At 38.4% G+C, this 1153433-nt stretch overlaps 3 protein-coding genes and 4 pseudogenes across 9 annotated transcripts; 3 read left to right on the forward strand and 4 right to left on the reverse strand.

Annotated features, from left to right (window-relative positions):
• Window positions 1–867: 867 nt before the first annotated feature.
• On the reverse strand, window positions 868–85226 carry L3MBTL3 (L3MBTL histone methyl-lysine binding protein 3). Its single transcript, XM_081094952.1, has 22 exons — window positions 85153–85226; window positions 61406–61524; window positions 55136–55247; window positions 54697–54771; window positions 53114–53273; window positions 51638–51773; window positions 49489–49573; window positions 47822–47913; window positions 45831–45935; window positions 45118–45253; window positions 43041–43132; window positions 40301–40452; window positions 31111–31187; window positions 26534–26619; window positions 24449–24559; window positions 21539–21653; window positions 19756–19858; window positions 16291–16440; window positions 9773–9849; window positions 9118–9287; window positions 8831–8893; window positions 868–2733 (listed from the first exon to the last, which is right to left on the reverse strand). The coding sequence occupies exons 2-22, from the start codon at window positions 61505–61507 to the stop codon at window positions 2590–2592; spliced, it is 2343 nt and encodes a 780-aa protein (XP_080951078.1). The 5' UTR covers window positions 61508–61524; window positions 85153–85226; the 3' UTR covers window positions 868–2589.
• A 140783-nt stretch (window positions 85227–226009) lies between these two features.
• On the forward strand, window positions 226010–228530 carry LOC308521510 (protein-associating with the carboxyl-terminal domain of ezrin-like; annotated as a pseudogene). Its single transcript has 4 exons — window positions 226010–226109; window positions 226214–226285; window positions 226372–227601; window positions 227636–228530. The product of its transcript is annotated as a protein-associating with the carboxyl-terminal domain of ezrin-like (transcript).
• A 32922-nt stretch (window positions 228531–261452) lies between these two features.
• On the forward strand, window positions 261453–423575 carry ARHGAP18 (Rho GTPase activating protein 18). Of its 2 annotated transcripts, none has more exons than XM_081093880.1 (15): window positions 261453–261737; window positions 364902–365095; window positions 368490–368725; window positions 372573–372636; window positions 377004–377182; window positions 388472–388637; window positions 390748–390839; window positions 395262–395339; window positions 398159–398318; window positions 400619–400701; window positions 406226–406432; window positions 407106–407246; window positions 416301–416425; window positions 420826–420887; window positions 422047–423575. In XM_081093880.1, exons 1-15 carry the CDS (start codon window positions 261694–261696, stop codon window positions 422136–422138), a joined length of 1923 nt encoding a protein of 640 aa, XP_080950006.1. In that variant the 5' UTR covers window positions 261453–261693; the 3' UTR covers window positions 422139–423575. The 2 variants fall into 2 exon arrangements, with proteins under 2 accessions (XP_080950006.1, XP_080950007.1); XM_081093881.1 differs by lacking the exon at window positions 261453–261737 and adding an exon at window positions 301194–301341.
• Window positions 314062–315047, reverse strand: LOC308521293 (single-stranded DNA-binding protein 2-like; annotated as a pseudogene). Its single transcript has one exon. The product of its transcript is annotated as a single-stranded DNA-binding protein 2-like (transcript).
• LOC308521511 (large ribosomal subunit protein uL1-like) lies at window positions 356453–361872 on the reverse strand (annotated as a pseudogene). Its single transcript has 2 exons — window positions 361837–361872; window positions 356453–356996 (listed from the first exon to the last, which is right to left on the reverse strand). The product of its transcript is annotated as a large ribosomal subunit protein uL1-like (transcript).
• A 34871-nt stretch (window positions 423576–458446) lies between the features above and the next one.
• Window positions 458447–937251, reverse strand: LAMA2 (laminin subunit alpha 2). Of its 2 annotated transcripts, XM_081094171.1 has the most exons (64): window positions 936852–937251; window positions 817177–817347; window positions 808722–808834; window positions 786847–787089; window positions 752455–752634; window positions 749618–749707; window positions 747116–747233; window positions 740547–740725; window positions 739030–739129; window positions 735206–735366; window positions 725572–725712; window positions 723020–723190; window positions 680447–680554; window positions 678746–678957; window positions 667418–667529; window positions 661876–661989; window positions 657519–657646; window positions 649666–649752; window positions 640023–640234; window positions 636159–636265; window positions 635158–635421; window positions 630774–630954; window positions 627816–627952; window positions 622958–623194; window positions 621343–621486; window positions 620479–620658; window positions 620179–620367; window positions 619964–620097; window positions 616588–616705; window positions 609983–610117; window positions 602572–602696; window positions 597883–597969; window positions 593651–593844; window positions 582380–582522; window positions 578982–579080; window positions 567587–567698; window positions 563143–563305; window positions 561207–561417; window positions 553814–553930; window positions 552951–553114; window positions 551512–551650; window positions 541356–541458; window positions 530245–530361; window positions 528838–529020; window positions 524604–524758; window positions 518580–518723; window positions 517268–517401; window positions 514787–514946; window positions 512359–512483; window positions 506612–506774; window positions 505813–505957; window positions 497975–498113; window positions 493257–493377; window positions 491036–491203; window positions 486578–486726; window positions 480789–480965; window positions 480330–480498; window positions 472593–472705; window positions 472086–472275; window positions 469628–469783; window positions 468127–468280; window positions 464878–465008; window positions 461789–462011; window positions 458447–460119 (listed from the first exon to the last, which is right to left on the reverse strand). In XM_081094171.1, exons 1-64 carry the CDS (start codon window positions 936952–936954, stop codon window positions 459965–459967), a joined length of 9597 nt encoding a protein of 3198 aa, XP_080950297.1. In that variant the 5' UTR covers window positions 936955–937251; the 3' UTR covers window positions 458447–459964. The 2 variants fall into 2 exon arrangements, with proteins under 2 accessions (XP_080950297.1, XP_080950298.1); XM_081094172.1 differs by lacking the exon at window positions 635158–635421.
• On the forward strand, window positions 918238–918563 carry LOC308520813 (large ribosomal subunit protein P1-like; annotated as a pseudogene). Its single transcript has one exon. The product of its transcript is annotated as a large ribosomal subunit protein P1-like (transcript).
• Window positions 937252–1153433: the final 216182 nt, after the last annotated feature.

The following is a 1153433-nucleotide window of genomic DNA, read 5'->3' on the forward strand; positions in this document are numbered from 1 at the left end:
TTCACTTAAGCTTTATCATCTTTCAGTGGTGCTCCTATCTCCGTGCCTACCACGGCCCGGCCACTCGGCAAATTTCCAATGTTGCTGGACTAACCGAACCCTGCTTTGCTTGGAGGCTGACTCTCCAGAATCAAAAAGTTGCAAAATGGCAGCCAGGGGCTGTATTTCATTCTACAGGCAGGTCTCTCTGGGCTTGCACAATGTTCCCTGAAATGTGTGAAAATGCCTTTAGGTGGAAACGGTCCCATCCAGTTGCACATTCCCCGTCCCTCCCTTGTCTTAACCCTAGCCTGCTTCTCCCCTTCCAGGCTCTTCTCTGCCATCATGACCCGACTTCCTCGGTGAAGACTCAGACTGTATCTCCAGGAAGGAATGGGGGAAAGGTTTCCCCCTTCTTGAGGGACACTGCTCCACTCTAAGGATGCTCCATGCCTTGCCTCTATCTTAACATGCTGCTTAGAATCCAGTAAGATTTAAGTCTTTTTTTTTGTTATATAGACTTTAAGCCAGAAAAGAAAAATCCCCAATGGGTGTGAATCCTACTTGACATAACAATAGAATTTTTTTTATTATTGCATTACTACAGATGTCCCATATTTCCCTCTCCTTTGCCCCTTCCACTCAGCCCCTGCCCCACCCCAGGCTTTCCTCACAGTATTGTCTGTGTTCATGGGCTATGTATGTATTTCAGTTTTGAATTTTTTGTCGCTCTTCACATCGGCAGGGACATAGTTTGACAAACAATTCTCAATCCTGCAGTCCTTACACAGCTAGTGAGTACCCGTGTAATACCGTCCCAGTTGATGTTGTTCCTGTTCTCATGCTCTCCTCCTATTGACAAGTTTTCTTAAAAATCACACATATGTAAAGAGGTATCTGCAATTAAGATTTTATTTCATTCATGTCAGATATAACAAGTGCAATTTGAATGTACAAATTCTGAACAAAACATAAAAAAAGGAAATGAAAATTAACAGAGCAAAACTTGTTTAAGCAGATTCATGCAAAGAAAGGAAGGAACACTAGATATCATAACCCTGTTTTTACCTGGAATGATGACATAGGCAAAAGACTGCTAACAGACCTCCACGGGGAGGGGGGGAGGAGGGGAGGGGAAAGTGGGGGAGACAGGAAAGGAAATTCTACACCAGAAAAAAAAAAGAGCAACTAAAGAGGGGTGGAACTTGCCCAGAATTCAGACAGCATGCTGCAAACCTACTTCCTACTTTTAAGAGAGACCTTGAATTAATGTTCAATCCTGAAATTACATCCAAAGGCTGATAAAATAATTTACCTTTTTGTTGGAAATGCATTCTTGCAAAAGAAACACTACCAGCTATCATTGTATAGGTAATCAAGGGCTTTCATTTAAAGTGCATCTGTATGCTTACATAGTGAGGCGAACTGCTCCACAGAGAAAGGAATCTCTCCGAAATGGAGGTTCTCTAGTGATTGTTTTGGGAAGTCGCCTCCCTGTTCTGTGAGCATTTAGAATCTTTGCTGGTGTTTCTCCCTCACACCTTGCCTTCTCAGTCAAGTCAACACACCTCTCTCCACAGCCAGCCCTCAAGGAACACCTTCGGGTTTGGAGGACACGGCAAGATCTGGGACAGAGCTGCTTAGGGATTAGTGTTTCTATGGACAGAACAAGCCCTTCACCGATCTCTGAAAAGCACCTCAATAACAATTAGAGAGAAGCTCAAGATAATCTCATAAATAGTTTCAGATCCTTACAATCCCCCCTCCCCCCATGTAACTGCATATTCCATGACAGTGGACTCTACAAGAGCCCAGCACACAAGGCATCACGATGGTGAGACGGATGCCATTCAACTACATCACCTAAGTTATTTATGCTGATATATTTTATTTTTCAATTCCATTACTTATGTACATGATTTTTGGTAATTATAGTAAAGATGCTGGTGAACGTAATTTGTTTAACATTTCATAATACGTGCAAAAGCAAAAACACAGATTTAAGAAAAAGTGATTTTTACAACTATTCGGCCCCAACAAACGATGACAAGCAGTTAGGCAATATCATGACTTGCAAAGTTATACTTAGCATAATGTTGCAATTCAAAATATGGCACAGAATTAACAATACAGGTAACCAACCGTCCAACTGGCTAAACTTAGCCAGGTTTAGACACTATTTTGGTTTAGGTTGAAATTTGATTATATAAAAAGATTCCTGAAAGTATTGAAAAAGAAACAGTGTACATGAAAGAGAATTCATCAATGTTTATAAAATGCCAAAAAGTCATACTCTGCCCCCCATTGTCCATAAATAATTAATGAAGCCCTCCCTTTCCCCCCACCCCCCAGCCTCAAAAAGATTTACAAAGATAAATTTAGCTCAGTGAACAGAACCAAAGGATGACTGTTGTTAGACAGTACCTGGTTAAAAGCTCAAGCACTTTCATAGGAATTCATATATATTGTCTCTGGAGGAATATAAATAATCTGATCGCATTGCTCTTCTGAGTTTTGGAGACTTCTCACTGAGGAGTTAACTGTCCTTGTGCTTTGAATAAAACATGAGCTTTAAAGCTGAAAGCTGATGGTATTCAAAATTCACCATCTTCAAAGTTCATTGTGAGAGTTCTTCTCTGCAGCTTTGAACATCAGGATAGAATTGAAAATTTTGAGAGCAGGGCCCAGCTTAATGCTCATAATTTTGACAATGTCTGTTTGCGTCATAAGCAGAAATGCTTCTCCATCAATTTGCTGAAATGGGAGTAAAAGACAAAAGACCGTGAGTTCATCGGATATCGTGTTATGGGGAATAATCAAGTTTAAATTATCAGCTGTCTTAAACACAGCAACACTAAAACGGCACAGGCAAGGGGAGTTCAGGTGTACAAACATTTCCTGATAAACGTATCTTTCTTATCTACAACAACACAGCTAATGTGGACTGGGGGCAGAGTGAAAATTCATTCATCTGAAAAATTGGCTCCCAGGAAAAGGGAAGGTGCCCATACCTTCCAGTGATTACTCATAGACGCTGACTTAAGAAGAATGGGAAAGTGTGGGGTGCCTCAAATTCAGTTCCTATCATCACAGGTTTTAGTCTAAAATTAGAGATGAAAATAAGTACACAGATATTTGTGGCTACAATCACAGGCTTCAGACAAACATATCAGCTATATGCTAATAATTTTTTTAAAATTAGTCTTCCACCATGAAGAAAAAAACTGGTAACATTTCTGGAGTAGCCATAATTATTCTTCACATACAAAAGAAAAGCAGTTACTAACAAGGGCAATTGACAGTGTAATTGGAAGAACATGAGATTGGTGTTAAGAGTTGTAGACTCTATACTGGTTCTTTCTCTACTTGGGTAACCATGAGAAACCCCTTTCTCGCTCTGCAGAATAGTGTACTTTGAGGTTCAAAGATATAATTCTATGAAGACGATGTCTAGTTTAGTGGGCAGAGTAAAGGAGTGGCATCTTTTAATATGACTTTTAGCTCCTGTGGAGTTCCACCATCTTAAAAGAAAGCAATTCACTTCTTTTTCAGTTTTCCTATTTTGTACAAAAAGTAAATCACACATTTGTTCTATAAGATCACACTGAAAACATTGACAGCGATGTACTATTATGAGTTGAACTGTGTCCCTCCCAAATTCATATGCTGAAGTCCTAACTCCCAATAACCTCAGAATGTGCTCTTGAAAAAAAAGTTTTTATTGATTGTAGAGAGAGAGAGAGAGGGGAAGAGAGAAACATCAACATGAGAGAGAAATACTGATTGGTTCCTGAACCCGAAACCTGGATCTGTGTCCTGACTGGGAATCAAACCAGTGAACTTTTGGTGAACAGGATTAACACTCAACCAACTGAGCCACACGGGCCAGGGTCAGAATGTGATCTTATTTGGAAAAGGGGTCATTGTAGATGGAATTAGTTAAGATGAGGTCATACTAGATTAGACCGGGCCCCTAAACCAACATGACAGGTGTCCTTATAAAAATGGGAAATTTGGAGAAGAGACAGATGATTTGGACACAGAGAAGGAAGACGATTGAAAACAACACCATCTACAGTCAAGACACAGAGGCCTGGAGCAGGTCCTTTGCTCACAGCCCTGGGAAGAAGAAACCTATTTGTCAAAGACTCCTAGCCTCCAGAATTGGGCGGCAGTACATTTCTGCTGTGTAAGCTACAGGTTTATGGTATTTTGTTACAGCAGCCCTAGCAAACGGCTACTACTCTAAACTCTGCAAACAGTTCATTAAATAAAGGCTGATATAATTAAATAGCTATTTCTTAAGATTTTCCTCTATCCTCAAAAATAAAAAAAGCCTGTGAATCTAAACTGTCTGTATACTTAATCAGTACTAGTAAGAGCTACAATCATCGTGTACCACTTCAATGAACAATTATGTGGGAAAAGTTGCTACTTTCTGGCAAGGAAATAGCCTGCTGTCTTAAAGGAGAAGGAAAGACATTCTGATGTTAAATTCTGAGGGTAAGACCTGTTAAGTGGCAGGTCTGAGAAATGCCCTAGTGTGTTTTGAGTCATTTCCTCTGGTCATTAGCTTGTGTTATGACAGCCGTCGGATAAAGCAAGGCCAAGCAGAGAGGCAGGTCTAATAACAACACTTCACTCAACCACGGCAGACCTTAGCAGAGTGAACGACATGAGAGAAATCTTCCAAATCATGAATGAAAGTGTCAGCTAGCACACCTGTTCCCAAGGAGCTCCCTGCAAAGACTGAACTGTTTTACTATAACCTTGGGCTCTACGGAGTCTCCTTCTGAGACTATGTAAGAGTTAAAGATGACGGATGACTTATGAATAGGACCATTCAGAGAGCAGTGAGGCTGGGATCTGAAAGTTGGAGTGGAATAAAGTTTCGGTAGATTATTATTTTTAAGGTTACACTGAAAAGGGAAAAAATCACCTGAAGCGAATACCAGTCTATTACAGCTGCTCTGACGCGTGGCCGTAAGGACAGGCCTCGGCTGGGAGAAGGCAAACTTAATTGAGAAAGTACTTTCTAAGAACAGGGATCACTGCAATGTATTATGGAGTTTATTTTTCATTTGCTGCTTTATTTTTTTAAAATACATTTTATTGATTTTTTACAGAGAGGAAGGGAGATGGATAGAGAGTTACAAACATCGATGAGAGAGAAACATCGATCAGCTGCCTCCTGCACACCCCCTACTGGGGATGTGCCAGCAACCAAGGTACATGCCCTTGATCAGAATCGAACCTGGAACCCTTCAGTCCGCAGGCCAACGCTCTATCCACTGAGCCAAACCGGTTAGGGCTCATTTGTTGCTTTTATAATACACCCAGATTGGCCCAACTGCAGAGATTAAGTATCTTGCTAAAGGCCCAAAACTAAGGAGGATATGGAGTTCAGGGGGGGCTCCCACCTTCCATGCCATTGCTCTTCCCACCATACCCTCGGGTTCTTTTCTAGTGCTTTCCCTCTGCACACCACAGCAGCATGCTCTTTGAATGTCTTCCCAGAGTGTAAATAAATGAGTATATCCACTCATTTAAAACTTACTAACCATCTATTATGTTGCAAACACTCTTCTTGGGCTTGGACATACAGCAAAGAAAAAACAAACAAAAACAAACAAAACAAGCAAGTAAGCAAATAAAAACTCCCTGTGGAGGAGTTTACACTCTAGTAGTGGGAGACTGTAAGCAAAATTAATTAATTAGAAATGAATTAACAGTAATTAATTCTAAAAGGTGGTTAGTGCTCTGAAAAAAATCAGTTGGTTGAGGAGATGAGCGGGCAGTCGGGGCAGAGATGGATGTGTGGTGGCAGGCGGCCATGTGAAGCAGGATGGTCAGGAAAGGACTAATAGAGAAGCTCACACCTGAGCAGAGGGAGTGAGCCATGTGAACCTCTGGAGGAAAAGCACTGCAGGTACAGGAGAGCTGGGTGTGCCTGGACAACCTGAGGGACAGCCAGGGGCCCAGTGTATGGGACATGTAAGCAGGGGGCAGAGCAGAAAACGTGGTGGTCAGGAGTTGAGAAGGTACTGGGGTGTCAGACTGTAGGCCCTGGTGAGGATTTTGATTTTCCTCTGACTTACTGCTGAAAGGATAGGTATGGAGGAGTGACATGATCTGGCATGTTTATGCAGGATCACCATGGCTCTGCTGGGAAGAGATTGTAGAGGAGCAAAAATAGAAGCAGGGAAACTGATTAGAAGGTACTGTCTTAATCCATGTGGGAGATGATAGTGGCTCAGACCAGAGGGGAAGTGGTGGAGGTTGAGAGAGAGCCAGAATCCCTGTTTTTTTAAAAAAAAACACCCAATAGTGCCCTGGCCGGTTTGGCTCAGTGGACAGAGCATCAGCCAGGGACTGAAGGGTCCCGGGTTTGATTCCGGTGAAGAGCATGTACCTCGGTTGCAGTCTTGATCCCTGAGCCTGGTCAGGGCGAGTGCGGGAGGTAACCCATCAGTGTGTCTCTCTCACATTGATGTTTCTCTTTCTCTCCCCATCCCTTCCACTCTCTCTCAAAATCAACGGAAAAATATCCTCGGGTGAGGATTATTAACAACAACAACAAAATACACCCAATAGAATTGTCAAGACATTAAATATAGAGTGTGTAAAAGAAAGAGAAGTCAAGAATGGTTTCAAATAGTAGCCCATCCTAACACCTGCACTTTGCCATTTAGAAATGACTTACATCTTTGTTTTACAACTTACCTCTAGAACTTTTTAAAACCAACACCTGCTGACCTTGCTAGGCATATGGGAGCAAGAATTGTACCCTATTATCTCTCTGAATCAACTGTCTCACCGGAGCATTACATGGAGTGACATATACTGGAAAAAATTTACCAAGCTTTTTATAGGATGAATGAATAAAGGAATGAATACGTGAATGACACACATGACAGTGAACATTCACTGTCTTGCTTCGCTCCTCACAAGAAGGCTCTGGCTTTGAGGATAGTAGGTGCCTGAGGAGAGTCTCCAAAGATACTACACTATGAAGAAAAACCTCATTCAAAGAAATAACATATCATTGGAACCTGAATCATACTTAAACTAAATAACAGAGCAAATCCAGGTGCATTATTTAGATATTCACAAAACTGAAGACAAAATTTCTAAAACAAATATACTTTTATAAATTTACAAATATAAATTTATTTTTTAATGTTTCTTTTTTTAAAAAGCATTTTCAAAGTAACAACGATGTGACTCTTTCAAAGAAAGAACAAAGCTCCCTGCAGGGGGCCTCAGTCTGTTCAGGGGTGGAAATTAACTGACAGTGGTCTACAGACACTTAGGAAAAGAAACTCAAAATATGAATATTTGCCAATTAAAGATCAACTAGAATGAAGATAAGGCATTTCTGAAATAAGAACACAAATCAGTAAAGTGCCGTTGAGAATCAGATCCATGTGCATGTTAACAGGCACCCAGCTGAAGCATACAAGATATCTAAGGGTGTCATGACGTTGGCGCCAGGGGCTGGGTTCTGAGCTCTCCTGCGACTCTTGCAATGCTCTTCATTGAAAGTGTGCAGTTCTTAAAGAGCTGAGGCCAAACAAGGCATACGCATTTGTAACTGCAGATGGCAGACATTGGAGAAAGCCTTCTGAGGTTACCTATTCCTTCTACCTTCTGGCCGCCAAGATGAGAGTGATAATTTGTTCCACTTGGAGGAGCTGATAGGCAAGTGGCTTACTGCTAAGGGTCTCCAGTGAAGTGTCTCTTGCTGTACTCAAGCAGCATTACTTCTGGGGTAGTAGGACCCAAGTTCCTTTTTGTTCTAATGCTCCATACAGGTGGTCTCATTATTGACCATCCCTACACTGAAACCCTAGACCGGCAGATGAAAACAACTAAAAAAAGAAAACTGTGGTACATATACACAATGGAATACTATGCTGCGGTAAAAAAAAAGGAACTCTTGCCTTTTGCAACAGCATGGATGGAACTGGAGAGCATTATGCTAAGTGAAATAAGCCAGTCAGAGAAAGATAAATACCACATGATCTCACTCATTTGTGGATTACAGAGAACAACATAGACTGATGAAAAGGGACAGACCCAAAGACTGAGAAACAGCGATCAGGCTATCAATCCCCCGAAGGAAAGTAGGGGAGGGCGGGGGTAAGGGGAAGAGATCAACCGAAGGACTTGTATGCATGTATATAAGCCAAACCAATGGACATGGACAACGGGGGGATGGGAGCATGAGTGTGTGTGTGGGGGGGAGGTTGGGGGTTAATGGGGGGGATGAGGACACATTTGTAATACCTTAACTAATAATAATAAAAAAAAAAAGAATCTTCCAACAGCAGACTGTAATGAATATCAGTTATTATAAACATTACTGAGAAACATATAAGATCTAAAAGATTATTTTAGCAATAATGATAATAGTATTTATCATAAGTATCAAATGGAGTTAATCTTGGTGCTGTTAAAATTATGTTTGAAAATAAAATGGGAACTAACTTCCTGGTATTAAAAATAAAATGTTATGCCTTTTTTGTTCGTTTCTGTACTATAAACTATATAAATGCATGCTATTAAGTTTTGTGTTCATTGTTGTTGTTTTTTTTTTAAGTAATGAGTCTAGTGCTACGCTTTGGGGCATTATAAAGTGGTACAAATATTTCCTTTACACCTAATCTTATACAAAGACATTTTTATACACCTGATTAATGCGGCTTGTTAGACAACTCTCTATCGACTTGCCAATTTCAACATAATCCATCTCTTTCCTCCTCTGCTGATGCAAAACATTTCACCCTTCACTGCATGTCAGTGCTCTGATCCCGTTAAGTTACAGGCTGCCATTTAGTGGGACACTTACTTCATCTTTAAATACCTTCCCATGCTCTTCACACCCAGGTAAGCTCTGTATGAATTCTGATACCTGTCAAAAATAAGATCAAAATTCCAGTTTAAAAAGAGGTCAGAATTCAAATTGCTCAGGTTCAAATTGTTGTACCTATATGTCTTAGTTGTTTCTCTCAGAATAATTTATCTTTCAGAGAAAAAGGCAGCAACACCTCCCCCTCCCCCATTCACTGTGTTCACTCATTAAGTCAGTAGTACTCCCATATCTGGTCCTTGGAAGACAAAGGAAATAAAATATACCTCATCTGTGCTCCACTTGGAAACTTTACTGGCAGGGATTCCGGCTACAGTTGGCAGAAGTTTGCTTTGCTGCTCCCAGCGCAAGGGCAGACATGGAATTGGGGACTTAAAGGACAGAAAGACAGCCGACCGACGCTGTGCCTGCGGTACGCTAGGCTCTTCCCGGGCACCTGTCGATGGAAACAAATGGGAAATCACTCTTTGAAAAACTGCAAAAGAAAACCCCAAATACCATAACATAATGAGCTGGGGGTGAGGCTCTAGTGAATTCATTTGTTCCTTTCAACATATAGTCCCTGAATAATTTTGCTCTCCTTTGCCTTTACTGAAGGTCACCTGAAAGTGACCACAAGACACAACCTGTAAATTCAACTTACATGTTTGCTACATCACCCACTGAAGACGTGTCATTATAACATTCCATGTTTCAGGTAAGATATTTGCCTTAGAACTCATAATTCTGAACTTAGGAAATTGTATTTGTTTTTCTCGCAGCTATATTTATCCTTAGCAATAAACTTTACTGCCTATGCTAATGGAACAAACCAATCGAATAAAGTTTATCTTTAATATAAAAGTGACTGCCAAAGCCTAAATTTTGATTGTTGAGTCTGACTAGTAATATCCATCCATAATAGGAGACTATTACGGCTACCTCTGGCTTCGTGTGACGTCTTCACTTCACTTTCTGTTCTCTCTTCGAATTCTTCTCTGACATCAGCGTGCTGATCTCTGAAAAACAAAACAAAACGAAACACACACACACAGGCATTTCAATAGTTTGTTCAGCATTGCATCTCAACATCTATTTTTCTTAATTTAAAAACAAAAGGTGCCCTTTAAATGTTAGAAAGAATTTTTAGTTCTACTAAGAAGCAATTAATGCTAATAACATCTAAATGTTCATTTCCTCATGATCAATTTTCATTTACTGTTCAGAAAAGAGATTTCAAAGCTAAGAATGGTATTAAGATTAATTATTCTGGGAAATGTAACTATCGAATAATTCAACTTCAAATTGAGACATGTATTCATGAGGAATTTTACTTGTATTGTTTGGTAAGACAATTAAAAGACAGAAAATGCTTTCAATGTCCATATCATTTAATCAATTTACTATATATACTGAGCGCCAGGATCTGGGATTGAGGCTGAGATTGGCTCAGGAGAATCAAAATTCTAGGCAGCTTTGCCTGGCTTCATCAGTTCAAATGCATAGGCTGACCTGATCCCACTCTTTCTGACCAGGAATGATCTCATGCTAATCTAAACCTGACAAGGATGCTCTAAAATGGAATGGACTTATTACAATCTTACTTCATAGCTCTGCCCTTAAGTCAGAAACAAAAATGGCTTTAAAGAGAACCAGGCACACACTATTTATATTTTCTTTAAAGCTACATTTCAGATATTTAACATTTTTCCACTGAGTTCAACCATTCTGAGTTCAACCCAAATCCCACTTTGAAATTCCCTGGAACTACCCAGGTAATGGTGCTAGCCTACACACGTAGTGCTTTATAACATCCTATTCACGGTGTTCTATTGTTTCATAGGTGGTGTTACCTTACAAATAGGCCCTGAGTAAGTTTCAAGAAAAGGGCAAATACATTTGAAACCAAATATGCCAACAAAATATAAAGGAGTTTTATGGTCTTCATTATAAAGGCACTCATTTACTCTCCATTTGGAATAATAATTTAACATAATGCTGTGTAACCTGTAAACAAGAGAGGTTCTATGTTTAGAATAGGGATGTAATAACACCACCTACCTCAGGAAGGCATTATGAGGATTAAATGAGGTAAGGCAACTAAAAGTACCAAGAAAACTGCCTGAAATATAGGAATTTCTCTTGGGATTTTAGAATTTTCAAGAACCAACTTACTTCAACATTTTTTTTTTTTTGCTTGAAATATAATCATAGCTAAAATCTTACTCAAGAATACTCTTCAGGTTTTTAATTAAGACAGTGGAATCCACTGAAATGGAAAAATGTATTCTTTATGAGTCAGCATTCCCTTTCCCTCTGTAATTATGTGTCATGCTTTAGATGTCTTACTATCTTACTCTAATTATGCTTTGTGGTAAATATGAGCCAAACAAACATTAGAAAAGTAAATACATAATAACAGGATGGCATCTGAATGCAAACAACTGTATTTCCTCAAGTTTACTTATTTTCCATTTAAAAGCAATCCCCAGCTAATTATGTTTCAATCAGTTCCAATTAAAAAGAATAATGAAACAATATGAAACAATCAATGATTTTGCTTCACTGTAGAGATTTAAGCCAATATCTCTAAATCCAACATGAGTTTGGCTTGACTTATAGCTTAAAATAGCCCCACCTTTCTCTTTCCAGACAGTTTATTCTAATATCACGGGGCTTTATTAGAACTGAAAAGCACCTGTACTCCCCAGTAACGAATGGGAGACACAGTGAATGTAAAAAACACAGGATTTTCTGTTTTGAATGTTAAAAGAATGTCTCTTTGCATGTCCCTAGCATACCCTGCTCCCCCACTTAATTTCTGGGCTGAGATCACTCACAGGTAAAAATTCAGAGAATGAGAACCTCAGGGTCATATGTTAAAGGAACTATAAAAGAGTACTTGAATTGTTCCTAAAACACCTGATACAAATGAAGACGAGACCGTGCTTGAACAGCTTCAAGACAAGGAGGTTGCCATCTTCAAAACGATTCACAAAAAATGGCTAAACCGGTGGGAATTAAAACTTTTATGTCTATGGTCCTGTCCAGTTTGGCTCAGTGGATAGAGCATTGGCCTGTGGGCTGAAGGGTCCTGGGTTTGATTCCGATCAAGGGCATGTACCTCGTACCTCGGTTGCAGGCCTGGTAGGGATGAGTGCGGGAGGCAACCAATCGATGTGTCTCTCTCACATCAATGTTTCTTTCTTTGTGTCTCTCCCCCTCCCTTCCACTCTGTCTAAAAATTAGTTGGAAAAAATACTACAGTGGGGATTAACAACAATAACAGCAACAAAAAAAAACTTTTATGTCTATGGATAACAGCCAAATAGAGTTTTTAACATTAAATTCCTTTTGAGATGATACATTTGCAATAGTTTTAATAGTGTTTTAATAAAACATGGCCCGGGAGAGGTAAATATGATTTACTATTTACTTAATGACTAAAAATAAAACATTGTGATTAATAAGCCTATCAAATTATAATTTAGCATATCAAAGAAAAGGAATATAATGAGAAAATACATTGGATATTATCAAGTTGCAAGGAAATGCACTCCAGAAAACGTAGGCCAGCAATGAATCCAATCAATCCCCATAAAATGGGAAGTCCTAACCAATAAAGTGAGACTTGGGAAATAAAGAAAGACCAGGTATAAAAAAGAGGCTGCATTGCTTTCATGTTGTTGTAGAAAAGAACAGCCACTGCTTTTCGACTGTATATGAGTCTCCTGGGTCAGGAATTAGTGCTATTGGAGGAGACAAAGCAAGAACCTGTTACGTTGTTCGGCAACCTCACAGGCATGCAACAGTAGTGCGACGGTCTCTCCCACTGTCAATGGCTGCCTTGATGTCACAGCCGCTGGCATCGGAACTGAGTGTTTTAACTAAAACTGAGTTTCTCTCTGATGTACACAAATAACTGCATAAATATGACTGAGATTCCCGGGGGCCGAAATATTTTAAAACTTCCACAGCTCCTAACCCATATCTGCCAGCCAGTTGTCAAAAAAAGGGGAAGAGACTTTATAGCAGGCAGGGAATGACGACTCATTGAAATGACTTTCTCTAATCAGCAATGTCAAACTCTCAGGCCCAGAAAATCTTTGGAAGCAAATAAATAAATAAATAAATAAATAATAATGTTCCTGAAGATTCATAATCTTTTGAAATCCATTAAAACTGTTGGCTCTAAATTAATTGTATTCTACTTGATGTTACAGTTTTTGAAAAGTAAATAAATTTGTATATGCTTATAGTTTCATCTTTCATGTTAGCTTGTTTTCCTATCTGTTTAATAGAGCCCTCCTTGAGGGTACAGACTGGTTCTTGGTGTGAGTGACAAATTTGATTCATCCTAAAAATATAAATCAGAGCGATAGCTACAATTTCTACAACTGCTTTATGCAATTCTCAGAGTGGAAACCAGCTCCTACAACATGAAAACCCATTTAATGGCCTATCATGAAGTGAACAGGCTGAAATTTTTCATTGCAGCTTAGCAATGGGCACTTACTTGCTTTGCAAGGTAATACAAGCGTTTAGCAGGTATTTCTTAAGTGCTTTATTGCGTTTCTGTGGTTAAAACATTAATTCTGAGCTTAAAACATTAAGTAACTTTTACTAGAGTTAGCACCTAATATAGAAAACATAATTACGAACAGCTGCAGAGTAGATTTCATGAGAATAAGGCTATGTGGGATACATGACAATGTTCTTCAGCTGGTAATACACTGTGAAGTATTCCTCCAGAGAAGTCTTTATAGTCCATAACGGTTCTCAAAGCCTGGTTTATAGATCACTTGCATCCATCACCTGGGGGTGCTTGTTAAACATGAACTGGGGTGCACTGTATGTTTCCTGAATCAGTGATTAAATTATTACATCATTTAATAATTCCTCCTCAAATATCTAGCCTGGAGATCTTACAAAGCTGAAGAAGTACGCCGTTTTACTGGAACAAAAAGGTTATAGAGCAGTGGCCTTGACGTTATATAAGATGTGTCTCCTGGGAAGGCTGGTGGAAAACCGTCAATGGCATCACGTGTGAGACAGGAAAGCGAGGAATGAGGGGCCTGCGCTCCAGTCTAGAGGAGATGATGAAGCTTCCCTGAGGAAGTGCGTTAACCTGGAGCCGGCAAGATGAGAGACGAGCTAGTGGGAGATGGTTGTAGGCAGAGAGAAAAGATGTCATGTCTGCAGCATTACGTTTTTAAAAAAAAAAAGCCTGGTAGAGATGAAGCAGGGGAGTTTGGCAGGAGCCACACCCAGACTTAGGGTCTAAATTCTAAGAGTAATGCAGTCACTGGAAGGTTTACTCCCAGATCAGTTTTTAAAATGCAGACTCAGGCTCTACCTGAAAGATTCCAGTGGGCCAGGCTTCCAAATCTGAACCTTGTGAGACCCCAGGGAATCTGACGTGAAGCCGAGTTTGGGAACCGCTGCTGTGGACAGCAGCTGTCCACGAGTCTGTCTTGAGCAGGTGGCCTGTGAGCTGGCCCTTAAAATAATGCTGGCCCGTCTTTGCTGTTTTCAGGTTACACGTTGAATAGAGCCCTCGAACGAGATGATTCTCGTAGTATCAGGTTACCTGTCTTCCTTTCCCATAAGCATTGCTCACGTGGATGTAATTTCCCACTCAGGATGTAATACCTTTTCTTTGCATCATTCTAAATAATTTACTAAAATTGGGATTTTTTTTAATGCCCTTTGACTCAGCATGAGACAGTTTGCACCACCAGAAGCCGACCGTGAAGCGAAGATTTGATTGCCAAGTGGTTTCCTTGGGAGTGAGGAATAGTATCTGTGTAGGACTGGGGGTGGGAGGAGGGTGGGGGAGAGACAGGGAAGGGCAGCAGTGGAGGCTTCCTTGCTGTACTGGCTACCCCCTGGGCAGCAGCAGCACAGGCCTGCGGGGGCTCTGGGAGTCTGTGGAACACATCTGTGTTCCCACATGGGGGTGGGGGAGCTGGGCTATTTACACAGCAGTTCCCTTCATCAGAGAGGGAGGTGCTAGGGAAGGAGGGCACACTAATTCCCCTGCACATCTGCCCTGCTGCCTGGCGGGCAACGCAGCCAGACCAGGCTCATCCTGCAGGAGAGCGAACAGATGAGACAGGGGGAAGTCAGGAGCTGCGTGCCAAAGTGGGAGTGGAGTGGCCAGGGGAAACGGACTGGATGCTGACGGCGCTGACTGTGCCATCCCATTCACCAATCTCCGATGCTGGGCGGTCATCAGAATGAGAAATATGCTGGTGTTGCTTTATACCCAGGTGCTGCCATGGTAGATAAATTAACAGTGTCACTTACTTCTGCCCCGAGGAGGCTCTGGCCCCAGGAATCTGGCCCGGAGTCTAGACAGTTAGCAAAGTGCCTGCAAGTTGGTACTACTGGCCCTTCGGAGAATTTTGCTGATGTTTTAAACAATATCATGGCTTTTGAAAAATCTAAAACTCTAGGTATTCTTCCCACCTAGTGAGTCAATGAACTCTGTACCTCTAATTACTACTCTGTGAATTAGTACTTTTATTTGTCTTAGGGTAAATTTCTTTAAGTGATATATCCTCATTTTAGGGTGCTGGGTTGGGTAAATGAGGTCATGTCATATTAGTCATGGTCTGGAGGATTTAAAAAATCATCACTGTTGTTAATAATCAAAGAGGTTAACCCATGCATAGGGAAAAACTGCTTGTCTAAAAGGATATTGATGCTGGAAATGCCACTACTCCATAACACTGCTATGAATTCAGAACCAGATGCAGTAATCCAAATATCCATTTGTTCTTTCATGAGGACAGAAGTAGTACAATATGAAAATAAACAAAGAACTATGTGCCTTAGATTTTAAAATGCTCCATAAAAGACACCCCAAACTTAAGCATGATGGAGCATCTTTCTATTAATCTGCTGTTTCTTTCAGTAATGGCCTCAGGTAATATAAAGGCATAGACCACATACTTAAAGATATGTCACAAATAGCTTAGTTCTTTACCTAATATAATCCACTGAGGCGAAAACATCCCAACTCAACTCTAGAAGGGAAATCAAAACTAAACGACTGAGTTTATAGTACAATTAACATTTTAAGGTACTTGAAATAAGGTATATGTAAGCACTTGGTATATAATGACCATTAAAAAGAAATAATGTTCACAAGGAGTTTGCCATCTTTGTAACAATAGCTGGTTCTATATAAATATTGACCAATTCATTCAACACCAACCAAGTTCCACTAAAAGAAGAAATAAGAAACCCTGCCTGACTTAAATGTGCTTGTGTGAATACTTCCCTTAATTAAAAAAAAGTTCGAGTGCTGATCCCCACCATCCTTTCACACTTAATGGGGTGTATTTTCAATAACGCACATGAAAGTATTACCATAGAACATAAAACACGTAAGGCAGAAAACCTCTTTCTTCCAGAGGACTTCTAAACAACACTAATGCCATCACATAAATTACCTGATTTCAGGAGATGAGGAGATTTCATTTGTGTCTGTCCTTTTATTTCTTGGAAATGATGGACTAGCCGGAGGCATCTCCCCACTTAAGCGATCTGGGAAGATGCGGTCTTTGTTTAAATTGATTTCTGAATAAGGACAGCTGGCAGCACTAAATATTAAAAGAAAAAGAATAGAACATTCCCATTAGAAAACACTTCTTCCAACTGAAATGGCAGACTACAGAATATGAAATTCCAAAATTTAACTGAACAAGTTAAATGTACTTATATGTATGATTAAATAGTATGAAATAGTTATCTTTAAAACATAATTTGTTTTGTTTGCGGAGCTCGGGGGGAGGATGAAGAAGGTAAAGGGGGTCAAATATATGAGGATGAAAGGAGACTAGGCACGAGATATGCAGAATATGGACTTTTATATGACTTTAGTTCTCCTTTAAACTCCTCCCATTCTTTGACCTCTCAGAAGACCAAATGAATGAATCAGCAAAGGGAAAACACCAGGACACAGCCAATGCTAATTAGGCCATCTGGCTACTGAATCTGCCCAGAGAGAGAATACTGTATCCACATCCAACTCTTTTACTGATCATTTCGATTTCGGCAGTTAAAAACACTACGTTCTAAATTCCACTGTTGAGATACATGTTCTATTTCAAACACGTCTTAGATCAAACCCAACTATTACAATTTTCAGACAAGCCAACAACAAATGCTAGTCAAAACATAGGCCTTTGCTTGCATGTTCATACATTTGAGTATTCTTGCTAAGAGAGAAACTTTCTTTGTTATCTACGCAAAGAATGCATGTTTTGATTTATGCAGTTTCTCAGTAAATTAATCCAAAGAGAGTTTTCTCATTATCTTTCCTTAAACACAGCATTCTCAGCAAGGACAAAAATAAGTGCCAGTGAAATGAGCCTTTCAGAGCATATCCATGATGCAGCAGCCTTTCCACAAGTCTACTAATGAAATGGAAAATAGTCTGTGTCTGTTAAAAATTAATATCCTGCCAGATAAAGAGCTCCGAGTGTTGTAAATAGGAGATCAGAGTCGGGAGATTAAGAAAAGCCCATGGAAGGGTTTGAGGACAAGGAAGATCGGCCTTGGGGAGGAGCTAACGACCCACTAGTTCTCTGAATTGCATCCTCCTCCCTGAGGCTCTAGGCAGACTTATGCACAGACCTACCAGTTATGCCCTAAACACAGCTTCTTTACCAATGCATGTCTTTTAAGGCATAAGGTCTACTTCTCTTGTTCCAAAAAAATAAGTAATTATCTACTATGGTTCTAATTACACTGAAATATTGCCTTCTTACATGTCTCAATAAAGTCTTCCATGTAAATGGGGTGTAGCCAGTGGAAGGACAGCACAGCTGGGGAAAGGAGGTCCTGGGAGTGGCCAGGGCCATGGGGGCAGTAGTGGGGGAACAACTCTCCACCACAACCTGGCAGTGACAGGCAGAACTCTTGGCTCGGACCAAAAGCACTCCGAAAGAGACCACGGACATTGCCATAGGTGGGTTTTCTTCCCAGAAGGCCCAAAATGTATCTTTTTAAAAATTTTCTACTGCAGCCCAATAAAATGTCTTTTTCTTCATAGATACATGTGTCTAAGTTTCAATATTTAGTTACCATTCTGTGTCTCTATTTTAATAATGTACAGCTTACATATAGTTCCATTCGTCCATGAGATATTTGAGGGTTGGGTCTGGGACTCATTCATGGAGCAGGGCCTTCACAGGCAGGGAGAAGAAAGTGGCCAAGAGCACAGACCCGTGAGTTACACTGACTGCTGCTCCCAGCTCCCTCCTCAACTAGCTGTCAGTTAGGCAAGTCAGTACACCTCCAAGCGCCACAGTGGCCTCTTCAAAAATTCAGAGAAAGTAACAGTTCTGTATTTTAGGGTCATTTGAAGGTCATCTAATATAGGTAAAACAATCAGTGCAATATCTCACAGAGCAAATTAATGCTCAATAATGTTAGCTATTAGGGGAAAAAACTGCTGCTGCTCAAAAACATTTATTGAACAAAAGAGTTTATAAATATCTAATGGAAATTCAGCATGTTAATGAGTTATTTCTGGCATTTAGGCTTACATAATGTCTGAAAATAATCCAGTCTTCTTTACTTCGGAATAGTAAATAACTTCTAAGATGCAGTATTTTTAACTCAGCTTAAATTAATCATATAACTTTTGGATTGCAATCATGCAAACAACAAAAAGGGTTTCTAAATGGATATTTGCAAATGGAATCATCACCCTTTCTGTGCTCAGACTTTTTACTCTAGAACATCCTGAACCTCATAAAAATAACTCAGGAGGAGGTTTGCAAAAGGAAGATAAGCAGCATTGTAGGGAGGTGGTAGAAATGCAAGAGGAAACTATATAAAGAAGAAAATAATCACACCAATTTTACAACTCCTATTAACTCTCAGAGAAACAGCCAGAGCAATGTTTAGATGTTTTAAAGACCTGGATTCACAACCTGTACACTCTAGATAAACAAGGAATCGTTTTTCTTACTGGGCAATCCAATTAGCAAGCAGGTAGAACAGTTACTTTAACATATACCTACATAGATAATACTTCTGTTCTTTAAAAATAACCACACTTAAATAATAGCAATTTCTCAGTATTTCTTTTTTTTTTTTTTTTTAATATATTTTATTGATTTTTTACAGAGAGGAAGGGGGAGAGACAGAGTCAGAAACATCGATGAGAGAGAAACATCGATCAGCCGCCTTCTGCACATCTCCTACTGGGGACGTGCCCGCAACCCAGGTACATGCCCTTGACCAGAATCGAACCTGGAACCTTTCAGTCCTCAGGCCGACGCTCTATCCACTGAGCCAAACCGGCCTCGGCAATTTCTCAGTATTTCACTAAAAATTTTAAAAATCTAAAAAAGACCCCAAATTGCCTAAATAATACATCAAATTTCAAATGTATAAATTTTGTTTCTTTTTTAAGTTAATTAGGGGTAAGAGAAAAATATAGAAAAATGCTTTTTTGATCAACACATTCTCATGTTTGACTATATTTGTGCTTTTTGTGATCTTAACTAATCTACAACAATATTACCTCTTTGTATTCAAATTGTTGTCACCCAATCATATGATTTGTTCTACCAAACAAATATTTCCAACAGGACCTACCTTCTTCTCATTATTGTTCAACCCAAAATAACTGTTTCAGAAGCTAAGTGTCTACACTAGTCACAAAAGCCAAATAACTAGAGTAAATCTATTTTAAACTGTGAATACATTCTCTCCCAGGAAGATTTAACTACAGATATGCTCTGCGTTTTTACAGGATCACCATGGTAACCACAATTCCTATGGATCTGAATTTAAAATTAGTTCACATCTATTCAGTATACATGAAAACCATTATCTTGTACATATAACACCCCCTATCTGACCAGATAAGGAATCCCCATGTGAGCCACAGCACCCCATACCTCTGAGGGCCCAGATGTTTCGCTCTCTTAAAATGACCAATCCCTTTACATCCTGGGGTTGAGCATCCACCTTGTTCTGAAGCTTCCATTAGCTCTAAGGGGCCTATGACAAAGCAAAAGAGAAAAAGGAAAAAGAAAGAAGGAGCATAAAGTTAATCAGATTGTAAGAGTGGAAAAATCCAATTCGGAATCAATACATAAATCAGTACATATAAACAAAAAAAAGGAGATCCTATAGAAGTAAAAATGTCTTCAAAGTCTCTACTTCTAAAGGTGCTCCCCCCTATGACTTTGTCCACACTATTTTGTCTTTCTTCAATAGTAAACTTTCATCTAAATACCTTTCAAAATGTCACAAATTCCAGAGATACCTAATCTGAATTAATGAGAAGATTCTAAACATTTTTTTCAAGTAAATAACATATGAATCTTATACTGTGAAAACTTTAAACACACTGGAGACAAAAAAACCAGTTACAGATCCCAGTCAAGCTACTCCCTTTCCACATTTCAAACTCAGTTAATATGAACCCTCCTAGATGTGGGTCTGATACACCCAATACATGTATCAGGTTTTTTGTTTTGTTTTATTTTGTCACATGAAATGACAACACAGATGTGTACTATTCTGAAAGGTTCTTCTTTGGTCTTTAAGTTAAAGGCCATGTCTTATAAATTGTTCCATCTCAATAGTAATAGTCTTTATGACTGTTGTATAGTATCTGCTGTATGAGTGCACCACAGTTTATTTAACCCATATTTGTTCCCAAGTCTTGTTACATTAAATGTGCTGAAAACAATACCATGTCTTAAAAAAATAATTTTAAAAAAACCTGTAATGTTGCCCTAGCTGGTTTGGCTCAGTGGATAGAGCATCGGCCTGCGGACTGAAAAGTCCCAGGTTTGATTCCAGTCAAAGACACGTGCCCGGGTTGCGGGCTCATCCCCAGTGGGGGGCTTGCAGGAGGTAGCCGATCAATGATTCTCTCTCATTGTTGATGTTTCTATCTCTCTCCCCCTCTCCCTTCTTCTTTGAAATCAATATAAATATATTAAAAATAAATAAAAACTGTAATGTTCACTAAGATAATTGTAGATTCGCATGCAGTCATAAGTATGGGAGATCCCTTTAAAAAATATTTTTCTTGATTTTAGAGAGCGAGGAAGGGAGAGAGAGAGAGAGAGAGAGAGAGAGAGAGAGAGAGAAAGAGAGAAACATCAATCGGTTGCCTCCTGTATGCACTCTGGCCAGGGACTAAACCTGTAACCTGAGCATGTGCCCTGATAGGGAACTGTGCTGGCGACCTTTCGGTGCACAGGAAAATGCGCAACCAACTGAGCCACACAGCCCAGGGCCAGAGGGAGATCCCTTGTACACTTTGTCCAGTTTCTCCCAATGACAACATTTTGCAAAACTATATTATAACTCACTATTAGGATATTGACAATGATACATTAAATTTTGATAGTCTAACAAACTGCCTTCTAAAAATTCAGTACTAATTTTAAAAGGTGATGACCACTTCTAAATAAAAGTGAAAGAATGTCTATACTCACTTTACTTTTTCAGATATTAAATTTTTTCTTTTATTTTTGCTCCAATTAAAAATGTAGTAAGAGAGAAAAGAATTACATAGAGAAGAAATGTATAGTATAATTATTTATTAATTATCATATTGTTTCCCATATGAACAACTATAAAGAAAAGAGAATAAGGGAAAAGGAAATATTAAGCATTATACAAGAAAATGGAAACATTTTTCGTTATCCTTGGGTTTCTTACTCAAAGGAGGCTGAAGAGGATGCCCAGTTTTTGAACACCAGCCGACAGGGTGAATATCAGGAGAATCTGCATCTATCCAGTAATCATAGCAACTATTCCAGCCATCAAAGTGAACCTGGATAACAAAAAAGAAATTTAGCAATTCAGGTCTGCCCATCATAACCATATTCATTCTCTTCTAACTTATATAGTATGTTTAATACCAAATAAATTGTTTCAATTATTTAAATTACTTCATCCACACTATGAGAAAAGGAGCACTTATCTAACCATCAATAAATGTCTTGTCAAAGGCACTTTTTTGGCAATACTTCCACAGGTATGTTACATATACCTCCCAATAAGCAACTTGAGTAATTAACATGTTCATAGAAGCAACACCAAACGCCCATTAATATTGCTAAAGTAATGCAAAAATCAGGAAAGCGAGGGACAGTGGTAGGGGAGAGTGGGGAGGCAGGAGGACCTTTTGTATAAATGTCAACTCTCCTAAAATAATGTTAAAAACACTTTTAAAAAATGCAATGCCCTATTAAATATACCCATTTTACATAATACCCCTCCATCAAATGCATTTTAGCTATTTTTTCCCCTCATAAATAATTACAAGATCTCTCCAAGAGGTTTTACAGAGTGGTCAGTGCCACCATCTTTATTGGGCACCTAGGTAAAAGGGCTGGTGATCTTTCAGGCATGGTCACTAAGAAACGGCTGCATATCTTGTAGTATTACATATTTTTTATCTTGTAGGGTGGAAGATATACTGACAGGCTATATACATGATGGGACATAAAGTAGGTTTACAGTTGTGTGTACATGAAACAGAGTTGATTCCTGTATCATTATTTATTAATTAGAGGCCCGGTGCAAGAGATTCGTGCACTTGGGGGGGGGGGGAGGGTCCCCTCAACCCGGCCTGCGCCCTCTTGCAGTCCAGGAGCCCTCGGGGATGTCTGACTGAGGGCTTAGACCCACTCCCCACTGAAGCTTGAATGGGCCTAAGTCCTCAGTCGGACATCCTTAGTGCTGCGCTTGCCAGCCGTGAGCCCGGCTTCTGGCTGAACAGCGCTCCCCATGTGGGAGCGCACTGACCACCAGAGGGCAGCTCCTGTGTTGAGCGTCTGCCCCCCTGGTGGTCAGTGCACATCACAGTGACTGGTCGTTCAGCCGGATTTGTGCACCAGTGGGGTCCCTTGGCCTGGCCTATGGGAAATGGGCCGAAATCAGCTCTCCGACATCCCCTGAGGGGACCCAGATTGCGAGAGGGTGGTTGTGGGGTGATGCACCCTGGAATCAGGCTCCCTACTCTCTGGTTCCGGCTGCATCACCCAAGAACGGCAACTGCAAAGTCACCGAAACTTGGCAGCAACTGCGTTGAGCGTTTGCCCCCTGGTTGTCAGTGCGTGTCATAGATACCAGTCAGAGCGTCTGCCCCCTGGTGGTCATTGCACATCACAGCTACCGGTCAGATGGTGAAACGGTTGGACGGTCGCTTAGGCTTTTATATATATAGATTATTATATTGTTTTCCAAATAAACAACTATACATCTATTTTTGCCCCTTACTGTATGTTTTAGTTGTAAATCAAGTTTGCTATCTAGGTTTCCTTTTTAAAGTCTATGAATCTCTTACTCCTTACGAGACATTAAAAACTGAACAATAAATATTCTAGAAGAATGCATGAGTGAATGTATTGGTAATCATAGAGTGGAACAGCCCTTCTAAGCAAGACTCCAAACTCAAAAGTCATAAAATAAAAGACAATTAACAAGAAAATACATTTGAAAAAGGTTAAGATAGATCTTCCATTATTTATAAAATTTTAATATTATGTAATTATATAATGTTAAAAATACTGAATTAAATGTTAAAATTTCTATTTTATAGAAATACCACATTTGAAAAACCTCATACTCAGGTTTTTCATGTTATTTTACAATTTATTTTCTTACACATTATCTTACTAAAGTTATTTAAGGGTTTGATTTTTTTAGCAAAAAATTAGACTTCTACAGCTTAGGACTGTGACCTAGTTCTGCCATTGCCCTTAATTAATAAGGAATTCATTATAGTCTTTCTTAGCCCCAGCCTCATTGACAAAATAATGATAATAACATAAACCTCTCACATGATTATCACCACAAATGTTACCCTATACACCTTGTAAATCTAACATCTGGCTGTGGTTAAAACTATTGTCATACCTAACAGAGACTCTAAATGATCCTGTGAAGCAAGCAGAACACACATTGTTCTAGTTTGTGGCAAATTTAATGCTGAAACCAGAAACCAAGACAAGAAGTTCTGACTCCTCCCCTGAAGCGGCTGCCACCCTTCACTTCATCACACTCAGACGTGAGGAGCCAGACCCATCCTCCTGACATCTGCTTACTTTTAGGAGAGGGACTCGGCTTTTAGTACCCCAACTCTAACTAAAAACCGATTGTATTCATAAAATTATTTCTCTTTACTTGTCCTGTATTAAAAGACAAGATATCCTTCTGAAAAGTCTACATATAACATACCCCATCAAATAACATTAGCCTTCAACTTTTTTTAAAAAGAGCATACTACTGAATAGTAAGCTATTCTATTCAGAGGAAATGTCTCTATTATCTACGTAAGAAGTCTTCTCTTAATTATGACTGACTTTTACTATATTAAGTGTGTGTTTGGAGAAAGTAGACATGACATTAAAAGCTAGTCATAATTAAAGAAAAAACTTACATAGATTAAAGAAAAAAACTGGGTAAATACTGACTATGAAGATGCACAAACACTTAATTTGCCTAGCCCTGTGGTTTTACTAATTTAATTGTAGGACTTTACAAATTAAAGCTCTGCTGAAGTTTCCATCCAAGACGTCTTGCAACAAAAGGCAAAGCAGAACCACAACAGAAAGCACTCACTTTTATTCGGTGATCATCTGTGTCTGCAACTGTGGCCACTCTAATAAACATGGGATTTCTTTTGTCTATGACCTCCAGCTTCATTTTTTTCTGGAATCCATGTGGAGGTTTCTGCCACAAAAGGAAATTTTATACAGTGAAATTAAGGGGAAGAGAAGGTAGGCTCTATGTCACAAAAATAGAATAAAAAAAAATTAAATTAAAAAAGATGAGCCATTCAGAAAACCAGCCTTTCAAACCCTCAAGTGTCAAGAATGGCTTTGGACTTCACCCTCCCTTATCAAAAGCACAATCCCACATCACATGGCCAAACCTAGTCTATAGAAGCAAATAGAAAGCAAAAAAATCTTAAGATGAAATTAAAAATATTTTGATTATTCGCCGAAACTGGTTTGGCTCAGTGGATAGAGCGCCGACTTGAGGACTGAAAGGTCCCAGGTTCGATTCCGGTCAAGGGCATGTACCTTGGTTGCGGGCACATCCCCAGTAGGAGATGTGCAGGAGGTAGCTGATCGATGTTTCTCTCTCATCGATGTTTCTAACTCTCTATCTCTCTCCCTTCCTCTCTGTAAAAAATCAAAATGTATTAAAAAAAAAAAAAGAAAAATAATTAAAAAAATATTTTGGTTATTTGATTAGCCACAGGGAAGACAGAATTTTTTTTCTCATCAGAGGGAGCTACCTTGGCAAAAATCAACAAGCATGAAAACTATTTTTCAAGAGAACATTAAAATGTCAGAATTAAGACATGAAGATTAAAGGTGGCAATGAAAGCAAAAAGCCGAAGATATCTTTGAAAGAAGAAAATTAGCACTCAAAACATACCATAAAAAAAACACACACACAAAAACAAACAAACATGCCATATCAAATCACTCTAGTAGGAACAGGAATGAGATTAAGGACTCAAATGGTCAGCAGAAAGCCTTAAACCTCTGAAAACGCTAGGGCTACTAGGAGAAGGCAAGGTAATTATTTGCTATGTTAGAGAAATATCTTAAATTTTCTGAAATTCACACCTCTCTTCTGTAAAATGGGTGAAGTAAAAGTGTTTCTCTGAAAATTAAGTGCAAAAATTATGTACAGCATACAAAAGAATTAATAGGGCACCTAAAAGCCAACTAGAGAAACCTTAGAGAAATCATTAAAAATCCTAGCAACTTATACACAAAAGGACAATTTAAAGAAAAGTATTGTTTATAATACTTACACAACATAAAAATGTTTATATTTAACATATCTTTTTTTACCTTTAAATTCATGGAAAATATAAATTATGAAGCAAGTTTTCTGAGATGGGAAAAATTTTTAAATACATTTTATTTCTTATTCTTCCCTTACACAGAAATGAGGTTTACTTTGAATCTTAATACCAAGAAACAATGACCCAAGTACAGAAAGATAATATAAAAGCAGACGACCTTGTATTTTGGTAAGTAAACATGCTAATTTATAGCAACAAAATAAAAATAGCACCTCAGCTTGCCATAAACAAATTAAAAGGAATTATTGAATATAATTTGCATTAGAAAACAATGCCCTGTCCTGCTTGGTCTTTCAGAATACCTAGCTGACCCTGGCCAGCGCGGCTCAGTTGGTTGGAGCATCCTCCCACACACCCATTAAAAGGGGTGGCAGGTTCGATCACCGGTCAGGGAGCATACCCTGGTTGTAGGTTTGATCCCAGTCAGGGCATGTGCAAGAGGCAACCTATCAATGTTCTCTCTCACATCTATATTTCTCTCTCTTTCCCCTCCCTCCTTACTCTGTGTGAAATCAATTTAAAAAGAATAGCTAAGAGAAGTTTGTTGTACGAACAACTGACTCCACACCAGCTCAAACAGAATTATTTTCCAAGGAGCTTTAAAGTACAAAATGGAAGTAGTTTTTAGGTGCCAACAACAAAAACAACAGTAACAATTTGACTTTCAAAATTATAAAAATTCAGAAACATCATTCTGGCCTTCTGTTTCCCTCCCATTCCTATTCCAATTCATCAGTACTATCTCTTTCTGTTCTTAAATTTCAAGGAATGACCATTATCACCGACACAAATTAGTCAAACAGTATGAAATATACTCTCACCACTTTGAAAGCTCTTGCAGGAGCAGGCAAAGAATTGGTTTCTTCTAAATATTTATCCCAAGAAAAATGTTTCACATTTGGATAACCTAAGAGTGAAAAAAATTAAATCCTATTAGGTTTAACCAAAATGATAGTGAGAACCACAAATTGACCTATAATAGCATGAAATGCTATCATTGTAACATAGGAAGTTATGTTTTTATTACACATAATTACTTTAAACTAGTTCCACATTCAGAACTATTTATAATAATTGCTTTCATCGTGATCATGATTTCCCTATCAACTTTTAAATGAAAATTTTATATGTATATGTACAATTTACAGTCTCAGGTAAGAATAGTATTATAACACAAGACACATACAAAAACACATTAACACACAAGCATAAATACGTTTTAATCTTGCGATTTTACCTCTAATACTCTAGGAAATTCTCATATATGTATTACAAAGACAATTGTAGATGTTAAATGTAAATACCAGTTAAATGACCATCACCATAGAACTGTGCAAAAAGCTATGTAGTACATATACAAGAATTTATTAAAAAGAATGAGGTAGATTTATATATACTAATATGTGATATATTCCAGATACACTGTCATATTGTTAGAGAAAACAAACATGACAAAATATACCATGTCTAAAAGGAACCGCCCTTCTTCCCTCCTGCCCCCTTGTCCTTTCTCCAGGGTTCAAACTCCACTAGGCAGCCCCAGGCAGGAATGAATGGTAGCCCCGAGCAAGAATTAACAATAGTCCAGTAGAGTGCGAAACTGACTACATAAAGGGGACTGAAAACACCAGTAAACATATTATAAACAACAGAAGTCAGATCTCTCATGGACTAAAACGAGAGGTATAATTACGCAAAGTAGAAAACTAGAATAAACTCAGTATTGTGAAATATGAATTAGAGCTAATAATAAAAACTCATGGTTTTTAATATGTATAAATGACATAAAAATAACGATGAATAAATTGTTATATATTTACATATTTCCTATGTCTACTGAGAAGATGGAAGCAGCAACACCCCAACAGCAATGAGCCCACCTAGTGTCCAGATCTTATTTTCTAAATATCCTTCTCTAGTAAAAAGAACCATACAGACTGGGAGAAATGGTTGCCTTTAGGGTTGGGTCAGGGAAGGTACAAGATAAGCCTAACTGAGCCAGAAAGTAGGACTTTCTCAAAAGGATATGGAAACCAGGTTAAAGCGGCTCCTACTGGCCAAATCTGAGAGAATCTAGACATGAAAACAATGCTGGTAACAAATTATAACCCACTGATGACATCAGTAATCTATGGGTTCCACCGATACCAATAAATTAAATGAATAAATGGGAAGGCAAGAAAGCTATTCTTGGCATAGGAATATCAACTCATTATGTACAAGGAGTAATAAAATAAGAAAAATTACCAATTAGCAACTTTCAGAATAATAGTTCATACTAGAAATATCAACAGATGCTAAAATCAGTGAGTGACATAGGAGTGAGATATAGGATATTTATAGATGCTCAAAGCATCTCTCCATAAAGTACATTGGTGGAGAAACCTAGAAAATACCATCTTGATCAATTAATGGTAAAAATCAACCAGTAGTGAGACAAACTGACAACAACGTGCCACCTGAAAGGATGCAAGGAGAGCACAGCCTTGTTTCTATGATTTCCTGCCAAAAACGCATAACCTGGGTCTAACCATGAGAAAACACCAAGCAAACCCAGATGAAGTAACGCTCGACAGAACGAAGAGACTAATCTGCAATCTTCACACACACGGCAGTTATGAAAGTCAAGGAGAGCCTGAGGGAGACTAGAGGGATAGACAACTAAATGCAATGCTTGATCTTTCTGCTACAAATGCCATCACTGGTACAACTGATAAGCCTGAATGGGTCTACAGTACTATTCTGTACTATTCTTGCAGCTTTTCTGTACATTTAAAATCATTTTCAAATAAACATTTTAGAGAGTAAATACGCAAGGATTTCTGTGTACACAAACATTTTACAACATATTTTTAAGGACCCCATCTTCCACAATTGAAGTCACATTAAAACTGATTGCATGTATGTGCATATATAGAGGCAAAGAGGTTTTTCTGGAAAGACACAGTGATTATCTTTATTTTCACTCTAAACTTTGTTTTAAGTAGGTCTTAAATATATAATTTCAATAATTCAAAATAAACATTTTAAAAGGCATGAAGACTTTAATTCTAGGGGGAGAAAACAGTAGACTTATTATGTGATCAGACAGAACACAGACATGGCCAGCAAGTGCTCAGGGAACTGACCCACAAAGTGCAGGGGTTTCAGAGAGCAGCTGATATCAGAGGTCAAGCCAGGAATGTGCCCACAGCAAAGGGACCTAAGAGGGAACACCACTTATGTCATGGAGTGAAAGAGTAGAGCAACGTCAGTACAGGCCCTACATGCCAGTCGCATCACTTGGAAGGTTTTCTTTTAAAGCTAATAAAACTGTGTGTATTACAACATATATCACATAAAATTTACCATTTTAACCCTATTTAGGTTAAACCATATACTGTATAGTTAGTGGCACTGATTATATTCACAATGTTGTGTGTTTGGCACTTTTTAACACGCAATTCTGTATTTTCTTAATTTGTCAAAAAGCTATATATTTTCTTTTCTAATGAATGGTAAAAGTCCATGAAAGGTTTTTGCCTCACATCAGAAGTCAGCAATCATGCCTTACACCACACCTTCCCAGGTACCTAACCCAGTGCTGTGAAGATATAACCAAGAATCTGTTGTTCACTGGTTCTGTTTATTTACCAGATCCTTGATCACGACCAAAAAGGTGGTAAGGAAAAAAATAAGACTGATATCAAATTGGGAAATCTAAAGGAATCCTCAGCCCTAGCCGGTTTGGCTCAGTGAATAGAGCGTCAGCCTGCAGACCAAAGGGTCCCAGGTTTGATTCCAGTCAAGGGCACATACCTTGGTTGCAGGCTCCTTCCTGGCCTGGGCCCTGATCAGGGCACATGCAGGAGGTAACCAATCGGAGTGTTTTTCTCACATCAGTGTTTCTCTCTCTTTCACTCTCTCTAAAAATCAATGGAAAAATATCCTCGGGTACAGATTAAAATAAATAAAAATAAAGGAATCCTCATAGCAATTTGGATGGTGAGGGTGGTGATCATTATTCACCAGCTCCTAATATTACATGAGTCACAGGACACAGGAGAACTGATTAGAAGTCTTCCAGGCAGCACCACATTTGGGCCATAAAACTGCTAATACCTAGCTTTAACACTTCATGATTTATGGAAATATTCTTTCATCTTCAAAATGGCTCGGTAAATCAGTAAAGGACATAGGCTTCTGTTTCTTCACATGAGAAAACTCAGAAAGTGGAAGGGACTTGCCTCACCCATCACAGGAATAGATGGTCCCCTGAGAATAAATGTCCAGACACTCAGTGAGATACAGTAATGAGGAACTGGGGACAAGCCTAAAAATGGAGCCAGCTGTTAGGATGGAACGAGAGACGTATCTGAAGCTCCAAGCTGAGTCTCTGCTATTTTCATGCAGCGGGCAATATCCACCCAACAGCTCCCAGCAAACCAAGGAGCCATCCTTTCCCTGAGATAATGGTCATCTTCATTACTCGCATGAGTGTCCACAAGCAACCTCTACAGCCAAGTGGCTGCTGGGAGCTGATGACCCTGTCTTTTCATATAGACAGTGGTCATGGCACCTTAAACAGTGATGCTCAGAAACTCAATGTCTTAATTATTGTGAAGCCACTGAATCTGTTCTTTAGCACATGAAGATAAACACAAATTGACAAAGATGACTATTTATCAGCAGTTCCACTGTTCCCTGTTAAAGAGAGAGTGAATAAGCTGAGACGGCACTAGGCTGAGGGCAGACAACTGAAGTACCTGACAACTTCAGCGGGCAGAGAGGTATTAATCACTACCATAAAGCTGTGAAACCTATTTTCGGAACCAGGGATCACAACAGAAAAAGGAAAAGTGAATGCGTGAGTTCTGATCTAGGGAAAAAAAACCCGAATCCCACTTCGACATGCACATTGTGCTTTTTGACAGGACTGACCTTGACTCGGATGGTCCAGGCCCCACCCACAAAGGCTGCCCGTATGCCCATTTCTCCAGGCTCGTCAAAGCCTTAGACAATTCACTTCTATGGTTAGACAATATATTTAAATGAATTTCCACTTGAGAAATGAAAGGTCTTTTAAAAACAGAACTTGCTGTTTTTCCAAACAAGGCAAAGGTAGGGAATCTGGAGACTAAGGCAACGCTTATATACTTTCAGGTGTACTGAGTGTCAGCACTCTACTGCCTGCAGACAGGCAGCCTCTTTTTGCGAATCAAGTTTTACTGCAGCACAACCATGCTCATTCATTTACATACTGTCTGTCGCTGCCTCTGTGTTTCATCTCAACTGAATAGTTGTGAGAGAGGCTGTATGGCCTACAAAGTCACACACATTCACGGCCTGGCCCTTTACAGAAAACATTTCCCGACTTCCGATACATGAGAACAATATTAGACGTGCAGTAGACACAAACCTGGAGGAGTGATAAGTGCTCTTCTATGTTCTTTACACCAACCAACAGGATGAATGTGTGGACTGGATGCTTCACACCTGTAGATTATATAAATTTAAAAATTATAACTTTCTGGATAAACTGTCAAGTACTAGTAAAAGTAGAAAAACAGTAATTAGAGATTGTGAACACCTTATCACAATCTTATTTGGAAAAAAATTGCTAAACCAAAGGATCTTTCACTCACCTAATATATTAATACCAAGAACTGATCACTGCATGTAAAGGCCATTAGTAGGGTCCCTGATAAGAGCCGTTTTAGGGGAAATGGGGCTAGGAAAGGGCAAAAGCCTGACTAGAGTGGGTTTAAAAGGAGGAAGAAAAGATGGAGACAGCTAGTACAGAAAATATGCTTAAGGAGTTCTGTTCTTCAAGGAAGCAGAGCTATGAGACATTAGATAGCAAAAGGGAAGCTTGTTTGTTTCTTAAGTTGGGAAATATTTAGGGGAAGCTGGTAAGGCACATATGGAAATTCTCTGTACTATTTTACAAACTTGAAGTTTACGAGTAGAATGAATTTCAAAATAAAATGTTTTTTGAAAGGATGGGAAATATTACTCCATTTATTCAAGAAATATATGCTGAGCAACCACCATGATCAGGGCACCATCCAAGGTGCTAAGACTACAACAGCTAGGGAAATAAACAAAAATCCCTGCTCCACTTAGGTACTAGTAGGAATAATTCAATAGATAAGGGTGGCCTACTGATGCAGAACTGACTCAGGGAGGGAGGGGGATCCTGCAGTTACAGAGAAGGGCCTGTCTGTGGGCAGAGATCAGGAAGATACCCAGCAGACGAGATACTGGAAGCATGCGAACATCCCTTTGACTGTGTCTTTTTCCTCAATGCAATAGGAAGCAAGATTACTAGCTGAGAGAGAGAATAGGTAAGGGGGGGATTGTGAGAAATCTGAGGAGGAAAAATAGGAGTGAAACTTAGTGGTCTGGGAGACTGGGCAAGGATCTGTAGTAGAATTATAGGGCAGAACTAAGGGCTCACTTGAGGTTAGTGGTCATGAAGGTGAAGTCAAACCAATCAGCATGGTGTGTGTGTGTGTGTGTGTGTGTGTGTGTGTGTGTGTGTACACGCACATGCACCTCTTTCTCCAGCTATACTCAATTGCCTAGGCACAGGCATACAGCAGGCAGAAAGTTGGATGCTACCAGAGTTGGGATTTTGCCAGGCAAACACAATATTCACGCGAGTACTATAATCCTGCATAATAAAAGTCTAATATGCTAAGTATCCGGTTATCCATTCAACCAATCAAAGCATAAAATGCTAATGATATGCTAAGGCCGCTCAACCGTTCACTATGATGTGCACTGACTACCAGGGGGCAGACACTCCAACCGGTAGGTTAGCTTGCTGCTGGGGTCTGGCTGATCAGGACTGAGCGAGATGGGCCAGACACGCCCTGGAGCCCTTCCGCGGTCCCTCCCTGGCCCCGATCGTGCACCAGTGGGGTCCCTCAGCCTGCGTCCTCTTGCAATCCGGGACTCCTCGGGGGATGTGGGAAAGCCGGTTTTGGCCCAATCCCGCAGGCCAGGACTAGGGATCCCACTGGTGCACGAATTTGTACACTGGGTCTCTAGTAGTATTACAAAATAAATAGGTATATAGAGGCATATCACAATATCTTCTTTTAAAAGTTGGTAGAACATTTCCCATCTGTATTCTCAAAAATAATAGGCATAATGAAGTTAAAAAAACAAACAAAACACGAAGTCAAAATACTTTAGGAAAATACTATATCTCCCTCTTAGAGATTTATGTAACATATCATTAGCATATTAGACTGTTGTTATGCTATAAACAAACCAGTTTCAAATGGTTTAACCCAGCATTTCCTACAGATATTTCACTGTGAAGTGCTACTTTGGTGGGCAACCCGTTAGCATCATGTGGAACAGCAATGTTCTGCAGAACACACTTTAGGAAATGTTGATCTAAGGATGCCAAAGACTCCAATCTTGCTTCATAAACCAGATCTGTTGAGTCCATCCTAAAAGATCAGAAAATCTCAACACAGTCGTCTAGATGGGGAACTAGAAGATAGAAAGCCAAGAAGGTAATAATGGCTGGAGTTTCTGGTGAATAAACAAGCAATAAAAATAAAGAACTTTCTAAGAAAAAATTTAAGTGAATTACATTAACATATAGGCACCACTTTGCAAATCAACCTTCCTAAGGGAACTGTGAAGAGTAACCGAAGGTGAGTTTATGTAAACCCAACTTAATGCTGATTTTTCTCAAAATTATTTTAGTAGAAAATCCCTTTAAGTGTATAATTAAAGTTTCTTCTTTTCTTCCTTTATTCATTTATCTCCTACCCACCCTCCCTCACACTATTTATATTTTAATTCTTACACCCAAGGATATGTTTATTGATTACTTGGGGGGGGGGGGGACATCCAATGTGAGAGAGAAACACCAATCTGCTACTTCCCATACGTGCTCCCAACAGGGATCAAACCTGTAATCTCTTGGTGTACGGACCGCGCTCCTACCAATTGAAGCTACCCACCAGGGAACAGTATTATTTTTCTTAACCTATACACTAGGGTTAAAGATTTATGTGCATATCATTTTAAAATGTGAAAGGAAAACAAGCACTGTTAGGCCAACAAGTTCATACAGCAACTGGGACATTTCTTACAATATATATTTTCATAAAATATACTTTAATACACAATTCCTTTAGATGCATTGTTATAAACTGTATAGACAAAGCTATGGAGCTCTATTTCCAGCTACACTATTCTTTTTCTAGACAGTCATTTGGCTATTATTAGTAATGATGCATTACCTTTATTTTAGGGACATTTTTATTTTAGGGACAGCTGTTAATTCATAGAGGGCTCATTTAAAATGAGAAAAAAAAAAGAAGAACAAAAGAAACATGTAACATTTGTTTAATTTTTTTTTCTTCCCAGGTAATTATCAAGTACTTTTTATAATTATCTGCCAGGCTCATGGTGATTAAAGTAAGAGCATTAGACATTACTAATTCTTTTGATTTTTATTAGATTTCTCTGTAAGTTGCAAATAAGAAAAATACTGCGGTATTGACCACGCATTCCTGTATTACCTGAATCTTATATAATAAGGTTTTAATCTTATCTAAATATTTCTCAAAGTCACCATTTAAAATAAACAAGAAAGCCATATCAACTGAAAAAATGAAAACAGCCCTATCTGTATCTAGTTAACTTAAACCCTCTCAATAAGCAGACAGGACTTGATTCAGAAGTCGGAATGCTGAGGAATCCTTTCAGCTACTACTATAACACAAGTCATCTTAGTCCCATCTAGTGTTCAAAAGCAGAAATGTAACCAAGAAGAAATACAATGAAGAACAGCTAATGTAAAAAGTTTGCCAAATCTTTGATTGCTGTTTCTCTCTTTTCTTTTTTGGGGAGGTGGGGGTGGGGGTGGGGGCGGGGGTGGGTCTAAGTACATCATCAAAGAAATCCACTTCAAAAAAATTTTTGAAGTCCATTTCACAAGTGCAAATTAATCATGAATGAAGGCTGCTAAAATCCAGTCAAACCCAGACTGGTAGATAATAATGGAAATAATAATTTATGAAAAACCCATGTTTATACTGTAGGAAGAGTGAGTAGACATTAAGATCCTTATTTTATGGAAACAGAAAGAGGGTAAGTGATTTCACTAAGTCCTCGGGTTGAAAAGAAAAAGATCCTGGTTTTAGCGGGCATAGCCAAAAGCTAAATAAAACCAATGCACACGGGCACTGGGCTGCACAGACCTAGGCAGAGAGACAAAAACAGCTTCAAGACACTTACATAAGGAAAACATCAAAGTCTTCATTTCAAGCAATAATGGCTTAGCTTCTTGAAGAAACACAGGACAGTTGGCTCTCCCACTCCCTAAATCCAGAGCATGAGGGCTGTCAGTTTATTTTCCGGTGCCATTCTTTCCTGGCTCCCACATGTGCTGACACTTCACAGCCTCCATCACTCCACTACGTCTACCAACCCCTGGACCGCACTGGGCTGAGTCGGCGAGTTCTCCTCTGATCCCCAATTCATTTCCAATCCCATTCTCCACAGTAGCTGTTTTCAATACTATGCATTTCCTTCTTAAAACTCGATCGGACCCTAGCCTGTTTAGCTCAGTGGATAGAGTGTCGGCCTGTGGACTGAAGGGTCCCAGGTTTGATTCTGGTCAAGGGCATGTACCTTGGTTGCAGGCTCAATCCCTGGCCCTGGTCAGGGAGCATGCATCAGGCAACCAATTGATGTGCCTCTCTCACATTGATGTTTCTCTCTCTCTCTCTACCTTACACTCTCTCTAAAACAAACAAACAAACAAACAAACACCCCTAAAACCAACAAACCCAATTGGAAAATATAAAGATGCCATCTCATTACCCCAGTGCAGTGGTCGGCAAACTCATTAGTCAACAGAGCCAAATATCAACAGTATAATGATTGAAATTTCTTTTGAGAGCCAAATTTTTTAAACTTAAACTATATAGGTAGGTACATTGTTATTAACTTAATTAGGGTACTCCTAAGCTGGCCTTTGCTAAAAATGTCCTCAATCTGATTGAGGTACGTTCGCTGAGGTCGACCCCTTCCAACTCTCCCATCCACACTCGTCTTGTGTACTTGTTTCGTCTACCTCCTTTCCGAAAACCAACTTCTGCGCATGGGCCACGAATTTTCAATTGCACTGTACGTGTGCACCCGCATGCGGTATTTTGTGGAAGAACCACACTCAAGGGGCCAAAGAGCCACATGTGGCTTGCGAGCCGCGGTTTGCCGACCACTGCCCTAGTGTGTTTTCCTTTAATTTCTTCATTTTCTCTAGGCTGAGAGGGAAGAGAGTTTGTCCTATCCCAAGGTTAGCCTGGTGCCCCCAACTGTCCACAGTCTGGATAGCTCCCCTCTTTCCCTCCACAGCGTGGCTTGTAACCAGGCTCAGACTCTGCAGCAAACCCTCCTGAGGTCGACTTCCCCTCAGCAATATCCACTTTCACCTTCAGGGCCAAACTCCAGCTGCTTGATGCCCCTTAGAGTCATCTCCTTACTCTTGGCAAATTGGTTTCTGCTTCTAAAACCCTTACTTTAATCCTCACATGAGCTATGAGACCCTATGAGATAGGTATTGTTGTTAATCCTGTTTGTACAGGAGGCGACTAAAGCTTAGAAGAGTTAAGCCACTTACCTGACTAGATTGGCTGCCATTCCCCAAACATACCCTTGTTTTCTCCCCCACGCCCACCCACCGGGGGCTTAAACACAAGCTCTCCTGGGCCAGGAAAATTCCATGGCAACATCTAAGTACCGATTTCTATCCTCCTTCAAGGTCTAGCACAAATCCCACGTCCTCCAAGAAGCCTTCCTGAAGAACTCTCCCGGAGTCTGCCAGCCCCTCCTTCCCCGTGCCCACTGCCAGCAAGCAGCTGGTTCTAATAACCAAGCACTAACCACCACCTACCCTGCAGCCCAGACAGCGGAGTGTTCCTCTCCCTCCCCAGATCCTGAGCCCCTCGGGGCTGAAGTGCAGCCGCCCCGGTTTCTTTCATCTGGGGAACTCATTCCTGTCGCCAAGGGGGCTCCCCAAATTCAACAGAGGACAGCAAACCTGTTACCTTTGACATTTCTCTAAGATACTGACAACATGTTGCAAACATTACTTTGAGGACACACAAGAAATTACTGTTACTCTCAATTTGTGAATGTAAAAACTCCATCTCTAAAAAAACAACAAAAAGAAACAAAAATGTTCACTGTCCACTGAAATACACTCAGTAAAAGGCTGCAGCCGCCTGTTTGGTCCAATTCATTAACTCAGTGCTTCTCTTTTTCATGGGTCTGTTTGGTGAATTTCGCCCTGACCCACAGGAGCACCAGACTGAATTCAATGGCTGAAGCTGCAGCCTCATTCCTCTAGGTCTGTCAACTCAACAGTCAGCCAAGTCCTGCTTTTCATGCCTTCCTGGTTCCCAAAAGACGAGATTTCATGTAAAGAACATTTCTTAAAAATTACATTCCTTCCCAGTGCCTGGGGGAGCAGAGGGAGTGACACCTTCTCCCTGTGCTCCGAGAGGAGCCCAGCCCAGGCAGGAGGAAGATGAGGAGGGGAAGAGGCGGCCCCTGCCTGGAGGACGGGGCACCCGCACTGCGATAGCTCCCCCGCCCACATCTTCAAAGTCCTTGCTAGTTCAATGTCCTGTGATATTAAGGATGATTCTAAGTCCAATGACTGTCAGGGTATAGAATTAAACAGAAACCTGGAGGTAAGCCAGTTTTTATTCTAACATATACGATTTTCCTTTCAAAAAAAAGATTTCAATCTTACATAGATTTAAATTTTACATTGTGTTCCTCTCAGAAAGTAATGTTTTATTGCAACCAAACATGTAATATCACAAATGTGCGTGTGTGTTTAAATTTCTACTAAGGTAAAGAGATAAAATGATTATCCAATTCAAAGAAGAAAACAAAATCTCAGTTCCAAACTATTTTAGATTGAAAAAGGCAATCAATTTGTAACCTCAATTACGTACTTAAGTAATTTATGCAGAAAAAAATATTTCAAAATTCAAAGATCAAAGAACATAATATTTAAGTGGGCTGGAGAAATTCCAGGGCACTTAAGCTATTTTCAATGTGCCTCAATTGCATACTGATGAAGAGAACACTGTATTCTTTTTCTGACAATTAACAAAATATAATTTCATGTCAACAGTTAAAAGTATAAGTAAATCCTCAGAGTACATTCCATCCTAAAAATGATTATTTTGTGCTCATTAAAGTACAAAATCAGAGCTACAAGAGATCATTTTTTTCTCTCTGCTCTTTCTAAAAAAGAACTCAGGATCCTTCCTACTCTCTAGGCATCAAACAAATTCTTCTAGACTTCCTCATCACTATTACCCGGAAGTATGTCAAATAGATCTTATGTCAAATAAGCAACTTACACTTTAAGAGCCCTGTAAAATAACTAAACATTCACCCATTTTGTTTAAATCAAGCAAAACCTAAAAACAAAACCATTCTCCCTAAATGAATCAGAACTTCAAAAACAAAAAGCTCTCATTTCAACAAATCATTTTATTTTTTCCATCATCATTATCCTCTCTCTGTCCTCTTCCACCTCCACCCATCCCTTATCTTTGCAATCACCACACTGTTGTCCATGTCCATGAGTTCTCTCTTATTTTTTCTTTTTTTTATCAATCCCTCTAATAATTGCTTTAAAATTTCATCTATTAATCAAAGGACTAGACCCCTAGATCCCAGTCATCATGTTGGTACTGCCATCATCACGGCACATTAAACACAGGTGGGGAGACATGTATTTGACCCAGAAGGGACAGACTGACATCATTTCTAAATTTACAGTTTCTCATCCATTCACTCACTGAAGATCAATACAGATAATTTTAAATGACACAAAACCACCAATTTACAGGGAATACGAAGAACAGAAAAACATGGTAAGCAATATGACAATGATTCAATCAGCAAACCCAGACTATGGGAGACTCAATAGGATAAACAACCTGGTCTCTTCACTAACAGTTATAAGGAGAAGAAAAAGATACAGAGGAATTGGAATCTATACTTTAGAAAAGATCAAGAGGCCCTGCTGGTGTGGCTCAGTTGGTTGAGTGCCAAAACCTGTACTGAAAGGTTGCTGGTTCGATTCCTGGCCAGGGCACATGCCCGGGCTGCAGGCTCCATCGCCAGTAGAAGGTGTGAAGGAGGCAGCTGATTGATGTTTCTCTCTCACACTGATGTTTCTCTCTCCCCCCCCCTCCCTGCCTTGCCTTCTAAAATCAATAAAAAGGTCAAGAGGCACATCCAAGAAATCACAAAGTGTGCACCTCATTTGGACCTAGAACCATCAAACTAAAATAAAGCTCAAGACAACTGGGTGGAATGTTTACATATGTTAGTAACACGATAGCATTTACAACATTATATATTCAGAAAAAAAGAATCTCTATCTTTAGAAGTTATATAATGAAATATTCACAGATGACATGGTATGATATCTGGGATTTGCTTTAGAACAACCCTGGAATTGAGATTTTAGGAGTAAGAATGCAGAGAAGACAAGAGTGGATATAAATTGGTAAGTGCTGGTGCTGTGTAATGGTGGCAGGAGGATCACTCTATTACTCTACTTTGGTATATACTTGAAATGGTCTATATTTAAACAAAGGTTTTCACTGCAAACTGAATAAAAAGATATTCTTTGAGGAAAAATTATGCTTTGGAGAAAAAATCTGGGGAAAAACACACCAAGATGTTCAAAAGTAATTGACTCTGTGATGTAAACATAGAATTACTTATCTATATCTTAAAAATTCTATAAAAAGCATATGTAACATATAATATCAGTGATTTTTAAAATAGAATAGCAAATGACTTTCAATATCTCTTTTTTAAAATAATGCAAGTAAAACTGATGAGTGTCTAAGAATCCGAGATATCTATCACTGCTCTAAAATTTTATCATTTCAAGTTTTCTCTAGAAGGAACTAAACACTTCAGAAATGCCTTTCATCAGGAAACTGAATTATAAATAATCAATGAACATGAATTCTATATGTAAAATCATTACTTTAATTACTTAATCAAAATATAATGGCTTTATTATAATTATTTTATAATTATAATTTTATAATATGTTGCTCTTACTATATTATGTAGTATATCCAAACACAATAAGGATTACAAACAATATTTCTCAATTACTATATTTGTATTCAGTTATTGTAAATGGTTAAATTAGCTGCTAGGCATAAAAATATGAGAGATAGATGAAAATACTTATTTAAAAAATAGGGGATGACACTCAAGCTTGCAGGGGGAAGCTGTGAGTCTGTGTGTGTCACATGTGAGCACATGTTGGCATGGGGTGCACAGCCACAGCAGGAAGTCAACTAAAAGACAAATCACAAAGTAGAACTAAAGGGTGCCATTTAGAAATATACAACGTAGGGAACAGGAAAAAGTTAAAGATTTGAAGTAGAAAAGAGTGGGGCAGCTTTTTATTTTCTGTTCAAACTTTGCATTACGATTGTTTTTAAACCATGCACCTGGTTTACCTGGATAAACACTAAATTAGAAAAAGCACCCACTGCAATGGAAAAATGTCTCACCAATAGTCATAGCTCTCATCCCAGTTGTCAAAATGTACCAGGAAACGATTGTCCACCATATCTGTTACCGTAGCAACACAGATAAACGCAGGGTTCTTTTTGTCTACAGCTTCAAGCTTCATTCCAACTCGGAAGCCTGATGGGATCACTGTCTGTGAAACACACAGATTTAATTAGAGATGAGCACACAACAGTGAGACCCGCGCCCTCCTCTCTGCATCTCTGGGTGAAGGCCTGGCGTCCACCAGCTGGGTCCACATCGTTTAAGAATCAAGCATCAGCTTTACAGCAGGGTCACTTTCCAACAGAGCAATAAGAAAAATGCCCTGTTGCTACACCCAATTAACTGTCCCAATTAACCATGTGGAACTCAAAACTAAAACACCCTCAGCCTCACAGAGTTTAACTAATATTAACTCGTGTTTTGGTACCTTAGACAACTATAGTAGTTAGGCAAGTCTGATTCACCAAATAAATTCCCTTTCTGTTTTTCTCTTCCTTGATTATAGAGTTAACAATGAAAGTTATTTTACACAAAATAACTAATTTTGCACTTAGTAAGTTAAAAATGTGTGAGTCAGTACACATTCATTCCCATTTCTGAAAAGATTTCTCAAAAGAGTACTGAAAGTAGGTCATCTTCATAAATGAACTGGCTGTTAATATACACAGCTATTCAAATAGTTTGTAATATAAGAAAATCCACAAATTATTAGCCATCTGGGACATGGAGCTAAGATAATAAAAAATTCAATAAAATTTAAGTGCTTAAGGGGCAGTAAAATGTAAACTTTCCTTATAATCTTTTGTGAGGAAAAGTATCCTAATCTCAGAGAAGTGTACTTGGGCATCAATTATACCCATCACAATACTTCTGATCATCTAAAAATAAAATCCTTCTGCCCGGCCAGCATGGCTCAATGGTTCAGCGTTGACCTACAAACCAGGAGGTCACAATTCAATTCCAGGTCAGGGCACATGCCAGGGTTGCAGGCTCGATCCCCAGTGTGGGGCATGCAGGAGGCAGCCGATCAATGATTCTCTCATCATTGATGTTTCTATCTCTCTCTCTCCCTTCCTCTCTGAAATCAATAAAAATATAATTAAAAATAAATAAAAATAAAATCCTTCTGAAAAATACTGATACTATCCTAATTACTTTAAGCAAAACAGATGCTGTCTCTCTTTTTAGTATAAATATACCATTTTCATTACAAACTATAGATGGCCCGGTACCTGAAAATGTTAGAATTCAGTCCTGGCTAAATTAAAGAAGCAGTCACTGATGCTACAAAGATACTTTGTAGCATACTTTTAAGTCCTGAAATTATCTATCAGAGTTCTGACCATAAATATTTGAATATTCTAAGGTAGAGGAAACTACAAAAATTAATTGCGTCTTAGATACCAATCACATAACACAAGATTAAGTTGTGTGCTAGCAAAGCACGGAATTTAAGAAGACGGTTCAAGGCAGTTAATCAAATCCCTAACTGAAGTCTTCATCAGAGAACCAGGCAGGGAAGAGGAAACTCGGAGTAGTGAGAGCAGGCCACTGGGTTTTCCACCTAACTGGCCTTGTCTTAACAGAAAATACCTACTAATAATGCAGAATTTACATTCCAGCAATTAAACTATCCATTCAATTAAGATACTTTAAAATATTAACATGGCTCATTTGATTTCTATTACACACACACACACACACACACACACACACACATACCCTTCAGTTCTCTAATTAGACCAGGCTTATGTTCAGTTTGATCAGAGAATCTTTTAGCCATTCCACTGATGCTGAAAACAACAGGTTAAAATCATTTCCCAAATGGAGGGTATTTGGGCGGGGGTGGGGGTGGGGTTGGAGGAAGAACATCTTCCCTAGTCCTCATACATATTTTCATTTGGAGGGAATGTTATGGAAACGTTACTGCCTCTTTCCACATTCACACTCGCTGTTACCTGACTGGTGAATCTGCAAGAAGGAACAGGTCATACTCTATCAATGTGGGAGGGTGTGTATGCCCTGGTCCAATGCTCCTGGGTTTGGGAGGTGAGCCAGGAAGGGCCAGTAAATCTCTTTAATTCTAGGGCTCAGAAGCAAGAAGCTCATTTGATAGCAGATATAGGCCATGCAACTGAGCCCTTACCAGTTACAAAGACAATATTTTGGTTTTCTACCTGCTTGCTCTCTGTTCTTTCCAATTGGATCAGAACTTGGGCCAGGAAGAAGAATGTAAGGTATCAGGCTTCCTCAGAGATGTCAAATGTAATGGAAAGTCGTAATACAGGTCAAGAAGGAGAAAGTACACACACATCAGATTGTGCTGCTGTTATACTGAAAATAAAGCTAGAAGCTAGAGTGAAGGCAAGCATACAAATCCACACAGGGCTCCACTCGTCTCACTATGTGAATCCCACTGTAGCAGCACCCTGAACAGATGACAGTAACAATAAAGTATCCCACCAATTTAATTTTTTATGCACCTTAACTGTAAATTACACCTGCATTTTGTACTATGTTGCCTGCTACCATTCAATAAAAAAAGACAACCATGATATGGCTATAAAAAAGAAGTTTACTTATAAAGATTTTAAGCTAATTTTAAAATTTAATTACGGTAAGAGTACTCTATTTACCAAAGCAATAAAATTTTAGTTTCTTGCTATCACTTGGAATTTATCCTATATTCCACAGCCACTTTTTATTTTTAAGAGTAAGTATTTTGGATGTACTTACTATGTTCTGATTCTCAAATAATGACTTGGGAGCAGCCTGAGCTTTACATGTCTTCAGGTAAGTCTGCCAATTAAATTCTTCTTCTTTATAACCTAGGGCAAGAAGATATAAACAGGCTTAGTAACATAGCAAAATATTTCACACTTGGTTTTCCATTCCCACTTTTTTAAAAAAAATATATTTTTATTGATTTCAGGTACAAAGGGAGAGAGAGATAGAAACATCAATGATGAGAGAGAATCACTGATTGGCTGCCTCCTGCACGCCCCTTAATGGGAATCGAGCCCACAACCCGAGCATGTGCCCTTGACCGGAATCGAACCTGGGACCCTTCAGTCCACAGGCTGATACTCTATTCACTGAGCTAAACTATCTGGGGTCCATTCCCATTTTTATCTGTAATTCAAACATGCCAAAATCAGGAGATCAAGTGATTTTTTAAAAAAATATATTTTTATTGACTTCCAGAGGAAGGAAGAGGGAGAGAGAGACAGAAACATCGATGAGAGAGAATCATCCATCGGCTGCCCTGGGGATCAAACCCACAACCCAGGCAAGTGCCTGACCAGAAATTGAACTGTGACCTTCTGGTTCATAGGTTGACACTCTACCACTGAGCCACACTGGCAGGGCCAAGTGGTTTTTTTAAACAGACAAAATTTAAATCATATTTCATAACTATGCATTTTTATACATAGGTTGTGTTTATTTACAGCAAATTATACTATTTTTTTTCAATTCTGAATAAACAGTAACGGATATAAAGAAAAGGTTAAGGAAGTAAATACATATTATACTTAGGTATGCTTCTTTTATTACCCGGGCATTTCTATCAGTATTTAGGTAGAACTCCTCAGCAGTAGGCTAGTGATCTGGGATAGTCGAATTCTTTATTTTTCTTTTACCTACTCTATTTCAGGAGACTAACGTGTAAGAATTAATGGGAAGCTGGAAAAATAGTAATATAACAGTTTAAATCTTTTTGACCTATTACCACAGGATTGCTAATTCAAGATTTATGAAGTAAGCATGCTGGTAAATTAGAATAATGGAAATGTCCTTGCCTTAATTTTCACAATTTCATGTTTAATATTGATAAAGCCAACCTTTCCTTACAAAAAGGAAATTTAGCACTTTATTTTCTCTGCTCGTGTGCTCTCTGCTACTTCCATTAAAAGCATGAAAAGAACAGCTAGTAAGTCACCATATATAAGCAGTCAATTCACATAAAGGCTTACAGCTTTTCTTTTTTACCCTCATATTTTTCTATATGCTTTTGTTTAATCTCTCAGCTATTTGAAAATAGCATCCTGCCATTAATTTTTCACTTAAAACCAAAGGATGCCATTAAAAAACAGTAACCATGAGACAGGCCCAAAATATCAAACTAGTAACCGGGATCTTTTGTATCATGTTAACACTACTATTGCAATAGCTGAAGAAGGAAGGAAATATGCCATTATTAAACAAAGACATGGACTGAAATATGGTATCTGTTGTTCTCGGATCTTTATGTAAACATGAAACAGGCAAAATTATTGGCAGACTGTAAAGAACTCAATAGTAAAAAAAATAATTGCTATTAGTTCAACCACCATCTAAACCAATTTTTAGTGTTATATTGTCCTTTACAATCTGCTAAATATTGACATCTATATATTCAACGCGTGATTTCTTGAGATTTCATATACATTAAAATATGAGTAAATAAACTTAATTTTGTAAACAGGTTAGAAGTAATTTTTCAAATCAGCTTTTCCAAGTATATATATATATATATATATATATATATATATACATATATATATAAAATAGAAATCTGTAGCTAAAATTTATTTGTAGTCAAAATTAAGTATCATGCAAATGTTATTTTATATGCAAATAAGTACAAGGACATAGTTTATTCTATTGAATAGGACTCTACTTTTTTTTCCTTTCACTCTAATGAATGTATTTGCTCATCAAGCTTGAATTTGGGCCTATCTGAATTACAGAGACTGAATTCTTAAAAATTCTAAATCAACAGGTAAAAATGTTTTTATAGAATTTAAAATATGAAACCAAAAAGTGACAATACCTTTGGGAGGGTGGAGCTTATGGCCAGTTTTCTCACACCACCCAACTGGGTGAATATCCAGGGCGTCTGCATTAACCCAGAAGTCATAGTAATCAGGATACCCATCAAAGTGCAGCTTTATCCGGTATCCACAAACCTGAAATAGGTGATGGTTGATTAATTAAAAAACAAACACACGCAGAATGCTGTGTGCATGGACATCCAGTATGATACAGCTTATGTTCATCAAAGCCCCCTCATTAACAGCAGCAAACACAAGCAAACACATGACAAAACCCAAAGGCAAAGGCTATTATGTACATGGGAAAGGCTGGGCTGCCGTGTTCTGGCTTCATCCCTGGTTACATCAGGAGCATGGATACGGGGTGACAAATACTTTTTCCACATGCACACACCCCCTCTCATTCGCGCATCACCGTGGGGGGCTGGCATGGAAGCAGCCAGCCCAGCACAGGGCACACGGCTGCTCCGAGTCCCAGAGCGCCTGCCCTGTTGCACACTGTCTGTGTGCTGGCTTCTTGTCCTTCATAAAGTTCCACATGCAGTGATATCCAGCCAGACCAAGGCTAATACAGACACAGAGAAGTCAACAGGTCCTCTTTCTCAAATAATGACTTGGGAGCAGCCTGAGCTTTGCATGTCTTCAACAAGTGGCATCTTTTCCCATTATTAAAACTCCATAGTCACCATTTTACTTTAAAAATAAAGCTTACCTCAGCCACTGTGAGGACGCAGTACACGGACTGATGCTCAGGGTCCACGCCTTCTAATTTCATGCCAACTTTAAACCCATTTTTGTTATATGGAAAGGACTGATACTACAATGAAAAATGACAGCAGTTTTAGTATTTTATCCTGAATGTCTAATTAAAATTATGAATAATTACCATTCTTAAATAAAGTCTTTAACCAAATAAATAAATAGCTTTTAAAAATTCAAAAGACAAGGATCACTTCATGATCTAATGGAAAATGGATAAAGACTACAAAGAGGTCACATAAAAGAAAACTTAAATGTTTCACATATTTGAAAAGATGCTCATCTTCACTCATAAGAGTCTTACAAAAATTACACAAAAATATATTTCACCTATCAGGTTGGTAATGATAAAAAAGTTTGATAACACTGTTGGCAAGACTCTAGGGAAACATGCACACAGACATCACTAGTAGGGATATAAGTTGCAATCTCATGATATCCATTAAAAAAGAACTTTCTTCAGCTCAGCAATTCTAATTCTAGGAAATTATCCAACAGAGATAACCATATGTGCAAAATGGCAGGTGTACAAAATTATTCATTAAAACATTTACATGGCAAAAGATTCGTGTACCTATCTTCCATATGTACAATAGTGTTCCTTCTTATGTCTAATCTATAATAACTTAAGGTGCTTCCTAAAGGTTGACACATATATCATATATATATATGTATGTGTCATATTATGTCAATATTTGTCACATGTCAATCCATAGGGAGCAGCTTAAATTATTATGGAACAGCCGTAAGATTGAATTTTATGCATTAATATCAAAGAATGATAAAGGAAATAATGAACTGAGATGGAATAATTTCCAAATTAAGTTAACAAAAAAGCAAAGTCCAAAAAACAATATGAATGATATATGTTATCATTTGGTTTAAGAGGGGAAGAGGATTTGGATCTATATACATTGCTTATCTCAACCTCTGAGACATGCTGGCTGGGCCTATATATAAAATTTCTTTTTAAAAAATGTTAAAAGGCTATTCCTCAAAGGACTGACGTTACAGTAAATAATTACATAGAATAAGTTCAAAAGTGATTACTACTGTTTAAATTAAATATGTTACTGTAGAGAAATCATCCTAATATTTACTTGTCATACTTTTTAAAAAATCCCTAAATTCCTACATATATAACAAGATATTGATGGCAGACTTATTACATACTATGATTAAATATTAAATAATTTAAGCTAGGAGTCAACTTATAGTCTATGGGTCAAATCTAGGCCACCATCTGTAATTAAAGTTTTATTGGAATACAGCCATATTCATTCACCTACATATTGTTTATGGCTGCTTTCATTACAGCAACAGAGCTGAGCTGTAGCACCCGAGACCAGATGCCCACAAAGACTAAAATGCTTGCTCTCTGGCCCTTTATAGAAAGGCCCTTTGCTGACCCCTGTTTTAGCCCAGGGGCAGCAGCTCCTAGCTAAAATTACACTTGGCATCTATACCTTTAACTGATTTTAAATTACTTATGATACAATATTTTCACTATAGTTAATAAAATATAGTAATTCATTTTTAGATTTTTGTTGTGATATTATGTAAACCTCAGTAACGCATTTCTATTCTCCCAAAGCCTTCATGTTGACATGAAATTTCATGCCAGTTTTTCTTTATCTACTAGTTTTTTAGTAATAGCAAAAATATCTCTTAAAATTGAGTGAAAGCTGGTAAATGCTGAGAGAAAAGAGCATGTGTACAGCTATGTGCCTATGCACACAGCTTGGGGGAGAGGGAGGTGTCATGTATTGATGCTAGCTGGCCCTGCAGGTACCGCTCCACATAAATACACACATGCAAAACAATATGCTTGAGAAATCATCCCAAGTCACAGGTCCTAAACAGACAGCGGACATGGCAGTGCCGACTCCAGATAGTACGGCAGCTCCGTGCCGTCAGACACAGCGCTCTCCAGAGCGGCCGTACCTCCTTGAATAGCTTCGCTGGCACTGCCACAGCCTTTTCCTCTTCCAGGTAGGATGCCCAGCACCAGGCCTTCTTTCCTTTAGGAGGCAAACCTGAAAGGCAAGTGAGATTAAGATGGCAGAATCTCCAAGTCTAAAACATTCACAGATGTGCATTGTGAACTCTCCCTTCCCTAAATACCACTAGGCCTGGCTCTTGTCTTACTACCACAGCTGGTGCTCAGTCTCCTGTCTTGGCTCCTCTTCCAAGGAAATGAGAGCGAAGCAGTGAACTGCAGTGTGCATCTGCAGCTATGAGGGTAGAAGAAAGACTCAGAAGAACTCGCAGTAATGGAAGAAGACGCAGCAGAAAATCAAAACAGAAGAGTACCATGGAAATTACAGGAAGCAGGTGCTTCTAGAGGCAGGATGCTCAAAAACTAAGAGATCAAGAAGTTGAAAACTAGAAATGGCCAGTGCACTGAGTGGCTAGGGAATGGCTGCCAATTGGGGTAAAAGGGAAGAAAATCGATTCAGTGAGGGACAGATTTTGAGCAGCAAACGAATACATGTGATAAAGATACGGTGTCAGCTAACATCAATTTTATTTGGGATTAACTTGGTAAATAATGGAAATAAAAGGAAAATGCAAAAGCTTGATACGTAACAAAATTGGGGGAAAGGTATTTTAGGGATGAGATCTGAACCAGCTAGGGTGGAGCTCATGAAGAGAAAAAAGTCTGAATTGCTAAGGAATAAAAGTAAATGACTAAAGAAACAAGGTCCCACAGGGGACATGGCCCTGAGAATAGAAATGAAGGTGAAGGGAGAGAAAGATTAATGACATCTTTGAGGCAAAGTGCTGAGTAACTGAGAATTTATTCCCTTTAATCTCAGTGACATAAACTAGAAGCCATCTCCCCCAATGGTAAAAGTTAGGCTGTGTGCTTGAGGCAGGTTGAAATGTTTCAAACGCTTTTCTTTCAAGGCTTAAAAGATGAACAAGCAAGGAATGCATCCATCACAGAAGAGGAACACTGGGTTCATAGTCCTGATTTGTAGGGACAACATGACTGGGCGGGGCGGAACTGGAGCTGCGCAAGGGGAGTGACCTAACATGAAGGCCTGGCCAGGCCGATGTGGCAGGTCAAGGGGATAAAGCCCAGCAGCGGACACTGGGGCTCTAGGAGAATGACGTGAAGTCCATGCTGAATGAGGTGGGAGTTCATCCACTCAAGTGTTCAAGGGAAGGGCCTGAGGACTGGATTCCTCTGAGAATAAAGTGTTGCCAGAGGAACAATGAAAAAAAAAAAAAAAAAAAGGTACCATATTAGGAGGCTGTGGCTTGAGAGAAAACATTAAAAACTTAAAACTTACACTCTTAGGAAATGAACAAGAACGTAAGTGTTAATAAAAGTGCAGAAATAGATGAAACCTACTTGATGCTCAAATAAAGTAAGGTGTTCTCGTGTTTGCCCGGACACTATTCGAAAGTTACTAACTTCCATTTTTCCCTTACCTATTTCTTCAAAACTATAATCTTTACTGATAAAATTTAATTTAAAAAAATCCCAAAGTAATACTTTAGCTGCCCTAATGTGCATTACAACTAAAACTAAAACGTCTACCCACATGAAATATTTTAAGTTTCACAAAGTTGCAAGTAAAGCCTTTTCTTCACCGACTCACCCTGCTTTAATACAGCTGAGTCCCCGCGCCTTTTCCTTCGGGCCCTCTGTGAACCCCTCAGGATTCTCCCATCTTGTTTGTTCTCCTACAATAAGAGAGAAAACTATGATTTTCTGAAAGTTTGTGAAACTGGCACCAACAAAAAGTTAGAGCGCTATCAGAAAGCATTATTTGTTTTGTACTTTTCTTCAATTTCACTTCCTAAGTTTTAAGGAAAGTAAGGATATATGTAACTTGAGAGCTATGCTGCCTTTGGCCTAAGGCCATCACAAAATAAGAGCATTTTCAAGAACTCCTCTGTAGAAGAGCAGGGATCCTGCCCCTGCCTCCTTGAACCCCCTTCTCCTCCCAGCTCCTGGGGCCCTCTGCTCCGATATTCCTCACACCTCCCCGGCCCTTCTCAGTCCCTTTGCTAGTGTCTCTCCCAACCCAGCCCTCTTCTGGTCTCTATCTCATCTCTCTCCCTAAGTTTTAAAGGTCACCTGCCTACCAGATATCCCCAGTCCATACTCCACACTCATGCATACACCTGCCTACTGGATCTCCACTTGGATGTCTCATAAGCATCTCAAACTCATGATGCCCAAGTAGCTCCAGATTCCACACTCCAGCCTTGCCTTCCCGTCCTCAGTAAAGGGCATCATTATCCAGTCAATGGTTCAAGCCAAAGGCCTAAGAGTTAGCCCTGATTCTTCTCTTTCCCTCAAACACCAGCAAACCTATCTCGAACAGATCCCAAATCCCCTCTTCTATCTTACATAGCCCTCTTAGCTGGTCTACTACAATAAAATCCTAACTGGTTTCCCTCATTCCACTTTTGCTCTCACCTGGCAAAGCTAGAGTGATCATTTTAAAACATAAATTATATCACAGTGTTTCCTTGCCTTTAACTTTCCAATGGGTTCCCATCACACCCAAAATACAATGAAAACCCATTACTCTGGTATACCATAAAGCCCTCCATGGCCTGGACCTCTTCAGCTTCACCTGACTCCACTCTCGACTGTATTGTCTCCTTTTATTTCCTCAAACAAAGCATGCTGCACATTACTGTAGGAACTTTTCCTAAGCTGCTCCACTTCCCAGAGGGCTCCTCACTCCTAACTTTACCAAGCTGACTCCTTCTTAGTATTCAGATCACATTGTTCATGCCACCTTCTCTGGGAGGCCTCCTTGACAACCCAACTTAAAATAGCCAATCCTCAAGCCCTATTATAATTCTCAGCAAAGCACTTATCACAGGCTGACATTTCTCTTATTTATTTTATTTTATGTTCCCTTACTAAGAATGTAATGTCCCTGTGAGTAGAGACCTGTCCCGCCGCTGTCCTGTTCATCCTGTATTCTCAGCTCCTAGAATAGTGACTAGCAAATAAAAGTTGTTCAAAGTTGCCGAAACCGGTTTGGCTCAGTGGATAGAGCGTCGGCCTGCGGACTGAAGGGTCCCGGGTTCGATTCCGGTCAAGAGCATGTACCTGGGTTGCGTGCATATCCCCAGTGGGAGATGTGCAGGAGGCAGCTGATCGATGTTTCTCTCTCATCGATGTTTCTAACTCTCTATCTCTCTCCCTTCCTCTCTGTAAAAAATCAATAAAATATATTAAAAAAAAAAAAAAAGTTGTTCAAAGTTGATCTTAAGGAAAATGCCCCAAGACCTTAAAGTCCTCTTTTCCTAAGAACCATTAATATATACTTTAGGAATAAGACATTTATGTTTTAATTTGCATACTCTGAATTAGTTCTCCCTAAATATACCTGACACTGATGTGCCATTTTCTATCTATTCACATAGTTTTTATGAGATCTGTCTGCAGTTTACTAAAATGGGACTGGGATCTTGCTATTGAAAGAAACTAAAGGTTCATTATCAAAACTGAAGGTCTACTGTTGCCTCTTTTTCTCCAGCAATAAGCACAGAAATTCCTACTTCTTCACCCTAAGAAAGGGGTACTATTATTTACAATTCCCATTTTGAGATGAGGACAGCAACAGAGAGAGTAGGTAGGTAATGTGCTGATGGTAACACAGAGAGCCGCTGAAGCAGCACTTGAAGTCGGTAACTAGCTGTAGAGCTAGTGCCTTTGACCATGGTGCTACCCACTTAGGAAACACCCCCGTATTCCCAGGTAGTCCCGTAAGAGATATTAACCATTTCGTCGTCTCTCTCTTCTGCATCCTCCTTGGAGTCTGCTTTCAGGGACAGCTTTGGTTTTTTCTTCCGACTGCACTTAGGGTCTTCCTCCTCGTTGTCTTCTCCTAGGTCCCTTTCCTCCTTCTGATCTCTGCTGCTTGTAAACCCAAAATAATGACAGGAAACAATACCTATCAAACATCTACATGGTGAGCATCAATGCAAATTCTTTTAAAACATCACCCGCCAAAGGAGAAATATTTAACCACCAGGATAAATGTGTAGACATTAGAATATCATAGGTAGGGAACATATCAAACCATTATCATGTATTGTGACACTGTCAAGGTTAGAAAGTGGAAATTAGCTTCTACGTTAATTTCAAAAGGAGACCAGCACTAAATGTAAAACAGAGTCTCACAAGTTTAAAATAATTTGTCTTTCACATCTGCAACACATACCAATAAAAGAATCAATTATGGCCCTAGCTGGTTTGGCTCAGCGGATAGAGCGTTGGCCTGCAGACTGAAGGGTCCTGGGTTTGATTTCGGTCAAGGGCACATGCCTGGTTGTGGGCTAGATCCCCAGCAGGGGGCATGCAGGAGGCAGACAATCAATAATTCTCTCTCATCATTATTTCTCTCTCTCTCTCTCTCTCTCCCTTCCTATCTGAAATCAATTTTTTTTTTTAAAAAAAAAGAATCAATTATTCAAAGATATTTTAGTCTTCAGGGCAACTTTAAAACTAGGATTTATCAATTATTAAGAATAACAAGTCCAAATGAAAAAGGCCAAGTATAACTTTGTAAAATATCAGTTGGCCAACAAAAACAGACAATTCACAAGACTGTGCTAATTAAAATACATGGGAAACTCCAGTGAAATATAAATGTCAAGTCATTTATTTACAGCATACAATTATATGCAAGAAATACATCTTCTTGGTAATATGCTGAATTCTGTCAGATAACCCCCAAATGACAAAGTCACACCACTGTCAGTCACAGCTGATGTCCCTGTCTCGTATTTCTTAGTCTTCTCTGATATCAGCAGTAACATAATTCATTACATTACTCACTATGGTCTTCATTCAGTTGATTTCCAATCAGCTTTATCCCATTTGTAGAGTTTTAGCTGAGTTACCTAAGAACCCTCCAAATATAAACAAAACTGTGTTTCAATAAACATCAGTATCATCAAAATATGTATGTGACCCAGAGAACTTTAAATACTCTGAGCTGAGAAACAATCAAATTCGTGTAAACAAATGGCTAAAGAAAGAGGAAGAAGTTGTATTGCAGGTAAAACACAGGCAATAAAACTCAGGTCAGACATGACTGAGGTCACCAGGTTGAGTAATGAGATGGAGATCCATGTGTTTCTACAGGAAACGTCTTGGAAAAAAGAAAGGGCATGAAAGGGTGACAGAGGTCAGAGAGCCATGACCATGGACTCTAAAACCCATTCTGCAGATGGAATGGAACAAAAACCTACTTGTCTTTGATATGCCGAGTACAATTCTGGCTGCAATAGTTTCCTCCAGAAAGACATTCATCTACGTTGCCATACTGACAACAGTTCTCACAGAATGGAAGCCCTTCTACTTTTACTGACTCCTTCAACCTGAAGGGCATCCCAGTCTTCTCTGAAAAAACTAGAAGATGGAAAGAAGAGAAAAAAATTTAAAACCATGACAGAACACATTCCAAAATACACTTAAACTTTTTCTTCTAATAATTTTGTTAGCAACACAATAAAAGAATGTTTGTTGAATGAATGAATGATCAAATTCTAGGATTTGGGAAAGAGAAGAGGATGAGCTTGGCAGAAATCACTCAAATCATTTACATAACAAAACAATTCTGCAGAAAAAAAGCTTGTCTAAGGCTTTTTCTACAGCGTTTGAAGTAAAATGAAGAAAATTTCATTAGTCACTAAATTCAGAAAATTAAACCGTCAATCTTTACAATCCTATTTTATAGATGTGTCTTTGACAAAATTTAAAAAGGGTTATCTATGTTATTTCATGTTTATTACATTTTGATGAGTAATTTTGTTTTACTAAATTGGTTAAATCAATGTTTCTCTGTTTTACTTTTAATGCAGCAGATCTCCTGAATCACAATTATCCAAATCGTTTAGGAACGCACATTTCCTTTCGCCTGAATCATTAGGCTAATCATTCATTCAGCAAACATTTACCAGGCACCAATTTAAGCTAGGCACTGGAAATGACAGTACAGCCCTCACCCAAGAGAACTCACAGTCTAGAACAGTAGACAGGCAAGAGAACCAGTATTTGTAATAAGAAGGGACACATGCAGTAATTGAAGCACAAACAGGTTCCAGAAGTAGTACAAGGAAGACGTGAGTCAATCGGCCTGGGGTGAGGTCAGGGGAGGATTTTCTGATATAAAACCTCAACAGCGTTTTAAAAGCCAAAGAGGAATTTACCAACTGGACAAAGTGAGAAACAGTATCCCAGCCAGAAGAAACAGCATGAGCGAAAGCAAGGATGCATGAAGCCACAGGATGTGCTGGCAGAATTACAGGTAGCTCAGTGCCGCTGGCACTGCCAGAACACAAAGTACAAAGAACAGAACAGAAAGCAAAGAGATAAAGCGAGCAGGTGGGTGCAGGCCACCCAGATCTCTGTATGTTTTGCTAGAGATAAAAAAGAATTGGTGAAGCGTCAGAGAAGCAATCTACACAAGTTCCTCTAAGTTCAGTATACAGGATAAACTGGGCGAAATTAGAAGCAGAATGATTCTTCAGGAGATGTCTGCACTAGTTCAGGCGAGAGCTGGTAGGACCTAAATTAAGCCAGTGGCAGTGACAATAGATAGAAAAGGCCAGATCTGAGACATATTTAGGAAATAAAAAACCAAGAGGATTAAGTAACAGGCTATGGGGCTGGGGGGAAACACACTCAGGATGACTCCTAGATTTCTGGCTTGAACTGGGTAGTTGGTGCTACCACCAACTGAACTACGTGTTATAGAAGAAAGGCAGGTTTGGGGGAGGGGAGAAAGAAATAGAAAATGAATCGCATTTCAGACATGTGGCGTTTGAGGTACCTGTGGGACATCCGGGTGGAGATGTCCAGTAGGCAGGTGGAAATACGGGCCTGGAGCTCGGGGGAGAGGTCGGGGCTGGAGATATAGATTTAGGAGTCATCAGCATATAGGTGTTAGTTACAACCATCGGAGCAGATGAGAAAAAAGTGGCAGGCTTTTGGCTAAATCACCTGGGTAGGCTATTACATGGATTTACTGGATAATTTCCAATTAACCTGGTGCTATTACAGATCTGGCATTAGGAGAGAAGACAGTTAATGGTTATTTTAAAATATAAAAGCTAGTTCCACATCAGCTTCGTTACAGAAATTTACCTAAGCACATGTGACATGAAGATCACCCAGAATTTTCAAGGTTCCAGCCTACAATAAAACCTGAGATATTCTTACTTTAAAACTTTCAAAAGAAAGAAATGGCAATACAGAGCACCCATTCTTACCTTCTTGAGCAGTTGGCACCATCCATGTTGTGGTAGCCGTTGCCTTTTTAACATTTTCCATCTCACTCTCATCTGTTATAACTTCCAGGGCTCCAAATTCATTTACTCGAAACTAGTGACAACATGGTCGAGAAAGAGGCAAAATTTACAAAAGTGTTCAGAAAACAGTAACTTAAGGGCTGGCCTATATAGTCTTTAAGAAAAAAATTATGTGTTAAAAATTAATTAAAACAATTATATCTAGACTAGAAGCCTGATGCACAAAATCCGTGCAACAGTAGGCCTTCCTTCCCCCCCCCCCGCCCGGCTGCTGGTACTGGCTTCCCTCTGGCACCTGGGACCTGGGCTTCCCTCCCTGCCCTGGCTTTGTCTGGAAAGTCTGACGTCTGGTCTAATTAGCATATTATGCTTTTATTATATCTAAATAAGCTTTCTACTGATATTAAATCATTTGCATTTTACTAATTTTGGAATTTGGAGAAGGGGAATAGAAGAAAGCAGCAAGGTGCTTCTTAAGGATATAAACAACCAACCCTGCACCATCCTGTAAAATAGCCAGCTCACTTATATGGCCTGCAATTTCAAACACCATTTTTTTGCTAAGACTTATATTCTTATATTACAGCTTATTTGATAATAAAAATTACTGCTTTCCCAGGAATAAGTTGGTCTCACCTAGTTCAGAGAAAAGGAGTATCTCTGTTCCAGAAATTATCACTGGCATATCCATGTCATTATATCCCAAGATGTGAAGGAGGAAGGTGGAAGCAAGGGTCACTTCCTCTTTCTTTCACTACTCTCTGAATTCTCCATTACATTTCCCTCTAGTCTTCCAAAATAGCTGGCAGTATCTAAGAACGAGTCTCCTAGCTCCAGGCCAATTTTATCACTAAAAAGTAAGGGCATTTGCACCATGTAACATAGAAACTCACACATGAAACCTATTTGTTCATGTTGATCAGTGTCATCTTAATCAATTTGATAAATAAATGTTTTTTTAAAAAGTAAAGGCATTTGATTTCAGGGACGTTTTGAGTCCAAGTTTTGAAAACTTCCTCTCACTGCATGGCAAGCTTCAAATAGTATGTTTCTGTAATAGCCTGGCCGTAGTGTGTGTGTGTGTGTGTGTGTGTGTGTGTGTGTGTGTGTGAGAGAGAGAGAGAGAGAGAGAGAGAGAGAGAGAGAGAGAGAAAGGCTGAAGGGGCCCCGTCCTCTTTGAAACAGCTAGATTTACTCTCATTCATGAAGTTCAAAGTTTTCTGTATTCCTTCTGTTTTCCCATTAAACAGAGTGACATTAGGGATCTACTTATTTTAACAAGGGATGAAGAGCATGAAAGCTAAAATTCAAAGGGATAATAAAACCTTTTGCTTAAAATTTTTAGACTTTTTTCACAGAAATATACATGAGCATGCAAATACATAGTATTTTTAAAAGGCCTTCCATTTCCGAATCCAAACAATCAATTTGGTCAACATGCCCGTAGAGCAGGGGTGGGCAAACTTTTTGACTCGAGGGCCACAATGGGTTCTTAAACTGGACCGGAGGGCCGGAACAAAAGCATGGATGGAATCGTTTGTGTGAACTAATATAAATTCAAAGTAAACATCATTACATAATGATGGTCTTTTTTTTTTTTTTAGTTTTATTCATTTCAAACGGGCCGAATCCGGCCCGCGGGCCGTAGTTTGCCCACGGCTGCCGTAGAGTGTGTATTTTACCAAACTAGATTCAGACTCAAGTCAGAAAAATCTTATTCCTTCCACCAGGTGAAGATAGCACCTTAAATTACTTTCTGCATATAGTCCACAATCATTAAATGCTTCCCAGACTGAACAAGTTGAAATAGTTTAGGAAAGTGAAAGTAGTCTTCTCCCTACTACATATTTCAGACACGAATTTCTTGATAATGTGTATACTCTAGGTAGTGTGTTCATCTACAAATGCTAGTCTAAGAAATCCCAAAAAGTTAACTGGATGAAAAAGACCTAAAAATAACTTTACCTTTTTGGGGGAAATTAATTTTAAAATGATCAAGTCTAAAAACTGAATATTTCAAAAATAAAGCTGACAGTACCATCTACTGGGCAAGAGTAGAAAAAACAAGCCTTATAATGATTATTAATTAGTGATATTAAAGAATATGATAGAATATCAATTCTAATGAAAAAATTTAAAACACACACACACAAACACACACAAAACAGGCATAAACCTTATAATTCAATCCAGGAAAGCAATTTTCACTTCTATTATGTGTTGATGTTAATTTATATTTATCTGACAGTTACAAAATGGGAGAAATAGCACCAAACATTTACAACATTACAAAGAAAGTCTCCTGGGGCGTAAATGTCCAAATTGCTGCTAAACTACAAACCACCCTGCAGTTCACACACCTGGAACAAGATTACCACTAAGTGCAGTCTTCAAACAGAAATTCAGGCTTATGACCCCTGGAAGCTTTAGGCTCAAATACTTTCAAAGTTAAAAGGTAATAATCCCACAATACAACATTTAACCCCAATAATCTTTTCCTTCTCCTAACATTTAATGCCTATAACTGACCTATAGTTTAAGCACACAGAAAAGATGCAATGGCATTTAGGGAAACAGTTGACTCCTGTGAGCTAGGGATCCATGGATGGATGGACTTTAGGGGTCAATGAGTCCAATGAAATATATGCATAATTAGGAGATTGGCACATATATACTTTTCTGGGGATAGGGCTCATAAGATTCATCGTATTTTCAGAGGCATCCTATAACCCTGAAGAGTAAAGAACATCTACTGTAACCAGTTACTTTATCTCAAAAATTAACCTCAAAGTGTTCTTAATGTATTTTATCATATGCAAAGACACAGGAATCATTTTTTTTTCTGGCTTCTCAATTTGGATTTACCGTGTCTTCTACAATATTACTATTGCTGTAGAAAGTGCTGGACCACACAGCTTGTTAGGTGCTGTTAACTGGACTGGGCTCCACAGGCGGAATTCCAGAGAGACTGACATCTTCCCCAACAAAACACGTTTGGAAGTTGTTAATGAATAGTTTTAGAATCATGAAAACTTGAAATAACCAATTTTATTTCTTTTTTGTTTTTTGAAGTTATTATTTCTTTTAACCTATAAGTCTAAAAAGCAATGTGAAAATAGTCATCCCATTCTAACCAAGAATATCAAAATTATAAAACTTTACAAAGCACTTTATTAAAGCAAATCGAGCACATCAGCTGACGCTGAACATTTTCGGTAAGTGGGTATGATATATCCAGGTTAATCAGAAACAACTGCTTCTAAAATATATAAAGAGTAGCAAAGGTTCTGTTTATTTGTCTTGGCTTGAATTGCCTTTAATTGATTCAAGTCTCTATTTTACTTGTTAAGGCAAAGGGTCTTTGCCCACTTTTGCCTATCTTAAATGACAGATCATTAAAAGACACTCCTGAGATTCCTATTTTGTTTTATGATTTTAATGCTGAAATCTGAGTTCTACTTACCAATCTGCTTTAAGGGCAAGGATATTTGCTAACTAAACTGGTCTGAACACTAACCAAGGCAAGGCCAACTGTGCACCAGGAGTGCGGGGAGTTTTCCAGCTGGGCTTCTGCATTGCTGCTGCAAGGTCCTGCTCTCAGTTAAATGGCAACTTTTCTTCCTAGATAAGATGCTATTGCTCTCAGGAGTGTATCTGCATGTTACTCAGGGACTCTGAAAGACTAAATCCGTACGGCCCAGAGGAATATTCTCTGCGGATAAATTTCAGACAGCATGAGAAGCTCAGGTAGAGAAACTGCTTTAGGGAAAGGGAGCCCTACCATACATCTTCCCATACCACTCACTACCTGCCTGTTCTCAGGGCTGGCCCTGAGATATTAATCTACAAATACTAATTTACATTTTAAAAGAACACATTAAGCAATGCTAAGGTTTCAAACAGGCAAAGCATGATGTGAGAGAGTAAATTTCGTGATTTATTCAAAGTTCTTTCTAATATCTTACATTTGTGAAAAATCAATTTCTCAATCAGATCTCTTAAGCAACTCGAATTTTAATAGAAGGAGCAAGTGAATTACAAATCCTAAGCAACATAATCGATTGGCTAGCCTCTGAATCTCCTTAGATGAAAAGGGTAGAAAGGTAGAAAATCAGTTTCTAAATTATTTTTTTAATGGACATCAAACTATCCATACTGCATGAAGTGAACTGAATACACGACAACTGTCCAATTAGGTGAGCCTAAAAGTAAAATCAAATAACCCAGATTATAAAACCCACTAAATGGGGTAATTATCTGCTTGCTTTAATAAAAGTAATGGGTTATTTACTATTCCTACAATCCATTGCTTAGAAAACCTCGGGCAATCTAAATTTCTTAGGGATGGAAATTATACTCCATTGTTAAAACTAACCAAACAAAAGTTACAAATTTTGTCATCTATCTGATACCCAAAAAAGCTACTCAGAAGGGATTAAAATGTACAAGAGGATGCAGCAATGAAAAAGGGAGGGGAGCAGCTACACAACATATCACAAAGCCTGAATAGCTACAATTTAAGTCTTTTCCATATACACTAGAGGCCCGGTGCACGAAATTCGTGCACAGGAGGAGGGGGTCCCTCAGGAGGGGGGCCTGCACCCTCTCACAATCTGGGACCGCTGGCTCCTCACCACTCACCTGCCTGCCTGCCTCATCACCCCTAACTACTTGCCTGCCTGCCTCATCACCCCAACCACCTTTGCCTCGGCCCCCACTGCCACGGCTTCATCCGGAAGGACGTCCAGAATGACGTCCAGAAGGTCCTTCGGCTATCCGGTCTAATTAGCATATTACACTTTTATTATTATAGATATTTTTTTCAACCACCTCATAACCACCTTAAGTCATTGATTCCCTATTTCCATTTCACAGATAAAGATTCGGAAACAGGACTTTAAATAACTTGACAAGGTTCAGGTAGCTAATATGTGGCTGATGTTTTCAGAGTCTGAGACACCGTTCCTTCTTTCTCAAAAATCCCAGTATCTACTTCCAATGTATCTAATCCAGATGAACAGTTGAATAATGTTAAGAGCAGATAAAATTTTTAGTGTTTATTTAATTCCTTATTTTACCAAAAAGGAAACTGGCCCAAAAAGACCGACCGACTTGTTCAAGGTCACACAGCCTAAAACTAAAACCAAATCTCCTCTTCAGATGTCACTAAACCTCACTCGTATATTTCTGTTCAGTTAAACTCAGAAAGGTACATTGGCACACTGCACTTATTTCTTTAAATCTAACCCAGCTAAAATCTAAGTATGTTTCCTTAAATAACAGATCTAAATCTCACCACTGAGAATGAACTAGGGCAGGTTTGGCAGCGAAAAGGGATTGGATTATAAGAAGCCAATATTAGGGGGCAGGAAATTCTATTCAAGACAGTACAGAACTCCAAGCATTGGAGAGGTAAGCCAGCTAACAGCCTGTTAGGGAGACTGGAAGTTCAAACATCTGAGTGACCAAGTACAGACACAAAGTCCAAAAGGCCACAGACAGGTTCAAGGTCCCAGAGATAGGATCAGAGCAAAAGCAAATTTGAAATGAGAGGTGAGGGCGGCTGACTTCTCAGGTGGCTTGCGTAACCATGTTTCATGGGGCAGCAGATGTGGTCCCTGAGAGGGCTTTAGGGGTCTGGGGGAAAGGGGCATGGTGAGCACCTAGAAAAGGAGCCCATGAAGGAATCACTCTCTGAAGAGAGTTCTCATCCATACAAAAGCAGCCTGGTGTACAGGGAGAACCAGTAATTTTGAACAAGTGATTATATAAAATCCATATTTACAGTATAAATAATTTAAGGGAGGTAAATCATTCTGTTTATTCAATATTTTAACATTATCCAGTTTTTAAATGAGAACACCAGGGCCCAGGGAGTGTGGTTAAATTAATAAAGCCCATTACTACAAAATATAAGCCAGGTTTTCTAACCTACCACTGCCACATTTATTGGTCATAATGAGAGAGTCAAACCTGAGATGACCCTCCTCGAAGCTGTAACTCACTCTCTGCAAAGTGAGCACATGCTGCCGAAACATTCCTTAGTCTCTACCCCAAGTGACAAAGGCTTCTGCCAAACCACAAGCATGTCCAACTGTCTTGAGAGTTTACTGTAGAGGTCTAAGTATCATATAAAACACTGTGCTTAATGTTTTTAATTCTTAGTTTGCATATATATTCAGATTTAATTTTTATCATTACATAAAATTGTACGCAATAAAGACAGCTTACCTTTAAGTCACTTCCTGGCAATGTACCTACTCCATCTTTCCAGTCCATAACACTGAATACATCAAACTCTTGACCACTTGTGCTAGAGGCAGATTCAGTCATGATTTATTTTTTTTAACCTGAAGGCAAAAAAAAAAAAAAAAAAAAAAAGAATTCCACATATAAATCAGTTTTTATTTCAGTGGTCATCACTTTAATTTCCCTTATTTACATAATTTTCTTGATCATAATACCTCATAGCCACAGATCAAGAAATAACTGCTTCAGAAAATATCAACACTATTGTATAATGTAATCCATGGTAAGTTATAGCAAAAAAATAGTAATAAAATTTCTAAGTTATAAAGTGTCACAGTAAACATTTCTATTTTTTTTAAACATATTTTATTGATTTTTTACAGAGAGGAAGGGAGAGAGATAGAGAGCTAGAAACATCGATGAGAGAGAAACATCGATCAGCTGCCTCCTGCACATCTACTGGGATGTTCCCGCAACCCAGATACATGCCCCTGACTGGAACTGAACCCGGGACCCTTCAGTCCGCAGGCTGACGCTCCATCCACTGAGCCAAACCGGTTTCGGCTAAAAACATTTCTATTCTTAAAAAGAAATTCATTGTTTCATAGCAAACTCACTTAAAACAAAGAATCATGCCCTAGCCAGTTTGGCTGAGTGGACAGAGCATTGGCCTGGGGACTGAAGGGCCCCAGGTTCAATTCTGGTCAAGGGCACATAACCGGGTTGTGGGCTCCATCCCCAGGAGTGGGCGTGCAGGAGGAAGCCAATCAATAATTCTCTCTCATCATGGATGTTTCTATCTCTCTCTCTCCCTCTCCCTCCCTCTCTGAAATCAATAAAAATATATTTTGAGGGAAAAAAACAAACAAAACCCCAAAGAATCATGATGCCATATGAACGTAATTCCTTGACCTCTAAATAGATTTTTGTTTTGAAACATTGAAAAGAGAGTAGGTATGAATAAAGAATAGAAAATGTTAATAAATAAAACGGAACCATTTAGATAATAAAAAAGCAAGGAATGAAAATCAATACGACTGATTCTTTCAATAAATTGATTTATTTAATACAGGTGAAATATCTGCCAATTTGATGTTCCCAGAAATAGAAAAAAAAAAGTCTCAACATGTACAGTAAACACCAATAATACCACGCTGTGTCAAGGTAACCAATTCAGTTAGTTAAACTATGATAATACTTACTTTTCATTTTTTAAAAAGCTGCAAAACTAACTTTTTCATAATCAGAGTTATTGGCAGCATTATGTTGTTCTTTGAGACTGTTTTCTGTGTAGTATGGGATAAAACAAGTTATGTTGAGGTCATTGGCAAGCAATGGGAAAGATCAATGAGTCCTAAATTTGAATAATAGTGTCAGTATGAGTTTGTGATGCATTTTATCTTTTAAAAATATGCATTTTTCTAGCCTGTCCACTGAAAAAGTCTAGAATCAATCACTCATCAACAGTGACGAGCAGCTCAGAGCTCTGACTGTGGTCTCTAAACACCACTTCTGGGAGGTCTTCCTGGAGGAGGAGGTGATTTCTGGCAGAAAATGTGCAAGATGAGCCTGGAACATGTCAAACAAAAAGAACACAACGAAACTATCAAGGACAACAGAGATCAGATTGAAAGAACTCAGGAGCAACTGAAGAGGCTCCTGCAGGCCCAAGAAAGGATTCTAGCTGCGTTGAATTGTAACGCGAAGTTTAAATCCACGAGTTCATAATGATATTCAAAACCAAACAAAAAACAAACCTAGAACACTTTATTGGCCACCTTTGGGGAGGATATATGGTAACCAAGTCACTATGTATTTGGGAAAATAAACAAGGATTGACCCTGCCTGTATCATGAGACCTGTGCAAACTATATCTCAGGATAACAAATAGTTGGGTGGGGGAAATTTTCCTTTAGAAAGAATTCCTGCTAATAAACAAAGGTAATCCATGGTAAGCTATAGCAGAAATAAAGTTCTGACATTCCTTTGTTGATCAGCAGGAGAACTGAAACATAACCATTTGCAACACGTAATAAATTAATGGCTCTAAGAAACAACCATACATGAAGGAGTATTGCCAGGAAAATAACAAAATCGAACCTAATCTGATCAAGTTTATTTACAGAAAATACCAGGAACAAAGGAACACGTTAAATCACACCACAAAAATATCAGAAGCAAAATTTGGACTGTCAGAAACTCTTTAGTAACATTTCTCAAAGCACAGGCCACAGACCCTGGGGGGCCCTGAGACCCTTTCCAAAGGTCCAAGAAGTCAAAACTGTTTTCATAAAAATACTAAGCCGTTACTGCCCCCCTCACTCTGTTGACATTTGCACTCATGGAACAAAAGCATGAGTGGGCAGAGCTGCTGCCACTGATTTCTTCACCATCCTGCATTCACAGTAAACAAAGGTCAGTTTCACTAAAGACCATCCTTGATGAAATATTTGTCTTGACGCCTGAATATACATCTTTTAATGTTCTGTGTGGTGATAAAGTAAGTACCATAGAGTGGGTGGGCGTGCCAAAGTACTGTGGTTGCCTCAAGGAAAAGGAGCTGGTGAACTGTTGGAGATACAAGCTGAATAAGCTGTTTTGTTTTTCATGGAAAGGGAGCCATCTTTTTTTTATTTCCAAAACTATGTTTATTCAGGTTTGAGTATTTGGCAAATGTTTTGTCAAAAATAAATGAAGTGAGCCTGTCACATCAAGAAAAATGCTGACAGCGTTTGTAGCTAATGATACAATTTGAGCATTCAAGGGAAAATGAGAATTTTTGAAAAACTGGTATCCACCACCAAGAGCTTGAAACTTCCCAACAGCTAAAGACTTCTCTAAGGAGATGGGTGGTGACAGTCATGAATACGATTTTAAAATATTTCACAATAAAATGCTGTCAACAATTGGAAGTTCTGCACAACGTGGCAAAGCAGTTATTTTCCAAATGACCAGTGCTTAGTGGTACACAATTATGCATGGGTAAAGAATCCATTCAAAGTGCACGGTAGACCAATAGATTCTAAAGTTACAAAGTATTAAAAGCTGATCAACAGAGCTTCAAACTGCACATTACAGCAGACATTTAAGAAACTACCACTTGTTGCCCTGGCAGGGCGGCCTGAATGGTTGGAGCGCCATCCCGTGCACCAAAAGGCTGGAGGTTGTGGGTCTGAACCCCGGTCAGGGCACACATAGGAGGTAACTGATCAATGTTTCTCTCCTAATCTCTCTCTCTTTTTCTCCCGGCCCCCTCCCTTGCTCTCCCGAAACATATCCTAGAGTGAGGATTAAAAAAAGAAAAGGAGCTACCACTTGTCAAGTTTTGGTGTAGTGTCAAAGAAGAATATCCACCACTCAATGAAAATACTTCAAATACACCTCCCTTTTCCAACCCCATAAAGTTCAACCAAAACAACATACTGCAATAGATTGAATGCAGAAGCAAATATCAGAACCCACCTATCTTCTATCAAGCCAGACATTAAAGAGACTTACAGAAATGTAAAACAGCAGTACTTATTTAGTATGCTTTTAGTTTTGAAACTATGTTTGTTTCGTTAAAACTGTGCTTACATACACTAATGTAATGGGTTTACTATTGTTATTTTTAAATAAGTAAAATTTAAATTATGTATTTTAATTTGTAATACAGTAAATATTGGTAACTGTAACCTACACAAATAATGGCACTTTGAGATTTTCAATTATTCTATCATATAGGATAAAAACTTGTTTTATTCCACAAACAAACTGGCAAGAAATGAACAAAATATTTGAAAGAGGAAATCTGAAATTTAGATGAAAAGAAATTTAGGAGACATATTAGCAATAATATCATAAATCATAGATATTGTTTGAGCCCTGATGTCAACTATTTTTCAAAAAATAAGATTATAAGGAGAGGAGGAAACATGAATGTCAGATGGCTATTTGATGACATTAGACAAATGCTATTGCTTTTTCAGAGGAATAATGACAGTGTTTATTTTTTTTTAAGTATTGCACACTATTTTATTGATTTCAGGGAGGAAGGGAGAGGGAGGGAGAGACAGAAACATCAATGATGAGGTAGAATCATTGACTGGCCGCCGCCTGCACACAGCCCCCCACCACGGGGGATCAAGCCCACAACCCGGGCATGTGCCCGGATCGAACCGTGACCTCCTGGTTCATAGGTCAATGCTCAACCACTGAGGCACACTGGCCGGGTGACAGTGTATATTTTTTAAAGGGGAGCTCTTTGTTGTATTTCAGAGACACAAAGTGAAATTGACAGATAAAATTATGTAATTTGAGGAATTTGCTGTAAATTAATCAATGACATAATGAAACGAGATTGGCAACATATTGGTAATGGTCACTATGTGTGAAGGATCTATGATGGTTTATTATACATCTTAGTTTTATGTATGCTTGATTTTTTTTATAATAAAAATACTTCTATGTGCAGCCTACTTGAATATATAATATACATTCATTTTTAAATAGTCAATGGAAAAAAAACTTGTCTGTTTGAATTATAGCTATCTTCTGTTGGAATATACTAGTTTCAATAATTTTTTTCTTTTTTTCTGTTAAATTAGAATATGTCAAATATTATACATATATTATTAAGTCTATTTCTGATCATTTCAAAATCTATACAGTCTAAATTTGCAGAAGCATCAGATTTTACTATCATTACAACTTAATCCTCAAAACAGGAACTAGGATATAAAGGCCTAAGAAAGAATTGAATTGACCTAAGAAATAGCAAAAATATTGCCCTAACCGGTGTGGCTCTATGGTTAGAGTAACAACCTGCGCATAGAAGGATTGTGGGTTTGACTCTTATCAAGGGCCTATATCTGGGTTTCAGGTTCAGCCCCTGTTGGAGTGTGTGCAGAAGGAAACAAATCTATGTGTCTCTCTCACATCGATATTTCTCTCCCCCACCTCCCCCCACACACCTCCCTTCCACGCTCTCTCTAAAAAAATCAATGGGAAAAATATCCTCAGGTGAGGATTAACAAAAATAAAAATAAATAGCAAAAAAATTAAGTGAATTAACCTGCACTTAAATTCTCTATGACTCCTACCTCATTAAACAGATAAACATCAGGAACAAAACTGACTTCCCTGTTAAGCGAAGAAGAATGGCAACTTCCTGACAGACAGTAGAATGACAGAATAATTTCCCCCTGGTGGCTAAACTGGGTAAAACTTGAGTGATCCTTTAAAAAAAGTTTTACTGTTCTTTCTCTATAATTTTAACAGCATCAAATCACCAGATAGCCCATGCCAGACATAATACATATACTTTCTAATTTATTAATTAAACCTCTGACATTCTTTCAGAAAAAGATTCAAAGCAACAGGCAATTTACATCCATTAATTCATTTATTTCCCACAAAAAGTTAGGTTGTATTTATTATCCGTCTAGTCTACATTGAAGAAAGTGAGCCTCAGAAAGGTTCACTAACTCAGCCAAAACCATAGTTGGTGGTACAGCCAGGACTTGAACCCAGGTCAGCCTGATTCCACCCCAGCCTATTTTTCTCCAGCATTATCTGACCTTTGAAGAATCCTGTCCCCTCTGAGAATATGGTGAAACCTACTTTCCCCTATGTTACTTCTTAGAACACGGCAAATCCAGAGCCAGTCTGCTAGCACCCAAGTTCTTGAATTATGTGTATCAGTGCAACACATACCCTTTAAAAAAATATATGCTATTGACAAAATAGCATTAACACACATATAAAACACAAGTATATTTCTCATCTTTTCTAACTTTAAAACCTATGTATATAAAATTCACAACAGCAAAATCCTGTGTCTAGGAAGAGGAACAAAAAGTAGAAGATATCTAAAAGCTTATACTGTACAAAACCTGCATTACATGTTTTAGGAAATATTTAGAATAAGTTTTTGTTCTATAAACACTGGTAATGTTACACAGTGTGCTCTGCCCATAAGGCACATATCTAGAATTTATAAAAAACTGTTTCCATCCATTGTTTTTTTCTAAGGTTTGTGGACATTTTGTGCAAAGTACTGTAGCATGAAAATATTTAGTATGTTGTCTTTCCCATGGTCTGATTTTGAAGCCACTGGCTACTTTCACTATCACAATTAGTATGAATAGCTAGGATAGATGAGGTGTTTTTCCACAATCTCTTAGTCACGCAGAATAGCCAACAACCAATATTATTTTAACAGGAGCTACTTCTATGCCACCCTAAGTCTTTTTCCCTAGTTTTCATCCTCCACAAGTGTGTGTATACAAACATACAAAGTCCTTTCACTCCAACCAACCATGTTCCTAAGAGGTAAGCAGGTTTTTTTGTTTGTTTGTTTGTTTGTTTAGTATTTAGAAATGCTGCTTTATGTTTTAATTATCACCTGGCACTGTCCCATAAATAACCTGTATTCCACGGGCCAGAAAAAGCAGGTAGCAGTTACTCACAATACAAGTCACAATCAGTGTTTCTCAGTCTGCAGAAATCCCATCCCAAATCTCTTGCTAATGGTGCTGGGACTTCCTAAGAAAGTGCCTTAAAAGTGTACCATGACAGGTCCTCTGTGCTATCAGACAACACCTACCAGTTGCCTCCTAATCTCTTCTAAATTCAAATGGTCTCCAGCAAATGCACCAATGCAGCTTTTGATTCCCACCAACATACATGTGATGGCTGACAGGAGCTAAAATCAAGGGGACTGACATCCAGTGTGCTTCTACCGGCGTCCATTGTGGATGCCTCACTAAGGAGATGGCTTTATTGAAGGCGGAGGTCATTACTACTGGCACTTGCGCAAATGTATTACATGCCCAAAGCCCCCTTTCTGTGAAACAGTTCACTTTAGCTTTTACTAATTTTTATTACAATTTTCTTGCCTTGAGCCTGCAACAAGAAGGCCTGGAGGACAGACTAAATGACAATACAACACTATTCTCAGAATTACCTCCTGCATCTATCTCCTGTACCACCCACTGTCTCCAAACCAAAGCTGTGCAACTTGACTCCCTCTTGGAATACTGTATTTAACAGATGAACTAACTTCCTCAAATGCTCAAATAAATCTCTGGAAGTTCCAACCCACCATATACCACTAGTAATCAAGAAACATTAGATGGTGATGAAATTAGTTAATATCTTACATTCAAAAATCCTGTGTTATGAGAAGATGGGGAAGCAGGCCCTCTCATACATTGATGGCAGCATTATAACTTGAAACAACCCCTATGGAGACCAACTTTCAAGAACATATTCGACAGCGCAGCGATCCTAGTCCTAGAAATGTATTCTACAGATACTTGCACATATTTATAAAAGGAAAATGTAAACGGTTACTCACTGAATATAGCAAAAAAGAAAAAAAATGTTCATTAATAAAAGCCAACTGTGGTACATCCATACAATCTATAATAATAAAAGCATAATATGCTAATTAGACTGGACAGCCGAATGACCTTCCGGATAACCTTCCGGACGAAGCTGGGGCTGTGAGGGCTGAGGCAAGCTGCCGCTGGCTGTGAGGACTGAGCCCCTTGCATGAGTTTCGTGCATTGGGCCTCTGGTGGTATAGAATGCCATTGTAAAAAAAAAAAAAAAAAAAAAAATGAGGCAGCTCTTTTATTAAGATAATAGAAAGATCTCCAAGACAGAATAGAAACAGAGGCATGGATACGTGGAACAGACTGACAGCTGTCAGAGGGAGGGCTTTGGGGGACTGGATGAAAGGAAGTAAAGGGATTAAGGATATATATATCACATAGACACAGAGAAGAGAGAAAAGGGGGTGGGAGTAGGTGCAGGTGGGCAAAGGGAGGGGAAATGGGGATGGAAAGAGGCGTTGCTTGGGGTGTTGGGGTGATGGGTGCATGATGCTGTGTGCAGATGATGTTTTGCTGAGTTGTACACTTGAAACCTGTATGGTTTTGCAAACCAATGTCACCCCAATAAATTCAATAAAGAAAGAGCTCCCAGATGTCTTTAATACTAGTAATTTTGTGCAAGATACAGGAACGACATGCTACCATGTATATAAAACCAAGGGGTTATGTATAAATATATGTACTGGTTATATGTGCATAGACGATCTCTGCAAGGATTGTCGGAAACCAGTAACACTAGCTGCTTCCAGGAAGGAACAATGGTTTGCTGAAAGACAGTCATGGGGAGGAACCTTCTCCCTGTATATGCTTTTGTATCTGTTGAATGTTAAACAAAATTTTTTTTAATTAAAAAACAAGTTTTAAAATCTTGCTTCATATTTATGTAAAACAGTTTATGTTATAAAAGGCATGTCTTCCCACGTTTGTTATTGAAGCCAACAACTGAAGCCACAGCTTAGAAGTCAGGAAGAGAAATCAACTTCCCCAAAGCTCCTGGGTAATTTGCTAGTAAGTATTCAACTGTACATGCAAATGCATCAGCTCCACTGATGAGTAAGAAAAGGAAGGGCAGAGTTCAGTTCTCCACGGTTTAGGTATGGGAAAAATAAAATATATACAGCAGATCCTTGGCATTTGCCCACCATTTATAGTTTCTACCACTCCTGAGGGACATGTGAAGTTCCAGGGACATTGAGTCATTTGTCGTTTTGCAGAGACATGATTCTGCATCACACACAGCTCAGAGGCAAGAGCAAGTGGCCTGGGCCGGCCAAGGTCCAGGTTCGCCCTCAGTCAGAGTGCTTAGTCTCCGTGCTATGGCCACTGTCAATAAAGTGATAAAAACTTTTTTTCTTGTTAAGAAATGAAACAAAATTAACTGCTAGTTGATTCTAGCATTGATGACAGAATAAGGGGAATATGGAAATGTTTTTGAAAGTGATAGGTCCTGGCCACAAAATTGAAGTTTCAGATGAATTAAAGACTAAAATGTCAAATACAATGATGACTCAGACACATGTGTGTGAACAAAACTACCAAGTGCTCCAAAAGGAAATAAGTAGAAAGGATGTGTGAACTTGTTTCAATAAGTGCTCCAGACAGTACTAAAATTGCTCATCGAGTGAGATAAGTAGTCAAGGTCTAGAGAGATCATTTACATTTTCAGTTACTCTTCAGTCATCTGAAGGAAGGAATTTTGTGCTACAATGAGTGTTTTCAAGTTGAGAATTGGTGATGGTCTTGCGATATGTCCCTCACAACTGCCAAGAGCCTACTGTGTTATTCTGACCAGAGATAACCAGAGTTTGTGCGTCCTTCATAATCTTCCCCTCATACAATCCCTTCACTCACATCCGTCATGAGTGGATAAAACGGGGCTCAGTGAGGGCACGGACTCCCCCCGTGCTGAGCTCCAACGGCACATTCAAGACCAACAGCCTGCGTGGAGCTGAGCTGAAGAGGAGATGACAGTCGCCTGGAAGATAAGCAACCCCAACTAGGATGCTCGAACCTAATGTGAAAGATGGGCCTTGCCTACAAATCAAAAGCCTGGATCTGCAGAGAAGGTGAGAACTAAAGATTACTAAGAAAGGGTACTAACTGCTCAAACCATTGTTTTCAGATATTATATTTCATACAGCTAGTTAACATTCACTAAGACCAGTTAAATAGTTTTTATTTTACAACTGCTTTTTGAGAGTTGCATTTTATAGTATTATAGTTAACAGGTGCATCTGAAAAAAATAAGGTACAGAGATGTGGCCACAAGTGGTTGTAAAATGGGTACAGACATCACCTTAAAAGCAGCACCTGAGAATCAGATTAAAATTCTGTGATTCAGACAACAGGATGACATACCTGGGTCTGGTGTCAATGGACTAAACCTACCAGGTTTTGGTTAAGAGGGCAATGTACATTTTGTTAAGAGTGAGTCGGGAATGCCAACCCTAAGATCATAATCATGAAGCAGACAACAATGACAACGATGCAGAAGGGTATAATGCAGCAACAAGAAAAGTCACCTCCACTGTGGGGAGGCCGCCCTGTGGCTCTGACGCCCACTCTCATACCCTCAAATGGCTTTTGGTTTACCTTGTGGAATTCATCCATTGCTAATCTAATGCTGTATCTGGCACATTGTGATATACTCTAAAGTCCGAAAAGTCATTCATCAGCAATCTCACCTAAAAAGCCTGCACCCTTATATTTTTTAATATGGTTTTTATTGACTTTAGAGAGAGAGGAAGGGAGCGAGAGTTAGAAACATCAATGAGACTGAAACATCAATCAGCTGCCTCCTGCACGCCCCCCATTGGGGACCAAGCCCGCAACCCAGGCATGTGCCCTAATGGGGAATAACACAGTGACTTCCTGGTTCGTAAGTCGACACTCAACCTCTGAGCCACACAGGCTGGGCAAAAGCCTGCACCCTTATTAACGTGACATATAAAACTGCCTCCACTCCTTGTCATCCTTCACAGGAGCAAATCAAATACTTCATGGGTCATCCTCAAACCTGCCACACACTCACAAGTTCCTCCCTCCATCCCACACCCTTTCCCAAGATACGTCCTTCCTTTGCGCCTGCTCATTTTGCTTTGCAAAGTTTGACAGTGACCTACTCTGTGACTTCAGACCAATTAATCTCTTGAAGTTTCGATCTGTAAAGTGTGGAGAATAACAAAACTTTTCTTCATTGGGCAATGATGAGGATTCAATTCGATGAGATAAGCCGGTGCCGATTACATACTAAGCAGTCAATAAAATGTTAACTTTTTATTATAATTATCTGGTTTAACAATTATTCAAGTTCATGAGAACTGCTCCGTGACCTTAAAAGGTTAGACAGCAGCTTCTCTCCCCATTTCATTTCATTTTATTTCAATAGCATCTCTTGTAGTAGGCTCCCCGTGTTCAAATCTACATCACAATATCATCATCACTTCATAAAAGTGGGTATTCTGCTAATCACCCCTCATATTTATTTACATGGCTCCCGACAAGACTGCTAGCTTTCCTACCAGAATAAGACGTCTGAAGTAATGCAGCAGAATCTGCCTGTGGAGAGAGGGCTGGACCCCACGCCAGTCCGACCACACACTGTAGGCTAGGGCATTTAATGAAGGTGAGAGAAAAGGCTAGGGCAGCGTATCACAAAGTCTGCTCCTCAAAAGTTACCTTTTAGGGGACCTTTTATTCAATGCCATGATGAAAAGCTTTAAGGTAAAAGGGATCTGAAACTCCCTCGGGGTCTCTGGGAGATGCACAGCTCGCATCGGCAGCCATGCAGCCAGCTGTGCAGTGCTGCCGCCTAAGCCAGTTTCCCACAGTCGCTTAGCCTTGTGACTACCATCACAGGACATCGAGTTCCATGCAACCTCGCTTTTGGAAAGTGCTGAGCTATGGAGAAAACATTCAGAAAATAACATAAAAGTAGGCAGTGTTTTACAGGAGATAATTTATTCAACTTCAGGTCAGGTTCAACTCCAGGGATGCTCCCTTCTGGCCGAGCTCCCAGCCCGCATCCAAGTGTGGAGATCTGCAGTGTGTAATACTGGGGAATAACCTCAGGGCCTGTAGTTCTTTAAGTCCAAGGCAGAAAAATATATGATCCTGGGAAATACATGGCCCACGGTCTGTCTATGACTATTTAATTTAACTCTATTTCATTTACTCTCCGATGGCCTCCTTTGCATGACACCAGAGAGGTACCAGCCGGTAAAGAAAGAAGTCACATACCCAGAGGTAAGACCACGTAGGGATAGCCAGACAAAGGCCATAAGCCTAACACACATTAAAGGGGCACAGACATCCTGGAGCAGAAGGGTTTCTTCCATACTTTGTCATTAAAGGATCTCACCAATACCAGCTTATTTGACCCTCACAACTACCGCTTAAGACTGACAATTTACTAGGTGCATCACCCTAACCTCTCTTTGAGACTTAGCTCCTTCATCTGAAAAATGGAATAGGAATATTTACTTTATAGAGATTTAATTTTTTAAAAATTATCCAAGTTAGAATGCTTTGCACAAAGTGGACACTCGGTCCACAATAGCTACAGTTATTCTGAAGCAAAGAAATAAGCTGCTCTCCAGTGTCCACATTCCCTCCAAGCCCTGGTTTACCAGATATCGGAAGCAGCCAGAGCAGAGGAATGATGACTGTGCCAAGGCCAATACCTCTGCACCACAAGCCCATTTGATTTCTCAGGAGTCCAGAGACGAAGGCAGGGAAAAGCAAGGAGGTTAAGGGAAGGATGGTAAGACTCTGTGATTTCACAGGCATGTAAAATTTCAAAATGAGTTTGGAAAACTGATGTAAAGTCAATAACTACTCATTTCTGCCAAGCTCTTAGAAAGAACATTTTAACAACCAAACAAGCGAAGGAAGACATAATATCTGAATAACAACCCAACACTAGGCCACTGATAACCTTACTGTGACATTTTTGCTGAGCAGGCATAAAAGCTTCCTCACGTTATCAACTCTGGTTCCAGAACCTGCTTTTTAAAAAGCTGGTGCAGAGGCCTATAGAAAGCACAGTGGGAGATTACAGCAAGAGGTCAGCAGGAAAAGAGATGAAAGGTATGGATCCTCCCCAAAGGGGACTAGAATGACTCCAGTAAGAGTCTTTCTCTGTATGAGTACTCAAATGCATGTACATGAATTGCCAGAAAAGAAGAGCTGCAAAGAGAGATTCTATACCCCATTATAATATGTATTACACCGTATCATGATCATCTGAGAGGCTTTGGAGGAAAGAGACCTCATTTCTTTATCCTTCCTGAGTATCTAAAGCATCAAAAAAATGTTTCAAATGAATAAATAAAAGAGAAGGGGGGGAAATGCAAGCTAGTTCCCTACAAAGGGGGACTGCAGAGAGGGAGAATCACGAAAAAATCTTCATTTGTCCATCTATCACTTATTCTTCGGTGAAAATTCTATCCACCAACTAAGCTGCTAAGTATTTATTTACCTCTTTGGCAGAAGCATAGCATTACTGCTCCAAAAACACTCCTTATTTAAGTGTTCCAAAAACACTACTTACTTAAGTGTCAGCGGAGAACACATCAAAAGAAGTTAAATTCAAATCTCTTAAACAGGCTTATTCAATAGGATGAGAGAAAATTCTAAACTCACACTTGAAGCATCTCTCAACAAACACACATTGCTACAAAGAAAAATTTTCCTTTCAAATCAAGCATGACAGATACCAGCTTTGATATTCTACTCACCCTGACTGATAAGAACTCTGAATCGCAGACATACTGGAATTGAGATCTGTGTGGAGAGATGTGAAATTCTGCCCCGAGGGCCCAACTTCATAGATTTTAGGTAGGCAAATTCTAGATCATTTAGATATAAGGACTGAAATCTTAGTACCATCAAGAGCCAAGAACAAGCCCTTGAGAATCTGAGTTTTCTGTCTACCTCTATCCTTAAATAGTAGACACCCCCAAGTGGCAAATAATCTGTGCTTCCTTTAAATATGGAGTCAGTTATTATGATGGCTCCTTCTTATTGATATTTTCTCAAAAACCCTTCTTTGCCATATCTAGTGATTATACTTTAATGAGAACAACCCTATTTATAACTCTACGTATCTGATTTGTTACCTTTCCTGCCATGGAGATTATAGGCAAAGGGTTAGTCACTGAAGACAATCTTTACAAAATCTCAACTTCATGCCCTTCCGTTTGTTTACTGTACGAAGGATGAATTATTTGAGATTCTGTGGCCTAACCTACGTACTTCCTCTAAAGGAGGAACAGAAAATGAAAAATGCCTTTCAAGAAAAAAAAAAGTACAGTACATAGAAAATGAAATCACAAACTGACATTAAACAGGCCAATGGCATATTTAATACACTCTCATCCAATGCTTTTATTTGAAGTTCATTTTCAATGTACAACTATAAAGATTCCTCAATTTGAAACAGAAATAGTCTGAAATGTACTATCATATCATCAACATACTACTCTAGCACGATAATAATAGAAATTTTACACCATTAGAGGGATTTCCAAGGGCGTTAAAAGAACAAGAACCTGTCTGACACAGATATTTCAATGCTTATGCAAAATATGCCTGAACTGAAATTTAAAACACATACCTGAAAGTAGAATCTTATTCTTTTTTCCTATTTTACTTCATAAATTTTAAATGCTAAGAGTAGTAATATTTTTTCTTATTCAGCTTCATACTTTCATTGAACATAGAGCTAAAATTAAAAGATTTACACTTGATTTCTCTTTTGCAAGTAATGAAGTAGATGTGACCAGATTTTTATTTTTCTCATATAAGTCATGTCTTCAGGCTAATCTTGATAACCACTTGTAGCTAAACTCCTTAGCAACAGATTGAACAGCTAGGCCTCAAATCCACTAAATAAGACCACAAACCCATAGGGTGAATTATTCAGATCATTTAACAACCAGACCAGAGTGTCCACTTAGGAATTTCAATTCACAGTTCAGGGTTCAATCTGTTTAACAGATGGGGGGGAAAATTCAACTGATTTTGGTGCCTGAACAATCCTAGTCAAAATGATCTAGTAACTGACCTAGTTTAATTCCATAAAATTACACACAACATAAAGCTCTGGTCTAATCTTAAAAGGGCCTGGAACATAACAAATGCTCAAAAAAAAAAAAAACGCCTTATTAGATAAAAGAGCTTCAATTAAGAAGAAATAGTCTACTCTGTAATCAACGCATGCAATGGCATCCTAAGTCAGACTAAAGCTCTATGGTACAACAGATTTGTGTAACTCCCATTGCAACACAGAACCACCCAATGGATCAAGAGACTCTTCACTTCATTTGTAAACATGGACATACTCTTCTGGTTAATGAGTTTAACATCAGTAATGATAGCATTGCTGATGAATATATCCTTTTATATATATATGTGTGTATGTGTGTGTGTGTATATATATATACATGTATATATATATAGTTTTTAAGTATACACATTATGGGCTTTTTATTTTTTAAAATATATTTTTATTGATTTCAGAAAGGAAGGGAAAGGGAGAGATAGAAACATCAGTGATGAGACAGAATCATTGACTGGCTGACTCCTACACACCCCTTAATGGGGGGATTGTGCCCGCAACCCAGGCATGTGTCCTTGACCTGAATCAAACCCAGGACCTTTTAGTTCGCAGGCTGATGCTCTAACCACTGAGCCAAACTGGCTAGGGCCTGATGAATATATTCTTAGTCACAGTCCTGGCTTTCATTTCTAAATTTTGATTCTAGTACTGTACATTCCGCCTCCCCCACCTCCCACCCCCCTGCCTCCAGCTTCTCCCCCTTACCTCTATTCCTCATTTTCATTTTCTTCTTTCCTTTCATAATCCTGGCTTCTGAGTAAATGCTGTTATCTTTAGAATTCAGTTTGGTAAACTGAGGTCCATTCTTTTCATTTATTGATTGATTTACATTTTTTGATAACTAACCCTATTGCCTTATCAGGTTTCTTACAAAAAAACAAATGAAAGCTTTTTAAAAAACAAACCCAGGAATTCCCAGACCTAATCTGAATAATGTTCTGTTAATAGTTTGTGATCATTTCAAGGCCATGAGGTAGACCAAGGTGTTCTTTTCAGTATGACTCAATAATTGGTCTTTTCCCAATTGTTGGTTTACATTTTTTTTTTAAGAAAAAGGAAAGTGAAGAGAGCGATTTCTTCCCATCATATTTTTCTTATACCTGTTCTCTATTGTTCATCTTAGTAAATCAACATATAAGAGACATTCATTAATCTGATAATGAGTTTTCTTAGAAATACTCTAGGAATTACCATTTTGAAAATCAGAAACCTAAACACATAACAAAACAATCAGTTCTTTTGGGTCCCAGCAACAGCCAGATATTGAACTAAATACACTCTAAAGCAGTGGTTCTCAACCTTCCTAATGCCGCCACCCTTTAATACAGTTCCTCATGTTGTGGTGACCCCCAATTTCATTGTTACAAATTGAACATAAAGCATAGTGATTAATCACAAAAACAATATGTAATTATATACTCCCTCTGTCCCATAATAATAGTAGCAAGTGAATATTTAAACGGGAATTATTGGCGAATGCAGCTGTAAGTTATGTTGTAGCACAAAATCGCAAAGCCTTCAATCAAAATCAATGTTTCATGACATCTGTCATTTGTTTTGACACATCTTTCAATTTTTAGGTTAATCTAATTATTACGAATTATAACTATTTTTCTAATTTCATCCGCTGACTGAAATCAATTGTTTTATTTCAGTTGAATATCAACCCATTGTAAAAGTAAGATGGAAAAAAGAGAGTGTTCAAGCAAAGATCGAGTTGCGATTGTCCAGTTCTTGATGCATCAAAAGAAAAAGGAAAAGTTGCAGAAAGGTGCAATTACGTTAGCCACAAAACAAGTTAAGTGCAACAGAATGACCATATCAAGAATTTGGAAACGTGCTTCCGAAAATAACTATCAAGGAGAATCATATGCTAATGTTGATTCTTTGAAAAAACAAAACTGTGGACGTAAATGCAAAGATTATGGAGGAAAACTTGAAAAACTTAAGACATATTCCTCTCAGCAGAAGAGGCGCCATATTAGCCTTTGATAATATTTCTCCCGAAATACTGGATAATACGTTCCTGTCACTTCAACAAGTTATGCTGGAAGCAATGAAGAATGATGGCTCCAATAATTTTAAGCTCATGCATATAGGGAAAGCAAAGCTTCGCAGCCAAGGGATCCTACCTACAAGTTTAAAATGCAGTAACGAAATTATAGAAAAATCCAGAAACTATCTGAACACTCAAAATAAAAATTAGGAGCACTATTTTTAATTTATTGTTTAATTTAATCTAGTTTTTTGATAATAAATGTTGCGTTCTATATTTATTTTCTTTTGCTACAATTATTATGGGACAAATTACATTCATCAACTGCTACTATTATGGGAGAGGGAGTATGTGTTTTCCGATGGTCTTAGGCGACCCCTGTGAAAGGGTCGTTCGACCCCCAAAGGGGTCGCGACCCACAGGTTGAGAACCGCTGTCTAAAGAATGAATAGAGCGAAGCCCTTCTAAGGTGCGTTTGGAATGTGCTAGGAGATACTTTCTGAGCCATGCCATCTTTGGGTAGTCTCTTGCTGATCCAACTCTTTATTTTTTTGTACTGAATTTATTGGGGTAACATTGGTTAATAAAATTATATAGGTTTCAAGTGTACAGTTCTGTAATACATCATCGGTATATTGTATTGTCAAGTCTCCGTCCACCACCATTTAGCCCTCTTTTACCCTCCTCCACCTCTCCCCACCCCTTTTCCGTCTGATAATCACCACACTAATATCTGTGTCTAGGGGGTTTTTTGTTTTGTTCTGTTTGCTTAAACCTTTGGGAAGAAAGAAGATGCTCTTTAGAGTGGGTCAGGAACTTTGGACAAGAGGGTGCTGTGCAGTTGTGACATAGAAAAGAAGAGGCAGGAGAAGGAGAAGCAACTCCAAAGGAGGAGTAACAACAAAAACCAACCTTGTGTGCTTTACACATTAGCTCAGGTATCATCCAAGATGAAACCAACAGCCAAGTCAAAGTACCTGAAAGTCTGAGATATTATATCCAAGTCTCAAAAACCAGGGTATTTGGATGTTTACTGCTCCTTCAGCCAATGGACTGTTAAGAAAAATCAGTAAAGTGATGCGGTGTACAAAGTGGTGAGAGCGAATAGCTAGTCTGGCAATCATGTCACTCATCCATGCAAAACCACTGTGACCTGCCTGTATAATCCAATTATTTTCTTCCTTTAACCCCATTCAATGAATAAACTACCTTATGAGAGGATAGAAATCATAAGCCAGTATCATTTTCCTTGGTCCCACCCCTTTCAAACTGCATGATAAGAACTCAGACAAGTTACTAAGTATCTCTGAAGACCAGTTTGCTCAAAAAGGGAAAGAATAATGCCAAACGCTCAAGGTTAGTGGAGGTATTTGAGATAATACTCAGTGCCTGGAACAGTACCTGGGCATGCAGAAGGCACTCAGTATTTGTTAGGTAAATAAATATAAAGTACCTAGCTTTGTATGTGATAATCAGAAGGCATTCAATATACAATTACACCAAATATACCAGCATTTCAGTGTTTTGCAGAGGGCACCCCACCTCCCAAGTCCCCACTTTAGAAACATTTAACTTCACATCCAGCTACACTGCTATAGCACCTACTGCACTTATCTCCACCACTGGCCAGCACTGAGCCACGGCTTTGTTTTATTAATGAACACTCCATGTGCTTAGGTTATCTCCTGGACTAGGTTATGAATACATTGAAGCAAAGAACATTTATTCAACCCTGTCCTAAGTGTTGGTTACTTGAAGCACTCCCCAACAAAGACTTACACAAAATAGATGCTCAATAAATATTTTTGGCTAACACAAAACACTGACTTACAAAAAGAGTAATCACAGAGAAGGCATCGTACTATTACATATAATGCACATGTAATCCTTCCCTTCACTATCCAAGTCATTAATTCTAAGTCCTCTTCTGAGGAAGAAACTGAGGCTCATTAGGCCACCCAACTTGACTCAAGTTCCTCTCAAAAGCCCTTGTTCTCTCCGCCAAACCACTCTGTTTCCTCTTAAAGGGCTTTCCCAATCCAATTTCATAAATCAAACTCAGTTATATTTCAAGGGTACCCTTTCCTGGTGTTTTTCTTTCATCAACTTGCTGCATACCTGATGCTGCAGTGAATACAAACTAATTCATAATCTCACGTGAGTGAAATGATTTAACTTAGTAAAGAGTAAAGAGGTAACTTGAAATTATTCCCATTGGATAATGAAGCCTTTATAAAATACATCTTCAGGATGCTCTGAACTTCAAGATATCATATGTAAATAAATACACATATCTATCCTATCTAATAATAGACAAACATGGTAGTTAACCATATCTCCGCTACGCTTCCTATTGGTTAATCAGCAGGATATGCAAATTAACTGCCTACCAAGATGGCGGCCGGCAGCCATGCAGCTGAAGTGAACATGAGGCTTGGTTGCCCTGGCGATGGAGGAAGCCAAGGTTCCCTAACTGCTGGGGCCCAGCTCTGAGCTCCAGATGCAACAATGTTGCAATTATAGAAGCTAAACAAAACCCAGATACCTGCTTTCAGCCAGCCTGCCTCGGAGCTGAAGCTGCAACAAAGTTTCAATTACAGAAGGTAAATAAATCCCAGAATAAAAAGAAAAAGAAAAAAGGAGAGACTGGGAGCTTCAGCTGCAGGCTTGGCCTGCCTGAAAACAGCCCTCAGCCCCTCATCCAGGCTGGCCAGGCACCACAGTGGGGACCCCCACCCTGAAGGGGGTGCAGACAGCCTGAAAACAGCCATCAGCCCTTCATCCAGGCTGGCCAGGCACCCCACCCTAAAAGGGGTGCGGGCAGCCTGAAACAGCCCTCAGCTCCTCACCCAGGATGGCCAGGCACCCAAGCGGGACTCCCACCCTAATCCAGGACACCCTTCAGGGAAAACCAGCCGGCCCCAACCCATGCACCAGGCCTCTATCCTATATAGTAAAAGGGTAATATGCAAACTGACCCTAACAGCAGAAAGACTGGGAATGACTGGTCACTATGACACACACTGTCCACCAGGGGGCAGACACTCAATGCAGGAGCTGCCATCTGGTGGTCAGTGAGCTCCCACATGGAGGAGCTCTGCTCAGCCACAAGCCAGGCTGATGGCTGCCAGTACAGTGGTGGTGGTGAGAGCCTCTCCTGCCTTCTCAGCAGTGCTAAGGATGTCCGACTGCAGCTTAGGTCTGCTCCCCGCTGGCAAGTGGACATCCCCTGAGGGCTGCCGGGCTGCCAGAGGAGCGTCTGATTGCCAGCTTAGGCCCAATCCCAAGGGGAGCAGGCCTCAGCCAGCAGATGGTCATCCCCCGAGGGGTCCCAGACTGTGAGAGGGCACAGGCCAGGCTGAGGGAGACCCCCCCCCCCCCCGAGTGCACAAATTTTTGTGCAACGGGCCTCTAGTCTATATATAAAAGCCTAAGTGACTGAAAGACCGTTCAACCATTCAACCATTAGCTATGACGTGCACTAACCACCCGGGGTCAGATGCTCAACAAACCAGCACAGAAACATGGAACACACTGATGAATCTCAGAGAGAAGAGGGGAAGAGATTAACCAAAGATCTTATATGCATATAGAGGCCCTGTGCACAGATTCATGCACCAGTGGGGTCCCTCAGCCTGGCCTGAGGAGATCGGCTTAAACCGGCCTGGTACATGAATTTGTGCATCAGTGCACCAGTGGTGTCCTCAGCCTGGCTTGCAGTGATGAGGCCAAATCCATGCACCAGGCCTCTGACATCCCCCAAAGAGTGCTGGATTGCGAGAGGGCACGGGCCAGGCTGAGGGACTCTACCGGGGCACAAACCTACGCACTGTGCCTCTAGTGAATATATATATCTCTTTTACACAGTGTCTTCCAGACAAATAGTTTACTTTAAATACACTGTCCCCCCAAAACTGTTGATAGTAGCAAGCAGGGGAAATTGTAGAGCAGATCTTCACCAGGGTCACCTTTGGTGAACATACTGGGCAAAGGAGAAAACAATCAGTCCAAATCTATCACCCTCGCTAGATTTACAATTCAGGCAGTCCTTGACAGCCAGTAAAGAGATTCTTATTCATTTCTGAAGACTCGGCATGAAAGCAGAAATGTAACATATTGTGCTACGTGTACACAATTATATGTCAAGGTTCTGCATTAGTTAACTAGGGAAATCCATGTTTCCTAGCTCTCTGGCTCCCAGGAGTGTGATAGCCCTTATTCTTTTCTACTGGCACAAAGTGCAGCTGTTAGACTCACATTAGCAGAGCTCAGAGTTGTGTCTACTCCTCGGGTAAGGGTCTAGGGAATTCCTCAAGGGCAAACACCTCGTCTTTTAGTGTTTGGCACTGTAAGAACTCAGTAAAAACTGGTTAACTAGTGGAAACACTGCCAGAGCGTCACTCAGGTTTCCCATCCTTGGGACCCCAAGGGTAGTCCTGCCCCACACCACATAAAGTAACTTCTCTTGTAAATTTTCTATCCTAAGTATATTTACTATAATAGCCTTGGCTGAAATATATGTTTCTTAGAAATAACCTACCAAACAAACCAGTCGAGATTATTGAAGAAACAGCCATCTATTGCTCAAGGACTAATTAAATAGGACATGTCTTTCTTCTTTTCTGCACTATTGGTTTTTTTGGATTCCTGGAACATTGATTAGATAATCTGTAAGAAAAGAGGGATGAACTAAAACTTGTCAGGGTTTGTCCAGTTCAGTATCATCAAGTGGAAAATAATGATAGTACCTGTGACATTTTTTTCTGTCTAGAAGATAGTTGGTAATAACTAGAAAAAAGTAGCAACGGGGTTTAGAAAACATAGGGAATGGGGGAGCCTACATGGGCTCCCTAAATCCACATTTATAGGACCCATTTCCTGGCCCCTATAGTCTATATACCTACTATCCTGGTTACCTATTTTCTCATCCTCATTTCCCAACAGACTCAAGCAACTAAAAATATTAATTACAGGATACGAATTCCCCTCACACCAACCCTTCTACTTTCATCACCCTACCATTCCCACAATTAGGCATCATTTTCAATTTGAAGTATTCATTTCATGTACTCCTTCCTATTAAATGACTAGTTTGGGATAAATAAATTTCACTTGGTGTTCAGCACCATGTTAAAGCATGGTCCCTTCTCTCACAGCGCCAATACTGTAAAAGACAAACTACTCTTTTCCTGAAGAAAAGAAATATCCTCTGCAAGTACCGTGACAAGGCCATATAATATACACACCAGAAACCAATCTAATAATTTTAGCCAGGAATTAAATCACTCTGTTCTGCCCTAACCAACTACCTTCTGCCCTTCACAAAGCATGGCTAAGGTAAAATGACTGCCAAACATCTGAATCAATTCTTCACAGTTCTCCAAACTTTGTTTCATTTGATCCTTTCAACAGAGGAAGGCAAACTCTTTTGCTCCGAGTTTCCAGATGGGGGAAGGTAGGCTGAAAGAAGTAAAGGGACTTACACAGGTATTTAGTGATTACACTGTCTTCTGATTCCCGTTCTAACACTCTATCTGCAGCCCCAATGAGTTCCCAAATGGAGGGAAATAATCAGCCTTCCCCTCAGCACATCTAAACACAATACTCCCCGTCCAAGGAGACCCATTTACTCTGCCTCAACTCTACTTCTGTCTGCATGGTGTTCTTATAGTTGATCTTGACACATCGTCTCTGCTGTATGATGCAACATGGACCACATCTATTTGTTTTGCTATAACACTATTCAAGATGATTCGCAAGCAGAAAATGACAATAAAATCCTGTTAACAATAATTTTTATGATGGTAATTATTCAGTTTTGGCATATAGACCAGCGGTTGCCAACCAGTGGTCCATGGATCACTGGTGGATCACTGGTGGTCCGTAAGGTCCGAAAGGTTGGGGACCGCTGATATAGACCACATCCATCCCAGCTATAAGGTGGCCCATGAGGATTAGCAGTCCTGCTCATAAAAGGCGAAGCTAATTTTTTATTTTGTTTTTGTCAAACAACATCATAAACTCTTTTAATACTTAAGAGAAGGGCCCAGCCGGTGTGGCTCAGTAGTTGAGCGTGGACATATGAACCAGGTCACAGTTCAATTCCAGGTCAGGGCACATGCTGGGATTGTGGGGAGTGCAGGAGGCAGCTGGTCAATGTTTCTCTCCAATCAATGTTTTTCTCTCTCCCTCTCCCTCTCTGAAATCAATAAAAATATATTAAAAAAAAAAAAAAGAATCTGTTAAGAGCCCTGGCCAATTGGTTGGAGTATCATCCCATATACCAAAAGGTTGTGAGTTCAATTTCCAGTCAGGGCACATACCTAGGTTATGAGTTTGATCCCCGGTCAGGGTGTGTGCAGAAGGCAATCAATTGATGTTTCTCTCTCTCTCTTCCTCTCTCTAAAATCAATAACCATATCTACATATCCTTACATGAGTATTACAAAAAAAAAAAAAGGAATCTGGTAAGAACTCGTAGATAAAGAACAGAGTGACAGCTGTCAAGGAGAAGGGGGGTTGCTGGGCTGGGTGGAAAAGGTGAAAGGATTAAGCTGCAGAACACCCCACAAAAAACACGCACACACAAACACAAACTCATAAACACAGACAACAGTATAGTGATTACTGGAAAGAAAGGGGCATGGCGGAGGTAGAAGGGGACATAGGGGACATAAATGGTGATGGAAGGAGACTTGCCTTGGGATGATGAATATACACTATAATATACAGATGATGTATTATAGAATTGTACACCTGATATCTCTATAATTTTATTAACCAACTAGAGGCCCAGTGCATGAAATTCATGCACAGGTAGAGTCCCTAGCAGCTGCTGGCTGCCGGCTAAGGCCTTCCTTTGTTCCACGCCACTCCCTGGTGGTCAGCACATGTCATAGCGTGTGATCGAACTCCTGGTGGGTCGAACTCCCAAGGGGACACTTTGCATATTAGCCTTTTATATATATAGATGTCACCCCAATAAGTTCAATGAAAAAGAACCTGGTAAGAAAGCCAGTCCAAAGATTATTCAAGACAATCTCATAGCTTTTCTTAATGTTTTATTCCAGCTTCAATCACAGTGCCGAGACTTTCATGCATTCAAAGCAGCCCCCATAAAATGATGGTTTTTCTGCCAACCTTGTCCCCACATGCTCCTTCTTCCTGATTTCCAAATGCAGTCTTTAACATTTGTAAATATATTAAGCAATTAGTTTCAACAAGCAAATCTTACCTTGTGGCGGCGAAGAAATAATTATCTGGTGGTCTTTACGATTGCTGTCCACCCGCAAGACTTCTCTGGAGAGTCTAGCATTGGTTCAAAGAGAAGAAAAGTAAAAAAATCAAAGCACTGTCATAAAGAAGAAGCCTTGAAATCCACCATCCACAATTTAAAAGTTTAAAGTTTGAATCGCTAACTTACTGCATAATTTCACACAATACCACTCAGTATGCTAGCATAAACTAGTCCTGGATGAGGTGAGATGGATTTTATCATTCAGATCATTCCCTTATCCCAAATCCCCCCATTAAGGTCCCTCCCATTGTATGACAAAAGGGTGAAGGTTAAAGGGATTATTTGACTCAACTTTATTTCTCTCATTGCTTTTATCTTTAAAATTAAAGTTGCTTTACTGAACATACTACATTGGCAAAAGAATAGATATTGTGTAAGTAGATTTGTCCATATATTTAAGTGTTTAAATAACATTATGCAAAGCATCCAGAAATGTCTTATCCAGTGAAACAAAATTATACTCTTGGTACTACTTATTTTACGACTACATAAAATTGTATGGTTAGGATACTGAATACCAGCCTTCAATTATATTTATTAGAGACTAAAAATGATCAGCGCGTATAAAAGGCAAATTTAAACCAAGGGTCTTTATTCATTGTTTCAAACTTTTAAACACAGATTGGTATTTTTATTAACATTCAAGATGAAACTATCCGCTGTGCCTCCTGATTAAAAGTTGGTCAAATGTGTAGACAACGATAGATATGAGAACAAATTATTTCTAATCCAGGGAGTAATGAAGCTCAAACCCCAGAATAAAAGCAGTGTATTTCCCATACAAATAACGAGGGATGAAGTTACAGGGTGGAACTCATTTGCTCTCGGATTTACTGAACTCTCTATTTCTGATCAGCATCCTTTCACTCAACATCTGGCTGCTCGCTCAGGTCCTCTAATTACTTCCACGTCTGAAGGGACTACGTAGCTACAAGTAAAGGCCAAACTTTGCTCTCGGCCTTCGGAACTTAAAGATGCGCTTAACCACTAGAGGTCTCCCCTTGGCCAGTTTTGCTCGTTCGCTATTTTGCTGCACTTGAAACTTTCCGGAGAAATGCTCTCTATGCGAGTCAGTGTTTTTCTAAAAACTTGCGCAAAAATCCACGCGATCGAGCTAGCCAGTACGGAGACTCTCGGGCTCCCCAAACCAATAACGTATTACAAACAACGCTCTAAAAACCGAAATTCAAATTCGACGCACTCGCCCCGGCGCCCCCCCCCCCCCATTCTTATTTCTCATGTTTCCCTTAACTTAAACTCAGAACAATTAAAAAATCTATTTTTGTTTCTGTGCACTTTGATCTCTAATGCATTTTTCTGGCAGTAGGCGCGAGGTGGTTAAGGAGCCGGCCGAGGGATGCAGGGAGGGGGAAGGGCCGAGCTCACAGCGCCCGAGGAAGTTGCATAAGGAAAGAGACTCCGTTTTTTGGGTCCCCTCAAAAAATCGGCGGGGAGGGGGAGGAAAAGGAAGCGGTGGGGAGGGAGGGGAACCGAAGCGACGCTTACCTCCGTCCCCCCGTGGAAGGGTGGGGTGGGAGCCGGGGTCTGCGCGACCCCGGAGGGCGGCTCGTCACCCCCACCTTCCTCCGAGCGCAGACGCACGAACGGGTCCCCCCCACCCTGCGCGGGCGAGGCGGGGAGGAAACCGCCCGCTTTTAAACTTTCTCTCACGGTCGCGCAAAGGGCGTGCTGCGACCAGAAAGGGTGGAGGTGGGGGCAGATGATCAGGCCCCTTTTCCCTTAAGGTAATTAAAGTTTTTGCCACCAGCACCAAAGTTGCGCCCTGCCCCCGCCCGTGCCCCCGTCCCCTGCCACCCCGCCTCTCGGACTCGCAAGTTTGCCTCCCTCGCCCCCCTCGCCCGCTCGCCGGGCGCGCGGCGGATGCCCCGGCTCCTGCGCTTCCCGATCCCCACCCCCGCCGGCCTCTACTTCCCCCCGCCCGGCCGCCGCGGCGCGAGGACGGCCCGCCGGGCCCAGGACGCGAGTGTGCAAAACCCATTATTCCGGAAAGGCACACGCACGCGGCGCAGGGCGGTCGGCGGCCCCGCCTCGGACCCCGCTTTGCCTCCCCAGGATAAGGACGACGTAAACAAGTTGCAGGAAAAGCAGCCCAGCGCCGGCCCCCATACCGCCCGCTGCCGCCGCCGCCGCCGCTACCGCCGCCGCCGCCGCCGCCGCCGCCGCCCGACACACGCCCGCGCCCGCACCCGGCCCGGCGCTGCAGCGGCGCGGGGCGATCGCCGCGACGGCGCGGGCTCCCGGCCCGGCCCGCGGCCCGCACCCTCCCCCGCGCGGACGGCCGCGCCGGGCCCGCGCCGCCTCGCTTCCCGAAGCACTTTCCTGCCTCGGGCAGAAATAAACCGGAGGGTTTATTTTTGTGCAACTTTCCCAAAATGGCGGAAATTGGAGCTGATCTATATGAAATTCTCACACAGTCGGTCGGGAAGGGGGAGGCGGCGAGGAGAAAAGGCAAACTCTCGGCCGCCGAGCCCCGCCGCGGGTCCGCGAGTGTGTGCGTGCGTGTGAGTGTGCGTGTGCGCGGTGGGAGTCGGGGAGGCCTCCGCGCCGCGCACACACACGGCACCGCCGGGCGGGCGCGCCGGCACATTCAACCAGTCCGTTCCCCGCAGCCCGGGCGGCAGAAAGTGGCGCGGCCTCTTTTCCCACTGCCTCGGTCTCCCGTACTTGTACTTCTCGCGCTCGCTCGCTCGCTCGCCCGCCGGTGCGCGCCCGGCACAAAGGCCACACGGGCGGAGGGGGCCGCAGGGGCGGCGCGCGGGGATCGCGCCTCCCGCCGCACCGATCCGCGGCCCCGGCCGCCCCCGCGCCCCCCGCCGGCGCCCCCCGCCTCCCTCGGCGGCCGCGCTCGCTGCCCGGGCTGCGGCTCCGCGGCGCCCACTCGGGCACGCACCCCGGCGGAGCCCCGGCGCCGCCGCGCTCCCCCACCCCGCGCCGGGTGTCATGAAAGCGACCCAAGTGACAAGCTCGGGGGGCGCAGGGGAGGGGGCCCACACGCATCCCGCCGCCTGCGCGCCGGCGAGAGCCCGACGCGGCCGCCTCGCCCCGGCTCCCTTCCGCACGGCCCCACACACCCTTCCCCGTGTGCGCGCAAAGAAAAAAATACAAGTCTCTCCTCCCCCCATTTTTTCCTTTCTCTTTTCTCTCTCTTTTGTTCCTCTTTCACACTCGCACTCACTACTTCGGAGTGAGATGCCCAGAGACTCCCCTGCCAGCCGTTCCCGCGTCACTCGCCCACTTTTTCCCCCAGGATTAAGTTTTCGCCTCTTTCCCAGAGGCGCAGAGAAGTGGGGGAGAAACCCCTTCTGTCCTTTCCCCTCCCCTGGTCTGTTTCACAAGACGAGGGTGCGCTTCCTTCTCTCTGTAGGTCTCTGAACTTTCATCCTCACCCAGAAAAATAAATGCATGTCTTTCGCACAGGCAAATCTTCAGATTAATAAGAGATTAGATCCGATCCGCCGCTTCTTACCCCCAAAATTTCTCTTTTTTTTTCTCCGTCTCACGAGTAGTCCTGACAAATGGTCCAGGGCTGCGGGCGCAGTGCGCATGTGCGCGTGGAGTCAGGCTGGGGAGAGGGGAAACTGCGCTGGTGCCGGTGCCGCCGCCGCCGCGCTGCCGGGGAGGCTCGCGCTGGCTTCGCTGTGGCTGCTGCTGCGCCTTCGCCGCTGGAAAGCAGCAATCAAGCCGCTCGGCGAAGGCAGCCGCCCGCAGATACTGTTTCAGGTGCATCTTTTCCATAGCCCCGGCCCCGGCTCCGAGCTGGCTCCAGAGCAGTCAAAACAAATATGAAAGACGGCTAAGGTGATAGATTTCTTTGTCTATTTTGCACTTTACTTTTTGAAAAAGGCAATTCTCAGAGCAGCGAATCCACCACGTACTGTTAGATGTATGCACTCAGCCATTAAAGAGTGGGCCTTAGTCCTATCCAAACACTCCCCCAAAGGCTAAATGCATGCTACAGGTCACGAAAAATAGGAAATAAAGTTTTAAGCTTTTACGCAGTAGAACCTACCCCCCCCCCCCTTCGGGACTGGAAGAATGCATACTGAAGTGCGCGTGTAAAATGCGTGTTCTTTCCGTTTCTTAAGTGTTGATCTCTATTGACAGCTTGAGGCCTCTGCTGTAAAATATGTTGGGTTTCGTACATCAACTTAGAAATCGGTGTTGAAGTACCTTGGCAATAAGCAGGTCGAGGACTACCTCTTAATGTATTCAGTCAAGATGGCTGAGCGGTCCTAAAAAGCAAAACCTGTCTTTGTTAAGGCGTCAAAACTAGATCAAGCCAGAGTATTGTGTTTCGGTATTGACCGCTCTCCCCTTATTGACTGCAGGCTTCCTTTTGGGCAGCTCATCGTTCTCCTTTTTCACGAAGTATAAGTAGTTACAAAAATAATTCAAGTAATTGAAGTTGTGATAGCCACTTTAATGTCCGTAACCGAGACTGCTGAGCAAGAAACTAAGTAGCCCCTGTGATTTCAGCAATGGCGGGACCCACTCCTACATTTCGCAGGAGTAAAAGTAAGGCAAAGGCCCCACCCCCTTCCAAGTGGACTATTTATTTTGTATCTAATAAAGGGTAAAGGAGCCCTTTTCTGAAATTGCTGCCTGAGGCCTAGGACTTAAATGTATCACAGATGGAAATTCTGTATTAAAAATCCTTCTCCAAAATGCAAGTGATATTACTATTCTTGATTGAATTTTTTCACTTAAGGAGTGTTCCTTGAACCAGTTTCAGAAAATAAACTGTTAAATTCTTTCCTTAGGACCATGAAATTACCTAGAGAAGCGGACCACCCGACTCCTTCTTCTGTTGATGTAGTGACTGAATTCTCTAAATCAAAACTCAAGACATAGAGCTTGACATGTACCAAAGAACAAAGGAACAAATGCTGTGAAGCTGAAATAAGTTTATAAAATATGTTCCTATGTTGGGAAACCATTGGTTGAGGGGTGTCAAGTGGGGAAGGCTGGGTGAGGGACAGCCATAGATAATCTCATACCGCCAGGTAACTATTGATTTCACCCACCACATCCAACCTTCTTCAGAGCTGCTCTCAAACAGCATGATTAATCTAAATTTCAGCTTCTCTTCTTTTCTCCCTGGCCCTTGAATAATAATAAGCACTGAAATGGCCAAAGGCAGACTACAGGAGAAGGAAAGAAAGCCTGTGCAAGCTAAGGCCTTGCCCCAAAAGAAATTCCTCTTCCTAAAAATCCATTTCAGATCCATTCTCTGAAGATAATCTTTGGATACGTCTATTTCACGTATATTTTCAGAGATGTTGCTTCAACAGTCTGGAGACTTACATTAGCGGCACACCTTGTCCTAAGCACTCTGCAAGATGCTGGGGAACGACAGAAGATGAAAACTAGGCCAGAAGGAATTTCGTCTGGGAAGAGAGACTGTCTAGTAAGCTGGGCCTTGCCTCCAGTAGTGTAAATGTTGTCCCAGGGGTAATGCAGAGCAAGTACAATTGAGGGGCACCTATGGCAACAAGGCACACTTTCTAGAAAAAGTCATAGCTAAGCTGATTTGAAGGACAAATGTCCAGGGTATATGGATCCACCTCTCCTCTGGGAAGTTGATCCCATAACGAAAGTCTGAGGAAAAGTCCAAGGATTTGGAGAACAAGGCTTGCCTTGGGCCTGTGTACTTATTAAAGTTCCCTGACAAAAATGAGGACGAATTGAGGCTCTCTGTAATACATTGTCTTTCTCCTCCAGAGATCATCAGAAAAACCTCAAAGATTTCATCTCAGTTGTTCCCAAGATATGGTTCAGCATAGCAAATATTTTGAAGGTATTCATGTGTAAGAATAATGACTTTAAAGCTGCTAACAATTTTTTCTACAAAGAATTCTTTGGTGCCACCACCTGAGACAGAGGCAGAAGGCAGCATTAGAATTCAGACAACACTGGTATTCTTCATACGAGCTATCACTAGTCACAGGACCTTTCTCCATCGGTTCCCTAGATGGTAGCACACTAGCAGAAAACTTCTTTGCTGTTCCTTCACCCTCCTACCGTTCAGTCACTGGTCAATAAGTCATAATACAGCCCTTCTTTCTGGTATCAGTTAATCTCACCATTCTCCCCTCTTCTCATCCCACCCTGCTCCACCCTATCTTCCCTACATACCAAATCCACCCTTCAGGCCAGCTCTGTAACTTCCTGGATATCCCAGGGAAGGTTCTAACTCACTTTCTTTTGTGTGTTCTTATTTACACCCAAACTATTCCCCTCAAAATGACATCAGGTTACTCCATCCCTAAATATTCTGAAGCCAGAATCAATTTACATGGAGATGTTTGAAACAAATCGCTGCTCTCAGTCTTCAGAGACCTTTTGCGGTGTCTCATCACCTCCCAGGTAAAGATTATTCGAAACCTCTCTCACGGGGTGCTCCATCCTGAAACCTCCGCTCTGTGTGAACTTCCATTTAGAAACCCAAACTCCCTTTTCCTAACACTAAGCTGGTTCTGCATTAATTCAAGGATGACCTCTTCCAGGAGCCAGCCCCTCACAAACTGAAAGCGCCCAGGAGTGAAGTCCAAGAAATTTGCTTTCTAATCCAGTTCTGCCACCACCCACTGGGAACATTAAGAAGGTCACCTCACATTGCAGGGCTTCGATTCTCTCATGAATTAGGCTAAGAAAACAGGGTAATTGATGTCTGAGATCTCTTTGAAAGCCATGTCTCTTCCCACCCTTCCCACACAACGGACGGACGCTATCACAGTTTAGTACAAATAATATGGAATCAAGGAAGGAATTTTAAATAAGGAGTGAAAATCCATCCATCTGCTAGGTATCAAAATGTTACCCGTTTATAGCTCATTCAGTTGGCTTAAACCTGGTACTAATGAGATGTAGGTCATGGGCTCCATTCCCTAATGGCTAGTTAGCTCTGATCTGCTCCATAGCCGCAAGCTGCTTTCCTCACCCCAGTCCCCCGTGCCGTAATGTGTGCTAGTGGTCACATGTCTTCAGGTAAACTTGAATCTTTCCGTAGAATTTTCTAAATGAACAATACTTGAAATCGCCCTTTTAAAGTATACCTTACTTTTAAGTATGAGTCAATTCCTTGATTTTTTCAGCCTACGTAATTGTGCACTCCATGGTTTTCCAAGTATAAAAATGACACTGACACTGGTTTAGCTAAGATTCATATAATTACTATGATAAGAGCTGAGTTGGATTTTCTTTGTTAGTATTCTAGGTACCACAGAAATGTTCATATAGGTACCCGCATTTGAATCTTGGTTATATTTCGGTGACACATCTGCATAGAATCTTAGCACAGAGCTTGTGATAGTGAATGTAATTAAAATGCGGAGGGTGGAAGGAAAGGGGTGCATTATTCATCAGATAAGGAAAGGATTATGCTGTGTACCATGCTGTCAACATCTTCAGGAAATTCTATATATATAAAAGCCTAATATGCTCAGTGTCGGACCAATCAGTCAGCCAGTCGCTATGATGTGCACTGACCACCAGGGGGCAGATTCTCCACCAGGTAGGTTAACTTGCTGCTGGGGTCAGGCTGATTGGGACTAGGCAAGACGGGCTGGACATGCCCTGGAGCCAACCTCCCGCAGTCCCTCCCTGGCCTCTAAAATATTTCTTCTAATCAATTTCCTTTCAATGTGCACAAATTTGTGCACTGGGTAGATGTGAATATTTGTTATCATTTTGTTTAGGTGCAAAGGTAAAGTTAGAAATATGACAGACATATTCAAAAGAGTGGAATAATATGAGACCATAAACCAACTCCTAAATTAAATGAAAAAGACAATTTATAATTTTCCATAAGAGACTTATTTATTATTTAAAAAATATATTTTTATTGATTTCAGAGAGAAAGAGAGAGATAGATAGAAACATCAATAATGAGGGAAAAATCATTGATTGGCCGCCTCCTGCAAGCCCCACTCTGGGGATCAAGCCCACAACCTAGGCATGTGTCCTGACTGGGAATCAAACCAGCAACATCCTGGTTCATAGGTCAATGATCAACCACTGAACCATGCCAGCCAGGCAAGACTTATTCATTTAAAGTCCAAATCCAGAGGCGTTGTAACTAAATAAATGGCATCCTTAGAGCCTGGTTCTAGAATGTTCTTTCCATTTAACCTGGCCACAGGTGATTGGTCCAGGATTGGGCATTTAATACAAGGACTGAATCAAATAGCAAAGGGTGACCTATGAATCAGCAGGGAATGCTTCCCCATATAAATAAAAATGATGAAATGGACCAGTAATACTCTCATGCTTGGCCATATGAACGGGCAATAGTGGGGATAAAGTTAGTTGCTAGGCATTACAAAAACTAAATGACGCACAGAGAGGAAAAGGTAGCGTTCGTTAGAAACTGCATAAGCAGACATCACAAGGTAGAACAGAGAAGAAGTTAGCCAGCCAGATAAAGATAAAGGTAAAAGTGCCAGAGCTGCGCTGGGCTCTGCATGACTTCTTATTCTAGTCTTGGAAAGGCCTGGCCATTCGTGGTCACCATGAAGATTACCTGCACAACTAGAACTTCTGACTTCACCAGTATCCCCATAGTGACTCTCCATCCCTATGGAAATTAGTCTTTTTTTTTTTTTTAATTAAGTGGATAAAAGACACCAAGCAGCAGCACTGTGTATGACTTGTTCTTTGTAGCCTTACAAAATCAAAGGGAACTAAGTCAGAGCCAATTTAGTCATCCATTGCCCATTCTCTTTATTCTTATTAATGGAGCATGCAGACCAGACACTAAGAATCTAATCCCAACGCCACTAATTGCAAATGTGTGATCTTGGCCAAATTGCGGAATCTCTCTTACCTCAGTTTGTACATCTGTAAAGTGGGGATATTAACAGTACCTAGTTTATGGGGTTGTTATGAGGATTTAATGGATTAATGCAATACTAATCCTGGGCACATGGCTATTAACCAATAAATGTTACCATATGAGCTGGGATTTTTGCCTGTTTTGTTCCCTGCACGATTCCTAGCACCAAGAATTGTACCCGCATGTGGTTAAGTGTGCAATAAATATTTCTGAATGACTTAAGGGAATATTAGTATGTGAATTATTACATCTGCTCTTCTTCCCAGCTGGTTACTAGGTCACAGGTGTTGTGTCACAGGCATACTCATGGGCCACATCCTCCTAAAAACATGTAAACAGAGAGTGCTAATGGAATTCATAGACCCTATTTTAAAGAAGCCTGCTGTCCAGAATATATTATCTTTTTTTAAAGTATTTTTTTTATTGATTTTTTATAGAGAGGAAAGGAGAGGGATAGAGAGTTAGAAACATCGATGAGGGAGAAACATTGATCAGCTGTCTCCTGCACACTCCCCACTGGGGATGTGCCCGCAACCAAGGTACATGCCCTTGACCAGAATCGAACCCGGGACCCTTGAGTCTGCAGGCCGATGCTCTATCCACTGAGCCAAACGGGTTAGGGCTATATTATCCTTTTTAAAAATATATGTTTTTATTGATTTTTTCTTTTTAGAGAGAGAGAGAGAGAGAGAGAGAGAGAGAGGGAGAGAGAGAAACATTGATAATCTGCTGCCCCTGCACACCTCCTGCTGGGGATCAAGCCTGTAACCTGGGCATGTGCCCTGTCTGGGAATCAAATCGGCCACCTCTCAGTGCATGGTCTGATGCTCAACCACTGTGCCACACTGGCTGGGCCAGAATATATTATCTTTTTTTAGCATATATATTACACTTTTACATCTTCAAAGCCCTTCTCAGTTGTTAACTAAATGTTTGTTATAACATTCCTACATTAACTTTCATCAGGGAGGTAACTGAGGCATGGTTCCGATCATCAATAGCTATATCTGGAATAGATTTTGGCACATAAATACAGTAAGTGTAACTATACATAAAAGAAATCTGGAATGTTACTTTGTACATGTAGAATGTTGAAAGTAATGTCAGTGTTTGAGAAGATGATCTGTTACTTTTAAATTATACTAGCTATGCCTTTCACTTGGTTCTATTTCAGAAACTATAATCAATAGAAAGGTTTTCGAACTGAGGTTTCTCAATGGATTTGGTCTTTCGAGAGTAAAATTTTAACATTCAGTATTGAAACATTTCCTATATCTCAGCAGTTTCCCAATCTTTTCCTACGAAAGCTTTGAGAAAGTAGTTCTTCCTTTGTACTATATGTTGAGAGTTTCTGCATGTATCCCCTTAAAATTCATAGGTAGCAAAGAATGAAACAGGTTAAAATCAATATACCATTGATGAAATCAGTCAAGAGCAATCTAGCTATAAAAGGAAAAAAGAGATTTGGGAAATACCCAAATTCAATCAAGTATCTGGAATTTCAGGGAAGCCTGAAAATGTTTTAGACTCATCCAAATGATTGGCTTTACTACAGATTAAAACAACCCTAACTCAGAGGAGGCCACAGTAAACTGAATAACCTATTCATTTCCCTCTAGTTGACTCCTTCTCTTCCACAGCCCAACCAGCTTTACTAATCTCAAGGTCAGACCCACTTAGGTTTCCTCTCTCCCAATACAAGCTCCTTCAACCCTCTCCTTACTCTGCCAAATCTCTCTCTTTTCCTCTCCTATCTACAGGGGCAAATATCCCTACTTCTTTGACAAGCTGTCCCTTTAAATGTGCTCTCAATCACATACTTTCACTATTCTTCCGTGAATTTTCATTGTTCTCCCAAAACATGCTCATATCTTCCCAGTCCTAAAAAAAAGGGTCAATTCTACACCTTTTCAAATACTGTACCATAATTTCTCCTTTCTGTTGGTGCCCAACTTCCTGAACAAGTAGTTTACATTTACTTTTTTCATTTCCCTACATCCTATTCATTTTTCATTCTACGGACATTGCTATATATGCTTTCCTCTCTGTATAGTCTCCAGTGACTTTGTAAATGCCAAATCTGGTGACCACAGTCCACTTCCTATTTAAGATTCTAGAAGCATTTGAGTATTGACTAACTCCTTCCTTGAAACTGTCTTCTCATGCAACTTCTTTGTCCATCCACTGTTGTGGTTATCCTATTGTCTCTCAGACCTAGTCCCACTTTCTCCCCCCCCCCCCAATAAATTTAAGTGTTTCTGGAATTAAGTTCTGACCTTCTTTCTCTTCTGTCTTTAGATGACTTGAGTGAACTCATGGACTCCCTCACCATCATTTGAACTCATCTTTGTGTAAAGAACTGCTGGACTATTTTGTTCATGAGCATTCTACAGAGCTTCAGACTTACATTTCCAAGTTGTTGAGAGATGAATTCACATGGGTTATTCCATGTGTTTAAAGGTAATGAAATAGTGTGGTGATTTAAAAAAAAAAAAAGTTTGAACTTTGTTGTTGGACCTGGGTTGGAATTCCATTTCTACCACTTAAATAGATATTAGTAACTTAATCTAACTGAATTTCCTCCCATGTACAGTAACCCCTGCTTCTCCGGGCCATTATCAAGATTCAATAGGAAAATGCCTGGAAGGTACTTAACACATAAGAGCTTGATCAATAGTGACGACTGTTTCTGCCTGCTCCTTCCTCTGCACTCTTCATCTCAGTGTATAATGTCATCCGTGCCCTCAGTCACTGATTTAACTACAACTTCCTCTTCCCGCCACACACAGCCAGCTGGTCGACAGGGTCCTGCTGATTGTTCCTCTATAATATTTCTCCTCTCGTCCCACCTCCCCTTTTACTTCCCATTGCCATACACTGCCTCCTGCTGGGATTATTGCCTTCTATTTATAACTATCCTTGCCAGCATCGTTTTTCTCAGGTATAGAGTTGGTAATGTTACTGCCAAATCCCTGAATGGTTTCTCCTAACTTTAGGAAAAGTTTATCTCCTTGATATGTAACTTAGTGTCCATAGTGTCCTTGGTATATGACTAGAACAGATTGATCTTCCCATCCTCAGCCACTGTAATCCATACCAACTAAGCAAGCCCAGGGCATTGTTCTCCATCTTTGCTTTTGTTCATGCCATTGCCTAAGCTTGAGATGCCCTCTCTCCACCCCCTGGACCTATCGAAATTTCTAACTCACTACAACGGATATTTGTACACCCATGGTATAGCTGCGTATTCACAAAAGCCGAAAGGTGGAAACAGCTACTGATGAATGGATAAACAAAATGTGGGCTATTCATACAACAAAATATTGCTCAGCCTTATAAAAGGAAGAAGATTCTGGTACCTGCTATGACATGGACAGGCCTTGAAGACATTATGGGGATTGAAATAAGCCAATCACAAATACTGTAAGACTCCACTTATATGATGCATGTAACTGAATTCACGGAGACAGAAGTAGAATAGTGGTTGCCAGGAACTGGGGGGGAGAGAAAAATGGGGGAGTTATCGTTTAATTGGTGAAGAGTTTCAGTTTTGCAAGATGCAAAAAGTTCTGGAGATGATGGTGGTAATGGTTTTGCAACAATGTCAATTCACTAAATGTCACTGAGCTGTACACTTAAGAATGATTAAAATGGCCAATTTTATGTATATTTTAGCATAATTTAAATTTTTTTCTAACTCACTTTTTGTCACATATATTAAATACCAGGGACTATGCTAGGCACTGGGAATACACAACTTGATAAATAAAGTGCTGCCTGTCCCACTGAAAACAGAAGCTTCAGTTCTATCGCTACATGGAAAACTCAGGTGGTTACACTGGAAATTTAAAGCCTTCTTCTGCCTCTGTACCTCTGTTAGCACTTGTCATATCTTGCCCTATAGGGTGGTGGTCCTTGTAAACATTTGTCTCTGTATAGAGATAATAAAATACCCTAAGGTCAGGAGCCCTGTCTTATCTATTCATTTATTTCTATCTATCATAGCACTTAATACAGTTCATTGCACATAATGGGAGCTCAATAAATACTTGTGGAGTAGAACAGAATATAATGGAAGTTAAATTCAGCCATCAGTGATGTTCTGGGCCGGAAATGACCACCTCATCCACAGGCCTTCCTCCGAGCGAGTGTACTGACTGACCAACAGCATTCTCCACCACCACTGCCAACAAAACAAAACAAACAAACAAAAAAAAAATCAAAGGAAAGCCCCAGTTCAAAAATACAACTCCATCATTCAACACCTGGTACTCTAGCTGTTTGAGATTCTATTTGTGATTTTTAGTAAATGTGGCTACCATCTCATATCTGCATTAATTTTCTAAAATTTTACAGTTAAAGCTGTGGTTTAAACATGGATGGATGGCTAGGACACATCTGAATATTTACAACCAGAGCTGTGAGCCACCCATTAAGAGTTTTGGGAGAAGAGGTATAGCCACCAACAGCTGGCATCCTCCGTAACCTGACCTACTGGAGTCTGGAAGAGTCTGTCTCATAGCAGGTTTGGTTTTCAGTACATGGCAATAATCAGCACCAACAGCACTTAGGAATTTATAACTTTCTATCCTCTGATGAACCTTTAATTATAAATAATCTAGGTAGCAACAGGCACTTAAGCCGCCTTCCTGAGTGCAAGGAAAAATGTTTCCTCATCAGGATGGGATTTTTCTTTTCATTTTCAGGAGGAGTCTTTACTCTCTAGATGAGATCTAGGCCCCTTGGTGCTTAATAATTATAGTTAAAATTTACATTGTGATTACTGTGTGCTAGAAATTGTGCTAAACACTTCATTGGTATTATCTCAGGTCTTCTTAACAACCCTATGAGGTGGCAAGGTGGATCTCTTGCTTGTGACTTCCCCCAAATTCCTTTCTCTTCATTCATTAGCAGCGCCATGCTTTCCCTTTAAGGAGCTCCCAGCCTCATTCTATGTAGTCTTGGGAGCCTCTCAATTCTAAAGCTTCCTGACATCAAAAAATGGGTATGTGATGGAAGTGAGGCAATTAGACTCTGCCAGGAGTATCTGGTTCATGGGCCACGTGACAAGGGTATGGGGGCTGTAGGTAGATTATTTCAAAGTTCCCTGTCCCAAATCCCTGAAAGATTTCCTGGTGCCTGTTATCCCCAAGGCCTGGGCATTTATCTTTTCTTTCAATCTTTGATGTACCAAATTTTGTTCCAAAAAATGTTTCCTTCTTTAAAATAATCTAACATTAGCCAGAGTCAGTTTCGTATAGCCTAAAAGTCTTCCTAATAATCTAGTATATTTGTTTTCTATTGTTATATAACAAATGATCACAAACGTTGCCTTTGAAAACATCACACATTTATTTCCTCCCAATTTCTATGGCTCAGGACTCCACCAGACATAGCTAAACTGGGTCCTCAGCTCCGGGTCCCACAGGGCTGCAGTCCAGGAGCTGGCCAGGGCTAAGGTCTTAGCTGAGGTTCTGAGCCCTCTCCCAAGCTCACCTGATTGTTGGCAGAATTCTGCTCCTTGTGGTGATAGAACTGCAGTCTCTCTTTCTCGCTGGCTGTCAGGTGGGGTTGCCTATATTAGCCTTAAAGGCCCCTGCAGTTCTTGCCACATGACCCTAAGCACAGGCTTCTCACCACATGGCAGTTTGCTTCTGCAAGCCCAGCAGGAAAATCTCCCTCACTTTGAGTGTCTCTCTTCAGAGAAATACTGACCTCTTCTAAAGGACTTACCTGATTAGGGCAGGCTCACCCAGAAAAAAAACACACCTCCCTTATGATTAAATCAAAGAAGATGATTTAGAACCTTAATCAAATCTGAACATATCCCTCCACTTTTGTCATATAGCATAATCTAATCACCAAGGTAAAATCCCATCACAGGTCTCGCACAGTCAAAGAGAAGCAATTAGGGGGGAGGCTTTTGAGAGGAACTTACAATTTTGCCTAACACAACAATTTTGCCTAACACAAATAGCTGCTCTTATTACCCCCATCTTACAAATGAATAAACTGAGGTTTATAGAGGTTAAGTCATCTGCCCATTGACAAACTTCTAAATGGTAATGTCAAGATTTGAACAGGCCTATCGCCAGTGCTTACACTAAGTCACGATGTTCTTGAAATAATTTGTATCTTCTTCATCTAAATCAGTGGTTCTCAACCTTCTGGCCCTTTAAACACAGTTCCTCATGTTGTGGCCCAACCATAAAATTGTTTTTGTTGCTACTTCATAACTGTAATGTTGCTGCTGTTATGAATCATAATGTAAATATCTGATATGCAGGATGGTCTTAGGTGACCCCTGTGAAAGGGTCGTTCGACCGCCAAAGGGGTTGCGACCCACAGGTTGAGAACCGCTGATCTAAATCTTCTTGTACTTGCCAAAACTTTATGTTTTAAGAGTTTGTCTAGCTTCCTCTTTCCGCCTGTTCTGAATACCTTAGTTCTCTATATCACACACCTTATCAGCAATAGGGGCAAGTCACTGCAGGGATACTAACGCATTTGACAAACACGGAGCACTGGCTTACTTCAGTGACTGTGTGCGATGGCTTGGAAAACCCCATGGGACCCTAAGAAACCCATTTTCTAGCAGAAGACACAGGAATAAAGGGGTTCACAGAAGAAGGAATAATGAATTCTGACCGCAATGGGAGGAGAGAAGTCTTCTCAAAGGAATGAACAGGACCTGGCCTTACAGAAAAGCGAGGACGTGGAGGGAGCTCAGGGGACCTTTTCGGAGCTCCATCTTTTTGTGAGTTTCTCCTCACTGAATCCTTGCTCATTGTCAGTGGACACCCAGTAAGCTTTTTCAGAATCAACAGATGATCACTTACTCCACATCTTGAGATTCTGTTTTCTTTGGTTGAACTAAGGCAGTTTGGAAACCAAGGAAAATAAATTAATTTTGCTCAAAATGTAGAAAAATAGTTTTTCATGCTGAATAATGCCGTCGAAAGCATGTTTTCAGTTTATTGACTGCTACTTTTTTATGTGATTTATCATATTGCTCCTTGGAGATTCCATTTACTTCTTCCTTAGGCTGAAGATGCCATTGATGGCCAATAAGGTAACTAGCACTAATATCACTAAAGAAGTAGAGAAAATAGCATTCTATACGATATCAAGCCATAGAATATTTCCACATTGGAAATATAATGTGTATTTGTATCATTATGAAGCAGTAACTCAAATGATATTAAAAATAGTGCTGTTTAAAGTAGTTGCTGAGAGGTTTGGGACGTTTAAATTAAAATTTCCATATACCCAGAGCTCGTATTCCAGCTAAATTTGTCCTTCTATTTATTCATTATTTCAACACTTATTTATTGAGTACCTACTAAATATTCCAGGTACTGTATTAGATTCTGGGAATAAAGCATTGAATAAGACACATTACCATTCTCCTCAGGATGTAAAATGTAACAGATATTGTCAATAAATAGGCAATTATAAGACACTAGAGGCCCGGTGCACGAATTTGTGCATGGGTGGGGTTCCTCGGGGTGGCCTGCGGGAATTGGGCCCCAGCTCGTGCCCCCAGCCTTGCAGCCCCAGCTCGTGCCCCCAGCCTTGCAGCCCCAGCTCGTGCCCTCAGCCTAGCAGCCTTGCAGCCCCGAATGGCACCCTGTCCAGCTCCCTCAGCACCTGGGAGCTGAGCGGTGGCTGTGCCCCCTGCTGTTGCTGTTGGTCATCATCTGTGAGGCAATCAGCAGGGTGATTGGGCGCCCGCTCACACATGCGTTGGCCTGGTACCGCCCCCTCACCTGCTCCACCATCGGGCCCATGGTCCCACTTTCATTGGGGCCCATCACAGCCGGTAGAACCTCCACTGCCACCTGCTGCCAGCACCACATCGATGCCCGCCATGTTCCGCGCTGCCCCCTGGTGGTCATCGCATGTCATAGAGAACAGCATATTAGGCTTTTATTATATAGGATTATAATGTTTGCTATGGTGGAGAAAGTACAAAGTGCTGTTGGAATATGAAGGAAAATAATTTTGTTTGAGTTTAAGGCAGACTTGTGAGCTTTTTCTGAGGAGCTGACATTTTAGTTGACATATGAAGACAGAATGGAAGATATGGGACAGCCAGTAAGGAGCAAAGATCAATAGAGACCCCCGTCCTCCAAAAAATAGCGATTACGCCGTAACCGGTTTGGCTCAGTGGATAGAGCGTCAGCCTGCGGACTGAAAGGTCCCAGGTTCGATTCCAGTCAAGGGCATGTACCTGGGTTGCGGGCACTTACCCAGTAGGGGGTGTGCAGGAGGCAGCTGATCGATGTTTCTCTCTCATCGATGTTTCTAACTATCTCCCTTCCTCTCTGTAAAAAATTAATAAAATATTTAAAAAAAATAGCGATTGTTATCTGGGAACAGAGAGAAGGTAACTAAAGACTTTCGTTTCTTTTAATTACTTGAAAATGTTAATATTTTTAAAAAATCTATCCCCATACACACAGGCATTTCACTAAATCACCAGCTCCTATCTATGAAATACAAGCACTTACCTGCAGAGTCTACGCAAGAACTCCAAAACTGATCTTTCTTATCTGTGACAGTCTTTGCCTGGAATCCACCTCCACCGGGCTCTGAAGTCTTGTCTCTGTAATGACGTGCGCCATCTCCCCGACTGGCCACTGTGAAGTAAGAATTTACAAATGCCGGGACTTCGTGTTCACTGGTGCAGTCAGTGCCAGCTGCTCAGGGCCTCTGGCGGAAGTTGCCAAATCATTTCAACTACATACCAAACAAATGAGAAAAATGTATGGCTCTCCCAAATTACATTCATGATATAGGACATTTATGGACAATCCACAATATAGCTTGTATATTACAGTAAGTTTTATAGCTTAAATTTTTTCTTTAAAAATCAATTTTTGCCCCAAACATGTAGGGTGTGTGTTTATGTACATACCATTCAACTCTGCTATAGTCACTTGACCACAACTCACATACAACATTGACGTAGTTATTTGTGAAAAGTTGTAATAGATAACTTATTTTTTTCTAAAAAAACATGAGTTTAGGGGAAGGGAAGAAGAAAAAAAAGATAAAAAGCAGAGGCTTATACATTTTGCAACATATATCAAAATTACAAATGCAGTTCAATCTTTTTGTTTTAATGTTTTTATTGATTTTTTTAAATTGATTTCAGAGAGGAAGGGAGAGATGGAAACATCGATGATGAGAGTGAATCATTGATCAACTGCCTCCTGCATGCCCCCTACTGGGGATCAAGCCCACAACCCAGGCATGTGCCCTTAACTGGAATCAAACCCGGAACCTTTCAGTCTGTAGACTTACGCTCTATCCACTGAGCCAAACTGGATGGGGCACAGTTAAATCTTTGACAAGCATTTCTATTACTATCCTAAAGGCCTTCGCATACATGTGGGATATGACGTAGGTACAAAGTTATTAACCATGGCCTTGTCTGTAAGAATAAAACATTCATCAATATGGCCTAATTTTTAAAATTGTGGCAGATTCTTAGAAGAAGATAATATGTAGCCATAACAAGAATAAGGAAGGTCTATATATCCTGATATGGAATGATTCTGAAGACATATTGTTAAGAAAGCAAAGTGCAGGATCAGTGAGTACAGGGTATTTGTATAAGAAAAGGAGAAAACATAAATGTACTACCATAGACTGAATGTTTGTGTCCCCTAAATTTTATTTGTGGAGACCTAATCCCCAACATAATGGTATTAGGAGGTGGGGCCTTTGGGAAGTGATTGGATCTTGAGGGCAGAGGCCTTAGGAATGGGTTAGTGCCTTGACAGAGACTCCTGTGAGGACACAGCAAGGATAAACCCATTCCATGTTAACTTAAATAACACATTTTTATGAAAAAAAAAACAAAAAAAACAAAAACACACCTAGATTTTCCTAAGTAAAACATTAAGAGGTGTGTATTTATGCAAATATCCTGAATATCTGACTTAATAGAACATTTGAAATCTCATATCTGTGTCTGCATTCAATCTATTGTGATATGCTCTGGTAGAAGTATCAGAAGAAAATCTGGTTTCACAAATATAAAAGGTTGGAAAACAGAAATATTTTAAAAGCTTTTTCAGAAAATTATAGCTATTCTTCTTCAATATTATACCAAAACTTGACAACTAGTAGTTTCTATTTATTTGTTTGTTTGTTTTTGACAACTAGTAGTTTCTTAAAGTTTAATTGCAACATAGTTTTTAAAAGTATACCAAAGAACTATTTATATACCATGTTACATACATTGAAATCCATTGGTCTGCCTTCCACTTTGGATGCTTCTTTTACCCAGGCATGACTTTTTAAGGTCATGCATTGGTCATTTGTGAAATATTGGTCTACTGAGTTATACAAATCTTTTAAAATGTTAACATGTCATTTCACAATATTAAAAAATTTTGTTTACTGTATCACCACCAATTTCATTGGAGAGTTTCTAGATTGGGGGAAGCTAATGAGCTTGCAGTAATAGATACATGTTCTCCAAAATTCTAATTTTCACTTAAAACCTCAAATTTTATAGTTTGTGGCTCATATTGTCACTTGTGTTTCTTGAAGTAACAGGCACATTTTGTTCATTTTTAAGAAAATGTTTGCCAAACGTTCATATGAATAACCATACTTTGTCATTCTCTCAAGAAAAAACGGTGCTCTATGAAAAATGCAGCTAGTTGTGTTTCAACAACCACTCAAGTGTGTTTCCTTGAGACAACCTGGTTCTTCGGTGTGCAGCAAAGTGCTTAATATGTACTTCCCTGCGCGTCGGAGAGAATATTAAAAAGGTACTCAAGAGTAATTATTAGATTTTCCTGCTTCGTTGAGGACATTCTTAAGTGAAACTAATGCTTTTATCCATGAGTACGTGGCCGGAGAGAATACAATATGCCGTTGTCTTGATTCATGTCAAGATGCCAGTGGTTCACCCTGACCGGTTTGGCTCAGTGGATAGAGCGTCGGCCTGCGGACTGAAGGGTCTCGGGTTCGATTCTGGTCAAGGGCATGTACCTTGGTTGTGGGCACATCCCCAGTGGGGGGTGTGCAGGAGGCAGCTGATCGATGTTTCTCTCTCATCGAAGTTACTAACTCTCTATCCTTCTCCCTTCCTCTCTGTAAAAAGTCAATAAAATATATATTTTTTAAAAAAGATGCCAGTGGTTTTATCCACCATTACTTCTAAATGACCCGTGCAAATACCAACAATGAAAATGGCCATGTCTCACTAACATTGTGAACCCAGTTTTGATCTCATAGACCCTTTCAAAGCATCTTGGGGAACTCCCAGAGGTTCACAGATCACACTTTGATAAGCGTTGGCATGGGCAATTTCTAGAGGAATGTATTAGAAATTGGTAACATTATTTGCCTTCAATGAAGAGCACTTGATAATTAGGGGGCAGGTGTGGAAGGAAGATGTTTCACTATATATGTTTTTTACTTTTTGAATTTGAATGAAGGGAATATATTAACCATCCCAAGATAAATTTTAAAATGATCTTAAAGAGCATAAGAAATTTAAAAGCTGGACCAAGAAAAGTGAGGTGACAACTTATACTCATACAAGGATAGTATTCTGCATGGCTGTATAGTCGCAAAGGAGTGGCTGGTACAGAACTCAGATGATTTTGGAATCATGGCTCACAAGGAGGCTTAGCCTGGAGTCACTGGTTAGGCTTACACTCAGACTACTAATTGGGCCTGGCTGGCATGGCTCAGTGGTTGAGCAGTGATCTATGAACCAGGGAGTCACAGTCAGGGCATATGCCCGAGTTGTAGACTCAATCCCCGGTGTGGGGCTTGCAGGAGGCAGCTGATCAATGATTCTCTCCCATCATTGATGTTTCTATCTCTCTCTTCTTCTCCCTTCCTCTCTGAAATCAATAAAAATATATTAAAAACAAACAAAAAAGCACTACTAATTGGTACATTTCAGGTATGAAGAGTAAACCATAAATCGCAAACAATTAAGGACACGCAATAGTCCCTGATTACCACTGACTTTTCTTTCCCCAATAGTCCCATTCCTACTCCCAAGCAATAAATCTACAGGACAAAGTTAAGTACTGGTGACACAGCAGGAGATTCCCTTTTCCATATACTAAGCATCACGTTAACCTGCATCCTAACCTTAGCCTACCTGACCCAGCCTGCCCTTCCAACATCTAAACTAAAGCAACAGTCACAAACACAGATGCCCAGAGGCTCCAGCAGGTAATGTCAATGCACAAAGCAGGCTAAGAAAAGGAAAGCCATTGTTCTCTCAAATTATCTTGCATATTTCCACTTACGATAGAGGTAGAACATAGGAAATATGTCATGTTCCTCATGGTTCTACCATAAGGAAAACAAAAGTTCGGGTGTGACAATGAATGGGAACTGACAGCTGGCCTCTGTGAGAGAAGGATAGTGAGTAACTGGTGGGGACCCTGTGAGCTGGAGAGCACAGGCCTCTGTCAACAGGAAGCTTGCTCCTTGGCTCTCCTTAGCAGCTCTGGACCTGCTGTCGCGATTGGAAATGTGCATTTGGTATGATTCTCATATCGCTCATTTTATTATTTATTTATTTACTAGGGGCCCAGTGCACGAAATTCATACAAGAGTAGGTCTTCCTTCCCCCGGCTGCTGGCACTGGCTTCCCTCTGGAACCGGGGACCCGGGCTTCCCTCACAGCCCTGGCTTCATCTGGAAGGTTGTCTGGAAGGACGTCTGGTCTAATTAGCATATTACACTTTTATTATTATAGATTTATTTATTTATTTATTTATTTATTTATTTATTATCCTCACCCAGGGATATTTTTCCATTAATTTTTAGAGAGAGTGGAAGAGAGATGGAAAGACAGAGAGAAATATCGATGTGAGAGAAACACATCGATTGGTTGCCTCCTGCACCCGCCCTGACCAGCCGGGCCAGGGAGGAGGCTGCAACCGAGGTACATGTCCTTGACCAGAATCAAACCCAGGACCCTTCAATCTGCAGGCTATGCTTTATCCACTGAGCCAAACCAGCTAGGGCTCATATTGCTCATTTTATAAAAAGATGAAATCTGGGTTGTTATGGGATATTTCCTAATTTTTAAAAATAAGCAACTAATTGGAAAATAACTTCTTTTAATGATACCAGTATGCTGTTTTTGTATATAGACAAGCACTATGTTGGCCAAAGAAAATGTGCCTGTGGGCTGATTTCACACTACAGGCTTATAGCTTGACATCTCTGATCTAAATTAACTTTCTAATATCTCTGTGAATACCATTTGGGCCTGAAGAGGATTCCAGTGTAGCTGACCTGTTTCTCTTCATCAGGGCAGCTCATTCCAGCCAAGGCTAACTCCCCAACGAGGGGAAAAGAACCACTGGCAATTAAAGGTACTTTCCCAAATTAAAGGGGCTCAGCATCCTGACAGGTCCATGTCTCACCTGAAGGCTGTGAGTAGCACAGGAAAACTCGAGAACTACAGAGGAAGGGAGCTCTGTTTTGCTATCATATCATTAATGAGAGACAGGAGCTCAAACAACCATACAGACACACTGCTCTGCAAGACACCATACTGGTCCATCACAAGAAATATTCCAATATAAAAACTTTGTGGCTCAGCCAGTATGGCTCAGTGGTTGAGCATTGACCTATGAACCATGAGGTCATGGTTTGAAGCTCAGTTAGGGCACATGCCCAGGTTGTGGCTTGATCCCCAGTAGGGGATGTGCAGGAGGCTGCCAATAAATGATGCTTTGTCATCATTGATGTTTCTATCTCTCTCCCTCTCCCTCCCTCTCTGAAATCAATAAAAAATATATTAAAAAAAATAAAAACTTTGTGATCTTTCACCTCCATCAGACTTAAGGAAGGCAATCCAAGGGAAGTCAACCAATGGCTATATGCCCAGTACTTGGCCAGTATCCAGGGCCCCCAGTAGTGTGGTCCAGTCATAGGAGAAATACTTCTTCATCAAACCAACTGGATATGTGTCTCAGCCTAAGGTGCACACCCACAGATTCGGTGCTTCTGCATGCAGGGTCACTGCGTCCCATCAAAAACATTTAAAATGGCCCTCTGGAATTTCTGGTGACTCTACCGTTGGCCTAGTAACATCCAAAATACTTCTGCCTTTATTTGGGGAATTTTCAAGAGCAGCGACCTTGCTCCAGGTGTACATGGGTGCTGAGCAGTGCAGAGGGTGCTTTCCCAGGCTCCATCTCTCACACACCTAGGCCTGGACTCGGCCACTCATTTGAATCACTCGGCTTTGAATCTGGAGTGCATGAGGCAAAGAACCAGGGTCCGTGGAGAATTCATGCTAGTGGCAGCAGCTGCAGCAACAGGCGTGACAAACAGTCCCAACAGCACTCGGCGCCCTGTGCTGGTGGGGACAGGTGGGTGACCTGCAGCCTCCCTTGCTTAGCCATTCTAACTCCTTGACCCTCCTTTGTTTCTGTTTCCCAGACCTGACATGTTTAGTCTTACTGGAATTTCTGTAGCATTCCAGCAACTCTTCAATAAATTCCTTTTCTGTTTTGATCAGCCTACATTAGTGTCTGTCTTTAAAAGTTTTTCTATTTTTATTGAATTTATTGAGGTGACATTGGTTAATAAAATTATATAGGTTTCAGTTCCACAGTTCTACAATACATCATCTGTATGTGGTATTGTGTGTTCACCCCCCTATAGTGTCTACTTAACACTTTGACTGGAAAATAAAATAAAATAAAACTCTGACTGATACTGCACTTAAAGTATGATTCTCTCTGCGTATGTCTACTTGTATTTTAACTTATTGGTTTAGGACCTCTAGCTTTAAACTCAAATTCTGACAGTTGTCTGTATTGCTAACTCTGTCTAGGCTTTCGTCAACCCTATTTGCTTAACAGTGATTCCTCCATTTTAATTTTCTAATAATTCATTCAACAAACATTCATTATGTTAATCATTGTACTAGAATCTGGGGATAAAAAGCGGAAAAATAAGACATTGTATTCACTATCAAGGCATTCAAATTCTAGTGAGGAAGCGAGAGAAGAAAATGACAATGAGGAATGTGGTGGAATAGGGGTGGGCACAAGGTATAGAAATACAGGAGGCACAGAGTGGCACCTGAAGAGTTGGGGCCTTGGGGGATAGTAGAAGTGAGCAAGGTGGAAGGGCACAGCCAAACACACAGTAAACTCCAGTATATTCAAGGAGCGTCATGCAGGTCGGCTTTCTGAACTGACAAGTGAAATGGGCGTGTCTGAGGGCTCCGCTTCTCAATCTTGTGTGATCAGCAGAATCGCATGGTGCTTTTTAAATATTAGCTCTCTAGGGCTCTTCCTCCAGGGAATCTGATTCAATGGGTCTGGAGTGGGGCCTCAGGTGACTCACAGGAAAGGGAAACTTTGTCATGTGGAATGAGGCTGGAGGCAACAGTCAGGAAGGGCTTTGTATGCTAAAATGTTGGCATTTTATTCTAGTGGCAAGGTGGACCCATTAAAAGATTTTAAGCAGAGCAGTGATAAAATCAGATTTGCATTTTAGAAAGTTCTTTCAAGTAGCAGTAAAAAAAGAAGAAGAAAAAGGAGAAAACTGAGATTAGCAGTCAGGAAATTATCACTAGGGAGACCAAAGAATCAACAGATAGAACTGAGTGAAGCAGGCTTGGTGACTGTTAGCTGTGGGGTGAAGAGAAGAGCAGTCAGAGTTGGTGGCTAGATTTGAGGCTTGTATACCTGTGTAGATAAGGATGCTGTTCACCTGGGTGAGCCCGAAGAGAAACACAAAGCAAAACAAAACCTTAATACAGCGGTTCTCAACCTGTGGGTGCCGACCCCTTTGGGGTCGAATGACCCTTTCACAGGGGTCGCCTAAGACCATCGGAAAACACATATATAATTACATATTGTTTTTGTGATTAATCACTATGCTTTAATTATGTTCAATTTGTAACAATGAAAAATACATCCTGCATATCAGATATTTACATGACGATTCATAACAGTAGCAAAATTACAGTTATGAAGTAGCAATGAAAGTAGTTTTATGGTTGGGGGTCACCACAACATGAGGAACTGTATTAAAGGGTTGCGGCATTAGGAAGGTTGAGAACCACTGCCTTAGTAAGTACAATTTTGGACATGTTGCATTTGAAGTGCATGCAGGATGACAGCCTGGCTTCTGACATTCATGAGTCTGAGCACATGTCATGGATCGAGAGAGGAGCCATAGACTCCCTGTCCTCTGGATAGAAGGGAAAGGTAAGTCACTGTGCCATTCATAAAACAGGAATGAAGGCATTGGTAAGGCAGCCACAAAGGCCCATTCCAAGTTGAATATATGTTAGGGAGTCAGTCTCTCCTGAATAGAAACAGTGATCTGAACCTCTTTATTAAAAATATATATATTGATTTCAGAGAGGAAGAGAGAGATAGAAACATCAATGATGAGAGAGAATCATTGATTGGCTGCCTCTGGCACGCCCCCTACTGGGGATCAAGCCCAAAACCTGGTCATGTGCCCCAAAGGGGAACCAAATCATCACCTCCTGGTTCATAGGTAGATGCTCAACCATTGAGCAATGCCAGCCGTGCACGAACCTCCTATTTCTATGAACTCACCAATGCAAATTTCTAAGTAAATTTATTTGCGATTGTATCGGAAGTGAACAGAGGGAAAATTGAAGAATGCTGAGCAAAACTTGGGGTGCATGGTCCTTCAAGAGGCAGGACAAGGAACAGATACTACTCAAGAGTTATGGAAAAGCAAGTCAAAAGAGATGGGAGGAAAATCAGTAAGGGTAGTATTGCAGAAGTTAATGGCAGAGAGAACTTCAAGGAGGGAATAATCAGCAGACTCGAATGCTGCAGAAAGAAGTGCTAGGATATCTGGAAAAGGTCAGTTGGACATAGCTCCTCATTCATGTTAGAAACTATTGGAGGGTGGGTGCTATTGCTCCTGCAGCCTGCTTGATACGCACTCTCCTAACCTCATGATTTGTGTTTGATTGAGGGAGGGAGAAGTACTTTTGAACTGCAAAGCTCATTGGCATCATCCCTTCTCAAGGCCACGCTACACAAGAATGATCGCAACTCTTAACAGAAGCATCCAGACACAGGCCTCTAAAATAATCAAAAGGAAAAGAGTAAAAGGCTGTTTGTGGGTTCTGACTAAAAGGGGTAAAACTCTTTAGCTTAGAGATGTGAAGGCTGAGAGGGCTGTGTTGAGGCATCCAAATAGTTATCAAGTCTTCTCCATTCTACCTCTGCAACTATCTCATTCCCATTCCCTTATTTCATTCTCACTTCCACTGGCCTTGGCCAGTCCCCAGACAACTCCTTCCCTCAGTGTGCTTCAGCCAATCCACTCCCCACACTGACCTGCTCATGCAGCGCTCTCCTCTGACCCCTTAGCATCTCTTTCCCTCCCACAGAACCACTAAGGACTTGAGCTCTGAGATTGCCTTGGTTGCGTTCCTGCTCTGCCACTTATCTGTCATTGCGATTTGGGGCAAAAACTAACGTGTGTGTGTGTGTGTGTGTGTGTGTGTGTGTGTGCGTGCGCGCGCCTTATTTTTATCAACTGTAAAAAGGGTGATAATAGTGTTTACCTCATAGGAACGTTATGACAATTAAACGAGCTGTACATGGAAGGTGTACAGTAACAGCTATGTGAAGTTAAGCAATTAATTTCACCCATATTCCTGCTTTCCTATCTATAAAATGCCTATGAAAATCTTTGTCTACCTCACATTGTTATGGAGATGAAATTAGAAAATGCTCTTAAAATAAATCAGCATAGTGCCTGGTACATGCGAAATGTTAACAAATGATCGATGCTACGAGTTTTAAATCCCAAGTAAAGTGGCACCTGTATCATAAAGTCACGATCCCAAGTGAAAGTAAATCTTTTCTTGCTCCATGCTCTACTCTTCATTTTAGTTTTATATGGCAATTATTCTCCTCTCTTTTTCACTCTATCTTTTTGTTTTCTATTCTTTTTTTTTGTATTATTGTTACTTATTCACATTTTCCTCCTACCCTCCAGATTATTAGATTGAGGAGAGACTGAGAACCATATTTTACTAATCTTTCTAACTATGATTTTGAAATTCACATAGTAGGCTCTCATTAATTGGTTGCTAAATGACTTCATTTTAAATACACATTGTAAATTTTAATGATACGCAGTACAGAGGCAATGAAAATGCAGAAAAACTCCGTACACTTGAGTATAAAATGGAGCAATCTTTTGGAAGAAAAATATGGCAACTAGAGTTCCCCAAAATAGGGTATATTGATAGGATGTTGATATGATGGAAATAATGTAGAATATTGTCTATGCCATATTAAAAATATATACACACATACACATATATGCTGATATTGCAAGATCTCTAAAATGTATCATAAGAATAAAAAGGTATAAAGCAATGTAAATTTTATGCTCCCTTTGTGTAATATTTTAGCAAGATAGATGTGAATTTATGCAGATTTATGCTTTTTTAAATTAGGAAGTATAATAAGCAATTGTTCCCTTGGAGAGAGTGGTGGGGGAAAGGAAGAGGGAAGTGAGGCCTTTCACTTTCCATTTCATAACTTTCTGCATTGTTTAAGTTTTATAACCTTATACATACATTGCTCTTTATTAAAGTGTTGATGGGGAGGGAGATTAGGGGTTACCCATTCTTTGTTGTTTTTATTCTTCGTACCTCAGTGTATTTTTAAAAATGTATTGCCCAAATTTCCCCATAGCAAATGCTTTTAAAAACCATATTTTAATAGTTGTATAACGTTCTGTCATATGACTTACATCATGATGTGTTAGCCCGTTTGCCAAGTATTTAAATTATTTACAATGTTTTGGTGATTAAAGTGCTGAAATGAGTATCTGATTCTTCCTTTAGGCCTGGAAGTGGCCTTGCTGAGGCAGGGGGAAAATTTTGCCATTGGTAACCCTTCTAAGAACAGTAGGTCTTAGGATACTTTCCTGGACACCTTGAAGGTCTTGCTATGCAACCTTGGAATTAGAAATTTGGGAGAGCTGAAACGCTCTACACAATAGAGAAGAATTTTGAGCCTCCAGAGGCAATGGTGGTGGGGATGGGATGGAGAACAAAGAGAAATCAGAATACAACTGTGCTCCAGGATGTGACTTCAGCCCTTGGAGTGGATTTCTTTTGGAGACTTGTGAAAAGGCTGACTTGTCGGAAAGAGAAACAAAGACAGCATACAAACAGGAGCCTGAGGCCACTTACCACCTAGCATGAACCTGGGGAATTAACAGGAACCATGGGGAGGCTGTGGGAGTTTCACCAATCAGGATGCGGGGCATGGAATCAGATGTTAACTAGCTAGCTTTTTCAGGGGTCAGGACTTTCCACCACCTATTTGCAGCACACACCTCTCCTCTAGAGGACCTCTGTGTATAATAAAATCTGGGGATTTACCTGACCACACTGCCTCTTGGAGAGGATGCACACATTATGCTTTTGCCAGATGTGGAGGAACAGTCCAGAATCACCTCACCATCACCAATAGTGGACATTATAGTTTTATAATTTTTAGCAATTTAACAGAACAAAAGTTTTTTCATTGTGTATTTACATGACTTTGGGTTTAGAGAGGTTAACAATTTTTTCATATTCATTTCATGGAGAAAATAGAAGCCATCAAATAGGACTTTTGTTATCATCCCACAATGACATAACAATAGCTATAGCACTTGTATGTGTCAAATATTGGTAAATGTGTCAGATATTTGTAAAGTGGTCTTATAAATTTTAACTGATTTAAAAATTCATAAGACAAATTGATAACATAGGTAATATTTTTTCCTCATTTCACAGATGAAGAAATTAGAGTCCAGAAAGAGCAAGACTTGGGCAAGCCAGTGAATGGAAGAAGTTGTATTTGAGCCTATGCTATAGTCTGGCTCCTAATCTTTCAACCATGCTATTTTTTCCCTTTTTCCATCCTGTACAAACCTATCTCATTTTTATACTTCCACTGCTTTAGCCTCTTAAAGTGCCAAAGACCAATCCTTCCATTCTCCTTTGGATTGCATCACTCCTTACCATTTAAGAGCTCTTATCCGTCAATTTTCTTCTCTCTTGTTCATCTTCAACCTCCGTTAAGCCCTGATAGCACTCACCTTAAAAACAAATCACACTAAAAAGCAAATGAACATGCTCTGACCCATTTGGCTCAGTGGATAGAGCGTCGGCCTGCGGACTGAAGGGTCCCAGGTTCGATTCCAGTCAAGGGCATGTACCTTGGTTGCCGGCACATCCCCAGTGGGGGGTGTACAGGAGGCAGCTGATCGATGTGTCTCTCTCATCAATATTTCTAACTCTATATCCCTCTCCCTTCCTCTCTGTAAAATATCAATAAAATATATTTTTTTAAAAAGCAAATGAACACTAACAACAAAATCTGTCAAACCTATATTTCCTTCCAGCTACCACAGGTTTTCTCTATAATATTGTCCATTCACAGCCTCAACATTTTCATCTTCCATTACTTCTCAACACCTCCCAGTTTGCTTTAACCAGCCCATTAAAACAGTATTTGACAAATACATCAATGACTTTACTTTTTCCAAATTCAATGGATCCTTCTTTCACTTAATTTGTATTTGATACAGTTGGCCATTCCTTCTACCTGATAGGCTACATTCTGGTTTTCATCCCATCTTTCCCATCTCTTCTTAGACTTCTGTGTTAGCAATTCTTCCCATGCCAAATGGCTAAAATTTAACTTCCCTGAAAATTTCGACCTCTGTGATCTCTTTTCTTCTTACTGAACATATTCTTTCAAGTTTACCACCTCCAGATAATATTATTTATCTGATTATTTTTCTGTAATTATTTTATCTTACACGCCAGTTCCACTGGAATATGCTCAGATATCTCTAACTTAACCTATCAAAATTGAATTATTCATTTTCCTTCAAAATCAGAAAACTCTTTCCCTACCTTCTACACCCAGTAAATTCTATGAGGTCAGGGACCAAGATTATTTTGATCACCACTTTATACCTAGAACTTAGTACAGTCATTCATACATAGTGGGCCCTCAGTAAATATTTAATGAGCAAATGAATGCATAATATTTTGTTTGATATAATAATTCAGAATCCAAACTTATTTACCTATGAACCTATAATTGATTAATATCATGTACCCAGAATTAGTGGAAGAAATAATGTATGTAATGAATGAGTTTGAAAATCAGAAAAGGACTTGAGACATTTTTCTATACATAAGTCTTAGAGTTGAAAAGAAACATAACTTAAATCTCTTCTTTTGTAGGCGAGGAAACTAAGGATAGTGCATTTGCCCAATATGATACCAGTTTTGACAGAGCTGAGGTAGGACCCGAAGGTCTTAGTACCACATAAGACTATTGGCAAAAAAATCCTTTCAGCTTTCCTTTAAATAAAAATGTCTTCATCTTGCTAAATCCTGAGGGATATTTTGGCTAGATACAGAATTCTGGGTTAATAATTTTTTTTTCTTTTCAGTACTTTAAAGATAGTGTTCTATGTCATCTGGCCTAATCTGTAGTCATTCAGATCATTACTACTCTATAAATGTATGATTTTGAAAAAATGACTTCTCTTAAGCTAAAAAAAAATCTTTGTCTACCGTTTGATCATAATGTTTCTAGGCTACAATTTTCTTTGAATTTATCCTGTGTGAAGTTCTCTGACCTTCTTGAATCTGTTAATTTATGTCTTTCAGAAGATTTAGGAAATTTTTGAACATTATTGTTTTAAAAATGCTTCTTTCTGTTCTATTGTTTCTTAAACTTGGATTCCAATTACAAATACATTAGATCTTTTGATATTTTCTATAGGCCCCAAAGGCCTTTTATTTATTTATTTATTTATTCATTTATTACCATTTTTTTTCCTTTTTGTTCTCTAGATTGGAAACTTTTTATTGATCTAATTTAAAGTCACTAACTTTTTTTTTCTATCAATTGTATTCTGCTATTTAGACTAGGCAGTGAAATTTTATTACTTTTGTGTTTTAATTCTAAAACTTTCCATTTGGCTATTTTTTTGCAATATATTTCTCTGCACAGACTGCCTTTATTTCATTCATTGAAGGTATGTTCATCGCTACATCATTGAAAATTATAACTACTATATCGGTAAAGTCCTTGCCTGATAACTCTGATATCTTGATAATCTCAGAATTGGCATTTGATTATTGCTTTTTTTCTCCTGAGAATGGGTCATATATTTCGGGTTATTTATATGGCAAGTAATTTTGGGTTATACCTTGGACATTATGACTCACATGATGTAGACTTTGGGTTCTATTATAATCCTCCAGAGCAGTGGTTCTCAATCGTGGCTGCACATTAGAATCTCCTGGGAATCTTTTTAAAATCCTGATTTCTTGGCCTCATCCTCCGGAAATTCTGTTTCTTTGTTATGGGGTGGGGCCACAACATTAGTAACAAAGTAACAGTATTCCCGGAAGATGAAGCCCAGAAATCAGGATTTTAAAAAGATTCCCAGGTGATTCTAATGTGCAGCCAAGGTTGAGAACCACTGCTCTAGAGACTATTGATAGTTTTGTCTGAGCAGGCAATTAATTTAGTTGGGTTCATTTTGAGGGGTGATCCAAATCTCTATTTTTTTGAGCCTTTGCCATTACTGTTTAGGGTCTGTTCTGGACATATATAGTTCTAGGAAGCAAAATTAGGCGATTCCCTTCCCCAGCTCTCTCTTGTTCAAGATTCCTCTTCGCTTTCTGGCTTGCTTAGGCTACTTTCCATCTTTCCTTTACCAAGAAGTATGTCAGGACTTCTCTGGGATATTTGGCTGCTCACACTTTTCCATGATTGTGACTCTATCTTAGGAAATCTTCAAACAGCAACAGCAAAAATCACAGTAAACTCACCCCACCAGCCACAGTACACTCGCCCCTGTGCCCATCACTTTCTAAGTTTGATTGCTCTCCACAATCTGCATGTTGCTCTTTTACTCTTCAGAGCACTCAGGTAGTTGTTTTTAATATTTTGTTTATAGTTCATCACTGTGATCAATGGGAGGATGAGTTTTAGGAGGTTTACATTGACTTAGCAGGATTAGAACCAATTTAAATGATGTTTTGTGAAGATCAGTACGTTTAATTTTGATGAACTCTTCTAAATTATTTTTTTTAAGTTTTATGTTTAGTGAGTTTTTTGTCTTGTAAATGATATCTTTGTTTATTGAAAAGATCATGAAGTCTTTCATTTATGTTTTCCTTCCAAATTTTTATGCTTTTCAGTTTTCCTATGACCTGTTAATTTCTGTATGAGGTACAAGGTAAGGATCAAGGTTCATTTTTTAATGCAGATAAATATTCAATTTTTTTCTAAGCTATTTCTTGAAAATACTATTTTTTTTTATGAAACTACTTTTGGGAACTCATCAACTGATCATATATGTATAAATCTTCTAGATTCTCTATTCTGTTCCATTCATCTGTATGTCTATGTTCATAAAAATTTATTTGCATAAACATGTTTCCTTTGTGTGAAATATTTTTGTAGACTTCTAAGTGGTTAGCCATTCATCTATCTCTTTTTTTAGCTGTTTTTTCAATCCTTTTGTCCATTTTAAAATTGAGTTTATTATCGTTTTATTATTACTTGTAAGAGTTATTTATAGATGATAACTATCAAGCCTTTATATACTTTGGAAACACTTCCCCATTTGTGGTTTGCCTGTTTATTTTCTTAACAATGTATTTTGATAAATAGTAAATATTAATTGGGTCAATATTTAGTTTACGCTTATTGCCTCCTATGACCTAAGGAAATTGTGCCTACCATCAAATCACAAAGATATTGTCATATGTGTTTTTATAAAAGTATTATGGATTTAATTTTTTGTGCAGGTCTATAATCCTTCTTGAGTTAATTTTTGTATGTGGTGTGAGATAGGTCTCTATTTAGTGTTAATTTTGTTTATTTTTTATTTGTAGAAATTCTATTTAGTCCATTATTGAATCTGCAATATCACTTATTATAGCTTTCTCTTCCTTACGGATATCTTCAAGTTTCTTTATAATTATTTGTACATACCGAGCACTGTTGCTTTAGATTCTGTGTCTAATAATTTAACATATGAAGTATCTGTGTATCTCTTTCTGCTGTTTGTTGCTTCTGTTGGTTCTCAGTCATAGAGTTTCATTTCCTTATTTGCCTCCTTATTGTGTGTTGGAAATTATAGTTTTAAAATTTCTGTGGAAATAATCGGAGATCTACAATGAAGTTACCTTTGTCCAGAGAGGATTTATTCTTGCTTCTGTCAGACACTTGGGGGCACTGCCAGACTAAGGCTGCAGTAAACCACCACTCCACGTAATCTGAGCTTGGGTTTTAAATCTACCTCGAGTTTCATTTTGTTTTAACTTTTGGTTCACCCTAACCGTGATGTCCTAGCCCATAGGGGTGCCAGGTGATTGTAAGGAGGACTCCTATCTTGAATGAGTTATGGGTTTTGATCTCTTTCCCCTCACCCCATGAGTTGTTAAACCTAAACTACCTTTCAAAGATCAGAAAATGCCATAAAGGCAAAGGCATTTTTGAGTTGACAGAACTACCTTGGTGCTTATTTTCTTTCAGTTTGGGCCTTGAAATGTTTTTGCTTTCTTATTATATCTTCTATGCTTTTAGGAAGATATATTTTTTTTTTTTTTACATTTTATCCAGGCTCTGTGGTTATATCTGTATGTGGTTATGTCAGGAGTTGATCTGAGTTTATCTGAATAACACAATCTATAATTGTTATCTGACAATTCCCCCCCCCCCCCCTGAATGATTAACCACTTAGTCAACAACTAAGGAAGATGTACCTTTTCCACATAGGTTTCAAATGTCACGTTTATATTTTACTCAACAAATACATCGGTCTGTTTCTGACCCTTTTCTCTGCTCTCATTTTTCACTATTCCCAGCGAAGACCACCACAAGAAGCCTTCCTATCCTGACTCCATTTTTTTGGCCTTTTAAACTAATAGACTAAATCTTTCAGGTGATGGGAAAGTACTTGCCTCCTATGCTGTCCTAGGACACTCATATATTGCTCATGGGAATGCAAAATAATGCAAGCTTTATAGCAGAGAATTAAGCTATATCTGAAAAAAAAAATAAGTACTTAGGGAATATTGCATTGATGCAGAAATACCACTTCTAGGAATTTACCCCAAATTTACACCTAGAAAAAGAAATAAATGCATAAGTATAATGTTCTTTATTGCAGCATTATCTGTAATTGGAAAATACTGAAACGTCCTAAATGCCCATACACAGGGAAATGGTTGAGCAAACTATTATACAACCACACAGTGGAGAACTATGAAGCTACAAAGAAAAGCGAGGAAGATCCCTATGAACCTATACAGATCTCTATGAAATATAGCTAACTAAAAAATGCAAAGTGCAAAAGAGTTTGCATAGTATACTACTTATTTTATAAGAAGAGAAATAAGAACATAGATGTGTATTTGCTTATTTTTGCAAAGAGAAACATAGAAAGAATAAACCATAAACTTATAAAGTTTGTTTCCTTTAGAGGTTGATGGGAACAGGGAAAATGAACCAATTGATATTTTAATTATTCAAAATGTGAAATTAAACTTCAAAGGGTAAAAAAGTAAATCATTGCCCTAACTGGTTTGGCTCAGTGGATAGAGCATCGGCCTGGGTCCCAGGTTCGATTCCGTCAAGGGCATGTACCTTGGTTGCAGGCACATCCCCAGTGAGGGGTGTGCAGGAGGCGGCTGATCGATGTTTCTCTCTCATCAATGTTTCTAACTCTCTATCCTTCTCCTTCCTCTCTGTAAAAAAATCAATAAAATATATGGTTTTTTAAAAAAGTAAATCATTAACTAATATGTAAATAGAAACAAATAAACTTAAATAAATATCAAAATAATCACACAATAAAAACAATTCAAGTAACTGTAGCACTCTGTGCATCTTTGATAGGACATACTCTATCACAAAAAGCTCTGAAAAGGTTTTGAACTACATCTACCCATTTCACTCTCCGATACTCATAGTCTATCATCAGTTAAATACTCTATGTCTAAATACTCTCCTCTGAACCTTCTTTTTCTCCGAGAGCCTGACTCTCTCGTGAAAACTCAGCTTCCCCTGTAGCCCTGACAAGTGCTGACTGTTTATTCTCCTGTACTCCACAAACCACTTGGTCTTGGCAAAGGATGGAAATCCACATGCTTGCTTTTCATTGCCATTTCTAGAAAAACTCTCCTTATTACCTAAAGCAAGCAAATATGCAAAAATAACCCCCAAGCCTATTTTTTTAGAAAACACAAGCTATCTGATTAAGGTTATAATATAGTGTTGTGCAGACAGAACCTGTACAAGGCAGTGTGCATGATGGCTGTGGCTAATGGAAGGGTGCCATTTGCTAATCTGCACAGAGACATAAACCATTTGCCCAGTCTAGTTTAAAGCAAGACTGTATTCTTCTAGAGGGTGATTGTCTTGTTTCAGTGAAGGCACCCACTGTATGGACTAGCAGCCACCCTGATCAGATCACGACACCTCCTCATTGTAGTCACCTACTATACTCCCCACACGCATTGGGGGATTTATTCCTGACTTATTACCTTTCTCTCTACCACTACCTTGATAATCATTCTTGGTGACATCAATATTCACATAGGGATCAATTACCCATAACATTTCCACTTCTAAATTTTCAATTTCAAGCATTTTGTTGTTAAACCACTCCCTTACACCTTTCTAGAGCACAACGCCGGTATGCCTATTGCATCAATTCTTCAAGTCCATCAGAATCTCTCCTCTGCCTCCTTGCCTTGGTTATAACCTGATTGTCTATTCCTTCTCTTTTTGCACCCCAGTTGCTGAATGTGGCTAAGAAAAATGATTGACTATACAAAGGGTTGGTACTTTATGTTAAAAAGTACTCAACTATGCCCCCAATATGACTTGGCAATGTTATTACATATTTGTGATCCCTTCACTCTCCAAGATGTTTATATCATACCTTCTCTTTAGTCTTTTAACCTCCAAAAGAGGGGTGAGGGAGTGAAAAAGGGAGGGAAAGAGAAAGGGGAAGGGAAAAGGAAAGGCAAGGGCATGCTCCCTGGAGGCAGAGCTCCTCTTTCCCATTCTTAATCCTAGCCTATGACTTTGCTTTATATTGCATCCAGCAGGGAATGTTCTCATGATCCCATCACCAAATTTACCAGCCTGTATCAAGGACCGTGGAGGATCTGATATTTTACCCTACTTTCAAGCTAACAAGTTAGCCTACTACAGTGTCATGAATGCCAGCAGAAGACCCAAGACTCCTGGGTCAGAAAAAAAACTATTACTCATAGCACAGGAAGCAACACAAGCATTCGCATAGTCAGTTTCCCCTGTCTCATGTTCCTCCCAGATGAGCCCAGACAGATGCCTGTACATGCATCCATGTATTATAGGAGAGGAATCCCGAGACGAGGTACCCATGTCTTTTACAACAGGCAGTAAGCATGCCTACCCACTGTTTACCCATAGGGAGAAAATCTCTCTTTTTATCCAAGGCTGTTCATTTTACCAATATCCTTGAAAATATATATAGAAACAAAAGGGGTTAGTGCCCCTGTTTGCAAGATTTGCAAAACCATGAGAGACCTGTGCATTGTCTCCCAAAATTACTTGAGTCTGAGCTATCATTTGTTTTCTTTGTGGTTGAACTGTCTACGCTCCTATCTAAGACTGGTATGTAAGTTCTCTACTTATGCATGGAATCCCCTCACTGTTTCCTACTCCTCAATCTCTCTCTCTTTATATCTATATCTATATCTATATCTATATCTATATCTATATCTATATCTATATCTATATCTATATCTATACCTATATCTATATCATCTATATCTATATCATCAATATCTATATCATCTCTAGCTCTAGCTCTAGCTCATCTATACATTTATTAATTTCAGAGAGGAAGGGAGAGGGAGAGATAGAAACATCAATGATGAGAGAATCATCAATCGGCTGCCTCCTGTATGCCCCCCACTGGGGATCGAGGCCCCAACACAGGTATGTGCCCTGATCAGGAATCAAATTGTGACCTCCTGGCTCATAGGTTGATGCTCAACCACTGAATCATACCAGCCAGGCTCAATATCTCTCTTTTGATTTGATTTCTCTACTGGGTCATTCACATCATCAACTAAATGCTGTAATAATTCTCATAATTTTAAAAAAAGGATTAAAAAACTCTTGACCTCACATCTTCTCCAGCATCTAACCCATTTCTCTTTTCTCCTTCAAAACTTACATATACTCTTTTCTCAGTCTCATTTTATGCACCTTTCACCTTTCTTTTTTTTTTTTTATTGCTTAAAGTATTACAAAGGGTATTACATATGTGTCCATTTTATCCCCCCGCCCTAGACAGTCCCCCAGCCTCCCCTATCCCCCAGTGTCTTATGTCCATTGGTTATGCTTATACGCATGCATACAAGTCCTTTAGTTGATCTCTTACCCCCCTACCTCCTGCCACCCAACCCTCCCCGGCCTTCCCGCTGCAGTTTGACAATCTGTTTGAGGCAGCTCTGCCTCTGTATCTATGCACCTTTCACCTTTCATTTTCTCTTGATTCTACTCTAGTCAGATTGTGTTCCCATCTCTCCATTGAAACTATTCTTGTCAAATGCCACCTATAACCTTCACATTGCTTCACCCAATGGTCAGTTCTCAAGTCTCATTTAATTGACCTCTCAGCAATATTTGACACAGTTTCATCTCAAGAAACACTTTCTTCACTTGACTTCTAAATTCTCTTGATTTTCCCTGAAGTCATTGGCTGCCTGCCTCTCTTAGCCTCTTTTACTCACTCTTTTGGTGATCTCATCCTATCCAGCGGCTTTGAATACTGTCCATATTCTCATGGCTACTCAATATGTTTTGTTTATATAAAGTTCTTAAATTTTTTTAATTTTTATTGATGAGGAAAAGAGAGGAAAAGAGAGATAGAAACATCAATGGTGAGAGAGGATCATTGATTGGCTGCCTCCTGCATGCCTCCTACTGGGGACTGAGCCCACAACCTGGGCATGTGCCCTGATCTGGAATTGAACTGTGACCTCCTGGTTCATAGGTTGATGCTCAACCACTGAGCCACACTGATAGGCCTAAATATGTTTCCAAAGCCTTAGCCTCTCTGTGACCAAATATTTTTATATATAACTGTGTACTTACCTTTTCCTTAAATGCTTAAACTTAAACATGTCCAAAATCAAAGTCTTAATCTAGAAATTCCTTCCCCAACATTTTCCACAGATACTAATTTTCCTTCAGCCTTACCTATTTCTGATTTCTGTAAGATCCCATTTAATGAAGTGTTCAGGACAGAAAGCTTGGAGCCATCCTTAATACTTTTTTTTCCTGTCACATTTCCATATATAACCTATCAGCAAACCCTATGAATTTTACCTCCAGAATGTATTCAAACTCCAATTATTATGTCTACCACTAATATTATAGTACAAACTGCCATCATGTCTTTCACAGACTATTGCAATATTCTCCTAACTTGCTCCCTATGCTATTCTCCATGCAATATTCAGAGTGCTAAAAATCCTCAATGATTTTCCACCACATTTATTTTAGAATAAAATCCAAGGTCTTTGGCATGGTCTACAAGGTCTTCCATAATGTGCACCCCCTGCTACCTCTCCGACTTCACTCTCCCCCTTCCTCACTATGCTGCAGCCATAGAAAATGCTCTTAGATTCTTCAAACACTTCACACATGCTCTCTCCACAGAACCTTTCCTTTTGTAGTTCCTTCCACGTGGAAAAGCCCTCCCCCAGACAACTGCATGGCTCACTTTCTTGCTCCTTTCAGATTTCTGCTCAAATGTCTCTTTAGAAGAAAGGCCTTTCTTGAACACCACGTCCAAAAATAGCATAATCTGTCCATTGCTCTTTATCCCCTTATCTGCTTTATTTTTCTTTATGGCACTTAGCACCGACATTATATAGCTTTTGAATTTCAGCAACTCTGAGATGTTAACAGTTGAAACATATGCCATTATTTACACACCCATCAAAAAAAAAAAAAGAAAAGAAAGAAAAAAAACTCTGATAAACAAAATTCGCATCATCTTTCTTTATCACTTAGAATTTTTATTTTATACTATTGAAAGAGCTTTTACACTTATTTAGACATACTTAAAAAAAAAAAAAACCCTGCATGTCCTTCACTGAGAAAGGAAGCTATCAGCAAAATAAATCAATTAAATTGTACCTAAGACATCTTTACATTCAGAATTTAATACTCTGATATATCTTCAACTCATACTCAATGTCAGTGTTTTTCTACACAATAGCTCACTAATAAAATGTAACACAGCTTTATCTACTTGTGGGTGTCTTCCTTTCTTAGAATCCATAAAGCAAGAAATATGGAATTGTGGTCATTCTTCAAATGATATTACTTGCTTCTCTAATAGCAAATTTATGTCTCATTGCTCTATTTCTGAGCCTTGCTGTCTATGCAATTTTTCTTTTTCAGTCATATAAAAATACCATCTTTTGAAGGCAGTTTAAACAGTATTGAAACTCTAAATGTATAGTATCAACAAGGCACATAACTCAATTGTGTTTGTGGTTATAAACAGATATAACTAAGTTCGCAGAGGAAAACGACTCTGTGACTGCCATCTGGCTAAGATCGTAGTTGTAATATGCCAGGACTGTAAGATGTGTTCCATTTTCAGAAATCTAAAAATGTGAAAAAATGCACGTCTTCAAATCAATTAAATATAGTATGTGTTTGTCTCTCCCACCAGAATGTGAGTACTAGGAGGACAGGCTATATTCTCATTATCTAGAAGAGCATTTGGAAAATAGTAAAAGCTCACGAAGTATCTGTGGAATAAGTGAATGGATAAAAATCTGCCTTTATTACTCACAGCTGACTCTAGTAATTTATACTTAAAATCCCCAAGACAAAGAGTTCAATTGACTTAGTCACCATGTAGAACAAGGTGCCCCTGCTGGGGGTAAATCTTCTTCCATATACAGAACCTTACAGACTACTGACTAGCCATCTAGTAGATGCCCACTTTGACATCAGCACCCACCTCAGGACCTTGCACGTAGTGATCATGGCTTCAAGGGGAAACCTAGAAAAAGACAGACAAATTCAGTTCTCAGAAACTTGTGAGATTTTATTACAACTGTGAAGCCTTCATAGAGGGACAAAGCGAGCACTTCAAAGCTTCAAAGAGAAGCATGGAAGAACTGAAAGGAACCTCATCTGGTCTGCCTAGTGACTATTTATTTTTTTCATTTAATTCACACGACAATCTTCTGAAATTTCTTTTTAACATTTTAGAGATAAGATAATTGAATCAAACAATTCATAGGTCTTTTATTCAATGCCACACACAACAGATTTTTTGTGCAGATTTTGTGTATTTCTATTTTACCACTAGTGTCCCGGTGCACGAAATTCATGCATATGGGAGAGGGGATTGTCTCTCAGCCCAGGCTGCACCCTCTCTAATCTGGGACCGCTGGCTCCTAACCACTCACCTGCCTGCCTGCCTGATCGCCCCTAATCACTCTGCCTACCCACCTGCTTGCCCCCAACTCCCCGCTCCCTCCCGCCGCCAGCCTGATAGCCCCAACCTTCCCCCCACTGCCGGTTCACTTGCCCCCAACGTCCCTCCTCCCTGCCGACCTGCTCGCCCCCATCTGGTCCCCCCCGCTGGCTTGATCACCCCCAACTGCCCTCCCCTCCTGACCTGATCATCCCTAACCGCCTCTGCCTCAGCCCTGCCACCATGGCTTTGTCCGGAAGGACATCTGGAAGGTCTCCTGGTCTAATTAGCATATTACCCTTTTATTGTATAGATGCTTCTTCCAGGTGCCAAGCATTGGCCTAGAGAATTCAATGATGAATAAAAGCCACCATGGACCCTGAGCTCACTGAACTTAGAGACACTGATCAAAGGAATCTTAATCCATATACTCAAAGTGCAACAACTATCATAGTTCTCTAAGGCCACTTAATTATGACCGTGAGATCTATCCTGCTAGGCTTAGTCACTTCAGTATCTCTTTTCCTGTCTACACTCATAGGCCAAGTTGTGCAAAGGTTCTGGGGTCTCAGGTGACACCAAAGCATTTGGAAGCCCATCCAGTTGTCAGACTGTGTTGGTTTTTGTTCAAGATATTCATTGTCCCTGTTCATATAGTCCCATTCTGTCTAAAAGTTCAATTTTAATAGTGGAGAAAGTATGAGCATCTTTGCCTAAGTTAGAAACCCATGTCTGGAGTCCCTCTTCCCTAGGCACAATGCAAACACCTGCCTTCAGACGTTCACACCCCCACCCCACCCCCACCATGAGAAACTGCCAAGAGACCCACAGGCCCCTTTCTTTTTCACAATCTGTAGCACTTGTTGCCCTTCCTGTCAGCCAAGGAATCCCCCCATAGCCACACTGCACAATCTCTTCAATGGGCATTACCGAAATATCGCCTACCATAGGCATCTCTGGCCAAAATCTCTGATCAAAGAATTAAAAAGCCTGGCTAATTGTATGAATGAACTAGTGTAAGAGAAGCATACAGGAGAACAAACAAATTGGCAATACTTGGCAGTATATTGTTTTGCCATCCTCCCCACTCAGGTGCCCTCCGAGTGGGTGGGACTCAGGTTCCTGTTCCAAATTGGGTTCTTCACCTTTTCCTATGCAAGGCAAGACCTGGCCTTAGACTGCGTACTTGACTTTATTCCTAGCTGCTCAGGTATGATGCCTCTCTGTCCTGCTGTTTCACCTTCCTGTGTGGTGTGGGCGTTCCCAGGCCCAGAGGTATGTAATAAAGCTGAGGAGGAAGGCCAGAGACAGAAGGATTAGCTGATATTTCCTATCATTCTCAAATATTAAATTATGCTTCCTATAAACCTTATTAAGGTGGGAAAATGACATAGCTCTCATTTGATTTCATGTATATGCTGCCTGATTCCAAGAGGAATTTATGGCAGCTAAGGAACTTGAGGAAGATATTTAATCACAGACATTGTAACAGAAAGGGGTTGCTGCTTAACCTGAACATTCAATTTAGCAGCGTGGCTCATTCCAAATGCTAGTTAAGCACGACTTAATTGTGTTTTTATGTTTGTATTTACTAATACAACATTTGTCTGACTCATACAGTGGCGTTCTTGAGTGATTTGTCAAGCTAGAGAGAGAAAGAGGTTTTCGTTTCTGTTTTTTTTTTTTTTTTTGCAACAAGGTAATTAGCATCCTCCTATTTTTTCTAAATTTTCAGACATTTCCTCAGCCACAAAAATTATAGAGGGGGGTTGGGGGGCAGTAGCAATGATTTACGGATGCAACTAAAACATCCTACTTCATGTGGAGAGAGTTGTGCAAATAGGTTTTTGTTTGTCTCTTTTTTTTAAATAGCCTTAGTTTTAGCTGAGGTAACAAAGACCAACAATAAAACAGTGGCTTCCAAAACCTCTGATGTTCTAAGAGGAGCTGTCTGATCACCCCTATAAAAACTGATTATTGAAACCTTTATTCCATTAAAGATGGAGGGGGCGAGGGCAGGGGAGAGAGAGAGAGGATTTCTTTGGAGCCTGTTGCTGCCCACTTCGGGGTTTCCCAGCCACACCTTGTGAGAGGGGAGGATGCATGTTGGTGTTCCCACCTCACCTTCAACCAACTGGACCTTGACCGGTGCTTCCGGGGGCTCAGGAGCATGAGCCCTGGCCAAGAAGCTGTGCCGGAGCGGCTAACGGTGGTAGGGCAAGAGGCGAAAGGGCTGTACTGAGAACAACTGCTGTGTCAGGGATGGCGGACAATGATTCGTGAGTGGTTCCTGGTGGACTGGCTTTAGGCCACGTGGGGAGAAACTGGCTAGAGACCTGTTGAAGCAGGTTCAATGGCACTGGCTGGAAGGACGTTCTGGTGATGTGCTGGGACTAAGGTGTGGAGTGCATATAGCCTGTAAACTTAGAGGCATGGCCTATAACTGGGTGACTGCAGAGGGTGGCCTCCAGTGAGGAGTGTCTTCAAGGAATCCAGAAAATCACTCCCCTACAGGATATTATGGTGGAATGTTTGTGTCCCCACCGACCCCGCCACCACCCCCACCCCACCCCCCCGACCCCCTATTCATATGTTGAAATCCTAATGCCCAATATGATGGTATCAGGAGGTGGGACCTTTGGGAGGTACTCAGGTCATGAGGGTGGGGTGCTCATGAGTGGGATTAGCACCCTTATAAAAGTGACCCCAACAGAGTTGCTTAGCCCTTTCACGATGTGAGGATACAACGACAAGTCTGCAATGTGGAAATGGGCCCTCGTGTGACCATACTGGCACCTGATCTTGGGTTTTCAGCCTCCAGAACTCTGAGCAATACAATTCTGTTGTTCGTAAGTTACCCAGCCTGTGATATTTTGTTATGGGACTAAAAAAGAGAAAGTATCAACATTGGGAATGTGCCCCATCTGGGGGCACCATGCCTGATTACATGACGGTCAGTCTAGCAGGATCTTCCCTGTTCCTTTCTTTTTCTGTCTCTCCTTACTCCCAGCTTACGGCTTACTGGTGCAAAGGAAAGGAGAAAGGGAATGTGGAAGCCCTCTGTGATCAAGGGAGCCTAAGCTGGGTGGGGAAGCAGCTCTAATTTTAAATGAAGCTTAGAAACTGAACTGTACATTTTTTAACCTAAAATGCATTTGCTCTGTTGACTAAACGTAACTTGAGTTCATTATCTACAAATGATGCAAAAGCCAAGATCAGATTTGAAAGGAGACAGTGGTGGAGGGTTAAGCTTCCCCCTCCCTTATCCACATACTAGAATCAATGCCTAATGCTGGTGAGCCTTAATTCTGCAGAGGCTTAATAGTCAAGACATACTTAGTTCCCTTAACATATGCCCTCTACGTTCACCCTGCTTCTGATTTCAATTATTTTGGGTAGACAGCCAGGAATAGAATTGTTGCATCATATGGTAGTTCTACTTATGATATTTGAGGAATATCTGTACTGTTTCCATAGTTGTTGCACCATTTTACATCCTCACCAAATTCATCGAATTGTACACATTCAATATACGCAGGTCTCTGTATATCCGTTATATCTCAATAAAACTATTTCTTTTATTCCGGGGAGGGGATAATGATTTTATTTTATGATTTTTTTCATTTTTTAAATTTATTATTTGGCTTTTTTTAAATGTATTTTTTTATTGTTGAAATCTATTTCTTTTTAAAAGACACACTTAGAGTGAACTCTGCAGATTAATAGGAAAACATATTTTGATCCTGTTCTCCTTCCATATGGCAGAATTTGCATATGGCAGAATTTCTTTATTATTGTGGCTGAATAATATTCCATTGTATATCTACATATATATAGATAAAGATATCACATTTTCTTTTTTCATTCATCAGTCAATGAATGGTCAGTTGTATTTTTTCCATATCTTGCTTATTGAAAAATAGTGTTGCAATAAACATGGGCGTGCATATATCTCTTCGAGTTTCTGATTTCAATTATTTTGGGAAGATAGCCAGGAATAGAATTTTTGCATCATGGTAGTTCTATTTATGATTTTTGAGGAATATCTGTACTGTTTCCATAGTTGTTGCACCATTTTATATTCTCACCAATAGTGCACAAAAGTTGCAATTTTTCCACATCCTTGGTAACACTTATCATTTGCTCTTTTGATAATAGCCACCCTAACTTTATTCTAAGTGAAATAATCCAGTCATGGAAGGACAAATATTTCATGGTTGCAGTTATATATGAGGTACCTAAAGTAGTGAAACTCATAGAAACAGAGTAGAAAGGTGGTTGCCAGAGGGTAGGGTAGAGGTAAGGGGGGAGTTGATGTTTAATGGGGAAGTTTCAGTTATGCAGGATGAATAAGTTCGAGATCTGCTGTGCAATATAATGCTTATCTGTATTGTGCATTTAAAATTTTATTAAGTGGGTAGAACTCATTAAGTATTCTTACCAAACACACACAGAAAAAGGGTGTGTGTGGGGGGAGCATGAAGAAACTTTTGGAGGTAATGGGTATGTTTATTATATTGATTGTGCTGTATGCATATGCCCAAATTCATCAAGTTGTACACATTCAATATATGCAGGTCTCTGTATAACAGTTATATCTCAATAAAACTATTTCTTTTATTCCAGGGAAGGGATGATGATTTTATTTTATGATTTTTTTCATTTTTAAAAATTTATTATTTGGCTTTTTTTTAAATGTATTTTTTTATTGTTGAAATCTATTTCTTTTTAAAAGACACACCTAGAGTGAACTCTGCAGATTAATAGGAAAACATATTTTGATCCTGCTCTCCTTCCCATTCATACCAGGATCTGACACTATCTCCTTGAAACAATGTCAAATAGCCTTGAACGACTATGTATCTGCATAATTACGTCTCTTTGTTCTTTTTCCCAGTTAATTGCTTTATAACGGAGGCTTCTTCCAAAACATATCTCTGTAATTTGTGGTCATCATCTGCATATTCCTTGTCATTTAAAAAAATAGACTATTTTTTAGACAGTTTTAGGTTCACAGCAAAACTGAACAGAAGGAAGTTCCCAGATATTCCCTAAATATGTATATATGTAAAATAAACAAAGCAAAATTTCCTATTTAAATCATTTTTAGGTGGACAGTTCAGGGACATGAAGTACATTCACACTGCTGTGCAATCATCACCATCTTGCCAGAATTTTCTCATCATCCTAAACTGAAACTCTGTGCCCATTAAACACCAGCTCCTCATACTCCCTCCCCTAGTAACCACCATTCTACTTTCTGTTTCTATTAATTTGACTATACTAGATACTTTGTATAAATGGAATCATACCTTGTTTGTCCTTTTGTGTCTATTTTTTTCTCATTTAGCATAATGTTTTCAAGGTTCATCTGTGATGTAGCATGTGTCAGAATTCCTTCCTTTTTAAATCCTCATTCGAGGATAGGTTTTTCATTGATTCTAGAAAAAGAGAGAGAGAGAGAGAGAGAGAGAGAGAGAGAGAGAGAGAGAGAGAGAGAGAGACTGATGTGAGACAGAAACATGGATCAGTTGCCTTCCCAGCACGTGCTTCAACCTGGGACTGAACCCGAAACCCGAGTATGTGCCCAACGGGGAACTGAACCCATGACCCTCCCACCTGTGCTTCAACCACTGAGCCACACTGGCTAGGGCAGAATGCCTTCTTTTTAAAGTCTGAATATATACTGTAGTATGGATATGCCGCATTTCCTTTATCCGTTAATCTGACAGTGGACATTGGGTTGTTTCCACCTTTTGACTATTGTGAGTAAATTTCATCACTTTGAGAGTTTCCCACTCTACTTCCCCCAAGATAAAATCTCCCCTACCATGTTCACCCCTCACTGTCCCTATTATGGGCTAGCTCTGGGCTTACTTAGAAGACATATGTCCTACACAACACCTATTTGTTCCTTATGTAGAAACATTCAATATTTTCTTAGCTCAACCAGAGAACAAAATTGAAAGCTGTGCTTTTCCCACAAGACTCTACACCCTGGGATTTCAGAAAGAAGGTAATGCCTCCACAATGCCAGCCACCCCCAGTTTCCGTTTATTCGTCACTGCCTGCAAAGGAGTTGTTGGCTGTTTGCTATGACAGAAAGTTTCTGCTCTGTCTCCGGCCCTAGGAGGGTCTCTCGCTGCTCCTTAGACCTGCGGCCTGACCTGCATGGGCGCCGCGGAAACCCAACACCACAATCAGGCAAACAACTCTCACCTCACTGTGGGCTACCGTTACTGTTGAGAAGCAAATTGGTAGTGTGGAAAATTTGCTGGGGAAAATATATCAGAACCCAGAGCTAAGTGCTAAGAAGTGGAATTAATGAAGGAAAAGAAAATAGAGGGCAGGTCCAGGAAAGCCAACAAGGAATTAATTCAACATGTGGAGCTCCTTCTGGAACTCAGAAGGAGGCAAATTGGAAGTAAAAATTAAATTATGAGATAAAATTTCCCTGAGTAGCAAGTGTATGAATGAATAGGTTTTACCATATTTTAGGAAAGATTATTTTTTTAAAAAGACACACACTTTCCCTTCTAGCTGTGCTTGAATTACAGGGACTTAGATTTACTCTCCCATGTTAAATAACTCCCTAGAAAGCCAGACAAGACATGAGCAACAGTGGTGACCATTGGGAAAAAGGAAACAAATAAGGTGAGCTCTGTGCATGTCTCCACTGACTACCTAGAGATTATTACCATATTGAAATTCCTGAAGTTTAAGAATGAAAATTCACAAGACAGAAAACAGAACACGGGGGGAGTGAGGAGGTAAAAACATTCTCAGGTCTGGGGAAGAGAGAAGTTGAAAAATAAGGTATAAAGAATTAGATATAGTTGTTATATTTTGCTGTTGTAATAGGTAAATATAGATTTAACTCCAGGTTTAACAACCAGCAGAATTTAAAAGAGAGAAGAAATTCTAAATTACCAAATTTGGAAAGGCAATGAAGAGAAATTTGACATAGGAGGATGAGGCAATAAAAAGAGAAAACAATAACAAGATAGTAAAATGTAAAGAAAACATAACAATGGATAGAATCAAATAAAAGCATATCAACTCTCACTAAATTTTTTATCATTGCCATATTAAAAAACAATTTTAAAATGAAGTAATCTAAAACCAAGTTGCAAAGAAATGTTGAAAATGATATGGGCAAAGATACATGAGGCAAATACAGATGCAGAAGTGAAAATATCAATAAGCAACAAGGCCAACAACATTAAACAGAAATGAGCTATTATTTCATAGTGAGAGATACAATTCACCTAGACTCTGGAAAGTTTCTTCCCATAATTTGTGCATCAAATGTTATGCACAAAACAACATAGCCTTCAAATACATAAATAGATTCTATAAGTACACCTAGATCTTTAAAGAATTATAGTGAAAGAATTTAATATACCTCTTCCAGGTTTTCTAGCTCAAGTAGATAAGTAATAATGGCATAGATTATTTTAATACAATCAACAAGCTATAAAAACAATGCATACTTTCTGATTAGTTCCATGGAATACATATAAAAATTAATCATGTTCTTGGCCACAAAGAAGACAATAAATTCTAAAAAGTAAAGATTTTTACGGACTACGTTTTCCAATAATAATCCAATATAAAGGTAAAAATAACCATCAAAGAACTTAACTCCTTAGAAATAAAAATGAGCTATTTTAAAAAAATTCTAAATCAAAGAAGAGATCAAAACCAAAGGGGGAAAAAAAGATCTAAAAGGAAAAGAAAATGAGAACCCTTAATACCAAAACTGATGGAACACAGTTAAAAATAAAATTAATTTTATAACCTTAGAAGCTTTTATTAAAAGTAAAAAAAAAGATTAATGAAAAAAAGCACCAATTTTTTAATATTAAAAGTAGACTGAAAGCAAGCAAGTGTATTGCAAGGTGGATAGGAGCAAGGATTTCCTTTTCCTTATTGCCACAAACTGTTCTCTTAGAACAACACTCAGTAAGTGATATCAATAGAAAGAATAAGTAAAAATGAAAGCGTGCCTTTTTTTTTTGGTAAAGAACAATAAATGAATATCAGGTAAACCCAGATTAGCATAAAAGAGATAAAATATGACTGATGCCTGGCCAGTGTGGCTCAGTGGTTGAGCATAGACCCATGCACCAAGAGGTTGCAGGTTAGATTCCCACCTGGGTTTCCAGCTCAATTTCCAGTAGAGGGCGTGCAGGAGGCAGCCGTTCGATGTTTCTCTCTCATCAATGTTTCTATCTCTTTCTCCCTTTCCCTTCCTCTCTCTCTCAAATAAAAAAAACAAACATATCTTAAAAAATTAACATTGACAAGGAAGCAATCTATCTATCTAAATACTAGTACATACAACTGAAATTATAAAAGAACATTATGTACAATTCTATGGTAATAACTTTGAAAATCTATGGAAACTATACAATTTCCAAGCAAAATGTAACTACTATGGCAGAGAGAGGCTATTTTATTTCCTATTTTTTCTTCATGGACACAGAGAGTTCCTATTAGGTTGAGACCCTGAGACTGAGATCTGGCCAGAGGAGTGAGAATCCAAGTGATATAAGCCACTTCAAGGCCTGACACCTAAAAATATCTAATCATTTCTCTAGTGCTTTTATGTAATGATTTTAGAAGACTCATATTTTAGATGGCAAAGCTACAAGCTGAAGGATGACTGTCTGATCTATCTCAGACTATGATACGAGTCAAAAAAGAACTTTTATTGTATTAAGCTTCTGATATTTAGCGTTTTGTTACTGCAACCGAGCATAGCCTATCTGGACTGATACATCTATCACATTTGACCAAGAAAAAAACAGAAACTTGAACAGCAAAAAGTGCTTCTAAGCATTTAGAAGGATGATAAAAACAACCATTTAAAAAGCATCAGTTACTTTTCAAATGATAATGTTAATCTTATTTTAATAATCTTATTTTATAAAACTAATTTAAGTCTAATACCGACACCTAATACAGAGCAACAAGAACAAAAGTCATATAGATCAAATTCGCTATCAAATAGAGGTACACATTTTCTCAATAAATTATTACCAAGTGGAACAGCAGTACATCAAAAGAATGCTATACAACCAAGAAGTTTGTTCCAGGAATGTGTGAATGACTCAAAACCAGGAAATCTTTCACTATAAACACTACATCAATAAATTATAAGAGAAAAACCATGAATATATCATAGGCGCTAAAAGTGTTTTGTAAAAGAACCTCTTAAGGCTAAATGTACAACAGGAATGTAAAATTTTGCCAAAGTATGGTAAAGGCTACTTACCGAAGCAAACGTGCTTGTCACTTTAATCATGAAATACTGATACCAGTTGAAAACATTGAAAGGCCAGTTCCTCCACAATCAATGGATATTCTAAAAGTTGAAAATCTCAATGAGTAAAAAATTTAATGTGGTACTACCCTAGACTGTGAGTACTTTATATCAACTAAATGTATTACTTTGGTTGCTTTCAAATATATGTTATTAGTATCCCCTTTAAACTACCCTTTTCAAATGTCCGAACTGATGATAAGGTCCATCCCCTGCCCTTGGGATCATTATACATTTGTCATTTATTTTTATATGAAACTGCTTGTTGAGTTGGGCTTTGTCTCTGGACATATGCAAAAGCATTATTTTTATATTACAGCTTAACTGAGAAATACAAAACAGTTTAATATAATAATAGCTGAAATACAGAACCTCTATCACATATGTAACGAATTGAAAAGATTAGCTCAAATAAAAACGATTTCAATAGGTCCTCTTATTGTTTATTGTTGTTATAGAGAGTTTTAGCCATTGGCTCATGAATGTATTTAAGTCAATGGTCTCCACAACTATTTTTGCGAATTCGACTAGGAGAAAAATGAAATTTTGTGAGAAAGACATGACATGTACAACCTAAGGTACTTATTATACATTCCTATTCTGAGAGGAATCAAAGATATTTAAACATAGACCTGCAAATGTTTTCACAGAATTACAAAATCATTTAGGATATATGATCTAAAAGGCAGTGGGACTATCACATTCAATATTTACCTGTAAACAGAGGAAACTAAAATAAAATATGCTCTCTCTTTCTTTGGAGCACAATTGCTTAGAGGTGTCCTCAGGCCTTCAGTGAGCTGAAAACCTGGAAGTTTCGCCGTGTTCACCTCAGAACATTCGCCACAATGTCCTTCAGACATGATCAGTGCTGTCTGAATCTCAGTGGCAGACACACCTAACCTTACTCGGACACCGCCGCAGCCCACACACAAAAGAAGACGTCAGAAATCACTTTAATAATAAGCAGTAATAATTTGGCTTATTTCCTCTGGTTATATTTTTGGATATCTAGATACATATGTGTATAATCTGAGTTTCCTCAAGCCACCCTAGTGTGGAGTTAAATATAAGATCACGTTGCCCTGGCCCGTGTGGCTCAGTTGGCTGGAACATCATCCTGTACACCAAAAGGCAGAGGGTTTGATTCCCAGGGTCAGGGCACATGCAGGAGACAACCTATCAATGTTTCTCTTTCTCTATTCCTTCCTCTTTCTCTCTCCTTTCCTTACTTGTAAAGGTGCAGGACCTCAGCCCCCAGGACAATCTTGCCCTACTCCCAGTGTGTTTCTCTTGCTTCTAGGGGTGTCACACAGGTGCCCAGGCATTGTTCCAGGCAGCTCCCACATGGCAGGCCCCAGGGGCCGGGGCTGTGTCTGCAGGGCCTGCTGCCTTTTGCTATTAAGAACTACCCTTATGTTATAACAGCACAATTCACAATTGCTAAGATTTGGAAACAGCCTAAGTGCCTATCAGCAGATGAATGGATTAAAAACAGTGGTACATCTACACAATGGAATACTACACAGCTGTAAAAAAGAAAGGACTCTTACCATTTGCAACAGCATGGATGAACTAGGAAAGCATTATGCTAAGCGAAATAAGCCAGTCGAAGAAAGATAAATATCACATGATCTCACTCGTTTGTGGAATATAATGAACAACATAAACTGATGAACAAAAACAGATCCAGAGACATAGAAGCACCGAACAGACTGTCCAACCTCAGAGGGAAGGCAGGGGACAGTGAGGGGGGAGGTAAGAGATCAACCAAAGAACTTGTATGCATGCATATAAGCATAACCCATGGTCACAGACAGTAGGGGTGTGAGGGCATGTGCTGGGGGGTGGGAGCAGCCAGGGAGAGGTCAATGGGGGAAAAAGGAGACCTATGTAATACTTTATACAATAAAGAATTTAAATTAAAACAAACAAACAAACAAACAAACAAACAAAAACTGCCCTGACAACTGAAGCCTCCAAGCTCTGAGCTGGGAGCAGGCCAAACAGAAGAGCAGCAAAGAAACCCTCCCTTCAGATGCTCTGTTACATCCTCTTATGGGCAGACTAAGAACAGTGCCGCTGGTGGTCTGTGTTTTGCAAGGCTTTTATTTAAGCAGCTCTTCCTACCTTTGCACATAGTCCTCTGTCTCCCCAGACCAGCTCCAAGTCCATGGAGAGTGAGCCGGGGCAGATGCAAGGGCAGTAATTGGACTCAGAATCAGTGCAGCTTCTCATCCCAATGCTTCGTCTCATGGCCAAATGTGTTTCCCACACTCCCTTTTCGCTCAGAATGAGTTATTTTCTAGGAGGTTCCTTCATTCCCCTGAGCAAACTGAGAGAGGCCCAGAAGGCCACCCACCAGTTCCTTAGGCCTGTCCAGACCTGCTTACATCGCAGAAGGTGAGACACAGTCTCTAACGGATACAGCCCTCCCACCACATTCGCACTTGGACCCCGTTGTTTATGAAAGAGGGATCATGCTAGGATGCACACTCTTTACCTTGCTTTGTTTTCCATGTCTTTAAAAAAGAATTTTTGCCCTAGCTGGTTTGGCTCAGTGGATAGAGGTCTGCTTGTGGACTGAAGGGTCCTGGGTTCGATTGTGGTCAAGGGCACATGCCCAGGTTGCGGACTCAATCCCCAGTAGTGAGCGTGTAGGAGACAGCCAATCAATGATTCCCTCTCATCATTGATGTTTCTATCTCTCTCTCCCTCTCTTTTCCTCTCTGAAATCAATAAAAATATATTTTAAAAAATGAATTTTCATTACTACTTACAACTCTGTTTTATGAACATGCCGTCATATATTTAACTAGATTGCTATTATTAGAATGGAAGTTTCTAATTTTCCTGTAAAACATAATTGCAATTAATGTCCCTTAATTAAAAAAAGCGTTTGTGTTTCTCTCTGGTTATTTCTAGAAAACAAATACCTAGGAGCATTTTACTTTGTCTTGATTTGTGCATCAAGTTGCCTTCCAGAAAGTTTGAAATAATTGTTTCTAGCAGAGTGTAAGAGTGTGAATTCACTATGCCTTAGCCAGCCCTGGATATTATGCTTTAATTTTTTCCAAGTTTATAGAAAAAAATTGTATCTCCTAAGTTTATATTTGTTTTAGTAAAAACAAGTTTGAATATTTTTCACAATAGCTACCAGTCAGCTTTATTTTAACTGTAAAAACATGTTTTTGTACTGAAAACAAATTGGAGACAGAACAGTTAAAATTTTTAATACAAAGGAATAAAAAAAAGTGCACAAAATTAATAAAGAATAATATCTCAATCGCCACTTTATGCTCCACCCAGTTTAAGAAATAAAACATGAACAGTAGAGTTGGTGTCCCTATGGACCCCACCCTGGTCGCGTTCTTCTCCTTTGCCCCCAGAGGTGAGCTTTGCACACATACACAAAATTCATGCGTTCAGGCATCCATGTGAATATGTTTTCAATAGTATCATTTTCACAAACAGTGGCATACATTATATATATTTGTTTATGGAAAATTGATAGAATAAAGAGCCCCTCACTTGTCTTTAACAATTATCAACTCATGGCCAATTTTATTTAAGTTGGACCCCCAACCCACCCACCCCACTCCTGTATTATTTTGAAGCAAATCTCAGACATCATACCAATCCTATATAATAAAAGGCTAATATGCAAAGTGACTGAATGGCAGAATGACCAGTCGCTATGACGTGCACTGACCACCAGGGAGCAGATGCTCAACGCAGGAGCTGCCCCCTGGTGGTCAGTGCGCTCCCACAGGGGGAGCGCTGCTCAACCATAAGCCAAGCTCACAGCTGGTGAGCACAGCAGTGGTGGCGGGAGCCTCTCCTGCTTCCGCAGCAGTGCTAAGGATGTCCTACTGACGGCTTATGGTTGAGCCATCAGTCAGACATCCCCCCGAGGGCTCCCGCACTGCGAGAGGGCTCAGGCCAGGCTGAGGGATGCCCTCTGCCAAGTGCACAAATTTTGTGCACTGAGCCTTTAGTTTATCTATAAATGTCTCAGAATGGATCTTTAAAAAGTAAGAACTCTTTTTAAAAACCATACCCACAATACTATTAATCATACCTGAAAAATGAACAATATTTTTAAGCAAATATCATGTTCCAATTTCCAGTTGTCTTATTCTTCTACTTTCTTTGAAATTTGTTTATTGAAATAAAGATCCAAATAAAGGCCATGCATTGTGATTAGTGTCGTATTTATTTATTTATTTTTATATTGGTGTCTTCATCCTTTTTATTGATTTTAAGAATTGCTTGTACAGTATACATATTTCCCTGTGCACAGTTAAAATATTTTTGTGCCATTTGCTCTTACATTTCTTAAGTTTTTGATTTGTAGAAGTTATTTTTAAAATTTTGATAATCAACTCAACTTTTTCCTTTTTTAAAAAAAAAAATATTTTTATTGATTTCAGAGAGGAAAAGAGAGAGGGAGATAGAAACATCAATGATGAGAGAAAATCATTGATTGGCTGCTTCCTGCAAGCCCCACTGGGGATTGAGTCCATGACCCAAGCATGTGCCCTGACCGGGAATTGAACCATGACCTCCTGGTTCATAGTTCGATGCTCAATCATTGAGCCACACAGGCCAGAGTGGACATTCTTTTTTAAAACTCCCAAATTTGCCGAAACCGGTTTGGCTCAGTGGATAGAGCATCGGCCTGCGGACTGAAAGGTCCCAGGTTCGATTCCAGTCAAGGGTGTGTACCTGGGTTGTGGGCATATCCCCAGTGGGAGATGTGCAGGAGGCAGCTGATAGATGTTTCCCTCTCATTGATGTTTCTAACTCTCTATCTCTCTCTCTTCCTCTCTGTAAAAAATCAATAAAATATATTTTAAAAAAATATTAAAAAAAAATAAAACTCCCAAATTTACAGGTAAGGAAACTGAGACACAGAGGAAATGCATAACTTACACCATGTTTATAAACAGACTGTAGGCAGCAGAGTCGGATTTGAACTCAGGCGGCCTGTTTTCACAGTCTGCACAACTCCCTTCCCATAGTAACTGTACTGTGTGGCCCCAAGACAGTTGTCACAGGTGCCAATGTGGCAGAAATCTGTTTGGGAGCAATCTTGAGCTCTCCACGCCTGGCAGATGTATTTAGTTGTACCAGGCCAGGAAGACATATTCTGATTTCAAACAACTTGATGTCTTCCACCTGCCTACTTACACACACACACATGCTTCTCCCTTAGAATTAGATGTACATTAAAAAAATTTCAAGGACACAATATGCCAACCTCTATAGAAAGCAGATCTCTAAAGAAAACAATCAGAATATAGAACAATTAGGTACAAAAGTAGATAAATAATGAGAGCAATAGCAAGAAAAAGAGGGAGAGAGAGAGAGAGAGAGAGAGAGAGAGAGAGAGAGAGAGAGAGAGAGAGACATGAAGCTGACAGTTTTATTATGACCCTAAGGGACAAAGCTTATTATAGCCAATGAACTATATTGGTTTACAGTTTTAATTTTATTTTGATCCAAAGCAGATATTTTCTCAAGTAATTCCTAGCCACAGCCTTCTTGGCTGAAAGACCAAATGGCTGGCTACTCGCATACTGTTGAATGTCTGAGTGTGTTTGGACAACTGAGTGCAATACGGAAAAAGTCACAAGTCAGCCTTTTTTGCTCCTGTATCAGCAGAAGAAATAAGCTTACATAATGAGCCCATGAGATCGATAGCAAGAACCCAAGTCATAATGTTGCAGCAGGAAACCCCATTTTGCATTACCCTTCCACAGAGCTGGTAAACTTAAACAAACAAACAAACAAAATGGAAAGATTATTCATCAAGAGGAGAGAAAAAGCAGTTATACTTTGTAGAACTCTCTAACCACTGATACCAGGTGGTAACCACTAAATTTCAAACTTGGATCATGTTCCTCATTTCAGAAGAGACCCTTTTCCCTCCAAAGCCTCTGGCTGAATTGTCTGGAGGAAGCTGTGGCTGCCAGTAGCCAGGGAGACTGTGATCCATTTAAGCATCAAATTCCAACCTGCCGTTTCATATGGAAGTAGCAAAGCAGATTCAACACCGGGACCTCTATGAATCTGTGCATAAATATGCAGCAGCTTATAGCCAGATATAAGGGGAAAGGCGGGGAGGGAGGGTTCTGGCATCAGATAGCATCTCATTCTTTTTATGAGTGTGTTGGGAAACTTGAGGAAGCCACTTAACCTCTCTGGGTCTTGGCTCTTAACACACAAAGCAGGATAGTTTAATGAGACATTAGTTCATGTCTATTCTCACGGATGTAGAATAATCAAAGGAATAAAAGGGTACTCTTTTAGTACTTAATGCCAAGCTTTTGTGTTCTGAGTCTGTTGCCCAAGGAGAAATAAATAACTTCCCTATGTTTTAGAAACCTACTCAGATCTTTGATAAGAGGTTTTTGGTTTGGCCCAATGTGTGGGAGTTGAGGTGGGTGGGAAAGCCTGGGTTCTAATACTTGGACATGAAGGTGATGGTTGGGGAGTGTGTGACTCAATTCTGGAGCAGAGCTGGATTCTCAACAGCTGAGAAGTAGGAGAAAAGTGAGACCCTGATACGGCACAGACCAGCACTCTGCCACTGCCTGGCCCTCTGACTGGTCAGCATGTGGAGCCCTAGGACCAGACATTAAGGACTGGTGCCTTGAGCACCAAACCAGCGTCATGGTGACCAGGGGCAGCGGAGAGGGCGAGGATGCTGAGAGCAGCCGAATGGTCCAACTCTGTGTGTGTTTATAAAAAAAAATACATATTTTTTATTGATTTCAGAGAGGAAGGGAGAGGGAGAGAGAGAGAGGTAGAAACGTCAATGATGAGAGAGAATCATTGATTAGCTGCCTCCTGCACGCCCTACACTGGGATTGAGCCAGCAATCCCAGGCATGTGCCCTGACCAGGAATCCAACCGTGACCTCCTGGTTCATAGGTTGACACTCAACCACTGAGACACACTGGTCAGGCTAGTCCAACTTTGAATGCAACACATGGTGAGTGAACACCTCGAGGGGTTACTCAAGGGGATTTAAAATCAGGTATTAACTAGGGTTTTCCAGAGAAATAGAATGACTTTGAAGGGAATCAACATTCTGCTACCCGGTAGTTGCCCTTTTGCAGTATTGATTTTAAGCTGTTTATTAAGAAACAAGATTTAGAGGGAGCCTTTGACCCTCCTCCCTTTCCTGTCCAAGAGAGTCAGACAGAGAAACCTGTTTCTGGAAGGAGATCTTGGGATGTCACCTTAGCCTAATTTGAATTAATTCTGGTAAGCAAGAGGGCTTCAAGCAGATGTGTGTTAGCTTGGTGTCCCTGGGTCCCTTTGCTTATGAGCTTCCTAGCAAGAATTTTCCTGCCATGCTCTTCCTCAACTACCTATACACTGCCTCACTTCTAACATCTAGTGCTCCATCACCCCTTTATCCTCTGTCCAAAAATGTCTTGGAAGTCTCATGCCTATGTGAATTCCCCACGCATGTGTATTAAAAAACTTGATTTCCTCCTGTTAATCTGTCTCTGTTAATCCGGTGATTAGCCCAGCAAGAAGAATTTAGACGGTGGGAGGAAACGTATTAATATTGTTTTAGCCCCCACGAACACATGCCTAGTCACATGGTTGCAGGCTGGTAAGTTTGGAAGTTGTAGAGCAGCCTGGACATTCAGGGAAGGGTTGAGGCTGCCATCGTCAGAACCTGCAGGCTGGAAACCCAGCAGGGTTTCTATGCTTCTTCTTCAGGAAGCCTCCGTGTTTCCTCTTACAGCCTTCGACTATTTGGATGAGGCCTACCCACATTTTGGAGAATAATATGCTTTTCTCAAACTCGATTGATTTAAGTATTAACCACATCTAAAAAATACCTTCCCAACAGCATCTAGACTGGTACTTAACCAAACAACTGGGCACCATCGCTTAGCCACGTTGCCTAATTAACCACCATAGGGACTTTAATGGGAGGTCATCGGACCTCCCCCAGAGTTCCCGGGACTGTGTATGACCCTGCATCAAGGAAGGAGCCACCACTCCAAATAACAGTGAGTAGGTTTTCAACAATCCTAATAGGTTGTGGGCTTAGCAAGATTTTATTTGATTTGGGAAAATTAAGAGATATTTTTCTTGCCTTGCTGGCATGGCTCGGGGGTTGAGGTCACTGGTTTGATTCCCAGTCAGGGCACGTGCCTGGGTTGCAGGGCCGATTCCCAGTAGGCGGTGTGCAGGAGACAGCTGATTGATGATTCTCATCATTGATGTTTCTATGTCTCTATCCCTCTCCCTTCCTCTCTCTCGAAAATCAATAACAACATATTTTACAAAAAATATATTTTTTATGTTCAAAAGTCATGAATAAATCAGCATTAATTATACATCTTAAATGGGCCTAAAAGATCTTCAGGATAATATTCATCTGTAGACGGCCCATGATTTCATGATGTTACACTGCTTTGACAAGTCTGTCCTGAAACATTGTGGTAGGTTCTTCTGTTTTCTGCAGTAGTACTTTCTGGTTAAATTGGAATTACATACTTATTTTAAAAAAATGGTTTAAAATCTTTATTGGCAACTATTTACTTAATATGGGGTGAATATATTCAATTTTATGAAACCTGAAAACATTGCAGATTCCTTTTACTAGTAAGAGGAAATTAATATACATATCAATTAAAATTTCATGCATAAGATAAGTCTTTTATGAACAACCTCAGTAGGGCCTTATCTATATCATGTGATGTGATAATAATCCATTAATTACCGTTCTGTGGTAATAATCACCTCTATATTATTCTTTAAAAAAAGATTTAAACACAAACTACTAACTCACATTATAGTCCACATTACAAAAGAGTAAGAAAACACAAATTACAACAAAAGCCAACAAAAATATTTTTGCCAAGTTCAGCCTATCACCCACATTAGGCATGGAAACAGAATAATCACTGGTGGCTAAAATAACATCTATCTACCTAGGGTAAGATGTTGGTGAACAAATGGGTTAATAACAGTATATTTTGGAAAGTTCATTTGTGATCCCCACAATTCAGCTAGTAGGTTGAAAAACCCAGGGTTATTATGTTGCTTGAACAAAATAGAAAAGGATCATTTGGCCCTTCTCTGGAAAGAAACAATCATATTCTAGGAAACCAGTGGCTTGCCACGTACAGTTCTTCCTAACTCTGATGTTAAATTTTAAAACAACTAACAGATCCTACACGCCAACCTACTCACTCCACTGATCCGCATCGACCCCACCTCACACACCGTTTAACCAACATCTTTTCCTTTGTAAGGGCACTAAAGGCCAGAAATGCTAACAAAGTTTACAACATAATCAGAGAGGTGATATGAGCTTTAGTTTATGACTCTAATAAAGGACCCAATAACAAAGGAAAAAAACGGCAAAGCTATTTGAGGTAGGTCCTGAAGAGCTCATGTAGGACATGATGTTTATGTGAGTTGGTGGATGGGGAAGGCAATTTCTGCCATTGCCAACCATAACCAGACTTCTTTCCATTTGTCTTTGTTTAAGTGAGGAGTGGGAGAAAAGCACTGACAAGCAAACGTCCTGAGAAAGTTCTCGGAGAGAGCGCTCAAGGAGAAGTCAGCCTGGTCCCTGTCTTGTCTTATCACTGTCTGTGCAAATCTGCACCAAATCCTCCAGACGTCCTGTTACTGCATTTCTACATTTTTTTTTGGTTTGCGCATAAAATAATATTCTCGTATCCATTTAACTGATGTTTACGGAACGCCTACCGTGACTGAGACAATGGGGTGCACTAGGGATACAAATTGCACATAAGAGGACCCCCGCCTTGTTCTCACAAATAGTGATTTGAACAGCGGTTGCACAGGTTTGACTAAAAAATAATAGTGGAAATTCTGAGTGACATGAGCGTATGACAAGGGGGCCTAATTCAGTCCTTATTTTGTTCATCAAGTTATTTACTTATTTGGATTATCCTCTTTAGCTGAATATAAACAAATTTCAAGAAAAGTTGAGCTAATATGGTGGAAGAGTGCACGTGTACATATCCTTTCTCAATTCACTTTTTTTAAGGAAATGACAGGAAAGGTTTTTGTTTCCCCAATCTATATCAGTGATGGAAAATGAGAAAGGATGTTCAGAAGATTAAAGTTTCTAGGAAGACAAATAGAAACAAAATAGAATTTGGTTGATGAAGAAACAAGGTTAGAGAAAACCTCAGGCTAAAACACAAGGAAGAGACATTTTATAGTGTTGAAGGAATTTCAGTGATTTTTCTAAGCTTAGAGTCAACACATTCTTGAAATAGCTAGGCCAGTTGGGCACCTTCTTTCTCTCTCCCTTCTCACTTATGCTGAATGGCAGGGATTAGCAGTGTTTGCCCCTGGATACAATCAGAAAAACCCTCTCTGAAGAGTGAATAATCTACCACAGAAGGCTGAGGTTTATCAGAGAATTACCCTGCGTGGAGAAGCTGAGCAGAGCTGGGGATGACTCAGTATGAACTCCACCACAGATTCAGAGGCAAGGAAAAAGGAACATGTGTGTAAGGACACTTATGGGATCCACCCCAAATTTTGGCAACAGGGTGGAGGAGGTTGCCAGCCTCCCTGACTTCTTCCTGCCCGGAATAATGCCTGGCAGGCGGCACGCCCTGCCAGCTTCACATGGTTCATGAGTAGGTCTCCCTATCCCAGATGGGGTCGTTGGTGAAGTAAAGCAATACAGCTCACAGGAGACCTTAGCCAGTTTCCTAGATACTCGGCAACAAACCTTTGTCAAGTCTAAATAAGAAGAAAAATTTTAAAAAATTACCAAATAAAAAAACAAGTAAGGAAGAATCTCTTATACAAATCTAGATGAAAGGGAAGGTTTTCCAGAAAATACAAATGGTTGTTTGACTGAAGAGGAAATAGACAACCGGAATAGAACTACCAAGCAAAATAGAGACAGACTCATAGATAGAGAGCAGGCATGCAACTCTGTAGTGTGTGTGCGTGCGGGTGCGCGTGTGTGCGTGTGTGTGCATGTGTGTGCGCGCGCGTGTGTGTATGTGTGTGCATGTGTGTGTGTGTGTATGGGGAGGGAGGGGTGTGTTGGTGATTGTGGTAGTGAGGGGACTGGGTGAAGGTGGAAGAGGGTTTAGAGGAGATAAATGCTGATGGAAAAAATGTAATAAAATACATTTTTTAAAAAGAAGAAGAGATTAGGAGTGAAAGATCACTATTAGAAAGGCACTAGTTCCAAGTGATTTTATAAGAGTTTTTTCAACTCTTCTATAGAAATTTTTCCATATTTGTCTTTATATTCAATACAATTTCATTAAAAATTTCTACCGAAAATTGAAAGAAAATTGGAAAGAAATAAAAAAAGATGTCTTATGGAACTTGATTGGAAGGTATTTAAGTTCATCTGGAAGAGAAAATGTACAAGAATGACAGAAAAGTTGAAAAAGAAGAACAATTGCATATAAAAACATAACGTAAAGTTATGGTAACTGAAACAGTATAGCATTGCAAAAAGAACAGAAAAGGATAAGTAGGAAATAAGATCTGGAAAGAGAACATTAGAGATGAGAATTTAATTTATGGGAAAGGCAGATTTCCAAACCATAGGTGGATATTTGTCAATTTCATAATTAATAATATAATTGGCTATTTGTTTAGAAAAATATAGCATTAGCCTCCAACTTACCACCTAATACACAAATAATTATAAATTGTTTTATAAGTTAAACCTTTAAAAATATATCAATGTATTTATGAAAAATATTTGTAGTCTTGGTATAGTAAAGGACTTACACAAAGATACACAATATCTAGAAACCATAAAGGAAAAGAACAAAAGTATTGATTACTTAGAAACTTAAAACTTTATATGATAAAAGCATCATGAACAAAGTTAAGTCTAGGAAATATTTGAAAAATATATAATGACAGACAAATAAATTGTTCCTACAAAATGATTTTTAAAATATGGTAAAAATAATCCAAGGGGAATTAAAAGAGCACATATGAATAGACATTTTAAAGAAGAAATATAAATAAGTGAACATATAAAGAGATGCCAATTCTCACTATTAACCAGGGAAACCCAAGTCATAACAAGAGAATGAGATTCCTTTTTTTACCCTTCAGATTGGTAAAAATTATAAAGGATTGTTGATACCCAAGTTGGTAGGGTTGTGAGGAAATGGACATCCTCATATACTCTTGGTGGAAAAAAATTATTACAGCTTTTTCTGGATGACCCTTTTGTAATATTGATTTTTTAATATAGAAGAAATATACTCATATGAGCTTGAAGAAATATGTACATAAATATTCATCACAATATTTTTAATAATGAAAATTTAAAAACAATAAACATTCACAAAGAAATAGTTCAATTATAATACATCTATAATATGGAATATTATGCAGAACTTAATAAATCTATATGTACTGATGTGGAACTGTCTGTAACAAATATGTGTGAATTTAAAAGAGCAAAAATCTGTTTAATTTTTAGACTTTTTATCCCAATTACTTTAAAATAAAAAAATCCCAAACCTATATTTTTATATGTATGTGTATGTATAAATTCATAGAAAAAAATCCAGAATGATATGTAACACATTGTTAATGGTACTTTTGAAAAAGCAAGTTAGATTGTTATCAAAGAATTGTGTTGAAAGGGGATTCTGTATATTTTTTTTACTCTGCGTATGTATTTTTAAATTATGTTTGCTAAGTAATGTATTTTTTATTGTTTTATTGCTTAAAGTATTACAAAGAGTATTACATATGTCTCCTTTTTTCCCCCGCCCTTGACAATCCCCTGGCCTTCCCTACCCCCCAGTGTCTTATGTCCATTGGTTATGCTTCTATGCATGCGTACAAGTCCTTCAGTTGATCTCTTACCCCCCTCCCTCCTGCCCGCCAACCTATTTTTAAATAATGAGTATACATGCATTAATTCAAGCTGCAGAGCAATATGTTCAAACCGTGATCCTAGTAAGGTAAAGAAATAATTCAGGAGTTGTACAAAACAGAACTTCGACTTTTTCATCCACATAATCTGTATTACTAGGTCGTTTATAATAAAATGCACTTATGAATTACTTATGTAACTTTAACAATTAATCATTAAAAATATACAACTTTAATATAGAAACATATTTGTGCCCGGCCAATGTCGCTCAGCGGTTGAGCATTGACCCAGGAACCAAGAGGTCACTTGATCAATTCCCAATCAGGGGACATGACCGGGTTGTGGGCTCGATCTCCAGGAGGGGGTGTGCAGGAGGCAGCTGATCACTGATGTTTCTCATCGATGTCTTTCTCTCTCTATCCTCCTCCCTTCCTCTCTCTCTAAAAATCAATTAAAAAATCATTTTAAAGAACATATTAAAAATATTTTAAAAAGAAACATTTGTTAAGTGACAAAACAAAAACAAATTGCAGAATAATACCTACAGTAAGATCCCCCCTCCCAAGAAAAAGGCCTGGAAGTTTACAGACTAAGTAAAAGGAAAAGTGTTTTTGTGTATTACTAATATAATTCTCCAAAAAGGAAAAAAAAATGAGCAAACTTACTTTTTAGTTACCTGGTTGCAGAGGACACTACCACAAGCATCAGCTTGCCCCTGTCCCAGGAAGCAGGGGGATTCAGACACCCAGGTTTTGCCAACGTGACTCTGTGCCCCGGTCGCAGCTGAGGGGCATAGGATTGGGCACCTGAGTTGAGCTGAAACACTTATCTGGCGTGGTCTTGGCTCATCCTGCTGTGGCAGCATACCATAGGCTGGCCGGCTCAAGCAGCAAACGTATATTTCTCAGTTTGGAGACTGGGAAGTCTAAGATCAAGGTACCAGAAAAATCCAGTGTCAGTTGAGGTCCTGCTTGTTGGTTTGCAGAGGTCCTTCTTCTCATTGTATCCTCATATGCTGGAGAGCAGAGAGGGCAGGCAAGCTCTCTAGTGCCTGTCCTATAAGCCCTCCCATTTGAGGGCTCCACCCTCATGACCTAATCATCTCCCAAATACCACATCTCCACATACTATCATAATGGGGCTATGGTTTCAACATTTGAATTTGGGGAGGGGCACAAACATTCAGTCCATAGCATCTAATGAGTGATAGAGAATCCATTTCTCCATGCGCTGGACCTGTATGTATCTTCCTGTGAATCTTGGCACTGTGGGCCTCATCCATCTTCTCTCACCCTTTGGACTAAGGCACCGAGGAAACTGCTGGGCAGAGAAAGAAGCACGAATCAAGTAGCAGAGAGATGCTGAAATGAAACTTCTGGGAGAGAAAAGGACTCCCTAGACTTTCCAAAATCTTTGTAATTCTGGTTTCCAAAGTTCCTGGACCTCAATTGCATTTGTCCTCTTGGGTTAAGGCCTTCCCTAACCTGCAGTAAATTTCTCCTCCTCGCTGCCACTTGCACCTGAAAGGCAATGTCAGCATTTCCCTGTCTGACCACAAGATATATTCCAGCAAACTGGCTTTGTCAGATTTAATGGCCCCTGTGTCGTATCTATCCTATATAGATATAATCTGCTGTTTGATACTATTTCAAAGTTAAAGTAATGGAGTGATGGGTATATTTAAAATGAATAATGTCCATGTGCAGGGCATTATGTGCCAAAGTAGGAAACAATGTTTAAAATTTCACACTATACTCTTCCTGAGAAATTTGTTTAAGTGCCAAAATATAGGGTCAAACCTCCTCCCCCATAATTCTCTTTCAGAAGTTGGTTGTTTTAGGATTTAGTTCCCATAAGAGCTCTCAATTACTCTATTTTAGACACACACAAAATGTATTTGGTGAGGGCTAATTAGTCTGAAATATTCTGTCAATTATGGATGCTTACAGAAATCACCTGGTAAAATCAGGGAAAAGCTACATAAGGAAACTTAACATCATTTTAATCATTATTTTTTGAGGGGTGTAGTATGTCTTCACAATTGCAAGAATTAGATTAGTTATGGGAAAGACAAGAACAGTAGCTTAAACAGGAAGTATGTGGTAATATTTTGAGGACCACCACAAATCTATTACATGTAAAACTATTTTAAAGAAATAGTTGATGACATGGGAGAAGTAAAAAAATGTAGGATACAAAACTTATAATATTATCCAAATTTGATTTTTCAAAAGTATAAATAAGACAATATGCAAAAACATTATAAACAAATGTCAGTGGTTTTCATCTCAGTTTATTTAATTCTTCTTTTGATTTATTTTTCAATTATTTAAAAGAAAACATGTATTACTTTTGTAATCAGAAATTAGTTATGAAATATTGAGATGTATAAAAATTTTTAAAATGTGATTTCAAGGGAGATTTCTGCATCCTTGATACATGGGATTAATGTGTAACTTTCATATAACTATAAATATACTTTTAATTATGAATTAAATTAACTTTAAATTAGATATAAAGTTATTTGCTTTATATTCTGTCAGATGTCTCTGTTACCATGGGAACATTTGGGTTAATAATAATGTCATAAGAAAATAATCTGTGCTGAGTCCATATGTAAGATTTACTTTTAAAAAGATTGATATATATTGTTTAAAACGTCTGAGCATACTTTTCAATTCTAGAGAACACAAAGTATTATTAAAATTGAGTATTGGTATTTTCAGAAGTTATGGCATATCGAGTGAATGCTTAATAACTTAATTGGTTAGCAATTTTTTTGTATTTGTATTTCTAATGTAATTATATTTTTCACAATAAACCAAGTGGTTTATCTGTATTGAATTCAGATTAAGGTGTTTCAAAAATTAAGTAGAACAAATTTGAGGGGAAACCATATAGCGCTAACATCAAATTTGATTTCTGAAATTGGTTTAAGGATATGATGTATGCTGTTGTTTTTGAGAGGAAGGAAAAAAATAGAACCATGACTGCTGGATCAACTCTGTCCTCTGGGAAACGATGGGAACAAGGCGGCAAAGCCAGAGTAAGTGCTCAGTAAAGCCCCATGGGCTGCGGTGACCATCCTGCTCAGTTTCCGATCCCTGTGTCTGTGTTCACATTGTCCCTGCTGCCGCCCTCTTATTTCTCCTCCCATCCCTGACCATTTCTTTCCCTCCCAGGAAGCTTTCTCCTTCTGGAAGTTCCCTCTTCTAAAACGCCGTGCTTACCGTCCCCCTGATACTCAGGTTGTAGGGCACTTTTAATACAGAGATTTCAAAGCCTCCAGGGACTGTGGACACAGAGGGAAACCATTATGAGAACTTGGTCCCTTTATGCCTGGAGTGTCAAGAGAGGATCTCCCATGTGCTCTGGGTACATGACATTTTGATGGGGCTGTTTTGACAGTCGTTTTGATGCATCAATGTTGAGGCAGCCACAACGATGCTGCTGTTTTGACTGGGTATTTTGATAAGACCTTTGGGTGAAGCTGTATTTTTCTTTTTAACAATTTGTATCACTGGGTAATGGTAAAAATAAAGCCCTTCACCCGATCTTTGGAAAAACTCGTTTTCTTTTCCGCCTCTACTGATCGACAGTGGTTTAAGACAGAGGGGGCCAGAGACAAGGGAACTGGGCTGGAACCTCTGGCAGAAGCACCGTCATGAAATCTTCCGCTTTCTGTGCTCACTCATCTCAGAAAAGGCCATCAATCATGCCAAGCGAGGCAGCTGCTCATCTCGGAGAATTTACTTGCATCTGGAATGAGCTGCATAAAATCCCCTCAGCTCCCCCTTAAAGTTAGAGGAGACTATTTGACCCCTCGTTCTTAGGACTAGAAGGCACAATGATGCTCAGTTAAATTTCTGACCTCCCTCTCGCACCCTGGTAATATCAAGAAAGCATAAGACCTATTGTAAAACTTCATTATCAATGTTGCACTTGGGGGGCAGTGCCAATGATTTCCTTCGCAGGTAACCTAATTATAGCAAATTGGGGGGAAGTCATTTACCCCCCCATTTGTAAAAGTAATGCAAACCCAGAGCATTCAAACCCTACTCTATTAAGTGGCAAATGTAAATGTTTTATAATCTTGGGGTACCTTGGGGGCAGCAGAGCAAGGTGCAGAGATGTCATAGGCCCCTGGGAAAACACCACAGAAACACAAGAATGACTTCACAGTTTTCCCAGGGCCATCCAAACGTCCTCACATCGAAACAACCAACTGCCAGCCTGTGTCCACATGCCCAGCTTCCTAACCAGCCCCCAGGGAGTGTCCAGGTTCACGTCTTCCCTTGCTCCACTCCACCCGTCCCCACTCCTGAACCGCCTCTCGCCTTTGTCCGAGTCCCCGGCTTCTGAGGGTCCCAGAGGAGGTCTCAGGGTGGCCAGACCCCAGAGGAGAACAGCAGTGCCCACGCTGAGGTACCTCCCTGTCAGGGCTCCTGCCTCCGTCACTCTCAAGAGGCTGCGCCAAGTTCTAGGTCACCCTTTGTCGTGGAAAGGACCTCAGAAGCGCGGTGTGTGCTCCCCACTCCTTCCTGGTGTGGTGCAGCCCTTCGGAAAGAAAACCCCTGCAGCTCTGCCTGCAGTCCCCTCTCCGTAAGGCGCAAGGAGCAGGGCAGGCCACCGTTACAGTGGGAGGGGGCAAGGGAGCATCCGCGCAGGAGGGGCCCTGGCGGTGACAGGGGCCGTGTGATCTCGGTCACTCCAGCTCTCTGGGCTTGTTTCCTCCTCCACCGAATGCACATGGAGTAGCAGTGCCTGCTCTGGACCGCCACATGGAGGGCGTGCTAGTTGTCGGGCTGGGTTCTTGTGCAGAAACAAACCGAGCTAATTAAGGGCACGCAAAGTCCCTCGAACAGAGTCCAGACTCCAGCAAAGACATGCTAAAGGTTAATTGTTCTTTAAAAGGGAATAAAGAAAAAAGCTAGTGGCCAAGACAAGACTGCGGGTTGTCCCCGTGCTCACCCACCCCATTTGCTGTGCCTCTGTGCACAACGCGTTTGTTATCTTTGCAGGCTCCTTCTATCAACTCAGGTAACCAGACATCCGGGCCTAGCCAGGTCTGATGCTCTCCCCGGCTCAGCAGGCACTCCTGCGACATTGCGCAGTCTATTTTTACTCCGCCCCTGCTGATCATTGAAAGCGTGGATCTATCTTTCCCACCCATGTGTTCCTAGCCCTGGATGGCAATGGACATGTCAGTTTTGATAAGTGGATGAATGAATGAATGGTGGTGGTTAGATTGAAGCCGTGAGAACTCTCTCAAATACTTTCTTCTTTGTTGCTGTTAATCCTCATCATTGATTTTTGGAGAGTGTGGAAGGGAGAGGGAGAGAGAGAGAGAAAAAAACATTGATGTGAGAGAAACACACTGATTGGTTGCCTCCTGCATGCTACCCGACCAGGGCTGGGGATAGAGCCTACAACGGAGGCTCGTGCCCTTGACCGGAATTGAACCCAGGACCCTTCAGTCCATAGGTCGCCACTCTATCCACTGAGCCAAACCGGGTAGGGCAGTCTGTCTCAAATACTTTCATTCAAGCAGCTCAATTCTTAAATTATATTTAAATGGATTCATTTTATAAAAATTGTACTGAATCTAGAGTAGCAGTAAAATAAAATATACAAGAAAAGTACCTTCTTTTAAATGGGAAACTGGAAGTAAGACTCTAAGGAAGATAAAGAATAGAATGCACATGTTTTCCACAGACAGAATGAACGCCAAGTGAATACTTTTTCTTTTATAGAGTTTTGTTTCAGCATCATTATCCCACTACTTCTTAGAGGATATGATGACTTATGGTCTTAAAATGAAACAGTATATCGTTAAAGTCTTATTTTCATGAAGATATTTTCTTCTAATTGAATTCAATACCATCCAGTGAAAGAATAGCTTATTCAACACTGTACATAGAAATGCTTTTCCATGTAATGGAGAACTCAAATAAAGAGTTCATGTTTTACTGTAAATCAAGGAAAAACACACTCAGGTTTTATGGGTTTTCTTTGGGCAAGTATGTTCTCTTAAATGAGCAGTCTGGGGCTTATTTCCCCAGTGGAAAAGAAGCCCAAGACTGATTAATTTATCATGGCTCATGATGAAACATCATCAGAGGGAGGAAGGCAGTTTCTACTCCCATGATAGTGACCACTGTTCTTTTAACTAGTGGCACTGAAGCTCTCCCAAACAAAAGCAAGCAAACAAGTAACAAAACGCATAGAAGCAGAAGCAGAAAAAAAAGACACGGTTTAGATACATTTAAATTATGAATGGTAGACTTCACGTGTTCTAGGAGTTTCTGTAATTTATTCAGCAAATGTTAGGAAACCCCTGGATTATGTCAGGCATGAGCTGAGTCCTGGAAATGCAGAGATGATGGGGAAAACACACAGGTGCCACTTTCAGGCGAATCACAGTCCAGTAATTTTGGCACATTTCTCCTAGAAATGCGGTCCAATGAAAAGCCTAAAGGGAAACACCTGTATGCATACACACATAGATGCACATAGCTCTGTTTATGCACCACGGAAACATGTTTGTTAGCTGATGATTTAGGGAAAAGTAATGTAGCGAGAAAAAGCACATACATAATTTATCATTTTCCTCCAGAAAGCTTTTATCCTGAATTCATACCTGAGAGTGACAAAGTCTACAAATAGTGATGGAGTAGTGTTAACAGTAGCAATAATCAAAAACAATAGTGTGGCCTGGCCGACGTGGCTCAGTGATTGAGCATCCACCTATGAACCACGGTTCAATTCCACGTCAGGGCACATGCCCAGGCTGGGGGCTCGATCCCAGCGTGGGGCACGCAGGGGGCAACTGATTGATGATTCTCTCTCATCATTGATGTTTCTATTTCTCTCTCCCTTCCTTTATGAAATTAATAAAAATATGTAGTTTTTAAAAATCAATAATTAAAAAGAGTGAAGCAAGTGTTAACCAAACTATTCTTTAAATTTTCAAGGCTCTTTAAAAATGATCTCAATTTTAACGATGATTAAGACCTGGAGAGAAAAGTACATGTTTATGTAAAAAAAACAGCGAAAAGATCAAAGTAAACAAAAATCACACTGAGTACCCAGAACTTGGTTTCTAATATCATTCTCCAAAGAAAAAGGAACCAGTGCTTTTGGTGAAAGGGCTGGTTCTAAGGCTGGGGCAGGAAACACACACGACAAGCTTAGGGCTCATCCTGCCTGACAGGAAGTACAGATGTTTTTCAAAAATAAAATGATGGGCCTGCGAAAGGGATGCAGAGGCCAATCAGGGAACTCCCAAGGGCCACACCTAGAACAATTTCAGTATTAGAATAAATAACATAGTAATGGAGGATAAACTGAAGTACAAAATAAATATCTGGGTCCATCTACACTAATAAAAGAGAAAAATGGTAATTGGCATACGACGATACCCTTTTCATTGGCTAATCAGGGCTATATGCAAATTAACTGCCAACTAAGATTGGCAGTTAACTGCCAACAAGATGGCGGCTAATTTGCATATGTAGGCACAATGCAGGGAGGCGAAAGGGAAAGCAGGAAGAAGCCCCCTGCCACTGACAGTGATCTGAAACCCAGGGGGGAGCTAAGAGCTGGGGGGCAGGGCAAAGGCGGCCCTGGGGCCGCCTTTGCCCTGCCCCCCAGCCATGATCAGAGAATCAGGTGCCTTTGCCGCCCTGGCCAGTGATAGCAGGAAGTAGGGGTGGAGCCAGCGATGGGAGCTGGGCACGGTCGAAGCTGGCAGTCCCAGGAGCTAGGGGTCCCTTGCCTGGGCCTAAAGTGAAGCCCACGATCGCGGCGCCCCCCGCTGCCACTGCAGGTCCCCGCTGCCTGGGCCGGACGCCTAGGCCAGAGGTGTTAGGCCTGGGCAGGGGCGGAGCCTGCAACTGCAGGGATCTGGGGGTCCCCTGCCCAGGCCTGACACTGCTGCCGGAGGCCTCAGGCCTCGTCAAGGGGCCGATCCGGTGATTGGTGATCGGAGGGTGATGAGGGTCAACTCCTCTGGCTGAGGCATCAGGCCTGGGTGGGGGGCAGAGCCGGGGATTGGGGGGATATGATGGTCCCCTTGCCCAGGCCTGAAGCCTGGGTCAGAGGTGTCAGGCTTGGGCGGGGGGTGGAGCAAGCGATCAGAGGGAGATGGGGGTCCCCTGCCCAGGCATGATTCCTGGGCCAGAGGCCTCAGGCCTGGGCTGGGGGCAGAACCAGTGATGGGGGGAAATGAGGGTCCCCTGCCCAGGCCTGACGCCTCTGTCAGAGGCGTCAGGCCTGGGCAAGGGGACGATCCTGCGATTGGAGGGTGATGGGGGTCAATGCCTGAGGGCTCCCAGTATGTGAGAGGGGGCAGGCTGGGCTGAGGGACACCCTCCCCCCCCCCCCCACACACACACCCAGTGCATGAATTTCATGCACCGGGCCCCTAGTATTATATAAATAAATGACTGCTAAGTTAACCAATGGGAGAGAAGAGAAAAATTCCTCATACAAATGAATTCCAACTAATTTATTATATAATCCCCACTCAAGCAGGTAAAAATAATTCTTTACCCCGTAAGTGCGGGCTTTGTATAATCACTTGCTTCCAAAGAATACTGTGGAGAGAGAGGAGAAAAGGCCTAACGTTCAGAGGAGAACTCTGGCAAACACCACGTGGACCAGCTGATCAAGGTTAACATCAAAAGTGACACGTAGATGTGGATCCTACAAACCCTTGATGGGATGTGATGAGAATGCACTTTCCCCCTATGGTCTTCCTCTAAAAAAACCATAACCGCAGTCTAACCATGAGGAAAACATCAGACAAACCCAAACTGAGGGACAGTTAACTAATACCTGAACAGTACTCCTCAAAATTATCAAAGTCTTCAAAAACAAGAAAAATCTGAGAAATTGTCAGGGGAGCCTAAGAAGACATGACTAAGTGTGATATGGTATCTTGGAATGGAAAAAGGACATTCAGTAAAAACTAAGAAAATCTGAATAAAGTATGGACTTTAGTTAATAATAATGTATCCCCCCCCTTTTTTTTTAGTTCTGACAAATGTGTCACCGTAAAGTAATATCTTAACAAAGGAAGCTGAATACAGGGTACACAAGAGCTGTCTTTGTCTTATATTTGCAACTTTCTTATGAATCCAAAACTATTCTAAAATTTAAAATTTACTGGGGAAAAAAATCAAATACCTGAAGTGAGTAAAGAGTTGACAATTTTCAATAAATAATAATAGATCCATAAATGCTAGAATAAATAAAAATTGACATCATACTTTGATTCTAGTTACCATCTCATTACTCGATTGTGTAATGTGTTTTAGTTTAGTGTATGTCTCAAACATTTTGAAGACTGAACAATAATACAGCCTTGTACCAATTCTACTGCCAATTTCTCTTGTTCCTCCTATCTCCTGATTTCAGGGACTTTAGGCACTTTATAAAGTTTTAGAGCCATATAATCTGCTGTATATTTTTATTTAAGATTCACTTTAATAGTAAGAGTAATTTTCTCTGATTACTGTACTTTTCCCATTTTTATCATGTGACCAACTACTATAGTATAGGATAGAAACAATGTTTGAGGTCAAAACTACTTTGACTATAGAGTATGGTCACATTTTACGTAACTTGAAATAGCAAAAAATAAGCATGTTAAAATTCCAATTTATGTAAAAAGTTTGAAATAATGTTAATTCCTCAAATTAAAAATTGATGAAGAATCATGTAAGTTGAAACCTGATTGATCCATTTAAAACTGTGTTTACACTGCCACCACATGGTGGCGCCACATCAGCTGGTGAAGTGTAAAGCCTTGACAAACCTCGGATTAGTCTTCAATTGACTGGCTCTTGAATTATATGTGACTTCATCAGGAACACAGCCTACATTCTAATTCTACCCTGCATTTTTCAAATGAGGCAACTGGATTCTGTAAGGAAAATTATTCCCCCAAGTCCACACAGCTGGGAATGTACTAGAATGTACTTTCTGTCACTTGGTTTTGTGCCATATCTATCTATCTATCTACCCACCTACCTACCTACCTATCCACTTATGGATTAATTTCTACAACAAGAAAATTTTATGAGGGAAAATGGACCTCTGAATGTCAATTTAAATTTCATGCATATAAATAAATGTCCAAAATATATTATTAAAGTATTGACTAAGTATAATTTTCCTTTTTTAGGTCCTTGGAAATTTTTCAACATGGTTTTTGCTTTGCAAAATTTTTGCTGATGAAAGTATGAGCCATTAAAAGAATGAATTAGAACTATATAAGATGACTTGGAGGGATTTTCATTGTTGAATGAAAATATAACAAGTAAAAAAAGATTATTAGCACAATCCCATGCTTATAAAACGAATGACAAAAAATTTAAATACTCTGTATAGTATGTATACAAGTGTACATGTCTGTAAACATATCTATATAGAATTATTTAAATACAATGGAGAATATAAATTATAAAATCTTTAACACGAGTTTTTTTAATTGAAATATGGTAGTGGGCAAAAGTAGGTCTACAGTTATTAGTATGGAAAAAGACATGCAGGTTATGATTATTAGAATAGCTTTACTAACTCAAAAGAATGTCCCATTGTCACAACGTAAACCTACTTTTGCTCATCCCTGTATAATTGACACATAACATTGTAAGTTTAAGGTATACAACATGTTGATTTGATACATTTATATATTGCAATATGATTACCACCACAGTGTTAGGTAGTACCTCTATCACATTACATAATTATCTTTTTTAATTTAAATTTTATTTTTCAATTACAGTTTGCATTCAATATTTTTTCCTATTAGTTTTAGATGTACAGCAGAATGGTTAGACAATCATATACTTTACAAAGTGTCATCCCGAAGTACCCAACCGGCACCTTACATAGTTCTTGCTATTTCTTTTTTCAAATGAGTTACTTTTACTGAAAAAAGATGTGGATTCAGATGAGGGGGAAACTAGAAGAAAGTCAAACAAACAGAAAAAAATTGCACACACATGAAATTTTTATATATGGTAATTTTATACACATTGATATAAAATTATATCAATAATTCTGTAAATATATGTATAAATATATACATTTAAATACTTTGTTTTAAAATAAATAAAATTCACTATATATAAGGATAATTAAATACAATTTACTATAAATAAGGACAAAATAAAAATCAAGAAAAATAATTTGTGATAAAAAATTACAGCTAACTTACCTCTTAAAAAAATAAAAAACCTACAAGCAATGAAAAATAAAGCAAAAACAATAACCAAGTTGAAAAAAAAAATGAGCTAAGACCACAAAGAGGCAGTTTACATAAAAGATAAAAACAAATGCTTTTATATAAAAATACTTATTCCCATTTGTAGTCTGGGAAATGCAAATTAAACCACAATGAAATTCTGTTTCAAATTTGCCATCGTGGCAAAGAACTAATTTATCTTAATGCCAAGTTTTGGCAAGAATATGAAACAACAGCAACTCTTCTAGACTGGTGATGAGCATATACAATCACTTTCAAAAGCAAATTGGCAATATTTTGTAAAGTTGGAGGTGCCCAAATGTGTCAGATCCACTCCCTGCTCATGTGTTGATGGAGAGACATTTACAAGAGTGGTTATAGTAGCATTATCTCAAAGAGCCACAATTGGAAACAAACCAAATGGACATCAATAGTTGAACAGATAAATTGTGATATATTTATTTAATCGAGTACTGAGCATTAAGATAAATGAATGAATTTGAGCTACATAGATATGAATGAATTCTCATAAAATAATGTAGTGGGTAAAAAGTAGACTATAGAAGAATAGATGAAGATGACAATATTAACACAAAGTTTAAAAGCATGCAAAATAATATAAATATATGCATATAGTTTGGGAAATTATATGACATAAATATCTTTAAATTAAAAATATTAAATTCAGGGCAGCAAATACTTCTGAAAAAAGAAATAGGAAAATTCAATTAGAGAAAGGCATACTTCTCATTAAACTATGATGTGAGTAAGAAATACACTTTTATTGTGCCTCTGAGACTTGGAAGTTGTTTGTTTTACAACAGCTAGCCTATCCTGATGAAGGCAGGATGATAGGAGACTACCACAGAAATTTGGGCATGAGATGATCAAGTCTTAACTTGGAAAGGCCCTGGAAATAGACAAGAAAGATGTGAAAGAATAAAAAATCATTTTGAATAAAAAATCAGCAAGACTTATGTCCAGTTGGATGTGGGAGGGAGGGAAGTTTAATACACAGGGTTGTATAAGGATCAAATAGAGAAAAGTATATAAAAAGCGTTTAAAAAACACAAGATGATGGTCAACGGTCAGAGAGAGAGGAGGGAATAAGAGGAGGACCCCACTGCTACCAGAGGCCGCCTTGGGCTGTCATGGTTGGACACCCATTTGTCTGTCCCTTCTATGGCAACATCTTCAGATGAATAAAATGGCCTGATTGGCAGTATTTGTAGCTGGCTTTGGGCCTCTCCATAAAGCTGTGTGTTTGGTTTTGCTTTATTTACATTACTGAGAAAATCGCTTCTCGGCCTTTTGGCTAAGATCAAGTGTACATTACTGAGAAAAAAGAAGTACCATGACTTATGGTTGCATTATTTATGTAGCTGATTTAATTGTTTTTTATTTAAGCACTTTCCCAATAAATACTAACTTATTTTCCCCTCCTGGAACATCAAGCCACTATGTGATGATGTTAGAGGGGCATATTCTGATGTATGGGTGTGGGAGACACTGTCACATGAAAGAAATTCCCCCCGCCCCGCCCCCCCAACATTATGCTTATACTTGTCACCGCCCCCTTTCTGTAGGCCTCCAGTAATTACTTGACTAATAACTCTCCCTTCCCTTTTCCAAAACTCATCTTCAAAAAAAAATCTGGAAGTTACTTCTCCTAAGATATAAATGATCGTCAACAGTTTAAATATGACTTTTCCCAAGAATGTTTTTTGCATTAATAAGTCATAGCTTTAAAGTAAAAAGGATGAAGGTTTAGAAATAAATGCATTAGGAAACAGAAAAAAAAATACACATACTGAATAAACCTAAAAGTTAATTATTTGAAACAAGAAAAGAAAAAAATGAAGTAGAGAAGGCATTAGCTAATGTAATCAAGTTAAGAGGGAAGAAATATGCCAATAAGGAAGGAAAATGGGAAAATAAATGCGGAGTGAATTTAAATAATTGTAAGGGGTTATTTTGTTCAACAGCGCAAAAAATATTTGAAAACATCAGTGAAAGAGATAAATTTATAAGAAAAGTATAAATTATCAAAGCAGACCACAGAAGATGTATAAAATATTAATGAAAACAGGGAAATGGACAAAGATCTGTCTTGTTTTCTCTCTCCTCTCTAAACATGTACAAGGCCCAGGAATTCCACCAGGGTATTCTCTGAAACATTAAAAAACAGAGAACTCCAACCTAATTAACTGTACCAGAATTTAGACAAGTAGGAAAAACTTCAAAATTCTTTTTAAAGAACGAGAATTATATCGTGACCCAAACCTGACAGAGATAATATAAAACCAGAAAACAGATTTATTTTACTTATGAAATATTTTCAAAATTCTAAGAAATAAGTAAAATTGATCATTAAAAAAAGTAATAATAGATATTGACTAGATAAGGTACATATCAGAAATGCAAGGCTGTTTCAGCAATAGCAAGTCTAATGAGAAAAATAATATGCTCATCATGACAGATGCTGAAAATATATTTATTAAAATACTAACATCTATTTATACTAAAATTTCTTAATAAAAGAATACTAGATATATTTAACATTTTTTACTTGATAAGATAATTTAGTAAAGTCACTTGGATGTATTCTTTCTACAGTCATGTGCTGCATGACGCCTAACTGCATATAAGACAATGGTCTCATAAAATTATAGTGGAGCTAAAAGAATTCCCATCACTTAGTGACATCACAGCTGTCATACAGTCATAGCACAGTGAATTATGTGTTTGTGGTGACGCTGGTGTAAGCAAGCCTACTGCGCTGCCAGTTGTATGCACTTATGTACAGTGCATAATACTTGATAATGATAATAAACAACTATGTTACGGGTTTATTTATTTACTATACTTTTTACTGTTATTTTAGGGTATACTATTTCTACTTATAAAAATAAGTTCACTATAAAACAGCATGCCATGTTACCCTGGCAGCAGCCGCATACAACTCTTATTTACCTCCTTCATTGATTGCATCATTTTCTACTGTGCTTGATTTAACCTTGTGTTTTATTCATCATGGCCCCCAAGCCTATAAAATCCACTGCTTACATTGCCAATAAGAGGCCACATCGAGTGTACAGCTATGGCCTCGGTCTCCACATTCACTCACAACTCACTCACTGGCTCACCCAGAGCAACTCCCAGTCCTGCAAGCTCCATCATGGTAAGTGTTCTGTAAAGATGCACCATTTAAAAAATATTTTATACTGTATTTTCATTGTACCATCTCTGTGTTTAGATACACAAATACCATTGTGTTACAATTGCCCACAGTATTCAGTACAATTACATACTGCAAGGTGTGTCGTAGGCTATACCATCTAGGTTTGTGTAAGAGCATTCTATGATGCTTACATAATGACGAAATCACCTAATGATGCATTTCTTAGAACACAGCCCTGTTATTAAGCAGCACATGATTGTATATACGGAGAGTAAACATTTTGAAATGTAAAAGAGAAAATGTAATAGCAACAAAAGGATCAAATACTAGAAAATAAACTTAATAAGAAATGTGTAAAACTCTGTAAGGGCAAGTTTAAAAGGATACTGAAGGAAACATACATAAACATTCACAAGGTATATTGTAGTCTTAAAGAGAACAGGTACATTATAACTATATTGTGCCTACAGTAACCTTATCGTTTTGTCATGATCTCAATAATATTCCAATAGATCTTTTTTTTCACTAAACAAGTCTGTAAGCATCACATGTGAAAATAAACACATGAATAGTTAGAAAAATTCTGTGGAAAAAAAAAATCAGCCATGCGGGGAAATTAACCCTACCAATTACGGTAATTAAAATAGTGGTGTACTGGCACATGTACATATAAACAGACCGATGAAATAGAAGAGTGGGTTTATAAATAGAATCCCCAAATAGAGTTTAGTAAATGACAAAGGTGGGATTTCACATCATTGGGGAAAAACAGAATATTCAATGAATAATTGGGGGATAATTGAATATCCAAAAAACTAAAGTTAAATTTTCACCTCATCCCTTACATCAAAATAAATCCAGATGGATCAAAAATTCATAAATGAAAAAAACTGTAGCATTATTGTAAGAAAATGGGAGGCTTTCTGTAAAATCAGAGAGGAGAAAACTTTTGTAACTTTAAATATATTTTTTTACTTTGCATGTAAAAAATTCTTTAGCTGAAATTCAAAGATATCTACAAACTGAGTGGAAATATTTGTGTCATGTTATGAACTGAATGTTAATAGCTTCACATATAAGAGCTACAAATGAATCTTTTTAAAAGACCTTTAAATGCAATAGAGACCAGAAAAAAACAACCCAGTAATGAAAAAGAAAATGCTTACAACTATTAAACATTTGAAAAGATGTTCCACTTCACTGTAAGAAAATTGCCAGTTAAAATGAAAGCGAGATGCACTCCCCATATTTCACCTTTATGCTGTCCAAGATCAACAGATTTGATAATACACTGTTTTGGCAAGTATGTGGAGAAACCACACACTGTTGTACAGACTTTCTGGAGTCTCTAGCATCTTTTAAATTAAAAAGTGTGCAGGTAATTCAATAAAAATAATAAAATATAATAATAAACAATGCAGTGCCTACAAAAAAAGTGTGGATGCTGGTTGGCATGTCATCATCATTTCTTGTCATTAACCTTACAGGTTTACATGCACACATGAACCAAAATACAGCAAGTTCTCACTTAACGCTGTCAATAGGTTCTGACTTCAAGGGAAACAACGTATAATGAAAACAACTTTCTCATAAACTAATGACATAAACAAAAGTTAAGCCACTATGGCATCTCAGCAACATCACAACGAACGACGTTGACCGACACAACCTGTTATGTGTACAAAGATATTCACTGCAGCATTGTTTTTTCCAGCAAAAGACGGGAAACAACCAAAATGTCTAACAAGGTGGACTGTTAAATAGTGATACCAGAGCACAAGGGTTATTTTAACAGAATGAGGCAATTCCATGTTGTCACAGAATGACCTCCAAAATATATTGTTACAATTTATGTACAAAGAAGTTTAATGTATATTTGTGTATATGATCACATATTCATGGAATATCTCTGGAAGTCTACAAAAGAAACTGGTATCAGGCAAAGCTTTCAGGGCACTCCTGGGAGGCTGAGGGCTTGGTTCAGGGGAAACTTGTTGTCTGCTATATGTTATTTTGTACCTTTTTAATTTTGTAGTATGTGTGTGTATGTATTACATATTCAAAAATTAACTTCACCAGAAGATTTTTAAAGATATTCAAGAGCAGAGCAGATAAGTAGTGATAAATAGAATGTTTTCTTTTTTCTGTTCTTCTTATATCAAAGCACGTATGGTAATTGTTTACTTCTATTTGGGTCCTGAGGACTTACTCTCAGGAATATGACTAGTATTGCCAGTATAAATAGGGATTGGGGAGAAGTCCCAACTAGGAAAGAGCTTTGGAAATTCTGGAAATTTACATTTTAGGTGTCACTATCATCATTATTATTCTTTGATCAAATATCTGGTGGCTTTTTACACTTGTTAAAAGAAAATGTATCGTCAAGTTTTCTTAGCACTCAAGTTATCTAATACTAGGTAATTGTGTTAGTAAAAGCTGTTTGAATCCTATTCTTCAGACCACATTAAGAAATCGGCAAAACCAGTCGTCATCTGTCTATCCAGAAGAGTAAGAAGATGGTGGGGGGATTAAAAATAATGTCAAGTAAGAAATGGCTGAGGAAAATTACTTTTATTGTGTAGAGCTTCAGAGGAAAGAATGGGGATCAGCGAGTATAGTTACAGGAAGCAGAATTTGACTCACTGCAAGGAACACATTTCCATTTTGGGAACAATTTGAAAACATACTGGGCTCTTCTATTGTTATTTGAGTGTTCCCTCTCTAGAAATGCTCAATCAGACCACATTACAGCCACAAATGGCCATGCACATGACCAGTATTGTCAGTCCGAAATATGACTGTGTCTTTGAGCAAGGCTTTAAAAATAGTCTACTCCCTGCTCAGTTCCTTATTCTATTACCTCATCTTCTAGGTCAAGGCATCCAGAATTATGACAGTTCAGCAATGAAGCAAATGTTTATCTCTTGTAAATTTAATTCACTCCGTTGACCTAAAAAAATGCCGGGATAATGCTGCTATTGACACACTAGAAGTTCAAAGATGTGGTCAGCACTACTTGTCATTTTTGTGCTATGACTAAACTTTCCGAAGTTAATGGGCTTAGAAGACAGGACATCATTTACCTGAAGTTATTTAGCAATAAAGTAGATTTTATTTATTCACATTTGAAATTTATTTAACAGGTAACCTTTTCATCCACTGTTTAGCTATATTCACAAAGGAAGAATGCTGCAAAGATCCTCATTTATAATTTAGTCTTGCCTCAGGAATTCTCTCTATCCATTTACAAGAAAATGCAGGCAGATACTATGTTCAGATTATTCTCTAAAGATCAATAACTGAATTCATCATAGCTCACAAAATTGTCCCCACCCAAGCATTTTTCTTTTTAAAAAATATATTTTTATTGATCAGAGAGGAAGGAAGAGGGAGAGAGAGATAGAAACATCAATGATGAAAGAGAATTGGCTGCCTCCTGCATGCCCCACAATGGGAATCGAGCCCGGGCATGTGCCCTGACCAGGAATCGAACCACAGTCTCCTCATTCACAGGTCCACGCTCAACCACTGAGCAACACCAGCCAGGCCTTTCATGTTTCTGACTAATAAAACTATTTCTCTTCCAGATGTTTAGGCTTGAACCTGAGCTTCTATAGAGCCAGTTGTCACGTTGGCAATAAACCACAATTGATAAGGCATATTTTGAGGTACCTCTCCCTTTCTTCCCAATCCATCACAATCTCTGAAGAAAGGGGCAGGCCTAGATCACCACATTCCATATCATGTACCTGGTACTGATCCCTGACTCCAGCCTGGCACCGACTTCAGCTGTTTAAAGACATATTGTCCACCCAAATCAAGGTCAGCCCACCCACAGTGCGGCCAGTGATTTGGGGAGAAAAGGCCATCTGGACCAATCCGCTGTTGCAGGAATTTTAGAATTAGGAAGCTGAGACCAGCTAGAGAAGTTGTGGCTGAGGGCTTACATGGTAAAGGTGCAAGTGAAAGTTATGGGCTGGAAATCCCAAGCATGGGAAGATGGTGGAGAGGGCGTGGAAGGAGGAGCAAACCTGTGGAGAGAGGCAGAGGCGAGCAGAGACATCTCCTCATTCCTATGTGGAGCAGCCTTGGGGAATGACACAGTCTGGATTTCCAATTTAAATGTCGAAGGTCTGTCTGAATGATAGCTCTCTTCTTGAATTCTCATGAAAAGTCCCTCTGCCATAAATACTCCCACGCATTTTTGTTTTATGCAGCTTGAATGGCTATTGCCTCCTAGTACCTGAAGAGTCCTAGTTAGAACGGTGTATTTCACAGTGTCCCCATGTTCCCTTTCTGTGGACATTCCTCTAATTTAAGCCATCACGATCTTTCATCTCTTCACCAAGACTATTGCAATAAATTCAACACCATTATCCCAACAAACCTCCATACATCTAGTTTTCTGTATCCTCCCCACAAGGTTGATCTTCAAAAAGCCCAACTTTAATGAAATCACTCAGAAACCTCCATGAGTCCCTATTGCCTAGCACATGAAGCTCAAAATACTTTCATCCAAAGCCAACCTATCTTTGCTATTTTGCCTTTCGCTACTTGTAAACACACACTCATCCACACACATAGGTTTTTTTCTCTCATTTGATTGTTTTTGGTATCTGCACAATGTCAAAGTATACTATTATAGGGCTGGTCCACTTTGTATTATACACAAGCTCATTCATTTGCATTTTTGCATGTCAACAGATGCCCCCCTTTTTTTTGTGTGTGCTTACCAATCAAGATAGTGTCTTGTCTGGCCACAAAAATATCTATGCATTATTTAGAGAAATATGTATTACCTAGCAACTGTTTATAAAGCACTGGGTTGAATCCTGTGCAGAATACAAAGCATTTAAGATATCTACTCTTTGCTGAAAAAATGTAGAATCTAATTGAGCAAACACAATACAGATACCTGAAAAGACTGCTACATACCATGGCTGTATGATCGGTCTACTTACCACTGCATAATAAGCCACCTGCTACATAAAGAGCCAAGGATGCCCACTGTATGCTGGTCCCTCTGTTGTTTACTTCATTATAGTAGTCTGTTAGCTCCAAGCTTGCTAGCACTCACTCAGACTTTTCCACATCAGATTTTTAAAAATAAAGTCCCAATAGCATATTTTCAGCCATTTAGAGATTGCTTGCTTTGCATGCCTCATAAAGTGCACCCAGTATCTGCTAGCCAAGCCCGGGAGCTATAAAAGACCCCAGACTGCTACCACTCCACAGAGGGAGCTGCTGACAACATTATCCAAACACATCAGCTGACTCTCTGATTCCCCTGCGTCCTCTTCCCCTTCTGGGTGGTGGCCCCATATCCCTGTCTCTGGAAGACCATGTCAAAGCACCACCCAAACGAAGCTCATTTGCGCTATTGCCACTGCATGGTCTTGTTTTTTCCTTGATTAGTCCTAAATTCTCAAGTTCACTACACCACCCCAAAATGTGATGGCTTAAAACAACAAAAACATTTATTTGGGCCAATTTTCAATTTGAATATAGAGGGGGTGGCTTATCTCTGGTCAACTTGGCAATAGTTGGAGAGGTTCAGCAGTGGGCCATCCGCTTCCAATAGCTTCTTCAGTCATATGCTCTTGCCTCTCTCTCTCTCTCTCTCTCTCTCTCTCTCTCTCTCTCTCTCTCTCTCTCTCTCACACACACACACACACACACACACACACGGTGTTGCCTTATTTTCCAGGGCCTTGTGTGTCTTGGGCCCATTTGCCATATAGGTGTGTTAGAGTTGTCAGCCTCGTTACAGGTTAAAGCAAGCATTCCAAGAGGCCCAGGAATAAGTTACAAGGTGTCTTATGATGTTTCAGAAATACTAGAATGACACTCAAGCAGCATTCTGTTAGTCAAACTCGTCACTAAGGACAACTCCAATTTAAGGGGAGGGGAATTAGACCCCACCTGTCAATGGAAGTCATAGCAAAGAATTTGCTGCCATCTTAAATCTACCACAGTGATTAATTATTTATTAATGCACATTGAGTCATACCAACAAGCACTGTTTATACCCCCACCCCCAAGAGGGGTCAGCAAACTACAGCCTGTGGGCCAAATCTGGCCCACTCCTTGTTATTATAAATGAAGTTTTATTAGAACACAACCACACCAATTTATTTACATATTATCTATGGCTGTTTTGTGCTACAACCACAGAGTTGAGTAGTCACAATGGGGACCCAAATTGTGAGACTAAAATATTTATTATCTGGTCCTTTATAGAATAAGCTTGCTAACCTTTTCTCTAACATGTAGTTATATCCTGCTAATGTTCAATTTGAATTTTTTTCAAGTATAATTGTTAATGACAGAAATTTCTTGTGAAAATTCAACTTACAAACTTGCAACTTCCACACAGTAGTGAGTCTGTTCTCCTGTCATCAACAGATGGTGTCAGTAGTCGTCCTGCTTACTTAGTCTTGACTACTGTCCTTGTGAGTTTGCTACGTATTTGCTGAATGCATTTAGTTTTAAAATGTTCAATCGGTCGTCAACTTGTCACAACCAAGAAAAGCAAAAAACAATAAGTATGTTAAAAAGAGTAACAAAAAGTGACATATGATGATTACAAAAAGTAAAAATAATTTGAAAAAGTGAAACCCATCTGAAAATACACTTGTATTTGTGTATATGAGATGAATCATTAAAAGGATAGATTCTGAGGATGTAAGAGTGAATCATGCAACATGTGAAAAGTGCTTTGCCTGTGTGATGGACAATAATCAGCAAGCAAAGGGTAAAAATGACACAATGTAAAAACACAGCTGAGGCTGAAGGAGCAATCTTACAGCTTTCTATTAGCCTAATGTCTGTTGGAGAGACCATGACCAGATTTTGTAAATTTGAAGGCCAAGTAAGCACAAGGCCAAGAATGACCTTGGGACTTTTGAAGGAAGATATATTTCCATATGTCCAAGGCCCCACTGAAATCTGCATAACATCCAAGTGAGGAGAGTGTGAATACCCCAGACACAATTCCTTACAAGGAGGAATGTTCCCCTCCTCAGCAGACTTTCAGGGTAGACAAAACTGGTCTCTTTTTTTTTTTTTTTTAAAGATGTCTGACAACATACATAGGATCAAGAAGGAAAAAAGAATGTCTACTTTTAAGCTGCAGAGAACCAGCCAACTCTCACTGGGGGAAAATCCTTCCATGAACTAAGAAAAATTTTAGAACAAACCTGATCTTTAATACTTTAAAAACATATTTTCTGAATTTCGATTCCTGAAAGAAACAAGGAAACAGACAAGCAAACCAGCATCCACACTCAAATGTGTGATATATCACATCTTAACCCAGTGACTTCCACCAACGCATTCACTTTCATTGCAAATCTTTTGATGTAATTTGTGATTCGTTGTGATTGTAAACTCGGCTGTTAAGAAAACTTTTATTAACAGCATCTACTTATTTTTATAAACTGAGATTTTTTTTTCAGATCTGTGCTACCAGAATAAAGATACAGAAATATTTTGAAAGCTGAAGACTTTCAGTGTCAACTATAAGACTCAAAGCTCTTTTTGTGTGCATAAAAACAGCCTCCTGGTTTTTACTGATTGACATTATTGTAAGTTCTATAAAACTCTACCTTTACCTGCTTTTTTACATGGAATTCCACATAAGGCTTCCTGTGGGGAAAAAGTGTTCTACTGTTTAAAAAGCTTAAAAATTATGACCATAAATAACAGAAACTATGGAAGATTTCTGAGCAGGAAAGTTACCTAATGAAAGTGGTGTTTTAGGAATGTATTAATCTGGTTATATGTCAGATAGATTCCCCAGAGGCCAGTTAAAAAGACACTGTGAAAGGCGTCCTGTGAAAATAACCGTTATAATACAATAGAAAATGGAACTAAGCTCTGTTATATCTGTTGGAAATTATGAGAAGCATAAAACAAAGCGGTTGAAAAATTATGTTTACATAGCAAATCAGCATACCTCCAAGCTTTTTTATTTCTTCTATTTTGTGTTTAAAAAATGTAAAAAAGGAAAATATGATACTGCGAAAGTGTTCAGATGGATCCCAAATGAAGAAAAAAAAGGACCTAGCAATTGTTATTCTATTTTGTCTAAAATGCTTCTGGTTGGTTTAAGAGCATTGACTAGGTATAAGAGCTTCTTTGAATGAGCTTCTAACAATGAAACACCCTCTAGGCTCCATTTTAAACCCCAAAGTGTGTCTTCTTGAAGCTGTAAAATTATTCTTAAGTATAACAAATGATCATTGTAGAAAAATTATAGAAATACATACTAGTATAAGCAAGCAAAAAATAAAATTACTTGTAATTCTACGATCTAGATAGTATGGGTCTGGAAGACTATATGCTTTTTAGTGTGCGGTCTCTGAGATATTAGTCTATACAAATATCCTGTATAATAAAAGGCTAATATGCAAATAGACCAAATGGTGAAACAACCGAACAACCAGCCGCTATGATGTACACTGACCACCAGGGGGTGTGCGGGGAACATGGCGGGTGTCGGCAGCAGGTGGCAGAGTGTAGAACATGGTGGGCGCTGGCCACGGTGGGATGGTGGAGCAGGTGAGTGGGGGTGCCAGACCAAGGCAGGGCATCGGTTGCTGTCATTGGGGCAAGCCTCTGGTGGTTACTGAAAATTCTTTGCTCCAATGCACCGCGGTCCTGCCTGGTGCTCGGTCCTGCCTTGTGCTCGCACCTGCTGTCAGTGCCTGGCACCGGTCCCAATCGCTTGGCGTTGTCAGCGGCTGCGAGTGGCGGCTGCCAGCCCCAAACGCCCCTGAGGGCTACTCCACCTTCCCCTGCTCCTGAGGGGTGATCGGGGTAGCAGCTGCTGCTTGCACCTGCTGACAGCGCTGGCCCTGCTCACACCCGCTGCTGGTGCTGGCCCCAATTGCTCTGCACCATCAGCAGGTGCAGACGGGGCTGGTGCCGTCAGTGTGTGGAAGCAAGGGCCGCAGGAGCAGGGCTGCCGCAGACAGGGAACCTGGAGCCTCGGTGGGGGGGGCCGGGAGGTGGAGTGGAGAATGGGCCGAGACCTGCCCCTGTGCCCACTGCAGCCTCGCGGCCCACAGTTCCTTTCAAGGTGCACAAATTCATGCACTGGGCCCCCAATATACCAATAAGCAAATGAGGTTTCAAATAAAATAGGATTATACTCTACATTCAGCTAAATGTTTCAGAAATGTGTCACTTATAAATGTGTCCCAAATATATTGAATATTTGGCAGCCATCGAATAAATATCAATGGCCAGATATCTAACATATAATTTTAAGCAGACTAACTTAAAATTTAAATGTAACTCAAATTATGATCATAAGATGTGCATGATCTCCCAAAATAAAATAAATTTTATGTGTATCCAATCATAGGTTTTGAAGTTTGTGTTTATTAATACCAGTCTTTTTTTCATTTCAATATGGGTTGGCCCCCAATATATAAGAATTTGGTACCATGTGGGTCCATCTGAGTATCTCACCCTATTGGAATAAAATTGACTCTAGAGCATGCATATTTCATTCTCCAGATCATCACTAGTCCAGTATTTCCAATTGATGGTATCAGCCAGACCAGTCATATTTTGCTCCCTTAAATTGGTGTCTTCTCTCATAGCTCCCCACTCCCTCACCCACAGCAACAGTCATTAAAACTTTCTCTCCTTTCCTATTCTTCTGCTTACTGATACTCATACCACATGAGGATACTGACCCCTAGCAATTCAATGACTGGCTCAAAGCACATAATCTGGCACTAGCAGATCCAGGGCTTGACTTCTTGCTCCTGAATTTTTCTCCTGGGTGTGTACAAGGGCTCTTGCCACCACATCTAATACCTTGTACTAAAGCGTCAACAATACAGATCCTGGAAGCCCTCATTTACATGGTTTCACTTATAGCACTGGTTTTGTGACATGAGACCTGAGGGGTAGCAAGGGGCAAAGATACAGATTATATTACATCACACACACACACACACACACACACACACACACACACACACACCAGAAAAATCAAAATAGCATGTTATCTCTGAATTAAGACCATCCTATAGCCCTAGCCAGTTTGGCTCAGTGGATAGAGTGTTGGCCTGCAGACGGAAGGGTCGCAGCTTAGATTCTGGTCAAGGGCATGCACCCCGGTTGCAGGCTCCTCCCCGGCCCTGGCCTGGTCAGGGCACTTGCAGGAGGCAACCAATTGAAGTGTTTCTCTCACATTGATATGTCTCTCTGTCTTTTCTCTCTCTCTTCCACTCTCTCTAAAAATCAATGGAAAAATATCCTTGAGTGAGGATTAGAAGAAAAGACCATAAAAGACTATAGTCACCAACATCATTTTTTCAATTATCAGCTTGGCAACAATAAAAAAGTTGAGCACCATTTTGCTTCCAAGGCTCTGAGGTAATAGGTACTCTTACACATTGTTAGCTGAATGACACAATGCTACAATCCCCCTGAAGGGCATTTTAGCAATATTTTTAATAGTTATAAATGTATTTACCCTTTGGCCCAGCAGTCTTACTTCTGGGAATATATCTTACTGACACATCTGCACACATCAAAATGATTTATGCCCAAGGTTACTCACTATTGCTTTGCTTGTAAAAGTAAAAGATTGGAAACAATCCAGGTAACTATCAGCAGAGGAGTGGTCAATTAAACTATGGCATATGCACACATGGAATATTAGGTAGCTGAAAAAAGCAACGAGAAAGCATGAGATGCACTAACAGAGAAAGATCTCTAGGAAATATTGTCAAGGTCAAAGCTCAATGAGCAGAAGAGGGTAAGTGATATGTCACGTTTTATATAAGAAATCAAGGAAATAATACCAACAATTAGTACAAGTGGTTAACCCTGGGGGGATAGAGAGTGAGCTGAACAACAGCAAGGTGGTAACAAGTCTTCTCAATACTTTGTTAAGCTTTTCCTTTTCTTAGTTTTAAAAAAATCATTAGAATATATTACCTATTAAAAACAAAAAACTAAATAAATCATTGTTTTAGTTAAATGAAAAGAGTGTCTTAATCCTTTCTGGTTTACTCATTTTAAATAAAAACATTGAGGTATCTTCTTATATAGGCTTTTCTGTTATAAGAAAAGAGTAAAGAAAAACATTATATTAATGTACCAATAAATTCCCATAGCAATCATTTACTAATTTGCCACATAAGGACTTAAGAATCTAAGTATACCTAAGTGACACTGACTTTGCTGACTTTTCTCACTTTTCTGACTCTGTCTTTTCTGAAAAGAGTGATATGATAGGTCATCAAAACCTTCCTACTTCAAATATATCAATGTGGTGCCTTAAAGGGAGATGGTAAAACCACTTTTTGATATGGATAACAGTTACTTTAACAAGTACCACAAAATAGAGCAGGCAGGTGTGACGTGATTAAGCTGAGAGGAAGAGAATTGTCAACAATATAAGAATTTTTAAAAAGCTGGTTTATGCATCAAACTAAAGTAATAATTTTATTAGAATAGACGGTTCAATTAGATAAAACAGACATAATTCATTAACTCAACAGAATAATTTTCAAATCATCACTTTACATATTACCACACGGACACATTTTGCCTCTCACAGTCAGATTTCTATGAACCCTGCTTCAAAAGATTTCTATGATAAAGTGGAAGCAAAGAACACAATGATTTTAGAGTTACAGATAAACTTCACATTCATGCTATGCTATCAGAATTATGACTTGTTATTACACATATTATTATTATTATTAATAAAATGAACACTAACTGTTATTTTAGAAAGATCACTAACCCATCTCTGAGCCCCAGTTTCCTTACTTGTCATAGGATGATAATAATACCTTATTCATAGGGTTGTCACAAGGAATAAATGAAATAAGGTATTTAATAGTACGCTGAAATAATGCTTGGTGTACAGTAAGTATTCACTAAGTGGTGGCTATCATTTTGGTCTTATTTAAATGTCAACAATCCTTTAAGACAGAATGTATTGATTTTTACTATTTAGTTACATGTATATGGAAGTTATTATATAATTTTATTATTTTTGTAATAACAGAAGAATGCGTATGATATGCAAATTGTAAGATTGGGATATGAAATTCAATGAACACTACAATTTAAAAATTCTCTGGTAAAATAATAGCAAGAAATGCATAAGCATATTAGCATTGGCAGTATTGGAGTCGTAAAACTATTAGTAATTATCTTTCCTTTTCTCTATTTCCTAAATGTTTAAAAAATATTTTGTAGCTTTATAATGACAATAAAAATAAATATAATAAACTGGGCTGGGAGCAGAAAGAAGATAAGTGGTCAGAAATAACAAACAATCTTGATTCAGATTATGGATGAGTTTTTACCTCCACCCCACACCCAACACACAAATACCCTCCATATACCACTACGATTGAAAGTAAACTTTCTAGGTTTAGCTACATAAGTGTGGTTTTAGAAGGAGACAGTGACTAGGTAAGAAGATGAAGGAGAATATATGAGAGAGAAACTAAATATTAAAATATTACCATGTGTCAGATACTGCTAGTTGCCTTCCCAATCTCTTCTTCTTTAGTAACAGAATCTCAATTTTGTCTGACAGCAATATGTTCTGTTAAAAATACCTTCCTAGATTCCCTTGCAGCTAGGGCTGGCCATGACCCACTCTGGCTAATGAAGTAGCATCAGAAACTACCAGGAGAGACTAAACTGGCCTTCTGCTCCTTCCTCCTTCTTCCTATCAGGAATGCAGATATGCTGCCTGGTCACAGCAATCATTTTGCAATTGTGCTTATGAAAGTTACAAGCTAAGCCTGGCAGGACAGAAGTGTGTGAGCTTGGGGCTCTGCCAGGCTCATCAAGGAGCTGCATCTTCCTGGATCAGTCTTCTTGTTAAGTGAGAAAACCGAGTTCCTATATGTGAAAGCTACTGAAAGAATGTTCTGCTTTTTGCAGCCAAATAAATCCTCACCGATACACATGAACTTCCAGTTATGCCTAAGGCTCTTTGGAGGGAAAGACCCTTTTTGAATCTTGGCTAACAACAGGCAGAGTCAGAGTTCAAGAGACCTGGAACAGGCCACGCTAACGCCACTTAGTCACTGTGCACTCATTTAGCTGAGGGCTGTATTCAGCTGTGTGGACTCTGTTCCGGAATGCCATCCAGGACTCATTGTACTTCTGACACCGCCCCCCACCCCTTTTTTTTAACATGGAAAAGTCTACATTAAAAAGGCCCATAGGTGACATACGTTTTAAAACACTTGTCTTTGTCTAAATACACGCATTGTGTGCATGAATGTTAATCAGTTACCACAGGGCTGTTTCAGGCCAAGGATATTGTTCCACAGCATAACACAGGAAGTAACAGAATCGGTGATTTCTGCAAGCAGGAAGACACACTTTCAAGGAGTAGTCTATCTGGAAGCTGTCTTCTTCCTCACCCTCCCCATCCTTCAAATTCAGGACTATAAACCCCTCCCCGTCACTACAGCAGAACAAATACAGCACAAAGAAAAGCCCCAAAGAGAGAAGGCATATTCCCGAATATAAGGGAACTGTGATCTGCCTGTCGCAGCGTGGATACCTATTTCGGCAGAGTTCGTATTTGCCTTGGTGTGAGGCTGTAGTAAGCAGTGTGGTTGGAGAGTCAGGACGTACTCCCATGCTCCTACCACTACATAGTATGGTCTCATTTTATTTTTTTAAAAGTGTTTTTATTGATTTCAGAGAGGAAGGGAGAGGGAGAGAGAGAGAGAAACATCAATGATGAGAAAGAATCATTGATCTGCTGCCTCCTGCATGCCCCCTAAGGGGGATGGAGCCTGCAAACAGGCATGTATGTGCCCTTGGCCAGAATCAAACCCTGGACCCTTCAGTCCACAGGCCAGTGGTCTACCCACTGAGCCAAACCAGCTAGGTCTGACCTCATTTTCTAACTAAGGACTTTAAGCAGTTACAGATAAAACATGAGGAATTCTCAGCATGACAACAGAACATACTCCTCCCAGAGCAGCAGAGCGGACAGCGCCCCATGGTGCTGCACAGGGCGCTACCCAGAACCTGCCTTCGGAAAAATCTCACGTGAAACAGAGCGGCCGCATCTTCCCATTCTTTCCACAATGGGATCCAGTCCTCCAAGTTTGATCCAGTCACGACTACTTGGTGAGAGAGAAGAGAAATCAAGTAACAAGCACAATTCTTTTCACTGAAATAAATTAATACACACAGACAGCTCAACCCGAGAGGCATCATCAGATGTGGCAATGGGGTAGCCTCCCCTCCTTTGCCAGGCAGGGTCCTGGCAGGCCATGTACTAGTATAGCACAATCCAAGTGAGTGATTTGAAGAGAGTTTAATAAAAGGACTATGTACAAGGCCTTGGCAAGGTTTAGGAAATACCAGAAGGGATGGAACAGCCCCCTGCAACTTGTAGCAGCAGCGAGCTGTCCACACGTACAGGTCTAAAAGACCAAGGGGAGAGAGTTCCCCTGGGTACAACTGTGAACTTCTTGACAGGAGCTGAGTCCTTTGATGGAGGCGGGGCACTCATTTTGAAACAACCTGGTAGAGAGGGGGAATAAATACCCGGACTTCCCTTTTCTTCCACTTTTGATTTCCTGTTGGTATTTCCCTTTAGCTGAACTCAGTTGAAAGCCAATGGCCAACGAACTCCATTGGTAGATTTTATGTTTCAGCTTTTGGTGGCGCAAAGCATAGCGGGAGTGGTGGGAGGGTGGTGAGGAGTGGATTTTGAAGAGCAGGCAGAAGATATCCAGCATATTCTAAATAAAGAGACTTTTAATGAAAGACTACCTACAGAGGTTTGGTCAGGTTAAGATACCTAAGAGAGAAGTTAGAGCACCCAGGAATAGCAACATCAGGAATTACCACCCTTAGAATGGAAGGAACCATTAAGTAGAAATTGCATTATTGGAGCTCAGTGAGAATTGTAGCCTTTTGGGGTGGTGGTGGTGGGGGTGTGTGTGTGACTGTGATTTCAGGGAAATTCAATTCTTGTCGGAGCTGTGGCCCTGAAGCAACCAGGAAGAAAGAAGGGAATACTTTTGTCTCTCCTATTTGCCGATCTCTTGCCAGTAACCCCTACTGACTCAATCCAACCAGAAACCAACCAGGAAGGAACCAGAGTGTTGATATCCCACAGGGATTCACCTACCAGGACACAGAACAATGCCAGGGATGGTAGACAATGCCTCTAGGGAAGAGTAATTAGCACAGCACCTTAACAATATAGATTATTCCCTCTATCATATTATTTGTCTCTTCTTTACTTTGGGAATTGCTCACTCCTTTGGATCCAACAAACATTCACCAAGCACCTATTATGTGCCAGCCACTCTTCTTAGCTGGAGAGATAGAACATGAAAAAGACAACAAGGTTTTGGGCTTCACGAAGTTTATTATATAGTTGGAGAGAGAAAGGAAATAAACAAGTACTAAAATAATACAAAATAATTTTAGATGGTGGTAAGTGCTAAGAAGGCAATAAAATAAGAAAATACAATTGAGAATAAGATGATGCTTTAGGTGGGGGGGAAGCACAAATATCTGAGAAGGAGTCACTTGAGCTGAGACTAGGTGATAAGAGCCAGCCATTCTAGGAACTGGAGAGGGAAAAACATTCCAGGCAGAATGAAGAGCAAGTGCCAAGAGTGAGGGGGCAGAATGAGTTTGATATATTCAAGGATCAAAGTAAAGGACACTTTATTTTTTTGTTTTTTGTTTTGTTTTTAGGAACACTTTAGCTAGAGCATAAAGATAGAAGATAATATTGGTGAGGTAGACAGGGACCAGACCAAGGAATGCTTTGTAGGGTAGATAAATGCAAAGAAAAGCTACTAAGAGGCTTATTGTGGAGAATGGACTGTGGGAGAGGGAGGGAGGGAGGGAGAGAGGGAGGGAGGAGGGAGGGGGGGAAGGGCAGCAAGAATGGAAGCAAAGGGACAAGTTAGGAGGCTATTGTAGTAGTCCACGTGAAGAATGTTGAGTGCGAGCAGTAAGAGGTAATTGTCTGGTTATAGTTTGAAAGGACAATATCAGGATTCTCTGATAGATGGGACATGAGGGGTAAAAAAAAGGAAGTATACCCAAGTGTTTGGCTTGAGTAAGTGACTGCATGGTTCTGCTACTTACTAAGCTGAAAGAGGAATGAAGTGTTTCCACTTAGAAACTTCTATGTAGATACACAGATAAATACTCCAAATCAGCCTACTGTTGCCCTTTGGAAGAAGATATTGGGTTAAGTGGGGTCCCTCAAAAGTTCATGTCCATCCAGAACCTTAGAATATAACCTTATTTGGAAATGTGGTCTTTGCAGAGGTAGTAAGTTCAGGATCTTGAGACAAAGTCATCCTGGCGGGCCCCAAATATAATAAATGTTTGTCCTTAGAAGAAGAGAGGACACACAGAGACACAGGGAGGAGGTCATGTGAAGTAGGAGGGGAAGATGAGAGAGATATCACTGCAGGCCAAGGAATGTCAAGTATGGCCAGTAGCCACTAGAAGCCAGGAAAGAGGCATGAAACATTTTCCTTGGTACTTCCAGAAAGAATCAACCCTACTAACACCTTGACTTAAGATTTCTGGCCTCCAGAAATGTGAGAAAATAAATTTCTGTTGTTTTAAGCCACCCACTTTATGGTAATTTGTTACAGCAACTCAAGGAAGTTGATACAGATTTTGATACTGGGGAGTAAGGTGTTGCTCTAACAGACACTCAAACAGATACTCTAAAATACCGTACACAGATACCTTAAAATGGTATCTGTTTTTGGAGTGGTTTTTAAATTGGATAATGAATGGAGGCTGGAAGAATTTTACGATGCTTAATAGGCAAAGCTTAGATTGTCTTAAGGAGATAATTGGCAGAGATATGAATGTTAAAGATGCTTCTGTTGAGCCCTTGGAAGGAAATGCCAGTTATGTTATTAAAAACTAAAGGAAAGGCAGGGAGGAGGGGGGTAAGAGATCAACCAAAAGACTTGTATGCATGCATATTAGCATAACCAATGGACAGGAACACTGGGGCGGTGCTGGCTTGTCCTGGGGAGGTGTGTGGGGGGGGGAGTGGTGATAGGGGGGTCAATCGGGATAAAGGAGACATATATAATACTTTAAACAATCAATCAGTCAATCAAACAAACAAAAAACAAAACTAAAGGAAAGGCGATCCTTGTTATAAATTAGCAGTAAAGTTGGCTGGAAAGCAGAACTTATAAGTGGTGAACTTGGATATTTAGTTGAGGAGATTTCCAAGCAAAGTGTGAAAGGTGCAGCCCGGTCCTCATTTACAGTAAAATGTATCAGGAAAGAGATAAATTGAGCAAGAAACTGTTAAGCAAAAATGAATCAGGACGTGATGATTTGGAAAATCCTCAGTCTGTCCATATTGCAAAGGCCTACAGGATACACTGGATGGAATGCCAAGGGTGTGGCTGGCAACCTTTTGCTGGAGAGATTAGGTGTATGACTCATACAACCAGTTGACCAACTCAGCAGAATAGAGATAAGGCCACCCAGGCAGGATCTGTGCAGAACATTCACATCTAACGGCATGGACCTCCTTGAAGTATGCGAAACCCACAAGGTTTTTGATAATCAGCAGAAACACTGCCGACTTACACTGAGAGGGACAAAGACTGGACAAATGAAGAATGGCCATCAGACTTCTGGGATTCTACAGTCAGAAGGTAGGATAGTATAACTACTCAGCTATTCACATGCATTAACATTCAAGCAAAAGGAATAATCCGGAGAGCAGAGCTGTGAACACAGAAGCCAGAGAAGTGGGTCCCATGGCCTCTGTGGGCCCAGACAATGGATTGAGCCACAGATGATTACTCTCAAGTCTTGAAATCTAATGGAATTTGCCCTGATGGAAACTTTCTTGGGACCACTGACCCCTTTATTTCTTCTGTTTTCTCTTTTTTTGGAACAGAAATGTATAACCTATGTCTGGCTTATCACTGTATTTTAGAAAGAGGTCATTTGTTCTCTAGTTCGCACTTCCACAAATGGAGAAGAATTTTCCCCTGAAATAGATCGTACCCAGTATGTCACTCATACATGATGAGATTTGGGATGTTTGATGCTGAAATGAGTTTAAAACTTTTAAGGATACTTTGATAGTCTGAATGAATGTATTTTGTACATGAAAAGAAGGACATGAATTTGGGAGGCAGTGTCAAAGGGAGGATTGTAGTGGTTTGAATGAGTCCTCCCAAAATTCATGTCGACCTGGAACCTCAAAACATGTTATTCAGAAATAGGATTGCCCTAGCTGGTTTGGCTCAGTGGATAGAGCGTTCGCTTGTGGACTGAAGGATCCTAGGTTTGATTCTGGTCAAGGGGACATGCATGGGTTGCAGGCTCGACCTCCAGTAGGGGGCGTGCAGGAGATAGTCGATCAATGATTCTCTTTCATCATTGATGTTTCTATCTCTCTCTCCCTTTCCCTTCCTCTCTGAATCAATTTATATAGATAAAACCCTAATATGCAAATAGACCGAACAGTGGAACAACCGGTCGCTATGATGTGCACTGACCACCAGGGAGCACGCGTGGAACATGGCAGGCGTCGGCCATGGTGGGATGGTGGAGCAGGTGAGCGGGGGCGCCAGACCAAGGTGGGCGCCAGTCACTGTCATTGGGGCCAGCATCTGGCAGTTACTGAAAATTCTTTGCTACTGCATGTCGCGTTCCTGCCTGGCGCTTGCATCCACTGCTGACACCAGAGCTGCCACTCACACCCACTACTGGCACCTAGAGCCAGTCCTGATCGCTTGGCGCTATCAGTGGGTGCGAGCAGTGGCTGCTGGCCCCGATCGCCCCTGAGGGCTTCTCCACCTTCCCCTGAGGGGTGATCAGGCAGCAACTACAGCTCGCACTTGCTGACGGTGCTGGCCCCCCTTGCACCCACTGCTGGTGCCTGCCCCAATCACTCCACGCTGTCAGCAGGTGTGAGCAGGGCAGGAGCCATCAGCAGAGGATTGGCCAAGACCCGCCCCTGTGCCCACCGCAGCCTCATGGCCCACAGTTCCTTACAAGGTGCACGAAGTTGTGCACTGGGCCCCTAGTAAAAATACATTTATAAAAAAAGAAATAGGATCTTTGAAGATGTAATTAGTGAAAGATATTAATATGAATACATCCTGGATTTGTGGTGGGCTCTAAAACATAACTTGTGTCCCTATAAGAAAAGAAGAATTACCAGAGACACAGAGAGGAGGACATCATGTGATATCAGAGGCAGAGATTGGAAGGAAATGTCTACAAGCCAAGGAATGTAAGGATTGGATATACCACCAGCAGTTTGGAGACAGACATGGATAGGATTCTCCCCAAGAAGCCTCAAAAGAAACCAAGCCTGCTGACACCTTGATTTTGGACTTCTGACCTCCAGAACTATAAGAGAATAAATTTCTGTTGTTTTAGGCTTCTCAGTTTGTGGCCATTTGTTATGGCAGCCCTCGAAAACTAATAAGCTATCTTTGATTTTTCTGGTTGCTTTAAGAATAGTTTTTCTTTGTATTTGGTGTCCCACAGCTTCACTATGATATATCCAACTGGGTTTTTTATTTATTTATCCAGCGTGGAATTCATTGGGTTTCTTGGAACTCTCAGGGTTCCCATTTTTTTATTTGGTTTTGGCCTGGAAGCTCCTTATTCATTTGTTGGCTTTTCAGTGCTTTAGAAAGATTTTTAATAATAATTTTCTATAAATTTTTATTGTTTTAAGTGGAAGGGTTGGTGTAATCAGCCCGACCTGGCTTTATCAGGAAGAGGTGTCTCTGCCAGAATGATCTTTTAATAACCAAATCAGATCATGTCAATATTCTGCTTAATATTCTCTAATGGCTACTTAAGCTTATGATCAAATCCCATATCCTACACCCAACCCTGATGATCATGTCTGCGTCACATTCTTCATTCTTCTGGAACATTCTCTCCCTTTCAAGCCCTGCTCCCTGCCATGCTCCTAAGATGTCTGCAATGCTGTTGCAGAGATTGTTTCAGGGAACAATTTCTCTCTTCCCCCTTAATACTTTCCCAGCTATTTCATTTTTTAATATTAAGATTCTAGTAGATGAAAAAGGCTTTATCAAAGAAATGAAGAATATCTGGGAGAATTAATAATACAGGGCAGAAAAGTTTTCTCTGTATTTCCCACTTCATGCCATGCAAATAAAATTGTTTCTACCTCACCTAGTACAGTTCATTTCAATACATATTTATTGAGTGCCTCTACATAACAAGTATTATAGATAAATTGGAGGTTCAAAGAACAATATGACATAATCCCTTCACCTCAAGGATTTCAAAGTTTGGTGAGGAAGACAGATGATAAGAAAATAATTTTAATATGTTTTTGTTAGATAAAGTTTTGCAGAAGGAATTAGGGGTGCCCAGAAGAAGAACACTTAGTGAAGGCTGGAATTTCAGGGGAGGCTTTCTCTATACCTTTCTGCCTAGTCCTGTGCAGTTCAGTCTGTCTAGCGTCTAGAGAAGAGTTTGGTCCAATTAAACAGGGTAGCAGAAAAGGTAATTTTAGAACTAAAGATGGTGTTGTCATTTGACAAGAACATAATCATTTATATTACTTAATTTAGCCAAGAGCTCTCTTGTTACACACAGTAACTAATGAGTTGTCCAACCTGTCTCAAAAGAGCAACTTGAAAATAATGATATTGCTAAGTCTATTGACTGGGAAGTAGACTTTGATAAACTTGTAAAGCAAAGCCTTCTCTATCTGTCTCAGAAAAGAGCTGCTCTCTTCAGGGAAGAGCAGTGATCTTCAAATTGGCATTTGTGTATATCTCGGAGTACCTGGATGCTTTCCAAGGCCTACACAGGACTGCGATTTTAAGGAAATCAATTTCTAGATCTTTAGCTTCTGTGTGTATGCTCTCCTAAAACTCTGCTGAAATTGTCTTCTGTGCTTTCCCATTTTTGCATGTCTCCTTTATTAATCCCCCTTTTCACAATGAATTGAATTTTATTGTGTTATCTATTCCATGGTTGAAAAACTTCACCCAAAAAAAAAAAAAAAAAGACAATTCCAAATATTGGTGATGGTGCTGAGAGAATGAAAAACTCAAAAGACTGGTTAAAAGTTTTTTCTAAATTAGAGTATTCCCTTTTATTTTTAATCAAAACTCAATGAGAATCCAAGAGCATACTTAATAAATAGACCAATTACAAACTAATTTTTGATGATAGATCATAATGGATTTTTGTTATGTAATTCAGAAGGAGTTAAAATAATTGAATAACAGAGCCACAATGAAGTCCTTTCTAGTTCCATTTACTCATTTAGATTAACTGTGTTTCTCAGTGCTTATATCTATCAAAATGAAAAATGGAAATTCAATTTTTCATTTTACTAATAATTAATATTCAAAGCTATATTTCCAAGTTTTGTAATGTCTAATGCACTTTTATCACATTTATAATAAATGTTGTTTTCATCAATTGTACACTAATGTCCATAATGATGACTCAATCTAGATGAAATTTTTCACACTTAGAACCTCTGTTTACAAAATTCTAAAATTCAAGTTATATACATAAAGTATTATAGACTAATAAAATAGTTTTATGCATAAATATGCATCACTAATATATATGTTAAAATGCTCATGAAGGAACAAATTAGAAATATGTTTTGTGAGAGAAACGAAAAGGTGTGAAATCTTCATTAAAGGAAGAGCTTATTCATGTTTTTTACATTTATATGGGTAGATACAATTGCTTTGATGAAAGAAAATTCCACAGGGTACAATTAAAAGAGGAAAGTAACTGTTTCATTTTAAAATGCCAATGTTTTTGATATATGGATTTTATATCCTCTGCATTAAAAAGAACTTATGATGGCCAATAAAATAATTTAAAATATTTAGAAGCATAAAAATATTTCAAAATTGATTAAGGCAGTTCATGAGCAAAAGCTTTGGAGACACTGGGTAAAGATGCCTCTTGACATGGTCTCAGCTTCACCCGGAGAAAGTTAAGCTCTCCCCATAATGAAGCTCGATGCTCTACGGGGACCACAATTCTGCCACTGACAAGCTGCCCTTTTGAGATACTGATTTTAAGCTGTTTTTAAAGAAACAAACACTAGAAAAAAATTCGACCCTTCCCTCTTTCCTGCCTAAGAGGCTCAGACAGAGAAACCTGCTTCAGGAAGGAGAGCTTAGAATGTCACCTTAGCCTAATTTGAATTAAGTGTGGTAAATGAGTGTTTCAGGCAGGAGCCTGTTAGCTAGGTATCCCTGGTGTCTCATCATTTCTGAGTTGCCTAACAAAAAATTTCCTGCCGTGTAAGTTCTGCTCTTCCTCAGCTACCTATAAATTGCCCATTCTCACTTCTAAAATCTAATACCTGTTCTCCCTTGTCCAAATATGCCTTCTATACCTGATGTTGCCCCACTGTCTTTGAAATTTTCATACTTATGGGAATTCTCCATGCCCATGTGCTAAAACTTTGATTTTCTCCTCTTAATCTCTCTGTGTTAAATTTGATTATTAGCCCCACCAGAAGAACTTAGAAGGTGGGAGGAAAAGTATTAATATTTTTTAAGCTCCACACTTAAAGTGTTCTGCTTGTCTTCACACTAAGTGTTAGTTCCTTGGGGAAACAGACAAGAAGTAAAGAGAACCACATTTTTTAAGAAAGTGGAACTCAAATCTAGCTTGTAACACCTGTTTATTTCTATGACTGAGAAAAAAACAAACAAATCCCCAATCACTATGTTCTTTAAATTTATTCTATTATTATATCCTAAAAATACTTAATACTATAAATATTTGACACTTTAAATTACTCTTAGTGGAAATGCAGGTAAGTCCCTATACAGCTTAGTGTTTAAGGGAAACAAAAATAAAAAATGGAGTAAAACATTATTTGGTAATTTTAATTAAGCCAATAAGACAATTTCAAATATGTAATAATTATATTAACTACAATTATTATTAAACAAACAAGCAAAAGTCCTTAACTTATATAAGTACATGTTGAATGAAGAATAATAATTTATTTAAATCCAATGACTTTATATTTACAATGCAAAATGTTACATCTACACTAATAAAAGACAAACATGCCAATTGACCGTACTTTTGCTACACCTTAAGCTACGCCCACCAGCCAATCAGAGCAAATATATGCAAATTAACCCAACCAAGATGGCGGCCGGCAGCCACGGAGCTGGAGCAAGCAGGAGGCTTGGTTGCCCCAGTGATGGAGGAAGGCAAACTTCCCGCCTACCATGGCCGGCTCTGAGCTCCACTCAAGGCAACAAAGTTTCAATTATAGAAGATAAATAAACCCCAGATACTTGCTTTCAGCTGGCTGTGGCCATGGAGCTGGAGCGAGCAGGAGGCTTGGGGTGCCGCTGGCAATGGAGGAAGCCAAGCTTCCCACCCGCCCTGGCCGGCTCTGAGCTCCACTCAAGGCTACAAAGTTTCAATTATAGAAGGTAAATAAACCCCAGAATAAAAAAAAAAAAAGAAAAAAAGGAGAGGCTGGGAGCGTCCGTCACTGGGGGGCTTGGCCAGCCTGAAAATGGCCCTCAGCCCCTCACCCAGACTGGCCAGGCACCCCAGTGGGGACCCCCCACCCTAAAGGGGGTGTGGCCAGCCTGAAAACAGCCATTAGCCCCTCACCCAGGCTGGCCAAACCTCCATGGGGTGAGGGTCCACACTGGGGGAGCTTGACCAGCCTGCAAACACCCATCAGCCCCTCACCTGGGCTGGCCACGCACCCCAGCAGGACCCCCACCCTGATCTGGAACACCCTTCAGGGCAAACCAGCCAGCCCCCACCCATGCACCGGGCCTCTATCTTATATAATAAAAGGGTAATATGCAAATTGACCCTAACAGCAGAACGACTGGGAATGACTGGTCACTATGACACACACTGTCCACCAGGGGGCAGATACTCAATGCAGAAGCTCCCACAGAGGGAGATCTGCTCAGCCACAAGCCAGGCTGATGGCTGCCAGCACAGTGGTGGCGGCGGGAGCCTCTCCTGCCTCCTCAGCAGCACTAAGGATATCCGACTGCAGCTTAGGCCTGCTCCCTGCTGGCAAGTGGACATCCCCCAAGGGCTGCCAGGCTGCCAGAGGGATGTCTGACTGCCAGCTTGGGCCCAATCCCCCAAGGAGCGGGCCTAAGCCAGCAGGTGGACATCCTCCAAGGGGTCTCAGACTGCAAGAGGGCATAGGCCGAACTGAGGGACCCCCCGAGTGCACAAATTTTTGTGCACCAGGCCTCTAGTTTTAAAATAAGATTCACAGTAAACTGAACTGAGGCTTTGAAAAAATGCCCTGGGTAATGAAGTAAGTTTTAAATCTTTTGGTTCTATCTCTGCCTGTGCTTGCAGGTTGATTTCTAGAATGCCATACACGTCAAATTTTCCATTAAGAAATTTAATCTTTTAGTCTTGGCCGGGTAGCTTAGTGTTGTCTTAATATGCCAAGGTTATGAGTTCAAAACCTAGTCAGGGCACATACAAAAACCAACCAATGAATGCATAAATGAGTGGAACAACAAATTTCTCTCTCTCTCTCTCTCTCTCTCTCTCTCTCTCTCTCTCTCTCTCTCTCATAAATTAAAAGTAAATAAACTATTTTTTTTCAATGCTGGAAATTATTTTGAGCTTATTTAGGTTGCCAATACATTTTTGAATGCCATAACTAACTAAGGCAACCAATTAGCCAGCCAACTAACCAGCCAATCAATGACAGATACGCAGATTTCCAGAACCACTTAGATTTTTATTTCTGCCATCAGAGAGCTTACAATAAAATTTGGCAAGTAAACTAACAATTCAAAGAAATTAGGTCTAAAGTCACTTTTTTGGGGTTTGAAATGCAGACAGCAATATCTAATACAATACACACTTCAACCTATAGCTACACACAAGCATTGCACACATATGCATTAAACCAATCATTCTCTCTGTGCCTGGCTCTAAGCTATTGTGAGCCAGCTGCTCCTGCTAGGCAGTATAGGCAGGAGAACAGATATAATCCATAGGGCAGATGTTCTGTCTATAGATTAGCAACTTCCAACAGAGAAAGGGCCTTATACAATGAAAGAGATGAGTCAACCAAAATGGGGGTTGAAATCTGTTTGTGCCACCCATTGTTACCTAGGCCAGTGCTTTTCAAGATATGTTTCATAGAATAGTGCTGTCAGCATATTGTTTGTAGTTGGTCTGCAAAGACAGATTTGGACATAGAACATAGGTGTTTAGAAAATTGCTGAAACTTACAAGCACATGATAGTTTCACTCATTTCAATCAGGAGGGTACAGAACAGTTCAGTTCTTGAAATCACATGACAAGTCTTGCATGGACTCATACTACATTGACTCAAAGATGCCTACTAATGGTGCACAGTAAGACCTGATTACAACATGGTATTTTTAAGGTTATTTTACCAAGTGCAATTCAAAAGTGTTAAATCTATCATTTGTTTCTTTCATAAAAAATAACTTAAATTTATAACTCTACAGAATTGTTCAATTTGACTTCTGATGATATTTAAATTCTGAATACACAGTATCATTTGCTTCATTTTTGATAAAAGCTTAAAATGAGTATCCTGAAATTGCTTTAAAATCATTTCTTCTATTCCTGTCAACATAGATCTGTGAGACTCGTTTTTCTACTACGAGTGTTATTAAAATAAACATAGATTAGATAAATTAACAAATAAGCAGCAAGCTAATCTGTCTCATTAGAAAATGTGTGTAGCTTACAGTATGTGTTTAATATAGGTGTTTAATTTGGGAAATTGCTTTTCATTTATGATTTTTGTTTAGTTACAGTTATGAAATAATAAAAAGTCACAAGTAAAATTAGTGATTTTTCTATTTTAGCCACTTACATGCATGTTTTCACTGAATAATGTGGTTAGTTTTTATAATTTTAAATTTTTTTAGTGTTATGTTTGTTTCAATATAGTAATTAAAATGTAATTTATATGTTTTGAATCCAATAATAATAAAGAATGGAATCATATTTTGTGTTTCTTTTTCAATTCATTTCGGGGATGGATAGAGGTGGAGGAGAGTTTAGGGGGGATAAATGGTGATGGAAAATAAATAAAGAAAAAGAAACCTCCCCTCTAAAATAATAAATTTGTTCATTTTACTTCATTTTCTAGTAACTCATTTTTATTCTATTTTCCAAAAGCATTAGTCTATGACTAATTAGGGGGAAAACAAAAAATCCCCCAAGTCCTGTGAGACAACTCGCATTATCGGCTTCATTTTATAGGTCAAGAAACTAAAAGTCATTTTAATAGTCAGTTAATGCTTTGATAACAACCTTGAAATTCCAGTAGTTTATAACAACACATACTTATTTCTCACTCATAATATACTTTGGTAGCCATGAGTCATTTTACTTATGGGTCTTTGCAAAACAGGTCCAAGGCTGAAGAAGTAGCAGGCTCTTATTAGGTACACACCATTTTCTTGGTCGAGGTGGGAAAGCAAGAGAGATGGTAGAAACCTACAACAGCTCTCAAAACTGGTTGCTGGATATGGTACATGCCATGTTTCCTCACATGCCACTGGCCTGAGCCAATGCATAGTCAAGCCCAAGATAACAGGGTGAGAAAAGTCACTCTCTTACCAGAAGGGAAAATTATTATTTGAGAATAATAATAAAATCTACTACAATTATACAACTTGTAAGTAGTTGTGCTAATATTCCAACCTGACAATCCGGCCCCAGAATCTGCATACTTTTTAAAAAATTTATCTTTATTGTTGAAAGTATTATAGATGTCCCTCCCCCACCCCCCATTGACCCCTTCTAGTCCATACCTGCCTTCTGCCCCAGGCCTTCATCACTGCATTCTTCATAATAACATCTCATTTCCTACTTTCAAGAGAGTAGAATAAAATGGAGAAAGAAAAACCCCAACATTACATCTCTTCTTCTACAGCCAACATGGTGTAACCATGTAAAACACATGAAGCCAGACAAAAAGCCCTAGGACAAGTTCAAGGTCACGCAGGACTATTGTGTTCCATCATCAATGTGTCTTCAAGCAGAAAGATACTTTTATTGGTGAGCACAGTTGAGATAAATAATAAATGTACATGTAACAGTCCGCAATAATGACAAATATTAAATTTTAAGACCAAATATCTGCTATCTCAGTGGTCGGCAAACTGTGGCTCGCGAGACACATGCGGCTCTTTGGCCCCTTGAGTGTGGTTCTTCTACAAAATACCACATGCGGGCGCCCATGTGCAGTGCAATTGAAACTTCATGGCCCATGCGCAGAAGTCGGTATTTTGTGGAAGAGCCACACTCAAGGGGCCAAAAAGCTGCATGTGGCTCACGAGCCACAGTTTGCCAACCACTGTGCTATCTCATTCTCTTAAATTTATTTTATTTTTATTTTTGTTTTGCTTAAAAGAAAGCTTAATTTTTCACAACATGAATTTGTCACTTTGTACCATTCGCCACACTTTGTACTATTAGGCATATGTTTTCAGTGGTAATGTTATTGATAATATGTAGAATTATGTATTGACCAGATATTTTTGCACTATCTAGCATAATATATACAATATAGTATATTTATAATTTTCTTTTTTGTATAATTCTATGTGTAGATTGTTTGCCACCTAGTGGCAGTTCTTTTAAAATTAAATTTATTGGGGTGATATTGGTTAATATGTAGTGGCAGTTATTTTTAACTCAAACATTAATATTCACGATCAATTTTAATTAGTTTGATAATATGCTTGTATTTTTTAAAGGAAAAATCCCAAAGTCAAAAAAATGTTTAAAAGTGTTAACAATTGCATTATTCTGCTCTAGCAAACTTTAAAAAAAATACCTTGCAAATTTGGTTCATATTTAATCTTTGACAATGATAGATGAGGCAGAGTATTCAGAAGTCATTTTCAGTTGCAAGAAGAATATAGGAAATGATAAAATGAACATTTCAATTTTTAGCAAACAATACTAGAATGTTCTTTAGACATGGTGGTTTTCTGTTTTGAATTCAATATTGCTTAGCGAAGTATACACTCACAGTTGCAAAATGTATTGATTTATTATACGCACATTTTGATCTGTGTGACTCTAGGGATTTAATTGTTGCTCCTGGCAGTCACGTTTTAACTTTTAATATCTCATTAGAAATTATTATACAGTCACAATATCATAAAACCATGTGCAGCAGGGTTGAAATAATTTATATTTAAATTATTTCTTAATTTATATCACTTAGACTCTCAAAAATTAGAATCTGGCTAACAAAAAATTTGACAAGAACATGGTGTCCTATAAGACCTCATGCATTACTGGTAGGAATGCAGACTAGTGACATCATTCAGGCCAGCAATATGACAACACTAAGTTTATGTTTATTCCACCTTCTCCTGGGTTTATACTCCAAAGTCTATCTCACACAAGTCCATAAGGGACATACAAAAAGATGTTCATCAGTGTTTGTTGAAATAGGAAGCTGAAAAAAGTCTAGGTGTCCATCACTGGAGAAGTGAATAGGCAAAAATGAATGAAATTTCACCATGAACTACTATGCAGCAATTTAAAATAACAGTTACATATGTATACTTAGCACATAGTGGATCTTAAAAACGTAGTGCTGAGCAAAAATGTGAAGACAGGAATAAATTATGCCATATAAACCACTTTGTAAATTAAAATACATAATATAAAACAATAATCCACATTTTACACAAACATAAAATCGCCACATTCTATATTTAATGTATTTAAGGAAGTAAAATTGGGACTGGATATACTAGTAAGAGGGAGCAAGGGAAGGAGTATATGAATAACTAAGCTAACAGGAAAGGGTCTTGCAGGGATCAATGATGATAATATGCCTAGGGACAGTGGTTCTCAACCTTCTGGCCCTTTAAATACAGTTCCTCATGTTGTGACCCAACCATAAAATTATTTTCGTTGCTACTTCGTAACTGTAATGTTGCTACTGTTATGAATCATAATGTAAATATCTGATATGCAGGATGGTCTTAGGCGACCCCTGTGAAAGGGTCGTTCGACCGCCAAAGGGGTTGCGACCCACGGGTTGAGAACCGCTGCCTTAGAAGGAGAGCTCAATGATGATGAAGAGCTATGCCATCTCTGAACATGAGGTCCAAGTAATAATGATGATTGTGTCAAATTCAAGAATCATATTTAAAAGTATTCTTAAAAAAAAGACAAGAAATAAACACCCCAAAATTTCCCTCCTAAGCAACAGAGATATTTCTCCCAATGAGAGGAACTGTTTATCTTAGCCAGATGATTTTTGTGTTGGGCTAATTGTAAACAGTCTGAAGTTATTTATATTTCCAGTTCACTGGGCATTGAGATTTTGAATGAAAACTGATGCTGGGCATGCTCCATAGAAAAAGATGGTGACATGAGCACATTAAAGCCTCAGAGATATCCTATTGCCTTTGCCTAACTGTGTTTCTATCACTGTATTTTAATTCCCATTTTCCATTTTACCAGAGTTTTTATAATGCTTCCATGTATTTTTAATTTCCTTAAAAATACATACCCTCAATGATTAAAGTAGTACATGCTTATTGAAAAATTTTAAACAATAGAGAAGTATATTTGTTTAAATATGAGGCTCTACCATACATCTTGAGCTGTATCTCCCTTTGGCCCTTCAGTATTAAGTCTTGGATGTCCCTCCTTGTCAGTAGACTCACATTACTTATCTTGTACTTTTGATTTTACAGCCACAGAATATTCAGAGTAGGGATGTGTTTGAGCCTGAGGGCAGGTTTTAGCAGTGGGATGTGGGAACAGGGAAAACCCAGCCCACGCAGATGGCCCTGAAGGGTTGGGACTCAGGGGAAGGCTGCATCAGGCTGGGGGCCATGTGGCCCTGGGCAGTGTGAGGGAGTCAAGAGGCAGTTTTCAACAGAGATGGGGGAAGTAAGGCTACAAAAAAGAGAAATAAAATGAGAAGCAATGATATTAAGAACAGAGCAGAGAGAAAGGAGAATGACAAGTGCATGGCAGCAAAACAATATTAAATACAAGGTTTGAATACTTGCCATATGACAGGTGCTTGGCTAAGTGCTATATATATATATATATATATATATATATATATATATATATATATATATTTTAGAGGCCCAGTGCACAAAATTTGTGCACCGGTAGGGACCCTGGGCCTGTCCAGTGATCAGGGCCAATCTGCGGGTGACTGGTGGGGTGATTGAGGGGTTCCCTGCTGTCACCCGCCTTGGCTGGCCTGGGGCCTGTGGGCTGTAGGCAGCTCCTGTGTTGAGCATCTTCCCCCTGGTGGTCAGTGCACGTCATAGCACCCTGTCCTTCTGCCGTTCAGTTGATTTGCATATTAGGCTTTTATTATATAGGACTAGGGGCCCAGTGCATGAATCCGTGCACCTTGAAAGGAACTGTGGGCCATGAGGCTGTGGTAGGCACAAGGGAGGGTCTTGGCCCATCCTCTGCGCCCCCGCCCGGCCCCTCCTGCTGCAGCCCCAGGTCCCTTGTCTGCCAGGAGCCTTGATCCTGCCACCATTCCCATGCACTGATGGTGCTGGCCCCACTTACACCCTCTGATAACGCGGAGTGATTGGGGCTGGAACCAGCAGCGGGTGCAGGTGGGGCCAGCACCATCAGCAGGTGCGAGCTGCAGCTGCTGCCCCAATCACCCCTCAGGAGCAGGGGGAGGTGGAGAATTCCTCAGGGGCGATCAGGGCCAGCAGCCACTGCTCGCACCTGCTGATGGCGCCGAGTGATTGGGACTGGTGCTGGGCACCGGCAGTGGGTGCGAGTGGTGGCTCCAGTGCTGGCAGTGGGAGCGAGTGGGGCTGGCACTGGCAGCAGGTGCAAGCGCCGGGTGGGACCGCGGCGTACCGGAGCAAAGAATTTTCAGTAGCAACCAGAGGCTTGCCCCGATGACAGAAGCCAGTGCCCCACCTTGGTCTGGTGCCCTGCTCACCTGCTCCACCATCCTGCTGTGGCCAATGCCCACCATGTTCCACACACACACGCCCTGGTGGTCAGCGCACATCATAGTGACTGGTTGTTCTGGTTTTTCCACCGTTTGGTCTATTTGCATATTAGCCTTTTATTATATAGGATACTAGAGGCCCGGTGCATGGATTCATGCACCAGTGGGGTCCCTCGGCCTGGCCTGTGCCCTCTTGAAATCCGGGACCCTTAGGGGGGATGTTCGAAAGCTGATTTTGGCTTGATCCCCGCAGGCCAGGCTGAGGGACCCCACTGGTGCACGATCAGGGCCAGGGAGGGACCGCGGGAGTGCTCCAGGGTGTGTCTGGCCAGTCTTGCCCAGTCCTGATCAGCGGGACCCCAGTAGCAAGCTAACCTACCGGTCGGAGCATCTGCCCCCTGGTGGTCGGTGCGCAACATAGTGACTGGTGGAAAGGTTGAAGGAATGGTCAGACCCTTATCCTATATAATTAGGCCTTTATTATATAGGATATTCTTTCTCTAATCTTCACAAAAAATTCTGTGAGATAGATATTACTATCTCCCTCAGTATCCATAATGAAACCAAGGATTAGAACATTCAGGCGAACTGACAGAGGTCATAATGACTGCTGATGGCAGCAGAGGTGACTGTCCAGTCGTCTGACTTGAACAGGTATGCCCTCAGCTCAGGGCCAGTGCACACGCCAGGTGAAGGAGACTGTGATGATTCTTACCTGGGTGCCTGGCTACCTGGCTCAGGCAAGCCTCTTATGCTCATTGGCAGATATTTTCAGTCCCACAGGAGATGGGGGAATGTCAGTATCCAGGTGGGAAAGGTGCCTCAGAGCCCTGGCTCTTTTCCTGAACGTAGAGGTTGTTTTCTAAGCTCTTTCCTTTAAAGCCTGCTGGAGAGCATTACAAAAACACGTGGCCTGAGAACCTTTAAACTCACATTCTTCCGGCATCTTCTCAGCTTTCTCACACTTTCTCAAAATAATAATCCCTGGCCCTTCCCCCTGACAAGGTCTTCAGAAGAGGACTTTCCCTTCTTCAGCTTCCCAGTGTGTGGAGTTTTCTGAGCTGCACCCATCACCACCACCCACACGCATCTCACCTTATGGAACTGTGAGTCCATGGTTTCCCTGGAGAGCGAAAACCATGCCCTCCTGTCCACGTTTGGCTTTGCTCTGCCTGGCACAGTGACTGGCTGAGAATAGGAGCTCAGAAATGTGTTTTGAATGGACGGTAAGACATTTGGCCATATCCAAGGGGAAAGAGGAAACAGGAGTGTAAGATGCACTTCCTTGGTTTCCATGGGAATAACAGGAGTGGGAAAGGCAAAATAATGTGAATGGACATAAAGCTAAGATGATTCTCCATGACAATAGCAGGAAGCTGTGCCATTCACTTTACAAAGTGAAACAAAAAGAATTGAATTTTCCCATTTTTCAAATGTTTTACTCAGTCTTAGCTAACAGTAGGCCAGGTGTGTATAAAGTACATAAGTATACTTATAATGGTATATTTTATAAAAGATACTTATAAAAGTGCACTTTATAAAAATAAAAGTGTAAACAGTAAATAAGTATAAAAAGTAAAAGTATAAAAGTATACTTATGAATAATAGTTTTATAGGCTACAAAATATATAAAGTATGCAGAGTCCAACCATATACCCTTCATATATTATAACATATATAATCCTACATATGCAATATCTTTATAAAATATATTTTATACACCTATAATAAGCTTAATCACTTACGTCAAAAAAATCCACCTGTTGCTGGTATATATATTCACAGTCATTGACATATCATGGTTTTATTTTATGAAACACTTCACCATAAATTAGTCCCTTCCTTGTTAAAGGAAGATTTCCAGAACAAAAAGTTCCCACAATAGAGAGGTTAGTGAGTCACCCCATTTTGGTGACTCATGCTCCTTTGGTTCTATAACCTTTTTAGTAATATGATAATAGTAATGCTTAATTTGCATGTGCCTTTACAGACCTCTGAAGATCACATAGGCAGTGTAGAGCAGCAAATAGAAGCTCAGAATTTTAATTCCAGCTATCTTACTCCCGAAGTGGGTGCATTTGGGCAAGCTCTAAATTTTAATCTCTGCATGTATAAAGAATCTACCTTACACAGCTATTTTGAGAATTAAAGGAGGTAATTAACCAAAGAACCCAGCTCATATTATGTTCTCAAAAATGTTAGCTATATTTTTATTCTCCTGCTTCTCCTCCCGATGATGATAAAGTGTCAGGCAATAGACAAAATCAGCATTTATAGTCAATCAAGTTAAAACATGAATGTATATAGTTAGCTTATTTTTGATTAGTGAAGTTAGGCTTAGATTAGTTGTCCACTTAGGTGGTATGTGTTAAAGGCAAAATTTGTTTATCGCCCAGGGTTTTATGTGCTGTCTGCTCTCACACCCAACCTTCCCCGTGAGGAGAAGGAAGGCAGGGATGAAAGCAGGAAGCACAGGATTGCACCTGGCAGGCACTGACGTCTCACACTATCTTGGTACGGTGGATCGTACTGAGTAAACGATAAAAGTGAGGCACAGAAAAGTTAAGTGAACTTACCTAAGGCTATAACAAAGCGAGAAAGCGTGAGCGGACAAAATTGGAAGACCGGTATTTTATATCCCAGAAGTCTCTGTGGTTTCCTGTTATTGTTGTGAGCTGCTTGCCCTCCCATGGCCTATATGCTGTAGCGATTTGCACCAATAAAGGGAAGATATATTGAAGGCCTATTTGCCACCCTCCACATACCTCAATTCAACCAACATTTACAGCACCCAAACCACACATGTTAACTCTAAATGTTTCCTCCATCCTACTCAATGCTTCTCTCATTCTTCTCCCTGATTATTGAAATTAAACCTTTGTAGTAATGGTTTGTCCCTTGTTACATGTAGAATCATTTTTTTTCCATATCAGTATTTGGTGTGATGTTTTCCACCAAAAGTGAATTAGCTTGCCAGATCCTTGCCTGCGTTTTTATCATGATGAGGGAAGAGTGTCATAGGACAGTAAAAAATGAAAAGGAAGGCCATAGATAGATGCACTGAGCAGGTCTGCCTCCCAGGACACCCTGACTTCATTCTCTCTAGGACTAGTCCCCAGTCAGTCCAAGGAAACAGCTCAGGATGTGGTGCTGTGTGTACATGGTAGAACACTGGGTAGTTATTAAAATCATATTTTCAAAGAAAATGTAATAAAATGATACAACACTCCTAATGTGTCATTAACTAAAAAAGAACAGAAAATTGTATTTGCCACATGCTAAGTGTAAGTAAATCTTGATGTTTACATAGACATTATCCTTCTTAATAACAAAGTGAAATTTTATTGTCTGAATGACCACAATCTATACACCTAATGTCCTATTTGTAAGTGCTTAGGCTGTTTTCAGCTTTCTGTTATTACAGAAATTGTTATAAAAAAATCATTACATGTATCCTCTAGCTCTGTGTAAATGTGCAATACAGCCTCAGGATCCATGCTTAGCAGCGATGGTCCAAAATCAAAAGGCAAATCCTTTCAACACTTGATAAATAATGCCACATTATTTTACAAAAGCTTATACCAATTTTTCTCTTATTAAGAGTCTATTTTAGAGTAGTTATTTCCCACACATCCAAGTGCTTTTCCTTGCCAATTCATCAACAAGCACTTGCATTTTAAAAATTAAAAGTGAGGTTTGGCATATATTTATATGATTACAGAGTGATAATACTTTTTCTTCTATCAGCTACCTTTCATGCTTTTTATCCTTTGCCAGTTTTTCTTAGTGAGCTTTTTTTTTTTTATTGATTGCCAAATTTTTTTGTTTTAAAGCTGTACGCTTTTGTCTATCGTATGTAGTGCACGTATATTTCCCAGGTTGGAGGAAGTCAGTGTCAGCCAAGTGAACGTTGTGGAATCAGTGGCCTGGAAACTTTCAGCAACTACACAGCAACATGGACAGTGATACATAATGAAGAAGCCAGGGTGGCCCAGAATATAGAGGTGCAGAGCTGAAGGCAGGCCTCCGAACATGCACAGCCATGCATCGTGTCTCCCAGGATTTCTCAGAGGGGTTATGTCATGAAGTTCATCTCAGGAAAAGATGGAGCTTCCAACTAAGCGTTGAAGAAGGTTCAGTCCATTGAACTTAGAAGGATTATTTAATCAATGTGACAACTGTTCTCACTGGCAGCACAGAGCAGAGATGAGGCACACGCTCTCGAGTCCATCTTCCTAGACTCGAAGCAGAGCTTTAACAGGATTAGCTCTGGGCTGATTATATAGTCTCTCTGTGTCTCCGTTTCTTCACCCAATGTTGGTGGGAGCAGAGTGATGCCTGCCCCCTAGATGTGAGGATGAGGTGATGTGTCCTGGAAATGGCCTGGGTCAGGGCCTGCTTGTACTGAGTGCTCAGTGGGAGGGCTGCCCCAAGGGAGCGCAGGAGGTGAAACGGGGCATCCGATCCATATCCTTCATGGAGACAAGACACTGGGCAGAACCACCAAAAGGTTAACAACAGATGTCTCTGGTGGTGGGGAGTATGGGAATGTTATTTTCCTTTTTTAACTTGTCTGCATGTTCATTAATGAACATTGTACTTTTACCATCTGCATAAAATATTACTTTTAATAACCTGCTCCCTCCCAGTAGACTTTGTTTATTAACTTCAACTAACTGATTCCTACCAGGTTCTTCAGATCTATCAATCACATCTAGCTAGCTAACTAGCTATCCAGCCATGACCTTTGTCTACGAAGAATTTATTAAACACTAAAGTAAAAACAGATCCAGCAGAGGAAAAAAGGGAACATGCTGTAAAAATACACGTAAGCATGTCCTAAGATCCAACAGCGCTGTTATATTTTGAGAACAACTTTGGCTCTGAACTTCCAGGAAGACAAAGGGAAAAAAGGAAAAGAAATTATCTCATTTTCTTTAGAGGGAAAGAGAACGTTCTTTAGGGGAAGAGCTTTTCCCAAAGAGGCAGTGAGAGACAAAGCACGTGGTATTTCCAGAAATGGCATTTTACACGAGTATTTCTTAAAATGTTTCTCAGTGAAAAGTCAGGTAACAATAAAGTCCAGTTAACACAAGTTTGTGGGTCAATAAAATGACATGGCCAAGTCCATGGTTTTGGATAGTTGTCCATCATTAGAATTAGACTTTGTAGTACATGGAGACATAGCTTGCCCTTCAAAGAAACCCACTTAGTTAGCATTTGCAACCCCATTCGCTTTAATGCTTGCATCTTTATATTTTTAATTGAGATGTTGGCTTGAAACGTAAATTTCACATATGTATGGATTATCTTGAGAACAAAATCTTATTTTCTATTTTTGTTTTGTTATACCACACATAATATATTTGGCCATTTTATATCTCACTAACTGCTTTGATCCAGTATTACATTCATATTCCTTTTCATCTTTAGCTGTTAGTATATGACTTCCAAATGCAATTTATTTTAAAATTTAGTTTGGACAAAATTAATTTGATGATTTGAATCATATGAAGCTTTATGAGAAAACATTAAAGATAAGGTCCATTTATTTCCTGAATTTCAGAAACACTTTACTATCAAAAATTGGGATTGAAATACTCCTTTAACTTGCGTCTTCCAATCACTTTGCATATTTAGAAAACACTTCAAATTGATGAGGTGCGATCCTCATCAGAATGTTTGATGTTAAAATTTAGTTATTGCTCTGATTTCCCTACATTGTGTGTTTTAAATCTAAAATTTAAAATAATCCCCCGATTTACTTAGGTATGACAAATAGGGAGTTAAAAATACACAAAGTCATCCTTTTTTTTACATTCATATTAAAGGCAAAAATCATAAATTATAAGTACTTCAATTACTTATCTCAAAAATTAACATAACAATATTTTAGGGGGAAATCTATTTTTCCTTAACCAAGTGGGGGCAGGGAGAATCTTTTTTCCAAGAGTGGTTTTGTTCTTTTTTATCTTATTGATATAAGTCCTGGAAAAATTACAACTTTCTAAAATATCTCCAATTGGGATAGTGACAGTTTTTTCTTTTTATATCGGGTATAATTGGATAGATAGGTACGTAGAATGATAGACAGATCAATAGATAGATAAACAGATTTTTTTGCATGTGTTTTATTACTTGCCACCCTTTCATCAACTCAAATAAGAGAGCCTTTTAATGCCTTGTATTATTTTAACATATTTCTTCTTGACATGCAAGACTGTTCCACCATCAAAATATTAATATAATCTGTGCAGGGCCATCCCTGCATTTATGTTGATAGCATATTTAATTTTACTTTTACCGCATGAAAACAGAAGCAATTTAAGATGTGGAATTAAATTTTGGATGCTAATAAAAATTCTTTTTGCTTTAATAAAATCCCTTTTACACTAAAGCCTTGCTTGTTCATCAGCTGCCCCCTGGGAACAGCGGGAGGCGCTCTGCATCGTGACTCATGCTGAAAGGAGGCTGGCCTCAGAGGTGGGCCCAAAGGGAACCACGCAATGCTCATTTCAACAACGATTGTGTAATCTAAGTTTTTATTCCACAGAATGACTGATAGGATTCAAAATAATTTTTAAAAACTAAGGTACACATTTTAGGCTCTTGTGAATTTGAAGTTTTATTTTAAAAGTTAATTGAGTATAATTATATTATGAATACAAGCAGCTCTATCAGTATTTGTTGAAAGCAGGTCTGAAACAAGAAGATAAAGATGAAATGAGGCCTCTCTAAGTAGAAACAAAATTTTTTTAGAAAATGAGGCTGTTTAACTAGGAGAGATAAAAGCAAATCATTACTGATAGTAAAGATAGAGGGCTGACTAAATAGTGCTCAAATAGGTGCAATAACAACATTAACCCAAAGGATTCCTAAATTAGAATTGAGAGGCCTTATGTAATAAAGTTCTGCTATGTTACGATGAGTATACACTGCTGACAGCTAACAGTTAGCAGGGGCTTACTGTACGACAGGAGAGAACTATATCACTGGGTTCTCTCGTGGATTCACAGGTAGATGCTGTTATTATTCATGTTTCACAGATGAAGAGTCTGACATACAGAGAGGTTGAGCAGATTTCCCAAAGTCGTGTGGTTATTAACTTGTATAAAACCAGGATTTGAACCTGTAATTAGGCTTCAGAGGCAAATACCTTAATCACCACGTAGGCTACCCTGGCTCATTTCTATATTGATTAGTGGTATTTGCTTGTTATAAGTTACTGCATGACAAATTAAGTAACTGGGAACCAGAAAGGTTAAGGGAATTACCCCAAATCATTCAGTCACTTGGTAGCAAAGCCAAGAATCCTGGTTTCCCTGTCCAGTGCGCTCGTCAAAACTGCTGTCTTGTACTTACATGATATGTGAAGAGAGCCAGAAAGTAAACCGAGAAAGTTAATCTGGGGTAAAATGACCACAGAATAATTAAACATGGCTAAAGTGATTTAATCGCTTCGATTTACATTGCCTGTCTGGGTGTCTACCCCTCCCCTCCACTTTTCCATTCATCGGGGCCTTTAAAAAGGCTCGAGATATTGATTTGGCTGAATTTCTGAGACACATATAATTCTGCCATCATCCTGAGTTATGGCTATGGCGAGGACACAGTTTCAGCTCACTTGTGAATGATGCTATTAGAAGCATGCTATTGTTCGGATCATAGATTAGGAAGGCAGGAGCCTTCTAAGCTATTCATCTGACATCTTTTATTAATTTTAAATTAACCTAGAAATTAAACTGGGATAAGAAAAATTGGCTTGGTAATTATCTCAATAGTCACTAGCCTGCATTTTATTCGTAGGTCATGTCTTGAGTTGCTTATATTACCTTCAGGAAGCCAATATATCTCTCCCCGTCTTTAGATAAAAACCATGAAGCTTAATTTCATCCTGCTTTCTACCACCTGGCACTGACCAGCAATTCCATGTGTCACGTGTTCCCCTTATAAGAAAGCATGTAATAAGCAGAGAAAGCTGAAGCAGCACGATTACACACAAGGTTCGCCGGGCTTTCCCCTCTTGCTCCTGAATTCCAGCCTTGGGTACTGCTCATCTAAGACCCACTGAGGCACAATTGCAAGGACTGGGACCTTGCCCACACTGGTGGTTATCGGTCACATAACTTTTCTAGAGGAACGTATTCAGGACTCCACAGGCGCATGAAAAATTGTGCAAACCCACAGACCTAGTTATTCCATTTTTAGTAATTCATCTCATACAAAGATTCATTCACAATCGTAAAGTAGTTCACATCACAGCATCATTTAAAATAGTACAAGAGCAACCGTTCTAACCAAACCTGAGTATATGGTAAAGGCCCCGCGATAAGGGTTTTGTGAAGTAAAATAATACTTCCATACCATGCAGCCGATGTAAATACAGAATACTTACTAGCCCATGAAAACAGCAGTGTTTATAAAATATTCCCTCTATTTTTTTTTTTAAAAAAAGCAACAGTAATGTACGATTAATACTCTGAAATTTTATGAAGATTATATCACAGGGGTGACATTATGTGTAGATTTTATTTTCTTCTTTGTGAATTTTCATATTCCCCTAATTTACCTAACTGAATTTGACACCTTTTCTGGCCTTATCTCTAAGAATTATCTCTGGGTTACCGTTAAATTGGTTTCTTTCTTTTCTAGATTCCTTCCCTGATCTGGTGCTGCTGCCATTACATCTGTCCTAGGCAATGGAGACGCATATTTCTCTTTGCTGGTCTCAGTTTGGCCTGTTTTGTTTGGGTTTGGTTTTTGTTGCCATTATTTCTTTAAAAAAATTATCTTTACTGCTGAAGTATTACAGATGCCCCCTTTTCTACCCACCCCCCATTGACATCCTCCACCCTACTGCCTTCCCCCATCCCAGGCCTTCACCACACTACTGTTTGTGTCCACGGATGATGCATATAAATTCTTTGGTTGACCTCTTCCTACCTCCCCACCCTCTTCCCCCTGAGATTTGTCAGTCTGTTCCATGCTTCCATGCCTCTGGATCTATTTTATTCATTAGAGTCCACATTTAAGTGGGATCTTGCCATTAGAGTTTATTTTGTTCATTAGAGTCCACATTTAAGTGGGATCTTGCCATGGTTTCATCATGTTCTGTTGGTAAGGTCAGAGGGAAATCCTGATAGAATTTTTTTCCTTTCAGTAATCCTTGAACATCTAACTCATCACTGTGAGTTAAGTGATTAATCATTTATTCAAAGCAAAACTTTAGAGTAACTGAAAAGAAGAGAAATCTTCTCCAGTCAATTTTACAATGCCATGTATGTCAGAGTACATGATGTTCTGGGATAACCAGGCCTGTGAATGAATATTTACATGAGCATTGACAAAGAGAGTGGTGTGTATTAAAGAAAACACACAATTTTCTTCAAACTCTTGCTTTTCGTAAGTAGTGGACATGCTCTCAAAGGGAAGCCGGCATAAAGAACAGATTGTGACTTTGCACTTGAAAGGAGGAGGAACAAAGAACTTCTTTAAGACAAATATTCCTTTTTTAAGTTTTCTGATCGATCACTTCAAATGTCACAGCAAAATGAACATTTAATATCTTAGAGAAGGGCGTGGTAGAGCTTTCTGGGTGGAAACTTTGTCTGAATAGCTTCGGTTTTGCGTGGGTTCAGTTTCATGCAATCAGGTTTCACTTCCTGAAATAGATCACTGCTTTTTAACCCCTGATAAAGAAACTATGTCTGTTCATATCATAGCAATTTTCAAGCTAGCCTAATTTAATTGATATATCAAGTCTGACCTCACCTGGGGTTTAATGCAAAATATCAGACTGTCCAGGAATGTCACTGCTATATATAAGCATAAAGATCCTCTGTTGGCACAAAACTTTCTATGTAAATTTGTATATATTCACTGTGTTCAGCTGAGTTGCTAGACTCAGGAGCCATAATGATTGAATTTCACAAGAACACCAGACTCAAAATGCAAATGCAGAGTTTAGGGACTTATGTTGGAGCACCTGTCTGCAACATGCCAGTCCAAACAGCATTATTGAATGATTCTTTTCATAAATGTTAAATACCCTCAATTCTGTAACACAATATCTATTATAAATCCAGTGGTAGTTTGGGCTCATTTATTTCCATGTTTTTCAAGTGCTTCAGGTTTGGTAAAACTCGAAAGAACTTCACCAAATAGCCTCCTATTCCCACCTGTTTGGAACTACACATTCCTTAAAGGGTGACTGAATCCTTCTACAGATAGACGCTTTGTAACTATCATATTTATCAGGGTGCTGTTTTTTTTTTAATATATTTTATTGATTTTTTACAGAGAGGAAGGGAGGGAGATAGAGAGTTAGAAACATCGATGAGAGAGAAACATCGATCAGCTGCCTCCTGCACATCTCCTACTGGGGATGTGCCCGCAACCCAGGTACATGCCCCCGACCGGAATCGAACCCGGGACCCTTCAGTCCGTAAGCCGACGCTCCATCCACTGAGCCAAACCGGTTTCGGCAGGGTGCTGTTTTATCTGTTTAATTTAGAAGAAGTTATTTCACAAACTGCTGCTACTGTTTCTCCTCTTTGCTTTCTTTTAAATTACTGGAAAGCTGCACTCCCCAGTGCCAGGCAAAGCAAAATCTGGAGAGATTGGGAAAATTTGGTTTATTCTAAACTTAGATTTCATGAGGCTTTGAGTGGGTCTAAATTTGGTAAAAACTGTTCTCTCATTCTTACCGTCAGCTGGTTTTAGAGTCATCTGGACTTGATTTTCAGAGAGAAGAACCTGAAGATCAAAATTCAGCTGCACAGCTGCACAACTTACTGCCAAACCAATACTTTACAGGGATGTGCATAAGCACGTGTGTGTGTGCACGTACACGCATGAGCCTTTAAATAAAAAACCAACTATGCATTAAACCTTACGATTATTCAAATCATGTTTTAATGCTCTCACCCCACCTCCTGGTACTGACTGTGGGTTTGCACTGGAAGGAACAGTGGAAAATTGTCAGGAAATGGGTCTAAATGTTCCAAAACTTTTTTGGAATATTTTAAAGGCAGCAATCTATACAAAGAGTCATTTCTTTCTGTAATTTATTGACTTAGGTTACTTTTGAAAAACCAATGACAAAAATACTTTTTCACAGCTGCTTTCACAGGACTATGTCTATAATTGTTATTCAATAAACATTAGTAGAGTATATGCTTGGGTAAGTCAAAGAATGAATGAATAAATGGCCCATCTATAAAGATATTTGGAATTTTCTATTTTACTACAATTTTTGTATTCTTTTATACAATTAAGTGTTTTTACATGTTAAGAATAATTTTTATTTAAAAATTTATATTTTAAAAGTTTATAAGTATACAAAATGTTTTAAAAACTATATTACTGATTACTATAATTGATTCATTTTTCTTCATGCTAGTAATGGAAAAATCCTTTTATGGTCCTTGGGCATCCTCTAAGCATATTAACTACCCAAAATGTTAACATTTAATGATGTTGCCATTAGCAACCTCCAAAATGGCCCCAAAAGGGCCACCAGTGATCCACACTCCTTGGTGTTTACACCATTGAGTTTGTCCCTCTCACGGCGATTCCAGACTAGGCCTGGACCAGCAGCGTCAGAAGTGACAATGTATGACTCTCAAGATTGTAAAAGGCAGGTACCTTCCTGTCATCCAGCGGTTCTCAACCTGTAGGTCGTGACCCCTTTGGCGGTCAAACAACCCTTTCACAGGGGTCGCCTAAGACCATCCTGCATATCAGATATTTACCTTACGATTCATAACAGTAGCAACATTACAGTTATGAAGTAGCAACGAAAATAATTTTATAGTTGGGTCACAACATGAGGAACTGTATTTAAAGGGCCAGAAGGTTGAGAACCAGTGCCATCCATCAAAATCTGACTGCAACTACAAAAGAGCCCTCCGTGTGAACTAACCAACAGTGCTCTTCTTGAATTACTAACCTAGAATGTTTATGCATAATAAATCATGATTTCATTAAATTTGGGGTAATTTGTTACACCATAATAGTAAGTAGAATAATATTTAAACATATATTTAAATGTAAATAATATTTAGCCCATTTATAGATTTAGTCCTCACCTTTAAGAGTATAGAGAATCAATAGTGCTTCTAAGATCAAGCACACACTAGATCCTCCCACACTCTTGTATCGAATTTTTTGACTTACAAAAATTTTCATGTTGAGTGTATTCAATTCTGGGCCATTTAAGTTCCTTGCTGGCTTTTCTAGCCTTTAACTGTTTTGGTGGATTTACTTCTTATCCTTCTCTGAAGACAAGCTTCTTTTATAATCAGTGTCTACTGGTGCCCTGGGGTAGGTGAACTACATCTGGTGAGTGAATGAATACAGGGATTAGTGAATAATGGGTGATAAATACCTGGACCAGGGAAGAGATTTTGGCACCTAACATGTGGATAGTTGCTGTGTTAATGTTTTTGCATGTTATGTTCTGTGTTTCCCGCTCCCTTTACCCCTTTGTATGTGTACAGTCTTTTTTGTAATACTTCACATGCATTTGATCCTAAATCCTATGAAGTCCTGGAAAAAAGGAATCTCATAGACAAAGGGAGCTTGTCTGCATTTAGAATCCTCCTGACATGATTTTCTTTTTAAGGATGTAATCAGTTTTTCATTTGCAGAAAGAAGATCTGAGAACCACTCATTAACCAATAGCTTCCACTTCCCCAAAAGAGGTAGGCTTCTGTTCTCAAAGAGCTTCATTTTATGTGAGGAAACAGACAATCAACAACAACAAAAAAGAGAAAATAACTACACCTATGCAGAGATACAAAATAGGAAAATGTGCTAGAGTGGTGATTCTCAACCTTCCTAATGCTGTGAGCCTTTAATACAGTTCCTCATGTTGTGGTGACCCCCAACCATAAAATTATTTTCGTTGCTACTTCATAACTGTAATTTTGCTACTGTTATGAATCATAATGTAAATATCTGATATGCAGGATGTATTTTCATTGTTACAAATTGAATATAATTAAAGCATAGTGAATAATCACAAAAACAATATGTAATTATATATGTTTTCTGATGGTCTTAGGCGACCCCTGTGAAAGGGTCGCTGACCCCCAAAGGGATCGCGACCCACAGGTTGAGAACCGCTGGTCTAGAGTCATTAGACAGCTGCTCTGGAGGCAGATAGCCCAAGATCTGGAAAAAAGGACAAAGATGAAAGAAAAGCATCACAGGCAGGAGGAGCAGAGTGCAAAGGCCACAGGTGGAAAAGAGCTGGGCCTGTTGGGAACAAAATGAAGGTCGATGGGCAGGAGAAGAGTGGACCAGGGTGGCACGAGATGTGTTCAGAGAGACAGGTCCTGTCAGGGAGCCCTTTGTACAATAGAATCAGAAATCAGAATCTTTTTTTCTATGATCAGTGAGAAGCCAATGAGGATTTTAACTGATTTGACTGATATTTCTACAGTATTCTCTGTGGTACATGGGGTACTATGGGGCAAAAAGAAAAGCAGGGGTTGTTTGGAGACAAGCACAGTAGCATAGGAAGGGATGATGGTGGCTTGACTAGGGAGTAATAACAGGGTAAGAAAAGTTGACACATGCAAGGCACGCTCTGGAGGAAGAGTCAGAGAGCCTGGCTGAGGGGCTGCATGTGGGGGTCCATTGCCACCTGCCAGACCTCAGCTGTTTGGGCACTGTCACCTTTCTGGCCCGGAAAGCACTGTTTGTACATTGCTGAATCCATTTATTAAATCTAGTAGTTTTTTGGTGGAGTCTTTAGGGTTTTCTATGTACAACATCATGTCAGCTGCGAATGCTGACAGTTTTACTTCTTCTTTTACAATTTGGATGCCTTTTATTTCTTCTTCTTGTCTGATCACTATGGCTAGTGCCTCCAGTACCATGTCAAACAGGAGTGGTGAGAGTGGGCAAGCCTGTCTTGTTCCTGTTCTTAGGGGGAATGGTTTTAGTTTTTGCCCTTTGAGTAGGATGTAAAGCCATTCATTTCCTATACTAGTTCACTTCATCTTCACTTCCATTTCTTTTAGTAGCTCACTTTCATTAGCCTTCACAACTGACTTCCTTTCCAAGGCCAAGTTTTTAAAATGAATTCAGTTCTTGCTTCCTCCATGCACCATGTTAGAGAAAGAAAAGATGCTGCATTGAGGGGAGGCTACTGCATGAATGTCTGGGCTCACGCCTTAGTGAGGTGACCCGTTCTTATGGATGACCTTCGAGGCATATGCACCTCAAACTTGGGTCTGGACCTTGAGGTCACCTCCTCCAGGGGGATTTTCCAATATCCTCTCCCAACCCAAGTCACCTACCATCTTAGTGCTTCTACTTGCAAGTTTCTATGGCAACCTGAATATTGACTGCCAATCTTGTCACTTTCCATTGTGGTTGCCTGCTTACTTATTTTTATACCCACTGGATGGTAATCCCTATGAAGGCAACACTTTGTCTGATCTGGTTTGTTCATTTCTATAACCAAAGCACATAGGAAAGAGCCCAGAACATAACAGAAACTCACGGTTTTAGTACGTGCATAAATGTATCTCAGGTACATTCAAATACTTAAAGTCCTTTACTGGGATGCCATATTTACTAAAGAACTACATACAGTTGAAAGTATGAAAACATGAATAATAACAATAATGTGCAAAAGTTGAACAATAAGTTTAAACGTGACAGAGAGGTTTAAACATGTAACTTTTAGAAAGTTACATTCATTCATTTTACAAATTCTTCGTTTTCTTTTATTCCTCAATATTGAATATACTGTTGAATGCTTTAAATTTCATTGAGAAAGCAATTGAAGCTAAAACTTGCTGCTTTCAGCTTGTTAGTAATATCCATCTAGATCTCGAGATATTACATTTTATCTTTACCATGCTTTTCATCATTAACATTTCCATTTTTCCCAATTTCTGTCTTGTAAAAAAAAAATTACTGTACTAGGTAATAGAAAAAAATAAATTAATGGCTGTTAGCAAAAAACAAAAACAAAAACAAAACAAAGACCCAACAAAAACCAAACAGCAACAAAAAGAAAAAACACAGAAATCTCTGATAGATTAAAAAGTGGTTTATCGAGGTTCGCAGCGGCTCTGCTCTGTGAGGGAACTGAGTTCCCCTGTGGGTTCTATGAGGAAACAAGTCAAAGCAGATTGAAAAACAGAGTCAGAATGTACCAGAAACAGTAAAATTATGCTTACTAAGGGAGAGAGATAAATCACCACGTGTCTGAAGAGGTATGTAGACATTCACTGTGCTTCTGCTTCTGTTCTGTGGGAAAATCATGATGGAATTTGCAAATTTTAACATTCACAATGGCTCAGGTCTTCCTCCCTGGAGATACAGAAGCCCTTTGGATGGATATGGTATTTTTCTCTAAAGAACGACTATAGGAACCTCAACGTTTGGATGAGGGGTCTCTCTTCCCATCTCTTGAGTAAATCCCTTTCCAGGTCACCCTCCCTGCCTGTGGTATGATGTTGCTGAAGTTAGGAAGGCAAAGGGACTGACGTCCAAATATTTCAAATTTATGCAACTAATTTAGTTTGCCCGAGTAATACTGTACACACCCAGCAGGATCTGCTCCATAAATGACTCCCCAGTTCATCTTGGATCTCACTTAAAAATTGTCCTTATTGGAACTCATAAAACTTAACAAAAGGAACATAAACAACTCAATCAAAAAATGGGCAATGGACCTAACTAGATACTTTTCGAAAGAGGACACAGGAAGGCCAAGAGACATATGAAAACATGCTCAAAGTCACTAATCATCCGAGAGATGCAAATCAAAATGACAATGAGGTCCCATCTCACACCTGTCAGAATGGCTATCATCAACAAATCAACAAATGACAAGTGCTGGCGAGGATGCGGAGAAAAAGGAACACTTGTGCGCTGCTGGTGGGAATGCAGACTGGTGCAGCCACTATGGAGAACAATATGGAGTTTCCTCAAAAAACTAAATATGGAACTCCCATCTGACCCAGTGATCCCACTTCTAGGAATATATCCCAAGAAACTAGAAACACCAATCAGAAAGGATATATGCACCCCTATGTTCATAGCAGCACAATTTACAATAGCTAAGATTTGGAAACAGCCTAAGTGCCCATCAGCAGATGAGTGGATTAAAAAACTGTGGTACATCTACACAATGCAATACTATGCTGCTGTAAAAAAGAAGGAACTCTTACCATTTGCAATGGCATAGATGGAACTGGAGAGCATTATGCTAAGGGAGATGAGCCAGTCAGAGAAAGATAAATATCACATGATCTCACTCATTTGTGGAATATAATAAACAACATAAACGGATGGACAAAAACAGATCCAGAGACAGAGAAGCATTGATCAGACCATCAAACCTCAGAGGGAAGGTAGGGGAGGATGGAGGTAAGGGGGAGAGATCAACTAAAGGACTTGTATGCATGCATATAAGCCTAACCCATGGACACAGACACCAGGGGGGTGAGGGCATGAGCATGGGTGCGGGGGGCAAAGGAAGGATAAGGACACATATGTAATACCTTAATCAATAAAGAAAATAAAAAATTAAAACATTTGCCCTTATTACTAGCTTATTAGTCAGAAACTGAAGTGCTTCTGACAGATGTTAGTATGCTCACAGGAGCCTTCCTTCTGGGGAGCTAAAACCCACAGGCGAAGTAAGAAAAAGTGAATCCACATGCCCAGGGTCAAGACCAAATCTGGAGCCTGTCAAGGTTGCTGGTGTCACTGCCTATGCCCAGGATATAAACTTAATTTTAGGTCCGTGGGTAAAACACTACGAAGATGATCATACCTTCTGGTCTCCATCTCTATGAAAGCTCTCCCTGAGCATTCTATTCCTCTTTACCTCTCTTTTCAACTCAACAGGGAATATTTAGAAAATGTCTGTCCTTATATAGCTACTTTCTAAGCGATTACATAAGTGCAAGTCCTTGAGTAGGATCTTCTGTGACTCCTTCTGTGAATGAGATGTTGGTAATGGATCTACCAGAAAAAGGCATGGGAAAATGTTACACTAAGAACTTTTCTATGGCTGAAACACACTTAGCACATTGAAGGCAACAGAACTGGGTTTTTTTAAAAAGAGTATTTTCCTCCTAAATCATTTTGTTAATGACTTCGAACATGTGAATGAAGCAACTTGAAACTTGTTTTGACTTGAAAAAGTGCCAAAGTTTGTATGAATCTGGCTGTGCGTTACCTGGCAGACGTACCCGAGGCCCTCAGAGCACCGTCTCAGCCCCAGGGTGTGGGCTGATTGGCATGCGGTGCACTCAAAACAAACAGAAAGTCAGCAGTGCATGCAGGGAAGCATCGCTGTGTTGCTTTTCTTAAAATAAATGTTTGTGTTACTGTTGTGATTTTCATTTCATTGAGGCGAGGGGGGAAATGGCCATAAACTAAAACATTCTCTTGTCAGCATCAGGTTCTCCTGCCGTGTCGCTGAGCGTGTTAGTCCACGGCCCTACTGTTCCTGCTTCATTTCGATTTGCTCTCACACACCCTTAGCACATCCCTCCGAAAGCTGGCGCTTGCCTGCAGAGCTTCTAGCTGTTGTACACGCGGCATTCCGTGTCTTTATTAAATTACAATTAAGTCACTTTTATGCCTTGTTTTTCTTTTTCTTTTTTTTAATTGCAGTACAGTTCATAAAAATGAAAGAATTTGGCACAGATTTGTGTCCACCAAAGCACTGCAGACTATATTTCAAATGTTCTTGGTTGGGTAAAATCTCAAATGCGTCTTGCCAAGTGCCCTTTTTTCTCCATGACTTTCAAATCCATGCGAATCTCAGGGAAAATGTAATCCGTATGTTTCTGATTCATTCACTCTTAACTCATCATGCTGTTGTTGTGTGTGTGTCTGTTTTTTTTTTTTTTTTAAGAAAAAAAAAAGCCACAAATTTATGTCCAAGAAATCCTAGGGGTATTTTTAAAAATATAATCTGTTTTTAGTCGAAATGTTCCCCAATGGGAGCATGGAAGTTAATTGTCAAGGATTAAACATTGAACTTGAACTTCTTCCCATCCCCTTCCTAACTTCAAACGATCCTGTAAGAGGTAAGTTCCAGTCAGGGTAGAGAGAATGTGGAACGACTGCGCATTTCTGCCGGCAGCTGCCTTCCCAGAACTGAGGCTGACTCAGTCCACCCAAGCCGGCTGAACAAAGAAAGCCAAGTTCACCCTTTAGTCCTGAGCGCTGGGTCTCAAATGATGATCCCTCTGCTGAGTCACCCGTTAAAAAAGTTGTTCTCGTGGATCTGGACCTGTCATTTTGTGCAGTGTCTGAGCCCTTTGGGAACAATGGAGTATCACTCTTGGTAACCATTCTCTCTGAAAGGGACAGAAAAGTCTTTCTGTAGATGGTGTATTCCACATCTAACACTGTTTGTTTACTTTTTTTTACACATCATTTTAGGGTCATCAACTCACATTACAGAGGACTTTAGGTTTCACGCGAAAGCACCAACATACTTTAAGATGTGGAACACATTAACAAGTAAATAACAAATACATGTTTATGCATTGACTTCTCTTGAAGCAATCTGGTTGGCATTTTCTCAAGGGAGTTATTTAAATTTTAAATGGAACAACATCTCATTTAGATTTCTGCAAATGTGCTAGGGCACAGAAGTAATTTACATGTACATGAAACTCTTCAGTGGAGCACCTGGGTACTTGGCAATAATTAAAATACAAAGTAGCCTTATTAACTTTTCCTTTGAACATTCTACCTTTGTGCTTCTTCACAGAGAGTGAGAGGAAATTTCTAGAGTAGATTGTCAAGTACTTAAAGGTCCTTTTTCCCTCTTACCCACAATGCCTGATTGCAGTGTGCTCCTGTATCTCTCTCTCTCTGTTGCATCCTTCAAAAGCTATGCTCTCACTCCCATTGTACGTTCACTGTCTATTTTCAGAGTCTGTGTTTCTATTTATTAAGCTTTCAGTCCCTTGTATTCCCATTGCCAGGGACTGAACAGTTATTTCACTTTAATGCCAGCAATATAATTAAGGAAACAGATGATAGAGAATATAAAAATGATGGAAAATGCAGTAAATCAGAAATTTCCACAACAAAGTTTCAACAACGACCTGGGTATGGATAATTCCCATACTTGATGCAGCTGGCCCCAGACCTTCGTCTGCGGAAGACATAATTTACATCAGTGGTTCTGAAATTGTGGTATTCAGAAATGTAAACACTGGGTCCATCCCAGACCTATTAAATCAGAAACTCAGTGAGTGGGTCCCTGAAATCTGTTAACAACGCTTCAGGCGATTTTGATGCTCGCTGAAGTTTTAACTGGCCCTGAAAATGAATGTGTTGAATCCAACTGTTTGCTTCTCATTTCCCATTTTATTTTATTTTTTAATTAAATGTATTGGATGGGGTGACACTGTTAATAACATTAAATACCAGGTATGTTTCAAGTGTATAATTCTATAATACATCACCTGCATAATGCATTGTGTGCTCACCACCTATAGTCTAATTTCATTCCATCACCATATATTGGAGCCCTTTACCCTCTTCATTCTCTCCCCTAACCCCTTCCCCTCTGGTAACCACCATACTGTTATCTGTGTCAATGAGTTTGTTCTTTTTTGCTTTCTGTTTTATATCCCACATATGAGTGAAATCATATGACTCTTGTCATTTTCGGACTTATTTAGTTGAGCATAATACTCTCAAGATCTATCATGTTGTCCCAAATGGCAGGATTTCATCCATTCTTGTGTTTGAGTAGGATGCCACTTTATATATGTACTGCATTTTCTTTATTCAATCATCTGCTAAAGGACATTTAAGTTGTTTCCATGTCTTGGCTACCTTAAATAAAGCTGCAATGAACAAATATCTATATGAATTTTCACACTTTTTTCAGGTAGATACCCAGGCGAGGGATTGCTGGGTCATAAGGTAACTGTATTTTTAATTTTTTTGAGGAACTTCTACATTGTTTTTTCATCATGACTGCATCAGTTTACATTCCCACCAGTAGTGCATGAGGGTTCCTTTTTCTCCACAACCTCTCCAACATTTGTTATTTTTCATCATATACATAAGAGCCATTCTAAGAGTATCCCCTATTTTCTTAACCTCACCATTCTTATCAATGGCATCATAATTGCCTTACTTTATTGTTGTGAAAATCTTAAAGTTAGTTTTACTCTTCTTTCTTTTTTTTTCTTTTTCAGCCCCCATCATAAAGACTGCCCATTTTGTAATCGTGATGTTTTAATTTATTTTTTAAACTTATGCTGCTGACCTCAACTGGGACCTTTTTTTAAAAAAAAATTGATTTCAAAGAGAGAGAGAAAGAGAGAGAGAGAAAGGGAGAGCGAATGAGAGAGAGAAAGAAGAGAGAGAGAGAAAGAGAATGCATGCATAAATAAATGGGATAACATTTATTTATGCATCCATTGGTTGATTCTTATATGTGTCCTGTCCAGGAATCAACTGGTGTGTCTGGATGATGCTTCGATGATCTAACCAACTCTGCTACCCAGCTAGAGCTCAAATCGCAGTGTTTTAAAAAAATCTAATTCTTCTCACTTAGTCTAAGTCGCTAAACATCAAATCACAAGGCCTTTCCAATAGACCAAGCAATGTCCTCTCTGTAGTCTTTTATCTATACTGCTATTAGAATAATTTTTTATATGCTGACTTTAGCTGTCATGTCCTGCTCAAGACCAGTGCTGTTTTATTTTGAACCAAAATACAATTCTCTTGTTTGTCCTTTGAGGCCTCCACAAATCAATATTCCTTCACTGCCTTAGTTTCATGTTTCTAGCAACGCAGATCTCATTGGCTTGATCTCACTTCCTTTGTGCTTGATGTTTCTCTTATTTAGAATGCCCTCCCCTTCCCCTTCCCTCCACTCTATATTCTCTTCCTATTGAAAATCCAATTCCCATTCTTCAAATTAGGATTCTAAATTTGTCATTCACTCTTTGTTTTTACTCTGTGACCACAATACCGAATTTGCCCTCACTTGCCGGTTTCTTTCCCAGGCATTATTGTAAGTTGACAAAATGTACGTACTCTCCAGCTTTTTTTTTATAACCTCATAATGTTCTTCCACTCTGTATGGCCCATTTCAAGGCATAGAACTGTGGTCAACTGACTTCAAAGTACGTAAAGTGAGAGACTGAAATTTGTGCTCATATTTGCAGTTATTAGTAACCCTGGTTTAGGTTTATGAGAGAAAGTAATAAAATTGCTCTCTAATAAGAGTTTGGCTATTCATAAACACTAGCCCATACCAATTGTTCTTTTATTCTGTGCCATTACTATTTAGAGGTATTGTCCCTTATTGTGACTTTATCTTTCAAGACATAATTTATTACTCAATAAATCTGAAACCATGAAATAGGTATATAATTATACAAGTATACATATATCCTCTCTTTAACGTGGGCCCAAACCTACAGGAAATTCCATTAAGGGCATAAACAAACAAAAAATTACCTCAACTTTGATTGGTATTTCCATAGCTCCCTGAAATAAAATAAAGCCTGTTTGTTCTTAATATTTTTTAAAAATATATTGTATTGATTTTTTTTACAGAGAAGAAGGGAGAGGGATAGTTAGAAACATCGATGAGAGAGAAACATCGATCAGCTGCCTCCTGCACATCTCCTACTGGGGATGTGCCTGCAACCCAGGTACATGCATTTGACCGGAATCGAACCTGGGACCCTTCAGTCCACAGGCCGACACTCTATCCACTGAGCCAAACCGGTTTTGGCTGTTCTTAATATTTTTTATGATTTAGTGATATCCTATAGAGTACTATATTTTAATCTCAAAAAGGCAGAGAACAACAAATGTGGTAGAAGGCCATGAATGGGAGAAATGGGTTAAAGAGAATCAGCAAATCTAAAAATATACAGTGCCAGGCTTCCAAGGCAAAGCAGGCAATGATAGAAGGAGCAGAAAGCATTATGGGAACTGGTTTTATTTAACACTGACACTGGGGGGCAAAGGAATTTCACTCTATTACTTCTTATGAATAACTGATTTTGTTAAAACAGCATCATCACCATCATCATCATGATTGTATCATTTAAAATTGTATTTATAGAGGTCTTGGGGCTGAAACAATCTTGACCTATTCTCAAACTCTAAACGGGTAAGAAGCCCGGCTTGCTGGCATGGAGCCAGGCAGAGTGATTAGAAGTATTGGGGCTAAAATTGTATCTGCAGTTCTGTCATCAACACCAATCTTTGATTCTTATGATTAAAATTGTAGTTGGCCACAATTATCTATGAAGCCAAAACCTAAAAAGCTCTAAAACTATTTTTAATCACTCTTCTGATGGTAGAATATTACTTGATCTGACCTAGTTTGGTGGCAGAACCTTAACTGAATTGACATAAAATTATTTACAGTTTTTATTTGTGCCACTTAAAGTGAAAATTCATATATTTTCCCACTCAAACAATGTGTTTGAATACAGAATAAAGTTCCAGACCTTTTGGATATGTGATATATGAATCCTGTTACCAGTCTAAAATTTAAAATTTTCTGAATGTGGAAACCTATCCAGCCCCAAAGATTTAGGTTTCCTGATTGTGGACTTGAATTCATTTTGTCTTCTGATTTTATCAGGAAGAAGGTCTAACTTATGTACTATTGTCTTGAAAATAGCTCTTAAAAACCTTGAAGTTTCTGAGTGACTCTACCAAGTAGGTAAGTTAGGTTTTATCAAAAAGAACTCTGGATACAAATTATACAAAGGGCCTGAAAATACTGTAAAACATGATTAAATGTAAAGGGGCACAATTCAGAATCCAAGAATGGAAAGAATTTTCCATATTTTATTTATTCCTTAACTTCCATAAAAGTGTGCTGAATAAAAAGAATTAAATGTACTTACATATATGTATATATATGTGTGTGTGTATATATATATACATATATATATATGTACTCACACACACACACACATATATTATGTACACTTGTACATATTTTATCAATCTAATGGCAAACTTGGGAAACAGAAGTAGATCTATTGAATATGCATGGTTTGTCTCTATACCATGACTTATTTCCAAACTAGATCATAATACTCATTGAAATAAAAGATGGTTATTGTTGTAACCACACTCACATACATACAATCTCCACCTAATATACTTTACTGGCCATTTAGTTTTTCTAGTGTGCTTATATAAAACTAGATTTTTCTTACCATTTGCTACAGCATGGATGGACCTAGAGTGTAGTATGTTAAGTGGAATAAGTCAGCCAGAGAAAGACAAATACCATATGATCTCACTTATATGTGGAATCTAAAGAACAATATGAATGAACAAACAAAACAGAAAATTAGTTCTTTTCAATGTTTTATCCAGTGGAGTGGTGGCAGTGCAATTAGTGTTGTCTCTCCATGTATTGTGCCAACTTCCTGAGAGGATAAATCTTGGGTGGTTCCTGTTGAACCGGAGGATTCCCAAGGGATCTGAGTTGTACACAACACACTGAATATGCTGAGAGTAGAGCAAGTGAAGCACAGGATCTGTTATGAGCACTGGATTAGGCCTCACTCCCAGGGAGCTCTCCTTGACCTCTTTAGGGAAAAAGGCTGGCCCATGGCTGTTACCAACAGGGTGAGGCACAGGATTTGCACAGTCCATCCACATTTGCTGAGGGTGCACCGGGGCCAAAATCGGAAGCAGACACTGGGAGCTGTTACAAAGTTATTAGCAGGCAGAGGAAAGACCGCTTCTCTAAAGGAACTCACCATGTAGGCAGAGACTCAGGGCAGCCACAGATTAAAGGTCTTGTCTAAAGCGTATCAATAAAAGAGCACTGACAGTGTTATTAATATGCATTATGAAACTCAAAGGTAAAAACATTTTCAGAAGAAAAATATTAAGCCCTGGGCTTATGAAAACATTTTGTTTTTTTACTTTTACCAAAACCATGATTTTATGTATGGGATATGATTTGCAGAACGTGCTTTGTGTAGAAGTTAAGATGCTGTAGTGGGAAAAGGACCACAGAATACAGGTCAATTCCCACCTACAAGAGGTGCCAATAAAGATGAAGGGATGAAATGTGGTCAATGACAGATTGGATCTGGATTGAAGCCTTGGGCACAGACACTCAGAGCTCCGGGACTGCATGCTGGCAGTTCTTAGAAACATTGCACGGACTGTATAGAGGCTATCATTTCAGAGCATGGGAATCTTTCTGTTTTCCAACATAATGTCAGAATTTTCATATCCCTTTGCCATGATGTAAAAGGTTTTAATGATTTCTTTTTCCAGACGTCTGCAGTCCTTGGGAATGAAACACAGAAGACAGGCCATGCTACGCCATGAATGGCAGCACAGTCCTTTGAAGACAATCTCCAACCCTCCTAACTGAAAACCCGTGTTTCTGATTTAAGTATGACACAGTAATTACTCATGCAGCCCGGGAGAATTCCAAGTCCCTGCCTTTTTGCAGCACTGTCTAAAAACAATCAGCTCGTCTTTCAAATTTGACCAAACTACAAATGGCCTGAGAACTCAGTTGTCTAATAAGGATGTTCATTTTGGCACTCAGCAGCTCACTCGTGGCTCACAGATGGCTTCTGCCTCATTGTGTATAATCCCATCATCCTGCACTATTGACTCACACGCTTAGTCTTCAAGAGCCATGGAAAAGCTCGAGGTGACAATTGCCTCTTCTTCCAGATGTCGTCCACATAAGGAGCGTGGCTCTCACCACCTCGTTGACATAGGACGTGACATGGCTCTCCAGGTCAGAGTTGCTCCAAGAAAGAAAAGGTAAAGAAAGAGAACTTCTCTGCATTCTCTTTCTGTTATTGCCTGGCACTGGTATAAGCAAATTATGTTCTATAAATGGACTTTCTTTCCGTAGTAACTTGTTTCACTTTTGGCTGGGTACCCTGCAGAAAACATTTTGCAACACCCTTGCTCATATGGTAATGGTGGCAATGTAGAGGCACCCATGCCCAAGAAAGGATTCTAAATCATTTAAAGGAGAAAAGCCACAAGATGTTTTTATGAAATAGTGGCTGTTTTGAAGGTACCATGTTACTTACAGGCCGACTTTCTAGTATTAACACCTGCACTTCTGCTCTTCTTCTCTGAAATCATGACAGTTTGTCTTCAATCTTTTTTTTTGGCAGGATGTGGCTTTTATTTTCCCAACTTCTAAAGGATGCATAAGATTTTAGAGGCAAAGTATTGAAACATTTTAAGCTGTAGGTATGTTAGTTTCCTTTTTCCTTGAGGCTAGTGGTTAATAGTTGTGTTTTATTTCAGTATAAAAAATACTCTTTCTTAAAAAAAAAAATCAAAGCACCTAAAACGAGGAAAAACAAGGAAATATGCAAGGCCTGGAAGCAGCTGGATAAATTCACACAGGCTGTGGGCTTCCAAAGATCTGGCCTTCAGGGAATGACACTTGTCAGATTTTTACTTAAAAATTAAATTAGGACTTCAAATTAGTGCTGTATTAATTTTAGTAAAATATCAGCGCTATGTGTATTTCTTCGTTTTTTCTCTTCACTGTCATCATCACAAATGGTAAGAAATGTTAAGTACAGCAACAGCTTAGGAAAATTTTATAAATCAGTAAAAACATTTTAGGGAGAGTATTTTTTTAACTTATTTTAACAGGATTTTAAACTGTTCATAATTTATGTATAGTTCTGAGATTGACCTAGCAATGATAATAATTGCTGGAGAGATAATAATTAAAAGATAATATCCTTTCCCTTAAGTAGCTTACACAAAGAATGGGGACTGGGGACTCTATATTTAGTCTGGACTTAGACACACACACACACACACACACACGTGCGCTCCTTCTGGTGGAAATGTCCAGGTAATTGCTGCAGTTTTTCACATCTTTGGAATCCCAGAGTTTTATATGTGAAATCACAACCTTAGAACATTAGATCAATAGTGAGTATGTTCAAAATAGGTGAGTTGTTGAAAATCTGAATTCTCTTGCTACATCCCTGTAAGTTATGAGTTAACTTTTCTGAAGTCCTGTTCAGTGTCAATATGATCAGCACAGGAATCACTGATATGCTCATAAATTAATAGTAATAGCAAAAGTGACCTTTTTCTTGAGAGTTCCAAGGCCCAACAAATATTTATTGAGTGCATACAATGTGCCAGGCATTGGGCTAATTAAATCTCCCCTATCCCTACATTTTAAATGAGAGAAAAGCTGACTCAAGGGAAAGAGTCATGGCCAACGGCCATTTAATTAATTTGCTGTCTGGGGAAATTGCACAGGAACTGGGAAGAAAGCCCAGGTATGAGGACTGCTACGTTGTGCAGAATACAATGCGTTTGTTGTTCAGAACTCCAGTGGAATACACATTTTATAAATACAGTAAACTATTATAAGATTACAATTGTAAAACAAATGTTCATGTAAAAATATTAGAGCCACAACACGTTCCTGCATTTCCTAGTGATTGTTGACCTGAAGTGGAGATTTTCATCCATACAGACACTAACAGAGGAAACTACTATTAGGCTGGATCCTGTGCTGTGACACCACAGGTGAGAGAGTCCGATTCATGATGATATTAGGCATTGTTGAAAGAACCAGGCAGCGGGCTTTCACATGGGGGGAAGTAGAGGGCAAGTAGAGGGCTAGGCAGATATAGCACTTGTGCTGGGAATTTCACACAGGTGCTGAAAACAAAACTCCCATGAGATTTTACAGATGAGTCCAACAAAATGATGAGAGTAAGTGGCCAATGTCACACCTTGCCAATGAGGAACTGGAAAAGAAATCCTAGTGTAATCTGACCCAGGGGCCACATTTATAATGAATTGACCAGGGTGCTCGCTGAAGTGGGTTTTCATTAGTTTTCTTCTCTTCGGTCATTATTATTAAAAATATATTTATTGAATACTTAGCAAGAGCTAAGCATCATTTTTGTGGCTGAAGAATTAAATGCGATTAAGTCACTATCTCTGTCTGAGAGTCTAGAGAAGCGGGCACCTCCATAAATAATACACTACAACACAGGTGGTCAGTCTGGAAGATATATGCACAACGCAATGAATGCAAAGAAGTAGGGAGGGAGGGGTTCTGTCCTTGAGTAGGGGGTGGAGTGTGACCATGATACTGAGCTAGACTTTGAAGAAGAGGCAGTATTCCCTCTGTGGAAAAGAGTGAGGCTGCTCTAGTTAATGGGAGCACTGAGGGTTCCCAGGTTTCATAGACTTAATGGAGGAGGTTATTATAAAAGAACCAGGCCCAGGTTTCACAGGGGAATTCACCTACATCTGCAAAGGTCATCTATTCCCAAGACTACTCACATCATGTCTGAGTAGAGGAAAAGAAGAAAAGCCACAAGATGTTTTTATGAAACAAGAATTACGTTATCATCTAAACTTTGGTTACATCAATAGCAAAAAAGAAATTTTAAGAATAAAATTACCAGGAAGTATGTAAAGAAAAATTGAAATATTTTTGAAAGATACAAAAGTACATTTGAATACATTTGGAAATTATTTTGGGATGGCATGAGTAACCATTATAAAGCTATATTTATTTCTATTTTAATAATAAATTTAGCATGACCCCAATAAAAATAATAAATTTGCTTTAGGAAGCTATTTAAGTAGATTTTGAAGCTTATAAGGCAAAATGAACAAAAATAGCTAAGAGAAGACTAAAATAAGAACAATGAGAAGTGAGTATATTAAAACTTATTATAAAGCATCCATAATTAAAATAGTGTGATATTGATTCACAAATAGATAGAAAGACAGAGAGAACAATGGAAAAAAATAGAAAGTTCACAAATAGACAAAATGCAAATAGAAATATAGTGATGACATTTTTAGAATGTCAGGATGTGACAGAAAGCAAGGAAGTACAAAGAAAATGGTGGGAATATGTAAAATAAACACAGAAGGTATCTTGTAGTTGCTCAGACTAGTCAAATTTGGGACAATTTCAGCATCAACAATTATAATATTAATGCATTATATCATATAGAGAATATAAAAGTCCAAGGGTTACTGAAAATAGACAAATAAACAATAAATGCATACATTCAAGAGTAAGAAGGAAAATCTCTTTATGAAAAAATGTGTACTAATATATGGAAGAAAAATATAAAATAAAACAATTACCATTTTACACACCAACGTAATAATTGACTTAGACAAGGTACATATATCAATGGATACTAAAACCAAGGGGTAGAAAGTTTTGGGGAAACAAGATATGCACGTAGTCTCAAATGCTGCCTCACAGATTACTTATGATTTACAAAGGATAAGCAGTACACCTGAAATAGAGATCTAACGGGTGTCACCTTTACTAATTGATAATCAAACTGACCATCACCAACAATGAGACAAAATGATATTATGTGTCCCCTTATAAGATACAACGAGAAATACAAATATTACCTTTTTAGAATTCCTCCCTAAAGAATCTAATCAAGAGAACCATCAGACAAATTCAAAGTATGACACTAGCCTGGCCGGCATAGCTCAGTGGTTGAGCATTGGACCATGAACCAGGAGGTCACAGTTCGATTCCTGGTCAGGACATGTGCCTGGGTTGTGGCCTCGATCCCCAGTGTGGAGTGTCCAGGAGGCAGCCAAACAATGATTCTTTCTCATCATTGATGTTTCTATCTCTCTTTCCCTCTCCCTTTCTCTCTGAAATCAACAACAAAAAAATTATTTAGAACAAACACAAAGAATGACACTAAAGAGAGATGACAACCAAATGTAACGTGAAAAGTTAATTGATTCTTGTATTCTCAGATTTTGACTATATATATCCTAATACATATATTAGTATACAGACTACATATTATTTATCTCATACAAACTTGCAGCTAGTACTAAATAAGTTCTAGAGCTCTAGTGCACAGTTTAGTGAGCAACACAGACAACAATATTGTATTATAATCATCAAATTTGCTAAGAGACTACATCTTAACTATTCCAACCACAGAAAAAAATGATAATGATAGAGGTGCTAACCTCACTACCATGGCAATCATGTTACAATACATAAATGTATTAAATAAAAATGTATACCCTAAATTTGGACAATGTTATATGTAAAATATATTTCAATGAAAAGTGATAAAATGAATTTTAAAATAAAGAATGAGGACAGAAGGAAACTAAGGATCGTGAGGGAGGGGAGATTGTGGGACAAGGAGTGGAAGATACTTAAGGGCAAGACAGGGATGAGAAAGATGGGCAGAGAGAAGAGATTTTGTGGGCAAAGACAAGTCTACAGGCAAAGAGTAGGAGGGGCTAAGGATGTAGTAAGGAGGAGAAGGGACAGTGGGATGTGGGATTCTGAAGGTCTCAGAACCCTGTAGTCCTGGTTTCCTATGCCCTCTTAGGGCCAGGAGTCTATGCATTTTTAGTCAGTTGAAAGAAGTAAGTTCTTGGTAAATCTGTAAACTTGGTCCCTGTAGCCAAGGTTGTTGTGTGTTCTGTGCTACCTCTCTTCTTCTCTAGCCTTTAGTAGAGGGCTCCTTCTGTGCCCAGGCCAAGCAAAAGACTTGGTAAATTGGTCATTCAGAGAAAATGAATAACCATAAAATGGTGGCTAAACAAGATGACTTTTTAAAAGATTCATAAGGTAAAAGAATAAAATGAAAAATTCCCATGTGACATGCTAATGTTTTTGTTATATTCACAAGAATATATTTTAAAAGATTAATAGTAACTGACAGCTGTCAGAGGATAGGGCACAGTGGGTTCTGGATGAAAGAAGGTGAAGGAATTAGCCAAAGTACACATATGAGTAACCCATAGACACAGACAACAGGGGAGTAAGAGTGGGGTGGGGGGAGGTGGAAAAAGGAGGGAAGTGGGAAGACCTGTAATGGTGTAAACAATGAAAATAAAATAAAAACATTAATAGTAAAGTTCAGCACATTTTTAATTGTTTATTGGCTTTTTAAATGTTTAGTCATATAAATGGCCTATTTATATTCTTTGTCCATTTTTCTATTGATTTGTTTGTCTTTTTTTATTTGTATACATTTAGGTATTATGCATTATAAATATCAAATCTTTGCCTGTGATACGTGTTGCAAATATTTTATCCCATTTTATTTCTTGGCATTTAAGCCTTTAATGCATTTGAAGTTTATGTTGGTGTCTGGTACAAGACTGGAATCTAAAGGGATTTTTCTAATTAGAAGTTAAAATTTTTTCATAATGCTATTTGTTGAATAACTCACCTGGTTCCTATTTATCTGCAATGATTTTTTTCTTAAGTCTCATTATGTGGTAGGGTCCATTTTGGGATCATCTATTGTGTTTTAGCCAACTGTTCTGTGAATTCTTACACACAGGTTTAATTATTGTTGTGTTATTATGTAGTTTTTGGTTCATACTTTTGGAAATTTCTTAGCCATCTTCATATTTTTACTATTTTGATAGCTGAGATTTAGAAACATTTTATCAAGTGAATATATAAATATTGGCATTTAGGAAGCTTGTTGGGGGAGATGGAGGTATGTGGTATGAATTTATACACTGTATTAATTCTTGATGTGGATGTGCAATATGTCCGCCTCTCCAGTCAGCACACTTCCATTGTGCACTTTGAAGTCCATCCCACCTCATGGGTCTCCAGGAAAAGCAAGGCTGGCCAACCCAACTAGTAGTTATTCATCGTCTTTTGTTTGTCAGACTTGTTACCAACAACCATGTGAAGAAACCCAGGCTTTGGAGCTCACGCCTGTCTTCTCCGCAGGTTGTTTTGCAAAACCTTCTTAAATGTGCCATCCTCTTCTACACTGTGTACTACGTGGTTCTGAGCCTGGGCTGCAGGGCTCTCAGGTAAGCAGCACATTGTCTATGAAAGGAATTTGCATTTAATACTTGGCATGTCTTTATGAAATGGAGGATGCAGATTTTTCTAATGGTATCTTTTCTTACTTTTTTTAAAGTAAAAATGAGCAAATGTGCCATCTTTGAAAATGATGGCTGCACACAACTACAGACTTAGTTACAGCAGAAGATGTATACTTAATGGACTCAGATCTTAGGCCAGAAAGGGATCTCAGAGATTAATGGTTTCAATTTACAGATAAGAAACTAAAGCCAGAGGGTTCCGTGACTAGCCCGAGTGCACAGTTAACAACTCCATCAGGATCAGAACCCGGTTCTTACTGTTTCCAAGCCCTACACTCTCGCCACAGTATTGGGTCCTCCTCCCACATTTGCTGGAGGGGACTTCCAAGATTACAGCTGAGACCTCAAATACAATGAAATACACTCAATGGACAGTATGGACTTAATTGGACAAAGAAGAAAATGCAGATAAAGAGGTTGTTTGGCTGCCATTCAAGTCAGCTGGTTTTCAATGTGCCACAAAAGCAGGTAAAGCTAATGACTTCCTGTTATATGTGAAGAGTAATGTACAAAACCTTGGTGTGCAAAGTTATGGAGTGCCTTCTGCAACATAAACTATTTTCATTTGTAACATCTCCAGGGTGGATGAGTTGGATGTCCTGGCACCATTTGATTTCAAAACAAATCCCGCATGGGCCAACTGTAATGGTAATCAACTTTAATGTTCAGTCTTTGTCAATGAGCGAACTAATTGCCTCCAAAAACCAAAATAGTTTTTGTTTTATAAAATGTTTTGAAATATCAGGCCTTTCTCTCCGCCATCTGTATCTTATACCTGACTTCAAAAATGAATGTGGAAAAGCACTATAAAATTTTTAAGTGGCTATTTCTAAAAGACAGAATGGGATGGAGTAAGTGGAATAAGTGGATAGTGTTCTTATTTCAATTTTTATTTGTTGGCATTATGGGTAAACCTTTGTGTCTTAAGCGCTTTTCAAAAATAAAAGGAAGAATGGCTTAGTGTACTGATGTAGAAAAGTGTGCGATATGAAATGGGTCAGCCAGTGAGAGATAGGACAATGACACGGGCCTATTGGACAAGGCTGTGTTTTTACTCAGCAGAGATTAGTGAAGATCCCAGGATGCCGGCACAATTTACAAAGTCCTTTCCTCTCACAAAGCACTAACATTTATACAAAGATATCAATAACCCTCCAACCTATTAGAGCTTTAATTTGGGGCTCAGGGAGATAAGTGACATGACTCTTCAAAGTTGTTATTGTGAGAATCCAGACTTGTTTAACCTTGGAGATAAAAAATGTATGAGTAATCTCAGAACCTTGGGCATGTATTTGGGGTCAAGTTTCTTGTCTGTTTAAGCAATTTTGTCATCCAGAAGCTGATGTTTAGGAAGGACACGAAGAGTGTACTCAGAAAGTAGACTGCAAATTGCTTTCATTTTCAATTAAATTCCTCCCAACAACTTTTTGGGGTAGATAAATAGTACTCCATTTCCCAATTTATAGGAAAGGAAACCGACGGAGCCAGAGGTTAAAATCCTGCTCAAGGTCTTATAACTCTTAAGCTAGACGGCAAGACGAGAACACCGGCATCTTGACTTCCAAATTTGTACTGCGTCCTTTAAATCGTACTTTTTCTCATATCAGAAACAAAGATTTTTCTATCGATATATGCAAATAAAGTTTGTTCGAGACTAAATCACTATCTCTGAGCAGCTGCGAGTTAACCTCTAAAATCTGTACATGCTGATAAAAAGCCATCTCTAGTTCTCTCTTTTTAAAAAATCCCTCCCTCCTGGACTGTGGGTGTAGTGGTCGGAGCCTCATGGGCCAGGCGAGCACGGTTGGTGTCACCAGGAGGCGAAGAGGGGACGGGAGCCAAGACACTGGACCACCTCCCGCCACCCTCTGGCAGGTCCAGGTCGGTAGGTCGTGGCTTTTGGGAGGAGCTGCACGCCCTCCCCCCCCCCACGCCCCCCCATCACCCTGCCCTGGGGACCAGCCGGGTTCCCCGCCCCCCGAGCTGCAGGTGGCAGAGTCACATGGGTGCTTGTGTACAAGAGGGAAAACGAAGACAAGGCCAACAAGGCCGCCCGCCAAGGTGAACGTGTATCCACCGTGTTTCCAGGCCCGCACTGAACCAAGTAGCACCCCTGACTTAGCGCTCTGCCCGGCGCCCGAATACAGTAAGAGAAGGCGCACAAAACCAACGGAAAATCATTAGAGCCGAAGGCAGAAAAGCTGAAGGAAGCGCTTCGCTGGAGGCAGCAGCGAGGGAAACTCACCGCTCACCGGAGGACCTGGGCCCGCTGGCGCTGGCGGAGGCTCCCGTCCTGCACGGAGCAGGCAGGTGGCACCCTGGGGTCGCTGAGCGCGTGCAGCCTCTGCGAGGGGCCTGGCAAACGCTGTCCCCCGCCGCCGTCTGTGCCGGGATCGCCGACAGCCTGCTGCTCTGGTCTTCCTTCACGACAGAGGACACCTCCCGCATGGCCACCTCTGCTTGTCGTCCGTGCCCGTGGGTGAAGACGGGCACGGGAGCTGGGAGGGATGGAGACAGGCCGCGGGGTCCCGGGCAGCCCGGAGTTTGCGCGGAGCATCCAGTCCGTGGAGACCCGGCCTGTAACCCTCCTGAAAGGACAGCTCCAGAATTCACGACTCCGCCGGCGGGGCCTGCACTTGCACGTGCACGGGACGCCATGCCTTGGGGCGCGGGTGGGAAGGCGGCCGCACCCCGCAGCTCGCAGGCCTGGCGCCCAGCTCGGCCGAGTCCCACCCCGCAGTGTCGGCCGCGTCTGCCCCGCACTGTCCCATGGCTCCTTCAGGAATGACTTCCTAGGAGTTGTGGGTTTCTGGGAAAGTTGAACATGGAAGAGTGAAGAGGGGAAAACGGAATTCTTTAAGTTTCTGCGGGACAGAGTCAGCTGCTGCCAGCGGATCTGAGAGCTTCCGGGTTGGGGTTGGTGCCGCTGCGGCCGAATCAGCTAGTGTTTGCGGAGCCCCTGGCTGTGACGAGCGTCCTTCCTCAGCTGCTTGGCCCCCCAAAGACGGTGGGCCCCGAGAGACCCCTCGCCTGCTGGCACGGGCCCTGTTCCGCTCGGGGAGGCCCCGGACCGCTGGAGCTGCTAGAGGTGCAGGAGGAGCATGTGCGCACAGTAGGGCAGTCTCACCTGGAGGCCTACTGGGAGCACTGCTCTGCCCAGCAGCTGAGGATAGTCCTCCCGCCACAGGTGTTCCTGGGCCTGCGTGACTCCAGCAGCTCCATCATGGCAATCACTGCTTCCCAGCCTGGCCTGCTGGTCTCCCTCCCTACTTGGACCAGTGGTGGTCGTGGGAGGACAGAGAACCAAAGTCTTCAGACGCACTGCCCCAAGTTTTACAAAAACGATTGACCTTTCCCCAGAAGGTGAAACGCTGTTGGTGTGTAGGTTCTTCAAGAAACCTTTCTTGCGAGTCCCCCACGCACCTCATCTGCAGCCAGCACAGGCAGACCTCACCCGCCTTGGAGAACCCCTCTGGGGTGTTCCCTAAAGGTGATTTTTCTGGCGACAGGCCCATCAGCAGCAAGCAGCAGGAACAGCAAGATTCCTACACCACTCCAGCCCAGGCAGGTGGGAATAGTGATCGGTTTTCTCAGCCTCGGCCATTTCCCATGAATGGACTTTCAGATGTGAAAAATATCTCAGGAGACAGTGAAAACCTCCTGCCAAGTCCCCACGCATCTGAGGAGTAGCCCGACTAGAGCGATCCTGGGGAGCCTGAAAGTAGAACGGTCAGCACCCAGGTGAGGCCTCCAGAGCCCCGGGGACTGCCAGGTCCCCGCTCACGGACTTGAAGGTAGTGGAGACACGGGATGACCTTAAGCACAGCAGCCTCAGCGATGCAGGGAGCCCAGGAGGTGGAATCACTGTTACCTCAGGGGAGCACGAGGCCCTTCCCACTTCTCTTCTGCTCACAGAGGAGGTCAAGCCTTTGGCATCAAGCCAACCCCAAAAGACCAGTCCTATCCCAGCCCAGGCCCAGCCCCAGCCCCGAAAGTATCACCACGAGAAAGGCGCCCTAAGTGTCCATCAGAACTTGGTTTAGGAGAGGAGTTCACCATTCAAGTGAAAAAAGCTAGCGCAGGACCCTGAGTTGGCCTGGTTTGCTGACATGAACCTGAAATGAAGCCTTCAGGTGCTGCTCTTGTTCTACCTGAACGGAGGACAGAAATAGTGATCCCCAGCAAGGATAAGATCTCACCAGGGATGCAGTTTTCCTCAAAATCTGCTGCAGCAGAAATGACTGGGGCGGGGTCTGAAGGCTGGGGAGATGCTGGGGAGCTGAACTGGGGAGACAGCAGCTGGTGAAAATGCTGTGAGTTAAACTCTAGGAAAAAGGATCCTTTTTTAAAAAAAAAAATCAAACTAATACCTTAAAAGCAGGCTCTGCAGACAAGAAAACCCCAAAGCATCCTGTTTTTCTCATACCAGGCACTTTTCCAGTCTGTGCCAAGGAAGCAAGAGACCTTGGGTGTGGCCCTCAGCTGGGGGAAGAGCCTGTGCCTCTGACTAAGGCCAGGTACTTCTGGAAGTAAAGGAAATAAATACAAGAACTTCAAACTGAAAAAAACAAACAAAACTCTATTGTTGACAGTATTACAGATGTCCCGCTCTTTCTGCCACTAACCCCCTCCACCCTCCCCCCCACCCCAGGCCTTCACATGACTATTGTCTGTGTCCTTGGGTTATATATATATATATATATATATATATATATATATATATATATATAAATTCTTTGGTTAATCTCTTCCCTATGTCTCTATCGCAGCGGTTCTCAACCTGTGGGTCGCGACCCCTTTGGGGGTTGAACGACCCTTTCACAGGGGTCGCCTAAGACCATCGGAAAACACATAATTACATATTGTTTTTGTATTTAATCACTATGCTTTAATTATGTTCAATTTGTAACAATGAAAATACACCCTGCATATCAGATATTTACATTACGATTCATAACAGTAGCAAAATGACAGTTATGAAGTAGTAACGAAAATAATTTTATGGTTGGGGGTCACCACAACATGAGGAACTGCATTAATGGGTCGCGGCATTAGGAAGGTTGAGAACCACTGCTCTACAGTAATGTGGGAGCTCTGTGAGCCACTGGTGGAGGTAGGAGTGGAAATGTGATGGGAAGAGGTGATGTCAATGAGTACACTTGCTTCCCACAGGCTCAGTTTTAGGGAGGCAGAACATGCTGAAAAGAACTGCATTTCCATAGGATAGAAAAGGCACTAGTATGTCTTGTCCATTCAACTTTTGAAACCTGTTCAGTTAAATTAAATAGAATTAAAGAGGAGTATGTATGAGGCCTTGACAAACAAGGGCACCTGGGACTTGCACTTGGGGAGTGAGTGTCTTGCTCAACCAGTAGGCAATCACTGGCTTGCCTGTTAATAAATTACTTCTGCGTAACAGAGCATAATGTGGTGATTTTCCTTTTTGCTTTTAAAAACTATGGAGTTTACTCGTCCAGATTTATCAATTCCTGAATTATATCAATATGCCAATCATTTGCTGTTTTAAAAGGAAAGAGACGTAATACTTATGGAAAGTGATATCATTACTAAGGGACCTTGGTGGTATATCACATCTATTTGTCACTTTAAAGTTTGAAGGATCTCTTCTTTAAAATCACTATAGTCTTCAAGTTCCATATCAAAGACAAAGGCGAAAGCTTGACCTTTCACATTTCAAGACTCTTAGAGATTTGTGGTCCTGACCTGTATGTGGTCCTGGCTCTTTATACATGTTTGGGAAAACCACTCTGAGACAACTGGTGGATTTAGGAGAGCGCCTCTATCCATAGGAGCCATTTATGAGGCTTTCTTTCATCCATGGTTATCGGCTATGTTTCCCAGGTGACTATCTGAATGTACCATTTTATTACAAAGACTCAAAAGAACTTATTTTCAAGTTAGGTAATGACTGGTACCAAAGAAATGTTATAGTCCACTAAACTTTACCATTTTTTTTTTTTATTTCTGAAAACTCAGAATTGAATTTTTCATTAGTTTTTAATACATCTTAAAAATGAGACTTGCAATCCAATTACAGATCAGCATGCATTCGTTACATAGTAACTTTTCTTTATTGCATTTTACCTTCTGAAATGCTAAGTATGAAGAATGTGAAACAGAAATTATATATTGTTATTTTTCTATAAGTCTAAGGTTTATTAAGAGATGAAAAATATTAAAATTTTCCAAATTTGAGGATTGTTAAGAGAAGGAATATTAAGAAAATTTCTACCAAGACTGTTTTGCAGAATAACTTGTAATGGTCCTGTTACCAATTGCATTTCAGAATTATTATTAATTACTCTAATACCAAATAATTATATTCTTCCTTTTATTTGCAGTGCTGTTAGTCTCAATGGAGGTCACCTACTTCGTTTGTGGATTGCTTTTCATTCTGGTTGTGGAAGAATGGGTTTGGGATTATGCTATTTCAGTAACTGTTCTCCATGTTGCCATCACTTCACCTGGTAAGCAAAATAAAATAAAGGAAACAAAATGTATTAAATCTGATGTTGTACCTGAATCACTTCATAAGAGTAGGACTTTGTTGCATGCAGAGTGTACTCTGATGACTAAATAATAAAAACTGATGATGGAAGATCTTCACCCTCTCCCCTTACTCATCCTGCCTGCCAGGTTCTTCTACCACCTCCTCAGCAGGTATGGCCTAGTTACATCTTCCAATTCAGAACTGTACTGAAACGCAGGGCTTCCTATTCTCCTTTCACATTCAACTTGTCGTTGACTTGTACAGGGTTTGCCTCTGTTGGGAATACTTTCCTATAAAATCCTTCTTTAAGGCAGAAATTGACCAAAGACTGGGAACTGGAACCCAAGACCTGTACTTGGAGGCTGGCAAACTTCCCAACACCAGTTAGTTATTTTAACAAGATTACTGGGTTCTTAGACTAACGGGTTTTTATTTTCACCTGTGATCTATGGAGTTAGAAGAAAATGGATTCAAATTCAAGTCCCACTTTGTTTTTTTTTACCAGGTGTTTAGTCTTAGGCAAGTCATAATATCGCTTATATTAGTTGCCTCCTCTACAAAATGGGAGATACCTAGTAAAGTTCCAACTAAAATGAGAAATTGTCTGACACAGTGTCTAGCATATAATAATTTCTGAGTAAATGATAGTTTCATCCATCCCTTCAAATCTACATGTCCATTGTAAATTTTTCTCCCTTGTCTTCTATTATTTTTTTATTTTTCTTGATTTCAGAGAGGAAGGGAGAGGAAGAGAAACATCAATGATGAGAGAGAATCATTGATAGGTTGCCTCCTGCACGCCCCCTACTGGGGATCAATCCTGAAACCAGGGCATGTGCCCTTGACTGAAATCGAACCCTGGACCCTTGAGTCTGCAGACCCATGATCTATCCACTGAACCAGACCAGCTAGGGCTATTATTTTTTTTAAAAGCATACTAGTCTAAGTATGAATGGTAATCTACCACAGTTGTAATTCAAAGTTATTATTATTTGTTAACAACTTAAATCATTCATATTTTTAATGCTTTCATTTAGTAATGGTATAATCAGTCTTTAACTTAAGAACACACAATTTCCAAATGAATTGCTGCACTCCAGCATCACTGCTATTGGAAAATGCCAGAATATCAATACCCTAGCATCAATTTCCTGAGACATAAACTCTTTCAGTAACTTGGAGGACCACTGAACTCTCATCATCTTAAATCCCAGTTTTATTGTGGGTCTTAATATTTCCTGGAAGACAGCCATAGGATAGTCACAGCAGGACTTGGGGGCATAAGGTGGTTCAGTCTTAAAGACTGAGATAAGCAACTGGTTCTGGACCCAGTAAAGTTACAAGTTAATTGTCTAACACATGGCATATAGAAAATGCTTAACAAATACTGCTCAATCAAACTGAGTTCAGAGTGAAGTGGCTCAGAACTCCAGAGAGAGCCAGGCATTGAGGACATAGGATGGTCTTAGGACCGTCTCTGAGGCATATCACATCAAATCACCGTTGTGAGCTGACCTAAGACCTGGTCATTCATAACATCATTTCTAGGAGAGAAGTTTCAGATATCTAACTTGAGAAATGACCTTTACTTTAAGTACAAATTTGGGGGTAGCTGATTTCATGAATGTGAATAAAATGTCTCTGTTTTATGTGGATATGATTTGACCAAACAAAAGTATTGCTTTACGAGTAACAAAAAAAATGTGTTTTGAAAATTAACCTTTTTTCTACTGCAGTTATGTTGGAATTTCCTTTGACATTACATTGATGGGCTGCTATAGGTAATTATATACACATATATAATACCTATATAGATATTACATATATATGTATATATAACATTTGTGTAACATCCTATATAATAAAAACATAGTATGAAAATTGCCTTTGGACCGGGAGTTTATCTGGGAGTTTGAACAGGTGTAGGGCTGGCCAGGGAAAGGGAGAGAGGCCTGGCCAGCAGCAGCAGGTGACTGGGGGAAGGGTGGGAGGCCCCAACCAGTGGTGGCAGTGTATGTGGCAGGTGAGGGGGAGGGGGCGTGGAGGGAGGGAAGCCTTGGTGGCAGCAGGCAGCCAGGGAGGGGGGGTGGGGGAGAGAAGGAATACCTGGCTGGCAGCCAGCAGCCGCTAGGGACTCTCTAATAAATATACATTTATCTATAAATTAGGCCATGAAACATTGTTTAAGTGGGTTAGGTCACTGGACTAGAAGACTGGTCATGGGCTTTATCATTCTAAAATTACAGGGGACAAAACACTGGATACATATTGTGACATAAATTTTTAGTTCTCTTTCCATATGAATAGCAGTACTGTCTTTTTATTAGTACAAGAATAAGAGAAACTATATAATTTTATCTCTTTTTCTCTGCCCACAAATTGCGCATCTGAATTTGTCAATTATATATCTAGTAAGAACATTAACCAAATGAAAGTGGAATTTTCTAAAGCTTTTTCTTTGAGTTAAGACCACAAAATATTTTTAGATATCCTGTTTTCAGTAAATTTGGCAATAATTTTTATCTAACTAGTTTTATTCTTAGTGATGAAAAATGGAAATGCAGCACTTTACCATATGCATTTCCCTAAAGTTGAGTTTCTGTTTATGGTACCAGGATTACTAATATTACCTACTAATCTCTTCACAGGCATTTAATTCTCTACTTAACTTGCATATCCAAGTCTTAGATGTATACTTTTCTCCAATATTGTTAAGCACATACAGAAAACATGTGTACAAAGTACTCATATTTTATTTTGTATAAATCTTTCAAAGATATAAATTTTTGAATCTTTTTTTTTCTTTTTAATCCTCACCCAAGGATATTTTTCCATTGGTGTAAGAGAGAGGGAAAGACAGAGAGAAATATAGATGTGAGAGAAATACATCGATGGTTGACTCCTGCACGTGCCCTGACCAGGGCCCAGGCCGAGGAGGAGCCTGCAACTGAAGTACGTGCCCTTGACTGGAATTGAACCCTGGACCTTTTGGTCTGTGGGTCAATGCTCTATTCACTGAGCCAAACTGGCTAGGGCTCAAAGATATTAATTTTTAATAAGTTGTAAAAAAAAACCTCACACATGCTATAAGTGTAAGTGGAAATGATCTTTTCTTTATGAAAAACAAGAACTTATCTTTTTTTTTTAAATATATATTTTATTGATTTTTTTTTTTTTTTTTTTTTTTTTACAGAGAGGAAGGGAGAGGGATAGAGAGTTAGAAACATCGATAAGAGAGAAACATCAATCAGCTGCCTCCTGCACGCCCCCTACTGGGGATGTGCCCGCAGCCAAGGTACCTACCCTTGACCGGAATCGAACCTGGGACCCTTGAGTCCGCAGGCCGACGCTCTATCCACTGAGCCAAACCGGTTAGGGCAGAACTTATCTTTTTTGGATTTTATTAACACCACAAAATTTACTGAGCCCTAGCCAGCTAAGTCACATAACAAATGTCACCTTGATATGAAAAAGAGTCAATTTGTGCATAATGGAATGGCCAATAGAATTTGTTAAAATAGTTGGGTGACTATTTTAGTTTCAATAACCAGGGTTGGATTACTCAGAGGATAGTTGTCAAATGATGTCTGAGGTAATCTTTTTGTTTTTCCTTTAGTTGAAAATTTAGATATAAGAGAATAGTGACTAACCATCTTGAAAATTCTATCTCTTGGTCTCACACTTGAATGTGTGAGGAAGTTGTGTGGGTCGTTCAGGCTTCTGATTCACTAAGGGCTTTTACCTCAGGGCCCTTTACCTTCAATGATGTCTTACTCTTACTGCCATAAAAGGAACAATGGGTTTATGTAAGGCTGGATCAATCTTTTAAAACAAACTGGAATCATTGGGCCATGTTCACACAACTAAATAGCTCAGGTATGTGGAATTCTAGGTGTTCATTTTTCCTAAGAATTTGGCCCAAGTCAGAGATAATTGCCTATATTGAGAAATCATGCTGCAGAATATAGTGTATCAAAAAAACTTTTTCTTTTAAATTATTTACGTGTTTGTTATGCATCATTGGTAGCCCTCCAAGTGTTTAGTTGCCGGGGTCCAACCCCAGCAGGTCCAGGGGTCCCCAAAGGTGTGGACGGAGTTGGCGAAGAAGGAAGGACACTGAGACAGTGTTCAGTTGATCAGCAGCCTAGCCAGGATCTCCAGCCAGAATCTCCAGCCTAGTTCTGGTCTCGATCTCCAGAGAGGTTCTGCTTCGGATCTCCAGCCAGGTTCTGTGTCCATGGTCTCTTGCTAGGTTCTCCAGGTTCTCCAGCCAGGTTCTGTAGCCATGTTCCCTTGCTAGGTTCTCCAGCCAGGTTCTGTCCAGGTTCTCCAGCCAGGTTCAGTCACCAGGTTCTAGTCAGGTTCTCTTGCCAATTTCTGTAGTCAGGTTCAGTCCAGGATCTTTTGCCATGTTCTCTCGCTAGGTTCTGTCTCTAGGTTCTGAGGCCAGTTTCTGTCCAGGATCTTTTGCCATGTTCTCTCCAGCGAAGTTCTTCTGTCTCTAGAGAACGTTCTGTGTAGGTTCTGTGCCAATTTCTGTCTCTCTCTCTGTCTCTTGCTGTCTTGTTACATCTGTATTTATACCAGTTGATTCAATCCTATCAATCTCTATTACATAGGTTAGGGCGTTTCTTATCTCCATTCCAGGGAGTAAAGATTATGTAGCTTAAGCATGATTGTTCGTAGTTAAAGTGATTAATTACCCACCTGGCACTTAGTAAAGAGGTTTTATTCCCTCCCTAACTTCAGGGGAAAATCCCTACCTGGGGAAACATCCTTTCTCAGAGACCTTGGTTAAAACACATAGTGCCTAGAAGGTGAGCAAACATATTAAGAACAGTATGCCATATATGCCAGGTCCCTTGAAACAGCAAGCATGGACCAGCTCCCGGCATTTAGTAAAGTGGCATCAAGCTTAAAGGATAGAAAAAAGGCAGATAGTAACTTCTCATTGATGAGAAAACAGGTGTGTGGGTAAAACCAGGCCAGGGTTGTCAAAAGTCTTTGAATTATGGAGGGAAGGTGGGGGGTGGGGGAGGGGGGTTGAATGAATCAACTAAAGGACTTGTATCTGTACATATGAGCAGACCAATGGACACAGACAATAGAGGGGTGGAAGGCATGTGCTGTGGGGCAGGAGCAGGTAGGGAGAGGTCAATGGGGGAAAAGAAGACATATATAAAATTTTCAACAACAAAGAATTTTTTAAAAAGTCTTTGAATTGTGAATGTTTGCATTTTTCAATATAGGTATTTTAAAAACCCCAGTTATGAAGCACCTTGTTTATAGGACAAGAAATTCTAACCAATCTTATTGAAACAAATTTCATTGTGTAACGGTTGATTTGACTCAATGTGTAGAGAAATGAAAGACTTGTTCAAGAAGTACGATTTATCTAGTGAAATAGAAATATTTGTTAGTGAATTAGCTGAGTTTTGAAGCCTCTAACTTCTCAGGATGATTTTGTTTTTTTAGAATTCCATATTTAACAGTAATTTATGACAACTGAGATTACATATATTAGAAACATCTGCAAAGATTCTACATTACAGCCTTAGCTGGTTTGGTTCAGTGGATAGAGCATTGGCCTTCATAGACTGAAGGGTCCCAGGTTCACTTCTGGTCAAGGGCACATGCCCAGATTGCAACCTCAATCCCCAGAAGGGGGCGTACAGAAGGCAGCCGATCAATGATTCTCTTTCATCATCGATGTTTCTCTCTCTCTCTCTCTATCTCTCTCTCTCTCCCTTCCTCTCTGAAATCAATAAAAATATATTTTTAAAAAAGATTCTACATTACATAATGGATTGCTATGCAGACAAAAAAAGTAAGTTTAATAATGTGAAAGGCATGGCAAAATGTAAGGTGAAAAAAATTACCTAAAAATTGGGGTTTTCATTGTAAGTGTTTGTGTCAGACAATAAAGTGGGCTTTTACTGTAAAGATGTTAAGAATAACTGGCTTGGTGGCTTGATCCCAGTGTTTCCTACATATTTAGTGACAAAGCATCAATGGCAATATACAGAAACAGGAAGCCCTTGTGTGCTCTTACTATTGGTATTTCATCGGGTATGAATATAGCTCAGCTTGAGTGAATGTGCTTGTTGAGATGTTAATAAAAAGCTTAAGAACAGGAAGATTAAGGTTGTTGGCACATGAAATAATAGCGGCTACAGAGAAAAACTGGTGACCTTGTGTTGCTATTTATTTTATGCCCTCATCACACTAGCAACTAGATAAGGGGAAGTTTTTCTAACATGCCTTAAAAATATTATGGTTTGAATCAAAGACCCACTTTTTCCTCTGCTATCATGATAAGGTTTTTTTGGTTTTTATTTTGTCTTGTTCTACTTTTATACAAAGGCGGCATTTGTTAGTTTTCTTGCTTTTATGTTGCAACTTTTTTTGGTTCTTTTAAGCTGTGATAGCGATGGTAACTTATGCTTTTAATTTTGTTTGACATACACAAAACAAGCCAGCATCTGATCAAAAGCATTACATAAAATCTTTCTTAAGCTATTGAAAGGTGCTTTGATGATTTCTTTCCTCTGGTTTGTAGGATTAGGACTGAACTTGACTAAATTGCTACCGTTGCCATCACTCATCTGTGGTAAAACTACTGATATTTGCTTTTCTGTATAAGAAAAACTGTTGACTAAGGATGTCTGCTATTTGTTTTCAGGAGTTGTCCAGTGGGAATGTTGTCTATTTATGTGTGAATATGAAAGTGTTCATTTTGTTTGCTGCTGGGTTTTTTGTGTATGTGTATTTTTTTTTCTCAGTAGTCTTGTGTTAGCCCTAGGTGAGTTTTGTCTCCTTAGCCAATCAAAGTTTAATGACTTTCTTTTTTCTTTCTTTTTTTTTTTAAATTAACGTGTCATTGTGCATCTATTAAGCCTTGACCAGGGTTTCAAGAATGTCTGCAGTGGGTTTTGGAAACAGACTTATCATTATTGATTTGGGGCTTCCCAGAGAAAAATGCAGTTCACAGTTCATTGTTGAGCTCTGGTACAACTGACCATTTAAAATTGAACAATAGTTTACTGTTTGAAACAATGTCAATTGTTATACCTTGACATTCTAATTAAAACATGAATTGTAGTGATAACTCAGTGCAAATCCAACAGTTGTATTTGGAGTTAAGTTATTTCAACAAATACATTTATATAATGAAAAAAAATTGGAAAAAACACAAACATATTTTCCAAGTTAGTAGCATGTTTTCCTTTTATAATTAGAGAGAAAATACCTTATGAAATATTTTTAAATGTCAACAACACAAACAAAAGGCAGGTCTGAAGAGCTAAAAGAAGAATTCAGAATTGTAAATTCTCTGGCATGTGCTTTGACTTCATTGCCTTTGAATTTCTGAGTTTTAAGAGTTCCTTACTATGATTCTGACAGAACCACACACCTATTATTCCCTGAAGGTAGTTTTGAATTTCAACACTTTACTAGCCCAGAATATATACCTACTCTCTCTTAGCTGAATCTATAAACTATTCTATTTCAAATGCTATGTCAGTTTCAGGCACATTCTCTTAGTCATGACAATTGTTCTTATTCATAATCTCCCCAATGAATTATTCATTTTTGGTAGTTAACCAAAACTTCCCTTTCATTACTTGCAGGATCTGGCTTAATTTCAATGTTATATGGAGGCCAGATTTTAGCATAGTTTGTTCAAAGACAACTTTATCTATCCATACCTAGATGATTTTTAACAGAACAGCTGAATTAATTTACCTCAGACTTTCTATATTATTATATACATTGTGTTAGAGCTAAAATGTATTATTTGTTCATACCTATATTCAAAGTTGAATTTATTCAAGATACTTTATAACTATGAAAAGAAAAAAGAAAAGTTCATAGAGAGCAGAAGAATTCTAGTAAAGAATTTATGAGCAAAATGTTGCAAACTCATAAATGCAGTGTTTCTCAAAGTGTGTTCTGAAGAATATTAGTTCTGAAAGATGTTAATAGTGCCATGCAAAGAAAATAAAAGTTGCATTTGTTTTAAAAAAATTTTTAATTGATTTCAGAGAGGGAGACAGAGATAGAAACATCAATGATGAGAGAGAATCATTGACTGGCTGCAACCTGCACACCCACCTGACAGGGAATCAAACCATGACCTCCTACTTCATGGGTTGATGCTCAACCACTGAGCTACAAAAGTAGTCAAAAGTTGCATTTTTAAGTATATTTGTGGAATCCTGGGTTTACGTGAAACAGACTTATTATTTCAGGACTTCTCAAAATCTTTACTATGGTGGACGAGTCCTCTCTAAGCAGTAGCATACCTTATGCATGGTTTCTCAAACATATTTGACCACACTTTAGAAGATGCTAATGTATCATATGGAAAATATAACACAGGAGAAGGAAGATTCAAAACTATAGCGAATCCCTGTAGCCAAATTAGATTCTATTATTATCCCACAGTATTTGTTTCTATGTTAGAGCATTACTTATGAAATTATTGCCTTTAAAAAAAAAATGTCTATTTCTTTCCTTAGACGATGATCTTCTAACACAGTGCTCCTGAAAATTTAATATGCATTTGAATCACCTGGAGATCTTGGTACAATGCTGATTTTGGTTTAGAAGAGATGTGTGGAGCCTGTAAGTCTGTATTTCTAGCAATTCCTGCAAAATGCCTGTGTTGCTGGTTCATGTTGCTACTTTGAGTAGCAAGATCTAAGTGCTTGGGACCACAGGTGTTTTTAGGTTGTATAGCTCTGTACTGCCAATTCTATGTTTTTCATATCATTGTTTTCAATAAATGTTTGTTGGATTGGAATTACAACTGAGGTGAGTTAAATTTATATGTATCTTAAATATTTACCACTTTTTAATATAGTTTAAATATCTCCAGATACAACAGACGTGCATACCATGGTTACAACTAAAATATAAGCATGGCAAAAAGGACAGAAAAGTAACACGCATTCCCCCACATGCTCCCCCCACACACACACACACACAAATACACAGGCAGGCATATGCGCACACTCCCACACACAAACATTTTGGAAAACATTTAGAAATTAAACAAAAGCAGCTCTAGAATGTTTTTCCTAGATGACTCTTTTAACCCTAAAATCTATTTTTTTCCATAAAGATAACTACTAAGAAATGTCATGCTAATTATATATATTACAAGTGACATTCCAAAGATGACTTTGTGTTAATCAGTTACTGATGAGGTAATTTAAGCTTCTCATGTATATGTAAGTATGAAAATCATGACTGTCTCCCTTGCTTCTTTCTCACATTTACTTATTCACACAAATGTTTGTCTTCCATCATTATTCTCATTCTTTCTGTTAATTTCCTCCAAAATGTTTGGTCCTAGATGTATCAAAATATGTAACTCATCTATATCAGTCCAAGAACTACAAATTCCAATTACTAATAAAGATTATTTTCATCTTCCAAAAGAAGGCAACAGAAAGTCGCTCTAGAAGGGTCAGCATTATGATCTTTCATTCCCCAATTAACACCCATTGATAGCACTCAGAAAACACGTGTCTTATTAGAGATAAAACAAAACTCAATTCTACTCTATGAAAAATGCAAATATTGAACAGATCATGAATATACTGATGACAAAGTCTGTCCCTATGGAAGCTCACACATGGAAGAAATGTACAGAAACACTAAAACTGCCTAAGTAAATGATAAATAAAAAAGATTTGGTTGATTAAGTATATAATGAGAATTAAGTTGCACTGGCAAATTAGAATAACAATCTCTCCAGACTCAGAAGACCTTAATATCTCCTCACATTATATGTAGCTTAATTAGCATGTTTATTTTCAGGATTAGGAATCCATCTGCTCAGGTAATTATTACTGTGTTAATTCTTCTCTTTATTTTTGTGTCCTGATCACAAAAATAATCTGTGTTTTCTTTTTTACTAATTAAAGTGATGATCATTATCTATTTGATGACACCACTTAAAAATACAGTTAGGTTGCATATTTTAGCTTAAAAATAGTGTGTATCAGACATATCAAATAAATACTCACTTTAGTTTTTTACTGCCTGAAAATATATATAAACTTCTCAAAGGCCAAGCAATAAGGCCATTTAATTTTCTTTTCTAGTGTCTCACATAGAATCATAAGTTGGTAGAATCCTATCTATTTTGATGCATATTTTGCATATTTTTAAAAAGGTAATACTTTTATGTCCACATAACCTTTTCCTAAGTATGCTTTAAAGTTATTATACCTTGTTATATTGTAATGTAAATCAATTTACATTTCCCTTTAATGATTACTTTAAATATTTTCCAAATGAATGAACAGTATCTTTATTTTTGCTGATCGTGATCCCAATCTCTATATATAAAAGCCTAAGCAACCATCCAACCATCCGACCAGTAGCTATGTCACACACTGACCACCAGGAGGCAGATACTCAATGCAGGGGCTGCCGAGCTACAGTGACTTGGCAGCTGTGGTTTTCAAGTGATACACCTGGAACCAGAGAGGAGGGAGCCCAATTCTGGGGTGCATCACCCGAGAACCACCCTCTCGCAATCCAGGACCCCTCAGGGGATGTCAGAGAGCTGGTTTCAGCCCCATCCCCACAGGCCAAGCTGAGAGACCCCACCAGTGCATGAATCCATACACCGGGCATCTAGTCTATATATATATATATATTTGGACTATTGTTATATCTACAGTCTAAATATAGACTCCTATCTAAAATTTGATGGGTTTTGTTCAATTGATTTACCTTAGCAGTTGAATTGATAAGTTGAAAAGCTGTCTGGTACAACCCTAGAGGTATAGAGATTATCATATAGAAGTGACAACATATATACTGTGAGATAGAAAGTTTTATGACAAGCATCCTAAGGAAAAACAGTCACTTTCTAAGGTTGTTGTTCCACAGACTTTAAAAACTTGAATTGCTAGGTAAATAAATGTATAACAAAAGCATCCAGAGATACAGCTGTGGTAAAAAATATCAGAAAAGAGAGGAAATACATTTTGGCTCATATGGAGGAATGTAATTCATCAAAAGAAAATTTTTACTACAGAAAAAGGCTTAATAAAAAATGTAAAAGTTTGTGAATATTTCACATTTTAAAAATATATATTTGTATTGATTTCAGAGAGGAAAGGGAGAGGGAGAGAGAAATAGAAATATCAATGATGAGAGAGAATCACTGATTGGCTGCCTCCTGCATGCCCCACACAGGGGATCGATCCCACAACCCAGGCATGTGCCCTGACTGGGAATTGAACCATGACGCACTGGTTCATAGGTCAAAACTCAACCACTGTGCCATGCTGGCTGGGCATATTTCACATTTTTAATATAGGAAAACAAAGTTACACTTTTTCCAAGTGTTATGCATTATTTACCTTAGCTGTTTCTTTTAGAGTTTTCTTCATTCTAGACCCCACTCAGGAGAGATGGAGCAGCCAGGTCAGTTTAACTGCTTTGTGTATGAAATGATTTTTTTGGTTTGTTTGCTAAAGCTATGCTCTCATATAGTACAATACAGGGCATGTGTGCACATAATTGAACCCTATTTGGGGCTACATGAATGGCGTATTAGTTTCCTACTTCTGCTGTAACAAATTATCATAAATTTGGTGGCTTATAGCAACACAAATTCATTATGTTGGTTCTGGAGGTCTGAAGTCTGAGACAAATCTCACTGGGCTAAAATCAAGGATGAGGCCCTGACGGGGGGTAGTTTTGTTGGTTAAAGCATGATCTCACTATACCAACATTGTGAGTTCAATCCCCAGTCAGAACACATACAAGAATCAACCAATGAATGCATAAATAAGTGGAACAACAAACCAATTTTTTTTTCTCTCTCTCCCTCTCTAAAATCAATAAATAAAAACATAAAATCATGTGGGCATCTTTGGGGACCATTGTTCAGCCTCCCAAAGAGGGGCTTCCTCTAAAGCAGCAGTTCTCAACTTGTGGGTCATGACCCCTTTGGGGGTCAAACGACCCTTTCACAGGGGTCGCCTAAGACCATTGGAAAACACAGATATAATTACATATTGTTTTTGTGATTAATCACTATGCTTTAATTATGTTCAATTTGTAACAATGAAAATACATCCTGCATATCAGATATTTACATTACGATTCATAACAGTAGCAAAATTACAATTATGAAATAGCAACAAAAATAATTTTATGGTTGGGGGTCACCACAACATGAGGAACTATATTAAAGGGTCGCAGCATTAGGAAGGTTGAGAATCACTGCTCTACACATATGTGAACATGTGCATTTTCTTGACTGCACATTGTCAGAAAGATGAAAATCCACATTTTTCAAAAATTATCCAGAAGTGTCATGGACTGTACTAAAACATAAATCACAGACCTGGTTAATTTAATAAAAATATCTAATTTTATTTATTTATATACATGTTTTCAGGACCATATCCAAATGCACAAAATACCACTAAAGTAGATTAGTATAAACTTTCAGAAAGGGTAATTTGGCAAAATATATCAAAGTTGAAAACACATATACTTTAATTCAGAAATTCTACTGCTAGGACTTTTCCTTACAGATGTAATTGGAAAGACAAAAACTACAAAAGGTGATCAATTATATGACTTATAGCATTTATTCAAGAGAACATGACACAGTTATTAAAAAAATGAGGGTGATGTATAGGTGTGTATAGAGAAAATCATTCAAGACAAATTCTTTTGTGACACAAGTTCAAGACAGGCTACAAAGTCTAATATCTATTTGTAGTTTCAGAATATATATGTGCTGGTTCCCAAACTAATTTTTCAACAGGACACATGATAAACTATTAATAGAGAGGGATGGCAAAGGCTAGAAAAGAAGACTTTATTTTATGCTTTTCTACCATCTACATTTTCCATTGTGGGTATGTATAACTTTGTTGTATAAAAGAAGGTCAGAAGCAGTTAAGAGTAATAAATAATAATTATAGTCACAGTGGAATCAATAATAATGTCTATATGTCTAACACAATTCTAAGCACTTTACACAGATAATTTTGTTTAATTCTCACATCTCAATGAGATAGGAACATTATTATACCCTCTTGGCAGATGAGAAATTCAGGCTCATGAAGGTTAAGCCAGCTGTTCAATGTCACACAGCTGGTAAAGGAAGAGTTCAGATTAAATTCAGATCTATTTTACCTCAGTGCTCCCAACTACTATTTTCCTTTTCTTGCTTCTATTTTTCATGCTAAAGTAAAAAACCCTAATAAAGATGATCACATATGTTTTAATACCAGTAAAAGCTTTCTCAAATGTCAAAACTAAAAGTATTCTTTTTCTTAATATGTTGTAAATCCAAACAGAAATTCCTACATTAAAAAGGCCCCAAATTTTTGAAGCTTAATAGGTTCAAAATATGAAAAAAAAATTTAAAAAATTTAATGAGGAGAAGCATTACTCAAAATGACAGCGTGTATAAATACTTATAAGGAGGACAATAAAATGAAATACAGGAAGAACTACAGGAGGGGAAATGTAAACAGGGAGAATGGAGTAGGAACGAGGAGAAAATTTACGAGATTGTGCGAACACTGGTGATTTACAGCTTTAAGAAAATGCTTTATAAAAGTAGTCCAGGCTATCATTTCTGACAGCTGTAATTTTTTTCCATTGTATGCACTAAATAAATAATCTATTTCTATTACAGATAGGATGAAGTTGGGGTATTTTTCAATGAGAAGATGATACCACTAAGTCATATCTAAAATGCTTTATTGCAATTGCTTCCATGTACCAGCACTACTCATTTTTTTAGGGAAAATAATAACAAATATAAATAAGCAACTCATTGCCACTCCAGATTTGATTGAAACTAGAAATAATTTGCCCAAACCTTTTTTGGGTGAAAATTACTCATCCTATCCACTCTATTCAATGTTTCATGAAGGTTCTGACATGAAACAGTGATTTAGGGATCGTCTTACACACATCCTTTTTTTTCTGATTTATTTTACCCTGGCTGAATCTCTTAGGTTAAATGCCTTGCATTGTTGCTTTTCAAATGATCCCTCTGTGGTAGTAAGATTGGTTTTCAGGTAGTTCTCCAGGATCCTTTGGTTAAATTAATGAATCCACATGTGGTCAGGTTAATTGGTTGATTTAACAACTAGTCCATTGATAACTACTAAACATGGTTTTGATCAGTAAATGTAAACATTATAATCAAGCTATCAAACAGTTAAATAAAGTATGTTCATCCCCTACCTTGATAACAATAAATATTTTAAAAACAATAAATATTTTAAAAAATACGTTAAACATGATTATGTCAAATATAACAGAAAGAGAAGATTTTAAGAAAATATAATTTTATTATTATTTCACAAGTTTGAATGCTTTGGTGATTGCTAGTGATGTTTGAGTAAGTAATAAAGTAAAGAGTCCATAATTCATGAATTATTATATAATTATTCCATACAATTTATTTATTTTGTTTTCATTTCAGGAAAGAAAATACTAATCATGTTAAAAATAAAGATTTTTCTCATAATTTTTATTCCAATTACAGTAATGCCAAATCAAGTCACTGTAGTTTTTAGACTATTTTTAATAAATTTACATTTGGAGAACATGACCAGGTGAAGAATAGCAAATGAAATTGTTAATACAATTTGCAACATGTATATGTAAGAATTAAAAATTTTACAAAATTTAAACATTATTAAAGAGAAATTTATGAAATATTTCATTTTCATCTTATAAATTTCTATAACTTATAAAGTGATTTTCACCATCTCTTACAATAATTTCTTAAATATCCATTTATAAAAATTTCTTAGATTTTATTTGATTTGTTCAAGTTGTGGATCTAATAAAAATAACATTAGTTCATTTTCATTGTTTTGATCAGTAAATAAATCTGCATTTAATAAAGAATTTATACATCTCACACCTGTCAGAATGGCTATCATCAACAAATCAAAAAATGACAAGTGCTGGAGAGGATGTGGAGAAAAAGGAACACTCGTGCGCTGCTGGTGGGAATGCAGACTGGTGCAGCCACTGTGGAAAACAGTATGGCGTTTCCTCAAAAAGTTAAAAATGGAACTCCCATTTGACCCATTGATCCCACTGCTAGGAATATATCCCAAGAAACCAGAAACACCAATCAGAAAGGATATATGCATCCCTATGTTCATAGCAGCATAATTTACCATAGCTAAGATTTGGAAACAGCTTAAGTGCCCATCAGCAGATGAGTGGATTAGAAAACTGTGGTACATCTACACAATGGAATACTATGCGCTGTAAAAAAGAAGGAATTTCTACCATTTGCAACAGCATGGATGGAACTGGAGAGCATTATGCTAAGTAAATAAGCCAGTCAATGAAGGACACATACCACATGAGCTCACTCACTTAAGGATAATAAAGGCCATTATAAACTGATGAACAAAAATAGATACAGAGGCAGAGTAGCATCGAACAGACTGTCAAACTACAGCAGGAAGGCCAGGGAGGGTTGGGGGTGGGTGAGTAAGAGATCAACCGAAGAACTTGTATGCATGCATATAAGCATAACCAATGGACGCAAGACACTGGCGGGTGGGAGAGTCCGGGAGAAGGTCAAGGGGGGGAAAAAAAGGAGACATATGTGATACTCTTTGTAATACTTTAAGCAATAAAACAAAATTTTACAAAAAGAATTTATAATGTCCTGTTTGCAAATTTTATGTGGGTCACATTCAATATAAATCCCACTTTTATTGTTTCCAGTTCTTAAAATCTTAAGCAAGCTGCCTCTGAACATTTTCTATTTCTTTATGTTTCTCAGGTGTTCGCCTTGAACTCTACTTTTGTATTTTCTATTTCTAGTATGATCTCAACATGAACACATTCTCACTAACCTAAAAGATTAAGAAGTAAAATGCACCCAACCTGCGTGGCTCAGTGGTTGAGCATTGACCTATGAACCAGGAAATCATGGTTCAGTTTCTGGTTACAGCACTCAATCCCCAGTGTGGGGCGTGCAGGAGGCAGCCAATCAATGATTCTCTATCATCATTGGTGTTTCCCTCTCTCTCCCTTCTTCACTGAAATCAATAAAAAAATATTTTTTAAAAAAGAAACAAAATGTAATTATGTTCAAAGTGAATTCAGTTTGACCATATTTTCATTAAAAATCCAAATTAAAATTGTTTATATGTTTTCAAAAATGTTATGTTCTAAAATATTCAAAGATACATAAAAATACAAAACAAAATATAATGATTAATACCAATTTTAAAGTAAATTATATAAATGAATCTAAAATTATTTATTTGGGAAGAATTAATACAATTTTATTAAATACTTCCACAAAAACAAAATTTGCAATTTTAGCATTTAATATCCATCTAGTCATTTTTAAAAAAATTTAGATTAGGCGTTACTCATGTTATATCTATACTTAAATATATGTAGATATGTTTATTTACACAAACAAATGTAAGAGTAATATAAACTGTTTAATACTGCAAAATGTTCCCAAGGTACCATGCAACAATGAATGTAGACTAGGAAAGCAAGAGCATGGATGCTTAATACCACTTCATTACGTAAGAGGCAACTGCAATAACCTTATCTGAGAGGAAGGATTTAACGAATTAGTTAATTTGCCTTTTCTATTCCTAAGTGCTTACACATTCAGAATCCTTGCTGCACTCCGAAGCAGTGTCAGCGACAACCCACAAACCGTGATGACATTCAGTGGTGGTGAGCATGTGTCGAGAAGATATAGGAAAAGAGATGTAAAGTATTTCCCCGGGGTGAAAAGGTTACTCCCCTAAGCACATGCTTAGGATACGGGTTCTGACACCTCAGCACCGAGTGCTGCATGGATCGTAAGTGACTGAAGTGCCCATGAATTTTGTGATATTCCAGGCCTTGGGAAGGGCAAGCCCCAGGCAGAAGCCTTTCTTGCCCAAGTCCAAGAAGATGATGATTGGGAATCCTGTTCCTATGACATGACCCAGCCATGACTGTATCCCTGAGATGGTTGGAAATCCTGGCATGACCCAGAGGTACGCTAATCAGTCACACAGTGTTTGGGGCCAGACATGCTGACTAGTGTAGCTCTTCCATAGTGCTAAGAGCTTGATTACCTGGGTCTCTGATATACCAGAAACCATGCTTTTCTGTTATGATGCAGCAATCTGTCTGCCATTTCCTGCTGAGAGATTTGGGGCAAATTATTAGTTCTCTGAGTCTTGGTTTCTTCAGCTATAGAATGGGTTCAATAAAACTACTTCCTACAGTTGTTATGAAGATTAAATAAGTTGATGAATCATCAAATAAACTGCCATTGCCTGATGGATACCTATTTTCATTATTCCTGATGTAAAATTTATCTCTCCACTCTCTATCCCACTGTTTGAACAATAAGCTCCATCAATTCTCCCTGACATACCCTCAGATAAGAAAATAGATGTGTTTTTTTCTAAAGAAAGGAATTCTATGTCCAAGAAAGTTACTCTATTTCCCCCAAACTCTGAAGGAAACAGTGACTGCCATCCTGTTTCCCCTGCCTCTCAGCGGTGCCTGGGTGTCCCCCAGTCCAGGAATGTTCTCTCCAGAGAACAAGCCCCCAGACTTCCCAGCTGGGTGAGTCAGTTGTCCAAGGGCCTGGGATGGAGGAGTGGTTTGACTGCTTCTTATACAGTTGTTAGACGAGTCCTCCAGTTTATTGAATAAACATATGGCGCTTGTGGTTAGCAAAATGCAACAAAGGGCTAGCCTGAACCGTGGGTCGGGGGAGGGGCAGGTAACCATGAGGAGAGTCTGTGAGTAAGTCAAAACAAAATCATGACACCAAAATACAGCGGTGTGCCAAAGTTCTGAGTCAGGGGAGATGAAGCTGATTGAGAAACAAGGACAAAGTTGCAAAATGAAAAGCAAGTTTGTTAGATGGGGGAAGAGAATGTAAGAAGATTCAAGATGCAGAATGGATTAAGTATTTGTTTTCTGGGGCAAGGAGGGCCATAATATCAACTTTGTAGGGATGTTGTCATAGTTACAGACCGTGTATGTAGCCTGTTTTACATTTTAGGCTTTCAATAACTGGTGGTAGTATATCATTTTTAGTTAAGATGTTACCCCATGCACACTTTTTGGAAACGGGCATATTTTTAGATTACAACCAAGAGGAACACATCTGGAAAATATTTATGAAAGGAGATATATGCTTCTTGAAACAGATACCGGTAATATATTTTAGTAGGAACTCATGGATATCTGTGTCAGAAATGACTCATTATACTTCCTTTCCTACCTGTTGTAGCTCCACTGCAGATTCAAACAGCTGACAAGGGAGAATCTGGAAAGCATGGGTCTCAATGCTCACCTCACAAGGGTAGTTTCGGTGATGATAACAATAATAACAACAACAACAATAATAACTAGTATTACATACAACCCAATGCTCCATACATGGATTCACACCTAACAGGTAACACCAATAAAATGTGCAAAAAAAGTACTATAATGGTCTGTTATTTTTTAAATGGGACTTCTCTTAATTGCTGGAAACTTTGAGTCACCTCAAGTCAGTATTGTTATGCTTTGTTTGCAAGTTACATTCTAGGTCATAGTTTTCAAGGGCCTGAAGGGAATGTGCCTCCGGTGCCTTTGTGAAATTCACTCTCCTTCCCTGACATTACACACAACACTAGACAGAAAGGACGAAAGATACTTAAAACCTTCATCTCTAGAAGTCTCTGCTTCGACGCAGGCAAATTCTCGACATAGGACCGTAGTTCACTCCAGTTTTGGGGTCAATTTGTCTTTCAGAACAGGGCGAGAAAACAGGTTGTTATTTTCTTCTGCTATAGTATTCTATTTATCATGACTATCCAATGCTTTATTTACATTTCAGCCACACAATGCCTTTTTAAATAATTATCTCATTTCACTCACATTAGAGAAATTTTTAAAAACATTTTAAACCCTGAAATCTTGGCATATGGAGACAATGCACTAACCAAGTACCCTGCCAGGGCCAAATGCTGTGTTTTCTATATCTAGGAATTACATTCAGTTTTTCCTTACACTTTCAATTTCTCTCATCATGATCCTACTTTCTTTTAAATATTTGAACATATAGTATTTATAATAGATGTACAGTGGTGGGCAAAAGTAGGCTTACATTAGTTCATATGGAGGAAGTCATGCAGGTTATGATTATTACAATAGCTTTGTTAGCTATATTTCGCATAGTCACAACTGTAAACCTACTTTTGTCCACACTTGTGTAATCTAACATTGATTTTATCACTTAAGAATTTATTTCTGTGCTGGCAGCTCTCCAATATTTAAAAAAATTTTCCCCTATAGCTTTCAACTCTTTAGATGTTTATGGTTAAAAGTTCATTTTGACTGTATTACACCTTCATGTAAGAAATAGAATTCCACATATTCATTTTTCATGTCATATTATTGTATTCCTTTGTATTGATGTTAGAGGAGCTTATGTGGAAAAAGATTTTTTGCTTTTGTAAGTTATCAAGCCTTTAGTATCTTTGTAGATACTGCATCTTTTTGGGGGGCAAAGTAGGGGTGTCAATATAGGAAAGGAAACCTGTTAGATAACTAAGCCTATGATTTCTAAAGAGAAAGACTCCTGTCTAGATTATTTTTTTATTCACACATAATCATAATACTTGGCACATAATTGGCTCAAACACTCTTGGTCAATGAACAACAACAAAAAAGAAAGAGGTGAAAGAATGAACATAGACGAAAGCTATATAATTAGAAGTACCATTCTTTTGTCAAATGATATAAATATATTTTTAAGATCTTGTTACATATTGCCTTCTTACTCTTTAGAAAATGACACCCATTTATATTACCATCAACCACAAAAGCGTTTACTCAGTTCCTTGCAGCCCTGACAACATTGAGCTAAATCATTTTTATGTCTCTAAGAATTGAACAGCAAACATTCAGAACCATTAATTTGTACACTAGACCTTTACATTTCTTTGTCAATTTTCTGCTAGAATTAGGATCTCCTAATAAAAAATTTTACCTGAGAGGAATTCAATTTTTTCACACAATTATCCCATCCTAACCATTTGCTGTATACACTTTTTTAAAAAGGTAGTTGTTGTAAAAATTCTAGATCACTACATTGTTTATTAACCTAATATTGGCCTGTTAGTCTTTTCATATGAGTCATTTATTGGTTATGAAGCTATTAAAATACCTTCAAAATTAATATCAAAGCATCTTGAAGAGTTTGTAAAGATGTGGGCAAATTAATGTATTTTAAAATCATCTAAAATGTTTTTCTAAAATTAGGGCAGTGACAAATAAAATGTAGCAAACATCATTTTAGCATTTACAACTATACTCACAAGAAAGTGAGAGAAATCTCCAGAGAACAAAAATATGAATATGATGGAACACAAAATGAGTGGAGGTTGATACTTCAGCTCTCTTAGAGGGATATGCGACTCTCAATAAAATAGAGGCTTAGAGGCAAACGGAGCATAAATCCATGCTGAAATAGCATTTAGGGAACTAGGCCTTCAGAAAGATAAGGAGATAGAAATTATATACACATATGGGCAAGGGCAGACTAAACATTATCTGTCCTGAACACACGTAGGTGCCAAGGAAAGCTTTTGGCTTCAGCCAAGACTCTAGTTGAAAAAAATATTAATTTCTTGTAAATTTATAATCACAAACATGATGACACAAGTTTAAGGTTTGAAATACCATCTGTGGGAACTACATACCAATAAATTAACATAAATGTTGGTTCTAGACTAGTTATAATCCTGGCATACCTCAAATCAGATCACAGAGGATTACCATACACAAAGTCCTGGGAAGATAAACTCACGTAACAAATTCACTGTTCGCTGTACAGTTCTGAGTTTTGACAAATGCTTGGAATCATATAGTCAAGCCACTATCATGATACAGAATAGTTCCATTTCTCAAAAACTTTCATTGTGCTCCTCTTTTGTAGTCAGCGATTTTCCGTACTCCTAACGAATGGTGACCACTGGTCTGTTTAGCATCTCTGTAGTTTTGTCTCTTCTAGACTGCCCTATAAATAAAATCACACAGAATGTACCCATATGCAATTGAGAGTTATCCACATTGTTGCAGACTTCACTATTCCAGTCTTTCTTTATTCCTAGTTGGTAGTCTTTAATAATTCCAACATCTGATCAACTTGGGGTTGTATTGTTCAGATTTTCAGGTACTTTTTAAAATTTGAATTATATCATGGGCATTTTGAATATTATGTTATAAGGCACTGGGTCCTGTTAAAATCCTGTAGAGAATGTTGACTGATGTCAGCAATCAGTAAACATTCAGTCTAAAAGTTTTATCTTGTGCCTAACTGGTTTGTTTCAGTGGATAGAGTGTTGGCCTGCAGACCAAAGGGTCCTGGTTTGGATTCTGGTCAAGGGCACATCATTTCCTTCAAAGAGAATTACATATCCTCTATTTTCTCTGTTTCCTCTTTTATGTGGGCTGCAACCGAGAGGTGCTGCTCAAGGCAATGCTAGCATAGCGTGTCTTTGTTCAAACTTTAAAAGGTAACCACTCTGGGAAAATCAAGATGTGCGTGTTTCGTCATTGAGTTGGATAAAGACATTCACTTTGGACAGATGATTAACAAAAAGATGGTCCTTTGGACAGACTAACAAATAAAGCTGCTGTTTCTTCCCCTGATCCATAAGCCAATGTTAAAGCAGAGTGTGGAGTGAATTTTGCTAGTGAACTGTCTTCTATCATGGGGACAAGATGCCACCGTAAGGAATGGCCAAGCAACGAGAGAAAAGGGACAGAGTCCCTGGAAGACTCCATGGAGCAGAGGCTACCTTATGTCTGTAACATGAGAAGTAAATTGATTTTTATCTTTTATGAGCCACTGTATTTTTGGATCTCACTGTGGTAATTACTAAGGCTACACCTTATGTATACTTTGTTCCTATTCTACCTTAGGTATTGATCAAAACTTGACATTGACTAAGTAAATTCATCTCTCTATTAAACTCCCAGACTCATTCAGTACAGATAAAATCTCAACCTGAGATAAAATTCAGTCCTTTAATCAGAATGTCACAACAAATAGATCTTGCTGATGTGAACATAAGCACAATAACTTTGTTATATATTTGACTAGTTTTATATTTTTTTCATTTTACTAAAAGCCATGTGAAGTGGACATCATTTAGCTTACCAGTATATTGTGTTCCTCATTTTTCAATAAATTTCTGAATAGAATGATTTACCTCTAAAAGAAAGAGAGGATTACTCCCACAGTGATTCATCAAGTATTTGCAGTCAGTAAACCCAAGTCAAAATTCCAAGGAACTACAAAAATCCCATTTTTAGAACAGAGTGACTCTACAGATGTGCAGTGTGTCAATCATCACTATTGAAATGTTCCTTCTTTGTGCAAGTAATGAAAACATGGCTTTCCTTTATGCCCACTAAATTTGGGCACATCTAGAGTTTGTCAGACCAACGGAGTCTTTTAGCACAGGATGCCATGTTTGTATCTGCAGGACCATATTTTGATAGATGCTTGTTAAAACATAGTATGTGCCAGGCACTATGCTTCATATCAAATGCAAAGATTATGTTTACCTTTGAAACACATATCAGCTGCCAGTGGAAGAGACAAATGAGTGAAAATATAATTTCAATATAGGGTAATAATTTTTACAAAAGCACGGTAGCAGCCAGTCACCAATGTATTGCCTCTCGGCTCCAAATCCATCTTTCACTGCCTGCTTGGGAGAGTGAAACATTTCTCTTGCGAGCTGGCACCATGCTAAAGTACGCTTCGCCAGTAGAGGGCGCTGGAGGGACACTGCAGGTGGTAGGGATGGCTTTTCTGGTTCCGGTGTGCATTGCAGCCTTCTTGCCCCTGCAATGCTGGGCTAGCATGCAGGACCTCCAGTGGAACTCACTCACCTTCAGTGGTTTTCAGCAGCACCCACCCCTGTAGAAGTCTTTGCGATGAGATTCAAAAGTGCCCCAGTAGGCTTTCTAGTGGTAGGCTTTCACAGTAGGCTTTCTAGCTGTGCCTCCCCAGGCAGTTTGCAGGTCATCTTAGCTGGCTCTCTATGTGAGTTTAGTGGCATCTTCCCATTCCCGAGCAGCAGCTTCTCCATGTGTCCTGCTGTCACTCCGGCTAGCTTCGTGTCAGTAAATTCACTGGCTCGCCTTCAAGGGTGGGTTCATGACTGTGGGGGTTCTGTCTCCTTGCTGGACCCTGACTTATAAGCACTTTTTAAAAAAAATCTTAACCATAAATAAATTGATTGGCCCTAAATTAACAGTGATATATAGAACATGATATGTGTTTTCATTATATGCTAAAATATCTATATTTACAAGTGTTTCTTCTTTGCCCAATAATGCATAGTATACCTTAAATAATCACAGATTTTTGTAATTGTCTTGTCTCCCTTAGGGAATCACTATTAACTTCTTTTTATCTAAACAATATACCTGAAAGACCCATTCTCTTATGCCCTAAAAATAAATGTTGAAGAAATAGTGCAGAGTGTATCACGCCGGAGAAAATTATTTCCCTAGTTAATAAATGAGTGAATTACAAATTTAATACAAAACTTCAATAATCCATTGACCTTGGGGATTAAGTTTGTGAGAAATGGGTTTTTAATCAGTCAGTCAGTGCTCAACTTCACTGCCTCATGGACACTGAGGTTTCAGAATAGACCTTCTGAGTGCAGACACAGGAGTTTAATAGCCAGGTGAGTGAGGTTGAATTCATTCTTTTTTAAAAATATCAATCATGGAATGGTTATTTACATCTTCTGGAAGCAAGTACTCATGGATTTTAGAGGGGCATTATTTCTATTACTTTTGTAAAAAGTTACTAATACAGAAGGTGGAGGAAGTTCATTCCAGAATTCAGTTTAGTAACATGGCAGCCCTCCACTTGGATCCTACAGTGGGACACAGATATGAGCCCAATGCCTGCCCTTCAGGAGTTTATAATCCAGGAAGAAGAGACCATGTATATCACAAATAGAATTTAGGGCAAGGCAATGAGTACTTTATAAGGAACATGGCAGCCATGAGAAAGCCCTCCCAATTCTCCAGCAGTTTAACTGACCCAGGCCCCTGCTATTGGCTCTGACCCTTTTCATAACTTTTATGCTGAAGCCAAACTTCCTACAGGCTGCTCCCAGCCAACCACTGAGAGTGGCAGCACTACTAAGGCAGGCCATTTCTGGGGGAAGCTACACTCCTCGGATGGAAGACTTTGGCTTGAGATCCTGATGAACTTTTCTTAGAACTGTACTGCATTCACCCTAGCTGGGTTAGCTCAGTGGATAGAGCATTGGCCTACAGACTGAAGGATCCTGGGTTTGACTCTGATCAAGGGCACATACCTGGGTTGTAGGCTCCACCCTGGTTGGGGCACCCAATTGGTGTGTCTCTCTCACATGGATGTTTCTCTTTCTCTGTCTCTTCCCCTCTTTCCACTCTCTCTAAAAATCAATGGAAAAATATCCTTGAGTGAGGGTTAGGAAAAAACCCAAAACAACAACAACAAAAACACCAAAACAACTCCACTGCATCCAGTTTCCTTCCTTCCTTTTCTCTCCTTCACACATTTTAGCTGGCTCTCCAGGGGGGGAGTTTAGTGGCATAGCCTGATGGCTCATGCAGCCTTCTTTGGCTCTCTCCCCATTTTTTTTTTTTTAAAGATATTTCCTCTAATGAAGTTGTTGCACATTTAATCCCATCTTGGCTCTGTTTCTTGGAGGACTCAAACTTACACACTCAAGCAACATGTATAAAAAACATAGATAGAAACATTCATTCTGGAAACCTATTTTAGAGAAAGTATCTTTTAATCTGGACTTTGAAGGAAGAGTTGGCTCTTGGTAGAAGAAGTAAAGGACAAAGGCAGGCTGGACAGTGGGACAGCCAATGACATGGTTAGAGCAAGTGGCCCATCCTGGCCAGAATGTAAAGTGCATAACAGAATATAATGTAGACAAAGGTACAAAAACAAGGGGGGAATAGGGAAAGTTCTCAAAGGTTGTCCTACGAAATTTAGTTAAATCTTAATCATTTTAGACTTCCGAATAGGAAAGTGAAAAGAAAAAATTTATCTCAGACAGCAGGTTTTTGACTACAAGGAAAATCCAATTTAAACTGACTTTAAACAGATTCTATTGGCTCACATGCCAAGAGGTAGGCATTTGGGTAGGTAGATCAATTTAATGATATTTTATGAGGACCTAGGTTTCCCATCTCCGCTCTTCATAACACATCAATGGTATGTTCTTTCCCCACATCCCTGCAGTGTGAATGGCCCCAGCCAAAGAGCCAAACCGTGTCCTTCTCATTGTTTGTCAGTTTCATGTTGTGTTAACAAGTCTCTGACCTGAGACTAGTAACCAGAGCTTATAATTACTGACTACTTCCTATGTGTCAGGAACTGTTCTAAACTGTGGGTTTACTCACATACTGCTCTCCACAACTGAGACAGGTACTATTATTGTTCCGTTTTATCGTTAAGGAAACTGAGGCCCAGAGAATGAAGGTAATGTGTTTCAAGTCACTTAGTTATGAATAGTGGCCTAACTCAGGATTTAAATCCGGGCAGCTTGACTGCAGAGACTGGTTTTGAACCACTAGGCTAATCCCTTGGTATCATCTGGAATGCACTTGATCTTCAGGCACAAGCTCAAAAGCTGTTAAACACAAAACAATTCAACTGTTAAAATAGTTTCCTTTTTTTTTTTTTTTTTTTACCAACAGAGTTAAAATAGACTCTCTATAAGGTGTGAACACCCCAAAATTTAACTTGGTAATGAAACCCAACCAAACTAAGGTGTTGAATGGACAGTAGCAAATAACACTTACCAATCAGATGTGGGGCCAGCTTGTTTTGAGTTTTGAATGACAGCTTCCTGTGACAAACACAGTTTATAATGTTTAAATCTTTCATTTGAATTTCTACCCAAGGGGAGCTCACCAAGATTGCCAGTAGGTAAATAATGATCAATTTCTTTATTCCAAAATACTTTGAGGCATGTAGGTAGTTTCTTTTTCCTAACCCATTAATTTTTTTTCTTTATTCCAAAATACTTTGAGGCATGTAGGTAGTTTCTTTTTCCTAACCCATTAATTTTATTCTTTATTGTTTAAAGTATTATATGAGTCTCTTTTTCCCCCCATTGACCTCTCCTCCACCTCCCCCTTCTCCAAGCACAATCCCTCACCCCCCTACTGTCTGTGTCCATTGGTTTTGCTCATATACATGCATACAAGTCCTTTGATTGATCTCTTACCCCCTCACCCCCAGCCTTCCCTAACCCATTATTTTTTATAGTTTATTAAATCTATAGGATAAGATTCTGTGGAAGTGAATTCATAACTTGCTTTTGATAAAATTCCATTTTTTCCAATTCTTTGTCTCTAGATCAACAACAAAAAAAAAGCGGTAATAATATCTTTTCAGAGGCAAAATTGGTGTGGATGTTTCCGCTCTTTGTGGAACTTCAGACTCTGAAGAAGTATTTTGGTATGCTCATTGAACAACAGCTAGGTTTACTGCCAAACACCTCTTTATGAAAGACATGCAAATACAGCAGAGTAAACAAGATAATTCCATTTCATTTGAAAAACATCTTCCTAATTAGGTGAACTTGTTTGGAAGAAATGCTTTCTATTTGGTGCTGTAAGGAGTTTGGCTGATATTTATGATGTAGTCATAGCCAGGAGTTAAAAGTTATATTAATATTTAATGCAAAACTATTTTCTTTTCTCTCTTCTTATATTTTTAATAAAGGAAAATGCTAATTAAAAATTGATCACACACACAAAAAAGCTGGGTTCTTTGAAAGCTGATCTTTTCAAGCTGAAAAGATGTTTCCAGTAGCAGTAGGGGCTGCATGCTTACTTGTTTAAAAATGAGACATTAATAGATTTTCAATCTTTTCTTACAAGAAAAGAACCTTCCTGAAGCCTGTTGCCAACATGCCTGCCCTCTTTGTGAGTTAAATTGGGTCACATCCTCTTTCCTTAACCAATGAATGAAAGGGGTGTGACATTACCATTAAACTAATCAGACCAGACAACTTCTCCTCGGGCAGTTGGACTATTTGGGGGGTAAGTGGAGAAATAACCATAATGGGGGACTTGTTAGGAGAAAAAGAGAATTTGTTGAGAGAACTCTGCCAAGGCAACCAGTAATGTTTATTGTAATGGTAAAGGAAATTTATAAAGAGAATTTTAGGGACAGGATGAAGAAAGAATTGAAGAGTAAGAGATTAAAATAGGTGGCTAGTTGGACAGCTAATGCAACAACCACAAGAATTGGTAACCAAAGCAGTGACAACAGAACGAATACATGGAAGGCTATGAACGTTAACTAAAAAAACATGCACATAAGAAAGGAATCACGCCGAAACCGGTTTGGCTCGGTGGATAGAGCGTCGGCCTGCGGACTGAAAGGTCCCAGGTTCGATTCCGGTCAAGGGCATGTACCTTGGTTGCGGGCATATCCCCAGTAGGAGATGTGCAGGAGGCAGCTGATCGATGTTTCTCTCTCATCGATGTTTCTACCTCTCTATCTCTCTCCCTTCCTCTCTGTAAAAAAATCAATAAAATATATTTAAAAAAGAAAAGAAAAGAAAGGAATCAGAAAGGTGCAATGTCAGGGAATTCAAAAGAGGAAAGACTTCTATAGAGGAGGAGGGGACGGTGAAGCAGTGGAAGGCCAGGCTTTGGCATGAGGCTGACTTGTAATTGGCTGCCACCTCCAGCTTTCACCAGCCATATTTCCTTGGGGCAGGTACACCTGAGGAATGAGGTATAATCTAGATTGGTTAAGCACTGATTCATTTTGCAGCATGGACTTCACTGCTGACTCCACCTATTAGCTATATTATCTTGGGCTCGCAAAGCCTTGGTTTCATCATCAGAGATAATATTTTGTGTCCCTATTCATTACCTATTATTGTTTGTGAGCTGGTTTTCTTTTGACATCTGCAAACATGTTATCATATACTGTAAATTCAAAATGTAAAATTGTGATGAATGCTATAAAAGATACTTCTTGTGGTGATTACATGTGATTTTAAAAAAAAAAATATTTAGCTGTGCCCGACAGTGAATAAGGTGCCAAAGAAAAGATAGCTGTAATTTTGTCATCAAATTGAGAAAAATCTTGGCTTTGATGATGGGTAACCTTTGAGAACCAGATTCACTGCAATACTAAAATGAACAGAAAAAAAAAAAAGAAAAGTAGGAGCTGAATGAGGAAGATGGTGTAAGAAACCTCTGCTATAAAATAGAATGAGTGCCCATGACAAGGGCAGACAGGCCTCCACTTCTGCTTCTGTTTCTATTCAGGACAGAGAAGCAGGGATTCAAGAGCATCAACAGCTCCACCCTAGTCATCTGTATGCATCAAACCGGCACAAGCAGATCTGCATCTTCCTTTCAGGTTATGAAACCTTTGATTTGGTTACATTGAAAACATTAATTTTCCTTCTGGAATCACTTTCTTTTGGAAATGTCCCTAGATTAACTCTGCCTGTGTTCTTGCTGGCCATCACAATAGAAGGACTCCCTTTGGTGCCTCAATCTAATCTGAAAACACAGGAAAGCCAGTCATTGTGCAGAGGGATAAAATGATATAGATGCAAACAGCCAGCATTGTCTCTAACCTTAAGGAGCTCATGGCTGGCAGTAGGTGGGGCATGATTTAGCTCAAGACAATCTGAAAAATGTGATAAAACTGTGCACTGGAGACAGCATAGTGGAGAGAGCCAGGAAGGCGGCTGGACTCTGAAGGCACTCAGGCAGCACCTGAGTCTTAAAGGGAGAGTGCAAGGTAGTCAGAGGATGGAGGGAGGGGGAGAAGAGGGAGAGAAAGAGCTTTTCTGGCCTAACAGGTTGGATTAATGGGCCAGGTGGCACCTGGTAAGGATTCCAAAAACACCTGACTCCCAGCTCGCCCATGTTTTCTGTGTAGGGCCCTTCTTTCAGGCTGTAGGTTCATTTCAGCCATGTGGATTCACCTTGCACAGACTTGGCAGAAATGACTGGCTAGACATTTTCAAAATGAAATAATTTTGTCATCTGTGAACGATGAAGTCCATGTCCCCGGCTTCAATAGTAGCAGAGAGAACATGCTCTGGACTTGGCTCCACTTGGCAAAACACATCTTAGAGGGCTGGAAAGAAGAGAGAAGAGAAGGGGAGCCCAGCTGGCGTGGCTCAGGGATTGAGCGCTGATCTATGAACCAGGAGGTCACAGTTCCATTCCCGGTCAGGGCACATGCCCGGGTTGCAGGCTCCATCCCCAGTAGGGGGTGTGCAGGAGGCAGCCGATCAATGATTCTCTCTCATCACTGACGTTTCTATCTCTCTCTTCCTCTCCCTTCCTTAAAATATATATATATTAAAAGGAGACACATACACTGCAACAACACAAACATAAAAATCATATTTAAAAGCCAATTTTGCTTATGCATTGAACACTTACATGATGAAATTTTAGTGTATTTCTATTTCCAAATACTTGGCCAGTCCCAAGTGCAAAGCTGAGAAGCTCAAGGGTCAGGACTTAGGCCCATATCAAATTCAAGAGCTCCAGCCGCCCTGGGAGTGACTCACAGATGATCCGACAGACCCACACTTCACTCACACAAGCGTCTGTGGGGCACTTCACCAGGCCCAGAGAAAGGCTGTGGGTTCACAATTAGGAATAAGCAACATTCTCCGCTTCCACTGAAAGATTTACGTTTCAAAATGTATGTTATAATATAGATTGTTAACATTTAATTTTCAAAAATTGCACAATTACTTTATACAAGACTTAAGAAAGCCATTGTCTAGAGGCAGATTTCACGTGTGTAGAGATCAATTAATTCGTGACCCATCGCCTAGACTTTCAAATATAGGCAATTCCATACCAATTTCTTGAGCGACAGTGATTTGTTAGGATTAAAAGCCTTTCACTGTCTACACCACATACTTGACCCCAGAGGCAACTTAGGGGAGTTGTGCAGGGAGAGAGTTAAAGACTAAGCACGACTATTAGCTTCCAAACATCCCTATAAACCTATCCATCAAAATATTTGCCAAGTGCGGTGCCATGTGTCCTTTCCTTTCTATATATTTTACTTTCTTTTTCTTTATTTTTTCTTCTTCTTCTTCCTCTTTCCCCCTCGACCCCCGCCCCCCCCCCCCCGCCCGCCCCTTCCCCCCAGGGATAGACGGGGACGAGGTGATCTTGTTCAAGCAAGTACCTCCACTACAGCTCACACTCTGCGCACTTCTCATTCTCCCTTTCTCAGATCAGCTAGAGAGGTCACGTCCCGCTGAAAGGCCCTGGAGGAGCCGGGAACCGAGCATGCTCAGTAGCCGGCCGCTCTCTGAGCTCGCAGCAAGCATTGGCATCCGCTAGGCGTGGGGAAGCATCGCTCCAGCCGCAGCTGAAGACCCAGTTCCTGGAAAGCGGATCTCTGCCCAATCGGCTGCGGCTCCCGCATCCGTTCTCAGCTGCAGCCGCCGCAGCGGGCTTCCCGGGAGTCCGCCCCCACCCCCCCCCCACCCCCTCCCCCCGCCCCCTCCCCCCGCCCCCTCCCCCCGCCCCCTCCCCCCGCCCCCTCCCCCCGCCCCCTCCCCCCGCCCCCTCCCCCCGCCCCCTCCCCCCGCCAGCCACTTTGCCTGCTGAGCGCCGGACGCAGCCCACGGTGCCCAGCGCTTCCAGCAGCTGCTGGATGGTGGAGCAGAAATGACAGGCTTGTGGTTCACCGTGACGCGCGAGTGAATGCAACTTCTGAGCCAGAGAGCGGAGGTGTGACTCGGAAGAAAGTGCCCTGGGAAGATTGTTGCAGCGGCTCAGATCACCGTTTCTTCCTTCGCTTCTTGTCACCCTGGCGCTCCCGGCTCTTGCCCTGGGAAGGATGGTGACAGTGGTCACGAAGCTGGTGCACTGCTTCCACCTCAGGTAAGGAGGGCACCTTTGCACGCTCTCCTCTTTTCGGTGCATGTCTGAGCCCTGGAAGCCACAGATGAGAAAGGTCTGTTCGCTGTTAGCCTTGTTCTCACAAGTTTGTTTTTAACGAAGCCTGAGAAAAGGGACTTTTTGTATGATTTTAAAAATCCTTCCAGGTTGAGGTTGACAATAATCATTAGTGTTAACTTCTTACCCCTGTTATTCTTGACCCTGTTCTGGACTCGGCTTGGTAAAATGTAGGTCTCTATTTGCAAGATGAAGTTAAAAGTACTTAGCAAACAAACAAAAAGATTCTTGTCATAATCTGGGGAAAGGTACTCATGACATACAGGCAAATGGAAATCATAATTGGTAGCCTTTTCAAGATGAGTATGATTTTAATTACAGCCAACAGAGGAAAATTGAAAATATTAAAATTCTGCATCAACTTTGATCAGCATTGAACTTAAGCTGACTAGAAAGGAAATAATCATACTACAGTTATCCAGTTACTTATAAAAAAAACAAGTGTTCAGGGTTTCCTCTTGAAATAAATAGGAGCCCACAAATTTAAAGAAAAGTAAAAAATTAGCAACCCTTGTATTCTTCGGGTGTTGAGCAGGATGGCTTTTTTCCCCCAGAGTCATCAGTTCAAAAGTAAAGAAACATTCAAAATGTCACTTTGTGGTTGCAAATTAACATTTTTGTTGGCAACTGTGGAGTCAGCATCTTCAGAGGCTCTTCAGGTAAAAGAGAAAAGAGAGAGAGAGAGAGAGAGAGAGAGAGAGAGAGAGAGAGAGAGAGAGAGAGAGAGAGAGAGAGGAGGCTGTGGGAACATAAACCCAGAGCTTGGCAGTAAACGGATTTAACTCTGCACTACCAAGAAAAAACTATCCAGAATGTCATGAAATAAAAGCTACAGTTTTCATTACTATTAGTTTGGCTGGAAGTTTTGAAAGGATCACTTTTCCAAGTCAATCCTAAATTAATAAGCAATAGTAGGTCTACAAGCATTGCCTAACATTTAGCAATTGTAATCAAATGGGGCAGGAAAATGTTTTGTTTTTAATCTGATATTAGATTTATTTCCTGCTTAATCTAAACATAAACGTATTAGTAACAGTGCATTTAAAACTGTAGCCTTGTGTTATTTCTCTAAAACAGTAAAGAACTTTGGTTACCAAACGAAAACAACAGGATTATCAATCAGGCAGTGATAAGGGGGAGGGGGGGTTATGGGGGGGGGAGACAAGAAAATACTTGATGTTCAGTGGTAAATATTTGACAGGAGGGGAAAAGTTGGAATTTCTGGACAGATTATCATGTTTAAAGCTTTCTTTTAAACATAATTTAGTGTTTGTGATCCATTCTCTTGTGGGCCCATTTAGCTATGACCAAGTGAACAGCTTCTAGTAGGAAAGGGTAATGGATCTAGCTTATGTGGAGGTAAAACCTTCTATTTTTAGTTTATTCTGTAGGGATTCAGTCCAATCGGCTTTCTTCTATAGTAGGGACCAAGTTCTTTAAAGTCTCCTTACTAGCCTGGGGACTAGGAGAAATCCATTCCTTCCTCCCTTTTCTGATGTAAATACCTCAACTTTATGCTTTTGCAGCACCCCAAGTTCTGAACTCTCAGCTGTCCTGTGGCAAGACAAAAGCTGCCCAGGTCCTGGGATGTTAATAGTCTGGCTTCTGACCTTTACCTGTTCCTACTGGCTGGAGGTCAGCCAATTCCAACCCAGGTGTCCTTCAGTGCAATTAACATAAGAAGCATCCTTTTCAGAAGCTCCCAGTGACCCACAATTTTACTGAGAAAAACTGACTTCCAAAATCTCTCTCTACTTGTTCTTGGTGGTTTCACCCTATGGAATGGTTTCTGGGAGGTGCTTCCTGCCACCTCATCAATAGTGATCATTCCTGTTCTGTTAGACTTAAATTTTGTCCTACTGCTAGGAACTGCCATTAGCAATCACCTAGAACAGTGCCTTAGCAATCAGGTGGAAGAAGAAGACGGGAAAAAGTTATTCCTGCATCGGGATATTGAGGAGTGGGTGAACAGTTCTTCACCTCCACTCCCCTCGCATCCAGGTATGACATGCGATGAAAAGTAAAACTATTTCAGTGCAAGTCATTACGTTTCCCTTTTCAAGAGGTGAGAATGGTGGTGGGGCCGTGCCACCCTCTGTGTCTGTCCCTAACCGGCCCCAGTCTCACTGCCCACCAATCTCACTACCCACCATTGATGTCTCTTCCGTATCAGATAGGATACAAAGTAGAATTTCACTAATCCCTTTGACGTGGCTTTGTCTGTGAAGCAAATGCTTGAAATATAGTGGATTTTATTTTTCCTTTAACAGTCAAAGAGTACCAGAACTTAAGTCCTATTATGTATGTGTTTTTTTTTTTCCTGCCTTTTCCTTCATTAAGGAAGAATTTATGTCTGATTTTTTTATTTCCACCACTATCTTTGGGATAGACTTCACTAGTATTTAGGGTTCGGTCATGTTTGTTCATTCTCAAAACCTAGACCAAGATATAGCCTAAGTATTTCCAAGAGAGGAGCCACATGGTCAGAAATGTTTTAATATTAACAAAATACAGAACTTTCTCAGCTACCCTCACTTCAGATTTTTTTGTAGCAGTGTAAAAGAAACGAACCAACTATCTTTCTATAGCAAGGAAGTGTAAGTTCTTGACACTGATTGCTTTTGATTTAGTAAATGAATGCTCCATTACTTAGGGTGACTTCTAGCTTTGATTTTAGCAACCTGGGGAAAGGATAACTGTACCTCAACTAGAACTAGAAATACTCAAATTTTAACTGGAGTCTAGGCAAGAGGCCAGAAATATCAGACTAGTTCCAGGATTGATATATTCATCTACGAAATTCCAGGGATTCTGTGTCTTCTTCAAGGACATAGTTAGCTTTTAGCCCAGCCAGCCACATTCAAATGGCCAGTGCTAGGAAGTTATCTTGGGAACACAGATACATACAAAGATTTGAGGATAATGAAGATAAGGCTGGTATTGTTTCTCTGTGACACTGTTTTCTGTGGAATGGGAGGGATAAAGGTAGGTCATGATGACTTCTCTTCAAGGGGGCAAATCCAGTTGGAATCTGAATATCTGCATTTCTTGGAACAAATCATTGTCTATTTTCCACTTCTTCCTCCTGCATCTTTAAGTTTCTTGTGTTATTGTATTTGAATGTCTTGGTTACATCACTCTTAAGTAATTGCAGAGTTAACCTGATGAATCTCTTAGAGACCTTCAGTTCTAAGAAGTCCCCCATAGAAGCATGCAAAGGATACCCCTAACTAAATCCCCATTTCCTGTGTCTACTTCAGTATATCACACAAACTGGCAATGGTAATGTTGTGTCATGCTGACAAAGAAAGTGCACAATCTTAATAACTGCCTCAAGCACATCGAGACTAATAAAAGAGAAAGATGTAAATTGGTCATCATTCCGCTACACCCACCAGCCAATCAGGATGAGTTTGCAAATTAACCCAATAAAGATGGCAGGTTAATTTGCATATGCAGGTGTGGAGTGAAGACTGAAGATGACTGAAGACTGAAGAGGCTTGGCTTCTCTGCTGTGGCTGGACCAAAAGCCTGGGTCCTGGGTGCCGGAGGAAAACCGATGCCGTCAGCCAGGGGAAGGAAGGTCTATTGTGCGAATCTTTGCCGGAAACCGGTCTGCCCTTGCTGCTTGACACAGTCACTGCAGGGAAGAAACATTTGCACAGCTTATGTTTCAAGGGACCTGGCGTATATGACACATGTTTGCTCCCTCTCTTAACGCTATGTGTTTTAAACAGGACCACCTCCCCGTGAAAGGTTGTTTCCCCAGGTGAGGATTTTTCCCTGAAGTTAGGGAGGAAATAAAACCCCTTAACTAAGTGTCAGGTGGGTAGTTATTCACTTTATGAACAATCACACTTAAGCTACATAATCTTTACTCCCTGGAATGGAGATAAGAAACGCCCTAATCTTTGGAATAGAAATTGACAGGATTAAAATCAACTGGTATAAATACAGATGTAACAAGACAATAAAACACAGAACCTGGCTGGAGATTCTGGCTAGAGAACCTGGCTAGGCTGCTGATCAACTGAACGCTGTCTCCGTGTCATTCCTTCTTTGCCAACTCCGTCCACAACTTTGGGAACCGCTGGACCTGCTGGGGTTGGACCCCAACAAATCTTCATGCAATGGGCCTCTAGTTATAAAATAAACTTGAAAGCAATGTTCAGGTAAAATCTTTCCAGTTGATAGCTGCCCTGCCTTCCTTACCAAATGTTTATTGAGCATCTATATGATGAGCTCTGTTGTGATATTTAACTATAGCTGCTTGGCTCTGGCCTGTGTGGCTCATTTGGTTGGAGTGTCATCCCATACACCAGAAAGTGTCTAATTCAAGTCCCAGTCAGGGTGCATGCAGAGCCAGTCAATCGATGTTTTTCTCTCACATTGATGTCTGTCTCTCTCTCTCTCTCTCTCTCTCTCTCTCTCTCTCTCTCTCCCTCCCTCCCTCCCTCCCTCCCTCCCTCCCCCCTCCCCCTCTTTCTAAAATCAATGACAACACTAGCTAATAAAAGAGTGATATGTAAATTAACCGTCACTCTGTGACAAAGATGACAGCACCCATAGAGGCTGGAGTGGGATGCTGGTGGCATCGCCCGGGCAACACGAGCCCAGCGTCTGCACCCCGGCTGTACAGAAGGAGGGGAGGGGCCTTGGGCCGGAGGCTGGGCCAGGGACACTGGCATCATTGCAAGCCAGGCTGAGGGACCCCCCCCCCCCCCCGCACGAATTTTGTGCACTGGGCCTCTAGTAAATAAATAAAGATAGATTTTTGAACAAGATGGATAAAGTTCCTGGTCTGAAGGAGCTTATATTAATTACAGTGTGGTGGTGGTTCACATGGGGAAAGAGACAATAAGATAATATCAGGGTGGTTGTAAGTGCTGTGAATAATAGAGAGTGTGACTTTCTGTGAGGTATGCAGGGAAGCTCTCTGAAGATATGTTTGATCTGGGATGAGAATGGAATTGAAGTCTGTGTACATGTTCCTAGTTGCTTGGTTTATTGTAGAGACAGATGTAGTGTAGCAAAAACAGAGAAAGACATTGGGGGTTGGGGGAGGGTTAGGGAAAAGCGTGATGGTGGAGAGAGGAAGATTAGGGACCAGTGTGGGGAGAAGGAGAAGTTAAGAGTTAGATGGATAGGCCAGGGCCAGGTCAATGGGTCTCCCAGAGACTGAATTTTTTAAGTGCATTGAACCCACTGGAGGACTTTAAAGCTTCAAGCAGCATTCTGGTTGCTAAATGGAGAATTCACTGTAGGGCTAAGGGGGAAAACAGGGAGGCCAGGGAAGAAGCTATAGCAGTAGACAGAGAGAAGATATTGGTAACTTGAATTAAGGAGGTAGCACTAGAGGTGGAAATCAGCGCATGTAAACTTCCTTTGTTTGTTAAATTATATTTTATTTTCAATTGAGGAAGTAATGTATTTTTGTGGTAGAAAACCTGGAAAATACACATAATGTCCCCAAAGATACTAAATCGTAATCCTACCACCCAAATGTAATATTTTTGGTATCTGTCCTATAGAAAACTCAGAAAATACTGGGACTTGGCCCCAAATAAATGACATATTTTATAATCTTACCACTTAATTTTACATATGATATTTTTGGTATCCTGTGAACTCTTTTTGAAGCCAACATATTATTTTAGGAAAATGGTTTATTCTGGATATTCAGATAAAACATCTCTTTTGGCTTAAACTAGAAAACAGCTTGCTGTAAGTCTGGAGGAAAAAATAAGTTTATGTGCCGTAGAGTCATTTACTCATTAACTGTGTTACTGTCCACCGTACCCTTGGGGCCAGTGACCTATGGCTTACTCTGTTTTTAGTAACTATCACCTCCCATATCTCAAATTGCTACCATTACATTCCGTGGGATTAAGAAGGCTGAATTTGACCTTCTGACTATATATGTAAATTTTTATTTTTTGTTAATCCTCACTGGAGGGTACTTTTCCACTGATTTTATTTATTTATTTTTATTTTTAATTTTTTTAGAGAGAGTGGAAGAGAGAGAAATATTGATGTGAGAGAGACACATCGATTGGTTGCCTCCTGCATGTGTCCCAGCCAAGGCCAGAAATTGATGAGCCTGCAACCAAAATGGGTGCCCTTGACCGGAATCGAACCCAGGACCTGCAGGCTGATGCACTGAGCCAAACCAGCCAGGGCTGTATATGTAAATTGTATTATTCTCTACCCCTGCTTTTGCAAAGACTTGCTTACTAGAACTTCCACACCATTTTTGGAATCTTGTCACTAGAGTTAGCCTGGTAAGAGGCTGAACTTGGGAGGCCTGCCCTGGCCTATAGTGGACCGAGGAAATCTTTGGGGCTGGGAGGACCAAACATTGATTTTTTTTTTTTTTAGGATTTTGTCATGGTTCTTTTACCTTCCAGAAGTACTTACCAGTAAGAAAAGAACTGGACTTCCCTTTCCTGAAACATGAAAGGGAGTAATCTTGCAATAGTCTCCTCTGGCTTTCCAAGAATGTGCCCTCTTCACCTCTTATTCTGGTTTAAAAATGCAATGCATTTTACAAGTGTGTCATATCTTGTTTATTGTTTAAAAATATTAGTGGTTTGTTTGCTTTGTGTTTTCAAGCTTTCAGAATGGGTTCATATAGGTTCCTCTATTAAATACACATTTGAGACTACACGTGATCTTTTTCCAAACATCTGAAATTCAACATATCTACAACAGAGTAGGATTTATTTTTGCTTTGGTTGCTTCTCCTGTTGTATTTCTTGACTCAGGTAAGAATCTTACCTTTCTAAAGTCTCCTGACTGAGAAAGGGGAGAATCTTCTTAGGACCTTTCACCTAATAGGAAAGAATATCTATGCAGGTTCAGAAAAGTTTCCCTAATTTTTCCTCCCATTCTACTGAACACTATTTTGGTTCAATAAATTCCTTCCATCTTTAACTGGGTTGTTAAGCATTCTCCTTCAATGCCCTCCAGACAATCTCTGAACTTCTGAGACATTCAAGCTACAATTTGCCTTCGTTTTCTAAGTCTATCTCCTTCCTCTTTCACCAGTTTACTCCATGGTCTAGCCGTGTTGATCTTTTGTTTTTTTTTCTGTGTGTTAATTTTAAGCTTTCTACCTCTACACCTACTGTTTTCTTTACCCAGAATACCTTTCTTCTCCTTCCCCAAGTTACAGAATTTTATTCATTCCTGGAGAGCCAGACCTAACATTAGCTTTCTCAGAGCTCATCAATCTTCCCTTTTACATTCCTGGAGTAATTATATCATTATTAAAGCATCGTTTCTTTTCTTTCTTTCTTTTTTTTTAAGTAGCCACTCAGTGGTAATTTATTCATTCGTGTTATTACCCAATATTGATTGTATGCCTTCTATGTACCAGATATTCATCAGTTCGGGAAGATATAGGCATGAGTGGGCTCACTTAAGCAATTCTTTCACTTAATCCTGAAACCACGAGCTGAGATTCTTGAATTAATGGGCCAGAGAGTGTGACTTATTGGAACAGAACTGTCACAATTGGAACAACAATATGATATCAGATGTCTCACCGGCATTATTTTTATATTCTAAGCTCCCTCAACTAATAGTAATAATCCTATTAGAGCTCTTTTCTCATTCCCTGCATAGATAACATTGTTGTTGGGGTTTTTTTTTTAAATGGACTTTATTTTTTTAAGCACTTTTAGGTTTACAGCAAAGTTGAAAGGACATTTCTCATGTACCCCCTGCCCTCACACATGCCTCGCCTCCCTATTATCAACATCTCCCACCAGAGTGGTACATGTGTTGCAACTGATGAACCTGTATTGACACATCATAATCACCCAGAGCCCATAGTTTACATTAAGGTTCACCCTTGGTATTGTACATTCTATGGGTTTGGACAAATGTATTTATTATGCATGTATCCTCCATTATAGTCTCATACATAGCGTTTTCGCGCCTTTAAAAATGCTCTGTGCTTTTCTGATTCATCCTCCCCTCTCCCCTAACCACTAGCAACCACTTAGCTCTTATTTAGCACCGTTTTCCAGAATGTCAGATAGTTGGAATTGTATGGTGTTTTCAGTTCGGCTCCACTCATTTTGTAACATGTGTTTTGTTTTCCCATTTTCTTTTCATGACATGTTAGCGCATTCTATTTAACATTTACTATGTGAAAACACGATAAGTGAGTAAATGACACACAACACGGTCTCTTTTTCTCCTTTCCCTCGTAGTCTGTTGTTCTTCACCTGGAAGAAACTTCCATATTGAATAAATCTGTGCTCATGGGAGAGTGTTTATTTATGGCTGAGAGATGGTATGTTTCATCCCCCCCCCCCCCCCCAACTAGTCTGCCATCATTACTTAAACTCAGGGCTCAGCAAACTATAGTCCTTCTGCCAAATCTGGCCTGACACCTGTTTTTGTAAACGAAGTTTTATTGGAATACAGACACACCCGTTCATTTACATATTGTGAATGACAGGGTTGAGTGGTTGTGACAGAGACCATGTGAGATGCAGGGCTGGGCGAGACACTGACATCTGGGCCTTTACAGCAAACATTTGCCGACCTCTGCTCTAACCCAGGAAGGAGGTCAAAGTGGCAAAAGTGATCACTTGTGGGAACATTTCCACAGTAGCAGCCGTTAGGTCCTTTTATAAAGAAATACATTTCTTAGATTTATTTTGATCTGTGTGTTGACTATGGAAACTATAAATCAAATCTGGTGAAAGGTCTGGTTGCTTTATTTTAGTAGTTACATGATGATGATTTTGACCTAGCTCATTTTTTGATTAAATATCTGTTCTCAAACTAGCGTGAATCAGAATGACCTGGAGGGCTTGTTAAACCTCTCCCAGTGAGGTTCCAATGCAGCAGGTCTGGGTGCTGAGCTGGAAGTTGCATTTCCAAGCAAGTTCCCAGATGTTGCTGATGCTGCTGGTGCGGAGACCACATTTGAGAACCATTAATTGAGAACAATGTCCCAGCAACGCCTAAGGAATCTTTTGAACGATTTTTAAAGTTGATGAGAAGGAGAGAGAGAGAGAGACATCAATGTGAGAGCAAAATACTGATTGACTGTCTCCTGCATGTCCCCTACTGGGGATTAAGCTTGCAAGCCCAGCATGTGCCCTGACAGGGAATTGAACTGGCAACCTTTTGGTGAATGGGATAACCAACTGAGCCACACTGGTCATGGCATGGATTTTTTAAAAATTCTATTTAAAACATAAAACATGCTTGGGCCTCACTCCAGACTTACTAAGTCAGATTCTCCAGGTTTGGTCTATATTTTTAAAAGATTTTGATGAATACTGATTTCATCATCATGCTTTTCAGAACTATCATATGGGCTTTGCTAGTCAAGGTGTGTATAAGATGTTTTGACTACTAAGTTTGAAGTACCAATTACATATAGATTTTATTACATTCTCAGTTTGAAGAAAAACTAGAAACTAAAATGTTGTTTATTGCATGTCCATTACATTTAGTTTTTAGTGGACTTTAGTCCAAAAGGTACACTGTGTTCAATTCAGCAAAAATTCTTTTTATTTTCCTTAGTAAAACTCGTAAGTATTAGTTTGTAAGTTTTGTTTTTTACTATGAAAAATTAATTATAATTGTATACTTGATAATTTCCCTTTCCACTTTTCCTGAAAGTGAGTGAGGTTTTATTTTGAAGGGAGCGACGAATAGCTCACATCTCATCACCCATTCCTGGTTAAATGGGAGCAAGTTCAAATGTATAAGTACCTTCTGGAAATAGCTAGCAATGGCATGAATGAAGTTTTCTTTCCTGGCTCTTCCTCCTGTGTGTGCAGGGAGAAAACATCCCTTAACACCTGGGTCGATGTGTTGTTTTTTTAAAGCAGCATAAAGCCCTGTTGCTCTGGATGTACTTTTGTTTAGAGATCTACTTCCCCAACATCACCATTTCAGCACACTATATAGCTGTGTTCATTTTAATTTTGTTGATTGCTATTTGTAATGTTCTGAAGCTAGTATTCTGTCAGAATACAAATCAGGAAAAACAACCATGAATAGTAAATGTAGAACCACATCTTTGGTACTTTGGCAGCTAATGTAGTAGCCTCAACAATCATGGGCCACACAAAGAACTCTTAAGCGCTGGGTTATGAAGACCACGCATTTTGGTCACGCCTTTGGTCTATACTTTAAAAACACAACAATAACAACAACAAAAGAAAAAAACAGAAAGCAAATAAAAATACTCTGGCCTTAAATGGATAGGAATAAATACCAAGATTTGGGTTTATAGATCCCCAAATCCACACAACAATATAGCCACCAACTTCTTAAACTGCAGAATCCTGTATTATGGAATCATGATGATTACTAACATGTAGTGTCAGCAGGAGTTTGACAAATGCTTACCCAGAATAATGTTCTAAAGTATGAAAGGGCTCATTTTTAAGTGCTTTTGGATTAATTCAAATTTCAAGCTGGCTGTCTTATGTAAGAATTTTACACTTTTTTTTGGCATTTCATTAGGAGATTAGCAAGGATATTTAGAAGCTATTGTGAGTTAAGCAGAAATGAAGACTTGTTATTCTTTCCTTTTCATGGATATCACTTGCTATGCCTTAGTCAGCTCTACAAAGAGAAGCTTTTATTCCTAAGGATTTATTTTTATAGCTTCTAGAAGGCAGTAGCACCCAGGAAAACCCCAATGTAATGGAGAATAGTAATTTGTTATCTTGTGACTGTTATGATTTTAAGTACATTCATTGGAAGTGCAAGGACTAGTTATTCAACTGCATAGAAAAATTGATTATAATAGAGACTCCTAATGATAAAAATTTTTTTACTAACTCATCACTTTTGCCTGTTTGAACTTTATTTCTCAGTTGAGAATGCTCTAGGTTCCTCCTTTATATGCAGGCAGGGCCAGTGTCATGGGCATAGCTGAAGGCGCTCCTTGTTTTGAGAGCAAAAAGAGGTACTTCCTGCTTCTTTTTTCATTGCTCATAGGAATGTGGGTTTCGAAAATGACTAGGTTTTGCCCACGGTCAGATGGGCCCTGTGCTTGGCTTAATGCTCTGCTGCCACTGTCTTGAAATGCTTATTACTAGAACAAGAAACCCTGCATTTTTATTTTGCACTGGACCCCAGAGCACTGTAGTCTGTCCTACCTACAGGAACTGTTATTTTATTCATCTTTATTTTCCCTGCCAATTTTTAGCACGGCGCCTGATGCACAAATGAATGAATGAATGAATGTTCCCCTTGTGCTGAGAGCAAGATTAACTTAGTTATTGTTACTTTTTGCATTGCTCAGAGGAGCATAGTTTAAGTCAGTGGATTCCCAAAATGATACGTTTCAGGTATAGTGAGGTGGAGGGTTGAGGGGTTTGTGAATAACCTTGAAAGAATACAGATTCTCAGGCCCCACTTTAATCTTCCCGAATCAACATTTCTAGAGAATAAAGGCCAGGGATCTGTGCATTTAGAAACGCTCCTTAGGCCCTTGCGCCTGGGTATCACCTCCCACAGAGCTCTGCCAGGCCTGCGGGACGCTACCCAGCAGTGGATGTAGGTTTCTGGTTAATCTAAGCTGTCAAGAAAAAAAAAAAAAAGGCCTATTTCAGGTGATATCAAGGGAAATTTAGGAGACAGTGGAAATAGTGAGGCTAAGAATAAGTACAACACACCCAAGCCCAGGATAACATTGTGTGATAGCAACATGGCTACCACTTGTTCAATTACTCCTGCCCCCATTGGAAGGCATATGATGCTCTGTGCGACTTATGTTCACTATCTCCCTAAGTACGAGGGGAAGGTTGGCCTTATAAACCATGCTGCCGCATAAAGCACCGGACTGCTGTCACCTGCTGGCCTCTTCTCAGGTCTGGCAGCAAGCTGAGGTCTACTCCCCCGTGGAAGTAATCAAAGGGGCACAGATGGTTAGCTCATGTCTGGATGTGTAGTTTGCCAGAACTACTAATGATTTGAGGCACGGGGCGGGGGTGGGGAGGGGTGAGGTAGGGGTGGAACAGAGGGTGCCGAAAGGGAGCTGTGCACGTAGGCTTGTCCATCCTTCCCAGTACTAAACGATCCCCAGGTTTTATTTAGAAAGTGAGGTGTCAGTGCAGGAGTACATCTTATTACGTACATCACAGGGCAGATGTGATCCTCTTAATGAAAGAAGAGGATGCTTATAAGAGCCTCAGTACGTGAAGAGCCTTGAAACTCCAGACTTGACGGAGATGTACAAAGTCCATGCTGCTGAATGAGAGTGTCTATGAAAAACACCTAAGGAAAGAGTTTAAGAGGAGAGGTACAACCATCCTGAAATGTCTTCTGCCCAGGAAGAAAATTGTCTTCTCAGGGCAAACATCCTCAGCGCTCAGGAGACGGCCACTAACAGCTCAACACCAAACCATCGCTGTTTGTCTTTGTCAATGAAGAGTTTTCAGATTAAGACATACTTGAATTCCTGATGTCATGGAGCCTGAGTTTTGATGAGGAAAGAGAGACAGTTAATAAACATGCCAGAGTTAGGAGTGCTATGAAGAGAATGCCGACAGTGTTGTATGAAAGATTACGGACATTGCAATGGGTGGTCAAAGATGTGGGGGTGTCCTCTTCCTTCTTTCTACTCCAAATGTAATTACGACAAGAATAAGTTAATTTGTCAAGGACTCAGTTCCCTTATCAAAGGGACTACTACCGAAGAATTCACATTCTTGGCCAGGCCACTGAACAGGCTTGGCTGTGTAGGATGATTTATGGGGGCCGAGCCTGAGTTCAGTGCTACCTATTACGTCAGTACTGTAATAGCAAGTAGTTCCATTCCAGCTGTTGGATGTGTGTTAATTGAGTGCTAAAAAATATAAGGTTAAACTAATATTGCCATCTTCCTTTTTATTTTAATATGTTTGGCTGCTGCCTTGAGGGAAAGGAAAACAAAATGCAGCAGGTGATTTTTTCCCCTGCTGATATTCAGGTTGACTTGTGGCAGATTTCTCTCCCTTGTTCGATATTTACTAACATAAAGAATTTGGGACTGACTAATGAGTAAAGAGATTTTTAACATTAAGTATTATAGAGTAAGAGAAGAATATGTAGAACTAATAAACAAGCAAGTCTTATAATATTGCATAATTTTGTTATAGATTTAATACACTATATTTTAATCTGGGTATATAAATTGTGGGTACCAAAAACAGAGCTAATATGTTATATACATAAGAATAGATATCCTTGTACTTTTTGAATTCTGAATTAGATAATATCAAATCTAACTTTTAGTTATACTGATATAAATGAATTAGAATTTTTAGAATACCAATTAGAGAATCCAACCAAAAAATTGTGAGGAATTATATTTTAAAATTTTAAATAAATAAATTTCTAGACTCACGAACCAGATTCACGAAGTAAAAATAATTGTTTTAAATTCTAACATTTTCACATACAGATCTTGTAACACAGAAACCCATACCTGGAACCTATACGTTCATGTTGAACAATGTCACCCCAATACATTTAATAAATAAAAAAAATTCTAGCCGAAACCGGTTTGGCTCAGTGGATAGAGCGTCGGCCTGCGGACTGAAGGGTCCCAGGTTCGATTCCGGTCAAGGGCATGTACCTGGGTTGCGGGCATGTCCCCAGTAGGGGATGTGCAGGAGGCAGCTTATCGATGTTTCTCTCTCATCGATGTTTCTAACTCTCTATCTCTCTCCCTTCCTCTCTGTAAAAAATCAAAATATATTTAAAAAAAATTCTAAAGTTTTCAGTTTTCTTGGACCATCTATTTAAATCACTCTTCTTTTATATCTGAGGAAAACAGACTTAGAGAAGTTAAGCAATCTTCTTTAGGACCTGGGGATTATTTCACGTTGAAGTACTTCCAGGACCATTTTTATAAGTGGGGAGGCTATTTCGCACAGAGGTTAGAAGCATTCCTGGATGGGGATCCCGGTTATTTATTTATTCTCCGTATATACTAGCTCCGTGAACTCGGGTAAGTTAATGCCAAGGCTCCAGTTCTTCTCCGTACAGTCAGGGAATGGTCACGCCCTCCTCCTCCAAGGCGTTGTCCTGGGGACTAAATGACATCATAACTACAGCATGCAGCACAGTGCGGGCCAGAGAGCAAGAAATCTGCGGAAATTATTGTTTACACTAAAACAGAACTATTTCTACCAAAAAGGTTTTCCAAGAAGATGACATTTGAAAAAAAAAGATGACATTTGTAAAAAATACTTATCAGAAACACCTAAAATAAAGCAGTTTTGCTCGTTAAGGAAATCAATGTCTATATTGCAGCAATCCTTTTCTTGAAAAGTTAGGTTTAGTTAAAGATTAGTAGTTCTACAACAGTTTTATTGGTACTTGTGCCAAGTAAATGACTTTTGTCATTTAATATTCACACCCCCCCACACAAACACCCAGTGAGATAGGTATTATCATGTATCCCTTTATGGCAGATGTTGCAACTTTACCACAGAGAAGTCAAGTAGAAAGTCTGAGGTCCCGTGGCTGGTAAGTGGAGAAAGAACCTGGGGTTTGAGCCCCACCTGCCAGCGTGAGAGCCACAACTCTTACCTATTACACTGCATTGCATATGCCCCAGGAGAATTGTTAGTAGAAAAAAAGGATGCTCCCATTATTGTACAAATCCAATTTTGATTTGCCCAGATGGGTTCTGATCCAATCAATTATTGGCTACTGAGAACTCCATTTTATAGGGATACTCAGACAATATTAAAAATAGCTGCCATTAATCCGTGGCTTCCATGGATCATAAAGTCTCCTAGGGATTTCATGCATTCTTTGTTTTCTCTCTCTATAACAACCTTCTGAGATAGATACAATGATGATGTAGATATGGTGGTTCCCATTTTACAGATGATGGAACTGAGGCTGAGTAAAGTATATCACTTTATCCAAATCACAGTCATTGGTCTCACTCCAGAACCACTGTAATGTTTAAGTTTCTATAAGGAATAGTGAGTGTATGCATCTCACTTCTGTGCTACTGAAACTGTTAATAAATGAGGCTTAAGAACAGTAAACACAGTAAAGTCAACAGGATATTACAGAGGATGCCTTCCACTATCCCAAAATAAAATTGAATCCCATACCTATCAGAAATTATCTATGTTTTACTTCTAGAAATCAGTGAGTCGGGGTCATACAAAAATGAAGGTAGGGCTTTGACTAGATCTCTTCCAAGCTAAGGCATTCACTTCTCCAGGCAGGATGAGAATTTAGCTAAATATTCCCTTAAGGCAACACTAGATGGCGTGTGAGAACAAAAGAGATGGGAGACATTTATAGGCTGCAAGCAACCTCTTATTCCAATTTGCAGTAGAATTTATTTTCTGTAATGAATCATTAATGATTCAGGCCACCGATAACTAATGTGAGGAACACCTGACCTGATATTTTGCCAGTATAAATCTCTGCCTTATCTCCAATTTGGAGCACGACTTTGATAAATCGAAGTAGAAAGCCAGTTCTTTATTTTTGGCAGAAGATTAACCAAATGGATCTCCTGGCATTATTTCTATTCAGTAACTCTGGCATTACTGTAGCAAAATTAAAGTAAATTGAAAATCTGAGAACACGATAGAGTCAAGGAATACTCCTATGAGCTCTATAAAATTAATTTCTATGCTTTTTCAGACATAACAATATATGTTACCAGGAATGCAGGGCTTGTAACATTATGCAGGGCACAAACCAAAAAAGGGTACACACTAATTCTCTAGAGATCTTTATTTTTAGGTGGTCAGTGCACATCATCGCGAGCAGTTGAACTCCTGGTCAGTTGATCTCCCGAGGGGACAATTTGCACATTAGCCTTTTGTTATATAGGATGTTATTTTGGCACAAGCTCAAGTGAGACCTTGGCGAGCAGGATGTGGTTCATTCTGTGGCTAGGTCTGCTCCGTGACTGAAATCAAGCAAGTCTCTTAACCTCTTAGTCTCAACCTCATCTGAAAAAGGTGAGGGTGGGGCTTGATGAGCTTTAATGTCCATCCAAGCTCTAACCTTCTAGGATTATTTTAGGCTCCACACCTGAAGAGAGTATTCGAAAGTAGGGCATGTAATTTTAATCAAAGCCCAAAATTATTTCAGGACAGTATTATAATAATTAATATTCAAGAGTTCTTAGAGGTACTTAGATAAAAGCTCCAAAGGATAGATGATCATAGCTTAGAAAATTCATTGAGTAATTAATTGCAGTGACTAACACTCTTCCTCCTGCCCTCCTTCCCCTTTGGGAGCTCAAGGGTAGAACACACAATCCAAGTGACTCCTATTCTTCCTAGCATGCCTAAAAGAGCCAAAGGAAATCTCCGATGTGATCCAGCATGCTTAGATTTGTACTCTTGTTAATTGTTGCAAAATAGAACCTGTTTAATATCTAACCTCATTTGCAATTCTAAACAGTCTAATAACATCCTTTGTCAACAGCATCAAATACCCACAAATTTCATTTCACACAGAAGTTGGCAGGAATTCATCTCTCCTGCTTTCTTTCTTCTATATTTCTTTATTGCATCTGTATGATATCACTTATATGTGAAATCTAAAATAATAATAATAATAATAATAATAATAATAAAAACTCATAGAAACAGAAGAGGTTAGTGGTTGTTGGGAGATGGGTTGGAGAGGGCAGGGTGGAGGTGGTCAATGGCACAAACTTCTAGGTGTAAGATAAGTAAATTCTGGGGATATAATGTGTACAGAATGGTGACAGTGGAAGTCACCATACTTGGAAGTTGCTAACAGAGTAGATCTTAAAAGTTCTCATCACAAGAAAAAGAAAGTGACTACATGAGGTGATGGATGTTAATGAAGCTTATTGTGGTAATTATTTTGCAATATATACATTTATTGAATTATTATGTTTTATACTTTCAACTAACATGATGTTATATGTCAATTATATATGAATAAAACTAGAGGAAAATTAGAGAAGATGTTTGGTCAGTCTTGTAACAGAGTGACTTTTTTCTGAAAGGGGATGCTGGACAATAGTACAAAGCCTCACACTTGGTCCAAGTAAAAGTCTGAAGTAGGGAAGCAAGGTCATAGCTGTAACAGTGGGCTCCAAAGTGGAAGCTAGAACTAGAGGGATTAGACTTGGATGAGGTCTTACAATTATTTGTTCCTCTGTCTTCCCTTTTCACATATAAGGAAACTAAGGTCAGAGAAGTTGAGGTACTTGCCCATAGTCACACTTGGTCAGTGTGAGCCAACACTAGAATCCAGGATTCCTGATGCCCAAGTTCAGAATTCTTCCTCTACACCACATTGCCTGTCTTTTCAGTAATTGGATTTAGAAAAGGAAAATGGAAAGCAGGTAATTTGCAAACTATGTAATTCTGCTGACTTAGTTGATTTTTGTGTTTGACTTCTGTTTTTGACACCATGAGACTCAAAGTTTTGTTTTTGTGCATTACAGAGTATACAGTATCTGAATAATCTAATTATTTCAGGTGTGTGTAATTAACTATTTTCTTCCCTGGATAAATAATTGCATTTTTTGATAGGCTTAGAATACATGCTCTTGACATTAATGTTAGGCATAGTAATAACTATCTCTACTGATACATTTGTGTGGCTTGTATGTTTGTGTGTAAGTTAAAGTAAAACCAAATGAATTAGGATGAAACCAGCCATGAAGTGAGACAGGCTGAGTCAGTGTCTGCCAGGACTCTTGCAAAAGCCAAAGGCAACAGCAGCGCTAAGATGCACTCTGATTTCGATTGCCTGGAGCCTTTTTTATTGTTGTTAATCCTCACCTGAGGAAATTTTTTCCATTGATTTTTTAGAGAGAGTGGGAGGGAAGGGGGGAGGAGGAGAGAGGGAGAGACAGAGAGAGAGAAACATTGATCTGAGAGAGACACATCAATTGGTTGCCTCCTGCACATGCCCTGATTAAGGTTGGGGATTGAGCCTTCAACCGAGGTATGTGCCCTTGAACAGAATTGAACCCGGAACCCTTCAGTCGGTTGGCCGATGATCTATCCACTGAGCCAAACCAGCTAGGGCTCTTCACTAATGTTTTGATGATATACCTATCTGATGTTGAATCTCTTGCATGTTTCACATTCTTTGAGCAAGATGTAGTCTTTCCTTTGGCATATGTCACTTCCTGCATCAGAGTCCTGATTATCAAGTTGGAGTCTTGGGCTATGCAAATGTATCTCTTCTCCCACTTCTCAAAATAGCTTAGAGAATTACTGCAAAATAATGTCAGACTCATTATTTTGTGGATTATCTAGCCTGGAAATTAAAGTGAAATTCCAGGAATTGATCAGCTAGAATATGTGCTGGGTGGTATCATAAGTGTGGCATGTCAGAAGTTATGCTTGGGGGAAGTTAGCTAAGTGGTGAGGGATAGACAGGATTTAGACAACTAATAAACAGTCAACTCCAAGAAATCAAGAGGGCTGAGTTAGAAACTGAGTTTAGAATCCTGAAGAGAAAGGGTCATGGAACCAGGCAGAGCAATGCACGGTGAGGAGAATGGAAGATCTGCTTGAGTCTATGTGTCAGGATCCAAACACTAGGCCTTAATAGTAGATTAAATAGCAATATATTTGTATTTAATAATAGAGTCATTGGGGAAAGTTAAGCTCCCATGAATGAAAGGGCATGTCAGGTCATGCGGAAATGATAAATACATTTTCCTTTATACTCCTCGCATTCGTTATTTAGGTACCTGCAAAATGTCTGTTGTTCTAAATCTTTAAAGGGGACAGAAGCTAGAAACAGAAGTGAGAGGTGGTGATGATGTTCTATTTGTGTCTTTGGAGCTCAAATGTTCAGTAATTGCTCAATGGGACAAAGTAACAGCTGATGGCCTCTTGAATGTACTCACTCTTCCTAGATGCATTGGTTTCTTCTTATTTATCATCCTAGATTTTCTATCTACAAAAAGTAAGGAGAAAAATGGATTCATTAACTCAAATTCTACAGCAGATCACAAGTTAAAAGTACAGACATTTTTGGTCTTGATTTTAATAAAAGGTAGCAAAATACTAAATTTATTGCCTCCTGCCAAAATCATGAAAATAAATGGATAATACTTTTTAAAAACTTTTTTCACATTTGATTAAGAAAAACAACAGCTACAACATATAAACAGAAAAAATTCTAGAATTTTTTGTGTTGTTTTTTTTCCCCCCAAAAGTTATTATTGATGCTGTTTTTCTGATATGTTGTTAGTTTCTAGGAAAGTGTCTTTTCTGTTTTGGGGTAGGCACATTTTATGTGATTAAGTAAATTTATTTTTCATTGATTATTTTTCATTGCAGTTACATGTTACCTTACTTATAAGGGAAACCTGGAAAATCTTAAGTGCTTAATAGAGCACTTTAAAGAGTGCTCTATTTTTAAGAATGACAATAATAAAAGTAGCAGGACCTGTCTGATCTGTGTATTTGTAAATCATGTGAATGGATCGAGTTTAAATGTAGTTGATTTTTCTGCATATCTTATGAATACTAGAGTTTTTGATTAAGGTTCTAGAATAAAGAAGCAGTTTTGCCTGTAAACTGACTACCGATTATTCTAAAACAAACCCTTTGAAGAAAATTTATGAGGAGTGAACGCCTTGGGGATCATTATTACAAGTTTTTCTCATAGATCAAAGTGCACGGGAAACCCTTATACTGGAATATCTTTTGGAATAGACTCATGAGCCACATAAAAATCTCCCTCATAGACAATTCTTATGTGGTATTAGAATGTGTTTTATTGTAAAGCCAGTTAACTTACTTTATAGTCACATGTGAGCTGTAAGCTGTTCCTTGCCTTTTACGTGGTACTAATGGGGATGTCATTTGCAGTAATGCTTCTCTATTTTCTCAATTAAGGAGCTCTTTGTGTTTTAATTTCATAATAAACACATGTATCTTTGCTTTCATAACTTTTTTCACTTCTTTAGTTTTTCCTCTCAGTTTTGCTTTCAATTTTAGCTCAGCAAAGTTTTAAGTTGCTGGGTTATCCAAAGAAATTGGTGTTTTTAAAAAATATAGTTATTATATACCTAACTTTGTTATACTCCTGCCTCCCAACAATCTAAAACAAAACAAAACAAAACAAAACACACACACACAAAAAAAAAAAAAAACCAAAACCTTCTAAATACTTTGTGATTCCATTTGCTTTTTAAAAAAATTGTGGCAAAACATACATAAATAAAATTTATTGCTTTAACCATTTTAAGTATCCAATTCAGTGGCATTGAGTCCATTTGCTTTTCCATTGGATAAAAAGAAGGGGAGGAGGTCTGGAGTCATTCAGAAATATGCTTTTAGTAAGAAGTCTAACACCACAAATTAGTTGGTGAAATAAGAATATAGGTACCTTAATCTAACAGCTATTTCATTTTGATTTATATCATAACTTACTATTCATTTATTGTTCATTTAACCAATATTTGAACTTGAACAGAAAAACATTTTGAATTTTTAGTAATGTCTCGGTGAAATTGAATGTTTCTTTTAAGAATGTAGGCAGTAAACCACAATACTATTAGCAAAACACGGTTCTTTGTCACAGGTATTTTCATACCACATAACAGTTGTTGCAAATATCTTGAAAAGCTGTTTGTGCTTATCATTAGTTTGAAATTATGGAGGTTATAAGAACCACCATTAGATCTTATTATTGAATGTACTAGTTAAAAATAATTGCTACAATATTATTTATTACACTAGATGCAAAAATCCTTACTAAAATACTAGCACACCAAATCTGGCAGCATGTGACAAGGATAATATATAATGACCAAGTTGGGTTTACTTCAGAAATGTAACATGATTTCACCTTTAACAATTCAGTTATAGCTCTGGCCGGTGTGGCTCAGTAGATTGGAGCATTGTCCCTTATACTGAAAGGTCACTGGTTCAATTCTTGGTCAGAATATACCCAAGTTGTGGTTTGAACACTGGTCAGGGGCAACAGATCAATGTTTCTCTCTCACATTGATGTTTCTCTCCCTTTCCCTTCCTCTTTCTCTAAAATCAATAAAAAAACATATCCTCTTATACATATTTTTCTTAAAATGTTAAACAAGGGCCTAAAACAAATACAGTTTATCAGTTTAAAGACAGACCATGGTATTTCTGTCTTCAAGCTATTGACAATGATTGTAATGTATTTTAGAACAACAAAAATTGAAACTCACTTGTAAAATTCTTCATGGAATAATTTACATTTACCAATGTACTTTTTCCCTTTCTTCACTTGCATTCTTATTTTTTTCTTCTTTCCATAAGTCTCATAAAGGAAAACAAACATAGTCATTCTATGGTGCAAAAAGAAAGAAAACCATAGAGCCACTTGTCAAATTCCTTTAGGTCTCCTCACTGGTGACCATTGGCTATGACTTTATGTCTGTGTATCTCATCATACACATACCATCTTCAGTGTCAATATTTTATTTCATTGGTGGTAAATACTAGGTGTAAATACATCCTCCAATTATAGTAGTTTTAGATGACTATGAGAAGTGGTTATTAAATAATCATGGTTATTCCTCCTAAAACTTCCAAGTAGAATTTCATCTCAGGATAATGATTTTGTGTAGGTGTTACTTCCAGAGGGATGTTTGGAGTGGTTTCTAGTTCTCATCTTTCCAACTGATTCCATAAAGCAGGCCTTTGAATTTTCCCCAGAAGTTGATCATTCTAATTTGATAAACCATGTAAATGGAGTTCAGATGCTTCCTCCCAGTATAGGGCCTTTTATCGATGGGTCTCACAATATTTTTGTTCCATCTTACTTTGCTAATCATTGCTGCCTATCCCTGCAGTTTTATAAAGTGCTTATCTGGCTTGGTTCTTTTTAACCTGTGACATATCATGAAGGCTTTGTGACAATCATCCTTCTCTTAGGACTGCATAGTTCATGAACTATGGAGCAAAGTGCTGGGTTTGGACACCAGTCTATCCCTTAAGATATCTGTGTGATTTGGGGTTAATTGTTCACCCTGGCATTGATGAAAGAGATGGAAGATACCAGTTATCTCCTACCATTGCATGAAGATTAAGTTAGTGAGTATATGTAAAGTGCTTAGAATAGTATTTGGTACCCTCAAACAGAAGCCATTGTTATTTTCAGTGATAGTGCCTCTCAGAGACACATGAGATCATAGATGAGAAAGGGACTCTGAGTACTGCAGCTTTCCTGTCTTGTCTGCAACTAGATAGAGAGCTCCTTGAGGCCAGTTGACGTGTATAAGCCACATGGCTTTCAGCACGGACGGCCATGAGGAGATGGGTGCACAGCTATTACCTAAATGGATCAAAGAAAAATACCTAACCCGCTTTTTTTCTTTTGCTAAAAAATGGAATGTTTGAAATGATACTTTGAAATTCATTATTTTTTTCTGATCATCTGAAATTGTTTCATTTTCATTCAATTTTACACCAACTAGTCATTGATGGCTCTCCCTGCTAAATTTACAAAGTGATTATCTGACTTGTCAGTGCTAAAAGGGAATCTCATGAAGGCTTTGTGACTATTCAGTGAGTGGTGGCTCTGCCTCAAAGCTCCAACTCATTAGTATCTTCTGCACAGTGTAAGAGAACATGGACGGACCGTGGTAGGTGAGAATCATGGGATAATGGAAAGAGCCTGTGTTAACGATGAAGAAAAGCTGATGTCTGACAGTTATTTTTTGAATTGGTTGCCGCTTTTTAATTGTGGAATCGGAAGCCAGTTAAAATGGTGGTATTGATACTCAGGTCAGTCACAGAGTTGGGTGCTGGTTAAATGTAATAATATCTCTGAAGCACCTACTGTTACTGGACAGGGACCGGCCTGAGCGGGTCTGCCTCGGGGGCCTGTAGTGTGTGTGTTCTTGGCTTCAGGGAAGGAGAGATTTCACAACACGAGTCTAGGTGATTTTGAAAGTACGTTTATTAAAGCTGGGAACAGTGACACAAAGAAGGGCTTAGGACTGCAGAAGCGACAAAGAAGACAGGTTCAGGGGGTTAGCCCGGGATGAGCTGCCACTGCCCATTGCTCCCTAGGGTGCAAGTGTCTTGGGGACCCTCAAAGTTTAGGAGATGCATGGCGGCCTGTGGGGAAGAGGAGCGGGGAGGGAAAGGCCCGGGCCTGCTCCCTGGAGTGAGAGCCCTAGGGAGAGCATTAGTTGGGGCCTTTCCTGATGTGGGTTTTAAAGGCTGGGAGCCTAGGGGAGGTCTTGGAGGGGTGGGGGTGGGGGGTCTTAATAGAATATTCATCCGCTTTTCCAGTATGCTCTTCCAGGGTCCTGGTCTGCACTGATTGGTCAGCGCCAGGGCAGGGCACGTGAGTCATTGCAGCCGGCTCTGGTGTTGCTCTCCTGGTTTTGCTGCTTCTCTGGGCCTGGAGCTGAAATCCAACTGAAGCCTAGATGTTATCTCTGTGGAGGAAAGGTCAGGGGGTCCAAACCTCAGGACCCGGGCAGGAAAGGCCACCCTGGAGGCAGGCCCAGCACCAGTTTTGCCGTCGCTAGGTGCTCAGAGCTTCCTGCCCTGGTGACCGTTTACATCTGGCTGAACATTGTTGGGCCAGTTGGTTCCGCTCTCTGTCTGTTTCCCCATTCCACTTGCCAAGGAATTTTCCTAGCTCCTATCCTGCCCTACTATCACAGTGCCTGGCATACAGCACACACATTACATGTTAGTTTCCTTCCCCTTTGTGAGGTAACCTGAGGTGGCCCAAACTGGCTTTGCTAATGACAGAGCTTTCATTTGTTTACGTTTGTCCTTCTGAGTTACCAAGCAGTTTTTGTTGCAGAGGGAAGATTTTGTCTTTCAGCCAGCAGGTGGCAACCAAATTAAAGCTGAAGAGTTCTCATTAAGATCACTGGTAAAAATCTTGCCTTTTCATATTAATACTTGATGGAAATGACAGGTGGATAAAAAAACATGTGGGTCTGAAGTGGAGTATCCCCTAAAGTATTTCTAACATGAGCCCCCAGATAATATCTTCTTAAGGTTGCCTTACTTTTTTTTTTTTTAATCCTCACCTGAGGATATTTTTCTTTCACTTTTAGATTGAGTGGAAGGGAGTTGAGAGAGTGGGAGAGAGAGAGAAACATCAATGTGAGAAAGACACATTGATTGCCTCCTGCACTTGCCCCTACGGGGCTGGGGAACGAGCCTGCCACCAAGGTATGTGACCTTGACTGGGAATGGAACCTGCGACCCTTCAGTGCATGGGCCAGCACTCTAACCACTGAACCAACAACACTGGCCAGAGCAAGGCTGCCTGGCTTTTTATCAGAGCATCACACTCATGCATCATAGAGGCTTCTCAGAGGAATCGTGGAGCTGTGTTTGAAGTAATGGACCTGTTCACCTGATTTGGCAGTTTCAAAAGCAGAGTAAAAAGTTAAGTCATCAGTTAATAAACTAGAACGATCCTACATTTTTTAAAAAAATTTTAATCTGCTATTATGTGATTTTGGCAGGTGTCTATTGTGGATTTGTGTGTGTAATTTTTTAAAATCCTGACCAGGAATTGAACCCACAAGCTTTTGGTGTACACAGGATGATACTCCAGCCAACTGAGCCACCTGGCCAGGGCACCACTGTTCTTTTTAACTGTATCCCTGGATTAATCCTAAACTGGCTGGAGGCGATGACTGTTGAAGATTACCTATCCCTTATTTAGTGACCTTGGGCAGGGCAGTGGGAGTGGCAGGTGCTGTGATGACTGCATTTACAAAAGATGTCTAGATCAAAGCACAGTCACATGATGCATGCTGCTGACTTGCTCTGAGATAAAATCAACTCGAAACAGTGAATCCCTGGGATTAGCTTTATTTTTTCAAAGCAGATCCCTACTACGTCTTTTTCTCTCTACAGGAAGACCGTCCCTACTCATCAGCATCCTGACCTGCGTTTAGCATCCTGTGATGATCAGGAATGGCTAACCATTACCATAACCACCGTGTCCAGGAAAAAAGAGTTAGTGACACTCAATTATTGAAACTGCTATCCTTAGCTAAGTTCCCCTCAATGATTTGAAGTTTCCTATAAAAGGCCTTTCAAAGAATAGGAGGCTAGAACAGCAAACACTTCCCCTGTGGAACTTGCTGCCTGCCACTCCTGGCCATTTAGGATCTCTTGAGGGCAGGGATTTTTGGATGGCTGCCTCTGAGCCCTGTCAATCCGAGGGGAGGATCCTGATTACAGGACTGTTTCCGGGCCAGAACACTCGAAAGATGTTTCCGGCCGTGGAATAATTTCAAGTAGCTAAGTTAATAATGTCTCTAATGTCTAGGATTTATAAAGCAAAGGTCTTCTAAATTTAGATACTTGTAATTTATAATCAGGCTTAATTATAGTTGCTGATTAGCATTGGCAGCGGTAGTTTACTGCTGTGCTGTAGGGAATAATGGACTTTGTGTTCTTCTTTTGATGCCTGTTTATCATATCTTCTGGAGCTCAGTAAGATAAAGACAGGTTGAGACTATTGGCAGATGAGTCAGTTCCAGTGTGGTAGTGATTCTGGTTTCCTTAGGAAAGGGGAGGTAAAAGGATAGAGTGAAAATGATTATTTTTCCTTTCTGTTTCAGAATGCATGGTTGGCATTGCTTTCTCTCCACAGGTGCTATAGGGTTGTGTTAACAATGACTGATTCAGAAGAATAGCTTATTCTTACCACAGACTTCCAGCACTTAACAGCTACAAAACGAGTCTAGCAGAGACCCAAATCTACTGCATGTCTCTCTATTATGCTGTGCGTGGGGTTGCCCTGACCTGTCTACCCACCTCTGTGGGCTTTTACGTGGGTCCTTGTTCAGGTCACTGGCTTTTACTTGGGTGCTTTGACATATCTGGTCAACAAATACTAATAAGTGCTTTGCTCTATAGCTGATTCTGATCAAAGGGAATTTAGTTACTGGGACCACGTATCAGTGTAAGAGTGGGTCACCTTTGTAACGATGCTTTGTTATAAACCCATAATTCATTATAATAAAGTTTCAGTGACTATATTATAGCTTTAACACACACAAAGTCTGAGAAATAGTAATTGCTTAATTTTTCTCTCGAAAGGATAAGACTACCTTGCTACAGAGAAAATGTGTAGCGCACTTGTGTGATTGAAATATGGCTCCATGGTGTTTCTTTTGTCAAATAAATATGAGGGTCTCTTAGTTGTCTACTTATTCAATTGAAAGTCTTAACTGGTGTCCTGAGTACTATAGGTCTGGTACTGTGCAGAGTTGTTAGTAATTTGTGTTCCAGGCCTCCATTAATGACACAAAATGCTCAGAACAACTCAAAACAAATCTGCTTGGAACTTATAACTGAACCATCATATTTCTTTTGAAGAGATGTTATGAGCAGCCTGCCTTAGTCAAAAGGTTGGATGATTGATATCAAGTCAAGAGACCTGGGTTCAAATGTGAGTCCTGCTGGCTCTCTCTCTCATAAATTACTTAATCTTTATGACTAATCTTTCAGTTTCCTCATTTGTGAAATAGAGGCAAATAAGTGAGGGTTTATTGAGACAATGGAAATGAAATAGCAGAGTGGCATTTAATAAATACATACACTTTTTTTTCCAACTGGGAGATCTAAGGAATGGGGCCCACTAGCTTTTTGCAAGTTATTATTTCATTCTTATTCATTAATTCATTTCCATTAAATAATACAGCTCCTGGCACTAGTAGGTACATGGCACAAGTATTTGCTGAATGAATCAACTGATGAGCAGCCTAGGACACATCCTCATAGAACAATAGACAAACAAACTGACAACACTGATGTCATAAGTGATATCTTAGGGCCAGTTTAGTGACTCTCACATGAATTCAGGAAATGGAGAGTGAAGAGAAAATTCCAAAACTATCAAAAGTTAGTTAGGAATTGTCTTTTTATTAATTAATTTAGTTTGCTGTCTCAATTAACGGGACAGGTAAGTGGCTTTGGTGTTGTGAAATGAATGCTTTTATCTGAAATCTGTCAGGCTACAATATGTCCACGGCTTCATGTGGAACAGAAATCTGAAAGGAAATAGCTGTGTCCTTGCCAAATGATCCAGAGCACATCAGATGGTTTTTAGGACTTCCCTGGCGTTCCTGTGTACTCCTACGGCACACGGAATCTGGTCCTAACAGAATGGGCCCAGTGAAAATGTGAGATGTGGGTCACCCAGGGAACAATCCATGGCTTTCCAAGAGCCGCCAAACCAAGCCATGGCACAAAATGGGTACAAGGGTGACTTGCAAAGTCCAGGCCTCAGCAGATTCCAATTAAACCATGCCCCATTGCAAGGACTGCTGGGCCACTCTGGAAGGCCCATGAGCCTTCTTAAACTTGAACAAGGATAGAGTAGGGGCTTTCATATTAAAAATGAGAGCTTTGCATTTGAAATCAGTTGTTTGTAAGAGCAATGGGGAGGCAATAACTACTGCAAGGAACTCAACCTTTGTGTTTCCACAAGAGACTGACAACTGGTTCCATTCCTGGAGGAACTGCTCCTCTTGCCTCCTGTTCCCTCTTACCTTTGCAGTCTTCTCTCCCATACCCAGGGCACTTACACCATGGCCTGCTTTTGGTAACATAATCACTTTCAGGTAACATGTTTTTGGTCATATGTTTGGTAGCTTGATTGCTATTTTTGGTAATATATTCTTTGGGTTGAGACAGTGCTAAGCATATGGTAGTTAAATAAATGTATAAATTATTGACTGAATAAATGACTATATCAGGTATAATTCACATACCTGGCAAATCTTAAAAGAACCAAATTTGTGGCTTTTATGTGAGACTGAAAACAAAAATGGTCTCTTTCATTCTATTTCTATATTTCATTGATTCTAAGATGTATATTAGCTTCATTCTGAAATTAGGATGCAACTTATAATTGATGGTGTTCATAATTTTATTGACAGCATTTTCTCTTGACTAGTGATTTGCAAAATAATGAATGGTAAATCTTATTAATAAGAGACAAGTTTCTTAGATTTGGTAAACTATAATAAGACTAAACTCATCTTAATATGCATATGCTGCTTTATACTCTCAATAGAATAATGGGAAAAGCATGGATTTTGGATCGAAGGAATTTTATTGTGAATCCTGGGTCTGCCTTTTTATTTTCCTTTTTAACCTGAGCACAAAGCTTTCTCTGAATTAATTAATCTTTGGGGTGCAGCATTTCCATCTGTACAATGGGTATAAAGCATTTATATTAAAGTTCTGCTATCTAGACATTCAGTGAACAAATTTAGTGAATACATTTTCCTTTTTTCTCTCTACCTCCTCTACCAGCTTATTTATATCTTAGAATAGCCCTGTCTGGTAGAAACATGTAATTTTCATTTCCAGGTTCAGAAACAGAGGTTTAGCAGAATGAATGAGTTAAGAGAGAGCTTTCCGAAGCCTCTGATTTTCCATAATTCCCCATATTCCATTAGGCTTTCTCACAGGTAACTTCAACATAGGTGAGAGCTTAGCAATTTTTTGTTGTTGATTAGATTTCCTTAAGCGGCCTGTGTAACAATTTTACACAATACCTTCATAACAATATTGCACACCACATCCTTTTTGGAAAGGATTTTACCTCTTGCCCTCATCCTGTAAACAAGGAGGCGCCTCTATTTAAAGAAGAGGAAACGGAAGAGGGAAAAGGATATTATCTCACCTGGCCTAACATTTTGGGGAGCAGATGTTTTCCTCATTTCATTGTTCACAGAAAATTGGTTCAAGATAGTATAAACCAAATGTTCAAAATGACTATGATCCATAAATTAGTTCATACTATTCTTGTGTTTGGATAGAACAAAACAATGAGGATGGATTGAAGTTAAAGATTGGTACTGAAACCTCAGGGCTTGGTGCAAAACCAAAAGTAACCCATTAGTACTATAATATGCTAGACTGATAGATGGTAGGTATTAGACCTCCAGGCCTTAAACATCCAGAGTGAATCACTGGTAGGTGCAAAGGAAACCACTTTTATATTTTCTCATTTTAGCCTGAAATATTTCAATAACAAGATTTTTTTTTTTTTTTTAGCCTCAAAATTTCTTTTTTCTATTTGGTAATCACATTTTTAACTAGGTTGCAAATGGGTCAAATAACAAGGAACTAGATGGAATTCAGCAATAAAATGTCATCAGACTTAAATGAAGAGGATATGGGTGCTTGTTTGAATTGTAGTTAGGTTTCTAAGTGGGCCTCGCCTGCTTCCAGACTCTGCCAAGGGCTAGCTGTATGGTAGTGGGCAATATGCTGATTACTAATCACAGCTTTACAATCCCTGTAGATAAGATGAGAATTGAGAGAGAAAATATTTTAAAGGGCCTAGAACAGTGGTTCTCAACCTTCCTAATGCCGCGACCCTTTAATACAGTTCCTCATGTTGTGGTGACCCCCAACCATAAAATTATTTTCATTGCTACTTCATAACTGTAATTTTGCTACTGTTATGAATCGTTATGTAAATATCTGATACGCAGGATATATTTTCATTATTACAAATTGAACATAATTAAAGCATAGTGATTAATCACAAAAACAATATGTAATTATATATTCAATATGTGTTTTCCGATGGTCTTAGGCAACCCCTGTGAAAGGGTCGTTCGACCCCCAAAGGGGTCGCGACCCACAGATTGAGAACCGCTGGCCTAGAAGTATCTGAAACTTGATAGGTGCTCAATAAACTCACCTTTCCCATCTTTATTTTCCCCTTCCTTTTTAATCCTTTATCCTTGATTAAAAACTTTTGTCATGTGAAACAGTTTTTTAAGTTTGTTATTTATTGATTTTTAGACAGAGAGAGGGAAAGAGGGAGAAACATCGATTTGTTGTCTACTTATTTATGCATTTATTGGTTGAGTCTTTTAAAAAAAATAATAGATTTTTATTGATTTCAGAGAGGAAAGGAGAGGGAGAGATAGAAACATCAGTGATGAAGAGAGCATCATTGATTGGTTGCCTTCTGCATGACCCCTACTGGGGATTGAACTGTGACCTCCTGGCTCATAAATGGACGCTCAACCACTGAGCAACACCGGCTGGGCCATTGGTTGATTCTTGCTTGTGCCCTGACCAGGGATCAAATGCACAACCTTGGCCTATCCGAATGACAGTGTGCTAACCAATTTAGCTACTGAGACAATTTTGAAGTTTAATGGATCTAAGTAGACTCCCAGTGTGGAAATTAAGCATCCCTGAAGAATGGGTAAGTGCTCATTCATGAGGCAGGCACACGGAAAAACCCTCTGGGCAACTAGTTCTCTACAGGAGAGCGGGCTAGAGGTCCAAAAGATGTAAAGAAAGCTTTCAATACATTTTCTTTATCACTACTGTCCTACTCAGCCCTTTGTAGGTACTCATACAGCATGTTGTCTCATGCCTTCCTTATCAGAAGTTTGGGACCTTGTCAGAGTTTGTCCTCCAAGCATCTTTGCTTTTTTTTTTTTTTTTTTTTTATATATTTTATTGATTTTTTACAGAGAGGAAGGGAGAGAGATAGAGAGTTAGAAACATCGATGAGAGAGAAACATCGATCAGCTGCCTCCTGCACATCTCCAACTGGGGATATGCCCGCAACCCAGGTACATGCCCCTGACCGGAATCAAACCTGGGACCCTTCAGTCCGCAGGCCGACGCTCTATCCACTGAGCCAAACCGGTTTCGGCCCAAGCATCTTTGCTTTTAAGCATTAGTTAGGCATCTCCATTTATTTAAGTTAGAAGTCATGGGGTAATTATGAGCCCCTCCCTCTTCCATTCTCACTTCCACAAATCTACTAGGTCCCGACGATTCTATTGCTACACTGTCCCTGAGCATTGCCACTGGGCATGCTGCATGGGTTGGGAGAGAAGATGAAGAATGGGCAGGTCTGCCACTGCTGGTGTATTTCAGCACCCTCCTCCCTGACAAGCTCTCCTGTAACCACCTCCTAATGGATTGCTCTTCTCCGTCTTGTTCCTCCCATCTATGCTATTTATAGCCACCATGCTGATCTTCTTCTAGTAGAGCTGTGTTACTATCTTGCTCAGTAACCTTTCATTATTCCCCACTGCTTCTGAAATACAGAATCAATACTTGCAAGGCACCAGGAAGGCCCTAAACACCTGGTACGAATTTATGTATTTTTATGTTGGGTCTCCGGATCCTGGCTCCTGTTCCCCATCTTCTTCCTTCCCAGCATCTTGACTGTAAACACACCTGGACTGTGAGCCCGCCTGGACTCTGTGGAAGCAGTCAGCAGGAAGCTGCCTTAGCTTCCTTTGTTCTCTCTCCGGTGGAAAGCCCTGCTCTACCCACCCTAATTCAAGACCTAGTGGGGTATTATGACTTGGTATATGTTTACTAGAATTGTCTCTAATTGCAGAATAATACATGTTTAATACAGAAAGCTTAGGGGAAACCATCACACATGCACATTACTTTAGTTGTGGCCTCTTTTTCTTAAAACCTTAATAGATCTTGGAATTATTTGCCTCATTTTAGTTGTTTCCCTCAGAATTCAATCATTCAATTTTGCATTTATTATAGGATGCTTGATGTTACAAATACAGACGGCCCCTGACTTAGATAAACTCCTGGGGTTGTATCTCACTCATCTATACCTCCCTCAGGTTATCAGTTTGAAGTGAGCCACTGGCTGCAAGATGACACCACACGTGATGGCAGTGGTGAGATTGTGGGCTGTTGGAAAATTATGAAGATTTTTAGAGGCTAGTCCCACTAGTCTCCCTCAGACAGCAGGCCACTTCTGGTAACCTTTAGATAAGATGTTCTACTCTTAAGACATTTGAGGATTCTCCACCGGGCTCATTTTGTGCCTCTAGTTAATATTAGGTGGTAGAATGTTAGCTCTATACACACCTTTGAAAAAGTCTTTTTTTAAAAAGTGTTTGATGGTGGCTCTAAGTTTCTTTTATATTCCTCTAATATGTGAATGCTCACAATAGGTTGCATGGAATACTATAAAGGCAGTCTTTCTTGAAAGAAATGAAATCCTAGAGGTCTCTGTCTATTTCAATTTGTTTTCTCTAAGGGGTATATTAGTGATCTTTGCAAGGTAAGGCAAGTATTACCTTTGAGAGGGGCAGACTGGCTGCAAGGAGAATTCTGATATGTCTCATTTTTGTGACCAAAAATGTGGCTCTACTGCTTTGATTTGAATTATTTATAACTGATAGTGAATAAATTTCCCAGAACATCACAGAGTGTGATTTAAACTCAAAGACTGGGAAGGTTACAACTCACCTTCTGGAAAATGTTTAAAAAACTACTTCTGTTTAAGAGGAAGACACAATGTGATATAATGTGGATGTGGAAACTCTGACGGAAGAATCTACCTTTGTCCCACCGAGGTGCTTTTTCTTCCTGCTTTTCTTCTCTCTCATGCCAATTTGTAATGAAAGCTATTCTTTATGAATATATCTAGTCTACAGTGTTTGTGAGTATTGATGTGTATATAAAATGTATTGTGATATGCTTGAAGGATGATGCCTAGAAGGCATTTTATTATGTTTATTGCTACATATTAATCCTTACTTACAGAAATATGACATATCTGATAGCAAACATACAATTTCATTATTGGGAAAGGAGAAATATATATCTCACATATTTTTAAATAAGAATACAACAATGAAATAAAGTTAGTGGGAAGACAAGTTGATAGAAAATAACGTATTTTCTACCTTATGTAGTGGAATTCAAATTTTTTCACTATTTAAGTTGTAGAGACCCTTATGGATTTTTTGGTAGGGGTTAGATAGAAATTTTGAAGGGTGTTTAGGAGTGATTCATAAGAACTACCATAGACATTTTGATTGAGCCAGGGACTGTGTTGAGGCAGTCTCTGTGTTTGAGCAGTTTATACTGCAAGAAAATATTCTGGTGCCAGGATATGACATTTTCCTCAAATCTTAGAGTCCCGGCTCTGTAAACATCTGGCATAAACGTTTGTGATTTTTTTGCATTTGCTTCTGTAAAGAAAAAAAAAAAAAAAAAGCCCTTTGTACTAGCTATAAACTCTGGACAACTTCAACCCTATAACTTTGAGTCTGTTTTAAAATTTTAGAAGGCTAAGATACTCATGATTCTAGCCATGTTCTTTGAGCCTTTGTATCAAAACAGCTAGCCAAATTATTAAATAAGTATCCTGTAGATATTTTCAGAGTATATTTCTGGAGCACAGATAATTTGGGACTAGGATATTATGTAAGAAGGTTTTTCCCAATTAGAGTGAGGCATGGGGCATTTGGGTGACAAGCCTTCAGAGTAAAGTCTAGAGCATTGCATTGTGCATCTTTTCTGGAGGCATATTGAGAATTTGTTGAACCTTATGGACTCTGTCTGGCTCAAAAAAATTAGTATAAACAATTATATTTTAAATTTTGAATATAATTTACTTATTTTACTGGAAATACATTCTTTTACAGAGAAATACATTTTCAATGTAATAAGTAAATTATGAACAATGAAATAAATATGCTATACCCAAAGTAAGTTTTATCAAGTATTTTGGCTCATAGCAATAGTATCCCTGTTCCAGGAACCATTCTAAAATATTAGAAAAATAGCCTTTATTTTGGAACAAATAGCCACCTTTTTAAAAAAAAAAATATTTTTTTTATTGTTTTCAAAGAGGAAGAGAGAGGTCCAGAGAGATAGAAACATCAATGATGAGAGAGAGACTCATTGACCGGCTGCCTCCTGCACACTCCACACTGGGATTGAGCCCACAACCCCAGCATGTCCCTTGACCGGGAATTGAACCGTGACCTCCTGGTTCATAGGTCGACGCTCAACCATTGAGCCATGCTGGCTGGGCAATAACCACTTCTTTTACCTTTATTTTAAAAATAGAACTATAGCTTCCATTTCCTTGTTTTTCCCAAGTCACAGATCAACTCAGCCCTTCCTTTCAGCTTCACCAAGTCTTCTCCAGTTACCCATGGCTTCTCTCACTTGACAAGGAGATCAGCATCCTTTCATAATCTACTTCACTAGCAGGACAAGGCTTTTGTATTGGAGCAAATCTAAGTATTGATACAATTCTAGGTGTTTTAAATTGAATCTTTACTCATAAGCAACATACTACATTTTAGAACATGTCTCCCTCAGAATGCACTTCACTCTTCCTAACTTTGTGCTTTCAGCTGCAAGTGTTTGCAACATGGGTCCCCTTGTATTCAGCAATGAGTAAAAAGCCAATGAAAAGCATGGGTCATTGCACTTTTTTGCCTTGACTAATTGCCAATAGCGCAGCGGTTCTCAACCTGTGGGTCGCGACCCCTTTGGCAGTCAAACGACCCTCTCACAGGGGTCGCCTAAGACCATCCTGCATATCAGATATTTACATTACGATTCATAACAGTAGCAACATTACAGTTATGAAGTAGCAACGAAAATAACTTTATGGTTGGGTCACAACATATGGAACTGTATTTAAAGGGCCGTAAGGTTAAGAACCACTGCAATAGAGGCTAATTTTGATATAAGAGGTGGATTTACCGTGAAGCTAAATGAAGTTAAACCTTCAGAGTCTTGCTCATGCAAGGTCATTTCCAAAGTCCTGTACCTATGAAACTCTTTACGCTTCAGAGTCCTTAAATCTACATCTGTCTTTGCCTGATATATTTTTAAAGAGAATGTTTATAATCATAATGGTCAGAATACTTTTATTTCTATCAGCAGAAAGAGTTTTAGATGTGATGGCATAATGATAATGACCTAAATAGTTTATGTATACTATGCCACACACCCCTAATAATTTGACACACAAAAAAAGAAGTTTCAAAGTACCAGGAAAGAAACGAATGTGTTTGTGTCTGAATGTTAATCTCTGTAGCATTGCACTTACATCAATATTTCATTTGGTTAAACACTTTAGATTTGCTGTAGATGACTTTACCTCATTAAATATTCATGTGGATTTTTTTCATAGAGTCAGTTCGAGACAGCTGTAATCTGTAATATTTAAGAACTCAGGCTCAATGGTCATATTAATCCAGGTTTACATGAGCTGGTTCTGCCACCTACTAGCTGGGTGACCTCACATTTCTCATCTATAAAGTGAGCACAATTCTAGTATCTCTCAGGATTGTGTCACTTAAATGAAACATGTATCACGTCTAGCAAAGAGGAAACAGTTAAATGTTAGCTATTATTATTTACTGGTACTAAACTTTTTAACACTTTAACTGTAAAAAAATATCTTCACTAGATATTTGCTAAGTAGCCTAAATTAGCCTGTGGCAATAGCAGTTATAAATTATTCCAGCATGGCTAGCATTCTCTCCCTGGAGGAGTAGTTAAAAAAAAATAACTTTGAGAATAATGCAGAATTTTTTAGAGCTGCCGGGAGAGAGGGAAAAGGTTTTTTTCCTTGTTGCCCCAGAGGCAGAATTAGGAACAATGATGCAATTTCCAAGAAAGTAGGTTTAGATTCTGTATATGGAATACATTTCAGTCTACAGTTCCTCAGTACAGAATTGGCTTGCTTGCAAGTTTACCAGAATTATTCATAAAAAGCCTTGATAATACTTCAGGAAGGGGATACTAGCACACTCCCTCTTCATTGGTCAATGCTACTGTATAAAATCTAGGTTTTATCATCCATGTAAAACTTTAACTCCACAGTTGATGATTAATTTATTCAAGTTCTTGCTATAATATATTATTGTAAATTGAGTTTAACTTTGCCAGTTGAAAGGTCAGCTTTCACGTGGCCTCGTGTCCCTCCCTATACAGGCTTTTAGTCACCTTATAGAGTTTGTTTGAATACACATTCTCCTTAATCAATTCCAGTTAAAGTGACAGCAAGTGATTAAGCAAAATTTTGATAAATGTGTTGATTACATTGTAATTATGGTACCCTTTAAATATAATTCCATAATATTTAGGTTCCTAAATCAAAATACAAAAACCAGTAATAACCTTTGGATATTGCTAGAGTTTTTTCCAGTATATTTTAATATGACTGTGAGGTTGTCTGAGGCTGCAGTGCTATCTCCACCCTATTTTTAATAACCCATTTGGGCATGTAAATTATGGCTTCCGTCTTCCTGCTTATGTCATCTAGTACATCCCATTTAAAAGGAATGAATGAAATGAATGTGTAAGCTTCTTGCTGTTACTGAATTACTTTGTACGATGTTACATAACAGAAAAGTGTTTGGCATTAATGGCCTGGAATATTAATGTTTTCAAGGACATTAGGTTCCTGGTGTTTGTTTATAGTGGTTGTGGGAGGGAGTACTTTTTGAAAGAAATAAAATGTGTCTCTATGAGAAAGGGTAGTGTGGTATAAGGGATGAACTCTAGCTAAGTCTTGGTGGCATTTGAGATGTGAAAAGGAAGAGCTTTTCAAGAAAGCATATTGATAGTAAGGTCTGCTTCCATGATGGTCATAAGAAAATTTGGAAAACCATTTTTAATCTACTTGAGCCTATATGTGAGGCCACGTACACCAGGGCACAATCCTACTAACTATTTTTAGTAGATAATATCCTCAGATAATAACAACAGGGCTGGCTTAGTGGGAGGGAAGGACGAGTGCAGAGAATTTCCATGTACTTGTAAAGTAAATTAGCAGGATTCAAATTCTATGAACTAAGCTCTGTCAATCAATTATACCACATCTTATTTTTGGCCTCAAAAATCAAAAAGCATGGTTATTGTGAACCCCAAAATTACTTTGAACCTGTAAAAGAGTTCCATTTCAATCTGTATATTGTGATGTATTTGTTATTTAAAAAGTGGAGAGAGTATCAATAGGCAAAGATGTAACTTCATCATTTTAGTTAAAACTGGACAGAATCTCCTTTTATGAAGAATTGTCTCATTAGAGTTGGTAGTGCTCATGAGGCTATAGTAAAGGAAGAAGGAAAAATAGAAGAACAATAAAGGATGAAGACAAAAAGATCCAGGGAAGTAAGGGAAAAATAGGAGTGAGATGGAGGGACAAAGACAAGAAAAGAGTTTCCAAGTGGTAGAGTGTATGGCCTACCAACTGAAAATTATATAAGATAGAGAATTCCTGTAGTTTTGCATTTCAGATCGTTAATCATTTTCCACATAAGGACATTAAGAAGGCAGAACTCATAGACTCCAATTAGCTTACCTTTTGCCCCTCTTACTGTATTTTTCATTTTGCTTGAACTGGTGAACCTATCATCATCATAGGTTCACACACTGGTATATGCATGGAAACAACTTGTCTAACATTACCAATCTTCATTTTAAAGTTTAGTGTACTTTCTAAGGACACATTAAATCCATTTAATTCTTCATCCAGCCAGCACTCACTGAAGACCTGCTGTGTCAAAGGGTTAAGTTAGATGTGGAAAGGAAGAGAGAAGAATGACAGAGCCCCAGAGGGAATGGTGTTTGACAGATGTGATGGAAAGACTTGTGGGCTAATAGCGAGAACGTTCAGTGGTCTACTCAAGTTTGGACTGGTTCTGTCAGCGATGAGGAGCCAATAAACGTTGGCAAACGTTTTTTAAGCAAGGAGAGACATCACCAAGGCTGTGCTTGGGCGTGATAATGTACAAAATAATTTAGAGGAGAAGGCAAGGAAATGAGCTAAAAGAGCTGTTGTAAGATTATAGCTAAGACTTAATAGGGTGTGCAGGGGCTTGGGCAATTGGGATAGAAAGGAGATGGCGTGTAGAGCCTAAGGAGATGAAAATGCAAAGATTCAATTACTAATTGTGGAGGGGCAGGAAGGAAGCTATGATAAGCTTTTTTTTTAAAGGAAGACTTTTGCAAGTGATAGTTCCCTACAGATATGAAAGAAAGGATTAAAAAATAAATGTAAATACTTTAAGCGTGTATAAGTATCTATAAACTAATTATTTCTCACGATAATTTTAAAGTTTATTTATTTTTATTTTTATTTATTTATTTATTTTTAAATATATTTTATTGATTTTTTACAGAGAGGAAGGGAGAGAGATAGAGAGTTAGAAACATCGATGAGAGAGAAACATCGGTCAACTGCCTCCTGCACATCTCCTACTGGGGATATGCCCGCAAGCCAGGTACATGCCCTTGACCGGAATCGAACCTGGGACCTTTCAGTCCGCAGGCCGACGCTCTATCCACTGAGCCAAACCAGTTTCGGCTTAAAGTTTATTTTTTATTGTTGGCATTATTACAGATGTCCCCTATTTTCTCCCCACTTCCTCCTTCTACCCAGCCCCTGCCCCACCCCAGGCCTTCACCACACTGTCTCATGATAATTTTAAATAATGAAAAAAGTGTCAATAGTATGTTTATGGAATGATGACTTTGAAAAGTTGTTCATGAGGAATTTTCGATAGATCATAAAGGTCAATAATAACCCCCTTCAACTTAGACTTGTATGTATATAGAAGAGAGTAGTCTATTTTTAGGGGAGAAAGAACAGAAACATGTCTTGGAATTTCATGACTTTTGAACTTGTTTCCTCATCTATAAGACAAAGAACAGCGTGCTGGTTAAAAAAAAGTGGAATTCAGCCCAGAACTTTGTTCAAACCCAGCTCCTGACACAGAACAATTGTGTTATGGTAGACAAGTTACTTAACCTGTATTTAAGCTTCACTTTTGTCATACTTTGCAAAATACAGGTGATATCTGTGATGTAGGGTGTGTATTTGACAGAGAGATAAAAATAGAGAGATACAAAGTTACACTGAATACTGGCATAGGGAGCCTCATATGTAGGTGCTAGACAAATGCTAAGTTTTATTTTTATTCTCAGGAATAGCATTCACTTAAGGGTTGGTAGATAGGTCTCTCTCTCTCTCTCTCTCTCTCTCTCTCTCTCTCTCTCACTGAAAGGTGTTTTGAAACTTGGCATTGACCTTTATGTGAAAGAAGATAACATTGCAGGGCACACAATCATTTTTGTGACATGTTAACCTGACACAAGAGGTGAAGTCTTTCTTGGGACCTGTCATTGCCCAGTTTTGCAGCAGGCTCATTGGTTTCTGCTACGCTGACCGGGAAGGGGTTAAGAAATGCCCTTACTCATGTTACATGAAGTAGCAGAAATTATCAGATGGAAACAGGAATTGGGAAGGGGAAAAGTCTCTGCGGTAGCTCATTGTTTCCTAGCCAAGACGGCTTCTGCTTACAGTGATGAGAGGAGTCTACAGCCTGGCAGTTGAATCAGATTTGAATTTCTCCTGGGTGGTGGCAACAAGTAATCCTCCACCCCTATATCTCTTAACTAAAGCATTCACACTGGAATGGCCCCGGGCTGAAACAATACTGAGTCACAGCCCTTCCCATTGGACAGCCGGGCAGCCCTTCAGGGGAGAGGCCCCGCCCCTCCCGTGTGAATCGCTGGCTTCGGGAGGAGGAGCTGGCCGATGCTAATGAACGGAGTTGCCAGGCGAGCCAGGAACTTCACTCCCCTTCTCAGTGTCAGGATCGCAGAAATTATGCCCCTTCTCTCACCATGAGCTGGCTCTCCAGTTCCCAGGGAGTCGTGCTCACTGCCTACCACCACAGCAGCAAGGATCGGGCCGTGGGGGAGAGCCATGGCCAGGGTGGGGAGGAAGCCACCTCCAGGTAAGCCCTGGCATTTGAAAGCCAGAGAACAAAACAAAACACCGCTCACCTGCTCCAGGAAAGAAGTGACAGGGTAGTTGGCGCGGGACGGAGGAAGGACTCCGCATGCGGAACCTGGCCGCCTGCAGCTGCAGAAGTGTCTGGCGGGGGTTTCATGGACTCTGCCTCTGTCTCATCTAGTCCAAGTCGGAAACCCCTCACATAACTGCTGGGAAAGCCGGGGAGGGCGGGCGGAGGCTTCGGCTGTCAGACTTGTTGCTTAGCAGGTGCATTTGCAAATGCTGAAAGATCAAATGACTATATTTGAAACACTTCCTATGAGGTGGAATTCTTGAATGGGCTCAAGGCTCAGCGCTGGAACTGTTAGTTGGGAAAGTGTGCCAACAGCAGGGGGAGGGGGGGCGGGTGTCACTGGACAAGCTGTTGTTGTTGGAGTCTTTTTTTTTTTTTCTTCTTCTTCTTCTTCCCTCTCTCCTTTGCTGAAAGCAAACTTCTTAGGCAAAAAGCCCAAGACACTGCCTGGGGCGGTGTGTCTCATATTCTTTTGTGTATGTGGATTTGGGTGTGTGCGTGTGTGGGGGCGGGGGCTTTCAAAAAAGAGTTTTTGTGGGAAGGTAGTACAGTGAGGCCAGAGAAACGTGGTTAATGTTAAATCCCTTTATAGGCGGAAAGGGCAAATGTTCCACAGACCACTGAGGTGCGAAGTACCTTTCCCTCTATCTGTGTACTTTGTTCTGTTTTCAAGGACTTTTTTTTTTTTTTCCCTCCTTTCCCTTAATGACCTTCTCACTATCCGAATATTTTCACCTCAGCCTTAGATAGAAATTGTAAATATTAGCCTGGACGCTTGCAAAAAGCAAATGCTAACCTGATTGTGTAAAACACTAAAGTAGTTGTCAGTAAGCATGTTTCCTCCATGACGTTCAATGTGATAATAAAACCTCCTTTGTTCTTATGTGACTGACTTGTGCTTATGCCTTAAGCTGAAATAATGCCTTCTTTCATTTGTTTTAAAATCCCCAAATGGGGGTGGGGGGGGGTATAGGGGAGGGGAGGTCAAATCAATGAATGGCTGGCTGCTATGTTCTGCCTGAGGTACCCAGGCTGACCAGAACTTTTCTTCTGTAGCAACCACAGTATGTGTCCCATTGAGAATGAATTCATTTCCAAAGACATGAGGGACCTGCCTCCTGGGCCTTAGGCATATTTCCATTTTATTTTCTGTTGCTTTAAGTATTTTCTGTGAGATCATAAAGTGTCTTCATCTCTCTTTTGTGGAGCAGTGATGTGACCTCTCAGCAGTAAGCAGTCTGTGACACCAGCCCCATACCTTTCATAACTTGGAGTCCACATGACAGTCAAAATTGCCAGAATGTGCAAGCTTGGCATATTTTCCTGGGACATTCTCCTCTGGGTGGCCCGAGATGCTGAGCTGCCTCTTGGATCTTTACTGTGAGAGTGGAAGGAACCTTAGGGAAGTGAGGCCAGACTTCTTATTTTCACCTTGAGGACGCCAACCCCCAGGAATGGATTTGGTTGTCGCATGGTCTGTGGGTCTAGGCCTTTGCCTGGGGCTGCATATCCAGTTCTGGAGGCTTTATCCTGTGTTGGTAGTTCTGCAGCCTGTTGTGGGTTGAGAGAACATAAGAGAGGAACAGACCGTTCTCAGCCTATGCTAAAGCAGAATCTGGAGGCACTGAGGTGGCAGGCTGGGCACTGCTCACGCAGTGGGTGCTCCTGCTGGCTGCCATATTGCTTGTGCATACTGGACCCCAAATTCTCACCACCAAATTCGAGTCCTAGGGACAGTAATGTCGGCAGGAGAAGATGGGAGCTCTGATTTGACGGCTGGGAGGAAAGGCAGGGAGGAGAGAAGAGAGTCAGTCCCTAGTAGCTTTTCCCCTTAAGCACGGAATAGTTTATCAGATAAGCTTAGTGTTACTTTGGGAGGTACCCTGTTTAGCCTGCAAGGGTTGAGATAGTGCAAGCGGGTGGGAGGGGGTGGGTGGAGGGAGGAGTGATTTGAGGGTGGATGGGCTCAGAATTTGACTTGCTGAAGATGGTGGGGGAAGGAATGCGTGGGACTTTGGTTCTGGCTCGGTTGGTCAGCCAGTGGGAAGCGGCTCAGAGATACAGAGTTGATGGTTGATGCCTATTTTAAAAAGCTCTTCAAAAGGCCAAACCAAACCCAAACAATAAAACTCTTAAAAAGAGGAAAAAGTTAGATTCTGTCCTCCGACCCCCCCTCTCCCCACCCCTACCCTCACCCCCACTACCACCTATTGAAAAGTTGCTGGAGGGAGTGCAGAAATCTAACTTGGCTAATTGCAAGATTTTGTCTCCAAAATAATATGAGCTTTGATGAGTTACTTAATCAAACTTTTAGTTTAGTAAGATGAACTCATGTATATACCATTTGAAAGGTGTAAAGGACTATGTGTATGATTAAGGATATTTATAGAAAGTGATTGATTTTTAACCTTACCTTACCAAACCCTATTTTATTTGATCTTTGGAAAAGCTGCGATAGTAGGGAATTAATCTTTTTGTAAGTTACTTGTGCATCTAAAATTCCCTCTATTGCATTATCCCTCTCAATCGGGAAACATTCATTAGATGCCAGGAAAAGAATTTCTCCTACTCTTAGGGCCTCTCAAATATTTACTGAATCCTGTTTTCAATTTTTGGGTGTCATATTTTCTCCTTTAAACATTAGGATTTAAATAAATATGCTAATATTAGTTGTTCTGACTTGTACACAGTCAAATGTTTACAAAGGAAACCACTTTATGAGTAGCTATATTTATAAGACTTTATTTACCTGTTGATTTTTAAGCAAATTTCTTTTTATTTATTATTATTTTTAAAAATATTTGGGGATGGAGGTTGTAGAAACCACTTTATTTTTATTTATTTATTTGTTAATCATCACCTGAGGCTATTTTCTGCATTGATTTTTAGAGAGAGTGGAAGGGAGGGGGAGAGACAGAGAGAGGAGAGAGATCATCGATGTATCTCTCACATTGACTGTTCTCCTCTCTCACCCCCTGTCCTCCCACGAGGAAGACTGAGCTTGCAGTCGAGGCACTTGCCCTTGACCGGAATTGAACCTGAGACCCTTCAGTCCAAGGGCCCGATGTTCCAACCACTGAGCAAACCCGGCCAGGGCTCAAGCAGATTTCTTAATGTTTACCTTTGCAAAGCAGTTTTTCCAAGAATAGTGCGTTTTGTCTATTCTTACTGCTCTCCCTTGACTTTCCTGTCTTTTTAAGAAAAACTATTTTGTTTGCTTAGCATCCGTTTTAGCTAATATTTTTGATAAATATTGACCTCAAAGATATTTTCCTTCTTATTGGACTTAACTCTAGTTGATATCTGAGGTTTTTAAAGAATGTCTTTTATGAATAAATGTATAGCATTCGTGATGCAGGGTCTTGTTTTGTTGACCACAAGTGCCACTGGTGCTGAATAAGCAGAACCAAGAGGCACTATGTCATCGTGATGTACATCCTGAAACTCTGGGCTCTAGGGCCAACGTGCCTGGGTTCACATCTCTGCTCCGCCCCTTGTTAGCAGTGTGGTCTTGGAGAAGTGTTAACTCTATGCTTGTAAGTTGAACTTCATAACAGCTCTCCTTCATTGGGAGGATTAAGTGGGATGATCCATGCAAAGCCCACAAAACGTGCCTGGTTCATAGCTAGCTGCTTCTGTCCTTAACACCACGTAAAGGAAAGGAAGGAAATGATTGAGCCTTGCACCATATAACATAAATATTATGTTACATTTTCATAAATATTTTGTCATGTGTTAAGAAATATGGCTGTAATCCACGTGCTTAACTAAAAATGGCATAACTGAAAATTAACCATCATGTTAAAGTTCAGTCCTTGGAGTTCGAAAGACCTTGGAAGTGTCCTTTTGAACCGGAGCCACATTTACAAGTTGAACTAATGTTAGCAGGCCTGCCTTGGGGCATGGGTGGGCCACAATGAGGCCTGCAACCTTGACTTTTAGGGCAAGATGGAATGTGGGTAGGTCCTCTTTTGGCAGCCTCCATGGTTCCCTCCTTTAAGAACTACCATTGCCTACAGGCCAAATGGAAGTCGACTGCCATCTTCATATACTTAGCTTTAGTTCTTGACTTTGTAAGGCTTACCTATTTCTGGGTTCTAACAACTTACTGAGTAAGCATAACCATTTGGTCACTCAGTCATTCCACATGTAATTACTGAGCTCTTACTGTGTGTCAGTTGTCTAGGAGCTGGGGATGCAATGAAAACGAACACCTGGGTTGGGAGAGGAGGGTACGCAGTGGAAAATGAAGACCTGAGCAGGTGAGCCTTGCAGATATATGGGGGTAAGAGTTAGGGAAAGAGCTTTTAATGTTGCTTTAAGTGAGATGGGAAGCCAGTGAGTAGGGAGGGTTTTGAACATGGGGAAACAGAGCACATTTTGGCTTTAAAAGGTCCCTCTGGCTGTTTTGTTGAATGTAGTCTGCAGAAGAAGAGACACTACTCAGGAGGGTAAGGTGATGGCTTGTTGGGCCAAGGTTTTAGTTGTTTAAGTAGTGGAGGTGGTGAGCATGAAATATTTCGGAGGTAGAGCCTGTAGGATTTCCTGATGTTTGTGGTATATGAGCAAATGAGACTAAAGACTGTTGCAAGGTTTGGCCTATGCAACTCCATTGATTTAGATGGGGAAGATTCCCAGAGTGAAGGGAGGTAGACAGGGCAAGATCTGAAGCTTAGTTTTGGACATGTGACTCAGAAACATCTTGAGAGAAGCTTTAAGGAAAAGGTATTGTCGTTCTTGATGAGTCAGAGTTTTTACACAAATTCACAGCATTTAAAAAAAACAAAACAGCTATGTGCTAAAGTATGAGTAGAGTTTTTTCCTTCTGAATTTGTGTTTTATCTGAAATTATGAATACTTTTGGTGAAGGAAGGGATGGCTATAACTTTTTACAATGCAATATGGAAGTTACATGTCTTCTTATTTTTTTTAATCTTAGAATTTAGGGCATGTTTTCTCATTCTAATTTTGTAGGATTTGGTGACCAAAACATTTTTAACCTACCTATGGATTACTGTTTTCTGAATCAACCTACTCCTCTACTTCATGACATGGGAGTGCTTTTATAGAAACATACTTTCTCTATCATATAGTTTAGAAGCCTTATCTATACTTTTCTCTTGAATTGTGAAAAGACACACCCAGTATTCCAAATGGGCAGGTCTTACCTTTATTATTTATGTTATTTTAATTTTAACTGCCCTCATCTGTGAGGCTTGTGATTTTTGTGGGCCTGTTTAAAGCTATCTTAACGTAAAGAACTTATGTTATCTTTATGCCTCTCATATGTAAGGATTCATAAATCTCAAGAGACACCTCCCCCCAAAACACTGCTGCAAACTTTGCCTTGTACCCATGGCCACTTCTTTCTTTGTTCACCTGCACTGTATCTCTCTCTTTTCTATGTGGGGCTTGTGCTTATTTAAAGGTTTATGTTTGTTCTTTTTATGTTTTAAGTTCTTAGTATTTATCAGGCTTTTAAGAATATTGCAGTAAAATAAACTCATAAAAATGAATGCATTTAATGATGCACAATTGATTGCTATTGGATTGGATGGCATTTAGGCTTAAATAGTTTTTAATAATTGGACTAGCAAAATGATTTTTCCCCCCTCTTATTTTTAAACTAGAGGCCCAGTGCACGAAATTTGTGCATGGGTAGGGTCCCTAGGCCTGGCTGGCGATCAGGGCTGATTGGGGCCTTCTGGCTGCTGGCTGGGGCCTTCCTTCCCTGGCTGCTGGCTGGGACCTTCCTCATTCTGTGCCACCCCCTGGTGGTCAGTGCATGTCTTAGTGAGCGATCGAACTCTCGGTCTCCCAGTCCAACTCCTGAGGGGACACTTTGCATATTAGCCTTTTATATATATAGATTCCCTGTTAGCTATAAACATGGGCATCAGTCACACATTAGAAAAAGACCCCACTATTCTAGAGGCCAAGGCTGCACTTGTCTGCAGTGGAAGTTCCCTGTGCTCCATGGTCATAGATCAGTGAGGTCTCACTCCCTTGGCTGCCTTTGATTGGTATTGATATTTAATGACATTTTTATTTTGATAAGAAGAGATAGAGAATAAGAAGTCTCCTTATGGGAGGAGAGTGGGGGTGAATAAAGATCTTGGGAGTGAGTTAGGGCAGAGGGAGCAAAAGGGATGATGTCTGGGTAACTCTGAAGATAAATTCTTTTTATTTTATTTTTTTAAAAATCTTTATTGTTGCAAGTATTTGACTTCTATGATTGTTGCTATGAGCTGGCCAAGTTTATCCTCCACCCTCCCCTCCTCCCTTATTTTTTTTTTGCAAGAAATAAACAGGAACCATGGAGACGTGTGTGACCAGTGTTGCATCTGGAGCCTTTCTCATACTCAAGTCCCCTAAGTATCTAAATTTCTGCGTTAAAAGGAAGTGTGAAATGTTATTGCCTTTACACATGTGTTTTGGTAGTTGCTTTTTAGCTGCAAAGAACACTTAAGCGTCTTTAGGGAAAACAGGGTTTCTTGCAGGCATCTGGGTCATAGGGAAAGGAAACATCGCTGGTCTTCTACCCTCTGTGACTGGCCATGTGGCATCCGGCTTTCTCTTTGAGATTCTTCAGTCCACTGGCCTAATCATCTCATCATTCTGAGCTTGAGCATGTCTCCTCATGGCCGTCTCAGCCTTGTTGCCCTTATCGTCTTACATATCATAGCCAGCAGACCCATATTGCTGTTTTCTAACTTCAACGTTATGAAGGAGGATCATATTTGCCAATGAATCTTTCTGAGCTGCCTCAGACAGTCCATGATTTGACCATTTGGGGATTTTTGGGGTCTTTTTAAGTAGTTGGTGGGTAGGGCAGCCTGTAGAAGGGAGGTAGTATCGTGGCCAAGCCATTTAGGACAACGTACCTTTATCTGATTCCTCACCTATGAAATGAGCATAACAATGCTTTGTCTGCCTCACAAAGTTAATTATTATAAAGATAAAACATGTAGTTTTGGAGGCTTTTAAAAAATATACAGATGAGGAATATTTTTGTAAATCCTTTTCAATACAATATCTTCAATTTTCCCTAGACATTTCACCAAACCAGAATTGTCGTGCTAATAAAAGTTTAAATGAAGGACCGAGTGAATGAATGTGAGAGGGAGTGGAGTGGAGTGATTACACACACAGACTTTGGAGCTAGGCTTTCCAGGTCAGAGTCCTGGACAGCCTGTTTAATGTTGTAGGGCCTCAGTTTATTTCCCTTCTACAAGCTGGGGATAATAATACCTTACTCAAGAGTTTATGAGTCTTGAATGAGTTAATACATGTGATGCACTTAGAAGAGTGCTTGATATAAAGCACAACAATTATCTATGATGATTCAGGGCTGTCAGATTTTTGAGATTGATTTGTAAATGGTTTGAGAAGAGCATGTTTGCTTTAATACACATGGAGTGTAACGTCTAAATTTTAAAAATAACATTTGTGAAATGAGTTATAAAAATAACTCAGAATATGTTTATTTCAATAATGACCAAGAATACCAAGAAGGGCTTTAAAATATTGAATGTTAGGCTCAGGTGACTATTTTGAATTGCTTTTCGTAGTTTAGTTTGGGCAGATGTAAATTTCTAAATCATTTGTACTCTTAATAAGATGGAAAATCATGTCATGTAGAGCAAGAAAAAAATTATTTGCTCATGTTCTTCAGTGAGCAAATTGACTTTAGGTTATTTGAATTCTTACAGGTAAAAATAATCACTATAACTAAAGTATTTAAAGGAAGGATAGTTCATCTTTGTTGCCCTTACAACATATTTATGTGCTTTATGAACAACTCTTGATCTCATAAACAAGAAGTGCTGTTTCATGGAGCAGGGCTAAGCTGGGTGTGATATTCATGGCAGAGATCTGGGGGAAATGTGTTCCCCCACCCAGTTCCCCTGATCCCTGTGCTCCACCCCCTTTTCCATTTAGTGCACACATTTGAAAATGGAGCTGTTGATTTTTTTCTTCATCTATATCATACATGGTACATTTATTTTGAATGCCTACAGTGCACTGGGCCCTGAGCTAGGAAATTGTCTGCTAAGCCAGTTCTTCTCAAAGCCCTCCCTACATCTTGTACTTGAAGCTGCTATGAACTCAGCAACTTCTGCTTACAAATGGCTCACCAGGGCAGCCTGTTTGCTTCCCTCTCTGAGCGACTGGGGACTTTTTCCCTGAGAGTATCTAGAGGAAGTTGAACTTGGAGGCAGAAGAGAGACATATGCCAATTAGAAATGCATTCAATAAGGGGGGGGAGATAGCAGAAATTATATTTAAATTCCATGGAGCTGTAAATTCTTCAGTAGTGACATTTTATGGATTAATAGATTTATGTTCACCAGCCAGAGAAACCCCAAACACCATTTATTTGTGGCATTGCTGCTATATAACTACTATCTAATAACATTCTTAGAAATAAATGTTTCAAACCCAAATAAAATCTTCAACTAAGTTGAGGGTTATCTTTCAATATTTCTTTGTTGCCTCTCAGGACCATTGTGGACTGAGAAGTGAAGGTGCTGTGTCCTTTGCTGCCTTTAGTTTTATCTTTCTGAGTACAATGTGATACAAGGGAGCTCTGCACACCCCAATAAACACGTCTTCCACAGCTCCTAAATATGCCTGTCTCCCATTAGGGATTAGGCATGTCTAAATGCGTCATTTATTTTGGAAAATTTAAGGAGGTGGAAATTGATATATGGTTTTGCTATCCTAATTGAGTCATATTAAAACTATATGATGTAATTAATTTAATAAACTGGGAAATAAATGGCTTAACATCTTGCTGCTATGAAACTGGAAGTGTGTAGAAAAATATTGGGGTTCACATTAATAAGAATGTTGAAGTTTGGGTGGTTTGGCTGTAGGGATCTGGTGAATCTCTCCATGCTAAAGTCTGTCAGATACCATCCCTATTTTGAGGCAAATAGTAGGGATCATATATTGTTGATGAGCAGCATAAAATTAAAATCCTACCTAGAAAGAGATTTGGGTAAGTTAGACAGACATTTAGGATATGTAAATATGGAATTTATTAACTTTTAAATTATTTTTAAAAGTATCTACTTTGACTAAACAGCTGTGAAGGGCTTTGCTGGGTATAAATGATAAGCCTAGAATAGATCAATGTAAGAATTCCTGCTCTGAAGAGCTTCCCACATAATTCAAATGGATTCTAAAACAACTTTTTCAGTATCATATTTAGGAAGCTGTGGCATGGTTCTCTCTTTTGAGGTATAAAATGTTAAATAATTTGTGGTTGAGTAATTGAGATTTGGTTTGGGTAAGGAAAGATATTGGCAACTGAAAGTTGAAAGGAACTTTGGCTATTTATAGGTGGTCTAGAAACATGTAACTCGACCAACTTATTCTATAATTAATGTTTTTACTAGAGTTACTGAGTGTGTGTCTGTTTATTTCTCTCTGGTCCAAATAATACAGTCAAAGCTATGATCTATCACCTGATAGAAGTTATTTGAATCAAGGTAGAAGTAAATTTGTATGTATATTTTTAAACTAAATAATTAATTATTAATATTTTTACTTATTATTTAAAGCATGGATATATATGATTTACTATTTCCAGATGAAAATTCTTTTGAATTGTAGCATTTTCTCATCATTCTGTATTATAGCATAATCAAACAGTGTCATTACACTGGATATTTTATGTAATTGTATAGTTTATTAATCCTTTGCTCCAGTTTCTTTTTTTCTTTTTTTTAAAAATTTTTTTTTAAATAAATTTTATTGATTTCTTACAGAGAGGAAGGGAGAGGGATAGAGAGTTAGAAACATTGATGAGAGAGAAACATCGATCAGCTGCCTCCTGCACACCCCCTACTGGGTATGTGCCTGCAACCAAGGTCCATGCCCTTGACCGGAATTGAACCTGGGACCCTTGAGTCCACAGGCCGATGCTCTATCCATTGAGCCAAACTGGTTAGGGCTGCTCCAGTTTCTTATAGAAAAGTTCATGTATTTAAGAACAGAGGGCTGGTAGATTATGTATTAAATGAGTGAAGTTGATGACTGAAAAATACAGACCTCATAAAAGTTTGGGTTTTGGTAGAAAATGTTAGCTAGAATTTTTAGAATACTGAATAAGCCTCCTGCCCGCCCCCCACCGACAAATTCTGTCTGCAAGTGAGATCTGGCCCAGGCACCATGACCTTGTGACCCCTATCTTGAAAGTCAAGGTGGTTATTTGCTATCTGTTGTGTAACATACGACTACAAAACTTAGTGGTCTAAAATAATTTTCTTTCTTGCTTCTGAAGGATTATATAGTAATTAAGTTCTTTCTTGGGGTCCATCAAGCAAAGAGGCCTGAGGCGGGGTCACCAAAGCTTCTTTACGTCCGGGTTTGTTTTGGGTCATCTGTTTCTGCTTGCACAGCTTCTCCACATGATCAGCTTGGGCTTCCTCCTGGCATGGTGGCATCAGGGTAGTCAGACTTCCGGCACAGTGAGCATTCTGCAACGTCCGGGTGGAACCTGCCAGGCTTCTCAGGGCCTAGCTTCCCAAGTTACTCAGTGCCACCTGGCCATAAGGTATTGGCAAACTAATGATTGGCCAACTCAGATTCCAGATCGTGGAATAGACCTCACCTCTGAGTGAGGGAATGGCTTGCACTTAGGGAAGCCATCATCAGTAGGCAACAAGCATCTGCCCTTATCTGCCTTTCCTGGGCTTACTAGCTTCTACGCTAATATAGAAACTTCTGTCCCTTGGAGCTTGACTTCAGAATTCTCCACTAGAAGAGCATTTTTCTTTACCCTAATTTTTCTTTATCCTTAGCAGTAGATAGATTCCATATCCTATATTTGGGAGTTGATATTTGATATTTGTGGAAGGGTTGAGTTCTTGTTATTTGTAGTTTAATTTAGGTCTTTTTTATTTTCTTTCCACCAAAAGCTTATGCTTGATTCTTAAAAAATATTTTTCAAAAAAGGATGTAAATTTGAATTTGGGAAGAATAGAGTCCTGGGAAATGAGATACTCCTTGCAAAGAGCATGTTCCTTTTATTTGATAGCAGCAAAGTTGCCAAAGGCCCTTATTTATTTACATCTATCCAGTGATATTTGTGCTAAGGGACTATTGGTCACAAATGTAGTACTTTGGAGTACATGATATTTTTGAGATGATAGAGTACTTTTGGAAGACATCCCAGAGGCTATAGAAAAATTAATTATTAGTATTTGAATTACTTGGTTTTTCTCCTCCCAGTACACGGGTTACATTTAGCAGTTTTCTGGTAACAGGTATAATTGAGCCTTCATACCTCAGTGGCATCACTGCGGGATTTCCTCTCTTCCTTGTTTACAAGCCTGTGCTTTATTATGACTATTACTAAACTTTACTTGCTTCTTGCCACACTTCCTTCACAGCAAGGAGGGAGATAGATGGCTAGGATAACCTCTGAACTCCAGGGGACCGGGAGAGTGTGTTTCCCTTAAAAAAGGGAATTTTTTAAAAACTGTACCTTTAGATTAGAATATGTTTACATTTCTTTAAAAATACATTGTAGCCCTAACCAGTTTGGCTCAGCGGATAGAGCGTTGGCCTGCAGACTCAAGGGTCCCAGGTTCGATTCCGGTCAAGGGCATGTACCTTAGTTGCGGGCACATCCCCAGTGGGGGGTGTGCAAGAGGCAGCTGATCAATGTTTCTCTCTCATCGATGTTTCTGACTCTCTATCCCTCTCCCCTCCTCTCTGTAAAAAATCAATAAAATATAAAAAAAATAAAATAAAAATACATTGCATTTCAGTTTAAGACTGTCATTGTTTTTGTGAGAACCTACTACCTCAATTTAAATTATTGGAATGATGGTAATGTTTTGTCAGATGACTTAATTCCTCAGAATTTAGGTCATTTAGAGAACCACATTTTCACTAAATATTTTTCATTCCTATACTACAGATTGATAATCATATCATCTCCATTTTGCAAGCAAAGGAAAGAAACTATAGTTGACTCTTCCTACTCCTCCCCACCAGGATAACTTGCATCAGATGCAATTTAATGAAAGCTCTCAAATAAACTACTTTATTCCTATCTATGATTGTAGACATATACAAAACCATAGCATCTGAATTCACCTTAAAAAAAACATACATAAAGCAGTGATATACATAGCACAAAATAGTTCAGGGAGGTCCAGGAACAACTTTTAAAAATTAAAATGTAAGTGTGAAAAAGGGATAGGATGAAAGTCCCTACTTATTTCTATTTAAGATGTCATGTGATAATATTTTACAGTGTCCTGTGGGTCAATGTATGCATGTGTATATGACCATATAACACACACATATATAATACATTCTCTTTCCCACACATACTCATACACATACACATACACATACACATACACATACACATACACATACACATACACAGATGATTATTTGCAGTTAATTTTAGGGTAATTCTTACATGCTGCTCTGTGCAGTTGTTTGAATCACATTGGAATGCACTTTCTTCACAAAATGGGGAAGACCAGGAAATAAAAAGGTTGATTCGGTGTGACTAAGATTCCTTTGTTTAACTGTATAGTGTGATGAATAATTTTCTTCCCTAGTAGTTCTGTGAAGGGCTGACTCACTGTAGTTTTTATGAAGAGACTTCGTGATGGATTACACACTCACTGTCATGCTATTCCAAGTAGGAGAGAACTTGGAAATACTGTCCATACCTCCTGGGCCTAAAGAGCCATTCATGTGATGTGACTCCATTCCACCCATGGGTCCATCTGAACCAAGGCCCATTGGAAAATTAGGCTTGTTAGGTCTAGCAGGTTCTGCATTCATTAATGTATACATGTTGTCTGCAGAGTTGGTTGAATCTGCTGGACTAGGATGATGGGTGTTCCTGGTGGCCCTCCATGTCTCAGGGGACCTACATAGTTCCTAGGAGATGCTGAGGAGTATGGTACAGAATCGGCATTTGTTGGGTTTGGCCAAGGTCTGTCACCACCTGGACCCATGTTCATTCTAGACCTTCTAGGGCCACCTAAAACATTCAGTAGGTGTCTCATTGCACCTCCATAGTTTTGTGGTCTAAGGGCACCATTCCTCTTGGAGGTGCCATTCTGGGCATTGGCCCACCCGTATTTGGAGGTCCTTGTTGTCCATTTGGGCCCATTCTGTTGGGATGTGATGGCTGACTTCCTGGGACCCCTCCAAGTGCCTGGTTAGGTAGGTATCCTCACTGTGGGTCTTGGACCTCCAGGGTACTGAGGTGACATAAAAGGCTGAAAGGACCCTGGTGGTACAGGACCTACTGGCATGCCATCTCTGGGGGGAATGGTTCTTGGCACTGGAATGGGGAGCTGCTACAGCACTATCATCATGGAAGGCTTTTGCTTCCCTTGAATGTTCACATGTTTCCTGTCTTTCTGGAGCTGCACAGTAGAGATCCCACAATATACACCAAGAATGTAACAATATTGGTGGCTCCCCTAATGTGATGTTTTCCCCCCTCTTATCTCTGATGAAAACATTTGGGCCAATTTCTGAGCTCCCACATGGGCCAGATATTCATATACATAGAGTGCTAACTTCTCCCAGGCCTGGCTGCTGGACGGGACAGTGCTGCTGTTACTCTTGCCTTTGCCGTACATGCTTGTGCCAAGAGCAGCTCCCATGTGGACTCTTGAGCAACACGGGTTTGAACTATGCAGGCCCACTTATATGTGGATTTTCTTCAATAAATATATTGGAAAATTTGTTGGAGATTTGTGACAATTTGAAAAAAACCCCACAGGCGAACCTTATGATTTTCTTTTCTCTAGCTTACTTTATTGTAAGAATACAGTATATAATACATGAAACATACAAAATATATGTGAACCAACTGTTTATGTTATTTGTAAGGGTTCAGGTCAACAATAGGCTATTAGTAGTTAAGTTTTTGGGGAGTCAAAAGTTATAAGTCAATTTTCGACTGTGGGGGATGGGGTGGTGGTGTCCCTACTCCCCTTCCTCCACCCATTGTTCAAGAGTCAACTGTATTCCTTTTTGAGCTTAGTTTGAAGCCTGAAGCTTGAAATCACAGTCCAGGCTAGGTATCCATAAAATGAAAGGCCCATTCTAATAGCTTTCTATAGATTTCAGTCAAGCTTAAGAGTTTGTTAATCTGCTTAAAGCAAAATCTCTTCAAACAATAAGCCAAATTGTTAGATCTTTGTTTCCCAAACTGTGTGTGGAACACTGTTACTAAGTGTTCTATTGGAAAAGGGCTTTGTGGTCTAATGTTTTGGTGTAAACAAAGTTTCCTGCAGGACTTCTTGTAGCATGTAATATCTTAGCATGTATTATGAATTCCTAAAAAATTTTGTGGCAAGAAACATATTCCTAGGAGCCTTTTATTTATTTTTTCTTTAAAGAACACTTATTATTGATGTTCCAGGGAACACGATTTGTGAAATCTGAAAATATTGCTTTCTCTTTATATGCAGAAACATTGTATAATTTGGAGTCAGGAACATATTTTTAGTAGTTGTTAATGTTAAATTGCCCTTCTTCTGTTGGCCACCATCCATTTCACTCACACAGGCATTCCCTGCAGGGTCTCCCTTTAGTGAACATGTTTCCACAGTAAGAATGTTGTTTACTTTTTAATACCCAAGCCTCACAGCACATAAGTCTTTTAATATGACAATTTTCAGCTTATGTTTTTTTGGAGGGAACATCTATATGTATGCCTGCAAACCCAGTACGAATTTTTAAACACAAATGTGGGGGAAATATCTCGAGTTATTTTTTTTAGTATGTTGTGGACATTGTGAAAACATACACAGTGTTGGCCCAAAGGACATCTGCCATGTCACTGCCCAGAAACAACATGTAATGTCACTAGTTCTTGATCTTCAATAAGCAGCATTCTAAGCATTTTGCAGTCAACATGATCATTTGTTGATTATGTGTTGGAGGTTTGCTGTGTGTTATGTTTTCGGAAACTGGTTGAGGGTCTTGGGTAGTCATGTAGTATGCTACTTTTTCCATTTAAAAGAATAGGACAACCTCAGTGTTTTTAAATTTATTTTATTTTATTTTCAGAACATAGGTTTTCAGGCAAGTTAGAGGCTATGTTAACTCATTTAATCCTCATAACAACCCAGGCAGGTAGGTGATATCCCCAGTTTACACCTGAAGAAATGGAGGCACGGAGGGTAAAGTGACCTGCTTGAGGTCCTCCTACAGCTAGAAAGTGGCACAGCTGGGATTAGAACCTGGGCAGTCTGCTGTCTGTCTTCTCCACTCTGTCATTCACAAAATTATTTGTTTCCAACTTTTGTAAACTGAATGTAGATTCTAGAAGTAGATAGAGAGCAAGATAAACTACAACAGAGTGCTCGATTGTCTGGTCGTTTGTGTTCACTTTTATAGCAATAAAAACTCTGCTCTCTTTGGTATTGCGAGAAGGTTCTCTAACCTGGGTTCTGAGCAGGCTACTGCGGGTAAAGTCGGCACTTTGGGAGATCACCTTCACTACTTTCAGGCCCCAAGATACCATCCATTTACTGCCACAAAGTAATAAATAGTTTTACTAAATTCTGCCATTTAGTAAATAATTTGGTATGGCCCTGAGGAGTCTCCTGGCATTTTGTGGTCAGCTATTCATGTAACTGGGGCGAATTAGATCATAGAGGAAAAGAAAAACAAATATTTATTGAGTACTGTCTATGTTCCAATGTTTAAAATAGAATTTGTTTGATCCTCATAGGTAAGAATTATTATCCTTGTCTTAAAGAAGAGAAAGCTCACATACATGGAACAGACAGCCTCATCACACAGCTTGTGTGCGGATCAATTCTGGATTGAACGGGGGTCCTTTGCATTCTATTGAGAGGCCTAGATGCTGCTGTTATCTCTCTTCAATTTCTCTGCATTCAAAGCATGGGTGTGAATAGCAGTGGGGCCTTGGTCATGGGAAGGGTCTGCTGTGGAAGGCTGTGACCTGGTCCTTTTTTTTTTTTTTAATATATTTTTATTGATTTCAGAGAGGAAAGTGGGGGGGAGAGAGAGAGAGAGAGAAAGAGAGAGAGAGAGAGAGAGAGAGAGAGAGAGAGAGAGAGAGAGAGAGAAAAGAGAAACATCAATGATGAGAATCATTGATCAGCTGCCTCCTGCATGCCCCCTACTGGGGATCAAGCCTGTAACCGGGGCCTGTGCCTTTGGCCGGAATCAAACCCAGGACCCTTCTGTCCGTAGGCCGACTCTCTATCCACTGAGTCAAACCAGCTAGGGCTGTCACCTGGTTCTTTCAGAGCAGCAGTCTGGGCTGTGGTGGGTCCACAGGAGCTGATGGAGAAGTAAAGGTACCTGTATAATGGATGGAGGAGAGAGCCCTAGTCTGGGGCCCCTCTTCTCTCTCTACTCATTGGCATTTATAAACTGGAAACCCTTCAACTGCATTAAAAATCTCCCATGTGACACAGTGACAAGATATGCCTTTAAAATATACTGCTATCACCACTACCACCACCCTCATTGCCATTTGAAGGTTGTATTTTTCTACAAAAGCTGAATAGTCAGATTTAACCCTTGAAACAGTCCAGTGAAATAGCTGTGAAGCTACATTGCCTGCAGGTCTTCCCTAACTAGACGGTCCCAGTACCTTCCTTCTCTGTTGCATGAGAACTTCCCACTGGAATCTAAATAAGCAATTCTCTTCTGCTGTGCAAGTGTGGAGATGTCACACACTAGCTAACGAACAACTCTGTCCACTTAATAAAGTCATTCAAATACTTCAGGGGCCACAACAACATTGAAGTCTTAGCCTACCACACACCCAAAAGTATCAAAATAAAATGGCTTATTTGCTGGTTCAAAAGCGCTTTTCATTAAATTACAGAAAATCTTGAAGAAGGTGATTGAAGAAGGTGGTGAGTGAGGGCTGGCTGGGTGGCTGCAGAGCTTAGCCATGGATATTTTTTCAATGCAAATAGATTTCTCAGTTTATAACTGACAACCAAGTGATCAACTCACCACAGCTCTTTCTGGAGCTTGCCTACTTTTAGGCAAAGTAATTTGGAACTTGACAGGAGGCCAAAGGTTGGGGAATTGCCTTATTCTTGGTCCTAAACCTAGACCCGTTTTATAAATAGTTGATTCCCAGGCCAAGGTGTCCCTGCATGACACGTCCTGCTGCCACAAATGGCTAATCTTAGCAAGAATAGCACTCTGCCCACTCCTAGCGCCCCTGCTCTCCGAGGGATGCCACCCTGCACTGCTGTACCAGGTAGAGTTCTTTGGGTGAGGACTGCATGCTCTCCTAGTTGTCTCCCAAGATTCTGTGCCTTTTTAAGCCCCTTGACATGTCCTTATAGATTCTTGACATTATGTCCATTGTCCCTGTACCTGGAAAAATGGTTTGCATAGAGCGATCTTCCCGAAGTGCTACGTCTGCAGCTCCAGTGCAGGAAAGGGGAAGGATATATGAACCCCGTGCTGCCGGGGAACCCAGACACGATGGGATCGTCTTGAGAAAGGGGTCCTGTCAAGCTGCTTGACTCCCTGGACAACCTGCCTCTCTGGTGAGAAGGAAGCCATGTGTTTTGTCTCGGGCCCGTGGGCCTAGAGGTCTCAGTCTAGGGAAGGAGTGAAGGGGTGTCCCTGGGCTTCAGGGTGAAGAACAGAAACATGGGCAGAGACTAGAAAAGAAGAGCAGTTGAGAAGTAAGGGACAGTTGCTTCTGTCACCTTACAGAGGTGCTATCAGCGGCAGCACCAAGGCAGCCCCTGGTGGCTGCAAGAAGAGGCTGTACCTGAGACACAGGTGGCAATGGAGGGGGCCTGCAGGAGCCTCCAAGGAGCCTGGAGGCCCCTGAGGGCTGATCAAGAAGGAGTGAGACCCTGAAGCACAGCAGTTACCAGAGCTCTTGGCTGTAAGGAGGCATGTATGTAATCCCTCGATGGCCTTGGGGAGACCTGAAAACAGATGATGGGTGGGAGAAGATTCCTGTAGTTACATGGATGGGGTATCCATTAGAGACCTTTGGTTACTTCACATCTCCTCAAATAAGCTTCCTGGGTAGGTGGCCAGGGAGACACCTGTTCAGGTGTACTGTTATTTTTAATTGACAGGACTAAAATTAAAAATGTCTATTATAAAAATTTTTTTTGAGGAACCTCTGGCCAGTAAGTTTTAAAGCTTGGAGAGAGTTAGTCTTTAAATTCTCACCTGAAATTTTAATACTCCAAGCATCTTGAAGAAATGATTGAAAGAGTGAATTTCATCAGGAATTTGTTTGGTCCCTCATGAATCTCCTAAATTGTGACATAGTTGGTTAAGCTCATGAAATCACAGAACAAAATGTTTTCATTCTTTTTGAGAGCATTATTAAATGCTACAAATCTATATAATGCTTCATTATTGATATGCATGAATATTTTCCTCTTCTATGCATGAATATTTTCAAAATAAATATTTACACAATGTACTATTTTATTTGCATTACCTTACATGCCAAAGAAGGACAATATTAATTATTTGTTTGAAAATAAACATTATTTATAGTGTCTAAAATTGTACCTGTGAGTAATGTAAATAATCAGTTGTTTCTTTACTTTCTGAATTGTCATCATGTTTTATTATGTTTGGAACATGAATCATTTTACATTTGGAGAATATATATGTTATATGTAATGACAGATGACTTGAGACTAGAGTAAAAAATCTACACATCAGATATTTAAGAGTTTTGCTTAAGATACTTCTGATATTTAAGGCATTTTCATTTTAACTATAGCATTTGTAGGAGGAATCTATCTGATAAGCATATATTTAGTTCATCAGTGGTTTTATTTATTTTAATGGCATGTACCAGTTTAAGCACTATACTAATGTGAAGATAGTATTAGCAGTTTATAAATAACTTTATTTCTACTTATAATTTCCATACAAATCACTTATGAATTTACATGGGCAGGAAATTTGTGTTGATTTTGTGATGAACAAAATGTTATGAATGAACTCTTTAGTTAAAGCAATCCCAGGTTTTCTTGTTATTAGCATTAGATTCATAATTTGAATTTATGTAATTATTTTAAAAACAGACATTAAAATTATGCCCTAGGTGGTTTGGCTTAGTGGATAAGAGCATTGGCCTGTGGACTGAAAGGTCCCAGGTTCAATTCTGGCCAAGGGCACATGCCTAGGTTGTGGGTTCGATCCCCAGTGGGGGGTGTGCAGGAGGCAGCTGATCAATGATTCTCTCTTATCATTGATGTTTCTCTCTATCCCTCTCCCTTCCTCTCTAAAGTCAATAAAAATATATTTTAAAAAGTTAGATGACAAGTTGATTTAAATGGTTAAATCTCTTTGTAGTTTCAGAATTCAGAATGGAAATTTGAAGGCTGGGATGCCAGGAGTGGGGGAGGTATGGAAAGAATTGTTTATCCAGGGAGGCTGTTGTCTCAGATCCCCATGAAAAGTGAGTGGAAAAATGTATAATTTTTCTGAGCAATGAAAAAGAGGAATAGGAAGGTGTCTCTATGTGTGTATTTTGCCTTCACACTCGGAATGATTTCTGAAAAAAAAAAAAAAAAAATATATATATATATATATATATATATATATGTAAATGGATTATTGTCCCTGTATTTCTCATTGAAATCCTCTGAAGAAATTTTCAAATGTTAAGACATTATCTGTCCTTTTCTCCTTTCTGGGAGAAGCTCCCGCCTTCACCTGAGAGAGTCATTGCCTGGTAGCTGCTGGGTTTCTCCAGGCTGTTGTCTTTTATGATAGAGATTGATAAGTTTGCTCCCCACTGCTGACGAGGCCTCTGAGGCCTGTCTGGGGAACGGTCATTAGTGGTAACAACGACTTCTTCCCCTAGAAATGTCAGGTTAGCCCCCTTGGTTCAGCGTGTTCTTTAAATTCCAGACTAAGAAGAGTAACAGTGCGCACATGTTTGGATGGAAAGAATGACTTGGAATCTGCCTCTGGGCCTTGGGACATTGCGATTCTCAAGGAAGTAAATAGAGGGTTTTTAATTTTTATTTTATTTTTTTATTAGACAATTATTAGATGCTGTGCATTAGAATCAGTCCTGCTTAAGCTCCAAAAGATGGACTCATTGTCACTAGTAGGAGCTGTGTTTGTTTTCATTACCCAGTACAGCTGTCAATGATGAGACATCATTAAAAAAACAACAAACTGCTTGGTACCTCTGTGAAGTTTGTTGAACAGGTACTTGTGTTCTGCCCTGTGCTAGTCAGAGAGCGACTCCTATAAGGGTTTTCTAATTTCTGCTACGGCTGATGAGCTGTGTCGCATATCTGATGCAGAACAGGAAGTTACAACCACTATAATGGAGGTTGAAGAAATCAACAACCTGTTACTGGTATTTGCAGAGGAAGGACATCTTACACTTAATTAAGAGGATCAGAGAAAGTTTCATCTTGTTGGAGTGGTTTGGGCAGGATTTGGTTTTGGGGTAGGAAAGTACCTGCATTGAGGAGAGGGCTTTGAGCCTGAGCTGGGGTATCCGGATAGGTCTGGTGACGCAGAGAAGGAAGAAGTTATGGCTTGTCTGCCCCAGACAGGCAGAGAGCACTTTCTTAACTCTATGGGCCCAAGGTTTCAGCCACAAGCTCTGTCAGTAGACCCTCAGATCCTTTGCATTTTCATAGTTTACCATTTGCAGTTACTAGTAAGTTTGGAAACTGGTAGTTTATGATTTTTTCCCCCCCGAGACCCCTGGACTAGAGTTGCAAGTCTTGAAGGTGTGGTATGTAGAAGCTGGGCTGATCCTTAACAAGTAAGCATAGTGCTTGCTCAGCATTTGCAGCCATTTGACATCATGAAGTGATGAAACTTGTGCTTATAACGAATGGTTTTTAGGAGATAATTCAATGAAAGTTGACAAGGTGACTCCCCTGATTTCTGAAAGAAATGTGAATCTAGAGAAAGCCAGAGTATATAAATCGTGGTTGCAGTTATGAGGATTTGGAAGCTTTCAGCCTATGTTTCGCTAGAACATCCAAGTGGTTGGCTTTCCTAGTAGCCCAGGGAAGAGGATGGCCTTGGAAGAAGTCAACTACTTGTGAGGAGCCGAGGGAATTCTGGGTAAGCCTCTGGCATCTGTCAGCTTACCTACCAGGAAACCTTTCGTATCTTATTGGTGGCGTACTAAGCTAGAAGCTACTGTCATTGGTCAGATTTTGGGGTGGAGTGGGTTGCCTTTCTAGTGCTCCCTGATAATCGCGTGTGGCATGCTCAGGAAGCCTCTGGTGAATGGGGGCGGAGAGGATGGGAAGACAGGTTCACTAGGAGGAAATTCTCTGAATTGGGTTCTGAGAGGCTGTGTTGCCCAGGGAGATCTAGTTATTACAGCCTTTTGTAATAAACGTATTTATTTCATTTTACTTTAGGACAGAATTTTCTTTTACAGTAAGTCAACTTGCTTTTGATTTTGAAAGTTGTTGCCAACACACTGATTGTTGAGTAAAGGAGTTTCTTTGGTTTCCTAGGGGAGGGCTCAAGCAAGGAAGAGCATGATACGTTGGGGAAAAACCCGTCTGGGCTGCTCACTCTTGGGATGCCGTTATTTTTGAGGAACTCTAGTATCGATCAGATTAATCTTTGTATGTAGCTCAGAGATGGACTGACGAAGAGGAAGTGGGAAGGGAAGAAAGCAACTTGTATTTTTGAATATGGCAAAACTGTATCAAATGGTCACCAATTTGATTAACAGTTTACAATTGCTTTTAAGTATAATTTTGAGAAGGCAGGGCTTTTTTATGGTGAAAAATATATAACAATAGCTAATCTTTATTTGCCCTGTATTTGTCTAGTACTGCCCTGTGTGCTTTAGAGAATATCCAATATGTGAATACTGATTCCTCTATACTTCACAATACTATGAGGGTAGGGATAATTATTATCTCTGTTTTATAATTGAGGAAACTTAGGCACAGAGGTAAAAAACCTTGTTCAAGATGGAACCTTGTTCAAGATGCTAGGAAAGTGGTAGAACTGGGTTCAAAACCCCGCAGTCTGTTGTGGAGTCTGTTCTCTTAGTGACTTTACTATGTCTACTGTCCACAGCCTGAGCTTGCGGTAGGAAGAATGCCATTCTCTGTTTCATGAGCTTGCATACTGGCTTGGCCCTGTTTACTTCAAAAGTACCTATTCCACTTCCTTATGACCATGAAGCACCTTATTTAATACTAGAACATTTCAGGGCTGATAACCTATGTAATCCTAAAGTTGCTTTTTACGGGTCTTGGTGAAAAGTTCCTTATGATGTTGGCCCCTGACAGTGTCAGGCTTTAGGTGAAAGAACTTATTTAGTGGGCTGAAATTTCTCGGCTTTCATGATAAACTTTGCCCGACGTATGACCAATCTGTGTACTTCCGTTACATGTCTTATATATGAAAGTCACTAGATGGCCGGCCATGATGATCTACAGGATGTCTATGGATATAGTCGTGGTGTTTTGGGGTGCCCCCCTCACCCTCTGAGTGCTAAAAGTTCCAGAATATTAAAGTAGGTGGACATGTTTTGTGTGTGTATGTGTGTCTATGAAACTTATAAACACACAATGTTCTAACATAGGCAGTTAGGGAATTTCAAAAATTCTACCAATAAAATAGCATTCTTATTACAGAACATTTGAAAAAAAATAATTAACAATGCCAAGAAGAAAGTTAAAGGTCACATATGCTCCTGCAGAGCAAGCCACTGTTGACTTTTTTCCTCAGTATATTTTTTCCTTCACACACATTCCTAGACATGCTATCTCAAAGCGTGTGTCATTAATATGTAGTTATTCTCAGTTATATTTCAACCAAGGTGCAGAATGTTTGACACATGCATTTTTGCTGAAGAAACCACAGAAATGTAGCTTTACAGTGTTTCCTAGCTGCCTCATGCATCATTTCCTCTCTTACTTCCTCCCTGCACGGGCAGTCCTGCTGCTGGCCCGCCCGGTCGCACTCGTGACATCTGAGTCATCGCAGACATCCCTCTGCTCAGGGAGCCTGTCAGAGCGTTGCTACTTTATTCTCCCTCGAACGTCTCAGACCTGTACTTTATTTTTCAGCTGCTGCAACCCTGATCTGCACTTCAACTATCTCCTGTTTCTTGGCCTCTGGCTTCTTCTCTTTTTCTGCCTCTCTTAAAAAAGTAATTTTCTCACAAGTGTTTGTCTCAGCATTATGTTCTTAGCAAAACTCCCCCATGGTAACACTTCGGGGTGACTTTCCAGTTATCCCTCCATCATTGTAAGATTCTTGATGGTGTCCGCCTTCATCTCACCCACTCCACGCAAGACAGAGGCATGCCTTGGTTCTTTGTCATTGCATTGTTACAGGTAAATTGGTCTGGCTCCAGTAAAAAGTGTGAAATATGAAAAATCGTTGTCATCTCCAACCTCTATTCTCCATTACATTTTTGACCCATCAGGGCTTTTCTCTCCTCCTACTTGTTACTGAGAATTCTTCTTGTTCTATAATTCCACATTTTCAATCAAATGTGAAAGGACCTGGTGTTGGTGGTTTATACTTGAATGGATGTCATCGCATATTCTTTTAATTAAATGAAGCTAGTGTAATTAGACGTAGTTTTCCTTTTTAAAAAATGCCCTTCTTGGCCCTGGCTGAGTAGCTCAGTTGATTAGACCATCGTCCCAATACGCCAAGGTTGCAGGTTCAATCCCCAGTTGGGGCACTTACAAGAATCAAGCAATGAATGTATAAATAAGTGGAACAACAAACTGATGTTTCTCTCTCTCTCTCTCTCTCTCTCTCTCTCTCTCTCTCTCTCTCAAACAAACAAAAAAAATCAATCAATAAAACATTTATTGTATCTGCAATAAAACTTTGGTATCTGCAAAGTTTCCAGCTCTGTGTTTATGCCCTCCACCCCAAATTAACTTTTTTTTCTGGAGTATGTAAGTCTGAGAACAACTGATTTAAATCATAGCAGTAAAAAAGAAAAAGAGAAGCAAAAGGGGAAGAGAGAAGAAACAGAAGAAAGAACAGCTAATAGCAGGGAGTAATATTATTAAGCTGTGTCCTTTGATAAAAATGCATTATGTTTTCTTTGACAAAATTGCATTATTTGTGTGATTTAAAAAAATATTTTTGTATAGTTCCTTGTTTCTTCTCAGCTATATGTGTACATTTATTGCATCCATCTTAGAATATAAACCACAAAATCATTGAATATGTTTTCTTTATTTATCCCTGAATCCCACCATCTAGGTAATGCCAAGCATGCTGTGTATAGTCAATAAATGATTGCTGAGTATACGACAATGTTTTGGGACATAAAAATTTTTCTTTGTACCTCTATATTTTCTTTTTTCTGCCTTTTTTTTTAAAAAAACAACAGCAACAACAAAAACCCTAATAGAACAAAAGACCTTGATTCTCTAACACCGGTGTCAGAAATGTATGTTTTAATAACTATCCACAGATACTTGTATCTGGGTGTCCACGAGATTTCATTTGCAGCCTGTGTTGATGGCAGCTCTGGTTTCATTCCTCTTGTGCTGCTACTTGGCTCTAAAACCTCCTCTTTTGCTTTGGAAACTGGGCCAGAAAGGGAAGCTAGCCTGAGGCCACGTGGAAATGAGGCAAAGGACTTTCAGGGGTCATATCAGTATTCTGGCTGGGCAAAGAGAAATCGCATGGGTTGTTTGAAATTCCCAAACTGGAGTTATCTCTTCTGTGACTGCCATGCCTTCATAATTACAGATGCCAATTCTGTTCTTTCCTTGATTCAGCCAAAGCTGGGAAGGTGGTGGGCAGGGGGGTGGGGGTGGGGGATGGGGAATGACTTTGGTCCAGGTGAGATTGGGATTGAGGCAATGTCTGCTTTCATACACTGGCCCTCCTCTTCAGTGGCCCTCCCTTAAAAAGCCTATGATTCTGTAATGACAGTGTGTTCTGTTGACATAATTGTTGCATCATAAATCTAATAAGTTAAAATCAGTTCTATAAGAGAATATAATCTTATATATTCCACGGTAGCAGAAGGATAGTGCCTGGTGAGACAGTGGAGAGGGAACAATAGAGCTATTCTGTAGCTGCCTGGAACATCTGCTATGTGAAGGCAACCAATAAGTGAGGAAGAGGAGATGATAGGCTGCCTGACCTGTGAGCTTACTCACCATGTTCTTGGAAAACAGGCAGGTGAAATTCTTGGTTTTAGGTCTCCGCACTGTCCCAGAAGGGTTGTCCTACAGTGGACAACTCTTAACTAATATCCCGTGGGTTTTAGTTTGTTATTAATTTTTCATTTTATTTCACATTGTTTTATTTTTTTAATCCTCATCTGAGGATATGTTTTTATTGATTCTTAGAGAGAGGAAAGGAGAGAGAGAGAGAGAGAGAGAGAGAGAGAGAGAGAGAGAGTAATATCGATGTGAGAGAGAAATATCAATTGGTTGCCTCCCATAGGCAACATGCCCAGGAGTTGAATTCATAACCTAGGTATGTGCTCTGACCAGGAATTGAACCCTCAACCTTTTGGTGTATGGAATGATGCTCCAACCAGCTGAGCCACCCAGCCAGGGATGCTGTATTTTAAGGCAATGTAATAATGAAATGAATTGTTTTGTTTACTCTTTATAAAACCAAAAAAATGTTAGTAGCTCAAATGCAATGGAGGTATATTTGTAATGGCATCATCATTATATGATGTGGTATTTTTATTCTTGCTTGAGAGTCTAGGAATTGAATTTATATACTAGTGCACATCTGGAGTGGGAGAAAAGTAGATGGAATCTATATACAAGCAAATGCTGGTTCACGTTAAATTTTCTACATTGGGGTGTTTTCACTTACAGAGGACACCCTTATTATGTATAACAATATTAAGAAATACTCCTGAATAAGAATTTTAGCAAAGGATCACTGGTTTCGTGGATTCTAGAACAGTAGTAGTTCTCCACATCCAGGTGACTACTCAATAGTTCGGTCAGGAAAGCAAAGATTTGGCCTCGCCTCCACTCCACAGTTGCAAGGAGGTGCTGTGGCTGCTGAAGTACACAAGGCACAATAATGGCTCCTCAGCATGTTGATGGAAATCTTGAAGTTTCCCTGCCCCACTCTTCTTGTCCATATAATTTTGACTTTAGACTTCTTAGCATCTCTAGCCAGCTTGACTTTTGTAACTATGGAAAAGTGACTATAACTAGAATGTCCCCAGGGGGAAAGCCATGTCCCTGTCCCAGTCCTAGAGGTTGAAGAGGTCCTACCTGCAGAGTTCTACCAGACCAGGCTGTGGCCTTGCCCGGGTTCCCCTCCGCTCATTAAAACCCCTGAGAACTGGCCCCGTGTTGGGCTGTTTTGTGGTGCTCTTTCTCCCTGCCCTTACCAAAGTGCAAAATCAAGCCAGAAGTGGGTAAGTGAGAGTTAAAGGAGTTGTTGCAAGGAAATTTGAAGTTATGACTGAGGAGGCCGAGGAGAGAAAAACAAGTGATATTACTTTCCATTTGTATGGTGCTTTCCAGTCTCGTTTCATTAGATTCTCACCACAAACACAAGGTCTTAGAGGAGCAAGCCACCTTGCGTCTGGGACCTGCTCAGAAGCAGATGCGCTCGCGCCTCAGACGTGTTTGCAGCAGAACTGGAACTGCTCTGGTTTAGTCACCTTGGTCCCCCCCCCCCCCCCCCCCCCGTCCTTTTCCCTTCAAGGCTTTCTGTGTGGGTGTGGTGTTCTGACGATTCCCAAAGACTTCAGGTCCTAATCCTTGGAATCTCTGAATGTTATGAATGCTAAACCTTCTTTGGAATAAAGGTCTTTGGAGATGTAATTAAGTTAAGGATCTTGAAATGGGAGATTATCTTGGATTATTTAGTTGGCACCAAATGGGAGCGCAGCCATCCTTGTGAAAGACAGAGGGAGATTTCATACACATGCAGAAGGCATGCGAAAGAGGCAGAGATGGAGTCTCGCGGCCACCAGCAGGAGAAAGCTGGTGCCCACAGATGCTGGAAGAGGCAAGGAGCGAATCCCCTGAAGGCCCTGGAGGGACTACGGCTCCATTGACACCTGGGCTCCAGTGGTTCTGATTTTGAACCTCTAGCCTCCATAATTAGGAGAAAAAAAATTGTCTGTTATTTGGAACCACCAAGTTTGTAGTCATTTGCAGCCACAGGAAATAATACAAAAAAGGAAAGTAATACAAATGAAATGGAAAGCAACTCAGTCATGGGGACTATATTATCAATTTCATTTTTAGGAAGCATCCCCTTTTATTTATGTGAGCGTGATATACACTGTTAATGCTAGCCTGGTCTAGTGTATTTTAAAACGCAATGCTCTAATTGTGTCATGGGTGTTTGTCTATATTCCCAGCATAACTATAATTTGGGGATCCTGTTTGGCTTGTTTATAATTGTACCCACATTACTTGGCACATAGTAGGTTCTTAGTAAATATTTTCCAAATGAGGGCAGCCTTCAGTATGAATATCTTTCTAATCAGAGCTCCAATCTACTTTTATAGCTATATTTCTCACTATTCCTTTTTTATGTTCTTGCCAGGAAAAAAAAATCAAGTTGGTGAGTATAAATAATGAATAATAAGTATAGTTTCCCTTATGAATAATAACTGTCCAGATGACAGATGGAACTAGACTAGACTGATGGTATAATATTAAATGGAAGGTTTTGTTACATCTTCAGGAGAAAGAAGGAAATTAGGACAAGTAAAATATTTTTGGTTTTTATTTTAAAGTGTAGTTTAAAACACGTTTTTAGGGTCAGTATAGATAAAGCCCAAATGCATCATGGGCCTGCAGCATTCTACAGAGGCAGTCCATATTCAGAATCTTGTCGGCGAGCCGCTGTTCTCTTAAAGCTGGGATAATTTTGGACTAAACCCCTTACAAGTATTTTTAAATAAAAAGCATGGCAACAAAAAGTTTAGAGCGAAGCTATTTTAGTGACTTGAAATTAAGCTACTTGGTGAGTTCTGAAGCATGTCCCATCATCTGAAAGTAGTTTTCTGCTTGTGAATTGCAGAATTTCGTATTCATATCCTGTCGTAGACGATCAAGTGAACAAGATGATTGATTTTGTTTCCCCAACTTTAATCATGAAAAATTTTAGCGCTTAAGAAGTGCTTTAAAATGGATAATGAGTACACATAAATCTTACATCTGGACTCAAAGTTTTAATTTTAAAAGGCTTAAAATTTCAAAGCTCAGGCCACACTCCAGGCTAATTCAATCTAAATCCAAATCCCCGAGGGGGCGAGGCATCAGTATCGTTTTGAAGGCCCTCGGGTGATTCTAACGTACAGGCAAGTTTGAAAACCACTGCACTATATACTGTAAGCGCAACCAAGGTCATTATGCTCTAATACGCCATCTATATTCAAGTTTCCCCAGATGCCCTTTAGAGCTGTGTTTGTTTCTAAACTACAATGTATTTGGTTGCTATGTCTGCACAAGGGCAGGGATTTTTGCTCTGTTCACTGCTGTGTGGCCGGCGTGTAGGAGGAAGACTGGGCAGAGTAGATAATAGATACATATCTGTTGCTTGCTTGAACTTAATCAATGGCTCCTGCGTGTTTGCCGGGCACCTGTTGAGTGTTGTATGTGTCTGAGTGAAGTTTTGACATAGACAGTCTTTCTTGAGTATAAATGTGTCCCCCCCGGATTTAGAAAAAGATTAATGTAGAACTACAACGTCTTCATCCATGATTCACTTAGGCTCCAATATGTGTGCAGAGTTGTAAGGTGGAACTCCATTTTGTGTTTTGTGTAAACATTGCTCAGAGACCTCAAAGCGCTTACCCGTATGGATCCCTGTGGTTCAGGGAGGCACAGTTTGAAAAAACCTTGGCTTTGAAGGCTGCCCCTCCCCGAGGGTCAGCTAGTATTCTTGGACACGTGCAGAGACGCCTTTCCATTTTCTTGCAACAACACGTTTAATCCACACTGTGAAAATGTAAAGCATAATTGGTAAAGAAAGTGGGGATGGCACTCAATACACAAGTTTTATTTTTTTACTTTTCAGTTATTGCCATCTCCCACTCCCTTTCCCCTCACACGTTAACATTACTCATAGCTCTGACGGGGAGTGGTGTTTCTCTGTGGGAAGCTTCAGCTCTAGCTGTGGGTGGAAGTGGGGAGGATCGGCAGCAAAGGTTTTAGTGAGGACAAGGAAAACGTGATGGTAGGAAGAAGCGACTCGTGAATGTCATTGGTAAAAGACAAGACAGTTGGGGATGCAGATCCAAGGAAAGAGCCAGTGAGCCTTTCAATGCCTCTTAGTGGTGACGAGATTCTGAGAACTAGTTCAATCATTGTTTCTTTGTGTCTGTCATTGAATATTTTTCTCGAAGCATCACCATTCAATTTTAGGACAGCTCCAAAGTTTGACAAATAGCACACATAAATCCAATCTAACCATGAGGTGGAATCTAAATGCTTTGAAACCATGCCTTATTTCTTTTAGAGGCAGAATTGTAAGAATTACTGAACTAGTTAAAATTAGCTTCACATAGTCATAAATATATTTATGCACAACCAAAAATGGCAGTAAAGAGTATATCAGTCAACAAAAGTAACTTTTTATTTAAACTTGACCTTTGGCACTAGGACCCTGACGGTCTCTCTTAATTTGCAGTTTTAGATCTGGTCTTGTAATTTACTTATGTTGGTTTGGCGATATAGAAATTCAATGGTGTTGGTGTCCCTGAATATTCTATTTTCCTTTAAAATTTTTTTGAAATGTACAAGCAATTCTTTATCTGTTTTCAGATAAATGATTCTTCATCTGTTTTCAGATAAATCACTGATTCTTAGATAATTTCCAAGGATAATACTTTTACCTGGTTATCATAGATTTTTGTGTTTAAGGGACTTAGTGTCATTTGGTCTAACTCTTTCTTTTACATGTGAGGAGATGGTGGTTAGGAGACGTAAGGTCAGGAAACGTAAGGTCGCTGGCTGCTCAAGGTTACCCACAGCCAGCCGGTGCTGGAACCAAGAACAGAACCTAGAATCACTGGTGAATGTTTAATGGCTGTTCAAGGTCATTCACATCCAGCTGGTTTGGAAGAACAGACCCTGGAATCCCTAATGAATGTTAAGTGAAGTGCCTGCTGCATGCGTCTTATTTTCTAGGCATTTTAAAGAATATTGTTGCAACAATCTAATATTAAAGGTCTCTAAAGTTGTAGTATTTATATTGAGCTTCATGGATGGGTGGAGTGTTTTCATCCCATCTTCATAAAGGATGGAAAAAGAATGTGGTTTTTTTTGTTTTGTTTTTTTAGCATGATCTCTTAACGTTGGAGATGCTAAGGGTGTGGGTACATGGCATGTACACCCCTTTGTAGATAATCAGTGGTTGATTTTGGATGGTTTGGTGGTTGCATACACTTGTGAATATTCAACTAAATACCTTGAGCCATATTTAATGAATTACTCAGTGATGTAGGTTCTAGTGGTGGTTGACCTGTTGCCCCTCTGCAGCTCATGGCGGCCATTTAACCTTGATGGGTAGTCAGAAAGCAGAAGTAACCATCCTTACCACTTCCATTTGTAAGAAGACATTGACAGCTTTTGCCACCGATTCACTACTTTCCCACTTATGGCAAGAACACTGACCAACTGTGTCAGACGTGAGGAGGCTTGGCCTTCTGTGCTCTCCCAATTCTCACCCACTTTTCTCGCTGTTCAACAGCCTCTTCTGGGTACAGCCAGGAACGAATCAGAATCTGGCACTTGCTCTACTATATTGAGGGCCTGACCCCAATGACAATAACCAGGATTTTTTTTCTTTATTTGGTGGATCTGTTTTATATTTTCAGCAGGAAAAAAAAAAAAAAAAGCTCCCATTTAAAATGATCCTAGGCCACCTATTGGTCAGCCCTTACATGGTATAAAATCGCTTCCCTCAATTGTGAGCAAGCACTGAGTAGGGTGAGGTGGAGTAGGGTGGTGTGAAGGGCTATTGGTTGAGCTGGGAGTGTGTTGGTTGGAACTGAGAGCTAGCTGATTGGCAGGGCAGGCATCATAGGGACATAGGGAGGGGCACTGATTACTAAATATTGTCCAAAGAACAAGGGGTGGGAAAAATAGTTAAGCTTCTGTTTCTTATTCCTTCTGAAATAGTTTCTCATAATCTCTTAGGGCTGCAACCAAGGCTGCTTCCTTGGTTATACATCCATTTATACCAAGTAGGGCAAACAGCAGATGGCTGTGCTTCATAGAGAAATGCCAATCTTTTTCAATGGACTTTACAGAGTAAAGCACCGGGTAGTGGAATGCTAATGCTTCTGCAACATCCACTCTCATTGTAGATGTGGAAAACGCATTTAGGGTTCTGGAGCTGGTTAGTGTGAGGACTTCATATTGCCACTCAGCCTCTTACTTAGGTGTTGGAAGGTGGAGAAGTTGGCCACCTGAATAAGCCGAAGGTGCACCACCTGGTGCCCAGGGAGAGCTCTCCTACTTATTGGCAAGGTATTGGCCTGTGCAAATGTTTACAGAGCCCCTGGCTGCTGGTCAGAGCTCAGTGAGTGCAAGCTATTGGGATCATTGTTATCCTGTTCCCTCTTGACTATTTCGCTCTCTTACTAGCAATTTTGTCAAAATTTTTAAAATAAAAAGTAGAAGTGACACCTTATGGCAATAAAACTTGTGAATTATTTATAGATTCAATTGGCTGTACTTAATATGTGATGATGAGCTGGTGTTATAAGCAAAAGGGATTCATAGTTTAGCTCTTAGGCAATCCCTCTATTGAGGGGCCAAATATATATTCTTCATTTAGGTATGTTACAGAAATTCATTACTATTTTTTTTATAATTGCTGTAATTTTGGGTAAATACCTTAAACATCATGTTCACATTCTGTACTCCCTTGATTTATAGGGAAGGAAGTGAACCAGAGAGATAAGTGATATATTTAAGATTACACAGTTGCTGATAGAGCCAGGCAGCCAGCTCATGGCCTCGCTCCTGTAATAGACATGTATTACAGAGCTTCTTGCGGATCACCTGCCTAGCTAACATCTTACATTAATTTGCTTCAATATTGGATGGTTGTAATAATGAAAATTTCACTGACACTTTTCATGTAGATTTAAAAAAAAAAGCTAATTGAAATTTTTAGACAGTTTATAAAATACTTCAGTAAGATGAATTTCTTTAATGAGGAAGGAGAGATTAAAAGCTTAAGGCAGTTGGGGAGAAGCTAAAAACCAATCAGCGACTAACACCTTTTTTCAAAGAGGTGTGTGTGTGTGTGTGTTTGTGTGTGTGTGTGTGTGTGTGTGTGTGTGTGTGTGTGAATTGCTCTGTGGGTATAAGTAAGAGATTAAGAAAATGAAATTTGAGCCAGTATCTTTGAAACCGTTCCCTATTTTGTCATTCAGCTGAGTGGATTGGGGAGAGTACCCACTTTTCTTTTCCACATACAATGGAGTATAAAATAGCTTGAAAGGGTAGAAGTTCTTCAAAGGATAGAAATCTCAGATTTTTCAGGCTGGGGAAGTGCATTCTGTACCTGGAGGTCTGAATTGCGTCTGGATTTTGGGTGAGGTCTTCTCTTTCCATACCATCAAAAGAAGTCAACTGATGGTCCATTAATTGAAAAGAAGCAGGGAGTAAAAATAAGTTCATGAGCCCTAGCCGGTTTGGCTCAGTGGATAGAGCATCGGCCTACGAACTGAAAGGTCCCAGGTTCGATTCTGGTCAAGGGCACATGCCCAGGTATCGGGCTCCATCCCCAGTAGGGGGCTTGCAGGAGGCAGCCAATCCATGATTCTCTCTCATCATGGATGTTTCTATCTCTCTCTCCCTCTTCCTTCCTTTCTGAGATCAATAAAAATATATTAAAAAAAAAAAAGTTCATGAAAAGAATGACAATAGTCTAATGCGGCCATCCTAGATGTTTACTACATAAATGGTTGGAGGGCTGAAAAATTGCAAAGAGACAGAGATTGTGAGTTTTAAAAGTGTGCTAATCATTGCAGATTAATTAACAATAATTCAGGTGTGCAAGGCACACTTTTAGAAATTTAGAAAATGATTTAAGATTAAGTATTGTGATTTTCTTTACTCCATCCTTCCTAGTTAGTCATAAAATAAAGAGGAATGACACTTGTAAAATAAACCTGGTTTGAATCTGAAATGATGTAAAACTTCAAACACGTCACCTGGGATATTCTTTTGGCTACTCCATTGAAGATTTTTTTGGCATGGTTCTATTGTCCTGGAAAGCAAGCTGGAGATAGTTTTTGACTTGAAAATAATTGAAATGAACAAGGGAAATAGGAACTGGACTGAAGCTGTCCTACTTTGGACACATCATGAGAAGACAGGGTTTTTTTTGGAAAAGACAATAATGCTGGGAAACACAGAAGGCAGCAGGAAAGAGGAAGACCAAATATGAGATGGAGTGACTCCATAAAAGAAGCCATAGGCAGGAGTCTACAGGAACTGAGCAGGGCTGTTGAGAACAGATCTTTGTGGACATCACCCATGCACAGGGTCGCCAGGAGTTGGAGCTGATTAAATGGCATGGCACATACACACATTTGCATTAAATTTCCATGTAGTATGAAAATATGTAGCAAATAAAAATATTTCCATTTTCAAGTACTGAATAAATGACAATGTGAAGCATAGTATAATTATTTTTCTAAAATTTATCCAAAAGTATGTGTTTAAAGAAAAACATTTCAGCCCTGGCCAGTGTGTCTCAGTTGGTTGGAGCATCATCCTATATACATATGGTCAGGACATATACCCAGGTTGAGGGTTCAACCCCCAGTCAGGGTGCATACAGGAGACAGTCAGTCGATGTTTTTCTCACATCGATGTTTCTTTCTCTCTCTCCCTCCCTTCCTCTTTCTAAGATCCATGATTAAAAAAAAAAAAAAAAGTTGTTTAGTTGGTGTGGCTCGTTTGTTTGAACGTCATCCCATGCACCAAGAGGTCACCGGTTTGATTCCCGTTCAGGGCACATGGCCAGGTTTCGGGCTTGATCCCCAATGGGGGAGATTACCAGAGGCAGCTGACAGATGCTTCTCTCTCAACAATGTTTCTATCTCTCTCTCTAAAATAATAATAATAATAATAATAATAATAATAATAATTTTTATAAGTTGTTTAAAGGAAAAACATTTGATTTTCCAAAGGTACATAAATGTTATCAAGTTACTCAATGGTATATTTGTAAGAAACTGGCCAGGAAGGGAGAGACCCGAGTTGCAGCCTTGTCTGCAAATAGCCAGTTATATCACCAGAAACTGTTTCCTCACCTCGGAGTCCCAGTTCCTTCAACTGCAAAATAAAATTATTTGACTAGGTCATCTAAAAATTTCTTTCATCTCTGCAAACCTGTCATTAATAATTTGAGAATTAAAAGATCCATATGGCCTAGAGTTTGAAAGCTTTATTGAGGATATTAACAAGAACCAGATTTTAAAGGAAATATAAAACTTGGTTTTTCAAAAAGAGGGCATATAGCATGAACAGAGACATAATTGGCAGAGACATCCTCATAGCCTTTGCCGGATTATTGTAAAAGCAAAGTCCTTTATTCTATAGGTACATCGAATCAGGGATGGGCTCAGGAGATGTGGGACAGCCATTGAAGGACATTTTCCAGCAGCTGGACAGGACTACTTTGCATAGATTATATTGTAGCTAATGAACATGAAGTGTCGCGGGTCTGCTGAGATATGGACGTTCACATACTCTGCAGTTCTGTGCAGGGAGGACTAAGGAAAAGCATGAGAGCGAGAGTGAAGGTGTGTAGGATGGGCAAAGCTGAGCGAGCTGTGTTGAGAGAGTGAGATGTGGGAAGGAAGAGACTGTCAGAATGGGCTGGCTGGGAGCTGGGAAGTCCCCAAGAGAGTGAGGAGGTTGGTCATGCTTCAGGAAGGGGAACTGTGAATTAGAGATCTTTGTGATTTGAGTTAATTAGACTCAGGCTTTGACCGTTAATGAGACTTGATGTGCAATGGGGATGAGTGAGCATGCATAATTAAGGAAGAGGTGTGAAGTGTGGGGTCAGAGTGACACAGATGTTAAAATTCTAAGGGCGATGATTACAGAGGGCAGGGGTGAAAAACCTGAGCTGAGTAGGAAAGAGAGTAAGTAGAGAAGAGTGTGTGTGGGGGCACATGTGCATATGTGTGCCCGTGTGTGTGTGTAGGTGTGTGTGGTGATTATGAGACTTATTTCTGAAACCAGCTGTGTCATCGTCAGTAACCTGCTGTGTGTGTAATCACCGAACCTCTTAGGGCCTCTCTGTTCTCGAAAACAAAGTGAGGATGAAGAAAGTTGAATTGTATCTGCTTCTCAGCGGGGGCAATGTTGCTCTTTCAATGGCATTTTGGAAATTTGGGGGAGTGTTTTTTGTTGTCTCATTGTTTGTAGAGCAGGTTCCAGCTGTGTTAGACGTCCTAGTGTTTCAAGAGAGTTCTGCCAAACAGAATTGTCTGCTGTCCTTTATGGCTTTAGGATGACCCACTGGGCATTTCTGAAGGATGTCATACTAAAATGTCTCATCTCTTCTTATCTTTACTCAAGTTTTTAATTCCATGTGCCACTTGTCCCTTTGTCATTCTCTTATATTCTATATATTTTTTTTAAATGAGGAGTGTTCTCTGATCTTGTTTCCCTCCCCCCCGCCAAATCTAAACCCATTCATTACTAGTAGATATGAGCAGTTGACCTCCTCCTTATGTCTTTTAGTATCTAAGCACTAATTCACTTATTAAAATGCATAATCTTTGAATTATATTTCTTTATTTCTCCTAATATGCTGAAGGGCTTATGTACCTTCACACATATATCTTATTAAAGTTATGTAGAGATAAATTATCTGAATTTCACTTCAGTATGATAATGGTGAAGTTGATAAAATGTCTATTTTGTGAAGGGCAAGCCTGTTAAGGTTAAGGACCACTTAATTAGATGATCTCTGAGGTTTCTAACTTCTGACATTTCTAAAATACTATGGCTTCATGAATATTATGATTTGAAGAAGTATGTGTTTACTGGGAAGTGTTAAAAACAGACAGCATCAGGATGGGCAGTGGGTGGAAATCAGCAGTTTCTTGTGACTCTAGGAGGGCTGAAGAGGTTGAGACCTATCTGGAGAGGAGGGATCTAAGGGGCCTTTGGGGAGACCCAGGTTCCTGCTGACGGGGGAGGATGGGATGACAGGAAGAAGGGTCTGTTTGTTGGCTTGGCAATCCAGAGAGGAGGGGAGCCTTGAGTGGAGGGCTCGGTGGGGCAGGGCATTAAAAATATAGGAGTTATGACTTCACACTCATATTTTTATTTGCATCTGGATGATTCTCATTTTGATGTGAAGTAGGCCATGTAAGAGGTTTTTCAAATAATTTAGCTACGCACTACTGTATCCCTTTCCTCTGGAATTTTAATTTTATTTTTAAATTATAGCATTGTGCCGCCCGGCCAGTGTGGTTCAATTGGTTGAGTGTTGTCCCATGCACCAGGAGGTCTGCGGTTGGACACCCGGTCAGGGCACGTGCCAGGTTTCAGGCTCAATCTCCAGCAGGGGGCATGCAGGAGGCAGCTGATCAATGATTCTCTCTCATTATTGATGTTTCTTTCTCTCTCTCCCTCTCCCTTCCTCTCTGAAATAAAAAAAATATATATTTAAAAAAACACACACAAAACGAACAAACAAAAAACCAGTACCCGAAGATAGTTATGTTAACATTTTGGTCATGTTATTTTAGTCATTTTTTTTTTCCTGTTGCTCTTTAAAAAGTGCCCATTGAGTGTGCAGTGTGGTGGGTGGAGCACTGAATTCATGGAGAAGGATGGACCCTGCTCCCCAGGAGTCCACAGCTTGTTCATCAGCCAACCAATCATGTGATTGTTCATTTCTCTGGACTTGATGCACTCACAGTCTTGTTTCCTTTTAAAATCACAATCCTCATTTATTGAGTATTTACTTTGTAGCATTTGGCCATTTACATCAATTATTTCCAATCCTCATAGCAGCCATGAAGGTAGGTATTATTATTTTATTTTGACAGTAAGGAAAGGGAAGTTCAGAGAGGTTAGATGGTTTGCCCAAGTTTCTATGTGCAGTGAGTGGCAAGGTTGTTGGACTTAAGCCTGCATTTGTTCCAAAACACTAATTCAAAAATATATATGCATCCCTATATTCATTGCTATGTTATCTACAATAGCCAAGGTATGGAGGCAACCCAAGTGCCCTCTATAAACAGAGGGATAAAGAAGATGTGATATATACAGGGTGTCCCCCCAAAAATGTATACACATCTAACCGCCAATAGTTCAATTACATGTCATACTTGTCAGATTTAACCCGTTGGAATTAAGAATTATTCAAAGTGTGTATACATTTTGGGGGGACACCTTATATATACAATGAAATATTACTTGGCCATAAAAAGAATGAAATCTTACCATTTGCAACAGCATGGATGGGCCTAGAAGATATTATGCTAAGTGAAATAAGTTAGACAAGGAAAGACAAATAGCGTATGATTTCACTTGTATGTGGAATCTAAAGAACAAAATAAATGAACAAACCAACTCTTAAGTACAGAGAACAAACTGGTAGTTGCCAGGTGGGATGGGGGTTGGGGAACTCAGTGAAAAAGGTGAAGGGATTAAGAAGTACGGATTGGTGGTTACAGCATAGTCATGGGTATGTAAAGTACAGCATAGGGAACATAATGATATGGTAATAATTATGTATGGTGCTAGGTATGGTACTAGAATTATTGAGGGGATTACCTCATCCATAATAATAAAAGTGTAATATGCTAATTAGACCGGACATCCTTCCGGATGACCTTCCGGATGAAGCTGGGGCTGTGAGGGAAGCCCGGGTCCTGAGTGCCAGAGGGAAGCCGGTGCTGGCAGCCGGGGGAAGGAAGGCCTACTCTTGCATGAATTTTGTGTATCGGGCCTCTAGTGAGTTATATAATTATCTAACTATGCTGTACACCCAAAACTAATATAATATTGAATGTCAATTATAATTGAAAAGATTTTTTCAAAAGCTCGCATTTGTCCCCACGACACCAAGCTCTTTCAGGACAGGGATCTCATTAGATCCGGGGATTGCATCCGATGGCTGTGGTGGGCATTAGGAAAAGTAGGGAGGGCGTGAGAAGGTGTGGGAACTGTGCAGAGGAGGCTCTTGCAACAGGAGAGGCACCTGGGTGGGGTGGGCTCCGCAAGCGAGTGCTGTTGGACCAGTTGGATCCTTGAGGAGAGAAGTGGGAGATGGACCTCAGTCTGGATGGGCAAAAAGCTCGGGCAGCGGAGGGTCTGGAATGGAAGACTGAAGTGCCTAGGGACGGACTGGACCAGGCTGCTCTTGTGCTGACTCCTTGTATGGTTTACAAAGAGATTTAAGAGAGAAGTAGGAGATGATGAGACCTGTCGAATTTAGGATGTTTGCACATATTTTTGGTGAATATTTGGATAAACGGATGGTTTGGGGACTAATGGTTGAGGATGCTGCATTTATTCTGCACATGCACTCTGCATTGCAGTGATAACCTTCTTTAACAGAAAAGGTTGTTTTGAAGCAAATGATGGCTAGACACAGTGGGTTGACATCATGTCTGGCTTGGGAAGCACAATTCCCCTGTCTCCACTAAAAGACTATCTGAATGAAGGAAAGTGAATATAAGCAAGACCAAATAAGCTTGTTGCATGATAATTATCTCAAAAGGATGGGAGGTAGTGACAAGGGCACTTTAAATATCTGTGGAACCTGTGAGTTGCGGACTTGCTCAAATTCTCAAGGGGCATTTGAAGTGCGGAAAAGAGAGATGGAAACTGTTCTCAGACTCTTTTCTCACTCTTTGTTTTTACTTCTTTTTGATAGATGTACATGCTCTTTCGTCCCCTGGATGAAAAGGATACTACTGATGCTTCCTCCTCTTGCTTGTCCGTTGTTCCATTGTCTCACCACCTCCTCTCCCTTCTTGTTTTTCATCTTTGTTGCACACACATATTCTGAATGCCGGCTAACCTTGCTTCCCTTGGACCAGAGCCCAGGCTGAAGTTATCAGCCTCCTGCCCATGGTCAGGAGCCTGCTGGGAACCACTGGGGTTCTTGTCAGTTTCTCCTTGCCCTTCACTTATGTATTGCCTTTTGCTTGGCGGATCCTGGCCCGAGTATAATAGCCAACACTGTGCTAGACACCCTGAAACTCAATAAATGTTTCCTCAGTGAGTTTATTCCTCACTGGGAGAACAGAACCCTTTCATGGGAGGACCCTCTTTAGGTATCTCTGGATCCAAAAATATATATATCTTTTCTTTTTCTGAAGACTTGTTTGATGCCTCCCTTAATATTGTAGGCTTTTAATTGTTTAAATTAAATTGTTTTAATTTGTTTAAATTTCTGCTCTGTGCAGAAAGCATTTATTAAAGACATAGGGGATTTCTGGCTTCTGGGCCAAATAAGGGTTGTAGTTTAATTCTATCTAACACTGAACAGTATTAATAGATGTCACAGTTCTGACAATGTCACCAGGGTTTTTTAAAACATTGAGCAACAGTGCCCACAAGATGGAGATATGATTCCATGGGAAAAAAATCTACAAACCTGTTTTGGTTTTTTTTTTTCCCCTTAGTGAAATGGGGCAGTGTGGGATTCCCCCACTTTTCAGAGTGGGAAGATAGTGAGTTTTTTAAAATCTGAAAATAAAGAGTAAAAATGATTTTATAAAGTGATTATTATAAGTTACAGTGCTTTAATCTTTTGTGAAATTTGTTGACACCAATTGCTTTCCCCATTCTATATGGTAGCTTGAATCTATTTTCCTTAACAAAAGAATATGTGTAGATTAATTAGATACTTGACCCTCAATATAAAAACTGTGTTCTATCCCAGATTTAAAGGAGGAGGCATTAAGTATTGGCAAAGAACAGGAAATGAGCTTCTAACAGGTACAGGAGAAAAGGATGGTGTTGCCTGTCAACAAGGAGTTATGGCCTCTTTGGTGGGTTGAGATATACACACATGGAATGATTAGTGAACCAGGCAGTGTTATTTATAATCATATATGCATTTATTTTTAATCTCTACCCTGTGTATTCCCTAAAGGATTTGTGTCTGTTTGTGAATGTGTACGCATAGTCAGAGTGTAAATCAGTTTATAATGAGGTCCCTTGTAAGAGCATTAGCTGGGAAGGGCGGAAGCAGGCAGCGGAGTCAGGCTGGAAGGCTTCCCAGAGCAGGAGCCTCCAGGATGGGGCTGAGCTGTATGGCGAGGGGCCGGGGGCATTCTAGGTGAGGAAGGCACATGAGCAAACTAGCACATGCTCCAAAGGATGTGTATCTTGTAATAGTGGTGGGGTTGGGCACCTGCCAATGTTTTTGACTGTCCAGCATCTGAGTTCTCATTCTGGTTTGGGGAATTCCTTACTTCCCCAGCTTTGCTGTGAGGCAGAGCTCTCCTCTTACTGAGAACCAGGGCAGTATCTGGTGCTGCAGGCACGGTGCGCGCGCGCGCGTGCGTGCGTGCATGCGTGTGTGTGTGTGTGTGTGTGTGTGTGTGTGTGTGTATTGCATTGTCTGCTGTGCCAGTGTCCCCGGGGCATTATTCCTGGCTGCTGGACATTTGGGGAGCCAGCCAGTGAGCTTTTAAAACAACTTTCTTCTGTTTAATCAGAATGGATGTGTGTAACTTGCAAACCATGGCCCTGATAGAAATAGATACTCCTCACTGGGCAGTATCCTCTGTGCCAAAAAAGTTCCACGTGCTTTATGAACATAAGCTCATTCAAGTATCACCACAACTGTGAAAAGAGCTAACATTGCTATTCCTCAGTTCACAGGTGAAAAAAATGGAGCTTGAGATTCCGAGAAGTTTAGATTTTGCCCAAGGTCATACAGGCAACAAGCAGAGAGCTGGGACGTGATCCAGGTTTTTCTGACATGGAGACTGTGATGTTAACCTCTATGCTTGTCTCCCACTCTCCGAGGGGAGCAGATCATAAATTTTAACTACGTGTATGTATTTTGAAGTACTTTATTATGAAAGCGTTTTTCTCAGAACACAGCTGAAGAAGGATTTGGTGCTCTTTCTAAAATAGGGTTTGACAGTTGTAGATTGTCATTGGTTTGAACATGGAATTAGAGGTGAGGTCTTCTCACTCTTGGCCTGCTTTTCTTTGCTATCTTTGGTGTTGAGTAAAGGCAGACAGTACATCCTGAAGACTCTACCTGTTTAGAGGAGGGAGAGTGGTGAGGGTGGAAGTGGGGGAGAAAGCAGCTCATCACAGGACTCTGTCAGGAGTTCTGCTTGGCAGTCGCATCATTAAGTTTTTACAACCCCTAGAGCAATCTCTACCGATTTATTTTGCCCGGAGCAATTTATACACAAATAGCTGCATGGCTAAACCTTCCCTACTCCCCACTTCATCAGGTCTCTACTCAAGTGTCTTGTCAGAGAGGTCTTCTCTTCCCATCTCTAATAATCCAACCAACCTCTCCTCTCCCATTCTCTTAATCCACTTAATTTATTTTCATAGCATTTCTCACCATCTGACAGATTATAAATATTTGCTTACTTTCTGTCTCCTCGCCGCTAGAATGTAAGCTTCATGAGAGCAGGCACTTTGTTTTGTTCCCTGCAGAATCCCCAGGATTTAGAAGGTACCCATTACATATTAGGTGCTCAATAAATTCTTTTGAGTAAATGAATGAATGTGAGGAAACTGAGGTGCAAAGAGTTTTAGATAACTTGCCTAAGATTTCATAAAAAATACAGAAACCACATATCAAATTCTGGTTAATGTGACTAGAATCCCTCATGTGCCCCCTTCACTAAGACCCCTCTTTCTGGGGAAAATGCCTATATTTGCAAAGGATTGGAATAAGAGACATGTTACGGGATTTTAGTTGGAAAAATAAAAATCTTAAGTAGCCAGCCCAACTTGCCCTTTTTACAAATGAGGAAGTAACCATGATCCATTGAGGTTAGATGATTTGATCAAAGCAATATAACTATTTCCTGATGGAGGAAAAACCAGAATCAAGACACCCAATCTCCCAGTTCAGTCACATCCCTCGGCCACCCTCTTACCTTCGCTTCCTTCTAGATCAGTGGTTATCAACCTGTGGGTCGCGACCCCTTTGGGGGTTGAACGACCCTTTCACAGGGGTCTCCTAAGACCATCGGAAAACACATATATAATTACATATTGTTTTGTGATTAATCGCTATGCTTTAATTATGTTCAATTTGTAACAATGAAAATATACCCTGCATATCAGATATTTACATTACGATTCATAACAGTAGCAAAATTACAGTTATGAAGTAGCAACGAAAATAATTTTATGGTTGGGGGTCACCACAACATGAGGAACTGTATTAAAGGGTCGCGGCATTAGGAAGCTTGAGAACCACTGTTCTAGATAAAGTGAGCCCTATTTTGATGCAGAATTTAGATGTTAATCATTGGCGATGGGTTTGAAATCGTGGGTCCTTTTATTTTAATGCCATATTATTGGTGCAGGAAAGCAGAAACTGAAAACCAGGTGCCCACAAGGACCATCCGGTAGCATAACATCCAGATAGCACTGGTGGGAACTATGGCAAACCGGAGGTACGGCTGACCCTCGAACAATTTCAGGGAGTTGGGGCGTCGGCCACCGGCACAGTTGAAAATCCACTGATAACTTGTCAGCCCTCCTCATATGTGGATTCCCAACTGGGGTTGGAAAAGGATATCCCCTGTGCATGGGGCCCAGCCCCATGGCACCTGCTGAGGGCCCAGAAGGACATGTTGCAAGAGAAAAATGTGGGAAGCCAGTCTAAAAATGTTTGAAGCACCCTGTTGGACAAACATGCATTTCTGCCAGCCAGATCTAGCCTGAAGGTTCCTAGTTTGTGACGTCTCAAAGTCTGTATATGAACAGCCCCATTCTTTCCAAAGGAGTTATTTTCAAAAGGTGAGAATATGTTGGCAAATATATGAAGTTGTAACACTGGTTAATCGTTCCTTAGACTAGCCAAAGGATCAGTGTGTTAGGCTCTCAAAGTTCACAGAGGGAAAATAATGATCAATAAAAGAGTATTTATGGCCTGTCTTTATTGCCCTGGTGATAAAGTTGGAGAGTAATGTGTTTTCTCTGTCATAATACCATCTGTCCTAATGGAGGGTAGTTGGTGATGCTCTTTACCGGCTGGGACACAGAAACCTTTTTAGAGATTTGCTGCAGCAACTAACTACCTGTATGTCACTGGGCAAATCATGCAATTTTTCTACCTTGCCAGATTCACATTTGCATAATTAAGGGCTGGACTTTATGAGACCTAGGAAACTAAGGATGCAGAGGGTTTTGTGCTGAACTTGAACCCAGTTCTTTGGCTCTTAAAAAATAAAGCCTGTGTTAGAGGGAGACAGATTGGAGTGCCTGCATGTATCACTTATGTCTTCAGCACATTGGTAATTACAGTGGATTTACTGCTGTTTCTCTCCTGGGCCAGCTGTGAAGCTCAGACCTGTTACCAATGAATTGACTTAGCGATCCTTAGGTTCACTCCAGCTCTATCTCCCTCATAACTCGACTCTTTCTGAGGACAGGTTTTAAATGCTTTTCTCCTGTAGAGACTGAAGCATGGGGTCTGGGGCCACTTGGCCTGGGTTGTGTCCTGGCTTTCCTGGTCCTGTTGATTTCTTTCTCTGAGCCTCAGCCTCCTCATCCTTAAACTGGGGCTGATAGTGGTACTACCTCATCTTGTTGTGATCACTGTTCCTGGCAAATTATCAAGTGCTCCTTTTATTCTTATAATGCAGCCACTGTGTGGCGTAAATAATGAAAATTTAATTAGCAGTTACATTTGAAATACAGCATGAGAATTTCCCCCCTTTCCCAGCAGATTCGGGGCTTTTAAATTTCTCTGTAGGAACTGAAGATGTGTTGGGAATAAAAGTTGGCAGGGTTAGTGTGCCTCTGTGTTTGAATGGTACCACGTGATAAAGACGCAGAGGAAAAGACAAATGAGTCGTGTGTAAGATGGGTGTGAGCTGTGGGCTTCCTGATGTTAACTGAAGAGCTCCCTGGCTATGTGGCTGGTAGATGCCCCTGTGACCCCATGCACACTGGACCAGAAAGAAGGCTTGCACAGGTGGGTTTGCTATCACTCAGAGGGGACCATCGGATGCAGCTTCCTGTGGAGGGAAGCATTGATTGCAGGAGATGCTTTAGTAGCTTTCACATGCTAATGTGAAGGGCATCTGCTCTGGAAGAACAAACCACCTCTCCAGATCCATCTTGGAGCATCATTTAAGGCAAGAGGATGGCAATAGACAAATTGCACTCTTCAGAAGGAGAGGGTGGGTTTACACTGTGTTCCGAGAAGTAGGCATGGAGCCCTGATGGCCATTCAGCGGGCCTCCTGCTGCTGAAAGAGCAGCCTGTCCTTGTCTGTCTGCTGCGCTTTCATCTCCTGCCATATTTGTATTCCTGTGCATGCTCCCCACATGAAAGCACAGCGTGCTATTCCCAGCTCTGCTGCTGTGACCTGCGGTAAGACCAAATTCTAAAAAATACTTTAAGGCTTTTACATGGAATGCTAATGCTGCACAGTGGTATTTAATCATTTGGCATCTGGCCGGAAGCATTCAGAAGCAGGTCTCACCCCTCAGGGAGCAGCCACCTGCACAGGTCATGGGAGGGGCTCGTGGTTGCGAGGCCTCAGCCTCCTGGGTGTGTTCCCGGGTGTGTGCGTGGCAACCCAGGCAGGGCCGTCAGTGTCACCTGGGAGACAGGGCACAGAAGACGGCTCGGTAGGCTGGAAATCAGCTCTGCGTAGCTGTTGGATTCCGAACAAAACTTCAGGAAAGTTGTTCACTGGGTGAGCTGGTGGGATGAGGCAGTTGCAATGGGCTGAGGGTGGGAAATGGAACACTCTTCATGTTATTGTCAGGAAGTCTTTGGAGGCAAAAAGTGAATCTCACTTTTGCCAGTTTAATCATAGCCAGTCTCGGCTGGAGAATCTGAGAGAATGCCTTGTTCTCTAGCTCTCTTATCATGCAGCTGGGTAGACTGGTGCGCAGGTAAGGTGCCTGCCTGGGGAAGCCGGCCTAGAACCCAGGCCTTCTGATTCTCTGTTGGTTCTGCTGCCCTCTGCCCAGCAAGTAGTGGCCACCAAGTTTCCATTTAATTCTGACTCCGCTCCCATCAAATTTGCTTTTCAACAAATGAATTTGTTGTTCAGCATCCTTGAATATTCAGGAACATTAATTAATCTGAGTTTATTTTAAACATAGATAGAAGTTTTATTTTTATTAAAATAAAGTACTCTGATTTCTTTTTATTTTTTAATTGAATTTATTGGATTGACATTGGTTAATAAAATTATATAGGTTTCCGGTAGAGAGTTCTATAATAAATTATCTGTATATTGTATTGTGCATTCACCACCCCAAGTCAAGTCTCCTCCCGTCACCATTTATCCCCACTTTACCCTCTTCTACCTCCTCCCACCACCTTTCCCTTTGGTAATCACCATATTGTTGTCTGTGTCTGAAAAAAAAGTTCTTTTGTTGTTGTTTTTTCGCTTAATCCCTTCAGATTTTTTTTAAACAAGCTCCCAATCCCCCTTCCCTTCTGACAGCTGTCAATCTGTTCTCTATCTATGAGTCTGTTTCTATTTTGTTTGCAAGTTTAAGTTCACTAGATTTCACATATGAGTGAAATCATATGGTACTTGTCTTTCTCTGACTGGCTTGTTTCACTTAGCATAATGCTCTCCAGGTCCATCCATGCCGCCCCAAAAGGTAAGGTTTCCTCCTTTTTTATGGCTGAGCAGTATTCTGTTGTGTAAATGTACCATAATTTCTTTTTTATCCAGTCATCTACTCATGGGCACTTGGGTGATTCCAAATTTTGACTATTGTAAATAATGCTGCAATAAGCATAGGAGTACATATATTCTTTCAAATTAATGTTTAAATAAAAGTGTTTTGTTTTTTAATCCTCGCCCGAGGATATGTTTTTATTGATTTTAGAGATAGAGGAAGGGAGAGAGAGAGAGAAACATTGCTCTGTTTTTTCCACACACCCCCAACCAGGATCATACCTGAAATCTTTTGGTTTATGGAATGACGCTCCAACCAACTGAGCTACTGGCCAGGGCTAAATGGAAGTTCTTTAGAGCTTAAATATGGATTCACCATTGTGGTACTTTCATTATTTTTCAAGAGTTTGTTTCCTTTGTTTTTTCCTCCTTTTCTTCTTGGTTCAGTTTTTATTTAATGTCCTTTAAAAAAAGAGAGCCATTGTTTACCTTTATGATGATGCTTTTTTAAATTCCAAGCATGAAACCTCTTCCTCCTGCCCCACAGATTCTTTTATCCTGTTTAAGCTGCTTTCCTGTGAGCTCGTCGCCACTCCCTATATGGGTGGATGACTTATAAAATTATCCTCCCTCCGGGCGGTACCTGTGTCAAGAGCTGCTGATCTTGAGTGTATGTAGGAGACACCTGGGAATCGTGGGCTAATGCAGACTGGGATTCAGCAGATCTGGGAAGGGATCTGAGATTCTGCCTCTCGATGCCGGTGCTGCTGGTCCTGGGAACACATTGCACCCGAAGGACCATTGATTAAGGCACAGAGATAGACAAACGAATCTCACGGAAGATGGTGTGAGCTGTAGGTATCCTGATGTCACCCAGGGGTCTCCCACTTATTTTAAATTCAGCAGGTCCAAACTGAGCTCATCACTTTTGAGGCTTGCCTTTTATTTTATTTTATTTTATTTTATTTGGGTAGCACTAGTGTAAAACAATTTACTGTCACAGTCAAAACCACTCAGGAAGATTTCCTGCCATGGCCCAATTATGCTAAGAATCTGTCAATTATTTAATGAGTTGGGTGAAGTTGTCAATTGCTATGCGTTATTGATTGGAAAATAAAATCATTTATGTGAAGACACTACAATTGAATCCAGTTCAAGCTGTAGTGCCTTGTGAGACAATTCTTTCCATTCTTGGTGAACTAGCAAACTGAGTCTTAGGGACCTTACCATATGCCACCTATACATTTATGTCGCTTATAAATACATAATTCAAAATTATGTATTTTTTTCTATTTCTTTTTACCATGCCCTAGGGAGTAATAAGAAATGGAAAGTGAGAAATTGTAGTATAAAATTTGCTCCCTGGCCTCAAGCCTACTGCCCACATAATTTCTCACTACTGTTTCTGGTTTAAAAATCTTATACATTGCATACATATCATCATGAAAACCATCTGCTTAATTAATTTTTCAGTGTTTAAAGCGTATAACTTTAAAAGTTTTTAATGTAAACTTGAGATGCTGAAAGCAGTTGTTTTTCGAATTTTCTGTATTCATAGATTCCTTTTCCCGCTTAAATGGATTTCCAAATAACAAACAAATCCCTACCTCACCTTAATTTCTCCTTCTTTGAAAAATGCAGCACTAAGGTGAAGTGGCAAGTTAAATGAAGGCTTTATAGGTGAAAATCAGTGTGCATAGTCTTACATAATTTTTAGAACTGGAAGAGACGAGGTATTACCCTCCTTTTTCTGGGTGAATTATCTGTCACGTGCACACAACGAACAGTAGAGCTGGAGACGGCCCAAGTTCTCTTGTCTCCCAGTAGAATTTTCTTTTCTACACTATCGGGTGATAATCACCTAGGAAATATTCTTTCTTGGGACATTAATATGCAGTACAAATGACGACAGTACTTCAGGTGTGATTAAGAACCTATTGGAGATAAGGTGAGGGTACATGTACTATGATTCATGGAGAACAGCCAAAAGTGAGAGCTAGGTGAGCACCTAGAAGGTAGCCAGCCAGTAAGTGTTGGTCTTTCTTTCCTCCTCTGTACTCACTTCATAGCTTATTGCCATTCACTGATTAGAGTGTAAAATGGCACAATGAATTATGCAAAGCTAGTTTTGCAGGAGGGGCTGTCTTGTAGTCTAATGCAGTGCAGATGGAAAGATCTTCTTTTAATCATTGTTCTCACAATACTTGGAAGCTTTTTGAGGAATAAGCACTCAGAAGTGAAAGTGAATGGCCTTCAGCAGTAAATGAATTCCTTTTGCAGGGAGGAACTGAAATCTATTTATGATGCAGATGGCTGCCCTGTGTTTGAATGCTCATCCTTGTCATCTGAGATGCATACTTAGAAACAGAATGTCTCTTGAAATAGTAGGGCTTTAGATGGTTCCACTGGAGAAATTACTTCTGCCCAGGCTAGCCCAACATGTATTATTATTCTTCAGAAATGGTGACAAGTATTTAAATGCCAATTCACTCCAATCATGAAAATATGTAAATTGCCCCTCTCTCCCTCTCTCTCTCTGTCTCTGATCCTTAGTTGCTACTGAAGAGACTGAATTAGTTAGCATCCCCTTACTTTTATTAGCATAATATTAATGCAAATGATCCGCAAAGGCTTTTTTAAAAAGAAGGCAGAACCATAGGAAACAATAATAGTGCTCACTTCTTTAGTGAGGAAAAAAAAAGCATTTATGATTAGGTTTCTAACTTTGGTGTCTGTGCCAAGGACCACCCACGAGGGCCTAAACAGGTACTTGTTTTTAAAATGAACATCAGCCTGGATGGTTCACTTGCAGAGCCAATCCAAAAAAGACCCAAAGGGAAAATTTCAAACCAAGGATTATATGCTGTTACTTATAGGTAGTTCCTCATAATTCAGATGCTATTAAGAATGTGTACTCATAGGAGATATATATATATATATCTCCATATTAGTCTATATTTCCAAGACACCGCTTTGTAAAATATAGAAGGAAAAATAAAGGACTGATAGTCATTGGCCAATTCAAGGTATAGCAAAGAACTGACTTAAAGCTCTTCCCAGCAAAGGGGTTGACATAAATAGGACGCTGATTAATTCTTTATTTGCTCAGAGGAAATGGACTTAAATTAGAGGAAAGTAAAGCTGAATCAAATAACAGGAAGACATTGTTGGCTCTGGAGAGAGCTTTATAAAATTAGGATGAGGTATAGCAAGGGCCTGCAATCTCCCTTCTAAACCTCTCACGGGGCTGCAAACATTTGTTACACTTTCCGGCATCTGTGCCTGCCTCTGTTTCAGTGGAAGTGAGCACTGTAGCGCCTGCTGTCTGTACCACCCACATAGCATGAAGCCAGTGCTGCCGTGCATTGTCATTTTCCTACATGATTTATCTCCATTACAATATGGACTTTCGGGGATGAGAGGTGAAGACCTGTGCTTCTTTGGACCTTGGACATCAGCACGTTTAGTACCTCACAGTAAATGAGGAGTCAATATTTGTTGAATGAATGTATGAATCACAACTTAGTTATCCGTTTATTATTAACAAACAAGAACCCAAGCTCCATAGCATCACTCCACCAAAACATTGATGTATTGAGTGCACTCCAACTCCTGGGGTCTTTCCAGTGTCCGCTTCATTACCTGAAATGGAAAATATACTTCCTTATGTGGATTCATTTGATTGTGAAACCATAACCACAATGATTTTCAAAAACAAAACTGACAGCATTTTGACCAACATCCATAAAGGAGGAAGACAAACGAATAAATGTGGAGATTGTTGTTCAGTGAAACTTTTCTATTCACAAAGCTATTGGACTAAGAAATTAGCATTCCTGTTTTAGATTGGTTGGCATATACTTTCATATACTTTCACAAATATAAAAGTTATGTATTTTACTTTATAGAACCAGCTTCAGCAGATAACTAAAGTCCTTTATGAGATGGGGACCCTTAATAGTTAGCTCTCAAACATTGAAGTTAAAAAAACAAACAAGAAAACAAAGAAAAGAAAAAAGGTTTTAGTCTTGGGTCTTTACTGTAAATTATCTGACAACCTGGGTCTTTCTGAAGAGTTATCCTGGCAAAACTGTAAAGGAAGTTCATCTCTGATGCCATCACCCCCCTGGTTACCATGGCTTTGGTACCCACTGCAGAAATGTGGCCTTCTGCCCTGGGGTACCACATTCTCCTAATCCTTTCACCTTCTCCTTATAGAATTTAAATTTAGAATCTGTTCTTGTTTCTAGAGGCCCTCTTTTCCTTTCTACAGCCCATTGGCTGATATTTCCTGCAGTGTTAGCTTCCTGAGACAACAGTTCTTTCTTCCAGGTGTCTTTGCTGGTAAGGAGAAAGGTAGGGGGATCAGAACTACCTGGAATGTGAGGTCCCAGTAGTCTTGGCCAGTGCAGAATGTGGGGCTCAGAAAGGTGATCCAGCAGGTTTTGTTAAGGGGGAAAAAAAAAAAAAAGAAAGAAATCAAACAACCTGGATTGTTTCTTTGGTGGGTAATGGGCAGAAAGGAGAATCAAGGTATGGAGCAATGGAAAGGGAGGCGAGAACTAGAGGTGTGGCAGAGGATGACTGGAGGTGGAAATCTTTGAGTTGGCTATTGATTAAGCATTGGCTTTTTATAGAGTGCTGATAGCCTTGGCTGTGGATAGGGAGGAAACGCTTAAGGTCATTAACTGCATGTGGACTTCTTAGCCTGTTTCAATTCCCACATGGAATGGCATTTTGGGACCAAATGCCCTATTGCTTCTGGATACATGAGAATTTTGCTGTCCCATGTAAGCAGCAGGTGAACAATAGGCTAGCATAAGCTTGGTGGTGAGCCTGAGACTTAAGGGTTCCTAAGGTGACCCGGATAGGAATTAAACTGGGACAGTTACAGAACCTTCCGGTTTGGGAGATTGAATCCTTCTGGAACTTGATTGGCTGTGGGTGGCATTTGCCAGAGCTCCACGTGTCCATGACTGTGCTAGAGTATGTGGTAATGCTAAGGAATTGCCGTAGTTATCTTTACTTATTAAATTATTTTTCCTTTGCTGTCTGCATTTGCTTCCTCACCCACTTCAGGTTTTCACGATTTCTTTCCACATAACCCTTGCGCATGCCTCGTGGTCACTGCCTTGTGAGCCCTGGTCCTATCCTCTGAGCAGAGAGTCTGACTTTTGCCAAAAACACTTGTTTTTGTGGGATTTTTATTTTGTTTTGTTTTCCCCTTCAAATGTTAAGCTCGAAGTCCTCACCCACAAGCAGTATTTTTCATTTGGAAATTGCCTTTAGTTTCCCACATTCTTTTTTTCTATTTCATGTATCTTTTAGGCTACTTGTATTCCCATCTGTCTCGTGTTGGGTCAGCTCAGATTCTAAAACAAAGCAAAAGAGCAGCCTTAGATAATCTCATTTAAAAAGGAAAAAACTATCCTGTAATATCCACATATTGTACTTTGTTAGTGACTTGCTGAAGACATGTAGAGGAAAATATTATGGGTAAATTGTTTCTAAGCTTGACTAAATTATTTGATTAGCTGGAAATTATTTCTCCACCCTCTCCATCTTCTCCATAGAGCTGACTTTTAGCACCTGGCCTATAAAATGCTCCCTGGCCTTCAGTCCTTATCAGTGGAGCATTATAGTATTTGAAAGTCATGTGGAGCTCTCCATGGAATTACACTTTGCAGTCCACGTGAAACAGCTTTCTCTTTTTCTACCCAGGACTTGCCAGGCTGTCATTGCTGCTTCCAATTGTTTTACTGTTATATTCACTGGCATTACTTTGAAATAATCTATCTATATAAAAGTCTAAGCGACCATCACAACCGAACAGATGACTGAACAGGCTGTGTGGGGCCAACAGGCCAGCAGGGGGTTAGTGAGGAACGACCAAACGACTGAGCAGCAGGCTGCAAAGATGGTGGCGCCCAAAGCCAATAAGGAGGGAATATGCTAATTCACTGCCATGCCCTCAAAGATGGTGGTGCCCACAGTCACAAGATGGCTGGCAGGGGAGAGCAGTTAGGGGCAACCAAGCCAGTAGGGGAGGGCAGTTGGGGGCAACCAGGCCTGCAGGGGAGGGCAGTTAGGGGCAACCAGGCTGGCAGGGGAGGGTAGTTGGGGGTGACCAGGCCGGCAGGGGAACAGTTAGGCATTGATCAGGCTGGCAGGGGAGTGGTTAGGGGGTGATCAGGCTGGCAGGAAGGTAGGTGAGCAGTTAGGAGCCAGCAATCCTGGATTGTGAGAGGGATGTCTGACTGCCAGTTTAGGCCCGATCCTGTGGGGCCTAAACCGGCAGTTGGACATCCCCTAAGGGGTCCCAGATTGGAGAGGGTGCAGGCTGGGCTGAGGGACAACCCCCCCCCCCCAGTGCATGAATTTCATGCACTGGGCCTCTAGTGTTTAAACATCTTCTCTCTTTTCATTAATATCCTTGAAACACAGATATCCTTTCACTTTTAATGTTGTCTTCCACTGTTTATCTGGCTGGGGGAAGGTTGTTTTTATGCCTCTATAGCCTCACTGATATGGGGAATGATTTCTCTGCTTATTACAATAAATAGTCACAAAGAACTAAGAAGAGTCTGGTAATAATGCCCCCATCTCTTCCATAATATGTGCACTTACTTAGCTTTAGTTATTACCAAAAGGATTTTTTCACCTAATTTTGCCTGTTGTCCATGTTTTTATTAGCATAGAAAAGTTGGTGTTAATATGTATATAAAAGTCTTATGAAATGGCAAGAAATTTGCCCATAGGAAATAAGTAAAACCATTATTATATCCAGTACTATTCCAAAATTAAGTTAAAAGATGTGTTTATATTTTGTGTGTGATATCGACAAATATTCTGTTAGAACCCATGTGATAGCAGACACTATGAATCAATAGCAACTTCATGAACTGGGGGGGATGTCAGAAAATTGTAATTTGTCAACTTGTATTCAGTCAGCACCTCAAATGAAATTCCTGGCCAACAGTTAAACATCTATTCTGGGTTCCAGATCTTGAAGTATGTTACATTTAGTATGTGAGAGAGTTGCACACTGGTGAGCAAAAATTTATCTGTTTGTATTAATGTGGGTCTAAGGCATATTGGTAAATTGTAATAATGAGATTCCAAACTAATAGAAGGCATGACAGGGGACTTTGAACGATGGGTTCAAATATGGGTTCAGAGAAGATGGAAAGACTCTTGGTCTTCATTAGTGAATCCTTTTCTTCACTTGACCTCTGAAAACATGTTGAGAACTTTGATTCCTCAGGAAGAACAGAGGAGCACAGATTGCAATGGAAAAGGCAAAAAATGTGACTTGTCAGGAGCAATAAAAGTAAATGGATAAAAGCTTGGCAAAAATTTTGGATGCTGATAACTACTACCTTTGAAGCCTGATAACTTTGTGAAACAAGAACCAGGTATAGCCAGTTGTGATGAGGAAGCTGGACTCCAGCTCAGGAAAGAACAACCTTACTAATGGATCAGTGAGTGCAAACCCAGGAGGACTGTGGGAAACTGCAGGGAGAGTGGAGGATCTCAGGATGGGTTAGGGAGGCAACCTCCAATTACTGGTCTGAACCTATGGAAATGATTGAGCAGGGGACGAGGTGGAGGCGAAGGGGTAGTAGTGGCAGTGAAAGAGGAAGTGAAATTTTACTGAGGAAGGAATGGTATACCACAGCAGGGCCTGAAGCGTGTTAGAGGTGATCCTAAAGGAGAGGTCATGACCCAGAGGCCCATGCTGGACAGTTGTCTGGGCCACTAGTTCAGTGAGGAACTGGAAAATTCCACCTGGTGTTAGTGTCATGTATGGTCTATCTCCTGGTAAACATTTGAATAGCTTGGTTGAATAGACATCTCAGGTAAGGTGCTCAATATATAGTAGGCATCCAACAAAGAGTTTAAAATTTGTTTTAGAGATTGAGTTGACCCGATGGAACCAGGGAATTCATCTTAACAAACTGTTTGCCAGTGCTTGTTTGTGACTTAATATTAGATACAATCTGATATGAAATCAGCCCTTTCTATTGTATTTTTCTACTCCCTGATAAGGAAGTTTGCTTTCAAACTAAGCGCCCAGGAGTTACAGATGCATAGAACAATTACTTATCAATGACCTTTTAGGGCTTCCTGATGATTGATTTCTTTACTGTCTACTTTTCATGTTCCTGTATTATTCTTTTATAATGTTGTGCACGTAAATTAAAAACGAAACAACAACAACAAAAAATGTTAGAAATTAAGTGGAGGTTGTTGTTTTAAAGGCAGCAATGATTAATTGAGCAGTCCCCAAGCATCTGTTGTGGCAAGACCTTTGCTGAATCTGGGGATACCATATGAAAAACACCAGCCCCAAGGAACACATGATTTAGGGGTAGAGAGACAAGTGTGAATATGAGCACAGGATGTGGTGAGGGCTATGGAGAGACAGAAGAAGGGAGGAAATGTCTTTCTTTATTCCGGGCCCATGAAGAAAGGTACCAGGTTATGAAATTAAGTAATGACAACTGGGACACAGATCCACCTGGAGAGCCCAAGCTTGGAATGCAAAGTAGCTGCTGGTGTCTAGTCTCCAGGTAGCTCTCTAACTGACCAGAGCAAGAAATGGAAAGAGTTTGGAGATGAACTGGAAGGTACTGATACCAAAATTGTAGGGTGTTGAGTCCAAGTTCTTGTCTTGAATGAAGTTGTGGACAAAAACAGTTAATGGAACCAAAGTTTATTGGGAGAAGCTAGTCCTGGAAAAGGTGCAGCTGGGATTCTGGGAGCAGGTCAATGTCCAGAGCTTCCTTTCCATATTACAGTCAGGAGTAGTTTAGTGTCCAGGCTAATTAAAGTCCATGTGTGAGGCCCGCATGGCCATAAGCCACATGGGCACAGAGATGTGCTCCCCCATAACAGCAATGTCAGGTATCCACTGTGCTTTGGGGGCGGGGGGAATGGGGAGGGGGAAGAGGAAGCAAGTGTGCTTTTAATTTAGGGGGTGGAGACAGCCTTGCTAGCTCCTGATTGGTTATCTGCAAGCTGCCCATTTTAGCAATATCCATACATTTTAAAGCTTATGTCTCCTACACATGCCCAGTTAATAAGTTAGTAACTTCACCTACTTGGGTTCCCGGTTCTATTTCCCAGCCCGATGGTCCCAATTCCTGACTATGTAGCCTCCCTCCGTCTTCTCAGTACAGCATGGGGGGTGGATACAATTGCTGGTGATTGATAATTACTGCAGTGTGGTTCATTAAGCAGTGCCTCAGTGCAGTTGCTGGGCCTTGCCCATGGTGTTCTTGATGTATAAAGCCTGGAAATTCTGCTAGTTCTTTTTGAGCAATGACACCAGGAAATTGACCACTATGTGAATGTTGTACACAAGCTCATCATCTGTCATTTTCACGTGGCCAATGACCACTGCCTGATATAGCACCTTCTTCATCTGGAACGTGATCGTGGATTTTATTCCATTGAGTTGGCCACCATGTTCCCGTTGTGAGTCAGCAAGGATGAGAGCATACCAAGGTTATTCAGATCTGGGCCCAGGAATTCATGGGATCTGATTGATTAGAGACTCTGAAACCAAAAAGACATCATACTTCTTTGCTAGCTTCTTGACCAGTTTCTTATTCTTGTTGAGTTTCTTCAGCACCTCAATGTCCATGTGGGGATATCCATGGCCTGGCCCCTCACAGTGCTGCTGCTCCCCTGGAACATACAGAGCATTTGGGGTGGGGAATGGACCTAAGCCAGATAGTGCCCGAGAAGTGTTTGTCCTTCTGAGGTTCATAGTTCTTCAAGCTCATCTGTAGTCCTCAGTGTCCAAAAAACTTCCAGAGCTTGCACTGGTTCCCATGCAGGACCACCTCATAGAGCAGTGGTTCTCAACCTGTGGGTCGTGATCCCTTTGGGGGTCAAACGACCCTTTCACAGGGATCGCCTAAGACCATCGGAAAACACATATATAATTACATATTGTTTTGTGATTAATCACTATGCTTTAATTATGTTCAATTTGTAACAATGAAATTGGGGGTCACCATAACATGAGGAACTGTATTAAAGGGTCGCGGCATTAGGAAGGTTGAGAACCACTGTCATAGAGGGTGTCCCGGGAAACTTTGCTGCTCATGGTTCCTTATGCCGCCCCCCACCCCCCACCCCCCAACCGGAAAAGAGTGTGATAGATAATTGAAGTGCACATGCAAACACAATCGCATACGCTCTGAACCAGTGTTCCAAGATCTTGACCTTTTATTTAGTATGTCAAAGCCCCACTGCAGATACTTTCATCCTTTGTTTTGGAAGAAGACTTAACATTCAGATGCCTTGGTTCTCATTTGGCTACTGTTGTCTCCCCAACTGAAGAGGAAGAACGGCCTCATGAGAGAGTTTTGGGGAACAAAGGGGATCTCACTTCTACCCAGAGCTAGAGCTCTAAAGCAGGAAAGATGTCTGGTGGCCAGTGATAGCCCATAATTTCCCCTTTCTGTACCCTGTGTCTATTTCTAAATGGGAAGGGAGTGTTTCCTTGCCTTGACTCCAACTGACTCTCCCATATGCCTTTCCGTCCTGTACCTTGCCTTATTTCTTGCTAATAGACTTGGGTGGTACTCACTGCCTATATCCCTGTTTTGGTGATGTTCTCATATAAATTGGTTTTGCCATAGTTTTCTGTAAGAGGGAAAATGCCAAGTTATCAAAGCTATCTCTCAACAGGGTCACTAATGGGCTGCTTCTGTCAGTTTCGCTTAGGCAATGTTACGTTTTTAAGAGGATAATCAGTTCATTTACTCATTGTTTTGCTGTGTGTCAAAATTGGGTGGACACTTTGAACGACTATTAAGTGCTAGAGTGACTTTTATTTTTAAAGAAAAAGAAAGCTGAAAGCAATAATGAATAAGTTGTATTGTCCCCTCCAAATCAAAGGGGTAATGTATGCAAAAAGTAAAAGTAAGATTATATTTTTTTAAACTATAGCAATTGGGTGGGAGAGAAGAGATGTGGAATCCTTTCCCGGGTTTCTGAAGGCTGCCTGGGTGTAAGGAGAGGCCAGTGTGACACCGCTTTCTAATCAACTTCTTACTACCTCCAGGCTTTGTCAGCTCTTTCTTCCTGGTTGTCAGACCCACTTCTAATAATTACTGCTTTCAGCTAAACAATAGTAGGCATTCACTTCCAAGAGGGAAAAATGACTTGGGTCCTTCATAGGCTGCAGCTCCTCACAGTCATTCAAATTCAGTGTATTCTGATGGACAGGGCCATTACAGAGTATTAATAGCGGCACCATCCCTTCATGGCAGTGATTACTTCTTTAATATCCCTGCCAAAATGAAAAAGAAAAATCTACACATCAGTTTTTTTCCCCTCCAGCATAAAGATAATGTAGATGGAAAAGCAGAGTGAATTTTTAAGATATTTAAAAAATTTTAAACATCTTCAAAACAGTTTTAAAAAAACTGGTATATTGAAGTTATACTCCAGTGTGAACAAACCATGTCTTAGAAAATGCATTGGAAAAGGTTTCTATGCATTTTAAAGAGGTATGGTATGATGGTTAAATGTATTTTTCTCCAGATAAGTGCAGTGGTCCTTTAAAAGCATTAATTATGGCCTGTCAACAGGATCACTCTGGTTTTTGTTTTGTGAGATACAGACCAGAGAGATTGGAGCATCTAATGCAAAAAGAAAAAAATTAAATTCTCCCCTTTCTAGTCTGTTTGGTACGACCACTGAAGAAGAAATGCAGACTCTAATCTTGGAACTACCATCACTTTGGCGCTGACTTTGGGGAAAATTTAACCCTGGAGCCTCATTATCTCACTTAGAAAATGATGGGATCTGTTTAACTCTCTAGGGTCCAATATCATTCTAAAGTGTACATGTCAATAAATATGACTTTATTTAAAATATACTTGGTCCTTAAAGAATTTAAAGATAAAATAAAATAAAATAAAATATACTTGGTCCTTATGGTTGATGATAAGTCATGATCTGAATAAGAAAAAAAAAATTTTCACATTAAAACCAGGACAGAACAAAACAACATCTTTTTCAGTCTTCATCTCCCAACCCAATAACTTCTTTTCCTGCATTGGAAATAAATGTAGGATGAGGAGCATGAAAGAAAGTATCTCTTTAAGAAAGGATCTTGTAGGAAAACAAACAAAACCAAGTCTTAGCATCAAAGGACTTCAAGAAAGCAGACTGTGGGTCACAGAAATGCCTCTGGAAGAGGCAGAACCAGGAGACAGGCTGGCTATGAAGTATAGCAGCAGGCCTCTTGATAGAGTGGATACATACAAAAAGCAGGGGCTGGGCCAGATGGCTCAAAGAAATGTCATAACTCCAAATAAATTCCTTGAGATGGTTGTATGAAGAGGTATGGATGACAAAGGAGCATTAAGGAAAATACACATTTTCAGATGCACTGGCCAAAAGGAGAAGCTTAGAGAGAACTTCTTCCTCTTATACTGGATGGATAAAAGCAAATGATAAAAGACGTTGGCAAGGCAGGGGTTTTCAATGACGTTTTTATTATTTTTCATTGTAGTATAAGTTAAATATGGATATAGCATTGGAATAAGTCCCAGTTTTGATGAAAGGCTGTAAAACGAAGCTAAAATAAACAAAGAAGTAGGTCAAGAGTCATAGGAAAGCATGTCTGTTTCTTTCAGGAAGGCTTTCTGGAGTGCTGCCCACAGATTTAAAAAGTGCTTTTTAGAAGTGCATTAGGTGTTGTTTTTTGAGAACTCCTAGAGCAGCAGTTTTCAAAGTGTGGTCCAGGAACACCTTGGGGTCTCAAGACCCTTTCAGGGGTCTAGGAGATCAAAACGGTTTTCATAGCAACACCAAGGCATTATTGGCCCTTCTCACTCTCGTTCTCTCATAAGAGTACAGTGGAGTTTGGCAGAGGCTACATGACATGCAATATGGCAAAAGATTGAATGCAGAAGCAGATGTGAGAATCCAGATGTCTTCTATTAAACCAGACATTAAAGACAGTTTCAAAAATGTGAAACAATGCTACTCATCTCACTATATATATATTTTTGTATGGAATAATATAGATTTAAAAAAAAAGTTGAGATGTTTGTTATTAAATAAATTAGTATTTAATTTTTCCATTTTAATATCTAATAGTATACCTATCAATAGATGTAACTTATATAAGCCAAAGCTCTTTGGGGTTACTTTACATTTTTTTAGTGTGGAGTCCTTGTAAGGTTTAAGAATGGCTGTCCTGGAGGATAAAAGTAAATCTGAACCTTTGAAGAGGGCACAGGTGACCTTATTAAACAGTGGGAGGGCAGTTATATGGAGTTAGCAGTTTAAATCAGATGTTAGCACTGATCCTAACTTAAGTGCCCTCTTCATGGTTACTTACGAGACACTTCAGGAGGAATTCTCACTTGATAACTCAACAAGCAAAGCAGTCCAGATTATTGGTACTCTTCCCATTTTATCGATGGGGAAAGTTAGGATGAGAGAAGTTAAGTGATTTTCCCAAATCATATAGAGATGGGTAAGTAGAGCTGGAGCCATTCGGTACTTAGGACTCCCAGCCCCATGTTTCCATGTCCTTTTGCTGACTGTGTTGGTACTGGGATGACTTATCGACTGGCTTGTTTTCATCCACTAGAGCACAGTGTATTGCCTGGCAACCTCCGCCTCCTTGTGAAGAGCATTTTGTGTCAGACCAGTTTACTATTTATTCTCTGCGACAAAATAAATAACAGGCATTCCTAATACTTTGAATAATATCGGTTCATTCGAAATTCACTGATCGGGTGAAAAATATTACAGGAAAAATAGGAGAAAATATACCTGGGGAAAAATATAGGGGCAAAAAGCACCACAATGGATATTTTTTACCATTGAATTTTTAGAGAGAGTGGAAGGGGTGAGAGACACACATCGATTGGTAGACACACACCATCGATTGGTTGCCAGGAATGGAATCTACAACCCAGCTATGTGCCCTTGGCCGTTAATGGAACCCATGACCCTTCTGTCTGGGCTAATGTTCTAACCAGCAGGCAACATTGTGTAGGGCTAAAGCCTTATTTTTTAATAAACACAGAATGAGATCCTGCTATCAAGATGAAAAAGAAAGAGCATTTCCTGAATTAGGGTCTATAAAGTTAGCATTTGCTGGTGACAGTGCCCTTGGAGAAGGGACAAAGTGATAATACTGTGATGTGTTGGAATGCTAGTTGCACAAGATCATGACTCTTGCAGTTACCTAGGAATCAACTTTTTCTAAGGACTGTGTCTAGTTTTGTCGGTAGTTGTCAAAGATAAGAAATGAGAGTGTTTGAAGAGTGGCCATGGGATTAGCACATAGGATTCTGAGCGGGGGGGGGGGGGCGGGGAGTGAGGGAGATAGAATGTAGAACAATCTTTGGCCAGTAAGTCAGGTGGGGGTGATTGGTAGTTGCCTGAGGTACAGGCTGTGTTTCTTCGATTTCAGCACCATGTGTTGGCTTGGATCTTTTGGAAATATAAAGTATTTTTGCTCTGTACTTCATTATATGTAGCAGATTTTTTTTTATGTTCTTGAACCCAATTTGCAGAATGAACGTGGTATCATATTACACACTTCTAAACACAGAGGAGAGAAAACTAGTTAACTGGCCCTCTTACCAGGACAGTTTTAAGAAGGGCCAGACTTTTAGTCATTGCCCGCCGGGAGTTCAAAAGTAGAGTATATTCTGAAAAGAAAAGAAGTGACATGACATGTTTATTGATGAAAATAGTAATTAAAGAATGTTCAGTTACATTTTTAGAGAAAATATAAAATGCATGGCATGCTGACATGACTATGAAGGGTTGTCTTATCTCCTCCCTACTCTGCATCCTCTATTATTTAAAAAAAAAAAAAAAGGTTTTCTTGTAACATTTACCAATGTTTAAAAAAAAAATCAATCTTTCCATGACTCAGTATCTTCTTCAGGTCTTCATAGCAAACCTATTCAGCTTTTGAATCTTATTAAAGTCCAAATATTGAGTGGCTTCATCAGCACGAAGCGATTAGATTTTTGCGTTGTGTCTGTTGTGAGAGCAGGGCTTGATGTAGAAGGTGTATGTATGTAACAATGCTGTTGCTCAATGCTCTTGCATTTTTCTGCACATGCTATCTTAATGGAAATTTACTGGAAAGTTCCTGCCAGAATAAACACATTCTTTCAGGAATGAGACTTACTGTAGTTTAAGTTCAACTGCACCTCCTTCCTGTGAGCAGATAAACCAAATTATTTGGCATTAGTCATTATACTTCACACATTCCACAGTACTTGTAGTCTCCCATGTGTTAAGGGTTGTAGAAGATAGGAATAAGGTAGACAATCTTTTTTTTTTTTAATATATATATTTCTTTATTGGTTTCAGAGAGGAAGGGAGAAGGAGAAAGAGATAGAAACATCAATGATGTGAGAGAATGATTGATCGGCTGCCTCCTGCACACACCCCACTAGAGATTGAGCCTGCAACCCAGGCATGTTCCCTTGGCCAGAATCGAACCTGGGACCTTTCAGTCCGCAGGCTGACGCTCTATCCACTGAGCCAAGCCAGCTAAGGCAAGGTAGACAATCTTATGTTACAGTGAAAGATAAAACAAAAACAAGGATAAGGTCCCTATTGGGACATGAAATAAACCCAAAATGAATGTGGCAGACATTCTGTAAATTACCTTTAGCTACCTCGATGGAGCAGAATTAAGGAATATGAGTGACCCATAAAAGAGTTCAGCTGATGATCACAGAAATTATTTGTTTTAAAGAGAATGAGAGAGCTTTCTTATTCACATTTTCATTCAAGAAGCAGTGTGAACTCTCAAATGAAAACAGTGACTTTATCCAGGCCACTTGGGTGAGAGAAGGGGAAGAGGCTGGGATACAGGGATGTAAACAGGACGGTTGGGGCAGGGAGGGAGGAAGTGGTCCTTGAATTAAGGGATGGGGGAGGCAAACAATGGACAATAGAGACTGGAGGAAAGAGATTCACAGAAAACATGCCCAGACTTCCTCCTGTTGGCCCTCGTCCTAACACTCATCCATCACCACCCTCCATGGTTTCTGAGCTGAGATTATAGTGATTGTTCACTCATTAATGCAACCAGTGCATAATCACGGCAGAGAGAACCATCTCTCAAGGAATAAAACTAGACTATTAGCGTATTACATGTAAGTAGTCAGTTATAGTGCATTTATTTGCATCAATAGGCAATTAAATTCTTTGACTTTTTCTAAGAAACCGTTCAAATTTAATGGGTGTGTAGCTTTGATTAGAGTTTAGTGACCCCTCTCTCCCTTATGTAGTATTAAATCTGACTATTTAAAATAATTATAGGAAAGGCCAGTTTAAATGTAAAAATGTTCACACGCTATTAAAGAATTTCGTTTTATTGCATTTCTTTTTATTTTCTGTATGTGCAGTAAGTAAAACCAGTCTAGCAAAGTATTGCTTCCTAACATCTTCTTGGAAGATAAAAGAGCAATATGAAATTAGAATAACAAAACACCAGTTTACCAATTATTGTCCCCACTCAAATTGTACTTTTTAAAAATTATTGAATATAAAGGACAGGCACCATAAATGATAATTTTCCTCTTTTAAGTAATTAGGCTTTGTCCCTTTAGCTCAATATAAGTAGTATGAAACAAGAATTTAAAATTTCTGTTATATGTGGGTTTTTATTATAAGGTCCTTTAATTAAATTTTAGTAGAAGGTGACATGTGAATTATAAAGAAAAATATAGTTAACTTAAAGTCATAAAAATACCTTTACTTATTCAATTTATCCTTTTCTCCATAGGTGATATTTGAAATAAATGTTTAAGTGGTAATCCTAGATATTCATTCAGAATTGCCCATAAGTTAATTTTTCCAAAAAATGAAGTTTCACCACTTTAAAAAATACATATCAGTAATGGGTACAAAAAAGTTGCTTTCTAGCCTAGCCAATGTGGTTCAGTGATTGAGCATTGACCTAGGAACCAGGAGGTCATGGCTCAATTCCTGGTCAGGGCACATGCCCGGGTTTCTGGCTCAATCCCCAATAGGATTGAGTGTGCAGGAGGCAGGGAATCAATGATTCTCTCTCATAATTGATGTTTCTATCTCTCTGTCTCTGAAATCAATAAAACCATGGGTTTTTTTTAAAAAAGGTTGCTTTCTATAGAAAAATGAACTTAATATGTCATTCTTCTATTTATTTTGGTTCCAAAGTAAAATGTAAATTCAAATAGTACCTAATTAATTGATTTCAGATATTTGCTGCATAAAGGTGGGCCAAGTTTGGTTGACAGATATAAATGATAAACATGAAATACTGTGTACAAATTCAATTCCAATTTAATTAACTAATAGCCTCTAGTAAATATTTAACCTGTTGTTTTCTAAGAACAAAGTTTCAGGTATAAAGAAGTCAAAATAATTTAAGTGAAATGGAAATGAAAAAAAATGATTTCTCACATTGCTATATGTTCTTCACCATACTTTTTTGGGAGGTAAAGAATGAAACAGTTCCTTCTACAAGCATATTATAATTAGTAGCATCTCACGATAAATAGTTTCAAAATATATATCTCCGGTTTTATTAAGGAGAATTTAAGGAGTTTCCAAATTTTCAGCTCAGTGCTATGGTATTTTAGAAACTGTACTACTTCCTCATGCACTAACATGAACCATGTTTTCTTTTGAATTTATAGTCGCAGATATGGCCAGTACACCATGAACCAAGAAACCACAAAAACGAAGGAGAAGCCTCCATTTGATCGATCGAATTCCCAAGATTCTTTGGATGAACTATCTATGGAGGACTATTGGAATGAAATAGACAATATCAAGAAATCTAGTGAGAACAGACAAGATCAAGAGGTGGTGGTTGTCAAAGAGCCTGATGGTAATAACAAACTAAATAAAACTTTTTTGGTTTGTATATGCATTTATGGGAGAATACATGGGAAGGAAGGGGAGGACAACAATAAAAAATTAAAGAGAGGGCAACCCAAGAAACATAATGCAGGTTGCCTTTCCACTTGAGAATTACCATCTGTGACAGATTTGTGGATGCAGCTGCCAAATGCAAGTGGCATCAGTAAATTCCTTTCGGCTTATAAGGCCACAATCTTGTTGGCTGAGCTCACTGTGTCATAGAATTTTAACGTTAGACTTGATCTCTGGAATCATCTAACCTCCCTTTGAATTCCTTCTGTGGTATCCTAGCCAAATGGTCACATGGCTTGTAGTGAGGGTAGATGCTCACGGAAAGCTCACTGCTTTGCAGTGGTATTGCTTTCCTCCCGTCAGTCAGCTTGAGTTATTTTGATGTTCTCTATTTCATTGATTACAATCTGCTATACTCCCTTTGCCTCACATGCTGTAGTTTTGCTTTTCTGGGAGAGTAGAACAAGTCTATTCTATTTTTACATGATAGCCTTTCCAATGTTGGAAGATAGCTATTTTGTTGCTCACCACGTCCCTTCTAGAAGGAAAAGAGATTCACATGAATTATTCCTTGTGGGTCTATCTTAGTCCTGATCATCTTACCTTTCAAAGTATAGTGCCCCAGATTGGATGCAATGCCATAGGTTTAGCCAGCTAAACTAAGAGCATAGATTTGGACAGGGGAAGATGGAATTAGCGTTTGTTTGTTTGTTTGTTTTTTAGCCTCTGTATTTGTTTCTTTTTCATATTTGATCCATAATTTCTCTCAAGTCTCTTTCCAGCCATATTTCCCACAGTCTCCATTACTACACTTGATATTCTGAAAGAAATATGTAAAACTTTACTCCCCCTCCTTAAGTTTCTCACTATTTTTAGAAATAGGTTTTTATTCATTTTATAGTGAGAAGAAGAGAGAGGGAGAGAAAGAAAAATCCATGTGAGAAACATCAATTGGTTGCCTCTGTATGTACCCCCATAGGGAACTGAACTGGCAACCTGGGCATGTGCCCTAAATGGGAATCGAACCTGCAACCTTTTGGTGCAAGGGACACCGACACACCATACTACGTCTTTTAATCTTTTAAATTCAAGCAGTCATTAAGTTTCAATGTCCAATTTTGACATCTATTATAAAGAAGTTTTTTTTCTATGCCGTGGGCCATCCATAAGTTTGTAAGTACCTATGCCTTTGGTATATAAGTTGATATAAATGCCAAAAAAGTAAGAGCTACAGTCAGTGCCTCATGACCTACTAATAGTGGTCTTCTTTTCAATGGAAGACTTCTTAACTAAATGACTAAGTACTGATTTGTTTAAGCAGAGAAATCTACCTTAACAGGTCTTTCGCCTTTGTTATAATATTGCTTGAAAAATTTACCAATAATATTTTTAAAAGAAAAATTGGAGACTTTTCTTTACATTTCTTAGATTTGTAAAAGAAAATTATAATCCATTCATCCTTTTGTTTGGGTTTTCTTTCATTTTTTTTTTCTCACTTTACCAGCAAAGTCAGACTTATTTGTGATAACAGTATCTCAACCTTTCTGACCTGCTGAATAAGGAGAAAACATTCTACAGGAAACAGCATTCAGGCCTGATACATCCCCATGGGTCATTAGCTATTTAACAATCTTTTTTTTTTTTACAGTGAGAGAATTCTTTTTTAAACTTTATCTTTATTATTAAAAGTATTACAAATGTCCCCTTTCTTCCTCCCATTGACCTCCTCCACCGGGCCTCCAGCCCCCGCCCCCCATACCCCCGACAGGCCTTCACTGCAGTATTGTTTGTGTCTATGGGTTATGCATATATGCATATACATTTTTGATGAATCTCTTCCCGTTCACTCCCTCCCTGCCTCCCTCTGAAATTCATCAGTCTATTCCATACTTCCATGTCTCTGGATCTATTTTGTTCATCAGTTTATTTTGTTCCTTAGATTCCACATCTTTTTCCAAGATGAAAATGAATTCATAGATTGTTGTTCATTATGTGATTAACAAGAAAAACTAGGAATGCTTTTAATGCCTGTGCCTTTTTTTTGACTTTAAATTGAGTTTTACCTCTACTTTTTAGCGGAACAAATGATTCAGTATCGTAATATTGTTTATCATGGCAGTATCAGCTTTTCCCCTGGCAATTTGGTTTTATACACCTTCCTGAGTTCTACCTTAACAGCATTAATAGTAACGGCTGACTTTATGTCAGTAGTAAAGAGTTTTTGTTGCTGGGCATGCAAAATGTCTGGCATTACATTATGTTTCTTGAAGCCAAGGTTATTAATACTTGATTTCTACCCTCAAGGAGTTTACATAGCGTAGAAGGATAGACAGGCGAAACTAGTCAGTGCTACATCATGTGATACAAGCTATAATGGAGCCCTGCAAAGCTCGTCCCACATAACATTCTCACGTCTGCTTAGGAGGCAGCCAGGACAGCTGCGCTGTAGGTTACAGATGAGAAAACGAAGTCAGCGTGAGGCTAAGTGACTGGTCCAAAGTGATGTGGCTACTGAGGTGCAGACATAGGTATGGATGCAGGATTTTTGTGTCCCAAGTGGTCAGTCTTTCACTTTCCTCTATACACGTCTTGTTCGGTGTGAATCTATTCTGTTTTTCTGTCATTTTTATTAGCTCTCAGACAATATTTGCGTTACTGTTTACATCCTGCTTTTAGTGGTTTAAGTTGATCTAGTTATGTAATTTGTTGCCTATAAGGTATTTTTGTTTGTTTGTTTGTTTTCTTCTTAAAATAGTGTGCTTTTTTTTTTTTTTTAATTTGTAGAAAACACGAGTCCGATGTGCTGACTAGGGGAATTAAAAATTTAATTTGAAATGGATTGGTCCCTGATGTCCAGATGCTCTTTACTTCTTCGTCACACTCCCTGTCAGCAACAGTGAACAGAGAAAACAAACCTTCCCATCAATTAGCATTGACCTCGGGGGTGGTGCTGAATTTAAGCCAAGAAGCAGGGCTTTAATGGATATCCCCAGTATTGACTTCCTTCTATACCTTGATGGAAATGTTATATTTTCATTGCTTGCTCCTCTCTGGAAAAGGAACAGTATTATCTTCCCATAGTTAATCTGCAGAGAAGTTATGGAGGTTAATTACATGTGAAGCCATTTAAATTTTTTAATTGAGTATGTATGAAATGGATCTAAAACTTGATATCTTTGTAGCTGGAGTCTATGGCAGTTGTCCAAGTTTCAGATAATGATTGTTAGCACTGTGGTTCAGTTGCAATAGAATAGTTTCAGTAAGAGTTTTTGGTTTTTTTTAAAGCTTAAAAGAATATACAAGTTCTCATATTTTGGGATCATAAATATCATTTTTCTCTACTGTCTCAGAGGGCGAGCTGGAAGAAGAGTGGCTGAAGGAGGCTGGTTTGTCTAATCTTTTTGGAGAGTCTGCTGGAGATCCCCAAGAAAGCATGGTGTTTCTATCAACATTAACCCGGACCCAGGCAGCAGCTGTTCAGAAACGGGTAGAGACGGTCTCCCAGACCTTAAGGAAAAAGAACAAACAGTACCACATTCCTGACGTCAGAGACATATTTGCTCAACAGGCAGAGTCCAAGGAAAAAGTAGGTGGTGTTGGTTTTTTGTTGTTGTTTTGTTTTGATGTTAAAGCAAAGGAATAACTGCTTAGAATCAACTAGACCGATCCAGTTTAATTTAAATCATGGAAAACAGAATGAGCACATTACATGCCAGGCACGGGAGCTCTGTGTTGGCAGGGATCAAGGGGGACTTGATCCCTGTCCTTCTTCTAGGAGTGAATGCTGATGGGGCAGAAAATTAAACAAGTTACAATTCGGTCTGATCATCCTTGTGTGAGGTGTCCTTGGAGCATTAGGAGTGGCCCTACACCCCCGCCCACACCAGGCAACGTGACTACTAATTGTTACTGACAGAAAAATAGGACGTTGGCAGGGGATTCTCCCTCATCTGTTAACTCCTGTAGGAATGTTTGCTCTTTCCTAGACTCATTTGCTGATGATTGGAAGTGAGGCGTGAGGGAGCTAACTGCAGTGGAATTAGAAAGCGGGGACCCCGAAACATGAAATAACTTCCCTTTTGTAGCTAGCCCTTAGCACGGTGCCCAGCACATGGAAGATTTGATTAAAAATTTGCCAAGGTGATGAATTTATTGGTGGAAGCTGTTGGAGTCTGGTAGAAGCTGTGGGACTCGTGAATGAAACGATGTCAGGGAAGACATGGTAAAGTAGGAGACCTACATTGCTTAGAGCAGTGCTACGCAAAACAGCCAGTTGGTGGACTATGTAGAAAATAATATCTGTTCTTTCATCAGGAAAGTCTTAGTACCTGCTTCTCCCTCCTCCCCCCCCCCCCCCAAAAAAAGTCACTGAACTAAATGATGCCTGTTCTCAATGACACTGAATCGCTCCGGCCTAGAGAACCCAGTGGGGCCGTTGGAATGAGCGCAAACAAAAGGCATCGTGAACAATGATTGGATGATAATAATAGCAACAATAATGGCTGCCACTACCGAACACTCACTGTGCTGACTACTTTCCTTGCCTTAACTAATTTATCCTTACAGCTGTCTTTTGGATAAATTTACCGTTTTCCTTCTACGGCTGAGGCTCATAAACTTTAAGTAACTTGCTCAATGTCCCGTAGATAGTAAACCCAAATTTGTTTGACTCTAGTATGTGTTTTTAACCACTATGCCTCCTGCTATATTTGGATTTCCATACATGCTTCTGATAGTAAGTAATCAGAACCTGAGACTATTTACACTATAAATAAAAATTAACAAAAATTTCTGATTCTTGATAGACATGAGGGGATGAAAAGGCTTATATTTAAGGTAGTTTTCTGTCATGTAGAGGTTTTTTGCTTTGGGTAGACATTTCATTCTTCTAAGAAATCTTTGACAGCTGCAAATTTCTTCTCCATTTACATGGTCAATTGTGAATCAAATCCAGTCCTTTTTAAAAAAAATAAATAAATAAAATACTTTTATTGATATCAGAGAAGTAGGGAGAAGGAGAGATAGAAACATCAATGATGAGACGGAACCATTGACCAGCTGCCTCCTCCTGCACGCCCCACACTGGGGATGGAGCCCACAACCAGGCATGTGTCCTCTCTGGGAATCAAACCCTGATCTCCTGGCTCATAGGTCGACCCTCAGCCACTGAGCCACACCAGCCAGGCAAATCCAGTCCATTTTACAGTTTTGGGGTCACTGGATTGTTCCAGGTAGGCGTCTTGGGGCTGAGGCAGTCAAGTACTTGCTTATCCCCCACTGGTTATTTGGGGCATCCACTGGAATTGAACAACATAACTAGGTTTCCAGCTCTTAGAAAAATAAATGGTAAGGAACTATAGTATCACCAACAAAAGTAAGAGGAAGTCAAAGCGGGGAGGGGACAGAGAGCTGAGCCTGAGCAAAATACATACTGTGGGATTCATGCTAGTTTCCAAGAGGCTGTTGCTACTCGGTGTTAGAAGCAGGATTTTTTTTTTTAAATATATTTTTATTGTTTTCAGAGAGGAAGGAAGAGGGAGAGAGATAAAAACATCCTCAATGAGAGAGAATCATGGATCGGCTGCCTCCTGCAAGTCCCCCACTGGGGATCAAGCTCACAACCTGAGCATATGCCCTTGACCGGAATTGAACCTGGGACCTTTTAGTTTGCAGGCCGACGCTCTATCCACTGAGCCAAACTGGCTAGGGCAGAAGCAGGATTTTTCAGCAAATCCCTGGTAATGCCTAAATGACATGGTTTGAGTTCAAGGTAATTGGTAGATTGTATCATCTGAGGGAGTCATGTAATTTAAAATAACATTAACTTGCTTACATGGCATGTCTTTAATTGAAACTGCCGCCCATTAGAACCATATCCTCCTCCCCTCAAGCAAACGTGAGCCAGCCATCTTCACCTCGGTCCCTCTGTTCTCAAATAAGTCCATGTTCAGCTCTTCCATTTTAAATGCTTCCTCATGAAGCCCTTGCTGACACCAGGAAACATAATACAGAAATGAGTACCATCTGCACTGTCATCTTCAATTGCTGAGGAAAACAATTCCGACCACATGCTCTAAAATGTGTGTTCGTATGTACGATTAGGATCACTCACTGTGTTCACTGTGCTGTGGGAGGCTTGTGGGCTGAGGGAGGGGGTGGTATTGCCCAGTCCTGAGGGGAACTGGAGTGGGCCATGACCCCTTCCCACGTCTGGGATTTGGGAATCGCCATACACTCTCCCGGGTGCCCTCGCCTCTAAGTCCTGCAGGAACGGTTTCAATGCACCTGACCCAGTGCGTTTCTAGACTCTTCTTTAGCCTGTAGGGAGGGAGGCTCCTTGGCTCACAGCTTGAGGAGAAATGTATGGTGAGGGTGACCCCAAAGGCTACCTTCTTTTGTGTAGAGATGAAAATCCGATCGAATGATTATTTTTAGACATCTTTCCTAGAATCAGGACCCCTCTTCCTAATTCTGAGCTCCTTCTGGAGCCGCTGTGGCCACACTCACTGGTGAGGAGGGTCAGCAGGTTTGACTGTGTCTGTAAGCCCTTGGAGAGCTGCATTCCTCAGATATCACTGCCCCAACCTCTTAAAAAAAGGGGTTCCTGTGAATATCTGTTCTCTTAATACCTGTTTGGTAATTTAGTTTTAATTTATCTCACATTTACCGCTAGCTCTTTATAAATTAGAAGATTTCTATTTTATTACCCACCTGTCACCTTGTAATTTTGTTTCATAATAATAGCCTTATTGAGATATAGTGCACATGCCATCCCATCCATCCAATAACTAGTAAAGTCTACAATTCAGTGCTTTTTAGTATATTCACATATTTGCAGCCATCACACCATCAATTTTAGTACATTTCCATCATTCCCCAAAGAAAGCCTATAACCTTTAGCAGTCTTTCCTTATATTTCCCTCTTTGCCCCTAGGCAACCACTTATCTGTTTTCTGTCTCTCTGGTTTACTTTTTCTGGATATTTCATAGAAATGGAATCATATAATATATGGCCTTTATGGCTGGTAACTTTCACAATGTTTTCAAGGTTCATCTATGCTGTAGCGTGCATTGGTACTCCATCGAATAATATCCCACCGTGTGGATAGACCATTTTGTTTGTGTACTCATCAACTGATGGGTATCACTGGCTTTTTGATTTGTTTGTCTTTCCCCCTCAACTAAACAATGGCCTCCTTGATAGCAAGGACATTCTTGACATTCCTCATGTTCCCCATGGTGCTTAGTATTGTATCTTACAAGTTGTGGGTAATCGAATATTTATTGATTATAACCATAGTACATTTTCCCCTGTGATTGCTATAATTCTGAATACATTTCTTATTTCTAAAGGTTAGTAATGGAATTATTTACAATACCAGTTTTCTGGTTGTGAGTTGGAGATGACTAAATGGCCCATTTTCTATCTTTAGGCTCCAGATGGCACTGAATCACAGTCAGCCAGAACAAATGAAAACAAATACCAAGGAAAAGATGGTATGTTGGACCTGTTCGCTTGTATTTTCCCGTTTATTAGTATAACAAACAGAGACAGCCTTTTAAAACATTCACTTTCCGTTCTAGTAAGAAAATTTTAGTAAAGTAGTGTTATAAAGTACCCAAGTAGTTAATTACAGAAGGCTGAGCACCTAGTGAGCCTTTGATGATGATGGTAATGCTGATTGGTTAATGTTTGTGTGTTTATCTGTTCTAACATCTCCATACTTAGTCACTTTCCCTGAAAGCTTACCATGTGCCAGGTACTGTATGGAGATGTTTACCTAATTTAATACACTCAAGAACTCTATGCAGTAGGTATTGTTTTTAACCCATTTTACAGATGAGAGAACTGGTAAAGTCACTTTCCCAAAGCTATACAGCTAACAGGTGGAGCAGTGAATTTGAAGCCTTGTTTTCAAATCATAAGTTCTTAATTCATGAATGGATTACTTTTCAGAAAGTTTAGAGAATATTTAAAAAATGTTTAAGATATTTTGGATAATTGATTATAATTCTCCTTTATACTTTTCCTCTTTTATATCTGTTATTTGAAAAGTGGATTAGAAGAAATTCAAGGAATGGATGAAAATGAATATTAAGACTTTATTAGTACTTATCAAGAAAGAATTTATAACTATTTCATTTATTTGCAAAAAAGGAATAATGTTCTAAATTAAAGTAACGGACTTAAACTTAAAACTTTGATTTTTAATGTGTTGTTATTTAGAAACTTAACAAAGGTGGTCTGTGACTGCGGATTCTAACTCGGGGCTTGATCTTTTCTTTCGTTTATGTTCTTAAGACCTGGGGCCTGAAATGTTCATGCCATTAGTAGTGTTGTGTTTGGATTGGAAATTGTTGGGCAGGAGTATCAGGTAGACTGTGGAAGACTGGGAAAGGTTCCCAAATGTCCTGTAAAAATCAGGAGTTAGTCCAAGATTATATGAGGCATTTTGAAATCTTGGAGCATCCAGTGTCTGTATTTTTTCATTCTTCCATACTTTTCTGAGAACTCTTCTGCACCTCTGTCTCTGTCTCTCTGTCTCTCTCTCTCTCTCTCTCTCTCTGTCTCTCTCACACACACACACACATCTGTATATATGTAAATGTGTGTATGCACACAAACATGTCTATGTATTTATATCTATAAAAACACTTCTACTGTTGTGTGGAGGTTTCTTTAGTTGCATGTGTTTTGTTTGTTTTTTGTTGTTGTTATTGTTGTTGTTTATCAGATTGAATTACTGGATGTTTCCCCAAGTCTACATACCAGCAAACATTGAAATGGCAAACAAACTGGAATCCCCAGTGCTGGCTGGCTAGAGAGCTTGGTCATGAAGAGAGACAGATGAGCCTTTGTGCCAGTGTCAATATGCTTTAGGCTTTGGGCGACAGTGACTGGCGATCGCTAAATGAACACTGAGGGAAATATTGTCTTTTCTTGATGTTTTCCTCCCTTGCCGGAGATGGTGATGTAGGCTATGTACACAGAAGTCCTGGAGGCCAAGTTCGTTATAGGAGCACTTTCCAGCCTGGCTTGCAGCAGGCGGGTGAAGTGTGGCAAACTTGCTGCCTGATTTACATCTGCTTTTGCTGGAATGTGATGAAGTGGGCAGAGAGCCTCCCATCAGAATAATGAGAGACCGGGTGCAATGCCATCCAAGTCACTGAGTATTTACTGCTGCACCTGTTCTGGGCAGTGCCATGCTCTTTCGCTAGCCAGTGCATTAGCCAGTGTTATGCAAACATTGGGAGGTTCTAGATGAAATGCATGGAAAACATTGTCTAGAGTTCGAACGTGGAGCTCTATTCTGCTTGAAATCTGAAGGCGTGTATGACACAGTCTATTGTAAATGTTTTCGCTACACTTGGGCTTTTATAAAAACATGTTCAATCAAAGATACTTACTCTAAATGAGAAAGTTATAAAGTGGTAATGTTGCAAGGGTTGTCACATTTCAAATTAATCTACTTCTAAGTATCAATCTTAACATCACATCAAATTATACAACTCTATGTACATGAAAGACCCAGTGTTTAATACATGCATTTAGATAGATTCATAATGCCCTAATAATTTTTAAACTTTCATATTAATATGTAGATTTTCTTATTTTCATTTTTTTTATTTCCATAGAGGAAGGTAAATTCTTTTTAAAAATAAAGGCACTTGGGATATTTTGGACAATAAAAAACTTCAAGGAGTTTTGTAAAATGTTTGTAACCCAGTGCAATTGACCACTTCAAAGCCAAAGGAGAATAGGTTAAAGAAATTATAGTATTTACACTGAGGACTTGAAGAGCCAGAGGTTTATCTCAGCATTCTCTTAATTTAAAAAAAAAAATTTTTTATTGATTTCAGAGAGGAAGGTGGGGGGGGGGGGGAGAGAGAGAGAGAGAGAGAGAGAGAGAGAGAGAGAGAGAGAGGATGATGATGAGAGAGAATCACTGATCAGCTGCCTCCAGCATGCCCCACACTGGGGATCGAGCTCACAACCTCACCATGTGCCATGACTGTGATCTCCTAGTTCATAGATCAATGCTCAACCACTGAGCCATGCTGGCCAGGCTTAACTTTTCTTTTTGAGAATAGATAATTGATTCATAGATACTTTTGTCAACCAATTAATTATTCATTTCTTGTAGTGGCATCCTTACATTACTCCTGCAGCTGTTTTTCCTACTATCTTCCCTATATTGATTTACCATTTTAACCTTTATGCTTTTATGTATGGATTTTTTTTTGCCATGTTTTAGAGGAAATTTATGTTTTAACTGTATTATAACTTAATTATAAAATTTCTACTCAGTTTTGAATTCGGTACAGGCGATTTCATGGTTGGGAGGCGGTATTTATTGTAACTCTAACCTGGGGGTATTGAAGAGAAAAGGGAATAGTTTTAAAATTCTTGCCCATAAACGTCACATTCTGGAAAGGCAGCTTCTAATTTAAGAAAATGGCTAATCTTTTTCCTCTTAAAATGGTTTCCTAAGAAACCAACCTATATAGTCACAGCAAAACATAAAGCAGTCTAAACCAGTGGGGAAATAAAATTGGGCTTTGACATTTAACTCACTTTAGAAATTAATTGAATGAAGATCCGGTTATTCAAATTAAAAAGAAATTGTCACAGGCTATTGAAAAGCATAAAATGTGGCATAGATGACAGCAGATAAATACTATCATGGAGCTTCACGTTTATTCTTATTTTTGGAATTGATATAGGTAAATGCTTAGTTACTTTCTTAGCTGTGAGAGGCCACCTGGACCAGGTATATAATTTAAAGACTATAAATATATTTTTCTGAAGGTAGAATACTTTTAATAAAATGTACATATGACATATTTATTATGTTTTAACATTAACTTTAACTTTTATCACCTTGTTATATTAGTATGTAATATGTAAATGTACTGTGTAAGTTTGTTTTGTAATTCAGTTCTGCTCCCCATGAATTAAAGGTCTGCAAGGAGAAAATAAAAGCAATCCTGTCATTGGTTCTAGGGTTTTTAAAATGTGAGTTGCATTAAAACCAAAAACTTACAAAATAGTAAAATTTAGAAATGTTTTCTCCAAAGTTTAAAGCTGGTGTTTTCAGCAGAGGCTTTAAAATAGGTTTTTTTCCCTGTAGAATTAACATCAAACAAACAAAAATGTTAAGCTTATTATACTTTGCAATGTTGATGTAAATGTCTGAAAGTTATTTGACTAGGTTTATAGTTGTAGGACCTTTTAGTCTTTCATAGAGTCAGATGCAAAAACCTATTGATTCCTGTACCAGGAGCCTCTAGGCCTGACTCCCACAGTGATAAGCTTTTGGCAGTATTTATTGTTTTGAAATTTTTACTATGATAGATAGATAACATTCCAGAATGAAAAAATGCAGGGCGTGGAAGTGGTCTTATTCCAGGAATCTGTTCTACTGTGAGGAAATTAAATAGCATCTTGCTACTTCTAAGACAGATTACAACTAACCTAAATAAAACAATGATGAAGTCCATTCAATTTTTGTGAGGTTTTTTCATTCAGAATTTGAGATTGTCCAGCAATGTTTTGGAAGTGAACTCAGGCTACAAACTGGCCCTTCAAAGAAAGATTTCTCAACTGAACTGTGAATTTCTGGCCACCCCATTTCTCCTCCCCACCCCCCCCCCCACTCTGCCCTCAACCCCCCCCCTCCCCCAACACACATACCATTGGTAGGATTCTTGAGTATACTTTTTAGTATTAAAATAGCCATTAATTATTGCCTGTAGTAAATTGTACTTTTCCCAAAGGTTTTTATATAGTCAATGTATTAGAAGTAAAATCAATCAATACATACATAAAGCATATGATTTGGGTCTTTTGTTTTTACCCCCAGACCAGGCATCTAGCCTAGTTGTTGGTGAAAAGAAGCTGATGCCACTGGTGCCCGAGGAGGCACCTGCCTCTGAAACAGATATCAACCTGGAGGTGTCATTTGCAGAGCAAGCTGTCAATCAGAAAGAGAGCTCCAAGGATAGGACCCAGAAGGGCAAATGCAACGATGTGTCGTTACTTGTACGTATGCACTATTCAGATGTCACTAATCAGAGTTTGTTTTTAATTAGCCTTTTATTTTGAAAATTTCAAGCCTATAGAAAAGTTGCAAGAATGGTATAGCAAATACCCAAACAGCCTTCATGTAGATTCATTCAACAGTTAACATTTTATAACCTTGGCTTTCTCTCTTTCTGCATCTACCTAGGTATTGGTTGTGTTTATCTGATAAGATAAACACTAACTTTTTTAAAGCTTAACAAAACACAATTTCAAAATACTTAAGAAATTGAATGATAAAACAGAATTATATGTACTAGAATGTATGGTTATATTCAAATTTTCCTAATTGTCACATTTTCCTTTATAGTTTCTCCCTTCCTCACCCCATCTGGATTCAAACAAAGGTTATATGTTGCACTTGGTGCCATTGTGTGTGTGTGTGTGTGTGTGTGTGTGTGTGTGTGTGTATGTACACGCACGCACGTGTGCTTTAATCTAAATCAGGTGACATGTTTTTTGTTTTAATATTTTTGAAGAGTCCAAATCAGATTTCTGATTTTGTCTGTTTTTTTTTTTTAATGACTAAATTCTGTTTAAACATTTTTGACTACACTTCTGCTTCGATGATGTTTATGCCTCCTATTGCATCATCACAAGGGCATGATGTTAGATGGTTCCTTTATTGGGGATAGAATATAACTTTGCCTCTGTGCAGTCAATATTAATTTATGGTCCTTGAGATTGTGTGAGCATCCTATTTGTCAGTGATAAGCTATCCCCCAGAGGTCTCACCATACATTTGTCATCCTTGCCTGAGACAATAACAAAACTGGTGTTTGAGAAATACTCATTTTCTAATTCTGTGACAATTCTACATTGATTGGCTGGCAATCTACTATAATAATTGGTCTCCTGTTTTTTTTTTTTGTTTTGTTATTGAATATTACTATGGGCTGAAGGTTCCCGTTTTTATTCAGTGTTTTATAAATCACTACTAATCACTACTTTTCTTTGCTGTCCAAATTTACCCAACTTTGACCAATAGGAGCCCTTTGAGCTGGTTCCTATGTCATTTTAACCTGCCCTCATCATTCATTTATGACTTTCTTTCTCGTACAAGATGTCCCAGGCTCACCCTGTAGTCTTCTCCCCTCAGAGTTGACAGAATCCATTTCTTCAAGGAGGACTGGTTTCTTTTATTGATAGATTGTATTTCAAAACCAAGCTGCAGGTACTGAGTGTTCACAATGCTACTGAATGCCTTAGTTTTTTAAGTATTTATTTTGTAAAATTTCCCATATGCAAACATTAAAAAGAATAGTGTGATGAACCCCCGCATACTCATCACCTACCCTGACATTTATTAACACCTGGCTAGTCCTGCCCTATCCATACCCATAATCAGTTTCCTATTTTCTATTATTTTGAAACACATCTCTGAATTATATTTGTTTTCTATAAATATTTCAGTATTTGTTTCTAAATGCTAAAGAGGGGTTTTTAAAACATATCCATAATACCATTATTGTATCTAAAAATGCTAACAATTCTGGATTTCAAATACTCTGTTCAGATTTCAAATTGTATCACAAATTTCATAATGTTTTTACGGTTCGTTTGAATTAGGATTTAAATAAGGTTTATGCATTGCAGTTGGTTGATATGACATTTAAGACTTTTTAACTCTCTCCCTCCCTTTCCTTCTCTCTCCTTTGTCTCTCTGGCTCTCTATCCTTCACTTTCTTCCTCTCTCCCTTCTTTCATTACATTCCCTCTTCTCCCCTATTCTTTCTTTTCTCCTCCCTCTCTCTTCTTTGAAATTTCTTCCTTAAAGAAATGTAGTTATTAAGTCATAGAGAAGTGCCCCCTCTGACTAATTTTATTTCCATGTTTTTCTGTTTCTTGTTATTTGGTTGTCTCTAGATTTGTCATATTTAGGTTCATTTTTTTTTGTGTGGGAACTATTTCAAGTGTGACTATACCAAGAGACACACACTGTCTGGTTGTCTTCCCCTTTTTGTAAAATAGCAGCTCTTTCTGATCAATGCTTGGATCTATTAGCTTATTAACAGTTCCAGGATGATGTTCTAACTTCTTTTTAAAATTTATTAATTGGAATAAATCTTTTAAGGAAGACATTCTTAAAGTGGTTGCTTCCTTTTCTTTGCCAGTTTTTTGTTTCCTAGCATCTTTCACTAGTGACTAATCAGTGTTGTTTTCTTTTAATTTTCTTGTAAAAATAGTATCTTAACTCATGGATTTAGACATATGACATGATGTTAGAAAAAATTTCCCATCTTTTTCTGGCATATTTTATGCTGCAGACCTAAAATTATCTGTTTCAAAAGCATTTGTTTCGTTTAGCAGAAATAAACTTTTATGACTGATTGAGACACCAGGAGCACTCCTGACTCTGGGGTTGTTATTGCTTACAGCCTTTTCAGAGGGCAGAGTGTAGCTGTGGCTTCTCTTTTCCACACTGAGAATAGTGGTTCTTAGGATGCATCAGATAATCTGATTAGAGTATCACATAATTACTTGTTTATTTTATCCACCATTAATCACAGCATTCTCAGCTAATAATACCAACACCACCTACAATAATATGGTTACCAGAAAAGAGTGTACATTTGTGTTGTTTTTTTTTCTTTAGCTGTTTGTATCCTTGGGGGTATATCTTAAAAGGAATGCAACCATAAAATTACTGTTTTAGCTTGCTTAGGTTATTCTCCATGTAGTTACATCGCCAACTGCATACCTGGTTGGGTTGATTTGTTTCATTTTATTTTTAATTTTTAAGCATAGATTTTTTTTGAAATTGATTTTGTTTTATAAGCATGTAAAATATTTACATGGTCCAAAAGGCAAATGTAAAACCAAGGTGTATTAAAAGTCTGGCTTCTATCCTTGAGCCATCAAGGATATTTTAATTTTATGGTTTATCCTTCTGTTCTTAGATAAATGGTACCTCACTATACACACTTTTCTCCACCTTGAGGGCTTTTTGTTTGTTTGTTTGATTTAATTAGTGGTATATTTTGGAGATTACTCCACAGTAGTATAGAACAATATTTCTCATTCCTTTTTAAGATTTCCTGCATGGGTAGGGTTCCTAGACCTGGCCAGTGATCAAGGCTGATCTGTGAGGCATCCAGTGGGGTGATTGGGGCCCCTGCTTGCATCCACCTTGGCCTGGCGCCACTTGCTCACCTGCTCCACCATCCCACTGTGGTCCCTTTCTCCTCAGGGTCCATCAGGGCCAGCAGCGCCTCCACTGCCGCCTGCTGCCAGCGCCCCATCACCAACGCCCACTATGTTCCGCACCACCCCCTGGTGGTCAGCACACGTCTACCTCTCGGCCGGTTGAACTCCCACCCATGGGGACAATTTGCATATTAGCCTTTTATTATATAGGATTGTACTCATTGAGAGAATGTATTGCAGTTATAATTTATTCAACCAGTTTCCTAATGGTGGGCATCTGGGTTGTTTCCAGGCTTTATCATATATTTTTAAGAATTTATATGCCTAGGGGTGAAAGTAAAGGAGTATGCATCATTTGTCCTAAAGACACGATCCACACTCCCAGACTATTCTTAGCAGAAGCACCTTTTAAAAGTGACAGTCTTCATCTCAACAGATGGGAAGGGTTTAAAGTGACAGATAATAGAGTCTAATTAAACAAAATGAAGACATTGTTGATTTTTATGTTGTCAATTCAAATAATGGAATAAAATAAATTAATCTTTACTTGATAGATGTAAAAACAAAATGTCCTCTCTCATTTTAGTCTCCAATTTAATAAACTGATTTGTGCTCTCAGGCCTTCTTGATTTTATTCATGTGGAGCCCCAAGCTAAAACTTGACCTTCCCATTTTTACCACTCTGCTGTTCCCTGCTTACCAAGGACACCTTAGCCAGTCCTTTAGGGTCTAGCCCAGCATTTGACTTTACTGTTAAAAGTCTTTTCTGACTGAACTTAGATTAGATAAAATATATAAAATCATCATTGAAATTGTTAGATGCCATGTTTTTGATAATTATTTCCAATCGATCATGTGTGTATTTATGCATCTGTTCTTCTCTACCAGTCATTTATCCACGTGTCTGCTAGAAGGCATGGACATGTAAGCTTTCCACAAGTCCTCAGCATGGGTGATGAAGTGAATACTTATATCCACCACTCTGAGGCAGGTGTGTAAGCAGGGAAAACCTCACATTCCATTTCTACTCCATGCTCCTTTGCTTCTGTACTAGGTGTACTAGTTAATAATGCGGATTTTTTTCAATAGATGGAGTTACACATATGTTGATATATATACGATTTGATATGTATGCTATTTTGTTGTATTGACAGCAAGCTTCAAAACTTTGTATGTTAAATTTGCTGAAGGTGTTAACATCATAGATGTTAACATCATAGACTAACTACTAAAAATAGTCTGGGAGTGTGGATCATCTCTAGGCCAAATGACGCTTAAAAAATGTCAAATTTTATTCCAAAAAAAAAGTGCATTTGCTGGAAGTTTTAATTCATTACTTTATTTTGAAGAAAAAGTAATTATATACTTCGGGAAGCTTATGGTGAACATGCTCCACCTCAAGATACTCGTGAACGCTGGTTTAAACGCTTTAAAAGTGGTGATTTCGATGTGAAAGACAAAGAACGTCCAGGTCAAACGAAAAAGTTTGAAGACCAACAATGACAAGCATTATTGGATGAAGATGCATGTCAAACTCAAAAACAACGTGCAGAAAGATTAAATGTTGCTCAGCAAACAATTTCTAATCGTTTACAAGCAATGGGAAAGATTTTAAAGGAAGGAAAATGGGTGCCACATCAACTGAATGAAAGACAAATAGAAAACTGAAAAGTCATCAGTAAAATGTTGCTTCAATGGCACGAAAGAAAGTCTTTTTTGCGTTGAACTGTGACTGGCGATGAAAAGTGGATTTGTTTTGAGAGTCCCAAATGCACAACATCATGGGTTGATCCAGGTCAACCGTCAACATGGACTGCAAGGCCAAATCGCGTTGGAAAGAAGACAATGCTCTGCGTTTGGTGGGATCCGAAAGGTGTGGTGTATTATGAGCTTCTAAAACCAGGTGAGACCATTAATACTGATCGCTACCGACAACAAATAATCAATTTGAACCATGCTTTGATTGTGAAATGACCAGAATGTGCCAGAAGACACAGCAAAGTAATTTCGCTTCATGATAATGCATCATCACACACTTCAAAACCAGTTATAGACATGTTAGAAGATCTTGCCTGGCAAGTATTGACCCACCCACCGTATTCACCAGACCTTGCTCCTTCAGATTACCACTTGTTTCAATCGATGACACACACACTTTCTGAGCAGCACCTCAAAACGTACGAAGAAGTGGAAAATTGGGTCTCTGAATGGTTTGCTTCAAACCAAGAAAAGTTCTATTGGACCAGTATCCACAAATTACCTGAAAAATGGGGGAACTGTGTAGCTAGCGATGGATATTACTTTGAATTAAGCACTTTTGATGTTTCCCTTGAAATTATCGTGTTTTCTTTGATTACAAAAATCCACCATTATTAACTGGTAAATAAGCAGTAGGCTTAATGTAATACATTGTTCTCTGTTGACCTCATTTCATATTCACTTCCTTTTTCTTACTGCATCAAACAGTCTTTGTTAATTCTTTATGATGTCACAGTGGATTCCAATGTCTCCTTTCAAATTTGGAGATCAAGTTTTATAACCTTTAATGTGCTTTAGTTTGAAAATTTTAACTGCTAATTGTGTTATTGTGTACCCACCGTATCTCAGGAAGTATGCTCTGTAATTATTTCATTTATTTATCAGATGATCTCTATGAGGTTGCCATTCCAATTCCTATTTTTCATACAAGGAAATAGTTTAAGAGATTACATGGCGTGCCAAGGCTTGGCTTCAGTGACTAAGCTTTTGGAGCCAGTCTTTCCTGGAAGACCATGCTGATTCCATTTAATACATTGAATTTAAGTGAGTTTGTGTCCTTTTTAAAATATATATAATATTTCAATTATACTTGCCATTTGCAACAGTGTGTATAAACCTAGAGGGTATTATGCTAAGTAAAATAAGGCAATCAGAGAAAAACAAATACTGTATGATTTCACTTATATGTGGAATCTAAAAAACAAAATAAACAAACAAAATCAAAACAGACTCATAGATATAGAGAACAGACTGATATTTGCCAGAGAGGAGGGCGGTTTGGGTACTGGGAGAAAAAGGTGAAGGGATTAAGTACAAAGTGGTAGTTATAGAATAGTCATGGGATGTAAAGTGCAACATAGGGAATACTGGTATAGTTAATAATAATGGCCGAAACCGGTTTGGCTCGGTGGATGGGGTGTTGGCCTGCGGACTGCTCTCTTCCCGGGTTCGATTCCGGTAGGGGGCATGTACCTGGGTTGCGGGCACTTCCCCAGTGGGGGATGTGCAGGAGGCAGCTGATCGATGTTTCTCTCTCATCGATGTTTCTGGCTTTCTGTCTCTCTCCCTTCCTCCCTGTAAAAAATCAATAAAATATATTAAAATAATAATAATAATAATAATGATGCCAGTTGGGTATTGGAAATATCGGAGGATCACTTTGTGTTATTTTATTGGTGCTACAGACAACTTGTTTAGGATAGCTTGGGATGTGACATAAAATGATTCTGGTTTGCTGGGTCTGGCATATAAAATAGAAATTTAATATCACTCTTGAAGACTAAAAACAGAGGGAGGTGACTGGCGGTGGGGGGTGGGGCCAGCGAGCGGGTGGCGCCAGGCCAGCCAAGGCAGGTGCTAACGGTGGCCCCCTGATAGCCTCGCCAGTCACCCCACAGATCAGCCCTGATTGACGGCCAGACCTAGGAACCCTACCCATGCACTAATTTTGTGCACCAGGCCTCTAGTACTATAATGAAATCACATTTTACACATGAAAAAAAAAAATCTTAGGAAATGAATCTCCTAGTAGAGGATATAAAAAAATTATCTTGTGGAAATTGACCAGGAGAGAGTGAATTCCCTTGCTTTCCAAGTTTAAGTTCAAGTGACTTGATGAGTAAAAGAGTCTACTCCATCATAACTAATGAAGTGCCTACGGGACCTCTCGTATTGCAAGGCCTACAAAGGAGGGGTGCAGCACCAAAGAGCTATCTGATTAATTTATGGTAACACACGAGATCCAAACACCTTATATTTTTCAAAAACAAAATTGTATTTCACTCTTTTCTTTAAGCACATTTTTCAAAAAGTAAAGAGCTTTCCTTTGCTGACATTGCAGTGCCTTGTCTTAGCCAACGAACTGAGCCATCCAGTCTATTAACTAAACGGAACGACAGGAAACTTCATAAATATTTAAAGCAGCTGCCATGAATTAAACATTGGGATAAACAAACTAAGTCCTTTCATTAAGCACAATGTTAAACAAATAAGTAAATAAATAAAGCTCATGACTTGTATTGCTAGGGTAAATCAAATGTTTGAATTGATAATACTTCAGGTTTCTTTAAACATTTACCTCAGGTAATGCTTTGAATAAATTATATTACATGTGTTTGGCTTATTAGACCAAAAGCAACTGATTTTAATGAAACAGTTAGGACTTCCAAAAAAAATAAAGGGTTGTTAAGTAGGATGGGGTTCAGTCCTTCAGAAACAAAGCAATTAGCAGAACTCTGGGACCAAGCATGAGGAAACGGTGATGAGTCTTGTGTGATTTTAAAGGTGAAGCTCAGTACAAATCACAGGAAATGAGAGGGAGCATCAAACCAGTGGTCCTGCCCCTCATTGAGTTTGATTTCTGTGTGTTCTGCCTGTAGGATGTGTATCTTCATTTATTGAATAGACGGGCCGAGCACCTGCAGTGTGCCGGGCCTGTGGTGCATGGGGGTTACAGGCTGATTAAGACATGACTCCTCTCTGTGAGGGCCTCACAGTCCTAAATGAACACCGTCAACCTAGACCCCTTCCTGCATGCTGTGGTGGATGGAAAACTGGAGCAGAACAGAATGATTACTGAACTGAGGATTTAGGGCAGTGATGGCGAACCTATGCCACGCGTGTCAGAGGTGACACGCGAACTCATTTTTTTGGTTGATTTTTCTTTGTTAAATGGCATTTAAATATATAAAATAAATATCAAAAATATAAGTCTTTGTTTTACTACGGTTGCAAATGTCAAAAAATTTCTATATGTGACACGGCACCAGAGTTAAGTGAGGGTTTTTCAAAATGCTGACACGCCGAGCTCAAAAGGTTCGCCATCACTGATTTAGGAGATTTGAACCGACATCCTTATTACATCACTGGCTGCTATTTAAGCCCCTTTACTGAGCCTCAGATTCCCTCCTTAGAATATGCTGTGATAATTTGTATCATATGGGGACTTTTGCAGGATAGAATGAAAAGCCAATTATCAAATATTAGTAGTATCCTTATCGTTTTTTTCTTACCTTGCAGTAATATTTAGGGAAAAGGGAAAACCATGAAATCTTGAAATTATTGAAAAAGTTCTGTGAAAAAAATGGAGCCATAATACCTTTTGAGAACTTACTATTTGTCATTTGAGCCCCACCACAACCTTATAAGGTAGTTTCTGTTATTATTCCCATTTTAGAGATAACGTGGCTGAGACACAGAGATGATGGGATTTGCCAAAGGTCACATAGCTTGTAGGTGATGGGGACAAAGTTTGCTACCTGTAGCCTGGCCCCACTTTCTCAACCCGGTGCACTGCACCATGGAGGCCGTTAACCCTGACGCTGGAAGTTCACTTAGGATGCATATTCAATCATGTCTGTTACTGCTTTATTGAATGTTCTCATAGGAAAAACAACTGCACTACAAAAAGTTAAGAAATTGCTTCTTTCCCCTATGGTGAACTTGAAGGTTGTTTTTTTGGAGTTGAGTTTGGCTGAAAGGAATTAGCTCCTCCATCACCAAAAGTGGTGGGTTTTAGGAAGTGCTCTAGGGCAGTGATTCTCAATCATTTTGGTCCCATCACCCTTCAGGCTCTTAGAAATTATTGAGGTCCTCAAAAAGCTTTTGGTTTATAAGTCAGGAAGACGTTGGTGTTGAGAATGGATTTGATGAACCCTCAGATGTGTGGCCTTAGGCCAGGCATCTCCAAAATCCATGTTGTTAGAGGGTTGGCTGTCTCCCCAAGACTTGCTGCTCTCTGAGATTGCTGTGACTGAACCAAGAACAAAGGGTTATGAGGATTTCTACAGAAATGATGGTTCCACGAAAGGTTTGGAGATGAACAAGGCTGGTTCAAAGTGATTTTGGAATGTAAAGAATTTCTTTGGATTGAGTTCCATGGAAGTTTGTCACTAACCTGTGTTCCTGAACTATGAAACATGAATATGTAGACAAAGGAATAGTTCTTTTAATAAATAAGCAATTTGAAAAATGGGAGGGGAGCCCTGGCTAGTTTGGCTCAGTGGACTGCGAGGTTGTAGGTTAGATTCTGATCGGGGGCATATACCTCGGTTGCAGGTTCGATCCCTGGCCCTGGTCGGGGCATATGTGGGAGGCAACCAGTGGATGTGTCTCTCTCACATTGATGTTTCTCTCTCTCTGTTTCTCCCCCTCCCTACCATTCTCTCTAAAAATCAATGGAAAAAATATCCTCAGGTGAGGATTAAAAAAAAAAAAAAGGAGGAGGACTATCATTTATGGCAGTTATACCTATGGATATTTACCTTAGAAATTAAAATTGAGAAATTAAAAAAAACATTTATTATTCCATTTAAAGCACAATATTACAATTAACAACATTTTTATGAAAAATAGCCATATTTATAAAATAAAAATTATTAAGCACTATAGCATGGTTTCACATTTTAGACTTGATTCCCGTATCTACTTCTGTGCCATCTGTTGCATATGCATTGTATCTCTGGGAAACTGCACTGTACAATAAGGGGAGGATGAGTGAAAAAAGCAAATGTCTTAATATTTATTATTAAAATAGTTCAGACCTCTTGGACTCCTTGAAAGGGTATAGAGTTCTCCCAAAGATCCTTGGATTGCACTTTGAGAACTGCCACTTTAGAACATGCCTTTTGCAATGGTTTTTAGATCATGAAGTATTAATAATATGGTGCAAAAATGAGCAAAGCAAAGTGAATAAAAAGGAATCAGTTGAGCATCCTTAGCTATTAAATTAGAAAGTCAAGGATAAACCCGAAAGATACAACCTTGATAAGATTTTTAACAAACAGTTTAAAAATAGTTATTGTTTTAGTAATCAGTAAATACAGGGGACTGTGATTTGTATTAATATGTTAGAGAAATTCATGCTTCTATCTTGTGGTTTGCCTTCTTATATTTAAGGTATTTAATATTAAAAGAGGCAGAATAGTCAGTAGATAATATTTGAGAAGGACAAGATACGACAAAAACACCACTTACTTGCCAGTGATAGTAGTATCTCTAATCCTCGATTTAGTTATTCAGCAGTGAAGGTAATAATAATAATAGCAACAGCATAAAAGTGCTTGGGAAGTGCCAGGCCATTAAACCTCACATCAGCCCTTTGAATTGGGTGGTCTTCTCCCCTCCCTCTCATCCTCCTCCTTTCCCTCTTTCCTCCTCCCCTCCCCCTTCTCCATCCCCTTCTCCATCCCCTCCTCCATCCCCTCCTCCCATTTACAGAAAGAATGGTTAAGTGGTTGCCAGAAGTGACACACAGCTTCGCCAGTAGCCATAGGCCTTCTGGCTGTAAAGTCCATGCTCTGAAGTCTCCCCTCTGCTCTTCCCTCCCCCACCCTGTACAGCTCCTCTGTACCTACTTTATTTGGGTTTTAATGACAATTACATTATGTCATATCGTACATCATATCATGTCATATCATATATCATATCATATCAAAGGTAGGTAAAGGGTGCCTGACACATTGTAAGCACTCATTAGTGGTTACTATTCTTCTTTCTCCTTCTCTTTCACTCTCCCTCCTTTTTCCTTCTCCCGGTTTGTGCTGAACTCCTAATCTTCTCTGGTTCTTGAAGGTCAGTTAACTAGAGTTCTTTTTCTCCTTTGGGTTTACGGTCTTTTTCTTCTCTTAGCCATGGTCTGGTTCCATCCTTTGTCAGACTTCAGGTACTGACTCCTGAACTCCCCACAGACTTAGGGAGCATCATCGGGAGAGTTTCGCTCTCTATTCTGACTGGAGAAATTGTGCCATAGCTTTCATTGTCACTATTCTATACTTGCAGTTTTAACTTGTACAAAGAAAAGGTTAATGCTGCACACCTTGACTATATTAACTGTGTTTATTGTAGAGTTTCAGATTGCCAAAAGACAAAACCGGCACCACCAAGATTGGTGACCTTGCGCCCCAGGACATGAAGAAGGTTTGCTATTTAGCCCTGATTGAACTGACTGCCCTCTATGATGTACTGGGCGTTGAACTGAAACAACAAAAAGCTGTGAAGATCAAAACAAAAGGTAATTGGAAAAGAAAAACTGGTTGGATTTACCTCTAAAGTAGCAAGGATGAGCTTGGCTTTTTAAGCCATATTTTTAGGGGCAAAACAACTACAAAACAAACCACGTCCACAAGACATCCAAAATGTAGATTCTAAAACATCGCCTTCAAAAATTTGTATCTTGATAAAAATGCACTGTTTCCTAGAATGTAGAAAATAAAGGCATAATCAAAAATTTAATTTACCATAGAAGGAAATTATGAGTCAAGGAATCTTAATTCACATGCTCTCTCGTTTAAAACTAAATAATGCGTTTGTTACATATACTTATTTATTTCCAAAATAAGATCTTGAAAAATGACTTGAAGATGGTTGCTTCTGATCAATTATTTTTGCTTAATTACTTGATGAAAAATACATAGGCTAGTGAGTAGTCCTTTTGTTCATTAACATTCTACTTCTAAATATTTTGCAAACACATTCTTTACTCCCTTAAGAAAAATATGCCATGTGGTGCATAATACCGCTAAATTGTATTCATCAGGGATATGTGTAATTTTTCTTTTGTATGCAGCTTTACCCATTTCATAAACTTACAGTATTTTAAATAATATACTAGAGAATAACAGCTTCTCGATATTTGTTTTTCCAAGACTTTATTGGCTTGGAAATCCAGAAAATTCTCTGTTGACAAAGCTTTACTGTTTAGGAAATTCAGACCTCTTGTTTTACCTTAACGGCATCTCCTAAAGAGAAACCAAGAATAAGGATTATTGAGTTGCCATGGTAACATTAGCAAAGACAAGTATTCACCTGATTTAAGTTTTAGAGGCAATTTCTCTGTAGGACTGAAGTGTGCCTTCCCTTCAGGCCCTCTTCCATGCTGGGCCCCAGAAGACCTCATTCTGTGCTCAGTTCCTTTGAGTATTTTAGCTTAAAGCTTGGCACGGAGAATTTCTGAATTAAATGATGCTTCTGGTTTTCCACACGTCCTTTGTGGATAATGAAGACCTCACATGCTTTTTTAGAAGTTTATCACAAAGCCTTCTCCAAATATAAAATGAAAATCTAATTTAAATAGCTGTGCTCAAGACTTTAAAAGTGGCTTGAGGAGGTTTTTATGTTTTAGAATTGCATCCTAGCTCTATTAACTGGTATGAAGTCAGTGATAAGAGAAATACTGTCATTCTTATTAAGAGTATCACTATTAGCAGATTTTCTTTCCATCTTTTTAAGTGTTTTTATATCTAATCTAAGCTATTTATCTTATAAGCTACACGAACATTCTTGAAGATTACATCTTTTCTTAATTTTTAAACTGAAAGTTATTTAGTGGATAACTGGCATTCTTGTGAATGGCATCTCTATTGAGTGTCATAGTTTGCAATGTCTGTGCTCATATCTCAAAGATAATCCCCCTTTCCATGTTCACAAGTGATTTATACCTCCCCTGATGATGTGTGTTACACGCCTTTGCTAGCCATTCACTTGGTGATGGGGTGGGGTGGGATGGGAGGTACTGGGTACAAGCTATGCTCATACCAGACTTAAGGCATATGATTTTAATTTAGAAAAATTAGAAATCATTACTTGTCATTCTTTCTGGAATTATTTCCAGATATATAAACTACAAATTTAAATTCAAGAATACTAAGTATCTACTATATTTTCTAAAGAAAAATGTTTGTAGAACAAGATCATACTGTTCTCTGATCTCTCAAAGGTGAGTGTTTATAGTTTGCTGTATTGTAGAATGTTATATGTCAATTAAGTATGGAAGAGATGAGTGACATTTGCTTTAAGCCAAAATTCTCAATTTTATCACATTTAGTAAATTTTTGCATATTGATGTATTCCCACAGGACTCATTTCTCTTATGCAGCAGTTTATACTTTTGTCATTATTTCGGGAGATTATTTGCGTTCATTTGTCTAGTTGTCTTTCCTTGCTAGATTGCTCTATAAGGTGAGGCCAGGATTTCACTGTGGGGATATAGATGCTTAAAGACTTCGCTTAGTAGGTGCTCAATAAATAGTTGTCTGATTGAATGACAATATTAGAAGTCTTAATATCTTGCATCAACATTTTATGGATTGATGGAAGTGAAGAAATTTTATTTTTCATTGCAGATTCTGGCCTTTTTTGTGTTCCATTGACAGTATTGTTAGAACAAGATCAGAGGAAAGTACCAGGAACTCGAATACCCTTGATATTTCAAAAAGTAAGTAGGCCTGAATGAGTCAGCATGGAGAGAACATACTTGAATTAACAGTGTTTTCATTTTTATTTTTGCATTCATACTATTATAATATAGTTTTCCAATTGATATGCTCTTTTGTTTTGTACTTTGATTTTTCTATTCAGGAAGCAAATTTGCTTCAAGGGCTCATAATTTTTATTTCATGGTGATGCATTTTGTGTTACTATTGTAACTGTGATTACCTGGCATCATTTTCCTGTCTTATATTAGCTGGCTTTGTATAATTGAGATTTCAATTCTATAATACATAGAAATGGAAACTGCTTATAAATTTCTAGGGAACTGAATCTTCATGAATATTTCATCCCAAGCTTTCTTATTTACAGTGAGGACGTCCAATTTAATTTACCAGTTTCTACTTCCAAACTAAGCAAAGAAACCATAAAGTAGAATTAGAAAATGATTGTTAAACTGTCAAGTCACTTGTCTAAACACTCAGTTATTCACAAGGGGATTATCTATGGCAATACAAGAATTTCAGTCTAATCTCTGAGCCATCATTGTTCAGGAACACAGATTGCATATGATAAAAGCCGGGGAATGCACCATGGAGAAGGCAGGTCAAATCAGTTACGGACAACCCAAACTCTAGATTCTTAGCAACACACCAGGCATATCACAGCTTCTGGGAGTTCTGGCAAGAGTGGCCATGGAAACTTTCACAATTGATGGACTCCATAAAACCATCAATTCTAAAGCTCAATCTACTTGGCACTTATCCTTCTGCTATTCCAAGCCAGGCGTTTACGTTTACCCATCTTACCTACTAACCTCGGATTCCTTTATTCCTCATGTTCTCCATTACATCCAAACCTGTTTCTCAGTGTTTTTCCTGATGAATGTTGCTCTGTACAGTTAATCCTACTCAACAGCCTCTGTTAGCCACTGCCAACAGAACCTGTATCTGTTTAAATAGTTGTCAACACTGCCTGTGAATAACAGAGAGGTGCTAACAAATATAAGTCATCTATTCAAATTCTTTTAATGTCAATTAAAGGTGTCAGTTACCCTACACAGCAAGGATCTCGGCACCATCCTTTCTACCAAGTGTATTAGGATTCTCCAGAGAAAGAGACCTATTTTAAAGAATTGGCTTATGGGAGTGTGTGGGCTGGCAAGTCTGAAATATGTAGAACAGGCCAGCAGACTGGAAACTTGGGCAAGAGTTAATGTTGCAGTCTTGAGGCAGAAGTGCTTTTGCTTTGAGAACCTTAGTCTTTGCTCCCCTGGCCTTCAAGTGACTACCTGAGGTCCATCTACAGTATGGAGAGTAATTTGCTTTATTCAGAATCTACTGACTTACATGTTAATTATATGTCAAAAATGCCCCGTAGGAGCATGTCTCATACTTGACCAAACAACTGGGCATAGTAGCCGAGTTAACACACCAAGTTCACCCCATACCGATGAAGGGTAAGGCTAGGTCTCCACGAAAGTTTAGTGATACCTCCTGACTAGGGTCCGGATTGCATCCAATCCCTTGTCATTTTTTCTTGGAATTGTTTTCTCATGTATTTAGTTAGTTTACATTTGTGGTTTCTTCTGGAGACCCTGGGTGCCCCTCAGTTTGAAGTTATTGGATAATAGCCCTAAAGTATTTTGATTTGTTATAAAAAAAAAAAAATAGGACTGCCCTGACCACTTTGGCTCAGTGGATAGAGCGTCGGCCTGCAGACTCAAGTCCCAGGTTCGATTCCGATCCAGGGCATGTACCTTGGTTGCGGGCACATCCCCAGTAGGGGGTGTGCAAGAGGCAGCTGATCGATGTTTCTCTCTCATCAATGTTTCTAACTCTCTATCCCTCTCCCTTCCTCTCTGTAAAAAATCAATAAAATATATATATTTTTTAAAAAAAGGACATATAAAGAGCTTACTATTAGATAAACACTTATCTGTTTGCATCCTCTCTGAATTATAAACAAAAAATCACAGTGTTTTATCATGAAAAATATTTTTTTATTTATCAGCTAAAAACTGAATAATTAGGCATTACCTCAATTTTGTGGAAAGGAGAGAGTTAGAAACCACTGATTTGCAAAAAGATTTGTTAGTAGTCTTTAGAGGATTATATTTTCTCAGTTATTGAGAAATATACCCTAAAAGGGCTTTAATAAAACTTATCTGTGAGCTCTGTTTCTTGTTTTTCCTCAGAGGCACATTGTTTAAACCATATTTTCAGAAAGATTTGGGGAATATTCTTAATTTTTATCTGTGGAAAAATTCTACCTAATGAGCAAATTCTTTTCTCACTGTCAAACCAATCAGCCAAATCAAACATACTCTTTGTCAAAAAGTTTGACGTATGTTCAATTGATTTTTTAATTCATTTAACTATATAGAACGTATTTTGGGAAATGCCATGAAAATTGCTGGTAAATTACAGACTAAATCCTGAAAGATGAATTACTAAAAGCAGCATGATGAAAATATATAGATCAATATAGTTATTTTTCATGTCTGTATTAAGTCTTGAAAGTGAAAGGAAAGCTGTAAATTATTAGTATGTTTTAATAATGCAATATAATGTGGGAGCTAAAAATATGGTATTTTCTAAGTGGAAAATACAAGAAAACATGACATTCTTTTAGACAATGTATGCATACCTCAACTGCGTGCTCGTATTCAGCTTTAGAGAATAATAAAAAAAGACTAATATATAAAAATTCAGAGATTACTCTCATTCAGTTATTTAGAAATCATGGTCAATTTTTCCTTTGCATTTAATGAAAGCAAAAGGCTTATGTTGGTAAAAACTAATTTGCTATAGCTGTTAGCATATAATTTTATCTTTTGTTAATAGAACATTTTAAACATTGTATAAGAGTAAATAAAGCACATATTGCTTGTACATTGAATAACTATTACATGGTATTATTGGATACATTTGGTTTTAAACACTTTATTGACTAATGCCTGTCTAATGTAAAATAATTATGGAAATTATTTTGATGTGGGTTTTTTATCCAGTGTAATTGGAAAAATACAGCTTGGAAAATATTCCAGTTGAATTTCAAAAAATCATGTACCGCATTGACTGATTGCTTAAAGATGCTTCTCTCTTCAACTGTAATAAATCTTTGGGAGAATTTTGAGGCTACTCTTTGCTTTATTCTTACCTGACTCCCTCAAGATCAGTTCATTCTTTGGCCATAATCCAGGGATAAAAGAAATAAGGTCATTAAAGAAAAATGCCATCTTGTCCAGTGTCCACTGGACATCTAGAGGATATCTCATTTTAGAACATCTAGACAAAGGTCAAAAGACCTCACTTATGATCCCATGCTTTGCTCTTAAGACACTTTTACAGCCCAGAGGGAAACAGTAAGCTGCATGTAGTTTATAGAGCCTTGGTTAATCATTAAAGGAGGTTTCCATGAGAAGAAAAAATGACAATTTTACATTCTTTTGGCACTCTGGGAGATTTTTTGCTTTACAGTCTGCAGAGAGTACTATAGTAGGATTAGGGATGAGTGAGGAGTCTGCTTTTTATAAAGGAGGAGAAGCTATTGTGCAAGGAGGGTGAGTGGTAGGAAGGAAAACCTACTCGGGGCTAGTAAATGCCTTATATTGAAACTGAGGGACACGGAAATTGATTTCTTTAAAATAGCGCAGTGCCCCCTATAAAGCCTTCATGTACTGCCTAGGGAATGCATATTCCATTGGACGTTCCCTCTGCCTACCTTTTATACCTTCCAACGTATGTCACTGCAATGTCTCTGTTTGCCTTCTTGTAGTGGGTCTCTGCCTTGTTAAAAAAACACACAAAACTTTGTTATTTTAATGGGGTTCTGGAAGTAGAGAGATCTGCATGCATTAATAATAGAGTATGAGGTATGATTTAGAAGCCCTATTTTCTTTTTTTTTACTATTTTTTATTTACGTTTGCCACGAAAAGCTTAAAGGCTTAAAAATGAATATTTGCAAACAGTTTGTTTTTTGCCTTCATATGATAAATAATTCTTTCTTTGAACAAGCTGAAAACGAGATGTAAATGTGCAAGTACTAGAATTTCATAAGATTTATTTGATTGCGGAGTGTATGTTTCAGGAAAAGCAGACGAAATGGATGGTTTTAGTTGCTTGTAAACAATGAAAAATTTCAGTTTCTGTTTGTTTGCAGTCCTACAGCTGTTGTGTGACATTATATACTTCTGTTCCAAAGGAGTATGAGACCCAACTTTTTCTAAATTCTAAATTATAATTAAAGTTTTGGGACTCACCGGTTAAAGCCTAGTGCTAGTGCAGTTTCATTCAGATCTTCACAAAATCCTGTTTACACGTCCTTGTAATCAGTTTCATTTATTTGTATGTGAAACAGATGTTAAATCTGGAGTTGTACCTGTTCTGAATACCAAAATCAGAATGTTCTTCTATTTACACACAGCTGATTTCTCGAATTGAAGAGGGAGGTTTGGAAACCGAAGGCCTCTTAAGGATACCTGGAGCTGCCATTCGAATCAAGGTGCTCTCTCAGTTCTCTCAATGTCAAACTTCATTGTTTAATTACACTTTTACATTTTAAAAGTTAACTTGCCCTCTCACCCCTTCTCCCCCTTGTTAGCAAAGTAGATTAAATATAGCAATAAAACCTCTTGACATTCAGTTTATATTTAGTTCTTCTGTAGTCTCCTCTGACTTCTGTGTAAGTTCTGATTCTTTTTTCAAAAGCAACATGTTACATGTAATAATAATATCACGATCAACCAAGAGGCAAATAATCTCTCTACTGTGCAAACATAACGTAGGGACAAAAGTCAACAGGCAAAAGATGAGTAGTTCATCCTTCTGATGAGAAGAGAACACCATGAGTCAAAATATTAATAGGGGACTGGTGATAGATTTAGTCAGCATGAATAAGAGCAGTTGAGTTTTTGTTTGTTTGTTTGTTTGTTTTTTAAAGGCAGAATGATAAACTCCACCAGGTGAGCAGAGGAGGGGCTTGACATGATGAGTCTGAGTGAGCTGCCGAAATGAGCCTCTGTCTCATCACTTTCCTGACTTTCACAGTTCCCGGTCTCCCTGGACTCCGGGTAGCCAAAGTCTGGCTTGTGAGAGGGGTCATTCCAGAGGTCCCAGTTGGAGCCTCTCTTTATCCATCCCTTGCTTTCTTTTCTCTCAAGATGATATTTCCTTCACACTCTCCTAAGATGCCGTGTATCCTCCCCCTTTCTCTCTGTTACCCAATTCCTGATCTGAGGATTAAAACATCCAATGAGTGCATGGCCAAGGTGCAACTACCCCACGGACGATGCATGATTCATAGGCCTCTCAGGGGATTTGCACTGTATGGGGCCTCGTACTTGGAATTGTAGCTCTGTCTGGAAAATTCATCTAGGAAAGTTTTGGTTAGCAGTCATTAACCCCCCTTACCTTCTCCAAACTCAGCTGTAGCTCTAAACTGCTCGCATCCAATGTATTGTCTTCCTGACTTTGCAAATCCAAGAGAACGTGGGGTAGAGGAAGAGATTTTCTCTGCTCCTTTCCTTAAGACCCACCCATAGGGAACCTTTAGAGCTGGATCAGAAAGAAGGGACCCCCGTGCTGCCAGGAGTGGGATTGAGATTCACCTGTTTACTTTGATAAGCCGCCTCAAGTTAGGAGGCCAGTTTTGGCCTACTTGGCTCTTACTGCATTGGGATCTCAGTTTGATTGGATTCCAGTCACCTGATATTCCCTGCTCACAAATTTCATTCAGCCTGTGTCCCCGGGGTCTGGCATCTGGTGCACAGAGGTCCTGGGACTGTTCTGGTGCCCCTGTGAGTGTGATAAGTTGCCATTGTCTCAGTTCGTTTGCGAACACCTGTGGCAATTTCACCACCAATCAATCATGGCTGCGCTGTGAGAGTCTGAGATATGTTCTATGGAGAAGCACGTTCTCAGACAGAGAAAGACTCAGAAGCAGGTACTGGGACTTCCTGTGACCCATATCAGCAAGAGTACTGCTTCCCAGTTCACTGTCCACAGCATTCATGAGCAGCATGTGATGGCCAACTCACAGGAGGTCATGAACACGTTTACTTTAGCGCCCAATGGGATGTGTATTTGACGTTTGGACTGGATTGCTGGCAGAAGAATTCTTTCAAATAAATGTAGTTTCTAAGAAGGTCAATGAGGTGGACTCTGCTGGCTCTACTCTTCAACCCAGCCTGTTGTCACATACAAACTATGCAGCAGCTGGTCCATTATAAATAAAGATAATATGCAAAATTATTGCTTGTCTTTCTCCCCTGCCCCACAACATTTCTCCTATTCTTCTCCCTGTTTCGCTCTTCCCCTCCCTCCTCCATCATCCTCCCTTCTTTCATTCTCTCTCTTCCCTCACCCCTCTTTCCTCCAATGACTGCTAACCAAAACTTTACTTTTCTGGGTTTACCTTTATGTAATTTCACCAATTACAGAAATAATTAGGGTAGAGAAGGGAGTTGAATTAGGAAGAGCAAGTGTAATAAATTCACCTTCTACGAAGAACAAAGACCGTTAATTTGGGAGAACAGTTTCAAATAATAGAAGAAAGTGTCAGGGACGTGGAGGGATTTCTAGCGTAATAGGATGTACGCCACAGTGGAAAGGCATGTAGAAAATAGTAATTGTGGAACTAAGTTGATTTATTACTAATACTTCAGCAACATTTGTAGAGTCCTTGAGGCAAATGAACTAGGTATTGCTCATTCCACACAGATCAAACCATTTTCTGCAGCTGGCAGCAGGGTGGCTGTGTCACTTAAGGCCCCTGCATTGAGGACAGGTGTATTGATGTATTTTCATGCCTCATTAGCCACAGAACTTGGCTTTCCATTTCCCAGAGGTGACTAATCAGGGTAGCCTTCTGCTCTAGGCCCAGAGGTGGATTACCATTTTGTTATGGAATGTACTTCTAAATGATTTGAAACACACTGGTTTTTTTTTTTAAAATGATTTTTTGTTAATTTAATGAAAAATTACAGTATCTAAATAAAGCCCCCGAATGTAAAGACTATTTTAACTAATCTTTTCATTAAACCTTTACTGCTTGAGGTCTGAAGCGTGTCCAGGAAAACGTGTCAAGTTTCTGAATTTCTTGGCTTAGGTATAATTTTCCTTCGGGAAAGCTTCCTGCGGGTAGGGGCGGGGTGCTTCCTGATGACGGAGAAGCGTTGGACTTGGGGACTCTCACAAGTCTTTTCTAAGGAGTAGAATCACTTGTCAAGTGGGAAGTGCATCACACTCTCTGCAGGAAAAGAGGAAGGCACTTACTGGTAACCCATTTTTGTTTTTTTTTTTCTTTTTCCTTCTGCCTTTCAGAATCTTTGCCAAGAACTGGAAGCAAAGTTTTATGAAGGGACTTTTAACTGGGAAAGTGTCAAGCAGCACGATGCAGCCAGCCTGCTGAAGCTGTTCATCCGAGAGCTGCCCCAGCCGCTGCTCAGTGGCGAGTACCTCAAAGCCTTCCAGGCCATCCAGAGTGAGTGCTGGCCCCCTTGGGAGCAGTCTTGCTCGGCTGCCACCCGGGTTCGTTGCTTGAATGACAAACAGGACCAGAGATGTTTGGGTAGACGTGGTGACTCACTGGTGTCAACGGGCGCCCAAATGCCACACTGTCGTTTTCCTTTATAACTACACATCTCCCGGCAAATAGAAAACAGAATGTTCTCTTTGGGTACAGACGAATTGCATGCCCTTTAAGCAATACAATATATTTTCATGTTAAAACCTGGAAACGTCACATTTCCCTTAGAATAGAATGAGTCACGTAAGCTCTCTGATACATTTTTCTTGCCAAGTGTTAAAAACAACACTTATTGGAGAAGCTGTGGATTAACAGTTAGAGCATAAGAGCGGGAGGAGATCTGGCAGAGTCTGCGATTATTTTCTGAAAAACCAAGTTTTTGAAATTGTCATGCAGAACGTGGCACAAGTCGTGTGACGGCCGCATTGGTGGAGGGCAACGGGCTTCTTACGTCTTGCCATTTTGCAGTCTTGGGCAAGCTCCAAATGAATGTCTCACATGGTTCTCAGTTCCTTCCTAGTGAGCACAGAGATCTTACGAGATTTACACACTGGCATCATTAGCCCTTACTCTAGCAGTGGTTCTCAACCTTCCTGATGCCGCGGCCCTTTAGTACAGTTCCTCATGTTGTGGTGACCCCAATTTCATTGTCACAAATTGAACATAATTAAAGCATAGTGATTAGTCACAAAAACAATAGGTAATTATATACGTGTTTTCCGATGGTCTTAGGCGACCCCTGTGAAAGGGTCGCGACCCACAGGTTGAGAACCACTGCCTTATAGTGCCAAGAGGCCAACAAAAAAGGGACAATGCCACATCCTGGTGACCGCCTGTTTCACTTCCAAATGTGTCCACGTTTGAGAGTAGAAGGGGGACTGTTAACGACTATGGTGAGCTACAGTGTCAACCAGAACTATTCCAGGCTATTTTTTTTGAAATTATATTTGAGGTATAATTGACCTACAATATCATATCAGTTTCAGGTATACGGCGTAATGATTCAGTATCTGTCTATGTTGTGAAATGATCACCACAATAGGTTTAATTAATATATGTCACCATACATAGTTATGGATGCTTTTTTCTCGTGCTGAGAAATTTTAAGATCTACTCTCTTAAGTATCTTTCACACATGCAGCACAGTATTATTAAGTGGAGTCACTAGGACATATGCTGTATATTACATCCCCTGACTTATTTCTGTTATAACTGGAAGTTTGTACCTTTGGCCCCCCTTCACTCATTTGCTCCCACCCCAGCAAAACACCACCAATCTGTTTCCTGTACCTATGAGCTTGGCTTTTTTTTTTTTTTTTAATAGAGTCTACATATAAGCGAAATCATATGTTACTTGTTTTTCTGTCTACTTATTTCACTTAGCGTACTTCCCTCAAGGTCCCTCCATGTTGTCACAAATAGCAAGATCTCATTCTTTTTAACGACTGAATAATATTCTGTTGTAGTCCAAGCTATTCTTAAAGCATGTAATAATGTTTAGATGATTCCAGTGGGTCATAGCATAACATTTCTTAAGAATTTCTAGGGCAGACGTGACTGAAATCATCTTCTGCTTAAAATATTTTTTTCAGTGGTTCAGTTGCACTCTTTTACACACATTCCTTAGATGTGGATTTAAGGACCACATTTATTTCTGACAAACAAATGCCAGAATGACTCCAAATATCCGTGATTGTCACGTCAATGTACCAAATATGATAAATATCAATCATGATCATGTACTTGTTCGACTCTTCCTGCTGGTTGGTTTACAATTCATTCCACAAATGTTTATTGAACACCAATTGCGCTCAGGCTCCGTGTTACATATCCCTGTTGGAACTGATGGACTCTTACCACGTAATCTGTTCACTTTTCATCAGAAGAAACAAACTTGACTGTTGCAGATTCACCCTGACACCATACATGCAGGGTCCTGTCCTCCATGTCTTTTATGGGGACACAATTCCATGTAGACGTTGAAATTGTTTTCAAAGCACTAATGTGTGTCAGCAAATGGGGGCCGCTTGTCCAGTGATCGCAGTTGGAGTGAGCATCTGAGAGAGAAACTCTGGGGCGATGGTTCCCTGATCTCCCTCCCACAAACACTCCCCAAGGAGGCTGCTCGGTCGTGGTCTTACATTTCACAGCGATGTTTATGCTAAATAACCTTTTCCTTACAACATGAGAAAAGAAAGTGCAGACAACATTTAGCAAAGAAAAGAGTGCCCACTTATTTAATAATCTGTCTGCAGATCTTCCAACCAAGAGGCAGCAACTACAGGCTTTGAACCTGCTGGTCCTGCTCCTGCCGGATGTGAATCGCGACACACTGAAGGTCAGCTGTGCTCCTTTCCCTTAAATATCCCTCAGAGCCACTGCTTGTGGCAAAACAATATGATGTTGTCATGGAAATATCAGTAGTGACCCATAAAGAAAAGACCTGATTTTAAGGACACATGGGGAAGTCTAACTCTATTTATTTATTTACTAGGTTAGTCATGTTAATGCCATTATGAGGTGTTTTGTGTTTTAAATTTTGCTGTGACATTTCTTCTACCAAAACAGATGATTGAGATTTATTTGTGTGTTTTTTTAACCTATATTTTTTTATTGTAGCTATCTCCCATTCCCACTCTGCCCAGCCCCTTCCCCCTCCCCCCAGGTCTTCACCACCCTATTGTCTGTGTCCATGGGCTATGCATATAAGTATATAAGTTCGTGGTTTATCTCTCCTCATCCCCACGCCCCCACATCAAGGTATGACAGTCTGTTCTGTGCCTCCATGCTTTGGGAGGTTCATTTGTTAATGGAAACATGGGTGTTTTTTGTTTTTTTTCTTCTTTCTATTTTCCTACATTTTCAAATTTTATTTAAGGAGCATGTACTACTATTAGTAAGGTGCAAAATGAATGTTTAAAAAGAAAATCCTAAGAGTCATCACATATAACCCACTGTTGCCTAAAGTTATTACATGTGTTTGGAGTTTGGACTGAGTTATAATGATGATTTCCAGTGGTTCTCAACCTTCCTAATGCCGTGACCCTTTAATACAGTTCCTCATGTTGTGGTACCCTCCAACCATAAAATTATTTTCGTTGCTACTTCATAACTGTAATTTTGCTACTGTTATGAATCGTAATGTAAATATCTGATATGCAGGATGTATTTTCAGGCATTGCGACCCACAGGTTGAGAACCATTGGTAGCCAAAAGATAGATGAACTCAAAGAAATTCTAGTTATTTCCCTGAGGGCTTATCCTGAGTTGCTGATGTTTATCATGATTTCAAAATGTTTTGGTCTAATATTATATGATTTAATTCCATCTATTAGAAGTGTTGTCAGAGTCTTTTATAATAATTGGTAGATTGCTCTACATTAATTTATTTTCCTTAATGATGAGAGTTCATAGGGTAGTAAACTTTTATAAAAGAAACAGAGAAAACTTCAAAAGTATAATTTAGAGCCATGGACAGCGTGGCTCAGTTGGTCAGTTGGTTGAATGTTGTCTCATGCACTGAAAGGTTAACAATTTGATTCCCGCTCAGGGCACATACCCCGATTTTGGGTTCCATTCCGGGTTAAGTGTGTGTGAAGTGGGCAGAGGGTTGGCAGCCAATCGATGTTTCTCACACCAATGTTTCTCTCTCTCTCTCTCTCTCCCCCACCCCCGCTTCCTCTCTCTCTTAAAAAAATCAATAAAAAATAAAATAAAAGTATAATTTAAAAAGAATATTAATCTTAAGTTTTGCCATTGCCTTCAAAAGATTTTTTTTTTATACAGTTAAGGGTGGAACCCTTGCCCTTTTACCCCCTACATCCCTACTTTTCTTTCTATTTAAAATGAAATATCATGTTAAGAAATTTCATGTCAAGAAAATAAAACTACCAGTTGGTAAATCTTTGGAAATTTCCCCCTGAATCTCATTAAGGTTCCTTGAACTGACACTAGGTGAGGGGTAGTTCTTCCATGCCCATGAATGAATGTTAATCCTCAGCTTGTCTGGATTAAAGCAGTTTTTGAGGATTCTGGAGTGAAAACACTCCATGGCTACAGGAGAACTCCCAAAGAGTTAATCCCATGACGAAGTCAGAAAAAATTCTGTGCTTAAATGATTGTCAGATGAGTCATGAGAGCATCAGGTTTGGTTTTGTTTTGGAGGCAGAGGCCAACTCCAGTCAGGGTTACATTCAGGCGTTGTGTGACCCAGTGGCGTTGTAGGGGTGACCATGGCGGCGTTGTAGGGGTGACCATGGCGGCGTTGTAGGGGTGTGCAATGGTGGCTGAGGCAGGGGCAGAGGGCTCAGGACAAAGTGGGACTGGTTCCAGTCTGTTCTCTGCTTGCCGGCTGTGCCCATAACACAGGCTTTAACTCCCCAGAAATGGGGGCTTAATCATTCTTTTTCTTATTCACATGAAGGTGCCTGTCTGTTTGGGCCTTCGAATGACCAATAGGAGGCGGGAATCGAAAGACACACGATGGACTTAAAATATGCCTGCATTTGAATGAGTTCAAACAGTGGTGGGAGGAAGCACTGCTTCCAATATGGTCACTACTGGGCAAGGCTGGTGTACAGTTCATTTTTGTAGTTTGCCTGCAAAATCTGAGGCACATCATTTTTAAAATTCTGTTTAAGAATATATATATTTTTAAATGTGAGCGGTTTTAATTTTTATATGCAAAGTTACTGGGAGTACAATTTTATAAGTAAGGTTGGAAATACGTTTGGGGGTAAAAAAGTTGGAAAATGCAAACAAGTCATTTTACGATTTCACATAAGCTTTAGTAGTGTAACTAGCCAACTCTGATGAAGGTCTCAAACAAGATTTCTAATCACAGAAACAGTGGAACAGGTACCATTTGTACAAGAGAATAAGCCATTTAAATGTAGTCCCATAAAGGAACAGGGGAACTCCATCTGAAAGCAATTTCAGGAAGCTTAATGCAAACTTCTCCCGTCTTTCCAGCCCTCGGACCACGCCCTCAGTTGCCATTGAGGGAAGGGTATGATTGTGTAGACTATTTCTACAGCATATTTAAAGGAGAGAGGGCACTGGGTTAAACACCATGTTCTTGTTTAAGCATAGAGCTCTGGGCAAGTTGCTTGACTAGGATTTTTTTTTTTTTAAACTTGGATTATTGTGCATTTTGATCAATGATCATACCTTTCTTTGACTTGGAAGAATAACAAAGACTGATGTTAAGATATCAATACGGGACCCATCGGAATATATTTATTGGCATTTGTTTATCCTTTTTGTAGTTTCAAAAAAATATTAAGTGTATTAGGGTAGCATTAGCTAATAATATTATATCCATTGCAGGTGTCCAACTTTATCTTACAGTAACTGTGCTCCATGTGTCTGGTCTCCTCCATCACCATGTATTTGACTCCTTTACCCGCTTCCTCCTTCTCACCCCCACTTCTTCTCTGGTAACCACCATTCTGTTGTCTGTGTCTATGAGTTTGTTTTGTTTGTCCAGTTGTCGCTTTTTGTTTTATAGCCCACATTTGAGTGAAATCATATAGTTCTTTTCTTTCCATCTGATTCATAATACCCACTCTCAAGATCCATCCGTGTTTCCGCAAATGGCAATATTTCACCATTTTACAGCTGAGTAGTATTCCATTGTGGGTATGGCCGCATCTTTATCCATCCAGGACACTTAGCTCCTTCTATCTCTGGGCTTATTGTGGTGCAATGAGCGTAGGGGTGCATATATTTTTACAAATAAGTGTTTTAAAATTTGGGGGGTAGATACTTAGAAGAGGATTACTGGGTCATATGGTAGGTCTAGTCTTAATTTTTTTAGGCAGTTTGTTAACATATACTGCCTCACTTCATCCTGGCAGGCTAGAAGATTAGTATTCCCACTTTACCAATGAGAAGACCAAAGAGTAGAGATAGCAAAAGGCTTTGCTAGAATCACACATAGCTAGTAAGTGCTGGAATTTAAACTGGGTTTTACACTTGTTTTATAAGAGTCCAGTAATACTTATAAAATACCAGGCTGGCGATAGCTACCTTTTTTAAAGGGCAGTTCTTAGAGTTTAGATGAAGGGAAAGTACATCTGAAGATGAAGTTCTTTCAGCAAGGGCTAGGCTAATATTTTATTAATTTCAAATCTACACAGATACACAGTCTAATATTCTGACAGTAATATTTTGAATAACCTTATTGCATATGCACACCACAATTAAAATGGTTCATTACCTAATCTTTGTAATTTATGCTCCTAAAGAAAGAGATACACTGATCCCTGAGTAATTATTCTGCTCTATGGAACAGAATTAAATACTTTTTTCCAAACCTCACTGATTAATCTTTTGTCCTCATTTGAGAAGGTATTGTTTCTATAAAATCTTATGCTTGGATTACAATTTAACTTTCTGAGCACTCCACTGGGAATTAAATACATAAATCTCATTGTTAGATACTAAGGCTATGCCTTTAGTTTGTTTCAAATTTTTCAGATCTATATAGCAGCTAAATTTGATTCAAGATCAACCTGTTAGGAGTGTTTTCCTCCTGAATTTCTGTGGGAGATGAATACTTCCCCCCCACCCCACCCCCCCTTTCCCATTTTGGCATAGTTTATTTGACCTTTTTCAGGTAGGGATTTTAAGCTAAATAAGAAACTGATTTCTTTTAGTAGTTAAGGAATCAGAAACAAAAGCCAAATAGACCTGCCATGACATTGCTTCTCCACCATTTGCTAGCTCTATGACCCCTGGCAAGTTGCTTACATTCTCTTAGCCAATGTTTTTTCATCTGTAAAGTAGGGATAATTACAGCATCAATCTCCAGAAAGGATTAAGTGAGATGAGCTCTCTGGTGTACTTAAAGCAACCTCACCCATAGAGAACACTGAATACCTGTGCAGTGATTGTTATTGTTCTGGAGCAGCATTAATCAAGAAAGAAGGCAAAAGAAGAACTTAGAGCTCTAAGCCCTTTCAGGAGGAGGGTCGTCTTCCTGTGGCTTTGGGGCAGGATAGGCCCAGAGGACACCTAGGTATTGGCAATAGAGGTGGGAAGTGACTGGCATCAAATTGAGCATAAACTAGCCCGTTCTGGCGAAAAGTTCCTTTTCATTCATTCATTCGTGTGTGTTTTTTTAAGACCCTCTTTTCTTTGTCTCCCTTCCTCCCCTTGTTCTCCCCATCATAATCCCCATTTGTTTTAGATTTCATGGCAGCTATTGAGTACCTTAGAGCAAATGGAACTAAGATTAAATGAGCCTTTTTAAGGGGATCGTTTTTGGTTTTTAATCCCCGAAGTTAAAAGAACACACTTCCTGAAGAAAGTGAATATTTGTACGATGTTTCAAACTGCTCCCCAGTGCTCCATAGCTCTGGTAGGCTCTTGGTCTGATACGTCTCTGTTCCTGTCCCCGCCTCCTGGTTCAGACACGTGTCCTTTCTGCCCTATTCCCAGCGCCATCGTCTGAGCAGACACAAGGCCTCACCTCGGGGTGCGTTCACCAAATGGAGAAGCTTTCATGCCAGGCCTGCTGGGTGTGGCTAGTGGGCTGTGGTCATGCACAACTTTTCATTAAATTAAAAAAATGTATTTTATTGATTTCAGAGAAGAAGGGAGAGGGAGAGAGATAGAAATATCAATGATGAGAAAGAATCATTGATCAGCTGCCTCCTGAACACCGCACATTGGGGATTAAGCCCACAACCTGGGCATGTGCCCTGACCAGGAATTGAACTGTTGACTCTCAACCACTGAACCATATTGGCTGGGCACAACTTATTTTTTTAACTAAATAAAAATCCCAATATGCTACAGTGCTCTAATCTCTCATCTTCACATACAGCACAAATCTCAGAGAGTCATTTCTCTTTCAGGCCCTGCTTGAATTTCTCCAAAGAGTAATAGACAATAAAGAGGAAAATAAGATGAACGTCAAGAATGTGGCCATGGTCATGGCCCCCAACCTCTTCATGTGTCATGCATTGGGTTTGAAGTCCAGCGAACAGCAAGAATTTGCAATGGCAGCTGGGACAGCTAATACCATGCACTTAATGATTAAGTATCAAAAACTTCTGTGGACAGTAAGTGTATATTTTTAAGCTTTGTTAATAAGTGATGATATCTAGATTCTGAAGTCTTTTTATTAATTGTTATCTTCTCCATAAAAAGGTAACCAACCAATGTAGGTGATTTCAAATGTGATTAAAAAATTAATATCCATGTGTTAAATCTTTTTAATATTTTAAAATGCTAGCATTATTTTATTATTTCAATTTGGTCACTTCTAAAATATTTTGAGTACTGGTTGTTCTGGGATTATTGCTAGATACTCGTCAGCTCTCACGTATTTGTGAGTTTTTCTTTCTCTCTTGATGGGAGAGCTGGTTGGCCATTAGACAGCGACTGCAGGTTAGCTGGAGGCGAGGCTGTAGAGAGGTAGCCCCTAATGCCAGTCTCCTCAGGCTGTCTCGTCTTAGCATACCAGGCATTGATGACGGCCACTATGTCCTTGAGCCTCTCCAAGCCTCTCCTTGAACTTTGCACAGTAGATGGTGAGCTGCATCCTGCAGATACCCTGTGCACATAGTGAATGAATAGTATAGTGCATTACGTTTCACCGATTTAGTGCAGAGGGTATGCAAAATGGCATAGTCTCATCAAAGAGATGAAGCCCTTACTAAGTATAATTATTTCCATAGTTTAAAATGCTGCCACTTCTCTCCCCTCCCCAAACTTAATTTCATTTCTCCACAGATCCCCAAGTTTCTTGTCAACCAAGTGAGGAAGCAAAACACCGAAAATCTGAAGAAAGATAGGAAAACAATGAAGAAATTGCTGAAGAAAATGGCTTATGACCGAGACAAATATGACAAGCAAGACAGAAGTACAAATGATGTAAGAATATGTGTTTGCACAGATGTCAGTGTTGTTTTTAGTATCACACACAGCAAAGAGGTCTGCATGTGTTTGTTGTATGACTTTCTACACACTCCTAGGTCCTAGCACCACGTGTAAGTGAAAGGCATCTGTGGCGGTGAGTACTCCTGCAGCTGGTAATGCTTGTCTGGACAGTTGCTCAGGTGTTGGGGATTCAGAGAGTGAGCTGTTAATTGGTAACGAAGGAAGATAAGACCAGAACATCTCAGCACACACTCACCCACACATACACAACAAAGCACTTCCCGGAGACGCCAGCTGCCCAGGGAGTGTGGAATGTCTAGTGAGTCAAGAGTCCCTGTGTGGACTCGGGTCTTTTTCCTTCAGTGTTCTCATCTGTGAAATGGGGAAGAAGAACTAACCCACAAAGACAGAGAGGCCAGTTTGTGTTGTGCCTGGGATGCTCCTGGGCTTTAGTAAGTATTTAAAGGTTCTTCAGTGGATCATAAAAAGAATTTGGAGACAATGAAAATATTTCAAAAAAGAAATATTTACAGACTGCTGTAAGAATACATTAAAATCTGGGTTCAAAATCATGAAATATACATGAAAACACATTTGGGAAGAGAGTTAACAGAGCTCTAACTTGAAACCTTAACATGAAATGAAAGGGTTTCTATTGTTCTATTTAGAGTGATGACACCTCCCCCCCCCCCCCCCCCACATCACCATTGAGGTTAGTCAGTTACATGCTGCCATCTTGTGGCATAATGTGGAAATGCAGTTACCAGCCTTTGATATTTCTGCTTTGGCCTACTTAAGGATCCAGTAATTGAAACAAACAGAAACCTCTTTTATTGATAGCTCTTACTCTTACAAAGTAAAATTTCTTGTCTTTAAATAGTTTTAGTCAATTTTCATGTATCTTAAAAAACAGAATTTAATGAAGGGAAATTATAAATAGTATTCCTATCTTTTTGCAAAAGGGCTTGATATAGGTTAGCAAGGATTTTTGAGATATCATTTCTATTTAACTTAAGATGTTTACTTCTTCTAAAACCACTAAAAGTATTTGAATGTCTTTGTGTTTTGTACCCCCACTTTTCATATTAACTTAGGTGACACTATAGCCTTTTTTCTTTTGTACGGCAGATATAACGTGATATTCTGAGGCCCAGTATATAGCTAAGGAAACAGAATTTGTGCTTTACCTTTGTAATAATAACATTTTTAAATAAAAATTAAGAGTTACATTTTGGTAGTATGTAAATACTATTGTCACTTACAGAAAAACAGCATTTACTTGGATTTCTTTAGTTTTACAGCGTGAGCTGGTCTGAGAATTTTCTCTGTACTTGTTAGAAGCTATTTTGTCATTTTAAGACTTGGGATTTAAATCTCAGTTTTATCATATATTAGCTGTGACTCAGTTTCTCCACGTTTTGGGTTTCTCGCCTGTGAAATTCAGCAGATCTTTTAACAGAATGCTGCGAAGTGCCTCCTTGGTTCCAAGCCCACACTCCCTGCCAGGCATTCAAAGGTAGATGGGGCTGGCCTCGCCCACAGGGAGCAATGGAAGGATTGACCTCAGAGGGGCAAGGGAGTGTGATGGGAGCCTGAATCGGGAATATCGGGCTACAGAACAGGAAATGGGCATCCGAGAGACCTCACTGGGAGTAGAGCTGAGATGTGAAAAACTCTAACTTTACTCTGGCAGCAAACTGAAGGCACAGGTGTTGCCATCAGAGCAAGCTTCCTCGCGGAGTTGTAGCTGTATGTGGTCATGGCCAGGGAGGTTCGTTCAGCCTGTCACTTTGGTTGAAAAATTTTAATCAGTTGCCACAATTTTTTTTCAAGTGTCTATTATTTTATTAGGGGGGGGTAAATATACATAGGAAACAATTACAGAACAAGGAATAAAGTCCAAGATCATATCCAATACTATGGGTATGTGGTGAGTCACTAAATAATCAGAGTTTTCTGCATAAGTTTCCATCAGTTGCCAGAACTTTAAAGCTAAAAAGTTTAACATCGAAGTCTGGATTTCCATCTTAACTTGACAAATTGTATGTAGGAGCATCCCTGTGTCCCCTCTCGGTAGGGGGCCTTCCCTGCAGGGTAATAATCTTCTGGATCTGAGCAGCAACTGTTCCTTTTGGGTGGAACACAGGCCAACTACTCTGAATAAGCCACTTCCTCCTCCCGCCGCCCCGCACCCCTCCCCCCCCCAAACACACACTGTCTTGTTAGTTTGTGTTTCTTGACTATTTCCCCAAATCAACTGAATATGCAGCACAAAACTATAGGGCATGAAACTGCCCGGGATATTTTATTTGTTTGTTAAGCTACTATTTGATGTGTGCCGGTATCTAAGTGGTTGGCCATGGAAGAGGAGCTGGTAAAAGAGGCCACACCCACAGATGGTAGGATGCAAGAGCAAGTTGAAGATTGTAGTGTCTTAGAAGCTTGGAGGTGGAGGGAAGTCAGGGAAAGAGCTTGGTTAGTGGCCCTAATTCTGCAGGGAAGCCGAGTCCCGTGAGCATTGATTGGATAGAGGTCCACCAGAGCTTGCATTTGAAAGGCCAGTTGTGACTTTCTCCAAAGCATTGTCATTGTGCGTTGATGGGAGAAGCCAGATTGCCAGTGACTGAAGAATGTAAGACAGGAGGTTGTAGATCATGAAAATTCTTCAAGGTCATATTTTTAAAGCATTCTGTATGCTGTTAATGCTAACTATATATAGTCAGGCATTTATGTTACTAAGACATGCTTGACTAGGTAAATGAATAGTATAAACCAGGTTGTAAGAGACACCCTCAATCTACTTAATAAGACATACTTTTAATGACTACAGCATATTAATTGTTTGGTACAAATGCAAATTTTTTAATTTCTTAAATACTAATGAGACTCATCTCTTAATTACTTCAGGAAGAAACACTTTGTGAAAAATAACAAAAAGGCAGACCATTACAAATAACCATGTAATGATAGCCTTCAATTATATAGTTGGGATTGAGATCACACCCTCCCACACACAAACACACCATGCACACATGCATCTACGCACCATCACACATCTGAAGCGTGTGCTTGAAGACATAGCCCCAGCTCTGCTATTCGTGAGACAGTAGTGACAAGTCATTTAACATCTCTGGGCCTCAATTTCTTCTATACAATGAGAGGGTAAGGCCAGATTAACGGGGTTTAACCATAAGTATGGCTAGCAGCACCTTGTACTGGGACAGTTCTATATGTACTATTACGAGATTTTCCTAACATGCACAAAAATAGAATAGTCTACGAACCCCCATAAACCCATCACCAATAATCAGACTCATTTTTCTGATCTTATTCCATCTTGTCTCTCACACCTTTTTTCTCCTTTTAGTATTTTTAAGGAAAATAGAGATATCCCATCCTTTCCCCCATAATTGCCTTAGATTGCATCTTTGCCTGATAAGGACCCAGAGCAGCTTTGGTGAGCATCTAGTCATGAACTACTGGATCCTGCAAGCCTCCAGTCCATGGAGGCTTTTTTGTGTGTGTGTCAGTCAAGCTCACCTCTCAAAGGAAAGGGAAGCTATACGTGTAGGAGAGCGTGTGGGCACACAGTGGGGCTCTGTGAGAGTCTGTGAACTAAGCCAAATTGCTCAGCACATCTGTCCTCACTGGTAGAGGGAACAAAAGTCCTCTCCCCTATGGTTACCTCAGTGTTAACTCAGGGTGATCTAGTGTCATACTCTTCATTGATAGTTGAACTCAAGTTTCAGAGAGCTAGCCTGACGTGCCGATCGCTCCAGAACAATCTTTTAGCATTTGAAGGTCTAGGGCTTTGGACATGGGAAAGAAATCCAGAAGAACCCTGGAGTGGTCAGTGCAGAGTGGGCTCCGGTTCCTTTATGATGGGTTGTGTGTCTTCAGTCATATCTCCATTTAGAAGTCCATCTCTGGTTTCACTGGCAGCTCTTGCCCCAGGCATTGTGGCTGGCCTTGTTTCAAGCATCTGCTTTAGGTCTGGAAACAGTGTTTGGATCTACTTGGGACCCATGTGAAAAATCAAGCTCAAAATCATGTTTCTTTTAAAGATAGCCTTTGATTTTTTTTTTATAGTGCATAAAAATACCATATGAAAAGAGAAAACTATCAGAGCTTATTTTTGGTAAATTAAATGCTTATTAACTCTGAATGCTCTTTCAGACCCTTCTTTAAAATTCTCTGAATCTGTGAGTTGGGTAAAAGTTTCAGTATTTGGATAACCAAGGCCCAATTATAATCAGAACAGAGACAGTTCAAGGTAGTAGAGAATGCCTTCTATATTTTTACCTCCAATCAGACTAATATGATGAATATGCCATTTTAGTTTAAGATACCTTGCTAAAATGTCCTTGTTTAATTTTCTAAAATATGTGTTATGCTGTCTGGCTGTTTTTTGAGATAGCTGTATTCCCGATTTGCCCTTTGAAGATAAAAGGTTTCTCTGTAGCATGAAAAATGTCAGCTTTTCATTTAAATTAGCTGTTAATTAAAAAAAAAATGATTGAATGCCTTTTCTAAAGCTCTGACATTATATTTCTAATCTCTAGAGTGCAAAAATATGAGCAATGTAGTGTTTATCTACAACTTATGAAAAACACACACCAAAATCTTTGTTTATTTATCCAAAGAATAATAAATAAAATCACATTTTTAGAAATATGCTTGAGTTCAAAATCTAATACATGTAACAACCCTAGGAGATCATTTTCTCTATTATAATAGTCTTTGCATGCATAAGAAATTAACTAGCATTTTGTAAGTTGTAAAATCCTTTGTGACTCAATTTTAATGGGGTATTAGTCAAATATTGCTCTTTTCTAGTCTTGCTGTACATACATAACTTCAGTTCACAAGCATGCGCGCGCACACACACACACAAGGAAGGTTACAACGATAATATTATTCACAGATCCAGTTATTATTATGGCTCAAGTTAAGAACAGACTGTTTGGCTTAATGATCAGGCATGTGTGTATGTTCAAAGTTTGGCAGCTCAGTGTAATTAGTATACTAATAGCTTTAGTGTTTGGTACAGCATGATTCTGGAGCTTAATGGTAATTGTCATACACCATTTAAATGAGAGCTTTGGCATCGCGTATTGTTTATCATCTTTAGTAACTATCATTTGGCCACTCTTATCAAGATATCCAGGAAAAACTTTCCAGAAACAATTTTTAATCGCTTCTTCTTTAACCGTTACATCTATCAGTCAAACTCATTTCTTCTCCAACTGTAAAGGGCACGGTAGAGTCCAAACTGAGTCACTCTCAGTCTTTACATTGTTGTGAGAATTTGGGTGGGATATGTTACCCCAGAAATGAACACTCTCAGAGTTGTTCCTATGCCCACCCGGACACACACCTCCCTAGTAGAACACAGGTTCCTAGTTGTCAGGGAATGTGGCCAGTCAGCCTGGGAAGGTGCTATGTGCCATTGGCCTGGGAAAGAGATTTTCAAGGGCAATGATACTCCATTTCCATGTGAAGTGAATCCAAATTGTAGTTAGTCATTTGGGAAGGGTTAAACTCATCCAGAGCTGGCCAGGCAACACCTCCTGCTCACTGAGGGGAAGGGTGTGAGAAATGTTTAATTCCACAGCTACAGGGAACCTGTACCAATGCCACTTCCAAAGCCATAACACGGCAGGTACATATGCGTGAGAACTCTTGAGTGCTCCCAGGACCTGGTACCTGGGCCCCTTCCCTCCAAACTCTAATTATCAGAGAGGCTCTGGGTTCCCGTGTCAGCTATGGAACTGAGTCCACACGGACCCCTGGGCTGTGTTTTATAGGGAAGGATGGCCATACTCTCCAAAGGATGGTCCCTGAACTCACGGAGAACCTGTAGGCTGCGGTCATATTATGGGGCCTTCAGTTGTCCATGAGCTTCTTGGAGAAAAAGGAGCTGCATCCTTAAGCAGATGCAGGCGAATGCTGGCAACTCCCTGCAGGAGGAAATGACTGAATTATCCCTGCAGCGTCTTTAATTCTGGTTCCCACTCTTCTTCCCTTCCTGTGTGTTCTCAGGAGGGGAGGGAATACCATGTGGTCAATAGAGGCAACTGAACTGGTGTCTTTTAAACAATGTTCCTAAAACGACTTTTTTGCTAATAAGGAAGTACACATCGTTATACTGTATTTTATTGTAGAGACATTTTACTATTATTAGCATACCAATTTTAGTGAGAAATAGTTTTGAATGATTTGTTTAATCAATCAACATTGATAGATGGCTGCAGATGTGACTCAGACATGCGACATGTGACTGGGATACTGGTGTCATGTATGAGGGTTTCCATAATAAAGGAGATTCAGGGGAAGGAGGAGTTCCCTTTGACCCTGTGGACTCTGGAAAGTTCCATGGAGTTTGAGGTATTTGAGCTGGGTCTTAAAAATTGATAGTGGGATATTTCAGAGGTGAAAGAGAACATACATAAAAATTGGAAAGCGTGGTGTTTATAGCGAATTTTGACTGGCGTTTTGCATTCAAACCGTAGAATGTGCCACAAGGACTAATGGGGGGAAAGGCAAGAAGCAGAGTGAGGTTGCCGTATCCCTAAACCCTCTATGACAATATATTATTTTTCTGGGTTATTTTGCTTTTGTAACTCACTTACTGTGGACCTTCTAGATATGAAAGCTTAATCATCTCACCTTACTTCACTTTATTTTCTTTTTCTTTTTTCTGAGAGGAAGGAAAAGTGAGAGAGAGATAGAAACATCAATGATGAGAGAGAATCATTGATCGGCTGCCTCCTACATGCCCCCTACTGGGGATCGAGCCCGCAACCTGGGCATGTGTCCTGACCAGAAGTCGAACTGTAACCTCCTGGTTCATAGGTTGATACTCAACCAATGAGCCACACTGGCCGGGCACCTTACTTCACTTTAAATGTCAGCATATAAGATATAATTATCGGAACAATTTTTGCCACTATTACTTTCACCAAGAAAACCTATATCCAAGAATATTGGGCACTATGACTTAAGCAGAACTCCCTGGCTTTTAAATCAAGTATAGAGTAGATGACAGTCTGCAAACCCTAGCTCGCTATTCCAGGCCTTCTGTAATTCAATAATAATAAACTAACAGTTTCTAAAATACCAATATTCGTGTCCCTAACTGAGTAGACGAGGTGGATTGGGTTTTGGGAGCATGGATTCAGTGCTTCAGCTGTTGCTGTTAAAGTGTTCACTCCGGCATTCGAGTCCGGGGGCCAACTCATTGTTTCCCATGTCCTCTGAGGAAGCACGCGGTGGAGGCCAGGCTGGCAGGCAGCACGGCCTCAACAGGACAGAAGCAGAGATGAAACCCCAGGGAGAAGAACATGTCGTGTAATCCCTGAGTTCTAAGATATAGCGTTGATGTGATAACTGCTTTGAAAGGAGAAGGTGACCACACTCCCTTGTGGAATGCCCAGTTCATTGTGAGAAGTGGCTCACTTTCCAAAATGTTACAAATGGAAATAAAATCTGTCACAGACTTGAAGAAAAAGGGAAGTCAGACCTGTATCCTAGAAGCAAGGTGGAGGTCAGGCACTAGACCAGCTATCAGGCCATACTCCATGCCTCCGAAATTGGAAGGCAGCAAACCAAGGCAGGGGTCCCGGTGCAGAGGGGCAGAGGTCGCAGGAGGTGAGGGATCTGGGCACAGGTTAGGGTTGGGGTGTCTTTTAGGGATCAGGTTGAGCATAAAACCCCCAGGCAGAGAAGTTAGACAAGGACGCTAGGAAGGCAGTCCCTCACTTGGCAGGGGAGTGAGTGGGCGGCCCCTAACGCTTTGTCTCTGTCTGGGTTGGACCTGATACACCTGAGGCCCTTCACTGAGTGGTCAGGTGACCGTGACAGGGTTTCTGAGGTGGCACCAGGCCCTCGATGGTCTCTCTGCAGGTGTAACAGGTGTTTGCAGCCCTGCGAGGAGGTCTTACACAACCCGTGCTCCCTCGTGCAGTCTTTTGCAGTGTAGCTTCTTTCCTGACGCCCACACTACATCCCAGGTGTTACTGAGGAGCAGTTTTAAATCTCTTGGAGACGCCTACATTTTTACGCAGCCTAATTCCAAAGCCATATTATTTTTGATGAACTTAGAAATCGCATTGATTCCTCCTGTGTTGTATCCATGCTGTATGTTTGGGGAAAATAAAGCAATTCAAGCCCATGTACATTAAAAAAACTATTGTGAGCCCCAAAATAATACTGTGCAATAAAGGAGTTGTGTCTTATTTATCTGCTAGACAAGTAGACTTAGCACAATGCCTAGTACTTAGTAGATGCTTAATAAATGTGAGGGTATTTGTAATGTATAAAGCATTATTTTTAAACATTTGTGCAGGCTGTTTTTTCTAGGGTCTGTTAAGACATATGGTTATAAGTAATACATTATTTTAGCAGAATGATTAGGGATTAATTAAGCCTAATATTTCAAATGCCATAGCTGATATTTTGCTTTACAATCCTCAAAATATTTCCCTGCTATCCCTCCAAATACATATCATAAATTCAAAGTGTGTGGTCACCCTGTGAGCTCATTAGTTAAGTGAGGATCAAACACAATGCCAATGTGTTAGAAGAGTGTGTTTCTCTTTAATTTTACTTTAATATTCTCAGGGACAGGAATTTTTTTGTCAAATGTTGCGAATGTGCCGGAAGATTTAAAAAATGCACACATTGAAGCAGCGCACAAAATACCTGTTCTGATGCAATGTCATCAATTGCTGCATGAAGAAGCACCCTCCCCTAGATAACCCTCAGAAGTCGGCATTAATATGGCAGTAATGGTTATTGCTGTCATTCTTTACATCTTTAAAAATAATTAAGCATTACTGCACAGGCATTATAAAGTTCCCCTATCACCATTAAGAGGATATTTGAGGTTTGATGTAATTTAGCAAATTACATTATACAGTAGTTAAGGTTTTTATGTAGTGAAGTGAAATGCAGAGTAGTTAAGCACACTTACCATGTAATGCATCGCACAGAGTCCCAGGTTCCAGCTGCCGCCAGCTTTGTTCCAGTGTCATTATTGCCTTGCAGGCTGACGTTCCTCAGGGAGTGATTCGAGTGCAAGCTCCTCATCTTTCCAAAGTTTCCATGGCGATACAGCTAACGGAAGAACTGAAAGCCAGTGACGTGCTTGCCAGGTTTCTCAGCCAAGAAAGGTAGAGGCCTGTTTTGTTTTAATTATTTCGTGGTATAACTCACTTGCTTGCGTGTTCCCTCCCTCCCTTGCCCCTCCTTTTTTTTTAAAAAAAAAAACTATGGGTGGTGTAAAGTGCATAGAATTGTTTTTTCAGCAGAGAAGAGTAGCAGACTCAACAGTTCGACTGTCGGAATGAGTCAAGTTCACCTGATGTAGTTTGTGTTTGCGTTGAGCCTGTTTCAGGCGGGATGTCCGAGCATCCCTTCAACGGCCTGCCCGGGCTTGGCTCACGAGACCACGTGGTAGTCCTTCCAGGCTGTGGTGATTGGAGGTTAATTACTGTGTGTTAGGATGATCACTAATTGGGATACAGTAGGATCAAAACAAACAAAAGACACATCTTTTTCTATAAAATATGACGCGTAAAAATGCTTACATTTAAAAGCAGAAGGTGAAGAGTTCAGGGAGGACAACCAGCCCCTGGAGCTCCTGCCCTCACTGAGCTGCCCAGCCTTCCCCTCTGTTCTGGGGCGGGCGGGGCATCTCTCCGATGATATCAGAGCTTACACTTATCTTCTCTTGAAATTTCAACGTTCAAACAAGTGTATTGGGTTTTCGGTTTTTAGCCTTCGAATTCTTATTTTCAGCTAAGGTTATATTTGTAATGCCCTCCCCTCCCCGTGTCCACTCATTGAAAATGAACTGATCTACATTTTTAAGAAGCCAGGGAAGCCGGGGCCTTGCCTTCTCAGCCCAGGAAAGTTGTCTCAGCCTTCCACAGACTTCGATCTCCTCGCGTTAACATTCAGGGCCTCCATGCGGCTTTCTTCAAATGCTCTCCGATTGTCACCCAGTTACCACCGGCCCGTACCATGTCTCTGCTCCGTGGAAGGCCCTCTGCTCGATGTTGGAAGGGGCATAAAAATATATTTTAAAGTATCTCCCCTCGGGCTTCATAAAGTGGGAAAAGAGATGAGCCTGTGTAGTGAGCAGATGGTGATGAAATAAAAGAGAGGCTTATTGGTAATATCTGGGCTTTCAGGAAGCCAGCGTGAACTTCCCTCTCAGCAGCTCTCCAAAATAAGTTCTCACATTACTTCTGTTTTCCTGATGAGAGAGACTTTCCAAGGCCACGCATTTTGTAGGCGGTGGAGCTGAATTCTACATCTGTGGTTTCTGTCTCCAAAGACAGTCCTGAACCACTGTCCAGAGGGGCTAGGGCAGTGGTTCTCAACCTTCCTAATGCCGCGCCCCTTTAATACAGTTCCTCATGTTGTGGTGACCCCCAACCATAAAATTATTTTCGTTGCTACTTCATAACTGTAATTTTGCTACTGTTATGAATTGTCATGTAAATATCTGATATGCAGGATGTTTTTTCATTGTTACAAATTGAACATAATTAAAGCACAGTGATTAATCACAAAAACAATATGTAATTATACATGTGTTTTCCGATGGTCTTATGCGACCCCCGTGAAAGGGTCGTTCAACCCTCAAAGGGGTCGTGACCCACAGGTTGAGAACCGCTGGGCTAGGGTCTTAGAGACCATCTCTGAACTGGGGCTCATTGGTGCAGAGTCTGGGAGCAGATGGAATTTGGGGGGGATTAAGTTCAGGGGCAGTTAGAATTTCTCAGGATTAAGTCCTGGGAGCAGTTGGAATTTTTCAGATGTCTTTGCTCCCCAAAGGGTCTCTGACCTAAAATGCAGTCAATCTGCTTCCTCTCGACCCCCTGCCATGGCTTAGATGCCAACTGCTGCCAGTGTCCCCACCAGAGTGTGGGAAGAATTCTTCCCATCCCAGACGGTGTACCTGGAGGTGTGGCCAGACTCCAGATGGAGGCCGCCCTTCTAGGCGGGACCTGGCTAATTTACAGAGCGCTTGCTTTCAGGACACTAGTGCTCAATGTAGTCGGCACGTTTGTTCCTCTACATGCAGATAACACAAGATGTGGCGATGACGTTGTATATTACATTCAACTGTGCCTTTTAATATTTAGGGTATTACAGAAAGCACCAGCTTTTTAACAGTTGCCCTCTGTATATTTGGATTTTTAGTAAAAGCTGGCGGTGCTTTTACTAAATAAGCATTTGCTACCCACTGGGGCAGACTCCTTCTACTTCCTCCCTTTTCCCCATCCTGCTCCACCCAGAGGCAAGTCCAGTGAACTCTGCCCATTTGCCTCCTTTCCCTCCCCCCCAAGTCTTCAGCCCCTTTCCTTATGCTTGGGGGTGCTGGAGGCCGATGATTTAGATTAAAATGCCAGCTTTTCCTATTTCATCTTAGGCTAGTTTTTAGAATGTCTTTAAATTTCAGGTTCCTCATTTATAAAAGTGAACTATGATAGGACTTACATTATAGTCTTATGATGATTAGGAAAATGACCATGAAGCACACAGCACTGTCTGCCTGGGCCATCTAATAATTGAAATGCTCAATAAATGTATATATATATATATATATATATATATATATATATATATATATATCCCCTCACACACTATTTCCCCTCCTTCTCCCATTTGCATTCCACCTGTGTGGGGGCAGTTGGAAACCCTACTTTTTCTACCAAAGCCAAAAGCACATGAATGACATAAAATAGATGCACAATAAATCACATTCACTCACCAGTCATTGATAAAGGCTGTTTCCTTTTCTTTGTGTGTGGACTTGTTGATTAGTATCACGTTTATGTGTACCAGGAAATCTAGTTTATGTACTCTCAATTGGAACAAGAACACAGATAATGGGGAAGCAATCTGAGGGCAATATTGGATGAGATTTTTTAAAATCTAGTCTCCCAAAACATTCAATTTTGTTTTCGTAGGAATAATGACTCTTGGTATACTCATGGTTTACCAGGAAATGTACTATAGTATAAATAAAAATATAATTATTAAATTATTTAATTTTAAAAATAAGCATACACCCGTTCGACCAGTTCGGAAACAACATCTTCCAGTTAGGGTACAAGTCAGCGGGTGGGTCTTACGCGTGAGGACATTCTATGCCCCTGAGCGGAGTGGAGTAGACAGAGTTGGATAACCAGCTAAGTCATTACATGGTTGGTTAGGAAAGCTTCTGCCCGTGCCGTATTTTTCATAACAGTTTGGATAAAAGTCAGACTTGGTTTTCTCTTCTCAGTTCCAGGGAATGTGTCTTCAGGGCCTTATACGAGTGGTTCACAAACTTTTCTATGCATCAGCCCCCACTACAGAGCATTTACAAAGATTCTTGGGCTTCATCTAGACCAGTGATGGCGAACCTATTGAGCTCGGCGTGTCAGCACTTTGAAAAACCCTAACTTAACTCTGGTGCCGTGTCACATATAGAAATTTTTTGATATTTGCAACCATAGTAAAACAAAGACTTATATTTTTTATATTTATTTTATATATTTAAATGCCATTAAACAAAGAAAAATCAACCAAAAAAATGAGTTCGCGTGTCACCTCTGACACACGTGTCATAGGTTCGCCATCACTGATCTAGACATACTAAACCAGAGTTTTCAGAGCTCTGGGGCAGAATTTTTAGCAGGTTTTGCAGGTAAATAGTATACAGAGTTTTGAAAACCACCAAATTTTACCAGTTTTTATTGTTTGAACCTAATGTCTGGAATAGCTTATTCTTTGAAGAGTTTGACCCAGTAAATGCACCCTATGGTAAAGTATTCGCTTCTGCTTTGAGTGTATATACCTCCCATATTTTGATGGCCAAAATGGGGAGGATTATGAGCCATGTCCAGTTTCTTACATTTATCTTACATAGCATTAGACCTGTCAGCACAGCAAACCCCTGATAAATACTATGGAATAAATGTATTGGGAAAACTAAGATGCAAATATTTCTGTTCCTACTTTTAGGAGGACCTTTTTGGTCCCTATGCTAAGTAGATGATCGTATTGTTTTATTGGCAACTAAAATGTTGTGGTACCTTCTTTTTAATTTTACAAATTTAAATATTCACTTATTCGTGCTTTTAGATGTATGATTCCATTTGTTCATTTTTATTTATTTTTCATCTTTTATTGTTGAAAGCATTACATTTGTCCCCTTCTCCCCCCCCCCCCCCCATTGACTTCTTCTAGCCCACTCCCTGCCCCTCCCCAGGCCTTCACCACCCTATTGTCAGTAACCCTGTGTTATGCATATAAATTCTTTGATTGATCTCTTCCCATGCATCCACCCTCCCCTGCCTTTCCTCTGCCATTTGTTTATTTTAATTTGCAGGTGTGACATTTTTATTACATATTAGGCACATTTAACAGATGGGAAAATACAAATGTGGAGATAATTACAGTGTGTCTAAGTTATGAATTTTCCATACAAGCTAGAATTCCCCGAGCACATTAAAGTGATTTACTTGCAAGCTGTCTGATGATATAACTAATCCGTTTGTTTTGCCCCTTATAGTGGGATTGCCCAGACACTCAAGAAAGGGGAAGTTTTTTTGTATGAAGTTGGAGGGAATATTGGTAAGCACATTTTTTTGTTGTTTGTATTTCTTATGCTGACTTGACATTGCCAATGATTATTATTTATATCTTTGTGGGGAAGGGAAGGTAGTAGAAGTAAAATATAGCACGGTGTACATTGTTGATGAATATTATGGATTTGTTTAGTGGTCTGGCCTTTCTCTTCCGACTTTGAGCTCCTTCTGTACAAATTCCCATCCATGTTGAATCTTGGCAAAGGCAAATTTCCTAAAATAGATATAACTTCTAGAATGGTTAATAAAGTTTTTCAGAATTTTTTTCTTTTTTATATGCTTATGTCACATCTTAATAAAGGAAGTTGTTGAGCTTATTTAAGGCCAAGATAACACATTTATTATAGTACAGTACTAGATATTTTTAGTGAAAGCAGAAGTTATTTTTGCCATTGCTGATTGCCTACTAAACAGTACACACACATATGTTAGTAATTTAGGGAACAGAAATAGGATAAATGGATTAATTTTGACCATGTCCTATATTTTATTTGCCTACTTTTTGTACTAATGTCTTTATTAAAATTTAAAATAAATGTTTCCCCCGTTTTTTTGACCCTTATAATGGTAAGGGTGAAATTGTTAACAAATAAATGAAATGGTATTTATTTCAAAATAGTAATTGAAAATATCTTAAGGTAAGTTTTGTAGAATTCTTTTTTTAGGACTTAAAAATGTTAGTAAATGTTTAAAGTTGAATGCAGAGACATGAAGGCTCATTTTTAAAGTTTAAATAAGCCACAACTCCAGTAGAAACCTGGAATTGTTACCTGGATTTGTAAGGGATATTTAAATATTTTATTTTGTATTTTAGTCTTAGATTGTGGGGAATTAAGTGTGATTTCTTTCTTAGGTGGATTCAAAACTGTTGTCACCCTTAGTAAAGGTGAATACACTTTTAAGGAACCATTTAAAAGCCTGACATGCAAAGTATTTTCAACTTCCTAAATTAATTTGAAACGTGTGCATTTATAGAAAGACCACAAAATTGGCTTCTCCAATGTTTTTTGGCCAGTTTTACTAGTATAATTTTATGGGAGATATCAAACAATGAAAAATATTTAAAGTCTAAGACACAGGCTTAAGTTTAAAATTGCACCCCAGTCACCCCACTGTATTAAACAAATGCAACATGTCGTTAATAGGGGAACGCTGCCTCGATGATGACACTTACATGAAGGACTTATATCAGCTCAACCCGAATGCTGAATGGGTTATAAAGTCCAAGCCATCGTAGAAGACCTCCTGAGACAACCCCCGGACTTCCTCAGTGATACTTGCTGGGTCAAGAGTGTAAATAAAGAAACCGCAGGACTCTTGCTATTCACATGCACCCAACCATTGGATAGTGACACTCCCAAGCCTCAAGAAGTTATAGATTTGTGCTGCTGCCAGAATTATGTTAATTATTATGTTGACTATTACTAGAAAATAAATATCTCTGGAGTGAGAGGAGAGAGGCTTAATGAACTTGTAGGCTGTTTTCATAAACTCTGTGAAATGTGCCCAGATGTGACATAGTGGGGGTTTTTTTATATATGAAATAAACCCTCTTCCCGCTCACTATTTTTTTCTCCTAGAATCATGTATACAGTAATATATGCTTTCTTGCTTTTCTCTCCTCCTCACATCTGCCTGACCCTGATTAAGTTTGCTTTTTAATGGAAAGGATAACAAATGCCAGGTATGGCAAGTTGTGAAATTAGGACAGCTTAAAACGGCCCGAATTCAACAGAATTCCTGTGACTATCACATGTTGAATATTCATCTCTTTGAATCATTTGTTCAAAAGATAACATTCTCCTTCTCCCTGCTGTATCATATGAAGTGATTTGCATTTTTTTCAGTTCATCTGACATATGTGCACAGAGCTGTATCCACTACCAAGAAAATAGAACTGTCAGAAACTGCCAATTACCCCTGAACCATTAAAGACTTGCAAACTAAGAATAAATAAAATATGTCCATGTGGAATAACTGGATTATGGATAATAAGCAAGTGAAAGCCAAATCACTTCATGTATGCCACCCTCTTCTAAAAGAAATTTAAAAAGTCCTAGCCAGCTTTACCTATTCTCATACTAGGGATATAAATATGCATGAGAGTCTAATCCAGGAATGGCTGAGAGTGTATTCTACCCAAAGAGGGAATTTTTTTTTTTTTTTAACTCATAAGTAAGTCTGCGGGAAGAGTTATTCCTCTGGGTATGACACAGTCCTATGAACAAGCTTTTGTTTGTGTACTTATTTTAAACAGAGTAAATTTATTAAAATGCTGCGACAAGCACTATTCCCAGGGATTTTACTGCACAAACCATAGTGCGACAAGAGATGAGCCTCTCTGTACTGTAAATAAGAGGAATAAAGTGAGAGAAAAATGTTCAATATTTTATGAGTGTAGAGTGTAGTAAATAAAAGGTGATGTCTATGAGTGCTGCACAAACCGTGTTTATGATACTTTTAGTAGTATTTTAGGAAAAAATGACACATTCTCAGAAGCTCTCGATGTCACTCTAATTAGGAGGGAAAATGCTGTTAATGAGAACGGTCATAAATTTTTAGCATATAATTACAAGAACAACCTGTGGATATATGATCATTTAACTTTTTGGTGATTTGTGCCATTGCCTTTTTATTTAAAATTTTTTTATAATTAAATGCATTTTTCTAAATTATCTTCTCTTGGAATTATTACTTTTAGTCCTGCGTGTTCATGAGTGTACTAATGGGCTAATTTTGTTCTTGTTAAAAGCCATTTCTACCCTCTTATTGCCCCTATTGCTCCTGTGGAATTTTCCAAATGGGAAGACCTGAGGGAGATAGAAACTGTTTCCTTCTTTAGTTTTTTTTTTCTTAGCAAATTTCTGTTCTGTAAGATTTTTCAAAACACACTGTATTCTGGTTCTGATTTTGATGATCTATATTAATTTCCCAGTTGGCAAGCAGTATTAATGGTTTAATTTTATGAAAGCAGTTGACAACATAAAATCAAGGGCTTAAAACAGTTTAGGTATACAACTTCAAAAAAGGCAGTAGTGAATATCATGGTTTAGATAAATGGTGTCCTAAATTGTATGTCAACTAATTTTTACCATATTTACAACCCCCGGCAGATGAGGGTGGGCGGCAATAGGCTTTTGATAATGACCAAGTGCCAGATCGTGGTAAATAAATATGAAAATGTCATTTTATTTTGACTTTTTCTTAGAACTCATGACCCATGACCCACGTTCATTGACACTGAACAATACTGCATTTAAATGATTAATATAGATGTCTAGCTGCACTTCTAAAGAGGAGAAACTTGATAGTGTAGAGCCTCACAGGTTATTGCCTTAGAATTAACCCAAATGCTTTTTTTTTTTTTTTTTTTTTAGAGAGAGTGGAAGGGAAAGGGAGAGACAGAGATAGAGAAACTTTGATATAAGAGAGACACATCAATTGGTTGCCTCCTGCATGCACTCCAAACTGGGCTGGGAATCAAGCCTGCAACCTAGGTACCTGCCCTTGACCAGAATCGAACACAAGACCCTTCAGTCCTCAGGCCGATGCTCTGTCCACTGAGCTAAATTGGCCAGGGCCCAAATGCTTTTTTGTAATTATTTTTTTCTAGTAAATTTTACTGAGAGTAGATTAGTTTTTATTTGCTTGTCTGTGATGGAAATAACTATATTTGCTTTGAGCCTCAAACATCCTAACTTTTAAGGGAGTTTCTGGTGAAAGGTAGAGAGATAGTATTTATAGGAAACTGGTTGCCCTGCACTCTTTGGGAAAAGCAGTTTATTTTCTGACTTACTGGGATTTTTCATTATTGTCTTTTCCTACTTTTCCTTAAACTGGGTTGCAATTTCAACCTCATTGTCCTGATTTCTCACCTACTGATCAGTAGGTGGCAGTGTTGGTCAGGGTTTCCTTTGTGGCTAAACTGGGAAGCTTTGAAAGTGAACTTGAGTTCAAAGGTAAGCTGTTCAGATTCGGTGCTGGTTAGGTAAGAACACCATGGATCTCTCATTTTGATCTCTCATTTTAATTCTGAAAATTGTAAATTATAATTCATTTCAGAATTTCTATGTTTAGTCTATTAGTCTGCTTTTATCCTTAACCTGCTGAGTGGAGAAGAAGTTTTTCTGGGCAAGAATTAGACATCTTGGCAATGTCTATTTCAAGCAGAAGAATCATAACGAGGAAAGACAGTGCACCAGGAAGGGAAAAAGAGGGATGTCTAGGATAGAGGACATAACGGCCTCTGTCTTTATTTTAGTATAAACGTGTGTGTGTTTGTTTTTTATTCAGCAAATATTAACTGGCTACCAATATGTATGTGCCAGGCATGGCCTGCCCTTGAGGTACCTCAGTGAGCAAAATAACTCTGATAGAACTTAGAGTCTAGTGGAGGGAGACAAATAATAAGTAAAACAAAATGTATTAGTAAGTAGATAAAATTATGTGTATGTTGAAAGGGTGTAAGTGCAATGGAGACAGAAAAAAAGATGAGCAAGGCAATGGGACCAGAGAGGAGGACCGGCTTCTTGCAGTAGGAAACAGGGTCTTTAATGGACATCTAGTAAGTAGAGCAAAGACTTGCAGAAGGTGAGGAGCCTGCCACATGGATACCTAGGAGAAGAGCATTCCAGGCAGAGGGGCAAACGAGAACAAAGGCCCAAGGCAGGAGTGCAGCTGACTTACCAAAGATCAGCAAGGGCACAGCGTCGCTGGTGGAGTGAGGGCCAGTGAGAGCAATAGGTGAGGTCCAAGGTAACAGGTGGCGATAGGGTTGAGACCTTGGAGAGCCTTCTATTTATTAGTGGGGCTAGAATTTACTCAAATTAGGACATTTTTGAGAGGATAGAAAGATACTTGGTAAGGACAGTTATTAGGGAGTGATAAGAAGTAGCAGATTCTAGACATATTTTTTGACGGCAGAACCTGTGGCGAGCCGGCACGGCCATGGCATACTCAGTCCATGCCTTATGTGCCGCGCCAACTCAGCCAGGTTTGGTGATCCTGAGAGGGGGCGGTGAAGGATTGAGAAAAGACAGACAAGAGAAGAAAGCTGGGTCTGGGTGGGACGCTGTCCTCTCTGATGGAGAGCTAGCAACAGTGCCACGGACTACAAGTCGTGTCTTTATTTTATAGCCAGATTCCACGAGGCAAAGTAAGGATGTGGTCAAGACATTTAACATTCTTTTTTTTTTTTTAATTAAATCTTTATTGTTCAGATTATTACATTTGTTCCTCTTTTTTCCCCCAATAACTCCCCTCCTCCCAGTTCCCACCCCACCCTCCGCCCTCACTCCCCACCCACTGTCCTCATCTATAGGTGCACGATTTTTGTCCAGTCTCTTCCCGCATCTCCCACACCCCTTCCCCCCCCCCCCCAAGAATAGTCAGTCCATTCCCTTTCTATGCCCCTGATTCTATTATAATCACCAGTTCATTCTGTTCATCAGATTATTTATTCACTTGATTCTTGGGTTCACTTGTTGATAGATGTGTATTTGTTGTTCATAATTTGTATCTTTACCTTTTTCTTCTTCTTCCTCTTCTTAAAGGATACCTTTCAGCATTTCATATAATCCTGGTTTGGTGGTGATGAACTCCTTTAGCTTTTCCTTATCTGTGAAGCTCTTTATCTGACCTTCAATTCTGAATGATAGCTTTGCTGGATAAAGTAATCTTGGTTGTAGGTTCTTGGTATTCATCACTTTGAATATTTCTTGCCACTCCCTTCTGGCCTGCAAAGTTTCTGTTGAGAAATCAGCTGACAGTTGTATGGGTATTCCCTTGTAGGTAACTGAGTTTCTTTCTCTTGCTGCTTTTAAGATTCTCTCTTTGTCTTTTGCTCTTGGCATTTTAATTATGATGTGTCTTGGTGGGGTCCTCTTTGGAGTCCTTTTGTTTGGGGTTCTCTGCGCTTCCTGGACTTGTAAGTCTATTTCTTTCACCAGGTAGGGGAAGTTTTCTGTCATTATTTCTTCAAATAGGTTTTCAATATCTTGCTCTCTCTTATCTTCTGGCACCCCTATAATTCTGATGTTGGTACATTTGAAGCTGTCCCAGCGGCTCCTTACACAATCTTCGTATTTCCGGATTCTTTTTTCATTTTGCTTTTCCAGTTGGGTGTTTTTTGCTTCTTCGCATTTCAAATCTTTGACTTGATTCTTGCGCTCCTCTGGTCTGCTGTTGGGAGTCTGTATAATATTCTTTATTTCAGTCAGTGTATGCTTAATTTCTAGTTGGTTCTTTATCATAACATCGAGGGTCCCATTAGATTTCTTGAGGATCTCACTATATCTATCGGCGGTCTCGCCAGTATTTGCGAGGGCCTTACTAAATTTATCGGCAGCTTCCAGACAGTTCTTGAAAGACCTTAAAAGTGTGGTTTTGAACTCTATATACAGCATTCTGCTTTCCTCCATTTCCGTCACCTGTGTCCTGCTTCCCCGTCTCCACATTTTTTTATGCTTTCTTGGTGCACCCCATTGTGGTCTTTGTGCTCAGTCTTTTTGTAGTTAAGCCTTGATTGTTGTAGGTAATACTGGGGGGGATTTGACCTCCAGGCCAACTGGCCATGAGAATCAGCTGTGTCTGCAGTGGGAGAACTTCTGTCCTCTAGGGAAGTGCTAATCTAGCCTTTGCCTGAGGCTATCCTGCAAATGCCTCTGTGCAAGGCTTGGGCAGGGCAGGTCAAAGGGGATCAACAGGGTGGATGGAGCGAGCAGTTATGGCTGCTCTCAGTCCCGTCCCGAGAGGCTCTGCCTCTCAGTGTCCCAGCAACCGCTGCAAACCTCTGAGAGAAAGCTGCCCTCGAGTTCCGACCGATGCCAGACAGTCCCGCTTCTCCCGTTTGAGTCTGGGTCCCCAGAGACTCACCCGGAACTGGAGCCCAGAGCCTGAGACTCCCTCCCAATTGAAAATGACAACCACGCCCTCAGCCGCCAGCCTGCTCCGCACGCGCCTCCACACCTTTGTATTTTACTTCAGCACTGCGCTTCCTCTGAGTCTCGGTATGCTTTTCTCTTTCCTTCTAGTTGTAGAATTTCCCCTCAGCCAGCCTTCCTGTGGTGCTGGGTGATGTCCGTTCTGTCTTTTAGTTGTATTTTTGAAGTGGTTGTGCGAGGCAGCAATCTCCGGTGTTTACCTATGCCGCCATCTTGGTTTCCAATAAAATATATTTTTTCCATTTAACATTCTTGTGGGTTTTGATCCTACTCAACTACATGCATCTGAACCTATCAAGCCCACATCACTCAGGTGCGTGGGGCCAAGTGTTCGGACCACAGGTTCAAGCTTACAACTATAGCTGTTGGCTATAATTGTGCTGGGAGGGCTCTGCCCTCCAAGCTGGGACTTGCACATGGCCATGAGAGGGCTGTGCCCTCTCATTAGTCTGAGACTTGAACCTGTCCAAACACTGTAGCCGCTCTCCACATATCCCCATTTTTCTTGTTTTTAAGCACTTCTATTTACATCATCAAAAGCTCTAGGCAAATTATTCAGCATAACCAAAACATCGAGAACAAACTTCTCTGGCTATTAATAAAATAATAACAAAACAATGCCAATGCAACACAGCAATAAGAGGAAAACCAAACTACAGACATGTTAACATTTTCAGGACTATTTTTGCAAAATGAAAGTTTCTTTTGTTGCTGGTTTATATCTTACTCAGAATCCTCAGATTTGGCTGCAAAAGATTTTGGAGTAACTTCCACTCTGCTTTTTTACCATCTGCTGGGCCTCAGTTGCTAACTTCTTCAGCTGACTCTATGTTGATACCTTGGTCCGTTGCGTAGTAAGATGTCATCGATGCGAAGATGTCGTCAGTGCAAGGCTGGTCCCCTGGATCAGACTGCTTGGATGGTTGGGTTTGGGACTGAGCCGGCACTAGTCCCAGTCAAATCAGCCCCGTCCACGCCGGTGGAAGTCTGGTCCCTTCCTCATCTTCTTTCTTCAGCCGCTGCTGCATGGAAACCTAACCCTAACCCTAACCCTAGAGCAGCCCTTGGTCCTGCAGTAGCAAAAACTGGTAGCTCACCAGACCCGAAGTCCCAGAGAGCTATCAGGTCACACAAGCAAAACTAACCAAAGCCTAGAAACAATGCTACTGCCACAAGAGCTTACAATCTAGGTCGGAAATAAAAGTTACTTCCTCAAACAACATTAACCACAGCCATTTTTTGCTTTACCATAGCTTAACAAAACCTAAGATTTCTACCTTATTTTCTATCTCCTATTTTCTATCTCTTATTGTCTACTTATAAGCATTGTCCCATGTTTTACACCCAGTAATTACCGAACCTCGCTCCCTACCCTACTTTCACTTTCTGCACTTACTTTTGCTTTCTGACCTTACTTTTGCTTTCTGCGCAGGCCTCAAGGGAGCCTCCTTTCACCTGACCACTGCAGTTCCCCCGAACTCAGGGCCCTGTTCGGGCTCCATATGTGGGGCTGAGTATGCCATGTCCATGCCGCTTGCCACAAGAGCCTACCAGGTTTTCTGGTATGAGAGAAAGAGTATGCATTTTAAATGGAGAATAACCACAAGATTTTTTATTTGAGCAATTTGAAGGCTAGAGTTCCTAACAAGAGAAATGGGAAGGATGAAGGTTATTCAGGTATTCAGAGGAAGGAGGGATTCAGGATGTGTTGAGTTTGAGGTGCCTTATTGGACATCCAAGTGACAATGTCAAGTAGGCAGTTATCTGTGCAGAAGTCGGGGGAGAGGTCTGGGCTCGAGTCATTGGCATATAAACGGCCCTTCAACTTTAACCATGAGCTTGTGTGAGATCACAGAAAATCACCAAGAGCTGAGCCTTGGACCTACTCAGCAAAGAGGTTAAAAAGATGAGGAGGAACCAGCAAAGAGATTACAAGAACGGACCATTGAGGTAACCAAGAGGTTGTGATGTGCCAGAAGCCAAGAGCAGAGGCTTTCAAGGAGAAGGGAGTGATGTAATAGCATCTTCCAATTACAGCTCAAATGAGCTAAAGGCTAGGAATTGACCCTGGGTTTATCCATGTGCAGGCCACTGTTGACCTTACTGAGCAGTTTAGGTAAAGCAAGAAAGTCTGATTTTAACAGGGTTGAGAGAGTGGGAGAAAAAGAATAAAACACTGAGTTTAGACATCTCTTACCAGAAGTTCTGCTGCTACACAAAGGAGCAAATAAATGAGATACCAGTAAGCAGCAGAAGAAGTAGGAGGTGTATAGAGGACCTCGAACGCTGGGTTAAATAATTTTTTAAATTTATGCAGTTAAATAATATTTTAAGAAGGTAACATAGGTACTGGTGCCAGATTATTGTGTTAATTAATGTGACCTAAGACAAGTTGCTTACTTGTGCCTCATTTTCTACTTTGCATGAGAATTAAAGGAATATTTATTCCTTAGAAGCTTACTAGAATTAATGAATCCATATAAAGGGCCCAGTCCTATTATTTTCCTGATAGTAAGTGTTCAATAAACTTCATTATTAGTGGTATTGTAATCAATATTATCAGTTATCAATGTTATCTCTATCTCATTTGGGGTTGGCTCCAATGGCATATTATTTGTCCACCTGGAAACTGGTGGCAATACTTCCTCAAAGCATCTGTAGCACTGTACAGGGCACAGAAATAATTCCAGAACATTTTTCTTCTATTTCAAGTGAGGTCAACTCAACTTTAAATATACTTTGTATCATTTAAGGTAAGCAGACTGGCATAAGGGACAGAGATCTCTCCCTCCATCCCAGACCAAAAGGCTCAGGAAGAAAACAAACTCTTACCCAATGCATTTCCACTCTTGATATCTTTTCCACTCCCAGGCATATCCTGGGCATTTGGTGTTAGAGGCACCTGCCGACAGAGGTCCCACTTCTTGTCTTGTTTTTTTTTCCCGGTCAGTCATTTTTCAAATCTTATGTTTAATAAATATAGCAATAAAGCTTTTTCTTCCATTTCAATTGACTTCACATCTTTGAATCTGGACCTGGCATCCAGCTTTTTTTTTTTTTTCTTTAACTTCTGACCTAAACTACTGCACGGGTGCCCTGGCTGGTGTGACTAACTGTTAGGGCATCAGCCCACGCACTGAAGGGTTGTGGCTTCGATTTCCCATTAAGGGCAGGTACCTGGGGAAGCAACCAGTTGTTCTCTCTCTCCTTCTCCTCCTCCTCCTCCTCTTCCCCCTCCCTCCTTCCCCTCCACTCTCTCTAAAAATCATGAAAAAAATATCCGAGGGTGAAGATTAACAACAACAATAATTCAGTTTTGCACTGGCTCTGGTGGAAAGGGTTTTCCATGAAACAGAACTTCTTTGCAGGGTTTCACGAGTTACTTTCACAGGTAGCACATACTGTATGAGAGAAACACAGGTTGCAAGAGAAACGCTGCTTCTGTGATATTTCCAACCAAAGCCCATGCACACTGGCTTTGTCACAAGCAAGCTTTTTATCTGGAGACTTGAAGTCTTGATTTCTCAACCAGCGGCGCTCAGAGACGCTTCAGAGAAAGCAGCCCCCACTCTTCACTGTCTCCCTCTTTTGATGTTCACCCCTCGTTGCACCGAGGGAGCTCAGTTCTGTCTCTTGTTTCACTTCCTGTAACCTTCACAAAAAGGTGGCTTTCATGTAATCTCTGTCTTAAGTCACATTCCAGGGCCAAAGCGAACAGGCATTTCTCCCTGGAGAGGAGTTCAGAAGGTGAGCTACAGAGAGTGGCCCCGTTCTGAATAGTCAATCAGTTAAAATTTTCTGTCACCTGACAGTAGCCTTCTTACAAATACAAAAAAAAAGTGATTTAATTGTTACCTTTAAAACTCTCATTTCAATGGGAAGAATCTTGAAGCATCTCAGCTTTGGTTGCTTGTATCACCCAGTTTGTATTTGTCAAGAGAGAATTCTACTGAGAACACACAAAGAATGAACTATTGAGAGATTATGCATCACTTTTTTTTTGTCCAGGAATCTTGAAACATTCTAGGACATTCCTGGTTCATACTCATCCTTGTCGTTATGTTAAGGAGGAAAAAGGAATTAAAATTCTTGATTGCTAAGAAATTGGGCCTTACTTGAGACTACCTTAAGACAATGTTGCTATGATAGGCATCCATTAAAGATCAGAAAGACACAAGGCTATCCATTTATTCCACTTTCTTCTCCTTCTTTCTATGTCATTCTAACATTTTAGGGCATGCTATGTGCTACACCAGGGTTTATATTGTGGTGATGTAAAAACCAATAGTATTATGCATCCCCACAGGAGATTAGATTTAGATTTGTGGATAGCATTGATACAGGCTGGCGATAGGGAATGTATTCACAGCAAATGGATTCTGATTTGAGGGAGGCAGAAACAGGTGCAACTAACTGGAGCATAGAGAAAGGACACCTTAATTGGATAATTGTTAAAGGAGGCAGCGGTATTTGAACTGGAAGCCCAGGCAGCATACCACAGATTAGACCAGGCTGGAAGCAGGGAGACTCAGCACTAGGTTTGTGGCAATGAAAATGAGTGACTAGGGGTTCTGTTGATGTTGCAGAGCTGGGGTTAAGAAACAGAGTATTCCCTCAAGAAATAATAATGATGTTATTAGCTTTATTAGATTTTAATGATGCTACTAGATGTATTTGGTAGTTACTTTGGACCAGGCAACGTGCTATGTGTTTTATATACGTTGCCATGTAATTTTCACACCACATCTAAGAGGGTGATATTTTATCCCCTATTTTTACCAGTGAGACACCTTCTCCACCAGGTGAGTTAAGTGGCTGTGCCAGGATTCATACTGACAACAAAGCACATGCCACTCACCATGAGCCATAAAGTTCATGACCTAATCCAGAAGATAAAACCAAAAATGCTGAACATTTTGGGGATGAGAAAGAGGGAGATGTTGAAGCACTTGAATAAGAAAGAGGTGGCCCCATGAGATGGTGCTGAGGCGGGCCTGCGTGGCAGGTCAAGCCTGTCCTGCTCAGTACCTTGTAGGCCCTGTGGTTCTGCAGATGAGTGGCCACTCATGGCTGGTGGTCCTTTCTGTGACTGTGTGCCGGAGGCTTAGTCAATATGCCAATTGGGACTAAGTCAACAGGATAGCAATGGCGATCTTTTAAAGATGATCATGCTGTGATTTCAAAATGAGTGGCTGGGATTCAAAAATATTAAAATACCCCAGTAGCAGGCCTCCGTGACATGTACACCAGCATCCACACTTGTTCCCAGGTAAGGAACCAACACATCCCCAATGGATGTCATTTTGTAATCTTTACTAAGAGCCATGTCCTTTAAGCTTACCACTGTAAAATATGATTTAAGGCCCATGAATCTAAGCATGTATTCTGACCAATTCCCAACCTAGTCCCTGAAGGCTATGTCTGATTTTTTTTCCCAATAGGTAGACCTATAGAAAAAGGGCATTCCTGGCCAGTGTTGCTCGATGGTTGGGCATTGACCTATGAACCAGGAGGTCACGATTCAAGTCCCAGTCAGCGTATATGCCCGAGTTGCAGGCTCAATCCCCAGGGTGGGTGTGCAGGAGGCAGCCGATCCATGATTCTCTCTCATAGTTGATGTTTCTATCTCTCCTTCTCTCTTCCTCTCTGAAATCAATAAAAATATATTTGAAAAAAAAAGGAAAGGAAAAAGGGCATTGTACCAGGAGGAAAACCAGAGGAAGGAAGCGTAAGGAGTAGCAAACTGCCCAGTGTGCCTCAGCACAGGGAGTAGGTGAGAAAGAGAGGGCGATGGTAGGCTGGACACACTTTGGGATCCCTACCAAATTTACGGTTTCCCTTCCCCAAGGCATGTTTGTGGTGTGTGACTTGCCATGTCTACTTGGACCAAAAGTGGACACGTGAATTGCGATGGACCATCAGTTTTCCCTTGGAATTTAGAATTTAGACTGAGCATCCTCTTGTTAGTCTCTGCACCCAGTTGGATTATACTCAGAGTTTCCTTGTCCCCTCATGGCGATGTAGCAGAGAAAGGGGAAGTTTTCCAAAATTAGGGCAAAGCCCTTGTAATGGGTAGGCAATGAGGAGCCACTGAACTCTTTTCTGTACGGGAGTGACACATAATCAATCATATCTAGTCTGCCAAAGACATCTGATACTTCTTAGTTCTAAAAATTGTTAAATTCATCTGATGACAGCCATTCCAAGTACCTGCTCTAATGTATTTGCTGAGATGAAACCGAAGCACTTGTCTTTCCTAATGCACTCAGCTCAGCCCGAGTTCACAAGACATCAAAAGCAAAGATGTCAGCTGGAGGACTCCCCCATTCCCCTCCTTTCTGAGGAGGCTCAGTCATGTAGACATCCCTTCCTTTTCTTATTCTTGACTTACACCTATCCCCTTGGCTTTGGAAAATTAGATTATCTCCCTTTTTCCCCCCTGACCATATGCAACTTATAAAGCTCGGCTGTCCAAACCTGTTGGAAAGCTCAGAAACATGGGCTCTCTTAGTCTTGATAATATCCAATAAGATTGTCTTCCGAATTTTATTTGTTGATAAAGACATCTTGTTGTATGTACAGTATGCATGTATCTTTAAATATGCTTTATGAATTTCAGAGAGGAAGAGAGAGGGAGAGGGAGGTAGAAACATCAATGATGAGAGAGAACCATTGATTGTCTGCCTCCTGCATGCCCCCTACTGGGCATCAAGCCCGCAACCTGGACATGTGCCCTTACCTGGAATTGAACCTGGGACCCTTCAGCCCACAGGCCGACGCTCTATCCATTAAGCCAAACCGGCTAGGGCTCTCTTGTTCTTTTTAAGTGGTTCTTTTTCATACTCTGACAATGCCCTCTGGAGAAGCCTGCAAACAGCTTCTCACCACCTTTCATTCAAGGAGGGTTAATGTGGCTGTGTTTCCCCAGAGAGGGCAGCTGCAGCCCAGAGAGAGCGGCCAGTGTTCTCATTCATCCTCCCCTCCTTGTCCGCTGCCGAATTCCTGGTGACAGGGAGCCAGGCACTCTAGGAGTTGAGCTTCTCTTGGCACATCGATACTGTCATTCTCTCTGTTTGGCTCCTGCCTACATCTTCCCTTCCTGGCTCTTACTCTGCTATTTGCTAACACACTTTAATCCTTGCTAGAGTCATAGGTGGGCATGGTCTGTGTTTGGTAAAGATGACTGGGTATTATTGACCCTGACATTCCCTGCGATGCTTGCTTGCTGGCCTCTTTCCGGCCTCCCTTCCCTTTCAGGATGCTATTTATAATTCCCTGAAAGGTAATGGACTGATAAACCTAAGAAAAAAAGCTACAGTAATTAATACTATTCCTAACAACAATAACAACCATTTGCGTTCTATGCATGCACTGTTAGCACTGTGTAAGCAATTTCTCATTAAAGTCTGACTCATGTATGAGGTCTTTTCATATTTACCTCAACTTTCAGAAAGAGTAGCTGAGACTCAGATTTCACATGACTTTCCCAGTGACAAACCTAGTAAGTGACAGAACCAGGACTTGAACCCACTTGTCAAGCCCATGTCTCGGCGTCTGTATACAATACTATGATAACTCATTGCCTGGTGACACTAAGAAAAGCCCTTCTGAGATGCTTCTACATTCTTCATTTTCCTAATATTTAGTCTTTGGCAGCCAGAAGTCCCAGCGGTGATTTTGTTTCTCTTGTTTCACTGACTTGAAATCCAGACTGAAAATTCTCTCAGAGCTCCTGGTCATCTCTGACTTCCTTCAGCAGGAGGTGTTTACAGACATGGCTTCTTGACCTAATTAAGTGATGTAGAGGCCAGCTCTTTGTCCCATGGTGCTTCTATTAATGCTTTATTGGTTTTTAAATACCTTGTCTTAGATGTAATCAATACCTTATTTCCCTTTAAGCAGTATCTCTGTAATTTTCTGTTAGGAATGGGTAGCTAGGTCTGATTCAGAGTTATAATGTCAGTAGCAAGCACAGTTTAAATGCCCAACATGGCGCTTTATGTATAGTCTCATTGAATAATTGCAATCATCAGGTGGGGTTAATAATAATATGACCTTTGTTTTACAGAGAGGAAACCAAGACTCAATAGAATAGCAAGCCACTATCACCTAGATCCGTGGTCGGCAAACTGCGACTCGTGAGCCACATGCAGCTCTTTGGCCGCTTGAGTGTGGCTCTTCCTAAGCCTTAGGAGTACACTAATTAAGTTAATAACAATGTACCTACCTATATAGTTTAAGTTTAAAAAATTTGGCTCTCAAAAGAAATTTCAATCATTGTACTGTTGATATTTGGCTCTGTTGACTAATGAGTTTGCCGACCACTGACCTAGATTATGGCATCATTTTTCCAACTGGTCTTTTCACAGACCCTCTTGCTCTCTCACTATTTTTTCACCCTATTGCAATAGTGATGTGCTTTAAATGTAAATCTGACCAGGCCATTTCCCTATGTAAGTTCCCTCAGTGGTTTACAATTTCCTTTAGAACCAAGTCCAACATCTTTAATATGGTTTAGGAGAATTGCCATGTCTCACCCCTGACTAAGTTCTTGGCCTTATATCTTACCTCTTTGTTCAAAACATTTCTAACCCAATTCTACTAGTTTTCTTTCCATCTCCAGATATGCCTATTTAAAAAATATATTTTTATTGATTTTAGAGAGGAATGGAGAGGGAGAGAGACAGAGATAGAAACGTCAATGATGAGAGAGAGTCATCCATCAACTGCCTCCTGCATGCCCCCTATCAGGGATCAAACCCACAACCTGGGCCTGTGCCCTGACTGGGAATCGAACCATGACATCCTGGTTCATAGATCGATGCTCAACCACTAAGCAACACTGGCTGGGCTATGTGCCCATTTAAATATAAATTATATTATCTGTCTCCCAAGTTATCTTACTGAAGCTTGATCTCCTATTTGACTATTCCTTATTGTGCCTGGTATATTGGCAAATACAATAGTTTCATTCACATCTCTTCAGCTATTACCTAGTTAGGTCATGCCTCATATATTCAGCCCATGAAACTGTTTTCCACATGTTGTAGGCTGAGTTATGGGCTCCCGAAGATGTCCACATCCTAATCCCCAAGACCAGTGATTGTTACGTTATACAGCAAAAGGGACTTTGCAGATGTGTTTAAGTTAAGGATCTTGTTGGGGAGATAATTTAAATTATCAGAGTTGGCCTAATGGAATCACACAGGTCTTTATAAAAAGAGGCAGGAGATTTAAGTAAATATTAAAAGGTGTGGCCACAGAAGCAAGAGGTTAGAGGAAGGGGCTAGAGGCTGAAAATGGCACAGAAAAAGATTCTTCCCGAAGCCTCCAGCAGAAACAGAGCGCTGCTGACGTGTTGATTTTAGATATCTCACCTCCAAAACCGCAAGAGAATAAATTTGTGCCGTCTTGTGCCACTAAGTTTATGGTGATTTGTCAGAGCAGTAAAATACTGCTAATTAAGTTAATAACAATGTACCTACCTATATCGTTTAAGTTTAAAAAATTTGGCTCTCAAAAGAAATTTCAATCATTGTACTGTTGATATTTGGCTCTGTTGACTAATACCATACAACCCAACTTTCAAGATTTACATAACTGAGGGAAGGTAGGGGAGGGTGGGGGTAAGGGGGAGAGATCAACCAAAGGACTTGTATGTATGCAAATAAGCCTAACCAATGGACACAGACAACGGGGGGGGGGGGGGGGGCGCTGAGGGCATGAGTGGGGGGGGCAATGGGGGGATAAGGACACATATGTAATACCAATAAAAAAAAGAGATTTACATAACTGAGATACTGATGACGCTCATTCAACAAATGTCTATTGAATGCCAGGTCCTCTACTTAGGATATTGCCCTCATGATCTTTATATTCTAATAGAGGGTGACAGAAAATAAACACTATAATGTTGGTGTTATAAGTGCTATGTATTTAGAGAGAAAATAAAAAAACAAGAGGAGGATTACAATTTTAAATAAGGTGGCTAGTGTGGGCCTCCCTGAGAAAATGAGCAATGTGAAGGAGTTAAATATATGGATTTAGGGAAGGGCACTCACCAGTCAGACAGACAAACTGGTACAAAGGCCATAAGAAAGGAATGCACCTGGTATGCTCCCAGAATAGTAAAAAGGTCAGTGTGGCTATGGCAGAGTGAGCCAGACTTGAGTAATAACATAATGAGGTCAGAGTGGAGCCGGTCATGTAAGGCTTTTCTTTGAATAAAATGGGATGTATTGATGTAGGTTTTAATATGTATATTGAATTTTTAGTGAGGAAGGAAGATAAAGAGAGAGATGGAAACATCAATGAGAGACAATCATTGACCGGCTGCCTCCTGCATGCCCCCCACTGGGGATTGAGCCCACAACCTAGGCATGTGCTCTGACCGGGAATCAAGCCGGTGACCTCTTGAGTCAACCACTGAGCAACACCTGCCGGGCCTGATGCAGGTTTTAAAAGATTTACTCTGTTCTTGTTTTGAAAGTAAATTCAGAGTTTAAGGTGGAGGTGGGGGTAACAAGGATGAAGACAGAGACCAGTGAGAAGGTGATGCAATAACCTAGGTGAGAGATATTATGGGATTGGTGAGAAGTAGTCAGATTCTGGACTTACTTTGAAAGGTAGGGGAACAAGATTTCCCGACAGATTGGATGTGGAAATGCAACTCCAAGATTTTTGGTGTAATCAAAGGGAGAGTGGAGAACACTATGAGTAGGTGGACTTAGGGCAGAGATCAGGAGTTCAGTCTGGGGAAAGTTAAGTGTGAATCACATAGACATCCAACTGGAGGTGATGAGTGGCAGCTGGATATTAAAGTCTGTCTTTCAAGAGAAGTTCAGGCTGGAGATATTTATTTGGGATTGGACAGCATATATATATGACATTTTAAATGATGAAGCAAAAGAGAGGCATAGGAGATGGAAGCAGGGTGGGGGTATGCAGAGACTCCCCCCATGAGGAGTAGAGTAAAATAAATAAGGGGTGATTGGAAAGTCTGAATTACAAATGATTGCAACATGTATAGGAAGAAAATATTTTACCTTGGAAAATTCTTTGTCTATTTCTACATAGAGGGAGATATTCTTTCACGATGAGTAAAGATACAGTTTTGCATCAATTTTTTTTTTTTTTGGTTTCTTTACTAGTTAACTCTAACAAAATGCCATACAATGACTCCACTTAGTATCAGTATTTAGGTATTTTTCTTATACTTACAGCACAGTAAGGTCATTTTCCAGAGCCCCATATATCTCCACGCATCATCACTGAAGATATCTACTCCTTAAGAAGTGAAAAACGAGAATGCTGATGTGAAATAAGGACATTTTGTGGTTTGAGGAATGAAATTCCCAAGGGTACATTTTGTAACCTCCCACCTCATCTGACAGGTTATCCTTCCACTCGAATCTCTGGCTGGTGTTGGATGATAGCACTTACCATGTGTTTGGCATTCTATATTTTACGAAATCCTTTCATGTAAGCTTTCATGTATTCCTCATGATAGTTTTTAGGAAGCAGATGATATTCTCATTTATAGATGAGAACATTTAGGTTCAAAGCAGCAAAGCAATTTACCCAAGGTCATCAAGCAAATTGATGGACTCGACTCAAACTTAGAGCCCCCAGTTCTTCTACTTTTTAAAATTACATAGACATATTTAAATTTATTAGTTTTTTAAAAAATGTCAGTTCAAAGTAAGAAAGAGAGAGAGAGTGAAGGACATTTTCTGAGCTTGTTGGAAATGGTTTCTGGTAGCCATTAACAAGCTGTGAAAGGCTGTATAAAAAGCAATCTGAAGAAAACTAAGCTATTATAAATTTCTTGTAGGAACATCTCTCTTAGTTCTTGCATGCTTGCCTCTTGCCCAGATTAGTTAGCATATAGGAAATAACTATTCCTTGATTGTTCCAAAGCTGCCTTGACATTGGTTGAAATTGAAAAGCATGATGAAATGGCCATTGAAAAAGACTAATTGTGTGAACCGGCTCACTAAAATGGGGTTGGCTAATGGTCCCAATTACCCTCCCTTTTTTGTCCAAAAGTTCCCATTGTTCTTCTCTCTCATGTTTTCTAAAGTCTGTACCATGTCAATACCTCAGAGAGAATGAAAAAGCAACATCTGAGAATCCTTGGATACATTTCTGAGCATTGCTGAGAAGAAAAAGTAGTACTGGAAATGAGTGGCACCGTTATTGCTATAAACAAGTGGGCATGGGGGTAGATTTTGAACTTGATTACTTGCTGCCATGGATGAGAAGTTTGGCTTTATGATGGTGAAAAGAAAGGGGGAGGTTTTGTGGAGCAAAAGGGACAGGACAGATAAAGCTACTCTTGATGGTTGGGAACCCAATAGGTGGAAAGCATCAAAGGATGACTCCAGAAGGAAGTGGGAATATAGTAATATTTTTTTTAAATAAGGAACACATGCAAATGAAACAATATACTCCAAATGACAGCATCTAGGTATATTTAATTAGATGCTTTCATGCGAAAAGAAAAGAGATGTTAGAAAGCTTGATGATGATGATGTAACTCAGGAATAACCACTGAAGAGAACAAAGGGAGAAGTGAGCTGGTGGAGGGGGAACATTTAGAATCTCAGAGAACCTTACATTGAGTGGTACCTGCTTTCTATCCCAACACCCACCCCAGATGTGTAGAGTTATCTTCCAGGCATAAGTGTATATTTTTGGAGAGTACCATAGGTTTAGCATAATCAATATGCCCAACCTAAACAAAGTAGGATTTTCCTGAAAGCATTAAATGGGGCACTTCATGGCACTTACAGTCACCAAGGAGCCTACCACCACTTCACTGTTTTTCTATCTGTGGCTGAAAATAATGGAAAAGTGATATTTACTTTGGTGAAGTTAGAAGACAGTGGAACAAAATCTGGCCATGCATTTCTGCCATTGGGGAAAAAGTCCATGGTCTATTTCATATTTTATGTTCAGGCTTTAATTTTTCAGATGAATCTCTCTCTCTCTCTCTCTCTCTCTCTCTCTCTCTCTCTCTCTCTCTCTTTCTTACCTGAGATTAAAGTTACCTAAAAATTGGAGCATAATTCTAATTTGGACCAAGAGGGTAAAGGCCAGAAGAGGAAATAGATAAAAGAAATAACTGTAGTATTCATTTAGAATCTCTAACTTTCATGTCTAACTTACCTATAGGCTACTACACTAGAGTTTCACAGTGCATTTCTTTTATTTATGGTCATCCTGGGAAGTCAATTTGTCAGTACTTTGGTCATGCACTGAAAAATTATATAATGAGCGCTGATTTTTCTGTGTGCCTTGTGGAGATGGATTACAGTGTCAAAGTCAGGCCACCGTGGTTGTGATACTGTCCAGTGCAATTCAGAAATTCCTGACTGACCTTCACATTATGAACACATTCCTGCTGTGTCTCAGCATGATTTTCTGGGACTTCCACTACCTTGGCAATTTGCAATATCGATCAGGTGGAAGTTCTATTTAAGTCTCTGCTACAAAATATCAAGTTGTGAATTTTTTTAAAGGTCAAAGTACAGGTTTTACCGTGGTACATTTCACGTAGAAATTAAAGTGATTCTTCTTACTCTCTCCCCTGAGATGTGTCTGAGATGGGCAGAGATTTGGAGAAACGCTTGGGAGTGAGGGCCGTAGGAGCCTGTAAGGGGCCAGCATTCGATGGGTTTCAGCCCGGGGGCCCCACCGGCACAGAGCAGCCAAGGGGGCCACGGAGGTTGCAGGCAGCTAGTCACGTGAAGGAGAAATGTCAGGGATGAAGTAGCTCTTATTTCTTTTACCCACTGAGGACCTTCCTTTCTTCATTCCCATTGAGGGATGGTGCCGGGGTTCTTGTTCCAGCATCTAGAAGGGTTCAGCAATCTGGAGAAGGGGCCGTGTGTAACTTAAAGAGTCCAGAGACGAAATATAATTTTGAAAGGCATTTGGGGGTCAGGGGCTTAGCTAAAAGGAACTAAGATCTCCTCATCTCAGGACCCCATGCTTTTTATTAACACAAAATGTCCTGAGGCAAGGCAGAGATATACACATCAAAAGGTCAGGGTTTCCTATACAGAAACATTGACAGAATGGGGGAATTAGCCTATGGCTGTTCAGGTGTTTGGCCAGTAGGAGGCAGTGACATGTAGATTAAGATGCCCTGAGCTGTCTGGAAACAAACAATCATCCCTTTTCAGGTTTGGGGAAATGCCTTCAGCCATTCCCAACAGGTGACAACATATGTGACTCAGCCCTTGTTGAGTCCCCAAGTTCCATCAACCTTTTGATGAATCTTGCAATTATGACATGCTGGAATTGGCTTCTGCCAGATGGTCAGTCAGCGTCCAGCAGGAGACAGAAAACACACACAGAGTTGAACAAAGTTTGTATAAACAATTAACAGAAGCTTTCAATCATGAGGGATTGGTTCAGCCAAACCAAGAGAATGCTAACCAATAGAAGACTGGCAGATACAGAAATGGCACCAGCCTGGCACTGAGATGGAGGTCCTCAGAAGAAGGCCACATCTCCCCGGACGGAGACGCAGACCTTTAGGGAGGGGCGCCCGGACGCTGGCGGGGCATGTGAAGTTTGCTGGAAATCTCCCCCCTGGAGTGCTGGGCTTAGCCACCCCCACAGCGGTGCTGAGCCACAGAACTCTGCAGGCTGGGGAGGGCGGGCGGGCGGGGCAGATGTTAGAGTTGGGGCAGCCATGCCCACCAGTGCTCTGCTGTGAGGTCCCAGTGGTGTGAGCAGGGAAACTGTTTATGGGATGTGCTGGGCAGTGGTCCTCCTCTGGGGGAAGGAGGCTGCAGAGAAACTGACCCCAGTGGACACCCCGACATGGACACTGCTGTGATGGCTTCTGAAGGGACAGTGCTGGGGAAGCAGCCACAGACAGGGGTCACGTCCTGCTGGCCGCGAGGCATTGCTGAAAAAATCCCACACTGGGCAACAGCCCAACTAGCTGTCCCGTGTCCCTCCCTCACAGAGCCAAACGCTGGGCCAGCGGGCAGTGGAGAGAGAGGAGCAGAATTGAGCTCTGATGTTGCAGAGCAGGGAGGGAAAGGTGGGCTTGGAGATGTGAGGTAATAAATGGGGAACTCACACTGCGCTCTAGTCGCCTCCCAACCACCTCTCAGTCCCGGAATGAGGCTGACCCTGTGCTCCTTGCTTCCTGGAGAAATTCCATTTAAACTAAAGCAGTTGCTGCAAGGTGCCCTCCTTCGTGCTTAAAGCCTACTGTGAGATTCAAGGTCTCTTAATGAAGAAAAGGACTCATTGCTCAGTGCAACATGCCCCGCACATAAAACAATTACAGCTCTGTGCCAGGTGTCATTACCTCGAACAAGCCTTCCTGACGACACCTAGAGACTGATGGGAGGCTCTGGTAGAGAACAGCAAGAAAGCAATTTAGCAAAGCAGTAATAAAATGGATGGTGGTGGCCAGCGTCCATTCATAGGGAATTACCTTAAATATACTTGCCATTTTAGTTTTCTGGAAGTGTTTCCTTTGTAATTACATGGAGGCCTCTAAGGAACTCTAGTTTCTTTATCATCAGCTCCTTCAAATTACATCTGCAGAAGACCAGGCAAATAGTTCTTCGGGTCAGCATAGTTTTCGTATTTATTTTCCACGTCCGTTTCTTAACAAACAGCACAAAAGAAATGCCACTTAGTCTTAACACTGAAAAACCGAAATCCAGCCTTTTTATGTAGCATTCTAGTCAATGAAAATCAAAGCAGAATCTGTACTTCTTCATCTGCTTGGGTCAAAGACTGCTTGTCTGGTAGACTTGGTAGATTTGCTGGGGGCTTTTGGTTTTGTTTGTTGTCTTTGAGCTAAAGATCCCCCTCTTTGCACCCTGCTCTAACATATTCAAACACCCATGACACAGTGCAGCTACAGTAGCCACTACCGGGTGAGAAACCTGCTCATGCAGATGTTTGCGCAGAAGGGGACCCACAGCTCAGGTGTGCATAGCCCAGTGCCCTAGAATGGAGAGCAAGAGGCCGTCAGAACCTATGAATTGGGGTTCTCTGGTCTACACATAACGATGGATTTGCCCAGCCTTTTTGCCTTCATACTCTTGAAGGTGACGAAGAAGATAATCCAGAATAGCAGCAGAAGAAGCAATTGCCTCTTTGCTTAGAAGGGAGTTTGGCTCGAATCTTTCAAACCTAAACTGGGACCCACGAGGGAGCTGTTCGAAACAATCAGCATGTAGCACCGGACAGACGGTGGTCTTCAGCACCTAAACCATGGTTAATGTGATATTTTATTTTTTTTACCAGAAGAAAAAAGAGGCAATCAAAATGTCATTAGCTACAAATAACAAAACAAACAAAAAAAGAGCATCATTGTGGTTGCTAGGCAGTTAATAATAATGTTATTTTTCTGGGTTTTCTGATGTTTGGTGGCTTTGTCAACATTTTTGAATCTGTAATGATTTCTTTTCTCTTTCTAAATATTCACTTTATTAAAAGAAGGTATGGATTAAACACCACCAGGAAACCAAGTAACAGATTTTTATTATATGAATAAAAGAAATAAAATGAAAGGGAAGTTTGGAATGGGTAGGGTTTGGAGACATGGAAGGGACACCAATAAAGTAAAAACAACAAAAAGAGAGCTCTGGAAGTTTCACAGCCCTTTTTCTTTAGGACAATTATGCACAGGGAAATACAACTAATTCTAGAGTCTAAATATACACACAGGAATCCTTAAAGTTTTGAGGAAAAGTCACTGAAGAGAAGAATTGAGTTCTTAGCACCTGTTAAATTTATCTCTAGGGAGATAATTCATTTAATGGAAACCACAGTCTCAGGTATCCAATGGGATAATGCTAATCCCCCAAAAGTTTTGAGAGGTGAGTAATCTGATACTGTATCCCTTATCTCATCTTATTTTTCTAGAAATTAGAGTATGCTGATTTTTATAAAGCTCATTGTAAGACTTTCAAAAGTATTATCATAACTATTACTATTATTATGTATTACAGAAATGCAGGATGGTTTCAGGGACTAATAATCAGCTGAATTACTTTTAAGATTGCCTGGTACAGGCTGGTAGGGATCAAAGTCTATTGTTGGACAGTCGTACAATCATAGACCATTGTATTTGTGTTTCCCTAGTCACCAGCCTGAAACAGGAAGAATATTCTGACTCAGGAGCCACCTCTGTGTGATCCCTAACTTTTCCATAATTGTTTCCCATGTTTGTTGTTTGCCGAAGTCCCGCTGTGCTCTCATTACATGTGCCATGAAACCTGATCACTTCGCAGAGTTGCTTATTGCACACCCAGTGCCAGGAGTGGATGCAGAATCAGAAATGCATTGAATCAGCCCTCCCACTGTATAAGTTTCTCCCCCAAAGGGAGTTAGGCTCACTGGGAGCCTGTAATGTCCCGGGCCACTGGCTACCACTTCATAAATTATTATTTCTTCATGGTAAGCTTTCCTCTTCAGTTGCAATTTCCTTGGTTCCTAGTGATGACTGCCTGCAGATTCCAAAAAAGAAGGAAAGTAGGGCAATGATAAGCGAATAATAGAAGCAGGATCCAGAGCTTGAAATAGTGTTAGGACAGCATTGCTGACTGTAAAACATTGTCTACTCAGTGGAGGATTGTTAGATGTTTTCCCCATCCATCCATCTGTTCCCCCAGATGGCAGAACACATATTCTAAAAACAACGTGGACGTTGTGGAGGGAAAGTTGTAAGATTAAATGTGAAACCCCAAATGTAGGTGTAAAAAATTAATCACAATTACAGAATGGAGGAACCCCTACTGTGAGCACGTGTGTGCATGTGTGAGAAATAACAGGTGATTAAATATGAAAACCAAGCCAGAATTTATACATCTGCCAAATGGTTGCTAATACAAGCTCTGTGGTTTTGTAAATAGAATTAGAATGTCTGTCTCAGTGGTTGAGAGTCACATTTTCCTTGAGGATGTTTCACTTACATCAGCCTTTTATTCTGAGCACCATATTTGAGCGGAACATTGTACCCCAGAATTCTCAAATGGAAACTAGTCATGAAGCTGTTGGAGTGTGGCACTAGGAGCTGCTGGTGCCCATCTACCCAGTTATAGGAAGGTACTTCTCTACGGTAAGAAAGACGAACCCTGACACATAGAGAGACAGATGTGGCTAGTCAGGATTTAAAGTATCTTCATCAGGAATCCACACTTATTTCAAATAATATCAAAATATTCACCAGAGCAGTTGCTATTAGTTTAAGGAAGGGATGTTAAGAAACAAGTTTTTCATTGGTGACCTGAATCATTTTCAAAATAGATGTTTGGTCAGGGACATTGTACAGGTACAAAGTATAACAGTCCAGGGAGCGCAGAAGACTTCCGCCATTATTGTGGTGCTTGAAGTCTACAGCACCATTGGTCCTATGCTCCTCTGGTTCATGGGGGACTGAGCCACCTGACCCGACTATAAGTCTAGGTAGTTCCACCATGAGAATATTGTTTCTGCATCGGAGCAAGATTTTCATGCTGGTGCTATGAGACAAAGGCCACACGCATGTAATTATTTTTGTACTTGCTTGCTAATAAGTGTATGCCTTCTTTCGGGTGGGGGGTTGGTGAGTAGAATTTGTATCATGACTTGCTTTCTTTGTGAAATACCGTCTGTTATTGAGGTTATATGTGTAGTATATGTGTGTTTGTGTTTATGTGTGGTATCAGCTGCTACCTACCTCCATGCATAGGAAGGTAACAACATTTACCCCTCAAACTTACTGTTTATGAAATGATCAAATTATCCCACATCCATTTGCAAGAAGGGAATGGGATTTTAATACCTGTGTACAGATATGTGGCAGAGTGCTATATCTGGCTCTATTTATAAAGGTAACAGGAAACTGCCCCATGGGGATGCCTTCATAAACCAAGGCACTTAAGACCCTCATTACAATAAGCACCCAATCGAAGACTACAGAGCACACAAGGCACTCTACCCCTGAGGTTGTTAGCTGGCACCTGGAACACTTCTTCTCAACAATTATGGATGATAGAGCAATATCGAAGAAATTAAAATGTAAATATTTTTAAAGAAGAAGAAATTGAATACATACAACAAGCAGAGGATATTATTTCTTTAAAATTACAGGACAGTGTGAAAAACAACAAAATAGAGATTTCAGAAATAAAAAAAGATTTTTATTGAAATGAAAAACTCAATGAATGAGATAAATGGTAGGCCATCTTCACTGAAAAGAAAGCCCATGAAATGCAAAATAGAAGTGAAGAAATCAGAATACAGCGGAAAGAGATAAAGAAATGGGAAACATAGAGATAGGCTCACCAGATTTATAATAATAATAAAAAAAATGCTGTTTATGTTCTAGGTCCTTCACTGACGTAGGCCCCTTCCAGCAATGTGCCCTTCCTTAGCGCTGTGTTTATATTATTATATGTTTTGAGAAAATTTGCAAAAGTGAGATTTTAAGTTGCAATTTAAAATTTGCTGTATCTTTGCACTCCACTTAGCCTCTGTCACACTTTTGTACTCGAGTGGCTATGTACCTGTTTGGAAAAGTTGATGCGGGGATATTTTGGTTTGTGTTTGTTGGGAGTATTTGTGTAGTTTTCAGTAACTTCTCTGGGGTGCCGTTACTGTAGGCATCCCAGTACAGGACTGGCTCCCAGGAATGCCTGTCACCACTGTGGCAAAATACCTAGCAACACGTCACTGGGAGGCAGGGCCAGAGGTCGTTCCATGATAGGGAAATGTCCTATAGCCACTGACACTGGCACAGTAAGGATAATGAAGAAGAAACAGGGTTTCAAAAATATGGGGGGGAGGGAGGGGGCAGGTACTCTTTTAGGTTATATACAAAAGAAACTTGCTAGTGGTTTTCCCCATATTTGACAACTTTTTTAAAATCCTCGCCTGAGGATTGATTTTTTTTTTTTTTACTGTTTTTATTGATTTTTGGAGAGAGAGGAAGAGAGAGAGAGAGAGACATCAATCGGCTGCCTCTCATACATGCCTGACTGGGGTTGGGACCTGCATTCTTTGGTATATGGGAAGATGCTCCAACCAACCGAGTCACCTGGCCAGGTCTGACAACAATCTTAAACTCAGCTAATATCAATGGTGAATTGTGGCACTAAAATAAACTTTTTAAAAGACAAATTACCAATAATCAGAACCAAACTAGAGAGCAGACCAAAATATGTTTCTATTCCCTCAGCTGGGAAAGATATTATCTATACTAATAAAAGAGTAATATGCTAATTAGACCAGGAGACCTTCCAGAGACCTTCTGGACATCTTTCTGGACAAAGCCAGGGGCTTGGGCAGCCTTCAAACCACCCCCAAACAGCCCTCAGCACCTCGCCCAGGCTGTCCACGCCTCCCAGCAGGGACCCCCACCCCGATGGGGGCGTGGACAGCCTGCAAACTGCCCCAGGCCCCTCGCCCAGGCTAGCCCCACCCCTCAGGAGGACCCCACCATGATCCAGGACCCTCTTCAAGGCAGACCAGCCAATCCCCACCCATGTACCAGGCCTTTATCTATACTAAACTAATAAAAGGGTAATAGGCTAGTTAGATTGGGAGACCTTTCAGACGTCCTTCTGGACAAAGCCATGGTGGCTGGTGGGGCTGAGGCAGAGGCAGTTAGGTGCGATCAGGCCAGGAGGGGAGGGCTGTTGGGGGTGATCAGGCTGGTGGGAGGGGCAGTTGAGGGTGAAAAGGCCAGCGTGGGAAGAAGTTGGGAGTGAGCAGACTGGCAGGCAGAGTGGTTAGGGGCGATCAGGCAGTCAGGAAGGTGAGTGGTTAGGAGCCAGCAGTCCCTAACCACTCACCTTCCTGAAGGTTGTGAGAAGGATGTCTGACTGCCAGTTTAGGTCCTATCCCACAGGTATGGGGCCTAAACTGGCAGTCGGACATCCCTGAAGGGGTCCCAGATTGGAGAGGGTGCAGGCCGGGCTGAGGGACACCTCCCCGCCCGGTGTGCACAAATTTCGTGCACTGAGCCACTAATATAATTATAATCGTTGCACATTTTAGTTCTTCTGCTTGGACTGCCTTCCAACATGGAACCCTGTCTTTCCAACACACATGAATATGCTTTTTACATGCTTGGCTTCTTCTCATTTTTAGGTGTCAGTGTAAGGGTCACCTGCTAGAAGAGCTTTCCGTGAGCACTCATTCTAAAATTAGTTCCCACTGGCTTCTCACTGCTTTAGTCTGTTTCCTTATAGCACTTATTACAAGGTTTATATTATTTTATTTACTGCTCTGCTTACCTGTCTCTTTCACAATAATGGAAGTGATGAAGGATTCCATCTGACTTATTCAACATAAAGTCTCCAGCATCTTGCTAGATAAAAGAAGAGTGACAAACTTTTCTTTTTCTTATTTTAAATAGCCATATCTAGTTATCCGAGTCTGGAATTAATCAAGATTAAGTTATTTGAAAATGAGAGAGTGGCATAGTGGCAGAGAAAAGGGGAAAAGACAGAGTAAGAGAAAAGGATGGAAGAGGCTTTTATAATAAATATTAATATTAAAAAATCACTTATGAGAATCATAATGTTTGATCTAGAAAGCATCAAAATTAGTATATGAATTTAAAAATTTTTTTTATTGATTTCACAGAGGAAGGGAGAGGGAGAGAGATAGAAACATCAATGATAAGAGAGAATCATTGATTGGCTGCCTCCTGCAAGCCTCACACTGGGGATTGAGCCCACAACTCAGGCACGTGCCCTGATCAGGAATTGAACTATGACCTCCTCATTCATAGGTCGACACTCAGCCACTGAGCCATGCCGCCTGGGTAATATATGAGTTTTATATGGTTTATTCTATTTGCATGGGAACAAAATCTTGTCTAGTTCTATAGAGATGGCTGTGATACTAGTGACTATATTCCACTTGTATGTATTTATAAAGAGTTGGCAGACAATGAGAAAGAGGTTACTAGGTTATTATTCACTCTTGAGAGATATTTTTATTTAGTGTCTGTCTTATTGCCATGAGGAAAAGTAGTTTTATTAATCGTTCAGAAATACATTTGACTGTGTCAATTATAGCCCTTTCATTAAGAAAATTAGATTTTTTTTTTCATATTTGCACTATGTGGACTGCAATAAACACTACAAACCAAACATTTTGAGCAGACACTCAGCCTTTAAATTATGGAGCAATTTAGATTGATTTACCAGGTAGAGGAGGTTGTTTAGAAGCAGGAGAGAAAGAAGAATTTCAACAACTCATTATCATTTAATCAATGAGTAAATATATATTTTTTAGTTGTAGTGATAAAACTTTCATTTCAAAACCAGTACTCGGTTTTGAAGCTCATTTATCATCTGTCTCTTTGAAAGGATTCTAAGAGACGCCACATAATTCTTACAATCTCTTTGGGAATATCAAAAAGCTCTAGTTGCAACATGTCAGTTCTCTTTTTTTTTTCAGTGTCTGTTTCTGTTGTTACATATTTTATTAAGTATGATGCTTTCGTTCATCTAATCATTTCTGTAGGAGTCCAGGTTTTAGATTTCCCTATTTGGGTTTGGGTTACCGTTCTTTCTTCTTCCCAAATCCCTTACGGCCAAGTTCAAGTCTATGATACTGTAATCGATAAGAAATATATAGTTGGTCTTTCCTCTGATTTCTGGCACAGAGCTCTGAAACTACTGGGATTTCCTAAGTGATGAGAGTGATAAAGGTGTCTCTTGTCATGTTAATATAGCAACTTTTGGCAAGCTCTTAGGTAACCTCAGGATGGGGGCTCTTTGCCAGGAGACCCAACCAGGTGCTTAGAAGGTTGGTACCTTTAGTCTTCCCCCCATTCCTCCCACCTGCAACCACCCCTTGACCTCCAAGGAGGGTAGAGGCATTGGTGGTTGAACCAATCACCAATGGCTAATGATTTAATCAGTGATGTTTATATAATGAAGCCTCATGAAAGGATGGGTTTCAGAGAGCTTCCCGGTTGGTGAACATGTGGAGATTGGAGCAGAGTGGTCCCCTTGGAGAAGGCATGGAAGCTCTGTGCCCTTTTAGAATAAACCAGTAATCTAGGAAGTAAAATGTTTCTGTATGTTCTGCAAGTTGCTCTAGCAAATTAATCAAACCCAAGAGGGAGGTGATTGAAACCTCTGATCTATAGCCTGTCGGTCAGAAGCACAGGTGACAACGGGGACTTGGGACTTGGTGGTTGGTGTCTGAAGTGGGTAGGGGGCTGTCTTGTAGGACTGACCTTTTAACCTGGGGACTCTGACGCTTTCCCAGGGAGATAATATCAGAATTGCATTGACTTGTAGGACACCCAGCGGATTGCAGTAATTGCTTGGGGCGTGGGAGGAGAAAACCCACACATTGGAATTGGGTACAGAATCATTGTTGGCAATCAGCCCCCACCAGGGACTCAAAACTTCTCCCGACCCCACAGTACCCCTTATCCCCTGAGCGTCCATGCACCCTGGATTTAGCACGGGCATTGTCTTGTTTTGTCTTCCTGCCATGCTCCAGTACAATAGCTGTTTGGGTTTTTGTGTAGACAGTTTCCTTCTTCTCCAGGATTGCTCTCTCCTCTCAGGCCCTGGGGAGCATTGTGTGCAGGTACATCAGTACCACCTGGTCCTCCCCGCGGCCATCCTAATTTGATCACAAGAGGTCAACACCTGATTTATGCCCAGACAATCCTGCTTTCTTTCCAGGGAATTAAAAATGTGGATTGACAGCAGCAATCCTCCCCTTCTGTGGGTTTCTTGAAAATAACTTTTCTAATCAGAGGTTGTCTAGTTACATGCAGCCATAGCAGGGAATTCCATCTGGAGAGAGAGAAGACTGACGCAGCAACACAGTAGAAACAGAGATGCAGGCAGAATAGTTGCTGGGGAAACCTCCTAGCTTTCAGTCCTTGGTTACATGTCCTTATGAGGTCAGGCTTCTGTTCTTTCCATAGGTTCCACAAAACCCTACTATTCTGATAATATACACCTTTTTGCTGCTTGGGTGGTTTTACCTATATGTTAAAGAAACTGGGATAAGATATATGTTTCCCATTTCAGCAGTGCCTGTGCATTTTAGGATTTAGAAATATTTATGGAAAGAAAGGGCAAGAATGATAGCTTTCACCTCTCTTCTCAATGAGAACAGCCCTGGACTCACAATAACTACTTTTTAACCCAAACTTAATCCTGCAAGTTTCATTTTTTTAAAAGTAATATAAGTGTAAGGAAAATAATCATGTAAGACTTTACTTGCAGAAAGTATTGAGTCTAATTTGAATGTCTCCAGTTTAGAATTCATGATTCCAGGACTCCCTGGCTAGATGACTCTGGGCATATCAATTATTTTAAGCATTTGTTTTTTCACATATAAAATGGAGATGATAAGGGTGCTGCCCTAAGAGCTATTGAGAGGATTAGCATGGAGATTGTGCTTTTAGAGCCTATACTTGGAGCATCTATCACTGAGAACTGAGCGTTACAAGCTAGAGGAAGCCTTAATATTGTCTTTAACAACAAAAGAATGATCCTGGTGCGTGTAGTGGAATGAGCCGGAGTTATGACAGCCTTCAGATGAGGTTTCACTCATGGAAGCTATGGGTTCTCCACTCTGCTTTTTGCAATGTCAGCTTCATCCTCTGGTTCCATTTTGAGGTCCCTTGGCAGATCCGGGCTCTCCCCACGTAGTAGCAAATTGGATGCAATAGTCCCAGCTGTCACATCCTTATGTACACTGTGCCTAACGCCAGAGAGAAGCGTGTCTTTTCAGAGAGGCCTATCAGGAAACTAATTAGTTCTGATTGGGTTCCTTATCATCCCGGCCACTGTAGGCTGGAGGATGGGGTGTGATTTACTCATGAAATTGTCAGCACCCTTTTCCTCAGCAGGGATAGTGGGAACGGAAGGGTTAGTCCCAAAGAAAATGTAGGGGATTCTTCCCAGAACCAAGGGAAATAGATGTGGGCAGATGCTTTCTACAGCTTAATACACTTAATAAGTATACAGCTATTTTATTTTAGGATATATTTTAAAACCTACCCAAAATAGGGCATATTATCTTCCTCAATAGTTTATTATGCTTGAGCACATACGATTGTTACATAAACTTTCATTAATTCAAATTTTTAGAAATAAATCCTAAGAAATATTTTATTCTTAACTCTCGATCTTTTTCTGTCTTTCCCTCTCTTTTTTTTCCTCCCCTGCCTCCCTTTCTCTATTTCCATCTGCTTATGTAGAAAGAGATTAGCTGGCCTATCCTATACCTCTTGGAAGACTCATGAAGCATAATTTATATATTTAAATACAATCTTTGATGGTTCTAAGACTCGGAACATTCTCAATAGGTTTGCTAATGCAAAATATATCTCAATGACACATGGTGTCCTAACATTCGTAGCCTCTCTTTGGCGAGCTTTGCTATGGGGCTCATATTTGTTCATCATGTGTCAGTATGTCTGGCTTGTCTTTCTCCACCAGCAGTCAACTGTTTCTAATGCTGATATTTCAGTTTTAGGAGTGATCGGCCATCGCCCTGAAGTGCCCATTGGGACATCGCTGATGAGTTCTGTGAAGTCTGCACAGTTTGCATTTTAAGCCAGCCAACCCAAGACATAGCCACCCAATTTGGTGTAAGTCTCTTTAGATATTTCTTTTGTGATTTTTTAAGCAGTAAATAATTTTATTTCAATTATATGTAAGAGAATGAATTTTATTAGAAATATTATATAAACAAATTATATAAAATTTGACATTAAATAATAGGCTGACCTATTTTTTTTTTTACTTAAAATCATTGTTTTGTGTTATGTAATTCAAAAGTAAAGAAATGATTAAAAAATTCTCTCTATGTTCTTATGATTATGTATTACTATCTGAAAGTTTGAATGTCAAAAGTTCATTGTAAAGTAATATAAAAATCCGTCGTGTATTTGGCCACAAATAATCTGTTCCTACATTACCAAACAGGTAAGACAATTTATATATGTGCTTGTAAAAGCTGAGACTGAGTTATCAAGAGAGAGTAATTCTCAATAAAAAGTGAAGTAAAAAGCAATAATTCTTTTCTTAAGCTTTTAAACATTATTTAAACTACTTGAAGTAATATTTACTTTATAAGAAATGTAGCAATGGGAACATAGGATTAGGAAATGGAAAAAATTCAATCATAAGTGAACAAATTGTGTGACCTGGATTTTAGTTTTAAATTAAGCTGGGAAAATTCAACTGGCTCCTTGCTCCCCTTCTCCTCTGCTAAAGTTTAGTTAGTTTTCAAAAGGTTAAATACTGACTCTCAGGCAAATATAATCCGAGCACATTTCAAAGATTTTATTTAATTTATTGAGAGAACCAAGAAGATGTTAAACTGGTCTAAAGAGCATTTGAGAAGCTATACACTTGCATACACATGCACGGCTATTAGGATAATATTTCTGATGGATACAAGTTGTTACTTTTGGGGTTATCTCTTCCACTAGACAGAAATTATTTACATTTCTACTAGACAAAAGTCTGCAAGATACCTTTGACCCTGCAGAGTTGTAAAACAGCCCAGTCAATAGAAAGTCAGGCCAGTACTGCACCAAAAGAACATCCAACAATTTCTTTTGGCCATTTTCAAGTTCTGAATAATTTTTCTGACACCTGCATTCTTAATACTTTTAAAGTTACAGTGTCCACAGTCCTCTATGCTCACTTCCTTAGTGATCTCATTCAGCCTTGTAGCTATAAATAACAGCAACATTTTGATGACTCTCATACTAACATCTGTAGTTCAGACCTCTTTCCCTGAACTCTGAGAGTCCTATATCCAATGGCCAACACTACAGTGCACTTAGATATCTAATGGCAAATTTAAATTCAACATGTCTACAAGTACACTCCTGGTTTTCCCTTCTATACAAAGTCTCATCCACCTCCATCCTCTATCCCAGAATATTGGCTACTCTATTCTTTTAGATCATCAGAAGTTATCAGTACCTTATTTTTTCATACTCCACAGGCAATCCTTTAGGAAACATTAATCTACCTTCAAAACATATCAGAATCTAATTACTTGTCACTACCTCTACTGCTACCACCTCTTTTATCATTAAGCATGTCCCCCCAGGAGGACTGAGCTCCAGGTAGTCAACTTTCCTGAATAAAGCAGGCTTTGATCTATCCAAGGGTAAATGAGTAGTTCTCTAAGCCTTAATATACAAACAGCTCTCCAGAAAATCCATTCTTACTGAAGAGTTCAATAAGTAGTGTTATTAAGTGACACGTTATTTCTTTGATTTATAATTGCTGTGTAGCTATTCCTAATATCCCCAAGCACATATAAAACAACTTCCTCTGTTTAAATACATTGTGAATATTGTTTTACTTTTTCTATTCATTGACATAAGTGGTAATGGTCATTAGTTAAAATAAAAATAATATCTCTGATGTACATGTCACTCTTCAGAGAAATGTGCTGATAGTATATGTATAATTGATTGATCTATTTTTTTTTTTATGCAGAAAGGCTCTATGTTAACTTGGTAGAACTGCCATAGCAAAGTAACACAGACTGGGTGGCTTAAACAACATAAATTGATTTTTCACAATTCCTGGAGGCTAGAAGTCTGAGTTCAAGATGTCAGCAGGGTTGCTTTGTTCCAGAGGCCTCTCTCCTTGGCTTGTAGATGGGCACCTTCTCTCTGAGTTTTTACATTGTCTTTTCTCTATGCCTCTCTCTGTGTCATGATCTCTTTTTATTTTTATTTTGTTAATCCTCACCTGAGGATATTTTTTTCCATTTATTTTGAGAAAGGAAGAGAAGGACCAGGGTGGGGTGAGGGGTAGAAAGAGAGAGAGAGAGAGAGGTGAGAGAGACACATCGATTTATTGCCTCCCGCACGTGCCCAAACCGGGTCTAAACCTGCAAACCAGGTATGTACCTTTGACAAGAATCGAACCCAAGACCCTTGGTGTGCAGTCGACACCCTAACCACCGAGCAACACTGGCCAGGGCCTGATCTCTTTTTATAAGGACATCAGTGGTGTTGGATTATGACCAACCCATAGCACTTCATTTTACTCTAATTACCTCTTTAACGTCCCTATCTCCAAATACAGTCACATTCTGAGGTACTGGGAGGTGGGAACTTCAACGTATGAATTTTGAAGGAACATCATTCATGCTATGCCACCACCCTGCATATCAAGATTTTCAAAATAATGGAATTCAGGGCCCAGCCTGTGCATCCCTTCCCCTTGGGTGCCCTTTGGGTCTCAGGTATCTAATACCAGTCAAGCAAATGACTATAGGACATGTGTTTGTATCTCTCTCTTGATTCAACAGAGAAGAAAAGATATTGAAAAACAGATAAAAGCTACATCAGCAAGAAGTCATATCCTTAGCAAGTGGCTGTGAAAAAGACTACTTTGTGCTTGCAAAAATTCACTATTGTGTTTTGTTTTCATGTTAATTATAGAAATCGATTTTATATATAAAACTAGTAGCCCTGCGAATGAATCCCTGCGCCAGTAGCTCGCTGCCGGCTGCCCCGCCCCCCTGTAGCTCCCCCCCCACCCCCAACTTGCTGCCCTGCCCCCTCCTGTAGCTCTCCAATGCCACTTGTAGCTCACTGCCCCACCCTCCTGCTGATCCTCGATCCAGTTGTTATGTGGTCGGTCATTACGCTTCATGATGTAATGACCATTTGCATATTACATCTTTATTATATAGGATAATTCAGGAAATAACTCACTTAAAATAAAGAGATTTGAAACTTGTCAAACTCGTCTTTTCTTCTGTTATTAAGCAGGAAAGTTAGAAGGATTCTGTAGTTGGGGACAATAGGCTAAACTGAAGAAAGAGAAAGTAGTTATGATTTATAAAACCACTAATGGAAGTTTTAAGTGCCTGGCAGTATTCTGGTGATTTGGGGCTAAAATCTGTTCTGTTTCTTATTTTCCTTTATCAGTGGTGCTCACCATGGTAACTTCAACAAAACTCTCCTTGCAAATGTTTTTCTCCCAAAGTACAAAGCATCTTCTTAAAGAAGGCTGACAACCTGGGAGGAGTGGGTGTTTGGGAATTAAATGAAAAAAGTATTCTGCTTTCTTCATGATTGCTGTGGGTGGCAGGAGATGAAGAGATTATTGAGGAGATAAGATTGGGTGAAAGAAACAGTTAATGTTGTTTTGAGATAAAAATTAATCTAATTTTTGAGGTAGAAAATTAATTTAAAATATGCTAGAGAAACTTTTCTCTTTCATTAAATTTCCACTTTGGAGTATGGATTGGTATGGGACAAACTTAGCCAAAACTGGATTCAATTAATTCTGCTTGGGTTTAGATCGACCTTCCCAGGTCTACCTGGAAACATAACTAATTTGGGACTTTGAGCACACCATCAAATCTCCCTAGGCTCCTTGTAGCTTCTCCCCCTAAAGCAGTGGTTCTCAACCTTCTGGCCCTTTAAATACAGTTCGTCATGTTGTGACCCAACCATAATATTATTTTCATTGCTACTTCATAACTGTGATGTTGCTACTGTTATGCATCGTAATGTAAATATCTGATATGCAGGATAGTCTTAGGCGACCCCTGTGAAAGGGTCGTTCGACCGCCAAAGGGGTCGCGACCCACAGGTTGAGAACCGCTGCCCTAAAGCAAGGAGGCAGTAGAAGCCCAGGAGTTCTGAGCCTTCGTCACACATTAGAATCGACTGGAGTTGTTCAGAAAATGCCAAAGGCAGAACCCTACCCAGAGATTATACTTTAAGGTCTGGAGTAATATTCAGATATAATATTTTATTCTATTTTTTTTTCCTAAGCTCCCAAGGCAATTTTTAATGTCTAGCTAGGGTTGAGTCACTGAATTTATTGATCTAAAGGACCCTTCCGACTCTACCATTCCAAGGCACTTACCTACAAATTGACTTCAGCTGGGCTTAACTCTGATAGGCATGCCAATTAAGTACCCTGGCTTTCAATTTACCTTTCCGTTCAGGATTCAGGAAAGAAAGGCATTAGCTTTTAATTTAGGAACCTAGCCTCTTTATTCCTGTTTATCCACTCATTATCCAGAATAAGCCCAAGTCATGCCAATGTTCAGTGCAGAAGTAATGCCTTCCCTTTCAAAACACATTGGTTTTCAAAGAGTTTTATTAGTTAAAAGTTATCCAGAAAGCATTAACTAGAATATATATATATAGTGTGTGTGTGTGTGTGTGTGTGTGTGTGTGTAAATAGCCAAGACAAAGTCAAGACAAAGTTAACAGTAGGATGCTCTAATGACTACAACTCTTCATTGGCACAGTATATAATTTTTCTCATTAGAACAGTGGTTCTTGTCCCTTATGGAATCCTAGAATTACGTAGGAAGCCTTTTAAAAACTCTTCATGCCCTGGAAACATCCTGGCCTAGACCAAATCAGTCTCTGGACTGGGCACTAGTTTGTTTTGTTTTTTTAAGCTCCCCAGGTAATTCCAAAATGGAGCCTGGTTGAGAACTGCTTGGTATAGAATGCAGCTGTGTGGACAAATTACACCAAGCAGCCAGCCAGTGAGAAATGCTAACAGTGTGGTAGCCATTGCCTTGATTAGAAACAGCACCTTCCTTCCCACTGAAAATCATTCTTTTTTTTTTTTTTGCTAAAATTACCATTGTGAGGGAAGTTGTTCTTTTAACTATTCTGCATTACTAGACCACAACTATTTCTATGGAAGATGGAAAATGAAATGTTTCCTTCTTAAGATACCGAATAAGATGGAGGCCAGTCTTCTCACAGAACCCTTTGAAGATAATTGAAATATTGGGTAAAATAAACACCAACCACAGAAATTATATTAGGGAATAAAATTTTTAGGTTATATTTCAACAAAAATGTTTCAGTGATATGTGCCTTTTAAGTTACTGGTTTATTATTTACTGGTAAGTGAACAATTCATTTTAGTATTATATCTTTACACCTATTGTAGAGTATTATATTCACTGAAAACATAGAGCCCAAAGCTCTAAGTTAATACTGTTATGTAAGATGTGTGCTTAATTGTCATTCTGGAGCTTGGTTCTGGTATCTACCCAAAGCCTATAAATCATTCTCAAACAAGAAAATCAAGTAATTAAGCTCTCTGGCCTGAATCTGATCTATATTTTCTACCTTCAGACTAAAAAGGTATGCACTTATAGAGCTAGTTAAACTCTCTTTTAATGAACCTGGATCAGAGAAATGATTCGCTAATGCTTTCACAAACAGAGGGAGTATGGGAGCTGATTTCCTTCCAATCAAACATGCCAAATCCACTGTTGTTTCAGTGGTCTGGACAGAAAGCCAAAGCTGACATACATGGAAAAGGATGATAAAAATATTAATAGAAGTTAGTAAAAAAAAAAAAAAAAAGGCACCTTCACAAATTACATTTGAGCTCTTCTTGAGATGACTCTAGGGCAGTGGTTCTCAATCTGTGGGTCGCGACCCCTTTGGCGGTCAAACGACCCTTTCACAGGGGTCACCTAAGACCATCCTGCATATCAGATATTTACATTACGATTCATAACAGTAGAAACATTACAGTTATGAAGTAGCAACGAAAATAATTTTATGGTTGAGTTACAACATGAGGAACTGTATTTAAAGGGCCAGAAGGTTGAGAACCACTGCTCTAGGGCATGTTGCAAATTCAACAGTTTATGGTCAGTTGCCTTTTACCCTTAAAAATCACACAAAATGCCCAGCCGGTGTGGCTCAGTGGTTGAGCGTCAACCCATGAACCAAGAGGTCACCTGATCAATTCCCCATCAGGGCACATGCCTGGGCTGGATCCCCAATAATGGGAGTGTAGGAGGCAGCCAATCGATGTTTCTCTCATCTATGTTTCTCCCTCTCTTTCCCTTCCCCTTCCTCTCTCTCTAAAATCAATAAAAACATATTTAAAAAATCACACAAAACAAGCGATTATTTAGAATGAAATGGTTGGTTTAATATTCTTGAGAAAGAACTGGAATTAAAATTCAGTCTTGGATCTGAATTAGCACCATCTGAATACAGAAATAATTCAAAATACATGCACAGATTAGTTTTTGTAACATACACAGGTAAAATATATTTGTTTTACTTGATATACTTGTTTTGAAGAATCCTTCTGGGGGGTTAAACGTATTTTTGTTATTAAGCTGGGCATGACACGGGTTGAACGCCCCTGAGTTCCAGGGCCTTCACAAAATTAACTTCCAGCGGCTTGCCCGTGCCTTTGGTGAGCTTCAGGGATCGGATGCAACCTCTGAATGGAACGTTGATTGTGAGGCCAAACTGGTTAAGGCCATCTGAAAAGCAAAGCAAAGAGAGCGCAGTTTTGAAATGCAGCCACTATACGGAAGAGCATGTTTCAAAGTCAACTGCTGGTTTGAGATTAAATTGGAAGGTTTTTATGCAAACTTAGTGATTCTTAGCTTTACTAAGAGTTAAACTTGTAGAGAAATATTAGCTTTTTATGGTAATATACTAGAAACCCGGTGCATTGATTTGTGTACCAGTGGGGTCTCTCAGCCTGGCCTGCGCAGGCTGAAACCGGTTCTCCGACATCCCCCGAAGGGTCCCGGATTGCAAGAGGGTGGTTCTCGGGTGACGCACCCCAGAATCAGGCTCCCTTCTCTCTGGTTCCAGGTGCGTCACCTGAGAACCACATCTGCCAAGTCACTGCAGCTCAGCAGCTCCTGCGTTGAGCATCTGCCCCTTGGTGGTCAGTGCGTGTCATAGCTACTCAAATGGTCAGACAGTTGCTTAGGCTTATATTTATATAGAGATTCTAAAATTTGGAGGCACACACTTAAAGACATCAAACAAATCATTTGGTTTAGAATGAACACTTTTACAGTTATGGCATAATTATTAAATTTATTGAATAAAACAAAGCCATGGATCAAGTACTTTACTGAATTCAGACATGGGCTTTTAGTGGTGACTTATTCCATTCTTACATTGTAAAGATAAAATTCGAAAGGTAAAATTGGTTGAAAACTTATGCAAAATCTTCCTCTCATTAGGGAGAGACTCCTGTCTCTCAGCAGGCCTACTAGGTGCTAACCAGGATATCATTTCATAAGCTGTGAATGAAGAAAAATATTGTCTTCTTTATACTATCTCAGGGCTTATCCTGATTGAAGCAGAAGTAGGTCTTGTTAAAACCTACTTGTTAACACAGAAGCCACTTTGGAAAGAGGCGCTCTGAATTGGTACTCATTAGAATCCTGTAGCTTTTCCTCAGCCAACCACTGCTGAATATACATGTTGCTTGTTTTGCTAAGCAGAGGAGTTTAACGATAAATGGGGACAAAAGCTTACTGCCAGAATGCTGAAAGACCATTCCAGGAGTCTGTGTGAGTGCCGTACTTGTTAAGAGGCACTTGGCTTATTTCTCATCAAGTTGGGCTCTCCTGTTTATAGGCACTTCAGGTAACCCTCTGCAGTTCACAGGCTATTTTTAATGTGCTGGAGAGGGGTTTCGGTTGCAGTTATTACTTGGGTTTCCCTGTAATATAAGTATAAACTGTAAAATAACCTAAAGGGGAAATTAGCTACATTTAACCCAATGAATTCCAGAACTTGAGGAAATAAGTTCCATAACCTTTTATGATTCCTCGTGTATATTAATTTTTAAAAATTCAGAAAGAACACCAACTCTGGCCTTGGTTATTGTTAAATGCCTCTTATCTTTTATAAGCCAAATTCATTTCCATTATCCTCCATCACCCCACGGATGAAACTTGGGGGCTATCGTGAAAAGTTCAGTCTCATGTGGTTTATATAAGTAATATGCTCATTTTATACACTGGAAATGTGAGAGAAGGTGTTATTTATGGGAGCAGATTCTAAAGCGAGGAAGCAAGTCTACTTAAGCACACATTCTTGGACATATTTATAGAAATATAAATGTTTTAAAAATCATGAACACAATACAACAAAGGAATTTTTACTGGGGTAGACAATGCTCACCTGGGAAACCTCCAACAAACACAGGGTCATTGGTGTCAGCTGATGTAGAGGCTGGGTTTGGGCTCTGGGCTTCCACCTGGTTCCCATCTACTGTCAGCTCAATGCGATGCTTGATCTTGTTGGCCCTGACTGTATGCCATTGTCCGTCACACAGATGCCCTGGGACCCCGGCATCATAGACAGCAGTGAATCGGCCGGCGCCATTGTCTACGTGAAACATAATCTAGAAAGGAACAAAGTTAACGGTCATGGACGGTTTCGTGTGATGGTTCACATGATAAAAATTGTCAGGTCTCTAGGAAAGACATCAGCTGGAGTAGTTTGAAATGAACATAATGGGGTCATTAAAATTAAAAAAACAAAAATGACTAAAATTGCCCAGCGGGTGTGGCTTCGTGGATGAGGGTCCACTTATGCATTAAGAGGGCCCTCGTTCAATTCCCGGTCAGGGCACATGCCTGGGCTGTGGGCTCGATCCCCGGTGAGGGGCAAGCAGGAGGCGCCAATCGATGTTTCTCTCTCATCTATGTTTCTCTCTCTCTCCCTTTCTCTTCCTCTCTCTCTAAAAAAAAAAAAAAAAAAATCAAATGAAAATATGTTTATAAACGACTAAAACTGAAACACAAATTAAAGACCAGGAGTCGCAAATTATGTTCTTTGCTTTGGGCATTGTTGGGAGCAGTAGGCAAGATGTGTGAGGCTAGTGATAAATCTGCTTTTAGAAAATGTGAAATATAACTCGAGACTAGCTGACAAATAAACAGGGAAAATTCTACCATAGATCTTTTTAAAATGTGATCGTTCTTAGTGAACCTTATAACATTTTCTTAAAAGGTGTTTAGAGTGATTCATTAATTTGGCTTACAAATTCATTTTAAAAGGTTATTGGTTCTTTTTCAATGTAAGCTTTTGATGTTTTACTCATATGTGTTTTTTTTCCCTTTATGGATTCCATTTCATATATAGGATTGAGAGTTACATAAATTACTTTTTGGGGGCAGCCTTCATGTCACAGGTGCCAAAGACTTTGGACCAGAAGGCTAGTTAAATTCTTAACAATGAAGCGCTTAGATTGGTAGTTCTTGCCTAAATGAGAAAAAGCTGTTTTCAGTAACACAGAAAGGGGTCCCTGAAATTCGAGATGACAGAATTCTTTTGAAGCTGACGAAGAAAAGAAACATACTGAAACATTAAACACAGTCCATCTGGCAACACTTTTGACAAGGTAAAAGAAACAGGAGTTTTAAAAGGAAGTTAAACGTACAAGAAAATAGGTGAAAAGTTTGTAAACTATGCCGTGGTGTAAATATTAGTTAAGATTTTACTGTATTGGGCGGAGTTTGCAATAATGGTAGCGTGGAGAGGAATCCAGGGGCATGGTAGTGGAACTTGATACCCTGACAAGTTGATAGTAACTGTGATTATAAGCAGGTGATGAAATGAAGTTTATTCCAAGATGTAGGGAAAGCATGTTTTGAAAATCTGGCAAAACTATGAAGTGTTACTTATTTGTTCCCCCTTTAGCCTCTATGCTCCTGGATCTTTTTGCTTTATTTCCTTTGACGATGGTTTGAAGGCCCAGAGGAGGCAAGGAGAAGGCAAAGGATTGCATATTTTGGGTCATGATGCGTTGTTTCTTCTTGGGAGGCAACAGTTCCCTATGAGTGGAAAAACAGAGTTGAAGTATGATTCCTATTTAATAGCCAGAAAGAAAACTTGTGAAATTTCTTGCTTTGCCTTCCTCTTTTTACCTGCCCCTATCGTACAAAGTATATGCACACAGGTGGTCCTGTTATCGTTGTAATTTGCTATTAATATGAATAAAGGAAAGAAAGCAAAGTCACCTGGGAAGCTTCACCAGGCAACTACAGCTTCACACCACGCTCTTCCTCCAAGGGGGACAGCCCCATCAGAAGTGTGGAAATCTTAGAAAGTTAAAGTTTGAAGAAGCTCCTGATTAAAATCCCCCAAGAATTACCTGGCTGTCTTTTTTTGTTTGTTACTCCTCACCTGAAGATATGTTTCCATTGATTTTTAGTGGGAGTGGAGGAGGGAGAGAAAGACAGAGAGAAACATCGATGTGAGAGAAACACATGGATTGGTTGCCTTCTGCATGAGCCCCAACCAGAGCCCGTGCAAGGGAGGAGCCTGCAACCAAGGCATGTGCCCTTGACCAGAATCGAACCCGGGACCCTTTGGTCCGCAGGCCGACGCTCTATCCACTGAGCCAAACTGGCTAGGGTTCCCTCACTGTCTTGTTCTCTCTTGCTCCATGGCCCTCACTCATCCGTGTGTTTGTGTGTTCTCTCTCCACAACCACACGACCTGACACACAGATGCTGGATTGGACTGTATTTTAATGTGGAGCAGAAATTATGGTCAGTGGCCTTTATTCTGCCCCGGCTGAAGACATGCTTAGACTTTTTCCATGTTAGGATGGAGGGAAATGGGACAATTGGAAGCCCAGGGTTTTATTTTCCACCCAAATAAATATTACTCATCCTCCTGTTCGAGTCTCAAGAAATTCTTTTCCTCCTGACATTGCAAGAACTCCACTCCCACTGGTAACAGTCCCACTGCAGGGGGCTGTTGATAGGCAGCCAAGGAGTAAAGAGGTATTTATATTGGATCATCCATTGTAAGCAAATTAACAAAATATATTATATAATATAAATTTATTATAACTTTTTTCTTTTTTGAAATGGTATATGGATGCTTTTAAATAGAAATTGAGACACCAATATGTCAGCTAGCCACCTATTACTATAAGAGGCAAAGACTGATTTTAGACAATCCAAGACTCCTACTTTCTCCCCCACTAAAACCAAGAGTTTCATAAACTATATTTACAAAGAGGAGAACAGTAAGAGCTTGAGATCTAAAACTATTCCATCCATTATTAGTCAACACAATTGGCTGACTGTAGGATTAGCACATTTAAAGTTTACATTGATCTACAGAATAAGTGTGTTAAAAACACACATAATTGAGATAACCCCTGAAGAATGAAAAGATACAATCTAGCTTTCTTTCATTAAAGAACAAAGCTTCATGAAAAAATCAGAAATATGTAGACAGCTGCCGCTTACCTTTTCATCAATCATTTCAATACCCATTCCATCCATTTTCTGACTGCTGATTCCCAGAAGAACCCCGGTGGTTCTAGTTGTGCGGAATTCAAATTCCACAAGAAGGTCCAATCCCACTTTGAACCCACCAACTGTAAAATAAAGATTTAAAAAATTGTAGATTAGAGTTTAGGGATTATTAATTCAAATCTGTATAATGGAACTGTTTTACTAGATTTCAATTCAGATGTTAGCCAATTAAATAACTAAGTTCCAAACTTTCATATGGCCTGTACTTCCACTTATTATATTATACTAGAGGCCCAGTACACAGATTCATGCACATTGAAAGGAAATTAATTAGGTGGCCGGCAGGGTGGGACTGGGCCAGAAGGGCCAGGCACACTCTAGACACAACATCCTGCAGTCCTCCCTGGCCAGCCGCACCTGGGGTGGCATTGGGGCTCAAAGGCCATCTGCGGAGTGAGTGGGTTCCCTTCACCAGGTGGGCTCCCTCGGCCTAGCCTGTGGGGATCTGGCCAAAACCAGCAGTCCGACATCCCCCGAGGGGTCCTGGAGTACGAGAGGGCACTCTGCAAAGTTGCCATCACTGGGCAGCTCCTGTGTTGAGAATCTGCCCCCTGGTGGTCATTGCATGTCACAGCTACCATTTGGACGGTCGAATGGTCGGAGGGTAGCTTAGGCATATATGTAACACTTTATAGTTATTGCTTATTTTCTAGGCTGTCTTCCCTCCTAGAATGAAAGTTCTGTGAGAGCAATGACTTTGTATATATTAGTCACCATTTTATCCCTGTGCCTACCAAAGTATCTGGCACCTAGTGGAGGTTTAATGTATATTTGTTGGATGAATGAATGAAGAGCACACACTGAGACCGACTCAAAGAATCTCACATCCAGGTATGATTATGTAAGAAGTCTTGCTGTAGGGTTAAGTCAAGCATTTCAATGAGTATTCAGCAAAATTTTAACGGGCACTCCAAATGGTACCACAATGATCTGAAAGGGCTCTAAAGGTCCCAAACATTTTAGTAATAAGGAAAGGAATTGCAAGTACAATTTTGAAGGAGAATATCCTGGGACATAAATAGACCTTTATATTTCATCCAGGTAATTTCTCTATAATTTTCTCTATTTGATTCATTGGTTTATTTAATCTTTTAGCAAATATTTAAAATATGCCTCTTAGAAACAAAATAATTCATTAAGACCAGACTAGACCCTACCAACTGCATGGAGTATTAGGGAAGAACTCATGGAAGTTTATTCATGCCTGGTATTTTATTTGGCAAGAAAAAAAATGCTGTATGAAAACACAACTGTCTTCAATGAAGAGTGGCACCTATTATTATTACCTTTTTTTTTTTTAAAAATTGAAGGACTCTAGAGAGTCCCTGTATCATTTATTTTATTTTATAAAAATATTTTTTAATTGATTTCAGAGAGGAAGGGAGAGGGAGAGAGAGCTAGAACAAAGATGTCAAAGGTTTAAATTGAAGCTGTATGTTTTCTGGTGACATAACCTCCTCTGACCACTCAGGTCTTATATAGATTGTGTGTGGAGGGGATAGCAAGCCTTGTTGGAAACGGGGGGAGGGGCTAATTGTCTGGTCTAGTTTGATCCAGAACCAAAGTGCCCAGGCAGCATGGCAAGTCAGTCTAACTGCAGGAGCTGAAGCTGAAGCTGAAGTTTGCCATCAAATCTGATCAAGAGAATGCTGGCCATCTGTGAATTTGAAGAAATCTTGGGGAAGGCTTTGAGCTTTTTTTTTTTAAAATATATTTTATTGATTTTTTTTTTACAGAGAGGAAGGGGGAGGGATAGGGAGCTAGAAACATCGATGAGAGAGAAACACTGATCAGCTGCCTCCTGCACACCCTCCACTGGGGATGTGCCCACAACCAAGGTATATGCCCTTGACTGGAATCGAACCTGGGACCGTTCAGTCCGCAGGCCAATGCTCTATGCACCGAGCCAAACCAGTTAGGGCAAGGCTTTGGGCTTTTAAAGCACATGGAATTTGGGGTTCATCTTAACCCCCAATGTTTCAACATTTAACATTTTCTGTTTTCATTCCCAACATGCTCTTCGTTGGAAGGCCCTGCTCTTCTATCTCTGACAACTTAGGCATGTGAATGTTCAATTCACCTTTTTTTAAAAAAATTTTTGTTATTGATTTCAGAGAGGAAGGGGGAGGGAGAGATGGATAGAAACATCAATGATGAGGAAGAATCACTGATCGGCTATTTCCTGCATGCCCCACACTGGGGATTGAGCCCACAATGGGCCCTGACTGGGAATCGAACCATGACCTCCTGGTTCATGGGTTGAGGCTCAACCACTGAGACACACCAGCTTGGCTCAACTCGCCTTTTAAATTCTCACTCAAATATCAGTTTCTCTGTAAAACCTTTCCCAACAAAAATTAATCTTTCTTCTAAATATCCACAGAACCTGCATGCATGTCTTTTATAGTTTTTATTCATTTTTACTTGCTTTCTTGTAGTTTATAAACATATAGAATCTTATCTATGGATAGCAGTATATTCTTGCAGAAAGAAACAGCATCTTATTTACTTCTGTTGCCCATGATGACCTCTACATATTATGTGCTCAGTCATTTTATTTTTCCCTAATGACCAAATGCATGTGACTGTGGTAACCATGGTTCTGGATATGACATCTTAATATATATAATGCCATATCTTTTTGTTATTATACAGAATGTATTTCATATTATTCTTTCTAAATTGTACCTTCACCATCAGTGATTTAGACCTGCACTGGAAATGTTCATTGAAAAGGGGGAAATACTTAAGGAAAGATACTTAGGGAAAGATGTGAGTAATGGATCAAGTAATAGAGCCATGGAAGGAACTGAAAAAAGAACTCAAAATGTTATATCCGTGAAGGTAGACAGGGAACACTTAAAAGTAGATAAATTATATGGTATAACCAAATGAACCTTCTTGCAGAATTATATTTATTCTGCTATTATTGATCACTGGGGAAGGAGATGAAATAAAGTTTCCAAATAGCCTTTTACTTTACTTTTTCTATTAGTTCTTATCAGAATCAGATACATTAATCTTTAAGAGGCATTTTTATTGCTTCTGCAGGCTTTTATTCCTGGTTTAAAGAAAGGATACTAGCTTAGGATCCCAGGGATGTTCACGCTTCCACACAAGCAAGACATTAATATTTGTGCCTAATTAATATCCAACAGGAAGCAAATGAAAGCACCTCACCTGCTTTGGCAAAACCTGTTCCATCAAAATATGTGCCTTTCTGAGCATTTGCAAAACATGTCCCAACGTGGAAGCTGGAGGTTGGCTGCTCCAGGTCCACAGGAGCCTCTGCCATGTGCAGGTTCCTGATGCAGCCATCGATGCTGTACGTCACCTGTGAGTCAGGTCAGAAGACACAAAATCAGGTTTTGCCTCTACGTGGAATGCAATCATTCGTGGGGTGTTCTAAGCATGTCATCATCAGCCATTTGTCTTAAAGCACCCCAAATTGCCTGAATCTGCACTCTCACCCCAAGCTTCACAGCATGAGCCTGGAATATGATCATTCTGATATTCTAAATTACTGCATAGAGGGATGGGCTCATATGGGTATCATAACTTTTAATTAGCCTATATTTTTACTAATAATTTTTCAACCTTACTATATACACATTTTGCTATAACATATGTTCAAATTCTGTTTGAAAGATAATTAGGTTTGGTTCAGTGTTTCTTCCTTATGAAAACCTAATAAAAGCTGTGAACCCTTTCCTGAGAAAATGCACGTACACATAAAACTTGAAAGTCTGCATGAAACATCCAAAATTTAGGGAATTAGAGAAACCAATCAATCATTTTCGGCTCCGTTACATTTCATGTGGTTTCAGGGATGCAATTTAATCGCCCTGGCCATGCTCACTTCAGAGGCTCTCATCTGACAGGCTTGGGTGGCATATCCAACCTCTATGAGAGGAAGGCAATGCCGACCATCCAGAAGAGGAGCCAAATTCTGAGAATTACAACCATGAGGAACCATGGTCTTTGATGAAGGACAGCTCTACATTATCATGTGTTCTGACGTGAGCAGAGAATGTATCACATTTGTATGTAGTGTGTTCTCTAAAAACACGAATCTCCTGTGCTTCTTAAACGAATGCTTTCCGAAGCAAACAGGACACACATTCTAACAAAAACATTATGTTGTAAATATTGATTAACAAAATTGTTCAGGCTTTCAATTCTGAGTCCCGTATTGGATAACTGTAATATAAATACTGCATCTCTCAATGTTTTGAAACAATACTGTCAATACTATCTCTATCATCCTCTTTGTCCCATGCTTTCTATGTGCTCGGGACTCCTTCAAGCAGGTTAAGTATATTACCTCACTCAGCCTTTACAGCAACCTTGTTTGTTTGGTATTATTATTATTATTCAATTTTACAAAAGAGGAAACTGTGTCAGTGAGCGATTAGGTAAACTGCTTAAGATCACACAGCCAATCAGTAGTTAATTAGGCATTCGAACCGGAGGAGTCTGACCGCAGGATCCACACTCTGTCCTGTGGTATTGCCTCTCCCTAGCCCAATCTGTCTGGAAGACCTTCCGTCACTTCTCAGAAAAGATGATTTCCTGTCTAACTCTAGGTGGTCATTGGCCAATGGGACCTAATAATTAAAAACACATCCATGACTCAGCCAGATTACGTAGGCCACAAAGAAACAACTTGGTAGACACTTACGGGGCCGATTCTCCGGGTGGTGTAGTTGATGGGTAGCCCACCAACATACAACAGTCCCACCACATCCAGGATGTCAGCCTTCTTGGGACTGGTGGTTCTGTTGGAGGCATCGTCTACATAAAGAATTCCTTCTTGCTTAATTCGAGTAATCTTAATCTACAACAAGAAGAGGAGCCATCAATGCCAATCATGGATACATTTCAAATATGCCCAGGGTAGGACATGAGCGCTTGAAGGGCATTCCTCAGGAAAAGCAAAATAACTGAGTGCCTAGATGTGCTAAGCCCATCACTTAAGTGACATTAAACCTATTTTATAGAATATCTCAAATTCTGGTTTTCTTTCATTACTGCCTTCTGGGAAAGAGCACGAAATCTTCCTGGGTGAGCTTTGGATTGAAGACTCTTCCAGAGGCTGCCAAGTAAGCATGTTGTGTGGAGCCAGGCGGATTGAGAGCCCTGTCACGATTCCGTGAGCTGCAAAATCCATGTCTGTTTTTAAAAGTGCATTCGTTTGATTGAGCAAAGCCTGTCTCCCCAGCACAATTTCAGATACGCTGCATCCCTCTGCCTAACAGGCCCTCCTCCCGCGGAACTGATGGGAGGGCAGAGTGTCCAGGTTGCAACGCTGTTTCTGCAGCAGCTGATGAGCGCAGTCAGGAGGAAGACGGAAAGCCGGCTGATGCTAAAACTGCAGCAGTGGAGTGAATTATTTTCTGGGATAGAGTGAGAAAGGGGTGTGAAGACCGGCTCCAGCATAAAAACCTTGAGTCTGAATTAAGAAAAATGTGCATGGAATCCTGTGAAAAGCTGGGGGCAGGGCGGGCGCGGGGGTGGGGGTGGGGGGGTGGGGGGGTGGGTTGGGGGGGGAGGAGGAAGCAGGAGGGGCTAGAAGGGATCAATGGGGGAAAAGGGGGCATATGTAATACTTTCAACAATAAAGATTTTAAAAAAGTGAATCTACATCAGGATGAGAAGAATTTAGGACCTAATTTTACACTTATTCTGGTTTGGGAAGTAATAATAAAAAAAAAAACCCTTCAAAAATAAAATCCCTTCGTAATGTGGCTATTTATTGTATTTAAACTTTCTTTCTTAATCCCAGGCTAATTGTGGTCCAACAATGTCTTTTTTTCAAGTGTTATATTTTATTATTTTATTAGCCAAAGATGAGACTATACCTCAAGGAAACTGCCTTTATACACACCAATATTTTCAAGTCATAAGCTCCCAAGCAAATATGAAAATTCTACTTCTTTATTTCCAAGATAACAAATTAGTTGACATTGCACTTTTACTATATATCTTTAGGTTCTTTGGCTTTTTAAAAAATATTTTTATTGATTTCAGAGAGGAAGGAGAAAGAGAGGGTGATAGAAATATCAATGATGAGAGAATCATTGATTGACTATCTCCTGCACGCCCCACACTGGGAATTCAGCCTGCAACCTGGGCATGTGCGCTGACTGGGAATCGAACTGTGACCACCTGGTTCATAGGTTGATGCAAAACCACTGAGCCACATGGGCGGGAAGGTTTTCTGGCTTTTCATATGATATGCTAATCATACAAAATGTTAAATGAGCATTTAACAAGTCCAAGTATGTCAACATATAAAATACACCATCTAATAACATTATACCCTAAAAATTAAACATTTTATTGCTCTACCTAGGGAAGCTTTACTTAATAGGCTATCACAGGTGCAGAAACAAACTCAGAGTTTTCATTTTAATCAGGCAGTATATTATCTACTTGTAGTCATGCCAAAGAGGTAAGCTGGCAAATGGGCCTTCTGTGCCCATAATAGTACCAGTTTCTGGGTGTAAGGCCAATGTTTTAAAAGTTGTTCCAAATGACTGTTGGTGGAAATGATACCCTGGAGCCCTTTAAACATGATACAATGGATTCCCAGACTCTGGGTTTTTACAGACCAGAATGGGGTGGAATAGGAGGGTAAGTCTTAAGGCTCATTTTAGTATTGCCAGCTTTTAAGTTTGCCAAGTATAATTTCATAAAAGAGAGGCCATTTTGCTGCCTTAAGAATATAAAAATATAATCTCAAAATAAATATTATTCCTTTAATTGAATACGTAGTGCTTGATGATTAACATGCTTCATTACCCCAGGCTTCCCACTTCCAGCAGTGAGAATGTCTTCAACTTCCTGGCCCTTGTCTGTGGGCAGATGTTGGGGAGGCACAGCTGTATAGCAATGATGGGATCTCATAGCACCGTGAAGAGGCATGTAAGTGGTCAAATACAAACCTACCCAGGTGGGATCACATTTCCAAGCCGGCAGTCGACTACAGCACTTGCTTTATTTTTAGCTTTGGCCGCATTCCAGGAGCACCAAGTCAGTGTTTGCACTGGCAAAATAGTACTGGCACCAGGGGAATGCCAAAGGCTGCCTGCGAGTACCCACCTTGCAGGGCACTGCCAACATCCTGGGACTGTTACCTTATGCCACTGGCCATCGTTGATTTTGGTGGGGATCATGGTGTTGGTGTCGCCACTTCCTAAGTCATAACTGAAGTAGGGAAATCCGTTTCTCAGCTGGACTGTAGCAAAATCGGCATGATTGATCCGAGCCATGTAGAAAAGCAAGCCTGATTCAGCCTCGGTGCGTACTTCAAATTCAATGGTGAGTCTGTGAAATAGAGGCATGCAGTCAAACAGAAGAATGAGAGCCTTCGTATTCTAAGACAGAGTGGCATCTGAGCGTGAGTAAGTTTTCATACAGGACAGTTAAACCTTTCCTGAGCTGAGGACTTTCCAGGTCTGCTGATTTCCTAAACTGGCTCCTCAGGCACAGACAAATAGAATTCTATTCTCTACTGTAATCAGTGAATTTAAAACAAGATCACCTCATTTATTAATAAATGCAGTGGATTAAACCTGAGTAAATGCAAATACTCAGTGCTTCCATTTATTGCTTCTTGCCTCATATCTCAGAATAATACATACCGGTTTTTAACTTTGGTATCATCAAATGCAATTGCAATGTGACTGTTTTTCGAGAGCCCAAACTGCTTGCTCCCCATCAAAAGAGCTGGTTCTGATTCTACAACACAAGGACCCTGCAAAATACCAAGAGAGGAAGTGAGGAGATTATGGGCTCTGTTCTTCAAAAAAGTAATACTGCTAATCGTTTCTTATATTTTAGTTTAATGTTGTCACATAATCTTTTTAAGTTCCTTAAGAATAAAAACAGCCTCTCATTCCTCTCTGTATTCTGCCTCATAGCAGGTACTTATTATTAAATGTTCGGCGAATGGGAATCCATTTTCTTATATTGCACTCTTGAATTGCCAAATAAAAATTCAGCGATTAATTCATGTGTTCATTACCCTCTAAAGAAAAATATTGTTTATATTTCTGAGAAAACGGAAACTCCCCTTTCAATAATAAAGAGTTTTATTCTTAGAAGATCAAACAAGGAAAATGACAAGCTGGCCGTAAAAATGTGTCTGTTTGCCCTCCCCATACCTCTCTCTCACATTACGTTTTCTTGAAAATTACCGGTCTACTAGAAGGTTTCCATGAATTTAGACTTTCAAGATGGTGTCAGCCCTTAAGCAGTTGCTAGGCAACCCAGCAATTTTTTTAAAAAATGTAACCCACCAAACACCATTTCAACTGCCACTGTTCAAAGATCAACTTCCTGGGGTGCTGATGAGGGAGAGCTGGGTGCAGGGACAGCTTCAGAGGGCTGGCACCCACACGCCACTGGGTCCCATGCTCTGCCGTCACTAACTTGAAATTCTTAATAATTTTTGAACAAGGGGCCCTCATCTTCATTTTGCTCTGCTCCCTGCAAATGATAGAGCCAGTCTGGGCAGGGTGGGCCATATCTGGCGGTTGTAACCCTCAGCTCAATAGCTAATCAAGGCTCCTCAAATTACCCAGCCACCGTTCCTTTCTCTTCTGTGTTTTCACAAACGAGCTCGATGCACAGGCTGCTGAGGAAGTGTTTTAGGACATGCAGTCCCGGAGAAAATAAATAACCTGCACTCTCTCAACAACACATCTGTTCTTGAGATCTGCACGTAATAGCTCTGGAGGGGCCCCTGGCCCCGTGAGCGCTGACTCAGCGTGGGCTCTCCGGCGGCCCAGGCCGGCCCCGGAGGCAGCGCGTTCTCCCCAATAGTGCACCTCAGAGATGACGCATCCGCACACAGGAAATTGTTACTCGATGAGGAAAAGCCTGGCTCTCTGTGCTCTTGGGCTCGGTCAAACGGAGCACTCTGCCACAGCAGGGAAAAGGCGTTAAGTGTTCTGAAAGGCTATAAAACTGGTCCTCCTGGAAGCAGTACTTCCCTTCCTGCTTTCCAGGAGATGCTCAGTGACGAAGGGCAGACTGTGGCTGACATTTACACAGATACGCAAAACCCCAGTGGGAAGACCAGCCCAGCGCTGTTTATTCACGCAGCGGAATGGCCTCTCTCAGAATCAACGTGTGGCACCTTTCTGATTACCCAGACGGCAAAGCGAGCCCAAATGAACAGCACGGCTTTGGTAGCTTAATGTCTCAGGCTTCAATGACGCTATTAGTAGAACTGGAATCATTTTTCATCCGCTCATGGTATTTCCTGTACAGAGGACCATCGCTGCAAACACAAGCAGCCTGCAGTCCTCCTGAGAAATCTCGGAGCGTCCTATCTGCTGGGGGTCCATTAGGGGCAGAATGTGACTAAAACATCTCTAAACCCTCAGCTCTGAAAACTGAGGGATGAAAACGGTCAGTGGATTCTGAGGAATTAGGGACCAACACTGTGCAGCCTAAAAGAAAACCATCAACACGTTATTTCCATGTTCTCGTAACCACTGTGGTCACTCATCCAGTTACTACAAATAAGTAAAATAACTTTCTCATATAATTTTTTAAATGATCAAAGTGGTGATCGTAAAGATTAGCTGTTTTATTGGTCACAGCTGTTCACCATGAAGACCCTTTGTCTTTATATGTGTAGGTCCTTGTGACCAGGGCACCAGGATAACCTGGCTTGCTGGTATACCGGACAGGCATGTCCAACACTGATCCTGAGCTGGGCAGAAAGCAGTTCTCTGTCAATACTACGGTATTTTCTAGATTAAAAAAAAGAACGTGCTGACACTATTTTAGGAAAACCTTTGACCAGAAAAGGATGGCGGTTTTGTAAGCATTACACGACACACCGCTTGAAACTTACGAAGAGCAACTCTTGGAGTGGTCCTGCTTCATTGTTGCAGCAGGCGGACCTTGAGCAGCAAAGGAAGCAGTGGCTAATAACACAGTGTCCTCAGATTGGCCAGCGTTGTAGCAGAGAGTGGTAAGGAACAGATCAGTCTACTAGATAACCTCAGAGTCTAAAGCCGTTATGTTCATTGTTTGTTAAGGGCATCCATATGCATGTTTACTATCATCAGTTTGCAATGGGATGGATAGTATGGCTATTGCTCTATTCACACTTCTATTACCTTCCTTTATAAAATTGGACTGAGAAGGGCCCATCTAAGAGGGTTTATATGGACCTACTTTAAGGCTTAAATGGAAGATAGTCCTCCAATCTCTAATCTGGTAATGTTTTCCCACAAGTGGATGGGCCTGGATGTTCTGCATCACTTTCCCGGGGATGAATCTGAAACCAGGGACAGCAAGCTTCTAGCAGTTGGTCTGCCTGATGCATCCTCCTCCTCCCTCAGGCCCCTCAGAGGGTGGAACTGCTCACCCTGACTCTCAAGGGTCTTTTTTTCCTCTAACCTTTTAAAGGGGAACTTGTGAGATGGAACAGAAAGAGCCTGTGGTTTCCACAACCATAAAATGACCTTGTCATTAAGGACATTTTCAACCCTGTTTCCCGTAGAAATCTAGGCTAAGAAAGAGGGGTAGGAGGGTCTTCTAATTTTAAAGAACAGTTATTGCATGATGACTCTTCCTCCTCCAAGCCAATGTGAGCTTGAGCAGAGGCATCATTTTTATGGATGTGATACTCTACCTGTGTTATTTGGGAAACACTGATCTCTGAAATGTGTTAGAACAACAATAATGATAAGAAAAAAAATTTCCCTGTCAAGAGAGGCTCATCAATCTCAACATGTTACCATCCTGCCACCTAGTGGAGACTCTTTAAAGTACCACGAGTCCATGAGGAAAAAGGCGCTATGAGAGGACAGATCTGCCTGCTTCCTGTTTGTCTCTGCTGCGCGGGTGACGAGTTGTGGACAGACAAGAATGGGGTGGGGAGTCTTAATGTGGCGGAGTGGGTAGAGCAGTGGCGTGGTCAGAGAGGGCGATGAAAGAAGCCACGTGTGGGCCAGGTGAAAGTGCAGCCGATTAGCAACAGAGCGAGAACACCTTCACCCTTCCTCTGTCACTCATTTAACTTTGGGTCAGGATAAAGCAGTGGTCATTCCAACTGCTGGCTGTGGGCTGACATTTGGAAATGAGTTTTGGCTTCAGGATAGTATATGACTAGTGGATATGCCTTCCTTGTGTTTAGATTGGTACTGAGCAGAGATTTAAATTGCATTTATCACAACTGGCACCTTTGTTCTTGAAAGCACCAAATGACAAATGATCATAAAATGGCATCTTTTTTTTTTTGTCTTTACGAGTCAATAATCCCTGTAACAAATATAGGCTAAAACCACATCTGAGAAGTTGGGTGTTTCTTTGTGACGGTCTTTTTTACAGATGAATTCTAAGGGGAAGAGACTTTTTGTAGCACTGACTTCAGCATTCTGCAATATAAAATCCCCACTCAAGCTGTTTATTGAGAAACTGAATATGTTAGCTCCCTGCACATGAGCTCTTTTGGTAAGTGCTGGGCATTTGCAGTAACATTTACACACTAATGCCTGAATAGACTGCTTGCAGTATGGAAAATGTGTATTTCCCCTTTAAACACATATCAGTATCCAATTGATTTATCCTTCAGCCTGGACTGTACTTAGCTTTTAAATTTGTAGCATTAAAGCTGCTGGAGAAATAGCTTTCTTTGCTCTATTCTTTCCCTCTCTGCTCACTTATTTCCTCCAACTCTCAAGAGCCCTCAAGAGCACAGGGACTCTTGATGGCTACTTAACATGGCTCTATTAGTGCTCATGTTCTAAACTAAGTTCAATTTTCTAATAAAAACCAAGTGAAAAAATGCAGTCAGCTTGTTGTATACCATGCCATGCAGGCCATGGAGGCATATAATTGCAGAGAGTTTGTCACATTTCAACAAAAATCAGTCATACGACATGTCCAGTCTCTCATTGACCCCCACCCTTTGCCATCCTCCATGAGAAAAATTCACAGAAACAACATGTAAAAATGTTTCCTTCAGCACTAAGTGGGCTAAAGAATAAGAGAGAGTATAAAGAGAAGATGCCACCACACTATCAAATGAGATGATACGTGTAACATGCTCTCTCGTCTATGGTGTTCTGACATGTGTTTATAATAGGACTGACATAATCTATTTCACAAGGCAGGGATTTCTTAAGATATTCTTAAATTGCCCTGTAGTATAGGAACTGCCCTCATGCTGTAAGTTGCTGGTGGGAGGTGTGTGATGGTAAAAAGAAGAAAATGGCCCGACCAGCGTGGCTCAGTGGTTAAGCGTCAACCTTTGAACCTGGAGGTCATGGTTCAATTCCTGGTCAGGGCACATGCCCAGGTTGTAGGCTCAGCTGTTAGTAGGGGCATGCAGGAGGCAGCCAATCAATGATCCTCTCTCATCATTGATGTCTCTATCTTCCTCTCCCCCCATCTCTGAAATCAATAAAAATATATATTTAAAAAAGAAGAAGAAAATGAAGGAACTGAGACTAGGAGATGTTTCCTACCTATGGTGCTAAACAAACAGGAGACTCACACACAGGCAGTTCCCACTTCAGGAATGAAGTCATAAGACTTAATTCGTAAATAAATTCTTAAATATAAACTCTGACTTAAAAATGTTTTCCTCTCTTACATAATGTCATAAGTGTGTCACCATAATTTTATATTGTTTCAATTACAAGATTTTAAATATAAGAGTGTGGTGACATATTTAAATTTGCATTTGATGGACCTGTTTCACACTTGCAAGTACCACTAGCCATTTTGTTTGAGTGGAGTTTAATGGTGTCTCCTGGCATGCTTCCAGTGTTCAATCTTGAAAGCCAGTGGGCTCTGTTTGCAGCTCACACTCAGCACAGATCTTGACTGACCTCCACACATATTTGCTTACTGTGTGATTTATGTTAATATCTTTTTCTCCAGTCTCTGGATCTTAGCTTCTCCCTCTCTCTCTTTTCCCCTCTCTCGGGGTAGCAATGATGAGATCTCATTCACCTTTGCATAAATATTTGTTATAAAATAAACTGTCAAACCTTTAACTTATTTTATTTTATATTTCAACTAGAGGCCCGGTGCACAAAATTCATGCATGGGTAGGGTCTATAGACCTGGCCAGTGATCAGGCCGATCGGGGCCTTCTGGCTGCTGGCTGGGGCCTTCCTTCATTCCACGCCGCCCCCTGGTGGTCAATGCATGTCATAGTGAGCAATCGAACTCCCAGTCTCCTGGTCGAACTCCCGAGGGGACACTTTGCATATTAGCCTTTTATATATATAGATTACAGTTTACATTCAATATTATTTTGTATTAGTTTCAGGTGTTTAGCATAGCGGTTGGATAACCAGATACTTTACAGTGTGTTCATCTGATATTTCTAGTCCCCACCTGGCACCATATCTAGTTATTACAATATTAAAGACGATATTCTCTATGCTGTACTTAACATCCCTGTGACTATTTTGTATCAAATTGTACTTCTTAATCCCTTCACAGTTTTCACCCAGTCCTTCAACACCCCTCCCCTCTGGCACACATCAGTCTGTTCTCTGTTTCTATGAGTCTGTTTCGATTTTGTTTGTTTATATTCAAAGGACTTCCACATATATTATCTCGTTTGATTCTTACGGTAACCCCTTGTGGAAGGCAAGGTAGGTGTACTATCTACATTTTACAGAGGATAAATGATACTTGGAGTATATGACTGGTTTTCCTGAAAGATCATCATTTGGCTTCTCATTGAATCAGTGTTTCTAGAGACAAACACACTTCTTTACGGACCTACCTATTCCCTCATGGGAACTAAGGAAGATAATAAAACATTCAGGAGTTTTCAAAATCTGCACTCGAGCTAAAGCTCAACCCATCCATTGGGAAGCACTGCAGATATGATGCATGTGTTGTCAGAGTGTAGTGAGATCCGCGCTCTCTGACACAGTAATGGAGAGAGTGTAAGCTGGTATAACCTTTAGAAAAAGCAGTTCAGGTGTATGTGTTGAGAGCCTTAGGCATATTCATCATTTGGCCTCATAATTCCCTGCCTAAGATTCTATTTAAAAAAAAATAATCAGAAACAGTGAGAGAGACTTTATTGTACAGTGTTCAATGAAATAGGGTTTCTAATAGTGAAAAACTGGAAATACTGTAAGTGGCCTACAGTGGGGAAGTAGTAAAACCAACGATAAAGATAAGAGTGTTGCAGTGATAAGGAGCCAGACTCTAGAGCAGTGGTTCTCAACCTTCTGGCCCTTTAAATACAGTTCCTCATGTTGTGACCCAACCATAAAATTATTTTCGCTGCTACTTCATAACTGTAATGCTGCTACTATTATGAATCATAATGTAAATATCTGATATGCAGGATGGTCTTAGGCGACCCCTGTGAAAGGGTCGTTCGACCACCAAAGGGGTCGCGACCTACAGGTTGAGAACGGCTGCTCTAGAGTCAGACCCACTGGAGCAAATTCTTATCCTGCTATTTATTGGCTATGCCAGTGAGTGGGTGAGTTACTTAGGCTAACTAGTTCTTATCAACACAACTGAAAATGTGAGTGTATATATATGTATATATACATATATATATATGTATATATATATATATATATTAGCTCTGTTATGAAAATTACATATACTATTGAGTGCAATTGTTTAGGTAGTTGCTGGCACATAGTAAGCACTTGAAGGTAGCCATAATAATCATTGCTATATAGTAATTGTGTCATTTATGAAGTGCTTAGTATATGCTAGGCATTTAACAAACATTATCTTTTTAAACCTGCATAACAGCTCCTTGATGTATGTGTTGATAATATCCTCACTGTACAGATGAGAAAACAGAGGAAGAGACTGGCTAAGTAGATTTCCCAAATTCACACAGATGGTAGGTAGAGTGCTGGGATTTGAACTCAGGCCTTCAGACTGGAGAGCATGCTCTAACCAAGGATCTTCCACCTCCCATACGCTGAAATACTTTGTGTGTCTCTGTATGTGTGTGTGCATGTGCATGGACACATACACATATACACGCTTATATAGACAGTTTTGATCCTGTATTGCCAATTTTTAAAAACACAGTCCCAAATTGAGATCTACTATATAAAATGTAAATAGGTTTGCCTCTGTATGGTGGTATTATAAGTGGAGTTCATACTTGATCCTAAGACATTTCTATGCGTTTTCACTTTCCATCTGAAAACATGTGCCATTTTATAAACAGGGAAATGAAAGGAGGACAGATGTTGAAATAAAAGTAATCCAAGGAATATATAAGGAAAATAGGTTTTCATGGGCAGGTTACCCATCCTCTAATTCTGGCAATAAAGAATAGTAAGTATTCTGAATAACCTTCCTGCTTAAAATGACTAAGAGTTAGGAATCAGTGGGCTGTAAACACTTACATGTGCCACAGCAGGGGTGCGTGTGGAGAAGGCCGGGGTGGGGACTGGCTCCGGCTGGATGACTATTTCAGCTGGAACCCCTCCATCTTCATCCTCTCGGGGTTTCTGATGGGCACAACGGCCAATGTCTGCATTTTTGAAGGATACAGGCTGTGCAAAGTCCATGGGGCTAATGGAACAGGATTAAAATTAAATATTTTCTTATTTTACATGGTCTTGTTTCCTTATAATCTAATCAAGTCCTCCCTCCCCCCTTTTATTGGCCATCAGTGCAATTTTTATAATCTAACCTGAAACCCTTCACTATTTCCTTCACCCCATGTTTTTGGAGAATGTGGATGCAACTGTGATTCTCTCTCTCTCTCTCTCTCTCTCTCTCTCTCTCTCTCTCTCTCTCTCTCACACACACACACACACACACACACACACACACAAATAGTAGCAAGGAGATTCACTTACACAGAGTTAATAACAAGGTTCCACACACAGCCTTCAAAAGGAGGAATATTTCTGAGTGGAGAAGGTTGAAATTCAGGTGGAGCACCACCAACGAAAAGCTTTTTAACTTCAATAGCCTGGTCTGCTGTCAGGTTCTGCATATGCCTTCTGTCTTCATCAACTTGAACAGTAAAGATGCTGGTAAAACATTTAAAATAAACAAGTATAAAACACAGGACGTCCAACACAATTGAATACCAACCTCTTTCACTCTACCCTCACCCCTCCCTCCTGTAGCTTCCAAGTGAGCACAGATTTGATGATTAGGTATTCTACACTGAACAAATGATACCGCTTCTCAGGCTCGTACCCATCTGCCTCCCTCGTTAACCCTCCCTGAGCGTTTACTTAAAGGAGGCCATGGTGTAGCTACCACATTAGCCTCTGGTGGCATTGACAATAGTGGTCTACAGCCCAACACGTGAGCTTCTGTACCGTGTAGCAATGTCTAATCTGATAAGGCTCGGTGGGTTCAGCACAGCACCGGGTCACTTTTCATTTGGCTATTTCTTGGTTTGTGCTAGCTGTTATCTTCTTGCTAGGGGACAAACTGTACTCCTGAGAGCTTAGATTGCAGGAATCAACAGCAGACACTTACAGGACATTTTAGAAAGAATGTAGCTGCTGGCTTTTGAATAGAAGAGGCAGGCAAGAACACCAAGCTAATTGTTCCTTGTAATGATTTTCCCCCCGAGTGGCTGTTTCATTAATTTCCCTAATTTGCTTACGAGAGATAACTCACACACTACTAATTGAGAACCTCATGCCACTTATCCACCATCCTAGAATCCTGGGGCAAAGAATCAGAAGCAGACAGAGTTCTGATCATGAAAATGACGAAAGGCATTTTCTCTTTTGTTCTATTTTTTTTTTTTTTTTAAGAGAGAGAGGAAGGGAGAAGGAGAGAGAGAGAAACATTGATTTATCAGCTGCCTCCTGGGGATCAAGCCTGCAACCTGGGCATGTGCCCACAAACTGGGGACTTTTTGGTACATGGGATGATGCTCAACAAACAGAGCCACAATGGCCAGGGCTTTTCTTTTGTTCTGGAAGCAGGTGTTAAACTTCAGTCCCAGTCAGCATGAGGTATTAGTCATCAGTGTGGGCCACTAGCCCGAGGATCATACACAGATTGCTGAAAACGTACTTCATATCTGGGGAGAAAACCAAAGTACCTAGGTAGGAAACCCAGTTCTAAAATACCATCTCACTTGATTTTATCAGGAGTAAAAACCACATACAGAATTAGAAACAATAAGCCAGGGCAAAGATGCTCTGAAATGGCATTATGAAATCGGTCCTTGTTGGGACAGTTCAAACGTAAGGAAGAGACTGGAAAGAAAATGGGTTATGTTGTAGTTCACTATGTCATTGTTTGGGCGGGGGGGTATAGAGGAGGCAAGTTGAATTTAGCTTCAAAGGAAAAATAAGGGGAAATGACATAGTTTTGTGTTTTTTGTTTTGTTTTGTTTTTAAACAAAACTCTGGAAGATGTGTTGGCAAAGTTCAGGAGGTTCAACCTCATTGCTAAGAATGCTGATGGTTTTATGAGACTTAAAAAACCACTCACTGAGTAGTCCTCCCCTCTCCTTTCTGAAATACCTTCTGTTCTTTTGCTAAAAGCATCCTCTTACTAATAGGATACAGCATTGTTCCTATGAGTTTTCATGAGGCATTTAAGCACTATTAAAGATTGTCCTGGGAAAGCAAATCGCTGCTATTGATTAGAATTTTCAAAGAGCCAGTGGCTCTTCTCTTTCTGATGTAGACTCTCTAGTTTGGTTCTGCCCCAAGGACCATAATAACAGTCCCTTCTTACTAGATCACAGGGTGGAGATGTAGAATGGCATGAGCTTTCAGAAGGAACAGAATAGAATTATTAGTGTGTGAACTTGGGCCAGGTATTTGATCTTGCTCAGTCTCATTTTAATTCATTTATAAAATGAAGATACCAATATGCAGTTCAAGCTGTGGAAAATATAAATTAAGGGATTGCACTGAGGTGGTATTAGTTAATAAGGGCATTGCTAGAAGACTGTATAGCTAAATCCTGCTTAGAATTTACACTAGGAGCATCAAATCTAAATCAAAGAAGGACTTAATCAACATATCCATTATGATTCTGACATGTTTCTTGTTTTTCAAGTACCTACTCCACAACTCTTTACTGAAGACCTACTATGTGCAAAAAACTCCCAATATAATAAAAATTACATTACAGAGTGTGTTATGATAGGTCAGCTGTATTTTCTTGCAATTTCAATGGTTGATACCTGGAGTTTTTATTTCTTGTTTGTTTGGATATTGGTCTAAGATTTTTTTTCAAACCACCACCAATTGGATTGCATATGTAGAAGAAGGTATTAAGAGACATGCCCTAATATTTGTAATTTACATGAAAAATAAAATTTGAAGCTTTTTTCATTTGGATGGTAAGATAAAAATATCTGGGTTGCCATGTCCAAATCATGATCCTATTCTGGAAAACTCAACATAGTCCTGAAATATCTGATCCAGTGGTTTTTAGCCTAATTCTATACCTGTCCAAAGAATGCACTCACAGAAAGAAGAGAAATACTTGCCTAAGCATCTATTTCAGGCTCTTAGGGTTTAACTTTTTTTCCAGTTAGAATCACTGGCCATTTCAGTGGACTCCAGGAGAAGGATCAGAGGGCAAAGCAGCAGTAGAAGCAGGGGTCACTGGAGTACCATGGAATTGGGTACCAAATTGACTGAAATGAGATTCTTGGAGATGAAGGGACAGAAAAGAAGAGAGAATAAGGGAGGAGGGGTAAAGTCAGGCAGGGAGGGAGAGAAAAGGCCAAGTGCAATCTTGAAACGTTTACCTCTTAATATGGTGAAAGTCCAATAATTTTGTGAGACAATATTAAAATTACCATCTGATCTGGGGTTTTAGGAAAAGAACTGGTAATTGACATTGATGGTCTGAGAAGTGTTGGGAGAAAGCAAATATTTCCAAAATAATAAGAGTATCATAATCAACATGAAGTTGAACAAATCTCTGAGGTCACAAAAAGGGGTAAGAATAAATAGTTGGTGAGCACAGATGGAGGTGTTAAAAGTCTATATATATATATATATATATATATATATATGTATATATATATATATATATATATATATATATAGTCAGATTATATATATATCTCCTAGCTCTGTTATTTACTAGTTATGTGATTTTGGGAAAGTTAATATTTCCTCATCCATGATGAAAGGATATTAATACAGATCTCACATACATTTAGAAAAATTAAAGGCCATAGTCTTTGTCTAGTATTTGACCCAGAACATGCCGTAGCATAGGTATGAAGCATTAAAAATGTTTTTAGGTGAAGGTCTTAGGATCATTAGGGATCTTTGGTTAATCAGTTAATTGTAGCACTTGCTTACTGGATGGGTGATGATTGTTTTTGACCTTAGAGTGCCGAATGAGATGTTAGGATAGCAAATATGTTCTTGTTATGCCAATGAGTTCAGTGACTGCACTAATATGTCCAATACAATATCCTTTAATTAACAGCAAATGGCAAAACTGTTTGTTTATATGGCCAATTAACTGAATGATCCGCTTTCAGTGATGTACTATACACTCAGCTTAATCAAATAAAGGTTGGATTGATGGCCAACAGCTGTGAGGTTGGCATAATAAAATGCCCGTCTTGAAGAAACACCTGTTAAAAGGACACCTTAGTGCAGTGGTTCTCAACCTTCCTAATGCCAAGACCCTTTAATACAGTTGTGGTGACCCCCAACCATAAAATTATTTTCGTTGCTACTTCATAACTGTAATTTTGCTACTGTTATGAATCATAATGTAAATATCTGATATGCAGAATGTATTTTCATTGTTAAAAATTGAACATAATTAAAGCATAGTGATTAATCACAAAACAATATGTAATTATATATGTGTTTTCCGATGGTCTTAGGCGACCCCTGTGAAAGGGTCGTTCGACCCCCAAAGGGGTCGCGACCCACAGGTTGAGAACCGCTGCCTTAGTGCAACATCATGATGCACTTGGGGATGTCAGAATCCTTTCTCTACAAAATAATATATTTTGAATGATTTGGGGTCAACTATATTCCTGAAATCTGCGTTTGCTTATTAGAATTATTTAAAGTTAAAGCCTTTAAAAAGTCCTTCTGACAATGAGAAGGATTACAATTTGGCAAAGAACCTGAAACCTGCTGTGGAAACATGGAAACTCAGTACTTTAGAGCATTCCCAAATGAGGAAATTCAGTCTGCATTTCTTCTCAGAGACCATGACTGCAATATCTGGCTATTACATTAGTAAAAGTTCTTACTCTGTCCAAATATTGATCCCTCATTTGTCTTAATCATGGTTTCTAAACATCTCAGTCAGTAGACACTCTGCAAGAATGCTTAGCATCAATTCAGCTCACGACCTAAGGCTCTATATAATAACAAAAATGTGAGCCAAGGAAAGCTGAATCATTTACTTAGAAGATAAGAAATTCTTTAAAAAATGTTTTTATTGATTTCAGAGAAAGGAAGGGAGAGGGGGAGAGAGATAGAAATGTCAATGATGGGAATCATTGATCGGCTGCCTCCCGCATACCCCCTACTGGGGATTGAGCCCGCAACCCAGGCATGTGCCCTGATCAGGAATCTAACCATGACCTCATGGTTCATGGGTTGATGCTCAACCAATGAGCCACAGAAGTTGGGCAAAGATAAGAAATTGTTAATACTTATCCAAACTGTTATCCACACAAGAGGATAATTGGAACATGTAGGTCTTTATAGAATAGCCTCTTATTTTAACTACTGCTGCAGAGTCATACTTTTGTCGCATTTAACAGTATTTTCTGTGTTCTCGGGTTTCAGATTTGATTTCTGCTTCTTTCCATGTCTTCAATCTAATACACGGATCGCTGGTTGGGAGGTCTAACGTCTCTGGGCTTCTGTTTTCTTTGTCTCTAACTGTCCTCCTAAAGGAATTACCACTCCGGGTTGTCATATAACAATTGTGTGGAAAACACGGTTGACTTTCCCAATAAAGAAAGTATGAAGAAATTCCAAAGCAATGAGAGCTCAGTTTACAGCATTATTATGTGTATCCAGTTCCCTGACTCAGGGTGGGAAGCAAAGGCTCAGGGGGATCCACAGAGGCAGCCAGCCTCCACACAATGATGGCAGGACAGCCACCTTTCCCTTCTCTCCCTCCACGCTGCTCCCTCAGGAAGCCACTCTGCAGGGACCCCGCACACCCGGGAGGGGGACAGCGGTGAGGCACGCACCTAGCAGTGCTCAGTAGGCCCTGCAGCCCCTGCACGTTCCCGATCGGTGACAGGTCTCTAAGCAGCTGCCATCACTGCTTTGGAACCTGAAGGAAACAGCAGCTGCCGGAGGCTGCGGGCTCGGGCGAGCTGCTCTGCGCGGTTGGCTGTGTGCATACCTTATTCGAAAAGGGAATAGCTGAGAGGTGCAGAGGGAGGGAGAGCTTGTCTCATCTACAGCTTCAGAAGATACATTTGCTTTTTCCCAAGGTGGAGAGGGGAATGGCGCAGAATAAAAATGTGAAGAGTAGAACTCCTAAGGGCCAAGGTAAATGAGGTTTCTGAGCAGGAAAGGTAAAGAAGAAATGAAGCTACTGGAGTGTTTGGGGCAATGCCTCGCATGCCCGTGCACACAGGGGCCGGGCCGGGCCGGGCCGCAGAGGGGTGCGTGTTAGGACGGCAGGGGGTTCTCAGGGCGGCTGTTACCCTCTGGCTCTCTCCACGTGAACGGAGTGCTCCCTCCCGTCGTGAAACAGGCTCGGCTCCGGTTTGACAACAATTTTCCTCATGATTCGCGCGCCCGTGGAGAGATGCACTTCCAGGCGGCCCTTGTTCAGGAAGATCGCATAGTAGGCCTGCAATGCAAGCGGTCGCCAAGGTTACAGAGGAAGCCCACTCTTGACTTCGCGTTAGAGGTTCCCTGACAGAATGGCAGATTCATCTGCTCCGAGATCTTATCCGAGAAGTGAAGGCTCTATGTTTTCTTAAGTAACAGTATTGAAAGCAGCTGGAAATAGCTTTTTAATCATTTACCATTTCTGCCTGCGAGGTGATGTGCAAAGGGGGTGTAGTACTACCGAACTCTGCAAAGCAGATTTGCGATGCAGACCCTCTCAGGTCTGCAGGCGGTGGGTCTCTAACTCACAGAACCCACCGGGAAACACAGGGTGCCAACAAAAACCCCCTCTCCCTTCTATTCACAGTGGACAGCGGCTCCTGGAAATCTGGTCTGACTCCCAACCTCCTGGCATTTTGAGTGTTTAGACTTCAATTTGTTCCCTGAGCTGGTGGAATAGACTGCTATCACCAATATGTAACTTGTCTCCCTCACTTAGGAAGAAGGAAGACAATTTTTCATCCACAAACATGCCTGCTTTCTTCTTGCTGCCGTTGCTATGGCAACCAGGATGGCTTAGAGATCAGATTAGGAACCCCAGGGAGCTGGAACGCAGCCCCCGACCCCAAAGCTGAGGCCACGCGTGCTCCCTTTCTTGCGGAGCACGGACATTTGCTGCACACCGGTCACTTGGTCCTCCGCGAGTCACCTGGGGCGGAGGAGACGATGCAATCTCACATCGTGTCTCCGCGGAGGGACCAAGTCGTCTAGATGGCTGTGTGTCCAACACAAAATGGCCAGCGGGTCGGATCAGTGCGCACCATCCATCAAAGGGCCATTGCAAACGACTCACTCAATTAGCCTCCAACTCCTTCAGCAGAACATAATCGCAAACAGCTCTATGGGTATCAAGACTGTTAACTTGGAAAACAAACTATGTCAGTGTAACCAGCATTGCTTCTACAACAGACAGGAATATTTAACCTTGTTTCCTCTTTCAGATAGCATTTGCTGTGAGCTTTTCACAGCTAAATATTCATTAGCACTAAAATGTTGAAACATTAACATGTGACTTCTAATCTACTGTGTACTATAGTAATTAATATTGTCTCATTTAAATTGTTTTAATAGCATCCTGTCGTGTTTTAAGAACTGTCCTGAAAGCTGGTGATTCAAGTCCATTTATTTAGTCCTTGTTGAGGAGAAATGTGGAGCCAAGAGTTGGTGCTTAAATATTTGACAAATGTCCCTCCGTGGAAGTCTATTTCAGAATGTTTTATCTGGTCCTCTTATGACAACTAGCTTATGATTTGGAGTGGTGAGAAAAGAAGTTTGCTTTTCAGGATTAAAAGATGAAGAATTTAGGAGTGCACTTATATTTTTATGTATTTAGTGCTTATATGCAGGTAGCAATGAGATAAAATAACACTTTTTTTTCTCTCCCTCTACTCTTCAAAAACTATTTTTATTATGACTATTTGATACATTTCTCACAATGCAAGGGACACACATCACAACTTAGAATTCAATGGATACCTGGACATCTACCACTTAGGTTGAAAAGCAACACTTTTGTATCTCTTCTGAGATTCTTTCCAATCCCATTTCCCAGCTTCCCCGCCGTAGAGGTAACCCCTAACAGGAATTTTATTCCCTTCTTTTTTAAAAACCGTTATTTTTATTGTTTGGCTTAAACAATAGAAATGTATTTCCTCAAGGTTCTAGAGGCTGTAGTTTGAGGTCAGGGCACCACATGGCCATGTTGTGGTGAGAACCCAACTCCCGGTTCACGAACAGCCACCTGTCACTGTGTTCTCACAGGCCTTTCCTCGGGGCCTGTGCTTAGCAGCGGTTCTCAACCCGTGGGTCGCGACCCCTGAAAATACATCCTGCGTATCAGATATTTACATTGTGATTCATAACAGTAGCAACATTACAGTTACGAAGTAGCAACGGAAATAATTTTATGGTTGGGGATCACCACAACATGAGGAACTGTATTGAAGGGTCACGGCATTAGGGAGGCTGAGAACCACTGCCTTAGAGACAGCTCTCTCTTCCTCTTTGTCTTTAATTGAGGAGTAACTGACATACACATTATACTAGTTTCAGGTATCCAGCGTAAGGACGATATTTGCATATACTGTTCTTGAAATGATCACCACAATAGGTACAGTTAACATCCATCACCGTAGGTATAGAATTTTTGTGTGTGATGAGAATTATTTTTTAAAATATATTTTTATTGATTTGAGAAAGGAAGGGAGAGGGAGAGAGAGATAAAAACATCAATGATGAGAGAAAATCATTGATCGGCTGCTTCCTGCACACCCCCTCCTGGGGGGTGAGACTGAAACTTGGGCATGTGCCCTTGACCGGAATCAAACCCTTCAGTCCACAGGCTGATGCTCTATCCACTGAGCCAAACCAGCTAGGGCTGATGAGAACTTTTATGATCCACGTTCTTAGCAACTTTCAAATATGTGATACAGTATTACTAACTATAGTCACCATGCTGTATATTACATCCACATGCTTATTTGTTTTATAACTGGAATTATGGGCCTTTGGATCCGCTTCACTTATTTCGCCTACTCTGCACACTGCCTCTGGCAACCACCAATCTGTTCTTTGTATCTATGAGCTCGTTGTTTTGTTTTGTTTAGATTCAGCATATGTGTGAGATCATATAGTATTTGTCTTTCTGTATGACTTATTTCACTTAGCATAATGCCCTCAAGGTCCATCCATGGTGTTGGAAATGACAAAATTTCATATGTATATATACATATACATATACACATACATATACATATGATAAAATATATATGGGAAATATATATATATTATAGGAATATATATAATAGGAATATATATAATAAGAATATCTACATATATAAAGTAGAAATAGCTTATATATAGGAGTATCTATTTATAGGAATATCTATATCTATCTAACTATATATATGCCACAACTTGTTTATCTATTCATCTATGGATGAATACTTAGTTTGCTTTTATATCTTGGCTATTGTAAATAATGCTGCAATGAACATGGGGGTGTATATATTTTTCGATTTGGTGTTTTTCTTTCTTTTGTTTAAATACCCATAAGTGGATTGCTGGATCATATGGTAGTTCTATTTTTCATTTTTTAGGAGTCTCCATACAGTTTTCTGTAGTGGCTGCACCAATTTACATTCTCACCAACAGTACGTAGACGTTCCCTTTTCTCTACATCCTAGCCAACACTTGTTACCATGGATTTTATTACCTTGATTTCTAAAAATTATTTTTGAAAATTCACAAGTACATCTATAAACAATATGTTGGTTAGTATTACCAACATATTAGAAATCTATAAAAATGATGTTATACAGTATATAGTGCATTTAAAAAATTCTACTTAGTTTTTACGATTTGTTATGTTAGTTATAATTTATTCATTTTTTCTACTGATTACTATCCCATTATACAAAAGTGCCAGAGTTGATCTGTTCTCCAGCTGGGTTGTTTTAGTTTTTGTGCTATTATAAAAAAATGCTGTATGAACATTCTTGTTCATGTCTCATTGTGCAAATGTGCAAGAATGTGGGGCTAGACCTAGGAGTGAAATTGCTGGCTTGTAGAGAGTGCACATGTTCAACTTTCTAAGGTTGGGCCACATGGTTTTCCAAAGTGGCTGTAACAATCTACTCTTTCCACCAGTAGTGACTAAGGATTCCCTTTGATCCATATCTAGCTAATAGTTGGTATTATCATATTTCTGAGTGTTTTACCAATCTAGTGGGTAGAAAGTCCAGTGTGGTCTGCAATTGCATTTGCCCCATTACAACTGAGGTTGAACTTTTAAAAAATATGTTTTCGGGTCATTCACATTTCCTCTTCTGTGAAATGGCTGTTCAAAGCAGGTTAGGCTCCAGTGGACTGCATCGTGTTGGCTAATGAAACTGGGAAACTAATCCTAGAAGAAACTTAAATTTAAGGGACCCTAGATGGGTAGCTACAGATCTGATAAGGACCTGGACTTAGAGACAAGAGAAGATTAATATCATTTGAATATATTTTAGGCTTTCTCTCTTTATATATGCATATGATAAACCCGAATGAAACACAAGGTACAGGTATGACTACATATAAATATGACTACACCTGGAATTGACCAATAGGAAAATACTGTCCTAAGAAGATGATAGTGGAAATAAGTAATGCAAATCTAAAAACATAAGTGCAATTAATAAACCCCAAACACCTCACTAATCTCTTTATAAAACAATTGTTTTATACCAGCATTAGGGAAAATGGATTATTAACGAGTGTGAGGATACCTGTCCAGTCTGCCTTCGTTTTCTCCGAAGCGCCCCTCCACTTCCCAGGAGAATGATCCCAGACTCATTCTTAGTGCTGAAGGACAGGTTGATTTCAGTTCCCACACTGATGGGCACAGGGGCCAGCTCCACAAAACCAGGCTTGGGGAAGCTAACCGTGTGAACATTCTGGGGGTGAAAGGAAAGAAAATTTACATTAGTTTATCCGTTTTGCACACTCTCCTCAGTATATACAATGTTATGGAATACATGGTCGTTTTAGAAAGCATGAAGATCCATAGTCACATAGAGAGCTTAAGAGCAGCTGAAGAAATCCTGTTAACTCACTCTAAATTAAAATTTCTGAGCAGTTTGAGTTAAAAATTCTGGCCTGTTTTTATTCTAGAAATTTTGATATAAAATATAAAAGATTATTATTATTATTAAGTATACTTTCATTGAATTCAGAGAGGAAGGGAGAGGAAGAGAGATAGAAACATCATTGATGAGAGACAATCATTGATCAGCTGCCTCTGGCACGCCCCCCAACAGGGATCGAGCCTGCAACCCAGGCATGTGCCCTGATCGGGAGTCAAGCCAGCAACCTCTCGGTGCATGGGACAACACCCAACTAATGGAGCCGCACTGGCCAGGGCTAATCATCATTTTTAATGGCAGGAGGAATTCCCTTTATGAATATGTTAGGACTTACTTAAGCAAGCCCAGGGATTTGGGCACTTACAGTGCTTAAATGCTCATTTCGAAAGTCCTGTATTTTGCTGGAGTAAAAGTAAGGAATCCTTTAAGGCAGAGTATTTATCCCCACAGCGTTTCAGTTTCAGTTAAGTGACACAGGTATTGTAAAATATATAATCGATTTTCTATTCCAATTTCCAAAACATAGAGTTTTGGATAGTTCAGCTAAAACTACTGTGCAGACTTTTCAATATTTATCCACATCCAATTTCTACCTCATATTTTAGTTGAAAAATAATTCCTGGTTACTGAAAAGGGCCTTTACAGAATCATCATTTCCACACATATAAGCCATTCATTTTCTTGACAGTTTTCCATCCTCATGTATATATCTTCTGCATGTGAATGAGACTTAGGCTTTGCAAGATTAAAATTCTCAGAAAAACTTTAAGAGGCCAGAATGAATTCTTAGACATTCAATCCTGTATGCGTCTTCTTTTTCCTTATTCCCAAGCTTCCCAGGATGGATGTCTACGGCTAATTGCAAACTGGAGCCTATCACTATGCACCATGAAGACCCTGAACATTCCGTTCCAGTCTTTAAACCTTATGGCTCTGTGATGCATTCATTTTTCTTTTCTTTTTCCCTGTTCTCTCTTCATTTCCCATCATAATGCTTTAAAATAACTTTAATTGGAGGAAGCAGCTTGAATGAATAATGTGTCATATCAGGGTAATTAAACTTTGATAAGAATGATATATCTAACTGTTTTGGTAAACAAGCTCATCACTTTTAGAATTCCCATAAAATTCTTATCAATATTTGCTAATGACTATTGGCCTCTTGCTTGTATATATTTTAAAGAGCTGGGCTGGGAGCTGTGTTTCTCTCTCTGATGGGTTAGCACCTGTTGAAAATCAGGGCAGAATGGTCAAGTGGAATCAAGGGGCTGCTGGGCTGCTTTGGCAACAAAGAAAAGACACTGAAGGTGGCTGATAACAGAGGACTTCGCAGTCGTGTCCAAGATAAGACTTTGCAGGTGCTCCCCAGTCTGTGCCATTTTCAAAGAAAAGGAGGTTTGACTTCCAAGCTGCAGACAAGATGCTATGCACCAATGATGATGGCATATGTTATTACCAGCTTTTTGTGTGAACTCCTAACACACTCCAGACAAGCTGCATTCAACACATAAAGATAAAATAAATCTAAAATAGATGACAAAAATGAAGAAAAGGGGAAAGCAGTGAAGAAATGAAGAAAGAACCAGAAAAGAGATTAATGCTAAAAGTACATTATCTGAAGTAGAGACATGTGGGAAATTGGTTCACAATTTAGGGTCTGCATAATACCATCTCCTAAATTCAGTTGACTACAGTAATTTATAGAAGTGCTTCAATCTTGCTTTATCCTCTACACATAGACAAGACTAGGGTCAGTAGGCATTTAAAACATATTAACAAGGGATTGGACCCTAAAAGAGCACCCACACTCAGTAAGTGAAATCTGATAGGAATGTACTTAGGAAGCCAATAAAAACAAACCCACCTCCAGCAAACATCCTTTGGTAACGCCAACATAATCAGGGCTACTGAGGATATTATATGGAGTTCTTGAAATCTCAATATCTTTGAGGCAGCCGGAGTATTTCTTCAAATTTACTTCTGGCCTGTTGAAAAGTTACATGGAAAACAAAGGCAGCATTCTTAGGGCGAGGGCAGTGTCGTGTCTGTGACTACAGGACACAAGCCAGCAGAGCAAACTGATGCACAGGCAGGCACTTGTCTGTCAAACGGTGCACACATGCACACGTGTGCCCAGCAATCTATGCTTCCACCTTCTACTGGTTGGAGTAAGTGGATTTTAATGCCGTCCCAAGAAGCAATCTTTATGTAATCATTCTTCCTCTCTTTTTGAAAAATAATCTTACCCACGGCATTAAAGTAGCACAAGGTACAGGAATGAGCTGACTTCTTATGTTCTTCTTACCCATCATGAACTGTATCTCTTTTTTCACCAAAGAGCAGACATTAGTGTAGGCGGCATAATCAAACCACATAACCAAAAAAGCTGAATAAAATATTGCTCAAAATTTAGGAAGAAAAATCTAGAAACATTTATTTCAAAAATAAAACATTTCTCTCATTGATACATTTTTTTTGGTGGTGGGGGTGTACCTAAAGAATAAGATAATATTATATTTGTCTTGAACACTTTCTAGCTAAAGCTTAAGAAACATTCTTTATATCACAGTCTTTAAAAAAGATACTTAAAAGTTGGATTTGCAGATTGGCCCCAAAGTTCTATTCCATATTGAAGCAATAACAAAATATAGCAACCAAAGGCACAAAGCCTTCTTTAATTTTTTTCCGATGAAGTTGAAAATGGATTCTATACCCAGATGACACCTGGATGTTTATCTTTAGCTTACTACTTTTTAAAAAAGGGATAAACATGGTAGCGCACAGTAAGTGCTCAATACAATTAGTAGTATGTCAAAAACAATGGAACTTCTTGATTTAGCCTATAAGTGCTCGCCAGTAGGCCTTCCTGTGATGATGGAAGCACTCTGTTCTGCATTGGTCAGTCAGTTACTAGCCACCTGTCGCTATCAGCACTTGAAATGGAGCTTACGTGAATGAGACACTGAATATCATTATTTCATTCTATTTAATTTAAAGTTCAATAGCCACTGTGGTTAGTGGCCACCATATTGCATAGTGCAGGTCTATAGTAATAGAAAAAAAAGAATACATTTTTATACCTGTAAAAGCATCCAATCAACACTAAAATATTATACTGATTAGGATAACAATGAATTCTCCACACATGGTCCTATGATTCCCCTTTTTTGTCTTTATAAAAAAAAATGGGCATAAGGAAAAGCAGGTGGAGAAGCAAATCAGACCCTGCCAGTGTAGATCAGGTGATTTATGTAATGGTTTCTGGTTTTCTCTTCTCTCTGGAACTGCTTTATTTCTTTTGGTCATTTCCCTTTGTTCCTAAGGTTTTCTCTTCTGTTCAGTTGGTTATTATGTGGAACATGCCCAACCGGAGGGTGAGGACCTTGCTGATATTCTTACTGTATAAAGGGAGGAAATGGGTGAATTTCATTTGCAATGTTCATTTGTTTCCTTGTTTCCCCTTTAGAGGGAGACTGATTTATCACCGGTTTTCAGGGGTCTTATCAATAAAGAAAATCACTCCTACAAGGTATGTAGTTCATTGTTTCATGGAAATACAAAGAACCATTTCAAAATACAATGATTTAGCAAGCTCAATATAATGAAAATCACAGGGGATAAACAATCACATATGTTTGATCAGACTTCTAATGGTAACCACAGGCCTGTTTCGTCTGTTTGCCTCAAAGGCAAAATTACAAAACCACATAATGTCATTCCAGAGTGTTATTAGCGTGCATTTCCATTGAACACCAGCCTTTGTGTTTTAGCCATCTCAGCAAACAGCTCCACTGGTCTCATTCCTGTATCTTTATAAAACAACTTGGGTTGTTTATTTTTACACTTTCATTTCTACATGTTCTAGTTTTGGAATTAAAAGTCTAGTTTTTGCCTTAAGTATTTCTTGGGTCAGTTCGGCTTCATTATCTTCTTTTCAGAAAAACGGCAGAATTCGGCTCTGAAATGTCAAATTTTGTGTTCTAGCCAGCATGAGCCAGCCTTCGTATCTCCGGGGGTTGACTGGCCACTGACAGGGGCCTGCTGCTGACAGCTTTCATGCCACGGCCTCTCTACAAACAGGAATTACAATGCTCCCGAGGAGCTAAGGGACTGTTCACAAACTTCCTCACCATTAATGCAAACACTTGTAGTAAACACTATTTCCAGAGATTCCTTTTATCTGGCTCCAGAGCTAATTCTAAGTAAACATGGCAATAAGTAAGCAGCTTTGCCAAAAGGTGCGAGGGCCATGTAAACGTTTGCATATTTGCAGGCTTGCAAAAAGCAACAAGGCAGTGCTAAGCATGTGGGAGCACGGGCTGGTTGTTCAGAGGACAGTGTGGTACTGGAGAGAGCAGAGTCCGGGGTCAACCCAAGAGTCTGCTTTGATCTCTTCCACTGAACTAGTTAGTACCCATAAACCTGACCAGCTAGCTGCCCTTTGCGCGTGTGCTGCTGACTGTGGGCACCAGGGGGCGCTGTGCGCCGGCGGTTGAACAAATAAGCAGAGCAAATCCCATCATCTTGGGTGGTGAAACAAGTCCAGTTGTAGCTCAGTTGATGGTGGGTAAGCAGCAGCGTCTTTGTGAGCAAAGAGCAGCATGAGAACTATCTCAGAAGGCATTACTTGCTCATGAAATATACTATGAATAAAGCTGCAAGGCTGTTGCTCTGCTTCTGCACTGCTGCTTTATCTACGAAGCCACATTTACCCAACCCATGCACTTGAAGAAGTCATGCATAAATGTAAAGTTTACCTTGCTTTCATACTAGGTCAAAGGAGAGAGAAAAAAAGAACACAATTTACTTATAATTGCATTTTCATTTAGTAAAATAAACTTTAATCATAAATCTTTCTTAAAAGCATCTCACAGGAATCTTCAAAGGAAAGGAATTTAAAAACTATCAGAACAGGAAACAGACTTCTGCCCTTGACCACAGTGTAATTAGAATCCAAAGATGACCATTTCCCATACTATTCTCTTAGAAAATTTATATTTTGAAATATGAATTTTTAAAGTACTCAATTTTATGAGTAGAAAAATGCACAAATGTTGCTATGCTATAGGGCAGTGGTCGGCAAACTCATTAGTCAACAGAGCCAAATATCAACAGTACAACGATTGAAATTTCTTTTGAGAGCCAAATTTTTTAAACTTAAACTATGTAGGTAGGTACATTATTAACTTAATTAAGGTACTCCTAAGGCTTAGGAAGAGCCACATTCAAGGGGCCAAAGAGCTGCATGTGGCTCGCGAGCCGCAGTTTGCCGACTGCGGCTATAGGGGGTGCTCAACAAACATGTGTTGAATAACTAATAACTATGACACCATTCAAATACATTTGCTCAGCAAGGATTTTTCTGACAAAACACAAAAACCTCATAATGTAGATGTCTGAGGAACCAGTTTATTTGCACCACAAAGCTTGCATAAGCCTTGGTCTGCATGCTAGCTATCATAAAATGAGACTGAAGTTCCATTGCCCATTTGTACAATATGTAAATAATTGACCACCATACATTTCAGTTATTCTTAGATCTTTCCAACTGTAACATGTCTTTGTAGAATAGTAAAGCCTAAACAGGACTGTTTAACCATTAAAAACGAACTAAACAAAGCAATACACAAATTAGAAACATGCTAATCTGTATTGGTAGTGAACTCTTATGGTTTAACCACGCCAATTCATCCCATTTTCTTTCTTTCTTTTCTTCTTAAAAAATAAATATTTCTTTATTGTTGAAAGTATTACATATGTTCCTTCCCCCCCCCCATTGAACCCCTCCAGCCCGCCACTCCCCCACTGCCTTGGGCCTTCAGCATCCTATTGTCTGTGTCCATGGGTTATGCATATATGCATACAAGGTCTTTTGTTGATTAATTCATCCCATTTTAATTAAATTCATTTAACATTTATTAAGCACCAATTACTCCATAATGTTTATTTCTTATAAGATGTTTTTATAACAAGAAGTAAATTAATTAATACCACATGAAATATTTTCTAGCTTTTTCAGTTACTTGTATTTATTTTTTGAGCTAACTAAATTATGAGATCATTCTACCTTCCCATCCTGCAATCTAAAAATCATGTGAAATTTTTAAAAAAGTTGGCATGGGCATGAGAATAACTAATATGGCTTTAGCATTAGGCACATGGGAAAGCTCCCATACCCACTATCATGCTACTGCTTAGCAATAAGATAGGTGACACTCCCAGCATCGTGGAACAGAGTAATTTTCAGAACACTAAGCAATGCCAGTGAGCCATTATCTCCAGGGAATGTGCAAGGAGAACAACAATCACAAGATCTACATTCAACTGTAATTTCCACCTTTAATTACTTCTATAATTCTTTTCATAGGGAAACAGTGATTCCCATCCATCTCTTCAACTAAGATATCAAAATAATCCTCTGGTTTCTAAAGCCTGGTGTTGTTCTAACATGCAACATGATTAGTCCTTTCTGCAGCTAAGGTTCTATGACATTCCTGTTGTAATTAAACTTCAGATCTTGGGTGAGCATGGTGGCTACTTAATTAAAACATAATCCTTAGCTCTGAAGATACACTAAATTACCTCAAGTTTCTCAGTGTTGGCAGACCACCAAAGTAGATTTTGTCATCTGCTTTTAAGTCAAGACCAAAGTTGTTTCCAGAAGATGAAGTTGCTATGTTCTCCTCCTGGTTAGTATCTATATCTATAATTGATATGTTGGCTGTAAAAGAGAGAAAAGTTTAACATCTTAGTTGAGCCTTACCAACTGTATCTTTATATATCATCACTGTTACTTCAAGATAAATTTACTTTCATTCTCAAATTAACATTGACTTTCTCAAGCACTTGTACTCTATACAACTATTGAATAATTTCAGAAACAAAAACATCAATAAAATACATTATTAAGCTATTCACAGAGAGTGAAAATGATATCCTGAACACAAATGAAGGCAAGCCAATCAATATAAAAGACAGAAGTTTAGATAAATGATCATCAAATAAACATTTGATATAGTTTTCTGTAATATAGATAAGTAGTTAGAAAATAAACTAAGATAATTAATAATAGGTGAACATCTAATGAGGAGTTAGATAATTAATACACGGAATCTGTGGCTCCTTCTGTACGTTTCAGTATCCACACAAGCCCTGGGGCTTCGGCTCACCCACAAAGTCATGTGGATGGGATGGTTGTGTATGAAAGTAGAGAGATGGCAACGTTTGCTTTTGCAAGATGATGGGGTCCACATCCATTTAAATTACATTTTCGATGAAGGATGCTGGGTGTTGTGAGAGGGGTACGGTCTTCGGGCCTTACTGATTTTCTCTCAGGCCTTAAAAGTATTTAGAATATGATGAGCATAAGAATTCAGAAAGGAAAAAAGAGAGGTCCTTCTCTGTTTAAATTGCTTTGTTCAGCAAGTTGATGGGAACCTCTTCTCTCATTGATTTTTCTCCCTTTAGTCTGAAGAGTCAGGAGTGGCTCTTTCTGAATGATGTGGTTTCTCACTATAATAGTTGCTCAGTCCCAGACTTTGCTTCGCGTACTGTATTTTGGCTCCTGGATGCATACTGAGAAACTAGTTCACTAACATGACAGGTTTGGCTGCCAAATTTTTTCTGGATATACGATCTGAAGTAGCAAAGGTATGAAAATGGCTATTTGGCCAAAACCGGTTTGGCTCAGTGGATAGAGCGTCGGCCTGCTGACTGAAAGGTCCCAGGTTCGATTCCGGTCAAGGGCATGTACCTGGGTTGCGGGCACATCCCCAGTAGGAGATGTGCAGGAGGCGGCTGATCGATGTTTCTCTCTCATCGATGTTTCTAACTCTCTATCTCTCTCCCTTCCTCTCTGTAAAAAATCAATAAAATATATTTAAAAAAAAAAAAAAAGAAAATGGCTATTTGAACAAAATGAATTACAATGGCATTTCTAAACATTTATTCTTTGGAAAACTAGTTTCTTGAATGTTCCTGGTTCAAATGAATATGATAAACACTGGATTAGAAAAAATTAAATATATATCTTGGCTTTATGTCTGCCCAGTTCTTTTAACATGCTGATAAGCAATGAAGCAATGTAATGCTCCAATAGGGACAGAGCCAGAAGTATTTTCTACATTTATTTGACCATAGAACATTATTATTTTCCCTCAACTCATACCCTTTAGAATAGTGTTCTTTGGAAAACCAAATATCAAACCTCCAAATTCCATTGTAATCTGTTGTCCTTCCATTCCAAAGAGAAATATCTTCAATAAAACCAAACATAATTGCCTTTCAAAATGGCCAAAGTAAAATACCCAAACCTAGTAAGAACTCAAATTCTCAAAGCAGAGTTTGTAAAAACATACAAACAACAACAACAACAACAACAACAAAAAACCCCTAAAAAATAACTGTCTAGTTAAAAATATTTAGCAAATTAAGATTTTAAAAATGTAACTATTTTTATACACTTATTCATTCCACACACACATCTATTTTTGACCTGACTGGCGGCTAAAATAAAAATAAATAAATAAATAATGTTTTCAAGACTTTTCCATACATATTCCTTTTTTATTCAGCTCTGCAAAGATGTTTTCCTATGAGGCTGTTGACTGGAACATAAAAATAGCCTCTTTTTACAGACCTGGCACATATTCTAATAGTGTCTGTGAAAATGAGATTCTGTCTCTATCTCAGGCCAGCCAGTGACTGGAGGTAGTTTTCCTCCTTATCCCTGAGTGAATATATACATTTTTAGAAGACATTCTAAGAAAAACTGATTAAAGAGCAGAAATACAATTGAATTGAAACTCACTGGCCCAAGCATTAACTCCGGCGGACAGACATAGGCTGGCATATTTTTACTGATTTAAAGGCAGGGCGTTCCTCTATCCTCCAGGAGTGAGAGCAGTGAAACGGTTACTGCACCAAAGTGCTAACACTTGCTTTTATTTCTTGCCCTATTTCTTTCCCTTACAGGATAGCTATTAACATGTAATTTCAGTGTTGATGAGTTCAGACATCATTTATGGGTAAGCGGGGAAGTAAGGGTTTTATTAACTACTAGACACAGAGTAAAGGCTTAACCAGCATTTTACAGTCCATGCTGAGTTGTTATAAATGAGTTGCTTTTACTTCGGTAATTTTTTTCTCCTCTCTCTGAGTCCAGTGGAAATTTAAATGATCTTTCTCAACCTTGTATGCATCTCAATGCACTTGAGGGACCTGGCAAACTTCCATTGGTAGCAGACCATGGTTCTACTAACTGTCTCTCAGAGAAGGCGGGGAATGCCTACTGAAGGAAGCATTTGAATTTCAAGGAACAGGACTTTTACCAACTAGTTGTGAGTAATTCATGTAAAATAACTAATCTGGTTACTGAACTGGAGCAATGACCCACACATCTGGAGTCTTATTTGTGTTCCTATCTCTACCCTATCCGTGGGATGTGATCTTGCCAAAATCCAAGTGACCTCCCTACATCCAAAACCATTGGGGTCCTTTTGTCCTTATCTTGTCCACATCTACACAGTATTTGATATTGTTAACATCTCCTTCCTCCTGGGAAGTTCCCACTTTTGGCTTCCACTATGCCAAACTCTCCTGCTTCTCTGCCCTTTCCAACTTCATTCTCAGTCTCCATGCCCAGACCTATTTCTTTGAACACTTCTGAAATGTTCATGTTTCCTAACGTGCCTTCATTTGGCCACTTCTTAGGTCAGTGATGGCGAACCTTTTGAGCTTGGCGTGTCAGCATTTTGAAAAACCCTAACTTAACTCTGGTGCCGTGTCACATATAGAACTTTTTTGATATTTGCAACCATAGTAAAACAAAAACTTATATTTTTGATATTTATTTTATATATTTAAATGCCATTTAACAAAGAAAAATCAACCAAAAAAATGAGTTCGCATGTCACCTCTGACACGCGTGTCTTAGGTTCGCCATTACTGTCTTAGGTGTTACCATCAGGGTAACCTCAAATTTATATCTGCTTACTATATGATGACCACTCACATATATGCCTGAACTTTATTTTTGCCTAAAAATCCACATTCAACAGGTGAGGCACCATCATCTGTATACCTCCTCAGTACTTCAAACCAAACATATTCCAAATCAAAATGATCATCTTTTTACTCCCAAATCTGAATGATTTATTTTATTTGGTGACACTATAACCCCCACTCAGTCTTCTAAATTATACTCATCCTGGCTTTCTCCTCATGAATCAAAAATAGTCCTACTAGTTTCAGCTCTTAAATAACTCTAATATCTGTTCTATTTTAAAAAGTTTTATCAAAGTAGAATTGACATAGTATAATTTGCCTATGTTTAAAGTGTATATATTAAAGTATAAAATTTTTATATATGTGTGTGTGTGTACATATATATATATATATATATATATATATATATATATATCCATGAAACCATCACCACAATCAGGAGAATGAACATATCCATCACCTCAAATGATTCTTTATGCGTCTTTGCCATCCTTCCTTCCTGTTCCTCTCTATATAACCCCACCCACAAGTAGCCCCTATCTGCTTTCTGAAACTACAGGTTAGTTTGGCATTTTCTATATAATTTTACATGAATGTACTCTTCTTTGTTTGCTTTCTTTCAGCCAGATTATTTTGAAATTCATCCATGTCATGTGCATATTAAAGTTTCATTATTTTATGGCTAAATATTATTCTATTGTGTGGGCATGCAACGATTTGTATATCCATTCACCTGTTGATGGATGTTTGAGTTGTTTTCTGATTTTCTGAGCATCACAAATAAAAGTGCCATGAACATTCTGGTACAAGTCTTTAAGTGACTATATGCTTTCATGTGTCTTGGGCAATATTTAGGAGTGGAATTCCCGGTTTATATGGTAGGTGTATATTTAGCCTTTTAAGAAATTGCCAACTTGCTTTCTAATGTGGCTGTGCCATTTTACATCCTCAAGAGTTCCAGCTGCTCCACATCCTTGCCAGCCCTGGGTATGTCAGTCTTTTTCATTTTAGGCATTTTAATAAGTGTACAGTGCTATCACATTGGGGATTTATTTTGCATTTTCCTAGTGTCATATCACACTGCAACTCTTATTTGAAGCCATCATTCATCTCAGGCCTGGACTATTACTGGACCTAATTGGTCACTCTATCTCCAGTTTGATGTACTGAAAATTCCTTTTTTTCTCCTTTCTCTGTTTATTTCTTTCCAGCCCCTTTTGTGGGGTCTTCCATCACTGTAGCGCTTCAATATTGCTGTTTGCTCCAGGGTTTTGGGTCATCTTATTCTAGATATGATTGCTGGGTTTCCCTTATTCAGCTACAACTATTTCAAACATGATGATGGTTCCTAGTGATTCATCTCTCTCCTAGAGCCCTGCTGATCCTCAGGTACACACAACCAATTGCCTGCCAATTGCACAGCTTCCCTACGATGCTTAAGACTGTAAGAGCACCCTTAACACAAAATGTCCAACAGAGAACTCAGCATCTCTTCTAGAAAACCTATTCTCTTTCTTGTAACCAATAGCTTGGTAAATTGTACAGACATATTCTTGCTATTTAAACAAAAACAAAACAAACAAAAATGGAATCATTCTTTGTGGGAAGAGCTCAGGAGATTTATCTCAGTGCAGTGGCAGATGCAATGGCGTGAGCGCACTCCGCCTATACAAGCTTCCTCGGCACACTGGGAAGTGGCAGCACCCGCCTGAGTAAGCCCCTTAGAACCCCTACATAGTACCCTATCTTCCCTACCATTGGTTGCCCTAAGGATGGTGTAAACTTCTGATTGGTCTGGAATGTTATATATGTTGCTGCACTTAAACAATAAACTCAGACCTGCGTCTTTGAACCTGGTCTCTGGAGTCGGGCATGCTTCGTTAGGACTCCGTTAGTCTCACCCCCGCGGGACCCCCTGCCTCATTCTGGCGCCCGAACAGGGACCCCGGCAAGAAAGTGCTGCGTTGAGTCAGGTGAGTGCCCCTCTGTAAGAATGGGAAACCTTCCCCCCTCAGTGCTCCACGTGCTGTTACAGAGCAGGTGAGTAAAGGTAACAGAAAGGGAGCTACAAAAGCTCTGGGCTATCCTAATAGCATTTAACCCCTGGCTCTCCGCCACCAGCGGTGCGGATGGGGGAACAGAAGACCCTTTCCCTCCCTATTCCCCCCCAAGAGCTCTCTGCCCCTGCAGATTCCTGGGCTGTTTTCAACAAGCCAAAAGTAGTTTCTCAAAGCTCAAGGAAGGCTGAAATTGAGACAGAAAAACCTCAAGTGAGGTGAAAGCAGGGAAGTCACACCAGGAGGCTTCCTGCCGGAGTCACTCCCTCGCTCCCCTTGCAGAGCGAACAAAAAGTTTAACCCCCCAGTGGCCCCCAAGTAACCCTTTTGTGGGAGACATGGATGATAATCCGTGGATGGGGATATATCAATCCTTATGTAGCCAGAGGGATAGAGCAAAGAAGTCCTTAGGACTAGAGACCCCTGGACTCTTTCCTGTGAATGTTAACCCCACAGCTTCAGCAAATGCCACCAGATCTGCGTCTTGAACCTGGTCTCCAGAGTCAGGCATGCTTCGTTAGGACTCCGTCGGCCTCACCCCCGCGGGAACCCCTACCTCAATTCTTTATATTCTTTTTTTTTTTAAACTTAGCCTTCACATTGAGTATATCACCCAGCTCCTCAATTTTAAAATGCTTAATATCTTTCAACTCCACTCTTCCTTCTCCATTCTCACAGTTTTATTCTCCTCATTCTTCACCCATTTGACTGAAGACTGCAGCAGCTGAACTTGTCACAAACCTACCTGTTGAGTTGCTGCTAAAGAAACTACTAAAGCACAAATCTGATGGTGTGATGGTATAGACACCCTTGATTAGAACAGTAGTTCCCTGTAGCTTTCAGGGTAAACTTGAAACTCATGAGCTTATTTCATAAGGCCTTTAGTGAACCAGCTCTGTATCTCTCTTGCCCCATCTGGTAATTTTATGTCCACATCCATCTTGTCAGCCTGTAGATTTACGTATAGTTACTAAAGCATTTCCCAAACTGTGCTCAGTAGGCTAGTAGTGTAGGAATGGAAGGATTTTGGTGATCAAAGAAGTTTGGGAAATGTTGGGCCAGAGTTAAATATTCTTCTTAACTATTCTGCAGAGCCTCTAACATGCGACCTGTTGTGTCTCTCTTACATGGAGCAATGTATTCAGCCGTATTCCAATTTATTTGGTGCACAACCAGTTTTTATCCAAACTGGGGAGTTCCTCCAGGCCTTCACGTTCCAAGGAAAAGCAGTTGGAAGATGATGTATCATGTATTATGCTCTGTGAGGCACTCCCTACTTTTACTTCTCTGAAATGTCAAAGGTGCTTTTTATCTAGCAAATCCTCAACTCAGGGAGCTGACCTCTCTGTTGGACTTAAATGTCTCTCTCTTCTGAGATTCCTTGCCTGCCTATCTCTACACAGCTATCAGCTTTCTTTCCTCTAACCATCGATCTGCTTGTCTATCACCCCATTAGACTACAAGCTCTCTGAAGTTAAGAACCAGTCATAGACTTCATTTAGTTCCTGCATAGTACTTAGGAGATGCTTGGCAGGTATTTGTTAAATGCAGCAATGAAGGATGATGCAACGTTAAACCTAAATTTCCATGAAATGTCATATTGGCATGGTCAAAATTAATTAGGGCTAATTATATAAACAGAAGTATCACAGTTTCATTTGCAGATATTGGTCATGCTATAGTACACAGAATTGGGGAAATTATACTTAAGCAACAACAGCACCACACTAAGACCTAATAGACTTGGATTTCTGTCTTGGTTGGGAGATCATATATATATATATATACATACTTGTGACGTTTGAATCTATGTTTCCTTTTCCGTAACACCAGAAAAAAAAAAAAACACCTGCTGATATGAACCAATTAAATAAATTTTGTGAATGTGTTTTTAAAATATCTTGGAACCATAAAAATATTACATCATTCTTAAACATTTATTTTCACACAAATTGTTGGCATTTTTAACAAAGAACCAGTAGCTGTGCTCTAACAACCCCTAGAAATTCTACCTGTGGGCCATTCTAAAGCAAAATCTTGGCAAAATAAGAAGAAAAGAAAATCACACAACCTTTTAAAACCTACTGCAGGATATAATTTTACAATCATAAGACAGTTTTATTCTTTCAAATTAAGCTCTCAGTTTCAAAAGAAAATGACAGAGAGCCATTTAATTCTTCAATCAGTCCTGTCTAACCTAAACCACTATAATCTAAGCCAAAGAAATGACTGTATCAATTTTTCACAGAATTGGTGAGTACCTAAAATTACAGACAGGGTCTTCCTCATGATTAGGCCCACGAGAGCTTTGGAGAACATGATTAAGGCTCACAGTGCATTATTACTATAGAAACTCACCTTGTTTTTGGATTCTTGAGAGGGTGAATGATTTCCATTTCCCATCATTGTGGTTTTGATTGCTGACAACGGAAGCCATTCCTGAACCCAGATCGTAGCTGACTTTAATGTGCCCGTCAGTGAGCTCTACACTCATGAAATCTTTCTATTAATAGAGTGAAAATACGACAGTGATTAGATACACAGAGAAATATGTGGTAGTCACTTTCTTTGTGGGGTTGATAATAGGGTCTTATGGCTAAATTACTGAAGGTATTGATCTATAATTGAACTCCATTTTGAAAATAGAATTGATGCTACCATTTTGCGAATATTTGTGGCTGTGATGTTATGATGCAAATGGTCACAACCAAATTATTGGTATATATCCTTTTATGACAGGAGTATAAGGTGGGTTCCTTTAAAAACATATTAAGCAAACTAAAAGGTATGTGTGTTCTCTGAAAGAATTTACTAAGAAATATTGACCTGGAAAAAATACAACTTAGGTCTCTAGAAGACTAAGGAAGAAGTTTTTCTGATTCATAATTTCATACTGGGTAATACTTACTGGGTGCTTCTCTTAAAGGATTATATGGGGAGTTATATTAAAAATAAATAATAATTAAATTATACCTATAATTAAAGTTACCAATAAAAATAAATAAGCGCATCACTCACTCTTGGCTATCACACAGCCATCACAGACTCCTTTGAACAATAATTAATAATTTAACAATAATTAACGATTGTATTGGAATACTAGGAAAAAGAAACAAGACATTTTCAGCCATGGAAGATGAGCTGTGCTTATCTTTACCAGGTCTTTTGTGGCAAGGTACATCAGGAGAGCACTTGAAGAAAATGTCCTGAACTTGAACATGACCGTGGAGATGTTGGGGTACCAGCGAATGGGTCGGCTAACCATTGCATAGCCTTCTCCGTCAAACTGAATAGTCCCCTCGCTATCTTCTACCTGAGGACTGAAGAAAGAGAGTTCACATGAATCAGAAACTGTCTACTTGGTTCATCAGTATTCAATATGTCAAGCTGTCTTCTGAGACTCCATTGTAACCTGTTGAAGGTAGGAACCATATCAAATATACGGTATCTTCTATACTTCCACATCTCTCCATCCCCACTGCCATCATCTTAGACCAAGTTCCACCATCACTTACCTGGACTTCATTACATATTTAGTAACTAGGCCACTGATGTTTTAAATGTTTTACATTTTGTTAACGTACTTAGTGGATGATTATATTAGTACTTAAGTATGTCAGTGGTGTGAACTAGTGGTGTTTTTGGATGGGCTAAGAATGCATTATTAGTCCTAACCAGTTTGGCTCAGTGGATAGAGCATCGGCCTGTGGACTCAAAGGTCCTAGGTTAGATTCTGGTCAAGGGCATGTTCCTTGGTTGCGGGCACATACCCAGTAGGGAATGTGCAGGAGGCAGCTAATCGATGTTTCTCTCTCATTGATGGTTCTAACTCTCTGTCCCTCTCCCTTCCTCTCTGTAAAAAAAATCAATAAAATATATAAAAAAAGAATGTATCCTTACATTTCTAATATATATAACATAACAAGAAGGGGGTTTGATGATATGGGTGAAGGCAGTCAAATAGTACAAACTTAGAGTTGTAAGAAAAAACAATTACAGAATGGAGTATAGGTCCCTGCTTTCTGAATAGGGTTTTCTGGGACAGATCACAGGTAGGCTGTGTTGTGGGCACAGTACTCCTGAACTTATTGTCCTCAGCTGTGTGAGTATACTTTGCATTCAGCTGCCTTTACTTGGTGGTGCAGACATTAATATACTGGAAAGAACTGTGTATGAACCTATGTGACTTCTACCCCTTTACGAAATCATTTTCCCATTTGCTAATCCTATATGGGTGAATTCACATTTATGAAGCAAGTGATATAATAGAACAGATTTTACTCACTCTTTTCTACAAACACATTGTCTTTCCAGCCTTCCCACTTTGTTCTCACTCGTCCCTGGGACTAAAATGCTCTTCACAGTCTATCTGCCATCTCTTCTTTTGGACTCTTATTCTATGTCAAGGCCCATGTCAAATGTCACCTCCTCCATGAAGCAGATCTTAATGCTCTTAATACTACAATTATTAATATCATGTGAATAACTGTAGTATACTCAGAGTGCACTCTTTAAAAGGAATATGTATTATGTTTCATATTTTGACTATTTTAGTATTTCTTTTTTCCTTTTTTCTTGGCTATAAGTTTCTTAATGGCTAGAACTGGGCCTTATTCATCTTATGCCGGGGTCCAACCCCAGCGGGTCCAGGGGTCCCCAAAGGTGTGGACGGAGTCGGCAAAGAAGGAATGACACGGAGACAGCGTTCAGTTGATCAGCAGCCTAGCCAGGATCTCCAGCCAAGTTCTGGTCTCGATCTCCAGAGAGGTTCTGCTGTTTATTGTTTTGTTACATCCGTATTTATACCAGTTGATTTTAATCCTGTCAATTTCTATTACAAAGGTTAGGGCGTTTCTTATCTCCATTCCAGGGAGTAAAGATTATGTAGCTTAAGCATGATTGTTTGTAGTTAAAGTGATTAACTACCCGCCTGGCACTTAGTTAAGGAGTTTCATCCCCTCCCTGACTTCAGGGAAAAATTCCTACCTGGGGAAACAACCTTTCTAGGAGAGGCATCCCCTCCCTGACTTCAGGGAAAAATTCCTACCTGGGGAAACAACCTTTCTCGGAGAGGTGACCTTGGTTAAAACACACAGCGCTAAGGGGAGCAAACATATTAAGAACAGTATGCTATATACGCCAGGTCCCTTGAAACATATGCTGTGCAGATGCTTCTTTCCTGCAGCGACTGTGTCAAGCAGCAAGGATGGACCGGCTTCCGGCAATCTTACTATCAGGAAGTTGTAAATGTAAGTGTCTGTAACCTGAAAAAACCCTGCTCACATGTGCAGAAGCACTGTTATATTTGTATTAATTCACCTAATACTTTGTATACTGAAGGCAAGAAAATCTTTGCAGAATTGACAATTAGTGATGTTATCTTGATACATGATATGCACTGCTGAATAGACATTTAAATGCTTTGGATGTTTTGTTGATAAATAGGCTTTCGAAAATCCTACTGATAAATTTACCAAAGAAATGTTTAGAGAATCTTGGTGTTGATTTGTTAGTAGCAGAATATTAACATGGATTTCATTGTCTTTGTTGTATTGAAAGGAATTTATAGGCAACATTTCACATTAGATTTTATTGAAGGTTATTGACCAAACCACTTTAACTAAATAGGTTAGGCTTTCAAACTGTCCTCAAATGCGGCGTTGACAATTCTTTAAGGACAAGAATAAATGGGAATAAATTGTAAGTTAAAACTTTTAGAGAGAGAATTTTTGGGGGGGAGGGGGGTTACTTTCTTCTCTGAAACTCCAGAGATGCTGAGAAAAATATGTGAAGTGCACCTTGCCGCATTAATGGGGGACTTGGGTCCTGGCACATACCTCTTAAATAAAAAATAAAAAATGCAAACTCCTTAGCATCTATTGATTTTAGAGTTGCTGTGTGTGTATATTAAGCTTCCATGTACTTAATTTAATATAATTAAAACTGATATAGGCTCAGTTGATTAGTGGTCTCTAAGTTATTTATGCTGAGAAATCCTCCACTGCTAGCTAATTATTGTATATCCTCAATTCAGATTTATCTAAGAATATTTATTCTGTATATATGCTTTGTTTGCTTGTTAAGTATTTTAAAATGCCTACATCCTAACCTCTTCCTTATAATTGATGATGTGTTTTGTGGCACTTTCTCCTGGCTTATCTTGGCCCCTTCTTCTCCTTTCCACTTAAGCAGAATCTTTAAGGCCCCTGGGTTTCCACTTGAAATACTTACAAAACCTCATGTGTTATTTGATAAATCCTACAGGAGCTAAAAGTTGCACTAGGCTTCTATATTTTGGTAGAAACATAAATGGCGTGAATCCCGGCTTTGTGAGGCCTGAAGCTTAATTAGTTTGAGGAAAAGCTCTCTTTAAGAAAAAAGAATTTAGGATTATAAGATGGCTACAGAGTAGGTGGAAACGACATTCACCTCCTACAAGTGCCAAACCGATTTACAGCTAAATTATAGAGCAATCAACCTGTATAACCAACTGAAGGACAGCTGGACATGAATATTATAACTAACGTTTTACAGAAGAAGCCACGTAGAGACTGGTAAGAAGGATGGAGAAGCAGAGAGGGCTGGCCCGAGCACCTACGTGTGGTGGCTGAGAAGCCAAGGGATAAGTCCCTGCTGTAAAAGTCCCTCCTAAGGAGTGTGGGGTCTCAACCCATGTCAGGTCCCTAACACAGAGCCCCAGAGCCAGGAAAAGGATCCCGCATAGCATCTGGCATTTGAAAATCTGCGGGACACTGTCCACCTAGAAGAGGAGGGGCCCTGCTAAAAACCCAGGTATTCTCTTAAAGGGCCAATACACAGGATCTTGCTCTCAGACACTCACCCAGGGCTCCAGTAGAGCGAAGTTCACTCAGGGCATGTGGGAATCATAAAGAGAAGATCTGGGTGGTGTGGCCCCAAGGAGCGATCTGGAGGGTCAGACACTGAGGTCCCTGTGCTGAGTCCCTATCCCACACTACCCTCAGTTGCCATCTTCCTGGGGCCGAGCTCTCCTATTCTTACAGCACCAGCCTGGGGAGGGCACTAACCGAGACTTTCAGCTACTGGTGACACCACCCTGCCAAGCTCAAGTCCTGCAGAAAGGTCTGTTGGCTGCACCCAACAGGGACCTTTGTGTGTTGTTTTTCTGGCGAAGCTCTTGGCGGGCACTCTGGACGATCTGGATGACGTGGAATAGAACAGAAAGCCCAGGAATAAACCCATGCCTTTAGGTCAATTAAGATTTGACAAAGGAAGCAAGACCACACAGTGGGGTAAAGAGTCTATTCAATAAACGGTGTTGAGAAAATTGGGCCAATACAAGCCAAATAATGAAACTAGAGCACCATCTTACACCATACACAAGAATAAACACAAAATGGATTAAAGACTTAAATATAAGCCATGAAACCATAAAAATTCTCAAGAAAGATGGGCAATAATATCTCAGGTATTTCTCATAGCAATCTTTTTTTTGGATCTATCTCTTTGGGAAAGGAAAACAAAAGAAAATTAAGGTATTTCAAGCTAAAAAGCTTTTGCACAGCAAAGGAAACCATCAACAAAATGAAAAGACAACCCACTGAATAGGAGAACATACTTACCAATAATATATCTAATAAGGGGTTAAAAAACTTTAACACCAAGACTCAACACCAAGAAAACAAACAACCCAATTAAAAATTGGACAAAGGTCCTGAATAGACACTTCTCCAAAATGGACATGTAGATGGCCAAGAGACATGAAAAGATTACTAATCATCAGAAAGTGTTGTGAGGCTGTGGTAGGAATTCAGATTGGTATAGTCACAATGGGAAGCAGCATGGAGTAACCTCAAAAAATTAAAAAAGGCACTGCTTTATGACCCAGCGATTCCACTTCTTCGAATATATCAGAAGAAACATGAACCACTAATTTGAAAGAATATATGTACACCTACATTCATTGCAGCATTATTTACAATAGCCAAGATGTGGAAGCAGCCCAAGTGTCCATCAGTAGATAAGTGGATAAAAAAGCTGTATAAATGTGATACATTTATACAATGGAATAATACTTGGCTGTAAAAATTAAGACAATCTTACCTTTTTGATAGTATGGATGGACCTGGAGAGCATTATGCTAAGTGAAATAAGCCAGCCAGAGAAAGACAAATACCATATGATTTCACTCATATGTGGAATCTAATGAACAAAATGTATTAACAAACAAAATAGAAACAGATTCATGGATACAGAGGACGGACTGACAGCTGTCAGAGCTGTTTGGGGGCGGGTTTGGGGGCTGGGTAAAAAGGGTGAAGGGATTAAGCAAAGAAAATAAAAGAGACATAGACAAAAGTTTGATGTTTGCCAGAGGGAAAGGGAGTGAGGGTGGGGAGATGTAGAAAAAGGCATAGAGGGATAAATGGTGGCAGAAAGAGACTTGACTTTGGGTGGTGAGTGCATGATGCAGTATGCAGATGACGTGTTATAGAGTTGTACGCTGGAAACCTATGTGGTTTATTAACCAATGCCACCCCAATAAATGCAATAAAAAATAAAATAAAGAAAAAGGAAGAAACATTATAATACACGATAGCCACAGAAATGAAAAAGCTCCTGACATGAAGGGAGGTTGGAGTGGAAGGAGATAATTGTCTTAATTGATTGAGGTTAAAATACATGACTTTTGTAAATTTTACAGAAACATATGACCATGTCAAAGTACTGCTAGAACACCTCCCTGGGCCTTGCAAAGTGCCTGCACAAATTGGGGAAGGGACTTGAACTTTCATTAGCATTGCGGTAAGTCCACCTCCGCACATAATCACTGTGAGCCTGTTCCATCTCATCCACATGAGAATAGAATCCTGCACAATACAATGGAAGCTTCTGTGACCCTCAGGCCAGACCATCACCACTCACCTGACAGTACACCCTTTGCAGTCACCTTCTATTTCTCGGAAATTCCACAACCCTATAGGTTTGCCGTCAAAGTATGTTTCTCCCATACAGCCAGTGAATGTAATCACACGTACGGCATCAGCCTTCTGCAGAGAGAAATATAATGTTTGTTAGAATTTAGAATTTTACTAAAAATCCTCGAGTACCTGTAAGATTTATTAGCAGCAGAATCTGGAATAGTTATTATCCATTCTTTCTGATACTCTTAGTTATGCACATATTCACCTTTTAATCATATTAGATTTCTGGTTACTTTGTGCTACATCAGTTTAACACCATTGGTAAATAAACACTTCCTGGCTTCTGACTTAAGGTGAGCTACTTATCTTCTTTGTGATTCTATTATTTTGTCTCTAACATGGGATTATTAGGAGAATTAAATTAGATAATGTACTATGGTACCACATACAGTGACGGACACAGAGAAGGTATTTCATAAATGTTAGTGCTCTCACACCACTAAGAAGATTTCTTCTAGAGATCATGAGAAGGGCCATATATTAACTACATATGAATCACCCTATGACAGTGCTGTCCCCAATTTTTCATTTCCTGTTACATCCAAGCAGATTGCCAGGGCAGGGGAATGAAGGAAATGGTAATTTTGTAAGGGAAGGGAATACGTTGGCGCTGTTAGCTGGTGTACACAGCATTGGGCCTGGTATTTAGTAGGGGCTCAATAAATATTTGTGGATTGACAACCGGGTGTTCTTACACAGGAAGGTCATACACGTGGAACATAACACAGTCACAAAGAAGGGGAATGACAAGGTCCATGCTAGAGAACCTTGCTGTAGTCGAAACACCTGCTTGTTTTGATAGTGACATATTACATAGAAATACTATATTCTGGTGCCTCTAACTTCAGAAACACTTTGTCCAAACGAATCCACATTTATTTCAATAATCTGGGGCTGAGGGGAGGGGGAGTGAATTGACATGTTTGGGTTTTAGAACAAATGTAGGAAGATGGTCACTGTATTTAATTGCAGCTCTGTCACTAACTGATGTGTGACCCTGGTCATGTCATTGAACTTCTCTCTCACTTAGATTCCTTAACTCTGAGAAGGATATTACTTACCTTTTGGGGTTGTTGTGAAAAATAAGTTAATGCATGTAAATGACTTAGAATATTACTGAGCAAATAGTAAGGACTATATAAATGTTCTAAATTTTACTAGAGGGCCAATGTATGAAATTCGTGCAGCCCCGACTTTGTCCGGAAGGTCGTCCGGAAGGACATTCGGAAGGTCATTGGCTGTCCGGTCTAATTAGCATACTATACTTTTGTTATTATAGATTATTAATATGCAGGCAAAGTAGATATTCTTATCTCCCTTTTCTAGTTGAGACATCTGAAGCCTCAAGGATTAAGTGACTTGCCCAAAGGTCATATTTTAGTAAATGGTAGAGCAGGGGATCTAATCGGGACTGGCTTTCAAAATTCATGGCTTTCATACTGCTCTGTGCTACCCCGATATTTATCTTTCTGGAGAGAAGAGAAAGTTGGCACTATGACCATATATTACTATGTACCATATATATTTATATGCAGTTCTAAGAAATGAGAATGATTTTAGTGTGCAGTTGTGGAATCAATTACAATGCTGGAGAGTCACATCTCATACACAAAGCAAATAAAACAACCTCACTCCATAAGAAAGTTGATTTCTCATAAATTTGGGATAACCCTGGCTTTTCACATTTTCTGACTAATCTCATCCCAGAATGACTCTGTCAAGCCCAGGATTAACCATTATATTTGGTTGTGCTCTTACATCTCACCCACAGGTCGCTTTCCAGCATCTAATTCCATTTAATCAGCACAAGCTTCTTTAAAATGCAGGCACTCTGCAATTTCAAATGCTCAAGGACCTGCCATGGAGCAATTATGAATATTAAGTGCGTTGCTCTATAAGAATGAGGAGAAGAGCAACTTGAAAACTTTTAAAATTGGATCACGATTTGAAAGCTTACAACTCCCATGGTATTTCCCAAGGTATTCATAAATCTTTTAATTAGATGTGAGTTTGAACCTTATAGCACTTTATATTAAGAAATCACAAGTTGATTTGGAAAATAAAGTGCCTTTAAAAATCACTTTGATTTTGAGGCAACTAAAACAAGAATATTCAAAAATTGATCCCACAGATTAGGGCAAAACCACAACTGTTTAAGTAAATATATAAACAAATTTAAAATATTGTCTTTCCTTACTGAATATTGGAAGAAGACAATTCTTAATCAACATAAATTCTTGTTTCCAAAAATGCAAATTTAGTATAACTGATTGAGTTTTTGCTGAGTTTTATTGTGCTTCTCCTGAAGTAATCATGTCAGGAGTTGTCCACAAAGATGAGGTAAACAGGATGGGGAAGAAACACATTACCTTCAATTTCCCAGTTAAGCCACCAACGAAGAGCATTGCATTTGCATCCACGTCTAGAATCGTGTACCCTGGAGGAGATGCTGAATGGTATGTACTGGGCACAATGCTGGCTTTGGGTCCGTCCAGGGCCCTCACAGAAATGCTTCCATTTCTCCCGGTTCTTCCAGGGCACGTGTTGAAAGGAAGTGGAAGGAAATACAGGAAATGAATCATGTATCACCTCTCTGGTAGCTTCAGATTGAAAAGGTATAAAATGTCGAGACTTGTTTTGGAATATTTAAGAGATAACTGGGTATTTAGCTTCAAAAGTGCCAGGTTCATTAAATTGCAAATCAAAACCCAGAGTCTGATCTTTGCTAGATGTTTGCTGTCAGAGTCAGCCAGGACCAGTGAGAAACAGCCCGTCACTCTGTGTGTGTCCATTAATATGAAGTGACACAGCAGCAATTAGCTGATGAGATTGCTATTGGTTAAATAAAGCCTTTTCCTATGCCTTTACAAAACAGTTTGCTATTTACTGACACATACTACTTAAACAAGTTTATAGTACTTCCTTTCGCATTTTGTCTAATTTAATTCCTGAATAATCCAACCTTCTGCATTATAAACTGCATAATTTCTCCTAAAATCCCTTATTATATCTTGGGCCCAGATTTGCTGAAGTAGTCTTCCTGGAATCGGGCATCTTTTACTGTTTGGCATACCATCTTAATGTGTATTGTATAATATCTAGTCTTCAGCATTGTGTATACAAATCGTATAAAAGACCTCCGCTTTTCAATTCAATTAGTATGGTTCTGAAAGCTATTCTTATTGTATTTGATTTTCTTTCTTTTTTTTAAGTGGTTGATTTCCATAAATTGTTAAATATGAAAATCTGGTCGCTTCTCTGAGACAAGCTGTCATAACAAAACTTTTGTGTCATATTTCTCTCCCTGCTGTCTCATTTTGGTAATCTTTTTATCTTTGAGGGTGCAGTATTAACTGAAACACATGGAAACAATAAAATGACTTTATCAAATAAGATTCTTCTTTAACAGAATATATCTCTTCTAATAAAAGAACTGTACTTTATGAAAACATATTCTTAAGTTTTCGAAGTACTTAATTCCCCCGCCCCCCCAGCATCACATATGGAAACATATCTGTTTCTCTCTCTCTCTCTCTCTCTCTCTCTCTCTCTCTCTCTCTCTCTCTCTCACACACACAGTTCTACTGAAAATCATGCAAAGAAACTGAAGATCTTGCTTCTTATTAAACTTTCTCTTTTTTTAAAAAAATTATTTTTATCTTGGAGAGGAAGGGAGAAGGAGAGAGAGACAGAAACATCAATGATGAGAGAGAATCATTGATTGTTGCCTCCTGCATGCCCCACACTGGGGATGGAGCCCACAACCTGGGCTTGTGCCCTGACCAGGAATCGAACAATGACCTCCTAATTCATAGGTTGACGTTCAACCATTGAGCCACACTGGTCGGGCTCATTAAGCTTTCTTCAGATTGTTGATCAATTTTACCTGTAGACCTAGGCCCTTAACAATACCTCTTAACTATTAGCTATTTTAGTGTAGTAGACAGTTAGAAATTAGGAAAATAAGAGAAATTGAGGGGGGGGTATAGAGGATAGGAATGGTTTCTCCAAGGAATCTTTACACTGCTAGAAGTTAATTGAATTAAAGATTCATCCCTAACCGGTTTGGCTCAGTCGATAGAGTGTTGGCCTGCGGACTGTAAGGTCCTAGTTAGATTCCGGTCAAGGACATGTACCTTGGTTGCGGGCACATCCCCAGTAGGACATGTGCAGGAGGCAGCTGGTTGATGTTTCTCTCTCATAGATGTTTCTAACTCTCTATCCTTCTCCCTTCCTCTCTGTAAAGAATCAATACAATATATTTTTAAAAAATTAAAGCTTCAAAGATTGAATTAATCAATTTCCTGTTACTTCCCATTTTGAGTAGTGTGGACCTGACATATATTCACGCCAGCGTTTAGAGACTGCAATGCTGGTAGGCAAGGCTGCTATGTAGAGTAGAAGAGGAATTGTGCACATTTGAGACAGGCACTGAAGGCAGCTCTTATGAGCTGGCTTGTTCTGAATAAGGCCAAATCTCAGCACTCTTCAGGTGTGGTGGTATGACGCCAAACAATGTAAACTCAAAATTCCTATGGGACAGCCAGGTAAGGGGGCCAAAATAAATGGTCACTCTGGTCAATATCTTGACAGTTTGTCAGATCTTAATAGGCACTACGAAGATGCCAATTTGCACACATGTTTACATATACACATAATATTAAAATTTGTGGTTATGTTGTATGTATATACACAAATCTATACATACATATAAATTTATACATACTATTCATAGTATGCATAAAAATTTGTATACATACCTTCTTGAAAGGAAAATAAGAGTTTTCTTATAAACTGAGAAACTACTCCAAAATCCTGTAATTTATTTTAATCTTTATTGAGTTAGTTACCTTGATGCCTCAATACGGTACCAATAGGAGTCATCAATAGTCAAATCTGGATACTCCACACGTCCAACTCCAGATCCAACATCCCAGAGGAAGCTTACTTTGCCTTTACGCATTTCTATAGCCAGAAAGTCAATCTAGTTCAGAGAAACACAAACAGAATACCTATCAATATAAAATACCTAATAAGAGGAGGCCAGCAGAGTTCTCCTTAACAGGTGCCATGTCGGTATAGGTCAGTGGTCGGCAAACTCATTAGTCAACAGAGCCAAATATCAACAGTACAACGATTGAAATTTCTTTTGAGAGCCAAATTTTTAAAACTTAAACTATATAGGTAGGTGCATTGTTAATAACTTAATTAGGGTACTCCTAAGGCTTAGGAAGAGCCACACTCAAGGTACCAAAGAGCCTCATGTGGCTCACGAGCCACACTTTGCCAACCACGGGTATAGGTGAAATAATTAGAAGCCATGTGAATAAATTTCCCAATTAATATGAACTATTATTATGTATGGTTAAACAATATTTTATTATTGTATCTTTGGAGCAACACAACTGTCCATACTGCTGAGGTATATGTGTTAATTTAATCAACTCTGGCTAGGACTAATTTTGAGACAAAGTCTTTTCTTACTCTGATACTTGTGGAAGAGGTAAAGGAAAATATTCATAATTCATTGTTTTCTTCAAGAGCACTGATATTTTTGAAGGATCAGCTATGATTTTCTACTCAAGGTGACCTCAAACTTCTCACTTGAATTCCAAGTATTGACTTATGAGATGAGTAGGCTGTTGAAAAGTCATGTTCATTTTAGAAGGTCCCCATGCATGCACAGCCAAGTAGTTAAAAAAGAAAATGAAAGGAATTAGAAGGTTCTGGTGAGCTTCTGAAGAAACTCAACATGAATCAGAAAATTTTTCATTGGCCAAAAATTAGTATACAAATTGCCATTTTCATTGACTATGAAGGTTCATTGTAATTTCTCAGTTAGAGAAAAGTAAAAAACAACAAAAAAGAGCTTTATTCCTATTAGTCTTTCTTCTTAAATAACTGGATCTGAAAATATAATTCAAAATAAATGCTTCTTACACTCATAAAATCACATGTGCCTAAGTGCTGTAAAAAGTTTTCTTCATTTCATTTGCCTTCTAACTTTGTGTGGTAAGATTCTGAGGTTTTCAAGTCTGAAAGGCTACATTACATAATTTTGGGACCATGTCACTGGATTCCATACATTTCCCGTACTACCAGGATTAACCTCTGACCGTACATATATACAGTAAGCCAAGACATGCTGAACATTGGACTTACAAATTTGGCACTTCCAAGATAAAAAAGGAGGTTGTCAGCAACAGGTGTCTTTACGTTGACAATGATATTATTGTAGCTTCCTTTCTTAATTTCTGGCTTGTATGTTCGAATGCAGTCACCTCCCGAAGACACAGATACTTTGATCTTTAAGAAAAACAAGGTACAAAGAACCAAGACTAAATCTCTCAGGAAGTTTAAAGAGCTCCCAAACAACCGCAAAGCCATCATCACCATCTCTTCTTTGAAGTTATTTTTCTATTATCAAATGCTATCATTAAATGCCCATATGCAGACACTATTATACTCATTAATGAGGGCCGAGAAAAGCAGCTTTCCACCAGCATTTTGACAATAAGCCGTTCACAGTCACATGTTTTGTTAGCACACTACTGGGTTTTGAAGCCTGCCAACTAACGAATCTTACCTTCATACTTTATTCCTTTAGGAACATTTTCAAAAGGTGGTTTTACATGAAGCTAATGGTAATATCTTTATTAAGGTTGTTAAATGAAATTTTGCAATTCAAATTTCAGCGGTTTTGGTATCCCTTCAAATAGGAAACCATTTTTCTTTGATTTTTCAAGAGGAAATTATCTACTCTCCCATGTTCTTACAGTTGAGAGAGGCCAAATAGATTTTGTTCTAGATGTGCTAACAGTACGGGGAATACTAATCATTCCACTCAGAACATACCTTTCAGCACAAATTATATCTTTTTATTAAGTTTCCAGGAAACGAAACAGAAATAATTTCCAGTGGCTATCATTGCTAATATATTTAACAGCTCCTTTTTCTTTTGACTAGTCCTTTAAAAATTACTATAAATTGCTAGGAAAGGAATGCCTATGCGAATAGAAGTGACACAGCTCACACCAATTTTTATTTTCCTTTTGGGAACCTTTCGTCAATTGCAAGTAACACTAGTTGATGATCTGATTTAATTTCCTTTGGTTCAGGTGCACCATCAAAGGGGCACTTTCAGGACAGCGAGGACGCTGCTTGGGCTCAGAGAGCAGCTGTTACGGTGTTAGTGAAAGTGCTCAGAGTAGGAGGCAGAGAAGAGGAAGCTGATTCAAGCACCCGCCTTCCGGAAGCCTCCTGGTCTCACCAGCGGTGAGTTTCCATTTTCTCATTCCCTCCAGCACTTTGTGCTACTCATATAGTTTTCACAGTGGAAGAAAGCCAACGAGCATTATTGTTACCATCATGAAAGGGCTATGCAGACTCCAGCCAAGATAGCCGAGCTGCCAAACCAGTATCCATATCATGGTGACACAAGGAGGTGTCTTCAAGGGTCCAGTTAGGCTGTGGGTGTAGGCAGCAATGGGACTCCTCGCCACGGGTGGGACAGACTACACTGAAGAGGCGCTGGACTCAACATCGGTTGGATTTAGAAGAGAAAGCTAAGGAGGAGGTGGGTTGTGACAAATCTGTAAATTCATGTATGTTTGAGAACTTCTGGGGATAAGGCAGACGTGTTGCATCTATAGACCATGCCTGAGTCGTGAGTTCATATACTGCTTCCTCACCTAATCTGCTGTCCAGATTGCATCTCCAAGTGGAGGAGATCTTGCGTTCGAAAGAAATGGGGGTTCCCCCTAATGGAGCCCTGTGTGGTGGCCTGGGGCTGGAATGATCCAGGAAGCCTCCTGTTCAGCCTGCTTTCCTAGTCCTTGTCTTCCCCCAAGGGTGGGACCCAGTCAGCTAACTGAGGGTACTGAATTTCCATTCTGAAATCCATTCTGGTCCCCAGAGTATTTGGTCTGTGCTCTGGAGAAGATAATCGTTCTGTTTGTGTGGATTTCAGCCAGGAAGTTAGCTCTTTGTTCCACCAATGATGGAATTTCCCTTCTACCTAAAGTGCTAGAATAGGGGAATCAAAATATAAATTGTCGCCCTGGCCAGTTTGGCTCAGTGGATAGAGCGTCGGCCTGTGGCCCGGGTTCAATTCCAGTCAAGGGCATACACCAAGGTTATGGGCTTGATCCCCAGTATGGGGTATGCAGGAGTCAGGTGATCAATGATTCTTTCTCATTATTAATGTTTCTATCTCTCTGTCCCTCTCTCTCTCTCTCTGAAACCAATAAAAATATATTTTAAAAATATATAAATTGTCAAAAAACAGAACCAGGAAATGTACAACTTTTCTTCTGGGTGTTAATGCTGTAAAACAGATGTGCCTCGAAGTTGTCAGAGGATGTGACATGAGAGAGGAGCAGCTACACAAAGGGCTACCCAAGAGCTTGGAGATAAAAAGGAAGTAAAGCAAGAGAAAGAGACTGCAGTAGAGGTCAGGGAGGGGAAATGCAGCCTTCAGATGTCTTCGTGTTTAAGAAAAACTATAGGAGGTTGTGAGTTTTTAGGAATTTATAGCAAGTGAACCAAAACCATCATCAGAGAAGAGCTTGGCACTGGGCAAATTGGATATCTGAGGCAGGCTGTAAGTGTCACTGACATCACGGGATCAAAGAGAAGACATCCAGGTCTGCCAGGGATTCATGAACAGAGCAGATCGACCTCTTTCTAGCAGGATTCATATCCAGAGGGGCTGGGGTAGTCATCAAGAGTAACTATGTGTGCAGTTTATTTTATCTTTATTTCATACCAATATATGCTTTTTTAAACTTATGGCTAGTTTAATCGTAAGTAACTAATTCTGTTGAAAGACCACAGTATTATACTCCTCCTTGGTTACTGTTAAGAGAAGAAATGACTGACTGTGGGTGGAATACATGTCCATTTGGGTCACAGGTAGCGTGTCTGCCCTTGCTTAGGTACACCTGGTAGAAACAGTAGGGGATTACATGATCGGGGTGTTCGAAAGGGAGCGACCAAAGTGCAGGACACAAAGCACCAGGACCTAACTGAGCTGATGAAACCCCATCTAGGAAGGAAGTCTAGGAAGGCAGCCATTTTCAAGCTAAGGGTATTGAACAGCACTAGGAGTTACAATTAATCTACTGTCTAGCACACTTTACATATCTAAAACATATGGTTCTCTGAACAAAAGGATGTTGTTATACTAAATATGCCAGCAGTTAATCTTGTAAAGTAACCTATTGGTCAACTCTTTATATATTCATATGCAAAATCCCCTGGATTTCTGTTTTCTGGCTTATGGTTTTGAATATATGCTCAGTACCTGAAAAATTCAGGCAGCTCAAACTGTTGGTAACCAGTCTATAGCTACTAATTTCTCATTTAAACATTTTGTGTTTTTCTTTATAATTACAAATATTTATTTTAACTAACTTAAAATAGGCAATTCCAAGTACAGCATTTATAAGTTTCACTAGATGAAATCTCTAGGATATATCCCTCATAAGAGGGAAGAAATTTCTGAAACACAAATATCCTCTCAAGATATTTGGTTCTATCACCTGTTGTTATTTCTAATATGAATCTTCAGTAAGACTTCTAAACAAAAGTCACTAAACATGAGGTATCTCTAAAGCACAATATTTACCAATTTATCATCCTGAACTCAGTCCAACATTATTGAAGATCCCATTATTAAATCTACTGGATTTTCATTGCATTTTTCATCCAGCAACTAGGTCATTCATTTAAAAAGACTGCTAGCCACTCAATTTCAGTCAACAAAGCAAAACAAACAAACAAACAAAAAACTACTTTAAAATAAATGTCTTTGATTTCTTGGTCACATTGAGTATGTGTTAGAGCCACATCCAAACACTCATGCCCGATTACAAATATTACAAATCAGGCAAATGTCATCTTCAATTTGCATAAAACTCACTTGAAAAAAAATTTGGCTGCTTACATATTTCTAACATCTTTGAGAAAGTGAGGCAATCTGTTGTAATTTCAATTTCTAGAAGTGATTGAGAATTTCCTTAGAAGGCATAGGCAATGGTCACTTTTTCTGGAATTACTTTTATACCTGTCTTTCATTTTGTATCTGAAGACAGGTCTTATGTATTTACATGCCAGAATTTTATCTTTTTCCCCAGGGGGTGGGTGGAGATGTGGGAAAGTTCTCATAACTGATAAATATCTGGGTATATTTCAAAACTTCTTTAAAATGAAGATATAGTAAAAATGTTCAGATTTTACCACCTGATAACTAAGCAGAATATGTAGCTAAGTGTGATTCACAATAGAACATGTACTATTATTGCCTCTTCAAACTTAATATTGAAAAATATAGGAGTGGTATGTCAGTCTCTTGCTTTCTCCTGACACTGACACAGTTGGGTTTTGTACAAAACTTGCTTCCTTCTTTCTAGTTTCTCTCATCAATATCACAAACTACTCTCAGGTTCATATTCAAAATGCTCAGCTCTGATTATGCTACATTTTATAATTAAGAACTTTCAACTTCTCATCAGTGAGGTTTATTTCAACTGCAGCTAAATGAAACTGCTTAACTTACTATTCAGGGCCTGATAAGGTTGGCCTTTACTGACATTTCCAGTTTAAAGTTCACTTTATCAATAATCTTGGCAAACCAGACTACTCTTTCATAAAATAACCCTGAAACTTTCTTCTCTCTCTGCCTTGACTCAAGCAATTCCCTTTTCTCGGAATGCTGTCTTCCCTCCTCCCTCCCCTCGCTCCCATGTCCAGGACCATCCCACTTTAAGGCCTGGCTCAAATCCCTCACTTCAGGAAATCTGGCCCTTATTAGGGGTGATCTTTCCTTTCAGAACTTTATAGCAGTTCCATTGCTCATACAGTGTAGCACAACATCTGCATTATCTTAGAGAGTTATTTGTGTACATGTCTTATTTCTTCTATTATCATATAAACTTGGTGCATTCCTCATTCATCTTTGAGTACTTCATAGCAAGTAGCCTTGAACAAAGGAGATGGTTTTTTTTACATTGGCTCAATTTTAGATAAAACTTTAAATCTTGTAGCAAGATCTGATTTATGTTCACCTAGTGCTTTGCATATACAATGATCACCTGTCATCATACTGCCTGCATGGTTTTCATATTGGAGCTCAATAAATGTCTTCTCAACCCTACCCACTTTTTTCCCTCTGAGCTTATGTACATCATCTTCACTAATCTTTTTTGGGGGGTCATTTTCTAAGTTTCTCTTCAGTCAGTTATGAGTTCCTTTTTAAAGAACACATTGAATTTATTGTCTTGGCCTTCTTTAGAGGCATTAGATAAGTCTAAAGCAGGAAAACGGATATATTGTCACTGGGTTTTATATTCTAGGCCACTACTAAAAAATATAAATTGATGGATTAACAAAGGTCATTTCTGGTTATTGAAAGTTGTTGAGAAAACAAAATTTTTGAGATGGAAGACTTGGGTCTCTAAAAAGATTTGAGTTTAAACCTGGCAACATGAAAATCTGTTTTTGCCTTTCTATTTCTATTTCATCATGGGATAAGTTTTCTCGGCTAGAGAGGCTCATATTGGCATTAACAATTCTGTCCTTGCTCATTAGGACGCTATGTTCTAGAAAGTTCTGCTTCTATCCTAATTGTCTTCTAGTTGTCAATAAAGACCAATATTTTGAGACCAGCTAGGTATTTCCTATTCTTACTCCAAAATAAAAGAGAAACAATAAAAACTGTTTGTAATAAAAATAGTTTTTGTTGTTGCTTATACTCAGACAAAAGAAAATATAGAAAATAATGGTTCCTCTTTGTTATTGCTTCCTAAAACCTTATTACTTCTTTCCTGCTACAACCCCACTGATTGGCTTTTTCTGCTTTAATCAAGAGCAAGTCACTTTCATCCACCCTTTTTTTGGTATACAAAAATAAGGTTTCCATTCTTGCAATTTGTATTACTACATTTAAATAATAAGAAATGTCAGAATTTCAATTTATAAAACAATTAGTAATAATTACCCTTCTCAAGGAATCTCTTGAAGTTTATGAAAAACAAAACAAAATATTTAACCTCCCCCCAAAATAACTTCAAGTTAAAGAAAAAGAACCAAAGATCATTCAACAGGACACATGGGGGGAAATATTCCTTCTGGAAATAATACCAACTATACCACCAGTTACTGATACTGTAAACAAAAACAGCTTACAGAATTGGCTTGCTTCCGGGCTTGGTTTATCAGTTCCTTTATCTCAGAGATGTTTTTCTTCAGGTTATCCTCAAGTTCCTTGATGGGCTTGAGTTTATCAATCAGTCGATCAGCCTCTTGTTCCAGATTTTTCACTGTGGCATCTGCATCTGCAACTGCACAGAACAAGATTAGCACAAACCACACATGCACACACAAACCGACACATACACACATGCACACACATGCAAACATTCACACATGCGAAAACACACGCATGCACACATACAGACACAAGTGCACGTGTGCACACATGCACACAGAGCCAAATGAAAATGGCAGTATGCTTAACTAAAGAATGAAAAGAATTTAATCTTATTCACATGACAGAAGCTAGGCCACAACTGTTGAAGCAGCTTGTGATGGCAAAAGGGAATATTTTAGTTGGACTCAAGCAGGCCAGAGGGGCGGTTAGAGAAGGAGGCCACAATGGCTTTGAGATTAAAGTGAAGATAGCACTGAAGGTTGAGAATATAATAAACTTAATTTGAGGTTTAATTCCAGCTTCAGCCAAAAAGCTAACCTTTACAAAATAGAATTTTAGTCATAGAATCAGGGTAATCAAAGTGTCTTTAAAATGTCACCTAAGTCTGCCCAAGCCAGGCCTGTATTTAAATCAGGCTTGTCACAAAAAATTGGTTTTCTTTTTTTCTCTCACTGTCTTTATTTGCACATCTGAAATAGAGAAGCTATCAAAATGTCTTCTGGAAACCTTTCAGTGTTGAACAACCCTTAGACTAAAGGCCTATTTTAGACTTTAATTAAATCATGCTGCAGTTCATTTTCATTTTGAAGAACAGTTGATTACCCCTGCTCTCTCTGTTACACTGAACCATATTAAACTGCCATTGTTGTAGGTTAAAAAAAAAGGTTGGATAGTGACAATTTCAGAAGGGGTATAACCCCCAAATAACTGAAGGTTTTTTCACTGATCGGTAGACATCCAGCATGTGCTTTTCATAGGAGGGCAAATGACTCATAGAAAACCAATTATTCTATCTGTAGGATGCTGGCGTCTTATCCAAACTGTATCATTTGTTATTTGATGGAGCATGTGCTGGTCTGTTTTCTGTCAGGGAGACCTTGATGAAAAAGTGAAACTGCTTAAAGTCCAAGGCTATATGCTCTGCTCGACTACAAATGATCTGCTCTCTGGCTGACATTGCACCACTGGGAACGAATCCTTAGAAATTAATCAAATGTGCTCAAAAGGAAGGAAATTATTATTTTAAAACTAGGCTTAAACTAAGTATTTTGAACTCCTGGCCATAACTCTGAGTTACATTGTTAGTGATGTTTAAAACAACATAGGTCTCTTATTAACTTTAATTAATAGAGTTGCTAGATCATGAACTGAGTATTTTCTTCCTGATGTAGGTTATTGGGGTCAAAGCCCTTTTTACATAATTTTTTAGATAATGCAACATAAACACAGTTACCCTTCATTTTGTAACTTTTTAATAAAGCATTTGTCCAGTTTTTCTTTCTTAAATTCTATAATACTACTCTGAACTATTCTAGAATTTAGGAAAAATGCTTTAGATTAAATTCATAAGAAAGAGAAAAAAAGGGGTTAAGCAAAGACTTAGGTTTAGGCAAATAATGGATCATTTTCTTCTAATGCTCTTAAAAGTTTCTATCAAATGTTTCAAAATGGGTCTGCAGGTTCCCCCACTCCCTCCCTTTTTTCTTCTCTATCTTGTGGAGCAGATTAAATCAAATGGAAATGATCTTCTTGAAGGTTTAAAATTAAATCGTCTGTGATTCTGAGTCTGCAGTAGTTTTTGAAAACTTCTTGTGCAGTAGTTTTTGAAAACTTATTTCTTCTATAATTATTTGGCTGTAGATTTTAAAATAACATCCTAAGATAGATTTTGATGACAATGTTTTTTAGAAAATTATCTCTTTTAAGCTTTAGAATTTATAAGCATAGAGTTTTGCCAAGTATCCTTGTAGTGTTAAATTTCTTCTCTTATCTAGTTATGTCTCCTTGAGAACTTTGCCTATCTGTGCTTCTTTAAAATTAAGCCTGCCAAGCATCTACAATATTTTACCTTTATATTCCTAAAGATTCACCTCCCCAATTGACCAAGTCCATTATGTTTCTGTCCTCTAATTCATTATTGTTTTTTCAACTTCTCTCTTTCAGTTAATTTATTTTGTTTTACTTATAGAATTGTCTAAATTGTTCATTTCAGTGCTCTTTTAGTAAATTGTACTCATTTCCCACTGAGGAGAGCCTTCTCAGGTTTTGATGTGTTGGATTTTATTATTATTATTTTCTATTCTGCAGTTTTATTTTTGGTTTTGAATTTAAACCATGGGATGTTTAAGGAGAATATTTTTATATTCTTGTAGTTGCTTAGTTGTTAAGATTTCATTTTATTTTATTATGTGCTTCTCTAAATATACTTCTCTAGAAGTACATCAAATACATTCACATACTGACTTTTTGGAAAGAATCCTTTTAGATATCTCACATTAATACTGTGACGCTGGAAAGAACAGCTATCCAATGTTTAAAGCAACACCTAAACATGGTGACATGCAAAGCTGAAAGTTTTTTGCAATAAGCAATTAAGCATAAAAGTTATTAAATGGTATATAAGTAAACATATACATACTGATTTCTGCAGGTGATTTCATATGGAAGTAAAACAAAAAGAATTAGGAAATTCACGAGGAAATTTTTTTTATCCATATTATAAACTAATAGCTGTCACAAAATGATACTTTTCACAACAGGTACTAATTACAAATGCATCCCATTTAAAGTCAAATTAGTGTTATCAAGTAAAAGTACACAAAAACATGTCATTTAGAGGCCACTATTCATGTTAAAATAAATTTTATTATAATGTTCTAAAAGAAAACAGGCCCATTTGAATTAATATTACAGATAACTTCTCGATAGAGGATAGGCTAAAAAAATTAGAGATAAATATTATGAAAAGGCTGCTATCATCTGAGAATCAATCTAAAATTGAATGAAATGATATCTTAAATTATGAAATAAGTAAAAGAGAGAATCATATTTACTTTAAAACTTAAGTTCATTCTTTTTTTTTTTTTAATGTGACTTGGAATGCATCTGAACTATTAATTCAGATGGAGACTTGAAGACCAGGGAGAAGCTCTACCTGGGCTTACATATGAATACATGAACAAAACCAGTGCATCTCATCTATTTCTTTTCTTGAAGAAATGGCGAGGAATAAATCCTTCTCCCTAACTCTGAAGTTCATGTTATATGTTTGCACCCTTCTTTACTCATGAAGGAGTCATGCTTGTAGTACCTACTATTTCACAGCATCATTAGCATTTGACTCAAGGCTGTGGTGTGAAAAAGCAGGCTCTGGCTTACATAGCATATGATGTCAATAACAGGGTTTATGTAATTGTACTCTACAAATATTTTGATACCCAATGAAAATGTTCTTATATAAAGAGGGCTACTCTCTTGAGAGTAACAAGTCCAAAAAATCAAGTGTCACATATGCTGATGATGTTTTATCACTTTAAAGAATGGGAAAAATATATATATATATATCTCCTAATGTTTATTGATTACACTTAATCAGTTAAATTACCATTATATTAAGTTCCTCCACATTTCTCAGTAAATCCTTATTAACTAAATATAATTTGATGCAATATACAAAAGATGTAAAGACATATTCTTGTAAACTAGATAAGTGCTTTAATTTACTGAAAATGTTAAATAACTGAAAAATCTAAATAATTAAACATCAGTATTTTTGAGTGTTAAAGTATTTCAGGTTGATGCCATTTTAATGTCACATTCCTACTAGAATGTTCCTTGACCTCTGTGCTCCATGCGACCTCACCAGCTTTGAGGATATTAGTTTCCCAAGTACAAATACGTTTTTAATTACAGTGAAGGATTAAAAAGTACTTGGTGTCCCTATGCCAAATATCATGCAGACTTTGGGATTTCCTAATTTCCTTTCGACTGGACACACTTCGCAGGGAAGAAGCCCTGATGTGAAGCGGGGAGGCTTGGGTTCTAGTTCTGAGCTGCAGAACACTCAGTTCTCAATTGAGCCTAGTCTTTGGAGAGAGGAAGCCAGACTACCTCACCATGAGGGTCTCCTCCAGCTCTAACGGTCTACGCCGGTACTCTTTTAGTGTGAATCAATAAATGACATAATCAAAATGAAAAAGGGGATCTTACTGTTTTTCAAAGGATCTTTTACCACAGCATTTGTTTTGGCGACGCTGTCTGCTAGTTGATTGTAACTTTTTTTCAGGCCATCCAGGTCCTGGTGGAGATCTTTAATCTGGGCCAGCACATCTTTGGCCGTGTCGTTGGCTTGTCTCGCTTTGTTCTTAACGGCTTGCAGCTTAGCAGCTGTGTCTGTCAGCAGAAGAGCATTTGAGAAACAAAACAAAGGGTCTGGAGTTAGTGGCTTAGTCCGTGCTTGTCAAAGCGAGGCCACAGCTGACTGACCTCGGGAACGCACCCACGAAGAGGAAGGCTGACTTTTGTCTCATTCAGCGGTAGCAAAGTAAAATTTTAGCTCAATGAAATTTTCTCAGGGACCTTTGCTATGAATCCGTGATTAGCTCTTAGGAGAGCAAAGTGCTTATTCTAAACGTTCATTGTAGAAGGGTATATTGTGGTTTGCTGTTAAACATATTAAAGAGAAAAAAACTTATCCACCTGTCTTAAAGCTTCATAAAAAGTAGGCTTAAAATTTAATCTGCGCATTCACGGGGAAGGGGGGAATCAATGTATTTTTGTTTAAGTGTAGAGATGGCTAACATACTTTTTCAGGTATATTAGACTATGTGTTCATGTTTTTTAGATTTGTTTTGATCCATAGAAATTTTCTATGTTCCTCCTTACTACCAAAGAGGTGATATGAAAATCTAGAGTGTTACTTCAGATTTTTTCATGTTTAAAAAGTAAAAATAATTAAGATTTTAGTATTATCTGCACTGTATAAATACATGAGTTTGTTTTCTTGATCCTATTTGTACAAACAATATACTGTAGACATGGATGCTTACTAGTGTATGTTTACTAGTATTAGTTGTTAAGACCACAAACTCTGAAGTTAAACTGTGGGGTTCAAATCTCATGTATGTCACTTTTAACAGTGACCATCAGTATCCTGTGTCTCAACTTGTCATCTGTAAAGTGCGGTTAATAATGCTGGTGGGAATGCAGACTGATACAGCTACAGTGGAAAACAGTGTGGAGTTTCCTCAAAAAATTGAAAAAGGAACTGCCATCTAGCCCAGTGATCTCACTTCTAGGAATATATCCTAAGAATCATGAAACACCAATCAAAAAGAATATATGCACCCCTATATTCATAGGAGCATTATTTACCATAGCTAAGATTTGGAAACAGCCTAAGTGCCCACCAGTAGATGAGTGGATAAAAAACTGTGGTACATTTACACCAAGGAATACTATGCAGCTATAAAAAAGGAGTTCTTACCCTTTGAGACAGCATAGAGGGCCCTGGAGGGTATTATAACAGAGGTGTAATATTGGGAAAAGTGGTAAAAGATAGAATATTTTTAAAAGTTCAGAACAACTGCGTCAATTTGTAGTGTCCCAAAAGCTTACCGTTTGGAATTGCTGATAACTTTGCCAGAGTGTCATTCAGAGCTCTCCGGAGCTCTCCATTTCTAACATCGGCTTTTTCTAATCTGGTTTGCAAGCCATTTAAATCGTCATCATTTTCTGTGAACAGAAAGCAAAACAAAAAGAAAGGATAAAACAACTTCAATCCTCTCTGAGTTTATATCTGGACATACAATTTCAGGTTATTGTAATACAAAGTTTATAAAAAGTAAGACAATTGATTTAATTCATTTACTTTATTGGCATCTAATCATAAATATATTTATTTCAGAGCATAATATAAAATATGTGTTTATATGACCATTTGATACTTCAACATGTTCAACAATTACGTTTTCTTCTTGGTATCTGACTCAATTTAATGATTTCATATAGAGAAAATCTTCAAAAAAAATCAGTCTTTTACTCCATCTGTAATGATGTCCTTTTGATACCACTCCCATTAATGTGACATTTAAAAATGTATTACCAAAATGGAACATTGGATTAGCTTTTTAAAATCTCAACAGATAGGATTATTAAGCAGAATCTCCCAATTTCAGTAAACATCACTTATTCGTATTTGTTTGAAACCAATCAAAGGAATGGAAATCAAAGGAATGGAAAAACATCTTCTTGCGCATTCCTGTTAAACTGTCATATTTTTAAATAGAGAAAATCCTATTTTACAAATTGCCTTGAAATAAGCTTTAGGTAAGTTATTTTGTTGCTACTTTGATACTTTGTATCAAACTACAAACATAAGTGAATATTGAATCTGTCTTCTTTTTCTTGCACAATGTTTATTAGTGAACAGAGGAACTGAATAAACGAAAGATATAAAATCCTACGCTTCCCACAATGCTTTTTACCTCTCCTGACTGAATAAAGCAGATTGTCTCTTGAATATAGTTTAAATCGTTCATTATACCATCACATTTGTTCCCATGGGAGATGCATACTAACTGTTTAAATTACCTCCACAGAAATGCAAAACATAAATAAAAAGCCGAGTCCCCAAGTCAAGAGGCGCATGGAGAACGAGCCAGGAAGGAGAGGGCGCCCTAGTTCCGCCCGGTCTGACCTGGGCAGCGCTTGCTCAGTCACAGGGAGGACTGGCAGTCGCTGCAGGTGTAGGCGTGCCACGTTTGGTGTTTGTCAGCTTTGTTGGGCTATTAAACCCTCACGGTAACTTTTAGGATGCACATACTATTACCACTTGCAATTTCCAAATGAGGACACTGAGGCTTAGGTCATTTAAATAGGCTTCCTACATTTGCATGGTTATTAAGTGGCGGAGTTGCGAATCAAATCCAAGCAGTCTCATTCCAGAAATCGTGTTCTTAACTCGTGCATTTGACTCGGGATTGGTAGTCAAAACAGGGAGTAGTAGAGCATCTTAGACAGTAGCCTCTTCCCCACCTCTACTCACTCCCCATCCTTTTTTTCTCTCCTCCTCTCTCCCTTTCTTTCCTCCCATTTTCTCCTTTATTACTTAAAGTAACTGGTCACAGTTAAAGAAATCCTATGACCCTCACATAAGAAATATATATATTGCCAATTGGAATGATTCAGAGAGGATTAGCAATGCCTATGTGCAAAATGGCAGGCAAATGTGCAAAATGGTCCACCTTTTTAAAGATAATGAGCAAAATATAAAACTCATAGTTCATAATAAAATAAATAGGAATAACCAACTACCAAATTAAAACAAAGCACTCAACATTATCAAAATTAAAGAACCGTAAAGTAAAAGAACAGCGAGATATCATTTCTCTTCTATCAGGTTGGTCAAGGTTAAGTGTCTGATAATACCAAGTATTCACAAAGGTGTTGGTAGAAGTGCAAATTGATGCCATTTTTGGAAGAGCAATTTAAAAGTTTATGAGAATTTTAAATAGACATGTATTTGGCTCAGTGATTCTACTGCCAGACATTTACCCTACAAATATACTTGTGAAAGTATATCAATGTTTATCTCCCAGGATATTCCTAAGGTTTCTACACTAATAAAAGAGAAAAATGGTAATTGGCGTACGGCGATACCTTTTTCATTGGCTAATCAGGGCTATATGCAAATTAACTGCCAACTAAGATTGGCAGTTAACTGCCAACTAAGATTGGCAGTTAACTGCGAACAAGATGGCGGCTAATTTGCATATGTAGGCACAATGCAGGGAGGCGAAAGGGAAAGTAGGAAGAAGCCCCCTGCCACTGACAGTGATCTGAAACCCAGCAGGGAGCTAAGAGCTGGGGGGCAGGGCAAAAGTGGCCCTGGGGCTGCCTTTGCCCTGCCCCGCAGCCATGATCGGAGAATCAGGCGCCTTTGCCGCCCTGGCCAGTGATAGCAGGAAGTAGGGGTGGAGCCAGCGATGGGAGCTGGGCACGGTTGAAGCTGGCAGTCCCAGGAGCTAGGGGTCCCTTGCCTGGGCCTAAAGAGGAGCCCACGATCCCGGGCTGCTGCAGCTGTGGGTCCCCGCTGCCCGGGCCGGACACCCAGGCCAGAGGCGTTAGGCCTGGGCAGGGGCAGAGCCTGCAACCGCAGGGAGCTGGGGGGGCAGAGCCAGGGATTGGGGGGATATGATGGTTCCCTTGCCCAGGCCTGAAGCCTGGGTCAGAGGCGTCAGGCTTGGGCGGGGGGTGGAGCAAGCAATCAGAGGGAGATGGGGGTCCCCTGCCCAGGCATGATTCCTGGGCCAGAGGCCTCAGGCCTGGGCGGGGGTCAGAGCCAGTGATTGGGGGGAGATGGGGGTCCCCTGTCCAAGCCTGACACCTCTGGCGGAGGTGTCAGGCCTGGGCAAGGGACCGATCAGGCGATTGGAGGGTGATGGGGGTCTACGCCTCTGGCCGAGGCATCAGGCCTGGGCAAGGGGCAGAGCCAGCAATGGGAGGGGGCTGGGGGCAGAACCAGTGATGGGGGAAATGAGGGTCCCCTGCCCAGGCCTGACGCCTCTGACAGAGGCGTCAGGCCTGGGCAAGGGGCCAATCCTGCGATTGGAGGGTGATGGGGGTCAACGCCTGAGGGCTCCCAGTATGTGAGAGGGGGCAGGCTGGGCTGAGGGACACTCCCCCCCACCCCCCACCCAGTGCACAAATTTCGTGCACCGGGCCCCTAGTTTATTTATTATAGCAAATAAGCTCAATATTAGGGGACTTTTTATACCAATATGGCATATCCATGCAATGGTACATATTGCAGTCTTTAGAAAGAATCAGATGAGTAGGTGCTGATATGAAAGGAAGAAAGAATCTTAAGACCTTTCTATGAAAAGAAGCAAGGCAGGGTGGGTTGGTGGTGGGTGGGTGGGGAAGAATATTTCAGAGAGCCTTGACTTATAACAGTCAGGAACTAGGAAATGAACAAGTAGGGAGTTAGTTAATGGTGGTGTGAATGGAGGTGTTCTAAAATCTTTCATTTTATACTTGAATGTGCTGGCTGAATTTTCTTGAGTTCTTAGGGGGGCTGAGCAGGCCTCTGGCACCTGGAGAACAATCTTCATTTATTGGCTTTCATCTGGAAAGAACAGGAAAGGGAAAGGAAGATAGAGGACTCTTAACCATCAGTGTTCTGGGTGTGAAAGAGTACTGAACACCTTAATTAATGATCCACTTCATTTCATATAAGAGTTTGCAGGCAGACAGATTAAACTACTGTTATCCTACAGTAATATAGGCACATGATATTGTGTAATGCATCAGCTTTTCAGCTCTCAGCCAAAGACCTGACCTCACTGAAAAACAAAGCATAAAATATTCCAGCAAAGCATGGCTCTAAAAATATCAATATGTCTATTTAAGTCACTATGATATTATTTTTAATGGTAGTTCTTCAAAATATACTATGCAAGGAATTTGATTTTCTCATATGTTAATCACAATTCATCTTTTTAAACACCTGTTATTTTCATTGTACTAAAATAAAATCTTTGGATAGGTTATTGCAAGTATACTTTCAGAAATTAAGCCAGTCTAATAACTGGGATTTCAATATGAATTTCTTGAGAATAGTTAAAGGGCTGCTCTTTCGATATTTACTTGAAAAGTCTTTGTCAATTAAGGAAATGGAATGATACAAATTTCATTTCTTTGCTTCTTGATTGGATTGGATTTTTTTAAAAAATATATTTTATTGATTTTTACAGAGAGGAAGGGAGAGGGTTAGAGAGTTAGAAACATCAATGAGAGAGAAACATCGATCAGCTGCCTCCTGCACACTCCCTACTGGGTATGTGCCCACAACCAAGGTACATGCCCTTGACCGGAATCGAACCTGGGACCTTTCAGTCCGCAGGCCGACGCTCTATCCACTGTGCCAAACCGGTTAGGGCTGGATTGGATTTTTTAAAAAAATAATGAAGCATTCAAAATATTCTAGCAGGAAAGATATTTGTGTAGAGTGAAAAAACATTAATTTAAAGGGCATTACTTGGTTTATACCATTTTATGCATACTGATAGCCAATACTGGCTGAGCCATCATTCCAATTATCCAGAAGAAAGACTGGTCTGAAGATCATTGTTACTTCTGTCCTTCAAGTACCAAAGCAGTAATTTTGATCCTTTGCTTTCTGTACTAAAAAGTCAAAATGTGAGCCTGGCTGGCATGGCTTAGTGGCTGAGCATCTACCTATGAACCAGGAGGTCATGGTTCGATTCCTGGTCAGGGCACATACCTGTATGGCGGGCTCAATCCCCAGTGTGGGGTGTCAGGAGGCAGCCGATCAATGATTGTCTCTCATCATTGATGCTTCTATCTCTCCCTCTCCCTTCCTCTCTAAAACAATATATATTTTTTATTTTATAAAGAACATCGGAAGTGGAAGACAGGTCAGGACCAAATGCTGTTCAAACACCAACTAAACGAGTAAAGTATAAGAGGATGAGTTTATGTTATGGTCAGAAAGTGAGATGCTTACATGGAAAGTGAGAACACTTGTGAAGTATTATAAGATCTGTTTAACCGGATCATCAGGTTAAAATAAGGGGGGTGACTTAGGGAGATAAAGTAAAATAGGTAGGTGATTCCCGGAGATGAGGAAAAATAAGGAAGGTGATTTCGGGGAAAGAAGAGGTAAAGGAACCAATAGGGGACTTTCCACAGAGGCACTGAAGTCATCAGGCTGGTGGAGAGCCTTAGAAGTGGAGAAAGCAACTAGCACTGAAGAGTATGATGAATAGAAGAAAATGCTTGAGGGGGAAAAACAGGGCAGCAAGGGTAGACAGTGGACATGCCTGACAATGTCGTTTCCCTTTGTTGCAGAACCTCTGACACGGCACTAGATAAGCATGTTTAGAATGCAATTCACTAGATAGAGTTGTAAGTTGCTTCCATTTATGATATGTATTCACTCATGTTTCCCATGTTTCTGACACTGTGCTAAATCTGAATTAGAGTTTCGTTAAATTAGAACTAGTAACATTGAACTACGCCATATATATCTCAAAATAAAGCTGTTACAAGTAATTTTTTTGGTCATTAATAATGTCTTCTTTTCCAAAATTCTATCCTTTAGAAAAGGCAGTGTGTGCCATTAAATCATTATAGGTTGTAGACTTGGAAGATGTGAATTCAACTGCCTTCTCTCCCTTACTTTTTACCTGTATAAAATGAAAATACACCTTCCTTCAGAAGACTGATATGAGAAATAATTGTAGGATGTTTGAGAAAGTATTGGATTTATCACAGGCAGTTAGTAAACAGAAACAAAATAATTTACATTGGTTTGATAATTCACATTGATTTGATAATTGCTCTGGTGTGTTTGCCAGTTCTCAATAATGTTATTTACAATCCACTGTCTTCTTCATTTAAACCACATGGTCCAGAATTAATTTTGTTTATTTCCCTTTTATATTCTCTAGACATATGCATATAGCCCTCATTTCCAACTAAATACAAGAATGACATTTTCAGATTTAATGAAAATATTTTATTTGACTATTAAAATCATCTAGCTAAGTTCTTCAAGTGCAAATTTTATTTTCTTTTCTTAATATGAACAGGGTATAAATAAATATTCTGAAAGAATCCTTCATTTACAAGGGTGAAATTTGTAGACCTGCTATTAATTTTGAAAGCTTCTGGTTAAATATAATCACTTGTCAAATTGCCATCTAGATAACATTTTGCAATGAATTTTTTTTCATTCCCATGACATTTGTCTTATTATGAACTACCACTCATTATCACTTCTTATTTGCTCCTTTATCAAAAATTGAAGAGATACCCTGTCTGTAGGAATTCATTGTAAAACAAAATTTAATTAATCCACATAACTTCTGTTTCCTACAAATGTGCTTCATCTTTTGTTCTAGATCTACAGGCTCTTTCTGAATTAGAAAATAGGTTAAACTCTGCAGTGATACTATCTGTAGTTCTGATGCAAAATGTCTGGAATAGGCAACGGACAAATCTATATGAGGTCATGTGGAAACCTTGATTTTGACCTTCCTGGTAATGAGAGATTCCTTCTACTCTCAAGTATTCACCCACTTATTCATCCATTTATCAAACATTTGTTAGGGCCATGAAGGTTAATGTGTCACCTTCTGGACTATGGCAGAAGTCCGTCGTTATTGTTCAGCAGTGGTTAAAAGCATAAACTTTGGAACCAGACGAATCTGTTTTGGCTCCACTAAAATACATGAAATTTATTCCAATTGTTAATGTTGCTTTGACTTACATGATTTTTTTTATGTACCGGAGGTAGCCAATTTTATTAATTATATAATAAATAGGATTACTCTTTATAACTTGTTAATTTTATTATGTTCCATCACATTATCTTTTTATCTTTGGATATTTTAAGAACATAAAGAGGTACAATTTCCCTCAGGTCACTTTACTATAATTTTTCATCTACTTCTATAGTCCTTTGTCATCTTAATATTGACATCTTTAAAGAGCCTGCTCTCTACGTCACCCTAAGGCCCAGCGCAGGCTCCTGAGGCCTGTGCAGAAGCAAGAGCAGCTGTGCAAGCAGCAGAGCTGGCATCCCTGTGCCCGGGCTCCTGCCAATAGGTTTCATGGGGTTGCTACACCCAGTCTTTCCGTGATTTTGTACGTCTAGCCCTCTTTCATGATGTTATTCCCGTGCTTCCCTTTCCCCAGTTACTGTCAAGAGTTTGGGACGTGTCCTATCTCTGACTGCCTCTTTTTTCCATCCATGGGGACCTCTCTGGTCACTTCATGGGACCTGTGTTTCTACAGAGGCATGTTCCTAAGAAACCCTGCCCTGACCCAAAAGTGCCAAATGACATCCTGTTCCCCATGGGCACAGAGCCTGCTAGGCCTCAATAGCTGTTTGACTGCAGCTGAATAAGCCCTTGCCCACACTGGAGGGTCCTAGTAGGAAGCCTGAGGAGAGGAGGGAAGGCGCGCTTGTCTGGTAGCAGGGTCTTCAAAGACTGAAGCTATCAGGAGAGAGGGGCGTCCTCTCTTCAGCAGTGGAACGAGAAACCTGAACGACCAGACGTCGGAGCTACATGTAGTTCCAAGCTCTGCAGCCTGACTGTGGGGCTGCAGGCCTGCTTGGTTTTGGCCAGCAAGGCACTCCTAAAGAAATTGAATTTGAGCACCTTTAAGCAAGACCAGTACCCTTAGGTTCCCAAAGCTCCCCTGTTTGCCATTACTTTGCCACTTTTCATTTTCACTACTAAAAAGAGTCAAACGTGTTTTTATTTCCTTGATTTTCTCTATTCACCCTCCAAAGGAGGACCTACCTCTCTGTATCAGGAATCAGCAATTTCTACAGGAGAAGATTGCTTTGTACCCAGACTGTGGTAGGCTCGAGGACCCCGGCTTGATTTCAACCATATGGTTCAAAATTATTTTGTTTTGTTTTTTAATCAATGGGGCAGTTCTTGTTTGTCTTTCACATGCCTGCCTATGGAAAGGATGATTCTGGCAAATGGTAGTATGAGGATTCAAAAGGAGGGTACCTTTAATAGTAAGAGAATGCTTTGGACAAAATTTAACCCCTGTATCATATTTTGGTTTAACATCACTGCATTCCTGTATTCCTGTTTACTCTCTTTTTAATCTAAAATAATAACATAGAAACTTAACAGGTTAGTAATTGTAAGTGTATTATATTCATTTTTAAAAATATGTTTTTTATTGATTCTTAGAGGGAGAAAAGGAGAGGATAGAGAGATAGAAAAATCAATGAGAGAGAAACATCCCCTACTGGGGACTGAGCCTGCAACCCAGACATGTGCCCTGACCAAGAATCAAACCAGTGACCTTTTGGTTTTTGGGTTGGTGCTCAACCACTGAGCAACATGGGCCAGGCCTACTGTATTATGTATGTTCATGACAGTAGAACCTTTATGATGTAATTGTCTGACTAAATGACCAAGTGTTTGGAGGATACAGTACAGTAGGAAATACTGATTAGCTGGATAGAAATTAATGTTTGGGATAATTTTGGCACTGTTTTATGTTGGACAGCACCACATGCCATGCAATCCACTGATTCAATATTCTTGGGCTTGGGGATTGATAGTTTTATTTCATGTATCTTCCATTTCAGAGACATGTTATCTGATCCTAAGTAACTAAATAATTTAACTTAATTTTGGCAAAGATAAAAATTAGGGATAAACTGAGAAGTAAATAAAATTGAAAAGTTACTTCACATGCGATAAGGTATATAATTGTAAATCGTAGTACTCTCAGACTTGTATTATACCATCCTCAACTTCATTTCTTCCCCTGTGCACATTGCAGGAGAATATCAACTGGCAACTTTATTAACAAAAATCTCTTGTCAATCTAAAAATTATTATTAATTCACCTAGTGGTATTAATTTATCATTGAACTCTTTTAATCATCAATTCGAACCAAGCCTCATATCCATCAACAAAACTATTTCTGTCTCCATAGACATTCAATCAGTGCAATGTAGCCTGGCTTCAAATCTGAAATGTGCACAAGGGCAAACTTTCTTTTAACAAATGTATATTCAAAAGTTAAAGAGCCAAACAAATTGCTCCTGGCAAGTCCAGACTCCCTCAAGGCAAGGGCAGCATAAAAATGGCAGAGAGCAGCGCTAAGTCATTCATGACTAAAGCTCACAAACTCACCGGATTTTACTGAATTGAACCACGTAACACATTAGAAATATGGAGGATATACTGCCCTCACAATTTTTATTCCTTCTAACTCCAGGCACTATAGAGAGAGAAATGACTAAATCTCTATTTTAATAGCGGCTGTCAAGAGTTTTGCTCTGCAGGGCCTATTTCAGCAGTTCCTGATGGTAATATATGGCATTTCCCTGATTAACAGCCATTTTATAACTTGTGTAATTGGCCACAAATCAGGGGAATGTCATAATGTAGCAAGAAAACATTCCCATCTTCGTCAGAGCCCTGGCTTGGATTTCTGGGGGAATTATTACTTGAGTAGTTTGTGGGTTTCATTACTTTAAATAATGTACTACCTGAAGTACAAAAATAGACATTTAAACTAATGAACATTTCTCCTAACCTGTTCTAGAATGCCTACTCTTAGATTTCTTTTTCTCATGGAAAAAAAAATCCCTAAAATTGAATTTCTTTTTTAATCTTTATAATACCAGTTTGTGGGGAAATAAAGGCAAGGGCAGGGCTGGGAGGAGGTTGAGGTGACTGAGGCATTAACCTCAGGTATGAAATGTAAAGGGGCACCAAAAAATTCTGTAATCAAGATATAACTATTTTAATACAATATTTTTAAAAAATCAAAATTAATAAAAATATCAATAATGAACAAAACATTAACATTTGAAATAAAAACAGGATCTGACCCTGTACTCACATCACTCACCTTGCTCACCTCACCCTAGTTCCAACTCCAGCAAGGGTATTGGATAGCAAATAGTGACCCCAAATTAATGCGATCAACTTAGTTTGTCCAATAGGAAACAGGTCTTGAATCTTTATAGTTATAAGGGCAATCTCCTGACCAGAATTACGTATATATGGAATCTTATTTCACCCGTGATACACAGTCCAAAGCACTTTACTATCAAAGTACCATCTATATAGCAGATAAAATGTGCCGTTCCATAGCAGCTTCTATTGGAGACGATGGACTATTAGTTGAAAGCATGACAAATATAAATGATTATTAAGCATTTTCTCTTTCTAAGGTTGGTAAAGCATTATTTAAAAATATGCTTATTTTCTGATTTGACAAGTAACTGCGATATTGTACCCTAGACATACAAAGTTAAAAAACAAATACTGTGTTTGTCCTCAAAAAGATGAAATTGAAGCCCATGGTTACAGTGGTTTGAAAGTCTATGAGAAAGGCAGGCACTGATAAGAGGCATGTAATTCAGATAGGGTGTCTGGTAGAGTCAGATGAAAAGAAAGAGGATGATGGGGCATTCCAGAGAGAAGGGTTAATGCTGTGAAACAAGGAGGCTTGAAATGGTAGCATGTTTTAGAAGGAGCATGGATATTTCCGGAAGGGTGGGAATCTGGATACAAACCAGGAAATAGCAAAGTGAGACTGAAGAGAGAAAGAGAAGGCAATTCAAATGAGAAACAAGAGATATTTGAAGGAAATAATAAATATCAGAGCTTAATTAGAGATCAGCTAAATTGACTAACATATTTTAAATGGAAAACAAATACTACATCAGTGTAGATATTTTATGCATTTTGATCCTTGAATTAGAAATACATAAAAATGTATTTAAAAGGTATACAAGCTTTTCAGAAATATGACCCACTAACAAACTTGGAAGTTTCACAAGGACATTTGTGCTATATCTGCCTGATTCATTCCTTTGAGATTATCCCTCTGAAGGCAGAAGAAAGTGGAGTTTTGTGTGGTTAACATTTTATCATACATTCATTTAAAAGTTACTAAACTTTAGATTTGGTGAAAGAATACTATAAAAATTAGGTTTAAAATGATGAACTATTACCCATTGCAAAATGAGAGTAAAGACAAAATATTGTAAAACTGGCAAGAAAGATTACTTACATTAAATCCAGGTCATAAAAATAATCATAAAAATCATGCTGGAACAATTGCACTTTTCCAATCACGTGATAAAATGTTTTACCAATTGCAACTACAATTGACCTGAAAATAAGAATAAAAAGGGGTCACTCACCTTTTACATCATTTGCTAGTTTCTTGGCTTCATTAAGAATCCCAAAGCTTTTCTGAAGAGAGCCTTTGGCACCGTCCTTTAATGAACCCTGAGGACCTGTGGCCTGTAGACAGAAAAGGACGTGTCACAGTACGAACCAGAGAATTACGGAGTAGAGGTATCTAGCAGGTTGTCGTTTTACAGGGTTTACTTTTAGGCAAGCATCCTGGGCTACAGATTTAGAATAATAAATTAGCAGCACATGTTGGTGATTAAAGTCAGTAGACCAGTGGGTGAAGGGAAGGCCTAGAAAAGAACCCTGTGGGTTCCCAAAACTGAAGGGACAAGTACAGAAAGTGGGGCTAGCGAGACTCCGGAGAGGACAGAGAGACACCAGGATACTATAATGTAATGGAAGTGAAGAGGTGAAGCGGCTGAAAGCATGAGACTGCAATGTTGCAAGGACATATCTGCTCAGTATCATCAAGGGCTGAAGAATAGGCAAGCAAATTAACATCTAACCAGCGGTTCTCAACCTGTGGGTCGCGACCCCTTCGGCAGTCGAACGACCCTTTCACAGGGCTCGCCTAAGACCATCCTGCATATCAGATATTTACATTACGACTCATAACAGTAGCAGCATTACAGTTATGAAGTAGAAACGAAAATAATTTTATGGTTGGGTCACAACATGAGGAACTGTATTTAAAGGGCCAGAAGGTTGAGAACCACTGATACACATCCACTGACGTTATCCCTGAGCACATTTGGAGTGAGGGGGGTGGGGGGCATTTCCTGTCCCTTAGGTGTTGAAATGAGGAAGAATACTGCTTCTTTTCTAAACGCATCTCAAAGCACTATGACAAAACAAAGTCTTCCAAATGACAGTCTCTGAACCACATCATCTCCTGGCAAAGGGTATTTATTAAGGCTTGGATTAAAGAGGTGACACAAAGATAATAGAATGGTATGGGAAAAGAATTGTTTAACTTGAATGTCTAGTTATCCATTTTAATAGTGTTTGCTCCTCAGTGATCATTACATAATACCTTATAGTGAGAGATAAATAAAATAAGATCTTGTTAAATTTTAAATTGGAAAAGTATTGCAGGGTGCAGGAAGAGCTAAACACTTACTGCTGAGGTTATTAATCTGAATGCAGGCTATCCCAGACATAGCAATCTTCAAAGACAATTGCAATGACTTAATAACTTTTCTTTATCAATCATATTATTTGAGCATTAAACTAGGAAAGATTACACAACTTTATACTGTTGTAATAAAATTTATTTTAAGGTGTTATACAAAAGCTTTCATCTAAATAATCTATTGTTTACAGAACAGCTTGATTATATAATGCTATGATATCTACAAATGAACATATGGGAAATATACACATAAATAAAAAGTGACATTGTGTGTGTATATCCCTTGGGAATTAGATAAAATAACATCACGTAAATGTCATTTATCTTGAAAAAAAAATGTAAGAGTGTCAATGTAAATGGCACAAATCCAGTGTACCTTATTTAAAGAAATAAGCCTCAATTACACATTCAGGTTCTATATTTGTTTCAAATTTACATGCCATTCTTACTTCCTTATTTACAAATTTTCTGAATCAAAACAGGTTAGAAAAAAAATAGTATAAAGATTCTCCTGTTGGCGCTTGAAAACAGCAGGAGTGACAGCTGATTATCCGTCTGATACTGAGGTGAGAGAAAACTAAGCAGAGAGAAGAATTTTTGAAAAGCTCAGGATTTTGCCGAAACCGGTTTGGTTCAGTGGATAGAGCGTTGGCCTGAGGACTGAGGGGTCCCAGGTTCGATTCCGGTCAAGGGCATGCACCTGGGTTGTGGGCACATCCCCAGTGGGAGATGTGCAGGAGGCAGCTGATCGATGTTTCTCTCTCATCGATGTTTCTAACTCTCTATCTCTCTCCCTTCCTCTCTGTAAAAAATCAATAAAATATATTAAAAAGAAAAGCTCAGGATTTGGAGTCAATTTGAATAGGGATGGAGTAGGTTTCCATAGATGCCAATACTATCATAGTAAAATAACTCATGTTGACATGATGATCCTGAGTCACCAAGGTCATGTGGGTCATTCATAATACAGATCAAACCAGAGAGAGAAAGATTTCCTTACAGACTTGACGTATGAATGCCTTTCTACAGAAACATAATTTAGCAAGCATTTAACATCCAAAATTTTAAAGCTAATCTCAGTTGTGCAAACTGAGGCATAGGGGGAAAGGAGGGAGAGCTGATTTGCTGTGCATTAGAAAATTAACAAAGTGAGGTGAGAAAGAAGAGAGGGAGAAGGGCCAGACAATCTAGAAAGAGGCTAAATTATGAACTGTGGAAATGTTGAAGGACTATGATGACTAATGTTCTTTCTTTCTCTTTTTTTGTATATTTTTCAACAAATTTATTGATGCATAAATAACCTTTGCATATTTACAACTTGATAAATTTTGACATAACATGAAACCATCACCACAATCAAGGTAAAGAACATTTCTATCAATTCTTTTTTTGTTGTTAATACTCACCCAAATATATTTTTCCACTGATTTTTTTTAGAGTGTGTGGGAGAGAGTGAGGGTGGGGGGAGAGAAAGAGTGGGAGAGGGAGAGGAAGAGGAAAAGAGAGAGAGAGAGAGAGAGAGAGAGAGAGAGAGAGAGAGAGAGAGAGATTGCTTCTTGCACCTGCCCCAACCAGGGCTGGGGATGGAACCTGCAAGCCGGGTATGTGCCCTTGACTGGGAATCAAACCCAATTCCCTTTGGTATATGGGCCGATGCCTTAACTGTTGAGACACACCAGCTAGGGCTCCATCAATTCTTTTTAATTTCTCCCTTCTACCACTTCTTGTCTTTCCTTAATCTCCACACAAACACTGATCTGTTTTCTATCACTATTAGTTAGCAATTTATAGTATTTTACATAAATGGCATCATCCAGTATGTACTCTGGCTTTTTTCGTGCAGTGTAATTCTTTTGACATTTACCCATGTTGTGTGTGCATCTGATTTATCCACATTGTGTGTGTGTGTGTGTGTGTGTGTGTGTGTGTGTGTGTGTGTGATCTCTTTGCTGGTAGGAAAGGAAAATGGGGAGTTGTTCAATGGGTATAGAATTTCAGTTTTGCAAGATGAAAGTATAGAAATCTGTTGCACAAAAATGTGCATATATTTAACACTACTGTATTGTACACTTAAAAATGGTTAGGATGGTAAATGTTATGTTGTGTCTGTACACCATTTTGGTTTTAATTTGTATTCTCCTTGTAACTAATAATGTGGAGCATATTTTCATGTGCTTATTTACCATCTTTTTTTGGTGAATTGTCTAAATCTTTTATCCAATTTTTTATTGGATCATTTGTTCTTATTGAATTTTGAAAGATCTTTATGCATGACCTGATACAAATCCTTTATCAGAAAGTACTTTGGAGAAAAAAATCCCTTAGTTTGTAGCTAATAAGTGGTTGGATTTGATCTAACATTGTCATGAATTTTTATATCTATGTCCATATGGAATATTGGTCTATAAATTTCCTTTTTTTGTAGTATTTTTGTCTGGTTTGTATCAGAGTAACTGGCCTCACAGAATGAGGAGAGACATTTTTCTCCTCTTCAATTCTCTGAAGAAATTATTATTTCTTTCTTAAATGTTTATTGGAATTTAATAGTGAAGTAATTTGGACCTGAGTGTGTGTGTGTGTGTGTGTGTGTGTGTGTGTGTGTAAAGGTTTTTAAGTAGAAATTAAGTTCTCTAAGGAATACATGGCTATTTGAGTTATTTATTTCTGAGTGAGTTTGTGCTTTCCAAAGAATTTGTCCATTTCATTCAAATTGTTGTATTCTTGGCATCAAATTGTTTATAATATTCTCATTAACCTTTACTGTCTGCAGAAGCTGTAGTGATTTCACACCTCTTATTCCTGATACTGGATATTGCTGATTTTCCTGAATTTTTCTGATTAGTCTGACAGGATGATTATCAACTTATTGATCTCCCACCGGACCTTTGTCCCCTCATCCAACAACATGGCTGAGCTCTGACTGAAGTCCATCTGCTGACAGCTGTTCCTGCTGCTAAGTTCCTAGCTTCTTGCATTTATGAATATCGCCTGCCTTTGCTTCCAGGCATCTTGTCTTTCTTGCTTTTCAAGAAGCCAGTGTTTTCTTCTGGAATCCTTATTCAATTATGGGACAGTAGCAACAAGGTCAGGAAAGACAGGGAGGCAGGGAATTTTGATGTGTGGATGGAAGACAAGTATTTCAGTTGCAAAGGATTGTGGAGTTTATAAAGGGCAGGGGTAGTAGAGCTTAGGCTGTTAGGTAGATTAGAGTCAATTTCAGAACAGTTTAAATGTCAGACTAAGGAAACTGGACAATAAGCAATGTTGAGCCAGTGAAAGTTTCTGAGTAGGTGTGTACCATCAGAGTTAGTCCAGGATGATGAATTGCACAGCTGTGTGGGAGGAAAGGATAGATCAGTTGGCTATTTTAACAGTATAGGCCAGCGATTTTCAACCAGTGTGCCATGGGACCCTGGTGTCCTGCAAGAATTTTTAAATCATGCAACACCTGAATATTTAGTCAGGGTCACTGACCAGTTTAGATCGTCAAATAAAAAAAATGACAATAGTGGACACAACAATAGGCATCTGGTGTGAATTAATCATACTTATTTTTTTGTCAGGTTGGCAAAAAATATAGTGTTTGGTGTGCCAGTAGTTTATGTGTGACATGAGATAAAAAAGGTTGAAAAACACTGGCATAGGACAGAAAAAGGAGTTGTAACCTCAGGCAAGCACAGTGGAAGTAAGATGTTTGGGTTCAAGAGATGTGGAGGAATAAGACAGGTTTCAATGTTTCGAGAAGCATGTCAAAATATTAAAGAGCTAATGGCATTCAGCCATCAATCCAGGTTTAAAAGACAAGCCTTTCGTATGATCACAGAATGGAGAACACTAACATGTTATGGATGAACAGAACAGTTTCAACTCATTGGAATTTGGAGAGCTCTTTTCCAACAATGCTTAGTAAGGCACTGAAGCACATCAACAATATCAGAAGAGGTGATGAAGCAGCATTTTCCAAGCTAATTATACTTCATACATATTCATAAGCATCACATCTGAGTTTCTGACTGCGTCTATAATGTATGTGAAATATTAATGAGGCTTTAGAGTTGCATAGCACTGTTTCTTTTTTTAGAGATTGTATTTTGTAAGTTCTCTCTGTGTGTATATATGCAATATATACATTATACACATATATAAATTGGATAAAAACTTTCATTATGTCACACATAATAGAATATGATTATATGTAGGTTGTTGTATGTTTTTATTAGTTAATAATACTTTATAAAAAATGTGAGATAATGTAAGATCATTAGAGAAGGAAATATACAGGGAAACATGTCTATAAAGATTTAACAGAGGGCTCGGCACATAACTGGCTTTTGATACATCTTAGTTTTGCTCTTCCTACTGTTTCCTAAATATTTATAGCAACTCCTGTTAAATCATCATGTCATTGATTAACAGATGAATGAATTTATTAATTTACCCAACAAAATTATACAGCTGCCTCAAGCACCAGAGTGAGCACTGATTATTCAGAGATACAAAGATTCTGCCTGTCCTAATGGTACTATAGTGGAATGAATAGATAAACAAAACGTCCTTTATAAAGAGAATGATTACTGCCAAATGGAGCATGAAAACATCTAAGTGTTTTGTTTTCAGAGGGGGCTCCATTAGGGGCATAAGGTGTGAAGAAAAGACCTGAAGTTAAGTTTATCAGGTTGGTAAACCTGCACCCCAGTGATTTGTTATTTAAATAAGTAATTTAAAAATTTATCGTTTATATTACTGTCTATATTGTATTTTATTATTTTTAAATTGAGCTAAATTTTCTAAATTTATTGAAAGAGTTGGCCCTAAGGAGAAATTCAGAATGTTTCTTTTTTAAAAACATGTTTATGTTTTAATTGATTCCAGAGAGAGAGAGAGAGAGAGAGAGAGAGAGAGAGAGAGAGAGAAGACACTGTTTGCCTCACACATGTGCCTCGACTGAGAATTAAACCCTCAACCTAGGTATGTGCTCTGACCAGAAATCAAACTTATGACCTTTTGGTGTATGGGATGATGCTCCAACCAACTTAGCCCCACACCGGCCAGGGCCAGAATATTTCTGTTTTTGATTCTGCTTTATAAACAAAGTTGTAACTAAAAATTCAACAGCATGGTTTATGACCTATTCCATTATCAAATAATTTATTTTACAGGATAAGTCTTATACATTTCCAAAGGGATAATATGCTGAGATAATATATTACTTATATGATTTTAAATTTAAAATATTTTTTAATAAAGAAAACTGTTCAAAATGTGCATGGGTATATGTAAGGGTTGGCTATTAGCTGCAATATGTTTATGTATCATATATATCAAATAAATTTATATTTGGTATGTTAGACTGTTGATAAAAATCAGAGAGAACTTACTTTCTTACTATAATAAAATAAATTCTCAGAAGAAATGGTGAAATGTAGATTATGTACATTTTAAGAATGTTTGAGAGTATAAAAATGTGCATGTGATTTTAATGATAGATTAAGCTATTAAACAGTTATATAATTATTGCCCTTTGCATAAGAAAAGTATGGACAGATAAACAACATTATAAAAATGTTTATTTGTGATTGGTGGGATTATTCACATTTTATATTTTCTCCCTCTTGCTATCTGTATTTCCTATTTTCGTCTAATGGACATGAACTGCCTTTGTAATAATTAAAAATGGTCACACAATTTAAAATATGAAAATCACTATGTATTGATTTTAAATGTATTTTACTATAACCTATGTTTTAAAAGTACTACAGGATAGTAAAATAAAATAGTGATTAAAAAATGAGTAAAGAAACAAGCCAGTTTTTTTTATTATAAACAGGTTAAAAAATACCCTTTAATTGTATTAAAAATATAATTTAATGCAGGTTGTTTGAAGCATCTGTCTTCATCTGATAGCATTAACACACTTTGATATAATAAAAAAAAATTACCCCAATTTATTATCATTAAAAAAAGTGATGGCTTTGGTCTGAAATCTGCTGAAAGGCTGTATTAGTGCTGGCCTTGCACAGTAAGTCCTAACATGGAAGAAAGATTAGATGAGTCTCCAGAAGACTGGAAGCCAATTAGCACACAAAGGAGACTCAGGGATGGAACAGGAAATCCTCAAAATCATGAATATTTAGAATCAGGGACTGAATATTCAGAAGGATGAGAACACCAAGAAAGACAATCAAAAGAGGGTTTAAAAATATGTCACTAAGGGAGAACAGGTTTCACCCACGGCTGTGTGACAGCCATTGCTCCAGCACACATGGGGCCACCGGCTTGCTGCCAAGAGGCAGGGAACAGATAAGCTGTTGTGGGCAGGATGGGTGGACCTTACAAGGATTCTTGATTTTGAGTCAAGGCAACAGAGAAGTATCTACTGAGTTAGAGAACGTCCTCAGAGGTCATAGGTTTTCCTTCCAGTTAATATCCAAAATCAAACTCAACATGGCAATTTCATCTCCTAATTTTTCCACCACAGGTGGAAAACCTAACAGCAGAGCAGGCCTGAGAGCACTACTGCCATGAATAACAGTTCAAACTTATGTTGCGTTATAGCAGCATCCAAAAGAGTTTCTGAGTTCTGAGTAATGATACAAACTCTTTGATTTTTAATAGTTGTTGCCCTGAATTTTTAGTATGTCAAATGCTGGATCAGAAATAGAAGTTTGCTTCTCTGTTTCCAAAAGATTTTTTAAAAAATTGACTCAAATGAATGTATCCTATACAAAGAAAATCACTAAAATTAGGGTGGCTTAATGAGCACTACTTTTACACACAGGTTCAATATTTTTTCTGGGTTACTTAGATCCTTACATTTTTACATTTGCTATTGTGTGAAATATTCAGTTTATAGGTAAGTTGCTGAATTGCTGATGAAGAAGAAGAAGAAATGCTCACTAGTTTTCTTAGCAAATTCAATTATGTCAGTTATGGGTTTATGTCATTTTTTCCCATTAGTACTACACTGGTATAAAATTTAAATTCCAATGTTTAGAAATATTAATAAAAAATCAAAATTACAGTTTGAATGACTTCTAAGTAGTGGATGACAGAATGAAATAGAAGGTATACAAGTTTACAATTTGACTGACTATATTTTATTGGGCCTTTTGAATGCAATATGTACTCTGCTAATATTTGCCCAGTTTTTTATGTAGGAAATAAAAACTCAAAAATGATCTTGCAAGTATTCTTTATGTATTTTGGTTCATCCAATTACACAAAGCAAATATTAAGTAAGACAGGCTGAGAGAATACATTACCATATTTCTAGTCAAACACGCATTAGAAATGCCTTAATGTTTAATCACACTTTTGCAAGATTTACATTGTTTAACTATATGATTTGCTAACTAATATTAGTGGTGTCAAAAGAATCTTGCTACAATAAGGACTCAAAGACTAATAAGAAAAAAATTATTAGGAATGATGTTAGTAATATTAAAGAAGTGAATAGTAATAGGAAGGAAAAGAACATTTCCTATAAAGCAAAAAATGAGTTATGCAGGTAAAAGTTGGAAAGAATTATTTTTATTAGCCTGACAAATAACAAACATAAATTATTATTGCAGGTTGACTGTAGGTTAAAATTCTGTTCATCTCTGATTGCCCTGTGGGTTGTGTTTCATAATGCTATTTATACATCACGTATATTAACTATGTGAGTAAAAATTCTAAAGAGAAATAGAAAATGTGGGTATGGAATAATATCTCATATTTACCAATAAGTAGTTCATAAGCATCTTTTATTAGCACCCTCACTGTGTCAATGATAAGAGGAAGATATCATCTGAGGTCATTGGCGATTGAATATTAAATTAGGTGAAAAAATTAAGTTCGAAGTTTGGGAGACTATATTATAGGAATCAAGCTAAGGAAGGGATCAAAATAGACTATGTACTTATTTGAAGACACAGCTTCTAATTCCCAAATTCTGACCTGCTATCTGCTCTCTCAAATTTTATTTCAGAAATTCCAGCATACCACTAGAACTTAATTCTTATCAATTAAAAAAGGAATCCTACATGACATCCATATTCAAACAAATGTACAGGCATTACCTCAAACTAACTAGAGAAAATAATTTTATTTTTCCTTTGAAATGTCCTTCTGTATTTCCTACCTTTTGTGGAAATACACATGTCTTTTCAGTTCTGAAAATGTGGAGCATGCTGCCGTTCTAGATCCCAGCATTAGTGTTCGGAGATGGCAAGGGTTATCTACATTTAGTGATCAGCTGCTATATACCACGTGTTACCTCTATGAACATCATTGACTGAAATTTTGATGTATTGAGAGGAATTTATGTGAAACTAAAGAGTAAACACTGTTCCTGCACATTTAAACTCATCATATGCTTCCAAAAAAATGCTTTATTAAAATCCTAAAATAGTAGTTCCACAGCTTACCACATAGCGTATTTACAAAATGTTGCTACATGTAAAAGATAAAGATTTGCCACTATTGAAGATACTCAGATAATGTGTTAAATATACTTGGAAACCCAAGTTTATTTTGAGCAATAATAGCAGCCAAGGGCTGCTTTGAAGGCAAAGGTTTCAATGGATAAAAACAGTGTAAAGAGTTTAGAACCATATGATGTGATGTGTTTGGCAACAGATGCACTTTGTAGTCAAACTTCACATATAACATACTTGTGTGCGACTATAAGCAATGTGCTAATTTTCAAAGCACTTTCTTGCTGATGGCGTTTGGAAAAATAGTGATAAATTTTGCTGCTCAACATCTTATGTTTGACTGTTTTTCTCCTGTGACTTGGGTGGCACAGACCTCCTTGGCAGACCTTTATCAGTAGCAAGTGGTGGGTGGCAGAAGAGTTCTGCTGTGATTACAGTCCACTGAGAGTTTGTTTTGAGTAAAATTAAAAGGAGCCTGCCTTTGACAATAATTCAAAACAAAGATTCTATTTTACTAGGATTTTCCAGAATGCCTTTAAATTAGAGTAATTTAGGTACTTATTCAAACACTTGCACCTCCATTCTCAGTGCATAATTCTATTTGTTTCTTACCAGTTTTGTAGCTTCATGTGCAAGGCCTTTGGCTTCTTTAGCAATTTTGTCAGCCTCATCAATATAGTCCTTAATATTGCTGTAGGCTTTGAAGGCTGCGGTGGCGTTGAAGGAGATGCTTTTAGCTTCATCAAGGATTCTGTTGGGATTACCCAATAAAAGAATGTTTGATAGTCAAATGAAGAACATCTTACTTATAAAACATATGGCTTCCAAATAACCATGGCCAATATAATCATGATAATTCCAATCATAGTGGCCTATCTATTACTGCATTATGGTATAGTTTTCAATTTAAACTCATCTTCCTAAATAATTCAGCTATGAAATAGTATGAACATATTATTAAATACCCACAGCATCCCCCACAGCTTCTGTAACCATGTGCACCAGGCAAGTATGTGCAGTGAGATGACGCTTTCATCATTTGTGAAGCACGCTACACATTTCAGAGCACTTGTACCACATTCCTGGAATGAATTTCACAAAATCCCTCTAGGGTAGGTATATTTCCCAGGTGAAAATAAATGAATCCCAGAAAGTTAAATAACTTGTTTCAGGTCCCATGTCCAACATGGTGGCTCCAAGTCCTTGCCAATTAAGGACTTGGGATCAGCATCTGCAGACTTCTGGCTTACTGTTCCATCTACTGCCCTTCATGCTAAATTGGCAAAAGTTTGTTATAAAATGAACTGTGCATGAGCCGTGCCCTGGGTCTTCAAACATTTATATTTTCCTTTGAATCAATGAGTATTACATATTGGAACAGAATTTTACATGTCTTATATTAAATACAGATTTGTTTTGGAAAATGATTCTTGGGGCTGAAGCACCTATGTAATTGTAGGGAGGCATCCTAGTGTTACCTAGAATGCTGTCCATAAGTCAAACACACCTCACCATCTGCCCCTCCCTCCTTTGACCCTTATGAGAATCCCAGGTATAGTGAGCTGTTATTTCACAGAGGAATGCATAGTGCCTCCCTGGAGTCTGAAAAGAAAAAAGACTTCAGTCGCTATGTATGGCCCCCATTTTCAAAAGCCACCTGATTAGCAATGCATAGTTTGGATTCCAGTAAAAATATAAAACTGAAATTTGAAGCAGAATGTGTATTTATACATTATTATTTAAAATGCTAATAAGGCAGCTGCTGTGCTCTCCAATAAAGTACAAAACCCAGTTTTTCTAAGTGTAGCCTCGGGCTATGCTCACTCCCTACCAAGCCATATTTGAATATACTTTTAACTTGGACTTTTGATGTGACTCCAGTAGAGCGCCCAGACCATCCTAATTAGGCTCTTCCACAGAAAGGCCATGTAGCTCGTATGTTCATAATTACAGAAATCAAGATTTGAAAGAGACTGTCTACCATTTTTGTTAGTCAAAACTTTTGGGCAAGTGTCAAGTTACATAGACATTTCCAACAACAGATGACATACCCATCAAGGACAGCAGATGAGGCATTCAGCTGAGCTGCATGGTTCTCAGCCTGGTACACCCTCTCGGCAAGCTTCCTGTCTTTCATTTCTCGGGAGAGGTCATCTATTTTATCTTTCAGCTCTTCAGACATGGGTGGTAATTTAGTTTGAATGTCTGTAACATACTGTTATGTAGAGAAAAGAGGGTGTTTTAAGTAAGTGAATCCAAGCCTTCACTCATTTACTAATTACTCTCTGAGATATAATTATGCATCCTTCGTTTTTTATGAAACTTCAAATTTACTAACATAGCAAAAAGAAAATGGAGGATAAAAGCTGTTATTTAATGAAAGAGATAGGAAATATAGGAAGCCAATTTACACCAAGAAGAACCAAACTATCTTTTTTAAAAATTGTTACTTCACAGGTATAAATGCACAAATGATCCTCATTAGGATCTTTTAGACCATTTATGTTTATATCACCATATATCACAATGTCCACTGCATTAGATAGTATGTTAAAAGTCTGTTTGTAGATTTAAATTTCTCTTTTAACTAACTTTACATGAATATTGAAGCAGATTGTAAGTGTTGCCCTAGCAACAAGCAATGTCCTTCAGTGTGAAAGAAAATTCAAGCTTGTGGGAGTAGCTGATTACGCTCACACAGATATTACTATCTATTGGAAGAACAATATGAAGTTCTAATTGTTGCCAATAGGTGGGCACAGTCACAATAGAAAAATGCAAAAAGAATATTACACCCACAAGAAAAAAACGTTAGCATTTGCTTATATTACAGAGACTTCTCACTGATTCCCATCTGTGAAAGCCTATGTCATTACCATCTTTCTTTTTATTTTGGGTTTAATCAAGTACTCACGTCTATGACTGAGTTGATTTCATCTGCAAGACGATTGGCTTCCTCAAGTATGTCATTGCCTTCTTTTAAAGTGTTCTCAGTTTGTCGTTTTCCACTTTCAATAGCTTCTTTCTTTTCCTGTAAGACAGCATGAACACACCATCCAAATGCTTTTAGGTAAAACCCTATCCAGCCCCATATTCTCGACTTCCCTGAGCTGTCTGAACAAAGGCATTGCAAATAAGGTATGCCATGTTGACAATGAGGCTGGATGAGAGTAATATGAACTACTCAGCCAATCCTCCAAGAGTTATTTTATTTAAATGCCTGTAAGGTACTTCATTACATTGTGAGAAAGTCATCCGAGAGAGGAAAAGTTATGTGATGGTAGCTGAGGAATTAAAAACGATTTTTAAAGCAAGATGAACATCCATTTTTTAAAATATATTTTTTATTGATTTCAGAAAGGAAGGGAGAGGGAGAGAGAGATAGAAACAACAATGATGAAAGAGAATCATCAATCCGCTGCCTCCTGCACAACCCCCACTGCGGATTGAGCTTGCAACCTGGCATGTGCCCTGACTGGGAATTGAACCGTGACCTCCTGGTTCACAGGTTGAAGCTCAATCACTGAACCATGCCGAACATCATTTTTTAACTAAAATGTAAGTGCTAAATATGTATTACTGAACATGTGGTAGTACCATAAATTACCTTGAAACTAGATGTTGAATTCCAGAATCTATGTGCCAATGAGTATTTTGTGAGCATATACATAAGCAGATTTATTCTATGGGAGGTCTTCAAAAATGAAAAGAAATTGAATTTTTAAGGGAATTTAGGGGAAGTACTTTTTTAAAAAAGAGAAACTAACACATGGAAGACTAAACTTAATGGAAACTCTAAGAAGAGAGCAGATTCTAAATTTCCTTTGAAACTGATAGCTTGTCTCAGCACTACATGAAACTCATTGAGAGTAAAATCACTGAGAGAGAAATAGTGCTATTTCTTTATTTGGAGCGTAACTTTGCCTGTTTTTTTTTTTTTTCTATTTTACTTCTGACTCCTATGTATTCTTCCAATCACCTTTTTACATGTGGATTTAGCTGCATCAATTATAATTTTAAGCCTCCGCCATTTATGTTCTTTTACATTAATAATAATGTTACTTTATATATTCATTTTGACCTTAATAATGTGTCAGGTAGTTTATAAGCTTTTCTCACTTAATTCTACACTAACTCCATAGGTCCTGTGTATATCACCTTTTTAAAAAATAGGAATAAATAAGAAAAAACAAAAACTCATGCACAGATAAAAATGTGGTGGCTACCAGAAGGAAAGGGAAGTGGGGAGTAGTATAGGGGATCAAATATATGGTGATGGATGAATATTTAACTTTGGGTGGTAAACACAATGCAATATACAGATGATGTGTCATAGAATTGTACACTTGAAACATAGAATTTTATTAACCAATGTCACCCCAATAAATTTAATAATAAAAAGTAAAGAAAAAAAAAGAATAGAAAATTGAACAAGTTATGTGACTTTCCCAAGGTCACACAGTTAGTACAATGCAGTTAAGATCCGAACCCTGGTCTATATAACGATACAGCCTGGGTCTTGAGCTGTGAAAGCACTGACTCTCTAATTATAGAAACGACATTTCTTATTTGCACTGGGAAAGCACTAATTACACACCCTTCTTTCCCTGACTTTTCACCAACCACTTCAGTGTGTTGCCAGGTACATATACCTCGTTCCTGCCTCTGAGCTTTTACACTTACAGTTCCCTTAACCCTGTGCCCTTCCTCAGTTCGTTGTCTTGCTTCTTCCTTCATTTTCTGCTGATGGTCACTTCCCTGATCACCTACCTAAAATAGCGCTCATCTTTATCTCAATTATTTTCTTTATACTGGAGGACAGTTATTGAGGCTACAGCCTGCTTTCGCTGGGATCCAAGCCCTGCCCACTGTCACAAGGTATGAAACCTGGGCAAGTAATATAGCTTCATGTGAAATGTGTTGTCTCTGGCTACTCAAACTGTGGCCCATTGAAGCATTAGCATCACCCAGAAGCATGTTAGAAATGTACAATCTCAATGCCTTTTGGGAACTACCAACTCAGAATTTGCATTTAATAAGAACTCCAGGTGATATACACTGTAAAATTTGAGAACTAGCTTAGAACACTACCTGGAATATAGAAAACATGATGTAATTATTGACTATTATATTACCTTATTTTGTTCTTCTTCTTAGCACCCATTTATCTGAGTTATATTCTATTGGATGGCCACAAACCAACCAAATGTAGATAATATTATTTTATTTTTTAATAGATTAAACCATCTTAATTGTGCATGTTATTTAATGAAAATCAGCAACACCAGTTCATCACAATATTCATATAGAGGGACCAGTGGAAACCACAGCCTGCTGAACTATTCGTAGCTGATGGAGGATAACACATTGAATGCATCATGTAATGTCACTAAACATATCACTTATTATTATATTAGCCTGTGCTCCAGAGTTTATGACCATTTTATATGCTACTCATTTATTGCTTTAGTGACTATCTTCCTCACTAGAATAGAAATTCCATAAAAACAGTCTTATATATCATTGTATTTCCAATACCTAAAAAAGTTTCCTCAATAAATATGTTTGAATGAATAAATGAAATTAGAGTCCATTCCTGAAACTTGAACGGTGACAGTTGGCTCATCAGTTACTCCCATCACTGGCTAAAACAGAGGAAGTTTCGATATTTCATTCCCTCTTCAGAGACAATAAATATAGGGGTAGTCCTGATGCTCCTGATAATGTCATATTTTATCTTCCAAGGGTGTGACATTCTTTTACTTAACTATAGCCCTTAGCTTTTGCATGCACTGATTTAAAATTATATCATGTACAGACATTCAAGAATTTTTTTCAACATGGCTTGTTTAATGAATCAAGGTACTTTACAATGCTGCACCAGTGGGAGAATATTTCCATATGTACATTAGGAAGAGCTGCACACATTTTGGTTTCAATTAAGTAGTGAGTTAGAATCTCCGTAAAAGCTCCATTTGAGTCACTTTAGGGAATCAACTGTTATGCAAGATCAGAATGTGTTCTTTATAATACTAAAGCAGAAGTAATGAGCTGGAGATTCAGGAGATTTCAGAGGTGGCTAACTTTCAGATTAGACACTGATAGAATCTAGTTTTAAGCCAAGGGAAAAAAATAGATATTTGGAGGATCTAAATATTAATAAAAGTATACATATGACTTTTTAATAATTTTTGTTTATTTGTTTCATTGTTAATTTTCACCTGAAGATACTTCTTTTCATTGATTTTTTTAGAGATAATGGAAAGGAGGGAAGGTGTGAGAGAGAGAGGAAGAGAGAGGGGAGAGAGAGAGAGAGAGAGAGAGAGAGAGAGAGAGAGAGAGAGAGAGAGAGAAACATTGATATGAGAGACACATTAATTGGTTGCCTCCCACATGCCCTGACTGGGGCCAGGGAATGAACCTGCAACCCAGGTACATGCCTTTGTGGGAGTTGAACCCACAACACTTTGGTGTGTAGGCTGACACTCTACCACTGAGCAACACCGACTATGACAACATATGACTTTTTTGTGTGTTTGTTTCATGGCACTTTATTTATTCATTGAAAAAAAATTATGGTAGACACTGTTGTAGGCCAAGGGAATAGACTAGAGAAGAAGATGCACTTCTCATGGCTTATCTGGAAGAGGGAGAAAATAAATGAGAGAATAAATGTATATTTTGAAGCAATGATGAGTGATATGAAAGTAAATAAAGAGAGGGAAGTAATAGAGAATGATGTAGGATATAAAATTCCCAAGATAGAAAGCTTCGAGTGGTTAAGGAACAAAAAGGAGGCCCATGTATACAGAATTATTCTCCAAAAGTATGCCATAGGGATAACTGAGTGATTCTGTTTGAATACTAAAGTTGATTATAGTTCTACTTTTAACTGCTAATTGGATCTTAATTCATTCCAGAGCTCAATAAATTAAACACCTTTTGTATGTGTCATGTGTGTGTGCAAGAGAGGGATGATGCATGTTTGGGTTGGATTAAAAGCCAGCAAAAGCTGTCTTTCAGTCAATCCTTTATCTAGCAACTCACTATTTATTTTCTTTGCAATCCTTCCTTTAGGATAAAGGTAATAAGGACATGCTCCTTTGTTTAATTGAATTGCTCACTTTCTCTTTGCCCATTGGCACAAAGTCCCTCTGCCTTCTCTCCATTGCTGGAAATGCCTTTCTAAACTGATGGCTTCTAGAAGGTTGCATTCAAAGCCTTCTATGATCTGCCTCCAATTACTGTTTCCAGAACCATCGTCTCCTACAGACTTTTATGTAGCCTATGACTGAGTTTTACTGCTCTATCTCACATTTCCTAAGATCATCTTACACTTTCAGAGCCCTGTGTTTGGGCCCAAGCTGCTCCATCATTTCTATCAACTTCTCTCAATTTCTGCTATGATGACATCATTTCTGTGATTCTTCTAGCCCCCATTAATCATAGCAGTACATGTAGTGAAAGGTTAACAAGCCTGAATTTCTAGGAGACTGTACATTTTATGAAGTCAGGAGTCATTCCTGTGCAACCTCAGTCACCCTGGTTACATCACATGGTAGATGTCTGACAGACTTTAAATACTGCCCTAGCCCATTTTCCCAGCCTTATACTACACTATTTTTTCAATACAAAACCGATTCTCTAGTTTATATGAGCCATTCACAAATCCCAGAACTGTAATTTTAATCCATGACTCCACTATTTCAGTTATCCACTAACTTTCAAGACAAAAAAAACACACAAAAAAACTCCTTGGCTTAGTCTTAGAATGAAATTCTCTTTCAACTCAAGGTCTGGCTCTATCTTTGCTGACTTTCTATCCCCTCACTGGTTCACATGCAGTTTTCATTCCAACCCTATCCAACCACTGAATTTTCCCAAAATGTTTTATCTTTTTTTTTTCCTGAGCTTTGGCATTGTTTCCCCCTATTTCTGGAATGTTCTTTGCCTTCTATTTTGATTAGCTAGTGCCTACCCTTCAGGACTTAACACGCATGTCAGGTCCTCTGTGTTAGCCCATCCTAACCCAGGGTGATGGAGATGTCCTTCCTTTGCTTGCCTCCACAATTACTCTAGTGTATAGAATGGTTTACTTGTGTGTGCCTCCCAGTAAATACAATCACCTAACGTCATCAGAAATGGTTTCTATTCTAAGTATCGATGGTTCTTAAACCGAAGACTGCATCTGAATAACCGGGGGGATCTTAAGACCCCAGTTGCTGGGCCCTACTCGCAGTTTCTCAGTTGGTAGTTTTGAGTGGGGCCCGAGAGTCTGCATTTGAACGAGGTTCTAACTGATGCTAATGCTGCCATTGAGGATCACACAAGGAGGACCAGTGCTTGGCATTCACAATTTCTGTGTTCAGCACATCTCCTGAATTTAGCAGGAGCTTGATAAATGTTTTTAATAATAAAAATTACACGCTTACCTTTTTAAAAATAAACAAAAAACCACATTTGAGTTGGATCTCGCTTACTAGTATTTTACCTTCTTAGCGGGCATAGGCACAAGGAAGTTATTTATTTTTAAAAATCAGCTCATTATTCCATCAAATGGATACAGTGTATAGGTTGTTCTCACATCTGTGTGCACATCTAATTAAGCCAGGGGAAGTTTTGTAATATGGACCCTGGGCCACATCCTAGACCAGCCAACTCAGTCTGAGTGAGAGTCCATGAAACTGGTCTGTTTCACAAACTCTCCAGGTCATTCCTTTCTAGCCAGTCTAGCGCCAACCTTGGGAATCACCTCTAATCAGCCTTGGCAAACAGCCTTAAGCAAGCTGTGCCTTCCCACGTTAATTGCATCAGTTTCTCTAATTACTCCAGTAAGTTTTGAACAAGCCTTTACCTAAGCATGGCATCTGAAATGAAAGTACGTAAAGGACCGCTTAGAACTACAGAACTGACTATATAAGCTCCAGACATCTCGGGGCACGGGGGGAGGGGGCACAAAAATTATGGTTCCTAGTTTCAAACATCACTAAAAGGAAGGAATAGCTAAAAGCACCATTTACTGTGCCACTATAACTCTTCCTGAAATACTTCCTAGATGCTTATTATACTTTCCACACAGGTAATTTTAATTTCTAAAACTGTTGCCATAAAATGAAGGGGTGCACCTCCGGGTTAGTCACACCGCCGGTGTGTGACGGAGCGGGATGAATCATGCCAGGGCCTCTGACATGAGGACGGCCCAGCATCCTGCCTCGCAAGACGGTGCTTTTTCTTTAATACTGCCAGCACGTCAGTAGACTACAAATTGGTTCAGATTAGATACATCAGTTAAGGAAAAGTGAGCCTCTTCAATCTTCTATCAAAATGACAAGGTTAAGTCCCAGGAGAGAGATTGGGGGGGAAAAAAACCTTTAAAAATTTAATTTGTCCTCCGCTTAATCCAAAGTAGAATGGACAGAAATGAGTAGATAAAAAAAAATCCAGATTCGTTTTGTTCAATTAGCATTCCACATATATGTCAGGGCACGTTTAGTTATAGTTGAAGGTGAGATTGTATGTTAGATTGTGGTCTTTTCTTATCTGCAGGGGGTCAAGTAGTTTGAAAACAGCAAAGGTTAAGTTTGTTACTGTTGTTGGTTTTTAAATACCAAATACAGGTTTGTGCTATTCTATGTACTAAATTTACTCTTGGGAAAAGTGATCAATTTGCCATGGTAAGTAGTAAGAGAGAGAATGAGATAGAAGGGGGGGGAGAGAGAGAGAGAGAGAGAGAGAGAGAGAGAGAGAGAGAGAGAGAGAGAGAGAGATTCATAGAACACATTGCAAAAAGAAAGGGACTCAAAATCTCCCAAAGTTCTGGTCTCTCTCTCAGCGAGCTGTTCCGTATGTATCCAAATTCCATGAGAAAATACTTGCACTTCTGTGATTTATGGCAATCAGATATCTAAACCATGGTGTATGGCTTAGGTTGGGTAGATTATAAAATCATGCTATTAGTACTTGAAGGTCCTGAGACTTGCTATAGTGTTGGGGGACTGATGCTTAGAGACTGTAATAGACTTGCCCATGCCTGTACTTCTAGTTGGTGGCACAGTTGGCATTAAGACCAGTGACAAGCTCCTTCCACTGTATTGCTCTACTTTAAAAAATCTTCAATCATTTAAATTACCTACGTTTTATGGACAGTGATTGATGATTTAAAAAGGAGAAAGATCATCATTCTCTGTTCTGCTCCTTTCAGAGTTATCATTCCTAATCTCTATAAATGCACATCAACTCGGCCAGCCATGGTCACCTCCACCCCACCCCAAGGCCTCACAGACAGATGAAAGAGCCCTCAGACTCACCTCCAGAGCAGTCATGTTTTGCTGGTTTGCTGCAGATAAGCGATTAGCTTCTCTAGTTTTATCCGTGGCTTCTCTCAACAGGTCCCAAGCATCATCAAGCTTGTTTTTGTGATCTGTCAATTTCTCCCCGAGATCCTTCTCCATTTTTTCGTTCTTCCTCCGGGGCTCTCCGAACACCTTCTGCACCTTCTTCAGCAGGCCTTCTGCAGCTCTGCAAGCACGCCCCACCCAACAACAGACAATGAGCCCTGCCACCTCCTCAGGGTTTATGGGTATTAGATTCTATTACAAAGAGATGCTAACATTAAAAGAATGGAAACATCTTACTAATAAAAGGGTAATAGGCTAATTAGACCGGACATCTTCCGGACAAAGCCACAGTAGCGGGGGGGCCGAGGCAGAAGTGGTTAGGGGCAATCAGGCCAGCAGGGGAGAGCAGTTAGGGGTGATCAGGCCAGCAGGGGAGAGCAGTTAGGAGCATCAGGCAGGCAGAGGTGGTTAGGGGTGATTAGGCAGGCAGGGGAGCATTTAGGGGCAATCAGGCCAGCAGAGGAACAGTTAGTAGCAATCAAGCAGACAGGCAGAGTGGTTAGGGGTGGTCAGGCAGGCAGGCAGGCAGGTGAGCGGTTAGGAGCCAGTGGTCCTGGATTGCGAGAAGGATCCCAGATTGGAGAGGGCTCAGGCTTGGCTGAGGGACACCCCCACCCCCACCCCCCCGGCCCGGCACATGAATTTCATACACCAGGCCTCTAGTAAGACAATATTTAAAGAAGACTGACTATATGCTCAACCAAGCTGAAAACTGATATCTGACAAGTGACACAACCATTTACATTTAAAATTAAACTCCAAAACCCCCACACATTTGTAATTTGTTAGTAAATTACAATTGGAAAGTAAAATTTCAATTGGAAAGGATCTCCTTCTCATAATTTGACTGGTAAAATAAGTTTTGTGATTTATTTCACATACAAAAAAAATAAACACTACCTGATTCAACATAATGAGGCATTTTCTCTGTTACTTTGAATATAAGGTATGACTATACTGTTATGTTTGATTAGAAACTGTGGACAGAACTCTATGTATAAAGTATGAAGTCATGATTTTTATCTACTTTTGTTTTTCTTCTAAGTAACCTGGGAGTCTCCTGGGTTTAACGCTATCATTTTCCTAAAGTGGCAATATCAGCCCTTAAGAAAGGCTAAGTCCTTGAAAAACAGTATTTCTAAAACTAATAGGCATCACAATCCCCTGAAGTGTCTGTCAAAACATTGCTGGGCTCTATCCCCAAAGTTTCTGATTCAGTAGTTTTGGGGTGAGGTTTGATCATTTGATTTTTAACAAGTTTTCAGATGTTGTTAATGTTGCTAGTTTAGTATAGTATTACTAATCCCATCATTTTGATGTTAGCTATGAACGTAAAAATGTACTTTTTTATTGAGTGTGTGGTGATATGAGTTAATTAGCATCAATAAAACACTAATACTATTATTTCCAACCTTAGGTTCCCAACCCTGATTTCAAAGTATTAAGCATTTATTGTTTAATGACTCTTATTTAGCATTTGTGAGATGACAAAACCTATAGGATGGCCTATAAAATTCATACCTTTATTGATTCAAAGGTTATTTCATCAAAATAAAAAACTATTGATAGTTTAAAAGTTCCAAATAAATGCAATTAATAAAGCAAGCTCATATGCCTAACTATAGAATGGACAGCACCAGAAATGATCAATTACTTGATTATTTATATGTAGGGTAAAACATATTTTCAATCCATTTTAGAGCAAGATAAATTATAACTAAGTAAATAAAAACTAAAAGCAAGCAAAGTATCTTATACTCATATATGTGATGAAAAATTTATAAAACAGCAAACAATTTGAAAAGCTCAGTTTATGAAATGAAGACATAATAGACAATCTACTCACACCAACTCATCTTCAGCAACTTCTTTCTGTGTATCTAGATTTTTCCTCCTCAATTCTCTCATCATCTGATCAATCTCTTTCTGAAGCCCTTGCATATTTCTCTCAAAGGCCTTGTCTTGAATTCCTAGAGTTTCATTGACTTCTTTAGCTTTTTCATTTACAGCTTCAGGGGGTAAAACAAATTTTGCAAATTAGTAAACAAAACTGCCACTTGCAAAAATGCCACTCAACATCTGCTCTTCCCCACCATCTCCATCTCCGAATGAAACGTGGTCTGCCATGGGTTCCTGATGGGAAACTGAGGCAGTTAATACAGCAATCCTTAACAAACAGGGGAATGTGGCACATTTCTCCATACTATGCTTCTTTTGGGGGGCATGGTAATTAAAGCAGTGTTTTGTTTTTATTTTTTACCGCAAAAGGAAGAAATACAGGAAAAAAAAGAAGTGGCTTAAATCCTTTTCAGGATAAAGGATAAAAAAATGAGACATGTAGCATAACACTTGGAAGCTGAAAACATAAGGTCTATATAGCTGGTAAGACACAACCATATTCAGTCTATCTTAAAATACTGAGTACAGAAATGCTATCGGTGATGAGATATCTAAACACAAAACTGCCTTTGTACTTTACCACAGTTATGTTCATGCTTTTAAAGGGTGAGGAAAGGAGGCCTGGTCTAGGGACAAGCATTATAGATTCTCCAAGATACCTTCCAGCAAGAACACCCATCGTAAGAGTCTGTGTTTATTATGCATTAAATGGGGTTTCATATTGTGCTCTTCGGAAATGTAGGATTCTCCGTGTGCGTCAGTATTACAAATGATGTCTGTTCTGCCAAGACTTTCTTTTATAGGTTGGTATTCTGGGGAAAATTTCATTTGAAAAACGAATTCTATGTCAAATAAAAATTTGAAAAACTGGTGAATCAAAACTTTCTTGCAGTTCTACCATTAGTTTTAGACCAACTTTCCCTGAAGTGTGTTCTATGGAACATTAATTTAACAAGTTGAAAGATTTTTTTAAACCCCTTTATCCGTCAGACTCTTCTATAATATTACCTATGAAAATCCCTAGAATGAGGGCTCTGGGTTGGCCAGAGGCATTTTCTACCATTCAAGGCTGTATCCTAAGACTTCTTTAAGACATAAAGAGTCCTGAAATTCACTTCTGGTCCTAGAGAAACTCTTCTGATTGGCATTGGTAAGAGCTGTTCTAAGGATGATATAGGCAGAGCTCTTGAAACAGGTGCACCTCAGCAGACCAAGTAGAGCAGCTATAGTGAGTGTCACATGGTGGGTAGGTACAATGGCTCTGAAATGTGATCCCCAAATGAGCAGCATCAGCATCACCTAGAAACGTATTAGAAATGCAGGCCCTACCACCAGCTCACTGAGTTAACAATTCCAGGGTTGGGGACCAGCAGTCAGTGTTTCCCCAAGTCCTCCAGGAGCTTCGGATTCATGCTAGAGAGTTTGACAATCACTGGGCCAGTAGAAGGAATTGAGTTGCTACCTCTGATTCCAAAATGCATCTTTCTAATTATTTTTTCATGATACATGTCTTTGGTTAGAAAGTTGCTGCGGTCAGCCCCTCATTCCTGAAATAGCCACAGTTTAATTTGCAGAACAATTTGAATCAGGAGTTTCAAAGAACAAATATGGCCATTCCTAGCCCTCTGGTAGACATTATTGCTTAGGTGCTGTATTTCTAGAAGGTAGTGAAGGTGGCTCTTTCTTGCTCAACTGGTTCACACTCATACCTTGACATAAGCCAAAGAACTGTCTCAAAAGTCCACCCCTGTCATTAGTAATGTATTACCTACCAAGGCTGTGTCATGTTTAACCATAACCATGACTGACTGATTTGAAAGCTCTTTGGTCCAGCAGACTATGTGGGAACAGTGCTAGAATGCTGGTAATTAAATCTAAGAAGGCCTCTACGTCTTAGACTTCAAGAAAAACAATAGTAGATTTGGCTGTTCCTATAATGGACCAAAAAGGCATACCAGGATATTTAGTGCAGAGGATCCTAAATCTAGTACTAAGCATCTTAGTAGCCAAGGCATAGCAGAGGACAGAAATGAGGTACTTAAGAGTTATAAAGTATATGCAATATACAAACAAAATAATTCCTCAGGAGAAGCAAAGCTACTTTTCACAATGAACCTGAAAAGAAAGCATTCTCTGATGGGTACATTTATCACAAGTGACACATACTACTATGATCTGAGAAACAGAAAAGAGAGGTGTCTAGCATTTATTAAGTCCCATTATATGTCAGGACATAACACTAATGGGTTTATATATGTTCACTCATTAATTCTAATAGTGTGTAGAATAAAATATAGTTCATTCATGAACTAATCAGAAGTCATAGCTTAGCACACTTTAAAAATTATACTGAGTTAGGAATGCCTTAGATTAATAGAGATTGATTATCTGTGAAGAGGCCATGTCTTATGGTAGAAGATAGGATGAGTAAGGTATTCCATCTAAAAATGAAACTGAAAAAGATAAGGCCAGGCCGAAGCATTCACTTCTCCCACAGCCATTTACTGCCACTAAAAAACCCTAAGAGTACTGATGATTATTCCAATTATTATCATCGTAAGAGAACAAAAGGGTGTGGATATGTTGTATCACCCACTTACAACTTTTGATAACTTTCCTTTTCTTTTTTTTAAAAAAAAAACCCTAAACTATCAAGTACATATATACATCTCAGTCAGGATTCAGTTTAACTCTAGGATATTCAAATTTAAGTTTTCATGAAATGTTAACAGTTGGATCAGTTCTGCCAAAGTTCTTTTATGAAGGGCTATGGTCATGGTTTTTGTAACCATTGATATTAGTAGCTGCTGGAAGAAGAGAGCAGTGTTCACATATTCCTCAAGTACAGGCTCATGGCTATCCCACACGGCACTTCATGTGAATTAGAAAAAGGGGCCCCAGTTAGACAGCCACAACCAGACTGCCTGACTGATGCCCAATTTAGGGCATGGGAGACACCTTTGATGACACTGAGCCCTTTTCCCCATGGATAGCTTGTGGATGGTGAGCAAAGCCTGGGGTAAATATCATTTTCACTCCGCCCCCTGCTGGTGGCCTTTATATGGTGCACAAACTGGGAGGTTGGGGGAACAAGGTAGAGAAGTAATCAGTATTGATACATGCATTAACGTTCATTCTTAGGCACCAATGTTTGATTGAAATGATAAAAGTCGGTTCCCAGGACAGGCTTCTGGGTGTTGAGTGTTTGAGATTGAGACAGAAGGAAAAGGAAAGTTTGTGGAGTATTGATAAGTGCCTTCAGAGACCCAGGCACAGTGAAATAGCTGTATCTGCACTGGGATATACTATATATATTTCATTGTTGGGAGATAGATACTTCAAGTAGCATTAATGAAAAATGGAACCAGGAAAAGCACAACAACTTCATCAGGCAGAGGATTAACCACAGGAGTTACCTGAGATTTTTCCAGTTGAGCAATTTCATTTTCAGATCCTGACATGTTTTGCCTCAGATTAAGCCTCAGATTAAGATGCTGTTGCTTCTAGCAGTGGGGAATCGTTGGGAGTTTCTGTCTCGTGTGGGCCAGTGATTCCCAAGTATGACCTGCCAGGATCTGCCTTGAAGGCTTATCTCATGGGCTGCCTGCCTTCATGGCTGTCTTACAAAGAAAACTACCTAAAATGCAGAGCACTGTAGAGCAATAAAAACGTTTCCTAAAAGCAAAACCACAAAAATAATCCAAGCCCTTTTCTACTTTCTAAACATAAGTGCTTGTTTAGTGTATATTGATAGATATTTTAGAACTAGTGGTCTTTTTAGTTTTTTACTAGTTGTTTTCTTTAAGATTATCTCAATCCGGGCTCTTGCCCAAAGCACTTTGATTCTCCATCAGATTGGCAGATGCCAAGAACTAACTCCTAGAGAGAGAACTGTGGGCTAAATGCACTGCGGTTCCAGGGAAGGCAGCACCTCTGAGGCCCCACAACAGATGTTCATTAAAACCACACCAAGTGTTTTTAAAGGCATTCTGAGAAATTTAAGTGCTGCTTTAATGTTCCAAGCAGATTGACAAAATTAGCTTAAAAAATTAAGCATCTTTTAACTAGATTTGAATACAAACAACAGCAAAGCATAATTTGCCCATTAGTTATGTAATCATCATGGCCACTCCTTAAAATGTGAAGCATTCCTAAAGGAGTACCTTCAATTTACTTCTATCTGCACTCATAAAGACTAATTTATGGGCTGTTGTCACTATTTAACACTCAGAAGATAATGCCCTTGAATAACTTGACTGACATACTTTTTAAAATCCAACTCTCAAATTTAGAAGCGACATCTCTTGCTAGAGAAATTTCAGTCCCGTATAATCCCTCTTTCTGTTTTTTTGTTGGGAGAAATCATGATTCCATTGTGGCCTTTGTCATACCTTCTGCATCCCGGACAAGTCCCTTAATGAAATCTCCTAAGGAATTCGCTCTTCTGCTGGTCCTCTCAGCATCCTGTCCAGTTTGCTCGCCATCTGCTGTCACTTTGGTAGCCTAATGATCCAAATTCGGGAAAAGCATAATTAATAGAGATGATGAAGCTACTGTTAGATAAACTCCCTCTGGCTACGTTTTCTTTCAGATATTACTTTGAGCCAAAGGCAATCAATGAATTATTGATCAGATGTACTGGAAGTGACGCACTGTGCTCAAATATACAATTAAACTTTATTACTTCTTCCATTAAATGGGAATCAGAGAGCTGTATTTGGTCTTTTTAAAACCCTCGTTACAGGCAATGGCACAGAAGAAGCGATCAAGCACAATTATTTTTGAAATATTTTTAAGATATTGTTGCCAAAAGTCTTTAATGAATTCCTCAGTCTCTATATGTTTCAGTTTTATCCATATTTTATTTACTGAAAAAGTGTGGAGTGTAGCAATAACGGAGGCCCAGGCAGTCTGTCTCAATCAGCTTGATCCTATAGATTCGGTTTAAATCAATACGTTAATTAAAGAAACAAAGTGGGGGAAATGCTTAGGTACTAAGTAGTAAATGCTTGTTTGATAACACTCTAAAGATGCCAGTAAAACATTAAAGCAGAGTAAATGCTAACTTTTCCCATATGTCATCACCAAAAAAGATGGGTGTTAATCACAGAACCATACATTACTGTCAACAAAATAAAACAGAACCCCAAAACAGCCTCACCTCCCAAAGAGAATCCGCATACAGTTTCACCTTATTCACACTTAAAGATACTATTTAGACACAATGGAATCAATTTCATGTATTCATAGTTAAGATATACCATTTTTAGCCAAATAAAAATGGCATGTGTTACATTAAAAGTTTCTTTAAAGATACTACAAGATTTAGAGGAACTTAAAATAGGTTTACAGTTTATTTTTTATGTGTATGCACATGGTAATAAATAGGACTTCTTTTTAAATAAAGAGATTGAAATAATCTAACTATAGTTAATGAATCAAAGAATCACAAACTGCCTCAAAATAATTTGAATAAGGTCCCAGTTGGCAGAGTTATATTATTGCTCTAAAATCTTGTACCAGAGTGCTTGCATTCTAGATGCTCAAAGAAAACACATTTTTAAAAATATTAAAGTGGATTTTTAAATAGAACTAAATGTCTGGCCAGCACAGAACATGGTTAGAGAAGCTACAGAAATTGCTTGCATTTTGTGATTTCCCAGGGACAGTAAGAGGTTTAATTTATGAAAGTTCTCAAAGTTTTGAAAAAAATTGCCCTAGCTGGTTTGGCTCAGTGGGTAGAGCATTGGCTGGAGAACTGAGGGATACCCGGTTCAATTCCTGTCAAGGGCACATACCTCGGTTGCAGGCTGGATTCCCAGTCCTGGTTGGGGCATGTGCATGAGGCAACCAATCGATATGTCTCTCTCACATCAATGTTTTTATCTCTCTCTCCCCCTCCCTTCTACTCTCTCTAAAAATCAACCGAAAAATATCCTCAGGTGAGGATTAACAAAAACAAACAAACAACCCCCTACACACACACACACACACACACACACACACACACAGATAAAGTGTACTTTAGTAAATTTAAAAAAAAGTTTTGCAAAAATGATAGCATATAAAATCCAACTATTATCATCTTTTTAACCAAGGATAAGAATCCATTGGGAGCTTTGGAAATTCCTCTTGACAGTTTGCAGTATATATACCCAATGATTTGGAGGGTGTTGGTCAATGTATTAAATTCTCTGGATTAACTCCTAAAACATTAATAATGAAATTATTTTAGCTTTTAGATTCAAGGCTCAGATGGGTCAAAAAACTTCTTACACACTCACACCACACATACATACACAGGTATAATTTTTTAAATGTTTTTGAATTACGAAGGCCAACAGCATAAGATGTTGGTTGTCTAAACTGCTTTAGATGTTTCTCTAGTCTGGACTTGGCTGTACTTTATGATATCACTCCTATTTTCACATGTCATAGAACATTATAACATGGGAGTTGACCTACATTATGGTCATCTTATAATATCTCATAAGAATTAATGCATCACCAACACTAGAATCTCTTACTATAGATAAAATGTAATTTGAACTTTAATTTTTTTCTTTATCAACATCTTACCTATATTACCAAAATATCATAATTTACATAAATATTTGTACATTTGAGTTTAACAATTCTTAATTGTTCAAAGAATCGAATTTTTTGAAAATACATGTGTATTGATACACTGTCCATTTTAAGTTCTGGATAATCAAGATAGTATTCATTGCCTTGACTTCTACTTACCTAATTAGTTTATACAGTAAGGTGTAAGCATCATCATTAATAAACTCTGATATTAAAATAATAATTCCACATGGCACGTGCTCAGAAACAAGTTAAAAGAGTTATAAATAAGACCCTATGCAATCAACTTCCCTGGCTTCCTTGTAGTATATGAAATTTGTCAAACTCCTCCCTTCTTAGGGCTTAGTTGTATCCTGTTGTCTTTGCCTGGAAGGAGCTTTTCCTCTATGCTTTCAGTGACTGGATCCCTGTCATCCATTGGTTCAGTTTAATAAGTATCTCTTCTTGGTGTGGCCGTTTCCAGGGCACCTATCTAGATTTCTGTACTTCCTGCAGCAAAACATTTCCTTCATAGCACTGCACTGTAGAATTACTTATTTATGTGTTGGCTTACCCGTTTATTGGCTACCTCTCTGACTATACAGTAAGCTCTAAGAGGGCAAGAACTTGGTTTATTTTGCTCATCACTTATATCTATTTCCTAGTATGATGCCTACCTTATACAAATATTGAGTGAATGTTGTTAAATATATTGACTAATGTTACTTTCTTAACTAATCTTGCCAACCTTATTACCATCCTTATTGCCTACCTTTCTATGAACATTCCTGTAAAGAGCTTTTGTTCATACTGTGGCTGCTTAACTCCTCTCCAATTATCCAAAATAAATCCAGCCTTCGAGATTCAGTTCCAACATCACCTGCTCTGTGAAGCCATCCCTGACTATTTGCCCAAGCTCCTCTTTCTTAGATGTTCAAACACAATGATCATTACCACCATTCATGACTATTTTGAGTAATTATTTTGTTAGGTATTTTTCCATATCTATCTAACCTTTATCTTTGGGGGCTGGGGCTATGTCTTACCTCTCTTTGTTCCTCGGAGTGCCAGGTGTAGTGTCTGGCAAATTATAGAAGGTCAATGATGTTGTGTGCTTGGCCGATATAATGATAATCAAATCAACTATCCCTTTGATATTCTAAAGCCTGTTGATGGAAAATAAAATCTCTCTCCATATGCCTTTTCAATACCATTCAAACTGGCCATATGCCTGGTGCTGTGCTTGCCAGTGAATGTGGATGGCTGGGCAGTGTTATGGGCGTTTTTCAGAGCCTCAGAAAAAGCTGCTGCTAAAGAGCTGTGTAGCTCAGTGCTTAAGAGGAGAGCCAGGCCTGAGAGCCTTCAGTTTCCAACACACTGCATTCTAGTCACTGGCTTCATGGTAATTCAAAACGACCCTGTGATTATACACTGGGTACCCTGCTGGTGGGTGTGGATGGGGGCAGGGGTTAGGGGGGGCAGGACTGATCAGGGCCAGCACAGTGCTCACTGAGAAAGAAGGCGACTTTCCCTCTGCATAGACAAGAAGAGCTGCCTCTCTTGGATGCTGTCTAAAAGGGGGTTTGGGGGGGCGGTATGAGGTTCCTGTACCAAAAGGCATTGACTTATGGTATTAACACTCTAAACGATGGGTGATCCAGTCATGCTCAGCTATACCCCAGATTGATATGTGTGTTCAGATGGGCTTACAGTACTCTCAATTGTCTCATTTACTTTTCCTGATTTTAGGGATACATAGAAGAAGGCATGATCCCTGGTTAAAATAAAGATATGAGAGGTTAAGTGACTTATCTAAACTTACACACAGGGAATGGAGGACAAAACACACATTTTTCTGACAGAATTTCCCCTTAAATATTCTGTCTGTATCAAACATCCAGGAACATTAGGAAAACACAGAAAAAGTGGAACATTCTGGGTGGGAAGAGAGACATTGCTCTAATGCAGTGGTTCTCAACCTGTGGGTCGCGACCATCGAAAAACACATATAGCATATCAGATATTTACATTATGATTCATAACAGTAGCAAAATTACAGTTATGAATCAGCAACGAAAATAATTTTATGGTTGGGGGTCATCACAACATGAGGAACTGTATTAAAGGGTCGTTGCATTAGGAAGGTTGAGAACCACTGTAATGTATGCACAACTTTATGTGCATAAAGCTTTAGGTTTAAGTAAATTAACATTTAAAAATCCATATCAGAACAGCATGTAGATATATATTTTAAGTATCATGTCTCATTACACAGTAATTTAGTTGAAGAGTCACCCTTGTCAAAACCACCCATGAGAGACTCCATAAGGAAAGCCTATGACAAATGCACTGACAAATGAAGAGTGGTGATAGATAGTGGGATCACTGTGAAAACGTGAAATCCACAAAAGTCAGTTTCACCCAGGAAAGGCTATTGATAATGTTACAGATGAATGTTAAATAGTACATGATAGGAGCTATCTGTCTGGCACAGTTTGGCTCTTCTTGTGTTTTATTAAATTACCATCGCCATCCCTTAATCATCTTTCCTCTTATTCACTATTATCTTGTCCTTTGAGTATTTGACAAATGTCTTATCATTTATCTTAATATGCTGTACAATCTTCCTTTCATTCTTTAGCTTTGATTTTCTTATTTTCACAACCTCTTACCTCTGTCCTATAATCTTTCTAGTGTTCTGTTGTAAATGATGCCTTATGCAGTACTTTGTACATATCTGTCTTCCTTTTGATTACCTTTTCTTCTTTACATTCAAGCTTACTCAAATAGGTATGTTTTTCTTTTATTTTTTTTTTTCTGGAGTATTTCTCTCTAGGCAGCATGCATTACCATTAGGCGCACATTCATTTGCTTCTGAACAATGTAGCTGTTACTTTCTTGCTTTAGCTTGAGTAGTTCTCACTGTGCCTCCTGAAATCTGCACATCATTTTCTTGGTTGGATATTACTAGCGTCTCTCATTTTCTGCCTTCTTTATGTTAAAACTAGAATCTAATGGGGAAAATCTAACTACTGAATGGACAACATTGCTTAGATGCCATCCATTTTTGCATTTACAGGCTTATGTGGATTTCCCACTAAAATTAAATTTCAGATCTAATCATTTATGTGCTATTCTCAAGGGTCATCTTCAAAAACTACCAGTTCAGTGTATGTCAGTGAAGTGCTCCTCAGGCATGCTGCTAGGATAGACACACAAGGAAAGACACAGGGAGCAGCCAACTGACCCTGTGGAATGATAATAAGTCAGTTCCATGTGGAATTTCCCTCTAAATATTGCAGGTGTCAATTTTGAAAGTTCCGAATCAAACAAGTATGATTTATTGTATATCCTCGCTCTCTCTCTCTTTTAAAATATAATAGCAGAAATTATAAAAAAGGTTCTTGGCAACTTAAACCTTTTAAAACTATAAACAAGGTACTGTAAACATATATCATTGATATTTAAATCATTTAAAAACTCACTTAATCATTTTAGAAATGTACAATCTTCATTTAAATTTGCTTTTAAATTGTACATAAGTAGTAAAAGACAAAGTAAATAAAGCTAAACTTTGATATTTTACATAATCAGTCTAACACATAAATAACATTCTCCTCTTGTAGAATAAACATTTAAAAAATGTTTATTAAAGAAAAAAAATCCAATTCAATAGAATTGTAAATATATTCCCAATTTCAGTATACTTTAGAGAAATTTAAAATCAGTACTTATTTTTGGGTTTCTCTACCTTTCATCTGGTTGTTTGAATGCTATTATTTAAATTATTCAAATTAGTTAATTACTTAATTTAACAAATATTAACTGAACACCTACTATGTGAATGGTATTGGTGATACTGTGGTGAGAAAAGATACATTTCCTGTCCATTTGGAGCAAATGGTCTGATGGGGCAGAAAGGTATTTGTCAAATGATCATGAAAATAAATTTAAAAATATAAACTGAAGAGAAAACACAGTTGTAGAAGGCAATTATAGAAAAAATCTCATCAGACCTAGAACGTTACAGAGGGCTCGCATAAGGCAGGCTTCCATGAGCTAAGGCTTGAAAAGTGAAATTGAATTAACAGAAGCAGACAAGATGTAGGAGGAGGTAGTTTACTTCAAGGCTAAAGAAAATATGTGTGGAAAGACTTTGTGGTGGGATGAAGTAACTGAAGATTAGTAAGGCTGTGCTATGAAGCACACTGTCAAGAGAATGAGAAAGCAAGATACAGACTAGGGGAAGATATTTGCAAAAGACATTCCCGATAAAATATCCAATATGTATAATGAACTCTTAAAACTTAATAAGAAAACAAACAACCTAAGTAAAAAATGAGGAAAAAAAACTTGTTTTTGTTCCTTTGAGTTATTGTAACAACATGCCATTATAATGAGCAGAAATTTATTTCTCACAGTTCTGGAGACTTAGAAGTGCAGGATCAATTCCCCAGAAGACTCAGGGTCTGATGGGAGCCTGCTTTCTGGTTCATAGACAGTATCTGTGTACTGTGTCCTCACAAGGCAAGGAGGGGTCAATAACTTCTCTGGGGTCCCTTTTGTAAAGGCACTAATTCCATTCATGCGGGCTTCAACCTCATGACCTAATCACCTCCCAAAGACCTCGCCTACTAATATCATCACCTTGGGGGTTTTGAGGGGACACAAACATTCATTTGTAGCAAGACCTGAACAGACATCTCATCAAAGAAGACATAGATGATAAATAAGTATATTTTAAAAATTCTCAATATTACATCTCATTAGGAAATTGTAAATTAAAACAATGATGAGATACTACTATGCACCTATTAGAATGGCCAAAATTCAAAACACTGACAACACCAAATGTTGGTGAGGATGTGGAGCAATAGGTACTCTTATTTATTGCTGGTGGGAATGCAAAATAGTACAACCACTTTGGAAAATAGTTTGGTGATGTCTTGCAAAACTAAACATACTCTTACCATATGATCTAGCTATTGTGCTCCTTGGTATTTATACAGATTAATTGAAAACTTTTGTACTTGGATGTTTATAGTGGCTTTATTGCCAAAATTTGGGAACAACCAAAATGTCTTTCACAGTAGGTATATAGGTAAATAAACTGTGGTACAGTCAGACAAAGGAAAATATTATTCATTGCTATAAAAAAAAGAACTAGAAAGCTGATAACATTGTAATTATCTAATTATTAATAATAGGAAAGGAGCAAAGGGGAAAGCCAGACATTATAGGCATGGCCATCTTGGCAGCTTCACCAGGAAGCTACTCCCCAGGGAACCATTGGTCCATTCTCTGGAGAATACTGGGGGAAGGGACCAGACAAAAGGGAAGGTGAGGGGCATGCACAGTGAAGTTGGGGTGACATAGGGAAGGTGCTTGCTGCCGATCAATGGGAATAAAGATAATGGGGTAGGGGTCAGCCCACTAAAAACCCATAAAGATTTGGGGATACATAATCCCCAAACAGAGAAGTCGGTTCTCTTGGTTCTCTGGTTCTTTTGGCTCTGCTCCTGCCTGTGTTCCCTCCGTAGACATGTGGCCCTGAAGACCCCACATGCAATGGGCTGATGGGCTGCAGTGGGGAACACAAGCTAAGATAGCCTGATGCTGGATTAGACTGTGCAGACATGGAATGGAAACTGAACGGCACCTTCAATCGTAGCTCTACTGAAGACACAGCTACGCTTCTATGATGGGGGGAAGGGAAATACGAGCTTGGAAACTCGGGTTTAATTCCATGCAAATAAAAACCACTCATGCTCCCAGGTGAGTCTCAGAAAATTCTTTCTCTCATGATATCACAAGAAGCCCACCCACACCAGCAACCAGTGGGTACAAGGAGAGATCCCCACCAATTTCAGAGACATGAAAAAACATGAAAGAACCTTAAATGTAATATTACTAAGAGAAAGAAGCCAATCCTAAAAGGCTACAAGCTGTATAACTTCCATTTTACTGAAGTCAAGGCAAAATTATAGAGACAGGAAAAAGGTCAGTGGTTGCCAGGGGTTAGGGAGGAGGGAAGAATGAACAGGTGGAGAATTGAGGTTTTTGAGGTCAATGAAACTACTCTACCAGTATGATACTGTAATGGTGGAGACATGTTATTAAACTTTTTCAAAACCCCTAGAATGTACAGCACCAAGAGCAAACACTAAAGTAAACTATGGACTTTGAGTTGATGATGATTTGTTAACATAGGTTCATCTGTTGTAACAATTGTGTGACTCTGGTGAGGGATGTTGGTAAGGGGGAGGCTATGCTTGTGTAGGGGCGGGGGTATATGGGAACTTTTGGTAATTTACAATCAATTTTGCCTTGACTCTTAAACTTCTCTATAATAGAATGTCTATCTTAAAAATGTAGAGTGGGAGAGTCTGCTGGAAAAATGCAAGGATGAAAGTTAAGACATAATGAAGATCTGATTCTCCTAGAGCAGTGGTTCTCAACCTTCCTAATGCCGCAACCCTTTAATACAGTTCCTCATGTTGTGGTGACCCCCAACCATAACATTATTTTCGTTGCTACTTCATAACTGTAATTTTGCTACTGTTATGAATCATAATGTAAATATCTGATATGCAGGATGTACTTTCATTGTTACAAATTGAACATGATTAAAGCATAGTGATTAATCAAAAAAGCAATATGTAATTATATATGTGTTTTCCGATGGTCTTAGGCGACCCCTGTGAAAGGGTCCGCGACCCACAGGTTGAGAACCGCTGAATGTTTCTTGTGTCTGTATGCTGAGATAATTAGAGTGAATCAGCTCAATGAGGACAATGAGGTGTCAGTTTTGCTTATACCTCTATCCCCAGCATCTGTCATACTGTCTCAGTGTCTAGAACATGGTAGACTCTCAATAAGTATTCATTCAATGAATGAATAAAATGCCACCTGTTCCATGGAATTTTCCCTAATTACCTTTATCAAGATTAAGTTATTTCTTATGTATGTATTTCTCAGGTACATCTCTTTATTTTATTTCAAGTTTTATTGTATATTTACTTGCAGTTGTTCCACACATCTAAATGCTTTCATACACAACACACACATACAACACGGCAAGCTCCTTGAAGAAAGAGGCTGAGCCTCATTTGTATCTTTCATCTGCCAACACCTAGCTTGGCTTTGCATGTGGTGAATATTCATACTGTATGTGCTTGTTGAATCGAGTTTACACTGCTTATGATCTGTTTAAAATTTATTTAGTTGTGTTCACATAGCAAATACAAAATCATCAAATATTAAATTAATATGAGATAAATATACTCATCACCCTAATTAATGTCTAACTACATTTGGCAAGAAACTCTCTTTTGTATTTGCACATTCCACATTACTGATATGAGATTATGAAAAAGCATTTCGTATGCTATTTGTAACATCAGGGCCCTGGTTTAGCATATTTTGTTTAGAAGATTTTTTGTTTAGAAGCCCATTTGATTTCTCTGTGGAAATTTTTCTAAACTGCATCAGGTGAGGCGGAAACAGTACTGGGCCAGTGGGAAGCTGGTACTGGGCCTACTTAGGTCCCTATCATACCGTTGTGAAATGAGACTATTGCAACTAACCTTCTTATGAGTAACTGGAGAGGAGAAAAGGGCAGGACAAATATTGTAGGCATGCCATTATGCGGAGCTGACAGGAAGCTGCAGTTTAACACTCCCCGGGAAGCCACCAGTCCACTCCCCACAGAGAGGAGAATACACACAAGCACAGTAAAGTTTGGGTGAATAGGAAAGGTACTTGTCTGTTAGTCACACCTGGGAACAGATCATTGGCCAGAGTAGGCATGGCCACTGCAAACATGGGAAGATTTGAGGTATTTAATCCCCTGAACAAAGAAGCTCTAACTCTCTTGCCCTCTTGGCTCCTGGCTTTCTTGTTGTAGGGGGCACTCTCTTGGCTCTGCTGCATTCACCCACATGGCTCAGAGCCATGTGGACGCCACACAATGGACTGATAGACTGCAACTAGCCTAATGCTAAACTGAACCCAACTCCACCATGGAAAGAACACTTTGGACACTGGTTTTGCTCCTAGCTCTGCTGAACCCCCAGCTGCACATCTTCCAGGACTGGGTTAAGGGAAATGGGACTTTGGGAACCCAGGGATGTAATTCCATGTAAATAAAAATCACTCATCCTCCTATGCAAGTCTTGGAAAATCCTTTTTCTAGAGATACTAGAGGACCGATGCAGGAAATTCTGCAAGGGGCTCTGCCCCTGGCCGCCGCAGCGGCCTCTGCCTCGGACTCTGCCTCGCCCCCATCCTCCGGGGCTTGGTCCAGAAAAACATCCAGTCTAATTAGCATATTACGCTTTTATTATTATAGAGGATTGTAAGGACCCCACCCTTAGCACCCTGTGGGGAAGAGGACATCCATTTCCACTGATAACACCTGGGTTTAGAGAACTGTATGCATGACCATTAATAATTCACTTCCCTGTATGGCCTGAGGTATATCTTCTTTAAAAAAATGGACTAAATAATCTGTAAAAACCTTCTTGCACCAATATCCTTTGTCATTTAACGTTCATAGGTAATCACACTGGATCCCTAAGTTACAGGCCAGTTTTCCTGTTCATGCATTTTTCTGGCCACAAGATGGCGAACTTTATGTTGTTTTACTCATTCTCTACCAGCAAAAAGAACTTAAGCCCTCTCGCAGTATTGAGTCTGATAAAAGCAACATGGACTTTACATTCTGATTCTAAAAGATGTCTTAAATGCTTTGAATTTTCACAATAAAGAAGATTTTCCTTTTGTGTGGGAATACTGATATAGACTGCATTTCTATACAAATGCAAAAATCCCATGAGGAGATCAAAGAGGCTACAAGTATTTTCATTTGTTTTTCTTTTTTCCTTACATAGGCAAAGACAGTGCTTTTGAAATTCAGAACTGATAAAGAAAAAAAGAACTTTACCATGGAATCTACTAGATAGAGTTTTCAAAATAATGCCGCCATTCTGGTATTTTTAGCTATTGCTCTTGACACTTCACAAGTATCCCAACTTTTTGTGTGCTTCTGGGTTCTCAGGTTTTACTTGAGACAAAAGTAACAATTCAAAAGTACATATATTTCATGCACCAAAATGGGAATTCAGAAGAACAAGATTTGCATTTCAGAACTTTGAAGTAATTTTCCTTGATTGATATGATCTATCTGTTTTAAGAAGATTTAGGATTTTGCCAACTTACCCTGGTCAGAAGCTCATTCATTTCTGTCACCAGTGTATTCAGATTGCCTTCTGCCAACTGAATGAGCCTCTCTGGCGCCCTCTGAGGTGAGAGCAAGTGCTGAAAAAGATTTCATTCATTTACACATTTTAGTAAGTGCTTTTCCAGTGATCATGAGCTTGAACATTTAACAGAACATTTCCCTTTATATACAAAAAACTTAGCCTTCTCACCTTTGAAGCAAAGAGAAAGAAACCATTTCAATTGAGTATGTATATGTGTAGGATATTCTGGCAAATACTACAAATTGAAGTAATTTTACTGAGAAATTACTATGTTTCAGGCTTTTTTGTTTTGTTTTGTTTTTGTTCCCTTCACTTAATTCTTATGTCAGTACTATGATATAAGTGTTATTTCATTTTGTGTAGGAGGAAACTGTAGTTTGAAGAAAGTCAAAAACTTACACAAGATCACATAGCCAGTAAAGGGGAGAGTCAAGATGAAGGCTGAATTTTTAAAGCTCACATTTCAATCAACCAAGAATCCATTTACAGGTTAAAAAGGGGACGGGAGTCCTTGACCGAGGGAACTGGCCAGCCACTGACTAACTGGCCTGACCTGAGTGTTGGTAGGAGCTGGCCTGGCTCTCACAACAAGGCCATTTTCTTCTCCCATTGAACATAATCAATCTCATAAGATGCTAGCGTTAGACAGGGGCATGCTGTGACAGTGATGAATGAAACAAAATAAGACCACTCCATAATCTTGTCTAAGCACAGACAAAACCGTGGTCTCTGTACAGACCACAGAAGTACCCAAATCCCACTTTCTGGCTGATGGGAGTGACCACTGCCTCCTTTCTGATCAGAGCTTTAGCCTCCCTTTGTTCTTCCTTTCTTCTAGATAAGATTCATTAGAATACTCAAGTATGGGATTACTTCCACTTCCTAATAGCCCCCAATCCAGCACAAAGTCCCACTTCCTTGAACCTGCCCCAAATTGCCTGGCACAAACCCTAGTACTACTAATAATTAAATAGTCCAAGTTATTTCTAATGCCTTCTTATTGAGATACCGCAAATTCCCTATGGTGTGCAGTATCCCTTGTTGCAAAGAATTAGTAAACCCAGGTTTGGACCATAAAATGTGCATTTCGGGTAGTCTCTGGCTGGAACCCAGGGAGCATTAACACAGCTAAAGGAACCAAACAAAGATGGTAAATAACTTGCTTAAGGTTTAAAAATATCAAAATGGGATCCCAAGTATCCAGATAATAAGTGGATTATGGAATAAGAACTCAAACACAGAATCAAGAAAGATTGGAATTTAAGGAAAATCAAGGTCATTTTGACCAACACCCAGCCTTAAGGAAGTAGCTAACTAAATCCCCTGGCTTAGATCATGGCTGCAAATTAAGATCCTTCATAGGGCCCTTTAGTACTTCATCCATGGCTTAAGTATAATTTTTTAAAAATTATGTATTTGCTTTTCTAGCTTAATGTTCTTTGTATTCACTCCATGTATAAGAAAAATAACTGGTGAGTATCTTCTCTATTAAAACTCTTCCCATTTCCTGAATACTGGGCCACCAAGGTAAACTCAGATCCCTCTGCCTGGCTTTCAAGGTTGTCCTTTATATCAACGTGCCCCACTCAAGTCTTAAGCATTATCTTTTATTGGTAGGCCTGACTCCTAATGTCTGTCTTACAGGCTTTGCTAATTCACACTGCCTCTGCTTATGTGGCTCTCTCAAATTAGGTGGCAAGAGTTTGTATGGGGTCAGGGAGACCTCACCTATGGTGGAATGAGTTCCCCCAAGTGAGTTATTTTCTCTCTGAAATTTGCAAAGGTGGCTTCCTCCTCACTAAAGTAATACAGCCTCCATTCAAATCCAAGCTCTATGCCTACTGGCCATGTGACCTTGGGTCTCACATGTAACTTCTCTGGGCCTCAGTTTCCCTACCTGAAAAAAGTATAGATGATATAGTCCTCCTTTCCTACTTCTTGGAGTTTCTTTAAGATTTATGGATAATATGACCAGCAAGGCTGGTCAATTGCCTACTACAGAGATATTTGTCAATAATTGTCAGTTATTCTTGCTATCATTGTTATTGGTTCCTTCTGGAAAACAGGGATAATAACATTTACCTTAAAGGCCATGATCTAAATTGAAAAACACATTCCCCAAAAGAGACTCTGCCAGTGCCTACTAAATTAATCTTACATTTTTCCCTCCAGTCCTCACCAGTATTCCTCTGCCTATTAAAATTATGTCTATGCTTCATTTTCCAACACAAATTACACTCTCATTAATAATGCATTCCCTGGTTACTCGGAATCTTACCCATTTTGCCAATCTTTGTACTCTATTGTACGTTAAATTTTTATTAAGCACATGTTAATTAGGTACTTTTGCTAATTGTTTCATTATATTGGTTAATTATTTTTTTTTAAAACCATAGACTCTAAGCTTCTTGAGAACATTCTAGGAGTCATGAAACCCCCAGGGAGCCAAGTGCAGTACTCAAAAAATATCTGATAATTGACCAAACGTGTATATGTAGTCCCCTTTCGTTCATCTTTTTTCATCAGATGAACCTCAATTTCCTTAACATTTTATTTCTCCTATTCCACTAAATACTGAAAGTTTTAATGATGTTTTAGAATAGTGTTTTTCAAATTAGTTCTTATTGAAGTACTTTCAAAGGTCTACCTGTTCTCTAGCACAAAGTTTTAATCTTATGTTTGCATTTCGATATGAAACTGAAATGTAAGGATTTCTGGAACCCAGGCTGGGTACCTGAGAGATGAAGGACCACTCGACCTCAGTGCCTACATCCGCATGCAGGGTCAAGCATATGGCAGACTGAGCACATAAAACATTCAGACTTGTCAAGTGATGCCAAGTGCCATTTTAGGACCCCATGCAAGGGGCTCTCCAGTTCAAACTGTGGGAGGTGGGAGGGAGCCGTGGTTACTGCATGATGTGTGCCCATGTGGAAGCAGTCCGCATGATCTTGTTGCCTGCAGCAACTTGCTTTTAGTAAAAATTATCTGTTATTTTATATTAATGCTTTTAATTTGAATTTTATTGGCTTTTGAGGCTTTTGTAAGAATTAGTGTGTTTTGTATTATGGAGCTATAAGTATAAGGCGTTCATACCCGATTTTATGTTTGCACATATTTAAGAAACATAATAAAAGTAATTTAAGCCAAACACTGGGGGGACATGCACCTCTTTTCCTTAACAGTCATTTGTGTATTCTAGTTCTCAGGTTTGAAAAACACTGGTTAAGACAGCTTCTGCATGTCCCTAACAGCTGCTTGCCTCGATTCAAGGTAATGGAAAGAACATTTACCAATTATATCGCGGCTTCTGTCATCTTTTCCCTGGCTCTTGCTGTTCCCACTCCAACCTACCTTTAGTTCCTGGGTCCTATTTTCCAGATCGTACAGCATCTTATAGGGAGCAGGCAGCGGGCCCGTGAGGTTGATGCTCGTGGCCATCTGCTCCAGACGAGCCAAGTCGCCGAGAAGCAGGCCCGTGCATTCATCGCCACAAACTGCAAAAGGGGAGCAATGGAGACCATTTACTTCTGCGAAGTGTCACAGGCAGAGGTTCCAAGATTTCAGCTCTGACATATGTTATGGCCCAAGTATAATTCTGTGAAAGATGATGCTACTCATCTCAGGTAATTAACACTTTCGAATGAATGACTGTTGAAAAAAGATAAAAAGAACAATAAATGAGCAAACATACCTGCCGCCCAGAACCTGATAGAAACTGAGGAACCAAATGGATTTTGAGGAAAACAAGTGCACTGCAGAAGCATTAAAGGAGAAGTAAGATTTGAAATATAACATGATAATGCCCCAGAAATTTCCACAAGAACAATCTAGAGAAAATCTGTAACGAGGGAATAAAAATGCTTGCAAATGTATGAGACGCTACATTAGACTTCACTGTGGAGTATCTATAGCAATTGCGTCTCCACATGCTTCATGTATTACATATCCAAAAACTGTATAAATTGCTAGCTTGACATATATCGAGAAGATTTTTTTTTAAATGCAAAAGAATTTTTATTTTTATAATTTGCATTTCCCCCTCATAATGATACTTATTTACCTATTTACTTTTTTTTTTTTTGCCAACCCTTTCTCTTCATCTTTCAGCACATTATACTGCCCATGATCAGATGCAGCCCCAGAAATATCTACTTTGATGATTAACCTAATTCAGTCTGGTAGATAAATAATTGCTAAGGGACAGAAAAAAACATTTTATAAGTACCAATTGTGCTAATGTTCTGCTCATAATGTTTTCAGTGATTAGAAAGGGGGACTATTCAAATTTGGTGGTTGTGGAACGGGCCTAGTGGTAGAGTTGGTGGAGAGAAAAAATGGATTGTTTCTTCATTATCAAATTAATCTCTTAAAAATAGTATAATTTATAAAACTAAAATATATTGATTCTTCTGGAGAATTTAAAAATATACATATTCAATTTCAACATAGTTCAAAAAATTTATTTTACTCTTCACCTGCCATATTCATATTCCACATTCATGTAAATAATTATAACTTCTAACTTATATTCTATAGATAGAAGTCTCAAAACTACACAAATGTTAGATGAGAGAAAAATACATAGTAGATAATATGGATATTTGGAGCAGCTTTGGATCATGCCCAAAACTGTCAAGAATTCAATTAGTTCTCTAAACAGCACTCCCCTGAGCTGCCTAATGGAGAGAAAACCATTAACAGAAGCTTGTAAACAAAGAGAAGCAGTACAGAGGGTGATTTTTTTTTTTACAGTACAGCAGTTGGAGGTGAGTTACGATACCCCTTCTTAGGGATTAAACTGCCCCAGCAGGGCTTTCAATAAACGATATCCTTACAGGTGACACCTGCATCTGTGGAGCATCACCTGCAGGGACTTTGCAAGCTCCTGGGGCCTTGCAAGCAAGGGGCATTGGAGGCAGGCGCTGAAGTCTGGAATGAGGGCTGCACCTCTTCCTCTTCTAACCAGAATGAAAGAGAATTTGCTCTGCATGGGAAGTGAGTGAAAGGAAGAGAGCACTGTGGCTTCACACTCTCAGGTCAATGCAAGTGCTTGAGAAGCCTCCACAGACCTGTCTACATGAAACAATTATACAAGCACAACCTGGAACACAGTTAGGTGCCAAGTTGACTTTGTCTAAATACCAGGACACAGTCTGGTTCTCACACTGAAGTGGGTCTCAGCATCATCTGAAAGACCTTCTGAAATCACGGAAGGCTGGCCCACACCTCAGGGTTTCTTATTCAAGGTGAATGAATCACCTGGTTTCTGATTCTCCGAGGGAGAATGTGCTTTTCCACCACGCTCGCAGGTGACTACTGACACTTCTGATCCATGCACCACACTTGGAGGAGCAACCCGGTCAGCAGTATTGGCATCACCAGGGAGCTTATGACAAATGGATCATCTTGGACCCACCCTGGGGCTGGGGCATCAGAATCTGCATTTTAGAAGCAGGCCCATGTGATCTGTGCATGCTCATGTTTGAAAAGCACTGCTGTAGGTCAGTGGTTCTCAAGTTGGGCTGCATATTAGGGTGATCTCAGGATTGATAAAATAGGTAAATCCCCTTCTCACCTTTGGAGAATCCGATTTGATGGGTCTGTGGTAAGGCCCAGGCATCTGTATTTTTTAAAGATTCCAGATGATTCTATCATGCTGCCAGGGTTTAGAACCACTGAACCAGGCGACAAACTTTAGGGGTGTACACTCTAATCCTAGAGGGAGCAAGGATTTGGAAGACATCATCTTGCCTGCTGCCTCCTCTACTTAGAACACTTCTCCCTCCATCTTCCCCTACGGGGCTCTTGGATATTTAGGTCAAGTGCTCAGGAGTTACTTCCTCAGAGGGGAAGGCCGTGATGACTCTGCGATTACTGTCCCCACCAATCCTACAGCATTCTTTTTGTCTTGTTACCTTAACACTCATGTGTGTGGGGGCCATCTTACTACTTTATTTATTGTTTCTCCCTCCCTAGAGGAGGGACCTTCATCACCTTTGATCATAGCACCTAGGGCAGTGATGGCGAACCTTTTGAGCTCCGCGTGTCAGCATTTTGAAAAACCCTAACTTAACTCTGGTGCCGTGTCACATATAGAAATGTTTTGATATTTGCAACCATAGTAAAACAAAGACTTATATCTTTGATATTTATTTTATATATTTAAATGCCATTTAACAAAGAAAAATCAACCAAATAATGAGTTCGTGTGTCACCTCTGACACGCGTGTCATAGGTTCACCATCACTGACCTAGGGAATGGTCTTCCATATGGTAAACAATTAATAAATAGTTCTTTACTAATATCATTGTGAAAGAAGAGCAGGCAATATTTTTGGGGCATACCACCAGGGAGTTAGAAGAAAAGAATTGAGAGAGGGAGAAGGAGAGTGGGAGGGAGAGAGAGGCCAAATTGGAAATGTCTGAAAGTGAGAACCTAATGATCAGTGGTAGGAAATAGGGAATCACAGAGATATGTGAGTAACAGGAGAATAGGGTAAGAACATGGTTAGAGAGATTAAAAGGCAGGGACTGACTGCTGTCAGTGAGGTGACTGTTAAAATATCTTCATGAGGTGATTCAATTATGACCCAGAAAAGAGTTATTGGAATGTAGGGATGGAGGGGAAGCAAAGAGATACAAAACATTATCAAGAAAGAAACAACAAAGAAGGGTTACTGAACAGGTAAAGGCGATGCTCATTTCTGGGGAGCAGTAAAAATGACCATTTCTTTGCTGCTCCTCCGACTAAGAGGTAGAGTCTATTTGCCTCCCCTGAATCTGGGTTGGCTCTGTGACTCACTCTGACTCACAGTTGTGTGACTCCAGAGCCTCAGAGTCAATGGGCTTTGCACTTTCTATATCCACATTCTTGGCTCCCTGCTGCCTTGTCAACAATCCCAGATTAGTCTCCTTGAGGAAGAGAGGCAACTTGATCTTGAGAAAGGCAGGCCAAACCACTCCAGCTGAGGCCCCATCATGTGAATGAGGCCATCTGGGACTCCCATCTGGGACTCCTCAGGCATGACAACAGAAGAACTATCCAATGGAGCCCAACTCAAATTGCCAACTATAGAATCTGAGGATATACACAGTGTTATGTTAGGCTATTGGATTTTGGAGTGGGAATGTAGAGAATTGATACCCCTTCCCAAATTTTGTATGTATGATCTAGAGCAGGGGTCCTCAAACTTTTTAAACAGGGGGCCAGTTCACTGTCCCTCAGACCTTTGGAGGGCCGGACTACAGTTTAAAAAAAACTATGAACAGATTTCTATGCACACAGTGGCGGCAAAAACACCCGGAGGGCCGGATAAATGTTTTCGGCGGGCCGCAAGTGGCCCGCGGGCTGTAGTTTGAAGACCCCTGATCTAAGAGTGTAAATTCAAAACAGGAACCAAAAAGAAGTATTAGTTACAAATTCTAATTATATTAAAAGTTATGAAGAATATGGAATGTCCTGTCCCACTGAGTCCAAGTTCATCACTGTTTTAAAAGTCCCAGTTAATTTCTAGTGAAAATGTATTTTGGGCAGATATTCCCGGGAGTAAGTAAGCAAATGCTCTTTTCTCAATTTCAATATCTTGAAAGATACTTGATACTATCTCACCATGCTTTTTAGGGCCCCGTGTTCTTCAGAAATCTTTTGCTAGTTCATTTTCTAATTTATCATAATTTATAACCTACCTATTTCCAAGAAGGAATTGAGTTAGCTCATTGATAATGGTATGGCTAGAGGCTCCTTATGATGGTTCCAAAATTTTCCAGGGAAAAGTTTTCTCAGTTTTTATTTCATACAAGAAGAAATCAGGGACTGTAATGCAGAACTAGATCTGATTTACTGTAATATACTATAGAGTAAATTGGTGAAAGAGAATGCCAAGAGGCATAATGAATGCTAATTTTTCTCTCATTGATTCTACCCCCTGCCCATCTGTTTTGGTTTCTCATCTTCAGTTGTGAAATGAAAATGTATTTAATTGCTCTTTCAAGGACTCATAGATTTCATTTTATGTCTCTGTGTCCAAAGGTCTATTATTATCCCATGTCTTATGGTCTCTGCTCTTGCTTTTTGGGAAGCAAAGTGCAAGCACATTTCCATCAGTGAAGGGTAAGTTTTATATATGCTCCAAGTCTTATTCTAACATCTGTCCAAAGGGGTCAGAAAGACTTATGAACATGACAGCCACAGGGATTTTTTCAAAGCTTCTGGATAAGTCTAGTGCAGTTATAAGATAAACACATGGAGAAATGTGCCCTTTACATAATGATTTGCTATTTTGTTCTGACACAAAATATTTTACTTATACCATAAGCTACTTTTATTTGCCCTCAAAAAGTCTGAAATGTCTGGCAACAAACACTGGAAATGGGATGCAAATGAAAACCACATTTAATTCACTATGATAGGGAAGATTTGAAGAGTGTAGAGAGACATGGAATATTCACATTATGTAAAAGAGCATATTTTCATAAGGGTGCAATAACTGTTCAACATAAATTAACACCCATTTAACAATCAGGACCCTCTAACGCCCCCCAAACAAACATCTTTAAACCATTCTCCTCCTGAGCAATAGAAATTAGATTTATAAAGTGAGATCCTTCCTAAAATGCATGGGAGCAAAAGCAAATATTTCAAGACTATGATTATATTTTACATGACTAAATGTTTCTGAGACTTTGCCTATAAAAGTGTCAGGATAAATTTGTATCTAATATTAACAAATGCAGTACTAAATTCAGACCGTTATAGCTGGGCACATGGAAGGGGGAAATCATGCTCCTGATATTACCCATCTTTCTGTTAGCAATTAGTACAAAATACTGCACTTCTACCAGAGTCCCCCATGCATAATAAGTACTGGCTTACTGTCACAAACATTCACATGCTACATCCAATCCAAAGAAGCTGAAATGAGTGCACTGAATACTTTTGAAAAGGCCAAACCTATTAACCAATTTTAGCCAAATATACATAATTTGTCTGCTCTAATCAGGTAGGGATAAGATGAGTAAATATACATTTCCAACAAATGATAAAATGTGTTAATATTCATATTTTAAACTCTTCCACATTAAGGGCATTGATAGTTCTTTGAATATGATTTGTATTTCTATCTTTTCTCTTTCAAAAAGAAACCTTTAGATTAGCATGAATGTAGAGCTTATTATTATATATAAATAAACAGCTTCTAAAATAAAAAAAATTGGTTTTAAATTGATTGTTATTTCTTTGAATAGAGAGAAATGTATTTTGTAAGCTTTAGGTGAGGCTGATGAATTTGTTCATGTACCAAGTTATGATATATGTATAATATAAATTTGTGTGGTTTAATTTTATATAAACATTATTTAATATCTATGTTAAACAATATTCTGTACATAAATACATACAAAAAACAAGTTCAATATGGTTCTAGTATGCTGTAAGTTTTCAGAAAAATAGAAACTGGTAATACTATAAATAATAATGGGGAAGCATCTTCTATATTCACTATATGGAAGATAATAGGTTGTGTCTTGTCATCATTATCTAATGTTAATAGCAATTTTATGAAGTACTATCAATGTCTTCATTTTAAAGATGAGAAAAATAGTCACAATCAGGGTATTTATGAATCTAAAAATATAAACTGGAAGAGGTGAGAAATGTAAGGCAGTCATAAAAAAGGTTTTCAGTGATTTGAAGGATCTAGAATTAGAGATAACTATAGAAAATCAAAATTCAGCCTAACCTAAACATTTCATCAGAGACTGATGGGCTGCATAGAATATTATGCTTTTGAAAAAAATGATCAAATAATACCATGAGATAATAATGTCTAGAATTTTTTGAGCATCTATTATGCTTAGATACTTTACATACATGTATGTAGTATTTTATTTCCATTTTATAGATTATTAAATGAGGTTTAGAAATGTTAGGTCATGCCACACAATGTCTACATGGCCTGCCAGGCTTCAAGCCAACTAGAGCCTTCAAACAGCATGTTTCCTCACATCAGAAAAGGAGATGATCACACTATCTTACTTATAAGATTGCTTCTGACTTTAAAATCATGTAATTCTATTGTTCTGTGAGGTCAATAAACTTCTTGCATCTAGCAGAGTGAAAAATGTAGTCAAATGAAGTTTACTTTTGCCTGGCAGGCATGGCTCAGTGGTTGAGTGTTGACCTATAAACTAGGAGGTCACAGCTCAATTCCTGGTCAGGGCATATGCCCCGGCTGTGGGCTCCATTCCCAGTGTGGGGCATGCAGGAGGCAGCTGATCAATGATTCTCTCTCGTCATTGATGTTTCTATCTCTCTCTCCCTCTCCTTCTCTGAAATTAATAAAAATATATTTAAAAATATACATATATATTAAAAAATGGAGTTTACTCTTAGTAAAGTCTGACTGAAAATAAAGGAGTTGTGATCATCCTCCTCTATATGACAATTCAATCACACAACTCCTTAAAGTCCATTAATAGAACAGCTTTCTCAATGCGTTAGACAAACCACTGAGTCTAATCACTAATAACCAGGAAAATCATCTAGATTCAGAGTATTTGCTCTTCTACAATGTTGTTAGCCTGGACCTATGCTAAGGAGGTTGACAATAAGAAACTTAAAACATCTTTTACTGACAAAACAGATACAGAGAAGATACAAACAGGGTGAACAGAAGCTGCTTTTATAGCTTCTCTGATGCCTGGATGTGAACAATACACAGGGTTTTGAGTTGTAGCAAAAGTGATTAGACATAGTGGCCTTTGAATAGGAACTAGTACTTGGGGATTAAGTGGGGACAAAGGAAGATTGGCATTTAAGGGGCCAGGACAGAGGGTGATCACATGTCCAAAGCATAGCTCACTAAGTAGCATCTGGAGATCAGATGATGTTTTTTGTCATATTTTATTATAGGAAATGCCATTTTCTTTAAATGATGAACCACACTCCATTATTTTGCTCCTGTTCTCATATATATGGAACAATAACTGGCATTATAAGAGTACAGCACTGTTTAATGATAATATATAAGGGTCTGCATTATTGTAATAAGATCACTGGTGGCAACTGGCTATTAATAATAATAATCTTGACTGTGTCTCTGCAGATAAGTATCAAGTTCGGATAAAACTTCAGACCTCAGGATTCACCAAGTGGCTGGAAGGTGCTATTTTACAGAGTTTTGTTTTGTTGTGTTTTTTTTTAATCCTCACCCGAGAACATTTTTTCCATTGATTTTTAGAGAGAGTGGAAGGGAGAGGGAAATACCAATGTGAGAGAGACACATTCTCACATCAGTTGGTTGCCTCCCACATGGCCCCGAACAGGGCCGGGAGCCTGCAACCAAGGTACATGCCCTTGACCGGGATCAAACCCAGGACCCTTCAGTCCTCAGGCCGACGCTCTATCCATGGAGCCAAACCGGCTAGGGCTTTTAAGTAGAGCTTTTATAGGTGCATGACCACATTTAGCTAGGTTTACCTTAGATTTCAGGTAAAAAACACGCCATGATTGCTTTTGCAACATTGGAAAGCAAAACAATATCTTAAATATTATATTTGAGATGATTATACATAAAAAAGCTGATATATTCCTAATATTTCATATACAATGAATACAATAGAAAGCACCAATTTGGTATTTATAAAATGCTATTTTAGGCACTCTATATGGAATAACATCTTGCCAACAGCTACTAATTTTAATTTCTGTTCTCTAAGAGAGCAATGTATTTTACTATGCCACTCATAACCTATTTTAAACATCTTGTGAGTTCCATGTTAATTACTAGTCTGCAGAAAATAGGACATGAACAAAGCCAAGTTTTGTGTTTCACAATATAAAATTTTAGTATTAAGTAAATAATAGCTTGCTCATTTTTCAATTTCAGAGAGGCAGGCAGTTGTCCTCATTTTAGAAAATGATATGTAAATTATGAATTAGAGTTGAAAGAGGAGATTGGATTAATATTAACCTAACTTACTAGGAAGAAGTCCTGATTCGGGAAGTTGAATAATATCTATTCAGAAATCACCAACATGCATAAGGAAGTTCACACTACAGAGCTCTTTCAAATTATTCCTTTTAGAAAACAATGAAAGGCATTGAAGGGAATGTGAGCACCAGCTATTGTATCTTTTCATCTGCCTGGAAGGTAGGACTTCACTTAACAATATCTGATGAATAAGGTTTTGTCATCACTACCATATTGACAATATATATATATATTTAAATTTTTCATTTTTTAGTCCATTTTATCTTTATTCTTCAATGAGGTAACACGGGCTCTAAGCTCAGAACCAGCTTCTCTCAGAAGACATTTCACTTATTAGAAAAATATTTCCTTGCCTGAACCAGGCTACCTCCATCCTCTCCCACCCCTGGGCCTCAGAAAATTCCTCTATAATCACATGCTGCAAAACAGGCCCTGCAGGTAAAATGTGCCAGGTGAATCCATTATTTGGTGCCTTGCTCTAATCTAGCTAATAGATAAAGATATTAAAAAGTATTACAAAGAGAACTGAGGATAAATCAGAGTTATGTCCTCAAGTGTCTTGTTTTATTATCTCATTTCAAAACTAGAACCATAACTGAGATCTGGGAAAGGCCAACATATTAGAATCATGGCATATTTTTGCACAATAGGAGAAATTTTATAAGATGAGAAAAAAATATCTGAAGATACTCTATGTAGCATTGCCTATACTTAAGTTAGTGCAGGGGTAAAGATAACACATTCCTAGAAGTAAATGGAAATCACTATTTAAGAGCAGAATAAGGAAAATCTATACATCATTTATAAAGTGAAAATATTTTTATAAGTATTTTATAAATATAAGAGAAATATTGTATTTATTTGTAAAATACTTGTAAAGACTTTAGAAAAGGTATCTAGATATTTAAAAAAACCTTCCAGAAGAATATTAAAATTTTTCTGGACATAGCAACTGAATTGAATGTCATGTATAGCAGTTGGAAATACATTTCCCTATGGGACAAAAATAGTGCAAATGAACATTATCAGGCTGGTATAACTTCGTAATTGGAAGGTTGGCACTTTATTATTTTCATATGGGCCACTGGGAGATTTAAAATCGACAGATGTGAAGGGGGGAAAAATGAGTAGAGTTTTTTTTACTGTAAATTTATTTAAATGTTTATAAAATACTGATCATCAACAGAATAAGAACTTAGAGCCATTGTTATTGATGGGCAAAATGACAACTCCCTTTAAAAGAAATGTTCAGAAAATAATCCCATTATTTTATCACTCACAGATTTTTAATATGTTATGTAATTTTTGTGCTTCACATTGAATGTGATCATTTTCTTTAAAGTTTACTTCTGGATAATTAGTAAAATTGATGATTTAAGATTAAAAGACTGTTTAGTGTTTACATTAGGAGTATCTATCAATTATCTAATTAAATAAATCTACGTTAACTTGGAAACAATTTAATCTAATTAAATAAATTTACGTTAACTATGTTAACTTAAACTAGCTGGATTATGTTGGAAGTCCACTTAAATTATCATTAAGATATGCAATTATACTTGAGAAAATATACCATAAACTGAATATAATAATGTAAATGTCTATTACATTTAATCTCTCCCAAAAAACTTGATAATTTTAAGTGTAATATATTTTCATTAAAGATGTTTGAAATACATAGAGAAATAATTTTAGAATTTATATTCACAAACACATCCAGCCTTTATTTGTACGCATATTGTTAAAGCCATCCTTAGTTTTTGAGGTAGTGCTTACAAAACTAGAGCACAAAAACTCTAATTAAGATGCCATTAAGAGTTAGACACACATAATATGTTAAAATGAGAAATATTAGCATGCATAAATACATTAAAATAGGTAAATATTGAAATATTTTATATTTCTCTTTGTTAGAAAGAATTAAGACCGCTAATGTAAATTCCTTCAAGGAAAAGAATACTGTAACATAACAGTCCCTCTCTGAATTTATGTGACCTATTTTAGATTAGAATTTGTAGAAGATCCAATAATTATATAGCTATTGATATTTGATGTACTTTCAATATGGCATTACTGAATCCAGAAGCAGATGGGAAAAAAAAATAAGAGAAAGAGCGAGCCAACTGCTCTTCATTTATTGTACACGAGAATAAAAACACTCAAGTTCACTGCCAATGCTTTCAGGTTCTGCAGTGCAAGAGAAAGTTATGAAGCAGTAAGCCCCTGGATTTCTATAAAAGCTAGGAAAGGAAAAGTCTGTTGTAATTCAAGGCTAAAAGTGTTTGTCCAGCCAATTATAAAATCAGGAAGATTCTAAAAGATTTAATAAATTCAGATCTTTAATCACAAAGACAATGCCAACTCTGAGGTGGACAAAATAAAAGTAAAATCTGCCTCCAGAAACGTTGTTGTAAGTCTTCAAAGAACTGACTAAAGCATGCTGAGGATCTTCTCAGCTGGTCTTGGCTCAGCAGGATGGAGTCAAAAAGCAGCAGGCAAACAGCAGAAGGCTTCTAGACAGTGTCAGAAAGAATGAAGCACTAGCTATTGCAAAAAAAAAAAAAAAAGAAGTCTCTCACTGGAAATGAGACAGAAATGGAACCAGTCCTAACAGCTAAGTTAGTATACGTACAAATGCACTCCGTGCCCTCTCGCGCATGCCAGTGCTCGCAGCCATCACACTTCGGGCCCGTGGCTCCAGGTCGGCACGTGCAGAGCCCCGTGACAGGATCACAGGGGACAGGCATTGAGCCATGGGGGTCACACTCACATTCTTGGCAGGAGCCTCCGGGGCTACTTGGGCTGCCAGTGTAGCCAAGGGCACACCTGGATTGAAACATTGACAAAGTAAAGGGGATTAATGATTTCATGTCTCTAAATTGCTGTTGTGTGTGTTGTTTTAAATGAAACAAAACTGATGGCAAGAGTCAATAGATCAGGGGTCAGCAAACTTTTCCTATAAGAGCCAGATAATAAATATTTTAAGCTTTGCCGGTCAAGAGACAACAATCAAAATCATGTAGTAAGAGAGAAAAAAAATTCCAAATGTTTTTTTGTTGTTGTTGATAGAACTCAAGATATAATAATAAAAATAATTGGTACAAATTATTTTATAATAATAATCTAGTAAGTAAAACTAATCTACTAGTGTAAAGAAAGAAATTCTTGTTGAGGTATCAAATTCACTTAACTAGGCTTCAAAACTAGTGCTTCCTATCATCAAATTGATTTGTAAATGTTTGCTTGCAACAATCATTTCATAGCTTGAGTGCCATACAGAATCACGAAATGGTCTGAGTTCTGTGCACTATAGTTTTCCCACCACTATTCTAGATCATAAACTATTTTATTTTTTAAAGCCTTGTTTTTCAAAAATTATAAATAAATAAAGTTATATATCGACTCTTGGCCTTTCGTAGGCTCCTGCATTTTAGATGTCAAATGACTGAATCATTCAACCTGAGACAAGCTGAGACCCTTAGATGAATAGGAAGGTCCTTCAGTTACTTCTTGAATCTCTCCCAGGTAAGAGGAAGGTTTCCCATCTGGTACTCCCCAAACCAATGCATTTGTGCCTGAGCCAGTCAATGCCAGCGAATGGCGGGAATCTGGAGAAGGGAGAGATCTATTCTGCACCTGTGCAAAGAAACCCAGCGCTCTGCAAGCCAGACCCCAGCAGCACTTAGGGGGGCCATACTCTCTGTAAGCGTGTGCTGCCTTGATGTGTCAAGCTCCTGCCCTCTCCCTTTGACCTGTCACCCAGTTTTTAGCAAACCTCTTCCCTTTTGAATCTGTTTAACCTCCTCTCTTGATTTATACCCCGAAGAGGGGACAAGAACCCCTCCACTGGTGCCAAACCCATGGATTTTATTGAGTGACAAGAAGCAAGTTAAGGGACAATAAACTAGGTCTTTTATTTAATTCTATTGCTCTTTCCTTTCACAAGATGAATTATTCATTGTGTGTCTATGGAAGTGGGCTAATGTTGTATAAATAAAATACATAACATCTACTTGATAAATTACAAGGAAAATCCAACTGGATAAACCCAAAGGCAATCCATTCAATGACTATTCCACTCATCCATGCATTCATTCACTCAAGGATACACCCTTGGTTATGTTACTGGAAGTGGAAACTTTACAAGTTCCTGGCAAGACCATATGCTCTGGCTTACCCAGAATGGTCCCAGATTACCTGTTTCCTGGCTTAATTATAGTTCCTGTCTCTCCTTCAAGTATCCCAGGTTGGACAACAAATTATATATAGTTAGTCTAAATGTAATCAACAGTCAGAATTTTTGTTCAAAAGGCAAGTATGGGAGGAAGTTGAGAGATAATAGGACGTTAGAGCCAAAGTTACTAACACTGATCTAATAATTTTGGACCATTTTTAGTGACCTGGTATTATAAAATTTGCATGGCTGATTGTGAAAGTTAATTTATTCTGGCCTGGTTAGAAAAGGCAAAGCAAGAAGAAAATTATCTGTAACATTAGGCTTTTATATATTTATTGGAAAAATTGTTATTTGATTTCCACTATATGTTCAATAAAAGTGTCATTTATATAAATTCACTTAAATTGTTTCTTAACAAATTTAGGTGAAAGCATTCTATGCTGGTTCAGATTGATTAAATGCTCAAAGAGTTTATTATAAGAATAACTAAGAAAGAGCATGGGAGGGTTTCTACACTTCTGCAGACACTCAAGACGTGTAAGCAGTTCTAGACCTAAGCTGATGAGTTTGGGCAGGTAAAAGGTGATTTAAATGATTGAAGGATCTCTCAGAAGTGGGAAAAATTTAGTTGGAAGGTTATAGGAAAAATTTAACCAGGACCTTTGGTTTAATTTAGCCCAAATAAAAGCAATTTTTCAGGGAAATAGAACCTGATCATTTATGTTAGAGATGATGAATGTAAAGCTGTAACAACATTGGATAACTGCAAAAACAATTCAAGCCTTTCACATTTGATAGTGTATGACCCTGATCATCCATATGCTATATAAACTGCCAACTCCTATTAATTAAACATTAATGGATATTAAAAAATAAATTTTCTGTAATCATGCTGCCTGAAGACAATAATTGACATTACGGTGTACCTTCCAGTCTTTTCTATATACATGCTTTCACAGATAGTGGTAACTTCAATTTATAAATGTAGCTATGCTATCAAACATTTCTTTTCATAAATTACTGCAGATGATTTCCTGGGTGTGCAGGGATGCTTTCAGTCATCATCCTGCTGGAGTTTACAAGGGCATGAAATGAATATTAGACTAAGCATGAATACCAAAGCACACTGGTGGTGATGTTAAAGTATATATCTATTCAAGTGATGTATATGTCTCCAAAACAAATGGAAATCTTTTTGAATTCTGTGTTGCTTTAAGCTATTTAATTGCTGCCAATTTCTCTTGACATGGAAATTGTAAATGCACTATTTTATATATGTGCAAGTATTGGATATCGTGTTTAGAATTACCACACAGAATTATTTGCAAATATGTTTTGCAAACTTATAGAAACTGCATTGGCATTTATAAAACAAGTTTATTTAGTTACCTACTTATTTCCATTATTAATACAACCATTGCTGGTAATACCAAAAGAAGATTCTTAAACAAGTAATGATCACATTAATAACTGTTTATATTGCTCTGTAGCATAAATAACATCTCAAAATTTGTTCAAATTAGGGTCAGAGAATCTAAATTTTGCACTCTCATACTAGTTAGTCAAGGACTTGGAACCGCTGGAGGAGGGTGGGGTCAATTCTCAGCCCCTCCCATGGGAGAAGCAGCTTCTGTGAAGGTGCTTAGGCAGGGCATCAACAGTACCCTCTGTACACTTGATCTTCACAATGTTAATTTAAGGTAGGTAGAACATCATCTATTTTGCTATTATAGGTAAGAAAAATGGAACCCAACTAAACTAGAGGAGCTAGGCTATGTCTATGGGCCTTCATAAAAGTTTATACTGTTACCAATTATGCAAAAATTATGTAAGTATAATGTTAATAGTTAATATTAGTTACTCTTTGTTACTTTAGAGATAATGCCTAAAACATACTAAAAATGGCAGTTACACACTTGAATATCCGGGATACTGATTTTATAGAAACTATGGTTCCAGAAGATATTAATTACAAACTTACTAGACAGTCAGTCTGAAATCGTGCTTCTTAATTTAACATTTGTATTACAGTTAGAATCCAATTTAATAATGGCATACGTTTATTATCAGATTTTGTAAAAAACATGGTGAGAGGAAGCATTTATTAAATACTGTTTGCCTGTTGAAAAAGAGACCTGAACAACAAACACTTTATTGTTTGAGTTGTTCTAATTAAGAATGCTTGGTACCATTTATATTCTGAATTATGAATATACTTGCTGAAGTAGTGCCAGAGTGCTCAGAACAGTGATGTGTGTGTAATTAGTGCTAGCCAGTATTGTCCACGGAACTAAAATGAGAATTATGTGTGGCCAGCTTTTTGTTATTATTAACTACTTATAAGCTTTTGGAAATTGATTTATTTGTTCTTATAAAGCTCCCCCCCTTTCTCTCTCTTTCTCTACACACACACACACACACACACACACACACACGATGGTATATATGCATCTATATGTTAGTATGTATATATATATATTTATAGACTAAAACAGATTAGAAAATTGTGAAAGAATTTGTTTCTTTGGAGAAACTCTGAAGATAGGAAAATAATTTTGAAAGCATATAAAGCACCAGTGAAAATGAAAACAATAAAGCTATGAAAATAATGAATACTTTTCTATTATGATCCTTTATTATACTATCTCTAGGCATCATTACTCTCTACGCAGCATGACTGTTCATACCGTTCACAGTACTGGCCTTCATATCCACGTGGGCACGCCGTGCAGCGGTAATCATCCAAGCCATCCATGACACAAGAAGGGCTGAAACTGAATCAGAGAAACATTGTAAAAACTACTTTCACCTATTTATTTTACAAATTTAAGAAATTCTACCCATGATCTAGATCAGAGATGGAGAACATCAGTCCCGCGGGATGCACAAAGCCCGAGAAATCATTTGTTCTGGCCCTGCCAAGGCATTAGGGGTAAGTTAATTGAACGTTTGATCAAATATAGCAGGCTAATTTTTAAGTTGATAATTTTGAACAGCCCGTGAATGATGTTATAACTATCCAGATGGCTGTTGGCAGAAAAAAGGTTCCCCACCCCTGATCTAGATGCTTGGAACTTATTTTTGGTGATTATAAATGCCTATTTATAATTATAAGTTCCTATTCAAGGGTAAAATATCACAACTAAATAGTACCAATAATAATCAACAAATAAATATGTTTTGTTTTTAATGAATTAACAATGCATCACAGTGACTATGTTAAAATTTTAATAATTATATGACAACCATAAAAATAGGAAACATTTAGCAAAAGTGTCCACTTTTCATGAATCAAAAGAAAAACATGACTAAAGTGTATACATATTTATCTGACAGTAGAATAAGTATTATTAAATATCTTTCAGGAAAAAAAGGGGGGAGGCATAAAAGCTATATTAAACTTTTTTCTGAAAACTCAGCTCAAATTGTCACTGGCACTTCAACATATGAAGTGTGAATAAATGTTTTACTTAACATAAAAGAATGCATTTTTCTCATTTACATATAAATTTCAAACTACATTTTACTTGAAAATACCAAGTAATGCAATTTAGTGTGAGAAAAGAAGGAAAGCTTTTCTCACACTAAATTGCATGAAGTGGGTAAGATTTTTCTGACAATTTTATGTTTTACTAATAAGTAGGTCTTATTTAGCCTGCTCTGTTTGCATTTCAACACTGGTGGACCACAGCCAGCCAGGCTTGCTCCAGGACTGTTGACATCTTACCCTACAAAAAAAAAAAGACTTGACAAGACTTGAAAATTAAGCTGCATTAACATGTAGTTTGCAGGGGAGGGGTTATAAACTTCCTTTAAAGGTAAAGAGTGCTGCATTCTCACTTGATACCACTGCATGGGGTACTGGAATCTTTGAAATAAAAAAACAAAGATATTTGCTGCAAAACGGTAATGCTGCAAACACCTCATTTTTCTTTTTTGCTGGTCTGCTAACCCACTGGATGCTGAAAAAAGCAATAAAGTGTATAGATGAGGGTCACAACTTGTATTGCTTTTAGCTTCTTATTTTACTTCTCTTGTAATGCATTAAATCAATAGTGTATGAATGAGTAATGAACTCTAACCTTGCAAAATATGTAAATAAATCGATCTACTATTCACAAACTCATTATCCAAAAAGTTTATTTTTTGCCTTCACAAAAATAGAGATAGGTATGAGATAGGTAGACAGATTTCTACATATGCAAGTTTCTGGGTAGTAGGTTATAATACAAAAAATGTATTTCTTACTGTGGCTGTGACCAATAAATTTTGGAAGCCACTGAACTAGCCCTTTGATTTGGTATTTTGATTCTTACAAGGCCCATTGTATAAAAAATTTATTCATAAATTATACAAATCAGCCCAGCTGGTGTGGCCCAGTGGTTGAGCATTGACCTAGAAACCAAAAGGTCAAGATTCGATTCGGTCAGGGCACATGCCCAGGTTGTGGTCTCGATCCCCAGCAGGGGGTATGCAGGAGGCTGATTCTCTTATCATTGATGTTCCTATCTCTCTATCCCTCTCCCTTCTTATCTCTCTAAAAATCAATAAAAACATATTAAAAATTATACAAATCATATATAGGAAAAAGAAAACACGCTTTTTAAAATTTCTGCTAAGCAATCAAGGTGGTATGCTTTCTTTTCCTTCTTAAATTTCTTAAAGCTGTAAACTCACACCCTTGTAACTAATGTCTGCTTTCATCATTGATGGTCAAAATTCAACAGTGAGCCTTGGTTAATGACCAGCATATGCACTGAGTCTCGCTTGCAACCAGAATCGGATGCTCCTTTACTGCTGCTCTTCTCTCTGTGGTGCTCATGGCAGTGGGGCCTTACTTCCCTTGTCGGCCTGACAGCCCCGTCTTGGCTCTTCCTTTCTTTCCGGCTTCTCTAATGTAGAGAGTCTTATGTTTCCTCCTTTCCATGTGGTCCGCTTGGGTAATAATACCCCGGGAAATCTTATCTGACTTTCATTCATTTATTAACATATGCCTTTCTTCATGTGCCCTTCACATTTTCAGATTTCCATTTCCTGCAGCTGTTTGCATATTTCCATTTAGACAGACCCTTGATATCAATTTTAACCTATTTGAAACATAAATTGTCTTTCTTCTATAGCAGCTCTCTGTCAGTTTCCCGATTTCAGTTAACAGCAACCACCATAGGGGGTCAACCTCGCTAAAAACCTCTGGCTTCCACTCTGACCTACCTGGCTCTCACCCCTCATATTTAATTAGTTATCAATTCTGTAGAACTACATTCAACCATTTCCTCACATTCACCCACCTGTCTCCATTCTTGTTACTATTTTCTACTTTTAGGTTCTAATTATCGTTTGCCTAAGCTAATGCAATAGCTTTTTAATTGGTCTCATCACTTTTCTTCTTTGCCTGTTTCAATTCATTATATTCAACTCTATCATAATAGTTTTTCTAAAGTGTGGCTCTCATCATATCAAACTTTTATTAATAATAAAAACTTGTAGTGTTTCTTTATTGCATAGAAAATTAAGCAGCGATTTCTTAGACTGGTATTCAAAGATGTCTCCAATATGGCCTCCATTTTCCAATTCATTTTTATTAGCAATTATGAAATTCTATTTGAAAACCATGCTCCAAATTTTTACTTACTAGTTCTTAAACAAGTCTTGTCTTTTCTATTCTCTAAGCCTTTGCTCATATAATTTCCTACTATCTCCACCAATAAAAGTTCTTCAATCCACTGTTTTAGGATCTATTATGAATGCTACCATTTCTTTTAACATATTTTGAAACCTCCAAAATCAAGGATGATATTTTGTAACTTTGAATTCTCTTTACATTTAAGTTGACTTCTCTTAAGATACATTTTGTGTGCCCTGACCGGTTTGGCTCAGTGGATGGAGCGTCGGCCTGCAGACTGAAGGTTCGATTCTGGTCAAGGGCATGTACCTCGGTTGCGGGCACATCCTTAGTAGGGTGTGTGCAGGAGGCAGCTAATCGATGTTTCTCTCTCATCAATGTTTCTAACTCTCTATCCCTCTCCCTTCCTCTCTGTAAAAAATCAATAAAATATATTTTAAAAAAAGATACATTTTGTGACCCTCTCCACCCTCTTTTTTATGTCATAGCTTTTGTTATAGCTCGTCCAACAGTAAATTATCAATTAATTCTTGAAATTTTCTAACCCAAATGATTCACATTTACAAAAAATATATTTTTATTGATTTCAGAGGGGAAGGGAGAGGGGGATCGAGATACAGACATCAATGATGAGAGAGAACCATTGATCAGCTGCCTCTTGTACACCCCCTATTGGGGATCGAGCCCACAACAAGGGCAGGTGCCCTGACTAGAATCAAACCATGACCTCTTGGTTCATAGGTCGACATGCAACCACTACCCATAGTGGCTGGGCCAATTGGCTTACATTTTAATAAACAATAAAATAAATAACATTCTCTTACTGAAATTTGATTATCTAAGGGAGATTACAGAAAATATTACCACACACACACACACACACACACACACACACAAACCCAGTAAGTCATCACTGGTAAAATGATCTCTTCATCTGAGTTGTTTGCAGTTCTTATAAATTCAAGATAAGGATTCTATATCTGAACAAACTGTCCTACTTCTTTTCAACAGCAAATTCTTCGAGAAACACTGCCCCACCATGTAGAGACTGAAGTCTATAAATCACTTAGCAGAAAGTGTAGATATCCTTAGCAAAAATGTAAATGAAAATACTTCGTGGTGTTTTTTTTCTAACAATATATAAACCAATGCATAATGTTCAGACAGCACTGAAATAAAATATTCCAGATTTTGCTTCCCCTCATGGTTGTGTTTCCATGGTATCAAGTTTGGACCATTTTAACAGAAAGGGGGCTGTTTTTCTGGGAGATACTGACTTATTTTGCAGCATAGCACTAAGTCACCTTTTTACGATTGTACCATTTTAAAATTATTTTCTTGATAATTCTTTACCAATCAAGAATTAAACACCCAAAAATGAAGAGAAACAGCCAAAAAATGTGATATATATATATACCAAACAATCCTCATAGCTTGCATTTATGGAAGAGTTATATGCAAACATTAGACCTTTATAAAAATATATAAAATTATGTACATTTATTTCAAAGACATATGTTAACATTTATATTTTAATTAATAAATATTGTTTACTTGGGACAAGGTTTTAAAGGAAAAATGAACCATAAGGTATTATGTGCTCACTTTTGTCTTATTTTTATACTGTTAAATAAATTTCTATCTTAAATTGAGATTTTTTGTCTACAGGAGAAATATCGCCAAATCTGAAAGCCCATGTGCTACACAGATGGGGTTACTGACTGGGAAACATGGCAATAGTTCTCCATCTTACTTGTTGCTGGAAGAAATCAGAGGGCAAGCACATTGCTGACAGTCATTTGGCAATCCCTTGACAATTCCATAGTACCCGAGAGCACATCGCTCACAGAAGTCACCAGCAGTGTGATGTTGACAATTCTGTAAAGGAAAAGGGAGGAATTTGTTTTTAATGTAACGAGAGTTCTAATGGAATTTATCATACAGCTCTGCGCCTATGAGTGTACGCGTTCTTGTGAACACACACACACACACACACACACACACACACACCATTGACAGAATACTCAATGCTTGATATACATATATATTTTTAAAACTCCTTTGAGAAACTAATACTGGGCTGTTATAACTCTACTGATAAGAGTTTTTGTTCTCCTTTTTCTATGTGAATGTCACTATAATTTTTTTTCTCTCTTACTCTAATGTCAGGAATACAGAAATTTCTAAAATTTATTATATCATTTGGCCATTGATATTTCTTCTTGACAAAGCACTGAAAAATGATAACAGTCCTGGAACCTGGTGCATGCCCATCAGTGGGCTTTCTGAAACTAAACCAGGCATACATTTTTTAAGAGAAAACAATAGAAAAAAAACAAAAACGGCCAGTTTAGTTACCACCTAAAGAATGTTACTCATCTAATTCTTGCCATATGTTAATGGTTCTTTAGAGAAAGAGAGGACCCAATCTAACCTAGGAATCTCAGGTCAATATTTTCTTTTCATCTTGCATCATAAGAGGCACTGGGTAATATGCTTTAAGACATTTACATAAGGAATTAGAATAGTTTCAGAATTGTGTGTAAATGGTTTTGGAATTAAAACTCTCATGAAGTAGAAATGTATTTAACACATAGGATTTATATATGCAATAAGGACTGAGGAAGAGCTACATGCCAGGCACTGAGACAAGTAGTGAGAGGAATCAAGTGAGGGAAAAAGGTAAAATAACACCCTACCACCTAGCACGATACACAGCTATTACAATATCACTGACCGCATTCCCCACGCTGTACTTTACATCCCTATGACCATATTGGTACTTCTTAGTCCCTTCAACGTTTCATCCAGTCCCCCAAAGCCCCTCCTCTCTGGCAACCCTCAGTCTGTCTTTGTTTCTATTTTGTGTGTTCCTTTATTTTGTTCTTTAGATTGCGCATAAAGAATGCAATATCGGCTGTGGTTTAGTGGAAATGTGACATTTAACTTCGGAAGTTGAGAAACAGGAGAAAACGGAAGGAATTTTGAGTGGGATTTTAGCTTGATTTTATAAGTCAGGATTTGGCGTGGTCAGAAGGATGACATAAACAGTATAAAAAATTGGGAGCAAAAAAGTCATTTAAAAAATAGATGTATAATGAGCCGATTTGATCAACTCAGCTGGAGCCACAGAGACACCTCTGGGCTCTGTATTAAACATAAACCACATCCCATATGCTGAGCTCTTTGCTTCATTCAGTCAATCAAGAAGCACGTATATATTTTTCATGTGTTTTCTAATGGACAGACAATATTCGGTATGGTATGTGCGGCCATTCATGATAAACAGTAAGCCAAATAACTTTTTCTACTGAAATTACAATGAATTAAAATTAGTTTTTAGAACTTCTATTGACTCTTTTTGAGAGTTTATTTCCTGGGGGAGAAACCATGACATTACCTCAATGAATCTTAGATCTTTGGAGTTTTCTTTTACATCTTTAGTGATGCATTTGAAAACATATTGTATTACTTACAGATGCAATTTATACCTTAATGTAAAATCAAGTTTTTCTATATAGTGAGATATAAATCTCAAATATTCTAATTCTCCACCACACCCTCAGCAGAGGACAGCCCCTATTTTCAGAGAAGAAAAAGTCCTCATTCGCGTACTCCTTCATGGCCAAATGACTCACCATCTTGCCTGCACAATTTTTCTATCACGTTAATATTTATTTCTATGTATAGGGAATGGTATTTTGTTGTTTGTCTAAAGCTACTCTCTTCCTAAATTTTGATTTCCTTACCCTCCTGCCTCCCATTTTCTCCAGCATCTGCATTGTCTCCTCCTTTGCTGGCTTTTTTCCATTGACATTTGAGGTTGGTCAAGTCTTTCCTATCTTAAGAAACAACAACACTGAGGTCTCAAGTCCCTTGATAACTTTTGGGCTATCTTTGATAAGCATTTAAAAAGCATTGTTTACATTCCTGGTCTCTACTTCCTCATCTCCCATTCATCCTTTAAACAGGCTTCTAATTTCAGCAATAACACAATTCCAGGCTCATGCATAAAATCTTTGTTGCTAAATTAAAATTTACTGACAATTATCAGTTTACATGATATATGAACTTTCTGTGGCAGCTGATATTTCTGGCCAACCTTTCATCAAAATATCTCTTCCTATGGTTTCTTAATAGTAAATTTATTGATTTTCTCCTACTTCTATGACTTCTCTTTTTTATCTTCCTTCATGAACTCTTGCTTCCCTTTCTGTGTACTAAGAATTGGTGTCCTTGATTCAAACTTTGGTTCTCATCTCTTTCTTTCCTTTACATTCTACCCTGGTGATTTCATCCATTACTACAACTTCCACTATCATCTATGTACCCCAAACTGTAAATTTTATATATTCAGCACAGATATCTCTAATGATTTCCAGACTCACATTTCCATTTGCTTCTTGGATAGCTCGTAATGCATAACATAAGAGCACCTTGAATTTGAAATGACAAATACTATGCTCATTTCTTTAAAACCTGCAAATATTTCTGTATTTCCAATTTTATTTGAGGTCACTCTCACCCTCTTAATTGCCCAGGCCAGCAATCTAGAGGCCTTCCTCATCCCAGGTATCTACTTTATCGCCATATTCCACGATTCTATTATCTGTATGTTTTTTTTTTTATTTCCTTGCTGCTATTATTTTTATCTGGCAACCATAATCTTTTATCTTATTACAACAGCCTCTTAGCTAAAGATCCTGCCTTCAAACTTCCTCACCCATTAATTTCCTCACACTAGAATCAGAGTGACCATTGTAAAGAACATATCAAATCGTGCCACTTTCTTGCTTGAAAGCCCACACTAGTTTCCCATCGACCTTAGGAAGAATGACAGACTCTCTAGCATGGCAAGAAAGACCTTTATAATCCAGTCCCTACTTACCCCTCTAGGCTTACATCTAGCGACTGTAACCTTTGCACACTATGCTAAAGCCATGTATGACTGTCTGAAATTCTCAAATTATGTAATGCTCTCTCTCACCTCTGAGACTTTTCATATGCATATCCCTTGTTCTGAAATAATTTTTCTCCTCTTTACCTGGCTGGCAACTATTTATTTCAGCTCTTATTATACATGTTACTTTCTCTGATCAATATTCTCTGATGCCTCAAGTCAGCTAAATGCTCCTTCAAGCTCAACACAGTGATTGAAACATGCTGGGCATCCAATGACTACTTTGAATGACTGAATGAATGAATGTACTTTCTAGGAAGTATAGATGAAACTGGTCAGGCTTCTTAAGATAAAAAAGGCCAAGTTTGAAGTCTAATGATTTGAACAGAAAATGTGGCTAGCAGGGCAAGATGATTTGTATTTTCATATTGACTTAAGTACCATAATCCTCTTTCATTCAGCCATCCAAAGGAACCATTATATTTTAGCAATAAAACAGTCATTCCATATTTAATAGTAGTATAGTGAAAAATAATGATTCTAAGACAAACTAATTATCTATGAATTCCAGTCTCAAATCATTCAGCAAAGTGTGAAAGGATGAATAAGTGTTAACTGGGGAGTGTTTTAAGCACATATTTTACAGTTATAGAAATGGACATGTGCCCAAAAGTACATGGGATCTTAAACAAAAATTTTTAAAATTTTGCTTTTGTAAAAAAAAAAAAAAATTCACTGAATAAATATTTTTTGTAAACTAATGCAACACTAATAACAAAAACACTCAAAGGTAATGTTAACCATTACTAGAAATAGAGATTCAAAAATATGGTTTTCTCCTCTCATAACTACTACTCTATAATTTCTTTACACAGCTAACAAATATTTTGACCTTCTCTGGACAGTCAATCTTTCAAAGGGTTGCTGACATACTAAACTTGGTTAACTGAATCAAATGTTCTGGTTAGAACCACAAACACAGCACATAAATCATGATGCTCTTTTTGAAACTTTTTGACATAGACCTTTTATAAGACTTTCCTGTCTGTTTTGAAATAGTAGACATAATATTTCTGATGATATTTCTCTTGTGTAGAAATTAATCTTTAGAAAAAATTTGTTTTAGGTACCTAGTGAATAGTTCAATTATATTCTCAACAGTGATATGTGCTAGTATTTTTTCAATAATAGATTAGAATATAATTTTTGTATTTTTTGCATATGGGAAAATTGGAAATATATATTCCTTCTATTAAATCAAATGAGTTTAATATTAATAATATAGTATGTTAGACCTAATGTTAGAAGTTACCTAATCTAACCTGCTTTCCTTATAGAGTTATCGCCAAACTTTCCTTGATATATTATTAAATGCACAAATTCTTATAAGGCAGCCCTTTTCATCTTTTATAACTATAAGCTATAAAATTTCCATTATGATGAATAAAAGTTAGTTTCAGTCTTATTTTCAGTCAGTGATCCAAGTTCTGCTGTCTGAAGCTATGCAGATTAAATCTAATTTCCATTTTCCAGGAAAAGTCCTTAAATAGCTAAATGATACTATTATCCCCTAAATCGTTTTTCAAGCTAAGAATCTTCTTTTTAAGCTAAACATTTAACAATTCTGGTTACTCAGGATTTCTCTTAAAGTAGAGATTATTAGTCTCTACCTGTGATTTGCAAATATAATGAATGCACTTCCTTCCTTGATCTGGATTTATAGAAATGAATCTACATACAGTCAAGTAAAAGCTTCTATTTCACAGCAATTGCTATCATGTGTCATTTCCTGTGTTACTGTTGTTGTTTCGTTTCCTTAAACTCTAGATATAAGCTCCTAGTGGGCAAGGCCCAAGCATCCCTTCCTCATCCTTATGTTCCTCCCACCTACCATAATGCCTGTGAATTGGCAATACTTACTAACAAATGCCTCAAGCATGAATAGACACGTGAACCTGCCTCAGTTCAAAACTCATCTTATAGTTCTACCTGTCATACTCTTTCATTCTTGACCACCTTTTGATTCTATATAACACGTTCAGCTTTATGTTATCTGAATGTTTGATAGAGCTCATCCAAATCACTGATACGGATTTTGAATATGACAGGGTCAAACACAAAGCTGATGCTTCATCTCTGGGGACATCTCTAGAAATTATCCTGTCAAATCAGCAACTTCTACACCCATCAAACCTGTTAACTGATAACCACTTGGCTCTTGTTATCAGCCTTTTTGAGGATATCATGAAACATTCAGTCAATGACTATTTAAATGCACCAGTTTGAATCACAGATCTAACCCTTATTGGCTTATGAGTTGAGAAAATTATTTAGTTTCTCTCAGTATCAGTTCATAAACTGTGAAAGAAAGAATAATCTTGCACAACTGGCTTGGCTCAGTGTTTGAGCGTCAACCCATGAACCTGGAGGTCATGGTTCAATTCCAGGTGAGGGCACATGCCTGGGTTGTGGGTTCGATTCCTAGTGTGGGGTGTGCAGGAGGCAGCCAATGGATGATTCTCTTTTATCATTGATGTTTTGATCTCTCTTTCCCTCCCCTTTCCTGTCTGGGATCAAAAAAAATATATTTTAAAAAGATAGAAAGAATAATCCTATCTACCTCATAAACAGAATACCGGAGAAAAATCTATCTACAATAGCCTTCATGGGTCCTGGAACATACATAGGATTGGACACATGGTAGCCAACATTATTATTGCTGAATTTAATGTCTGATGTATCACACTTTCTGATGAATTTGACATTATAATGGGTGTTGTTATGGAGGAGAAAAGGATGATGATACGAAAGTGGCAATGAGGAGCAGGGACGGCTGCCCCACCATCAGGCTGAGGGGAATGAGGGATTGTGAGAGAAGGCAATGGCTCCCAATTGAAGGCACTGCAGGGGAAAAGTGTGTTGCAGGCAAGGAAAGAGAAGACAACAGAAGGGAAAAGGCAGGTTATGCAGGGGATTTTGCTGATGTGTGAGCAAGAGTGCCACCCAGCTTGCTGGAAAGGGTTCAGAAGATGAGGAGAGGTGGGAAATGGGTTCCGCAAAGGAGATATCCAGAGCTGTGTGGGGGTTAAGGAGTCAGGGGGACTCTAGATGCTGAATTTCTTGCTAGTCCTGATTGTTCCAAGGCAGGACAGTGGTGGTGGAGTAGGCTGTTAGTAGGAACAGACTAAACTAACTAACTAACCAACCAACTAACTAATAAGAGCAGCTGGAATTCTAAGGGAAATAGTGAAATTATAAGAATAACCTATCAAAGATTGTAAAGATTTTAGAATATATCTAAGTACTATAATATGCTCATAATCCTATATAATAAAAGGGTAATATGCAAATTGACCCTAACAGCAGAACGACTGGGATAACTGGTCACTATGACACATACTGACCACCAAAGGGCAGACGCTCAATGCAAGAGCTGTCCCCTGGTGGTCAGTGCGCTCCCACAGGGGGAGCTCTGCTCAGCCACAAGCCAGGCTGACAGTTGCCAGTACAGCGGTGGTGGCGGGAGCATCTCCCGCCTCCTCAGCAGCGCTAAGGATGTCCAACTGCAGCTTAGGCCTGCTCCCCGCTGGCAAGTGGACATCCCCCAAGGGCTCCTGGGCTGCCAGAGGGATGTCTGATTGCCAGCTTAGGCCCAATCCCCTGGGGAGCAGGCCTAAGCCAGCAGGTGGTCATCCCCCAAGGGGTCCCAGACTGTGAGAGGGCACAGGCCGGGCTGAGGGACACCACCCTCCCAGGTGCACAAATTTTTGCACGGGGCCTCTAGTATATACATAAAACTGCACCTATGGTATTATATAAATCATATCTACAAACACATGCATAACATTGGTAGGAAATAACCTAAATATAAAATGTTTATATTAAGTTGAATTCTGGATGGCTTTTTTTTCTTAATACTTCTTCATAATTTTCAAATTTTTTATAAAAGGCTTATTTTTATTTATAATCAGAAAAGCCCTCATGATTTTTACATAAATAGTTGTTTCCTCGGGTGTTATTCTAAGATGCTGCTAATATTCTGTTTCTTGATATGAGTAGTGGTTTTCCAAATCATCATTTCTTAATTATTTAAAAAATATGTAATGTGATAAATGCCATTTTTGCTTCATGTTGTATTACACACACACACACACACACACACACACACACTCCCTGCAGTTTAGCGGCCTCTGTACATGGTATCTGCTCATGTGTAAAGAGAAATGAACACATGAACCATGTTTAGAAAGGCTTGGGGGAATACCTGGCATATGGAGGTCTCAGGGTCACAGAGGTTGCTGTGTCCATTACATTGACATGGAACACAGGTGCCCAGGGTTGGCCCAGTGGGGCGGACACCCGGCCCAGAACGCAGTCGATAAAATCCTGGCAAGCATGTCTGAAAGAAAAAGAAGCCAATTAGAACAGCCAACTGAGAAATCTTGCTTTGGTATAAACACTTTGGTTCTCAGTGTAGTTCCAAAGGACTTCTTCCCCCGCCACCTGCATTAAAGGCAACATCACGTACAAACACAAGTGCCATTTTTGATTCCTAAAGTTTATTTCTGCCTGGTCCCTAGAGTGTACAGGCAGCATCCATATCATCAGATTTTTGTAACAGAAAGCTGTCACTTACATATACCACTCAGCCTGAAAATGCTTCAAATAGTCATCTTTTTCTTGAGAAAGAGGCTTGGTTTTAAATAAAATTGTCATAAGAAGTAAAGAGAGAATTCCAATATCCTTTACAATCTAAAATCTGCTCCTTTTGTGTTGGATGGATAACTAGCAAGTGTCCAACAAGCCTCAGAAAAAAAAATCAAATAAATAAAATAGTATCATGGTTGCATTATTCATATCAGTATAATTGAAAGATTATAAAAGTAAAAAATTCAAAGTAATAAAAGCTCTACATGTCTTGGGAATATTAGGCTGCTAATAAAATTTATCTTTCCCTGGTCTATTTTATTTATTTATTTTGCAATAAAAACCAGAGAGTAGCCCACAGCTCTCATTCGCTGAGAATGAGAATCATCTTTATGTTCTGGGCTCAGTCCTCTCTGTATGTAAAACTGCTGCCTTTATCAGACACGGATTTATGAGTAAGAGTCAAGAGTTAGTTTTTCAGATACCACTGAAGATTACAAAGGGACTGCTTTATCACTCTGGCTCTGTAGGATTTTTTCACAGGATATCTTGTTCCCATTCTTAAAAGAAAAGTGACTGCTTAATCGGCAGGGGAAATACTAGTGGATTAAGAACTTCATCATGCCCCTGCGTCCTTTTGGTTCTGGACTAGGTCCTCTCTAGTGGAAGAGGCAAAGTGCCTTACAAAGGGAAAAAGATCAATAGTCAACACATTCCTTGTTTGCTTTGATTCCCATAATGTGAAAGAACCTCAATTAAGAGTCCCTGCTTTTATCACAGTCTATAAGAAAGCCTAATGAGATTTAATAATGCCAGCTGATAAAACCGGGAATAGTATTCAAAATATTTTGAGCCTCACTTGTTTCATGGTGGATGTCTTATTCTATTTTAATAAGTTTATTCATATTATTAAAAATCAAGGTTGATTTTTCCATTTTTACCAAATAAGGTCTAGAAATTATGACTGAGGAATTCTTTTGAACATAACTGAAGAAACAATCCAAGGTGTATTTAAAAATATTATACAGTGTGGGTTGTTCCAATTCTTTAGCATGCTGACTGAAGAATGAAATTGGATTTTCTTTATATGGAATTTAGCCTTGGATACCTATATAATTGTTGTTATTATTTTCGGGGGTATATTTGTGTGGGGTGTGTGTGTGTGTGTGTGTGTGTGTAAAAATCGCACACAGTAAGTTTCTAGCTCTACTTTATGTCTCAAGTCTAAGAAGAACGAAGTTAAGAAATGGCACTTTAATTGAAGAATCATACGATATTCAATCTGATAGACTGAAATTTGAAGGTGCGTGCCACAGGTGACGTTTACTGTAATACACTCCCAATTTTTCCTGTGACTATGCCTCTTCCCTGGAAAGGTAGCAGGACAAAGTAGAAAAGCACCCCTCGTGCAAGTCCAAGCTGGGTTCCAACCCTGGCTGCGCACAGATCATCTGAGGAGCATTCAGTACTGATGTGGCTCCAACACAGGGGTTTAAATTCACTTAGCAGAGAGTAGAGCCAGGGTTTGTTTCCAAACTCTAGGAGGGCCTAATAAGCACAGGGCTGAGACTCGCCCACATGCCCCTCCTTCTTGGCTGGAAATGCATGCAGACCCTGGTGACTACGGAAGCCTTGGCCTGAGGAGTTAGTTTTGTTTGAAGGATACAGGGAAGTCTCTTGTCACTGAGATACCATTTTCATCATTCCGTGAATGAGCAGGTGTATGAATCCAAATGATTTCTGAAGTTCTAACCAGTTAGATTACTTTTGTGTCCTTATTAAAGTTCTAAGAGTTAGCAAGGAAAAAGAGACTTCTGTGATGCAAGTAAGAAACTTTAAAACACTTTTTTTTTTAAAGAAATGCGACATTTATTTCTCTTTAATCTCCTCCTTTCCTGGGTCCTCTTTGTATTTATTGTTTCCATTAACAAACTTAAGTGTGTTTTTCAATAGCAGATGTCTTTCTTCTCAGCAAACGGGGGCAAAATTCATGAGAATGATTATATTTAAGTTTGGAAAAAGAGAGGAAAGATAATAGTTACTTTCTAAAGTCCTGTCTAAAATCCTTTCTGGAACACACTAAGAATTTTTTAAAAAAGGCAAATAAACACTGTTCTAATCTTATCCCTTTATTTCTCTAACTCAAACTCAAAGTTTCCTTGTGATGAAATTATTCATTGGTCCAATATTCTTCTGATTTCCTTCTATATGTAGTTTATTTTCATAGTATAGTATCTCATCAAAATATTAGAATCAAATTTACACAAAAATGTGGGAGATAGACAGAAGGGAATGGGAGACAGAGAGTAATGAGCCAATATACACCAGGTGCAGAGTTCTCAATGCCCCCTTATTTGCTCAGAGTTTAACAATAAAAATAGATATTTGTATAGTTGACAATTAAAAGACTATCTTATATCTTTACACGGGTTTTGCAATCAGGCAATCGTGAGTTTAATTCCTGTTCCCCACTTACTACACATGATTTTGTGGAGGTCTTGAATAGTCTGGGTTTCAGTTTCCTCACCTATAACATACGGATACTGTATAGCATAATAGTTGGATATAAGTATATTTTGGTATTTTGAAACAGACATGCCTAGATTTAAATGCAGTTTTGCTGTTTCCTAGCGGTGGGATCATGAGCAGGTTTCTTATCCTGTCTGGGCTTCCATTTCCTCATCTGTAATAACGGGATCATATTATAGCCTCAGTGATGTTGGTATAAGTGTACTAGAAAATATGCTTGGCATTGTTCCATACACAGTAAGAACTCAATAAATGGTGTTTTATTTTTTACAGGGTTGTTATGAGGATTAAGTGAGATAATGTATGTTTAGTGCTTAACATACAATAAATCAAAATGGGTGCTTCTATCCCCAGGTAATTTTTAAATATAGTCATTGAAAATAGACTAAAAATAAAGGCAACAGTGATTTTCCAAGTTGCATTGGGAAACAAAATTACAATGTATGTCACTTACCCGTACCATTCCTCAATATCTTGTATCTGAACAGAATATTTGGGTCTTTCATGTGAAGCAGAAATAAGAAAGGGTGCCCTAAGAGGTGTGTGTATGTAAGAAAAAAACCTAGTTTCACTATTTTGTCCTTTGAATTTCATGAGCTGATCACGTGTTTAAATTATTTGGGGATTAAAAACAATATTTTTACCCCACAGAAGTGACAGCTTTTGAGTGGTGACCCAGCAGACACCAGCTATTCAACTGTGAGCCAAACATCCTATCAAACCTGCAGGAGGGGAAATGACCAAAATATGACGTAGAGATCAACCTACGCATTTCTGTTTTCCGTGATCTTACTGCAGAGAGCCACATATCCAATGGTTAATATTTCCTGTTTCTGCACACAATCTAACCTGAGTTTAGGTCTGTTTAGACAGCGTGGTTAACTGAGAGGATAGTGAGGCGCTGCTTCTATATTGAGTACATTAAATTCAACGGCTCCCACACTAATATGTGTGGTGAGAAAATTGTGTCCTTTATTTGACTTCTAAAGGTAATATGGTCTCTACTTCAAATCATAAATTGAAATAAGTAGGCATTTCCAGAACTAACATTTTCAATGAATAGGCCTGTAATGTCATAACACTGCACGTAACAGGCAAAGGCTACGTGTTATCCCAACTGGCTGTATTTTCAGTGGTAACTAACACTTAATTTTGTTTATTTGCACCATATTTTGGGTAAAAACATGAAATGAATACCTTGTAATTGCAGACGTTTTTAGAATACCATACATTTGGTGAAAATGTGGTGAAGGAATTGCTTTGTGTATTCGTGACCCAAAGCATATGTTATCGGAATGGGATGTATTATTTCAAAAATGTCCTTAGCTCTTGCTTTGATGATTAGATTTTATGCCTGGGTAATTACACTTTAGAATCATGATGAATTATAAATAAGATATATAATGGATTAGAGGCAATGGCTTGTGGAGAACACCTCAGGTACCTTATTATGAGAGATAAGTCTTTATCCCCATGATCTCTCCACTAAGATATTACTGTAATTATTGTCTGTAAATAGGAGCTTAAGTGAAATTTACGAGAAATAGGCAAAGCCACAAATATAGGTGGTAGTTTGTATATGGTCCCAGTTTTTCTTGATTTTCTTCATTTCTCACTTGCTTCATTTGTGCTAAATTATATTTTCATATAAAGATAGAAAATTACTAAGATTAATGCGAAAACATGTTTTAGAATATACTATCTCAAAAGCCTACTGATCACAACAAGGAGAGTTTTTAACATTAAAAACATGGAATAGAAAGTAGACATTAAAATAATTTACTGCTCTACTAACATTTTTGTTTAATAAGTGAACAGTAGTATTATTTTAAATAAATGCAGAAAAATATATAGCTGTAGTAACTTTCTCTTCAAGATAGTTAGAGGTCAATCTTGACTACTTACTGAATATCATCTACACCACCCTAATATTGCAAAATCAGAGAATTTTGGAACTTCAAAAGCCAATCTCCAATTTTTTATATAATTTATGTATAATTTTTATATAATAACTAAGGCCTATAGCAATTAAGAAATTGACCAAGACTACATAGTAGTCAACAGTATAGCCAAACACTCCTTAGGATAAGAAAAAAAAAATCATCTGTTTTCTAGAAAAATCTTAAGCTCTTTCTGTCTTCTACTTTTAAATCTTTCATGCTCATTGGAAAGATGGCATATTTTTTTAAAAAAAATTTATTGTTTAAAGTATTACAGAAGTCTCCTTTTCCCCCATTGACCTCTCCCCAGACGTCCCCACCCCCCGCACATGCCTTCACCCCCCTTCTGTCTGTGTCCATTAGTTATGCTCATATGCATGCATACAAATCCTTTGGTTGACCTCTTACCGCCTCACCCCCTGTGTTCCCTCACAGGTTGGACTGTTTGTTTGATGCTTCTATGACTCTGGTTCTATTTTTGTTCATCAGTTTATGTTGTTCATCATATTCCACAACTGAGTGAGATCATGTGATATTTGGAAAGATAGCATTTTTATATGTGCCACACTCACTGTCATTTTTCACATATACACTATGTGTATTTGGGTAGGTTGTGTATCTATTACTTACTGGTGTGTGTGAACAAATGTACATCCAATTTAAGAATGAGATGGGTTATTTGATGTTATTAGACCAAATGAACACATTTGAAGAAATACTGCCCTTCAGAGCAGTCACAAGCAAAGCTATAACATCATTCCAAAGATGTTTCACAAGGAATTTGAAGTTATTCTTAGGAAATTGCCCTCTGAAAAACCTGGAGTTTAAATAATGGTTACTAAGTTGAATGACACTTCAGTTTACAATGGGGCTTTTAACACGCATGTGTTCATTTAAATACATCCTCATGGTGACTGTATAGGGAAACAAACTGAGATGCAGAAACAGCACCCCTAGAAGGATTCAGCAAAACCAACCCACATTTCTTTTCACTACCCCATGCCACCTCTCCAGAGATTTATACTCATCATTTTTAAGTTGTACATTAGTTTTGACCTGGTAGCATCACATGCCTCATGTACCATACTTCATATAAAACTTCTCAAATCTTATTGACAAAAGATGCATACAATTATTCATAAATAAATTAATACATGGATCTGTAGCTATTTATTCCATTAATAACAATATTCACCTAATGCGGTTTTAGCATCTCTAACTGTTTAGAGGAACTGCCACGAAAATAAATCAGGTGTAATAAAGGGCCTTATAAAACATTACTTCCTGACTGCTTCATATTTTTACAGATCTTTCAATTTTCATAAAATATTTCCCTTCCAATGCGATCCTTACTAATAGGTAACAACGGCATCATCCTCTTTACTGTGTCTCACACTGTAAGTGGAAAATCAAATAAAATAGGGTAAGAATATGCATGAAAGTAAAACTGATTGCAGCAGAGGTAGCTCGGAGAGTAGTTAAGAGAGTTGGGCTTGCCCTGCTGGCATGGCTCAATGGTTGAGCGTTGACCTATGAGCCAGGAGGTCATGGATCGATTCCAGGTCAGGGCACATGCCAAGGTTGCAGGTTTGATCCCCAGTGGGGGACGTGCAGGAGGCAGCCGATCAATTATTCACTCTCATCATTGATGTTCCTATCTCTCACCCCCTCTCTCTTCGTCTCTGAAATCAATAAAAATATATTTTAAAAAAGAGAGAGTTGGGCTTAAACAGGTAAGTAAGAGCCAGCTTACCTCGCAGGACAAACCGGAATAGCCTGGAGGACAATCACATCTTTCGATCAAGTGAGCCGGAGGAGTCAGTGCCGTTACAGGTCCTTGTTCAGCTACCTCCATTGAGATTTCAGAAATCCTGGGCACAGCAAGCAGATGCTTATATTACAGTCAGCAAGTTAAGATCACCCAGCAAACAGACAACCCTAGGAGAAGTGTCCTCTCAAATTTTTGCCAATAACCTTAAGCTCATTCTATTGTTTTGAAGCTGCCTATATTTTAGAAACTTATGCGCCACACCTTATTCCTGCATCTATGCCTCCTCAAAGGTTGAGATTGCATATTAGCAAAATATTCACATAAATCATAAGGAATTTCATAAATTAGATGTCTGATGTCCTGTTGAGAAGTTATTATAAAGATTTCCCCTCCACTTTTTAAAATGCGAGTGGCTTCAGATAGGCATGGCTAATTAATTAGACATTTACATTCTTTCAGACAGACAACCCATGGTCATTCCCTGTGAGAATATCTCCCATAGTCACTAGCAAAATTGCTTTTAATTTACAACTGGTGCTGATTTCTTCCTCTTGAGTGTCTGAATATCCTTTCTTAAACTTTAGAAAACAACGATTCAGCATAATAGAATAATATTGATCTTTTTCTGATGATAAAATATTTTCAAATTAGTATTTTGTTAGTTTTATTAAATGAGTCCTTCAAGCAACTTAACTTTCTGCTCCCTATTGGTGGAAAGGTCCTTATAATTGAAAAAAAAGATTCACAATGAAAACACTGATGCCCCTTTTAGTAATTTGAAATTATGCATTAAAATATATGCAGTTCATAAACTCAGACTGTTTCATGACTAAGTGATAACATGAAGTGTTCTGCAAAGAAACGTCTAAATGAGACAATGAATAGTTTTGCTTGCATAAAAGGCACCTTTGATAGTTTAAGGAGCTTGAATCATAAACTTTACAACAGGCATAGGTAGGTTTTATTGACACTAAATTATGAATGCACATTTTGACTTCGCTGGCATTGTAACCTGCATTTTGAAGATCAGACAGCTTTTGTTCAACACACATACAGTTAACATTCTGATTTCCTTCTCCTCTTCTTACAGGACGCATAGCAGCTGTGACCTGTAAACAAACCACTCCCCTCCCAGGAGAAAGGCTCCACCTTTATGGGCCTCTGAATTCCCTGAGGGAGGAGAAGGCAACTTGTTTATGGACATGTCATCCCCCTGGAAATCTCCTGGTGTTTATAACCTGTGGATTTACTAGAACAGTCTTTCCTTCTCTTGCACATGCTTGAACACAACAGACTAGTGAGTATTTAAAAACCAAGTGGAACTTGAATGGTGTCAACAACAGATATTTCTACAATACATTGTGGTTTTTTTCCTTCCCAGGAGATGAGAGAGCAACTGCTTTCCCTGAATTATGGATTTGGCCAAACTCAAGCTTTTATCCAAATGAATACTGAAATGCAAAGTTGTTATGTCCTTCAAATAAATGTAAGAGAAGACAAAAGCAAAGAGGGAAAAAAAATAGCCTTGACAATATGTACAAAATCTGAATCTCATAACCAAGTGTATAAATAACTCAAGTGCTCCACTTCTGAGACTACTTAACTCTAACTGAATAAAGCTGCAGGGCTCTGTCTTAACTACTTTGGGGGAAGATTCAAGCACATTTTTGAACTTTGTCACAATTCCACTGTCTTACGACAACAAGTGCTGCTCCACAGATGTATGTGTCCTTATTGTTGCTAGACGATGATTCTAGTTTTTATTGAGTCTAGAAGAAAAGTGAAGTCTTTTATTTATTCTAAAGTTTCAAAAATGGTCTCCTAAGCCAGAGGATATTATTGTGAGGGATGTGAAAAAAGGTAATGAGGGGAAGAGACTTATGAGGAAAAAAGGCAACCTCACAGTATAGGAAGACAGCATCTGGGGGAGAGGCAAGTAAAGTAAAATGAAAAATGCAGGACAACATTGTTTCTATCATTTCCACTAGCAAACGTTCTGTGCACTAGCAAACTCTTCTACTGCAGCCCAGCACAATTTGCAGAATAATGTTTGCACACTCAACACTGTCTTCCAAGCACTGTCTTCCAAGCGCATGAAAGAAAAGGATTTTTGGGTTATATGATTAATATAGTGTGAACATTTGAAATATTGGTATTTTTATATTCATTGGTTTGCCAATGAGAGGTTTCATAATTTTTTTGTTTTGTTTTGTTTTCCTGGTCTGGTCTACCGATTCCTTATACGAGATAATTTTCAAATATCTATTGATTCCATAGTCTCACAGGGCATAAGAGAGAAAATGAAGTGCCAGAGAACTGGAAATTCGTATATGAAGTCAACTCAACTTTCTGCCTCCATAGTGTGAAACTTAATTACCTCGGTGTGGTTCTTCATTTTATCTTATTGGGTAACTTGCTCCTTCGACTCAAGGAACATGACTGTATGTGCTCATGATGTTGAAGTCTCATGGCATCTCCATCATTTGTCTGCTCTTTAATACATAATTTTTAAATGTATTCCTTGCTATTAATTCCTTTTCCCGTGGTCTGTGAACATGCTTACTTCTCTTTCAAAGTAAACAACCATCTCTCGAACGTTGATATTATTTGATTTCTCCCTTTTACAATTATGTTTATGGAAACATCAGTCTACACTCACTATATTAGGTTCAATGTGTTCCATTTATTCCTCAAAACTTTGAGACTTAAAACCCCACTAAAACTGGTATAAAGCATGTCACCAGTATGATCCTAAGTGTTACTATCAGCAAGCCTCATTTTCATTGACCTGTTAGGATCATATGAAAATATTATAGCCCCTTATAGTATTCCTATCTTTTGACTTCCATCATTTATTCTTGCTTGTCTATTCAATGTGATTCCCAATCCTTTTACATCATGATGCACAGGGAAAATGACAAAATGACAATATCGTATGGTACACTGGGGTGAGGTGAGAATGCTCAGGGGTCAAGGAGTTAGGACCAACTCGTCTCTGTCTGGTGACCCTGAGGGTTTAACGAGGTTATTTTCTCAGCAATCATGCAGCCTATTTATAGCACGACAATTAATTATATCTACCCTAAAGGACATCTCTTGAATTTCTGACTGGCATTTAAAACAACATGTCAAAGGTCAATTCAACATTTTCCCCCTTAAACATACTTTTCAATCTATTTTCCTTTTGGGGGGGAATAGCAGTAACTTCCACCAGGTGACCTAAAAGCCTTTTTTAACTTTGTCTTCTGTCACCACACTCCCAAAACAAATGCTTTTAAATCTTTCTTGTCTGATGTCTTATCTTCCCTATAGACTCTAGAATAAGAAATTAACTTGGGTCCTTTCTAGTATAGTTTACCTGCTTTGTCTAATCACATTTCCATAGGTAGCCTTGATAAGTATATAGTGAATGTCATATAGTACATCTAAGAAGTCTTCACGGGTCACGGTTCTACTGACTCGAGGATCATCACCATAATATTTCCATTCTCTCTGTTAACAAGAAAATAAACCACTGATGAAACTGATTGTAAAACCACTGACATCCTTGCACCAAACAACGAATACCCTTACCTCTGTCATTTCAATTTCATGCCTTGTCAGTTGGCCAATGAGAGGAGCGGCCGTATGCCTGACGATAATTCTAGCATGCGATGGAGTCCCACCTCGGATGATAACTTGAGGCTTATAGGTAGAGACACCTGTCTCTTCTCGAGCCTCAAAATAGATGGCATACTTGAGTTTTCCACCATAGGCCATCAGCTGACAAAATAAAATGAGGAGCGATGAGTTGTTAGATAAATGTCCAAATGGAATGATTCCAAAAACATGTTTTACTTTGTTCTCATGTGACTTCAAAGTTCTTGTCCTTACCTTCTTTCCTTCAAATTGTTCTGGCAGTTTCCAATAAAAAGGCTCCAAACGGAGATCCTGGCTCACCAGATCCATGCGGGCAACAATCTCTGGATCTTGAAAAGCGATGCCTTTGGTGGTTGTGTGCTGCAGCGCCTCATCCACCAGGGGCAGAATGGTCTGCTCGGGCTCCAGAGACACCTGCAAGGGGTCAGACCACAGCAGGAGGCTGAGCTCAAGTCTTCGGAGCACTCCTTTAAAACAAGTTACGGACGGACTGCATGTCTATCTGCAGGGCCATCCCCGAGCTGATAAGCTGCCTTCACAAGAAGCCGAACTAGTGCCTAGTGAGCAAGTAGGGCAAGGGAATACATCTTTCTGACTTGTTTGCACAGGGAAAACCACGTGTCTGAAAATCGGAGCCTTTTACACGAAAAGGTAGGAAAGGTAAAAGGAACGTGTAAGAAAAAATGTACATGCTTCCATGCTAAAAATCCATGATTCTCTAAGGCGGGTTTGGAATAAATGTGCAAGCCTGGTGTTCATTTGTGTTGCACGAGCAGATCAAATTCACGCTCTGGTGCCCTGACTCTTCAGCACGCAGCTTCTTCCCATCCCAAACATGTTTCCCTTACAATGTTTCCCTTTTCCACTTGGCATCCATTTCTGTATCAATGATAAATGGACTATTTTTTAAGGACTATTTAAAAAGGCATTTATATCAACCCTCTAATGGCACATGGCCCCTTCAGCATTTCTAGATGTGCGCAGGGGAAAAGGTTGCTTAAATGTTTTGCCATTTCCTCCTCGCCCTCAGTGGCTGGCTAAAAGACGCCAGCAGGGCTAACATTATACCATTTCATGGCTCAGCGGGTCCTTACTCACCCACGCACGGATCAGGCCTTTCGCTTCAGAGCACTGAGTAGTGGCTCCGAAGCAATAGCAGCTGCTGCAGCCAAGTGGGTTCTTGGCATCAAGTCCGAATGTGCCGGGCTGGCACCTGTCACAGTGGACACCTTCCACGTTCACCTGATGAAAGATGAGAGCTCCTCAGCGTTCTTAACGATGAAGTTACGAGAGAATTAAACTTGAGAATGAATAACAGGGGCACACTTTTAAAAAATTAAACAAAAAAACCCACCAAGTGTTAGACTCCCAGCTCAAGTGGTACATGTAGTTAGTCTCCTTAAGGGATGAAACCGTGGGTCTAAAAATGCTTAATTTATGCATAAGTACATAATCAAGGATATTGTATATTGTTTTTTTTTAAATCTAAGCAGCACATTTTCTACTATGCTGCTGTTAACGATATGAAAGAGTCATGAGAATTTCAAAAGCAAAATAAAACATCAATTCCTAAACAGTGGTGTGATGCAAAAAAATAGATGCAAAAACAGGATGTGAAAATGTAGATTTATATAATATTATATAATGTATACATACTCGTATAATGTATATTAAATATAATGTGTGGTCACAATTATATGTAATAAGGCAGCATTGTACTTTGGGTTTTGTTCAGGGTCCTCAATGGCAGAGGCTGCTCTTTTCTGAAATTCTCAAGATTATTTTAACACTTACTCCCTGGATTTCATCCCCTTGCTTCTCTGTCCTCCCTGTAATGACTTTTTTCTTGAAAAGATATCTATGACTCAGTCTTAGCATTTACCCTGAAATTGATTTTTCAGATATATCTAAGAGGGAAATAAAATCTCTCTCATCCTTTTTAATTGGCTGTTTTTCTACACCATTTAACAATATTAATGAGGGCTGAAATTTCCACATTGTTACTGTTTGTAATGTCAGTGTTTATATGTGATGAAAATTTTACGAAACCTCACAGCAGTAAATATATTTTTCAGTGTACAGTGGTTGCAGATTAATTTGGGGAGTAATGGGTTTTTTATAAGCCTTATTATTTAGCTGTGATTTTTCTCTGATGATGCTTAGGAGAGCTGTATTTTTCTCTCCTCTAGATTATTGTTATTTAAGCTAAGTGGACATGTACAGAATAGTTTACTATTGAAAATATGTTCCATCTACCAACTAGAAAAAAAGTAAGTCTTTGGTTAAATACAAGTTCTTAAAAAACCGTGTTTATCTATATGCCAATGGACATTTATAAACAAAAACATTGTGTCTATCAATGAGTTTTGTTTTATCTGTTTGTTTAGCTCAATGAAGCAGGATAATGAACACTGACTAAAGTTAATACTATGGCTCTATGAAAATAACCTTGAGGACAGTTCTCCTTAATGCAGCAGTTCTCAACCTGTGGGTTGCGACCCCTTTGGGGGTCGAATGACCCTTTCACAGGGGTCGCCTAAGACCATCGGAAAACACATATATAATTACATATTGTTTTTGTGATTAATCACTATGCTTTAATTATGTTCAATTTGTAACAATGAAATTGGGCGTCACCACAACATGAGGAACTGTATTAAAGGGTCGCGGCATTAGGATCGTCTCAGCCTTAATGTATTTTGGCAGCACTTACCTTACAAGTGCACTGCCCAGTCTGATCCATACAGGTGCATTTTTTAGTCTCTGAATCACAGGTCGCATCATCAGTCCCGGGCAAGAAGCAGTTACAGGGGTCACAGTGAGGGTAGTTCCAGTAACCTCGACTGCACTCTGTACATTTTGCACCAGCGAACTTTGGATGACAGTTGCACTGGCCCGTGTTTATATTGCATTGGAAATCCAAGGATCCCACCGTGCTACAGTTACACGCCTACGGAGGAGATAAAAACAGCAACCGCTAACACCGTTTCCTGGGAAATACCTTAAAATTTTAATTCTAATGTTTCTATGCTCCCATTAAACACATATTAATCATATGTCTATGATATGCCTTTGTACTGTTCTAGTTTAGTCGCTTGGGAAACATCAGTGAACATAACACTAAAATTGCTTCCTGCATTTACTAAAACATATGAGTGTCCAGAAACCATGATGCTATTGAATAAGAATGGAAATGTACTTTCCCTGCCTTTTTGTGGCAAGGAGGAATTAAGTATGGGTTTTCTTCAAACCGTTTTTGTTTCAAAGATGGGACTTTAGACAAAGTCATTTTACTTTATCATCTAGTTTTTATAGCATTTAAGTTGTACAGAGACATACAGTATAGTTTAATGGAGGGAGACAAGTAAATATATAAATAGAACACAATGGAATAACATTGTAGAATAGGGGAAATGCAGAATGCTATGTGGACATATAAGGAGCACCAAACTGGATGTGGGGAAGCCAGGGAGAATTTAGAGAAGTGATATTGAGGGTGTTGTTTTTGCCATTTTGTTTTTCAGACAAGCCTGATTTGAGATGCTTTGCTGGTAACTTTTTTCATTCATTCATATATAAATATGACTTTCTCTTTATTTATGGAATTTAAAATTTTGCTAAAATTTTTTAAAGTTTGAGGTTGTTTTAATTAATTTACTGGAACATGGTGAGTTACTTTAGTTTGGGAACAAATTGTTTTTTGATTTAGTGCTATTTCTTCAAATTTGTGTTTGAATTTTACTTCTGTTCTAATTAACCAGTTTTGTTCTTCAGGATCACTTATAATTCCTAAAATATACCACTTTTGTCTATCAATCAACTCTATAACACCTTCATGTCTTCAGTAGTTACCTTCTTATTTGCCTCTCAAATTTATTCTCTATGTTATACCTCCCAATTTACACAGTGAAAATTCTATTGTATGTATATACCACCAGTGTTTATTTTAGTTACACAATTTATTGCATGCTTAGCACTTTCCAATAATTTATTTTTAAAAAATATATTTTTACTTATTTCAGAGAGGAGGGGAGACAGAGAGAGAGAGAGAAACATCAATGATGAGAGAGAAACCTGACCGGGAATTGAACAATGACCTCCTGGCTCATGGGTCAACATCCAACCACTGAGCCATGCCAGTCAGGCTCCAATAGAATTTGTTTATTTATCTCTTCTTTGACTTCTGCTCATCCAAGTGTCTTTTCTTTCTTATATTCTTTTAAATCTTGCGGCTTTTGATTTACAAAGCTCATATCTCTTAGTAATAAAAGTGTCAAGTGTATTTCTAAAATGTCATTTAGGATCTTCGAATAAATAAATCATTTTCAGAGACCAGCTGGGCCAATGATCAATCTACTGTCTCTGAGCTTTAAATTCACTCTTCCCTGCCCTGTTTGTGATACTGTGGTTAGAACCTGTACACATTTTTCCATGGACAGGTTGCAGAATGTTAAGCTTCATCAACAAAGGGCACTGGAGGGACTCAATAAAACCACAGTGGTGGGAAGACACTTCTGTCCTGGGTTCTGTCTTCATTACTGTCATCATTATCATTATTTTATTATTTAGCATTGAGAGCCCAGAAGTTCAGAATGATGCCAGCGGTGCCCTCAAAACCACTCTCTCCAATAGGCAGCTATCGGAGGAGCTTTGGTTTGCACATAGCTCTGCCCATGACAGGCTGTTTCTAAATAGCTCCAGCGTGCCCATGGCCTTCAACAGTAGTGGGCAGCTTCCATAGACTAGCATTTGCCCACAAACTCTGTCGACTGGTTTGTTGATATTGTTGTTTGTCTTACCACAGGCAGGTTGTGTGTTCCTGTGGTAGCCACCCTCTCTTCAAACATTTCTGAACCTCAGTCTTGCTGGGGTCGAGGAGAGGGAGCTGTGTGACCTCTCCCAGCCCTTGATTCCTTTATGGTCCGCCCTCCATAAGCCTAGAAATGGTAGCTGCTCTTTTATATCTGATACTTCAGGATCCCTTATATCCCTCTTTTATCCTTTTTCAGTAACTTTTTTAGTAACTACCTTTCACCAGTTAACAAGTCTTTATATTCTACTTTCCCTGCTTAAATAACTGGTGTGCTTTCTTTCTCCCAAGTGGGTTTTTACTTGGGATCCAAGTGGGTACCACCTCTTTCTGTATCACAGTGTTTACACTTAGTCGGTCACCTGATTCTTTCTGGAGCTGTACTATTCTTCTTCTCAGATGTACAGCTCTATGGCAGACTCATATGCCTAGCAACTTGCCAAATTTCCAGACCTAATTCTGGCTGGATCTCACTTTGTATTTCTCACACGTTCATTGCTCAGCTTAATTCTCATATCCACCACTACTGGGGATATTACTGCTTCTGCTCCTGCCAACAGCAGTTTACTTATGGGACTACTCTTTCTAGAATGTGATGTACAATCACCGGCTTCCAATCTATCATCTCTTTCCTGTCCAAATGTTCTGTGAAATATCTTCCCAGATTCTGATGTTAAAATAATTGCCAGGCCTTATTTTGGGTGTCTTTATGATTAAGTATTTCTTTATGTCTTCATTGCTATCCAGTAAAAAGGGCTGCATAAGAGTTGTTACTAAAAGTTCTTTTAAACCCCAAATGTAATATTCAATTACAAACATGTATATAGTTTCTAAAGCATAGAATAACCCACTGTCATCACTCTGAATAACTCATCCTGATAGAACATCAAGAGTAGAATGAGATTTCAAAATAAGGATGATTGGCTTATTCACATAAATATTTTTTTCATTGACTCAAACAAAATGGGCTATAATCAGAAAGAGAAAATTATAATATGAATGGAAACTATAATCATGCAGTGCATTTAAAAAATGTCTGATGAGACATCCTTATCATTTAACTAAAATATAAAATGCTACCCAATATTCACATAATTCTTAAAGACTAATTGGCAGTACAAACAGACATTGGGAACTTTCTGAATCAGAAAGTATATCCAGGAAGTCATAGTAAAGACAAATGAGATCATTAACTATATGTTTACATAGCACTATAACCGATATCAAACTTAAATCATAATTAGATGTAATGTTTCTTTGGCAAGAGAGGATTTATGCATGACTTCCCTGCTAGCAAGAGATGGCAGGCTTTGTATTCTACTCCAAGAAAAGCTCAAATGATGTGTGTGCTCACACCTCAGCACTGAAAAATTACCCATGACGCAAAGAAAGGAAAGCTATAAATCTCAAATCACTGCAGATTTGGAGTATAGTCATCCAAGTATTTAAAATAGAACACATGCTCATAAATATTTGTGAGGGCTCTATGAATTTTTTGTAATTGATCATCATGATGAGGTGTGTATTCAGAAATTTATATTTTTAATAATGGTTCAAAGTAATCAAAACACTTCAAGCCACATAATGTTTATTCAATAATCACTATATAATGGTATCAAACCTACAACTACATTTATTTATTTATTTATTTATTTATTTATTTATTTATTTATTTATTTTAAATATATTTTTATTGATTTCAGAGAGGAAGGGAGAGGGAGAGAGAGATAGAAACATCAATGATGTGAGGGAATTATCCATTGTCTGCCTCCTGCATGTCTTCCACTGGTGATCAAACCCACAACCTAGGCTTGTACCCTTGAATGGAACTGAACCTGGGACCCCTCAGTCTGTAGGCCAAGGCTCTATCCACTGAGACAAAGTGGCTAGGGCCTTACAACTACTTTTAAAAAAATTACCTTGGTCTATATTTTATCCTGATTTATATACTAAACATTAGGTATCAGTTTCAACTTCAGGAATTTCATTAGAGTTTGGACACATCATTGGATTTTGTGGCTGGAATGGAACCCTCATAAGTTTCGTATGGCTTATTCATGAGTCCAGGGATGGGGCAGATGCTTGGATTCAAAGTGAAAATGCAAACAGTCATAGAATTTTGTAGCATTGTTCATAGTCATCTAAAATTTTGGAACTCTGGAGGAATTTTTGTTTTGTTTACAAATATGTAGCAATATGAATCTACAAACTGGAGTTCCTTCCACCCTCATGCTGAATATATGTCTCTCAATGTGAGTTTGGTCATGAAACTTTCTTAGGTCCAGCCATGGAAAAAACCGAGGATTTTTCTAGGCTAAAGGTTGATAATATGACTCTTCAGAATCTTCTCAATTATTTTCTGGAAACTGAAACCTAGTCATAATTTGAGGGTAATTCATATATATTTTTGGCAAATTCCTTTAATTGGTTCCCAATTTCCTTGTACTTTGCAGGGATATTTCATTGTGTGTAAGTGTTAGGCTCTAGCTGTTTCCATTTTATTACAGATTTTTTTCTGTTCTTTCCCCCTCCTTTTTGGTAGGTATCATAGATGAGGCTGCATAAATGTGTACTTACTTCATTATCTTTGCCACAACTAAAATGTTAGATACTGATCAATAGCTGCAATCACTCCATAATGTTAGTTCTATATTGTTTTGCAATATAATATTGGATTTTGAAATGCCCAACTATAGAATTCTACCAACATAAACAAATCTTTTTTAAAAAAATTTCAGATGAAATAAATCAATTCACTCACCTTACAACCAGAGATAATGCTGTGGCCCCAGGTATTAGGTACACATTGAGAACACTGATCTCCAATGGTATTGGGAGGGCAAATGCATCGACCAGTCTTTGGGTCACAATTATTACCCAGATGAGAGCAGTCGCAAGCTTCACAGATGAAAGGGGAAACAAAAAGTAAACATTTGATACTAAATGTTCATTTTATATTGTGATTTGTGTTGTTTTATTTTCCATACTATGGTCAAGGATTCTTAAAAGTGAAAACTTAACTCATTCATTTTTCATATCATAGTACAGTGTATTTCACAGAGGAGTTGTTCAACACATATATTATAATTCACTTAATAATTTCAAAAGGTAAAGCATTTTAAACTTTTCAAATAAGCTTAAGGAAAGAAAGAACTGCTGTATCAGATTCCATGTTAACTCTATTACCTCATATCTAGATATTATAAAGGTCTGAATTTCATTTCTATAATTAAGTTCATAATTAATTTTCTACACTGTATAGATTAACAATTCCTTCCTATTGATGACTCTGATTTGTAGTTAAAACCTGTAAGTATAATAGGCTTCCTAAATTCAGTATATCCTAACATACATCAGGACATTTCAGTTTTGCAAATATTTAAAAATAGTTAAATTACAGAACTGTATATATATATATATATATATATATATAAGATGTTTTTGAGTTTTATTTACCAACTGCCTTATTTCTTTTCAATAGATTTTGAATTTCCCATGCTATGATATAATATATGAAGGGTACAAATTCAACCCTACCCATACACTATCTCAAAGAATGCAAAAATAATATCTGATATCTTCAAAGCCATCCAAGACAAGGACTGTATGCCATTTATTACCTATAGTTTACCTAGGTACTGATAATACTTTGGTTCAGTGTTTCATATTAAAGAGGAGAAAGCAAGAGAATAAAAAACAAATATGCGAATTAAAATAGAAGACCAATATTATAAGAAACCTTTAAATTGGTTATATGATGATTAAATCTTTTAAACAAAATACATTTGGGATATTTGATTAAGCTCACATTTTAAGGGATAATAATTATCATTGCTCACAGCATTTCATACCAGCTGTGAAAAATGTTTAGCACAATACTTGGCATAGGGTAAACACCAAGTAAATATTAGCTATTGTTTTTGTTGTTATTAATATTGCTGCTAATTTTCAGCCAAAGGATTTAGTTTACATATACCATTGACTAAGGAGAAAAATAGTGCATACTGTGTTTAAATTAATGTACTAAAAAGTGTCTTGGGATGGTTCAAATCATTACCTACAAATAGAAATTCTCTAAGTAGTTCTTCAATAGAATCATAACACTGACTTACTAGGAAAACTTGAGTAATTCACTACTTTTTTTCTTGTTAAAATAGAGTGTTTACCACATTAATCATACTAATAAAGAAATACCATTCATAACAATAATAGTAAATACTTACATATACCTTATATGCCAGGAATTTCTCTAAATATTGTATAACCATTAATTCAACTAATTCTTACAAAACCCCAGCAAGGTATATACTATTATTTTCTTTATTTAATAGATGAATTTTGTAGAGGGACAGGGAAACCAGGTCATTTGGTTAAGTCACATAATTTGTTATTTGTGCAGCCAATAAACAAATTCAAGCTCTTTAGAGCAAAGCATGCTTTCAAACATGCTATCCTGCCTGTTTTGTGCTTGTTCTCTGTTCTGTTTTTCTGGGTTAAATGCTACTAAGTCTGCAGTTCTAAAATGTTATCACTATTTCAAAATTTTTAAAATGTTCTTGCTCTCATTTATAATTTCTGGTAGTGGATATATTTGAATACATAGTGCCATTTCATTAACTCCTAGTGAGTAAAAATAGTGAGATTTAAATAACAGAGTATATTTTAAAATGCAGCTTTAGCATTTTAGTGTATACAGATATTGACTTAGAGATCACACGTAGACTCTTAGAGGGTCTACAATGATAACATTTAAAATAATTTATAATGGTTTAATTTACTATCACAACTGTATATCAAAGGTATTTGAGAATATCTAAAAGGTACTGGTTTTTAAAATAATTTCCTATATCACTCCTGGCACTTCTTACATAAATTCACTACAGTAGTCCATAATAAAGTCTTAAAATCTTACCATGTATTTATCATGATGCTGAGGATATAGGAATATCATCAATACTGCATCAGTGAGTTTAGTAAGCAAAGGTTAATTGGCTGGAATAAGGGTTAATTCCAAATTAGTGACACATAAATCAATGCTAAGGTTAAGTCTTTACTTTCAATTATTTTGTGCTATTTCCTACTTTCTGTATCATGTTTGTCAGAAGGCTGTGGCTGGATATCTGAGAATACTGTTTGAGGAAGTCATGGTCAGAAACCCCCACCTGCACTTTCCCATGAACTAACGAATATCTAGAGCCAATCTGCTTCTTTCTCGGAATATCACAGTTTTTAAGGCACCTGAAAGTAGAAGCAAACATAATTTTTTTTTTTTTTGTAGCAGAAAAATATATTAACTCCCCTAATCCTTGTACCAATTTTGCAACAGGAAAAGGAAAAGTTGAGCTGTATTAGCTTGGGGGTAGAATTTAAACCAAGACAACGTTGGCACCAGAAAAACTGAACTTTCGAGCTGCAGTGGCCTTTGAGTGTCCGGCTGAATGGAGGTCACACTCAGGGAGAGAGAGACACAGTGGAATTGAGATCTGCTGATGGATTTATATCAAGTATTTACAAGCACAGTTTTGCATAAGGCAATGTTTCAAATTGCAGTGTATTTCTTTTGATAATTTATTTAAAATAAATAGATGTTTCTTATTAGGTTAGATATTTTATATCATATATTTGTTGTCCTTTAATTTCTGGAAACCCTGACGAACAAACTGTTACAGAGCCAAGACCCAGAGAATGAATGTGCCCTGCTGAGTCTTCAGTAACAGACCTGTGCACCCGCCTTCTTGGAAGTTGAAATAGCCATGGGCACAGTGGTCACATTTCTTCCCTGTCACTCCAGGCTGGCACCAGCATTGGCCGCTCTCCTCACAGTCGAATGATTTAGACCCAAAGGAGTTACAGTTGCAGGGAACACATCCTCTTGGTGACTGTAGGCCAAAGGTTTCGGGCTGGCATAGGAAAGGAAAGAGAAATGTTAAATTTAAATCGATTCCTTCACTATAGAACAAGATCTACAGCACTAGAAGATCAGGCAGGAGAAAAAGGGGCCTAAGGGTTATGAAAGTTTCTTCTCTGATGTTAGGACAACTGAGTTGTCATTCAATCTAATGGAAACTTTTTGTAATATCCAAAGATAAAATTTCAGTTACTTTGAAATTTCATCCAGATAAAGGCAGAATTACGGCATTATTATCCAGTCTGATATATGTTCACTAGCTTTTCCCTGTACTTCCCAAGATTCTAACGGCACTGTGGAAATAAGCTAAGGTTGGTATTTTTATTTTAATTAAAAATTTTATTTGCTTAAATCCTCATAATCTGCACTGATTACTTTCAGATCTTATGAACTCCTTCTACTTGATAATGCTTTAAATATTGTTACCCACAGCCTAAAATTAAAATAAATTATCTCCTCGAATATTTTTTCTACCATATTTCATATATCCATAAATACTTCTAATCACCACTCTAGGGCCCACATTATAAATATAATTTTCAGGTTTTGCCTATACTGACAAAATAATTGATTTGACAAACATCTAGTTCTTGGGTTTCATCTTAACAATAGAAATTGATTTATAAAAACAGACATCAAAGATTAGGTAAATGAAGAAAAACTTTTATACTCTGAGAGTTATCAGTATGCACATCCCTTATCTACTTATAACAAGTAAGTTTCTATGGTTAAGTTTTCATTGCTAGCTTTGGCTGACTTTTTTGAAATACATGCCAACAGATCTAGAGGGACTATAAGAAAATGCTGATGGATTAAAAATTACGCCTACTAGAAAAATGAGAAGCACATATCTTATTTAAAGTATGTCAGGGTTGTCTTTTTAAATATAAAATATGTCACATTATTATGATATTTTAACCTAGAAAATTGGTCTTAGTCATTGCTTCTTTGTAAAAAATAATTCCCATTTTGGAAAATTAGACTTAATAGTTACTTCTTGGTAAAAATAAATCTTGCTACTTAAAGTGAGCCACTCAAAGAGAAATGTAAGCTGCATTAAATATTTTTGCCATTATTGTTAACAGTATTAAAAATAAGTCCTAGAAAATAAAATCACACTAAAATTATTCTTTCAAAATGACTATAGCTAAGAATAGGTTTGTATTTAAAATATAAAATAGTTTGAATGAGTTTGAAAAATAATTTTATTTATATTTACTGCTGACTTTATTTTTACTTCTAGTTCTAATTCAGACTTCACTACATGATTAAAGAAGGAAGTGTGTATCAGTTCTAAAAATGACCTAACACATGCTATTGAAATTCAATTATAGAAAGAAAACTTAAAACATATAATATTTTTATTCATAAAAACACTTCAGTGTAAGATTCTCGATACTTGACCCAGAGAAATACTTAGAAATTGGGAAAAGGGTTAAAGTACAAGCATGCCCATTACAATATTATTTATCATAGTGATTAACTGTAGAAGCACCTCATGTTCAATGTTAGAGAAAATCTGAATAAATTAAATTATGATACATTCATGCTATAAAATGATATGCAGTCATTAAAATCCTGTTTTGAAGCAGTTTTAATGACATGAATATGCTTAGTATATAGCATTAAGTAAAATTTCAAAAAGCAGAATACAAAATTATATATACACTGTGATTCTAATTACATACCTAAAATGAAATACCTACCACTCAGATATACACAAATGGAAACATACATACATAAAAAAGACTAAAACATAATACAGTAAAATAGTTTTTAAAAATATCTGAATTATAGAAGTTGTATATTTGCATTTGTTTTTCTTTTCTAAATATTCACTTAGAAATCTGAATTGTAAAGATAGTACTTTATATTCATCTTTATTTCCTAAATATTTAAATATTGCTTTACTTAGCATACTTATCCACACACACACACACACACACACACACACACACATATATATATATATACACATATATATACATGTATACATATATATTTAATGGGAAATTAATAAAATATTAAATAAACTTATAAATAATGGTTATTATTAAAAATTTCCAAATTTGATCATGTAAAGAAATTTACAAGAAGAAATGTCTCTACCATATTTTTCTAGTGTTTAAATTATGCAATTTTAAAAGCTGAGTTATACCAAAATAAATACTGCTAACTTTGAGTAATATAATGTTAACAAGTTTGCTGTTCAAAAATGTATTTCAGAGACTAGGGAAAACCCCTGATGTAAACAAATTCAAGGAGCAAACACCCCTAGTCAGTGATGGAAATTAATGAGGTGAAACAAAGTGGGAGAGAGTGCCAGTCAGTTTCGCTGGGAAGTTTGTTGCGCTCCCATAAGTTATTCTTACTTGGGATAATAATAACAACTAGAACTTATATATTGTGCTTACAGTATGCCAAGCACTGTTCTAAAGTCCTCTATAAATAGCAATTCATTTAATCTTCAAGATCATCTTGTGAGATAAATATTATCACCTTTTTACAGGGTAGTGAAACCGAGGCACAGAAAAGCCAAGTGATTTGCCTAAGGTCACCAGCTCACCAGTGGAGCAGTCAGGATTCCAATTAGCCAGCCTGCCTTCAGAGGTGGTGCTCCTAGCTCACACGTACTTGCCTCAGAGAACAGACACCGCTTTATACAGCTGTGCTGTGAGATTTGTAGGAAAAGGACATGAACGAGGGTTGAATTTCTGCTAAGTTTACATACTGGAGACATCTTGATCAGTTAGTGCTCCTTTCTTTTACTTTATGCATGCATTTTTTTTAAAAAAAAATTTAAGAACATGATCTCTTTTAAAGAGTTTTTTCATTTAATATCAATAGTATTAACAATATCTAACATTTACAAAGAATTCTCCATATGGGTCCGTCCTTTATGCACTGTTCTCATGACTCCCCTGAAACAGGCACGGGGGTGTTTGAGCAGGGCTTCCTGCAAGAGAGCCTGCCATGGGGAGTGTCCCTGAGGGGCAGCCTGCAGCTTCCACAGGGGGCGGGGGGCTCACAGCAGGTCTCGCTTCTTCTAGTCAATAACTGATGACCTTTCTGTGCAAACCAGGATTCCCCTAAGGAGCAAATTTTGCTTCAGCCTTTCCCATCGGCTTGGCCAAGAATTTGGGATTTGGGCAGAATGTACCGAATGAGGCTTTTCTACCCATCTTTCCTTCCCTCTCTCCTTCCACACAGTCAGACCTGCACTGCAGCAGAAGGCTCCCTGCATACTATCCTCCCTCCCCTGTCATCCTTCATGGGCATTGTTTGCAGTAAGTCTCTTTGCACTTGCCTCTTGGAAAACCCAAACAGACTCAAACCCTGAAGTAGGTCCTACTAGAGATGAAGAAGCCAAATTATGGAAGATTTAAGGAACTTTTATTGCTAGGAAGTGGTGAAGCTGAGATTTGATCTGAGGCAGTCTGAAATGAGAACTCGTTTTCTTAAAATGTCAATAGGAGCCATCCCTTTGCTTCCTTACTTTGTCGTACATTCTCACTTTCCTCTATCCCCTACCCTCAGCTCTCCCACAGGCTCGGTTCTACGCTGGCAAGCCCCATATCCCCTGCTGCTCTGCAGATTGGCCGCAGCCTCGCTTTCCCATCTCCCTTCCTCCCAACATTTGTTGTGTTTTGCCTTATGAGAAGGGGTCCCATCTTTTGTAACAGAGAATACGCTTCCATACTTTGTGTATGTTGTGCATTTACAATGTGTTTCTTGTGTTTGTTGTATCCAAGAGCAAAATTATGGTGTGGACATGCAATCAAATCGTTCATTACGCTGAAATTGGCAGGTCAATGAGCTGAATTTTCCTGGGCAAGTTCCTTTCTTTGCTAGATTTCCCTTTATTTGTTCATTCATAGAAAGGAGTTTGCTCCAAATGATACCCAAGGACTTTTCCACTTCTAAGATTAAAGGTTCCCACACATATATTTTTCTCTGTTTTCTGCACATCCATGGTTAATCAAAACTTTATTAACCTATGAACTTGAATATACTTTTGGAAACATAGATAGCTGTTTTTAAAGGGCAAGGCACCAATCAGGAATTGTCCAGTTTTTGCATTTGCAACTTGCACACTTAGCAACCATTTTTTTGTAAAATGGCATCAGGGTTTGTCAGCCGCAGCACACAGAACACAACATGCCACACCAGAGCCATGCAGCACCGCTGCGATTACCCGAGCCGCGGGCCAGTAGGCTCCCCGAGGGCAGCCTCTGGAGCTGCTGGGACCCCATCTCTGGGGAGACCCCAGCACCGGTTGCGTTCTTCGTGGATGCTCCTTCTGTCGGTGCACCTGCCTGCTCAGGTTGCACTGTTTCCCTACGAAGCCTGATTTACAGACACATTTTCCTGTCATATCACACTGCGGTGACAGAGAGCCAATGGGATTGCAGTCACATAACACACAGAATCGTTTCTCAGGGTCCCACCACATATTGGACTTTAAAAGCCAAAAGAAAAAGAAAAACAAACAACAGTAAGAGCATACAATATTATTCAGGAGATAGAAACAGGTGACATTTTCAAGCTTCCTACAGAAAGGTCAGTTTGATGACATCTGAGAAGTGCTTGCTTATATTTAACAGTTGTTAGCACCAAAAATGCATATTTATGTGAGAGGTGGTGCAAACTCACCTGCTCTCACAGAAGGATCTCAAGGTCTTGCCATACTGAAGGTGGGGCAATGGGTTCAGAACTGAGAGCAGGAGATTTTTATTATTGTTTCACTTTAGCCAAAGGCGTATCTAAAAACTACCTCCATTCACTTCTCTACTGAAAACATTTAAGTAAAGTGCTCATCGGAACTGACATCTAAATGATGGAACTAGAACAAGGAGTTTGCTAAAAGCAAAGGGTATGATACATTTTATTCTGCCAACAAGGTAAAGGCAAAGGAAGGATATTTTTGTCTCCGTAGACTGGAGAGTAAATTTCTATTATCTGATTCAGAAACATCTGAAGTGTAGTAAATATTACATAAAACCAAGGAAATACAAGTTGAAGGTCAAACGCTAGTGTACAGCAAATTTTTTTCTATTCTGAGAAACCATTTCAGTGATCCCAGTAATTTCACATGTAGAATTAGATAATCCTGAACCTTTCTTTTAATATACTAAGATGTGTATCATCGAGAGCTAATGAGCCTTTTCAAGGAGGAAGTAAGCTCCTACTCCTTACCTTACATTCATCACACCGCCGGCCCTGCACATTAGGTCTGCATTCGCACTGTCCTGTCTGCGTGTGGCAAACCTCAGAGAAGGAGCCATTGGCATGACAGCGACAAGCTGTAAAGAAAAGAGAGATCAGTCGCAGGGAAAAACGTTCTAATAGTCTTAGTAGGCTTATTGAATAATGATATCCCCAAGATAGCAATACTGACAACTAACTTTTTAGAATGGAATGTTTTCTGACTTGCTAGATCAGAGGTCGGGGGTGTCCAGCCTGAGGGCCACGTAAGGCCCACAAAATCATTTGGTTTGGCTATGCCAAGGCATTAGGGGTGAGTTAATTAAAGGTTACCGAATATAGTGGGCCAATTTTTAAGTTGATAATTTTGTATGGCCCACGAATTATGTTATAAATATCCATATGGCCCTTGGCAGAAAAAAGGTTCCCCACCTCTGTGCTAGATGACCTGTTAGGCTTTATGTCATTTGATCCTTACAACTCTACAAACTGTAGGATCAATTTGTATAAAGCCTGGCACAGTACCTGGCACATCATATGCTATTGAAATATTAATATCATCATTATTATTCCAATGTTGAGAATGAAGACAGTGAAATTCAAAGAAGCCATAACTCGTACAAGGCCACAGTTGGTAGGTGATATAGCTGAGTCCTGACTCCAGGTGAATGTTATTTCCATCACTTCTTCAGCTCTTTCACTTCTTTATAGATGCATTGGCATAACATTTAAAATATTGTAATCCCCATTTTAAGTAATGCATATTAACTATAGAGCTAAAATATTTTTTGAGAAATTATCAAAATTAATAGCCCCCATGGTATAATATTAATGACACTATTAATCAAGCAACATTGCTTTTTTAAATTTAATAATTATTTACTATGTGCCTGTTTTTTGTTAAGCTCAAAACATGAGTTTGAGGGGAAATTTTATATATATATAAAATATATATACACATACACATACATACCTTTAAGATTAGAAAGGATGTAAGATAAAAACATTGTTTCACGTGTACTAGGAATGTAGCATTACAATTTTCAAGAAGAACTTTTACTTTACAACTTACATGCTATCTCTGAAGATAGAAAATATATTTGTTTTAAGTAATTATTTGTCATTTCTATGTTATGAAGTTGTCTGATATCATCCTGAGCCATAGATCAATCTAAAAAGTAAATGGTCTTCTCACAAATGCAACCGTAATTATTGGCTCACTCTGTACTCTATGAGTATATTTTCAATGGTATATGCAATTGCACTGATACCAGCATAAAAAATATATAAGGAGGAGATGATACAGGAATTTAGATTAGTCATAGATGGTTTTTGTAAAGCTTTATACAATATTTCATATTTCTGGATACCTTGATCTGAGCACAGCTTATATAAATACATTATAAATAGCTACTCCATCAGCGTATGTTATTATTCTGTTCATCTGGCTCCAGATTCTACTTAGTTTTATTGCTTTTCTAAAAAATGTTTTATTTTTCTTCCAGTAGTTTGACCTTCAGTGTCTGCCAACTTGATAGCAATTGAGGGGGTGATGAGGGCCCAGACCCATCTGCAGCCAGTCACTTTCCCCAGGACATGGTCCAAGGACAGTCTATATTTGGGGTATGAGAAAAGGCTGAAAAAATATTTTCTTTAACTATCCATTTCATTTGAACACTAGAATTATTGTATAAACTTTTAATTTCTGTATGCATGTTTCTTATGCATATTGTACAAAAATGTTTTTAAAATCTTAAATAATAATTTAGAAGCCAATTTTTTTTTTAGAGTGGGAGTATAAGATTATATTTACCATAAATTAAAGCCATTCTGCAAATAATGAAAGCAATGTAGAATTTTTAAGTGGCATTTTTAAATGAAATGTATGACCTTAATGTCATTCTTAATTAATGATAATTATTGTCAACTTAAAAATAACAAAAGCAGTGTAAAAAAATTAAGTGGCATTTTTAAAAAAAATGTATGACACAAACACTATAGATAAATTTGAAAAGCAAAATATATTTCTTTGTAGTGGTGTACTTTTCATGAAGAAATTTAGAGGCAAATAAATAATGCTTTATTGTGAATTTTATTCTCTTGAGGGTTTACCACCTATGCAGAGAAAAGCTGTTGTATCTGTGAAAAATTATCCCCAAAATAGATAATAAATTAGTTTCTTATAGTTTTAATCTTAATGACATGACAAGAAGCATTAAAAACCCTAATCATGTCTATTGCTCATGGCAAGTAATATAAAAATTGGTGATGATTCACAAATGTTTTCATACCATATTCCTGTATGTGTTCTTAAGGTTTTATTCCACTGACCCCTGATTTACCAGAATAAAATGAGTGAAAGAATCTCCTCAAAATTTTTGGAGGGGTTTATTGGAAAATGGAAAAAGAGGACATTACATGATTAATACAGCCCTAAAATGAACACCCCACAGAACTCACGACCACCACAGCACTACTACGGAAGGAGCTACCATGTGTGAGCATGCCAGATCCCAGGCAGTTCAATGGATACTTTCTGTGGGGCAGATCCTTTAGTCCCCACAGAAAATTGTGACCTTTTATGTAAATGATGAAATTGAGTCTCAGTGAGGTGAAATGTCTTGCCCAAGATCACACAGCTAGAAAGTGCAGATCCTAGATGATGTGTTTGAATGGACGCATTTCTTAAAAGCTCCCGATGATTTTGCAAAGATGCCATAAACTCACAGTGTTTAAAAGCCCTCCAGAGCTGTTGGAAAACCTGCTTTAAAAATCATTAATTGACAGATGAAACGAATAGATGTCATTGTCCTAGAGTAATTTAATTTCGATTCAACAAATGGTCATTTTCAAGTGACAAAAAACCGACACTCACCTTACAAATCTATGAGGAGAAAGACACCGCTCTTATTGAAATGAGTGTGTACAGCCTAGACAATAACAGACTAGATTTCCAGTGGTTTCTATATTTTTGCAGTTCCTGGGAGCCACTGAATGATTGGAAGAGTCCCTTCTTACATAATGCAACTGGCAGAATTAAATTGTTGGGCTGATATTTGTTCTGCTTGAGGATTCTGACAACAGATGAAGCTGATGATGGCAGTGCAAACCACTCAAGGACTAATATGGACTAACATTCCACTTCACTCTCCACAAGATCTCCCTTGCATTTATATTAGCACTAATATAAAGCAATGGCAAATTCTCTGCCACACTATAACACAACTAAGAAGGGAAAGATGAGGGAGGGATATACTGACCATTATGAATGAGGCCCTACAATAGCTACTTTTGTGGAAGGATAACAGATTGCGTTCTATGAATAGTCCTAAGTTGAAGGTTAATCATTTAACAATTACAAATGACAGTGTGCAAAAATATTGGCAGAATTTAACAACTATGATGAAATGCAAGAATGTAAAGTTCACATATGAAAGGAATACAGACTCACACCTACTGATAGATACTAATTCAATAATGTGGACAGATAAATTTATTTCAAGAAAATAATTAGATCTGAGATAAATCAATAAAGGCTAAATAGGTCCAACCTATTTTTCAAAATTTTCTTTCTGCTATGGACATACATTATTTTAGAATATTTGTTCCACATGTAAACGGAAATATGTGCATCTTTTGAAAAACAATGGCACTGCAACATGCATTAATTTTCCAGTGATTTACTCTATTGGTAAGAAAATATTTTAGGATATGCAGACTCTGTGTATAGGTTGTACATCTATCATAGATGTATTACACATAATTTCCTACTCTCCAATCTCACTCAAGAACTCATCAGCTACTCTGAGGTGCAATGCATCAATTCTGTCAGGGGCATCAATAGTTCAGACTTACGCTGACAGTTCCTTGCATCAACTGCGTCTCCAAAATATCCATTAGCACAGAGCTCACAGTACCGGCCTGTTGTACCTGGCTTACATATCAGACAGGCGCCAGACAAGCTGTCACAGCTGCCAGGGATGGAGAAGTCAAGGTTGTCATTGCATTGGCATGGCTGACATGATCCTCCAGCTACAGAAGGTTGTCCAAAATAGCCTTCTGCACACCTAAGGCAAAAGAATTCATCAGTGAGTATTTGGGAGGAATTAGTGAAACCCATCAGGGTAATACTTACATATTTTTCACACTCTCCCTCTCTCAGGATACATTCTATGTATCCTTTCTTTTTAAGTGTTCCTTTTCTCAAATGCAAGATGATTAAAAGTGTTTTTCCACAACTGTAGTGTAGATACAAGATGAAATCCTGCCAGCCCCACTAGTAATTATGTTTCAGCGAGAAAAAAAAATCTTGTTACTGGCACTAAAGACGCGACCAAAGCATAATAAGAAATCTGCTCCTGGCACATTTCTTAGAGGAATCTTCGTCCATGTTGGGAAGCCTTTGTAGTACAACACATTGTATCTATCTACTCCAATTGGTTGTATCCAGTACAAATATGTAAGGTTCACATTTTTTTTTGGTTTTTGTTGAAGCAGAGCTTGTTATGAGAAAACAGGCTCACAAGGAAATTCAGTAGTGAGAATTCCAAAATTTATTAAATGGAAAATTATAACTCAAAAGGTTCTCTTTATTATTTGGGTGGAAGCTATGGGTATCTTTACATTAGCAATAGGTTTGTATGTGTTCGCATATCCAAACAGAGGCAGATTTTCATTGAAGAGTCTTTACTGAGAAGTACATAGGCCTGTATACTATGTTAACATGCTGACAGACGATGCAGAACTGTGCCACAACTCATATTAGCAAACTCTAGTTTTTTTTAAAAAAGGACTAATCACTATTTTAGATATTATTGGTAAAACAAGTTTATTTATTTATGTGGCATGGCAGAGATTTTAAAAATTATAGTATAAAATTATCCTTTTCCCCTATGTTATATTTAAAAATGCTACAGATGTACAAATACATCTTTATAAGAAGCACCTATTTATATTCTGCTCTGTCTTCTCTTTCAATTACATTTGCTCATGCTTCCTATTAAGCCACACTTGCAAAAAGAGAAGCAAAACAGTGTATCTTAAATATTACAGTCAGGCTAGCTCTGTTATCTGCACTGTGTTAGCAACATAAAATGACTTTTTCAACAAAGTTCAAAACTGAAGGGGAACAAAAACCATGTGGGGGAATATAATTTCTATAGTACACTACTATTATGCTCATCAACTCATAGATGTGTAAGTCATTGTGTAGAGAAATGCTCCCTACCAGTCGAAGAAGAAATGGTTTAAATCCAATACATCATATGAGGATACTTTAGTAACATCACAAGTATGGTGCAAAGTCATTAATCCAGTCCAAGTTTTCTAGAACATATATAGATGCCAAAATAGTCTTGCAGAATTAACCTTTTATCATAATTTTAAAAATGATGTTAATTTTAAAAATTATATTCATAAAATATTTTATGAATTATGAAAGTCATTGCATAAATATTGCTTGGAAAAACATTGCCACCAACAAATATAATTGCTCATTAATTGTTTTTTGTAAAATGTGAACTAATGTTTGAGTGCTTAACATTCCCCCACAGTCCCTTCAGGGTGGTATTTGAGAAACATAATAGGAAAATCCTTTCGAATTTTAACCCAATTCTTCTTGCCTTACTTGATATTCAGAGCTTATGATCACGCCCAAATATATCTCATTTTGTTTACCATTAAGAGAGTGACTTTGCTTCTCTAGAATAACAATATACAATGATCATTATCACAGTCAACAAAAACCCATTATTTTCAGTTCACTTTCCTCAAAATGATTTACTGCCCTCAGGAGAAATGGTGTTCTACAACAAGATCTGGAAATTTTTTTCAACACAGATACCAATTAATAAGTCTACAATTCTCCCACAATAAAAAAAAAAACACACCTCAGTTCATGAGAAAATTAGAATAACTGAAGAAGCATCAAACTTTAATTTTTTATTGTAGAACATATAAGAAAACTTACTGATTATACATGATAGATAATCCATATGTCACTTTATTGAAAGTGTGCATTCAGGTTTTATTACTGATGGATATGTATGTGGGTTTCTATACGTAGAAAAGTATTCTTAGATACTAATAAAAATGTTTCAATAGAATCAAAAAGTGATTCTAGGGTCAGTGAAAACAATACTGCTAACCATATAACTTTTATTAATAATAACAGTGCTGTACAGTCTGATCAACTAGGACTCATCTAATAAAAATTGGTGTAAATCACAGTCCATTGGACCTTTCCAAATTCTCAGAATTTCACCCTACCAACATTACTTGTAATTTAAAATCTGAAGTCCTCTCATTTTCATATGCAAGACAGAATGAGGATGTTTTTAAACAAAGAGCTTATTGGATTTCTTGCTAGAGAGGAACACCTTGACATAACAAAGTCACTGTTCCCTTCCATATTTGCTAACTTTTTCAAATCAAATTGCAGTATTTTAGAAAGAGACACTTTAAATATAAATGATACTCCAGATAACACATGCAGGTAATATAATGACTTAGAAGCAACATAGAGGAAGAGAGACCAAGATAGAAAGATGAGATAGAGACAGAGATGGAGATGGAGATGAAGATTAGAGATAGAGATAGAAATGAGATGAGAGATAGAGATAGAGACAGAGATAGAGATAGCAATAGAGGCAGAGATATAGAGAGATAGAGATAGAGATATAGAGATAGATAGAGAGACTGGCAGAAGTGGAGAGAGATTAACAGTAAGAAGAAGAAAGCAACATTGGTGAGATTGTTATCCCACTCTACTCCATCATTTCGTCAACTTTTGGCTAAAATTGTGGCATATGTTTCCATTATCTATGAACTGAAAGGAATGCTTTGATCTCCCTAAGCAAATTAGACAAGCTCTTGCTTCTCCCCACCTCCTGCCTTTCCTCAAACATCTACTGTGCACTATTACATAATCTATAATAAAAGGGTAATATGCTAATTAGACTGGTCATCTTCTGGACGTCATTCCGTACGTCCTTCCTGACAAAGCCGGGGCCGTAGGGAAACCAGCCCAGGTCCTGGGTGCCTGCAGGGGGACCGAGGGATGCCAGCCAGGTTCCCAGGTGCCTGCGGGCAGCCCAGAGTAGGGAAGCCCAGGTTCCAGGTACCTACCAGCAGCCAGAGGAGGGAAGCCTGGGTCCCAGGTGCCGGAGGGAAGCCGGTGTCAGTAGCTGGGGGAAGGAAGACCTACTCTTGCATGAATTTTCATGCATCAGGCCTCTAGTACTAATATAAATAAGGCATAGTCTTTGCACTGCAGTCCAGGAAGAAGAAAGACATACTTAAAAATGTAGCATTGAAAGTCTAGAGATAAGCAAATACAGTTTTGCAAGCATAGAAAAGGACAACCAACCAATATTATGATTAATTAAGGACCCTTTCAGGAAGATAGAGTTGAATTTTAAGAGTTGAACAGGCAAAGGGAACAAAATTGGCTAAGGCACAGAGGAGGGTGGCTGCAATGTAAATGGCTGTGCAATATTTCTGTAGTTTACCTGCTTACATGGTGCCTTTCTACAAATTAGAAAAAAAGGGTTTTCTCTGGGCAAATGCAAAAAAGGGGAAGAAATAATGGGCACAGCAAGAAGGGGGCACATTGGATTTGATCCCCTAACCTGTCCATTGGTTGAGTCCTTTTGTGCAGTGTACAAACTGTGAAGCCACATAAGCAGCCCTTTGAAACCTCATATGGAGTCACAGTTTTGCTAATAGTACTACCAAGTAAGGATAAATGTCCCTCTTTTCTTATTTCTGCAACTTCTTTCTCAAGAGCATCCAGGACACAGGGCTCAAGCTGACTGAAATGAGTAGAATCTCACCAGCACAGTGATCAGATGACAGTTAGCCTTGACTCAGACTCAGGCATTTCTGAAGCGGAGAACAGCTAACTGGAATTTGGGACTTAAAATTTAAAACACAAAAAAAGAACTTCTTTGACATTGAATATGAATCATGTGGATAAATTGTGCGTGAATTTTCAAAATATGAAGCAATTAGATTCAAATAACTTCTGTATTCTTAATAGCAAGTTAATCTTAAATTTGACTTCTCTCTTCACTTAGTGAGGAGTTGTAAAAAGTTGGCCAGGTAGGGAGGGGACAGGGTTTAAAGGGTCCATGTATCTCATTAATTTCTCTTGATGCTACAACATTCATCCCTTTTGCCTTGCTTTTCAACTTTTCTCCTCTTGTCCAGATGATAAAAGACTAGAACCTTAGCAAAGTACCATGATAAATACCTCTTCCCTGACTTTCTTCTCATTTGTTTAAAACATTCCCCAGAAGAAAGCAGTGGTATATATATTAATCTTCACCCGAGGGTATTTTTTACATTGATTTTTAGAGAGAGAGGGAAGGAGGGAGGAGGCTGGGAAGAGAGAGACATCAACATGAGAGAGACACATAGATTGATTGGTTACCTCCCACAGGAGCTCCTGATGGGACCAGGGATGGAACCTGCAACTAAGGTACATGCCCATGACTAGGAACTGAACCCACGACTCTTGGGCCCCACACTGATGCTCTAACCATGAATCAAACCGGCCAGGACAAAGCAGTGATATCTTAAACTAATGGTGCTTTGGCCTCAAGCGAGTTTCCTAAAACTCTAACTAGAGTTCTACATGTAACAGAATCGCAATTAATATGTTGGCATGTCTTGTGTAGCTATCCTCCTTTCCATTAGTTTTCTTCATTCTCTCAATTCAAGCAGCAAGGTCATCTTGTGCTACATGGCAGAGAGAAGGGATCCAATAGTCAAGAAAGCAGGGCAGATAGGAATCTTCTGGACTCCAGGCTCTGAAAGTCGCAATTTTTATGAATGTGGCACCTCATAAAAATTCACCCCCAAAGAGAAAATGAGATGGAGATGGAAAGGCAGATGAAGAAGTAGCGATGAGAGCAGAGGTGCTGGTGAGTCCCAGTGGAATGAAAGCAGCAGAATGAGTCCTGTGCCCCCCTGAGTGGTGTGAAAAGATGCATAGAGATATTAGACCTGAAGAGAAAGGTGATCAAGAGGACATGGAAAAGGAAGAGGTCAGCAGAAACACACTCGGGTGAGTTACTCAGAGTTGCTTGACCCCTCCATATGTTTATTGCATAAAATATGCACATAATCACACACGTGCAAGCATGCTCACACACTCAAGCATTCAGCCTTTTGGCATTAAGTAAGCTTGTTAGGACTTGGGTTCAAGCCTGGAAGTGGAGAGGAGAGGGGGAAAACTCATTTTTTTTAAAAAAAATATTGAGATCTAATTGACACATAACATTGTGTAACTTTAAAGCTCTCACAGCTCCCGCCTATGGCTAATTAAGTATCAGAATAGAAAATAAATTGAGATAAAGAATGTAAAGTTATAATTCCTGTCCACCTGAGCATTCTTGCAATATGATAAAAGCAGGCACTGGATGGTCACTTAAGACTCTAAAATGTTGCCAAAACCGGTTTGGCTCGGTGGATAGAGCGTCGGCCTGCGGACTGAGAGGTCCCAGGTTCGATTCCGGTCAAGGGCATGTACCTGGGTTGCGGGCAAATCCCCAGTAGGAGATGTGCAGGAGGCAGCTGATCGATGATTCTCTCTCATCGATGTTTCTAACTCTCTATCTCTCTCCCTTCCTCTCTGTAAAAAATCAATAAAATATATTAAAAAAAAAAAGACTCTAAAATGTTGAGTTCAACAAATTGAACAGATTTCCTCACTCCAGACATGTCAGAACTTTTAACATGTCAATAAGTATTTCCCAAGCTTACATGATCACAGAATTCTATTCCTAGAACCTCTATGATTTAGGGAACACTGCTTTGGTTTTCCAGGGCTGATATTATGTAGATGATGTGCATAACCTGATTGCAGCAATCACTTACAGAATAGTTTTAATGACAAGTTTTTTTTATTATCTCCTCCTTTCTCTAACTCTTATTCCCCCTCCCTTCCACTGAAGCCTACATATCTCAGAAAATGTTTCTCCTAAACATTTTTGGATTCAACTAAGGGACTTTCTGGCTTATATAAATACAGAGAAATGATAAACCCTGAACATTCTTGGAAACCCTAATCCAAATTCTTGCTAGAAAACTGTAACATTCCATCCTCTATATAATAATAATTTAAGATAATTTTTGACTGAAAAACTTGAATTGGAGATAAGAGATGCCATCTGATAAGTTGCATATGTGTGTTTCCATCTTTAATCAGATTAATAAAGATTTCAGATAGGAAATCATGCTTTTTGCCAAGAATTTCTCTCCTTGGTGATTTTTATTATTCAGATTGGAATTCTCTCCAGAATCCATTCAACCACTCTCACCAAAGTTAAAGCTGTGAGTTGCTTGAGGGCAAGGACTGTACAAAGTATCTGTTTATATGCTCTATCCAGCCCTGCGCCTAGCATATGGTAGCTGCTAAACAAATGTTTATTAAACAAAATGTAATATTTTAAATTATAGATGGTTCAAAAACTAGTATCTAACATAGACTATGAAGCAAAGCAACATCAGAGACTATGCTCACCTATGTAGGTGGATTTAATGGCTTTGTATGACAGAGCAGCTGTCATTTCCCAGTTGCTAAGATCCTATCTAATAAAAGAGAAACATGGTAATTAGCATACGACCGCTACCCTTCCCATTGGCTAATCAGGGCGATATGCAAATTAACTGCCAGCCAAGATGGCCGCCAGCAGCCAGGCAGCTTGAAACTAACATGAGGCTTGCTTGCTTCAGTGACGGTGGACTCCAACGTTCCCACCTGCTGCTGAAGGCCTCTGAGCTGCAACTCTAAGCAACTATGTAACAAATATAGAAGCTAAACAAAACCCCAGAAACCTGCTTTAGTCCCCCAGGCTTCAGCCAGAAGGATCGCAACATTGTAAGCAAAGGCCAGAAACCTACTTTCAGCAGCGGAGGCCTAAGAGCTGGAGCCAAGCCTCAAAGCTAAAGCTGGACCAGAATAAAAAAAAAAAAAGAAAAAAAGGAGCGGTTGGAAGCTTCAGTCACCCCCAGCCTGAAAACAGCCCTCAGCCCCTCACCCAGACTGGCCAGGCATCCCAGTGGGGACCCCCACCCTGAAGGGTGTGTGACCAGCTGCAAACAGCCATCATCCCCTCACCCAGGCTGGCCAGGCACCCCAGTGGGGACCCCCACCCTGATCCAGGACACCCTTCAGGGCAAACCAGCCGGCCCACACCCGTGTACCAGGCCTCTATCCTATATAGTAAAAGGGTAATATGCCTCCCAGCACCGGGAACAGTGGAGCCGAGAGGCGTCCCGGCACCGGGATCAGTGTGACAGGGGGCAGCACCCAAACCCCTGATCGCCCTGAGGCTCTGTGTGTGACAGGGGGCGGGGCCTCAACCTCCCTATCTGCCCTGCTCTGTTCATAACATGGGAAGGCACCCCAACCCCCTGATCAGCCCTGCTCTGTGCCTGATAGGGGGAGCTCCCCAACCCTATGATCGCCCTGCGGCTGTGTGTGACAGGGGGCAGCGCCCCAACTCCCTGATCGGCCCTGCTCTGTGTGTGACGGGGTAGAGCCATAACCTCCCATTGGCCCTGCCCTGAGTGTGACAGTGGCAGCGCCCCAACCCCCTGATTGGCCCTGCTCTGTGGGTGACAGAAGGCGGTGCCCAAACCCCCCCCCCCCACGGGCCCTGCTCTGTGTGTGATGGGGTAGAGCCATAACCTCCCCATTGGCCCTGCCCTGAGTGTGACAGTGGCGGCGCCCCAACCCCCTGATCGGCCCTGCTCTGTAGGTGACAGGGGTCGGTGCCCCAACTCCCCTATCGACCCTACTCTGTGAGTGACAGGGGGGAGCTCCTCAACCCCCTGATCGGCCCTGCTCTGTGCATGACAGGGGAAATCTCCCCTATCCCCTGACTGGCCCTGCTGTGTGCGTGACAGGGGGTGGCGCTGCAACCTCCCCATCGACCCTGCCTTGAGTGTGACAGGGGGTGGTGCCCCAACCCCCCAATCGGCCCTACCCTGAGCGTGACTGAGGGTGGCATCGCAACCTCCCGATCCGCCCTGCTCTGTGCATGACAGGGAGTGGCACCCCAACTCCCCAATCGGCCCTGCTCTGAGCCTGACCAGGGGCTGCACCTAAGGATTGGGCCTGCCCTCTGCCACCCAGGAGCAGGCCTAAGCCAGCAGGTCGTTATCTCCCTAGGGGTCCCAGACTGTGAGAGGGCACAGGCCGGGCTGAGGGACCCCCCCCCCCCCCAGGGACCCCACCCCCACCCCCCCCGCCGCCACGAGTGCACAAATTTTTGGGCACCGGGCCTCTAGTAATAATAATAATAAAGGTTGCCTGTCATCAGTTGGAGTGTGTGAGTTTGGGGGGCGGGCATCAGGCATTTGATGTAAATCTGTCTTGGAAATGGTATGTTCTGCTATTATCATAAGTGATATATATACACATGTCCTCTTATTTTAAACACAATTAAAGACCTTCAGTTTCTCGATGGCAAATAAATCCTTCTTACTTCAGTTCTGTTATTCCATTACTAATTTACAGATGCTGCCACAGTCACAAATAGTACTTGTTGCTGCTAGGAACTGTCATTGGCACTTTGCCCATGGACTGCTAGCTGCCAGCTAAATGCTCTCTGGGAGAATGGCCCCTGCTTCGTCTATGTACCCTGGTTGAAACAGGGGTGATGGCTGGCAGGAGGACAGGGGAAGACAGGCAGAGAGAGCCCTCTGCGGTGTTAGCTTCCGTGATGATGGTGAACGCAGGTCATGTCCTCTGCCTCCCATCCTAACCCCGCCCCCGTGATGACAGCAAACGGGGCTATTTTCAGTGCTAAAACCAGAGAGGTGTTGTGTTTGTCAATGGTATCAAGGGAGAATTTTGTACCATTTTCATACTGAAACTGAAATCCAGAAGAACCTTTTCTTTCAGAAAGACTTCAGGAGGGAAAATAACTACACAAATTACATGGAAAAATATCTATGGCTCCACGGCAAACAGCCTAGTAAAACCAACAGGAATCACAATGCTGGCTTTGAAGTACTCAGAAGAGGATATAAATCATGATAATAAATTACATTTTATTTGTTTTCAAATTATATTTAAGGTAAATTACGAACTACTTGCTAAACTATGAACTACGCATTTAAGCCACAATTTAAGGACAAAAAGCTAATTAGAAAGCTAAAAAGCAATGGTGTCAATGTAGACAGTAAGATAAATCTTAAAGTGCATGACTTTCCACTTGAGCAATACTTTCTCGAAAGATTGTAGGTTAATGCTTAACCTTTAAGATTAGAACATTGATCAAACATTCTCTGAGTGGAGATTTACAGAGACATTTCTAGAGAATAAATAAACTATAAACATGTAATGTATCTGTTGGACAAGTGTGGTGAGAAACATTACTTCATTCCACTGAGTGTGGCGGCGGATAGTGCACAGGATGATAATGCCTGTGGTTTTATGACTCCCCAGGCAGAAATCATTTTGAAAGACAGTGGTGCTCGCGCTTACCTCTCACAGCGTGGTCCTGCGTACCCGACAGGGCATTCATCACAGATCAATCCGAGGCTTCGGTCTAAATGGCACGTCGGGCTAAAGCTATGTTGATGTTGTCGGAAAACAACAGGGACAAGGAAGAAGCACATACACACAGTCATTAGCGGCATCTTTTCATTTCTCTTCCTCCGGTACTGCTGTGACAAAAGCGTACAGGCTGGTCATTCTCGTCTTACAGACCGAGATTAGGGTCTGGCCAATCAAGGATGAAATGACATTGCTATTTCTGCAGACGTGAATATGGCCCAATAGAGGGCAATATCCCAGTGACATCTTATTAACTGAGTTTTGACTGTTCTGGGTCCGTGATCATCAGTAGCAAGTGGGACTGTACTGCTTCTTTCTAGGGATTCCCAGGCCTGGCAAAATACAGCCTCGCATTCTCTCTCTCCAGCCAAATCCTTCTGAAATTGAAGCCCCCAAAAAATGTTAAGAGATTTTGGAAAGCTCAGTATATGGTAGTGGGAGTGGTGGTGGGAGTGATGGTGGTAATGGGGTTCCTACTTTCAGTACTGCTACCAAAGGTGTGTGAATGTGTGTGCGTGAACATGTGTGCATGCCTCTGTGCATGCATGCATGTGTGTGCACATGTGTGCATATGTGTGTGAAGGTTGCTGCCCATATGTACTCATGGGCAGGCTGTTAACACAGAAGGAAGCCTCCGAAAACCTTTCACAAGAGATCAAGTGTGCAATAATAAAACCAAAGGAACTAAAACAACATTTCCATTTCTCATCTCTGGCAGGTCCCAAAGTTTACCTCTCTTCTTGCACATATTTCCCATGTGGGTCTGAAGGAACAGAGTTGAGCACCAAGTCTAAAACCAGCCAAGTAAATAACGGAATGTTAGCTTTAGCCTGCAACAATATGTTCAACTCTGGCCACACTTCTTTGCCTTGTGAGAGAAACCTCTCATGCATGAACCCTTACACCAAAATTGACATGATGGCTCTCTGAAGAGCCATCAACCATTTCACATTCTGTAAATTCTGCTGCTCTACCATTTTAAAGGGAAATGCCCCCAATTAATTTTTCTCCCATTCTGTCTTCCCTAAATAGATTTATTTTCTATTATATATGACAGGACAATTCAGTAGAGGTTGCTTGATGGCCAACTGAATTAGACAGAGAACAACAAATTAAACATTGCAAGGTCTGGTCTCATTCCACTCCTGACACTGGCATGACTTCGGAATACTTTCTTCACCTGTGCAGATCAGATCACCGGTACTATTAGGAATATTCTTCCGGTTTAACTCACAGTAGCCCTCAGAGATTTAATAGTCCTAATTTTTTTTATAGTAGCAAGCTATCAGAACCAAGTAGTTGAATCATTTTAAACATTTCCACTCAGTGGAAAGTCTAAATGGATCTGTTGAGACATAGAGTGGGGTGGGGGTGGGGAGCTTGGTCTGTGATATCTTGAGTTTACAAATATTACCCAGTTAAAATATTCCACGTTAAGGGGTTCTGGTGGCTGCCATTAACAGCAGAACCAAGACATGCCCGGCCTGAGCTCTGTGAGAGAAGAGCCATCTTTCAGAGGCAGCCTGTGGCTTGCCACCTCTGACCCCAAGAGAGCTCAGGGTGGGTGAGTTTCTTGGCAGGAGTATGGCTGCACTGAAAAGAAAGGCACATGTAAAAGTGAAAAGAAACATGATTTCCCTTCTTCACCCCATGATTTGCTATTGTTTTCACACATAAAAGGAAGGACTGGATTTTGACAAATCTAAAAAATGTGTGTATGCCTTCTTTTAAGATTGGCATTCTATAACTATCTCTTCATCTTTGGAAAAGGTTTCCCACCCATGTGGGACTACAGTGATTGAAGGAAAAACACACCAATTATTTTTTAAAATCCTAAATCTGCTTATCGTAAGTCATGTTAAAGGTGCTTGACAAGGCTTCTGACACTTTAAAACTATTTATAAAATAGATTTCAAATTTCTAATATACTCATGCATTGCTTAGAGCTGACAGAAGTAAAGTAAAATGCTGTCACCGACAAAAGTTAATACTTTTATTTCCCAGGAAAAATATAAGCAATGACAATAGTATATAAGATTGCATTAGCTCTTTACATTTTCAGAGTGATTTTTGCAAATAATTTTATTGCATTTTCTCCAAATTTTATGAGCTGCTTCAGGCAGACATGCTTTTTCTTGCCCAAGGTCATAGCTAGGAGAATTTAGCATGGGATCCAGGGCTTCTGAATTCTAATCCGATGCTGTCTTCTTTCTTTATCCAATCAGCATTAAACCTACTTATAAAAAATGTGTTTAAACTTTTAATCATATAAATACCTGACAGGATACATTTAAATAAAATGTCCTCTTAAAATATAACTGCATTTGTGCTTCAATGTTCTTTAATCAACATAAACTGAGGGTTCACTCCCTGATCACTATAATTGAATATATAGTTATGAAGAAAATGGCATTCAATACCAAAAGTAAAGTGAGAATGAAAATTAGACACAGAAAACAAAAAATGTCTATAGAATTTGGATTGGCAAATCCAACAAATTGACCTGAGTTTGGCCAAAATATGAAGCTAACTGTTCTGTGTCAGAACAAGGGAACTGTAAGATCATTGTTGACTTCAAGTGCTTCCAAGATTATGTCCAGTTGGCCAGCTCTACACTGGCAGAGGAAGTGTTCTACTTCCTGAAGTATCTACTACCTGCCACAGAAGACACAAGAGACCAAAGAAGAGCAAACATTTCCACAAATAAGTAGAGAAAGAGAAGCTAATTTTGGACTGATTTCCATGTGCGTAGTGAAGATATGCACATGGAAATCATTTTTATTAATGGCTGAACAGAGAATTTTATAGTTATAATGATATATGTGTGTGTGTGTATGTGTACTATGTATGAATTTACTCCAAAATAATTTAATTCTACCTACCAACAGATGTACAATAAGATAAAATGAATTGCCTGGATTACAGGCTTGATCCCCAGTAGGGGGCATGCAGGAAGCAGGTGATCAATGATTCTCTCTCATCATTGATGTTTCTATCTCTTCCCTCCGCTCCCCTTCCTTTCTGAAATCAATAAAAAAATTTTTTTAAAAGAAAAATGAATAAATAAGGTTAAAGACAAAAAAAATCCTGAAAAATCAAATCAAATAAAAGTGTAAAATTTATTGTATAAGGTATGCTCATTTGGTAGTGGCAGATCAACATATGGCTTTGCGCTATCTCACAGCTACTGCAAGAAGGAACAAATTGCCTCTTGGGACTGGCATAACATTTCTATCATTAGGGTGAGACACTCAGGGCATGTTCTGTGTTTGTAGATACAAAAGGGAAGAATTCCTTTTAACTAATTGTAACCTGGAACACTTGGGTGTTCCAGAGAAACCAAAAGGGATCAGAAGCTGCAAAGGAATGAGAAGGAGCAGAGGCCTGAGAAGAGAATAAAATTGAAGGAAAAACTCATTTGCTTCATGATTTTGGTTTGGGCCACATGAATTTTTGATGTTTCTTCATAAGTGTTTTCTTCTTTCAGTTCAGTGATCTCTGTTTTATATATTCATAGGAAAACCATTAAGCAAACACATATTTCTTTAATTATCTTCAAATACTATGAAATATGAATTAATGTCTGTAATTGGGTTTTGTAATTAGAATTGGGTTATTTTCTGTCTTTGGATATTATATTTCTCTAAACCTGGGTTTCTCATTCTGCAAAATGAGGTAATATGATCTACTTAATAAAGCCTTTTTTGCTAAAAATGTAGGAAAGAAACTCTTACAGTGGCACAGTAAATCATAGCTGTGATTTAATACTTTAAAATGTTTTGCCAAAGTAGATTGATTTGTTTAAATTTGAAGGTAGTCACCCGTTACATAATTAAACTTGCACTTTCTGAGAAAGGAGGCAGGTGTAAACACAAGGAAGGCACACAGGTCAACTTTTAGCTAATTACTATAGGAAAAGATATCCATGGTTACAAATAAACTCCAATATTTTACTAGCTTAGCACTAGAAAGGCTTATTTCAAATTCATACTACATAGCTAATGCTTATCAGTAGGGAACTCTGTTCCACAGATTCATTCAGATATCAAAGAATGGGCATTCCACCACTTTGCCATGCTGCCTCCTCAAGATGGACCTGCACGAGAGAAGAAAGAGCATGGACAACTCTTAACTGCGCCTACATTTGCCAGAACTAGTTGCACAGCCACAACCCAGTTGCAAGAGAGGTTGGAAAAGGTGGAGAAGCCCTTTACCATATGATAAGCATTACTATCTCTATTATTTTCCCATTATTTAAAAAATAAACTTGAACTGTTTTCTATGAAAAAAATAAACTGCCCGAGTCCTTACATTGAGTTAGCATAATGGTTGCCAAAGCCCAGGGTCATTTTTACAATGAACATTTACAGTTTGTCTAACCTTAAATTCTATTGAACTTTTTTTCTTTGCTTCTCTTCCATGTCTCTGAAATTGTTTCTATTTCTATAGCCCCATTGGAAGAAGAACAGAGAGGTGAATATATGGGTTCTAATAGTGGTTCTGCCACAAGCAAGCTGTATTATGATCATGATCAAGTCATTTCATTTCTCAGGAGTCTAGTTTTCCCTTCTGGTTTATGGGATTAGTACGATAGATCATAATCACCCATATGGACATAAAACATGGTATACGAAAGTACTCTAAATTATCTAACACACTCTAAAATTTCTAAAGGATGTTGTTGAATGTTTACTTAAATTTACCTTTTGCCTCAGCATAATATTAGAAAATAACATTTTCTATTAGAACTATTAATTTTAATAATAATTCAATATGGCCCTTGAGTGAATCCAAGAGTCAGTTCTAGAAGTGGTCCATTCTTTCCGGAAGATAAATTTTAGCATTCCTGATGCACACAAAGAAGTACATATTCATAATATTAGTAGGTAGAATTTATTGAGTGTCTGCCTTCTATCCAGCTTTGTGCCAAGAATGTCTCTAATTTTATCATGTAATTGATGAAAATCTATGATTATAATATCTATTCAAACACATCCCGGGAATTCAAGAACAAATAATAATGTGGTTTTTTTTTCATAAAATATTTAATCTACAAGCTATGTGATGTCAAAAATTAATATAAAACATTTGAAATATTTACAATTTTATTTGCTTCTCTATAGATAAATTTCATGATCTAGTTACAATCTATAGCTATAATATATACATCACCAAGATGAGGCTAAGCAAAGAGCAGAAACTATAACTAGTTGATTATACACACACACACACACACACACACACACACACACACACACACTTATACTGGAGGCCCAGTGCATGATATTAGTGCACTGGGAGTGGGGTGTCCCTCAGCTCAGCCTGTGTCCTCTTGCAGTCCGGGACTCCTCTTCTGGCTGAGCGGCAGTCCCCCTGTGGGAGAGCACTGACACCAGGGAGCAGCTCCTGCTTGAGTGTGTGCCCCTTGGTAGTCAGTGCATGACATAGGGACTGTTCGTTCCCCCATTTGGTCGATTTGCATATTAGGGTTTTTTTTATATAGGATATATAATTTAAATATTACATACTTATCTGTATTTATACATCAAAATAAGTATACCAATACTTATCTCTATCTCTCTACACATCTGTTTTATTTAGCAATGTTATGTAAGAAATTTAGATCCAAAATACTTGTGATCTATAAGATTTATGACCAGAATTTAAAAAGATAAGTCACCAAGGTAAAACCATCACTAAGCTTTAACTTGTAGATGAAGGTTGCAGTAATCTCTAGCTGATTTCTTTTTCTTCTTGATATATCATACAATCATATTCATATCAATATATCCATATTCAATATATTATGTTCAATTTAGTCTTCAGAGTTTAAAATAGCAGTAATGACTATTAAAAAATGTTTAAAAAGGAGACTTCCTCTAAGGTACTGTGTCCCATTATTTAATGATTTTAAAAGAAAACTTAGGTTATTAGATTAAAATAAACTTTTTTCATTACATTTGTGCAGTAAACTATGTTAATTTTCCAAGTTGTTCTAAATTTAAAAGACTTTATAATATTGGATACAAACTTCTAGTATTTTATAAATAAGTGAATTATCCCTGTCCCCCAAAAGCTGGAATTTAAAATAAGTTACACTCTATTCCTGATTCTACTTATAAGGATAAAAGTACGTATATGTAACCATGTTGAAAAATGAAGGATCTTTAAATACTTGGGTATAACTGATAATGTTACTATTGAATTTTCTTAAAAAAATAAAATCTGTATAATCATACAAAAGTGGAATACACATACTTGAGGAAATACACTCATTGGGCCCTGGGACCTCAATCCCTTTGACACGGATGAATGGTGTTCTAACGCTTGCTGACTTTCTCTTTCCTTTCACACACACTTAGAACCCATTTTAAGGTAGAAGCATAGTAAACAGAAAAGGATGGGGTATGAATGCCAACAGTTACACAAAGTTCTCTCCCTAACGGCCCCTCTGTATTTGTAGTCATTTTGGTCAGACTTGAGAATTAATCCATAAATCTACATATTCAATTAGTTATGCAATTCTACAAATGTATTATGCTAGGATTCATATGGTACTATAAATGGCCAGCTCTGCTGGATTGACAGCTGTGCTATGCTAGTCCCTATGACTTCTGGCTGAGAAGAAGTACAACACAAATCAGTGGAGAAAAGCAATCCCTCTGCTTTCTTCAGTGAAAGATAGTGTTGAACAATGGGTTTCGTCTATATTAAATGGTTCTGCAGAATTCATTCAGCCATAGTGAGTGAATAAGTTCTCTATTGCGTGATATAATCATTCACAAATACACCAGAGAGTAAGGTTCATGTCAAATTATAGTCAACATAGGCCCCACTAACCATTAATTGTGAAGGGATTTAATTTGTTCTCCTATATTCATTATTTTGCAGTAGCTTTCCCTTGTGCCTTCTTCCTCTTCTATGACACCCTTTGTTGCTAAAGGTTCCTCAGTTTTGTGCCCACCCAGGCTCATGCTCCAAACTTTGGAAAAGATTTGATCACTAATATACATTAACTCAATTTCCCATTTAATTACTTTTAATGTTATCACATAAAATGCATTGTATTTGTTAAAGAAGTCTGCAATGTAGGCTGTAGTGGAAGGAAAGCACATGGACTTCAAATTCCAACTCTAATATTTTATTTTAAAACATTTTAAATTGATTTTTTAGAGAGGGATACGCTGATTGGCTGTATCTCTCTTACATCCTGTATTGAACCCAGAAGCTTGGCATATGCCCTGCCCAGGAATCTACCCTATGACCTTCCAGTGCACAGGATGATGCTCCAACCAACTGAGCTACACTCTCCAGGGCCCAGCTCTGGTACTTTAGTATTTTATGACTGAGCAAATTACTTGATAATAGTTAGTCCTTATTTTGGGTTCACCATGTCCAACGACTGATTTAATTGTGTATTTTAATTGATGTAATTCTCACAAAAACTGTGTGTGTATATGTGTGCATGTGTATATGTGTGCATGTGGGCATTTGCATATGTTGGTATAAAATATGTCTGTTCTTTGGAGTTAGTTTTGAAATTCTGTTTGAATTTCATCTTTATATACTAAATCAACAAAACTATAGCTAAAGTATTCAAAATTCTGCAGAATAAACAGTGATAACTATAAATATTTTATATTTTAAACATATGACATTCCCGAGAAACTTACGCATATATTTATTATTTATGTGTGACAAGAGAAAGAGTACATTCCATATAAAAATTCACTTACAGAACTGGATGCCCAACTCTTTAGAGAGGTAAGTGTATTACTCACTTATTTGATGGGATATTGAGTGGACAGGCACAGGGCTGACAATCCTCAGCAGTTCCTTTAGTAGGTTCGCCGTAGAAACCAGGAAGACATTGATTGCAATATGGGCCACCTGTGTGATCTCTACAGTTCTGAGAAAGAAATGCACATCAAAGTTTATTATTTTGGTCTCAAGCAACATGTTACCAAAAATAGTTCTACAGAGTCATTAGTCTGTTCCCTGCCAGGAATAATAATTTTCCACAGTAAATGGTCAATTTTACAGCTGGGAAATAGCATTAGAAGTTAATTTAATACATGCTAGTTTCAGCATATGCAACTTATGAAAAGATGACTGAAATTAATTATGGTTTTTTGTTGTAATGCACATCTTATGTCCTTCTTTCTTTAGATTGAATTTTTTTTTTTCTTGAGGAAATACATGTGCTTGTTCATGCACATGTAAGTATGTATAGTCATAGAGCCTGAATAAAATATGTTCAATGGCAACTGTAGCCAATTCTAGGTAAAAATTCAATTTTTCAGCTTAAAACTGCTGATTTAATGAGAACTGTGGCTAATCAAACAAATCCTCTGGGACTATAACCCTCTTACTGCAGAGATTAACTTGGACCTCAGTGGGCTCTGGTGAATTGCACAATGCATTAATGTATTACATCTGTGAGGAGCTTGTTTGATGCATATTAAACAATGAGAATATTGAAAAAAATTAAATATATTCCAATACATATTGAAAACACAAGACACATTACAATTTCCCTTAGACAATTTTTAAAAAACTAAAATGGCATTTTCCTGTCAACTAGCAGTTATTGAACCCAGGTTCTTTTCAAAAATAAAAAAATGATAATTTATATCTTGATTTCTTCATGTTAATTAAAGTACATTTATCAATGCAGACTGTGCTCACAAAACTCATCAAGACTGGTTTAAAGGCGAACAATCGAGTTAATCAAGCAGTAGAATTAGCTACAAAACTTTCGATAGCAAAATTTGATAAATTTGTATCATGTTTTGGCATCATGCAGACATAACTTACTTATTTGGTCTCTAATGGTACAATAAAACATATCTAATGCTTATTAAATATCATTAAGTATGGATTCATTATGACTAAAATACATTTTTAATTTTATAAACATTTATGATTATAATTTTTTCTCATGTTGAAAAGAGTTCCTCAGAGCTTAGGGGTGTCAAACCCTTATTATTATGACCAATAACCAAATAGGAAATAGCTAAAATATAAATTCATTTTAAACTAAAGTAAAATGGATGACCACTGGGATAGCCACCCTAATTTAATGAAAATCCTGAATTATTATTTACTTCAGTATATTTTTAAGTATATATTTCAGTATATTTCAAAGCTCAATTTTAATTACATTTAGTAAGTGGATTTAATAAAAACACACAGAAAATACACACTTTGGAACATAGCTTGTTATGTTCCCCGGGGAGAGAAACAGATTCTTTATCGAGCAGAAGATATTAAATGAAAATCCAATCATTTAACTCTCGAAACCTCTCACTTTCATTCTGCAAAATGAGGGAGCTAAAGCCTATGATTTATGGAGTTTTCAAACTCTGAAATCCCATGACAGTTTCACAACCACAAGGTGAAGAGGTAATTCTTTAGTATCTGGTTATACTAGAAAATAGGTTTTTCTTATGGTAATTTAAATTCTGTCTCAAATTTATTTAGTCACCCTCTTTCAAAGATAGCATAGAGGTTAACTTCACTATCAACAGTTTTCTAAATAAGCATATTCGGATGGAATGTGCAAACCATGAGTCAGTTTGAAGAAAGGCTTTCTTCTTTGATTTCATCTTTGTATTAGTTCCTTTCAGTTTCCAGGTTTAGGTCACATTGTCTATTACTAAAAAAATTGTATGTTTCTGCAATAATCTTTGCCTATTATCATAATGACATGATCAAAATGATCTCTTCAAAGACTTAGGGGTTTTAAAAAATAAAATCATAAAATCATAAACATTGTCTTAACCTTGTTGAAAATGATATTTCCAAAACTTCACTGAAAACCTGTACAACTCAGAGACCCTGTTTTTTTTAACTACTGATTTAAAGGAGAAATACTATGTAGCAGCTTCTTATATTTCCTAATGTTGTATTTCATTTCATGGAAATAATAAAATTAATTTTAAAACTCAAGTGTCTTTGCAATTGTAACTCTAAAGTTGCCTTAGACAACAACATACTGGAAATCAAGTTGTAAAAGATGAGAGGTCACTCTGATGACTTTACTCTGGTTATTTTTACAGATGTCCTGCTACAAAAGTGGTTTCCAAATGTCTGTTCACATCACATAGAACAATGAGAAGGAGACGGTATGCAATCTTCTCATGTGGCTCTGAATGTGCCCTGGGTTGCTTCAAATGGACTTTGAGTTAAAATGACTTTTTCATATACGTCCACACTATAACAGAGGTCTGGTTTTTGAACTAATATCAAAATCTATTTTAGTTAATTTCTAATCAGATTTCAAAGCCAAGGTAACTAAAAAATAGTTTATCTGTAAATTTCATAACTTATCTTTTTAATGTTAGGGGCAAACATAAATAATAAAAAAAAGAAGAAGCTTAAAGTGCTGATCAGCTGAATAGTAAGAATGCCCTTGATGTGCAACATTCAAATATTTTTCTCTCTGTGGATCCTATTAGAATCGATGTGCTCAAAATGGGGTGTCAGCACTTCACTATCAATACTGTTTTAGATAAAGGTAGTAGAAAGTCGCCAGAAAACACCTTAATGATCACCTATTTACCGGCTATAATGGAAACCCCCAAAAACACCAGATTCTATCATTAGGTTCTCTACCGTTTCCCTAAGGTTCCCTCTGTTATTTGAAGTTAGGCTCTCATCTCTCTGTCCATGAAACATTTCATTAGTTGAAAGCCTCAAATAATCTTTGCTCCCTCTCTTTTCCCCTCCTAAAAATATGTTTAATGAAACTATTTTATTCTTAAAACAAAACAAAACACTTCCATCCTTGGAAATATCACAAAACCAAATGGGTCAACAGAATGATCTGATTTAATACTAATGAATTCAATATGAAATATTACTATTGGGAATATTCCAAGCCTGATACCACAATATTTTTATTTTTGTCTTTCTAGGTTTAAATAAAGCAAATCCATATTCATTTTAAGCTGAAATTTCCTATCGCAAGTTAGTGAAGGTATTTAAAGGTAACAATATTTTCCCCAAGGTGCATTTTAAAAGTCTTATGGTATAATTAGAACCAAAATCACTTAGTCTATCTATTCATAAAAATGTCATTTCAAAAATCTACTGCTCTACAAATTAAGACTGTCATGTTTTATACTGCAATGCAATTAAACAAAATCTAATATAAGAAAACAGAAAGAGCATCAATAGATCTAAATGCCAAATCACATTGAAACAAAAGCCCTGAATTTTCATTTTGGATTTTTCCCAGATGTTTTCAAGTAGAAGCAAAAGGGACGAAATGAGTAAGAGAAAGAGAGAACATTAAGAAATACAGAAAACAGAGTCTGCCTGAAATTCTACAGGGAAATGAGAATATGATATCCTCCTAACCTGGCACTGTTTCAAATTGTGTCTCTGTAAGGCTAATGAAATGAGAAGTGTTGTTTCAAGCTTCATGCCATGTCAGACAACATAAAACTAACATGCCCTTGAGTTGATCAGAATGGTCTATTCAGTGCAATTCTCCAATCCAAAGCCTTCTTAGCAGGATAGAAAGTGTTTAGCTCTTTGTAGACCTGTTTTTCTTGTTAAAAGTGTAGACTTAATTGTAAGAGTAAACAGCTCTGATGAATATGTATTGCATATATTTATTACTTTAATCTATATATGATGCCTTGTATTTAGTTAAATGCTGCAATTTAAAAATAAACATACATGCAGTATGCTCTCATTTTCAATGACAAAACAAACAAATAAATTGTGGCTATTACATAGGTTATCTTTTACTTTTCATGCTATGGGGATACAAACCATTTCCTGTTAGAGAAGTACAGTCTATGTTTGGTAGATTTATGGAGGGGATTAAAACCATGCATTTACATGGTAGATGTGTACCTCAGTCATTAGTTACATTTTATTTTGATGTACCTGATCCTAATTCAATTTTTTGCCTAATAGGAAGAAACACTTCCTAATACCTGTTACTCGGGGAGAGCACATATGAAAGAGAATTCTCAACTTCCAACCCAGTTCAACATAAAGATCTCTGTCAAATCACTTCTTGGCTCACATGTTTTAGGTCACGAAGGTATTGATTGAATTGCAGGTCCTGTGGAGCTGACCTCAACCTTGTCAGTCAGCATCCACCAAGAAAAAAGCACTCACCAGGCATTCCGCAGTGATGTCATCACAGGAATCCGCATGACCAAAGCACTGGCAAGGTTCACAGATGCCACCAAAAATAGTGCCGTTAACGCGTCTGTGCCTAGGCCAACAAGACTAAAACAAAGATAACGTTTCAAGTCAGTCTCAGGAATTGTTTTTTTAATTTGTGGTTTGTCTTTTATGGATAAAGAAAAATATTTAGGCAGCAAACTCAACAAATGTGCTTGTCAAAACTTTTCTGAGTTATTGAAACACTGCTACAGAGCTATTCTCCTGACAGTGGAGCTTCGTACTGACCTTAGCGTTATTGGCAGGTATGAGATTAGAGGAAGCATTAGCTTGGAGTCTCTTCTGAAATAGCAAAATAAAGCAGAGATATAAAGAATTGAAATGTGACAGTCTTGAAGTAAAAAGCAGAGACAAAAAAAGAAGGAAAAGTACCGGAAATAAAAGCAGCCAACATAAAAGGATTCTTAAAAGAACCTTAGCCTACCTTGGCAACTAATGTCAACCCAAGGAATGTTGATTCTCTGGAATACACTACCTTTCATACATACTAACTACCCTTAACTCGGTCACTTTCAGAAAACCATTGCAATAATTTGGAAGGCAACCCACTCTTACATTGGATTATAAACACCACTAACTTCTCCAAATACATAAATCATAACTTTCATTCTCAATTTCCTTCATCCTATTATCCTTTCTCAATTTTACACAAAAAAGTCTGTGATTTATTTATTATACATTCCCTTCATATTTTGTTTTGTGGTAGTATCCTACTAGAACTTTATGTTCATCATTTCTTTTTAAAGTATGACACACTTTATCAGATAAAACCAGAATTCTGATTTAAAAAGGACATTTGGGCCTTAGAATACCTGTGTGTCCATGCCAGCTCTAAGACCACCATCTCCCTGAACTAAGTTTCCCTTCGGTGGGGGTTACTACAAACTGGGTGGGATATAAAATAGGGGGGAACACGGCTGTCCTCTAGGAGCTTATGGTCTCCCTCAAACTATAACTGCATTCTGTGGGTGATTTACTTTATTTCTGGATGGTTAACTACAACATAATATTTCATGAAAAGGTCTTTTTCCCCCCAGTTGAAATGAAAACAAGAGAGAAATCACTGCAGTAATAAAGTATACAGAACTGTGTTGTGTATTGTTAGAAATCTTCCTTCTGCCGGAGGAGCTGAGGACTCTTAAATTTGAACACTGCTAACAAAAACATAAAAAATGATGTGCCAATACTTCATATCTGAACGAAAAGCAAAAGCAACCTTCCTCTTAATCGGGCAGTACAAAAAAGAAGGTGTCAAGTTTCTGTCCCTTCTAATAATTTCTCTCTGTTAAATTTTTGCTACCCTATAGATGCATTGTGGAAGAGATTTTCTTCTGTGATACATATTTCTAAAAACTGGGAAGCTACATATCCAGAAAGGGGTAGAAATTAAGGGTGCTGATATCAGGGAGAAAACTGATCTAGTGTTTTTAGGACAAATAATCATGAAATTATTATTTATAAGCTTTATTCTATACTCTGCACATGTACTACTCATACCCAAACCTCTTAAACGTCCAAACTCCTAACCTCTCTCTCTTAGCCAGTGATTTCATCGCATTAGCCACAGAGACACTGGAAGCCGATGGAAGCCATCTCTCCACTACCAAGTCCAAAAGCACAGGTGTAAATCGCCACTGGCCATACTCCCCTCCAGAACAATGGGGGCAGGGCATGCAGGGTCCCTCATCCTCTCAAAGGAATATCATCCCACTGGTGATCTGTATTCCATCATCTATTTACATTTAGACCAGAGAGAGATGCGATATCGTCAATATCGTCTTCCCAATATTCCCTCTGTGCTGCATCAGTAACAGCTTTCTTTTCTATTGGATCGCTATTATCAGCTCAAAAAATGATCGAGTATCCTCATCAAAACTTACCTAACAGAAACAACAACAAAAAAAAATTGACAAAATTAGTTCCTTAATATCCAATAGCTTTCCAGTTACTTGCCTGCCTCTTTTTTTCAGTAAAACTCCTCTAAATTGTTTTTCTTCCTTACTTCCCTTTCATGCTGCTTTTTTCCCCTCTCATTCTAATCCATCTTGTGCTGCCACCACTCAGTGAAAACTGCTCTCATCTGTGTCACCAAATTTCAGGTAGCCCAATCTCAGGGACACGTCTCCAATTACATTTTATCTGACCTCTCGTCAACATTGGTTTAGTTGATTCCTTTCTCCCTCAAAAGTCTCTTCTTGTAACTCTCATGACATCCCAGTCCCCAAGTTTCCCTTTGCTGTCTCTTCTGTCTCTACTCCACTTCTCCTTGTCAGAAGCTCCTAGGGAGTTAGTCACTTTTCTCTTTTTTATCACACTCTCTCCTAGCCAATTGTATGCAGTCTCACCATTGATGAAGCTTCCAAATGCATATCTTTAGACCAGAGAGATGCAAAGTTCAAGAGCTGCATATTCTAACTTTACATTGAAGTCCATATTTCACAGGCTTCTCAAAACTAGTATTTCTAGAATGGGCTGCTTATTTCAGCTATACTCTAGCTCAGTGAATGGCACCACATCCAATTCCTCAAGCTAGTAATCTGGCTCATTCTTAAACTATTTTTCTTTTAACTTTCCTTTGGCATATAGTCTATCAGTAAGTCCTACTGGTTCTACTATCAAAATATATGTAGAATAAAAACTTCTTTCTACCTAGCCTGCCATTATACCAACACAAACTATTACTGTAACTATCTTCTGCCACAAAAGCCTATCAACTATTCTTGCCCTCTATATTATGTTTTCATACTATAGTTATAAAAACTTTTTCAAAAAACATAACTCAGATCATGGCACCACTCAGCTTAAAGCGTTCCATTGATTTTCCATTGCACTTAAAATAAAGTCCATGTATGCAACGCTCTGAATGGCCTGGAGCTCCAGTCACATCTGTGCCACTCTCTCCCCTTGCTTACTAAGCTCCAGCCATACTTGCCCCCTTTCAGGTGCTTGCTCCAAGCTCTATTCCACTTTTCAATCAGTTCCTTTTACATAGCTGACCCTAAACTGTTTAGATGTTTCCACCTCAGAGAGCCTTTCCTGACAGCCATTTATAAGGTAGTACCTTCCATCTAATCTTCCCACACCCATTCTCAGGACTTCTAATGAGGCACCTGCTTATTTTCTTCGTGGAACTTATCACAAGTGTTTAAATTTATTTTTTGGCATGTTAGCTAGTCTTCCCCTAAATGTAATGTCCTGGAGAGCAGGGGCCACATCTGTATTTCTCATCACATTATCATCCATGTCTAAGATCTTGATTGTCTCAAGATGCATGGTCATCAATATATGTTAGCTAAATGAAATTATGGACACTTCTAATGAGGTGGTTAATATTTTCGTCATACACAAGAGGAAACTGAGATTCAAATGCTTCTTTTTATTCAGTATCCCGCTTTTGCTTTAAAGCCTCACCTGTCCCACTTGTCAAGTGAAATAAATTATGGTGATACTTTAGAAAACATAAAGATAAAAGATGAACTGTAGAGGAACTTATAACTCAAGTAGAAATGAGAAAAAGTGATTCTGAGTAAACATTGTGACCCCAAATGAAATAAAAGAGGATAATTTTATAATGGAGTCACTTGATTTGCTCCTAGCAACCTAGAACTAATTAATCTTTGCAATTTACCCAGTTCTTAAATGGTACATGGATATTAGTGTTAACAAAGCTAGAGTGCCTGGCCTTATGAACTCAGCAAAAAAGCAAATAAAATCAGGAAAGAATAGGAATAAATAATAGTGAATCTAAGGACAGGAAGTTTTGATAAAGAAAAGAAGGCATTATTAGTAGATGAAATGTGGAAGTCTGCGAGAAACTTTAGAATTTATCATCTTCTGATACAATGAAATTATTATTTTGTAGACTTCAAAATAACTTTATTTATCAAACAATTATTGTGTGAGAGGCACAGAAAGCTTTTATTATCCCTCCTCGTCTTCTTCTGATTCTCCCACACTTGTGTACTTCTCTCTTTCTACCTAATTGTTACCATTATTTAGCATGCAATTTGATGTTTTTTCACTTCAGGATACTTTCAGTGACATCTCTCTCACTGGAATTGCTCACCTCTTTGAATGATTGTTGCACTTATGTTCTGCACCACTTACTGGTCTCTTAATTATAGTGCTGTGATCCAATTTTTCATATTTATTCTTTCTCCCTAAACAGATTTTTAAGGTCTTTAAGGATAGGGATTATGATGTAATCTCCTTGATAATCCCCTCAGCATCTAATGCATAATTTACCAAAGATTCTCAATATTTTTTTTAGAAGAGAGGAAAGAAGAAATGAAAAGTATAGCCAATTAAACAATTCTAATATTCAGACAATTTTATATTCAATGGGTATTTGGAACTTTGCATAAAGGATGATGAAGGGTTCTGAGAATTACTACTGTGGGAATAAGTACTAAAGCAAGAATAGGATCAAGGAATTTATTATTCCAATTGAAATAGAAACTCTAAGGTTCAAAGAGAGCTTTCTGGTTTGAAATAAAAACTGCTAGGCTATTAACAAAAGAATATGCTTCATCAAATACAGCATGTATTTTACAGGCAAAGTCAAATTTGCATTGACAGAGTTAATTCATTTCAAGTATTATTTTTCTCTTCTTGACATGAATTTTAGAAAAGTGAGTACTTCAATGAATTACATTTAGTTTTATTCTAGGTAGGTAAATCGGAGCCCAGTTAAAGAAAACACATTTTGCCACAAATATGAATCTGAAGCCTGTGTATCCTCTTGAAGCGCGCATTATTTCAGAGCACAAGAGAACTGACAAGGCAGGCAGTGCCTAGAGTATTTCTATAAATGGCATAATGGGTAGTGTGCTGAAGTGGAACATCTTGGTACACTCAAATGATTCCTTAAAGGCTTCATTTTTAAAGAACTTAAGCTCCTATTTATCTGCAAGCCATGCTCTCTGTCAGGGAATTGGTGTTTGCAATTTTTGACCAGGTTTTAAATAAAATCAATTTTTCAAACTACCGAAATAAAATACACAGAAGTAAATATGACATACTGGTATTAAGAAACATTAATATCATTATGAATCTAGAATATTGAGACAACAATAAGTATCTCAAACTTTAGCTACTAAACAAATCAAAGACCTGTGGGGAATTTTCCAGATCGAGGTATTTCTTCCATATATTATGTTCTTGACATTTTAAAGATAGTGTCCTTTAGATGATTGCAATTTTGCTGCATTCTTAGAAATAAAGTAGAGAAAGAGTAAGGCACAAAAGATTAAAAATGAAGAAACATAATTTCAAGAAGACATTATGTGAGTTGCACTCTTATTTGAAAGCCATGACTTTTTGGCAGACAGTCAAATTTCTTCTTTAAGTAATACACTATCAATTGTTTCTGCAATCTTTGATATAAAAAGACTAGACTCTTTTTAGAACCGTTTACTGAAAGAAATGATGAAGGGACTTAGAATGCACTGAGGATATGTTCTTGAAAACTTACTTCACAAGAGGACCCAGTGTACCCTGGTGGACACTGACAGACTTCCACAGCTGACGCAAAACCTCTGTCCGTAGGATAGGGAACAGCAGAGTCCAGGCCCACAGAGCTCAACCTGGGGCAGAAGGAAAAAGAGATGGTAAATAAGTAAACAAGCTCCTAGGTATTACATAGCTGGAGGAATAATACAGTAACAGTGGGGTAAATATAAGCAGATTATCTGCCTTTAGAAAGAAGGCTAAAGAATATCCGTAACTTGAAGCTCTGGTCATTCGTTGTACTAGGTAAAGTCTGCTCAGTTAATAGTGTGCACAACCACTGCCACCATCACATGCTCAAAAGATATGAGAACATTCTTGCTCATTTCTTATTTTTTTGGCTGTGTTTTGATTTCCCCCTGTTTTGGTTTGTTTGCTTGTTTGTTTGTTGGAGATAGAGTTCAAGATCACATATTTGAAAAGATTTTTAAAACAGAAAATATTAATATAACAGATTTAAGTTAACATTTAAACTAGAAAATCAGGAGACAATAGGAATAAATTAGAGAAAGAACATGGTACACATGATTTAAAAATGGAGGAAAAAGTAAATATATATATATATATATATATATATATATATATATATATTCAGTCAGAGCCATTAAATTGGAAGAAAAGATAGAAGAAGAAAGAGAGTGAGAAAGGGAAAATAAATAATCTTGATTTCTTTTTCTCAAAAATAAATCTGTACGTTGGTAGGTAAAAGTCAAATATTCTCAAATGTTCAGTTGAATTAGTTAATTTGTTTTGGGCCTAAATTGAATTCATTGTTCTCTGTGTCTATGGGTTTTATTATATTGATACTCCTTTACAGTCTGGTTATTTTAACAGAGTGATTTGATATCACTTATTATTTTGGGGCATAGCTAGTTTGGCTAAATTGAAAAATGCTGTTACATAAGTTGTATACTATATATATATATAGTCTCTGACATTTACCAGTTCTCTCTACACTTCAATGTTGTCATCTATGTAATGGATAATGTAAGTCTATAAATCATGAGCTTGATTAAAGGATTAAATTAAATAATAAATATAAAGTTCTTGATATAAGATATAACATGTAATGGAAACTAAAGAGAAAATAAACAAATGGACTACATCAAAATAAAAAGCTTTTGCACAGCAAAGGAAACCATCAACAAAACAACAAGAAGACCCACTACATGGGAGAACATATTTGCCAATGATACCACCGATAAGGGTTTAATTTCCAACATTTACAGGGATCTCATGAAACTTAACAAAAGGAAGATAAACAATCCAATAAAAAAATGGGCAACGGACCTAGATAGACACTTTTCGAAAGAGGACATACAGAAGGCCGAAAGACATATGAAAACCTGCTCAAAGTCACTAATTATACGAGAGATGCAAATCAAAACGACAATGCGTTATCATCTCACACCTGTCAGAATGGCTATCATCAACAAATCAACAAACAACAAGTGTTGGAGAGGATGTGGAGAAAAAGGAACCCTTCTGCACTGCTGGTGGGAATGCAGACTGGTGCAGCCACTGTGGAGAACAGTATGGAGCTACCTCAGAAGACTAAAAATGGAACTCCCATTTGACCCAGTGATTCCACTACTAGGAATATATCCTAAGAAACCAGAAACGCCAATCAGAAAGGATATATGCACCCCTATGTTCATAGCAGCACAATTCACCATAGCTAAGATTTGGAAACAGCCTAGGTGCCCATCAGCAGATGAATGGATTAGAAAACTGTGGTACATATACACAATGGAATACTATGCTGTGGTAAAAAAAAAAAAAAAAGGAACTCTTGCCTTGTGCAACAGCATGGATGGAACTGGAGAGCATTATGCTATGTGAAATAAGCCAGTCAGAGAAAGATAAATACCACATGATCTCACTCATTTGTGGATTATAGAGAACAACATAGACTGATGAAAAGGGACAGACCCGAAGACTGAGAAACAGCGATCAGGCTATCAATCCCCAGAAGGAAAGTAGGGGAGGGCGGGGGTAAGGGGAAGAGCTCAACCGAAGGACTTGTATACATGTATATAAGCCAAACCAATGGACATGGACAATGGGGGGATGGGAGCATGAGTTTGTGTGTGGGGGGGAGGGTGGGGGTTAATGGGGGGGATGAGGACACATTTGTAATACCTTAACTAATAATAATAATAATAAAAAAGATATAACATGTAGTTGATTATTAATTAGTAGGCATTTTATATTCTCATTGACTGTAGATATATAATAGAAATGACTGCATGAGTAGTATAAGAAATACTATTTGTATCCCTCAAACTAGCTTTTCGTCATTTTAACAAATTAAATAAATTTCAAACTTAAGAGCACTATTAAATGGCTGCTATTGATGCATAATGATAATACTGGTTTTTAAAATGATTGATCAACCTCCATATCACATAATCTGGCATCCTTTAAGCATAAGAAGGATGCAATTGACTCTTGCTATGGCACACATTTTTACTTCTTTTCTCAAGACTGGTGGTAGATTTTAATTGAATGGCAATTCATAATTAATAAAAAGCTTGCCAGTTTTAGGAAAGTAAGTGTTTCTTTAAAAGTGACAACCTTTCACAAAGCTGTAAATTTTTCAGCAACAAGTTTCTAAATCTTTATTGTTTTTACCTCCATTTACCAATCTTAGTCCTTTGATAGTACCTTGAAATATGAATGAATCCATACATGATCAGGAAGTAGAAAAGGAAAATCATGTTTAAATCTCAGAAAATAGGCATTTGGACAGGGAAGCCAGGTGCTAAAATTGTTAACTGCCATCCTATACAGTCAAGCAGATTATCTTTAGCTACAGATGAACTTATCCAACACTATTTCTTAAATGCTTTCTTCTCTGGGGGTTGAGCTTAGACAACCTGGCAGTGGTAAGCATTAAAAATCACTGTTTTACAATGTTCAGGTTACATAGAGATTTTAGAAAACCTCTAAATGTTTTTTTTAATAAACTTGAACATGAAGTGTCATTGGAAATCCTTTTTTTAAATTGAGGTGAAAATTCACATAACGTACAACTAGCCACTTTAAAATGTTGTTTAGCACATTCATAATGTTGTACAACCACTACATCTATCTAATTCCAAACATTTTTATTAGACAAAAAATAACCCACCTATCTATACTAGTAAAAGCCTAGATGGTCCTCATGCCCTCGCGGGACACCCTCACATCATCACAAGATGGTCACCACAAGATGGCCGGCAGGATAGGGCAGTTGGGGGCAAACAGGCCAGCAGGGGAGGGCAGTTGGGGTGACCAGGCCTGCAGGGGAGGGCAGTTAGGCGTTAATCAGGCCGGCCAGGGAGCGATTAGGGGATGATCAGGCTGGTTGGCAGGTGAGCAGTTAGAAGCCAGGGGTCCTGGATTGTGAGAGGGATGTCCAACTGCCGGTCAGACATCCCCCAAGGGATTGGGCCAAAACGGCAGTCGGACATCCCCCAAGGGGTCCCAGATTGGAGAGGGTGCAGGCCAGGCTGAGGGATACCCGCCCCCTCCCCTCCATGCATGAATTTTGTGTGCTGGGTCTCTAGTTAAATAATCATTTTCTATGTCATTCTTCTCCCAACCCCTGGTAAGCACAAATCTGCTTTCTGCCTCTATGGATTTACCTATTCTGGACATTTCATACAAACCTAATCATACAATATATTACCTTTTGTGTTTCGCTTCTCAGTGTTAGCATAATATTTTCAAGGTTCATCTATGTCTTAGTATGTATCAGTACTGTATTATTTTTATGGCTGAGTAATACTGTATTTTATGAATATACCACATTTTAATTACCTATTCATCTGTCGATGGATGTTTGGCTATCTCCATTTTTTGTCTATTGGAAATAGTACCACTATAAAGATTCATGCACAAGTATTTTTTAAGTACCTGTTTTTAATTCTTTTGGGAATATATGTAGGAGTGGAATTTCTGTATCTGGCAATTTTTCTTAATACAACATAAGCTTTGGAAGAGTTACAAAATGAAGGATAATTCTTGCTTATGTTGACATGAGCATATGAACTACTCCTTGAGAACAGAGACCCTGTCATATCATCTATATACCTGGCCTGATCACCTCAATATATGCTCAATGTACTTTTGTTGGATGGACGGATAGAGAGAACACTAGATAAATGGGAAATACATGGATACATGATGAATGAATGGATGGATACGAAACTAAACACAAAAACACATACATATATACATACATAAAAGAATAAATGAGTGGATAGATGAATGGAATTCAGTTTTATTACTATTAGTAACATACTCTATAACAAATGATACACTAAAGCTTAGTATCCACATTTCAGATGAATAAAATCAGATAAGTTTAAGACACATTATTTATTTGATCTAACAAAGAAAATAAATTGAAACATGTTAGAATTAGGACTTGAGGTCAAAGGCCAGAACTCATCTGAATGTACTGTGACACCTAAGTGCCTGCAATTAATGGACTGCCGTATGACAAACACATTTCTGATCACTTAAATTTCACAATGAGATGATTTCAGGATTACTATACTAGTTAATTGTCATATGAAAGACTATAACAATTTACTAAATAGCAGACTGGTCAGTTGTATACAGATAGAGTCCCAGGATTTTCAATATAAAATTGATAATTAAAATGTAAGGAAAGTATTAGAAAGTTAGAAAGTAAAACAACAACAACGAGTAATTGAGTACTTTAAGAACAATTTAAAATATAACAAAACCAAACCAAAAATATTTTCAATGAACTGTCAAATTTCATTTGTCTTTGAACAACAGATGTTTCTCTCTTTAATCTATGTAACCATTTGAGCTATGAGAAATTTTATCATGCAAACAACTTTCCCAGCAATACTCCACATTAGTATTCGCTGAGCAATCCCAATGTTCATTAGGTTCTGCTATTTGTTAAATGGGATTTTAATGTGCTTAACAGTTTTAAGTGTTACTCATGAAGAAGGCTGCAGTTTGGTGTTTTGTTCCCCCCGCCCGCTCCAATATGGTCATTTTCTTCTCTTGAAACCAGGCTGCACTCATTTAAATACATAATACTGGCAATAATAAAGTACTGATGTTTGGAGATTCATGAACTATCGAAGATTTGCCAACTAAGTCAAATGTTTTAGCTGGCTCTTTTTTTCCTTATTGTTATGACTTGGATGTACAGATAAGCTGATGGAGGAAGAGAAAAGACATAATTGTATAAGCTAGTATTAAAAATGTCTCTCCTGAGCTGTCCCTGTTTGCAGGTCTGCCACCGTGAATCCTTTCTCCACTTTTTTATATTGAATTCCATTTAATTCTACTTAAATAAATGTTATTTTAGGATAGCAACCATATATAATTTATTTTTATTTTTATTTTTTTTTGCTTTTCAGGTGCTTTGTTCTATTTTGTGTTGTTAAGACAAGATGATTACTAATAACTCTTTTAAGCCTCTTCTTGTAGAAGTTCCACAAGGTATTAAAGTTGAGGAGCCTGATAATTTTCACTCTCTTCCTAAGATGGTAACAAAATCATTCAGTGGCCCAGTCAATGTCTGAGTGGCCAACTAAGAAAGAGCGAAACATTTTCCCCAAATATTTTCAATCCCACGTCAAATAAGGTAAATGATAGACATAATTTTATACTGTTGCAGTAATTCATAAAATAATACATTAAATGGTGCTCAGCTGGTGTGGCTCAATGGTTGAGCATTGACCCATGCACCAAGTAGTCACTGGTTTAATTCCCGGTCAGGGCACATGCCCAGGTTGCAGGCTTGATACCCAGTGGAAGTCATGCAGGAGGCAGCCAATTGATGTTTCTCTCTCATCGATGTTTCTATCTCTCTCTCCCCCTCTCCCTTCCTCTCTCTCTAAAATCAATAAAGACATTTCAAAAATATATTCAATATTAATATCAGAATTCATCTTTTCCGACTTTAGTCCTGCCAGTGGGTCTGTGCAAACTTCTATTACACTGTTATATTATTGTAAATGTGTGTCTGACTTTCATACTGGACTTTGCTTTCTTTGAATTCAATGATCATTTATCCATCTCTGAATCCTCTTTGCTTAGCCTACACCAGTGGTCGGCAAACTCATTAGTCAACAGAGCCAAATACCAACAGTACAATGATTGAAATTTCTTTTGAGAGCCAAATTTTTTAAACTTAAACTATATAGGTAGGTACATTGTTATTAACTTAATTAGGGTGCTACTCCTAAGCTGGCCTTTGCTAAAAACGTCCTCAATCTATTTGTATACTTGTTTCAGATAGAAGAGTGTGGATGGGAGAGTTGGAAGGGTCGACCTCAGTGAACGTACCTCAAAACAATGTACCTCCCTGCGCTGCGTATCCCGCGGCCCGCCTGTGCCACGTCTCCTGTCGCCCGACTGACCGACACCCCCCACGTCTTCTAACGCCGCTTCTTCAAAATACACTCCCCCAGGCCGAAAACCGACTTCTGCGCATGGGCCACGAAGTTTCAATTGCACTGTACGTGAGTGCCTGCATGTGGTACTTTGTGGAAGAGCCACACTCAAGGGGCCAAAGAGCTGTATGTGGCTCGCGAGCCGTGGTTTGCTGACCACTGGCTTACACCTACCACATCATAATAATCATTATGTATTGTTTGCTATCTTCTATGCCTTATAATGGGGGCTTGATGGACATCTCGCTTAAGTATCAATGAACCCAGTCGTAGTAACCATGTTTTTGTCCACATTTACAAGTGAAAAACGTGGTTCTGAGAGAGGTCAAGTGCCTTGTCCATACAACACAGTTAGCAAATGGTGTAGCACAAATTCAAACCCAAGTGTGACTCCAAAAGCGATGATCATCTTGTTACTTGCATTGCCTCTCAACATATGCTAAGTAGCTTGTCAGGTGTTTTGGATACATCATTTTTTTACTTAGCCTTCAATCTTGAAAGTTAAATATTATTTCTGTTATTTTACAGAAGAGGGAACTGAGACTTAGAAAAATACACAGGGAAGGTGCTCAGTAAATGTTGGCAGACGGAATGAATCTAATATTTACAGAATAGATTTGGGAGGCAGCCAAAGATTATGGGGAGGAACCACATGTGGATTTAAATCCTGGCTGAGCCTGTTACCAACAGCTTAGTACCTAGCAATTGCATAAATTTTTTAAGTCCTAGAGTCTCTATCAGTATAATTTCTTCAAATTATATAATCACCTGCATTATTAATTTCAAAATGAAAAAAATATACCACTGATACTATTTCTATAATCACCAAGATTCCTTTGTTTATAAGGATTTTCTAGATTATTTATTATATAAATTTTGAGTGGTATCTCTGATACTAAAAAAGTCCCCCAGATTTACTCTAAAAGTCATGTGAAAACATCTTCCCTTGAAAAGATTCTGCATTTTCTTTGAAGCAATAAGGATGCATGGGAGCATCATAATAAGGTTATGATGGCCTAGTTGTGCTTAAATTCTCAGTGGATTCACAGTAAGCAAAAGTTTACTCGTGCAAAATCCTCCACAGCCGATGACTGTTCAAGGGAGCTGACCTTTGTGTGTTATCAAGATTTCAGGCTGTTTTGATCTTCTGTAGATCCTTCTGTTTGATACAGAGAGTCTCAGACTGGCAATTCAATGCTTTGTTTGGGGGCGGGGGTATAGGAAGTAATACATCATTTCAGATCACACTTCATTGGGCAATCCCGGTCATATGATTAAGTCTACCCTCAAAGTTAGGAAAATAAAATATTCTAAAAGGAGGAGATTGAAAATTTGATGAATGGTATTCATGTCTACTCTAAAGTGAAAGAAATAATATATTTTTTGTAAAGTTCTACACTGAATAGGTGTTAAGGAAAAGCTGAATGGGCTTCTGCTTGAGTGAAACATCAAGGATGCTACTGAAAAGCCAAGGCCTGGAGAAATTAAAAGAGGAAAATAAGCAGTTAGGTTAAGTGTATTTCTCTTACATTCTTGAAATAAGGATGAAATTTTTTCTAGTTTTATCTTCATCTTATGAAAGAGGACAATGAGAAGGAAACTGAATAATTTTATTGTAGGGGCCTCTCAGAATTCTGAAAAAGAATGACAGCGAAACTGTCACAATTTTAGAAATATCCGTACGTGCTTTATTCTAGATATCTCCAAGTCTTAACAGTGTTTGGGAAAAAAGCTATTCTTTGGAATAATGCAGGTCAGATAAAAGTGCTTCAGGTTTGTGGGCTGAGTTGCCATTAGCTCTGCTTTTGTAGCCCTCTAATTCCATTTTCATGGTGATCTTTTGAGGTTGGCAAACAATTGTCCTCCTCCTTGTTTCACAGATGAGGGGACTGAAATCCAAAGAGGTCAAAGGTACATTTATGGCTAAAACTATGAAATAGCTGCGTTGAGAACCAAAGTCAACATCCCGACCTGCACCCAGTCCTCCGTTCACTGCCAATGCCATCCATAGCCTTCCCCCTTTCCCGCAGCTTCTCTTTTCTCGGTTTCAGTTTCCAAGGCTTCAACCACCCGAGGTCAATCACAGTCCGAGATATTAAGTGAATTATTCCAGAAATTAACAGTTCGTAAGTTTTAAATTGCACACGGACCTGAGTGGCATGATGAAATCTCACACCCTCTGGCTCTGTCCTCATAAATCATTCCTTTGTCCAGTATATCCATGCTGCCATACCTACACCACCCACCCTGTAGTCACATAACAGCTGCGGTGGGTATCAGATTGACTGTAGCGTATGGCAGTGTTTGTGTTCAAGGTGCCTTCCTCTTACTGAACAGTCCCAAAGCACAAGAGTAGTGAAACTGGCGGTTCAGGTGTGCCAAAGAGAAGCCGCAAAGTGCTTCCTTTAAGTGAAAAGGTGAACGTTCTTACCTAGGGGCAATGTGTTGTGCCAGAAAACATTGAATCTTACGAAGACTTCAGCAAGGGATTCCCAGAAACAAGGGGCACCAAGCCATGTACTGCAAGTAAGGGATGGTGACACAGATAGAAGGAATAGTTTTGAATTAAAAAAATATAAAAATTACTGGGGAAAGAGAGGGACTGCCTTCACATAACTTTTGTTACAGCATATTATAATTGTTCTAATATTATTAATCATTCCTGTTCATTTCTTACTGGGTCTAATTTATAAATGAAACTCTGTCTTCGGTATGTGTGTATAGAAAAAACATAGTGCTGCGTCTATAAGGTTTGGTGCTTTCTGTGGTTTCAGGCATCCGTGGTAGGTCTTGAAATGTATCCTTGGAGGATAAGGGAGGACTACTGTAACCACATAATTGAAATGATCTAAGCCCATTTGCTGAGAGCACTACCATAGAATTAAGTCCTCCTTAAATAACCTACAACATGAATTTTTGTTGAGATAATTTCAATTTACTTATGCTTGCACACAAACTGTATATCAAGTCGGAAGACTACTGTGCAAGACAAGTTGAAATCAATTCAAGTAATGTTTCACAAATACGAATCAATCCATGAGTAGATCAGAGATTAATAAAATATAACAAGCTTACGACCCGGGATTCATGCTGACTTTCAGCTCAGCGGAAATGGGTAGGAGTTTCAAACCTGACATTGGCTTTTACTTCTTGAACCAGAAAGCTGCCACCTACTTGGATTAGCTCTGTGTCAGTTCACATAGCCGTCCATGCTCTGACAACATGTCGCTTGGGGTTGGGAACACTTCAAAAGACTTCACGTGAAACTGATGGGTTTAAGATGGATAGACACTGAAATCATCTGACATAAATCAGGGGGAAATGCCTTTGGATTAATTAGTCTGAGAAGCAATGCTGACAAAAATAAATAAGCCCCCTAGTCAGTTTTTGTCAAATTGGTTATCATTCATTCTGAGAGCCAGAGGACTCGTCTCTTTATACTGTTTGAACATTATAACAATCTCTATTTACTAAATGGGGAAAAACATAATTAATTCCTAAGTGCTGCTTCTCATCTTCATGGCATTTTCACCCAGCTCCTAGCAGAATTGCCTCTGCAAAAGAGGTACATTGTTTGGCAGTGGTTCTGTTTATGAATGTGCAGATCCCTCCTTTGGGAGGTGGTAATGATGATTACACTTAGTTGAAAGACAAACTAGGCAGCACACACAAATGACAGAGCTGGGGGAGCATCAGCAAAAAATAATCCTCTTGTAGATAAAGTAGTATTGGAGACATTGCTTTGATTATGGGTATGCCAAGTTGTCAGTTTGGGGTCCAATTTGATCATTTAACTTAATCTGATTTAAAAAGGTAGTTGCCATGATAGCTTGTTATTTGTTATTAGAGTAGAAAAGGAAGAAGAATATGAATCAAGCTCATTCAGACACAGGTGAAGTTTACATTTTGTCAGGCAAATGTCATTGTTTTGCAAACGAAAAGCATAGTAGTCTACAGTAAGTCAGACATGGGCATGTTTGGTTCACATCAAGGAGTTCTCTCTTTAAGGAAAACAAATGGAGAACAAAAAAGGAACTAACTTTTGAAGGGCTCTAGGTAATGAGCACTTTACATAATCATCACATAATTTTCACAATGACCCTGAAAGGTGGGCACCATTATCTCCCCTTTATACCTGAAGAAATCAAGTTCCATAAGTACCAATCACTTGCCAAAGGTCACACACATAATCATCAATTGAGTTTATTGAATTCCTAGTCTGGATGGCTCCAAAGCTCTTCCTCTGTCCTTTATACTATGCAGCCTTTATAGTCTTATAGTGTTTTATAAAGAGACTTGGGGCTATTTAAATGAAGGTGCTTATATTTCTTATTATAAACCATACTAGAGGCCCGATGCATGAAATTCGTGCAAGAGTAGGCCTTCCTTCCACTGGCTGCCAGCACCGGCTTCCCTCTGGCACCTGGGACTGGGGTTTCCCTCGCAGCCCCGGCTTTGTCGGGAAGGCATCTGGTCTAATTAGCATATTGCGCTTTTATTATTATAGATACTGCCCTGGCTGGTGTGCTAGGTGGTTAGAGCATCGGCCTCCAAAACAAAGGGTCTTAGGTTTGATTTCGGTCAAGGGCATGTACCTAGGTTGCGGGTTTGATCCCTGACACCGATTATTAATGTTTCTCTCTCTCTCTTCCTCCCCCTCTCCTCTCCCTTCCACTCTCTCTAAATATCAATGGAAAAAAATTTTAGCTTTAAAAGAAACACTTTTCAGAACACCAGTGCTCCATTATTATCTGCTAATTGAAGACAACAAACCCCAGACATCTTCAAAGTCACTCTTCTAACAGGCATGCTTGCCCCAAGGAAAATGTGCAAACACTGGAAAATGCAGTTCTTGAGTTTACCTGTAGATGGCATCCACCCCAAGGCTGTCCGTGATTTGTATGAGGATCCGCTTTAAATCCACAAGCACTGTCATAAACTCTTTTCTACTGGCTGGAAAATCTGTGCCATGTATGGTAAATGAGTCTTCTTTGAGTGGCAATGCATGAATATAGTCTTCAGATGGTCGCAGTTCCACCTCCTCTTGGGCTGTGCTGATTCTCAAGTCTTTTCCCTAAAGGGAAAAAGAAAGTCTTAAAGAGTAAAACTGAAAAGGGTACAAAGGGTCTGCATTTGACTTCTCCACTTTGTGGATTATCCTCGGTAGGTTTTTAATTTCAGGTTGGCTTTCCCTGTCATTCAGCATATCTCTTGTATATATGAAAGGCAGAGAAGGCAATTTAAATAATAGCCCGAACCAGATGCATTGCAAAGTATAAGCTTCTTGGTTATGCATGACCTTGCTCCCACACCCCAATAACTAAAGCAATAGACACCTGGACACTCACACATGTATGTGATTACAAATCCTTTGTGTTTACACCAGTGCATAAGAATTGTATATTTCAAATATATTATTTTATGGTGAATGTGGGTTGTATATGAAAATAGGGGGAAAAAAACTTCAAATAGTGTATTAAACTATTGTTTTCAAGGGCATTTCTACATTGAAAAAAGCAAACAAATAAGAAAAAACCCTGCATTCTCATATTCACAATAGGGTCATGGCATCATAATAGTAGGGAGTATATTGACTGAGCTATGACATTTAGATTATCTTTCTTACCTTAGTTCATTCATATTCATGACATATAATTTCTCACCATTTTACATTTATAGAACCCTTTTATCTCCAAGGTATTCCAAAGTATACTTCTAGTTTCATAGACACACACACACACACACACACACACACACACACACAAAGAACAACAGAGCCCGGGGCTAAATCAACCTTGACCCATTCAGGATCATAAATGTGCATGCAAGTGTGTGCCTTTGACTATTTGTGAGTGTTGGAGGGAGGGGTATGAGAGAGGGCAGGAGAAGGCCTTCAAGCTTCCGACATTTTAGAATTGCCTATGGCCCTCCGAATCCTGAAAGCAGCTTCTCCCGTATCTTTCTTACCTAAAATAGGAATTTCGAAGTAAAAATTTAATAACACCTAAATAAACAAGTTTTCTTTTTCATTTGCTTCTGCCTCATAAAGTAAAACAGATTCTACTTGGAAGCAAGGGGAGATGGAAAATACACAAGCATGTAAATCAGCATTTGCCCAAACAGGTTCATCATACTTATTTCCTTGGAAACATGGTCATTATGTTTTTAATTTAAATTTTAGGTCAGGTCTAAAGGTCTCCTTAATCACTAGAACCCAATGAATACACTCAGTCTTCTAGATATGTCTCAGAGTGAAACATGGGGCTGACACAGAAACAAATGTCCAAGATGTAACATTTTTCTATCATACTATATAAATTGATGTTAAAGCAACCAAGTAAGGAATAACCTCAAATTACATCTATAATAATAAAAGTGTAATATGCTAATTAGACTGGACGTCCTTCCAGACGTCCTTCTGGACGAAGCCGCGGCAGTAGGAGCCGAGGTAGAGGCAGCCACCGCGGCAGGTGGGGGCCGAGCCCCTTGCACAAATTCCGTGCATCAGGCCTCTAGTAAGAGCATAAAACAGTTGAACATGAATGACCGTTTCCATACTCTACCTCTAAGATAATCATAAGCTGGAGTACGTGTGCTGTATCTTCATCTTCTTCTTCTTCTTCAAGGTCATATGATATGGTAAATGTCAATTGTCCTCCAGCCACTGTGAGCTATAAGAGAGGAGATGTATAATCATTACAGGACAGGAGATGGGCTGTTATATCATATTTTGCTTATCATTTTAAAATAATTTTATTGTTTTAGAGGGCAGGATTTGGAAGAAGCAGAAATCCCGAGAGTGCAGAGTAAGAATGACAGACATTTCTTTAGAAGTAACCTTTCTACGAACCTTAGCAATCAAGGGCGAGCCTGACACAAATATCAATTCAGGTATTATTTTCAGTATCGCAGGCTTGCAGAAATACGTTAGGTTCCAAGAAACCAAACACAGCCCCTCCTGTCAGTTTCCGAGTCTATAGCTTGAGCTTTACAATTTCCAAACAGAAAAGGATCTTTGTCAAAATGGGGAGATGTCTAGCCACCCCAGGGGGTCACTCGCTTTCTGTGGGTCTAAATGCTTTCAACAAAGACATCACTCCGCTGGACAGGCACTTTACATAGACTATAAGCTAAGGTGAGAAATTCTGTTGGTCAAAGGAAAATAAAAGAGTAGCATCAAATTTTATAGTATGATAAAATTTCTTCAAAACTCCCAAAGAAAATACATTTTCCTATGTAACATCAAATACACTTAGTTTCAATGAATGTCATCCCTTTTCATAAAACAAACTACTTTTCTTCCAATATGCCTGCTAAGCCCCATGCACTGTACATTTGACGTTTACATCTCCTGACATTGACAGTAACCTTGGAAACTCAAACGTTTTCAACATTATAGATTTATGTCCCAATATCCTTCCCAAACTCAATCCCTAGCTCCTACTAGGTATTTTATCAATTTAGAAAATTCTAGAGAGTTCAGTCCTCTTTGAAATATATAAAGTGTCTTTCTTCCCCCCTGCCTTTCTAGACTCCTCGCATGGAGAAAATATCTGGCTGATTTTGAACAAGCGTGCTATGTGGTATTGTGGATGCTTAGCTTAATAGAACCAAAAACCTTTTACATAGATTCACCCCTCATTACTCACAATAATGCCAAGTGCTCTAGTCCAGGCAGATATTTATTGTTTTATATGTGAGGAGACATTAGAGGAATGCTATTTCTCAGTGGCGCTGGGGACTAAAAGTTTTCTGAATTTTAGTTCCTTACAGAGCTCCGTGTAATGAGCTCTTAGAGACATTGCAGAGCTTCAATTTAAAAACCTTGCTTCATCAGCCACAGTGAGCTCTGTGGGATTCCCCACGGAACAACTTTGAGAGGAACCAGGTTCCTCCTCCTCCATCCAGTACATCACGGGAAGGGCTTTGTGATCAGGCTCTGCTCTGAGAGGCCACAGAGAGCCAAGGCTGCAGAGCTGGGTCTCTGCTCGTCAGCATGGAGGAGACAGCGGAATACAAATCATCAGCTTTGCTTTATGAATAACTTTATTTACAGTGCTGGAGTGGAATTTTTTAAAAGGACTCCAGCATTTGCATTGACTCTGTCACTCAAGCTCCAATGTTGATTCCTTATAAATGATCTTGCTTTCCTATCATGTGGATCAATAATAATATAAAGCATGAACTAAGGGTAAGATTAATTCAATCTCTTCTCCTGAGGACTTAGAATAATAATAGTAATAAGAATTAAAAATTGCCTTTTCACTCATATTTCATAAAGCATTCCCCCCAATTCTTTTATGCATCTTTGATGCTCATACTAGAAGCAGTTTTTGTATCATCTAACAATTTTCATGATTGAATTCATTTTTCTCCCACCTAAATTACTAGAATGGGGAAAACAGACAATTTTTTGAAAGATGCACACCATTCCCAGACTTTTTTTCTTAAGCCACAAGTATGCATTTCTATATTAGAATCATTATCTTTTTTATTCACCTTAGAGGCAAATATTTATGTACACCTCTATATAACTATTTAGTCAAATACTCATTTAAGCAATTAAAAAAATAATTGCTTAAGATACCATCCTGAAATTTAGAGGTTGCATCCCTAGAAATAATTACTTACTCTCTGTTAAATTCCTTTGCCTCTATTTTCCCTTTAACTCCATAATTTCTTCATAGGCAATAAAATCAAGCATTTTGGGGGGTGTTTTTTTCAGCTAATACGTCTTCCCCAATGAGTATACATCATTGTATGAAATCCTTTGTAACAAGTCAGTTATAAGACAATACCTCTTTTCTGAGGGATAGTGATTTTTTTTGGTGGGGGGAGGGAGGAGACAAACAGCTTTGAGAATATTCAGTGTCAACTGTCCCTTTGTTTAGTTCTGGATGAAGAATCCTCTGCCTCTCCTTCTCCATGGACCTCTGACTCCATCTCCCAAATGCCACCTTTGCTGGCCTCCATGTCCTTGCCTCCCCCTGTAGGTATTGCCTGTGGTTATGTATTAGTTTCACTGTCAAACTCTGTGATATGGGGCATTACACTCATTTTCTTCATTCCCACCCATTCACCTTTTCTTATTTTATCTACTGCAACCTGTCTTTCATGCCTAGAACTCCATTAAAATGCTCATTGAAAGGTCATTTATTAACTCTATCTAGCAACCACTAATGGGCCTTTCGTTCAGTTTTATTCTTAATCTTTATGTGACATGTTCTTAAGATTCCTGGCTCCTTTGTCTTCTGCATTAAACTATCCTGAGACTCCTTCCTCACCCTGATTATACCCCCATTTCATTTATAAACACATTTTCTTTCTTATTCTATATTCATTGTACAGATGTCTCTAATACTCTTGCTTCCTTTTAGCTATCCTTTCTTATTGACTCTTTTATTCCTCTCATCGATTAAACTGTATCTACACGTGGTTCCTCAATCTACTATATGTTCCATCTTTTGCTGTGTCCCTATATTAGTTCGCTTATTCTTCCATAACAAGTACCAGAGACTGGTGGCTTAAGTAATAGGAATCAGAGATCAAGGTATCAGCAGGGTAGGTTTCTTTTGAGGCCTCTCACATTGGCATAGAAATGGAAGTCTTGACCCTGTGTCCTCAAATGCTCTTCCTCTGTATTTGTCTGTGTGGTAATTTCCCCTTCTTATAAGGACACCAGAATGTTGAATTAGGAGCTTCCTAATTACCTCATTTTAATGTAATTACCTCTTTAAAGAACCTTTCTCCAAATGCTGTCACATTCTGAGATTCTGGGGGCTAGGACTTCAACATATAAATTTATGAATGATACAATTCAGCCTTTAACAGTTCTATATTGAGTGATTGTTCAATAATGTCTCAAACACTCAGCGTACTCAAAGCTAATCTCATTATCTGGATCTTCCTAGGAAACAAACTTGATTATTTTCCCCAACTTCCATGATCTGATCAAGCCAATTGCTTTATTTCTCTATTTCGAATTGGAAACCATAGGTGCAATACAATATTATCTTCACTTTGTTATTTATATCAGATTACTTCCTCAATCCTATTCTCTTGAAATGCTTCTTATCGAACTTTCTATTTCCTTTTGCCACATCACATTTACTAGGCCCCCATCAAGCTTTGGACTCAATTCTCTGACTTCAGTCTTCTTGTTGAGGAATGTTTTATTATTATTATTACTTCTGTTTTTATACTTACCTAATGAAGAACCTCCAGTAGCCTGGGACCTATAATATAATTCAACTTCCTGTGCAGTGTAAATACCCTCTATGACCTATGCAGCCCCTTGTTCACAACAGTGAACTCACCAAGGCACTGTGGGATACTGTAAATGTTCAAAGGAAATACAGCAGAACTCTGTTAGACACTACACAAACAACTAGTCAAGTTAGTTCCTAATTTTAACATTAGATAATGCTATATTCCTTTTAAGAATGTTCTCAGAATTTTGAGCTGTTTTTTTTATTATGGAATGATAATAAACTAATTATCATTCCCATAGCATTCCGATTATTCAATATATTTTTATTTTTTCAGAGAGAAAGAAAAGAGAGAAAGAGAGATATAGAAACATCAATAATGAGAGATAATCATTGATCAGCTGCCTCCTGTACGCCCCCTATTGGGGATCGAGTTGGCAAGCCAGGAATGTACCCTTGACCCGAATCAAAATTGGGACCCTTCAATCCACAGACTGGTGCTCTATCCACTAAACCAAACCAGCTAGGGTTAGCATTTTGACTATTTAAATGCTGTTCTTTAACCAGCCGATGTCCCTCTGGTCAGAAATTGAGGGAGAAAAAAAGGTTTTCTAGTAATACAGTAATATTCCCAAAGTCTACTGAGGAGTTAGTGGCAACCATAACAGATAAGAGAGCTACGTTTGGTAGAGCTCTGTATAAACCAACTTAGCCATTAACATTGAAGAAGTCTAACAATATAGCACATGATAGTAGTGTATGTGCAGTACATATAACTTTAATTTCCCACAATTTTGGACTTTGTAGACTCAGTTTATTAATATTATCAGTGAGACTTTCAAATTCCTCCCTTTGGGGGACAACATTGATTACTGTAGTTTTACAGAGCACTGCATGTACAGCCAATAGAACATTTCATTTTCTCCTGCTATTTTGAAACTAAACTGTCGTTCTATTGGCTAGAGAAATATGGTCTTCCCCAAGTAAAAGAGTGGAATTCCAGGTCCCTTTAAGGCAATCCTTACATTTACTGGATAGATTAGACTATATTTACCAGAGATGAAAGTTGTATTCCTTTTCAATACAAAGAGAAAGTGCATTTAATGAGAATAGTTCATTCTAAAGGGTCCCCAAGGACCCAGCCTTCTACGTTTCTCCTTACATCAAGCAAAATTCTTTTCAGAGAGATTCATATATCAAATTGAGAAGACACTGCAGGGAAAGTAGCAGCACCCATTCATTCCTGCAGATGGTTCAGAGCTAAGCCGTTCACTATTCCAATCCTCAATTTACTCCATTAAGAAAAGAGCAATACAAGTAGCTGTTTCCCATGAGTACCTGTTTAATTCTACCTTCAGGGGAAAGAAACAGCTTGTTTGCACGTAACATTATAGTTACTGTGCAATATATCACCTAATGTCACACGTAATAATGTAGTGTGCATGTGGCACATTGCATTAAAGATTCAATGAGGCAGAAAAGTTTTCCCTCATGATTGGAAAAGGCAAAAGGTAATTCATAAAACCAAGCTTTATAAAAGTACTTAGAATTAGGCTATTTGTGCTCTAGCCTCTCTCTTTTTTTCCTGCCAATCTCAAGAAACATGAATTGAAGGGGAAGGATGAGTGATCAATGGAGGACAATATATCTGGGGGGGAAATCTTTTTTATAAAAAAAAAAAGCCTGGAATATTTGGTTCTCTGATGTCAGGACATCATCACTCTTACTGCGCCAAATGGGGTGTAAAACCTCATATTTGCTTTTGCTTACCAGAGTAAATATTTCAGGGGGAATATACTAAAATCAAATGAGAAAAAGGCTATGTAATATTGAGCCAGATAAATGAAACGTATCTGTCAATTTCAATTTAGCATCACAAACAGAGCAAGTGATTCCCTTCTTTAGATTCCAAAGCCCCAGAGCCTTAAACTCTGAAAAGATGTCCCTCCCACATAAGTGTTTATTAATGCATCTATTCATGGAGCTCTCTTTTAACATAGAAACAGCATTCCATTTCAGGTCATACTTTCCTATACATTTATAACACTGAAATAAGAGCACATTTCTCTTCTTTCAAAGCTTGATAACTATTTGAATAGAACAGATGCAAGGAGATGTTGAATTAGTGAATAGGCAGAATTTACATGGGAGGTCTTAAAGTTCTATCACTTTTTTAAAAAAATATATTTTATTGATTTTTTTACAGAGAGGAAGGGAGAGAGATAGAGAGTTAGAAACATCGATGAGAGAGAAACATCGATCAGCTGCCTCCTGCACATCTCTTACTGGGGATATGCCCGCAACCCAGGTACATGCCCTCGACCGGAATCGAACCTGGGACCTTTCGGTCCGCAGGCCGACGCTCTATCCAATGAGCCAAACCGATTTCGGCTCTATCACTTTTAATGCATAGAAAATGGGCTGGGAGTTGTAGGTGTCAAACAGACAATGCATTCTAGAAATGTTGATTTGGAAGGTGAGCGATTCCTTATAGTACAGGGATACAAAGACAATTTTGAAGAACTCAACTGCTTGCCTGCCTTCATTTCTCCCTTTCTTCTTTTTTTCCTCTCTGCCTGCTTTTCCTGTTTTCTTTCCTTCCTTTTACTCACTTTTTTTCTTCCTCTATTTCCTCCTCCTCCTCTATCTTTTCCTCCTCCTTCTTTTCTTTCTTTTTGGTATTCTAAGTAGAGTTTTGACAGTATTTACTTTGCAATAATAACAATGTCCTTTTCACAATGCAACTATTAGAACTAAGTTGAGGAAAGGGCTATCTTCGGGATTTTTTTTCCCTTTTAGATTTGGCCACGTCTAATCTGACATGGTTATATTGCATTCTTTTGTATTTTGTATCATCTGAATTTCATAAGTATCCAAAGTAGTGATGAAAATTATGAATGTGACGGGGCCAAGGCCAGAGTTTTGTGGCAGCCAGTCTTTGGGTGTAACACTAACTGACCAATCAGTGTCCTTGCAGCCTGTTCCTCCTGCTGATGAAATTTCTCCATCTTATTTATTCTTCCTAACTTTCACCATGACTTTTCAAATCCTCACAACCGACCTTCTAGCCAATATTTATATGTAATGATTCTTACTGAAAGTGCCAAGAGATACCCTTTAGAGTGTTTTGATTGGCAGAACGAAAACAAAAGTCATTGTGAGAGACATATCTAGGGGAATTGAGAAGTCAACATGAGTTACCAACATACATTTTTGTTTAAATCAATTATTTATTCTCTTGACTCACACCAACCTAAAACTTCGGCATAAGTTTTCTATCTCCAATTATACTCTCCCCATGGTCAGTTATGGTTCAAAGCAAATGGAATTACAAGGGTTTGATCAGATAAGAATGTTTCCGGCCCTGACCGGTTTGGCTCAGCAGAGGGAGCATCGGCCTGGCCTGTGGACTGAGGAGTCCCGGGTTAGATCCTGGTCAAGGGCGTGTGCCTTGGTTGCGGGCACATCCCCGGTGGGGGGTGTGCAGGAGGCAGCTGATCGATGTTTCTCTCTCATAGATGCTTCTAGCTCTCTATCCTTTCTCTTCCTCTCTCTAAAAATTCAATGGAATATATTTTTTAAAAAATTATTTTAAAAAAAAGGAGAATGTTTCCGGTTGCAACAGAAAATCAGACAGTGAGAACTTCTCACCAATAAGTGGTCCAGAGGTAGACAGATTAAATTTTAAGATACAACAAAAGAATTATTTTTTTCCTATTTCATGTATTTTTTACAAACACTAAGATCCTTCTGGGGCACTTAAGTATATAAACACCCCATGGATAGATTTGCTAAAAAGAAGATGATAAAGTGCTTAAAAGTACAACATTCCATACAATAAGTTAGTGTTTAGTGTTTCGTTGTGGGTCTTCTGACTTAGAGAACTGTGTGCTACTCTGACTTGCATGATCAAGTATTGAGTTGAAATCGTACAGTCGCACTCAGCCAGTAAGGCTCAGTAGTTGAGTGTTGAACTAGAACCAGGAAGTCACGGTTCAATTACTGGTCAGGGCACATGCCTGGTTGCAGGCTCAATCTCCAGTAGGGGGCATACAGGAGGCAGCCGATCAGTGATTGTCTCTCATCATTGATTCTATTTCTCCCTCCTTCTCCCTTCCTCTCTCTGAAATCAATTAAAAATAACATAAAAAAAACCCCACACAGTACAATCTCAACAGATGTGAGTAAATGGTAGCAGCCAAATTCTCAGAACTGCTATTTGTTATCAAGCCCAGACTCAAAAACAGGGTCCTTGCAACAGCTGTTCCTCTTCTGTTTACTAACTTATGTTTAGATAGAACATTCCATTACTACGTTTGCTGAGGGTTGTATTGATTTATGTGCAAATATTCAGCACAAATAACACATGTATACTTAATTAAACAATGATCTAATCAAATCATAAATTATGATTTTATATATGCATATGTTTCTTATCAACCAGAGCTTAAAATTGTTTAAGTTCTCTGCCAATAATAAAAGAAAACTGCATGTTCATGATATGTCATATTGATGATTAAAATAACAGGACACATTTTAATCCAAGTTCCATTAAGTTAAAGAGAAACAGACTTAACTATTTTCTCATTAATGACAAGTGAATAAAAACAAAATATATTATCCTTGTGAGAAATTTATGAGGACCCTGTAAAAAGAGATACCAGCATTGTTATTTTCTATTTGAATGAGAATTTTAACCTTTCTCTTACTGCTTAATTATTTTGCCTTAGAAAGATATTCATTACTTGGGGTAGAATGCAGCTAGTGTATAGCCTTTCCTTCTCTTACTGCAAAAAGTAGGAAAAAGAGTGTGAAAAGCAGAGTTCTCTTCTTGCCCGGAGGCAATTCTCAATGTTAATACCCTTAAGGATACTGAATATGACGGGAAGAGCTGTATGTTTAAATGAGTCAGTTAATTTCAGGTTTCATTATTTAAATAAAGGATAATTTGAAATAGCAGTCAACTATTTTCCACAAAAGCAGCAGCCAGAACACCAAACTTGGGATACCATTTTGATTTGATGCTAATGGACCTGCCACTATTCCTTTTTTTCTCTCCTCTCATTCATGAACTCTGCATGTGATTCTTGATTACAGCAGTGGAAGCTGGTTGTGCATTTCAGAAGAAAAAAATTTTTCAGAAGAAAAAATTCCCAAACGTACAATAGAAACTCAGTCTCACCCCAGAAGAGAATCAACAGGCCAATTAATTATTGCATAATGAACAGATAAAGAGTTGTGTTTGTTTTCTGACATGTCTACTAATACAGAAATCACTTATAAAACCCACAAAAGATGAAGCTCATACCTGAAGACTTTCTAGACCTGAATTTGGATTGTGTTTCTGCCTTTAAATGATTTATGTTTTTCAGAGTCTGAGTTAATTTTCACTAAAATGAACTGAATTGCATGCACTGAGGATGAAATGAGAAAATACACATAAAATTCCTCACCTAGTACCTAACTCATAGGATATCTATAATAATAAAAGCATAATATACAAATGGACTGAACGACCGAAGAATGGACGAAGCCATCCAGACGACCTTCTGGACGAAGCCGGGGCTGTGAAGGCCAAGGCCTACTCTTTCATGAATTTCATGCATCGAGCCTCTAGTATTCAATAAATGTGGTACATTATACTGTTTTAATAAGGGTCATTTGCAAACTTAAAATATCATACATGCTTCACACAAAACTAATCATAATGATATTTATTTCAAAATTCTAAATGCAGTTTAAAGTCTTAAGAGTTTCTGGAAGAGATCACAGTGGTGGAAAAATTCACATCTTATTCATGTTTTAATGCTTCCCTGTGGTACTTTGCACAAGCATCTTACAAATAAATAGTACATGTTGCATAAACATCTGCTGAGTGTTAATCAAATTCAACACTATATATTATTTCAATGAATTATAGATGAAGAAGGCATAAAAACCTGGGGCAAATTTGTCCCATCCCTATGAAATACTTTGCGGTTTTATTAAAATGGGTTTTGATTGGCTTTTTCTGTTCTTACTTTAAAAATAGCCCAAAGGAGGTATGTCTAGTTGAGCTTTTCAGTTATTTAAATTTACTATAGGAAATTACTGTACTGCTGACTGGCAAATCACAAATTTGTTTGTTTGAAATTAAGAAACCTTTAGCATTTGGAAATTTAGCTCTGCAGTTAAAAGATAAACTCAATTTCTAAGTCATTTAGACATTTGCACACATAAAGCAACTATATGTCATTACTTTTTGCCAGTTTCTATATGCTAGAATAATTGCGTTGATTCCAGCACCCGCTAATACATATTTTATGACATAAGTACATTTTCAATATGTTCTATTGGCAAATGACATACTCTCTATATTAAGAGGAAACCTAGCACACAGATGAAAGAAAACAATGGTCCCATTGTGATCAGAGCATGACACTATCATTTAAGAGAGTAGTTGACAAAATAGAGTTCATCCATAGAGATGTGATCAGATTGTTGACGGCTGTAAAAGCTGAGCAAGAGGTTTTGGAAAGAACATGGAAATATTTAACTTTAAAAAGAGAAGACTTAGGGAAAACATATTGTTTTCTTCAAGCATCTGAAAGCCTATCTCTATATATATATATAAAAGCCTAAGCGACTGTTACGACTGGTCAATCGAACGACCAGTCAACCGAGCGACCGGTTGACTAGTCTGACTAGTCGCTATGAAGTGCACTGACCATCAGGGGGCAGATGCTCAATGCAGGAGCTGCCCCCTGGTGGTCAGTGCATTCCCACAGCCATCCTCCTGCAGCCAGCCAACCTCCCACGGTCACTCCCCCAGCCGGCTGGCCGGCTTCAATTGGCCCCAATTGCCGGCCTGGCCAAGGGACCCCCACCCATGCACGAATTCATACACTGAGCCTCTAGATATAGAGACTAGGAAGAAAACTTGCCATGTTTGTAGGACAAAAATAGAACCTATATATATGGAAGTGGGAGAGGGGATACCTTTTGATCCTGTGTAAGAATTAACTTCTAATATCTATGAACTAGAGGCCCGATGCATGGATTCATGTACTGGTGGGGTCCCTCAGCCTGGCCTGTACCCTCTCGCAATCTGGGACCCCTCAGGGGATGTCGGACTGCCAGTTTCAGCCCAATGAACTGCAGGAAGATGCAGTTCAAACCCAGAGAGATTAACCCCCAGGCCTTGCGGGGATTGGGCCAAAACTGGCAATCTGACATCCCCCAAGGGATATGGTAGTGCAGGAAGTGGCAGGTGTCCAGGGAGGAGCCCATACCATGACTCTCCCACTCATCCCGGCCCCACTGCACCTGCCACCACTCAGTAGTGCTGCTGTGGAGGCGGGAAAGGCTCCTACTGCTGGAGCTGTGCTCGCCAGCTTGAGCCCTGCATCTGGCGCTCATCGGTCAGCTGAGCAGCATTCCCGCTGTGAGAGCACACTGACCATCAGGGGCCAGCTTCTGAGTTGAGCATCTGCCCCCTAGTGGTCAGTACATGTCATAGCAACTGGTCGACTGGTCGTTCAGTCATTCGGTCACTTAGGTTTTTATATATATGGATGTTGATAATGGAATGAGCTATCTCATAGATGCCCTATATCCCTGAATATATATGACTAGAGGTCCATCTGTCTGAGATGATGGAGAAGGAAGGCTTACATCTGCTGGGAGGATGGATTAGATCTGATATCAATGGGCAATTCCAATTCCATAACGCTAAACTTTGCAGCGAATTTAGTAATAGTTAATTAAATACACTGGGGCCTTGACTTAGGAGTTTAATTTGTTCCGAGACCGAGCTCGTTAAGGAGCTCATTAAGGAGCTCGTTAACTCAAATTACTCTATCAACTCAATGCAAAAAATCCGCCGAGAGACAGCTGGTATCTCAAAAAACTCGTTAGTTGGGACACTCGTAAGTCAAGGCCCCACTGTATTAGGGTAACTCTTTGCAATGTCTATTGTAAAGTACCAGAGTACCAGAATAGTAATTAGCATTACACATACCTGTTCCCTGGTCTGTGATGTTAGAGATAAAGCATTTAGGACAGAACAACACAGTCATTAAGAGAAAACTATGTGTACAGACAAATTTAGAGAAACCGAATGGCAAAGAGGGAAAGAGTACAATTTCTAGAGCTAGATTCCTGGGAAGAAATAGCTCTGCCGCTTGTTAGCTGTAAGTAGAGTAAATTACTGAATTTCTCTTTGTCTCAAGACTTCATCTGGAAAATGGAGATAATACAGCAGTAAATATTGCATAGGATTCTTGTGAGAATTCAATGGAATAATCTAGAATAGTGTTTGACACTTTATAAATGTAAAATAAAGGTTAGCTGCAATTGTTAGACTTGTTATTGTTGCCATTGTATAAAACAATCTTTAAAAATTTGTAACCACCCAGAGCAAGGTTCTCTGACTACCATATCATTGCAACAAGTCACTATATTCTGGATTTTTAAAGTTTGAAAACAAAAATATCTACCACTTTTTAAAGTAAGATGTAGATAATAGAAAAAAATATAATAGGTCTCAAAAATTAAGGGGATCCAAGTACTGAGCCATATATAATCAAGCTAACATTTGCATGAAACTTGAGACCTTCAATAGCACATTTCTGCATCATTTTATTTAAGTTAAAAAAATGTGTAGTGCAGGTTTATTATTATTTACTAGAGGCCCGTTTCACGAAGATTCACGCAATAGGCCTTCCTTTCCCTGGCTGCTGGCACCAGTTTTATTCTGGCACCCGGGACCCAGAACTTTGGTCTGGCCACAGCAGAGAAGCGAACCTCAAAGCTTCTCCACTCTGGCCACAGCGAGGCTTGGCTTCTCCGCTCCGGCCACAGCGGAGAAGCCAAGCCTCTTCGGTCTTCAGTCTTCAGTTGTCTTCAGTCTTCATTCGGGCCAGAGCCTTCAGTTTTCACTCTGCGCCTGCATATGCAAATTAACCCGCCATCTTTGTTGGGTTAATTTGCATACTCATCCTGATTGGTGGGTGGGCATGGCAGCATGACAACCGATTTACATATTTCTCTTTTTTTTAGTCTAGATTACTATAGGGTATAGATGAAGAAATTGAGGTTTTCTTCCTCCTCTCTAGGTTGTGATGTCACCTGCGGTTCAGGAAGATGCAGTTCAAACCCAGAGAGATTAACTCCCAGGTGCTGAACACAATGCTGGCCTGGCTGGGGGTGGCCAGCCAATGGCACTTCCTAGGCATGCTGGGGATGGAGGAGGAGGCTCTGAGCTCTGGGCCCAGGCCTGCCTGCTGCTATTTTCACTCTTCAGGAAGAAACACATTAAAGAACTGAAGGGACAAGCAGTCAGTCCTAAAGTGTACTTCATGAAGCAGACCACTGGGAGCTCCTGCAGTATCATCAGACTTGTACGCACAGTGGCCAATATTTGTGATTTAAGTGCTAAAAAAAATGACCCTGGGAAGCAATCAGAAAAAAAGAAAATGCTTTAGAAATATATTTAGAGGGACCTAGTAACTAAAACTAGGGTAGCCACCTAACGTAATGTATAATCTAGGGGAGTGCTTATAAGTCGTAGATATAGTAGATTTGTGTATTTGTAACTTTTCCCACACACGGCTGTCATTTTCTTACTCTAACATGTTACAGTTTTCCAATAGATTAAAGTGAAGCACCTTGAGGAAGAGCTATCCTAGATAATAAAAGTGTAATATGCAAATCGACCAAACATGGGACCGATGGGTCTCTATGATGTGCACTGACCACCAGGGGTCAGACGCTCAACACATGAGCTACCCCTGGCATGCAGGCCCCAGACCAGCCAAGCTGGGTGCCAGCAGGGGCCCCCAAATCACCCCACCAGTCGCCCTGCAGATCGGCCCTGATCACTGGCCAGGCCTAGGGACCCTACTCATGCATGAATTTTGTGCATCAGGCCTCTAGTACAATATAATAAAAGCTTAATATTCTAATTGTCTGCTCATCCATTCTACCAATCAAAGCATAATATGCTAATGATATGCTAAGGCTGCTCAACTGCTTGCTATGATGTGCACTGACTACCAGGAGGCAGATACTCCGACTGCTAGGTTAGCTTGTTGCTGGGGTCTGGCTGATCAGGACTAAGATGGGCAGGACACACCCTGGAGCCCTCCTGTGGTCTCTCCCTGGCTGGCCAACCTCCTGGGTCCCTCCTGGCCCCGATAGCGCACCGGTGGGGTCCCTTGGCCTGGCCTGTGCCCTCTCGCAATCCGGGATCCCTCGGGGGATGTTGAAGAGCCAGTTTCAGCCCGATCCCGCAGGCCAGGCTGAAGGACCCCACTAGTGCACGAATTCATGCACCGGGCCCCTAGTATATATATAAATGAAGAGAGAGGGGGGGTTTTGGAAGAGTGATGCAGAGAAAATACAAAGAAAAGGGAATCAGGAGACTGAGTGTTAGCCAGCCCTGCTCAAACTAGACATGTAATTTTACAAATGTTTCTCTTTTAAGAACAAAATCAAAACCAAGTGTAGAATATGGAAGCAAGAGCTGACATGATGGCTCCATGTGCACGTTTCACACAAATATGACTGTGAACTAATATAAACCTCAGTGAGCTTTAAAGGCATCATCTCCACTGTAAACATTTCAATGATTTTCCTGCTTATTTTATTGTTATTTTGAGATATAAAACTAGATTTATTAACACATTTTGAAAACTATACATATGTACATATTTATTGCTTGACATCTTTATTGTTTGACATCTTTAGTTCTAAGATTCCCTCAGTTAAATTGCAATAGAAATGTGAAAACTATCAGAATATAAAACTTAAATTAAGTATTCAAGATTTCTTGCCCTAGCCAGTTTGGCTCTGTCGATGTAGCATCGGCACATGGACTAAAGGGTCCTGGGTTCAATTCTGGTCAAGGGCATGTACCTCGGTTGCACGCTCGGTCCCAGCTCCCGGTTGAGGTGCATGCAGGAGGAAACCAATTGGTGTCTCTCTCACATCAATGTTTCTCTCTCTTTTTCCCTCTTTCTTTCTTCTACTCTCTCTAAAAATCAATTGAAAAGTATCATTGGGTAAAGATTAAAAAAACACACCAAGATCTCTTGTTTCACTCGGAAAACTCTTCAAGATGCAGAAATTATTGCATTTCAGTAAATACATCACACAGTGTTTTAGATATGTCTTCACTTCATTTATTTTATCTTTAATAGGTAAATCATTAGACTAAAATAGCCTCACCAGAATCTACAAATTTCATCAAATACATATTAGAAGTAGGTCAGAATACAGCCTCCCTAGCTCAACAAACAAACGCAAAACCAAAAGTAAAACAAAACAAAACAAAAACTATGGTCAAAGTTTCAAAATAAAACTGAACATTTTTTATAAACTATATGAGTAAGTATTTTATTTTTCTACTAAGTTCCCCAATTCCCCAAAACCACAGGCACCCTTTCATAAGAAAGGGAGTACAAACAGTATTCTTTACTATTTTCTAAGAAAATAGAGCTCCTGCCATACAAAGACGGACCGACCCTCAGGACACTCCAAAGTTCCTGCTAAGAGTTCAAAGTGGTACATAAAAGCGTCCTATCAATCACAACATGAAACGCACACATTCTCACACTCTCACGGGGGAGCAGTATTTATATAGCTTTGGAGACTTATTTTCTTTTTTAAAAAAATATTTTTATTGACTTCAGAGAGGTAGGGAGAGGGAGAGAGAGAAACATCAATGATGTGAGAGAACCATTGATCGGCTGCCTCCTGAACGCCTCACACTGGGGATTGAGCTCACACCCGGGCATGTGCCCTGACAGGGAATCGAATCATAACCTCCTGGTTCATAGGTCAATGCTCAACCACTGAGCCATGCCGGCCCAGCAAGACTTGTTTTCCTCATGCACTTTCACATCAGCCCAGCACCTGTACACTTCTTGGGGAGGGGCAGCCTTCATGCATTCTATAAACTTTAACATATTGTATTGAATTTTGTAGTATGTACTTTTATATACTATTTCTTTAAAGTTTTAAGATTTTGGTGGTTTTTTTTTTTCTTCTCAAACATAACTAAACATCCCTCCCACACAGACCGGCTGTTTCTTCCTTAAAAGAAGGCAAGTAATTTAACATCATAAATACCAAATTGCATCTCAAGGTCACAGTCAAAAGCTCTGATGTTTCACTAATTTTCAAGGCACCTTGTCAGCCTTTCTCACTGAGCTACCATTCAGATGCTGGTATGTGGAAATGCATGGGAGGTGTCATCAGTTGAAACACAAGTCTGGTGACTAATATAAAATATTTCCAACTAAACATGCAGTACTTCATATACTTTGTAAATGGCAACAGAAAAACGTCATAGGATTTCTGGTCCATTTAACGCTACTGCTCCTTCCACACAGAAGTCAACAAACGGGGTAGGAAGAATCTTTATCCACAGGAGCCAAAAAGAAGATGAATGCAACTTTCCTTACCTGGGTATCTAATAACTTTCCTTACCTGGGTATCTAATAACTTTCCTTACCTGGGTATCTAATAACATGGGACATACCTGTTACAGGTGGTCTGTTGACCATATGTACCAACAAGAGGCATACAAAAGAAAGAACAGCAACTTCCTAAGGGTTCCAGAAAATGTGAAAACCATGCTTATGAAAAGTTTATTTAATCCAGTGGGGTAGAGAAGACACAACTCCAGTAAACGTATCATTTAAATTATAACATATATCTTCTTGAAGTTAGTCCACAGCTGAACACTGAGACATAAAAATATTGACCTTTATTTCTCTTGTGAACCAAATCATTTATGTCAGTCATGTAATTCTTGGAAGTGATAGATTTAATTTAAAAATATTAGATATTTCTTAGAAATTCACTAAAAGTGGATAATAATAATAAAAGCTTACATGTACCACCATCTGATCTTTAATAGTCCTTTCTTTAATGGTTAATAAGAAGTTTGATAATATGAACAACCTTCCATCATTTTAGAGTCTACAGCAATATTTCTCAAAGTAATCATGAATGAAGTTGAAAACCTTATTGATTTCATTTATTTCCTCACCTATCAAAGAACCATAGACATTTTTTTTAGCCTCAAAGCACTTATCATTAAGAAAATGTGGGACCAGAGAATACATACTATCTGCCCAAGGCCAAATTACAAACAATGGCAGAGATCGTGGGTCCTGGTGTTCAGTCCTAGGTCTCTACATGTGACCATTTGCTTAGGAAAACATGAATTACCTCATTATGTCCTAATAATTTTAAAATATGATTTACAACAGCTGAAAATCCCATTGAATGTAGCTGTCTCTTTGTCCACTCTCTAGAATCTGGGTGAGTTTATGACTGCTTTGACCAATGCAATATTGTGTGCAACTTCTGAGGTAAGATCATAAAAAACCCATCGAGCTTTTTGCCTTGTTTCCTGGGCACATATTCTATTGAAGCTCTGAGTTTCCATGAAGCCATTCTCCCTATCCTGTGGTCACCATGCTTTGAGGAAACCCAACCTACATATATTGGTCAGGCATGGGGTGCTGGATGTCTGTCTCAGGTGAGTCCCGCCCCTGAGTTATAGCACTCCAGGCCCCAGATATGTATGTGGAGAAGCCTCCAGACTTTGAATTCACCCACAACAATTCAAATATTCCTGGTTGAAACCCAAGATATCGTGGAGCAATGACTAACCATCCCTGAAATACCTTATCCCAATTCCTTATTTGAAAAAATTTGTTGGTGGATGGAAAGCTGTTTTACACTACTAATTTTGAAGTGGTTTGTCACTTAGCAAAGATAAGTAAAAAACTCTTTGATCCTTTTTTTCTCCCATATGGGTTCAGTACACTAGCTAATTTGATCAGTTCAGCAACTGCCTGTCAAAAGCTATGTTGTTTTATAGATCTACTTTTCTTACCTTAAATGATCTTTATTTGAGCATAACATTGTTTCATCTTTTCACATATTTTTTATTTTTATGAGAACACAATACAGTGGCTTTGTGCTATTGCTTTTTCTGGACAATTACATTTTAAAATTTTATTCATTCATTCATTACTAAATATTTTTTTAATATATAATCCATGTTTTAAAAGTGGATAGATTTGAAAGATACAGAGATAGAGAATTTAAAAATTGATCTCCAGAGGACTGGGGGGGAGGGGGAGTTGGTCATTCATCATAAAGTGTGTGATAACTATTATGTGTCATATTTTTTCTAGATTCTTAACTATTTGATTACTTTCTCCCCTGTTTCTTTTCCTCCTTTTCTCATTTATAATGAAAACATTTAGGACGTTAGATTTACTCCTGAATACTGCTGTCGCCTCACCTCAGAGTTCTGCTATGTACTTCATTTTTTATATACTACAGTTGTAACTTTCTCTTTGCCATAACAGTTATTATATAGCACACTCTTAAGTTTTTAAGTAGTTTATTTATTTATTATTTAAAACTTATACTTGACTACAACATGGTCAGAGAACAAAAACTAAACATTTTCTGGTTTTAGAATTTATATATGGTATGTGTATGTAATGAGTGTATTTGTGTTGTTTGTCGTGAGACTAGTTTTTTAAATATTGCATTGGGATAGGTCCTGCTTATCACTATGAAATAAAGAGGGTTTTTAAGTATTATTTTTCATGTTTAAATCTTCAGTAAGATTTATTTGGTAGATGTTTACATTATCTTTCCTTACCTTTCAAAGACTGTTTCATATATTAAAGTCTACCATTACTGTAACTATTTGCTTGCAGATAGACATAAAAGTAGCAAGGAATATGCAGTGAGTATTCCTCAAACTCAAGAAGAAATTCTTGATATATTGGCATAGGTTTTAATTATAATAAAGAAGGACTGGGGAGAAATAGTGGTATGAATCGTTTCACAGCTATCAGGCAGAATTTAGAACATTTCTAATTAGCAACTAATTCTAAGAAAATATACTAATAAGAAAGGTTTGCCTTCCAGCTTAATCACGTAATTTAACATAATAAATTAAGAATCAAATAATTAAACAACATAAAATAAGCAAGGAATTTCACTATTCAAAAAAGTGATCAAATCATATATTTTAAATACATTAAAAGTTCAAAAATAAGAGTAAAAAGAAAATCCAGGAAAAGTGTTCTTTATGCCAGGTAATTTGCATAATACATTTTTAACAAATTAATGCCATAATAGACATTTTTAGAGCTACACTATATTTAACTAATGAGAACTGAAGAAATGTTAATGTGTATCATAATCATCAGGCAAGAACATTCATCATTTTGTTAACTTTCTCTAATATCTTACTTTATATACCTGACATTCAAGAAAATTTGACCATTTTTCTGAACCAAATAAAATTCTGATGTAATTTTAGTTATTAGTAGGTAATTAAATAAGCATATTTTTACATATGACTTGGTGTTAAGCTTGCCTTTATGCAAAACAAATGTAAATCTAAAGATACAGCAAAGAGAATAACATATTTCTACTTTTGGTGTAATTTACAAAAATATAAATATCTTTTTTTTATATAGCATTAGAAAGAAAAGCTTGTAGCTTCATTAATAGATGGGAAAGGTAGGGTAAAGCAAAGCTTATTCTTTTGTGGAGGTGCTGACCATGCTCAGAAAGAGCACCAAAGGGTCTCTGAATCTTGTTAAAGCTCTTTGGCTCCTTACCATGACTTGATAAAAGTTAAAAAAAAAATCAAAAATCCAAAGTCCAAACCTCTGGGTACCTTCGTGGCATAAAAACTGGGAAAATCCCATTCCTTCTTTTTTTTTTTTTTTTTTTTTTTTACAAACTCTATTCACCTAAATACCTAATGTTTATTTTGTTCTAGTTCAGGTGGTTCTAGGCTTCCCAGCCGCTGGAATTTCCTTGCTTGTCATTCATGCTAACATGAGCATTCAAGTATACAACATGCTCAGATGGGTCAATAAGTTCTTATGAAGGTTAGAATTATGAAATCACCTTTTTAACACTTCAGAGTTTTGTTTAAGATTTTACTTCCAGCTCTTTTAAATCATACATTTGTCTAAAAGCAACTACAATAACTTAATTTAGTGCATTTCATTCACTCAAATACACAGGCCACAACTTGTAGTAAGCTACTGAGATGAACTCCGTTGAATTCAGACATACTTTTCTTTCCTATACATAGTTTCATAAAGACACACAATCGATGATTAATTTTATGCCCCCTAGTATATAACTGCGATGGTATAACATCGAATATTTAAAACACATTCCATGTAATTGAATTTTAGAAATAGCATAAAAGAACATACACAATTAAGAATGAGCATATTAACATTGACTTACATCAAAATGGCTTAATTTAAAAAATGCTGTTTGATTTTGTAACTGTTCATAAATTTATCCCCCCAAATAAACATTTTGTTACTTTAATAAAATTTACTCATTCAATTTAAAACATATTAATGTTAATAGATTTCTTGTTATAAAATAGCCCCAATATAACATGTGAATGGAGAAGAAATTCCATCATTACATTCTTTTTTCAACTTACCTCTCATTTTTGTTATACTTTGAACATCCTGACTCTTTGTTCTAAGTGAAAAGCGCAAAAAGAGTCAGCAAAACTAGGGGCTTCTACATAATTAGAAACAGCTAGATGGGTATTTTGGGGGGGTTTTCATGTTTATATTTGTGGCATTATGCATACTTCATTTTAAATGGCTGAATATTTGGACATTGATTACTTCCGGCCTTTATAATAATAAATATAGCCTTTTTACAAAATACACATAATCCCAGCCCTCACAAACCTATGGATAGAAATGAAGTCCTACTGACATCAGTCTCCAATAAAGATCATTCTTAAGCCACTTTACATTCCCAAAGCAAATCTGTTCTGGTCCCTAATCAAGGTATTTTTTCATTCATCGGCTGCCGGTGTTGAGAGTGGGAAACCCAACTTCGCGCAAAACTGCCTTCACCCCTCAGGATATAAACCTGCTCTTGGTCAGATGTGGGTAAAATGGCCTTTCCTCCATCCTATGTCACAATTTGTCTCAGATTTTTTTATAAAAACATCTCCCCTGGTTGCCATCCTCCTTATTTTTGCCATGTATACTAACATATTTACAGGTTCTGGGGATTAGAACATGGACATATTTAAAGGGGTTACCACATATATCAATCAGTATAAATAAATTACTCAGGGGTCACCAGCTACCAGCTCTGCAAACAGACCCAGACTTCTAATTTGGAATCAGTTGCTGTGATAATAATTTTAAAATAATAAAAATAGAACATTTTTGGAGGAGGGGGGTATAGAGAAGGTAAAAGGAGTTTGAATATATGGATTTTTTTCCCTAAAATACAGGATGGCTGCAGTTTTCAGAGAGTGATGGAAATTAGCAGATTAAATCATCACACCCAGAAAAGGAAGGCTTGCATTCCATACGCTGCCAGGTTTCTAACAGAACGGTAGCCCTTGCAGATACAGCTATAATAAGAGCATATATGTTCTCTACCTAGCCAATGCCATTCTGCTGAGTTTCAAGCAGGAAGAAGCTCAGATTTCCTTAGAATATAAATCATGTCAAAAGTAAGAGTTAAGCTCCAAAATAAATTAAGGGAAACTTAAAGTGACTTTTCTAAGCCTAGCACATATAGACACAAATTAGACCATCTTGTACATATGCTGAATGGTGATAATATTCTGCCAAACCAGAAAATGCCGTCTTTAAATAGATAGCTATATTTTTCAGGTTAGTGTGCTTTGAGGAAAGAACATTGCATAATGCAGATTCAATCAAGAGGACCTTAGTGACAAGTATTATTTCTATATCATTTTTTTCCAGTGAAGTTTGGAATTCCATCTATATTGTGTTTGAATTAGCAATGGTAACCACACAGAGGTAGAGGCCATCTATTTGTGTGTTAGTAGATGTCACTAAAATCTAATGACATGCTACTTCAGGAGCTGAATTTTTTTTTTTAAGTGGTTGAATCATTTTATGTATAAAATGTACTAACCAATATTTTGGAGAGCATATGTTCCACTGGCTTGCTTTTTTGTTAAAAAAAAAAGTCTAAACTCTCTATTTTAACCATAAATGTAAAAGTAAAGGAGAAGAAAGTTCATGGGCAGTTTGAGGAACTAAAGGACAAAGGAACAAAGTGTTTATGTCTGGGGGAAAAAGGTAGATGCTACCATGCTTCCTTAGCAGCCTAAAACTCTTCAGTGCCAACACATAGGAATGGAAAGTAAACAACTGTACTGTATGTAACACTGCAAAAACATTCCTTCACTCTCCAAGTAATAAGCACATTTTTATACTGTTTTCTATATAACTAGAAGCCCAGTGCGTGAAATCACACGGCCCCACCCACCCATGTGGGCCCCGCCCACCACACTCGCAGCCCCACCCACCCGCACCCGGCGTTAGGGCCACAGGCTTTTTATATATATAGTAGACATAATAATACATACTTCAGAGCACTATAGGAAGACCAAACCAGATAATGCAGATAAAACAATCAGCACTGTGCCAGGTACACGTGAGAATACCTAAGATGTTCCAGGTATACATATGGATACTAAACACATTTCAGTTAATGTTGTTATGAATGTATTTGAGAAATAAGACAACTTTTAAGTGATTCATAAAACATCTTTTGTGTCCAGTAAAGCATAATTTCAAATTATTAAACTTTTTCTTCCTTGGCATATTTTGCATGGAAATAACAAATAGGTGATTGGCTTGGGTTTTGTATTTCTGTAAGTAGGTTAATAATTCTGTTTTCTACTTCCAAAGTACAGAAAAGAATACTTTTGTTTGATAGACTAACATTAATTTGAGCCACAAAATGATCGAAACTTTTTGAACAATTGCTTTTAAAATTGTTTCTGTGTAAGAAAAGTTGCTTTTGCAAGACAATTAATTTCTCACTCATTGGCCCATTTTGTGTCAGGTTTGATGTTGTCATTACTTGCACTTTGTTTTGTGGCTGGGGAGAAGCTCTTACATAGAGAAATGTTAAGCATTAGTGTTTTCTTGTTCTCTGCTTATACATAACTAGAGGCGAATATTATTAGTTTGAACTCAAACTCATGCAAACTAGCAAATTACTAGAAATTCTTAACGGAGTATTTGGCAAATCTATACTATACTTTTATCACTAGTACTGCTAAGTTACATATGTTTGAGGCCTTACATATAAATATCTAACATATTTAATAAAAATGATTACAGTTTTAGATATATATACAAATTTAAGAATCTGCAAGTGAAAATATTATCTTTCCAGATTACATTATTTAACATAAAACATAGAAAAACACTAAAATATTTTAGAAGTATAAATTCATATTTTCTCCAATTTAAATGCTTTTTATATTTGGAACAACATAATTCTCTCATTTATTTTACCTATGACTAGATGACAATTTTATATTGGCCAAGATCTTTTCATTATAACCTATTTTCAGAAAGTACCAAATTATAACAGGCATTTAATAAATGTTACCAAAAATGAGAAAATGATTAATTTAACTTAGAGCCTACTGCTGTTTTATGTTGTAGAGGTAGTTCACATCTAATTACTACCCACCCCCCAAGAATTTTAACCGCTAAATATGCTCTATCCAGTTATTTTAAAAGGCTTTATCATTTGCACCAGTATGTTGAATGTATATCAAACATTTTAAACCCTGATTTATACAACCCAATTGGATGCACTAAGTATGGTTGAATAGCTAAGTTTAAGGCAGCATGGAAGGGGAGCTCACCAAAGATGAATAAAATACTCTTCTTCCCATAACAAAGTTTAGTCCTGAGGAGGAAAAGCACTGTGCCCGAATGAATAATTTTCACAATTATTGTATCTAAACTTCAGAACTACTTCTTCAGGTTATAGAAGCTGAACCACCCAAGCCCATAAACAGGAAGCTGTCTTTGTCCATAAATGACAGTGTAGACTAGATCACATCTGGAGTGTCTCAGGAACTCGAAAGTTGGTTTAAATTTGTATTCATTTTTCTCTATGAAAGATATTCAAAAGGATATCAATTAGATCTTTTAACAATTTTGTTCCATGGGAGGTAACAGTATTTTTAAAAAGGAAAGGTTTGAATTTACTAACAACTTGGGGACAGATGATCGTCATGGAACATTTACAGGGGAAAGATTCTTAGGGTAAAGTAATGTATAGCTCTCCATATTACTATGGTGGTCTTATTTAAGTTAGTTCATTGACACTCATACTCTAATTCAAATTAAAGGCTAAGTTCAACCCCATGGAAAATAGCTAATTGCCAAAAGATTTCTAAGATTGACCAAATTATTTGCTAGTCATGTGCATTCGCAAATTAACATAATTACTATCCTCACAAACATAAACTGATTATAGAAACCAGATGTTGGAAATTGTATATGAAGAGAAGTAATTTATGGGTTTATTATATATATATATAAATTTATCTTTATTGTTGAAAATATTACAGATGTCTGCTTTGTTTGTTTGTTTTCCCATTGACCCCCTCCACCCCACACCCCCCAGGCCTCCTTTATTAAATGATAGTTGATATGCAGTATTATATGAGTTTCAGGTATAGAGTATATTAATCAACATTTATATACCTTATGAAGTGATCACTCTGATAAATCTAGTAATCATCATCATTATACAAAGTTGTTATGTTACTATTGACTGTATTCCCTATGCAAAATATATATTTTGTATTCAAATCACACTCTCTGTATTTTAAGAACATAATTATATTGCTTACTTTCCAAATTCAAAATCTAATTTTAAAACAAAGGCCTTATTATGTGTTTGGAAATAATATTTGTTTCTGATAATTACTACCTCTTCAAAGTATTCTCAATAACATTAAAGTATTTTCTAATTGTGCAACAAAAATCATGCATCACAAATAGAATATTAAATACTGTGCTTTATATTAATGTTATTTTATTAGTGTTATTAATTTAATAGTCACTATATTAATAAAATAAAATAATTTTCATTAAGAATGAAAGTGGATCTCATACATCCTTCAATGATTCAACACTAGCTAACATTTATCATGATAAATACCTATAGTTGTCATGTAGATCATTACATAATCCCAAGAAAATATCCTTTGTATTTTAACCATTAATTAATACCTACTTGTACAATAGCATTATTCATAACATATTCTTGAAAACTGAAAATCTACTTACTGCAAAACTAGCTCAAAGCTATTTAGAGAACCATGTGTCTTCATGCTCATTCCAAGGAACATCATTTTCACTACAGGGATTACTTAACATTTATACAATGTTCCAGAATATACTCTAGGTAAACCTAATGTATGACTAGCATGCTACGCTCCCAAGGATATCCTTTTCTCCTCAACTGACATGAAAACAAAGGAGAACAGTTTTCATAAATTCTATATAATAAAACCCTAATATGCAAATCGACTGAACAGTGAAATGACCGGCGGAATGACCAATCGCTATGACATGCACTGATCACCAGGGGACAGACACTCTACACAGGAGCTGCCCCCTGGTGGTCAGTATGCTCCCACAGGGGGAGCACCGCTCAGCCAGAAGACGGGCTCATGGCTGGCGAATACAGCAGCAGTAGCGGGAGCCACTCCCATCTCTGCTGCAGGTGGGGGGTAAGGAGCGAGGGGTCCCAGGCTGCTAGAGGGATGTATAAGCCGGCAGGCGGACATTCCCTAAGGGGTCCCAGACTGCAAGAGAGCACAGGCCGGGCTGAGGGACTCCCCTGCAGTGCACAAATTTCATGCACTGGGCCTCTAGTGTAAACATAAAGTTTCCATCTCTGCAATGGTGTTTACTCTGTGACAGGTAGCTACTGGTGACTGCAGTTGTATAACCCAGGAATTTGATTCTTAGTTACTTTGTGATTATCCATCACTTATAAAACAAAATTTGATTTCTGGTTTCTATCATACATTGAGCTAATTTTCGCTCTGTACAATAGGGCATAATCAACCATTATTGTCCTGGTTCATACTCTAACAGAAGTCAGAAATTTGTCTGTAGTCACTGATTCTATTTCTTCTATAGGTAGTTCTTAAAAACCAAAAGGAAAAAGTGATAAAACTCTGGTATTCAGTTAACAAATGGAATCTATCATATAATTTTAAATAATGAATCAAGTTAGTTTTTTTAATATAAAAAAACAAGGCTGTAAATAATTATCCAGTTCCCATTACAAACCAGATGTTTTATGTATTATTAAGTAAAATCATCATGATAATTTTATGAAGTAGCATTTTCAGTCTCTATTTCAGAGCTAAAGCGACTAAAAATATGAGGTGAAAGAATTTCTCTAAGATTTCACAGCTAATAAGTGTTATAGGTTTAAAAACATAATCAGGTCTATTTGATGCCATCATTTTTTATATTATAACACAGAGCCACGAGAAATATATATGTGTTGGACATCCTAGCATTCTCCAGAAAGGCATGGCTGTGACATGGACTGGCAAAGCAGTATCTCTAATTACTTCTTATCAGGAAGGAAGGAAGGAAGGAAGGAAGGAAGGAAGGAAGGAAGGAAGGAAGGAAGGAAGGAAAGAAAGAGGGAGGGAAAGAGCCTTCCAGATATAAGGAGATAGTCTGAATCAGAAGTTTTAGTGTTGGATTATATTTACAATTAACATATTATACATAACCCTTTAGGAATCCATTTGGAATAAAAATCTCTGACTTGAGTAATCCCTCGGAGCCCTATTCAGTCTTTAGATGATAAATAAGCTTTACAAGGATTTTGTAAATAGCATTTTACCCATAACCTTGAAATGCATAGCCTATGGTTCTAGAATCTAGAAGGAAGCTGAGAATTTTAAAGATATTAATTGTAGCTAGAGTAACAGTCCCTTTCTAAGTCATTTGATTCTATCTAAATAAGAAAACGGTAAGAAACTAAATTATTTTATTGTATACCAGCAATAAAAAATTGAATTGAAAATAAATCACAATATCATTTACATTAGCACACAAAAATTGATGTGCTTAGAATTAACCTAACAAAATATGACAAGGTCTATATGAAGAAAACTATAAATTTTTAATGAAAAAAAATCAAAGAAGAACTAAAGGAAAGATATTACATGATCATATATAGAAATAGTCAATATTGTTAAGATGTCAATTATTCTCAAATTAATCTATAGATTTAATGCCAGAAAGTTATTTTGTGGGTTTCAAGACATTAGTTCTAAAGTTTATAAAGAGACTCAAAGACCCAGAATGGCCTGCACAAGGTTGAAAGAGAACAAAGTCAAAGTGGTGACATTACCCAACTTTTTATAAAGCTACAGTAATCAAGACAGTATAGTACTAATGAAAGAATGAAACAGAGTATGAGGACACAGAAACAGACCCACACAAATACAGTCAATTGATTTTTGACAAAGGAGGAAAGACAATTCAATGGAGAAATGATATATTTTTTTGTACAGGGCATCTAAATACGAAAAACAATTTAACGTAGACATCAACCATATACCTTTTACAAATATTGGTTCAACATGGAGATAGACCTCAAATTATCTATAATAATAAAAGCATAATATGCTAATTAGACCGGACAGCCGAACTACCTTCCGAGCATCCTTCTGGACAAAGCCGCAGTGGCGGGGGCCGAGGCAGAGGAGGTAGGCAGGCGATCAGGCAGGCAGGTGAGCAGTTAGGGGTGATCAGGCAGTCAGGTGAGTGGTTAGGGACAATCAGGCAGATAGCCAGAGTGGTTAGGGGCGATCAGGCAGGCAGGCAATGGGTTAGGGGTGATGAGGCAGGCAAGCAGAGTGGTTAAGGGGCGATCAGGCAGGAGGCAGGTGAGTAGGTAGGAGCCAGCAGTCCTGGATTACGAAAGGGTGCAGCCCCGGCTAAGGGACACCTCCCCTCCTTCCATGCACAATTTCATGAACTGGGCCTCTAGTATTTCATAAAATGCAAAATTATAAAACTCCTTGAGATAACATAGGAGAAAATCTAGATTGCATTAGGTTTGGCAATGACTTTTTAGATACAATACCAAAGGCATAATCAATGAAAGAAAAATTAACAAGTTGGACTTTATTAAAATTAAAAATAATCTGTTCTCCAAAAGATACTGTCAGGAGAATGAACAGCCAAGCCACAATTTGAGAGAAAATATTTGTAAAAGATGTATCCAATAGCCGAAACCGGTTTGGCTCAGTGGATAGAGCGTCGGCTTGCGGACTGAAAGGTCCCAGGTTCGATTCCGGTCAAGGGCATGTACCTGGGTTGCGGGCACATCCCCAGTGGGGAGTGTGCAGGAGGCAGCTGATCGATGTTTCTCTCTCATCGATGTTTCTAACTCTCTATCTCTCTCCCTTCCTCTCTGTAAAAAATCAATAAAATATATTTAAAAAAAAAAAAAAAGATGTATCCAATAGAGAACTTGTATACAAAATATACAAAGAACTCTAATTCTCAGCAATAAGAAAATAAACCACCCATCATAAAAAATAGATAAAAATCTGAACAGACTCCTTCCCAAAGATTGCATACAGATAGCAAATAAATATATGAAAAATGCCCAACCTCATACATTAGGGGGTCGCAAGTTAACACAATGAGATACCACTACATACCTATTAAAATGCCTAGAGTCCAAAACACTGACACCACCAAATACTAGCAGAGATGTGGAGCTCTCTCTCCCTGCCGGTGGGAATGCCAAATGGCACAGCTACATTGGAAGGACACTGTGGGAGTTTCTTACAAAATTGAACATTCTCTTCCCATATGACCTAAAGAAGTTGAAAACTTAAGTCCACACAAAAATCTATGTGCATATAAAAGCCTGTGGCATGGATGTTTACAACACTTTTATTAATTTTTGCCAAAACTTGGAGGCAATCACGATGTCATTTAGTAAGTGAATGTAGAAATGTACTGTGGTAATGCAGAAAATGGAATGTTATTCAGGGTTAACTAGAAATAAGGTATCAAGCCATGAAAAGAGAGAGAACCCTTAAATGCATATAACTGGTAAGTTGAAAAGAAAAAACTATCTGAAAAGGCTACATATATTTTTAAAATATATTTTTATTGATTTCAGAGAGGAAAGGAAAGGGAGAGAAAGATAGAAATATCAATGATGAGAGAGAATCATTGATCGGCTGCCTCCTGCATGCCCCCTACTGGGGATCGAGCCTGAAACCCGGGCATGTGCCTTTGACCAGAATCGAACAAGGGACTCTTCAGTCTGCAGACTGGTGCTCTATCCACTGAGCCGAACCAGCTAGGGTTGAAAAGGATACATCATGTATGAGTCCAAGTACACGACATTCTGGAAAAGGCAAAACTATGGAGATGGTAAAGCAGAAAATGGCCTCTCCCATCTTTGTCACTATAATTTTAAATTGTCGTGTTTGCTCAGGGGCTGCAGAGTGACAGAAAGACAGCCAACTCTAGGACATCACAATAAACAATAGAAATGCTTTAAAATGCATACACTTCTTTCGCAGAGAACATTTTGCCGTCCAGCAGACTAAACAGCACTAAGTCAAACATTTAAATTAAAAGCCACAGCTGCCTAAATAGTATTGTATCTGTTTATTTTATTATCTTGAAAGGCAGCCGCTTCCTAAGCAAAAGCAAATTAAACTTAGTCAACAAACTTCTTTAATTTGATGGCATGAACTCTAAATTGATGTTTGACAACAAGTGTCACGATTTTAACTTACCTTGACCATAAAGTAAATAGCCTACTCTTTTTTTACATCTTGCACAGAAAAAATGGGAGGAGATCTGCAGCGGAAATCAGGGCGTCATAAATCTAACGTTAGCCTGGTCTCTGGAGAAGCCGTATATCTTTGTTTAACTGACTTAATCTTTCATGGTCTGTTTCTACATTCCATTGCCTGTACTCTCAACATGCAAAACAGATAAAGACACTCGTTTAAAGAGGGAAAGGGGCTCTCTATCTGCTCCATCCTACTTCCTGTGCTAGCACAGGAGGACCACACAGAACACAGTGTGAAAACCACTTAATAGAATACTGCTCCAGTTCTTTCCAGTTCTGAAATTCTTTGTTTCTATGTAAATATCCAAAACATCTTAGCTTCCTCCCAATTCACAAAGAACAAGACTTTTACCCAAACAATGCTGCTCAGGCTTATAAAATTTGAGGGCTGGAAAAGAATTTGGCAGACTATTTGGGTCATCTGCCTCGCTCTGAATAGATGTGGCCTTAAATGATCCTAGAATTATTTTTTTTAAATATTTAGAAAATACAAACAGGCACTTCTGAAGAAATCCCAACCAAGCAATTTCTCTAAGGGTTCTTTTCTTTTCTTTTCTTTTTTTTTTAAGGAGAATTCTACCTATAATGCCTCTTGTTCATCTATGAAAACAGAGATAATTATTATTCACACAGAGCATCCATCTATTCACTCAAAAGGAAATTATTAAGCTCCTGTGCTGTCCAGAAGAGTGCTAGGCCTTAGAAGAACAAAGCTGAACAGAACCCAGTTGCATTCGGGAAATCCCAGACCAGGGAGCACTGTGTCTGCAGGCTGGGCGGTGGGAGGTCTCAGGGGAAGGGCACAGGGAGGCCTAAGTCGGCTTGCTCTGGGAGATGGGGTAGTCAGAAAAGTTTCAAGACAACACGTTTTCAAGTTTCAAGTCAACATCATTTTGGAGGCTGAATAGACGTTGCTCAGAAAAAGCGCAGAACAAATGTTCTCAGACAAAAGGAAACTGTGAGGTGGGAATGTATGAGAGAGCATGAGATACTTATGGCTGGTCCTCAGAGATTTCACTGCACAAAGACAGTGGAATTTTAAACTGGGGACTGAGAAAAATCAAAGTTGAGCTTTATAAAGATCTTCCTCCATCAGGTATGTGAATAAAGTAATACTGGCCTGGGGAGGTGGGAGGTAAAAGAGAGTTAGATGGCTTTTTATGAAACCTAGGTAAGAAATAGTGTTGGCTGAACACCAACTGCTCAGCAACCGGATGCATTCTATTTGCTTTGCTCTGACACATCCTCATTTGCTCTGGCTGGACTTGTGTATCATCAACACCTCAAACACGGACAATAGCTGAGAAACATTTTTTTCCCCCAGGAGTCAAGCAGTCACTTTACCATACCTTTGCCATGTTATTATTTCATTGTTAGTCATCAGCTGATGGTGTGATTCTAATTGGTGTTAGAATCATAAGGAGACTTTCAAATTCATCTGGTCGGTTTTCATACCAGATTTCTTCAAAACCTACCACAAATGAGGCCGTGGGGAGACAATGCAGACAAGAACTCCCAGCCTAACAAGAACCAGCCCTGAACGTCACTGGCTCACTTCCAGGCCTGCCTCCCGCTGGAACCGCACTGGCCCCGCCGCTCACTGGAACCGCTTTGCTTGTTTTTGCGCTCTAATTAAGATTTCGTTTGTCATCTTCTCCCACGAAGAATTGAGGCCCCATGAAGTTAAGGGTCTTGGCTGTACTTACATTTAAGTAGTGGGTAGCAGAGCCCAAATTGCAAAACCGTTGACACATATACAGGAAGCTCTTCTACAATCTGAAACTGGCCCAAACCCCCATGTAACATGCAGGCCCTGCCAAGAGTCTTTACTCTAGATATTAATTACAGTGCATTTTAGACTTATTTTTTAAAAGGCAACTTTCTAAGATTCATTTTCTTCCCAGATAAATGTGTATTATTTGTGTGCTTTGTGTTTCTGTCGCCAGGAGATGGATGGGTAGATTTGGACTTATGTATTTTGTAGTGGCAAAGAAAGGGTTATTTTAGGGTTCCCTGGTACAGGCTAAAGTATTAACAAAGTCAAATTCTGAGTTCAGACTAAGAAATGCTGCAGGAATATATATATATATATATATATATATATATATATATATATATATATAAATATATATAAAATATATATATAAAATATATATATATAATTTTTTGCCTTGGGAAGCTTAACTTTTGGGAATCATCTACAGATACTCAATCATCAGTTATTTTTAAAAAGTAATAGTAAAAAAGTGGCCCTCAAAATTGTACGGGTAAAAAAAAAATCACTGGGGGAGGTTGTTAAAAGTGTAGATTTCCACATATTTCCTCCAGATCTTTTGACTAAGTGAATCCAGGATAGAAGTCAGTAATCTCCATTTTCAATGAAGTCACCAGGTGACTGTAAGTGAGACTGTTGTAGCTATAAGTAGATTTTAAAAGAAGGGGTTAGTTTAATGGTTCTGTTTAACCCTTTACCATGGCTTGTATCCTTTAATTAAAAATACTGCACTACATGAGTCAGGAACCTTGAATCAAACTTCAGCCTTACTAAGTCTTATGGGATCCAGCTATCATGGGGTTCATTCCAAGCATAGTTTATATTATCCTAAATGTCTTTCACCAGAACCAAAGTTCATGTGTCTTTCTGTCACAACAGAAGCTTACTTCTTTTCAAATACGTATTCTACCATCATCATCTAAATAACTTCTAGATAATGAGATAGATTAAATCATTCTATTGTCTCCTGTGTAAAGTTTCAAAAGAGTTTTTAACCGAGAGCAAACTTAGTATGAAATGATAATCAAATGTTATTGCTGCCCTTGCTCTGAAAAAAATAAAAGCAAAACAAAGCATTTTGACTTTTATACAAAGTCATCACATCTTAATTTAAAACTACTGGATGTAAGAAAAATATGCCCTATTCATTTCCACCTGTGATAATGAGTAAAAAGAAGCTTAAGGCAGTAAGCGGCCTCCAGGAGCTCTAATGGTCTGCAAAGCTTTTTGCTTGCGGGTTATTTCCAGTCCCATTTCATTATAAAGAAGTTACATCCAGAACGCAGAGGCTGATTCCTTCAAACCCAGCCTCAGATGAACACTAGAGAAAAGGCACTCACTCCACGACCAGACACATCTTAGACTAAAAGAGAAAGGGTCCTACTGATGGTTACTTTCGAAATCAAAATACTGTAAAAACTTGATATATATGAGCAGATTCTTCCTATCCTTTTCTCTTTGCTGCTCTATTTATTGATTTGTTTTCTTCTTCCTTCCTTCCTCCCTCCCTCCCTCCCTTCTTTTTTTTTTCTTGTGTATGGGGAACCTTTCTAAAATTTCAATGGCATAATGTCTGGCCTCAAATTAAGGCCCAGTTGGCGTTAGTAATGATAACTAATTATTATTTATCGGGGACTGTCTTGAATGCTGTGTATTCATTAATTCAATTAATCCCCATAACTCTGTGAAGCGGGTATTCGTATTGAAGCATGGGGAGCAGGGAGCGGATCTCCCCCTTGCAGGGAGCAGTTCTTGCCTCACGAAGTTTGAAGAATAAAATTCGAGGACTAAAAGGATGTGTTCATAAAAGGGTGTAAATTTACTGGAAGCAAATACAGACTCCCACGTAGGGAGGGGGCTCCAAGGGGGTAACCCACTAAGCCCCCTTTTCTAAGGTTTATAAACGCTGTGGTTCTTTGTGTCTTCATGCTCCTTTCCAGTTGGACCCCTTCCCCATTTTATGACCCTGTGCTTTTTTTCTGATTGGCCACCCTTTTGCAGAATATCAGCTTCAAAGTCCAAACCCACATGGTGCCCCTCTTTTTCTCTCCCCCTTATCTTGTAACATTCCTCTATCTCCTGTGAAAATCTGTTCCCCTCTTTCTGCCATCTGTCCACGTTTCTCTATCCTCTGTGAAGTTTGCTTTCCTCTCCCCTTATCCTGTGGAACCTTGCCATTCTCTGAATGCATGCCTTCTGGTGGCCCCAACCCCTCACCTTTGCATTCCTCCCCCCCACGGGCTCTCTTTATTCCCAAGACTCTCTAAACCTACCTATTTTAGATCTAAAATTCCTTTCAGTATTATCTCCACATTCCACATGAGGAAACAGTGGCACAGGAAAACTAAGTTACTATCTACTAAAATCACATAGCTATTGTCTATGAGAAATAAGTCAACACAATTCCCTGTGTTAAACAATGCAGGGAGCAAGCATAGATTTCAACCCCTATTTTTAACAATTCTATAAAAGTAGTTTAAGCAAAGCTGGTTCTTGGACTGTGATCTGTGTAAACTAGCTTGTATATTGACTAGTTGCTTATTCTTCAATACCCGATCCAAGACGTTTGCCTTATTCTTGGGATATATAAAAGGCTATGGTATTCATAAATTCTGCCCAAGTGCTTACAATGCAAGATCTGCATTAAAATCACCCAGCCTTTCCCCTAAAACCCATGAGTAGCTTCCCCTGATCTTGAGTCTCCAAGATACTACTAAGACTCTGTCAAGGTGTTCCACTTACTGAAGTAACTTCATAAACTTAGTTTTGCTTGGTCAACAGGCTATTTCAAGAATATGTAGTCAGGAAGGAGTGAGATGTCACATGGTGAGTATTTTGGGTGTGAGCACACAATGCACGAGGAGGTTTGCTTCTTTGGAAATAGCTGTAAATATATTCATCTGAGTAAAACAATCATCTGTGTCTAGTCATGCATGCTCTCTGCTCTCCTGGCTGTCGCTGCTGTCGATCCGGAGTTGAGAGGTAATGGCCTCATGATTCAAGGAAACTGCTGAAGTGTATACTTAGGCTTCAGTTGGAGAGATGGGTTCATTTATCTTCATAATAAGCTATTACCATAGAGAGGTCACAACTCATTGAAGAGACAGTCAGTCTAATTGGCTCAATTCCATTAGCTTTTGACATGCCTCAAGGAGATAAGCACTCTTTTGCAGGTAATTTTCAATCACCCAACAAACTATCTATTTAATAATTCATCACATTTTTGATTGAGGTCTTATCACATAGCTCCTTCTTCCATGTGGCAAATGTCAGATTTTAGATCCAGGTAATAGAGGGAGGGCTTCAGAAAAAGATAAGGTGGGAGAGCATTTGCTTTGACTCAAATGCTACTATTGGAAGTGATGAGAAGACCTCAGGAATAAACATCTAAGCTTTACGCTTCCCCAACAGGACCTGTTGACAATAATAGAATTTCCTGAAACTATCAGGAAAGAGTATTGTAGCCTTGTGATAAATTATGCGTGCCAAACAATTTTTAGCTTGTAGAATTGGAGCATTTACTACTTATTGAGTAATCACATGAAGCAATGATTTTACAACGAAGTCTAGAAAAGGAAAGTTTGTCATAGCTTATAATAGATTAAAATAAAAATAAAGGCTGTTCTAGTTAAAATATCTTATTTTACAAAGTTGATAATATTCTTTTCTTGAGAGAATGAGTAGATAGTCTCTGAAGCAAACTCACAATTCAAATGTTAGCTGTTACTCTAAATAGCTAAATAAGCTTATAACTACAAATTTATCTTATTTTTCTTCACTATTTTTACACAAATGCTTCTAGGTTTAGTTAATCATATACCTTGGATCACTCCATATTGGTATACCAAGAATGTTTCTTATTGATTTACTAGAGGCCCAGCGCATGAAATCGTATGCAGGTAGGGTCCCTAGGCCTATCCTGCGATCAGGCCCATCTTCCACCTCCTCGCCAGTCCCCAGTCCCACCCCACTCCCCCCGCCAGCCAGCTGGTTCCCTTCGCCAGCCCCAGGTCCTGCTCCACCTCCACCGCTAGCCACCCAGTTCCCCTCACTGGCCCCCCACCTCATAGTGACTGGTCGAGCGGTCGTTCCGGCCACTACAATTATGATTGCTGGCCTTTTATTAGATAGGATAGTTTTATAGAGTTTTATTGCATGTATATTCCCCGAACTCAGTCTCTCAATGATAGACATTTTTGCAGCTATCACAAACATTTATGAATAACTTTGCATTTTACATATTTATTTATACCTGTAGGATAAGTTCCCAGAAGAGAAATATGTAATCATATGCGTATTTGTAACTTTGGTGAAGATTTCTAAATTGGTTTTCTTGGATTGCATCAATGTATATCCCCACTACTAACATGTAAGGATTTTTGTCTTTTTAAAGTCTCAGTAATGGTGTGCTATCCATTTTTTTGACTTTCCTAAGATAGATTACAAATGATTTCTCAGTGTTATCATATTAAGAGGCAGATCGAACATCATTTCATATATTGAAGAGCCATTGTATTTTCTGTTCTATGAAGGGCTCATTCATATATGCTGTCCATTTTTCTGTTAGACAGTTGGTCTTTATCTCATCAATTTCAAGAACCTCTTTAGGTACGAGAGAGATTAGCCTTTCATTTGCTATAAATTATAACAACAATGAAACATCTCGGACTTTTTAAAAAATTGATATTTTATTATTTATATTTGTTTTCCAGGGCTGCCAAAACAAAGTACCACAACCGAGTGTCATAAGCAACAGAAAGTCATTGCCTCACAGTTCTAGAGGCTAACATGTGAAACAGAAGTGTTGGCAGTGGTGGTTCCTTCTGAGGGCTGTGAGAAAGGATTTGCTTAAGTCTCTCCTTGGCTTGTAGATGGCCTTCTTTGTGAAAACATGACATTCTTCCTAACATAGTCTCTAAATTTTCACTTTTTATAAGGACACCAGTCCTATTAGGTTGGGCTCCACCTTCATCACCTCAGTCTTAACTTGCTACATTATAGCTATAGGGTATTGCTTATGTTTATTATGTTTATGAAACTGACTTCTCTAATCAATTACTAAAGGGCAGGAATCTCAAATTCCTTTAGACACCAGGTCTTCAGTGAAGCAGGAATAGTGAGATACTTATCACATCATTTGCTTCGAAAGACATGAAGCAGCTGCAAGATAAAGTGCAAAGCATTCTGCAGGTTTCTCAAAAACTAGCTAACTGATTTAATTTTTTTGGTTTTTTTACATTTCTGCAAAGCTACAATTTAAGCCCTTTACTCTACTTACTTGCTAAAATTAATTCCCTGTGATTGTCCAGTTGCTCTGTCAGCAATAAACAGGTAGGGGACAAAGTGTTCTTTGATAAATGTCTTTTATTGACATGAGACTATCTACAATATAAATTACCGCAGCACACAACTACAGAAATTCACAAAGCAATAGACATATATTGAACAGCGTCTGTGTGCTAAGGGCATTTGGAGAATTCTGAACAGTCTGGGGGGGAATGCTGGAATTCTCATTTTGCAGATAAGAAAAGTAGCACTCAACAAAATTATGGAATGTGTCCAAGATCACAAAACTAATAAGCTAGCAATCCAGCATTTAAATCAGATTTGTAAAAGGCATAAGGACTAAAACAGCAAAAATAAATGACCAGGGCCTCCCCTTGCATAAATAATGACTTCAATCAATTCTAATGAAGATAATGTATTAACTTGCTAGTCCGTGAACAAGGTGTCAAAGGACTGGTCCCCTCTGAGGGCTGTGAGGGACGGGTGTGTGCCAGGCTGCTTCCTGGGCTGTAGCTGGCTGTCTTCTCTCTGTGTCTTCAGGCTCTATTCCCCCCATACCTACCTGTGTCCCATTCTTCCCTACCACCTCATAACAATTTAAGAACAAACAGACCAAAACCAGCACATAAAGAATGCTCTGGCTACGATAGGTTCCAAATGCATAATACCACCGCCTAAACTACAGTTGATGATTCTGATCTATTGCAAGGGACAGAGGCCTGAATATTGGGGGTTTGTCTCAACAAGGACTTGGGCTAGTGCATGAGAATCAGCAATACATGGGTTCCCTAAGGTGCACATGGCTGTGAACTGTCACTGAAAAGAATATAGAAAAAGACTTCTACATTAAGATTGTTTGAAACTCTTTTAGGTTGATGCTGGTTTTGCTTTCTTCAGTTTTGAGGTAAGGAATAGGGGTTATAGAAGAAAGGCTTTTTGATCCTCTTGTTATGGCATAGTCTTCCTTTTTACAATTTCAAAGAAAATTTGATACAAAAGCACCTGATAGGCTATTTGAAGCTTGGATGTTTTGTTACTCATTCAGTAACTATTGAGTTAAGCCCTCAGCCTAAAGACATGGCCAGTCTGAGGTCCTGTGTTAGGTAGCAATCGGTAGAGAAAGCATTATTATTTAGCATTTTTTATTCTCTTAATTTCTTTTTGTAGGAACAAATTTCTGTCTGGTATCTTAGTCCCTTAACCAAAAAAGCTTTCTACATTTCTTCTAGTGTAGGTGTGCTGATGAAAAAGTATCTCAGTGTTTATTTCTCTAAAGTAAAAACTCTTTGTCTTGCCTTCATTTTTCAAAGATATTTTGGCCTAGTAAAGAATTCTAGACTGATAGTATTTTTCTGTGTGTTGCTGTTTTCTTTTTCCCCACTTTAAACATATTTTAAAATATCTCTGTACTGTTTTGGGGCTTGTACCACGTTTGACAAGAATCTTCTTTCTTCTTCAGTACATGTTGTGTCTCTTTTTCTCTGATGCTTTTAGGGGTTTCTCTTTACCTCTATCTACCATGCTTGTTTTATTTCTTTCTTTGTTTCTTTGATTTTGATGTACCTTGGCTGAGTTTCTTATCTGTTTCAATTGATTAATTTTTTCCTGGTTATGGTTCTTAAGTCCCTGCTTGTTTACATGCCTGGTAATTTTTTATTTGATGCCCAACATGATGCTTTTTATGTATTTGGGTGCTGGATTTTGTTGTAATTAATTAAGTAGTAACGGGCTTTGCTCTGACATGCAGTTCATAACTACGGTCAACAAATGAGTTCTTGGGCATTTTGTTTGTTTTTAATAAGTATATTTTCTCATTTACCCCAAACAAATCATTTGGATTGTTCTAGGCAACAGATCTTTTTCTTGGTTCTACTCTATTACCAAATCATTCTTGATGATTTTTTATGAGATCTGATTAATGGAATAGAAATTCATTTAGTTTATTTATTCTATTTACTTTTATGGCCATTTACTTTTATGCCATTCTCTGCAGACATGACACCTTAATTAATCTAAGTCTTAAATTGGCAGGAGTTAAAGATGGAGAGGCTTTGACTTCTACTTTTGAATAATTTTGAGGAATGTGAAAGAAAGAAGTCATAAGTACAAATTCTGCTGCTAAAAGGAGAGTGGATCATGCTTGTTAGTGAGTTGTTTATTTATTTATTTTTTAAAAATATTTTTATTTATTTCAGAGAGGGTGGGAGAGGGAGAAATGAGAGAGAGATGAAAGATGAGAGAGAGAACATTAATGATGAGAGTGAATTATTGACCAGCTGCCTCCTGCATGCCCCCTACTGGGGATAGAGCCTGCTACCCGGGCACGTGCCCTGACCAGGAATCAAACCTCAACATTCTGGTTCACAGGTCGACACTCAACCACTGAGCCACATTGGCCAGGCCACTTGTTTATTTTTTTTAAGCCAAGATTGAAATCATCTTCCAGCTTCCACATAAATCTCAACTCAGGAGTCCTTTCTGAGCAACATTACTAAAACCATTTTTGTTGTTGTTAAGTAAGTTGCATCAATCACAAAGTATTTTTAAGCTCCTTTTTATGTGGTAAGAACTACCTTGTCCTGTAAACCTCAAACATCAGTCTCCTTCAAATCCACAGTTTTAATTTGAGATCTGAGAGGTAGAACTGAAAGTCAAAAAAGCACAACAAAGATTACTTTCAGAAGCCAGATGCTGTTTTGTCAGCAGACTCCTAATATGCATTTTAAGCTAGGCTTTAGGTATACTTGGCAACTACATGACACACTTTAAGAGCTTCTTTAAACTGTAAACAGGAAAAGACAACATAATGTTGTAGGAAGTAAGTATTGTTTCATAAAGAACAAATCACATAGGATGAATTTAATAATGCTCAGAGACAGCATTTCAAACCTTAATGGCGAGGCAGGAACAGCAGACAGGCCACGCCAGATTCTCTGGAAACTTTATAGACCGGCTGAGAATTGCTTTTGGAAGCTGCGCTATTTCAGACCACTAGGGTAACCTTAATTAAGCGATTATTTTAATGATCCAATTGCACTTGGTTTACGAAAGCAGTAAATTATTCCAACTCCGAAGTACCAAACTGTGTCTGAATAGCTAAGCCTGTAGCAAACCAGCAGGACTCTGTCCTCCAGCTCCTTCCATCCCTGCCTAGTTCCACACTTAAACCAATGCCCTAAAACCAAGCACTGACATTTGCCAAGCATTTTGAAAATGAAGTGCTGCCTAGTACAGCCCTGTGGGTACCTGACTTCTTTCGCTTTGATTATCTAGAATGAGGGGAGAAAATTAGCCCTTGATTGTACCAAGCGTGCTAAAGATTCACTCACATATGAGAAGAAAACACGCATTGTTTCAAGATTGCTATTGAGGAATTAACTCATAGGTAAAATCATGTAAAGCTTTTAAAGGGGTAGTATAAAACTATGTTAAGTTTTGCTAGGTCTCATCTATTATCCATGTACACACATAATCACTTATGGATTCCTCATTACTCCAAAGAGAAACTGCAGTCAATAAAAATGTTTCTTAGGACAAAAAATATTCTTTTGGTAAACTGCCTACTGTTCTTGAGTTTTATTACAATCAGGTGGGCCTCCGTGCTAGCAAAGTGTATCCCATTTCAGAGAGGTTTTATTATTTGGGGTTAGGTTCCTTAAAAAAGAAAGGATGGCTTGTGGCATCTTCATTACAATAGAATATGCACAGCACAGCATGGCCCTTTTCTGTTGTAAGTAGCCTTATGACCAAGTGACTAACTTGAAAAATGTTTGAAAACTAGTTATATAAATATTTAGAAAATGCTAATAGCATCTCATAAATATTTTTCCTACTTAGAAATTAACACTAAAAAGGCGGAGGAGGAATTATGTACCCACAGACTCTTGGTCATGGATGTAAATGAGTTTCAGCATCTAAGCAGATGCACTAGTCCCTTGATAGACTATTTCTGTCAGATTCTGGCAAAGGCTCTGATTCGAACAGCAATTACTGGTAAAGAATTTAGCCTCAACTATTTAGAAAAGTGGCTTTATTGAATTTACAAACAAGTCCCTACAATTTTCCATTTCCTTAGCAAGATATTAAATCAACCAAGCTAAGCATGCTATCATGACTATAATTTACGTGATCTGACATGACAGTTAAGATGTACTGTGGTAATTTGTGAGAGCTTGCAGTATTATTGGTAGTATCAAAAATTTATATGGTTCAGTTATTAAGGCAAATTGTTTCATTCATACTGAGATATCTGACAGGAAACCACCGAGGGCTTCCACATTACATTTAAAAAATGCCTTCCATATTCAAACAATTTGCACACCCTGTTGCCATTATTTTGTTCACTGAATGGAAATTGAAGCACAGGCAAGCACAGCTTTTTGATGTGAAAATGATCTGCGGGGGAACATGAAGTGCTTCATTGTGGGTGGTTATAAGCAACAGTTCAGCCAGGATAAGGAAAGTTATCTTTGGGAACCAACAACTATGAACAGGATGTCCAAATTCTTTGCTCTGATGCTATTTAATATCCTATTTGCTTGCTTTCCTTCTGTCAGTTTGATTTTCAGCCAAGAGAAAGAAAAAAGCATATGACCAAAGAAGAAATTATCGAAAATATGGTAAAGAGCATGCTATTATAAGCTACCCTAAAATAAACTTCACTACAGCAAGAAAAATAAGACCTCTGAAACCCATCCAATTTTGACCCAAGGCTCTTTTCTAAATTCCTCAAAGCAGGAAAAAAACACACACACCTGACAGTTTATTTTTGGCAAATTTAAGCTGTAGGCATTCACATTTCATGTGCTATTCTATTCTTATTGGGAATGTAGGAGGTTCCTAAGTAGAATAAGATAGAATGACTTCTTATTGTAATGGGCCTTGTAAATAAATGTTTAATTAGATTTTTATTGCAGCTGTAGAATTTTGTGCAACATATACTGTCTCTTGTAAAATACATATTCACTGAAAACACTTTATTCATTTACACCATTTTCATAATAGCATTTTGAAGCCTGTTAAAAATAAGAAAATTGGCCATGAGTTAAAATTTCTTCAATCTGTGCAAACCACTAGTTCCCATTCACAAAGGAACATCTGAACTACTATTAAATTTTTCTCTCTCAGTACTCACATGCCATGGTGAGAGAACCACGAACTATAAATATATTTTTACTTGTTTAATCTGCGAAGATGCCTTCAAAAGTGACACTATATTCTTATAGGGAAAAACTAGGCTTAAGTAGCACCAATTTGCTAAGAGATTCTTCAGCATGTGATCAGGTTAATTTAACCATCAGATGACAAGGTATTAACTTTCACAGAACAAGCAAGTATTCCCATGTAGAATTACTATACCAAAATTTGTTTGCAACAAATTATTGTGCAAAATAAAATGATAAAAGCCAAGGCACCTGTCTAGCTAGAGTTAATCCACATCTGGGAAAAACAAACACACACACACACACACACACACACACAAACAGTGCTGCCCTTCTGAGGCTCCTAGATTTGTTTATCTGTGTATGTTTTTCTTTGTGTGTGAGTGGGCTTTAAAACACACATGTGCTTTCAATCTGGCACTTCTTATAGTGCAGCACTCTGTCTGAGCTCCAGGAAATATGCTGTTTACATAAGCTTCATGGCAAGCATTACATTAGTTATGTAATAAATTTCGTTTCCAATTAACATTCATACCAGATAGAAGAAGGAGCTCTCTTGAATGTCAGTTTTGAAATGAAATAGAAACAGATGAGGAAAACTTCAGTAAGTACCCCACCATAGACAACTCATGAAAAACATCTATTTCAAGTAAATCCAACACGGATTCTTCCAATGTCTAAAATTTTTTTTGGCAGACATATTCTCAAGCCCTCATTAATTTATTTGTTGATTAAAAAATTATATAGCATGTCAGCTATGTGAAGTTGTGAACCGAGGATGCCATGGCCCATGGAACATGGGAAAAATATCAAATTCAAGCTGATTTAGTTGTTTCAGGCAATCTAATACAGTATATGTTTGATATGCTTATCTTTCTTTAAACAAATACTAAATAAAGCCCATTCTTTTATTGGTCTGTTAAAGCAAAGTAGCGAGAAGCAAGCAGCATATGGACTTACCTTGTTTCCCAGATACGGAGCTGGGGCGCTCCAGAAGTAGTCCTGGGGCAGGGCGCGGCGGGCCTCGCCGCTGCTGATGCTGATGTGATGAGGTGGCTGTGGGTCCTGCTGGGGAGCTACTCGAACGTGGCCAGAGATGTCAGTCAGATACCAGCCACTCATCTCTTTTATCTTAAACAAAAACACACAACCATCATTACTTCAGAAGAATAAAATCCATCCGCTTCTGTTCTCTTTTATACTCCTGTAAAGTCCATGTATTTAGAAGTAAAAAAACAGAAACTATAAAAGTTCATCAAAATATGAGAGTTTTCAATATCACTAAACTTATCGTATGTACTCATAGATTCCTATTTTTCTTTTCTTATGTTTCTAGGAGTTTGGATGGTACTTATTACATAAAAATCTGTTTTCGTTGATTCAATGCTTTTTTTAAAATCATGATTTCAAATACCCTTCTTAAAAATAGAAATTCATTCAAAATTATACAATGGTTATATTAATATCCAGTAATCTGACTTTGAATTTTATATTTTTCACTCTCCTAGTAATTTCCTATTGTTTATGGAATAAATTATTTTAAAAGGTGTTGCCTACGCATTTGTGAAGCTGAAGAAGAAATAAAATTTGCAATTGTCTGAAAGATGGTTTTTCATTCAGTATTTCCTCCCTTCCCATTTATTTAAATTTCAACATTGAGACTTAAAAACATTTTAATCCATCAGCTTAGTCTGTTGCTATGGCCACAGCTCAGAATATTGTACCTACTTCTTCCCAGGGCACCAGAAGTACTACAGGAACACAGGGCTTAGATCCTTGGCCCAGAAAAGGAAGAAGCCTTAAAGAAGGACTTAGGGAATCCATGATGATTTATTTGCTTTTCCATCTTTATACTCCAGGCAGGGGTGGGCATACAGTTGAAATTGTAATTTAAACTGTCAGTTCAGGATAACACACTGGCTACTGAGGTTTATAGCTACCAGGGGCCCACTAGACCTGTGTGAGCAGTTTGGTATTGGGGGTGATAAACAGCAGAATGGTAATGGTTATTGTGGATGAAATATATTTTTTAATTTCTTTATGTAGAAGTCATTTGATTCTGTATCTCCCAGAGCTGTGGAATTGCTGGGACTGCTCTGGTGAAAAGAGAAAGAGAGACCAGTAAACACTTACTGGCTAGCTAGACAATAAAATATATATTACTTTCTTTTCTTCCCTTTCCAACACCACCCTCCAGAAATTCTATGATAGCTCAGTGAGATTCAGAGGAAGTTCTCCCCAGATGACTCACTGAACTGAAAATATTTCTGGACCTGGTTTCTGAAGACCCAAGCTGAGTGTCTCCCCTGCTTCTCTGCTAACTATACAATTTTGATATGTTAATGGAGCTGTTAAGAAGTGTGTGTGAGGGTACTAGAAATAAAAGGAGGAAGTTAGACTAGATTTCCATGAGCTGTTGGTTCTATCTATTCTGCTCCAGAAGCAATGCATTTGATAAAGTATGTATAGGTCCAATTTTAGACATGAGAGAATAATCAGAATCTGCTCATAATATTTCAGACTTGACTTAAAAGCAATACAAGCAGAGAAAAATATACAATGGGTATATTGAGGATTAATTAGCTGATTAAAGTTGAAAGGAAGGAAGATAGTTTATTGAAATAGTGATGTTGGTAAAACACAACTCTCATCACGCTTCTGCTAAAATTCTTCATGACTCTCTAAGTATAAGAGCCCAACTTCTTTAGCATGCCCAACCCTGGATGACTGGCATAGTTTCTCATTCCCCTCTTGGCTTCTCTTTCTCAGCCTGTTTCCTGCTATTCTGTACTCAAGAGTGGCTACACAGGCTATTTGGAATCCCTGAAGGCCCCAATTTTCCTTTCATACCTCTTCTATAAGGAGACAAATCATAGAGTGGAAAAGGCAATGGGGAGTATGGTAGGCACTGGAGGAAGGAAGACAAACATGTTTACATTTATAATAGAGAAAGAAAATTCCAGTGACTACTAAAGAGGCAATAATTTGAAATTTTTAAAATCGACGAAGAATAAAGGTATTGTTCACATTTAGTGACCCCCTTTTAACAATGAAAGGGCCCATGCAGCATCAAATAGCAACTAAAGGTTGGTGGGTAATATGCATTTTATAAAGAAGTAATAAAGCAACATATAACTTAGGTATCAAAAATATTGGTGAATGAATAATATAATTCTTCATATCACAATCGGATGCTTTCTCTGTTGAATCACATTCCCTTGGGGCTAGAACAACATTAATTTCATTACTGCTTCACATATTAATCATGGATACTGAAAAGGCTAATGTTTATTTATTCTGAGAAGTTACCATCTATACACTATTACAAAAAAAAAACTTAAAAGGATTTGATAAAAATATGCAAGTAGCATTGAAAGAAAATTATATCACTTCTGTATAATAACTTTAAGTAGAAGCTCACTGTAAGAAAAAATAATAACTTCATACAATAAGAACAACAATATCAAGAAGGCCTGTGGAACAGCAAACAGAATGGAAAGGCTGGTGCTTACGTTGCCGTAGGTCCAGTAGGAACTTTGACATCTGTTGGAAACCCCTGAACAGAAACACTCATCACATCCTTTTTGATTGCTCTCTTGCAAATTGAAGAAGCCAGATTTGCAACGGCTGCAGTCTCCTCCTTCAACGTTTTCCTGTAAATAGAAAGGTATGTTTAGAAACAGAGGTGCCCTTTAAACTTAAGAATTGTCTCTCACTTTAAGAAAGTATAAGCTGTATATTCTTCATTTTACCGCTCAAAAATCTTTAAAATATAATGATATTTTTTAAAAATCTGCTTGAAAACTCCTTAGTAAACGATATCCTTTCTAATTGCACAGATGGGAAAGAATTTTGGACACTAATCTGCTGTAGTAAAAATTACAATTTTTATCTTCCTGTATGTCACGAATGTGCAGTAAATACTATGATATATACTGCAATTAGTTAAACTGACTAAAATCCGTTTTGTTCATTATTGTCCATTGTTGAACTACTTTGTCTTAGAATGCATGATATGTGACAAAATTAAAGGCATTGAAATAATACATGGACGTATAACACAACATTGATATTTGACAGGTGATCAAATGTTTTTCACATTATATACTAAACAGAAACATAAGAACATGACAGGTAGAGAAACTGGGGCAAACAGTCATAGTGTTACCCTGGTGAGACTAAACAGAAAAGGAGGAAAGTTTTCCCTGCTTAATTTTCACAGTGTTTCCTTTAATGCAATGTTATATAGCCAGTCAATCATATGGTGATGTTATGGGGAAACATAATTCTCATCTGGTGACTGCTCTCCTAAATGGTTCCATTAATCCTAGTCCCAGTATACTGAGAAGTTATCTGTTTATGGGGAGGTCTATACTGTGGACTCAGCCTACAGAAAGCTATGTGATGAAAAACTGGGAAGGGTGCAATTCAATTTAAAGAGTGGTTAAACTTGACTAATAACTTCTAAATGAAGGCTCCTTGCTTTCCAGGAAACAGATTCTTAATATCCCTTATACATGCATTTGCTCCACATTTTTCCTTTTCCTTGAATTCCCTTATTACCTCAATTCAGAAACTTTCCTTTTCCTTAGAGAACTTCTCACTCAACTGTTTTCATAGCCCTTTATACACTGCTCTATTATAACCACAGAAAAAGCATAGCTATTTCTTCTCAGATCAGTCTCTCCAGCTATATACCATAATCTGTCCAGAGGTAGAAACCCTATCTTATTTACCTTTGAGTACTAGGAAATGGCAGTGTTCCTGGTAGAATACTGAACATCAGCTTAATAAATTTTTATTAAGTTTAATTTAATCTTTTAGTGGTTTTGTTTTCCATGAATAGTAAAATGTTATGCACATAGTGGATGTTTAATAAAAATATTTGATAATAAACCAAGTTGGGCAGAAGATAGGGATGATAAAGTCTGATAACATAAGACCAAAAATAAAAGAGGCAAGAATAACATGAAAAAAGAGATAAAGAATAAGCAAATAAAGAGGTTCTCCTTGTATCTGAGAGAATAATTTATTTGAAATTAACTTTTGGACTCAATTTCTATGACCCACTTACCACCTCAACCACCTCTACACTGCTGGAGCCTAAACAAAGGGTGTCTCTGGACCTGTTTTGCATGTCAAACTTTAGCATCCTTTTCATTGAAATTCTTGCTAGTTCTTACTTATAAGGTAGATTTCAGATATTTTGAGATAATAGATGTCAGCAAAACTAATCAAACTAATTTCAGACCTGTAAATCCCCAAAGCCCTGAAGTTAAAAGCATCTTCAGAAGAGTACACAGGCAGGAAAGATGAAACATATTTATAATTCTAATTTAGCTCAGCCCGTTGAGGACACAGTACAGCTGTTTTGTACACTGTGTTCTTATGTTTTTGGTCTAATGTACCTTTCATTTACTCTAATTTGAAAGCTTGTAATACCATCTTTCTGAAATTCAGACTGAGTTCAACAACAAGACATTTTTGGACAGTAGTTACATTTTCCTTAGCCCCATTTTAGCCTGGCAATATGAGCTTGAAAAAATTATGATTAAATAATTGCAACATTCAATTGCATCTAATGGATTGAAGCAACACATTAGGGTAGGAATTCTAGGAACTGTAAAGAATGGTGGGTCAAGGTCCTGCATTTAAAAGCCAACATCTAGAGTTGGGTAAAAAAAAGTACACTCATAATCAACTATAATGCAAGGTGGGCCATGATAAGTGCATCTCAGAAATAAATTAAATTAGGGAAAAACAGAGGAGAAGAGACTAATGCCTGCTAGGAAGGCTCGAGAAGGCTTTATGACAAAACCTTGAAACATGGTAAATGAATTCAATCTGTAGCAGGAGATAGAATGAGAGAGCCATGCTAGCAAAGATATTGGGATCAAGAAATAATCCAAAGACTAGAAGATTCATTAATTATTTATTTTTTTTCATAACACATGCATTAAATATTTCCTATGTGCTAGAAACTTCACTTGGCACTTGGGTTCCAGGGTCTCTGACCTCACATAGTGAACTTTAAGGCTACCCTAAGAGAAATGGCTTTTTTCCCCTTAGCAACTGGTAAATCATTACAGATTATCCAGCAGGAGCTAAATCAACAGAACTATACTTGAGATACTTAAGTTGATGGTAGTAGGTAAAATGTCCATGAAATGTGAGACACTGGAACAAGGAAATCTTTCATTACCACCTGGTGCAGGAAACGGTTCATGCAGCAGGCTTGAACTGCTCAAACCCTCACAATCCAACTGAAATACTGTCCCTTGACCAGTTCCTAAAGGTAACCTAGAATATCCTGCCTGAAAAGAGTGTCTTTTTATACCTGGGGCCAGGGGTCACAGCAGATATTTTATGCAAACAATGTGATTTATGATGAACGCCTGAGGTCTTGGCCACATTGTATCAGTTGGACCTCTGGGGGGTTTGGAGGCTGAATAGTTAAGGTCAATCATAAGAGTGCTCCATATCTACATGACGAACCCCACTCCAAAAACAAACAAACAAACAAAAAACTCTGGTCACCAGATTTGGGTGGGTTTCTTTGGTTGGCAACACTTCACATGTGTAACCACACATTGCGGCTGGGAGAATGAAGCACTCTCTGTACTATTCTCCTGGGAGAGGATAAATGAAGTTTGCGCTTGGACTCTTCCCTACACACCATTTGCCTTTGCTGATGTTAATCTGTGTCCTGACACTTAATAAAACAAAACCATGAACATAACAGCTTTCCAGAGTTCTGTAAGTCCTTCCAGTGAATCGCTGAAAATGAGTGTGGTCTTGGGGACCCCCAACGCACCATGGTGAAGGTGACAGGATGCCTGCGCCCATACAAACAAGTTACACAAGTGGTAGTTTTGCTTTGTTTATTATGACAATCTTTGAGCCAAAATATTTTAGACCCTGTTAAAAGTCCCCAAGCTAATCCTATTCTACCTTTCCATACCCCATTCACTGCACCCCTCTTCACACGTAATCATCAACTCAAAAGATTTGTATAGACTTCACAACCTCACATACAATTGCAAAGCAGTCAGCTAAAAGTCACAGCATTAAGTCTCTAGATTCCTACTTTTTCAGTCTTGAGTCTGCACCATATTCTTTCTTTAATGAGTGGCAGCTCCTAATCAGATTGAGAGAATCATTTGATTGAAAAGTGCTTGGTCTTTTTTTTCCTCGGGCTCTACCACAGACAACTATTAAGCCAAAACTAAATAGCAAATATGGTGGATGTGGTACCTACTTACATATCTGTCTTAATGCCCTAGTTCAAGTGCCTTTTGAAGTTGGTAGGAAAGTGAAAATCTACTTAGCACATTCAATCTGCTTTTGGACATGTCTCAACATTTATAGAATTAATTAGTTATATCAGGTTCTGCTTCCTATCTCATTTCCCAACCTCCCTGGAGAGAATATATATCGAAACAATTTCTTATTTTAGGATTGTGTGTCCAAAATTTCTTTGGAAAAAAATAGTAGTTTTAAAACAGTGATTACTAGATAACATTACAGTTTGATAATATATTTTAGATGTTTTAGAATGACACAATTCAAACACAAAAGCATAGCAGTCAGTATTTTTATTGCACATTCAGAGAAAAAAGGTTTCCCACCTAGTTTGCTAATGACTTTGGCAGCTTGGGTCTCAATTCTTTTTATGGATTCCCAGGTGGATAATTGCTTTTTCAAAACTTCTCTGTGACTCATCAACAACTGTCATCCATGAAACATCCCCAGATTGTGTTCATGATTCACTCTTGAAAAATGCTCTTGATATGAGGATTTAAATTTGCAAGGGTGAACCTTCTGCTTTATGGGTAGGTTCTTTGAGCAATTTCCTTTGGTATCAATGTCAAATTATTAGTAAATGTTTTTTTCCCATTATTTTTCACAATCCCTTTATTCTCTATTATTATTCATTCATCAAATCAGAGCTGAGCTGCTAATACAAGGCATTATAGGAGATGCCAGAGAGAATATGAAAATGTCCTCAAGAGGACTGTACAAAAGGAAATGCAAGTATTGGTAAATAAGGATAATACAAGCAGAAGAAAGTCACTGAGTACATGCTTTGTTATCTAACACCAAATTCATCACCACAGTCCCCATCCCTCTCAAGGAAAAATAAAACAAAGGCCATAAAGTTGAAAGAAAAAGATGTATCCCAAGGGTTGCATGATAGGAATAAAATAGGCTGCTGCAGCCTTATTCTCTCCAATTGTAATTTTCCACATGTAAGAATGCCTAGCAGGTCATTTGCTAACATCTAATTATATAAAAACCCTGGGTGGTGTTCATCACGACCAGAACGGCAATCAAGCGGAAGGAAGTCAGTCCTGCAGGGGTTGTCTTGGAAACGGCTGCGCCCTCCCCTGAGCTGATTCCCAGAGCTGTTTTCTGTAAGGGTGGGGTATGAGGCAGGAACCTGCCCTGGGAGCTTGGAGGCATATCTTTATAAAGTGTGCCACACCAGCACAGCCAAGGGTGAACCTGAGTGGGGGCAGCTGAAAGGCTTAGAAAAGACAGACAAGAGAATGAAAGCCAGATCTCAGTGGGATGCTGCTTCTCTGAGAGACAACGCCCATGCCCACAGCCATGCCTTTATTTTTATAGCAGATGCCACAAGGCAAAGTAATGACGTGACCAAGATGTTTACAACATTCTCCTGGGTTTCAATCCTACTCAACTACATGCACTTGAAATCTATCAAGCCTACATCACTCAGGCACGTGGGGCCATGTGTTCGGACCATAGGCTCAAGCTTACAACTACAGCTGTTGGCTATAATTATGCTGGGAGGGCCCTGCCCTCCAAGCTGGGACTTGCACATGGCAATGAGAGAACTGTGCCCTCTCATCAGTCCAAGGCTTGAACCTGTCCAAAACACTGTAGTGGCTCTCCACAGTAAAGTTTCATTCTTTTTCTTTGTTACTAATGTTGTGGCCCCACCTCATAACAAAAAAACAATTTCCGGAAGATGAGGCCCAGGAATCAGGATTTTAAAAAGATTCCCAGGTGATTCTAATGTGCAGCCAAGGTTGAGAACCACTGCTATTGATATTAAAAAAATATCTGAACGTGCAATTTTTTGTCTAAAAAATTAGCATGTTCAAAAATTAAATGAAGAAAATTTGGATATACTCAATGGAGATTTTCACACATATTTGAGTGATGATTCCATTGATTCCACAGATGATGCTGAAAAGGAAAATTTTCCAATCCCATTTCTTAATAGTATTACTCCTTCGGGAATGCTGTGTCAGAAATTAAAATTGAAAGTGGGTGCAATCATCATGCTATTGAGAAATCTCAATAGTAAATGGCATCTTTGTAATGGTACCAGATTTATTATCAAAAGATTACGACCTAACATTATCGAAGCTGAAGTATTAACAGGATCTGCAGAGGGAGAGGCTGTTCTATTCCAAGAATTAATTTGTCCCCATCTGACACTGGCCTCCCATTTCAATTAATTCGACGACGGTTTCCCGTGATGCCAGCATTTGTGATTACTATTAATAAATCACAAGGACAAACTCTAGACAAAGTAGGCATATTCCTACCTGAACCCGTTTTTGCACATGGTCAGTTATATGTTGTTTTTTCTCGATTTTGAAGAGCATGTGATGTTACAGTTAAAGTTCTAAGTACTTCATCACAAGGGAAATTAGTCAAGCACTCTGAAAGTGTTTTCACTCTTAATGTGGTGTACAGGGGGATATTAGAATAAGTTTAATAACTTCATCAGTCATTGTTTGCATCACTGTTGTTTTTATATCATGGTGTTTTCATATTATGGTTTTGTTGCTTTCATATCATGTTTTTGTCATTTTTATATCATGCCTCTGTTGTTATATCCTTTTGTTACTGTTTATTTATTAATAAATTTATATATTATTTTCATATACATTTTACTAATTTCCTTTCATCTCTCACACTTCTATTATAGAGAAAGGGCAAATAGCAATATTAAAATATCTCTGCTAATTAATTCCCTTTTTAAAAAAATATATTTTATTGATTTTTTACATAGAGGAAGGGAGAGGGATAGAGAGTTAGAAACATCGATGAGAGAGAAACATCGATCAGCTGCCTCCTGCACACTCCCCACTGGGGATATGCCTGCAACCAAGGTACATGCCCTTGACTGGAATTGAATCTGGGACCCTTGAGTCTGCAGGCCGATGCTCTATCCAAACTCGTTAGGGCAATTAATTTCCTTTTAATGTGCACAAATTTCATACACCGGCTACTAGTAAATAAATAAATACAAACAGTAAGATGATCATTTTTGCACCATTTTATTGTCATTTATATTATAAGGTCTTCAAGGGCAAATATCATATCATATAACTTGTCACCATCCAACTCAGTTTGTAAAGCACAAATGTGAAAATAATTGATCTTAAAAATCTAATAATGATAGTGAGAGTTTGTAGCTTCCAGATCAAATGTCACTTTACTCATTAAGAGATTTCTCTCTCATTTATCTGTTATTTTATCACTTCTTTGTACTGAGTCTGCAGATTTTGGTATTAACTGGGTTTCTGGAACCAATATATTACAGATACCAAGTTAATTTTGGGGGGCGACTCAAAGTTAGACATGAATTTTCAACCATGTGGGGGTCAATACCCCTAACCCCTGTATTATTCAAGAGTCAATTGTATTAACCTATAACTTAATACATTTCTTAAAAGTTGTTTAAACTTTGAACAAAATGGGTCTAATATATTCTCTTTCTCAGCATTTCAAATGGGCAACTTTTGTCAATACAGTAAATTTATTTTAATATTTTTAGAGATAAACACTTACATGGATATCATTTTATTTCAATTTAAGTCTCCAGTATCTTAGCTTCTCAATAAAGTTTTGCCTATTAAGTAGCATTTGACCCATGTTGTTTGATATAATCATTCGACACCTATGCCAAATCATGTTTTTGTGAAACAGAATAAGCTAACACATTTCACACTAATTTCTTTTCAGTATTTTAATTATATGAGTATTTTGTTGAACATTTGGGTATTTTTCTTGTTAATAAGAGGCTATAGCCACTTAATTATAGCATATTAAATGCACAAATATTGTGATATAATTCTTTTGCTGTATGCATATAATTTGTGGTTATTAATATTATGTAGATATTTAATGAAACCTGTTTTTTTCTGCAAGTTTTTATTCCAAAAAATTAGTTTATATGAGCTTATATTCATCTATTTTAAATATCATACAGTTGAAAGGTAACTATTTATTGTGTTATGGTTAATGTTTGTATACACATGTACACATATAACTAATCATAATTACTTCATTTTTCCTTCTCTTTTATGATTTCTTAATCGCTATTTATTTTTGTGTTTTAATTATCTGTGTAGAGCTTCCAGTGTCTTTGTAGGAGGCATTTTTCCTATTAGGGTTGCAATCACTCTCTGTACCATACGGAGGCAGGCAGAGCGCAGGCAGGAGCTCAGAAGCTTTCCCTCATTGCCCTGCTAATGGCTGCAGCCCTCTTGCTCTAACCTTTCTCACTGCAGTTACCCAAGAGAATAAACCAAATGAGGCCTGCCTCCCTCACTCATGTTACTCTTTCCCTGCCAATTCCACGCATCTCCACTGTATAAATGGCAGGTGTTTAAAAACATTCCTTTTTTTTCTTTCCCTAGTTAGCTTCCCTATCTTCTAGAAACTGGGGAAGTTTACCTTCCATTTTACACTCAACTTGGCCTGTCTTTTATTTGAGCAGATGATAAAGGTTCAAGACTTTCATGGAGTTTTGGAAAAGGAATAAAGCACACACAGGGTATAATTTTGTAAATATTAGAGAAGATTTACTAGGAGCCCATAAGATTCCTCCAGAGGACATAGAGGATGAAGAGGGGAGGTGTCTTTAACAAGCCATCACCTACAGACTGCTGCCATCTGGGTCTACTAGAGCAATTTTTACATATCAGGTAATATCTGAAGGAAATGTACTGGATCTAGAAATGTATTATGTTGTAATATATGACAATTCCTTAAGATGAATTGTGGACATCTGCCTGTTTACTGTCCAAGGTAAGTACCTAAATCACCCCTGATATATAACATATACCTACTATGTAACTAATATAATATTTAGCTTAATATTTTAGATATTCTTGTCCCAAGAATATACACTTAACATTAATACTAATATTTATTTATTGTGTTATGGTTAATGTTTACATACACATGTATATATATATATCACTAATCATATCCTACATACTGCTTAGATAAGACTACTGGATTAATAAAGGAAATATACTAATAAGGTTCTATCTATAATTGAGAACAAAGAAAAAAATATAGAACAAAAAAAGAAAAACAATTTTCTACATCAGTATGGCATGCTACGTTTTTATTTTCTCAGCTAATTTAGCTAACACTGCCTGATCCAAATATTTGGTACTGATTACTATAGCTAAGGGCAATCAGTTTTGTCATTTATGACTCATCCATGTCTCTAAGTTTCCTCTCTGTGTATGAGCTGCAGGTGTAGTTCACCCTTTGGTGTTAACATGATGAACTATTAGCTGAGCATGTACAGCAAATACAGTTGCATTTCTGAAAGGACTCTTGGGAGGAAATACTGAGCCTTTAGTCAATTCCAGTAGGGCTTCTTACATTTTTAGTAATTAAACGAAAGAGTTTGAAGATGGTATTTCAGACCTATCTGGGATCAACCTTCAGAAGATTAAAAATCCAAAATGAAACCCTAGACAGAATTATTCTCAGAATTAGAGACAAAGCTAGAGTAGATTTGAGTGTGCTATAGTTTTAAAGGGCTGCTACATTTAGTGCTGTATCGTTGGAAATTACACTAGACTGGTGATGGGCAAAACGTGGTGGGTTTTTTTGCTATAAAATGACACTGATTCTTAAGGTGAGTTGTCCTCTCTGTATCTATGGGTTTTAGACATGGCAGGTGTCTTGCTGCAGTGAACCAGGTATCTAAAGACGCTTACAAAAGTGCCACATACAGAATAGGTAGTGGATATGTACTGGGGAAGTTGTCACAATTGCTTAATGCCAGCAGACATATCAGAGAAGCCAAGGAGCATGACCTTCTGTTTTGACAGTGGGACAGTACTGGAATGAACAATGTACCTTGCAGTTACAGGGTCCAAAGCAAGGGTCCTCATTTGCACTTCCTTCACCACTGCAGTTACAGGGTTTGCAGTCTGGGTAGCCAGTGTAGCCCTTGACACACCGGTCACATCTCTCCCCTCCAAAGCCAGGTTTGCAATGACAGGACCCAGGTGCCAGACCTAAGAGAAGATGAGCCACATCTCAATTGTTTTTTCTTAAAATTTTTTAAAAGTATATTTTATTGATTTCAGAGAGGAAGGGAGAGAGAGAAAGAGATAGAAACATCAATGATGAGAGAGAATCATTGATCGGCTGCCTCCTGCACACCCCACACTGGGGATGAAGTCCACAAAATGTGCCCTGACCTGGAATCGAACCATGAGCTCCTGGTTCATAGGTCGACCCTCAACCATTGAGCCATGCTGGCTGAGCCACATATCAACTTTTGAAGAAAAATATATAATTTAGCCCCTCCAGTTTTAATTATAGTAGCCTTTACAAGTCTATTTTCACACAAAAATAAAATTCATGATGTTCATCCAAAAAGAACAATAAAAAAACCCCAAAGAATATAAGGTTTAATTAGAAGCTGGCTATAATTTGCACACACAGCATTTTCTAAGTATTTTTTTTAACATATTTAAGAATTTTTTTAAAAAAACATAAAATCTCATAGAATCTATGAAAATTAAGGCTACAGAAAAACCACTTCAATGATCATGGATGAATTTCCATAGCTCTGACTAGATTAAGAATATGTAACTTGTGTATACCTGTTGACTCATAAGAACCTTCAGACAAACACAAAATGGAAAAGTACCTTCGGTGTAAAATTATGCTACTTAAAACAAAAATGTAACAACAACATAAGTACAATATCATATGGTACAACTGAGAAAAGACTACATGCATTCATGGGAATGGATATTTGAGGGATAAAAAATAGAGGAGGAAAGCTGACAGGTGTCGGAACCACACCAATTTATCAATCAAATTCAGATGAGAGAATCTTACATAAAACAAACACCAAAGTGAACCAAACTGAATCCTAAAGAATTAAAAGAACACTCAGTGGTGACCAAGATGATTTTATTATAACTATGTTTAATATTAATACATTTCTTTTAACTTACCATACCCATAGGTCAAATGGAAAAGAGGTGTGATAATTTCAATACAGGATGTAAAGGCATTCCAAAAAATCAACATTTGCATCTCATGTTAAAGTCTTCAGACATTGAGACTATGTGTAGAAGTACTCCATGTAATAACAAATATCTATCTTAAATTTTGTTGCTGGAAATACTATGAATAGATGTCTAAAGACCCCCTCCTTTGTTCAGAACACTTGACAATGCAGTATAAAATTAAAGATAAATACATAGATAGATAGATGGGAAGCAAGAAAGGATTTTGCTGGTATGAAATAAAGAGACCCCTTGTAGAGATTAGAAACTACAAAAAAATAACATTCCAGCCCTTATGTCAGTATCTTTCCTGGAGTTGACTGATTCTGATAAGCTAGAATGTGGAGTATGGTTTTATGAATCAAAAGACAAATTCTAGGTACTACTCAGGTTAGGAGGTCATAACAGAGAACTTCATATAAATTCAAAGCTCCTAAATGGATAAATTAGAAAATATACACAATAGTATGCACACACAACATACACACTTATGGAACACACAAGGAAACAAAGCCCCAATGAATAGGAGCAGAAAAATCAAACTGCAGATTCAGACTGATATCAATAACAGAGTGGTACTAAAAGGTTCAGAAGATAAAATATATTTATCATCTGAATAGAGATTCAGAAGATAAAATATATTTATCATCTGAATTATAAATAATTTTAAATAATTTTAAATTATAAATAATTTTAATAATTATAAATAATTTTCTATTACTGTATTTCAATTTTTAAATTAAAAGAAATAACTATTGGTCTAGAGCCAATTATAACTGTGCAAGCTTGAAAACATACAAATGAAATTGACAGACATTGCCACATTTATTAGAAAATTAGTGGAGAGTGTAGGAAGGGTTTTTCTCTCAGCTTGCATGGTATGACCTCAAGAGATGGCATCTAAATTTACTAGATAATGAAAGAGAGATTTCAGCCTTGTATTTAACACTAGGGGCCCGATGCACAAAATTTGTGCAAGGGGCTGGGCCCTCACAGTCCAGCTTCATCCGGAAGTTCGTCCGGAAGGATGTCTGGTCTAATTAGCAGATATGCTTTTATTATTATAGATAATAAAGATTCCATATAAGACATACAGAATAAAAATATATGAATAAAATATGTGGTGTGGATGACATTTCTTTGTCTTTGAAGATGAAGAGTCAATAGGCAATATTTAACAGTGAGTAAAAATACTGTTAAGAATATTAGGTAGATATTGTTTGGAAGATAAATTCTTCCAAAAGAACTTACTAAGAGAAAAGGCTCAATGTGTTAAATTTGGAAATGAGACTTGGAATGAATAGGTGGAAGAGGGCACTATTGATATTTATTTTATTCATTTACTTATTGTTAAATTTTTACCATATTATGTATGGTTTTTATAATAATCAAAAATATTTTATGCAAATATCTTTATTAAAGCATTGGTTATAATAACTAAAAATTAGTAATAGTCTTAATATCTATATAACATTGAATGGATACATTATGAGTATATATTATTGTACTCATAATGGTGTATTGCTCAGATCCTAAAGCTAAATTTCATAGAATCTTTTAATACATATCAGGGAAATCTCATTATGCAAAATTAACACAAAAATGTTAATAACAACATCTGTGCTGAATTACCACTGCATTACATACTTATTTTTCTACTTTTTTATTTTTGATAACCTTTTAAACAATAATAAACATTTTAAAATCAGGGGAGAAAGTTATGATATTATTGAAAATAATGTTAGTTGTGACTATAAAAAGATAAGAGACCATAAAATGACCTTAATAATTCACTATTTGAATATTAAAATAATCATATTTTTAATCTTTTATCATTTAAAACTATATGGCTTAAATTGATAATCCTACAGTTTTTTTTAAGAAAGCAGTTAAGCTAAACTGTACCAAAGAAACATTCCCAGTCTTTTAACTTGAAAATCTGTGTAGGAAAAACCTATATTGTAGCCATAATCTATCTTAGTCTTTCAAAGAAGAGAAGTATTAAAAATATAAAGAAATTGTTCCAGATATATTCTATGAATTTTCTACTTAACCTCTCCAGTGGCTCCTCACCATTTACAACAAGGAGTTATTATACCACTTGCTTCCTTAATGTTTGGAGTTCATCATGAACTTCAACCCTCAAAGAAAGTATTTGGATTAAATTGGTGTCAGCCTCTTTCCCTTATAAAATCAGGACTAATACTTTTTATGAACACTTTTATGTACACATTTTGTTTTCCAGCTTATCTCTCCTAATCTCTCCCCATTATAGCATATACATCCTTCAATGAATGCTGTCATTTCATGATAGAAATGAAAGAAGCTACAAAACAGTTTAATAAATGACAAGACATAAAAAGTGACCTATACCACTGATTTTTGATTAACAGAAGATGCATATGCATAAAGAAATATGTATGTACATATGTAATGCAAAACAAATTATTCAACTCTTGCTTTTAAAGCATTACAATGAAACATAAAATTAATTATTGAGATGAATAAAAAACTGCTTCTTGGAGAGAAATTCGAGAGATATAAGAATAAATTTATTACATGAATGAAATTTACTGTAAAATATTCTCCTAAAAATCATATTTGGCTTTTAGTTGTCCTTTCATCCGAACAATGACTCTGTACGATGGCTCTCACCTCGTGGAGCATGTTTTTCATCCTTGACACAGACTTCACTTAAAGAACCAACTGGATCACAATGGCATGGCTGGCACGGTCTTGGATTATTTGGTGATACCTAACAAAAGTATTAAAATGCTTTTAATCAAGTGTAATAAAACACCAATATTTTTAAATTCAGCAAAATTTTAATGACAAATTAACTATTATAATACACAATAATAAGTTATATAGGGAAGATAATAATATAAGAAATTATCTTTAATATGTTTATAATTTCTAAAATTCATTTCTTCTAAGTGGATAAACAAAAGTAAAGAGGAAGCACAAAAAACTCATATGTTTATTACTTAGACTTAATAATCATCAAGATTAATTATTCAACAAGCTACCAAGATTCTGCTATGTAAGTTTCATCAGATCTTATCCTTTGCTGACGTTATTAAAGAATATCCCAAGTAAAGTGTATTTTAATCCCTACACATTTCACTATGCATCTCTTTCATTTATAACCACAGTATCATGACCACAAACAAAAATATTTGCTTAATATTCTCCATATATATTCCTTAATAAAACCTTCCTAATTGTTTTATTTTTAAATTACAATATAGTTCAAAATTAGTGATATCCCCAATCTTGACGTAAGCAGACACTTTATAAGAGAAGATATAGGAATAGCCAATTAACACTTAAAATGAAAATTAAATTTGTAGTGAGATTTGCTATGAATTCACAATAGATCTGCTATGGGACCAAGCATTGATGGGGATGGGTTAGTGATTGCTAATATCCACATGCCATATCCACTACACCCATTTCCACTGAAAGAGCTAATTTTAAAAGATAGCACCAAATATTAAGGGATGATATGGAAGACCTGGAACTTCCATACATTTTTGGTGAACATGTACAATGTTATTACTAATTTGGCAAAATGTTGGCAGTTTCTTATAAAGTAAAACATATACCTATTCTATGAAACAAGCAGCTTTTTGTAGATATTTACACAGGGTAAAAAAAGCATGAACACAAAAATACATATAAAATAGTTTTATAGTAGCTAACCTAAAACTGTAAATGACCCAAATATGCACCAACAGGAGGATGGATTAAAACTTATTGTACATTTATGCAAATGAACACTATCTAGCAATTTTTAAAAAATTATTAGTTGTGCACATAACATGAATAAATCTTAAAGTGGTATGTTGCATTGAAAGAAAGAGGACACACAAGTGTATCTACTTTGTAATTTTATTTTTATGACATTCATTAAGAGGCAAAATTAACTTGTGTTCTAAAAATAAGAATAAAAATAAGAGTTTGTCTGGGGGTGGGACTGACTGAAATATGGCACAATGAAACTTTCTGAAGAGATAGAAATGCTTTATATTTTATCTTCAAATATTTATGTTTCCATTATGAAATGTTTCAGTCATCTTTAAGAATTCGAAGTTATCAAAATTATTTTTCTATATAGTACACCTTTGTATGAAAAAAATAACACTTCATGAAAAAAAAGCATACTTTACCCCTTTGGCTCTGAAGAAACCATCAATACATGTCTCACAGTTTACACCAGCAGTGTTTTGAGTACAATTGATGCACACACCACCTCCAACGTATTTTCCATGTATATTTAAACTCAGATTTCTTCTGGCAACATTTTCATCATAATAGCAGTCGTCGGCCTTCCCATGACAATTGCATGCTGCATTAAGAAAACAATTCATAAATATTGTTTTCTAGTTTCAGAGAGAATTAAATATCATTCTCTATTATATAATACTAGAGGCCTAGTGCACAAAAATTTGTGCACTGGGGGGGAGCGGGCGGGGGGAGGTCCCTCAGCCCGGCCTGTGCCCTCTCGCAGTCTGGGACCCCTCAGGGGATGACCATCTGCTGGCCAAGGCCTGCTCCCCAGGGAATTGGGCCTTAACTGGCAATCAGACATCCCTCTGGCAGCCCGGCAGTCGTCAGGGAATGTCCACTTGCCAGCGGGGAGCAGACCTAAGCTGCAGTCGGACATCCTTAGCACTGCTGAGGAGGCAGGAGAGGCTCCCACTACCACCGCTGTACTGGCAGCCATCAGCCTGACTTGTGGCTGAGCAGAGCTCTTCCATGTGGGAGCTCACTGACCACTAGAGGGCAGCTCCTGCATTGAGCGTCTAACCCCTAGTGGTCAGTGTGTGTCATAGTGACCAGTCATTCCCAGTCTTTCTGCTGTTAGGGTCAGTTTGCATATTACTCTTTTACTATATAGGATAAAGGCCTGGTGCACGGTTGGGGCCTGGCTGGTTTGCCTGAATGGTGTCCCGGATCAGCGTGGGGTCCCGCTTGGGTGCCTGGCCAGCCTGGATGAGGGGCTGATGGCTGTTTTTAGGCTGCCCGCATCCCCTTTAGGGTGGGGGGGGGGTCCCCACTGGGGTGCCTAGCCAGCCTGGATGAGGGGCTGAGGGCTGTTTTCAGGCTGCCTGCATCCCCTTTAGGGTTGGCATCCCCACTGGGGTGCCTGGCCAGCCTGGATGAGGGGCTGAGGGCTGTTTTCAGGCGGGCCAAGCCTGCAACTGAAGCTCCCAGTCTCTCCTTTTTTTCTTTTTTCTTTTTATTCTGGAATTTATTTACCTTCTATAATTGAAACCTTGTTGCGGCTCCAGCTCCGAGGCTGGCTGGCCTATAAGCAGGTTTCTGGAGTTTGATTAGCTTCTATAATTGCAACATTGTTGCTTAGAGTGCAGCTCAGAGCCAAGCTGTGGCGGGCGGGGAACCTTGGCTTCCTGCATTACTGGAGCAAGCAAGCCTCCTGTTCGCTTCAGCTGCCTGGCTGCCGGCCGCCATCTTTGTTGGCAGTTAATTTGCATATCACCCTGATTAGCCAATGGGAAGTGTAGCAGAGGTATGGTTAATTACCATGTTTGTCTATTATTAGATAGGATATTTTATACTATATGAGAAAATATATGTATTATGCATATAATCAATATAAAAGTATCTAAAATTATTTGGATTTATTGGTTATATTAGTAAATTCACATTTTTTAATGGAGCTTAAAATAATTAAAACATATAAAGTAAACTGAGTCATATGAAATGCCAATATTTGACTGATTTGATCTCACAAAACCAAAATTTTATATGGTTAAACATACAATTTCTTATTTTGGCAAAAAAAAAAAAAATGTCTTGAACTGTGACATTGGATGATTAAGATCCAGGGAATCTATAATGAATAATTAGTATAATCTCTGTGTTACATCCTATGGGTAAAAACAGATGTTTAGAATATAGTTCTTTTCCTTTACTACTATTAATAACTAAAATATAGCATTTCTCTAAATGCCATGTTTTCTTTTAAGTGTTTTATATTTATTACCACTGATTTTAATTTTCAAATAGCTTATGAGTCTGGTACTTTAGCCTCTTTGCACATATTAGTAACCTGAGCACAGAGAAGTGAAATAACTTGTAAAAGAAAACCAAATCAATACTGACAACCCCTGGGAAACCAGGCTCCAGAGCCTGCAGAGCCAACCTCTGCTGCATTCCCTTCAAGTTCCACCCGATGAGAGAGACAGAAGTCTGCCAAACCATCAGGGCAAAAAGAGAGGTTTGCTGAGTGGCTGAGATCAAGCTATACTGCACCAGACTGGGATTTGAGTGACCTATCCAATAGTTAGCAGTCATGCGAGGTAGGGAACTTCTTTATTTCACCACGGGTCAGTTTCCCTATAAGACATTAGTAGACTGAGTGTCCTTTCTCAGATGTTGAGTTTCATAGGTGTCCTTACATTGATTTACACATACATACGTGTGTGTGTGTGTGTGTGTGTGTGTATGCCCACGCTCAAACTTGTTTTTCCACTGGAGGGGACATTTAAATACTGCTCTAAACCATTTCATTTTACCAACAGTAAATATCATAGCTCTTTCTCTATTAGCATATGATTCCTCTAATATTACTTCTTAAAAGGCAGTCAGGTCACAACTAATCAGGCCACTACTAATGGGCAGTTAATTGTTTCCAGATCCTGCCTTTATAAATAACGCTGTTACACACTAGAAGGACTCGGAGGTTGGAGTAGGAGTAGTGTTCTAATGTCAGGCTGCTTCACATTTGCCAGCTGAGTAACTCTGAGCAGAAAATTCAAGCCTCAGTATCATTGCAGTACTTATCTCTTATGGTTGCTTTAAGATTGCACAATGCCTGAGCCACAGTCACTACTAAAGTCCATAAATGTGAGGAGAAGTAGAGTGAGCAATTGTATACTAATGGCAAGGATTATGATCATATGCCCTGTACAGCTTTATGAGTATATCTATAGGCTAGATTCCTATCTCAAGTATAAATTCTAGTCAAAGGACACACAAAATTTTAATGAGCTTGAAAAATTCTCCTCCAACAATGCTGTGTCAAATTATTCTCTATCCAATAGATATGCTAGAACTCTTTTCCCATAAACCTCACCCACATTGCATATAAGCAAATATTTTAATCCAGTTTCTGGACATAGTAGGCATTCAACCATTTGTTGAGTGGAAGAATGAACATTTTGAAAAGTTAGTGTATTTTCATTGGTACTTCCTTAATTATGAGTGTGATGATCTTTTTATATGGTTATAAGTCATTTTCCTGAGAAATGTCATTTTCCATTTTTCTCATTTTTAACAGTTTGTGACATCTATGCTAATGAAAGGGTAACATGCTAATTAGACGGGTCAACTGGACATCTTCCAGTCGTCCAGTCCTTCTTCTGGACAAAGCCACGGTAGTGGGGACCAAGGTAAAGGCGGTTAGGGACAATAAGGCCAGCAGGGAAGGGCGCTTAAGGGTGATCATGCCAGCAGGGGAGGGCAGTTAGGGGTGATCAGGCTAGCAGGGGAGGGCGGTTAGGGGTGATTAGGCAGGCAGGCAAGTGAGCGGTTAGGAGCCAGCAGTCCCAGATTGTGAGAGGTATGTCCGACTGCTGGTTTAAACATCCCCTGAGGGGTCCCAGATTGGAGAGGGTGCAGGCCAGGCTGAGGGACTCCCCTTCCCCCCATGCACAAATTTTGTGCACCAGGCCTCTAGTTTTATTATAACTAGGCAAGATCTCATAATATAGCAAAGATATTATCTCCTTGTTGTGTTTGTTGCCAACGCTTTCCTAGGCTGCTGACTTTAGATTTAGAATATAGCATTTTTGTTATATTGATGGAGAGTTTTCAAAGTTTATTCTAGAAAACTTGTAGTAATAAATATACATCAGTAGGCATTAAAAAGTTTTATATTTTTAGGAAAATGCACAATTCTTTAAAAATCTTGTAAAAATATATTGCAAGAAACAGCTAAGATTTCTGCTATCAATATAAGTAGAGGGAAATAGTAATGCAAATTTATTCTCACACTATCTGGAATTAGTGCTGCTGAGAGTGTTTACCAATATAACCATGAACTAATGTGTAACACACAAGACTGGAGCAGTGCTCATTTTCACAGTTCATGCAGAGAGGGCCCTCTTCCTACAGCCCTGGTTGCTGTTTAAAGGCAGTGACTGCACAGCGCAGAGGACATGGATAGCACCAACTTGCAAAGAGCCATTTTTGTTCTGCCATCAGCAGTTTGCTATTTCACAGAATGCCCAAGACCAAAACTGAAATGGCCCTTTAGTACAGGCTCAGCAATATAATAAATATTCTCTGCTCTTTAGAGACATATCATGCCTTAAATAAACAAGACTGATGAAAGTCTAAACTGAATTCAAATGAATTAAAAGGTGATTAATCTTCTTATAGAAGGATTTGTCATGTCATGAAAGGGTTTTTCTAAATATTAAGGTGACTAGAACACAATGAAACTTGGAAAAGAACATTTTCATATAAGCTTTTAGGGATGCATACATTGCCCAAAGCTTGATTTATGTAAGGTTTTATGGTTAAGACCCCTATCTTTAATTTAGGTTTTAAAAAAATCCATTTATTTTTCTATTTGGAAATACAACTTCTCATTTGTCCCATAAAGGAAGATAAAACTGTTTTATAATTGCACTATTTTAAAAAATGTGTCTAGTAGCAAGTGGAAAACTCCTTTCACCTTGCTTTGCCCATCCCTGTTGCTAACAAGTTTGACCTAACCTTTTTGTTTCCTTGTCTAAACATATATACACAGTAGAGAGTGGTAAAGGGTTTCTAGATGGAACGACAGGGATGACTGATCGTTATGACACACACTGTGGCTGCTAACCAGCCCAAACCGGGCCCCAACTGGCACCCTCCAAGTGCCTATGGCCCCTCACCCCTGACCGGCCCTTCTGTATTGTTTGCAATATAGAAGCTAAATAAACCAAGCCAATAAGGGATGGGGCTGACCATCCAACTGCCCATGGCCCTTCCCCTCTGCCAGCCAGCCCTCACTAACCTCCCCCCGACATAGGCCTCGATCACCAGTCAGCCTGAGGGACCCTACCCATGCATGAATTCATGCACCGGTCCTCTAGTGTAATTATAACTGTGTGAAAGGATATCAGAGACACCAGGGAGAATCACAGATCAAAAAGCAAAAAAAGTGAGTGCAGAAAAATGAAGGGACTACAGACATGCATGGATAGCATATACAGAATCTTAAACTAAAAAAAAAAAAAAAGAGTATTTTACGGTTGGGATTATTTTGTGATTAAAGTTTGCTATGATTCAATGGTTTTAAAGACCTACCATGGCTAATGACAATAGGCATATACTCTGCTTTCATCTATCCTATCTAATAATAGAGAAACATGGTAATTAACCATAACTTAGCTACCCTTCCCATTGGCTAATCAGCGAGATATGCAAATTAACTGCCAACCAAGATGGCGGCCGGCAGCCAGGCAGCTGAAGTGAACATGAGGCTTGCTTGCTCCAGTGAAGAAGGAAGCCAAGGTTCCCCGCCTGCCGCAGCCCAGCTCTGAGCTCCAGATGCAACAATGTTGCAATATAGAAGCTAAACAAACCCAGAAACCTGCTTTCAGCCACCAGCGGGCTCAGAGCTTAGAGCGCCATTGATGGCAACAGAGTTTCAATTATAGAACCTAAACAAACCCAGATACCTGCTTTCAGCCAGCCACAGCCTCAGAGCTGGACCGGCTCTCAGCTCCAGTGACAGCTATAGAAGGTAAATAAATCCCAGAATTAAAAAAAAGAAAAAAAAAAAAAAGGCTGGGAGCTTTAGTCTCCCGCCAGCCTGAAAACGGCCCTCAGCCCCTCACCCAGACTGGCCAGGCACCCCAGTGAGGACTCCCATCTTGAAGGGGGTGTGACCAGCTGCAAACAGCCATCATCCCCTCATCCAGGCTGGCCAGGCACCCAAGCGGGAACCCCACCCTGATCCGGATCACCCTTCAGGGCAAACCAGCCAGCCCCCACCCGTGCACCAGGCCTCTATCCTATATAGTAAAAGAGTAATATGAAAACTGACCCTAACAGCAGAAAGACTGGGAATGACTGGTCACTATGACACACACTGACCACCAGGGGGCAGACGCTCAATGCAGGAGCTACCCTCTGGTGGTCAGTGTGCTCTCACAGCGGGGAGCTCTGCTCAGCCACAAGCCAGGCTGATGGCTGCCAGTGGTGGTGGGAGCCTCTCCTGCCTCCTCAGCAGTGCTAAGGATGTCCGACTGCAGCTTAGGTCTGCTCCCTGCTGGCAAGTGGGCATCCCCCGAGAGTTGCCGGGCTGCCAGAGGGATGTCTGATTGCCAGCTTAGGCCCAATCCCCCAGGGAGCAGGCCTAAGCCAGCAAGTGGTCACCCCCGAGGGGTCCCAGACTGCGAGAGGGCACAGGCCGGGTTGAGGGCTCCCCCTCCCCCGAGTGCACAAATTTTTGTGCACCGGGCCTCTAGTTTATTATAATCCTCACATAGTGATAAATCCATCAGTGTTTGGTAAATATTTACCAATAAAACAAAACAACAAAAAACACTACAAAAAGCTGAGTAACCAAAATAGCAGGGTAGAAGAAATTACCAGTTATTGTCTGGGATAAAACAGAAACTGGAAACAGTATTTCCCTAAAATCCCCGCATGCTTATATGACCTATGTCCCAGACAAGGAAGAGTTACACATGCTGTTGGCTTCACGGGAACGTACCTTCACATTCGCTTTTAGTAAGAAAAGTCCCGGCGCGCCAAGGCTTCTGATGGAATCCCGGACAGCACTGGTCACAGCTGTCACCACACGTGTTGTGCTCGCATTCACAGCGGGATTTCTAGTCAAAAAGGGGGAAAACATGCTTTCAGATGCTTTTGGAACCATAAATAAAAGGTGTTCCCTGAAAGGTAGAATGAAGAGAAGAGAGAACTCCCAGACTATGGACCAAAATAGAACAGTCCTGTCAGTCTGGGAAGGAAGAGGTGCTCGTCTTGGAAGCAGGTATTTGATGGGCACCAGATTCCAGAGGTCCAGGCTAGTTCTGGGATCACTGGGCTTCAGCTTAGAAGAGAGAGAATAGAGCTGAGGTCCAATTGGGAGCAATCTTGGGCCAAAGACTAAGATCCATTCTTTTTTGTATTTAAGGTTTCCCTCAGAGTACTGTTAACATTTGGGAGTGTGGACACAGGGAGAGAGTTGCTCCCCAGGCACTAAAAGGCATAATTATAATAGAAATCAAATGTCCCAGCATGCACCTGCAAGCGAGCGTGCGTGCACACACACACACACACACACACACACACGCACACAGTCCTGTCTATGTGCTCTGAGCGCAATCTCTTTTTAAAAAAAGTATTGAATTGCTGTAGCCCAGTGGTCAGAAAACCGCAGCTCGCGAGCCACATGCGGCTCTTTGGCCCCTTGAGTGTGGCTCTTCCACAAAATACCACATGCGCACGCACACGTACAGTGTGATTGAAACTTCATGGCCCATGTGCAGAAGTCGGTTTTCAGCCTGGGCGAGTCTATTTTGAAGAAGTGGCATTAGAAGAAGTGGGGTATCTTCGCTGAGGTTGACCCCTCAGATTGAGGACATTTTTAGCAAAGGCCAGCTTAGGAGTACCGTAATTAAGTTAATAACAATGTACCTACCTCTATAGTTTAAGTTTAAAAAATTTGACTCTCAAAAGAAATTTTAATCGTTGTACTGTTGATATTTGGTTCTGTTGACTAATGAATTTGCCAACCACTGCCCTAGCTGGTTTGGCTTGGTGAATAGAGCGTCAGTCTGTGGATTGAAGGGTCCCGGGTTTGATTCTGGTCAAGGGCACATGCCTAGGTTGCGGGCTCGATCCACAGAAGGAGGCATGCAGGAGGCAGCCGATGAATGATTCTCATCATTGATGTGTCTATCTCTCTCTCCCTCTTGCTTCCTCTTTGAAATCAATAAAAATATATTTTAAAAATTATTGAATTTATTGGGGTGACGGACTTCAGGTGTACAATTCTACAATCATCTGTATGTTATATTGTGTGTTCACCACCCCAAGTCAAGTCTCCTTCCATCACCATTTATCCCCTCCTTTACCATCTTCTACCTCCCCCCACCCCCTTTTCCTCTGGTAATCACCATACTGTTGTCTGTGTCTATGAGGTTGTTTTCTTTGCTTAATCCCTTCACCCTTTTCACTCAGCATTCCAACCCCTATCTCCTATGACAGCTGTCAGTCTGTTCTCTGTATCTGAGTCTATTTCTATTTTGTTTGGTAGTTTATTGAGTACAGTCTTCATTCATGGCATGGAACTGACCCTCCAAGGCTGCCTTTTGGGCTCCCAAAGCTTGGGAAACACTGCTCAACGTGACATCTAATAGACACACACCCTTCTAAAAGCAGCACCTCTAACGTGCCCAGATAAATGTACCAGGGCATTTGAACCTCCGCTCAGAGGTAACATTATGATGATGCATTAGTCAGAAAAGTGGCTTCTAGAGAAATTCCATTTGTATTACAATTTTAGTAAGAGAAAAAAATCTATGCATAGGTAGCTATGTTCACCAATCTTACTATTCAATATATTTCTTCCGTATACTATACAACAAATGACTTTGTATTTCGCCAGTTTGGTTATGACTGAGAAGAAAGATGCTCATTCATCTTCCTTTTAGTTTGTATTCACTTAATATATTGTCATTAATGAAAAATTTGACCCAAAAGCATGGCAGCATTTTCTGGCCTAGCAATTTCATTCTCTCCTGAATACTCTCTTCCACCCCCCTCCATATTGCCCCTGCCCCACCCCAGTCTCCTGTTCCATGCCATTTATATTCACTTCCATGGACATTTTTCATTTGTTTGCATTAACTTTTTTGATGAAAATTTTTGAAAGAAATGGTCCGGTTGATTGATGGCAGGCATTCTCCAAAGCTAAATCATATTGTAGGCTGTCATAGCTAAAGAGGTTTCAAAATAGAAAGAGCTGTTTGGACCCCCCCCCCTTTTTTTGGAGGGGAGAAAAACTAATCTGGTTTCTGATACAGTGATGGCTGATTTCAAAGTCTATCCTAACCACCAACTCTATTTCCCTCTGGCACAGCTTCCTGTTACACTGTCTAAGCCGAGACCTGACACCCGCTCACAGGGTCCCTCTCAGCAAAGCCTCTTGCAAAACATTCACAGTTCAGAGCTTCGTTTTGCCTAAGCGTCCTATAAATATACATACATTTGTCACTGGATCAAGTGGACAAGCCCTGGCGTGACCGAAGCAGATGCACATCCCTCCAACCGAGATATCCTTGACCGAGTAGTAATACTGCAAAAAGCAATCAGAGAGAAATCCTGTAAAGAAGACTGCAAGGTGAAAGTAACAGAAGGGAACCTGCAATTAAAAACTTTACTTTCTGCTTTTATCCTTAGTTTGAAGCACACTGTGTTTCTCCGGACAACTGAGGGCTAACAATAGCCCAGAGAGAGAACGCCTCTAATTTATGTTGGGTGGGCATTTTAGAAATGTCTTTTCCACAGGCAGTACAAAGTCCATGCTGAAGCATCTGTTGTTGAGGGCAAGTTGTTATAATTCTTCATTAAAATTGTTTTAGTTTCTTGCAAGAAAACCTCTTTTATTGTCATTAGAGAAACCTCAGTATCCATGAACCATATGTAGACTATTTTATTTGATGAATTTGAAAAGAATCAGCAAATTTAGGGGAATGTACTCATAACAATACATTTCTTAAACAGAAGGAAGTGAAATGGGACTAACTGCAGGATTGACCTAACATAATGTGAGGAGTAAACTCGCCCCTGTTCATTATGATATTAACAAGCCCATGCAATTATTTCCCTATCTAAAGTTAAGATAGGGCTATGTTCCTAAATCTACCCAGCTTTTCAAAGACTAGTTATAATTATAGAACTGAATTATGTTTTAAATTTTAATTAATATGTATGAAATATTTTATAATTGAGAGTACTTCACATTATCATATGCAATCCAAATAACCATCAGAGTGGCGATGGTTCTATTATTCTAATCATTCACATTAAAAAAAAAAAGATTTAGAGAAAATAAGTAGGTAAACAAAAAACTGAATTCCCTGAAGACAAAGTTCCCTTTCCATCTACTTTTTTCTTTTTCTTTGTTTGTTTTTGTTGTTTATACATAGTGTCTTTTATAATATTTTTGTTGCATCATCTCAATTGATATATCTGAATTTCAAACTTATGAAATTTGCTAGGAAATTTAGGTTAAAAGTCTGCTTTTCACTAACCTCATCACATAATAATATAGATACAAATAGGGATATTTGCTTGTAAAGCTGATACAGTAGTTTTTGTAGATGCTTTTAAATTGGGAAATCTGTTTTAAATATAAATGTATAATGTTTCACTTTTGAGTCATTGAAAGGAACTAAAATTCAATATCCCTTTTTATATATTTAAATTTACATGTAGTGTTTACTTTACTTTCAAAAAACATATAAATGTTGAATTTCACTGCTCTATTTTAAAGGCTCATATCCAATGAATTCTAAATAATAGATGGGCACCCCAATCTCTACTTTGCCTTCTCAAAAGATGATAAAAGAAACACATTTATTGCCATTGATTTTTCCCCCTCTGATAGATATACTGTCAAGAAAGACTAAATTTCCCTTCAAAATTATTTAGCCTTTCTCGGTACATATTTTTAAGTCATGCTGAAATTAAAATTAAAAGGGATTTTTTAAAACAAGAATCTAACATCACCATAAAATAATCATTACTTCTGTATAAGATAATTTACACTAGGCTTATGTATAATACATGGTAAAATTATTTTAGGTTTAGATAATACCTAAACCTAACACAAGAAACATGTGTTGTATGAGGATAACAAAACTCTAAAAGTTATTTTATGATGGAAAGATTTGTGAAGGGTAAATTAAGTAATGAGAAGAGAAAATTTATGAGGGGTATTCATGAACCAATATTCAATATTCAGCAATGGTTCAGCAATTGTTGGCAATAGTCTGACCTTAGGAAGATCATTTTAGAACTAAGAGTTTTGTCTCACAATTTCAGTTTCCTCTACAATGCTCCATTTACCTTTACTTCTGGTCACACAGTAGGTATTCTCTTAGCATGGATTTGTAGCTGAATTGCCCCTCTTGGTAAAAATGTCTTGGTTATGTAACAGCGTGTAGGGGAGGTGACATAATCCAGTGCAGGTGGCGGGGGATAGATAGGAGGAAGCACAGTTATGGCTCCTAGCAACCTCCACTGATCATTTATGTCATGGTCACATAAATTCCAGTTTAACACTGGGAAACAGCAATTTTCTTAGCTCCTGTTTTCAAAGATCTGTTGAAAGACTGCTATAAGCATTTTTTTTCTGATATCCTATCAGGAAGGAAAATAAAACAATATATAAAGTCAGTTTTTCCCTACAGTCGTGCTCTTTAAAACTATGGCTTTTGATTTATTAATACAGCATAAAACTAAATTATTTAATTGGACAAAATGGTGCACAGACCAGCAGCATTGACATTACTGGGAACTTGATAGAAATGCAGTTTCTCAACTCAGCCCTAGACCCCCTAAATTTTCACAATATCAACAGTTGCTTCTGTGCATGTTAAGGTTTATGATTTATTGCAGTGTGTGTGTGTGTGTGTGTGTGTGTGTATTAGTCATGTTATAAAATGTATTTCTTAGTGTTGACTGCAGCCAAAAATGTTTCAGTTTCCTACAGTAACTCCCCAAAGCCAATTATAACAGTGCTGATCGCCCAAAGTGACAAAACTTAGCTCTCAAAAATCAGAATATGAATTAGGCATTATGATCTTCATTTTGCAAAAGAGGGGATCAAAGTTTAAAAATGTTAAAAACTTTGATAAATGTTACACATCTAACAAGTAGCTAAGCTTAGATTTGAACAAAAGGCCTACCAAATTTTAAAGTCTTTGATAACCACTGCTACAAATCATGGAAAGATATATTTTAAAATTATAAAACAGAAGATTAAAAAGAAGGGTGCAATATCATTCACAGCCTACAATATGGTCCATCATAACTTACCCTTCGTGTGACAATGGGGTCAATTTCCCTTGGGTCTTTGTGAGCAAACATCATCAAATCGGCATTCAAGGTGCGGATCCTCTGAAACCGCAGGCGAATATAGCGGGCAGAGGTGAATTCTAGCAGTTCAGGAGAAGGGTCATCCGCACTTGGTCTCCCGTTGATCAGAGAGATGTGAATCTACACAATGTGGAAAAAAAATTAACAATTAAGCTCACCAAATACTAAATATCTGGTTTTGTTTTGTTTTTCTTTTGGAAAATCAAGATAAGCTCTCTACTCCTAATTAATTAGGCAGATGCAGCTTCATGTTTACTGAAATAATGTAATTGGGAGATTTTATGGACCTTTTAACACATGTATATGCAATATATTTGTTTATATTTTAGGTGTTCTCTATATATTGCAATTACCCATAATCCTCTATTCCAAGGCATTGCATCTACTTGGCCTTCTTAGGGGTTCCATAAATTTTTAAATCACTAATTTTTATCTGAAAATTATTGTGTCCTGAAATTATTTAAGAATCTGGTATACAGTGAAAAACCAAAAAAAACTTGGTTTAAATAAAACAACTACAAAATATACAAAAACAGAAACTCATCAAGTACTTAAAATCATTCTAAATTTGAAAGTATCTATTTATAGAGCGTTAGCATATAGAGAGCAAAGAAATGACACACTGCAAGGAAAACTAGACAAATCTACAATCATAGTAAGAGATTTCAATCAGTTGTTCATTTGTTGTTGGTATTTTAGTAACTAGATCAATAAAATCAGAGGTATAACTCAGTCTATGAAAGTACATAAAAACCTGATTGGAATGGTAGATTTGTTAGGAAAATAATTTAGCACAATTGACACTAAAACAAATGAAATCTAATAAAATCAAAATAGAGAAATTGCAAAGAAACTATCCTTCAAAGGTGCATGAATCCCACATGCTCTCACATGCATTTCACAAGAGCAGAACATTTTAATGAGAAATAAACCAGTTTGGTAAGATAAAAAGAACTTCTATTACAGATAAAGGAATTCTTTGCCCTCATACCTAAAGAACTCCTATAAACCAACAAGAAAAAGACCAACAATGTAACACAAAAAGCAGAGAAAAGATACAAGGAAACTATTCAAGAAAATTTAAAATGGCTGTTAAACTTTTGATAAGATAGTGAACCTCACCCATTATTTAAAAGAAAACTATTCATTAAAACCACAATAATAAACTCTTTCCATTTTTTCAGATGGTCAAAACCCCAAAATATTGATAATACTCCCTGATGGCAAGACTGAAGAGGTATAAGCATTTTCATACACTTACAAGTGTGAGTGCAAAATGACATAAATCCTTATGAAAGTGAGTTTATCAATAATTATCAAAATAACAAATGCAGCTCAGCCATCGAAGCTCAGTGGTTGAGTGTAGACCTATGAACCAGTAGGTCATTGTTTGATTCCCGTTCAGGACATATGCCTGGGTTGCCGGCTTGATCCCCAGTGTGGGGCCTGCAGGACGCAGCCAATCAATGATTCTCTCTGATCACTGATGTTCTCTCTCTCTCTCTCTCTCTCTCTCTCTCTCTCTCTCTCTCTCTCTCTTATCTCTCTCCCCTTTCCTCTCTGAAATCAATAAAAATATATTTTTTTAAAAATTGCAAATGCATACAATTTTTAACCTAATATCCATCAATGGGCAACTGGTTAAATAAATAATATATCTACCTACTGAATTATTGCACCATAGAAAAGAATGAGGCAACTCAATATACTAATGGGAAAAAGTACTTTCACTTTTTGTACTTTGTAAATGCATTATTACCTATGCAATAAATTACATCAAATCAAACATTTTAAATAAAATTAATTGAGTGGTAGGTTTTGGACTGAATCACCCCCTACCCCCTACCCCACCCCCAAGCATGTGCATGCATGCACAGGAGGCTAAAGAGACAGAAATGCAAGAAGAAAGGAGTCTTGTGCTGGGCAGGAAGCTGCCCAGGAACACGGCAGTCCATGCATGTACTGGGAAATTGTGACTTGAGGTCATCACTGGAATTTTCACCCACTTTTGTGTTAATTACATTTTTTGACAGGAGAGGCAATGGTATGTTTCCATTCTGAACATCCTACATTTAGATAATCTCCGAGAGCATTTACAAACTGACTGCCAATAAACTACTGAGTCACTAGAGAAATAAATATAGCAAACTCTGAGATGAGAAACTAATTCTGATGTCACAAAGCATAAGCTCAAAATGCCTCATGATAAAAATATGAAATGTCCCAGCTAATTGAGTCTACCTTGGATACGTAGTAAAAAATAAATTCATTTACTACATTTGAAGATGGTAGAATTCAAGATCTGCTAAATATACTGAATCTGAAAATACTGGATACTTTCTAATGTAAAAAAAAAATCTAAAAGAGTAAAGTGGATCTTGTATATTCCACATTTCTGGCATCCAGTGGGTAAACCAGAAATGTGTTTAAGTAGTCTCTATTACTTAAGAAGGTATCAATTAAATGTTAAAAGGATGAATAAAAAGATACATGAAGCAATTAAATTAGTTCCCCTTAGAGATTAATTTTGGCATCTGAAAAATCACCAGTGCCCTTGAATTCATGCTTAATTTCTGTCTCATCAAGCTCTCCCTTGAGTGCTCCTAAAAATGCTGTTTGAAAGAAAGGAGGAAATCACTGCATGTCTAGGATTAAAGTTTCTGAAAATTATTAAGGTTTATTTGGTGTTTATCCTATGGTGAACCATTATTTGTGGTGGTACATAAAATCAGTAAGTTCCTCTTTGAAACTCACGGGAAATTTAAAATGAATGGTGTACATGTTCTCATTTAGGTTAATAAACCATATGATAGCCACATAAAGGACTCAGCAAAGGAACACTTCTCACAGCTTTGGTATTTTCATCAAGCTACTCTGCCAAGAGAGCTTGTGAGTGTAGTTAGTCCCAAGCTGTTTTTGGATTATAAAACCAGCCAGCTGTTTGGCCATGTTGTGAGCAGTTTCATTCCATCATTTTTTTTTCTTTTTTCACTCCCCTTCAAAATAAATCATAATATTGGCTAGGATATTTCCACTGACACAATGCTGTGTAATTCTGAGTCCTCTGGATAGCATAGCATACTTCCTGGTTTCCTGTGGGGTGACAACTGGAGGGAGTCTATCTTCAAAAAGATGAAAAGTGTCAGTCCTCAAGACCACCACTGCCTTGCTGTGAGGCTGTGGGAAGTCGTGGCAGTCTAGAATCTTCTGAAATGAATTCTATTACAGACATGTCGGTGGGTGTATGTTCATGCTGTCAAAGGAATTCATTCCAACTGAAAATATCAGCCTGATTAACAAACAGTCTTGTAGAGTTTTAAATTACACTCTTCTTTGAAATCAGTTTTGCAGAAAAATAAAGAGGAAAAATACCTAATGAGTTTATGACTAAATGACCAAATGAATATGGCACTCTATTCACTCACATAATCCTGTTTTTATTAGTATAAGCATACTATATAAATCATGTTACAACTGCAGATGGAGAAACATTTGTGACTCTATAGCATTTTTTACTATATAATTTATTCTATAATTAAAATACAATTTAAAAATGGTTTACGCAGCAAATAATCAGATTTCTAGTATGAATAATTGTCCCTTATGATGTTTTTCTAATTATATTAATACAACTGTTTTAGATTTCTAAAATAGCTATACTCCTAATAATTTTCTAGTGGGTGCATAGATGGGAAAATGTAGGCTGCTTAGAAATCATTAATAAGTATTAGAAATTTTGAACTGAGTACTGGAAGTAGATGGAGTTGACAATGTATGTGTAGTGTGCTCCCTTAGAGCATTTTAAAATCCCATTTGAATTTTTAATCTCTAAAGTTGCCAATTAAAAATGGAGAATGACTTATGAGTAAGATGTCTCCAGGAGATAAAACAATAAAATCCACACATGTAGGTGCAGCCAAATAACATATAGGTGTATATGTAAACGAGTGATTAAGACTTGTGGGAATCTCTTAAATACAATCATGGTTAATATGATATTATTTCAGAGACAGAGAGTAACTTTGAAAAATGAGCAAAATAACTTTTATTTTACTGTGTGAAAAGGGAAAAAATCAAATATTTGGAGAAAGGGGGTAAGCTGTATGAATCTTAAGGGGACAGCACAACAATTTGTCGTTGTGTTTCTAGCACAGCGCAAAGGCTCTGGCACTGGCTATGTATCACCAACAGGAACCCTCAAATTATGACTATTTAGTCCTCACCATACCTGATCTACTAGCAGCATTTGAAACAACTGAACACTCCATCCACTTCCAGGACTCCACACTGTCCTTGTTTTCCTCCGGCTATCTCCTTCACTACTTAACACCCTTTCTCCTCTCTAACTCTAATATTGGAGTGCCATGTTGTTCAGTCTTTGTTCTCTTCTGTTCTATTTACACTTACTCACTTAGTGATATCATCAGCGCTCACAGCTTTAAATACCATCTATACTTACGTCTCCCACATCTACGTCTCCAGGCCCGATCTCTCCCCTGAAGGTCAGAAGGCAGAAACCAACTGCCTTCTCGCCTACATTTATTTGCCTATCTAATAGGTATTTCAAATGTAGATCTCAAGTTGAGTTCCCACTTTTCATCCCGACAGTCTTCCCAATTTCACTAAATTATTTCATTCTTTCAGCTACTCAGCAACTTTAAGTCATCTCAACTGTTTTTGTTTTCTTTATTCCTATATCCGAAATGTCTGAAAATCTTATTGGCTTTACCTTCAAAATATATCCAGCATCTAAACACTTCTCTAAAACCATCTTAGCCCAAGCTTTCATCATCCTCTGCCTGGGTACTACAATAGGATCAGAACAGGTCTTTATGCTACCACACCTAACTCCCTATGGTCTACTAGTAATATAGCAGATTAAAAAAAAATTTTTTTTTACTAAATGTTTCCATCAATTTAGTCTCAGTATTCCTTAAAATAAAAATCACAAGTTTAATATTAATTATTTAAAATAATGGACACCAAAAAAGCCAACTTTCACTCATGCTGCACGTTGGTCTATGTTCTTTTACTTCTGCTTGCCAGATGATCTTTAGTAATTTCTGCAAAGAGATTCCTTGTCAATAGATTATATGGAAAAGTTTTAAAAGATGGCCAACAGCTTTATGAAAATAGTGTGAACCATAGCAAAAGAGGTCCATTCCAACTCAAGTGTGTGTTACCTGCCATTGGGTCGGCTCTGACTCCTGGTGGCCCTATGAATAAGAGAGGGCCACAATGGAGACCCAGGCCTATGGCTGCTTTTACAGACTCGATTCATCTCATATGTTGTCTTTCTCTTTTCCTGCTGCCTTCAATTGACCCCAGAATTCTTGTCTTTTCCAAAGAACCCTGCCTTCTCATGATGTGCCCAAGTAGGACAGCTTTAGTTTTGTCATTTTTGCCTCTAGCAAAGTTCCAGGTTCAATTTTCTTGAGGACATACTTGTTCATCTTCCTGGTAATCCAGGGTATCCACAGAGCTCCATATTTCAGGAGAATCTTTTTTTCCTTCTTCAATGTCCAGATTTGGCATCTGCACGTAGGAATTGGGAGTATAAGAGTGTGGACGATCTCTGAAGACATATTTTTGCTCTTGGTGATCTTTCCTAGTTCGTTCACTGCTGGCCTTCTGAGTATCTGTCACCTCTCTATGTCTTGGCTGCAGCATTCATTTAAATTGATGACCAAATCCAATTAAGCAAAATCTTTAACAATTTTGATATCTTCATGGCCTATATTAAAGTTGCATATTTCTTCTGCAATCATGTTTTTTGTTTTCTTGATGTCCAAATGCTGTCCTGCTTTGGCACTTTTCTCTTTCCACATTTCAAATCTTTGCTACTTTCTTCCAACATGAGCCCCATGCCATAATCACATTCACTATTAGCTAACTGCACAAAGTCATCATTTTTTTTTTAGTGAAAGCCAAAGCTTTTAGTCTCCTCTCATCATTTGGTGCCTCAACAATCAACTTGAAAATTCTCTTGAGGTCAGTGTCTATTTCACAGAGCGCTCTAAATATTATAAAATATAATTCCAATCATGTCATTCTCTTCCAATGATTTTCTATTTCACTATCAATAAAAGCCAAACATTTCACAATGAACTATGAGATCCTATATTACCTGCAACATACTGTGCCCTATCCCCTAACATTACCAAAGGAGAAAACAACTTCTCAAGCTCTTTCCCTTACTCACACTGCTCCAGCCAGAGTGCCATCTTTGTTAGAGCATGCCAGATAAGCTTTTACCTCAGAACTTTTGAACTTGGGTTCCCTCGACCAGAATGTTACCCTCCCAGATTTGCAATGCTCACTTTATCATCTATTTCAAACTATTTAGCAAATTCAACTAGCTTTCTACTTTAAAAGCTATTTCATAGAGTTAATCAGATTTTTTTATGTAATTATATGAGTAAATCTTTGAGTATGTTATTTCCACAAAATGAAATTAAAGTCAGTAATCCTTCATATCATTTTCCATCCAAGAATTTTGAGTTAAGTTTATTTAAAGAAAATTAGGAAATTAACAGCTTGGATCCATGATTTCCTTATATCCAATCTACTATGCATGTTAATATTAGTTAAACATTAGTTAACTTTATTCTCTATTACACCAATGTTCCATTTTGACAGGCTATTTTCAGCTGAGCAGAACACATAAATGTGTTCTCTCAGTTATAAGACATTTTATTCGAACTTAAGAACTACTCAAATTAATTTTGTTAACCAGACCAAAGTGAACCTTACCCATTGGTTAGCTCCTTCTTTGTGCAAATCATATCCTGGCTATTTCACTGTCCGATCTATATATTTGATGTACTACTATTAGCATGAGTTCATAAAAAAACAATAAGCTTATTAAAAGTATAGAGTAAATTTCTTAAACTCGATGGAAACACAGTAACTACCAATAAGGCTAATTAACAGAGTACCTTGCTTCTAGAAGAAAAAGTTTTTACCAAATGTTATCATCTTTATGAATTGTCATTAGTTTTATTATATGTAACAGAATAGTTATTGAAAAATAACCTTCCTTACCTAATCAGAAAAGTTTCACTGCAATTTTTAAAACTTTTTCAAATCAATGGAATATTTTAAAAGTCTTACAAATATAAAAATACATGCATATCTAAATATTAATGCATGAGTAACAAAAATACATTAAATAATAAAAGTTATGTCATTTAAAATACAGGTTAAATATTTAAACATTTCAGACTAGATATTTCCTTAACCAATAAATTTTACAGCCATTATGAGGAAATCGGGTATTACAGAATCAATATTTTTCCAGTCCATTATTTTCAGTGATATTAGGCATAGTTTATTAAAGTTCTCTTTGTATTTTCCTACATCTTCTATTTTATTTTCTCCAAACTAGCAGCTGTCATTTTTATGATTATTTTTATTAATTCAAATACTGCTCCTTTGCACATCCAGAAAATGAAGTATTCTGAAGGCTTAAAATACATGCATACAAAGCTTTATCTCTGGTCTGCCTCTTCATACTTTAATATTTTTTATTCATTAATTTATCATTCAGTCACCCATTCAATCAAAAATGTTAATTGGATGCCTAGTATATTCCAAGTAACTGAATCATTTTCACTTCCGTTTTTAAAAAATATATTTTTATTGATTTCAGAGAGAAAGGGAGAGGGAGAGAGAGAGAGAAATATCAATGATGAGAGAGAATCATTGATTGGCTGCCTCCTGCACGCCCCCAACCAGGGCATGTGCCCTTGACTGGAATCGAACCTGGGACCCTTTAGTCCGCAGTCCGATGCTCTATTCACTGAGCCAAACCAGTCAGGCTCACTTCCTCATTTTGTGTCATGGTTTATCTCACCTCTGAGCCCCTTTGTCAAGAACCTTTTCTGTGTCTGCACTGTTTGCACTTGCACAGATATACTTTACACAGAGTTTAGTCCTCAGCTGAGATGCCAATTCCTTCCTTTCATGAATACGTCCATGTTCTGTCCAGAAGTTCTTCCTATGAATTCTCTGAGCTTCTCTATTATCACAGCCTGTTTACTTGCATGTGTCTGCTACTAGACTGTAAGTTCAATGAGACTAGAAACTTTGCCTTATTTATAATGTATTTTAATGCTCAATAAAGTGAATAGTACATGGTAAATTCTCAATAATTACTTGCTGAATGAATAAATCACTATCAGTGTCCAAATATTATAGGCTGTGATAGATCTTCTGGCAAATTAACTCTTTTCCCCAATCAATATTCTCAATTTTTATATATCATTCAAAAATGAACTTTGTATATTTTTAAATATATTTTACCTATATTTCCAATTCCATTGATTGGATGCACACGATAATTTTGGCATGAATTTTATTTACCACTAGAGGCCCAGTGCACGAAATTCGTGCATGGGAAGGGTCCCTAGGCCTGGCCGGAGATCAGGGCTGATCAGGTTCCCCACCTCCCCACCTCCCCGCCTCCCCGGCTCCTCCCTCCCTTGCTCTCTCAGCGCCCCACCGCCGCCACTAGACACCTGCCATGTTCCATGCTGCCCCCTGGTGGTTAGCGCACATCCTAGTGAGCAATTGAATTCCTGGTCTCCTGGTTGAACTCCCGAGAGGATGATTTGCATATTAGCCTTTTATTATATAGGATAATTAACCAAATCTCACTACAGCTGTAATAATTCAAGTACTTAAAGGGGCATATTATGGAGATCTTGGTAGCCCCAATATTTGGAAGAATAAACAAAAAGTATTTCAGACACTAGTGGAGTCATTTCTGAAGATAAAAATAATGCAATATACTTGTATAAATGGATACATTCTTTCAGGTGCCTCAATATTCCTACTTACCAGAACTGGAAATACATTCTTTTTATGCAGAATGCACTGAGTTCACTTAGAAAGTCCTTAATAAATATTGCACTCTCATTAGAAGTGTACAAACCCAACTAAAATAACTTCTCCTCCATGGATAATGATCACTGATCAGCTTAGTAGTAGTATTTTAATACATAAAATATCAAGGACTATAAGCGACCTTAACTTCCTTATCCCAAGAATACAGGAAACATCAACGTAATGAACTGCTTACCCAATAGGACTGTATCACTGGCAACTCTACCCGGAGCTTAGTCTTAACAGGTATTTGACACTCCTATAAGATGGTATCTCACTTTTGACACCCACATGGTTCCATTGTCCCTGAAACTTAGATTGTTTTTCTCCTGTTCTTTAGAATTATAATTCTTACCTTTGTCATTCCTGAATGAAAGTTTTTCCTTCTATAAAATATTTAAACATATTCTTCACTGTCAAAACAGTAGTCATTAATAAATTGCAGTATAATAAGAAAATCAGTTCTCTTGAAAGAGTATTTGTACTTTTGTTTTTCTTTTCTTTTCTCATAGTGGAAATACTCAAAACACTGTGTTTCAAAGATTTGTGGAGCTTCTCTCCTGGTCAAATAAGAGCATCCTTGTCCCTCTCTCTCTTTCATTTTATATCAGAGTTATTTATTTTTGTACCAACAGCAGATTTCATGAAGCATGCTTTCTAACTTTTATGAAATTAACACATAGAAAGGCTGTTTTTTGAAAAGATAAAAAATAGAAGTGAAGTCATAGATGCTTTAGGGGTTTTGATTTTCTCAACACCTCAAGCTTGGTATGGTCTTTCTTTTCAAAAAGCTCTGGTGAATTCTTGCTTCGTACAAGTCAAAGCCATCAGCAAAGCATTTATTTCTAAGCCCCTTGAGCCTAGGTTAGTTACATCTAGAACATGCCCAGATGGGTAACCTGTAATCCATCGTAACTGAGTGGAAAATCTTGTATCATTCCCACTGGTCATGATGTATAAAAGGAACAATGATAACTAAGTCCCTGATATTTCTAAAAAGAGAAAATCATTACTAAATACAAATATCACCCCTCCCCCTTTTCTTTTCTCTAAAAGGACCTTGACACACAGGAGCTCATTTTAAATCTATTTTAAAATTTAAAGTTATTTTCAAATAATAATTTTAAAAAGTACTCCAAGTTGAAAATGTTTCATTTATCGCTTGTGTTTTTCTTTCTCCAGGTAAAGTATATAATATTCTCAGAGATAAAAGAAGTGTTGTCAAAATAGGTTTTCTCAATCTCTTTTGGGAGCTTCTCATATAAATTTTATCAAATGCAGATGCCATTTCTAAATCTTTGTGCTGACAACCTAAGATAATATAGGGATATAAACATCATCTGAAATTCACAGCAGGAAATAATCTAAGAGAAATAGCTTCAGAATAGACCATGAGGGAAAATCACCAGATTTTCTTACTCCGCTCACACATTTGCATTGTTCCAAATTCTCTTTTGGGTGTGCCTCAACCAGACACAGACTAAGAGAACAGAATCATTAGTCATCTATTCCAACTTCAGAGCTATTTCAGAAATTTCTGTGCAATACACAGGACGTGGCACATAAAATCAATAGTGGTTATTGTGTTCTTATTGGATATTAGACACTCTTTCATGTGATCTCTATGTCCCAAATCATTCAGCAATGCCGGCTGGTGTAGCTGAGCATCAACTGATGAACCAGAAGGTCATGGCTAGTCTTCTGGTCAGGGTATATGCCTGGGTTGCAGGCTCAATCCCCAGTGTGGGGCATGCAGGAGGTAGTCGATCAATGATTCTCTCTCATCATCGATGTTTCTATCTCTCTCTCCCTCTCCCTTCCTCTCAGAAATCAATAAAAATGTTTTTAAAATAAATAAGCCATTCATCATTAACTCATTTCATGCTTACAACAATCTCATAAGGTTCTTGTTATTATCTCCTTTTAAAAAAGAGATACACACAAAATTTTAGCAAATATGGCTAAGTTCATATAGCTAGGATATGTTCCAATTTGAGTCTTACTGCATGGCTGAGCTCAGTACCACCACATTACCTCACAGGAGAGGGTTTTAGTAGGCACCTGTTGAATGAGTAACAGCAGGTCACCTAGGCACTGCTTGAAGACTTCTTGCATTATGAAGCTCAGCACTAGTGAGAGAACATTGTCCATGCACCCTCCCTTCCTTCTCTTCTTTGCCTTTCTTCCATTCCATCCTTGTCTGTAACTAACCCCAGTAGCTTAACTTCAGTTTTTCTTCATTGTCTTGCTGTTGCTCCTCTGGAATTATCTATATTGTTTGATTTCCCCAGCTCTTGGATTTTAGTCATGAATTTTGGGCAGTATTTATCCTACTAGTTTTATCCATTCTAGACTTCCTTGGGTAAACTGCTTAACATGCCTGAAAGTCACCACACAGGACCAACCACCAGATCAGATGGTGACTAGGCTCCCTGGGAACAGGTGTGAACTATATTATAGCATAGAGCAGTGATGGCGAACCTTTTGAGCTCGGTGTGTCAGCATTTTGAAAAACCCTAACTTAACTCTGGTGCCATGTCACATATAGAAATTTTTTGATCTTTGCAACCATAGTAAAACAAAGACATATTTTTGATATTTATTTTATATATTTAAGTGCCATTTAACAAAGAAAAATCAACCAAAAAAATGAGTTCGCATGTCACCTCTGACATGCGTGTCATAGGTTCGCCATCACTGGCATAGAGGGCCCCCCCTTAGTGACCCTAAGCCAAGAGAGAGTCCCAGACCTGATTAACACCCCCTGGCGTTGATCCATATCAGTAGATATCTTCCATATAAATAGAAGCAAAGCTCTACATTGATCAAAACCAGAACTGGGACATGTCCAAGAAGGCTAAAGCATCAATTAACATGAAAAGAACCAACAATCCCTAAAGTCTTAGCAACATCATAATATTCAAAATTAGTTATGACAGGTTTAATACTTAATTAATTTAATAAGTTAATTCACTGGTGTGCAACAAATTAATTAATACTTTATGGGAAATTCTACTAAAAAGAAAGTACTAGACCCTGGCTGGGTAGCTCAGTTGGTTAAGCATTGCCCCTATATGCTAAGGTTGTAGGTTCAATCTCTGATCAGGGCACATACAAGAATCAACCAATGAATGCATAAATAAGTGGAACAATAAATTTCTCTTTCTCTCTCTAAAAATCAATTTTAAAGGAAGTACTGAAACCTCAAATTATAGGGAGAGAGGGAAACAATACATTAATACCAAAAATAAATATCTGTGAAACTAACATGCTCTTCCTCAGTCTCAAATAAGAATAAAAGCAACTGAGAGTACAATGACCTACATTGGGAGGACAGGACGATCAGTACACTTGAAAGGCATGACAACAGCACAAAGGAAAACTTAAGCAACATTTTCCTGTTTTGTTTTTAGTCCCCGTGTGGGAACACTTGTTTAAAATTAAAATAAAATCTTGGAGCATGAGGTCTAAATACAGTGCCAGATCCTGTGTCACTAGATTGGAACAAATCAGTCTCTCCTTCTCATTCCCTGACTCAAAGTTTCCTCAGAGAAAAACTGTGTGTGTGTGTGTGTGTGTGTGTGTGTGTGTGTGTGAGTGTTGTAAGTACATAATACAAATCTGGATAAATAAATTATCTTGATTTTCCCCCATCTATCTAGAATAGCATTTTGGGATGGCCATTGGCAAGCTAAACTAATTTAATTTTCACAAAGGTTCAACTTTAAACAAGATGTCAGAGATTTTAAATTATGAAGGCATACTAATTCTTAGACACAAGGTCCTCATGATTGAGCATGTTCCTGGGCTACCTGCATTTCTAATATCCCTAACATATATGTATGAAAACTAGAGTCCCCATGCTGACTACCCACACATCCTTACCTTTTGGCAGGTGTTTCCTGACTCCCTACTCTCGCCAATATAAGGACAGCCTCATTCTCTGAACTTTCCCTTCTTTTGCCACCTTTCTCTCTTTTTTTTTTTGGCTTTTACGTTTTATTTTTTTGGTGTTTCCTTCCATACCTTTACTTGTTCTCCAGTCACCTCTTATTTTTTCATTCTTATCCTGCTCTATTTCATTTCATCTTTAGAGTGAAATTGTACATCCAAGGTTGATCAAGTTTCTATGCTTTCAAGTGAAATCATGTGTTCCATTACTGTAAATATAGCCTCTAACCTAGTTTTGTAAAAGCAAAGTATAGATATTACCTCTCCGAACTTAAGATTTTTTTCATTGTACAAAGAATAGATCAATAAATAAAAAAATGTGGGTTTTTTTAGAGAATAAAATTTTAATTCCCATAACTGAGGAATTTTCATTTCAGTGGGTTCGTAAATCTGAGTAGCAGCAAGGGGTCTGTGTGTAAGATTGCAAAGATGTTCATACACATATGCTTTTCTAATTTGGGCTAATCCTGTGCCTGATCCTTTATACAATTGTGTGCATGTATGTGTGTACTTGTTAATTACAGTTTAAGATCATACATGTTAGAGACATACTACCTGGGTTCAAATTCTGCCTCTTACTGTTTGTGTGAATTTAGCAATTTACTTCATCTCTGCATGCCTCAGTTTCCTCTGTAAAAGACAACTAACAATGATACTTATTTTATCATGCCATTTGCTGGATTAAAAGAAATAATTCACGTGAACTGAATAGAATAATGCCTAGCACACAGGAAAAATACTGTGTTAGCCATTGTTATTATTATTCTTGAGAGAGCAAGGAAACTATTACAAATGGTTGTGTGTTTCCCTGCTGAGCAAGATGTGCTGCACCCTTTACAATAGTTACCTACTACCAACCTGAACAGCCTCAGAAGACAGAAGTAGCAGTGACAAAGTTCCCACCCACAATGGGGAGGTGATTCTGGAAATGTTTTGAAGGTTGAACATCAGTGGGAGACTATCCATCAGGAAAGAAGGACCTGTGCCTGGATTTTACCTTCTAGTTCCTGTTCATTTTCACACAAGCAATTAAGAGATGCAAAGATCAGAGGAGTTCCTGGCTCAAGAGCCCTCCAGCTCTGTGTTGGGGCTGTTGCTCTGGGGGTGGTCTATATTCCCATTCCCTGGCATGACAGTCTTTGGAACTAAGGACAGAGTAAGTGACCAAATGCCAACACAGGGCTGCAGGAAGAGGATGTTGTAGAACTGACATCTGGACAGTAGTTTGTATTATAGATTTTGTACACTTGAAACCTGTATAATTTTCTTAAAGAATGTCACCCCAATACATTTAATTTTTTAAAAAATGTGATGTGGGATGGGACTAGCTATAAATCTAACTTCATACTTAGATTTTTTTTCTTTTGAGTCACCAGGCTTGCAAGCATGTCGCTTCACGTACACTGATGGCTAGATAACATTAAAAAATATCAAGGTTTCAAGGAAGTGTTTCCTTGAGGTTCAGTGTTAATTTCACATGCTTTATGTGACAACAGCAAATGTGATCCACGTGAATAGTATCCTAAGGTCAGCTTCCTGCATTCTTCTGTACAGAGTTGGATCATAATCATTTATTTATTAGGTTTGTAGGATGTTAGCTCTACACGCCCCTGACATCTGTACGGCACCAGCCGATCTCTAGTTGCTTCAAAGAAGCAGAGTCACCGAGGGACCTCTCCTCCCACACCACAGATGATGATTTCTGCCGACTTACTGAGTACACAGTGTTCTTGCTCCTTTGCTGGACTCACTACTAACTGACCACAGGAAGCTGCAAAGCCGTGCCCTCAAAGAAGCTCAGATACAGCTTGTGTTGTTGATTAGCTGGCGGGAGGTGGGGGAGTGAGGGACATGCTGAGATTCAAGGCCTCATTTTGCGCAGGCACCCATGCACATACCAAATATTTAGAAACATGAAAACTTGGGAGAAAATAAATAAGCAGCTGATTGGAAGTCATTGATCGTTATCGTAAGTTACTTGTCTAAAGTGGATTTTGTTTCCCCACATTCCCCTTTCCCTTTCCTCTTGACAAACACAGCGTAAGTGAAAGGTAAAGGAAATAAAACATTTAATCAGTCATCCAGGGGCCAGGGCTAAATTGCTTGCTGTTATACATTTGCTGCCAAGTTCACAGAATCAGGTTTGTTTTCAATTATTTGTAATATGCTTTCCCAGAAGAATTTATAATGGGCTGTTTAGGCACTGTTCCCTTTTTCATTAATGACAAAAATACAACTGTTCCTCCTTAGCAAAAAGAAAAGGAGTTAAATTAGGAAAATTGCTATGAATGTTCCTGTTGGGCTTAAGAGTTTCTTGGTTGGTTTGTTTTCATTTTAAACTGGTTCCAATGAGAAACGGCAACAAAACTGTTTCATTTCTTCTTCCCTCTCATGGTATTTATTTTAAAAATAAGATGCTAACAATAATGTCTATTTTGAAACAGTTTATAATAATAACACCTATAAAATATTTTTAAAAGCCTATGTTGTGATTACTAGTATCTATGCTTTTATAATAGCCGAGAACTTGTTTCCTTGAAAAAAAAAAAATACACTGTAAGTCCAGTGAATATTTACTGGCCAGAATGCAATGTTTCTAATCGCTCTAATTTCTAAAATCGCCTTTTCTCTCTCATCTTAGGATGCCCCGTAGTTTTTCTCTAGGCCTCCCATGTCCTACCACTATCAGCATCCTGCAGTCTTCTGCATCTTTCAGTCTGATATGGTGCTAATTAAAGACACGGACTCAATAAGAGGGGGTTCCCCATCAGATAGCTAGGTATGGCAGTCCTTTGAGAAAGACAAGAGTCTCTGAAATCCTACTATAGACATCCCCATGGGCTGATTACCTACATGCAAAGATGATGTACAGACATTTTAACCCAATCATTTCACCCTGTGATAGCACAGGGCCAGAGACCATAATAGCCATGTTCCAAAACTTACCGTTATACACACTGAACAGGGGTACATCCTTAGAAAGTTGGTTTTGAAAATTCTAAGGCCTATGCCTAGCATTAGTATGGACTGGGGTTTGTATGTTTTTCTGAAAATCTGATCATCAATATTCAGCACCTTCTTTAACTTCATTCCTGATAATACATCTTTTTTTTCTGTTCCTAACCCTTTCTTCCCTATCATAAGTAAGCACTTTCACTGGTCTATCTCACGACCTTCCTGTCCTCCAGCAGTGGACTTCAGCTGAAATAATCCTTTCTCTTAATGGCTACATCTATACCCCTGATTCTCTAAAATCCCTTTATTGGGTCTCCAACCTATGATACTTTTTAAAATAAAATTTAAATTATTCTCAGTTTTAACTAATCACCTTATTTTTACCTGAATGTCTTCTCTCACATCTATATTTTCTTCCAGTGGTATATTTAACAGACACGATGGTACTGATAAAGAGAGAGGAAAACATTCTCTAATGGCATAAACATTGTCATCATCAATTTATACAATCTGTACAGAATACACATACTAGCATACCACCCACAATGTTGTTTTCTCAAAGTGAAAATATACATAAGCATGTCACCTAGTGAGCAATTTTAAAACAAGCATTCCAGAGTTTACACATCCACATGAGTGTGCCTTTTCACAGTCATTATTTTGGGGTGCTCTGAGTAGAAGAACAATATTGCCTTTTCTTCAACCTTTTTAATATTTCTTGTGTTTTTTTCATTATTCCTGAAACATTTTTAAGTGGTAGGAGGAAGATTATTTTAAGAAAATGTTTGGGGGGAAAAGAGGTCATGAAAATTAAAGATCAGAATATAAATAAAAAAATTCAAGCTGGAAACAGAGGCAGGTACAGATAGCAGAGCTTGCCCACCCACTTTATCCAAGTCTCCTTTAAGCTTCAGTGTTCCTTAAGAATCACCTACAAGATGGGACATATTAAATATTTGAGAGGGGAACTGATAGCGAAAGATAAATTGCTTTAAGAGTCTTTTCACTCATTATAAAGTTAAATCCTTTTATCTACTGAAGACAATCATTCACCATGTCAATGTCGCTTACAAAAAAAGACAGATTTTTAAAAACTGTGTAAAATAATATGCTTGAATCTTAAATATAATTTATAATTCTGACTGCTGTTGTTTTCAATCATTAGTATCATTAAAACACAAGTTAAATAAATTTCAACATATTATAATTTTAGTGTAAATTCTCATAATTATAAAGCAATATACCTTATCTTTACACATCATTGAAGGGATTATGTTAATAGATTTTGTTGGTCTTTAACTTTGAGAAGCAATTATGGGTCATCTACATGTTCTTCCAGCTTGTGAAATCGATTGTGTTTGTGTTTCAATGAACATCTGTTTGACAAATTGAAAAGCCAATTATGATTTATCCTTTTGATGACATTAAGTATCCAGATAATAATCAACACTGATGACACACTATACTGTTCCGTTTCACCCAGATGCTTGGCGTCATGTAAGACACCACCTCAGTTTGACATAAAAAAAAAAAAATGTTTCTTGACTTTTGGCACATTAAAGTGGAGAGGAATCTAATATGAATGGTGTGGTGGTTGCTTCATTATTTTTCTCAATATGCACTATTTTATTGGCCAAACTTTTAAAATATTCTAAGCGAAATTGTACTTAGAAATAAATGTCATACTTGTAAACTTTCAAAGTTTACCAGTACGAATAAAAGTCAGAATAAAAAATCTAATTATATAATTTATAACATAACAGTTTTTAGGGCAAGTCTTTAAATGCAGAGTTTTCCTTCATATATTATTTCAAGAATGTTTTATACTATCAAATTTGAAATACCCTTAAATATATGCTATGTTGATGTGTAAGATCTGATATGAGAATTTGGGGTGTGAATGTTAGGGACATAAAACTTATATGCTAGTTCATTTGCTTTTGTTTAATGTATAGCCAAGCTTAGGTTTCTCCACGCCTTTCCTAAAAACTCTGGTCAAGTCCTTCTTTATAAGCCTGGAGACTCCTCCCTTGACATTGACTATTTAATAACATTCCTATAGTTTTTATAGGAATCAATCGAATTAGCACATAGTCAGTTGCTTATTATATAAATCACATCAAGGTCTGAGTGCACATTTCCCAATGAGAATATATAAGGCTTGCCATGTTCTTGCCAGAAATCTCTCTGTTCAAAACTGACTCTTTGATTTTGCTGGTTTTACCTCATCTAACTTTGAAAGGTTGAAGTATCTCCAGACTCAGTTCTAGGACTGTTTCTCTTTATTAGTCTTTACGTACTTCCTGGGTGATCTCAGGCAGTCTCGTGGCTTTATTTTTTCTAATTCATGTCTTTAAGCAGTATTTTTCATCTGAACCCTAAAATACTATATACTCTCTATTCAATCTCACTATGATCTCTACTACAAAAGGCCAGTGGCCATAACGCCGTAATGACCAAACAACCGGTCACCAGTAGGTGCACTGATGGGTCTCGAGGCACGGCAGGTCTAGGGTCCCGCCGGCGCGGCAGGTATGGGGTCTCGCGTGATTTTGCGCACTGGGCCTCTATGTTTAATAAACATTTCAAACTTAACATTTAAAATTGAACTCCTGTTTGTCTCTGTCAAAACTTGCTACACCCACAGGCTTCTCCAACTCACTTAATGGCAACTCAATCCTTCCAATTGCTTAGGCAGAAAAAATGTAGACTCATACTTCACTTGTCTCATTGTCTCACACCTCAAGGAAATGCATCAGCAAATGCTCCTGGCAGATCCAATTGGTCAGGAAATCCTATTGGCTCTACTTATATGTCTTCTCATCACCTGCACAGCTTCCACTGGGGTCTCAGTCACTCTCATTTATCCCCTGAAAAACTCTAAAAACCTCTTAACTGCTCTCTTGCCTCCACCTTCCCCTTCTATGCTCTGACACCAACCCACCCCAGCTGTGAAGAACCCAAATCTTTTACACTGGGTAGTAAGCATGCTTGAGACCTTGCACAGGAGGCAGCAAGTAGTAATTGACAGAGGCAGGGATTCAAGTCCACCGGTACAGGCATGTGGTGGCGCTATGGGGTGAGCCGGAGCATGCCACCCCAGGAGATGTGCTCTGCCTCAGACAACTGCTGGGCACAAATCCTGTCTGGAAACCATGGAGATCGTTCAATCACAACACAAGTTACAAATATTCACACAACCGTTTGGGAAACACCATTTGGGAAAAATTAGGTGGTAAACCTCATATACAATCCTGACTCCCCATGTTCTGTATAGTGCTATAGGCCACCCAATGACTTCCAAAGGCATGAAGCAAAGAATAGCATGAGGGCATTCTGGGTCATGATTCCCTGAGTGTTTCACTTTGGACCGCATGTATTAATAAGGCTGCATTTATGATTATGAGCACATTTATACCCTGAAGCTCCCCACAATGAAACTCAGTTGCCCAGGGGAAACACAGGGGTCTACAGTGGTGCTCTCTCAGGGAGGCGTATCTGACAAACAAGCAAAAAATTCTGATATACGATTTTTTCCCAAAAACATTATAAATGTTGATTGCATCAGTGTGGTTAGAAAAATACTCTGTTAACCAGTTATAAATCATCAATTTATATTGTTATCATCATAACTAGCCAGTTAATATTAATAAAAGAAAGGCAGCAAAAAGTAGTCAGACAATGTAAGCATGGTCACCTGGGAAGCTTCACCAGGAAGCTACAGCTTCACACAGCACTCTTCCTCCAAGAGGATTAACACTCCTCCCTTCTCCCATCTAGTGCTAGATTGTTGGGGGGGGGCGACAGACACAGCACAGTAGAAGTCGAGATGGGGCAGGGAAGGTGCTTGCCTGCCAGTCTCGCCTGGGGAACAATGAATTGGCTCTGGGGTGGACCCCATCAGAAGTGCGCAAAATCTTGAAAAGTGCATTGTTTAAGCTCCTGTTTAAAACCCCAGACAAAGAAGCTTTCTGGCTCTTACTCACTCTTGTTTCCTCTTGCTCTTGTGACCTGCACTCACTGGTGCCCTAGCCTATTCTCCCTCAACAGCCACGTGGCGTTAAGCAGCCACATGGTCCACGGCCATGTGGACCCCACACACAATGGACAGCAGCTGGGAACACAAGCTAAGCTAGCCAGATGCTGGACTGGACTGCACTTCAATATGAAGCAGAAACTCTGGCAGTGGCCTTAATTCTGGTGCTACTGAAGACAAGAATGGACTTCTTCCATGGCAATGGACAGAGATGGGACCTTTGAGGGGAACCCCCTTAATTTTACACCATCAATAAAGCTTTTCACGAAACCCATTCTCCTGTGGGACCCTCAGGACATTCTTTTTCTCTTGGTACCCCCAAGAACTCCACTATCATCGATAACATGATGAAAGATTTACATAGAATTTTAAAATTTTCATAGGGCATTTAGATACATATTCAAATAAAGATTAACAGGGTTAGGGACCTGTAAGTTCTGCTTATTATAAGTCTTAAGGAAATCCTAAAACAGTTAGTGATCTTTTTGTACATCATTTTGAAGGTGAACCATAATTTTTCAATAAACATAATAATATTCACAAATTTTGGTGTTTTTTTTTTTATGGGAAGCAGCAGATACCTTTATTTCAACTGAAGTGATTACCTCAGGGACAATTTGAGATTTTAGGTAACTCAAAAATATTTAATAGTTCAATGCCTTAGAAAATTGACTGTGGGTAATTTTAAGTATAATTTCAAAATATATTGTTTACAATTTGCTGCTGCCTTGTGATTTCTTTGATCTACAGCAGCCTTTCCCATAGTTTTCAGGATATATCTTTTTAAAACCGATTCATAATGGTATTAGGAAGTTTACTCTAGCTTCACTAACAGGATGATTTTGTTTTTCAAAGCATACAATTTCCGGATTTGAGGTTATTTATTAGCACCTCCTTCCAGAGCTTCCAGCTTTTACTCGAGGTGTCAAGAGGCTCTGCCAGTTCTAATGTGTATAATGTTCAAGGAGATCTTTGGAATAGCAGACACACTACTAAAAATACATAGAAGATATAATTAGAACGAAGAGTTGTTAATTGACGGAGCTGACTTGTGCTAAATTAAAATACTCAAGTTAACTAAAAGTACATGGTAAACAATAGCATCAACAGGGTGTGAAATAAAAATTGGAAGTGCAATTGCAGAAGACTGAGGTCTTCAAAGAAATAGTTATTTTTTTAATTAAATTGGTAAATCTCCCAATTTACAGCCTAGTAGACAGACTTCCATAAAAATGAAAGAAACATAGTGAAGAAGATAATTCATTAGCTTTTATAAGTGCTCTGTAGGTAATTATTTCTGAAAATTCACTCCAGGCCCACCATGGGCGAGGGACAATGGGGAAGGCGGTGTCTGTCTTGCACACAGCAGGGGCCTCTAGACTAACAGGCATTCCCACCCACTATGACCATACCACACAGTCTGTGCAGTTTCGCTTCAGATACTGTTAATCATTTCCGCATTTGAAAAGTCTCCTTGAGAAATCCAGCTGAAGGGGCATACTGATTCATGTGTCTTAAAATACCCTTGCCACTCAGAAGCTATTTTTTATTAAAGGCAATAAGGGAGCAGCATGAAAAGACATTAGGTGCATTTGGAATTATCTAGAGTGCTCACTTCTAGATTTTCCTGTATATTTTGCCTTCACACAAAATCATAGCAAATGCAATAGCATAAGACTGTGCCGACTCTTGAGGATACTAATTTCCTTAAAGATATTTTAATGCAATTGGAAGAGACATGCTGAAAGCTTTAGAAAGATCACTTAATGGAGGATAAATAGGCCTTTAAACAAAATAGCACTGGAAACAAAAAGGAAGTCATCTGTGAAAGAAAGGTCTGACTTCTCAGGCCATAAAGGTCATATTTAAAATCCAGATACTTTATGGCATAATAATCATAGTACATTTAGTAAACATTGTAAAACTATTTCACCTTTTTTGAGTTTTTAATCTGAAATCCCATAGTTTTTTTTTTTATTTACAAAATAATTATACATTTTTAAGTCAGAATGATCCTCATAATACCCTGTAAATTCAGAAATGTATTAGTCCAATCATGCCAATTTTTCTGCATGACAATGTCCTACAAAACAAAAGTTATCTGTTTTATTTCACTTTTCTTTGGCAAATTTTAAAAATTTTACAAATGGTTACATTATGGATTTTTACTAATTGTGCTCAGAAATTCCAGAACATTTAAAACTCAGTTTTCGCCCTTACTTTACTGTGTCCATGTTACCTCTCTTATGCAGAGATTCTTAAGGATTGAGAAAAAGAAAGAGAATGGATTTTTGCATATTTAAATGTCATTGTGATTTTTTTGAATGCACCAAAATAGTTTGGTATAACTTGTGCATTAATTGGACATATGTCTTTCCCCTATGGCAAGTATGTGTGGATAGTGTGTATTTGTAGATTGCTTTAGAATCTACAGTATATGTACATACAGTATTTTATTTGGTCTCACAATAAACCTGGAAGGTAGATAAAACAGAAACCTTAAACCAATTTATTAAGAAAATAGAGTTCCTAAGAAGACACATCAAAGATCCCATGAAAAGGAAACACTAGGAGGTTACAGAGACTAAGAGTGGTAGAGCTGGGTATAAAACTCTGTTTTTGATTCTTACTTCAAATCCAGAGCACTTTCCATTAGACCAGGTCCATAAGATGAGCACTGCTTTCCAACCTAGTGCCCTGAAATAGGTTAATCCATTTATTGGACTATTTCAGGGCACATTTCTTACTGTCTTCCTCTTAGCCTGCTATCACAATGCAATTCTCTTCACAATCAGGTACTTGGCAGGAAGTCACAGTGATGTTCTTTCAAGATTAAGGCTAGCAAATTTTAGTTATTGTTCCCCTCACCATTGTTCATATCAATATTCCCTCTATATTATATGAAAGAGTTTAAAATATTCAATCTGTAAAGCCACATGCTAATACAAATTCATGCGCAGCTTGCGGGTAAATTCATGATGTGCTAAGCTTAGAGGCTACTGCATTAGCCTGGGTTCAAATACTGTCTGTTTCATTCACTGTCCGTATAACCTTGGGCTAGATAATATTGTCCAGCAGTTTCCTCATCTGTAAAATGGGAATAAGAATAGTGTCCACTGGATTAGGTTATTGTGAAAGTTAATGAGTTAACAGATGAAAAGCACTTAGAATGACATCTGGCTCATTGCAAGAGATCAATAAATGTTAGTTATTATTACTCAAAATGTAAGTTGGGAAAAATATATTGGTTCTAATCACAGGTCATCTGACAATACACTTTTGTGTGGCATTAGGCTAGCTCTCCATTTGTTTAGTAGTACATATTCTATGTTCATCACACAGATGACTACCCAACAACAAAGAATATTAATGTTTAAGTGCTCCCCACGTAACTCAAACATAAGGATTTGCCTATGCATTTGACATTTGAGAGTAACATTAAGTAACATCAAGGCACACCACATATCCATCCCCAAGGCTTCTTCCTGGGTTAAGTAGACTGTCACAAAATTATAGACTGAATCATATTATTTTAGTTTCCCAAAGACACATATATCATTATTGAGTAAAAATTTGAAGTTTATAACCTTAGCTTTCTTATGTGGTAGAAACTGGGCTGCGCCAGCACGGCCAAGGGTGAACCTGAGTGAGGGCGGTGAAGGATTAGAAAAGACAGACAACAGAATAAAGCTGAGGCTGGGTGGGCGCTGCCCTCTCCGATGGAGAGACAGCGCCATGGACTACAAGCCGTGTCTTTATTTTATAGCAGATTACATGAGGCAAAGTAAGGGCGTGGTCAAGATGTTTACAACATTCTCATGGGTTTCGATCCTACTCAATTACATGCACCTATCAAGTTCAATTACATGAACTCTATCAAGCCCACATCACTCAGACACGTGGTTCTCTTGAACCTCAGGCCATAGGTTCAAGCTTACAACTATAGCTGTTGGCTATAATTGTGCTGGGAAGGCTCTGCCCTCCAAGCTGGGGCTTGCACGTGGCCATGAGAGGACTGTGCCCTCTCATTAGTCTGAGGCTTGAACCTGTCCAAACACTGTAGCCGCTCTCCACAATAAACAAGTGATATTGTCCTCTGTACTAGTTAAGCTTGAAAATCTTGTACTTTTTGCTATCTGAAGTCTTTACATAAGGACTGCATTAAATTTTCCTCTGAGAAGTCATTGCCAAGAAAATGTTTGTCTTGAAAATTTGGAAGCTCTTTTTTGTCAAACAAGGAAACTACATAATTTAACATTTTCCTTTTTTGCCCCAATTGTCTGAAAATTTTAAAATAAATTAAGAGTTCAACTAAAATAACTAACTCATTCTAGATGAGCAGTAAATGTGCTCATTTCTTTAATTCTTTTTTGTTCAGTTATTTTCATGTTTTTGTCAATTAATATGATTTTTTATGTACTGCATTTGACACTTTTCTTGTAAATAATTGGAGGTATAAAAAAGGATATCTCTTTAATAAAAAATGGTAATAAATTCATTCATTTTTATCATCTTTTCGTTCACTCACTCATCTAGTATTATTGATTAGGAGAAAGAATAAAAAAAAAAACTAGACAAACTTCAAACCCTCAATTTTGTTAAGCTAACAAGAGCACAGTAAGGAATATGTTTAAGAAAATTATTGGGTTTTCAGAATCAATGGGCAAAATCCATGTACTTAAAATCATTCTTCTGAAACTCTTTTAAGTCATGTTCCTTTGAAAAATATCTTTTAATTGGTGAATATAAAATGAAGCTCTAATTTTTTTAACAAAGATATCAAAAACGTACAACTAAATACATGTAAAACCCTTTACATTAATTGCCTTAGTTTTACACTTATCCCAACAACATGCAAGAGAATTTGGAAATAATTAGAGCTGTTTTCCAAACCTTTAGTACATTCCTCTAACTCAATATTATAAAATTTCATCATTTAAGGTGAATAATTTTGGAGTGAGAATGAACAAAAATAATTTAGACTCAAGCCTGGTGAATAAGTCAACAACGTAAAAACAATGGGCTCCAAGAAATTCCAAAACATTATGAATAACATCTATATATATAAAAGCCTAAGCAACCATTTAACTGTTTGACCATCCAACCGTCCGACCGGTAGCTATGATGTGCAATGACCACCAGGGGACAGATGCTCAACACAGGAGCTGCCGAGCTATGGTGATGTGGCAGTTGTATTCTCAGGTGACGCACCCAGAACCAGAGAAGAGGGAGCCTGATTCTAGGGTGTGTCACCCGAGAACCACCCTTTTGCAATCTGGGACTTCTTGGGAAATGCTGGAGAGCCAGTTTCAGCCCAATCCCTGCAGGCCAGGCCAAGGGACCCCACCAGTGCATGAATCCATGCACTGGGCCTCTAGTTTCATTCATAATAAAGAATGTAGAACTATTATCCTTGCCAACACAATAGCGTGGACTTAAAAATATTAAGCTAGTATGTGAATTCTAAAGCATTGCCTAAAAGTCAAAGTTATGCCTGGCTGTTGTGACTCAGTGGTCAAGCGTTGACCTGTGACCCAGGAGGTCATGGTCAGGGCACATGCCAATTGCAGTTTTGATCCCCAGTAAGGAGTATGCAGGAGGCAGCTGATCAATGATTTTCTCTCATCATTGATGTTTCTATCTCTCTCTCCCTCTTCCTTCCTTTCTGAAATCAATAAAAATATATTTCTAAAAAATAAATTTTAAAAATTTAAATTACTTTGCAAGTACACTGCCATTGCTGTGCTATAGAAGCTCAGAAAGGAAGTATTCTCTGGTTTCCTGTATAATGTCTTTAGCTAGCTTGATTCCTTCCTTCTCCTTCCACTCATAGAACAAGTTTTTCAAAGACAAGATTCAGTCAGATCTCTAAAACACTGTGTACAAATCACCAAACTGCTAGTTGCATACTATGAGGTCAGGAAGAGAAATTCTTAGTTGCATTCTTAATACACTGAAATAAATGGTAGCAGCTGCCATTTATTGAGTTCCCACCTTAAGCCAGCTATTTTATATGAATCATCTCATTTAATACAATCAATGCTGGGAGATGTATTTATACCTCTCCAATCTGAAATAAGAAAGCTGGACTTCAAAGAGGTGTCCAAGGTTACATAGCTATCGACTGCCAGACCAAGGTTCCAAACCAAGCCTGATTTCAAAGGCCCATGTGCTCAGCGACACCACCTGTTACCATTCAAAGCTCTTCCTTCCAGACAGATCTCCACTACTTCTGCCGTGGGAAAAGCATGTAGGAGAGAAAAGAGACTGACGGGACTTTGTATTAAACATGCTTTGTGTTTCCTCAGGAATTTTAAAGGTTGTTACACTCACTTAACCATGTCTCTTTGAAATGAATAAACAGCAACTGGGAAAAATACAAGTCTTACACAAGTATTCTATATGCATCAGGCAAATTTTTAAAAATCTCAACTCCAGATGTTAACATAAAATTATCCATATGCTACAAGATGATCATCCAGAATGCCAGATGCAAAAGAAAAACAAACTGGAAATTAATTTCAAAAAAGAAACCCAAATGGAGACGCCAATTTGGTTTTGTGCTAAGTTACCAGAGACTGGTTATTTCTCAGCTTTTTAGAAAGTCCTCTCCTATTAATGGCATAGGATTGCAAAATTAAGTGTTTCCTGACTTGCGTAACTAATGCACTGTTTGAAGGATAATATTCTGGGGCCCATGGAGCATTCTGCTTATGTGTTATTTTTAGACTAAAAAAGTAGTAATCTCTTAGGTCCCCCAAAAGGTGAGATATACAAAATAATGATTATTATCATACAAATATATTTTGCCTATTAATATTCTTATGTGGATGTTTAAATTTGCATTCAAAATAATTGATTACCTTTTTGTGCTTCATTTTCCTGGGAGGTTGGCATAGCTCTAGCACATAAATGAATGACACATGCAAACACTAGCAAACTCTAAGGAGCTACCTTCCTGTCACAAATTTGAAAGCTAGCTGGTTCACTGATTAGGATGGTCAAACTAGCTATGTCCCAGGCAAGAGTGATCTGATTTGGCTGTTGGCGTGGAAGACCTTACACATATGTCTATGTGATGTAAAAATGAGGAGTGGGGGAATGCAAAATCCAGTAACTCATGGAATTCAAGAGCCTTTAGCAATGCCCAGGAAACAGCAGCATCTTTCAACTATGTAATATTCTATGTGAAGACAGTGGGTAAAGATTTCATGTTAAATGACTGCATATAAAATATACAGATAATTTTAAAAGCAAATATAGAAAATATATTTTACCTAATCTTCATTCTTGTTTTCTGATTTACAAACAAACAAGCAAAAGGTATTTGTATTCCTAACCCTAGAAATATCCTTTTGTAGTTTTCCTTCAGGGAATTGTATGAGCTATAATCATATCCCTGGGAACTAGCACAAATCTCATTAAGGTTTGAGTCTTGGGTTGTTCTTTAACCTTGCAGTCTTCTAATAGAATCACTTGTTTACTTCTCTTTCTGCAGCTGTGAGTTCTGGACAGAGTTATGGTGACATTATTTTTCAAAATAACTCCAAATCCTCATTCCAGGCCAGAATATCAAAATATTATTCCATTTGGCATATATTTTATGGATTGCGGTTGACCTAATTATTTTATATCTTTCAATATCCCTTGAATTGCCCTTATGCTTTATGAGAGAGAGAGAGAGAGAGAGAGAGAGAGAGAGAGAGAGAGACTAACATACCTGGAGATACCGTTTAATATTTTAAAAGAAATGTTAATGTCATCAGAAATAACGACATCAGCTCTCCACATTCTTCCTTTGTTTCCTCTTTGGGTAAAAATTACCTGTGCTATTTTGCAGAAAGGAAAGTTAGACACCAATTGTGCTACTTTTCCAGTGATAGGAATAAAATGCCCTGAACCACCTCTTCTCTCAGCCCGAATTTGGGGCCTTGATTAGGGCTGGGCTGAGCATGATGCACATCCTAAACTCCCCTTCCTGGGGCGCCTCTGAGACACTCCTGAGCTGTGGCTAATGTTAAGAGTGGCTCTTTGAGTAAGAAGATAGGTGTAAACACATTATGTTGCCAAGACACCAGTTCCTCCAAATTAGGACATATTGCTACTGTCCTAATAATTTGGCTTCCTGAGAACATCACTTGCAATTTTCTGTCCAAGTTTAAAGACTTTCTGCACTCACAGAGAGGTGTTTTTGTTTGTTTGCCTACGTTGACTGAGTCCCTGTAAATAGTTTAGCTTTGTTAGCAAGTATCGAATGCTTAATGGGACTAACTAGTATAGTAGAGACTATGTCATAGCACCCGGACAACACAACGGAAGTGCTGACAAAACAGGTTGCTTTGCCTTTGGCTTTTCTCTCCACTGTTTACCTCTCAAAGGAAAGACTGATAAAAACATCAGGGAAAAATATGAGGGGCTAAAACATTGCAACTGTGGTAACAGTTCTATCATGCTAAAGAGTGAACTCCGTATTAAGTGACTCTGGTTGGAAAAAAATTACAAAATAAATTTTATAAATTAAAGCAAAAGAAAACCAAAAGCAAATGCTTTCATGCCTTACCCTGATAAACAGCCCTATTATTTTATTTTAACCAGCACTTAATCATAATTATTGTACAGGGAAAGAATTCTGCTCCCCTAAAATCTGTTTCTGTGACATGTTTCTGCCAGGTTGGTGTTTGGAATTTTTTTCCTAGGTGTAAGCTTAAAATTGAATTTTCTCATTCTAAAACTGCTTTATAACTCAATAAAAACAGCCTCCCTACTCAATTTACTCAGATATGCAGTAGCTGAAGTAATCATGGTGAGTCAAAGCAGTTTCTATGAAGGCACCCTATCTCCCATCACTCCCTCCTGCATTGATTTTCTATGTGCCCATGATGCAGTTCCCAAGACAGGTCACTACCATGTTCTCTCTCTCTCCTTTTCTATGCTAGGTATGTCTTAATCATCTTGTCCAAGACTCCAAGATGTTTTCCCTGATTTATTTAATCTCATATCCCCCCAAAATGTAATGTCTTTCAATATTTGTTAATGGAAAAATACAGCTAATGTTGAGGACTGCTCAATGGCCATATAAACCCATAAAATGCATTCACAATATCAAATCATTTGTTAGTGAACTAAGATTATATCTGCGCCATATTTCTGATGCCCTATCTTTTTGGCAATGCATTTGCTTAGTAGTGATTAATGTGGGAGTTGCTCTACTGCAGCTAATTCAACACAAAAGTTTATCTTGTTATAAGACAAATGGTTGCAACATAAAAATTTGTAAAAAAGAACACAATGTTTTTCATCTGATGATAAAAAGGGCAAATGTAGAGATAAGAAGGAAAACAACATGAAATCATTCTTATACATTTTTTTCTTCTATTTGTATTGATTTCAGAGAGGAAAGGAGAGGGAGAGAGAGAGAGAGAAACATCAGTGATGAGAGAGAATCATGATCGGTTGCCTCCCGCACGTCCCACACTGGGGAGCATCCCAGGCACGTGTCCTGACCAGGAATCAAACCATGACTTCCTAGTTCATAGTTTGACACTCAACCACTGAGCCACCCTAGACAGGCTTACAATTTTTTTTCTTAAAAAAGCATCAAAGAAGTTTCTTTTTCCTTCCTTAACATAATCTTTAAGGATTTTCACCAATAGCCTTTCAATAAGGTAATTAAGAGAGTAGTGGATAGCTGCTGAAAGTGGCTGCCAGGTTTACAATGACTGGAAATGCCTCCATGAAGATGGCAGCTATCGCTTCTGATCCAGTTACCATCTCCCAGTGATTATGCTGCATATATAAGGGTTCTGGACTGTGTTCATGTAGAACAACACAGTTCCCGAGCTTATGACTAGTAACCAATATACCTTCAGCTTCCACGTGGGTGTAATGCCTGATTATTCATATGACAAGACTATTTGATATTCTCTCCATCATTGAAAATTACAAACAAATGCAGTCAAATGCTCTTTTCTAGCTTGTGAATATTACTAACAAGGTAGAGCAAGACCTTCACAAAATAACTAGTATAAGCTATTATACTTTTAATTATTTTTTCAGTGAAGAGACTGGATTTCCCTTTAATAGTTTTGCTGAAATAATGTGTAGATGTGAGGTTAGGTTTAGAACAGTTTAAATTTCTGCAAATATTTCTATTCATGCCTTGGCATATATTAATCTAAGCCATAGGAAACTGCATTTTTATTGACTAGAAATTGTCAAATATTGGCAATTTCATATAGCTCAACCTAATAGTAGGCTTAGTTTTAGAAGGCACTTATCTGTTGAATAAGAAAATAAATAATTCTTATTACTGAATGAAGCTTAAGAACAAATTTACACAAGGGGAATGCAATTTTCCAACTTGTAATCTTGCCAGGGTTGCCATTCTCCTTTGCAGAATGAGTATCATAGGATTTTTACTACACATGATTAGAATTTAAATTGCATGTCTTATGTGGTTCCCAGGTAGCAGAATCCAGCAAAGTCATTTATTTTCGTACTGCCAATGAAAATATTTGGCTGCAGTTGGTCTGCCACAGTGCATATTAATACACAGCCTCAGGCTAGAATGCTTTATGGTAGGTTTTTCTCCAGTTTTCTTTTCATAGCAGGGAACCAAGTAAAGCAGCTCCTGATATCGGTTTAAGTTTGCTTGTAAAGTATAATCATAAACATTTTACTCCTGGGTTACCCTTCTCAAGGACTTTTGATGATAGTTCTAGTGTTCTAAGAGTTTCCCTAAAGATCAGAAGCTTATTTTAATAGCTGCAAGATCCTTTGTTGTATTTTCGAGTATACTTCTGCAATAAAGATACTGGGGCATTATCTTTCCCGTGTGAGATTGATTAACTGACACCCTCAGGATTTCCTCAGTAGAGATGTTGGGTAGCACTTAATTATCCACACAGTGTCAAACAGCCCTTGTGAGCAGTGGTAAATACACATCTAGAAGATGCAGGATTGGACCTAAGGGATTTAGTTTATGAAGTGAAATGACTGTAAGATTTGCCATTAGAAGATCTGAACTGGGCCTGGACCAGAGATTTATTTTGAACGTGTACTATTATGTGACCACAGGCGAGTACATGTTTCGGCTTCAAGTGCCTCCATAAGGACGCATTGCCATAAGTGACCTAATTTGATCTTCATTGCCATACAGGGAATGTATTAGTTTACTTGTCCACCCCCATGGTTAATCAGTGGCAGAGCTATATTTGAACACCCTACAAGACAGCAAGTTATGCCTCTGGCCTTCTACCACAACTTTGTGCTCTGTACTCCGCTCTACAGAAGCTTACCCTCTGTTCCAGTTCAGTACATTTGGGTAGATCCTATTCTACAACACGGAGATAACGGGTCTTACATACTAGTGCCAACTCCTTAAGATTCCCTTCTCCTTTGGTTTCTGTGGCATGCGTGATTTTTCAGCAATGCTGCATTAATTTAACAAGGATTTATTGATACTTTCGAGACACAATATTGCTGGGGGGAATCTATAAACTGGTTAACAGAAATCCTCTTAATTTTATCTTTATTTTATTATAAAGGGGAATTTTCAAATACAAAGAGTTTAAATGAATCATGGGTTTGATGTGTGTGTGTGTGTGTGATTCCAAAATATATCAAGTGTTCTGTGTATTTCAACTGGAGTTAAGCATTCTGTTTTCTGGAGGATGCCAGGTGAACCTGCTTGTAATGAGGCACTTCATGCTGTTGTTCCTGGTATTCACTGGCCCCGTGTTGGTCAATGCAAGAATTATTTTCAGAGAAAGGATGTCTGAAACCGCAAATAATTATTTCCCTGACTCTCTCTTCAAAATGGATACAAATTAGTGCTACCCTGCTGCTTCTCTGTAGAGGAGCAACTCCACAGGTAATTGAGAAATGCTAGTTCCTCATTTCCATTCCCACATAAACTCACACAGGCAACCACACTATGCCCTTAACAATATTACTATCAAAGAAGGATCTCAGAAACATTTATTAATGCAGTGTTGGGTTTGTTTCTCCATGCTCCAGTATTTTCAAGTCTAAGGATCACCATAATGCCAGGTGATAAAAAGAGGAAGAAAAAATCCTGTCTCTCCATATAAAAAACTGTCACATAGGAAATCAAAATAATATCAAAGCTCTATGTAAAATTTAGAGAAAAAAGGGCATCTTCAAGAATTAATGATGGGTTCTCCAGGGAATTTGATATAAGCCTGCCATGTTTCAGAAGCAGAATCAAAGTGAATCTAGGTTCTATTTGAGTGGCAGTCAAAGAGAATGGGAGGGATTGTGGGAAGAAGGATAGGAAATCATATGTAAATAACTTAAAGGTCTCTCTGCAGCAAAAATTACTATGGCAACCATGAATGCTTAGTTTAGCAGTCTAGTGATAATCCGAAGAAACTGAAAGGAATAATCCCCAGTTGACTAGGGTCTAGGGCAGCCGTGGGCAAACTACGGCCATCGTTTGAAATGAATAAAACTAAAAAAAAAAAAGACCGTACCCTTTTATGTAATGATGTTTACTTTGAATTTATATTAGTTCACACAAACACTCCATCCATGCTTTTGTTCCGGCCCTCCGGTCCAGTTTAAGAACCCATTGTGGCCCTCGAGTCAAAAAGTTTGCCCACCCCTGGCCTAGGGTACTGCCTCAAAACACCTTCTGGCATCTCTACACAATGAACATTTATTGGTCCCTAGAACCATTTATTGATGTGAGGTGGAGGGCAGAGAAGGTACCAAGCCAGAGAGTGACCGGGGAGTTTGATTCTCCAGTAACAATAACATCGGTGAGAATATGAATATAGGTTTTCTGATAATGTGAATATAAAACTGATACTAGCTTCAGGTATATGGCTTACTGCAGAAAGAATACCAGACGTGAATATCAACAGGGATGTACATAGCAAGTAAAACAAAAGGAGCCCGGCCACATATACTGAACGGAGATACGTTAGGGAAATATAATGAGAGTCGAAGTCACTTAGTGTGCCGAGCCAGCTCAGCCAAGGGTTCGAAAGCCTGAGTGAGGGCGCCGAAAGGATGGAGAAATGACAAAGAGAATAAGCTGGGTCTAGTGGATCTTCCTGTGCCTGGCTGAGGCCACAGAGAGATCCAGAGGCAAGTTGAGCCTTTATTTTATAGTCAGAGGTAAACAAGGTAGTGGTACAATGTTCTTGTTAGTTTCACTTGTTTTGGCAGCACTTGCTGCACCTCCCACAGCCCATTAGCTACCTAGGAAGGATCTAGGGAGTGTCATAAGGTCAAGCCTAATTATGCTAAGAGGACTGTGCCCTCTAAGCTGGGACTTGTTTGTGGCTTTGCCAACAGGTCAGTCTGAGGCTTAACTCCATAGGCGTGCCCTACAACTTAGCTAAGGCTTGGGTATTTGAGAGGAAAATAATAATAATAACAATAATAATAGTAACTACACAATAGTTATTATTTCAGTAACAACAAAAATAATTAATGCTTACAGAGCACTTAGTGTATATGCCAGCACTACTCTAATGCTTTAAATATAATTCATTCAATCTTTTGACAATCATATAAAGTAAGAACTATTATTGCCATTCCTAATTTATAGGAGACAAAACTGAGGCACAGAGATGGCTCAAAATCACACAGCTGGTAACAGGTGAAGCCATGATTTGAATCTGTGGCTTAAATCCAATGAATAAATCAAGACTCTTAAACCACAGGATAAAAGATGCCACAGAGAAGTAGAATGCTTTTGAATTCAGCATATATTAAATATGTGATAAGCAAAGCCTGACCAAAGAAAAGAAACCCACCGCAGCCCTTTGTGGTGACAGCATAAGTAAAACAAAACAAAACAAAGAAAAACCATAAAAGAATTTCCTTTTTTTAGGTCCTTTGTGTGAATTTTACTTCTTTCCAAATTCACCTCTTTTGTCCCCATCTTCAGACCAGAGTATACACAGAACTAAGACTTCTTTTAAGGCAGTGATGCTCAACCTGTGGGTCGCGACCCCTTTGGGGGTCGAACGACCCTTTCACAGGGGTCGCCTAAGACCATAGGAAAAACACATATATAATTACATATTGTTTTTGTGATTAATCACTATGCCTTAATTATTTTCAATTTGTAACAATGAAATTGAGGGTCACCACAACATGAGGAACTGTATTAAAGGGTTGCGGCATTAGGTAGATTGAGAACCACTGCTAAGGTCTCAATCCTTCTTTAATCATTAGCAATCCTCATTGTCAGAAAAGTCTTTTTATATGTAAAATCAATCATTGACTTTCCAACTTAAACCCATTTCCTCCTCTCTGATCTTTATTGGAGATGGGAGATATGTACTAGATGAAGGTAGTTAAAATTCTAATCACCCTGGGTTTTTCCTTTTTATTTAATAACTCATTTAATGTACTTCTGTGAAATCCTATTTTAAAATACCCCTGACATTAATTACTGATATATTCAAGTCTTCCTGACAAGCCTGTTTGGCCATCTTAAATATAGTTATGGTGTTTTCTCATCTTACCTCTCCGTTTTCTAAGGGGTGTATCTTGGAATAAAATGAGGTGCAGATGACCTCGTCGTCTTTGGAGTATGATGGCGGTCCAGTGCGGGGGTAAATATTGTAGAGGGTCAGGCACTCCGTATCCGTCACTGCATGATACTGCCAGGGCTTGTATTCAACATCATCGAGTGAGCGTTCCAAGATCCAGTTTCCAGGCCGAGGGGAGTTAGCTGCTTTCACAATCACATACGCAATCTGGAACACCTGGGGAAGGGTGACAACAACAGTGTGTAACTGAATTCCAAAGTATTCTCACATTTTATATATCAAATAGGAGGCTTAATGCTACAGTGGATTTTATTTCAGATTTTATTCTATAACGCTTTATGTTCTGTGAAATGATATTACTGTTACCTGTTCATATTTAATACCTTCTTGTGAAGATGGGATGTTTCATTTTGACAGCCATGCCTTTCAAAGAAATGAATGAAGCTTGGATTTTAACTCTCTCAGAACTCACTGGCATCATGTCACCCGATTGTTAAAGCTCCATTATAATCATGATCACCCAAAGCATTCATTACATACCAATTTACTCATCTTACTGTGTTACCGAGTATAAAGTATGCGTTAGAAATTCCATGTGTGAATGACAGTGCTTGATAGTTTAAAAGATATGCTTATTTATATTACCTAATCCTCCAAAAGTGCCCCTTGGGTGCAGTTAGCGTGACAGTAAAACCAACACAGAGCTTTGGAAGCATAGTCCCGTAATCAAGTTGTGGCTTCAGCATCTATGTGACCTTGGGCAGATTATTTTACTTTTCTAGCTCTGAGCTTCCTGTTCTGCAAATTAGGATCAATAATAAGTATACAACTGAGGGGCAATTTGGTTTAAATGAGATAATATATGCAAAATACCTGGCAAAGGACTTGGCAGTAAATCATTCACTAAATGTCACTTCCTCTACAACCCCAAATAGAAAATAATGGAAAAGAAATTCTAGCACAGCAGATGATTTGTTGAAACTGGAACAGATCAAATGAAAGGTTTCTGTACCTTCTGTACTAGAGATAAATGTGTAAAAATAAAGGGGCGTCAGAGTGACAATAGAGGGGAATGTGGCAATCCTCTATTTTCAAGTCTACATCAAATTCGAAGATGTAAAAAAAAAAATACCTTGGATGTTTTGTGCGAGTGCATATGTGTGCATTCACCAATGCAATCCCAAAGTCTAAAAGAATCATGTGCAAACATTGAGTCACATTTATGTGCAATGCTTTGGGTTGAAAGGTACATCCAAACTAATCCATGGGTTGGTAATACTGTAATAATGAGACATATGAAAAATATACTACTAATAAAGCAACAATATATGTTTATGCTCGGAGATATGGGAAGCTTAACAGCTCTAAGCTTTGAGTGACTGAGGCCACCGGAAAGGTACAACTGGGAAGGCAGACCTGCTAATGTGATTAAAGGTTCCGCTGGGCTGCAGAGGAAATTCTGCAAGAAATGTTCTAGAAACAAACTTGATCTGCTTCAGTTTTGACATGAGACCTTAATGAATACATAAACAGTCTTGACGGTAAACTCTAAGGGACTGAATTTAAAAATATGAAAGGTTGGTACAGAGGGGCAATAGGAGTGGGTCTGATTCAGGTCTTCTGAAATGATCTGAGGTCTTTTGAGATCTTTACTAGAAGGTGTGAACACTTATGTGTAGTGAGGAAAAAACCACCAGTTATCAAATGATTGCAAGGAGGCTGGTATTTGCTTGCTTTCTAGGCACAGCTGTCAAAAAAAGACAGTGGTAAACGTACTGAAATATCTCTGTACTTGCTGGTGAATTGCTGCAGCCCAATCCTCCCAAATGCCTCCTGTCCCCTGAGACCAGCTGGTTAACCTCAGCATAGCAAAAATCAGCCAAGACAGCTCTTCTGATTGGTCTGTACTTTGTTCTGTTTTTTAAAATTTTTTAATATATATATATTTTTTTAAATACATTTTATTGATTTTCTACAGAGAGGAAGGGAGAGAGAGAGAGAGTTAGAAACATTGATGAGAGAGAAACATTGATCAGCTGCCTCCTGCACATCCCCTACTGGGGATGTGCCTGCAACCCAGGTACATGCCCTTGACCGGAATCGAACCTGGGACCTTTCAGTCCGCAGGCCGACGCTCTATCCACTGAGCCAAACCGGTTTCGGCAATATATATATATATATATATATATATATATATATTATTGATTTCAGAGAGGAAGGGAGGGGGAGAGAGAGATAGAAACATCAGTGATGAGAGAGAATCACTGATTGGCTGCCTCTTGCACGCCCCTTACTGGGGATCAAGTCCACAACCTGAGCATGTGTGCCCTTGGCTGGAATGGAATCTGGGACCCTACAGTCCACAGGCTGACACGCTATCCATTGAGCCAAACCAACTAGGTCTGTTCTGTTTTATTAAATATCACTCCAAGTGGGAAATATTATGAATCTATATTTACAAGGTATACAGATAAATATAATTGCAGATAGATATACACACCTATGTTTGTGCAGATAAGTACTTAAATGCATTTAGACTTTTGGGGAAAGATACACCTGATATATGAAGGTTGGTACCTATGGGATTTGAGAATAAGGAGTCAAAGAGAAAAGGAGAGGAGCTTTTATTCTTCATCCAATATCCTGCTGTATTTGTTTATTAACATAAACCTCTTAGCTCTTAATAACATTAATTTAAAAATAAAGGAAAATAAAAGCAAATAAATATCAGAAAAAAAGATAAGAATAGGACTAATATGGAAAATACTTCATTAGCCATTATCCAAAATAGTTGCTATTTCTGCATTTTTAAGGTGTTATTCATAAGGAAATATTTTAGACATTCCATGTTCAACTACTCATTCACATGACATTTCTTTATAAAGAAATTCACTGAAGAACATACCTATTGATTAATCTGACAGAACACAGAGAGATGTCTCTATTATAAATATAAAACACTCTGGTCCTAATTTCTGGCAGTATTTGTGACAACATTACTAAAATGATAAAGAATACAAAATAACTAAAGGGCTCCTAAAGGGCATAGATGCTACAATTCTTATTATAACTTGTTTGAAACTGTGGGTATTCAATATTTATTATATTTAATTGAATAATCAAAGTCACTGTAATAGGCTTCCTTCTTACTTCTATTAGCATAACACCTTTTTTTATGTGTGTGCGTGTGTGTGTTTGAAATTCAATCCCAGTCAGCACTAGCCTGTTTTGTCACTTGTGGGAAATAGGACATATATAGTGTTCGTCCTATTACGCCTCTGTGAAGCAAGAAAATTAAACTCTTTTATCCTTTGTTTTATCCAAATGTGCCTTTTCCAAAATCAAAACCCTGGAAGAGATACTGAGATAATGAATACAAAACACTACGTGTTTTCTGGAAAAATAGAATCTACATAAATATTTCATATTAGTATCTTTCCTTATAGAAAAATAAATTGTAGAGATTTTTTTAAAGTAAAAATATAGGAAAGCATAATTAGAGGTCATATGTACACAATAAGAGAAATAAAGATACACTGAGGTTATGGCTAAAGAATTTTAGTTAGAAAGCAGGTCAGCAAGCCAGTATAAGAGGCCAAATTCTCTTGAGTTACAATGTGGAAATATATATGACTTAGGAATTTCTGTGTAGGCTCCGGAATAATAGATAAAATCCATGAAATAAAGTCATACTAGAAACCCCACAGACTCCTTCTGTAATTCAATATAATGGTCAGCATTAAGTGACATGAAAAAGCAACCACTGCCTTAGAGAATATTAGAAGAGGCCTACTTCAAAACAATATCCCTCTTTCATTTATTTTCTATGGATTCTTTCACATTCCATGCAAAATTAATTAAACTAATTGGCATGTATTATTTTGAATAAACTTTTAAAAATGTGGTAGACAGCATTATTGAAAATCACAATGAATAGAAGTATTATTCTTTGAAGAAGTCAGAGAATGGCTGTGAAAATTTTAACAGTGATTTTCTAAGTACTCCAATTTTAATGACTCTAATAGAATAATTCTCTTTAGATACCTATGCTACTTTTACAACTATGCCTTCTGTTTTCAGCATAAAAACTCTTCAAAATCAGTAGTTATGAAGTCATATTTCCAGATGACTAAAACCCTAATCAGTATGGGGAGCAACAAGGAAAGAAAAAAGAACACTCATTATGAGAAGTACAAAACTGTAACAGCTAGGTTTGATGGACTTTAGTTATCAACCTATAATTCCCAAGTATTTCTCTGTTGGAAGGCACTTTTTACAAACCTGATGCATGAAGAAAAAAATCCAAAATAACTTTGGAAATAAGTTTGACATTTTATACATAACCAAGTGAATTTTCTATTTCACAATCCATTCGTATGTCACCTAACAAAATATTATGTAATCACTTCACTGATACAGGACTGAATTGGATGTTCCTGCTATACTAAGCAGTACATTAACAACTTAATCTCTTTTAGGGTGGAATTGGAGAACAGAGTCTATCTAAAGAATCCTTGAGTCCCAAAGTAGCTAGTTACATACAATGACCATCATATAAAGTGATGCTTTCCAATGTTTCTGACATCATGCATGGCACAGTGCAAAATATTGGCGGAGTGCTGGGGTAAAGGGAGGAGACCTCACAGCCCTAAGTGAGCATCCTCGAGGCTTTGGCCAGCCTGCTGCCCAGGGGCTGAGTATCTTAGCTCACCTATAACCAATTGATTCTGATTCCCAGAACCAATTTCCCTCACATGTATTGTTGGATCTAGATTAAAAATATATATATATCCTCTACTGTGACTCTAAGGATCCCGCTTTATCTTAATTTCTTTGTCCTTAGAAGAATTGCAGATTTAGAAAAATGTTACCAAAAAAGATTGTGATTTAGAGATTTTACTGAGGCTTTTGAGTGTCACTGGCACACAATTAAGAGAGCCAGGCCAAAGCAAGACTCCTTAATGATGTAACAAAGCCATGGAATTCGTTTCCTATAGGCTGATCTCCCAAAAAAGCCATCAGCATATTGATGAAGGCCACTCTATATGGAAAATGACAATTCATCCTTCACATAAGACTTGAATTATCTCTTCTATTTCTTCTTTCCTAATCTCTTAAAGAGTATGTGGCCATCTAATTCTGCCCACTGTTGAGCTCTGCCTCCTTCTCCACATGGTTGGCTGCTGTGAATTTTCTATATCAAGTCCACATAACAAAACTGCTTCATTTTGAAAGAGGATTGGCAATATTCTATCACCTGTTCTTGCCCATAATATGAATTTTAACATTTCCATGTGCTGTCATGCCATCTCTAATATACTTTGAAAACTCATCTGTATTCCTAGTTCTAAAAGTACATTTATCAAATTCTCATATTTACCCATAAGGATAAATTGGTTTTGGGAAAGTAAAGAGAGTTATACAATATCATAACCAGAAAGGATCCTAGAAATTGTAGTTTTCAAGCCCAGTATCCATTGGAATAATCAGGGAAGCTTTATAGAAATGTGTATACACCTGTGTGTTTGAGTTGATGGATGTAATTCAGATTATCTGCTCTTTTACCTGAGACTTCGAAAGAGAGAATAAAGAAATAAAGCAGAAGCCACTAACAAAGAGAAGAGGATGAGGAGAGTTCAGCATTTTTCTAGAAGGTCCATGGAAGTTGGCTAATAAGGAAGAGCAGTGTTCATGGCCTAACAAGTACTCAAAGTAGCCATTGCTTGGGGGGAAGTCCAGTAGGACCTCACAGCAGCAGGTCTGACCAGAAGCAGGGCTGAGAAGTGGGCTGAATGTAGGCAAGCTCTTTCTCCCAGCAAACATTTCTGAGCAATGGCTCATTATAATCTTAAAGGGCTTATTATAATTCCAAATGGCTCATTATAATATTAAAAATTCTTTGAAGAGATCATTGTACAGATTTTAATAATACTATTTTGGAAGCTAAGTTTATATCAAACTCCAAAATAACAAGTGTTTAAATGAGAATTTAAATTTAAAAAAATATCGTGGAAATACATCTAATTATTACTTTCTGGATGAGTTTCATGGCCCTTTGTAAATCTACACTTACTTCAAAAAAACATAGGATAATGTAATGGAGAATCCAGAAATACAGTTTCTTCCAGAATTTATTTATTAATTTGACCTGCTTCAGTTTTGACATGAGACCTGTCACATACTGAAATGACCTGTATTTGTCACCCAGGTATAACGTGTGGTCCATTTATTCTCACCCCCTCCCCAAGTGTACACTATAATTGCTGAGTGTGAACTTAATAAGTTGCAGGTAAGCAAATGAGATATTTCACTTTAGGGTAAGTGATTCTCATGTTGCCAGAGAAACAGAAACACTCTGGCCTCAAAACAGATTTTTTAATGCTCACATTAAACTCATGTGAAGTTTATACATTTGAAAATGAATTACTCTACCACTCCAGAATTTCTAAGATGCAATAATCTAACTGGATGACTAATGATAATCCTTGGAAGATAAAATGTTCAATTATTTGGTGAAATTATTTTTTCAAGTGTTTTAATCATTGCCTAACTACTCATGAGAAAGTATTTGAAGAATTTCTCTACCTTACTCTACAAGAAAAAAAATCTCAACTTCTATTTCTGAAAAATAACATTAATTTCAGCTCTCCTAAGTTAATATATAGATATAAAGCAATTTCATTTTCCATTAAAAATATTAGTTTATTTCCCCCTAGAGCTGGACAAGTTGATTATAAAGTTGATTTGGAAGAATTAATAAGCAAGAATAGCCAAGGAAATCTGAGATGAAAGAGAAATGAGCGGAGGGTTCTATTGTTGAATACAAAAAGCAATATGGAGAACATTGCGGTTCTATAGGTTGCCACTGTTTGCAATGAAGGGGACCTCTCAAATGATGGGCCTGTGGCCACTAACATCTCCAAAAGAGAGACACCTGGACATTTTCTTCAGGATAATGGAGCCACATAGCATCATCTGTAAAGTAGTTGTGCCAAATCAGAGCAAGTCTCTTAAATGAAACTATCATTTACACAAAATACAGTAGTAGAGGATACATCACAGGGATATAAAATTCAGCATGTGAAAAGCTCTATTGGACAAACAATAGGGTTTCTTCAAAAAACAAATTGCAAGAAAGTAATAAGTAATGAGATTATATGTTAAGAGCGATTTAAGAGCTATATCAAATAAATGCAATATATGACTTCAGGAGCAGCCTGATTCAATCAACCATTAAAATACGGTATTTGGAAAACTATGAAACAATTTAGAAGTACATGGGATGAATTTGAATATTTTCTGTGTACTAAAGAAGTAGTAGTAATAGTATTAATTTTTAGGTGTGACAATGATTTTGTTTACAGAAGAGCCATTTCCTTCAGAGATACACACTGAAATATTTAAAGAAAAAGGAGTATATATGGAATTTGCTTGCAAATTATCTGGAGGTGTGGGTAAGTATAGAATCGATACGAGAAGGTTCATGAGTTAATTTGTACAGGCAGATGTTGGGTACAATTGAATATATAGTACTCTCTATACCATATGTATATTGTGAAATTTTCATAATCAGAATAAAAGGATCACTAATACATCTCATTTAAATACCAGTAAACAAATAAATCTCTTTGATATAATGATTTTACCACTACTGGTAATTTAGTGCTTGCTCTTAAAAACATTTAATGCCTTTTCTTTACTATCTTGATAAATGGTTTACTCTGCTTAATACTGTGACCACACTGTGTTCTAAACTGAAGAAATAGGTCTCAATAATTCTTTCAAATTAACTATAAAATCTTAAGGGTATTGCTGGCCCAGAAGGTATCAAAATTTTAGTCCAGTCTTAAGAAAACTAGTAATACAAGGGAATAGAATCCAAATTGGTATGAATAAGGTCCTCCCTGAGCTTATTAATGCATTTAGTCCTCCATGCTTCATTAAGCCGCTATCATTTTTAACAATGTTAGCTGGAGGTAAAACTCAGACAGCATTTTCCTTCTCTTTAGCATTGCCCTTGACATCTATTCTCGCCTCACCTATTTCTCTCTCATTTGAAACAATCTACGGTTCAAAAGATTGGCCTGCCTTCTGTGAACAAGCCATTGGCACAGCATGGCTTTCACACCAGCTACTGGTAAATGAGCAGGTAGGCTGAGTCCCCCATAGAACATGACAATCCTTTCAATGAAGCCATCACAGAGCACAATATTGGTGTGAATCACAGACAATCAGAAATGTGACAGTTTAAAGCTTGCCTTGTGAAATGTATTCGCCCTGGAGAAATACCTGGCATTGCCTTTGTTTTTGTGCTTCTATAGTTACCAGGGTAAGAACCTACACATTCTCTAATTTATGACATTGCAGACATGAATGAATCACTCTAGTTCAAAGCATTTGGGGAATAATAGCAAAGATTTGTGGTGATGGGAAGAGTCAGACATATAATGTTAACAGTGTAGAATAGCAAATCAAAGACAGAATGAAACTCTGTGATCTTGGTTCATGAATTCTTTCAACAGATGAGAATTACTTAACATTTATTCAATTTTAGCTACTACAAATGAAATAGCATCAGCTATTTCCATGTTTATATATTGCCCCACTTTCTTGTCCTTCTCTAGGGACATTCTTAAAAACAGTTTGTACCCACTATTGTTTATTACTTTACCACCCCTATAGCCTACACACCACACACCACCCTACTTGCTTTCAGAATTACAAGTAACATGTTTGGAAAATTCATATTTTTACATCCATCTTCTTTGAAGTCTCTACAGCTTTTGACTATGCTGCCCCCCCATTTTCTGAAACTTTAATTACCTTTGAAAATTTTTATTATTTATAATTCAGGGATTTTTTTAAAAAGAAAAACATGTTTTCTTAGTATAGCTTTTGCCTAAAATGGAAAGTAAACAATGGCAGAGGAAGGTGTGAAAGCAGCAGGAGTATTCACTATCTAATTCCTCCCCAAGTCCTGCTCTGGCGTGTTCAATGTTCTATTTTCTGGTAATCTTTTCCATAGGGAAAGACACATTTTATGTGGTGCCTAGTTTTAACCAGGCAGTTCAGCATTAAGAAGTTTATTTCTGCTAACAGAAACTATGACATAAGCAGGAACTGATTCAAAAATTGAAATGAAAGACGGTAGGTGTGGCAGAAAGAATAATGGCCCCTCTAAGATTAAGATCAGATCTTAATCCTTGGAACCTGTGAATATGTTAACCTTTCATGGCAAAGGGACTGCAGATATGATTTAGGTAAAGACCTTGGGTTAGGAAGATAATGCTGGATGATGCCAGTGGGCCCAATGTAAACAGAGACATCCTTAAACATAGAAGAGGGAAGCAAAAGAGAATGTCAGAGAGATGGAACATGAGAAGTACATTTTTGGCTTTGAAGGGGGGCTATGAGCCAAGGAAGCGAGCAGCCTGTAGAAGCTAGAAAAATAAAGGAAATGAATTCTATAGCCTCCAGAGGGAACACAACCATGTCTACAACTGAATTTTAGCCCAGTAAGGCTCAGGTCAGAATTCTAACCTATTAAGCTGTAAGATAACAAATTTGTGTTTTTCTAAGCCACTTAATTTGTGGTAATCTGTTATGGCTACAATGGAACACAATACACAAGGTACCTTGTTCCACTTCACATGACTAGTGAATTAGAGAGCAAGATTATAAGATCCAGTTTGGTCTAATTTTGCTTTTTGCACAATACCTTTTGTGTCTATGAATATTTCAACAAACTTCTTTATACAGTTATTTCGCACATCTTAATTTCTAACCTAATCACATTCTTATATACCATTTTACATTGAAAACTAACAACTGAACATCTCTATGACAATTTAATTTTGCTTTGTAAAGAAGCAATTTTTCCTGTTTTACCATCAACTTAGTTATAAGTTGCTAGCAGTAGAAACTATAGAATACTCTATAAACATCTTTTAATGTCTTAACACATAATAGATTCTCAATTATTTTTTTAAAATTTAATTGAATAGGTGATCAAAAATAGAAAGCCAACTCTGGAATGACTTAAGAAACCTCAAGGTGATTTCTATGCATGTTCTGTGCCCCAAAGAGTTGGTTCTGACTCCTGGCAAACCTGTGAATAAGAGACATCCACAATGATCTGTCCTCAACAGCCCAGCTTAGCCCCTGTAGACTCATGTCTATTGCTTCTTTTACTGAGTCAATCTATCTCCATGAGGTGTTCTACAAGTGCCTAAAGGGTGAAGCTACCTAACCACCATACAACATTAATAAGGACAGGTGACACATGCCTCATCACAGACAGAGGGGAAATTCTACCGAGATAACAATCCCATATATGTCTAAATCACATATTCTCCCTCTGAAATGAACATTTGCAAAAGAGAGCATTGTGCCAAGGTTTGTCAAGCTGGCCTTTACCCTACATTTTAAAGAGGTGACCTCACTTGCCAGTGAAGTGTGAGGAGTGTAAATGAAATGAACAATGAGAAAGTTTCAGAACCTGATGTCATTCTGGCTACAATTCAAAAATAAGAATAGTAGACAACACTCATATAACTATATAAACACTTCCTAAGGATCGAGTGCCAACTAGTTATGATGGCTATTTTGAAAGGCTACTATTTTAAGAGGAATGTGATAAAGTTCTTACAATAACCACCCTGTAAATTCTTCCCTCTTGGTAGTCTGCCTAGATTTCTCCTGGTTCTTTTTGCTAGAAACCCACCAAGTCATAATATAATTTTGGTGATGTCAAGTCAAATGATTTATGAGGGGCCAAGATCTAGATTTTGGAAGCCCCAGAAGGATCTGCAGCGCACACAGAACACTTTAGTGTCTCTGTCCCCTCTACGTGGCCTTCATAAACAAGTGGCCTGTGAGTGGGTCTGACTGATCCCGGACTTTCCAAAGTTCTCCATGTAGGACTAATTGGTTGTCCCTGAATAAAAAAGAAAAATCTTGTGTTTTTTTATTTTGTTTTGTTTTTTGTTTTTTAACCCTCACCACTAGAGAAAAATCAAGGCTAATAAAACTAGGACTCAGGCTGCAAGAGGGAAAAAAAACAACTTTAAAAGTTACATAGAACAATTTCTAATATTGGAATTCTTTCTATTAAACAGGTTATGAACATCACAAAAAGTCACGGTTATAATTATCTGAAAAAATAGCAAATTGTATTGGATACTTTCTGTATTACCAAGTGTCCTGCAATGAGCCTTCTATCAATCTCTAACATAATTAATTTATATAAAAGCCTTGACTGGAAAAAATCTCACACACCTTTCCATTTAAAGAATGACAATATGTTCTCATTGAATTCTGATTCTGAAATAACTATCCTATAGAACATTTAATCACAATGTCTAAATTTCAAATTTAAAGGACAATATATTTTTAGGAAAGAGAAGTAGTACTTCAGCAATATGGTATCAAGCACTATCTCCTTTGTGATACCCACGGCATAAAACACAATAATCCATAAAAGTTGTTTGGCTACAATTACTCAACATCTAATCGTATGCTGCTAAGTCATCAATAGTAAAATATGGCATTCTACATTGAATCCATCTAAACAGCAGAGACTGGATGGCAGCAAAACACCCATGCAATTTGACTATAAGTAATGTTGAGGGATAATGTAGAAAGGAACACCATAAACAACACTCTATCGAAGTGCTTCATTTGGAAGCCAAGATTCTGTTCAATCTAAATATATTGTGGGTAAAAATAAATAAAAATAAATAAATAAAAATATTAAATTGAAAATAAATAATAAATAAATAAATAAATAAATAAATAAATAAATAAATAAATATATTGTGGGTGCTGACCAGGTGGCTAAATTGGCTGGGGCATCATCCTGTACACCAAAGGGTTGTGGGTGTGATTCCAGGTCAGGGCACATACCTAGGTTACTGGTTTGATCCCCAGTGGGGCGCATATGGGAGGCAACAAATTGATGTTTCTCATCTCTTCTCTCTCTCTCTCTCTCTCTCTCTCTCTCTCTCTCTCTCTCTCAAATCAATAAAAACATATCCTTGGGTGAGTATTAAAAATAAATATATAAACAAACAAACTGTGGATTCTTGTTAGATAACTTTAGCTACTGGCAAAGCATTATAAAAGGTGTGAAAGATGGAGGTTCAACTTCTTCTTATCCCAGGCTTCCTATCTGCAATCAGTATAGAATGGTATCACAAATAGTGACCATAAACAGAAGATAGTAACTATAGACACTTGTTGAAAGCACATTTAACATATATTTCGTGTGGAAGAGACATTTGAGTTTTTGCCTGTTCAGCATAATATACTATCGAGTATCATCACAGATGGAAATGCAGAATGGCAGCATGACTTTTCAAATTCTTGAAGGAGTCCTTTTTGTGTCTAGGTCATAAACTTTATTATTATAATGCAAACCAAAAAAGGAATAATTTAAATTGTAGATATTCTTGACATTAATAATGTAGACATGCCTCAAATGCTTAAAGTACACAGCACACTAGACTAACTTCAGATCAATTTTTGCAGCCTGAGCATACATGAAATTGTTGAAACAGGAGCAAAATACATTTAAATGTCCACATTCTTAATAATCTTTTTAGGAAGGTTTAAAAGGGAATATTTATATAGGGACTGGGGCAGCTCCAGGATTAAGAAGGGTGGGAAGGACAGTTACAGCTTTGGTCAAATTTGCTTTACTAGTACTACTCTTACCTTTGTGTTTTCCATCATTCCTAATACAGACTCCAATATTCTGCACTTCTGTGTATATATTTAAATCCCACTGAGTAATATACTGGTTAGTTCACTGATTCATTTATTCTACAAATATGATTGAGCAATGCATTATTTATTTTGCCAGTCCTTAAACTAGGTGTTGAAATATAACAGTGAAGATAAGAAAGTGGCTCTCTCATGGGGATTACATTTTTGAAAAATAGGCAATACACCAGCGGTGTGCTGGAACCAGCTTGCCCTGGCTTTCAAAAGCCAACTGGGTGTATCTCTTCCCAATTCTGTTTTGAATGACATCATGTTGGTAACTTAAAATCAGCCCTTACGGAACATTTACACCATGAAAACTGGCTAACACTACAAATCAGGGTGTTTTGTTTTGTTTTACCCTCTGGTGAGCCAGTTGTTAAACACTTTCCAGGTCTCCCATTGCAACAAACAAGGTAAATGAATAAATAGTGCCATTTTAGGTAGAAGTTTCTAAAATAGACGGTGACCAAGAAAGGAATTTCTGAGGTGACATGTGATCAGAGACCTCACTTACATGAGGAATGATATGTCAAGATCTTGGGAAGGAGTATTTAAGATAGAGGGAATAGTAAGTGTAATGCCTGATGCAAGAACAAACTCGATTCATCCCAAGAAGGTCAATGTCTGACTCTAGAATGAAATAGTAGCAGCTACACTGTTGGAGAAGCACACAAGGGCCAGGCCATGCAGGCTGTACAGGACGTAGTAAGGAGTACGGATTTCGTCTGTGCATGTTAGGAAGCCATTGGAGGATTTTGAGCGGAGAGGGTAGAGATTCAATATGTATTTTTAAAAGATTGCTATGGCTGCTGTTTGGTGTGGAGGCCATAAAGAGGGATGTGAAACAGAGAGACTAGTCAGGGACTCTTCTGTAGCCTGGTGAGAGATAACGGTGTCTTAGATTAAGTGGTAGTGGTGCAGGTAATAGTGTCAGATTTGGGATATATTTTGTAGGTTCAGTTTGCTGAACTTGGATAAGGGGCATGCAGGGAAATGAATAATCAAGGATAATTTCCAAGGTTTTTGTTTCTTTCATTGTTTTGTCTGACAACTGGATTAAGAGTGGTGCTATTACTGAGAAGTTCCATTTTGGGGGAGGTCAATCATCAGGACTTCTATTTTAAGCTCTAAGATTTTCAATTTTCCATTAGATGTGCAAGTATGTTGGTTGAGGGACAAATGCAGTGTGTAATATTAAATGGCCCCTGCCACTTTAGAAAGTTTCATATCCTTTCTGCACCTCATTTTTCCATGTGGAAAATAAAATAATAATGCATTTCCATCATAAAGTTATGATGATCGCAAACATAAAGTTAAAAAGAACATAAAACTTTGTTTAGAGTATACTACAATTTAAAATGCATGGGTATTTGTGTGTGCATGTATGTGTATGCTGAAGAGAACTGCAAAAAACCCAAATGTTAATGCTGTGAACTTTTATAAGATAAAGTAGAATCTATAGCAAAACGTGAGTCCACACAAAAAATCCATAAATACAGCTGAACTTGCTATTTAACCCAGGTAAAAATGTCAAGATGAATATGGGAAAAACAACCAATAAGAAAGTACCAATGGAAAAACTAAATGTTTCAAGAATAAAATTTAAAAGTACTCATTTAAAGTCATACTGGAAATAGTAGAATGTAATGATTTTAAAGAGATAAATAATACGATGTTTAATAAAATGTACTTTTATGTCAACATGTAATCCATGAATTATTTTACATTTAGAAGTTTTAATGATAATCAAGAAAATTAAAGCTGCTCAATACATTCAGGCTACAGACAGGAGATAAAGATTATTCTAAACAAACAAACAAACAAAAAAACCTGACAATATAGCCAGATTTAAAAAGGACTGCAAACAAGAGTCTATTTCTTATCGTTTAGATTAAATATCTTCTTTAAGTGAATTGCTAAAACAGAATTTCCACATTATGTAATCAATAGATAAAGGTGCTTTTCGTTGAAACTGAACCCTTTTGGAAACTTGAAAGTGGGCTCCTAATGGAGAAGCCACACATTACATCTTAACTTTATTGGATGTTTTAAAAACTTATATTACTAAAAAGGTGATTTAAGTCTAAAGGGTTGGATTAGCAATTTATACTATTCTGAGCAAGGAATCATTTATATAATCACATTGCAGAGCAGGGAGATAACATTATAAAGTAATGCTATAATAGCACCAAAAAGAAAGATCAGAGACAGGAAGATTCCGCAAAGATCTCCATTTATTAAATAGCTATTTATTGGGCACCTATTATTTGCCAGTAACCAGTATCCACATAGATGCTAGAAGAGTAATAAAAGTTTGTAAAGGAATTACCAAGAACTCTTATATATTTCTATATTTAAATGGAAAAATAGTAAAGAATTTTAAAAAATAAAAATTAAAAGAAATAAATAAAATAAATAGCAAAAAATGAAATTGTGACTTTTAACCCAATCATCAGTGCTAATTTCATTTCAAATATAAACTCTTATTTTATCAAATTTCTCACTATTTTAAGATATATTTGACTATGATATAAAACTTTTTAAAAATGTAGATATTTAACATAGAGACTAAACAAGTTTACAATAAACTATTTGTTCTAACAAGTTGTTTAACACCCTAACCTTCATTATGAGTCTATATTTGGCAATGCTATTTAAAAGACATAATTTTAGTGTTAAAAAATATGTTTATTTTCTATGTCTTCAGAAATGCTTTTGTTATAAAAGTTAGAATAAGAAATTCTATTTAATATCTATGAGTAAACAGGATTTTAAAAGCTGTGTTGATATGTAAATATTCAGGCAGGATTTTCATTGTGATTACAAGAGAAAAGTTAAATCAATTAACCACACTAAAAATGAAGAAATAAGAATTTACACTCTGAAAATCCTTTTGACCAATTTGGATCAATAATAATCTTTGTCAAATCTTCTAGCATGGTGTTTAGTCAATTGCAGTTGTAATTGTCCAAAAATTTTTCTTATCAAAAGCCCACAAACTGCATGATTTATTAAACTAAAGTACTTAAATTGACTGATGATTAGCATTTAACAAAGCAATAACTCTCTCCAAGACATTTTGAGAAGACATTTAAATAGTCAAGTTGGTATTTCAAATTATTTCTCTACATATATATTAGAGGTTAGTAATATATTTGATAACTACATATATATTAGAGGTTAGTAATATATTTGATAAGTCCTAATTTTAACTTCAAGGTAGGGTTTTTAATTTAATGCTTTTTATATTAATCCATTCTAATTTTTAGTGACATTAGCAAAATTATTAGCATGTATATATGCCAACATATATTTTATAGAGCGAAGAAGCACTAATACTCTTAAGTACTCTAACATTCAGTTAAGGAATTAAGTTGCATGAATATCTATTTGGAATATAGAGGGCAGGCTCTAAAATAAAAATAAAAAAAAAGAACTGGGTTTTGACTTTGGTTCTATTGCTTGCCAACTGCAAATTTTAAGCAGGTTACTAAATCTCTCTGAAGCAAAATGTTCTCATATCTTTCTAAGAGAGTTGAAAATGCCATATGATAAATCATGTAAAACATTTTGCCCAGTACCTAGTACAAAATAAGTTTCAAACAGTGTCATTAGTAACTCCTTAGAGACAAAAATGACTATTGAATTTCTTGACACTAGTATTCAACATATATTTATATTATAAAAACATAATTTATATAAATAAAGCAGTTCATTCCCTACCTGACTACATATCATGGCTTTTTTTGTTGATGACACATTTTAACAAGCTGAGCAAAATTGTCCAGGATTTAACTTCATATAATGTAATGCTTGTATCTGTCATGTTTCAAAATTCTCAGATTTTTATATAGGCATTCTTCATTGCTATTCTTTCCAATAGCATATGGTCTAAAAGTTATTATATATCTCTCAGAATGTTTCACCCCAAATTATCTCAAGAAAGATGTGAAAATCATGAAAGAAACTCTGAATCATTAACACCTCACACCCATTGGGATGGCAATTATCAACAATAACAACACAGAAAATAACCAGTGTTGGCGAGGCTATGCAAGAATTGGAAATTCTGTGCACTGTTGGTGGGAATGTAAAATGGTGTAGCTGCTATAGAAAACTACGGTGCTTCCTCAAATACATTTATAAATATACTAGGGGCCCAGTGCAAGAATTCGTGCACCTTGAAAGAAACTGCGGGTCGCGAGGCTGCAGTAGGCACAGGGGCGGGTCTCAGTCCCTCCCACCATGGCCCCTGATCCCCTTTCTGCTGGCAGCCTTCTCCTGCAGCCACCACTCCCACATGCTGACAGCACCGGCCCTGCTTGCACCCACTGACAGCACAGAGTGATTGGGGCCAGCACCAGCAGCGGGTGTGAGCGGTGGCTGCTGCCCCAATCGCCCCTCAGGAGCAGAGGGAGGTGGCAAAGCACTCAGGGGTGACTGGGCCAGCAGCCGCCGCTTGCACCTGCTGACGATGCCGAGCGATTGGCATCAGTGCCAGGCGCTGGCAGCGGGTGCAAGTGGCAGCTCCAGCGCAGGCAGTGGGTGCAAGCGGGGCCAGCGCCGGCAGAGGGTATGAGAGGTGGCTGCTGGCCCCGATTGCCCCTCAGGAGCAAGGAGAGGTGGAAAAGCCCTGAGGGGCAATCAGCAGCGAGCTAGCAGGGCCAGCGCCGAGAGCCAGCAATGGGTGCAAGCGGGGCTGGCGCTGGCAGCAGGTGAGAGCGCCAGGTGGGACCGCAGCACAGGAGCAAAGAATTTTCAGTAACCACCATAGGCTCACCCTGATTACCACGACCAGCACCCCATCTTGGTCTGGTGCCCCCACTCACCTGCTCTACCATTCTGCCATGGCCAACGCCCACCATGTTCCTCGCATGCCCCCTGGTGGTCAGCACATGTCATAGTGACCAGTTGTTCGGTTGTTCCACCGATTAGTCTATTTGCATATTAGCCTTTATTATATAGGATATATTAACTTTTGATCCAGCAATTCAGTTCTGAGTATATACCCAAAGAGAAATAACAGAGATTCAAACAGATATTAGTACACCTAAGTACACAGAAGCATTATTCATAACTAGGGGCCCGGTGCACGAAATTCGTGCACTGGGTGTGTGTGTGGGGGGGGGGGGAGTGTCCCTCAGCCCAGCCTGCCCCCTCTCACATACTGGGAGCCCTCAGGCATTGACCCCCATCACCCTCCAATTGCAGGATCGGCCCCTTGCCCAAGCCTGACGCCTCTGACCCAGGCTTCAGGCCTGGGCAAGGGGACCATCATATCCCCCCAATCCCCGGCTCCGCCCCCCACCCAGGCCTGATGCCTCAACCAGAGGAGTTGACCCTCATCACCCTCCGACCACCAATCACCGGATCGGCCCCTTGACCAGGCCTGAGGCCTCCGGCAGAGGTGTCAGGCCTGGGCAGGGGACCCCCAGCTCCCCGCGGTTGCAGGCTCCGCCCCTGCCCAGGCCTAACGCCTCTGGCCTAGGCGTCCGGCCCGGGCAGCGGGGACCTGCAGTGGCAGCGGGGGGCACCGCGATCGTTGGCTTCGCTTTGGGCCCAGGCAAGGGACCCCTAGCTCCCGGGACTGCCAGCTTCGACCGTGCCCAGCTCCCATCGCTGGCTCCACCCCTACTTCCTGCTATCACTGGCCAGGGCGGCAAAGGCGCCTGATTCTCCAATCATGGCTGGGGGGGCAGGGCAAAGGCGGACCCACGGCTGCCTTTACCCTGCCCCCCCAGCTCTTAGCTCCCCCCTGGGTTTCCGATCACTGTCAGTGGCAGGGGGCTTCTTCCTGCTTTCCCTTTCGCCTCCCTGCATTGTGCCTACATATACAAATTATCCGCCATCTTGTTGGCAGTTAACTGCCAATCTTAGTTGGCAGTTAATTTGCATATAGCCCTGATTAGCCAATGAAAAGGGTATCATCGTACGCCAATTACCATTTTTCTCTTTTATTAGTGTAGATAGCTAGAAACAACCCAAGTGTCTATAGAAAATGATGGGATAGATAAACAAAATATAGTATATACATATAATGAAATATTATTCAGCCTTCAAAAGGAAAAAAAAAGAAAAACTTTCTGACACATGCTACGAACATGGATGGACCTTGAGACATTATGTTAAGTGAAATAAGCCAGACACAAAAAGACAAATATTGTATGGTTTTACTTAGATGAGGTGCCTAGAATAGTCAAATTCATAGAGACAGAGGTATAATGGTGGTGTCCAGAGGCTGACCGGAGGGGAGAGAATGGGGAGTTACTATTAAATGGGTAGAGTTTCAGTTTGGTAAGCTAAGAAGAGTTCAGGAGGTTCAGAAGGTAGCACAACAATGTGAATGCTTTAACTCACTGAACTATAAATGGTTGTTAAGATGGCAATAGTTATGTAGATTTTACCATAATTTAAAAAATAAACCAGAGTGTACTCTGAGAGTCTGACCATAAGTGAAAATGTGGCCCAAAGTATTAAATACTACTTGAGTTGAGAAGGAAAAGATAATCTTAGATAAGGTGTCACTGAGGAACAGAGTCTCTTCTTAAACAAGGTGAAAAATACTGTTATTGACTGTAAGTGAAGGCAATGATGTGAACAAAAATAAAACACCCCACAGCTTTTACAAAGAGCTTTCTGACATATCAAAAGGCAGTGTAAGAAATGGGAATTATTTCAGGGATGAATTAGTAAGCCCTATGAGGTTCTCTTACAAAAAAAAAAAAAAACACAAAAAAACACATATAGGCTTCTCTATATCATACTACCAAATAGAGTGATACACTACTAAGATCTGAATATGTATGTCCCCCAAAAATTCATATACTGACATTTTTTAAATATATTTTATTGATATTTTACAGAGAGGAAGGGAGAAGGACAGAGAGTTAGAAACATCGATGAAAGAGAAACATTGATCAGCTGCCTCCTGCACACCTACTGCGAATGTGCCCGCAACCAAGGTACATGCCCTTGACCGGAATGGAACCTGGGACCTCTCGGTCTGCAGGCCTAGCCACTGAGCCAAACCGGTTAGGGCCATATACTGACATTTTAATCCCCAAGGTGATGGTATCCGGAAGTAGAGCCTTTGGGGGTATGACTAAGTTAGAAAGTCATAGCTCTCTCTCATAATTGGGATTGCCCTCACAAAGAGACCCTTCTGTGATGTGAGGCTTCAAAGAGAAGTCTCAGACTTCCAGCCTCCAGAAGTGAGACATCAATTTCTGTTGTTTATAAGCCACCAGGCTGTAGTATTTTGTTACAGCAGCCCAAACGGGCTAAGACACATACCTAGTTGGTATCTTCTCTGTGTCTCAGTATCTTTAACTAGATACGTATATGAAAAGGTGACAGAGCCACTTGGAGGTATGTCAATCATGACATCGGGATGTTATTGATCTGTGAAATCTCAGTTATGTGTACTATCATAAAATTAAGCAAATTGTAATCTTAGAGTGACATCTATATGGTTTCATTTTCTTGAATATATTCTAACATCACAGGAAAATATCTTTACTTTCCTACTTTACTTCTTGATTTTTCTATTTTATTTTTATTAACAAATTACACTCAATATTGATGATGGAAAAGCTGATCACTGAAATGAATTCATTAAGATAAGTGGCAGTGAGGATGATGATAAAGCAAAAGTGAAAAATTTATTTAAATAGTATGATGGAGAAAATGACATATTCCATCCCATATTGCAAGATTTTAGCACAGAAATAGTAAACAGTATGAAGACAGAAAGCTAAATTAAATATTTACTCTGTATCTTGAAGATTATTTATCTTTGTTTCCTAACTTGACTTATTAAATTAATATAATCATAATGACCCAATGCAGAGAGGAACTGCTCATTAGTATTTGAGCCTGATTTCCTTGGTTGCACTACATTACAAGGCCAACGCTTCTTCATTGTTTCAGCCAATTTGAGATTAATCTACACGGCCTTCTGACAGCAAACTTGGCTGAAAAGCCACTTTAAAATATTTGTAGAAATAAACAAAACTGAGGTATTTTGACAGGGAATATATTACTTTTAATATTTAGACACAATCTGGCTAATAAGGATGTTATGATCTTGTTTTCTGTACAGTTTTATTATAACCTGTTACCTCAATTTGAAAATTATACAATCAACATTTGCAAGTTTAAAGAATAAACTGAAACTCATAGTGGGAGCTTCCAAACTAAATCTCATTGTTTGGAGCCATTTACCTTTTATTTAAAGATTCTCTAATAAAGAATATTGCCACTCATTGAAATTTAATATATTTTTTGCTGTATTCTGGTATTTCCAGTATCTAAGTGGTTTAATTCGTCCCCCTCGGCAGCCACAGTTGACCACTGGAAGAATAAAATGGGAGAATACACAATATTACACCTACATAATGAAATGCAGCTGTGATTTATGTGTGGAAGCCATCGGATAGTTGTGAAAAACTGCCCACATGCCATCTATTTTAGGCTGTGCTGTTCAGACTTTCCATAACAGAATTTGCATGATATGAAAATGTTAACAGATCTCTTCCCCACAGATTTTGAATAGATCTCTTTCTTTGTATTGCTATTTCTGTTTTTAAATAAACAGTTCTCTAATTTATTTCCTGATTTCAAGAACCATCTTCCACGGCAGTCATCTTGACACTGCTGTAAAATGTTGTTGATCCATATTTTCATCATTCACTCTCATTAGTCAGAACAAAATCAGCTCTTTATTCAGTACTAAACTCTTTCTGTGAATTCATTTTAGTTGTGCTTTAGAAAAACATGCCCAAATTTTAAAACAACAACATACTAAATGGATAGGCCGCTTTGTTAAGTATGTCAAGAAAACAATGGAGGATGATAAAAAAAAGAGTATTTCCTCACCAAAGAACTACTATAACCCTAAAAGCAAATCCAAGACACAGTTTCAAAGTGGAAAATGATTAAGAAAAAGAAGACGAAGAAGAAGCACTACACCTAGCTTAGGCAAGGTGAGGGGATTAAGAAGCACAAAGTATTAGTTGAAAATAGTCATGGGGAGGTAGAGTACAGCATAGGGAATTTAAAAAATAAAAAAGGAGGCACTGTACCTGTTGTAAATCCAGTGTAATGGTCACATAATGGTATTCAATTCCATTCTTAATACTGGGACTCTGCCACCAAGTGTTCTTGCCATCAATAGCATTTGTAATTGGGTGTCTCTCTATTGAATCAGCAGCAGCATGTGAAAGGAGGAGAAAAGATCATATTAAAAAAGTATAGCTGTTTCTTTAAAGAAAAAAGTAAAAACTAATTTAAAACGTCATCATGTGACTATCAAACATTAAAATGATATAAAGAGAGAAAGATTCATATATCTTCAACAGAGTTTATTTAACATCAACTTTTTCATAGCACTCTACAAAGCAGTGTGAAATGGCTACATGCTGAGGCTATAAAATAAGAAGCTGGCCATCAATTCAAATGGGCAAATTTAATAATAACCACAGAAGTTAAGTGTAAACACATAGTATTGAAATCTAATTGATGTGTCAATCCTTCAAAGAAACAAAACCTCCACTGTTTGAAGTGGCTCTAGTATGCCATCAACTTTGTTAACGGAAACACAAAATTCTGAACAGTGGCTTAAAGGTACTTGAAGATTTGTCCTTCTGACACATTCATTACTGAGACTCGTGCAATCCAATATGTGTCTGGTTTTAATATAAAAGGCTGTCAAATCCATCTTATGTGGTTCTTAACTTGCCAACTTTCCACTACTATTTAAGAGTATAATGAAAGATCCTCCAAACCTCCCAGCCAGCTTTGGCCTGTCCCCATGATTCCAACCCAGTGGAGAAGTGCATACAATAAAAGCAAGCAGGAAGCGGACTGCACACGAAACTACATCCTGCCAACAAACCATGGCTTTCCCTGGCCTTTACTCCGATATGAGGACAGGATCTATTGTGAGAATAAAAGGGAGACTGAGGACAGAAAATGAATAAAAGGTGTGGACAATCATTGATTGTCCCTTACCCCCACAGTCTGCTCTTACAAGTCCCTCCTCCTTACAGCTTCCTCATCTCCTCCAACTGAGCTCTGCATCTTAGCACAGCAGCCATGGCCTCTGGGCTGCCAAAGCCCTCCTTCCATTTGGGTTCTCCGTCATTGGTCCTTGTCTGAACTCTGAGCCTCTCATTTCCCACAAGGTCTGTTCCTTTTCTCCTCCTCTAAAGAGGCCCAGCTTGTGCACAGGTCAGACTGGCAGGAATGGAGATTGTGGGGTGTTCCTATTTCTATCTGCAGGGCTTAATTAAAGGTACTTAATGTCCCAATCTCTCCCTTAGAAGTCAGCCTATTTTCCCATAGAAACGTAAATGAAGTGGGGGTTAGCTTCCTTGCTGCTCTTCTGTTCTTTATGAATGAAAGATGCCTTGGGGTTTCAGTCTTGAGAACTTTTATGACACTAATTGTCTGGGAAGATGTTTCAAATGAATGGCCTAACAATAACCTTTTAGATCAGAACACATTTGGGTTTTTTTTGGTAAATTCAAGAAAGACTTCATAAAAGGAACAATCCATATCACTATGAGGAACAACCTTGGACTCTGGGTGTGCCTACAGTAATCCCACCAGGTGCTCCCATGACAACGTGATGAAAAAGCACCCGGTTGGCATATGAAGAGCTGGAGAAGAAGAAGTGAGATAGTCCACCTGGTTCCACCATTTAGTACTTAACTGGCCATGAACAAGTCACCTAAACCAGGGGTCCTCAAACTTTTTAAACAGGGCCAGTTCACTGTCCCTCAGACCGTTGGAGGGTCGGACTATAGTTTAAAAAAAAAAAAAACTGAACAAATTCCTATGCACACTGCACATATCTTATTTTGAAGTAAAAAAACAAAACGGGAACAAATACAATATTTGTATTTGCATGTGGCCCGCGGGCCGCAGTTTGAGGACCCCTGACCTAAATAAACTCTGTGTGTCATACCTGCAGTAGGAATAACAAAAATCCACTCATAGCAGTGCCTCCCACATTCTTAATTTTCAGGGGGAAAAAAAGAATTAAAAAATGTGTGAGAGAAAGATTTGTGGAATTGACACAGGAGTTCAAGCTCTTTATTTTTCCAGGTAATAACAGCCTCCTGTCTACTTTACTATCATTTAATATAACACCACTATTGTTTCATAAAATAAAGGACATTTAAAAGCAACAAAAGATTTTTTTTAAACCATAATATCAAAATAAAGGATAGTTTTTAAGGTATTCCTTTTTTTCATGAAAAATTTAGAATTTTGTTCTCATTTCCTCATCTTGCCATTGACTAGTAAAAATATCTTGGATGGGAACTCTCAACTTACAGGGTTACATGAGAAACATGACAACTATTGATATAAACATTAATATGCATATATATTTGAAGTATGGTAGCTACCATCTATAGTTTAACTTTAACCCTACTGTTTGGCTTATGTACCTATTTGCTTTGTTTAACAATGGACAGGTTATTTTGATTTTCTGGATTGTATAAATCATCCCATTCGATTGAATGACTATCCCATTGATTGTTATACTGATCTTAGAGAGCACATCTTCTGTACCTGGAAACAGGACAGCACAATTACCCTAAATTGTTTTAGTGGCCACAGGTGGTGCGTTCCAGCTGACTTAGTGGTCCCGAGACCAGAAAAGAACAATTACTCTAAATTGTCCTGACAACTCACTGGTCGGGAGACCCGAGGGCTCTAGATAATGCGTGATCCGGAGACCCCAAACTGTAATTTAGATAACATGCCTAAATTTAACCCAGGTTACCTGAGGGCTCTAGATAATGTATTTCTGTCAATTCAGTGACCCCAGACCCGAAACTGTAATTAACATGCTTAATTCTGCTTCTGTAATCTGCTTTTTTGTGAGCCAGGTGCCTCATTCCAAACCCTAGGATGTAATCAATACCTTTGTGATTTTTGCCTATATAAGTCTGGTTTTGCCACCATCTTATTGCTATGAGATTTGGGAATGGCCCCTCATAGTCTGGGATTTCAATAAATGTGACTCTTTAATTCGACTTCTTGAGGCGTCCTTCTGTGATTCGCAGGGTACGTTACAAGATATTGAAGTATGGTAGCAATCATCTCAGGTAGAAACTTTAGTTTAACTCTAACCCTGCTGTTTGGCTTAACAATAGAAAAGTTACTTTGATTTTCTGAATTATATAAATCATCCCATTCGATTGAATGCCTTATTGACTGTAATGTGAGTATCCCATTGATTGAGATCTTACTGGTTATCGAAGCACATTCTTCTGTACCTGGGAACCAGGACAGCACAATTATCCCAAGACCTGAGGGTTCCAGATAATGTTTCCCTGTCAACTCAGTGGTCCCAAAAACCAGGACAGCGCAATTGCTCTAAATTGCCTCGATGGCTCTAGATAATGTGTTCCTGATAACTCAGTGGTCCCAAGACCCGTGGGCTCTTTTTCTTTTTTCTTTTCTTTTTTTTTTTTTTTTAATATATTTTATTGATTTTTTACAGAGAGGAAGGGAGAGAGATAGAGAGTCAGAAACATCGATGAGAGAGAAACATCGATCAGCCGCCTCCTGCACATCCCCCACTGGAGATGTGCCCGCAACCCAGGTACATGCCCTTGACTGGAATCGAACCTAGGACCTTTCAGTCCGCAGGCCGACGCTCTATCCACTGAGCCAAACCGGTTTCGGCCCGAGGGCTCTAGATAATGTGTTCCTGTCAACTCAGTAATCTGGAGACCCAAAACTATAATTAACATGCTTAATTCTGCTTCTGTAAACTGCTTTTTTGCGAACCAGTTTCCTCATTCCAAACCCTGGGATGTAATCAATAACTTTGTGATTTTTGCCTACATAAATCTGGTGTTAAGGCCATCTTATCACTTTGAGATTTGGGAGAGCGAAATGCCCCCTCGGAGTCCTGGATTGCAATAAATGTGACTCTTTAATTCGACTTCTTGAGTCTTCCTTCTGTGATTCGCGGGGTACATTACAACAATATAAAATTAATTATATATCTGTTCAAAATGTACACTGCTCTGGCCCTACCTGGTTTGGCTCAGTGGATAGAGCATTGGCCTGCAGACCGAAGGGTCCTGGGTTCGATTCCAGCCAAGGGCAAATGCCTGGGTTTCGGGCTCAACCCCCAGCAGGGGGTATGCAAGAGGTAGCTGATCAATGATTCTCTCTCATCATTGGTGCTTCTATCTCTCTCTCTCTCCCTCTCCCTTCCTCTCTGAAATCAATAAAAATATATTTTTAAAAAATGTACACTGTTCTGAATTTTAAATGGAGACAAATTGCATTTAACAAAATATTTTAATATAAAAATCAAGCCAAATGAAGTCCTCATTGCAATAGAAGTGTAATAGTAAAGTAAAATTATCTTCAAAAGAAAGAAATATTAAAAACTGAATATTCAGTAAATATGCATTTTCAGATTATGAACACTTTCATTACATAATAATTTTATTAATGTAATCTGCTTAAACCTGTTTAATTGAAAACCAAGACTTATGTATCTGAGTTACTTTGTTAATATGAGTTATAGGGCAGGACAAAAATAATTAATTTTTATTGGTAAATTATTTAATTCAACTAAATAGCTATATGGACTTTGTATCAGGTCTTTTTACATTAGCAATCCACTGAGATGAGGCATCCAATCTCATTAATGAAAATTAAATTTGCTATATATTCTGAATAATTAACGCTAGTTAACTTGTTCTGCTGAAGCTAAAGAAGGTGTCAGTTCTTTATAATGACAACAAATACCAGAGCATAACAAAATAGCAAATAAATGCCCTTGGTGGTGTGAGTGGGTGATGTAATTGGCCCATAGGAATCAGAATTCATAAATGAATTATTACTGGCATTTCTAAAGAAAAATAAATAACACAACAAACATTTCCTCAACATCCTCTTGAATCTTCTTTACAGATTGTGGGTTTAATGTGTGATAGAAAAACACCCACACAAAGCCACATTTCCAAATCAAATTCATGACTCAAGTAATTGTGAGAGGAGCTGTCTAATTGGAAATTTTGATATCTTCCACTTCAGGTCAAATTAATATGAGACTTATTCACAAAAAAAAGGAAGTCTGTGGGTTGAATTAATAATTAACCATAATCCCCATTATGAAAGTTTAATCATAATTTATTTGCAAAAACTGATTAATTGCATACTTCCTAGCTTTACAAGAGATGGAAACATAATATTCTTAACAGGAATAGCTACACAAGTCAATCCAAAGCTAACAGCATCTAAAATTTGGTGAGGAAATTGTTAATAAAGTAAACCTTTCCAATCTTTCTTTTTAATTGGGAAACACAATCTATTAATAGTAGAAAGTTCAAGTCTCCTCTCCTTTGTATGATGATTAAGTATAGGCTTCCATATTTATTCTAGCTGTTCACTGAATTTGTGGAATTTTATCATCTGTTGCTACAACTTTTACTAAAATATATTCATGTGAGTTATTGCTAGATTTTTATTCTGGTGGGGTATTCTTTCTAAATGTCCAGTTCTAAAACAGGATTTTAAAATGTAATGAAGCTAGGAATTTAAAATTAATTGCACAGAGTAAATCTAGACTGTGATAAATTTAAAAAGCACTACAAATCAATTAAAATGGAAAATACAAAACATACCTCATCTGTACCTGCTTTACTGAAGCAGTTTGTTTCTTTGTCCCAATGTGAAAATATGGAGTAGATTGCGTAACTATGGATGCCTTCCATTGAGACAAAGAGATCTTGAATATGGAACTTGAAGAGGGAAGGAAAAGCTGCTCTTGGACTAAATTTAGTGAACGCATCTCATTCATTTTTCAACCAAGTTTCCACTCAGTTTTTCCTCCAGCCTCATCTTTGCACTTTTCTTATAACCTGTCTCTTATGATTGACATTTCCTTCTCTTCCTCCTTTTCTGGAATGCCTTCCTCTCATATTGCAAGTCATTCAGCTTTTAAGTCTAACCACCTTCTTGGAACTTTCTCTTGTTCCTTCAGTTCTCATTGATGCTTTCCTTCTCAAAATCCACGTCATTTATAATATGTACCACAGACATAGTCCTGAGCTTACTGTTTTGAACATTTGTCTAATTGCTTTCTTTAGCTAAGCCTTATTTACCCTAGCATTATACTTGTAGGCAGGAACTATAAATACAGTTATTCATATGGAAAATAATACAGTAATTAATAAATAATACAAAAATAAACTCTGCTTTGTATTCTCACAACTATAAACCTACTTTTACCCACCCTGTATGTGGATTTATATTTCAATACAGACACACACATATATATGCATCCATACAGACACACACATTATTTTACATACTATAACTCTAACCCTTCCTCTCTTCCTAGCCCATCCTAAACACACATTTATATACTCCCAACACCATCCCACCATTCCCCCCAAAACATTTCCATGCCTCCAGGCTTTCTCACATTATTTATGAAATCATCAAGGCCACCAGTTCCTGAACTCATGGCAGTTTCTCCCCACCTTCATCATTTCCCCTAATGAACCTAAAGCTAATAGTCCATCAGTTGATTTGTTTTTTTGGTCCTTTCTTCAATTTTCTTGCTTTTTATGTTTTCCCATGGCTCAAGTTAGATCCTTTGCTCTCATCATGCTATACAGGAATAGCAAGCAGATGGGGTGTGTTCCATCACTTCCACCCTGCACCCTCCCACAACAGTCTACACCACAGAACAGAACCAGAGTCATTAAAAAGCAAGGAAGGTTCTGGTGGTTGCCATCTTTGGTTTCTTTACTATTTTTTTAACATTCCTTCATATACTAATACTAGTATAAGACCAGCAATTGTAATCACAAAAGTCCCAATTTTCCAGATACACTGTTTTTAGCATCTCTAAATTAGTAACAGACAGGGGACTAGCATTCCTTCTTTTAATCAGCTGCAAGAAAGATTGCTCAAAGCCTCCCAACTTTCTTTTGATATAAAAATGTAAATTGTGAGAGAAAGCTTTTTTCATTTTATAAGTTTTACAACTTAAAACAAAAAGAGAAGGAACACTAAGCAAGTTTAAAAGTAATATAACTGTGAAGTTTAATCCCATTATAACTCACCTCATTGACATTAAGTATTCACTTTATTAACCTCCCCACTATATATATTTAATGATTTCCCCATGCACATTTCTAAATCAGCCTTCATCTCACACCATTTTCCCCTTCTCCATAAAAATGCTTTACTCTTTAAACTAAATTACTTACAGTTCTCTGACTATATCATGCTCTTTTATAGCTGCAAGATTTATGTTTGCTTTTTCTTTTATAAAACTTTTCTCTTTTTCATCTTACTAACTTTAGTTTTTCCGTACATGGTCACTTTCTCCCAGGAATCTCTAGATCAGCAGTTCTCAACCTGTGGGTCACGACCATCGGAAAACACATATAGCATATCAGATATTTACATGGCGATTCATAACAGTAGCAAAATTACAGTTATGAAGTAGCAACGAAAATAATTTTATGGTTGGGGGTCACCACAACATGAGAAACTGTATTAAAGGGTCGCGGCATTAGGAAGGTTGAAAACCACTGCCCTAGATGCTCCCTTAACACTTGATTTACTTGTCCATTTCCCCTCTGTTCTCCTCGAAACCTCTTAAATCAAGGGCTATGTATGACTTAATATTATGTTTCAGTAAAATGTATCGCTCATGGCAGGTGTTCAGATGCTGGCCGAATAAATACATGCATGAGTCTGAGATATCAGAGCTGTTCCTAGAGGCCACCCAGGTGGCTTTGCATGGCACCTGTCCTTACAACACTCTTCACCTTCACTATCTGCTTCCTGCCTCTGCACCAGACTCATCTCTACTCTCTGCCCTCTAACACTCTCCATTCCAGACATTCCTAACTACTTGCAGTTTCCAGAGCAAGTGAGGTTTTCTGCCTTACTCTGATTGATCTTCCTGGCATTCCTTCTTCTCGTCCCTCTCTCTCCCTTTCACCTGCTCAGCCCAATCTTGGACCTCAGTTTAGCTATCACTTTATCTGACAAGCCTTCATTTACACCAAGACTGACTTTGTGACTATCCCTCTCCCCCTCGGGGTCCTATGTTCATTCTTTCATTGTATCTACCACACTATCTAGTAATGGTCCGCTTTTGCCCATTTCTTCATTCGTTGAAGCCAGGGACCACACCTATTCCTGTTGGATTTCCAACACAGTACCTGGCACATAAGTGACCAATGAATGACTAAAGTCTAAATTAGCAACCACATCCTTGGGTATGATTTTGGAGGTGGTAAACCTAATGCCTGCCACAGGTCTTCAGCTAGAAAAACCTGCTCAAGCACTGTTCCTGGTTCAGATAAGGAAATCAAATGTGTGTCAAGTGATGGAGAAAGGCTATGAAAAAGCTCACAGTGGAAAGGAAGTTCTAGAAATTTGGGGGGCCACAAGCCCTTGAACTTTTAAACTTCTCCTCAAAATCTCTCAGTTATAGATACTGCCCATTGCCAAATGCAACGTTAAAATACGTACGATTTGGATTGCTGCTGTTTTGATTGCAGATTCGACACTGGGGGTCCCTGACGGGCTGCCCAGGCACATGCTCGACCAATTTGCAATACATTTCAGGTCCTTTCTCTCCACATGTTGCATTCGTGGTGATGTACGCATTGGAAGCAAGATTCAAGACGGCAGGAAATAAACCTGAAAGAGATGGACAAATGAAGGTGTGTGGACCAGAAACAATATGATATAGTTTTGCTGCATTTTAAAATAAAATTAAGACATCAATCAAAAAGAAATTATCAGTGATAAATACCTGACTTAAGTACAATACAAATAACATGTGTTTTCAAATGAACATTTTTCTTTGTGCATCTTTAATATGGAATTTAAAGCAATCTTCTTAATTTATTAACCTCTAATACTTAATTAGAAAGTACTGTCTCTAACACACATTCTTTAAAAATCTTTTGTTCCTATTATTGGCAAAAATCTCATTGAATAATCCATCTTCCATTTAAGCTATTATCTAGTATAGCATTTTTCATAGTGTGCCACAAGAATTTTTAAAGCATGCATTGCCTGACTATTCAGTTAGGGACACTGACCTCTTTTCCCTTAGATTGTAAAATGCACACACACACACACACACACACACAAATATATACAATGACAACAGCCAACACAACAGTAGCCATTTGATGTGAATACCCTGGGCAGAACCACAAATCTATAGGTCATAAAATAGAGTTGCATCATATTGGTCATGTTGCATAATAAGTTTCTGTCTGATTAGATAATTCTTGGCACCAGAAATCCTTATTACAATTATAGGCACCTAATTTTTTTAAAAAGCCACGTTGAGCAAAAAGAGAAGGTATTTGCTATTATTATTATTTTGTAAATTAATCAAAATTATGCCTATTTATTTATTTTTAATGTTTTTTCTTTATTCATTAAGGTATTACATATGTGTCCTTATCTCCCCATTGCCCCTGCACCCCCTCCGTCACTCATGCCTTCACCCCCCTGGTGTCTGTGACCATTGGTTAGGCTTATATGCACGCATACAAATCCTTTGGTTGATCTCTCCCCCTATGCCTATTATTTTTGTCAGATCAGCACAAAAATACATATTTTTGGTATGCTGCAGAATCTTAGTAATGAGTTAATGTGAGTCATGAGTTGAAAATGGTTGAAAGTGCTGATCTAATAGTAAACTGTAACCACATGTAAAGATTTTATACAACTATGCATCTGTTTTTCATGGTCAATTTTTATGCTCCAATTATCATTTAATGTAAATGGTTACTGTAACTTCTTTATATCCAGACTGGGGGAAATAGAGAATGATTAAAGATTTTGGAAAACCATTCTTTACTGCCTCTGTACTACATAGCATTATTATACAGCAATATCTTACCAGAAACAAGCAATCATCGTTGTCCATGATTACACCAGAAATCATTTTTAGATAAAATGAAAGTATTTGGCTTCCTTAGAAATAATCTCAGAGCCCCATTTCAATTCAGGGCTGGGAGGCCTTTCATTCCATATGAGAAGCCAACTCCGGCTTTTTATTTTCTGTGAATTACTGTCAATTCTGCTTCCTACATGTCTAGTATTTGTATTTGAAAGACCTATTTTCAATAGTAAAGTCACTCATCATAAATCACTCTTTAACTGAAAGACTCATCTTGGAGCATTTGAGATTACAGATCATTTGACCCAAGTTATGTAAGGAACATGCTAACCCTTTAGGAAGTTTCTGTTCTGTACACGCGCCAAGTAGGTCCATATCAGTTCAACCTCTGACAAAAAAAGCCTTTTACTGACTAAATCTCATGTCCTGGTGTTTTACTGAGAACCCTGGAGTTTTGAATTCATAAAATGTTTTCTATGTTATCTTCAAAACTTAGCACATGCTGGGTACAGAGTAACCACTCAATCCTATATAATAAAAGGGTAATATGCAAATTGACCAAAAGCAGAACGACCTGTTGCTATGATGCACACTGACTACCAGGGTCAGGCGCTCAACGCAGGAGCTGCCCCCTGTTGGCCAGTGTGCTCCCACAGGGAGAGCACCGCTCAGTGCAGCAGCAGTGGCGGGAGCCTCTCCTGCCTTTGTGGCAGTGCTAAGGATGTCCAACTGTGCTAAGCTGTCAGTCGGACATCTCCTGAGGGCTTCCGGGCTGCCAGAAGGCACAGGCCAGGCAGAGGGACCCCCTCGATGCATGCACAAATCTTGTGCACCGGGCCTCTAGTATATTTATAAAATAAATGAATTATAAATACTGGCCTCATAAATGTTTTTCTGCATCCTCTGAATAAGAATCATATTAAAAATAACAATAATGCTCAGCCAGTATGGCTCAGTGGTTGAGTGTCAACCGATGAACCCAGAGGACATGGATCGATTCCATCAGGGCACATGCCCGGGTTCATGCTGGATCTATAGCGGGGGCATACAGGAGGCAGCCAATCAATGTTCTCTCTCTTCTCATCATTGATGTTTCTATCTCTCCCTTTCCTTTCCTCTCTGAAATAAATAGGAATATATTTAAAAAAATAACAATAACAGTAATAGTATCCAGCATTAATGAATGTTTATAAAGTTCCAGGCACTGTTCTGTCAGGGACTGTTCTAACACTCTACATCTGCACGGACTAACTTGCTACACACAATGCATACATGAGATACGCACTACTATAACCGCTATTTTGTTAAAAAGTTCAGCAGCTTGCCAAGATGACAACTAGCAAGCAGCAGAGCGGTGATTTAAGCCCAAGCGATCTGGCTCCAGAGTCCATCTTCTTAATCATTACCCTACATGGTTTCTACCATATGAAACAGACGTATATCTATGCCACTTTGTGGTCATGGCTATCCTTAGAATTTCATTGAAAGAAACAATAGTATAGCAAATAGCCTTGGCCAGGTGACTCAATTGGTTGGAGCATCCTCCCTTATGCCAAAAATGTCGCAGGTTCGATTTCCGGTCAGAGCACATACCTAGGTTGCAGATTCTATCTCCTGTTGGGAGGCAACTGATTAATGTTTCTCTTTTACATTGATGCTTCTCTCTCTCTCTCTCTCTCACTTTTCCCTCTTTCTCTCAAATCAAGAAAAACATATCTTTGGGTGAGGATTAAAAAATAGCATAGCAAATAAAAATTATTTTAACTAATGATTATTAGTTATTATTATTAGTTATAACTAATTATTAGAATCTCTATTGCAATCACTTTCAAAACTTCCAGAGAGTTAGGTTGCGTTGGTGGTATAGTGTGAGCATAGCTGCCTTCCAAAACTTCCAGAGACTTAGGTTGCGTTGGTGGTATAGTGGTGAGCATAGCTGCCTTCCAAAACTTCCAGAGAGGTAAGTGAATTCATAGGACCAGGCAACGCCTCAGTTCTCATCTAAGTCCCTCTTAGGGTCTCCAAAAAAGCAGCTTCCCAGTAATCTTCTCTCTCTTCTTTGATCTCCCCAAACTCACGGGTCTCTAAAATCCCTCTCATCCCCCACCCCATCCCAATAGCCCTCCTGACTTTTACTTTTCTCCAGCTAAATGTTACTTGAGGTTTCCAATTTTTCTTTGTTTTCCAGAAGTTCAGAACTTACTTTTTTTTTTACTTAAATGCAGTCACTATACAATTCATTCTTCCTGATAAATTGGTCTCTCCCAGGCCCCAAGATCATCTTTATGCTCCAACCTCATTTCAATGAGACATTCTGTTGATGTGATATTTCAGCTAATATAATTATTGGTCAGGAAAATATTAGCCATTCATGAAACTGTTATTGTTTTTATGAGGAAATGTAGAGTGTTTATAAAGGTACAGAATGCCCTAACCGGTTTGGCTCAGTGGATAGAGCGTCGGCCTGTGGACTCAAGGGTCCCAGGTTCAATTCCGGTCAAGGGCATGTACCTTGGTTGCAGGCACATCCCCAGTGAGGTGTGTGCAGGAGGCAGCTGATCGATGTTTCTCTCTCATCGATGTTTCTAACTCTCTATCACCTCTCCCTTCCTCTCTGTAAAAAATCAATAAAATATAAAAAAGAAAGATTTTAAAGGTACAGAATACACAAAGATTATTTAGCTTTTTAAAAAAAGTTTTATCTGAGTATACAAGGCTATTGGAAACAACTTCAACTGTATAAAGTTTGTCAGGTGATAAATTTAAAAATAATTTGATCGTTCCCAGAGTGATATATAACATATCTCTCTACCTCAGATATTTTATTCTCTAGGCTGGAAAATGACATATGATTAAATAAATAAGGTTTGTCTATATGTCTTTCTCTTTTATAATATATCACAATTTTGCATTTAACTGTACAATTATTCCTCAAATATGTGTTGAACACATACTATGCCAGATACCATAAAAGATTTGGGAATAAAAATATCATTAAGACAGGCTTATTGGATCTTGAGCTGAAACTTGAAAGAAAAATAGAAGTTTATTTGGCAGAGAAATGGGAGAACAAAAAAGAAAACATACCAGGGAAAGGGGATAGCATATGAGTATAGACTTTATTCTGAGATCATACATGCCTGTTGAGTGACTGATAGAGTACTTGAATTTGTAATTGTTCTTGCCTCTTAGATTAGGTGATTGTGTGTGTGTGTGTGTATATATATATATATATATTCACATACTATAGATATACATCTATATGGAGATAGAGAGATAGAGATAGATATAGATATAGATACATATGATTATACAGAGTATACATAATGGTGTGTGTGTATATATATATATATATATATATATATATATATACCATTATGTATATATAATGTTAGTAATTTGTGTTACTGGGATTTATTCTAGGTTTATAAAATTTTAATATGTAGTGTAAAAAGACATAGGTAGTGAGAAGAAAGATATATGCTGGGAATCCTGTTTTTAAAAGGCCAAAACTTTAGCTCATGTCTTGCTGGCATGTGGAATAAATGTAGGTAGTTCAGCCCCTTCAAACAAAGCAAACTTCCTTACACAAACACTGTTTCAGGCAGGACCCAACATCTCTCACCCTGTGCCAGGACATTGTTAGTTTTGCTCTATGATCTTTGTCTCCCAGCTCACCTCTGACTAGTCCTGAACTTGGCCCTGACCTTGGATTCTGTTTTGTAGGTGTGGGTAAGAGCCTCTGTGCCCTGCTTTGATGCAGGCCTGTTGGCTCTGATGTGAATTGAACAAGCCTGTACTTTCTTAGATCTGAGTAATCATTGGAGGGGAAAAAAAGGAGGAAATAAATGGCTGGTGAAAATTATCTTATTTTATATTGTATGTTCCACAAATATAAAGTTGATTGACATCCTGATATCCCCACAGAACTAAATAAATAAAATGTGAGCAAGGTTACAGAGTTATAAAAGAATTACAGGTATGGAAGTAACATTGATTCAAAGCTATTTCATACTCATTAAATAATATGGTGTAATCCCAAAGTAACCCCACAGGGCAGGTTTTATTACTCCCATTTTACAAATGAAGAAAGCGCAACTCCGAGAAGATAAACAAAATGCATAAAGTTATGAATTAGATTGATAACTGAAATCTGAGTGCTGCTCTTTAACTCAGATTTATCCTTAGTAGGCATGAAGCGGTGCCAAAACTTAGTCCTCAGTGAAGCTTACCAGATTAAATATTTCATAAAAGAAATACTCAGTCCCCATCCCTTTGTTGCTTTATTGAGTTTTTTACTCATAAACTAAAAACATTACTGATATTTACTTTTTGGGGTCTTTCCATTGATTTGTTTCTGTTATGCTTATTGATCATGTATTTAAAAATAACCTTTTCTTAATTTAATTGCCTTGCTTGGTGATCAGAAAACAGTTGCTTATTGAAATTTCATCAGCTATTTTGCTGTTTATTTTTAAAAATCAGTAACATGTATTGGTCAGGGAAGGTCCCCAATTAGGTGTTAATGACCAATTTGAAGAGTCAGTCAATATCTGAATTTTTATTGACTCTTCAGCAGGGTATATTATCGATTGCAGCCCATTTTCATTATATGTTAGATCTATTAGGCTGTGCCTGTTTAATCCCTTTCAAAAGCAGCAGAGCAATATTTATTGCCATATGCAATATGGGTTATTTGGTTAAGATTATAAAAACATTACAAGTGTAAAAGGGCTACAAATAGCTGGCGAACCTTTATAGAGTATTGATTTACAGCCTCTTATTCAACTTGAGGTCATGTAATGATAATGACATAAAAGTCAGTCATCATTATCCATACAATTATAATTGACTTGTTCCCCCTGAATAGTACCTTGACTAAATAAACTGTTGGATTTGTGGCTTAAAGAGCAAAGTCTGAAGAAAACATAAATAATATTTATTTTCCATGTTATACATTTTTATTAAAGATCTAAACATGTATACCATGTAGATAATAATATCTTTGTTTCTGTGATATGTATATATTTAGTAAATAGACAATCTGCAAGAAGGCTGTCTATATAATGTAAAAAAATGAAAATTTTGCTACAATATGGAAAACATTTAGAAAATTCACCACATTTTTATTGTTTTTATTTGGATGTCTTTATTCTATAAATGAAATTCATACACGAGGCAGAGGGCATTCCTTAGCCCAGCCTGCACCCTCTCGCAGTCCAGGAGCCCTTGCTCCTTACCACCCACCTGCTCGCTGCTCTTACTGCTCCTGAGCCCAGCTTCTGGCTGAGCGGCACTCCCCCTGTGGGAGCACACTGACCACCAGGGGCAGCTTCTGCACTGAGCATCTGGCCCCTGGTGGTCAGTGCGCATCATAGCAACTGGTCGTTCTGGTCCTTCCGCCATAACGGTCGTTTAGGCTTTTATGATATAGATAAGCTTGCTCAAATACTGTAGTATGTTTATACAAGTTTTCATGATTTCAATGATCTGCATTTTCAAAACCCCACAAATTTGACAAATGACAGGAGCATTTTTAAACCTGCATGTGAAGGTTCTACTTTTAATAATTGTGGAGTAGCTTTTATTGAACCAAGCCTCTCACTGATAACAGCTATAAAATATTAACAAAATATATTTGTTAAAAACCCAAATATCTGAAGACATTGGAGACCAACCCAAAGAAGATAAGCCAGAAGGGATGTGTATGCTTAGAAGAACGAAGATATTGGAAGTGCTCCAGACTGCGTCATGCAAAGTGGCTAAAAACTCAAATAGAATACCACAGTTTTAGTCTTTTTTTAAAAAAAAAAAACAACTGTCTTAAAGAACCAGAATACAGAACTAAGAGCAACCACAGCTGCTATAAAGTGAGGAAACAATACTGGGATAAACCAAGCCACAGAAAGAGAGCCTCAAAATATATGTAAAAACTCTTCCCAAATCCCTCACTGATGCCAAACCTACAAACATACATATGCCCTACCTGTGGTCGGCAAACCGCGGCTCACGAGCCACATGCGGCTCTTTGGCCCCTTCAGTGAGGCTCTTCCACAAAATACCACATGCAGGTGCGCATGTACAGTGCGACTGAAACTTCGTGGCTCATGTGCAGAAGTTGGTATTTTGTGGAAGAGCCACACTGAAGGGGCCAAAGAGCTGCATGTGGCTCATGAGCCGTGGTTGGCCGAGCCGCAATTTGCCGACCACTACAGGCCAGTGGTTCTCAACCTTCTGGCCCTTTAAATAGTTCCTCATGTTGTGACCCAACTATAAAATTATTTTCGTTGCTACTTCATAACTGTAATGTTGCTACTGTTATGAATCGTAATGTAAATATCTGATGTGCAGGATGGTCTTAGGCGATCCCTGTGAAAGGATCATTCAACCACCAAAGGGGTCGCGACCCACAGGTTGAGAACCGCTGCGCCTAGGCACATCTTAAGTACCCAAGTTGGTGATAAAACAGAGATCATGGTTCTTGTATTCCACAGGAAAGACAATAGTTTGGAGTTGGAATTCAGATAAGTTAATCAACTGATGTAACACAAAAATGAAAGATAGGTAACTATTTTTCAGAAGAACATAACAGAATCCCAAGTTTCTACAATTTATCATTCACAACATCCATAATGCAATAGAAAAAAATACTATACATACAAAAGAAACAATAAAATGCCACCCATATTTAGGAGAGAGGCAGTGAATAGAGACCAACATTAATATCACCCAGATTTTGGAACTAGCACAGAAATATTTTAAGCAGCTTTTATAACTATGATCCAGGATAACTCAAAATATCTACACTAATAAAAGAGAAACATGGTAATTGGCGTACGACCGCTACCCTTTTCATTGGCTAATCAGCAAGATATGCAAATTAACTGTCAGCCAAGATGGCGGCCAGCAGCCAGGCAGCTTGAAACTAACATGAGGCTTGGTTGCCTCAGTGACGGAGGAAACCAACGTTCCTCGCCTGCGGCTGCAGGCCTCTGAGCGGGCAGTTTAAGAAACTCTGTAACAAATACCACCGGACTTCAGCCAGCAGATTTTCAACATTGTAAGCAAAGGCCAGAAACCTACTTTCAGCCGCGGAGGCCTAAGAGCTGGAGCCAAGCCTCAAAGCTAAAGCTGGCCCAGAATAAAAAAAAAAAAGAAGAAAAAAAGGAGCAGTTGGGAGCTTCAGTCACCCCCAGACTGAAAACAGCCCTCAGCCCCTCACCCAGACTGGCCAGGCACCCCAGTGGGGACCCCCACCCTAAGGATGTGTGGCCAGCTGCAAACAGCTATCATCCCCTCACCCAGGCTGGCCAGGCACCCCAGTGGACCCCCACCCTGATCCAGGACACCCTGCAGGGCAAACCAGCCGCCCCCACCCATGCACCAGGCCTCTACCCTATATAGTCAAAGGGTAATATGCCTCCCAGCACCAGGATCAGCGGAGCCATGAGGCCTCCCGGCACCAGTATCAGTGTGACAGGGGGCAGCGCCCAAACCCCCTGATCGCCCTGCAGCTCTGTGTGTGACAGCGGGCGGGGCCACAACCTCCCTATCCACCCTGCTCTGTTCGTGACAGGGGAAGGCGCCCCAACCCCCCCAACCCCCCATGGGCCCTGCTCTGTGTGACGGGGTAGAGTCATAACCTCCCCATCGGCCCTGCCCTGAGTGTGAGAGTGGCGGCACCCCAACCCCCTGATCGGCCGTGTTCTGTGGGTGATAGAGGGCGGTGCCCCAACCCCCTGATGGGCCCTGCTCTGTGTGTGACGGGGGGCAGCGCCCCAACCCCCTGATTGGCCCTGCTCTGTGCGCGACTGAGGGTGGTGCCACAACCTCCCCATCGACCCTGCCTTGAGTGTGACAGGGGACAGTGCCCCAATCCCCCAATCGGCCCTACCCTGATCGTGACTGAGGGTGGCATCACAACCTCCCAATCTCCCTGCTCTGTGCATGACAGGGGGCAGCGCCCCAACTCCCCAATCGGCCCTGCTCTGAGCCCGACCAGGGGCTGCACCTAGGGATTGGGCCTGCCCTCTGCCACCCGGGAGCAGGCCTAAGCCAGCAGGTCGTTATCTCCCGAGGGGTCCCAGACTGCGAGAGGGCACAGGCCGGGCTGAGGGACCCCTCTTCCCCCCCGAGTGCACAAATTTTTGTGCACCGGGCCTCTAGTATTTATAATAAAAAGACAAATAGAAAATCTCAACAGAGAAATACAAACTACAAAAAAAGTACTGCATGTGATTAATAGAAAATTGTAGTTAACAGATGTGTAAATTACCATGAATATAAATCAATCAACTTTTCTTCTAAGTTCTCTAAATACATATTAATGTTTAACAAAAAAATATGTATAACATTGCTTTGGTGGTGGGAGCAATGTATTCTGATTTAATACATACGGCAATTCTAACAAAGGAAAGGAGGGTGGAGAGATCATATGTATTTACCTATATATTTACAAGGTTCTTATGCTTTAGATTAAGTGGTACAATATTGAAAAGAGTGACAACATCAATGTTTAAGAGTTTGTGGAGCAAATAAAACTCTACTTCATTGTTCTTAGGTGTGTAAATTAATATAAGCGCTTTAGAAAACAGGCATTTTTAGATAAATTTAAACTCAGACCTACCTCAGGACCCCAAAATCCCATTCTAAGGTAACTACCCAACAGAAATGACAGTACATGTCCAGGAAGAGACCTATACAAAAAAATATTCATAGAAACTTTTCTCATAATAGTCAAATCTGGAAATAACCTAGGTTTCCTTCAATGGAAGAACTGACACAGAAACTATGATGTACTCATACAATGGAAGACTACTGAACACTAAAATGAATCAAACTACTGACACATGCTACAATAAGATGACTCCTAAAAGTGTGATGCTAAATAAGAAATGTTTTACAAAAATGAATGCATATTCTATTATTCATTTATATAACTTTTAGAACAGGTAAACCTGATCCATTGGGAAAATAATAGGGGGAAAATAGTTGTATTAAGGGTAGAGATTAAGAAGAGGCATAAAGAAAATTTCTAGGATGATGCAATATTTCAATAGGAGTTCATATAAAACAAATATATTCATTTTTAAAACTTGAATGTTACCCTCAATTAGAAAATGTTACAGCCAGTATGGACTTGAGCATTTAACTGTAGGCAAATCTTACCATAAAAAAAAGAAAACCATATTGAACTCTACTTAATGATATCATGATTAAGTGCTTAGGCATGAAGTTTTCAATGAATCAAAGTTTAACATAGATTTATGGGTAGTTAAGATGTTTATATGTCTGATAAAACAAATACAGCCAGATGTTAATTTTTAAATACAGATGATAAGTATATGGGCATTTATTATATGATTCTTTCAACATTCTGTATGCAGGAACTTTATAATTTTTTTATTATTATTTCAGAGAAGAGAGAGGGAGAGAGAGAGATAGAAACATCCATGATGAGAGAAAAACATTGATCAGCTACCACATGCACGTCCCACACCAGGATCAAGCCAGCAACCCAAGCATATGCCCTGACAGGGAATCGAACCATGACCTCCTGGCTCATAGGTCGACACTCAACCACTGAGCCACTCCAGAACATTTTTAAATAAAATTTGGCAAATAATCTGTAGAAATATTATACATATATGTATAAGTATAAATCTATTGTATGGGTATATACACACATGTGCACAGTATATGTGCATTTCTGTGAGTTTTCTCATTCTTTGGCTTTCATAAATTATCAATATTAGTAGCAATAAAATATTAAATTCACATTTCTTAAATCAAATGTGAAAAGTTCTTGGATACTACAAAAGAAAACCATCTTTTCAATCCCATTCACAATCAGAAGAAGGAAGCAAAATAAAGCACTGGGTAAGCAAAACAACTGAAGTCCCTTCAGGACACAGGCAGGCCAGAAATCAGCAGGCGGTTCTACTTTCCTGATACAGCGTTCCAGTTCATCCAGCTTTTATTTTATAAAAATGGAGAACTTTGACTTAGAGTCATATTTAATACATAAGTGTTGTCTTTTGAAGAATTACAAGTGAGTCAGAGAGACCTGTGTCTAACTACAGCCGTGGGCAAACTACGGCCCACGGGCCGGATCCAGCCCGTTTGAAATGAATAAAACTAAAAAAAAAGACCGTACCCTTTTATGTAATGATGTTTACTTTGAATTTATATTAGTTCACACAAACACTCCATCCATGCTTTTGTTCCGGCCCTCTGGTCCAGTTTAAGGACCCATTGTGGCCCTGAGTCAAAAAGTTTGCCCACCCCTGGAACATAAGAGCAAGTGATCTGCTGTGTGGCGGGTTCCCTGGCCTTTAGGCAATGATTCTCAAGGTGATGAACTTGAAGGTGGTTGTCTGACAGCACAAAGAATGCAGTTCAAAGAAGCATAGCTACAATTTTACAAATAAAGAAAACAATTCCCAGAACCTAAATGGCACAGCTAGTTTTCAAACACAATTATTATAATCCCAAATGAATTGTAATATTAAAGAGACACGCTGCCTCACTCCCCTCTCTGCTCTACATGGAAATCCTTTTTACCTCCTACATCATTCCTGAGCTCTTTTCCAACTAGTTCCCCTGTCCCTTCCATAGTCACTCACAGGCCAACTTCCATCACAGTTTTACAAGTCCTATAATTTATTTTAGATTTCTGCATTTTAAGAAGCATTCCTTCACTGTTTTTAGTGTAACTGAAGCCTTAATTTCCTCTGACAATGAGACTTTTGCAGATTTTCCCAGTGGATCCTAGAATCACTGGGAGGGGGAAAGTGATCTCCTAGCTTCCACACGTGGCTTACAAATCAGTTCCTCTTGTGAATCATAAAGCCTTTTTTTAAGTCCAAATCACCCACCACATGCTCATGTCCATTATTGACTGGCTTCATGAAGACCAACTACAAAAATATTGGTAACTGACGCACTGCCAGCCTTATCCCCTAAATTTCTGCCACTCTTACTAAACAGGTGAATATAGCCCTACATTAAAAAATGTTATTCCACAAAAACTAGAAAATGGTAAAAGGTATTTTTGTCTTTCTCACCATCCTAAGATTTCTGCTTCCTAACTTTTTATCTCTAGCTTAACATTATCTATCTATCTATCTATCTATCTATCTATCTATCTATCCTTTTGTATAAGGATGTCCTATTCTTACCTTACCTCTACTGCAAAGACATCCTACCTAATCTCCCCTGCATGACTCCACTTCTGTTCATCTTTCCCACTGCCAGAGAAATTATGTTCTTAGAAATTAAATTTGATCATGTCACTTTCTTCTTTAAACACCTCTGTGCACTGCCTGTTGCCTATAGCGTAACAGCCAAACTCCTCGGTAATCTAAACATTTATAATCAGGCCCTCAATCTACCTCTCTAGACTCATCTGATTCCAACATCTTTCATGACTTCTTATACATCCAGTGTAGTGATATTTCACTGTTTACAAACATACCAGATGCTTGAAAGTGGGTTTTTTTGGTCATAATATTATCTTGTCTGTTCTTCAGAATGCTTCTCTTTTCTTCCTTTTCTTTTTTCAAACATGGTCATCGACTCGTCTTTCATGACCCAGCTCAAATTCTTCCTGCTCTGTGAAAGTTCTCCCTGACTTTGCTACACAGAATTTGTTATTTCCCTCTTGGTGTCTACATAGTACTTAGTTGATATTTTATTATAACCCTCATCACACTGAAACTTAAATATCTTTTACAGTGGATCTCTCACCTATAACATTACTGAGTATAAAGATAATACTAGCTAATATCTACTAGCACTGAAATTTAAATTTATTGAGTAAGAGTAAATACATGCATTTGTGTAATCTTTCTGCAAAGAAATCTGGCACATAAAAGCCATTAAACTAATCAGACTATTAATTTAGTGGAAATGTAGAGCTCTGTTTTAGTACTGTAGGTCAGTGAGATGATTTTTTAAAAAACTAAGCTATTTGAAAAATGTAGTAGAGATTTACCACTTCCTGGCATTCCAGACACCCAGCCTCCATTTCTATCATTGGGTAATTGGCCTTGTATGTAGCACTGAGGGTATTCAGTCCCCTACCTCCTAACCAAAGAAATAGAGGTAAAGAGATCTTTCTTCTCTGCCCACTTTTGCATTTTGGGCATGTACACATGACTTTGCTGTAGGGCTCAGAATGTTGGGTACTTGAAGTGCAAGATTGGGGTGATAAGGAAACGAAGATCATGCTAGTGAAAGATAAACTAGCACCAGTCGGGGTGGGAGAGAAAGAGGTGACAGCAATGTCTGCAAAGGAGCCTTGACTAGCTTATTCAGGCAGTGAAACCTAGGAATGCCCTTGAGGTCTGTCATCTCCTGAGCCTGGTTTTCAAATCTTTCCAATGATTCTGCAAGTTATGTGATCTATTTCAAATATATTTCTTCTGTTGGTGATTTCTGTTGCTTGGGATCAATTAGCTAAATGGATATAAAGATTATACCACCATATCCACATAGCCACATACACACATAGCTACATACCCACATAGATACATACACACGAGAGAGAGAGAGAGAGAGAGAGAGAGAGAGAGAGAGAGAGAGAGAGAGAGACAGTGAAGAGAGGAGAGGAAGATCAATAAGGTAACATTATTATAATTGACTAAAGAATAAATAGGTATACAGTTGCTTCTTTTATACGTATTTAGGGTAAAATGTGAAGGTATAATAGTAGTGGCAACAATCACAACTTCTTCTCACACAAAGACCCAGTGCCTATACAATGATCATGATCAGAAGTGGCCATAGTGCCACTTTAAAAGTTATGTTCCTTTTTAGTGATTGTTTCCCTCTCGTTGTGTTTTTGTTTCAGCGGGCTTTTTATTTAGAATACCTTTAACTGTAAATCATCATTTTAAAATGACCATGATTTAACTCATGTATTTAAAGAAAATATTTTAATGTAGTCTGGCAAAAAAGAATTTTTAAGTATATTTTCTTATTTTCATCAGTTTAAATATTAAACTAAATGAATATTGTAGAGTATCTGCCTTCATTGTCTGTGCCTTGTGTATTATAATATTTTTATTCATAGTCATAGATAATGATATATGTCTACATATTGGTATATACAATATACTTATTTTAATTTCACAAATAATGTTTCTGGTTAATATCTATCATCCAGCTTGCAAAGACCCTCATTAATAGAATTGATAACAGATGGTACTGAATATTTGCTATGGGAAAGTCATCAGTCAATAACACAATTCTCTTTAATATATTTGGTTTTAATAACTTTTAAAAATCATAACCTATTGTTCACAACAATACACTACACTTCTCCCTCACTCTCCTTTTTTATTTATTTTTTCTCCCTCTCCTTCTGTCATCCTATCTTTGGTACACAATATTTCCCCTGCTTGTTCATGCCAAGCAGCTATCGCCTCTCAAAAGAATGAGAAAACTGTCTGAATGTTTCTAACTTTCCATTTCAGTATTCTCTGTCTGTGGAGCCTTTAAAAAAAATTTTCATGCAAGCAAACGGAGCTGTTTGCAAGTCCTTCAGTGTCTGAAAGACAAAAGCGAACCTGACAATTTAAAATGTTCTCAGACACGTCAAGAAAGAAAGGGAGATACTTGTCTGTTGAAATTCTGAGCGAAGTGGGTGTGTAGGAACAACACGTCGGCATAAAACAAAAACGGGACAAAACAAAATGTTGCTGCAGGGACTCATTCCCAGCTGTGCTCTACAGGGAGCCACTCGGCGCTCTTGATCCATGATGCAGACGAAGAGTTTTATAGAACTAGAAAATCAGTCCAATTTGAACTAATAGCCGTCCAGACACAACAATGATTGTAAGCTGGAAAAAAAATATTGTTGAATTCAGTTGTTCAGAAGCAAAAAAGAAATAACAACAAAAAGCAACAAGAAGAGCACGTATTCTGCTAACTCGTGTTTACAGGCCTCTCAAACTGTCTCCTACTGTGGCTTCGTTCTGCCCTCTTCAGTTTCCAAAACAAAAGGATATTTGGGGGTGGGGGTGGGTTTATGGGTGGTTTGGTCTCCTTTCTTCTTTTGTAGTCGGAAAAAGTAGTCCATGGTCCTCTGTGGAACTAGTTTTTAAAATACTTTGTTCTTTCCAAACAGATTAAGAGGAATACTTAGGTATTTTTTATGATGATCAGAAACAAACCAGACATAACCATACTTCAATGGATCTTAATCAGGGTCTGCCTACAGAACATCAATACTTACTCTCCATAGCAGACAATCTGACTAAAATATAGACTATGAGGACCACTGTGAACTCAAATGCCATCGTAGCCACTTGGTCCAGCCAAGTAATATACGATTTTATTTAATTCCTGACAAAGGACTTCATTGATCATATTACAACAGGATTACAATGTAAATTTTCAGTGACCTAAAACTTATACACACGTAAGAAAATAACAGCCATGATAACCCATATTTCTGGTGCCAGAAGAGCATAACAGTGCATCTCTACAGCAGCGAATTCAGGGTAGGCATGTACTAAGATTCCTCCAAATAGTTTTTGAAAGCAACTCTAACCACCCAATGTTTGGTAAATTGAAGTTGACCATGCTACCTCTCACAAAAGATAGGAAGAGCTATAGACACTTTTTGAAAAACAAAACAAATACAAAAACAAACAGAACAAAAACAAACAAGTTTTACAAAACATCATCTCTATGGCTAGACTGAATAGATTATTTATCTAATTTCGGATGCATCTCCCATAATACAGGTCCCCACTACTCTCACTTCCATTATTTCTATTATCTGATGGGCACCGCTCTAGTCACAACATTTTCAGTCCTTATAATTTTCATGGAACTATAGAACTCTTACCCACTATCCATTTAAAATTAGGATAGTCAAACTGCTTTTTATGTTTTTTTTATGTACCACTTATAAAACAATATCGAGGCATCCCAAAGGTTTTCAATACCATAGGATGAAAAATAATCATTATATCTGAGCCCTTATTTAAAACGTTCTAACATCAGAATACGCAGAACACGCACTGAGAGGGTGGCAGTAGGGGAGAAATAGACTGCTTCCAAGCTTCTCCACACTCACTTCATCAATATCAGCAGAACATATGTTCAAATCTGCTCTCCTCTGCCTGGCTTCCAACACTAAGCCTACAAACTAGATGTGTCTCTGGCAGGTCTGCCCGAAAACTCAAAATGAGAAGTAAAAAAGGCAAAGGAGAGGAAATGCAAAAAACACTTTTTTAAGTCACTGAAAATGAAATCATAGCCTTAATTGGGCAATTACTCTACAACAGAGTTGTTTGTAATATAGAAATACATCGAAAACGTTGTGTCTGCTCACAATCCAAAATATGAAAATAAACCTGTAATAAATCTCTAAGCTAACGGCTCTGCAAGGAGCATGAGCTTATATTTACATCCCTCAAATAAAAATATCAGAAGGGGCCCGTGTAAGCTCTGGTGCATGCAATAGCAGCATAAAAGATACTGCCCCCATGGGCCCTGCTCTTTAAGGACTGCTAGCCAATTTCTTATCTTCAGTGATGAAACATACATAGAACAACAACAACAACAACACTGCTTTACATTGTGTTTCTCCTGATTTAAAAGACCCAGACAAAAGGGAAAAGGAAAGTTATATTCATTAACTTGCTCTTTTTCATTTGCTTTTATCAGTTAGATTTAGAGTTCCTTGGGGCATAATCTCAGATCCTTTTCTCATTTCATTCTCCTCCCCAGATAATCCCTTGCACTTTTAAGCCATTTACATACCATCTGCATAGGCAACAATTCCCAAATTATATCTCCAGGCCAGTTATCTTTCAAAAGCTCCAGGCTTACTTATCCAACTGCTGGGTTGACACCTCCACTTAGATGTCTCTTGAGCATCTCAAACTTAATCTACCCAAAACAGAGCTAATGATTTCCAGCATTCCAGTATCACTGTCATCCTCCCATCTCACCCCTCCCCACCCCCAAACAAACTTCTCCTAGGTTCTCTCTGGCTCAACACATTCTACTTTACCCACGCAGGATCCCATACAGAAAACTAGGAGTCTTTGCTGATGCCAGTCCATCACTAAATACTATTCTAACTCCAAAATTATTTTCAAGTCTATCTGCTTCCCTCCAGCACCACAGCCAGAACTCAAGGCCACATTACAAGCATTTAACATCTGGACTCTGCAATAGCCTCCTAAACAGACTCCCGTTTACCCTTTGCCTTTCTTCAGTCCATTTTTAACAACATGGATTTTCTTATGATGTAACTCTCATCAGGTCACTCCTATTAAAATCCTTGACTGGATTATGATTGCATCTAGGTTAAAATTCAGAACTATTATCCTGGTTTACAATATCCTCTCTTCACATTCAAAGACTACTGCTTTTGAACTGTTTCTAGAACAAGGTTCTGCCTTTTTCCTCCTCAGGACATTGCCTAAAATCCCTGCCCTTTAACTTTCCTCCACTCTTCCTACCTTCCTATTTTTCACAAGTGTTTCTTCATTATATCAAATTTCCTCTGAGATCTTCCCTAACCCTTTCTAAATAGTCCCTCATCACAATCCCTAATTATGCCTCACTTTTCTTGTGTATCACTGATTGCAATGCACAATCTTATATAATAAAAGGCTAATATGCTAATCGACCAAATGGCAGAACTACCAGTCACTATGATGTGCACTGACCACCAGGGGTCAGACGCTCAATGCAGGAGCTGCCCCCTGGTGATCAGTGCGCTCCCACAGGGGGAGCACTGCTCAGTCAGAAACTGGGCTCATGGCTGTCGAGTGCAGCTGCGGTTACAGGAGCCTCCGCAGCAGTCAGATATCCCCCAAGGGCTCCCGACTGTGAGAGGGCGCAGGCCAGGCTGAAGGACCCCCCCCCCCAAGTGCATGAATTTCGTGCACTGGGCCTCTAGTTTTGTATAATGATCATGTGTCCAAGTCTATGTTCCTTGATGGAATGGGAGCTCCAAGGTTGTTCTATTAATTTTGGATTCCACTGTACTCTCAGAGCCTTTGCCAGGGCTGAACACGTAAAGGTGCTTAAAAATATTCTCCAATGAGAAATTCATCTTAGAATGCAGGACATAAATTGTGTGCCAGTTTGGAAGAAGTGGAAAACCTCCCTTTTGTTAAAATATGAAAAAAAAATGCTTTAAAAAAACCCACAGATATATTTCTTTGATGTTTTAGTGGCTTGACAACACAACAATGTTAGCATTAATGACTAAAACAAGTATTTTCTTAAAATTGTTGTGTTAATTGTCTTCTTAAGACCAAATCCCTACCCTCTGAGTATTTTCTCATCTTCTGTTTTAGAAAATATATAAAAGTGTCTTCTGTGTTTTGTTGTGAGTCACTTTGAATTCTCTCTGTGATTAAGTTGGTTTGGTTGATAAATCAAACATTAGATGGATTTGAATGTGTTTCCTAATACCCAACTCTCTTCTCCCCCAGCACACCCCTCAAAAAATAAAACACTGGAAGATACAAATATATGGTTCTAATAAATACAATGTTAAAGTTATGCTCACCACTGGGCCGCTTCAGGAACTTTTATATTCCATTATCACTTTCAAATTGTATCAGGTCTTAGCCTGATCCACAGAGTGAAGACTTAGAATGAGAGATACATAAAAAAAGAATACTTCACAGCTGACTCAAGCATCTAACTCTGTTTTATGCTTTAAAAACACATTCTATGAAGCTTCAGTATATCTATGGAAATACTTGTTTTATAGACAAATATTTTTTTGAAGTGAGACTTGACAGTGTTTATAGCAAAACACTTTGTTCTCTAGCAGCTGTTTGAACATACACATAAATATGCAGAAAAACTCACAAATACTCTGCTCTTATAAATACTTGATGTGAAAAATCAGCATTTTATAGTCATTTAGCATAGTGTTGCTAATAATAATTTCCATTTACCAAGAACATATAAAACTCTCAGATATAATGAATTTTATCATAATTTTGTTTTAGCCTCTTACCAACATGCTATATGACCACTAACCTGTAAGTTCCTTGAAGATAGTGGTCATAATTTATTAATCTTTTTATTCTCATTGAGGATTAGAGTCATAGGCATCAAATATGTGCTCAGTAAATATTCATATAAAAGTTAAATGACCTCAGAGATTCTGTGAATTAATTTAGTCACCAATTCCAACTTCTTAAAAAAAAAAACACTGCAAGAAGTAAATATATTTGTTCTAATTCAACTGATCTGTATCAAGCAAACAAAATCAAAACCAAAACCAGGGGCCTTTGTCACAGGATATATCTTGTAAATGATTGAGTAATGCAATTCATTGGTCATAATAAATGTGTAGCACTGAATGTTTCAAAGTACTTCCATTTAGCCTGATTCTCACAATGCAACTATGATAGATGGGATAGACATATATTATCTAAATTTTATAGATAAAATAATTGAAGACCAGCAATGACAGATAATTTTCTAAATCTGGAACTTGTGTTTTTCAAATTCAATACCAGTTCTTCTTGGACAATATGTAACACATATTCATTGAATTCCTCTAACTGTCCAGGCACTTGGTTAGGCAGTAATTATACAAGAATGAACAGAGCAGTTAAGGGCCCTGCCTTAACAGAGCTTAAAACAGTGCAAGAGAATTATATGATAGAATATTAGAGATAGTAAATAGAGGACCAGAAGTATGGGTTGACAGTAGGCAGCAGGAGAAAAATTTAGAGATACTCAAAGTAAGTCTGGCCAGAGTTCAAGTCCAGTGGGTGAGCTAAGGTAAGGGTGGATCAAAGTCCAGAGAAACCAGATTCAACTAATGTTTACCTTATAAGCCTACACAAAGATCTGGAATCTAGGTTTGGAGATAAAGAAATTAAAGAGAAGGGTCTTAGAGTAAGGATCGGATGCTGAGTCAACTGCTGTCAAAGGGAAAAATTCTATATTCTAGCCAAGAGCCAGTGGCGGATTTTAGCAAGCAGCCCTGAGCCAATGGCAAAGGCAAGAAGGCTCTATACCTGGTTGCCCTAGAAATTTGAGGAAGAAGTGACCATGACACTCCTAAAATTTAACTTATGATTTTTAAAACTAGAAAATTTTAAAAAAACACTTTCAAATGTGATCAAAAGTAAGTTACTATGCACCTGCTTTCAAAATGTGAACAAAATAAGTTACGACTACTCACTAAAGCCATTTCCAAAAGTTTCCCTTGATTTTGAGGGATCTTCCCCCCCCCCCCGCCCCCCTCACAATTTATGTTTTGTTTTTTTTCACAACTCATGTAATTTCTCACAACTTGTGTACTTGAATGCATTTCTCTTTTCTCCAACCATTTGTAGGCATTAAGGAAGTAACATCACCAGTTTTAGGCTCTTTAATAACTTCAGTCCCTTTAAATTTTCTAATTTTTCTTTAGAGTTCCCCAGAATAATACCATTAAAGGTATCTGTATTACAATAGTTTCTATATCTTTAAAAAGTATTTTATCTTTATTAAAGTCAATGGGTTTGGGACACAAATAGAGAGTATAATTCTTGGTAACATGGAGTGGTTACTAGCTGTCCACACTGAAACTTACCCAGTTCCTATTCCTGCGTGGCAATCAAGTTGATGAAGTCTAGGCTATGTATTAGTGGGGATGAAGGAGAACATTTCCATAATGTCCAGGGGTGATAAGCTTTTGGAATACCAATCGTACAATAAGTATGATATCCAGAAGCAACATTCTTTCTTGCAGAAGGTCTTTTACCGCTCTTTAATTAAATATTCCTAATGAGTTTTCCTTTTTAAGAGTATCACTCTACTAAAATTCTACCCACTTCTGAGTTTTTATAAGCCACCACACGATACACTCTTATTTATACTCTCTAGTACTTTAATTGCATGGTAGTTAGAGCTCTTCATTTCTGCTGGATAATGAGCTCCCAGATCACTACGGTATCACAAGCTAATTTTTTCTCCACAATTGCACAGAGTAATTTCTTCATCATCTTGTTTTAGTGTCATAAGGTTTTTGCTTCCAGAGCAAATTGCTCTTCAGTTTTATACATGAAGCTTCTGATTTCTGTCTGTCCATTTCTCTAACTTGTTCTCTCTTGTATTTGAAAAAATATTTTATCTATTTTTGTACTGCTGGTTAATTTAACAATATAGTGTATCATCTAAAATCATATCTAGCTAGTATACCCTGGATTATTTTGGAAGTGAACTATATATTTGGTGAATTTAGTCATGACAAGACAGTCAGAGATTGGTCATTTTTTCTTATTGATACTGAATTTTGTGAGTGCCATTAGGTTGGCTTATGACTAAAAATTACTGGTTAGAGTAAAATAGCCCAAAAGATAATGATTTTATTCAAAATATTAAATTATTGATAAAGAGTTGATAATACTAAGAGATTAAATTCAGACACATATAAAAGATTAAATTTAAGGACCATATTGATACCCTCAGGCTACAAAATTTATCCAAAACTCAAGAAGGTCAACTTATTCAATGAAATGTTTTCAGCATATATACTCTAAATCTTAACTGCTCCCAAGCATGTTGAATAAGAGAGTTAAATAAAACTTTCAGAATGTTATATATTGCTTGGTTACAATAAATATGCCCAGTAAAGTGTTATTTTTAGAGATATATATTTTGTCGACCCTGTGAGTAATGGAGCAAGCTTGTAAATCATGCTTATGAAGCTGATAGCTATAGGGCTTTAAAATTTCTAGATACTCATAATAATATTTGTTTATGTCTCTATCTCTGTAAGCTAAATTGAAAGTTTGTTTAATAATATATCTTTTTAATGTAATGCTGGACCAAAAGAAGTATTAAAAAATATTTGATAAATGACTTAATTAATGCACAAATGAAACATTACCCACCTCATCTATATTGTGTTAATCTACCTACTTTAATTATTCTCCATTGGTTTAAATTTAATGTTTTCTTCTAAATCAGCTCAGAATACATCCTCCAGATAAAAAAATTCCCCATCCTTTCCTATTTACCAATTAGTCTATATTATATATTAATTTTAAAAATGTTATTTATTGCCGAAACCGGTTTGGCTCAGTGGGTAGAGCGTCGGCCTGCGGACTGAAAGGTCCCAGGTTCGATTCCGGTCAAGGGCATGTACCTGGGTTGCAGGCACATCCCCAGTAGGAGATGTGCAGGAGGCGGCTGATCGATGTTTCTCTCTCATCGATGTTTCTAACTCTCTACCTCTCTCCCTTCCTCTCTGTAAAAAATCAATAAAATATATTTTAAAAATGTTATTTATTTTATTCTTTTTATGTAGATGTTGTTTTGAATCTCCAGAATGCCTAACATATCAATAATGGCATAGTTAATGCTCAAAAGTTTTTATCAAACTCTTTCATTCACCTACAATGTATAAACATATATATATCATACACACACACGTGTGTGTGTTTGTGCGCGTGCCAGCGCACATCTCAGCATATTAAAACCTACTAGCTGTTAGCAGAAATTTTCTACAAATAAACAGGCTACTACATAAGGATTCTAATATATTTATTCATTCACTCAGCAAAATTTATAAAGTGCTTAGTGTATACAAACAAGGCCAACCTTAGACCAGTCACCGTGGAGTTATTAATTTCTGCAACTCCCTCAGTGTCTAGCTAGAACCTTGCACACAATTAAGACAAACTCAGTCAATAAGAGGATGAGGTCTCTCTCCTCAAAGACCTTATTTATTTTGTATAACTACTTATAAGATATTTTGATTCAACACAGGGCGTTATTACTGAACAACAGATGTGTATTATTTTTAAAATTTTTAATAGTAAGTACTAATTTTATGTTCTCTTATACTCAAAACTACCTGGAATTTTCCACTTTGAAAAATGTTCAAATTTAGCTATGGCTAAGTAGAGAAAGTAAGGCCTGAGCAGATGGCTGTCAAAACACCAATGACTACATACCATGGCAGAGAACTTGCACACAAATTTATGCAACTTGTTACACAGTAGACTTCTTCCATGTAAATGCCAAGGGACATCTGGCTTGAAAACTCTGCAAAAGCAATTTGATGCTATTCTATATTTGCTCTGTCTTCCACGAATATTAAATTATACCAGCATCTGCTAAAATCCTTGACAGGGAAGGCTGAGTCCCAGAACCATTTTAAACCTTAGTGTTTTACTTTTCACCATCAGAAAACAGCTGGAAGCTGAATTCTGACGTACACAAAGTGTATCACCTATATGACTGATGTTTTTGGAAAATAGAATCTTTATGTTTGAAAGAGTTAATGCATCCTCCATTCACAATATATTATCCTTCCTCTAACAAAGCACATGTATTCTAATTGCTTGTAAACAGCTATATTCTTAAAGTTTTTTCCTAAATTTGTAGCTACTAAATTCATCTTTGCTGTTAGTTTCAATTTTATTGGACATTATACAACTGTCTAATGAAAAATGTTTTCCACTGTGCTACTTGCAACAGTAAAATATATTTATTTTAATTAGAATGTTACATAAATTAACAAAGAAATCAATCTTTTACAAATTTAGTTAATACAGTTTGTATTTGATTAGCCTAGATATTTTTATTGGACTGGATTTATTTATTTGTTTGTTTGTTTGTTTTTCAATTACAGTTTACATTCAACATTATTTTGTATTAGTTTCACATGTACAACATAATGGTTAGACTATCATATACTTTACAAAGTGATCCCGCTGATAATTGCAGTACCCATCTGGCACCATACATAGTCATTCTAATACTAGGGGCCCAGTGCATGAATACGTGCACCTTAAAAGGAACTGTGGGCCCTGAGGCTGTTGTAGGCATAGGGGCAGGTCTCAGCCCATCCTCTGCGCCCCCGCCTGGCCCCTCCTACTGCAGCTCCAGGTTCCCTGTCGACTGGCAACCCCACTCGAGCCTCCACCACTCCCACACGCTGACAGCACCGGCCCCACTCCCACGCGCTGACAGCACCGGACCCACTCATACCCGGTGATGGTGTGGAGCGATTAGGGCTGGCACCATCAGCGAGCGAGAGCGGAACTGGCGTCGTTAGTGGGTGTGAGAGGCGGCTGCTGCTCTGATCGCCCCTCAGGAGCAGGGGGAGGTAGAGAAGCCCTCAGGGGCAATCAGGGCCGGCAGCCACTGCTCACACCCTCTGATGGTGCCGAGCAATCAGGACTAGAGCTGAGCACTGGCAGCGGGTGCGAGCAGGGCCAGCTCCAGCAGCAGGTGCGAGTGTAGCAGGTGTGAGTGCCGGGTGGGACTGCAGCATGTAGGAGCAAAGAATTTTCAGTAACCACCAGAGTCTCGCCCTGATGACAACGACCCGCGCCCTGCCTTGGTCTGGTGCGCCTGCTCACCTGCTCCACCATCCCGCCGCAGCTGGCACCCGCCATGTTCCACCCACACCCCCTGGTGGTCAGCACATGTCATAGCGACCAGTTTTTTGGTTGTTCTGCCGTTCGATCTATTTGCATATTAGCCTTTTATTATATAGAATTATTGACTACATTTCTTATGCTGTACTTTACATCTCCATAACTATTTTGTAACTATGATATGAAAAGATGCTCAATATCACTAATTATCAGAGAAATGTAAATTAAAACCACAATAAGATATCACCTCACACCTGTCAGAATGGGTATCCATCAATAAATCAACATACAACAAGTGTTGGTGAGGATGCGAAGAACCAGTAATCCTCATGCACTGTTGGTAGGAATGCAAATTGGTGTAGCCACTGTGGAAACCAGTATGGAGGTATCTCAAAAACATTAAAAATAGAACTGCCCTATGACCCAAAGATTTCACTTCTGGGTATATAGCTAAAGAAACTCCAAACACTGATTCAAAAGAATATATGCACCCCTTTGTTCACTGCAGTATTATTTACATAGATACTTTTTACATCTGGTCACAGTACCTTCTTCACTCTGCATGAAAACAATTGATATAATTTTAATTTCATACTAGTTTTTATCCTATTCCATATCATATTAAAATATGAAATTATGAACACATTTTAGATAAAACAGTGTTCAGAGAGATTAAGTGAAAGGCATTTTTTATAAGATAAATTAATATTCAAATTAAAACAAATTGTAGTTGATGGCTAACTTGATACACACAAAGAAATACGAGATAGTTGGCAAAATTTTGTATGTGCGAGTTTGTGTGCAGGTGTGTGCAGGGCAAATACATTTCTGTGACTGAATCTGCACTGCCTGATAAGTGAGGCATGGTTGAAAAAGGATTCTTGGCTGAAAAAGAGCAAGTACTTTGTTCCACTAAAAAGAAATCACTGTAAATTTTCTGGTGTCTCCATAATGTAGTCAGAATGTTTTAAGTGTAATTTCCTGAGTGAAAGCTGCCACAGGTATATTGTACCCTGCCTCCACCCTGATCACAGAGCTCACATCACTGCAGTTCAGCAGCTATGACATTTCCTATTTCCCATTTAAAAAATGTATGAATTTGCACAATATACTGAAAGCAGAAAAAATGGTTCCCTTGATTTAAATTTTTTCAATTTAATTTTAATTCTGATATGATTGGTCTCTTTTCTCCATGGACCCTTCTTAGGTATGATTTCTCCTTGACCTACTAACAAAGCAATTGATGAAAAAAGTAATTGTAGCTATATTAAAGCAAAATGCGATATCTCCACCTTTACGAAAAATAATTTCTCAGATCACTATTTCTTTAAAAAAATCCTTAATGATAAACAAAATTCATGATTTAAGCTTTTGATTTTTTAAAAATAGTAGACTATGTATTAGTACATACTCTTTTTTAAATTTAGTTTATTGAGGTGACATTGGTTAACAGGATCATATAGATTTCAATTGTATATTTCCATGATGCATGATCTGTACATTGCATTGTGTATTCACCACCCAAAGTAAAATCATCTTCCAGCCCCAAATATTTAGCTCCCTTTACCCCCTACCTACTGGTAACCATCATACTGTTGTCTATGAGTTTTATATTCCACATATGAGTGAAATTATGGTTCTTTTAAATCAAAGACAAAGTAATCACTTTTATCAGAAATTTACGTACTATACAAACAAGCAGGAGTAAGGATTGCTTTTTTTTTTTGTAATTGGAAGTGAAAGGTCTACTTTATGCAAAAATAGCAGAGATGCACATTTAATTTAATTTTTCATACTTTATCATACCTCAATTCTCTCCCATCCCAATCATTCAAATTAAATTAAGCTCCTCAACTGATTTTCTCTGTTATGGACATTTACTATGTGTAATGGGAGATAATTATAATTGCAAAGTTTGTTTCTATGCTTTGTGAACCCCCCAAAAATATAGCACTAAATTTTTTAAAAAATTGTTTGATATTAAAAGAAAACATTCCTTATGGCCCTTGACTTTTTATTTTTGACTAACTTTAAGCACACTTCTGCCTAATCAAAACAAGTGAAGGTATTTGCATATGCCATTATTATCATGACACATTATTATACAAATTGAGAAGTGATGACACAAATTGATAACTGATATGATAAATGTTAAAAAGGAAAGAATATAGAGGAGTAGACTAAATGGGGCTGGCAAGACTAGGAGCAACATAGTAAATTAGAATACTGTTCTTGCACTGCAGGCAGGTATAACCATGCTGGAGAGTAGTGACAATAATACTAGAGAAAAGAGGAAAAAAATAAGAGATATTTAAAAGGTAAAAGTCAAAAGAGACTAATACCTCCTTAAATTGGGGGTAAGAGAGAAGCGGGGCTCAAGGACAATCCCCAGGTTCCTTTGCTGGCACTGAGGTAGACATTGATAAAATGATAACAAAGCAAATTGAAGGTCCAGACCTAGGAATCTCCAACATACACTTGGAATAAATGCCAGGAAAGTGCAGATACATAGAGAAAATCTATGGAATCAAAAATCAAGAAGCAGTATGGAACTCAGAAGCATTTTGGTACATGAGAATTTTACAGAGGTACCAATAAAAGTTACCCAGAAGAAAGAATAAACCCAAGAGAGCAGAAAATACTTAGAAAAAAGTGTTGTTTCGGAAGTCAATGCAAGAGAGTCCTCAAATAAAAAGAAGTATTCAGACATGATGAAGGTCACAAGTAATTCAGGAAAAATAGAGAAAAATTTTCACTGGATTCAGAAATTAGGGGCTTACTGGTTAACTTAATGAGAACAGCTTCATAGAGATGAAAAATGAATGCAGATTGTCACCAGTTGAGATGGGAATGGACATGAGGCAGCAGGTGTGGGCATGGATGCAATGGAAGATAGTGTATACTTTTTTGTTTATCTTTAAAGAGGGAAAGAGTTAAGCATGTGAAATGCTGAAGGGAAAGAGATAGTAGGGTGGCATATTAAAAGAAAATGGATGGACTGAGACCAATTACGGGCTATATTCAAATTCAAAGTATCTATCAATGTTGCATATAGTGTTCTCAAATATCTAAACTGGAAGTACTAAATAACTTTAAAACTCACATTACCTTTGAGTACAACAGTATTTTAAAGTTACTGATTCTATTTGTTTTTTAAAGTTATTATTCTGCCTCCTGCAAAGAAATACTCTTTTCTTTTTAATCCTTACCTGATGATATTTTTCCATCGATTTTTAGATAGAGTAGAAGAGAGAGGGAAAGACAAAGAGAAACACTGAAGTGATAGAAATACATTGATTGGTTGCCTCCTTCACGCCCCTTACCAGGGAGGAGCCTGCAATCCAGGTACCTGCCCTTGACTGGAATCGAATCCAGAACCCTTTGGTCTGCAGACCGATGCTCTATCCACTGAGCCAAACCAGCTAGGGCCAAAGAAGTCCTCTTTGAATAGAAAGTTGGGTAGGGGCTTTCTAGTTATCAAAACAGATTTCTCCCCTTTTATTAATTGACTTATAATTGATTCATATTAGTTTCAGGTATACAACAAAATGATTAGACATCTGTATACACTACAAAATGAGCATCTGTCCCATACAAAGTCACACAATTTTCTTTTCTTGTGCTGAGAACTTTAAGATTTACTTTCTTAGCAAATTTCAATTTTTCAATGTTATTATTGATTATAGTCATCATGTTGTACATTACATTTCCATGACTTATTTATTTTCTTTTATTATTGAAAGGGCAAGTCTACAGCTATGAGTTATGTTAAGAAATGCATTTGAAGCATGAGGATTTCATCTGGGCACTCCTTATGTATCCATCTATTGATTTTGTCCACATTTATCAAAATCTAAGAACATGCTGACATTGTATGTCAAAGTACTATTTTTGCTAAACTTTTGACTGAAAGTGATTAAAGTACAATTTCATAAGCACCAAGAACATTTTGCAACTGAGAATGAATTTACAACATGAATATCATTGAACACTTAATTTTAGAGTAAATGGGGGGTGAGAGTGGTAATGAATACACAATGAGAGATTGTCAATGGACAGAATTTTTTCTTGAGTTTCATGAATAAGCAAAAATGCAGAACAAGCAAAACTGTGTCGCATTATAACATTCCTTTTAAGTAAAACAAAATAGAAACTCAGCCTTAGCAACCTCAACTTCCTGAAAGATTATTATATTTTATTTGTAGGCCTTGCAAAGTTTCATTTATACACTAAAAATCAACAAGCAAAAAAGTAAGGAAATATCCAAAGCAAACCAACAAGACAACAGCAAAACTACAGTAATTTCTTACAGGAGAGATTTTTACTCGCATGGTTAATTTTTATGCTGTTTCCCTTCTAATGCTGTTGAAAGAACGGGGGCACCCTTCAATGGGAGACGTTTCCTAGAACCTTGAAGTGTAGAAAGCTCTTGTATGTCTCATGGCCTATTTTTGGTCCATGGCCTACGTAAAGCCATATTCTAGAGGAATCTTTTTATGCTGGAAACGGAGGTAAGTAACATCCCAAATGAGTCCTTTTCTCTTTGTAAAACCCGCAGTCCTTAAAGAAGTACCTCTGAGTGGAGGAACAAGGCAAGCTTTTCTGGCTTTCTTCCCCTTGGCTGTTTGCTGTTCCTTGTTTCCTTATCCACAAGTTCTTATCAGAGCAGGACACACTTGCAACTACAAAAAAAGTCACTTACAGTTTCCTCCTGGGATAATAACACCTGTTCTTGCCTAAACTATTCTAAGGCATGATCAGGGCATTCTTTCTCCTAACTTTCCTCGCTATAGCTGCTGCTAATTCTTATTGCTGCAGAATTCACTACACTATGTATACTTAAGTATGTGTGTTTGGAGCAAACGGAAGAAAAATAACAAGAGAGAACTTCTAAGTATTTGGACAATATTTTTTCCAGAACTATGTGCATTTCCTATATAACTTTAAGAAATAAGCGGTTACCTAAAGCATATATTTAATTCTACCAGGCTGTAATCTACTTCAAATCAATGAAAATATAATTTCAGCATCTGAATATTTTGCCTTTCCAAAATTATTTTAACCTTTGTATAAGGAAAAATCAACAAAAAGAGTAGTCGATTCGTAGGTGAAATATTTTGGAACAAAATCAGTGATAAATATTTTGAGGAAAATGCGCTTAACATTCAATATTTTCCTCACTGCCTGAGATATTGTAATTTAGCAACAAGAGCTCTACTGTAATCAAGGGGACTGTAATTCTTAAACTGGGATTTAAGCCCACTATATGTTGAAATACAAATCCCAAAATGGGAAGGTTCAGAGTTACCAGGGAATTAAATTTGTGGCATTTTTTTTTTCTCAATGAATCACTCACGTGACAAAATGTATTCATAAGATGTGATTATACTGAGACACAATTTGAAAAAAGTAACAGACACTTTTTTGTATAAGTGAACACTTCTCCCACTTGTAGCCAAGATACTTTTAATCTCTTCTACCCCAGGGATAAGTATGAAGGTTACCTCCCTGGAAAAATGATATGATCCCAGAGGAAAAAAAATCTACACATTCTTGCATTTGATGCTACCTTAGAAAAACCACTGGCTCTCTACCTAATCACCTTGTTGCCTTGTCCTTACACCCAGAGTTTTAAATCATCTCAATCAGCTCTTCAACCAGGTCATTTTAGGACCTCAAAGCAAATAAAATATGAAGATTTTTTAGTAAAGTATACCTCATATAGAAGAAGAGCCAAGATTAAACTGAAAAAATATATCTGGAAGATAAAAGATTATTCACAGGACTGCTGATATCTTTTTATAAAAGAAAGAAATCTTTAATATTCTTGGAGAAATTAAGAAGAGAAAAAGAATAGAGCAATATGAAAAAGTACTATTATAAATATTTCTAAAATAAACTTTCAATACAACTTTTGGAAGATAGAGTTGAAGATATTGCCTATAAAAACACATAAACTAAAATATGAAAAGAAAAGTGACATAGATCATCAATACAAGAAAGCTAAATTTGACTAATAGGAGAGTCAAAAAGAATTTTAAAAACTAGGTAAAGTTTATATTTAAGAAATTCAGAAATTACCCAAAATTGAAGGAATAAGTATATAGACTAAAAGGGATTACCATTTTGCATTAAAAATAATTTGAATACAGAAGGACTTAGAAAGTTTACTACTCATGTAACATTTCTCAAGAAACTATTTGAGAATGTGTTCCAGCAAAATGACAAAGTAAACCAAGAAAGATGAAGGTGTAGATTCCTAGACATGGTGGTCCCAATGTAAAAAAAAAACACACACAGTACAGTAGACCTAAGGAATAATAAATTCATGTTCAGGCAGAACACAGAGAATTTTGAGCTCTAAAGAAAGAGGGACTATTTATAAAAACTCATATATTGAAATATTTGTGAGGGAAACAACATAATAATGACAAATATTTCAAGCAGTATAAGACGGATTAGGAAGCAGAAATAATAAACAGAAATTAGTTTCCAAGATAGGACATGTAAACATGAAAGAATACATATTTTAACATTGAACATTATTCACATAATAATAGATATATACAATTTAAATAAAATTATCATATATTAAAGGGATAGGCAAAAAAGACATGGTATAAGAAAGTTAAATTATTATTTATAAAAACAAATTATCAATTGATAATATCTAAAATAGACAAATTGAGAAATATGAATAGAAACTTATCATTAAAATGTATCAAAAGAAATAGCCAAAAAGTATTAACATTAGACACCTAAGAAGAACATATTTGGGAATTGAGAAAGGGATGGGTAATTGTGTTTTGTTTTATATCAAGTTTCTTAATTTTTTTCTATTTGTATTTGTTTTATTTTTTAAAAGTACTATAAATGTTTATAATCATAAATCTCACTAATCATTAACTTTGATTTTATATCACTTTTAACATATCCTATCCACACTTCCTTTTAAGACTCTAGTCATCATTTCTGATTCTTCTCATCTAAGCTAGTTTGCCATCAGATTAATTTTCTAACATTTTCAGTCTCCTTAGAGTTACTTCATATGCTTATTAAAGGAACATTAAATATTACCATGTCCTATCTTTTAATAAGTCCTTTCCTAAAATACTTCATTTTTGTTTCTTACAAGAAAATCTCTTGTTTTGTATGACACTCTTATTTCACAATCAATTCTAACTTGAAATAGCAAAAACATTTTACAATGTCCAACACATCTCCTCTCTTTTATTCTCATTCCAAGGCAACTAAAGTTGATCAAGAAATATTATCTATTTATTTTTTGTGTGTGTTTGCAAAACAGGTAGTAAAATCCCTTAAAAATATTCCAGCACATAATGGAAAGAGATGCCATCAGAGACAAAAACTGCTGGTTTCAGGATATCAGGTATTTCTGTGCATATATTTAAATCTATAAAATCAAAGGTAAGACAACTGTATTTGCTTTTATCTCCCTTTGATGCTAACTTTTTAAAGGAATCTTTGAGTATCTCAGCTGACAGCCATCGAATGATGGCATTCTTTTAAATTGGCTGATTTTCTTTTTAACAGGATAAATGAAATAAGGGTTTTAGGAAAACCACTTCACCTATTTTAAGAAAGAAAATTTTTCTTGTTTAAATTAACTCTCTCCAAAAATATAGGTATCTTATGTATTATGAACCATGGTGGTATGTGCCTGACATGTGGCCTGTGCCTAGTAAATGGCAGCTGTTGGATGGTGCATCCCAAGGGATTATGAAAAACAGTTTTTAAAAAAGTAACACTGTGCATTTGAAAATTAAGATTTTGCGAAATTTTATATTACCAAGTCCAGCTATCAGATAGCAGGCATATTTACACAGGTCTTCTACCTTTCAAAATGCTCTTTTAAGCAATAGGTAAGTTGTCTATAGGTTGATACATGCACTCACTTGCTGAAATCAATAGTATACTTATGTACAAAATTTTCTAACTGGGTGCCATCATAGGAACACTTATTATATAAAACATATTGACTCAATAGAGTAGGAGCAAAATAAAATGTTCAAACTGAAGTTAATTGTTGAACTCAATAAAAAATATATAAATTTGACTCTGAGTTAATACATCTTTAAAATGACTCATGTTAACTGAACTTTACAGTTAATACTCTCAAAGATTATTGGGGGGGAATAACAGTTTTTATTTTAATCTTTTAAGTAGCTATATAACATGTAACTAAACATAATTGTGTTTTGTCATCCATAGAAAACTCTAAGTATATTTTAACATATGCATTACATACTACATACTCAACTTCTACATAATTGAGTCATTTATCTCTTAGGGAAGAGGAAATGGAGTATTTTTTATTTCCAGAAATTTTTTCTTCTTCTTTTAAAAATATTTTTTAAAATGATATATGCTATAAACCAATATCTTATATACTATAGATGTCATGTACTGCATGTATATAATACATGTATAGAAAAATGAACAAATTTATTATATTTGTATAATTTCCATGTATAATCATAAAGAAAAATCTTAATGTATTATTATAACACTAGAGGCCCGATGCATGAAATTCATTCAAGGGGTTCAGCCCTTGCAGCCCTGGTGGCTTGCCTCAGTGGCTTGCCTCGGTGGCTGCCTCAGCCCTCACAGCCCCGGCTTTGTCTGGAAGGTCAGCCAGAAGGACGTCTGGTCTAATTAGCATATTACACTTTTATTATTATAGATTATAAATGTATTATTATAAATAAAAACCCATATAACCATTATCCAAGTTAAGAGAATATTTCCCATACTCAAGAATCCTCCTTCTCAAGTCGTTTTTCAACTATCCCGCCAAAACTACTGTTCTCATATCTCACACGACAGTTAAGTTGTATCTAATTTTGAATGTTATATAAATAGTATCATGTACATGTGCTCTTTTATGTCTAATTTCTTTTGTTCCACATTATGTTTGAGGATTCACTCATGCTGTCAGGTGTTTCAGTATTTTGTTCATTTTTATTGCTTTACTAGAGGCCCGATGCACAAAATTCATGCGAGGGGCTCAGCCCCCACCGCTGCGGTGGCTGCCTCGGCCCCTGCTGCTGGGGCTTTGTCCAGAAGATCTTCCGGAAGGCTGTCTGATCTAATTAGCATGTTACCCTTTTATTATTATAGATAGTATTCCTTACATGACTATACCATAAACTATTTATCCATGCTAATATTAATAGTATTAATAGTGCTGCTCTGAGAATTCAGGGGTGTGTGAATGGTGCACAGTTGCTCTCATTTCTCTTGGGTATATGAATACAAGTTGAATTGCAGCATCGTAGAGTATGCCTATATTAACTTCAGTAGATATGCCAAAGAGTTTTCCAAAGTGGTTTATAAAACATACCTGGTCAAGGGCAAATAATTCAGTTGCAGGCTCCTCCCTGGCCCAGGCCCTAGTCAGGGCTTGTGCGGGAGGCAACCAATCAATGTATTTCTCTCAGATCGATATTTCTCTCTGTCTTTCCCTCTCTCTTCCACACTCCCTAAAAATCAATGGAACAATATCCTCAGGTGAGGATTAAAAAAAATTAAATAAAACATACCTGGTTTTAAGTATTTTTGTGTCTAATTTTAATCACAGAGAACTTTTTGGCTCTGTTTAGTATTCTGATAATGGTTTCTTAATCTACCAGGCATAATCATTTAAATTGCATTTGATTTTATTGTTATTACTGTCAACAGGTGAAACCTTAAATTGTTCTTCAGCTAAAGAGGATTCTGTGGCATTCTGCATTTAAGCCACAAAGGGTGAAAGGAAAATTTTCTGTTAAATATTGTATGCCACATAAATGACGGCACCTGATTCTTCTAAACAAACTAAAAGAAAACCTCCTGCCAGCTGAAATACAGACAAAAGTGGTGCTTTTTCTCAGTTGAATGCAAGCGCATGCACTGTACATCAAAGTTCCCATTGTCTCCCATCCAAATTTCCACTGCAGAAGACAGAGTACAAATGGCGATTTAAAAATGCACAGAACTGCAGAAATAAGCAAACTCAAGATGCATAAACAACCTTGCTAGTTAAAAAGCTGTATTTTTATGCATCATTACCACTTTCTTGTGCACACTACATATAAAGAAATCCTTTGATTAGGAACAATGAAGAATACTATATTTATTCAAAGTAATACCTTCCATCAAAAGTCATTTGAACAATAAAAAATAGAACAAGTTTTTAAATTCTAGAGTGTTAGGGTATTGCATTCACTAATATTTGAGCTTGCAAAATATGGTCAACAAAACTAATTATAAAGAGGGTACATTTCATATTCTATATTTAAAAAGTTTACTGTTTCTCATGATAAAATACTGTGGATACTATTATATTAAGTGAATTTTCCTATTTAAGGTAACTGTTTTACATTTTACCATATATCAATGGTGTATGTGTCACCGATTCTAAACACTGACTTCAAAATCTATATCCCATAGATAAAAACATAATTAAAGAGGGCTGCACACCGGTTTGAAAATGAGTTTCTTTTCATCGTCTTTTAATTCACTTAAAAAGCTAAAATACATGACAAACTTTGTCAATGGAGCATTTATGTATTCTTTCTTTTTGTAAAAAAATATTTTTACTGATTTCAAAGAGGAAGGGAGAAGGAGAGAGAGAGAGAGAAACATCGATGAGAGAGAATCATTGATCGGCTGCCTCCTGGATGTCCCACACTGGGGATTGAGACCACAACCCAGGCATGTGCCTTTGACCAGAATCGAATCTGGGACCTTTTAGTCCACAGGCCAATGCTCTATCCATTGAGCCAAGCTGGCTAGGGCACATTTACTTATTCTTTATGAACCATTACTTTGATAAACCAAAACAACAATACCGTATATCATTGTCCTCCAGTGAAAAAGTATTATTTTCAATAGTATCTTTCCTCTAGGACAAAACCCATTAACTATAAAACTGCAATAATTTTGAGAGACATGTAAAAAAATTTTTTTTTTTTACTATTTCGAGTGAATAGTCAAAAAAAGTAAGTATTCTGGTCTGGCCAGCATGGCTCAGTGGTTGAGCATCAACCATGAACCAGGAGGTCACATGCCCAGATTGCAGGCTTGATCCCCAGTGTGGGGCATAAAGGAGGCAGCCAAAAAATGATTCTCTCTCATCACTGATGTTTCTATCTCTCTCTCCCTCTCCCTTCCTCTCTGAAATAAAAATATATATATTAAAAAGGAAGTATTCTGAAAATAAACAAAAAGTATTCTTAACATTAAAAATAAATGTGCATTTTATCCATGACAATCCTTTATATTTAATAAATAATTACATTTTTAATAATTTTCATTCCAAATTGCAGTGGTTTTGAAGAAACAAATTAAAGATGATAGTATAGGAGTTTGAGGTGTTCAGATACAGGTAAACAATTCTAAATAAATTAACATTAAATTATATTATCATTGTATTCAAATCATAACTATAACTATACAATGGTGATGAGTTATAATAATAGGTAGATTTATTATCTATGTTCTATGTTTAAGAATGCAGGTCAAGTGCAAAATCTAGCTAAAGGAATTTTAAATGTTCCTTCTGAGAAATAATTAAAAAAAAAATATTCCCTAAGGGTTGTGGATGGCTGCGTTTTGAACTACAATATTATCTTTGCTTTGCAGAAAGACAAGGTACAGTATAAAATTGCATGAAATGGCTAAAATTAATCCTGAGAGTTTACAATTGAATCCTGGGTAGGAAGGAGCAAAAGGGTGTAGAATATAAGCAACATTAGAGGAGCCCAGTGCCTTTGCCCTTTTTAACAAATTTTATGTATCAATGTTAAACTTATACTTGTTTTTTACAATTGTTATGCATTAGCAGATAAAATTTATGAAAAAAATGTGGATAAAAGAGCCTTAAAGCATTTAGAATTCTATCTATCCATTATCCTCATCCTTTTACCACTTAAAGTGAATCACAGGGCACTTGTAACAAAACTACCAAAAATAGTTTCAAAAAGAAACCAGATTTGTTGAAAAGCTTTCCTGCTGACCCCTAAAGTCGTGAAGTAAACAGCTCTGGGAGAAACAGGTGCTCTCGGAATAGGAGATTTAAGAGTAATCTCTGTAAAGGTATTTTCTTGGCTCAGCCTTGATGCCAGCACACTACTGCTGCCTCTGCTGACTGAAGACTCAGTGATGGACAAGCCCCCTACCCCCAGCACAGAGTAGAAGCCACCCCTAGCCAAGAGGAGGAGCCCCTCATTATATGAATGCTTGAAAAGACATAAAGGACAAGTCACAGGAATTTTATAAAGGGGATGAGGATGAGCTCAAGGTTTCGGAATAGAGCCACCAGATCTTTCTCCACATGAGGAGCTTGTGTGGCATTTCTTATCCCCATTACCAAAAGAGTAATGGAGACTTGGTGTTAAAAATGACAAGTGACTGCCAGGTTTGCCACCCAAATGATGCATGTGGTTATTTTCAGTTACTCTTCAGAAAGTGGTCCTGCATGCCTTCATAGCCGGAGGCTCCATAAGTAAGGGATAATATGAAAGAGAAGGAGGGTGGTAAGAAGAATAGTGAGTGGATATACAAAGTAAGGTGGGCTATTCTCCACATAAATAGGATTTAGAATAAATCTGCATCGCATGGTAACGCTATTTTTAATTTTTGAAGGAGCCTTCACACTGTTTTCTGTAGTGGCTGTGCCAGTCTACATTCCCTCCAGCAGTAAAGGAGGGCTCCTTTTTCTCCACAACCTCTCCAACCTGTTATACCTGTCTTGCTGATAATAGCTATTCTAACAGGTGTGAGGCAGTATCTCATTGTAGTTTTGATTTGCATTTCTCCAATAGCTAACAAAGTTGAACATCTTTCCATATATCTGTTGGCCATTTGTATTAACTTCTTGGGAGAAGTATCTGTTCAGGACCTCACCATATGACCCAGCAATCCTTCTTCTGGGTATTTATCTAAAAAAGGTTGGAAAATATTTATTCACAAAAAATAGATGTATCCCTATGTTCATTGCAGAATTATTCATGGTGGCCAAGACATGAAAACAACTAAAGTGTCCTTTGATAGATGATTGGATAAAGAAGATGAGGTACAGATATACAGTGGAATACTACTCAACCAAAAGAGAAAATGAAATACTGTCATTTGCAACAACATGGATTGATCTTGAGAATGTCATGCTAAGCAAAATAAGTCAGATGGAAAAAAGTCAAGAACCATATGATTTTACTCATATGTGTGATATAAAACCAGAAGCAACAAATGACAAGACAAAGAAATAAAAACTCATAGACACAGAAAACAGTATGGTGGTTACCAGAGGGAAAGCTGGATGGGAAGGAGGTAGAAAAGGGTCAAATATATGGTGAAGGAAGGATATTAGACTTTGGGTGGTGAATACACAATGCAATATGCAGATGATGTATTATAGAATTATACACCCGAAACCCATATAATTCTATTATCCAATGTCACCACAATAAATTTAATTTAAAAAGAATGAATCTGCTTTTCTTATGAACAAAATTGGAATATGAGAAATGAAAATTTCAATTTATGTGGATAGAAATGTATATGTATGCATAAGTAAAGATATAAGTATAGAAAGTAAAAGATTAAATAAAAAGTCACATAATACTTGCTTTAGCTCTATACCATTCACCTCCCTGACAGAACCCCCAAAACACACCTTCTGAATTTTTTGAGCTTTTACCTGGGAGAAAAACACATATTTAGAGAACCGGGAATTATGTATTATATAAAATATGTATTGCCATGAAAAATAATAAAGTAACATACATTTTTCTTCTCCCTACTCATCCATGAATATTTCTCACTAATTGTCCTTAATGTGAAATGTCATAATATATTAGGAAGGGAGAAGTCCATTCAATATTATGACCTTAGAGTCATTTTTCCCCCGTTCAAAGTAGGAGAATGATACATTGAATTTAAACAGATCATGGGAGTTTTTAAATCACTTCTCTCTGGAGGAGGATATTTTTTAGATTAGTGAAAATTCATTGCCTCAAATCCACTATGTATGTGAGCATTTGCCATATGAAATTCTAATGATCAGAGCTGTATCCTCCATTTCAACTGGACCAAAGGCAAAAGAATATTGTGTCCTCCCTATCTTTTCAGACCTGAAAAGGGAGGCTTTAAATGTGGCTGTATTTCTGGGAGAAAATTATCCTGGCTTCAGTGCAGATAGGATCATTACTCAGACTCAGAAAATTTAAGTCGGTCCCAAGATATATGCAGGTTCATTCCGATTCACCACTTAGAATTAACATTTTGACTATAAAATACTTTTAAATCTTTTAAATCAACCCCATCCAGTAACTAGTTTAAATGTGATTTATTATTGTTGCCACACTGTCCCTGACAAAGAAATCTGCCATAATCCCTAACAGCTGCTGGCCAACAGGTGCTGCTGAATAACACTGGAACACTGAGCCATCAGCCAGAATCAATTGTGTCTCCTTCACTGTTATAATCAGCAAAGCAGAACAACTGGAGCAGTTTTAATCTTACCTTTAATATCCTTCAAAAACAGAGTGGGAACAGGACCCCACCGTATAATCAAGAAAACACACTCCCTGTCATGATAATTGTTCTCCAGAGCCGTGCAGTGTATGAGTGACGTATAAAACTTACCGGGGGGAATTCTTCTATCCGGAGAAACTAAGATGGCGACATAGATAAACACCGGGAAATAGTCGCCTCCCACAACAATTGAAAATTAGCCCAAAGGACGGAGCAAACATCGTCCAAAACAACAGGAAGGCTGGCTGAGTGTAATTTCTACAACTAGAAGAAAAGAAAAGCACGCTGAGAGCCAGAGGAGCTGCGGAGGCTGAGTGCAGAGGTACTCGGCGGCTCGCGCGCGCGGAAAGGGGGTGGCACCTGAGGACGCGGCTGTCTTTTTGAATCACAAGCTCCCGACTGCTCTGATCTCCGGTTCCGGGAAGTCTCTGGGGACCCAGGTCTCATACGGGGAGAGGCTGCTCTCTCAGGCGGCAGCGGGCGAACTTGGGGGCAGATTTCCCTCGGAGGTGCTTGCAGCCATTGCCGGGACACTGAGACGCACGACTCCGGGCGCGGAGAATCAGCCATTGCTTCTTTCTCCGGCCTTTGACTCCCTGAGACCCCGCCCCACCCGGGCTGCGGCAGAGGCTTTTGCATGTGAATGCCCCAGAACTTTGCAACCTGATAATTACCTAACTGCAGCCGGGCCAGCGAGACCCGGAACTTCCAAGAGAAGGCCCAAGGCCCCGCAGCGGCTTGCATTGCTTCACAGCTGAGCCTCTTCGTAGTTCCTGCTGTGTGGCCTCAGGCAGGGGCTGAATTAGCACCTCCTTAGATCCAGGAGCCACTGTACCCAGTGGTCAGAGGGGGACCATTCTCCCACTTCAGACACAGCTGCTTCCCACAGCCAATTGGCCTGGAGGTCAATTCCTCCCAGTGATCCTACAACAAGCGAGGCACCAAGAGTGCACCAAGAGTGTCCACCCCGGGTAACTGGGGAGGCTGAGCCACTGTGCCCTACAGGACACCTGGCGCGCAGGCCACTCTATCAACACAGGGAAGCAGCCAAAATGCGGAGACAAAGAAACAGGTCACAATTGGCAGAAACGGAGGAGGCCAGACGACTGGATATAGAGTTCAAGGCCACGTTTATAAGGTTTGTCAAGAATTTTATGGAAACCGCCGATAAATTTAATGAATCCCTCAAGGAGTATGGTGAGACCATGGAGGTCATGAAAAAGGACCAATTAGAAATTATGCATACACTGACTGAAATAAAGAATACTTTACAGAGCTCCAACAGCAGACAAGAGGATCCCAAGAATCAAGTCAAAGATTTGAAATGCAAAGAAACAAAAAATACCCAACCGAAAAAGAAAAAAGAAAGAGATTCAAAAAATATGAAGATAGTGTAAGGAACCTCTGGGACAACTTCAAGCGTACCAACATCAGAATTATAGGGGTACCAGAAGGAGAGAGAGGGCAAGATATTGAAAACCTTTTTGAAGAAATAATGACAGAAAACTTCCCCCACCTGGTGAAAGAAATGGACTTACAAGTCCAGGAAGCGCAGAGAACCCCAAACAAAAGGAATCCAAAGAGGACCACACCAAGACACATCATAATTAAAATGCCAAGAGCAAAAGATAAAGAGAGAATCTTAAAAGCAGCAAGAGAAAGACAGTCAGTTACCTACAAGGGAGTACCCATCCGACTGTCAGCTGATTTCTCAACAGAAACCATGCAGGCCAGAAGAGAGTGGCAAGAAATATTCAAAGAGATGAATAGCAAGAACCTGCAACCAAGATTACTTTATCCAGCAAAGCTATCATTCAGAATGGAAGGTCAGATAAAGAGCTTCACGGATAAGAATAAGCTAAAGGAGTTCATCACCACCAAACCAGCATTATATGAAAAGCTGAAAGGTATTCTTTAAGAAGAGGAAGAAGAAAAAGGAACTCTTACCATTTGCCACAGCATGGATGGAACTGGAGAGCGGATAAATACCACAAGATCTCACTTATTTGTGGAATATAATGAACAACATAAACTGATGAACAAGGACTGATCCAGAGACGGAGAGGCATTGATTGGACTGTCGGGCCTTGGAGGGAAGGTAGGGGAGGGTGGGGGCAAGGGGGAAAGATCAACCAAAGGACTTATATGCAAGCATATAGGCCTAACCAATGGACACGGACAACGGGGGGGCGGTGAGGGGGTGAGCGGGGAGAGGGGGGGTAGAGGGTACACATATGTAATATCTTAATCAATAAAAAATATTAAAAAAAAAAAAAAAACTTACCGGGAAGGTCATCTTCTGAAATGAGCACACAGCTGGTAGGCAATAAGAATCACATCGTATATCTGCAGAACTCACTCTGTGCCCGAGATATCATATTCAAGGATTTAACTTTTAAGTAGTGCTCATTTGCAATCTATGAACATATATCCAGGCAATTTAAACTATTTTTGTCTTCTGGCCCTGAATCTACTTTCATATCTTTGCTTTTGAACTACTTCTATCTTTTTGAAAATGGACATTTGAGAAGTTGCAAAAGATCAATTATTTAAGGAAAGGCTTTCTGTTGTTTTTTTAAAAAAAAGTGTTTATTTTTCTGGACTCATCCTAATGTTTACTTTCTGCCTGGATTTAGGGATTGAGCACATTGTGACTTTTTAAAATAACTATTCTAATTATAGGAAAATCTGGAATATTTGTCAATATTTTGAAGTTTTTTAAAAAACTAACCATAACATTCAATTTTTACAGAATCTGAGCCATAACTCCAAAGTTCTTGAAAGCAAAAAAAGAATACCTAATACTTACTTGAGTTGTTATGGTCTGAGTAGGAAGATAGTTAACCATGATCTACAAAGTGGTTCAAGCATTTTATAGACTTTTTTTATGCGAAATAATTACATTACTAAAGAGTTAACATCTACACTCTCCGAAGACACCCATGGGGGAGGATCATTTCCTATTACCACCCGGTGATCCCAATGGCATGATGTCTTTCTCAATTGTATTTGGAAGAGACACAGGTATGTTTAATATGAATGAGGATATTCTCTTGTAGGAAAGTATTTGTTTTATATCGGAAGTGCTACAATCAGCCATTTCTATCTAGGTCTTTAGATGTAGATTATGCATGCCAAGAGAGAAGTCACAGACTGCACTGCAGTAAGCACTCTATCCTGGGTACAGTGTGTATTTTGGTCCCTAAAATGTTTTCCAGATTAAGTTGAGTCTATGTGAATCATCTGGAAAATTCCTACAAGGGATTCTATCCAAAAAGTAATCTCTGATCTTACCCAAGTTCTTGGCAATATACAGATCCTGACTATATCACCATTTCAGAAATAAAGAGGTAAAAAAAGTGCAAGGGTAAGACATTCTTGAACACAAATTTTTGTCAACATTCCTTTACTTGGGAAACATTTTACTTATTTTTTTGCATCTAGGTTTAGTAAAGAGTAAAACTGCTTTGATGGGAGACTCTATAAAGTATTAATCAAGGATATATCTTTGGATTCTGCAGACCTGGGATCAAATGCCAGCAAATAGTTTAGTCTCTCATCGGCATAATGGGATTAACACTATTTCTACTCTCCCAGGGTTCTGATTAAATTAGATGCCATATGTAAATTAACCAACAGTGATAGGACTCCCGTCTCTTGTGTGACTTTGTACTCTTAATTGTCAGTGCTGCAAGGAAATGAACATCACTTATAGTCACTAACTCTGAATCTTTTTTTTAAGCTCAGCAGTCTTATATTACCTTATATCCCAAAGGAATAATCTTGTGATAAAAAAGATGGACAGCACCACTTACATCCATGAATGCATGCAGGGCTTCTGCAGGCTTGGCACCAAGATTAATACCAGCCTCCAAGGCAGCCTCGGGATCCCACTGCGCAGTTAATGACACCATGTGCAAGAGCAAAATAAACATGTTGTCATCGTCTTCCATGATTTCAGTCCTGAACGATCCTGTGTTGTGTACATTGGTTCTTTTTCTTTCAAACTGTACAGCTAGTAAAATAGTGAAGGAAGTTTCTCGAGGATGTGTCTCATTAGGTTTAAAACCCATAAAGTCTGACAACACATGTCGGTGCTGCTCCTAAGAAGCCAACAGAGCCCACATACCATACCAGGTTGCAGCATCTCCGTCATGTGATGAGTCAACTGCACCCCAAAGACAAATGAATTAACACATTCCATTTTACTGACAATGCACTTGTGGTCCCACATTTCAGAAAGGCAATTTGGGTATGTGTAATGTGTTGCAGCTCTTAGGAAAAAATGGCAGCCCAGAATGGAGGCAGCAGGCTTTTAATATTTCTGACGTATTCCTCCATCAGAAAAACACTGGCCAAAGAGGTTCCTTTCCCTAACTTTCCATTAGGAAATGGAATGTTAGATGAGTAATGCATATAATACTTCCCTATACATGGCAACGGTTTGGTTTAATCTTCTTTGAGCTCACACGTGTTAATCAAATAACATGGATCAGGTACTATATTTGCAAAAAAAAAAAAACAGTATATTTTAAATTGGTTTCAATGTCACAGAAGAATTAGATTTTAAAAGCAATGTAATATGGGTATATGAACAATATCTAGATCCTGTATTCACTTAATACTAAGATCCTACTATTGCCCTGGTCAAGTGCCTCAGTGGTTGGATCATCATCTCATACACCAAAAGGTTTCAGGTTCAATTCCCAGCCTGCCCACATACCACAACATCCCCAGTCCAGGTGCTTATGGGAGGGAGGCCACTGATATCTCTCTCTCTCTTCTCTCTTCTCTCTCTCTTCTCTCCTCTTCTTTTCTTTTCTCTTCTCTTCTCTTCTCTTCTCTTCTCTTCTCTTCTCTTCTCTTCTCTTCTTTCTCTTTCTCTTTCTCTCTCTCTCTCTCTCTCTCTCTCTCTCTCTCTCTCTCTCTCTCTCTCTCTCTCCCTTCTCCCCTCACTCTTTCTCTCTCTTCTCCCTTCCCCATCTCTCTAAAATCAATAAACATATTCCCAAGTGAGGATTTTTAAAAAAAGATCCTACCATGTACCAAGTATACAGTCTATTTGCCAAACACTATTTGCGGTGTTCAGGAGACACACAGATGCCTGACATAGTTCCTGTTTCCAGGAGCTCACTCCACAGTGGTGGTGTGAGAGTGGTGGTGCTGGGAGGTGTTTAGGATTCCTTCATACTTCTCCTTTCCCTGGTAATCTCTATGAGCTACCCCAAAACCATCTCAAATTAATATAAACCAAGTAAAACAGTGCTCTACCAATGCATCTTAGAGACAAGTTCTCCTCTGACTGCTTCCCCTCTCTCTGTACAGCTTGCTCAGACCCATGATGGGAAACAGATACTTCAACCTTCAGTGGCAATCTCATGTGATAAATATACAAGTACAGAGACCTCTGTAGCCCAGAGTGTTGGCTATTCAAAGATTAGGACATCAGGGATAATTTCAAGAATTTCTTAAAAAGTGAGGACATGTTACCTGTGCAAATAATGGGAAATTTAAAAGAGAGGCCAAAGGCACAGTCTGTGAGAACGTGTTTGCAAGTTCACTGCACAATAATTGCAAAAATTTCATCATGGCACGGGCATGGTTTGCCAATGGGGGAAATATCAAAGATTGGATTGGACTGATAAGCAGGGATCACATGATGAAAGGGATGCATGCCTTATCAAGAGCTTCAATGTAACTTTCATGTTGGAGACCATGGGATGCCTAGGAGGCTATGAAGCAGGAGTGATGTGAGAAGACAGGAAGAGACTATTCAGAAATCAAGGGAAGAAATCCTTAGTTTCTGAATGAAGGTACTGGCTATAGGATGGAAAAGAAGCAGATGGATTTTTGAAAGACGTCAGAGGCAACACCCGCAGTCCATGATGGCTGAGTGGAAAAGAGGGCTCCCTGAGGGCTTGTGGAGTAGACAGACGGGTAAATGGGGCTATTCACCCAGATCAGTAATCGGGAGGAAGAGATAGAGGCCACACCGCCTCGTGCCCAACCCCTAAGATCGAGATACTAGTAAGTTTGGTAACAAAATAGAGTTAAGATTACCACCAATTTCTTCCTTTAAAAATAAAAAGATCTATCCTCGGAGTAGTAAAAAGATACTAAGTTCTACCAAAAAGCACCTTAAAATTGCACATAAAAATTCTACAGAAGTGTTATGCAGAAAACAATAGCACTTCCTATATATATAGTAATAACCACAAATGACACGTCTCTGGGTCTATATAACAGAATATCACATTTTAAAGATTTACAAGTAGATTCTTATCCAGCCTGTGACATTTGCTGTCAACATTATTTAATTACAGATTGATTTTATACTGATTTAACCTTATGATAAATACCTAACAGTAGGCTTTGATTAGAGACACAGATAGACATTTATCAAACACAGAGTTTTTATTTTTTACCAAAAACTAAGGAAAATTATATCACACATGTATATTTTCTTTAAAGATACAATAAATCTCAAACTGGTATTTCTGAACACGAGGTATAAGAATAGGGGACACTTAAAATATTGTCTCATCTAACAAACAGATAAATCTGGAATTAGTAGGTAGGCAAGTAAATATATAAAGAGGCAGAGATACAAAAATTATATTCTTTCCTTTGAGTTGAGACACAATTGGGTCAACCTATAGAGCTTCAGAATAATTAAAATAAACTTTTCCAGAAAGAAAATATTATCACAGTCTCTTAACAATAATTTATTAGTCTCCAAAAATTTAGCATAAGATCTGAAATTTGATTAAAATTGAACATTTACTATTAATTATTGGAAATATTTGAAAGTAAAAGTCAAAATGTTATTAAAACCCATTGATTTGATAAAATACTAAAGTAAAGTAAACAAGTTTATATAATATTATTATATAAAGCACAATAGACAGGTTAGTACATAAGTCATGTTTTGAAATTTCAAGGATGAGATATTAGAGTCTAAGAAAGCAGCAATCTTTATCTACCCCTCCACTTATGAGCAAGGTGTGTATATTTAAAAATCAGTGAAGAAGGAAGGAGAATTTAAAATCACTTATCAAATCTAACCTCCGTGGCCAACGTATACAACTTAAAAATAAACTCTGGGGAAGCAATCTTAGCATTTTTAATATTAAAGAAAGGTCAGTAAAATCATAGCTTATGGGTGCTTTTATTCAAAATAAAACACATTGAAGTAGAATTACCTTTTAAGTATATTTTTGTTCCCAAATTCAGCAGATGTTTTATAAAAATTTTAAACATTAGTGAAGAATCTGATAATTCCATGAGGTTTTATTGAAAAATTTAGATCACATAAATTGAAGCCAATATGAAACAGTGTCAATAAGCACTAACTATAAATATGTTCAGAAATGCATTTCATGTGAAATGTGTTAAATACCAGTTAATAGAATATTATGAGGTGTTAATAAGATAGTAATTAACAGTATTTACAACTTGGCAATGATTAGAAAGTGCCAAAATAGAGAGCATACACTATAATAGTATGTAACAAAAAGGATTAGAAATAAGACCAGAAAAAAAGAAAAGGACATGTTTCTTAACTTGAAAATAAAAACTAAAAGTAAGGGGGGGAAATGAGAATATAATTTAATCAATTTATTTAAGTCAACCTGTATTTACTAAGAAAATAATATATTAGGCCTTGATGATTCAATGGTCTGCAAAACAAACATAATTCTTGTCCTCATAGAAATACTTACTTGCTAAATTGCCCAGAAATAAATATGGGTGCAAGTCAGTAGTAAATATTAAGATATATTATTTGAAGAAAAATGGCAACCACCATCATGCTTCTGAATTGGAAACTTACTTTTCTAAAAGCACGTCAAGACCTAATAGTAGTTTACTAGTACATGTTGACCTGCCCTCCCTCCTTGCTGCTACTATCAAATCCATTCTCTCTTTCCTTCCCCAAAATCTCAGCTTAGCTGAAATTTCCTTCATCAGGCTCCTCCACCTACTACATTGCCCATTGTTTTCATAAAATCACCCTGCAGACATTAATCAAAAACTTGGTTTCTGTCTCCCTCTTCCTTTCTATACCTCCTTGTGTAACTGCAAGATCTACACATGGGATTTAGTGTTTTTACTCTCTCCATCTCAAGCACCCACTCTTATGACTCTTCCCTTGACCTGGCATTCACCATGCACCTCATCCTTTCAACTCATTTACTCTTATACTCTACCACAAGTCACGGTCCTTTCTCTTACCCATCACTTCCTCTCAGCCATCATTCTTTCCTGCCTGGCTCAATTATCCCATGACCCATCATTAAAGTCACTGCCTTACAAACCTCCACATTGCTCTGCTCTTCTTAGAAAGCTATTTCATTCATTTACTTAAAACACACTGGAAATCTGAACTTCTTATAACTGGTATAAATTCTCGAGTAGTCAGATTGGGTCTACAGTTCCACCCTGGACTTACATTATTCTTCCCTTACTTTACCGTGGACACACCGGCTACTTCTTGAACTCACCAAAACTTTTCTTGACCTGGTACCTATCCACTTGCCCTTCTTACAAAATTACAGGTGTGTCATCATTCACAAAGATTCCTCATCCATCCTTTTGATTTGAATTTTCAGCAATCTTAGCAATAACAATCCATTATACATCATTCATTAAAGCTCTTTTGTTATACATATCTAATTTTCTGGTTTGTGGCATTGACATAACATTAACTCTTAAAATTTGATTTAAAAAAACCACTCCAGTTCTCAATTATAAAACTCCCACTTGAAATTATGCTACCAATTTTTTTTTTAATATCAGAGGGTATTGTTCAAAGCCCAAGTTGATTAGTTTTTAATTCAAATATCCACAGTTCGGACCTTTAATATCTCACTGGATTTAAGTATCCAATTAATTTTTCTTCTGTATCTGTTAATTATAGTAATTAAATGAGAAGAACCAAGTAGTACTAAAAGACCATTCCATTTTTACACAGATTTCTTGTTTTAGAATCTCTCTCTCTCTCTCTCTCTCTCTCTCTCTCTCTGTCTCTTCACACACACACACACACACACACACACACAGAGTATGCAGCCTTTTTGAGGCAGAATGAATGATTGTTTTAAATAATATATAAGCTTTACAATATGTTTTCTCTTCTGCTCGCTCACTCTCACACACACTCATACTCAGAGAGCTTATATATATTTAAAAAAATCATTCTTTCTGTGTCAAAAAGGCTACATATTTTCTTTTATATACCTACAACAGTCAACCATAATAATGCATATATTAGGGCTACATTAATTTTCAGAAAAAAAGGGGAGCAAGGATGCAGACAGAGTCTTTCATATATCCTGAGAAGCTCACACAAAAGACAGAATCGGAATGTACAACTAGACTGTAATGATGTGTATAATACATTCTCAATATAATATGTATAAAATCTAACATATAAGTAAATCTGAGTGTAAATTTTCCATCCCCTTTTGAGTTGCCTAGCAACACAGAGGCACCAAGAACCACTGTCAAGATACTGTTACTAAAATTTGCAGGAAGTAACTGCTCATTCATTGTTAAGTCAGTACTTATCTACATTATATCTAAATTCTTTTTAAAAATATATTTTATTGATGTCAGAGAGGAAGGGATATGGAGAGAGAGATAGAAACATCAATGATGAGAGAGAATCATCAGTCAGCTGCTTCCTGCATGCCCCACACTGGGGATAGAGCCTGCGTGTGCCCTGACCAGGAATCAAACTGCAACCTCCGGTTCATAGGTCGATAATCAACCACTGAGCCACACCAGCCAGGTTCTATCTAATATCTTTCCAGTTTCTGTAGTCAGTAATGTTTTCGTATGGAAAAAGAGAGTGCTTCTTTTTTTCTTTTCAGCTTTCCAGTCAGAATGTTTTGGCATGATCAATATATATGTGTAGCAATGTAGTTGTTGTCATTTAAAATAAACAATCCAATCTGCAGCACTCACTGTTAGGGTTAAGTGACTTCATCCACAGAAATATTTTGCAATATACCTCAGGGATAGTTTTTACTGACAGGTAGAGAAATTAAATAGCACCCATGATGTATCTGTCATATAATACTCAAAATATTTTTACCTAAAACAAAATATTTAGCTATCTAAAATAAAATTTCCATTCTTAATTTTAATAACCCTGTACATAACTGAGAATTGGACCCTACTTTGACATTGTCCCAACTTTATAGTTTTCTCTTCAAACCAGTAGATTAATTCAATAATATGACCTACATAAAGTATCTACAACAAAACCACTGATAAGAAGTGAAAATCGACCGAGAAACCAAGATGGTGGCATAGGTAAACACCGGAGTTTGCTGCCTCGAACAACTACTTCAAAAATACAACTAAAAGACGGAACGGACATCATCCAGAACCACAGGAAGGCTGGCTGAGTGGAAGTTCTACAACTAGGAGGAAAGAGAAAAGCATACCGAGACTCAGAGGAGGCACAGTGCTGAAGTAAAATACTAAGGTGCGGAGTGCATGCGGAGCGGGCTGGCAGCTGATGGCATGGTTGTCGTTTTCAATCGGGAGGGAGTCTCAGGCTCTGAGCTTCAGTTCTGGGCAAGTCTCTAGGGACCCAGACTCATACGGGAGAAGCGGGACTGTCTGGCATCGCTCAGAACCCTAGGGCAGCTTTCTCTCCTTGGAACTTGCAGCAATTACTGGGACACTGAGAAGCAGAGCCTCTGAGGGCAAGACTGAGAGCAGCCATAATTGCTGCCCCCCCCCCCCCCATTGATCCTGTGGGACCCGCCCTGCCCAAGCCCTGTAGGGAGACTTTTGCTCGATAGCCTCAGGCAAAGGCTAAATTAGCTCCTCCCTAGAGATCCAGGAGCCAGGAAGCCCAGAGGTCTGAGTAGGACCATCCAGTTTGCAGCTCTGTAGAACCATAAAAGACACACTCAGGGGGCAGACTCAGTGAGCACCAAAGCCCCATCGAAGCAAGTCTAGCCCCAGAGGGGAGTCTCCAGCACAGAAGTCCTCCCACTGCAGACACAGCTGATTCTCACAGCCAATTGGCCTGGAGGTCAATTCCTCACAGTGATAACTACAACAATCAAGGCTTAATTACAACAAGACTGTGCACAAAGCCCACAAGGGGGTGCACCAAGAGTGTCTACCTCAGGTAATTGGTACACTTAGCACAGAAAGGCACTCTATCGACACAGCGAAGCATAAAAAATGCCGAGACAAAGAAACAGGGCACAAACGACAGAATTGTAGGAAAGCAAACTGCTGGATATAGAGTTCAAAACCACACATTTAAGGTCTTTAAAGAACTGTCTAGAAGCCACCAATAAATTTAATAAGGCCCTCGAAAAGACTGGTGAGACTGCCAATAAATGTAGTGAGATCTTCAAGAAGACTGGTGAGACCGCTGATAAATGTAGTGAGATCCTCAAGAAGACTGGTGAGACCCTCAATGTTGTGATAAAGAACCACTAGAAATTAAGCACACACTGACTAAAATAAAGAATATTATACAGACTCTCAACAGCAGACCAGAGGAGCACAAGAAACAAGTCAAAGATTTGAAATACGAAGAAGCAAAAAACACCCAAACGGAAAAGCAAAATGAAAAAAGAATCCAAAAATACGAAGACAGTGTAAGGAGCCTCTGGACAGCTTCAAGCATACCAACATCCAAATTATAGGGGTGCCAGAAGAAGAGAGAGAGCAAGATATTGAAAAACTATTTGAAGAAATAATGACAGAAAACATCCCCTACCTGGTGAAAGAAATAGGCTTCCAAGTCCAGGAAGCTCAGAGAACCCCAAACAAAAGGAATCCAAAGAGGACCACACCAAGACACATCATAATTAAAATGCCAAGAGCAAAAGACAAAGAGAGAATCCTAAAAGCAGCAAGAGAAAGAAAATCAGTTACCTACAAGGGAGTACCCATATGACTGTCAGCTGATTTCTCAACAGAAACTTTGTAGGCCAGAAGGGAGAGGCAAGAAATATTCAAAGTGATGAATACCAAGAACCTACAACTAAGACTACTTTATCCAGCAAAGCTATCATTCAGAAGTGAAGGTCAGATAAAGAGCTTCACAGATAAGAAAAAGCTAAAGGAGTTCATCACCACCAAACCAGGATTATATGAAATGCTGAAAGGTATCCTTTAAGAAGAGGAAGAAGAAGGAAAAGGTAAAGATACAAATTATGAACAAAAAATACACATCTATCAACAAGTGAATCTAAAAATCAAGTGAATAAATAATCTGATGAACAGTAAAAAAAAAAAAAAAAAGAAGAAGTGAAAATCGAAAGGACAAAACTGTGTGGGACACTGGAATGACATTGCACAAGATGAACACACAGTTGGTCTCCTCCTACCTTGACACCTAGCTAATCGAGAATCCAACTCTTCATTCCCTCTTTCCCCTACACAATGAACAGTGGATACCACAGTGCAGGGGTGGGGAACCTATTTTGTGCCAAGGGCCATTTGGATATTTATAACATCATTCTCGTGCCATACAATCTTATCAACTTAAAACTTAGCCTGCTACATTTGGTCAAACATTTAATTAACTCACCCCTAATGCCTTGGCATGGCCAGACCGAATGATTTTGCAGGCCTTATGTGTCCCACGGTCCAGACATTCCCCACCTCTGCTATAGAATATAGACATTTATTTAAATTTAAAAGTGAAAGCATGGTGTGTGTGTGTGTGTGTGTGTGTGTGTGTATGTGTGTGTAATTTTTAAATTCTGATTTCTGGTCCCACACCCAGATGATCTGAATTTAAAAAGAAAATATTTTTACCTAAAATGATAATTATTTGATGGCTGTGCCAGTTACAAACTATTTCTAATTTGCAACAGATCTCATTTCATGGGAAACTACATCTTAACTACTGAAGTAGTCTGACCACGGAATAAGAAATGTTTTTAACTTCAGTAAAACAATCACATTCTCAAGGGATATAGCTTGAGACTAAACATCTCCAAATAGATTAAAAACCCTAAAGGACTCACAGTTGAAATTCATTTTAGGTACCATTTCCTGCTATAAAATAGTTTTAGTACTTCATAAAAGTTAATATAAAGCACCAATTAATAGACAACCACATTAGGATATTGGTACTGGGTAGTCAGCTGGGCTCACTTACTGGCTGCTAATGACTAGAATCAGAGTCCAAATTCCTGTCCTTACAAATTTCAAACTGTATCTCACACCTATGAGAGTTCTCATAAATGTCTGAAACCAAAAAAGGTTTAACTGTAAATACTAAATCTATGAATGCCGAGCTCTATGATTACATTATAATTTTTAAAGTGTGGCTCATATCAATTGTCTTATACTATATAACAAGGGTTTAATACAAATAAATAAGTAAGTAAATAAATAAATATTCTCTGGCCATAAAACCAGTAGCAACTCTATGCTCTGATTTAAAATAAGATAGACATAAAAGAAAATTACTAGGCTATGACTGTATCTCCCAAGTTGATACTCAAACGAGACTACTACAGGATTTTGAATTCATTGGAAATTAATCACATGTAGAGACATCAGGTGTAGATAGGAAATACTTCTGAAAATTTAACTCAAATGGCCAATTTGCCCAAATATTTCATCATTTAATTAGATACGTAATTCTATATAATTTTGTTTTGTCCTCAAATAGATTTAATAGCCAATGATAAGTTTCACCTTAAAAGTTTCTTAAAGGAGCAACTATCATGGACTTCTTTCAACAAAATAGGACTAGTTCTTTGAAACCATTCCTTTTATGTCCCTGTTTAATGAGAGGCAGATTGCTTTATCTTCTTCAATTTATTGTAAGCAATTCAAAAACGAGTTTTTCGCAGTTACAAACATGACTGCATTTTACTTTCAAAAAATTGTAAAGCAATTATAAAGATGTTTCTGCTTCCATAATAGGTTGTAGCACTTTCATCCATTTACATTTTGGGGAACTAGTTGTACCAAAAAATAGCAGTAGTGTTTCATATTTCAGGACCACAGAGCAGTTCTGAGATCAACGGTAGAAGGAAAAAGGACTGTGTCAGATTATACAAACTTCTATTTCTAAATGAGTCATCATTGTCAGGGGGAAATAATAGAAGGAAGCAAATCTAGGGGAATAAAACAAGCTTCCCAACAGGATACCTTTCTCAGAGTGAAAAAAATAAATAAACAAAAGCCCAAGAAGGTGATTTTTCCCTTGAACAGAACAGATTGTGCAATACCCCAAATCCCAAGAATGTACTCTTTGAATCAAAATTCAATACAAACGATCATCTCTATATTTATACTTGTTAAAACTGCCCAACAGTAAAAAAAAATTGCAATGGAATCATCCCAGTTATAATAATGAAAAAATTAATACCTGCCTCCTTAGCTCTGTAGAGTAGTTCTTTCAACCTTTAAGTATAGGGACACATAATGATTAAAATATCACCTTTATGCATATAAAGAAATATACACTATTGTATGAAGTATGTACTGACGTGTGTACTGATCTGCACTTGATTAAAAATAATATTTGTAGCTCATTTGTTCTAGGCAACAAACATAGCACAATGAAAGTATTTCAGATGAAAGCTTTTCAACAATGAATTATCTGATTAAGGCAAGGTAAGAGTCAAAGTGGCCTCCTTGAAAACAAAACAAAACAAAACAAAAATACAAACTAGTCTTTCACTATGTACTTGGCTTAAGGGAAACTGATAAATATTTAATCACCTTCCCACAAAGAAGTCCACCTCATCCCAGATACAAAACTCTATAGGGTGCTGCTACCTCTAGCTGTGGGCTCAGAGCTTCCATTTGTGGAATCTATTCTAACAGGACATTGGAGCACAGAACAACTTGTTAGGAGCTCGGGCAGCAAGCCAGGCTCTGAATGCATATTCATGTTTGAAGATGTATGTGTTCTTTGTTAGATACACATTTATGAGATGTGTCACATGCATCCATTTATTTTTGTTTTATTTTTATGAGTTAGAATAAAACGATCCCCCATAAATAATCAATAATTAAAGCAATTGCTTCCTTCAGAGAATGAATAGGAAATAAAGAAAAGAATAATATTTTTCTGAAATAGCACAGGCCAAAATCCTGAATAACTGAAAAAGCTAACCACATGTTTTATGCTGCGGAAGCTGAAGCCTGATAAAGATTCCTCCAGAACAAAGCTATGAGAGATATCCTGGCTGGTGCTGGAGCTTTCTGTTTGGTTTTGTTTTCACAGTGGCCCTAATAAACAGTAAGCATTTTAAAATAACATATGTTTATAACTAACCTGAGTTCTATTCAGCAAATTATCCAGAAAAATGGGTTTTATAAATATCAACAAAGCCTGATGAAGTGGAAAAGAGTAAATTACAGTTTATGAGCACGTACTATGTGCCTGGCCTTTTCTATGCGTTATCTCTCATCCCTAGGGCAGCTCTGCAAGACAGAGATGTAGGAGATAGAGCACGTGAGGCATGAGGGGAAAGACTCTTGATTTCCAGTAGTCCTACTAGAAAATGCACATCAAGAATTTCATCACAAATTCAAAGGTCTATGCTTACACAGCCTGTGTAGGCTATTCCAGTGCTATTTTGTAAATTAATGTTTTATAAACTGAGCATACAGGATCCCCATACATGATTTCACTTATATACGGTAAAGCAAACTAAAGCTCACATGTTCTTCTCTGCATTACTTCATCATATTTTACACTAGGGGCCCAGTGCACGAATTCGTGCACCTTGAAAGAAACTGTGGGCTGCGAGGCTGCAGTGGGCACAGGGGCGGGTCTTAGCCCATCATCCTCGGCCCCACCTGGCCCCTTCCGCCACGGCCCCCGGTCTCCTCGCTACCAGCAGCCCTGCTCCCACCACCGCCGCTCCCACTCGCTGATGGTTCCGGCCCCACTTGCACCCGCTGACAACACCGAGCGATTGGGGCCAGTGCCATCAGTGGGTCTGTGTGACAGCTGCTGCCCCGATCACCCCTCAGGAGCAGGAGGCGGTGGAGAAGCCCTCAGGGGTGATCAAGGCTGGCAGCCACCACTCGCACTTGCTAACGGCACTGAGTGATCAAGACTAGCACCAGGCATTGGCAGCAGGTGCAAGCAGTGGCTCTAGCACCGGCAGCAGGTGTGAGTGGGGCCAGCGCCAGCAGCAGGTGCAAGTGCCAGGCAGGACTGTGGCATGCAGGAGCAAAGGATGTTCAGTAACCACCAGAGACTTGCCCCAATGACAGAGACTGGTGCCCCACCTTGGTCTGGTGCCCTTGCTCACCTGTTCCGCCATCCCGCCGTGGCCAACACCCACCATGTTCGATGTCTACTGTCAACGCCTGCCATGTTCCACACACACCCCCTGGTGGTCAGCACATGTCATAGCGACCAGTTGCTCGGTTGTTTGGTTATTTGGTTGTTCCGCTGTTTGGTCTATTTGCATATTAGGGATATATATATATATATATATATATATAGATATAGATATAGATATAGATATAGATATAGATATAGATATAGATATATAGATATATGCATATACATATACATATATATATATGACTATTATAATTTTTAAAAAAATTTAATCCTCACCTGAAGATATGTTTTTATTGATTTTTAGAGCGAGAGAAACATCAATGTGAAAGAGAAACATCAATTGGTTGCCTCTCGTATGTGCCCCAAGCAAGGATTGAACCCACAACCTTTTATTGTATGGGATGATGCTCAAACCAACTGAACCACCTGGCCAGGCCATAATTTTTTAAAACTTAAGAGCAAATGTTTCACCTGAATATTCTTTACTACAATTCAATTGTTAGAACTTTAAAAAATGGAAGCCTATTTTCAGTCACTTTTAATAATTTTTTTAACTAAAGTATCAATAAGCCTATTCAACTAAATATCACTGATTTAGAATAGCTGAACTCAAACATAATCAAAACATCTTCTAGATAATTATTTTTAAGCAACCTACATCCACACACCACCACCAGTGCCATTCTTTACTGAACATTTTAATGAGGACAAATAATCCTTTGCTGTTCTAGGAACTCAATGTATTACTTTATAAAATAATTTTGTCCTCTTTTTCCTTTAATTGTCTAAGAGAAGATAATTTCACTTTTACTCAGTATCCTATTAATTTGAACTGAATCTAATAGACTTGTTTAAATGAAAAATCTTAGCCTGAAGAAATACCCAAGTTTTCTAAGTCAAATGTTTCATCTTTAATTTATTTGGTCCCTCTCAGATGAAACTCTCTCCATCAGCATAGAAAATACATGTAAAGAACCAAACTTTTTTCAGTCCTGTTATATCAAAGACTTAAAGAAAATAAAAATATTCCTAATTTAGTCTAAATTCTAAGAACTTATGAATCCAAGTGACCATTTAATTGTCCAGGAAATGCTAACCCTGGATTGGGCTCCCTGCCCCTTGAGCCCTCCTCATGAACAGTAGCATTTGTGCTTCATGTTATTCTAATACCTTCGTCTTTCACAGGCTCAGTGGGTTTTAATAACTAAAACTCCCTTAGTACAACATTTGTCCACACAAATATTTTTTTTTACCTAATGTTTTCTTTTTACTGAAAAACTCTTTGGTTAGAGAAAAAGTAAAATGCTATTTGCCCATATTCATAGCCTTTGTTGGTTTGACATTAGCATGCCTATTTTATTAACATCAAGTGGACATTTCTTCCCCAGTAAATTTATACTGGTCATACCCACTCTTAAAATTCCTTCATTTGTGCTCCCGTGGTGTGCTATCTGGACTAAGATTTCAGGTGCTGATCATCAGATCAAATGCTCAGCAGCATTTGCTCAAATCAAAAATAAAGAAATAAAATAAAACCAAGCTATGACTTAGGTCCACAGACCATTTACCCTGGGTCCCTGATTTTTCTTTTAAAAACAGAAACACTCATGTAATTTGAAAAAGAAGTTTCCAGTTCAAGTCCATGATATTTTTCTCTAAAAGAAAAGGTGAAAATAATATGAACACAAATGTTTAGCTGAGTACTCAACTCAGGTGAGTCCTCTGGTTTAGCTAATTTCCTTTACTTTCACCACAGTGGCAATAGACCAATCAAGGGTCATTCACTCATCTAGAAAATCATAAGTGACCAGTTAGTGCCAGGCACTCCTCTAGCTCTAGAAGCATATGGATGGTTAAAATGTAGGGAATCAGAGCAGCTCCACACTGAGCCCCACCACATACTGAAGCTCTAGGAGTATTTACCACAACTGCAGGCCAGATCAATCCCTCGCTACCATAAAGAAATTAGCAGACCACACACCAGGAGAGTAACATTTTTGATGATCATTCTTTAATTTAGAAAAGAAGATGCCCCTACTAAACACTGAACATCTATAACATTAAACCATTTCATTAATTGCCTACAGGGTATAGCCTCCTTTTACCCACAAGCAGGGTGACTTCCTAAAATAAAAGTTGGTGCTACCAGCAATTATTTCAGGATATCAAGTGTAACCTGGGCATATGAGGAGATAGTCCATTCTACCTATAAGGCACAGAACTTGTTTTGACTTGTTGAACTAAAGCTTTTCTACCTGCAACCCAAACACACACACACACACACACACACACACACGCACACACAAACACACACTTGTAGACTGCCAATTCCAAATACTCACTTAACCATGGTAGCTATATGATCTTGGGCAGTTACTAAGCCTTTCTTACCGCAGTTTACTTATCTGATAAAGAGTGTGTAATAATGCTTATATCATAGTTTCATGATCATTATAATTATGTAATTATTAGTGCAGGTAAAATACTTGGCATATTGGCTTGAATGCAATATATATCTACTATTATAATAATTATTGTTCACACATGAATTTTTGCCCTTTGGAAGTGGTACCAGAATTCATCATTGGATATAGGCTGATGACTAGATACCTAAATAATTTTAATCCTAATATGATTGGCCAGTAAGAAATATCCCCTATTAACAGTGAGCAGCCCTGCAGGCTGAGAGGTGGTTTCTCATCACTTCCCATTCCAAGAAACCAGAGTTTTTTGGTGAAATGACTGTTTCTAAAACTAGGGTAGGATAAATGCAAGGCAAATCCTGCAACATCTTTATATACCAGAAAGCACAGAAAATACGAAGGAACAATGAGTCAAAAAGACTAAGAAGCTAAGTTGAAGGCATTCCCACCAGACAAAGATGGGAGAATTTGAGCAATGAAAAGAATAATAACTTCAATGAACTGAAGCACATCAAATATGCTAAATATCCATGAGTTAAGAAAGATACATCAAGTAAATTGAATACAATTAAAAGATACCAGTGAACCAACTTCTTTTGTTCAAAAACTTGGGAAATAAAGGTAGAATAACAAATATTTATTTTGCTTTCCTGTGTGAACTCTGCCTGGGGGTAAAATAGTTAATGATGGAAAGCATTTATTTATGTAAGTATACCAGCTAATGAATAAAAAGAGAATGTTAGATCATTACTGAGTATTTGATGACACGAAATAATTCTGTATATTTTCTAGTGTATAATGGTTTGGAGGTTATGTATTTAACAAGAATTCTTGTTTTTTAGAGATGTATACTTGCATATTACAGATTATTTGACATGATTTCTTAGATTTGGTTCAAAAGAATCTAATGTGGAAAGAAACGAGTCAGTAGGGCTACAGGTGAAAAAAAACTAGGCGATCATTAGAAATTATTGAAGAAACTAATGTGTACTCGAGGGCTTCTTTTTACTATATTCTCTGTTTTATATACATTTGAAAATTTCCATAATAATTATTTAAAATACTGGAGGATTAATATCAGATCATAAGTGGGCTCTAAACTGAATTTGTTTTTGCCAGTTTGTTGACATTTCTAGATCTTAAAGGAGTACAAACTTCTTGTTGAAGGAAAGTCAACACCTTCAAAAACATCATCTTGGTCTCTGTTTTTGTCTCAATTTCCAATAAAATGTCTCCTCCTGCCCCTGTATCAAAAGACCAAAGTTTTGCCATAAGCATTGAGTAGTTTGAAATTACAAGGTGGTAATTTACAGGCTGGTAGCAGCACCATAAACCCTGACTAATCTGTACTTTAAAACAGTGCCCTTCAAAAGAGCCCAGGAAGCTATCAGTTTCTCAATCTGCACAGCAACCATCTGACCCACTTTGTTTCACAGAAACCCATTCCACATTCAGAACCATGCACATCATAGACATAAATCTAAAAAGAATGAGCAGGCTATGCACCAGAGGTTTTTTTTTTATTAGCTCTTCTTATAAGAAACTATATTATGATTTATATCAAAGGAATAAAAAGTAATACAGTCTTTGAATACATAATAAAATCATGTATTCCACACTTACCAATTAATTCATTAATTTGCAGATCTACACAGAAGGGTAAGAAACTGATCTTTCTAGTACACTAAAATATTCATGAATCTTTACTTTCTATCCTGATTCAATACAGTCAAGTGATTCCCAAGGTGTATACAGGCAACTTATATTGTTTTGTAATACAAACATGGCTGCAGGTATACTCTCTCAGAAAAACTAGACATGTAATAAAATTTAACTAAACCATGTGTCTGTAGCCACGCAAAGTGACTAACCAAGATCAAGTTATAGTGCAATTCAGATGAAAACCAGTAAGATTCGTGAGCACTGTCTCCCTTTCCCATTGCAAAAACTGCCTTTAAATTCTCATCTCTACTGCTCCGGCTGGTGTGGTTCAGTTGGTTGGGCATCGTTCTATGCACCAAGAGGTTGCTGGTTTGATTCCCAGTCAGGGCACATGCCCAGATTATGGGCTCAATTCCTGGTATTGGGTGTGCAGGAGGCAGCCAATCAATGTTCCACTCTCACATTGATGTTTCTTTCTTTAAAATCAATAAAAATATATAGTTTTAAAATTATCATCTCTACAAAGAAACATTGTTTTTTCCATAGGAAAATGCCTTTAAATTTTTTTTTTTAACTTTTATTGATTTTAGAGAGGAAGGGAGAGGGAGAGAGAGATAGAAACATCAATGATGAGAGAGAATCATTGATTGGCTGTCTCCTGCACGCCCCCTACTGGGGATCGAGCCCACAACCTGGGCATGTGCCCTTGACCAAAATTGAACCCAGGACCCTTCAGTCTGCAGGCCGAAACTCTATCCACCGACCCAAACTGGCTGTGGTGGAAAATGCCTTTTAGCATGAGTAATCTATAATTCGATCCTGCAGAATTTGTAAATCACAGACTTTTGTTTGTTTGCTTTGGAGGTGTCCAGAAAGTTGGACAGGACAAAGTTTTGGACAGTGAAAATGAGAAGTTTAGAGGTAAGGAGAGTTCACTTCAGGATACTTGTCTCTAATGATCTTCATGTTTAAATACATCTGAATGGGCCCCCAAGGACAGAGGTAAGTTTTCAAAAATCAACCATGAATGAGGAGGCATTAATCAACTCGGTTATACATAGTGACTAAAGCACAGCAAGAACATGATTCGCTGACAAACAGGAAAACATCACATCAGACTAAAGAGGAGAATTTGCTAGTAGTTCTGAATTGTAGTATCACAGCAAAACAAAAAGCTAAGGTGGTTAAATCATATCTGGGGTATGGGAAAATGAGAATGACTGAAGGATAAGAAGGATTAGGGTAGGATTTGCAAGAATGACCACACTGCACCAAATGCAGGTAGTCCTATAAAGGTGTCTATTATATTTATTCATTATACGCTTTTTAGGCATTAGCACTGGGTATACAATGGTTAACAGAGAACAATGTTTAATAAGGTCTGTTAGCTTTAATTTTCAGTTTAATGAAGGAAAAATAACTAATATCAGCAGTATACATTACATGAATGTCATCATTAACATTTACATTATGTGCATAAAATACCTAACTTTGTCCTTGATCCAGTCCAAATCACTGAAATTCAATTTCCAAAAAAAAAAAAAATGGCAAATGCGGCCACTTCTCTTCATCTCCACTCCCCCTGCTCATTTCAAACCATTACCATTTCTTATCTGGTCTACTGCAGTATTTTTCTGAATCATTTTCCTGCTCCGAATTTTCTCCTCTCTACTGCCCTGACCTCCACAGCATCCTTCACAAGCTGATTCTTTAAAACTCAGCTTTGAAGCAATTGCTTCCTAGTTAGAGCCCATCAATAAGTTTCCATCACCAGAGGATAACATCCAAGCTTCCTAGCTTTGTGTTCTTCCATCTTCCTCTCCATCCTATGCCTCCACACTCTTTCACAATAAAATTGGTACTAATCACACTGCCTGCCATGAATCTTAGAATGTACTCCCTTTTCCTCAAGCCTTTGGGCATTCACTCTTTCATTTTCTGAGAGAGGAATGTGGGTATGTATCTTTTTTTCTGTATTTTAAATTTTTTCTCAGTAGAATAAAATGAGTAATAGTTACTATTCTCAAGGATAAATGCCTTGAATAGAACAAGTAAGGAAAGAAACAATTTTGATAATGTATGACTAGTGCTATGTTAGAGGAATAGACAGCCGTCAGAGCAGAGAGGTTGGCTGCCTAATGTACCAGGAACTGCCTGCCAAATGCTTCCAAAAGGAGTCCCTAGTAATTAAAAATGAGTAAAAGACAGTGAACTGGGGACTGAGGGTTGTGTTTCTGTGTTGAACGCATTAAGAATAATATTTACAAAGCAAGCCAGCAAGAGAGAACATGTTATTTCCCAGAAACTAGAAGTCATGTTTAATGTCTTAGGTTCAGAGGTTAATCTAAGGAGAGATGAGGCTAGCAGGGCAGGCAAGAGTAAGATCCTGAAAGGAAGTGTATCCAGTTCTCAGGAGTTTGAACTTTATCCTGGGTGATGAGAAGCCATGAGACTTGCAGTTAGGAAAATATTACCAGGTGAGAATTATAGAATGAACACTGCAGGGAGACCAAATACCTTGATCTTTCAGTAGGCTAGTAGGAAAGAGATGATGGCCTGAATAAGGGGAGAAACAATAAAACAGAGAAAAGAGAATCAGAAAGTATTTAAAGACTTTAGACTACAGGGCTCATTACATGTGATTGTGAGGGACAGAAAACATGAAAAGATGACTCTGGGCTTCTGCCTTAGCCATTTAGATAATTAGGAAAAAAAAATAGAAAAAATGGGAAAGAGTGAGCAGTTTGGAGCCAGTGATAATCCCAATGTAACTGGAGAGATAAGTACTAAAACTTTCTGACCACTGTTTTACACTGATTTCAGCATAAATTAAATTTGAAAATCCTACATTTGTCAAATGATTGATATTCCAGATATGTTTTCATTTTATTAGTATTGGTCCAAAAAAAATCTTAAGATACACTCATAAAATTAACTACTTTGCTGTTGTTGAAAGTAGTTCTCAGGCAGCAAGAAAAAATTAAAATATATACTCCAACTTTTTAAAACAGACACACAGTTTCCTAAGTATTTGTAGGAGGAAATATTAGAATAGCAATCATGCATGATATTTCAGCTAGTAGAAATATTTTTATATAAAGGTCTCATTATCTTTCTGGCAACATGGAAGATTAAGTCTATTTATTTATACATGTAAGATTCTTTTAATAGGCATGTGGACAGCTCAGTAAACACAAGTTTCCTAAACTTAACCTAATATGACCCATTGAGAAATGCCTCTCAAAAATCAATTCCCAAAGAGAGTCTCTTGCTTCCTGTGTTAACATGCATACCCTACAAAAACTGAACCGAGACATTCTGGTAAGACAATTGATATGAAAATCTAGACCCTGATGGGTTATGGTCACCAAGGTGTTCATCTGTGTGGAGTATTATAGGACAACCAGCAAAATATTTTTAAATATACACCAAGTTATAGTGTGTGCGATACCAGTGTAGAAAAGTGAAATGGCCATTTTTCTCTTGCACGGTTCTAATATTTGATACCAAAAATGACTGTTGACATCAATTCATGAAATGCTACTCCTAATCCTATATAATAAAAGGCTAATATGCTAAGTGTCCGGTTGACCAGTCAGCTGTTCAACCAATCACAGTATAATATGCTAATGATAGGCTAAGGTTGCTCAACCACTCACTATGATGTAACGAGACAGGCCGGACACGCCCTGGAGCCCTCCCGTGGTCCCTCCCCAGCTGGCCAAACTCCCGTGTCCCTCCCCAGTCCCAATCATGCACTGGTGGGGTCCCTTGGCCTGGCCTGCACCCTCTCGCAATCTGGGACCCCTCAGGGGATGTCGGAGAGCTGATTTCTTCCTGATCCCACAAGCCAGGCAGAGTCCCCCACCCCACCCCCCCACTGGTGCACAAATTCGTGCACCGGGCCTCTAATAGTAAATAAACCCTTCACTGTTTTGTACTATAAAAGCAGAAACAACCATAACCGGTTTGTCTCAGTGGATAGAGCATCAGCCTGTGGACTGGAAGGTCCCAGGTTCGATTCCGGTCAAGGGCATGTACCTTTGTTGCAGGCACATCTCCAGTGGGAGGTGTGCAGGAGGCAGCTGATTGATGTTTCTCTCTGACTGTTGTTTCTAACTCTCTCTCTCCCTTCCTCTCTGTAAAAAAAATAAAAATAAAAATAAATCAATAAAATATATTTTTTAAAAAAATAAAAATAAATAAAAGCAGAAACAGCCTACAGTTATTGGGTCTAGATGTGAGGCTAAAATTCCAATATGTTTCTTCATTGACACTCTTTCCTACTATTTTATCATCATCTCAGTTACATTGATAGATTTCGCAAGCCATGTCTGAGCTATGCTATCCCACATGGTCTCAACATTCTTTGCTTTCTAATAAAATCCATATTCAGGATAAAACCCACATAGTTGCAAAGAGGCACTCCTACATATCTACATATAAATGTTTAGGTCTTTCAATTTTCTCAGTTCAGATTATCTATGCGATAGAAAAAATGGTGCCCTCCAAACATCCCATCCTCTCTTCCACGTCACTCATATACCTTTCATTAGTTGAGGCTGTGTGATGGGTTCTGGCCAATGACCTTTAGGTAGCATTGGCATATGTCATCCAGGCCAAAGCATGAAAGGATGCATGGTCCTCCAGGTGTCTATACCACAGTCAAGGTGACCAGCAATTTTCCAAAGCATCCTTTAGGTTCAGTCCTAATGTGGCTACATTGAACAGGGTACCTTTTTCTGTCTCCATAACAATCCAAGTTGGACAAGTAATGTGAGAGAGATAACCCCTCGCTGTATGAAGCCACCAAGTTTGTGGGAGGCTGTTTATTACAGCGTGAACCAATCCGGTATCATCAAGTCAAGTATGCAGCTTCTCAACACTCTCTCCTGTTACAGTGGGAAAAGGTGGCCATTAAAAAAAATTAGCCTCATTTCCTTCTAAACTGTATCTGTTTCAAAGAGAAATTTGGGGGCTGTAATTTTCAATAGTGATTTTACATCTACTTCAAGAGTAATATTATATAGAACTCACATTCCTGAAGATCTTGATCACAAGAAGGGGCACATTATATTGCATGGTCTATCGTAAGAGAGCTAGATCAGATAGCTTCATCCACTTAACAAATATTTATTTGAGTCTCTCATGGAGCCAGGCAAATGTTTCAGGAACTGAGTGGAGAAAGCTGAACCAAATCAATCACAGTTCATGCTCTATGTTACTCCCCATCAAGTTGACGAAATAAGCATTAATAAAACAATTATACATGCAAATATAAAACTGCCTGTTTTCCAAGTATCTCCAGATTTCTACTTTCTGGGCACAGGGATGGTAAGGCTGGATATCTTGGTCCACCATGGGTGAGTGGAGGCCATTGACTATGACTAGTTCTGGCTAATGCATTGTGAGAAAATGAATATATGTCATTCCCAGGCCATGCATTTAATTGCTTCAAAGCTCTCTCTTTCCTTCTAAAATGGCCACCACCAACATTGCGATGACTCCTCCATCAGTGACTAGAATTAGTAGAGCCCCCGCTGACTGGGATGACCACTTACTGTGAGTGAAAAAAAGAGTTGGTTGTTTACAACAACAACCACTGATTACTGGGGATTGCTCATTATTGCAGCATAACCTAGCCCATCTTAAATGTCTTCTTCAAATTGTGTCCAGTGTTATAAACCCAAAATATTATAAATACACTATGTGATTTTGACAAACAGGTCACTTCAGAATAAAAAAAAAAATTAAATTACTCAAGTAAGTTAATACTGTGATTATAAGAGGGAGCCTAGTCCACTTTTAAAAGTTTCTTTAGCTTTTCCAGATTCCATCTGAACACTTTTATGACAGTACATCATCCTCTGCAGCCTGAGCACTGAACTCAATACTTTTCAAATATAGAGTCTGTTGTCTACAGAGACCACAAGTGCTGTTATCAGACGAGCTGTAGCACAACCTTGTAATACAATTTGTTCTTGCAAGAGGCAAGTTAATGCATGCTTTGAACAAGTTCCCCTCCCAAGTGATCCTTGCTTTTCAAGAAACCTTTTTAACATTTTTTTAGCTCCCATTTCCTTTAGTAATCCAGTTTCTGGCATTTCATTTTGTCTTATATGCTCTTTCTCTTGGTAGATGAAGCAGCCTCCTGCTTTTCTTGTGACATGACTTAAAAGGAAAAATCAAAGGATCCAACTCTTTTTCTTAACCCAATTTTCAATGTATAAAGTACATTGATGCTTGCTGAGTATGCACTTTTAGAGTCCCCAAATATCCTTGTACCAGTTCACGTGGAGAAACTTGGAAATAAGGCAGACACTGTACTGGGCTGCATAACTGGCACTTCGGCCAGATGGGGCACGCTGTGCTGCCTGTTCCTAAAACACATAGATAGGAAGGTACTGACATCAGGCCAGGCCTTGAGATATGGTCTCATGGCCCCTTCCCGGTACTCTGTACTCTCTGTTCCTAGAACACGTAGATAGGAAGGTAGTCACTGTATGATGCTATACTGTGTCGAGAACTAATTATGTAAACAAGGCTTTGTAACTTTGTGGTTGTTGCAAATAAAAATGCTGTAATTCCTGTAGTCTGGGCTGCAGTTTGGCCTCTGCTCCGGCAGGGTGCCGTAACTGTAGTTGCTGGCCATGGAAGTTGGCGCTGCAGTTCGGCCTCTGCTCCGGCAGGGTGCCGTAACTGTAGTCACTGGCCATGGAAGTTGGCGCTGCAGTTCGGCCTCTGCTTCGGCAGGGTGCTGTAACTGTGGTCAGCTGGCCAACTTAATAAAGGCTCTTAAATTTTGAATTCTGAGTCGGTGGTCTATCTCGCTGAGTGAACCCATAACAACACTTTAGGATTGATGCAAGATACTGCCCTTGACTTGTCTCTGTAAATAAAGTTTTATTGAAACTGCCACACCCATTCACACGCATGTTATCTGGCTGCTTCTCCCTTACAACAGCAGGGTTGAAGAACTGCAACAGTATGTTTACTCTCTGGACCTTTACAAAATAAGTTTGTCAACTCCTGAAGTAAATTTTCAATAATATTTCACTTGTATAATGCACCAAATCCTTCATATAACCTTTAAAGCTTTGCATGATCTGGCCAGTTCCTCAATGCCAACTCTCTTCCCTCACCTTTGTGCTCACAATGACAGTTTTAGATCTCTGAGGGCCCATGCTTTCTCCAGGAGAGGGACTATGTTTATGTAGATTTCTCTCTCTCTAAACCAGCGGTTCTCAACCTGTGGGTCGCGACCCCTTTGGGGGTCAAAGGACCCTTTCACAGGGGTCGCCTAAGACCATCAGAAAACACATATATAATTACATATTGTTTTTGTGATTAATCACTATGCTTTAATTATGTTCAATTTGTAACAATGAAAATACATCCTGCATATCAGATATTTACATTACGATTCATAACAGGAGCAAAATTACAGTTATGAAGTAGCAACGAAAATAATTTTATGGTTGGGGGTCACCACAACATGAGTAACTGTATTAAAGGGTCGCGGCATTAGGAAGGTTGAGAACCACTGCTCTAAACACTTTCCCCAACCCTCTGCCCCACCCCAATTTACCTGCCTACCTCCTACTCAGTCTTCCAAGAGTCAGTGTCTCAGAGAAGTTTCTCCTGACTGCAGTCTGTTCCAAAAACTGTGTTCTTTGGTGACACACCACCGAGAAGCCCGTGCCTCACCTACTCTCATGTTGAATTAGACTTAAGTTAGCTTGGTGATTTGATTAAAGTCTGTTTCCCCATAGACTGCAAGTGTCTTTAAGGACAGGATAGGTCTGTAATTGTTCAGTGTCTGTGCTTAAGGCATAGAGTAGGTGGTCAGGAAAAAATGATGAAAGAATAATTGGCCAGGGGATTGTCAAGGGCGGGGGGAAAAAAAGGACACATATGTAATACCCTTTGTAATACTTCAAGCAATAAAACAATTTTAAAAAAAAAGAAATGCTGAATATCAGGTCTCACTCTCAACTGGAAAAAAAAAAGGAATAATTGGATTCTTGGCATATGGAGACTTAATATTTGAATTTTCAACTATTTACAAGCAGCTCCAAAATTCATTACAAATATTCATTGGTAATTCTCTTCAGGCTCTGCTTTGAATCGCAAAATTGTGTGGCTAATGTCTGAGTCAGTTAGCTAGTCTGTGAATCAGGTGGGCACCCAGGATACTTATTTTATTGCAGGCTTACTGCTCCATATTCCTCTTCTCTTTTAGAGAAACTCAGAAAATGATTTTTCAATGTTTTTTAAAAATAAAAACAAGTTTCCTTTAAAAGAAAGTCAACTAATATTGCTGAAGGTACTTAGCTAGAATGTATACATTTTGGATTCATTTTAAAGTAATACATTGGTTTTGTAGTATATTCAATCTAGGGAGGAAATAAATCAACCATATTCTCTGAGGCAAAAAAGAAAATTTAAAAAGTCTTGAAATTGTTTCAAATGCTTTCCTCTGCTATAGACCTATTTATCAAAGCAGTGGTAAAACTAGATAGAGGTTGAAAATAAATTAATTTTGTGAAGTGAGGACATACTCAGAAAATACTTGTTTCAACAGAAAACTAACTCAGGTGAAATGCAAAATATATATAATCACTCCTCCGAAGTAGCACAGGCTGACAGCAGCTTTGAAGCTAATGAACCAGCACGTAACCAGCGTTAAGTACAACTTAGTTCATATAGTTTAAGAATCGCTCTTTCAAAAGAAAAGAAGAAAACAAGAACATTGAGAGGAGAGACTGAAAGTTGTCTATGTAGCCATGTGACATTCTTTCTAACCAAAGGTGATCATAGAGAAAAAGGCTACAAACCCGAAAAGACGTCCATCACAGATATCACCAGAACAAAGTACGCCTGTGAGTACATTCAAAGAGGAGAAGGTAGACACATATGGATTGTCTCTTATTTGGTAACACGGGGTAGTCATGCCTTATTATTTTGGGAACTCCAATTTGGAGGTCAGAAGTAATCGATTTTCATATATTGGCATTGGGTCACAATGCCACTGTATGAATCAGTTTCTTAAGTGCTGTATCTGGAGAATATCTTCCAACACAGAACTGTAAACCTAAGTGTACAGGAGGCAGCCCATTGATGTTTTGCTCTCACATAGATGTTTCTCTCTCTCTCTCACTCTCCCTGCATATCTCTCTCTAAAAGAAAATTTTTTTTTCAAAAAAAGAATTACCGAATAAACATCTACTACATGGATGGATGATGGGCAGATGAATGAATTGGTGGACCTACAGACTCTTTTCCACTAGCTTTTCTCATTGATTCATTTTTCTGAAAATCAGTGAGTCTAGGACAGTGCTTCTCAAACTTTTCCAAGACATTATACTATTGGAAGAAGAGTGTGAATTAGAATCCCAGAGAATATATTAACTTTGGGGTGTTATCTGAAAACTCATGTGAACTTTCAGTTCCATCCCAAAGTCTTTAGGTAAAATTTAAAATATTCCACAAGATGGGGCCATGTTTATCCTGCATTTTGGGCTATTTCCTGGCATGCTACTATATGAGTACAGTATTTTAGTTTAGGGTCCTGTTTACCTATAGGACTGACTTTTCCACAAGCCTGGAGGCATGTCTTTTGGTAGAAATTAGGTGCTAGCAAATAATAGCCAATGTTATGTGATTGCAAACAACAAATTCTCTTAAATGCAAGAATCATTTTTATGCCATTGTGCCCTCTATGACAGCCAAGTCTATGTTTGATAAAGCCACCAGAGGGACACCTGGTTATCTGGGCATAAATGGGATATCCTGAATTCTAGGAAAGGCCAGCGGGCACACTGCGCACAGCACGATGGTGTCTGACTACTTACCTTGATTGGGCAAGCCATTGCACAATATATTTAGGCCTTTTAAATGGTGCACTGGGTCAGTATCAAAGTTCAAAGTTTAAAAAGCATTTGAGGTGGGAAAGGGATTTACTTGAAATAGGCACCTGCATTTGTGCTAGAAAGCAATTCCCAGGATTGTTTATGGGAGGAGGCACAGGCTACAAGGTCTCAAAGCATGGTCGCCACAAAGCAAGAACCCCATCCACTCCTATGGTGGCTGACTACCTGCAGTGTCATCTCTGTTACGTATTCATGGAACAGGTAAAGCAATAGGGTTAACTTTGTAAGTAAATAGTCTTGTCTCTGTGACTCTAATTATCAACCTTCTGGCAATCTAAAGCCCCTTCAGCTGATTAAAAAATCAGTTTCTATTTTTCCTCCACCACCTCCTTTTCCCTCTCTCCTTCATCCTCAAAATGCCCATGAAGAAACCTGACAAACTCCTATAATTAATATCGCCTCAGGGTAATTAAATAAAATATTAAGCCATATAGCTAGAGAAGTACATCGTTTAAAGAAGTATTTTAAAATTATGCCATAAACACTGTTATAAACTCAATATTTTTATCATCAATGGCATTTTTAAAAGTGTTCTGAAGAAAATAACAAAAAGGCACAAAACAATATACTTCAAATCAAGTTTCTGTTTTTTAAATAACTTCTTTGTTCTTTTTGATCCAAGGATTATAACGTGATATGGGCAGGGAAAATTACAAAGAATGTTAAACTCTGCTATTACCAGTGTGGCGCTCTGTGTGTGGCTGTGTCATTGAGCCAAAGCCAGTGGTAAGGATCATGAATCCTTCTTCAAATGAGCTCTAATGTCCTGAGCTCATTAGCACCTGAGTCAAGCTATTAAGAGATCTGTAGCCTCTTACATTGGCTTTGATTTAGGATTGTCCCACAAAAAAATGACTTCAGCTATTAGGGCAGTGATGTTGAATTACCAGTCTTAGAAACCTTTTTTTTTATCCATTGCAATATAGTAACTTATTAGTAACTTGCTTTTAAATTAATAAGCAAGTTGATAGATTTCTAATTTATTGTTTCCCTATGTATTTTCAACTCTTGCATTCAATTGAAATTTTGCACCTCAATATTAAAAGCATATTAAAACTAAATTGAAATATCAATATCATAACTAAAATGATGCTAATACTTTTTATAGAATATTGGAAAACCATGACAAGAGACATGGAAATCATTTGGAATTAGAGCTGTTCTTGGGATATTACTAAAATAATTTCATTATTAATATATGCTATTTGTAATAAATTTTATTGATGTTTTAATGTATCAATAAACATCCTTTCCAATATCATATTTTCTAATTCAGCATAAAGACTTACTTTGCAATGAGGTGAAGGAGGTACCCTAGGGCACAACATTTAAGAATGTACTCAGGATCAGATCGAGCAAATGCAACCATGCTCAAGGCATCGCATTCCCTTCCCCTGGATCCCAGCCCCGTCAATAAACCCCCCAAAAGAAACAACAAATACTAACTCTCCCAAATACTCTGTATGGAAAGAGTAAAAGTCTTCCTCATTTGGAATGAAGTAATAAATACCATTCATTGAACATTTTCTGTGCACCAGGCACTGTGCTGAATGCTTCACATAGATTACTGAATTTAATACTCACTGCAAGCATGAGGCAGATATGATTATTCTCGTGTGACAGATGGAATCTGAGGTTGGATGTGGTTCAGTAACTCACAAAGCCACTTATACAGCAAGGTGCAACGCCAGGGTCTAGGGTCAGGTTTGTCTGACTCCATATCGGGTGTTTTAAATCAATACACTGTCCTATATGTAAGGAAAGGAATAATGTGGATCTTTTACAAAGTCAGGTTTTTTTAAAAAAAAAACAACAAAACACAGTGTCCTTGATTCAAAACCTATAAAGGAGCAATGTCTAATGGTTAATAAAGTATTACCAATTAGAAGTCTTGACAAATCTGCATTAATGAATACCACCCAGCAAGCTGGTCTCGTCTCTCACACCCAACTTTCTATGCTCCCAACATTTATTTCCCCTGTGCAGGCAATCCTGTTGGTGCCATGCCCAGAACTCTTCACCAGGCCTGAGCACTCCCCCCTCAGCTGCAGCAGGGGCTGACTTCCAGTGCCTGGCAGCTGCGCCGTTCCAGATACCTGCTACATGGGTAAGAGCCACCTCACCTGGGACAGCCAGCAAGTTACTGGGTGTCACTTGTACACCCCCACACCTCCAGCCTGCACCCTCTGGCCTGCACCCAGGCACTGAGTGCTAAGGGCTATAAACCCTGCCACCCATTCCTTAGGAAGAAACCCCTTCTGTGGTGCAATTCTCTCTTCAGACCACACCCTGGGTCAGGCTGAGGCTCAGCTTCTCCTGAAATGACATCTTTGTCCAGTTTCTCCTCCTATCTTCACTGCTCCCTCTCTCAAGTCGCTCCTGAGAGTGCTCCCTCAGTAGAATACTCACACCAAACTCCTGCCACAGGCTCTGCTTCTAGAAACTCTGCCTGGGTGCTCTGCCTGTCTTCTCTCTAATCTCTCACTTAATCCCAACATAGCCTCCCTCCAAGTCCCAGCACCAGAACCACCTCTTCTAGAATGTTCTGTTTTCTCATCTGGCAATATATCATTCTCCTCTATATTCTCACATCACTGTCTGCCTAAGTTCCCTATATTAGCATCTAATTATTTCTTTTCTATGAAAACATTCGTTTTTTATTTCTATTCATAATAAGATTCTATGCTTTTCTGAGGGAAGGTGTCCTACTTCATTTATATCTATAACAACACCAAGTACATAAAAATATTAATAATTACCAGCAAAAATAATACATTGGATTTTAAGTTACCAGTATAAGTGTCATGTTAAATTATAAATACAGTTAACAAAATGCTTTAAAAACATTTCCTCTATGTAAGAACATATGTCTTTGTTCCTTCAGTCTACACCAGTGGTCGGCAAACTGCGGCTCGCGAGCCACGTGCGGCTCTTGGCCCCTTGAGTGTGGCTCTTCCTAAGCCTTAGGAGTACCCTAATTAAGTTAATAACAATGTACCTACCTATATAGTTTAAGTTTAAAAAATTTGGCTCTCAAAAAAAATTTCAATCGTCGTACTGTTGCTACTTGGTTCTGTTGACTAATGAGTTTGCCGACCACTGGTCTACACCATACCATTTCAGTGCTCAGCACAGGAGGGCAAACAAGATGGGCTCTTTGTGATTGCGAAAGACATGGGCACTTAATCCTTCTGCAGTCAAATGAAAGACTGGTGCAGAGCAGGAAAAGAGGATACACGCCAGGAGCAGCTGGGATTCTATTATCACGTTCCCACGTGGCCACCAATAAACCAGCCCTGTGGCAAATGAATCCTGCTTCAAGAGACACGCAGAAGAAGCCTAGCACCTCTCACGAGAGGCACATTTAGCTACCAGCATTCATGGTGAAAGGCCACAGTCATTCTAAATGAGGACTTAGTTCATTTCACCAAAAGACAGCTATGGTAGACAACTCAATAGGGAATAATCGACTTAGTGATGATAATTCTATCACTGATCCTGAAATACATTTTAAGAGAGAGCTTCATGACAAGTTAAGAGAATCAAGTTACCAGAATAAAACAGAATATCATTTCCCACAACCTATTTTTCTATTTTGTGATGCAAGTTTACTTGTTCACCATAAGTAATGAATTTTAAAGAGATTTTGTTTGAGCAATTTAAATATGTATTATTTATTCTTAATTAAATGTTTTTATAACCGTTGAACCTTATGCAATTTCAATTGCAAAGCTCCAAATAAGTCATTTTCTTAACTGTACTGATATGGTTTGATAAAATCAAATGCAGCTGCAAAAACTTGTAGACTCTTAACGTTAGTAGGTCATGTAATATAGAAGAGAACTATTAAAAGTGATAGAATATTTGAAGGACCTTCACATTTTAATTTCTACTTTTATGTTTTAAATTCAAACTCCACTATGTTTTATTCAACCAGAAATGTTTAAAAATACCTTGTAGCATAATAAAAGTCACTGTAAGTTTTCATTCTTTCAAGAATAGATTACTAAACAAAGCAAATAAATATGTGGTTAAAATATAACATAGTGTTCAGAGGATTATTTCCATTTTCATATGAATTAAACTTGGTAATTTGTAATTATAATAATGCTAGCTATTGGCAATTTGTAACACCTGTTTTATTTTCCTCTGGCTCTTTATCGCTATATAAAACTATTTATTTTTTCCTTGTTTATTGGTTTTTCCCCAATGCCTATCCCTTCTAAAATGAAGACATCTCGAGAACAGAGACTTGTCCACTCTTGTTTTCCCACTGCTTAGAACAGTGACTGGCACATAAGAGAAGCTCAAAAGTATTTGTTGAATGAATGAATGAATGAATGAATGAATGAATGAATGAAGAATACATGAATAAATATGCTTTAGACTCCAATATGTTTACTAAGCCATATTTCCCCAGAACAGACAGTGATATCCTGGGTCTGTGTTGCTGCAACTTCATTTCGGTTATTGTAAAGATCTCCCACAACAGCCAACACAGCAGCTGCTCACCAGGCTGGAGAGAAAGCCCTTCTTAAGCAGTTGCTTCATATTGATTTCCTTTTGTTGGATTGAATAAACCTATTTTCATCTGGGGGGGGGGGGAGAATGAATGATTTGTTTAATGCAAATCCTTAAGGAGTAAAATAGGCTCTCACAGTCTGGGCTGGAGGAAAATAATGCAGGCACGTGGTCTGGGATCTATCCTGGAGCAACAGTGGACCTGGGACTGGGAGTCTTAAACTCTTTAGAGATTGAGTAATTTAGAAATAACCTGACATGCAAAGCTCAGACTCAAGTTGTCATCATCCACTGAGCACTAACATCTATGCTTCCCTAGAGAGAGAATGGGGTCTCCTTCCGTGGAGCCCATGCAAACTTGCCCCTGATTGGCAGGAATTCCCCTACACTCCTGAGCATAGATAGTTTTGAAAAGTCTGACAAACATACTCATTAGGTATTGGTCAATACAGATTCTGGTGGTCTCCTCAGTACAAGACCAGACAGGAATCAGAGGTAGCATGAAGAGTGGCCAGGAGTGTGACTCACAGCCTCATAGATAGCAAGTGGGTGCCCAGGCAAAGCCCATGAGGTCAATCTAACAGTGTCCAGGTAGATATTTTACTCAATACATACTTAATAAAATTATCGATATTGTGTTTTTCTTTGGTACCTTTAATAACATTTCTATGTTTTCTTTTAAAATGGATTTCATTAATACTTCTCCTTATCAGCGTTTTATTTTGTATTTTGGGGAAAGGTAGAGAGCTTGCATTGATGTGTTCATTAGCAGCCAGTCAGACAAGCCTCAGGAGACATAAGGGGCAATGAAACTTCCCTGACGCTGCTTTCGTTCTCCATGCAGAGTCTGGGCCTGAAAGCTTTGCAGTAACAAGAATGAATAGAGGCTGTTGACACCTGGGCACATCCTGTTCTGCTCTGTATTCCCAAGGATCCTAGGTAAGTTTTTCTAATGATCTGCATAAAGTTTGTGAGCACATTTTCCCATCTACACTTGAGTGAGTCATTGAAATTTGGACCTTCGCTAATGTGCAATGAGGAAGAATTTTGCCTTGAAATGTGTTTTATGCAATGCGCCGGCAATGAAATTCAGTTCATCAAGTCTAGATTCAAAACAGAGAAGCAGTGATCAGACTGTCAATTCCCAGAGGGAAAGTAGGGGAGAGTGGGGGTAAGGGGGAGAGATCAACCAAAGGACTTGTATGCATACATATAAGCCAAACCAATGGACACAGACAACAGGGGGATAAGAGCATGGTGTGTGTGTGTGTGTGGGGGGGGGGGGGGCGGGGGTTAATGGGTGGATGAGGACACATTTGTAATACCTTAACCAAAAGGAAATTAAAAAAAAATAAAATTAAACTGAAAAAAGGGGCAGTTTTCCTGTGTGTAGTACTTTCATTATCACAAGTGTCTTAATTTCTGAGCAGATCTTTGCTCTTCTTATGGAATACAGAATTAACTATTACATAAAGAAATGCCCATTTCTCAGCACATCGACCTATTTTTCTTTAATTTACCTCACTTTAAAATGTGAGTGAATAGATACTTTTTACGAGAATTTGGCATTGAGATAACAATTGAAACAATAAAAAATAATGACTTTTCAATCTATTCAGTTAGATGTGCCCTTAATAGACAATGCCTTTCTTAAAAAAAAAAGAGCTTGCACATTCACTGAGGCCTTGCCCAAGAACAAACCTTGAGTTCAAATTATTTTTCTTTTGTTTCAGTTTTTGTTCTTATGTATTGTTTTAGTTTATTTAATTTTTTTAATTGAAGGGCCTGTGTGTGGACAAGAACAAAAGAAGAGACCTCAAGAAGTTGTCCACAGAAGGTAAAAATTACAGTGCAAACTTGTATTTCCTAAGAATGATTTAACTCAGATATTCAATTGCTCTCAAATAAGTTCCTAACCTCTAAAGGTATACTAACACAGAATATGAAGCAGAACATAAAGGCAGTTACACTTTAAAATTGACCAATTTCACAGACTACTGCTTAACAGAAAAGCAAATCAAAGCATTTCCATTTCAGATACCAGGTTGAACCCAGTGTGATGTCCAACTCACTGAAGAGGTCTTTTTTTATTTTTAAATGTACTTCTGATCTACTACTATTAAATATCAAAAATAACTCAACGTTCCTATTGACAATAAATATCTTTCAAAGTGTTTTTACAATAGATTGTCCTAAGCATAAAAACAAAACAAAACTGGTTTACATATTAATCTTCCAAAGAACAAGCTATCTAGCTATATTTCAACAGAAAAGAAAAACTATGGGACTAGAAGTATAGGCCTTTGTATATTAATTTGTTGCCTCTAAACTAAAAAAGGGAAAAGTAGAATAAAAGATGACTCTGGATACATTCAAATATTGCTATCTCAAGGAGTAATATTGGAAGTCATTTCAAAGATTCATTTTTAAACATTATACATGTAACTCACTATAAGATACTTCTAAATTGTTTAAACAGAATTTTAAGATGCCATAAATAGTGACATTGATATTGTTTGTTTATAAACACCCACACTCAAAAACCTATACACTTTAAATGACTTCTCATTTCCTTTTGTGATATTAGCCCCTCTGAGCTGAAAGGAGAATAAATGGATTCAAATAAACAAGAAACAAGATGACAGTAAAATAAAAATTGACAAATCTCAATTTTCTTTCACAGAGGTACCCTATTTCAAATAATTAAATAAATAGCATAGTACAGTTGATGACCATGCTATTGACACTGTTTCATATTCTCAGACCAATTTTATTTTAAATGTAATATAACAGAATTTGTGTTTTCCAAAATGCAAATTAATATTTAATGTGTTTTATCAAACTTTCACAAGAAAAAAATTGATACAGGTTCAGCCATCATGGCATCCAAATGTCAAACACAACAAAATATTTCACTCAGAACAGAAATCACTGCCCTGCTTTCCTTAGTTTTCTAATATATGGCCAGCTCTGTTCTCCTAGAAAATATAAACCCTTCCTCCCAATGGTTATTAATAAAAAATATTATATTTGGAATAAGATGAGTAAATCCTTGAAAGTATTTTTTTCAAGATTTAAAGGATCTTAACAACACACCATTCACTGCAGTTGTTTGTGCTACTGCTGAAGTTCATTTTATGATCCTCTCATATAAATTGTTCATGAGGGGACTCCTCTTATAGACTCTTGAAATAAGAATCTATCCTCTACATTTATGTTACAGGTTTATTATGATAAATTGTTCTTGCCACAGAACTGAAAACTACCAAGCTAGTATATAAAATCTGTTAATAAAAAAACAGTCCTCACACTGAAGTAGACACATCAACCAAGTAACCCATACCTACATGACATATAATTGATTTTCCAAAAATCAGAAATGACCAACTATATGAGAAGTGTGTGTATTTGTAAGAGCAAACACTTTTGCCTTTGATTTTTCTTATTAAACTTCAATGAAGATGAGTTTGATGAAGTAGCACAAATTTTGGATTTCAGGTAATACATCTGTAAAATATTTAAGGTTGCATTTTTCAGCATAATTGAAAGAGACATGAGACCTATCCTATAACGTATTGTTTGAATGCCAATGTCCATCTACTTAGATTCAAATGTATTTAATAGTTGCTTCAGTGTACTGACATTGAAAGTAGAGATTCAAAACCCTTTAGAAATTCTGTCCATGATGAATGAAATTGGAGCCAAATACGATGACAGCTGAGCACTCTGGAACTCCTGTCCTATAAAATTATGCTAACTATGGGAGAGGCGAATTGTATTTGACAACATATTCCCAGGCATTGTGTAATGAACCTTCAAACTTCAATTAGGACCTATCAGAAAGAAAAACTAACACAATTTCACTAAAATGCCGCCTTCGTTAGAAAAACAAGTCAGTTGGAAAATACAGCAAGTTCAACATCACTGGCCACTCATCAAGCATTCCTTTCCCATGTCAGGTATCACATAAAATGCAGATTGTTTTAGTCACAACAGATATCACTTCCACTTTAAAAATATAGAACATTCAACTCACTTGTCATCCTTTGAATTAGTAATAGTTCTACACTCTGGTCTTTAATGATTTCTCTTGCCCACAGACAAAGAAACAGATTTTAAAAAAAAAAAAAAAAAAAAGGAGCATTGAATAGCACTATTTATGAAAGGTGATCAGCATTTTTTTCAATTTTTTTTTCTTTATTGATTAAGGTATTACATATGTGTCCTTATCCCCCATTGACCCCCGCACCCTCCACTCATGCCCTCAGCCCCTGGTGTCTGTGTCCATTGGTTATGCTTATATGCAGGCATACAAGTCCCAGCATATTTAAAGTTCAAAATAAATACACATGTAAAGCATCTGCATGTTGGTTTACATTAACTTAGAAGAATGTTGAAGGAAAGTCCCCCAAGTGGGTTACATTCTTGGTGGGCTATTCAGACTATTCAGATGATGAATTTCCCAGTGCTTCACACAGATAGCATTTCAGTAAATGTTCTGTCAGCTAAAATGCAATAGCCTGCCTGTTTTAACCTCTCTCCTTGCCAGTGTTTATTTTTGCAGAATTTTGGCCATGGGATAAGCATATATGAATGGGCCAAAAGGATATGTGTAATTAGCTTATAAGCTGGAATAACAGTTCTGCCTTTGCTAATGATTTAAACAGATTAGTAGAATATTTGATTGTTTTGAGGCTTCATTGAGGTTCTTTGATAAAAGTTTTCCTTTGATGTAACCTTTTGATTTAAAATTGTATGAGATTAAACAAAGAACTTAATGGAAAGTACTCAGTAAATTTCATATAACATAGGGCCTAAAGATAGCCAAATGTGAAGGATCTCAATCATGTGAGACACTGTTTCAATACCATGTCCATGATTGGAAGTGTTAAGTGTCTACCAGGTAAAAAATAAGACTGTTTAAAAAACAGTCCACATTACCCCAGTGTTTTGTATGTACCTTTTTATAGTAGAAATATGATCATATGGTATTATTATTTGAATGTTTATCAACAATATGAACCAACATTTTCACTCCTAGTATGTGAATCAGTTGAGAGCAAGAGTCACGTCTTGGTATGAAGAAACAAAGAAAGGCAAAAACAAACACAGAAGGAAAGGGCGAACAGGAAGAAGGGGACTTTGAAGATGACCTAGTCCTATAGTGACCTGTGATCACACTTCAGAGACCAAATCCACCAACTAGTGGCCATTTCTTGGGTCAATATTCTTCTCCCAAAACAGCCATGTATTTTCTTCTTCAAAAAAGTAATAAAGACAATTTGAAAGACAACAAAGACACTAAAATAATTAGCTTAATCTCCTGTCATTATTTTTGTTTTATTCAGGAAGAGGGGAAATGTGGGTATTTGTTGACTTTTCATTAATAAGACGTACATGACAAACTCTCTTTGCCAATACTGAGGATTGTGTTTTCAAATAAAGAGAAATAAAACTATTAAACCTGAACTAATTTTTAATCAATTCTACCTCTGCCATCATCTAAATAAATAAATAAGTAAATAAATAAAAACTTAAAAGTTAACTCTGGGTATGATGTAGATTTATAAACATAGGACCCAGAGGTCCATATCACATGAATGGTGAAGCCTGGGACTAAGTCACTCAGGGTCCTATGGTTTTATAAACATACTAGAGGCCCAGTGCATGAAATCTGTGCACTCGGGGGCAGGGGGTGGTCCCTCAGCCCGGCCTGCGCCCTCTCGCAGTCCGGGAACCCTCAGGGGATGTCTGACTGATGGCTTAGGACCGCTCCCCCATGGCTTAGGCCCACTCCCCAGAGAAATGGGCCTAAGCCATCAGCCGGACATCCTTAGCGCTGCCACAAAGTCAGGAGAGGCTCCCCACACCACCACTGTGCTTGCCAGCTGAGAGCCCGACTTCTGGCTGAGTGGTGCTCCCCCTGTGGGAGTGCACTGACCACCAGGTGGAAGCTTCTGTGTTGCACGTCTGCCCCCTGATGGTTAGTGCGTGTCATGCCATTTGGTTGATCTGCATATTAGCCTTTTAGTATCTAGGATGCTAAAGATAAATTTTATTGTTTAATGATTAAAAAACACTGCCTAATTCAGTGATGGCGAACCTTTTGAGCTTGGTGTGTCAGCATTTTGAAAAACCCTAACTTAATTCTGGTGCCGTGTCACATGTAGAAATTTTTTGACATTTGCAACCATAGTAAAGCAAAGACTTATATTTTTGATATTTATTTTATATATTTAAATGCCATTTAACAAAGAAAAATCAACCAAAAAATGAGTTCGCGTGTCACTTCTGACACGCGTGTCATAGGTTCGCCATCATTGGCCTAACTTCTAACAAAACTCAACATAGTTATACTAAATTTTCATTGTCCTTGTAATTGTGCAGATGAAGAATAACTCAAAAGGCTCCTCCTCACAATAGTCATGAAATTGAAATACCTATTAATCCACAATATACTTCTTTGTATTAATGTAATGCACATAGAGTTGAACAAATAAATTAAACACTATTAGTATGTAATTTGATTGCAAACATAGAGTCTCAAAGATAATAGGATGGAAGCAATATATTCTGTTTGTACTTCACATTAAAGTGCCCCATAACAGGGTTTTTGGTTAAAGATGGCCACAAACATTCACATTTAATCCTATTTAACCTACAAAATCTTCTAAAGTTAGAGTTAAATAATACAAAGATATGCATATAATCTCTAGATAACTAGCCAAAAGATGACAGCAGAAATGTCAACTACCTCACAGAGGAGAGAAAACAGATAGAGTGAGTGATATTAGCCCAGAGCAGAGAAAGCTGGGGTGAGCATGTGTCTGCAAGAGGGAGAAGGAAACTATAGCTTGAAGGACGGTGTGAGCTACTGAGCCCCAGAAAGTCTCTAAAATTTGAAGCGTCAAATAATTTAAAAGGCAAGAGTAAGGAAGGATTGAGGCTTCATATCTGTTTTTAAAGACAAGTTAGGTCACCAGATACCCTCACCAACACCATTAAGTCTACTACTAGCCTATGAATACCTGGCAGGAGTCAGGAGTTTATTCTTCAGGGGAATTAAAGAGAAAATCTCCATTCTCCATGAAATAAAGCATAGGGGTGAGGGTAGGATTCAATTTTGAAAACAGAAAAGCAAAATGTGACCTATTGAACAGTGTGATTGTGTTTATTCTAATCGTTAACCCTTATTTAATTCCCAAAAGAAAGGCTGAGCAGACAAAAGATAGGAAAATACCTGTTCATGATAATAGTCCATGGAGAAGGTATCTGGGAATCTCCCAATTATAGAACAGCTTGATAATACTCTCATAAGTTAAGATTTTCTGACACCCATGGAGTTAACAATTATAGTGTATTGGATAAATATGATTAGACAGCTAAATTTCTCCAGACATTTTTCATGTACTATTAAAGATAGAAAACAAAACAGAGAAGTGGAAAGAAACCCAGAAAATAAAAAAGATAAGATAAAAACTTTTAAATCTCCTCAATACCTTCAGAGAACTAGAAAAATGTATGGCATCTATGAAACAAGTAGAGAATGATACATTTATTATTTAAAAAAATAAAATCATGGTGATTTAATAAATTGTAAGATAAAGTTGAGAAAGTCTCCCAGGGGAAAAAATAGAATAAAAAGAAAAAAATATTAGAGAAAAGATAAAAATTTAGAGGTTCTATGCAACCAAGAGTCCCATAGATAATAGATAATACATTGTGAAATAATTTTTTAATTTAGTGCTTCCTTGAGTACTAAATACTTTCTTAATACTTTCCTTGTTTATAGTTGTGCCTTATAGTTTTATCTAGTTCATGATAATATTCTGAAGAATACCCATTAATACTGGATTTAGATTCATGTGGAGAGTACTAAAAATGATAAAGAAAATAAATTGGAACACACACAGACTCATCTTATGCAAGCCTGTGTTTGATAGTAGAAAACTTCTTTCCTTAAAACAAAGGATTATTTTAAAAACTATTAAATAAACTCCCCTTCTGTGATTTTGTAATTTTTTAAATTTAAATTTGTCATATCTATCTAGTTATTTACAGTATATGGTTGAACACAACAGAGTTATGCTATTCTTGTAGATTTATCCCATATGACAAGCCAGTACTGAGAATAAAAATTAAATCAGTGAATCAGTAATGTAAAATGACAGCAACCCCCTTCATAAAAACAACCACTATGTGTTTAAGAAATGTTAAAAAAAATTAAAGGTAATGATTGTTAGTATTCTTCTGCTGATGCAGATAATCCTTCTAAAAAGCTATAAAAACCAGAATTTTCTTTCACTACGATACAAAGAATTCCCAGAGCTTGCAATTTCTTCCTGAAATAATACACATAGCATAAAAAACAAATCCTTATTTAAATATTCATCTATTCATTTTACTTAATGGTATGCTATAATGACTATAGATATTATATTTTAATGCTCTGTGATGTTTCTTTCTGTTTTATAACAGCTAAAATAAGAGCCACATTCAAAAGTAATATCATAAGGCATCATTATGAAGTTCATATATTTTCTTTGAAGAATGTGTTCTGCTATTAACAATGACAACACACTGATACGCAAAATAAACATCTTCTTAAATGTGCATGCTACATGTTTTTAAAATTAGAAAATAATGCATGGTCAAGGAGACAAAGTTTAGGACTCAAGTCTACCTTCAAACAAGCCTGTACCACTGAAGTGGAACAGATGAAATTTTGCACAACAATGACAAAAAAACCTGCAGGATATATTCTGTCTCTGAACTTTTTGAAGATCAACAAGAAAAATCAACTGGGATTCAAGATTTAAAGGATAGAGCCAATAAAACATACCTGGAATTATGCAGATGTACTATACAGGTTTGTCATTTTGACTAGAAACATCTGAAAAATTTAGCCTCTTTTAAAATCACCCTAAAAAAGCGGGGGGGGGGGGGGTGACGTTCATCTCCTTTAAACAACACATTGAAAACTGTCCTTTTATAAGTGTGGAAGAGTCAAAAAGAAACATTCAACCAAATTATCACAGTGCTTCAATAAGGTAGCATTGTACTCTTTTTCTCTCTTTTCCTTGCCTCTTACATACACACACTATACATTCATACATACATACTGGCACATTCACACATACAACATATGCACACACATTCTGTGTGCAAACATTCTACAGGCACAGGTTAGTTGTGTCTTTTGTTTGTTTTGTTTTTATAAGGGTTTAGAAGGCATTAAATAATACAAGATATTCTCGTATTTTATACAAACTCCATTTTTCTTCCTTAAAGATTATATCTACTAAGAAAATCCACTCTATGAAAAAAGCTAATTTCTTTTGGAAGGAAAAAAAAAATATTGCAGGGTCTTTTTTTTATTGTTTTTACTTAAAAGTGAGGATAATGGGTTTTTCACAGCAAATTAAGGAAACAAACCAGGAAGCAGTTTCAATAGAAAAGTACAAGTTAAGGCAGAGTGATTGTTTGAAAGGCGCCTGGATTCCAATCCCAGCTGTCATCTACTAGCTGTGGCATACATACCAGGCAACTTCTCCTCTCCGATACTCAGAGAAGTGTGACCTAAGCCGGCCAGGGTATCTGGGCCCCAGGGAACACATGGTTGGATACATGACCCATTCAGGGCCATTGGAGATTAATGGCAATCCTGGAAGAGGAGGTCTGTCTGGGAGAGGAGATTTAAAGTGCTGAGGACCATCTAACCCTGTAACTTCTAATGTCCCTCTTTAGACACCTGGTGGATAAAGCCCAAACGAAATTAAAGACATCAAAGAGGAAAAACGAAAGGAGGTCGGGGAAAGTCCTGATCAAGGGACTGCAGCTCCTGGTCACAGGTGGCCAAGTAAGGTCTTTTCAAAAAATAATTTTATAGAATTTATTGGGGTGACATTGGTTAACAAAATTATATAAGTTTTGGGTCTGCAATACATCATATGTATATTGTATTGTATGTTCACCACCCAAACTCAAGTCTCCTTCCATCACCATTTATCCCCCCTTTACCCTCTTCTGCCTCCCCACCTCCCACCTTCCTAAAACGCTGGTAATCATCATACTGTTGTCTGGGTCTGAGAAGGTTTTGTTTTCTTGTTTTGTTTTGTTGCTTATCCCTTAACCTTTTTCACCCAGCCCCTCAACACCCCTCCCATCTAATAGCTATCAGCCTTTTTGCACTCTCTGGATAAATTAACAGAGGAGTCAATTGAGGCTAAGTTTGGATTTATATCACTTGCTACTGAAGACTAAATAAGAAAAACTACCTACCTTATATAGGAGTAAGTGTGTAGACCATTACATAGAAGATAACAACAATGTTAATAATTATAATTAGTATTAATATAAGAGGGTGCTCCTTTTACTTCTATAATGAGTGTGCCCAGATTTTGCACTGTAAAACTCAACATCTATAAACATCTGCCAAACATAAATGTAATTGCATTCTGGGTAATTTTGTTAAATTCAACAATACTTATTTGTTACGGTGCCTGTTTTTCTCAATAAATTGAGATCCCCAAGGGTTGTACAGTGCCTTCTTTCTGGTAGATGTTTAAAAATTATTTGTTATTGGTAATGTATGAAATTAATTTCTACTCCTGCTGGCTAATATCTAAATCACCACAAACACTAGACTACTTAAGTGAATTTTCAAGATCTAATATAATATAATGCACTATGGGAAAGACATTAACTTTTCCATAAATTTAAAGAAATGTTTTTATTCCAGTTCAGAAAATTAAATTATCAGGATTTGAAATGGTTTTTAACTGGGTTTGTGGTTTAGGGTTGTTTATGAAATATATAAATTTTTTAAATAAAAAGGGGTGAAATATTTTTTAAATGAAAAAGCAAAAATGGATAAACAGCATTTCTGGGGCATGCTGAGTTAAATTCAATCTCAACAACTTTGGGAAAGTAAGATTTTCCCTCTGTATAGGAAAACCAACGTTGATGACACTAGGTTGAGAATACCAGTAGAATTTATTCTACAATCATTGCCTTGGGGTTTGCATCACTCCCTGGAATCACAATAAATTACTTTGTAACTCAGACTTTAAGCTCTACCTTGGTGGATTTGCTTGAGATGTCAGTAACCTCATTTAAAATAATTCCTCCATTATTCATTATAAATTAATACTTTTAATTTTAGACATCATGCTGGAAGGAGATTTCTTATAAAGGATTTTCCTCATAAAATTTAACCAGGATTTTTATTTTGGAAGTGATGCCTTATCTCCTCTAATATCTTCTTTTTAAGAACAGTTCCAATTCATTGAGGATTTATCTGTGCCAGTCACTCTGCTAGGCATTTATACCTATTATCACATCTAATCCTCTTGATAACCTGATAAGGAAAGAGTTTCTATTTTATAGATTTAAAAAATAGAGAGAGTTAAAGGCACTTGCACAAGGTCAAATGGCTAGAAGATGGGAAAACTAACAGTTCAGATTCATCTCTGACTGACTCCAAAGTTGATGCTTTTTACTGACTCGATGGGAATGACTATCTGTGAAACTTCACACAGATAACAAAATACAGTCACATTATTGTTAAAAAAGTTTGGTAAACCTCAAATATTATGCCTCTAGATTCCTCCTCCCTTTCTCCATCATAGATACCTACAAATCGGATATTATTTCAATGGTTGAGGTTTATATTATTTTTGCATGCCTTTAGTGCTATACCATTTGATTGTTTCAGGTGAGCTAAATCGTAATATCTAATATTTAATTCAGTGCTTGCTTGGTGCCAGGGACTCTGCTAAGCACCCTATATGTATAATAGAGGCCCAGTGCACAAAATTCATGCATGGGGGAAGGGGGTGGGGGGGAGCCCAGCCTAGCCTGCACCCTCTCCAATCCGGGACCCCTCGGAGGATGTCCAACTGCTGGTTTAGGCCTGATCCCTCTCACAATATGGGACCTCTGACTCCTAACTGCTCACCTGCTTGCCTGCCTGATCACCCCTAACCACCTTTGTCTGCCAATCTGATCACCCCTAAGTGCTCCCATGGCCAACTTTGTTGCCCCCAACTGCCCCCCTGCCAGCCTGGTCACCCCTTACTGGCCCCTATTCTGTCCTGGGCACTCCCAACTGCCCCCCTCTTCCAGCCTAGTCACCCCCAACTGTACCCCCTGCCAGCCTGGTTGCCCCACGCAGCCTGCTGTTCAGTCATTTGGTCATCCCTCATTAACCCCCCTGCTGGCCTGGTCACCCTGCACAGCCTGCTGTTCAGTCGTTTGGTCATCCCTCACTAACCCCCCTGCTGGCCTTGTCATCCCAGGCAACCTGCAGGTCGTTACTGTTACTGTGATGGCGTCCCAGACAATTTGCATATTCTTCTTTTATTAGTGTAGATAACTACAAATCTACATGTATGTAATATATGTGTATATAATCCTCACTATGCTCTATGAGGTAGGTACTGTTATTACCCCGATTTACAGACAGGGTACAGAGAGGTTATGCAAGTTGCCTGAGGTCACAGAACTACTCAGTGAGAGATGGGGATTCAACCCCAGGCAATGTGACTCTGGAACTTGCCTCAATCCCCAACCATGGCTCCTCACATGTCACTGATTGCCCGGTACTGGGCAATATTTGGAAAGCTAAGAACTTTCCACTAGAAGTTAAGTAAATGAAATGGCACTGAAGATGGTGATAAGGGGCCATGAGTTAAAGTTTACAGTAGCTTTTAAAAGATGAGAATGACCCCTGACCAACAATCAGCATGGAATTTGGACCTCAGTTCTACAAACATATGAAACAATTCTTCCAACAACCTGAGTTTGGAAGTGAATTTATCCACAGAATTTCCAGAAATGAGCATGACTATGATGACCCATGATACGCTCGAAATTTGGCCTGCAGAATTGAGAAAATAAATTTGCATTGTTTAAAAATAATTACCAATTCCAAATATCTCATCTATATGCCACTACTGAAATTTACACTCAACTTTATCTTTATTTTGTGGAAAATGAGTTGGGATTTAAATTCAAGCTGTTGTAACAACTGCTTTTGGTAAAATGCCTACCCAGTTATTGGCACTTAGATGTTATGAAAGCAAGAAGGAGAATGAAATAAGAACAGCAGCTGTTCTCCACTGGCTGTTGGATTAGTATGACATGGATCAGATGGATTAGCAGGCAACTGGTTGGTCAGTCTGATGGCAGCTATGCTGATTAAAAACTTCGGAAGTGAGAAATTTACTGCAACAAATGTGCCTTACTGACATAATTTTTTTCCACATGTTAAGGTATTCAAAATTATAACAGATGGTCACTAGAGGAAAAAAACACAATTAAATCTATTAAAATGCATTTTTTTAATCAAAGATTTAGGGTAAATAAGGCACACATAAATACTCTTCTCACTGACATTCTCTCAAGTGTTTGAGGACAACTGATGTATCTTTTCTGAGCCTGCTCTAATATATGATAAATATTTGCCAACATCCCACAAGCCTTCCATGACACATTCACCCTTTTCCTCAAAAATTAACCTGCTTTCCCATATTCATCTAAAGTATGGCACCTGAAGTATATGATTTCCAGATTTAACTTAGCAAACAGAATATATAACAGGGTTATCACCTTTCTTATTTTAGATCAATAGTTTGCCAACTCTGGGATATGTGTCAGTATTTTGATAAAAGTACAAATTTCTAGACCCAGATCCACAGATTCTGATTAATTTATTTAGTCTGGGTAGGGTCTCTCACAAATAAATTTTCAACACCCTTGGTGATTTAGACTCTGGTGAGCCATCGACCACTGTTTGAGCAGCCATGTCTATTAAAATTATTAAGATCCCATTAGCTATTTTGAAATCCTATCAGAGGACTGACACCTAATGAACTTCCTGCTCACTAAACCCCTAAGATTACACATATGAGTTCCCAGACTATCAGGTTTTGGGGAACGAATCACCAGAGCTTTTACTTATCACTATTAAATTACATCATAACAGATGTAGCACGCTAACCTGTGAAGATCTTATGAAATCTTAATTTTTGTCATACATGATTATATATATATAAAACCTCCCACCGGATATATTTTATAAGTGGTCTCTGTAAATCTTTCTTAATGTCAGTGGCTCAGTCTTCACAAGGTGCCTCTAAACAAAGCCTCTCACTTGACCTACAGGGGTACTCTCACAAGCCAGGCATTTTTCTCCTTTTCCTCTTTACCTTTGCCGTATAACCACACTATTTTCTTCTACATTATTCATGATTAGTAATTTTTTAAATTGTTATTTCCACCATTTTCTCTAATAAACTAGCAAGTAGGAAAAAATGTATGAAATTCTCCTTGTTTCCTGGTTATTTGGAAAAATGTATTATATACAAGCCCAAATAGAAAATAATAGTTATTTCTAGAAAAGCAGAAATTGCTTAAGACATGTTCTCTAACCAAACAGAAATAAAATTTACATGAATTAAAAAAAATAAATAGTATGTTTTTTAAGGGAAAAATGATCCGAATATGTATAAATGCATGAGAATGAGGGTCCTATAGAGCCCATCTGAGGAAAGCTGGTGGAGGTGGACTCCTGGTCGAGTCTACAATCAGCCTGCACTCTGTCCACAGATCACCATTATGGTCCCTCAGCTCCCACACCCTTGGATAAGTACTTGGCTTACCTGCAGACAAGGCAGTTACCAATAAAACTGATAATTGTTCAATATGTTCCATGATACACAGGTAAATATATACATATATTTATCATTTTTAAATTATGTATATAAAACAATATATATAATTTTAAAATTGTTATCCAAAATAACACTACATGTTAATAAACCCATTAAGACATATCTTTCTTAAATAAACTTTGTTCTATAAAAGGATTTATCCCACAATTCTACAGAAACTAATTTTATTTTATTCCCCAGAAGCATCAACTAGAAAAATCTGCCATTCCCAGCATACACACTGGGAAAAAAAAAGTTTTAATCTCCATGGCAACAGTGTTCAGACACACATATGCAAACTTTTAACATCTATTTAAATGAGTCAATTAATAGTTCTGAAAATTTAATAAAATGGATAATTTACTCAGTGTTTCTGGCTGCTGGCCATCTTTTCTTTTGCTTTTCATTTTTAACTGAACAGGAAGGAAAGGATTGCACTAGTCTTCAATGACGTTTCAATAAACAGTGACCTAAATGACAATAGAATAGATGCTTTTAAATGCGACTGTATTTAACATGTAGTCTTATGTTTAAAAGCACTTGAGTGAAAACCTTTGTTGATAAAGATTTTTTCAAGTTTCTCCTAAAAGAACTCAATAAAAATAGAAGGGGGAAATAACAGATAGGATGGGCAAATAAGCACCACAGTTATGGCTATGAACAATGCTTAATGTTCAAAACAACTTGGATAAGTAAAGCTGTGAAAGTGGAAGTCAAGAGAAGGTCACACTATTTGTGCTTCGGTTGTTAAGTTTGTGTTTAACCATATACCTTGGGGTTGTTTTCTGGGCTTATTACAGTAAGAGTGTTTTTTGCTGCTCTTCTGTGGTGGAGCATTTTAACCATAGCTAAATTTACAGTGTTCTCCAGAGATGCTCTTTTCAAACTCAGCTTAACAGAGGCTGGCCGTGCCCCCCTTCATCTCCTACATCTGAACTTCTCAGTGGCAGAGGCGTATGCGGGCTATGTGATGGCCCTTTGCTACACGGTATCTTTAAAAAATCATCATCAGTAGACTATAGCACCCTGGGCACAGAGAATAAAACTACCATCCACAACATAAGATTATGTTTGCTTTTAATAGTGTGAATTATTAATGAAACACATTATCATGTTTCTCACATATATTTACCATCTTTATTTATTTATTTTTTTGTTTTGTTTTTAGTTCTAAGCTCATCTATTTATCTAGCATGTTATTTTTTATTTCTGAGTTTTGAAAACTATTTTTTAAATCTCTTTAACTCAATGTAAGAGAACCAAAGAAATAGTAAAATGTAAAGCCAAATCTCACAGTCAAGAGAACCAAATTAGAATAGTCACAAAAAACACAGCTGGTTTATTGATTTGATTCATTCATTCATTCATTCAACATACCTCCTCCCTATCTCAGATCCATCTTTCCAAAGCTTCCAGATTAATCTTCTCAACACAAACTTTGCTTATGTGTTTTACTTTTCAAGAGATCATAATAAACCTCTCCCTCCTCATTATACCTTAATTTTGCTAGGACCTAATATTATATGTCTGGTAATTAGTAGATAATAAGTATTTGTTGAAAGTTTGAGATAATTCCTTTTGTCTAGTTTGTCCTTCCTGATTCTGAAGGGTTTCCATTCACTTGCTCTACCCTAGTAAGCCTTGTTTTTCATCATTGCCCAAAGAAAACCTTCTGCTCAGGAAATTTATTTTAAAAGTCCCATGTTTGAGTGGGGGGAGGAGGGAGTGAGGGGACAATGGGGCAATAAGGATACATATGTAATACCTTAATCAATAAAGAAAAAAACATTATTAATAAATAAATAAATAAATAAATAAATAAATAAATAAATAAAGTCCCATGCTTATTCCATGCCATTGCTCTTGACTTCTTCCTTTATACAATACATGGTTCTGTACCCCCGTAAATACTAAGCATCTCTAATTAATACTAAAAATAACATTCTGCATTATAAGAAATGCCCTTTGGTTCCTTGGCTTTCATGTCATATTTCATGATATGACACTTAGTTTCAGCCATGGAAGTAAATAAAATATTAACCACAAAAATGTGATACATTGTTTATTCATTCATGACTGCATTACCCATTTATTCCTACACTCAAAATTCATTCATTACAACAAATATTTTTGGATGTCAATCAGTACCAAACAATGTGCTAAGTGTGTGAGAAGAGAAAGAGAGAGAAGGAGAGAGAGAATAAGGAAAACAGGAATACATTTTCCTTATAGTGCTTACAATAGAGAAAGAGGGGATATTAATCAACTTGTTCGAAAAGTCAACAATTATAATCCACTATTAGTACTACAAAGGAAAAGCATAGGAAACAATAGTACCCCTAACAGGAAATGTTAAAGGGCAAGGGGCAGTCTAAAAAGAATTTTCTAAGAAAGAGATATTTGACAAAAGTTTGAAAAATGTGTAGGCTAGGTGGGTATGATATTCTAAAGTAGTAAGAAGGATCAGAGATAAGGGCATTTTATCACAGTGGAGAGAACAGAACACATTTAAGAAATCCAAAAGAATCAGTATATAGACAAAAGACAACTTGAAATATAGTGGCAAAACCTACAATGGCCAAGACCGGTGGAGACTTTTTTTGGTCTTTATTATAGAAATAAAGGTAGATCACTATAAACTCTAAGGTAGGGAGTGACAAACATCTCTAATTGCTGTGAAGAGAACAGATTAGAGTGGGCAAAAATGGAGTCGAGAGTCTTTCTGGAAGGCCATGGAGGGGCTTGCTCAGGGTGTTCAGGGAGAACCAGGAAGGACCGCTCAGTCTGCATAGGAAACACTTGTTTCTCCGAAGACAATGCTTAAGCTAACTGTGTCATGAGGAGCAGGGGTTAGTTAATAAGGTCATGGAGGAATGGGTATTCAAGTCTCTGACTCCAACTGCTAGATCATTTCCTTCTTGCTGACCTTTCTGCTCCTCTCTGCTTTTTATTATAAGCCTACACTTTGGATGTGTAACAACAATACTCCCCTGCTTCCTCAAGTCTGGGTGGACTTCCTCAATATTGAAATCTTCTTTTCAGCCTCCCTCTAAAATAGTCATGCATTTAATTCCTTGTTTATTCATAAATTTAAGTTGTGTACTGTGTATCAGATACTCTGCTAATGACAAAGGAATTACAACCCTTATAAAACTCAAAGTCACTTGAAGAACAGGATATTATAAATAGATTCATGCTTTCATTCAACATTATTTATTGAATAGCTACTATGTACTACCATAAGGATACAGCAATGAAACAAGAAAATCATTGATCCTGTAGGGTTTGGCTCTAGTCAACCCACTTTCAATTATTCTCAAAATGCAGTTAAATATATAAAAATAAGATACTCTAGAGAGGATTTTTCAAATTATTAGTCTGAAAATAGATACTGAAATCAACTTAGAAGGTCAAAACTAATATTAAAAATAAAGAATATAGAGTAGAAATATGGAAGTGCAGATTGCAATAAGTCTAAGTATTGGTAGAAGATAGTTTATGACATTATCATTTTGTGTGCATGCTTGTGTGTGTGTAGGTTGGAGAAAAAAACTGGCAACAATTTAATGCAGGGTTGGATAAAAGCAGGGTCACAGCTGTTCATATGAAAAAATAATACAATATTTACAAAAATAATAACACAAGAATAAACTCCATGTTTTGTGTACCCACAACTATAAACCTACCTTTGCCCCACCCTTTATGTGTCTTACCAAGAAAAGAGTTTGAAAGCCAGTGCTCTGAAGGAATGAGGAGAAAGGAGGGAGACTGGTGTGTTAACCAGGGAATGCTTTAGTCATTTTAGAAGTTAAAGACAATTTATCAGCTATGCATCCCATTTCAATAGCTACAGAATATTCTCAGTCCCTTACAACCCACCACGTCTTTGAGTTCTGCTGCTTTCAGCCTTACCGTTTTGTGCTTGGTTGATGGCTTATGCCCAAAACTACACCTTAGAGAATGAATGTATTCAAACTGGATGTCAGCCTTAATCAGATTCAGCATATACATACTTAATGCTCCATTTCCTCTTTGTTAGCAGAGCTTAAGTGTACGGGCATATGTCTCAAAATCTTACCAATAATACTACAACATTATGTCTGTTGAATACTAAATCACTTTATCAGCTCTGAGCTTTACTATGATACTAAATAGTTCTAATTGGCAAAGTGGTCTTATCTACTTCAGACAAAGGAAGGGGCTTAGAAAATAGGTCAGATTCTGTGAATTATCTCAGAAAATAATTACCACTTTTAACAGGGAGTGTAAATATTCTAACTATAGCCAATAGTAACTTTTACTAATCCAGACACAATATACTAGTATAAAATACTGTGTAGATATACAATATCACATTGTTATTTTAGATCGTTCTATGTTGAAACAAGATTTAAGCTGTCAGTAGTTTGGGAGCCTATTAACGCATTTGAGTTTCAAAACTTTTCCTCCCAATTCTTCATCATTGTTTCACGCTAAATATTGAGAACAAATCATATTATTGAAGTATCACAGAAGTATCTGAGCAACCTCTGGGGATTATAAATTTGGGATCTGATATATACTGATCCTGGAAACTGTAAACTCCTCATATCTAAAGATTGGAGACCTACAGGAGAGTTAATATTGTACTCCAACCCCCATTCGCACCACCACCAAAAAAGATTTTTAAAGACATTCCAAACAGACTCAAAGCTAATGCACTTTGAAGAGCTGTGGAAAGCTGTGACTTTACCTTTGAAGCCCAACACTGCACTTATACCCAGATAGAGTAGAACGAGGAATTTTAGAAGAAGCGACATGGAAATGGTAGAAGGGGCCGGTAGCAATCCTAGATCTGGTGGACAATTACAGAGTCCACAAGAATGGCTCATTAGTGAAGGATAGATGGCAAGCCTCAGTGCAAAGGAATCAAGACCAAAAAGAATGAGGCAGAGAAGGGAATGAAAGGCCACTTCTGTTGGAGCCCAGAATGTTTCCTGCCCCCATCTCTCGTAACTAACATTGTTACACATGCAGAATAAGATGCACAGTAAGAGTATTTACGTGAAAAACTCATCAAAGAATAAACCATATGTTGCTCTATTGCCATATGAGAATGTGTGTTTATGTAAATGTATAAGAAAAAGAGACCTCCTAACTGAAGAATAAAGACTGACTTTCTCTGGGTAGAACACTAGAAGTGAGGATGTTATGTTTAAATTTTACGATCTTGACCACTTTGAACAGTATGAAGCACAGTCACATTGCTATTAAACTATGACCACCATCCATCCCCAGAACTCTTTCAACTAAAAATCTGAAACTCTGAACCCAGTAAACAATAACTGCCCCTGCCCTGTACAATCACCATTCTACTTTCTATGTCTATGAATTTAACTACTTCCGGTACCTCATATAAGTGGAATCATACAGTATTTGTCTTTTCTGACTGGCTTATTTCATTTAACATAATGTCCTTAAGGTCCATCCATGTTGTTGCATGTGTCAGACTATCCTTTTTTAAAGCCAAATAAAATTCCATTGTCTGTATGTACCACATTTTGTTGATCCTTTCATACACCTTCGAGCCCTTGGGTTGCTTCCACCTGTTATCTATTGTGAATAATGCTACTATAAACATGAGTGTACAAGTGCCTCTTCCAGACCCTGATTTCAATTCTTTGGGGTATACTCCCAGAAGAAGAATTGCTGATTATATGATAATTCTATTTTTAATGTTTTGAGAAACTGCCATTCTGTTTTTTTTTATAGCTGCTGCATCATTTTATATATCAGAGGCTAGAGCAGGGGTGGGCAAACTTTTTGACTCGAGGGCCACAATGGGTTCTTAAACTGGACCAGAGGGCCGGAACAAAAGCATGGATGGAGTGTTTGTGTGAACTAATATAAATTCAAAGTAAACATCATTACATAAAAGGGTACGGTCTTTTTTTTTTTTTAGTTTTATTCATTTCAAACGGGCCGGATCCGGCCCGCGGGCCGTAGTTTGCCCACAGCTAGGCTAGAAGTTTGAAATCAAGGTCTCAGATTGTTATTTCTTCTAGACACTGTGAGGAAGGATCTATTCCAGTGATGGCGAACCTATGACACGCGTCAGAGGTGACACGCGAACTCATTGTTTTGGTTGATTTTTCTTTGTTAAATGGCATTTAAATATATAAAATAAATATCAAAAATATAAATCTTTGTTTTACTATGGTTGCAAATATCAAAAAATTTCTATATGTGACATGGCACCAGAGTTAAGTTAGGGTTTTTCAAAATGCTGACATGCTGCGCTCAAAAGGTTCGCCATCACTGATCTATTCCATGCCTCCTTCCTAGCTGCTGGTGATAGACAGCAAACTTTTTTTTTTTTAATATATTTTATTGATTTTTTACAGAGAGGAAGGGAGAAGGATAGAGAGTTAGAAACATCGATTAGAGAGAAACATCGATCAGCTGCCTCTTGCACACCCCCTATTGGGGATGTGCCCACAACCAAAGTACATGCCCTTGACCGGAATCGAACCCGGAACCCTTGAGTCCGCAGGCCGATGCTCTATCCACTGAGCCAAACTGGTCAGGGCTAGACAGCAATCTTTGACATTGTTTCACTTGTAATGACATTACTCCAATTTCTACCTCCATCTTCTTGTTGCCTTCTCCCTGTATCTGTCTCTCTCCTTTTCTTATAAAGATACCAATCATTCTGAATTAGGACCCACTCCAACCTATTATGATCTCATTTTAACTTAATTATAACTGCAAAGACTATATATATATATATATATATATATATATATATATATATATATATATATATAAAAGGCTAATATGTTAAGTGTCTGACCACCTGACTGGTTGCTATGATGCACACTGACCACCAGGGGGCAGATGCTCAATGCAGGAGCTGCCGTGACACGCACTGGCCATTTACAGAGAAACAGCACTGCAGACCTGGCTCCCACAAAGCAACACTTGGCTTCCCCCAAGTGGGACACAGGACCTGACACCACCCCAGAAGGACACCCCACCAAATCACAGCCAATGCTGCCAAGACCCCATGGTGCAAAATGAGTCCCACAGCCCAGCCCGGAAAAAGTGGCTGTGGGCACCCAGTAATGACATCACTTAGCAACGCCCGGCTTCCTCTCCCTAGCGATGACTAGCCTCCTTGCAGTTTCTTCAGCCCAGGAACATGACTTGCTTTATAGCCAGGTGCAAACATTTCACACTCTAACCCAGTGGTCGGCAAACTGCGGCTCGCGAGCCACATGCAGCTCTTTGGCCCCTTGAGTGTGGCTCTTCCACAAAATACCAACTTCTGCACATGGGCCACGAAGTTTCAATCGCACTGTACGAGCGCGCCCGCACGTGGTATTTTGTGGAAGAGCCACACTCAAGGGGCCAAAGAGCCGCATGTGGCTTGCGAGCCGCAGTTTGCCAACCACTGCTCTAACCAATTGTCTGTGAAGCGTTTTCTCAAGCCTCATCTCATTTGATCCTCACAGAAGTCCTGGAGTAGTTAGAGAGGAGACTCGAGGGAATCCTATTTTCTTTTCATTAGCCAGAAAAGCGAGATTTAGAAAGCTTAGAACCTGGACCTGACTGAAAAGAAGTAAGAAATGGTGGGCCTTGAAAATAACTTCAACCCTAAAAGTCTGGCTCATGGATAGAGCGTCGGCCTGCAGACTGAAGGGTCCGAGGTTCGATTCCGGTCAAGGGCATGTACCTTGGTTGCAGGCACATCCCCAGTTGGGGATGTACAGGAGGCAGCTGATCAATGATTCTCTCTCATCGATGTTTCGAATTCTCTATCCCTTTCCCTTACTCTCTGTAAAAAAATCAATTAAATATATTTTTTTAAAAAAAGAAAATGACTTCAGGTTTTCTCACTGCACAAAATATAGTCAAACTCTGCTGCAGTTAAATATTTTACCCTTTGTTCTCCTTGCGTGATCTACAATAATAATCTGCTTTGTGTTGATATTTACTGCTGTGTAGCTGACAATTACCTGAAAGAGAAGTTGGGTGTTTCACTGGGCTGGAATCAGAAAGCAGGTCTAATTAAGCAAGTTTATTCTATATCTATAAAAGGCTAAGTTGACTTGCACATGCATGATACAAATAAACCTCTCGCTGGCACCAATTGCACGCATGTTTCAATTTGTCATTGTTGATCGTGAATTTGGTTGACACTTCTATTATAGAGAAAGGGCGAACAGTGCTATTAAAATATTTCTTCTAATTAATTTCCTTTTAATAAGAACAAATTCGTGCACCAGGCCACTAGTTTCCAAATAAAGTCACCTTCATTGGTACTGGGGTTAGGATTTCAACATATCTTTTTGGAGGACACAATTCAACCCACAATGATACCTTGCAAACAGCTTTTCATTTTTCACTTTCTGGAGGTAAATGCTATAAATTGGATTGAAACAGCCCTTACTTTGGGTCACCATTTCTGAAATTATTTTGTTCTTATTTAATGCCAACTTTAAAATGGAGAGATTATCTTAGTCTAATACTTGCTCAAATTCAAAGATAATTACTTTCTGCACTTACTGAGAATTATGTTACTATATAAAATATTCTAATAAGTTTGCACACTGCAGGCAAAATATAATGGTTTTCAGGCTTTCTAAGTGCCCCTGCTAGGATAAGTGGGAGCAGCAGTGCGGACAGAATCAGGTGATAGGAAAGGAATGTAGGTGTCCACCCAAACTGTCAGTTCAAAGCCTCTCAGTGTTTTCCCCATTTGTTCTTCTCTTGCCTCCTTTTCTTCTCCCTCATTATAGTGCTTTATACTCTCTCAACATCCCTCTTGCAATATACAAAGTCAAGAGCAGGTGCCAAAGTGCCACATCACACTAAAATTAATTTTGTCTCACAAATTCATTTAACACATATGTGTATTTTTAGTAACATCAATGTAGTAATAAACACTTATTAATAAGCATTGGTGATTACGGTGGTGAATAAACTAAGTCCTGTGTTTCCAGAACTAATGTTCTAAAAGAAAGCACGGGAAATCTATACAAACATGTTCAGTGGGAAGAGGATTTGATTGGGGATATACAGAACAAACATCAGCACAGAAACAGGGAAATCCAAGTGGTCTGGAGATCAGAAAGTATTTCCTGTAGGAATTATATAGAGCAATCATGACAAATTGGCAGAAATTACTCAGGTTAACAGAGGGTGCTGCAGGCAGTGACACCATCATGGGGCCAAGCTCAGAACTGAGAGAATGCGTGACATGTTCCATAAATCCAAGGGAGTTCAGAGTGTCTAGAGCTCAGATTGCAATTTAAAATGTGAGAGATGAGGCTGGAGAGAAATGCAGAGGCCAGATCAGGAAGTACCTTATAAATAAAATTCATCTACCAACCAGGCCACTTATGAGAATAAAAAGGGGCACCTTTAATAATTAGGTGGGAGCAGTAGGTGTAAACCAGGGCTATCAGAGAGTAACTGGAATGCATGGCCACACAACTTTTAAACCACAAATACTAAGGTCATTACAGAATTTTATAGAGAGGAGTGGCTCAATACGATTGCATTTAATAAGCTTGCCCTAGCTGAAGTATAATAAACAAATGGGAGAGGGGAGGGGGGAAAGCGGGAAGATCCATTAAGACCACTGTGATGACTCCTACATGTGCGACGATGGTGGCCTGAATCACTGTTACAATTGTGAACCTGTAAGAAAATTGATGGCGTAATATTAGGTTGAACTATATGAAGCTGCTGCTCACCATTTTTTTTAACCTGCAAACAGTTTTAAACGGTTCAACTAATAGGTTTGCAGGAAATCGGATTTATTAGACTTTAGTAAGTGTGTGCTAGACAAATTAACAATTTGAAATACTTATGTGTTACGTTTTTTCCCATCTGGCCAATACTGGCTGAATCTTTGACTATGAGGGCATCCTTTTATTGTAGGGAATCAAAGATTGGAGGCAGGGGAGGAAGAGAACAACGAATAAAGATCTGAAATCTGTGGTTTCTGAATCCAAAAGGTTAGAATTCAGGTAAGAATCCATTAGGGTATTTGAAAGTAAATGGAATTTGCTCGCCGCTGAATTAGTTCCTCCACAATCCATCATCACCAACTCCTAGACTAGACCAGCCCCTGGACCAGTGATGACAAAAGAATTGGCAGAGGTGCGAAGGTCCCCTGAAGAATTCATAACACTGGAATATTATCCCTCTTACAAAGGGAATGTTCGGAGTAATAGAGAAACTAAATAAAATATAGACTAGGATGCCTGCTAGGTTTCTAGTTGGACAGTGGGCTGACAGTGCTTTTCTAAATATTTATTGGAGAAGAAGAGCTTGAAGAAGAGTAGAAGACAATAAATGTGTAAATTCTAACTTCCAACATTATTTTATTTCTTTTTATTAATTCCGACCTCTCTTTAGATAATTCAGTATTATGTAGGTTTTTATGATTAGAGAATTTTTTAACTTATTAAATTTTCAGATAAATGAAACTATTACTGCAGGGCAAATGTGTGTACATTTACTCAAGCAAGTTTACTCAGATTTTGAGTGTATGTTTCCAATATTTCTAACATCAAGTCCAGGAGTTCTACTTTACTAAATTGAGTTGTAAATTTAGAAAATTTATAATAATAATACCTGTTTTTTAGTAAAACCATCAAGTTGGGGGAAATAATTACGTTTACTTCTTGCAAACCTTTCACTCAGCAGAAAATGATAAAAGTAACATTTCTCTCACACCACGTTGATCCACATCACTCTATAAAAATAAAGTTAAGAGAAAGGGAGTAAAGAGGAAAAATGAAGAATAGTAAGATAAAAATAAAGGAAAAGAGATATAAGGAGATAAGATAAAAGAAAAAGAAAATATTTGTAAGAAAATAAAATAATACTCAACATTGTATACAATCAGTAAAGAAGTTATGGTGGATTTAAAATTCCCTTTAGAATAAGTAATACGGAGTTCTTCCCTTTATAACTAAATATTTTAATACATAAATCCTAAAGCAGGTCAGGGAAACCTTTTTCTCCACTGAGGTTAATAGTCCACATATAAAGCAAATAAAATTTATCCTATGTGGCATGGAAAATGAATAAAGTAGAAAGTAAAATTTTTAGAAAATGGCTTTTTAAAATTGGGAACATGGACCAAACTCTTAAGTAGCTAAGAAAAATAAGGTAATATAAATTGTTCTATATATACTTACAATTCTTCAAGATGCTCAATCAACATCTGGTGTTAAATAATACATTTTTTTCTCTTTGATTTTGCTTATATGTAGTTTTTAATTGCAATGAGAACGCAATAAATATATACTGCTTCTATCACCAGGCTTTTTTAAAGGGGAAGGGCTTCAGTTTCACATTCTATTTATGAGGGGGAGAAACAAGGAGAGGCACTGAGACATCATGAGATAGAGTAAATAAAATAAAATAAAAATCCAACCCAAAGAGAATGAGGAAAAGAAAGAACAAGAATAGGTGGCTTGAGGTAAAGAAGGGGGAACAAAAACGTAAAGATAATTGGGGGAAGGGAACAGTCAAAACTCCTCCTCTATCTTAAAACTAATGTTTTAGAGGTTCTACTTCCCCAAATTCCACCTTATCAGATCCTATCTTACCATTCGCATCATAACTTATCTACATCATTCCTATTAAAACAGAGAAAAAAAATCCAGCTTTAAGACCAATGGGTGTCCAACTTTACTTGACTGCTCAGATTTTTAAAAAATATGTTGGGTGGAAAGGCTATGAATCACCTCTAGCTCTAAGTCATGGGCTGACCTCAAAGCCACTGTTTACAGAACACAACAGCTTCTCCAAGTTGATGCCTCCAAGACTTCTCTATGTCCACACATTTGAGAAACCCCACCCTACATGGGATCTTAAAGTTGTATGCAACCAGACTCTAACTTTAAAAGCAATCGTTGGATAAAAGAAAAATAATGCATAAGGGGAGAAAGACTTGAAAGGCTAGTTATTTTATGGAAAGATTACCAGAGTGTTGAGGTTTTTCAGGTTTCTGCATTCAATTGCCATGCACAATTATAAGAGCATTGCATACTCACCCCTTTCCCTAGATGCCCCTAAGGTGCTCTGTCCTTCCAAAGAAGCTAAGGCTGCTTTGGGGTGAGGCCCTCACTTCACCTAGCAGCTATCAGTGCTCTAGCAGCAGCAGTGCTCGCCCAGCACTTGCCCACACCATGGCCTTGGTCTCGGAAGTCACCTGCATCCACTGGGCCCTTATCCTGCAGGAAGATGAAGTGACCGTGACAGAGGATAAGATCAGAAGAAAGCAGCTGGGGTAAGTATTGACCCTTTCTGGCCAGGCTTGTTTGCAAAGGCTCTGGCCAATGTCCATATTGGGAACCTCATCTACAATACGGAGGCTGGTGGACCTGCCCCAGCAGCTGGTGCTGCACCTGCAGGAGGTCCTGCCCCCTCCACCGCTGCTGCGCCAACTGAGAAGAAAGCGGAAGCAAAGAAAGAGGAATCTGATGATGACATGGGCTTTGTTCTTTTTGACTAAACCTCTTGTAACACAGTCAATAAAAAGCGTAACTCTAAAAAAATAAAATAAAAGAGCATTGCATACTCCAATTCAAATGTAATCATATAACTAGTGAGGTATTCACATATCAGAAACTCAGTGATTCAAATACCAATTGTTCAATTGCTAAAATCGGTATCTATACCTACTGTTCTCTCTACAACATTTACTCTAGAGTGCCTACAGACTCAGTGAATGAGAACATGAATCAATAGAATTGGAGTCTTTCAAAAATTTGCCAAGGACTTTGAAATGGTTGGCCTCCATTCTCATATCCCCTTTTAGCCAAATAGGCTCTTTGGTTACTCGGCTATTTTGCTGTCCAGCTAGGACCATGAACCCATTACTGACATTTTCCATGAGAAGAAAAACTATCATTACCAAGGGTGAGGGATGGTGACAAACTAGCAGCAAATAATAATAGCACAATCATTAGATAATAAATAACAACAGCCAGAAAAGACATAATTAAGCATTAGATACACATGCAATCAAGTATTTCAATTTCAATGAAAATTATATTCAATAATAGTGAGATATTATATTATACATCTTATTTTAGAAATAAAGAGTAAGCAAGTTGTCTCTCACCATACATATTTGATAGACTGTGGCCAAATGATTGAATTTACTTTACTTTCCCACAAGGAACAATTATAGTTTTCACTGCAAATATCCAAATAAAGACTAAGGTTTTCTATTGTGGCCTCAGAGGTCCATTTTTTAAACTACAAATAACTGGCAGGCTATCCACTTGCATACACATCATTCCAAATTGCAATACAATTCTTGTCAGACAATGTATTTCACACTGTTTAAGTAATGCTCTGAGTGGAGTTCTATAAGACACTGCCAAGCTTACCTGCAGAGAAACACACTTCAGTAGTTCTCACAGAGCGTGAAGGCATTTATCATTATTCAAATAGAGAAGAAAAGGTTCCAATGTCTTTGACACTATAACTGGCTTGTGGTAAACTGCTGCTAAGCAGTTCAGTGGGCTGTATTTATCCTGCGCAATTAGAAGAGAGCTCTTATGCCATCCCACACAATACTAAGGAAATCAGAAATGCTCTGGGTGGAATTCCTTCCTTAGCTCTTACCCTGCACTCCCACAACTCAACCACAGACTAATCTAAAAAACAGATTAGCCATCAAAAGGGGGAAAATATGTGAGTGTGTAGGTATGTATGTTTGTATAGGGATAAGTTGTGTGTGTGTGTGTGTGTGTGTGTGTGTGTGTGTTTTAAAGGAAAGCAGGATGTTTTTTCCATCATCTTTTGTCTTATTCATGTAAGTATCTAAGCAGAATGTTTATAAAATCTTTTGACAAAGGTAAATGTAGGTTTCCCTGGATGGGTGGCTCCCTTGGTTGGAGCATCATCCCATACACCTAAAGGTTGAGGGTTCAATTCCCAGTCACGGCACATTCCTAGGTTGCAGGATCAATCCCCGATTGCAGTGCATTGAAGAGGCTACCAATTAATGTTTCTCCTCTCCTCTCCTCTCCTCTCCTCTCCTCTCCTCTCCTCTCCTCTCCTCTCCTCTCCTCTCCTCTCCACTCCACTTCTCTCCTCTCCTCTCCTCTCCTCTCCTCTCCTCTCCTCTCCTCTCCTCTCCTCTCCTCTCCTCCCCTCCCCTCCCCTCCCCTCCCCTCCCCTCCCCTCCCCTCTTCTCTCTCTTCTCTTCTCTTCTCTTCTCTTCTCTTCTCTTCTCTTCTCTTCTCTTCTCTTCTTTCTCTCTCTCTCTCTCTCTCTCTCTCTCTCTCTCTCTCTCTCTCTCTCTCTCTCTCTCTCTCCTCTCGTCAAAATCAATAAAAACAAAACCTCCAGTGAGGATTAAGAAAAAACAATAAATATAAGTTGCTTTTCAGCACTTGGTCAAATATTGAATACACAGCACTGGCACTCGGGCAATGTATTTCCAATTGCTTTCGGAATGTTTCATGTGAAGCAAAGTATTTCCAATTAGACCAACTATGTATTCTGCCATCTCAACCTTATCTCTGCTGCCTAATAGGTCTAGCAACAAACTGCTCCAAGTAGAGCTTTTCATCAGTGGCATAGCTAATTGTTTTGTGTTCTGACTGTTGCTCAAACTCAGTAATGTACATTAGGTATAGAAACATTTGGCAGGAAAGTGCTTTCAGTAAAATTTAAACATTGAATAATTCCATATATTATGAATATTCTATTGCATTGACTAATTTGTAAAATGGCTATACAATATGAACATTCTACCAAATTTAAGAACACATTTTAGATATTATAAATTTAAACATACATATTTAGGTTCAATAGCAATGAACTCAAAAATGACTAACCCACGTACCGTTATCAGCCTGTTTTAGAGAATTTGCTATCTTTACCTTACAGCTAAAGTAAAAGAATTACCTTAAGATTTTTCTATATGGAGATGCCCATAAAAACACTTTGTTATTTATCTACCAAAGCAGTATATCTTTAAAATTAAAACAAATAAAATAAAATAAAAATAAAGTGAATTCTTCTTTAGAAGTGAACACAACTATTTCAAAATTATGAGATTGGACAGGCATGTTCAGGGTCCAGGAGCTATGCTGAATTGAAACAAGTATTACCTACATATATAATGGAGGATTAGATCATTAAATTATACTGCGTAATTCATCACAAGGAGTATTTCTTAGTTGCTCATTTCACATTTTGTTTCCTATTTTCAACATTCACTTTTGTAATAAACATACATATATTCTCTAAAGTGCAATATCCAACGTACCTAAATGCTATTTAAGCGGCATTTGTCTCCCCAGGTACACCAAGAAGCCATAGAGCACATGCATTGGTTTAAAGTATCAAATTAGCATAACATCCCCAAACATGTGGCTTTTGGGAGTTGTGACAGCTAAACAACTAAAGGAAACCTTGAGCCATATCGAGCTATTTTTAAAATAGAAATAAAATCCCTCCCCATGTTTCCGTCACTATTAGGGCCAGAAACTATCTTGGTTAACAACCTTGAGAAAAGAAAGGCTGAGGAAGTTAGCTTTCCTCTTGTAATGTTTTTCTCCTCCATTCCCCCACAATCCCTTTTTCATTTTTCTAATTTTGGTCTAATTTTGCCATACATTTGTACCCACAGCAGAAGAGAACAGCTGCATTTAATGGTACTCGCACTCATTATCAGAATATCTCTAAGACAGCTATGATATTAAAAGCATATATAGTGTACATAACAGATAAATTTTCTCTTTTCTTGCACATAAACTTCAATTAAAAACTCATTTAATTTGGATTGACTATGTGCTGAAGTAATTCCAATTACCTAAAAATATGTGTATGCCTGGCATATTTTGACTATATTTTATTGCTAATAAGCACATCTAATCTGATCTGAGAGCTTAACTGGGATGGCTTTATTACTGTCGTTATGAAATATCCTGTATACAATGCCCACAAATCAGATTCCAGATGTAGAAGCATAGTAGCTTTAGTCACTGTGTTGCAACAAGCCACAAATACGCAATTTTAAAAGAAATTTTAAAATTTTGCATTAAATACCTCTAGTTAATAATAAGTAAAACCAAATTATTAGTGTTGCCAAACAACTAAAGTACAGATATGGCTTAAGTTCATGTAGATGTTTTTTCCAATATGAAAAGTTATAACAGAAGCCTGTGCAGAGTAAAACTCTCTTTCCACATACAGACTGCCTATATTGATCACATTGTATATATGTATTACTTCATTCTATATTTATTCAACTGTAGGCCCGGTGCACAAAAATTTGTCTACTTGTGGGGGGCGGGGGGGGGGCGTCCCTCAGCCCAGCCTGTGCCCTCTCGCAGTCTGGGACCCCTCGGGGATGACCACCTGCTGGCTTAGGCCCACTCCCCGGGGAATTGGGCCTAAGCTGGCAGTCAGACATCCCTCTGGCAGCCCGGGAGCCCTCAAGGGATGTCCACTTGCCAGCGGGGTGCAGGCCTAAGCTGCAGTCGGACATCCTTAACGCTGCTGAGGAGGCAGGAGAGGCTCCCACCACTACCGCTGTACTGGCAGCCGGCAGCCTGGCTTGTGGCTGAGCAGAGCTCCCCCTGTGGGAGCGCACTGACCACCAGGGGGCAACTCCTGCATTGAGCACTATGACTGTGTCATAGTGACCAGTCATTCCCAGTTGTTCTGCTGTTAGGGTCAATTTGCATATTCCCCTTTTATTATAGGATAGAGGCCTGGTGCATGGGTGAGGGCGGGCTGGTTTGCCCTGAAGGGTGTCCCGGATCAGGGTGGGGGTCCCACTGGGGTGCCTGGCCAGCCTGGGTGAGGGGCTGAGGGCCATTTTTAGACTGGCCACAACTCCTTCATGGTGGGGGCCCTTACTGGGGTGCTGGCCAGCCTGGGTGAGGGGCTGATGTCTGTTTGCTGGTTGGCCACAGCCCCTTCAGGGTGGGGGTCCCCACTATGCCCTCAATTTGCATTTTCTCTTTTATTAGATTAGATTCTTGCACACAAAAAAAGTCTTTGCTCATTTTTGCAAGTACAGTATAGAAAAACCCTTTCTTACTCATAGTATGTATTCAACACATTCTTGTCTAGTGGATAAATTGAGACTTTTCTTTCCCCATTATTATTATGGTTGCTTTACCCATGATGATAATACTATAACAGAACAATTCTCTAACAAGTGACTAAAAACCTGGTCTAAAAGTTGAACAATCTATTTCTTCCGTTTTGTATGCATATGTAGAATTTTAATAGAAAAATTTGCCAGAAAGCTTCTTAGTAGGGGGGTACAGGAGGCAGCTGATCAATGATTCTCTCTCATCATTGATATTTCTATCTCTCTCTCTCCCTTTTCCTTTCTCTCTGAAATCAATAAAAAAATATATTTTTAAAATCATCCCATATAAAACAAGCTTTTTATTTTATTTTTTTACTTCTTTAAAAGACACACACAGAGAAAAGAAGGATTAGAGAGAAAAATGACCAATTATATCATCACTGTTTATCCCAAAAGTTAGCTTACCAAAATATTATGTTGCTAGAAGTAATCACTAGATTAAGATCATATGATGCCTTTGTTTTGGGAAAGTAAAATGAAACAACCACTTTGGAAAACAATTTTTCCCATTTATTATACTATTACATGGATAGTATTTTCCATACAATCCAGAAATTCCAGTCCTAGATAAATATGAGAAATGAAAACATACCCATAGAAAGACTTGTACATGACTTTTATATGCCAAATTTATTCATAATAGCTAAACACTGGGAACTGCCTGAATGTCATCAACAGGTGTTAATTTAAAAACTGAGATACATTCATAGGTTGGAAACTCTTGACAATTAAAAGGAGCAAAATATAGATAAACACAAAAACAAGGATGGTTTCTAAAAACACTAGGCTGTGCGAAAGAGGGCAGAAACTAAAAAGTACCAAGTACACAGTTGGTGATTCGTATGAAGGAATTTCTAGGACAGATGAAACTAATCAGATCAGGGGTGGGGCGTGAAAAGAGACTGCAAAGAACAAGGGGGAGACTTTCTGGGAAAGTGGAAATGTGTTGTTTTTTTTTTCTTGATTTGGGTGGTACTTACAGGAGTATATACATTTGTTAAATGTCATCTAGATGTATACCTATATGTTAATTTTATTGTATGTAAGTTATAATTCAAAAAAGTTGTTTTTTAAAAAAAGAGGCTTTGCCTATATGACATGCTGTAAATATCTTATAGTCCAGGAGGAGCCTCATTTCCTCAGCTATAGAATGGCAGCCACAACAACACCAGACCTCAGGGGTCTCAGGAATAGTGGAAACAAAATGAATAAATGTCTCACATAGACTGGGTACCCCTTTTGCGATAGAAGACAAAATCAGTTAAAGCTGTAAATGCTAAATGAAAATGAGAGGTTTAAACTCAACATACAAACTACATTAAGGAATCTTATTACACACATCTACATAAACGTGTGTAACCTAGAGAATGATCAAAGTACAGATTGGAGAACAATGGCAGTTTAATTGCATGCAAGACATCAGTTAGGCCAGGGCTCTAAATAATGGTTAACATAAAGGTTGGTTTTGGAAATAAGAGTTGTTCTACAGGAAACTATGACCCAGAATATAGTGCATAGTCTAGAGCAGTGATTTTCAAACTTTTTCACCTCATGGCACACACAAATAGATTACTAAAATTTTGTGGCACAACAAAAATTATATGCTATATTTTGCCAATCTGACAATGACAAGGTTGGATTTTGATTCATTTACACCAGACCGCTATTGTTGTGTTGGCTGTTCATGTTTTTGGGGTTTTTTTTGCTTGAAAATCTAAGAGAGAAGAGGTCAGTGCCCCTGATTAAATAGTCAGACATTGCACTCTTTAGGAATTCTGTGGCACATCAGTGTTTTGTAGCACACAGGTTGAAAATCGCTGGGCTAGAGAGATTTTGGAAGTTATCTGGTTTCTAGAACTTCATATCATTACTCAGAAGACAACTTGTCAACCAATTTCCAACTGAATTATAAAACAATTTATTGTTTCATTTAGCTGATGAATTCCTTCATTAATTAAAATTTGCATATAAGCAAAAGAAAGATATACACATCTTTTGGAAAGAGACATTATTCTGTTAACTCCCACACATACACAAGAAAGCTAATCTTACACAGCTGTCTTTTTCTTCAACTAAATTAACAATGCTTATTGTATTCTGCCTTCCAGATGCTGAACAACATGTTTCATGTTTATATGCCTCGGTCCTGACCTGGCAATAATGCTAAGGAACTTAGCAGGAAATCTAGCCTCCAGATACTCTTATCTTGGAACATAGAAACAAACAAAAATTATGCTCCATCCAAATGACTTTATTGTTGAATTAAAAATGCTTATTAAAACTGCTGTGAAGGGCATTTCTCCCTTTTTATTTTTATTGTTGACACTATTACAGATGTCCCCGTTCCCTGATCCCTCTGGCCATCACCACACTGTTGTCTGTGTATATGGGCTTTATGCATATATATTCTTTTTTAATCTCTTCACCTTCTTTCATCCAGTCCTCCCTACACGCCTTCCCTCTAACAGTTGTCAGCCTATTCCATGTACCCATGCCTCTTTTTCTATTTTGCTTGTCAGTTTATTTTGTACATTAGATTCCCCATATAAGGGACATATGATATATGTCTTTCTCTGACTAGCTTATTTCACTTAGCATAATAATCACCAGGTCCATCCAGGCTGTCCCAAAAGGTAAGTGCTTCTTCTTTTTTATGGCCATGTAGTAATCCATTGTATAAACATACCAATCTTTTTTATCCAATCATCTACTGATGGGCACTTGGGCTGTCTCCAGATTTGGGCTATTGTAAATAATGCTGCTATGAACATATGGGTGCATACATTCTTTTTAATTGGTGTTTCAGGATTCTTAGGATATATTTCCAGAAGTGGGATTGCTGAGTCAAAGGCAGTTTCATTTTAAATTTTTTGAGGAAGCTCCACCCTGTTTTCCACAGTGGCTGCACCAGTCTGCATTCCCACCAACAATGCCCCAGGGTTCCCTTTTCTCCACATCCTTGCCAGAACTTGTTTGTTAATTTATTGACAGTAGCCTTTCTGGAAGACCTGAGGTGATATCTTGTTGTGGTTTTAATTTACATCTCTCTGATGATTAGTGACATTGAGCATTTTTTCATATGTCTATTGGCTATCTATCTGTATGTCCTCTTTGGAAAAGTTTCTATTCAGGGCCTTTGCCCATTTTTTGAATTGGATTGTTTTACTTCCTGGTGTTGAGTTGCTTAAGTTCTTTATATATTTTGGAAATTAACCCCTTATCAGATGTATCATTGCCAAATATGTTCTCCCTTACAGTGGGTTCCCATTTCATTTTGTTGATGGTTTCTTTTGCTGTGCAGGAGTTTTTTAGTTTGATGTAGTCCTATTAATTTCACTCTTTAAAAGGGAAAGGTGTCCTAAGCACTATTTAAAATAATTTTCTACAAGAGCTTCACAATAAAGTATAGAATAAAAGAAAGTTGTAAGAGAAAGCTACAATTACAGCTTAAGATCCACAAAGGCTTTATATAATGACATAGAGAAAACTCACAAAAACATATTTATAATCCATAAGTTTTCTCTTATTTTTATCCAAACTATTGGATAAAATACATTGAGATATATTTTCAAATGATATCAGGGAGGGAAAAAGCCACCATGAAATCAAGCAATGGAATTTAACAAAACTCTCCTACAAAACCATGTAAATCAATAGTACTTTCTCTAGAATAGAATTAAAGGCACACATAATGCATTATAATGCAGAGCATACCAAGACACTAAGATCTGTAAATGTCAACAATACTGTAACCCACTTATAATGGAGTCAGATATAATAAAATTCCATTTATAGTGAAGTATAATGGAAGTTTAAAATTACATCAATGGGATGTAATGCACAAGATATAATTCCAGTAATGGTGAATGTCTTATTAGAAAGAAATCTGGTGAAACGATGATTTCATTGTAAGTCTCCCAGATTCCTCAAAGGGAGTATTCAAAATAACATCAGATTTTAACGGCAACACTTGAATAACTGGATTATAATAAATTGCATTTTTAGTCCCTAATATATAAAAGCATATAAAATCTAAGTAAAAGATTGAAAATAGATGTGCTATTAATATAAAACAACACAACATGCAAATTCTAAGTTGTGTCTGGTCGTATTTATGAGTAGAATAGAAAATTAATTAAACACTTCAATTAAGTGGAAAAAGAAGTAAGAATTAACTGAAACACACTAAAAAAAATGGACATTTCCCTCTGGAGAACATGAGAAATCATCATTTTTTACTAAATCAAAAACCATGTTACATCACCTACAGATTCAAATTTCAACTATAATAACCCTACCATCCCTAAATATTGTTATAATACTGTGATTTTCATATTAGCTTTCTCCTTTTCTAAAGAAAAATTGCTACTTTCAATATTAGAGAGAATTTATGTAGAACTAGAATGCATGTCTGGGTTTAGACAAACTGGGATTCTATTTTATCACTTCCTATTTTTATCAGGTAAGTGACTCAGGGGATACCCCTTACTCCAACTGCAGGGATATCCTGTACTGCTTCATGCAAAAAAAAAAAAAAAAAAAAAAAAAAAAGCTTTGCACAGAGGAGTGGAAATGGTGGTCAAGGCAATAAAACTTCTTAGATGCCAGATGTTACACAAATGTAAAACATATGATAGCAGCATGGTGAAAAAAAAGAGGCTGTAATTTAGACTATCAGATAGGATTTGATTTTCTCTCTCCATAAAAAATCAAGATAACCAAGTTATGTAGTAACTTAAATTTAGACACTTAGTTTATAGGCTCTGCTCTAAAAGTTATATTAGCTACTCAGCAAACAGAATTTTTTAAGTGTTTGACATTAATTCCCAGTTTTAGTAGAATATTTAACTTGAAGTATTTAATTTGCTAGTATGCTAATAATTCCATAGTTGAATGCAAAGTTTCTTTATTATTTGATCCATATTGTCTTTTCAATCACTTTACTTTTCTATCTATGAAGAACACCCACCAAGGGAATAAGGATTAAAGTGTCACTCCATGTTTCTATTCCGTTTAAGTAAATTCCCAATTGAAAATGTTGCAATGGCCTCTTAATTTCCCACAGAATTCAATCACTAGGTGCTTCAGTTGGTATTTAAAAAATAAAAATAATTTCAGCACAAATACCACCTCTCCCACACTCTCAGCATATAAAGGCATAAATCCAGGAAGAAAAAAATAAGAAAAAAAAAACATCAAAAACATGATATGATGAAGAGTTACACTCAACATAATGATCTGAGGGGCAGAGGTGACAGACATGATCAGATATAGGGTTCATCACTGAGCACATGGAGGAAATGAGCTTTTAACTCCATTTTAAATGTAGAAGAGGAGGTATGGTGTGCAAACGTAGGGTGTGCCAAGGAAAGAGGAAAGTTTTGTGATGTTTCAAACAACTTAGTAAAAGCATGGAGGGAGGGAACTGTCTTTATAAAAAGTGAGTGAAAACAGATTAATTTGGAAAAAGTAAAATGGAATCCTTTCCACCTTATAAGCTTGAAAAGTATGGAGGCATGGTAAGGAAACTGGTGGGGAGTCTTGAATATTAGCTTCTATGATATATTTTGAATGACAGCTGGTGGTCTCCTGGAAACATCACTTTTACTTAAACAGTTAGTGAGAACATCATGTTTTAGCATTCCAAGATTTTACACCTTTTCTTCATGTCTTGGCTAATTCTATCTTTGGTCTTTTTTTGTATGTGAGTAGAGATTTTAACTGCCTGCAATGGGTAGCATCACGCTCTTAACTTTGTCCATAATTTTCAACACTTAAAAGTATGTGTGTTTTCCTAAAAGTTAGCTTTCCTCTTTCTGTTATTATATCATTCACTATTTAGTGTGCACACTCTATATACCAGGAGAGAGAGAGACAAAGAAAGAGAGAGAGAGAGAGAGAGAGAGAGAGAGAGAGAGAGAGAGAGAGAGAGGCTATGCAATGTTCTTCACCTAAATTTTTTAAAAATAATAGAATTTAGTCAGGCCAAAATTGCATTAGCTTACTCCAAAGGTTACTGAAAGACTTACAGTTATCTTTAAAGAAGTCATAAAAATTGAAACAGATTAAGTTCTGATTGTAAAAATAGATAACCTTTCAAAGTTTGTCATAAAAGAAGTAATCAGATTAACACATCATTGTGTCATTTTCAACATAGTATCAAAACTTTACCTCTGATAATGAAATGAACAATAAGAAAGAGAAAGCAACAAATATACATATTCATATGGGATTATGAATAATTTATTTTTGTTTTAATATGCACATTTGTTTAAATTTCTCAAAGAAACCTATGGCATTTTCCTAAGAACAGTGGGGAAAAATAAAAGGATATGTAGCAGTTCCTTGAGTTGTTTTTAGATATTGATGATCTTTTATTTGTGGAGTATAATTGAGATACCAAAAGTAAATTTTTAAAAAAAAGAAAGAAAGAAAAGAAAGGTTTTACAAAGATGCAACTGAGCTTTCCAATGATAAGATAGTTGAGGTAGAATACTCTACAATGCAATTACTGAAATATGCTCTTTGGGCCAGGAGATAAATCTAAAATAACCCTACATTTGGTCTATTGGTCTAGTCCAGTGGTCGGCAAACTCATTAGTCAACAGAGCCAAACATCAACAGTACAACAATTGAAATTTCTTTTGAGAGCCAAATTTTTTAAACTTAAACTATACAGGTAGGTACATTGTTATTAACTTAATTAGGGTACTCCTAAGGCTTAGGAAGAGCCACACTCAAGGGGCCAAAGAGCCGCATGTGGCTCACGAGCCCCAGTTTGCCGACCATGGGCTAGTCCAATGGATTAGAGTCTGCTTGAAAAAATAAATGTTAAATAGTATTTTATTCATTCATTAACTCTGCTCCACACTCTCCAATACCACCCATCTCCCTCAGACTGAAAGGCAGAATCTTTACAATGACCCAGCTCTTCCCCCTCTCCCACCGTTATTTCTCTGACCTTCCAACTTCATGTCAGCCTTAGACTGCATAAGCCTGTTCTCCATGTGAGAGTACTTATCTTCCACCTGCTATCTGTGTGAATCACTCCCACATCACCTTCAAGTGTTTGCTCAAATGTGACCTTCTCAATGAGGTCAACCGTTATCACTCTATTGAAAATAGCAGCCAACCTCCCTCCACCATTAGAACTCCTGACTCTTCATTCCTGCGATACTTGATTGTCCAGGAATCTCATGGCCCACTACATTCTACGGAAGATAGGTATTAGTTACATTACTGATTCATTATAGATCCATCATAGTTTCTGTCTCCTTAACTTGAACATAAACTCCACAAGAGCAGGGATTTTTTTTGGTCTGTTTTACTCACTGAACACATTCATCCATTAACCACATTTTAATACACATAGGCCCAACCCCACCAATTTCCTGCACAAATTCTAACCTTTGAACTGAGTCTTACTAGTTCAGCCCAGAATTAGCATCCTTTCTGTCTGCCTGGTATATACTGAACCTGGAATGAGTCTTGAGAACCAATCGAGTTCTGTCTTTCTCTAATCTCTATCTTGTCTTCTCATTCACTACAACTGGGCTTCTACCTAAATTCCTGCTTAACTACCCAGTTCAAAGTTGTGATTGTACACAAATCCTAAACCTCAATCTTCTGTTTTACAAGCTAAATAATTTGGGCACCGACAACACTTTCTCATTTTGTTCACAGTTTCCAGCTGCTAAATAAGGACCTATTGCAAACCAGACAGATGACCTGGAGTTGCTATTATTATTATTATTATTATTATTATTATTATTATTATTATTACTATTACCCTGCTTGGAAACTCTTCCAGCCATGCTGCACCCACATGGTATAGTCCTACTGGAGAGTTATGGTGACTAGAAACAACCTTGCATTCCATACATCCTTTGGACTCTGTAATTTAGATGGTTAGCCACCCCATTGATCATGCCATGTATGTATAGGCTAGGTTAACATTAATTTTCCCTATTTTGGAGCCCACTAGGTCCCAATTCCTCCTCTTACATTGTGGTCTAAAATTGTGACCCCATAACTGTAAAGCAGATTATGAAAGGAGATGTGAGATACCATATAAAGTTCAAGTAAATTTTTTCTTATAGTTCACTGCCAAATCTATTTGAATAGAAAGAAAGCACAATGATTTAGTCTTTGAGGTCCAAGTAGAAATGTCTAGCACATTAGTCACTGTGAATGAATAATCACTATTTAATAAATGTCTGAATAAAAAATCACAATTATCTGCTTTATATAGAGACTGAGAAAATACTGCAAAGTAAAATCTAGCAAAAAGTAAACTTTTTTGAATCATACCTTTTGCAATATAGTTGAAAGTTATAAGAACTACAAATCCTACTCCTATTTAACTAAATCCCTCCTATAAAATATAGACTCATGCCTTCTTATAGCACAATACCTAGGAATAACTCTTGGGATACCTATTTGAGTTTTTACATAATTATATATAAAGTAGGTAAACATTGTAGTTATTAGTGTAGGTGACAATTATCCCATATTTTAGGAGCTATGGTAACTGAAGTGAATTACAGAATAATTGGTAGAACATGTACATAATCCCTAACAACTCTTGAGTTCATTACTTTGCATGAAATACTAGCATAGAAAAGTTCTAGAAATAAGATATAGAAGCAATTTGTATACACTGATGTGTAAGAATAAATATAATATAAAATATATTATTTAAAAAGTTCTACCACACCTATAACATTTTAGTCAATGTTGAAAGTTTTTATTCTCAGCCATACATTTATATGTTATAATTTTAACTACACTATTAGATCAGCGTGTAGTGAACAAGTCAACAAGTTACACATGAAGCAAAGGAAGATACCAAAAAAAATTCATTTCAGGTTCACAGCCACAATAAAATTCCTGAAATGTTCTCAGGTAATTTATAAAGTGTTTTCACATTTTATAGCACAGGATGTTTTAGAACTGCAATTGATGGTGAAGTGGAAATTCCACATTAAATTTTGAGCATGTGTGCCAAACTTATGTGTAGATTATCTCAAATATGTCTTTATTTTAAATCCCAAAAGGCATCTAAAAACACACTTATATACATTTAATATTTTCTTAACATTTTTAAAAATTCAGAAGTTTAAAGGCAAGTTTGAACTTCAAAAAATAATAGAATGCAATACTAGAATATTAGACTTGGAAAAAGACTGGAGACTTGATGACTTCTAACTTCTCTGTGGAGGCATTTCACACCAAATCACCCCTATATCTCTACCCACTGTATGGACACTTCCAGAAGCTAGGTGCTCCAACTCAACCCATCTATTTCTGAACCACTCAGAATGGGGAGAGGGAGCACGTTTCCTCCCTATTGAACTAAGACATTCCTCTTAGCCATATACTTCCACCTGAGTTCAGGCTTTAGGAAAGGCATTTAGCCTCTTTTCCATATAACCATCTTTTCTAAACTCAGAATATCTGTTATGATTTCCTAAGTCTTTCTCTAAACTTACAGACTCTTCTTAGAATAGCTCTCCTCTAACAATATTTTCAGACCCCTAAGTGTGCTCCACCTCATCTGAATTTACATCCATTTGTCAATGAAGCACTTGTTGTGTTTTAACAACCAATGAATAATCAGTATGTAATAAAAACCCATCTGCTTCTATGAGTTTTTAATAAAAGTCAGTTAACATCTCACCAAGTCAAACTATCTATTCACATTTAACTTACTGCAATTCAGATTTGTCTTTCCTATTCCTGTCTTTGTGTCATTCCTATCTATCTATCTATATATACATATATAGATACAGATATATAGATATAGATACAGATATATAAATATAGATATAGATATAGATATAAAACCCTAATATGCAAATAGATTGAACGGCAGAACAACCGGACAACTGAACAACTGGTCGCTATAATGTGTGCTGACCACCAGGAGGCATCCGCGGAACATGGTGGGTGTCAACAGTAGGCAGAGCATGGAACATGGTGGGCATCGGCTGCGGAAGGATGGTGGAGCAGGTGAGCAGGGGTGCCAGACCAAGGCTGTGCGCTGTTCGCTGTCATTGGGACAAGCCTCTGGTGGTTACTGAAAATTCTTTGCTCCTGCTCACTGCAGTCTCGCCTGGCACTTGCACTCACAGCCAGCACCAGAGCCGCCACTCGCACCCACTGCTGGTGCCTGTTGCTGGCCCCAATTGCCCCTGAGGGCTTCTCCACCTCCCTCTACTCCTGAGGGGCGATCAGGGCAGCAGCTACCACTTGCACCTGCTGATGGCATTGGCCCCACTCACACCCGCTGCTGGTGCCAGCCCCAATCACTCTGTGCTATCAGCACGTGGGAGCAGGGCTCCCGGTGGGGGCACGGAGGATGGGCCGAGACCTGCCCCTGTGCCCACCACAGCCTCGTGGCCCACACTTCCTTTCAATGTGCACAAGTTCGTGCACTGGGCCCCTAGTATATTTATACAAAGGAAACAACAAATTTCCAGAATAGGGCATATGAAATTATTTAACATCTAGATACAAATAATAAAACCAACTTCAGGATGTCCCGTTCATGGTCTATGCTACAGAGTCCTTTGAAGTTCCTAAATCGGTTCTTACCAGCTTAGCTACCCACATCAATTTTGGGCCACCTGCAGTTCTGATAAGCTTGGATTTTATGCTTTCCATCAAGCCATTACCAAGTCAAATGAACATAAGGAAACCTCTCTCACACTTCTAGAGACTTCTTCCCAGATTAACCTTGATCTACTCTGCAATATTCTTTGGTAGCCACTTGTAATCAGTTGCAATTTACCTACCATCACATTGCCATTTCCACATACTATTCACAACAATGTCAGGGAATGAGTATATGTACTGCCTTACTGAATTGCAAAACCATTTTGACCATCATTCTCCTATTCTGTCAATCTTAAATCTAGTTAAAGGGTTTCTTTGGAATATCATTCTTTCTGAATCAATGTATTTCATACTACAATTCTGCATACTATAGAAACTACACAAGATTTTAAAAAAATCAAATAAAATATCTGGTAAGGTTCTAACTCAATTCAACATTTAAAAACGATTACTTCATGTCAACATTCTTAATAAATTGGCACTGTACTAAGAGAGAAAACAGAACTCATTCTAAATAATTAGTGCTTAGCCAAGAAGGCCAGATAACCAAGAAAATACTTCTATTGAACTCATATCCAATGATCTTTACTGAGAGCTTGATTTAGCCTATAACATTGGAAAGGATTCAGGCCTCAAAAAATAAATGGAAAGAAATCTTGGTATCATAAAAAGAGAATTTTAGCATAAACCAAACTAAGTTACTTCAGTTGTTAAAAATTAGGTTATTGTCAATTGCATCAACTTAAGTCACAGCTCCTCCAAGACTCAGGTTTGTCCAGTAAGAATAACTATAGCTGAAGGTTAAATAAGCTCATGTACGTAAGGCATTTTTACATCAGAAAGCACAATACAAATTTAAGACATTATGAAATATATTTTACATATACTTTTAATATTATCAGATTTCAAACATTTATCCTTGAACAAATCCTAAAAATACTCTAAAGGAGCTATAAAATACACAACATATTCTAGAATGTAGAATACAGCAGTCCCTAGTACACTCAATGCTACTATAGCTATTTTGCATAGAATCTCATGTATATAGTGTCCAAGTTTTCTCTGAACAGAATGGCATTATAAACGCTCCCCTCTGTATCCACCTCAACCTGTACCTAGACCATAGAAATCACAGTTAATTTTGTCTGGTGACAGAGAGAAAAAGAGAGAGGTGGGAGGGAGGGGTAAAGAGGGATGGAGGGAGGGAAGAAGAGGGAGGGAGGGTAGAAAGAAGAATGAAAGGGATGAGGAAGGGGGAGAGGAGAGGAGGAGAGGGAAAAAGAGTGGGGAGAAAATAAGAGAGAAAGGGGGAGAGGAACAAGCTAGACCAGCGGTTCTCAACCTGTGGGTCGCGGCCCCTTTGGGGGTCGAACGACCCTTTCACAGGGGTCACCTAAGACTATCGGAAAACACATATATAATTACATGTTGTTTTGTGATTAATCACTATGCTTTAATTATGTCCAGTTTGTAACAATGAAATTAGGGGTCACCACAACATGAGGCACTGTATGAAAGGGTCGCGGCATTAGGAAGGTTGAGAACCACTGAGCTAGAGGCAATCCTCATGAACCCACTCGGTCCCTGCTCTGCATGCTCTGAGCTTCTGCCCCACTGTAGTAAAAAGAATGACTGGTACTCCTGGCCTCGCTTCAGTCCCAGCTGCCTAACAGTAGTAAGTACTGTGTATTATTAAAATATATCATATAACTGGGCAAGATAATACTTAAAAGTCATGTGTTTATAAATCATTGTCATCGAGATATTCTCAAAATCACTGTCTCATGCATTCTATTAATTAAGCCACACTGACCTCATTTTACCTCTCAGAGAAGGAAATGCAAAAATAGAAGGGGGAAAAAAATCATATAGTGAACTTAGGTCATTTTTATTCTCGGCATTTTAATCAAGGAGTTATTATTGTAGCAAGGAGCTTAGGGTATTTTTTATTCCTTTTTAAATAAAATAGTACTGCTAGAAATACTATATTATCAGAGGAAAAACTATCAGAACTATTAGATATATCTTCATTACAGTTAACTAAAAGAGGAAACAGTACATTTCAAAATTTTGGCAGATTCAGCCTCATCAAAATTTTCAAAAGCTGCTAACCTCCAGCTTTTGGACATCTGGGTAAATATTTTGACATCTGAAACCAAACCCTCAATTTTTCTTAATTATTTTACTTTGATGCATGGTTTCCAACTTACAGAAATGTTTGCTGAAATAATGTGCTATAAATTGTTTTAAAATACTGCATATGTGCTTCTTTTAAAATTCATGATCATAAAGTAACTCTTCAAAGTCTCCCCAGAGTTTCAGAAATGATATGTATATAAACATTAAGGCTCTCTGAAGAGAATATTTTGAGTTGCATTAAAATACAACTGTTTTCCAAAGTCCCCTGAAGTATATATGTCTGGCCACTACGGTCTTAATTAAAATACGGGTGACATAGCAATCCCGTCTGTATTTTAAGCAAGGAGAAATTTCACTATATAATAAGTTACCTGAGATAGGATGTGGGTAAAGAAAATATGAGGCTGGAGACGCCATTGCCATGAAAGAAAAAATCCATACACTTCACTACTTTACAAGCCCTGTTCAAATAGTTACAAAGTCCCTTAAAAAAAAAAAAAAAGTACCAGCTGCCTTCCATAAAGTTCCAAGATGAGCCACTGCTCAAGAAACCTTTCTCTGCAGGGAAGGAATCTGATTTGAAGACACTTTTTCACTTGGTTAAAAGTTTGCCTCTTGGAGAGATTTTGGGAATCAATTTGCAGGATGTCTAAGTGCTGGCAAGTTCTCCCAGAAACGAACGAACAATGAACAGCCCGTCCTGCTCTTTGCGGGGGACACAGGCAAACCCCTCCACCCAACTCCAACTCCGGGAGTGGAAAGTGAACTTGCCCCAAACTTCGCCCCTCGCGCCCCAGAGCGCATTCCCCGGGGGCCGAGGGAGAAGGCGGTCCCGGGCCAGCAGCTGTCTGCGACCGGCGAGGAGCCCCAGACCGTCCCCACAAAGGATGGAACCCACAGCCCGTGCCTCGATTGTACCTCTTTGCTGATGCGCCTGCGGCAGCTGCCGCCGCTGCGCCTGGCCGCCCCCGAGGCCCCCGCTGAGCAGCAGGACCAGGAGGACCCCGGCGGCGGCTGGCATCGCGGTGACCCCGAGCGGATCCACTTCTCAGGAGCCGGAGGAGTCCTGCTGCTCGGTCCCCTGCCCTGGCGTGTGAGCCGTGAGCTGCAGCTGCCGGGAGAGGAGGAGACGGCCCCCGCCGGCTGCGGCCCAGCCCGGCGCGGAGGGTGGGGGGAGAAAGAGGACACTCCCCACCCTCCCCCTGCGCGCGCCCTCGCTCCGCAGACGGCCAGGCACAGGCCCTTTAAGGGTCCCGGGTGCAAAGGTCTTTCCCAGAGCGGTCCTGCCCTCTGAGAAGGGGTCCTTCCTCGCTGGCTCTGCTAGCTGAACTTCTGGGGTAAAGAAAGGCATGGATGTGGAAGGACTCCGTGATCTGTGAGATCCCTGCACAGGGACAGCGTGCTTTGTGGGAAGTCTGCCCAGCTAGGGACTTGACGGAGGCCGGGCAGATGTGGTTCCTGAGAAAGGCCTGGCCAAGCTGTGTGCAGGCACTCTGCCTCCAGGTGACAAAGCCCAGGCAGCATCTTACTTGAGGGCAGAAGGTAGTCCCTGGTTCCCTGCAAATCAGGCCAGGGGACTACTGCTTTGCAGAATGCTGGCCAGCCGCGCAGCAAAGAGGGGACAAAATGGAGTAAGTCCCCTTGCTCCACCTCAATGCTCATGACCAATACACAGGCTAAAGTGAAGGTGCTCAGCTCAATCACCAGGTATTTAAAGAAAATAAAACGGCCTTTACAGGTGTTTCCTTTCAGACTTAAACTTTTCTCTCCTCCAATCCCGATTTCTTCCCTTTAGTCAATATAATGTTTGCAAGGAGCTTTTGCCACTCCAGGTGCAGGTGACACTCCTTCCTAGCTGTTCGTTTGTTTGTTATGTCTGTGATTCGCAGAGGGTTTGAGAATGCGCCTCACTGGGTTTTTATGAGACTTGAAGGCTGCCTTTTCGGTTTACTCCGTGATTGACAGGACCACTGGCATTAGTGTACTGTGAAGTCAGGGTGCTAGTTGTGTCACAAAGGGTGGGACAATCCCACACCATACATTGTCCTGCAGGGACTTCTGAATGGGCCACTGGGCATGCATTTATATTAAAACAACAACAACACGTGCATTATATTTCATCAAGTCTAATTTAAGTCTATTTTGCACATAAAATCTTTTGCTTTCTAGGATGGATCTACTATATACAGTGAGGAAATAATATACTTGCTTTTTAACATTACCAAGTTTTGTTTGCCATTTCAGAAAGTCACATCACTAATAACAACTCTGCCCATGGTATTGTCTCCAGGACACAATTAATACCCCATCTGTTACATTAATGGTGACTCTAGGAATAGGTTTGGGCTTCAATTTCATTTCACCTACTAAGGTTGTGTTACTCAAGGATTTACATATTGAAATACATATTGTTTTGTATGGGTGATTTATTTCCTTTTTTATTTATACTTAAGACATCATATTGATTTTTAAAATATTATATTGAAGTTAGGTAATTATCTAAAATACCTACTTTATTTTATTGAAACAAAATTTATTGTAGGATTGATTGAGAATCACTGGCAAAATGCTGCTGAAGTGATTAAATATACCTCAATAGTATCCATCTTCCTTAGTTCTGTTAATGCTAGTACTAGGAAAACTTATAATCATTTCTTTTCCTTTATTGTAGAAATTGCCAAATAAAATCTGGCCCGGGTCTCAAGACTAAGATATAATCTCTACTGTCAACTCTACTTATTAGGTTCAACACAGGGGAAAACCACAAAATTATTTAACCAAAAGTAAGATACAGAATCAGTATTATCAGAGCTATATATTTTTTTTTCAAATAAACCTAATGGAGGTACAATATACACAAAACAAATGCATTCATTTGATGTGTTTCAAAAATGTAAACTCCCATTTGACAATTACCCCCAATTAATAGATAATCTAGCCCTGGCCCATTTGGCTTAGTGGATAGAGCCTCGGCCTTCAGAATGAAAGGTCCCAGATTCAATTCCAGTCAAGGGCACATGCCTGGGTTGTGGGCTCAATTCCCAGTAGGAGGCAGCTGATCAATAATTCTCTCTCATCATTGATGTTTCTTCTCATCTCTGATGTTTCTATCTCTCTCTTCCTCACCCTTCCTCTCTGAAATCAATTTAAAAAAATAATATAGTCTATTTTTATCATTCCTCCAAAGTTTCTTTGTAATAATTCCCTCAAACTCCACCCCTTGAAACAGGCAACTACTGATCCGATTTCTGTCACTATAGATTAATCTATTTTAGTTATTCATACATTTCATATAAGTGGAATAATAAAATAATTTTTGTGTCTGGTTTCTTTCACTCAGCTCAATGCTTTGAGGGTATAGCCAAGTTGTTGCTTTATATCAGTAGCTAATTCCTTTTCACTGCTGAATAGTGTGGATATATCACAATTTGTTTATACATTTACCTAATGAAGTACATTTGTATTGTTCTAGTTTTGAGCCATTAAGAATAAAGCTACTATGAATATTTGAATACAATGTGTGTGGACATATATGTATAGTCCTCTATTCCTAAGAATGATATTGGGTTGTTTGGTGGGTACATAATTATCAGGAACTGTTTTTCAATATGGCCATTATCATTTTAAATTCCCTCAGTTATATGAGAATTCCAGATGCTTCACATTTTTACCAACACCTAACATTATTTAATTTTAGCAACTCTAGTGGTTGCATAGCGGTATCTCACTGGTATTGTCATTTGCATTTGTCCAAAGATGCTGAAAATGTTTTCATAGGCTTATTGGGTGTGTCTATTACTTCTTTTGTGAAATATGTGCTCAGATGTTTTGCTTGTTTTCCTAATTGTTTTATTTGTTGTAAGTTGGAAGGTTTAAATGTATCCATTATAAAGGAAAGTCCTTTGTGAAATATACTTATATAGTGCATACTGTTCTCAGTTTGGGGCTTCAGTCCTCAGTTCCTTGACAGCTGTTAAAGGAGGTCATGGAGAGGACCTGACCACAGGTTGACCTGTGAGCCAGACCCCTCCCCACACTCTCCCTGGTCCTTCCCCGGACTAGAAGCTGCTTCCAGGGCAAACCCTTGAGACAGGAGTGTGCTGTTGAAATCATCTGGACAGCATTTGTGACTGAACCCAGGGAAGGCATTGATATACTAGTGAACTTAAGATTCTCTCCATGGGCGGGTACAGAGATGTACTCGTCCTGTGGCCACACATGACAAGCCTGTTAGGTAAATGTCCTTGCTTAGCAAACCTGCCATCTACCAAAACGGGGTGGTCTACCTTTTTCTCTAGTCTCTCCTAGCCCTCCATGTACAGGGCTATGATCAGTTCTTAGTCTGTTCATTTTTAAAATTCTTTTTCTCTCTGTGCTTTAGTCTGTTTAGTTTCCATTGATGTCTATATGTTTATTAGTTCACTTGGACTACTACAATTTACCATAGACTAGGTCGCTAATCCTATATAATAAAGAGCTAATATACGAATAGTCGTCACGCCCTCCTGCCAGGGGCCGGGGGATCTGAGGCTGCACCAGGAGACCTGAGGCCACGCCCCCCTCTCAACAGGACTTGACGGCATCGGGCCAGCCAGGTCTAGGTCTCCCGCAATTTCGAGGCGCATGCGGGTGGGCGGGGACTTGACTCTGGGTCCCATGGTGCTCCCCAGACTCTGACAGGAGGGAGATTTTCATATACATTTTACTAATTTTCTTTCATCTCTGACACTTCTATTATAGAAAAAGGGCAAATAGCAGTGTTAAAATATTTCCTCTAATTAATTCCCTTTTAATGTGCTAGAATTTCGTGCACCAGGCCACTAGTTTTATATAATAAAAGCCTAATATGCTAAGTGTCTGGTTGTCCAGTCATCCGTTCAACCAATCAAAGCGTAATATATTAATGATATGCTAAGGCCGCTCAACTGCTTGCTATGACATGCACTGACCACCAGGGGGCAGACACTCCAACTGGTGGTTAGCTTGCTGCTGGGGTCCGGCCAATCGGGACTGAGCAAGACGGGCCAGACACGCCCTGGAGCCCTCCTGCGGCCCTTCCCCTGCTGGCCAACCTCCCGAGTACCTTCCCAAACCCGATCATGCACCGGTAGGGTCCTTTGGCCTGGCCTGCACCCTCTCACAATCTGGGACCCCTCAGGGGATGTCGGAGAGCCGGTTTCTGCCCGATCCCGCAGGCCAGACCGAGGGACCCCACTGGTGCACGAATTTGTGCACCGAACCTCTAGTAAACAATATAAATTACTTCTCACAGTTCTGGAGGCTAAAAGTCTGAAATCCAAGTACTGGCAGATTCAATGGCTGTTGGGAATTCACTTCCTCAAGCATGGATTGCCTTCCTCTCACTGTGTCTTCACATGATGGAAAGGCACAAGTTCTCTAAGGTCACTTTTGTAAGGGTACTAATCCCATTCATGAGGGGTTTGCCTTAAGCACCTCCCAAAGGTCCCACCTCCAAGTACCATTGCCTTAGGGATTAGGTTTCAACACATGAATTTGGGGAGGCGGGGAGCGGCATAAACATTTAGTCTGTATCACCATGTGTATTTATCTTTCCTTCTGTAGCGTCTCAATCTGCCTTCCAGCCCATTCAGTAAATTTTTTATTTTTTATATTTCATTTTCTCAGTCTAGAAATTCTATTACTTTTAATTTTTATGGTTTTCTTTTTTCTTCTCATATTCAACTTTAACTGTAACTCTTTTAAAATATTTAAATGTTTTGAAGTTCTTACCTGCTTATTCAAACATTTTGTCATTTCTGGTTCTGTTTCTATTGACATATTTTATTCTGAATAGTGATCATATTTTTCTACTCATTTGTGTACCTAGCACTTATTTACTGAGTATTAAATATTATAAATTTTATGTGTTGAGTGTCTAGACTCTGTTATCCTCCTTTCAAGAATGATGATCTTGTTGTTTGGATTAGCATGAGCCTTTCAGTGTTAAGCTGAAAGGGTATAACTAGAGTAGACTTTGTTAGGGTATAACTAGAGTAGCCTTTACTCTGGGTCTAGTTTAACTCTCCTATTAAGAATGGCTTACATAACCTTAACCGGTTTGGCTCAGTGGATAGAGCGTTGGCCTGCGGACTGAAAGGTCCCAGGTTCGATTCTGGTCAAGGGCATGTACCTTGGTTGCAGGCACATCCCCAGTACGAGGGTGTGCAGGAGGCGGCTGATCGATGTTTCTAACTCTCTATCCCTCTCCCTTCCTCTCTGTAAAAAATCAATAAAATATATTTTTAAAAAAAGAATGACATAATTAATGACTCCTCCAGGATTACAGTATAATAATAATATTATTAATAATAATAATTTCTTTTCACTATGGCTGGTTGAAAATGACATATCTCCCAGTCCTTTCATTCAACTTCAACTTCCTCATATTTTTTTTTTTGGCATGGTTTCATAAAGCTTCAACTTTCTCATAGGAAGTTTGATATTCAGTCACAAATACAAGAGGACCCCCACATAGATTCCTGGAGCTTTGTCCATCATAACCACCCTCTTCCAGTACCGTCCTGCATAAATTTAAGTTGCCTCCCAAACCCATCTTCACCTCTGCAGCTAACAAGAACTGCTGTATTCTGCTTGGGGTTTTCTCCTTGCACTGAGTTTATAAGCTGTCTTCAGGCAGAAAGTTGGATAAATCTCTAGGCTAATCTAGTGTGTTTCTGTTTTTACAAGGCATACAATTTTGTACAGTCTGTTATCCAATATCTTAAATCAGCCTTTTTATATGTTTTTGCAGTGTTCTAGTAGTTTATATGTGTATTTTTTAAAAACCCAGGGCCAATTAGTTCTTCATGGCTGGTAGTAAAAGTCTCAAAGTTACACATTTTAAATAACAATAAAAAACACTAGATGCAGATATAGTGATAATTTACCTTAATGATTTAAGAACTGTAATAAGCTAGAGCAGTTTTGAGAATCATAGGCTGAAACTATTCTATTACTCTTCACCTTTGAAATGGATCACAGTGTTTAAAAAACATTTCCAATTATATTTTAACTCCTTGCAAGTGGTACTTTAAGGAAATATAAGATCAAGAACAGAATAATCATTTTTGTTAACCCAATTAATATTTTTACAAACCTATAAAATTATGTCAGATTAATTTATTATTGACATTATTAATAGTGATGATGTCATAGCACTACTTAATAAGATAGGGACATAATACTAAAATACATTCTCTAAGTAATTAATCACAAAATTTTAGATTGGCAATAAATATGCAAAATTTTTATTTAAAATATTATTAAAGGGTAGAAAATTAAAAATTTTATTTACAAGATAGGAAATTCCCCCCCAAAAGAGTGTCTTGTCTTTATATAAAAGTGTATGTAATTTAAAAAACTGACTTATTGTAAAAAGAGCAAAAACTTTGAAGCATTGTTTCATATTTTACCTTATGAGAAAATAATTACATTATATTATTAAACTTTATAAAAATGTACTAGTTTTTAAAAACTTCCAATATATTATAGAGTGCATATAATATAGAAATCTGTTAAAAATAAACTACATGGTCAGTACATAATTTTAATGTCAATTATGTGTAATTTTTATTTTATTTTTAAAAAATATTTTTTTTTTTATTTTTTACAGAGAGGAAGGGAGAAGAGAGAGAATCATTGATCAGCTGCCTCCTGCACACCTCCTACTGGGGATGTGCCTGCAACCAAGTACATACCCTTGACCAGAATCAAATTTGGGACCCTTCAGTCCTCAGGCCGACACTCTATCCACCGAGCCAAACCGGTTAGGGCTGTAATTTTTAAATTATTTTTTATTTAGTGAGGAAAATATATTAAAATGTAAGTTCCTGAATACTTTCACACAAAAACATATAATCTTTGGAAGAGTAAATGACATGAGAGAAAACCCCACAGACTAATCACAAAATACAATTAGTTTAAGTGGAATTTCTATAACTCTACCTAGAAAAGGGCAGTGTTTAACTGTTAAGATTTTAAAATATATAAAAATTAAAAATAGAATGTAAAATAAAGACAAAAGAAACATGAAAAGTAGAAATATAAAACTTAACATATGGGAAAAATGAATTAAAATAATCTATGAATAATAAATATAATGTAGAAAAATTTATGGGTTTTTTAAACTCTATCTCTAAAGAAAATTATTTTTTTTCCATGCATAATTTAAAACCAAATATAAATTTTAAGATTTTGACCTAATACGGTACACTCAATTCTATTCAAAAACTCATTTGAAGTTTATTAAAAGCAGTTCTACAATTCTTTTCTTTAGGTTGAGGAAATTGATGTCTATCTTATACTTTAGACACTGAACGTTTTTAAGATGAGCAGTAATATGACCACGTTTCTGTTTTTTATAACAATACTATCAGTAAAAAGGGGTGATTGGAAAAGATGAGTAAGGAAAGTAGAATCAAATGAACCTAGTAAAAGAGCATTGTGTCATTTATTCATTCAACACATGATAGAGTGCCTGCTATGAGCTAGAAACTAGACACTGTGGCTACTATAAAAAAAAAAAACACAAAGTAGACAAAGTCCTGCTTCATAGCACTTACATTCCAGTGGAGAAACAAATAATAAAGTAATAAAATTTTAAGTGAGTCATTAGAAATGGTTATAACACTTATGAAGGAAACGAACAAGGTGATATCACAGTAATTGCAAGGTGAAGGCTCTATAAATAGGGTGTCAGGAAACTCTGTCTGAGGAGGTGACACTTAAGCCGAGATATGACAGAGCACAGGACTCCAGTGAATGCAGGGTCATACAGAGGAGAGAAAATATTTTGGAGATCCTTGAGAGAGTGAATTAATGAGACTTGCTAACCAACCGGATACAGGGATTTAAGGATTATTCTAAAGTTTCAGGTTAGAGCAACTGGCTGTCTGGCAGTATTAATAACTGAGGTAGGAAATACAGGAAGACCGCCAGGTCTGAGTTAGATATGTTGAGGTAATTGCCATGGGAGATGTTCAGTTGGTTATTTCTAGTTCTTTTGAAGGTAGGCATGTCAGTCATTCCATGAACAGATGAGAGTCAAGAAAATAGATTTCTCTATTGAGAAATAGGTGTAAAGGAAATAAGAAGAAGACATAGCTAGCCTAGAAACAAGTGGAAGTATACAAAGTAATATCCTCATTTCACCATAAATTAGTGCAGATACTCAGTCTTTCATTTATACAACTCACATTTATTGAGGGCCTACTATGTATTCAGCATTGTTCTGGGTGCTGAGGACACAGCTGTCAACGAAACGAGCAAAGATCTGTTTCCCTATAGGTTTCAAACTTTTATTCAGGGGAAGGATAAAAGATAAAAATAATAACCATAATGATCAAATAAATTATATGTTAGATAATAAATGCAATAATAAATGCCGTGCTCAAGGAGATATAGGGTTGGGGCTGGAAGTGAGTGAGTGCCTGGGGTAAGCCTCTGTGAAAATGTGACATTTAAAGTGATATTTGATTTGAGAGGGAAGATGGGAGGGAAGAGATCAACCAAAGAACTTGTATGCATATATGCATAACCCCTGGACACAGACAATAGGGTGGTGAAGGCCTGGGGCGGGGTGTGGGTGGTGGGCTAGGAGAGTTCAATGGGGGAAAAGGGACATGAAATACTTTCAACAATAAAAAGTTAAAATAAGGAATAAAGTGAGATTTGTCTTATTCCTGTGTCTCTAGAAAACAGACTCTGAAGGAAACATGTTTTTGCTAACATTTTATTGGGAAGTCATATCCCAGGGAAACAGGAACACCGGGAAAATGGAGCAAAGCACGGGCAGAGTGTTTTTGAGCTGGACACAGCTTCATGGCCAACGGATTGCAGGGCCATGCAAGACAGTTTCGGAGAGATCACACGAAGCTACTCTACCTCCAAAAGGGAGAAAAAGAAAAAAAAAGAACTTATCCATTCATTCCCATCACCTTTTAGTTAATGTTGGCCATTTAGGAATTAGCCCCTCACACTTGCAAGGTACACATGTGCGGGTGCTGAGTAAAATGGAGAGCTGTGACCATATCTTGAAGGTCGGTGGTAACGTGGAACCTCAAAACAGGAGGCAAGAGGGAGGTTGCACCCAGACATTAAAGAGGGGTCAGGAGCAGCAGACACAGTGGAAACACCAATCTAAAGCAGAAGCAGCTGTCTAAGCCGTAACTGGGCTCCAGGCCTATGGGACAGAGCAAGCCACTACTCGAGTTAGAAAGCAGAGCATGTGCAAGATCTGGGGTAGTGTATAAACTGAGGCCAATGCACAGTTGAAGACAGTGACGGACAGAGGAAGAAGTGGGCACAGTGGTGAGAGACAGGTTGGGGGTAATGAGGTCAGATCATTTTTTCAATATGATGAGGAAAACAGAAAAGTAGGCTAGAATAACACGGTGGTAAAGGGTGGTTAATCAGTGGCAGTGAGCAAGGGGTGTGTTGGGCATGGGAGGGTGAGAGAGATAGATGGCTAGGGTTGGAAGAAGAGCATTATTTTCCTTGTCTGAGTTCAGAAGCATTTAAAGATAGACAAAGAAGTCAGGCAGAGGAGACACAGCAGGTCCTCAAATAACGTCATTTTGTCGAATATCATTTCATTATACCATTGATGAGATGCCATAGGAACTTAACTCTGTTTATACATTTATCCTGTGGTAAAATTGGTTTTGTTATACCTTGCTTCCAAGAACCTATCAGCAACATTAAATGAAGACTTATTTAGATGACAGCAATGTTGGAGAATATCACCTATTACTACATTATGGTGTATCCATGGGAATCTCTCAGTTCTCAAACCCAAAGTTAGATATTTATCCACCTACTTACAAGTACAAGCATCCTCACAGAGCCCACCCAAGTAAAACTTACTTATGGGGTGGAGAACCCAAGCAGCAGGCAAATACCTAAAATAGAAAAAAAGCCTTAGCTTCATACGCCCAGTTCATTCTCCCCAAATTATCACCCCGATAATCCACTCCTCCTCCCATGGAGAAGAGAGAGAGAGGTGGGAGTGTTAACCCATGTCCCTCACATGGGGACAAGAAGACAAGAGAAAGGAGAGGGGCCCACCCCATTCTTACAGAGAGAAGACGAGAAAGGAGATATTTAAAAGCCTTTAGGGTCAGTCTACCACCGAAGAGATAACAACATTTCAAAGAACAATTAATTCACAGTTATTAATATAAATTATAAAGCATATGATAAGACATTTTCTACCACTTTAAAGAAAATTTGTTCCTTTCAGATTATTTTACATAATTTCTACAGTAGATAAACTTAAAGCCCTTATATGAACCATAAAATGCATCATTAACCTTGACTTAGAGTTTTAAGAATATAGAATGTTCCCCAATCAGCACTCTTCTGAAGGAGATAACCAGGGTTGAAATTTATATTACGTGTCAAATAATGTTCTTTAGAATCCAAATATTCCACCAATATCTTTTGCTTTATATCATATCATAATTTAATAGATCAAAATGTTGCCGTGATCTACATGAAGGCAAAAATTATAAAAGGGAATATATAAAGAATGACAAAGTACTTGTAGCTTCATTATGTAACTAGTGTAGTACTATGGAAATTTTCAACTGAAAGAACACTTACATCAAAAGAGGTAGTGAGGAAAAATGATTTGACAGACTCTCTTAATTTTCAGTTAGTGAGCAAAACGCCCTTACATAATTCAAACACCCTGTTCGTATCAGAACACATATCACGGAACACTCTAACTGGAGTAATTTGGGGGATGGCTAGAGGTGATACTCAGGAAAAGCGTCAACTTTAACTTTTTTACTTATTTAATATTTTCTTCCTGTTCCCACACTACAGAAATAAACAGCTTAATACAACTAAAAATCTTCTCTTCTACCACATTTCAAATGCAGGTCCTACCAGTGAGAGAATTACCTCCCCACTGTGTTGAACTTAGGGTTGCCATATGACTTACTTTAGCCAGTAAAACAAGAAATGGAATATTTTATATTTGTCATTCTGTGTGCTTCACCTTGCTTTCCCCCCCACTCTGTCATAAGGACTAGCAATATTCTAGAGAATTTAATACCGTGGGCCTGGTTCTTCTAATGATACGTAGTGTAAGTAAGATATAAACATCTAATCTAGTAAAAGAGAAACATGCAAATTGCTGTACATCCACTACACCCACAAGCCACACCCACAAGCCAATCAGGAGCAAATATGCAAATTAACCCAACTAAGATGGCGGCAACCATGGGGCTGGAGCGTTGCCCCCGGCAATGGAGGAAGCCAAGCTTCCTGCCTGCCCTGCCGGCCCTCAGCTTTGCTCAAGGCCACAAAGTTTCAATTATAGAAGATAAATAAATCCCAGATACCTGCTTCCAGCTGCCATGGCCTCCGCTCAAGGAGGGGCTGAGAGCCTCAGTTGCCAGGGGCAACCCAGGCTTCCAGGACCTGGGCTCCACTCAAGGCTACAAGTTTCAACTATAGAAGTTAAATAAATCCCAGATACCTGCTTCCACGCGGCTGTGGCCAGCCTGAAAACAACCATCAGCCCCTCACCCAGGTACCCAAGTGGGGACCCCCACTCTGAAGGGGGTGTGGTCAGCCTGAAAATGGCTCTTAGCCCCTCACCCAGGCTAGCCACATCCCCATGGGGTGAGGGTCCCTGCTGGGGGGCTTGGCCAGCCTGCAAACAGCCATCAGTCCCTCACCCAGGCTGGCCAGGCACACCAGTGGGACCCCCACCCTGATCTAGGACACTCTTCAGGGCAAACCAGCCGGCCCCCACCCGTGCACCAGGCCTCTATCCTATATAATAAAAGAGTAATATGCAAATTGACCCTAACAGCAGAACGACTGGGAATGACTGGTCACTATGACACACACTGACCACCAGGGGGCAGATGCTCAATATAGGAGCTGCCCCCTGGTGGTCAGTACACTCCCATAGGGCGAGCTCTGCTCAGCCACAAGCCAGGCTGATGGCTGCCAGCACAGTGGTGGTGGTGGGAGCCTCTCCCGCCTCCTCAGCAGCACTAAGGATGTCCGACTGCAGCTTAGGCCTGCTTCCCGCTGGCAAGTGGACATCCCCCGAGGGCTCCCAGGCTGCCAGAGGGATGTCTGACTGCCAGCTTAGGCCCGATCCCCCGGGGAGTGGGCCTAAGCCAGCAGGTGGACATCCCCTGAGGGGTCCCAGACTGCAAGAGGGCACAGGCCGGGCTGAGGGAACTCCCCGAGTGCACAAATTTTTGTGCACCGGGCCTCTATTTGATGTAATAAAATCTTGAGAGGTTGAATTTGCTGCTGATTGAGTCAGAGAATACATATCCCTACAGATAATCAGGAATCTCAGGAGAAAGGGGTGGGGGGGAAAGCCTTTGGTCTACTTTCCTCCTCCAGATTAAAAGTAAAAAAATAAAACAAAACAAAAGTAAACACTTTTTAATAATTATTCTGAAGTGTTTGAATTGACTGATTAAAACAGAAAATTATCATCTCATTTAGTAATCTCTAGACTGAATCCCTTACCATTGTGTTTTTTCTGTAAAAACTGGTAATTGCGTATTAAATATAGAAGCTTCCTTTTGGTCTTGCCTTTTATTTATTTATTTATTTATTTATTTATTTATTTATTTATTTTAAATATATTTATTTATTGATTTCAGAGAGGAAGGGAGAAGGAGAGAGAGACAGAAACATCAATGATGAGAGAGAATCATTAATCGGCTGCCTCCTGCATGCCCCCTACTGGGGATCAGGCCCACAACCCAGGCATGTGCCCCTGGCCGGAATCAAACCCAGGAACCTTCAGTCATCAGACTGACGCTCTATCCACTGAGCCAAGCCTGCTAGGGCTGGTCTTGCCTTTTTAAAAAATGACCATCTGATATCTGATCTGGATCTATGTGAATGACTATTTATTAAAAGAAAACAAAATAATACCCACTGTTTCCCACTATGAGAAAAATGCATTATTCTCTGATTCCTGAATCAAAGAAGCTTCTATTTCTTTTTACTGTGAACAAGCATATTTTGAATTAGGAGAATGAAGAATGACGGTGTGTTTTTAGAAAACTATGTAATTTTTAAATGGAAACACTAATCTTAACACTTTCTTAGGCAAAGAAGACTATGGCCTACTACAAAGAGCTCAATGCTTTCAACTGAAAGAACACTATTAAAAACCATCTCTACCACCTTTATTTGAATTGTACTTCTGTTGCAGGAGAAAAACTGCCAAATATGTCTGGAATTTGTTAATAAGAATAATTGCTTCCCACTAATTTTAATCTTTTGTACAACGTTGCTTCTCGTGGGATAAACATGAGGACCGTGGAGTTTTATCATCAAATCTGAATGTAACCATTCCCTTGCCAGCAGCCAATGAGGTGCAGATACAAATTAAATGAGATTGGATATTAGATTGCTGGCTGGTTGAAATATCATATTACTGCAAAGCGTGCAGGCAAAGAGTAACAGATGGGAAATACTGAGCAAAATTTTCTTTCTGGATATTGCCCATCTGTTTCCCTTTTTGCGTTTTGACTTTAAAGCATTCTAGATGCCCTAATTTTTCTTCTTTACTCCTTTTTGTGGTTTTCTAAATTATTTACTCACATTTTCAGTGGTAAAACAAGTAGCTATAAAGTTGATTATTTCAATATAGGCAATAATAATTATTACAAATTTATATTGTGAGCTTACTAGATTCCAGTCCCTCTCCTAAATCTTTTAAATGTCTTACACATATTTTTTAATAACCACTAAGTATATACATTTATCTCCATTTTCTAATTTAGGAAATTAAAGACGAAGGCATTCAAGACAGTTATCCAGTTCACGTTCCTAGAAAATGGTAGAATAAGGATACTGTTGTAAAATATCAAGCTTTGGAAGAAAAAAAAAACCAAATACTTATTTTGCTCTAAATTTTAAGGTATTTACCTACTATTAAATTTTAAATGTGTACTTGTAATCAAACTTAACATATATTTTATTTAATTTCTTTCAAATTCTTTAAGATTTTACAAAAATAATTTATAAATGAATTGTTAAAAATAAATCTGTTTCTATATTGGAGTTGTCTTAACACACACAGTGTTAAGATTAGATTTCCAGATCTAAAGAGCATTAGTTAAGGACACTGGTCTAATTCTTGGCATACACATTTACAAGCATGCCCCTCATCTATATTAATTCTCTCACATACAGTCTATCACAATATAGCTTGAGGGGTCTGGAGCATATGGAAATTCCACAGAAAAGCATAATGTTCCCCTCTCTATCGATGACATCATGCCAAAGGAACCATGAAGGAAATAAGCTACAACTACACCAGAAACCTTGGTACGACAAATAAGCTCCAGAAGAGGGAAAACAAACTATGAAAATTCAGTGTCCTACTATATCAGTTAAATTTGAGGGGTCATGTGTCTGGGACATACCAGAAAAATCCAAGGTCACTGGAAGGTCATTGGATGGACATTGAATCATACCTCCCAACATTAAGAAGGAAACACAGTGGCTGGTGAGCTTCTTGGTGTTCTTGCCAGGAAAGGAACCCCCCCCTACCCGCCGCTTTCATTTGGCCCTTCCTATTATAGTATCCTATATTCATGGTTCAGATGAGTAAATAGCAGCTGTTGCTAGTTACTAAATATATGTATTCCAATCACACACTCAAGATCTGGTAGAATAACATGAGATGATATGGCAGACCTTATTGGTTGACAACTTAACAATCATTCCCCACTCCATCCTTGCTAATATTCTCACTTTAATCCAGGAGAACAATGTGCCCAGCCCAAGTGAATGTATCGTGACAAACCTGCCTTACTTTCCTATACTTATTATCAGGGTGGACACATACGACACAATCCTAGCAATGATATCTTAGTAGAGTGTATTGGATTGATGTTATTTCTTATAAAAGTTATTGCTTTGTAAAAGGAGAAATAGGCAGAAGATTTAACCTCTTTTTCTTACCTTGACCCTATCTTGAACACGAATGTAGAGACAGGAATTGCTGTGACTCATTTAACACGAAGGAATGGCAGAGAGAAACAGAACATAGCCACTGACACTGCAGAGCTGTCATTGACAGCTGCTTACTTCCACACCTCTTGGTATAGGTACAACAAGAATTCTTGCTTATTTAAACCACACTGGCTGGATTTTCTATTACTGATAGGCATATATAATCCTAATGAATACATATGGTTCATCTGGGCCTAATGGGAGCCTCGCATGGGTGAGAATTCCATTTATCACCTAACCTCCTTATGTCTTAGCTCTTACCAGTGGCTCATCATCCTACTTACTCCCTTGAAACCAGTGCTCATTCAGGCTACTGTCCAATCATTCCTGATGATTCACAAGGGAATTCCTCTTTTCACACGGTACATTTATCCTGGTTAAAGGTGCACAGTGTACTTGTGCTATTTCTGAGAAGTCCTTCTTTCTGGGGTCTAGCCACCTTTAATGCAGGGACTGAGGACCTGGGAAGAGACTAAGGTCTTAGAGTTCAAGTTGGGCCTCCGTTCTCCAGACCCAGAGTTTTTGGTGTATATCAATAAAGTAGGGCCTTAAAGGGATTGTCTATCTTTTTTTCAGTGCTAGAAATTCTATGGTCAATTAGCCACTGCAAAACAACAATAACAACACCAAAACATCTCTGTGTGACCATATTATTTCCAAGATAGTCCTAACGCTTTTATGGTAACCACCCCTATTTTACCTCTGAAAATGAAATACTCCTGTTGGCTACTATCAATTAAGGAGTGAAGGATGTGACAAATTAAGAAGGAAAATCAGTGCTTCATATACACTAAATCCACTCCAAAATGTCTAACTTCTTCTATATTGAAATTTTTCTTCTATATCATACTAAGGGATTTCTTGCACCTTAATTAATGTAGTGACAATATTGAGTCTAATATAAAGTAAAAATAAGAAATCCCAGTCACTTGCACCAGCTCAAGCAGCCATGGGCTCCAGAATTGCTGGTACACGCACAATTCAAATCAGTAAGTTTAAACTGATTCAAAACTGCGTTCCCTCCTCCCTGGCCTATACTGGGGCAGTAGACCACTTCTGTAAACATCTGATAGTAAATACTTATGGCTTTTCACGTGGGACAATCTGTTTCACAACAATTAAATTTTGCCATGGTGATGATAAAGCAGTCATAAATAATATGTAATTGATTGAGCAGAGTTGTGTTCCAATAAAATTTTGTGATAAACAATTAGTTGAGCAGATTTTGTCCAAAGGCCACCCCAGATATAGTCCCTTAAAAAACAATCCTGCATATATTTATCAGATTTTTACTCATATAAACTTGTAAGTTCTTGCAATTCATGTGTGTGTGTGCACGCGCGCGCACGCACATGTGCGTGTAGCTTTACCATGTTTGAGTTTGTAATCGTGCCCCTAAAGCTGTAAGAAGATAGATGCTGTAATTTAACTTCTTATTGGTTTAGAGATGAGGAAACTATAGGAATAAGGCCAGGGTAAAATTGGCTTCCTCCAAGTAACTCTCTTAGGTGAGCCAAGCAAGATGGGCAATCTCATCCAAAGGGACCAGCGGCAGCTTTCTGGAGGCAAAGGAGGCTCAGAAAGCACTGGAAATGCAGGCTTCTCTGAATTTGTCATATATCTCAATTTAAATTATGGGTACTTATTTGCTAATAAGTACTCTAGTTTTCATCTAGGAAGGTCAGTGAAGCAATGAATTCACCCAACATAATTTAGCAATGCACAGACTCAAACTTATATTAGGCTTTTAGCATCTTAGCTCTGTGCAGCAAAAGATAGTTTAAAAAAAATGTGAACATAGATATTATCTATCTAATTTACAGCCTGTGCCTTAAACCATGAATTGGAATTTGAGCAAACCATTCTCTTTTTTAAGATGCCCATGCATTTAGAAAAAAACAAATCTCTCACACTCATTGAATTGCCCTTCTTACACCACTGATACCAGCCGCTGGTCCCTCACAGCCTTGCTTTGAATTGTTATTTTACAGCAGATAACTTCAGGAGGTAATTTAATTAATGGCTAAAGTACCACATGCCATTGGCTACCAAAGATCTAATCTTTAATTTTTGCAAGAATTTTCTGCCTTTAGGCCAGTTAACAATCCCAGACTTCTCAACATGCATGTATTTACATGCTCTCTTCAGACCTCCATTTTCCTTTATGCTTGTTGGTTGCAAACATTCCTGTCCTAATTTTATATTAGTCCAAGATCTTCACTGAAAGAACAAACACTGACACTGGCTGAGTCTAAATAAAATAATGTTTTGGAAGGAATTCCAAGGGGGGCTGACCAACCAGACTCAGAGACCACACAACCAGAGCAGCAGCCAAATTATACTCTACAAACGTGCAAATCCTCAGGCTGCTGTTGCTACTGCTGAATGAAAGCCACAGGAAGCAATGCTAATAATTCTGGGTGTCACTGTCAGGACTGCTGTTACTGCTGCCCCTGGAAGGTGACTGTTGCTATTACAATTGTCTCTGTCTTAACCCAAACAGATTCACATATATATACATACTAGAGGCCTGGTGCATGAAAATTCATGCACTGGAGGGGGCGTCCCTCAGCCTGGCCTGCCCCCTCTAACAGTCTTAGGGGCAGGAGGCAACCAGGCAATCAGGGGAAGGTGATGCCCCCATCACACCTCTGCTGCTGCCACTGCCAGCAGCGCAAGCCTCAACCGGCCCTGATTACCTGAACCTTGGCGGCCCTGGGCAGCTGGGCAGCCGACATTTGAGGCTTGCCTGTGCCTTGAGCCAGCCCTGGGTGGCTGGGGGGCTGAGTGGACTGGGGGACTCAGGAGGCAGGCATGCAGCAAGGCCCTGGTGGGGCTGAGGGGACTGGGCGCCACCATCCTGTGGCTGTGGGCACTGCCATCTTTGAGGATGTGGCAGTAAATTAGCATATTCCCTCCTTATTTATTGGCTGTGGATGTGGCCATCTTTGAGGGTGAGGCAGTCAATTAGCATATCCCTGCTTTATTAGATAGGATGGCATCATTATCTCATAGTTTCAACTCAAGTGTTGGCTACATGCACGTGATTTCCAATCGCAACCCAAGGGAAGCCACATATGCAAGCGTCATGAATACTTGCCATTTAAGCTTCTATATAAGAAAGCCAACTCTTTCTCCTGCTAAGAATTTTTAGGTGAATGTAAAATTGTGGCTGAATTTAAAACCCGACTCTTTAAGACTTGCTTAAAATTTCTTAGGATTATAACATTGGGTCAGAAGACTCCAGTTATAAAATTCCACTTCAGAATATATTGCAAACCTCTGTGTAGACCTCAGCGGGCATTTTTCTGCTTTGGGACAATGACTCAATATCCTGCTTTCTGGAAAACATTGGCAAAGATAATAAAGAAAGTGATATTGCCAGAGGTACTTTTCTCTTTACTGGACAACAAAATAGCAAAATAAATTCTGACATTGATAGCAGCTATGTTATGGAGAAATGCCTATTTTCAAGGTTTAAATAATTTATTTCACATAATTTTTCTTTGTTTATGAGTATTTTTATATTTTAGGTTAAGAGCACTGTTTATATGCATTTTAAGGTAGCTTAGTAAAAAATCATTAGAATGAAAAGGCAGATATAAGGTAATAGATTTGTATTATTTGTCAGATATAATGGCCTCAATCCTGCTCAGCAAGGGACATGAAACAAAATAAGTGCTAATTGTTCATTGATGAAAGAAATGTCAATACATTGACTCATCACTGATCCTCTATCTACACTATTCTTATCAGGTTTTCCAAGACTCTTTTCTACTCACTCAAGCCTGCATTTTCTCACTGCTTTATCTCAGTAGTTGATTTCCTCTTCAAGTTTATTAAAAAGAGGAAGGAGATGTCACATAAACTGTCAACATTCTTCCTTTTATATTTCAATTCCTCCTCCTCCTCCTCCTCTCATTCTGTTCCTTCTGTCTTCCTTTCTTTTATTTTCTCTCTTTCAATCCCTTCCCCCTCTTCCTCCTTCGTTCTTCCTTTCTTTCTTTTTCTTCAGGAAAGACCAGCCAGGAATGGGGAACCAGAAAAAATGGTGTTAAATGGAAGTCAAAGCTGTAAGTTTGGGTTTCAGGGACAAGATTCCATTCTCTGAAGGGAAGCTTAAGATAACAGCAAGGTCAAATACTCCATGATCCTACAGGAGCCAGTAGACTAAAAAGAGTGATTAAGGAATTTGATGACACAAAAGATAATCTCTGTTTGTTTCAGTAGCCAAGAATTTATTGAAGGGCCATCATAGGTGAAATACACCCCAAGATCATGGAAGTACAAAGATAAATGAGATATGACCCTTGGTTTGAGCATCTCACAGTCCAGAAGAGGTGGCAGAACAGACTAAAACTAATAAATGTTCTACAACAAAATCTTCTAAGAAACACAGAACATGTATAAAGTGCTATGGAAAGACATATGAAGGAGTTTTTAAGGGAAGGAAAAACAGCCATTAAAGGGTACATTATTAGGATATCACTAGAGAGAAAAAAATTCCAAGAAACAAAGTAAAACACATACCTCAAAATTATCCCAGAAAAACACCCACACTGCATGGCATTAATGTGATACTTAGTAAACAAGGCCCGCAGCCAGAGGGATGTCAATTCCCAAGTATCTCTGTGCCTTATCCTTCATCCCAACTCTTATTTTGTGAAGTAGATTCAATAGCAGGATGACAAAGTGGGTTCAAAGCCCAAGGGCTGCCATTAGACAAAAGTGACTCTTGCAAATCAGGCCATTGGGCATGGAAATAAATAGCAAAACAAAGGGGATGTGGGCAAAACACCAAGAACATTCACTACAAAAACGGGTTATAAAAGCTGCAAGCCAAGGTGAATTTGGCTTTGAAATAGAAATGGGAGTTTTTCAGGCAAAGCAATTGAGGTCATTCTAGAAAGAGAAAATGGGTGAGTGAAACAGCGCTTAAAACACCGCATATGTGGAATAATATTCTTAATCATAATCTTTTTTGGTCATTTCTTTTAGTTTGTTTAGTTTTTTAAGATCACAGAGCTAATAAATGAGCTATTGTCTGCAACACTTACCAATATGAAATAATTTTTATTAGCAATAATAATTCAACTATCACTGGATTATGATTCCGTCTATCTGAAAAATATTCAGCACCCCACACCAAGTTCCCCACTCCCTGTTATTCATCTCTTATATGCTCATGGACAATTCTCTGGTTTAGCTCACATTCGTCTGAAGTTTTCTACCTACCTAGGCCCTCTGAATGTGGCCCCTCACACTGCTCCTGCTGTCTGTGCCTTCCATGAAAATATAATTTCAGGAGAGGGGTAGCTTTTCCTATTGTTCACAAAGTTACAAACTCGCCAGAGAACAAAATGACACCGATTTCCTCTAGTCTTCACTGTGTCGCGCTCATGCTGTGCTGCTCATAAAAAGTAAGCAAGTGGAATGTACCTCTCTCTGTGTCACATTTTAAACCAGATCAGTGAAGTGACATTGCTGAAGCCTCCCTCAGCTCACAAAGTCCTTTATGAAAAGAATCTATAGGTTTCTCTCTGCATCTCTCCACGTTCCCACTGCAACCAAACACAACCACCCCCGTGAGCTCTCTACTTCATGTAAATAAAATAATGAATGGCCTAAGTAGTAACTCCTTTAACATATAGGATACAGTACCTTACCTATCGAGTTGTTGGCAGAGCATGCTCTTCCGGAGGATTTTAAGAAATATTAGAACCATAATCTTTTGGGGAAAATTGTTTTTCCAGGGCTATGCTCTGATGCCTGGAGGGCAGGATACTTTCCTGCTTTCCCTGACAAGGCCACCAGTCATTGAATTAAGCCCCCACCCTAGTCCAGTATAACTTCATCTTTTTCTTTTTTGTTTTAAAGTATGGTTTGGCCTAAAAATATGTACATCATAGAGGTGCCCTTCCTGGAATTCTTATGTCGGCTACATAATGTTTACTATATTCCTGATCCTTCTAATATTTTCTCCAAGACAATCATATACAAACTTGTGTTTATTTGTTCTGTGTAGTTGTTACATGTGAATAAAAATGTATAAAAATGATAAATTTTGACTCTAAGACCTTAAGTAGTTTCGAACAAATTCGTATATCTATGCATTTGAACTGCAAATAGAATTGCCTTTTCAGTCCCTAAAGAACTTAAACTATCTGTCAACTTTTAACACAAACAATCCTGAGCTTATATTGTAATACTGGCCTAGTTTTCTCAAGCTCATACTAAGTGGAATTGGGCCTCAGCTCATCCACAGTATTTGCTAAAACCGACAGAAGAGAAACATTAATTCTTCTTTCTCTCTTCAGACACAGTTGTTAGTTCTAGAAGTTTCTTTGCAATAAGAAAGTGTGGTTATTGCTGGAATTACAGAAATGGGAGAGATAAAACCATCTACAACTGTTATATGTACTGTACTCTAGCCTTCTTAAATCTCTCAGCATTCAACCAGGTCTAAAAATGCACTATTATTTATGCTTCCAGATGAAAAGGTGTCTGAACGAAGCAAGATGAAACCACAAGATGACATTAAGAGCTAAGTTACCAATTTTATTAAGCAATGTCACCCCAATAAATTCAATAAAAATAAATAAATATACATACAAATAAATAAATAATAAAATGAAATTTTAAAAGAACTAAGTTACCAAGAGGTATATTTTTAAAACAAATGTTCAATTCTTATAATTGATAATGTTTTTGTTTGGGACACGTCATGCAATATACATAGCCATAGTCGTTTATAACTCTTGGATTTCAGATTCATAAACTTCAATAAAATCTGTAGAGAAAAATAGATAAAACCTCTGGGAATAGAGGTTTTGAGAAAAAAGTCCAGTAATTACTGTACTATCTGGAGATATGGTCTTTAGATGCACTTTTATTTGTTTATATATTTAATTTAGGATGTATAGCTATATTTACAAATTCCCCAGGATTAGTTTCCAGGATTTTTGAGATTCTTTTGCTGATTTTGATAAAAATATCTGCAGAGAATTTGTTGGTCATCTAGTCAGCATCTATTGGCTCCTTTCTCCTTTCTATGGCATTACTTTAATTTCAGTTTGGGTATCTATAATTCCACCTTGCAGCCTACATGCTTTGGGGACAGTTAAGTTTGAGAGAGTAGCATCCAGTTGACCTAAGCCTATTGGCACATTTCCATTCTTCGGCATTGTGATTGTTCTTATGGATATGACCTTTACTTATCCAACCAGAAATTGATTTTCAATAAGTAAATTTTAAAACTATTGCTTAGAATTCTGAGAAAGAAACGTTCTTAATTCTGGATGATATGTGGTTACAAAGACTGGAATTGTTGCAGTTGTTTGGACAGTATGAGAAAAATCTCTAAAATGATCTTGACAATGGAAGGAACAATGAAAAATTGGGTTTTTAAAGATATGATTAAGCAGCTGAATCAAAATGAACTAAGCATGCTTCCATATTTATATATTTATGAAATCCAATAAGTCCCCTTTAATGGTTAAGTCACTTTCACTCAGTTTGTTATCTGTGACATAAAAAATATAGTATAGTGTAGTAGACAAGCCAAGGCATATTTGCAATAAATATGCGCCAAAACCGGTTTGGCTCAGTGGATGGAGCATTGGCCTGTGGACTGAAGGGTCCCAGGTTCGATTCCGGTCAAGGGCATGTACCTGGGTTGCGGGCACATCCCCAGTAGGAGATGTGCAGAAGGCGGCTGATCGATGTTTCTCTCTCATCGATGTTTCTAACTCTCTATCTCTCTCCCTTCCTCTCTGTAAAAAATCAATAAAATATATTTTAAAAAATAAATAAATAAATAAATATGGAGTTCTGATCTCTAGACATTTCTTTCCCTGAAAGTTCTAATTTTAAAATACGGTATTAGGTAAAAACAGCCTTAGCCCTCTGCCATTTTTATGGTTAAAATATGTATATATTATATCTTATCTAATAAAAGAGAAACATGCAAATTGACCATACCTCTGCTACACTCACAAGCCATGCTCACCAGCCAATCAGGAGCAAGTGTGCAAATAAACCCAACCAAGATGGTGGCGGCCATGGAGCTGGAACAAACAGAAGGCTTGGGTTGCCCCTGGCGATGGAGGAAGCCAAGCTTCCCGCCTGCCCTGGCCAGCCATGGGCTCCGCTCAAGGCTACAAAGTTTCAAATATAGAAGATAAATAAATCCCAGATACCTGCTTCCAGCCGCTGTGGCCTCTGCTCAAGGAGGGTCTGGGAGCCTGGGTTGCCCGGGGCCATGGCCAGCCTAAAAACAGCCCTCAGCCCCTCACCCAGGTTGGCCAGGCACCCCAGTGGGGACCCCCACCCTGAAGGGGGTGTGGTCAGCTTGAAAATAGCCCTCAGCCCCTCACCTAGGCTGGCCAAGCTCCCCCCAGCAGAGACCCTCACCCCATGGGGGCGTGGCCGGCCTGCAAACTACCACAGGCCCCTCACCCAGGCCACCCCATGCCCCAAGGGAACCCCACCCTGATCTGGGACACCCTTCAGGGCAAACCAGCCGGCCCCCACTCATGCACCAGGCCTCTATCTATACTAATAAAAGGGTAATATGCTAATTAGACTGGGAGACCTTCCAGGAAACCTTCTGGACGTTCTTCTGGGCAAAGCCATGGTGGCAGGGCTGAGGTAGAGGTGGTTAGAGGCCAAGAGGGGAGAGCAGTTGTGGGTGATCAGGATGTTGGGGGGCATGGCCATTGGGAGTAAGCAGACCAGCAGGGGGGCCAGTTGGGGCCAAGCAGGCCATCAGTGGGGGTCAGTTGGAGGTGATCAGGACAGCGGGGGGGCGCAGTTTGGAGTGAGAAGGCCAGCAAGGGGGGCAGTTTGGGGTGATCAGGCTGGCAGAGGGGGCATTTGGGGGCAAGCAGGCTGGCAGGCAGAGTGGTTCAGGGCAATCAGGCAGGCAGGCAGGCAGGCACGTGAGCGGTTAGGAGCCAGCAGTCCTGGATTGCGAGAGGGATGCCCAACTGCTGGTTTAGGCCTGATCCCTGTAAACCGGCAGTAGGACATCCTTGGAGGGGTCCCAGACTAGAGAGGGTGCAGACCAGGCTGAGGAACACTCCCTCCCCCATGCATGAATTTCGTGCACCAGGCCACTAGTGTGTGTGTGTGTGTGTGTGTGTGTGTGTGTATTTATCTTCAATTTTTGAAATATTTCCATAAATGGAAATGGTAATAATTTATTTTAAGCTCATATGCTCATATCAGAGTTGTCGAAAGCCCACATGATTTTTGCTTTACCTTGGAGATTACATATACCACCTGCTTCACTAATGATGGAAAAAACAGATGGAGAAGTTAGAATATCTTAGAATTTTACTAGACACAACTTCAAACATTTAGGGATATTATTTCTCCAAAATCTCACCCAAACTATTAAGCTATTATGTTGTGATAAAGAAATGGACTGCTTAATATTAAAAACTTATTTATCAAAAGTTATCAATAATAAATTATTTTAAGAGAGCAATGATTTAAAAAGAGAAATTGTAATTCTTTAAAATATCCAATTTACTATTATTCTTAGGAATACTATACACTGAATTATATAACCATGCCATATTCAAAAGTATAAGAATGTTGTATATTATACTGTGATTCATTAAATTATATAAACCTCAATAACTGTGATGCTTATAACCAACTAAATATTGTCATTATTTAGATATCTTAAATGTCTATAATATGAGCTATATGTACGACTACTAATAACAATAATATGTTAAGATTTTAATTGGTTACTTATTAGAAATTCGGTTTCATATATTCTTCATAATAATTTTAGCAGGCAGATTCTGTTAGTATTCCTAATTTTATAGATAAAGAAACTGAGGTATAGAACCTCAATAATTTGGTCAAGGTAAAAACTAGCAGGGAGCTGAGATTCAAATCCATACAATACAACTTCAAGCCTATAGGCTTAATCACTGTGTGATTCTCCACACCCGATAAGATCTTTTCCAATTTTAAATTTGGTAAAATAAAAATTTAAAAATTAATGCAAATATACGGGAGACAGATGATAAACAGTCTATGAACAGAATTAAATCTTGCAAGTAAGCCAGCTAATTATTTTCAGTAGTGATGTACATTTTGTGCAAATGATACACTAAGCCGTGGTCAGCAAACTGCGGCTCGCGAGCCACATGCGGCTCTTTGGCCCCTTGAGTGTGGCTCTTCCTAAGCCTTAAGAGTACCCTAATTAAGTTAATAACAATGTACCTACCTATAGAGTTTAAGTTTAAAAAATTTGGCTCTCAAAAGAAATTTCAATTGTTGTACTGTTGATATTTGGCTCTGTTGACTAATGAGTTTGCCGACTACTGCACTAAGGAAATAATGAGTTACTGAGTTTATATGCTCATATAGATTGAACTTAGAAATCTTTTTGAGGGGATAAGGTATAAGAATCTATTTAAAAGATGAATTTCCTCATCAATACTAATATATTGCATTTTTAAAAGCCAAGAAACTATACAGAGATGGGGTAAATTGATCAGATGTTAGATTTCTTATTTATAATTATACCAATTATTTTGATAAATGATATAAAAGATTTCATAATACTTTTTACATTTTTTACTGTTTTGTGATCATAAATATCTGGTGATTTTTTATCATTTGTAAGGATTCATTTACCCTATCACTTAATATATTTCATGCTTACACAATGCCCTAAAAATACTATCCAATTATATTGAATCCAAGTACCACCCAGCTACCTTTGCAGTTTCTGAAATTGTACAACTCTTTCCAAAGATAGAAAGACTTTGTCACCCTGGGAATACTGCCAAGACCTTCCTGTCAAAAGGTTCTCAAATAAATAGATTCCAGTAGGGCATAGCTACCGCACGGATTGGAAAGGTATCTTGCATCAGCCATGGAATTACCATGACACTGAGCACAAGCTCAGGAAAAAATAGTTAGGACATCATTAAATAAATTGGTCAGTAGCTCATTTTTTTTTATAAAATGTAAATTTTCAACCCCCAGTGATCTTTCTGTCTGTGTCTCCACTTGTGGTGAATTACTAATCTCATGATTTTTTATTATTCTTTGTGACTCTGAGTTTTTCCATGTTACTTGGTCTTCATTATTTAATTTCAGAGGCAAAATATGAACTTTATTTTATGACAACAGTGCTTGCCATACAAATATTCCTATCTGTAAAAAGCATATCCGAGCGCTCATCTAACTATAATCTCAGCCCCACTGCAGCCTCTGTGTTGGTTATAGGCTCTCATCCCTTGGATAGCCCTCCCTCCCCCAAGCTCAGCCTTTCTCCTTCTTCTCTGCTAATCCCAGTGGACCACATCCTTCAAGTTCCCTCACTGTTTGGCCTCCTGTAGGATTTGGACATAGAAAGGTATCATCAGGAGGATAGAGAGCAGAGGAAAGGGAAACTGATATGTCTTGTTCTCACAACTTCCTTACTTTGGGCCACGTCCCTGTCAGTAGCTTTCTCTCCCCATCTCCAAACCTTCTAAGCTCCCACTGTATGTCCCTCTCTTCATGATTTCATTTCTCACTGGAGTCCAATACCGGGATTCCCTTCCATGGACCCTTCAGATTTAAGGATTGCAATGGCTAGGCTCTGACAATCTCAATATACCTTGTTTCTTTGCTCAAACTTTCCCACACCTCCCTAAGTAGCTCTTTTATAGAGGAACTTTCCTTTAAATCATCTGGGGTTAATTGTTTCCTGACAGGACCGCTTGCTCACCTAGGCTGTTCTCCCCAATATTGCGGTGCATAGCTTCATTTCCTTCTGCAGCTATACATTCACTTACCAATCATTCCCAATATAACCTCCATCTGGCAAAGATTTGTCCTTCTTACTGAGCGCTGTCTTTTAAGCTCTGAGACTGTACCTTGAACACAAAGCCAATGTCCAATAAAATGGTTGTTGAATGAATGGGTGGAAGTTTTTGTTAAAGATCAAAGAAAAAAATGTGTGTTGCTATGATTAAAGTTGTCTCATTTTACTACTTACATCAAGAATATCTGGTGACAGCTATCAGAGGGTATGGTGGTTGGGGACTGGATGAGAGAAGGTGAAGGGATTAAGCAAAAATAACATATAATGTAAATACACAGACAGTGTGATGATAGGTAGAGAGAAAGTGGGGAGGGGGAGGGGGAAGTAGGCAAAAGGGGGAAATAGGGACTGAAAGAGACTTTGCTTGGAGTGATGGGCGCACGATGCTGTGTGCAGATGGTGTTTTGTTGAGTTGTACACTTGAAATCTGTATGGTTTTTTTTTAGTTTTTTTTTTAAATATATTTTATTGATTTTTTACAGAGAGGAAGGGAGAGAGAGAGTTAGAAACATCGATGAGAGAGAAACATCGATCAGCTGCCTCCTGCACATCTCCTATTGGGGATATGCCCGCAAGGTACATGTCCTTGACCAGAATCGAACCTGGGACCTTTCAGTCCGCAGGCCAACGCTCTATCCACTGAGCCAAACTGGTTTAGGCAAAATCTGTATGGTTTTATGAACCAATGTCATCCTAATAAATTCAATTTAAAAATAAATAAAAATATAAATTGTTTAAAAAATAATATCTGAATTATACTTAGAAAATCTGAATTAGAATTAGATTAGTTTACCTTTGGATTATACAGTTATTCAACCTCATTATAAACTAAGTTGAATTTTTGAATTCTTCTAGGAAACTGACCCTCAACCAAAATATTGTTTCAATAGGATTATGTGTCACAGTTTTCAAATAGACAAATTTACAAATAAACTTTTGGAAATAATCTTCAAAATTAAAAGCAAAGCAAGCTCCCTTTATTATCTTTGCTTCTACTATAGTCCTGAAAATGTTGCAGTCCCTAAATATATGGTTATAGAGGGACTGATTATATATATATAAAAAAAAAAAAGGAAGGAAGGAAGGAAGGAAGAGAAGGAGGGAAAGAAAGAAGGGAGGGAAAGGAAGGAAGGAAGGACGGAAGGAAGGAAGGAAGGAAGGAAGGAAGGAAGGAAGGAAGGAAGGAAGGAAAGAAAGAAAGAAAGAAAGAAAGAAAGAAAGAAAGAAAGAAAGAAAGAAAGAAAGAAAGAAAGGGGTTTTAGTTACAATTTCAGGGGAAATAATTTTAAAGTTGTATTCTCAAAGATATGTTTGTAACAACTGTGAGTATCGTTATGGGATGAAATGTGTTCACCCAAATTTATATGTTGAAAACCCAAATCCCAGTATCTCAGAATGTAACCAATTTGGATAGGGCCTTTAAAGAGATAAATAAGGTCAAATGAGGTGGGATGCATGAGCCCTAACCCATGTGACTGTATTTGGTGATAGGGCCTTCAAAGAGGTGATTTACTTAAAATAAGGCTGATGCGTGAGGCCTTAATTCAATATGACTTGTGTCATAAGAAAAGAAAGACACCAGGAATGCACAGGCTCTGAAAAGAGGCCATCTGAGGACACAGTAAGAAGACAGCCATCTACAAACTAAAAAGAGGGTGGGCGTGTTCTCACCAGAAATCAACACTACCAGCCCCCGATCTTGGACTTTCATCCTACAAAACTGTGAGAAATATATTACTGTTGTTTAAACCATCCGATTTCTAGTATTTTGTAAACAGCATTCTTAGCAAACTAATATATTGTTAAGCCTGACTGTCTTAATTTATAAATAAAATACTAATTTTATTTCCTATGGAAAAATTTTGAGTGTTGTAAAATTAATATAGAAACATGAGATTGTAGGTAGAAGCTAAACACTGTAGATTAGTTTGTGATATAAAATAAAGTAAAGCTAGACACACATTCAGAATAATTTCATCTAGTAGACAATGACTTCTCTATTTTTATTTATTTTTTTTTTCAGATTAGGGCCCATAGTAGGTACTCAAATTTTTATAGATTGGTTGAAGATTGAATACATTTATATATAGTAGTGATTCTTAAAGGGTGATTGTTGAGCCATCAGCATCAACATCATCTAAGAACTTCTTAGAAAGTCACATTCTTGAATGAAACTCCAAATTTACTGAATCAGAAACTGTGAGGACCTTCAATCTGTTTTAAAGCTCTTGAGATGAATCTGATGCCAGCTAAAGTTAGAGAAACACTATTGTACATCACTATTAACCTGACTGTTGCAACATTAACATAATACCTTCAGAAAAGTATCTAGGGAGAGAGTATCTAGGGAGAGTTCACAATCTCAGAAACAAATTGAATTATCCCCTCCAAATATCATTGTATTAACAATTGATATTTATTAAAATGGAAATGTTTCATTAATTATTATTTGAATTCTAAATCTTACAGCATTGCAAATAGGAACTTATTAATATTATAGTACTTAAATATTAATATATATTAATAAATTATAACTACTTAAAAATCTAATTTTAAGTAACATTTAAAATATTTAGGGTGCTCTTTCAAAAAACATACAAGGCAATATGTCACACTTAATACAGTGTACCATTAGTAACACTTATGAAACATTAACAGTAGTCCTACTTCATCCAATATTACTCATCACATAATTACATAAAAACTTAAACACAATGTGAATTCTTAATGCTTTTTGTCATCTGTAATTTGATGAATGATCCTCAACCACTTAAGAACTTTAATTAACCTTAAAATAAAATAGTAAAGAATCATTATTTCTAACAAAGAATATTTTTCACTGTTCATTATTTTCTTCATCTACAAGGTACAGAGATTGGAGCACTGATTTAGACTTGCCAAAAGAAATACATAAGAATCCACTTCAATAGACTTTTAAGAATTAGTTCACATATGTAAACAGCCTCTCTGAAATCGCTGCACTACTAATTTTTCAGTATGTGAATGTTTTTAATTCACAATATAGACAGTGTTCAAAAGGTAGTAGAAAAATTGAAAACAAAAGAACCTCTGTTACAGACTTAGAACCAATAAATAATCCACTACATATCTGCTTATAGTCATAATAAACTAAATTAAATAGCAAATACTGTATTTACCTCAACAGTAAGATGTTTTAAACTTGCTTGGTCTGCAATCATAGCCTGTGTACCTCTTTGTGTTACAAAAAGGCTGCCATCTATATTTATAAAAGCCTAAGCTACCGAATGACTGGTTTACCAGTCCCTATGACACACAGATGCTCAACTGCCCCCTAGTGGTCAGTGTGCTCGCACAGCCAACCTCCTGCAGTCCCTCCCCCCAGCTGGCCGGCCCTGATTCACCCTGATCGGGACTGAGTGAGATGGCCCCAATCAGCTCAATCACTGGCCAGGCCGAGGGACCCTTCCTGTGCACAAATTCGTGCACAGGGCCTCTAGTCTTTACATAACACAGACTGAGAGTTGAGAATTCTCATGTGGCCTGTCCAGACCACATGAAGTCAGTGCCTCTGAGTATTGTGAGGCCAGGTGTGCTTCCTAATTGTCCAGCCAGTAGACAAGAAGACTGTGATTACTTGGAGTCAAGTAGATTACCTAATAACCACAGTAAAATGTTAGAGTAATGGTGAAAAAAATATTTCAAGGTCTCTGTAATTATAATCTATAATAATAAAAGCTTGATATGCTAATTAAACCAGACAGCCAAACAACCTTCCGGGAAACCTTCCGGAGGCAAGCCACCACAGCACCACAGCTGCAAGGGCTGAGCCCCTTGCATGAATTTCATGCATCAGGCCTCTAGTATGATATAAACATAAAGACTTTTATTTGTGGCCAATAGAAATATAAATCTGTATAGTAGTGGCAATACTTTTGTAATTTGTTGCTTATATTTAACATGAAGGAACTGCTAAATTTCTGTTAGTGTTAGGGATTATAAAGATGTTCTTTTTTCCAAGTCCATGTTAACAGACTTCCTGAATTATATAAATCAAGGATCCCTTTCCCATTTAAGCACTCTGTTATGGAGAGATATTATACAATACCATGAAGTTATCAGTCAAGGAAGAGTGTGGGAAATTCCACAGGACATATGCCCCAGTAACTTCAAAAAATATATGATACATAACAGATATTTCTAAACTTAATAGACATTCAGCCAAATGCAATGTTAACATCCCAATTCAAATCATTCAACTTTAAAATGCATTTGGGAAAAGTAAGAGAAAAATTAACTTCAACCAGGTTAAATTAAATTTATTTTCCTAAGTATAACTATGATATCATGTTTAAGTTTAAAAATTCTTACCTAGTAGAGATATATACTGAATTTATTGTGGATGAAAAGTAATGTGTCACCTTATATTTGCTTTCAGATACACCAGGATACAAATGAGGGGGGGGGGGGGGGTTGATGAAATAAGAGTAACAGAATATTGGTAGTTGTTAAAACTGGGTACATGGGGTTCTAGTATACCATCCTTGATCATTTAATTGACTTCAGAATTTCTTTAATAAATAGATGCTTAAAGATGAAAAATTGCCAGAAGCCCTTAAGACAGTAGAAATTTAACCTAGTTTAATTGGTAATGAAGCTCCTAGAGAAGGTGTAATGGACACCTCTTTGCCACACCTCACTCCAAAGCGCAAGAATAGTGATGATGGCAATTCAGATATAACAACTGGAAAGCATAAAGTCTTTCCTTTGAGTGGAAAAAAGGTGAAGGTTCTTGACTCAATAATAATAATAATAAAATCAAATGCTGAGGTGGGTAAGATATATGCTAAGAATGAATCTTCTAGCAGTGAAATTGTGAAGTAGGAAAAAGAAATTTCAAATGGTTTACTGAAAGAAAGAAACCACCTTCACATAACTTTTATTAGAGTATAATGTTAATTGTTCTATTTTATTAGTTACTAGAGGCCCAGTGCACAAAAATTTGTGCACTAAGAGAGGGTCCTCCAGCCTGGCCTGTGCTCTCTTGAAGTCCAGAAACCCTCAGGGGATGTCTGACTGAGGGTTTAGGCCTGCTCCCTGGGGGATCGGGCCTAAGTTGGCAGTCAGACATCCCTCTGGCATCCCATGAGCTCTCGGGGGATGTCCACCTGCCAGCTTAGGCCTACTCCCTGAGTGCTGCTGCGGAGGTGGGAGAGGCTCCCACTGCTGCTGTTGCACTGGCCAGCCATGAGGTAGTTTCTGGCTGAACAGCGCTCCCACTGTGGAAGTGCACTGACCACCAGGGGGCAGCTCCTGCATTGAATGTCTGCTCCCTGGTGGTCAGTGCACGTCATAGCAACTGGTTGTTCCCAGTCATTCCACCATTAGGGTAAATTTGCATATTACCCTTTTATTATATAGGAATTGTTAATCTCTTACTGTGCCTAATATATAAATTAAACTTTATCATAGGTATATATGTATGTACAGAAAAAAATATTGTTTATATAGGGTTCAGTACTAACCAAGGTTTCAGCAATCCACTGGGGTCTTGGAATGAATTCCCCATAGTCTAGCAATGAATTACAAGCATCAGTCATGTTTCTTAGAAAATGTGGTCCTCATTTCAAAAAGGCTCTTTTCTGACTTTTAAAAATAGATCCACAAACAGGAAGTCAGCCATTAGAAAGTTGATGTGATTGTTCTTAAAAAAAGGATCAGCCTGGCTGGTATGGCTCAGTGGTTGATTGTTGACCTAAGAACCTGGAGGTCACCTTCGATTCCCTGTCAGGGCACATGCCCAGGTTTTGGGCTCGATCCCCAGTGTGAGGCATGTAGGAGGCAGCCGGTCAATGATTCACTCTCATCATTAATGGTTCTCCCTCTCCCGCTTGCCTTCTCCCTTCCTCTCTGAAATCAACAAAAATATATATTTTTCAAAAGGGAATAGTCCATAATTAATTGAAGCATTAACTATTAACATTGCAAAGCATGTGCAAGTGCACCACACAAAGACTCCACATAAACCTCACTTCATCCTCTTTGCCATTATAAAAATCTCACCATTCAAAATCAGCATAATATATGTCTATCACACTGAATCTTTTCCTTTTAGAGTTCTGCCTTGCTTTACTTTATTTAATCAACTTAAATAGGCATTTAGAGAGCATGTGACTGCATACCAGTCACTCTTAAATTGATCTCAACAAGGAGTTCCAAGTAGTCTGGCTAGTATTAACAATTTCTAACATATTCAATTTGGAAATAAGAACAGTTGGTATAGAGGGGCATAGCTGAGGCATTAGACCTGAAGCTGCAGCAAGCCCACAGGAATGGCTTCATTTGCTCACAACTCCCAGTGGCTTTCAAGAGACTGTGTTTTTGTTTTGTTTTTTTGTTTTTTATCTTTTGGAAAGCTTATAACTGGAGGAGAGGCCCTTTAGGCAACTTCTCTTGAGAATAACAACCAGAGAGATTCTTAGAGAAAAATGACTGTCTTCCTTTCTCTGTCACAACTCAGGGAGAAAACTTTGTTGTGGGCTATAAAAGTGAAAGCACAGCTCTTTGAAGAATACATGCAGGAAATACATCACCTTGCCTTTTCTAATATTCTAAGTTACTCATTAGAAAAATACTACCATAATTCTGTTAATTGTCAATTTGTTGTGTACATAATTCATATTTGCTATTTACAATAATAGAAAATTATGTGTTAGAAAGCTCTGTAATAAGAATATTGAGAAAACTAAGATGGCGGCATAGATAAACACCGGGAAATAGTCGCCTCCCACAACAATTGAGAAATATCCCAAAGGACGGAGCAAACATCGTCCATAAAAACAGGAAGGCTGGCTGAGTGTAATTTCTACAACTAGAAGACAAGAAAAGCACGCTGAGAGCCAGAGGAGCTGCGGAGGCTGAGTGCAGAGGTATGGCGGCGGCTCGCGCGCGCGGAGAGGGGGTGGCACCTGAGGACGCGGCTGTCTTTTTGAATCACAAGCTCCCGACTGCTCTGAACTCCGGTTCTGGGAAGTCGCTGGGGACCCAGGACTCATACGGGGAGAGGCTTCTCTGTCAGGCAGCAGAGGGCAAACTTGAGGGCGGATTTCCCTCAGAGGTGCTTGCAGCCATTACCGGGACACTGAGACGCGCGACTCCGGGCTCGGAGAATCAGCCATAGCTTCTTTCTCCGGCCTTTTGACTCCCTGAGACCCCACCCCACCCAGGCTGCGGCAGAGGCTTTTGCATGTGAATGTACCTAACTACAGCCCAGCCAAGCAGACCCGGAACTTCCAAGAGAAGGCCCAAGGCCCCGCAGCGGCTTGCATTGCTTCACAGCTGAGCCTCTTCGTGGCGGCTCCAGCTGTGTGGCCTCAGGCAGGGGCTGAATTAGCACCTCCTTAGATCCAGGAGCCACTGTACCCAGTGGTCAGAGGGGGACCATTCTCCCACTTCAGACACAGCTGCTTCCCACAGCCAATTGGCCTGGAGGTCAATTCCTCCCAGTGATCCTACAACAACCAAGGCACCAAGAGTGCACCAAGAGTGTCCACCCCAGGTAACTGGGGAGGCTGAGCCACTGGGCCCTACAGGACACCTGGCGCGCAGGGCCACTCTATCAACACAGGGAAGCAGCCAAAATGCGGAGACAAAGAAACAGGTCACAATTGGCAGAAACGGAGGAGGGCAGACGACTGGATATAGAGTTCAAGGCCATGTTTATAAGGTTTGTCAAGAATTTTATGGAAACCGCCAATAAATTTAATGAATCCCTCAAGGAGTATAGTGAGACCATGGAGGACATGAAAAAGGACCAACTAGAAATTAAGCATACACTGACTGAAATAAAGAATAATTTACAGAGATCCAACAGCAGACAAGAGGATCCCAAGAATCAAGTCAAAGATTTGAAATACAAAGAAACAAAAAATACCCAACCGAAAAAGAAAAAAGAAAAGAGATTCAAAAAATATGAAGATAGTGTAAGGAACCTCTGGGACAACTTCAAGCGTACCAACATCAGAATTATAGGGGTACCAGAGGAGAGAGAGGGCAAGATATTGAAAACCTTTTTGAAGAAATAATGACAGAAAACTTCCCCCACCTGGTGAAAGAAATGGACTTACAAGTCCAGGAAGCGCAGAGAACCCCAAACAAAAGGAATCCAAAGAGGACCACACCAAGACACATCATAATTAAAATGCCAAGAGCAAAAGATAAAGAGAGAATCTTAAAAGCAGCAAGAGAAAGACAGTTACCTACAGGGAGTACCCATCTGACTGTCAGCTGATTTCTCAACAGAAACCATGCAGACCAGAAGAGAGTGGCAAGAAATATTCAAAGTGATGAATAGCAAGAACCTGCAACCAAGATTACTTTATCCAGCAAAACTATCATTCAGAATGGAAGGTCAGATAAAGAGCTTCACGGATAAGAAAAAGCTAAAGGAGTTCATCACCACCAAACCAGCATTATATGAAATGCTGAAAGGTATTCTTTAAGAAGAGGAAGAAGAAAAAGGAACTCTTACCATTTGCCACAGCATTGATGGAACTGGAGAGCGGATAAATACCACAAGATCTCACTTATTTGTGGAATATAATGAACAACATAAACTGATGAACAAGGACTGATCCAGAGACGGAGAGGCTTTGATTGGACTGTCGGGCCTTGGAGGGAAGGTAGGGGAGGGTGGGGGCAAGGGGGAAGGATCAACCAAAGGACTTATATGCAAGCATATAGGCCTAACCAATGGACACGGACAACGGGGGGGTGAGGGGATGAGCGGGGGGGTTGGGGGGTAGAAGGTACACATATGTAATATCTTAATCAATAAAAAAATATTAAAAAAAAGAATATTGAGAGGAATAACAATTTTATATCAAAGTCCCAATTTCTGTACTGATATTTTTTGTGCAACTTTGATATAGTAAATTAATGTTCCAATGTTCTTGCTTATTTTTTCTACCTTTATAGAACAGAAAAAGAAAAGCTCAGCCGAGCACTATTCCATTTTGTACTTGTGTAACAGCAAAAATCCTTAGATATTTGATAACCAGCTGACTAGCCCAGACATTAGGATAAGTCTATACTTACTTGGTACATTTATATATCGCAGAGGAAAATATAAGCAGCTATTTATGGTTACTGCTTCACCAATTCTGAGAATAAATTTGCCCAGTCATTTGTGCATGGTGTAACTGTTCCATTTTTGTTGTGTTCACTAATATACCCAGAACATTCCAGTGATTAGGGGTTTGCCATATCACATTACCTCGTGATGAGCAACACCTCTTATTCAGTGATATGCAACAAATTCTTTCCATGCTTACTTCATGTTGTTTTATAACAATAAAGGTCCCATGGATGCAAAGCCAAGCAAATCTTTGATGGCAGAAGGAAAACATAGAATGACAGAAGAAAGATTATAAAGATGCCTGACAAGAAAGAGAAGAGGAAGAGGCACCTCTCAACACTGAATAACCAGATAGCTACTCCCTGTTAGGAAAGGTCCAAGTGTTAGTACTGTCCAGAGATTCAAGAATCCTTCCTCCACCCACATGTGGCCTCTCTGTCAGCAAGCACACAGCATTTAGCAAGTATCTGTCATGTGCTTAGATTTGGATTTAGCACTGTGAGGGATATCAAAACACATAAAGGTCTGATGGTCAATGAGTTTGCAATCTATCCGTGATGCAATAGTACATAAACACATACAATCATTAAGACCTAGTGAGTGCTGCTGATTTAAAGGCAAGAGTAGTTTGGCCCTAGCTGGTTTGGCTTGTGCATAGAACATCGACCTATGGACCAAAGGGTCCCAGGCTCGATTCCGGGTCAAGGGCATGTACCTTGGTTACAGGTTCCTCCCTGGCCGGGGCCCTGGTCAGGGCACATGCAGGAGTCAACCAATTGATGTATTTCTCTCACAGCGATGTTTCTCTGTGTCTTTCCCTCTCTCTTCCACCCTCTCTAAAAATCAATGGAAAAATATCTTTGGGTGAAGATTTAAAAAAAAGAAAAGGCAAGAGTAGTTTGAATCCCAACAAACTCAGTAGGGCTGGGTATATCTTCGTGGACTAAGTAGGGTCCATGGTGGGACGTAAGAGTTAGCTAAGATCTTGTGAGATGAAAGGCAAATCAATTTCAAGCACAGAAAATAAACACCCAGGATTAGGTTGATGCTAGTTATCCTGCAAAAGAAAAATAGTCAGATTTTTTTTATGGAATTGATTAACGGAGCTTATTCAAGAGAATGTGGGTAAGCATTTTAGGAAACAAAAGAGAGGAATAAATGTTGTCTACAGAGGAAAAGAGAAAGATCAAACACTAAATGAGAAGCTCACTGATACAGATTAGTGAGAGACAAATGAATACTTGTGATGATAGAAGGATTCAATGATACAGAGCAAAGGAGATAAAGTCAACTAATATTTATGCACCACTCTTATGCCAAAGCAATGCGCTAAGTGTCTTACCAGAGTACAATTGTATTAGGTATCAATCGCGTTATTGCAGTTTCTTCCAGATATTCCTGATAGTATTCCAAGGGATTGTGTTCATATTCCATAGTCAACCAAGACCAGGCTGTAACTTTGGATATAACTCCCACTACACACTGGGTGAGAGTGGAAGAGAATTCTTGATCAGTCAATGACTTATACTATGATATAGAGTAGCTAAGGGCCTGACTCTCCATGTCCAGAGGCAGCCTGGACTCCATCCTCAGAAACTCTCTTGACATCTCAAAATCTCAGAATTTCTCTGCCCTAGTTGAGGTGCCTATCCAAACCCTGTCTAAACCAGATTTACGAAACTATTGAAACATTTCCTTCAGCAAAAAACTTCAAAATTCCATTATCTCAGCAAATCTTCAATATCCTCCACATTCCTGATGCATCTAAAATGATCCTGCCCACCTCTCCAGGTTCTTCAGCCTGTAGAGACTTCATCTCCTCCTACAAGGCTGGCAGCCACTATTAGCTATGGACCAAACAATCAAGCTGATTTCTTTCTATGTCATTGGGCAGACAGGTGTGTCTATCTTTTCTAAAGAAGCAGTTTATGCATCACCTTCACTATGAAATTTAGCCTAACATTGCAAGGCAGATTTTTTTTTTCATTCTTTTAAAAATTCCTGAATATTTTTCTTGGCTTTTTCACATATCTAAAGGTTTTTATTGTATATGATACCTTCTTTTCAAAAACCAGCTCTTGCTATTTTCCAAATTTCAATAATACACCATTCCTGAAACCCAACACTAACAAGTTTACAATTTTTCTTCTAAGAATACATTCCCTGTATAAATACTTTATTAATTACATAAAATCATAAATCTTTCGCTAAGTGATTTCTTAATTTGTATTTATTTAATTCAGTCTTCCCTCTCAAGTATTTTTCTTTATATATAATCATATCAACTTTATTGTTTTGGGGGTTTTTTTGGTGTTGGTGGCAATGGTAGTTTTTCACTTACTGCTGTCCCTTTGCTTACTTCCTAGCACATCAGTCTTTCATCTCTGAAAGCTAAGAAATGACCCAGAGAGAACAAAGAACATCAGTAATCGTATTATGTGCTCATTCTTTATACTTTTTTGTTTTATTTTTTACTCTAAGTCAACAGTTTCTGCTTACCTCTCCTCTATGGTTGGGATTTTAGGCTTTAGAAAATGTTGTTTCTTAGTTTACATACTCTAAGTTCTGAAAGAACAAATAGCTTTTATTTATCCAATTGTGTCCCCACTAACTTTCTGTAACTTGATCTGTCACCTTGAGCTGCTGAGTCCTAAATGTTCTGCGGGGGATGATAGCAGGTTCTGCTCATCACCTTTTCTTTCCCACAGTTGGGGGGCAAAGGTACTATGACAAAAATAGAGATTTTAGGACATTATTTTCCTGGGGCAACGTGACTGATGTTACTTTGTACTTTTTCTAATCACCTTATATTGAAACGTGTGCAATTTCTTTCTATTTCAATATATAATTATGACATAAATCTTTAACTAAAAATAAGCACTCCTGTCTGACACCCCTTTTAACTTTTCAGAGTCTCGTTAATGAGCCTGTATCTCCTTCTCAAATATCATTCCCTCCTTGTGTGCCATCTAGCTTTTCCAAGTTGTTCCTGCTGTATTTAATCCAGACTACCAAAGATTTAGTACTAGAGCCGTCTTGCCCCACCCCCAGTCAAAATGCAGCTGTTTTGGGTCAAATTCTCTAACTGTTAAACTTGGTAACTGGCTATTTGAACTCATAATTTGCATTCAAGGTTTCATTTGTAACTTTTACTAGTAAAACTTTGGCAAATCACTTTTCACTTGATAATGAACTACGGTTGTCTCCATCACACATTTGTTTCAAATTTTGTTTTTACTGTAAAGCACCTTAATTTCTTTACTTTGAATACAGTACTTTGTTACACGACAGAAGTGGCATTATTTTTGTCCTCTCCTTTACCCAGTTGCTGTGACCTACCATTACCACCAGCCAGGTTTGGCTATACTTGTCCTTCTTCCATCTAATGTGAAGGTACACTCACAGACAGTCCTGATTTTTTACTGGTGTCAGTAATAAAAAGAAAAGGAAATATTGCATGATGCCAATCCTCTCAACAGCCATATTAAGCAATTATGGGGAGCCCTAACTGATTTGGCTCAGTGGATAGAGCGTCAGCCTGCGGACTCAAGGGTCCCGGGTTCGATTCCGGTCAAGGGCATGTACCTTGGTTGCGGGCACATCCCCAGTAGGGAGTGTGCAGAAGGCAGCTGATCGATGTTTCTCTCTCATCGATGTTTCTAACTTTCTATCCCTCTTCCTTCCTCTCTGTAAAAAATCAATAAAATATATTTTTTTAAAAAGCAATTATGGGGAAAGTAATTGTCTCCCCACTTTAAATGGAAGAAGCTGGGCTGCAATAAAAGTGTTCACTTTTTATATAGAAAAGTCTGAGGTTGATCCGAGAAAGGAGCCCAAAAAATTTGCCTCCTATGTTAGCATATGAGTCAATAGAATAAATTTTATTTTCACTTAAGATTAAATCATAGGGCTGGAAGGGCTTGGCTTTAGTTAGGTCCTAGGCAGAAGTCTATCATTGCTGTGCCAGAAGGAAGGTAAATTTCACAGATGTTTATAGAAGAACTTTTTGTAATATGATTCCATGATTTTTTTGAAATGTTAGCGGAAGCGAACAGTAACTGTGTGTATCAAAACAGAATGCAGACTAACCAGGAAAAATGGCATGGAGTTCTTTTGGAAAAAGAAAATAATCTGTGTCACTGTGATACTCATAACGCTTTCTTTGAGCATGCTACCTGGGTACAAAGCTATCTTGGTCCTATGCTGTCATTTATTTATTGATTCATTCAATAATTATTTACTCAGGAGACATTATAGGCCAGACCCCCCCAAAAAAACAAAAATCAGAAAAAAGTCCTTTCTCCCATCGCTTATAACCTTTTAGAGAGGATAGAAGCAATTATAGAGGGTTAACTCTATAAGAGCACATGGTCAGGGCAATGCTGTACGATTTCAGGGTTCAGTGAGGCTTTCTTTTTTTAAAAAAAATACATATTTTTATGGATTTCAGAGAAGAAGAGAGAGGGAGAGAGAGATAAAAAAACATCAGTGATGAGAATCATTGATCGGCTGCCTCCTGCATGCCCCCTACTGGGAATTGAGCCCGCAACCTGGGCATGTGCCAGGAATTGAACCGTGATCTCCTAGTTCTTGGGTCCACCCTCAACCACTGAGCCACACAGGCCAGGCCAGTAAGGCTTTCTAAAGGAAGCTATAACATTAACCTGGAATGTGAGAGATGAAAAAAAACAGTAACCCAATCAAATAGGAGGTAGGGTAGTTAATGAATATTGCAGGTACAATATGTACAAAGCCACAAATGAAAACACAGTATGGCATGTTAGGTAACCTGTCAGAAGGTCAGTATGGGTGGAGAGCAAGTGAGTGAAGTGGAAGAGCTAGGGCCACAACACTAGCTGAAATAACCAGAGAAAAGGGAGAAATAAGTGACACATAGATAAGAGAGGAAATATCATGAAAACTAGGGATGTTAAAAAGTAATGTGATCACTGTGCACAATTCTGAGCTAATGTATTTCTTCTATATGAGAAGAATAATTCTTCCCCAAAAATGCAACTTAGCAAAATAGACCCCAAGAGAAAGCTTAAACATATCATTTGTCAAATATAAAAGAGAAAATGGTTCGTGTCACTTGGTAACCATTAAAAACTAACTAAATAAGAACAAACAACAAAATAAACAGAGAATTCTACAAGTTCTTTAAAACATGAAATTATTCTATTGCAACTATTTCATATGATAGGGGGGAAAAACCTTCGAAATTCATTTTGTCTAAAAAAAACCTATATTTTATTGATTTTTTACAGAGAGGAAGGGAGAGGGATAGAGAGTTAGAAACATCGATGAGAGAGAAACATCGATCAGCTGCCTCCTGCACACCCCCTACTGGGGATGTGCCCGCAACCAAGGTACATGCCCTTGACCGGAATCGAACCCGGGACCCTTGAGTCCGCAGGGTGACGCTCTATCCACTGGGCCAAACCAGCTAGGGCCTTCTAAATTCATTTTATGAAAGAAGTATAGCACTGATTCCCCAAACGGCAACAACTAAAACACACACACATACTACGACCCATCTCAATGCAAATACTGAAGCAATATATATATATATATATATATATATATATATATATATATGTATATAGATAATCAAAAAGAATACAAATCATATTAAAGATAACATAGCATAAGAAAGTGAGGTTAATTTTAAGTTCCAGATCAGAAAAACCTTTATATAATCCTATATCTTTTGAGCTAAGGAGAAAAGTTACAAGTCATTTCTAGATAAGATGATAAAATATTACAAAACAAACAAAAACTGGCTGACTCCATTTATAATAGCAAATGTGCATACTTAGATTAAAAAATTATATACATAGATATATTAATATACTCATTCAAATGCACATGAATATAGACATCAAGAAGTATATATATCAAGAAATACACAAAACCTTACACACTGAACTCACTCACGACACAAAAGTAAGCTTGGACAGGAAGACTCGGTGCCATAAAGACATCATCAGTACTCCCTAATTTATAAATTTAATGTAACCTCTATATAATACCATTAAGGTTTTTCTCTTGAGTTATATAGATGACATGATGCAATATTGGGATTTCCTTCAAATAATCATGAGTGGAGAGCAAAACTGTTCATGGATTGATCATTATTTAACAGTACGATGACTACATGGGAATTTACTATATCATTCTCTCTGTTTTAATGTTTGACATTTTTTATAATAAACAAACATTTTTAATTACAAATTAAAGATGATGGCAGGTGTGGCAGGAAATAAGGAAGTCCGCGGTAAAAATTCCACAATATTAAATCTTCAATATGAAATATAATTTCTTGGAATGATATTCCATATTTTTCGTCATCAAGCCAATTAGCCTACCAAGAAGTTTACAGTGATGAATAGCAGTGGACTGGAATGTTGTGATATTCAAAGGATTGTTTTGTATGTAAAGGGTCTTTTTGTGCCTATCACATCGGAAGGATGCCTACTGCTGAACTAAACTGTAAAAATGAATAATGTCTTTATGTTCAAAATACAAAGCCCACAATATAGTAATTGTCCTGTTACTACAAATGTTGCTTACAATCCAGAGTATTTTGTTGTTGTTGTTTTTGTTTTGCATTTTAGTAGAAAAAAATCTCTTAACTATGCAGTCACATAAGTAGAATCATAGCATGTTAATTTTTTACAAATTCAAAAGTCATTTAACTTTTATATGTAACAAATGAGGAAACAGAATATTTTGTCTTTTCAAAGTATTATTGACTGAGCTGAGACTAAAACCCAGAACTTCCCCATCCCAAAGTAGTGCTTCTTTCACTGCCCAACCTAAAATTATGCAATAAGATAGCATACCTTTCAAATAAATCATTCTGATTGTCACTAATGAAAACTCTCCAATGAACACTGAAGAAGCTTTGACTCCCCACACTCCCTTCTAATAACTCCATCTTTACCTAATATGTGGTAATGCCTTAAAGGAGCCTGTGTATCTGCTATTGCTATTAACTAACCTTGATTATTTCCCAAGCTCTTTCACAGCGCCTGACATACAATAGGCAGCTAATTAATGCTCACTGGAGAATAAAGGATGTGGCAGATCTATATGTCAACAATCGTAAAGATTTATCTAAAAGCAAAATGCCACTTTCTGTCAATGAAGTGACAGATGTGATGCAATGTGTTTCTAAAATATTGACATAATTAGGTGTAGGACACTATTGTTGGTGTATTTTTTTTTTTCAGAGAGGAAGAGAGAGGGAGATAGAAACATCAATGATGAGAGAGAATCATTGATTGGCCGCCTCATCAACGCACCCTACTGTGGGGATCCAGCCCACAACCCGGGCATGTGCCATTGACCAGAATCCACCTGCCGGGACCCTTCAGTCTGCAGGCTGATGCTCTATCCACTGAGCAAAATCAGCTAGGGCAATTGATATAATTTTTTACTTGTTTGTTTGTTTTGAGAAACAAAACAAAACTCAATTCCAATAGTCCAGGCTGGCATGTGTAGAATGTAAAGTGTCTCTTGGTTAATATAAGGCTCATAAAAACCCAATATACAATTTTACTAAATTTAAATAATGAAGAAAAATTAAGCAATAATGCTAACATAATGTGTTGAAGTTTTGCAGTTCATAATTAGAATATATGCTAAAATCCAATAATTAAAAATTATTTTTAGAGAGAAAAAGTATTTTTAAGTGCCAAGAAATAAAAAAAAATGTCTGACTAAATTCATTTTCACACGTAAAATAATCTATGAAACAGTTTCTAAAACAATAATTAATTCTTATAAATAAATTCTTTTCTGATGCATTTATTTGTGAGGGGAATTCATTTTTTGCTCCTATGCCCAGTATCTCTAATAACGCAGGAAAGTTCTTTGAGTATGAATACCTTCATGTGAATCCAACAGAAACTTTTTACTGCTCTGGATAAAGGAGTTATAGAAAATTAAATAACTGATTCTTGTGTTAATGGGCTTCTTAGTGCACCCTTGTGGTAAAGAAATGTTACAAATGCAACCTTAAAATTTTCAGAGCATAAAGCCAACCCTAGAGGAAGCAACGGTGAATCATCTATTCAGTATTTTCAGGAAACACCAGAAATGTCCTACCTGATCATGAAAAATAAATTTAGTGAGTTTTATTTTGTAAAAGAAGATACAACATAAGTGATTTGAATACGAAGGTTAGAACAAAAAGAAAATCTCAAATTAAGTTTATAAGAAGGCCATGGAAAATGATATCACCATTGAACAGATATTGCTGAATTCATTTACACCAAATTGCTTGTTCAGCCTTCCGTGTTTTATCACATGAGAAAATGGTATTTGGACAATGATTCTTCATTTCTCTCAGTTTATCAAACCTAGTCACAATTCTTGCCTTACTATTTTTAGCTGAACAAGAGATGTCTTTGTCCTGTGCAGAAATGGATGTTGTGTTCACACCAACTGATACCAAGTGAGACACAACATAGTGTTTAACTTAAAAAAAAAAATTAGGAAAAAGAGCACTGAGTGTAGCTTTGAAAATAAAATAAGTTAAAAACAAAAAAAACATTTGCAGGGTAAGTTTAATCCGTGGAAAGCAAATTTGATATTTCAGATAAAAATAACTTTCAAAAGGAAGTATTAATATTACATTTCTATACACAAATACAGCAAAGCAAAGAGAATTTGTCTGATATACATTAGTTATTATAATAACAAAATTCAATCTAAAATATTCCTATTTTTCCTGATTACTTTTAGGAGACTTGTGGTTAACTTGAATAATTTTATACCAAAGGCTAGCTATTGCAAAGGCACACCAGAAACATATGCAGAATATTTATATCAGTAATGTTTGTAATAACAAATCTTATAAACAATCAAAAGTATACTGACAGGCAAATGGATGACTAAATTGTATATTCATACAATGCAACAATGTCAAATAATGAATGAATAAATATTAGATAGAACAACACCAATGAATGGAAACAATCTAAATTTAAATGGGAAAAGTAAGTGCAAAAGTTAAAATACTATGTAATGTATTTCTGTAAAATTTAAATAATTAAAACAAAAAAATCTACTTGCTAGGATACTTAGTGATGATTAAGACATATTTTTAATAGCAATATAATATCCACATATGGTCCAATATAATAGTGACTAGAAGGTGATGAGAACTAGGTAGGGATTAGTGATGGCAGAGACTAGATCATTCAATGTTCCATTCTGTAAGCAGAGTGTCAGGTGAACTGGTATCTGTTATATTATTGCTTGAAAACAAAAACAAACAAATAAGTTATGCAAGAGCCAGGGATGATGGCATATAATAAAACAAAGATAAATATCAATCCAATCTGTACCCTGGAATACAAACAAACAAAAGGATACAAATGAAGACAAATTTTAATTAATATATCAGTTTCTTAAAAGAAATGACATGATCTATAATAATAAAAGGGTAATATGCTATTTAGACAGGATGTCCTTCTGGACGACCTTCCGGATGAAGCTGGGGCTGTGAGGGAAACCCAGGTCCCAGGTTTGATTCCGGTCAAGGGCATGTACCTTGGTTGCAGGCACATCCCCAGTGGGGACTGTGCAGGAGGCAGCTGATCAATGTTTCTCTCTCATCAATGTTCCTAGCTCTCTGTCCCTCTCCCTTCCTCTCTGTAAAAAATCAATGGAGTATATTAAAAAAATAATAATAATTAACAACATTATAGTTTTTATAAGAATATGCTCCTTATCTAAAATGTAGAAATGAAATATCCATTCCTTATTTTGATCCTTTGATTTTTTTTAAGTTGTAAATGCCATCTTTTCTTTCTTGTTAAATAATTTCTGCTTGGTGGTTTGTAATAAAACTAGGAATTCTGCCCACCACCAGTCAAGACAAATAGCCTTTGCCTCATTAGAGAATCTGGCATGTTCTGAGAAGAAGCCAAGGGAAGAGGAACCTGGAACATGAGAAAGGCCAGGAATACTGGAAACGATTTTAAGAAGATGCCAGCTGGCCTGGTATAGGAGTAAAAGGACCTTTCCTGAAATAAAATTGAATAGTTATGCCAACCTTGAATTGGGTGAATTCTGGAACTAAACAAAAAGCCCTGGAGAAAGGCCAGATGACTCAGTAGGAGTGATGAGAAAGAAGGTGGGTAAACCCCATTGCAAACCTGAGTTGTTGAAAACAACTGTACTCAGAACTATTTAGAAATAAAAGACACTTAGAATATAAGCCATAGTAACATCATTGTATTCAGAATTCATTTAATGTTAAAAGTAAAATGTCAAAAATATCGAGGATCGCTCTCTGTTTTCAACCTCATCCTTCCCATAACAACCCCAAATGATAAAATGCTATAGGAAATATTAAGTGCCTGTTATGCGCTAAGTACTGAGTTAAATCTAGAGAAAGTATACTTTAACTGAAGAAGCAAAGAATGAGTAAAGGATAGCTAGGAGAAGGGGACAAAAAAATGTGTCATCATCTAATGATGCAAGGCTGTTTCATACTTGTGAAGAACTCCAAGTTAAGTGGCCGGAGGACAGGGTATAAAAGAAAGACTTGAAGGTATTGGGTTGGAGGGAATAAGGTCAGATTTGGGTAGAAGGCCTCTAACTCATGTTGGGGTTTTTCTTTATTGATTAAGGTATTACATATGTGTCCTTATCCCCCCATTGCATCCTCACCCCCCCACACACTCATGCCCTCACCCCTGTGGTGTCTGTGTCCATTGGTTAGGCTTATATGCATCATACAAGTCCTTTGGTTTCATCTCTCATTAGAGCTTATTCTTCATGCTAAATGTTATGAGAAGCCACGAGGGATTTTTTAGCAGAGTTCTTTCTCAACTACATATTTTTAAAAATTACTTTGGTTGCACTAAAAGGGATGTTCTAGAAGAGATTGAAAATAGAGAAAGGGAGTGGATGTAAAAAACATTAAAAATGCTCAGGTAGCCTGGCTGGTGTGTTCCAGCGGTTGAGCACAGATCTATAAACTGGGAGGTTGCAGTTTGATTACAAGTCAGGGCAGCTTATCAATGATTCTCTCTCATTATTGATGTTTTTATCTCTCTCTCCCTCTCCCTTACTTTCTGAAATCAATACAACAATATATATTTTTAAAAATGTTTAGGTAAAAAATAGAATGATGGTACTTACTTTCCCATCTGAACAAGAAGTAACAGGGCTAGACTTCACCCTTCTACTTAAAACAACTTATAAAAGCAAATAAACATATATGAAACAATATTGACAATATTATCAGACAGTGATTCCTGAGAGATGGAAGATAATAAGTACTTCTGCCCCAGCTTACTGCCTTGAGAGAATTTCCTGGCTTCGGTGCAGGCAAGGGACACAGAAGGATATTAGCACCTTCCCTGGGTGGAGGAGAAACAGAGCTGAAAATCCAGAAAGACCAAGATGACTCAGAGTCAAAGGAAAAAATATCAGTGAGAAGGTAACTTCACAGAAAGTGGCCCCAGAGAACTGTGGAGGGTTCGCCTCTAGTATCCTGACAAGTACTCACTGGTGTATGAATGCGAAGAGACAGCCAAGGCCCAGGAAAACAAAAACATCTGATAATTAGAGGGACCAGTACTTGATGCTCAGCCAGGACCAGAAGTAGTGCCTGCTCCCACCACCAGCCAGGCTGGAAAACCTCAGGTACATTGTGTAAGAGTACTCAGAAGGGTTTTGACTCAGCAATGGAGAAAAATCAATCCTAGAGTAAATGCTGCTCTTGTCTTGATAAACAAATTTTGAAAAACAAGACCAGAACAGATCAAACTGTTTCTAAGTATCTTAACTGGCTTGAGAATAAAATGCACAAATATTTCTAAAAATACAGAAGTATATAGCCAAGTAACAGTCATATTTCCAATTAATATTTATATTTCCTGTAATTCAATTTTAAAAATCAACAAGCACCCAAAGAATCAGGAAATTATGTTAGGAGAAAAAACAATCAATTGTAACTGACCCAGAACTGGATTAGATGTTAAAATTAGTAGACAGAGCATGAAACACATTCATCATTATAATTGTATTTTTATATATTTAAAGTCTAGAAAGGTTGAGCATGTTAGGTAGAGATATAGAAAGTATATGTATATATTTACAGTGTATTAAAATATATATAGGGGTTGGCAAAAGTAGGCTCACAGTAGTGAGTACACAAAACAGCTATTCTTGTTTTATTATTTATTGACTATTGTATTATTTCCCATACAAACAATTGCAAACATACTTTTTTCCCATCCTTACATTTGTAATATATAATATATACATATATATATATATATATATATATATATATATATATATATTTCAGTGTATTAAAATTAGGTAATGCGATTCCTCTAGTTTTATTTTTCTTTTCCAAAACTGCTTGACTGCTTGGTCTGTTCTAGTTCCATTGTCTTTCCATACTTATTTTAAGATATTTTAAGATATATTTGCCTATGTCTGCAAAAAAAATCTTGTTGACAATTTGATGGGAATGGTATTTAGTTTATAGGTCAATTTGTAAAGAATTGATATCTTTATGATGCTGTTTTCTAATCTATGAACATAGTTTCCCTCTCCCTTTATATAGATCATCTTTCTTTCTTTCAACATGGTTTTGTAGTTCTTAGCATGCAGATACACTGATGAATTTTTGAGTGTTGAACTAGACTTGCACAGCTGGAATAAAATCCAACTGACTACTGTGTATAATTTTTAAGTATATTGCTGATTTGATTTGCCAATATTTTGAGATCTTTTGTGTCTATGTTCATGAGAAAGTGTGTGCTTTTTTGTACATCTTCTTCTGCTTTTGGTATTAGAGTAGTGTTAGCCTCAATAAAAAGTGTCGGGAACTTTTCTCTTCTGTTTCTATAAAAGACTCTGTAGAACTGATGTTCTTCTTTCAGCACTTGGTAGAATTCTTCAGTAAAATCATCTGGAAATTTGTTTTCCAGAAGCTTTTAAATTACAAATCAATTTTTCTAACATGTACAGAAGCATTCAGATTATCTACTTAATCTTTGGTGAGCTTGAATGGTTTATGGTATTTGAGGAATTGGTTTAGTTATTTGTAATTTGCCGGTATAAATATCCTGGTCTGGATACTGGACTGTGTAAGATGTCACCACTGACAGAAGCTGGATGATGGGTACATGGACCCTCATTTATACAACTTCTAGTGAGTCTACAGTGTTGTTGTTTTCAACATAAAAAGGTAAGTAGAAAAAAGTACATATATTTTTATACCAACTGTTAATTCGTTAAATTGTACAAATTCAAATGTTTATTTCTATGAGAATTTCTACCACATGATTCTTGGCTTTTTATTCTTTGATTGCAGTCCTTTCTGGTCTGAATGGCAATCAATCAATGAATGACTCGCAGTCTTTCCTATCCCCGTATTAATTTAGTAGAAAAATACTCTCAACACTGCTGTCTGTACTCACTTCTTATAGGCAGTGTACCATATAATTATGTTAGTTAAGCTCTCTCAGGTTGGAAGTAATCTTTTCAGATATGCTGATATTATCTCAGTTGATAGGGATTTATTTTAATTACAACTAGTATTCCCAAGACTTAACAGACTTATTTTTAAAAATGGAAACTTATTTAATCTTCATCCTCTGTCCTTTCTGCCTAATCAGAAGAAAGCTCTCCTCCTCTTGTTCTCTAGGTTTTTAACTGTTTTCTGGAAGTGTTCAAAGAAAGTTTCATTGTGCCAAGGAAGCAGTCTGTCAACTGGAGTCAGTATGTCCTGTTTATATTCATCTTCAGTTCTCCTTTGGGCTTATAATATCCATACCTGCGACCCCAAAAGGCCTTGGAAAAGAGCCACTGCTTCTAGCCATTACAATCCAATGCCCCAAGCTTTAGAACGGACTCAAAAAGACTAGAAGGATATTGTGTTGAATGCAGATCTGGGAAAAATAGCCTCTTCACTAACAACTTCTGTGAGCATCGGCCCTGCTCTGTAGGGCCCCTAGATTCACGGCACCTACACAAGTAGTTCCATCAAATTTGGTCAGAATTTCCTGCCTTGGGTACCACACAGTTCTTTCAATAGGATGGAGGAATGTACACCTGGTATGTCTTTATAACCCTTTTCACTGAGTTAATTCCCTGTTAAATGGTAATGAGCTCAAAATTAAAGAAGCTTTTTTCTCTATCCTCTTTCTTTCAGAAAATTACTACCCATAACTAAAATTCTTTCCTTCTTCTCTAGTTAGAAAACAGATACTTTACATATATGAACATTAATATTTGTGATAAGTAGGATCAGAGAAAGTGTTAGCATCTTTGCACCATCTGAGCTAGTCAAAATTTTCCTGTTCTAAGGGATGCATGACAGAAAGGAAAATATGAACAGCAACAAGTAAGACTTCATAGAAACTAGAATATAGTAGTAGCTCTAGAAAAAATTAGATACACCTAACTCTTTTTGTGCTATCAGGAGTGTTTTGAGCCTATGACTTAACCTTATGGTGAGTTAGCAACGTTCTGATTCTTCATACTGAATTCATGAGGTTAAAGATTCCTTCTCAGTATGTCTGATATTCAGGTGCCCTAAGAGAAAGTTCAGAATTGTTTATTTTATCATTATTACCCCTATTGAAAGAACTCATCAGGCAACTGACCATCCATCCTGGGGGCAGGCATTTATCCTGATGCAATCAGCCATGGAAAACTGACCATAGACAGTAAGTACTCTTATATGTGCCAAATTCCCAAACATAATAGATTTGTCTTCTGCAATTAAGATTTTGATAGCTGATGGTCATGTTTAATGTCTCAAGTATCTTAAATAAATACAAGAAGACTGTTAAGCCCATCCTTTGCTGGCAAAGCCTTGAAGTCAGACAGACAGACCAAGGTTTCTAGGCTGTGTGCCTTCTACCTATAAAATATGTCTGATATTTTCATCTTGCTATGTAAACATTGGCTAATTGAATGAAATGATTTAATCTATGTCTGTTTGTTTATCTTTAGAATAAAAATTGGTAGTAGAGCTGTTATTAACTGAATGTTTGTGTACCCTCCCATAAAATCCATATGTTGAAATTCTAACTTCTGATGTGATGATATTAGGTAGTGGGGCCTTTGTGGAATAATTAGGTCATGAAAGTGGTGCCCTCATGAATGTGATTAGTGCCCTTCTAAAAAAATATATGGAATCTTGCTTACTCGCTCTCTGTTCCCCACCATGTGAAGAAACAAGAAGAATGCAGTCATCTACAAGCCAGAAAGTGGATCCTCACCAGACACAGGGTCTGCCAGCACCTTGCTCTTGGACTTCCTAGCATCCATAACTGTGAGAAATAAATTTTTTTTGTTTAAGCTATTCAGTCTGTGATATTTTGTTATAGCAGCTCAAACTGACTAAAACAACAGCATTTCAGAATTAGTTAATAGTAATAAATACATTATTAATAACAAGCTATTAATAGGTGCTACATGTAGCCCAGCCGGCATGGCACAGTAGTTGAGCATTGACCTATGAACCAGGAGGTCAGGGTTCAATTCCTGGTCAAGGCACATGCCTGGGTTACGGGCTCAATCCCTAGTGGGGGCGTGCAGGAGGCAGTGGATCAATAATTCTTTCTCATTATTGATGTTTCTATCTCTCTCTCCCTCTCCCTTCCTCTCCGAATGCAATAAAAAAATCTATATATTTTTAAGTAGATGCTACATGTAAAAAAGGATATCAAAGTCAATTCAAATCACACATAATTTTTGAGTACTTATAAGTACTATTCAAAGCACTTGATATACATTAATTTATTCAACCCTCACAAGAAAACTATGGGGCAGTTATTGTTGTTATTATTCCCACTTTGTAGATTATGGAATTTAGAAACAGGGAGATTATATAACTGGCCCAAGGTCACATAGCTAAATTATGCCAGTCAGGATATGATCTGACTGCAGACTTTGAGCTCCTCACTAATGCACTTCAAAATAAACTTGGGAAATATTGTGTCAAGCAGATTTCTTCAATAGGACATATGAGAGAGAGTATTATGTTAAAGTGTATTGAATGTAAAACATGAGATATAGTTTATATTTATTATACTGCATTTATTAAGTCATAAAACCCTTTGTGTTTTATGAATCATCCCACAGGATACTCTGGGGCTTGCTTTGGAAAATGTGGCTCAAGGAATAAAAATTCATTCCATAAAAATCAGTTTTATTATTTCTTTATGGTTAATTCCCATTTGAAAGTTTGAAAGGGGAGAATTTTATGCATGGTACCAGCATTGTGCCTTTACCATGCTGCACACGTGAAGAATATATATATATGATTTGACTTAGAAATCAGTGAGAGGTATAATTCCAGGAAGCTAGAGGCTTAAATGTTTGTTTGTTCATATATATTTTTTGTTTCAAAAGCATCAGGAAAAATTTTGTAGTTTGATACAGGAGTATTCAAGATTACTGGGGCTGGAATGAGTTCTATCATCACCAAAAAGACACTGAGAAGGGTCACAATATCTGTCCCAGAAGATGGGGACAATAATACTGAAGTTTGGGAGGGAGAAGGAGAGAGTAAAGTTCCTTCAGAGTAACTCATTTAAATAAGAGAGTAAGTTAAACTTTCTCAAGGAATAAATAACCCAGGTACCAGACCGGCAGTGACTCTCTAATCTAGAACAGTGGGATACTTGTTTTTTTCTGCCAATGCTTATGTACGAAGAAAATACAAACCTACTGATAATAAGGACTTATAATAGACTAGAGGCTGGTGGAGGGTCCCTATGTCTGGCCAGCAATCAGGACCGATCGGGTCTTCCAGCTGCCAGTCGGAGCCTGCCTTCCCCAGCTGCCAGCTTCCTGCTTGGGCCTTCCTTCATTCCACGCCGCCCCCTGGTGGTCAATGCACATCATAGTGATCGATCAGTCTCCCAGTCGAACTCCCGTGGGGACAATTTGCATAGTAGGCATGTGTGTATGTGTGTGTGTGTGTGTGTGTGTGTGTGTGTGTGTGTGTGTGTATGTAATCTGTAAGTGTGATATTTGCTGCATGTAATACTCAATTAGATGTCTCATGGAAGGATCTGTCAGTTTCTGGCAGATACCATGAAGGTATGCAGTGGAGAACCAGGGGGCATAATGCTCTGTGTTCTCAAATGTTCTGGAATGGCACTCCCAAGTCCCATTTCACTGGAGGAAGAATGAGATGATATGAGGATAAAAAAGGAGGAAGTGAATGGTCAGGCATGATAAAGGCAAAGGGGCAATGTAGGTAGCCTGGGTGTGAAGTAACAGTCGTGGACTGAACTCCTGAGGTACATAGGAGCCATGAATTTAGAATAGGACTTTGCTTGCCATCTTCAGTCTCCCCTCTTTCATAATCCCTTTTGCTACCCCAGAACTTTTACTTTTCAAACCCCTAACAAGGTAAAATATTTGTTTTCTCATGTTTAAATAAAGCAAATTCAAAGGGACAAACTATGGTTCTGTTTTCTCATTGATTGAAACTTTAGTGACCTTCATGACAACATTTTTTGTCATTAGTCTCGTTACATTGTTTGCTTGATGTAAAATATGTGAATATAATAAAGCAGTAGTTTTAAAGTTTTAAACATTGATATTATACTAACATATTTCATAATATTAGCACTATTATTAATGTTATAATTTATAGATCACATATCTATTCATTAAGAGCATATGTGCTGTATTAGCTATATCATCACTTTTAACACTGTATCAAATTAATTTGATCTTTATGAACATGTGATTCCACTGAAGGTAGAGAAGGTCTTATAGAACTCTATGCCCAGAACACAGAGCAATGTGTTATACTGCAGATGTTCAATAAATATTTATAGATTTAATAAATGATCAAAGCTCAACAAATCCTTCGAGAGTCAAATGAACAATTTATCTTTTTTCACCTGTCTCTTGCATTTACACAAGATTTTCAATAGTTATATTTCTTTCTAAAAATTTAATTTTAACCGTGGCTTCCATATATGTATTTTTATATCTCTATATAACATTATATTCCATTTCAAAAGTTCATACTTTTATTGGAATTTGGTTTTATTTACTTAGTTCAGTTCAATAACCTACGTAAGTTGCTCAGTCTTTATTGCTGTAAGATTGAATCAGATCAAGTTCTCAATATCATCGCCTGCTTTCTCCTCAGTGAAAGGCGGACTCAGAAGGGCCATTCTCAATTTTTAGGTTGAATATTCATCTTAAACCACTAGATTATATGTTTCACATTTATAAGTTTAAAGTTATTAATATTACCTTGAATTTGTACAAGTTTTCTTACTAATAGCTCATATATACAAGTTCATCCATTTATCTACAATATAGCATAGGGAAAATAAAACCGTCTTAATAAGTAGTAATTTCTTCAGACTAATATATTCTTGTCCACCAAATCTTAACACTATTAAATAACTAAATTCAGAATATACACTTTATCAAAGTAGGATTAAATTGCATTTTTAAATAAAAAAGAATAAATTTTATGGATTAATGACATTGAAAATTAATATATATAAGCTTATATTCCTAAATTATCATCATATCATACATATTCAAATACAAGAAAAGAAAAATAATTAGAGGGCATAGCACTATAAGATTCTAACATATAATTCTGTTTAGAATAATAACAACATGCTGGAGCCGAGTGCTAATATGCTGTTGCTGGGGTCCAACCCCAGCACGTCCAGGAGTCCCCAAAGGTGTGGATGGAGTCGGCGAAGAAGGAATGACACGGAGACAGCGTTCAGTTGATCAGCAGCCTAGCCAGGATCTCTAGCCAGGATCTCCAGCCAAGTTCTGGTCTGGATCTCCAGCGAAGTTCTGGTCTGGATCTCTAGCCAGGTTCTGTGTCCATGTTCTCTTGCTAGGTTCTCCAGCCAGGTTCTCCAGGTTCTCCAGCCAGGTTCTGTAGCCATGTCCCCTCGCTACGTTCTCCAGCCAGGTTCTGTCCAGGTTTTCCAGCCAGGTTCAGTCACCAGGTTCTAGTCAGGTTCTCTTGCCAATTTCTGTAGTCAGGTTCAGTCCAGGATCTTTTGCCATGTTCTCTCCAGTGAAGTTCTTCTGTCTCTAGGTTCTGTGTAGGTTCTGTGTCTAGGTTCTGGGTGTAGGTTCTGTCTCTCTTGGTTCTGTTCTCTAAGTTCTGTCTCCTGTTGTCTTGTTACATCTGTATTTATACCAGTTGATTCAATCCTATCAATCTCTATTCCAAAGGTTAGGGCGTTTCTTATCTCCATTCCAGGGAGTAAAGATTATGTAGCTTAAGCATGATTGTTCGTAGTTAAAGTGATTAACTACCCACCTGGCACTTAGTTAAGGAGTTTTATCCCCTCCCTAACTTCAGGGAAAAATCCTTACCTGGGGAAACAACCTTTCTCGGAGAGGTGACCTTGGTTAAAACACATAGCGCCAAGAAGGTGAGAAAACATATTAAGAACAGTATGCCATATATGCCAGGTCCCTTGAAACAGCAAGGATGTGCCGGGAGCCGGTCCATGCTTGCTGTTTCAAGGGACCTGGCATATATAGCATACTGTTCTTAATATGTTTGCTCCCCTTAGCCCTGTGTGTTTTAACCAAGGTCACCTCTCCGAGAAAGGTTGTTTCCCCAGGTAGGAATTTTTCCCTGAAGTCAGGGAGGGGATGCCTCTCCTAGAAAGGTTGTTTCCCCAGGTAGGAATTTTTCCCTGAAGTTAGGGAGGGAATAAAACCCCTCAACTAAGTGCCAGGCGGGTAATTAATCACTTTAACTATGAACAATCATGCTTAAGCTACATAATCTTTACTCCCTGGAATGGAGATAAGAAACGCCCTAACCTTTGTAATAGAGATTGACAGGATTAAAATCAACTGGTATAAATACAGATGTAATAAGACAGCAAGACACAGAACTTAGGAGACAGAGAGAGAGAGACAGAGAGAGAGACAGAACCTAGGCACAGAACCTACACAGAATGTTCTCTAGCGACAGAAGAACTTCGCTGGAGAGAACATGGCAAAAGATCCTGGACAGAAACTGGCCTCAGAACCTAGAGACAGAACCTAGCGAGAGAACATGGCAAAAGATCCTGGACTGAACCTGACAGAAATTGGCAAGAGAACCTGACTAGAACCTGGTGACTGAACCTGGCTGGAGAACCTGGACAGAACCTGGCTGGACAACCTAGCGAGGGAACATGGCTACAGAACCTGGCTGGAGAACCTGGAGAACCTGGCTGGAGAACCTAGCAAGAGACCATGGACACAGAACCTGGCTGGAGATCCTAAACAGAACTTCGCTGGAGATCCAGACCAGAACTTGGCTAGAGATCCTGGCTAGGCTGCTGATCAATCAACTGAACGCTGTCTCCGTGTCATTCCTTCTTCGCCGACTCCGTCCACACCTTTGGGGACCCCTGGACCCGCTGGGGTTGGACCCCGGCAAGGATGGACCGGCTCCCGGCAGGAAACTGGTGTTCTCAAACCCAGCATGGTGGTCACCTGTGGTCCACTCAACATTACAACTGAAGTAAAGTCTGTTGAAATGCACCATGAAGCTTTGAGTAAAGCTCTTCCTGGAGACAACGTGGGTGCCAATGTCAAGAACGTGTCTGTCAAAGACATTCTCTGTGGCAATGCGGCTGGTGACAGCAAACGTGACCCACCAGTGGAAGCAGCTGGCTTCACAGCTCAGGTGATTATCCTGAGCCATCCAGGCCAGATCAGTGCTGGATATGCACCTGTGCTGGATTGTCACACAACTCATACTGCTTGCAAATTTGCTGAGCTGAAGGAGAAGATCGATCATCATTATGGGAAAAAGCTGGAAGATGACCCTACATTTTTGAAATCTGGTGATGCTATCATTGTCAATGTGATTCCTGGCAAGCCCATGTGTATTGAAAGCTTCTCGACTACCCACCTCTGGGCTGTTTTGCTGTTCATGACATGAGACAAACAGTTGCTGTGGGTGTCATCAAAGCATGGATAAGAAGGCAGCTGGAGCTGGCAGTCACCAAGTCTGCCCAGAAAGCTCAGAAGGCTAAGTGAATATTATCCTCAATTACTGCCATCCCAGTCTTAACCAGTGGTGGAAGAACGGTCTCAGAACTGGTCTCAATTGGCCACTTAAGTTTAATAGTAAAAGATTGGTTAAGGATTACAATGCATCATAAAAACTTCAAAAGAAAAGATGAATGTTTTGTGGACCATTTGGTTCTTTTGTGTGTGTGTGTGGCAGTTTTTAAGTTATTAGTTTTTAAAATCAGTACTTTTTCATGGAAACAACTTGAGCAAAAACCTGTCACAGAATCTGAGACCCATTAAAATAATGTTTAATAAGAAACCTGTGTGTTCTTTTAGTCAACACTGTAAGTTTCTGTTATACAAGACTTCAGAGTTGCCCATGTCCTATTTCTAGTATTATATCTGCTGATACTTTAGAATTGGATAAACTTGTTAACTTTTTTTTCTGGATGGAAACTTTTGTGTTTTTTGTTCTTGTTTTGTTTTTTCACTTTGTCTAGGGAGGAATAATCTTTTTATACATGGTAAAAGCTATGGGAGGGGGGTCTGATGGTGTAACATTAAATAGTTTAGGACAGATAAGCAAAGAGTAACTTGGTTAATGTGTAAGCTAGTTTCTAAAGGCCAAATTCTGTTATATTAAAGTTCACATGTTACATATAAAATTTTATAGTTACATCAATATTGAATAAATTTGTTGGTATGTCAAATTTTAGTTTTCCAGCCCAGCTGGTGTGGCTCAGTGGTTGAGCACCAACCTATGATCCAGGAGGTCACAGTTCGATTCTCAGTCGAGGTACATACCTGGGTTATAGGTTCAATTCCCAGTAGAAGGCATGCCAGTCAATAATTCTCTCATCATTGATGTTTCTATCTCTCTCTCCTTCTCCCTTCCTCTCTAAAGTCAATAAAAAATATATTAAAATATTTTTTTAGTTTTTTAGTTTTACTGGAATATAAATTCACATTTATAAATGCTGAGGTAGTTTAAGAACGTACAGTGAGGCTTAAATAGTACTGAGCATTGACTTGCTACAGTTAATTATATCCAAATTCTAGGAAAATAAATGATGCTGGAAGTTGAAAAAAAAGTTGAAGAACATGAATTAATTTTAAGACTTAATTACAGCTACTGAAATCAAGGCAATTTGTCATTGATATAAAAATCAAGCTATGGATCAAAGGAAGAAAATACAGAGTACTGAGTGAGACCTACTCATGTGTGGTTAATTGATTTGTGACAAATTTGACAAGGTAATTTAATGAGATAAAGATAGTATTTTCAACAAACAGTGATGGAACAACTGGAAAACATAAGCATAACCCTTACCTTACAGCATACAAAAATTTAGCTCAAAGTGAATTATAAACATAATCTTTAAACCTAAATATATAACATTTCTATTAAGAAAACATAGGACATAAACAGTGACCGGAATCTTGAAAAAGAAGCCCAATGTGGTAGGTATCACACTACCTAATATCAAACTATATTACAAGGCTATAGTAATCAACTGGCATAAAAACAGACACATGGATCAATGGAACTGAGTAGAGAATACAGAAATAAACCGACGCCTATATGGCCAATTAATCTATGACAAAGGAAGCAAGAACATACAATGGGGTAAAGACAGTTGATTCAATAAATGTTGTTGGGAAAATTGGACAGACACATGTAAAAAAATAAAACTAGACCACCATCTTATACCATATACAAGAATAAATCAAAATGTGTTAAAGACTCAAATGTAACACCTGAAACCATAAAACTCCTAGAAGAAAACAGGCAGTAAAATCTCTGACATTTCTCTTAGCAATATTTTTTCTGAACTATCTCCTCAGGCAAGAAACAAATAATCAAATGGGACTACATAAAAATAAAAAGCTTTTGTACATCAGAGGAAACCATCAACAAAATGAAAAGACAATGTATTGAATGGAACAACATGCTCACCAATGATACATTCAATAAGGGGTTAATATCCAAAATTTATAAAGAACTGAAAAAATCCAACACCAGGAAATCAAACAATCAAATTTAAAAGTGTGCAAATTACCTGAATAGACACTTCTCTAAAGAGGATATGCAGATAGCCAGTAAGCATATGAAAAATTGCTCAACATCATCAATCATCAGAGAAAAACAAATTAAAACCACAGTGAGATACCAATTCACACTTCTTAGAGTGACTACCATCAATAAATCAACTGAAAACAAGTGTTGGCAAGGATGTGGAAAAAAAAGGGCACCTTAGTTCACTGTTGGTGGGAATGCAGGATCGGTGCAACCACTATGGAAAACAATGTGGAGTTTCCTCAAAAACAAACACACACACACACACATACAAAACGAAATTGCCTTATGACCCAGTGATTGCACTTATGCATATGTAGCCAAAGAAACTCAAATTCAAAAGAATATATGCATTGCTATGTTCATTGAAGCATTATTTACAGTAGCCAAGCTATGAAAGCAACCCAAGTGCCCATCAAGCAGATGAGTGGATTAAAGAGCTGTGGGATATGTATATGCACAATGAAATACTACTCAGCCATTAAAGGAATTAAAATCTTACCCTTTGTGACAGCAAGGATAGACCTAGAGACTATTATTTAAGCCAAAACCGGTTTGGCTCAGTGGATAGAGCGTCAGCCTGCGGACTGAAAGGTCCCAGGTTCGATTCCGGTCAAGGGCATGTACCTGGGTTGCGGGCACATCCCCAGTAGGAGATGTGCAAAAGGCAGCTGATCGATGTTTCTCTCTCATCGATGTTTCTAACTCTCTATCTCTCTCCCTTCCTCTCTGTAAAAAATCAATAAAATATATATATATATAAAAATAAACTGTTAGAGACTATTATTTAAGTGGAATAAGTCAGACAGCGAAAGACAAATACCACACCATGATTTCACTTACATGTGAAATCTGAAAAACAAAATAAACAAATAAAATAGAAACAGACTTATGGATATAGAGAACAGAGGAATGGTTGCCAGAGGAGAAGGTGATTGAGGGCTGTGTGAAAATGGTGAAGGGATTAAGAAGTACAAACTGGCCGAACCGGTTTGGCTCAGTGGATAGAGCGTTGGCCTGCGGATTCAAAGGTCCCGGGTTCGATTCCGGTCAAGGGCATGTACCTTGGTTGCAGGTATGTCCCCACTGTGGGGCGTGCAGGAGGCAGCTGATCGATCTCTCTCATCGATGTTTCTGACTTTCTATCCCTCTCCCTTCTTCTCTGTAAAAAATCAATAAAATATATTTTTAAAAAAAAAGAAATGTACAAACTGGTCGCAGGGATGTAAATTACAGCATAGGAAGTATAGACAACAATACTGTAATACCTATGGATGGGGCCCAGTGGGTACTTGAAATATCAGAGGAATCACTTTGTAAAGTATATGATTGTCTCTAACCACTATGTTGTATGCCTAAAATTAATAAAGAGCAATACTGAATATAAACTGTAATTGAAAATAAAAAAGTAAACAAAAAGAAGAAAAAATTAAATTAAATTTCAGGATCTAAACATTTAGTACTGATTTAAATCCCAACTAAGGGGTACTAGGGAGCTCCTCTATTTCTGGTAGCAGCGAAAAGATAGTGAAGTCAGAGGATCTGTGGAAAGATTGATATACTTTTAAACTAGGATTTTTTTGAGGCCACTCCCAGTCCCCAAAGCCACTTTAGTAGTCATTGTTCCTGCCTGTCAAGCAAAATAGTTCTAGCCTTTGTGAATATTTCCCTAATAGCTCCACCAATCATTTTTATCTCTGCTGCCATCCTAAGCTTTCATTAGCAAGAGTAAAAAATGCCTGTGAAGTAACATAAAGAAGTCCTGAATCAATTCAGTCTTTTGGAGGAGTTTTCACTTATATTCATTGAGAATTGTTTCACTACTAGGGAAGACTTTGGAAATCACTACTCATCTAATATCATTTTTCCCTCTCAATGAGATGGTGATGTCTATTATTTCAGACTCTCAAGCCAAAATGAGGAGGTCATTTTAGCTTTTCTGCCTCTCAAATTCAATATAGAAAATATCAGCAAAGCCTATAGGTTCTACCTTCAAAGCATATTGTGAATCTGATTCCTCTGCAATCCCTCATCAGTGCAAAGATCATCATCTTTCCTGTACTACTTTAATAGCCTCCCAATGAGTCTTCCTATGTTTACATGAGTTCCACTATACATCTATTCTTTATACCATATATATAAAGACAGTTGGAAAATACCTGTTAAAAAGCATTTATTAACATAAGCCAAATTATGCCCTTCCTAACTCAAAACTCTTCAGTATATTCCCATTTTGTAGAGAATAAATTCCAAAGTCCTTCTTAAGGCCCACAAGCTCTACATGCCCTGGCTCCTCACAATGTCTCAGACCTTGTTTTCTGTCACTCTCCTGTCATAGTGCTCCAGTCACACCACTTTTTTTCTAATTCCACAAACATGTGAACCGAGTTCCTCCCTAGGCCTGAAATCTTCTTCCCTCAGCTCACCAGGGCTCACTCCATCTCTTAATGTATATCTCTACTGAAGTGTTCCTTCATCTGGGAGGCATTTCCCAAGGAGTTAAAATAGCACTCCTGTGAAATTTTCTGTCCCCTTGCTCGCTTTATTTTCTATTAGCACTTACCACCAACACACACATACATAAATATATGTATGTAAACATGTATATATGTGTGATATATGTACATTCATATAATCTTTAGCAACCAGGCTATAAAACTGTAAGTTCCAACAAGATTATAAATTCCATAAGAGTAAAGACTTTGTTGATTGACTGTGCACATGACCTAGACAGTGTCTGGCACACAGTAGGCAATCAATGAATATATTTTTAATAAATAAATTCCTATCTACTAAAAGAATTTAATCTTGATAAGAGTTTATATATATAACTCGAGGCCCGATGCACGAAATTTGTGCAAGGGACTCAGCCCTCACAGCCACGGTCCTCGTAGCCCCAGCTTCATCTGGAAGGTTGTCCAGAAGATCATCCAGAAGGTTGTTCAGCTGTCTGGTCTAATTAGCATATTACACTTTTATTACCATAGATATTTAATAGATAAAAAGAAAGTTTAAGACATAACAAACAATAAGCGTACCTTTCAAAGCTCAGACATTCAACTGAGGGACACGAAAGGATTTACATAGTGAGTATGTGAAGGAAAGAGGATGAGTCATTTTGATCTGACCAGATTGTTTCTGAATGAAGCTCCTGAAGCTTTACCCAAGAAGGAGGTGCTTTGAGTGGGGACTGGCAGATCCCAGCTGCATAACAACACATCTTTATTTATCTACTTATCTCTACTGCCAGAAAAGGCATGCACACCATCACCATGTGCCGTCCCCTAAAATTATCCTCCCAGTAATAGTACTGTCTGAACTTATAAAATGAGTGAAACCACAGTATGGAAATGCAAACCAGAATGATTGGATGAGTTCATCAAAATTAGACATTAGGGCAAGAGCTCTGACATTATTCATCCTTGATTAAACATTCTAACAATATGTTCCAAAACCTAAAGATGATAAAAGAAGACAAAATCTGCTTAAAAACTGGTAGGACTGTATTGATACCTCTGAGTTTGTCAAGAAGCATCAAGCTAAGAATAAACTCAGTCAATTCATATTTAAGTATTCTCTGCTGGAGACTTCTGTTTTACAATGATTTTTAAAAATTGGTTTAAAACAAAAAAGTAAGGTCAAAGAATCCACATTCACTTGTGAACTGAGGTGATAAATTGTTACTGATACTAAGATAATTTTAAGATGCATTTGAAAATAGAAAACATGGGTTTCGTTTTTGAGATAGAAATGAACAATGTTGGATAAAACTGACTCTCAGTTTCCCACAGAAAAAATAATTATATTAGACCTTTAAGGAAGGAATAAGGATATCAGAATTATTTGGAGGATTTTATGAAATTACTCTTGCCCCTCTTTAGTTCTTTTCCAAGATGCTAAATTTCATCGTTTGGGGAACCACTCCAGTAGTTAAAATGGAAATTGGATCCTCTGAAAGGATCAACTTTAAACTTATAAATAAAAGGTTCTTATTAGTTCCAAATGCAAAAATTCATCTAGTTAGATGAATAATTTTAGTTGCAGTTTAATTTTTATTAATGCCAATTATATTCTATTTCATTTCTTGATTTACTGCTTACTTTAATAATGGGGAAGTTGTGGTATTCAGCAGGTAAATGTGATCTGAAGAGAAAAAAAACCTATTGGTATAAGTAATTTTGTAGGATTAATAACTGGGTTTAATATGTTCTTATTGAGTTTTACTTATTTAAATTTTAGAACCCAAGACATCAAGTGATCAATTAAAAATTTTACATTACGAGAAAATTATTTAAATACCTTTAAAGAACAACATTGGGAAAAAAACTTTTCATTTACAGTTAAGACTAGGTAGCTAATGATCGCAAAGCCTAAATGCTAATGATTCCAAGAACCAGGAAGTGCTCATCCTAACTGGTATTAGTGGCCACTGGGCTCTTTTGAAGACTACAAATTTTTCCTTGTTGTTTTATTTTTTTTGGAAAATTTCTTTGACTCTGGCAGTAAAATGCATATATTAATTTTTCCAGTGTTGGCTCTGAAGGCAAAATAAATACATTACAGTTATTTCTTCAGTTACTTTGTCTATTAAATCACTCCATTGTAAAATCCAAATAAAAGTCTCATATCAAACAAAAGAAAAATCAACAAGTTGATTGCAGTCTTAATGATTATTATAAAGCTAAAATCAATTGCTAAGTTGAAAATGCAACTACTGTATTTAATAATAAATCAAGGACAAAATGAAATACAATAAAAATTTAATATGTATTTGATCATATGTAATTAGCATTTAATATAATGTTTCAAAATTTTTTAATTATGTCTTCATTGTGTCATACTGGAAGATGCCTTTTGAACAGGAACTCAACTAGAGTAAACAAGCTCAATGCTTTGTAAACAGACTTTTTCAGCACTAATTTAATAAGATATTAAGAATGGATAACTGGTGAGAGATTTTCTTTAAATCTAAATGGGTTCAGCAAACTAATAAAAAGCATAAGCTCAGTGTATAAAATCAAGCAGCTTGTAAACAGCTATCTCATTTGATTGAGATGAAAATAAATATAACCAGGAATGAATGTATTTGCTTTAAATGTTGTAATTTGTAAATTAAAACCTAAAACGTAGTGTTTTCATATTAAATGGCTAGTATAAATTATCAAGAGTAGATATTTAAATTAAATTACTATTATAAGACATACTTTATGTGTTATGTTGTTATTGAGTCTCACGGGTATGCTCTACAATTAATGGAGCTTGAGACTGCAGCATGTACCTAATACATACAAACAGCCTCTGAGTTTGAATTTAAGTTGTTAAAATAGTCATCTCTCTGCAGGTATGAACTGAGGTCACAAATGAGAGGACTATAATTGTCACTTGTTTCTTTCTCTGTTAAAATGTGGGTGATTTTGAGAAATTAAGCATTTCAGCACAATCTCTTTAATTATACACATTTTTGTTTTATACCCTCTCTTGTTTAAAAAGAGTGCATTTTGAAAGGCTAATCTAAATCTTAAAAGTTTGCATAATTTTAGGACTTTATTGTTATTGCAGGCAGTATTAAAGGAGAATTTATAAAAGATCCATATATAAAACACTTTTACCAATATCTTCTTTTTAGTTCTAGGGTCTTTTAATTAAGTTAAATTCATTGTAAATAGGTTCAAATGCACAAATGTTTCTTTTCAGATGAATGTGTGTACTTTTTCAACACATATTGCAGAGTGGTTGCATGATTGTTTTCAACTTCTGTTTATAGTTTTAATGACATATACTTCTAGGTAAGTGATGTAACTGAAAGGTTTTACATAATGGCACAAAATACACAACATTTTCATCCTGGCACTTAACAACCTCACCAATTCTATTTAATTTTCAATGTGGTATAATAGTAGTGTGATGGGACTTGGCTTTGTTTACAAATTCATCCACAAAGCCTTCTGTGACAGAACTGGTTAACTGTCCAAACAAAATTCCTGATCTCTCTTCACTAATGTAAGAGTTCCTATGGGAGGCTCGTTATCCATCCAAAGTCTACAATTCCAATTTTTTCCACCTGTAGGCAATGACACTAATACGACTCAAAATAATGTCACAGGCTGAGGAACAACTCTGCTGTATTCACGCTTTTCTATCCCAACTAAATGCAAAGGACTTCAATGTCCTAAAGCAGCGGTTCTCAACCTGTGGGTCGCGACCCCTTTGGCGGTCAAACGACCCTTTCACAGGGGTCGCCTAAGACCATCCTGCATATCAGATATTTACATTACGATTCATAACAGTAGCAACATTACAGTTATGAAGTAGCAACAAGAATAATTTTATGGTTGGGTCACAACATGAGGAACTGTATTTAAAGGGCCAGACGGTTGAGAACCACTGGACCTAAAGGATGGTGAAAACGTAAGATGGAAGGAGCCTGAGGTCTGAATCACAAGGCTAATTACAAAACAAGAGTGCCTGTATAGGATCTTGAGCGATAAATAATCTTCAGGCATGTACTAGTAAACCAACCAAAACTTTGTTGTGTTTGTGTTGTTTGATAATTTTGCAGCACCTGATACTATCTTAACCAATACAGGTATCAGCAATTTGAAGTGGGATACTTCCTTCAGGAAATACTATGCACGTGTGGCTGGTTTAGTGATCAGGCAGCGGACAGTGAGGAAACTGACGTGAGAAATGGAAAACATGGAGGTCTATATTTTCCAGTGGAAAAATATTGGGTAAACCTATCAAAATCAGCACAGTGGAAGTTACCCAGCTTGTAGCTCTAGAAAAAGAGGTTAGAAAAAGTGAAAATGTTAATAACAAAATTGGTTATTACCCCTTCATATATTTTGTATTGACATATCTTTTAACTCTTCACATATTGTAAGCACCATAAGTCATTACTATTGTTGTTGTTTTGTATGAACAGTATAGGTTTGAGATTTCACACATATTTATCTTACCTTCTGAATTTCCATAATTCTACCTGGAATTATTTTATTTCTGCCTGAGGAATTCCTTAAATATCTCTGTTTATTCAGAACTGCTGGTGGTGACTTCTCACTTTGTGTTTGTCTGAAAATGTCATTATTTCATCTACATTTTTTTGAGGATTATTTCGCTTGATAAAAAATTCATGTAGGCATGCCGTCTCTAGCATTTGTAAGATGTCATTCTATTGATTTCTGGCTTCTATCATTTCCACTGAGTAATTAGCTCTAAGGCTTTGAAGATAAAGTGCCCATTTCACTTTTACTGCTTTTAAGATTTCCTATTTGTTTTCGATTTTCATAGTTTTTCTGCAATATGTCTGGGTATGGTTTGTTTGTATATATATTTTGCTAGAGATATTCCAGCACAGTCTTTCTTCAAGTCTTTCATCAATTTTACATAATCCTTGGCCATTGTCTACTCAGATATTGCCTCTGCCACATTTTATCTCTCCTTCTGGAACTCCAGATCCTATTCATGTTTCCATGTGTCTCTGATGTTATTTCTCTTTTAAGGATTTACATTGGATTTTTCTTAACTGAATTGTGTCTTCTGCTGTTTTCAATCTTATAGAGTATTTAATTTTGGCCCTCGAGTGTCATTTTTTAATTTCTAAGTTTATAGTAACATTCTCTAACTTTTCATCTTTTCACCCATGTTTCCTCTATTTTCTGTAACATATTACTTATTGTTATGTTAATGTTCTTACCTGCTAACTCTGACTACTAGATCACCTGTGAATCTGCTTTTTTTGTCTTATTTCTGATCATATGATCCTATGTCATAACATGCCTAATGTTAATGAAATAGCACAAATCTTGTGCAAAGTTGTGGCTCCAGATAATATTGACTTTCTCCACAGAAGTTTTTTATTCTCTCTGCTTAGCACACAGCGTCAAATGGGGTAACTATCATATTAATCTACACAGGAACTGAGCTAAGTAGCATCTTGATTATAGCTTTGTGAAGACACCTCTGATTTTTACTAACTCCTAAAGTGAGCCCCTCAGTATATTCATCTGAGATCCAGGTGTGTTTGCTGGGGCCTCTTCCACTGATGGACCTTGAACACTATTTTTCTGTAACTACAGGCCAGGTGATATAGGGACTTATAGGCTACTTTAAGGACTCCAGCTTTTACTCTAATTGAAGTGGGAACAAATGCAGATTTTCAGCAGAGAAGTGACATAAAAATTAATTGTGTTTTAAATGGATTACTCGGTTACTGTAATGCGAATAAATGGTAAAGAAGCAAGGCAAGAAGTAGTAAACCATTTAGAAGTCTGTTGAAAGCATCTAGTCCATATATGCTGGTTCAGAAAGAGAAGGAGTTAGATGGTATACTTTAAAATTACTGCAAATACTATTTCCTGATGACTGAATGTGAGAAAAGGGAGAAAAACAGGAGTCAAGGATGAATCCAAACTTGGGGGCCATAGCAATTGAAAGAATTATGTGCTATCAATTAAGATAAAGATGACTTTTATGGAGTTTGGAAAGAGTGACATTGTAGGAAGAAGGACATACTGGGAGTTCAGTTTGGTATTCATTAATTGTAGGCAAATAGATATACAGCCTCATAACCAGGGGAAAGGTCTGGCTGGATAGAGGAATTTGTGAGTGGTGTCTAGCAACTGAAATTGATCGAAATAAAACATTAAAAAACCCTAAATACATGAAATCAAATTGAGGACAGGATATTTATCATGAGATTTTTTTTTCTCCGTTTCTGTTATCATTTTAAGGCCATGTTGTTCATGACGAACTGAGATAGCTGCCTAGATTCCAATAAAGAGAATGCGGGTTTTGCCAGAAGAAATGAGCTAATCAGTACTCAGATTGAATGGGGAAAAATGAAACTTTCAACACATATTTTGCAACTGTCAGTCAGACCGAGGTTGCCAAACTCAAACTGATATAAAAGATTCAAAGATGTTCAGGACAATAAGATTTCTATCTAGGAAGGTGACTGGATTTTGCCATGATGGTACACACTCTCCAATTCAGTTGAACCATTTCCATCTCTGTCTTTTCCATTATCATATCATTTCTTTAAACTTAAGAAATTTCAATGTCTCTTTATTTCAATAGAGGGTAATAAACTAGTTATGACATAATTTTTTGTTTTGAAAGAAAATGAGCTGCTAAAATAGAGGTTAGGGTAAAACACTGAAAAAGAAAATACAAATACCTTCTTTTAACAGGGGGCCAAAGATCTAGTGAGCAGCTTTATGTGAAGTTGAATGATTCTGACAACAATGTTAAATAGGTTGCTGATACTTGATTTGTTTTTCAATTTCTGACCAGAACCAGCACTTAGAGAAAAGGGAAAAAATATAAGATACATCTGTGAACATTTCAAAAGGTCAGTCTTTTCATTTCAAGTAAGCTGGCAAGAAAAGAAAAAGTTATTATTAGTTTAGGAATGGCCATTTTAAAAGATAGACTATATGTGATGTGTGTATATGTATATCATCTTTTTTATCTATGGTTTTTACTTTGAAAATAAATTTTAAAATTAAAATATGGCATGAATTACAGTATTTCTGTAATTAGTACATGTGTTTATGCTCAAAGCACTAAGAAATGATACACAGTAGGAGAGCCAAGCTCATCTTTAAAAACTAATCCATAAACAATCTGGGAAATATAACTCCAAGCATCTATTACTTTCACTAAAAAAAAAACAAAAAACTTTTTTTAGCTTTTGTGGGTGAGTATAAGACAGATAGACTTCTAGCACTTTTTTATGATAAGGAAGAGTAATAAATTTCATCTAGAAATATTACAAAGCAATGATAGAATTTTTGCTATAAATGATTTCTATCCTATGCAGAGAAACAGAATACCTTTTTAAAAAAGTTTTCAGGGCTCTGCCTTCAAAAGATGTCCAGAATCCTACCGTGCAAAACCTAAGGTCTGTACCACCATCATTTCTCATCTGTTTTACTTCAATAGTCTCCCAACCATTCTCTCTACTTCATCCTCTGGCCACGTAAACTTTATTCTCAGCACAGAACCCAGCCTGATCCGTTTAAACCTTCATATAAGATGACTCCACTGCTTTGACCTCCCTTTCTGACGTCACTTCAATCACTGGGTTCGGGCCTCCTAGCCCCCTTTCCATCCCCCATCCCACCAGGGACACTTCTACCTCAGAGACTCTAGTAGTTTCCTCTCCCCACCATACCTACAAACTAACTTCCTTTCTCTGCCAGGCTTTTGCCCAAAATCACCTTGCAAATGGGACTTACCCGACTCCACCATTCCCCTAACACTCCCAATCCTCCTAGTCTCCTCTGCTTCGTGCTTCTCATCTAACAAAATATAATTCACTTATTTCTTATGTTTTTTTTTTTTATCAAATGCCTTCCCAGCTGGAAGGAGAGGTCAAGATTCTTTCAAGTTTTATTTACAGATATATCCCACATGTTTAGAACACTGCCTGCCACTTAATGTTTACTAAACACATTATTAATACATGAAAAAGAAAAGCTCGGCTTCAAGTTGAAAATATTATCAAAATATTTTCTACAAAAATTTAAAACTGCTCAGTATTATCCAAAAAGAAAAAAGATCAAGAGACATCACACAGCATGTAATATTTGTTTCTTTTGAATTGCAGGATTGCTCCATCACTTAATTCCCATATGTACAAGTGAGTCTGCTTTGCCTAAAATTGCTTCGTAAGAAATCACAATAGCAACAAAAGGAAAGCTGCAATTAAGCTGAATTTGTTCTGGTAAACAAATAGGAAAAGGCAAAGTTGAAAAATAGTGTTTCATTCACTGACACAGTGGGAGTATTCTAATGAATGAGTGATCACATTACATACGTTTAGTGTTGGTGTTTACTTAAAAAGAGCCACGGTCCTCGCTTTGCCTTTCTTCACAAGGTAAAATACAACAAACTTTTTAAAAAATTTCTTCTTGACTTCTCTCTGAAGTACTATGTCATAATAGGGTTTTTTTAAAAAAGTACTGAAAAGATTTAATAAACCTGTCACTGAAAAGAAAAAAAAAATGTTTTGAAAGTTGGTTTGTGGTACTGACAAAAATAGTTATAAGTAAACATAATCCTCATTAAAATATTGCTCTTTAGATAAAATGATACTAATATATCAAAATAGGGTTAAAGCCACAGCATTTATATTTTCTGCGTGCCAATTAGAAAAAAAATATGATAGCATGCTTAATTGCGTTTCATGCCAAATATCATAATGCACTAACAAATATATAAGGAAGATTCAGTCTACTTGATTGGCTCAACAGAGTAAGTTACTCTCACCATTTCTACCATAAAAATCCTGACTGATGTCCACTGCATCCTGAATGTGGCCAGCTATTCTCTAAGGGTCCTTAAACTTCTACTCAAAGAGGTCATGCTGGAGAAAATCTTCAGCCAAAGCGTATACTTTGCTCAAAGTATGAGGAAAAAAAAAAAGTCATGGTAGATGTAAAAGGTGAGTGAAAATGATAGGGGTACAAAGGTAACCAAAAATATGATTTTTCCTTTTCCTTTGCTTCCCTTTTACTAACAGAATGTGTGATTGACTAATTAATTGTATATATTTAACCTTATGTTCTGGCTAAGATTTCAGTTGACCAGGCAAGAACAATGAGACTTTTAAACCAGCCCTGAACTTACATGCCTGGCCGCCAGGAATGCAGAGGCTGATCGATTAGGTCTCATCCATTAGGTCTCAGAAACACCAGGAAGACCCGCATCCGATCACCACTTGACTGATTTCAGAACGCTGACCATCCTGTTCTGGGAACCAGTAATGAAAACATTCATCAGGACCCAAGATCCCCCTTTGTACGCCATGCCCTCGCCCTTCCCCTGACTCCCCTGTATAAGCTTTCTCCTAACAAGTTTAAGGGAACGGTGGGTGATAGGGTTTTTACCTGTCACCTCCCCAGATTTCCAGCATCTGATATTATTAAATGTGCATTTATAATCCAATCCCTGTCTCTGCTTTTTGGCTGGGTGGTGACAGGCACCACGAGCTCTGGACTCTGTTGACCTCTGGTTTCAAAAAGATCGGTCATGTCTTCAGACAGATCACATATCTTTTTCAACCTCAAAGAGTTAAAACTGAAGAAAAGTCCTCTGGATGCATTGAATGTGAGAAGGGTCATAAGCTTTCAACTTCAACATGATGGACCTCAGGCAGGGAAAGGACCACAGGTACACTGGGACTGTGAAAAGGTATTCAGGCAGAGGACACCTCTGATTTGACATAAGACAGGTTATAGTCATTTACTAAACTATTTACTAATTTATTTCTCCGTGCTGCCAGAGATTCTTATCTGTTTTATCTACTCTTGTATCTCCGCCACAAAACACACAGCTTGGTACACCTAACTAATAAGGGGTTCAGAACATGCATCCCAAAATATGCCACTGTGGCACAGTGATTATTGGGAGCTAAAGGCACTTGAGAAGTAGATGCAGGAAGGGCTCTCTGACCACACCTCCCCTTTCTACCTAAAAGCAGGTCATAAAATTTCCCAGGACAAAGGTGTTCTTCCTCTGCCAGAAAGTAAAGAATATTCTTATCACCAGACAATAAATTGGACCTATATAAACTAACCTACTTAAAAAACAACAACCCGTTTTCCATTTATTTTCTCCATACATTTCCTAGTCCCAGTAACACTGCTGCCCTTGCCCTTAGCCCAAGGCTCATATTCTTGTCACAACCCACAATTTATTATTCTTTGTGTAAAGACATGTATGAGTTCTTGGGCCTAGCAGCTTGTTTGAGCCTTCGTTTTCCCTTTAAAAACTTTCATGTGAATGTAAACATATTACTAAAATGTGTGTTTTTCTCCTGTTAATGTGTCCATGTCAGTATAATTTCAGGCCCAGTCACTAAGTCTAACAAAGGATAAAGTTTCTCCCCTGTAGTACTCAGTAAATTTTGAGTGCATATGTTCCCAAGTAGTATTGTACGCTTACCAGTATTCAGTTGAATTTCCTTTTTAAATCATTTTCTTGTCACAACAATTATGTAATTAAATAAATTTTATGCAAGTTGAAGGCACGTGATTGATGATGGGTTTGCTATTTCACCTAAGTTAAATGCTCTGAAAGAATCAGTATTTATGAGTCACTACCATATTCTCTGTTGTATGAAGTATAGATAAGAAAACTGTAAAAAGTTGACAGTAGACTTGAAAAAAATCTACAAGGCATTTGCCCTCAATTTTTTAATAATATTTTTTATTGATTTCAGAGGGGAAGGGAGAGGGAGAGAGAGAGATGAAAACATCAGTGATGAGAAAGAATCATTGATCGGCGGCCTTCTGCAAGCCCCACACTGGGGATCGAGTCCACAATACATTATATATGTGAAAATATTAGTAAGGAAAGTATAATTTCTCTCAGCTGACCCATCAAAGTAAAAGGTCTTGGACCTCCATCAACAAACAAATACAAATTCACTTGTTTTAATTTAGAGTTAAACATTGAATTTTTTTTCTTATATTCTATTTCAAACAACTATTTCGGTTGACTTTTCACCTCTAAGACTTGAGTTGAGTAAAAGAGATATCTTTATATAATGTACATCCTTTGGCAAGTTTTCTGTGAGTGTATAATTATTTCATGTCATTGATGAAAGGTAACCAAGTTCTGTTAATCATAATGAATCTCAACATAAAAAATATTTTAGTTTTAATTTATGTTTTATGTGGGGCCAACTATTAATATTCCTTTGGAGTTATTAGCTTTGATGAGAACATTGTTTATGTAAATAACTGTTCATGCAATCAAAGTTTCCAAGGAAACAAGCTTCAGAGCCTTCAACAGAATATGCAAATAAAAACTTCTGATTAAATGGCCTCTGAGTGAGGTACAAAGCCTAAAACAATAAGCCAATTGAAAGAGATGAAAAGAAACAACTGGCAAAGGACTCCAGTGGCTTTTTTTCCCCAAAAGGCCATGAAAAGCATTCTCTTTTACTTTACAGATTTTACTACCCAGTTTCAATATTTGCCTATTAAGAGATTAAAAATAAATTGGGTTTAAATGCTCCAGAATTTGTTTCGTGGTACCTTTGCATCTGAATGATATCTGTTCAGCTAGCTGATTATTAAGATTAAATTGCCTTGTCTAGGAGTTTTTGACAGTTGTTAGCCTTCTTTCTATAGCAGAAATCAATGTGACTTTCCTGCCAAAAATAAATAAAAATTACGAAGACTGTATAAAAAAAAAAAAAGAGGAAACTAGAAAACTCCTGCTAGCTGAAGTATTATAAAAGTTAGTTATGCATCCAAATTACATTTATAAACTTTTATCATTTTTACCATTAAATAATTATTTTATCACTATACAAAAAGAGGTGGAGGAGGAAGGAGTCATATAAAGATATCACTGCCTCTTACGCCTATAATCCAAGCTTTCAACTATACCACTCATGACTCTGAAGTCAAGCAAACAGGTGTAGTGTTCTATCCCCTGAACACACCATGCAATTACACCTTTGCTAGGACAAAATGAACCAACTCATAGAGTCCATGTTGGAAGAGAAAGTTAAAGGCTTGTCTGTGCCTGCAGCAAACTGCAACATGGGTTGTAAAGACGGCACGAGACTAGCTTCCTCCATCCCACCCCACCCCCACAGCATTTTATAATGCTTTAAAAAATGAATAAGGGTCTGTCAAAGAAACCCAGACCTAGATAGTAAAGTGGTAAAAACAGATTTTATTCAGTATTATTGCAATAGAGGGAAAGAGACTTCTATACAAAAGTGGGCTCAATTCCAAATATAACATTCATATAGCCAAGGAGCTGGGGGTGAGGGTGAGGGATGGTCAATGGATAAAAAAATTACTAAGAGGCCCTGACCAGTTTGGCTCAGTGGATAGAGCGTTGGCCTGTGGACTCAAGGGTCCCAGGTTCGATTCCGGTCAAGGGCATGTACCTTGGTTGCGGGCACATACCCAGTGGGGAGTGTGCAGGAGGCAGCTGATGATATATCTCTCTCATCGATGTTTCTAACTCTCTATCCCTCTCCCTTCCTCTCTGTGAAAAATCAATAAAATATATTTTAAAAAATTACTAAGAGGAAACATGAGAGTTACACAAGGAAGGATTTTAGCTTAACTGACCTAACAGGATTCTTGATGAAGGCAGGCTGGGATAATCAGATATCACAGATATAACCTGGGAGATGGTGGAAGACAAAGAACCTGATCAGATATCAAAGGTAATGAGATACTCAGAGTAGAGGATTCTGGATAAACCAACTTAGCAGGATTCTTGCTAATATTAGGTAATGCAAAGAAGGACATGGAAGTTAAGGCCTAGTTGGGAAAACAATTAAGAGGAGCTTGACTAAAGTTTTATCAAAAAGACATTTTTGTCAGGCCCTAAGAGTAGATAAGGAGGATTTTTTTTCTAAATGGTTCTGCTAGAACTCTTTGCATATATGACCAATGAAATGCTAAAAGCAAAGAAAGAGACAATAATATAATAGATATGATATCAGAATATCATGCAGAATATAGAATATTACATCTATTGTGCTATTGTTTCTAGTTGCCAGTGATGATGATAATAATTGCAGAGTATTTACTATGAGCCAGGTCTTTCCCATAAATCAATTTCATTTACATCTCAAATAGCCAATGTGATAGACAACAGCATTAGCTCTATTTTATAGAAGATACTTTCCCAACCTATACATGTCATTCTCCCTAGTTAAAAAAGACTTAATTTTTTTAAAGCCACATTTTACATATGATGATATTATTTGTGATTAAATATCAAGAGAACAATCTTAAAGATACATTTTAGGCTAAAATTACTGACTCTTTTTTTTAAAGATATTGTTATTGATTTCAGAGAGAGGAGGGAGAGGGAGAGATAGAAACATCAGTGATGAGAGAGAATCATTGATCTGCTGCCACCTGGACTCTCCCAACTGGGGATTGAGACCAAAACCAGGGAATGTGCGCTGACCAGAAATCCAATCATGATGTTCTGGTGCATGGGTCAATGCTCAACCACTGAACCACACGGGTCCAACTGAAATCACTGACTCTTTAATACTATATGATTCCATTTATTTAAAAATCTAGACAATGCAAACTCATCTACATAAACAGACAGCAGATTACCAGGTGCCTGAGGATGAGTGACAGGGCGCAGGAGGGATGAATCACAAAGAGGCCCCAGGAAAATTTTGGGGTGCTGGGTATGTGTAGTATCTTGATGTGGTATTGGTTTTCATGGTGCATATGCATATATGTCAAAACATATCTGATTATACACTTTTAAAATAATCACTGACTCATAAATTAAGCCAGTAAAAATCTATTATGATAACAGTTACTTAAAAGAAAGAAGTTGAATTGCACTTACAATTCAACAGGGTATAGTTTCCTAGATTAAATATTTTCTCACTAGAGGCCCGGTGAATGAAATTCATGCACTGGGGGGGAGGGGTCCTCAGCCTCGACTGTGCCCTCTCGCAGTCCAGGACTCCTCGCTCCTTATCACCCGCCTGCCCACTGCTCCTTACCTCTTGGCTCGCTGCTCCTTAGCACTGCCACAGAGGTGGGAGAGGCTCCCGCCACTGCACTTGCCAGCCATGAACTCGGCTTCTGGCTGAGCAGCACTTGCCCCGTGGGAGCACACTGACCACTAGGGGGCAGTTCCTGTGTTGAGCGTCTGCACCCTGGTAGTCAGTGCGCATCATAGTGACTGGTCATTCTGGTCATTCCGCCATAATGGTCGCTTAGGACCATTATATAGACCAGTGCATGAATTCATGCACCTTGAAAGGAACTGTGGGCCAGGAGGCTGCGATGGGCATAGGGACAGGTCTCTGCCCATCCTCTGCGTCCCAGCCTGGCCCCTCCCACCATGGCCCCCTGTCGTCTGTTTGCCAGCAGCCCCGCTCCCACCCCTGCTGCTCCCTCACACCGATGGCTCACACCCACTGATGGTGCAGAGCGATTGGGGCTGGCACCAGCAGTGGGTGCAAGCGGGGCCTCTGCTGTCAAGTAGGTGCGAGCAGCAGCTGCTGCCTCGATCACCCCTCAGGAGCAGGGGGAGGTGGAGAAGCCCTCACGGGTGATTGGGGCTGGCAGCTGCCACTCGCACCCGCTCACGGCGCCAAGCGATTGGGGCCGACCCCAGATGCCAGCAGCGGGTGAGAGTGCTTGGTGGGACCACGGCACACAGGAGCAAAGAATTTTCAGTAACCACCAGAAGCTCGCCCCAATGACAGCAACCAGCACCCCGCCTTGGTCTGACACCCCCGCTCACCTGCTCCACAATCCCGCCGTGGCTGATGCCCAACCATGCTGTGCTCTTGCCACTTGCTGCTGATACCCGCCATGTTCTACGCGCGCCCCCTTGGTGGTCAGCGCATGTCATAGTGACCAGTTGTTTGTCGTTCAGTAGTTCCACTGTTTGGTCTATTTGTATATTAGGGTTTTATAGAGAGAGATTATAAAAGTGTATGTTCATTTAAAAATACAGAAATGTACAAAAATAGAAGAAAGTATCAATCATAAAATAATCCTATCTATCCAGGATTACCACTGTTACCATTTTGGTACATATATCCTTTAAATCATATGATTATATGCATGCTTTTTAGATTTCCTAAAAAATTGGTTATCTATTGTTTTGCAACCTGATATTTTCACTTAATAGAAATATTTTAATATTCTGCCTTGACAGTAAGTCTTCTTCAAGATGATTCTGAAGGCTGTCCTGTATTCAATCACATAATAATATCATCAATATTTTTCAGCAATCCCTTCTCATTGGACCTTAGATTATATCTACTATTTGTAATAACCATTCTGGTGCATAAATTTGTGGGAATGCCAAGTACATTTCCTTAGGGCAGATTCCTACAAGTGGAGTTTTTCGGTGAACAAATATACTTTTTGGTCTTTGATAAGTGGATTTACTTCACTGGTCTCCTGCTGGTAATACAAATGTGTCTAAGGTAGTGTGATAACACAATCAAGAAGGAACTGGTGTTTTTCCCCTTTTACTCTCCTGTAATTGCTGGGCTAGAAGAGTAAGGGAGATATGGACCGTTCTGTAGTTCCCCTGGTGATGGTCCTCTAATCTTGCAGTCCTCCTACTCTTCCTCCTGAACCAGGCTCACTCTGAGCCAGGCCCCGCCCTCTTCTTAACCTCTGAACACTGGTGTGTGGTGTTTTTTTTTTGTTTTTGTTTTCATTTAATCAACAAAAGAGTTCTCCCCTAACTCTTTCATAGCATTGGGCCCCTGAGGATAGTTCTCTCCTTTCATATCACTGGCCTTTTTCTCAGACAACAAAGTCAGGATTTGGAAGTAGACAAATTTATGTCTTCTTGGATGGTTAAGCCTGCCCATCCATGGACTCTACATAGGACTAGATTCTCAGATGAGCATCTTCTCCCTAGGTCTTTTCTAGTTCCTTGGAAGTTGTAAAATAAGTATGACCAGGTAATGATGACCACTAGGGGACAGTATTGCCTAAAACCACAAGCCAGCCCGACAGCTGGCTCTGCCTAAGTACTGCCTGCCCCTAGATAAGATGGTGTCTATAGAACATACTGGTATTAGAATGTAATTTCTCCACACCTTTGCTAACACCATTATTTCTTCTTTATCTTTTTATAACCAATTTGAAAGGCAACAATAGTATCCCATGTTGTTTTAATTAGGACTTCTTAGATAACTAATAAGGTTGTATATTTTTTAAATACTTCATTTAAAAAATCTGATTATACAAACAAAACATAACCTTTATAAAACACATTCACCACTTAGGAATGCATCAAGAAAGGGCAGTCTGTCATAATTTCACCTCAAAAGAAACCATTTTATGTGTATACTTCCAGAATTTATCCTATGCAAACATGTATGTATCTAAAAATAAACATATTTTATGACTAAACACATAGGCTTAAACCTACCTCATTATTTTTAATAGCTACAGGAAATTTTTACACAATGAATACCGTAACTTATTCAGCCAGTCCTATAATGATGAATTTTTAGCTTGTTTCTAATTTTTCATATAACAGCACTATAATGAACATCATTTTACACAAGCCTCAGTGTATTTTGTGCAAACATTTTTGAAAATAAATTTCTACAAATATAATTATTGGGTCAAAAGGTTTGCACATTAAGTTTGATAGAATGAAATTCTTTGAGGTCAGAGATTTTTGTCTATTATGTTTACTGCTTTAACCCCAAGGACTAGCATAGTACTGAGCATCTTGTAGGCACCCAAGAATATTTTTTAATGAGTGCATAAAAATATTCTGCCCAATCCTCAATTTTTTTTTTTACCAATTCACCCAATAGTGCATTAAAAAGTCCTGTTTTGTTTTATAGATGCCATACTAGAGGTTATTTCATCTTCTGGTCATTATCAGTTTGAAGAGTAAAAAAGAAGCTAACTTCCCTTTGCATCTGATTATCTTGAGGCTAAATCTTATTTATTTATTGCCATTAGTATTATCCTAGTAATTGCCTGTTGCCCTTTTTCCCAGTTATTGAATTCTGTTTTTCTTTAAATTTTATACTTATGTCATTAAGTATTAAAAAGGTATCCTAAAGTATTATTTATTACTAATTTTATTTACATTTGTATGTAGTCAAATTTGACTATCTTTTCCCTTATGGTTCTTATGATAAGAAAAATCTTTGCTACCCCAAGATTAGAAGAAATATACATACATCTATATTTTCTTATTGATCATTTTCCCTACATTTAAAACTTTATCTCAATCTTTTTTTTTTAGTGGCAAGTGTGAAATAGGGATCTGATTTTTTTATTTGTTTGTTTGACCTTTCTAATTTATTTTCATAATCTTTCTAATTTCTCAATTTTTTTGAAAGGAATATTAATATAATAAGAGCTTTGTTAGTCAGGATCCTTCATATTATTATGACAGAAAGACAACTGAAAGTATTATAAAGGGAAAAACTTCTAAGGGCGAGTATTTCAAGATGACTAAATTTGAGCACCCAAACAATGTCATAATAGCTGAATGTATTTCTTATCTCCAATTCTCTCACTATAATGTCCTCATTCTCTTTTACTGAAATTTCCTTTATAGGATAAAAAAAAGTGGAGAGAAAAGTATTGTCACTGGCCTTTCCAGATTTACACTATCCCCCAATTACAAATCTCAGAGCAAGAGATTCTGTGACCTTCACTTCCACTTAACTCACACTCAACTCCACAGCCTCACGTTACTAGTAACAGAGACTCTCATTGTCCTCCCTCTGGCTATGGGACAACCCATGAGCCTTCTTGTGGCTGAGAAGGGAGAGCTCCAACTAGCCAGGCTTGGGTCAAGAGCCCACCCCTATGCCCAGGGGATTCAGACACTGAAAACATCAAGATAGCACACTGTCAAAGTGGGGGACAAGCAGCCTTTCAAAGGGAGAGAAATAGTGGGAGGCTGCATCAAAAGCTAGGAATAAATACCACTGGGCACACAAAAGCATTGAGTGCCAGACCAGTTTTGGCATATCCTATCTAATAAAAGGGTGATATGCAAATTAACCATCACTCTGTCACAAAGATGGCGGTGCCCAGTCCTCTCGGCCCCACTGGAGTACCCCATTCCCGGGGGAAGGTGGGGAGGGAGGAAAGGGCGGCCGCTGAGAGTGGGCAGCGTGAGTGGCCTGGCAGAATGCTTGCTTCATCGCTGCGGCAACAAGGCAAGCGTTTCGCGCCCTCTGGGCCTGGAGAGAGCCTCTGGGCAGCAGGCGTGGAGTGGCCAGGCCCCGCAGAGAGCTACTGGCACACGGATTCATGCGCAGGGCTACTAGTATATCATGAAAAAAGAAATTCAGTTTGTCACTTGGATTATATTCTTTTTCTATATTGTCTTTTAAAATTTAAGTAGTAAATTTACCTATTTTTTTCTTTATGGTTAATTTCTAACTTTTATATTTATAAATAGTGTATAAATTAGTTAAAGAGTGACATACGAGGCCAAGGCAGGAAACATGAGATCAATACATGAACTACTTTAATTATGAAATGGGATATGGATAAACTTTCAGGCAAATGGTATTTAGGTACTGAAATTAGTGAATTGATAGCACCTGAGTTTATTCTTAAAGATAGCTCAAAGTTTTGTTGTTGTTATTTGTTTGTTTGTTTGTTTTCTTTTCTTCTGAGCTGAAAGAGGCACAAGGAAATCTGAGTAAGAACGAGAAAGGCTAGGTGGAACGGAACAACTGGTGTTTGAGAAAAGATAGTTTTAAACACTGATTTTGAGTAGAACTTAAAATGTTAAATTTTATACAAGAAAACCTATTAGTTGTAGAGGAGATACTGGGTTTAAGAAAAGGATTGGAGGAAGAAGAGGGTATTTGAAGAGCCTGGTGACCTCTCATGAAGCCTTCACTTCCACAAACAGAATGAAAATTACCCGAATCACAAAATGTATGCAGAGCCTGGGAGGAGAAAAGCCTTGGTTTAAAAGTATATTCAAAGCACGGCCATGTAAATGTACTTCATGTCACTGGATTTTACACGAGAAAAAAAAATGGTTAAAAAGCTAAATGTGATGTATATATTACTATAATAACAAAAAGGTAGATTCTGCCATTTGCTGGAGAGGTGACCTTGGGCAAGTATTTTAACTCTGCAGCATTTTAGTTGGGGGGGATTTTTTTCTAACTTATTGGCACAAGTCATAACTTGATTAACAGTGAACTGTTTTAATCTCAATTTTCCACCAAAGCCTTAACACCACATATCAAACTTAGGTACAAGACCATCAACGAGATTTGGAGAAAATGTTGAGAGGAACTGATCTTGTCTTCAATTCCCACCCACACTGAGTGCATTTAGGGGATTGGAGGAATTGGGGAGAGAATTTTTACAGAGTTGGCATGCGGTGTTCCTCCCCTAACCAAGGAAAGGGGAACTAGGGGTTCTTATGTCTTCATGTCAAAACCAAAGGGAGAGTCTTTGAGGAAACCATTTAGAGAGAGTGATGTCTGTCTAAATATGACAGTGATAAAAGAACTCTCCCTCACAAGGAAACCACAGGTGTGAGACCCTCAGCAGCATAAGGTAGAGGAGGAAAGTCTCTGAGGCACCCACAAAAGTGCCTTATGAGAAAAGGTTGTTTGAAACAATGTCTTCAAGTCCCAGAAGGTCAATGCCAGCTCATGAAAGCATCCATCGGGTAAGGCCTCCCCTCCTTCTTTCTTCTCGCCACCAGCTAGTGCCAAGGCTGGGTGAGGCAGGAAAAAGAGGAGAGAGAGGGTGGGCTCAGAGGATAGCAAAGCCAGTACAGAGGTGGGCATGTGATTGCTCTCTACGGCTCACCAGTCCTCATGAGAGGTCTAAACTAGAAAACGGTGAGCAACACCTGTGGGCGCAGTGACGGGGACGCCTCAGTGGGCTTCTAGGTTGCAAGAGGATGCTTCCTCAGCCCCAAACCGAGTCTCAGTCAGCTCTGAAAACGAAGTGAGGGAAATTATCTGCCGGTACCAAACTTAATTTTGCAAAATATTATTTTAACCTTATAAGTACAATGCCCAGACTGCCATGTAGGAATTGACACAGAACAGCTACCTTGGCCCATGACTAGTGCAAACATCATCACTCCCTTCCGTTTCTGGAAACTCAATTTGCCTAGCTCTCTCCTTTTCCCCTAATCACCTACAACCTGCTGTATCTTCCTAGCAAATGATCCTCACACTCCCCAGCCTCAATCTCCATCTTAACTAGTGTTGGACAATATGTAAATCTCCTATTGCAAAATAAAGTGTACTTTAAAAATTGAGAGTTCCTAAAAAAATAAATAAAAATGGAGAGTTCCTTTCTTCACAACTATCTTTCTCCTCTAACATTGTGATACATGTTGGACATCCTACCAAGAATAGGACATTGTCTCACCTTCAGTGTGCTTGTAGATTAGGCACAGAAATAGGAAACTAAAAAATATAATCATGATGTAATGATAAAACTACAGTAAAATATATACATACAAATTGCGATAGGAGCACTGAGGAAAGAGAAAATTGTTCTTCTCGATGTGGGAAAACCCACATACAAGGAGAAAATTAGCTAAAGAACTAATTTAATGTAATTCAATCCCCACTTAACCACTCCTCGTCTTCCTGTTCAGCACACTGGAACATCACTGTGAACAAGCGACAGGCGTGCTTCACCAGACATTGCCATGGAGATGGCTGCCCCTCACCACCACCACCCTCATCATTTGAATAAAACCCTCCCTCAAAGTTGATGTGGCTCCCTTTGTGGGGACAATTAGGGTGTTGTGTGACCCTCACTGTACCCAAATAGCTGCCCTATCTATCTCACTACTGTGTCCAAAATGCCACTATTAGAATCACTTCCTAGAAATTGCATCACCACCTAAGAGGGCTACAGAAAATCATACATTTGCCACCTAATGTTTAAGTATGTGCTCTACCCATGTAACTGACATACAGGTATGGTCAGCTGGCCACCGCGGCATAACCCAGACTATGTTTCCTGTGGTCAGGCAGCCCTGGTTCAGATCTTGCCTCTGGCACTTCTACTTACAGCGCTGTGGCTCATTTCTTTATCTAGAAAATAAAGATGATGTGAAGACTGAATGCCTAGCACATATTAAACATTTAATAACTGAAAGTATTAGCTTTCTTATCTGGATGTCTAAAATGAAAGATAAATGGAAATCCATTCAAAACCAGGAAAATATATAAGGGAGAAAGAGACAGAGGTAAGAGTTTGTAAAGAAAAAAAAGAAAGAAGAATTGAGGACAGTTGATTAGAATTATTGAAAGAAGGAGCTCTCTTTGGGATTCTGAGTGATCTTTTTAGAGGCACACTATGTTTAAGTATTCCACTTGAGAAGAGATAGGGACAAGAGATACAAGCTTCCTAATCTATACTAATAAAAGAGAAACAAGCAAATTAACCATCACTCTGTCACTCCGCCACTCCGCTACACCCACCAGCCAATCAGAGTGACTATGCAAATTAACCCAACAAAGATGGCGGTTAATTTGCATACACAGGCATGGAGCAAAGACTGAAGATGACTGAAGATGGAGGTGGCCATGGAGTGGGAGCAAACAGGAGGCTTGGGTTGCTCCTGGCAACAGAGGAAGCCAAGCTTCCAGCCCATCCTGGGCTCCACTCAAGGAGGGGCTGGGGGCCTGGGTCGCCAGGGGCAACCCAGGCTTCCAGACTACCCTGGGCTCTACTGGAGGAGCTAGGAAAAAGAAAAAAAAGGAGGGGCTGGGAGCAGCCAGAGCAGAGAAGCCAAGCCTTGCCTCTGCGGCCAGACCAAAGGCCTGGGTCCCAGGCGCCGGAGGAAAACCGCTGCTGGCACCCAGAGGAAGGAAGGCCTATTGCGTGAATCTTTGTGCAAAGGGCCACTAGTAAAACTATAAGAACTATTTACAAAATTGAACTGTGCAGCAAGTCTATGAACTAATGATTGCTAACCTACAAATTCTTTGCATTATTATAAATAATTTTTTTTTATCAGATACTAAAGCACACGGCAAAGAAAACATGAACAAACAGCATTATGTAGCTCAACATGTGTTTTTATCTACAATTTCATCTCAGATAAGTTTTATAAACCCATGGGTAGGATATGTATAATCATTAATTAACTAACTTCTCCCATTTCCTTTTATGAAAATACTTGCATTCTTTTATTAGGCAAAGTCATTATCCTATCAGTAAGTAAATTGTCACATGAACAACTCATTTTGAAACTTAAGGGTTTTAAGTGGTACCCTATATATTATACTCCAAAATGCTTATTGTCTAAAGAGTCCTGCATCAAACCAACTGAGTTAATTTTTATTCTCAAAATAATTTTAGCCCCAAAAGCTCAATGGCCTTTCCTCATTCATAAACCTGTGATGGCAGGGCGAAGACAAAAAGCAAAGTTACTACCACTCTTGGAGCCAAAAGCCTTTCGGTTTCCTTTATAATACTGCTTACTATTGAGATTAATGAACTGTCAGTGGGTTCTGGGCAATGACTAAAACTTAAAAATAAGGAAGGGCGACCCCTAGTGTTGGCCTTTAGCAGCCAAATTCACGTAAAACACAAAGCTCCTGAAGTGTGGGGGGAAACTCAATAACAAGCATTATAAAACAAGTCAAAATACCTAATTTACTCACCTTCATGGTCAGGAGACACATAAATCAATATTATTTCAGATATTATTAAAATACTTTAAGAAAATCTTTCCAATGACAACACAATTCCTTCTACATAAATTCCCTTTCACTCACGGTAAGTGTTCAAATTAAAAAGGAATAAAGAGGAAAAGGCACAAGATTTGCTTGAATGAGCAAAGTGAAAACTAGCCAAGGGAAAAATAAAGCCTAAACATTAACTTCGCATTGCACTGGAAATGACAAATTATACTTAAATCACAGCATTAAACTTGTGTGAAGTATTTAGTAAGGAAATCTTGAGATAATCATTTACTTCCTTACTAGTTTTTGCACAGAAAAACTCACCTTCAACAAACTCAAAGTCACCAGTCCTGCAAGGAAGAAGGGAATTAGTTCAGCTGAAACACCTGTCACTTGTGACAAAAGGAAGTGAAGCAAGAGGTCAAAAGTGACTTACTGTATCATTTGAGCCCATTGGTACTCAATAAGAGGGGGCTTTGGCAAAAAGAAGACATGCTGGGAAGGGAACACCTTATATGTGAAGAGGAATTCTTCCTGGAGAAAAAACATACAGCTCTGAAGTTCTTTCCTATTATGTTTTATTGCCTTTATTTACTAAAGCCCTTGACCAGAGCTGGCTCAGCACCAGCACAGAGCTAAGCAAAAACTAGAAATGTAATGCTGTCCTTCAAGTTGCAGGTGCCAAAGTGACATAACAGTTGCCTAGACAAAGTCTGTGCTGAGGACAGCTCTGCCACTTCCTTTACTCATATGGACTTGACGTAGAAAACGACAGAATGATGGGGAAACAGGCATGAGAAGAAAATTGAATATGATGACGAAACTGCCGATTTAATAGGAGAGGTAGAACTTAAATGGACAGCAGAACTTTGGCGATGAACAATGATTGCTGACACACCATCCGTCACCAATACAACACTTTTGGTTTTCAGGATACGAATTCATTTTCTTACTTTGTTCTAATGATTCCATGAATAGAGAAACTTTTGCTTGGTGAGACCTTCACAGTTGGGCTCGTAAGCCGTCTAAGTGCCAGTTCTACCCATCAACAATTCCTACCAGTTATTTAAAGCCTCCATGCCTTACTGAAGTCTTGAAATTTTGTTCAATGTGGATTTTCCTTTTATTTTTCTCTTATATCCTCTGATTTTGCCCTTCACCTTTAAAAGAAAGATACCCTTTTTTTGTTTCATATAAATGGTTCCTAATAAACATCTGTCATCTAACTTGTAACTGTAAATTATTTAGATCACACATGCTAAATTATTTAAAATACTGTTTTGAACAAATAGTATTTATATTAACAAAAGAACAAGATTTTACCCGCTAAGATTATTTAGTACTTAAAGATTCATTTCGTTCCTTTTATGTTTCTGATTTCAAACATTTGGAAGAAAGTAAAATACCCCTTTAAATCTGCATTTTTAATATTTTTATAAAAGGAATGAATTTGAACAAGTTGCCTCAAGTTTCTGTTGCCATTATACCCCTGCAATCAAAGGCTTTCAATTACAAGCAATACGTCTCATCAAATTTTTCATTTATTTAGCAAGAAGGTAATCTTTAATAGGTGCATATATAATTTCATTTTGTATGACTGACTTACCTGCCTACTGATGCTCATTCTAGCAGAGCATTAACACTCTCTGGAAACTTTCATTTCTTTTAAAAGCTGCATCAATTCCTTCCAGTGACTAATTTCATAATATACTGAAATGTCTTCTTTGAAATTCAGCTTTTGAAAGCTGCACAGAATCCTAGGAAGGAGTTTATGCACACATTTTGCCTTCCTTCATACATAACTCCTATAAGTAAGCAGATCAGGCTCCTAAGAAATGTTGGGAAGGCAATCTTTCCTTGCCAAATAATACTACAAAATGATGCCCTGTTCAAACACACGCATACACGCGTAAACCCAGGCCCACATGGAAGTCAAGCAGTAAGTACTGTGCTTTGGGAGGAGCTGTGCAGGGAAGCTTGCAAAGTGATCATATCAGCAGAACACATCTTTTTGGAAATGGAGAATCAATTTTATAAGGATATGGTGGAATAAATAATTAATTTTATTCCATATTTGAAGCCACAATTTTATATTAAAATAAACATATTATGAAGTGGAATTTAGCAATGCTTCATTATAGAGATAAAACATGGGACGTCAAAAGAAATTTCGTATTTGCTGGGGTGCTTTCAGCTATTTCCCTAAGCCCTTTGGGATTATAGAGATTTTTATGACAATTTTTGGGATAGGTAACATATTTTCCTCATTTTTCAGATGAAGAAATCGAAGCAAAATCAGTACGTTACTTGTCCAATATCATGCAGAGAGCATGTGGCCCATCAAGTGTTCAAGTTCAAAGTCTGTGCTTTTAAACTGAATATTAAAAAAATCTGGCAATTGTTAAGGTTTTTCAGTTACAAGTTTAACTTACTTAGTGAAAGAAGGGAGCTCTTCCCAGACCTGAGCAGCACAGGTTTCAGGGGTGGGTCTTCTCCCCAGAATAGAGGTAATCAAACATTTTGTTTACGTATCTCCATAGGAATGTATCTATTTTAAATATAATTTACAAATTACATTGTTTTTCTTTCAGAAGTACAACAAAATGATTTGATATTTGTAAAGAATTTTTAAGTTCAAAATTAAAGATTTGTTTTATAAATTTAAGTAGCTGCAAAAGAGATTTTTTTCTGTAGACTATAAATATATAACTTATAAAGGAAACTGTTCTAATACTTCCAGTGAAATCTAAACACCATAGTGATTGACACCCACCACAATCTATATTTTACAAAGCTTTCATAAGTAAAAAATTTGCATCGTTTCTTTTTTCATTTTTATGTTTCACCTGACTTCATAAAACTTCATAACAATTTTTATGCTTGAGCACTTTTTATTTGTTATCCTTTAATATTTTTCTATAAAATAACTATACCTGTTATTTTAATGTTTAATTTTTTGACTATAAGTTTCTGTGTTAAATTATTTTTTTGAATTGAATTATTATCATTAATTTTTCTCAATTGATTTAAACAACAAAAGTATAAATTTTTACAATTGTCATTTAAAAATGTAAAATTTAATTGAAAATGCTTTTCTTAGTGAAAGAGATGGAATCAAAGCTTTTCTGTTTTTCTTAATTCATACATTCATTTATGAATGCTATTATAATTTTTTAAACATATTTTTATTGATTTCAGAGAAGAGAGAGGGAGAGAGAGAAAGAAACATCAATGATGAGAGAGGATCATTGATCGGCTGCCTCTTGCATGCTCCACACTGGGGATCAAGCCCACAACCCATTCCTGTGCCCTTGACTGGAATTAAACCCAGGACCCTTCAGTCCGTAGGCTGATGCTCTATCCACTGAGCAAAACCAGCTGGGGAGATGAATGTTATTATTGTTCAAATATTCCTATTTTTATTTTCATAGATATAAGTGCTGAGAAAGCTCATTCATATCCTATATAATAAAAGCCTAATATGCTAAGTGTCCAGTCAACCAGTCTTCCGTTCAACCAATTAAAGCGTAAAATGCTAATGATATGCTAAGGCTGTTTAATCGCTCACTATGACATACACTGACCACCAGGGGGCAGACGCTCTGACCGGTAGGTTAGCTTGCTGCTGGGGCCCAGCTGATCAGGACTGAGTGAGATGGACCAGACACACCCTAGAGCCCTCCCGTGGTCCCTCCCCTGCTGGCCAACCTCCCGTGTCCCTCTCTGGTTCTGATCGTGCACCGGTGGTATCCCTTGGCCTGGCCTGCACCCTGTCACAATCCAGGACCCCTCAGGGGATGTTGGAGAGCCAATTTCAGCCTGATCCCACAGGCCAGGCCCAGGGACCCCACTGGTGCACAAATTCATGCACCGGGCCTCCAGTAAAGTAATAACTGAATATAGCAATGTTATTAAATTCTTTGAACTCATTATTGTTTATATGAAAAAAATTATCTATTAATGTTTTAAAAATTATTTTTAATGATTAATCAATGGAAATTTATTAGGTTCTCCTTAAATTTTACTTGATTCAGTGAGAAAGAAGTCCCCTGATTTGTAAGAGGATTTGTTACCCAATCATTAGGCATTCACTTTCTCAATACCAGCATCAATATTTCCAACTGATCTTTGACACCCTGGTGGTTTTCACACACCGGTGCAATTCACTGATGCAATTACTCAGGAAGCCCAAGTGAGTTGTTGCCTTTTTGTAAAGAAGAAAGGGCTATTCTGAAAATAAAAATCAGAAAAGCATAATTGAGTACATATGGATGATAAAGATGTGGAAATTGGTACCCTTTATCTATGAGTCCAAGTAACTTTTGGAGACTCTACACATATGTGCAGAAGCACATTCAAAACCACTGTTCTATGTTCTAACCACTCAATTTGTGTTTCTCATAATTTTAAATGTCAAATATCCAGGAAAAATACATAATTGGTCTAGCTTGGATGAATTCTCCAGTCCTTGCTCAATGAATGGCAGCTACTAAGACAGGATCACACTCCATAGATGGGGTGGAGGGTGGGCACCAAAATTCAACTGCAAGCCAGCTCTAGAAAAGAGTTGCACCACCCTCACAAAAGTTATTTATAACAGGTATTAATGCTTATTCTCTATTTCTTCAAACTTGACAATTCTCTCCTTTTCACTTGTTTTTTCAATGAACCAGCTTTTAGTTTTAATTTATTTATATATCACTTCTGCTTATAGATTTCTTCATCCTTTCCACATACATTATTTTATCTTATTTTCTTAATCCTCATCATTTAGTTTGCCTTCAACATTTTAAATAAATGTGCTTACTCATGAATTTCCCCTCAAGTAGCACTATGCCTTTGGGTTTTAATATACTGTAACGTCATTATTTTCTAAATAATATGTCATTTCAATTTAATTTTCAATATCAAGACCCATTTTTATAGCTTTCCTTTTGCTGAGACCCTTAATATCTTATCTGATTGTTCTGTACTTTCCCATTTTTAAATATCAGCAGAGTATCCATAATGAGCATTTTAAAATGTTAACAGGCACGTTCTGTTCAAAATCCTACCATAGATTATCATCAGGTTTAGAATCAATTCCTCACTCCTTAGCATGGCTTAGATCACTCTCCTCAATTTGGCCCTACACCATTCCATCCTTATCTCCTGCGACCTCATCCTCACTCTCCCAATCAGACCACACTGGCCAGACTGCTTTTTCTGGAGCACAAGTTAGTTGCCAAGTGGAGGACTTTGCAACTTCTGTTTACTTTGCCTGGGACTTCTTTCCCCAGATGCCAGTCTGACTTGCTTAACCACTTCATTCAGTGTTTTGCCGGAATGGGACTTCCTTTGGGACAGCTTCCTCACTGCCTCTGTTATTTGTATTACAAAGAGGGAGGAGAAGGGATGAGAACACATCTGGGAGGATGGAAATGGGGAACTGCTGAGACTGTATAGTCCCATGCTACCTTCGGAATCTTATCCCACATGACTAAATTTTAGACTATGTTAAAAGACTATGTAATGACATTAAGAGAGGGAGGGGAAAGTTAATGGAGGGGAAGAAAGATTTATAGGTCGTGGACCTTCGGTAGATTTATGCAAGGTGATGGAGAGAAGACATTCTAGGAGACTTAAACAGCATGTGTCTTTTCATAGAAGGTGAGAGGAAAATAAGGCACATGCTACTGAATATTTTATGCAAATTTTTATCTTTGGGGTCTAGTTTACTGGAGACAAAAAATATACCTGTCTCTGTAGGGCAAAGGAAGCTTGTTAAGAAATAATGAAAAATGATATTGCCTAGGAAGAGTGGAAACGGATGGAGGGTTTTAAAATTCAAGGGAGAAGTTTAGCTTTGTTGTGCTGGGAAAAAGCAAGCCATTGAAGGTTCTGAACAAGGGACTGGCAGGGCCAGATAAATGTTTAAGGAGGATTATCCTACGTCATTGTAGTGAATATATTAGTGGAGTTGAAACTTGAAGGCAGGGCAGTCAAGTAGGTGGTACTTATAGTTTTTCTCAAAGAAAATTGAGTCCTGATTAGGAAAGTAGCTTTGGGTTAAGTAGGGAGAAATAATGTAAGAAGTTTGGGTTTATTTTTTTGTTGGTTTTTTTTTTAATCACTAGGATTTGGAAAGTGTCTCTATGTGAGATTTGAAGAATTGATATCAAAGTAAATTCTATTGACCAATATTCAAAGGCCTTTTACATGTAAGCCACTCTGTTACTCATGTTTGTTCATGTAATTCATGACTGTTTAGCTAATTTAAAGAAATGCAAAGATGTATGAAATGCAAAGATGCATAAAACCTGATTCCTCTGTTGAATTGCTTGATTTTAATCGTTGTTTAAATTTTACCAAGAATCTTATACGCTATGAACATCTTTAAGGAAAAATTTCTCATCCAAAAAATACACTTTTGAATTATAATTCATTCCACTGTATAGCAGAGATAATAAAAGTACGAAGAATTTAGGTGTTATGATCAGGTCACAGTCCTGTAAAAGCCAAAACACAATACTGGGAAGTGAATCTTCAAACTCCAGATTCTGCATATTTTTCACAATATTATGCCTTAGAGGGTGAGTTAGCCAGACATTTTTTGAGCACTTACTCCCAGCTATGTGCATTATGATCTCATTTAATCTTTTGAAGCATTCCACAAATTAGGCATTATTACTATTGACATTGTTTACCACTATGAAAAAAATGAAGGTACGTGACTTATAACAAGTCATTCACCTTGTACATGGCAACAGAAAGATTAGAGAACAGGTCTGCCTGACAAAAATACCTGAGCTCTGATAGCAACAACATTGAGCAATATCATCATGGGTTCAAACAAATACTACAGGAATAGAGACGCGTGAAAACTCGACACTGGGATCAGGAAAAGACTTTGTGAAGGAGTTAAAATTTAAATGGGGGAAGAATAAATCATATTTGTGATATTGCAATATAATAAGAAATATATATATAATGTTTCATCCCTCTTCCTGGCACAAAGCTTCTAAAAACCCTTAAAATTTTCTGATAGATAAGGGTGAGAGGAGTATCCTTTATCATTCATAAAGAGTCCTTTTCAACAATATCTGAGTTTATGTTAAAAAGGTGATTCTTTTTGTTTTGGATTTTGTTGTTGTTGCTAATCCTCACCTGAGGATATTTTTTCATTGATCTTCAGGGAGAGTAGAAGAGGGAGGGAAAGACAGAAAAAAACATCGATGTAAAAGAAACACATCAATTGGTTGCCTCCTTTATGAGTCCCAACCAGGGCCTGGTCGGGGGAGTGCCCTTGACTGGAACCCTTTGGTCCATAGGCTGACGCTCTATCCACTGAGCCAAACCAGCTAGGGCAAGAAGGTGATTCTTGATGGGCCCCTAGGTAGCTTCAAGGTGGGTGTTGGTTGATAGAAGAACCAAATATATGATTGAAGGGTTTGGCTTTAAGGTCTACTTCATGCCCTAACCCAGTGGTTGGCAAACTGCGGCTCGCGACCCACATGCGGCGCTTTGGCCCCTTGAGTGTGGCTCTTCCACAAAATACCACGTGCAGGAGCGCACATACAGTGCGACTAAAACTTCGTGGCCCATGCGCAAAAGTCAGTATTTTGTGGAAGAGCCACACTCAAGGGGCCAAAGAGCCGCATGTGGCTCGCGAGCTGCAGTTTCCCGACCACTGCCCTAACCTCTCAGCAGGAGTGTGGTGCTAGAGGTTGAATTAATCACCAACGGTCACTGATTTAATTGATCATAACTATATAGTGCAGGGGTGAGCAACTCCTGGCACGCGTGCCAAATATGGCACGCCAGTAACTTTTGCGGGCACACAAAACCCTCTCTTATAATCTTCCATTTACAATTTTTTTCTTAATATCGACTTTTTTATTTTTCAAATAAATTCAGTGTACGTGCATCTTAGATAAATAAATAATTTTACATAACATGTATACATTAAAAAATAAATGTATTTTTCATCATCATATAATGTGTTTTTGTCGCTCAAATGAATTTTATTATTTCTTCAAGGTTCCTCACATATATACACCTTAAGAGATATCAAGTATGCATAACATTTTCTTAAAAAATTAGGGTTGGCACGCAGAAGAATTTTGAGTCAGAGATTTTGCAGGTCTTGGCACGCACTCACAAAAAGTTTGCCCACCCCTGATATAGTGGAACCTTCATAAAAACTCCAAACAAAAAGGTTTTAGCGAGCTTTCAGCTTGGTGAATGCATCTGTGTGCCAAGAGGGTAGCATACCCAAGACTTCATAAAGTCAGAGGCTCCTTTTTCAGGACCCTTCCAGACCTTGCCCTATGTGCCTCATCATCTGACTGCTCATTTGTATTACTTATAATATCCTGATAAATATAATATCCTTAGTAGTAAGTGAAATGTTTCCCTAAGTTGTGTGAGCCATAATAGCAACCTGAGAAGGGGATCATGAGAACCTCTGCTTTATAGTCAAATTGGATAAAAGTGTGAGTAACTTCGGGACCCACTACATGTGATTGGTATCTCAAGTGAGGGGCAATCATGTGGGACTGAACTCTTAAACTGCGAGTTCTGTGTTAACTCTGGGTTGTCAGCGTAAGAGGTGAATTAAACTGTAGAACAGCCAGCTGGTGTCCACAGAAAATTGGAAAATTTCTTGATGTGGGGAACCCACACATTTGATGACAGAAGTGCTGTGGGTAAAAACAACGTAGTAGCCAATGAAAGATAATGATCCAATTGGCCTGGAAGTCAATTTCTCCCAGTGACACCAACAGTCATCAAGGCTCAACTACAACAAGATTGTGCACACAGCCCACACAGGGGCACATCTAGAGGGCCCCACTCAGGGGACTGGGGAAGCTGAGCCCTACAGAACACCTACTATACAAAGCCACTCTATCAATTCCAGGAGACATATTAGATCTACCAAATACATAGAAACAAACACAGAGAAGCAGCAAAAATGTGGGGACAAAGAAACGTCACAAATGAAAAATGGGTGCAAGCAAACTACTGGATACAGAGTTAAAAACCATGGTTATATGATTACTCAAGATATTCATGAGAGCTTCAAGGGACTTAGTGAGACTTTCAAGGATCTTAGTGAGAATGTCAAACACATGAAAAAGGAATAGTCAGAAATTAAGCATACACTAACTGAAATACAGAATAATTTATAGGGATTCAACAGTAGAGTAGGGGATTGAAAATCAAATCAACAATTTGAAATATGAGGAAATAAAGAGACATCCAATCAGAAGAGCAAAAAGAAAAAAAGAGTCCAAAAATATGAAGATAATGTAAGGAGCCTCCGGGACAACTTCAAGCTTACCAACATTTGCATTATGGAGTTGCCAGAAGGAGAAGAGAGAGAACCTATTTGAAAACCTATTTTAAGAAATGACAGAAAACTTCCCCTATCTGGTGAAAGAAATAGACTTACAAGTCCAGGAAGCACAGAGAGTGTGGGAAACTGCCTATTGTCTTCACTTGCAGAGAAGTGTGGGCAAGGAGCCGGAATGCTGGTGACCCTTGAGCCCTGGCAAAGGTCAGAGCTATGCACGCACTGTTTAGTTGAGACAATGGTAGCTGAAGCAACTTCCCCACCAGATAGTCAAGTAAATCCTTACTGATAAGATAGTGTGTCTGTTACTGGAAATTGCCTGCCTAAGGGCTATAGGTGTATCCCAAATTGAATAAAAGGATGGCAAGGCCTGAGCCCAGGGGAATCCATCTTCTTGCTTTGGGCTCCTGTCTGGCCCCCCAATTTCCAAATTATTATTTGTCTCATCTCTGTCATTTGCATGTGGCTTTTTCTCCAGAGCCCAAGCCTAAACCATGCGGGATGTGGGTCATTCACAAGAGAGTCCTTAAACAAGAGGAACCCAAAAAGGACCACACCAAGACACATCATAATTTAAATGCCAAGAGTTAAAGACGAAGAGAAAATCTTAAAAGCGGCAAGAAAAAAGCAGTTAGCTACCTACAAGGGAGCACCCATACAACTGTCAGCTGATTTTTCAACAGAAACTATGCAGGCCAGAAGGGAGAGGCAAGAAATATTCAAAGTGATGAAGAGCAAGGACCTACAATCAAGATTACTCTACCCAGCAAAGCTATCATTTAGCATTGAAGGTCAGATAAAGAGCTTCACAGACAAGAAGAAGCTAAAGGAGTTCATCACCACCAAACCAGTATTACATGAAATGTTGAAGAGTATTCTTCAAGAAGAGAAAGAGAAAGGAACAGGAGAAGGAGAAGGAGAAGGAGAAGGAGAAGGAGAAGGAGAAGGAGAAGGAGAAGGAGAAGGAGAAGGAGAAGGAGAAGAAATAAAAAATATGAAAAATAAAATGGCAATATATACATATCTATCAACAATTAAATCTAAAAATAAAAATAAATGAACAAGGAATATAATGAACAAAATAAACTGATGAATAAAATAGATCCAGAGGCATGCAAACATGTAACAGACTGATGAATCTCAGAGGAAGGGGGGAGAGGGGTGGAAAGAGATTAACCAAAGAATTTATATACATTTATGCATTACCTATGGACACATACAATAGGGGGATGAAGCCTGGGGCAGGGTAGGAACTGGGTGGAGGGGGACAACGGGAGAAGGAAAGGAGGACATCTGTAATATTCTTAAGAATAAAGATTTTAAAATAGATTAAATTAAAATTTTACAGGGGGAAAAAAGAGATAATGATCAAATTAAAACCCATTGGAGGCCTCTAGTGTTTGAAATCAAACTTAATTCTAAGATTTTGAACTAGATACTTGGCTAATAATTGTATGATTAACCTCAATAGGAAAGTCAAAAGAGAACACTAGTGGAACATAAAATAGATTTTAAATTTAATTTTGGATACTACTGTGCTATATGGAATGTCTACAATGCATGTCTAGTTGACTTTTGGAAAGTAGAAAGGAAGCTGGAGGCTGAAAAATATGAACTTAGGAACCTATAAATTTAGTATAATATTTACTAAAAAGTTCATATTAAAGATTACTTATAATTATGCAAGTAAAAACTGTTTGAAACACAAAACCATTGCCATTCTATAATTTTTCACACAGAAGGGAGAGTTGTACTCCTGGAGAAAATGAGATTTCTGAGGTGTAGTGTTTAATAAAGAGAACAATAGAAGAATGAAATGGAATATTTTAAAAAGACTGAGCACTTAGGAGATAAGAATAGAAGACAACTTTGGGTATTTCAGAGCAACGTAACATGCTTTCCCAGCTGTCAAGGAGAAGAAATTTCAAGGGTAAAGTCCATTAAAGAACTGAGTAGATTGAGAGTGAATAAATGGCTATTAAAGTTGACAATGTGTAGATCTTGAGAAGGTAATCTCAAATAGAATGAGAAAGATACAAAACAATTAATGGATTTAAAGCCACATAGATAAAGATGAAAGGGGAACTAAAGATGTTTGGCAATAAAGGGAAAGGACAGAGGGAAGTAGAATCGGATATGGGAATAGATGTATATGTTAAGCAGGATGTGAGATTCTAGACTGGAAAAAAATATCTTTGAGAATAATATCACTTATATAACAGGAAGAGCTGGGTCAAGGACAAAGAGACAACTTTGTTTTATAGTAGAAACATCTTTTTTTATTCTCTAAATTTGAAGGGAATCACAAATTGGCAAGCTGAGGAGAAGGGCAAGTGCCCTGAATCTTCAAATAAATAGGAAGAATAATCATTTGATGAGGAATAAGAATAGCACTTGAGGAAGAGGAAAATATGGAATTGGGAAGGTAAGGGGAAAGACAAGAAAATATGCATAACAACTACTCTTCTGAATATTTCTTGAGAGAACCAGTAAGAAATTTAAAGGGGAGGGCTGTGGCACACTGCTATGGACTGCATTAAAACTAGCATAACATTTTGCTAAGATCTGAGAAATTCCTTGTGTTCTCCTTATGGAGTTGTGCAGCCACGGATAAAAATCAAATTGTACAGGCAGAAGAAAACCCTGGTAAATTAGAAAATCAAGAGTGCTCTTCAAACTTTTTTTTTTTTTTTTTTTGCCTGAAAACAATGCATTCAAGTTAGAGTCTAGATTTCTACACTTCAGCTTTATTATGAGACTAGAGGCCCGTTGCATGAAGAGATTCGTGCAATAGGCCTTCCCTTCCCCTGGCTGCCAGCACCGGTTTTCCTCCGGCATCTGGGACCCAGGCCTTCGCTCTGGACGGAGCCCGCGGTCTTCGTGGTTCCAAACAGAGCCTTCGGTCTTGGCTCTGCTGCTTCGCCCCTACGTATGCCATCTTTGTTGGGTTAATTTGCATACTCTCCTGATTGGCTGGTGAGCGTAGCAGAGGGACAGTTAATTTACATGTTTGTCTATTATTAGGTAAGATAAACAAATTAATTTGGGGATCATTCTTGGACCAAGTCCCATTCTTTTAGTATTATTGCAGTGGGAAATTATTTCCAAATTTTCTAAATGATGATTTCATAAATGAAATTTTAAAATATTATTCACAAGGCAATGACTGCCTGTTTTGACTAAAGAAGTTGATCTTTGGACACTTTGTTTAATAAGAATTTGAAAAAGTTAGCTGTGATATTTTCATATTTGCAGTTCTATAGCTGGAGCCATGAAAGAAGTATTACAGGGAGGTCTACTTATGACTATATTTCTAGTTAAAATAAGTCAATATAGATATTTCTAATAAGTAAGAAACTTTAAGGAAAGAATATGACCACAGAGATTCTGAATTTTTTGCTGTAGTTTGTTTCTAAAACTATGCAGAATTTGTATACAGTTTTAGGCAAAGAGAAAAATAATAAATTCAAATTTATATTTAAATTTTTCTGAAAATAAAATCTATGCACACACACACACACACACACACCTCGAGCTTGCAAAACTAAATGGAAGAACAGTAGCATTCTAAAATTCTTAGAGTGGATACATGTTTTGTTTGTAGCAGAAAATAATTTTCGTGGGGAAAAAAAAGAGAAAAGAAACAAAGGAATGAAAAGGGAGAGGAGAGCCCTAGCTGGTTTGGCTCAGTGGATAGAGCATTGGCCTGTAGACTGAAGTGTCTCAGGTTTGATTCCAGTCAAGGGCACATGCCTGGGTTGCAGGCTCGATTCCCAGTAGAGGGCGTGCAGGAGGCGGCCGATCAACAATTCTCTTTCATCACTGATGCTTCTATCTCTCCCTCTCCCTTCCTCTCTCTGAAATCAATACAAAAATATATTTTTTTAAAAAAGGCGAGAAGAACTTTAAAAAATGAAAGTGGTCAGAAGACCAAATTTTAAAAAAAATTATAGTCTAAAACACTTGCCAATTAGGCATTAAGTCCAGTGTTGGTCAGTCTCTCACCTCTAACTTTATTTTTTCTCAAATTTAGTTTGTTCCTGAGTTATTCACTAATATCCTCACAAATTCCTATATTAAACGTATTTTCTCATTAGACCCAAAAGGGGAAAATGCTTAGAATAAACCAATTATTGTTCAGATATAGCCTTTGGGAACTTAGCACATATCACTGAATTTATACAGGAGCAATATTTACTATGAAACTCTTTAAACCAGGCATAGTTAGAAAGTTTGAAGCTTTGTAAAAAAACACTTCAAACAAGCCATTACATTGGATTAAAAAACAACACCACCAAAAAATTTGCTGAATGTAATGGATGCTTTCTGTACAAAATATTAAGTATGAGTCCTATATGTCTTTGTAACCTCGGCAAAATCAAATATTTTAATTTGCTAGCTTCCAGGTTATTAGCTTATGAGCAAATAATATAAAAGTAAAAAGCTTCAGGCACATCCCCAAGCCTTTTCAAATAATACTTTACTTTAAGATGCTATTAACTCTGATCCAGATATAGTTTTCAAGCCAAATAAATGAATCATTGCCTACCATTTTGGGCTTTTAAAAATGATAATAAGTTAAACCTGTACTCAGATATGACAATGAAGCTTGTTTTTATTAAAACAAGTCTACTCCTTGATTTATGAAGTCTGATTCTCTAAAGCTGTTGATATATGTTTTTAATCATATCAGCATTAAATTTTAAATAGCCCATTTTCTTTATTGTCTTATTTCATTTTTTACATCTTTTCTTACATTTAAGTTTTGGGGGATTGGCTGTTGGTAATGCAACAGCTTTAAACTCATGGCTAAGCTGTCATGATTTACTAAGATCGCAAAATGCAAGCAGTCATTTGCAGGAGCTTGTGTTAACAGAAAACATATTTGTAAATACAAAATTATTTTTTTGCCCTAGGGTTTTATTTCTCTTAATGTTTCTTTTCCTCTTACTTCCTTTTCTTTTTCTTATCTATGTTGACAATTCCCATCTCTCCTGGCCTAACACATGCTCTTCTCTGCATTCACTAGACTAGACTGTTACTTATCCTATCATAGGCTTGGTTGTTAAGTGGAAAAATTCCAAATGCATGTCTATGATCTAAAATAAAGAAGGGGAGGCATAAGGATGAAAAGCTCAGAAAATGGTGCTTCTGTCACCTGGTGCAAGGAGCTGTTATCGCTATATCCGGGCTTTGAATTATGATTTCATAATGTACATTTTTTTAAGTTTTAACTAGGTTTCCATTGTTCCAATAAAATCCAATGGACAATTTGGGCTTTAACTTAGAGATCATTTGCAGTAGTAAAAATATGGAAATAATGGTGACATTTCTGCCCTTCATTTGTAAGTATGCGTTCAAACTAATGTTATCCATGTTATTCAGCTCCAATGAACCACTTTGGGGAATGGACCAAGACCAAAAACAGACACTTATTTAATAACCTATACTTAAAGGTATACAATTTTATAATTGTTATAAAATTCCTCTTGCCTATTTATTGGACTCATGTAGGCATGAGGAAACTTTCTGATTAGTTTGTTACTATTACTATCAGTTCTTTATTTTAAATATTGAAGATATGGTTCATCTTTCTTATATATAGAATTAGAGGCCCAGTGCACAAAATTTGTCCCTCAGCCCAGCCTGCACCTTCACACAATCGGGACCCCTCAGGGGATGTCCGACTGCCAGTTTAGGCCCAATCCTGCAGGGGTCGGACAGCCCTCTCGCAATTCAGGACCGCTGGCTCCTAACCGCTGGCCTGCCTGCCTGCCAGATCGCCCCTAACCACTCGCCTGCCTGCCTGATCACCCCTAACCACCTCTGTCTCAGCCCCTGCCACTGCAGCTTCATCCAGAAGGACATCTGGAATGACATCCGGAAGGTCATTTGGCTGTCCGGTTTAATTAGTATATTATGCTTTTATTATTACAGATAATGCTGTTTGGATTTCCTTCATCTAGCAAAAAATCATAGTTTTCCAATTTATAATGAAGTAAAGCAAATTTAATAAGCAAAAACAGAAATAATTTACATTCTTAAGAAATTCTTAAGTGATAGTAAGAAAAAAGATCAGTGTAACAATTTTTCACACTGTATATAATTTACTATGATAGAAAGCAAATTATAAAGGACTCTATTAAACGTATCAATGCTTTACATTAAAGCTGTGAGTTAATTTAAATGATTAAAATAATTTAAAAGAAAAAGTTAAATTCTCACCATGAGTAGTATCAACGTTTACTGAATTAAAATTACCCATCAACAGAAGCATGGACATCTCTGTTATTGAGTAACATACAATTAATCTACCAATACTAATGTAAGCAAACCTAACCTTGAAACACTCTGAGAAGTATCAGACAAAAAAAAACCTAATTCATTATCATTGCGATATAAGCAACTAAAACTGGTTTTAAGTCATATTTTTGAGATGTAAAGTAGCAGAGACCTGCAATTAAGTATGATATGACAATTGAAAGAATATTAAAATTAAACTTATGTACAAAGTTACAAATATCTATAGAAATTTTAGTACACATTAACAAGAATCTGTAGTTTTCAGATGTCTGTAAATGTATTTAAATAACAATCTTTTTCCTTAAGAAATAATATACCCTTTTTATTTTTATGCATTATGTACAATAAAAGAAAGAAGCAGTGTGCAGTGATGTGGTTGAAAGGTTATTATTACTCCAATGACAGAAACAAAAGCATATTATCTCTTGGATGATGTCAATGAAAGGGTATCATTACTTTTTCTGAAAAGAACATTCTGGCAAGTAAACACACAAGTACTGTATTTATTACATTTCATTCCATATGTATCTCCAAGGAAATCAGAAAGAAATGCAATTAGTTTGTGATGTTGTGAGAAAAAAATCTTTTGTTTCATTTGTTCAACAAAAATCTTTCAGTCAATTATATTTTCATCAAATTTCCCTTCATATCATAGCATTCCATTTTGCCATCCACTCTATATTTTCTCACACATACCTTAAAGTTATCTTGTTACAGAGAGTGAAAATAAAAATCCAAATTCCAAAAGAAAGTGTTTAACTTCCAATGTTAAGTCTATCAAAGGCTTATGCATATTAAACATAATCATGCCCTGGCTCCACAAAATATCACGTGCAGGTGCGCATGTACAGTGCGATCGAAACTTCGTGGCCCATGTGCAGAAGTCGGTATTTTGTGGAAGAGCCAGTATTTTGTGGAAGAGCCACACTCAAGGGGCCAAAGAGCTGCATGTGGCTCGCGAGACGTGGTTTGCCGAGCCACAGTTTGCTGACCACTGCCCTAGCTGGTTTAGCTGAATAGATAGAGTGTCAGCCCATGGACTGAAGGGTTCTGGGTTCAATTTCAGTCAAGGGCAGGTAACTTGGTTGCAGGCTTGATCCCCAGCCCTGGTCGGGGCACGTGTGGGAGGCAACCTATCTAGACACATCCATGTTTCTTTCTCTCTGTCCCTCCCCCTCCCTTCCACTCTCTCTAAAAATCAATGGAAAAATACCCTCAGGTGAGGATTTAAAAAATAAATAAATAAACAGAATTATGTATACTGTATCCTTATAAGCCTCTGGAAATAAGCATGCTATTCTAAGAAATGCCATTGTAATATGTAAATAAATAAATATTTCCAAAATGTTAGATTTTTGTAAACAAAATATAAGTTAATTTGTTATTTAAATTATTTTTATTAGTTCCTTGGAAATCAGTGATCACTATTGTTTGCATTTTTCCAAGTGAGCTGTCGGGCTTAGAGACTTAAATACGACTAAGATGCTATAGGTACAACCGATTACAACTAAAATAATATAATTCAAAAGCAGGACTCTTTTTACATGGAAAGGTAGCAGCTGATTCTTGATATATGTTAACCCTAATGTTTTCTTCATCAAACTTCCTTCCAAATCTGCAAAGTACCAACCAAAAAAATTCGATAGAAAACTACAAACTCCAAAGCATATGCATGCCTTACCTATTATCAGTTTGCTATCTAGGATAAAATATGTGGTTTCCACAGGCACAAAGCTTTCACCATGAAAGTGAAGAAAGGTACAGCTAGGCATGCTAAGTAGCATCTTCCAGTTGCCTATTGCAGCTGCTATGAAGTAGAGGAAGCATGTAAGTAAATAATGGTTCGGAAAATACACATACTTTACCTTCCAATCTTACAGACACTGTTTGATCAAACTGGTGATGAGTGGATCAATTAAAAATAATCACCTTTATATTTCTTTAGTCCCTTTCTTGAGATTTCTTCTTGTTTCTTCCCCCCCACCCCTGCATAGATGATAATTGTCTGCTCTTTTACTTTCCTTCCCCTCAGATGTTTTGATATTATTATTATTATTATTATTACTAGAGGCCTGGTGCACAAAAATTTGTGCACTCGGGGGGTGGTGGGGGGATCCCTCAGCCCGGCCAGTACCCTCTCACAGTCTGGGACCCCTCGGGGGATGTCCACCTGCTGGCTTAGGCCCGCTCTCTGGGGGATTGGGCCTAAGCTGGCAGTCAGACATTCCTCTGGCAGCCTGGGAGTTCTCGGGAGATGTCCACTTGCCAGCAGGGAGCAGGCCTAAGCTGTAGTCAGATATCCTTAGCGCTGCTGAGGAGATGTGAGAGGCTCCCGTCACCACCACTGTGCTTGTAGCCATCAGCCTGACTTGTGGCTGAGCAGAGCTCCCCCTGTGGGAGCATACTGACCACCAGGGGGCAGCTCCTGCATTGAGCGTCTGCCCCCTGGTGGTCAGTGTGTGTTATAGTGACCAGTCATTCCCAGTCGTTCTGCTGTTAGGGTCAATTTGCATATTACCCTTTTATTATATAGGACAGAGGCCTGGTGTACGGGTGTGGGGTCGACTGGTTTGCCCTGAAGGGTGTCCTGGATCAGGGTGGGGGTCCCGCTGGGGTGCCTGGCCAGCCTGGGTGAGGGGCTGAGGGCCATTTTCAGGCTGCCCACAGCACCTTCAGGGTGGGGGAGTCCCACTGGGGTGCCTGGCCAGCCTAGATGAGAGGCTGATGGCCATTTTCAGGCTGGCCATGCCTCCCGGCGACCCAAGCTCCCAGCCTCTCTTTTTCTTTTTCTTTTTTTTCCTGGGATTTATTTATCTTCTATAATTGAAACTTTGTAGCCTTGAGTGGAGCCCAGGGGCAACCTGGTCTCCCAGCCCCTCCTTAAGTGGAGGCCATGGTGGCTGGAAGCAACTATCTGGGATTTATTTATCTTCTATAATCGAAACTTTGTATGTAGCCTTGAGCGGAGCTGATGGCCGGATAGGGCAGGTGGAAAGCTTGGCTTCCTCCGTCGCCAGAGGCAACCCAAGCCTCCTGCTCACTCTAGCTCCGTGGCCGCTGCCATCTTAGTTGGGTTAATTTGCATACTCACTCCTTGTTTGGCTGGTGGGCGTGGCTGGTGGGCGTGGCTTGAGCGTAGCATGTTTCTCTTTTATTATATAGGATTATTAGTGACATGGTGCACAGATTCAAGCACATTGAAAGGAAATTAATTAGAAGGTGGCTGGCAGGGTGAGATGCCCTGGAGCCAACCTCCCGCGGTCCCTCCCAGGCATCTGCAGAGTGAGTAGGGTCCTTCCAGCAGGTGGGGTCCCTCGGCCTGGCCTGCAGGGGTAGGGTGAAACCGGCTCTCAGACAGCCCCCAAGGGATCCCAGAGTGCGAGAGGGCACTCTGCAAAGTTGCTGTCATACAGAATGTAGAACACAAACGCAAATGTGCAGTAAACCAGATTGGGGCCAACAGTGCCCCAGCAACAACATAACCCATGGCCAAAGGTGGAATGACACGGCCCTGTGAGGAATCGGGCTCCCTCCTCTCTGGTTTTGGGGTGCATCACCTGAGAACCACCGCTGCCAAGTCATTGCAGTTTGGCAGCTCCTGTGTTGAGCATCTGCCCTCTGGTGGTCAGTGCTTGTCATAGCAACCGGTTGGATGGGCGGAGGGACACTTAGAATATTAGCCTTTTATATATATAATTAGTGGATTGTCAGTCCCATTTATTTTTAATTCTCTAGGACAAAGATCCTGGTCATTTCCCTCTCTGTTTTAGACTAGGTATAGCCTCAGCTTTCTTCACAAACTCTAAAAATGAACCATCATTTACTATACTTATGGCAAGAATGAATTTCCAGCTTTCCCATTAATTCTTCTGTATTAACCAAGTGTGTATAATAAGAGTTAAATTGTTGAGGATTATATGGCAGACACCATGGTAAGCACTGCACATGTCTTAGCTCATCGAATTTTCCCAACTACACTATGAGTTATATACAATTATTGTTCTTATTTTGCATATAAGGAAACTGAAGTACAGAGAGATTAAGTAACTTTAACCTGTTCACACAGTTAATATAGGCAGAGCCGGGATATAAAGCCAACCTCTTTACTCTATGGAACTGCTTCTTTAACCACCATATCACTAACATTTGTGTCTTTCTCCTAAGCCTTCATGAAGCTCAAAAATCATGCCTACAGAATATGGACTTTAAAGTAAGTGATAGAATATTTTATTATTTGGGGGCTAAAAAGCATGAAGGGCAGGAAACAATGTCTATTGTGAGTGATTTAAATTGGCATTAGACTAAAGGGCCTAAAGTAAATAATATTGTAGAAGCCATTCTGGGTTCCTTTGGCTACCACAACGCATGCTAAAAATACATAAAATCTCTGCATTACTGAATATTGGACACTGGGAGGTGGATACTAAATTAAACATTGGATCCTTCTTCAATTCCTAAATAATTCAGACATTGAAGCATTTATCAAAAAGTTGGATATCAAAATATCAGCACTGTTGACAACAGTACTAGATTGGAGGATGTGATTTAAAACTATAACTCTATGGGCTTCCTGGTACCCTACCTAAGTATAGACCTTGAGACTCTCCATTGGAAGGTGATTTTGTTCTCTGGAAATGGACAACCTTGCCCAGCCAGCTGGAAGCAGAATTCTGGCTTCAATGACTTACTGTGTGCAAAGGTAGATGTCAAATAGGTGAGTAACCTAACAGCCAACAACATTGAGCAATGGCATTATACCCTAACCTTTCACCATCAGTTAATCACTTCTTTTCTTTTCTTTTCTTTTCTTTTCTTTTCTTTTCTTTTCTTTTCTTTTTTGTTTGCCAATGGGAGGATGGAGTTATGAGGGAGAGAAAGAGTTACTCTAGACAATATGTTACTTTATATGTTCATGAAATTCTTATAATGCATAGCAAGTACAAAATGGCAAAGATATTTTAACGAATTCAAAAAGATTGTTCTTGAATTATTTTCAAATAATGTAGTAATATATTACAGATGCTAATATAGGCTATTATATAAAATATATAATCTCTAAAAAGATACCACACAGACTTTACACACACACACACACACACACACACACATATATATATATATACACACACATATATATATCTGTAAATATATACATTTTAATAAATATTTTAAAATTATATATTTTCAGACTATTGAACAAATCCTTATTTTATTGACTGCAACCTAATGGCATCTAAGTGGTGGGAAACAGCTGACTTCTGTTACTTCTGCCTAGACCCATCCGATAGGAGGAATCATGCATTTAAAAGGGTGTGTGCCACAGTAGCATATAATTAATATAATAAATAGTATCAGGACACCGAATTTTTATAATACTCTCTTTTATATCTGTATATTTTCATTATTTTGTTATTAACAGAGAAAATGTGTTGGGGTTTTCTTGAGGGTAGTGTTAACTCATGACTCGTGTTGGAACTCCAGATGTACAATGAGGACCACCAGTAGGTAACACTAAAATATTTTAACGCCAGAGGAAGAAGACTAGTGGCAATTGAAATCTACAACATTTTAGCAAATGTATCGTAAGGACATGCTTCTACATAGATACAACACCACTGTCGCAACAAAAATATTAATAATTTTATAATGCCAGCTACTTCAGTCATTATTCAAATTTTCCCAATTACGTTTAAAATATATAGTTTTTTAAAATTCTAATATCCATGTAAAGAGCAGTACATTGCCAGAAATATTGTTATGTTTCAAAATCACCTTTATTCCAGAGTCTTTCTACTCTTTAGAGAGCATTATTTCTTTTTCCTTGACTTGGACTTTTGAAAAAGTCCTGGCTTTGGGAATGTTTCAAAGTACAAACTTGTCTGATTGATTCATAATAGTGCCATTTAACTAGTTTCTCTAATTACAATATTGTAAACGACAAGTTCGGTAGATGCTTTATTTAGAATAAACATTATTGGCAAGACTTTATTGCTAATGATTTATATATTTTATATTGCAGAGCAGAGGCAACTCAAGCTGTCAGCTCATCCTATTATTAGCATCTGCTGTAATTGCCTGCTTGGGTTGGGTATTGACTGACAGATCTTTCCATAGCAAAGGTACATTTTACCCTTTACAATTAGAAAGCAATCTATGTGGTGATATTTTATCACTGTGAGACTATCATGCTTCCCAGCAATCTATTAGCTCAGACTTTAGCCTCCACTGATGCTTCTGCCTGAACATCAAATATTATATTGATGATGCAATAGTGATTTTTATATATATATATTATTGATTTTTTTACAGAGAGGAAGGGAGAGAGATAGAGAGCCAGAAACATCGATGAGAGAGAAACATCGATCAGCTGCCTCCTGCACACCCCCTACTGGGGATGTGCCCGCAACCAAGGTACATGCCCTTGACCGGAATCGAACCGGGGACCCTTCAGTCCGCGGGCCGACACTCTATCCACTGAGCCAAACAGGTTAGGGCTGCAATAGTGATTTGTAACATCTATTTTTCTACATTTATTAGTCTCTATTAATAAAATAGTAAGTACTCGGCATTGACTGTGCATCTCAGTTGGTTTCCGTGCCTCAATGCCTCCTTCCCTGCTTTGCAATCCATCTGCCAGAATACAGCACAGCTGTTTTTGACCCATGTCACTTTTCCAAAACCTTAAGTTTGCTCTGAAATCAAATACATAAAAAGTGGAATTACATGGAGAATACCAAAATGCTTCTGAGAAACAGCCAAACCTCTGAGGTGTGCCATATTTAAAAATAAACAAACCAAAAGTTAAAATAAAAAGCAATAAATAAGCTAACAGATGAATACTTCAATGGATTCTCATGGACCATAATATGAAATTTAAACTTTTCTAGACATTTTCCTATGCAGAACTCTTTCTTTAAGCAGCTTCAGATGAGCATTTTCCAAGTCATGTGTTACGTACATCTACAATGAGGTCCAAGAGGGATAATTTGAGGACAGCTAAATAAAGGACGCTTTATAAATGTGTAGACAGGTTCATAAAGAGAAATAGTATAGAGTCATGAGACTTGCAACAGGTGAGGAGCACAGCCAGCCCTAGAAGGCAGCCCTAGTAAGGGGTCGCTCTCTGGGAAGGGCCATCTGAAAGTAGCTGTGGTCTTGGGTTGAGGAATGCAGCAAATCTGTGGTGACCTCTTCCTTTGAAAAAGGAGCCGAGGAATAAATGCCATAACTGCTCTCTCCTCTCAATCTTCCCTCCTCAGAGTGCACATGTCCCAGCTGGACCAAACACAACCAAAACCAAACGCAGGGCATTTGAACATGAACTCCAGAAAGATCATCGTCTGGGACGTGGTACAGTGTAGAGAAGAGTGGAGAGTGAATCTGGGGGGGCCAGCAAGGGGAACTATCCAACCCATCATAGGCTGCTAATAGTTGTTATATGTGACAGGAAAGAAAGGTACGTTGAAAAAATAACTGCTGGTTGACATAAAGCTTAATAGATATATGCACCTATATCTGTTATACATATCCCAGGGTATGAGAAAACATATAATATGCAGTGTTTTTAAAACTTCATTTTTAATCAGCGCTTTTTAAAGACACAGGTGCTTAACAGAAATTATAGAGCAAAGATACACTAGAGGTACAATGTCCAGTTTGCGTAATTCTCTCCATATTGTACACTTGGGAGTAGAAACTGTATCTTTCATCTCTCTGTTCCCATTGCCTGAGATATAAACATTTACCAAGTGAGTAGAATGAATCAGCTGTAATTTAACATTCAAGGCTCTCCTATTAATATTTCCAATATTATTTACATCTGTTTCTCTACTCCTGCCAAACTATTCTTGATACACATCCTATACTTTCTCCATGTGGTAGCTTTGATAGTCCTTTGTTCTCAATCAAGAACAGAATTTCTCAAGCTTGGTCCACTTGACTTTAGGCCAGATTATGCTTTACTGTGGGGGCTATCCTCTGAATTGTAGGACATTTAGCAACATCCCAGTAGATGCCAGAGTACTTTTTCAGCTGTGACAACAAAAAATGTCTTCAGACATTGCTGAATGTCCCCAGAGGATGGGGATGGGCGTGGTTACCCCTGTTGAGAACCACCGTTCTAAAATACCACTTCTCCCACAATTCAGTGTTACAGCGTGCAGATGTCTTGTAAAAGTGTACACCTGAAACCTGTATAATCTTATTAACCTGCGTCACCCCAATAAATTCAATAAAAATTAAATTAAATAAATAACACTTCTCCCTTTTTTCTATTAAATATAAAGGTACCTCTAAGATGTAACTTTACATGGACTGTATGTTTCCTGAAATTATATATGATGTCTCCCTTTTCTCAGCCATTGTAAGAATTACTTTAACCTTCTCTATAGCATTTGTCACTTTCCACCATGAATTTAATTTCTTGAATTCTTGAATCCTCTTATTAGATGAAAATACCATGAGAATGAGAACATTTCATCTTCCCCAGTGTACCTGGTGATGCATCTTTGTAGGCTACAGTATAATATCAACAAGTAATTTTTAAATGAATACATATCTTCATTTTTCCATATGCAGAACTGTCATCATATAGGCACAATCTCTCTTTGAATTAAGTAAAGGTATTTAGAGAAAGATGAATCAACATGGATCTAACATGGCAAATCTCTTTTTGTAATACAGAGCTGGGAGAAATACTTGCTCACTTGCTGGAATATGAGAGGTTTAGGACTGTGAGAAAAATAAAGTTCAGAAACACAAGGTATCCATGATTTTACAGTGTAAACATCAAGATTCAAAGAAGGACTTCATATACTTTTCATAAGTATTGTTTTTTAAATTCCTAATTAATATAGGGATCCAAATGATCATGTAAAATATATTGAGGAGACCAAATATATGGTTTTCGTTGGTTAATATTTACCATAAACATTTACTTTTAATAATGGGGCCTATAAATTGTTTCATCTTCAAAGTGCTCTAAGACATTAATTAATTATTGCAAGACTTCTGTGCAATAAATAATTAAGTATTATTATCACTCTCTTTATTGATGGGAAAATGAAACAAAATTGTTAAGAGCTTTTAGCTAAGGTATTTAGGTCAGCTACAATGTGAAGGATCTAATTCTTCTCAGCATATATATATTTTTTCATTCTAAAACCTGATTTAAGAATCATTTTATGAAATATGTTTTTTCTAATATCAGAGGTATAAATAATAAACTCTCCTCTTTCTACTAAATATTAAACCAACTTCAATCTTCAGGATTCTAGTTCAAGAGCTATAAAACTTTAAAAAGTGGTAAGTGATTCCTAGAAATTACATTTCCATTCCTTCAGCATCATTATTAGTAACTGGATGAAAATTTTCTTCAAGAAAACATGTAATGTTTTCAAAATTCTAGCTCAAAAAGAAATAATTTCAAAACATAGTTAGAAGATATTCTGGGGTTTAAAAACCTAGCGCTTCCCTTGAAAAATAAAATGACACAAAATTTATTATGTTCTGTCATATTTTATAATGTAGCCAGAAGTAAACTATTGGAAAAGTTTTGCATATGTCTGTCAATGTTGTGTTTGTGAGTTTGCTGTTTCTGATGAATTACAGGGTATATTCATAGATTTTGGAAAACAAAGTGCTTGTCCTTTTAATTCCATACAGATTATGGGTGTGTTTTTGTATCTGCACCACCTACTCATAACACAGATATTTAAAATAATACCTGTAGCTGCACACTCAACACAAATGGATCTGTGTTTCCTTGGGAGTGTGAAACATTTGTGTGCCTCCTTTCCAAAGTGCTTATTTAAGGAGCAACTCCTCTCTAAACACCCAGTTCCTACCATCATAACTGGCCTTCTGCTGAGTAGCATTTACTTCTACAAACTAAGTCAACCCACAACAGTTTTACTTCTTAAGAAAATATGAACTAATTCATCAGTTTTTAATTGTATCCATTGTCTGCTTAATAGTTCAGTGTTACAATGCAGGAAGCATTTAAGAAAGGAAGGAGCAAAGAGAGTGAATGGAGAGAGGGGAACTGTGTTGGTGCTTACCATTTCGAATAAAGGCTGTCCGCTCAGTGTGAAGGAAGGTCAGGGAAAGGGAAGGACATGAAGGGAGAGTACTAGGAGTTCCTATAGTAGCAGAGAGGAGTTTTAGGAGAACTATTGCCAGTGCTGTTATTTCTGCATTTGTGGGATGACTCTTCACTACTAACTATAAGGGAAGTCTAGAACTATTGCAGGAGAGAGATATTGTTAACTCCACAAAGAGAGCCACTTCAAAATGCTGCCCTGAAACAGCCTCTTTCTTACTATTTATACATTTTTAGTCATTTGCATGCTTGCCACTGCTATGACATTAATCAGAATGTGTGGGTGAGTGAATCAAGAGGGGAATGAGAAATACTTCTGAAATGATACAGAAAACAACCAATGCTAACATTTCCCCCAAGTTCACACCGAATGTGCCAGAATAAAAATACAATCAGAGATATTTTGTTTGTTCCTTTGTTTTCTTACAGAGGTTATCTGGGTCTCTTTTGAGTGAATAAAATTTTAGCCAAGTGTGACTTACGAGGTATACTAAAAGTAAACCTTAGATTAGGATACTGTTGCCTCTCAAAGTACAAACATCTTATTTTGAAGAGATGAAGGGGACAAGGGAGGGCTGGAAAAATGGATAAGATGCACCTGTTACCTATTTATATGTGTCTGATCATTTATTCTCACAATATACCTATAACATATGTATTTATATACCAGTTTTTATAAATAAAAAAGAATGTCTGAAACTGTTAAGCAAACTGCCCAAGAATAATTGATGAATTTGAGTAGTCATTTTAAACCAGACCTAACTCAGTGGAGCACCTTTCTGTATTTACAATCCTAATATCTTATTACTCATGTATGCCAGTGAAAACATAAAAATCTAATATCTTAATGATAGCACTGAAGCCATGAAAAAGTGGCAAAGTAAAAACAGTGGGGGAAAGGGAAAAGCATTCAACAAAGAGAGCAAAAAAGAGATTCCAGAAGAAAGTTGTGCCCTCTCCAAAAGATTTTAAGAATAAAGAAAACAGCCCTGGCCTGATTTACTCAGTGGTTAGAATGTCAGCCAGGGACTGAAGGGTCTCTGGTCTCAATTCTGGGTCAAGGGCACATAACGTACCTGAGTTGCAGGTTTGATCCCTAACTCTGGTCGGGGCTCATGCGTGAGGCAACCAATCAATGTGCCTCTCTCACATCGATGTTTCTCTCTTACCCCCTCGGCCCTTCCTTCCACTCTGTCTGAAAACAATGGAAGAAATATCCTTCGGGAAGGATTAGAAAAAAGAAGAATGAAAAAAAAATGTAGATCAGGAGTCTGTGAAAGTACCTTGCGACCACCAGACCTGTGAAATGCAGCTTCATGAAAAGCAAAGACATTAAAATAAAACAAAACAACCAATGTATGATCAATTCATATAGTTCATCATAATTACTGAGGTGCACAGTCTAACTTGCAATACAGATTTATTTAATTGGCTAGTATACTATGTAATCTTATTCTTTCAGAAGACTAATAAAAATATGCTGAGAGCAAGAGAGAGAGAATCATCACAACACTGACTTGTTTCAGTATAGCCCTACCATAACTCAATGCAATGTCATTAATCTTACCATGGATTTATTACTATCAGACAGTTTTTAATTCATTCAGTGCCACTCATTTGTCAACCAAAATGATAGTGTGAATTCAAATTAATTTTTCACATATTTCTTCAGGTACTTTTAATGGTTTATTAAATTCTGGGAAATAGATACTGTATCTTCTGCCTTTCCTCAATTCTTAAAGTTGGTAATTCTACTTGAAGCTATCAATCTAAACATGACTTATCCTTTATAATTTATAAGACCATTTTAGTTATTGCTCATTAATTCCACTGGCCTCTAAATTGTCCAAGATGCTATGTTTATAAAAGTTTATAAAAAGAACAGGTTTACCAAAATCCAATTCACATATTCTTTTTATTTCACCTTCCATAATATCTATGTATTTCACATAGCCATAAAGACTTAAAAACAGAGACATTTCTGTTTTCCTGAATTGTTCTTTTTCTAAAGACATTGGTGACTTAAACGCCTAGAAAGTCAGATAGGTTGCTTATCTTACAGAAAGGAAGAAAACAGAGAGCTGTAGATTTTTTAAAAATTTTCTTGCTAAAGTAGATTATAATTTTTAGTGGTTTGAGAATGACAGAAAGCCAAAGGTTACATTTTCTATGGGTTTTTGTGTACTGTTGTTATCATGAAACTCTAATGCTTATCTGGAAAGAACCAGAAGTATCAAGTATCAAATCTAGATTCAGTGTGCCGTGGAGTCTTTGTGTTAAATATTGGTATGCCTTGGTTTACTATTCAGGATTTGGACCAGCTGCATGAAGAAGAAACTAAAATTAACAGTGGCTTGAACAGAATAGTAATATAATTTTCTCTCAGATAAAAGAATTCTGGAGGAAGGCATCCAGAGCTTTGAGAGACCCAGATTTCTCCTATCTTCCTTCTCTGCCATCCTAGTACATGCTTCTCATACTAAAGGTCAACTCTGGTTCAAAAAAGATGAAAGGATGATAAAGTGCATACTTTCTCTTTTTAAAGGAGACTTTGTAGAAATCCCCCATATCATTCATTTTCACTTACATATCAATGGAAATAAATTAGTTATATGGCAATACCCAACTACAAGAAAGGGTACAAAATAGTCTTTTAGCTGTGCAGTAAATCAGAGTTTTGTTACAAAAGAAGAAAAAGAAATGGTCATTAAGAGGCGACTAAAAGTCTATACCACACCAGGGCTCATGCTTGATACCTCAATTTTAAAATCATTATTTGAATCCTTTTACTCATTTTCTAGGGTCTTTCTTTGTACAATGGCTTTAATTATCCAGCATCTAACCAATCAACCCTATACCATTGCCACTGTCTTCCAAGTATACATACACCATTCAGTCTTATCTCCTAAATTTCTGATTTCCAAATGCCCTTTTTCATTTCTACTTGGATATTCTACAGTACAACAGAGACAATGACATGTACTCACTAAACCCATTCTTTTTTTGGGGGAGGGGATTATTTAAGAAGACCACATTTCCCAGCCTCCCTTACTCTTAACTTAAAGCCATATTACTAAATTCAGACTAATGGAACACTGGCAAAAGTGATATATTCTTCTTAGGTCCCATTTGATAGCTCACTTTCTGCTATATCTGAGGCAGGAGGTAATGAGCTCCAAGATGGCAGAGCTACACAACTGAAGGAGCTACATCCCTGAGTCATTACTTAGAAATGAACAACCCAAGAAACACCTCTGCCTAAACCTCACTCAGACTTATCCAATGATATTTGTAAGGTCACTTGTTCTAGACGTAAGTACTAATTACACTAATACAAACAGGTATCAATAATTTAAGGAATCACTGTATTCTCTAGTGATTCAAATATACTTCCTAGCATATTTGTTTGTAAAGGGGGCAAATCATGTTTGGAATTACAGAGTTTTAAAATATAAACCAGATAGACAAAAAATCAATGTTAATTTACAAAGGTTAGAAGAATTATATATAAAAATGTAAAAAAAAATCACAATTAGGGCAAATTTTGGGGACTCTTTAAATGTCTAATAATTTTGATTAGCATTCCTTCATTCCTAGGTTATAGCATCCTTGTGATCAGAGCTATTATCTAAAAATACATGGCATCCTACTTTGTACGTAATGAGTGTTCAATGACAATAATCTTAAAGTTGATGATCACAGTTATAATGATAGTATTGATAGAATTGACATAAAATAGACAGTGGTTTCATTATATCAAGATTAGTGAATATGTAATAAAGATTACTTCCAAATACGGAGTTTGGAGTTGGAATAGTTAAAGCTATTTCCCCATCATTTCCTTTTTTCCATTCCCATTGTAGAATTTCTAATAGTGCTAAATTCAGCTTTCTTTTTGTCTTTAAATTTTGGTTGCTTCATCTCTTACATAGATTACAAGTTCTATCATCTGATCACTTTCACAAAGACCTTCAATTTTTAGCTTTCCTCTTTGTATTTGTGAAAATGAACCAATACGTATAAAATATTAATTGGCACCATTATCTTTTGATAAAAAACTATATGCTTTCACTCAGTTGGCCTAGCTTAGTGATTGAGTATTGACCTATGGGCCAGGAGGTCACGGTTCGATTCCTGGTCAGAGCATATGTCCAGGTTGCAGGCTTGATCCCCAGTGTGAGGCATGCAGGAGGCAGCCGATCAATGATTCTCTCTCATCGTTGTTCTCTCTCTCTCTCTCTCTCTCTCTCTCTCTCTCTCTCTCTCTCTCTCTCTCTCCCTCTCTCTCCCCCCCCCTCTTTGAAAAAAAGCAAAGCAAAAAAAACTAAGTGCTTTCTTCAGAAATCCAAATGTCAACACTTGTCACCTCACTTTTTTTTCCAGCTGAGTTAGTCTTCCAATGTGTCCAAACCCTGAAAGGAGTCACAAGATGGATTCCCTGGTCAGATAAAGAAGAATTAGAGCAGCGGTTCTCAACCTGTGGGTCACGACCCCTTTGGGGGTCAAACGGCCCTTTCACAAGGGTCGCCTAAGACTATCAGAAAACACATATATAATTACATATTGTTTTTGTGATTAATCACTATGCTTTAATTATGTTAAATTTGTAACAATGAAAATACATCCTACATATCAGATATTTACATTATGATTCATAACAGTAGCAAAATTACAGTTATGAAGTAGCAATGAAAATAATTTTATGGTTGGGGGTCACCACAACATGAGGAACTGTATTAAAGGGTCGCGGCATCAGGAAGGTTGAGAACCACTGAATTAGAGTAAATAAGCGAATGCTGAGATAAAGTTCTACGTACAGTGTTGGGACACTCAAACATGAATTGCAATACATGTAAAAGTTTTTAGATGAGAAGTACAAGGACAGAGTCTTTTTCAAGCTGTGTAATCTGTGCAGAAATAATAGCTATACTTATTCTAGTTGTTTGGGCAGAGATCATATTAAAGTCATCTGGAAGGTGGGATAACGAGAGGAATGAAGAGAAACTTAATACAAACGTAACGGGACTTCTTTAAAAATATCTTTAGAAAAACTTAGAAAACTCGTACAGCTAACTAAACAAGAAAAACAAAAGAGAATAAAAAGGCATTGAGAAGAGAAGAAAAAGAATGAATCCAGGTTATTTCATGTGTGTTTTTAAAGTAGTATAAAAAAGAGATGAAACTATGAGATATAACACAGAGCACAAATAATACAGGATTGTTCTGTTCTATTTTCTTTCAATTTTCCCTGAAAAGAAAAATGGTCCTGAAAACACAAAAGAGACAAGGATATCCAGGAGGGAAACCCTTAGAAAACAAGTATGTAGAGTACAGGACACTATCAACTGAGGAAGAAGATCATTCTGAGTACAGAGGAGAAAATAATCTGTCTTACTTGGTGACAGGCTACTCTCCTCAAAAAAAAAAAAAAAAAAAATTAAAAAGTGTTTCATGTTTGAATAGAAATACAGTCAAGTGATAAGGAATTCAAAGGGCCTGAAATTGCCTTCTTTGTGTGTTTCTGCACTTGTTTTCATTGTCATGTCCTCACCCCCAGTTCCCAGCCTGCACTCAGACCTTAGCAGTGGTTCTCAACCTTCCTAATGCCGCAACCCTTTAATACAGTTCCTCATGTTGTGGTGACCCCCCACCATAAAATTATTTTCGTTGCTACTTCATAACTGTAATTTTGCTATTGTTATGAATCGTAATATAAATATCTGATATGCTATATGTGTTTTCTAATGGTCTTAGGCGACCCCTGTGAAAGGGTCGTTCGAACCCCAAAGGGGTCGCGACCCACAGGTTGAGAACCGCTGCCTTACAGAGAGGCACAGAACAAATTGCCATTAAGTGTTTGAAGAAATGCTCCTAAATTTGAAGTGCTTTGAGTACAAAAAGATTTCTTATGCCTAATGATGTTTTCTACTTCTGAGACTGCACTAAACTATATTATATTTAATTTTTAGTACTTTAGAATATATTCAGTTTATAGTACTTGATTTTCATTGTTTTTCTTTTTTAATATTTTTATTTATTTCAGAGAGGAACAGAGAGGGAGAGAGAGAGAAACATCAATGATAAGAGATAAGAGAGAATCATTGACTAGCTGCCTCCTTCATGCCCCCACACAGGGGATCGAGCCAGCAACCGGGGAATGTGCTCTGACCAGGAATCGAATCATGCCCTCCTGGCTCATAGATCGATTCTCAATCACTGAGCCATGCCGGCTGGGCTTCATGCTATTTTACGAAAACCCTTTTCTACCTTGAAAGGTATCATTAAACTGCCCAAATTGAAACCTGGTAAAGGATACAAATGGAGCAGTAGAGGAGAAGGTTTAACCAGAAAACAAATTAATTCAGCCAAATCTTCCTTAGCAATTAATGGACTGACAGATGTCAATGCCAATTCACCCTTATCTCCATAGAATGGAGTGGTGCTTCTCAAGAGATGTGCTGCTGTTACCATAAATATATTAAAGAACCAATTTAGATGTTCACAACACAATAATTTCTGACCTGCTGAGAGTGATGTGTAGGCATGAAATAAATATCACAGTTGGAAGTTCTATCAAAGAACCTTTCCCTTCCTTGTGATTTGTTACTGAAAAACCCAGAATGTCAGAGCACTTTGTCTGATATGAAGGAGGATAACAGGGAGCTCTAGGATTTTTTTTTTCTTCTTGAAATAGATTGTAATTTTGAGTGGCTTGAGAATGACAAAAAGTCATAGACTACTTCTTCTATTGATTTTTCATCCTTTGCTATTAGGTACCTCTGATGACTGCCTAGAAAAGGTCAGAAATACGCAATATCAAATCTGGTTTCAATGTACCATGGAGTTAGACTGAAGGAAGCTCAAGATCTACAGAGTTTAATCTTTAAAGGTTTTCCTTTAAAGATCAATGGCCACTATGAATCAGTAAAGTATGCAGCAAGACATGAAGAAATAGATAGTATAGAGTAATCTTTAAAAAAAGAAAAAAAAAGGAGCAAAACTTCAATCTATAAGGACCCCAGACATAGGCCCTTAGGTCTCTTTAACCTCACGGAGAAGTCATAATTACTTACTGGAGAGATGACATTGATGGCCAAGAGGATAGGGGGAAGCTGGGGAAGGGAGTTGAGGGGAAGGAATTTCTCCCTGAGGAAACTGATCAGAACTTGAAAAGGGGATGTTTCCACTGACTTGTGCCTTTGATAAAGGAAGTGAATCAAGACTTCCAATTCTCATCCCATCTTGCATCTCCTCCCCTCTGATTCTTTTCCTGAAACTACTGCAACTGTTTCTATATCTATCATTCTACTGACTGTTCTCAAAAACCAAAACTACCCACTATAAAATGTTTTTGTGAAATACTGATAAAAAAATCCATTTATTGACCTTACCTTATTAAACTTCTATAATAATCTTGTTCTGCAAAGGATGTTTCTGATGCAGTACTTTTCAACTCTTATCCTACAACACTATACAACTTACATCCATCTGTGTAATGTTTTTCATTTTTGAAGGCTCCTTCATTTATATTAATTTGATCACAGGTGAAGGTCACATGGCTAAATCTAAGTATAGAACACACCTCATGGTTCCCAGCTCACTAAAATAATACAGAAGTTAAGTCCTCTACCCTGTTCGTACCCCAACCCTTGCCCAGCTGTGCATTTCAACAATACTTAACTTAGTTGGTAATTAAATACAATAAAACATTTTAATTAATATTTTACCACCCAACAGTAATTTCCATAAGTCCATTTTATTCACCATCATAATTCTTGCACAAAACATGGTTCCCTGGCACATTAGAGATATTCAATAGATACCCATTACATGAATGGATGGATGGTTATCTTTTCATCAAATGGTACCTAATCTTTGTACCTTCATCTAACTGTACTTTACCTACATCACCTGTGGCTCTTTGTTACACCTAGATATCTGTGTGGGTACACATCTATTTCCCTAGATTGTAGATTCTTAATTATCTATGGCCATAATGACTTAGTACAGGCATCTGTCCTCTAGTAGTTTCCAATAAATGGTTGAGAAAATGACATTTTTCTCCATGCAGTTTAGTAAGCTGCTCAAATTATTTTTAAAAGTGCTATATGTTCACTTACTCAAGACAAGACAACCACACAGTAAACTCTGGATGAATTTCAGGTTATCAAATTCTATACTTTACATTTTCTGAATACTTTTCTCTTGGTCTGGAATTATGACATATTATAGAATTCATAGCTGCTGCTTATCAATCCATGCGAGAGCACAGTGTTCCTTAAAAGAGAGGGAGGGAGGGAGGGAGAGAGAGAGAGAGAGAGAGAGAGAGACCTGACCAATTTGGCTCAGTGGCTAGAGCATCGACCTGTGGACTGGGGGGTCCAGGTTCGATTACAGTCAGGATGATGTGCCTTGGTTGCGGGCACATCCCCAGTGGGGGTTTGCAGGGGGCAGCTGATGGATGTTTCTCTCATAGATGTTTCTGGCTCTCTATCCCTCTCCCTTCCTCTCTGTAAAAAATCAATAAAACATATTTTAAAAGACAGAGAGAGAAGAGGAGAGGAGAGGAGAGGAGAGGAGAGGAGAGGAGAGGAGAGGAGAGGAGAGGAGAGGACCCTTTTTAAGCCAGTATCACAGAGCAAATAAGTAGAAAGTGACCAATCATTCACACTAGCCATTTGAACTCTGACATTTCTTGCCAATATGTTAACATTGCCAGTAATTGCTCTCATTTGGGTACTAAATTCCTCAAACAGGTAGAGAGGTTTTTACAGGTTATGCCTCCTGTTTTACATGGGCATCAAGTTCTTATACTTGAATGTGAGAAGTGCAAATGATAAAAATTTTGACCTAACACTCTATACAAATACAAGTTGCACTTTGCAAAATTAGAAAACTGAACATTCCCAAAAGATTTCCTCTACACTTCAAAGAAAAAGTGCCATTTTCAATTCTTCCTTCTCATTCAGAAATAAAGTTCTCCCAATTTAAGAAGAGAAAACAACAGTAATTCAGAGACATTTCAAAGGTAAGTAATATATGATCTAGAACTGAAATCTGTAGAAAAAATCAATATTTTGAAAGGCTAGAGTTATCCACTCAAACTTCAAATACACTACTCTATAATAATAAAAGCATACTATGCTAATTAGACTGGATGTCCTCCCAGACAACCTTGCAGACGAAGCCAGGGCTGTGAGGGAAGCCCAGGTCCTGGGTGCCAGAGGGAAGCCGGTGCTGGCAGCCGGGGAAAGGAAGGCCTACTCTTGTATGTATTTCATGCATCGGGCCTCTAGTTAAAACAATATCTTCCTAAAGAAAAAAAGTGGTATGTCAGATACTTTACAAAATAGTCTAGTTTCATTAAAATTCAATTTCATATAAACAAGAGATTCTTAAGTGCCAGACTCCTACACAAATGGTATTAATAGTGGTATCAAATTGGACATTTTTATTGAACATATGACACAGATCTTTGAATTTCCTTACTCTAGGCTTTATTTATTAAGGGTTAAACTTTCTTATGTGTCTGTTTTAAGGGACAGTTGGAGGGTCATCCAATACCTTTAACTTACCTACAAAACTGAATTTATTTTAAACCGAGAAATAGCTGTCTGCCCAGTCGATCAGCAGTTCTTGATCACTTGCTATTGGTCTTTCTGTTTTCACTCTTAGTAGTCATAAAAATAAGAAAAGTGTTTAATTATAAACTATTAAAGCCCTGGTTTAAAATATGCTTGTGAATATTTTGCAAACCACTTCAATTTTGTTTCATTTTTTTTTGTTTCATTTTTATTTCTCAACTTACTCATCACCTCCAGCTTCACAGTAATGACGTTTAAGATTTGGTTTTACAATAATCATAAAATAATAATTTATAACTATTTCTAACATGAAAACTAAACCTCGTCCAATCTGCTTCAGCTCCTAAAAAACACAAAATGTACTCACCAGCCTGAACAAAAGATTCAAACTCAACCTCTGGGAACATAAGAGTAGGATGTCTTGCTCAGTTCAGGTTGCTATAACAAAATTCCAGAAGCTAGGTGGCTTTTAAACAGCATAAAACATTTTCTTACAAAGAAACTAAGATGGCGGCATAGGGAAACACCGAAATTGCTGCCTCCTACAACAACTTCAAAGCACGATAAACAGACAAAACGGACATCACCCAGAACTTACAGGAAGGCTGGCGGAGTGGACATTCTACAACTAGAAGGAAGGAGAAAAGCACATTGAGGGTCAGGAGCTGCAGAAGTAAAGTGCAAAGGTACAGAGGCTCAGGAGTGCGCGGAAAGGGGCTGGTACCTGAGGATGCGGCTGTCGTTTTGAATCGAGAGGGAGTCACAAGCTCCCGACTACTCTGAACTCCAGTTCTGGGAAGTCTCTGGGGACCCAGGACTCATACGGGGAGAAACTGGACTGTCTGGCAGCAGGCAGACCTAGGAACTCAAGGGCGGCTTTCCCTCAGAGGTGCTTGCAGCAATTGGATTGTCGGGACACTGAGATGCACACGGCCCCTTAGGGCAGGGCTGAGAATCCGCCATAGTTCCTTGCTCCGCCCTTTGATTCCCTGAGACCCCACCCCACACAGGCTGCAGCAGAGGCTTTTGCATATGAATGCCCTGGCCCTTTGCAACCTGAAAATTACCTAACAAATTGCAGCTGGGCCACAGACCCAGAACTTCCAAGAGAAGGCCCAAGGCCCCACAGCAGCTTGCATTGCTTCACAGCTGGGCCTCATCAGGGCACCTCCAAACTCCAAAAAAGGAAGGGGAATCTGCAGTTCTCTTCATAGCTCCTGCTGGGTAACCTCCAAGAGCCAGTGTACCCAGTGGTCAGAGGGGGACCATCCGGACTACAACTCCTCAGATCCATAAGGGACACACCCAGGGGGCAGACTCAGTGAGCACCAAAACCCCACTGAAGCAAGTCTTGCCCCAGAAGGGTGTCTTCAGCACAGAAGTTCTCCCACTGCAGACACAGCCGATCCTCACTGCCAATTGGCCTGGAGGTCAATTCCTCCCAGTGATCCTACAACAATCAAGGCATAACTACAACAAGACTGTGCACAAAGCCCACAAGGGGGTGCACCAAGAGTGTCCACCTCAGGTAACTGGGGAGGCTGAGCCACTGGGCCCTACAGGACACCTAGCACACAAAACCACTCTACCAACACAGGGAAGCATAAAAAATGTGGAGACAAAGAAACAGGTCACAAACGACAGAAATGGAGGAAAGCAAACGACTGGATATAGAGTTCAAAACCACGTTTATAAGGTTTTTCAAGAATTTTATGGAAACCGCTGATAAATTTAGTGAGACCCTCAAGAAATCTAGTGAGACCCTCGAGGATATGAAAAAGGACCAACTAGAAATTAAGCATACACTGACTGAAATAAAGAATAATATACAGAGATCCAACAGCAGACAAGAGGATCCCAAGAATCAAGTCAAAGATTTGAAATACAAAGAAACAAAAAGTACCCAACCAAAAAAGAAAAAAGAAAAAAGATTCCAAAAATATGAAGACAGTGTAAGGAGCCTCTGGGACAACTTCAAGCGTACCAACATCAGAATTATAGGGATACCAGAAGAAGAGAGAGGGCAAGATATTGAAAACCTATTTGAAGAAATAATGACAGAAAACTTCCCCTACCTGGTGAAAGAAATAGACTTACAAGTCCAGGAAGCGCAGAGAACCCCAAACAAAAGGAATCCAAAGAGGACCACACCAAGACACATCATAATTAAAATGCCAAGAGCAAAAGATAAAGAGAGAATCTTAAAAGCAGCAAGAGAAAGACAGTCAGTTACCTACAAGGGAGTACCCATACGACTGTCAGCTGATTTCTCAACAGAAACCATGCAGGCCAGAAGAGAGTGGCAAGAAATATTCAAAGTGATGAATAGCAAGAACCTGCAACCAAGATTACTTTATCCAGCAAAGCTATCATTCAGAATAGAAGGTCAGATAAAGAGCTTCACGGATAAGAAAAGCTAAAGGAGTTCATCACCACCAAACCAGCATTATATGAAATGCTGAAAGGTATTCTTTAAGAAGAGGAAGAAGAAAAAGGAACTCTTACCATTTGCCACAGCATGGATGGAACTGGAGAGCGGATAAATACCACATGATCTCACTCATTTGTGGAATATAATGAACAACATAAACTGATGAACAAGGACTGATCCAGAGACAGAGAGGCATTGATTGGACTGTCGGGCCTTGGAGGGAAGGTAGGGGAGGGTAGGGGCAAGGGGGAAGGATCAACCAAAGGACTTATATGCAAGCATATAGGCCTAACCAATGGACACGGACAACAGGGGGGTGAGGGTATGAGTGGGGGGGGGGGCGGGGGGGGGAGGGGCGGGGGGGAGGGTAGGGGGTAACGTGCGGATAAGGACACATATGTAATATCTTAATCAATAAAAAATATATTTAAAAAAAAACAAAAACCATTTTCTTACAGCCTGGAGACAGGGAGGATGAGATGAGGGTGCCGGCATGATCAGGTTCAGGTGAGGGCCCTCTACTGGGTTGCAGAATGCTGACTTCTTGTATTTTGTTTGTTTGCTTGCTTATTTTTGTTTGTTTTTTATAAAGCTGATTTTTATTTTGAAATTTTTCTTTTATTTATTTCAGAGAGGAAGGGAGAGGGAGGGAGAGAGAGAGAGAAACACTGATCGGCTGCCTCCTGAACACCCCACACTGGGGATCAAGCCAGCAATCTGGGCATATGCCCTGACTGGGAATGGAAGCCTGACCTCCTGGTTCATAGGTTGCTGCTCAACCACTGAGCCAAGCCAGTGGGGCCTGACTTCTTGGTGTATCCTCACACAGAGTAGAGCAGAAAGGAGAAGCCAGCTCTTTGGTGATTCTTATAAGGACACTAATTGCATTCATAAGGGCTCTATTCTCAAGGACCTCATGTCAACCTAATTACCTCCTGAAGTTCCCACCTCCAAATACTATCACTTTGGAGGATGGGGTTTCAACATGTGAATTGGGGGAGGGGCACAAACATTCATTCCATAACATGAGGCGATTGCCATATCAAGGAGGATGCTGAAGGGAACCAGAATATAATGCCCCAAAATATGTCACTTGACTTAAGGATTATTTTAAGCTGAAGACAAATGAGAAACAGGAAATGCAGGAAGAACTTTCTGCCCTCCGCCTTTTTGCCTAAAGCAGAGCAAATGTTTCCCTTTGTAAAAGTGACATAAATTTCCATTTGTAAATGTCTTCCCTCTCCAAGAAAAGGAAAACCACACTTATCTGCATAAGTATACTCAATAACACTTATTTACCATATATTTTCTAGTTATCTTCCCACAGTTTACTGCCCCTAGGAACTCAAATCTCTTTTTTCCTTTGTCTAGTCTCTTCTCCAGAATTTATTGTTCATTGCTAAAATGCTATCTATGTCCCAGGTCTAACTGCCTCTTTCTGTTTTCACTGCTTTTCTTGTGAGGCCTGAGTGCACATAGAAATATTAACAGTTTTCTCCTGTTAATCTGGCTTTTGTCAGTTTAATTCACAGGTTATCAAATACTGATACTAAATACTGATAATAAAAGTTAGTTTGTTTTTTAATCCCAGGAACACTTTTGGCTGCAAGATATAGAAAAGCCATTAAAAAGTTGGCTTCTATGAAGATATTTGTTTTGTCATAGAAGAGTCCATAGCAGTTACAGGGCAGGAATGATTAGTTGGCTAATTCCTCAGTCCATCCAATACAATAAAAGCTTAATATGCTAAGTGTCCAATTGTCCTGTCGGCCATTCAACCAATCAAAGAGTAATGTGCTAATGATATGCTAAGGCTGCTAAACAGCTCGCTATGATATGCACTGACCACCAGGGGGCAGACACTCCAACCAGTAGGTTAGCTTGCTGCTGGGGTCCGGGTGATCAAGACTGAGCGAGATGGGCCAGACATGCCCTGGAGGCCTCCCATGGTCCCTTCCCAGCTAGCCAACCTCCTGTGTCCCTCCCCGGCCCCAATCATGCACTGGTAGCGTCCCTCAGCCTGGCCTGCGCCCTCTCTCATTCCAGGCTAAGGGACCACCCCCAACCCCAAGTGCACAAATTTCGTGCACCGGGCCTCTAATTATACAATGAAGAACCCAGGTATTTACATCTCTCCCATACTGCCATCATCTAAATGTAGGCATATGTCCTTAGCTTGTCCTTTCCTGATAGCAAGATGGCTGTAGTAGCTTCAAAAATTATATTCTCACACAATATCCAAAAGCCAGAATGAATAGAAGCCATATTCACTTCCTTGTATCCTTAAATAAGAATGGTTAAATTTCCTAGAAGCTGTCCAACTGATTTCCCTTCACATCTCACTTGCCAAAAATCTGTCACGTGCCTATGTCAGAATGCATCACTTGGCAGGGGTATGGAATGACCATAATTGGCTTGGACTAATCAAGCTTCACCCCTGGAGTTGGAAAAGAAGCCAAATCCTCCTGATGCTCATCATTCAAGGCAGAGCATGAGCAAAATCAGTGAATGCTTGTGTGTAGGCCACCAACCAACACTGTCTGTCATGCTTCCTAATGCAATCTCTTTGTTCTGCTCATGCATTCCTTTCTTTCCTACTTTCACTGCATAATTAAAATACTGGCTTATTTGTTTTATATTTCACAACCCCAATTTTGTAGCACCAGCTTAAAGAGTTCCCACTAGACCACTTTGTGGCATATCTTATAAATAGGCTAACCTTCATTTCACAAAAGAAGCACTTACAAGCACATTAAGAAAAGCAATTGTCCATTAACCTTCCTAATCTTTGAAGATCAGCAACATAATTCACTCAAGATACCTGGGGGGGGGGGGGGGGGGCAGGAAGTAGCCACAACATCACTCAGCAGGTTCTATTACTTTAGCTCCTCAGACTCCAAGATCATGATATTTGTGGTACCTTATAAATTCCTCAGGAGCAAGACTCTCATCTCCCACAGTGATATGCTATGAGCAGTTAATAAAGATTTATTGGATAAATTAATGAATTAGTGTTATTCTTTTTGTGACTCTCGTCTACAGTCTGACAAGATGAAAATTGCCTTTTGGAAACTCATTAAATCTCCTAGATCTATTTATGGTCTGATTTTCCTTCACCCCAGAGATTCTAGATTCATCCTGCAACAATGACCACTTGCATTAAACTGTATTAGATTAACAAAATCCATTAAACTGCATCATCTTATTTCATAATATTTTATAGATATTCACTATTGCTTAAGAAATTATGTTTGGGGATTATAATAAAATTATTATTTCTCCTAACATTTGGGATTCAAAGGACTCTACTTCAGGAGGTTATATAACACATGCTGTGGTGCTCTAAGGCCTTTCATGGACTGGCCTTTGCCACACTTCAAAGTCACGTAATGCCTTTTGACAATACCATAAGCATTCTACGTTGGGCATAGCTTGCCAGAGAGCTCCAAGAAAAACTAGACACCCGTTTTCTAAGCTTTTTAAACCATGCTTTATTATAACTTTGTTTTGGTTTGTTTTGGCTCTTTGAAATGTTTGTTGCCTTATTGGATGGTGAATTACTTGAACATGGATTCTGTTTTGTATTCTTAATTTCTATTGCCTTTTACAGTACCTTGAACATAGAAAGTAGTTATTAAATATTTGCTAAATTAAACTTTTGAATTGCACATAAATCTATACTAACCAAAGAATATTTATAATATCATTATAGAGCTAGTGTACTGTGGGAACTATAGTACCTTAATTCCAATCCTTTTTCAGAGCTTAGTAAGACTATAACTAGTTCACCTCATTGACAGAAGTACTCTTCAGGGCAATATATTTCTCATGGTTAAGTCTCACTTATTATAAATATGAATGAAAAGGGCCACGTACTTAAGACTTTGCTTTGTATGTTTAATACCCAGTAATTCAATGCTGCTATTTGGTTATCCAAAGCACTTCAGATTTTTCCCATTTATTTCTCTAGCTCTTTCTCTTCCTTCCTCTTTCCCCCCCCCTCTCCCCGCCCCAGGGGGGGGAGGGGTAGAACATTGCAGAGCATTCAAATAAATGACATGTAAGATTTTTTATAAAATAAATGTTTATATCTTTAGATGATTTATACTTTAGTTCAAATGGAATATTAGCAACAAAAAATATTATTTCTTCAAAATTCCAATGAGTAATGTCTTGCCTACTGTTTTTCCGTAAAATTTTATAAATAGCTACACTACTCTGTAATCATTTCTGCTTTCACAACTAGCATTTGGGGTCACCATAACTGTCCTATTCACTGAGGATTTCTGTATAATCTCCTAGAACAGTGATGGCGAACCTTTTGAGCTCGGCGTGTCAGCATTTTGAAAAACCCTAACTTAACTCTGGTGCCATGTCACATATAGAAATTTTTTGATATTTGCAACCATAGTAAAACAAAGACTTATATTTTTGATATTTATTTTATATATTTAAATGCCATTTAACAAAGAAAAATCAACCAAAAAAATGAGTTCGCGTGTCACCTCTGACACACGTGTCATAGGTTCGCCATCACTGTCCTAGAATGTAAGCATCTCAGGAACAGTAACTTGTCCTTGTTTACTGATCTGTTTTAAGTCCCTAGAACAGTGCCTGGCTCATGGTATAGGCACTCAATCATTTTTTTGTTGGGCAAATGAATATATCTATAGCTCCTATGCCCACACATCTAGTTGAGAAGACCTTTCTAATTTTTTTTTCTCAAGTGCTCATTCCTTCTATTTTCTTTCCCCTATTAAATCTCACATGTACTTATATGTGGGGAAAACAACACACCTAACACTAAGTTCATCTTTTTTTTTTTTTTTTTTTTACCTCCCAACCTGTTTTATACAACAAAGTCAGTTTCAACTTTCAAAAACCCTAAATTCCCCACTCTACCAGTAAGGTCTTAATTTGAATTCAAAGTCTTCTATAATTTGGCCCAACTTAATTCAGCTCTAATTCAACCTGGCTGCCTATTCGTTATTTCTGAGCAAATTTACTTTCCACTTTCCTGCCCTATATCGTTCAGTGATAAAGATATCCTTACATCATAGAATGCTCTCTCTCTTTTCCCTGTATGTGTTTCCACAGGCAGGCATCTGACACAACTTTTAGGCCTCACGTTTACCTTACTTCCTCCAAGAGACGGGATTATTTCCAAATGATCCCCAACAATGAGAGCAATTATGGTTTTAAAGTATGAAGAGAAACTAATAGAATGTACAAATTCTTTATGCAGAGAACTATGCATACTCACACCAGCCCAAGATCCTCCTAAGGCGTCAAAAAGACCTTGAGTCACCTGTGCCACTCATGGACTAGCTTGTATATTCATGACTTCAATGTTCTTTCTCTTCAACTAAGTGATCAATACCTGCAGGGCATGAGCCATGTCATGAACATATACATTCCTATATATGTACCACAATATCTTGATTAGAGCTTAAAACTTAAAAACTTAAAATCTATAGTCTATTGAAATCCATCTTATAAACAATTTTCAGTAAGATCAATAATAAATAATCATGCTACATATTGCACAATTACTTATGCATGTGTTCTTAACTTTATTATTAAAAAAATCTCCAAATGATATTTAATAGCATTCCAATTTAAGAAATTATGAAAATTTTATAACACTTTGATTAGATAAAAAAGAAAACAGTTCTCTGGAAAAATATTGTGCCTTGGTGACCCCCATATTTTCCTGATGACTTACTCTTTCTTCTCCAAAACCAACCACCATGTGTTTGTGTGTGTGTGTGTGTGCAGTATAAAAACAAATAGATACATCATTTTTAAGTAAAAGTTGTACTCAAATACTTAAGTGCCAATGTGTACAAAAATGTGATAGGGACAAGAGAGAGAGAGAGAGAGAGAGAGAGAGAGAGAGAGAGAGAGAGAGAGAGAGAAGAGAGAAGAGAGAAGAGAGAAGAGAGAAGAGAGAAGAGAGAAGAGAGAAGAGAGAAGAGAGAAGAGAGAAGAGAGAAGAGAGAAGAGAGAAGAGAGAAGAGAGAAGAGAGAAGAGAGAAGAGAGAAGAGAGAAGAGAGAAGAGAGAAGAGAGAAGAGAGAGAAGAGAGAAGAGAGGAGAGAGGAGAGAGGAGAGAGGAGAGAGGAGAGAGAGGAGAGAGGAGGAGAGAGGAGGAGAGAGGAGGAGAGAGAGAGAGAGAGAGAGGAGAGAGAGGGGAGAGAGAGGGGAGAGAGAGGGGAGAGAGAGGGGAGAGAGAGGGGAGAGAGAGGGGAGAGAGAGGGGAGAGAGAGGGGAGAGAGAGGGGAGAGAGAGGGGAGAGAGAGGGGAGAGAGAGGGGAGAGAGAGGGGAGAGAGAGGGGAGAGAGAGGGGAGAGAGAGGGGAGAGAGAGGGGAGAGAGAGAGAGAGAGGAGAGAGGAGAGAGGAGAAGAGAGGAGGAGAGAGGAAAGGATCTCCAAGAAGGAGAAAATAATTTCATGTCTTTAAGTTTAATGTAAAGAAAATACATTTCTAAATCCTAAATGGACTTATTTTAGGTTATGAAATACTCCTCTCTAGAAGAAACTAAAATCCCTTCCATATTATCTTATCTTTGCTATTAGAAATATAAAACATTGTAGCTTTTTAATATATAGCATTCAATTTGTAGAGAATTCTTAGAATCAAAGATAAAGCCAATTTCAAAGAAATAGGTAACTATATTAGGTTTTTTTTGCAAGAATGTATTTGTTTCACTCAGATTCTCCAGAGGAAATAAACACATTTAGAATATACAAAAAACCATTCATCATTTTGTTAAAGTATAAATAATCCACTAGGGGGAAATGTGGTAAGAAAAACCCAAGAGCAATATGGAATACAAAATTAGTTTGGACAAATCTTTGCAAAACATACTGCAAAGAATAATCTCTTGCTCCCAACAGACCACACAAAGTAACATAGAAATTCACATTTTTGCCATCTGATAGAACTTTCCCCTTAGAATAGTAGAAAATAGGAATCAACTTTCTATAGGACAATTAATCATTTCTTAATCAGCATTTCCTCCAGCTTCTACAAAGTGTCTTTGCATTTTGAGGACTCTTCAAATAGATACTTTATGGACTGAAAGATGGATTGAGACTTTTAAATCTCAAAAAAATCTCAGCTGATACCCAGTTGCACACACACAAAATAACTATATAAACCAAAAGAGCCAGCTAGTCATGAATGAGCCCGGTATGTGTAACAGCCTCTGAACCAGCGCTGAAATCTTTTAGCGATTGTGTTTGACCTGTTTGTTCAATGTTTGGATTCATGTGGACCAGTGTACAGTGTTTTTCTAAGAAGCCAATGGTTTCTAGGCCTGAATATTATTAAGTCTCCGGGAAAGAGAAGTCTGGTTCAAATTTTACTATCACAATAATGGATTTGGGGTCTGAATAGCTCTTGTCCCTTCAGATTGGAATGTAAAATTTTAGATTATTTTAAGACTTATATGACTGATTTTATAAGACATCTGGGCTAACTTTACATGTCTGGGCAAAACTGGCTGGGCCTTGTAAAACTAGAGGAAATACATTCTAGATCCACTCCTTCCTTTACAAACCACAAGCCACACTTCTAGTCCAAACTCCCATTACCTCACATGGGCCTTTTATTTTCATAATGGTAGTATTTATCATTTCTGTTATGAGCTAGTTATGCATAGGGGCTTTACCTAATTCCTAAAATGTATTAACAACCATTTACTCTTATCCAAGTATTACTCTAGCAATTTGCAAGTATTATTTCAATTCATTTCAAAGGAGATAAAACACAAGCAGTTGTTTGTGCTCTTGAGTATTTGCAAAATATTGATAAAAGTCATGTAGAATTGTAATTTCTTTGTTTTTATCCTTACATGAGTCATTGTCTAGTACAGTGGTTCTCAACCTTCTGGCCCTTTAAAAACGGTTCCTCATGTTGTGACCCAACCGTAAAATTATTTTCGTTGCTATTTCATAACTGTAATGTTGTTACTGTTATGAATCGTAATGTAAATATCTAATATGCAGGATGGTCTTAGGCGACCCCTGTGAAAGTGTCGTTCAACCGCCAAAGGGATTGTGACCCACAGGTTCAGAACCGCTGGTGTGTGTGCTGTTATTTTCCTCGGTTTAAAGACAAGAATATTGGGGCACAGAGAGGTTAAATAATTTTTCCCAGGCCACACAGTTTGTAAGTAGTGAAGCTGAGATTTGAATGCAGTCTGACTCCAAAGCACATGCGCTTATTCACTATATTCTCTGAAATGATCCCCCATAGATACCACTTGGATTCTCTAATTGCCAGTGTTCCCTATAGAAAAAGAGCAATGAGAAAAAAAACCTGGCCAATCAACCTAAATTCACATTTTTAACCCAGGCCCACCCTATTTGACTAACTCCACTATGGTCCAGATAGTGCTCATTGATGAAGACAAAAGGACTTGTTTCTCTAATAATGAATTCTTTTTTTTTTTGATGGCCCAAGCCACTGATTGTGTCTCCCTCCTTCTGACTATCCAGGCTCCCCTTCTGCACCATGCACATTCCCCCATAAGGGTTTGCTAAAAGGCCATGTAGAATTGTAATTTGTTTTATCCTTACATGAGTCATTGTCTAATAGAACCTGTCTCTCTGCTAGCTGGAACATGACCTCTTGCCTGCTAGACCTACCGTGCCTGCAAGAGTTCTCCTAGCTAGAATGTTGGAGCTGGTCTTAAATAGCTAATTTTGCCCTTATACAGTCACTGCCCGTTCATGATATCATCTCTCTAATAGTGTGGTTTTTACATTCTTCAAATATTGCAGAAGACTAATTTTAATGGTACTTTTAATCTAAGAAATCTTTGCATTTGTTTATACAGCAACATATTTGGTATTATACTAACACATTTTATACTCACTTCTTAAGCTCTCAATAAATCCTTGTGGAAGGAAAAGAAGTAAAGAAGAAGTAATGGAGGTGAGGGGAGGCAGAATGAGAGAAATGAAGAATGACACAGAAAGAGATACTCATTTAAGGTATTATTTACAAGGATAAACCTAAAGCAAATTTCTATTGCTCTTATATTTTTAGTCTGAACTGTGACCCTCAAAAGACAATTATAACAATTAAGTCTTTAATTATATCAGTGGACTAACAAATTATTTATATATATATATATATATATATATATATATATATATATATATATATATATATAAAAATAATACATGTGCCTTCCCCCACACCCATAAAAAACTTTCATCTAATAGCCTTGACTTTCATTTTTAAAGCCCAATCTTTTAAGTAATGATTTATTTTTTTAACATATCTAGAAATGTTACTCCAGGGGGAAAATGAGACCCAAAAGATAAATGTTAGCAATTAAACTAGAATTTTCTATCTTATGTTAGATGGTGCATTTATAAAGCCACATAGAAAAATATGAATCATCTTTATGACAATTGTTACAAGAATCATTAGTACTAGTCTTGCATTAAGTAAGGAAATAAATTGCTTTGCTCAAAATTTAATCCAACTATTCCTTTACATATTTGCTAAAATGAACAACATTTTACATGCTAAAAGAGCAGCTAAGGACCTAAACTCCTTGCAGCAAACAATTAATATGTTTTACTATTACAAAACAGCTATGTGTTTATATTATAATTAGACCGGAAATAGTATAGAGCTTCTTTCATTGTTTTGATTGACCTAACCTGTCAGATCAGTCAAAAGAATTAAATAATACTTGACATTGTCAAACAATCCCAGGCATATGAGTCCTGTTTTATAACCTACTAGAGGCACAGTGCATGAATCTGTGTACCGGTGGGGTCCCTCAGTCTGGCCTGCACCCTCTCGCAGTCCAGGACCCCGCAGGGGATGTCGGATAGCTAGTTTTGGCCTGATCCCCACAGGCCCAATCCAGACAGGAGGGAGCCTGATCCTGTGCATTGAGCGTCTGTCCCCTGGTGGTCAGTGCGTATCATAGTGACTGGTCAAACAATGTAAACAATAGAATAAAAAATGAAGACATTGTGTACAGCAATAATAATTTTCTTCATAACAAGAGTTCCTACTTTCCAAGGCCTATGAAATCTTACATTTTCAACTTTCAGTTATAAAAGAATTAAATTATCTCTTGGTGTGCTCCTTATTCATACACTTTCTTTTCCTTTTCTCTTCAGCAAGCCACCTACTGGCTATTTATCTAATAATTTACATTATGTCTGCTTTTGAAGAAGAGTCAAGTAAAGGAAATAAAACACAAGCCAGTTGTTTGTGCTCATCCTATATAATAAAAGGCTAATATGCAAATCAACTGAACAGCGCAACAACCAGTCACTATAACATGCACTGACCACCTGGGGGCAGACACTCAACACAGGAACTGCCCCCTGGTGGTCAGTGTGCTCCCACATGGGGAGTGCCGCTCAGCCAGAAGCCGGGCTTACCAGAGGCGATGGCGGGAGCAATTCCCACCTCCACTGCAGCATTAAGGATGTACAAGGAGCGCGCCTAAGCCATCAGTTGGACATCCCCCAAGGGCTCCCGGACTGCAAGAGGGCACAAGCTGGGCTGAGGAACCCCCGTCCCCCACCAAGTGCACAAATGTCATGCACCGGGCCTCTAGTTTCTAGAGAATTGGCTCTGCTACTGGTCTGTTTATGTTTGGTACAGTCTCACACTATCACTTCATATATGTTTATAAAAATCATTGCCTTCCTAACAGTCCTCAGCTTTAAAATGGCTAGCTCTCAATGCCTACAGCATAATTCTTTATCATGACAATAATAGCCTTAATAATTCGACTAATCATTTCTAAGCCCTTTAACCTACTTCACTATCCTGTCCCATACCCAACTCTATGGGTTTCAAGTTCTCAGCTTCTTCTTACTACACTTTACTTCTTCATACTATTTTTCTGTTGGAATGCTCTCCACTGCCTGGTAAACTCTTATGCATTCCTCCAGGCCTGATATAAATGGTACTTCCTCTGTGAAATCATCCCCTACTATTCAAGGAAGAGTAAGTTGCTTCCTGTTTTGCTTTTCAAACAGTTATTCATAATTACTAGACCATGCATCAAGTTGGGTCATGAATATTTGTTTACATGATGGGTAATGTGGCATATTGATAACAGTTTGACATCTAGAGTCAGCTTAAGATACCTCATGGGGTTTTTACATCAGATGATGTAGGTAAATACCTAGCCCATTATGTGTTAAGTCATTAACACTTTAACCTCTCTCTATATGAGATGATAACTTAATGTAAAATATTTTACTTTTAAATGAAAGTTTTTAAAAGAATGCACAAGAGTGATTATATGAGTGTCAGTTTATTTACATGTTCAAGGTTAATCTCTATAAAGTAAGGACTCCATATCCCACATATTGACAATAATACCACAGGAATTAAAAGTATACCCTGTCATGTCAACTAATGTTACCTCAATAAATTCAATTCTTTTAAAAGTATAACATGTTATCCCTCATGGCTTCAAAATACTTTGTTTTTAAGTGCTAATAATGGGTCTTTTACTGGGAATCCTGTCTCTTTTTAAACATACTTTTGCTCAGATTTTATATTTTTAATTTTGTATCCAGTCTTTTCTGCGACCTATAATTTTGAATTAAAGACAGGATAAGCTACAAAACTAATAAAGTATGTCCTTATTTGGAGCAATACTAGTTATTTTAAGGAGGAACCCCCATGTTGTGGCCCACTTAAATGAGTAATAAAAGGAGTATTAAAAAAAGAGATAAAACGGAAAATATGTTAACCAACCCCCACATTCCCTACTACTAGTGATGAATAAATCACTAAACCTAAAATAAGCCTGCAATGAGAAAACCTAAAGTAAGCTATGTCCCTGAAAATAAGTGGATTGAGGGGTTAAATGCAGAAACTTTCACTGATTTAAATATTCAATATCTTTGCTTTCACAGGTCCAGATTGCAATATAATCTTTATGCAAATTCTTTGCATTTGTCTTTCCTGAACAGTTTAAAAAGTTTCTTCTACAGAGAATGGGATGGGGGCAGGGGTGAATCTAAATTGCATATGCAGGATAAATTTAGCATTTTCCCCATAAATTGTATTTGGATTGGGGGTACATTATTAAAGCAAACGTCATTCAAAATAAATAGCAGAAAGCAGATTTTATGTTTTGCAATACTCTTACACAGACTGAAAAGCTAGAGAGATTGGACCATCATCACTGAGACTCTGGGTAGAGCAGATGGATTCATGCTCTAAGCACTCAGGCTAGACCAGCAGAGCCCAAGCATCTTTCTGCCCATGGCTGTTTATAGGCCTTGTTAAGTAGGTAAATTTTATGCATTATTCACAATAAAATGTCCTCACGAACAGCATTTTAAAGAGGGACAAATAGCTGTATACTTTATGTGTATTCTCCATACACAATATTTCAAATATGTGTCTTGCAAATCATTTAAAGAAAAACTACATTATAATTCCAGATGGCTGCTTAATTTTATCCTGAAATTTATTTCCAAATTTCAAACGTTTTACCACTGATAAACTATATTGGCAAGGATATGCGTGATTGATTAAAATTGATGTTTATAGCAGGTGGCCAAATTACACAAATCTGCTTTGCTGTGAAGCTGTATTAAAAACACCACTCGTAAAACTAATCTGCCATTTTAAGGAAACAGTTCAAGCCAATCCAGTAGCTGTTGCTTTTTAAAAGAATTTGACCATGCCCTACCAATATGCTAATACCCATCTGGAATTTAATAATCCATTGAAATAATCCAAAAATGCCAAATGCAAAGATGACCACAGTCTTTCATTTGTTCCCTCCAAAGAGCAAGCTGAAATCCTGCTAAAGCTTTGTTTTTCTCACCTACTTTAAGTTTTGTTATATTATGTTGGAAACATGTAAGCAAATATCATGCTGGCCATAGAAACTTCCAAATCTTGTACTAGGATCTGTTATATACTTGGGTAAAACTGGTAAATGTTTCCTCATATGCCATCTGCCCAATCTACTTTCTACAACCCAACACTATTTACAAAGTTTGTATCTAGGGGTATCCAAGTTATACAGTCTGTAATGATGAGAAAGTGATTGACTCTGATTGTCCATCTTCTATTTGGTAACAACGTTGATGATAAGACTGGAGATCAAGATGCCCTCCAAATCTGGCTAGTAATATGCTGACATCATCTGTGCCATGAACAAAGCCATTTTGATAGAACTCATTACTAAAAATTAATCACATAAAACAAATCAAACAAAATAAAATAAACTGGTTTATATTTTAAGAGTCATAGATCTGACTTCATATAAGTAGTTATAAAATTTTGATTTTTATCAGAAATTCTAACAAACTAATATTTTTTTTTTTTTTTTTTTTTTTACTGGTGAGTTCTACCAAACATTTATTTATTTATTTATTTATTTATTTATTTATTTATTTAATTAAATCTTTATTGTTCAGATTATTACATTTGTTCCTCTTCCCCCCCCCCATAACTCCCCTCCTCCCAGTTCCCGCCCCACCCTCCGCCCTCACTCCCTACCCACTGTCCTCATCCATAGGTGCACGATTTTTGTCCAGTCTCTTCCCGCAACTCCCACACCCCTTTCCCCCCCAAGAATAGTCAGTCCATCCCCTTTCTATGTCCCTGATTCTATTATAATCAACAGTTCATTCTGTTCATCAGATTATTTATTCACTTGATTCTTAGATTCACTTGTTGATAGATGCATATTTGTTGTTCATAATTTGTATCTTTACCTTTTTCTTCCTCTTCCTCTTCTTAAAGGATACCTTTCAGCATTTCATATAATCCTGGTTTGGTGGTGATGAACTCCTTTAGCTTTTCCTTATCTGTGAAGCTCTTTATCTGACCTTCAATTCTGAATAATAGCTTTGCTGGATAAAGTAATCTTGGTTGTAGGTTCTTGCTATTCATCACTTTGAATATTTCTTGCCACTCCCTTCTGGCCTGCAAAGTTTCTGTTGAGAAATCAGCTGACAGTCGTATGGGTATTCCCTTGTAGGTAACTGACTGTCTTTCTCTTGCTGTTTTTAAGATTCTCTCTTTATCTTTTGCTCTTGGCATTTTAATGATGATGTGTCTTGGTGTGGTCCTCTTTGGATTCCTTTTGTTTGGGGTTCTCCGCGCTTCTTGGACCTGTAAGTCCATTTCTTTCACCAGGTGGGGGAAGTTTTCTGTCATTATTTCTTCAAATAGGTTTTCAATATCTTGCTCTCTCTCATCTTCTGGCACCCCTATAATTCTGATGTTGGTACACCTGAAGCTGTCCCAGAGGCTCCTTACACTATCCTCGCATTTTTGGATTCTTTTTTCATTTTGCTTTTCTGGTTGGGTGTTTTTTGCTTCCTCGCATTTCAAATCATTGACTTGATTCTTGCGCTCCTCTGGTCTGCTGTTGGGAGTCTGTATAATATTCGTTATTTCAGTCAGTGTATGCTTAATTTCTAGGTGGTTCCCCAATATAAGATCGAGGGTCTCATTAGTTTTCTTGTAGATCTCATTAAGTTTATGGGCGGCTTCTAAACAGTTCTTGAGAGACCTTAAAAGTGTGGTTCTGAACTCTATATCTTCCATTGACAATTTTGTCCTGTTTCTTTGTCTCCGCATTTTGTTATGCTTCCTTGGTGCACCCCCTAGTGGTCTTTGTGCACAGTCTTATAGTTAAACCTTGATTGTTGTAGCTAATGCCAGGGAGGGTTTGACCTCCAGGCCAAGTGGCTATGAGAATCAGCTGTGTCTGCAGTGAGAGAACTTCTGTCCTCTAGGGAGGTGCTAATCTAGCCTTTGCCTGAGGCTATCTGGCAAATGCCTCTGTGCAGGGCTTGGGCGGGGTGGGTCCCCGGGGATCAACAGGGTGGGCCGGAGAGAGCAGTTATGGCGGCTCTCAGTCCTGTCCCCAGGGGCTCTGCCTCTCTGAGTCCCAGCACCCGCTGCAAACCTCGGAGAAAAAGCTGCACTCGCTACCGAAGCCAGACAGTCCCGCTTCTCCCGTTTGAGTCTGGGTCCCTAAAGACTCGCCTGTATCTGGAGCTCAGAGTCTGCGACTCCCTCCCGATTGAAAACGCCAACCGCGCCCTCGGCCACCAGCCCGCTCCGCGCACTCCGCACCTCAGAATTTGACTTCAGCACTGTGCCTCCTCTGAGTGTCCGTATGCGTTTCTCGTTCCTCCTAGTTGTAGGACTTCCACTCAGCCAGCGTTCCTGTGGTTCTGGGTGATGTCCCTTCCGTTTTTTGGTTTCACTTTTGAAGTAGTTGTTCAAAGCAGCAAACTCCGGGCCTTAACCTATGCCGCCATCTTGGTTCTCCCCACAAACTAATATTTTTAAACATTTTAAAACTTTTGTCTAATGGAGTGTTTAAAACATAGTTAATAAGTGTGTATACATGTGTGTACAGCATCAATATGTACAGATACACACATATATAATTTTGGTATATATATACACACACACACACACACACACACACACACACACACACTGTATATACATATATCTGGCACTTTGGTTTTATCACTAGCAGCAGTTAATATTGTCACAACTCTTGCTTGTATAGTTTAAAGCCTTTTAAATGTCACAGGAAAAAAAGTGCTTTGGGGCCTGGGATAGATGGATTGGTTGTAGTTCATAGGATACTGACCACCAAATTTATATCCAACTACAAGATGTTTTGAAGTTTCTTCATTATTTTCCTAACTTCTTCCACTAGCTGTGGGTAACCTTATATGAATTTAAATATGTACAATGTCTAATAGGATTTTCTCTTTAAAGCTAGAACGTTGTTTCAGTTCTCATTCATCTAAGAACTTTCAATTTTGCTCTATTAGAGGAACTCTAACAATCTGGTCACAAAGAGAGAAACACCTCGTATTCATGAAATCTCCTTGGTACCTATAGGATGAAGACTCAGATCTTTTTTAAGTATTCAAGGCTCTTTTTCATTAATCCATTCAACATTTATTGAGTATGATTGTGTCTGTTACTATGCAAGACTATTATATGTTCAATTTGATGACTCCTACTTTATTTTACATTTGGTTCACACACACACACACACACACACACACACACACACACACAGCACTCAATTGAACTGACCTGCCTACTCCTCCTCAAATACACTCTGCTTTTTCCCATTTTTGTTGTTTTCCACATACTATTTCAGGCAAGGATGACACTAAGCCAAAGCACAGACTCAGAATCCTCATCTTTAAGAAGCCTGTAAGCTACTAAGGATAGAGACCTTCTTTGTTAAATTCTCAAAATAAGGCTCTCAACAGTTCTCATTATTTCTCAGAAATCACTCTTTGCAAGAAGAAATATGTATAATTTATATGATTATAAGAATCTAATGTAATAATATGTTGCATGTGGGTATTGAAGTGAGTTCTACATAATCAACCACAGCACTACTGCATAAAAATATTTTGAGGGTTTTATACAGCATAATATCCTTTTTAAATACAATTAAAAATGACTGCTCTGAAAATAGCTAAATTCATAGAGCCTCACTGTCAGCATTACTGAGATTATTGTTCAATGGTAAGAATAAAATATTATTTAAGGCACATTCTTTTAATTCTGAATTTGCTTAATGTTAGAGTAATTAGCATCTCTGGCTTAAAAAAAATTATATGCTTCTATAAGTCAAATCTTCCTGGTATCTCAGCATGATCAGTAACGCCTACTAGTTTGGGAAGAGTGAACCTGCATTAGTACTAGGTTCTCTTAAACATTTGGCATTGTCTTTGGCAAATGACCAAGAAATTTGTTTACCTAACAGAAAATCACACTCTGAAACCAAGAACAACCAGTAGTATATTGAAATGACCATTATTCTTCCAAGCAAGCCATCTTTTCATTTCACTTAACCCAGACTTACAGAGCACACAGTGGCCAGCACTCCTGGACTATCTCAACTTACGTGTCCAATTTTGGTCCCTTGAAAGGAAGGCAGAACACACCAAAAGAGATTCGTACTCCTTAAAATTGAAACCATGAGAGATTAAGCAGGGTTTGAGAATGAATCAAGAGCCATAAATTGAAACCCTTTAAGTGGCATTTTTGGTTTCTTCCTTTTTCTTTTATTTAAAGAGTAAACCATGGTCCTTGTGGAGCAGGGCGAGAGTAGGGAGGCAAGGACAGGGCTGCCTCCACCTTCGCCCTTTTTTCCAAGCACCATTGAGGAACTTACTTGACTCAGACATGCCCATGGTCACCTCATTCAATGTTATACAGCTCTTTATGAAAAAAGCCTCTTATATCAAGATTTAAAAATTACTATTAAAAAATACTCCAGCCGATATGTGGAGTTGGCATGGGTGGCTTTTCGTGTGGGTTGAAGAAAAACAGGTGCTGTTATAAAAGGATATTCCTACAGTTTTAGGTTTAAACCCCTCAGTGAAACTCCTTTCACATTCCTGGAGGATAGTCTGCCTTTCCAAATCTGTCAATAATTAATCTATAGTATTGGAAGTCAGGAAGGCACGTACCTTTGGAGAGAAGAGGGTAGACAATGACCGAGCTGAGGATTCTGAGATGCTGGTCATGTTGTGTTTCTTGATTTGGGTGTTTGTTATGCTGACATGTTCACTTTGTGAGAATTCGTCAAGTTTCTCACTTAAAATGTGTGCAATTTTCAAGTTATGTGCTATATATATATTTTAAGTTTTCTAAAAATAATAAAATAAAATCTGCTGCCAAGTTAAAAACCCAACACTTTCCCAACTGTCAAATGCCTTGGAGCCTTCTCAACTTGACATTTCATCTGCCAGTACAGAAATGGACTTTATAAGTCCTGAGAAGAAAAAAGCGATGTAACAACTTAAAAATTAATAAAGAAAATAAGACTTTTTTCTATCCTAGTATTATCAATGGTGTATGTCATCTAATATAATTAATATCTAGTGTTATGGGTCTTTAGCCACCAGAATAGCATTATAAAATTCCAGTATCTCATAATAACCACTCTCCTCCAGGGCAAGAACTCAACTGTTGATATTATAGGCCATTTCTGTGCTGTTTCTTTCTCTATTCCACTTCTTTGAAGGTTAGCAAGAACAAGTGATTAATGTCCATGATCCTCTGCAACACGAGCCTTGCTGGATAGGATGAAAAGGGTTTCAGGCAACAATTTTAACATTAGGATTCTAGTTGGGCATCCTAGAGAGGAGCAGTGTTATTTTGCTCTTTTCTCCTTGCAGCCTCCTGGGCTCTACCAAAGTGTGTGGGTAGTGATCTCTCTGTAAAATATCAGCTTTTCACTGCCATGTGCTACAAAAGAAATTCTAGATGAAGATAAATCCATTTTGTTTCCTAACAAAGGAGGGAAGTATTTGTTATTTTGCTGTCGGCATAAGAGATGTCACCCTCGGCAGCCATTTATGTAACGTGCCTGGCTGGCTGGCCACTCATGCCTGCCTTCACGGTCCTCTCCTCAGATGGTAAAGCAAGACAGAAGGGAAGTGGATTCCATGTAGAATTCTCAGCATGGGAAATATAGAAGCCCCAAACCCTTCTATGGGTGTGGACACAAAACACATTTTATTACTAGGACTGTTTTGAGTTACTAAAAAAATGCAACTCCTAGTATTTGTAAAGAATAAAGGGGGGAAAGGGCAATCTATACGCTCAAGAAACAATATTTAGAAGGCACTAGACCTAGTGGCTCAAATTAATCAATAAGGACTTGGTCAATATTCTCCCAAGTCTGCTTTTCTCTTTACGGGCTTCATTCAGTCAAGCTTATTACAGGGAGTAACAAGATGGCTAAGACAGCTCCCGCCTGTATCTTCTACCGTCAGCAATCACAGTGGCAAGAGCTCTTCCTTTGCAATAGTTCAAACCTTAGGAGTGCTCTGAAAGGTGTGATCCACCCCCCAACCTCCATCAGTGATACTCTCTATAAGCAAAGGAATTGAATAAGCCCATTGTCTCGTCATGGATCAGAGCCATATCTGAAGCCAGGTTGGTGGTCATCTATTTTAAAATATAAGCCCTAAATGTGGGAGCAGGATAGTTTTCCAAAAAAGTGAGGATTATGTAAGAGAGGCTTTTATAGGCTAAGGTAGCAGATTTCCAGCAGCAGATAAATTCAGATGAGTATTTTAAAACATAATGTTATCTTCCTAAGGAGAGAGGGGGGGAAAACACACAGATATATCAATTTACAAATTCAGATAATCACAGCTATGTTCAAAGTCCTGTTCCGGTCTGAATTGATGTTCCTAGTCCAGAATGTTCTCTACAATGCCTCTGAAGACAAAGCCCCATCTTTCCTCTTATTTCAGTAACTACCTGTTCACGCCCTTTTACATTCAGCCCAAATCTCTCAGTCAGCTTGAATTCTACTACCTTTTTAAATATCCTTCTTCATTATTTTCTTCTAAATCTTGTCTAAAGACAAAGAGAGTGCTATGTAGAATACAAAAGAAAGACATAATCTAAGTATATAAATTTACATGCTTGATAACATTAAGAAAGAAAATTTAGGTATCATTTCAAAAAAAGTAATAAACTCATTCTACTCCTCCTAGGAGCCTATTAGTTAAAGGAGGACGAGCATGGCATGATAATAACATGGGCTGTAGGCATGTGTGCTAGTACTCTATTAAGTAGAGACTTGAAAAAAGCATAATCTTTGAAAATGTATCGAAAAATAGCCTAACAATTAGATGCTTCCCCCAGGGCTTAGAAAGGGAAGACTGTGGCCTCTCCTTCACAAAAGATTTTTAAGAAACAAAAGAATGATGTTTTTAGGTTTGAATGCTATTGGGCCTGGAGTCAGGAAAATAGACTCTCTCTAAGCATTCCCGGCCTATGATTTAGGGACAAACTACTCAATGATGGGATAATCTACAAAACAATTGTTATATGAGACACTCAGGAACAGGCTAAGCAAAAAACTTAAAGACAAATTACAGGGTAAAGTCCTGGACTGCTAGAAGCTGGAGTCTTTTATCCAATTTTACTTGCTATTTTACAAGTTGTTATATGGTAGACTCTCTTTGGGGGGAAAAATAATGTTCAGTATCAACTATTGTAAAAATAAAATGCTCCATAAAATCTCTATGATGGCAACTGTAATTCTTTAGGGATCTGAACATCCTAAGCTTTTAGGCTTTTCTGTGATTTTCTAACATTAACTTTTTCCCTTTAAGGCTTTGTTTCATGAAGATCTAGACTTCATTTTTCTGTTATAGCTTATAATTTTTATATTTGTCTTTCTGCCAAACTACTGTTGATTTCCACATTTCCAACATGACTTATGAATGTTATAATTTTTAGCCTTATTCTGGACTGATTTTCTATGTCTCAGACTGTTGTTGAATTTTGGTTTTCCTTTTCTTAGGGAACAAACCAAGATAATGTTTTTTTTTTCTTCTTTCATTCAAAAAAAGTTAGCAAAATTTTCAGCCCAGCAATTGCAATCAGATGATTTAAACTATTTCATTATTTTATTATTAGCTATCATTTTAATTTCTTACTTCATCTATTTGGGTCACTTTGTAAGTTTTGTTCAAATTAGATTGCCACTAAAATTTAAAATATAAACCACTATATTTATGCATCATTGTTCTCATAAGACCCTATTACTTCATGCGTTATCTCTTAACAGCACTATTGTGATTATTTTTCACTTGGTTTCTCACTGAGGAATACTAAGCTCCTATCATAGTTCCTATTATATACTAACAGTACATGCTCAATAAATACAGTATGTCTTAAGGAATTAACAAATGATTGGATGAATGGACAAATGATTTTAATGTTTGACATACAATGGAATCTCAATCATTTCTTTAGTAATGAATATAGAATGGTGTTTTCATATATAGAACCCACAGTTAGTTACCAGTGTATAATATAAATATTGTGAGTGATTATACAGGAATAGTTGTGAGGTACTCCATCAAGATTTTGGAAATAAGAGGAAAAAATTGCCACCTGAGGATAACTATGGGGAAATACATGACTGGTTCAAACAAAGTAATAATATAAGTTAACTAAAAAGAGAATAATTCCAAAGTTGGCCAGTTTTGACAGTCACCCTATTGGAGGTTTTACTACACCAAAAAGAAAAAGAAAATGAACATTCACCAGCAGTAAGGATTATTTGTACTGTGATCCTAGGAAAGGAGGGTCTCAGAGATAAATACTGGGAGTGTTCATCTAGTATTATTTCAGAAGGTAGTGATGGCCCAAAGTTTTGACCTGTCTAATACTAGCAACAGGTATATCCCTATCCTGAAGATGAGTATTTCAGTCCCTCCTTGTTAGATGCCATTAAACATCACATCCCATAAGTAACTCTCCTGTCCAGTCAAGTAGGTTTCTGAGTATCTGGCTGCATACTGGAATATAATGTTCAGAGAGTCCAAGATGGGTACAGAGCTTGAGCTTCATTTTTTAAAGTAAATGAATCGTTTGAGAGGTAACAGATAAGAGAGAAGTTGAAAGAAATGTCCAGACAGACATCTGACTAAACCATCAATATAAAGGGATTCAGCCAAAGCGGGGGATTGCGGGGGGGGGGTAGTAGGGAAGAGGCATAGGATGGAAACAGTAGAGGCAAGTGAGAGAAAACAGGTTCAAAGAGGACTTCAGGTTGAAAGCTAAAGGCAGAGTATTTGGAGAGACATTCTTAGCTGAGGAGTGCAGTCACTTTCCAAATGATATCTGCAGCCCTCTGGGTCAATAGTCAGCTGAACATTCTTCTCCCAGCTCAATGCAGGGTCATCTTCTTTTCACTGTAAAAATGTGTAGTCTAATTTTGGAAGCTGGTAATGAAAGTTGTATTGTTACTATGCCAAGTATTTATTGAACATTGACTCTACAATCAACTTTCTCAACATTCTCTTTCAATCATCTCTGATTCTTTCTTCCTTCCTTTACCTTGAAAGTATCAATGGTCTGCCTCAAACACAGAAACTGCTGACTGAAGCAAATATAAATACATCTTGAGGGACTGGTGGCTGCACATCTTATTGTTCTGTTTCTATTCCTGCCTAGTTTCTCCTCACATTAAAACTTTTGCTCAGTGCTGGCTACACATGGCACATTGCTTGCATATAGGAGGCACTGAAAAAATACATTGTTCATATATATATATGTCAATGCCTCTACTACCATTTGTGATTTCTAACACAAAGGGCTGACATTAGGAATGCAGTAAAAGAACCAAGATTTACCTCACTGAAAAGCGAAAAATACATTGGAAAAAGGAGTAAATTCAATTGTTATACCTATATACTTTACCAATCTGGACTTGGTGACCTGGGAATAACCCAATGTGAAGTACAATCAGGATCAGGAGTATTTTCTGCCAGTGTAGGAGATATTTCTTAAATGTTGGTTGGGTGATATAGCCTTAAAGGTCCAGTTGATAAATGAGTTAGGGTGCAAGTGGGAATTTTCCTCATTGGTTTTTCTCACCTTGGAAAATGGAAGCTAAAAATACACTAAATTGTAGTGTTCAAAGAGTAACTGTGTTTTGGTTCTAAGTTAGGAAAATTCAAACATAACTTTGGTAAATAGGACTCAAGAGAACGTTCTGAATTCTTAATCTTGTTTCCCAAAGAAAGATCAAGTAGATAAAGAAATGATAATTAGAATAATGCCACCATAATACTCCTTTGACTACATTATGAGGAAATAAGCCAATAAGCATTATGCACTCCTTGCACATGCACACAAAACTAATCCCAAATCCTCTCTACTCTTCTTTGATATAACAGTTTGTGAAAGAATGTCAGTCATCAGGAAAGACCACATTCAGAAGCGCTATTAGATACAATTTCTTTTTAAAAATATATTTTTATTGATTTTTTAAAGAGAGAGGAAGGAAGAGAGATAGAAACATCGATGAGAGTGAAACATCCACTGGCTGCTTCCTGCACGGCCCCCCACTGGGAATCAAGCCAGCAACGTGGGCATGTGCCCTCATCTGAAATTGAGCCAGGAACTCTTGGTGCATGGGTTGACACTCAACCACTGAGCCACACCAGCCAGGTGAGAAAATCTCTTTTAAAAGATTTGAACCCTGATCACATACTAGTAACTGGACTACCACAAATGGTAGTTCATTCACCTTCTCTTCCAAGACAACTGAAAGCTTTGTCTTTATGCTCCCCAGTCAGAAAATATGGTGACCTCAAGAACTGAACTATGGTCCAGAAGAAGCCTTTAACACTGTACCTACATAAGGCAATTTAAAAATATATATATCTTTATTGATTTCAGAGAGGGAGGGAGAGGGAAAGAGACATAGAAACATCAATATGAGATAGAATCATTCATTGGCTGCCTCATGCATGCCCCCTACTAGGCATCAAGCCCACAACCTAGGCATGTGCCCTTGACTGGAATTGAATCCAGGACCCTTCAGTCCACAGGCTGATGCTCTTATCCACTGAGCCAAACCAGCTAGGGCCATAGGTAACTTATTAAGAGGTATTATTTGTCCCAACCAGAAAGATATTCCTGGGAAAGCATGAGAATGAGAAAGTAGGCACTCAATAGACACTCCTTTTTTCTTTTCTTTTCTTTCCTTTTCTTTTCTTTCTTTTCTTTAATAATTGTATAAGGAATGTTTAATTTGGTTGAAGCTTGCAGTTGGGTTAGGTAAAACTTAATTTTTTTACAAGTTAGTTAATGGTTCAAGAAGTCATTCCACAAGAAAAAGTCATTCTTTCGATTGCATTTCAGAAACCCACCCAGCCCAACTCAGCTCCAACTCAACCACGTCAAAGGAAAAAAACACACAAAACATCAAAGGTTATTTCCTGCACTTGAAATATGTGTAAGAACTTTTTGATGGAAAGAAAAGAAACAAGATCAATATAAAATATTCAACCACCAAGCTTCTTGCTTTAGACTCTTGAGTTCTTTAAAAAATATATGTTAAAAGTAACAAAATAATGTTTCAAATAATTAACTAATAAAAGATAACTAGAACATTCTTATTTGTACAAACAGTAAGAAAGAAGGCATAAAGCTAAGACATAACAGGCAGCATAGTTATTTTCTCAAATAACTTTCTTCATTCCCTTGCTCTACTAATAAAGAAGCTTCAGAGGAGAAATGTGTTCATGTAGATGAATATTGTCCAAATGATCTCCATGCAATATAGCCTGTTACATAAACGTTTTCCAAAATGTGAAAAAATATTATTTATAACTTAGCTCTGTTTCTAAAAATACCATCTGAAAGAGGAATATAATATTCAAATTCTAGAATAATACCTTTTCTTATTTGATATAAAAGAATCCTCAATTTCAGTTTTAGTTCAATGTAATCATTCACAATCCTGAAACATGGATTATAATATAAAGAAATCTCGCTACAATTTCTAAATTTAAAATCATTTTTACAACACAAAGCTTTAAAAAATCCCATCTCTGCCATCAATCTCCTTAGTTTCTGCTCTACAAAGGGATATATACATTTAATCAGCCCTGTAAACTTCAGTTAAAACTTTTCAAATAATTGAAAAAAATAAAACACATGTGCTTTTGCTTGTTTATTTCAATCAATATTATTTAGGGCTAGTCTCTTCTATTATATTGACTGTTTTTCACTTCAATCAGCTTTTGATATAAATTATGGATATTGGTTATTTCTATTATTTCCGAAATATATACTAAAAGCTACAAAGCACTTTATTAGTTTCTTTACTAGTAGAAAATGCATTCAATAACTCTATGAGTTAATATTTCTTATCTTCATTTTACAGATGACATAATTGAGACTAATAAAAATATTAAATATTTTGCCCAGTATCTATTTCCAAGTCTCTCAGATTTCAAAGTACTACTACTGTTTGAGATTCTAAAACGAAACAATAAAAATTTGATATTTTTAAAATGTGAGAGGCATTACTAATCATATTAAGTTAAAAAAAAAACTATTAAAATTTCATTGTCTTGCCCTAGCTGGTTTGGCTCAGTGGATAGAGTGTCGGCCTGTATACTGAAGGGTCCCAGGTTCGATTCCAGTCAAGGGCACATGCCTGGGTTGCAGGCTTGATCCCCAGTAGGGGATGTGCAGGAGGTAGTCAATCAATGATTCTTTCTCATCATTGATGTTTCTATCTCTCTATCCCTCTCCCTTCCTCTCTAAAATCAATAAATATATATGTAAAAATATTTCATTTGTCTCAAAAACTGTACCTTCTTTTAAATGTCATCTCAACATCTTATGAATTTCCCCTTGAGGGAAACACACAGATTAAGAAGATTCACCCAAGAACATCTGAACATCTTATGCTGTGTTTCTTCCTTATCACTCCTTACCACTTTTCTCATCTTTTAGTACCTTGCTTTTCATAATTTATACTTTCTTTTCCTCTCTGTAATGCTATATATATTTTAAAAAAATAATCTTTATCCACTTCAATCTGTCCTTTCTACTTGAACATCCTTCATCCCCAGGTGCCAAATTTCTTCCCAGGGTAATTTATATACATTATCACTTGATTAGATGTGACCCTACTTGTGACACTGCCTATAAATACATTTTGTTAAAGAAGCCATGGATAATATTCATGATGTAGTACTCTCTCACCAAGATAAAACAAGTATAGTTCAGAACTTCTTTAAGTCTGGTGTTCGCAGTTTATGTTTGTGCAGTACTGTGTACAATACACATAACTGAAAATCAATAGGAAGTTAATGAAAAGCAACTACCATAGGGAAAATCAGGACTACACACAGAGCAAGAGAGAAAACATTTCAAGGAAATGGATAAAAGCAAGTTTGGAAAGTTCAAGAAAAAAATGGATGGTTGTTTTATATGATGTTTACCTTTAGGGTATCTATCACTTGGCCTAAGGTTCAATATGCTTTCACTTTCTCAAACTATAAAAGATGTCTGTTTGGAACACCTTGAGGGAAACACACAGATTAAGAAGATTCACCAAGGCATGCTATGAGGTTCAGATATCTTATTCTCAGAAGTATAAGAAATGAATCCTCAAATGCTTGAGTGTCTCTCAAATGGTGTATGTAATGATTGGCTAAAATAGAAATAGTGAAGTTCAAACTTGCTCTAGCCACTATCCAGGGAAGTAGAATAATTTCAGTCTCCTGAATATTCCTGTTTACCAACATGCTGCTCTTTAAAATTAAAAATTGGATTCTAATAAAGAAATTCAATTTATAATTAAACTATGAATTATTCATAAGAATTTTCTGAGCACTTCATATGAGCTCAGTATGTACTTGGCTTAGTGTTACATACCTCAATTGTTCATTCAATCACCGATAATGAGGAGGCTGCCTTGTACAATGGTTTGACCATAGGCTCCGGAGTCAGAAAGAGCTTGATTCAAAATTTCCCTCAGTCTTCTGCTATAAAATGCGAACTCATAAGGTTGTATGAGAACTTCAAAAGAGCATGTGAAGTATTTAATCAATTGCTCTGTGAAATTAGGTGGGCAATAACATACTCTAATGCTATTATTCCTACCTGGCAGTGTATACAAAGTCATCTATTGTATTATAACAAACTACCACGAATTAAGTGACTTAAAACCCTACAAATTGATTGTCTGACAGTTCTGGATGTCAGAAGTTCGAAATGGGTCCTGCTAGGCTAAAATCAAGGTGTCAGCAGGGCTGCATTCCATCTGGAGGCTCCAGGGGAGAGTCTGTTTTCTCGCCTTGGCCAGCATCAAGAGGCCTCCTGTATTCCTTGGCTCTGGCCCCCTCGCGTAGCTGGTGAGTTTTCCACATCAAATGACTTTGAGTCAGATTTTTTTCCTTCCTATTCCACATTTAAGAGGCTTTGTGATTATATTGCACCCACCCTAAAATCCAGGATGCTTTTCTTATTCTAAAGTCTGTTGTTTCCTTTAGTTTAAATAAATTGAAAAAAAATTAAATACAAATGCTAAAAAAATAAAGTCAATTAATTAGCGGCCTTAATTCTATTTGAGAACTCTCTCCTCCTTGTCATGAAATCATGCCAACATAATTTTTTCACAGATTTGAGGATTAGCAAGTGGATATCATTGGAGAGGAGGGAGGGTTATTATTCAGCTTACCATATACTGAAGTGGATAAACCATATAATTTACTTTGCTACCTATAACATGTTTAAAGTTAGGCATAATAAAAAAGAAAGATTGATATTTGCAAAACCCCTTTTCAAAATAACCCAAAGATACTAGGTAATAACAAAGTCAACGAACGATGTGTATTGTTCATTACACTAAATATTGTTATTGTTATTTTATAAGTAAAATATATTTTCTGTGAAAAATAAACCAATTATAAATTGTAAAGATATATGACAGTACATGAATTTTCAACAGAAATTCAATGTTTTCATAATTTTAAGAATGAGTTATGTTATTTGTCAGTAAGAAGTTTTAATTACTCCTTAAGTTTAGACCCCTGTTCCAGCAACTAAGTGGAGATTCAAAAAGCACAAAAGAATTACATCCCTGGAACTTTCTATCTGATCTGTAAGAGAAGACATTCATTTCTCAAGCCAGTAAGTAGCATGTGAACCAGTTTAGGTTTAAGTACATTAAGTCTTTCAGAACTGTTTCCAGAGTGAAATCAATGTAGACTAGAATTTTCGAGTGACAAGACAGGATTTTTGAGCAGATCTACCTAATAAATTTGACTCGCTATTTTCCTTTAAAGCTGGTAAATATTATGAATTTATTTAATTTCCCTACCCCCACCCCCAAAATACACATGGAATTATGGATACAATTTGTAAGTTTCACTCCCTCCCCCTCCCCCACCCATCCGAAGGTTATGTACGAATTCTAACGGTTCATCATGGCCTTGCTGAAAAAGCTCAGTTCTCTGGGAGGGTTAGATATGACTAGATTGATGAGGAAAAAAATGGATTTCTAAGGATAAGGAAGCAGCCAAAAATGGCCACACACCACCTATACAATCCGGCACATAATTCAGACTTAAAATCTTGCTAGTCCTCCTGCCTTTTTTCTCTTCCTAGTGTCTGAAAGTTGAGAGAAGAGTCTGAGCAGTGTGAATTGAGTAACAGAAAGAAAACAGGACTGACTGAAACAGGGTAAGAACATATGCATGTTTGTTTGATACTTAAAGTCTTTCCATTTAGAATGGTAGATTTCTTATGCAGGATAATTCTTTGCCTTCACTGCTTCTTTCTGGCAAAGCTAGACAATGTGCATTATTCTATGCATATTAAGTCACAAGACTAACACTTATTTTAAGAAGAAAATTAATGTCAAAGGCATAAAAAACAAACTAAGAAGTTCCAACCCATACACTTTTTACATTTCTGCCACTGTTTTGTTACAAGTAATTATAAAGTGTTCTTTTTTTTAATCCTTTAAAAATGGAACAAGTCTGCCATCTTAACATCTGGCTTTAATATACACAAAAATACCTTTTATAACTTCCTTAAAGAATCATTCCTTATCATCCAGAACTGGTCAAGTCCCTTCTTTTACTGGCTCACCTGAATAGTACTCATGACAGTAATAAAAGAGTGAATAAATGTGTAATTAATTGTTTATTCTCTTCCTATTCTATCCCCATAGGAATACGAGCTCCACCTGGGAAAGGTGCTGTCTGCATTGATTTCTGCTATATTTCCAATGCCTTATGCACCCATATTTACTGAATAAAAAATAAATTATTAACTAAATTCCTTATCCTTGAGATTCATCTCAGGTTGATTCTGCATGGATCACTTTGTTTTACTAAATGTTATTTCTAGGCTTCTCCTATCAAACTTCCATTTTTGCTTCTGTTCCACCTCCAGCTATAGAATATTGGTACTTGAGCTCTCCATACAGCTTTTTTTGTCCTTTTCTTAGAAGTTACAGAGTCTGATAGATATCTACATCACTGGCCTCCAACTTAATCTTAGTATCCTTCATCTGCAAACTGCTTTCATACACTGCCTAGAAGATGGAACATAATTTATATAGTTTCTGCTCTTAGTGTGGATTTGGATATCTCATCTGACAGCTTATACCAAAATTAATGCCAAAAAGAAAAAATTTGAACACTTTATTAGTTGGCACTCCCGTGTTAAGCACTATAAACTGAATTTAGCTAGATTAAGAGAGAGATAGTGAGCCCTGGCCCGTTTGGCTCAGTGGACAGAGTGTTGGCCTATGGACTAAAGATTCTGGTCAAGGGCATGTACAACCAAAAAATGTGTCCATCTCACACCAATGTTTCTCTCTGTCTCTCCTCCTTGCCTTCCAGTCTCTCTAGAAATCAATGAAAAAATACCCTTTGGTGAGGATTAACAAAATGAGAGATAGAATGTATTACAAGGATATAATATGTTTTATCAATGCCCATGCCAGAAATACAGGCTGGCTTTAGAGAAACATTAGAACTAGAAAAGTGGAAAACATCAAAAACCCAGAAAATTCACCTTCTCTTCTCTCCTTTGCTTCTTGCTTTGCACTAACTTTATCCAATTATCTCTCTCTGAAGGCCTCAAAAATATGGTGAACATAGATGCCCATCCTATAGCATCCTAAGAGTGCATTATTTATTTATTTATTTTTAGCTTAAATTTATTAAGGTGGATATTGGTTAATAAGATTATATAGGTTTCAGGTGTACAATTCTGTGATACATCATCTGTATATTACATTGTGTGCCCACCACCCAAAGTCAAATCTTCTTCCGTCACTGTTTATTTGAGCCCTTTCACACTTTGCTACCCCCCTAACCCCCTTCCCTATGGTAACCACCATGTTGTGGCCTGTGTCTATGAGTTTTTGTTTGTATGTTCTTGTTTGTTCATTTGTTACTTTCAGTTTTCTATCCTACATATGAGTGAAATCTTGTGGTTCTTAATTTTTTCTGTCTGACTTATTTTGGTTAGCATGATATTCTCAAAATACATTGATGTTGTCACAAATGGCAGTATTTCATATTTTCTTATGGCTGAGTAGTATTTCATTGTATATCTGTACCACATTTTTTATCCAATCATCTAGCAAAGGCCACCAGAGCCATGATACAAAAATGCTGGCAAGGATAACACAAAAAGAGAAAGCTACAGACCAATATCTCTGATGAATACAGATGCAAAAAGCCTAAACAAAATACTAGCAAATCAAATACAACAATACATTAAACAGATAATACATCATGATCAAGTGGAGTTCATTCTAGGGGCACAAGAATGGTTGAAAATATGCAAATTAATCAGTGTACTACACCACATTAACTAAGATTACATCTTATTCATTCAAGTGCCTTTCTTTGTTTTAAATTTAAATTTTAGAGCCCCAATTTAAAGTCCCAGGAAAATAATGCTAACTAGATCATCTTGGTTCAGATGTCCACTGTGTTACAATAAATTGTATAAAAGAAGAAGAATCAACTTGTTCCAAAATGGCTGTCAAGGACCCACCACCATGATGCTATAGATTAGCCAGGTGATAGGGGTAGGGAAAGTCAGGAAGGCAGAGAATATGTGCCATGGCACAGCACTTCAAAATGTCTGCAAATATAAAATAGTCAAAAATCTAGCAGAAAGTAGAAGTTAATGATTTTCAGGTCTCCATATTAGAGATTAATTTATTTATGAGCATTGACATGAGAGAAGGAATAATAAATATAAAGACTAATGCTTTTCACTATATAAGAATTATAACTAAAATAAAAAGGGCAAGAGTAAATTAGAAAATATTAACAAACTAGTGCATGAAATTCATGCACATTAAAAGGGGATTATTTAGAGGAAATATTTTAATATTGCTATTTACCCTTTCTCTATAATAAAAGTATCAGAGATGAAAGAAAATTAGTAAAATGTATATGAAAATCTTCCTCGTGTCAGAGTCTGGGGCGCACCACGGGGCCCTGAGTCAAGTCCCTGCCCACCCACGTGTGCCTTGAAATTGTGTGAGACGCAGACCCGCTGGCCCCATCCCCACTGGGCTAGATCCAGACCCGGCTGTCCCACCCTTGTCAAGCCCTGCCAGGCAGGGTCGCAGCCTCAGGTCCCCTGGCCTGGCGCCAGGTGGGGGGCACAGCCTCAGGTCCCCCATCAAGCCTTGCCAGGTGGGGATGTGGCCTGAGATCCCCTGTCAAGCCCCACCAGGCAGGGAGCACAGCCTCAGGTCCCCCAGCCCGGTGCTGGGAGGGGGTTGCAGCCTCAGGTTGCCAGTCAAGCCCTGTCGGGTGGGGGGAGTAGCCTGAGGTCCCCTATCAAGCTCCACCAGGTGGCAGCCTCAGGTCCCCTGGCCCAGCACCAGGGTAGGGTTTCAGCCTCAGGTCCCCCAGCCCAGTGCTGGGGTAGGGTTGCAGCCTCAGGTCTCCTGGCCCAGTTCTGGGGCAGGGGCATGGCCTGAGGTCCCCCATCAAGCCCTGCTGGGTGGGGGGGCATGACCTGAGGTCCCCTGTCAAGCCCCATGGTGGGGGTTGGGGGGGAGCGGGTTGGGGAGGGTGCAGCCTCAGGTCCCTGCTGATTGCTCTTATGGGAACTTGGCCTCCACTGTGGGTGCAGCCATCTTGTGTTACGGAAACCCCCTGACACTCTGCCTCCGCTGTGGGCACTGACAACTTTGTGGTGGAATGACAGTCAATTTGCATATTCCCTCTTTATTATATAGGATGATATGCCTTAAAAATCTAGATCATAAAAGCTCAAATAAGATAAAAGGTGCCAGTAAACATGTTTTTAAATTGGTAATATGTTCAAATATTCTTAATTTACAATAATTGTATTCACACTTTTTACAACAGAATTTATCTCTGAAAGTAAAACTGGTGAAAATCAACACAAAATCATGAAATTACTGATTTATGGGAATGACTCATGTGACTATCAGTAATGTGAATAAAAAGTTTTGGAAACCCCAAGCCAGAAGCCTAATTAGCAAGATTGCAATGTGACTAGGACCAAGAGAGCTACAAAATTATCACTAAAGAAAGAGGGTTTATCAAGCAAAGAGATGTCAGCATATAGCCCAGGGACAGGAGAGTAGGGGGAGCAGATTCACAGAGAGGCTACAGCATGGTCCAGGGAAGAGTATTTCTTGTCAGCTGGCATGAACTTGGTTGCCTCATGAGAGGTATTTCTGAATTCTAAAATTGTCCTGGATAGCCACAACAGCACTGTACTTCCCCAGCAATTAACATCATCTCAGGGCCAGTGTACTCTAATTCCTGACACACTGCTCAGGCCTCTTTGGAGAAGGCTACTTTTGCTGGTCAGAGAACCAGAGAGGAGAGAATTGCACACAGAGAGATTCAGAAACCTTCAGAGGATCTCCCTTTCCTTGCATCTTTGGCTGAATCCTGACCAGTGCATATCTGTGAGCAAACTCTCTGGAAACAGAAAAGGAGCTACCCAAAAGAATTACAGGGAAATTTTGCAAAGTTTTCACAGTGCCAGGAATAATTCTTTTGCTTACAAGTCAGAGTGGAAAATAGGACATTGGGTGGAATATGCACAATGATTTTTCCTGAGTAGAGTGGCAAAATTAGCTGTCTGAGGCCACCAAAGATTAAACTTAAGACCTGAAGGAACCAATCTGTTTCTAAGTAACAAAGCTAAAAACATTTATAGCGATACAAAAATATCCAGCATCTAACAAGGTAAAATTCACAAAATCTGTCCTCCACACATAAAAAGAGGAGGTAAATGAAACATAAAAATAAATCAATGGTAACTGACCAAAAATTATGAAGATAATAGAATTTAGAAGTAAGGACATTAAAACAGTTATTACAATGATATCCATGTGTTCAAGAAGCTAGAGGAAAAATTGAACATTTCCTCTAGTTTTAAAAAGACATAGATGTCATGGAAAAGAACTAAATCAAGCTAGAGATCAAGACTACAATATACAAATAAGCCTCAACCTTACCTTAAATCACATAAAAAAAAAATTAACTTGAAATAGATCATAGCCCTAAGTGTAAATGTTAAAATTATAAATTTTTTTAGAATAAAACATATGAGAAAATCTTTGTAACTTTGATACTACTTTTATTGTCTTGTATACTATTTTTAGGTAGTGCATAAAAAACATGAAAAATTTTAAAAATAAGTCTTCTTCATCAAGATTAAAAATGAGGTTGGAACAGCCCCGGTGAGGTTGAAACAGCCCCGGTGAGGTCGGGATGGCCCCAGAGAGGTTGAAACGGCCCAGGTGAGGTCGGGACAGCCCCAGCGAGGTTGAAACGGCCCCGGGGAGGTCGGGACAGCCCCGGTGAGGTTGAAACGGTCCTGGGGAGGTTGGGACAGCCCCGATGAGGCCGAGACGGCCCCAGTGAGGTTAGGACGGCTCCAGTGAGGTTGGGACAGATAATGGGGACCAGTATAGACTGATGAACAGGGGTAGATGCAGAGGCAGAGCAGCATTGAACAGACTGTCAAACTACAGTGGGAAGCCTGGGGAGGGTTTGGGGGGGGGTGTTAAGAGATCAACCAAAGGACTTATATGCATGCATATAAGAATAACCAATGGACACAAGACACTAGGGGGTACAGGCTGGGGGAATGTCAAGGGGGGGAAATAAGGAGACATATGTAATACTCTTTGTAATACTTCAAGAAATAAAAGTTATTAAAAAAAAGAAAAGATTAAAAATGACTGCCCTAGCTAGTTTGGCTCAGTGGATCGGGTGTCAGCCTGTGGACTGAAGGGTCCTGGATACCGTTCCAGTCAAGGACACATGCTCAGGATGCTAGCTCGATCCCCAGTAGGGGTCATGCAGGAAGCAGCCAATCAATGATTCTCTCTCATCATTGATGTTTCTATCTCTCTCTCCTTCTCCTTTCCTCTCTGAAATCAATAAAAATTTTTAAAAATATTTAAAATGATTGATATTTAAGAGACCTTTACAAAAATAAAAAGGCAAGTCACAAACTAGAAGAAAACATTCAGAACACATATATCTAGCAAAAGACCTGCATCTAGAATATGTGAAGACATCTTACAACTTAATAAAAAGAAAAATAAAAAAATTATAAATGGGCAAAAAATTTGAATATTTCACAAAAATATATATAATTTCCAATAAGCATTTGAAAATTCATTAATCAACAGGAAAAATGCAAAATAAAACCAGTAAATACCCACTAGAAATTGCCAAAATTAAAAATCTGACAATACGAACTACTGACAATAATGCAAAGCAATGGGAACTCACATATATTGTCAGCAGGAAGAGAAAATTTTACCACCATTTGGAAAACATTTTGAGAGTTCTTTATAAGGTAAAACATACACTTGACATTTGAACCATTAATCCCCTTCCTAAGTATTTACCCATGAGAATTAATAACATGTTTACAGAAAGACTTGTACATGAATATCAAAAAATAGTGATGGGTAAACAAATTGTAGTATATTCACACAATGAAACAGTACTCAGTAGTGAAATAGAGCCAAGTACTGATACATGAGCAACATGAATGGATTTCAGAAATATTATACTGTAAAATGAAGTCAGACAGCAAAGACTGCATGATTCCACTCATGTAAAATGTTAGAATTAATCTATAGTGATAGAAATCAAGACAGTGTTTGTTTGGGAAGAGGAGTCAGTCAAGGCATCAGAGGTAAAGGTTATGAATGGATTTAAAAACAACAACACATGGTATTTTCCTTCAACAAGATATTCTGGCTCTAATTATTGCTAAATACCTAACATGCCATCAGCTGATGCTGGTCCTCTCTTGTGACACCATACCCAAGGAGATCAGCTAGCCAGGATGCTCACCCCATCATACAGGAAGAACCAACCTGTTTCATAAGAAAGAACCGACCTGTTTCATAAGAATAAACACAATAAACATGGATATATCTTCCCTGTCTGTACTGCTTCGTAAGCCCCATTACCCCATAGGCTAATAGAATTCCTGATTCTCTATCATGATACCCACAAAACCTTGCTTCTGGTCAAAAAAGACATTTACCAGTAAAGAATAAGGAAAAGTTTCCAGCCATGGAATTTATTGGTTTGGCTGATAAAACCAAGTTACCTTGCCTGGTACAGCAGGGGGATACTTTATTAATGACCCAGTTAGGGAACTGGGGAATAGTAACATCTTCTTCAGCTATGTGCTATCCTACAAGATTCTGTATCTGTTCTGAATTAGCAACCAACATGATACTATTTTTCTCATTCCCAGAAGACATGGACCAAGGGGCCAAGACCTGGGAATGCAAGTTATTTCTCTCTCTATTATGCTTAGGAACAGAATTACAGAAGTCTTTCTTCCCATTTTCCATCTTTGGTGCCACAGGTTTAGTGTACTTAATTTCTTAAGAATGAATGCTTCCACTAGTAGACCTAGTAACGATTCCAGTGAAGCTGAAGTTAAAACTATCCCCTGTGACTTTGAACTCTTTATTCCACTAAGCTGGCAGGTAAAAAAGAAAAAAAAAGTTTGTTGTACTAACCAAAGTGATTGATCCTGAGTATCAAAGATAGAGTTGCTACTACATAATGAAGGCAGAGAGGATTCAAGGAATTCTCTGGGTTGCCTCTTAGTACTCACATGTCCAGTGGGAAAAGTTAATAAAGTGGAACAAACCATTAAAAGCAGAGCCACTAAAAACTTCATCCCTTCAAAAATAAAGCTTTGCAACACCCGATCAGGTAAAGAACCATGACCAGCTAAGGTGATTACTGAGGGAAAATGGAATGGGCAGCGAGAAAACAAAATTATAAGTATCATGCTGACCTCTTATTCACTTGCAGAAATGAGATGTGTAGAAGCTAAGCCTATTTCATTTTCTGCTTTATTATAGACATTTTTGTATATATCAGCCAGTTTGTTTTCCAACCTTTCTCTTGCTCTATACAATATAAATGTATTAGGAGAAATTAACCTTACAGGTCAGCCTATAAGTTATAAGATATGAAAAAGAATTGAAACCGAGTTAGAAAGAGAAAGTACATCACCTAGGCATAGGCACAGTAATTCATGGAACTTTCTGCCTACACACCTGGGGAAGGGATGAGCTGTGTATGGTCATATGTGTTATACAGCAAAATAAGACATCATTACATCATATTATGTGGAAGCCTAACTTTATAGTTGGGTGGCTGTTGTTTTTAAAGTTAAAATATGGGTAGAAGGGAGCATATAGATGCTGAGTTGACAAAGGGTGAAAGATTCCATATGTGTGTTCAACTTAATAGAACTGTATCTCCCCAAAATGTGTGTGTTGAAGTCATAATCCCCAATGTGACGGTATTGAGAGCTGGGGCCTTTGAGAAATAATTAGGATTAGATTGGGTCATGAGGGTTGAAACACTTTTATAATGCCCTTATAAAAAGCATAAGAAGCATGAGGTCTCTCACTGCCGTGTGCAGACACGGTGTAATGATGGTCATCTGTAAACCAGGAAGTGTTCCTCACCAGACACCGGATCTGCCAGCACATTAATCTTGAACTTCCCAGCCTCCAGAAGTGTGAGATATGTTTATTGTTTAAATCATCAAATGTATGGTATTTTTGTTACAGCCTTCCCATCTCACTAAAACAGCATTTTATATGTGTCCATTTCCCTGACCCCCTTTAACTGGATGTTCCCAATTAGTCTGCAAAGGGAAAGCAAGCATTAAGATGCAGGAAGTAGCAAAGAACGAAGAAGCATTTTATTTTTTCTGGCAGCAATAAAGAAATATTCACAGGTAGACATGAGAGTCTGTGGGAGAAGTCTTCTAAATCATCCACTTTGGGTGCTGTGGGCTATAAAAACATTAGTAGCCACTTCTTGGAGATTCTTGGGATTCACAGCAGCTTCCAATTGAACTCTTGAGAGCCTTCTCTAGGTCTACCGGCCACTGAGACCAGCAGGTTGGCTTCTTGACCTTCACTCTGTAATTCCTGGGCCAAACCCTTTTCTGTTTGAATATCCACGGTGGCTTCTGATTTTCTGACTAAAACCTACCAATACAGGTAAATACCATAAGTTTGAAATGGCCAAAAAGTGATTGAAAAGTAGTCCTTTTGAAAATTTAAAAATTAGAAAACAAACAACAACCAAAAATCACCTTCCATATCAGTTCAGTAAGGTCACAGGTCGGGGGTTTTTGCTATGTAATTGTCTGCCTGAGGGCTACTTGCATGGAAAAGAGAAAGGCTATTGTTGTCTTAATATACTCTAGGAAACTACTTGAAAATACTATTTTTTGCTGGCTACACAATTTTTATAAAAAAAATGGAGGAAAAGTAGTTCACTACATGAGTGTGAATTCAAAACCTTAGTCACATAAATGAACCATCTTTGTGATTCTTAGTCTCAAGACAAGAAAATCCTCCACAGGCATATATCTCACCCAGATTTCAGTTATTCTCAGCAAATTTATTTTCAGTGGGTATATATTACTATGTGAGGTCTACCACATTTAATGTTATAACAATAGAATTGAAATATTTTTGTAATTTATGCATTTTAGATCATTGAAAATATGGCATTTTATGTCAGGGGGCAAATGATGAATGACTTGGTGTGAGAGAGAAATAAACTCCAGTTTCCTGCCCCCAAGAAACATTTCATGCCGGTGACTAACATTTAGGTTTTTATTTCAAAATTAATTATAAAACTAATTCTGATTTACAAGAGATCTTTATGTATGCAACAGTTAAGGAAAACACCTCTTCATGCAATCTGAATAAAGGCTTCCTTCTCGGTATTAAAAGTTCAAACTGAAAGCTCTCCATGTTTGTGATTTCATGTTCAGCTTAAGAAAGATTACTCTCACTTAATAGAAAATGCTTGTGGTTGTCAAAGGGAACGTTATGGTCGATTAATGCTCCTGGCAAAAGCATTTGAATATTTCACTGTTACAGAGAACCCATCATTCAAATCAGTGAATATTTATTCCCTTGTCATGTGTTAAAAACAAGGCTAAATTAAAGAAGTTATTCATTAAAGATCTATTTAGCCTATAAGAAGTAAATGAAGCTTTTCCAACTTAAAATAATCCTGGCCTCTTGCTACCTTGTTAGCATGCGAGCAAATGACATACTGATATGCCAAGAGCTAGACAGCTCTAGTGAACCAAATGTGCTTTTGGCACAAAATCAAACAATGTTCTATCAAGCAACACTACTGTCTGCTATATAATGTGACACCTAAAATCTACCGGTAACATCATATGCCCCTTTCAGATATGTTTCACTGTTGACATGTCCCTCTTAGCATCAGGTGACAAGAGAAAGTGTCCAGTAAAAAGTTCTGAACATCAGGCGCTCCAGAGGCATGACAACCTAATCTACGTTCAAGGAAGCCTTTCGGTCAACTGATAAAAATGTAACAAGTGACAACCATTTGTCGGAGAAGTTGATTGTAAGGCAATTGCACAAGAGGGCAGAATACCTGAAATGGTTCCAGAACACGTTACAGTTCAATCTGAAACAATGCATGAGCAAGAAAAGCCAGAGAGTGATAAGGGCAGAGCAGCTGCTATCACTGTCAGAGCTGGGGCTGATGAGGAAATCTAAGTTTGAGAAAGTTTGAATAAAGCCACAATCTGCAAGTGATCTCCAATGAAACAGCATTTTCTAAAGGATAGAAATTGGTACAGAAAGGCCAATAGTTTTAGGTAATACTGTTTATTTCCTTAAAAATATGATGTTATTTATGAGGAAATCATGATACCTGACATTTTAACACTTACTGGGTGCCAGGCTTTGCATCAGGCCCTGTATTTCCTTTTCTTATTTAAGCCTAGTGACAATACTTCAAGATAGTCATTACGATTTTCATTTTATAAATGAGGAAAGTAAGGTTCAGAAGCTAAGCAACTTGCCCCAAATCACATAGCCAGCAAGAAGAGCCAACATTCAATCCCAAATTTACATGGCTGAAGTCCAAACTCCTTTCCTATTCAAAAAATGTGTGAACCCTGTGTTTATCAATGCTTATATACATATATAAACACACATGTGCACAGAATATGAATACATAATCTTAGACTATCATTCACACACATACCTTAGGGCACTGTGATAACTGTACCAGGTTTTATGTGAAGAAAAAGCATAGGAATATGTAAAATGATTTTAGTCCATTTTCTGGGATTTTCACAGGACTGAAAACAATCTCATTAGAAAAGTTTAAATATTCAATATGTTTTTTATAAGATATAGAATAAAGAAAGGGGCATTCATACAAACTCTTTTAGAGGAAAAAAGCATTACCATTCAGTGAAATTTTACATATCTCAGAAAATTCAAAAAGTCTCATATTATTTACCATAAAATAAACAGCTTTGGGAAGTGCTACAGAGGATAGATTAGGAGGATGTAGAAACTGGCCAACAGGATTCAGAGTGGAAGTTCATTTCGAGAGAAAGAGCTAAAAATATACTCCTATATTACAGAACGTGCTGGAGATTGGTAAATATTCCATTGTTATCATATTTTCTCCCAAGTATGAAAATAAGAATGGAGCCTTCCTCAATTTAATGTGATGATTTAATCATAGTCTACCTTTCCATATGATTAATTTAGGTAACTCTCTTTTAGCTATCTTCAGCTACTTTTTAAATTTTCCTTCTTTGCTTTGAGTCAACCTTATAGTAGGAGGTTCATCATATCTTAGATGTATGTCCCTGGTAGCTCAAGAGAAATATCAGGTATAAAAATCAGGTAAAAATAAAAGCATCTGTATCTTTAGATAACATGAGAGCAAACCAAGATCTTTTCCTAGTTAGTTGCATGAACGTCAACAACTGAATAGCATTATTTGGGCCTCATTGTCCTCCACTATAAAATATGTAAATAGGACTGGATGAAATGTACAAATATATTAGTGCTAACATCTGTAATTTTGTACACCAACCTGCTAACTCTGACTGACTCCAAGGAGTGAATATCCCTGGGTATGTCATCCTCCATGTTATGTACTTGTATTATATCTCTCATTTGTTTTTTGTTTTAAATAATGATATGCATCAATTTTATTTAACAATATCAATTTTTAATCCATTATTTTGTGGTAATTGGCCTAACAGAATTCTATTTTCTTTGGTGCAGACCATGGCAGATATCCACTAAGAGTTCTCTAGAAATCCTGTCTACACATCTTAAATACCTCCCTTCCTCATTTTACACTCAGAGGGGATTGATTTCATTGGTCCTTTTAGTAAGTAAATACCCTGCTCTTTTCAATCTCTCCCTTTCTTTCCCAACTTTATTTCACATACTCTAACAAGTGACTTGACTGGGCCCCTCACACTATCTGACCAAACTCGGTGTGACTTGAACCTCTGAAAAGAAAACCCTTGCATTTCCCTTTTGATCGTTTTAAGAGTATGTCAGTCTCTGAATATCACTTTCTTGTTCTAGCAAGAATAAGTCTGGTCACCACCGCCAGCTTGTTATCAAATTTCTCCTGCTTTTGTGATAAGCGTTTGGGATTTCAACTAACTGAGGGAGGGCTCCCTGAGACCGTAGCTGCAGCTGGATTCCCTGAACTATCTCCATCTGTCCCACATCTCCGTGCATCAAGGGAGCTGAAGCCTGACAGTGAGATTATAATGTTGCCTTTGTGTAACATGAAAACGTCCCTATTTGTCTGTCAAATGCAAATTTACTAGCTCTGGCATCCACAAGGTAGTTTTGAGGGAAGAATGCTTTGGAGTGGATCTAGTTTGAGTTTTGAAGCAGCAGTTGTTTTTGTTTTGGTTTTGGTTTTAACCAGTAATTTATACCTAAAAAAAAAAAAAAGGAACTGTTCTTCAGGTCCAGGAAAATGAGTCAGGCAACTTTCCTTCCACTGGTTTTTCTGTGGATAAACTATAGCATAGATCCTATGCGATTTTAAGGAATAATCTGGGATTTGGGTAAATAAGCCCACAGAGTATGTTCTTGCCCAGTACTGTACCTAGAATGACTTCAGCTCACCTAGATGGTTAGATTTAATTTCAACTAAAAGAGAGACTGGTGCTCAGGAAGGAGCCCTTGCCCTCTTACTATTCTCCACCCCTTCACTCTCCAACTCTCTTACAGTAACTGAAGTTATTGTTGCCACTAGACGCTAGATACCTCCTACTACTCCTACCGGCTCTTCAAAGTTGATTTTACCTTTCACTATATTATAAGCACAATATTTAGAATCATGTTTCTCCCCAATCGATCATAATGAAAGTGTTCTCCAATGTAAGTTACTTTATGCATGTGTTTCCTAGGGATGCAGTAACAAATTACCACAAATGTAATTGCCTAAAACAACAGGAATTGATTCACTCACTGTTTGAAGGCCAGGAGTCTGAAATCAAGTTGCCAGCAGAATGGCATTTCCTCCAAAAACTCTAGGGGGATACCTTTCCTTGCCTCTTTCACCCCTGGTGGCTCCAACCATTTTCTTGGATTGCGCGGGCATTGATTTTCTTCGCTTCCATGATCACATGGTGTCCTCCTCTTCTGTACATCTTCTCTGTGTATCTGTGTGGAGTCTCCCTCTGCATATGTGTTATAAGGACACTTGTGATGGTATTTAGGGACCACGGGACACCCCAGGGTAATCTCCTCATCTCAAAATCCTTAATTTAGTCACATGCAGACACCCCTTTTCCAAAAAAATAAATAAATAAATTTACAAGTTCTAGAGATTAGAATTTTATATCTTTTGGTGGCCATAATTCAATCTACTACAGTCAGCCTTAGAACATCTGAGCCATAAGTAATTTTATCTCCTTGAATACTTAAAAGAAACAACTTACAATTTCTTTTTTGAAGAGTTGATATCTTGATATCAAGTATCTTGATGTTCATTTATATGATATCACTCTATATTAGCCTCTCAATTTTCCTCAATAACCATGAATATTTGTCTCAAGATGGGACACTTGTTCCTACACCACATCATTGAGGGCCATCCTGTACATGGTTTAGATTTTCTGACATTTGGGGATAATGCAGAAGGACCTGAACCCAGAAATGAACAGATGGCATATATATTCACCTCCAAATGGGAAATGTTTTTAAGTGGTTTGGTGTCCTGTAAGGAATAACTTCCTATTCTGTCCATTGAGAAATCATTGAGGTTAATTTTTCATTTCATAAAGCACTCACCATACTGTTACTGTGAAAATTTGCTTCTCTCTACCCTATTTTGAAAGGCACTTTTGTTTTAATAGATGGAGCTATGTTGTAGTTGCCTTGCACTTGAACATAGGGATGATTTATACAGATTTCTAACAAGTGTATGCTGTTCCACTCAAAAGGGGTGACCTTTTATCACTCTTAAAATTGGAAAGGAATTAGCTCATTAAAAGACAATGTTATATCCCTTATTCAGCTATCATGAAGTTCAAATTGAAATACAATATATTTTTAGCCTAAGTATGTATTCTATCCAAGTATGAGTTTGAAATTGTACTTCATACTATTGCAATAGTAGTTCAATATGGTTTGTAGCATTCTATAAAATTTCACTCTAATGTTTCTTATAATAGTAAGGATCATCTGTACTGCAAGAAAAATCATGTGCTCTCACATTTTTCTATTTTATCACTGTCTACATGTATTTAAATCTCATTACCATTATCTAAGTGCCACCATTGTATAACATCACAAGCAATAACTCTATAGCACAAGCTGTGTGTTCAGCACCAGTTCATATTTTAGATTGTGAACAACTGAAACACTGCAAATGAGTACTCAGATATATATTAGGTAAGAACATTTTAACTTATGATCTCAGCACACATATTCTGAGAACTCTGTTTAGGCAAGAACTAAATCTTTCATCAATATAATAAGTACTTATTATGGTGCACATGGTAGACAATTATTTTTGTAAGAGGAAGGAAAAAGGGAAAGAAGTTAAGGAAATGAAAGGGAAGGAGGGAAAGGAAAGAGAGAAAGGAAGACTAGGGGAAATGAAAGAAGGAAGGCAGGAAGGAAGAGATAAATGCATTGAACTTAACTGAATCCCACTCATCTATTTGTAGTCAACCTATTCTTAAACTTTGGTACTATGACTATATTTGCTGATTCATGACCATCCTCATACTTGACCTTGATTTAGTCACTTGGCTTTGTTTTCTTTTATTGCTGATGTCGACTTTGTAATACAGCCTTAGTCAGCTTTTCAGGTGTATTTCTTTCGTTGTTCCAGGATCCTCCCTATGCATTGTTGGTTTGGTTTGAAATTTTCTAACCAAGACCTTGTTAAAGTTGTCATTTAAATAGGAAGAAACAAACCCCCTTTTACTGAATATTAACCTCGCAAAAATTCTGGCTAGTTCAGCTATCCCAAGAGAATCTATACCAAGATTTGCCTAGAACTCTGAGTTTTAACTGCTCTGAAAGTAACTATCAATATTTTTAAGACTTTGCAGTAGCAGCTAATAGACGTCAAAAAGTGTCCTTATGTGAAGTTTTGGAACGACTTTTAAATCTGCAAAAAGAATAATTACAGGAAAGACAATCAAGCTCAAACTCAAGCTTTCTGATATCCCTATTTCTCTCTCTCTCTCTCTCTCTCTCTCTCTCTCTCTCTCTCTCTCTCTCTCTCTCTTTCTTCGTCCCCCGCCACAGAAACACACCAAAAAGTGTTTCTGAGTGTTCTTCTTTAGACTTGGGTAGTCCATCTTTGACCATAGTAAAAATAGTGTAACCTTATATTTAAAATCTGAGCTCTAATATTTACAATTGTGTGATATTAGGGTTTCATTTTTAATAATAAAAGATCAAGAATAAAGTAATTTATAGCATAGAATTAACTTTATAATTTGCTTTAGAAATTATAAAAGTGGAATAATTTCACATTTTAAAAAATGTATTTTGTTTACACAAATAAAAGTAATTAATGTTAAAGATATCATTTTAGCCGAAACCGGTTTGGCTCAGTGGATAGAGCGTCGGCTTGCGGACTGAAAGGTCCCAGGTTCGATTCCGGTCAAGGGCATGTACCTGGGTTGCGGGCACATCCCCAGTAGGAGGTGTGCAGGAGGCAGCTGATCGATGTTTCTCTCTCATCGATGTTTATAACTCTCTATCTCTCTCCCTTCCTCTCTGTAAAAAATCAATAAAATATATTTAAAAAAAAAAAAGATATCATTTTAACCATGCATATTAATAGTTTTTTAATATATCTACTCTACAGTTTTATTTTGAAGGTTTTTTTTACTCATACTTTTTATTTCCAAAAAGCTATAATACAGATCATCTCAGACTATCCCAAGTTTTTCCACATCTTTATGAACATATAAAATCAGGGGATTAGAGGATCCAAATACTGCTTTTTGACATTTTTTCTCCTTTGATCTTAGAATTCCATAAAAATAAATTCTCATTTCTTTTAAATTTAAAATAATCCATTACTTTTTACTTGACTGTGAATTTTTACTTGTGAATGTTGGAAGTTCAATTTGTAATCAGAAAATAAAAACTCAGGTTTGAATGTTCTGGACTGCATTTGACCTCTTTGAGGACCATTACTGGAGCAGAGGATCCCTAAGATGATTTCAGGACCATTTGGCCTAGCAACAGCCATCAGACAAATGTAAGGGCAGACAGCAGCATGAGCCATGTGATAATAACTGCATACATTTAGCTAACACTTAAAAGGATATCAAATTTATTTTCTGCTGGAACTGGTTTGGCTCAGTGGATAGAGCATCGGCCGGCGGACTGAAAGGTCCCAGGTTTGATTCCAGTCAAGGGCATGTACCTGGGTTGCGGGCACATCCCCAGTAGGAGATGTGCAGGAGGCAGCTGATCGATGTTTCTCTCTCATCGATGTTTATAACTCTCTATCTCTCTCCCTTCCTCTCTGTAAAAAAATCAATAAAATATATTAAAAAAAATTATTTTCTTTTGTGTCATTTTCCTACCCATCTCTCCCCTTAATTCAATAAAAATACCCAAAAATAACTTACAAGTTATGCCAGGGTTATGAGTAACTGAGAGGCAGGACTAGGAAGCCAAGAGGCACCTGGGGCCCAGAACACAAAGTACTGAAGGTTCTAAAATGGGGCCCAAAATGAAAAGTAAAATTACTCTCAGGAGTCAGAAATATACAAAGGACAAAGAGCAAAGACAAACTAAAATAGTTGATTAAAAGGTTCAGGGATAAGGTGACCTTAAAACTGTAACAACTTTGGCCTCTACAAATAAACTCCTAAACATTTCCTGCTCTGCCCAGATAGGGACGTGATCATTCCAGAACCCAGTAGGAGGAGGCAAGTGAATCAAGATGAAACTATAATACGCAAGCTATTTTAACAAGAAAATACTGTGAGGTGGAAAATAACCGCTAGTCCCCACATGGATGGGATAATGCTTCCAAATGTAGGCCATCAGTAGGCTGATGATGACGATCTTTTTGACCAGTGTCCTCTCTATCTTTCAAAATCTTTTATGTCTGCCTGCCTTTTCCCTTTTAATTTTAATTAAAAATAAATTATTTGAACATCAACTATCTCCCCGCCCCCTGGCCTCTTTCATATCTGGCTAAGGTTATAAAGAATACACAGCTGAAGAAGCAAGTCTGGGCCTTCAAGGAGTTTACGAAATAGTGTAGCAAATGAACAAAGTGAACAAATAAATGTCACAAAGTGAAGAGTGGGGCACTTGGTGAAATCACGGGAAAGAGAGGTCACATTCAGTTTAAAGATTCAGAAAAGGCTTCATAAAGATTTCAAAAAGAATCAGATTAAGACTTTTGTCAAGTGGATCTGGGGAAAAGGTTATTTGCTAGTAAATATTCAGTCACTGAATGTTTTGAACAACAGTAGCAGACACTAGACATCAGAAAGATGTCATCCTCTATAGCCAGGGTTTGACAAGCAGGAATTTATCATCTTTAGCGGCAACTGTATTCGTTCCAAATGAAGAGTTTTTATTTTATTGTGTTGATTATAGGAATATTAAAAAATAAAAATTAACCAAATAAAGATTTGAATGCAGCAAATATAACGCCTCCCCCCCCCCATTTTTTAACCAAATAATGAAAGCCTCTTGTAACATTTTTTAAAATTAAGTAACAAAAATACTCTTATGGTATCATAGTGTTTTTATTTGGTTTGGTTTGGTTTTATCCTTCCAGGAGAAATCCTTTGCTTAACAAAAATCCTTAAAATGATGCCTGAATTTTCACAAATGAGGCCATCTGTCCACTAATGACTCTTTAACTCTCAAATTAATGGACACTTGTAGGTCCTTATCTTACTTGATCTGAGTCGCTTTTGACACCATGACTATTTTTTCTTCCTTGAAATTATTTCCTCCATCATCTCCCAAGATTCTGCTAAGTTTTATTCCTAAATTTCATCTTCTACCTCTTCCCTGTAAATATAGGTTTTTCCCAATTTCTTCATTTCCCTCTTCTGATTCCATTTAACATTTTGTCCTGGAGCATCTTAGCCAAACTATAATTTCTTCTACCATCTGTTCAGCAATGAATTTCAAATCTATATTTGCCTCTCAAATCTCTCATCTGAGCTACAATACACATCATTCATCTCTAAATCAATAGATCCCCAACTGAACTCATTTTTTCTGCTTGTGTTTATACTCACCCCTTAAAACATTCTTTTTAAAAATATATGTTTTTATTGATTTCAGGTTGGAAGAGGGAGGGAGGGAGAGATAGACACATCAATGATGAGAATTGCTGACTGGCTGCCTCCTGCACGCCTCCTGCTGGAGATTGAGCCTGCAATCTGGACATGTGCCCTTCACCAAAATGGAACCTGGACCTCTTGGCTCCTAGATCGATGCTCAACCACTGAGCAACACCGGTCGGGCAAAACACTCTTATGTAAGTCACCATCTATTAGATTGAGCCAGAAACTGAGCAGTCAACTTGAATAGTTCTGTATTTTCCATCTACCACTTCACATCTCATCCAGAACTGTTCATCTAACCTCCTTATTATCTCTTAAACCAGCCACATCCCCTCAGCTTCTACCATGGCTATTTCAGGTCAGGAAGTCATCACTTCTTACCTATAATACTGAACAGCTTCCTAACAGATCCCCCCAGGTTATTCTAAAATTTATCTATCTACATTCCACACTTACCTAAAGCTATGATCCTTAGTTGAGTGACTAAAAGGAAATTACATCATTCCATCTAAGTGTTGGGAAAGGAGGAGGGTGAAAAAAGAAAGACTTCTTTTTTAAAATATATATATATATTTTTTTATTGATTTTTACAGAGAGGAAGAGAGTGGGACAGAGAGCTAGAAACATTGATGAGAGAGAAGCATCGATCAGCTGCCTCCTGCACATCTCTCATTGGGAATGTGCCCACAATCAAGGTACATGTCCTTGACCGGAATTGAACCTGGGACCCTTGAGTCCGCAGGCCGACGCTCTATCCGCTGAACTAAACCAGTTAGGGCAGAAGAAAGACTTCTTGAGTTAAAAATATCACATTTACAATAAAGTGATTTTAAATCTTACTGGAGATCCTAATTTCTTTGTTTTTGGTAATAATTTTTATTTTGAACCTCAAAATCTTTTAAAGAGGCCATATTCTTTTTATGTATATTGAAAGATAGTGACAAGAAAAAATTATACTGTTTAAAATTCTTCAGAGCCATTTGTTTAGAACATTTTATAAGGTCCTCAATGACCTGGCTCCTGTTTATCCCCCTAGCTTTTCATCAATGATTACTAAACACTGATACTATATAGGGCTATAAGTGGTAAAGCACTATTTAATGCCTTAATGTCTTTGCATATGCTGTTTTCTCTATTTGAAATTCCCAAACTACAGAACTACAGATTTCCCCCCCCACCTCTCTCTCTCTCTCTCTCTCTCTCTCTCTCTCTCTCTCTCTCTCTCTCTCTCACACACACACACACACACACACACACACACACACACACATACGAATACAAACGTATTTCCTCCTGGCTGGTATGGTACCTTCTTTTCCTTTAAGAAACCCACAAGTGTAAAGGACTATAGAAAATGTTCTTTGACAACACAAAAAATTATTTCTAGAGTTAAAATAATCCTCTAACTCTTTTCTCTCATCTTTAAATATAGTGTGAATTATATTACTCATCACACTAGAATGAAGTGCTTGCTGTGTGTGTGTGTGTGTGTGTGTGTGTGTGTGTGTGTGTTTCAATCTATATTCCCTCCTAGACACTGGGCTTCTTGAGGACAAAGATTACATTTTTCATCTCTATATCCCCAATATTGAGACTGGTATTTGAAAAAATATTTTCTGAAAGCATTGAGACTTTTTAAAAATGTTTTATTAAATCAGAGGTTGTAAACAAATTCCTCATCACAGAGGATTGTTTTGAACATTTCATGTTTGCTATTCTTTAGAGAAATGTCTAGCTTATACTGTAATAACTCTGTAATATTCAGAGAATAACCCCATTCTATGGATTATATAACAGGGGCACTGAAGTCTTAAGTACTACAATAAAAATCATTGAAGACAAAAAATAGGATATACAATTTCCTATTATTTATTCTATAAAAGCAAAAGCTACTTAAGTAAATTAGGCTTAATGCATTTGGTGATTTTTATCTTTAATTGGCTCTAAAACTTCGAGTTATAAGCCAATTAAGAAAAGCAGACAAATTGCTTCTAGTAGACAGTACAAAAAGATTTGGTGAAGGCAAACTAGCCCAAATAAATGATATTGCAAATTGCTTTGGAAAAAAAGTTAGCCCACTTAAGGAAGATAAACTTGCTATTCTTAGCTAAGATTGTCCTTTAATGTCCATATGTATTCATTATTATACAACCAACTAGTTAGACAGGTCAGCTTGGATTTGTTCCTATTGAACATACAATTAAGTGTAACCAGGAAATTTGAGGAATTACAATAATGATGTATTCATGACCACCCTGGAAATATGTTTAAAACATTTGACTGTCTGCCAAAATTGTTTATTATCTTGTATGCTAAAGACTTGCACAGGGAGTTTAAGAAATGAAAACAGCTTTTGTTTACTCCTCACCTGGCCTGTTACACAATTACTGTATACACAGTGTGTAACCAGAATCCAGGGTAAGATAACAGCTCTGCTGCCACCAACACAATCAGAGAAAAGAGTCATCTCCAGGTCCCACAGTGCTCCTGGCTATGATCAGCACCTGGGCACTCTGGCCATGGTACCCAGCAGGCTACAAATTAGAGCATAGAACACAGAACCTTTCGTCTATTATTCAAGGTCAACTCTGCTGATTCTGTGGTATCCTTGGACTTCCTTTACTGTCTAAACCTCTATCTACAAGATTCATCTATTCTTCCACGCATTCATTTATTCGTTCACACACAAAAAAATGTATCTTGAACAGGCTCTGGGTATCGTGCATAATAAACAGAGGATTCAAAATGAGGAAAACCGACACTTTCTACCCTTATATGTAATGTTTTAACACTTGAGCCTGACTGGTTTTGCATACAGAACATTATCTATCTATCTATCTATCTATCTATCTATCTATCTATCTATCTATAAACTTACCAACTGTCATAAGGGAAAATATATAGGCTAATGAAAATGTCTGAAGGGGAGTGACAGATTTCCTTTCTCATTTTATTATATTCCCTTTCTTAATTTCTCTAAGTCTTACTTATTTCCCTGCTCAGAAATTGTCTAGTAGCTATCCATTGGCCAAAGCCTTCCTTTTCAAACATCTTCATGGCTCCAGGTATAGAGATTGGCTCTGACAATTCAACTGCCATAATGAACTGTTATGAAAATAATTGTTTTCTGTAACATTTTCAACTGACAGGGACCTTCCTTAGACATATCTAAATTATATATATATATAAACTTTTATATATATAACTTTTAATTCTGCATATATTTTCAGCTTGAGCAATTTCTTGGATTAATGATATTCTAAGTTTATTGTCCATTTTATAAATATAGAGAAGAGATATTTTAGTCAGTGAATGGCCTTAAAGGAAGCTTTGAAGCCTGATCCAAATGCTAAAGCTTTGAGAGAGTTGTACAGAGGCCATGAAGAAAATGAAGACTTCGCTAAGACTTCGTTCTTTGCAAGTCTGTGACTAGACTTAGGAAAGAGAGAGTTTTGAAAGCCTCTTGGTTATCTCGAAGGATAATAATGAAGTTATCTTGTGGGAGACACTTAATTACATGCATGAAAAGTGGGCCATGCTCGCTTACGCTACCACACTTCCATGACAAGGCAAGACCCAGTCATCCAGGGAGGGTGTTTAAAGCTTCGGGAGCTGTAAACCCGGTGTCCACTGTTTAAACACTTGAGCTTGACTGGTTTTGCATACAGAACAATTTCTATATAAATATTAATTTGACAACTGTCAGTTGCATATATTCAGAGTCAGTGTTACATAAACTGTCAACCCGCAGTCAGGCTGAAGAGAGAGAGGGTGAATATACCCTGGGGGACCCATCCTCTCAGTTTGCCCCACATTGTCTTATAAGGAAGGGAACTGACAGAGTCAAGGGCAAAGGAAGGAGAGCTGCAGCTGCTACCGACACTCTCACGTTAGGATTTTACTGGTCAAGCACAGACACTCTTTGGCTTCAAGATTTTCCCTGTTCTGAGCACAAACTCCTCTTTTCCTAGCACCACTGAGTGATTTTACCACCAAGGTCAATATCAAGTTCTAATTCAGGACACAAAGACTTTACCACGGGGCTAAGGATATGATAATGCTTTTAGTCTACAATGTTTCCCCAACGTTTCGGACCTTTTAAACTCGAGGATTCCACCCTAGGGGAGCAGAAAAGGTCAAGAACAATGGAGCAGCCCTCAGCCAGAAGACCTTAAGAGGCCAGTTGTTCCCTCTCAAAGCCACACGTTCACGGAGCTCTTGCCATGCCCGCCTTTGCCCCGCCTGTCTGACCTACTTGACTTTGTGCCAGTTCAAGTCTCTCAGATCAAACCACCTGCGTAGTCCCTCCCCAGGACCTTGATCTAAGCCAACTGCAGCTTCTCAGTCCCAGGCAGCAGGCTAGCCAGTTCTTTAGATGGAACTGGAGCGCCTGCTGGCTGGTCCAATGCTCCCACCTGACCCCTGCTGCTTCCCATCCACCTGCAGCTGTCAAAGCCGAGGACACAGGAGCTGGGTCTTGCTTTGAAAACCATAAACACACACACACGGTCAATGCTCTCTGAAGAGCCTGGCCCTGGGCATGCAACACCACTTTAATCTCAGTTGGATTAGCTCAAGTCTTTTCTTGAAAAGAGCTCCAGGTTTGTATTTCGTGCCTGTTCTTCTTTCTGCTGAGGTTATTATTCAGCTGCATCTTACTACACTGCATCTTATTTTACTTTATTTTATTTTATTTATCTATTTATTTATTTGCAAATTCCTGGTAGTTTACTTTCTCAACTCCATAGAAGAGCTATTTACATACCCCAGAAGTATTAACTACCCACATGCACCTGCCTAACAAATTGGTGCTACAGAGCATTCTTTCTTTGCCCAAAAAGTTTTCAGACTTACTTGATTGATCAACACTTGTCTGCTCATATTAACTGTGGTTTGGACATGGCAATAATAAAAAAAAATGTGATATAGTGAGCAGATATAGGTTACTAAACCATATACAAGATTGGAAATTACTGTGCTATCCAGCCTAAAGTGCTCCTTCCTACATGAGTGGCTATTTGCAAAGCTGATTTACAGTGTGGCAAATAAGAAAGTGGAATGATATACAGCAGTAGAGATGCTGCAAGAATTACCATGCAGGCACTATTCTCCAGTACCACCTACCATAAATTCTCACAAGATAAAGTGTAGACCAGAGGAAGCAATGGGCCATTTTCTTTATATTCCTTCCATTCTGCCAGAACTCTAAAGTTAAAATAGGAAAGAGTAAAAAAAGAGCCTGTACTTTGAAATCAGAGTGAATAGCACCAGAAAAGGAGTGGATCCATGATAGCTTCCAAATCCATATGAGCTTATGTGACCTTGGGCAAGACTTACTCTCAATATTCCCACCTGCTTTCTGTTGTTTGTTTGTTTTGAAAGGGATGACAAATACCTTCTCTGTTAATGTGAGGATATCATAAGATAATGCAAAATTGTTATGTGTCACTAAAAATGATATATACACATATGCTAAAACTGTATAATTGGATGGTTTGTATATAAAGAATACATATCATAACAGAAATACAGTGGTTGTATATATCTAGCTACTAGATATAGAGTTTGCACAGGGCAAGTTTAACACAGCGATAGGTCCTTATTATGCGCTCCTGAATCCCTTAAAATTCTAATAATTGTGGGTAGTTAAAAGAATGTATTATCTTTTCTATTTACTTTTTAAAGGGGAAATAATTTTTAATTTATATTTTCAACTGGCAATATTAAAGGGGATTTAAAAGCCAATAATTTGAAAATAGGTCTGAAACCAGTAAAAACATAAGCAATAGAAACGCATAGCAACTTGATATTATTAAGTCAGTTGTCCCACAGATGTCCCTGCTATATCCTGGAGATTATCTTGATTGAAGGAACAAAGTTTAGATATTTCCCTAATCTAAACTGGTGATCTGTGGCACATAGAACCTCTTCATACCAAAGGTGTTGATGAACGTTGATGCTTATTTACATTTTACATTTTTATCATAAAGATAAAAGTAATTCCAGATACTGGATGGAATTTTTTAAATTGTTTAAACAATAAAATTAGTTTTCTCTGGAGTAGTGATGGTGATAAAAAATTTTTAAAAATTCCTAGGCAATAACAAGACATCATCATTTTGATAGGAACATTTCAAACATATCTCTCAAAAACTTATCAGAATTTTTTTTTATATGTATTTTATTGAGTTTTTACAGAGAGGAAGGGAGAGAGATAGAGAGTTAGAAACATCGATGAAAGAGAAACATCAATCAGCTGCCTCCTGCACATCTCCTACTGGGGATGTGCCTGCAACCCAGGTACATGCCCTTGACCGGAATCGAACCTGGGACCTTTCAGTCCGCAAGCCGACGCTCTATCCACTGAGCCAAACCGGTTTCGGCTTTTTTTCTTTCTTTTTTTTTTTATATGTATTTTATTGAGTTTTTACAGAGAGGAAGGGAGAGAGATAGAGAGTTAGAAACATCGATGAAAGAGAAACATCAATCAGCTGCCTCCTGCACATCTCCTACTGGGGATGTGCCAGAATTTTTGCATCTAAAATTAAATAGTGGATAGAACAATATGGTAAAAAGTACAGTCAATGAAATTAAAAATTACTTAAGACTTTCTCCAAGGTCAGTGAAGCATAGCTAGTAAAAATTATATTTTAGGAATAAATTACTTGGGAAAGTCATACACTGTAATCATTCAACACATACTAAAGTCCTAACCTGTACCAGCAAAATGTTCTGGGTGGGGGATACATTGGTTAAAAAGATAGCTTATACTAGCAAGAAATATACAAATTAAACAGATAATTACAAGAGTTGAAAAAACAATTGCAAGGGTGCAAAGTTCTGCAAACAGAATGGTGGTAATACATATATGATGACTACACAGAAAATGAAGTCTTAATTGGATGAAGAAAGTTAATAATAGGGACTATGAGCCACTTGAGATTATTGACTCATGAAAATTACACCATTAGGGGAAAATAAAATTCAGCATCAGTGAGTAAGTGAGACAGGCCAGTAGGTGCCGAGACCTTCAATTCAGGCAGCATTTCAGCATCTCTTTTCAGACTTGTCAGAGACTCAGAGGCACAGTGAAAGAGTGTTGCTATTAGCATCCCCAGATTTGAGTTAGTATGAATTCCTCAAGTTCAGTGATTACAAGGCAAAGCAGAGGAATTTTCTGGACATTGAAACATATGTAGAGTCGATTGCTTGAGCAAGTTTCTGAAACTGATAAACTCAAGGTAATTGTATCCTTTAAAGCAGAAGCATAAGATTATTTTTTCTAATAGTAAGTTAAATACAACATTTATATTTTAATTAACTTACTGAGGATGAAATTAAAATTCAAATAAATTTTCAGATACAAGGAGAAACTTCAAAGAAACTACCTTCCCAAGTACATGTTTTGACACATAATTTGCAGCGGGGACATAACTTGACTCTCCTCTGATTTTAGGGAAACTGTAACTGAAAGCTTTTGGGGAAGAACTTTGCAGTTTATATCCTAGCTTTGCAACTAAGGGGCTTTTTGACCTTGAACGAGTTACTTAGACTCTTTGAATCTCTGTATCCTCATTTGTAAAAAGGAGTTAACACTGCCTCCTTAGCAGATCTGTGAGATTCCAACTGTGCAATGCTAACCCTTGCTAAACATAGAGTAGGAACTCAGTAAAAGTTCCTACTCTCTTTCTTTCCCAACCTCTACCACTCACACTTTGCTGAAACCAAACAAATGAAAAGAAAAAAAAAAGAGAGAGGGAGAGATAGGAATAGAAAAGTTGCCTCTCTTCTAAACAGAGCCAGAATCAGAGATGCAGAAGGCCCAGACACCAGAGAAATTTGTGAACAAATTTGCATTTTAGTTATCAAGTGATGATTGAGTGGAGCATCTCTGCCCCTAATTCAGTGACAATTGCAAAGTAGGTGCTTAATTAATATTGAGCTAATTGAATGTAATGAAAAGAATGACTAAACTGAATGCCTGAGCTACGGAAGTATTAAGTAAATGAATGGAATGACATCTGTCTCAAAGATCTTTGCGCCTCTATGCAAAAAAAAAAAATCTGGGGGTGTGTTTCAGTAGTTTGCAACCCTGGCTACATAACAGAATCGCTGGGACAAATTTTATAACCCTGTGCCTAGGTGAATTGCATCAGAATTTAGGGGGGAAGGCAATACCAGGTGGCTGCAATGTATTGTGAAAGTTGACCACAGTTAGAGGCTCATCTTTTCTATACCAGTCTGTGTCCCTCCTCCTAAATAATTGACTTATGACAAACATCACCATTCCCTTTTAACTATCTCAGTGACTTTGAGGTAAGTTACTAGTTAATTACTCTATTTTGTCCTAGTTTAGTAACAGATGAGGATTAAATGATGTAGCCCTTATTGGATTTTTGCTGTTCTTGTAACAAAGCAGGATATGAAATGGTTTATATTAACAGAAACTTCAGATCAATTTGTAAGAGATTACAATTCTACAATTCTAGCTGAGCAACCGCTTTGGAAAAAAGAAGAGACATATAATGAAAGAATTGTATGCATCAAACTTCACTTTTAAAGGCCAAGTGATTACTGTATTTATTATTCAATAAACGTGCACTTTCTAACAATGACTGCAAATTTTATAATGGTCAGGCCATTTGGGTTTTTTTCCAGAAAGCTTGCCATAATGGAATTACCTTTCAAATTGCACACTGTTATTATTCAATAGTACTAAAACATTCATACTGTGAGCATTAATTTGCACAAACTACCATTGCACTTGCCACTGATGAAAATACAATAACAAATCACATGTTTAAAACTGCATTTGAATTTGCAAATATGTCCAATACCACTCGTTTTCCTGAATAGATGGAACTGCCCATGGTAACTGGGGAAAAATATGACTGCTTATATCTCATAATGTTTTCCAGTCAGAGAATTTCATGTGTGAAAAAAGTCTAGTTACTTCTAATTGTAAGGACTATTTTTTTGTGTGTGAACCACTCTCCTCAAAATTTAGAATTTATGTTTGCAAAACACCAATTTTGTGCCAGATACTAGGAACATTGATAGAGATTAAGTCTCCAGAGCAGGCATCGTTTAGTGGAGTGATAGACATACCTATCAAATATTACAAACTATTGAGTTATAATGGGGCTACAAGATACGATGAAGCTGTATTATTTAAGATTACACTAGTGGCTACAATGGATAAAATCTAAAATTTGAGTTGAGATTTAACATCTTGAAGGTTTATTCTCACTCTTATCAATGGCCCCATGCAGGAGCTGATGGTTGGCAGTTCTCTAAGCAATGCCTCAGGGACCTGCTTCCCTTTTCCCAAAATAGTTATGTGCTAAATGCCATGTCCTTTCAGTCAAGGACAATCCACATATACAATGGTGTCCCCATATGATTATAATGGAGCTGAAAATTTCCTATTGCCCAGTGATGTCATAGCTGTGTAATGTCATGTTGCAACACATCACTGCCTTGTGCCCTCTCAGTCCATCATAGCGATGCTATCACCTGGAAATGCCTGGGGGCACTCACCTCCACTGGCGCTTCCCCGATACCACCCCTTCCTAAGCCAATGTTACTATCGGACTGACTGGTGTGGTTCTTACTATGATTGCGAGATGCCCTTCTGTGGGATAACCATTAGGAAACTTTGAAGAGAAAAAAAGAGCATTTCTTACTTATAGGCCCTGGACAGTGCAAGCCACAGCCACGGACGGGCACATGAGAGAGAGAGAGACAGGGAGTGAGAGTGAGAGCAAGAGAGAGAGGAGAAAGAGAGAGGAGAAAGAGAGAGGAGAGGGAGAGAGGAAGAGAGAGACCCACCACAAACATGCACAAGTGTGGGCCTAAGCCTCTGGATTTATTGAGGTTGAGAGTAGGGGCATAGGCTTTCATGGGCTCACTCTTTTTTTTCCTTTTTTAAAAAAATATATTTTTATTAATTTCGGAGAGGAAGGGAAAGGGAGAGAGAGATAGAAACATCAATGATGAAAGAGAATCATTGACCCGCTGCCTCCTGCATGCCCCCTACTGGGGTTGGAGCCCACAGTCCGGTCATGTGCCCTTGACCAGAATTGAATCCGGAACCCTTCAATCCTCAGGCTGACGCTCTATCCCCTGAGCTAAATCTGCTAGGCCAGGCTCACTCATTATTGGTGAATTTAAAACGTAAGAGTGGGAATTTAAAGCACAGGAAGAGAAATAATAATAAAGCACAGGAAGAAAAAAACACCAAGTAGTCCAAATTGTATCCAAAGCAACCAAGATTGCTTTAAAAAAGGAGCATCCACGGAGGGAGGCAGCCTGGCTCTTCACCTAGTCGTGGCTGGCAACACACGTATTGGTGGTAGCTTTCCCGAAAGCAGATGCCTCTGCGAAATGGGTGCCAGCCTAGACATGGACGCCTGGGCAATTGAAGCTCGAGTCAGGCACTCGCACAACAAAAAGGAAAGCCAGCTGTCACCACACTACACTGACTCAGGTGTTTGTGGTGATGCTGGTGTCAACAAGCCTATTGCACTTGCCAGTTACAGAAAAGCATCGCACATACAGTGACAGTCATAGGCTATACCATCTAGGTTTGTGTAAGGGCTCTCTATGATGTTCACACAACAGCCAGTTCACCTAATGACACATTTCTCAGAACGTATTCCCCAGGTTAAGAAGCACATGGCTGCAGTGCCACCTTCAACACATAGCTTGTGAGATCTCCTTTGACGGGCTCTTTAAACCAGCGGTCAGAGAGTGGAAAATGATACAAAAAACGACAACTGGGAACAATTTATGGTCAGACAGAAGAGTACAGACAGTTTCCACTCACATTCTATGGCCATGCCAAGCAAGTGAGGCTGGGAACCGTTCTGTTGTGTACCAGAAAGGAAAAGAAGTTTGGTATTCTAAAGCAAGGTCTGCACACTGGTAGAGAAATAAGGGGAAATTTTACAGGGGCATTAATTCTTCTCCTAACTTTTCCAAATCATCTTCCACTTTCCAGGTGGACGATGCACTGTAAAGAGCATTCCAGGGCAAAGTAATAGCTGTGTAAATACAAGGAAATATAGAATTACCCGGGGCATTGGTAGAGAGCAGGTTGTACAGTGTGGCTGGAGTCTAGGGTGAGGGGTAATAGGGCGTGAAAGTGGAAAACCAGGGACCAGATCATTCAGTTCATTGCCATAAAACTTACTGAATATGCTGCACACACCTTGAGGGGTTGAAGTTAGAAAAATCATAAATAACAAGCCTCATCCTGAGAGAGCTTCCAGTTCAGTGTGGGTCACACACAGAAAAAGAGAAACTTGTGTAAGAAATAAGACAGACTCCAGACATACTTAAGGGAAGAATTATTAGGGCTTTGCATCTGATTGGATGGAAGGTGACAGGACAGATCAGAGGAATAGACGGTGGCTAAAAGAAGAAATATAAAATGATTTCGAGACTTTGCATTTAGAGACTGGGTCACCAGGAGAGAGACTATAAGAATAGATATGTGTTAGAAGATGGGTAGAATCAATTAATGAAATTAATTTTAAACTTTTTGAGCTCCAGGAAATCACGGACATTCACGTCAAGACTAGCAAGTCTTAAAATTCACATATATAAAATTGTGACTAAAATTGTGTTCTGTTTGCTTCATGAGCACATATGCTAAAATTGGAATGACACATAGAAGATTAGCATGGGCCCTGTGCAAAGATAGCATGCAAATCCATGAGGTGTTCCATATTTAAAAAAATAATGTGTTCTGTCTTGGCTGACTAGAATCGGGCTCCATCAGTTGTTTCTGTCTCTTTGCCCTATTTGCAGTATCTCTTACATGAACTTCAGTTGTTCCATAACTACTTTTTTATTGTATAAAAAAAATGCAACCATCCCATAAAACTTCATGTAGCTCTCACTCCATTAAACAACAATTTAAAAAAGAAAAAATGGGTGTGTGTGGGGGGGAGGGGAGGACTTCCTTACTTCTATTATAGGTTCCTGCCTAATCACAGAATGAAACTACTTTTGTTACTGTATGCCATGAGTGATTTTTTAATTATCAAAAAGAATAGATTGTTTTCACTCAGCCTAATAGGTATTTTGGGGAAAGTGACATCCTTTGACCACCCCCTTCTAATTAACACTCTGCCATTTGGGGTGCGATGACAATGCTCTCTTCTGGCATTCTGACTAATCCTTCTCATTTTCCTCGAATGACTCTTCTTCCTTTTCCCACTTTCATAAATGGCCCCCCTTTTTTCTTATTTTTCCAGAGAGCAACCTTAGCTATATCTCTGTCCTTAACAACCACTTTCATCAAGATCTCACTCGAATACCTCCAGAGAGCAGGGAGGTGGCCCAAATGAATGGGAAATATTTTCATGTGTACATTCTAAGTGAAGAGTTGGATCTATGACCAAAAGCAGCAGCTGTCCCTCAGTTCCCTTTGATATTTGCCATATGAAAATGCGAAGCACTAGGCCCAGATCACCTGATTTATTTTAAAAAGCTCATTTTTTATGTATGATATTAATTAAATGGTATCCGTTTATCTGTCAAAATCTGTGTAGGAGGGCAAAGAACAATCCATTCCTCTAACTTGCTAATTTGTAGTCTGTGATATAAACAAGTGATTCTTCAATTAATATCTACTGTCCTGGCCTCTGTCCTTAGGTACAGTATCAGAATTCTAGCTGTAAACTGGATCCTTCACTTTGTTATCACACAGGCTTCTCAAATTCAATATATTTACCATTGAGATGTGTAGGATGTGGCAAGTCCAGTTTCTATTCTCTTCCTGAAATATGACGTATTTTAAATATTTTATATCTATCATCTTTATTTGGACATTAGTAGTTGCTAAAGATAATACTTAAGCAAAAATTCAAAGCTCTGAATAACTTATATGCTAAATAGGTCATCTGAATGTGTTGGACAATATATGTATAATAAGAATAAGAATAATAATAGTAGGTATAATAAGAACAATAGTGGGCAGTTCTATTTCTGTATTAGACCATGTATTAAGAATTTTACATGAATTAACTTAAAGAATCCTCAAAACAACTGTAGAAGAATAGTACCTTCACTATCCCCATTTTATAAATAGGAAACATAGATACCAATAACTTCCCAAGATACCCTTGGGAGTAAATGGACAGATTCAGGATCCAATTCCAGGCCTGAATGACCCAAGAGCCTTGGACACACTGTGCCCTGCTGTCGGTTCCGCCTGCACCAAACTGTAATAGTTGAAGCTGAGGTTCAAAATGTTTTGAACAATTTTAATGAGAAATCTATCATAAATAATAAATTCTCTTCCCAGAATGGTTCTATGAAATCATGACTTTTGACCAAGGCAGATCGGTTACTCTCCATGTGTGGGGACATCAGCATATGGTGCGTCTAGCACAGTGGTTCTCAACCTGTGGGTTGCGACCCCTTTGGGGGTCGAATGACCCTTTCACAAGGATCGCCTAAGACCATTGGAAAACACATATATAATTACATATTGTTTTGTGATTAATCACTATGCTTTAATTATGTTCAATTTGTAACAATGAAAATACATCCTGCATATCAGATATTTACATTATGATTCATAACAGTAGCAAAATTACAGTTATGAAGTAGCAACGAAAATAACTTTATGGTTGGGGGTCACCACAACATGAGGAACTGTATTAAAGGGTTGCGGCATTAGGAAGGTTGAGAACCACTGGTCTAGCATCATGCCCTCCTTCTTCAAGTTATGAATTTCCTTTCTTACCAAAGATTTCCTTCCCCCCATTCTGGAGCTTGTGGTTGGATGGGCAATCAAAGAGCCACTCCCATCTCATCATGCTGTAGGAGTAGGGATATGTCTTAGTTTGCTATGGCTAACATGACAAAGTACCAAAGACTGGGTGGCTTAAACAATATAAATTTATTTTCTCAGTTCTGAAGGCTAAAAGTTCAAGATCAAAGTGTTGGCAGTGTTTGTCTCTTCTGAGGCCTCACTCTTTGACGTGTAGATGGCCATCGCCCTGTGTCTTCACCTGTCCCCTCTGTACATGTCTGTGTCTACATTTCCTGCTCTCATCAGGACATCAGTCATTTGGGATTAGGGCCACTCTGATGACCTCACTTTAACTTAATTACCTCTTTAAATAACCTATCTCAAGGTATACAGTCACATTTTGATGTACCAGAAGTTAAAATTTCAATAAATAAAATTTGGAGGAGCATGACTTGGCCCATAAAGGACTGAAGCCAAAGACAGCCAATTTCTGATGGCTATAATTTTCCCTTGCCTCTAAATAGAGATGTAGGTCCCATTTGGGGATATTTTTCAAGCAAGATCAAACAGTGTCTTCTTGAGGATTGATAAGAATGTGGAAAATCAAAGGTTGTACCCTGTTCTCTGAGATTCCTAGTTCTAAGGTTAGTATTGGTCTGGAGATTACCTATAAACTGCAGAGGTTCTCTTCATGGGCATGTGGAGAAAGCCTTCCCAGGATCAACATGAGGAAACAAACATGAAAAAGAGGAAGAAAGAGGTTCCTGATATTATATGACTACATACAGTCAGCATGCCTAAACCTAAGGAGCCCCTGTCAATTTCATTTGAGGCCATATATTTTAGTTTTATTCAACTAATTTGAATTGGAATTCTGTCTCTTCCGATTGGAAGAGGCGTAATGACTGCACCTTGGGAAAACGGGTATGTTTGATAGAACAAGTTAGGTAGGCTGACTAACTTAACAGATTCAATAGCAGAGTTAAGAGAGAGAGAGAGAGGCAAATGTCCATAAAATGGGAGCACTTTAACATAAGAGGCTAAATTCACTCTATGAGTTTAAGATTCTCATCCTTTCCAAGAAAAGTATGTGATACGGAAGTCCTGGCTTGTGTGGATGGGTGTTGGTCCATGCACTGAAAGGTCACCAGTTTGATTCCCAGGTTTCGGGCTCAAACCCCAGGTGGGGTGCATGAGGGAGGCAGCCGATCAATGTTTGTCTCCTTATCCCTTGCTCTCTCTCTAAAATCAATAAAAACTTTAATTTTTAAAACATATTTTTTAATTGATTTCAGAGAGGAAGGGAGAGGGAGAGAGAGATAGACACATCAATGATGAGAGAGAATCCTTGATTGGCTGCTTTCTGCACACCCCTTACTGGGGGGTTGAGCCCACAACCTGGGCATGTGCCCTGACCGGGAATCGAACCGTGACCTCCTGGTTCATAGGTCGACACTCAACCACTGAGCCACATCAGCCAGGCCAATAAAAACATATTTTTAAAAATTAATAGGAAAAAGAGTACAAGAGAACTGGAAGCTTATGGTAAAGAAAGGAGATGGAAGGGGAACTGAGCGTGGTTAATGGGAAGTGGGGATCTGGAGACAACGGCCAGCTTTTCTTTCTTTAGAGGTAAAAGTTAGTTGGAGGGAAACCAAATACTCTTGTCCTGGAACCAGCTGGTATACCCAAGTGGGGTCCATCAGTTGTCTACTTCCAGTGATAGAGGCGGAGGGAGAGAGAAGAAAGGAGGAGTGGGAATAGGTGCTCAGGGACAGATGGGAGGCAATGGGGGATAACAGTGGAAAAGAGGTGAGAAAATAGAAAGACCAGTCAAAGGGAGGGGGTGCAGAGAGTGAGAGAGAGCAGAGGTGAGAGGAAAGATGGAGAAAGGAAAAAAAGAGAGAGGGGGAAACAGGAAGAGGGAGGAGAATAAATAAATATGACTGCACACTTGGGGCAAATATTTGGCTTGATGTTTAAGTGAATGAACTTTGGAGGATGACTGCCCCAGTTTATGTCCCAGCTCAGTCACTTAATATGCTGTTTGAACATGGGGAAATCACTAAACTGCTCCATGCCTCACGTTCATAATCTGTTAAATAAAAAATACTACCTACCACATAGGGTAAGGTATACAATCGAGTGAGGTAATGCATGTACAGCGTGGCATATGTTTCAGCACGCACTGTATCATTATCACTTGAAAGACTGCATCCGGGATCCAAAGTGTAAACAAGAAATGAGGACCTACCTGCCTCAGAAGAGCCAGGGAACGCACAGCTGGAGAAATAGCCGTTCCCTGTTCACTCCCATGCCTGCTTCTCCTGCTGGGTCTAGGTTTGTATAATTACTGCCAGCTCCTAGCAAAACAAGCCTGGACAGATTGCTCTGTTTAGCTGGTGGTGAGGTGGCTGGGAGGTACACTGTAGTTCTCAGGTGATTTTATTTAAGCCTGATAGCTCTCAGCATAGGCCTAATTTCTCATGGAGGAAATGTGGATATTCTGTCTTCCCATGATAAGGCTACATGAGAAATCTGCAGTCCTCAAATGTAATTTTTCTACATGGTCTATCTTGCTTGCTTTTTATACTGAAACAGACCAAGAAATCCACCAAAGACCATTTTATTCCCCTCCACCTCACTGCACTACAGGTTGATAGCTCACACTAACCCCCGAGGAGGCTCCTTTCTGAAATGTGAGCGCAGGTGTTTTGCTTATTTTTGACGCCGGCACATTTTTTTTTGTTGTCCATGTGCATCTCCAGAGGCCACAAGACCACGTGGTAACTGGGAGCTGAAAAACCACAGGTAATGTTTACTCTGGGTGTTTATGAAAAGGTGTTAACAACTAATTGCATAGCGTCACCCACTTAAACATATCTCAAATGGCATTATTACCGAGAGTCTCAGGAACATTTTCTTGGCATAGATTTTTAATAGCTTTTAAACAGAAAATGGGCCAATAGGAGATGCCAAATTTGTGGCTTTATCCAGTGCAATTCAGATGGCAGACAGGATGTGGTTCAGCAGTTATGGGGGTTGCAGTGAGTCAGCTATGGAGACAAATGTTTCCATGGTGACCTTCCCCATTCATTCAGTGCGAGGCCTTCGTACACCCGTGAGGATTAATGACATGGCATTAACACTGATAATCATAATGAAGAGAGCTGTCTGAGAGTGGGGCAACTCTACCCTGACATTTGTGAGGAAACAGGATGGAGGAATTTAGCCGACATGTAGAGGAAGAAAATACTGAACCACAGGGAAAGAAAATCTTTTTTTTTTTAATAGAATAGTTTTCCTGCCAGAATAAACCCTGCTGCTGACAGACTTCTGTAGTCACCCCTCCGGGAATTCTCAGTATTACAACGAAATGGAGAGGGAAATAAATAACCCAAAGAAGTGATTCACTAAAGGTCATAAGAACCGGGATGAGAGAATATGGAAGAGGCACAGGCTTAACCTCGATTCAGTTATCATGGTTTGTTTGTTTGTTTACATGGCTTAAAATATTCCGTAGGCCGTCCTTTTAAGAAAAGATGTGCCTTTTTCTATAGCTTCGTGGCACCACTTTTGTTCCTTTCAGGGAAGAAAATTCTTTTCACAGTGTGCTAATAGCAACACTTGATTTCGGTGTACAGAGAGGCGGGCATTGCACAGACTGATAAAGTGAAACCTTAGGAGCCTACACTGTAACTCAGAGGCCGGCCTGGGTAAAGCTATAGCCACAAAGAGAGATTGTGCTTTCCCAGAGCAGGACGCAGATCTTCACAGGCTCCCGGAGGACTGAGCCTGGTGATCGAGTTAGTGGTGTGCATGGTTATCTCCTTTATTACATTTCAAGATTCCATAGAGCAGACACTTCGCTTTATTCCTTTTGATCATTGCCAACTCCACTCCCAACACACACACATTAATCTAGCCTCCGCCTTTACTCACCCCACACCACACTGCTACATGCCTATTAAATGAGTGGACTTCATCAGCACTGTAAAACCTCACGGAGGCAATGAAGCATTTTGTATATGAAGTTTTAGAAACCCACAGAGCCAAACAATAATGATTTGTAAAATCATGCAACACTGTTTTCGCTTTTTTAAATGTTTAGACAAGTGGATCTGACACAAATACAATAAATCCTGAGAGGCAGTAAATGAAAACCATGTGTGAAAAAAAGCAAGAGGCTCTCACGGCTGCTGGACTGCTGAGATTGATTAAATGATGTCTGCAGAATGCTGATGGCCGGACCTCCTGTGGCATTTATTAATCCCTCAAATATTTATTGAGCACCTACATTCACAGCTATTTGCTCTGTGCCAAGCACTAAGTACTTTATGCAAATGAACTTATTTAATCTTCCATAAGAGATAAACACTCTTATTAAAATACCTATTTTTCGGGTAAGTAAGCTGAAGTACAAAATTATATAATCTACACAGCTGGCTCCAGATTGCAAACGCTTAACCACTTTGGAACACAACCGATCCCTGGATTGGTAACTGGGGAGAAAGTGATAACCAGGAGGTACATACGTACATTTTTTTTGTTTTAGTAAGATTACAGGTTGGAAGAGTGACATGCTGTAATTAAAACCAATTACAACCGCAAGTGGCAAAATGCTGTAGGAGCCAAGGAAGAACTCTAGGGATAGGGCACTGTATGTCATCCTAACCTAAGGGTTATGAGGCTCATTATAATGAGGAAAAGATAGAGAGAATAAAAGAGGTGAATGCCATTTTCCTCTGGCCTTGTTTCCTGGTGGTTTTCGGTAATGAGTTATGAACGACTCAGCCAGCGGTGTTGTTATACACAGGAGGGAACCTTTCCAAGTGGTTCACAAGGTCAGCTGAAGAATTTTGAGAGACAGACCTCTGGTAGGTGAGTCACAGGATGGAAAAATAGCATCTCGTTAGACAGGGACTATCACACACGGTGGAACCTGTTAGCAGAGACAGTTGGGAACACCAGAAGGGCAGATGCAGACATTCTAGGGAACAGTCAATAAAGGATACTGATCGGTTTTGCTAGTGTTCAAGAGAATGTCATAGACATGAGAAACTTTGGAGAATCAGGCATCTGTTAAAGAAAGTCCCTCTAAAAGTCAATCTAAACCCTGACAATTCATTACATATTTTTATGCATCACCATCATACATATTAATCAAGCTCTGCAATAAGACTAAAGAAAAAAGTATGGTCATTGTTATCCCGATCAAAGTTATGATATCAGTTTAAAGGCACATTATGCATGCCCTGAATTATACTTTTATATTTTATTACAATTACTTTACAACATATCTATTAGTCTACCTTGTAGCAGAGATGAGGTGCTAAATATTAGGAAAAGGTATTCGGACATTTTTTATAAATTTGGCCATGCTTACATAAAGATATTTTTATTATCTAGGCATATTACTTAACTATATTATTCCTTTTTTAGAAAGTAGGTTCAACATAAGGTTGTTTCACTCAAATAATGTACTTACCTCTTTAAAAATCTATACCTGAATGAATTTCAGGAAGAGCCCTCAAAAACTAATCAATTCAGTAATATTGTGGACCAGAAAATTACTATGTTATTTTAACAATAGGAAGTATTTATACAACCAGTAGGACCTTGGGTGGTACTTTGGGAATTATACAGGAGAGGACTCCTGTTTGCAAACCTCTAACTACAGATCACCCTTGGTCTTGGTGCCTCTGGCTAGATTATTAAGGATTTAATGAATTGTCTTTTGTCCTTTGGCTCCTGCCACTGTCTTCACTTTCCTGTCCTTCTCATGGTACCTACTCCGTTCTGGAATCTCTTTCTGGTTGCTTTTTGTCCTTTGTACAAAATGCTGTCTTGTCTTGTCAGCATTTCAAAGGGCCTCCCCAGTGACTTGAATGTGAAGAAAGCTGCAGGGTTGTAGCTCAATGGTAAGCTTAGAATGACAGTGAAATCCCTAAACAGGGACTACTCCTTCTGAATAGGAAACCTAAAAATAAAAGCTGTCTGCAGCAGGGACTGTATGGTCAGACAACTATCACTGAAATGCAGAGGCAACAAGAAACATAAATAAATAAATAAAATACCTTGCTGGAAAGAACTAAAATGTTAATTTAGTGCCAAAGTAGAAACTCAGAAAAGACCAACATCAATAGTAGGTGGTTTATCACCTACAGATAGTTTTGATGTGGTTGAAATTGGATTCATCCAAGAAATGTCATCCCCAAGAATGTAAGGGCGCAGCAAAGAGTTAAGTCAGCCTAACTTCTCCAAAACAGCTGGAGATCTCCACACTCCTAGGCAGCTCTCTGCTTTTCTTCCACACAGGAGCCCTGATTATTTACTGGTGGTCTTTTCTGCCACACTTATTTTCTATGGCAATTCTTTTGAATAGTCTGTCCCAATTCCAAGGCTCCCCTCACCCACCCCATTCTTTCTTGGATTACAACGCCACATCATCCCAGTTTGGGGCTCCTTTCACCCCATTCTAACTGCTCTTTTCGTGCATTTTTACCTCCAGTTGTTCAGCCCCTCCCTCTTAATCCTGTCTGTCATCCTTTCATAGTTTCACTTCATTTTCCCTTCAATTTAGACCATCCCCAGGGATAGCACTTGTGTGTACCAGGGGGCAAATCCCAAATCTGATAACATCCAGGTTCTGATTATATTTGAGAAAAAAAAGAAGCAGATAAATGCCAGGCTACTGCTACTAAAAACCTATATTCACTTCTTCAGCTGGACCCTCCATGCTGCTGTGTGTGCCTCCTTCATCTCAACAATGAGCCACAAATATGACTTCAAATCTTCACCAAGCTTTGCAAGTCTCTTTATTCTGTATGTCCTATTTTTTTTTCTTAGCATACGCTCTACATGAAGAAAAGTGGGGCTTTCTATAGCACCCAAGACTGCAGATTATTCCTATCTACATGGGATATCATGTATGTGGGGGCTAAAGAAATTAATACTTTTCCTCCTACCTTCTAAGTCCTTCTAACTGGGCCAATCACCCAATTAACAGAGACAGATTAACAAGAGAAAAATCAAAGTCGTAATACAGGCACAAGGGGAATCCACATAGGCATGAAAATTCCAAAGGCAGTGAGTCATGTTGGTATATAAGACATTTTGGACAAAGAAGAAAAGAGGGTGGGGTGCAGACGGGGTATTTGATTTCAGAGGAGAGAATGGGAGATTTGTAGGTAGTTGAGGAAGAGAGCAGCATACCTGGCAGAAAAATTATTGTAGGCAACTCAAAAACAATGGGACACAAATGGTATCTGCTAGCAGGGCCCTGCTTATTTACCATGCTTAGTTCAAATTAGTCTGAGGCAAACATCCTCAGATCCTCTTCCTGAAGCAGGTTTCTTCATCTGAATCTCTGGGGCAGGAAAGGGGGAGGGTCAAAGATTCCTTGGGAGTCTTGTTTCTCAAGAAACAGCTTAAGACCAATGCCATGAAAAGGCAGCTTGAGGGTGGCAAAAATGGCAAAACTTTGGTTCCCTTCATGTAGTGTCTACCAACAGAGTTGAAAAGGCACTCCTAGGGCTGTTTATTTGAGCATCCACTCTTCTGGTTTTCCCGCAGATGATAGCACCATGCTTTTTTCTCATAATTTAGCAGGAAAAATATATCTCTTAAACGTGGGTTCCTCTCTCCTGCTTTTTCCTTCCTTTTATTGTTAAGAAGAATAGCCGTCACTTATGACACAGTGATTCCACTTCTGGGAATATATCCAAAAAACAAAACAAAACAAAACACTAATTTGAAAGAATATATGCACCTTCATGTTCACTGCAGCCAAGATATGGGAGCAACCCAAATGCCCATCAACAGATGAGAGGATAAAAAAGTTGTGGTATATTTACACAATGTAATACTACTTAGCCATATAAAAGAATGAAATCTTACCTTTGCAACAACATGGATGGATCTAGAGAGCATTATGCTAAGTGAAATAAGTCAGACAAAGACAAATGCCATATGATTTCACGTATATGTGGGATCTAAAGGATGTAATAAACAAAACAGAAATAGACTCATAGATACAGAGAACAGACTGACAACAGAGGGGAGGAGGGTTGGAGGGCTGGGTGAAAAAAGTGAAGGAATTAAGAAGTACAAATTGGTAGTTACAGAATAGTCACAGAGATGTAAATTGCAGCATAGGGAATACAGTCAATATTATTGTAATAACTATGTACGGGGCCAGGTGGGTAGTTGAAATATAGGAGGGACTACTCTGTAAAGTAGTCTAACCCAGCGGTTCTCAACCTGTGGGTTGCGACCCCTTTGGAGGTCGAACGACCCTTTCACAGGAGTCGCCTAAGACCATCGAAAAACACATATATAATTACATATTGTTTTTGTGATTACTCATTATGCTTTAATTATGTTCAATTTGTAATAATGAAATTGGGGGTCACCACAACACGAGGAACTCTATTAGAGGGTCGCGGCATTAGGAAGGTTGAGAACCACTGGCTCTAACCAGTATGCGATACATCTGAAACTAATACAGAATAACATTAAATGTAAATTGAGAAATTAATTTATAAAGAAAAAAACTTAAAAACAAGAGAATAGCCTTCACTTGCCATCTTTATTTACTTCCTCATATTTTTATTCATTTTAAGTATAATTCCTTAACATTACCAGTAAAGTAATGCATTAACCTTTCTTAAAATGAAGAAGAGTAATTTCCAGACATGCCATTGCCCACCTCCCGATTTGGCTACTCTTAGGCCCCTCTTTTAACTCTTTAGAGGACCTGAGCACTATAATTTTGATATTTCTCTTCACCAATGGGTGTCTTTTGTTTTTCTTCCCTCATTTTGATAGAATATATTCTCCAGTGTCTGATAGAGAAGATAAGCTCTGTGAGTTCCTAAAATGCTTGATTGCTAGGTGACCTGGGTATTGAATTCTGTGTTGAACAACAGTTTTGCTCAGAATTTTGAAGGCCACCTCCACTGTCTCTAGCGTTTAATGTTACTTCCAAGAAGTTCAATATTATTCTAATCATTGATCATTTTTATGGTCAATTTTATATTTACCCACATATTTACGCAGCACAGGTGAAAGGTTGCTCTTGGGTTACCATATGCCCTGGGTTCTACAGTTTACCCTTATCATCTCATGATGGAGAGCCTCTTTTCTACCTCTTTTCCTTACTTCTGTTTTTATGCCTCCTTGTTAGTGAGACTTTGTTAGTGAGAAGCAGAAGCTAGATTCTGAAATATTTCATTCCTATTTCTTCTAGTAACAGGTGTGTTCTCTCCGATACGTATCATATTATATTACTTGTCTTGCTTAACTTTGTCCATTCTTTCCCTGACCCATGTTTTGCTGTTTGAAATCCACACACTCTGTCTTGGTGTCGCCCATTAGAGGGGCTCTGCCTCACTCTTGGACCTTGTTTCTTATTCTGCGGCAGCCACCCTGAGCTATTTGTTGTTCCCTTAATTCATCCTGCAGTTTCCTGGCCAGTGCTTTCCCTCCGGTTCTCCTTTTGTAGGGAAATAAATTTCATTCATCAACATCTGGAACCAACAACTTTGAATAGTCAGGTCAATCATCGTTTGCACCCTCAAGCCTTCTGTTTTCGCCCTCCTCCCACCCCCAGGTGGTAACAACCATATCTTCCTTTGGAACCTCAGCATGCCCTGCACATTCTACCATCTTTGTTCACTTAACATTTAAATGTTCGTGTTTGTTTCCCTGGCCTGTATAATCACTTTTAAATTGTAGAACATATATCTTCCTTCTTAGTCCATATTTCTAGCACTGGAAGCTGTTGAATGTTGTTTTTTGTGTTTTTTTTGTTTTGTTTTGTTTTTATGTTTTTTTACAAAAAGGCCAATTGACTGAACACATGAAGAAATATAAAAGTTTGCCTGTATTAAGTCATAATGGTTAATCTTAGGTGGTAAATATTTTAATAAGAAGCAATATCTTAAGCTAAAGAAGTTAAATTGAGATGAAAATGTTAAGGTTGTATTACAATAAAACCGTTAAGATTGAGAAAGCATCCTATCTGAGATTTCTAAATATAAATTGGATACCTATATACAATTTTTTCCATTTTTCTTGAGAAATATAGATTGTCATATAATCTATAGCTGATTGGCACAGAGTGCTCACAGACACCAAGTAGTAGAAGTCAACATGAGAGAGTTCAAGAAAGGAACTGTCTTGAAAGGGAATGTCTGGACAGATGAAAAGCAAAATGCAAACATGTTTCATCATTTCAGGAAGTGGTAGAGGAACGGATTTAAAATTCCAAAAAAGTTAAGTCCGAGACAGAAAAAAATAGTTTTTAAAAATCAGTGTTTTAATGATGAACAATTTTAGCCAATTAAAGTTTAGACTAATTGCTATGGTGATTTTGGAAAAGAATGAAGCTAATGAGTTTCTGAATGTCAACTGCAATTTTTGAGTACTTTTAATTTTCAATCTCTTTATTTTAATGGAGAAAGCATTAAAGACTCATTCTGAATGTATTCAAATGGCGTTTTTGTTTCTACAGCTGTACTTCAGCATAGAGATTATATTTTACTAGTATAGCCACTCATTTTTTTGGAAGTAAAGTCTCAAAGTCTCCTTTAGGAGTGTCATATACTTTGTCAGATTCCAAAAATAACTTTGGAATATACAGGATAAGAATCTAGACTGATATACCTATCCTATGATCTAGAGCAGTGGTTCTCAACCTTCCTAATGCCACGACCCTTTAATACAGTTCTTCATGTTGTGGTGACCCCCAATTTCATTGTTACAAATTGAACATAATTAAAGCATAGTGGTTAATCACAAAAACAACATGTAATTATATATGTGTTTTTCGATGGTGTTAGGCGACCCCTGTGAAAGGGTCATTCGATCCCCAAAGAGGTCGTGACCCACAGGTTGAGAACCGCTGATCTAGAGGAAAACAGTTGACAGATTGCTTGTCCTAGCAAATCATTCAGATAACTCTGCTAGGAGCAATAGCCCTGCCATTTGTTTTTATTTTTTTATTTGTGTTTTATGCACAATTCTGAATGTATTATTTCACAATATAAATTTTTAATTGATCTTTATTGTTGAAAGCATTACGGATGTTCCCTTTGTTTCTCATTGACCCACTCCTCGCCATACCCGCCCCTTTTGAGTCATATCAATTTTCACTGGGGGGACTTTTAGGAAAATGCCTGAGGATTTTTTAATTCACTATAGTTTAAATGTCTATTTCAAGTAGATAGAAAGCTATCCTCTCTCTTTCCCACTTTTGCAGAGGTAAATGGGGAAAATAACAAGAATGAGAATTTATCTTTTTCTTCCTGCTCTAAATGTTAATTATAATAAATGTAAAAATACTGCACATCCGCCTAGACATTTACCTGAAGATCAATAGTTAGAAATCCTCGCAAACTATGTGCATACATAAGTAATTGGTGCTTTTCCTCACTTTTTAGAAGTTTGCTTTTCATTTGCTAGTATTGATGTCTACGGAGAGGGGAGTGAAATGACACTACAAAGTCTAATGCACCAATCACATGAGCCCAATCGTCCAGAGGAGAGAAGTAATGAGCTGATTTTTCTCATTTTTCTGCCTGCATTTTTCCCTCTTGATTTTTTAGCACTGAGGTAATATTTGATATCAGAAAAAAAAAGACACCAAAATAAAAACATGAAAAGCCAAAAAAATAAATAAATAAAGGCATGAAACCAAGGGTGACTTTCTGTGTCTGTATTTCAGATTCCCGCTGCCAATTACTTCAGGCCCAAGGAATCTCAGAGACACAAAGACTATCAGCTCCTACAAATGCATTATTTTCCTCTTGTCAGGGTGGCAGGCAACACGAAAAAAAATCATGAAAAGTAAATATTTGCAATGTTTTTCTATTCAGTTAATGGTTTACTAGTCCTACATTCAATAAATCGAACAACTGAGAAAAATACCTGCCTTGTGGTTTCTCTCCCTCTATCCCTTCCTTCCTCAAACCACCCGCCTCTTTACCTTGCAATTAAATGCTCTAATGCGAAGCAACCACTAGTTTTGAGGCTTTTAGTTGACATACATTGGACTGATTTAAGTGCTTTGACCTTTTCCGGACTAACTCAGGGGCACTGATCTTTTAAATAAACTTTACTCAAGATAAACACACATACACAAATGAGGGGTTAAGTACAGTTATTTGAACACTAGAGAGAATTAAAAAAATTAAAAGTAACATTATAGGTAATGGTCCATGTCATCTACAGATCTATGACAATCAATTAAATCTAATTGTCTGTGTTTTTACAAGGGACATTGATGTATTTGAAACAAATAAACAAGTTTTAAGAGACACACTCCACCCCTCTAAAGCAGCAGTCACTCATCGGAGCAATGGTACACTTAAGTGACACCTCTGAGATTTTTTTATACTCTTGCAACTTAGGAGCTCAGTAGGCAATGTGCATGCAAAATATTTTTCTGTAAACACTTAAATACATTTTTAATAATGTACTATGGTATCTGAATGATCATGTAATAATATTTTAAAAATATAAGAATTCTAAAGATTTTACAAAGCTCTTTGTTGGACATAAGAGAAATGAGGCTCTGAGAGAGGAAATGATCTGCCCAAGGTCAAACCTTGAGTTAGTGAACAAGTCAGAACTAGGAAAAAATAATAACAGTCAAGTATGCGATATATTCATCAACACTAAGTCATGTTGAAATCAGAAAGTATTTATTGTCTTTTAAATTTTTTCTTTTTTCTCAGCAGTTTGTATTTATAAAACAGTCTTGAATGGATTATTTCCTTACTAACTCTCTAAAATATAAATGTAAAAAGAAAGAAAGAGAGAGAGAGAGAGAAAGGAAGGAAGGAAGGAAGGAAGGAAGGAAGGAAGGAAGGAAGGAAGGAAAGAAGGGAGGAAGAGAAGCCCTGCTAGTGTGGCTCAGTGGTTGAGTGTCAACTTAGGAATCAGCAAGTCACGGATTTCCAGTCAGAGCACATGCCTGGGTTGCCTGCCGATCTACCAGTAGGAGGTGTGCAGGAGGCAGCTGATGGATGGTTCTCATCATTGATGTTTCTATCTCTCCCTTCCACTCTTTGAAATCAATTTTTAAAAATCATATTAAAACAAGAAAATATATAAGTTTTTGGTTTTGTTTTGTTTTGTTTAAAGGGGGCTTAAGTCACTTTTTCAAAATATGTGAGGTTTTTGTATTTTTCTTTTTCTTTTTTTTTTTTTTTAGGGAGAAATAGAGAGATAGAAACAGCAATGAGAGAGAAACATCAATGATGGAGCCCACAACCCAGGCATGTGCCCTGATGAGGAATCCAACCAAGTATCCTGGTACATGAGTCGACATTCAACCACAGAGGCACATAGGCCAGGCTAAGTTTTTATTTTCAAACTTCATTGTGTTTTGTTTTTTTTAATTAAAAAAATACTTTTTGCCCTTACCGGTTTGGCTCAGTGAATAGAGTGTCGGCCTGCGGACTCAAGAGTCCCAGGTTCGATTCCGGTCAAGTGCATGTACCTTGGTTGCGGGCACATACCCAGTAGGGAGTGTGCAGGAGGCAGCTGATTGATGTTTCTCTCTCATCGATGTTTCTAGCTGTCTATCCCCCTCCATTCCTCTCTGTAAAAAATCAATAAAATACATATTTTTAAAAAAATACTTTTTGTTAGAGCCTTAAGGGGTTTGTTCTTTATGAAAGAATAACTTAAAATTTGGAAATTGACTTTAGAACTTTAGAAATGTTTGTCAGTGTATATGTCCCCTGAAAATCCATTTGACATTCATGATGTTGGGAATTAAAGGTACTTCATTATGCAATGGCAAAAGTTTACATGCATGATTGACATTTGTTTCTGTGTGTGTGTTTTTCCTTTACTCTTTTAGGTTCAGTTGGTATTTATTAACAAGTAGAAGATTACAAATTTAGTGAAGAAAAACACTTTCAGAAATAAAGAAGTTAATGACTATTCATATTTCTTTGGGGCTTTTATAGACTGTTTAAAGAAGGAGTCACAAATTAGTATTTCCAGAAACTGACTCTGAGATATTGTGTAATTGTGTTCAATTTATTTTTTAATGTGAGCATCTTTGCAAATACTATTAGCTTAATCTTGGAAAAATGTATTTTGATGGTTATGTAGGATCCTATGTCTAATGTTTTATCAGACACTAAGCAAATATGAATGGAAGTTATTGGAGATTATTACCTGAGATCTTTTTACTGTACAAACTATAAAATCTGTTAACTTAAAACATATTTATACATTTAAATGCCTCACCACTTACTGTGAGTCACTAGTGAAAATAGTAAAGGCTGCAGATTTATGAGATCAAACCACAGGAGATCAACAAAGCCATCAAATACTCCCCAATGAACAAATGTATTAATTTATCTTCCTATAAACCTAATCTAATGGTATTCCCTTTGATATAGATTAAGAAGTTATTTAAACACATACACCCCCCCACATACACAATGTCCTGGTGTTCTATATTGAGAGTTATACACACATGATAGATTTAAACTGAAAATTGTCAGTCCCGCCCATATCCAGAGTGCACCCAGCCGTTGCTCAGTGACAGGAGATGCTCTCCATGGAATATGGTGTAGTATGTAGACCTCTAGTCTAACAGTTATAATGATGTGTGGTTTTTTATCGCAATCTCTAAGCATTTAATTGCACAGAGCAATTTAGAAAACAAAGTCTAGGTCAAGACAGATTGTAATCTAACACAGATAATACTGATGTAGAAAACACAGAGGGTATGCAAACAACAAAATAATAAGCAGTGAATAATTACAAAGATAAAACAGCATTTTTGCCATATTTCTGTTCAGGGTAAATGAGTTTTGGACAACTCATGTTTAACTGCTAAATGCTTTAAAGGGCTATTACGTCCTCACCGAGCTTTCCTTACTCCAGAAATCATGCTTTCTTAGTACCGTGTCACTGGATAAGAGGCAGGGGGATGGGGAATATCATGAAAAATAAATAAGCCGAAAGTGTCATTTCTGTACAACATTTAAGCCAATTGTTTTAAGAGCACATAACATACACATAGCTAATTACCATAGTACTTTCCTCCTGCATACAATGAAAGATGACTATAATTGACCATCATTTTTTAATTCCTTAAAGAGTTGATTTAAAATACAGGAATAAAAATCTTTTGTAAAGGGTAAATAGAAAATACATATATTCAGGAAAATAATAATAACAACAATGATAATAATAAATGTCCTTCGCTATTAAGTCTTCCTAATGTGATGCCAAACCCCTAATGTTCTTTTAAAGTCTTTCATCATCTATTAATGAATCTTCATTCCAAGAAGAGAAGGATAACTTGGACATTTCAGGCATTTGTATGTTATAATGATAATTTGTTATCAAAAAGAGAAGAAACTAGGAGAAATGCAACTATTTTTCTTTGAATGTTTTTTACTATAGACTAACATATTTTGGTATCTAAAGCCTACAAGATCAGATTCAAGTAAAATGTATCAGTATGAAAACTGTGATGGTGAACATTTTAAATTCAGTATTTTGTGCTTACTAACAAGGAAGCAAAATAATCACAATTCTAAAACAAAAAGTTTGCCCTGAAATAAGAATTATAACAATTTTAAGTTACTAGGCTTTGCTAACTATTTTCAGTTCTACTTCAGTGCAACGTATGTGTTTCTAAAAATCTCTACACTGTGCAAAAGAACACAATGAAAACCATAGAGAGTGGGGCACTCAAATAATTTGTCAGTGGAACATTTTAAAAAGCAAAAAAATAACCTAATTATAATGATAGTGGAGTTTTACACTTGATAAACACTACAGCAAATGTGGCCCTTGGGCTTGAAAACCATCTGAAGTTTGCAGAAGAGTTGCAGCTTGAGTTACCGTGAAATGGTGGAAGGAAGTTTGCTTTGAATTGACAGGCAACTGTAACACCAGACATGGATATGTGTGGGCGTGATTGTCCTGTGAGGAATGTATGTTCTTATCATACCTTTTGTATTCCTATGAGGCTCAGCTCAGCTGTGTGCCGTTTCCTGCATTCACCTAAAGTTTCTAGCAGATGAAATACAGTCATGCTCCACATAACAAAGTTTGGGTCAACGATGGACCACATATACAACATTGGTCCCAAAAGGTTATAAAAATCCCCATCCCCTAGTGACATCAGTAGCTGTCATAAGGTTGTAGCTGTTGTTGTCCTAAGGTCTTAGTACAAAGCACAGCTAATGTGTTTGTGGGTGATGCTGATGTAAACAAACCTACTGCCCTTCCAGTCATATAAAAGTATAGCACAGACAGTTATACATAATACTTGGTAATAATAATAAATGACTATATTACTGGTTTATGTATTTACAATACTCTCATCATTAGACTGCACTTTTTCCACTTATAAAAAGTTAGCTATAAAACAGTATGCCTTGCCTTGGCCAGGTAGCTCAGTTGGTTAGAGCATCATCCTGATGTGCCAGAGCTTTGGGTTCAATCTCCCATCAGGGCACATACAAGAAGCAACTAGTGAATGCATGAATGGGTGGAACAACAAACCAATGTCTGTCTGTCTGTCTGTCTGTCTGTCTCTCTCTCTCTCTCTCTCCCACCCCCCTCCCTCCCTCCCTCTCAAAAATCAATAAATAAAAATTAAAAAACAGTGTGCCATTTTTGCTGTGTTCCTTGATTGGATCATTATCTTATGCTTTTTAATTTAATTTTGTGTTGTTTTGTACAGTAACATGCTGTACAGGCTTGTAGTCTAGGAGCAATAGGCTATACCATATGGCCTAGGTGTGTACTAGGCTCTACCATCTCGATTTGTGTAAGTGCATTCTATGATGTTCTCACAAGGAAATGGCTTAATGAAACATTTCTCATAAAATATTCCTCTCATTAAGTGGCACATGACTCTAACGCAAATGCAAAATTTTTGGTTTATGCTAAACTTGGTTTTTATATATTGGTTGCATTGCAACAAATCCACATTTATAAAACCAATCATTAGAGCAGAACTGACTATACAATTTTTTTTCGAATCAAAATTTTATTGGTATTGACCAGAGTATAACAAGAAAATAATTTGACTGGGGCTCAGTTATCTGGTACACCCCAATCTCAAATAATAATTATATGAAATTAAATATCTATCAAGTACAAATGGAAACCAAGTGGCAATTGAAGTAATTGTTTTACCAGTGGTTCTCAAACATGAACGTGATCAGAATCAACTGCAGAGTTTGTTAAAACTCAGATTTGCCCCAACCCCAGAGTTTCTATTTCAATGTTTGCATTTTCAAACATTCCCAGAAGATGCTAATGTTGTTTAGGGTTAAGGTTACGATTAGGATTAGAGTTAGGATTAGGGTACCATATTTTGGGAACCACTTGGTTAGACCATATCACTAACTGATGAAAGCAGTTGACAACACTGTGTCTCAGTACTTACATAAAGGAGACAATCTGTTTTCATCGGTTACCATTAAGAATGTGACTTTCTCATCACAAAGACCCTAATAACTTTTCTCTAACTTTCTTTGCCAATCAAACAGCAAAGGGAATAAAAACAAGTTTAATGTTGGGTTCACACAGTATGTGAGGCATTTAGATTATCTCCTAACAAGTTGCCTTCCTCTAGTCTATAGAAAGCATGCATCTTGGGTGCAATTTGACCTCCAGGGTTGAGCCTTAATTAGAATAAATCAGTTAGGCTAAACTAACTCCCCCCTGGGCATCCATGATTGGTTCGCTCAGAGAAAAATTTCAGTGGTTTGGAAAGTAATACTTTTTTTTCTACAAATCTGAGTGGAGAAACAGGTCACTCCAGAAGGTAATGACAGCTGTCTTATAACCATAGGACAAGCCAGGTTATGGGCAAAGCTAAAAAGTACAGAAGATCAGATCCAAGAGAATAATGGAAAAATAGAGATGGACACCTGACTGAACAAACCCTGAAACCAACACTACCATTGAAACTTTCAGTTACATTAGTGGATTAATCACTTTTAATTTTTAAAACAGTTTGAGTTAGGCTCTTTATTACTTTATTCAAGAATAAAGCTAGCAGCCGAACTGGTTTGGCTCAGTGGATAGAGCGTCGGCCTGCGGACTCAAGGGTCCCAGGTTCGATTCTGGTCAAGGGCATGTACCATGGTTGCGGGCACATCCCCACTGGGGGGCGTGCAGGAGGCAGCTGATCTATCTCTCTCATCAATATTTTTAACTCTCTATCCCTCTCCCTTCTTCTCTGTAAAAAATCAATAAAATATATTTTAAAAAAAAGAATAAAGCTAGCAGATGAATAAGAAAAAAAGAGAGAGAAACTCCTATCTAAATAGATAAAGACAAAGGGAAGAAAGGACAAGAGCTAATAAATAAAATAGCAAGAATATTGAAGGTATGCAAAGAATTTATAGATATCTGATAAATACTCTATTTAAAGTGAACTTTGGCTATTTATAGATGCAGGGACCAAGCTCTTGTTAGTAAGGATTCTGAAACAAAATATCAGCGATTCCAGATAGCAGAGGATCTATAAATCCCTGAAAACATCAAAGGATACAAAGCATCTAGAACAATAAAATGTACAAGCTATTTTCATGGCCATCCTAGTTAGACCTAAGTTATCTATACAGAAAATGAATGTAGTTAGTCATTCTTAATTCTTTTGGCCAACTTAATAAAGTCTCAAGTAAAAGAATCTTTCTAACCTATTGTCACATACAGGTATCTTTACTGAGTAGACCCAACCTATAGACACAAAGAGTGGGCAAACCAGTTGACATGCTTGTTCCCACCCAACTTACAAACTTCACTTTAACCAATCCTACTTTTGCCTAGATATGGTCAAGTTGTTTAGTCTATTCCTGGAGAGAGGCAATCTGAGTTCTCTTGACCTAGGGGACTCAAGGGCATTGCTGTATTGGAAGGGTTGTCAGTTTGAGAGTACTCCAAACAGTACTGGGGAAGGGGCTCTCTGCTGGGGTATCTACTGGCAAAGGAAACCATAACAGTATCCAGGGCAACCAGGGCAACACTTCAGGTATACACAAGAAGGATAACTATTAGTTCCACAGAAACCAGATTACATACAAAGTGTTTGCTATTAACAAAAACGCAGGAGTTCTTTATGTCCCACCTGACAAGCAGCTTTCACACTTGGCAGTGGGGCATGCAATCTAAGGACTGAGTGTGCCCATGGAAAGTAAGTCACCAAACAATGAAGCGACTGGGAAATTACGTGGCATTTTGAGACTCATTTATGAACACCATCTATCTCTTGGAATACTTCTACAAAGTTGGTGAAATTGTGGTCCAATTTACTTTAATAACAATCTCAAAGAGTAATAATCTCGAACCACTGAGTTTAAGGAGAAAAGGGCTACCTTAACAGCTTTTGCATATACCAGACCTGCTGTCTTTTATGTAATAGAACCTGCACTATTGGAAATTCCATCCATCACAAATAATGTACATTTCTAGCTCTGCATTTACAATCCATTATATGCTAGTGGATGGGTGGTTAGAGTTTTGTCTTGTTTTTCTTGGTTGTTGCAAACCTGACTTTGGCACCTGCAGTATGTTTTTTAAAAGCTTTGTCGGAATGATAGGTTTACCTAAGAAAATTGTAGACTATATGCTGAAAAGCAGAATATGTCATGTAACAGTTTTGTGATTTTGTTGCCTGCTACTGTCACCTCATTATTCAAACTGTATACCTGGGTTATTCAGAATATATAATGTTAAAGGAAAATTTGATTTCATGGGATATTAATTCATAAAGCATTCAAAAGTTTCTATCATACTTATGATGAATTTTTACAATTCTGTTTGCCTAAAAGAATATAGAGAGATAAAGAAAACATTGCTCTGGTGGTAAGCATACAGAGATGATATTTCAATGAACATGGTTGGACTCCTAGTTCTACCATTACCAAATAGATGACCATGGACAGACAAGCGAACAATTCCACAATATCAGGTACCAAAATTGGAGAGAGATCAAGAAGTATCACATAGATAATTGTGAAGAACAAATTAAATAATAAATATAAAATATTTCTAAATTAAAAACTACTGAAGCAGTTTTGGAATATTTAAATGTTCTAAATTCAAGCAGCTGACCTTGAGATAATTTACTTTGTCCTAGCCCAAATTCAGTGTTGGTACATTGCAAAACAAACAAACAAACAAAAAAGACAGTAATTACACCTATTTACCTACCTTATCTGTAAAATGCTAATGAAACTGTATTCTCTAAAAGAGTTGTAAATTGTAAAATATTATAAAATCTTTAATGAATAGATATTCTGGTCCCAACTACACTAACTTGAGTTCTTAAAACAGTGAGGGAGACACTTTAGTTATACATTTTAGATTTTAAACTCCATGAAGTTAGGGATTCTGACTGTTTTGTTCCTTAATGTACCTTGAACTTCTAGAACAATTCCTGATACATAGGAGGTACTCAATAAATACCAATATAATATAGAGACCACATAGTTATGTTTATATGTTAATAGTGACAGGTTGGAAAAAGAGATAATGGTTTGTGTACTACTGGGAAATCAACTGGCAATGAGAATAAAGAATTTTCTGGAGGGTGAGAAAAATCATTTAAAAGAAGACTGTGGGTCTTTATTCTAAGATTTACATTGGGGGAAAAGAGTCATTACATTTCCCTCGGGGCCAAGCAATACATTGGTTTTCTTCCACATGTGTGAGAAACACACACACACACACACACACACACACACACACACAAATCAATGAAAATAAAGCATTCAGAAATCTAGGGATCTTTCCAAGAAAGAAAATGTGATATACTTCATATTCACACACTTGTCCCTGCATCCTATATCTCTCTCTGCATGGATACCTAAATACAAATTAAATAATTATTGCTCATAAAAGTGAGTCTAAACTCTTAAAGAAATTATGTAATAGTTAATGCTGTCCTTATTAAGATTTGTAATGTTTTATAAATACACTCTGCAAAAAAATAATTCTATTTTTAAGTTGTAGTATTTACTTCTTTCCTCCAAACAGCTTGATTAAGCATCTATTATGTGTCATGAAATGCAGATAATTCAAATAAGAAATATGTCCCATGCCAAAACCGGTTTGGCTCGGTGGATAGAGCGTCGACCTGCAGACTGAAGGGTCCCAGGTTCGATTCCGGTCAAGGGCGTGTACCTTGGTTGTGGGCACATCCCCAGTGGAAGGTGTGCAGGAGGCAGCTGGTCGATGTTTCTGTCTCATCGATGTTTCTAACTCTCTATCCCTCTCCCTTCCTCTCTGTAAAAAATCAATAAAAATATATTTAAAAAAAAAAAAGAAATATGTCCCATAATGTAATGGAACTAATAATTCAATAAGAAATAAGCAAGATTAAGTCTCTTTAAAAAATTGTTTTAATCTCGCCTATATTTTCCTATACCACCAATAATTGTATATCAGGTTCATTTCCTGTAAAACTAAAAACAACTAAGTTATATTAATATGCAACAAGGTTGATAGTCTTGATTTTATTTTCTGGGTAGCTTTGCTACTTACAACTAGTGGTTGGTTGGTTGGTTGGTTGGTTGGTTGGTATATTTCTTGTGCGTATAAATGTATTAGCCAGGGTACTCTAATGTTATCATGTGATATTTTCTAGCAGCTGCCAATGTGTATTTCTATCAAAATATTCATCCACAGTATATTATAATTATTTCTAATTATCTCCCAACAACTGTATTTTGAGCTTCTTAGGACATGGACATGGATTATTGTTTTACTTGTTTTCTCTAATATATAGCCAGAGAATCTGGAATATTATAGACACCAAATAAATGTGGAAGGAAAGACAGAAGAATGAAAGAAAGGAAAGAGGTCAAAATCCATGTAAATATGTGTCACAGTTTAAATAAAATAATCACATGATCTGAAGACCTGGAGAACTTTTAATAGAACTAAATACACTGATGCCAAACTATGCTGAAGATTGAAGAGCATACAGAAAGCATGAGAAACAACCAGGAATTACATCATGCCCAGTTAACCTCATATGATCTTTATGCCACATGTAGAGAAGTCACATCCTAGTGAGCTGGACAGGGTCTCTTGCAATACAAGTCACCTCCAGTCACCAGAAGCTCAGGTTTCCACAGTCAGAAGAAAGTAGGACGGCGTGGCTGTTACCTCAATGGCACAAGCATAAGGCGAAGGGGACCCTTAATCACTATCCTTCTTTTTACCCTTTTGCCTAAAACATGGAGGGCTGGCAGAGCTACAAAAAGAACTGCGCCCTGTCTTCACCAAAGGTACATCTCTTCATTGTTACCCACACCCACACTCTACACAATAAAACAATAAGAAACTCGCTGAGAAAATTTCTGCCAAAATTACACACCTGCTGTTTCCAGACTTGAGAAACAGACACTCCAAAGTGATTTATAGGAAAACAAGAGCACAAATAAAAGTCTAGCCCGGTGCAGCCCCACAGAGCAGGTTTTACTGGTATCGCTGCAATCTCACCACTACACTCTGAGTGCTCTGGGATTCTGTCCCCAGCGCATGGCCCCCGGGACCTGGGGTGGCTTGCCACCACCATGCTGTCCACAGAGGGCATTTCTCACTGGTGTCTATTAGGACAGCTGTAAAGATATTATTTTACCAAAATAAACTTTTTTTTTATTAAAAGTTATGATTGCACATTCAATGCAGCCCAGTGTGTGGTGTGTCAGCTTTGTTGTACATTACTTTCCTATCACTATTCCAGGAAAGATCTCGATCAGTGACTGCCTGCAGAGTAGGGGGGGAATCAGAAACGGAGCATTATAAGTTAGAGGTTAGAAAAGGAAAAGAAAAAACAGAAACAACAACCTGGGATCCCATGCCCTCTTTACCAATAAGAAAGGGAAAAATTTGCCTGACATGATGAGTACCTTAGTTCACATACACAGTAATTATTTTTAAGCCTGCTCTTTGTCTCACGAAAATGGGCAGGGGGAAGCAAGAACACAACTCCAACTCTTCTCTTTCTATTTTATCCTCTAACTGACCTACTGGGATGCATCCTCTCTCATGCTTAAATCATCTACACACATGCACATATCTGCACGCGTGCGCACACACATGCACACACACACACATAATTGCCAGGAGGGCAACAGAGAGGCGATAACCCAGGGTTCTCTCAGTGTTCATTTTTCTGTTCTGGTTCCTAAAGGTTGAAAATAGAAGATTCTAGCAGTTGGGCTAGTTTCATATCTTGGTTAAAATTAGCATCAAAAGCAGTGTATATTAGCACCCCCCCCAAAAAAAAATTAAATGATATAAAAGCTTTGTATATAATGAAAAACAGAGTTAGGCTCTGGCTTCAGATGAAATTTTGAACACCTGGGGTTGTTCTCATGTCATTCAAGACTCTTAGTTATGTAATTCCTTGTTATATGGAACTGCCTTGCACATTGCAGGACACCAGTCATATCTGGCTCCTGCCATTCTCCCTAAATAATAATACCTTGTGCCAAAATGTGAAGGGTCTTATAATCTCTAATAAATTTGAACCTTATCCTAAAGATAACTGAGGTATTTTAAAGTGTTTTTTTTTTAAGGAAGGAAAATATAAGGTTTAATCGTACAGTAGTGTTCTAGGCTGTCAACTTCTTAATGAAGGCAGCATCTTTGTTGTTTCACCATAGTATCACCAGAGATTAGTTAGGAAGAAGGCAAACAGCAGACAATAAATGGGGGTTAAACAGATGGTGGGATAGAAAAAAAAGAGAAAGACAGAGGCATAAACAGAGAGAGGAGAACAAAGGAGGTAGGAAGACCAGTAATGTGGCTACTATTATTATTTAATTAATTATTAAATAAGGCCCAAACTAAAGTTATCATAAGGGAATAGTGAGAACTGGACAAATGATACATATTTAGCAGAAATAATCAATAGATCCTGTGAAATAGTGTAAAGTAGTAAAGTAACCAGAACATAGATTCCGCAGCCCAGATAATCTTAATTTAGGAAAAAATAGCTTTTAGGCACAAAGAAAGCACAATACAAGAAACACAAACCTAAAGCTACTAAATTGTTTCCGTAAGGTATGAGTAGTTTCTCAAGCACTGCTATTTTTTTATATCACATAGGAGCAAACTCAGGCATACAATAAACTTCAGTAAATACTTGCTGACTTTATATAAATAAGCAAGGCTCTATCTCATTCTCGAATCAAGCTACCCCAACAATGGGTCATTCTGACGTTAGCTGTGATTGAATGAGCAGGGTTTGTTATACACTTGCAACCATTTCCAGACTGTTTTCTCAATTTTACACTTTATGGTTGTAATTTTTGCCAATTGTAATTGGATCAGTCATATATATATACATATATATGTGTGTATATATATATGTGTGTATATATATATACACACACATATATGTATATATGTATATATATATTCTTTTTAAATTTAAATGATTTACTGTTTAAAGTATTACATGAGTCTCCTTTTTCCCCATTGACCTCTCCCCAGCCGCTCCCACTCCCCAGTACATGCTCTCACCCGCCCCACTGTCTGTGTCCATTGGTTATGCTTACATACATGCATACAAGTCCTTTGATTTATCTCTTACCCCCTCACCTGCTGCCTTCCCTCATAAGTTGGACAGTCTGTTTGATGTTTCTATGTCTCTGGTTCTATTTTTGTTCATCAGTTTATGTTGTTCATTATATTCCACAAATGAGTAAGATCAACACACTCACTTACATCATTAATTACCAAAACCAGTAATAGGTACTTTTAAAAGCAAGCTGAGGATGTGACAATGTTTAAAGGATCATAGGTGTAGAGGACGTACCTTCCTAATGCAGAGGTGAAGTGAACAAATGCAGCAGTTTATGAAAGAATAAAATCATTTTGGAGAGTGGGAGATTAAATGATTTAGAAAAAAAGAAATGGGCAAGAAAATTAAGGACAAGTAGCTCATAGACACCAGTGCAGTATGGCAAGAAAAGCATAGCGGATTATAGGGAGCTTGAAAAAGAGACATAACAAGGATGAGCAAAGGCTCATTAATTGGGGTGACTTTGCACATCTTATTGAAGGATATAAATAGGTTTAGTGAGGAAAAGGAAAATAAGCTCAAAAACATTTATTGCTGCATTATTCACAATAATCAAGATATGCAAACAACATATGTATCTGTCAACAGATAATGGATAAAGAAGATGTGGGACAAATATATACAATGGAATATTATTCAGCCATGAGAAAGAAGGAAGTCCTGCCATTTGAAACAACAAGGACGAACCTGGGGGCATTATGATAAGGGAGATAAATCAAACAGAGAAAGATAAATAGTGTATGGAATCATTTACATGTGGAATCTAAAAAAAACCATAAAACAAACAAACAAAAAAACCCTCTTAGAAACAGAGAGTAAAATGATGGTTGCCAGGGCTTGGAGGTCAGGGAATTGGGAGATGTTAGTCAAGGGTAAATAAACAAACACACAAACATTGTAAGAAGAGAACAAATAACCAAGGCACGTTAGTGGATTAAAGTCACTGTGTGACAGTTATTGAACAAAATAACAGAATTTAGGGTCATGCTATGGAAGATGATAACTGAACTCAGAAAGAGAAAAAAAAAATATTTAGAAAAGAGAAGTCAAACTATGATAAAACCCAATAGAAAGACATAAGCACTTATGGCAACTTTTTCATATCATATTTCCAATTAGCATATTTGTTTAATGCAACTGAGCACAAGACAAACAAATAAGGCTTTCCATGGTGTCAGAGGAAAGGGAGGATATTGAACAGGAGAACCTTCCTGTGCTTTCAAATCTAACGTATAGAAACTCTAAATTATAACACCGATAAGAATTAAGTTTTGAATATTCAAGAAATTGTGATAAAGTTTTGGACAATGGGACAGTCATAGCACTTTTGGTTGGTAAGGCCATCAGAATGAAGAAGGCCTTTGTTCTTAGCTCCTCCCACTCCACCTTCCTTCCCTTTGACTTGTTGGCATCTCCCAGGTTCTCTGACTTAGGGCCCTATCTGTCTCCTTAGAGCCTGCCATTGAAGAATCAAGGAGAATCTCCATTAAAAGGTTAGGCTTGCCCAGAATGGGAATGGCTGCAGGGGGGAAGGGGGGCAGTCAATTGGGGAAAAAGGAGACATATGTAAAACTTTAGACCAAAAAAAAAAATGTTAGTTAATAATAGGTAAAAGTGTTTTGCATTTAAAAAGAAAACACTTGGCATTTAACTGAATGAAAGAAGCCAGAAAGATGGCGGCGGTATAGGCAGACGCGTCCCAGGTCGTGTCCCGGAGCAAATGGAGTGAGAAGCTGAAACTAGTAACATCCACCCTGAATTGGCGAAATTGCTCAGCTGGTGAGACGGTTTGCAGCCGGGAAGAGCAGAACTCCCCTGGAAAGCAGATCCAAGCAACAGCAACCTCCTGAGCACCAACACCCTCTGCTGAGGAACAGCAGCTGTACGTAAAACCTCGCCCCACCAGCCAGAAGAGCCACCACAGCTGTGAACAGCACCCACCGGAGGAGCTGCTGCCAACTGAAGAGCAGCTGCTACTGCAACCGCCCGAAGAGCAACCACAGACCAAGGAGTCACTGCCACCAAGGGAGCAACCACTGAACGACTCAACGTCTAGATATGTCAGTGAGATCAAACATGGGTAGACAAAGAAACCCCCAAAGGAAAGAGAAGGAGGACTCTCCAGAAAAGCAGTTAAGTAATACAGAGGCATGCAACATGACAGAAAAAGAATTCAGAATAAGGGTCCTAGAGTGCATAATCCGGATGGAGGAAAAAATCGACAACCTCTGCAAGAAGCTAGAAGAAACAGATGAAAAAATCAACAACTTAAGTAAGACCCAAGAAGAAATGAAGAGTGATATAGCTGCAATGAAAAACTCCATTGAAAGTATCAACAGTAGACTAGGAGAAGCGGAGGACCGAATTAGTGAATTAGAAGACAAGGAAGCAAAACACACCCAAACTGAACTGCAATTGGAGAAAAAAATTAAAAGACAGGAGGAGAGCCTAAGGGAGCTTTGGGACAACATGAAACGAAACAACATACGAATAATAGGGGTTCCAGAACAACAGAGAGAGGAACAAGGATTAGAAAACCTATGAGAAGAAATAATATCAGAAAACTTCCCTGAGGTGGGGAAGAAAAAAGTCACACAAGCCCAGAGAGTCCCAAGCAAGGTGAACCCGAAAAGACCCACACCAAGACACATCATAATTACCATGGCAAACGTTCAGGACAAAGAGAGAATCTTACAGGCTGCAAGAGAGAGACGGAAAGTTACATACAAGGGATCTCCCATTAGATTGTCAAATGATTTCTCAACAGAAACACATCAGGCCAGAAAAGAATGGACAGAAATTTACAAAGTGATGCAAAGCAAAGGACTGAATCCAAGAATACTCTATCCAGCAAGGCTATCATTCAAACTTGAAGGGGAAATAAGAAGCTTCACAGACAAAAAAAGGCTAAGGGAGTTTATCACCACCAAGCCAGCAATGCAAGGAATGCTAAAGGGACTGGTATAAAAATAAGAAATAAAAAGCTCAGAAAGAAAACAGCCACACAAAAACAGAAATGGCTACAAACAAGTACCTTTCAATAATAACTTTAAACGTAAACGGACTAAATGCTCCAAACAAAAGACATCGAGTGGCTGAATGGATAAAAAAACACGACCCATACATCTGCTGTCTACAAGAAACCCACCTCATTAGAAGGGACTCACACAGACTGAAAGTGAAAGGATGGAAAAATATCTTTCAGGCAAATGGAAAGGAAAAGAAAGCTGGGGTAGCAATACTTATATCGGACAAAATAGACCTCAAAGTGAAGGCCATAACAAGAGATAAGGAAGGCCATTTAATATATCCCAAGAAACCAGAAACACCAATCAGAAAGGATATATGCACCCCTATGTTCATAGCAGCACAATTCACCATAGCTAAGATCTGGAAACAGCCTAAGTGCCCATCAGTAGATGAATGGATTAGAAAACTGTGGTACATCTACACGATGGAATACTATGCTGCTCTAAAAAGGAAGGAACTCTTACCATTTGCAACGTCATGGATGGAACTGGAGAGCATTATGCTAAGTGAAATAAGCCAGTCAATGAAGGAAAAATACCACATGATCTCACTCATTCATGGATAATAGAGACCATTATAAACTTTTGAACAATAATAGATACAGAGGCAGAGCTGCCTCAAACAGATTGTCAAACTGCAGCGGGAAGGCTGGGGAGGGTTGGGGGGCAGGAGGTAGGGGGGTAAGAGATCAACTAAAGGACTTGTATGCATGCATATAAGCATAACCAGTGGACATAAGACATTGGGGGATAGGGGAGGCTAGGGGACTGTCTAGGGCGGGGGGATAAAATGGACACATATGTAATACCCTTTGTAATACTTTAAGCAATAAATTAAAAATAAATAAATAAATAAATAAATAAATAAATAAATAAATATTAAATTAAAAAAAAAGAAAAAAATATATCCACATTGGAAAAAAAAAAGAAAGAAAACACTTATACAAATCCTTCAACACAACTAGACAAAGGCATTTAGCAGTGGGTCTTCAAAGAAGTGACTGGGAATTGTTAGAAAAGCCAAAAATGTGATCTTCCCTAGGCCCTTAGATTCACACCCTTAAACTGTGTGTGTGTGTGTGTGTGTGTGTGTTCTGTAAAGAAATATACATATGCCCTTCACTCCCAAATAAATACTTTATATCTCCATAGTCTAAAGGAAATATAGATTTAAATTAAAACTAAAAATCGTTATTCCTCATCCCCATCCTTACCCTTATGGAATTATAAGTAGTGCAGGGAATTTTGATGTGATGGACAATTTTCTAGGCAATAGAAAGGACACAAAATGACTGAAGGAGAGAGATGAGGTAGTATAAATTAATGTGGGTGTGAGAATGTACATTTCCCAGGCTAATAGCATTTGGGAAGCTGATTTTGAAGGCTAAGCTAATAGTTAAAACATAGAAAATGGAATGTAATTGGAACAAAGGGGAAAATAATATAGATAGTAGAAAAGCAAACAGAATGGAATGACCTTATAATGTTTATGTGTTTTAATAACTTACTGACAGCAGATTTTGACAAATTATAAAATGTTTCTTCCACTCCATTCTCTTCGTACATTGCACCTCTTATCTGTTCACAGCAGCAGATGAGTTTGCTTTCATCATATGAGTAATTGAGTGTGAACATTATTGGAGCAGATAAGGCTTTCTGAAAAAAGGTGTTGTATTCTTTATTGGTGGGTGCCGTCACATACACACGCACACACATATGTGTACAGTGCATATGCAAAACTCTGATAATATTTTATATCACATTTTGTGAAAATTATTTAAGTATTTTATAAAAACTATTTAAATCTCCTAGAAGCTCCTGCGAACAAAATCTAAAGGGAAAGAACACCGTGAACTTACCAGTCCTGAGACTGTAGACAGTATGTAGAACATTAATTTAAGAAGTGTGAGCTCTAACCCTATACTCTCCCCTACAGTTCTGACAAATCTCCTATAAACCTTTCCAATATTATATGTGATCAAAATAAACTGCATTTACATAATAATTTTTAAATCAAATTATTTCATAGGATATTTATAAACTTATGATCCTATATGTTAGTCTAAATATTGCTCTTGAATACAATATAGATTTTTTTTTTCTGCCTCTAATATTACTTCAATCTTCCCTGTTTTTCCAGGGCAATGTCTTTTTCTAATTCTTCCTTTCTGCTGCTCCTTTTCCAATGTTTAGTTCCCCTCTTGATATAATGTGCCATCTTTTAATGATTTGGTGTCCACCCCATCTGTGAAAGTTCTGTTTCTGTTTTTTCTTCTATTCTCTTGATCTAATACATTCTCCTCTCTGGTTCATCTGTGTTTTGCTTTCTCAGTATTACTTATTCCTATTACTTGCAAATAATATTGCAGGTCAGTGCTGGGTGATAATCAGCCAGAGCCAAAACACAGAAGAGCAAGGGCCAGGAAAAGCGGCCGTACAGAGTAATAAGTTAATAAAATTGGTGCTAAGACTTCCAGCCCTAAAATTACTTGAATCTTTTATTCATTAGTCTGTTTTATATTTGATCGTTCTCCACTTTATAATTGCTCAAAATGTTTTAAAAGAGAATATCAGTTGTGTCAAGTAGTTGATAAAGCGATGATGCAGCTGCTACATGCACATTCCCTTTTCAGAATCTCAGCATGTGAAGGGCATCAGAACCTGTCTATTATTGTAGCATAGCTTATTGGCTTCATCAGTTAGGTGTGGGTAACTGTCCTCGTGCCATTGTGTACAGAAGCCGTTTATGATGCGTATTCCTCTCCTACAACTGTTCTCTCGGCACTGCCGGCACTCCCAGCCTAAATGTGTAGTGTGTAGGAATTTGAGGGCTTTACCGTATAACAGAGCTTTCTTGATTAGGAGTAATCTCCCTTGGCCAGAAGTTACATTAATTTCCTAGGAATGCTGTAAGAAAGTGCCAAACACAGTGTGGCTTAAAACAACAGAAATCTATTCTCTCATAGTTCTGAAGACTAAAAGTCTGAAATCAAAGTGGTGGCAAGACCATACTCTCTCTGAAGACTTGAGGAGAGGATCCTTCCTTGCCTCTTTCTAGATTCTGGTGATAGCTGGCAATCCTTGGCAATCCTCAGTTTATGGCCAAATAGCTCTAACTCTACCTGTTTTCACATGCCTTCTCTCTGTGTGTGTGTGTGTGTGTGTGTGTCTGTGTTCTCTCCCTTTTTTAAAAAATATATTTTTATTGATTTCAGAGAGGAAGGGAGAGGGATAGACAGAAACATCAATGATGAGAATCATTGATCGGCTGCCTCCTGCATGACTCCTACTGGCAATCAAGCCCGCAACCCGAGCATGTGCCCTTGACCAGAATTGAACCCAGGACCCTTCAGTCTGCAGGCCAATGTTCTACCCGCTGAGCCAAACCAGCTAGGGCTCTGTTTTTTCTTATAAGAACCCCCATCTTATATGGTTCACTACAGTCCAGTATGACCTCCTCCTACCTTGATTACATCTGTAAAGATCCCATTTCCAAGTAAGGTCACATTCATAGGCCCCAGGGTTAGGATTTCAATATATATATTTTTGATGATACAATTCAACTCATAACAGATACCTTTCCATTTTTTAAAAAAATATATTTTATTGAGAGGAAGGGAGAGGTATAGAAAGCCAGAAACATCGATGAGAGAGAAACATCGATCAGTTGCCTCCTGCACACTCCCCACTGGGAATGTGCCCGCAACCAAGGTACATGCCCTTGACTGGAATCGAACCCAGGACCCTTGAGTCCACAGGCCGACGCTCTATCCACTGAGCCAAACCAGTTAGGGCCATTTTTACCAATTGGAATTATAGTGATGAATTCTCAAATATGATTACATATATTTTGTAGATGTTTAATTTATGTTATTTGATTATGTCTTATAATACTTTCCACTATTAATTATTTTTGTGGTGATGGTAATAAGAGAACTGTCAACAAGAAAAGATTTCTGACCTGGCTGATGTGGCTTAGTTGGTTGAGTGTTGTCCCATGCACCAAGATGCCACCAGTTCAATTCCCAGTCAGGGCATAGCCTGGGTTTTAGATTGGATCCCTGGTGGGGGGCATGCAGGAGGCAGCCAATCAATGATTCTCTCTCACGGATGTTTTTATCTCTCTCTCCCTTTCTCTTTCTATAAAATCAATAAGAAGATATTTAAGAGATCAACCAAAGGACTTGTATGCATGCATATTAGCATAACCAATGGACATGGACACTGGGGCGATGGGGGCTTGTCCTGGGAGGCAGGAGTGACGGGGGTAGGGGGATCAATCGGGGGGAAAGGAGACATATGTAACAAACAATAAAAAAATTAAAAAAAAGATTTCGGCTTTCTTCTATAAAACATGTGTTGAAGTATAAGTTTTAGTAATATGCTACTCAATATCGTATGTTACCCAAATAATATTTTTGTTTCTATTTTTCATATATTTTTATTTTTTAAATTTATCTTTATTGTTGAAAGCATTGCAGATATCCCTTTTTTCCCCATTGACCCCTTCTAGCTAGCCCTGCTCCCCACCCCATTAGAAACACAAAAATCCATGTGAGAGGTGCACTGAGCTATGCTAAAACGTCTAGGTGTAAGTTGAGGTGTCATCTTCATTATGAAATAAAATTAAGACTGCTTTGAAACAAAGTAACGCTATTCAGGCTTGGCTTGAATGGAAAGTAGATGTAAGATGTGAATATTCAATAAATACTAAGCAAAAAACGTAAACCTCTGCTTTTTTGTTGTTGTTTCAGTTAATTATACTAATTAAAATGGGAACATTCACCATTATAATTACCTGCAGCTTTATGGTTTTTGCCACAATCATTGGTGTACATTGAAAATACTCAATAGAAGACCCCAAGAACTGCTGGGTCTACGCACCCCCTTAGTCTTGTCTCTGTGGAAAGATTGCGGACAGCATAACTGTTATGTGCGCTTGTGAAAGAATAATAGCATGTTTGAAGAGTGTATTAATCCTGCTGTAAAGTATTGATTGCACTCTATGGTAAAGGAAATGAAAGAACAAAGATAAAGTGTTTTTAATTCTTACCCTGTTTCCATTTTAACTTTTTTTTAGGACAGCTCTCAATCATTTTTTTTAATTTCTTTATTGGTTAAGGTATTACAAATGTGTCCTCATTTCCCATTAACCCCCAACCTCCCCGCCTCCCCCCCCCCCCCGCCCCAACTCATGCTCTCATCCCCCTGTTGTCCGTGTCCATTGGTTTGGCTTATATGCATCTGTTTCCATTTTAATTTATACCTATGTTCAAAAACACTAAAAATGTATCATTTAGCCTCAAAGGCAGTTTTATTTTTCCTATAACTTTTTGTAATGATGTGATGCTTTAAAGATGTGTAATCTAACTTAGTAAGTGTTGAATAAGAAATATTATCCAATCTCAAGTAGCCATGAACTTCTATGTTTACAATTTTAAAAAAAGAAGAAGAGTGAGGAGGATGAAAGAAAGGGAAGAAAATACAGGGTAGGGTGGGGGAGGGGGGAGTATTGTTATTTTGTTTTACATTTTTATTGTTACCTTCTGAAATTTTTTTTTAAAATATATTTTTATTGATTTTTTACAGAGGGGAAGGGAGAGAGACAGAGAGCTAGAAACATCGATGAGAGAGAAACATTGATCAGCTGCCTCCTGCACACCCCCCACTGGAGACGTGCCCACAACCAAGGCACATGCCCCCGACCGGAATCGAACCCGGGACCCCTCAGTCCGCAGGCCGACGCTCCATCTACTGAGTCAAACCGGTTTCGGCACCTTCTGAAATTTTTACTTACTGGATCATAACAGTAGCAAATTATAATCCTGACTATAAACTCCTAAAGAATATAGCAATAAGCAAACAATATTTCTGAAATCCTAAGTTTAAAATTAGAAATTTTTAAAGTTACAATGATCTTTATTAAAAAATGTTAATACAGCCCTAACCAGTTTGGCTCAGTGGATAGAGCGTCAGCCTGGGGACTGAAGAGTCCCAGATTCAATTCCGGTCAAGGACATGTACCTTGGTTGCGGGCACATCCCCAGTAGGGGGTGTGCAGGAGGCAGCTGATCGGATGTTTCTCTCTCATCGATGCTTCTGGCTCTCTATCCCTCTCCCTTCCTCTCTGTAAAAAATCAATAAAAATATAAAAAAAAGTGTTAATACAAATAATATGTTCACAAATATAAGTATTCAAACCAGCACCTCCTACATACAAGCCGCAAGTTCTTTGGAAAGTGTGAGAAGCGAGATTAATGGAAATTACTTGGATATGTATTGTTTTCTTTTTTCAGTGAAAATAGGAAAGGGAATTCTTGAAACTTTTGTTTCAGACTATAGAGTTCATATCTATAACACTAATGCTAGTCCTTTGTTCCATTATTTATACAAAAACAAAATATACATGAAAGTAATTTTACATATTGATTGTCTATATATTCATTGTGGTATAACAAGTCTTAAGATATAGCTCATGAGTATTCATGTATAAAAATAAATTAGATTCTGGATAAATAAAAGAAATATTCAAACATTTAAAAGATTTTCTTAAATGAAAAAATCATGACAGGATG

This window comes from Myotis nattereri (genome assembly GCF_964212035.1).
Source record: "Myotis nattereri genome assembly, chromosome: 6".
In the NCBI taxonomy this organism is placed as follows: domain Eukaryota; kingdom Metazoa; phylum Chordata; class Mammalia; order Chiroptera; family Vespertilionidae; genus Myotis; species Myotis nattereri.

Coding starts and splice junctions, on each gene's coding strand:
- L3MBTL3 (XM_081094952.1), bottom strand. CDS start 61,507: ATGACTGAATCTGCCTCTAGCACAAGTGGTCAAGAGTTTGATGTATTC. Junction 49,574..51,637: donor AAGAGAGAGACGACGAAATG/GTTAATATCTCT, acceptor CTCTTATTGTAG/GAGAACAAACAAGATGGGAG. Junction 47,914..49,488: donor CTCAGCTGTATTAAAGCAGG/GTGAGTCGGTGA, acceptor CTTGCCTTTCAG/GTTTGCCTCCTAAAGGAAAG.
- ARHGAP18 (XM_081093881.1), top strand. CDS start 301,229: ATGAGCTGGCTCTCCAGTTCCCAGGGAGTCGTGCTCACTGCCTACCAC. Junction 388,638..390,747: donor TGTGAAGATCAAAACAAAAG/GTAATTGGAAAA, acceptor TTTTCATTGCAG/ATTCTGGCCTTTTTTGTGTT. Junction 400,702..406,225: donor TGAATCGCGACACACTGAAG/GTCAGCTGTGCT, acceptor TTTCTCTTTCAG/GCCCTGCTTGAATTTCTCCA.
- LAMA2 (XM_081094171.1), bottom strand. CDS start 936,954: ATGCCAGCCGCCGCCGGGGTCCTCCTGGTCCTGCTGCTCAGCGGGGGC. Junction 817,348..936,851: donor GCAGGCGCATCAGCAAAGAG/GTACAATCGAGG, acceptor CATCTCTTTCAG/GTTTATTTCCTGCCGTCTTG. Junction 563,306..567,586: donor ACTTGTCCGGGATGCAGAAG/GTATGACAAAGG, acceptor TACCCCCTGAAG/CTGTAAATGAAAAAGCTAAA.